An 850,000-nucleotide genomic window follows, 5' to 3' on the forward strand; every position below is an offset into this window, starting at 1 on the left:
TCTCTCAGTCTGAACAGGAACCAGGGCCCCACTCTCAGTCTGAACAGGAACCAGGGCCTCACTCTCAGTCTGAACAGGAACCAGGGCCTCACTCTCAGTCTGAACAGGAACCAGGGCCCTCACTCTCAGTCTGAACAGGAACCAGGGCCTCACTCTCAGTCTGAACAGGAACCAGGGCCTCACTCTCAGTCTGAACAGGAACCAGGGCCTCACTCTCAGTCTGAACAGGAACCAGGGCCTCACTCTCAGTCTGAACAGGAACCAGGGCCTCACTCTCAGTCTGAACAGGAACCAGGGCCTCACTCTCAGTCTGAACAGGAACCAGGGCCTCACTCTCAGTCTGAACAGGAACCAGGGCCTCACTCTCAGTCTGAACAGGAACCAGGGCCTCACTCTCAGTCTGAACAGGAACCAGGGCCTCACTCTCAGTCTGAACAGGAACCAGGGCCTCACTCTCAGTCTGAACAGGAACCAGGGCCCCACTCTCAGTCTGAACAGGAACCAGGGCCCCACTCTCAGTCTGAACAGGAACCAGGGCCTCACTCTCAGTCTGAACAGGAACCAGGGCCTCACTCTCAGTCTGAACAGGAACCAGGGCCTCACTCTCAGTCTGAACAGGAACCAGGGCCTCACTCTCAGTCTGAACAGGAACCAGGGCCCCACTCTCAGTCTGAACAGGAACCAGGGCCTCACTCTCAGTCTGAACAGGAACCAGGGCCCCACTCTCAGTCTGAACAGGAACCAGGGCCCCACTCTCAGTCTGAACAGGAACCAGGGCCCCACTCTCAGTCTGAACAGGAACCAGGGCCCCACTCTCAGTCTGAACAGGAACCAGGGCCCCACTCTCAGTCTGAACAGGAACCAGGGCCTCACTCTCAGTCTGAACAGGAACCAGGGCCCCACTCTCAGTCTGAACAGGAACCAGGGCCTCACTCTCAGTCTGAACAGGAACCAGGGCCTCACTCTCAGTCTGAACAGGAACCAGGGCCCCACTCTCAGTCTGAACAGGAACCAGGGCCTCACTCTCAGTCTGAACAGGAACCAGGGCCCTCACTCTCAGTCTGAACAGGAACCAGGGCCTCACTCTCAGTCTGAACAGGAACCAGGGCCTCACTCTCAGTCTGAACAGGAACCAGGGCCTCACTCTCAGTCTGAACAGGAACCAGGGCCTCACTCTCAGTCTGAACAGGAAGCAGGGCCTCACTCTCAGTCTGAACACGGAACCAGGGCCTCACTCTCAGTCTGAACAGGAACCAGGGCCTCACTCTCAGTCTGAACAGGAACCAGGGCCTCACTCTCAGTCTGAACAGGAACCAGGGCTCACTCTCAGTCTGAACAGGAACCAGGGCCTCACTCTCAGTCTGAACAGGAACCAGGGCCCCACTCTCAGTCTGAACAGGAACCAGGGCCTCACTCTCAGTCTGAACAGGAACCAGGGCCTCACTCTCAGTCTGAACAGGAACCAGGGCCTCACTCTCAGTCTGAACAGGAACCAGGGCCTCACTCTCAGTCTGAACAGGAACCAGGGCCCCACTCTCAGTCTGAACAGGAACCAGGGCCTCACTCTCAGTCTGAACAGGAACCAGGGCCTCACTCTCAGTCTGAACAGGAACCAGGGCCTCACTCTCAGTCTGAACAGGAACCAGGGCCCCACTCTCAGTCTGAACAGGAAGCAGGGCCCCACTCTCAGTCTGAACAGGAACCAGGGCCTCACTCTCAGTCTGAACAGGGAGCAGGGCCTCACTCTCAGTCTGAACAGGAGCAGGGCCTCACTCTCAGTCTGAACAGGAACCAGGGCCCCACTCTCAGTCTGAACAGGAACCAGGGCCTCACTCTCAGTGTGAACAGGGAGCAGGGCCTCACTCTCAGTCTGAACAGGGACCAGGGCCCCACTCTCAGTCTGAACAGGAACCAGGGCCTCACTCTCAGTCTGAACAGGAACCAGGGCCCCACTCTCAGTCTGAACAGGGAGCAGGGCCTCACTCTCAGTCTGAACAGGAACCAGGGCCTCACTCTCAGTCTGAACAGGGAGCAGGGCCCCACTCTCAGTCTGAACAGGAACCAGGGCCTCACTCTCAGTCTGAACAGGAACCAGGGCCTCACTCTCAGTCTGAACAGGAACCAGGGCCTCACTCTCAGTCTGAACAGGGAGCAGGGCCTCACTCTCAGTCTGAACAGGAACCAGGGCCTCACTCTCAGTCTGAACAGGAACCAGGGCCTCACTCTCAGTCTGAACAGGAACCAGGGCCCACTCTCAGTCTGAACAGGAACCAGGGCCTCACTCTCAGTCTGAACAGGGAGCAGGGCCTCACTCTCAGTCTGAACAGGAACCAGGGCCTCACTCTCAGTCTGAACAGGGAGCAGGGCCTCACTCTCAGTCTGAACAGGAACCAGGGCCCCACTCTCAGTCTGAACAGGAACCAGGGCCTCACTCTCAGTCTGAACAGGGACCAGGGCCCCACTCTCAGTCTGAACAGGAACCAGGGCCTCACTCTCAGTCTGAACAGGAACCAGGGCCCCACTCTCAGTCTGAACAGGAACCAGGGCCTCACTCTCAGTCTGAACAGGAACCAGGGCCTCACTCTCAGTCTGAACAGGAACCAGGGCCTCACTCTCAGTCTGAACAGGAACCAGGGCCTCACTCTCAGTCTGAACAGGAACCAGGGCCTCACTCTCAGTCTGAACAGGAACCAGGGCCCCACTCTCAGTCTGAACAGGAACCAGGGCCCCACTCTCAGTCTGAACAGGAACCAGGGCCTCACTCTCAGTCTGAACAGGAACCAGGGCCTCACTCTCAGTCTGAACAGGAACCAGGGCCTCACTCTCAGTCTGAACAGGAACCAGGGCCCCACTCTCAGTCTGAACAGGAACCAGGGCCTCACTCTCAGTCTGAACAGGAACCAGGGCCTCACTCTCAGTGTGAACAGGAACCAGGGCCTCACTCTCAGTCTGAACAGGAACCAGGGCCTCACTCTCAGTCTGAACAGGAACCAGGGCCTCACTCTCAGTCTGAACAGGAACCAGGGCCTCACTCTCAGTCTGAACAGGAACCAGGGCCTCACTCTCAGTCTGAACAGGGAGCAGGGCCCCACTCTCAGTCTGAACAGGAACCAGGGCCTCACTCTCAGTCTGAACAGGAACCAGGGCCCCACTCTCAGTCTGAACAGGAACCAGGGCCCCACTCTCAGTCTGAACAGGAACCAGGGCCTCACTCTCAGTCTGAACAGGAACCAGGGCCTCACTCTCAGTGTGAACAGGAACCAGGGCCTCACTCTCAGTGTGAACAGGAACCAGGGCCTCACTCTCAGTCTGAACAGGAACCAGGGCCTCACTCTCAGTCTGAACAGGAACCAGGGCCCCACTCTCAGTCTGAACAGGAACCAGGGCCTCACTCTCAGTCTGAACAGGAACCAGGGCCCCACTCTCAGTCTGAACAGGAACCAGGGCCCCACTCTCAGTCTGAACAGGAACCAGGGCCTCACTCTCAGTCTGAACAGGAACCAGGGCCTCACTCTCAGTCTGAACAGGAACCAGGGCCTCACTCTCAGTCTGAACAGGAACCAGGGCCTCACTCTCAGTCTGAACAGGAACCAGGGCCCCACTCTCAGTCTGAACAGGAACCAGGGCCCCACTCTCAGTCTGAACAGGAACCAGGGCCTCACTCTCAGTCTGAACAGGGAGCAGGGCCCCACTTTCAGTCTGAACAGGAACCAGGGCCTCACTCTCAGTCTGAACAGGGAGCAGGGCCCCACTCTCAGTCTGAACAGGAACCAGGGCCTCACTCTCAGTCTGAACAGGAACCAGGGCCCCACTCTCAGTCTGAACAGGAACCAGGGCCTCACTCTCAGTCTGAACAGGAACCAGGGCCCCACTCTCAGTCTGAACAGGAACCAGGGCCTCACTCTCAGTCTGAACAGGAACCAGGACCCCACTCTCAGTCTGAACAGGAACCAGGGCCTCACTCTCAGTCTGAACAGGAACCAGGGCCTCACTCTCAGTCTGAACAGGGAGCAGGGCCCCACTCTCAGTCTGAACAGGGAGCAGGGCCCCACTCTCAGTCTGAACAGGGAGCAGGGCCTCACTCTCAGTCTGAACAGGAACCAGGGCCTCACTCTCAGTCTGAACAGGAACCAGGGCCTCACTCTCAGTCTGAACAGGAACCAGGGCCCCACTCTCAGTCTGAACAGGAACCAGGGCCTCACTCTCAGTCTGAACAGGAACCAGGGCCTCACTCTCAGTCTGAACAGGGAGCAGGGCCCCACTCTCAGTCTGAACAGGAACCAGGGCCCCACTCTCAGTCTGAACAGGGAGCAGGGCCTCACTCTCAGTCTGAACAGGAACCAGGGTCCCACTCTCAGTCTGAACAGGAACCAGGGTCCCACTCTCAGTCTGAACAGGAACCAGGGCCCCACTCTCAGTCTGAACAGGAACCAGGGCCTCACTCTCAGTCTGAACAGGGAGCAGGGCCTCACTCTCAGTCTGAACAGGAACCAGGGCCTCACTCTCAGTCTGAACAGGAACCAGGGCCCCACTCTCAGTCTGAACAGGGAGCAGGGCCTCACTCTCAGTCTGAACAGGAACCAGGGCCTCACTCTCAGTCTGAACAGGAACCAGGGCCTCACTCTCAGTCTGAACAGGAAGCAGGGCCTCACTCTCAGTGTGAACAGGAACCAGGGCCCCACTCTCAGTCTGAACAGGAACCAGGGCCCCACTCTCAGTCTGAACAGGAACCAGGGCCTCACTCTCAGTCTGAACAGGAACCAGGGCACTCTCAGTCTGAACAGGAACCAGGGCCTCACTCTCAGTCTGAACAGGAACCAGGGCCCCACTCTCAGTCTGAACAGGAACCAGGGCCTCACTCTCAGTCTGAACAGGGAGCAGGGCCCCACTCTCAGTCTGAACAGGAACCAGGGCCTCACTCTCAGTCTGAACAGGAAGCAGGGCCTCACTCTCAGTCTGAACAGGAACCAGGGCCTCACTCTCAGTCTGAACAGGGAGCAGGGCCTCACTCTCAGTCTGAACAGGAACCAGGGCCCCACTCTCAGTCTGAACAGGAACCAGGGCCTCACTCTCAGTCTGAACAGGAACCAGGGCCTCACTCTCAGTCTGAACAGGAACCAGGGCCTCACTCTCAGTCTGAACAGGAACCAGGGCCCCACTCTCAGTCTGAACAGGAACCAGGGCCTCACTCTCAGTCTGAACAGGGAGCAGGGCCCCACTCTCAGTCTGAACAGGAACCAGGGCCCCACTCTCAGTCTGAACAGGAACCAGGGCCCCACTCTCAGTCTGAACAGGAACCAGGGCCTCACTCTCAGTCTGAACAGGAACCAGGGCCTCACTCTCAGTCTGAACAGGAACCAGGGCCTCACTCTCAGTCTGAACAGGAACCAGGGCCTCACTCTCAGTCTGAACAGGGAGCAGGGCCCCACTCTCAGTCTGAACAGGAACCAGGGCCCCACTCTCAGTCTGAACAGGAACCAGGGCCTCACTCTCAGTCTGAACAGGAACCAGGGCCCCACTCTCAGTCTGAACAGGGAGCAGGGCCCCACTCTCAGTCTGAACAGGAACCAGGGCCTCACTCTCAGTCTGAACAGGAACCAGGGCCTCACTCTCAGTCTGAACAGGGAGCAGGGCCCCACTCTCAGTCTGAACAGGAACCAGGGCCCCACTCTCAGTCTGAACAGGAACCAGGGCCTCACTCTCAGTCTGAACAGGAACCAGGGCCCCACTCTCAGTCTGAACAGGGACCAGGGCCTCACTCTCAGTCTGAACAGGAACCAGGGCCCCACTCTCAGTCTGAACAGGAACCAGGGCCCCACTCTCAGTCTGAACAGGAACCAGGGCCTCACTCTCAGTCTGAACAGGAACCAGGGCCCCACTCTCAGTCTGAACAGGAACCAGGGCCTCACTCTCAGTCTGAACAGGAACCAGGGCCTCACTCTCAGTCTGAACAGGGACCAGGGCCCCACTCTCAGTCTGAACAGGAACCAGGGCCTCACTCTCAGTCTGAACAGGGACCAGGGCCCCACTCTCAGTCTGAACAGGAACCAGGGCCTCACTCTCAGTCTGAACAGGAACCAGGGCCTCACTCTCAGTCTGAACAGGGAGCAGGGCCTCACTCTCAGTCTGAACAGGGAGCAGGGCCCCACTCTCAGTCTGAACAGGGAGCAGGGCCTCACTCTCAGTCTGAACAGGAACCAGGGCCCCACTCTCAGTCTGAACAGGGACCAGGGCCTCACTCTCAGTCTGAACAGGGAGCAGGGCCTCACTCTCAGTCTGAACAGGAACCAGGGCCCCACTCTCAGTCTGAACAGGGAGCAGGGCCCCACTCTCAGTCTGAACAGGAACCAGGGCCCCACTCTCAGTCTGAACAGGAACCAGGGCCCCACTCTCAGTCTGAACAGGGAGCAGGGCCCCACTCTCAGTCTGAACAGGAACCAGGGCCTCACTCTCAGTCTGAACAGGAACCAGGGCCCCACTCTCAGTCTGAACAGGAACCAGGGCCCCACTCTCAGTCTGAACAGGAACCAGGGCCCCACTCTCAGTCTGAACAGGGAGCAGGGCCCCACTCTCAGTCTGAACAGGGAGCAGGGCCCCACTCTCAGTCTGAACAGGAACCAGGGCCCCACTCTCAGTCTGAACAGGAACCAGGGCCCCACTCTCAGTCTGAACAGGAACCAGGGCCTCACTCTCAGTCTGAACAGGAACCAGGGCCCCACTCTCAGTCTGAACAGGAACCAGGGCCTCACTCTCAGTCTGAACAGGAACCAGGGCCTCACTCTCAGTCTGAACAGGAACCAGGGCCTCACTCTCTGTCTGAGCCCCTTGGTCAAATCACCAGCTTTAAGCCAGATGGTCGCTTGACATTTGAGTGCAAGGAGGCGACCTGGAACCTAAGAGCTTGAGGTCGACCCTGCACAGACAGATGTGGTTGCCACTGGAATGTGTTGGCTTTTGGTTCTCGGAGAGTTCGCAATGTTTTAAATTCCTCCTGATCCTCAGTTTTCTTTCTATTTTCTGTCCCTGTCCAGCTGGGACAAGCTGTCATTAGAGGCAGCGTCTTCTAAACTGGCTGCTTGATGTCAGACTTTCCCATTTCCTCTCCATGGATCTCCCCAGGATCGCGGGTGTGATTTGGAGCCGAATCCGGTGCGTGGCCCACGCCCACTCGCCCCCAGGGCACTGGTGGAGAAAGGCACTCGTTTCATCTTTGAACTGGCTGGCCGGCTGACCGAGTGGAGGTCTCCGCCCTGCTCTCCGATGGGCTGAGGAGTGGATGAGGGCCAGGGGGTTGAGGACAAACTGAGATATGGTTTGTGAACCCTCCCCTCCCCCCATGGTTAAGCAGGTTGTTGAGAGTCAATATCTTGTATGGAATAACATCGAACGAGCAGCCCAGAAACAGGCCATTCGGCCCAACTGGTCTATGCCGGTGTTTATGCTCCACACGAGCCTCCTCCCTCCCTGCTTCATCTCACCCTATCTGCATACCCTTCTATTCCTTTCTCCCTCATGTGTTTATCGAGCTTCCCCTTAAAGGCATCTACATTATTCGCCTCAGCTGCTCCTTGTGGGAGCGAGTTCCACATTCTCACCACTCTCTGGGTGAAGAAGTTTCTCCCGAATTCCCCATTGGATTTATTAGTGACCATCTTATATTTATGACCCCCGAGTTTTGGTCTCCCCCACAAGTGGGAACATCTTCTCCAGACAGAGTGGATGGAGAGAAACTGTTCACATTGGCGGAAGGGTCAAGAACCAGAGGACATCGATTTAAGGTGATTGGCAAAAGAACTGGCATGAGGAAAATCCTTTTTACACAGCGAGTGGTTGGGACCTGGAATGCACTGCCCGAGGGGGTGGTGGAGGCAGATTCAATCGTGGCCTTCAAAGATGAACTGGATAAGTACTTGAAAGGAAAAAATTTGCAGGGCTACGGGGATAGGGCGGGGGAGTGGGACTAGCTGGATTGCTCTTGCATAGAGATGGCGCGGGACCCGATGGGCCGAATGGCCTCATCCGTGCTATAACCTTTCTCTGATTCCCTGATTCTACGTCTACCCTACCTAATCTTAAAGACCCCTCAGTCTTCTCTTTTCTTGGGAAAAGACCCCCAGCCTGTTCCACCCTTCCTGATGGGTGCAACCTCTCAGTTCTGGAATCATCCTTGTAAATCTTTTTTGCACCTTCTCCGTTGCCTCTCTATCCTTTTTTATAATATGGAGACCAAAACTGTGCACAGTACTCCAAGTGAGGTCCAACCAAGATTAACATAACTTCTCTGCTTTTCAATTCTATCCCTCTAGAAATGAACCCCAGTGCTTGGTTTGCCTTTTTTATGGCCTTGTTAACCTGCGTCGCTACTTTTAATGATTTGTGTATCTGTACCCCTCGGTCTCTTTGACTCTACCCCATTTGGACTCTTATTATCCAAGCAGTATGTGGCCTCCTTATTCTTCCTACCAAAATGCACCACCTCACCCTTCTGGGCACACAGATAATGACTGGCCACCTGGGCAGGGTACTGAGGCCAATCGACTCATACATTCCCAGGAGTTATGCCTGGGGAGGGGGGCAGGGAAATCAGAACCCCCCTTCCCCTGAACCCTTTACTCAATTCATATGGAACCCTTGTTGCCGAATGCCACAGTATTTCCATCAACTCAGTGATGAAACCTGATTGACCACTGTTTTTAGGATTAACGTAAGAACATAAGAAATAGGAGCAGGAGTAGGCCGTACGGCCCCTCGAGCCTGCTCCGCCATTCAATCAGATCATGGCTGATCTTCGACCTCAACTCCACTTTCACGCCCGATCACCATATCCCTTGATTTCCGTGGAGTCCAAAAATCTATCGATCTCAGTCTTGAATGTGCTCAACGACTCAACATCCACAGCCCTCTGGGGTGGAGAATTCCAAAGATTCACAACCCTCTGAGTGAAGAAATTCCTCCTCACCTCAGTCTTATCCTGAGACTATGCCCCCTAGTTCTAGACTCTCCAGCCAGGGGAAACAGCCTCTCAGCATCTACCCTGTCGAGCCCTCTGAGAATCTTATGTTTCAATGAGATCACCTCTCATTCTTCTAAACTCCAGAGAGTATAGGCCCATTCTACTCAATCTCTCCTCATAGGACAACCCTCTCATCCCAGGAATTGATCTAGTGAACCTTCGTTGCACCGAGGATTCTAAAGGGACGAGATAATGTGGACCGTGAAAAGCTGTATCACCTTGTCCAGAACAGTAGAACCAGAGTGAAAGAGTAAACTAATCTGCAGAAACAATATTTCAGTGAGTGAGTGGTCAATCTATGGGCCAGGCTCCCCATTGGAAGCAATGGTGTTGATTCATTCAAATGCAAAGTAGGTAGGTTCCCTTCAGAATAGCGATACAGTATTTGAGAGACCACATGTGCTGAGTGTAACAGGCTAGGGAGGAACAGGTGACTTTGGACCTATGGTTCCCAAAGCTCTCCACCACTGGGGGTTTGCCTCACCTCATGTCTGGGTCTGTTGTAGACTAATCGATAGAGGTTGATTGCAACGATTAGTCAACAACTCCCATTATCATTGTAGCATGCGACTACCAGGGTGGTGGACGGCCAACTAGACGGACCTGGGTCTTTCTTCGTCTAGCAATTCCTATGTTCCTATGACTGAGCCAGTAAACCGGCCAGTTAAAGCCCTTCCATATTACAGCCCGGCCTTGCTGGGTCGCACTCCGATGATGTGAGTGTGGGAAGAGCCCTCACCAGTTGGTTCAACTCCCTGCCTTCTGGAACAGAAGTTAATATTCAGCCAGAGTTCCTGCTCCTGATCGAGAAACGGTGACCCTCCCCCCTCCCCCCTCCCCCTCCCACCGCGTGAAGTGGGCGTCGGATGTTGGGGGAGGGAGGGAAACGGGATCAAGCCCGGCTGCGATGATGCACCCCACGGCCAAGCAGCCGGCTGACTTTTCCCATCGGGGCTCATAATGGAGGATCGCGGGAGGGGTGGCCACTGTTTATGGAACTCTTTCCTGAGCAAGGAGACAAGCTCTCCAGGAGAGGAGAGGAGAAAGTTGGACAGAGCAGGCACTATTGGCCTGTCGTAGGACCTCCAGTCAAAGGTCAGGGGAAGCCTGCAGTCAGACTGGCAAAGTTGTAAGTGTGAGTTATCATTAACTGCACAGGTTCAGTTCATGCAGTTGTAAACGGTTCTGTAACATCTGGAGATACTGCGTTCAGTTCTGGGCCCTGCACCTCAGGAATGATATATCGGCCTTGGATGGAGTGCAGTTTCACCAGAATGATACCGGGGCTAAAAGGGTTAAATTACGAGGACAGGTTACACAGACACGGCTTGTATTCCCTCGAGTATAGAAGATTAAGGGGTGATCGAATTGAGGTGTTCAAGATGATTAAAGGATTTGATAGGGTCGATGGAGAGAAACGATTTCCTCTGGTGGGAGAGCCCAGAACAAGGGGGGCGTCACCTTAAAATTAGAGCCAGGCCGTTCAGGGGTGATGTCAGGAAGCACTTCTTCACACAAAGGGGAGTGGAAATCTGGAACTCTCTCCCCCCAGAAAGCTGTCGAGGCCGGGGGTCAATTGAAAATGTCAAAACTGAGATTGATGGATGTTTGTTGGGTATTAAGGGTTACGGAACCAAGGCGGGTAGATGGAGTTAAGATACAGATCAGCCATGATCTAACTGAATGGCGGAACAGGATCGAGGGGCTGAATGGCCTCCTCCTGTTCTTCTGTTCCCCAGAAATGGAGTATTTAAACCCCAATAAAAGTAAAAAAAATATCGGCGACATCTCTGGGAATAAAAATGAATAACTGGTTCTCTGGAAAGGCCTCGATCTGGAAGGTTAACCTCTCCTTTTCAGGTACTGACTATCGTATAGTGTCAGGGGTTGTGGAACAGAGTCGTGCTGCTTATCCCCGGCCCCGCTCTCTCCTGCATTCCCGTTCCGTCACCAAGGGCGACCTCGTCCACCTCCTTGACATTGCTCTCCTCTGCCACTACCTCTCCCCCTATTGCTGCCAAGCCCCTGGTCTGGACTTTTCCCTGGCTTAGGTCAGCCTTGGCTCGGTTGGTAGCGCTCTCTCGCCCCTGAGTCAGCAGCTCGAGGGTTTGCGTCCCACTCCGGGGACTTGAGCACAAAGTCCAGGCTGACATTTCGGCGCTGCGCTGTCGGAGGTGCCGTCTTTCGGATGAGGCATTAGACCGAGGCCCCGTCTGCTCTCTCCGGTGAACGTAAAAGATCCCACGGTGCTATTTTGAAGAAGGGCTCTCGCCCGTGTCCTGGGCCCAATATTTACCCCTCAACCAACATCATTAAAACAGATTATCTGGTCTTTTATCGCAGTGCTGTTTGTGGGATCTTGCTGTGCACAAATTGGCTGCCGCGTTTCCTACATTACAACAGTTACTACATTTCAAAAGTGCTTCATTGGCTGTAAAGCGCTTTGGGATGTCCTGAGGTCATGATGGCGCTATATAAATGTAAGTCTTTCTTTCTTTCTTCTTTTCTCTTCACTTCTTCGAAGTTCTGTTACCCACTTCCACCTTCTCAATTCCATCCACTGCAGTCAACCTTCCCACCCGGATAAAGTCCCACGATCCCATCACCTCAGTCCTTTTCCAAACTCCACTGGCTCCCTCTGCCCAACAAACCGACCTCGAGATCCTCTCCCTCCCCATCGAGTCCCACCCTATCTCGTTAATCTCCACCGGACACGTATCCCGCACTCCTTCAACCGCTCTCTCTTTACTCCGCTGTCGATGGCTCCACCTTCAGACACGATGCTCTCTTCTTTTAAAAAATTCATTCTCGGGATGTGGGCGTCCCTAGCGGCCCCTTGAGAAGGTGGTGGTGAGCCGCCTTCTTGAACCGCTGCAGTCCGTGTGGTGAAGGTTCTCCCACAGTGCTGTTAGGAAGGGAGTTCCAGGATTTTGACCCAGCGACGATGAAGGAACGGCCGATATATTTCCAAGTCGGGATGGTGTGTGACTCGGAGGGGAACGTGCAGGTGGTGTTGTTCCCATGTGCCTGCTGCCCTTGTCCTTCTAGGTGGTAGAGGTCGCGGGTTTGGGAGGTGCTGTCGAAGAAGCCTTGGCGAGTTGCTGCAGTGCATCCTGTGGATGGTACACACTGCAGCCACAGTGCGCCGGTGGTGAAGGGAGTGAATGTTTAGGGTGGTGGATGGGGTGCCAATCAAGCGTCCTGGATGGTGTCGAGCTTCTTGAGTGTTGTTGGAGCTGCACTCATCCAGGCAAGTGGAGAGTATTCCATCACGCTCCTGACTTGTGCCTTGTAGATGGTGGAGAGACTGGTCTGTCATTCTCCGATTGAAATCGTTCTCTGGAGCTCCCTGCCCAGTTACCTCCGCCTTTCCTCCCTCCCAGTTTTCAAAACCCCGCTCTTACACCCAGGGCTTTGGCCCTCTCCCAACCTTTTCACATCAGGTCACTGCTACTTGTGATCCCTCTCTGTGTGGGGGCAACGTTGTAAAGTTTGATTTCTTGCATTTTCTCCTTTTTATCCACTAAGCATCAAAGGGTGGTAATTCCAGCCTGTTTAGGGCACAGAATTAGTGCCTTCTTGGGTAGGGCGGGGTGGAATTTGAAAGGGAAACCAATTCCTTTGGACTTCCACTCCCTTCTTGGCTTCAATGAGAAATTCCGATGAGGGTGGGGGTTCCCATAGGCTCAAAGGGCCTATCCTGCTCCTATTTTCTATGTTTCCCGCTCTGTGTCGGGCCAGCGTTGGAGTGGGTTTAATCTCCATACAAGTGGGCCCCACAGCTCCGTCTCTCAAAGGCAACCAATCTCAGAACGGCTTCCATTCGGAGAATGTCACATCAGCGATGGATAGAAAGAATTTGCATTTATATAGCGACTTTCACTACCGTCAGGGCGTCCCAAAGCGCCTCACAGCCAATGAAGTACAGTCACTGTTGCAATGTAGGAAACACGGCAGCCAATTTGCGCACAGCAAGATCCCACAAACAGCAACGTGATAATGCCCAGATAGTCTGTAATTTTAGTGATGATGGTTGAGAGATAAATATTGGCCCCAGGACACCAGGGAGAAACCCCCTGCTCTTCTTTGAATAGTGGCCGTGGGATCATTTTACTTCCGCCTGAGAGGGCGGACGGGGCCTCTCAGGCGGAAGTAAACGTTTCATCCGAAAGACGGCACCTCTGACAGTGCGGCACCTCCCTCGGTGCTGCACTGGGAGCCTCAGCTTGCATTTTGTGCTCAAGTCTCTGGAGTGAGACTTGAACCCACAGATCTGCTGACTCGGAGGTGGGAGTGTTGCCCAGTGAGCCATGGCTGAGTGATTCGTGAGGTGAGAACGATCAGGTTTAATACTTCAGCCAGGACGGCCTGCGGCCCGCCAGCGGAACGGCAGTGATCTGTCCGCAAGCCGACCCCCCATCACGACCCTGGAGAAATACACCAATAGCCACGTTGTGGTTTCCACAGAGCTTCCATCAGAACACAGGGGGGGGAGATGAGACAACCCTCGCGGTCTATACCCCAATATATTGATGTCCGTATGGATTTTTCTGGGTCAACTTCCATTTATAAATTTTTGCGTCCACATTTGCAACAGAACGGCCCTACGTATTATGAAGGGTTTCGGTCGGGGAAATGGGGAGAAGCCGTTTCCAGTGGCAGGAGGGTCGGTAACCAGAGGACACAGATTTAAGATAATTGGCCAGAGGGGGAGATGAGGAGAATTTTTTATACGCAGCGAGTTGTTCTGATCTGGAATTCGCTGCCTGAAAGGGCGGTGGAAGCAGATTCAATAGTAACTTTCAAAAGGGAATTGGATAAATACTTGAAAAGGAAAAATTTGCAGGGCTACGGGGAAAGAGCAGGGGAATAGTTGGATCGTTCTTTCAAAGAGCCGGCACAGGCACGATAGGCCGAATGGCCTCCTTGTGTGCTGTGTGCTTCTATGATTCTACGTCACACTGGACCTCCCGTCAGTGGTTCAGCCTCAGGTTTGTGTCTCCCGGCTCTTTAGCCCAATACCACAGAGGCACCTCCCCAGCCCCGTCCTGCAACCAAACCCACTTCTCCACTTCACAGCATTTAACTACAGATAATATCAAATCAAAGCAAGTCATAAGGGCAAACCGTGCGACTTTAAAACGGAGACGGAGTTAAATCTCCACACCCCTACCCTCTAATCCCAACCTCACCTGAAAAGTCCACTTGGCCTTTGGCTCCTCCCGGTTTGAAGCTGGCTGCGCAGTGGGCGTAAAGCTGGAGAGAGCAAACCGGGAGCACGATTTACCGACCCATTGAAGTCGATGGAATTATAAAAGGGGAAGAGACGTAAACCAAGCGGCCGACTCACTATCACCCATTTTACACTGTCACCCAAAGTTAAAAGTACCCCCTGGTGTGTTCAATATGATGGGAGATCGACTGGTGTGTTTGTGTATGTGTGTCTATATATATATATATATATCAATAAAAGGTGGATTTGGTCTTGATGTGAAACTCTCTCCGCTCTCGAGCTACATTTAGAGTCCTACTAAATTACAGTGCTTGGTTGTAAATTATGCAGAGTGAAGCCCAGTATCCCACAACACCAACTTTGTCTCGGACACACCCTGAGTGGATCAGCCAGTCCCAAACCTAAAACGTATAATTTAGGAGTGAGTCTGAGAGACCCTGTGATTTGAGGTGGCAGGCATGACCTTTTATAGTCCCTTCTGTCCCATTTGTAGAACTTACGCTGGTTTAAGGGTGGCAGATGCGTGCCAAGCCTTCTGATTGAGAGATAACGGTTCCAGGCTCTCAGGATTCACACTCCTACCCACCACCCCCCTCCCGCCGCACAAGTCCGACAAATACTCAAACTCCTGCCTCTCTGGCTACTCGGGGTCATCTTGTGCAGGGCGGATTGGGTGAGAGAGGGGGGGGGAGAGGCAGCAAATTAGATGCCTTCTTCCTCGTGGATATCCCAGCTGACCCGAAGGAGCTTTAAGCTGAGCTGTACTCCACGTGGACCTTCAAAGTCACCTCGCATCTCAACTTGAACTCTTACCCTGAACCTGACCTTTCACCTTCAACCTGACCTCTTACCTTCAACCTGACCTCCTACCTTCAACCTGACCTCCTACCTTCAACCTGACCCCTTGCTTGCCACCCGACCTCTTACCTTAATCTGGTGCCTTGCCTTGATCTTGAAGTATTCTTTTTAATCTTCCCTCTTACCGACAAACTGGCCTATTATCTACACATCAGCTTCTAACTCGGCCTCAAAAGGTTAGCGTGCAGGTACAGCAAGCAATTAGGAAGGCAAATGGCGTGTTGGCCTTTATTGCAAGGGGGTTGGAGTACAAGAGTAAGGAAGTCTTACTACAATTGTACAGGGCGTTGGTGAGACCTCACCTGGAGTACGGTGTACAGTTTTGGTCTCCTTATCTAAGGAAGGATATACTTGCCGTAGAGGAGATGCAATGAAGGTTCACTAGATTAATTCCTGGGATAAGAGGGTTGTCCTCTGAGGAAAGATTAATTAAAATGGGCCTATACTCTCTGGAGCTCAGAAGAATGAGAGGGGATCTCATTGAAACGTTTAAGATTCTGAGGGGGCTTGACAGGGTAGATGCTGAGACGTTGTTTCCCCTGGCTGGAGAATGTAGAACTAGGGGACATAGTCTCAGGATAAGGGGTCGGCCTTTTAGGACTGGGATGAGGAGGAATTTCTTCACTCAGAGGGTTGTGAATCTTTGGAATTCTCTACCCCAGAGGGCTGTGGGTGCTGAGCCATTGAATATATTCAAGGCTGAGATCGATAGATTTTTGGACTCTAAGGGAATCAAGGGATATGGGGATCGAGCGGGAAAGTGGAGTTGAGGTCGAAGATCAACCATGATCTTATTGAATGGCGGAGCAGGCTCGAGGGGGCGTATGGCCTACTCCTGCTCCTATTTCTTATGTTCTCATGTTCTCGTGTGGGTCTCCAAACCTAAGTCTTATCTTCAGGTGAACCTCCAAACTCTTACCTCAGTGTGGACTATTTAATTACCACCTTTTAGCTGAAGAATGCAGGCCTCTCTCTATATAGTTCACTGGTTCCTGTTTAAACTGAGCCAAGTGCGTTGAACTTGGAGCCAGATATAATTACTTGATATTGTTGCAACTTCATGTGTCTGAGTGGCTCGTACCTTAGTGCTGTAGATTGTTCATTATTCTGGGCACCGCATCTCAGGAGGGATATATTGGCCTTGGAGGGGGTGCAGCGCAGGTTCACCAGAACGATACCGGGGCTAAAAGGGTTAAATTATGAGGACGGGTTGCACAGACTGGGCTTGTATTCCCTCGAGTGTAGAAGATTAAGGGGTGATCTAATTGAGGTGTTTAAGATGATTAAAGGATTTAATAGGGTAGATAGAGAGAAACTATTTCCTCTGGTGGGGGAATCAGCAAGAGGGCATTACCTTACAATTAGAGCCTGGCCGTTAAGGAGGGAAATCAGGAAGCATTTCTTCACACAAAGGGGAGTGGGAATCTGGAACTCTCTCCCCCAAAAAGGCTGCGGATGCTGGGGATCTTTTGGAACTTTCAAAACTGAGGCTGATAGATTTTTGTTAGGTAAGGGGATTAAGGGACATGGAGCAAAGGCGGGCAAATGGGAATTGAGATATAGGTCAACCATCAGGCTCGAGGGGCTGAATGGTCTACTCCTGTTCCTACGTCTGCATAGCATTCGGAAGACCCGAGGGACCGATCCAAATAATGGGCAGTGTCGCACTGCTAAAAATCAGCTCCAAGTCCCTGCCATTGTAATGATGTCGAACAGCGGGTATCATTGGGATGACTGGGGGCAGGTTGGCTGGGGTCTGATGCCCAACCAAGTGGCCATTCGAAGTGTGAGAGCTTGTAGGGTGAGCAGGTTATCAAACCACAGGTGGGTGGGGGTGGGAGGGCGTGGGGGGAGAGGGTGGGAGGTATGGTCTAGATACAAACCTGACCCTGGTCTCATTCCAGGAGGGGGTGAAATCGGGCCTCAGTCAGTAACGAATCGGGCCCTTGTTTTAGACTCCGCCCGTTTTACACTCCGCCCGTTTTACACAACGCCCCACTCCTAACTCAGCACTGACCAGGCAGCGAATCTGGGCCTCTGCTGGTCCCTTTGGTCAGTTATCAACAGAGCCATCGCTAATCTTCAACCTGAGGGCACAGGGCAGTTAGACTCTCCGAACCTCCTCCTCCCCGGGGGGGGAGGCCCGACTGAAACGGCTTCTCCTCCCCTCTTTTAGGAGGAGGCCCCTTGCTCGAGGACTCTGCGTGGGAAGAGTCAGGTAATTGGGGAGGGGGATGGGCAAGGCGGGTCCTCTTCACCGGGTGCCAGGCTACCCGAGCCCCCCCACCCCCCTCCCCGAGCAACAAAGGGCAAGGAGGAGCGGGAGAGGGCTCACGTGGACTGGTGGGAACGGGGTGGGGGGGTAAACCATCGTCGGGGCCGGGGGGTTCTCGGAGCCGAGCGGCTCCCATCGGAATACCGGGCGCAGGGGGATCGCGGGCCTGTCACGCGGACACGTCCAATGGCTGCACAGCGGGCACACAATTCAATACTCAGATATATATATATACCAGGAGGAGGGGCACAGATTCAATAATAACTTTCAAAAGGGAATTGGATAAATACTTGAAAAGGAAAGAAAGTTACAGGGCTACGGGGAAAGAGCAGGGGTTGGGGAGTGGGACTAATTGGATAGATCTTTCAAAGAGCCGGCACAGGCACAATGGGCCGAATGGCCTCCTTCTGTGCCGTAAGATTCCATGCAGGGGGAGGGGCGGGTTTCGCTGCTCTCCGCGGGGACAGAAGGTTTGCTCCGCACTGTCCAGTGTCTAACTGCAATCGGGATGCAGAGGGCGAAACTGCTGGATTCCCTCGCACGGAGCAAACTGCGAGGCTTGTAACCAGCACTGGTGGGTTAAAGGGTCAATCCCCTCTGCTGGGACCAGACTCGGTGTCTGACTGCCGACGTGAGGGGACCGCAAGCCGTCACCAGTCATAGCGCCCGGTGCTCCGGCAGCGCCCGGTGCTCTGGCTGTTTCCATTGCTTGGCCTCTTCCTGTCCTCTGACGGTGTGGGATAGCCCTGAGGTGGGCCTTTGCTGTGTTATTTGGGTGGTGTCTGCCTCACTGTTCACACGCTCCTGGTCAGTCGGAGGAGGGTTTACCGTGTTCTGGAGGGTTAGACGGTGATGGGGGGAGGACTGGGGGGGGCCCAGGAGGTGCGAGAGGTATTGAGTAGACTGAGGGGCATTCATACTGGATGATATCTGTGACCAGACCCAGTCAGTGATCAACGGGATCCTGAACAGGTCTCCAGGAGTGTTGCTGCAGCTAGTGACACCTATAGTTTGGGTTTATCAACCCTTGCGGTGCCCAGATCGCAAACTATGCTAAAGAGAGGAATTTTCATTTCTGTTCTAAGCTCTTCTCCACTCATCAAGTTGTGGGATTGAAGTTCCAGCAGAGCCAAAGGGGCAAAATGCAGCCTCGGTCACCACTCGAGAGAGGGAGACTAGACAGGAAAGGCCTGGAATACCTGGGGTGGGGCAGGGGGCCGGATCAGGGGCGGTATCACTCTCGCCTCTGAGTCAGAAGTGCGTGGGTTCGAGTCCCCAATCCAGACGCAAAATCTAGGCTGACACTCCCAGTGCGGTACTGAGGGAGTGCTGCACTGTCGGAGGAGCCGGCTTTCGGATGAGACGTCAAAACGTCTGCCCTCTCAGGTGGACGTGAAAGATACCACGGCCACTATTTCGAAGAAAAGCAGGGGAGTTCCTTCAACCAAGATCACGAAAACAGTTTGTCTGGTCATTATCTCATTGCTGTTTGTGGGATCTTGCTGTGCGCAAATTGGCTGCCGCGTTTCCTACTTTGCAGAAGTACTTCACTGGCTGTAAAGCACATGGTGAGGTATTGAAAGGCACTGTAGAAATTCTTCTCTTCTTCCTTCCAAGACTTCCTCAGTGACCATAGCAAGCAAAGATGTACAGCGAACTCCATACAAATCATGGGCTAGGCCACAATATTAGATGCTGAGAGGCTGTTTCCCCTGGCTGGAGAGTCTAGACTAGGGGGGCAAAGTCTGAGGATAAGGGGTCGGCCATTTAAGACTGAGATGAGGAAAAATTTCTTCACTCAGAGGGTTGTGAATCTTTGGAATTCTCTACCCCAGAGGGCTGTGGATGCTCAGTTGTTGAGTGTATTCAAGATTGAGATCGATAGATTTTTGGACACTAAGGGAATCAAGGGATATGGGGATTGGGCGGGAAAGTGGACTTGAGGTCGAAGATCAGCCATGATCTTACTGAATGGCGGAGCAGGCTCGAGGGGCCGTATGGCCCACTCCTGCTCCTATTTCTTATGTTCCTATTTTCTCATAGGGCGTCCACCAACAGCACTGCAATAAATAAGTGCGTTACAGGTCAGACAATTTCAGGCATTTATCCCATTGGACACGTGTCACCCTCGACAATGAGTGGTGGCAGGGCATTTGACCATGTTGAGGGGGGGTCACAGGCACCCACTTTCTAGCAGGGCTCATTAGATACCAATTGGGAGAGGGACACCCTCCCCCTTCCTAACCCACGGGCACCGCGACCAATGGTGGCATCGCGACCCCCATGCCATCGCAGATCAGCTGACTGGGGGTAGATGGAACCTGGGGCCTTTGTTATTTAATTGTGCAGAAATTGAAGATAATGAAGCAGTCTGAGCCCACATGCAGCAAGACCTGGACAACATCCAGGCTTGGGCTCATAAGCGGCAAGTAACATTTGCGCCAGACAAGTGCCAGGCAATAACCATCTCCAACAAGAGAGTCCAACCACCTCTCCTTGACATTCAACGGCATTACCATCGCCGAATCCCCCACCATCAACATCCTGGGGGTCACCATTGACCAGAAACTTAACTGGACCAGCCATATAAATACTGTGGTTACAAGAGCAGGTCAGAGGCTGGGTATTCTGCGGCGAGTGACTCACCTCCTGACTCCCCAAAGCCTTTCCACCATCTACAAGGCACAAGTCAGGAGTGTGATGGAATACTCTCCACTTGCCTGGATGAGTGCAGCTCCAACAACACTCAAGAAGCTCGACACCATCCAAGACAAAGCAGCCCACTTGATTGGCACCCCATCCACCACCCTAAACATTCACTCCCTTCACCACCGGCGCACTGTGGCTGCAGTGTGTACCATCCACAGGATGCACTGCAGCAACTCGCCAAGGCTTCTTCGACAGCACCTCCCAAACCCGCGACCTCTACCACCTAGAAGGACAAGGGCAGCAGGCACATGGGTACAACACCACCTGCACGTTCCCCTCCAAGTCACACACCATCCCGACTTGGAAATATATCGCCGTTCTTTCATCGTCGCTGGGTCAAAATCCTGGAACTCCCTTCCGAACAGCACTGTGGGAGAACCTTCACCACACGGACTGCAGCGGTTCAAGAAGGCGGCTCACCACCACCTTCTCAAGGGCAATTAGGGATGGGCAATAAATGCCGGCCTCGCCAGCGACGCCCACATCCCATGAACAAATAAAAAAAAATCAGGAGGCTTTCCTGTTTTAGCAGGTTTAAACATGCGGAGGTCCAGCTCATCCTGTCAATCACCACACAGCCCCTCCCACACCCTTGCCAGGCCTCTTCAGAGGTCAACCACGTCAGTGTGGGACTGGAGTCACTGACCAGACCGGGTAAGGACGGCAGGTTTCCTTCCCCAAAGGACATTGGTGAACCAGTTGGGTTTTTAAATGACAATCCGTCACTTTTTAAGACACCGGCTTTTTTACAGATGAAATCAAATTCTCCAACGACCTGAGCAGGCAGCGAGGGATTGGTTTAACATCTCAGCTGAAGGACGGCACCTCTGACAACGCAGCACTCCCGCAGCACTGCGCTCGAGTGCCAGCCGAGATTAGCCGCCCAAGTCCCAGGACAAAGCCCGTGACCTTCTGGTGCTGAAGCGGGAGAGGTACCATTGGATGAGGCTAAAGAAACACTCGTAAAATCAGGTGCAAGTTACCAGCGAAAGTATCTGATGAAGAAGGAAAGATTAGTGACTGCTGGAGGTCTGAAAGGAAAACAGAAAATAGGAACAGGAGGAGGCCATTCAGCCCCTCGAGCCTGTTCCGCCGTTCAATTAGATCATGGCTGATCTGTATCTTAACTCCATCTACCCGCCTTGCTCCCGTGACCCTCAATACCCTCACCCAACAAAAATCCATCAATCTCAGTCTTCAAATATTCAATTGACCCCCAGCCTCAACAGCTTTTTGGGGGAGAGAGTTCCAGATTTCCACTGCCCTTTGTGTGAAGAAGTGTTTCCTGACATCACCCCTGAATGTTGGAAAAGCACAGCGAGACTTGCCAGAGAAGACAGTTTCAAGCTCTGGACTGTGACCACACAGAGGCCTGTCACCCTTTCGGTGGCCAGTCTCTTAACTTTCAGACCCACAGACTCAGCATCTTCTGTTTTAACTTGAGCCAAATGATCAGTTGCGTGGATCACAAATATGATGTTTACAGATTGGCTAATCGTCCAATCGCAGCCACCGCCTCTCCCCCCACCCCGGCCAGATCAAACCCTCAACCTCCAGCGACAGTCACTGCATCCAATTGCTTCTTAAAATGATTCCAGTGATTGCCTGTCTGCAAACTCCAGACAGAAATCCATTCCACATGTTCAACAGAGTCACGACTATTCACCATGCCCCATCTGATCATCTGATCGCCAATGAGATTTCATTCACTGTGGTCTCCTTCATGTGTTGAATTGGCCAAGGTGAAGTTCCTTCAATTAGAAGATGGGTTAGATACAGAGTAAAGCTCCCTCTACACTGTCCCATCAAACACTCCCAGGGCAGGTACAGCACGGGTTAGATACAGAGTAAAGCTCCCTCTACACTGTCCCATCAAACACTCCCAGGGCAGGTACAGCACGGGTTAGATGCAGAGTAAAGCTCCCTCTACACTGTCCCATCAAACACTCCCAGGGCAGGTACAGGGTTAGATACAGAGTAAAGCTCCCTCTACACTGTCCCATCAAACACTCCCAGGGCAGGTACAGCACGGGTTAGATACAGAGTAAAGCTCCCTCTACACTGTCCCATCAAACACTCCCAGGGCAGGTACAGCACGGGTTAGATACAGAGTAAAGCTCCCTCTACACTGTCCCATCAAACACTCCCAGGGCAGGTACAGCATGGGTTAGATACAGAGTAAAGCTCCCTCTACACTGTCCCATCAAACACTCCCAGGGCAGGTACAGCACGGGTTAGATACAGAGTAAAGCTCCCTCTACACTGTCCCATCAAACACTCCCAGGGCAGGTACAGCACGGGTTAGATACAGAGTAAAGCTCCCTCTACACTGTCCCATCAAACACTCCCAGGGCAGGTACAGGGTTAGATACAGAGTAAAGCTCCCTCTACACTGTCCCATCAAACACTCCCAGGGCAGGTACAGGGTTAGATACAGAGTAAAGCTCCCTCTACACTGTCCCATCAAACACTCCCAGAGCAGGTACAGCACGGGTTAGATACAGAGTAAAGCTCCCTCTACACTGTCCCATCAAACACTCCCAGGGCAGGTACAGCACGGGTTAGATACAGAGTAAAGCTCCCTCTACACTGTCCCATCAAACACTCCCAGAGCAGGTACAGCACGGGTTAGATACAGAGTAAAGCTCCCTCTACACTGTCCCATCAAACACTCCCAGGGCAGGTACAGCACGGGTTAGATACAGAGTAAAGCTCCCTCTACACTGTCCCATCAAACACTCCCAGGGCAGGTACAGCACAGGTTAGATACAGAGTAAAGCTCCCTCTACACTGTCCCATCAAACACTCCCAGGGCAGGTACAGCACGGGTTAGATACAGAGTAAAGCACTCTCTACACTGTCCCATCAAACACTCCCAGGGCAGGTACAGCACGGGTTAGATACAGAGTAAAGCTCACTCTACACTGTCCCATCAAACACTCCCAGGGCAGGTACAGCACGGGTTAGATACAGAGTAAAGCTCCCTCTACACTGTCCCATCAAACACTCCCAGGGCAGGTACAGCACGGGTTAGATAAAGAGTAAAGCTCTCTCTACACTGTCCCATCAAACACTCCCAGGGCAGGTACAGCACGGGTTAGATAAAGAGTAAAGCTCCCTCTACACTGTCCCATCAAACACTCCCAGGGCAGGTACAGCACGGGTTAGATACAGAGTAAAGCTCTCTCTACACTGTCCCATCAAACACTCCCAGGGCAGGTACAGCACGGGTTAGATACAGAGTAAAGCTCACTCTACACTGTCCCATCAAACACTCCCAGGACAGGTACAGCCCGGGTTAGATACAGAGTAAAGCTCCCTCTACACTGTCCCATCAAACACTCCCAGGGCAGGTACAGCACGGGTTAGATACAGAGTAAAGCTCTCTCTACACTGTCCCATCAAACACTCCCAGGGCAGGTACAGCACGGGTTAGATACAGAGTAAAGCTCCCTCTACACTGTCCCATCAAACACTCCCAGGACAGGTACAGCCCGGGTTAGATACAGAGTAAAGCTCCCTCTACACTGTCCCATCAAACACTCCCAGGGCAGGTACAGCATGGGTTAGATACAGAGTAAAGATCCCTCTGCACTGTCCCATCAAACACTCCCAGGGCAGGTACAGCACGGGTTAGATACAGAGTAAAGCTCCCTCGACACTGTCCCATCAAACACTCCCAGGGCAGGTACAGCACGGGTTAGATAAAGAGTAAAGCTCCCTCCACACTGTCCCATCAAACACTCCCAGGGCAGGTACAGCACAGGTTAGATACAGAGTAAAGCACCCTCTACACCGTCCCATCAAACACTCCCAGGGCAGGTAGAGCACGGGTTAGATACAGAGTAAAGCTCCCTCCACACTGTCCCATCAAACACTCCCAGGGCAGGTAGAGCACGGGTTAGATACAGAGTAAAGCTCCCTCCACACTGTCCCATCAAACACTCCCAGGGCAGGTACAGCATGGGTTAGATACAGAGTAAAGCTCCCTCTACACTGTCCCATCAAACACTCCCAGGGCAGGTCCAGCACGGGTTCAATACAAAGTAAAAATGCTTCGTGCTACTGGTTGCTGTGAGTTTCTACCTGTTGTCCATTAGTGTGTTGGCGTATTTACTTGTGTTTTTGGGGGGTTTTGATCTTCCTGTGTGAGTAGGGGGTATTTCCCTGTGTATTTGGTGTTTTCTGGTCTTCCTGTGTGAGTAGGGGGTATTTACCTGTGTATTTGGGGGTTTCTGGTCTTCCTGTGTGAGTCAGGGGTATTTACCTGTGTATTTGGGGGGTTTCTGGTCTTCCTGTGTGAGTAGGGGGTATTTACCTGTGTATTTGGGGGGTTTCTGGTCTTCCTGTGTGAGTAGGGGTTATTTACCTGTGTATTTGGGGGGTTTCTGGTCTTTCTGTGTGAGTAGGGGTATTTACCTGTGTATTTGGGGGGTTTCTGGTCTTCCTGTGTGAGTAGGGGGTATTTACCTGTGTATTTGGGGGGTTTCTGGTCTTCCTGTGTGAGCAGGGGGTATTTACCTGTGTATTTGGAGGTTTCTGGTCTTCCTGTGTGAGTAGGGGGTATTTACCTGTGTATTTGGGGGGTTTCTGGTCTTCCTGTGTGAGCAGGGGGTATTTACCTGTGTATTTGGAGGTTTCTGGTCTTCCTGTGTGAGTAGGGGGTATTTACCTGTGTATTTGGGGGGTTTCTGGTCTTCCTGTGTGAGTAGGGGGTATTTACCTGTGTATTTGGAGGTTTCTGGTCTTCCTGTGTGAGTAGGGGGTATTTACCTGTGTATTTGGGGTTTTCTGGTCTTCCTGTGTAAGTAGGGGGTATTTACCTGTGTATTTGGAGGTTTCTGGTCTTCCTGTGTGAGTAGGGGGTATTTACCTGTGTATTTGGGGGGTTTCTGGTCTTCCTGTGTGAGTAGGGGGTATTTACCTGTGTATTTGGAGGTTTCTGGTCTTCCTGTGTGAGTAGGGGGTATTTCCCTGTGTATTTGGGGGTTTCTGGTCTTCCTGTGTGAGTCAGGGGTATTTACCTGTGTATTTGGGGGGTTTCTGGTCTTCCTGTGTGAGTAGGGGGTATTTACCTGTGTATTTGGGGGGTTTCTGGTCTTCCTGTGTGAGTAGGGGTTATTTACCTGTGTATTTGGGGGGTTTCTGGTCTTTCTGTGTGAGTAGGGGTATTTACCTGTGTATTTGGGGGGTTTCTGGTCTTCCTGTGTGAGTAGGGGGTATTTACCTGTGTATTTGGGGGGTTTCTGGTCTTTCTGTGTGAGTAGGGGTATTTACCTGTGTATTTGGGGGGTTTCTGGTCTTCCTGTGTGAGTAGGGGGTATTTACCTGTGTATTTGGGGGGTTTCTGGTCTTCCTGTGTGAGTAGGGGGTATTTACCTGTGTATTTGGAGGTTTCTGGTCTTCCTGTGTGAGTAGGGGGTATTTACCTGTGTATTTGGGGTTTTCTGGTCTTCCTGTGTAAGTAGGGGGTATTTACCTGTGTATTTGGAGGTTTCTGGTCTTCCTGTGTGAGTAGGGGGTATTTACCTGTGTATTTGGGGGGTTTCTGGTCTTCCTGTGTGAGTAGGGGGTATTTACCTGTGTATTTGGAGGTTTCTGGTCTTCCTGTGTGAGTAGGGGGTATTTCCCTGTGTATTTGGGGGTTTCTGGTCTTCCTGTGTGAGTCGGGGGTATTTACCTGTGTATTTGGGGGTTTCTGGTCTTCCTGTGTGAGTAGGGGGTATTTACCTGTGTATTTGGAGGTTTCTGGTCTTCCTGTGTGAGCAGGGGGTATTTACCTGTGTATTTGGTGTTTTCTGGTCTTCCTGTGTGAGTCAGGGGTATTTACCTGTGTATTTGGGGGGTTTCTGGTCTTCCTGTGTGAGTAGGGGGTATTTACCTGTGTATTTGGGGGGTTTCTGGTCTTCCTGTGTGAGTAGGGGTTATTTACCTGTGTATTTGGGGGGTTTCTGGTCTTTCTGTGTGAGTAGGGGTATTTACCTGTGTATTTGGGGGGTTTCTGGTCTTCCTGTGTGAGTAGGGGGTATTTACCTGTGTATTTGGGGGGTTTCTGGTCTTCCTGTGTGAGTAGGGGGTATTTACCTGTGTATTTGGAGGTTTCTGGTCTTCCTGTGTGAGTAGGGGGTATTTACCTGTGTATTTGGGGTTTTCTGGTCTTCCTGTGTAAGTAGGGGGTATTTACCTGTGTATTTGGAGGTTTCTGGTCTTCCTGTGTGAGTAGGGGGTATTTACCTGTGTATTTGGGGTTTTCTGGTCTTCCTGTGTGAGTCAGGGGTATTTACCTGTGTATTTGGGGTTTTCTGGTCTTCCTGTGTGAGTCAGGGGTATTTACCTGTGTATTTGGGGTTTTCTGGTCTTCCTGTGTGAGTATGGGATATTTACCTGTGTATTTGGGGTTTTCTGGTCTTCCTGTGTGAGTAGGGGGTATTTACCTGTGTATTTGGGGTTTTCTGGTCTTCCTGTGTGAGTAGGGGGTATTTACCTGTGTATTTGGGGGTTTTCTGGTCTTCCTGTGTGAGTAGGGGGTATTTACCTGTGTATTTGGGGGTTTTCTGGTCTTCCTGTGAGAGTAGGGGGTATTTACCTGTGTATTTGGGGTTTTCTGGTCTTCCTGTGTGAGTCGGGGGTATTTACCTGTGTATTTGGGGTTTTCTGGTCTTCCTGTGTGAGTAGGGGGTATTTACCTGTGTATTTGGGGTTTTCTGGTCTTCCTGTGTGAGTATGGGGTATTTACCTGTGTATTTGGGGTTTTCTGGTCTTCCTGTGTGAGTATGGGGTATTTACCTGTGTATTTGGGGTTTTCTGGTCTTCCTGTGTGAGTATGGGGTATTTACCTGTGTATTTGGGGTTTTCTGGTCTTCCTGTGTGAGTATGGGGTATTTACCTGTGTATTTGGGGTTTTCTGGTCTTCCTGTGTGAGTAGGGGGTATTTACCTGTGTATTTGGGGTTTTCTGGTCTTCCTGTGTGAGTAGGGGGTATTTACCTGTGTATTTGGGGTTTTCTGGTCTTCCTGTGTGAGTCAGGGGTATTTACCTGTGTATTTGGGGGTTTCTGGTCTTCCTGTGTGAGTAGGGGGTATTTACCTGTGTATTTGGGGTTTTCTGGTCTTCCTGTGTGAGTCGGGGGTATTTACCTGTGTATTTGGGGTTTTCTGGTCTTCCTGTGTGAGTAGGGGGTATTTACCTGTGTATTTGGGGGTTTCTGGTCTTCCTGTGTGAGTAGGGGGTATTTACCTGTGTATTTGGGGTTTTCTGGTCTTCCTGTGTGAGTAGGGGGTATTTACCTGTGTATTTGGGGTTTTCTGGTCTTCCTGTGTGAGTAGGGGGTATTTACCTGTGTATTTGGGGTTTTCTGGTTTTCCTGTGTGAGTAGGGGGTATTTACCTGTGTATTTGGTGGTTTCTGGTCTTCCTGTGTGAGTAGGGGGTATTTACCTGTGTATTTGGGGGTTTCTGGTCTTCCTGTGTGAGTAGGGGGTATTTACCTGTGTATTTGGGGTTTTCTGGTCTTCCTTTGTGAGTAGGGGGTATTTACCTGTGTATTTGGGGGTTTCTGGTCTTCCTGTGTGAGTAGGGGGTATTTACCTGTGTATTTGGGGTTTTCTGGTCTTCCTTTGTGAGTAGGGGGTATTTACCTGTGTATTTGGGGTTTTCTGGTCTTCCTTTGTGAGTAGGGGGTATTTACCTGTGTATTTGGGGTTTTCTGGTCTTCCTGTGTGAGTAGGGGGTATTTACCTGTGTATTTGGGGGGTTTCTGGTCTTCCTGTGTGAGTAGGGGGTATTTACCTGTGTATTTGGGGTTTTCTGGTCTTCCTGTGTGAGTAGTGGGTATTTACCTGTGTATTTGGGGGTTTTCTGGTCTTCCTGTGTGAGTAGGGGGTATTTACCTGTGTATTTGGGGTTTTCTGGTCTTCCTGTGTGAGTAGGGGGTATTTACCTGTGTATTTGGGGTTTTCTGGTCTTCCTGAGTGAGCAGGGGGTATTTACCTGTGTATTTGGGGTTTTCTGGTCTTCCTGAGTGAGCAGGGGGTATTTACCTGTGTATTTGGGGTTTTCTGGTCTTCCTGTGTGAGTAGGGGGTATTTACCTGTGTATTTGGAGGTTTCTGGTCTTCCTGTGTGAGCAGGGGGTATTTACCTGTGTATTTGGGGTTTTCTGGTCTTCCTGAGTGAGTAGGGGGTATTTACCTGTGTATTTGGTGGTTTCTGGTCTTCCTGTGTGAGTAGGGGGTATTTACCTGTGTATTTGGTGGTTTCTGGTCTTCCTGTGTGAGTAGGGGGTATTTACCTGTGTATTTGGAGGTTTCTGGTCTTCCTTTGTGAGTAGGGGGTATTTACCTGTGTATTTGGGGGGTTTCTGGTCTTCCTGTGTGAGTAGGGGGTATTTACCTGTGTATTTGGGGGTTTCTGGTCTTCCTGAGTGAGCAGGGGGTATTTACCTGTGTATTTGGGGGGTTTCTGGTCTTCCTGTGTGAGTAGGGGGTATTTACCTGTGTATTTGGGGGTTTCTGGTCTTCCTGTGTGAGTAGGGGGTATTTACCTGTGTATTTGGGGGTTTCTGGTCTTCCTGTGTGAGTAGGGGGTATTTACCTGTGTATTTGGGGTTTTCTGGTCTTCCTGTGTGAGTAGGGGGTATTTACCTGTGTATCTGGGGTTTTCTGGTCTTCCTGTGTGAGTAGGGGGTATTTACCTGTGTATCTGGGGTTTTCTGGTCTTCCTGTGTGAGTATGGGGTATTTACCTGTGTATTTGGGGTTTTCTGGTCTTCCTGTGTGAGTAGGGGGTATTTACCTGTGTATTTGGGGTTTTCTGGTCTTCCTGTGTGAGTAGGGGGTATTTACCTGTGTATTTGGAGGTTTCTGGTCTTCCTGTGTGAGTAGGGGGTATTTACCTGTGTATTTGGGGTTTTCTGGTCTTCCTGTGTGAGTAGGGGGTATTTACCTGTGTATTTGGGGTTTTCTGGTCTTCCTGTGTGAGTAGGGGATATTTACCTGTGTATTTGGGGGGTTTCTGGTCTTCCTGTGTGAGTAGGGGGTATTTACCTGTGTATTTGGGGGTTTTCTGGTCTTCCTGTGTGAGTAGGGGGTATTTACCTGTGTATTTGGGGGGTTTCTGGTCTTCCTGTGTGAGTAGGGGGTATTTACCTGTGTATTTGGGGGGTTTCTGGTCTTCCTGTGTGAGTAGGGGGTATTTACCTGTGTATTTGGGGTTTTCTGGTCTTCCTGTGTGAGTAGGGGGTATTTACCTGTGTATTTGGGGTTTTCTGGTCTTCCTGAGTGAGCAGGGGGTATTTACCTGTGTATTTCGGGTTTTCTGGTCTTCCTGAGTGAGCAGGGGGTATTTACCTGTGTATTTGGGGTTTTCTGGTCTTCCTGTGTGAGTAGGGGGTATTTACCTGTGTATTTGGGGTTTTCTGGTCTTCCTTTGTGAGTAGGGGGTATTTACCTGTGTATTTGGGGTTTTCTGGTCTTCCTGTGTGAGTAGGGGGTATTTACCTGTGTATTTGGGGTTTTCTGGTCTTCCTTTGTGAGTAGGGGGTATTTACCTGTGTATTTGGGGTTTTCTGGTCTTCCTGTGTGAGTAGGGGGTATTTACCTGTGTATTTGGGGTTTTCTGGTCTTCCTGTGTGAGTAGGGGGTATTTACCTGTGTATTTGGGGTTTTCTGGTCTTCCTGTGTGAGTAGGGGGTATTTACCTGTGTATTTGGGGTTTTCTGGTCTTCCTGTGTGAGTAGGGGGTATTTACCTGTGTATTTGGGGTTTTCTGGTCTTCCTGTGTGAGTAGGGGGTATTTACCTGTGTATTTGGGGTTTTCTGGTCTTCCTGTGTGAGTATGGGGTATTTACCTGTGTATTTGGTGTTTTCTGGTCTTCCTGTGTGAGTTGGGGGTATTTACCTGTGTATTTGGTGTTTTCTGGTCTTCCTGTGTGAGTAGGGGGTATTTACCTGTGTATTTGGAGGTTTTCTGGTCTTCCTGTGTGAGTAGGGGGTATTTACCTGTGTATTTGGAGGTTTTCTGGTCTTCCTGTGTAAGTAGGGGGTATTTACCTGTGTATTTGGAGGTTTTCTGGTCTTCCTGTGTAAGTAGGGGGTATTTACCTGTGTATTTGGGGTTTTCTGGTCTTCCTGTGTGAGTAGGGGGTATTTACCTGTGTATTTGGGGTTTTCTGGTCTTCCTGTGTGAGTAGGGGGTATTTACCTGTGTATTTGGTGTTTTCTGGTCTTCCTGTGTGAGTCAGGGGTATTTACCTGTGTATTTGGGGGTTTTCTGGTCTTCCTGTGTGAGTAGGGGGTATTTACCTGTGTATTTGGGGGGTTTCTGGTCTTCCTGTGTGAGTATGGGGTATTTACCTGTGTATTTGGGGGTTTCTGGTCTTCCTGAGTGAGCAGGGGGTATTTACCTGTGTATTTGGGGGTTTCTGGTCTTCCTGAGTGAGCAGGGGGTATTTACCTGTGTATTTGGGGTTTTCTGGTCTTCCTGTGTGAGTAGGGGGTATTTACCTGTGTATTTGGGGGGTTTCTGGTCTTTCTGTGTGAGTAGGGGGTATTTACCTGTGTATTTGGGGTTTTCTGGTCTTCCTTTGTGAGTAGGGGGTATTTACCTGTGTATTTGGGGTTTTCTGGTCTTCCTGTGTGAGTAGGGGGTATTTACCTGTGTATTTGGGGTTTTCTGGTCTTCCTGTGTGAGTAGGGGGTATTTACCTGTGTATTTGGGGTTTTCTGGTCTTCCTGTGTGAGTAGGGGGTATTTACCTGTGTATTTGGGGTTTTCTGGTCTTCCTGTGTGAGTAGGGGGTATTTACCTGTGTATTTGGGGTTTTCTGGTCTTCCTGTGTGAGTAGGGGGTATTTACCTGTGTATTTGGGGTTTTCTGGTCTTCCTGTGTGAGTAGGGGGTATTTACCTGTGTATTTGGGGTTTTCTGGTCTTCCTGTGTGAGTAGGGGGTATTTACCTGTGTATTTGGGGTTTTCTGGTCTTCCTGTGTGAGTAGGGGGTATTTACCTGTGTATTTGGGGTTTTCTGGTCTTCCTGTGTGAGTATGGGGTATTTACCTGTGTATTTGGTGTTTTCTGGTCTTCCTGTGTGAGTAGGGGGTATTTACCTGTGTATTTGGGGGTTTCTGGTCTTCCTTTGTGAGTAGGGGGTATTTACCTGTGTATTTGGGGGGTTTCTGGTCTTCCTGTGTGAGTAGGGGTATTTACCTGTGTATTTGGGGGGTTTCTGGTCTTTCTGTGTGAGTAGGGGGTATTTACCTGTGTATTTGGGGTTTTCTGGTCTTCCTTTGTGAGTAGGGGGTATTTACCTGTGTATTTGGGGTTTTCTGGTCTTCCTTTGTGAGTAGGGGGTATTTACCTGTGTATTTGGGGTTTTCTGGTCTTCCTGTGTGAGTAGGGGGTATTTACCTGTGTATTTGGGGTTTTCTGGTCTTCCTGTGTGAGTAGGGGGTATTTACCTGTGTATTTGGGGTTTTCTGGTCTTCCTGTGTGAGTAGGGGGTATTTACCTGTGTATTTGGGGTTTTCTGGTCTTCCTGTGTGAGTAGGGGGTATTTACCTGTGTATTTGGGGTTTTCTGGTCTTCCTGTGTGAGTATGGGGTATTTACCTGTGTATTTGGTGTTTTCTGGTCTTCCTGTGTGAGTATGGGGTATTTACCTGTGTATTTGGGGTTTTCTGGTCTTCCTGTGTGAGTAGGGGGTATTTACCTGTGTATTTGGAGGTTTTCTGGTCTTCCTGTGTAAGTAGGGGGTATTTACCTGTGTATTTGGGGTTTTCTGGTCTTCCTGTGTGAGTAGGGGGTATTTACCTGTGTATTTGGGGTTTTCTGGTCTTCCTGTGTGAGTAGGGGGTATTTACCTGTGTATTTGGGGGTTTTCTGGTCTTCCTGTGTGAGTAGGGGGTATTTACCTGTGTATTTGGGGGGTTTCTGGTCTTCCTGTGTGAGTAGGGGGTATTTACCTGTGTATTTGGGGTTTTCTGGTCTTCCTGTGTGAGTAGGGGGTATTTACCTGTGTATTTGGTGTTTTCTGGTCTTCCTGTGTGAGTCGGGGGTATTTACCTGTGTATTTGGGGGTTTCTGGTCTTCCTGTGTGAGTAGGGGGTATTTACCTTTGTATTTGGGGGTTTCTGGTCTTCCTGTGTGAGTCGGGGGTATTTACCTGTGTATTTGGGGGTTTCTGGTCTTCCTGTGTGAGTCGGGGGTATTTACCTGTGTATTTGGGGGTTTCTGGTCTTCCTGTGTGAGTAGGGGGTATTTACCTGTGTATTTGGGGTTTTCTGGTCTTCCTGTGTGAGTATGGGGTATTTACCTGTGTATTTGGGGTTTTCTGGTCTTCCTGTGTGAGTAGGGGGTATTTACCTGTGTATTTGGGGGTTTCTGGTCTTCCTGTGTGAGTAGGGGGTATTTACCTGTGTATTTGGGGGTTTCTGGTCTTCCTGTGTGAGCAGGGGGTATTTACCTGTGTATTTGGTGTTTTCTGGTCTTCCTGTGTGAGTCGGGGGGTATTTACCTGTGTATTTGGGGTTTTCTGGTCTTCCTGTGTGAGTAGGGGGTATTTACCTGTGTATTTGGTGTTTTCTGGTCTTCCTGTGTGAGCAGTGGGTATTTACCTGTGTATTTGGGGTTTTCTGGTCTTCCTGTGTGAGCAGGGGGTATTTACCTGTGTATTTGGGGGTTTCTGGTCTTCCTGTGTGAGTAGGGGGTATTTACCTGTGTATTTGGGGTTTTCTGGTCTTCCTTTGTGAGTAGGGGGTATTTACCTGTGTATTTGGGGGGTTTCTGGTCTTCCTTTGTGAGTAGGGGGTATTTACCTGTGTATTTGGGGGGTTTCTGGTCTTCCTGTGTGAGTAGGGGGTATTTACCTGTGTATTTGGGGGTTTTCTGGTCTTCCTGTGTGAGTAGGGGGTATTTACCTGTGTATTTGGGGGTTTCTGGTCTTCCTGTGTGAGTAGGGGTTATTTACCTGTGTATTTGGGGTTTTCTGGTCTTCCTGTGTGAGTAGGGGGTATTTACCTGTGTATTTGGAGGTTTCTGGTCTTCCTGTGTGAGTAGGGGGTATTTACCTGTGTATTTGGGGGTTTCTGGTCTTCCTGAGTGAGCAGGGGGTATTTCCCTGTGTATTTGGGGTTTTCTGGTCTTCCTTTGTGAGTAGGGGGTATTTACCTGTGTATTTGGGGGGTTTCTGGTCTTCCTTTGTGAGTAGGGGGTATTTACCTGTGTATTTGGGGGTTTCTGGTCTTCCTTTGTGAGTAGGGGGTATTTACCTGTGTATTTGGGGTTTTCTGGTCTTCCTGTGTGAGTAGGGGGTATTTACCTGTGTATTTGGGGGTTTTCTGGTCTTCCTGTGTGAGTAGGGGGTATTTACCTGTGTATTTGGGGGGTTTCTGGTCTTCCTGTGTGAGTAGGGGGTATTTACCTGTGTATTTGGGGGGTTTCTGGTCTTCCTGTGTGAGTAGGGGTATTTACCTGTGTATTTGGGGTTTTCTGGTCTTCCTGTGTGAGTAGGGGGTATTTACCTGTGTATTTGGGGGTTTTCTGGTCTTCCTGTGTGAGTAGGGGGTATTTACCTGTGTATTTCGGGTTTTCTGGTCTTCCTGAGTGAGCAGGGGGTATTTACCTGTGTATTTGGGGTTTTCTGGTCTTCCTGAGTGAGTAGGGGGTATTTACCTGTGTATTTCGGGTTTTCTGGTCTTCCTGAGTGAGCAGGGGGTATTTACCTGTGTATTTGGGGTTTTCTGGTCTTCCTGAGTGAGCAGGGGGTATTTACCTGTGTATTTCGGGTTTTCTGGTCTTCCTGAGTGAGCAGGGGGTATTTACCTGTGTATTTGGGGTTTTCTGGTCTTCCTGAGTGAGCAGGGGGTATTTACCTGTGTATTTCGGGTTTTCTGGTCTTCCTGAGTGAGCAGGGGGTATATTCCCCTGTGTGGAGGGTCCTTTTCTCTTGTCGTCAATGGTGGAGACGGAAAGGATTGGGGGAGGAAGATTAGTGGAATGGGGGAACTGGGCAGATATCTGTGTGGTGTGAGGTTAGATCAGTGGTTGCCCCTTGTTGGAGTATTTGCAATTCTGAATCCTTACCCCGGATAAGGCCAGGTTACCGAGGTAAATGAAGGGAAGCTGGATGAGTCCATGAGGGAGAGAGGAATGGAAGGACATGCTGATGGGTTGAGATGAAATCGGGAGGGAGTAGGCTCGTGTGGAGCATACACACCGGGCATGGACCAGTTGGGTTGAATGTGTAGATTCTATATAATTCTACATATTATTCTGTTTTGACTGGCCACCCCACTGCCTGCCTCTCCTCCCGTTTGTTTTCCAGTTCTATGTTTTCCCCCCACCCCCCCCAAACCTTCCCTTACAGGAATTACATCCCCGGTGTTTTTATTCCCAGGTCCCATCTGGCTAGCAGACGTCAGTGCCCCCTCTCTGTTTGAATGGCCCACTGACTCACCCAGCACAGACAGGGCACTGTGATAATACACACACACACACACACTCTCCCACACAGCCTGGAGCTCCCTCTCCCTTCCTTCACTGCTGAGGAATTCAACTCCTCGGGGAGATAAACCCACCTCCAGAGCCGGAGTGGGGTGGTGGGCAGGGGGTGGGGGAACCTGTCTCCCGACTCGGCCCCCAATTCCCTCGGGCACTAACTCCAGCCTCCAGCTCCCAACGCACTCCCAACACGAGCCCGACAGTAAGTGGCTTCGGCTTTATTCAAATGAAGACGGACGACAGGATTTTCCCGGAACTCGCTTCATGAATTCCGTTCCGAATGACCGTGATCGAAACCTCTGTACAATTCGGCTCGTCCCGAGCGACGAGGACCGCTTGCTTTCAGAGACTGGTTGACAATCTCTCACTCTTGAGGTCCCTCCCATTACAAGCCTGAATTTGCGATTCACTGTAGAATATTTGGGCCCAGACTCCACGACCGCCTGTCTGCCAATTAAAGATACACGGTGGGATTGTCTTGCCCTGGAATCATGCGGGACAGAAGGAGGCCGTTCGGCCCATCGTGCCTGTGCCGGCTCTTTGAAAGAGCTCTCCAATTAGTCCCACTCCCCCCTGCTCTTTCCCCGTAGCCCTGCAAAATTTTTCACTTTCAAGTATTTATCCAATTCCCTTCTGGAAATTATTATTGAATCTGCTTCCATCGCCCTTTCAGGCAGCGAATTCCAGATCAGAACAACTCGCTGCGTAAAAAACATCCTCCTCATCTCCCCCCGCCCTCTGGTTCTTTTGCCAATTACCTGAAATCTGTGTCCTCTGGTTACCGACCCTTCTGCCACTGGAAACAGTTTCTCCTTATTTACTCTATCAAAACCCCTCATGGTTTTGAACACCTCGATTAAATCTCCCCTACATTTCTGCTCCAAGGAGAACAATCCCAGCTTCTCCAGTCTCTCCACATAACTGAAGACCCTCATCCGATGTCAATAGAGTTACTTCCAATTTGGCAGGAATGGAATTGGGGAACGGACTAAATTCAACTTTGGCAGGGGCGCAAAACAGATGGTGGGGGATTGGATGCCCGTTATACACCCGCCTGTTATAAATCCCGCCCGTTATACACCCCGCCCGTTATACACCCCGCCCGTTATACACCCCGCCCGTTATACACCCCGCCCGTTATACACCCTGCCCGTTATACACCCGCCCGTTATACACCCTGCCCGTTATACACCCGCCCGTTATACACCCCGCCCGTAATACACCCCGCCCGTTATACACCCCGCCCGTTATACACCCCGCCCGTTATACACCCCGCCCGTTATACACCCCGCCCGTTATACACCCCACCCGTTATACACCCCGCCCGTTATACACCCCGCCCGTTATACACCCCGCCCGTTATACACCCCGCCCGTTATACACCCCGCCCGTTATACACCCCGCCAGTAATACACTCGCCCGTTATACACCCGCCCGTTATACACCCGCCCGTTATACACCCGCCCGTTATAAACTCGCCCGTTATACACCGCACCCATTATACACCCCGCCCATTATACACCCCACCCATTATACACCCGCCCGTTATACACCCAGGCAGTTATACACTCGCCCGTTATACACCCCGCCCGTTATACATCCCCCATTATCTACCCCGCCCGTTATACATCCCACCCATTATACACCCCACCCATTATACACCCCGCCCGTTATACACCCGCCCGTTATACACCCGCCCGTTATACACCCCGCCCGTTATACACCCCGCCCATTATACACCCCGCCCGTTATACACCCGCCCGTTATACACCCTGCCCGTTATACACCCCGCCCGTTATACGCCCCGCCCGTTATACACCCTGCCCGTTATACACCCGCCCGTTATACACCCTGCCCGTTATACGCCCCGCCCGTTATACTCCCCGCCCGTTATACACCCTGCCCGTTATACACCCGCCCGTTATACACCCCGCCCGTAATACACGCCGCCCGTTATACACCCTGCCCGTTATACACCCGCCCATTATACACCCTGCCCGTTATACACCCGCCCGTTATACACCCCGCCCGTAATACACCCCGCCCGTTATACACCCCGCCCGTTATACACCCTGCCCGTTATACACCCCGCCCGTTATACACCCTGCCCGTTATACACCCCGCCCGTTATACACCCTGCCCGTTATACACCCCGCCCGTTATACACCCCGCCCGTTATACACCCTGCCCGTTATACACCCGCCCGTTATACACCCTGCCCGTTATACACCCGCCCGTTATACACCCCGCCCGTTATACACCCCGCCCGTTATACACCCCGCCCGTTATACACCCCGCCCGTTATACACCCCGCCCGTAATACACCCCACCCATTATACACCCCGCCAGTAATACACTCGCCCGTTATACACCCGCCCGTTATACACCCGCCCGTTATACACCGCACCCATTATACACCCCGCCCGTAATACACCCCACCCATTATACACCCCGCCAGTAATACACTCGCCAGTTATACACTCGCCCGTTATACACCCGCCCGTTATACACCCCCCCATTATCTACCCCGCCCGTTATACACCCCACCCATTATACACCCGCCCGTTATACACCCCGCCCGTTATACACTCGCCCGTTATAGACCCGGCCCGTTATACACCCCCCTGTTATAAACTCGCCCGTAATACACCCAACCCATTATACACCCCGCCAGTAATACACTCGCCCGTTATACACCCGCCCGTTATACACCCGCCCGTTATACTCCCGGCCCGTTATACACCCCGCCCGTTATACACCCCACCCGTTATACACTCGCCCGTTATACACCCTGCCCATCATATACTCGCCCGTTATACACCCCACCCCTTATACACCCCGCCCGTGATACACCCTGCCTGTTATACACCCCGCCCGTTATACACCCGCCCGTTATACACCCCGCCCGTTATACACCCCGCCCGTTATACACCCCGCCCGTTATACACACGCCCGTTATACACCCTGCCCGTTATACACCCCGCCCGTTATACACCCCGCCCGTGATACACCCCGCCCGTTATACACTCGCCCGTTATACACCCGCCCGTTATACGCCCCGCCCGTTATACACCCGCCCGTTATACGCCCCGCCCGTTATACACCCTGCCCGTTATACACCCCGCCCGTTATACACCCGCCCGTTATACACCCCGCCCGTTATACACCCCGCCCGTGATACACCCCGCCCGTTATACACTCGCCCGTTATACACTCGCCCGTTATACACCCGCCCGTTATACACCCCGCCCGTTATACACCCTGCCCGTTATACACTCGCCCGTTATACACCCTGCCCGTTATACGCCCCGCCCGTTATACACCCCGCCCGTTATACACCCCGCCCGTTATACACTCGCCCGTTATACACCCTGCCCGTTATACGCCCCACCCGTTATACACCCCGCCCGTTATACACCCCGCCTGTTATACACTCGCCCGTTATACACCCACCCGTTATACATCCCGCCCGTTATACACCCCGCCCGTTATACACCCCGCCTGTTATACACTCGCCCGTTATACACCCCGCCCGTTATACACCCGCCCGTTATACACCCCGCCCGTTATACATCCTGCCCGTTATACACTCGCCCGTTATACACCCTGCCTGTTATACGCCCCGCCCGTTATACTCCCCGCCCGTTATACACCCGGCCCGTTGTACACCCCGCCCGTTATACACCCGGCCCGTTATACTCCCCGCCCGTTATACACCCGCCCGTTATACTCCCCGCCCGTTATACATCCGGCCCGTTATACACCCCGCCCGTTATACACACGGCCCGTTATACACCCCGCCCGTTATACACCCGGCCCGTTATACACCCCGCCCGTTATACTCCCCGCCCGTTATACACCCGGCCCGTTATACACCCCGCCCGTTATACACCCCGCCCGTTATACACCCCGCCCATTATACACCCCGCCCGTTATACACCCCGCCCGTTATACACCCTGCCCGTTATACACACCGCCCGTAATACACCCCACCCATTATACACCCCGCCAGTAATACACTCGCCCGTTATACACCCGCCCGTTATACACCGCACCCATTATACACCCTGCCCATTATACACCCCACCCATTATACACCCCACCCATGATACACCCCGCCCGTTATACAATCGCCCGTTATACACCCGCCCGTTATACACCCGCCCGTTATACACCCCGCCCGTTATACACCCCGCCCGTTATGCACCCGCCCGTTATACACCCTGCCCGTTATACACCCCGCCAGTTATAAGCCCCGCCCGTTATACACCCTGCCCGTTATACACCCGCCCGTTATACACCCTGCCCGTTATACGCCCCGCCCGTTATACACCCCGCCCGTTATACGCCCCGCCCGTTATACACCCCGCCCGTTATACACCCTGCCCGTTAAACACCCGCCCGTTATACACCCCGCCCGTAATACACCCCGCCCGTTATACACCCTGCCCGTTATACACCCGCCCATTATACACCCTGCCCGTTATACACCCGCCCGTTATACACCCGCCTGTTATAAACTCGCCCGTTATACACCGCACCCATTATACACCCCGCCCATTATACACCCCACCCATTATACACCCGCCCGTTATACACCCCGCCAGTTATACACTCGCCCGTTATACACCCCGCCAGTTATACACTCGCCCGTTATACACCCTCCCAGTTATACGCCCCGCCCGTTATACACTCGCCCGTTATACGCCCTGCCCGTTATACGCCCCGCCCGTTATACACCCCACCCATTATACACCCCACCCATTATACACCCCGCCCGTTATACACTCGCCCGTTATACACCCGCCCGTTATACACCCGCCCGTTATACACCCCGCCCGTTATACACCCCGCCCGTTATACACCCGCCCGTTATAAACCCTGCCCGTTATACACCCCGCCCGTTATACGCCCCGCCCGTTATACACCCGCCCGTTATACACCCGCCCGTTATACACCCCGCCCGTTATACACCCCGCCCGTTATACACCCGCCCGTTATACACCCTGCCCGTTATACACCCCGCCCGTTATACGCCCCGCCCGTTATACACCCTGCCCGTTATACACCCGCCCGTTATACACCCTGCCCGTTATACACCCCGCCCGTTATACACCCCGCCCGTTTTACGCCCCGCCCGTTATACACCCCGCCCGTTATACACCCTGCCCGTTATACACCCGCCCATTATACACCCCGCCCGTAATACACACCGCCCGTTATACACCCTGCCCGTTATACACCCGCCCATTACACACCCTGCCCGTTATACACCTGCCCGTTATACACCCCGCCCGTAATACACCCCGCCCGTTATACACCCTGCCCGTTATACACCCGCCCGTTATACACCCCGCCCGTTATACACCCTGCCCGTTATACACCCGCCCGTTATACACCCTGCCCGTTATACACCCCGCCCGTTATACACCCCGCCCGTTATACACCCCGCCCGTTATACACCCTGCCCGTTATACACCCGCCCGTTATACACCCCGCCCGTAATACACCCCACCCATTATACATCCCGCCAGTAATACACCCCACCCGTTATACACCCTGCCCGTAATACACCCCACCCATTATACATCCCGCCCGTTATACACCCCGCCCGTTATACACCCTGCCCGTTATACACTCGCCCGTTACACACCCGCCCGTTATACACCCGCCCGTTATACACCCGCCCGTTATACACCCGCCTGTTATAAACTCGCCCATTATACACCCCACCCATTATACACCCGCCCGTTATACACCCCGCCAGTTATACACTCGCCCGTTATACACCCCGCCCGTTATACACCCCCCCATTATCTACCCCGCCCGTTATACACCCCACCCATTATACACCCCACCCATTATACACCCGCCCGTTATACACCCCGCCCATTATACACTCCCCCGTTATAGACCCGGCCCGTTATACCCCCGCCTGTTATAAACTCGACCATAATACACCCAACCCATTATACACCCCGCCAGTAATACACTCGCCCGTTATACACCCGCCCGTTATACACCCGCCCGTTATACTCCCGGCCCGTTATACACCCCGCCCGTTATACACCCGCCCGTTATACACCCCGCCCGTTATACACTCGCCCGTTATACACCCTGCCCGTTTCACACCCGGCCCGTTACACACCCCGCCCGTTATACACTCGCCCTTTATACACCCGCCCGTTATACACCCCACCCATTATACACCCCGCCCGTGATACACCCCGCCTGTTATACACCCCGCCCGTTATACACCCGCCCGTTATACACCCCGCCCGTTATACACCCCGCCCGTTATACACCCGCCCGTTATACACCCCGCCCGTTATACACCCCGCCCGTTATACACCCCGCCCGTTATACACCCCGCCCGTGATACACCCCGCCCGTTATACACCCCGCCCGTGATACACCCCGCCCGTGATACACCCGCCCGTTATACACCCAGCCCGTTATACACCCTGCCCGTTATACACCACGCCCGTTATACACCCGCCCGTTATACACCCCGCCCGTTATACACCCCGCCCGTTATACACTCGCCCGTTATACACTCGCCCGTTTCCACCCGGCCCGTTATACACCCCGACCGTTATACACCCTGCCCGTTATACACTCGCCCGTTATACACCCTGCCCGTTATACGCCCCGCCCGTTATACACCCCGCCCGTTATACACCCCGCCCGTTATACACTCGCCCGTTATACACCCTGCCCGTTATACGCCCCGCCCGTTATACACCCCGCCCGTTATACACCCCGCCTGTTATACACTCGCCCGTTATACACCCTGCCCGTTATACACCCGCCCGTTATATACCCACCCGTTATACACCCCGCCCGTTATACACCCGCCCGTTATACTCCCCGCCCGTTATACACCCGGCCCGTTATACACCCCGCCCGTTATACACCCGGCCCGTTATACTCCCCGCCCGTTATACACCCGCCCGTTATACTCCCCGCCCGTTATACACCTGGCCCGTTATACACCCCGCCCGTTATACACCCGGCCCGTTATACACCCCGCCCGTTATACACCTGGCCCGTTATACACCCCGCCCGTTATACTCCCCGCCCGTTATACACCCGGCCCGTTATACACCCCGCCCGTTATACACCCCGCCCGTTATACACCACGCCCGTTATACTCCCCGCCCGTTATACACCCGGCCCGTTATACACCCCGCCCGTTATACACCCGGCCCGTTATACACCCCGCCCGTTATACTCCCCGCCCGTTATACACCCGGCCCGTTATACACCCCGCCCGTTATACACCCCGCCCGTTATACTCCCCACCCGTTATACACCCAGCCCGTTATACACCCCACCCGTTATACACCCAGCCCATTGTACACCCAGCCCGTTATACACCCGCCCGTTATACACCCCGCCCGTTATACACCCGGCCCATTATACACCCGGCCCGTGAAACACCCGCCCGTTACACACCCCGCCCGTTACACACCCTGCCCGTTACACACCCTGCCCGTTATACACCCCGTCCGTTATACACCCAGCCCGTTACACACCCCGCACGTTACACACCCTGCCCGTTATACACCCCGCCCGTTATACACCCTGCCCGTTACACACCCCGCCCGTTACACACCCTGCCCGTTATACACCCTGCCCGTTACACACCCCGCCCGTTACACACCCCGCCCGTTATACACCCTGCCCGTTACACACCCTGCCCGTTACACACCCCGCCCGTTACACACCCCGCACGTTACACACCCTGCCCGTTTTACACGCAGTCTGATGTTCCTTTCCACTGAAGCTAAAAGCTTAAAAGGGAAACAGAGGTTGGGTTGAGAGTGAGAAATAGTGAGAGATAGAGGGAGAGCAAGATAATAATGGAGATCGGAAAAGAATGAGAGAGAGAAAGAGTTCGTGGGTGAGGGAGGGAGTGAGAGAGCGAGAGAGAGACAGAGTTAGTGGATGAGAGAGGGAATGAGAGAGAGAGAGAGAGAGACAGGAAGACTGGGTGAGAGAGGGAGTGAGAGAGAGAGAGAGAGAGAGACAGAGTTAATGGATGAGAGAGGGAATGAGAGAGAGAGAGAGAGACAGGGAGAGTGGGTGAAATTGAGTGAGAGAGAGGGCGAGAGGGAGAGTCAGGGAGAGTGGATGAGATAGAGTGAGAGAGAGGGCGAGAGGGAGAGACAGAGATGGAGAGAAAGAGAGACAGAGAGAGAGAGACAGAGACAGAGAGAATGAGATAGAGAGCCCGAGAGAGTGAGAGTAAGAGAGCGCGAGAGAGAGATAGAGAGACAGACATTTAGAGAGGCAGAGGGACAGAGAGCTAGAGAGACAGAGAGAAAGAAATAGAGAGACAGAGAGAGTGAGAGTAAGAGAGAGAGAGTGACAGTGAGACATTGAGAGAGACAGAGAGATACAGAGGGAGAGAGACAGAGTGAGAGAGACAGAGTGAAAGGCACAGAGAGAGAGAGACAGAGACAGTGAGAGTCAGAGAGAGAGAGAGACAGAGCGAAAGTAAGAGAGGCAGAGAGAGACAGAGCACGAGAGACAGAAAGAGAGAGCGAGAGAGAGGAGAGAGTTAGACAGAGAGAGAGAGAGAGACGGAGACAAGGAAGAGAGAGAGCGAGAGAGCGAGAGAGAGAAAGAGACAGAGAGAGAGGGACCCATGTAGTAACCAATAGACAAAATGGAACAGTGCTGATGATGAGGATGAACTGTTGGATTGATTTCCCAAATCCTCTGCTGCGTCCCTCAGGACCCATTGGGTGATGAGACATCTGTGTACAGTAGCAGGAATGTCAACGATGCTTCCATATGTCACGGAACTATCATTAGTCTTTAATAGCATGCAGATGTTTTCATTCCAACCCATAACAGCAACATTCGACTGGAGCTGCAGTCTCCTCCAAACAGCCTAATGGTAATCACAGTCCGTCCCTGCCTCCTCCCCCCTGTACAGCCTCAAACTCCCAAAACACCAACAGGCAAAGGTACAGGAAAGGAAGAAAGGAAGCCTTGCATTTATATAGCGCCTTTTTGGAAGCCCCAAAGCGTATCACAGCCAATGAATTACCATTAAAGTGCAGACGCTATTGCTTTGTGACGAATTACGGCAGCCGTTTTGCACACAGCAAGATCCCAGAAACTGCGAATGAGAGATGAACGACTGTTTTTTTTTTGATGTTTTCGATTGAAGGGTAAATGTTGGCCATGTTTTACATCCTCAAGCTCGGACAGGTACAACCTCAGTTAAACAGTGCAGCAGTCCCTCAGTACTGCGCTCAAATGTCGGCCTAGCTCCTGTTCTTAAGCCCTGGAGTGGGGGTTTCAACCCCCCAATCTTCTGGCTAAGATTGCGACCAACTGCATCGTGGTGGAAAGGCCGCATCAAATCCATCTCGGGGAGACACGGACCAACGGGGCCGGTATAATTTCCTGAAACTACAGATTGGACCGTTATCCAGTGTCCCGCACCCACTGCGGCTGCCTCCGAAATAATCCTCAGATTTCCCTCGATCAATTGGAAGAACTTTTTTCCCCGATGGAAGTGAAGGATGTTCGTGCTGGATCAATCACGGTGAGATATGGATTAAACCTCCCTCTACCCTGCCCCGACTTCCTGCCTATCGCACCATTTCTCATGGGCAGCCTCTCAGCACTGTACCCCTGCCGGTGACGAACTGGCTCGAGACTGCCCCGAACCTGCCGCAGTGGAGAGAGGAGACCTACGTCCTCTCTGCTTGGGTTGGACTTTAACCAAGGTAGCAGGTGTGAAAGGCCGGCGACTAGCCCACAGAACCACCCTGCCACCCAGCTCCGAGTCATAGATGCCGGCGACCCTCATCAGAATGATACGCCAACCATGGCACATCTCCCCTCTGAGGCAGAAGGTGGTGGGTTCAAATCCCACTCCGGAGACCTGAGCACAAAATCTAGCCCGACACTCCCAGTGCCAGTACTGAGGGAGTGCCGCACTGTCGGAGGTGCCGTCTTTGGGATGAGACGTTAAACCGAGGCCCCGTCTGCCCCTCTCAGGTGGACGTAAAAGATCCCGCGGCCACTATTTCGAAGACGTGCAGGGGGAGTTCTCCCCGGTGTTCTGGCCAATATTTATCCCTCAACCAACATCACTAAAACAGATGATCTGGTCATTATCACACGGCTGGTTGTGGGATCTTGCTGTGCGCAAATTGGCTTCTGGGCTTCCCACATTACAACAGTGGCTACACTTCAAAAGTACTTCATTGGCTGTAAAGATCGTGAAAGGCGCTATATAAATGCAAGTTCTTTCTTTCTTTCACCGAGCCTGATTGGATTGATTTTGGGGCTGTAGGGAGCCAGTTCAGCGTTGCACCAACTCGCAACCGAAAGCTGCCTCACCCTACACCAGCTGCATGGACATTTCTGGGCAGGCGGCCAGGGAAATGTTGGATTTTTCCCTTGAAAGCCTTGTGGTTAATTTAACGGTGCAGCTCTGCCGCCGGTGACAGATCAGGTGCCAGCCTGGCAGAATCGAGTTCCCATTGTGCGGGCGCTGCCCGGTTGCCACGGTAAACCGTGTGGCCCAAGGAGAGGGCAGTGCCCGTCTCTGAGGACTGGCAGAGGCAGAGCTCTCTGCCAACAGTTGGGAAAGCTTCAGTGATTAGAGGGCAGGGAAAGAGAATCTGTCCACTCTCCCAAACATTCAAATGACGGTCAGGTGGGTTTAGCAAGTGTCCGATACCCTAACTCCCCTGGGAACGCTTTGTAAGCCAGGTTCGATCCCGCGCTGGATTTAATAGTCCCGATTTTAACCGAACTGCGCCAGGTTTTATGCTCCACTGGAGTCAAGCGCGGGTTAGGTTCAAATCAACGCTCGAGAAATACACTGAAGCTACAACTCGAGAACAGGCCCTCGGGCCTAACCTTGCCCGTGTGAGCCGGGAGCCCAGGGTCGGCAAATCGCCCCCAGAGTCGACTCTCGGAGCGAAGGACGAGCGCCGGAAGGTCCCGGTGGCGGCCGAGGGCGCCACGAGAAGGGCAGCAGGGAGTGAGGCGGCAGCGGTCTCCGGTCCACGACCGTCGCCAAGGGAACCGCCTCTGGAGGAGGAGAACGGGAGCACGCTGCAGAAATTCCGGCAGGGATTCTCCCGATCTCCCTCGGTAACACAACCTTCCCCTTCCCAACGCCCCCCCGCTCCCCCCGCACCCCCGGAGAAATGACTTGAACGGACATTTGCACTGTTTCTCAACAATAACCTGCATTTATATAGCGCCTTTAATGTCGTAAAACGCCCCAAGGTGCTTCGCAGGAGCGATTATCAGACAAAATTAGAAAGTGTCCATCAGGAGATGTCATGACAGGTGACAGAGGTAGGTTTGAAGGAGCGTCTTAAAGGAGGAGAGGGAGGTGAAGAGGTCGAGGGAGGGGATTACAGAGCTTCGGGCCTGAAGGCACGGCCGACACTGGTGGAGCGATGAAAATCGGGGATGGACAAGAGGCCAGAATTGGAGGAGCGCGGAGACCTCGGAGGGTTGTCGGGCTGGAGGAGGCGACAGAGATGGGGGAGGGGGGTGGGGGCGAGGGCCCTGGAAGGCTCTCTGGGGCCTGAGCTGATCATCCACCGGAGTTATGAGGGGAGATCGGGCCAACGCGCACAGAAAATCGGCCCCGTTTGGTCACGTGTCGAAGGTGAAGGGTCAAATCCAGAGTGCAGGATATCGCCATGGCTGAATAGGCCCGGAGGGAGAAATACATAAATCGGGCACTGATTGAAGGAGCAACTCGCATTTATTTGGTGCATTTCCAGTAAATAACTCCCGACCTCTCATTTGTTTGCAAGTCTTTTCTGATAGGAAGTGGTTTAAATAAATGTTTGGACCGAAGGTGTTTGGGGAAATTTTAACCACAAGAAGATTTGAAATATATAATCTGCTCATATAATCACTTGTGTTCAAATGACCCTCCGTGCAATTTTTAAAAAATCATTCTCGGGATGTGGGCGTCGCTGGCGAGGCCGGCATTTATTGCCCATCCCTAATTGCCCTTGAGAAGGTGGTGGTGAGCCGCCTTCTTGAACCGCTGCAGTCCGTGTGGTGACGGTTCTCCCACAGTGCTGTTAGGAAGGGAGTTCCAGGATTTTGACCCAGCGACGATGAAGGAACGGCGATATATTTCCAAGTCGGGATGGTGTGTGACTTGGAGGGGAACGTGCAGGTAGTGTTGTTCCCATGTGCCTGCTGCCCTTGTCCTTCTAGGTGGTAGAGGTCGCGGGTTTGGGAGGTGCTGTCGAAGAAGCCTTGGCGAGTTGCTGCAGTGCATCCTGTGGATGGTACACACTGCAGCCACGGTGCGCCGATGGTGAAGGGAGTGAATGTTTAGGGTGGTGGATGGGGTGCCAATCAAGCAGGCTGCTCTGTCCTGGATGGTGTCGAGCTTCTTGAGTGTTGTTTGAGCTGCACTCATCCAGGCAAGTGGGGAGTATTCCATCACACTCCTGACTTGTGCCTTGTAGATGGTGGAAAGGCTTTGGGGAGTCAGGAGGTGAGTCACTCACCACAGAATACCCAGCCTCTGACCTGCTCTTGTAGCCACAGTATTTATATGGCTGGTCCAGTTGAATCTCTGGTCAATGGTGACCCCCAGGATGTTGATGGTGGGGGATTTGGCGATGGTAATGCTGTTGAATGTCATAGGGAGGGGGTCAGATTCTCTCTTGTTGGAGATGGTCATTGCCTGGCACTTACATAAGAACATAAGAAATTGGAGCAGGAGTAGGCCAATCGGCCCCTCGAGCCTGCTCCGCCATTCAATAAGATCATGGCTGATCTGATCCCAACCACAAATCTAAAGAACACAAGAAGTAGGAGCAGGACCCGGCCACACAGCCCCTGGGCCCTCTGCGCCACCCACAGGGCATTGACCGATCCGAACTCAGCTTCATGTCCAATTTCCTGCCCGCTCCCCATAACCCCTAATTCCCTTTACTTCTAGAAAACTGTCTATTTCTGTTTTAAATTTATCTAATGATGTAGCTTCCACAGCTTCCTGGGGCAGCAAATTCCACAGACCTACCACCCTCTGAGTGAAGAAGTTTCTCCTCATCTCAGTTTTGAAGGAGCAGCCCCTTATTCTAAGATTATGCCCTCTAGTTCTAGTTTCACCCATCCTTGGGAACATCCTTACTGCATCCACCCGATCAAGCCCCTTCACAATCTTATATGTTTCAATAAGATCGCCTCTCATTCTTCTGAACTCCAATGAGTAGAGCCCCAATCTACTCAACCTCTCCTCATATGTCCGCCCCCTCATTCCCGTGATTAACCGAGTGAACCTTCTTTGTACTGCCTCGAGAGCAAGTATGTCTTTTCTTAAGTATGGAGACCAAAACTGTCTGGCATGAATGTTACTTGCCACTTATCAGGCCAAGCCTGGATGTTGTCCAGGTCTTGCTGCATGCGGGCACGGACTGCTTCATTATCTGAGGGGTTGCGAATGGAACTGAACAGTTTGTGGGTAAACCCTCTGGGGTTAATTAATTGGCTGTAAAACACTCTGGGGCTTCCTGAGGTTGTGAAAGGCGCTATATAAATGCAAATTCTTCCTTTCTTGCTAAATCAGGCCGCAGCCAGATGACCAAGGGCCCACCAGCGCCGATATTGTTCAGCCTGTGCGGCAGAAGCGACGATGAAAGTTAATACAGGAAATTCGCGATCGTCGGTGATGCTAATGGAGGGGGCGGAGCTCTGATAATGAGCCGCTCGCTCATTCGGCGGAACTGAACACTGTGCAATCATCAGCGAACATCCCCATTTCTGACCTTATGATGGAGGGAAGGTCATTGATGAAGCAGCTGAAGATGGTTGGGCCTTGGACACTGCCCTGAGGAACTCCTGCAGCAATGCCCTGGGGCTGAGATGATTGGCTTCCAACAACCGCTACCATCTTCCTTTGTGCTAGGTATGACTCCAGCCACTGGAGAGTTTTCCCCCGATTCCCATTGACTTCAATTTTACTAGGGCTCCTTGGTGCCACACTGGTTTCAAGGGCAGTCATTCTCACCTCACTTCTGGAATTCAGCTCTTTTGTCCATGTTTGGACCAAGGCTGTAATGAGGTCTGGAGCCGAGTGGTCCTGGCGGAACCCAAACTGAGCATCGGTGAGCAGGTTATTGGTGAGTAAGTGCCGCTTGATAGCACTGTCGACGACACCTTCCATCACTTTGCTGATGATTGAGAGTAGACTGATGGGGCGGTAATTGGCCGGATTGGATTTGTCCTGCTTTTTGTGGACAGGACATACCTGGGCAATTTTCCACATTGTCGGGTAGATGCCAGTGTTGTAGCTGTACTGGAACAGCTTGGCTAGAGGCGCAGCTAGTTCTGGAGCACAAGTCTTCAGCACTCCAGCTGGGATGTTGTCGGGGCCCATAGCCTTTGCTGTATCCAGTGCACTCAGCCGTTTCTTGATATCAGGTGGAGTGAATCGAATTGGCACTGCCTTTTAATCCATTTAGAGTGTCAGCTGTGGCTCAGTGGGCAGCACTCTCCCCTCCGAGTCAGAAGGTCATGGGTTCAAGTCCCACTCCAGAGACTCGAGCACAAAATCCGGGCCGACGCTCCCAGTGCAGTACCGAGGGAGGTGCTGCATTGTCCGAGGTACCGTCTTTGGAATGAGATGCTAAACCGAGGCCCCGTCTGCCCTCTCAGGTGGACGTAAAAGATCCCACGACACGATTCAATGAAGAGCAGGGGAGTTCTCCCTGGTGTCCTGGGCCAATATTTATCCCTCAACCAACACAGAAAAACAGATAAACAGAACACCGCAGATGCTGGAAATCTGAAATAAAAACAGACAATGCAGGAAACGCTCGGCAGGTCAGGCAGCATCTGCAGAGAGAGAGAAACAGAGTTGATGTTTCAGGTCGGTGACCTTTCACCAGAACTGGAAGAAGCTGGAGACTGATTGACAGTTTTTAATGCAAGTACAGCGCCAGGGAAAAGGGGGAGGCGGGGGGAAAGGACAAAGGGAGAGGCCTGCGATCGGGCGGAGGGGGGAGCGATTGAGTGAAAAGAGGGTGATAATAAGACGAGTAAAGGAACAGAATTTGGGTGAATGGTTTCGGCAGAAATGAGCAGGAGGATCGCCTGGCCCGGGGAATGTGGCGGAGAAATGAGGGTCGACCCCAGAGGGTTTACCCACAAACAGATTATCCGGTCATTACCTCAGTGCTGTTTGTGGGAGCTTGCTGTGCGCAAATTGGCTGCCTCACGTTACAACGATTAAAAAAAAAATTAATTAATTGGCTGTAAAACACTCTGGGGCTTCCTGAGGTTGTGAAAGGCGCTATATAAATGCAAATTCTTCCTTTCTTGCTAAATCAGGCCGCAGCCAGATGACCAAGGGCCCACCAGCGCCGATATTGTTCAGCCTGTGCGGCAGCAGCGACGATGAAAGTTAATACAGGAAATTCGCGATCCTCGGTGGTGCTAATGGAGGGGGCGGAGCTCTGATAATGAGCCGCTCGCTCATTCGGCGGAGGCAATGGCGGAGTGGTGTAAAGGCCCCATGGAAGTTAAGGTGTGGAGTGACGGCGTACCTCACTCACGCCGTAACTTACGACGTGCGTACGACGGGCCCCGCGCCGTAGGTACGCCACTACAGTAGCGCAGGTCTCCAGGAGACCCGGGGCCAATGCGGATTGGTCAGATTGTGGGGAAGCGGCCCAGGAATTAGTGACACTGGGCTGGAAATTCCTGGCCGTCCTCCTGGATCTCGCACCGTGACTTCGGAGGGAGACCAGTGGAAGCCCCCAGATAGACGGCGGCGATTGGGCCTTTCCTCAGCCCTTCGCACCGTTTCTCTGGAAGGTTCCTTCGCTCCCCTGACGGGAGTTTGGGAGAACGCCCCCAGGGATCTCAGGGCCGGTATCCCTGGACAATGTTTGGCCGACTGTGATCTGTGAAACACACACACACAGAATAAAACAGACACCCACACGGAAAAAAGACAGACGCTCAGGACGAGATAGAGACACACACATACACACACACACACACACACAGGCACACACAGATCCACACACACATACATACACATGCACATACATGAATACACACAGATCCACACACACATTGGAACAGGAGGAGGCCATTCAGCCCCTCGTGCCTGCTCCGCCATTTGATAAGATCATGGCTGATCTGTGTTCTAACTCCATATACCTGCCTTTGGCCCATATCCCTTAATACCTTTGGTTGCCAAAAAGCTGTCTATCTCAGATTTAAATTTAGCAATTGAGCTAGCATCAATTGCCGTTTGCGGAAGAGAGTTCCAAACTTCTACCACCCTTTGTGTGTAGAAATGTTTTCTAATCTCGCTCCTGAAAGGTCTGGCTCTAATTTTTAGACTGTGCCCCCTACTCCTAAAATCCCCAACCAGCGGAAATAGTGTCTCTCTATCCGCCCTATCTGTTCCCCTTAATATCTTATACATGCACACACACACACACACAGACCCACATAAACACACACACACACATAAACACACACACGTACACACACACATACACAAACACACATGTACACACACACACACACACACACACACACAAACTGACAAACTCACCCCAAGTTATTCCCTCTATAAACATTAATTTAAGTCCATTCCCTGCGAACCCTGACTCCAGCCACAGTCTGAATTGACGGATTTGTTTATTCCTTGCCCTGTTCCCTCTGTTCTCAGTCTGTTGGTTCACTGCGATGGACGCCACTGACACCTTCAGGCCCTGCGCGACATTGACTGAGAGCTGATCACTCCAGCAATAACTTGCTGCTGCAGCAGGGCAAATAATATCAGATGTCATCGTGGAGACAGTCACAGCCCAGCTCAAAGCAAAGTGCTGTCTGTCCCCTCACAGTGCTGTCTGTCCCCTCACAGTGCTGTCTGTCCCCTCACAGTGCTGTCTGTTCCCTCACAGTGGTGTCTGTCCCCTCACAGTGCTGTCTGTTCCCTCACAGTGCTGTCTGTCCCCTCACAGTGCTGTCTGTTCCCTCACAGTGCTGTCTGTTCCCTCACAGTGGTGTCTGTTCCCTCACAGTGCTGTCTGTTCCCTCACAGTGCTGTCTGTCCCCTCACAGTGCTGTCTGTTCCCTCACAGTGCTGTCTGTTCCCTCACAGTGCTGTCTGTCCCCTCACAGTGCTGTCTGTCCCCTCACAGTGCTGTCTGTCCCCTCACAGTGCTGTCTGTCCCCTCACAGTGCTGTCTGTTCCCTCACAGTGCTGTCTGTTCCCTCACAGTGGTGTCTGTTCCCTCACAGTGCTGTCTGTTCCCTCACAGTGGTGTCTGTTCCCTCACAGTGCTGTCTGTTCCCTCACAGTGCTGTCTGTCCCCTCACAGTGCTGTCTGTCCCCTCACAGTGCTGTCTGTTCCCTCACAGTGCTGTCTGTCTCCTCACAGTGCTGTCTGTTCCCTCACAGTGCTGTCTGTCCCTCACAGTGATGTAGTGTTTGATGGGACAGTGCAGAGGGAGGTTTACTCTGTATCTAACCCGTGCTGTACCTGCCCTGGGAGTGTTTGATGGGACAGTGTAGAGGGAGCTTTACTCTGTATCTAACCCGTGCTGTACCTGCCCTGGGAGTGTTTGATGGGACAGTTTGGAGGGAGCTTTACTCTGTATCTAACCCGTGCTGCACCTGCCCTGGGAGTGTTTGATGGGACAGTGTAGAGGGAGCTTTACTCTGTATCTAACCCATGCTGTACCTGCCCTGGGAGTGTTTGATGGGACAGTTTGGAGGGAGCTTTACTCTGTATCTAACCCGTGCTGTACCTGCCCTGGGAGTGTTTGATGGGACAGTGTAGAGGGAGCTTTACTCTGTATCTGACCCATGCTGTACCTGCCCTGGGAGTGTTTGATGGGACAGTGTGGAGGGAGCTTTACTCTGTATCTGACCCATGCTGTACCTGCCCTGGGAGTGTTTGATGGGACAGTGTAGAGGGAGCTTTACTCTGTATCTAACCCGTGCTGTACCTGCCCTGGGAGTGTTTGATGGGACAGTGTAGAGGGAGCTTTACTCTGTATCTAACCTGTGCTGTACCTGCCCTGGGAGTGTTTGATGGGACAGTGTAGAGGGAGCTTTACTCTGTATCTAACCCGTGCTGTACCTGCCCTGGGAGTGTTTGATGGGACAGTGTAGAGGGAGCTTTACTCTGTATCTAACCCGTGCTGTACCTGTCCTGGGAGTGTTTGATGGGACAGTGTAGAGGGAGCTTTACTCTGTATCTAACCTGTGCTGTACCTGCCCTGGGAGTGTTTGATGGGACAGTGTAGAGGGAGCTTTACTCTGTATCTAACCCGTGCTGTACCTGCCCTGGGAGTGTTTGATGGGACAGTGTAGAGGGAGCTTTACTCTGTATCTAACCCGTGCTGTACCTGACCTGGCACTGTCCCCACCAGTGCCCCTAGCTGCTGGCACACTCAGAGATCAGATCATTGAGATGCACTTCTCCTGAACCATCCCCAATACACAATCCTTATCACCAATATCCTTTCTAGCCCTTTCCCTCTCTTCAACCTGGTAGGCCTTCCCCTCACCAGGACAAATATTAACACTAACACCAAATCCAGAAAAGATCAAGAATGGATGAATCCTGGGTTACTGAGGGAAGTAAGGGTGGAAATTTAGGAGGCTCTGGCCACAATCTTCTCATCCTCCTTAGATATGGGGACGGTGCCAGAGGACTGGAGGATTGCAAATGTTTCACCCCTGTTCAAAAAAGGAGAGAGAGATAAACCCAGCAATTACAGGCCAGTCAGTCTAATGTCGGTGGTGGAGAAACTTCTGGAGACAATAATTGGAGACAATAATCGGAGACACACAGAGAGGGAGAGAGACAAAGAGGGAGACAGAGGGAAAGAAAAAGCTCCCATTTATGCAATGCCTTTCAAGATGTCCCAAAGCACTTTACAGTCCACAAAGTACTTTTGAAGTTTAGCCACTGTTGTAATGTAGGAAACGCGGCAGCCAATTTGCGCACAGCGAGATCCCACAAACAGCAATGTGATAACGATGAGATAATCTATCTTAGTGATGTTGGTTGAGGGATAAATATTGGCCCAGGACACCGGGGAGATCTCCCCTGGTCTTTTTCGAAATAATCCCATGGGATCTTTTACTTACAGCTGAGGGGGCAGTCGGGTGCCTCGGTTTAACGTCTCATCCGAAAGACGGCACCTCCGACAGTGCAGCACCTCCCTCAGTACTGGACTGGAGGGTCAACCTGGGACTACTAAACCACAAACTTCTGATTTAGAGGCGAGAGTTCAGCCCACTGAGCAACGGCTACATCAATGGGTTAATAAATGACAGGCAGGCACAGATTCGTTAAAGGCAAACCATGTCTGACAAACATGATTGAGTCTTCGAAGAAATAATGGAGAGGGTCGATGAGGGTAGTACTGTTGATGTTCTGATTATATGGACTTTCAGAAGGTGAATGATAAAGTATCACATAATAGACTAGTTTGCAAAACCAAAGGGACAGTGGCAGCATGGATACAAGGATACAAAATTGGTGAAAGGACAGAAAGCAGAGAGTAGTGGTGAACGGTTGTTTTTCAGACTGGAGGGTAGTATACAGTGGTGTTCCCCAGGGGGTCAGTATTAGGACCACTGCTCTTCTTGATATATATTAATGACCCGGACTTGGGCATACAGTGCATAATTTCAAAGTTTGCAGATGACACACAACTCAGAAATGTAGTAAACAGTGAGGGGGACAGTAACAGACTTCAGGAGTACAGAGACAGACTGGTGAAATGGGCAGACACGTGGCAGATGAAACTTAACACAGAGAAGCGTGAAGTGATGCATTTTGGAAGGAAAAATGAGGAGAGGCAATATAAACTAAATGGTACAATTTTAAAAGGGGTCGCAGGAACTGAGAGACCTGGGGGTGTTTGTACACAAATCTTTGAAGGTGGCAAGACAAGTTGAGAAGGCTGTTAAAAAGCATATGGGATCCTGGGATTTATTAATAGAGGCAGAGAGGTACAAAAGCAAGGAAGTTCTGCTAAACCTTTATAAATCACTGGTCAGGTCTCAGCTGGAGTATTGTGTCCAAATCTGGGCACCACACTTTAGGAAGGATGTCAAGGCCTTAGAGAGGGTGCAGAAGAGATTTACTAGAATGGTACCAGGGATGAGGGACTTCAGTAATGTGGAGAGACTGGAGAAGCTGGGGTTGTTCTCCTTAGAACAGAGAAGGTTAAGGGAAGATTTAATAGAGGTGTTCAAAATCATGAAGGGTTTTGATAGAGTGGATAGGGAGAAACTGTTTCCAGTGGCAGGAGGGTCGGTAACCAGAGGACACAGATTTAATATAATTGGCAAAAAAGCAAGGGGGAGATGAGATTTTTTTTTGTAACACTGCGAGTTGTGATGATCTGGAATTCACTGCCTGAAAGGGCGGTGGAAGCAGATTCAATAGTAACTTTCAAAAGGGAATTGGATAAATACTTGAAGGGAAAAAATTACAGGGCAACGGGGAAAGAGCAGGGGGGGGGGAGTGGGAATAATTGGAGAGCTCTTTCAAAGAGCTAGCACTGGTACAATGGGCTGAATGGCCTTCTCCTGCGCTGTGATACTGTGATAAATGGGGAGAGCTATAAATTGGTCTGCTGACTCGCTATCACCCTATTGCACAAAGTCAAGATCTACCCCACTCTCTCTCTCCTTCTCTCTCTGTTTCCAACTCTTTCACCCTCTCTTTCTTCCTGCCTCTCTCTTTCTCACCCTTTCTCTCTCCCTTTCTCTCCCTCTCTTTGTTTTTCTCTCCCTCCTCTCTCTTCTTCCCCTGTCTCTCTCCTCGTCTCTGTGTCTGTCTCCCTCTTTGTCTCTCTCCCTCTCTGTGTGTCTCTCTCTGTATTCCTCTCCCTCTCTGCATCCCCCTCTCTTTGTCTCTCTCATTCTGCACATCACTCCCTCCCTTTCTTCTTGTTTCTCTCCGGCCCAACTCTCTCTCCCTCGCTCTGTCTCTCTGACTGCCTGTCTCTCTCTCTGGCTGTCTCTCTCTCCCTCGCTCTGTCTCTCTGACTGCCTGTCTCTCTCTCTGGCTGTCTCTCTCTCCCTCGCTCTGTCTCTCTGACTGCCTGTCTCTATCTCTAGCTGTCTCTCTCTCCCTCGCTCTGTCTCTCTGACTGCCTGTCTCTATCTCTGGCTGTCTCTCTCTCCCTCGCTCTGTCTCTCTGACTGCCTGTCTCTACCTCTAGCTGTCTCTCTCTCCCTCGCTCTGTCTCTCTGACTGCCTGTCTCTATCTCTGGCTGTCTCTCCCTCCCTCGCTCTGTCTCTCTGACTGCCTGTCTCTATCTCTAGCTGTCTCTCTCTCCCTCGCTCTGTCTCTCTGACTGCCTGTCTCTATCTCTAGCTGTCTCTCCCTCCCTCGCTCTGTCTCTCTGACTGACTGTCTCTATCTCTAGCTGTCTCTCTCTCCCTCGCTCTGTTTGCCTCTCTGACTGCCTGTCTCTATCTCTGGCTGTCTCTCTCTCCCTCGCTGTCTCCCTGACTGCCTGTCTCTATCTCTGGCTGTCTCTCTCTCCTTCGCTCTGTCTCGCTGGCTGCCTGTCTCTATCTCTGGCTGTCTCTCCCTCCCTCGCTCTGTCTCTCTGACTGACTGTCTCTATCTCTGGCTGTCTCTCTCCCTCGCTCTGTCTCTCTGACTGCCTGTCTCTCTCTCTGGCTGTCTCTCTCTCCCTCGCTCTGTCTCTCTGACTGCCTGTCTCTATCTCTCTGGCTGTCTCTCTCTCCCTCGCTCTGTCTCTCTGACTGCCTGTCTCTATCTCTAGCTGTCTCTCTCTCCCTCGCTCTGTCTCTCTGACTGCCTGTCTCTACCTCTAGCTGTCTCTCTCTCCCTCGCTCTGTTTGTCTCTCTCTGCCTCTATCCCTCCCTGTGGCTGTCGGTCTCCCTCTCTCTTGCTCCCTGAGGTATTTCCCATCTTATACATCAGTGTGTAAAGTGTGTGTTTGTGTGTGTGTGTGTGCAGGGGATATCACTAATTGAAAATATACCATATTGTCTCTCGCCACACCCATCCCTGAGAAACATGAGCTGTACAGCAGCAGACGGGAGTGAATCATACCTTTTAACCGCTGTGTACTCTACATGTACAGGACTGACACTGATACACATGCGGGCCGTACAGACAGGACTGAATAGATCCTTTTGACACTGCCTCTCCTCATTTAAATGCAGAATTTCAACAGCTGAATGGAAAAATAAAAATCTTTCCGCAGGGAGTCGGAACCCACAGGCCCTGACTAGACAGACTCCTTATTGCAACTCCTGAACTCACTAGTTTGACCTCGCGGGTGACCTTTTGTGACAGAGCAGCTCCTTTATTTTCGAACTGATGTTTGTGGAAATGTTTAATCAGCTGTGGTCCGTGGAGATGGCAGTGCGCTAAAGGCCTGCGAGCAGGTCGGGTCGCCAATCAACCAGGATCGGCCCCGCAGTCTCCAGGCATTGAAGATTAACCTCCAGGAAACTGCTGCGAGCAAAACCCGGGAGAAAAATCATAAGGGGGGGGGTGGCATTAAAGAAAAAGATTGTGTGTTTTTTTTTCATTTTCTTTGAGCACTTCTGTTTCGTTAATCATGAAAATACCGGAGATGGGGGAGAAAAGGCTGTTTGACGGACAGTCATGAATCATCCAATCGGGTGCCGTCGAATCTGTTCATTGGGCGATTGGCTGTGGGAAGGCGGGGTTTCCGGAGGATGGACGTGTCAGGTGACCAATGGCGGGTGGGTGGGGGGCCGGGCCGGTTGGAGGCAGAAGGTCACGTGATGAAAGCTCCAGGAATAGGTCCCAACAAGAGTTGGCAACCCTATTAGTCTGTCTCTCTGTGAGTCAGTGACTGAGGGGGTAAAGTCTGTAAGAACATAAGAAATGGGAGCAGGAGTAGGCCAAGCGGCCCATCAAACCTGCTCTGCCATTCAATCAGATCATGGCTGATCTTCGACCTCAACTCCACTTTCCCACCCGATTCCCATATCCCTTGATTCCCTCAGAGTCCAAAAATCTATCAATCTCAGCCTTGAATATACTCAACGACTCAGCATCCACAGCCCTCTGGGGTAGAGAATTCCAAAGATTCACAACCTTCTGAATGATGAAATTTCTCCTCATCTCAGTCCTAAATGGCCGATCCCTTATCCTGCGACTATGCCCCTTAGTTCTAGACTCTCCAGCTAGGAGCAACAGCCTCTCAGCATCTACCCTGTCAAGCCCCCTCAGAATCTATTATGTTTCAATGAGATCATCTCTCATTCTTCTAAACTCCAGAGAGAATAGGCCCATTCTACTTAATCTCTCCTCATAGGACAACCCTCTCATCCCAGGAATTAATCTAGTGAATCTTTGTTGCACCGCCTCCAAGGCAAGTATATCCTTCATTAGATAAGGAGACCAAAACTGTACACAGTACTCCAGGTGAGGTCTCACCAAAGCCCTGTACAATTGTAGCAAGACTTCCTTACTCTTGTACTCCAACCCCCTTGCAATAAAGGCCAACATACCATTTGCTTTCCCAATTCCTTGCTGTACCTGCATGCTAACTTTCTGTGTTTTGTGTACGAGGACACCCAAATCTCTCTGAACACCAACATTTAATAGTTTCTCACCGTTTAAAAAATATTCTGCTTTTCTATTCTACCTACCAAAGTGAATAACCTCACATTTCCCCACATTATACTCCATCTGCCACCTTCTTGCCCACTCACTTAACCTGTCCGTATCCCTTTGCAGACTCTTTGTGTCCTCCTCACAGCTTACTTTCCCACCTAGCTTTGTATTGTCAGCAAACTTGGATACATTACACACGGTCCCTTCATCTAAGTCATTAATATAGATTGTAAATAGCTGAGGCCCAAGCACTGATCCTTGTGGTACCCCACTAGTTATAGCCTGCCAACCTGAAAATGACCTGTTTATCCCTACTCTCTGTTTTCTGTCCATTAACCAATCCTCTATCCATGCTAATATATTACCCCCAATCCCATGAGCCCTTATCTTGTGTAACAACCTTTTATGTGGCACCTTATCGAATGCCTTTGGAAATCCAAATATACTACATCCACTGGTTCCCCTTTATCCTGCTAGTTCCATTCTCAAAAAACTCTAATAAATTTGTCAGACACGATTTCCCTTTCATAAAACCATGCTGACTCTGTCTAATCATATTATGATGTTCTAAGTGCCCTGTTACCACTTCCTTAATAATAGATTCCAGCATTTTCCAGACGACTGATGTCAGGCTAACAGGCCTGTAGTTCCCTGTTTTCTCTCTCCCTCCTTTCTTGAATAGCGGGGTTACATTTGCTACCGTCCAATCTGCTGGGACCGTTCTAGAATCTAGGGAATTTTGAAAGATCAAAACCAATGTATCCACTATCTCTGCAGCCACCTCTTTTAGAACCCGAGGATGTAGGCCATCAGGTCCAGGGGATTTGTCGGCTTTTAGACCCATTAATTTCTCCAGTACTTTTTCTTTACTAATATTAATTACTTTAAGTTCCTCACTCTCATTAGACCTTTGGTTCCTCGTTATTTCTGGTACGTCTTTTTGTGTCTTCCACTGTGAAGACAGATACAAAATATTTGTTCAACGTCTCTGCCATTTCCTTATTCCCCATTATAATTTCTCCTGTCTCAGCCTCTAAGGGACCCACGTTTACTTTTACTACTCTCTTCCTTTTTACATACTTGTAGAAGCTCTGACAATCTGTTTTTAGATTTCTTGCTAGTTTGCTCTCATTCTATTTTCTCCCTTTTTGTCAATTTTTTGGTCATCCTTTGCTGGTTTCTAAAACTCTCCCCGAATCCTCAGGCTTACTACTCTTCTTCGTAATATTATAGGCCTCTTCTTTTAATCTAATACTATCTCTCTGTGGGTCAGTGACCGAGGGGGTAAAGCCTGTCTCTCTGTGGGTCAGTGACCGAGGGGGTAAACTCTGTCTCTCTGTGAGTCAGTGACCGAGGGGGTAAACTCTGTCTCTCTGTGAGTCAGTGACCGAGGGGGTAAAGTCTGTCTCTCTGTGGGTCAGTGACCGAGAGGGTAAACTCTGTCTCTCTGTGGGTCAGTGACCGAGGGGGTAAAGTCTGTCTCTCTGTGGGTCAGTGACCGAGGGGGTAAAGTCTGTCTCTCTGTGAGTCAGTGACCGAGGGGGTAAAGCCTGTCTCTCTGTGGGTCAGTGACCGAGGGGGTAAAGCCTGTCTCTCTGTGCGTCAGTGACCGAGGGGGTAAAGCCTGTCTCTCTGTGCGTCAGTGACCGAGGGGGTAAAGTCTGTCTCTCTGTGGGTCAGTGACCGAGGGGGTAAAGCCTGTCTCTCTGTGGGTCAGTGACCGAGGGGGTAAAGTCTGTCTCTCTGTGGGTCAGTGACCGAGGGGGTAAAGCCTGTCTCTCTGTGGGTCAGTGACCGAGGGGGTAAAGTCTGTCTCTCTGTGGGTCAGTGACCGAGGGGGTAAAGTCTGTCTCTCTGTGGGTCAGTCGCTGAGGATTGGATACAGAGTAAAGCTCCCTCTACACCGTCCCATCAAACACTCCCAGGTGAAGGATTTCTCGTCTCAACCATAAAAGCCAATGATTTAATTCCAAACAGCTTTCAGGGTATGTGAAAATTAGATTTGAAAACACGAGAGAATAAAATGTTAACTTGGTTAAGGGGTTAACTTGGAGCTCTTTGGATTGGGAGTTCAGATATCCCCCCCGAGCCTCTCTCCTGGCCATTAGGCCCAGTTCCAGTGACTTGCAGTCCAGTCAAAACATTGAGTGGAGAAAGGCAAGTTCACTGTCAACACGGAGGAGTTCAAAGACAATGTGTGTGTGATGTGATGTGGGATTGGGATGATATGAATGGGGCAGCCCCTAGAATGAATTGCATCGACTCCCAGCCATTCAGGGCCCGAGCTCTCCCACAGACAGGCTGCGGCAGTGAGAGAGACCCCAGCAGGGTTTCCTCACCAAGCACGGGTCAGTGTGGTCCTGACCTGACAGAGTGTTGGAGGAATTTCCCGGCAGGCCCAGAATTTCCTCTGCCTTTACTTAATGATTTAGTGGTTTAGTCGTCACACACACAGGCACACACAGGCACACACGCACGCACACACGCACACACACACTCACAGTGTCGCACACACACACACACGCACACACACACTCACAGTGTCGCACACACACACACACACACACTCGCAAACGTACACGCACGCATGCCCACAGTGTCGCACACAAACACGCTCAGTGTCACACACACACTCAGTGTCACACACAGACACTCTGTCACACACACACTCAGTGTCGCACAAACACACTCTGTCACACACACACTCAGTGTCACACACAGACACTCTGTCACACACACACTCAGTGTCACACACACAAACTCAGTGTCGCACACACACACTCAGTGTCACACACAGACACTCTGTGTCACACACAGACACTCTGTCACACACACACTCAGTGTCACACACACACACTCAGTGTCACACACACACTCAGTGTCACACACAGACACTCTGTGTCACACACACACTCAGTGTCACACACAGACACTCTGTCACACACACACTCAGTGTCACACACAGACACTCTGTCACACACACACTCAGTGTCACACACACACACTCAGTGTCACACACACACACTCAGTGTCACACACAGACACTCTGTCACACACACACTCAGTGTTGCACACAGACACTCAGTGTCACACACACACTCAGTGTCACACACACACACTCAGTGTCACACACACACACTCAGTGTCACACACAGACACTCTGTCACACACACACTCAGTGTTGCACACAGACACTCAGTGTCACACACACACTCAGTGTCACACACAGACACTCTGTCACACATACACACTCAGTGTCACACACACACACACTCAGTGTCACACACACACACACTCAGTGTCTCACACACAATGTTCAGTGTCACACACACACTCAGTGTCTCACACACATGCACCCAGTATTACACACACTCAGTATCACACACACACACTCAGTGTCACACACATGCACTCAGTGTCACACATACACACTCAGTGTCACACACACCTAGAAGGACAAGGGCAGCAGGCACATGGGAACAGCACCACCTGCACGTTCCCCTCCATGTCACACACCATCCCGACTTGGAAATATATCGCCGTTCCTTCATCGTCGCTGGGTCAAAATCCTGGAACTCCCTTCCTAACAGCACTGTGGGAGAACCGTCACCACACGGACTGCAGCGGTTCAAGAAGGCGGCTCACCACCACCTTCTCGAGGGCAATTAGGGATGGGCAATAAATGCCGGCCTCGCCAGCGACACCCACATCCCATGAACGAATAAAAAAAACACATGTTCAGTGTGGGAGTTGAAAATAGTTGTTTTTTTGGTCGCGACCGCAACCCGGCTTTATTTCCGGGATTAACGTCGGCATGTAAAAGTCCAGGCTTCCCACTGGGAATGCCAAGTCCAAATATTTTGCGGTCGCGACCCAAAAAAACTATTATTTTCAACTCCCACCTGCCCCCAACCCACCCGTTCTTAGGGGTTAAAATCATCCTCTCAGTGTCACACACACACACTCAGTATCACACACACACACACACTCACTCAGTATCACACACACACACACACACTCAGTATCACACACACACACTCAGTATCACACACACACACACTCACTCAGTATCACACACACACACTCAGTATCACACACACACACACACACACACTCAGTATCACACACACACACACTCACTCAGTATCACACACACACACTCAGTATCACACACACACACACTCACTCAGTATCACACACACACACTCAGTATCACACACACACACACTCACTCAGTATCACACACACACACTCAGTATCACACACACACACACACACTCAGTATCACACACACACACACACACACTCACACTCAGTATCACACACACACACACACACACTCAGTATCACACACACACACACACACACTCACACTCAGTATCACACACACACACACACACACACTCAGTATCACACACACACACACACACACACACTCAGTATCACACACACACACACACACACTCACACTCAGTATCACACACACACACACTCACTCAGTATCACACACACACACTCAGTATCACACACACACACACACACACACACACTCAGTATCACACACACACACACACACACACACTCAGTATCACACACACACACACACACACTCACTCAGTATCACACACACACACTCAGTATCACACACACACACACACACACACACACACTCAGCATCACATACACACACACTCAGTGTCTCACACACACACCTACTCTGTCTCATATACACACCTACTCTGTCTCATATACACACCCTCAGTGTCTCACACACACACCTACTCTGTCTCATATACACACACACACACTGACAGGCGCAGTCCCTGTACGATTTATACTGTTTCACACACACTCACTCACTGTCAGGGTAGGAACACGGTGACCGTCATCAGCCTGAAGCACCTTGGGACGTTTTTTAAAATGTTAAAGGCGCTATATAAATGCAAGTTGTTGATGTTGTGACAGGCGCACGGAGGCAGGCAGGAGTCAGGGGACAGAAGCAGCAAAGGTCAGGCCGCTCTGCCTGTCCGCTGCTGACGACGTGAATCGCTGCCCCGCCATTGCCTTCAGCCAGCCAAGCCCGCGTTGAGTGCGAGCTGGGGGGCTTCCCCTGAAACCTGAAGTCCGCACGGTGGCCCGGGACTGGGAGCAGCCCGAGGCCTCGTCTCCATCCGCCCCCCACCCCGCCACCCCACATCAAAGGCTCTTCCCCCGCCCCCCCGGCCCTCCCCAAACCTACCAGCACTTCACTCGTCCAATGCTCACATCTCAGCCTCCCAGCGAGATCCCTTCTCTTTGTCTCCGAGGAGCAGGGCGCGGAGGAAGGGGGGGGAAACAGAAACTCCAGCGAGCAGCCCCGCCCGCTGGGCGCGGCGCCAATCCCCGGGGGGAGGTCACACCTGTACCGGGTCAAACCACTGGATCTTTTGAAGCGAGCAATCCAGGCAGCGATCAGACAAGCAGGTGTCAGCTCTCAGATCCTCCAGATCTAAGCAGATCCGAGGGGGAAGGAGGGGAAGAGGAGCTGAGACATTCCCATCTTCAAAAACTCCGTCCCGAGTTGAAAATAAACCCCAGGCTTCTGAAGTGAAGCAGCCCTGGCTCCCGGTGATTATAAACATCTCTCTCATTACCGCGTGAACTCTCCCCACTTCTCCGCTCTCCTTTGATTCCCCCTCTCTGCTCGTGGAGATGAAGGACTGTAGAAAGTGCAGAAGAGAGCAAAAGACTTTCACAACCTCAGGACGTCCCAAAGCGCTTGACAGCCAATTTGGGAATTTTTGAAGTGCGGTCACTTTTGTGATGTCGGAAACCCGGCAGCCGATTTGCGCACAGCAAGATCCCACAAACAGCAACGTGATAATGACCAGATCATCTTGTTTTTTTTTTAGTGGTGTTGGTTGAGGGATAAATATTGGCCCAGGACACCGGGGAGAACTCCCCACCCTGCTCTTCCTGGAAATAGTGGCCCGTGGGACCTTTTTACCTCCACCTGAGAGGGGCAGACGGGGCCTCGGTTTAAAGTCTCAGCTGAGAGACGGCGCCTCCGACAGTGCGGCACCTCCCTCGGGACTGGCACTGGGAGCGTCGGCCTGGATTTTGCGATCGACTCTCTGGAGCGGGACTTGAACCCACAACAGCACAGAAAGAGGCCATTCGGCCCCTCGGGGCTTGAGCCGAGGGTTGTTGCGCTTATGGGTTCCTGCTCGCGCCAGGGAAGCGATGTCCTGAAATAATAAACCGTCAAACCTTGATTCTCCGTCCATTCACTTTAATTAAAACCACAGGCTGGGAGTTGTGTCGCACACACACGTGCTCAGTGTCTCACACACGTGCTCGGTGTCTCACACACGTGCTCAGTGTCTCACACACGTGCTCGGTGTCACACACACACGTGCTCAGTGTCTCACACACACGCTCAGTGTCACACACACACGTGCTCGGTGTCACACACACACGTGCTCAGTGTCTCACACACGTGCTCAGTGTCTCACACACACGTGCTCGGTGTCACACACACACGTGCTCAGTGTCTCACACACGTGCTCGGTGTCACACACACACGTGCTCAGTGTCTCACACACACGTGCTCGGTGTCACACACACACGTGCTCAGTGTCTCACACACACGTGCTCAGTGTCACACACACGTGCTCAGTGTCACACACACACGTGCTCAGTGTCTCACACACGCTCAGTGTCTCACACACGCTCAGTGTCTCACACACTCAGTGTCTCACACACACGCTCAGTGTCTCACACACCCAGTGTCTCACACACACGCTCAGTGTCTCACACACGCTCAGTGTCTCACACACTCAGTGTCTCACACACACGCTCAGTGTCTCACACACGCTCAGTGTCTCACACACGCTCAGCGTCTCACACACGTGCTCGGTGTCACACACACACACGCTCAGTGTCTCACACACGCTCAGTGTCTCACACACGTGCTCGGTGTCACACACACACACGCTCAGTGTCTCACACACACACTCAGTGTCACACACACGCTCAGTGTCTCACACACACTCAGTGTCTCACACACACACACACACACGCTCAGTGTCTCACACACACACACACACGCTCAGTGTCTCACACACGCTCAGTGTCTCACACACACACGCTCAGTGTCTCACACACACGCTCAGTGTCTCACACACACGCTCAGTGTCACAAACACACACATGCTCAGTGTCTCACACACGCTCAGTGTCTCACACACACACACGCTCAGTGTCTCACACACGCTCAGTGTCTCACACACGCTCAGTGTCACACACACACGCTCAGTGTCTCACACACACACGCTCAGTGTCACACACACACGCTCAGTGTCTCACACACACACGCTCAGTGCCTCACACACACACTCAGTGTCTCACATACGCTCAGTGTCTCACACACACACTCAGTGTCTCACACACGCTCAGTGTCTCACACACGCTCAGTGTCTCACACACACACTCAGTGTCTCACACACGCTCAGTGTCTCACACACGCTCAGTGTCTCACACACACACGCTCAGTGTCTCACACACGCTCAGTGTCACACACACACGCTCAGTGTCTCACACACACGCTCAGTGTCTCACACACACACGCTCAGTGTCTCACACACACACACGCTCAGTGTCTCACACACGCTCAGTGTCACACACACACACTCAGTGTCTCACACACACACGCTCAGTGTCTCACACACACACTCAGTCTCACACACACACGCTCAGTGTCTCACACACACGCTCAGTGTCTCACACACACACTCAGTCTCACACACACACGCTCAGTGTCTCACACACACGCTCAGTGTCTCACACACACGCTCACTGTCTCACACACACACGCTCAGTGTCTCACATACGCTCAGTGTCTCACACACACACTCAGTGTCTCACACACGCTCAGTGTCTCACACACGCTCAGTGTCTCACACACACACTCAGTGTCTCACACACGCTCAGTGTCTCACACACGCTCAGTGTCTCACACACGCTCAGTGTCTCACACACACACGCTCAGTGTCTCACACACGCTCAGTGTCACACACACACGCTCAGTGTCTCACACACACGCTCAGTGTCTCACACACACACGCTCAGTGTCTCACACACACACACGCTCAGTGTCTCACACACGCTCAGTGTCACACACACACACTCAGTGTCTCACACACACACGCTCAGTGTCTCACACACACACTCAGTCTCACACACACACGCTCAGTGTCTCACACACACGCTCAGTGTCTCACACACACGCTCACTGTCTCACACACACACGCTCAGTGTCTCACTCACGCTCAGTGTCTCACACACACGCTCAGTGTCTCACACACGCTCAGTGTGTCACACACACACATGCTCAGTGTCTCACACACACACGCTCAGTGTCTCACACACACACTCAGTGTCTCACACACACGCTCAGTGTCTCACACACTCAGTGTCTCACACACACACGCTCAGTGTCTCACACACACGCTCAGTGTCTCACACACACACTCACTGTCTCACACACACACGCTCAGTGTCTCACTCACGCTCAGTGTCACACACACACGCTCACTGTCTCACACACACACGCTCAGTGTCTCACTCACGCTCAGTGTCTCACACACACGCTCAGTGTCTCACACACGCTCAGTGTCTCACACACACACACGCTCAGTGTCTCACACATGCTCAGTGTCTCACACACACACGCTCAGTGTCACACACACACACTCAGTGTCTCACACACACACTCAGTGTCTCACACACACACACTCAGTGTCACACACACACACACACGCTCAGTGTCTCACACACACACTCAGTGTCTCACACACACACACTCAGTGTCACACACACACACACGCACAGTGTCTCACACACACGCTCAGTGTCTCACACACACACGCTCAGTGTCTCACACACGCTCAGTGTCTCACACACACACACGCTCAGTGTCTCACACACACACACGCTCAGTGTCTCACACACGCTCAGTGTCTCACACACACTCAGTGTCTCACACACACACGCTCAGTGTCACACACACACTCAGTGTCTCACACACGCTCAGTGTCACACACACACTCTCAGTGTCTCACACACACACGCTCAGTGTCTCACACACACACGCTCAGTGTCTCACACACTCAGTGTCTCACACACACACACGCTCAGTGTCACACACGCTCAGTGTCACACACACACACTCAGTGTCTCACACACGCTCAGTTTCTCACACACGCTCAGTGTCTCACACACACGCTCAGTGTCACACACACACACACGCTCAGTGTCTCACACACGCTCAGTGTCTCACACACACGCTCAGTGTCACACACACACACACACTCAGTGTCACACACACACACACGCTCAGTGTCTCACACCCACACACGCTCAGTGTCTCACACACGCTCAGTGTCTCACACACACACTCAGTGTCACACACACACACACGCTCAGTGTCTCACACACACACACGCTCAGTGTCTCACACACGCTCAGTGTCTCACACACACGCTCAGTGTCTCACACACACACGCTCAGTGTCTCACACACGCTCAGTGTCACACAAACACTCAGTGTCTCACACACGCTCAGTGTCACACACACGCTCAGTGTCTCACACACACGCTCAGTGTCTCACACACACACACGCTCAGTGTCTCACACACACACTCAGTGTAATACACACACGCTCAGTGTCTCACACACGCTCAGTGTCTCACACACACACGCTCAGTGTCTCACACACACGCTCAGTGTCACACACAGACACACGCTCAGTGTCTCACACACACGCTCAGTGTCACACACACACACACGCTCAGTGTCTCACACACACACACGCTCAGTGTCTCACTCACGCTCAGTGTCTCACACACACGCTCACTGTCTCACACACACACGCTCAGTGTCTCACTCACGCTCAGTGTCTCACACACACACGCTCAGTGTCTCACACACACACTCAGTGTCTCACACACACGCTCAGTGTCTCACACACGCTCAGTGTCTCACACACGCTCAGTGTCTCACACACACGCTCAGTGTCACACACAGACACACGCTCAGTGTCTCACACACACGCTCAGTGTCACACACACGCTCAGTGTCTCACACACACGCTCAGTGTCACACACAGACACACGCTCAGTGTCTCACACACGCTCAGTGTCTCACACACACGCTCAGTGTCACACACACACACACGCTCAGTGTCTCACTCACGCTCAGTGTCTCACACACACGCTCACTGTCTCACACACACACGCTCAGTGTCTCACTCACGCTCAGTGTCTCACACACACACGCTCAGTGTCTCACACACACACTCAGTGTCTCACACACACGCTCAGTGTCTCACACACGCTCAGTGTCTCACACACGCTCAGTGTCTCACACACACACACGCTCAGTGTCTCACACATGCTCAGTGTCTCACACACACACGCTCAGTGTCACACACACACACTCAGTGTCTCACACACACACTCAGTGTCTCACACACACACGCTCAGTGTCTCACACACACACGCTCAGTGTCTCACACACACACACTCAGTGTCACACACACACACACGCTCAGTGTCTCACACACACGCTCAGTGTCTCACACACACATGCTCAGTGTCTCACACACGCTCAGTGTCTCACACACACACGCTCAGTGTCTCACACACACACACGCTCAGTGTCTCACACACACACACGCTCAGTGTCTCACACACGCTCAGTGTCTCACACACACTCAGTGTCTCACACACACACGCTCAGTGTCACACACACACTCTCAGTGTCTCACACACACACGCTCAGTGTCTCACACACACACTCTCAGTGTCTCACACACTCAGTGTCTCACACACACACACGCTCAGTGTCTCACACACACACTCAGTGTCACACACACACGCTCAGTGTCTCACACACTCAGTGTCTCACACACACGCTCAGTGTCTCACACACACACACGCTCAGTGTCTCACACACGCTCAGTGTCTCACACACACGCTCAGTGTCTCACACACGCTCAGTGTCTCACACACGCTCAGTGTCATACACACACACGCTCAGTGTCTCACACACACACGCTCAGTGTCTCACACACTCAGTGTCTCACACACACGCTCAGTGTCTCACACACACACACGCTCAGTGTCTCACACACGCTCAGTGTCATACACACACACGCTCAGTGTCTCACACACACACGCTCAGTGTCTCACACACTCAGTGTCTCACACATACGCTCAGTGTCTCACACACACACACGCTCAGTGTCTCACACACACGCTCAGTGTCTCACACACACACACGCTCAGTGTCTCACACACACGCTCAGTGTCATACACACACACGCTCAGTGTCTCACACACACACGCTCAGTGTCACACACACACACGCTCAGTGTCTCACACACACACGCTCAGTGTCTCACACACACGCTCAGTGTCTCACACACACACGCTCAGTGTCTCACACACACGCTCAGTGTCTCACACACACACGCTCAGTGTCTCACACACACACACGCTCAGTGTCTCACACACGCTCAGTGTCTCACACACGCTCAGTGTCACACACACACTCAGTGTCTCACACACACGCTCAGTGTCTCACACACACACGCTCAGTGTCACACACACACACTCAGTGTCTCACACACACACTCAGTGTCTCACACACACGCTCAGTGTCTCACACACACGCTCATTGTCTCACACACGCTCAGTGTCTCACACACACACGCTCAGTGTCTCACACACACGCTCAGTGTCACACACAGACACACGCTCAGTGTCTCACACACACGCTCAGTGTCACACACACACACTCAGTGTCTCACACACACACACACTCAGTGTCTCACACACACTCAGTGTGTCTCACACACACACGCTCAGTGTCTCACACACACGCTCAGTGTCACACACACACACTCAGTGTCTCACACACACACACACTCAGTGTCTCACACACACACTCAGTGTGTCTCACACACACGCTCAGTGTCACACACACACACACTCAGTGTGTCTCACACACACACGCTCAGTGTCACACACACACCCACGCTCAGAGTCTCACACACACACTCAGTGTCACACACACACACACTCAGTGTCTCACACACACACGCTCAGTGTCTCACACACACACACGCTCAGTGTCTCACACACACGCTCAGTGTCACACACACACACGCTCAGTGTCTCACACACACACACGCTCAGTGTCTCACACACACACTCAGTGTCTAACACACACACACACTCAGTGTCTCACACACACGCTCAGTGTCACACACACACACACGCTCAGTGTCTCACACACACACTCAGTGTCTCACACACACACTCAGTGTGTCTCACACACACACGCTCAGTGTCACACACACACACACGCTCAGTGTCTCACACACACACTCAGTGTCACACACACACACGCTCTGTGTCACACACACACACACGCTCAGTGTCTCACACACACACTCAGTGTGTCTGACACACACACGCTCAGTGTCACACACACACACACGCTCAGTGTCTCACACACACACTCAGTGTCACACACACACACACACTCAGTGTCTCACACACACACTCAGTGTCTCACACACACACGCTCAGTGTCACACACACACACACGCTCAGTGTCTCACATACACGCTCAGTGTCACACACACACATACGCTCAGTGTCTCACACACACACTCAGTGTCTCACACACGCTCAGTGTCTCACACGCTCAGTGTCTCACACACATGCTCAGTGTCTCACACACACACACGCTCAGTCTGTCTCACACACACACGCTCAGTGTCACACACACACACACGCTCAGTGTCTCACACACACACTCAGTGTCACACACACACACGCTCAGTGTCACACACACACACACGCTCAGTGTCTCACACACACACTCAGTGTGTCTGACACACACACGCTCAGTGTCACACACACACACACGCTCAGTGTCTCACACACACACTCAGTGTCACACACACACACACACTCAGTGTCTCACACACACACTCAGTGTCTCACACACACACGCTCAGTGTCACACACACACACACGCTCAGTGTCTCACATACACGCTCAGTGTCACACACACACATACGCTCAGTGTCTCACACACACACTCAGTGTCTCACACACGCTCAGTGTCTCACACGCTCAGTGTCTCACACACACGCTCAGTGTCTCACACACGCTCAGTGTCTCACACGCTCAGTGTCTCACACACATGCTCAGTGTCTCACACACACACACGCTCAGTGTCTCACACGCTCAGTGTCTCACACACACACACGCACAGTGTCTCACACACACGCTCAGTGTCTCACACACACACGCTCAGTGTCTCACACACGCTCAGTGTCTCACACACACACACGCTCAGTGTCTCACACACACACACGCTCAGTGTCTCACACACGCTCAGTGTCTCACACACACTCAGTGTCTCACACACACACGCTCAGTGTCACACACACACTCAGTGTCTCACACACGCTCAGTGTCACACACACACTCTCAGTGTCTCACACACACACGCTCAGTGTCTCACACACACACGCTCAGTGTCTCACACACTCAGTGTCTCACACACACACACGCTCAGTGTCACACACGCTCAGTGTCACACACACACACTCAGTGTCTCACACACGCTCAGTTTCTCACACACGCTCAGTGTCTCACACACACGCTCAGTGTCACACACACACACACGCTCAGTGTCTCACACACGCTCAGTGTCTCACACACACGCTCAGTGTCACACACACACACACACTCAGTGTCACACACACACACACGCTCAGTGTCTCACACCCACACACGCTCAGTGTCTCACACACGCTCAGTGTCTCACACACACACTCAGTGTCACACACACACACACGCTCAGTGTCTCACACACACACACGCTCAGTGTCTCACACACGCTCAGTGTCTCACACACACGCTCAGTGTCTCACACACACACGCTCAGTGTCTCACACACGCTCAGTGTCACACAAACACTCAGTGTCTCACACACGCTCAGTGTCACACACACGCTCAGTGTCTCACACACACGCTCAGTGTCTCACACACACACACGCTCAGTGTCTCACACACACACTCAGTGTAATACACACACGCTCAGTGTCTCACACACGCTCAGTGTCTCACACACACACGCTCAGTGTCTCACACACACGCTCAGTGTCACACACAGACACACGCTCAGTGTCTCACACACACGCTCAGTGTCACACACACACACACGCTCAGTGTCTCACACACACACACGCTCAGTGTCTCACTCACGCTCAGTGTCTCACACACACGCTCACTGTCTCACACACACACGCTCAGTGTCTCACTCACGCTCAGTGTCTCACACACACACGCTCAGTGTCTCACACACACACTCAGTGTCTCACACACACGCTCAGTGTCTCACACACGCTCAGTGTCTCACACACGCTCAGTGTCTCACACACACGCTCAGTGTCACACACAGACACACGCTCAGTGTCTCACACACACGCTCAGTGTCACACACACGCTCAGTGTCTCACACACACGCTCAGTGTCACACACAGACACACGCTCAGTGTCTCACACACGCTCAGTGTCTCACACACACGCTCAGTGTCACACACACACACACGCTCAGTGTCTCACTCACGCTCAGTGTCTCACACACACGCTCACTGTCTCACACACACACGCTCAGTGTCTCACTCACGCTCAGTGTCTCACACACACACGCTCAGTGTCTCACACACACACTCAGTGTCTCACACACACGCTCAGTGTCTCACACACGCTCAGTGTCTCACACACGCTCAGTGTCTCACACACACACACGCTCAGTGTCTCACACATGCTCAGTGTCTCACACACACACGCTCAGTGTCACACACACACACTCAGTGTCTCACACACACACTCAGTGTCTCACACACACACGCTCAGTGTCTCACACACACACGCTCAGTGTCTCACACACACACACTCAGTGTCACACACACACACACGCTCAGTGTCTCACACACACGCTCAGTGTCTCACACACACATGCTCAGTGTCTCACACACGCTCAGTGTCTCACACACACACGCTCAGTGTCTCACACACACACACGCTCAGTGTCTCACACACACACACGCTCAGTGTCTCACACACGCTCAGTGTCTCACACACACTCAGTGTCTCACACACACACGCTCAGTGTCACACACACACTCTCAGTGTCTCACACACACACGCTCAGTGTCTCACACACACACTCTCAGTGTCTCACACACTCAGTGTCTCACACACACACACGCTCAGTGTCTCACACACACACTCAGTGTCACACACACACGCTCAGTGTCTCACACACTCAGTGTCTCACACACACGCTCAGTGTCTCACACACACACACGCTCAGTGTCTCACACACGCTCAGTGTCTCACACACACGCTCAGTGTCTCACACACGCTCAGTGTCTCACACACGCTCAGTGTCATACACACACACGCTCAGTGTCTCACACACACACGCTCAGTGTCTCACACACTCAGTGTCTCACACACACGCTCAGTGTCTCACACACACACACGCTCAGTGTCTCACACACGCTCAGTGTCATACACACACACGCTCAGTGTCTCACACACACACGCTCAGTGTCTCACACACTCAGTGTCTCACACATACGCTCAGTGTCTCACACACACACACGCTCAGTGTCTCACACACACGCTCAGTGTCTCACACACACACACGCTCAGTGTCTCACACACACGCTCAGTGTCATACACACACACGCTCAGTGTCTCACACACACACGCTCAGTGTCACACACACACACGCTCAGTGTCTCACACACACACGCTCAGTGTCTCACACACACGCTCAGTGTCTCACACACACACGCTCAGTGTCTCACACACACGCTCAGTGTCTCACACACACACGCTCAGTGTCTCACACACACACACGCTCAGTGTCTCACACACGCTCAGTGTCTCACACACGCTCAGTGTCACACACACACTCAGTGTCTCACACACACGCTCAGTGTCTCACACACACACGCTCAGTGTCACACACACACACTCAGTGTCTCACACACACACTCAGTGTCTCACACACACGCTCAGTGTCTCACACACACGCTCATTGTCTCACACACGCTCAGTGTCTCACACACACACGCTCAGTGTCTCACACACACGCTCAGTGTCACACACAGACACACGCTCAGTGTCTCACACACACGCTCAGTGTCACACACACACACTCAGTGTCTCACACACACACACACTCAGTGTCTCACACACACTCAGTGTGTCTCACACACACACGCTCAGTGTCTCACACACACGCTCAGTGTCACACACACACACTCAGTGTCTCACACACACACACACTCAGTGTCTCACACACACACTCAGTGTGTCTCACACACACGCTCAGTGTCACACACACACACACTCAGTGTGTCTCACACACACACGCTCAGTGTCACACACACACCCACGCTCAGAGTCTCACACACACACTCAGTGTCACACACACACACACTCAGTGTCTCACACACACACGCTCAGTGTCTCACACACACACACGCTCAGTGTCTCACACACACGCTCAGTGTCACACACACACACGCTCAGTGTCTCACACACACACACGCTCAGTGTCTCACACACACACTCAGTGTCTAACACACACACACACTCAGTGTCTCACACACACGCTCAGTGTCACACACACACACACGCTCAGTGTCTCACACACACACTCAGTGTCTCACACACACACTCAGTGTGTCTCACACACACACGCTCAGTGTCACACACACACACACGCTCAGTGTCTCACACACACACTCAGTGTCACACACACACACGCTCTGTGTCACACACACACACACGCTCAGTGTCTCACACACACACTCAGTGTGTCTGACACACACACGCTCAGTGTCACACACACACACACGCTCAGTGTCTCACACACACACTCAGTGTCACACACACACACACACTCAGTGTCTCACACACACACTCAGTGTCTCACACACACACGCTCAGTGTCACACACACACACACGCTCAGTGTCTCACATACACGCTCAGTGTCACACACACACATACGCTCAGTGTCTCACACACACACTCAGTGTCTCACACACGCTCAGTGTCTCACACGCTCAGTGTCTCACACACATGCTCAGTGTCTCACACACACACACGCTCAGTCTGTCTCACACACACACGCTCAGTGTCACACACACACACACGCTCAGTGTCTCACACACACACTCAGTGTCACACACACACACGCTCAGTGTCACACACACACACACGCTCAGTGTCTCACACACACACTCAGTGTGTCTGACACACACACGCTCAGTGTCACACACACACACACGCTCAGTGTCTCACACACACACTCAGTGTCACACACACACACACACTCAGTGTCTCACACACACACTCAGTGTCTCACACACACACGCTCAGTGTCACACACACACACACGCTCAGTGTCTCACATACACGCTCAGTGTCACACACACACATACGCTCAGTGTCTCACACACACACTCAGTGTCTCACACACGCTCAGTGTCTCACACGCTCAGTGTCTCACACACACGCTCAGTGTCTCACACACGCTCAGTGTCTCACACGCTCAGTGTCTCACACACATGCTCAGTGTCTCACACACACACACGCTCAGTGTCTCACACGCTCAGTGTCTCACACACACACACGCTCAGTGTCTCACACACACACGCTCAGTGTCTCACACACACACGCTCAGTGTCTCACACACACACGCTCAGTGTCTCACACACACTCAGTGTCACACACACACACACACGGTCAGTATCTCACACACGCTCAGTGTCTCACACACACACGCTCAGTGTCTCACACACGCTCAGTGTCACACACACACACACGGTCAGTATCTCACACACGCTCAGTGTCTCACACACACACGCTCAGTGTCTCACACACGCTCAGTGTGTCACACACGCTCAGTGTCTCACAAACACACTCAGTGTCTCACACACACGCTCAGTGTCTCACAACACGCTCAGTGTCACACACACACGCTCAGTGTCTCACACACACACACGCTCAGTGTCTCACACACACGCTCAGTGTCTCACACACACACTCAGTGTCTCACACACGCTCAGTGTCTCACACACACGCTCAGTGTCACACACACACACACGCTCAGTGTCTCACACACACACACGCTCAGTGTCTCACGCACACACACGCTCAGTGTCTCACACACACACTCAGTGTCTCACACACATACGCTCAGTGTCACACACACACACACGCTCAGTGTCTCACACACGCTCAGTGTCTCACACACACACACGCTCAGTGTCACACACACACACGCTCAGTGTCTCACAAACGCTCAGTGTCTCACACACTCAGTGTCTCACACACACACTCAGTGTCACAAACACACACACGCTCAGTGTCACACACACACACACGCTCAGTGTCTAACACACACGCTCAGTGTCTCACACACGCTCAGTGTCTAACACACACACTCAGTGTCACACACACACACACGCTCAGTGTCTCACACACACACACGCTCAGTGTCTCACACACACTCAGTGTCTCACACACACACGCTCAGTGTCTTACACACACGCTCAGTGTCTCACACACACGCTCAGTGTCTCACACACACACGCTCAGTGTCTCACACACGCTCAGTGTCTCACACACGCTCAGTGTCTCACACACACACGCTCAGTGTCTCACACACGCTCAGTGTCTCACACACGCTCAGTGTCTCACACACGCTCAGTGTCTCACACACACACGCTCAGTGTCTTACACACACGCTCAGTGTCTCACACACACGCTCAGTGTCTCACACACACACGCTCAGTGTCTCACACACGCTCAGTGTCTCACACACGCTCAGTGTCTCACACACACACGCTCAGTGTCACAGACACACACACACTCAGTGTCTCACACACACACTCAGTGTCTCACACACACACGCTCAGTGTCACAGACACACACACGCTCAGTGTCTCACACACACACTCAGTGTCTCACACACACGCTCAGTGTCTCACACACACACGCTCAGTGTCACACACAGACACACGCTCAGTGTCTCACACACACGCTCAGTGTCACACACACACACACGCTCAGTGTCTCACACACACACACGCTCAGTGTCTCACACACACACTCAGTGTCTAACACACACACACACTCAGTGTCTCACACACACGCTCAGTGTCACACACACACACACGCTCAGTGTCTCACACACACACTCAGTGTCTCACACACACACTCAGTGTGTCTCACACACACACGCTCAGTGTCACACACACACACACGCTCAGTGTCTCACACACACACTCAGTGTCACACACACACACGCTCAGTGTCACACACACACACACGCTCAGTGTCTCACACACACACTCAGTGTGTCTGACACACACACGCTCAGTGTCACACAAACACACACGCTCAGTGTCTCACACACACACTCAGTGTCACACACACACACACACTCAGTGTCTCACACACACACTCAGTGTCTCACACACACACGCTCAGTGTCACACACACACACACGCTCAGTGTCTCACATACACGCTCAGTGTCACACACACACATACGCTCAGTGTCTCACACACACACTCAGTGTCTCACACACGCTCAGTGTCTCACACGCTCAGTGTCTCACACACATGCTCAGTGTCTCACACACACACACGCTCAGTGTCTCACACACGCTCAGTGTCTCACACGCTCAGTGTCTCACACACACACACGCTCAGTGTCTCACACACACACGCTCAGTGTCTCACACACACACGCTCAGTGTCTCACACACACACGCTCAGTGTCTCACACACACTCAGTGTCACACACACACACACACGGTCAGTATCTCACACACGCTCAGTGTCTCACACACACACGCTCAGTGTCTCACACACGCTCAGTGTCACACACACACACACGGTCAGTATCTCACACACGCTCAGTGTCTCACACACACACGCTCAGTGTCTCACACACGCTCAGTGTGTCACACACGCTCAGTGTCTCACAAACACACTCAGTGTCTCACACACACGCTCAGTGTCTCACAACACGCTCAGTGTCACACACACACGCTCAGTGTCTCACACACACACACGCTCAGTGTCTCACACACACGCTCAGTGTCTCACACACACACTCAGTGTCTCACACACGCTCAGTTTCTCACACACGCTCAGTGTCTCACACACACGCTCAGTGTCACACACACACACACGCTCAGTGTCTCACACACACACACGCTCAGTGTCTCACGCACACACACGCTCAGTGTCTCACACACACACTCAGTGTCTCACACACATACGCTCAGTGTCACACACACACACACGCTCAGTGTCTCACACACGCTCAGTGTCTCACACACACACACGCTCAGTGTCACACACACACACGCTCAGTGTCTCACAAACGCTCAGTGTCTCACACACTCAGTGTCTCACACACACACTCAGTGTCACAAACACACACACGCTCAGTGTCACACACACACACACGCTCAGTGTCTAACACACACGCTCAGTGTCTCACACACGCTCAGTGTCTAACACACACACTCAGTGTCACACACACACACACGCTCAGTGTCTCACACACACACACGCTCAGTGTCTCACACACACTCAGTGTCTCACACACACACGCTCAGTGTCTCACACACACACGCTCAGTGTCTCACACACGCTCAGTGTCTCACACACGCTCAGTGTCTCACACACACACGCTCAGTGTCACAGACACACACACACTCAGTGTCTCACACACACACTCAGTGTCTCACACACACACGCTCAGTGTCACAGACACACACACGCTCAGTGTCTCACACACACACTCAGTGTCTCACACACACGCTCAGTGTCTCACACACGCTCAGTGTCTCACACACACACGCTCAGTGTCTCACACACACGCTCAGTGTCACACACAGACACACGCTCAGTGTCTCACACACACGCTCAGTGTCACACACACACACACGCTCAGTGTCTCACACACACACATGCTCAGTGTCTCACACACACACTCAGTGTCTAACACACACACACACTCAGTGTCTCACACACACGCTCAGTGTCACACACACACACACGCTCAGTGTCTCACACACACACTCAGTGTCTCACACACACACACGCTCAGTGTCTCACACACGCTCAGTGTCTCACACACAAACACGCACAGTGTCACACACACACACACACTCAGTGTCACACACACACACACGCTCAGTGTCTCACACACGCTCAGTGTCTCACACACACACACGCACAGTGTCACACACACACACACACTCAGTGTCTCACACACACACACGCTCAGTGTCTCACACACGCTCAGTGTCTCACACACACACACGCTCAGTGTCACACACACACACACGCTCAGTGTCTCACACACGATCAGTTTCTCACACACACACGCTCAGTGTCTCACACACGCTCAGTGTCTCACACACACACGCTCAGTGTCTCACACACGCTCAGTGTCTCACACACACACGCTCAGTGTCACACACACACACTCAGTGTCACACACACACACACGCTCAGTGTCTCACACACACACGCTCAGTGTCTCACACACACTCAGTGTCTCACACACACACGCTCAGTGTCACACACACACACACGCTCAGTGTCTCACACACACACGCTCAGTGTCTCACACACACTCAGTGTCTCATACACACGCTCAGTGACTCACACACACACGCTCAGTGTCATACACACACGCTCAGTGTCTCACACACACTCAATGTCTCACACACACACACGCTCAGTGTCTCACACACACATGCTCAGTGTCTCACACACACGCTCAGTGTCTCACACACACGCTCAGTGTCACACACACACACTCAGTGTCTCACACACACACGCTCAGTGTCTCACACACACGCTCAGTGTCACACACACACGCTCAGTGTCACACACACACACTCAGTGTCTCACACACACACGCTCAGTGTCTCACACACACGGTCAGTGTCTCACACACACACACGCTCAGTGTCTCACACACACGCTCAGTGTCTCACACACACACGCTCAGTGTCTCACACACACGCTCAGTGTCACACACACACGCTCAGTGTCACACACACACGCTCAGAGTCTCATACACACACGCTCAGTGTCACACACACACGCTCAGTGTCTCACACACACGCTCAGTGTCACACACACACGCTCAGTGTCTCACACACACGCTCAGTTTCTCACACACACGCTCAGTGTCTCACACACACACACGCTCAGTGTCACACACACGCTCAGTGTCTCACACACACTCAGTGTCTCACACACACGCTCAGTGTCTCACACACACACGCTCAGTGTCTCACACACACACACGCTCAGTGTCTCACACACGCTCAGTGTCTCACACACGCTCAGTGTCACACACACACTCAGTGTCTCACACACACGCGCTCAGTGTCACACACACACACACGCTCAGTGTCTCACACACGCTCAGTGTCTCACACACACACACGCTCAGTGTCTCACACACACACTCAGTGTCTCACACACACACACACTCAGTGTCTCACACACACGCTCAGTGTCACACACACACACACGCTCAGTGTCTCACACACACACTCAGTGTCTCACACACACACACACTCAGTGTCTCACACACACACTCAGTGTGTCTCACACACACACGCTCAGTGTCTCACACATACACACGCTCAGTGTCTCACACATACACACGCTCAGTGTCTCACACACACACGCTCAGTTTCTCACACACACTCAGTGTCTCACACACACACGCTCAGTGTCTCACACACACACGCTCAGTGTCATACACACACGCTCAGTGTCACACACACACTCAGTGTCTCACACACACACACGCTCAGTGTCATACACACACGCTCAGTGTCACACACACACTCAGTGTCTCACACACACACACGCTCAGTGTCTCACACACACGCTCAGTGTCACACACACACTCAGTGTCTCACACACACACACGCTCAGTGTCTCACACACACGCTCAGTGTCTCACACACACGCTCAGTGTCACACACACACACGCTCAGTGTCTCACACACACACGCTCAGTGTCTCACACACACACGCTCAGTGTCTCACACACACACGCTCAGTGTCTCACACACACGCTCAGTGTCTCACACACACGCTCAGTGTCTCACACACACGCTCAGTGTCTCACACACACACTCAGTGTCACACACACACACACGCTCAGTGTCTCACACACACACACGCTCAGTGTCTCACACACGCTCAGTGTCTCACACACACTCAGTGTCTCACACACACGCTCAGTGTCTCACACACACACTCAGTGTCACACATACACTCAGTGTCTCACACACACGCTCAGTGTCTCACACACACACGCTCAGTGTCACACACACACACACGCTCAGTGTCTCACACACACACTCAGTGTCTCACACACACGCTCAGTGTCTCACACACGCTCAGTGTCTCACACACACACACGCTCAGTGTCTCACACACACACTCAGTGTCTCACACACACACTCAGTGTCTCACACACACACACTCAGTGTCTCACACACACACTCAGTGTCTCACACACACACTCAGTGTCACACACACACGCTCAGTGTCACACACACACACACGCTCAGTGTCTCACACACACACTCAGTGTCTCACACACACACACTCAGTGTCTCACACACACACTCAGTGTGTCTCACACACACACGCTCAGTGTCACACACACACACACGCTCAGTGTCTCACACACACACTCAGTGTCACACACACACACACACTCAGTGTCTCACACACACGCTCAGTGTCACACACACACATACGCTCAGTGTCTCACACACACGCTCAGTGTCACACACACACACACGTTCAGTGTCTCACACACACGCTCAGTGTCTCACACACATGCTCAGTGTCACACACACACACACGTTCAGTGTCTCACACACACGCTCAGTGTCTCACACACACACACGCTCAGTGTCTCACACACACACACGCTCAGTGTCTCACACACGCTCAGTGTCTCACACACACACACGCTCAGTGTCTCACACACGCTCAGTGTCTCACACACGCTCAGTGTCTCACACACACACACGCTCAGTGTCTCACACACGCTCAGTGTCTCACACACACGCTCAGTGTCTCACACACGCTCAGTGTCTCACACACACGCTCAGTGTCTCACACACACACACGCTCAGTGTCTCACACACACACACGCTCAGTGTCTCACACACACTCAGTGTCTCATACACACGCTCAGTGTCTCACACACACACGCTCAGTGTCATACACACACGCTCAGTGTCTCACACACACTCAGTGTCTCACACACACACACGCTCAGTGTCTCACACACACATGCTCAGTGTCTCACACACACGCTCAGTGTCTCACACACACGCTCAGTGTCACACACACACGCTCAGTGTCTCACACACACACGCTCAGTGTCTCACACACACGGTCAGTGTCTCACACACACACACGCTCAGTGTCTCACACACACGCTCAGTGTCTCACACACACACGCTCAGTGTCTCACACACACGCTCAGTGTCACACACACACGCTCAGTGTCACACACACACGCTCAGAGTCTCATACACACACGCTCAGTGTCCACACACACACGCTCAGTGTCTCACACACACGCTCAGTGTCACACACACACGCTCAGTGTCTCACACACACGCTCAGTGTCTCACACACACACACGCTCAGTGTCACACACACGCTCAGTGTCTCACACACACTCAGTGTCTCACACACACGCTCAGTGTCTCACACACACACGCTCAGTGTCTCACACACACACACGCTCAGTGTCTCACACACGCTCAGTGTCTCACACACGCTCAGTGTCACACACACACTCAGTGTCTCACACACACGCGCTCAGTGTCACACACACACACACGCTCAGTGTCTCACACACGCTCAGTGTCTCACACACACACACGCTCAGTGTCTCACACACACACTCAGTGTCTCACACACACACACACTCAGTGTCTCACACACACGCTCAGTGTCACACACACACACACGCTCAGTGTCTCACACACACACTCAGTGTCTCACACACACACACACTCAGTGTCTCACACACACACTCAGTGTGTCTCACACACACACGCTCAGTGTCTCACACACACACACGCTCAGTGTCTCACACATACACACGCTCAGTGTCTCACACACACACGCTCAGTTTCTCACACACACTCAGTGTCTCACACACACACGCTCAGTGTCTCACACACACACGCTCAGTGTCATACACACACGCTCAGTGTCACACACACACTCAGTGTCTCACACACACACACGCTCAGTGTCTCACACACACGCTCAGTGTCTCACACACACACGCTCAGTGTCTCACACACACGGTCAGTGTCTCACACACACACACACGCTCAGTGTCTCACACACACGCTCAGTGTCTCACACACACGCTCAGTGTCACACACACACGCTCAGTGTCTCACACACACACGCTCAGTGTCTCACACACACACGCTCAGTGTCTCACACACACACGCTCAGTGTCTCACACACACACGCTCAGTGTCTCACACACACACGCTCAGTGTCTCACACACACGCTCAGTGTCTCACACACACACTCAGTGTCACACACACACACACGCTCAGTGTCTCACACACACACACGCTCAGTGTCTCACACACGCTCAGTGTCTCACACACACTCAGTGTCTCACACACACGCTCAGTGTCTCACACACACACTCAGTGTCACACATACACTCAGTGTCTCACACACACGCTCAGTGTCTCACACACACACGCTCAGTGTCACACACACACACACGCTCAGTGTCTCACACACACACTCAGTGTCTCACACACACGCTCAGTGTCTCACACACGCTCAGTGTCTCACACACACACACGCTCAGTGTCTCACACACACACTCAGTGTCTCACACACACACACACTCAGTGTCTCACACACACGCTCAGTGTCACACACACACACACGCTCAGTGTCTCACACACACACTCAGTGTCTCACACACACACACTCAGTGTCTCACACACACACTCAGTGTGTCTCACACACACACGCTCAGTGTCACACACACACACACGCTCAGTGTCTCACACACACACTCAGTGTCACACACACACACACACTCAGTGTCTCACACACACGCTCAGTGTCTCACACACACGCTCAGTGTCACACACACACATACGCTCAGTGTCTCACACACACGCTCAGTGTCACACACACACACACGTTCAGTGTCTCACACACACGCTCAGTGTCTCACACACACGCTCAGTGTCACACACACACACACGTTCAGTGTCTCACACACACGCTCAGTGTCTCACACACACACACGCTCAGTGTCTCACACACACACACGCTCAGTGTCTCACACACGCTCAGTGTCTCACACACACACACGCTCAGTGTCTCACACACGCTCAGTGTCTCACACACGCTCAGTGTCTCACACACACACACGCTCAGTGTCTCACACACGCTCAGTGTCTCACACACACGCTCAGTGTCTCACACACGCTCAGTGTCTCACACACACGCTCAGTGTCTCACACACACACACGCTCAGTGTCTCACACACGCTCAGTGTCTCACACACCCACGCTCATTGTCTCACAAACGCTCAGTGTCTCACACACACACGCTCAGTGTCACAAACACGCTCAGTGTCTCACACACACACTCAGTGTCACACACACACACACGCTCAGTGTCTCACACACACACGCTCAGTGTCTCACACACACTCAGTGTCTCACACACACGCTCAGTGTCTCACACACACACGCTCAGTGTCACACACACACACGCTCAGTGTCTCACACACACACGCTCAGTGTCACACACACACACTCTCAGTGTCTCACACACACACTCAGTGTCTCACACACACGCTCAGTGTCTCACACACACACGCACACACGCTCAGTGTCTCACACACACACTCAGTGTCTCACACACACACGCTCAGTGTCACACACACACACGCTCAGTGTCTCACACACACACGCTCAGTGTCTCACACACAAACACGCTCAGTGTCTCACACACACACACGCTCATTGTCACACACACACTCAGTGTCTCACACACACACGCTCAGTGTCTCACACACGCTCAGTGTCATACACACACGCTCAGTGTCACACACACACGCTCAGTGTCTCACACACACTCAGTGTCTCACACACACACACGCTCAGTGTCTCACACACACATGCTCAGTGTCTCACACACACACGCTCAGTGTCTCACACACACGGTCAGTGTCTCACACACACACACGCTCAGTGTCTCACACACACACACGCTCAGTGTCTCACACACACACACGCTCAGTGTCTCACACACACACACGCTCAGTGTCTCACACACACACGCTCAGTGTCTCACAAACACGGTCAGTGTCTCACACACACACACGCTCAGTGTCTCACACACACATGCTCAGTGTCTCACACACACACGCTCAGTGTCTCACACACACGCTCAGTGTCACACACACACGCTCAGTGTCTCACACACACACACGCTCAGTGTCTCACACACACACGCTCAGTGTCTCACACACACACACGCTCAGTGTCTCACACACGCTCAGTGTCTCACACACATGCTCAGTGTCTCACACACACGCTCAGTGTCACACACACACGCTCAGTGTCTCACACACACACGCTCAGTGTCACACACACACGCTCAGTGTCACACACACACGCTCAGTGTCTCACACACACACACACTCAGTGTCACACACACACGCTCAGTGTCTCACACACACACACGCTCAGTGTCTCACACACACGCTCAGTGTCACACACACACGCTCAGTGTCTCACACACACACGCTCAGTGTCACACACACACGCTCAGTGTCACACACACGCTCATTGTCTCACACACACACGCTCAGTGTCACACACACACGCTCAGTGTCTCACACACACGCTCAGTATCACACACACACGCTCACTGTCACACACACACACGCTCAGTGTCTCACACACACGCTCAGTGTCTCACACACACACACGCTCAGTGTCTCACACACACGCTCAGTGTCTCACACACACACGCTCAGTGTCACACACACACGCTCAGTGTCTCACACACACGCTCAGTGTCTCACACTACACGCTCAGTGTCTCACACACACACGCTCAGTGTCTCACACACACACACGCTCAGTGTCTCACACACACACACGCTCAGTGTCACACACACACACACGCTCAGTGTCTCACACACACACACGCTCAGTGTCTCACACACACGCTCAGTGTCTCACACACACGCTCAGTGTCTCACACACACGCTCAGTGTCACACACACGCTCAGTGTCACACACACGCTCAGTGTCTCACACACACACGCTCAGTGTCTCACACACACACACGCTCAGTGTCTCACACGCTCAGTGTCACACACACGCTCAGTGTCTCACACACACGCTCAGTGTCTCACACACACGCTCAGTGTCACACACACACGCTCAGTGTATCACACACACACGCTCAGTGTCTCACACACGCTCAGTGTCACACACACGCTCAGTGTCTCACACACACACACACACGCTCAGTGTCTCACACACACGCTCAGTGTCTCACACACACACACCACACGCTCAGTGTCACACACACACACACACTACACGCTCAGTGTCTCACACACATGCTCAGTGTCTCACACACACGCTCAGTGTCTCACACACACACTCAGTGTCTCACACACACGCTCAGTGTCTCACACACACACACGCTCAGTGTCTCACCACACGCTCAGTGTCTCACACACATGCTCAGTGTCTCACACACGCTCAGTGTCTCACACACACACGCTCAGTGTCTCACACACACGCTCAGTGTCTCACACACACGCTCAGTGTCTCACACACACACACGCTCAGTGTCTCACACACACGCTCAGTGTCACACACACACGCTCAGTGTCTCACACACACACGCTCAGTGTCACACACACACGCTCAGTGTCACACACACGCTCATTGTCACCACCACACGCTCAGTGTCTCACACACACACGCTCAGTGTCACACCACACACGCTCAGTGTCTCACACACACGCTCAGTGTCACACACACACGCTCACTGTCACACACACACACGCTCAGTGTCTCACACACACGCTCAGTGTCTCACACACACACACGCTCAGTGTCTCACCACACACGCTCAGTGTCACACACACACGCTCAGTGTCTCACACACACACACGCTCAGTGTCACACACACACGCTCAGTGTCTCACACACACGCTCAGTGTCTCACACCAACACGCTCAGTGTCTCACACACACACGCTCAGTGTCTCACACACACACACACGCTCAGTGTCACACACACACACGCTCAGTGTCTCACACACACACACGCTCAGTGTCACATACACACATGCTCAGTGTCTCACACACACGCTCAGTGTCTCACGCACACGCTCAGTGTCTCACACACACACGCTCAGTGTCTCACACAGGCTCAGTGTCTCACCACACACGCTCAGTGTCACACACTCGCTCAGTGTCTCACACACAACACGCTCAGTGTCTCACACACACACGCTCAGTGTCTCACACACACACGCTCAGTGTCTCACACACGCTCAGTGTCACACACGCTCAGTGTCTCACACACACGCTCAGTGTCTCACACACACACACACACGCTCAGTGTCTCACACACACGCTCAGTGTCTCACACACACACACACGCTCAGTGTCACCACACACACACCACACGCTCAGTGTCTCACACCACACGCTCAGTGTCTCACACACACACTCAGTGTCTCACACACACGCTCAGTGTCTCACACACACACTCAGTGTCTCACACCCACCTTACACGCTCAGTGTCTCACACTACACGCTCAGTGTCTCACACACGCTCAGTGTCTCACACACACACGCAGTGTCCTCACACACACGCTCAGTGTCTCACACACGCTCAGTGTCACATACACACGCTCAGTGTCTCACACACGCTCAGTGTCACACACACACGCTCAGTGTCTCACACACACGCTCAGTGTCACACACAGACGCTCAGTGTCTCACACACACACGCTCAGTGTCTCACACACACACGCTCAGTGTCTCACACACACACGCTCAGTGTCTCACACACACACGCTCAGTGTCTCACACACGCTCAGTGTCTCACACACACGCTCAGTGTCTCACACACACACGCTCAGTGTCTCACACACACACGCTCAGTGACTCACACACCACACGCTCAGTGTCTCACACACACACGCTCAGTGTCTCACACACGCTCAGTGTCTCACACACACGCTCAGTGTCTCACACACAAACGCTCAGTGTCTCACACACACACGCTCAGTGTCTCACACACACACGCTCAGTGTCTCACACACACACGCTCAGTGACTCACACACACACGCTCAGTGTCACACACATGCTCAGTGTCTCACACACACACACTCAGTGTCACACACACACGCTCAGTGTCTCACACACACGCTCAGTGTCACACACACACACACGCTCAGTGTCACACACACACACACGCTCAGTGTCTCACACACACACACGCTCAGTGTCACACACACACTTGCTCAGTGTCTCACACACACGCTCAGTGTCTCACACACACGCTCAGTGTCACACACACACACGCTCAGTGTCTCACACACAGGCTCAGTGTCTCACACACCACACGCTCAGTGTCTCACACACATGCTCAGTGTCTCACACACACATGCTCAGTGTCTCACACACGCTCAGTGTCTCACACACACACGCTCAGTGTCACACACACGCTCAGTGTCTCACACAACACGCTCAGTGTCTCACACACACGCTCAGTGTCACACACACGCTCAGTGTCTCACACACACGCTCAGTGTCTCACACACACACACATGCTCAGTGTCACACACACGCTCAGTGTCTCACACACACGCTCAGTGTCTCACACGACACGCTCAGTGTCACACACACGCTCAGTGTCTCACACACACACACACGCTCAGTGTCTCACACACACGCTCAGTGTCTCACACACACACACACGCTCAGTGTCTCACACACACGCTCAGTGTCTCACACACACACACCACGCTCAGTGTCTCACACGACACGCTCAGTGTCTCACACACACACACACCGCTCAGTGTCACACACACACACACACGCTCAGTGTCTCACACACGCTCAGTGTCTCACACACACACGCAGTGTCTCACACACACGCTCAGTGTCTCACACACACGCTCAGTGTCTCACACACGCTCAGTGTCTCACACACACACGCTCAGTGTCTCACACACACACACACTCGCTCAGTGTCTCACACACACGCTCAGTGTCTCACACACACACACACGCTCACTGTCTCACACACACGCTCAGTGTCTCACACACACACACACGCTCAGTGTCACACACACACACACACACGCTCAGTGTCTCACACACACGCTCAGTGTCTCACACACACACACACACACACGCTCAGTGTCACACACACATGCTCAGTGTCACACACACACACGCTCAGTGTCTCACACACGCTCAGTGTCTCACACACACACGCTCAGTGTCACACACACGCTCAGTGTCTCACACACGCTCAGTGTCTCACACACGCTCAGTGTCTCACACACGCTCAGTGTCTCACACACCACACGCCTCAGTGTCTCACACACACACGCTCAGTGTCTCACCACACGCTCAGTGTCTCACACACGCTCAGTGTCACACACACACACGCTCAGTGTCACACACACACGCTCAGTGTCTCACACACACACGCTCAGTGTCTCACACACAACACGCTCAGTGTCACACAACACGCTCAGTGTCTCACACATGCTCAGTGTCTCACACACACACGCTCAGCGTCACACACACACACGCTCAGTGTCTCACACACACACACGCTCAGTGTCTCACACACACACACTCAGTGTCACACACACGCTCAGTGTCTCACACACACACGCTCAGTGTCTCACACACCACACGCTCAGTGTCACACACACGCTCAGTGTCTCACACACACACGCTCAGTGTCTCACACACACGCTCAGTGTCTCACACACTCTCAGTGTCTCACACACACGCTCAGTGTCACACACACACACGCTCAGTGTCTCACACACACACGCTCAGTGTCTCACACACACGCTCAGTGTCTCACACACACACATGCTCAGTGTCTCTCACACACACGCTCAGTGTCACACACACGCTCAATGTCTCACACACACGCTCAGTGTCTCACACACACGCTCAGTGTCTCACACACACACGCTCAGTGTCACACACACACACGCTCAGTGTCACACACAAACACACTCAGTGTCTCACACACCAACACGCTCAGTGTCTCACACTACACGCTCAGTGTCTCACACACACACACGCTCAGTGTCTCACACACACACGCTCAGTGTCACACACACACACGCTCAGTGTCTCACACACACGCTCAGTGTCTCACACACACGCTCAGTGTCACACACACTGCTCAGTGTCTCACACACACGCTCAGTGTCTCACACACACACGCTCAGTGTCACACACACACATGCTCAGTGTCTCACACACGCTCAGTGTCTCACACACACACACGCTCAGTGTCACACACACGCTCAGTGTCTCACACACGCTCAGTGTCTCACACACACGCTCAGTGTCACACACACGCTCAGTGTCTCACACACACGCTCAGTGTCACACACACACACGCTCAGTGTCACACACACGCTCAGTGTCTCACACACGCTCAGTGTCACACACACACGCTCAGTGTCACACACACACGCTCAAGTGTCTCACACACACGCTCAGTGTCTCACACACACGTTCAGTGTCACACACAAACGCTCAGTGTCTCACACACACACACGCTCAGTGTCTCACACACACGCTCAGTGTCTCACACACGCTCAGTGTCTCACACACACACGCTCAGTGTCACACACACACACGCTCAGTGTCTCACACACACGCTCAGTGTCACACACACACGTGCTCAGTGTCTCACACACACGCTCAGTGTCCCACACACGCTCAGTGTCTCACACACACACACACACGCTCAGTGTTTCACACACGCTCGGTGTCACACACACACACACGCTCAGTGTCTCACACACGCTCAGTGTCTCACACACACGCTCAGTGTCTCACACACGCTCAGTGTCACACACACACACGTGCTCAGTGTCTCACACACACACACGCTCAGTGTCTCACACACGCTCAGTGTCACACACACACACACGCTCAGTGTCTCACACACACACGCTCAGTGTCTCACACACACACGCTCAGTGTCTCACACACACACGCTCAGTGTCTCACACACACACGCTCAGTGTCTCACACACGCTCAGTGTCACACACACACACACGTGCTCAGTGTCTCACACACACACACACACGCTCAGTGTCACACACACACACACGTGCTCAGTGTCTCACACACACGTGCTTAGTGTCTCACACACACGTGCTCAGTGTCTCACACACACGTGCTCAGTGTCTCACACACACGTGCTCAGTGTCTCACACACACGTGCTCAGTGTCTCACACACACGTGCTCAGTGTCTCACACACACACACACACACACACACAGTCTCCCCTTATCCTTTGATTTACTTCTGATTTGGAATACAGAGTTCCCTTTGAACTGCTGTTACCATCTCCACCCGTACTTGCGGTGGAGCATTTCATGTTCGAACAACCCTGCCTGATGACTCATAGAATCACAGAATGATAGAATCTTAGAATCATACAGCACAGGAGGGGGGCCATTCGGCCCATCCTGCCTGTGCCGGCTCTTTGAAAGAGCTATCCAATTAGTCCTACTCCACCCCTGCTCTTTCCCCATGGCCCGGCAAATTTCTCCTTTTTAAGTATTTATCCAATTCCCCTTTTGAAAGTTATGATTGAATCTGCTTCCACCGCCCTCTCAGGCAGCGAATTCCAGACCATAACTACATTCTAAACACGTTCGCTATAAAAGTGCGTTTTTCCAACGTCTCCTGTAGTTCTTCTGCGATTATCTTTGTTACTGTCTTCCTGACTAGTCGAAACGAGCAGTGGTTATCCTTTCGTTACGCTGCCAAAGTCTGAAAGATCCCCACCAGGTCACCCTTCCCACCGCCGGCTAAAGAGTCCAAACTCCTCAACTCCCTCCGTACCTGCGGGTCGGAGACTCCTGGAGCGTGGGGCACGCAAAGGGGGCGGATCGCGAACGGGCAGGGGTGAGGGGGGAGAGGGCGGGGGTTAGCGGGACAGTATCTTGGGGGGCTGGTGGGGGTGGGGTCTCCCTCCAACGTCTCACATTCAGCTCGGGTGGCGGGGAGGGAGATGGGTGAATAATCTGCCTCCCTCCCCTACGTCCACAGCCGGATTGGGGAGCGGGTTGGAAGGCCGGCCCCAGGCTACCCGGGAAACTCTCCTTAGGCCCGGCTGCGTGGCTTCAACTGCCGGCCTAACAAAGGCCCCAAAAGTAGACAAGAGCAGAGGGGACTAATCACCCTTTCAATGCTCCATGTTAAGGAATAATTCTTGCCTTCTTCTACGGCTCTTTAAGGGCCTCTGGCTCTCCCCCAGTGGAGCGGTTTCTTCTCGAGGTTAGCTGCCTCTGTCGTGCCTCTGCAGGCCTGGGCCACCTGCCCTGACTGTTAGAGTGACCCCGTGCCCGGGATGTGGAATGGGGTCGGGGGTCAGGGGTCAGGCGCCCCCACCCTAGGGAATCTTCGCTGCATCTTTTCTGTTGCTTTCATATCCGGTGGTTGGACCACACTTGGAGGTACTGCGCTCAGTTCTGGTCTCCACATGGCAAAAAGGGTATAGGGACAGCGGCAGAGGTAGGAAAAGGAAAAAGGAGATTTACAAGGGTGATACCGGGACTGGAGTCAGGGGAGGGGAAGGAGCAGGGGAATGGGACTAATTGGATAGCTCTTTCAAAGAGCTGGCACAGGCACGATGGGCTGAATGGCCTCCCCCCCCCCTCAATGCTGTACCCACTATGATGATAACTATCGGGAAAGATTGAACGGGCTGGGGCTCTTTTCTCCACAAAAGGGAAGACCGAGGGGTGACCTGATGGAGGTCTTCAAGATTATGAAGGGGTTTGATAGGGTAGACGTAGAGAAGATGTTCCCACTTGTGGGGGAGACCAGAACTAGAGGCCGTAAATATAAGAGAGTCACTGATAAAGGAGAAACGTCTTCACCCAGAGAGTGGTGAGAATGTGGGACTCGCTCCCACAGGGAGTAGCTGAGGTGAGTAGCGTAGATGCATTTAAGGGGAAGCTGGATAAACACATGAGGGAGAAAGGAATAGAAGGATATGCTGATAGGGTGAGATGAAGTAGGGAGGGAGGGGGCTCGTGTGGAGCATAAACACCGGCATGGACCTGTTGGGCCGAATGGCCTGTTTCTGTGCTGTACATTCCATGTAATTTCTCTCTCTCCAAGTCGTGCTGAGATCCCGGAAAGAGTTAAGATTGGAGAATCGGGCTCCTCGGAAGAAATGGCTGCTATCGTGTTCAGAGAAAACCTCATCCAACCATTACAGTAGTTCTCAAAGTAAGCACTGCATTGAGCAAATCCTGCATTTAACTCCAAGCCCGGCGATCCCACACGGCTGGAGTTTTGGTTATTGTCATTGACGAAATGGCTCTTTTCCTAAGTGTTGGGGGGAGGAGGAGGAGGAGGACAGCTGCTGATCGTGATGGGGTGGGGGCTGGGGTGGGGGAGGGAGAGAGGTCGGGGAGAGGGGGGTCAGAGAACGATGGGGGAGGGAGAGAGGGTGGGGGAGGGAGAGAGGTCGGGGAGAGGGGGGTCAGAGAACGATGGGGGAGGGAGAGAGGGTGGGGGAGGGAGAGAGGTCGGGGAGAGGGGGGTCAGAGAATAATGGGGGAGGGAGAGAGGGTGGGGGAGGGAGAGAGGTCGGGGAGAGGGGGGTCAGAGAACGATGGGGGAGGGAGAGAGTGTGGGGGAGGGAGAGAGGTCGGGGAGAGGGGGACGGAGAACGATGGGGGAGGGAGAGAGGGTGGGGGAGGGAGAGAGGTCGGGGAGAGGGGGGTCAGAGAACGATGGGGGAGGGAGAGAGGGTGGGGGAGGGAGAGAGGTCGGGGAGAGGGGGACGGAGAACGATGGGGGAGGGAGAGAGGGTGGGGGAGGGAGAGAGGTCGGGGAGAGGGGGTCAGAGAACGATGGGGGAGGGAGAGAGGGTGGGGGAGGGAGAGAGGTCGGGGAGAGGGGGACGGAGAACGATGGGGGAGGGAGAGAGGGTGGGGGAGGGAGAGAGGTCGGGGAGAGGGGGGTCAGAGAACGATGGGGGAGGGAGAGAGGGTGGGGGAGGGAGAGAGGTCGGGGAGAGGGGGGTCAGAGAACGATGGGGGAGGGAGAGAGGGTGGGGGAGGGAGAGAGGTCGGGGAGAGGGGGGTCAGAGAACGATGGGGGAGGGAGAGAGGGTGGGGGAGGGAGAGAGGTCGGGGAGAGGGGGGTCAGAGAACGATGGGGGAGGGAGAGAGGGTGGGGGAGGGAGAGAGGTCGGGGGGAGGGGGACGGAGAACGAAGGGGGAGGGAGAGAGGGTGGGGGAGGGTGAGAGGTCGGGGAGAGGGGGACGGAGAACGATGGGGGAGGGAGAGAGGGTGGGGGAGGGAGAGAGGTCGGGGAGAGGGGGGTCAGAGAACGATGGGGGAGGGAGAGAGGGTGGGGGAGGGAGAGAGGTCGGGGAGAGGGGGGTCAGAGAACGATGGGGGAGGGAGAGAGGGTGGGGGAGGGAGAGAGGTCGGGGAGAGGGGGACGGAGAACGATGGGGGAGGGAGAGAGGGTGGGGGAGGGAGAGAGGTCGGGGAGAGGGGGTCAGAGAACGATGGGGGAGGGAGAGAGGGTGGGGGAGGGAGAGAGGGTGGGGGAGGGAGAGAGGTCGGGGAGAGGGGGGTCAGAGAACGATGGGGGAGGGAGAGAGGGTGGGGGAGGGAGAGAGGTCGGGGAGAGGGGGTCAGAAAACGATGGGGGAGGGAGAGAGGGTGGGGGAGGGAGAGAGTTCGGGGAGAGGGGGACGGAGAACGATGGGGGAGGGAGAGAGAGTGGGGGAGGGAGAGAGGTCAAGGAGAGGGGGGTCAGAGAACGATGGGGGAGGGAGAGAGGGTGGGGGAGGGAGAGAGGTCGGGGAGAGGGGGGTCAGAGAACGATGGGGAGGGAGAGAGGGTGGGGGAGGGAGAGAGGTCGGGGAGAGGGGGTCAGAGAACGATGGGGGAGGGAGAGAGGGTGGGGGAGGGAGAGAGGTCGGGGAGAGGGGGGGTCAGAGAACGATGGGGGAGGGAGAGAGGGTGGGGGAGGGAGAGAGGTCGGGGAGAGGGGGTCAGAAAACGATGGGGGAGGGAGAGAGGGTGGGGGAGGGAGAGAGTTCGGGGAGAGGGGGGTCAGAGAACGATGGGGGAGGGAGAGAGGGTGGGGGAGGGAGAGAGGTCGGGGAGAGGGGGGTCAGAGAACGATGGGGGAGGGAGAGAGGGTGGGGGAGGGAGAGAGGTCGGGGAGAGGGGGACGGAGAACGATGGGGGAGGGAGAGAGGGTGGGGGAGGGAGAGAGGTCGGGGAGAGGGGGACGGAGAACGATGGGGGAGGGAGAGAGGGTGGGGGAGGGAGAGAGGTCGGGGAGAGGGGGACGGAGAACGATGGGGGAGGGAGAGAGGGTGGGGGAGGGAGAGAGGTCGGGGAGAGGGGGACGGAGAACGATGGGGGAGGGAGAGAGGGTGGGGGAGGGTGAGAGGTCGGGGAGAGGGGGACGGAGAACGATGGGGGAGGGAGAGAGGGTGGGGGAGGGAGAGAGGTCGGGGAGAGGGGGGTCAGAGAACGATGGGGGAGGGAGAGAGGGTGGGGGAGGGAGAGAGGTCGGGGAGAGGGGGGGTCAGAGAACGATGGGGGAGGGAGAGAGGGTGGGGGAGGGAGAGAGGTCGGGGAGAGGGGGGTCAGAGAACGATGGGGGAGGGAGAGAGGGTGGGGGAGGGAGAGAGGTCGGGGAGAGGGGTTCAGAGAACGATGGGGGAGGGAGAGAGGGTGGGGGAGGGAGAGAGGTCGGGGGGAGGGGGACGGAGAACGATGGGGGAGGGAGAGAGGGTGGGGGAGGGAGAGAGGTCGGGGAGAGGGGGTCAGAGAACGATGGGGGAGGGAGAGAGGGTGGGGGAGGGAGAGAGGTCGGGGAGAGGGGGGGTCAGAGAACGATGGGGGAGGGAGAGAGGGTGGGGGAGGGAGAGAGGTCGGGGAGAGGGGGACGGAGAACGATGGGGGAGGGAGAGAGGGTGGGGGAGGGTGAGAGGTCGGGGAGAGGGGGGTCAGAGAACGATGGGGGAGGGAGAGAGGGTGGGGGAGGGAGAGAGGTCGGGGAGAGGGGGGTCAGAGAACGATGGGGGAGGGAGAGAGGGTGGGGGGAGGGAGAGAGGTCGGGGAGAGGGGGGTCAGAGAACGATGGGGGAGGGAGAGAGGGTGGGGGAGGGAGAGAGGTCGGGGAGAGGGGGGTCAGAGAACGATGGGGGAGGGAGAGAGGGTGGGGGAGGGAGAGAGGTCGGGGAGAGGGGGACGGAGAACGATGGGGGAGGGAGAGAGGGTGGGGGAGGGAGAGAGGTCGGGGAGAGGGGGGTCAGAGAACGATGGGGGAGGGAGAGAGGGTGGGGGAGGGAGAGAGGTCGGGGAGAGGGGGACGGAGAACGATGGGGGAGGGAGAGAGGGTGGGGGAGGGAGAGAGGTCGGGGAGGGGTTATGTGGGTAAACTTTGGTGACATCTTGCACACCGCAAATCCACATGCAGCGATGAATGAGTGATCAGCTCATCTGCTCATTGGTGGTTTTGATTGAGGGAGGAACGTTGGCCAGGTCACCAGGAGAGCTCCCTGCCCTTATTTGAGTGCTGATACTCACCATAACCACTGAAATGGATATCGCCTTGGTTTAATGTATCGCCCTCAGCTTGGCTCAGTTGGAGGCACTCTCAGACTCTGAAGGTTGATGCAGGACTTGAGCCCGGACACTTCCAACACAACCTCTGTACAGCACGGCCTTAAAGTGCCAGCCTACGTACAGTATGTGCTCGAGTACAGGAGCGGGCCAGGACTGCAATCTCCAGACGCAGAGGCGAAAGTGCTACCAAGTTGTGAGACTGGATAGACCCAGACCTGCTGGAAGTGTACGAAGGTTTGCTTCTGGCAGGCAGCGTGTCAGAGTCCATGAGGAAAGGCATCATCACCCTCGTCGACAAGCGGAAGGGTGGACAGGGAAGAAGTCAGAAACTGGGCGACCCATTTCCTTGCTAAATTTCGACCACAAGCTTCTGTTCCCGGGCCACCGCCAACAGGCTCAAGTCTGCTCTGGACCTGGTGATCCACCCCGATCAGTGCTGTACCCGGCAGGAAGGTCTCTGACAGCCTTGCGCTGCTCAGGGATACGATCGCAGGACAGGGGGGGCGAACATCTGCCGCATCAGCCTGGGCCGGGAGGCGGCTTCCGTCAGAATATCCCAAACGTACATGATGGACGTGCTCTCCAAAACGGGGTTTGGGGAGGGACTCCGCGATTGGATCTGACTGCTCTACGCGGACATCTGTGACACGGTCCTAATCAATGGGTGGGATTCGGAGAGCTTTCCGATCAGATCTGGAGTCAGGCAGGGCTGTCCTCTCTCTGCGGTCTTGCTCGTATGTTGTGTCGAGCCATTTGCCTCGTCCATTTGGAAGGACACAGGTATCAGGGGTGATGATCCCAGGCAGCGGAGGCTCTCAGGTTAAGGCCTCCCCTGTACATTGGGTGCGTCACCATCTTTTGCTCAGATCAGTGGTCGGCCCACAGACTGATGGGCATCCGCGACCAGTTCGAGCTGGCCTCGGGGGGCCAGAGTGAACCGCAGTAAGAGCGAGGCCATGTTCTTTGGCAGGTGGGACACCCGATCCTTTGTCCCCTTCACCGTCAGGTCCGACCACCTGAAGGTGCCGGGGGGTCTGGTTCGGGGGGGGGCCCCAGGCCTGCGCCAAGAGCTGGGAGGGGCGGGTCGCCAAGGCCAAACAGAAGCTTGGTGTGTGGGAGGGGGAACTCTCTCTCTCCATGGCCGGTAGGAACTTGGTGATAAGGTGCGAGATGCTCGCAGTGTTGCTCTACGTGGCCCGGTTCTGGCCCATTCCCCGGCCGTCACAGTCAGCCGAGCCAACTCCCACTTTGTCTGCAGGTCCAAGGTAGAACGGGTCTGCAGGGCCAGAATGTACGAGCCCCCGGACAAAGGTGGGGGAAGGGCGTCTCCATCGCCTCTCTGATCCTGATGGCCACCTTTGTGCGTGGCTGCCTCAGGATGTGTGTAGAGCCCCAGTACGCAAACACCATGTGTCACTACCTGCTTCGTTTCCACCTGTCCACCACATAGAGTAGACAGGGCTGATGGCCGGCGCGGACACGATGGGCCGAAGGGCCTCTATCCGTGCTGTATGACTCTATGACTGACTCTATTGAGAAGGCTGGGTCTGGCCACACTGGCCGAGCAGACGCAGGACGTCCCGCCCAGCTGGACCGTACCCCACCGCCTGTCCCAGGTGGAGAGGTCCCTGAGGAGGAACTCTTCAACCACAAGGCCGTCAGACAGTGGTCGGCACGGAACGTTCCGGGGGGTCCTGCGGGGAAAGGAGAGGGGGTGGACCCGATCGGGCCGTTCCCCGAACCAGACGGTTCGAAACCATTTGGCACAACGTCTCGTCGCCTGAACTGACCGACAGGTATCCGCGCCGATTCATCTACGGGCCGTTCCCCGGGACGCACACCGCGACAGGTATCACCTGGGGCGGGGGGGGGGGGGTGGAAGACCATCGACTCGGGGAAGGAGGCCCTTCGGTCCGTCCGAACCCTGCTGGTCTTCCGAACCCAGCTCCAAGGAGCTGCCCACGGCCGAGTGTTGACTCCAAGGTCCAGGAGGACGTGCTGTGAGACCCAGTGAGGCGAGGTGCGGCCTACACAAAGGCTCCATGGGGAAAGGCCACCGTGTGAGGCCACCCCGCCTTGTATTGTACACCTTGTATTGGAAGGTTTGTACCGTGTTTGAACTGTAATATTGTAATCGTAGTGTGTACGATCTGTAATGTGTTGTTTTTGGATTGTAATGTGACATCTACGTTGAACTGTGTGTATCCTTAAATTTTATGAAATGAAGTAAATTTTGAAATTAAAAAAAATAACTGAGTTATATCAGCACCCGACCTCACCCAGGGGGCACCCGACCTCACCCAGGGGGCACCCGACCTCACCCAGGGGGCACACCCCCCATCTCACCCAGGGGGCACCCGACCTCACCCAGGGGGCACCCGACCTCACCCAGGGGGCACCCGACCTCACCCAGGGGGCACACCCCCCATCTCACCCAGGGGGCACCCGACCTCACCTAGGGGGCACCCGACCTCACCCAGGGGGCACTCCCCCAAACCTCACCCAGGGGGCACCCGACCTCACCCAGGGGGCACTCCCCCCATCTCACCCAGGGGGCACCCGACCTCACCCAGGGGGCACTCCCCCAAACCTCACCCAGGGGGCACTCCCCCAAACCTCACCCAGGGGGCACTCCCCCACACCTCACCCAGGGGGCACTCCCCCAAACCTCACCCAGGGGGCACTCCCCCACACCTCACCCAGGGGGCACTCCCCCACACCTCACCCAGGGGGCACTCCCCCAAACCTCACCCAGGGGGCACTCCCCCACACCTCACCCAGGGGGCACTCCCCCAAACCTCACCCAGGGGGCACTCCCGCACACCTCACCCAGGGTGCACCCCACCCGACCTCACCCAGGGGGCACTCCCCCCAAACCTCACCCAGGGGGCACTCCCGTACACCTCACCCAGGGGGCACTCCCCCAAACCTCACCCAGGGGGCACTCCCCCAAACCTCACCCAGGGGGCACTCCCCCCACACCTCACCCAGGGGGCACTCCCGCACACCTCACCCAGGGGGCACTCCCCCAAACCTCACACAGGGGGCACTCCCGCACACCTCACCCAGGGGGCACTCCCCCAAACCTCACACAGGGGGCACTCCCCCAAACCTCACCCAGGGGGCACTCCCCCAAACCTCACCCAGGGGGCATTCCCCCAAACCTCACCCAGGGGGCACTCCCCACATCTCACCCAGAGGGCTCTCCCGCACACCTCACCCAGGGGGCACTCCCCCAAACCTCACCCAGGGGGCACTCCCCCAAACCTCACCCAGGGGGCACTCCCCCAAACCTCACCCAGGGGGCACTCCCCCAAACCTCACACAGGGGGCACTCCCGCACACCTCACCCAGGGGGCACTCCCCCAAACCTCACACAGGGGGCACTCCCCCAAACCTCACCCAGGGGGCACTCCCCCAAACCTCACCCAGGGGGCACTCCCCCAAACCTCACCCAGGGGGCACTCCCCACATCTCACCCAGAGGGCTCTCCCGCACACCTCACCCAGGGGGCACTCCCCCAAACCTCACCCAGGGGGCACTCCCCCAAACCTCACCCAGGGGGCACTCCCCCAAACCTCACCCAGGGGGCACTCCCCACATCTCACCCAGAGGGCTCTCCCGCACACCTCACCCAGGGGGCACTCCCCCAAACCTCACCCAGGGGGCACTCCCGCACCTCACCCAGGGGGCACTCCCCCAAACCTCACCCAGGGGGCACTCCCGCAAACCTCACCCAGGGGGCACACCCCCAAACCTCACCCAGGGGGCACACCCCCAAACCTCACCCAGGGGGCACACCCCCAAACCTCACCCAGGGGGCACACCCCCAAACCTCACCCAGGGGGCTCTCCCGCACACCTCACCCAGGGGGCACTCCCCCAAACCTCACCCAGGGGGCACTCCCCCAAACCTCACCCAGGGGGCACACCCCTGCACCTCACCCAGGGGGCACTCCCCCAAACCTCACCCAGGGGGCACTCCCCCAAACCTCACCCAGGGGGCACACCCCTGCACCTCACCCAGGGGGACCCCGCCTGCACCTCAGCCATCTGGGCATTTTTCAGCAGGGATCCTGGGAAGTGAGTCATGTCAGGATATTCGACTGTGGAGGGAAGCACATCCGAGCGCGGAGCTGTCTTCACCCTGACACTGCCTCCCTGCTACACACTCACGTGTACGCAGACACACACACGAGCACGCACACACATACACACACACGTGCACACACACACAGCAGGCTCACTGCAGGGGCTGGGATTAAACTCCTTCCCTCCGAGACCAGAGACACTGAGGCCGACTTTAGAAGCGTCGACACCTCCCCCGGCCGAGAGCAGCAACTGACAACCGAGCTCTGGAACCGGGAGACCCCACAGGCTCCCCCTTTACCAAGGGAGGGTGGCGTCTGCCGTGGTTTGTGTCCCTGTCTGAGGCCATGATGGGGCAGCAAACCCCACCATTTATTTGAGTCTGGACCGTGATAACATGAATTATGTCGAAAGCAGCTGACTGACCGAATTGCAAGGTTCCAGACTTTGTCCACGTTGATTTTCTGACTGATTTTCCAAGGTGGGTTCCCTGACCAAGGAAGGCGCCTCACTGATTATCTGTAATCACAGGCACTGTCTAATTAGAATTGGTTTCGAAGACAAACACTCATCTCCCTGAATGAAAACCCAGAGCAAAGAGGCGAGACCTGAACCGACAGCCACAGTGGAGGCTCCGACCACTGACCCTCAGCAACACAGACTGGCCAAGCTGCAACTCCCAGAGTTAGGGATAAAGAGCTGCAAACACACACTGAGCCATCAAATCCCACCCTCTCTCCCGGACTGCCACTCCGAGACGTCCCATCCATGGAAAGGCTCGCCTCCCTCAGTACAAGATTGCGTTGGTGCTGCTTCAGAAGGAGTAAGAGTGAGTGTAGCACGGGGTATTCAGGCATGTATGGGGTATATCAGAGAGTGTGACAGTGAGGGGTGTGGGGTATATCAGAGAGTGTTACAGTGAGGGGTGTGGGGTATATCAGAGAGTGTTACACTGAGGGGTGTGGGGTATATCAGAGAGTGTTACAGTGAGGGGTGTGGGGGATATCAGAGAGAGTTACAGTGAGGGGTGTGGGGTATATCAGAGAGTGTTACAGTGAGGGGTGTGGGGTATATCAGAGAGTGTTACAGTGAGGGGTGTGGGGTATATCAGAGAGTGTTACAGTGAGGGGTGTGGGGAGTATCAGAGAGTGTTACAGTGAGGGGTGTGGGGTATATCAGAGAGAGTGACAGTGAGGGGTGTGGGGTATATCAGAGAGTGTTACAGTGAGGGGTGTGGGGTATATCAGAGAGTGTTACAGTGAGGGGTGTGGGGTATATCAGAGAGTGTTACAATGAGGGGTGTGGGGTATATCAGAGAGTGTTACAGTGAGGGGTGTGGGGAGTAACAGAGAGTGTTACAGTGAGGGGTGAGGGTTATATCAGAGAGTTTGACAGTGAGGGGTGTGGGGTATATCAGAGAGAGTTACAATGAGGGGTGTGGGGTATATCAGAGAGTGTTACAGTGAGGGGTGTGGGGAGTAACAGAGAGTGTTACAGTGAGGGGTGTGGGGTATATCAGAGAGTGTGACAGTGAGGGGTGTGGGGTATATCAGAGAGTGTTACAGTGAGGGGTGTGGGGTATATCAGAGAGTGTTACAGTGAGGGGTGTGGGGAGTATCAGAGAGTGTTACAGTGAGGGGTGAGGGTTATATCAGAGAGTTTGACAGTGAGGGGTGTGGGGTATATCAGAGAGAGTTACAATGAGGGGTGTGGGGTATATCAGAGAGTGTTACAGTGAGTGGTGTGGGGTATATCAGAGAGTGTTACAATGAGGGGTGTGTGGTATATCAGAGAGTGTTACAGTGAGGGGTGTGGGGTATATCAGAGAGTGTTACAGTGAGGGGTGTGGGGTATATCAGAGAGTGTTACAGTGAGAGGTGTGGGGTATATCAGAGAGTGTTACAGTGAGGGGTGTGGGGTATATCAGAGAGTGTGACAGTGAGGGGTGTGGGGTATATCAGAGAGTGTTACAGTGAGGGGTGTGGGGTATATCAGAGAGTGTTACAGTGAGGGGTGTGGGGTATATCAGAGAGTGTGACAGTGAGGGGTGTGGGGTATATCAGAGAGTGTTACAGTGAGGGGTGTGGGGTATATCAGAGAGTGTTACAGTGAGGGGTGTGGGGTATATCAGAGAGTGAGACAGTGAGGGTTGTGGGGTATATCAGAGAGTGTTACAGTGAGGGGTGTGGTGTATATCAGAGAGTGTTACAGTGAGGGGTGTGGTGTATATCAGAGAGTGTGACAGTGAGGGGTGTGGGGTATATCAGAGAGTGTTACAATGAGGGGTGTGGGGTATATCAGAGAGTGTGACAGTGAGGGGTGTGGGGTATATCAGAGAGTGTTACAATGAGGGGTGTGGGGTATATCAGAGAGTGTTACAGTGAGGGGTGTTGTGTATATCAGAGAGTTACAGTGAGGGGTGTGGGGTATATCAGAGAGTATTACTGTGAGGGGTGTGGGGTATATCAGAGAGTGTTACAGTGAGGGGTGTGGAATATATCAGAGAGTGTTACAGTGAGGGGTGTGGGGTATATCAGAGAGTGTTACAGTGAGGGGTGTGGAATATATCAGAGAGTGTTACAGTGAGGGGTGTGGGGTATATCAGAGAGTGTGACAGTGAGGGATGTGGGGTATATCAGAGAGTGTTACAGTGAGGGGTGTGGGGTATATCAGAGAGTGAGACAGTGAGGGGTGTGGGGTATATCAGAGAGTGTTACAGTGAGGGGGTGGGGTATATCAGAGAGTGTTACAGTGAGGGTTGTGTGGTATGTCAGAGAGTGTTACAGTGAGGGGTGTGGGGTATATCAGAGACTGTTACAGTGAGGGGTGTGGGGTATATCAGAGAGTGTCATAGTGAGGGGTGTGGGGTATATCAGAGAGAGTTACAGTGAGGGGTGTGGGGTTTATCAGAGAGTGTGAAAGTGAGGGGTGTGGGGTATATCAGAGAGTGTTACAGTGAGGGGTGTGGGGTATATCAGAGAGTGTTACAGTGAGGGGTGTGGGGTATATCAGAGACTGTTACAGTGAGGGGTGTGGGGTTTATCAGAGAGTGTTACAGTGAGGGGTGTGGGGTTTATCAGAGAGTGTTACAGTGAGGGGTGTGGGGTATATCAGAGAGAGTTACAGTGAGGGGTGTGGGGTATATCAGAGAGAGGTACAGTGAGGGGTGTGGGGTATATCAGAGAGTGTTACAGTGAGGGGTGTGGGGTATATCAGAGTGTTACAGTGATGGGTGTGGGTTATTTCATAGAGTGTTACAGTGAGGGGTGTGGGGTATATCAGAGAGTGTTACAGTGAGGGGTGTGGGGTATATCAGAGAGTGTTACAGTGAGGGGTGTGGGGTATATCAGAGAGTGTTACAGTGAGGGGTGTGGGGTATATCAGAGAGTGTTACAGTGAGGGGTGTGGGGTATATCAGAGAGTGTTACAGTGAGGGGTGTGGGGTATATCAGAGAGTGTTACAGTGAGGGGTGTGGAATATATCAGAGAGTGTTACAGTGAGGGGTGTGGGGTATATCAGAGAGTGTTACAGTGAGGGGTGTGGGGTATATCAGAGAGTGTTACAGTGAGGGGTGTGGGGTATATCAGAGAGTGTTACAGTGAGGGGTGTGGGGTATATCAGAGAGTGTTACAGTGAGGGGTGTGGGGTATATCAGAGAGTGTTACAGTGAGGGGTGTGGGGTATATCAGAGAGTGTTACAGTGAGGGGTGTGGGATATATCAGAGAGTGTTACAGTGAGGGGTGTGGGGTATATCAGAGAGTGTTACAGTGAGGGGTGTGGGGTATATCAGAGAGTGTTACAGTGAGGGGTGTGGGGTATATCAGAGAGTGTTACAGTGAGGGGTGTGGGATATATCAGAGAGTGTTACAGTGAGGGGTGTGGGATATATCAGAGAGTGTTACAGTGAGGGGTGTGGGGTATATCAGAGAGTGTTACAGTGAGGGGTGTGGGGTATATCAGAGAGTGTGACAGTGAGGGGTGTGGGGTATATCAGAGAGTTTTACAGTGAGGGGTGTTGTGTATATCAGAGAGTGTTACAGTGAGGGGTGTGGGGTATATCAGAGAGTGTGACAGTGAGGGATGTGGGGTATATCAGAGAGTGTTACAGTGAGGGGTGTGGGGTATATCAGAGAGTGTGACAGTGAGGGATGTGGGGTATATCAGAGAGTGTTACAGTGAGGGGTGTGGGGTATAACAGAGAGTGTTACAGTGAGGGGTGTGGGGTATATCAGAGAGTGTTACAGTGAGGGGGTGGGGTATATCAGAGAGTGTTACAGTGAGGGGTGTGGGGTATATCAGAGACTGTTACAGTGAGGGGTGTGGGGCATATCTGAGTGTGTTACAGTGAGGGGTGTGGGGTATATCAGAGACTGTTACAGTGAGGGGAGTGGGGTATATCAGAGAGTGTTACAGTGAGGGGTGTGGGGTATATCAGAGAGTGTTACAGTGAGGGGTGTGGGGTATATCAGAGTGTGTTACAGTGAGGGGTGTGGGGTATATCAGAGACTGTTACAGTGAGGGGTGTGGGGTATATCAGAGAGTGTCATAGTGAGGGGTGTGGGGTATATCAGAGACTGTTACAGTGAGGGGTGTGGGGTATATCAGAGACTGTTACAGTGAGGGGTGTGGGGTATATCAGAGAGAGTTACAGTGAGGGGTGTGGGGTATATCAGAGAGTGAGACAGTGAGGGGTGTGGGGCATATCAGAGAGTGTTACAGTGAGGGGTGTGGGGTATATCAGAGAGTGTGACAGTGAGGGGTGTGGGGTATATCAGAGTGTGTTACAGTGAGGGGTGTTGGTATATCAGAGAGTGTTACAGTGAGGGGTGTGGGTTATATCATAGAGTGTTACAGTGAGGGGTGTGGGTTATATCATAGAGTGTTACAGTGAGGCGTGTGGGGTATATCTGAGAGTAAGACAGTGAGGGGTGTGGGGCATATCAGAGAGAGTTACAGTGAGGGGTGTGGGGTATATCAGAGAGAGTTACAGTGAGGGATGTGGGGTATATCAGAGAGTATTAATGTGAGGAGTGTGGGGTATATCAGAGAGTGGTACAGTGAGGGGTGTGGGGTATATCAGTGAGTGTTACAGTGAGGGGTGTGGGTTATTTCATAGAGTGTTACAGTGAGGGGTGTGGGGTATATCAGAGAGTGTTACAGTGATGGGTGTGGGTTATTTCATAGAGTGTAACAGTGAGGGGTGTGGGGTATATCAGAGAGTGTTACAGTGAGGGGTGTGGTGTATATCAGAGAGTGAGACAGTGAGGGGTGTGCGGCATATCAGAGAGAGTTACAGTGAGGGATGTGGGGTATATCAGAGAGTATTAATGTGAGGAGTGTGGGGTATATCAGAGAGTGTTACAGTGAGGGGTGTGGGGTATATCAGTGAGTGTTACAGTGAGGGGTGTGGGATATATCAGAGAGTGTTACAGTGAGGGGTGTGGGGTATATCAGAGAGTGTTACAGTGAGGGGTGTGGGGTATATCAGAGAGTGTTACAGTGAGGGGTGTGGGGTATATCAGAGAGAGTTACAGTGAGGGATGTGGGGTATATCAGAGAGTATTAATGTGAGGAGTGTGGGGTATATCAGAGAGTGTTACAGTGAGGGGTGTGGGGTATATCAGTGAGTGTTACAGTGAGGGGTGTGGGATATATCAGAGAGTGTTACAGTGAGGGGTGTGGGGTATATCAGAGAGTGTTACAGTGAGGGGTGTGGGGTATATGAGAGAGAATTACTGTGAGGGGTGTGGGGTATATCAGAGTGTGTTACAGTGAGGGGTGTGGGGTATATCAGAGAGTGTTACAGTGAGGGGTGTGGGGTACATCAGAGAGTGTCATAGTGAGGGGTGTGGGGTATATCAGAGACTGTTACAGTGAGGGGTGTGGGGTTTATCAGAGAGTGTGACAGTGAGGGGTGTGGGGTTAATCAGAGAGAGTGACAGTGAGGGGTGTGGGGTATATCAGAGAGAGTTACAGTGAGGGGTGTGGGGTTAATCAGAGAGAGTGACAGTGAGGGGTGTGGGGTATATCAGAGAGTGTTACAGTGAGGGGTGTGGGGTTAATCAGAGAGAGTGACAGTGAGGGGTGTGGGGTATATCAGAGAGTGTGACAGTGAGGGGTGTGGGGTATATCAGAGAGAGTTACAGTGAGGGGTGTGGGGTTTATCAGAGAGTGTGACAGTGAGGGGTGTGGGGTTAATCAGAGAGAGTGACAGTGAGGGGTGTGGGGTATATCAGAGAGTGTTACAGTGAGGGGTGTGGGGTTTATCAGAGAGTGTTACAGTGCGGGGTGTGGGGTATATCAGAGAGTGTGACAGTGAGGGGTGTGGGGTATATCAGAGAGTGTCATAGTGAGGGGTGTGGGGTATATCAGAGAGAGTTACAGTGAGGGGTGTGGGGTATATCAGAGAGAGTTACAGTGAGGGATGTGGGGTATATCAGAGAGAGTTATAGTGAGGGGTGTGGGGTATATCAGAGAGTATTACTGTGAGGGGTGTGGGGTATATCAGAGAGTGTTACAGTGAGCGGTGTGGTGTATATCAGAGAGTGTGACAGTGAGGGGTGTGGGGTATATCAGAGAGTGTTACAATGAGGGGTGTGGGGTATATCAGAGAGTGTTACAGTGAGGGGTGTTGTGTGTATCAGAGAGTGAGACAGTGAGGGGTGTGGTGTATATCAGAGAGTGTTATAGTGAGGGGTGCGGGGTATATCAGAGAGTGTTACAGTGAGGGGTGTGGGATATATCAGAGAGTGTTACAGTGAGGGGTGTGGGGTATATCAGAGAGTGTGCCAGTGAGGGGTGTGGGATATATCAGAGAGTGTTACAGTGAGGGGGTGGGGTATATCAGAGAGTGTTACAGTGAGGGGTGTGGGGTATATCAGAGACTGTTACAGTGAGGGGTGTGGGGTATATCAGAGTGTATTACAGTGAGGGGTGTGGGGTACATCAGAGAGTGTTACAGTGAGGGGTGTGGGGTATATCAGAGAGTGTTACAGTGAGGGGTGTGGGGTATATCAGAGACTGTTACAGTGAGGGGTGTGGGGTATATCAGAGTGTGTTACAGTGAGGGGTGTGGGGTATATCAGAGACTGTTACAGTGAGGGGTGTGGGGTATATCAGAGAGTGTCATAGTGAGGGGTGTGGGGTATATCAGAGACTGTTACAGTGAGGGGTGTGGGGTATATCAGAGACTGTTACAGTGAGGGGTGTGGGGTTTATCAGAGAGTGTTACAGTGAGGGGTGTGGGGTATATCAGAGAGAGTTACAGTGAGGGGTGTGGGGTTAATCAGAGAGTGTGACAGTGAGGGGTGTGGGGTATATCAGAGACAGTTACAGTGAGGGGTGTGGAGTATATCAGAGAGTGAGACAGTGAGGGGTGTGGGGTATATCAGAGTGTTACAGTGATGGGTGTGGGTTATTTCATAGAGTGTTACAGTGAGGGGTGTGGGGTATATCAGAGAGTGTTACAGTGAGGGGTGTGGGGTATATCAGAGAGAGTTACAGTGAGGGATGTGGGGTATATCAGAGAGTATTACTGTGAGGGGTGTGGGGTATATCAGTGAGTGTTACAGTGAGGGGTGTGGGATGCATCAGAGAGTGTGACAGTGAGGGGTGTGGGGAATATCAGAGAGTGTTATAGTGAGGGGTGTGGAGTATATCAGAGAGTGAGACAGTGAGGGTTGTGTGGTATGTCAGAGAGTGTTACAGTGAGGGGTGTGGTGTATATCAGAGAGTGTGACAGTGAGGGTTGTGGGGTATATCAGAGTGTGTTGCAGTGAGGGGTGTGGGGTATATCGGAGAGTGTTACAGTGAGGGGTGTGGGGTATATCAGAGAGTGTTACAGTGAGGGGTGTGGGATATATCAGAGAGTGTGACAGTGAGGGGTGTGGGGTATATCAGAGAGTGTTACAGTGAGGGGTGTGGGGAAGATCAGAGAGTATTACTGTGAGGGGTGTGGGGTATATCAGAGAGTGTTACAGTGAGGGGTGTGGGGTATATCAGAGAGTGAGACAGTGAGGTTTGTGTGGTATGTCAGAGAGTGTTACAGTGAGGGGTGTGGTGTATATCAGAGAGTGTGACAGAGAGGGTTGTGGGGTATATCAGAGTGTGTTACAGTGAGGGGTGTGGGGTATATCGGAGAGTGTTACAGTGAGGGGTGTGGGGTATATCAGAGAGTGTCATAGTGAGGTGTGTGGGGTATATCAGAGACTGTTACAGTGAGGGTTGTGGGGTATATCAGAGAGTGGTACAGTGAGGGGTGTGGGGTATATCAGTGAGTGTTACAGTGAGGGGTGTGGGTTATTTCATAGAGTGTTACAGTGAGGGGTGTGGGGTATATCAGAGAGTGTTACAGTGATGGGTGTGGGTTATTTCATAGAGTGTAACAGTGAGGGGTGTGGGGTATATCAGAGAGTGTTACAGTGAGGGGTGTGGTGTATATCAGAGAGTGAGACAGTGAGGGGTGTGCGGCATATCAGAGAGAGTTACAGTGAGGGATGTGGGGTATATCAGAGAGTATTAATGTGAGGAGTGTGGGGTATATCAGAGAGTGTTACAGTGAGGGGTGTGGGGTATATCAGTGAGTGTTACAGTGAGGGGTGTGGGATATATCAGAGAGTGTTACAGTGAGGGGTGTGGGGTATATCAGAGAGTGTTACAGTGAGGGGTGTGGGGTATATCAGAGAGTGTTACAGTGAGGGGTGTGGGGTATATCAGAGAGAGTTACAGTGAGGGATGTGGGGTATATCAGAGAGTATTAATGTGAGGAGTGTGGGGTATATCAGAGAGTGTTACAGTGAGGGGTGTGGGGTATATCAGTGAGTGTTACAGTGAGGGGTGTGGGATATATCAGAGAGTGTTACAGTGAGGGGTGTGGGGTATATCAGAGAGTGTTACAGTGAGGGGTGTGGGGTATATGAGAGAGAATTACTGTGAGGGGTGTGGGGTATATCAGAGTGTGTTACAGTGAGGGGTGTGGGGTATATCAGAGAGTGTTACAGTGAGGGGTGTGGGGTACATCAGAGAGTGTCATAGTGAGGGGTGTGGGGTATATCAGAGACTGTTACAGTGAGGGGTGTGGGGTTTATCAGAGAGTGTGACAGTGAGGGGTGTGGGGTTAATCAGAGAGAGTGACAGTGAGGGTTGTGGGGTATATCAGAGAGAGTTACAGTGAGGGGTGTGGGGTTAATCAGAGAGAGTGACAGTGAGGGGTGTGGGGTATATCAGAGAGTGTTACAGTGAGGGGTGTGGGGTTAATCAGAGAGAGTGACAGTGAGGGGTGTGGGGTATATCAGAGAGTGTGACAGTGAGGGGTGTGGGGTATATCAGAGAGAGTTACAGTGAGGGGTGTGGGGTTTATCAGAGAGTGTGACAGTGAGGGGTGTGGGGTTAATCAGAGAGAGTGACAGTGAGGGGTGTGGGGTATATCAGAGAGTGTTACAGTGAGGGGTGTGGGGTTTATCAGAGAGTGTTACAGTGCGGGGTGTGGGGTATATCAGAGAGTGTGACAGTGAGGGGTGTGGGGTATATCAGAGAGTGTCATAGTGAGGGGTGTGGGGTATATCAGAGAGAGTTACAGTGAGGGGTGTGGGGTATATCAGAGAGAGTTACAGTGAGGGATGTGGGGTATATCAGAGAGAGTTATAGTGAGGGGTGTGGGGTATATCAGAGAGTATTACTGTGAGGGGTGTGGGGTATATCAGAGAGTGTTACAGTGAGCGGTGTGGTGTATATCAGAGAGTGTGACAGTGAGGGGTGTGGGGTATATCAGAGAGTGTTACAATGAGGGGTGTGGGGTATATCAGAGAGTGTTACAGTGAGGGGTGTTGTGTGTATCAGAGAGTGAGACAGTGAGGGGTGTGGTGTATATCAGAGAGTGTTATAGTGAGGGGTGCGGGGTATATCAGAGAGTGTTACAGTGAGGGGTGTGGGATATATCAGAGAGTGTTACAGTGAGGGGTGTGGGGTATATCAGAGAGTGTGCCAGTGAGGGGTGTGGGATATATCAGAGAGTGTTACAGTGAGGGGGTGGGGTATATCAGAGAGTGTTACAGTGAGGGGTGTGGGGTATATCAGAGACTGTTACAGTGAGGGGTGTGGGGTATATCAGAGTGTATTACAGTGAGGGGTGTGGGGTACATCAGAGACTGTTACAGTGAGGGGTGTGGGGTATATCAGAGAGTGTTACAGTGAGGGGTGTGGGGTATATCAGAGACTGTTGCAGTGAGGGGTGTGGGGTATATCAGAGTGTGTTACAGTGAGGGGTGTGGGGTATATCAGAGACTGTTACAGTGAGGGGTGTGGGGTATATCAGAGAGTGTCATAGTGAGGGGTGTGGGGTATATCAGAGACTGTTACAGTGAGGGGTGTGGGGTATATCAGAGACTGTTACAGTGAGGGGTGTGGGGTTTATCAGAGAGTGTTACAGTGAGGGGTGTGGGGTATATCAGAGAGAGTTACAGTGAGGGGTGTGGGGTTAATCAGAGAGTGTGACAGTGAGGGGTGTGGGGTATATCAGAGACAGTTACAGTGAGGGGTGTGGAGTATATCAGAGAGTGAGACAGTGAGGGGTGTGGGGTATATCAGAGTGTTACAGTGATGGGTGTGGGTTATTTCATAGAGTGTTACAGTGAGGGGTGTGGGGTATATCAGAGAGAGTTACAGTGAGGGATGTGGGATGCATCAGAGAGTGTGACAGTGAGGGGTGTGGGGAATATCAGAGAGTGTTATAGTGAGGGGTGTGGAGTATATCAGAGAGTGAGACAGTGAGGGTTGTGTGGTATGTCAGAGAGTGTTACAGTGAGGGGTGTGGTGTATATCAGAGAGTGTGACAGTGAGGGTTGTGGGGTATATCAGAGTGTGTTGCAGTGAGGGGTGTGGGGTATATCGGAGAGTGTTACAGTGAGGGGTGTGGGGTATATCAGAGAGTGTTACAGTGAGGGGTGTGGGATATATCAGAGAGTGTGACAGTGAGGGGTGTGGGGTATATCAGAGAGTGTTACAGTGAGGGGTGTGGGGAAGATCAGAGAGTATTACTGTGAGGGGTGTGGGGTATATCAGAGAGTGTTACAGTGAGGGGTGTGGGGTATATCAGAGAGTGAGACAGTGAGGTTTGTGTGGTATGTCAGAGAGTGTTACAGTGAGGGGTGTGGTGTATATCAGAGAGTGTGACAGAGAGGGTTGTGGGGTATATCAGAGTGTGTTACAGTGAGGGGTGTGGGGTATATCGGAGAGTGTTACAGTGAGGGGTGTGGGGTATATCAGAGAGTGTCATAGTGAGGTGTGTGGGGTATATCAGAGACTGTTACAGTGAGGGTTGTGGGGTATATCAGAGACTGTTACAGTGAGGGGTGTGGGGTATATCAGAGAGAGTTACAGTGAGGGGTGTGGGGTTTATCAGAGAGTGTGACAGTGAGGGGTGTGGGGTATATCAGAGAGAGTTACAGTGAGGGGTGTGGGGTTAATTTGAGTGTGACAGTGAGGGGTGTGGGGTATATCAGAGACAGTTACAGTGAGGGGTGTGGGGTATATCAGAGGGTGTGACAGTGAGGGTGTGGGGTATATCAGAGAGTGTTACAGTGAGGGGTGTGGGGTATATCAGAGAGAGATACAGTGCGGGGTGTGGGGTATATCAGAGAGTGTTACAGTGAGGGGTGTGGGGTATATCAGAGAGTGTGACAGTGAGGGGTGTGGGGTATATCAGAGAGAGTTGCAGTGCGGGGTGTGGCATATATCAGAGAGTATTACAGTTAGGGGTGAGGGGTATATTGGAGAGTATGACAGTGAGGTGTTTGGGGCATATCAGAGAGTGTTCCAGTGAGGGGTGTTGGTATATCAGAGTGTGTTACAATGAGGGGTGTGGGGTATATCAGAGAGTATGACAGTGAGGGGTGTGGGGTATATCAGAGAGTGTTACAGTGAGGGGTGTGGGGTATATCAGAGAGAGTTACAGTGAGGGGTGTGGGGTATATCAGAGAGAGTTACAGTGAGGGGTGTGGGGTATATCAGAGAGTGTGACAGTGAGGGGTGTGGGGTTAATCAGAGAGTGTGACAGTGAGGGGTGTGGGGTATATCAGAGAGTGTTACAGTGAGGATTGTGGGGTAGATCAGAGAGTGTTATAGTGAGGGGTGTGGGGTATATCAGAGAGTGTGACAGTGAGGGGTGTGGGGTATATCAGAGAGTATTACTGTGAGGGGTGTGGGGTATATCAGAGAGTGTTACAGTGAGGGGTGTGGGGTATATCAGAGAGTGTTACAGTGAGGGCTGTGGGGTATATCAGAGAGTATTACAGTGAGGGGTGTGGTGTATATCAGAGAGTGTTACAGTGAGGGGTGTGGGGTATATCAGAGTGTGTTACAGTGAGGGGTGTGGGGTATATCAGAGAGTGTTACAGTGAGGGGTGTGGGGTACATCAGAGAGTGTTACAGTGAGGGGTGTGGGGTATATGAGAGAGAATTACTGTGAGGGGTGTGGGGTATATCAGAGAGTGTTACAGTGAGGGGTGTGGGGTATATCAGAGAGTGTTACAGTGAGGGGTGTGGGGTATATGAGAGAGAATTACTGTGAGGGGTGTGGGGTATGTCAGAGTGTGTTACAGTGAGGGGTGTGGGGTATATCAGAGAGTGTTACAGTGAGGGGTGTGGGGTACATCAGAGAGTGTCATAGTGAGGGGTGTGGGGTATATCAGAGACTGTTACAGTGAGGGGTGTGGGGTTTATCAGAGAGTGTGACAGTGAGGGGTGTGGGGTTAATCAGAGAGAGTGACAGTGAGGGGTGTGGGGTATATCAGAGAGAGTTACAGTGAGGGGTGTGGGGTTAATCAGAGAGAGTGACAGTGAGGGGTGTGGGGTATATCAGAGAGTGTTACAGTGAGGGGTGTGGGGTATATCAGAGAGAGTTACAGTGAGGGGTGTGGGGTTTATCAGAGAGTGTGACAGTGAGGGGTGTGGGGTTAATCAGAGAGAGTGACAGTGAGGGGTGTGGGGTATATCAGAGAGTGTTACAGTGAGGGGTGTGGGGTTTATCAGAGAGTGTTACAGTGCGGGGTGTGGGGTATATCAGAGAGTGTGACAGTGAGGGGTGTGGGGTATATCAGAGAGTGTGACAGTGAGGGGTGTGGGGTATATCAGAGAGTGTTACAGTGAGGGGTGTGGTGTATATCAGAGAGTGAGACAGTGAGGGGTGTGGGGCATATCAGAGAGAGTTACATTGAGGGGTGTGGGGTATATCAGAGAGAGTTACAGTGAGGGATGTGGGGTATATCAGAGAGTATTAATGTGACGGGTGTGGGGTATATCAGAGCGAGTGACAGTGAGGGGTGTGGGGTATATCAGTGAGTGTTACAGTGAGGGGTGTGGGGTATATCAGAGAGTGTTACAGTGAGGGGTGTGGGGTATATCAGTGAGTGTTACAGTGAGGGGTGTGGGGTATATCAGAGAGTGTTACAGTGAGGGGTGTGGGGTATATCAGTGAGTGTTACAGTGAGGGGTGTGGGGTATATCAGAGAGTGTTACAGTGAGGGGTGTGGTGTATATCAGAGAGTGTGACAGTGAGGGGTGTGGGGTATATCAGAGAGTGTTACAATGAGGGGTGTGGGGTATATCAGAGAGTGTTACAGTGAGGGGTGTTGTGTGTATCAGAGAGTGAGACAGTGAGGGGTGTGGTGTATATCAGAGAGTGTTACAGTGAGGGGTGTGGGGTATATCAGAGAGTGTTACAGTGAGGGGTGAGGGGTATATCAGAGAGTGTTACAGTGAGGGGTGTGGGATATATCAGAGAGTGTTACAGTGAGGGGTGTGGGGTATATCAGAGAGTGTGCCAGTGAGGGGTGTGGGGTATATCAGAGTGTGTTACAGTGAGGGAGTGGGGTATATCAGAGAGTGTTACAGTGAGGGGTGTGGGGTATATCAGAGACTGTTACAGTGAGGGGTGTGGGGTATATCAGAGAGTGTCATAGTGAGGGGTGTGGGGTATATCAGAGACTGTTACAGTGAGGGGTGTGGGGTATATCAGAGTGTGTTGCAGTGAGGGGTGTGGGGTATATCAGAGACTGTTACAGTGAGGGGTGTGGGGTATATCAGAGAGTGTTACAGTGAGGGGTGTGGGGTATATCAGAGACTGTTACAGTGAGGGGTGTGGGGTATATCAGAGTGTGTTGCAGTGAGGGGTGTGGGGTATATCAGAGAGTGTTACAGTGAGGGGTGTGGGGTATATCAGAGAGTGTCATAGTGAGGGGTGTGGGGTATATCAGAGACTGTTACAGTGAGGGGTGTGGGGTATATCAGAGACTGTTACAGTGAGGGGTGTGGGGTTTATCAGAGAGTGTTACAGTGAGGGGTGTGGGATATATCAGAGAGTGTGACAGTGAGGGGTGTGGGGTATATCAGAGAGTGTTACAGTGAGGGGTGTGGGGAAGATCAGAGAGTATTACTGTGAGGGGTGTGGGGTATATCAGAGAGTGTTACAGTGAGAGGTGTGGGATATATCAGAGAGTGTGACAGTGAGGGGTGTGGGGTATATCAGAGAGTGTTACAGTGAGGGGTGTGGGGTATATCAGAGAGTGAGACAGTGAGGGTTGTGTGGTATGTCAGAGAGTGTTACAGTGAGGGATGTGGTGTATATCAGAGAGTGTGACAGTGAGGGTTGTGGGGTATATCAGAGTGTGTTACAGTGAGGGGTGTGGGGTATATCGGAGAGTGTTACAGTGAGGGGTGTGGGGTATATCAGAGACTGTTACAGTGAGGGGTGTGGGGTATATCAGAGAGAGTTACAGTGAGGGGTGTGGGGTTTATCAGAGAGTGTTACAGTGAGGGGTGTGTGGTATATCAGAGAGTGTGACAGTGAGGGGTGTGGGGTACATCAGAGAGAGTTACACTGAGGGGTGTGGGGTTAATCAGAGTGTGACAGTGAGGGGTGTGGGGTATATCAGAGACAGTTACAGTGAGGGGTGTGGGGTATATCATAGAGTGTGACAGTGAGGGGTGTGGGGTATATCAGAGAGTGTTACAGTGAGGGGTGTGGGGTATATCAGAGAGTGTCATAGTGAGGGGTGTGGGGTATATCAGAGACTGTTACAGTGAGGGGTGTGGGGTATATCAGAGACTGTTACAGTGAGGGGTGTGGGGTTTATCAGAGAGTGTTACAGTGAGGGGTGTGGGATATATCAGAGAGTGTGACAGTGAGGGGTGTGGGGTATATCAGAGAGTGTTACAGTGAGGGGTGTGGGGAAGATCAGAGAGTATTACTGTGAGGGGTGTGGGGTATATCAGAGAGTGTTACAGTGAGGGGTGTGGGATATATCAGAGAGTGTGACAGTGAGGGGTGTGGGGTATATCAGAGAGTGTTACAGTGAGGGGTGTGGGGTATATCAGAGAGTGAGACAGTGAGGGTTGTGTGGTATGTCAGAGAGTGTTACAGTGAGGGATGTGGTGTATATCAGAGAGTGTGACAGTGAGGGTTGTGGGGTATATCAGAGTGTGTTACAGTGAGGGGTGTGGGGTATATCGGAGAGAGTTACAGTGCGGGGTGTGGGGTATATCAGAGAGTGTTACAGTGAGGGGTGTGGGGTATATCAGAGAGTGTTACAGTGAGGGGTGTGGGGTATATCAGAGAGTGTGACAGTGAGGGGTGTGGGGTATATCAGAGAGTGTGACAGTGAGGGGTGTGGGGTATATCAGAGAGAGTTGCAGTGCGGGGTGTGGCATATATCAGAGAGTATTACAGTGAGGTGTTTGGGGCATATCAGAGAGTGTTCCAGTGAAGGGTGTTGGTATATCAGAGTGTGTTACAATGAGGGGTGTGGGGTATATCAGAGAGTATGACAGTGAGGGGTGTGGGGTATATCAGAGAGTGTTACAGTGAGGGGTGTGGGGTATATCAGAGAGAGTTACAGTGAGGGGTGTGGGGTATATCAGAGAGAGTTACAGTGAGGGGTGTGGGGTATAGCAGAGAGAGTTACAGTGAGGGGTGTGGGGTATATCAGAGAGAGTTTCAGTGAGGGGTGTGGGGTATATCAGAGAGTGTGACAGTGAGGGGTGTGGGGTATATCAGAGAGTGTGACAGTGAGGGGTGTGGGGTATATCAGAGAGTGTTACAGTGAGGATTGTGGGGTAGATCAGAGAGTGTTATAGTGAGGGGTGTGGGGTATATCAGAGAGTGTGACAGTGAGGGGTGTGGGGTATATCAGAGAGTATTACTGTGAGGGGTGTGGGGTATATCAGAGAGTGTTACAGTGAGGGGTGTGGGGTATGTCAGAGAGTGTTACAGTGAGGGGTGTGGTGTATATCAGAGAGTGTTACAGTGAGGGCTGTGGGGTATATCGGAGAGTGTTACAGTGAGGGGTGTGGGGTATATCAGAGACTGTTACAGTGAGGGGTGTGGGGTATATCAGAGAGAGTTACAGTGAGGGGTGTGGGGTTTATCAGAGAGTGTTACAGTGAGGGGTGTGTGGTATATCAGAGAGTGTGACAGTGAGGGGTGTGGGGTACATCAGAGAGAGTTACACTGAGGGGTGTGGGGTTAATCAGAGTGTGACAGTGAGGGGTGTGGGGTATATCAGAGACAGTTACAGTGAGGGGTGTGGGGTATATCATAGAGTGTGACAGTGAGGGGTGTGGGGTATATCAGAGAGTGTTACAGTGAGGGGTGTGGGGTATATCAGAGAGTGTCATAGTGAGGGGTGTGGGGTATATCAGAGACTGTTACAGTGAGGGGTGTGGGGTATATCAGAGACTGTTACAGTGAGGGGTGTGGGGTTTATCAGAGAGTGTTACAGTGAGGGGTGTGGGATATATCAGAGAGTGTGACAGTGAGGGGTGTGGGGTATATCAGAGAGTGTTACAGTGAGGGGTGTGGGGAAGATCAGAGAGTATTACTGTGAGGGGTGTGGGGTATATCAGAGAGTGTTACAGTGAGGGGTGTGGGATATATCAGAGAGTGTGACAGTGAGGGGTGTGGGGTATATCAGAGAGTGTTACAGTGAGGGGTGTGGGGTATATCAGAGAGTGAGACAGTGAGGGTTGTGTGGTATGTCAGAGAGTGTTACAGTGAGGGATGTGGTGTATATCAGAGAGTGTGACAGTGAGGGTTGTGGGGTATATCAGAGTGTGTTACAGTGAGGGGTGTGGGGTATATCGGAGAGAGTTACAGTGCGGGGTGTGGGGTATATCAGAGAGTGTTACAGTGAGGGGTGTGGGGTATATCAGAGAGTGTTACAGTGAGGGGTGTGGGGTATATCAGAGAGTGTGACAGTGAGGGGTGTGGGGTATATCAGAGAGTGTGACAGTGAGGGGTGTGGGGTATATCAGAGAGAGTTGCAGTGCGGGGTGTGGCATATATCAGAGAGTATTACAGTGAGGTGTTTGGGGCATATCAGAGAGTGTTCCAGTGAAGGGTGTTGGTATATCAGAGTGTGTTACAATGAGGGGTGTGGGGTATATCAGAGAGTATGACAGTGAGGGGTGTGGGGTATATCAGAGAGTGTTACAGTGAGGGGTGTGGGGTATATCAGAGAGAGTTACAGTGAGGGGTGTGGGGTATATCAGAGAGAGTTACAGTGAGGGGTGTGGGGTATAGCAGAGAGAGTTACAGTGAGGGGTGTGGGGTATATCAGAGAGAGTTTCAGTGAGGGGTGTGGGGTATATCAGAGAGTGTGACAGTGAGGGGTGTGGGGTATATCAGAGAGTGTGACAGTGAGGGGTGTGGGGTATATCAGAGAGTGTTACAGTGAGGATTGTGGGGTAGATCAGAGAGTGTTATAGTGAGGGGTGTGGGGTATATCAGAGAGTGTGACAGTGAGGGGTGTGGGGTATATCAGAGAGTATTACTGTGAGGGGTGTGGGGTATATCAGAGAGTGTTACAGTGAGGGGTGTGGGGTATGTCAGAGAGTGTTACAGTGAGGGGTGTGGTGTATATCAGAGAGTGTTACAGTGAGGGCTGTGGGGTATATCAGAGAGTATTACAGTGAGGGGTGTGGTGTATATCAGAGAGTGTTACAGTGAGGGGTGTGGGGTATATCAGAGTGTGTTACAGTGAGGGGTGTGGGGTATATCGGAGAGTGTTACAGTGAGGGGTGTGGGGTACATCAGAGAGTGTCATAGTGAGGGGTGTGGGGTATATCAGAGAGTGTCATAGTGAGGGGTGTGTGGTATGTCAGAGAGTGTGACAGTGAGGGGTGTGGGGTATATCAGAGAGAGTTACAGTGAGGGGTGTGGGGTATATCAGAGAGTGTGACAGTGAGGGGTGTGGGGTATATCAGAGAGTGTTACAGTGAGGGGTGTGGGGTATATCAGAGAGTGTGACAGTGAGGGGTGTGGGGTATATCAGAGAGTATTACTGTGAGGGGTGTGGGTTATATCAGAGAGTGTTACAATGAGGTGTGTGGGGTATATCAGAGAGTGAGACAGTGAGGGTTTGTGGTATATCAGAGAGTGTTTCAGTGAGTGGTTAGGTGCATATCAGAGAGTGTTACACTAAGGTGTACACGAAGGTTAGGTGTATATCAGAGAGTGTTCCACATCATGTTACACTAAGGGTTGTGGTGTATATCAGAGAGTGTTTCAGTGAGGAGTTAGGGGTATATCGGAGAGTGTTACAGTGAGGGGTGTGGGGTATATCGGAGAGTGTTACAGTGAGGGGTGTGTGGTATATCGGAGAGTGTTACAGTGAGGGGTGTGGGGTATATCGGAGAGTGTTACAGTGAGGGGTGTGGGGTTTATCAGAGAGTGTTACAGTGAGGGGTGTGGGGTATGTCAGAGAGTGTTACAGTGAGGGGTGTGGGGTATATCAGAGAGTGTTACAGTGAGGGGTGTGGGGTATATCAGAGAGTGTTACACTGAGGGGTTTGGGGTATATCAGAGACTGTTACAGTGAGGGGTGTGGGGTTTATCAGAGAGTGTTGCAGTGAGGGGTGTGGGGTATATCAGAGAGTCTTACACTGAGGGGTGTGGGGTATATCAGAGACTGTTACAGTGATGGGTGTGGGGTTTATCAGAGAATGTTACAGTGAGCGGTGTGGGGTATATCAGAGAGTGTTTCAGTGAGGGGTGTGGGGTATATTGGAGAGTGTTACAGTGAGGGGTGTGGGGTATATCGGAGAGTGTTACAGTGAGGGGTGTGGGGTATGTCAGAGAGTGTCACAGTGAGGGGTGTGGGGTATATCAGAGAGTGTTACAGTGAGGGGTGTGGGGTATATCAGAGAGTGTGACAGTGAGGGGTGTGGGGTATATCAGAGAGTGTTACAGTGAGGGGTGTGGGGTATATCAGAGAGTGTTACACTGAGGGGTGTGGGGTATATCAGAGAGTGTTACAGTGAGGGGTGTGGGGTATATCAGAGAGTGTTACACTGAGGGGTGTGGGGTATATCAGAGAGTGTTACAGTGAGGGGTGTGGGGTTTATCAGACAGTGTTACAGTGAGGGGTGTGGGGTATATCAGAGAGTGTTTCAGTGAGGGGTGTGGGGTATATCAGAGAGTGTTACAGTGAGGGGTGTGGGGTTTATCAGACAGTGTTACAGTGAGGGGTGTGGGGTATATCAGACAGTGTTACAGTGAGGGGTGTGGGGTATATCAGAGAGTGTTACAGTGAGGGGTGTGGGGTTTATCAGACAGTGTTACAGTGAGGGGTGTGGGGTATATCAGAGAGTGTTACAGTGAGGGGTGTGGGGTATATCAGAGAGTGTTACAGTGAGGGGTGTGGGCTATATCAGAGATTGTTACAGTGTGGGGTGTGAGGTATATCAGAGAGTGTTACAGTGAGGGGTGTGGGGTATATCAGAGAGTGTTACAGTGAGGGGTGTGGGGTATATCAGAGTGTGTTACAGTGAGGGGTGTGGGGTATATCAGAGAGTGTTACAGTGAGGGGTGTGGGGTACATCAGAGAGTGTTACAGTGAGGGGTGTGGGGTATATGAGAGAGAATTACTGTGAGGGGTGTGGGGTATATCAGAGAGTGTTACAGTGAGGGGTGTGGGGTATATCAGAGAGTGTTACAGTGAGGGGTGTGGGGTATATGAGAGAGAATTACTGTGAGGGGTGTGGGGTATGTCAGAGTGTGTTACAGTGAGGGGTGTGGGGTATATCAGAGAGTGTTACAGTGAGGGGTGTGGGGTACATCAGAGAGTGTCATAGTGAGGGGTGTGGGGTATATCAGAGACTGTTACAGTGAGGGGTGTGGGGTTTATCAGAGAGTGTGACAGTGAGGGGTGTGGGGTTAATCAGAGAGAGTGACAGTGAGGGGTGTGGGGTATATCAGAGAGAGTTACAGTGAGGGGTGTGGGGTTAATCAGAGAGAGTGACAGTGAGGGGTGTGGGGTATATCAGAGAGTGTTACAGTGAGGGGTGTGGGGTTAATCAGAGAGAGTGACAGTGAGGGGTGTGGGGTATATCAGAGAGTGTGACAGTGAGGGGTGTGGGGTATATCAGAGAGAGTTACAGTGAGGGGTGTGGGGTTTATCAGAGAGTGTGACAGTGAGGGGTGTGGGGTTAATCAGAGAGAGTGACAGTGAGGGGTGTGGGGTATATCAGAGAGTGTTACAGTGAGGGGTGTGGGGTTTATCAGAGAGTGTTACAGTGCGGGGTGTGGGGTATATCAGAGAGTGTGACAGTGAGGGGTGTGGGGTATATCAGAGAGTGTCATAGTGAGGGGTGTGGGGTATATCAGAGAGAGTTACAGTGAGGGGTGTGGGGTATATCAGAGAGAGTTACAGTGAGGGATGTGGGGTATATCAGAGAGTGTGACAGTGAGGGGTGTGGGGTATATCAGAGAGTGTGACAGTGAGGGGTGTGGGGTATATCAGAGAGTGTTACAGTGAGGGGTGTGGTGTATATCAGAGAGTGAGACAGTGAGGGGTGTGGGGCATATCAGAGAGAGTTACATTGAGGGGTGTGGGGTATATCAGAGAGAGTTACAGTGAGGGATGTGGGGTATATCAGAGAGTATTAATGTGACGGGTGTGGGGTATATCAGAGAGAGTTACAGTGAGGGGTGTGGGGTATATCAGTGAGTGTTACAGTGAGGGGTGTGGGGTATATCAGAGAGTGTTACAGTGAGGGGTGTGGGGTATATCAGTGAGTGTTACAGTGAGGGGTGTGGGGTATATCAGAGAGTGTTACAGTGAGGGGTGTGGGGTATATCAGTGAGTGTTACAGTGAGGGGTGTGGGGTATATCAGAGAGTGTTACAGTGAGGGGTGTGGTGTATATCAGAGAGTGTGACAGTGAGGGGTGTGGGGTATATCAGAGAGTGTTACAATGAGGGGTGTGGGGTATATCAGAGAGTGTTACAGTGAGGGGTGTTGTGTGTATCAGAGAGTGAGACAGTGAGGGGTGTGGTGTATATCAGAGAGTGTTACAGTGAGGGGTGTGGGGTATATCAGAGAGTGTTACAGTGAGGGGTGAGGGGTATATCAGAGAGTGTTACAGTGAGGGGTGTGGGATATATCAGAGAGTGTTACAGTGAGGGGTGTGGGGTATATCAGAGAGTGTGCCAGTGAGGGGTGTGGGGTATATCAGAGTGTGTTACAGTGAGGGAGTGGGGTATATCAGAGAGTGTTACAGTGAGGGGTGTGGGGTATATCAGAGACTGTTACAGTGAGGGGTGTGGGGTATATCAGAGAGTGTCATAGTGAGGGGTGTGGGGTATATCAGAGACTGTTACAGTGAGGGGTGTGGGGTATATCAGAGTGTGTTGCAGTGAGGGGTGTGGGGTATATCAGAGACTGTTACAGTGAGGGGTGTGGGGTATATCAGAGAGTGTTACAGTGAGGGGTGTGGGGTATATCAGAGACTGTTACAGTGAGGGGTGTGGGGTATATCAGAGTGTGTTGCAGTGAGGGGTGTGGGGTATATCAGAGAGTGTTACAGTGAGGGGTGTGGGGTATATCAGAGAGTGTCATAGTGAGGGGTGTGGGGTATATCAGAGACTGTTACAGTGAGGGGTGTGGGGTATATCAGAGACTGTTACAGTGAGGGGTGTGGGGTTTATCAGAGAGTGTTACAGTGAGGGGTGTGGGATATATCAGAGAGTGTGACAGTGAGGGGTGTGGGGTATATCAGAGAGTGTTACAGTGAGGGGTGTGGGGAAGATCAGAGAGTATTACTGTGAGGGGTGTGGGGTATATCAGAGAGTGTTACAGTGAGGGGTGTGGGATATATCAGAGAGTGTGACAGTGAGGGGTGTGGGGTATATCAGAGAGTGTTACAGTGAGGGGTGTGGGGTATATCAGAGAGTGAGACAGTGAGGGTTGTGTGGTATGTCAGAGAGTGTTACAGTGAGGGATGTGGTGTATATCAGAGAGTGTGACAGTGAGGGTTGTGGGGTATATCAGAGTGTGTTACAGTGAGGGGTGTGGGGTATATCGGAGAGTGTTACAGTGAGGGGTGTGGGGTATATCAGAGACTGTTACAGTGAGGGGTGTGGGGTATATCAGAGAGAGTTACAGTGAGGGGTGTGGGGTTTATCAGAGAGTGTTACAGTGAGGGGTGTGTGGTATATCAGAGAGTGTGACAGTGAGGGGTGTGGGGTACATCAGAGAGAGTTACACTGAGGGGTGTGGGGTTAATCAGAGTGTGACAGTGAGGGGTGTGGGGTATATCAGAGACAGTTACAGTGAGGGGTGTGGGGTATATCATAGAGTGTGACAGTGAGGGGTGTGGGGTATATCAGAGAGTGTTACAGTGAGGGGTGTGGGGTATATCAGAGAGTGTCATAGTGAGGGGTGTGGGGTATATCAGAGACTGTTACAGTGAGGGGTGTGGGGTATATCAGAGACTGTTACAGTGAGGGGTGTGGGGTTTATCAGAGAGTGTTACAGTGAGGGGTGTGGGATATATCAGAGAGTGTGACAGTGAGGGGTGTGGGGTATATCAGAGAGTGTTACAGTGAGGGGTGTGGGGAAGATCAGAGAGTATTACTGTGAGGGGTGTGGGGTATATCAGAGAGTGTTACAGTGAGGGGTGTGGGATATATCAGAGAGTGTGACAGTGAGGGGTGTGGGGTATATCAGAGAGTGTTACAGTGAGGGGTGTGGGGTATATCAGAGAGTGAGACAGTGAGGGTTGTGTGGTATGTCAGAGAGTGTTACAGTGAGGGATGTGGTGTATATCAGAGAGTGTGACAGTGAGGGTTGTGGGGTATATCAGAGTGTGTTACAGTGAGGGGTGTGGGGTATATCGGAGAGAGTTACAGTGCGGGGTGTGGGGTATATCAGAGAGTGTTACAGTGAGGGGTGTGGGGTATATCAGAGAGTGTTACAGTGAGGGGTGTGGGGTATATCAGAGAGTGTGACAGTGAGGGGTGTGGGGTATATCAGAGAGTGTGACAGTGAGGGGTGTGGGGTATATCAGAGAGAGTTGCAGTGCGGGGTGTGGCATATATCAGAGAGTATTACAGTGAGGTGTTTGGGGCATATCAGAGAGTGTTCCAGTGAAGGGTGTTGGTATATCAGAGTGTGTTACAATGAGGGGTGTGGGGTATATCAGAGAGTATGACAGTGAGGGGTGTGGGGTATATCAGAGAGTGTTACAGTGAGGGGTGTGGGGTATATCAGAGAGAGTTACAGTGAGGGGTGTGGGGTATATCAGAGAGAGTTACAGTGAGGGGTGTGGGGTATATCAGAGAGAGTTACAGTGAGGGGTGTGGGGTATATCAGAGAGAGTTTCAGTGAGGGGTGTGGGGTATATCAGAGAGTGTGACAGTGAGGGGTGTGGGGTATATCAGAGAGTGTGACAGTGAGGGGTGTGGGGTATATCAGAGAGTGTTACAGTGAGGATTGTGGGGTAGATCAGAGAGTGTTATAGTGAGGGGTGTGGGGTATATCAGAGAGTGTGACAGTGAGGGGTGTGGGGTATATCAGAGAGTATTACTGTGAGGGGTGTGGGGTATATCAGAGAGTGTTACAGTGAGGGGTGTGGGGTATGTCAGAGAGTGTTACAGTGAGGGGTGTGGTGTATATCAGAGAGTGTTACAGTGAGGGCTGTGGGGTATATCAGAGAGTATTACAGTGAGGGGTGTGGTGTATATCAGAGAGTGTTACAGTGAGGGGTGTGGGGTATATCAGAGTGTGTTACAGTGAGGGGTGTGGGGTATATCGGAGAGTGTTACAGTGAGGGGTGTGGGGTACATCAGAGAGTGTCATAGTGAGGGGTGTGGGGTATATCAGAGAGTGTCATAGTGAGGGGTGTGTGGTATGTCAGAGAGTGTGACAGTGAGGGGTGTGGGGTATATCAGAGAGAGTTACAGTGAGGGGTGTGGGGTATATCAGAGAGTGTGACAGTGAGGGGTGTGGGGTATATCAGAGAGTGTTACAGTGAGGGGTGTGGGGTATATCAGAGAGTGTGACAGTGAGGGGTGTGGGGTATATCAGAGAGTATTACTGTGAGGGGTGTGGGTTATATCAGAGAGTGTTACAATGAGGTGTGTGGGGTATATCAGAGAGTGAGACAGTGAGGGTTTGTGGTATATCAGAGAGTGTTTCAGTGAGTGGTTAGGTGCATATCAGAGAGTGTTACACTAAGGTGTACACGAAGGTTAGGTGTATATCAGAGAGTGTTCCACATCATGTTACACTAAGGGTTGTGGTGTATATCAGAGAGTGTTTCAGTGAGGAGTTAGGGGTATATCGGAGAGTGTTACAGTGAGGGGTGTGGGGTATATCGGAGAGTGTTACAGTGAGGGGTGTGTGGTATATCGGAGAGTGTTACAGTGAGGGGTGTGGGGTATATCGGAGAGTGTTACAGTGAGGGGTGTGGGGTTTATCAGAGAGTGTTACAGTGAGGGGTGTGGGGTATGTCAGAGAGTGTTACAGTGAGGGGTGTGGGGTATATCAGAGAGTGTTACAGTGAGGGGTGTGGGGTATATCAGAGAGTGTTACACTGAGGGGTTTGGGGTATATCAGAGACTGTTACAGTGAGGGGTGTGGGGTTTATCAGAGAGTGTTGCAGTGAGGGGTGTGGGGTATATCAGAGAGTCTTACACTGAGGGGTGTGGGGTATATCAGAGACTGTTACAGTGATGGGTGTGGGGTTTATCAGAGAATGTTACAGTGAGCGGTGTGGGGTATATCAGAGAGTGTTTCAGTGAGGGGTGTGGGGTATATTGGAGAGTGTTACAGTGAGGGGTGTGGGGTATATCGGAGAGTGTTACAGTGAGGGGTGTGGGGTATGTCAGAGAGTGTCACAGTGAGGGGTGTGGGGTATATCAGAGAGTGTTACAGTGAGGGGTGTGGGGTATATCAGAGAGTGTGACAGTGAGGGGTGTGGGGTATATCAGAGAGTGTTACAGTGAGGGGTGTGGGGTATATCAGAGAGTGTTACACTGAGGGGTGTGGGGTATATCAGAGAGTGTTACAGTGAGGGGTGTGGGGTATATCAGAGAGTGTTACACTGAGGGGTGTGGGGTATATCAGAGAGTGTTACAGTGAGGGGTGTGGGGTTTATCAGACAGTGTTACAGTGAGGGGTGTGGGGTATATCAGAGAGTGTTTCAGTGAGGGGTGTGGGGTATATCAGAGAGTGTTACAGTGAGGGGTGTGGGGTTTATCAGACAGTGTTACAGTGAGGGGTGTGGGGTATATCAGACAGTGTTACAGTGAGGGGTGTGGGGTATATCAGAGAGTGTTACAGTGAGGGATGTGGGGTTTATCAGACAGTGTTACAGTGAGGGGTGTGGGGTATATCAGAGAGTGTTACAGTGAGGGGTGTGGGGTATATCAGAGAGTGTTACAGTGAGGGGTGTGGGCTATATCAGAGATTGTTACAGTGTGGGGTGTGAGGTATATCAGAGAGTGTTACAGTGAGGGGTGTGGGGTATATCAGAGAGTGTTACAGTGAGGGGTGTGGGCTATATCAGAGATTGTTATAGTGTGGGGTGTGGGGTATATCAGAGAGTCAGACAGTGAGGGGTGTGGGGTATATCAGAGAGTGTGACAGTGAGGGGTGTGGGGTATATCAGAGAGTGTGAAAGTGAGGGATGTGGGGTATATCAGAGAGTGTGACAGTGAGGGGTGTGGGGTATATCAGAGAGTGTGACAGTGAGGGGTGTGGCATATATCAGAGAGTGTTACAGTGAGGGGTGTGGGGTATATCAGAGAGTGTGACAGTGAGGGGTGTGGGGTATATCAGAGAATGTGACAGTGAGGGGTGTGGGGTATATCAGAGAGTGTGACAGTGAGGGGTGTGGGGTATATCAGAGAGTGTGACAGTGAGGGGTGTGGGGTATATCAGAGAATGTGACAGTGAGGGGTGTGGGGTATATCAGAGAATGTGACAGTGAGGGGTGTGGGGTATATCAGAGAGATGACAGTGAGGGGTGTGGGGTATATCAGAGAGTGTGACAGTGAGGGGTGTGGCATATATCAGAGAGTGTTACAGTGAGGGGTGTGGGGTATATCAGAGAGTGTGACAGTGAGGGGTGTGGGGTATATCAGAGAATGTGACAGTGAGGGGTGTGGGGTATATCAGAGAATGTGACAGTGAGGGGTGTGGGGTATATCAGAGAGTGTGACAGTGAGGGGTGTGGGGTATATCAGAGAGTGTTACAGTGAGGGGTGTGGGGTAAATCAGAGAGTGTTACAGTGAGGGGTGTGGGGTATGTTAGAGAGTGTTACAGTGAGGGGTGTGGGGGATATCAGAGAGTGTTACAGTGAGGGGTGTGGGGTATGTTAGAGAGTGTTACAGTGAGGGGTGTGGGATATATCAGAGAGTGTGACAGTGAGGGGTGTGGGGTATATCAGAGAATGTGACAGTGAGGGGTGTGGAGTATATCAGAGAATGTGACAGTGAGGGGTGTGGGGTATATCAGAGAGTGTGACAGTGAGGGGTGTGGGGTACATCAGAGAGTGTTACAGTGAGGGGTGTGGGGTAAATCAGAGAGTGTTACAGTGAGGGGTGTGGGGTATGTTAGAGAGTGTTACAGTGAGGGGTGTGGGGGATATCAGAGAGTGTGACAGTGAGGGGTGTGGCATATATCAGAGAGTGTTACAGTGAGGGGTGTGGGGTATATCAGAGAGTGTGACAGTGAGGGGTGTGGGGTATATCAGAGAATGTGACAGTGAGGGGTGTGGAGTATATCAGAGAATGTGACAGTGAGGGGTGTGGGGTATATCAGAGAGTGTGACAGTGAGGGGTGTGGGGTACATCAGAGAGTGTTACAGTGAGGGGTGTGGGGTATATCAGAGAGTGTTACAGTGAGGGGTGTGGGGTATGTTAGAGAGTGTTACAGTGAGGGGTGTGGGGTATATCAGAGAGTGTTACAGTGAGGGGTGTGGGGTATGTTAGAGAGTGTTACAGTGAGGGGTGTGGGGTATATCAGAGAGTGTTACAGTGAGGGCTGTGGGGTTTATCAGAGAGTGTGACTGTGAGGGGTGTGGGGTTTATCAGAGAGTGTGACAGTGAGGGGTGTGGGGTATATCAGAGAGTGTGACAGTGAGGGGTGTGGGGTATATCAGAGAGTGTTTCAGTGAGGGGTGTGGGGTATATCAGAGAGTGTTACAGTGAGGGGTGTGGGGTTTATCAGAGAGTGTGACTGTGAGGTGTGTGGGGTGTATCAGAGAGAGTTACACTGAGGGGTGTTGGGTATATCAGAGACTGTTACAGTGAGGGGTGTGGGGTATATCAGAGAGTGTTACAGTGAGGGGTGTCGGTTTTATCAGAGAGTGTGACTGTGAGGTGTGTGGGGTATATCAGAGAGAGTTACATTGAGGGGTGTGGGGTATATCAGAGAGTGTGACAGTGAGGGGTGTGGGGTATATCAGAGAGTGTTACAGTGAGGGGTGTGGGGTATATCAGAGAGTGTTACAGTGAGGGGAGTGGGGTATATCAGAGAGTGTGACAGTGAGGGGTGTGGGGTATATCAGAGAGAGTTACAGTGAGGGGTGTGGGGTTTATCAGAGAATGTGACAGGGAGGGGTGTGGGGTATATCAGAGAGTGTTACAGTGAGGGGTGTGGGGTATATCAGAGAGTATTACTGTGAGGGTAGTGGGGTATATCAGAGAGTGTTACAGTGAGGGGTGTGGGGTATATCAGAGAGAGTTAAAGTGAGGGGTGTGGGGTATATCAGAGAGAGTTACAGTGAGGGGTGTGGGGTATATAAGAGAGTGTTCCAGTGAGGGGTGTGGGGTTAATCAGAGAGTGTGACAGTGAGGGGTGTGGGGTAACGCAGAGAGAGTTACAGTGAGGGGTGTGGGGTATATCAGAGAGTGTGACAGTGAGGGGTGTGGGGTATATCAGAGAGTGTGACAGTGAGGGGTGTGGGGTATATCAGAGAGAGTTACAGTGAGGGGTGTGGGGTATATCAGAGAGAGTTCCAGTGAGGGGTGTGGGGTTAATCAGAGAGAGTTACAGTGAGGGGTGTGGGGTATATCAGAGAGTGTGACAGTGAGGGGTGTGGGGTATATCAGAGAGTGTGACAGTGAGGGGTGTGGGGTATATCAGAGAGAGTTACAGTGAGGGGTGTGGGGTATATCAGAGAGTGTGACAGTGAGGGGTGTGGGGTGTATCAGAGAGTATTACTGTGAGGGGTGTGGGGTATATCAGAGAGTGTTACAATGAGGTGTGTGGGGTATATCAGAGAGTGTTTCAGTGAGGGGTTAGGGGTATATCAGAGAGTATTACAATGAGGGGTGTGGGGTATATCGGAGAGTGTTACAGTGAGGGGTGTGGGGTATATCAGAGAGTGTGACAGTGAGGGGTGTGGGGTATATCAGAGAGTGTTACAGTGAGGGTTGTGGGGTATATCGGAGAGTGTTACAGTGAGGGGTGTGGGGTATATCGGAGAGTGTTACAGTGAGGAGTGTGGGGTATGTCAGAGAGTGTCACAGTGAGGGGTGTGGGGTATATCAGAGAGTGTTACAGTGAGGGGTGTGGGGTATGTCAGAGAGTGTTACAGTGAGGGGTGTGGGGTATATCAGAGAGTGTTTCAGTGAGGGGTGTGGGGTTTATCAGAGAGTGTTACAGTGAGGGGTGTGGGGTATATCAGAGAGTGTTACAGTGAGGGGTGTGGGGTATATCAGAGAGTGTTACAGTGAGGGGTGTGGGGTATATCAGAGAGAGTTACAGTGAGGGGTGTGGGGTATATCAGAGAGTATTACTGTGAGGGGTGTGGGGTATATCAGAGAGTATTACTGTGAGGGGTGTGTGGTATATCAGAGAGTGTTACAGTGAGGGGTGTGGGGTATATCAGAGAGAGTTCCAGTGAGGGGTGTGGGGTTAATCAGAGAGAGTTACAGTGAGGGGTGTGGGGTATATCAGAGAGTGTGACAGTGATGGGTGTGGGGTATATCAGAGAGTGTGACAGTGAGGGGTGTGGGTTATATCAGAGAGAGTTACAGTGAGGGGTGTGGGGTATATCAGAGAGTGTGACAGTGAGGGGTGTGGGGTATATCAGAGAGTATTACTGTGAGGGGTGTGGGGTATATCAGAGAGTGTTACAATGAGGTGTGTGGGGTATATCAGAGAGTGTTTCAGTGAGGGGTGAGGGGTATATCAGAGAGTATTACAATGAGGGGTGTGGGGTATATCGGAGAGTGTTACAGTGAGGGGTGTGGGGTATATCAGAGAGTGTGACAGTGAGGGGTGTGGGGTATATCAGAGAGTGTTACAGTGAGGGGTGTGGGGTATATCGGGGAGTGTTACAGTGAGGAGTGTGGGGTATGTCAGAGAGTGTTACAGTGAGGGGTGTGGGGTATATCAGAGAGTGTTTCAGTGAGGGGTGTGGGGTTTATCAGAGAGTGTTACAGTGAGGGGTGTGGGGTATATCAGAGAGTGTTACAGTGAGGGGTGTGGGGAATATCAGAGAGTGAGACAGTGAGGGGTGTGGGGTATATCGGAGAGTGTTACAGTGAGGGGTGTGGGGTATATCAGAGAGTGTTACAGTGAGGGTTGTGGGGTATATCAGAGAGTGTTTCAGTGAGGGGTGTGGGGTTTATCAGAGAGTGTTACAGTGAGGGGTGTGGGGTATATCAGAGATTGTTTCAGTGAGGGGTGTGGGGTTTATCAGAGAGTGTTACAGTGAGGGGTGTGGGGTATATCAGAGAGTGTTACAGTGAGGGGTGTGGGGAATATCAGAGAGTGAGACAGTGAGGGGTGTGGGGTATATCGGAGAGTGTTACAGTGAGGGGTGTGGGGTATATCAGAGAGTGTTACAGTGAGGGGTGTGGGGTATATCAGAGAGTGTTACAGTGAGGGGTGTGGGGTATATGAGAGAGAATTACTGTGAGGGGTGAGGGGTATATCAGAGAGTGTGACAGTGAGGGGTGTGGGGTATATCAGAGAGTGTTACAGTGAGGGGTGTGGGGTATATCAGAGATTGTTACAGTGAGGGGTGTGGGGTATATCAGAGATTGTTACAGTGAGGGGTGTGGGGTATATCAGAAAGTGTTACAGTGAGGGGTGTGGGGTATATCAGAAAGTGTTACAGTGTGGGGTGTGGGGTATATCAGAGAGTGTTACAGTGAGGGGTGTGGGGTATATCAGAGAGTGTTACAGTGAGGGGTGTGGGGTATATCAGAAAGTGTTACAGTGTGGGGTGTGGGGTATATCAGAGAGTGTGACAGTGAGGGATGAGGTGTATCTCATGGAGTGTTACAGTGAGGGGTGTGGGGTATATCAGAGAGTGTTACAGTGAGGGGTGTGTCGTATATCAGAAAGTGTGACAGTGAGGGGTGTGGGGTAAATCAGAGAGTGTTACAGTGAGGGGTGTGGGGTATGTCAGAGAGTGTTGCAGTGAGGGGTGTGGGGTATATCAGAGAGTGTTACAGTGAGGGGTGTGGGGTATATCAGAGAGTGTTACAGTGAGGGGTGTGGTCTATATCAGAGATTGTTACAGTGTGGGGTGTGGGGTATATCAGAGAGTGTGACAGTGAGGGGTGTGGGGTATATCAGAGAATGTGACAGTGAGGGGTGTGGGGTATATCAGAGAGTGTTACAGTGAGGGGTGTGGGGTCTATCAGAGAGTGTGACAGTGAGTGGTGTGGGGTATATCAGAGAATGTGACAGTGAGGGGTGTGGGGTTTATCAGAGAGTGTGACAGTGAGGGGTGTGGGGTATATCAGAGAATGTGACAGGGAGGGATGTGGGGTATATGAGAGAGTGTTACAGTGAGGGGTGTGGGGTATATCAGAGAGTGTTACAGTGAGGGGTGTGGGGTATATCAGAGAAGAGTTACAGTGAGGGGTGTGGGGTATATCAGAGAGAGTTACAGTGAGGGGTGTGGGGTATATCAGAGACTGTTACAGTGAGGGGTGTGGGGTATATCAGAGAGTGTTACAGTGAGGGGTGTGGGGTATATCAGAGAGTGTTACAGTGAGGGGTGTGGGGTATATCAGAGAATATTACTGTGAGGGGTGTGGGGTATATCAGAGAGTGTTACAGTGAGGGGTGTGGGGTATATCAGAGAGTGTTACAGTGAGGGGTGTGGGGTATATCAGAGAGAGTTACAGTGAGGGGTGTGGGGTATATCAGAGAGTGTTATAGTGAGGGGTGTGGGGTATATCAGAGAGTGTTACAATGAGGGGTGTGGGGTATATCAGAGAGTGTTACACTAAGGGTTGTGGTGTATATCAGAGAGTGTTACATTGAGGGGTGTGGAGTATATCAGAGAGTGTTACAGTGAGGGGCATGGGGTATATTAGAGAGTGTTATAGTGAGGGGTGTGGGGTATATCAGAGAGTATTACAGTGAGGGGTGTGATGTTTTTCAGAGAGTATTACAGTGAGGGGTGTGGGGAATATTAGAGAGTGTTATAGTGAGGGGTGTGGGGTATATCAGAGAGTATTACAGTGAGGGGTGTGGGGTATATCAGAGAGTGTTACATTGAGGGGTGTGGAGTATATCAGATAGAATTACAGTGAGGGGTGTGGGGTATATCAGAGAGAGTTACAGTGAGGGGTGTGGGGTATATCAGAGAGTGTTACAGTGAGTGGTGTGGGGTTTATCAGAGAGTGTTACACAAAGGGGTGTGGGGTATATCAGAGAGTGTTACAGTGAGGGGTGTGGGGTATATCAGAGAGTGTTACAGTGAGCTGTGTGGGGTATATCAGAGAGTATGACATTGAGGGGTGTGGGGTATATCAGAGAGTGTTACACTGAGGGGTGTGAGGTATATCAGACAGTGTTACAGTGAGGGGTGTGGGGTATATCAGAGAGTGTTGCAGTGAGGGGTGTGGGGTTTTTCAGAGAGTATTACAGTGAGGGGTGTGGGGTATATCGGAGAGAGTTACAGTGAGGGATGTGGGGTATATCGGAGAGTGTTACAGTGAGGGGTGTGGGGTATATCAGAGTGTGTTACAGTGAGGGGTGTGGGGTATATCGGAGAGTGTTACAGTGAGGTGTGTGGGGTATATCAGAGTGTGTTACAGTGAGGGGTGTGGGGTATATCGGAGAGTGTTACAGTGAGGGGTGTGGGGTATATCAGAGTGTGTTACAGTGAGGGGTGTGGGGTATATCGGAGAGTGTTACAGTGAGGGGTGTGGGGTATATGAGTGAGTGTTACTGTGAGGGGTGTGGGGTATATCAGAGAGTGAGACAGTGATGGGTGTGGGGTATATGAGTGAGTGTTACTGTGAGGGGTGTGGGGTATATCAGAGAGAGTTACAGTGAGGGGTGTGGGGTATATCAGAGAGTGTGACAGTGAGGGGTGTGGGGTATATCAGAGAGTGTGACAGTGAGGGGTGTGGGGCATATCAGAGAGAGTTACAGTGAGGGGTGTGGGGTATATCAGAGAGTTTGACAGTGAGGGGTGTGGGGTATATCAGAGAGAGTTACAGTGAGGGATGTGGGGTATATCAGAGAGTGTTATAGTGAGGGGTGTGGGGTATATCAGAGAGTGTTATAGTGAGGGGTGTGGGGTATATCAGAGAGTGTTACAATGAGGGGTGTGGGGTATATCAGAGAGTGAGACAGTGAGGGTGTGGGTTGTATCAGAGAGAGTTACAGTGAGGGTTGTGGTGTATATCAGAGAGTGTGAAAGTGAGCGTTGTGGGGTATATCAGAGTGTGTTACAGAGAGGGGTGTGGGGTATATCAGAGAGTGTGACAGTGAGGGGTGTGGGGTATATCAGAGAGTATCACAGTGAGGGGTGTGGGGTATATCAGAGAGTGAGACAGTGAGGGGTGTGGGGTGTACCAGAGATTGTTACAGTGAGGGGTGTGGGGTAAATCAGAGAGTGTTACAGTGAGGGGTGTGGGGTATATCAGAGAGTGTTACAGTGAGGGGTGTGGGGTAAATCAGAGAGTGTTACAGTGAGGGGTGTGGGGTATATCAAAGAGTGTTACAGTGAGGGGTGTGGGATATATCAGAGAGTGTGACAGTTAGGGGTGTGGGATATATCAGAGAGTGTGACAGTGAGGGGTGTGGGGTATATCAGAGAGAGTTACAGTGAGGGGTGTGGGGTATATCAGAGAGTGTGACAGTGAGGTGTGTGGGGTATAACAGAGAGTGTTCCAGTGAGGGGTGCTGGTATAACAGAGAGTATGACATTGAGGGGTGTGGGGTATATCAGAGAGTGTTACACTGAGGGGTGTGAGGTATATCAGACAGTGTTACAGTGAGGGGTGTGGGGTATATCAGAGAGTGTTGCAGTGAGGGGTGTGGGGTTTTTCAGAGAGTATTACAGTGAGGGGTGTGGGGTATATCGGAGAGAGTTACAGTGAGGGATGTGGGGTATATCGGAGAGTGTTACAGTGAGGGGTGTGGGGTATATCAGAGTGTGTTACAGTGAGGGGTGTGGGGTATATCGGAGAGTGTTACAGTGAGGTGTGTGGGGTATATCAGAGTGTGTTACAGTGAGGGGTGTGGGGTATATCGGAGAGTGTTACAGTGAGGGGTGTGGGGTATATCAGAGTGTGTTACAGTGAGGGGTGTGGGGTATATCGGAGAGTGTTACAGTGAGGGGTGTGGGGTATATGAGTGAGTGTTACTGTGAGGGGTGTGGGGTATATCAGAGAGTGAGACAGTGATGGGTGTGGGGTATATGAGTGAGTGTTACTGTGAGGGGTGTGGGGTATATCAGAGAGAGTTACAGTGAGGGGTGTGGGGTATATCAGAGAGTGTGACAGTGAGGGGTGTGGGGTATATCAGAGAGTGTGACAGTGAGGGGTGTGGGGCATATCAGAGAGAGTTACAGTGAGGGGTGTGGGGTATATCAGAGAGTTTGACAGTGAGGGGTGTGGGGTATATCAGAGAGAGTTACAGTGAGGGATGTGGGGTATATCAGAGAGTGTTATAGTGAGGGGTGTGGGGTATATCAGAGAGTGTTATAGTGAGGGGTGTGGGGTATATCAGAGAGTGTTACAATGAGGGGTGTGGGGTATATCAGAGAGTGAGACAGTGAGGGTGTGGGTTGTATCAGAGAGAGTTACAGTGAGGGTTGTGGTGTATATCAGAGAGTGTGAAAGTGAGCGTTGTGGGGTATATCAGAGTGTGTTACAGAGAGGGGTGTGGGGTATATCAGAGAGTGTGACAGTGAGGGGTGTGGGGTATATCAGAGAGTATCACAGTGAGGGGTGTGGGGTATATCAGAGAGTGAGACAGTGAGGGGTGTGGGGTGTACCAGAGATTGTTACAGTGAGGGGTGTGGGGTAAATCAGAGAGTGTTACAGTGAGGGGTGTGGGGTATATCAGAGAGTGTTACAGTGAGGGGTGTGGGGTAAATCAGAGAGTGTTACAGTGAGGGGTGTGGGGTATATCAAAGAGTGTTACAGTGAGGGGTGTGGGATATATCAGAGAGTGTGACAGTTAGGGGTGTGGGATATATCAGAGAGTGTGACAGTGAGGGGTGTGGGGTATATCAGAGAGAGTTACAGTGAGGGGTGTGGGGTATATCAGAGAGTGTGACAGTGAGGTGTGTGGGGTATAACAGAGAGTGTTCCAGTGAGGGGTGCTGGTATAACAGAGAGTGTTACAATGAGGGGTGTGGGGTATATCAGAGAGTGTGACAGTGAGGGGTGTGGGGTATATCAGAGAATGTGACAGTGAGGGGTGTGGGGTATATCAGAGAGTGTTACAGTGAGGGGTGTGGGGTATATCAGAGAGTGTGACAGTGAGGGGTGTGGGGCATATCAGAGAGAGTTACAGTGAGGGGTGTGGGGTATATCAGAGAGTATTACATTGAGAGGTGTGGGGTATATCAGAGAGTGTTACAGTGAGGGGTGTGGGGTTTATCAGAGAGAGTTACAGTGAGGGGTGTGGGGTTTATCAGAGAGAGTTACAGTGAGGGGTGTGGGGTATATCAGAGAGAGTTACAGTGAGGGGTGTGGGGTATATCAGAGAGTATTACATTGAGGGGTGTGGGGTATATCAGAGAGAGTTACAGTGAGGGGTGTGGGGTTTATCAGAGAGTGTTACACTGAGGGGTGTGGGGTATATCATAGAGTATTACATTGAGGGGTGTGGGGTTTATCAGAGAGAGTTACATTGAGGGGTGTGGGGTATATCAGAGAGTATTACATTGAGGGGTGTGGGGTATATCAGAGAGTGTTACAGTGAGGGGTGTGGGGTATATCAGAGTGTGTTACAGTGAGGGGTGTGGGGTTTATCAGAGAGTGTTGCACAGAGGGGTGTGGGGTATATCAGAGAGTGGTACAGTGAGGGGTGTGGGGTATATCAGAGAGTGTTACAGTGAGGGGTGTGGTGTATATCAGAGAGTGTTGCAGTGAGGGGTGTGGGGTTTTTCAGAGAGTATTACAGTGAGTGGTGTGGGGTATATCAGAGAGAGTTACAGTGAGGCGTGTGGGGTATATCAGAGAGTGTTACAGTGAGGGGTGTGGGGTATATCGGAGAGAGTTACAGTGAGGGATGTGGGGTATATCGGAGAGTGTTACAGTGAGGGGTGTGGGGTATATCAGAGTGTGTTACAGTGAGGTGTGTGGGGTATATCAGACTGTGTTACAGTGAGGGGTGTGGGGTATATCGGAGAGTGTTACAGTGAGGGGTGTGGGGTATATCAGAGTGTGTTACAGTGAGGGGTGTGGGGTATATCGGAGAGTGTTACAGTGAGGGGTGTGGGGTATATCGTAGAGTGTTACAGTGAGGGGTGTGGGGTATATCGGAGAGTGTTACAGTGAGGGGTGTGGGGTATATCGGAGAGTGTTACAGTGAGGTGTGTGGGGTATATCAGAGTGTGTTACAGTGAGGGGTGTGGGGTATATCGGAGAGTGTTACAGTGAGGGGTGTGGGGTATATCAGAGTGTGTTACAGTGAGGGGTGTGGGGTATATCGGAGAGTGTTACAGTGAGGGGTGTGGGGTATATGAGTGAGTGTTACTGTGAGGGGTGTGGGGTATATCAGAGAGTGAGACAGTGATGGGTGTGGGGTATATGAGTGAGTGTTACTGTGAGGGGTGTGGGGTATATCAGAGAGAGTTACAGTGAGGGGTGTGGGGTATATCAGAGAGTGTGACAGTGAGGGGTGTGGGGTATATCAGAGAGTGTGACAGTGAGGGGTGTGGGGTATTTCAGAGAGAGTTACAGTGAGGGGTGTGGGGTATATCAGAGAGTGTGACAGTGAGGGGTGTGGGGTATATCAGAGAGTGTTACAGTGAGGGGTGTGGTGTTTCTCAGAGAGTGTGACAGTGAGGGGTGTGGGGCATATCAGAGAGAGTTACAGTGAGGGGTGTGGGGTATATCAGAGAGAGTTACAGTGAGGGATGTGGGGTATATCAGAGAGTGTTATAGTGAGGGGTGTGGGGTATATCAGAGAGTGTTATAGTGAGGGGTGTGGGGTATATCAGAGAGTGTTACAATGAGGGGTGTGGGGTATATCAGAGAGTGAGACAGTGAGGGTGTGGGTTGTATCAGAGAGAGTTACAGTGAGGGTTGTGGTCTATATCAGAGAGTGTGACAGTGAGCGTTGTGGGGTATATCAGAGTGTGTTACAGTGAGGGGTGTGGGGTATATCGGAGAGTGTTACAGTGAGGGGTGTGGGGTATATCAGAGAGTGTCACAGTGAGGGGTGTGGGGTATATCAGAGAGTGAGACAGTGAGGGGTGTGGGATATACCAGAGATTGTTACAGTGAGGGGTGTGGGGTAAATCAGAGAGTGTTACAGTGAGGGGTGTGGGGTATGTCAGAGAGTGTTACAGTGAGGGGTGTGGGGTAAATCAGAGAGTGTTACAGTGAGGGGTGTGGGGTATATCAGAGAGTGAGACAGTGAGGGGTGTGGGGTTTATCAGAGAGTGTTACTGTGAGGGGTGTGGGGTATATCAGAGAGAGTTACAGTGAGGGGTGTGGGATATATCAGAGAGTGTGACAGTTAGGGGTGTGGGATATATCAGAGAGTGTGACAGTGAGGGGTGTGGGGTATATCAGAGAGAGTTACAGTGAGGGGTGTGTGGTATATCAGAGAGAGTTGCAGTGAGGGGTGTGGGATATATCAGAGAGTGTGACAGTGAGGTGTGTGGGGTATATCAGAGAGTGTTCCAGTGAGGGGTGCTGGTATATCAGAGAGTGTTACAATGAGGGGTGTGGGGTATATCAGAGAGTGTGACAGTGAGGGGTGTGGGGTATATCAGAGAATGTGACAGTGAGGGGTGTGGGGTATATCAGAGAGTGTTGCAGTGAGGGGTGTGGGGTATATCAGAGAGTGTGACAGTGAGGGGTTTGGGGCATATCAGAGAGAGTTACAGTGAGGGGTGTGGGGTATATCAGAGAGAGTTACAGTGAGGGGTGTGGGGTATATCAGTGAGAGTTACAGTGAGGGATCTGGGGTATATCAGAGAGTGTTATAGTGAGGGGTGTGGGGTATATCAGAGAGTGTGACAGTGAGGGCTGTGGGGTATATCAGAGAGTGTTGCAGTGAGGGGTGTGGGGTATATCAGAGAGTGTTACAGTGAGGGGTGTGGGGTTTATCAGAGAGAGTTACAGTGAGGGGTGTGGGGTTTATCAGAGAGAGTTACAGTGAGGGGTGTGGGATATATCAGAGAGAGTTACAGTGAGGGGTGTGGGGTATATCAGAGAGTATTACATTGAGGGGTGTGGGGTATATCAGAGAGAGTTACAGTGAGGGGTGTGGGGTTTATCAGAGAGTGTTACACTGAGGGGTGTGGGGTATATCATAGAGTATTACATTGAGGGGTGTGGGGTTTATCAGAGAGAGTTACAGTGAGGGGTGTGGGGTATATCAGAGAGTATTACATTGAGGGGTGTGGGGTATATCAGAGAGTGTCACAGTGAGGGGTGTGGGGTATATCAGAGTGTGTTACAGTGAGGGGTGTGGGGTTTATCAGAGAGTGTTACACTGAGGGGTGTGGGGTATATCAGAGAGTGTTACAGTGAGGGGTGTGGGGTATATCAGAGAGTGTTACAGTGAGGGGTGTGGTGTATATCAGAGAGTATTGCATTGAGGGGTGTGGGGTATATCAGAGAGTGTTACACTGAGGGGTGTGAGGTATATCAGAGAGTGTTGCAGTGAGGGGTGTGGGGTATATCAGAGAGTGTTACAGTGAGGGGTGAGGGGTATATCAGAGAGTGTTACAGTGAGGGGTGTGGTGTATATCAGAGAGTATTACATTGAGGGGTGTGGGGTATATCAGAGAGTGTTGCAGTGAGGGGTGTGGGGTTTTTCAGAGAGTATTACAGTGAGGGGTGTGGGGTTTATCAGAGAGAGTTACAGTGAGGGGTGTGGGGTATATCAGAGAGTGTTACAGTGAGGGGTGTGGGGTATATCAGAGAGTGTTACAGTGAGTGGTGTGGGGTATATCAGAGAGTGTTGCAGTAAGAGTTGTGAAGGGAGCTTTACTCTGTATCTAACCCGTGCTGTACCTGCCCTGGGAGTGTTTGATGGGACAGTGTAGAGGGAGATTTACTCTGTATCTCACCCGTGCTGTACCTGCCCTGGGAGTGTTTGATGGGACAGTGTAGAGGGAGCTTTACTCTTTATCTAACCCGTGCTATCCCTGCCCTGGGTATTTCCCTCTGTCTTCCCTCTATGTCCCAATGTGTATTGAGCAATCGAGTTCCAGTTCCAAATGCAGAAGAGGCCCAGAGACTCCAATGTCGATGTCGGTGGTGATTCTCGGCCCTGGGTCTGTGCCCTTGGTGCCACCAATGCTGCGAGCGTGTTCCATTCCCCAACAGTGACATCACCCACCTTGCTGGCCGCAAAGCTTCGTTCAAGCATCTGGATTGTAAACAGCAGAGTGTGCTCGAACAGGAGCCGTTTCATTTAGCGGGGAAGGCACAGACAAACAGCTGAAAGCTCAACTATTTCACGCGGCAGGAAGTGAAAACCCATGCCTTTCAATTCCCCTCAACCACAGGCTGGGAAAACCAGCAATTAGAATGTGAGTTTTGCAGCCAAGAGTTGGCGAGGTCCCACTGTAAACAATACCCGGGCGGCACTGCCACCTGAGACCGAGCTCGGAGTCTCCATCCACTTCCCTTCTCTGCTCCTCCCGTTCTCCTGTCTCTTTTGTGCCCTTCCCGCCCCTCCCCCCACCGCCCGCCCCTCCCCCCACCGCCCGCCCCTCCCCCCACCGCCGTTGACAAGTTGTTGAGTGCAGCTGCCAGTGGCTGTGGTTACCGTCGGGTACCGGGCCCTAACCATTCAAGCGTGGCAGACACGGGGCCGCCATGCATTCCTGACGCCAGCCCATCCACCTTCACCAATATGGCGGGCGGTTGCACCTCCCGGCCGGAATTGAAGAGACGTTTCCTGCCCGCCATGTTGAGGGCTCAGTAGGCAGGTTCATGCCCGAAAAATGGGAGCTGTGTGGCCGAATCTCCAGGCCTACGACTCAGAGGCGAGAGAGCGCTCCCTCTAAGCCAAGGGTGATCCCCGAGGCAGTTGCTGCAGGACAAAGAACTAAAGGCTAACAGTTAATAGACTGAACTTCGGGGCTTGGGAGCGTGCAATTTCACAACACGCTGGGAATGTTTGATGGGACAGTGTAGAGAGAGCTTTACTTTGTATCTAACCCTGTACCTGCCCTGGGAGTGTTTGATGGGACAGTGTAGAGGGAGCTTTACTTTGTATCTAACCCTGTACCTGCCCTGGGAGTGTTTGATGGGACAGTGTAGAGGGAGCTTTACTTTGTATCTAACCCTGTACCTGCCCTGGGAGTGTTTGATGGGACAGTGTAGAGGGAGCTTTACTCTGTATCAAACCCGTGCTGTACCTGCCCTGGGAGTGTTTGATGGGACAGTGTAGAGGGAGCTTTACTCTGTATCTAACCCGTGCTGTACCTGCTTGGGAGTGTTTGATGGGACAGTGTAGAGGGAGCTTTACTTTGTATCTAACCCGTGCCGTACCTGCCCTGGGAGTGTTTGATGGGACAGTGTAGAGGGAGCTTTACTCTGTATCTAACCTGTGCTGTACCTGCCCTGGGAGTGTTTGATGGGACAGTGTAGAGGGAGCTTTACTCTGTATCTAACCCGTGCTGTACCTGCCCTGGGAGTGTTTGATGGGACAGTGTAGAGGGAGCTTTACTCTGTATCTAACCCGTGCTGTACCTGCTTGGGAGTGTTTGATGGGACAGTGTAGAGGGAGCTTTACTCTGTATCTAAACCGTGCTGTACCTGCCCTGGGAGTGTTTGATGGGACAGTGTAGAGGGAGCTTTACTCTGTATCTAACCCTGTACCTGCCCTGGGAGTGTTTGATGGGACAGTGTAGAGGGAGCTTTACTCTGTATCTAACCCGTGCTGTACCTGCCCTGGGAGTGTTTGATGGGACAGTGTAGAGGGAGCTTTACTCTGTATCTAACCCGTGCTGTACCTGCTTGGGAGTGTTTGATGGGACAGTGTAGAGGGAGCTTTACTCTGTATCTAAACCGTGCTGTACCTGCCCTGGGAGTGTTTGATGGGACAGTGTAGAGGGAGCTTTACTCTGTATCTAACCCTGTACCTGCCCTGGGAGTGTTTGATGGGACAGTGTAGAGGGAGCTTTACTCTGTATCTAACCCGTGCTGTACCTGCCCTGGGAGTGTTTGATGGGACAGTGTAGTTTCCCCCTCACTTTGCTGTATGTACTAATTTGTATTCAGCAATGTAGCTGAGGGGCCAAGTACAAAATAGGAGTGGACAATACAAGGTAGATGTCGGGCGGTGATCCAGGGTACACCAGGGGATCAGTAGCGGGTTTTATAGACCACTTAAACATCCCTGGCTATAAAATTCTCGAGAGAGAGATAAAGAAATAAACAGGAAGGGAGGGGGTGGGGTGGCAGCCATATTATTTGGAGACAAATGGGTGGATTTTAACACTAACTGCCCAGCGGAAACTGTGCGCCTGGGTAGTTAAAAATGAGCAGATTACTTACTCGCTCGTAACTCGACCCTTTCGCGCCATTTCTCATTTGGACCTTCAGGCGGATGAAGCGTCCGCCTAAAGGAACATAGGGACAGGAGGAGGCCATTCAGCCCTTCGAGCCTGTTCCGCCATTCAATTAGATCATGGCTGAATTTCCCCTCGTGCTCCTCCAAATACTTCCAACTCATCTCCCTCTCCGTGCTGAACCCCACACTCGTGGCCCTGTCTCCTATTAGGGATGTCGCAACAAGGAGTCGGCCATTCAGCCCGTCGAGCCTGTTCCGCCATTCAATTAGATCATGGCTGATCTGTATCTTAACTCCATCTACCCGCCTTGGTTCCATTTCCAGTAATACCCTTGCCTAACAAAAATCTATCAATCTCAGTTTTTGAAATTTTCAATTGACCCCCGGCCTCAACAGCTTTTTTGGGGGGAGAGAGTTCCAGATTTCCACTCCCCTTTGTGTGAAGAAGTGCTTCCTGACATCACCCCTGAATGGCCTTGCTCAAATTAGGATTGTATTCTCTAGAGTTTAGAAGGTTAAGGGGTGATCTGATCGAAGTTTGTAAGATATTAAGGGGAACGGATAGGGTGGATAGAGAGAAACTATTTCCGCTGGTTGGGGATTCTTGGAGTAGGGGGCACAGTCTAAAAATTAGAGCCAGACCTTTCAGGAGTGAGATTAGAAAATATTTCTCGACATAAAGGGTGGTAGAAGTTTGGAACTCTCTTCCGCAAACGGCAATTGATGCTAGCTCAATTGCTAAATTTAAATCTGAGATAGATAGCTTTTTGGCAACCAAAGGTATTAAGGGATATGGGCCAAAGGCAGGTATATGGAGTTAGAACACAGATCAGCCATGATCTTATCAAATGGCGGAGCAGGCACAAGGGGCTGAATGGCCTCCTCCTGTTCCTATGTTCCTATGGTAAGGTTCTGCCCCCTTGTTCTGGACTCCCTCACCAGAGGAAATAGTTTCTCTCCACCTACACTATCAAGTCCTTTAATCATCTTAAACACCTCAATGAGATCACCCCTTGATCTTCTATACTCGAGGGAATACAAGCCTGGTCTACGTAACAAAAGCAGGTGAGGGGGTCCTCATGAATTTATGCAAACATGTGACATCAATGGGATCCTGACTGTATTCTCACCCTACGGGGCCTGAGTGGGGGATCTGCCACAGATTTCCCCGACAATCTGACGCAGGTCCCCAGTCAGAAGAGAACTCTCCAAGGTAAGAGTGAAGCTTTCCTTTCGTGGGGCTAGGAGCAGCAGGAGTGACCCCCCTCTCTTCCTTCCAGCGAGACCTAACGACAGCAGTAGGCCGTCCAGCCCCTCCAGCCTGCTCCGAGGCCCTCCCGAGTCTCCCCATACCCAGCGAGCCTTCCCTTAGCGCCCATCGGCCAGCTGCCGCTCTCTGCCCATTTCGGGCCCGCGTCTGCCCAGCCCAGTAGATGTTGAAATACCCCGGGCCTGAATCTTGGGCCAGCGAGTGCGTCTTACCCTTGCCCCCTCCCCTCACCGCCAGCCCCCCCTCTCGAAACCCACCCCGAAACCTGCTCAGCCTTAATATCGACCCCAAAAACGTCAACCTTTGTTGATGTTGGCGCTCGGAGGGGCCTCGATCTTCTGCCTCAGCTCTACGGGTGCAGGTGGGGAGCGGGTACCAGGGAATTGAGAACCCTCAGCCTGTGATTCTTCGAACGCTTTCAAAGTCGCGTTCGGAAAGTCAGGGGGTCGGGGGAGCGATGGGCTGAATTTCTTGATGGGTTCTGTCAGTGTGCAGCAGCACTGTTGGAAGGTGAGATCCCAGACTGCCTGCCTGGGCCGGATTAAGAAATCGTGAGGGATCTGTTATCTTATTGGGAGTACGTTAGTAACGAGAGGATATTGGAAAAGAAATCAGGAAATAATATTTTGGGATACGGTATATGAGTAACTTGTGGTAAGTGTATCAGTCTTGGGAGGAACAAGGGAGCTATGGTTCCCAAAGCTCTCCACCACTACGGGTGTCCTCGCCTCATGTCTGGGTCTGTAGACGCACTCAAAAGGATATAGAGAAGGTGCAAAAAAGATTTATGAGGATGATATCAGAACTGAGAGGTTAGACCTATCAGTAAAGACTGAGCAGGCTGGGGCTCTTTTCTCTAGAAAAGAGAAGACTGAGAGGTGACCTGATAGAGGTCTTTAAAATTATGAAGGGGTTTTGATAGGGTAGACGTAGAGAAGATGTGAGAGGAGTCCAAAACTAAATATAAGATAGTCACTAATAAATCCAATAGGGAATTCAGGAGAAACTTCTTCACCCAGAGAGTGGTGAGAATGTGGGACTCGCTCCCACAAGGAGTAGTTGAGGTGAGTAGCATAGATGCATTTAAGGGGAAGCTAGATAAACACACGGGGGAGAAAGGAATAGAAGGTTATGTTGATAGGGTGAGATGAAGTAGAGAGGGAGGAGGCTTGTGTGGAGCATAAACACCAGCATAGACCGGTTGGGCAGAATGGACTGATTCTGTGCTGTAAATTCTATGCAATTCTATGGGTCTGTTGTAGACTAATTGATAGAGATCGATTGCTATGACCTCCCATCTTCCACCCTCCATAAACTTGAGCTCATCCAAAACTCTGCTGCCCGTATCCTAACTCTCACCATGTCCCGTTCTCCCATCACCCCCTGTGCTCGCTGACCGACATTGGCTCCCGGTCCGGGAACGCCTCGATTTTAAAATTCTCATTCTTGTTTTCAAATCGCTCCGTGGCCTCAACCCTCCCTATCTCTGTAACCTCCTCCAGCCCTACAACCCTCCGAGATCTCTGCGCTCCTCCAATTCTGGCCTCTTGCGCATTCCCGAATTTCATCGCTCCACCATTGGCGGCCGTGCCTTTCAGCTGCCTGGGCCCTAAGCTCTGGAATTCCCTCCCTAAACCTCTCCGCCTCTCTCTCCTCCTTTAAGACGCTCCTTAAAACCTACCTCTCTGACCAAGCTTTTGGTCACCTGTCCTGATATCTCCTTATGTGGCTCGGTGTCAAATTTTGTTGATAATCGCTCCTGTGAAGCGCCTTGGGATGTTTTACTTTAAAGGCGCTACATAAATGCAAGATGTTGCTGTGACATTAGTCAATAACTCCATTATCACTGTATCATGAGACTACCAGGATGGTAGAACGCGAACTAGACAGACTTTTCTTGCCTACGAATTCGCAAGTCCCTTCCATCGATGTCAAAGGGGAAAAAGTGAATGGCAGTGCTGCCATGGTTTCCTGATAGACCACCCGCGATGGGTAAGATCCCAGCGATGGCCGCAGAAAATCCCGCTCTTGCAGTCCGTCTCACAGGATGAAATTCATGAAGACTTAGAAAGGGGTTGCATAGACTTACACAGAATTTTACAGCATAGAAACAGGCCATTCGGCCCAACTGGCCAATGGCGGAGTTTATGCTTCACATGAGCCTTCTCCCACTCTCCTATCAACGTATCAGCGTTGGGGGAGGCAATCAGCATGGATTATAATGGACATTGTAAACAATAAGCAAAACAACCTGCCGGAAAATCTGAAACAAGAACAGAAAATGCTGGAAACCAGTTCCGATAGAGGGTTTGTACCTGAAGCTTTCAATTTAATCTCTCTCCACCGAGGTTGCCTGACCCGTTGAGTGAATACAGCACCATCTGCCTTTTGTTTTATAAGGGTTGTGCTTGGCAAATTAAATTTTTTGAGGGTGCGTAGAGCAATGGGAGATGCAATGGATGACGTACATCATGGATTTTCAGGAGGCATTTGATGTAAAAGTGCCACATAAGAGACTTGTGAAAATTGAAACAGTCGTCTCGTTCCTTTTTTTGTGGGATCTTGCTGTGCGCAAATTGGCTGCCGCGTTTCCGACATTACAACAGTGACTACACTTCAAAAGTACTTCATTGGCTGTAAAGCGCTTTGGGACGTCCTGAGGTTGTGAAAGGCGCTATATAAATGCAAGTCCTTTCTGGAGGGATGAACTCATATGGGACAAATTGCTTCCTTAGAATCATAGTATCATTTCAGCACAGAAGGAGGCCATTCGGCCCGTCGAGCCCATGCCGGCTCTTCATCCCGTGTGATCTTGCCAGTTGGTCACCAGGAGACATGGACTCAGGGTTATCACTGGAAGAACGGCGGAGGGTAAAGTTTTTTTTTCCCAGCCGGGTGGGGCTGGCCTGTGCCCGTGATGTGCTCGCGGTGGCGCAGGTGCCCGCCTGGAGGGGAAATGCGACTGAGGGGCGGTTCGGAGTACGGCCGAGTGGGTCTCTCACATCGTGGCTGCTTGCCGTGCCCTCCACAGCTTTGCTCCGGAGGGCGAGGAAGCTGGAACTTAGCGTCAGCACCATCGTCCACTCCAGCTGCAAGGGAAATCCGCGGGCAGATCATTGGCAATGCATTCCCCTTGGATAAAAGCTGACGGCGCAGCCCCGATGGGCCAAACGGCCTCATTCTATGATTCTAAAGCTTTGAAAACTTCCATTGCTGCAAGTCCCCGGCCTTCATTCCAGCTCCACTCATTCTACGACCAAAAAAAAATCTATCTTTGTGTCTCACTAAACAAACCTGTCATTTCGAGCAAGCCTCACAAGGACTAATGAGCTCCAAGAACAACAGAGCCAATTCGCTCAACAGCTTCTCATTTATTATTACATAAACGCAATTCAACTTTACTCTAATACCCTACTTCTTATTGCTGTGTTTCATTGTGTCCGCTGTGGTTCTGTGGGTATCACTCTGGTCTCTGGAGTTAGGAGGTTGTGGGTTCAGAATCCCACTCCAGAGATTTAAGCATAAAATCTAGTCTGGCACTCCAATGTAGTAATGAGGGCGTCCTGCATTGTCCAGGGGAGCTGTTTTCCAGCTTGTAAAGTTAAACCCAGGCTCCGTCTGCCCTCTCAAGTGGACATAAAAGATCCCACGGTGTTGTCACAAAAGTAGAAGTTTCGACTGGGCTAATTATATTTTTGAGAAAATCAGAGGCTGTGTGGAGATGGGATGCAATGGTTAACGTAGAAGGCTTTTGATGAGGTGCCACGTAAGAGACGTGGAAATTAAAACAATTATTGCTGTTTGCGGGATCTTGCTGTGCACAAACTGGCTGCTGAATTCCCTTTTGGGACGTCCTGAGGTCATGAAAGGCGCCATATAAATGCAAGTTCTCTCTCTGGGTGCCGAGGCAGGCTTTCCAGTGACCTGCCCTCGCTAGGTGCCACCTGAGGGCCTGTCTCACCAGAGGAGGTTTGCCACTGGGTTTTTGGAGTCCCTTGGGACTGTGGGTGGCCCTGGTCTCTTCACCTACTCGGGGAGCAGGTTCTGTGGGCTGCACCTCTTGCCCGGCTGCCCGGGCAGCTTGGCCCTGCGCCCCATCGGTTGGCTCAGCGGGCCTTCTGGGCGGCTGGGCCGGAGGACTGGCATCCGCGGGTCACCCGTGAAACGGCAGCACCGTGCCAGTCAACTCCCGGCGTACCACTGGTACCAGGGTGGCAGATCTAATGGTTCCCACCAGATCCTGAAGGCCCTGGGCGAGAGTGTCTGGGCAAGCTGGTCCTGGTCCTGGGGCGGGGGGGGGGGGAGCTGGGGGGAATGCAGGGCTCTCTCAAGCTTGTCCCCCAGGGCTACAGTCTGTGCTTCCAAGGATGAGTTGCCAACTTGTCCTGGGCCACTTCTGCGGTGGGGGGGGGGCAATGGAGGACTGCCCACAGGCTCTGATGAAGCTACTACAGGGTCCACCGATGTATGTCAGCCATGAAGTAGATGCTTCCCTGATGTTGCTGTATAGAAGGTCAGAGAACTCCATCGAACACCCTCCCCACCGCCCCCGTCATCTGCTGCACACTCTGGGGAGCGAGACCTCAGGGCATGAGGAGGCAATGGCGTGGTGCTCCTCAGGCTCCTCTCTTCTCGCGGGCCTGACCGATCAGATACGAGTCCTCTGGCTCCCCCTCGGCCCCCCTCCTGCCCTGCATATCAACCAGTGCAAAATCCTCGTCGCCACCACCACCTCCCTCCCCCAGCCCACCACCGGGTGAACGCCTCAGAGCCGGTGAAGAGGGCAGAGGGGATGATGGAGACAGGGGGCAGAATCGATGTGGGAGGGAACAGAAACAAATGGGACAGAATTATCATCATTATAATTTCCCCCTCGTTCTTTGTTTCCTCCTTGCCCCGGCCCACCATTGCTAATAATTTGTGTGCAGCACCAGGAGAAGGTGAGGCGTTCGAGTCAGCTCTGGAGTTCAGTGGCAGCTGGGCCTTCTTTAAGGTGCCGTCGCGGGTGCAGGTGCTGCTCTGGCACCTGCTCACGTACAGCCGGCACTGGCCCAGTCAGGGCCGAGCGCCTCCCCGGGGGATCTCCACTGCCTGCTCCTTGAAGTGGAGTTAGGTCTCTGATAGCCTCCATTCCACCACCACTGACCTGCTGCTCCTCGGGCATCGGGAGCGAGATTTGTTCCAGAACAAGATTCACAGTTTTAGTTGGAGGCAAGCATCCGATGTGTGTATAGCTGCGTGTGGGACCGTCGCCATGTATCCTGTCAGTCGTGGCTCAGTGGTCTAACACGCTTGCCTCTGAGTCAGAAGTTTGTGGGTTCTAAACCTCCTACTCCAGAGACTTGAGCACATAATCCAGGCCGACACTCCCAGCGCGGTACTGAGGGGGTGCTGCACTGTCGGAGGTGCCGTATTTCGGATGAGACATTAAACCGAGGCTCCGCCTGCCCTCTCAGGTGGACGTAAACGATCCCATGGCACGATTTCGAGGAAGAAGAGGGGCGTTCTCCCAATGTCATGGCCAATATTTATTCCTTAATCAATATTACTAAAAACAGATTATCTCATTGTTGTGTTTGTGTATATTCATGTAGACGTGTGTCGGTTAAAACTGCGGAACAGGAGCAGGCCATTCAGCTCCTCGAGTCTGTTCGACCATTCAATTAGATCGTGTGTCAGCTGTGGCTCGGTGGGGTAGTACTCTCGCACCTGACAGTGAGAAGGTCATGGGTTCAAGTCCTGCTCCAGAGAGATGTTAAGCACAAAATCTAGGCTGACGCTCCAGTGCCGCACTGAGGGAGTGCTGCATTGTTGGAGGTGCCATCCCTCAGGTGAGATGTTAAACTGAGGCCCAGTCTACCCTCTCAGGTGGGTGTAAAATATCTATTTCAAAGTCGAGCAGGGGAGCTCTCCCTGGTAAACATTTATTCCTCAACCAACATCACTAAAACAGATTATCTGGTCATTATCAAATTGTTGTTTGTGGGACCTTGCTGTGTGCAACCCTCAGGTGCGGTAGCATAGTGGTCGTGTTACTGGACTAGTAATCCAGAGGCCCGGACTAATAATTTGCAGTCGTGAGTTCAAATCCCGCCACAGCAGCTGGGGAATTTAATTCAATAAAATCTGGAATTGAAAATACTAGTATCAGTAATGGTGGCCATGAAACTACTGGATTGTCGTAAAAACCCATCTGGTTCACTAATGTCCTTTAGGGAAGGAAACCTGCCGTCCTTACCCGGTCTGGCCTATATGTGACTCCAGATCCACAGCAATGTGGTTGATTCTTAATCACCCTCTGAAATGGCCGAGCAAGCCTCACAGTTGTAAAATCTCTGCTCCGAAAAGTCATAATAAGAATAAAACCAGACGGGTCACTAAGCACCGGACACGACAAAGGCAAACCAAGCCCAGGCGACCCTGCAAAGTCCTCCTCACTAACATCTGGGGACTTGTGCCAAAATTGGGAGAGCTGTCCCACAGACTCGTCAAGCAACAGCCTGATATAGCCATAATCACAGAATCATACCTTTCAGCCAATGGCCCAGACTCTTCCATCACCATTCTTGGGTATGTCCTGTCCCACCGGCAGGACAGACCCACCAGAGGTGGCGGTACAGTGATATACAGTCAGGAGGGAGTGGCCCTGGGAGTCCTCAACATTGACTCTGGACCCCATGAAATCTCATGGCATCAGGTCAAACATGGGCAAGGAAACCTCCTGGGCCATCCAGCAGCAGCAGAATTGTATTCCAGCACAATCTGTAACCTCATGGCCCGGCATATTCCTCACTCTACCATTACCAACAAGCCAGGGGATCAACCCTGGTTCAATGAGGAGTGTAGAAGAGCATGCCAGGAGCAGCACCAGGCGTACCTAAAAATGAGATGCCAACCTGGTGAAGCTACAACACAGGACTACATGCATGCTAACCAATGGAAGCAACATGCTATAGACAGAGCTAAGCGATTCCACAACCAACGGATCAGATCAAAACTCTGCAGTCCTACCACATCGAGTTGTGAATGGTGGTGGACAATTAAACAACTAACGGGAGGAGGAGGCTTTGTAAACATCCCCATCCTCAATAATGGCAGAGTCCAGCACATGAGTGCAAGAAGACAAGGCTGAAGCGTTCGCAACCATCTTCAGCCAGAAGTGCCGAGTGGATGATCCATCTCAGCCTCCTCCCGATATCCCCACCATCACAGAAGCCAGTCTTCAGCTAATTCGATTCACTCCACGTGATATCAAGAATGGGCTGAGTGTACTGGATACAGCAAAGGCTATGGGCCCCGACAACATCTCAGCTGTAGTGCTGAAGACTTGTGCTCCAGAACTAGCTGCGCCTCCAGCCAAGCTGTTCCAGTACAGCTACAACACTGGCATCTACCCGACAATGTGGAAAATTGCCCAGGTATGTCCTGTCCACAAAAAGCAGGACAAATCCAATCCGGCCAATTACCGCCCCATCAGTCTACTCTCAATCATCAGCAAAGTGATGGAAGGTGTCGTCGACAATGCTATCAAGCGGCACTTACTCACCAATAACCTGCTCACCGATGCTCAGTTTGGGTTCCGCCAGGACCACTCGGCTCCTGACCTCATTACAGCCTTGGTCCAAACATGGACAAAAGAGCTGAATTCCAGAGGTGAGGTGAGAGTGACTGCCCTTGACATCAAGGCAGCATTTGACCGAGTGTGGCACCAAGGAACCCAAGTAAAAGTGAAGTCAATGGGAATCAGGGGGAAAACTCTCCAATGGCTGGAGTCATACCGAGCACAAAGGAAGATGGTAGTGGTTGTTGGATGCCAATCATCTCAGCCCCATGATATTGCTGCAGGAGTTCCTCAGTGTCCTAGGCCCAATCATCCTCAGCTGCTTCATCAATGACCTTCCCTCCATCATTAGGTCAGAAATGGGGATGTTCGCTGATTGCAAAGTGTTCAGTTCCATTCGCAACCCCTCAGAAAATGAAGCAGTCCGTGCCCACATGCAGCAAGACCTGGACAACATCCAGGCTTGGGCTCATAAGTGGCAAGTAACATTCGCACCAGATAAGTGCCAGGCAATGACCATCTCCAACAAGAGAGAGTCTAACCACTTCCCCTTGACATTCAACGGGATTACCATCGCCGAATCCCCCACCATCAACATCCTGGGGGGTCACCATTGACCAGAAATTTAACTGGACCAGCCACATAAATACTGTGGCTACAAGAGCAGGTCAGAGTCTGGGTATTCTGCAGTGAGTGACTCACCTCCTGACTCCCCAAAGCCTTTCCACCATCTACAAGGCACAAGTCAGGAGTGTGATGGAATACTCTCCACTTGCCTGGATGAGTGCAGCTCCAACAACACTCAAGAAGCTCGACACCATCCACGACAAAGCAGCCCGCTTGATTGACACCCCATCCACCACCCTAAACATTCACTCCCTTCACCACCGGCGCTCTGTGGCTGCAGTGTGTACCATCCATAGGATGCACTGCAGCAACTCGCCAAGGCTTCTTCGACAGCAGCTCCCAAAACCACAAATTCTAGAAGGACAAGGGCAGCAGGCACATGGGAACAACACCACCTGCACGTTCCCCTCCAAGTCACACACCATCCCAACTTGGAAAAATATCGTCGTTCCTTTATCGTCGCTGGGTCAAAATCCTGGAATTCCCTTCCTAACAGCACTGTGGGAGAACCTTCACCACATGGACTGCAGCGGTTCAAGAAGGCGGCTCACCACCACCTTCTCAAGGGCAATTAGGGATGGGCAATAAATGCCGGCCTCGCCAGCGACGCCCACATCCCATGAACGAACTTAAAAAAATTTGTCTGCTGCGTTTCCTACATTACAACAGTGACCACAATTGAAAAATACTTCATGGCTGTAAAATCCTTTGGCACGTCCTAATATTGTGAAAAGTGCGATATAAATACAAGTCTCTATGTGGCTGATCTGTATCTTAACTCCTTCTACCCGCCTTGGTTCCATAAACCTTAATACCCTTACCTAACAAAAATCTATCAATCTCAGTTTAGAAATTTTCAATTGACCCCCAGCCTCAACAGCTTTTGGGGGAGAGAGTTCCAGATTTCCACTCCGCTTTGTGTGAAGAAATGCTTCCTGACATCACCCCTGAACATCCTAGCTCTGATTTTAAGGTTATGCCCCCTTGTTCTGGACTCTCCCACCAGAGGAAATAGTTTCTCTCTATCTACCCTATCAAATCCTTTAATCATTTTAAACACCTCAATTAGATCACCCCTTAATCTTCTTTACTCGAGGGAATACAAGCCCAGTCTGTGCAACCTGGCCTCATAATTTAACCCTTTTAGCCCCGGTATCATTCTGGTGAATCTGCCCTGCACCCCCTCCAAGGCCAATATATCCTTCCTGAGGTGCGGTGCCCAGAACTGAATGCAGTATCTCCAGATGTGGTCTAACCAGAGCTCTGTACAGCTGGAACATAACTTCCTTCCCTTTGTATTCCAGTCCCCGAGATGAAGGCCAACATTCCATTAGCCTTTTTAATTATTTTTTGCACCTGTCCACTTGCTTTTAGTGATTTTTGCACTTGGACCCCCAAATCTCTCTGCTCCTCCACAGTTACTAACTTCTCACCATTTAGAAAACACTCTGATCGATCTTTCTTAGGTCCAGAGTGGATGACCTCACACTTTCCCACATTGAACTCCATCTGCCACAGTTTTGCCCACTCACTCAATCTCTCAATGTCCCTTTGCAACTTCCTGCTCACATCCACACTATTTACTGTGCCACCATCTTAGTGTTGTCAGCAAACTTAATTATATGGCTCTCTATTCCTGCATCCAAGTCATTTATAAATATAGTGAAAAGCTGTGGCCCCAGGGGGACATCACTAGTCACATCCTGCCAATTTGACTACATACCCATTATCCCTACTCTCTGAGCCCTACCCCCTAACCAATTTCCCATACAAGCCAGTAGGTTGCCTCAATTCCATGCGTTCTCATTATTGTTAACAGTCTCTCATGTGGAACCTTGTCGAATGCTTTCTGGAAGTCCATAGAAATAAGATCCATAGACACTCCCTTATCGAACACGATTGTTGCCTCCACAATACATTCAATTAAGTTTCTTAGACATGACTTACCCTTTACAATTCCAGACTGGCTCTTCCTGATCAGCTCGCGTGTGTCCAAATGCCCTGTCCCCAATAACAGTTTTTAATAACTTCCCCACAACTGACGTCAGACTAATCATAGAATCATAGAATGGTTGCAGCACAGAAGGAGGCCATTCGGCCCTTCGGGCCTGTGCTGGATTTTTGTAAGAGCAATCCAGTTAGTCCCATTAACCCCACTCCTTCCCTGTAGCCCTGCAAACTTTTTCCCTTCAAATATTTATCCAGTAATAGGTCTTTAATGTCCTCCTTTATCTCTCCTATCCTTCGTAAATAATGAAGGGGCAATGACAGCTTTCCAATCCAAGGGGACATTTGCTGAATCGAGTATCTGTGTATATATAGATGTGTATGGGTCTATCTGTGTATATGTAGATATGTGTGGGTCTATCTATGTATATGTAGATGTGTGTGGGTCTATCTGTGTATGTTTAGATTGTGTGTGGATCTATCTTTGTATATGTAGATGTGTGTGGGTCCGTCTGTGTATTATTAGTGGAGGGTGGGTCTATCTGTGTATATGTGGATGTGTATGGGTCTATTTGTGTATATGTGGATTGTGTGTGGATCTATCTTTGTATATGTAGATGTGTGCGGGTCTGTCTATGTAAATGTGTTTGGGTTTATCTGTATATATGAGGATGTGTGTGGTCTATCTGTGTATACATAGATGTGTGTGGGTCTATCTGTGTATATGTAGATGTGTTTGGATCTGCCTGTGTATATGTAGATGTGTGTGGGTCTATCTATTTATATGTAGATGTGTGTGGGTCTATCTTTCTATATGTAGATGTGTGCGGGTCTGTCTGTGTATTATTAGTGGAGTGTGGGTCTATCTGTGTATATGTGGATGTGTATGGGTCTATTTGTGTATATGTGGATTGTGTGTGGATCTATCTTTGTATATGTAGATGTGTGCGGGTCTGTCTGTGTGTATTTAGTAGTGTGTGGGTATATCTGTGTATATGTGGAAGTGTGTGGATATATCTGTATATGTAAACGTGTTTGTGTCGATGTGTATATGCAGATATGTTTGGTTCCATCTGTGTAGATGTAGATGTGTGTTGGTCTATCTATTTATAAATGTAAGGAATCTTACAACACCAGGTTATAGTCCAACAAATTTATTTTAAAATCACAAGCTTTCGGAGATTATACACATCTACACATCTATGTGTAGATGTGTTTGGGTCAATCTGTGTATATGTAGATGTGTGTGAGTCAATCAGTGTATATGTAGGTTGTGTGTGGGTCTGTCTGTGCATGTGGAGATGTGTGAGGGTCTATCTGTGTATGTGTGTTTGGGTCTGTCCATGTAAATGTGTTTGGGTCTAACTATATGTATGAGGATGTGTGTGGGTCTATCTGTGTATATGTAGATGTGTGTGGGTCTATCTGTGTATATGTAGATGTGTGTGGGTCTATCTGTGTATATGTAGATGTGTGTGGGTCTGTCTGTGTATATGTAGATGTGTGTGGGTCTATCTGTGTATATGTAGATGTGTGTGGGTCTATCTGTGTATATGTAGATGTGTGTGGGTCTATCTGTGTATATGTAGATGTGTGTGGGTCTGTCTGTGCATGTGTAGATGTGTAGATGTGTTTGGGTCTATCTGTGTTCATGTAGATTGCGTCTGGGTCTATCTGTGTATATGTAGAGTTTGTGTGGGTCTATCTGTATATGGAGATGTGTTTAGGTCTGTCTGTGTATATGCAGATGTGTGTGGATCTATCTGTGTTTGTGTAGATGTGTGTGGGTCTATATGTAGATGTTTGTGCATCTATCTGTATATAAGTCGATAGTGTTTGGGTCAATCTGTGTGTATGTAGATGTATGTGGGTCAATCTGTGTATATGTAGATGTGTGTGCGTTCGTCTGTGTATATGGAGATGTGTTTGGATCTATCGATTTATATATGTAGATGTGTGTGGGTCTATCTGTGTATATGATGATTGTATGTGGGTCTATCTGTGTATATGTAAATGTGTGTGAGTCTATCTATGTAAATGTGTTTGTGTCTATCTGTATATATGAGGATGTGTGTGGGTCTATCTGTGTATATTCAGATATGAGTGGGTCTATCAGTGTATGTGTAGTTATGTTTGGGTCTATCCATGTTTATATAGATGTGTGTGTGTCTATCTGTATATATCTAGTTGTGTGGGTCTACCTGTTTCTATGTGGATGTGCGTGAGTCTAACTGTGTATATGTAGATGTGTGTGGGTCTATCTATGTATATGCAGATGTCTGTGGGTCTGTTTGTGTACATGTAGATTGTGTCTGGGTCTGTCTGTGTATATATGGATTATGTCTGAAACTATCTGTGTATATGTAGATTGTGTGTGGGTCCGTCTGTATATATGTAGCTGTGTGTCGGGCTATCTGTTTATATGTGTATGTGTGTGGGTCTATAAGTGTATATGTAGATGTGTATGCCTATCGGTGTATATACAGATGTGTGTGTCTATCTGAGTATATGTAGATTGTGTGTGGTTCTATCTGTGTTTAATTATAGGTGTATGGGTTTGTCTGTATATATTTAGATGTGTGTGAGTTTATCTGTGTATGTGTAGATTGTGTGGGTCTATTGGTGTATAATTAGATGTGTGTGTCTATCTGTATATATGAAGTTGTGTGGGTCTATCTGTTTCTATGTGGATGTGTGCGACTCTGTGAATAAGAAGGTGTGCGTGAGTCTATCTGTGTATATGTAGATGTGTGTCGGTCTATCTGTGTATATGTAGAATTGTGTGAGTCCGTCTGTGTAGATGTAGATTGTGTATGGGTCTATCTGTGTGTAAGTAGATTGTGTGTGGGTCTATCTGTGTATATGTAGATATGTGAGAGTCAATCTGTGTATTTGTACATTGTGTGTGGGTCAACCTTTGTATATGTAGATGAGTGTTGGTCTATCTGTGTATATGGAGTTGTGTGTGGGTCTGTCAGTGTATATGTAGATGTGTTTGGGTCTGTCTGTTTATATGTAGCTGTGTGTGGGTCTATCTGTGTATATGCAGTTGTGTGTGGGTCTATCTGTGTATATGTAGTTGTGATTGGACCTGTCTGTGTACATGTAGATGTGTGTGGGTTTATATGAGGATGTGTGTGGGTCTATCTGTGTATAGGCAGAAGTGTGTAGGTCTGTTTGTGTATATGTGGATGTTTGTGCATCTACCTTTGTATAAGTAGATTGTGTTCGGGTCAATCTGTGTATATGTAAATTGTGTGTGGGTCGACCTTTGTATATGTAGATGTGTGTGTGTCTATCTGTGTATATGTGGACATGTATGGGTCTATCAGTGTATATGTAGATGGTGTGTGGGTCCATCTGTATATATGTAGTTGTCTGTGGGTTTGTCTGTGTATATGTAGAAGTGTTTGGATCTGTCTGTGTATATGTAGATATGTGTTGGTCTACCTGTGCATATATAGAGCGGTGTGGATCTGTTTGTCTTTAAGTATATGTGTTTGGGTCTGTCTGTGTGTATGTTAGTTGTGTGTGGGCCTGTCTGTGTATATGTTAATTGAGTGTGGGTTGGTCTGTGTATATGTCGATTGTGTGTGGATCTATCAGTTTTTATGTAGATGTGTGTGGGTCAAGCTGTGTATATGTAAATGTATGTGGGTCTATTTGTGTATATGGAGTTGTGTGTGGGTCTGTGTATGTGTAGATGTGTTTGGGTCTGTCTGTTTATATGTAGATATGTGTGGGTCTATCTGTGAATATGCAGATGTGTGTGGGTGTGTATATATAGTTGTGATTGGATCTGTCTGTTTATATGTAGATATTGTGTGTCTCTAAGAGGATGTGTATGGGTCTATCTGTGTATATGAAGATGTGTGTGTGTCTGTCTGTGTGGATATAGTTGTGTGTTGGTCTCTCTGTGTATATGTAGATGTTTGTGCATCTATCTTTGTATAAGTAGATTGTGTTTGAGTCAATCTGTGTATATGTAGATTGTATGTGGGTCGGCCTTTGTATCTGTAGATGTGTGTGTGTCTATCTGTGTATATGTCGATGTGTGGGTCTATCTGTGTATATGTCGATGTGTGGGTCTATCTGTGTATATGTTGATGTGTGGGTCTATCTGTGTATATGTCGATGTGTGGGTCTATCTGTGTATATGTCGATGTGTGGGTCTATCTGTGTATATGTTGATGTGTGGGTCTATCTGTGTATATGTCGATGTGTGGGTCTATCTGTGTATATGTTGATGTGTGGGTCTATCTGTGTATATGTTGATGTGTGGGTCTATCTGTGCAAATGGAGTTGTGTGTGGCCTATCTGTTTATATTTGGACATGTGTGGTTCTATCGGTGTATATGTAGATTGTGAGTGGGCCTATCTGTATATATGTAGATGTGTGTGGGTCTATCTGTGTACATAGGACAAGGGCAGTAGGCACATTGGAACAACACCACCTGCACGTTCCCCTCCAAGTCACACACCATCCCGACTTGGAAATATATCGCCGTTCCTTCATCGTCGCTGGGTCAAAATCCTGGAACTCCCTTCCTAACAGCACTGTGGGAGAACCTTCACCACATGGACTGCAGCGGTTCAAGAAGGCGGCTCACCACCACCTTCTCAAGGGGCAATTAGGGATGGGCAATAAATGCCGACCTCGCCAGCGACGCCAACATCCCATGAACGAACTTTAAAAAATTTGTCTGCTGCGTTTCCTACATTACAACAATGACCACAATTGAAAAATACTTCATGGCTGTAAAATCCTTTGGCACGTCCTGATATTGTGAAAAGTGCGATATAAATGCAAGTCTCTATGTGGCTGATCTGTATCTTAACTCCTTCTACCCGCCTTGGTTCCATAAACCTTAATACCCTTACCTAACAAAAATCTATCAATCTCAGTTTAGAAATTTTCAATTGACCCCCAGCCTCAACAGCTTTTGGGGGAGAGAGTTCCAGATTTCCACTCCCCTTTGTGTGAAGAAGTGCTTCCTGACATCACCCCTGAACGGCCTGGCTCTGATTTTAAGGTTATGCCCCCCTTGTTCTGGACTCTCCCACCAGAGGAAATAGTTTCTCTCTATCTACCCTATCAAATCCTTTAATCATCTTAAACACCTCAATTAGATCACCCCTTAATCTTCTTTACTCGAGGGAATACAAGCCCAGTCTGTGCAACCTGGCCTCATAATTTAACCCTTTTAGCCCCGGTATCATTCTGGTGAATCTGCCCTGCACCCCCTCCAAGGACGATATATCCTTCCTGAGGTGCGGTGCCCAGAACTGAATGCAGTATCTCCAGATGTGGTCTGACCAGAGCTCTGTACAGCTGGAACATAATTTCCTCCTCTTTGTATTCCAGCCCTCTGAGATAAAGGCCAACATTCCAATAGCCTTTTTAATTATTTTTTGCACCTGCCCACTTGCTTTTAGTGATTTTTGCACTCGGACCCCCAAATCTCTCTGCTCCTCCCCAGTTCCGAGCTTCTCACCATTTAGAAAATACTCTGATTGATCTTTCTTAGCTCCAGAGTGGATGACCTCACACTTTCCCACATTGAACTCCATCTGCCACAGTTTTGCCCACTCACTCAATCTCTCAATGTCCCTTTGCAACTTCCTGCTCACATCCACACTATTTACTGTGCCACCATCTTAGTGTTGTCAGCAAACTTAATTATATGGCTCTCTATTCCTGCATCCAAGTCATTTATAAATATAGTGAAAAGCTGTGGCCCCAGGGGGACATCACTAGTCACATCCTGCCAATTTGACTACATACCCATTATCCCTACTCTCTGAGCCCTACCCCCTAACCAATTTCCCATACAAGCCAGTAGGTTGCCTCAATTCCATGCGTTCTCATTATTGTTAACAGTCTCTCATGTGGAACCTTGTCGAATGCTTTCTGGAAGTCCATAGAAATAAGATCCATAGACACTCCCTTATCGAACACGATTGTTGCCTCCACAATACATTCAATTAGGTTTCTTAGACATGACTTACCCTTTACAATTCCAGACTGGCTCTTCCTGATCAGCTCGCGTGTGTCCAAATGCCCTGTCCCCAATAACAGGTTTTAATAACTTCCCCACAACTGACGTCAGACTAATCATAGAATCATAGAATGGTTGCAGCACAGAAGGAGGCCATGCGGCCCTTCGGGCCTGTGCTGGATTTTTGTAAGAGCAATCCAGTTAGTCCCATTAACCCCACTCCTTCCCTGTAGCCCTGCAAACTTTTTCCCTTCAAATATTTATCCAGTAATAGGTCTTTGATGTCCTCCTTTATCTCTCCTATCCTTCGTAAATAATGAAGGGACAATGACAGCTTTCCAATCCAAGGGGACATTTGCTGAATCGAGTATCTGTGTATATATAGATGTGTATGGGTCTATCTGTGTATATGTAGATATGTGTGGGTCTATCTATGTATATGTAGATGTGTGTGGATCTATCTGTGTATGTTTAGATTGTGTGTGGATCTATCTTTGTATATGTAGATGTGTGTGGGTCCGTCTGTGTATATTTAGTGGAGGGTGGGTCTATCTGTGTATATGTGGATGTGTATGGGTCTATTTGTGTATATGTGGATTGTGTGTGGATCTATCTTTGTATATGTAGATGTGTGCGGGTCTGTCTATGTAAATGTGTTTGGGTTTATCTGTATATATGAGGATGTGTGTGGTCTATCTGTGTATATGTAGATGTGTTTGGATCTGCCTGTGTACATGTAGATGTGTGTGGGTTTATCTATTTATATGTAGATGTGTGTGGGTCTATCTGTGTATATGTGGATGTGTGTGGGTCTATCTGTGTATATGTGGATGTGTGTGGGTCTATCTGTGTATATGTAGATTGTGTGTGGATCTATCTTTCTATATGTAGATGTGTGCGGGTCTGTCTGTGTGTATTTAGTAGTGTGTGGGTATATCTGTGTATATGTGGAAGTGTGTGGATATATCTGTGTATATGTAAACGTGTTTGTGTCGATGTGTATATGTAGATATGTTTGGTTCCATCTGTGTATATGTAGATGTGTGTTGGTCTATCTATTTATCTGTAGAGATGTGTGGGTCTGTCTGTGTATATGTAGATTGCATGTGGGTCTATCTGTGTATATGTAAATGTGTGTGGGGCTATCTATGTAAATGTGTGTGGGTTTGTCTGTGTATATGTAGATGTGTGTGGGTCTATCTGTTTATATGTAGTTATGTTTGGGTCTATATGTGTATACATAGAAGTATTTCGGTCTATCAGTGCACATGTAGATGTGTGTTTGTCTATATATGTGGATGTGTGTGGGTCTATTGGTGTATATATAGACCGTGTGTGGGTCTATCTGTGTATATGTAGATGTGTGTGGGTCTATCGGTGTATGTTTAGATTGCGTGTGGATCTATCTGTGTATATGTAGATGTGTGTTGGTCAGTCTGCGTATATTTAGTAGAGTGTGGGTCTATCTGTGTATATGTAGATGTGTTTGTGTCTATATGTGTCTACGTAGATGTGTTTGGGTCTATCTTTGTATATGTAGATGTGTTTGGGTCAATCTGTGTATATGTAGATGTGTGTGAGTCAATCAGTGTATATGTAGGTTGTGTGTGGGTCTGTCTGTGCATGTGGAGATGTGTGAGGGTCTATCTGTGTATGTGTGTTTGGGTCTGTCTATGTAAATGTGTTTGGGTCTAACTATATGTATGAGGATGTGTGTGGGTCTATCTGTGTATATGTAGATGTGTGTGGGTCTATCTGTGTATATGTAGATGTGTGTGGGTCTATCTGTGTATATGTAGATGTGTGTGGGTCTGTCTGTGTATATGTAGATGTGTGTGGGTCTGTCTGTGTATATGTAGATGTGTGTGGATCTGTCTGTGTATATGTAGATGTGTGTGGGTCTGTCTGTGCATGTGTAGATGTGTTTGGGTCTATCTGTGTTCATGTAGATTGCGTCTGGGTCTATCTGTGTATATGTAGAGTTTGTGTGGGTCTATCTGTATATGGAGATGTGTTTAGGTCTGTCTGTGTATCTGTAGATGTGTGTGGGTCTACCTGTGTATATGCAGATGTGTGTGGATCTATCTGTGTTTGTGTAGATGTGTGTGGGTCTATATGAGGATGTGTGTGGGTCTATATGTAGATGTTTGTGCATCTATCTGTATATAAGTCGATAGTGTTTGGGTCAATCTGTGTGTATGTAGATGTATGTGGGTCAATCTGTGTATATGTAGATTGTGTGTGCGTCAACTTTTGTATATGTAGATGTGTGTGCGTCCGTCTGTGTATATGGAGATGTGTTTGGATCTATCGATTTATATATGTAGATGTGTGTGGGTCTATCTGTGTATATGATGATTGTATGTGGGTCTATCTGTGTATATGTAAATGTGTGTGAGTCTATCTATGTAAATGTGTTTGTGTCTATCTGTATATATGAGGATGTGTGTGGGTCTATCTGTGTATATTCAGATATGAGTGGGTCTATCAGTGTATGTGTAGTTATGTTTGGGTCTATCCATGTTTATATAGATGTGTGTGTGTCTATCTGTATATATCTAGTTGTGTGGGTCTACCTGTTTCTATGTGGATGTGCGTGAGTCTAACTGTGTATATGTAGATGTGTGTGGGTCTATCTATGTATATGCAGATGTCTGTGGGTCTGTTTGTGTACATGTAGATTGTGTCTGGGTCTGTCTGTGTATATATGGATTATGTCTGAAACTATCTGTGTATATGTAGATTGTGTGTGGGTCCGTCTGTATATATGTAGCTGTGTGTCGGGCTATCTGTTTATATGTGTATGTGTGTGGGTCTATAAGTGTATATGTAGATGTGTATGCCTATCGGTGTATATACAGATGTGTGTGTCTATCTGAGTATATGTAGATTGTGTGTGGTTCTATCTGTGTTTAATTATAGGTGTATGGGTTTGTCTGTATATATTTAGATGTGTGTGAGTTTATCTGTGTATGTGTAGATTGTGTGGGTCTATTGGTGTATAATTAGATGTGTGTGTCTATCTGTATATATGAAGTTGTGTGGGTCTATCTGTTTCTATGTGGATGTGTGCGACTCTGTGAATAAGAAGGTGTGCGTGAGTCTATCTGTGTATATGTAGATGTGTGTCGGTCTATCTGTGTATATGTAGAATTGTGTGAGTCCGTCTGTGTAGATGTAGATTGTGTATGGGTCTATCTGTGTGTAAGTAGATTGTGTGTGGGTCTATCTGTGTATATGTAGATATGTGAGAGTCAATCTGTGTATTTGTACATTGTGTGTGGGTCAACCTTTGTATATGTAGATGAGTGTTGGTCTATCTGTGTATATGGAGTTGTGTGTGGGTCTGTCAGTGTATATGTAGATGTGTTTGGGTCTGTCTGTTTATATGTAGCTGTGTGTGGGTCTATCTGTGTATATGCAGTTGTGTGTGGGTCTATCTGTGTATATGTAGTTGTGATTGGACCTGTCTGTGTACATGTAGATGTGTGTGGGTTTATATGAGGATGTGTGTGGGTCTATCTGTGTATAGGCAGAAGTGTGTAGGTCTGTTTGTGTATATGTGGATGTTTGTGCATCTACCTTTGTATAAGTAGATTGTGTTCGGGTCAATCTGTGTATATGTAAATTGTGTGTGGGTCGACCTTTGTATATGTAGATGTGTGTGTGTCTATCTGTGTATATGTGGACATGTATGGGTCTATCAGTGTATATGTAGATGGTGTGTGGGTCCATCTGTATATATGTAGTTGTCTGTGGGTTTGTCTGTGTATATGTAGAAGTGTTTGGATCTGTCTGTGTATATGTAGATATGTGTTGGTCTACCTGTGCATATATAGAGCGGTGTGGATCTGTTTGTCTTTAAGTATATGTGTTTGGGTCTGTCTGTGTGTATGTTAGTTGTGTGTGGGCCTGTCTGTGTATATGTTAATTGAGTGTGGGTTGGTCTGTGTATATGTCGATTGTGTGTGGATCTATCAGTTTTTATGTAGATGTGTGTGGGTCAAGCTGTGTATATGTAAATGTATGTGGGTCTATTTGTGTATATGGAGTTGTGTGTGGGTCTGTGTATGTGTAGATGTGTTTGGGTCTGTCTGTTTATATGTAGATATGTGTGGGTCTATCTGTGAATATGCAGATGTGTGTGGGTGTGTATATATAGTTGTGATTGGATCTGTCTGTTTATATGTAGATATTGTGTGTCTCTAAGAGGATGTGTATGGGTCTATCTGTGTATATGAAGATGTGTGTGTGTCTGTCTGTGTGGATATAGTTGTGTGTTGGTCTCTCTGTGTATATGTAGATGTTTGTGCATCTATCTTTGTATAAGTAGATTGTGTTTGAGTCAATCTGTGTATATGTAGATTGTATGTGGGTCGGCCTTTGTATCTGTAGATGTGTGTGTGTCTATCTGTGTATATGTCGATGTGTGGGTCTATCTGTGTATATGTCGATGTGTGGGTCTATCTGTGTATATGTCGATGTGTGGGTCTATCTGTGTATATGTCGATGTGTGGGTCTATCTGTGTATATGTCGATGTGTGGGTCTATCTGTGTATATGTCGATGTGTGGGTCTATCTGTGTATATGTCGATGTGTGGGTCTATCTGTGTATATGTTGATGTGTGGGTCTATCTGTGCAAATGGAGTTGTGTGTGGCCTATCTGTTTATATTTGGACATGTGTGGTTCTATCGGTGTATATGTAGATTGTGAGTGGGCCTATCTGTATATATGTAGATGTGTGTGGGTCTATCTGTGTACATAGGACAAGGGCAGTAGGCACATTGGAACAACACCACCTGCACGTTCCCCTCCAAGTCACGCACCATCCCGACTTGGAAATATATCGCCATTCCTTCATCGTCGCTGGGTCAAAATCCTGGAACTCCCTTCCTAACAGCGCTGTGGGAGAACCGTCACCACACGGACTGCAGCGGTTCAAGAAGGCGGCTCACCACCACCTTCTCGAGGGCAATTAGGGATGGGCAATAAATGCCGACCTCGCCAGCGGCGCCCACATCCCATGAACGAATTTTAAAAAAACATGTAGTTGTGTGTGTGTTTATCTCTGTATACATTGATGTGTTTGTGTCTATCTGTGTATGCGTAGATGCCATGATGTGGAGATGCCGGTGATGGACTGGGGTGGACAAATGTAAGGACTTGCACAACACCAGGTTATAGTCCAACAGTTTTATTTTAAATCACAGAATCCCTTCACTCACCTGACGGAGGAGGAAAGCTCCGAAAGCTTGTGATTTAAAATAAAACTGTTGAACTATAACCTGGTGTTGTGCAAGTCCTTACATATGTGTAGATGTGTTTGGGTCTGTCTGAGTATATGTAGATTGTGAGTGGGTATACCTGTGTATAGGTAGATGTGTGTGGGTCTGTCTGTTTATATGTAGATGTGTGTGGGTCTATCTGTGTATTGGCAGAAGTGTGTGGGTCTATCTGTGTATATGAAGATGTGTGTGTGGCTGTCTGTGTGGCTATAGTTGTGTGTTGGTCTCTCTGTGTATATGTAGATGTTTGTGCATCTATCTTTGTATAAGTAGATTGTGTTTGGGTCAATCTGTGTATATGTAGATTGTGTGTGGGTCGACCTTTGTATATGTAGATATGTGTAAGTCTATCTGTGTATATGTTGATGTGTTTGGGTCTACCTGTGTATAGGCAGAAGTGTGTGGGTCTGTTTGTGTATATGTAGTTGTGTGTGTGTTTATCTGTGTATATTTAGTGTGCGTGGGTCTATCTGTGTAATTGTAGATGTGTGTGGGTCTATCTGTTTATATGTGGATGTCTGTGTATATGAAGATGTGTTTGTGTCTATCTGTGTATATGTAGATGTGTTTGGGTCAGTCTGTGTATATGTAGATGCATTTGGGTCTATCAGTGTATTTGTGGATGTGTGTGGGTTTATGTGTTTATATGTGGATGTGTGTGGGTCTATCTGTGTATATGTAGATTGTGTGTGGGTGTATCTGTGTATACGTAGATGTGTGTGGGTCTGTCTGTGTATATGTAGATTGTGTGTGGGTCTGTTTGTTTATATGTGGTTGCGTGTGGGTCTATCTGTGTATAGGCAGATGTGTGTGGGTCTGTCTGTGTATATGTAGATTGTGTGTGGGTGTATCTGTGTATAGGCAGATGTGTGTGGGTCTGTTTGTGTATATGTAGATGTGTGTCTGTCTGTCTGTGTGGCTATAGTTGTGTGTTGGTCTATCTGTGTACATGTAGATGTTTGTGCATCTATCTTTGTATAAGTAGATTGTGTTCGGGTCAATCTGTGTATATGTAGATTGTGTGTGGGTCAACCTTTGTATATGTAGATGTGTGTGTGTCTATCTGTGTATCTGTTGATGTGTGTGGGTCTATCTGCATAAATGAGGAAGTGTGTGGGTCTATATTTGTATATGTTAATGTGTGTGGGTTTATCTGTGTATATGTAATTGTGTGTGGGTTTATCTGTGTATATGTAGATGTGCTTGGGTCTGTCTGTGTACATTGGTTTGTGCGTGGGTCTATCACTGTATATGTATATTGTTTGTGGGTCTGTCTGTGTATATGTACTTGTGTGTAGGTCTATGTTTGTATATGTTGATGTATGTGATTCTATCTGTGTATATGTAATTGTGTGTGGATCTATCTGTGTATATGTAGATGTGTTTGGTTCTGTCTGTGTTTTTTAAAAATTCGTTCATGGGATGTTGGCGTCGCTGGCAAGGCCGGCATTTATTGCCCATCCCTAATTGCCCTTGAGAAGGTGGTGGTGAGCCGCCTTCTTGAACCGCTGCAGTCCGTGTGGTGAAGGTTCTCCCACAGTGCTGTTAGGAAGGGAGTTCCACGATTTTGACCCAGCGACAATGAAGGAACGTCGATATATTTCCAAGTCGGGATGGTGTGTGACTTGGAGGGGAACGTGCAGGTGGTGTTGTTCCTATGTACCTGCTGCTCTTGTCCTTCTAGGTGGTAGAGGTCGCGGGTTTGGGAGGTGCTGTCGAAGAAGCCTTGGTGAGTTGCTGCAGTGCATCCTGTGGATGGTACACACTGCAGCCACTGTGCGCCGGTGGTGAAGGGAGTGAATGTTTAAGGTGGTGGATGGGGTGCCAATCAAGCGGGCTGCTTTGTCCTGGATGGTGTCGAGCTTCTTGAGTGTTGTTGGAACTGCACTCATCCAGGCAAGTGGAGAGTATTCCATCACACTCCTGACTTGTGCCTTGTAGATGGTGGAAAGGCTTTGAGAGTCAGGTGGTGAGTCACTCGCCACAGAATACCCAGCCTCTGACCTGCTCTTGTAACCACAGTATTTATATGGCTGGTCCAGTTAAGTTTCTGGTCAATAGTGACCCTCAGGATGTTGATGGTGGGGGATTCGGCGATGGTAATACCGTTGAATGTCAAGGGGAAGTGGTTAGACTCTCTCTTGTTGGAGATGGTCATTGCCTGGCACTTTTCTGGCACGAATGTTACTTGCCACTTATCAGCCCAAGCCTGGATGTTGTCCTGGTCTTGCTGCATGCGGGCTCGGATTGCTTCATTATCTGAGGGGTTGCGAATGGAACTGAACACTGTGCAATCATCAGCGAACATCCCCATTTCTGACCTTATGATGGAGGGAAGGTCATTGACGAAGCAGCTGAAGATGATTGGGCCTCGGCCACTGCCTTGAGGAACTCCTGCAGCAACGTCCTGGGGCTGAGATGATTGGCCACCAACAACCATTACCATCTTCCTTTGTGCTAGGTATGACTCCAGCCACTGGAGAGTTTTCCCCTGATTCCCATTGACTTCAATTTTACTTGGGCTCCTTGGTGCCACACTCGGTCAAATGCTGCCTTGATGTCAAGGGCAGTCATTCTCACCTCACCTCTGGAATTCAGCTCTTTTGTCCATGTTTGGACCAAGGCTGTAATGAGGTCTGGAGCTGAGTGGTCCTGGTGGAACCCAAACTGAGCATCGGTGAGCAGGTTATTGGTGAGTAAGTGCCGCTTGATAGCACTGTCGACGACACCTTCCATCACTTTGCTGATGATTGAGAGTAGACTGATGGGGCAGTAATTGGCCGGATTGGATTTGTCCTGCTTTTTGTGGACAGAACATACAGGACTGGGCAATTTCCACATTGTCAGGTAGATGTAGCTGTACTGGAACTGCTTGGCTAGAGGCGCAGCTAGTTCTGGGGCACCGAGTCTTGAGCACGACAGCCGGGATGTTGTCGGGGCCCATAGCCTTTGTTGTATCCAGTGCACTCAGCCGTTTCTTGATATCACGTGGAGTGAATCGAATTGGCTGAAGACTGGCTTCTATGATGGTGGGGATATCGGGAGGCGGCCGAGATGGATCATCCACTCAGCACTTCTGGCTGAAGATGGTTGCAAACACTTCAGCCTTGTCTTTTGCACTCACATGCTGGACTCCGCCATCATTGAGGATGGGGATGTTTACAGAGCTTCCTCCTCCCGTTAGTTGTTTAATTGTCCACCACCATTCACGACTGGATGTGGCAGGACTGCAGAGCTTTGATCTGATCGGTTGGTTGTGGAATCGCTTAGCTCTGTCTATAGCATGTTGCTTCCGCTGTTTAGCATGCATGTAGTCCTGTGTTGTAGCTTCACCAGGTTGGCACCTCATTTTTAGGTACGTCTGGTGCTGCTCCTGGCATGCTCTTCTACACTCTTTCTTGAACCAGGGTTGATCCCCTGGCTTGTTGGTAATGGTAGAGTGAGGAATATGCCGGGCCATAAGGTTACAGATTGTGCTGGAATACAATTCTGCTGCTTCTGATGGCCCACAGCGCCTCATGGATGCCCAGTTTTGAGCTGCTTGATCTGTTCTGAATCTATCCCATTTAGCACGGTGGTAGTGCCACACAACACGTTGGATGGTGTCCTCAGTGCGAAGACAGGACTTTGTCTCCACGAGGACTGTGCGGTGGTCACTCCTACCAATACTGTCATGGACAGGTGCATCTGCGACAGGTAGATTGGTGAGGACGAGGTCAAGTAGGTTTTTCCCTCACCACCTGTCGCAGGCCCAGTCTGGCAGCTATGTCCTTCAGGACTCGGCCAGTAGTGGTGCTACCGAGCCACTCGTGGTGATGGACATTGAAGTCCCCCACCCAGAGTACATTCTGTGCCCTTGCTATCCTCAGTGCTTCTCAACATGGAGGAGGACTGATTCATCAGCTGAGGGAGGGCGGTAGGTGGTAATCGGCAGGAGGTTTCCTTGCCCATGTTTGACCTGATGCCATGAGATTTCATGGGGTCCAGAGTCAATGTTGAGGACTGAGGGCCACTCCCTCCTGACTGTATATCACTGTACCACCACCTCTGGTGGGTCAGGACATACCCAGGGATTGTGATGGAAGAATCTGGGACATTGGCTGAAAGGTATGATTCTGTCAGTATGGCTCTGTCAGGCTGTTGCTTGACGAGTCTGTGGGACAGCTCTCCCAATTTTGGCACAAGTCCCCAGATGTTAGTGAGGAGGACTTTGCAGGGTCGACTGGGCTTGGTTTAGCCTTTGTCGTGTCCGATGCCTAGTGGTCCATCCGGTTTTATTCTCAGTGGCTTCCTAGGCCATTTCAGAGTGCAAATTAAGAATCAAACAGATTGCTGTGGGTCTGGAGTCACATAATGGCCAGACCGGGTAAGGACGGCAGGTTTCCTTCCCTAAAGGACATTAGTGAACCAGATGGGTTTTTACGACAATCCGGTAGTTTCATGGCCATCATTACTGATACTAGTATTTTAATTCCAGATTTTATTTAATTAATTGAATTTAAATTCCCCAGCTACCGTGGCAGGATGTGAACTCATAACACCAGATTATTGGTCCAGGCCTCTGGATTACTAGTCCAGTAACATAACAACTATGCTACCGTACATGTAGTTTGTGCTTGGGTCTATCAGTGTAAATGAGAAAGTGTGTGAATCTATCTGTGTATATGTAGATTGTGTGTAGGTCTATCTGTGTAAATGAGGATGTGTGTGGGTTTATCTTTGTATATGTTAATCTGTGTGAGTCTATCTGTGTATATGTATTTGTGCATGAGTCTATCTGTGTATATGTAGATGCGTGTGGGTCTGTGTATATCTGGATGTGCGTGCATCTAAATGTGCATATGTAGATGTGTGTCAGTCTGTCTGTATATCTAGATGTGTTTGGGTCTGTCTGTGTATATATAGATTGCGTGTGGTTCTGTTTGTGTATATGTAGATTGTGTGTGTGTATAACCATTTATGTGTAGATGTGTGTGGGTCTGTCTGTGTATCTGTAGTTGTATGTGGGTCTATCAGTGTATATGAGTAACTTTGTGGATATATCTGTGTATATGTGGATGTGTGTGGGTCTATCTGTATATATATAGTTGAGTGTGGGTCTGTCTGTGTAAATGTAGTTGTGTGTGGGCTTATCTGTGTATATGCACATGTGTGGTGTCTATCTGTGTATATGTAGCTGTATGTGGGTCTATCTGTGTTTCTGTAGATGTATTTGGTTCTGTCTGTGTATATGTACATGTGTGTGGGCCTATCTTTGTAGATGTAGATTGTATGTGGTTCTATTTTTGTATATGTAGATGTGTGTGGCCCTGTCTGTGCATATGTAGATTGTGTTTGGTCTGTTTGTGTAAATGAGGATGTGTGTAGGTCTATCGTTGTATGTTTTGATATGTGTAGGTCTATCTGTGTATATGCAGTTGTGCGTGGGACTATCTGTGTAAATGTAGATGTGTCTGTGTATGTTTGTGTAAATGTAGGTGCGGGGGCCTATCTGTGTAGATGTGTGTGGGTCTCTCTGCTTATATATATATGAGTGTGGGTCTGTCTGTGTATATGTAGATTGTGTGTGGGTCTGTCCGTGCATATGTAGATGTGTTTGGGTCTGTCTGCATATATGTAGTTGTTTGTGGGTCTATCTGTTTATATATGAATGAGTGTGGGTCTGCCTGTGTACATGTAGTTGTGTGTGTATCTATCTTTGTATATGTAGATTGAGTGTGGGTCTATCTGTGTATATGTAGATGTGGTGGGTTTATCTGTGTGAATACAGATTGTGTGTGGGTCTACCTTTGTATATGTAGATGTGTGTGGGTCTATCTGTGTATATGTGGTTGTGTGTGGGTCCATCTGTATAAATGAGGATGTGTGTGGGTCTATCTTTGTATATGTTAATGTGTGTGGGTCTATTTTTGTATGTGTAGTTCTGTGTGGGTCTCTCTGTGTATATGAGAAAGTGTGTGGATCTATATGTTTATATGTAGATGTGTCTGTGTCTATCTTTATCAATGTAGTTGTATGTGGGTCTATCTGTTGATATGTGGTGTGTGTGGGTCTGCCTGTGTATATGTAGATATGTTTGGGTGTATCTGTGTATATGTAGATGTGTTTGGGTCTGTCTTTGTATATGTAAATGTGTGTGGTTCTGTCTGTGTATATGTAGATGAGTTTGGGCCTGTCTGTGTATCTGTAGATGAGTTTGGGCCTGTCTGTGTACATGCAGTTTGTGTGTGGGTCCATCTGTTTATACGTAGTTGTGTCTGGGTCCATCAGTATACATGAGAAAGTGTATGGATCTATCTGGGTAAATGTAGATGTGTGTGAGTCTATCTTTATATGTGTAGTTGTGTGTTGGTCAATCTGTTTATGAGTGGTGTGTTTGGGTCTGTCTGTGTATATGTAAATGTGTGTGGGTCTATGTGCATATGTGTATGTGTATGGTTCTGTCTGTTTATATGTTGATGTGTTTGGGACTATCTCTGTATATGTAGATATGTGTGGGTCTATCTGTGTCTATGTAGATTGTGTGTGGGTCTGTCTATGTATCTGTAGAGTGTGTGTGTGTGTCTCTCTCTCTCCGTGTATATGTAGATTGTGTGTAGGTCTGTCTGTTTATATGTCAATTGTGTGTAGGTCTATCTGTGTATATGTAGATTGTGTGTTGGTCTGTCTGTATATTTTGAATGTGTGTGGGTCTATAAGTGTAGATGAGGATGTGTGTGGATCTATCTGTGTATATGTAATGTGTGTGGGTCTGTCTCTGTCTATCTAGATTGTGTGTGGGCATGTCTGTGTATACGTTGTTGTGTGTGGGTCTATCTGTGTATATAAGGATGTGTGTGGGTCTATCTGTGTATATGTAGATACGTTTGTGCCTGTCTCTGTCTATCTAGATTGTGTGTGGGTAAGTCTGTGTATATGTAGATTGTGTATGGGTCAGTCAGTGTATATGAGGATGTGTGTGAGTCTATCTGTGTATATGAAGATGTGTTTGGGTCTATCTATCAATCTATCTATATATATGTAGTTGTGTGTGGGTATATCTGCGTATATGTAGGTCTGTGTGGGTCTATATGTGAATATGTAGAAGTGTTTGCATCTCTCCATGCATATGTATATGTGTTTGCATCTGTCTGTGTATATTTGGTGTGTGTGTGTCTGTCTGTATATGTAGATGTGTGTGGATCTGTCTGTTTATACGTAGGTGTGATTGGGGCTGTCTGTGTATATGTAGATATGTGTGGGTCTGTCTGTGTACATGCAGATTGCGTGTGGGTCTCTGTGTATATGTGGATATGTGTGGGTCTATTTGTGTATATGTAAATGTGTGTAGGTCTATCTGTGTATATGTGGATGTGTTTGAGTCTGTTCATGTATATATAGATTTGTTTGGGTCTGTCTGTGTATATGTAGATATGTTTGGGTCTGCCTCTGTAGATCTAGATTGTTTGTGGGTATGCCTGTGTAAGTAGATTGCATATGAGTCTGTCTGTGTATATGTCTATTGTGTGGGGGGTCTATCATTGTATATGAGGATGTGTGTTAGTCTATCTGTGTATATGATGATGTATGTGGGTTTATCTGTAGATATGAAGATTTGTGTGGGTCTATCTGTGTATATGTGGATGTGTTTGCATCTGTCCGTGTAAGTGTGGATGTGTTTGTGTCTCTCTGTCTAGATGTAGATGTGTGTGCGTCTATCTGTATATATGTAGATGTATGTTGGTCTGTCTATGTATATGCATATTGTGTGTGGTTCTGTCTGTCTATATGTAGGTGTATTTGCGTCTGTGTATATGTAGAGGTGTGTGGGTATGTCTGTGTATATGTAGTTGTGTGTGCGTCTATCTGTGTATATGTAGATGGTGTGTTGGTCTGTCTATGTATATATAGATGTGTGTGTGTCCACCAGTGTATAGATAGATTGCGTGTGGGTCTATCTGTGTAAATGAGGATGTGTAAGAATCTATCTGTGTATATGTAGATGTGTGTGGGTCTGTCTGTGTATATGTAGATTGTGTGTGAGTCTGTCTATGTATAAGTAGATGGGTGTTGGTCTGTCTGTATTTGTAGATATGTGTGGCTCTGTCTGTGTATATGTAGATGTGTGTCGGTCTATCTGTATATGTAGATGTGTGTAGATCTGTCTGTGTATATGTAGATGTGTGTGGGTCTGCCTCTGAATATGTAGATGTGTGTGGATATATCTGTGTATATGTAGATTGTGTGTGGGTCCGTCTGTGTATAAGTAGATTGTGTGTGGGTCCGTCTGTGTATATGTTGAATGTTTGTGGGTCTATCGGTGTTGATGAGGATGTGTGTGGATCTATCTGTGTATATGTAGAAGCGCTTGCGTCTCTCCATGTATATGTAGATGTGTTTGTGTCTGACTGTGTATATGTAATGTGTGTTGGTCTATCTGTGTATTTGCACATGTGTGTGGATCTGTCTGTGTTTATGTAGATGTGTGTGGGACCGTCTGTGTACATGTAGATTTTGTGTGGGTCTGTCTGTGTATATATGGATGTTTGTGGGTCTGTCTGTTTATATGTAGATGTGTGTGGGTCTATGTATGTATATGTAGTTGTGTGTGGGTCTATCTGTGTATATGTGAATGTGTTGCGTTTGCTTGTGTACATGTAGATGTATTTGGATCTGTCTCTGTATATCGATATTGTGTGTGGGTGTGTCTGTGTATGTGTCGATTGTGTGGGAGTCTATCAGTGTATATGAGGATTTGTGTGCATCTACCTGTGTATATGAAGATGTGTGTAGGTCTGCCTGTGTACATGTGGATGTCTGTGGGTTTATCTCTGTATATGTAGAAGTTTTTGCACCTGTCTGTGTATCTGTGGATGTGTTTGGGTCTGTCTGTGTACATGTAGATTGTGTGTGGGTCTGCCTGTTTTTATGTACATGTGTGTGGGTCTATCTCTATAGATGTGAGTGGGTCTGCCTGTGTATATTTAGATGTGTTTTGGTCTGTCTGTGTACATGTAGATTGTGTGTGGGTCTACCTGTGTGTATGCAAATTTGTGTGGGTCTATCTCTGTATATGTAGATGTGTTTGGGTCCATCTGTGTATAGTTAGATTGTGTGTAGGTCTGTCTGCGTATATATAGAATGTGTGTGGGTCTGTCTATGTATATGTGTATGCAAAATGTATATGTCCTGTCCACAAAAAGCAGGACAAATCCAATCCGGCCAATTACCGCCCCATCAGTCTACTCTCGATCATCAGCAAAGTGATGGAAGGTGTCGTCGACAGTGCTATCAAGCGGCACTTACTCACAAATAACCTGCTCACCGATGCTCAGTTTGGGTTCCGCCAGGGCCACTCGGCTCCAGACCTCATTACAGCCTTGGTCCAAACACGGACAAAAGAGCTGAATTCCAGAGGTGAGGTGAGAGTGACTGCCCTTGACATCAAGGCAGCATTTGACCAAGTGTGGCACCAAGGAGCCCTAGTAAAATTGAAGTCAATGGGAATCAGGGGCAAAAACTCTCCAATGGCTGGAGTCATACCTAGCACAAAGGAAGATGGTACTGGTTGCTGGTGGCCAATCATCTCAGCCCCAGGACATTGCTGCAGGAGTTCCTCAGGGCAGTGTCCTAGGCCCAACCATCTTCAGCTGCTTCATCAATGACCTTCCCTCCATCATAAGGTCAGACATGGGGATGTTCGCTGATGATTGCACAGTGTTCAGTTCCATTCGCAACCCCTCAGATAATGAAGCAGTCCGTGCCCACATGCAGCAAGACCTGGACAACATCTAGGCTTGGGCTCATAAGTGGCAAGTAACTTTCGCGCCAGATAAGTGCCAGGCAATGACCATCTCCAACAAGCGAGAGTCTAACCACCTCCCCTTGACATTCAACGGCATTACCATCGCCGAATCCCCCACCATCAACATCCTGGGGGTCACCATTGACCAGAAACTTAACCGGACCAGCCATATAAATACTGTGACTACATGAGCAGGTCAGAGGCTGGGTATTCTGCGGCGAGTGACTCGCCTCCTGACTCCCCAAAGCCTTTCCACCATCTACAAGGCACAAGTCAGGAGTGTGATGGAATACTCTCCACTTGCCTGGATGAGCGCAGTTCCAACAACACTCAAGAAGCTCGACACCATCCAGGACAAAGCAGCCCGCTTGATTGGCACCCCATCCACCACCCTAAACATTCACTCCCTTCACCACCGGCGCACAGTGGCTGCAGTGTGTACCATCCACAGGATGCACTGCAGCAACTCACCAAGGCTTCTTCGACAGCACCTCCCAAACCCGCGACCTCTACCACCTAGAAGGACAAGGGTAGCAGGCACATGGGAACGACACCACCAGCACGTTCCCCTCCAAGTCACACACCATCCCGACTTGGAAATATATCGGCCGTTCCTTCATCATCGCTGGGTCAAAATCCTGGAACTCACTTCCTAACAGTGCTGTGGGAGAACCTTCACCACACGGACTGCAGCGGTTCAATAAGACGGCTCACCACCACCTTCTCAAGGGCAATTAGGGATGGGCAATAAATGCCAGCCTCGCCAGTGATGCCCACATCCATTGAACGAATAAAAAAAAATGTAAATGTGTGAGGATCTGTCTATTTATATGTACATGTGCCTGCTTCTGTCTGTGTATATGTAGATGTGAGTGAGTCTGTCTATGTACATGTAGATTTTGTGTAAGTCTATCTGTGAAAATGTGGATGTGTCTGGGTCTGTCTATATATGTAGATGTGTTTGATTGTGTGGGCGTCTATCAGTGTGTATAAGGATGTGTGTGAGTCTATCTCTGTATATGAAGATGCGTATGGTTCTATCTCTATATATGTAGTTGTCTGTGGGTCTATCAGTGTATACGTAGAAGTGTTTGCATCTGTCTGTGTATATGTAGATGTGTACGGGTTTGACTGTGGATATGTAGATGTGTGTGGGTCTATCTATGTATTTGCAGATGTGAGTGGGTCTGTCTGTGTATATGTAGATGTGTTTGGGTCTGTCTGTGTCTATGTAGATTGTGTATGGGTCTGTCTGTGTATATGTTGAATGTTTGTGGGTCTATCGGTGTTGATGAGGACGTGTGTAGATCTATCTGTGTATATGTTGATTGTGTGGGGGTCTATCATTGTGTATGAGGATGTGTGTGAGTGTGTATATGTTGGTGTCTGTCGGTCTATCTGTGTATTTGCAGATGTGTGTGGATCTGTCTGTGTTTATGTAGATGAGTTCATGTCTATCTCTGTGGGTCTGTCCAGGTATATTTAGATATGCTTTGGTCTGTCTGTGTATATCTATATTGTGTGTGGGTCTATTTGAGAATATGTAGAAGTGTGAGGGCCTGTCTGTTTATACGTACATGTGTGTGGGTCTGTCTATGTATATGTAGAATTTGTGTGTGTCTGTGTATATGTGGATGTGTTTGGGTCTGTCTGTGTACATGTAGATTGTGTGTGGGTCTGCCTGTGTTTATGTACATTTGTGTGGGTCTATCTCTGCAGATGTAGATGTGAGTGTGTCTGTCTGTGTATATGTAGATGTCTATCGGTCTGTCTGTATATATTTAGATGTGCTTTGGTCTGTCTGTGTACATGTTGATTGTGTGTGGTTCTGCCTGTGTGTATGTAAATTTGTATGGGTCTATCTCTGTATATGTGGATGTGTGTAGGCCTGTCTGTGTATATGTAGATGTGTGTGGGTCTGTCTGTGTACATGCAGATTTTGTGTGTGTCTGTCTGTGTATATGTGGGTGTGTGTCGGTCTGTCTATATATGTAGATGTGTGTGGGCCTGTCCATGTATATGTAGATGTGTTTGAGTCTGTCTGTGTATATGTAGATTGAGTGAGGGTCTGTCCATGTATATGTAGATGTGTTTTGGTCTGTCTGTGTATATGTATAATGTGCATGGGTCTATTTGAATGTATGTAGATTTTGTGTGGGTCTGTCTGTGTATATGTGGATGTGCATGGGTCTGTCTGTATAAATGTAGATATGTGTGGGTCTGTGTGTGTTTATGTAGATTGTCTGTGGGTCTGTCTGTGCATATGTGGATGTGTGTGCGTCTGTCTGTGTATATGTAGATGTGTGTGGGTGTTTCTGTATATATGTCGTTGTGTGTGGATCTATCTGTTTATATGTGGATGTGTGAGGGTCTGTCTGTGTATATTTAGATGTGTGTCGGTCTATCTGTGTATATGTAGATCTGTTTGAGTCTGTTTGTGTATTTGTAGTTGTGTGTGGGTCTGTCTGTATATATAGATGTGTTTGGGTCTGTCTCTGTATATCTAGATTGCATGTGGGTGTGTCTGTATATATATATATTGTGTATGTGTCTGTCTGTGTATATGCTGATTGTGTGGGGGTCTATCAGTGTGTATAAGGATGTGTGTGAATCTATCTGTGTATTTGAAGATGTGTGTGGATCTATCTATATGTGTAGTTGTCTGTGGATCTATCAGTGTATATGTAGAAGTGTTTGTATCTGTCCATGTATATGTAGATGTGTATGAGTTTGACTGTGGATATGTAGATGTGTGTGGGTCTATCTGTGTATTTGCAGATGTGTGTGGGTCTGTCGGTGTATATGTAGATTGAGTGTGGGTCTGTCCATGTACATATAGATGTGTGTGGTTCTGTCTGTGTAAATGTAGATGTGTGTGGGTCTGTGTGTGTTTATGTAGATTGTGTGTGGGTCTGCCTGTGTATATGTAGATGTGTGTGGGTTTGTCTGTGTATATGTAGATGTGTGTGGGTCTATCTGTTTTTATGTGGATGTGTGTTGTTCTGTCTGTGTATATGTAGATATCTGTGTGGGTTTGTCTGTGTATATGTAGATGTGTTTGGGTCTGTCTGTGTATATTTATATTGTGTGTAGGTCTGTCTGTGTATGTGGATTGTGTGTGGGTATGTCTATGTATATGTAAATGTGTGAGGTTCTGTCTGTGTATATATAGATTTGTTTGGGTCCGTCTGTGTGTATGTACATGTGTGTGTGTCTATTGTTGTACATGTGGATGTGTGTGGGTCAATCTGTGTATATGTAGGTGTGTGTGTGGGTCAATCTGTGTATATGTAGGTGTGTGTGGGTCTATCTGTGTATATGTAGAAGTGTGTGCAACTGTCTGTATATATGTACATGTGTGTGGGTCTGTCTATGTATATGTAGATGTGTGTGGGACAGTCTGTGTACATGTAGATTTTGTGTGGGTCTGTCTATGTATATATGGATGTTTGTGGGTCTGTCAGTATATGTCGATGTGTGTGGGTCTGTCTGTTTATATGTAGATGTGTGTGGATCTATGTATGTATATGTAGTTGTGTGTGGGTCTATCTGTGTATATGTGGATGTGTGTGGGTCTGCTTGTGTATGCATAGATGTGTTTGGGTCTGTCTGTGTATATCCAGATTGTGTGTGGGTGTGTATATATCGATTGTGTGGGGGTCTATCAGTGTGTATGAGGATTTGTGTTTGTCTACCTGTGTATATGAAGATGTGTGTGTGTCTATCTGTGCACATGGGATGTGTGTGGGTCAATCTGTGTATATGTAGATATGCGTGGGTCTATCTGTGTATGTGTAGATGTTTTTGCTTCTGTCCCTGCATATGTGATGCGGTTGCGTCTGTATGTGTATACGTAGATGTGTAGAGGTTTGACTGTGTATATGTAGATGTGTGTCGGTCTATCTGTGTATTTGCAGATGTGTTTTGGTCTGCCTGTGTATATGTAGATGTGTTTGGGTCCGTCTATATATATCTATATTATGTGTGGGTCTATTTGTGTATATGTAGAAGTGTGAGGGTCTATGTATGTATATGTAGTTGTGTGTGGGTCTATCTGTGTATATGTGGATGTGTGTGGGTCTGCTTGTGTATATGTAGATGTGTTTGGGTCTGGCTCTGTTTATCTAGATTGTGTGGGTGTGTCTGTGTATATGTCGATTGTGTGGGGGTCTATCAGTGTGTATGAGGATTTGTGTGCCTCTACCTGTGTATATGAAGATGTGTGTGAGCCTATCTGTGCACATGTGGATGTGTGTGGGTCTATCTGTGTATTTGCAGATGTGTGTGGGTCTGTCTGTTTATATGGAGATTGGGTGTGGTTCTGTCCGTGTATACATAGATGTGTTTGGGTCTGTCTGTGTATATGTATATTGTGTTTGGGTTTATTTGAGTATATGTAGAAGTGTGAGAGTCTGTCTGTTTATGTGTACATGTGGGTCTGTCTATGTACATGTAGAATTTGTGTGGGTCTGTCTTTGTATATGTGGATGTAAGTGGGTCTATGTGTATATGTTGATGTGTGTGGATCTGTCTGTGTATATGTAGATGTATGTCGGTCTATCTGTTTATATGTGGATTTTTTTTGGCCTGTCTGTGTATGTGTAGATGTTTTTGGTCTGTCTGTTTATATATATTTGTGCGTGTGTCTATCTGTGTATATGTAGATGTCTGTCTCTGTAGATGTAGATTTGAGTGGGTCTGTCTGTGTATATGTAGATGTCTGTGGGTCTGTCTGTGTATATGTAGATTGTGTGTGGCTCTGTTCATGGATATGTTGATGTGTTTGTGTTTATCTGTGTATATTTAGATTGTGTGTGGGTCTGTCTGTGTATATGTAGGTTATGTGTGGATCTGCCTATGTATATGTAGATGTGTGAGGTTCTGTTTGTTTATAGGTGCATGTCTGTGGTTCTATCTATGTATATGTAGATTTTGTGTGGGTCTGTCTATATATGGATGTTTGTTGGTCTGTTCTGTGTATATATGGATGTTTGTTGGTCTGTTCTGTGTATATATGGATGTTTGTGGGTCTGTCAGTATATGTAGATGTGTGTGGGTCTGTGTTTATATGTAGATGTGTGGATCTATGTATGTATATTTAGTTGTGTGTGGGTCTTCTTTTGTATATGTAGATGTGTTTGGGTCTGTCTCTTTATATCTAGATTATGTGTGGGTGTGTCTTTGTATATGGTGATTGTGTGGGTGTCTATCAGTGTGTATGAGGATTTGTGTGCATCCACCTGTGTATATGAAGATGTGTGTGGTTCTATCTGTGTACATGTGGACGTGTGTGGGTTGATCTGTGTATATGTAGAGAGGTTTTTGCATCTCTCCATGTATATGTAGATGCGTTTGCATCTGTCTGTGTATTTGTGGATGTGTACCAGTTTGACTGTGTATATGTAGATATGTGTGGGTCTATCTGTGTATTTGCAGATGTGTGTGGGTCTATCCGTGTATATGTAGATTGGGTGTGGTTCTGTCCGTGTATATGTAGATTGGGTGTGGTTCTGTCCATGTATATGTAGATGTGTTTGGGTCTGTCTGTGTGCATGTAGAATTTGTGTGGGACCGTCTGTGTATATGTAGATGTATGTGGATATATCTGTGTATATGTAGATTGTGTGTAGGTCTGTCTGTGTATATGTTGAATGTGTGTGAGGCTATCAGTGTAGATGAGGATATGTGTGGATCTATCTGTGTATATGCAGATATGTGTGGTCCTATCTGTATATAAGTAGTTGTGTGTGTGTCTATCTGTGTATATGTCGATGTGTCTGTCTCTGTAGATGTAGATGTGAGTGGGTCTGTCTGTGTATATGTAGATTGTGTGTGGATCTGCCTATGTATATGTAGATGTGTGAGGTTCTGTCTGTTTATAAGTACATGTGTGTGGTTCTATCTATGTATATGTAGATGCATGTGCGTCTGTTTGTGTACATGTAGATTTTGTACGCTTCTGTCTGTGTATATGTGGATGTGTTTGGGTCTGTCTATGTATATGTAGATTGTGTGCGGGTCTGTCCGTATATATGTAGATATTTTTGGGTCTGTCTGTGTATATGTGGATGTGTGGGTCTGTCTCTATATGTAGATGTGTGTGGGTCTGTCTGTATATTTGTAGATGTGTGTAGATCCATCTGTGTATATGTAGATCTGTTCGAGTCTGTTCGTGTGTATGTAAATGTGTTTAGGTCTCTCTGTGTATATGTAAATGTGTGTGGGTCTGTCTGTGTATATGTAGTTTTGTGTGGGTTTATCTCTGTACATGTAGAGTGTGTGTTTGTCTGATTGTGTATATGTAGATTGTGTGTTTTTAAAAATTTGTTCATGGGATGTGGGCATCGCTGGCAAGGCCAGCATTTGATCCCCATCCCTAATTGCCCTTGAGAAGGTGGTGGTGAGCCGTCTTCTTGAACCGCTGCAGTCCGTGTGGTGAAGGTTCTCCCACTGTGCTGTTAGGTCGGATTTTGACCCAACAATGATGAAGGAAGGAACGACGATATATTTCCAAGTCGGGATGATGTGTGACTTGGAGGGGAACGTGCAGGTGATGTTTATCCCATGTTCCTGCTGCCCTTGTCCTTCTAGGTGGTAGAGGTCGCGGGTTTGGGAGGTGCTGTCGAAGAAGCCTTGGCGAGTTGCTGCAGTGCATCCTGTGGATGGTACACACTGCAGCCACTGTGCGCCGGTTATGGAGGGAATGAAAGTTTAGGGTGGTGGGTGGTCTGTCCATATATGCAGAGGTGTGTGGGTCTTTCTGTGTATATGTAGATGTGTGTAGGTCTTTCTGTGTATATGTAGATATATTTGAGTTGCTCCTTTCATATGTGGATGTGTGTGGGTCTGCCCGTGTATATGTAGATTGTGTGTGGGTCTGTCCGTGCATATGTAGATGTGTTTAGTTCTGTCTGTGTATATTTAGATTGTTTGTGGGTGTATCTGTGTATATATAGATGTGTGAGGATCTGTCTGTTTATATGTACATGTGTTTGGGTCTGCCTATGTATATGTGGATGTGTGTGGGTTGGGCAGTGTACATGTAGATTTTGTGTGGGTCTGTCTGTGTATTTGTAGATTTGTGTGAGTCTCTCTGTGTATATGTAGATTGTGGATGTGTTTGGGTATGTCTATGTATATGTAGATGTGTGTGGGTCTGTTTGTGTATATGTGGAAGTGTGTGGGTCTGTTTGTGTATATTTGAATGTGTTTAGTCTATCTGTGTATATGTGGATTGTGTGTAGGTCTGTCTTTGTATATGTGGTTGTGTGTGGGTCTGTCTGCGTATATGTAGTTGTGTGTGGATTTGTCTGTGTATATGTGATGTGTGTGGGTCTGCCCGTGTATATGTAGATTGTGTGTGTGTCTGTCTGTTTATGTGTAGATATTGTGTGGGTCTGTCTGTGTATATGTAGATTGCGTGTGGGTCTGTGTGTAAATGTAATGTGAGTGTGCCTGTCGGTATACATTTAGACTGTGTGTGGGTCTGTCTGTGTATATGTAGATGTGTTTAGTCTGTGTATATGAACATAAGAACATAAGAAATAGGAGCAGGAGTAGGCCAATCGGCCCCTCGAGCCTGCTCCGCCATTCAATAAGATCATGGCTGATCTGATCCTAACCTCAAATCTAAATTCATGTCCAATTTCCTGCCCGTTCCCCGTAACCCCTAATTCCCTTTACTTCTAGGAAACTGTCTATTTCTGTTTTAAATTTATCTAATGATGTAGCTTCCACAGCTTCCTGGGGCAGCAAATACCACAGACCTACTACCCTCTGAGTGAAGAAGTTTCTCCTCATCTCAGTTTTGAAAGAGCAGCCCCTTATTCTAAGATTATGCCCCCTAGTTCTAGTTTCACCCATCCTTGGGAACATCCTTACCGCATCCACCCGATCAAGCCCCTTCACAATCTTATATGTTTCAATAAGATCGCCTCTCATTCTTCTGAACTCCAATGAGTCGAGTCCCAATCTACTCAACCTCTCCTCATATGTCCGCTCCCTCATCCCCGGGATTAACCGAGTGAACCTTCTTTGTACTGCCTCGAGAGCAAGTATGTCTTTTCTTAAGTATGGAGACCAAAACTGTATGCAGTATTCCAGGTGCGGTCTCACCAATACCTTATATAACTGCAGCAATACCTCCCTGTTTTTATATTCGATCCCCCTAGCAATAAAAGCCAACATTCCGTTGGCCTTCTTGATCACCTGCTGCACCTGCATACTAACTTTTTGATCTTCTTGCACTAGGACCCCCAGATCCCTTTGTACTGCAGTACTTTCCAGTTTCTCGCCTTTATGATAATAACTTGCTCTCTGATTTTTCCTGCCAAAGTGCATAACCTCACATTTTCCAATATTGTATTGCATCTGCTAAATCTCCACCCACTCACCCAGCCTGTCTATATCCCCTTGTAGGATTTTTATGTCCTCCTCACTCTCCACTTTCCCTCCCATCTTTGTATCATCTGCAAACTTTGATATGTTACACTTGGACCCCTCCTCCAAATCGTTAATATAGATTGTAAAGAGTTGGGGACCCAGCACCGACCCCTGTGGAACACCACTGGCTACAGGTTGCCAGTCCGAGAATGAACCATTTATCCCAACTCTCTGCTTCCTGTTAGATAACCAATCCTCCACCCATGCCAGAATATTACCCCCAATCCAGTGATTCTTTATCTTGAGCAATAATCTTTTATGTGGCACCTTGTCGAATGCCTTCTGGAAGTCTAAATACACTACGTCCACTGGTTCCCCTTTATCCACCCTGCAAGTTATGTCCTCAAAGAACTCAAGCAAATTTGTCAGACATGACTTCCCCTTCGTAAATCCATGCTGACTATGTAGATGTGTGTGGGTCTATCTGTGTATATGTAGATGTGTTTCGTCTGTCTGTGTATATGTGCATTGTGTGTGTGTCTCACTGTGTATATTTGATGTGTTTAGTCTGTCGGTGTATATGTGGATTGTGTGTGTGTGGGTCTATCTGTGTATATGTAGATGTGTTTAGTCTGTCTGTGTATATGTGGATTTTGTGTGTGTCTGTCTGTGTATATGTGGATTGTGTGTGTCTGTCTGTGTATATGTGGATTGTGTGTGTGTCTGTCTGTGTATATGTGGATTGTGTGTGTCTGTCTGTGCATATGTGGATTGTGTGTCGGTCTGTCTGTGTATATGTGGATTGTGTGTATGTGTCTGTCTGTGTATATGTGGATTGTGTGTGTGTGTCTGTCTGAGTATATGTGGATTGTGTGTGTCTGTCTGTGTATATGTGGATAGTGTGTGTGTCTGTCTGTGTATATGTGGATTGTGAGTATCTGTCTGTGCATATGTGGATTGTGTGTCGGTCTGTCTGTGTATATGTAGACTGTATGTCAGTCTGTCGGTGTATGTGTGGATTGTATGTGTCTGTCTGTGTATATGTGGATTGTGTGTGTGTCTGTCTGTGTATATGTGGATTGTGTGTGTGTCTGTCTGTGTATATGCGAGTGAGTGAGGTGAAGCCCGCTTACAGCAACTCCATCACCATCCCCTATAAAGCCTGGTCCAAGTTCGGCAGCACCTTCAGCAAGTCCGCCGAGGAGATGAAGGAGATCCAGGATAAGCATCGGGACAAGAAGGAAAAAGCAGGAACTAAGTGTCACAAAACATATTTGAAAGTTCTTTATCTGAATGTACGTAGCATTCGTAACAAAATGGACGAGTTAACGGCTCAAATAACTACGTATGGGTATGATCTTGTGGCCATTACAGAAACATGGCTTCAGGGTGACAACGACTGGGAATTAAATATGCCAGGGTATTTAACAATCAGGAAGGACAGGCAGGAAGGAAGGGGAGGTGGGGTGGCTATGTTAATAAAGGAAGGAATCACTGTAATACAGAGAAATGATATTGGGACAAAGGATCAGGATAATGAAACAGTTTGGGTAGAGATAAGGAATAATAAGGGGAAAAAAACACTAGTGGGCGTAGTATATAGGCCTCCTAATAGTTGCAACTCTGCTGGAAGAAGTATTAATCAGGAAATAGTCGGGGCATGTAATAAGGGAACAGCTATAATTATGGGGGATTTTAACTATCATATTAACTGGACAAATCAAATTGGGCAGGGCAGCCTTGAGGAAGAGTTTATTGAGTGTATTAGGGATGGATTTCTTGAGCAGTATGTAACTGATCCTACAAGGGGGCAAGCAACCTTGGACCTGGTCCTGTGTAATAACCCAGAATTAATTAATAATGTCCAAGTTAAGGATCCCCTTGGAATGAGTGACCATAACATGGTGACATTCCATATCCAATTAGAGGGTGAGAAGGTTGGTTCTCAAACAAGCGTACTGAGCTTGAATAAAGGAGACTATGATGGTATGAGGGCGGAATTGATTAAAGTGGACTGGGAAAATAGATTAAGGGGTAAGACGGTACATGAGCAGTGGTGTTCATTTAAGGAGTTATTTTACAACTTTCAAAACAAATCTATTCCACTGAGGAAAAAAGGGTGTAAAAGAAATGACAGCCATCCATGGCTAAGTAAAGAAATTAAGGATAGTATCCGACTAAAAACAAGGACATATATGGTAGCCAAACTTAGTGGGAGGATAGAAGATTGGGAAGTCTTCAAAAGACAGCACAAAGTAACTAAAGGATTGATTAAGAAAGGGAAGATAGATTATGAAAATAAATTAGCAAAAAATATAAAAACAGATAGCAAGAGTTTCTATCATTATATAAAAAGAAAAAGGGTGGCTAAGGCAAACATAGGTCCCTTAGAGGATGAGACCGGGAAATTAATGGTGGGAAACATGGAGATGGCAAAAATGCTGAACAAATATTTTGTTTCAGTCTTTATGGTAGAGGACACTAAGAATATCCCAACACTGGACAAACAGGGGGCTCTAGGGGGGGAGGAGCTAAATACAATTAAAATCACTAAGGAATTGGTACTTAGTAAATTAATGGAACTCAAGGTGGATAAATCGCCTGGACCTGATGGCTTACATCCTAGGGTCTTGAGGGAAGTGGCAGTAGGGATTGTGGATGGTTTGGTAATAATTTTCCAAAATTCTCTGGACTCGGCAAAGGTCCCGGCAGATTGGAAAACTGCTAATGTAGCATCCTTATTTAAAAAGGGTAGTAGACAGAAGGCTGGAAATTATAGACCAGTTAGCCTAACATCTGTGGTGGGTAAAATTTTGGAGTCTATTATTAAGGAGACAGTAGCAGAACATTTGGACAAACATAATATAATAGGACAAAGTCAGCATGGCTTTACGAAGGGGAAGTCATGTCTTACAAATTTGCTTGAGTTCTTTGAGGACATAACGTACAGGGTGGACAAAGGGGAACCAGTGGACATAGTGTATTTAGACTTCCAGAAGGCATTCGACAAGGTGCCACATAAAAGATTATTGCTCAAGATAAAGAATCACTGGATTGGGGGTAATATTCTGGCATGGGTGGAGGATTGGTTATCTAACAGGAAGCAGAGAGTTGGGATAAATGGTTCATTCTCGGACTGGCAACCTGTAGCCAGTGGTGTTCCGCAGGGGTCGGTGCTGGGTCCCCAACTCTTTACGATCTATATTAACGATTTGGAGGAGGGGACCGAGTGCAACATATCAAAGTTTGCAGATGATACAAAGATGGGAGGGAAAGTGGAGAGTGAGGAGGACATAAAAAACCTACAGGGGGATATAGACAGGCTGGGTGAGTGGGCGGAGATTTGGCAGATGCAATACAATATTGGAAAATGTGAGGTTATGCACTTTGGCAGGAAAAATCAGAGAGCAAGTTATTTTCTTGATGGCAAGAGACTGGAAAGTACTGCAGTACAAAGGGATCTGGGGGTCCTAGTGCAAGAAAATCAAAAAGTTAGTATGCAGGTGCAGCAGGTGATCAAGAAAGCCAACGGAATGTTGGCATTTATCGCTAGGGGGATCGAATATAAAAACAGGGAGGTATTGCTGCAGTTATATAAGGTATTGGTGAGACCGCACCTGGAATACTGCATACAGTTTTGGTCTCCATACTTAAGAAAAGACATACTTGCCCTCGAGGCAGTACAAAGAAGGTTCACTCGGGTAATTCCGGGGATGAGGGGGCGGACATATGAGGAGAGGTTGAGCAGATTGGGACTCTACTCATTGGAGTTCAGAAGAATGAGAGGCGATCTTATTGAAACATATAAGATTGCGAAGGGGCTTGATCGGGTGGATGCGGTAAGGATGTTCCCAAGGATGGGTGAAACTAGAACTAGGGGGCATAATCTTAGAATAAGGGGCTGCTCCTTCAAAACTGAGATGAGGGGAAACTTCTTCACTCAGAGGGTGGTAGGTCTGTGGAATTTGCTGCCCCAGGAAGCTGTGGAAGCTACATCATTGAATAAATTCAAAGCAGAAATAGACAGTTTCCTAGAAGTAAAGGGAATTAGGGGTTACGGGGAGCGGGCAGGAAATTGGACATGAATTTAGATTTGAGGTTCGGATCAGATCAGCCATGATCATATTAAATGGCGGAGCAGGCTCGAGGGGCCGATTGGCCGACTCCTGCTCCTAATTCTTATGTTCTTATGTTCTTACATGTGGATTGTGTGTCAGTCTGTCTGTGTATATGTGTAAACAATTTTACAACACCAAGTTATAGTCCAACGATTTTATTTTTAATCCCACAAGCTTTCGGGGGCTTGTGGGATTAAAAATAAAATCGTTGGACTATAACTTGGTGTTGTAAAATTGTTTACAATTATTAACCCCAGTCCATCACCGGCATCTCCACATCATGTGTATATGTGGATTGTATGTTGGTCTGTCTGTGTATATGTGGATTGTGTATCGGTCTGTCTGTGTCTATGTGGATTGTGTGTCGGTCTGTCTGTGTATTTGTAGACTGTGTGTCGGTCTGTCTGTGTATATGTGGATTGTGTGTTGGTCTGTTTGTGTATATGTGGACTGTCTGTGTGTCTGTCTGTGTATATGTGGATTGTGTGTTGGTCTGTTTGTGTATATGTGGACTGTGTGTGTGTCTGTCTGTGTATATGTGGATTGTGTGTTGGTCTGTTTGTGTATATGTGGACTGTGTGTCGGTCTGTCTGTGTATATGTGGATTGTGTGTTGGTCTGTCTGTGTATATGTGGATTGTGTGTCAGTCTGTCTGTGTCTATGTGGATTGTGTGTCGGTCTGTCTGTGTATTTGTAGACTGTGTGTCGGTCTGTCTGTGTATATGTGGATTGTGTGTTGGTCTGTTTGTGTATATGTGGACTGTGTGTGTGTCTGTCTGTGTAAATGTGGATTGTGTGTTGGTCTGTTTGTGTATATGTGGACTGTGTGTGTGTCTGTCTGTGTATATGTGGATTGTGTGTGTCTGTCTGAGTATATGTGGATTGTGTGTGTCTGTCTGTGCATATGTGGATTGTGGGTGTGTCTGTCTGTGTATATGTGGATTGTGTGTGTGTGTCCGTCTGTGTATATGTGGATAGCGTGTGTGTCTGTCTGTGTATATGTGGATTGTGTGTGTCTGTCTGTGCATATGTGGATTGTGTATCGGTCTGTCTGTGTATATGTGGATTGTATGTCGGTCTGTCTGTGTATATGGGGATTGTGTGTGTCTGTCTGTGTATATGTGGATTGTGTGTGTGTCTGTCTGTGTATGTGTGGATTGTGTGTGTGTCTGTCTGTGTACATGTGGATTGTGTGTGTGTCTGTCAGTGTATATGTGGATTGTGTGTGTGTCTGTCTGTGCACATGTGGATTGTGTGTGTGTCTGTCAGTGTATAAGTGGATTGTGTGTGTCTGTCTGTGTATCTGTTGATTTTGTGTCCTTCTGTCTGTGTATATTTGGATTGTGTGTGTGTGTCCACCTCTGTATATGTGGATTGTGTGTGTGTCTGTCTGTGTATATGGGGATTTTGTGTGTCTGTCTGTGTATATGGGGATAGTGTGTGTGTCTGTCCGTGTATATTGGGATAGTGTGTGTGTCTGTCTGTGTATATTTGGATTGTGTGTGTCTGTCTGTGCATATTTGGATTGTGTGTCGGTCTGTCTGTGTATATGTGGATTGTGTGTGGGTCTGTCTGTGTATATGTGGATTGTGTATCGGTCTGTCTGTGTATATGTGCATTGTGTGTCGGTCTGCCTCTGAATATGTGGATTGTGTGTTGGTCTGCCTGTGTATATGTAGACTGTGGCTCGGTCTGTCTGTGTATATGTGGATTGTGTGTGTCTGTCTGTGCATATGTGGTTTGTGTGTGTGTCTGTCTGTGTATATATGTATTGTGTGTGTCTGTCTGTGTATCTGTTGATTGTGTGTCCTTCTGTCTGTGTATATGTGGTTTGTGTGTGTGTGTCTGTCTGTGTATATATGGATTGTGTGTGTGTCTGTCTGTGTATGTGTGGATTGTGTGTGTGTCTGTCTGTGTGCATGTGGATTGTGTGTGTGTCTGTCAGTGTATAAGTGGATTGTGTGGGTCTGTCTGTGTATGTGTAGATTGTGTGTGACTGTCTGTGTATATGTGGACTGTGTGTGTGCCTGTCTGTGTATATGTGGATTGTGTGTTGGTCTGTTTGTGTATATGTGGACTGTGTGTGTGTCTGTCTGTGTATATGTGGATTGTGTGTTGGTCTGTTTGTGTATATGTGGACTGTGTGTGTGTCTGTCTGTGTATATGTGGATTGTGTGTTGGTCTGTTTGTGTATATGTGGACTATGTGTGTGTCTGTCTGTGTATATGTGGATTGTGTGTTGGTCTGTTTGTGTATATGTGGACTGTGTGTGTGTCTGTCTGTGTATATGTGGATTGTGTGTTGGTCTGTTTGTGTATATGTGGACTGTGTGTCGGTCTGTCTGTGTATATGTGGATTGTGTGTCGGTCTGTCTGTGTCTATGTGGATTGTGTGTCGGTCTGTCTGTGTATTTGTAGACTGTGTGTCGGTCTGTCTGTGTATATGTGGATTGTGTGTTGGTCTGTTTGTGTATATGTGGACTGTGTGTGTGTCTGTCTGTGTATATGTGGATTGTGTGTTGGTCTGTTTGTGTATATGTGGACGATGTGTGTGTCTGTCTGTGTATATGTGGATTGTGTGTGTCTGTCTGAGTATATGTGGATTGTGTGTGTCTGTCTGTGCATATGTGGATTGTGGGTGTGTCTGTCTGTGTATATGTGGATTGTGTGTGTGTGTCCGTCTGTGTATATGTGCATAGTGTGTGTGTCTGTCTGTGTATATGTGGATTGTGTGTGTCTGTCTGTGCATATGTGGATTGTGTATCGGTCTGTCTGTGTATATGTGGATTGTATGTCGGTCTGTCTGTGTATATGGGGATTGTGTGTGTCTGTGTATATGTGGATTGTGTGTGTGTCTGTCTGTGTATGTGTGGATTGCGTGTGTGTCTGTCTGTGTACATGTGGATTGTGTGTGTGTCTGTCAGTGTATATGTGGATTGTGTGTGTGTCTGTCTGTGTACATGTGGATTGTGCGTGTGTCTGTCAGTGTATAAGTGGATTGTGTGTGTCTGTCTGTGTATCTGTTGATTTTGTGTCCTTCTGTCTGTGTATATGTGGATTGTGTGTGTGTGTCCACCTCTGTATATGTGGATTGTGTGTGTGTCTGTCTGTGTATATGGGGATTTTGTGTGTCTGTCTGTGTATATGGGGATAGTGTGTGTGTCTGTCCGTGTATATTGGGATAGTGTGTGTGTCTGTCTGTGTATATTTGGATTGTGTGTGTCTGTCTGTGCATATTTGGATTGTGTGTCGGTCTGTCTGTGTATATGTGGATTGTGTGTGGGTCTGTCTGTGTATATGTGGATTGTGTATCGGTCTGTCTGTGTATATGTGCATTGTGTGTCGGTCTGCCTCTGAATATGTGGATTGTGTGTTGGTCTGCCTGTGTATATGTAGACTGTGGCTCGGTCTGTCTGTGTATATGTGGATTGTGTGTGTCTGTCTGTGCATATGTGGTTTGTGTGTGTGTCTGTCTGTGTATATATGTATAGTGTGTGTCTGTCTGTGTATCTGTTGATTGTGTGTCCTTCTGTCTGTGTATATGTGGTTTGTGTGTGTGTGTCTGTCTGTGTATATATGGATTGTGTGTGTGTCTGTCTGTGTGCATGTGGATTGTGTGTGTGTCTATCAGTGTATAAGTGGATTGTGTGGGTCTGTCTGTGTATGTGTAGATTGTGTGTGCCTGTCTGTGTATATGTGGACTGTGTGTGTGTCTGTCTGTGTATATGTGGATTGTGTGTTGGTCTGTTTGTGTATATGTGGACTGTGTGTGTGTCTGTCTGTGTATATGTGGATTGTGTGTTGGTCTGTTTGTGTATATGTGGACTGTGTGTGTGTCTGTCTGTGTATATGTGGATTGTGTGTTGGTCTGTTTGTGTATATGTGGACTGTGTGTCGGTCTGTCTGTGTATATGTGGATTGTGTGTTGGTCTGTCTGTGTATATGTGGATTGTGTGTCGGTCTGTCTGTGTCTATGTGGATTGTGTGTCGGTCTGTCTGTGTATTTGTAGACTGTGTGTCGGTCTGTCTGTGTATATGTGGATTGTGTGTTGGTCTGTTTGTGTATATGTGGACTGTGTGTGTGTCTGTCTGTGTATATGTGGATTGTGTGTTGGTCTGTTTGTGTATATGTGGACTGTGTGTGTGTCTGTCTGTGTATATGTGGATTGTGTGTGTCTGTCTGAGTATATGTAGATTGTGTGTGTCTGTCTGTGCATATGTGGATTGTAGGTGTGTCTGTCTGTGTATATGTGGATTGTGTGTGTGTGTCCGTCTGTGTATATGTGGATTGTATGTCGGTCTGTCTGTGTATATGGGGATTTTGTGTGTTTGTCTGTGTATATGGGGATAGTGTGTGTGTCTGTCCGTGTATATTGGGATAGTGTGTGTGTCTGTCTGTGTATATTTGGATTGTGTGTGTCTGTCTGTGCAAATTTGGATTGTGTGTCGGTCTGTCTGTGTATATGTGGATTGTGTGTGGGTCTGTCTGTGTATATGTGGATTGTGTATCGGTCTGTCTGTGTATATGTGCATTGTGTGTCGGTCTGCCTCTGAATATGTGGATTGTGTGTTGGTCTGCCTGTGTATATGTAGACTGTGGCTCGGTCTGTCTGTGTATATGTGGATTGTGTGTGTCTGTCTGTGCATATGTGGTTTGTGTGTGTGTCTGTCTGTGCATATATGTATTGTGTGTGTCTGTCTGTGTATCTGTTGATTGTGTGTCCTTATGTCTGTGTATATGTGGTTTGTGTGTGTGTGTCTGTCTGTGTATATATGGATTGTGTGTGTGTCTGTCTGTGTTTGTGTGGATTGTGTGTGTGTCTGTCTGTGTGCATGTGGATTGTGTGTGTGTCTGTCAGTGTATAAGTGGATTGTGTGGGTCTGTCTGTGTATGTGTAGATTGTGTGTGTCTGTCTGTGTATTTGTAGACTGTGTGTCGGTCTGTCTGTGTATATGTGGATTGTGTGTTGGTCTGTTTGTGCATATGTGGACTGTGTGTGTGTCTGTCTGTGTATATGTGGATTGTGTGTTGGTCTGTTTGTGTATATGTGGACTGTCTGTGTGTCTGTCTGTGTATATGTGGATTGTGTGTTGGTCTGTTTGTGTATATGTGGACTGTGTGTGTGTCTGTCTGTGTATATGTGGATTGTGTGTTGGTCTGTTTGTGTATATGTGGACTGTGTGTCGGTCTGTCTGTGTATATGTGGATTGTGTGTTGGTCTGTCTGTGTATATGTGGATTGTGTGTTGGTCTGTTTGTGTATATGTGGACTGTGTGTGTGTCTGTCTGTGTATATGTGGATTGTGTGTTGGTCTGTTTGTGTATATGTGGACTGTGTGTCGGTCTGTCTGTGTATATGTGGATTGTGTGTTGGTCTGTCTGTGTATATGTGGATTGTGTGTCGGTCTGTCTGTGTCTATGTGGATTGTGTGTCGGTCTGTCTGTGTATTTGTAGACTGTGTGTCGGTCTGTCTGTGTATATGTGGATTGTGTGTGTGTCTGTCTGTGTATGTGTGGATTGTGTGTGTGTCTGTCTGTGTGCATGTGGATTGTGTGTGTGTCTGTCAGTGTATAAGTGGATTGTGTGGGTCTGTCTGTGTATGTGTAGATTGTGTGTGACTGTCTGTGTATATGTGGATTGTGTGTGTGTCTGTCTGTGCATATGTGGATTGTGTGTCGGTCTGTCTGTGTATATGTGGATTGTGTGTCGGTCTGTCTGTGTATTTGTAGACTGTGTGTCGGTCTGTCTGTGTATATGTGAATTGTGTGTTGGTCTGTGTATATGTGGACTGTGTGTGTGTCTGTGTGTGTATATGTGGATTGTGTGTTGGTCTGTTTGTGTATATGTGGACTGTGTGTGTGTCTGTCTGTGTATATGTGGATTGTGTGTGTCTGTCTGAGTATATGTGGATTGTGTGTGTCTGTCTGTGCATATGTGGATTGTGGGTGTGTCTGTCTGTGTATATGTGGATTGTGTGTGTGTGTCCGTCTGTTTATATGTGGATAGTGTGTATGTCTGTGTGTGTATATGTGGATTGTGTTTGTCTGTCTGTGCATATGTGGATTGTGTATCGGTCTGTCTGTGTATATGTGGATTGTATGTCGGTCTGTCTGTGTATATGGGGATTGTGTGTGTCTGTCTGTGTATATGTGGATTGTGTGTGTTTCTGTCTGTGTATGTGTGGATTGTGTGTGTGTCGGTCTGTGTACATGTGGATTGTGTGTGTGTGTCCACCTCTGTATATGTGGATTGTGTGTGTGTCTGTCTGTGTATATGGGGATTTTGTGTGTCTGTCTTTGTATATGGGGATAGTGTGTGTGTCTGTCCGTGTATATTGGGATAGTGTGTGTGTCTGTCTGTGTATATTTGGATTGTGTGTGTCTGTCTGTGCGTATTTGGATTGTGTGTCGGTCTGTCTGTGTATATGTGGATTGTGTGTGGGTCTGTCTGTGTATATGTGGATTGTGTATCGGTCTGTCTGTGTATATGTGCATTGTGTGTCGGTCTGCCTCTGAATATGTGGATTGTGTGTTGGTCTGCCTGTGTATATGTAGACTGTGGCTCGGTCTGTCTGTGTATATGTGGATTGTGTGTGTCTGTCTGTGCATATGTGGTTTGTGTGTGTGTCTGTCTGTGTATATATGTATTGTGTGTGTCTGTCTGTGTATCTGTTGATTGTGTGTCCTTCTGTCTGTGTATATGTGGTTTGTGTGTGTGTGTCTGTCTGTGTATATATGGATTGTGTGTGTGTCTGTCTGTGTATGTGTGGATTGTGTGTGTGTCTGTCTGTGTGCATGTGGATTGTGTGTGTGTCTGTCAGTGTATAAGTGGATTGTGTGGGTCTGTCTGTGTATGTGTAGATTGTGTGTGACTGTCTGTGTATATGTGGATTGTGTGTGTGTCTGTCTGTGCATATGTGGATTGTGTGTCGGTCTGTCTGTGTATATGTGGATTGTGTGTCGGTCTGTCTGTGTATATGTGGATTGTGTGTCGGTCTGTCTGTGTATATGTGGATTATGTGTTGGTCTGTCTGTGTATATGTGTATTGTGTCTGTCTGTGGATCTGTCGATTTTGTGTGTGTCAGTCTGTGTATATGTGGATTGTGTGTGTGTCTGTCTGTGTATATGTGGATTGTGTGTGTGTCTGTCTGTGTGCATGTGGATTGTGTGTGTCTGTCTATGTATAAGTGGATTGTGTGTGTCTGTCTGTGTATGTGTCGATTGTGTATGTGTCTGTGCATATGTGGATTGTGTGTGTGTCTGTCTGTGTATATGTGGATTGTGTGTCGGTCTGTCTGTGTCTATGTGGATTGTGTGTCGGTCTGTCTGTGTATATGTGGATTATGTGTCGGTCTGTCTGTGTATATGTGTATTGTGTGTGTCTGTCTGTGTATCTGTTGATTGTTTGTGTGTCAGTCTGTGTATATGTGGATTGTGTGTGTGTCTGTCTGTGTATATGTGGATTGTGTGTGTGTCTGTCTGTGTATATATGCATTGTGTGTTGGTCTGTCTGTGTATTTGTGGATTGTGTGTGTGTCTGTCTGTGTATATGTGGATTGTGTGTTGGTCTGTCTGTGTATATGTGGATTGTGTGTGTGTGTCTGTCTGTGTAAATGTGGATTGTGTGTCGGTCTGTCTGTGTATATGTGGATTGTGTGTTGGTCTGTCTGTGTATATGTGAATTCTGTGTGTGTCTGTCCGTGTATATGTGGATTGTGTGTGTTTCTGTCTGTGCACATGTGGATTGTGTGTGTGTCTGTCAGTGTATAAGTGGATTGTGTGTGTCTGTCTGTGTATGTGTAGATTGTGTATGTGTCTGTGGATCTGTGGATTGTGTGTCAGTATGTCTGTGTCTATGTGGATTGTGTGTCGGTCTGTCTGTGTATATGTGGATTATGTGTCGGTCTGTCTGTGTATATGTGTATTGTGTGTGTCTGTCTGTGTATCTGTTGATTGTGTGTCCTTCTGTCTGTGTATATGTGGTTTGTGTGTGTGTGTCTGTCTGTGTATATGTGGATTGTGTGTGTGTCTGTCTGTGTATAAATGGATTGTGTGGGTCTGTCTGTGTATAAGTGGATTGTGTGGGTCTGTCTTTGTATCTGTTGATTGTGTGTCCTTCTGTCTGTGTACATGTGGTTTGTGTGTTTGTGTCTGTCTGTGTATATGTGGATTGTGTGTGTGTCTGTCTGTGTATGTGTGGATTGTGTGTCTGTCTGTCTGTGTGCATGTGGATTGTGTGTGTGTCTGTCAGTGTATAAGTGGATTGTGTGGGTCTGTCTGTGTATGTGTAGATTGTGTGTGTGTCTGTCTGTGCAGATGTGGATTGTGTGTCGGTCTGTCTGTGTATATGTGGATTGTGTGTGTGTGTCCGTCTGCATATATGTGGATAGTGTGTGTGTCTGTCTGTGTATTGGTGGATTGTGTGTGTCTGTCTGTGCATATGTGGATCGTGTGTCCTTCTGTCTGTGTCTATGTGGATTGTGTGTCGGTCTGTCTGTGTATATGTGGATTGTGTGTCAGTCTGTCTGTGTATATGTGGATTGTGTGTCGGTCTGTCTGTTTCTATTTGGATTGTGTGTCGGTCTGTCTGTGTATATGTGGATTGTGTGTGTGTCTGTCTGTGTATATGTGGATTGTGTGTGTGTCTGTCTGTGTATATGTGGATTGTGTGTGTGTCTGTCTGTGTATATGTGGATTGTGTATTGGTATGTCTGTGCATATGTGGATTTTGTGTGTGTCTGTCAGTGTATAAGTGGATTGTGTGTGTCTTTCTGTGTATGTGTAGATTGTGTATGATTCTGTGTATATGTAGACTGTGTGTCGGTCTGTCTGTGTATATGTGGACTGTGTGTTGGTCTGTTTGTGTATATGTGGATTGTGTGTGTGTCTGTCTGTGTATATGTAGATTGTGTGTGTGTCTGTCCGTGTATGTTTGGATTGTGTGTGCCTGTCTGTTTATATGTGGATTGTGTGTGTGTCTGTCTGTGTATGTGTAGATTGTGTGGGTCTGTCTGTGTATGTGTAGATTGTGTGTGGGTCTGTCTGTGTATATGTGGATTGTGTATCGGTCTGTCTGTGTATATGTGGATTGTGTGTCGGTTTGCCTCTGTATATGTGGATTGTGTGTTGGTCTGCCTGTGTATATGTGGATTGTGTGTGTGTCTGTCTGTGCATATGTGGATTGTGTGTCGGTCCGTCTGTGTATATGTGGATTGTGTGTGTGTGTGTCTGTGTATATGTGGATTGTGTGTGTGTCTGTCTGTGTATATGTGGATTGTGTGTGTGTCTGACTGTGTATATGTGGATTGTATGTTGGTCTGTCTGTGTATATGTGGATTGTGTGTGTGTCTGTCAGAGTATAAGTGGATTGTGTGTGTCTGTCTGTGTATGTGTAGATTGTGTATGTTTCTGTGTATATGTGGATTGTGTGTCGGTCTGTCTGTGTATATATGGATTGTGTGTCGGTCTGTCTGTGTCTATGTGGACTGTGTGTCTGTCTGTGTATATGTGGATTATGTGTCGGTCTGTCTGTGTATATGTGGATTGTGTGTGTCTGTCTGTGTATCTGTTGATTGTGTGTCCTTCTGTCTGTGTATATGTGGATTGTGTGTCGGTCTGTCTGTGTCTATGTGGATTGTGTGTCGGTCTGTCTGTGTATATGTTGATTGTGTGTCCTTCTGTCTGTGTATATGTGGTTTGTGTGTGTGTGTCTGTCTGTGTATATATGGATTGTGTGTGTGTCTGTCTGTGTATGTGTGGATTGTGTGTGTGTCTGTCTGTGTGCATGTGGATTGTGTGTGTGTCTGTCAGTGTATAAGTGGATTGTGTGGGTCTGTCTGTGTATGTGTAGATTGTGTGTGTCTGTCTGTGTATATGTGGACTGTGTGTGTGTCTGTCTGTGTCTCTGTGGATTGTGTGTCGGTCTGTTTGTGTATATGTGGACTGTGTGTGTGTCTGTGTATATGTGGATTGTGTGGTGGTCTGTTTGTGTATATGTGGACTGTGTGTCGGTCTGTCTGTGTATATGTGGATTGTGTGTCGGTCTGTCTGTGTCTATGTGGATTGTGTGTCGGTCTGTCTGTGTATTTGTAGACTGTGTGTCGATCTGTCTGTGTATATGTGGATTGTGTGTTGGTCTGTTTGTGTATATGTGGACTGTGTGTGTTTCTGTCTGTGTATATGTGGATTGTGTGTTGGTCTGTTTGTGTATATGTGGACTGCGTGTGTGTCTGTCTGTGTATATGTGGATTGTGTGTGTCTGTCTGAGTATATGTGGATTGTGTGTGTCTGTCTGTGCATATGTGGATTGTGGGTGTGTCTGTCTGTGTATATGTGGATTGTGTGTGTGTGTCCGTCTGTTTATATGTGGATAGTGTGTGTGTCTGTGTGTGTATATGTGGATTGTGTGTGTCTGTCTGTGCATATGTGGATTGTGTATCGGTCTGTCTGTGTATATGTGGATTGTATGTCGGTCTGTCTGTGTATATGGGGATTGTGTGTGTCTGTCTGTGTATATGTGGATTGTGTGTGTGTCTGTCTGTGTATGTGTGGATTGTGTGTGTGTCTGTCTGTGTACATGTGGATTGTGTGTGTGTCTGTCAGTGTATAAGTGGATTGTGTGTGTCTGTCTGTGTATCTGTTGATTTTGTGTCCTTCTGTCTGTGTATATGTGGATTGTGTGTGTGTGTCCACCTCTGTATATGTGGATTGTGTGTGTGTCTGTCTGTGTATATGGGGATTTTGTGTGTCTGTCTTTGTATATGGGGATAGTGTGTGTGTCTGTCCGTGTATATTGGGATAGTGTGTGTGTCTGTCTGTGTATATTTGGATTGTGTGTGTCTGTCTGGGCGTATTTGGATTGTGTGTCGGTCTGTCTGTGTATATGTGGATTGTGTGTGGGTCTGTCTGTGTATATGTGGATTGTGTATCGGTCTGTCTGTGTATATGTGCATTGTGTGTCCGTCTGCCTCTGAATATGTGGATTGTGTGTTGGTCTGCCTGTGTATATGTAGACTGTGGCTCGGTCTGTCTGTGTATATGTGGACTGTGTGTTGGTCTGTTTGTGTATATGTGTATTGTGTCTGTCTGTCTGTGCATATGTGGTTTGTGTGTGTCTGTCTGTGTATATATGTATTGTGTGTGTCTGTCTGTGCATATGTGGATTGTGTGTCCTTCTGTCTGTGTATATGTGGTTTGTGTGTGTGTGTCTGTCTGTGTATATATGGATTGTGTGTGTGTCTGTCTGTGTATGTGTGGATTGTGTGTGTGTCTGTCTGTGTGCATGTGGATTGTGTGTGTGTCTGTCAGTGTATAAGTGGATTGTGTGGGTCTGTCTGTGTCTGTGTAGATTGTGTGTGTCTGTCTGTGCATATGTGGATTGTGTGTCGGTCTGTCTGTGTATATGTGGATTGTGTGTCGGTCTGTCTGTGTATATGTGGATTGTGTGTCGGTCTGTCTGTGTATATGTGGATTATGTGTTGGTCTGTCTGTGTATATGTGTATTGTGTCTGTCTGTCTGTGGATCTGTCGATTTTGTGTCTGTCAGTCTGTGTATATGTGGATTGTGTGTGTGTCTGTCTGTGTATGTGTGGATTGTGTGTGTGTCTGTCTGTGTGCATGTGGATTGTGTGTGTGTCTGTCAGTGTATAAGTGGATTGTGTGGGTCTGTCTGTGTATGTGTAGATTGTGTGTGTCTGTCTGTGCATATGTGGATTGTGTGTCGGTCTGTCTGTGTATATGTGGATTGTGTGTCGGTCTGTCTGTGTATATGTGGATTGCGTGTCGGTCTGTCTGTGCATATGTGGATTATGTGTTGGTGTGTCTGTGTATATGTGTATTGTGTGTGTCTGTCTGTGGATCTGTCGATTGTGTGTGTGTCAGTCTGTGTATATGTGGATTGTGTGTGTGTCTGTCTGTGTATATGTGGATTGTGTGTCTGTCTGTCTGTGTACATGTGGATTGTGTGTGTGTCTGTCTATGTATAAGTGGATTGTGTGTGTCTGTCTGTGTATGTGTCGATTGTGTATGTGTCTGTGTATATGTGGATTATGTGTTGGTCTGTCTGTGTATATGTGTATTGTGTGTGTCTGTCTGTGGATCTGTCGATTGTGTGTGTGTCAGTCTGTGTATATGTGTATTGTGTGTGTCTGTCTGTGTATCTGTTGATTGTGTGTCCTTCTGTCTGTGTATATGTGGTTTGTGTGTGTGTGTCTGTCTGTGTATATGTGGATTGTGTGTGTGTCTGTCTGTCTATAAATGGATTGTGTGGGTCTGTCTGTGTATAAGTGGTTTGTGTGGGTCTGTCTTTGTATCTGTTGATTGTGTGTCCTTCTGTCTGTGTACATGTGGTTTGTGTGTGTGTGTCTGTCTGTGTATATGTGGATTGTGTGTGTGTCTGTCTGTGTATGTGTGGATTGTGTGTCTGTCTGTCTGTGTGCATGTGGATTGTGTGTGTGTCTGTCAGTGTATAAGTGGATTGTGTGGGTCTGTCTGTGTATGTGTAGATTGTGTGTGTGTCTGTCTGTGCAGATGTGGATTGTGTGTCGGTCTGTCTGTGTATATGTGGATTGTGTGTGTGTGTCCGTCTGCATATATGTGGATAGTGTGTGTGTCTGTCTGTGTATTGGTGGATTGTGTGTGTCTGTCTGTGCATATGTGGATCGTGTGTCCTTCTGTCTGTGTCTATGTGGATTGTGTGTCGGTCTGTCTGTGTATATGTGGATTGTGTGTCAGTCTGTCTGTGTATATGTGGATTGTGTGTCGGTCTGTCTGTTTCTATTTGGATTGTGTGTCGGTCTGTCTGTGTATATGTGGGTTGTGTGTGTGTCTGTCTGTGTATATGTGGATTGTGTGTGTGTCTGACTGTGTATATGTGGATTGTGTGTGTGTCTGTCTGTGTATATGTGGATTGTGTATTGGTATGTCTGTGCATATGTGGATTTTGTGTGTGTCTGTCAGTGTATAAGTGGATTGTGTGTGTCTTTCTGTGTATGTGTAGATTGTGTATGATTCTGTGTATATGTAGACTGTGTGTCGGTCTGTCTGTGTATATGTGGACTGTGTGTTGGTCTGTTTGCGTATATGTGGATTGTGTGTGTGTCTGTCTGTGTATATGTAGATTGTGTGTGTGTCTGTCCGTGTATGTGTGGATTGTGTGTGCCTGTCTGTTTATATGTGGATTGTGTGTGTGTCTGTCTGTGTATGTGTAGATTGTGTGGGTCTGTCTGTGTATGTGTAGATTGTGTGTGGGTCTGTCTGTGTATATGTGGATTGTGTATCGGTCTGTCTGTGTATATGTGGATTGTGTGTCGGTTTGCCTCTGTATATGTGGATTGTGTGTTGGTCTGCCTGTGTATATGTGGATTGTGTGTGTGTCTGTCTGTGCATATGTGGATTGTGTGTCGGTCCGTCTGTGTATATGCGGATTGTGTGTGTGTGTGTCTGTGTATATGTGGATTGTGTGTGTGTCTGTCTGTGTATATGTGGATTGTGTGTGTGTCTGACTGTGTATATATGGATTGTATGTTGGTATGTCTGTGTATATGTGGATTGTGTGTGTGTCTGTCAGAGTATAAGTGGATTGTGTGTGTCTGTCTGTGTATGTGTAGATTGTGTATGTTTCTGTGTATATGTGGATTGTGTGTCGGTCTGTCTGTGTATATATGGATTGTGTGTCGGTCTGTCTGTGTCTATGTGGACTGTGTGTCTGTCTGTCTGTGTATATGTGGATTATGTGTCGGTCTGTCTGTGTATATGTGGATTGTGTGTGTCTGTCTGTGTATCTGTTGATTGTGTGTCCTTCTGTCTGTGCATATGTGGATTGTGTGTCGGTCTGTCTGTGTCTATGTGGATTGTGTGTCGGTCTGTCTGTGTATATGTTGATTGTGTGTCCTTCTGTCTGTGTATATGTGGTTTGTGTGTGTGTGTCTGTCTGTGTATATATGGATTGTGTGTGTGTCTGTCTGTGTATGTGTGGATTGTGTGTGTGTCTGTCTGTGTGCATGTGGATTGTGTGTGTGTCTGTCAGTGTATAAGTGGATTGTGTGGGTCTGTCTGTGTATGTGTAGATTGTGTGTGTCTGTCTGTGTATATGTGGACTGTGTGTGTGTCTGTCTGTGTCTCTGTGGATTGTGTGTCGGTCTGTTTGTGTATATGTGGACTGTGTGTGTGTCTGTGTATATGTGGATTGTGTGGTGGTCTGTTTGTGTATAAGTGGACTGTGTGTCGGTCTGTCTGTGTATATGTGGATTGTGTGTGTGTCAGTCTGTGTCTATGTGGATTGTGTGTCGGTCTGTCTGTGTATTTGTAGACTGTGTGTCGATCTGTCTGTGTATATGTGGATTGTGTGTTGGTCTGTTTGTGTATATGTGGACTGTGTGTGTGTCTGTCTGTGTATATGTGGATTGTGTGTTGGTCTGTTTGTGTATATGTGGACTGCGTGTGTGTCTGTCTGTGTATATGTGGATTGTGTGTGTCTGTCTGAGTATATGTGGATTGTGTGTGTCTGTCTGTGCATATGTGGATTGTGGGTGTGTCTGTCTGTGTATATGTGGATTGTGTGTGTGTGTCCGTCTGTTTATATGTGGATAGTGTGTGTGTCTGTGTGTGTATATGTGGATTGTGTGTGTCTGTCTGTGCATATGTGGATTGTGTATCGGTCTGTCTGTGTATATGTGGATTGTATGTCGGTCTGTCTGTGTATATGGGGATTGTGTGTGTCTGTCTGTGTATATGTGGATTGTGTGTGTGTCTGTCTGTGTATGTGTGGATTGTGTGTGTGTCTGTCTGTGTACATGTGGATTGTGTGTGTGTCTGTCAGTGTATAAGTGGATTGTGTGTGTCTGTCTGTGTATCTGTTGATTTTGTGTCCTTCTGTCTGTGTATATGTGGATTGTGTGTGTGTGTCCACCTCTGTATATGTGGATTGTGTGTGTGTCTGTCTGTGTATATGGGGATTTTGTGTGTCTGTCTTTGTATATGGGGATAGTGTGTGTGTCTGTCCGTGTATATTGGGATAGTGTGTGTGTCTGTCTGTGTATATTTGGATTGTGTGTGTCTGTCTGTGCGTATTTGGATTGTGTGTCGGTCTGTCTGTGTATATGTGGATTGTGTGTGGGTCTGTCTGTGTATATGTGGATTGTGTATCGGTCTGTCTGTGTATATGTGCATTGTGTGTCCGTCTGCCTCTGAATATGTGGATTGTGTGTTGGTCTGCCTGTGTATATGTAGACTGTGGCTCGGTCTGTCTGTGTATATGTGGACTGTGTGTTGGTCTGTTTGTGTATATGTGTATTGTGTCTGTCTGTCTGTGCATATGTGGTTTGTGTGTGTCTGTCTGTGTATATATGTATTGTGTGTGTCTGTCTGTGTATCTGTTGATTGTGTGTCCTTCTGTCTGTGTATATGTGGTTTGTGTGTGTGTGTCTGTCTGTGTATATATGGATTGTGTGTGTGTCTGTCTGTGTATGTGTGGATTGTGTGTGTGTCTGTCTGTGTGCATGTGGATTGTGTGTGTGTCTGTCAGTGTATAAGTGGATTGTGTGGGTCTGTCTGTGTCTGTGTAGATTGTGTGTGTCTGTCTGTGCATATGTGGATTGTGTGTCGGTCTGTCTGTGTATATGTGGATTGTGTGTCGGTCTGTCTGTGTATATGTGGATTGTGTGTCGGTCTGTCTGTGTATATGTGGATTATGTGTTGGTCTGTCTGTGTATATGTGTATTGTGTCTGTCTGTCTGTGGATCTGTCGATTTTGTGTCTGTCAGTCTGTGTATATGTGGATTGTGTGTGTGTCTGTCTGTGTATGTGTGGATTGTGTGTGTGTCTGTCTGTGTGCATGTGGATTGTGTGTGTGTCTGTCAGTGTATAAGTGGATTGTGTGGGTCTGTCTGTGTATGTGTAGATTGTGTGTCGGTCTGTCTGTGTATATGTGGATTGCGTGTCGGTCTGTCTGTGCATATGTGGATTATGTGTTGGTCTGTCTGTGTATATGTGTATTGTGTGTGTCTGTCTGTGGATCTGTCGATTGTGTGTTTGTCAGTCTGTGTATATGTGGATTGTGTGTGTGTCTGTCTGTGTATATGTGGATTGTGTGTCTGTCTGTCTGTGTACATGTGGATTGTGTGTGTGTCTGTCTATGTATAAGTGGATTGTGTGTGTCTGTCTGTGTATGTGTCGATTGTGTATGTGTCTGTGTATATGTGGATTGTGTGTGTGTCTGTCTGTGTATATGTGGATTGTGTGTCGGTCTGTCTGTGTCTATGTGGATTGTGTGTCGGTCTGTCTGTGTATATGTGGATTATGTGTCGGTCTGTCTGTGTATATGTGTATTGTGTGTGTCTGTCTGTGTATCTGTTGATTGTTTGTGTGTCAGTCTGTGTATATGTGGATTGTGTGTGTGTCTGTCTGTGTATATGTGGATTGTGTGTGTGTCTGTCTGTGTATATGTGCATTGTGTGTTGGTCTGTCTGTGTATTTGTGGATTGCGTGTGTGTCTGTCTGTGTATATGTGGATTGTGTGTTGGTCTGTCTGTGTATATGTGGATTGTGTGTGTGTGTCTGTCTGTGTAAATGTGGATTGTGTGTCGGTCTGTCTGTGTATATGTGGATTGTGTGTTGGTCTGTCTGTGCATATGTGAATTCTGTGTGTGTCTGTCCGTGTATATGTGGATTGTGTGTGTTTCTGTCTGTGCACATGTGGATTGTGTGTGTGTCTGTCAGTGTATAACTGGATTGTGTGTGTGTGTCTGTGTATGTGTAGATTGTGTATGTGTCTGTGTATATGTGGATTGTGTGTCGGTCTGTCTGTGTCTATGTGGATTGTGTGTCGGTCTGTCTGTGTATATGTGGATTATGTGTCGGTCTGTCTGTGTATATGTGTATTGTGTGTGTCTGTCTGTGTATCTGTTGATTGTGTGTCCTTCTGTCTGTGTATATGTGGTTTGTGTGTGTGTGTCTGTCTGTGTATATGTGGATTGTGTGTGTGTCTGTCTGTGTATAAGTGGATTGTGTGGGTCTGTCTGTGTATAAGTGGATTGTGTGGGTCTGTCTGTGTATCTGTTGATTGTGTGTCCTTCTGTCTGTGTACATGTGGTTTGTGTGTGTGTGTCTGTCTGTGTATATGTGGATTGTGTGTGTGTCTGTCTGTGTATGTGTGGATTGTGTGTCTGTCTGTCTGTGTGCATGTGGATTGTGTGTGTGTCTGTCAGTGTATAAGTGGATTGTGTGGGTCTGTCTGTGTATGTGTAGATTGTGTGTGTGTCTGTCTGTGCAGATGTGGATTGTGTGTCGGTCTGTCTGTGTATATGTGGATTGTGTGTGTGTGTCCGTCTGCATATATGTGGATAGTGTGTGTGTCTGTCTGTGTATTGGTGGATTGTGTGTGTCTGTCTGTGCATATGTGGATCGTGTGTCCTTCTGTCTGTGTCTATGTGGATTGTGTGTCGGTCTGTCTGTGTATATGTGGATTGTGTGTCGGTCTGTCTGTGTATATGTGGATTGTGTGTCGGTCTGTCTGTGTATATGTGGATTGTGTGTCGGTCTGTCTGTGTATATGTGGATTATGTGTTGGTCTGTCTGTGTATATTTGTATTGTGTGTGTCTGTCTGTGTAATCTGTCGATTTTGTGTGTGTAGTCTGTGTATATGTGGATTGTGTGTCAGTCTGTCTGTGTATATGTGGATTGTGTGTCGGTCTGTCTGTTTCTATTTGGATTGTGTGTCGGTCTGTCTGTGTATATGTGGATTGTGTGTGTGTCTGTCTGTGCATATGTGGATTGTGTGTGTGTCTGTCTGTGTATCTGTGGATTGTGTGTGTGTCTGTCTGTGTATATGTGGATTGTGTGTTGGTATGTCTGTGCATATGTGGATTGTGTGTGTGTCTGTCTGTGTATATGTAGATTGTGTGTGTGTCTGTCCGTGTATGTGTGGATTGTGTGTTGCCTGTCTGTTTATATGTGGATTGTGTGTGTGTCTGTCTGTGTATATGTGGATTGTGTGTGTGTCTGTCTGTGTATATGTGGATTGTGTGTTGGTCTGTCTGTGTACATGTGGATTGTGTGTGTGTCTGTCAGAGTATAAGTGGATTGTGTGTGTCTGTCTGTGTATGTGTAGATTGTGTATGTTTCTGTGTATATGTGGATTGTGTGTCGGTCTGTCTGTGTATATGTGGATTGTGTGTGTGTGTCTGTCTGTGTATATGTGGATAGTGTGTGTGTCTTTCTGTGTATATGTGGATTGTGTGTGTCTGTCTGTGCATATGTGGATTGTGTGTCGGTCTGTTTGTGTATATGTGGATTGTGTGTGGGTCTGTCTGTGTATATGTGGATTGTGTATCGGTCTGTCTGTGTATATGTGGATTGTGTGTCGGTCTGCCTCTGTATATGTGGATTGTGTGTTGGTCTGCCTGTGTACATGTAGACTGTGGCTCGGTCTGTCTGTGTATATGTGGATTGTGTGTCGGTCTGTCTGTGTATATGTGGATTGTGTGTGGGTCTGTCTGTGTATATGTGGATTGTGTATCGGTCTGTCTGTGTATATGTGGATTGTGTGTCGGTTTGCCTCTGTATATGTGGATTGTGTGTTGGTCTGCCTGTGTATATGTAGACTGTGGCTCGGTCTGTCTGTGCATATGTGGATTGTGTGTCGGTCCGTCTGTGTACATGTGGATTGTGTGTGTGTCTGTGTATATGTGGATTGTGTGTGTGTCTGCCTGTGTATATGTGGATTGTGTGTGTGTCTGTCTGTGCATATGTGGATTGTGTGTCGGTCCGTCTGTGTATATGTGGATTGTGTGTGTGTGTCTGTGTATATGTGGATTGTGTGTGTGTCTGTCTGTGTAAATGTGGATTGTGTGTGTGTCTGACTGTGTATATGTGGATTGTATGTTGGTCTGTCTGTGTATATGTGGATTGTGTGTGTGTCTGTCAGAGTATAAGTGGATTGTGTGTGTCTGTCTGTGTATGTGTAGATTGTGTATGATTCTGTGTATATGTGGATTGTGTGTCGGTCTGTCTGTGTATATGTGGATTGTGTGTCGGTCTGTCTGTGTCTATGTGGATTGTGTGTCGGTCTGTCTGTGTATATGTGGATTATGTGTCGGTCTGTCTGTGTATATGTGGATTGTGTGTGTCTGTCTGTGTATAAGTGGATTGTGTGTGTCTGTCTGTGTATATGTGGATTGTGTGTCGGTCTGTCTGTGTATTTGTGGATTGTGTGTCAGTCTGTCTGTGTCTCTGTGGATTGTGTGTCTGTCTGTCTGTGTATATGTGGATTATGTGTTGATCTGTCTGTGTATATGTGTATTGTGTGTGTCTGTCTGTGTATAAGTGGATTGTGTGTGTCTGTCTGTGTATGTGTCGATTGTGTGTGTGTCTGTCTGTGTTTCTATGGATTGTGTGTCGGTCTGTTTGTGTATTTGTGGATTGTGTATTGGTCTGTCTGTGTATATGTGGATTATGTGTCGGTCTGTCTGTGTTTTTGTGGATTGTGTCTGTCTGTCTGTGTATCTGTTGATATTGTGTGTGTCTGTCTGTGTACATGTGGATTGTGTGTGTGTGTCCGTCTGTGTATATGTGGATTGTGTGTGTGTCTGTCTGTGTATCTGTGGATTGTGTGTGTCTGTCTGTGTGTATGGGGATAGTGTGTGTGTCTGTCTGTGTATATGTGGATTGTGTGCGTCTGTCTGTGCATATTTGGATTGTGTGTCGGTCTGTCTGTGTATATGTGGATTGTGTGTGGGTCTGTCTGTGTATGTGTGGATTGTGTATCGGACTGTCTGTGTATATGTGGATTGTGTGTCGGTCTGCCTCTTTATATGTGGATTGCGTGGTGGTCTGCCTGTGTATATGTAGACTGTGGCTCGGGCTGTCTGTGTATATGTGGATTGTGTGTGTGTCTGTCTGTGCATATGTGGATTGTGTGTGTGTCTGTCTGTGTGCATGTGGATTGTGTGTGTGTCTGTCTGTGTATAAGTGGATTGTGTGTGTCTGTCTGTGTATGTGTGGATTGTGTATGTGTCTGTGTATATGTGGATTGTGTGTCGGTCTGTCTGTGTCTCTGTGGATTGTGTGTCTGTCTGTCTGTGTGTATGTGGATTATGTGTCTGTCTGTCTGTCTGTGTATATGTGTATTGTGTGTGTCTGTCTGTGTATCTGTTGATTGTGCATGTGTCAGTCTGTGTCTATGTGGATTGTGTGTGTGTCTGTCTGTGTATATGTGGATTGTGTGTCGGTCTGTCTGTGTATATGTGGATTATGTGTTGGTCTGTCTGTGTATATTTGTATTGTGTGTGTCTGTCTGTGTAATCTGTCGATTTTGTGTGTGTAGTCTGTGTATATGTGGATTGTGTGTCAGTCTGTCTGTGTATATGTGGATTGTGTGTCGGTCTGTCTGTTTCTATTTGGATTGTGTGTCGGTCTGTCTGTGTATATGTGGATTGTGTGTGTGTCTGTCTGTGCATATGTGGATTGTGTGTGTGTCTGTCTGTGTATCTGTGGATTGTGTGTGTGTCTGTCTGTGTATATGTGGATTGTGTGTTGGTATGTCTGTGCATATGTGGATTTTGTGTGTGTCTGTCAGTGTATAAGTGGATTGTGTGTGTCTTTCTGTGTATGTGTAGATTGTGTATGATTCTGTGTATATGTAGACTGTGTGTCGGTCTGTCTGTGTATATGTGGACTGTGTGTTGGTCTGTTTGTGTATATGTGGATTGTGTGTGTGTCTGTCTGTGTATATGTAGATTGTGTGTGTGTCTGTCCGTGTATGTGTGGATTGTGTGTTGCCTGTCTGTTTATATGTGGATTGTGTGTGTGTCTGTCTGTGTATATGTGGATTGTGTGTGTGTCTGTCTGTGTATATGTGGATTGTGTGTTGGTCTGTCTGTGTACATGTGGATTGTGTGTGTGTCTGTCAGAGTATAAGTGGATTGTGTGTGTCTGTCTGTGTATGTGTAGATTGTGTATGTTTCTGTGTATATGTGGATTGTGTGTCGGTCTGTCTGTGTATATGTGGATTGTGTGTGTGTGTCTGTCTGTGTATATGTGGATAGTGTGTGTGTCTTTCTGTGTATATGTGGATTGTGTGTGTCTGTCTGTGCATATGTGGATTGTGTGTCGGTCTGTTTGTGTATATGTGGATTGTGTGTGGGTCTGTCTGTGTATATGTGGATTGTGTATCGGTCTGTCTGTGTATATGTGGATTGTGTGTCGGTCTGCCTCTGTATATGTGGATTGTGTGTTGGTCTGCCTGTGTACATGTAGACTGTGGCTCGGTCTGTCTGTGTATATGTGGATTGTGTGTCGGTCTGTCTGTGTATATGTGGATTGTGTGTGGGTCTGTCTGTGTATATGTGGATTGTGTATCGGTCTGTCTGTGTATATGTGGATTGTGTGTCGGTTTGCCTCTGTATATGTGGATTGTGTGTTGGTCTGCCTGTGTATATGTAGACTGTGGCTCGGTCTGTCTGTGCATATGTGGATTGTGTGTCGGTCCGTCTGTGTACATGTGGATTGTGTGTGTGTCTGTGTATATGTGGATTGTGTGTGTGTCTGCCTGTGTATATGTGGATTGTGTGTGTGTCTGTCTGTGCATATGTGGATTGTGTGTCGGTCCGTCTGTGTATATGTGGATTGTGTGTGTGTGTCTGTGTATATGTGGATTGTGTGTGTGTCTGTCTGTGTAAATGTGGATTGTGTGTGTGTCTGACTGTGTATATGTGGATTGTATGTTGGTCTGTCTGTGTATATGTGGATTGTGTGTGTGTCTGTCAGAGTATAAGTGGATTGTGTGTGTCTGTCTGTGTATGTGTAGATTGTGTATGATTCTGTGTATATGTGGATTGTGTGTCGGTCTGTCTGTGTATATGTGGATTGTGTGTCGGTCTGTCTGTGTCTATGTGGATTGTGTGTCGGTCTGTCTGTGTATATGTGGATTATGTGTCGGTCTGTCTGTGTATATGTGGATTGTGTGTGTCTGTCTGTGTATAAGTGGATTGTGTGTGTCTGTCTGTGTATATGTGGATTGTGTGTCGGTCTGTCTGTGTATATGTGGATTGTGTGTCAGTCTGTCTGTGTCTCTGTGGATTGTGTGTCTGTCTGTCTGTGTATATGTGGATTATGTGTTGATCTGTCTGTGTATATGTGTATTGTGTGTGTCTGTCTGTGTATAAGTGGATTGTGTGTGTCTGTCTGTGTATGTGTCGATTGTGTGTGTGTCTGTCTGTGTTTCTATGGATTGTGTGTCGGTCTGTTTGTGTATTTGTGGATTGTGTATTGGTCTGTCTGTGTATATGTGGATTATGTGTCGGTCTGTCTGTGTTTTTGTGGATTGTGTCTGTCTGTCTGTGTATCTGTTGATATTGTGTGTGTCTGTCTGTGTACATGTGGATTGTGTGTGTGTGTCCGTCTGTGTATATGTGGATTGTGTGTGTGTCTGTCTGTGTATCTGTGGATTGTGTGTGTCTGTCTGTGTGTATGGGGATAGTGTGTGTGTCTGTCTGTGTATATGTGGATTGTGTGCGTCTGTCTGTGCATATTTGGATTGTGTGTCGGTCTGTCTGTGTATATGTGGATTGTGTGTGGGTCTGTCTGTGTATGTGTGGATTGTGTATCGGACTGTCTGTGTATATGTGGATTGTGTGTCGGTCTGCCTCTTTATATGTGGATTGCGTGTTGGTCTGCCTGTGTATATGTAGACTGTGGCTCGGGCTGTCTGTGTATATGTGGATTGTGTGTGTGTCTGTCTGTGCATATGTGGATTGTGTGTGTGTCTGTCTGTGTGCATGTGGATTGTGTGTGTGTCTGTCTGTGTATAAGTGGATTGTGTGTGTCTGTCTGTGTATGTGTGGATTGTGTATGTGTCTGTGTATATGTGGATTGTGTGTCGGTCTGTCTGTGTCTCTGTGGATTGTGTGTCTGTCTGTCTGTGTGTATGTGGATTATGTGTCTGTCTGTCTGTCTGTGTATATGTGTATTGTGTGTGTCTGTCTGTGTATCTGTTGATTGTGCATGTGTCAGTCTGTGTCTATGTGGATTGTGTGTGTGTCTGTCTGTGTATATATGGATTGTGTGTCGGTCTGTTTGTGTATTTGTGGATTGTGTATTGGTCTGTCTGTGTATATGTGGATTGTGTGTGTGTGTGTCTGTGTATATGTGGATTGTGTGTTGGTCTGTCTGTGTATATGTGGATTGTGTGTGTTTCTGTCTGTGTAAATGTGGATTGTGTGTCGGTCTGTCTGTGTATATGTGGATTGTGTGTCGGTCTGTCTGTGTATATGTGGATTGTGTGTCGGTCTGTCTGTGTATATGTGGATTGTGTGTCGGTCTGTCTGTGTATATGTGTATTGTGTGTCGGTCTGTCTGTGTATATGTGGATTGTGCATGTGTCAGTCTGTGTATATGTGGATTGTGTGTGTGTCTGTCTGTGTATATATGGATTTTGTGTCGGTCTGTTTGTGTATTTGTGGATTGTGTATTGGTCTGTCTGTGTATATGTGGATTGTGTGTGTGTGTGTCTGTGTATATGTGGATTGTGTGTTGGTCTGTCTGTGTATATGTGGATTGTGTATCGGTCTGTCTGTGTGTATGTGGATTGTGTGTCGGTCTGCCTCTGTATATGTGGATTGTGTGTTGGTCTGCCTGTGTACATGTAGACTGTGGCTCGGTCTGTCTGTGTATATGTGGATTGTGTGTCGGTCTGTCTGTGTATATGTGGATTGTGTGTGGGTCTGTCTGTGTATATGTGGATTGTGTATCGGTCTGTCTGTGTATATGTGGATTGTGTGTCGGTTTGCCTCTGTATATGTGGATTGTGTGTTGGTCTGCCTGTGTATATGTAGACTGTGGCTCGGTCTGTCTGTGCATATGTGGATTGTGTGTCGGTCCGTCTGTGTACATGTGGATTGTGTGTGTGTCTGTGTATATGTGGATTGTGTGTGTGTCTGCCTGTGTATATGTGGATTATGTGTGTGTCTGTCTGTGCATATGTGGATTGTGTGTCGGTCCGTCTGTGTATATGTGGATTGTGTGTGTGTGTCTGTGTATATGTGGATTGTGTGTGTGTCTGTCTGTGTAAATGTGGATTGTGTGTGTGTCTGACTGTGTATATGTGGATTGTATGTTGGTCTGTCTGTGTATATGTGGATTGTGTGTGTGTCTGTCAGAGTATAAGTGGATTGTGTGTGTCTGTCTGTGTATGTGTAGATTGTGTATGATTCTGTGTATATGTGGATTGTGTGTCGGTCTGTCTGTGTATATGTGGATTGTGTGTCGGTCTGTCTGTGTCTATGTGGATTGTGTGTCGGTCTGTCTGTGTATATGTGGATTATGTGTCGGTCTGTCTGTGTATATGTGGATTGTGTGTGTCTGTCTGTGTATAAGTGGATTGTGTGTGTCTGTCTGTGTATATGTGGATTGTGTGTCGGTCTGTCTGTGTATATGTGGATTGTGTGTCAGTCTGTCTGTGTCTCTGTGGATTGTGTGTCTGTCTGTCTGTGTATATGTGGATTATGTGTTGATCTGTCTGTGTATATGTGTATTGTGTGTGTCTGTCTGTGTATAAGTGGATTGTGTGTGTCTGTCTGTGTATGTGTCGATTGTGTGTGTGTCTGTCTGTGTTTCTATGGATTGTGTGTCGGTCTGTTTGTGTATTTGTGGATTGTGTATTGGTCTGTCTGTGTATATGTGGATTATGTGTCGGTCTGTCTGTGTTTTTGTGGATTGTGTCTGTCTGTCTGTGTATCTGTTGATATTGTGTGTGTCTGTCTGTGTACATGTGGATTGTGTGTGTGTGTCCGTCTGTGTATATGTGGATTGTGTGTGTGTCTGTCTGTGTATCTGTGGATTGTGTGTGTCTGTCTGTGTGTATGGGGATAGTGTGTGTGTCTGTCTGTGTATATGTGGATTGTGTGCGTCTGTCTGTGCATATTTGGATTGTGTGTCGGTCTGTCTGTGTATATGTGGATTGTGTGTGGGTCTGTCTGTGTATGTGTGGATTGTGTATCGGACTGTCTGTGTATATGTGGATTGTGTGTCGGTCTGCCTCTTTATATGTGGATTGCGTGTTGGTCTGCCTGTGTATATGTAGACTGTGGCTCGGGCTGTCTGTGTATATGTGGATTGTGTGTGTGTCTGTCTGTGCATATGTGGATTGTGTGTGTGTCTGTCTGTGTGCATGTGGATTGTGTGTGTGTCTGTCTGTGTATAAGTGGATTGTGTGTGTCTGTCTGTGTATGTGTGGATTGTGTATGTGTCTGTGTATATGTGGATTGTGTGTCGGTCTGTCTGTGTCTCTGTGGATTGTGTGTCTGTCTGTCTGTGTGTATGTGGATTATGTGTCGGTCTGTCTGTGTATATGTGTATTGTGTGTGTCTGTCTGTGTATCTGTTGATTGTGCATGTGTCAGTCTGTGTCTATGTGGATTGTGTGTGTGTCTGTCTGTGTATATATGGATTGTGTGTCGGTCTGTTTGTGTATTTGTGGATTGTGTATTGGTCTGTCTGTGTATATGTGGATTGTGTGTGTGTGTCTGTGTATATGTGGATTGTGTGTTGGTCTGTCTGTGTATATGTGGATTGTGTGTGTTTCTGTCTGTGTAAATGTGGATTGTGTGTCGGTCTGTCTGTGTATATGTGGATTGTGTGTCGGTCTGTCTGTGTATATGTGGATTGTGTGTCGGTCTGTCTGTGTATATGTGGATTGTGTGTCGGTCTGTCTGTGTATATGTGTATTGTGTGTCGGTCTGTCTGTGTATATGTGGATTGTGCATGTGTCAGTCTGTGTATATGTGGATTGTGTGTGTGTCTGTCTGTGTATATATGGATTTTGTGTCGGTCTGTTTGTGTATTTGTGGATTGTGTATTGGTCTGTCTGTGTATATGTGGATTGTGTGTGTGTGTGTCTGTGTATATGTGGATTGTGTGTTGGTCTGTCTGTGTATATGTGGATTGTGTGTGTGTGTCCGTCTGCATATATGTGGATAGTGTGTGTGTCTGTCTGTGTATTGGTGGATTGTGTGTGTCTGTCTGTGCATATGTGGATCGTGTGTCCTTCTGTCTGTGTCCATGTGGATTGTGTGTCGGTCTGTCTGTTTCTATTTGGATTGTGTGTCGGTCTGTCTGTGTATATGTGGATTGTGTGTGTGTCTGTCTGTGTATATGTGGATTGTGTGTGTGTCTGTCTGTGTATATGTGGATTTTGTGTGTGTCTGTCAGTGTATAAGTGGATTGTGTGTGTCTTTCTGTGTATGTGTAGATTGTGTATGATTCTGTGTATATGTAGACTGTGTGTCGGTCTGTCTGTGTATATGTGGACTGTGTGTTGGTCTGTTTGTGTATATGTGGATTGTGTGTGTGTCTGTCTGTGTATATGTAGATTGTGTGTGTGTCTGTCCGTGTATGTGTGGATTGTGTGTGCCTGTCTGTTTATATGTGGATTGTGTGTGTGTCTGTCTGTGTATATGTGGATTGTGTGTGTGTCTGTCTGTGTATATGTGGATTGTGTGTTGGTCTGTCTGTGTACATGCGGATTGTGTGTGTGTCTGTCAGAAAATAAGTGGATTGTGTGTGTCTGTCTGTGTATGTGTAGATTGTGTATGTTTCTGTGTATATGTGGATTGTGTGTCGGTCTGTCTGTGTATATGTGGATTGTGTGTGTGTGTGTCTGTCTGTGTATATGTGGATAGTGTGTGTGTCTTTCTGTGTATATGTGGATTGTGTGTGTCTGTCTGTGCATATGTGGATTGTGTGTCGGTCTGTCTGTGTATATGTGGATTGTGTGTGGGTCTGTCTGTGTATATGTGGATTGTGTATCGGTCTGTCTGTGTATAAATGGATTGTGTGTCGGTCTGCCTCTGTATATGTGGATTGTGTGTTGGTCTGCCTGTGTATATGTAGACTGTGGCTCGGTCTGTCTGTGTATATGTGGATTGTGTGTCGGTCTGTCTGTGTATATGTGGATTGTGTGTGGGTCTGTCTGTGTATATGTTGCTTGTGTATCGGTCTGTCTGTGTATATGTGGATTGTGTGGCGGTTTGCCTCTGTATATGTGGATTGTGTGTTGGTCTGCCTGTGTATATGTAGACTGTGGCTCGGTCTGTCTGTGCATATGTGGATTGTGTGTCGGTCCGTCTGTGTACATGTGGATTGTGTGTGTGTCTGTGTATATGTGGATTGTGTGTGTGTCTGTCTGTGTATATGTGGATTGTGTGTGTGTCTGTCTGTGCATATGTGGATTGTGTGTCGGTCCGTCTGTGTATATGTGGATTGTGTGTGTGTGTGTCTGTGTATATGTGGATTGTGTGTGTGTCTGTCTGTGTATATGTGGATTGTGTGTGTGTCTGACTGTGTATATGTGGATTGTATGTTGGTCTGTCTGTGTATATGTGGATTGTGTGTGTGTCTGTCAGAGTATAAGTGGATTGTGTGTGTCTGTCTGTGTATGTTTAGATTGTGTATGATTCTGTGTATATGTGGATTGTGTGTCGGTCTGTCTGTGTATATGTGGATTGTGTGTCGGTCTGTCTGTGTCTATGTGGATTGTGTGTCGGTCTGTCTGTGTATATGTGGATTATGTGTCGGTCTGTCTGTGTATATGTGGATTGTGTGTGTCTGTCTGTGTATAAGTGGATTGTGTGTGTCTGTCTGTGTATATGTGGATTGTGTGTCGGTCTGTCTGTGTATATGTGGATTGTGTGTCAGTCTGTCTGTGTCTCTGTGGATTGTGTGTCTGTCTGTCTGTGTATATGTGGATTATGTGTCGATCTGTCTGTGTATATGTGTATTGTGTGTGTCTGTCTGTGTATAAGTGGATTGTGTGTGTCTGTCTGTGTATGTGTCGATTGTGTGTGTGTCTGTCTGTGTATATATGGATTGTGTGTCGGTCTGTTTGTGTATTTGTGGATTGTGTATTGGTCTGTCTGTGTATATGTGGATTATGTGTCAGTCTGTCTGTGTATATGTGGATTGTGTCTGTCTGTGTATCTGTTGATATTGTGTGTGTCTGTCTGTGTATATGTGGATTGTGTGTGTGTGTCCGTCTGTGTATATGTGGATTGTGTGTGTGTCTGTCTGTGTATCTGTGGATTGTGTGTGTCTGTCTGTGTGTATGGGGATAGTGTGTGTGTCTGTCTGTGTATATGTGGATTGTGTGCGTCTGTCTGTGCATATTTGGATTGTGTGTCGGTCTGTCTGTGTATATGTGGATTGTGTGTGGGTCTGTCTTTGTATGTGTGGATTGTGTATCGGACTGTCTGTGTATATGTGGATTGTGTGTCGGTCTGCCTCTTTATATGTGGATTGCGTGTTGGTCTGCCTGTGTATATGTAGACTGTGGCTCGGGCTGTCTGTGTATATGTGGATTGTGTGTGGGTCTGTCTGTGTATGTGTGGATTGTGTATCGGACTGTCTGTGTATATGTGGATTGTGTGTCGGTCTGCCTCTGTATATGTGGATTGTGTGTTGGTCTGCCTGAGTATATATAGACTGTGGCTCGGGCTGTCTGTGCATATGTGGATTGTGTGTCGGTCCGTCTGTGTATATGTGGATTGTGTGTGTGTCTGTCTGTGTCTATGTGGATTGTGTGTCGGTCTGTCTGTGTATATGTGGATTATGTGTCGGTCTGTCTGTGTATATGTGGATTGTGTGTGTCTGTCTGTGTATATGTGGATTGTGTTTTGGTCTGTCTGTGTATATGTGGATTGTGTGTGTGTCTGTCTGTGTATATGTGGATTGTGTGTTGTTCTGTCTGTGTATCTGTCGATTTTGTGTGTGTCAGTCTGTGTATATGTGGATTGTGTGTGTGTCTGTCTGTGCATATGTGGATTGTGTGTGTGTCTGTCTGTGTGCATGTGGATTGTGTGTGTGTCTGTCTGTGTATAAGTGGATTGTGTGTGTCTGTCTGTGTATATGTGGATTATGTGTCGATCTGTCTGTGTATATGTGTATTGTGTGTGTCTGTCTGTGTATAAGTGGATTGTGTGTGTCTGTCTGTGTATGTGTCGATTGTGTGTGTGTCTGTCTGTGTATATATGGATTGTGTGTCGGTCTGTTTGTGTATTTGTGGATTGTGTATTGGTCTGTCTGTGTATATGTGGATTATGTGTCGGTCTGTCTGTGTATATGTGGATTGTGTCTGTCTGTCTGTGTATCTGTTGATATTGTGTGTGTCTGTCTGTGTATATGTGGATTGTGTGTGTGTGTCCGTCTGTGTATATGTGGATTGTGTGTGTGTCTGTCTGTGTATCTGTGGATTGTGTGTGTCTGTCTGTGTGTATGGGGATAGTGTGTGTGTCTGTCTGTGTATATGTGGATTGTGTGCGTCTGTCTGTGCATATTTGGATTGTGTGTCGGTCTGTCTGTGTATATGTGGATTGTGTGTGGGTCTGTCTGTGTATGTGTGGATTGTGTATCGGACTGTCTGTGTATATGTGGATTGTGTGTCGGTCTGCCTCTTTATATGTGGATTGCGTGTTGGTCTGCCTGTGTATATGTAGACTGTGGCTCGGGCTGTCTGTGTATATGTGGATTGTGTGTGGGTCTGTCTGTGTATGTGTGGATTGTGTATCGGACTGTCTGTGTATATGTGGATTGTGTGTCGGTCTGCCTCTGTATATGTGGATTGTGTGTTGGTCTGCCTGAGTATATATAGACTGTGGCTCGGGATGTCTGTGCATATGTGGATTGTGTGTCGGTCCGTCTGTGTATATGTGGATTGTGTGTGTGTCTGTCTGTGTCTATGTGGATTGTGTGTCGGTCTGTCTGTGTATATGTGGATTATGTGTCGGTCTGTCTGTGTATATGTGGATTGTGTGTGTCTGTCTGTGTATATGTGGATTGTGTTTTGGTCTGTCTGTGTATATGTGGATTGTGTGTGTGTCTGTCTGTGTATATGTGGATTGTGTGTTGTTCTGTCTGTGTATCTGTCGATTTTGTGTGTGTCAGTCTGTGTATATGTGGATTGTGTGTGTGTCTGTCTGTGCATATGTGGATTGTGTGTGTGTCTGTCTGTGTGCATGTGGATTGTGTGTGTGTCTGTCTGTGTATAAGTGGATTGTGTGTGTCTGTCTGTGTATATGTGGATTGTGTGTCGGTCTGTCTGTGTCTCTGTGGATTGTGTGTCTGTCTGTCTGTGTATATGTGGATTATGTGTCGGTCTGTCTGTGTATATGTGTATTGTGTGTGTCTGTCTGTGTATCTGTTGATTGTGCATGTGTCAGTCTGTGTATATGTGGATTGTGTGTGTGTCTGTCTGTGTATATATGGATTGTGTGTCGGTCTGTTTGTGTATTTGTGGATTGTGTTTTGGTCTGTCTGTGTATATGTGGATTGTGTGTGTGTGTCTGTGTATATGTGGATTGTGTGTTGGTCTGTCTGTGTATATGTGAATTGCGTGTGTGTCTGTCTGTGTATATGTGGATTGTGTGTTGGTCTGTCTGTGTATATGTGGATTGTGTGTGTTTCTGTCTGTGTAAATGTGGATTGTGTGTCGGTCTGTCTGTGCATATGTGGATTGTGTGTTGGTCTGTCTGTGTATATGTGGATTGTGTGTGTGTCTGTCTGTGTATATGTGGATTGTGTGTGTGTCTGTCTGTGTACATGTGGATTGTGTGTTGGTCTGTCTGTGTATATGTGGATTGTGTGTGTGTCTGTCTGTGTGCATGTGGATTGTGTGTTGGTCTGTCTGTGTATATGTGGATTGTGTGTGTGTCTGTCTGTGTATATGTGGATTGTGTGTGTGCATGTCTGTGTATGTGAGGATTGTGTATGTGTCTGTCTGTGTATAAGTGGATTGTGTGTGTGTCTGTCTGTGTATCTGTCGATTTTGTGTGTACCAGTCTGTGTATATGTGGATTGTGTATCTGTCTGTCTGTATTTATGTGGATTGTGTGTCGGTCTGTCTGTGTATACGTAGAATGTCTGTCGGTCTGTCTGTGTATATGTGGACTGTGTGTTGGTCTGTTTGTGCATATGTGGATTGTGTGTGTGTCTGTCTGTGTATATGTAGATTGTGTGTGTGTCTGTCCGTGTATGTGTGGATTGTGTGTGTCTGTCTGTTTATATGTGGATAGTGTGTCTGTCTGTCTGTGTATATGTGGATTGTGTGTCGGTCTGTCTGAGTCTGTGTGGATTGTGTGTGGGTCTGTCTGTGTCTGTGTGGATTGTGTATCGGTCTGTCTGTGCACATGTCGACTGTGTGTCGGTCTGTCTGTGTATATGTGGACTGTGTGTTGGTCTCTTTGTGTATATGTGGATTGTGTGTGTGTCTGTCTGTGTATATGTAGATTGTGTGTGTGTCTGTCCGTGTATGTGTGGATTGTGTGTGTCTGTCTGTGTATATGTGGATTGTGTGTGTGTCTGTCTGTGTATATGTGGATTGTGTGTGTCTATCTGTGCATATGTGGATTGTGTGTCGGTCTATCTGTGTATATGTGGATTGTGTGTGTGTGTCCGTCTGTGTATATGTGGATAGTGTGTGTGTCTGTCTGTGTATATGTGGATTGTGTGTGTCTGTCTGTGCATATGTGGATTGTGTGTCGGTCTGTCTGTGTATATGTGGATTGTATGTGTGTCTGACTGTGTATATGTGGATTGTGAGTGTGTCTGTCTGTGTACATGTGAATTGTGTGTGTGTCTGTCTGTGAACATGTGGATTGTGTGTGTCTGTCTGTGTATAATTAGATTATGTGTGTCTGTCTGTGTATGTGTAGATTGTGTATGTGTCTGTGTATCTGTGGATTGTGTGTCAGTCCGTCTGTGTCAATGTGGATTGTGTGTCGGTCTGTCTGTGCATATGTGGATTGTGTGTGTCTGTCTGTGTATCTGTTGCTTTTGTCTGTGTTTGTCTGTGTATATGTGGATTGTGTGTCAGTCTGTCTGTGTATATGTGGATTGTGTGTCGGTCTGTCTGTGCATATGTGGATTATGTGTCGGTCTGTCTGTGTCTATGTGGATTGTGTGTGTGTGTCTTTGTATGTGTGGATTGTGTGTCGGTCTGTCTGTGTATATGTGGATTGTGTGTGTGTGTCCGTCTGTGTATATGTGGATTGTGTGTGTGTCTGTCTGCGTATATGTGGATTGTGTGTGTCTGTCTGTGTATATGGGGATATTGTGTGTGTCTGTCTGTGTATATGTGGATTGTGTCTGTCTGTCTGTGTACATTTGGATTGTGTGTGTGTCTGTCTTTGCATGTGTGGATTGTGTGTCCTTCTGTCTGTGTATTAGTGGATTGTGTGTGTGTGTCCATCTGTGTATATGTGGATTGTGTGTGTGTCTGTCTGCGTATATGTGGATTGTGTGTGTCTGTCTGTGTATATGGGGATAGTGTGTGTGTCTGTCTGTGTATATGTGGATTGTGTGCGTCTGTCTGTGCATATTTGGATTGTGTGTCGGTCTGTCTGTGTATATGTGGATTGTGTGTGGGTCTGTCTGTGTAAATGTGGATTGTGTATCGGTCTGTCTGTGTATATGTGGATTGTGTGTCGGTCTGCCTCTGTATATGTGGATTGTGTGTTGGTCTGCCTGTGTATATGTAGACTGTGGCTCGGTCTGTCTGTGTATATGTGGATTGTGTGTGTCTGCCTGTGCATATGTGGATTGTGTGTCGGTCTGTCTGTGTATATGTGGATTGTGTGTCGGTCTGTCTGTGTATATGTGGTTTGTGTGTGTGTCTGTCTGTGTATATGTGGATTGTGTGTCGGTCTGTCTGTGTATAGCTTGATTGTGTGTCGGTCTGTCTGTGTATATGTGGATTGTGTGTCGGTCTGTCTGTGTATCTATGTATTGTGCGTGTCTGTCTGTGTATCTGTTGATTGTGTGTGTGTCAGTCTGTGTATATGTGGATTGTGTGTCTGTCTGTCTGTGTATATGTGGATTGTGTGTCGGTCTGTTTGTGTATTTGTGGATTGTGTATTGGTCTGTCTGTGTATATGTGGATTGTGTGTGTGTCCGTCTGTGTATATGTGGATTGTGTGTTGGTCTGTCTGTGTATATGTGAATTGTGTGTGTGTCTGTCTGTGTACATGTGGATTGTGTGTTGGTCTGTCTGTGTATATGTGGATTGTGTGTGTGTCTGTCTGTGTAAATGTGGATTGTGTGTCGGTCTGTCTGTGTATATGTGGATTATGTGTTGGTCTGTCTGTGTATATGTGGATTGTGTGTGTGTGTGTCTGTGTATAAGTGGATTGTGTGTGTGTATGTCTGTGTATATGAGGATTGTGTGTGTGTCTGTCTGTGTATAAGTGGATTGTGTGTGTGTCTGTCTGTGTATCTGTCGATTTTGTGTGTATCAGTCTGTGTATATGTGGATTGTGTGTCAGTCTGTCTGAGTCTGTGTGGATTGTGTGCGGGTCTGTCTGTGTACATGTGGATTGTGTATCGGTCTGTCTGTGTATATGTAGACCGTGTGTCGGTCTGTCTGTGTATATGTGGATTGTGTGTTGGTCTGTTTGTGTATATGTGGATTTTGTGTGTCTGTCTGTTTATATGTGGATTGTGTGTCTCTCTGTCTGTGTCTATGTGGATTGTGTGTGTCTATCTGTGCATATGTGGATTGTGTGTCGGTCTGTCTGTGTATATGTGGATTGTGTGTGTGTGTCCGTCTGTGTATATGTGGATAGTGTGTGTGTCTGTCTGTTTATATGTGGATCGAGTGTCGGTCTGTCTGTGCATATGTGGATTGTATGTGTGTCTGTCTGTGTATATGTGGATTGTGAGTGTGTCTGTCTGTGTACATGTGAATTGTGTGTGTGTCTGTCTGTGAACATGTGGATTGTGTGTGTCTGTCTGTGTATAATTGGATTATGTGTGTCTGTCTGTGTATGTGTAGATTGTGTATGTGTCTGTGTATATGTGCATTGTGTGTCAGTCTGTCTGTGTATATGTGGATTGTGTGTCGGTCTGTCGATGCATATGTGGATTATGTGTCGGTCTGTCTGTGTGTATGTGGATTGTGTGTGTGTGTCTCTGTATGTGTGGATTGTGTGTCCTTCTGTCTGTGTATATGTGGATTGTGTGTGTGTGTCCGTCTGTGTATATGTGGATTGTGTGTGTGTCTGTCTGTGTATATGGGGATAGTGTGTGTGTCTGTCTGTGTATATGTGGATTGTGTCTGTCTGTCTGTGTATATTTGGATTGTGTGTGTGTCTGTCTATGTATGTGTGGATTGTGTGTCCTTCTGTCTGTGTATATGTGGATTGTGTGTGTGTGTCCGTCTGTGTATATGTGGATTGTGTGTGTGTCTGTCTGCGTATATGTGGATTGTGTGTGTCTGTCTGTGTATATGGGGATAGTGTGTGTGTCTGTCTGTGTATATGTGGATTGTGTGCGTCTGTCTGTGCATATTTGGATTGTGTGTCGGTCTGTCTGTGTATATGTGGATTGTGTGTGGGTCTGTCTGTGTATATGTGGATTGTGTATCGGTCTGTCTGTGAATATGTGGATTGTGTGTCGGTCTGCCTCTGTATATGTGGATTTTGTGTTGGTCTGCCTGTGTATATGTAGACTGTGGCTCGGTCTATCTGTGTATATGTGGATTGTGTGTGTCTGTCTGTGCATATGTGGATTGTGTGTCGGTCTGTCTGTGTATATGTGGTTTGTGTGTGTGTCTGTCTGTGTATATGTGGTTTGTGTGTCGGTCTGTCTGTGTATAGCTTGATTGTGTGTCGGTCTGTCTGTGTATATGTGGATTGTGTGTCGGTCTGTCTGTGTATCTGTGTATTGTGCGTGTCTGTCTGTGTATCTGTTGATTGTGTGTGTGTCAGTCTGTGTATATGTGGATTGTGTGTCTGTCTGTCTGCGTATTTGTGGATTGTGTGTCGGTCTGTTTGTGTATTTGTGGATTGTGTATTGGTCTGTCTGTGTTTTTGTGGATTGTGTGTGTGTCTGTCTGTGTGTATGTGGATTGTGTGTTGGTCTGTCTGTGTATATGTGAATTGTGTGTGTGTCTGTCTGTGTACATGTGGATTGTGTGTTGGTCTGTCTGTGTATATGTGGATTGTGTGTGTGTCTGTCTGTGTAAATGTGGATTGTGTGTCGGTCTGTCTGTGTATATGTGGATTGTGTGTTGGTCTGTCTGTGTATATGTGGATTGTGTGTGTGTGTGTGTGTCTGTGTATATGTGGATTGTATGTGTGTATGTCTGTGCATATGAGGATTGTGTGTGTGTCTGTCTGTGTATAAGTGGATTGTGTGTGTGTCTGTCTGTGTATATGTGGATTGTGTGTCGGTCTGTCTGTGTATATGTAGATTGTGTGTTGGTCTGTCTGTGTATATGTGGATTGTGTGTGTGTGTGTCTGTGTATATGTGGATTGTGTGTGTGTCTGTCTGTGTATATTTGGATTGTGTGTGTGTCTGTCTATGTATGTGTGGATTGTGTGTCCTTCTGTCTGTGTATATGTGGATTGTGTGTGTGTGTCCGTCTGTGTATATGTGGATTGTCTGTGTGTCTGTCTGCGTATATGTGGATTGTGTGTGTCTGTCTGTGTATATGGGGATAGTGTGTGTGTCTGTCTGTGTATATGTGGATTGTGTGCGTCTGTCTGTGCATATTTGGATTGTGTGTCGGTCTGTCTGTGTATATGTGGATTGTGTGTGTGTCTGTCTGTGTCTATGTGGATTGTGTATCGGTCTGTCTGTGTATACGTAGACTGTGTGTCGGTCTGTCTGTGTATATGTGGACTGTGTGTTGGTCTGTTTGTGTATATGTGGATTGTGTGTGTGTCTGTCTGTGTATATGTAGATTGTGTGTGTGTCTGTCCGTGTATGTGTGGATTGTGTGTGTCTGTCTGTGTATATGTGGATTGTGTGTCTGTCTGTCTGTGTATATGTGGATTGTGTGTGTCTATCTGTGCATATGTGGATTGTGTGTCGGTCTATCTGTGTATATGTGGATTGTGTGTGTGTGTCCGTCTGTGTATATGTGGATAGTGTATGTTTCTGTCTGTGTATATGTGGATTGTGTGTGTCTGTCTGTGCATATGTGGATTGTGTGTCGGTCTGTCTGTGTATATGTGGATTGTATGTGTGTCTGACTGTGTATATGTGGATTGTGAGTGTGTCTGTCTGTGTACATGTGAATTGTGTGTGTGTCTGTCTGTGAACATGTGGATTGTGTGTGTCTGTCTGTGTATAATTAGATTATGTGTGTCTGTCTGTGTATGTGTAGATTGTGTATGTGTCTGTGTATCTGTGGATTGTGTGTCAGTCTGTCTGTGTCTATGTGGATTGTGTGTCGGTCTGTCTGTGCATATGTGGATTATGTGTCAGTCTGTCTGTGCATATGTGGATTGTGTGTGTCTGTCTGTGTATCTGTTGATTTTGTCTGTGTTTGTCTGTGTATATGTGGATTGTGTGTCAGTCTGTCTGTGTATATGTGGATTGTGTGTCGGTCTGTCTGTGCATATGTGGATTATGTGTCGGTCTGTCTGTGTATATGTGGATTGTGTGTGTGTGTCTTTGTTTGTGTGGATTGTGTGTGTGTCTGTCTGTGTATATGTGGATTGTGTGTGTGTGTCCGTCTGTGTATATGTGGATTGTGTGTGTGTCTGTCTGCGTATATGTGGATTGTGTGTGTCTGTCTGTGTATATGGGGATATTGTGTGTGTCTGTCTGTGTATATGTGGATTGTGTCTGTCTGTCTGTGTATATTTGGATTGTGTGTGTGTCTGTCTTTGTATGTGTGGATTGTGTGTCCTTCTGTCTGTGTATTAGTGGATTGTGTGTGTGTGTCCATCTGTGTATATGTGGATTGTGTGTGTGTCTGTCTGCGTATATGTGGATTGTGTGTGTCTGTCTGTGTATATGGGGATAGTGTGTGTGTCTGTCTGTGTATATGTGGATTGTGTGCGTCTGTCTGTGCATATTTGGATTGTGTGTCGGTCTGTCTGTGTATATGTGGATTGTGTGTGGGTCTGTCTGTGTAAATCTGGATTGTGTATCGGTCTGTCTGTGTATTTGTGGATTGTGTGTCGGTCTGCCTCTGTATATGTGGATTGTGTGTTGGTCTGCCTGTGTATATGTAGACTGTGGCTCGGTCTGTCTGTGTATATGTGGATTGTGTGTGTCTGCCTGTGCATATGTGGATTGTGTGTCGGTCTGTCTGTGTATATGTGGATTGTGTGTCGGTCTGTCTGTGTATATGTGGTTTGTGTGTGTGTCTGTCTGTGTATATGTGGATTGTGTGTCGGTCTGTCTGTGTATCGCTTGATTGTGTGTCGGTCTGTCTGTGTATATGTGGATTGTGTGTCGGTCTGTCTGTGTATCTATGTATTGTGCGTGTCTGTCTGTGTATCTGTTGATTGTGTGTGTGTCAGTCTGTGTATATGTGGATTGTGTGTCTGTCTGTCTGTGTATATGTGGATTGTGTGTCGGTCTGTTTGTGTATTTGTGGATTGTGTGTTGGTCTGTCTGTGTATATGTGGATTGTGTGTGTGTCTGTCTGTGTAAATGTGGATTGTGTGTCGGTCTGTCTGTGTATATGTGCATTGTGTGTTGGTCTGTCTGTGTATATGTGGATTGTGTGTGTGTCTGTCTGTGTAAATGTGGATTGTGTGTCGGTCTGTCTGTGTATATGTGGATTGTGTGTTGGTCTGTCTGTGTATATGTGGATTGTGTGTGTGTGTGTCTGTGTATATGAGGATTGTGTGTGTGTATGTCTGTGTATATGAGGATTGTGTGTGTGTCTGTCTGTGTATAAGTGGATTGTGTGTGTGTCTGTCTGTGTATCTGTCGATTTTGTGTGTATCAGTCTGTGTATATGTGTATTGTGTGTCAGTCTGTCTGAGTCTGTGTGGATTGTGTGCGGGTCTGTCTGTGTACATGTGGATTGTGTATCGGTCTGTCTGTGTATATGTAGACCGTGTGTCGGTCTGTCTGTGTATATGTGGATTGTGTATCGGTCTGTCTGTGTATATGTAGACCGTGTGTCGGTCTGTCTGTGTATATGTGGATTGTGTATCGGTCTGTCTGTGTATATGTGGATTGTGTGTCGGTCTGTCTGTGTGTATGTGGTTTGTGTGTGTGTCTGTCTGTGTATATGTGGATTGTGTGTCGGTCTGTCTGTGTATAGCTTGATTGTGTGTCGGTCTGTCTGTGTATATGTGGATTGTGTGTCGGTCTGTCTGTGTATCTATGTATTGTGCGTGTCTGTCTGTGTATCTGTTGATTGTGTGTGTGTCAGTCTGTGTATATGTGGATTGTGTGTCTGTCTGTCTGTGTACATGTGGATTGTGTGTCGGTCTGTTTGTGTATTTGTGGATTGTGTATTGGTCTGTCTGTGTAAATGTGGATTGTGTGTCGGTCTGTCTGTGTATATGTGGATTGTGTGTGTGTGTGTCTGTGTATATGTGGATTGTGTGTGTGTGTGTCTGTGTATATGTGGATTGTGTGTGTGTATGTCTGTGTATATGAGGATTGTGTGTGTGTCTGTCTGTGTATAAGTGGATTGTGTGTGTGTCTGTCTGTGTATCTCTCGATTTTGTGTGTATCAGTCTGTGTATATGTGGATTGTGTGTCAGTCTGTCTGAGTCTGTGTGGATTGTGTGCGGGTCTGTCTGTGTACATGTGGATTGTGTATCGGTCTGTCTGTGTATATGTAGACCGTGTGTCGGTCTGTCTGTGTATATGTGGATTATGTGTTGGTCTGTTTGTGTATATGTGGATTTTGTGTGTGTCAGTCTGTGTATATGTAGATTGTGTGTGTGTCTGTCCGTGCATGTGTGGATTGTGTGTGTCTGTCTGTTTATATGTGGATTGTGTGTCTCTCTGTCTGTGTCTATGTGGATTGTGTGTGTCTATCTGTGCATATGTGGATTGTGTGTCGGTCTGTCTGTGTATATGTGGATTGTGTGTGTGTGTCCGTCTGTGTATATGTGGATAGTGTGTGTGTCTGTCTGTTTATATGTGGATTGTGTGTCGGTCTGTCTGTGCATATGTGGATTGTATGTGTGTCTGTCTGTGTATATGTGGATTGTGAGAGTGTCTGTCTGTGTACATGTGAATTGTGTGTGTGTCTGTCTGTGAACATGTGGATTGTGTGTGTCTGTCTGTGTATAATTGGATTATGTGTGTCTGTCTGTGTATGTGTAGATTGTGTATGTGTCTGTGTATCTGTGGATTGTGTGTCAGTCCGTCTGTGTCTATGTGGATTGTGTGTCGGTCTGTCTGTGCATATGTGGATTATGTGTCAGTCTGTCTGTGCATATGTGGATTGTGTGTGTCTGTCTGTGTATCTGTTGATTTTGTCTGTGTTTGTCTGTGTATATGTGGATTGTGTGTCAGTCTGTCTGTGTATATGTGGATTGTGTGTCGGTCTGTCGATGCATATGTGGATTATGTGTCGGTCTGTCTGTGTGTATGTGGATTGTGTGTGTGTGTCTCTGTATGTGTGGATTGTGTGTCCTTCTGTCTGTGTCTATGTGGATTGTGTGTGTGTGTCCGTATGTGTATATGTGGATTGTGTGTGTGTCTGTCTGCGTATATGTGGATTGTGTGTGTCTGTCTGTGTATATGGGGATAGTGTGTGTGTCTGTCTGTGTATATGTGGATTGTGTCTGTCTGTCTGTGTATATTTGGATTGTGTGTGGGTCTGTCTGTGTATATGTGGATTGTGTATCGGTCTGTCTGTGTATATGTGGATTGTGTGTCGGTCTGTCTGTGCATATGTGGATTATGTGTCAGTCTGTCTGTGCATATGTGGATTGTGTGTGTCTGTCTGTGTATCTGTTGATTTTGTCTGTGTTTGTCTGTGTATATGTGGATTGTGTGTCAGTCTGTCTGTGTATATGTGGATTGTGTGTCGGTCTGTCTGTGCATATGAGGATTATGTGTCGGTCTGTCTGTGTATATGTGGATTGTGTGTGTGTGTCTTTGTTTGTGTGGATTGTGTGTCGGTCTGTCTGTGTATATGTGGATTGTGTGTGTGTGTCCGTCTGTGTATATGTGGATTGTGTGTGTGTCTGTCTGCTTATATGTGGATTGTGTGTGTCTGTCTGTGTATATGGGGATATTGTGTGTGTCTGTCTGTGTATATGTGGATTGTGTCTGTCTGTCTGTGTATATTTGGATTGTGTGTGTGTCTGTCTTTGTATGTGTGGATTGTGTGTCCTTCTGTCTGTGTATTAGTGGATTGTGTGTGTGTGTCCATCTGTGTATATGTGGATTGTGTGTGTGTCTGTCTGCGTATATGTGGATTGTGTGTGTCTGTCTGTGTATATGGGGATAGTGTGTGTGTCTGTCTGTGTATATGTGGATTGTGTGCGTCTGTCTGTGCATATTTGGATTGTGTGTCGGTCTGTCTGTGTATATGTGGATTGTGTGTGGGTCTGTCTGTGTAAATGTGGATTGTGTATCGGTCTGTCTGTGTATTTGTGGATTGTGTGTCGGTCTGCCTCTGTATATGTGGATTGTGTGTTGGTCTGCCTGTGTATATGTAGACTGTGGCTCGGTCTGTCTGTGTATATGTGGATTGTGTGTGTCTGCCTGTGCATATGTGGATTGTGTGTCGGTCTGTCTGTGTATATGTGGATTGTGTGTCGGTCTGTCTGTGTATATGTGGTTTGTGTGTGTGTCTGTCTGTGTATATGTGGATTGTGTGTCGGTCTGTCTGTGTATAGCTTGATTGTGTGTCGGTCTGTCTGTGTATATGTGGATTGTGTGTCGGTCTGTCTGTGTATCTATGTATTGTGCGTGTCTGTCTGTGTATCTGTTGATTGTGTGTGTGTCAGTCTGTGTATATGTGGATTGTGTGTCTGTCTGTCTGTGTATATGTGGATTGTGTGTCGGTCTGTTTGTGTATTTGTGGATTGTGTGTTGGTCTGTCTGTGTATATGTGGATTGTGTGTGTGTCTGTCTGTGTAAATGTGGATTGTGTGTCGGTCTGTCTGTGTATATGTGGATTGTGTGTTGGTCTGTCTGTGTATATGTGGATTGTGTGTGTGTCTGTCTGTGTAAATGTGGATTGTGTGTGTGTGTCTGTGTATATGTGGATTGTGTGTGTGTATGTCTGTGTATATGAGGATTGTGTGTGTGTCTGTCTGTGTATAAGTGGATTGTGTGTGTGTCTGTCTGTGTATCTGTCGATTTTGTGTGTATCAGTCTGTGTATATGTGTATTGTGTGTCAGTCTGTCTGAGTCTGTGTGGATTGTGTGCGGGTCTGTCTATGTACATGTGGATTGTGTATCGGTCTCTCTGTGTATATGTAGACCGTGTGTCGGTCTGTCTGTGTATATGTGGATTGTGTGTTGGTCTGTTTGTGTATATGTGGATTTTGTGTGTGTCAGTCTGTGTATATGTAGATTGTGTGTGTGTCTGTCCGTGCATGTGTGGATTGTGTGTGTCTGTCTGTTTATATGTGGATTGTGTGTCTCTCTGTCTGTGTCTATGTGGATTGTGTGTGTCTATCTGTGCATATGTGGATTGTGTGTCGGTCTGTCTGTGTATATGTGGATTGTGTATGTGTGTCCGTCTGTGTATATGTGGATAGTGTGTGTGTCTGTCTGTTTATATGTGGATTGTGTGTCGGTCTGTCTGTGCATATGTGGATTGTATGTGTGTCTGTCTGTGTATATGTGGATTGTGAGAGTGTCTGTCTGTGTACATGTGAATTGTGTGTGTGTCTGTCTGTGAACATGTGGATTGTGTGTGTCTGTCTGTGTATAATTAGATTATGTGTGTCTGTCTGTGTATGTGTAGATTGTGTATGTGTCTGTGTATCTGTGGATTGTGTGTCAGTCTGTCTGTGTCTATGTGGATTGTGTGTCGGTCTGTCTGTGCATATGTGGATTATGTGTCAGTCTGTCTGTGCATATGTGGATTGTGTGTGTCTGTCTGTGTATCTGTTGATTTTGTCTGTGTTTGTCTGTGTATATGTGGATTGTGTGTCAGTCTGTCTGTGTATATGTGGATTGTGTGTCGGTCTGTCTATGCATATGTGGATTATGTGTCGGTCTGTCTGTGTGTATGTGGATTGTGTGTGTGTGTCTCTGTATGTGTGGATTGTGTGTCCTTCTGTCTGTGTATATGTAGATTGTGTGTGTGTGTCCGTATGTGTATATGTGGATTGTGTGTGTGTCTGTCTGCGTATATGTGGATTGTGTGTGTCTGTCTGTGTATATGGGGATAGTGTGTGTGTCTGTCTGTGTATATGTGGATTGTGTCTGTCTGTCTGTGTATATTTGGATTGTGTGTGGGTCTGTCTGTGTATATGTGGATTGTGTATCGGTCTGTCTGTGTATATGTGGATTGTGTGTCGGTCTGCCTCTGTATATGTGGATTGTGTGTTGGTCTGCCTGTGTATATGTGGACTGTGGCTCGGTCTGTCTGTGTATATGTGGATTGTGTGTGTCTGTCTGTGCATATGTGGATTGTGTGTCGGTCTGTCTGTGTATATGTGGTTTGTGTGTGTGTCTGTCTGTGTATATGTGGATTGTGTGTCGGTCTGTCTGTGTATAGCTTGATTGTGTGTCGGTCTGTCTGTGTATATGTGGATTGTGTGTCGGTCTGTCTGTGTATCTGTGTATTGTGCGTGTCTGTCTGTGTATCTGTTGATTGTGTGTGTGTCAGTCTGTGTATATGTGGATTGTGTGTCTGTCTGTCTGCGTATATGTGGATTGTGTGTCGGTCTGTTTGTGTATTTGTGGATTGTGTATTGGTCTGTCTGTGTATATGTGGATTGTGTGTGTGTCTGTCTGTGTATATGTGGATTGTGTGTTGGTCTGTCTGTGCATATGTGAATTGTGTGTGTGTCTGTCTGTGTACATGTGGATTGTGTGTTGGTCTGTCTGTGTATATGTGGATTGTGTGTCGGTCTGTCTGTGTAAATGTGGATTGTGTGTCGGTCTGTCTGTGTATATGTGGATTGTGTGTTGGTCTGTCTGTGTATATGTGGATTGTGTGTGTGTGTGTGTCTGTGTATATGTGGATTGTATGTGTGTATGTCTGTGCATATGAGGATTGTGTGTGTGTCTGTCTGTGTATAAGTGGATTGTGTCTGTCTGTCTGTGTATATTTGGATTGTGTGTGTGTCTGTCTATGTATGTGTGGATTGTGAGACCTTCTGTCTGTGTATATGTGGATTGTGTGTGTGTGTCCGTCTGTGTACATGTGGATTGTGTGTGTGTCTGTCTGCGTATATGTGGATTGTATGTGTCTGTCTGTGTATATGGGGATAGTGTGTGTGTCTGTCTGTGTATATGTGGATTGTGTGCCTCTGTCTGTGCATATTTGGATTGTGTGTCGGTCTATCTGTGTATATGTGGATTGTGTGTGGGTCTGTCTGTGTATATGTGGATTGTGTATCGGTCTGTCTGTGTATATGTGGATTGTGTGTCGGTCTGCCTCTGTATATGTGGATTGTGTGTTGGTCTGCCTGTGTATATGTAGACTGTGGCTCGGTCTGTCTGTGTATATGTGGATTGTGTGTGTCTGTCTGTGCATATGTGGATTGTGTGTCGGTCTGCCTGTGTATATGTGGATTGTGTGTCGGTCTGTCTGTGTATATGTGGTTTGTGTGTGTGTCTGTCTGTGTATATGTGGATTGTGTGTCGGTCTGTCTGTGTATAGCTTGATTTTGTGTCGGTCTGTCTGTGTATATGTGGATTGTGTGTCGGTCTGTCTGTGTATCTATGTATTGTGCGTGTCTGTCTGTGTATCTGTTGATTGTGTGTGTGTCAGTCTGTGTATATGTGGATTGTGTGTCTGTCTGTCTGTGTATATGTGGATTGTGTGTCGGTCTGTTTGTGTATTTGTGGATTGTGTATTGGTCTGTCTGTGTATATGTGGATTGTGTGTGTGTCTGTCTGTGTATATGTGGATTGTGTGTTGGTCTGTCTGTGTATATGTGAATTGTGTGTGTGTCTGTCTGTGTACATGTGGATTGTGTGTTGGTCTGTCTCTATATATGTGGATTGTGTGTGTGTCTGTCTGTGTAAATGTGGATTGTGTGTCGGTCTGTCTGTGTATATGTGGATTGTGTGTTGGTCTGTCTGTGTATATGTGGATTGTGTGTGTGTGTCTGTGTATATGTGGATTGTGTGTGTGTATGTCTGTGCATATGAGGATTGTGTGTGTGTCTGTCTGTGTATAAGTGGATTGTGTGTGTGTCTGTCTGTGTATCTGTCGATTTTGTGTGTATCAGTCTGTGTATATGTGGATTGTGTGTCAGTCTGTCTGTGTATATGTGGATTGTGTGTCGGTCTGTCTGAGTCTGTGTGGATTGTGTGCGGGTCTGTCTGTGTACATGTGGATTGTGTATCGGTCTGTCTGTGTATATGTGGATTGTGTGTTGGTCTGTTTGTGTATATGTGGATTTTGTGTGTGTCAGTCTGTGTATATGTAGATTGTGTGTGTGTCTGTCCGTGCATGTGTGGATTGTGTGTGTCTGTCTGTTTATATGTGGATTGTGTGTCTCTCTGTCTGTGTATATGTGGATTGTGTGTGTGTGTCCGTCTGTGTATATGTGGATAGTGTGTGTGTCTGTCTGTGTATATGTGGATTGTGTGTCGGTCTGTCTGTGCATATGTGGATTATGTGTCGGTCTGTCTGTGTATATGTGGATTGTGTGTGTGTCTGTCTATGTATGTGTGGATTGTGTGTCCTTCTGTCTGTGTATATGTGGATTGTGTGTGTGTGTCCGTCTGTGTATATGTGGATTGTGTATGTGTCTGTCTGCGTATATGTGGATTGTGTGTGTCTGTCTGTGTATATGGGGATAGTGTGTGTGTCTGTCTGTGTATATGTGGATTGTTTCTGTCTGTCTGTGTATATTTGGATTGTGTGTGTGTCTGTCTATGTATGTGTGGATTGTGTGTCCTTCTGTCTGTGTCTATGTGGATTGTGTGTATGTGTCCGTCTGTGTATATGTGGATTGTGTGTGTGTCTGTCTGCGTATATGTGGATTGTGTGTGTCTGTCTGTGTATATGGGGATAGTGTGTGTGTCTGTCTGTGTATATGTGGATTGTGTGTGACTGTCTGTGCATATGTGGATTGTGTGTCGGTCTGTCTGTGTATATGTGGATTGTGTGTCGGTCTGTCTGTGTATATGTGGTTTGTGTGTGTGTCTGTCTGTGTATATGTGTATTGTGTGTCGGTCTGTCTGTGTATCGCTTGATTGTGTGTCGGTCAGTCTGTGTATATGTGGATTGTGTGTCTGTCTGTGTATATGTGGATTGTGTGTCGATCTGTTTGTGTATTTGTGGATTGTATATTGGTCTGTCTGTTTATATGTGGATTGTGTGTGTGTCTGTCTGTGTATATGTGGATTGTGTGTTGGTCTGTCTGTGTATATGTGAATTGTGTGTGTGTCTGTCTGTGTACATGTGGATTGTGTGTTGGTCTGTACGTGTATATGTGGATTGAGTGTGTGTCTGTCTGTGTAAATGTGGATTGTGTGTGTGTCTGTCTGTGTATATGAGGATTGTGTGTGTGTCTGTCTGTGTATAAGTGGATTGTGTGTGTGTCTGCGTATCTGTCGATTTTGTGTGTATCAGTCTGTGTATATGTGGATTGTGTGTCAGTCTGTCTCTGTATATGTGGATTGTGTGTCGGTCTGTCTGAGTCTGTGTGGATTGTGTGTGGGTCTGTGTGTGTACATGTGGATTGTGTATCGGTCTGTCTGTGTATATGTAGACCGTGTGTCGGTCTGTCTGTGTATATGTGGATTGTGTGTTGGTCTGTTTGTGTATATCTGGATTTTGTGTGTGTCAGTCTGTGTATATGTAGATTGTGTGTGTGTCTGTCCGTGCATGTGTGGATTGTGTGTGTCTGTCTGTTTATATATGGATTGTGTGTCTCTCTGTCTGTGTCTATGTGGATTGTGTGTGTCTATCTGTGCATATGTGGATTGTGTATTGGTCTGTCTGTGTATATGTGGACTGTGGCTCGGTCTGTCTGTGTATATGTGGATTGTGTGTGTCTGTCTGTGCATATGTGGATTGTGTGTCGGTCTGTCTGTGTATATGTGGTTTGTGTGTGTGTCTGTCTGTGTATATGTGGATTGTGTGTCGGTCTGTCTGTGTATAGCTTGATTGTGTGTCGGTCTGTCTGTGTATATGTGGATTGTGTGTCGGTCTGTCTGTGTATCTGTGTATTGTGCGTGTCTGTCTGTGTATCTGTTGATTGTGTGTGTGTCAGTCTGTGTATATGTGGATTGTGTGTCTGTCTGTCTGCGTATATGTGGATTGTGTGTCGGTCTGTTTGTGTATTTGTGGATTGTGTATTGGTCTGTCTGTGTATATGTGGATTGTGTGTGTGTCTGTCTGTGTATATGTGGATTGTGTGTTGGTCTGTCTGTGCATATGTGAATTGTGTGTGTGTCTGTCTGTGTACATGTGGATTGTGTGTTGGTCTGTCTGTGTATATGTGGATTGTGTGTCGGTCTGTCTGTGTGAATGTGGATTGTGTGTCGGTCTGTCTGTGTATATGTGGATTGTGTGTTGGTCTGTCTGTGTATATGTGGATTGTGTGTGTCTGTCTGTGTATATTTGGATTGTGTGTGTGTCTGTCTATGTATGTGTGGATTGTGAGACCTTCTGTCTGTGTATATGTGGATTGTGTGTGTGTGTCCGTCTGTGTACATGTGGATTGTGTGTGTGTCTGTCTGCGCATATGTGGATTGTATGTGTCTGTCTGTGTATATGGGGATAGTGTGTGTGTCTGTCTGTGTATATGTGGATTGTGTGCGTCTGTCTGTGCATATTTGGATTGTGTGTCGGTCTATCTGTGTATATGTGGATTGTGTGTGGGTCTGTCTGTGTATATGTGGATTGTGTATCGGTCTGTCTGTGTATATGTGGATTGTGTGTCGGTCTGCCTCTGTATATGTGGATTGTGTGTTGGTCTGCCTGTGTATATGTAGACTGTGGCTCGGTCTGTCTGTGTATATGTGGATTGTGTGTGTCTGTCTGTGCATATGTGGATTGTGTGTCGGTCTGCCTGTGTATATGTGGATTGTGTGTCGGTCTGTCTGTGTATATGTGGTTTGTGTGTGTGTCTGTCTGTGTATATGTGGATTGTGTGTCGGTCTGTCTGTGTATAGCTTGATTTTGTGTCGGTCTGTCTGTGTATATGTGGATTGTGTGTCGGTCTGTCTGTGTATCTATGTATTGTGCGTGTCTGTCTGTGTATCTGTTGATTGTGTGTGTGTCAGTCTGTGTATATGTGGATTGTGTGTCTGTCTGTCTGTGTATATGTGGATTGTGTGTCGGTCTGTTTGTGTATTTGTGGATTGTGTATTGGTCTGTCTGTGTATATGTGGATTGTGTGTGTGTCTGTCTGTGTATATGTGGATTGTGTGTTGGTCTGTCTGTGTATATGTGAATTGTGTGTGTGTCTGTCTGTGTACATGTGGATTGTGTGTTGGTCTGTCTCTATATATGTGGATTGTGTGTGTGTCTGTCTGTGTAAATGTGGATTGTGTGTCGGTCTGTCTGTGTATATGTGGATTGTGTGTGTGTGTCTGTGTATATGTGGATTGTGTGTGTGTATGTCTGTGCATATGAGGATTGTGTGTGTGTCTGTCTGTGTATAAGTGGATTGTGTGTGTGTCTGTCTGTGTATCTGTCGATTTTGTGTGTATCAGTCTGTGTATATGTGGATTGTGTGTCAGTCTGTCTGTGTATATGTGGATTGTGTGTCGGTCTGTCTGAGTCTGTGTGGATTGTGTGCGGGTCTGTCTGTGTACATGTGGATTGTGTATCGGTCTGTCTGTGTATATGTGGATTTTGTGTGTGTCAGTCTGTGTATATGTAGATTGTGTGTGTGTCTGTCCGTGCATGTGTGGATTGTGTGTGTCTGTCTGTTTATATGTGGATTGTGTGTCTCTCTGTCTGTGTATATGTGGATTGTGTGTGTGTGTCCGTCTGTGTATATGTGGATAGTGTGTGTGTCTGTCTGTGTATATGTGGATTGTGTGTCGGTCTGTCTGTGCATATGTGGATTATGTGTCGGTCCGTCTGTGTATATGTGGATTGTGTGTGTGTCTGTCTATGTATGTGTGGATTGTGTGTCCTTCTGTCTGTGTATATGTGGATTGTGTGTGTGTGTCCGTCTGTGTATATGTGGATTGTGTGTGTGTCTGTCTGCGTATATGTGGATTGTGTGTGTCTGTCTGTGTATATGGGGATAGTGTGTGTGTCTGTCTGTGTATATGTGGATTGTGTCTGTCTGTCTGTGTATATTTGGATTGTGTGTGTGTCTGTCTATGTATGTGTGGATTGTGTGTCCTTCTGTCTGTGTCTATGTGGATTGTGTGTATGTGTCCGTCTGTGTATATGTGGATTGTGTGTGTGTCTGTCTGCGTATATGTGGATTGTGTGTGTCTGTCTGTGTATATGGGGATAGTGTGTGTGTCTGTCTGTGTATATGTGGATTGTGTGTGACTGTCTGTGCATATGTGGATTGTGTGTCGGTCTGTCTGTGTATATGTGGATTGTGTGTCGGTCTGTCTGTGTATATGTGGTTTGTGTGTGTGTCTGTCTGTGTATATGTGTATTGTGTGTCGGTCTGTCTGTGTATCGCTTGATTGTGTGTCGGTCAGTCTGTGTATATGTGGATTGTGTGTCTGTCTGTGTATATGTGGATTGTGTGTCGATCTGTTTGTGTATTTGTGGATTGTGTATTGGTCTGTCTGTTTATATGTAGATTGTGTGTGTGTCTGTCTGTGTATATGTGGATTGTGTGTTGGTCTGTCTGTGTATATGTGAATTGTGTGTGTGTCTGTCTGTGTACATGTGGATTGTGTGTTGGTCTGTACGTGTATATGTGGATTGAGTGTGTGTCTGTCTGTGTAAATGTGGATTGTGTGTGTGTCTGTCTGTGTATATGAGGATTGTGTGTGTGTCTGTCTGTGTATAAGTGGATTGTGTGTGTGTCTGCGTATCTGTCGATTTTGTGTGTATCAGTCTGTGGATATGTGGATTGTGTGTCAGTCTGTCTCTGTATATGTGGATTGTGTGTCGGTCTGTCTGAGTCTGTGTGGATTGTGTGTGGGTCTGTGTGTGTACATGTGGATTGTGTATCGGTCTGTCTGTGATGTAGACCGTGTGTCGGTCTGTCTGTGTATATGTGGATTGTGTGTTGGTCTGTTTGTGTATATGTGGATTTTGTGTGTGTCTGTCTGTGTATATGTAGATTGTGTGTGTGTCTGTCCGTGCATGTGTGGATTGTGTGTGTCTGTCTGTTTATATATGGATTGTGTGTCTCTCTGTCTGTGTCTATGTGGATTGTGTGTGTCTATCTGTGCATATGTGGATTGTGTATTGGTCAGTCTGTGTATATGTGGATTGTGTGTGTGTCTGTCTGTGTATATGTGAATTGTGCGTGTGTCTGTCTGTGTATATGTGGATTGTGTGTCGGTCTGTCTGTGCATATGTGGATTGTGTGTCGGTCTGCCTTTGTATATGTGGATTGTGTGTCGGTCTGTCTGTGTATATGTGGATTGTGTGTTGGTCTTTCTGTGTATATGTGGATTGTGTGTTGGTCTGTCTGTGTATCTTTGGATTGTGTGTGTGTGTCTGTCTGTGTATATGTGGATTGTGTGTTGGTCTGTGTGTGTATCTGTGGATTGTGTGTGTGTCTGTCTGTGTATATGTGGATTGTGTGTTGGTCTGTCTGTGTGTATGTGGATCGTGTGTGTGTCTGTCAGTGGATAAATGGATTGTGTGTGTCTGTCTGTGTATGTGTCGATTGTGTATGTGTCTGTGTATATGTGGATTGTGTGTCGGTCTGTCTGTGTATATGTGGATTGTGTGTCGGTCTGTCTGTGTCTATGTGGATTGTGTGTCGGTCTGTCTGTGTATATGTGGATTGTGTGTTAGTCTGTCTGTGTATATATGGATTGTGTGTGTGTCTGTCTGTGTAAATATGAATTGTGTGTGTGTCTGTCTGCGTATATTTGGATTGTGTCTGTCTGTCTGTGTATATGTGGATAGTGTGTGTGTCTGTCTGTGTATATGTGGATTGTTTCTGTCTGTCTGTGTATATTTGGATTGTGTGTGTGTCTGTCTATGTATGTGTGGATTGTGTGTCCTTCTGTCTGTGTCTATGTGGATTGTGTGTATGTGTCCGTCTGTGTATATATGGATTGTGTGTGTGTCTGTCTGCGTACATGTGGATTGTGTGTGTCTGTCTGTGTATATGGGGATAGTGTGTGTGTCTGTCTGTGTATATGTGGATTGTGTGTGACTGTCTGTGCATATGTGGATTGTGTGTCGGTCTGTCTGTGTAAATGTGGATTGTGTGTCGGTCTGTCTGTGTATATGTGGTTTGTGTGTGTGTCTGTCTGTGTATATGTGGATTGTGTGTCGGTCTGTCTGTGTATCGCTTGATTGTGTGTCGGTCTGTCTGTGTATATGTGGATTGTGTGTCGGTCTGTCTGTGTATCTATGTATTGTGCGTGTCTGTCTGTGTATCTGTTGATTGTGTGTGTGTCAGTCTGTGTATATGTGGATTGTGTGTCTGTCTGTCTGTGTATATGTGGATTGTGTGTCGATCTGTTTGTGTATTTGTGGATTGTGTATTGGTCTGTCTGTTTATATATGGATTGTGTGTGTCTGTCTGTGTATATGTGGATTGTGTGTTGGTCTGTCTGTGTATATGTGAATTGTGTGTTGGTCTGTACGTGTATATATGTATTGAGTGTGTGTCTGTCTGTGTAAATGTGGATTGTGTGTGTGTCTGTCTGTGTATATGAGGATTGTGTGTGTGTCTGTCTGTGTATAAGTGGATTGTGTGTGTGTCTGTGTATCTGTCGATTTTGTGTGTATCAGTCTGTGTATATGTGGATTGTGTGTCAGTCTGTCTCTGTATATGTGGATTGTGTGTCGGTCTGTCTGAGTCTGTGTGGATTGTGTGTCGGTCTGCCTGTGTATATGTGGATTGTGTGTTAGTCTGTCTGTGTATATATGGATTGTGTGTGTGTCTGTCTGTGTAAATGTGAATTGTGTGTCGGTCTGTCTGTGTATATGTGGATTGTGTGTTGGTCTGTCTGTGTATATGTGGATTGTGTGTGTGTCTGTCTGTGTATCTGTGGATTGTGTGTGTGTCTGTCTGTGTATAAGTGGATTGTGTGTGTGTCTGTCTGTGTACATGTGGATTGTGTGTGTCTGTCTGCGTATAAGTGGATTGTGTGTGTCTGTCTGTGTATGTGTCGATTGTGTATGTGTCTGTGTATATGTGGATTGTGTGTTGGTCTGTCTGTGTATATGTGGATTGTGTGTGTGTTTGTCAGTGTAAAAGTGGATTGTTTGTGTCTCTCTGTTTGTGTCTAGATTGTGTATGTGTCTGTGTATATGTGGATTGTGTGTCGGTCTGTCTGTGTATATGTGGATTGTGTGTCGGTCTGTCTGTGTCTATGTGGATTGTGTGTCGGTCTGTCTGTGTATATGTGAATTGTGCGTGTGTCTGTCTGTGTATATGTGGATTGTGTGTCGGTCTGTCTGTGCATATGTGGATTGTGTGTCGGTCTGCCTTTGTATATGTGGATTGTGTGTCGGTCTGTCTGTGTATATGTGGATTGTGTGTTGGTCTTTCTGTGTATATGTGGATTGTGTGTTGGTCTGTCTGTGTATCTTTGGATTGTGTGTGTGTCTGTCTGTGTATATGTGGATTGTGTGTTGGTCTGTGTGTGTATCTGTGGATTGTGTGTGTGTCTGTCTGTGTATATGTGGATTGTGTGTTGGTCTGTCTGTGTGTATGTGGATCGTGTGTGTGTCTGTCAGTGGATAAATGGATTGTGTGTGTCTGTCTGTGTATGTGTCGATTGTGTATGTGTCTGTGTATATGTGGATTGTGTGTCGGTCTGTCTGTGTATATGTGGATTGTGTGTCGGTCTGTCTGTGTCTATGTGTATTGTGTGTCGGTCTGTCTGTGTATATGTGGATTGTGTGTTAGTCTGTCTGTGTATATATGGATTGTGTGTGTGTCTGTCTGTGTAAATATGAATTGTGTGTGTGTCTGTCTGCGTATATGTGGATTGTGTGTGTCTGTCTGTGTATATGGGGATAGTGTGTGTGTCTGTCTGTGTATATGTGGATTGTGTCTGTCTGTCTGTGTATATTTGGATTGTGTGTGTGTCTGTCTATGTATGTGTGGATTGTGTGTCCTTCTGTCTGTGTCTATGTGGATTGTGTGTATGTGTCCGTCTGTGTATATGTGGATTGTGTGTGTGTCTGTCTGCGTACATGTGGATTGTGTGTGTCTGTCTGTGTATATGGGGATAGTGTGTGTGTCTGTCTGTGTGTATGTGGATTGTGTGTGACTGTCTGTGCATATGTGGATTGTGTGTCGGTCTGTCTGTGTATATGTGGATTGTGTGTCGGTCTGTCTGTGTATATGTGGTTTGTTTGTGTGTCTGTCTGTGTATATGTGGATTGTGTGTCGGTCTGTCTGTGTATCGCTTGATTGTGTGTCGGTCTGTCTGTGTATATGTGGATTGTGTGTCGGTCTGTCTGTTTATCTATGTATTGTGCGTGTCTGTCTGTGTATCTGTTGATTGTGTGTGTGTCAGTCTGTGTTTTTGTGGATTGTGTGTCTGTCTGTCTGTGTATATGTGGATTGTGTGTCGATCTGTTTGTGTATTTGTGGATTGTGTATTGGTCTGTCTGTTTATATGTGGATTGTGTGTGTCTGTCTGTGTATATGTGGATTGTGTGTTGGTCTGTCTGTGTATATGTGAATTGTGTGTGTGTCTGTCTGTGTACATGTGGATTGTGTGTTGGTCTGTACGTGTATATGTGGATTGAGTGTGTGTCTGTCTGTGTAAATGTGGATTGTGTGTGTGTCTGTCTGTGTATATGAGGATTGTGTGTGTGTCTGTCTGTGTATAAGTGGATTGTGTGTGTGTCTGTGTATCTGTCGATTTTGTGTGTATCAGTCTGTGTATATGTGGATTGTGTGTCAGTCTGTCTCTGTATATGTGGATTGTGTGTCGGTCTGTCTGAGTCTGTGTGGATTGTGTGTCGGTCTGTCTGTGTATATGTGGATTGTGTGTTAGTCTGTCTGTGTATATATGGATTGTGTGTGTGTCTGTCTGTGTAAATGTGAATTGTGTGCCGGTCTGTCTGTGTATATGTGGATTGTGTGTTGGTCTGTCTGTGTATATGTGGATTGTGTGTGTGTCTGTCTGTGTATCTGTGGATTGTGTGTGTGTCTGTCTGTGTATAAGTGGATTGTGTGTGTGTCTGTCTGTGTACATGTGGATTGTGTGTGTCTGTCTGTGTATAAGTGGATTGTGTGTGTCTGTCTGTGTATGTGTCGATTGTGTATGTGTCTGTGTATATGTGGATTGTGTGTTGGTCTGTCTGTGTATATGTGGATTGTGTGTGTGTTTGTCAGTGTAAAAGTGGATTGTTTGTGTCTCTCTGTTTGTGTCTAGATTGTGTATGTGTCTGTGTATATGTGGATTGTGTGTCGGTCTGTCTGTGTATATGTGGATTGTGTGTCGGTCTGTCTGTGTCTATGTGGATTGTGTGTCGGTCTGTCTGTGTATATGTGGATTATGTGTCGGTCTGTCTGTGTATGTGTGGATTATGTGTCGGTCTGTCTGTGTATATGTGGATTGTGTGTGTCTGTCTTTTTATATGTGGATTGTGTGTTGGTCTGCCTGAGTGTATATAGACTGTGGCTCGGGCTGTCTGTGCATATGTGGATTGTATGTCGGTCCGTCTGTGTATATGTGGATTGTGTGTGTGTGTGTCTGTGTATATGTGGATTGTGTGTTGGTCTGTCTGTGTATATGTGGATTGTGTGTGTGTCTGTCTGTGTATATGTGGATTGTGTGCGTGCATGTCTGTGTATGTGAGGATTGTGTGTGTGTCTGTCTGTGTATAAGTGGATTGTGTGTGTGTCTGTCTGTGTATCTGTCGATTTTGTGTGTACCAGTCTGTGAAGATGTGGATTGTGTATCTGTCTGTCTGTATTTATGTGGATTGTGTGTCGGTCTGTCTGTGTATACGTAGAATGTGTGTCGGTCTGTCTGTGTATATGTGGACTGTGTGTTGGTCTGTTTGTGCATATGTGGATTGTGTGTGTGTCTGTCTGTGTATATGTAGATTGTGTGTGTGTCTGTCCGTGTATGTGTGGATTGTGTGTGTCTGTCTGTTTATATGTGGATTGTGTGTCTGTCTGTCTGTGTATATGTGGATTGTGTGTCGGTCTGTCTGAGTCTATATGGATTGTGTGTGGGTCTGTCTGTGTCTATGTGGATTGTGTATCGGTCTGTCTGTGTATACGTAGACTGTGTGTCGGTCTGTCTGTGTATATGTGGACTGTGTGTTGGTCTGTTTGTGTATATGTGGATTGTGTGTGTGTCTGTCTGTGTATATGTGGATTGTGTGTGTGTCTGTCTGTGTATCTGTGGATTGTGTGTGTGTCTGTCTGTGTATAAGTGGATTGTGTGTGTGTCTGTCTGTGTACATGTGGATTGTGTGTGTCTGTCTGTGTATAAGTGGATTGTGTGTGTCTGTCTGTGTATGTGTCGATTGTGTATGTGTCTGTGTATATGTGGATTGTGTGTTGGTCTGTCTGTGTATATGTGGATTGTGTGTGTGTTTGTCAGTGTAAAAGTGGATTGTTTGTGTCTCTCTGTTTGTGTCTAGATTGTGTATGTGTCTGTGTATATGTGGATTGTGTGTCGGTCTGTCTGTGTATATGTGGATTGTGTGTCGGTCTGTCTGTGTCTATGTGGATTGTGTGTCGGTCTGTCTGTGTATATGTGGATTATGTGTCGGTCTGTCTGTGTATGTGTGGATTATGTGTCGGTCTGTCTGTGTATATGTGGATTGTGTGTGTCTGTCTTTTTATATGTGGATTGTGTGTTGGTCTGCCTGAGTGTATATAGACTGTGGCTCGGGCTGTCTGTGCATATGTGGATTGTATGTCGGTCCGTCTGTGTATATGTGGATTGTGTGTGTGTGTGTCTGTGTATATGTGGATTGTGTGTTGGTCTGTCTGTGTATATGTGGATTGTGTGTGTGTCTGTCTGTGTATATGTGGATTGTGTGCGTGCATGTCTGTGTATGTGAGGATTGTGTGTGTGTCTGTCTGTGTATAAGTGGATTGTGTGTGTGTCTGTCTGTGTATCTGTCGATTTTGTGTGTACCAGTCTGTGAAGATGTGGATTGTGTATCTGTCTGTCTGTATTTATGTGGATTGTGTGTCGGTCTGTCTGTGTATACGTAGAATGTGTGTCGGTCTGTCTGTGTATATGTGGACTGTGTGTTGGTCTGTTTGTGCATATGTGGATTGTGTGTGTGTCTGTCTGTGTATATGTAGATTGTGTGTGTGTCTGTCCGTGTATGTGTGGATTGTGTGTGTCTGTCTGTTTATATGTGGATTGTGTGTCTGTCTGTCTGTGTATATGTGGATTGTGTGTCGGTCTGTCTGAGTCTATATGGATTGTGTGTGGGTCTGTCTGTGTCTATGTGGATTGTGTATCGGTCTGTCTGTGTATACGTAGACTGTGTGTCGGTCTGTCTGTGTATATGTGGACTGTGTGTTGGTCTGTTTGTGTATATGTGGATTGTGTGTGTGTCTGTCTGTGTATATGTAGATTGTGTGTGTGTCTGTCCGTGTATGTGTGGATTGCGTGTGTCTGTCTGTGTATATGTGGATTGTGTGTCTGTCTGTCTGTGTATATGTGGATTGTGTGTGTCTATCTGTGCATATGTGGAATGTGTGTCGGTCTATCTGTGTATATGTGGATTGTATGTGTGTCTGACTGTGTATATGTGGATTGTGAGTGTGTCTGTCTGTGCACATGTGAATTGTGTATGTGTCTGTCTGTGAACATGTGGATTGTGTGTGTCTGTCTGTGTATAATTAGATTATGTGTGTCTGTCTGTGTATGTGTAGATTGTGTATGTGTCTGTGTATCTGTGGATTGTGTGTCAGTATGTCTGTGTCTATGTGGATTGTGTGTCGGTCTGCCTCTGTATATGTGGATTGTGTGTTGGTCTGCCTGTGTATATGTAGACTGTGGCTCGGGCTGTCTGTGTATATGTGGATTGTGTGTGTCTGTCTGTGCATATGTGTATTGTGTGTCGGTCCGTCTGTGTATATGTGGATTGTGTGTGTGTGTGTCTGTGTATATGTGGATTGTGTGTGTGTCTGTCTGTGTATATGTGGATTGTGTGTGTGTCTGTCTGTGCATATGTGGATTGTGTGTCGGTCCGTCTGTGTATATGTGGATTGTGTGTGTGCGTGTCTGTGTATATGTGGATTGTGTGTGTGTCTGTCTGTGTATATGTGGATTGTGTGTGTGTCTGTCTGTGTATATGTGAATTGTGTGTGTGTCTGTCTGTGTACATGTGGATTGTGTGTTGGTCTGTACGTGTATATGTGGATTGAGTGTGTGTCTGTCTGTGTAAATGTGGATTGTGTGTGTGTCTGTCTGTGTATATGAGGATTGTGTGTGTGTCTGTCTGTGTATAAGTGGATTGTGTGTGTGTCTGTGTATCTGTCGATTTTGTGTGTATCAGTCTGTGTATATGTGGATTGTGTGTCAGTCTGTCTCTGTATATGTGGATTGTGTGTCGGTCTGTCTGAGTCTGTGTGGATTGTGTGTCGGTCTGTCTGTGTATATGTGGATTGTGTGTTAGTCTGTCTGTGTATATATGGATTGTGTGTGTGTCTGTCTGTGTAAATGTGAATTGTGTGCCGGTCTGTCTGTGTATATGTGGATTGTGTGTTGGTCTGTCTGTGTATATGTGGATTGTGTGTGTGTCTGTCTGTGTATCTGTGGATTGTGTGTGTGTCTGTCTGTGTATAAGTGGATTGTGTGTGTGTCTGTCTGTGTACATGTGGATTGTGTGTGTCTGTCTGTGTATAAGTGGATTGTGTGTGTCTGTCTGTGTATGTGTCGATTGTGTATGTGTCTGTGTATATGTGGATTGTGTGTTGGTCTGTCTGTGTATATGTGGATTGTGTGTGTGTTTGTCAGTGTAAAAGTGGATTGTTTGTGTCTCTCTGTTTGTGTCTAGATTGTGTATGTGTCTGTGTATATGTGGATTGTGTGTCGGTCTGTCTGTGTATATGTGGATTGTGTGTCGGTCTGTCTGTGTCTATGTGGATTGTGTGTCGGTCTGTCTGTGTATATGTGGATTATGTGTCGGTCTGTCTGTGTATGTGTGGATTATGTGTCGGTCTGTCTGTGTATATGTGGATTGTGTGTGTCTGTCTTTTTATATGTGGATTGTGTGTTGGTCTGCCTGAGTGTATATAGACTGTGGCTCGGGCTGTCTGTGCATATGTGGATTGTATGTCGGTCCGTCTGTGTATATGTGGATTGTGTGTGTGTGTGTCTGTGTATATGTGGATTGTGTGTTGGTCTGTCTGTGTATATGTGGATTGTGTGTGTGTCTGTCTGTGTATATGTGGATTGTGTGCGTGCATGTCTGTGTATGTGAGGATTGTGTGTGTGTCTGTCTGTGTATAAGTGGATTGTGTGTGTGTCTGTCTGTGTATCTGTCGATTTTGTGTGTACCAGTCTGTGAAGATGTGGATTGTGTATCTGTCTGTCTGTATTTATGTGGATTGTGTGTCGGTCTGTCTGTGTATACGTAGAATGTGTGTCGGTCTGTCTGTGTATATGTGGACTGTGTGTTGGTCTGTTTGTGCATATGTGGATTGTGTGTGTGTCTGTCTGTGTATATGTAGATTGTGTGTGTGTCTGTCCGTGTATGTGTGGATTGTGTGTGTCTGTCTGTTTATATGTGGATTGTGTGTCTGTCTGTCTGTGTATATGTGGATTGTGTGTCGGTCTGTCTGAGTCTATATGGATTGTGTGTGGGTCTGTCTGTGTCTATGTGGATTGTGTATCGGTCTGTCTGTGTATACGTAGACTGTGTGTCGGTCTGTCTGTGTATATGTGGACTGTGTGTTGGTCTGTTTGTGTATATGTGGATTGTGTGTGTGTCTGTCTGTGTATATGTAGATTGTGTGTGTGTCTGTCCGTGTATGTGTGGATTGCGTGTGTCTGTCTGCGTATATGTGGATTGTGTGTCTGTCTGTCTGTGTATATGTGGATTGTGTGTGTCTATCTGTGCATATGTGGAATGTGTGTCGGTCTATCTGTGTATATGTGGATTGTATGTGTGTCTGACTGTGTATATGTGGATTGTGAGTGTGTCTGTCTGTGCACATGTGAATTGTGTGTGTGTCTGTCTGTGAACATGTGGATTGTGTGTGTCTGTCTGTGTATAATTAGATTATGTGTGTCTGTCTGTGTATGTGTAGATTGTGTATGTGTCTGTGTATCTGTGGATTGTGTGTCAGTATGTCTGTGTATATGTGGATTGTGTGTCGGTCTGCCTCTGTATATGTGGATTGTGTGTTGGTCTGCCTGTGTATATGTAGACTGTGGCTCGGGCTGTCTGTGTATATGTGGATTGTGTGTGTCTGTCTGTGCATATGTGTATTGTGTGTCGGTCCGTCTGTGTATATGTGGATTGTGTGTGTGTGTGTCTGTGTATATGTGGATTGTGTGTGTGTCTGTCTGTGTATATGTGGATTGTGTGTGTGTCTGTCTGTGCATATGTGGATTGTGTGTCGGTCCGTCTGTGTATATGTGGATTGTGTGTGTGCGTGTCTGTGTATATGTGGATTGTGTGTGTGTCTGTCTGTGTATATGTGGATTGTGTGTGTGTCTGTCTGTGTACATGTGGATTGTATGTTGGTCTGTCTGTGTATATGTGGATTGTGTGTGTGTCTGTCAGAGTATAAGTGGATTGTGTGTGTCTGTCTGTGTATGTGTAGATTGTGTATGATTCTGTGTATATGTGGATTGTGTGTCGGTCTGTCTGTGTATATGTGGATTGTGTGTCGGTCTGTCTGTGTCTATGTGGATTGTGTGTCGGTCTGTCTGTGTATATGTGGATTATGTGTCGGTCTGTCTGTGTATATGTGGATTGTGTGTGTCTGTCTGTGTATAAGTGGATTGTGTGTGTCTGTCTGTGTATGTGTCGATTGTGTATGTGTCTGTGTATATGTGGATTGTGTGTCAGTCTGTCTGTGTCTCTGTGGATTGTGTGTCTGTCTGTCTGTGTATATGTGGATTATGTGTCGATCTGTCTGTGTATATGTGTATTGTGTGTGTCTGTCTGTGTATAAGTGGATTGTGTGTGTCTGTCTGTGTATGTGTCGATTGTGTGTGTGTCTGTCTGTGTATATATGGATTGTGTGTCGGTCTGTTTGTGTATTTGTGGATTGTGTATTGGTCTGTCTGTGTATATGTGGATTATGTGTCGGTCTGTCTGTGTATATGTGGATTGTGTCTGTCTGTCTGTGTTTCTGTTGATTTTGTGTGTGTCTGTCTGTGTATATGTGGATTGTGTGTGTCTCTCTGTGTGTATGGGGATCGTGTGTGTGTCTGTCTGTGTATATGTGGATTGTGTGCGTCTGTCTGTGCATATTTGGATTGTGTGTCGGTCTGTCTGTGTATATGTGGATTGTGTGTGGGTCTGTCTGTGTATGTGTGGATTGTGTATCGGTCTGTCTGTGTATATGTGGATTGTGTGTCGGTCTGCCTCTTTATATGTGGATTGTGTGTTGGTCTGCCTGTGTATATGTAGACTGTGGCTAGGGCTGTCTGTCTATATGTGGATTGTGTGTGGGTCTGTCTGTGTATATGTGGATTGCGTATCGGTCTGTCTGTGTATATGTGGATTGTATGTCGGTCTGCCTCTGTATATGTGGATTGTGTGTTGGTCTGCCTGGTCATATGTAGACTGTGGCTCGGTCTGTCTGTGTATATGTGGATTGTGTGTCGGTCTGCCTCTGTATATGTGGATTGTGTGTTGGTCTGCCTGAGTATATATAGACTGTGGCTCGGGCTGTCTGTGCATATGTGGATTGTGTGTCGGTCCGTCTGTGTATATGTGGATTGTGTGTGTGTGTGTCTGTGTATATGTGGATTGTGTGTTGGTCTGTCTGTGTATATGTGGATTGTGTGTGTGTCTGTCAGAGTATAAGTGGATTGTGTGTGTCTGTCTGTGTATGTGTCGATTGTGTATGTTTCTGTGTATATGTGCATTGTGTGTCGGTCTGTCTGTGTATATGTGGATTGTGTGTCGGTCTGTCTGTGTCTATGTGGATTGTGTGTCGGTCTGTCTGTGTATATGTGGATTATGTGTCGGTCTGTCTGTGTATATGTGGATTGTGTGTCTGTCTGTCTGTGTATATGTGGATTGTGTGTTGTTCTGTCTGTGTATCTGTCGATTTTGTGTGTGTCAGTCTGTGTATATGTGGATTGTGTGTGTGTCTGTCTGTGCATATGTGGATGATGTGTGTGTCTGTCTGTGTGCATGTGGATTGTGTGTGTGTCTGTCTGTGTATAAGTGGATTGTGTGTGTCTGTCTGTGTATGTGTGGATTGTGTATGTGTCTGTGTATATGTGGATTGTGTGTCGGTCTGTCTGTGTCTCTGTGGATTGTGTGTCTGTCTGTCTGTGTATATGTGGATTATGTGTCGGTCTGTCTGTGTATATGTGTATTGTGTGTGTCTGTCTGTGTATCTGTTGATTGTGCATGTGTCAGTCTGTGTATATGTGGATTGTGTGTGTGTCTGTCTGTGTATATATGGATTGTGTGTCGGTCTGTTTGTGTATTTGTGGATTGTGTATTGGTCTGTCTGTGTGTATGTGGATTGTGTGTGTGTGTGTGTCTGTGTATATGTGGATTGTGTGTTGGTCTGTCTGTGTATATGTGAATTGCGTGTGTGTCTGTCTGTGTATATGTGGATTGTGTGTTGGTCTGTCTGTGTATATGTGGATTGTGTGTGTGTCTGTCTGTGTAAATGTGGATTGTGTGTCGGTCTGTCTGTGTATATGTGGATTGTGTGTTGGTCTGTCTGTGTATATGTGGATTGTGTGTTGGTCTGTCTGTGTATATGTGGATTGTGTGTGTGTCTGTCTGTGTGCATGTGGATTGTGTGTTGGTCTGTCTGTGTATATGTGGATTGTATGTGTGTCTGTCTGTGTATATGTGGATTGTGTGTGTGCATGTCTGTGTATGTGAGGATTGTGTATGTGTCTGTCTGTGCAAAGTGGATTGTGTGTGTGTCTGTCTGTGTATCTGTCGATTTTGTGTGTACCAGTCTGTGTATATGTGGATTGTGCATCTGTCTGTCTGTATTTATGTGGATTGTGTGTCGGTCTGTCTGTGTATACGTAGAATGTGTGTCGGTCTGTCTGTGTATATGTGGACTGTGTGTTGGTCTGTTTGTGCATATGTGGATTGTGTGAGTGTCTGTCTGTGGAAATGTAGATTGTGTGTGTGTCTGTCCGTGTATGTGTGGATTGTGTGTGTCTGTCTGTTTATATGTGGATTGTGTGTCTGTCTGTCTGTGTATATGTGGATTGTGTGTCGGTCTGTCTGAGTCTATGTGGATTGTGTGTGGGTCTGTCTGTGTCTATGTGGATTGTGTATCGGTCTGTCTGTGTATACGTAGACTGTGTGTCGGTCTGTCTGTGTATATGTGGACTGTGTGTCTGTCTGTCTGTGTATATGTGGATTGTGTGTGTCTATCTGTGCATATGTGGATTGTGTGTCGGTCTATCTGTGTATATGTGGATTGTGTGTCTGTCTGTCTGTGTATATGTGGATTGTGTGTGTCTATCTCTGCATATGTGGATTGTGTGTCGGTCTATCTGTGTATATGTGGATTGTGTGTGTGTGTCCGTCTGTGTATATGTGGATAGTGTGTGTGTCTGTCTGTGTATATGTGGATTGTGTGTGTCTGTCTGTGCATATGTGGATTGTGTGTCGGTCTGTCTGTGTATATGTGGATTGTATGTGTGTCTGACTGTGTATATGTGGATTGTGAGTGTGTCTGTCTGTGCACATGTGAATTGTGTGTGTGTCTGTCTGTGAACATGTGGATTGTGTGTGTCTGTCTGTGTATAATTAGATTATGTGTGTCTGTCTGTGTATGTGTAGATTGTGTATGTGTCTGTGTATCTGTGGATTGTGTGTCAGTCTGTCTGTGTATATGTGGATTGTGTGTCGGTCTGCCTCTGTATATGTGGATTGTGTGTTGGTCTGCCTGTGTATATGTAGACTGTGGCTCGGGCTGTCTGTGTATATGTGGATTGTGTGTGTCTGTCTGTGCATATGTGTATTGTGTGTCGGTCCGTCTGTGTATATGTGGATTGTGTGTGTGTGTGTCTGTGTATATGTGGATTGTGTGTGTGTCTGTCTGTGTATATGTGGATTGTGTGTGTGTCTGTCTGTGCATATGTGGATTGTGTGTCGGTCCGTCTGTGTATATGTGGATTGTGTGTGTGCGTGTCTGTGTATATGTGGATTGTGTGTGTGTCTGTCTGTGTATATGTGGATTGTGTGTGTGTCTGTCTGTGTACATGTGGATTGTATGTTGGTCTGTCTGTGTATATGTGGATTGTGTGTGTGTCTGTCAGAGTATAAGTGGATTGTGTGTGTCTGTCTGTGTATGTGTAGATTGTGTATGATTCTGTGTATATGTGGATTGTGTGTCGGTCTGTCTGTGTATATGTGGATTGTGTGTCGGTCTGTCTGTGTCTATGTGGATTGTGTGTCGGTCTGTCTGTGTATATGTGGATTATGTGTCGGTCTGTCTGTGTATATGTGGATTGTGTGTGTCTGTCTGTGTATAAGTGGATTGTGTGTCTGTCTGTCTGTGTATATGTGGATTATGTGTCGATCTGTCTGTGTATATGTGTATTGTGTGTGTCTGTCTGTGTATAAGTGGATTGTGTGTGTCTGTCTGTGTATGTGTCGATTGTGTGTGTGTCTGTCTGTGTATATATGGATTGTGTGTCGGTCTGTTTGTGTATTTGTGGATTGTGTATTGGTCTGTCTGTGTATATGTGGATTATGTGTCGGTCTGTCTGTGTATATGTGGATTGTGTCTGTCTGTCTGTGTTTCTGTTGATTTTGTGTGTGTCTGTCTGTGTATATGTGGATTGTGTGTGTGTGTCCGTCTGTGTATATGTGGATTGTGTGTGTGTCTGTCTGTGTATATGTGGATTGTGTGTGTCTCTCTGTGTGTATGGGGATCGTGTGTGTGTCTGTCTGTGTATATGTGGATTGTGTGCGTCTGTCTGTGCATATTTGGATTGTGTGTCGGTCTGTCTGTGTATATGTGGATTGTGTGTGGGTCTGTCTGTGTATGTGTGGATTGTGTATCGGTCTGTCTGTGTATATGTGGATTGTGTGTCGGTCTGCCTCTTTATATGTGGATTGTGTGTTGGTCTGCCTGTGTATATGTAGACTGTGGCTAGGGCTGTCTGTCTATATGTGGATTGTGTGTGGGTCTGTCTGTGTATATGTGGATTGCGTATCGGTCTGTCTGTGTATATGTGGATTGTATGTCGGTCTGCCTCTGTATATGTGGATTGTGTGTTGGTCTGCCTGGTCATATGTAGACTGTGGCTCGGTCTGTCTGTGTATATGTGGATTGTGTGTCGGTCTGCCTCTGTATATGTGGATTGTGTGTTGGTCTGCCTGAGTATATATAGACTGTGGCTCGGGCTGTCTGTGCATATGTGGATTGTGTGTCGGTCCGTCTGTGTATATGTGGATTGTGTGTGTGTGTGTCTGTGTATATGTGGATTGTGTGTTGGTCTGTCTGTGTATATGTGGATTGTGTGTGTGTCTGTCAGAGTATAAGTGGATTGTGTGTGTCTGTCTGTGTATGTGTCGATTGTGTATGTTTCTGTGTATATGTGCATTGTGTGTCGGTCTGTCTGTGTATATGTGGATTGTGTGTCGGTCTGTCTGTGTCTATGTGGATTGTGTGTCGGTCTGTCTGTGTATATGTGGATTATGTGTCGGTCTGTCTGTGTATATGTGGATTGTGTGTCTGTCTGTCTGTGTATATGTGGATTGTGTGTTGTTCTGTCTGTGTATCTGTCGATTTTGTGTGTGTCAGTCTGTGTATATGTGGATTGTGTGTGTGTCTGTCTGTGCATATGTGGATGATGTGTGTGTCTGTCTGTGTGCATGTGGATTGTGTGTGTGTCTGTCTGTGTATAAGTGGATTGTGTGTGTCTGTCTGTGTATGTGTGGATTGTGTATGTGTCTGTGTATATGTGGATTGTGTGTCGGTCTGTCTGTGTCTCTGTGGATTGTGTGTCTGTCTGTCTGTGTATATGTGGATTATGTGTCGGTCTGTCTGTGTATATGTGTATTGTGTGTGTCTGTCTGTGTATCTGTTGATTGTGCATGTGTCAGTCTGTGTATATGTGGATTGTGTGTGTGTCTGTCTGTGTATATATGGATTGTGTGTCGGTCTGTTTGTGTATTTGTGGATTGTGTATTGGTCTGTCTGTGTGTATGTGGATTGTGTGTGTGTGTGTGTCTGTGTATATGTGGATTGTGTGTTGGTCTGTCTGTGTATATGTGAATTGCGTGTGTGTCTGTCTGTGTATATGTGGATTGTGTGTTGGTCTGTCTGTGTATATGTGGATTGTGTGTGTGTCTGTCTGTGTAAATGTGGATTGTGTGTCGGTCTGTCTGTGTATCTGTGGATTGTGTGTTGGTCTGTCTGTGTATATGTGGATTGTGTGTTGGTCTGTCTGTGTATATGTGGATTGTGTGTGTGTCTGTCTGTGTGCATGTGGATTGTGTGTTGGTCTGTCTGTGTATATGTGGATTGTATGTGTGTCTGTCTGTGTATATGTGGATTGTGTGTGTGCATGTCTGTGTATGTGAGGATTGTGTATGTGTCTGTCTGTGCAAAGTGGATTGTGTGTGTGTCTGTCTGTGTATCTGTCGATTTTGTGTGTACCAGTCTGTGTATATGTGGATTGTGCATCTGTCTGTCTGTATTTATGTGGATTGTGTGTCGGTCTGTCTGTGTATACGTAGAATGTGTGTCGGTCTGTCTGTGTATATGTGGACTGTGTGTTGGTCTGTTTGTGCATATGTGGATTGTGTGAGTGTCTGTCTGTGGAAATGTAGATTGTGTGTGTGTCTGTCCGTGTATGTGTGGATTGTGTGTGTCTGTCTGTTTATATGTGGATTGTGTGTCTGTCTGTCTGTGTATATGTGGATTGTGTGTCGGTCTGTCTGAGTCTATGTGGATTGTGTGTGGGTCTGTCTGTGTCTATGTGGATTGTGTATCGGTCTGTCTGTGTATACGTAGACTGTGTGTCGGTCTGTCTGTGTATATGTGGACTGTGTGTCTGTCTGTCTGTGTATATGTGGATTGTGTGTGTCTATCTGTGCATATGTGGATTGTGTGTCGGTCTATCTGTGTATATGTGGATTGTGTGTCTGTCTGTCTGTGTATATGTGGATTGTGTGTGTCTATCTCTGCATATGTGGATTGTGTGTCGGTCTATCTGTGTATATGTGGATTGTGTGTGTGTGTCCGTCTGTGTATATGTGGATAGTGTGTGTGTTTGTCTGTGTATATGTGGATTGTGTGTGTCTGTCTGTGCATATGTGGATTGTGTGTCGGTCTGTCTGTGTATATGTGGATTGTATGTGTGTCTGACTGTGTATATGTGGATTGTGAGTGTGTCTTTCTGAGTACATGTGAATTGTGTGTGTGTCTGTCTGTGAACATGTGGATTGTGTGTGTCTGTCTGTGTATAATTAGATTATGTGTGTCTGTCTGTGTATGTGTAGATTGTGTATGTATCTGTGTATCTGTGGATTGTGTGTCAGTCTGTCTGTGTCTATGTGGATTGTGTGTCGGTCTGTCTGTGTATATGTGGATTGTGTGTCGGTCTGTCTGTGCATATGTGGATTATGTGTCGGTCTGTCTGTGTATATGTGGATTGTGTGTGTGTGTCTTTGTATGTGTGGATTGTGTGTCGGTCTGTCTCTGTATATGTGGATTGTGTGTCGGTCTGTCTGAGTCTGTGTGGATTGTGTGTGGGTCTGTCTGTGTACATGTGGATTGTGTATCGGTCTGTCTGTGTATATGTAGACCGTGTGTCGGTCTGTCTGTGTATATGTGGATTGTGTGTTGGTCTGTTTGTGTATATGTGGATTTTGTGTGTGTCTGTCTGTGTATATGTAGATTGTGTGTGTGTCTGTCCGTGCATGTGTGGATTGTGTGTTTCTGTCTGTTTATATATGGATTGTGTGTCTCTCTGTCTGTGTCTATGTGGATTGTGTGTGTCTATCTGTGCATATGTGGATTGTGTATTGGTCTGTCTGTGTATATGTGGATTGTGTGTGTGTCTGTCTGCGTATATGTGGATTGTGTGTGTCTGTCTGTGTATATGGGGATATTGTGTGTGTTTGTCTGTGTATATGTGGATTGTGTCTGTCTGTCTGTGTATATTTGGATTGTGTGTGTGTCTGTCTTTGTATGTGTGGATTGTGTGTCCTTCTGTCTGTGTATTAGTGGATTGTGTGTGTGTGTCCATCTGTGTATATGTGGATTGTGTGTGTGTCTGTCTGCGTATATGTGGATTGTGTGTGTCTGTCTGTGTATATGGGGATAGTGTGTTGGTCTGTCTGTGTATATGTGAATTGTGTGTGTGTCTGTCTGTGTACATGTGGATTGTGTGTTGGTCTGTCTCTATATATGTGGATTGTGTGTGTGTCTGTCTGTGTACATGTGGATTGTGTGTTGGTCTGTCTCTATATATGTGGATTGTGTGTGTGTCTGTCTGTGTAAATGTGGATTGTGTGTCGGTCTGTCTGTGTATATGTGGATTGTGTGTTGGTCTGTCTGTGTATATGTGGATTGTGTGTGTGTGTGTCTGTGTATATGTGGATTGTGTGTGTGTATGTCTGTGTATATGAGGATTGTGTGTGTGTCTGTCTGTGTATAAGTGGATTGTGTGTGTGTCTGTCTGTGTATCTGTCGATTTTGTGTGTATCAGTCTGTGTATATGTGGATTGTGTGTCAGTCTGTCTGAGTCTGTGTGGATTGTGTGCGGGTCTGTCTGTGTACATGTGGATTGTGTATCGGTCTGTCTGTGTATATATAGACCGTGTGTCGGTCTGTCTGTGTATATGTGGATTGTGTGTTGGTCTGTTTGTGTATATGTGGATTTTGTGTGTGTCAGTCTGTGTATATGTAGATTGTGTGTGTGTCTGTCCGTGCATGTGTGGATTGTGTGTGTCTGTCTGTTTATATGTGGATTGTGTGTCTCTCTGTCTGTGTCTATGTGGATTGTGTGTGTCTATCTGTGCATATGTGGATTGTGTGTCGGTCTGTCTGTGTATATGTGGATTGTGTGTGTGTGTCCGTCTGTGTATATGTGGATAGTGTGTGTGTCTGTCTGTTCTTTGTGGATTGTGTGTCGGTCTGTCTGTGCATATGTGGATTGTATGTGTGTCTGTCTGTGTATATGTGGATTGTGAGTGTGTCTGTCTGTGTACATGTGAATTGTGTGTGTGTCTGTCTGTGAACTTGTGGATTGTGTGTGTCTGTCTGTGTATAATTGGATTATGTGTGTCTGTCTGTGTATGTGTAGATTGTGTATGTGTCTGTGTATCTGTGGATTGTGTGTCAGTCCGTCTGTGTCTATGTGGATTGTGTGTCGGTCTGTCTGTGCATATGTGGATTATGTGTCAGTCTGTCTGTGCATATGTGGATTGTGTGTGTCTGTCTGTGTTTGTCTGTGTATATGTGGATTGTGTGTCAGTCTGTCTGTGTATATGTGGATTGTGTGTCGGTCTGTCTATGCATATGTGGATTATGTGTCGGTCTGTCTGTGTGTATGTGGATTGTGTGTGTGTGTCTCTGTATGTGTGGATTGTGTGTCCTTCTGTCTGTGTATATGTGGATTGTGTGTGTGTGTCCGTCTGTGTATATGTGGATTGTGTGTGTGTCTGTCTGCGTATATGTGGATTGTGTGTGTCTGTCTGTGTATATGGGGATAGTGTGTGTGTCTGTCTGTGTATATGTGGATTGTGTCTGTCTGTCTGTGTATATTTGGATTGTGTGTGTGTCTGTCTATGTATGTGTGGATTGTGTGTCCTTCTGTCTGTGTATATGTGGATTGTGTGTGTGTGTCCGTCTGTGTATATGTGGATTGTGTGTGTGTCTGTCTGCGTATATGTGGATTGTGTGTGTCTGTCTGTGTATATGGGGATAGTGTGTGTGTCTGTCTGTGTATATGTGGATTGTGTGCGTCTGTCTGTGCATATTTGGATTGTGTGTCGGTCTGTCTGTGTATATGTGGATTGTGTATCGGTCTGTCTGTGCATATGTGGATTGTGTGTCGGTCTGCCTGTGTATATGTGGATTGTGTGTCGGTCTGTCTGTGTATATGTGGTTTGTGTGTGTGTCTGTCTGTGTATATGTGGATTGTGTGTCGGTCTGTCTGTGTATAGCTTGATTGTGTGTCGGTCTGTCTGTGTATATGTGGATTGTGTGTCGGTCTGTCTGTGTATCTGTGTATTGTGCGTGTCTGTCTGTGTATCTGTTGATTGTGTGTGTGTCAGTCTGTGTATATGTGGATTGTGTGTCTGTCTGTCTGCGTATATGTGGATTGTGTGTCGGTCTGTTTGTGTATTTGTGGATTGTGTATTGGTCTGTCTGTGTATATGTGGATTGTGTGTGTGTCTGTCTGTGTATATGTGGATTGTGTGTTGGTCTGTCTGTGTATATGTGAATTGTGTGTGTGTCTGTCTGTGTACATGTGGATTGTGTGTTGGTCTGTCTGTGTATATGTGGATTGTGTGTGTGTCTGTCTGTGTAAATGTGGATTGTGTGTCGGTCTTTATGTGTATATGTGGATTGTGTGTTGGTCTGTCTGTGTATATGTGGATTGTGTGTGTGTGTGTGTCTGTGTATATGTGGATTGTATGTGTGTATGTCTGTGCATATGAGGATTGTGTGTGTGTCTGTCTGTGTATAAGTGGATTGTGTGTGTGTCTGTCTGTGTATATGTGGATTGTGTCTGTCTGTCTGTGCATATTTGGATTGTGTGTGTGTCTGTCCATGTATGTGTGGATTGTGTGTCCTTCTGTCTGTGTATATGTGGATTGTGTGTGTGTCTCCGTCTGTGTATATGTGGATTGTGTGTGTGTCTATCTGCGTATATGTGGATTGTGTGTGTCTGTCTGTGTATATGGGGATAGTGTGTGTGTCTGTCTGTGTCTATGTGGATTGTGTGCGTCTGTCTGTGCATATTTGGATTGTGTGTCGGTCTGTCTGTATATATGTGGATTGTGTGTGGGTCTGTCTGTGTATATGTGGATTGTGTATCGGTCTGTCTGTGTATATGTGGATTGTGTGTCGGTCTGCCTCTGTATATGTGGATTGTGTGTTGGTCTGCCTGTGTATATGTAGACTGTGGCTCGGTCTGTCTGTGTATGTGTGGATTGTGTGTGTCTGTCTGTGCATATGTGGATTGTGTGTCGGTCTGTCTGTGTGTATGTGGTTTGTGTGTGTGTCTGTCTGTGTATATGTGGATTGTGTGTCGGTCTGTCTGTGTATAGCTTGATTGTGTGTCGGTCTGTCTGTGTATATGTGGATTGTGTGTCGGTCTGTCTGTGTATCTATGTATTGTGCGTGTCTGTCTGTGTATCTGTTGATTGTGTGTGTGTCAGTCTGTGTATATGTGGATTGTGTGTCTGTCTGTCTGTGTACATGTGGATTGTGTGTCGGTCTGTTTGTGTATTTGTGGATTGTGTATTGGTCTGTCTGTGTAAATGTGGATTGTGTGTCGGTCTGTCTGTGTATATGTGGATTGTGTGTGTGTGTGTCTGTGTATATGTGGATTGTGTGTGTGTGTGTCTGTGTATATGTGGATTGTGTGTGTGTATGTCTGTGTATATGAGGATTGTGTGTGTGTCTGTCTGTGTATAAGTGGATTGTGTGTGTGTCTGTCTGTGTATCTCTCGATTTTGTGTGTATCAGTCTGTGTATATGTGGATTGTGTGTCAGTCTGTCTGAGTCTGTGTGGATTGTGTGCGGGTCTGTCTGTGTACATGTGGATTGTGTATCGGTCTGTCTGTGTATATGTAGACCGTGTGTCGGTCTGTCTGTGTATATGTGGATTATGTGTTGGTCTGTTTGTGTATATGTGGATTTTGTGTGTGTCAGTCTGTGTATATGTAGATTGTGTGTGTGTCTGTCCGTGCATGTGTGGATTGTGTGTGTCTGTCTGTTTATATGTGGATTGTGTGTCTCTCTGTCTGTGTCTATGTGGATTGTGTGTGTCTATCTGTGCATATGTGGATTGTGTGTCGGTCTGTCTGTGTATATGTGGATTGTGTGTGTGTGTCCGTCTGTGTATATGTGGATAGTGTGTGTGTCTGTCTGTTTATATGTGGATTGTGTGTCGGTCTGTCTGTGCATATGTGGATTGTATGTGTGTCTGTCTGTGTATATGTGGATTGTGAGTGTGTCTGTCTGTGTACATGTGAATTGTGTGTGTGTCTGTCTGTGAACTTGTGGATTGTGTGTGTCTGTCTGTGTATAATTGGATTATGTGTGTCTGTCTGTGTATGTGTAGATTGTGTATGTGTCTGTGTATCTGTGGATTGTGTGTCAGTCCGTCTGTGTCTATGTGGATTGTGTGTCGGTCTGTCTGTGCATATGTGGATTATGTGTCAGTCTGTCTGTGCATATGTGGATTGTGTGTGTCTGTCTGTGTATCTGTTGATTTTGTCTGTGTTTGTCTGTGTATATGCGGATTGTGTGTCAGTCTGTCTGTGTATATGTGGATTGTGTGTCGGTCTGTCTATGCATATGTGGATTATGTGTCGGTCTGTCTGTGTGTATGTGGATTGTGTGTGTGTCTCTGTATGTGTGGATTGTGTGTCCTTCTGTCTGTGTATATGTGGATTGTGTGTGTGTGTCCGTCTGTGTATATGTGGATTGTGTGTGTCTGTCTGCGTATATGTGGATTGTGTGTGTCTGTCTGTGTATATGGGGATAGTGTGTGTGTCTGTCTGTGTATATGTGGATTGTGTCTCTCTGTCTGTGTATATTTGGATTGTGTGTGTGTCTGTCTATGTATGTGTGGATTGTGTGTCCTTCTGTCTGTGTATATGTGGATTGTGTGTGTGTGTCCGTCTGTGTATATGTGGATTGTGTGTGTGTCTGTCTGCGTATATGTGGATTGTGTGTGTCTGTCTGTGTATATGGGGATAGTGTGTGTGTCTGTCTGTGTATATGTGGATTGTGTGCGTCTGTCTGTGCATATTTGGATTGTGTGTCGGTCTGTCTGTGTATATGTGGATTGTGTGTGGGTCTGTCTGTGTATATGTGGATTGTGTATCGGTCTGTCTGTGTATATGTGGATTGTGTGTCGGTCTGCCTCTGTATATGTGGATTGTGTATTGGTCTGCCTGTGTATATGTAGACTGTGGCTCGGTCTGTCTGTGTATATGTGGATTGTGTGTGTCTGTCTGTGCATATGTGGATTGTGTGTCGGTCTGCCTGTGTATATGTGGATTGTGTGTCGGTCTGTCTGTGTATATGTGGTTTGTGTGTGTGTCTGTCTGTGTATATGTGGATTGTGTGTCGGTCTGTCTGTGTATAGCTTGATTGTGTGTCGGTCTGTCTGTGTATATGTGGATTGTGTGTCGGTCTGTCTGTGTATCTGTGTATTGTGCGTGTCTGTCTGTGTATCTGTTGATTGTGTGTGTGTCAGTCTGTGTATATGTGGATTGTGTGTCTGTCTGTCTGTGTATATGTGGATTGTGTGTCGGTCTGTTTGTGTATTTGTGGATTGTGTATTGGTCTGTCTGTGTATATGTGGATTGTGTGTGTGTCTGTCTGTGTATATGTGGATTGTGTGTTGGTCTGTCTGTGTATATGTGAATTGTGTGTGTGTCTGTCTGTGTACATGTGGATTGTGTGTTGGTCTGTCTGTGTATATGTGGATTGTGTGTGTGTCTGTCTGTGTAAATGTGGATTGTGTGTCGGTCTGTCTGTGTATATGTGGATTGTGTGTTGGTCTGTCTGTGTATATGTGGATTGTGTGTGTGTGTGTCTGTGTATATGTGGATTGTGTGTGTGTATGTCTGTGCATATGAGGATTGTGTGTGTGTCTGTCTGTGTATAAGTGGATTGTGTGTGTGTCTGTCTGTGTATCTGTCGATTTTGTGTGTATCAGTCTGTGTATATGTGGATTGTGTGTCAGTCTGTCTGTTAATATGTGGATTGTGTGTCGGTCTGTCTGAGTCTGTGTGGATTGTGTGCGGGTCTGTCTGTGTACATGTGGATTGTGTATCGGTCTGTCTGTGTATATGTGGACCGTGTGTCGGTCTGTCTGTGTATATGTGGATTGTGTGTTGGTCTGTTTGTGTATATGTAGATTGTGTGTGTGTCAGTCTGTGTATATGTAGATTGTGTGTGTGTCTGTCCGTGCATGTGTGGATTGTGTGTGTCTGTCTGTTTATATGTGGATTGTGTGTCTCTCTGTCTGTGTATATGTGGATTGTGTGTGTGTGTGTCCGTCTGTGTATATGTGGATAGTGTGTGTGTCTGTCTGTGTATATGTGGATTGTGTGTCGGTCTGTCTGTGCATATGTGGATTATGTGTCGGTCTGTCTGTGTATATGTGGATTGTGTGTGTGTCTGTCTGTGTACATGTGGATTGTGTGTTGGTCTGTACGTGTATATGTGGATTGAGTGTGTGTCTGTCTGTGTAAATGTGGATTGTGTGTGTGTCTGTCTGTGTATATGAGGATTGTGTGTGTGTCTGTCTGTGTATAAGTGGATTGTGTATGTGTCTGTGTATCTGTCGATTTTGTGTGTATCAGTCTGTGTATATGTGGATTGTGTGTCAGTCTGTCTCTGTATATGTGGATTGTGTGTCGGTCTGTCTGAGTCTGTGTGGATTGTGTGTGGGTCTGTCTGTGTACATGTGGATTGTGTATCGGTCTGTCTGTGTATATGTAGACCGTGTGTCGGTCTGTCTGTGTATATGTGGATTGTGTGTTGGTCTGTTTGTGTATATGTGGATTTTGTGTGTGTGTCTGTCTGTGTATATGTAGATTGTGTGTGTGTCTGTCCGTGCATGTGTGGATTGTGTGTGTCTGTCTGTTTATATATGGATTGTGTGTCTCTCTGTCTGTGTCTATGTGGATTGTGTGTGTCTATCTGTGCATATGTGGATTGTGTATTGGTCTGTCTGTGTATATGTGAATTGTGTGTGTGTCTGTCTGTGTATATGTGGATTGTGTGTCGGTCTGTCTGTGTATATGTGGATTGTGTGTCGGTCTGTCTGTGTATATGTGGATTGTGTGTTGGTCTTTCTGTGTATATGTGGATTGTGTGTTGGTCTGTCTGTGTATCTTTGGATTGTGTGTGTGTCTGTCTGTGTATATGTGGATTGTGTGTTGGTCTGTGTGTGTATCTGTGGATTGTGTGTGTCTGTCTGTGTATATGTGGATTGTGTGTTGGTCTGTCTGTGTATATGTGGATCGTGTGTGTGTCTGTCAGTGGATAAATGGATTGTGTGTGTCTCTCTGTGTATGTGTCGATTGTGTATGTGTCTGTGTATATGTGGATTGTGTGTCGGTCTGTCTGTGTATATGTGGATTGTGTGTCGGTCTGTCTGTGTCTATGTGGATTGTGTGTCGGTCTGTCTGTGTATATGTGGATTGTGTGTTAGTCTGTCTGTGCATATATGGATTGTGTGTGTGTCTGTCTGTGTAAATGTGAATTGTGTGTCGGTCTGTCTGTGTATATGTGGATTGCGTGTTGGTCTGTCTGTGTATATGTGGATTGTGTGTGTGTCTGTCTGTGTATATGTGGATTGTGTGTGTGTCTGTCTGTGTATAAGTGGATTGTGTGTGTGTCTGTCTGTGTACATGTGGATTGTGTGTGTGTCTGTCTGTGTATAAGTGGATTGTGTGTGTCTGTCTGTGTATGTGTCGATTGTGTATGTGTCTGTGTATATGTGGATTGTGTGTTGGTCTGTCTGTGTATATGTGGATTGTGTGTGTGTTTGTCAGTGTAAAAGTGGATTGTTTGTGTCTCTCTGTTTGTGTCTAGATTGTGTATGTGTCTGTGTATATGTGGATTGTGTGTCGGTCTGTCTGTGTATATGTGGATTGTGTGTCGGTCTGTCTGTGTCTATGTGGATTGTGTGTCGGTCTGTCTGTGTATATGTGGATTATGTGTCGGTCTGTCTGTGTATATGTGGATTATGTGTCGGTCTGTCTGTGTATATGTGGATTGTGTGTGTCTGTCTTTTTATATGTGGATTGTGTGTTGGTCTGTCTGTGTATATGTGGATTCTGTGTGTGTCTGTCTGTGTATATGTGGATTGTGTGTTGTTCTGTCTGTGTATCTGTCGATTTTGTGTGTGTCAGTCTGTGTATATGTGGATTGTGTGTGTGTCTGTCTGTGTATAAGTGGATTGTGTGTGTGTCTGTCTGTGTACATGTGGATTGTGTATGTGTCTGTCTGTGTATAAGTGGATTGTGTGTGTCTGTCTGTGTATGTGTGGATTGTGTATGTGTCTGTGTATATGTGGATTGTGTGTCGGTCTGTCTGTGTCTCTGTGGATTGTGTGTCTGTCTGTCTGTGCATATGTGGTTTATGTGTCGGTCTGTCTGTGTATATGTGTATTGTGTGTGTCTGTCTGTGTATCTGTTGATTGTGTGTGTGTCAGTCTGTGTATATGTGGATTGTGTGTGTGTCTGTCTGTGTATATGTGGATTGTGTGTCGGTCTGTTTGTGTATTTGTGGATTGTGTATTGGTCTGTCTGTGTATATGTGGATTGTGTGTGTGTCTGTCTGTGTATATGTGGATTGTGTGTGTGTCTGTCTGTGTATATGTGGATTGTGTGTCGGTCTGTCTGTGTATATGTGGATTTTATGTCGGTCTGCCTTTGTTTTTTGAATTGTGTGTCGGTCTGTCTGTGTTTATGTGGATTGTGTGTTGGTCTTTCTCTGTATATGTGGATTGTGTGTGTGTCTGTCTGTGTATATGTGGATTGTGTGTTGGTCTGTGTGTGTATCTGTGGATTGTGTGTGTGTCTGTCTGTGTATAAGTGGATTGTTTGTCCATCTGTCTGTATATATGTGGATTGTGTGTCTGTCTGTCTGTGTGTATGTGGATTGTGTGTTGGTCTGCCTGTGTATATGTGGATTGTTTGTGTGTCTGTATATATGTGGATTGTGTGTCGGTCTGTCTGTGTATATGTGGATTGTGTGTTGGTCTGTCTGTGTATATGTGGATTGTTTGTGTGTCTGTGTATATGTGGATTGTGTGTCGATCTGTCTGAGTCTATGTGGATTGTGTGTCGATCTATCTGTGTATATGTGCATTGTGTGTTGGTCTGTCTGTGTATATGTGGATTGTGTGTCGGCCTGTCTGTGCATATGTGGTTTGTGTGTGTGTCTGTCTGTGTATATGTGGATTGTGTGTCAGTCTGTCTGTGTATATGTGGATTGTGTGTCGGTCTGTCTGTGTATATGTGGATTGTGTGTCGGTCTGTCTGTATATATGTGGATTGTGTGTATGTCTGTCTGTGTATATGTGGATTGTGTGTCGGTCTTTCTGTGTATATCTGAATTGTGTGTCGGTCTGTCTGTGTATATGCGGATTGTGTGTCGGTCTGTCTGTGTATATGTGGATTGTGTGTCGGCCTGTCTGTGCATATGTGGTTTGTGTGTGTGTCTGTCTGTGTACATGTGGATTGTGTGTCAGTCTGTCTGTGTGTATGTGGATTGTGTGTCGGTCTGTCTGTGTATATGTGGATTGTGTGTCGGTCTGTCTGTGTCTATGTGGTTTTTGAGTCGTTCTGTCTGTGTATACGTGGATTGTGTGTCGGTCTGTCTGTGTCTATGTGGATTGTGTGTCGGTCTGTCTGTGTATATGTGGATTGTGTGTCGGTCTTTCTGTGTATATGTGGATTGTGTGTCGGTCTGTCTGTGTCTATGTGGATTGTGTGTCGGTCTGTCTATTTGTACCCGGGACCCTGTCTGTTTCGTTTCGACCCTTGTGTTACTTTCACTGTTTGAAGTTGCCGCCGCCCGTGTGCAAGGCTCACCTCCCCGAGCCACCGCATTGGTCGGGACTCCGCCCTGACGTCGTGGAAGCCCGCCCCCTTGGCCGCCGGGGGCTCCTCCCAGTCGCCGCCCCTCAGCCAATGGGCAAAGGCGGCGGCAGCGCAGGTAGTGGAGGCGAGGCGATTGGCGCAAAAGTTTGAGCCAGGGGCCGGCTTGCGATTGGCCGGAGCGGAGCGACGGAGCGGAGTTGGGGAAAGTTGTGAGTTGCGCCAGTGGGTCATTCGAGTGAGTGGCGGACCCGGAGCAGAAGGAGGCATGGTTCATTCAGTGCACATCACTCCCATCTGAGCCGAGACAGGGCACACACACACACACACACACAAAAAGCACCGGTAACTTAAGGCAAAAAGGCAGCCCTCCTCTGCCCCACAGCAGCACCAGACACAGACAGACAGAGAAACCATTCCAATCCAATACATGGAGCTATAGACTGGACACAGTGGGGGCTTCCAAAAAAAAACACACTCAGAACTTTCTTCCTTGCTGAAGCTTTCTTACACCCCCCCTCCCTCTCTCTCTTCCTCCTCCTCCTCCTCCCCCGACCTTTTTTTGGACGCCACCCTCCAGTAAAAGTGACCCTTTTTACTGGTGGGAACCAAAGACCATGGATTTGCAGAGCTCGCCTTCCCGAAGGAAAAGAAAACGCTGGACGTGGGACACGAGTTTATCTATTTTAACTTTGACATTAGTCCTGTGGCAATCGTCGGGAGTCCGGGCAGGTAAGAAAAGTGCTTTAACTTTTTTTGATTTTTAAACGTGATTAATTTGAAATCGCGTATTATTATTGCTGACTGGTCGAACTGTGTGGATCGTTCTCCACTGGACTATATCCACGGGATAGTCCAGTGGAGTGTTGGTGGGGAGTGAGGGAGGGCGGGGGGAGACAGTTGAATAAAGATTGCACTGTAGGGCACTGCTAAAAAGTTGAGTTAAAGGAAGCTCATTGTGGGAACAAGTCTCTCATTTCTATCTCTGTGTAGTTGTGTACTGTGTTGCTAAAATGATCGGATCAGGAGTCATAATGCAGGTTGCAAAGTTTGCAAAAGTTCTGCTGCAAGAACTGTTTTTTTTATTTTTAAAAAATGTGAACTTCATCTGATTTTCATGGGTGAACGGCGATTCGAAATGTATTTGAGCCAGAGCGAAATCTGCTGCGGAATGGAGGATTGTTTCCTGTGAAGATGTCAATCAGAGCAGGGCTGTCTGTCAAAGCCCCTCTCGCTCTCTCTCTCTCTCTGAATGGGACTTGTATAAGTGGGAGGTTGTGGAACAGGAGGACCAGCTGGTCGAGGCTTCTGCCAACGATACCTTTTCTCCAGCAGGGTTGGGGAATGCGGTTCCAGGCGGGCTCTGATCACATACTGAAGGGGGGAGAGAGGGAGAGAGGGTGAGAGGGTGAGCGACGCCATCTGTTGGTCTCAGATAGAGCTCCACCCCTTCTCAAGCCGGTATCCCTCACCTCTGCACTTTGCTGAAACCAGCGCGACTCATTCTGTAGTCACTCCATTGCAATATAACTGTGTGACCGTGATTAAGTCAAAAGCATTGTAACCGCATTGTGTTTTATCTCAATATCCTGGCTGATCCAGGTTATCTGAGTTTGGCATTACTCGGATGCTTTATTCCGGGTAATGTTTCGAAGTGGGGGGGGTGACACAATTGTTGTGCGATATCGTGATATTTAAGACAATTACACTGTACCGTCAGAGACTGGCATCCTTTCTGGTCGCGGTTGACCACCCAATGCAGTCTGACCAATGTCAGAGCCATGGTCTCAGCTCGCTGGGGGCCAGATCTGGTCTCCAACAACCCTCGCCGGCGTCCACCTAATGCACCCATCGAGAGGGTGTTCTGCCAGATAAGGATGGGTTAGTCACCCAATTTGTCAACAGGTTGTGACAGAATGACTAAAGGGGACCCTATAATGGACCATTGTGTTCGGGGTCTCCCACACTCCTTTGGTTCTTTCCTTTTTAACCAAGGCTCTTTCTCAATCTCTCATTGACCTCTTTGTAGTCTCTCTCTCTCTCTCTCTCACACACACACACACACACAGTTGTCTTGATATCTATTGTTGAATGGTTCACCATTGTTGGCCATTGAGCCAACTGGTAATTGACTGGTCCACTGTCAGGGGCTCTTTGCCAGTGTGCGTGGTAGATATGGGTCAAGCCTTTGTTGACTTTAATCCTGGCCAACAGCCTCTCTCCGGGCACTGAGGGTGTCAAGGGTCGCTGGAGTGACAGATGTCAATATTTGCATCCTTTCACCATCAAGAGGCGTTTCGGGGAACGGGGCTGTTCAATTATTGACTGAACGTCAACATTCCTGATCCTATTAGACCACCGGACACAATCCAAGTCTTTGAAACGGGTCGACACGTAATGTATGGGTTGTGTCGGGGCAAAGGCGCGGGGTGACAGGCCAGTCGCACCCCAGTGCCTATCAGTTGAAATGAATCCAGTTGGTGAACATGAACTGCCAAAGGCTTTTTTCTTTGAAATATTGCTGCATTTTAAAATAAAGCGCATTCCTCCCATCCTGTGTATTTTTAAATTGCGGTTGGCCTCTGATTATCACTCTGAATAATCCGTGTTAGAAATAGACAAGTGGTCCTGCCTGAAAAACGTGGCAGTCCGCTCTCAACCCAGACTCCCAGGAGCGTGAGGAGAACGCACAGCAAATGTACTCAACCATCCCATACATTATACAGAGGCCGTTCAATAACCCCCTCCCTCCCTCAGCAGATCACGGCTATGATGAATTCTCATTAACCATTAGTGTGCCGAGTGTCACGTGGGAAATGTGGAAAAAGAATCATTTGCGAAACCACCTTTGAATGGTGTTCTGATAAAAAGCCACATCGTTTCCCACAGACCCTCCTCTCCCAGTCTGCAGATATCCCACCCTGTGTACACTGGCCCTTTCAATGCAGGTACAATGTTGGGATGAAAGTCCTATCGGATTCTCCTGAGTTCGACAAACATTTCTCGCACTTTTAAAGAAAACTGCATTCCAAAAAATATGAATCCAGATTTTCTAATCGAACTACTCCCCTCCCTCCCTCCCTCCCTCTCTCTCACTCCCAGCCTGGATATTTGCCTCAGTTCTCACAAGCCAGTCGTTGTGTGCACGAGAGAAATTCCAACTGCATTCCTCTGCTCTTTTAGCAGCCGGGCTGTGTTTTTCGTGAGTGTGTGACAGCAAACAACGTGTGAGCGCTGAAAACCCCCCCACCACCCCCCGGCAGCCCGGTGCCAACGGGCGTTTTAAGGACAGCCAGATTTTAATGAACTACAATCCGGTAATAGGGCTTTGAAGTCATGCCTCAAAGTGTGACTTAAACCTGAAAGGGCGGTGGAAGCTGATTTCAATAGTAAACTTTCAAAGAGCCGGGCACCGGCACGATGGAATATAGGAACAGGAGTAGGCCATTCGGCCCCTCCAACCTGCTCCGCCATTTGATAAGATCATGGCTGATCTTTGATCTAACTCCATAGACCTGCCTTTGGCCCATATCCCTTAATACCCTTTGGTTGCCAAAAAGCTATCTACCTCAGATTTAAATTTAGCAATTGAGCTAGCATCAATTGCCGTTTGCGGAAGAGAGTTCCAAACTTCTACCACCCTTTGTGTGTAGAAATGCCGAATGGCCTCCTATTGCAAGTTTTCGATGAAGACAGATGGCATCTCCAGAGCTGGCAAGATTTTGGCCCGTCTCGGGGCTGGTCACTGCCCAGTCTGGGAACGGGCAGAGATGCCAAGGTTGTGGTGGGTTTTTTTTTTGTTATATGTGTTGCAATATTTTAATCGCTCGCCTCCAGTGATCTGCCTTTCCGAGATCCAGAATGAAGCTGGGAGTAACTAGCGGAACAAGTAGCACTGTACCCGCACTGATGTGTTGGCGTCTCAAGACCAATGATCAGGAACCGAGTAACGAACATGGGCTCTGCGTTTGCCAACCCTGCCAAACTTTTTCTACTAACCCCTCACCTTTTACAGCAAACTTGGAAACGTTGCAGGATCCTGGACTCCTCCCCATTCCGGGCAATCTAGCGTTGTTTTGTTTTCCGTTTTGCCAACTGGGAGATGTTAATATGAACGGATCTAGGAGATGGTTAATCATTAGCATCAGATGCAGGGAGGTGGCCCGGGGGAGGGGGGAATCAGACTCCAGCTGCCCCCTACCGGCCTTGGCTGTCAATTATCTACAATCTATGACCCCCCCACCCACCCTTGCCAGCAAAGTGGGGGGTGGGGGAAAGCAAGGTTTCTAAGAAAGAATCTGGGGCAATGAATTACGTTAGTGGGTTGAGTCCACTGTCTTAGAGTGGGCTCTTGGTGTCTATTTTACAGGTAAGGAGGTAGCGCCGACTGCTCGCGGACTTGCAGTGGTATTGTCACAGTTATAGTTGGAAGGGCTGGGGAATTTGATGGGGAGGGGGTGGGATTTGGCTCCCCTGTTTTGTTGCAGAAGCGGGGGGAAACTCCGCTACCGGCTATTCATGGGCTCCAACGCTTCGCTGCTGGGACCTTCTCCGGCCACGGGCCGCGAATTCCTTCTCCCACCAGCTCAACCTTGTTCCCCCACAAACAGCACCGGGGGGTCCACGGAGCTTGAGAGGTTTTGGCAATAGGGCCGGGAGCAAGGCTGGGGAATCCTAAGAAGGAGGAGGAGTGGGGGGTTAGAAGATTCTTCTGCTGGGGAGCGGCGTGAGATGGTGGATTGACTCGTCCAGTTGGATTAACGGGGCAAGGTGGAATGAGATAAGACAGGGGACTCCACCGTGAAGGCATCGCCTTTTGCCTTGGGTGAGGCTTCTCATTCGATGGCCTCAGGTAAAAGACGTGGGGTGAAGTTGGATTCCATTTAATGAGATGCCACTGGACCTCTTGCTGACGACTTCGTTTCTATTGGGACTCTGAGGACAATTTTGTTGAGGAGCAAGAATGATATTGCCCAAAGCTTCATTAGCACGGAATACTTGGCGACCACAACACTCAGAGTACAGCACTATAAACACAGCTCATACTGGCGGAGTACTGTATCTTATACTTCAATATTTTAATACTTGTGTGAACAGATGTGGATATTTTTTGTGTATGTGTGTGGGGGGTATTCTATCAAAGGATAGAGTGCTATCGAGCCCCCCCCCCAGCCCCCTCTTTCTCTCCCCCCCTCCTCCTCCTCCCCCCAATCCCCAACCCTCTCTCGCCTTTCATTACCGAGCTCCCCAGGCAGACAGGGGCTCTGATATTGCACCGCCAATGAAAGGAACTCTTGTCCAATGTGTTCGACCAGCCCCCGATTGGCCAGGAAGCGAGGATAAATGGAGCCAGTCAGGATGCAGTTTTTGCGGTCGAGGAGAGAGGGAGAGGAGGGGGGGGGGGGGGGGGAAGGCAAGGCACAGGGGACGCGTTTCAGACTGTGTGGTTGAAAGGGCTTTTAAGGAAAGCAACAGCCCGGGTGTAAACGTGGCACAACACTCGGAGGTGTTCAATCCATTGATGTTACCCCCAACCGGCCCAGGTGCCCAACTCCTGCCTGAAGTCCATCAATTTTTCTTTGCATGTCCTTTTGACCAGGTGACCAGTACAGAGTGGGACAGGGGTCGGTTATTGTTCACACAGGGTCCCGGTTAAAGTGAGCCCCCCAACTTTCCACGCGAACTTTTTTCTCTCCTCAGAGTTATGGATAGCGAGCTGAAGTCCAGCGCTCTAGGATTACACCCTCCCACCACCCGTCAGGGACAGGGCCCGAACCCACGGTCAAAGTGTGTGGGAGGGGGGCTGACTGAGGATTAACCTCCCTCAGTAGGCCTGTTTACCTACATGGCGGATGGTTCTGGAGGGAATTCGAATCATTCAACTCTACCGGGCCAATAGATTGGGAAATTCGCACGTCTAAGCAAATTTAAGTGCAATTTTGGATGGGACGCTTTCCAAAGTTACCAGCTCGCAGAATGGCCCACTCTCCATTGAACCTGATTCCGATCTGGAGGTTCTGCTATCTCTCTCTCTCTCTCTCCCCCCAACCATCTATGCCTTTGCTTATTTCTCCTAACTCGGTGTAGCTAGTTCCTGGATTGAGCTGAGACATCAGGAGATGGGCAGAGAAACGGGGGCTTTTCCCGGATTGAGCCGCACTGGTGGGCGCACTGTCCTGACCTCTCCAAAGGGGCTTTGGCCGCAGTCCGAGTGCGCCCACCGCTTCTCAACGTCGTTCCCAGTCGCTGCGTTTTATGATTTGTTTCCTGGACTCTGGTGGCAGTGACCGGGATCCAGTCACACTTGTAACCGCAAGAACACCGGTGCGAAAATGGAACTGATGGCCAATTCATTGGATGTAGGGTGGAGTGAATTCGAAGAAGCGACCGAGCGATTTGTCACAGCTAAAATAACGAATACCGGCTGGAATCCCAATTATGAATGGCGGATCGTGAAGGCGGGGAGGGAGATGTGACTTAATAAACGCAGAAACAATAGAGAGAGGAGTGGAAAGACCAGATATTCGAGGCTTAATGGGAGAATAAGTCGTTATGTGGTGTGATGAATGAATGGAGTGTGTGGAGAAAGTTTGGCCCAGATCCCAATTGACTGTTGCTGACGGTTCAGTAGGTGCCCTGGGTGACTCAGGAGAGTGTGAACTCGATTGTAGTTTGGGAGCTGAACACAGATCTGGTTTCCTCCCTTGCTTGAGGTTGTGTTGAGCTATTCTGCACTGTGCAAACTTAAGACCGGACGCTTCTGGAGTCCAGGACTGGGGCACAGACCTAACACTGGAGTGAGAGCTTACATTGCAAACTCAAAGAGGGGGAGAGAGAACAAAAAAGCTCACCTTTTGGACATAAGATCTGAGTTTGGCTGCGATACCAGTCTGAGACTGCACTAAGGAATGTGCTTTAAATTCAGAGTAAGAGAAACATGTCCTTTGACCTAGAGGTGCCAATAATTGACTTTGTTTCTAACCCGGCTTTTGGAGAGTGGTTCCAAACACATCACGCGGTCTGCCCAAATAGACATAAAGTGCTTGATTAACTCGCAGCGAGAGATGGGCCTATTTTTAACCCACGCCAGACCTGAATGCAGATGGTCAACCCGATAATCCCAGACCGACGTAAAGAGGCCTCCACTGACCAACCCATAATCTTCACAGGCAAATAGAGGGAACGGCTTCTCAATCATATTACATACTTGCAAAATAAGCGTGCAGTGTGCCAGATAGCAAGAACTCTAAGGACTCAGATACTGAAAGAGGTTGCATCAAGTTTGAATTGTGATCTTTTGCAGGAAATTTCTGAGGAAAACTTTTCGTAGGAGCTAAGGTGAAGAGTCCAGCATGTAGCTCGAGAAGGTTCATTTATAGAAGATTTAAAGGGACATTGTAATCCGTACATGTCACAGGGTGTACTGTAAATAAACACTTGTTCCATACACTCACTGTGTCTTTGTATAAATGTGTCTTTTATCCTCTGCTGTGTTAATGACTGCCTGTCAATCGATGTACCACATGGGGGATTTGTTGAAAATTGGTGGGTTGGATTGTTTGATGAGGTGGGCTGGGTGATTGGGGTGGATCAGTGGGGTGGAGAGAGTCAGTGGGGTGGGCTGGGTGATTGGGGTGGATCAGTGGGGTGGAGAGAGTCAGTGGGGTGGCTGATTTGATGGATCAGTGGGGTGGAGAGAGTCAGTGGGGTGGGGTGGATCAGTGGGGTGGAGAGAGTCAGTGGGGTGGGCTGGGTGATTGGGGTGGATCGATGGGGTGGAGAGAGTCAGTGGGGTGGGTGATTTGATGGATCAGTGGGGTGGAGAGAGTCAGTGGGGTGGATCAGTGGGGTGGAGAGAGTCAGTGGGGTGGATGATTTGATGGATCAGTGGGGTGGAGAGAGTCAGTGGGGTGGAGAGAGTCAGTGGGGTGGGCTGGGTGATTTGATGGACTTGTCGATAGGGTGGTTGGTTGCCAGAATTGTGTGGGCTAATCAGTTTGGGTAGGGGGGCTGGTCAGTTGTTTGACTTGGCAGTTGGTGTGGGGTAGTAGGTTGGTTGGCTGTTTAGCATTCTAGTTCGATCAGTTGGGTGTGCTAGTTAATATGGTGGCTGTTCAAATGGACTGGTTGGTCAATTGGCTGGGCTAATGGGTATGTTGGCTATACAGTTGTGGAGCCTGATGAGTGGGGTATCTGATGGAGCACTTGTTGGGTTGGTGGAATGGCAAGGTGGCTTGATGGGGTAATTGATGAAGTTGCTGGTTGGAATGGTGAGGTGGATAACTGTCTGAATGGGTGGCTTAATAGGATTCCTGGTTGGATGTGGGTGTGACCGGGTGGGATGTCTGGCTGGTTATCTGGAGTAAATATTCTCCTACACTGAGTGGAAGGTAACTGTGCTCAGCCCCCCTGAAGGACTAACCAGCTGAGCTGGAGTGTGCCAACTCAGGAAGGGAAGGCAGAAACTGATAGGGAACAGTTGTCCTGCTGCACTGGAATGTTCCATCTCTAGGGTCATGGAAGGAAAGGAAAAATGGTCAGTGTCTGTCCAATTGGTTAACCCATGGGATCATTTCAATTAAACACACTATTGTGATATGACCCCTGATTGCCCTCTGCCCTCAACCAACCATAGGTCATAATGTGTGACGTGGTTCCAATCTAGCCCATTTCGCATCTTAGGGGCTACTTCTAGAATCTTCTCTTGAGTTGGTCCTTCTCATTTCCTCCATGAGTCTGGGTCAATAAACCAATGGATAAAAATCTGAAGCTCCTCACTGAACGTGGTTTTTAGATTTGTCAAAGCAACGTTTAGCACCTCACTCATTCCCTGAATGTCACAGGGAGGTCAACTTGAATCTTAGTTTGACAATGGGATTACTATTAATACTAATGAGGATTAATATTACAGCGAGTACAACTGTGGGTATTAATATTAATGTACATATTAGTATGTGCAGATATGGGTATTAAATTCATTTTACCATGGGAATTAATATGAGTATTAATATTTTTATTTAATATTAATATTATTATAGGTATTATAACTATAGGTATTAAAGCGATATTAATATTCATAGAATCATCGAAATTTACGGCACAGAAGGAGGCCATTCAGCCCATTGTGCCTGTACCAGCTGAAAAAGAGCTATCCAGCTTAATCCCACTTTGCTAGGAGATCTTGAGGCCTGCCTTTATCCATCTATTTATTTATTTGTCTGTTTCAGAAATTGAGATTTCAAAAGTAAATAAATTAAGTTGGGCTGCACAAACTCCCAACTTTATTCATGCACTAGCAGATCTTCCATACATTATGGTAAAGACAGCAGTTATGTTGTCATAATGTGTGAGGGCTCATACGAGGAATGGAAAGAATTCAGAAAGAAGTTTGTAAGAGATCTCCCCAGAGACGTGAATCAAGTTCAAACTAGTTCCTAAAAAATAAAACAAAACTGTGATTTCCTTACGTACTTCATGTGGATAAACAAATAACTGCATGTAATATAACAGAACAGCTGTTTATTTTCCAGCTGTTTAGGGTGTGTTTTATAGTGAAAACCCAGAAATATATTCAGCTACAGTGTCATTTTAAAAATTATTTCCATTTCTGGTTATGCGACCAAATCTCTTGAAGCAGTACTCAATGTATTTAAGCAGAATATCCTGGTAAAGCATTTTAAGTTCAAGAATTTTATTCAGAACTTCCCACTAAACTTGAAAAACAATACAGTCCTTTAAGAAGTTGCTACCTGTTAATGTCAACAATGTTTTTCAAGTTTTCAGTACAAACAAATAAAAGCTGTTGTAACTACATTGGACCTATCACAAAATATCAAAATATGGAAGTAAAATTGATGTTTGCAAGATGTGTGTGCCAGACAGAAGAATTATAATGTATTATGCATAGATATATACCATGCGTATAATATATTGTAACACTACAGGGTGAGATTTTGCCAGGGACTATGATTTTGCCATGAATAAAAAGAAAAAGCTCTAATCTGAAATGGAGCATGTTCGCAGCCTGGGAAATAGCAGCAGAAAAGCCAAGATGTACACGCCAAAGACTGGGAAACTGGTGGAACTCCAGGCCAGGCATTCGAGAAAGGGACAGGCCAGCACTGAAGGAAGTTGTTACAGGAATTTCTAAAATAAAATCGGTAGGTTGATGGCTAAATTTTAATGGTTAGTTCTTGGAAAATTCATTTTTTTCCCCAGGTTTACTACATCTGCAATTACAATTTTGAGGTATATAATTGATAGCCCAAAAACAACATGGCTGCCAAAAAAGCATTCTGAACACACATTTTTCACTGACTTGATTGGTTGATGTTGTAGGGGTTTGCTTGTTATTGATTGGATGCTCTGCCCATCTGTGCAAGAATATTGATTGGTCTGCGTTTAGTCAATTCAATATCTGAGCCAATCAGCACGGTTAGGTTAACAGGTAGCGATTGTTTGAGCCAATCACGATATCTTGGGCTGTGACATGTGATGCCTTTCAGGGGTGTGCGAGAAGGAAGAATTTTAATGATATAGAAGACTGATAGTTGCATCACATTTCTATAGATACTTGCTGTAGTTATTTATGCCTTGATGCACACGTAGACACTCCCGCTGGCCAGTTCCCATCATTTCGTGGCCATCTTGTGCTTTTATTAGTAATTGTGGCGCTTGGTTAATATTGAGGTCCCCTTCAAACGCGCAGGTTAGATATGCCAGCTGTCCAGTTAACCCATTAATAATTGGTACTTGTGTGACTTACAGGAGGGTACACAAGTGTCAGCTGTGGCTCAGTTGGTAGCACTCTGGCCTCTGAGTCAGAAGGTTGTGGGTCCCACTCCAAGGACTTGATCTAGGCTGACACTCTAGTGCAGAGCTGCGGTGCAGGAGTGTTTTCAGGCTAAAATTATTACCCGTTTTTATTTACAAATATATGATTACACAGAAGCAAAATATACCAAATAATTAACAATAGTGTTTGATTTGCACCATATTTTAAACAGTTTCTAAAAATATCTGTAAAAGGCCAAACTTCTAGTGTTTCTGATCTCTAGGCCTCAACTTTAGAAATCTTATAAACACAATCCTTTTCTGTTCATTCAGGCTTTGGGTAAGGCTGTTTATTTCCTGATTACTTTACTCAAGCACACAGTGTTTTAAATCTTTCTTTCCATTATACCCTCAACTTATTCTCTCACTTTTGCTCTTTATTTCTGTCGTTCTGTCCCTCAGCTTTCATTTGTTCTCTTCTACATTTTTGCTTTGTCTAATCCAGTCTCCCATGTGGACATTCCTCTCTCTCGCTCTCTTTCTCCCTCCTTTCATCTCTTCTCTTTCTCTAAGTGTGTTTTTCGCACTCTTTGGCATTGAAATTCTCCTCCGGCGATAGAGAATTGGCCTCTCACTTTACACGCCACCCGATCCTTTTCTCCTACTGAAGTCTGGAAAAGAAATATCGGGTGGAATGCTTAACGGGCTGCTGATTCACTGGCACACGTTTTGTGCTTCAGCCCGAGACCAGTTTCAGCCCCTGTCTCGATATATGCAATTCTCTATGTAAGTCTTTCCTTAGATTTATCTTAGAGTCATAGAGTTATACAGCACGGATAGAGGCCCTTCGGCCCATCTTGTGTCTTTCTGTGTGTGTGTGTGTGTGTGTGTGTGTCAGAGGATGGCTTTCATCCTCTGGCATTGTCTCCCAGTCTTTCTGTATGTATCTTTCTCCCTTCATATCTATATGAATCTCTATGGCTCTCTTTCTCTCTCTCCATTTCTGTGTCTCTGTGAGTGTCTGATTTTCTCTCTCTTGATGCTTGTCTGTGTGCATCTCGGGGTCTACATCCGTGTGACTGTGTCTATCTGTGTGTGTATGTTTATATTTTTATATCCAGCTCTTTCTCGCTCTCTATGTGTGTCTCTCTCTCCTTCTATTTATATTGAAATAACCAACATTTTCTCTACATATGTGTGTGTCTGTGTTTGGTGTGTGTTTGTCTCTGTTTATATTTATATATCCACCTCTTTATATTTGTGTGTGTCTACGTGTGTGTCGATGTGTGTGTGTGTGTCTGTGTATGTGTCTGCATGTGTGTGTCTGCATGTGTGTGTCTGCATGTGTGTGTCTGCGTATGTGCCTGTGTGTGTCTGGTGTGTCTCCCTCTCTGTTTATATTTATATATGTGTGTATCTGTCTATCTGTGTGTCTCCCTCTCTGTTTATATTTATATATGTGTGTATCTGTCTATCTGTGTCTCTCTCTCTGTTTATATTTGTATAACCATCCCTTTCTCTCTCTATATGTGTGTCTCTGTCTATTTCTCTCTCTCTCTATTTATGTTTATATATCCACCTCTTTCTCTATATCTATGTGTCTCTATCTGTGTGTGTGTGTGTCTGGTGTGTCTCCCTCTCTGTTTATATTTATATATGTGTGTATCTATGTATCTGTGTGTCTCTCTCTGTTTATATTTGTATAACCATCCCTTTCTCTCTCTATATGTGTGTCTCTGTCTATTTCTCTCTCTCTCTATTTATGTTTATATATCCACCTCTTTCTCTATATCTATGTGTCTCTATCTGTGTGTGTGTGTGTCTGGTGTGTCTCCCTCTCTGTTTATATTTATATAACCACTTCTTTCTCCATACGTGTGTCTCTGTGTTTCTATTTATATAACAATCCCTTTATATATGTGTGTGTGTGTGTGTGCCTATTTGTGTGTGTGTATCTCTGTATAACCACCTCTTTATATGTGTGTCTCTCTCTCTATCTGGGTGTGTCTCTCTCTCCTTCTGTTTATATTTCTATAACCACCCCTTTCTCTATATATGTGTGTGTGTGTGTGTGTGTGTGTGTGTGTCTCTCTCTATTTATATTCATATATCCACCTCTTAAAATCTGCGTGTCTCTGTCTATCTGTGTCTGGTGTGATTCCTTCTCTGTTTATAACCTCCCGTTCCTCCATATGTGTGTCCACATATATATAGGTGTCTCTGCCTATCTGTGTGTGTGTGTCTCTTTATTTATATTTATATAACCACCTCCTTATATATATATGTGTGTCCCTCTCTGCTTATATTTATAGAAACACCTCTTTATATCCGTGTGTGTCTCTGCGTTTCTCTCTCTCCCTGTCTCTTCCTCTCTCCATCTCCGTTCTCTTTCTCTACCCCCATTCCATTTTACTGTGATCACTCTCCTCTCCTCTCTCTCCAATTCTTCCCTTCAGTTCAGTCCCACTTTCGGCTCCGGTTTCATTCCTTTGCCCCGCCCCCAGCCCCCCCCCCCCCTCCCCCCCGGCCCTGCCTGTTTAAAGGCTGTTTCTGTCGAGCTCTCGGGGGACCCCGGCTGCTTGGCACTCTGTATAAAGGTAGTACTGTGTGCTGAGCGACCTAGAGGGAGCGGTTAGAGGTGAACGGGAGCCAGCTTTCTGCAGCTCAGACTCTCTCCAGCAGCCATGATCTAACCTCTCGGCAGTCAACAGGAAGTCCTGCTGTCTGCAGCCGACTGCCAGAGAATGGGGGGCTTTGAAAATCCAGCGTTCCTTCCACCCCCACCCCTCCCATTGCAAACACCGGTGGCCGCCTACAGAGGGGCTGCGTGTAGTCTGCAATGGGAAGCATCTCTGACACAGCTACTGTTGGCCTGGGGTGGGGTGGGGACTGAATTGCTGCCTTCACTCCTCAGGTATAAAGCCGAGTTTCATTTCACCAACTACAGAGAGAGTGAAAATCCCTCTTCCCCCTCCGGCTTCCCATTCCACACCTGGCAGTCTCCTGCATTCCCTGGCTCCTGCCAGAGAATTCCACGTTAATTTTACAGGGAACAAAAGTTTATTTAAACGGGAAAAAAAAATCCCAGTTCAATTGACAAATGGATGCTTCATTCAAACATAAAGGCCTGTTTTTTTACTTTGTGAAATGGGAGTGTTTGGGGGGATATTCCGGGGAGGAGAGGGGTTGAGGAGGAGAGTGTTCATGTGTTACTGCAATGGCCCACATTTAAATACCTCTCTTCACATGGAGTGGCACAGATTCTGCTGACTGCAGGTTTCTAAAATAAGGTTCAACAGATCCCTCTACACTGTCCCATCAAACACTCCCAGGACAGGTACAGCACGGGTTAGATACAGAGTAAAGCTCCCTCTACACTGTCCCATCAAACACTCCCAGGACAGGTACAGGGTTAGATACAGAGTAAAGCTCCCTCTACACTGTCCCATCAAACACTCGCAGGGCAGGTACAGCACGGGTTAGATACAGAGTAAAGCTCCCTCTACACTGTCCCATCAAACACTCCCAGGACAGGTACAGGGTTAGATACAGAGTAAAGCTCCCTCTACACTGTCCCATCAAACACTCGCAGGGCAGGTATAGCACGGGTTAGATACAGAGTAAAGCTCCCTCTACACTGACCCATCAAACACTCCCAGGGCAGGTATAGCACGGGTTAGATACAGAGTAAAGCTCCCTCTACACTGACCCATCAAACACTCCCAGGGCAGGTACAGCACGGGTTAGATACAGAGTAAAGCTCCCTCTACACTGACCCATCAAACACTCCCAGGGCAGGTACAGCACGCATTAGATACAGAGTAAAGCTCCCTCTACACTGTCCCATCAAACACTCCCAGGGCAGGTACAGCACGGGTTAGATACAGAGTAAAGCTCCCTCTACACTGACCCATCAAACACTCCCAGGGCAGGTATAGCACGGGTTAGATACAGAGTAAAGCTCCCTCTACACTGACCCATCAAACACTCCCAGGGCAGGTACAGCACGGGTTAGATACAGAGTGAAGCTCCCTCTACACTGACCCATCAAACACTCCCAGGGCAGGTACAGCACGCATTAGATACAGAGTAAAGCTCCCTCTACACTGTCCCATCAAACACTCCCAGGGCAGGTACAGCACGGGTTAGATACAGAGTAAAGCTCCCTCTACACTGTCCCATCAAACACTCCCAGGGCAGGTACAGCACGGGTTAGATACAGAGTAAAGCTCCCTCTACACTGTCCCATCAAACACTCCCAGGGCAGGTACAGCACGGGTTAGATACAGAGTAAAGCTCCCTCTACACTGTCCCATCAAACACTCCCAGGGCAGGTACAGCACGGGTTAGATACAGAGTAAAGCTCCCTCTACACTGTCCCATCAAACATTCCCAGGGCAGGTACAGCATGGGTTAGATACAGAGTAAAGCTCCCTCTACACTGTCCCATCAAACACTCCCAGGGCAGGTACAGCACGGGTTAGATACAGAGTAAAGCTCCCTCTACACTGTCCCATCAAACACTCCCAGGGCAGGTACAGCCCGGGTTAGATACAGAGTAAAGCTCCATCTACACTGTCCCATCAAACACTCCCAGGGCAGGTACAGCCCGGGTTAGATACAGAGTAAAGCTCCATCTACACTGTCCCATCAAACACTCCCACAGCAGGTACAGCACGGGTTAGATACGATTGTTTTTCAGACTGCAGGGAAGTATACAGTGGTGTCTTCCTGGGCTCAGTATTAGGACCACTGCTCTTTTTGACATATATTATTGACCTGGACTTGGTATATAGGGTATACTTTGAAAGTTTGGAGATGACACGAAACTCGGAAATGTAGTAAACAATGTGGAGGATAGAAGCTGACTTCAGGAGGACATAGACAGACTGGTGAAATGGACAGACACGTAGCAGATGAAATTTAACACAGAGAAGTGTGAAGTGATACATTTTGGTAGGAAGAATGAGGAGAGGCAATATAAACTAAATGGTACAATTTTAAAGGGAGTGCAGGAACTGAGAGACCTGGGGGTGTTTGTACACAAATCTTTGAAGGTGACAGGACAAGTTGAGAAGGCTGTTAAAAAAGCAATTGGTCTCCTGGGCTTTACTAATAGAGGCATAGAGTACAAAAGCAAGGAAGTTATGCTAAACCTTTATCAAACACTGGTTAGGCCTCAGTTGGAGTATTGTGTTCAATTCTGAGCACCACACTTTAGGAAGGATGTCAAGGCCTTGGAGAGGGTGCAGAGGAGATTTACTAGAATGGTACCAGGGATGAGGGACTTCAGTTATGTGGAGAGACTGGAGAAGCTGGGGTTGTTCTCCTTAGAGCATAGAAGGTTAAAGGGAAGATTTGATCGAGGTGTTCAAAATCATGAAGTGTTTTGAGAGAGTAAATAAGGAGAAACTGTTTCCAGTGGTGGAAGGGTCGGTGACCAGAGGACACAGATTTAAGGCGATCGGCAAAAGAGCCAGAGGCGACATGAGGAAACATTTTTTTACCCAGCGAGTTGTGATGATCTGGAATTCACTGCCTGAAAGGGCGGTGGAAGCAGATTCAAGAGTAACTTTCAAAAGGGAATTAGATAAATACATTAAGGGAAAAAAAATACAGGGCTATGGGGAAAGAGCAGGGGAGTGGGACTAATTGAACAGCTCTTTCAAGGAGCTGGCACAGGCACGATGGGCCGAATAGCCTCCTCCTGTGCAGTACCTCAGTAGCATACTATGATAATATGATTAAAGCTCCCTCTACACTGTCCCATCAAACACTCCAGGGCAGGTACAGCACGGGTTAGATACAGAGTAAAGCTCCCTCTACACTGTCCCATCAAACACTCCCAGGGCAGGTACAGCACGGGTTAGATACAGAGTAAAGCTCCCTCTACACTGTCCCATCAAACACTCCAGGGCAGGTACAGCATGGGTTAGATACAGAGTAAAGCTCCCTCCACACTGTCCCATCAAACTCTCCCCGGACAGGTACAGCACGGGTTAGATACAGAGTAAAGCTCGCTCTACACTGTCCCATCAAACACTCCCAGGGCAGGTAGAGCACGGGTTAGATACAGAGTAAAGCTCCCTCTACACTGTCCCATCAAACGCTCCCAGGGCAGGTAGAGCACGGGTTAGATACACAGTAAAGCTCCCTCCACACTGTCCCATCAAACACTCCCAGGGCAGGTAGAGCACGGGTTAGATACAGAGTAAAGCTCCCTCTACACTGTCCCATCAAACACTCCCAGGGCAGGTAGAGCACGGGTTAGATACAGAGTAAAGCTCCCTCTACACTGTCCCATCAAACACTCCCAGGGCAGGTACAGCTCGGGTTAGATACAGAGTAAAGCTCCCTCTACACTGTCCCATCACACACTCCCAGGGCAGGTACAGCTCGGGTTAGATACAGAGTAAAGCTCCCTCTACACTGTCCCATCAAACACTCCCAGGGCAGGTACAGCACGGGTTAGATACAGAGTAAAGCTCCCTCTACACTGTCCCATCAAACACCCCCAGGGCAGGTACAGGGTTAGATACAGAGTAAAGCTCCCTCTACACTGTCCCATCAAACACTCCCAGGGCAGGTACAGCACGGGTTAGATACAGAGTAAAGCTCCCACTACACTGTCCCATCAAACACTCCCAGGGCAGGTTCAGCACGGGTTAGATACAGAGTAAAGCTCCCTCTGCACTGTCCCATCAAACACTCCCAGGACAGGTACAGCTCGGGTTAGATACAGAGTAAAGCTCCCTCTACACTGTCCCATCAAACACTCCCAGGGCAGGTACAGCTCGGGTTAGATACAGAGTAAAGCTCCCTCTACACTGTCCCATCAAACACTCCCAGGGCAGGTACAGCACGGGTTAGATACAGAGTAAAGCTCCCTCTACACTGTCCCATCAAACACTCCCAGGGCAGGTACAGCACGGGTTAGATACAGAGTAAAGCTCCCACTACACTGTCCCATCAAACACTCCCAGGGCAGGTACAGCACGGGTTAGATAGAGAGTAAAGCTCCCTCTACACTGTCCCATCAAACACTCCCAGGGCAGGTACAGGGTTAGACACAGAGTCAAGCTCCCTCTACACTGTCCCATCAAACACTCCCAGGGCAGGTACAGGGTTAGACACAGAGTAAAGCTCCCTCTACACTGTCCCATCAAACACTCCCAGGGCAGGTACAGGGTTAGACACAGAGTAAAGCTCCCTCTGCACTGCTCTTCCTCCTCTCGGTCTTTTTCCAACAGCAGGCCACTGACCCCTGCTGGCTGATTGTGGCATTTTATATTTCACACCAGTCACACTGGTGTCAGCCTGTGATTCATGGCTGCGAACAGTTCTGTGTCTGTGCTGAGTTTTTGCTGTATAATTTCCACTGACCACATTGTTATATATACAGTGGGAACCTGAATTATCCACCCTGGTTAATGCAGCCTTAACCTCTCTATTTTAGAATGGCCAGAGTATAAATAGAGCCAGATTTGAGACTGTGAAGGACACGCTCCTGGACAAGAGATCAGGAAGTATTTCTGTGCACAAAGCCTGATCCACAGCTGGAACAGGTTACCGGATGGCGAGATTGAGACCAGGACACAGGGCTGATTTAATAGCGATGGTGTAACGGGATGTGGTGGAGCTGGATGAGATCAAACAGACTTCATTGAGCCCACCTTGTGGTCCTTGAATAGATCTGTGAAACGGGCCCTGGACTGTCCGTTCTGCTCTGGCTCCAGGCAGAGGCCAAACATCCCTCGCTGAGGCTGGCACATCTCCCAGGGGTGCTGAACAATGTTGGCGCGGGAGGGGCGGGGGGGGAATTGGGTGGATGAATACCATGAGCACAGTTCAAAACTGGACTGGACCTTCTCAAACGAACAGGCTCGATGGGGCTCTGGATTAATTCGCTCAGCGGGTGAGTGACTGGAGCAATTGGATTCCCGTGGAACTATCCCCCGGTTCGGAATTGTACCTTCTGAGGAGATCAGAACATCGGGCCGCTTTTTAAAAATTCGTTCATGGGATGTGGGCGTCGCTGGCGAGGCCGGCATTTATTGCCCATCCCTAATTGCCCTCGAGAAGGTGGTGGTGAGCCGCCTTCTTGAACCGCTGCAGTCCGTGTGGTGAAGGTTCTCCCACAGCGCTGTTAGGAAGGGAGTTCCAGGATTTTGACCCAGCGACGATGAAGGAACGGCGATATATTTCCAAGTCGGGATGGTGTGTGACTTGGAGGGGCACGTGCAGGTGGTGTTGTTCCCATGTGCCTGCTGCCCTTGTCCTTCTAGGTGGTAGAGGTCGTGGGTTTGGGAGGTGCTGTCGAAGAAGCCTTGGCAAGTTGCTGTAGTGCATCCTGTGGATGGTACACACTGCAGCCACAGTGCGCTGGTGGTGAAGGGAGTGAATGTTTCGGGTGGTGGATGGGGTGCCAATCAAGCGGGCTGCTTTGTCCTGGATGGTGTCGAGCTTCTTGAGTGTTGTTGGAGCTGCACTCATCGAGGCAAGTGGAGAGTATTCCATCACACTCCTGACTTGTGCCTTGTAGATGGTGGAAATGCTTTGGGGAGTCAGGGGGTGAGTCACTCTCCGCAGAATACCCAGCCTCTGACCTGCTCTTGTAGCCACAGTATTTAGGTGGCTGGTCCAGTTAAGCTTCTGGTCAATGGTGACCCCCAGGATGTTGATGGTGGGGGATTCGGCGATGGTAATGCCGGTGAATGTCAAGGGGAGGTGGTTAGACTCTCTCTTGTTGGAGATGGTCATTGCCTGACACTTGTCTGGTGCGAATGTTACTTGCCACTTATGAGCCCAAGCCTGGATGTTGTCCAGGTCTTGCTGCATGCGGGCTCGGACTGCTTCATTATTTGAGGGGTTGCGAATGGAACTGAACACTGTGGAATCATCAGCGAACATCCCCATTTCTGACCTTATGATGGAAGGAAGGTCATTGATGAAGCAGCTGAAGATGGTTGGGCCTAGGACACTGCTCTGAGGAACTCCTGCAGCAATGTCCTGGGGCTGAGATGATCGGCCTCCAACAACCACTACCATCTTCCTTTGTGCAAGGTATGACTCCAGCCACTGGAAAGTTTTCTCCCTGATTCCCATTGACTTCAATTTTACTAGGGCTCCTTGGTGTCACACTCGGTCAAATGCTGCCGTGATGTTAAGGGCAGTCACTCTCACCCCACCTCTGGAATTCAGCTCTTTTGTCCATGTTTGGACCAAGGCTATAATGAGGTCAGGAGCCGAGTGGACCTGGCGGAACCCAAACTGAGCATCGGTGAGCAGGTTATTGGTGAGTAAGTGCCGCTTGATAGCACTGTCGACGACACCTTCCATCACTTTGCTGATGATTGAGAGTAGACTGATGGGGCGGTAATTGGCCGGATTGGATCGGCCCTGCTTTTTGTGGACAGGACATACCTGGGCAATTTTCCACATTGTCGGGTAGATGCCAGTGTTGTAGCTGTACTGGAATAGCTTGGCTGGAGGCTTACATCTCGAGAACAGGAATAACGGGTTGGACACAAAGCTCAGCGAACCAAGTAACACTCAGTAGCAAGTCTCTGTGTTTCACCACGTTCTGTAATGCTTCCTCTGTTTTTTTTCTAAATCTCCCTTTGAAAGCAGCTTTGCCTGAGGACAGGATGCACAGTAGGCCAGGCACTGACCTTTGACTACTGGGACAGGGTCAGACTCTGGCCTTTCACCTCTGGGCCTGGGTGGCACAGCGGGTCAGGCACTGACCTTTCACCTCTGGGACTGGGTGGCACAGCGGGTCAGGCACTGACCTTTCACCTCTGGGACTGGGTGGCACAGCGGGTCAGGCACTGACCTTTCACCTCTGGGACTGGGTGGTGCAGTTGGCCAATAGGTGGGGAATCTGTTACAGTACGTTACGGGGAATCTGTTACAGTAAGTTATGGGGAATCTGTTACAGTACGATATGGGGAATCTGTTACAGTGCAATACGGGGAATCTGTTACAGTGCGTTACGGGGAATCTGTTACAGTAAGTTATGGGGAATCTGTTACAGTACGATATGGGGAATCTGTTACAGTGCAATACGGGGAATCTGTTACAGTGCGTTACGGGGAATCTGTTACAGTAAGTTATGGGGAATCTGTTACAGTGCAATACGGGGAATCTGTTACAGTACGATATGGGGAATCTGTTACAGTGCAATACGGGGAATCTGTTACAGTACGATATGGGGAATCTGTTACAGTGCAATACGGGGAATCTGTTACAGTACGATATGGGGAATCTGCTACAGTGCGATACGTGGGAATCTGTTACAGTAAGTTATGGGGAATCTGTTACAGTGCAATACGGGGAATCTGTTACAGTACGATATGGGGAATCTGTTACAGTGCAATACGGGGAATCTGTTACAGTACGATATGGGGAATCTGTTACAGTAAGTTATGGGGAATCTGTTACAGTGCAATACGGGGAATCTGTTACAGTACGATATGGGGAATCTGTTACAGTGCAATACGGGGAATCTGTTACAGTAAGTTATGGGGAATCTGTTACAGTGCAATACGGGGAATCTGTTACAGTACGATATGGGGAATCTGCTACAGTGCAATACGGGGAATCTGTTACAGTACGATATGGGGAATCTGTTACAGTAAGTTATGGGGAATCTGCTACAGTGTGTTACGGGGAATCTGTTACAGTAAGTTATGGGGAATCTGTTACAGTGCAATACGGGGAATCTGTTACAGTACGATATGGGGAATCTGTTACAGTGCAATACGGGGAATCTGTTACAGTAAGTTATGGGGAATCTGCTACAGTGTGTTACGGGGAATCTGTTACAGTAAGTTATGGGGAATCTGTTACAGTGTGTTACGGGGAATCTGTTACAGTAAGTTATGGGGAATCTGTTACAGTGCATTATGAGGAATCTGTTACAGTGCGTTATGGGAAATCTGTTGCAGTGCGTTATGGGAAATCTGTTACAGTAAGTTACATGGAATCTGTTATAATGCTTTATGGGAAATCTGTTACAGTGCTTTATGGGGAATCTGTTACAGTGCGTTATAGGGATTCTGTTACAATGTGTTACTGGGAATCTGTTACAGGGAATCTGTTACAGGGCATTACTGGGAATCTGTTACTGGGAATCTGTAATGGGGGATCTGTTTGAGTGCATTACAGGGATTCTGTCACAGTGCATTACAGGGATTCTGCTAAAATGTTTTACCTGTCACCACCCTGCAGAATTTAAATCTGTGCCTCTTCTCTGGGCCTCTCCTTGTCTCTTTGCCCTGTATCGAAGTAGAATCTGCCTCCCAGGAGGAGCTAAGCGTGGGGCGGAGAGGAGGAACGTGTGTGTGGATGCCTGGGTTTGAACTAAATCCAGTTCTGGGACTCCCAATAACCCGACAGCTCTGACCCCTGCCCTGCCCTCTATCTCTGCACGGAGTCAGGGAATGTCAAAGGAGAATTCCTCACATCCCAGCTCGTCTGGGCCGACAATCTTCTAAGGGAGAAACATGTGTGGAAGACACAACACGGGAGAACGGAGCCTCCCAGCAGGGCCTTGCTGGGCAGTGAGTGCGTTTTTATTGTGAAGTTAAGAGGAGGGTCGAGGTCCAACGGTTGAGGACATCGACAAGGGTAACGAGAGAGATAGAGGGGAGAGAGAAATCAAGAGGCGATGGATAGACCACAATAAGCGTGGATTTTAAAATCCTGGGAACTGCGAAGGAAAGACCAGAGGAAAGGTGAGGAATCTCATAGTTCTGAGGCCCTGGGAGAGAGTGAGTTGGAATAGACTAGGCTTGTATTCCCTCGAGTATAGAAGATTGAGGGATGATCTAAATGAGCAGTTTAAGATGATTAAAGGATTTGATAGCGTTGATAGAGAGAAACTATTTCCTCTGGTGGGGGGAGTCCAGAACAAGGGGGCATAACCTTAAAATTAGAGCTTGGCCGTTCAGGGGTGATGTCAGGAAGCATTTCTTCACACAAAGGGGAGTGGAAATCTGGAACTCTCTCCCCCAAAAAGCTGTTGAGGCTGGGGGTCAATTGAAAATTTCATAAACTGAGATTGATAGGTTTTTGTTGGTAAGGGTATTAAGGGTTACGCGAACCAAGGCGGGTAGATGGAGTTAAGATACAGATCAGCCATGATCTAATTGAATGGCGGAACAGGCTCAAAGGGCTGAATGGCCTCTTCCTTGTCCCTACGTCCCTAATAGGAAACAGGGCCACTAGTGTGGGGTTCAGCACGGAGAGGGAGATGAGTTGGAAGGGTTTGGAGTCTAGGAGTCATGTGAGGGGAAATTCCCAGGAGAAATTGGAAAGTCGTTCAGTAAGGAATAAGTTGGCGATGCCGGAAATCCTGGAGATTGAAAGGTTGACGAGGAAAACCAAGGGGTTTTGTGGAACTGGGTACCATTGGGCGAAGCTGTCAGTATTGTGGGAAGTGAAGAGGAGGTGAGTGAAAGGGTTAATCCCGTCTGCTGGGACCGGGCCTGGGGGGGTGGGGAAGGGGGGGGTGGATTTCTGGCCCGAATCTCAATCCCGGTGACCCTGACTGGAAAGTGCATGCATCTGGACATCAGGTGAGGCCTGGAACTGGCAATAGATGTGACGCCACATGTGGTCGAATGGCTACGATCACGTAGGTGGAGCACTGGTGGTGACCGGAAGGCAGGGAATCAGACCCCAAGTCGAGAGTGGGGTGGAGGGGGGATCTTTCAACATTGCATAGAAACATAGAAAATAGGAGCAGGAGTAGGCCATTCGGCCCTTCGAGCCTGCTCCGCCATTCAATATGATCATGGTGGATCCTCTATCTCTATTCCCGCTCTCTCCCCTTACCCCTTGATGCCTTTTGTGTCTAGAAATCTATCCAGCTCCTTCTTAAATATATTCAGTGACTCGGCCTCCACAGCCTTCTGTGGTAGAGAATTCCACAGGTTCACCACCCTCTGAGTGAAGAAATTTCTCCTCATCTCAGTCCTAAATGTCCTACCCCGTATCCTGAGACTGTGACCCCTCGTTCTAGACCCCCCCCCCAGCCAGGGGAAACATCCTCCCTGCATCCCGTCTGTCCAGCCCTGTCTGAATTTTATACGTTTCAATGAGATCCCCTCTCGTTCTTCCAAACTCGAGTGAATACAGGCCTGGTTGCCACTCCTGGCGTCAAACTGAAGCTGTGGATCAGAGTCCCGTTTATCGAACTCCGCCTGCATTGAAATGAAGATCGTTTGTATACAGGATTGTCCTGGAGGCTGCAGGAATTGAAGGTTAATCTGCAGGACGCAGCTGAGCAAAACCCGGGAGGAAAATCAGGAGCATTAAACAAAATTGTCTTTCATTTTCTTTTAATGTTTTCATTTATTAGTTCTAAACATATCGGAGATGGGGCGGGGGGGAAGAAAAGACTGTTTCACTAACAGTCGAGATTAATCCAATTGGGTAACAAAGAGTCTGCTCTCTGGCCGTAGGAAGGCGTCTCGTCTGGGGGATGGACCAATGGCGGGAGTGTTGCGGGGAGCGGTGCAGTTCGAGGCGGGAGGTCGTGTGATGGAACCTCCAGGAATACGCCCGGCCAGAGTTGGCGACCTGAACCGGGCGTTCGATTCAGGGCCGGGTTTACACCCGGGCGGCCGGCTTGAAAATCTACCTCGCCCCGCCCCACCGATTTCTCCTCATCTGCCTCCCACACCGTCCCGCTGTCCAGCAACGGTCGCTGGTTAACTGCAAGGCCGATGTCAAATCCCACCCCCCCACCACCCCCACCGTGGTCAGCCCGAGGGAGGGGGTGGGAGTTGACGCCAGTGACGGTGCTGATTCAGGTCGGCCATTACAGCAGGTGGTCCGTCTGGCCTGGGGCTGTTACCCTGCATTTTTTGAGTAATTTCAGATGTGATACTGGAAATAGTTGATCAGAAACAACAGAAAACAAAAGCAGTTTATTAAAGGCCGGAGGTTAATCCGTTTTATAATCCTGGGGTCCAGGCCCACCAGCAGTGCTGCAGATCAGCTTTACTTAGGGAGCAAGTGAACAGCGCATACAATGAGGCCTGTTTCAGCAGGCCTCATTCCAACAACAACAACTTGCATTTATATCGTGCTTTCGCGGGTTTAACAGATCACAGTGAGACACTCTCAGTACACACGGGGTTAAACAGATCACCGTGAGATACTCTCAGTACACACGGGGTTAAACAGATCACCGTGAGATACTCTCAGTACACAGGGGGTTAAACAGATCACCGTGAGATATTCTCAGTACACAAGGGGTTAAATAGATCACTGTGAGACACTCTCAGTACACAGGGGGTTAAACAGATCACCGTGAGATAGTCTCAGTACACAGGGGGTTAAACAGATCACCGTGAGATATTCTCAGTACACAAGGGGTTAAATAGATCACTGTGAGACACTCTCAGTACACAGGGGGTTAAACAGATCACCGTGAGATAGTCTCAGTACACAGGGGGTTAAACAGATCACCGTGAGATACTCTCAGTACACAGGGAGTTAAATAAATCACTGAGATACTCTCAGTACACAGGGGGTTAAACAGATCAATGTGAGACACTCTCAGTATACAGGGGGTTAAATAGATCACTGTGGGACACTCTCAGTACACAGAGGGTTAAATAGATCACTCTGAGACACTCTCAGTACACAGGGGGTTAAACAGATCACTTTGAGACACTCTCATTACACAGGGGGTTAAACAGATCACTGTGAGACACTCTCAGTACATAGGGGGTTAAACAGATCACTGTGAGACACTCTCAGTACACAGGGGGTTAAACAGATCACTGTGAGACACTCTCAGTACACAGGGGGTTAAACAGATCACTGTGAGATACTCTCAGTACACAGGGAGTTAAACAGATCACTGTGAGACACTCTCAGTACACAGGGGGTTAAATAGATCACTGTGAGACACTCTCAGTACACAGGGGGTTAAACAGATCACTGTGAGACACTCTCAGTACACAGGGGGTTAAATAGATCACTGTGAGACACTCTCAGTACACAGGGGGTTAAATAGATCACTGTGAGACACTCTCAGTACACAGGGGGTTAAACAGATCACTGTGAGACACTCTCAGTACACAGGGGGTTAAACAGATCACTGTGAGACACTCTCGGTACACAGGGGGTTAAACAGATCACTGTGAGACACTCTCAGTACACAGGGGGTTAAATAGATCACTGTGAGACACTCTCGGTACACAGGGGGTTAAACAGATCACTGTGAGACACTCTCGGTACACAGGGGGTTAAACAGATCACTGTGAGACACTCTCAGTACACAGGGGGTTAAACAGATCACTGTGAGACACTCTCAGTACACAGGGGGTTAAACAGATCACTGTGAGTCTGCACACTAGCTGAGCAGTGGGTTAAACTACAGCCTCTAATTGATCTGAAGAAGGTTCAGGAGTAAAGTAATTAACTTCAAGATTCCGATTTCAGTAAAGTACATAAAATAAAGAAAGGTGGTCTGACCTCTGAATGACCCACGGACAGCACAGGAACTATACGCTGTGACTTTAACGGTTGCCCAGAGTTACACCCAGCTGTGATTCAGCAGCTGGATATTCCATTTTGAGTCCTTGCCCAAGTATTGGTTTATGGTTCTATTGGCACCATCAGCCCCTGGTACCAAAAACAGTAACAGCCTGCATTTATATAGCGCCTTTAGCAGTAAAACGTCCCAAGGCGCTTCACAGGAGCGATTATCAGACAACATTTGACACCGAGCCACATAAGGAGACATCAGGACAGGTGACCAAAAGCTTGGCCAAAGAGATAGATTTTAAGGAGCGTCTTAAAGGAGGAGAGAGAGGCGGAGAGGCGGAGAGATTCAGGCAGGGAATTCCAGAGCTCAGCTGGCGAGATCCATATCGATGAGAAGGGGCGCAAGGCCCACCTCAGACCCAACCACTTCCAAAAAGTAGCTTACAGTCCCACCATGGTACCCCCCCCTCATTCAACCACAGCTCCCCAATGATTCCAGGTGTCTTGCTGTCTCTACCCCCTCCCCTCCTCTCTTCCCCCGCCCATTCACTGGAGTGTAAAATCGATCACCTTAATTCTGTGTCCTCTGGTTACCGACCCTTCTGCCACTGGAAACAGTTTCTCCTTATTTACTCTCTCAAAACCCTTCATGATTTTGAACACCTCGATCAAATCTCCTCTTAACCTTCTCTGCTCTAAGGAGAACAATCCCAGCTTCTCCAGTCTCTCTACTGATGACCCTCATCCCTGGAACCATTCTAGTAAATCTCCTCTGCACCCTCTCCAAGGCCTTGACATCCTTCCTAAAGTGCGGTGCCCAGAATAGAACACAATACTCCAACTGAGGCCTGACCAGTGTTTTATAAAGGTTTAACATAACTTCCTTGCTTCTGTACTCTGTGCCTCTATTAATAAATTCCAGGATCCCATCTGCTTTTTAACAGCCTTCTCAACTTGTCCTGCCACCTTCAAAGATTTGTGTACACACACCCCCAGGTCTCTCAGTTCCTGCACTCCCTTTAAAATTGTACCATTCTGTTTATATTGCCTCTCCTCATTCTTCCTACCAAAATGTATCACTTCACACTTCTCTGTGTTAAATTTCATCTGCCACGTGTCTGCCCATTTCACCAGTCTGTCTATGCCCTCCTGAAGTCTGTTACAATCCTCCATGTTGTTCACTACATTTTCAAGTTTCGTGTCATCTCCGAACTTTGAAATTACACCCTCTATAGCCAAGTCCAAGTCATTAATATATATCAAAAAGAGCAGTGGTCCTAATACTGACCCCTGGGGAACACCACTGTATCCTTCCCTCCAGTCTGAAAAACAACCGTTCACCACTACTCTCTGCTTTCTGTCCCTTAGCCAATTTTGTATCCACGCTACCACTGTCCTTTTAATCCCATGGGCTTTAATTTTGTTAACAAGTCTATTATGTGGTACTTTATCAAACGCCTTTTGAAAGTCCATATACACAACATCAACCGCACTGCCCTCATCAACCCTCTCCGTTACCTCATCAAAGAACTCAAACCAATTGAGTCAAACACGATTTTCCTTCAACAAATCCGTGCTGACTTTAATTTATTAATCCATACTTTTCCAAGTGCCGATTAATTTTGTCCCGGATTATTGTCTCTAAAAGTTTCCCCACCACCGACGTTAGGCTGATTGGCCTGTAATTGTCGGGTTTATCCCTCTCCCCCCTTTTTGAGCAGGGGTGTAACATTTGCAATCCTCCAGTCCTCTGGCACTGTCCCCGTATCTAAGAAAGATTGGAAGATTGTGTGCCAATCTTTTAAGTACCTCCTCTCCATCTATTTTTATCCTGCGCCTGACTGCACTCCCTCGAGATGTCATCTCCCTCACCGGTATTCAAAACTGAATACCAGTTTGTGAGTGCCACACTCCCAGGGCATTCCTGCACTGCATGCTTGTTCCCCCCAACCTGCCCACTCAGAAGCAGCAGAGCAAAGCAGCCTCAGGCTGCCCAGAGCTAAGTAGGCCTCATCAGCCTATCTTTCATATTCTCTTTCTCCCCCACGTACTTGCCTAGTTTCCCCCTTAAATGCATCCATGCTATTCACCTCAACCATTCCGTGCGGTAGCAAGTTCCACACTCTTAACCACTCTCTGGGTATTTGCATTTATATAGCGCCTTTTCAACAACCTCAGGATGTCCCAAAGCGCTGTGCGAATGAAGTACGGCCACTGTTGCAATGTGGGAAATGCAGCAGCCAATTTGTGCACAGCAAGATCCCACAAACAGCAATATGATAAATGATCAGATAATCTGTTTTGGTGTGAAGGGATAAATATCGTCCAGGACACTGGGAAGAATTCCCCTGCTCTTCTTCGAAAAAGTGGCCACGGGATCTTTTACGTCCACCTGAGGGGGCAGGCGGAGCCTCGGTTTAACAGAAAGACAGCACCTCCGACAATGCAGCACCTCCCTCAGTACTGTTACTGTCAGCCTGGATTCTGTGGTTAAGTGTCTGGAGTGGGATTTGAACCCCATGACCTTCATGACTCCAAGGCACAGGTGCTACCCGCTGAGCCACGGTGCCATCGATAAAATAGGAAGAGACAAGAGAGGGTGTGACAGAGAGGGAAAGGTTGGAGGCCAGAGAAGCTTCCCCTCTCAGCCCCTGTCGGAGGGAGGGGCTCTCCCCGGCCATTGATGAACCAGAGCTGGACGGCACAGAGCGGAACAGAGCCTGTGGTTAAACTACACAGTCTCTTTTGACTTGAAGCCAAACCTGGCCTTGGGCCTCCGATACTGGCTGGGGAGGCTGCCCCGCTTACTTCAATTAGTCGAGCGTCTAACCATCTGCAGTTCAGCTTCTGGGAGCTGGGCTGGGCTGCTGCCTCAGGGCTGCAGTTGTGTTTTAGGGGCCTCCTGGCCTGCTCCATCTTCCTCTCACGGCCTGGCCCTAGGGGGCAGATCGCTGGAAGGCTCAGGATTGATGTTGATGTTGAGACCAGGAGGTTCGGGGGGGGGGAGGGAGGGAGGGTTGGGGGAAGGAGGGTGATTTATAGGCCGAGGGGAACGCCAGAGTTTGCTGAGTGGAAAAATAAAAGCCAAGATTGAGTCTCAACCGGAGAGAGACAGGTGGACACACACCAGGTTGATGAGTTAACTAGCTCACTGCTCGGGGGCTGCTGCTCAGACCCAGCTCCTATCTCAACTCGCAAGCTCAGGCTTCCCCCCCCCCGACCAGGCCCCCTTCTGTCCTTACCCTCAGACCCACCTTTCCTGCAAGGCTTCACTGATAGTGATGGTCTGGGTTAGAGGGCAACTGAGGCCTTTCTATGGCACCTTTCGCAACCTCAGGACGTCCCAAAGCTCTTTACAGCCGATGAAGTACTTTTCCTTTTGAAGTGTAGTCACTGTTGTAATGTAGGAAACGAGGCAGCCAATTTGCGCACAGCAAGATCCCACAAGCAGCGATGTGACAATGTATCGGTGATGTTGACTGATGCGTGAATATTGGCCCCAGGACACCGGAGAGAACTCCCCCTGCTCTTCTTCGAAACAATGGGATCTTTTGACGTCCACCTGAGTCGGGTGCCTCGGTTTAACGTCTCATCCGAAAGACGGCACCTCCGACAGTGCAGCACCTCCCTCAGTGAAAATGTGCAGGGGAGGGGGGTATAAATTGGTCTGGGGTGATGGTGGATCTGCAGCTCGTTCTTTGCCTGCCCAGTTTTCTTTCCCACTGATTGAGGTGTACAAAATTATGAGGGGCCCAGATAGAGTAGACAGGAAGTACCTGTTTCCCCTAGCGGACAGTTCAAGGACATAGATTTAAGCTGATTGGCGGGAGGATTAGAGGGGACATGAGGAGAAACTTTTTTACCCAGAGGGTGGTGGGTGTATGGAATTCGCTGCCCGAATTGGTGGTCGAGGCAGGGACCCTCAACTCTTTTTAAAAAGTACCTGGACCTGCACCTAAAGTGCTGTAAGCTGCAGGGCTACGGACCGGGTGCTGGAAGGTGGGATTAGAATGGGCACCTGGTTGTCCTTCGAGCCGGCACGGACACGATGGGCCGAATGGCCCCCTTCTGCGCTGTATCTTTTCTATGGTTCTACGATTTCAATTGGCAAGAAAACTGTGTAAGACTGGCTGCCGATCGGCCAGTTTTGTGATAGCGTCCAGGTCGAATATCAGTCTCACGGTTGCTGCAGAATACTGGGTGACGACAGCAACCCCTTGCTGGTACTGACTCTGTCGACTCCCCACCCCCTAATTTTAAATTAGTATTCGCCCCCCCACTCTCTTCCCCCCCTCCACCCCCCCAGTCCCTGCCAGGTTAGCTGCCTTTGGAAGAGGTACCATGACTGGCCTCCGTACTCCCTCGGGTAGATAGGGAACGGGCGGGATTCCTCATCTTGAGTTCGATCTGATTCCACACACCCCTCTCCCCCCACCAACAACTGAATAGTGTACGTTCGCCGATAGTGAGGATCGGCCCAGACCGCGACGCACCCCACGGTAGAATAGCCGGCCGAAGCTCCCGCCTAAAGTTCGCGGGGAAGAGCGGCTGTATTAGGTGGGGCGTAGAGGGCGCCTGTGGAATCGGTAAGAACGTGACAGCATATTGCGGGGGGGGGGGGGGGGGGGGAGGTCAGAGGGCACCCGCCATCTTGAACTGAGCTGGGAAGCAGTGGGTCTGAGTGGAGGTGGGAGGAACAGTGAGGTCACTCTGCAGGATTCAGTGGTGGGGGGAACATAAGAACATAACAAATAGGAGCAGGAGTAGGCCATTCGGCCCCTCGAGCCTGCTCCGCCATTCAATCAGATCATGGCTGATCTTTGACCTCAACTCCACTTTCCCGCCTGATCCCCGTATCCCTTGATTGTCCAAAATCTATCGATCTCAGCCTTGAATATACTCAATGACTGAACATCCACAGCCCTCTGGAGTAGAGAATTCCAAAGATTCACAACCCTCTGAGTGAAGAAATTCCTCCTCATCTCAGTCTTAAATGGCCGACCCCTTATCCTGAGACTATGCCCTCTAGTTCTAGACTCTCCAGCCAGGGGAAACAACCTCTCAGCATCTACCCTGTCAAGCCCCCTCAGAGTCTTATATGTTTCAATGAGATCACCTCTCATTCTTCTAAACTCCAGAGAGAATAGGCCCATTGTACTCAATCTCTCCTCATAGGACAACCCTCTCATCCCAGGAATTAATCTAGTGACCCTTTGTTGCACCGACTCTATGACAAGTATGTCCTTCCTTAGGTAAGGAGACCAAAACTGTACCCAGTACTCCAGGTGAGGTCTCACCAAAGTCCTGTACAATTGTAGTAAGACTTCCTTACTCTTGTACTCCAAACCCCTTGCAATAAAGGCCAACATGCCATTTGCCTTCCTAGTTGGCAGGGGGAGGGGGGCGAGGGGGATGGGGAAAGAAGGGATGGGGTGAGGGAGGAGGGGTGGATAGAGAGACGGAAGGGAGGGGGGACGGAGAAACGGGAGGGAGGGGGGACAGAGAGATGGGAGGGAGGGGGGACTGAGAGATTGGGGGGATGGAGAGACGGAAGGGAGGGGGGACAGGGAGACGGGAGGGAGGGGGGACACGGAGACGGGAGGGATAGGGAGACGGGAGGGAGGGGGGACAGGGAGACGGGAGGGATAGGGAGACGGGAGGGAGGGGGGACAGGGAGACAGGAGGGATAGGGAGACGGGAGGGAGGGGGGGCAGGGAGACGGGAGGGAGGGGGTCAGGGAGACGGGAGGGAGGGGGGGCAGGGAGACGCGAGGGAGGGGGGGACAGAGAGACGGAAGGGAAGGGGGACGGAGAAACGGGAGGGAGGGGGGACAGAGAGATGGGAGGGAGGGGGGACTGAGAGATGGGAGGGATAGAGAGACGGAAGGGAGGGGGGACGGAAGGGACGGGGGAGAGGGGGTGACAGAGAGACGGAAGGGAGGGGGGACAGGGAGACGGGAGGGAGGGGGGACACGGAGACGGGAGGGATAGGGAGACGGGAGGGAGGGGGGACAGGGAGACGGGAGGGATAGGGAGACGGGAGGGAGGGGGTGCAGGGAGACGGGAGGGATAGGGAGACGGGAGGGAGGGGGGGCAGGGAGACGGGAGGGATAGGGAGACGGGAGGGAGGGGGGGGCAGGGAGACGGGAGGGAGGGGGTCAGGGAGACGGGAGGGAGGGGGGACAGGGAGACGGGAGGGATAGGGAGACGGGAGGGAGGGGGGACAGGGAGACGGGAGGGAGGGGGTCAGGGAGACGGGAGGGAGGGGGACAGGGAGACGGGAGGGAGGGGGTCAGGGAGACGGGAGCAGCCCTCGCTCAAAGTTCGGCAGGATCACACACACTGTGCTCTGGTCGGCCTGCTCTGGACTTATTGCCTCCTCCAGCCTGTCTGGAGCACTGTCTGTCTGGGCTGGAGATGGTGGGCAGCCAAAAAGCACGGACCAGGCCGGGGCCACTTAAAGGCACAGTCCATTCTCTCTCTCTCTCTCTCTCTGGAAGTTTCCATTCTAAAAGCAGTTGGTGCCGCTAAAAGGGCAGCGGATTTAAATCACCGCCATCGCTCTGTAACCGAAGTTCTATCTAAGGAATGAATAACTTGCATTTTTAAAGCACCTTTCACCACCTCAGGACGTCCCAAAGTCTTTATAACCAATGAAACCATTTAGTCTCTGATTGGACACGGAGGGTGAGCTGAGAAATTCGGCTCCCTCTTTTGCCCATTGACACTTTTTTTTTTGAAAAACCGTCCCGAAAGTTTGTAATCTTTCATAAACGGAAAAAACATGTACCTTTTGTATTTTTCAGAAATGTCCATTTTATTTTCTCCTTTACCCTATTGGCAGGGGGGGGGTGGGGGGGGGGATTTGCAGGGCATGCTGGGAATTGTGGTCCACTGAACCAACTGGCATCGAGAGAGAGAGAGACGGGGACTGTTCCTCACTCCATTGGGCCGAATCCAGCACGGGCTCGATGGGGCGAATGGCCTCTTCCCCGCTGTATCCGTTCTGTGATTCTGAAGTGGGACTTGGTGGGCGGGGTGGGGGGAGGGAGGTCCTGTCCAGCCTTAGCCCCCGGAGGCAGTGACTCGGCGATCGGGCAAGATGCTGGAGAGACCAACGGACTACCAAAGGGAACGAGAGGGCTGACCCTCCCCCTGCTTAAACCTCATCCCTCCGCTACGCCAACTCGCCCAGCCTGGCGTCCATATTAAGGTCACTCGCCTGGCAATTTGTCTTCGCCGGGCAGCCTCTGGGCTTTCAAGAGCAGGTTATCTTTTTTTTTTAAACAAAAATCCCGATATATTTTTTAATGTGAAGCAGGTTTTTTGTTTGATTTTTTTTTTTCGTTGGCAGTTTTATTTTTCACTCCATCTGTTCGGTTTAGAGTGAAATATCAGACACGACGCCAACTGGCAGCAGCTGTGAAGTTGGCGGGGTGGGGGGTGGGGTCAGAAGGGAGCGCAGCACCAGGAGATCGTCCAGGAGCAGCCCGCTGGGGACAAAAAAAGAAATCTAAAATATGTAAACAGACAACCAGCCCAAATAAACACCTATCGGTGCGGCTGGGAACGAGGGGAATGCCTCATAACATCTACCTCCGTAGTACAATAGAGCCTGGATTTATACCGAACCCTTTCACGACCTCAGGACGCCCTAAGGGCAGCCCATTATTTTTTGAAGCATTGTACTGTAGGCAAACGCAGCAGCCAGTTTGAACACCGCATCCTCCCACAGACAGCAATGAGACAAATGACTCGACTGAGGGAGGGAAGGTAAAAAAAAAAAATCGGATAGGGCCTATTATTGGGCGCGGGTAGCACTATCCACTATTGCCCCACGCGGGCTGGACGAGACTTCCATGAGGCCTGAGGACTTACCTTCAAGCAGCGTTCTGAATCAGCATTGACACGAGGATTCAATGCAATTCTCACTTTCCACCGGCAGGGGGTGCCCCAATCTCTTAAAGGCAGGCTGTCTCTTAAAAAATCTCTTAAAGGTAACCGGTACCTGTTATTTGCTGAAGCTAACAGTCTGCTGTCTGCACGGAGTCTGAACGGAGATCAGGCATTGCACATGCAAAACACAGATGCAGCTCCCGTCCCTACGTTTACGAACTGATGAGTTATGTTAAAACGTTGAATAAAGGTTGCGCACTACTAAATCCCACATCCTCCAATCTGCACACCAGACCTCACCAATCTGCCGATCTGAGTTGGTACCGGGCCTGTGAGAGTGCATGCACCAAGGTTCTCTGCTGATGCACTAGAGGCCTTGGTGCAAGAGATGGACAGAAGGAGGGACATCCTGTATCTGCGGGGGGTGATGGGGGAGCAAGAGGCCCTCCAGACATATACCCAGTGGGAGGCAGCGGGGGATGAAGTCAATGCCAGGCGCACAACATCATGAACATGGATACAGTGCAGGAAGAAGTTCAATGCTTTGACATGAGCGGTCAAGGTGAGTGAGGTCAACTGTCAAGTGGTGTCTCCGACCAACTGCACCACACACGACACCCCCATCACCCACATACCAACAAACTCTTTCCATCAGTACTCAACTCTTCCAATCAGATGCTTCCTCTCACCCTTTCACATTACCACTGTTTCAAGCCGCCCACCCACAACTCACAGGTCGCACACACTGGCAGCTATTCAACCATGACAGGCACATCACCCAGACACACGTCCCACTTTCTTGCAGGAGAAGGTGGCGCATATCAAGAGGCAGCAAGCGGCAGTGGCATTTAGCCCCTCGAGCCTGTTCTGCCATTCAGTGAGATCATGGTGGACCTGTGACCTAACTCCATATACCCGCCTTAGCCCCATATCCCTTAATACCCTTGGTTCACAGAAATCTATCAATCTCAGATTTAGAATTCTCAAGTGAGCTAGCATCAACTGCTGTCTGTGGAAGAGTGTTCCAAACGTCTCCCACCCTTTGCGTGTAGAAGCATTTCCTAACTTCACTCCTGCACGTCCTGGCTCTAAATGTTAGGCCATGTCCCCGTGTCCTAGTATTGAAGTCAAGGAGACCTCCAAAAACAGTTACAAATGTCTCAGCGGCCAGAAACAATAATCCAGCCACTGACCTGTAAATCCTGCATGGCCCCTTTAAATAGCGCCAGTGGGGGGGTCCTCCAGGCACTCTAAGACACGTTCAGATGGTTGGGGGTTAAGACTGTGCGTTGAGTTGAGCGTTAAGTCCCAAAATGGTGTCTATCACTTTAAATCAGCGTTGCGCACTGATTGAAGCCATTTTCTCCCTATGTTACACGCCTCCGGCGTTCGGTCCTTGCGCATGCGCTAACTCCTATACCAAGATGGCGTCCGGCGCAGACACGCTGGAATCATGCGTGCGCAGCCAAGATGCCATCTTGGATGTCGGAGAGACCAAGTAGCGCTGAAACAACGGGTGCTACACGTCCCAATTTAGCGCCCCATCTGTTTTAAGCGATGTTGGTTAAGGGACAGATAGATGTCCCTCGAATCGAGTGCGCTAGAAGTGTGAAAATTTTAATGTGGAACTTATGGAAATGGTTGCCAAATGGTGAATGGGTGAGATACGTTCACTAGTGCACCAGACTACTCCAGAGTTCTCCTGACCGGCCTCCCACCTTCATCCCTCTGTAAGCTTGAGCTCATCCAAAACTCTGCTGCCCGTATCCTAACTCGCACCAAGTCCCGTTCACCCATCACCCCCTGTGCTCGCTGACCTACACGGGCTCCCGGTCCATCAACGCCTCAGATTTAAAATTCTCATCCTTGTTTTCAAATCCCTCCATGGCCCTCGCCCCACCCTTCCCTATCTCTGTAACCTCCTCCAGCCCCTACAGCCCTCCCAGATCTCTGCGCTCCTCCAATCCTGAGCTCTTGCACATCCCCGATTTCCTTCGCTCCACCATTGGCGGCCGTGCCTTCAACCGCCAAGGCCCTAAGCTCTGGAATTCCCTCCCTAAACCTCTCCGCCTCTCTCTCCTCCTTTAAGACGCTTCTTAAAATCTATCTCTTTGGCCAAGCTTTTGGTCACCTGTCCTGATGTCTCCTTATGTGGCTCGGTGTCAAATGTTGTCTGATAATCGCTCCTGTGAAGCGCCTTGGGACGTTTTACTGCTAAAGGCGCTATATAAATGCAGGCTGTTACTGTTTTTGGTACCAGGGGCTGATGGTGCCAATAGAACCATAAACCAATACTTGGGCAAGGACTCAAAATGGAATATCCAGCTGCTGAATCACAGCTGGGTGTAACTCTGGGCAACCGTTAAAGTCACAGCGTATAGTTCCTGTGCTGTCCGTGGGTCATTCAGAGGTCAGACCACCTTTCTTTATTTTATGTACTTTACTGAAATCGGAATCTTGAAGTTAATTACTTTACTCCTGAACCTTCTTCAGATCAATTAGAGGCTGTAGTTTAACCCACTGCTCAGCTAGTGTGTAGACTCACAGTGATCTGTTTAACCCCCTGTGTACTGAGAGTGTCTCACAGTGATCTGTTTAACCCCCTGTGTACTGAGAGTGTCTCACAGTGATCTGTTTAACCCCCTGTGTACTGAGAGTGTCTCACAGTGATCTATTTAACCCCCTGTGTACCGAGAGTGTCTCACAGTGATCTGTTTAACCCCCTGTGTACCGAGAGTGTCTCACAGTGATCTATTTAACCCCCTGTGTACTGAGAGTGTCTCACAGTGATCTGTTTAACCCCCTGTGTACTGAGAGTGTCTCACAGTGATCTGTTTAACCCCCTGTGTACTGAGAGTGTCTCACAGTGATCTGTTTAACCCCCTGTCTACTGAGAGTGTCCCACAGTGATCTGTTTAACCCCATGTGTACTGAGAGTGTCTCTCAATGATCTGTTTAATGCCCTATGTACTGAGAGTGTCTCAGAGTGATCTGTTTAACCCCCTGTGTACTGAGAGTGTCTCACAGTGAGCTGTTAAACCCCGTGTACTGAGAGTGTCTCACAGTGATCTGTTTAACCCCGTGTGTGCTGCAAGTGTCTCACAGTGATCTGTTTAACCCCCTGTGCACTGAAAATGTCTCACAGTGATCTGTTTAACCCCCTGTGCACAGAGAGTGTCTCTCAATGATCTGTTTAACCCCCTGAGTACTGAGAAAGTCTGACAGTGGTTTGCTTAACCCTCCAAGTACTGAGAAAATCTCACAGTGATGTGTTTAACCCTCTGTGTACTGAGAATGTTTCACAGTGAGTTGTTTAACCCCTGATGTACTCAGAATGTCTCACAGTGACCTATTTAACCCCTTGTGTATGGAGAATGCCTCAAAGTGATTTGTTTAACCCGCAATGTAATGAGAATACCTCAGAGGGAATTGTTTAACCCCCTGTGTACTGAGAATGTCTCAGAATGTTTAAACCAACGTGTAATAAAAATATTTCATAGTGATTTGTTTACCCCCCACCGTATACTCAGAAATGTATAAATATCAGAGAATCACTAATAAATCCAATAGGGAATTCAGGAGAAAATTCTTTACCCAAAGAATAGTAAGAACGTGGAACGGGATACCACAAGGAGTAGTTGAGGCAAATAGCACAGATGCATTTAAGGGGAAGCCAGATAAGCACATGAGGGAGAAAGGAATAGAAGAATATGTTGATAGGGTGAGATAAAGTAAGGAGGGAGGAGGCTCGTGTGGAGCATAAACACCGGCATGGACCTGTTGGGCCGAATGGCCCATTTCATTGCTGTAGATTCGCTGTAACTCGATGAAACTCTCACAGTGATTTTTTTAACCCCCTGTGTGCTGACCACGTCTCACAGTGATTTGTTTGACCCCCTGTGCACTGACCACGTCTCACAGTGATTTGTTTAACCCCCTGTGCACTGACCACGTCTCACAGTGATTTGTTTAACCCCCTGTGTACTGACCACGTCTCACAGTGATTTTTTTAACCCTCTGTGTGCTGACCACGTCTCACAGTGATTTGTTTAACCCCCTGTGCACTGACCACGTCTCACAGTGATTTGTTTAACCCCCTGTGTACTGACCACGTCTCACAGTGATTTTTTTTAACCCCCTGTGTGCTGACCACGTCTCACAGTGATTTGTTTAACCCCCTGTGCACTGACCACGTCTCACAGTGATTTGTTTAACCCCCTGTGTACTGACCACGTCTCACAGTGATTTGTTTAACCCCCTGTGCACTGACCACGTCTCACAGTGATTTGTTTAACCCGATGTGTACTGACCACGTCTCACAGTGATTTGTTTAACCCCCTGTGTACTGACCACGTCTCACAGTGATTTGTTTAACCCCCTGTGCACTGACCACGTCTCACAGTGATTTGTTTAACCCGATGTGTACTGACCACGTCTCACAGTGATTTGTTTAACCCCCTGTGCACTGACCATGTCTCACAGTGATTTGTTTAACCCCCTGTGCACTGACCACGTCTCACAGTGATCTGTTTAACCCCCTGTGCACTGACCACGTCTCACAGTGATTTGTTTAACCCCCTGTGTACTGACCACGTCTCACAGTGATTTGTTTAACCCCCTGTGTACTGACCACGTCTCACAGTGATTTGTTTAACCCGATGTGTACTCAGAAAGTCTCAAACTGATTTGTTCAACTGCCTGAGTACTGAGAATGCCTCACAGATTTGTTTAACCCCCTGTTTATGGAAAATGCCTCACAGTGATCTGTTTAACCTCCTGTGTACTGAGAGTGTCTCACAGTGATTTGTTTAACCCCCTGTGTACTGAGAGTATTGCACACTGATTTGTTTAACTCTCTATGTACTGAAAATGTCTGACAGTGATTTGTTTAAGTCCCTGTGCCATGAGAATTTTTCAGTGGTCCATTTAAACCCGTGTACTGAGAATGTCTCTCAGTGATTTGTTTAACCCCCTGTGCACTGACAACGTCTTACAATGATTTATTTAACCCGATGTGTACTAAGAAAGTCTCAAATTGATTTGTTTAACCCCCTTTGTGCTGAGAATGCCTCACAGCTTTGTTTAACCCCGTGTATACTGAAAATGTTTGACAGTGATTTGTTTAACCTCCTGTGTGCTGAGAATAATTCACAGTGAATTGTTTAACCCCTTGTGTACTGAGAATGTTTCACAGTGATTTAAGACCCAGTGTGCTGATAATTTTTCAGTGATTTATTTAACCCCCTGTGTACTGACAATGTCGCCCAGTGATCTGTTTAACCCCTTGTGCACTGACAATATCTCACGTTGATTTGTTTAAGCCCGTGTGTACTGAGAGTGTCTCAGTGATTTGTTTAACCCTGTGCGTACTGAGAGTGTCTCACAATAGTTTCTTTAACCTATCGAGTACTGAGAATGTTTCATCGTGATTTGTTTAACCCCTCGAGTAGTGAGAATCTCTCACAATGATTTGCCTTACTCCCTGTGTACTGAAAATATCTCACATGATCCGTTTGCTCCCCTGTGTACTGAGGGTGTCTCACAGTGATTTGTTTAATGCGCTGTGTACTGAGGGTGTCTCACAGTGATCTGTTTAACCTTCTGTGTACTTAAAATGTCTCAGTGAATTGTTTAACCTCTTGTGTAATGAGAATGTCTCAGTGATTTGTTTAACCCCCTATGTACTGACAATATCTCAGTGATTTCTGTAACCGACTGAGTAATGAGAATGTCGGTGTTCTGCTTAACCCCTGTGTGTTAATAATGTCTCACAAGATCCTTTTATTCCCTCCTGTAACAGCGATCTGTTTAACCCCCCGTGTTCTTAAAATGCCTCACAGTGACTTGTATCAGCCCCTGTGTACTGAGAGTGTCTCACTGTGATCTTTTAAGCAACCTGCGGACTTCAAGTGTCTCACAGTGCCTTCTTTAACCCCTTGTGTACTGAGACTGTCTCACAGTGATCTGTTTAACCTCCTGTGCACTCAGAAAGCCTCACAATGATTTGTTTAACCCCCTGTGAACTGACAATATCTCTCATTGATTTGTTTAAGTCTGTGTGTACTGAGAGTCTCTCACAGTGATTTGTTTAACTCCCTGTGGACTGAGCGTGTCTCACTGTAATTTCTTTAACCCCTGAGTACTGAGAATATCTCACAATGACTTTTTTAACCCTATGTGCACTGAGCGTGTCTCACAGTAATTACTTTATCCTACCGAGTACTGAGAATGTTTCAGTTTGATTTGTTTAACCCCTTGAGTAGTGAGAATATCTCACCGTCACCTGCTTAACCCCGTGTGTACTGAGAATACCTCAATGATTTGTTTAACCCGCTTTTTACTGAGAGTGTCTCACAATAATTTCTTTAATGAGTACTGAGAATGTTTCGCCGTGATTTGTTTAACCCCTTCTGCATTGAACCTCTCACAATGATTTGCCTTATTTATCCCCTGTTTACTGAGAATGTTTCACATGGATCTGTTTAACCCCTTATGTACTGAGAATCTCGCACAGTCATCTGTTTAACCTCCTGTGTTCTTAAAATGTCTCACAGTGATTTGGTTAACCCCCTGTGTACTGAGAAAGTCTCACAGTGATTTGGTTAACCCCCTGTGTACTGAGAATGTCTCACATTGATTTGGTTAACCCCCTGTGTACTGAGAATGTCTCACAGTGATTTGGTTAACCCCCTGTGTACTGAGAATGTCTCACAGTGATCTCTTTAACTGCCAAGCACTGAAAATCTCCTTTGTACTGAGAGTGTCTCACAGTGATTTGTTTAACCCCCTGTGTACTGAGAGTCTCTCAGAGTGATTTGTTTAACCCCCTGTGTACTGAGAGTCGCTCACTGTAATTTCTTTAACCCCCTGTGTACTGAGAATATCTCACAGTGATCTGTTGAACCCCCTGTGTACTGAGAATGCCTCACAGTGATCTGTTTAACCCCCTGTGTACTGAGAATGCCTCACAGTGATCTGTTTAACCCCCTGTGTACTGAGAGTGTCTCACAGTGATCTGTTTAACCTACTGAGTAATGTTGGTGTTCTGCTTAACCCTCTGTGTGTTAATAATGTCTCACATGATCCGTTTACTCCCTTGTGTACTGAGAATGTCACACAGCGATCTGTTTAACCCCCCGTGTTCTTAAAATGTCTCACAGTGATTTGTATCAGCCCCTGTGTACTGAGAGTGTCCCTCAGTGATCTCTAAATGTCAGGTACTGAGAGTGTCTCACTGTGATCTGTTTAACCCCCTGTGTACTGAGAGTGTCTCACAGTGATCTGTTTAACCCCCTGTGTACTGAGAGTGTGTCACAGTGATCTTTTAAACCCACTGCATACTGAAAGTCTCTCACAGTGCGTTCTTTAACCCCGTGTACTGAGAATATCTCACTTTCATCCATTTAACCCCCTGTTCATTCAGGAAATCTCACAGTGATCTGTTTAACCCTTTGTGTACTGAGATAGTAATGTTGATTTGTTTTTAACCCATGATTACTGAGAATATCTCACATTGCTTTGTTTAACTGTTTGTGCACTGAGAACATCGACAAGATTTGTTTATTCCTCTGTGCACTGAGCGTGTCTCACTGATTTGTTTAACCCTGCGTGTACTGAGAATGTCTCACAGTGATTTGCTTAACCCTCTCTATCATGATAGTGTCTCACAGTGAGCTGTTCAACCCGATGTGTATTGAGAGTGTCTCAGAGTGATCTGTTTAACCCCCTGTGTACTGAGAGTGTCTCACAGTGATCTGTTTAACCCCCTGTGTACAAAGAATGTTTCACAGTGATTTTTTTAACCCCTTGAGCGGTGAGAATGTCTCACATTCATTTGCAAAACCCCCTGTGCACTGAGAATATTTGTGATTTGTTTAACCCCTTGTGTACTGAGAATGTCACTTTGATTTGTTTAACCCCCAGAGTACTGACAGTGCCTCACAGTGGTCGCTTTAACTGCCGAGTACAGAGATGTTTCACAGTGATTTGCTTACCCCCTCTCCATACTGAGTGTGTCTCACAGTGATTTGATTAACCACCTGTGTACTGAGGGAGTGTCTCACAGTGATCTGTTTAACCCCCTGTGTACTGAGAGTGTCTCACAGTGATCTGTTTAACCCCCTGTGTACTGAGAGTGTCTCACAGTGATCTGTTTAACCCCCTGTGCACTGAGAGTATCTCACAGTGATCTGTTTAACCCCCTGTGTACTGAGAATGCCCCACAGTGATCTGTTTAACCCCCTGTGTACTGAGAATGCCTCACAGGGATCTGTTTAACCCCCTGTGTACTGAGAGTGTCTCTCAGTGATCTGTTTAACCCCCGGTAAACTGAGAATGTCTCACTTTCATCCATTTACTGACAGCGTCTCAACGTGATTTGTTTAATCCCCTGTGTTCTGAGGATGTTTCACAGTGATCTGTTTAAGCCTTTCTGTACTGACAGTGTCTCAACCTGATTAGTTTAACCCCCTGTGTACTGAGAATCTCTCATCATAATCTGATTAACTGCCTGTGCAATGAATGTGTCTCACGATGATTTTTTCACCTCATGTAATGAGAGTGTCTCACAATGATTTTATCACCCCGTGTAATGAGAATGTCTCACAGTGATTTTATCACCTCGTGTAATGAGAATGTCTCACAATGATTTTATCACCTCGTGCAATGAGAGTGTCTCACAGTGATTTTATCACCCCGTGTAATGAGAGTGTCTCACAGTGACTTTATCATCCCATGTAATGAGGGAATCTCACAGTGATTTTATCACCTTGTGTCATGAGAGTGTCTCACAATGATTTTATCACCCTGTGTAATGAGAGTGTCTCACAATGATTTTATCACCTCGTGTAATGAGAGTGTCTCACAATGATTTTATCACCTCGTGTAATGAGAGTGTCTCACAGTGATTTTATCACCCCGTGTAATGAGAGTGTCTCACAGTGATTTTATCACCTCGTGTAATGAGAGTGTCTCACAATGATTTTATCACCTCGTGTAATGAGAGTGTCTCACAGTGATTTTATCACCCGTGGAATGAGAGTTTCTCACAGTGATTTTATAACCTCGTGTAATGAGGGAATCTCACAATGATTTTACAACCTCGTGTAATGAGCGAATCTCACAGTGATTTTATCAACCCGTGTCATGAGAGTGTCTCACAGTGATTTTATGAGCTCATGCAATGAGTGTCACACAGTGATTTTATCAACCCGTGTAATGAGAGTGTCTCACAGTGATTTTATCACCTCGTTTAATGAGAGTGCCTCACAGTGATTTTATCACCTCGTGTAATGAGTATCTCACAGTGATTTTATCACCTTGTGTAATGAGAGTGTCTCACAGTGATTTTACCACCTCGTTTAATGAGAGTGTCCCACAGTGATTTTATCACCTCGTTTAATGAGAGTGTCTCACAGTGATTTTATGAGCTCGAGCAATGAGTGTCTCACAGTGATTTTATCAACCCGTGTAATGAGAGTGTCTCACAGTGAATTTATCACCTCGTGTAATGAGAGTGTCTCACAGTGATTTTATCACCTCGTGTAATGAGTGTCTCACAGTGATTTTATCATCCCGTGTAATGAGAGTGTCTCACAGTGATTTTATCAACCCGTGCAATGAGAGTGTCTCACAGTGATTTTATCAACCTGTGCAATGAGAGTGTCTCACAGTGATTTTATCACCTCGTGTAATGAGAGTGTCTCACAGTGATTTTATCACCTCATGTAATGAGTGTCTCACTGTGATTTTATCACCCCGTGTAATGAGAGTGTCTCACAGTGACTTTATCATCTCGTGTAATGAGGGAATCTCACAGTGATTTTATCACCTCGTGTCATGAGAGTGTCTCACAATGAATTTATCACCCCGTGCAATGAGGGAATCTCACAGTGATTTTATCACCTCGTGTAATGAGAGTGTCTCACAGTGATTTTATCATCCCGTGCAATGAGAGTGTCTCTCTGTGATTTTATCACCTCTTGTAATGAGTGTCTCACAGTGATTTTATCATCCCGTGTAATGGGAGTGTCTCACAGTGATTTTATCACCTCGAGTAATGAGAGTGGCTCACAGAGATTTTATCACCTCGTGTAATGAGGGAATCTCACTGTGATTTTATCACCCCATGTAATGAGTGTCTCACAGTGATTTTATCAACCCGTGTAATGAGAGTGACTCACAGTGATTTTATCACCTCTTGTAATGAGTGTCTCACAGTGATTTTATCACCCCGTGTAAAGAGAGTGTCTCACAGTGATTTTATCACCTCGTGTAATGAGGGAATCTCACAGTGATTTTATCACCCGTGTAATGAGAGTGTCTCACAGTGATTTTATCAACCCGTGTAATGAGAGTGCCTCACAGTGATTTTATCACCTCGTGTAATGAGGGAATCTCACAGTGATTTTATCACCTTGTGTAATGATTGTGTCTCACAGTGATTTTATCACCCCGTGTAATGAGGGAATCTCACAGTGATTTTATCACCTCGTGTAATGAGAGTGTCTCACAGTGTTTTTATCACCCCGTGTAATGAGAGTGTCTCACAGTAACTTTATCATCCCGTGTAATGAGGGAATCTCACAGTGATTTTGTCACCTCGTGTCATGAGAGTGTCTCACATTGATTTTATCACCCTGTGTAATGAGGGAATATAACAGTGATTTTATCACCCTGTGTAATGAGAGTGTCTCACAGTGATTTTATCATCCCGTGTAATGAGAGTGTCTCACAGTGATTTTATCATCCCGTGTAATGAGAGTGTCTCACAGTGATTTTATCACCTCGTGTAATGAGTGTCTCACAGTGATTTTATCACTTCGTGTAATGAGTGTCTCACAGTGATTTTATCATCCCGTGTAATGAGAGTGTCTCTCTGTGATTTTATCACCTCGTGTAATGAGTGTCTCACAGTGATTTTATCACCTCGTGTAATGAGTGTCTCACAGTGATTTTATCATCCCGCGTAATGAATGTGTCTCACAGTGATTTTATCATCCTGTGTAATAAGAGTGTCTCACAGTGACTTTATCATCTGGTGTAATGAGGGAATCTCACAGTGATTTTATCACCTCGTGTCATGAGAGTGTCTCACAATGAATTTATCACCCCTTGTAATGAGAGTGTCTCACAGTGATTTTATCATCCCGTGTAATGAGAGTGTCTCTCTGTGATTTTATCACCTCTTGTAATGAGTGTCTCACAGTGATTTTATCATCCCGTGTAATGAGAGTGTCTCACAGTGATTTTATCACCTCGAGTAATGAGAGTGGCTCACAGTGATTTTATCACCTCGTGTAATGAGGGAATCTCACTGTGATTTTATCACCCCATGTAATGAGTGTCTCACAGTGATTTTATCACCCCGTGTAATGAGAGTGTCTCACAGTGATTTTATCACCTCTTGTAATGAGTGTCTCACAGTGATTTTATCACCCCGTGTAATGAGAGTGTCTCACAGTGATTTTATCAGCTCGTGTAATGAGAGTGTCTCACAGTGATTTTATCACCTCGGGTCATGAGTGTCTCACAGTGATTTTATCACCTCGTGTAATGAGGGAATCTCACAGTGATTTTATCACCCGTGTCATGCGAGTGTCTCACAGTGATTTTATCAACCCGTGTAATGAGAGTGTCTCACAGTGATTTTATCACCTCGTGCAATGAGGGAATCTCACAGTGATTTTATCACCTCGTGCAATGAGAGTGTCTCACAGTGATTTTATCACCCCGTGCAATGAGGGAATCTCACAGTGATTTTATCACCTTGTGTAATGATTGTGTCTCACAGTGATTTTATCACCCCGTGTAATGAGGGAATCTCACAGTGATTTTATCACCTCGTGTAATGAGAGTGTGTCACAGTGATTTTATCACCTCGTGTAATGAGAGTGTCTCACAGTGATTTTATCACCCCGTGTAATGAGAGTGTCTCACAGTAACTTTATCATCCCGTGTAATGAGGGAATCTCACAGTGATTTTGTCACCTCGTGTCATGAGAGTGTCTGACAATGATTTTATCACCCTGTGTAATGAGGGAATCTCACAGTGATTTTATCACCTCGTGAAATGAGAGTGTCTCACAGTGATTTTATCATCCCGTGTAATGAGAGTGTCTCACAGTGATTTTATCACCCCGTGTAATGAGTGTCTCACAGTGATTTTATCACCCCGTGTAATGAGAGTGTCTCACAGTGATTTTATCACCTCGTGTAATGAGAGTGTCTCTCTGTGATTTTATCACCTCGTGTAATAAGTGTCTCACAGTGATTTTATCATCCCGTGTAATGAGAGTGTCTCACAGTGATTTTATCACCCCGTGTAATGAGAGTGTCTCACAGTGATTTTATCACCTCGTGTAATGAGTGTCTCACAGTGATTTTATCACTTCGTGTAATGAGTGTCTCACAGTGATTTTATCATCCCGTGTAATGAGAGTGTCTCTCTGTGATTTTATCACCTCGTGTAATGAGTGTCTCACAGTGATTTTATCACCTCGTGTAATGAGTGTCTCACAGTGATTTTATCATCCCGCGTAATGAATGTGTCTCACAGTGATTTTATCATCCTGTGTAATAAGAGTGTCTCACAGTGACTTTATCATCTGGTGTAATGAGGGAATCTCACAGTGATTTTATCACCTCGTGTCATGAGAGTGTCTCACAATGAATTTATCACCCCTTGTAATGAGAGTGTCTCACAGTGATTTTATCATCCCGTGTAATGAGAGTGTCTCTCTGTGATTTTATCACCTCTTGTAATGAGTGTCTCACAGTGATTTTATCATCCCGTGTAATGAGAGTGTCTCACAGTGATTTTATCACCTCGAGTAATGAGAGTGGCTCACAGTGATTTTATCACCTCGTGTAATGAGGGAATCTCACTGTGATTTTATCACCCCATGTAATGAGTGTCTCACAGTGATTTTATCACCCCGTGTAATGAGAGTGTCTCACAGTGATTTTATCACCTCTTGTAATGAGTGTCTCACAGTGATTTTATCACCCCGTGTAATGAGAGTGTCTCACAGTGATTTTATCAGCTCGTGTAATGAGAGTGTCTCACAGTGATTTTATCACCTCGGGTCATGAGTGTCTCACAGTGATTTTATCACCTCGTGTAATGAGGGAATCTCACAGTGATTTTATCACCCGTGTCATGCGAGTGTCTCACAGTGATTTTATCAACCCGTGTAATGAGAGTGTCTCACAGTGATTTTATCACCTCGTGTAATGAGGGAATCTCACAGTGATTTTATCACCTCGTGCAATGAGAGTGTCTCACAGTGATTTTATCACCCCGTGTAATGAGGGAATCTCACAGTGATTTTATCACCTCGTGTAATGAGAGTGTGTCACAGTGATTTTATCACCTCGTGTAATGAGAGTGTCTCACAGTGATTTTATCACCCCGTGTAATGAGAGTGTCTCACAGTAACTTTATCATCCCGTGTAATGAGGGAATCTCACAGTGATTTTGTCACCTCGTGTCATGAGAGTGTCTGACAATGATTTTATCACCCTGTGTAATGAGGGAATCTCACAGTGATTTTATCACCTCGTGAAATGAGAGTGTCTCACAGTGATTTTATCATCCCGTGTAATGAGAGTGTCTCACAGTGATTTTATCACCCCGTGTAATGAGAGTGTCTCACAGTGATTTTATCACCCCGTGTAATGAGAGTGTCTCACAGTGATTTTATCACCTCGTGTAATGAGTGTCTCACAGTGATTTTATCACCTCGTGCAATGAGTGTCTCACAGTGATTTTATCATCCAGTGTAATGAGAGTGTCTCTCTGTGATTTTATCACCTCGTGTAATGAGTGTCTCACAGTGATTTTATCACCTCGTGTAATGAGTGTCTCACAGTGATTTTATCATCCCGCGTAATGAGAGTGTCTCACAGTGATTTTATCACCTCGTGTAATTAGAGTGTCTCTCTGTGATTTTATCACCTCGTGTAATAAGTGTCTCACAGTGATTTTATCACCTCGTGTAATGAGTGTCTCACAGTGATTTTATCACCCCGTGTAATGAGAGTGTCTCACAGAGATTTTACCACCCCGTGTAATGAGTGTCTCACAGTGATTTTATCACCTCGTGTAATGAGGGATTCTCACAGTGATTTTATCACATCGTGTAATGAGAGTGTCTCACGGTGATTTTATCACCCCGTGTAATGAGGGAATCTCACAGTGATTTTATCACCTCGTGCAATGAGAATGTCTCACAGTGATTTTATCACCTCGTGTAATGAGAGTGTCTCACAGTGATTTTATCACCTCGTGTAATGAGTGTCTCACAGTGATTTTATCACCTCGTGCAATGAGAGTGTCTCACAGTGATTTTATCACCCCGTGTAATGAGAGTGTCTACAGTGACTTTATCATCCCGTGTAATGAGGGATTCTCTCAGTGATTTTATCACCTTGTGTCATGAGAGTGTCTCACAATGATTTTATCACCCCGTGTAATGAGAGTGGCTCACAGTTATTTTATCATCCCATGTAATGAGAGTGTCTCACAGTGATTTTATCACCTCGTGTAATGAGAGTGTCTCAGAGTGATTTTATCACCACGTGTAATGCGAGTGGCTCACAGTTATTTTATCATCCCGTGTAATGATAGTGTCTCACAGTGATTTTATCACCTCGTGCAATGAGAGTGTCTCAGAGTGATTTTATCACCTCGTGTAATGAGAGTGTCTCACAGTGATTCTATCACCCCATGGAATGAGAGTTTCTCACAGTGATTTTATAACCTCGTGCAATGAAGGAATATCACAGTGATTTTATCACCTCGTGTAATGAGTGTCTCACAGTGATTTTATCAACCCGTGTCATGAGAGTGTCTCATAGTGATTTTATCACCTCGTGTAATGAGTGTCTCACAGTGATTTTATCACCTCGTGTAATGAGTGTCTGACAGTGATTTTATCATCCCGCGTAATGAGAGTGTCTCACAGTGATTTTATCACCTCGTGTAATGAGAGTGTCTCTCTGTGATTTTATCACCTCGTGTAATGAGTGTCTCACAGTGATTTTATCACCTCGTGTAATGAGTGTCTCACAGTGATTTTATCACCCCGTGAAATGAGTGTCTCACAGTGATTTTATCACCTCGTGTAATGAGGGATTCTCACAGTGATTTTATCACCTCGTGTAATGAGAGTGTCTCACGGTGATTTTATCACCCCTTGGAATGAGGGAATCTCACAGTGATTTTATCACCTCGTGTAATGAGAATGTCTCACAGTGATTTTATCACCTCGTGTAATGAGAGTGTCTCACAGTGATTTTATCACCTCGTGTAATGAGTGTCTCACAGTGATTTTATCACCTTGTGTCATGAGAGTGTCTCACAATGATTTTATCATCCCGTGTAATGATAGTGTCTCACAGTGATTTTATCACCTCGTGCAATGAGAGTGTCTCAGAGTGATTTTATCACCTCGTGTAATGAGAGTGTCTCACAGTGATTCTATCACCCCGTGGAATGAGAGTTTCTCACAGTGATTTTATCACCTCGTGCAATGAAGGAATATCACAGTGATTTTATCACCTCGTGTAATGAGTGTCTCACAGTGATTTTATCAACCCGTGTCATGAGAGTGTCTCACAGTGATTTTATGAGCTTGTGCAATGAGTGTCTCACAGTGATTTTATCAACCCGTGTAATGAGAGTGTCTCACAGTGATTTTATCACCCGTGTAATGAGTGTTTCACAGTGATTTTATCAACCCGTGTCATGAGAGTGTCTCACAGTGATTTTATCACCTCGTTTAATGAGAGTGTCTCACAGTGATTTTATCACCTCGTTTAATGAGAGTGTCTCACAGTGATTTTTGAGCTCGTGCAATGAGTGTCTCACAGTGATTTTATCATCCCATGTAATGAGAGTGTCACAGTGATTTTATCACCCCGTGTAATGAGAGTTTCTCACAGTGATTTTATCACCCCGTGAAATGAGGGAATCTCACAGTGATTTTATCACCTCGTGTAATGAGAGTGTCTCACAGTGATTTTATCACCCCGTGTAATGAGGGAATCTCACATTGATTTTATCACCTCGTGTAATGAGAGTGTCTCACAGTGATTTTATCACCTCGTGTAATGAGAGTGTCTCACAGTGATTTTATCACCTCGTGTAATGAGAGTGGCTCACAGTGATTTTATCACCTCGTGTAATGAGGGAATCTCACAATGATTTTATCACCCCGTGTAATGAGAGTGTCTCACAGTGATTTTATCACCTCGTGTAATGAGGGAATCTCACAGTGATTTTATCACCTCGTGTAATGAGAGTGTCTCACAGTGATTTTATCACCCCGTGTAATGAGGGAATCTTACAGTGATTTTATCACCTTGTGTAATGATTGTGTCTCACAGTGATTTTATCACCCCGTGTAATGAGGGAATCTCACAGTGATTTTATCACCTCGTGTAATGAGAGTGTGTCACAGTGATTTTATCACCCCGTGTAATGAGGGAATCTCACAGTGATTTTATCAACTCGTGCAATGAGAGTGTGTCACAGTGATTTTATCACCTCGTGTAATGAGAGTTTCTAACAGTAACTTTATCATCCCGTGTAATGAGGGAATCTCACAGTGATTTTGTCACCTCGTGTCATGAGAGTGTGTCACAGTGATTTTATCAACCCGTGTAATGAGAGTGTCTCTTTGTGATTTTATCACCTCGTGTAATGAGAGTGTCTCACAGTGATTTTATCACCTCGTGTAATGAGAGTGTCTCACAGTGATTTTATCACCTCGGGTAATGAGTGTCTCACAGTGATTTTATCACCTCGTGTAATGAGGGAATCTCACAGTGATTTTATCACCCGTGTCATGAGAGTGTCTCACAGTGATTTTGTCAACCCGTGTAATGAGAGTGTCTCTCTGTGAATTTATCAACCCGTGTCATGAGTGTCTCACAGTGATTTTATCACCTCGTGTAATGAGTGTCTCACAGTGATTTTATCATCCCGCGTAATGAGAGTGTCTCACAGTGATTTTATCACCTCGTGTAATGAGAGTGTCTCTCTGTGATTTTATCACCTCGTGTAATGAGTGTCTCACAGAGATTTTATCACCTCGTGTAATGAGTGTCTCACAGTGATTTTATCACCTCGTGTAATGAGGGATTCTGACAGTGATTTTATCACCTCGTGTAATGAGAGTGTCTCACGGTGATTTTATCACCCCGTGTAATGAGGGAATCTCACAGTGATTTTATCACCTCGTGTAATGAGAATGTCTCACAGTGATTTTATCACCTCGTGTATTGAGAGTGTCTCACAGTGATTTTATCACCTCGTGTAATGAGTGTCTCACAGTGATTTTATCACCTCGTGCAATGAAGGAATATCACTGTGATTTTATCACCTCGTGTAATGAGTGTCTCACAGTGATTTTATCAACCCGTGTCATGAGAGTGTCTCACAGTGATTTTATGAGCTCGTGCAATGAGTGTCTCACAGTGATTTTATCAACCCGTGTAATGAGAGTGTCTCACAGTGATTTTATCACCCGTGTAATGAGTGTCTCACAGTGATTATATCAACCCGTGTCATGAGAGTGTCTCACAGTGATTTTATCACCTCGTTTAATGAGAGTGTCTCACAGTGATTTTATCACCTCGTTTAATGAGAGTGTCTCACAGTGATTTTTGAGCTCGTGCAATGAGTGTCTCACAGTGATTTTATCAACCCGTGGAATGAGAGTGTCTCACAGTGATTTTATCACCTCGTTTAAAGAGAGTGTCTCACAGTGATTTTATCACCTCGTGTAATGAGTGTCTCACAGTGATTTTATCATCCCGTGTAATGAGAGTGTCACAGTGATTTTATCACCCCGTGTAATGAGAGTTTCTCACAGTGATTTTATCACCCCGTGAAATGAGGGAATCTCACAGTGATTTTATCACCTCGTGTAATGAGAGTGTCTCACAGTGATTTTATCACCCCGTGTAATGAGGGAATCTCACATTGATTTTATCACCTCGTGTAATGAGAGTGTCTCACAGTGATTTTAACACCTCGTGTAATGAGAGTGTCTCACAGTGATTTTATCACCTCGTGTAATGAGAGTGGCTCACAGTGATTTTATCACCTCGTGTAATGAGGGAATCTCACAATGATTTTATCACCCCGTGTAATGAGAGTGTCTCACAGTGATTTTATCACCTCGTGTAATGAGAGTGTCTCACAGTGATTTTATCACCTCGTGTAATGAGAGTGTCTCACAGTGATTTTATCACCTCGTGTAATGACGGAATCTCACAGTGATTTTATCACCTCGTGTAATGAGAGTGTCTCACAGTGATTTTATCACCCCGTGTAATGAGGGAATCTCACAGTGATTTTATCACCTTGTGTAATGATTGTGTCTCACAGTGATTTTATCACCCCGTGTAATGTGGGAATCTCACAGTGATTTTATCACCTCGTGTCATGAGAGTGTGTCACAGTGATTTTATCACCACGTGTAATGAGGGAATCTCACAGTGATTTTATCAACTCGTGCAATGAGAGTGTCTCACAGTGATTTTATCACCTCGTGTAATGAGAGTGTCTCACAGTAACTTTATCATCCCGTGTAATGAGGGAATCTCACAGTGATTTTGTCACCTCGTGTCATGAGAGTGTCTCACAGTGATTTTATCACGCCGTGTAATGAGGGAATCTCACAGTGATTTTATCACCTCGTGTAATGAGAGTGTGTCACAGTGATTTTATCACCCCGTGTAATGAGGGAATCTCACAGTGATTTTATCAACTCGTGCAATGAGAGTGTGTCACAGTGATTTTATCACCTCGTGTAATGAGAGTGTCTCACAGTAACTTTATCATCCCGTGTAATGAGGGAATCTCACAGTGATTTTGTCACCTCGTGTCATGAGAGTGTCTCACAGTGATTTTATCAACCCGTGTAATGAGAGTGTCTCTTTGTGATTTTATCACCTCTTGTAATGAGTGTCTCACAGTGAGTTTATCATCCCGTGTAATGAGAGTGTCTCACAGTGATTTTATCACCTCGTGTAATGAGAGTGGCTCACAGTGATTTTATCACCTCGTGTAATGAGGGAATCTCACAGTGATTTTATCACCCCGTCTAATGAGAATGTCTCACAGTGATTTTATCACCTTGTGTAATGAGAGTGTCTCACAGTGATTTTATCACCTCGTGTAATGAGAGTGTCTCACAGTGATTTTATCACCTCGTGTAATGAGGGAATCTCACAGTGATTTTATCACCTCGTGTAATGAGATTGTCTCACAGTGATTTTATTACCCCGTGTAATGAGGGAATCTCACAGTGATTTTATCACCTTGTGTAATGATTGTGTCTCACAGTGATTTTATCACCCCGTGTAATGAGGGAATCTCACAGTGATTTTGTCACCTCGTGTCATGAGAGTGTCTCACAATGAATTTATCACCCTGTGTAATGAGGGAATCTCACAGTGATTTTATCACCCCGTGTAATGAGAGTGTCTCACAGTGATTTTATCACCTCGTGTAATGAGAGTGTCTCACAGTGATTTTTTCACCTCGTGTAATGAGAGTGTCTCACAGTGATTTTATCACCTCGTGTAATGAGAGTGTCTCACAGTGATTTTATCACCCCGTGTAATGAGGGAATCTCACAGTGATTTTATCACCTTGTGTAATGATTGTGTCTCACAGTGATTTTATCACCCCGTGTAATGAGGGAATCTCACAGTGATTTTGTCACCTCGTGTCATGAGAGTGTCTCACAATGACTTTATCACCCTGTGTAATGAGGGAATCTCACAGTGATTTTATCATCCCGTGTAATGAGAGTGTCTCACAGTGATTTTATCATCCCGTGTAATGAGAGTGTCTCACAGTGATTTTATCACCTCATGTAATGAGAGTGTCTCACAGTGATTTTATCATCCCATGTAATGAGAGTGTCTCACAGTGATTTTATCACCTCTTGTAATGAGAGTGGCTCACAGTGATTTTATCACCTCGTGTAATGAGGGAATCTCACAGTGATTTTATCACGTCGTGTAATGAGAGTGTCTCACAGTGATTTTATCACCCCGTGTAATGAGGGATTCTCACAGTGATTTTATCACTTCGTGTAATGAGAGTGTCTCACGGTGATTTTATCACCCCGTGTAATGAGGGAATCTCACAGTGATTTTATCACCTCGTATAATGAGATTGTCTCAGAGTGATTTTATCAGCTCGTGTCATGAGAGTGGCTCACAGTTATTTTATCACCTCGTGCAATGAGAGTGTCTCAGAGTGATTTTATCACCTCGTGTAATGAGGGAATCTCACAGTGATTTTATCACCTCGTGTCATGAGAGTGTCTCACAGTGATTTTATAACCCTGTGTAATGAGGGAATCTCACAGTGATTTTATCACCTCGTGCAATGAGAGTGACTCACAGTGATTTTATCATCCCGTGTAATGAGTGTGTCTTTCTGTGATTTTATCACCTCGTGTAACGAGTGTCTCACAGTGATTTTATCACCTCGTGTCATGAGTGTCTCACAGTAATTTTATCATCCTGCGTAATGAGAGTGTCTCACAGTGATTTTATCACCCCGTGTAATGAGGGATTCTCACAGTGATTTTATCACCTCGTGTAATGAGAGTGACTCACAGTGATTTTATCACCCTGTGTAATGAGGGAATCTCACAGTGATTTTATCAACTCGTGCAATGAGATTGTCTCACATTGATTTTATCACCTCGTGTAATGAGAGTGTCTCACAGTGATTTTATCACGTCATGTAATGAGTGTCTCACATTGATTTTATCACCGAGTGCAATGAGAGTGACTCACAGTGATTTTATCATCCCGTGTAATGAGTGTGTCTTTCTGTGATTTTATCACCTCGTGTAACGAGTGTCTCACAGTGATTTTATCACCTCGTGTAATGAGGGAATCTCACAGTGATTTTATCACCTCGTGCAATGAGAGTGTCTCACAGTGATTTTTTCACCCCGTGTAATGAGGGAATCTCACAGTGATTTTATCACCTTGTGTAATGATTGTGTCTCACAGTGATTTTATCACCCCGTGTAATGAGGGAATCTCACAGTGATTTTATCACCTCGTGTAATGAGAGTGTGTCACAGTGATTTTATCACCCCGTGTAATGAGGGAATCTCACAGTGATTTTATCACCTCGTGCAATGAGAGTGTGTCACAGTGATTTTATCACCTCGTGTAATGAGAGTGTCTCACAGTAACTTTATCATCCAGTGTAATGAGGGAATCTCACAGTGATTTTGTCACCTCGTGTCATGAGAGCGTCTCACAGTGATTTTATCAACCCGTGTAATGAGAGTGTCTCTTTGTGATTTTATCACCTCTTGTAATGAGTGTCTCACAGTGAGTTTATCATCCCGTGTAATGAGAGTGTCTCACAGTGATTTTATCACCTCGTGTAGTGAGAGTGCCTCACAGTGATTTTATCACCTCGTGTAATGAGAGTGGCTCACAGTGATTTTATCACCTCGTGTAATGAGGGAATCTCACAGTGATTTTATCACCTCGTGCAATGAGAGTGTGTCACAGTGATTTTATCACTTCGTGTAATGAGAGTGTCTCACAGTGATTTTATCACCCCGTGTAATGAGAGTGTCTCACAGTAACTTTATCATCCCGTGCAATGAGGGAATCTCACAGTGATTTTGTCACCTCGTGTCATGAGAGTGTCTCACAATGACTTTATCACCCTGTGTAATGAGGGAATCTCACAGTGATTTTATCATCCCGTGTAATGAGAGTGTCTCACAGTGATTTTACCATCCCGTGCAATGAGAGTGTCTCACAGTGATTTTATCACCTCATGTAATGAGAGTGTCTCACAGTGATTTTATCATCCCATGTAATGAGAGTGTCTCACAGTGATTTTATCACCTCGTGTAATGAGAGTGGCTCACAGTGATTTGATCACCTCGTTTAATGAGGGAATCTCACAGTGATTTTATCACCTCGTGTAATGAGAGTGTCTCACAGTGATTTTATCACCCCGTGTAATGAGGGATTCTCACAGTGATTTTATCACTTCGTGTAATGAGAGTGTCTCACGGTGATTTTATCACCCCGTGTAATGAGGGAATCTCACAGTGATTTTATCACCTCGTCGAATGAGATTGTCTCACAGTGATTTTCTCACCTCGTGTAATGAGAGTGTCTCAGAGTGATTTTATCAGCTCGTGTCATGAGAGTGGCTCACAGTTATTTTATCACCTCGTGCAATGAGAGTGTCTCAGAGTGATTTTATCACCTCGTGTAATGAGAGTGGCTCACAGTGATTTTATCACCTCGTGTAATGAGGGAATCTCACAGTGATTTTATCACCTCGTGTCATGAGAGTGTCTCACAGTGATTTTATAACCCTGTGTAATGAGGGAATCTCACAGTGATTTTATCACCTCGTGCAATGAGAGTGACTCACAGTGATTTTATCATCCCGTGTAATGAGTGTGTCTTTCTGTGATTTTATCACCTCGTGTAACGAGTGTCTCACAGTGATTTTATCACCTCGTGTCATGAGTGTCTCACAGTGATTTTATCATCCCGCGTAATGAGAGTGTCTCACAGTGATTTTATCACCCCGTGTAATGAGGGATTCTCACAGTGATTTTATCACCTCGTGTAATGAGAGTGACTCACAGTGATTTTATCACCCTGTGTAATGAGGGAATCTCACAGTGATTTTATCAACTCGTGCAATGAGATTGTCTCACATTGATTTTATCACCTCGTGTAATGAGAGTGTCTCACAGTGATTTTATCACCTCATGTAATGAGTGTCTCACAGTGATTTTATCACCGAGTGTAATGAGAGTGTCTCACAGTGATTTTATCACCCGTGTAATAAGGGAATCTCACAGTGATTTTATCACCTCGTGTAATGAGAGTGTCTCACAATGATTTTATCACCTCGTGTAATGAGAGTGTCTCACAGTGATTTTATCACCTCGTGTAACGAGTGTCTCACAGTGATTTTATCACCTCGTGTAATGAGGGAATCTCACAGTGATTTTATCACCTCGTGCAATGAGAGTGTCTCACAGTGATTTTTTCACCCCGTGTAATGAGGGAATCTCACAGTGATTTTATCACCTTGTGTAATGATTGTGTCTCACAGTGATTTTATCACCCCGTGTAATGAGGGAATCTCACAGTGATTTTATCACCTCGTGTAATGAGAGTGTGTCACAGTGATTTTATCACCCCGTGTAATGAGGGAATCTCACAGTGATTTTATCACCTCGTGCAATGAGAGTGTGTCACAGTGATTTTATCACCTCGTGTAATGAGAGTGTCTCACAGTAACTTTATCATCCAGTGTAATGAGGGAATCTCACAGTGATTTTGTCACCTCGTGTCATGAGAGCGTCTCACAGTGATTTTATCAACCCGTGTAATGAGAGTGTCTCTTTGTGATTTTATCACCTCTTGTAATGAGTGTCTCACAGTGAGTTTATCATCCCGTGTAATGAGAGTGTCTCACAGTGATTTTATCACCTCGTGTAGTGAGAGTGCCTCACAGTGATTTTATCACCTCGTGTAATGAGAGTGGCTCACAGTGATTTTATCACCTCGTGTAATGAGGGAATCTCACAGTGATTTTATCACCTCGTGCAATGAGAGTGTGTCACAGTGATTTTATCACTTCGTGTAATGAGAGTGTCTCACAGTGATTTTATCACCCCGTGTAATGAGAGTGTCTCACAGTAACTTTATCATCCCGTGCAATGAGGGAATCTCACAGTGATTTTGTCACCTCGTGTCATGAGAGTGTCTCACAATGACTTTATCACCCTGTGTAATGAGGGAATCTCACAGTGATTTTATCATCCCGTGTAATGAGAGTGTCTCACAGTGATTTTACCATCCCGTGCAATGAGAGTGTCTCACAGTGATTTTATCACCTCATGTAATGAGAGTGTCTCACAGTGATTTTATCATCCCATGTAATGAGAGTGTCTCACAGTGATTTTATCACCTCGTGTAATGAGAGTGGCTCACAGTGATTTGATCACCTCGTTTAATGAGGGAATCTCACAGTGATTTTATCACCTCGTGTAATGAGAGTGTCTCACAGTGATTTTATCACCCCGTGTAATGAGGGATTCTCACAGTGATTTTATCACTTCGTGTAATGAGAGTGTCTCACGGTGATTTTATCACCCCGTGTAATGAGGGAATCTCACAGTGATTTTATCACCTCGTCGAATGAGATTGTCTCACAGTGATTTTCTCACCTCGTGTAATGAGAGTGTCTCAGAGTGATTTTATCAGCTCGTGTCATGAGAGTGGCTCACAGTTATTTTATCACCTCGTGCAATGAGAGTGTCTCAGAGTGATTTTATCACCTCGTGTAATGAGAGTGGCTCACAGTGATTTTATCACCTCGTGTAATGAGGGAATCTCACAGTGATTTTATCACCTCGTGTCATGAGAGTGTCTCACAGTGATTTTATAACCCTGTGTAATGAGGGAATCTCACAGTGATTTTATCACCTCGTGCAATGAGAGTGACTCACAGTGATTTTATCATCCCGTGTAATGAGTGTGTCTTTCTGTGATTTTATCACCTCGTGTAACGAGTGTCTCACAGTGATTTTATCACCTCGTGTCATGAGTGTCTCACAGTGATTTTATCATCCCGCGTAATGAGAGTGTCTCACAGTGATTTTATCACCCCGTGTAATGAGGGATTCTCACAGTGATTTTATCACCTCGTGTAATGAGAGTGACTCACAGTGATTTTATCACCCTGTGTAATGAGGGAATCTCACAGTGATTTTATCAACTCGTGCAATGAGATTGTCTCACATTGATTTTATCACCTCGTGTAATGAGAGTGTCTCACAGTGATTTTATCACCTCATGTAATGAGTGTCTCACAGTGATTTTATCACCGAGTGTAATGAGAGTGTCTCACAGTGATTTTATCACCCGTGTAATAAGGGAATCTCACAGTGATTTTATCACCTCGTGTAATGAGAGTGTCTCACAATGATTTTATCACCTCGTGTAATGAGAGTGTCTCACAGTGATTTTATCACCTCATGTAATGATTGTCTCACATTGATTTTTTCACCTAGAGTAATGAGAGTGTCTCACAGTGATTTTATCACCCTTTGTAATGAGGGAATCTCACAGTGATTTTATCACCTCGTGTAATGATTGTCTCTCTGTGATTTTATCACTTCGTGTAATGAGAGTGTCTCACAGTGATTTTATCACCTCGTGTAAAGAGAGTGTCTCACAGTGATTTTATCATCCCGTGTAATGAGAGTGTCTCACAGTGACTTTATCCTCCCGTGTAATGAGGGAATCTCACAGTGATTTTATCACCTCATGTAATGAGTGCGTCTCACAGTGATTTTATCACCCCGTGTAATGAGGGAATCTCACAGTGATTTTATCACCTTGTGTCATGATTGTGTCTCACAGTGATTTTATCACCCCGTGTAATGAGAGTGTCTCACAGTGTCTTTATCATCCCGTGTAATGAGGGAATCTCACAGTGATTTTAGCACCTCGTGTAATGAGAGTGTGTCACAGTGATTTTATCACCCCGTGTAATGAGGGAATCTCACAGTGATTTTATCACCTCGTGCAATGAGAGTGTGTCACAGTGATTTTATCACCTCGTGTAATGAGAGTGTCTCACAGTAACTTTATCATCCAGTGTAATGAGGGAATCTCACAGTGATTTTGTCACCTCGTGTCATGAGAGCGTCTCACAGTGATTTTATCAACCCGTGTAATGAGAGTGTCTCTTTGTGATTTTATCACCTCTTGTAATGAGTGTCTCACAGTGAGTTTATCATCCCGTGTAATGAGAGTGTCTCACAGTGATTTTATCACCTCGTGTAATGAGAGTGCCTCACAGTGATTTTATCACCTCGTGTAATGAGAGTGGCTCACAGTGATTTTATCACCTCGTGTAATGAGGGAATCTCACAGTGATTTTATCACCCCGTGTAATGAGAGTGTCTCACAGTGATTTTATCACCTCGTGTAATGAGAGTGTCTCACAGTGATTTCATCACCTCGTGTAATGAGAGTGTCTCACAGTGATTTTATCACCTCGTGTAATGAGGGAATCTCACAGTGATTTTATCACCTCGTGTAATGAGAGTGTCTCACAGTGATTTCATCACCCCGTGTAATGACGGAATCTCACAGTGATTTTATCACCTTGTGTAATGATTGTGTCTCACAGTGATTTTATCACCCCGTGTAATGAGGGAATCTCACAGTGATTTTATCAACTCGTGCAATGAGAGTGTGTCACAGTGATTTTATCACTTCGTGTAATGAGAGTGTCTCACAGTGATTTTATCACCCCGTGTAATGAGAGTGTCTCACAGTAACTTTATCATCCCGTGCAATGAGGGAATCTCACAGTGATTTTGTCACCTCGTGTCATGAGAGTGTCTCACAATGACTTTATCACCCTGTGTAATGAGGGAATCTCACAGTGATTTTATCATCCCGTGTAATGAGAGTGTCTCACAGTGATTTTATCATCCCGTGCAATGAGAGTGTCTCACAGTGATTTTATCACCTCATGTAATGAGAGTGTCTCACAGTGATTTTATCATCCCATGTAATGAGAGTGTCTCACAGTGATTTTATCACCTCGTGTAATGAGAGTGGCTCACAGTGATTTGATCACCTCGTTTAATGAGGGAATCTCACAGTGATTTTATCACCTCGTGTAATGAGAGTGTCTCACAGTGATTTTATCACCCCGTGTAATGAGGGATTCTCACAGTGATTTTATCACTTCGTGTAATGAGAGTGTCTCACGGTGATTTTATCACCCCGTGTAATGAGGGAATCTCACAGTGATTTTATCACCTCGTCTAATGAGATTGTCTCACAGTGATTTTCTCACCTCGTGTAATGAGAGTGTCTCAGAGTGATTTTATCAGCTCGTGTCATGAGAGTGGCTCACAGTTATTTTATCACCTCGTGCAATGAGAGTGTCTCAGAGTGATTTTATCACCTCGTGTAATGAGAGTGGCTCACAGTGATTTTATCACCTCGTGTAATGAGGGAATCTCACAGTGATTTTATCACCTCGTGTCATGAGAGTGTCTCACAGTGATTTTATAACCCTGTGTAATGAGGGAATCTCACAGTGATTTTATCACCTCGTGCAATGAGAGTGACTCACAGTGATTTTATCATCCCGTGTAATGAGTGTGTCTTTCTGTGATTTTATCACCTCGTGTAACGAGTGTCTCACAGTGATTTTATCACCTCGTGTCATGAGTGTCTCACAGTGATTTTATCATCCCGCGTAATGAGAGTGTCTCACAGTGATTTTATCACCCCGTGTAATGAGGGATTCTCACAGTGATTTTATCACCTCGTGTAATGAGAGTGACTCACAGTGATTTTATCACCCTGTGTAATGAGGGAATCTCACAGTGATTTTATCAACTCGTGCAATGAGATTGTCTCACATTGATTTTATCACCTCGTGTAATGAGAGTGTCTCACAGTGATTTTATCACCTCATGTAATGAGTGTCTCACAGTGATTTTATCACCGAGTGTAATGAGAGTGTCTCACAGTGATTTTATCACCCGTGTAATAAGGGAATCTCACAGTGATTTTATCACCTCGTGTAATGAGAGTGTCTCACAATGATTTTATCACCTCGTGTAATGAGAGTGTCTCACAGTGATTTTATCACCTCATGTAATGATTGTCTCACATTGATTTTTTCACCTAGAGTAATGAGAGTGTCTCACAGTGATTTTATCACCCTTTGTAATGAGGGAATCTCACAGTGATTTTATCACCTCGTGTAATGATTGTCTCTCTGTGATTTTATCACTTCGTGTAATGAGAGTGTCTCACAGTGATTTTATCACCTCGTGTAAAGAGAGTGTCTCACAGTGATTTTATCATCCCGTGTAATGAGAGTGTCTCACAGTGACTTTATCATCCCGTGTAATGAGGGAATCTCACAGTGATTTTATCACCTCATGTAATGAGTGCGTCTCACAGTGATTTTATCACCCCGTGTAATGAGGGAATCTCACAGTGATTTTATCACCTTGTGTCATGATTGTGTCTCACAGTGATTTTATCACCCCGTGTAATGAGAGTGTCTCACAGTGTCTTTATCATCCCGTGTAATGAGGGAATCTCACAGTGATTTTAGCACCTCGTGTAATGAGAGTGTCTCACAGTGATTTTATCACCCCGTGTCATGAGGGAATCTCACAGTGATTTTATCACCTTGTGTAATGATTGTGTCTCACAGTGATTTTATCACCCCGTGTAATGAGTGTCTCACAGTGATTTTATCATCCCGTGTAATGAGAGAGTCTCTCAGTGATTTTATCACCTCGTGTCATGAGTGTCTCACAGTGATTTTATCACCTCGTGTAATGAGTGTCTCACAGTGATTTTATCATCCCGTGTAATGAGAGTGTCTCTCTGTGATTTTATCACCTCGTGTAATGAGTGTCCCACAGTGATTTTATCATCCCGCGTAATGAGAGTGTCTCACAGTGATTTTATCATCCTCTGTAATGAGAGTGTCTCTCTGTGATTTTATCACCTTGTATAATGAGTGTCTCACAGTGATTTTATCACCTCGTGTAATGAGTGTCTCACAGTGATTTTATCACCCCGTGTAATGAGGGATTCTCACAGTGATTTTATCACCTCTTGTAATGAGAGTGTCTCACGGTGATTTTATCAGCCCGTGTAATGAAGGAATCTCACAGTGATTTTATCACATCGTGTAATGAGATTGTCTCGCAGTGATTTTATCACCTCGTTTAATGAGAGTGTCTCACAGTGATTTTATCACCTTGTGTAATGAGTGTCTCACAGTGATTTTATCACCTCGTGTAATGAGAGTGTCTCACAGTGATTTTATCACCCCGTGTAATGAGAGTGTCTACAGTGATTTTATCATGCCGTGTAATGAGGGAATCTCTCAGTGATTTTATCACCTTGTGTCATGAGAGTGTCTCACAGTGATTTTATCACCTCGTGTAATGAGTGTCTCACAGTGATTTTATCATCCCACGTAATAAGAGTGTCTCACAGTGATTTTATCACCTCGTGTAATGAGAGTGTCTCACAATGATTTTATCACCTCGTGTAATGAGAGTGTCTCACAGTGATTTTATCACCTCGTGTAATGAGAGTGTCTCACAGTGATTTTATCACCCCGTGTAATGAGAGTGTCTACAGTGATTTTATCATCCCGTGTAATGAGGGATTCTCTCAGTGATTTTATCACCTTGTGTCATGAGAGTGTCTCACAGTGATTTTATCACCTCATGTAATGAGTGTCTCACAGTGATTTTATCATCCCACGTAATGAGATTGTCTCACAGTGATTTTATCACCTCGTGTGATGAGAGTGTCTCACAATGATTTTATCACCTCGTGTAATGAGAGTGTCTCACAGTGATTTTATCACCCAGTGCAATGAGGGATTCTCACAGTAATTTTATCACCTCGTGTAATGAGAGTGTCTCACAATGATTTTATCACCCTGTGTAATGAGGGAATGTCACAGTGATTTTATCAACTCGTGTAATGAGAGTGTCTCACAGTGATTTTATCACCCGTGTAATAGTGGAATCTCACAGTGATTTTATCACCTCGTTTAATGAGATTGTCTCACAGTGATTATATCACCTCGTGCAATGAGAGTGTCTCACAGTGATTTTATCACCTCATGTAATGAGTGTCTCACAGTGATTTTATCACCTAGTGTAATGAGAGTGTCTCACAGTGATTTTATCACCCCGTGTAATGAGGGAATCTCACATTGATTCTATCACCTCGTGTAATGAGAGTGTCTCACAGTGATTTTATCATCCCGTGTAATGAGAGTGTCTCTCTGTGATTTTATCACCTCGTGTAACGAGTGTCTCACAGTGATTTTATCACCCGTGTCATAGGGGAATGTCACAGTGATTTTATCACCTCGTTTAATGAGATTGTCTCACAGTGATTTTATCACCTCGTGTAATGAGAGTGTCTCACAGTGATTTTATCACCCCGTGTAATGAGGGAATCTCACAGTGATTCGATCACCTCGTGAATGAGAGTGTCTCACAGTGATTTTATCATCCAGTGTAATGAGAGTATCTCTCTGTGATTTTATCACCTCGTGTAACGAGTGTCTCACAGTGATTTTATCACCTCGTGTAATGAGTGTCTCACAGTGATTTTATCATCCCGCATAATGAGAGTGTCTCACAGTGATTTTATCACCTCGTGTAATGAGAGTGTCTCACAATGATTTTTCACCTCGTGTAATGAGAGTGTCTCACAGTGATTTTATCACCTCGTGTAATGAGAGTGTCTCACAGTGATTTTATCATCCCACGTAATGAGATTGTCTCACAGTGATTTTATCACCTCGTGTGATGAGAGTGTCTCACAATGATTTTATCACCTCGTGTAATGAGAGTGTCTCACAGTGATTTTATCACCCAGTGCAATGAGGGATTCTCACAGTAATTTTATCACCTCGTGTAATGAGAGTGTCTCACAATGATTTTATCACCCTGTGTAATGAGGGAATGTCACAGTGATTTTATCAACTCGTGTAATGAGAGTGTCTCACAGTGATTTTATCACCCGTGTAATAGTGGAATCTCACAGTGATTTTATCACCTCGTTTAATGAGATTGTCTCACAGTGATTATATCACCTCGTGCAATGAGAGTGTCTCACAGTGATTTTATCACCTCATGTAATGAGTGTCTCACAGTGATTTTATCACCTAGTGTAATGAGAGTGTCTCACAGTGATTTTATCACCCCGTGTAATGAGGGAATCTCACATTGATTCTATCACCTCGTGTAATGAGAGTGTCTCACAGTGATTTTATCATCCCGTGTAATGAGAGTGTCTCTCTGTGATTTTATCACCTCGTGTAACGAGTGTCTCACAGTGATTTTATCACCCGTGTCATAGGGGAATGTCACAGTGATTTTATCACCTCGTTTAATGAGATTGTCTCACAGTGATTTTATCACCTCGTGTAATGAGAGTGTCTCACAGTGATTTTATCACCCCGTGTAATGAGGGAATCTCACAGTGATTCGATCACCTCGTGAATGAGAGTGTCTCACAGTGATTTTATCATCCAGTGTAATGAGAGTATCTCTCTGTGATTTTATCACCTCGTGTAACGAGTGTCTCACAGTGATTTTATCACCTCGTGTAATGAGTGTCTCACAGTGATTTTATCATCCCGCATAATGAGAGTGTCTCACAGTGATTTTATCACCTCGTGTAATGAGAGTGTCTCACAATGATTTTTCACCTCGTGTAATGAGAGTGTCTCACAGTGATTTTATCACCTCGTGTAATGAGAGTGTCTCACAGTGATTTTATCACCCCGTGTAATGAGAGTGTCTCACAGTGATTTTATCACCCCGTGTAATGAGAGTGTTTCACAGTGATTTTATCACCTCGTGTAATGAGAGTGTCTCACAGTGATTTTATCACCCCGTGTAATGAGAGTGTCTCACAGTGATTTTATCACCTCGTGTCACGAGTGTCTCACAGTGATTTTATCACCTCGTGTAATGAGTGTCTCACAGTGATTTTATCATCCCGTGTAATGAGGGATTCTCACAGTAATTTTATCACCTCGTGTAATGAGAGTGTCTCACAATGATTTTATCACCCTGTGTAATGAGGGAATGTCACAGTGATTTTATCAACTCGTGTAATGAGATTTTCTCACAATGGTTTTATTACCTCATGTAATGAGTGTCTCACAATGATTTTATCACCCTGTGTAATGAGGGAATGTCACAGTGATTTTATCACCTCGTGTGATGAGAGTGTCTCACAATGGTTTTATTACCTCATGTAATGAGTGTCTCACAGTGATTTTATCACCGAGTGTAATGAGAGTGTCTCACAGTGATTTTATCACCCGTGTAATAGGGGAATCTCACAGTGATTTTGTCACCTCATTTGATGAGATTGTCTCACAGTGATTTTATCACCTCGTGTAATGAGAGTGTCTCACAGTGATTTTATCACCCCGTGTAATGAGGGAATCTCACAGTGATTCGATCACCTCGTGAATGAGAGTGTCTCACAGTGATTTTATCATCCAGTGTAATGAGAGTGTCTCTCTGTGATTTTATCACCTCGTGTAACGAGTGTCTCACAGTGATTTTATCACCTCGTGTAATGAGTGTCTCACAGTGATTTTATCATCCCGCATAATGAGAGTGTCTCACAGTGATTTTATCACCTCGTGTAATGAGAGTGTCTCACAATGATTTTTCACCTCGTGTAATGAGAGTGTCTCACAGTGATTTTATCACCTCGTGTAATGAGAGTGTCTCACAGTGATTTTATCACCCCGTGTAATGAGAGTGTCTCACAGTGATTTTATCACCCCGTGTAATGAGAGTGTTTCACAGTGATTTTATCACCTCGTGTAATGAGAGTGTCTCACAGTGATTTTATCACCCCGTGTGATGAGAGTGTCTCACAGTGATTTTATCACCTCGTGTCACGAGTGTCTCACAGTGATTTTATCACCTCGTGTAATGAGTGTCTCACAGTGATTTTATCATCCCGTGTAATGAGGGATTCTCACAGTAATTTTATCACCTCGTGTAATGAGAGTGTCTCACAATGATTTTATCACCCTGTGTAATGAGGGAATGTCACAGTGATTTTATCAACTCGTGTAATGAGATTTTCTCACAATGGTTTTATTACCTCATGTAATGAGTGTCTCACAATGATTTTATCACCCTGTGTAATGAGGGAATGTCACAGTGATTTTATCACCTCGTGTGATGAGAGTGTCTCACAATGGTTTTATTACCTCATGTAATGAGTGTCTCACAGTGATTTTATCACCTAGTGTAATGAGAGTGTCTCACAGTGATTTTATCACCCGTGTAATAGGGGAATCTCACAGTGATTTTGTCACCTCATTTGATGAGATTGTCTCACAGTGATTATATCACCTCGTGCAATGAGAGTGTCTCACAGTGATTTTATCACCTCGTGTAATAAGTGTCTCACAGTGATTTTATCATCCCGCGTAATGAGAGTGTCTCACAGTGATTTTACCACCCCGTGTAATTAGTGTCTCACAGTGATTTTATCACCTCATGTAATGAGAGTGTCTCACAGTGATTATATCACCCCGTGTAATGAGGGATTCTCACAGTGATTTTATCACCTCGTGTAATGAGGGAATCTCACAGTGATTTTATCACCCCGTGTAATGAGAGTGTCTCACAGTGATTTTATCACCCGGTGTAATGAGAGTGCCTCGCAGTGATTTTATCACCTCGTGTAATGAGAGTGTCTCACAGTGATTTTAGCACCCCGTGTAATGAGAGTGTCTACAGTGATTTTATCATCCCGTGTAATGAGGGATTCTCTTAGTGATTTTATCACCTTGTGTCATGAGAGTGTCTCACAGGGATTTTATCACCTCGTGTAATGAGTGTCTCACAGTGATTTTATCATCCCGCGTAATAAGAGTGTCTCACAGTGATTTTATCACCTCGTGTAATGAGAGTGTCTCACAATGATTTTATCACCTCGTGTAATGAGAGTGTCTCACAGTGATTTTATCACCTCGTGTAATGAGAGTGTCTCACAGTGATTTTATCACCCCGTGTAATGAGAGTGTCTGCAGTGATTTTATCATCCCGTGTAATGAGGGATTCTCTCAGTGATTTTATCACCTTGTGTCATGAGAGTGTCTCACAGTGATTTTATCACCTCATGTACTGAGTGTCTCACAGTGATTTTATCATCCCGCGTAATGAGAGAGTCTCACAGTGATTTTATCACCTCGTGTAATGAGAGTGTCTCACAGTGATTTTATCACCCCGTGTAATGAGAGTGTCTGCAGTGATTTTATCACCCTGTGTAATGAGGGAATGTCACAGTGATTTTATCAACTCGTGTAATGATAGTGTCTCACAGTGGTTTTATCACCTCATGTAATGAGTGTCTCACAGTGATTTTATCACCTAGTGTAATGAGAGTGTCTCACAGTGATTTTATCACCCGTGTAATAGGGGAATCTCACAGTGATTTTATCACCTCGTTTAATGAGATTGTCTCACAGTGATTTTATCACCTCGTGTAATGAGAGTGTCTCACAGTGATTTTATAACCCCGTGTAATGAGGGAATCTCACAGTGATTCAATCACCTCGTGAATGAGAGTGTCTCACAGTGATTTTATCATCCAGTGTAATGAGAGTGTCTCTCTGTGATTTTATCACCTCGTGTAACGAGTGTCTCACAGTGATTTTATCACCTCGTGTAATGAGTGTCTCACAGTGATTTTATCATCCCACGTAATGAGAGTTTCTCACAGTGATTTTATCACCTCGTGTAATGAGAGTGTCTCACAATGATTTTATCACCCCGTGCAATGAGAGTGTCTCACAGTGATTTTATCACCCCGTGTAATGAGAGTGTCTCACAGTGATTTTATCACCCCGTGTAATGAGAGTGTCTCACAGTGATTTTATCACCTCGTGTAATGAGAGTGTCTCACAGTGATTTTATCATCCCATGTAATGAGGGATTCTCTCAGTGATTTTATCACCTTGTGTCATGAGAGTGTCTCACAGTGATTTTATCACCTCGTGTAACGAGTGTCTCACAGTGATTTTATCACCTCGTGTAATGAGTGTCTCACAGTGATTTTATCATCCCGCATAATGAGAGAATGTCACAGTGATTTTATCAACTCGTGTAATGAGATTGTCTCACAATGGTTTTATTACCTCATGTAATGAGTGTCTCACAATGATTTTATCACCCTGTGTAATGAGGGAATGTCACAGTGATTTTATCACCTCGTGTGATGAGAGTGTCTCGCAATGGATTTATTACCTCATGTAATGAGTGTCTCACAGTGATTTTATCACCTAGTGTAATGAGAGTGTCTCACAGTGATTTTATCACCCGTGTAATAGGGGAATCTCACAGTGATTTTATCACCTCGTTTAATGAGATTGTCTCACAGTGATTATATCACCTCGTGCAATGAGAGTGTCTCACAGTGATTTTATCACCTCATGTAATGAGTGTCTCACAGTGATTTTATCACCTAGTGTAATGAGAGTGTCTCACAGTGATTTTATCACCCCGTGTAATGAGGGAATCTCACAGTGATTCTATCACCTCGTGTAATGTGAGTGTCTCACAGTGATTTTATCATCCCGTGTAATGAGAGTGTCTCTCTGTGATTTTATCACCTCGTGTAACGAGTGTCTCACAGTGATTTTATCACCCGTGTAATTGGGGAATGTCACAGTGATTTTATCACCTCGTTTAATGAGATTGTCTCACAGTGATTTTATCACCTCGTGTAATGAGAGTGTCTCACAGTGATTTTATCACCCCGTGTAATGAGGGAATCTGACAGTGATTCGATCACCTCGTGAATGAGAGTGTCTCACAGTGATTATATCATCCAGTGTAATGAGAGTGTCTCTCTGTGATTTTATCACCTCGTGTAACGAGTGTCTCACAGTGATTTTATCACCTCGTGTAATGAGTGTCTCACAGTGATTTTATCATCCCACGTAATGAGAGTGTCTCACAGTGATTTTATCACCTCGTGTAATGAGAGTGTCTCACAATGATTTTATCACCTCGTGTAATGAGAGTGTCTCACAGTGATTTTATCACCCCGTGTAATGAGAGTGTCTCACAGTGATTTTATCACCCCGTGTAATGAGAGTGTCTCACAGTGATTTTATCACCCCGTGTAATGAGAGTGTCTCACAGTGATTTTATCACCTCGTGCAATGAGATTGTCTCACAATGATTTTATCACCCCGTATAATGAGAGTGTTTCACAGTGATTTTATCACCTCGTGTAATGAGAGTGTCTCACAGTGATTTTATCACGCCGTGTAATGAGAGTGTCTCACAGTGATTTTATCATCCCATGTAATGAGGGATTCTCTCAGTGATTTTATCACCTTGTGTCATGAGAGTGTCTCACAGTGATTTTATCACCTCGTGTTATGAGAGTGTCTCACAGTGATTTTATCACCTCGTGTAATGAGTGTCTCACAGTGATTTTATCATCCCGCATAATGAGAGTGTCTCACAGTGATTTTATCACCTCGTGTGATGAGAGTGTCTCACAATGATTTTATCACCTCGTGGAATGAGAGTGTCTCACAGTGATTTTATCACCCCGTGTAATGGGGGATTCTCACAGTAATTTTATCACCTCGTGTTATGAGAGTGTCTCACAATGATTTTATCACCCTGTGTAATGAGGGAATGTCACAGTGATTTTATCAACTCGTGCAATGAGATTGTCTCACAGTGATTTTATCACCTCGTGTGATGAGAGTGTCTCACAGTGGTTTTATCACCTCATGTAATGAGAGTCTCACAGTGATTTTATCACCTAGTGTAATGAGAGTGTCTCACAGTGATTTTATCACCCCGTGTAATGAGGGAATCTCAGTGATTCTATCACCTCGTGTAATGAGAGTGTCTCACAGTGATTTTATCATCCCGTGTAATGAGAGTGTCTCTCTGTGATTTTATCGCCTCGTGTAATGAGAGTGTCTCACAGTGATTTTATCACCCCGTGTAATGAGAGTGTCTCACAGTGATTTTATCACCTCGTGCAATGAGATTGTCTCACAAAGATTTTATCACCCCGTATAATGAGAGTGTTTCACAGTGATTTTATCACCTCGTGTAATGAGAGTGTCTCACAGTGATTTTATCACCTCGTGCAACGAGTGTCTCACAGTGATTTTATCACCTCGTGTAATGAGTGTCTCACAGTGATTTTATCATCCCACGTAATGAGAGTGTCTCACAGTGATTTTATCACCTCGTGTAATGAGAGTGTCTCACAATGATTTTATCACCTCGTGTAATGAGAGTGTCTCACAGTGATTTTATCACCCCGTGTAATGAGAGTGTCTCACAGTGATTTTATCACCCCGTGTAATGAGAGTGTCTCACAGTGATTTTATCACCTCGTGTAATGAGTGTCTCACAGTGATTTTATCACCCCGTGTAATGAGAGTGTCTCACAGTGATTTTATCACCTCGTGTAATGAGATTGTCTCACAATGATTTTTTCACCCCGTATAATGATAGTGTTTCACGGTGATTTTATCACCTCGTGTAATGAGAGTGTCTCACAGTGATTTTATCACCCCGTGTAATGAGAGTGTCTCACAGTGATTTTATCATCCCATGTAATGAGGGAATCTCACAGTGATTTTATCACCTTGAGTAATGAGACTCTCTCACAGTGATTTTATCACCTTGTGTAATGAGTGTGTCACAGTGGTTTCATCAACTCGTGTAATGAGAGTGTCTCACATTGATTTTATCACCTCATGTAATGAGTGTCTCACAGTGATTTTATCACCTCGTGTAATGAGAGTGTCTCACAGTGATTTTATCACCCCGTGTAATGAGAGTGTCTCACAGTGATTTCATCATCCTATGTAATGAGGGAATCTCACAGTGATTTTATCACCTTGTGTCATGAGAGTGTCTCACAATGATTTTATCACACCGTGTAATGAGGGAATCTCACAGTGATTTGATCACCTCGTGTAATGAGAGTGTCTCACAGTGATTTTATCACCTCGTGTAATGAGAGTGTCTCACAGTGATTTTATCACCCCGTGTCATGAGAGTGTCTCACAGTGATTTTATCATCCCATGTAATGAGGGAATCTCACAGTGATTTTATCACCTTGTGTCATGAGAGTGTCTCACAATGATTTTATCACCCCGTGTAATGAGGGAATCTCACAGTGATTTTATCACCTCGTGTAATGAGTGTATCACAGTGATTTTCTCATCCCGTGTAATGAGAGTGTCTCACAGTGATTTTATCACCTCGTGTAATGAGAGTGTCTCACAATGATTTTATCACCTCGTGCAATGAGAGTGTCTCACAGTGATTTTATCACCCCGTGTAATGAGGGATTCTCACAGTAATTTTATCACCTCGCGTAATGAGAGTGCCTCACAATGATTTTATCACCCTGTGTAATGAGGGAATGTCACAGTGATTTTATCAACTCGTGAAATGAGATTGTCTCACAATGGTTTTATTACCTCATGTAATGAGTGTCTCACAATGATTTTATCACCCTGTGTAATGAGGGAATGTCACAGTGATTTTATCACCTCGTGTGATGAGAGTGTCTCACAATGGATTTATTACCTCATGTGATGAGTGTCTCACAGTGATTTTATCACCTAGTGTAATGAGAGTGTCTCACAGTGATTTTATCACCCGTGTAATAGGGGAATCTCACAGTGATTTTATCACCTCGTTTAATGAGATTGTCTCACAGTGATTATATCACCTCGTGCAATGAGAGTGTCTCACAGTGATTTTATCACCTCATGTAATGAGTGTCTCACAGTGATTTTATCACCTAGTGTAATGAGAGTGTCTCACAGTGATTTTATCACCCCGTGTAATGAGGGAATCTCACAGTGATTCTATCACCTCGTGTAATGAGAGTGTCTCACAGTGATTTTATCATCCCGTGTAATGAGAGTGTCTCTCTGTGATTTTATCACCTCGTGTAACGAGTGTCTCACAGTGATTTTATCACCCGTGTAATTGGGGAATGTCACAGTGATTTTATCACCTCGTTTAATGAGATTGTCTCACAGTGATTTTATCACCTCGTGTAATGAGAGTGTCTCACAGTGATTTTATCACCCCGTGTAATGTGGGAATCTCACAGTGAATCTATCACCTCGTGAATGAGAGTGTCTCACAGTGATTTTATCATCCAGTGTAATGAGAGTGTCTCACAGTGATTTTATCACCTCGTGTAACGAGTGTCTCACATTGATTTTATCACCTCGTGTAATGAGTGTCTCACAGTGATTTTATCATCCCACGTAATGAGAGTGTCTCACAGTGATTTTATCACCTCGTGTAATGAGAGTGTCTCACAATGATTTTATCACCTCGTTTAATGAGATTGTCTCACAGTGATTTTATCACCTCGTGTAACGAGTGTCTCACAGTGATTTTATCACCACGTGTAATGAGTGTCTCACAGTGATTTTATCATCCCACGTAATGAGAGTGTCTCACAGTGATTTTATCACCTCGTGTAATGAGAGTGTCTCACAATGATTTTATCACCTCGTGTAATGAGAGTGTATCACAGTGATTTTATCACCCCGTGTAATGAGAGTGTCTCACAGTGATTTTATCACCCCGTGTAATGAGAGTGTCTCACAGTGATTTTATCACCTCGTGCAATGAGATTGTCTCACAATGATTTTATCACCCCGTATAATGAGAGTGTTTCACAGTGATTTTATCACCTCGTGTAATGAGAGTGTCTCACAGTGATTTTATCACCCCGTGTAATGAGAGTGTCTCACAGTGATTTTATCATCCCATGTCATGAGGGATTCTTTCAGTGATTTTATCACCTTGTGTCATGAGAGTGTCTCACAGTGATTTTATCACCTCGTGTAATGAGAGTGTCTCACAGTGATTTTATCACCTCGTGTAATGAGTGTCTCACAGTGATTTTATCATCCCGCATAATGAGAGTGTCTCACAGTGATTTTATCACCTCGTGTGATGAGAGTGTCTCACAATGATTTTATCACCTCGTGGAATGAGAGTGTCTCACAGTGATTTTATCACCCCGTGTAATGGGGGATTCTCACAGTAATTTTATCACCTCGTGTTATGAGAGTGTCTCACAATGATTTTATCACCCTGTGTAATGAGGGAATGTCACAGTGATTTTATCAACTCGTGCAATGAGATTGTCTCACAGTGATTTTATCACCTCGTGTGATGAGAGTGTCTCACAGTGGTTTTATCACCTCATGTAATGAGTGTCTCACAGTGATTTTATCACCTAGTGTAATGAGAGTGTCTCACAGTGATTTTATCACCCCGTGTAATGAGGGAATCTCAGTGATTCTATCACCTCGTGTAATGAGAGTGTCTCACAGTGATTTTATCATCCCGTGTAATGAGAGTGTCTCTCTGTGATTTTATCGCCTCGTATAATGAGAGTGTCTCACAGTGATTTTATCACCTCGTGTAATGAGAGTGTCTCACAGTGATTTTATCACCTCGTGTAATGAGAGTGTCTCACAGTGATTTTATCACCCCTTATAATGAGGGATTCTCACAGTGATTATATCACCTCGTGCAATGAGGGAATCTCACAGTGATTTTATCACCCCGTGCAATGAGTGTCTCACAGTGATTTTATCACCCCGTGTAATGAGAGTGTCTCACAGTGATTTTATCACCTCGTGTAATGAGGGAATCTCACAGTGATTTTATCACCTCGTGCAATGAGTGTCTCACAGTGATTTTATCACCCCGTGTAATGAGAGTGTCTCACAGTGATTTTATCACCTCGTGTAATGAGATTGTCTCACAATGACTTTATCACCCCGTATAATGAGAGTGTTTCACGGTGATTTTATCACCTCGTGTAATGAGAGTGTCTCACAGTGATTTTATCACCCCGTGTAATGAGAGTGTCTCATAGTGATTTTATCATCCCATGTAATGAGGGAATCTCACAGTGATTTTATCACCTCGAGTAATGAGACTCTCTCACAGTGATTTTATCACCTTGTGTAATGAGTGTCTCACAGTGGTTTCATCAACTCGTGTAATGAGAGTGTCTCACATTGATTTTATCACCTCATGTAATGAGTGTCTCACAGTGATTTTATCACCTCGTGTAATGAGAGTGTCTCACAGTGATTTTATCACCCCGTGTAATGAGAGTGTCTCACAGTGATTTTATCATCCCATGTAATGAGGGAATCTCACAGTGATTTTATCACCTTGTGTCATGAGAGTGTCTCACAATGATTTTATCACACCGTGTAATGAGGGAATCTCACAGTGATTTGATCACCTCGTGTAATGAGAGTGTCTCACAGTGATTTTATCACCTCGTGTAATGAGAGTGTCTCACAGTGATTTTATCACCCCGTGTAATGAGAGTGTTTCACAGTGATTTTATCATCCCATGTAATGAGGGAATCTCACAGTGATTTTATCACCTTGTGTCATGAGAGTGTCTCACAATGATTTTATCACCCCGTGTAATGAGGGAATCTCACAGTGATTTTATCACCTCGTGTAATGAGTGTATCACAGTGATTTTCTCATCCCGTGTAATGAGAGTGTCTCACAGTGATTTTATCACCTCGTGTAATGAGAGTGTCTCACAATGATTTTATCACCTCGTGCAATGAGAGTGTCTCACAGTGATTTTATCACCCCGTGTAATCAGGGATTATCACAGTGATTTTATCACCTGGTGTCATGAGAGTTTCTCACAGTGATTTTATCACCCTGTGTAATGAGGGAATCTCAAAGTGATTTTATCACCTTGTGTCATGAGAGTGTCTCACAATGATTTTATCACCCCGTGTAATAAGGGAATCTCAAAGTGATTTTATCACCTCGTGTAATGAGAGTGTCTCACAGTGATTTTATCACCCCGTGTAATGAGGGATACTCACAGTGATTTTATCACCTCATGTAATGAGAGTGTCTCACAGTGATTTTATCACCCCGTGTAATGAGATTGTCTCACAGTGATTTTATCACCTCGTGTAATGAGAGTGTCTCACAGTGATTTTATCACCCCGTGTAATGAGATTGTCTCACAATGATTTTATCACCCCGTATAATGAGAGTGTATCACAGTGAATTTATCACCTTGTGTCATGAGCGTGTCTCACAATGATTTTATCACCCCGTGTAATGAGAGTGTCTCTCTGTGATTTAATCACCTCATGTTATGAGTATCTCGCAGTGATTTTATCATCCCGTGTAATGAGAGTGTCTCACAGTGATTTTATCACCTCGTGCAATGAGAGAGTCTCACAGTGATTTTATCACCTCGTGTAATGAGAGTGGCTCACAGTGATTTTATCACCTCGTGTAATGAGGGAATCTCACAGTGCTTTTATCACCTTGTGTCATGAGAGTGTCTCACAATGATTTTATCACCCCGTGTAATGAGGGAATCTCACAGTGATTTTATCACCTCGTGTAATGAGATTGTCTCACAGTGATTTTATCATCCCGTGTGATGAGAGTGTCTCTCTGTGATTTTATCACCTCATGTAATGAGTGTCTCACAGTGATTTTATCATCCCGTGTAATGAGAGTGTCTCACAGTGATTTTATCACCTCGTGCAATGAGAGTGTCTCACAGTGATTTTATCACCTTGTGTCATGAGAGTTTCTCACAGTGATTTTATCACCACGTGTAATGAGTGTCTCACAGTGATTTTATCACCCCGTGTAATGAGATTGTCTCACAGTGATTTTATCACCTCGTGTAATGAGAGTGTCTCACAGTGATTTTATCACCCCGTGTAATGAGATTGTCTCACAGTGATTTTATCACCCCGTGTAATGAGATTGTCTCACAGTGATTTTATCACCTCGTGTAATGAGAGTGTCTCACAGTGATTTTATCACCCCGTGTAATGAGATTGTCTCACAATGATTTTATCACCCCGTATAATGAGAGTGTATCACAGTGAATTTATCACCTTGTGTCATGAGCGTGTCTCACAATGATTTTATCACCCCGTGTAATGAGAGTGTCTCTCTGTGATTTAATCACCTCATGTTATGAGTATCTCGCAGTGATTTTATCATCCCGTGTAATGAGAGTGTCTCACAGTGATTTTATCACCTCGTGCAATGAGAGTGTCTCACAGTGATTTTATCACCTCGTGTAATGAGAGTGGCTCACAGTGATTTTATCACCTCGTGCAATGAGGGAATCTCACAGTGCTTTTATCACCTTGTGTCATGAGAGTGTCTCACAGTGATTTTATCACCCCGTGTAATGAGGGAATCTCACAGTGATTTTATCACCTCGTGCAATGAGATTGTCTCACAGTGATTTTATCATCCCGTGTGATGAGAGTGTCTCTCTGTGATTTTATCACCTCATGTAATGAGTGTCTCACAGTGATTTTATCATCCCGTGTAATGAGAGTGTCTCACAGTGATTTTATCACCTCGTGCAATGAGAGCGTCTCACAGTGATTTTATCACCTTGTGTCATGAGAGTGTCTCACAGTGATTTTATCACCACGTGTAATGAGTGTCTCACAGTGATTTTATCACCCCGTGTAATGAGAGTGTCTCACAGTGATTTTATCACCTCGTGCAATGAGAGTGTCTCTCAGTGATTTTATCACCTTGTGTCATGAGAGTGACTCACAGTGATTTTATCACCTCGTGTAATGAGGGAATCTCACAGTGATTTTATCATCCCGTGTAATGAGAGTGTCTCACAGTGATTTTATCACCTCGTGTAATGAGAGTGGCTCACAGTGATTTTATCACCCCGTGTAATGAGGGAATCTCACAGTGATTTTATCATCCCGTGTAATGAGAGTGTCTCTCTGTGATTTTATCACCCCGTGTAATGAGAGTGTCTCATTGTGATTTTATCACCTCGTGTAATGAGGGAATCTCACAGTGATTTTATCACCCCGTGCAATGAGAGTGTCTCACAGTGATTTTATCACCTGGTGTAATGAGAGTGTCTCACAGTGATTTTATCACCTCGAGTCATGAGAGTGGCTCACAGTGATTTTATCACTTTGTGTAATGAGGGAATCTCACAGTGATTTTATCACCTCGTGTGATGAGGGAATCTCACAGTGATTTTATCACCTCGTGTAATGAGTGTCTCACAGTGATTTTATCACCCCGTGTAATGAGAGTATCTCACAGTGATTTTATCACCCCGTGTAATGAGAGTGTCTCACAGTGATTTTATCATCCTGTGTAATGAGAGTGTCTCACAGTGATTTTATCATCTCGTGTAATGAGAGTGTCTCACAGTGATTTTATCATACCGTGAAATGACAGTGTCTCTCTCTGATTTTATCACCTCGTGTAATGAGTGTCTCACAGTGATTTTCTCATCCCGTGTAATGAGAGTGTCTCACAGTGATTTTATCATCCCGTGTGATGAGAGTGTCTCTCTGTGATTTTATCACCTCGTGCAATGAGAGTGTCTCACAGTGATTTTATCATCCCGTGTGATGAGAGTGTCTCTCTGTGATTTTGTCACCTCATGTAATGAGTGTCTCACAGTGATTTTATCATCCCGTGTCATGAGAGTGTCTCACAGTGATTTTATCACCCCGTGTAATGAGAGTGTCTCACAGTGATTTTATCATCCCATGTAATGAGGGAATCTCACAGTGATTTTATCACCTTGTGCAATGTGAGTGTCTCACAGTGATTTTATCACCCTGTGTAATGAGGGAATCACACAGTGATTTTATCACCTCATGTAATGAGTGTCTCACAGTGATTTTATCACCTCGTGTAATGAGAGTGTCTCACAGTGATTTTATCACCCCGTGTAATGAGAGTGTCTCACAGTGATTTTATCATCCCGTGTAATGAGAGTGTCTCTCTGTGATTTTATCACCTCGTGTAATGAGTGTCTCACAGTGATTTTCTCATCCCGTGTAATGAGAGTGTCTCACAGTGATTTTATCACCTCATGTAATGAGAGTGGCTCACAGTGATTTTATCACCTCGTGTAATGAGGGAATCTCACAGTGATTTTATCACCTCGTGTAATGAGAGTGTCTCTCTGTGATTTTATCACCCCGTGTAATGAGAGTGTCTCACAGTGATTTTATCACCTCGTGTAATGAGAGTGTCTCACAGTGATTTTATCACCTCGTGTCATGAGTGTGGCTCACAGTGATTTTATCACCTTGTGAAATGAGGGAATCTCACAGTGATTTTATCAACTCGTGTAATGAGGGAATCTCACAGTGATTTTATCACCCCGTGTAATGAGAGTGTCTCACAGTGATTTTATCATCCTGTGTAATGAGAGTGTCTCACAGTGATTTTATCATCTCGTGTAATGAGAGTGTCTCACAGTGATTTTATCACCTCGTGTAATGAGAGTGGCTCACAGTGATTTTATCACCTCGTGTAATGAGAGGGGCTCACAGTGATTTTATCACCTCGTGTAATGAGGGAATCTCACAGTGATTTTATCACCTCGTGTAATGAGGGAATCTCACAGTGATTTTATCACCTCGTGTAATGAGTGTCTCGCTGTAATATTATCACCCCGTGTAATGAGGGAATCTCACAGTGATTTTATCACCTTGTGTCATGAGAGTGTCTCACAATGATTTTATCACCCCGTGTAATGAGGGAATCTCACAGTGATTTTATCACCTCGTGTCATGAGAGTGTCTCACAGTGATTTTATCATCCCTTGTGATGAGAGTGTCTCTCTGTGATTTTATCACCTCATGTAATGAGTGTCTCACAGTGATTTTATCATCCCGTGTAACGAGAGTTTCTCACAGTGATTTTACCACCTCGTGCAATGAGAGTGTCTCACAGTGATTTTATCACCTCGTGTAATGAGAGTGTATCTCTGTGATTTTAACACCTCGTGTAATGAGTGTCTCACAGTGATTTTATCACCCCGTGTAATGAGAGTGTCTCACAGTGATTTTATCACCTTGTGTAATGAGAGTGTCTCACAGTGATTTTATCACCTCATTTAATGAGTGTCTCGCAGTGATTTTATCACCTCGTGTAATGAGAGTGTCTCACAGTGATTTTATCACCCCGTGTAATGAGAGTGTCTCACAGTGATTTTATCATCCCATGCAATGAGGGAATCTCACAGTGATTTTATCACCTTGTGTCATGAGAGTGTCTCACAATGATTTTATCACCCCGTGTAATGAGGGAATCTCACAGTCATTTTATCACCCCGTGTAATGAGTGTCTCACAGTGATTTTATCACCCCGTGTCATGAGGGAATCTCACAGTGATTTTATCATCTCGTGTAATAAGATTGTCTCACAATGATTTTATCACCCCGTATAATGAGAGTGTCTCACAGTGATTTTATCACCTCGTGTAATGAGAGTGTCTCACAGTGATTTTATCACCCCGTGTAATGAGAGTGTCTCACAGTGATTTTATCATCCCATGTAATGAGGGAATCTCACAGTGATTTTATCACCTTGTGTAATGTGAGTGTCTCACAGTGATTTTATCACCCTGTGTTGTGAGGGAATCTCACAGTGATTTTATCACCTCGTGTCATGAGAGTGTCTCACAGTGATTTTATCACCTTGTGTAATGAGAGTGTCTCACAGTGATTTTATCACCTCATGTAATGAGTGTCTCACAGTGATTTTATCACCTCGTGTAATGAGAGTGTCTCACAGTGATTTTATTACCTCGTGTAATGAGAGTGTCTCACAGTGATTTTATCACCTCGTGTCATGAGAGTGGCTCAGAGTGATTTTATCACCTTGTGTAATGAGGGAATCTCACAGTGATTTTATCACCCCGTGTAATGAGAGTGTCTCACAGTGATTTTATCATCCTGTGTAATGAGAGTGTCTCACAGTGATTTTATCATCTCGTGTAATGAGAGTGTCTCACAGTGATTTTATCATACCGTGAAATGAGAGTGTCTCTCTCTGATTTTATCACCGCATGTAATGAGTGTCTCACAGTGATTTTCTCATCCCGTGTAATGAGAGTGTCTCACAGTGATTTTTTCACCTCGTGTCATGAGAGTGTCTCACAGTGATTTTATCACCTCGTGTAATGAGAGTGTCTCACAGTGATTTTATCACCTCGTGTAATGAGAGTGGCTCACAGTGATTTTATCACCTCGTGTCATGACAGGGGCTCACAGTGATTTTATCACCTCGTGTAATGAGGGAATCTCACAGTGATTTTATCACCTCGTGTAATGAGGGAATCTCACAGTGATTTTATCACCTCGTGTAATGAGTGTCTCGCTGTGATTTTATCACCCCGTGTAATGAGGGAATCTCACAGTGATTTTATCACCTTGTGTCATGAGAGTGTCTCACAATGATTTTATCACCCCGTGTAATGTGGGAATCTCACAGTGATTTTATCACCTCGTGTAATGAGAGTGTCTCACAGTGATTTTATCATCCCGTGTGATGAGAGTGTCTCTCTGTGATTTTATCACCTCATGTAATGAGTGTCTCACAGTGATTTTATCATCCCGTGTAATGAGAGTGTCTCACAGTGATTTTATCACCTCGTGCAATGAGAGTGTCTCACAGTGATTTTATCACCCCGTGTAATGAGAGTGTCTCACAGTGATTTTATCACCTCGTGTAATGAGAGTGTCTCTCTGTGATTTTATCACCTCGTGTAATGAGTGTCTCACAATGATTTTATCACCCCGTGTAATGTGGGAATCTCACAGTGATTTTATCACCTCGTGTAATGAGAGTGTCTCACAGTGATTTTATCATCCCGTGTGATGAGAGTGTCTCTCTGTGATTTTATCACCTCATGTAATGAGTGTCTCACAGTGATTTTATCATCCCGTGTAATGAGAGTGTCTCACAGTGATTTTATCACCTCGTGCAATGAGAGTGTCTCACAGTAATTTTATCACCCCGTGTAATGAGAGTGTCTCACAGTGATTTTATCACCTCGTGTAATGAGAGTGTCTCTCTGTGATTTTATCACCTCGTGTAATGAGTGTCTCACAGTGATTTTATCACCCCGTGTAATGAGAGTGTCTCACAGTGATTTTATCACCTCGTGTAATGAGATTGTCTCACAATGATTTTATCACCTCGTGCAATGAGAGTGTCTCACAGTGATTTTATCACCCCGTGTAATGAGAGTGTCTCACAGTGATTTTATCACCTCGTGTAATGAGAGTGTCTCTCTGTGATTTTATCACCTCGTGTAATGAGTGTCTCACAGTGATTTTATCACCCCGTGTAATGAGAGTGTCTCACAGTGATTTTATCACCTCGTGTAATGAGATTGTCTCACAATGATTTTATCACCCCGTATAATGAGAGTGTCTCACAGTGATTTTATCACCTCGTGTAATGAAAGTGTCTCACAGTGATTTTATCACCCCGTGCAATGAGAGTGTCTCACAGTGATTTTATCACCCCGTGTAATGAGAGTGTCTCACAGTGATTTTATCATCCCATGTAATGAGGGAATCTCACAGTGATTTTATCACCTTGTGTAATGTGAGTGTCTCACAGTGATTTTATCACCCTGTGTAATGAGGGAATCTCACAGTGATTTTATCACCTCGTGTCATGAGAGTGTCTCACAGTGATTTTATCACCTTGTGTAATGAGAGTGTCTCACAGTGATTTTATCACCTCATGTAATGAGTGTCTCACAGTGATTTTATCACCTCGTGTAACGAGAGTGTCTCACAGTGATTTTATCACCCCGTGTAATGAGAGTGTCTCACAGTGATTTTATCATCCCATGCAATGAGGGAATCTCACAGAGATTTTATCACCTTGTGTCATGAGAGTGTCTCACAATGATTTTATCACCCCGTGTAATGAGGGAATCTCACAGTGATTTTATCCTCCAGTGTAATGAGAGTGTCTCTCTGTGATTTTATCACCTCGTGTAATGAGTGTCTCACAGTGATTTTCTCACCCCGTGTAATGAGAGTGTCTCACAGTGATTTTATCACCTCGTGTAATGAGAGTGGCTCACAGTCATTTTATCACCCCGTGTAATGAGGGAATCTCACAGTGATTTTATCATCCCGTGTAATGAGAGTGTCTCTCTGTGATATTATCACCCCGTGTAATGAGAGTGTCTAATAGTGATTTTATCACCTCGTGTAATGAGGGAATCTCACAGTGATTTTATCACCCCGTGTAATGAGAGTGTCTCACAGTGATTTTATCACCTGGTGTAATCAGAGTGCCTCACAGTGATTTTATCACCCGGTGTAATGAGAGTGTCTCTCTGTGATTTTATCACCCCGTGTAATGAGAGTGTCTCATAGTGATTTTATCACCTCGTGTCATGAGGGAATCTCACAGTGATTTTATCACCTCGTGTAATGAGGGAATCTCACAGTGATTTTATCACCTCGTGTAATGAGTGTCTCACAGTGATTTTATCACCTTGTGTAATGAGGGAATCTCACAGTGATTTTATCACCTCGTGTAATGAGGGAATCTCACAGTGATTTTATCACCTCGTGTAATGAGTGTCTCACAGTGATTTTATCACCCCGTGTAATGAGAGTATCTCACAGTGATTTTATCACCCCGTGTAATGAGAGTGTCTCACAGTGATTTTATCATCCTGTGTAATGAGAGTGTCTCACAGTGATTTTATCATCTCGTGTAATGAGAGTGTCTCACAGTGATTTTATCATACCGTGAAATGACAGTGTCTCTCTCTGATTTTATCACCTCGTGTAATGAGTGTCTCACAGTGATTTTCTCATCCCGTGTAATGAGAGTGTCTCACAGTGATTTTATCATCCCGTGTGATGAGAGTGTCTCTCTGTGATTTTATCACCTCGTGCAATGAGAGTGTCTCACAGTGATTTTATCATCCCGTGTGATGAGAGTGTCTCTCTGTGATTTTGTCACCTCATGTAATGAGTGTCTCACAGTGATTTTATCATCCCGTGTCATGAGAGTGTCTCACAGTGATTTTATCACCCCGTGTAATGAGAGTGTCTCACAGTGATTTTATCATCCCATGTAATGAGGGAATCTCACAGTGATTTTATCACCTTGTGTGATGTGAGTGTCTCACAGTGATTTTATCACCCTGTGTAATGAGGGAATCTCACAGTGATTTTCTCACCTCATGTAATTAGTGTCTCACAGTGATTTTATCACCTCGTGTAATGAGAGTGTCTCACAGTGATTTTATCACCCCGTGTAATGAGAGTGTCTCACAGTGATTTTATCATCCCGTGTAATGAGAGTGTCTCTCTGTGATTTTATCACCTCGTGTAATGAGTGTCTCACAGTGATTTTCTCATCCCGTGTAATGAGAGTGTCTCACAGTGATTTTATCACCTCGTGTAATGAGAGTGGCTCACAGTGATTTTATCACCTCGTGTAATGAGGGAATCTCACAGTGATTTTATCACCTCGTGTAATGAGAGTGTCTCTCTGTGATTTTATCACCCCGTGTAATGAGAGTGTCTCACAGTGATTTTATCACCTCGTGTAATGAGAGTGTCTCACAGTGATTTTATCACCTCGTGTCATGAGAGTGGCTCACAGTGATTTTATCACCTTGTGTAATGAGGGAATCTCACAGTGATTTTATCAACTCGTGTAATGAGGGAATCTCACAGTGATTTTATCACCTCGTGTAATGAGTGTCTCACAGTGATTTTATCACCCCGTGTAATGAGAGTATCTCACAGTGATTTTATCACCCCGTGTAATGAGAGTGTCTCACAGTGATTTTATCATCCTATGTAATGAGAGTGTCTCACAGTGATTTTATCATCTCGTGTAATGAGAGTGTCTCACAGTGATTTTATCACCTCGTGTAATGAGAGTGGCTCACAGTGATTTTATCACCTCGTGTAATGAGAGGGGCTCACAGTGATTTTATCACCTCGTGTAATGAGGGAATCTCACAGTGATTTTATCACCTCGTGTAATGAGGGAATCTCACAGTGATTTTATCACCTCGTGTAATGAGTGTCTCGCTGTGATATTATCACCCCGTGTAATGAGGGAATCTCACAGTGATTTTATCACCTTGTGTCATGAGAGTGTCTCACAATGATTTTATCACCCCGTGTAATGAGGGAATCTCACAGTGATTTTATCACCTCGTGTAATGAGAGTGTCTCACAGTGATTTTATCATCCCTTGTGATGAGAGTGTCTCTCTGTGATTTTATCACCTCATGTAATGAGTGTCTCACAGTGATTTTATCATCCAGTGTAACGAGAGTTTCTCACAGTGATTTTATCACCTCGTGCAATGAGAGTGTCTCACAGTGATTTTATCACCTCGTGTAATGAGAGTGTATCTCTGTGATTTTAACACCTCGTGTAATGAGTGTCTCACAGTGATTTTATCACCCCGTGTAATGAGAGTGTCTCACAGTGATTTTATCACCTCGTGTAATGAGATTGTCTCACAATGATTTTATCACCCCGTATAATGAGAGTGTCTTACAGTGATTTTATCACCCCGTGTAATGAGAGTGTCTCACAGTGATTTTATCATCCCATGTAATGAGGGAATCTCACAGTGATTTTATCACCTTGTGTGATGTGAGTGTCTCACAGTGATTTTATCACCCTGTGTAATGAGGGAATCTCACAGTGATTTTCTCACCTCATGTAATTAGTGTCTCACAGTGATTTTATCACCTCGTGTAATGAGAGTGTCTCACAGTGATTTTATCACCCCGTGTAATGAGAGTGTCTCACAGTGATTTTATCATCCCGTGTAATGAGAGTGTCTCTCTGTGATTTTATCACCTCGTGTAATGAGTGTCTCACAGTGATTTTCTCATCCCGTGTAATGAGAGTGTCTCACAGTGATTTTATCACCTCGTGTAATGAGAGTGGCTCACAGTGATTTTATCACCTCGTGTAATGAGGGAATCTCACAGTGATTTTATCACCTCGTGTAATGAGAGTGTCTCTCTGTGATTTTATCACCCCGTGTAATGAGAGTGTCTCACAGTGATTTTATCACCTCGTGTAATGAGAGTGTCTCACAGTGATTTTATCACCTCGTGTCATGAGAGTGGCTCACAGTGATTTTATCACCTTGTGTAATGAGGGAATCTCACAGTGATTTTATCAACTCGTGTAATGAGGGAATCTCACAGTGATTTTATCACCTCGTGTAATGAGTGTCTCACAGTGATTTTATCACCCCGTGTAATGAGAGTATCTCACAGTGATTTTATCACCCCGTGTAATGAGAGTGTCTCACAGTGATTTTATCATCCTATGTAATGAGAGTGTCTCACAGTGATTTTATCATCTCGTGTAATGAGAGTGTCTCACAGTGATTTTATCACCTCGTGTAATGAGAGTGGCTCACAGTGATTTTATCACCTCGTGTAATGAGAGGGGCTCACAGTGATTTTATCACCTCGTGTAATGAGGGAATCTCACAGTGATTTTATCACCTCGTGTAATGAGGGAATCTCACAGTGATTTTATCACCTCGTGTAATGAGTGTCTCGCTGTGATATTATCACCCCGTGTAATGAGGGAATCTCACAGTGATTTTATCACCTTGTGTCATGAGAGTGTCTCACAATGATTTTATCACCCCGTGTAATGAGGGAATCTCACAGTGATTTTATCACCTCGTGTAATGAGAGTGTCTCACAGTGATTTTATCATCCCTTGTGATGAGAGTGTCTCTCTGTGATTTTATCACCTCATGTAATGAGTGTCTCACAGTGATTTTATCATCCCGTGTAACGAGAGTTTCTCACAGTGATTTTATCACCTCGTGCAATGAGAGTGTCTCACAGTGATTTTATCACCTCGTGTAATGAGAGTGTATCTCTGTGATTTTAACACCTCGTGTAATGAGTGTCTCACAGTGATTTTATCACCCCGTGTAATGAGAGTGTCTCACAGTGATTTTATCACCTCGTGTAATGAGATTGTCTCACAATGATTTTATCACCCCGTATAATGAGAGTGTCTTACAGTGATTTTATCACCTCGTGTAATGAGAGTGTCTCACAGTGATTTTATCACCCCGTGTAATGAGAGTGTCTCACAGTGATTTTATCACCTGGTGTAATGAGAGTGCCTCACAGTGATTTTATCACCCGGTGTAAGGAGAGTGTCTCTCTGTGATTTTATCACCCCGTGTAATGAGAGTGTCTCAGAGTGATTTTATCACCTCGTGTCATGAGGGAATCTCACAGTGATTTTATCACCTCGTGTCATGAGGGAATCTCACAGTGATTTTATCACCTCGTGTAATGAGTGTCTCACAGTGATTTTATCACCCCGTGGAATGAGAGTATGTCACAGTGATTTTATCACCCCGTGTAATGAGAGTGTCTCACAGTGATTTTATCATCCTGTGTAATGAGAGTGTCTCACAGTGATTTTCTCATCCCGTGTAATGAGAGTGTCTCACAGTGATTTTCTCATCCCGTTTGATGAGAGTGTCTCTCTGTGATTTTATCACCTCGTGTAATGAGAGTGTCTCACAGTGATTTTATCATCCCGTGTGATGAGAGTGTCTCTCTGTGATTTTATCACCTCATGTAATGAGTGTCTCGCAGTGATTTTATCATCCCGTTTCATGAGAGTGTCTCACAGTAATTTTATCACGTGCAATGAGAGTGTCTCACAGTGATTTTATCACCTCGTGTAATGAGAGTGTCTCTCTGTGATTTTATCACCTCGTGTAATGAGTGTCTCACAGTGATTTTATCACCCCGTGTAATGAGAGTGTCTCACAGTGATTTTATCACCTCGTGTAATGAGATTGCCTCACAATGATTTTATCACCCCGTATAATCAGAGTGTCTCACAGTGATTTTATCACCTCGTGTCATGAGAGTGTCTCACAGTGATTTTATCATCCCGTGTAATGAGAGTGTCTCACAGTGATTTTATCATCCCATGTAATGAGGGAATCTCACAGTGATTTTAGCACCTTGTGTAATGTGAGTGTCTCACAGTGATTTTATCACCCTGTGTAATGAGGGAATCTCACAGTGATTTTATCACCTCGTGTCATGAGAGTGTCTCACAGTGATTTTATCAACTTGTGTAATGAGAGTGTCTCACAGTGATTTTATCACCTCATGTAATGAGTGTCTCACAGTGATTTTATCACCTCGTGTAATGAGAGTGTCTCACAGTGATTTTATCACCCCGTGTAATGCGAGTGTCTCACAGTGATTTTATCATCCCGTGTAATGAGAGTGTCTCTCTGTGATTTTATCACCTCGTGTAATGAGTGTCTCACAGTGATTTTCTCATCCCTTGCAATGAGAGTGTCTCACAGTGATTTCATCACCTCGTGTAATGAGAGTGGCTCACAGTGATTTTATCACCTCGTGTAATGAGGGAATCTCACAGTGATTTTATCACCTCGTGTAATGAGTGTCTCACAGTCATATTATCACCCCGTGTAATGAGGGAATCTCACAGTGATTTTTTCATCCCGTGTAATGAGAGTGTCTCTCTGTGATTTTATCACCCCCTGTAATGAGAGTGTCTCATAGTGATTTTATCACCTCGTGTAATGAGGGAATCTCACAGTGATTTTATCACCCCGTGTAATGAGAGTGTCTCACAGTGATTTTATCACCTCGTGTAATGAGAGTGTCTCACAGTGATTTTATCACCTCGTGTCATGAGAGTGGCTCACAGTGATTTTATCACCTTGTGTAATGAGGGAATCTCACAGTGATTTTATCACCTCGTGTAATGAGGGAATCTCACAGTGATTTTATCACCTCGTGTAATGAGTGTCTCACAGTGATTTTATCACCCCGTGTAATGAGAGTATCTCACAGTGATTTTATCACCCCGTGTAATGAGAGTGTCTCACAGTGATTTTATCATCCTGTGTAATGAGAGTGTCTCACAGTGATTTTATCACCCCGTGTCATGCGAGTGTCTCACAGTGATTTTATCATCCCGTGTCATGAGAGTGTCTCTCTGTGATTTTATCACCTCGTGTAATGAGTGTCTCACAGTGATTTTCTCATCCCTTGCAATGAGAGTGTCTCACAGTGATTTTATCACCTCGTGTAATGAGAGTGGCTCACAGTGATTTATTCACCTCGTGTAATGAGGGAATCTCACAGTGATTTTATCACCTCGTGTAATGAGTGTCTCACAGTCATATTATCACCCCGTGTAATGAGGGAATCTCACAGTGATTTTTTCATCCCGTGTAATGAGAGTGTCTCTCTGTGATTTTATCACCCCCTGTAATGAGAGTGTCTCATAGTGATTTTATCACCTCGTGCAATGAGGGAATCTCACAGTGATTTTATCACCCCGTGTAATGAGAGTGTCTCACAGTGATTTTATCACCTCATGTAATGAATGTCTCACAGTGATTTTATCACCTCGTGTAATAAGAGTGTCTCACAGTGATTTTATCACCCCGTGTAATGAGAGTGTCTCACAGTGATTTTATCATCCCATGCAATGAGGGAATCTCACAGTGAATTTATCACCTTGTGTCATGAGAGTGTCTCACAATGATTTTATCACCCCGTGTAATGAGGGAATCTCACATTGATTTTATCACCTCGTGTAATGTGTGTCTCACAGTCATTTTATCACCCCGTGTAATGAGGGAATCTCTCTGTGATTTTATCACCCCGTGTAATGAGAGTGCCTCGGAGTGATTTTATCACCTTGTGTAATGAGAGTGTCTCACAGTGATTTTATCACCTTGTGTAATGAGAGTGGCTCACAGTGATTTTATCACCCCGTGTCATGAGAGTGTCTCACAGTGATTTTATCACCTCGTGTAATGAGGGAATCTCACAGTGATTTTATCATCTCGTGTAATGAGGGAATCTCACAGTGATTTTATCACCTCGTGTAATGAGTGTCTCACAGTGATTTTATCACCCCATGTAATGAGAGTATCTGACAGTGATTTTATCACCCCGTGTAATGAGAGTGTCTCACAGTGATTTTATCATCCTGTGCAATGAGAGTGTCTCTCAGTGATTTTATCATACCGTGAAATGAGAGTGTCTCTCTCTGATTTTATCACTTCGTGTAATGAGTGTCTCACAGTGATTTTCTCATCCCGTGTAATGAGAGTGTCTCACAGTGATTTTCTCATCCCGTGTGATGAGAGGGTCTCTCTGTGATTTTATCACCTCGTGTAATGAGAGTGTCTCACAGTGATTTTATCATCCCATGTGATGAGAGTGTCTCTCTGTGATTTTATCACCTCATGTAATGAGTGTCTCGCAGTGATTTTATCATCCCGTGTCATGAGAGTGTCTCACAGTGATTTTATCACCTCGTGCAATGAGAGTGTATCACAGTGATTTTATCACCTCGTGTAATGAGAGTGTCTCTCTGTAATTTTATCACCTCGTGTAATGAGTGTCTCACCGTGATTTTATCACCCCGTGTAATGAGAGTGTCTCACAGTGATTTTTTCACCTCGTGTAATGAGATTGTCTCACAATGATTTTATCACCCCGTATAATCAGAGTTTCTCACAGTGATTTTATCACCTCGTGTAATGAGAGTGTCTCACAGTGATTTTATCACCCCGTGTAATGAGAGTGTCTCACAGTGATTTTATCATCCCATGTAATGAGGGAATCTCACAGTGATTTTCTCACCTTGTGTAATGTGAGTGTCTCACAGTGATTTTATCACCCTGTGTCATGAGGGAATCTCACAGTGATTTTATCACCTCGTGTCATGAGAGTGTCTCTCTGTGATTTTATCACCTTGTGTAATGAGAGTGTCTCACAGTGATTTTATAACCTCATGTAATGAGTGTCTCACAGTGATTTTATCACCTCGTGTAATGAGAGTGTCTCACAGTGATTTTATCACCCCGTGTAATGAGAGTGTCTCACAGTGATTTTATCATCCCGTGTAATGAGAGTGTCTCTCTGTGATTTTATCACCTCGTGTAATGAGTGTCTCACAGTGATTTTCTCATGCCGTGTAATGAGAGTGGCTCACAGTGATTTTATCACCTCGTGTAATGAGGGAATCTCACAGTGATTTTATCATCTCGTGTAATGAGTTTCTCACAGTCATATTATCACCCTGTGTAATGAGGGAATCTCACAGTGATTTTTTTCATCCCGTGTAATGAGAGTGTCTCATAGTGATTTTATCACCTCGTGGAATGAGGGAATCTCACAGTGATTTTATCACCCCGTGTAATGAGAGTGTCTCACAGTGATTTTATCACCTCGTGTAATGAGAGTGTCTCACAGTGATTTTATCACCCCGTGTAATGAGAGTGTCTCACAGTGATTTTATCATCCCATGTAATGAGGGAATCTCACAGTGATTTTCTCACCTTGTGTAATGTGAGTGTCTCACAGTGATTTTATCACCCTGTGTCATGAGGGAATCTCACAGTGATTTTATCACCTCGTGTCATGAGAGTGTCTCTCTGTGATTTTATCACCTTGTGTAATGAGAGTGTCTCACAGTGATTTTATAACCTCATGTAATGAGTGTCTCACAGTGATTTTATCACCTCGTGTAATGAGAGTGTCTCACAGTGATTTTATCACCCCGTGTAATGAGAGTGTCTCACAGTGATTTTATCATCCCGTGTAATGAGAGTGTCTCTCTGTGATTTTATCACCTCGTGTAATGAGTGTCTCACAGTGATTTTCTCATGCCGTGTAATGAGAGTGTCTCACAGTGATTTTATCACCCCGTGTAATGAGAGTGTCTCACAGTGATTTTATCACCTCGTGTAATGAGATTGTCTCACAATGATTTTATCACCTCGTGCAATGAGAGTGTCTCACAGTGATTTTATCACCCCGTGTAATGAGAGTGTCTCACAGTGATTTTATCACCTCGTGTAATGAGAGTGTCTCTCTGTGATTTTATCACCTCGTGTAATGAGTGTCTCACAGTGATTTTATCACCCCGTGTAATGAGAGTGTCTCACAGTGATTTTATCACCTCGTGCAATGAGATTGTCTCACAATGATTTTATCACCCCGTATAATGAGAGTGTCTCACAGTGATTTTATCACCTCGTGTAATGAGAGTGTCTCACAGTGATTTTATCACCCCGTGCAATGAGAGTGTCTCACAGTGATTTTATCACCCCGTGTAATGAGAGTGTCTCACAGTGATTTTATCATCCCATGTAATGAGGGAATCTCACAGTGATTTTATCACCTTGTGTAATGTGAGTGTCTCACAGTGATTTTATCACCCTGTGTAATGAGGGAATCTCACAGTGATTTTATCACCTCGTGTCATGAGAGTGTCTCACAGTGATTTTATCACCTTGTGTAATGAGAGTGTCTCACAGTGATTTTATCACCTCATGTAATGAGTGTCTCACAGTGATTTTATCACCTCGTGTAACGAGAGTGTCTCACAGTGATTTTATCACCCCGTGTAATGAGAGTGTCTCACAGTGATTTTATCATCCCATGCAATGAGGGAATCTCACAGAGATTTTATCACCTTGTGTCATGAGAGTGTCTCACAATGATTTTATCACCCCGTGTAATGAGGGAATCTCACAGTGATTTTATCCTCCAGTGTAATGAGAGTGTCTCTCTGTGATTTTATCACCTCGTGTAATGAGTGTCTCACAGTGATTTTCTCATCCCGTGTAATGAGAGTGTCTCACAGTGATTTTATCACCTCGTGTAATGAGAGTGGCTCACAGTCATTTTATCACCCCGTGTAATGAGGGAATCTCACAGTGATTTTATCATCCCGTGTAATGAGAGTGTCTCTCTGTGATATTATCACCCCGTGTAATGAGAGTGTCTAATAGTGATTTTATCACCTCGTGTAATGAGGGAATCTCACAGTGATTTTATCACCCCGTGTAATGAGAGTGTCTCACAGTGATTTTATCACCTGGTGTAATCAGAGTGCCTCACAGTGATTTTATCACCCGGTGTAATGAGAGTGTCTCTCTGTGATTTTATCACCCCGTGTAATGAGAGTGTCTCATAGTGATTTTATCACCTCGTGTCATGAGGGAATCTCACAGTGATTTTATCACCTCGTGTAATGAGGGAATCTCACAGTGATTTTATCACCTCGTGTAATGAGTGTCTCACAGTGATTTTATCACCTTGTGTAATGAGGGAATCTCACAGTGATTTTATCACCTCGTGTAATGAGGGAATCTCACAGTGATTTTATCACCTCGTGTAATGAGTGTCTCACAGTGATTTTATCACCCCGTGTAATGAGAGTATCTCACAGTGATTTTATCACCCCGTGTAATGAGAGTGTCTCACAGTGATTTTATCATCCTGTGTAATGAGAGTGTCTCACAGTGATTTTATCATCTCGTGTAATGAGAGTGTCTCACAGTGATTTTATCATACCGTGAAATGACAGTGTCTCTCTCTGATTTTATCACCTCGTGTAATGAGTGTCTCACAGTGATTTTCTCATCCCGTGTAATGAGAGTGTCTCACAGTGATTTTATCATCCCGTGTGATGAGAGTGTCTCTCTGTGATTTTATCACCTCGTGCAATGAGAGTGTCTCACAGTGATTTTATCATCCCGTGTGATGAGAGTGTCTCTCTGTGATTTTGTCACCTCATGTAATGAGTGTCTCACAGTGATTTTATCATCCCGTGTCATGAGAGTGTCTCACAGTGATTTTATCACCCCGTGTAATGAGAGTGTCTCACAGTGATTTTATCATCCCATGTAATGAGGGAATCTCACAGTGATTTTATCACCTTGTGTGATGTGAGTGTCTCACAGTGATTTTATCACCCTGTGTAATGAGGGAATCTCACAGTGATTTTCTCACCTCATGTAATTAGTGTCTCACAGTGATTTTATCACCTCGTGTAATGAGAGTGTCTCACAGTGATTTTATCACCCCGTGTAATGAGAGTGTCTCACAGTGATTTTATCATCCCGTGTAATGAGAGTGTCTCTCTGTGATTTTATCACCTCGTGTAATGAGTGTCTCACAGTGATTTTCTCATCCCGTGTAATGAGAGTGTCTCACAGTGATTTTATCACCTCGTGTAATGAGAGTGGCTCACAGTGATTTTATCACCTCGTGTAATGAGGGAATCTCACAGTGATTTTATCACCTCGTGTAATGAGAGTGTCTCTCTGTGATTTTATCACCCCGTGTAATGAGAGTGTCTCACAGTGATTTTATCACCTCGTGTAATGAGAGTGTCTCACAGTGATTTTATCACCTCGTGTCATGAGAGTGGCTCACAGTGATTTTATCACCTTGTGTAATGAGGGAATCTCACAGTGATTTTATCAACTCGTGTAATGAGGGAATCTCACAGTGATTTTATCACCTCGTGTAATGAGTGTCTCACAGTGATTTTATCACCCCGTGTAATGAGAGTATCTCACAGTGATTTTATCACCCCGTGTAATGAGAGTGTCTCACAGTGATTTTATCATCCTATGTAATGAGAGTGTCTCACAGTGATTTTATCATCTCGTGTAATGAGAGTGTCTCACAGTGATTTTATCACCTCGTGTAATGAGAGTGGCTCACAGTGATTTTATCACCTCGTGTAATGAGAGGGGCTCACAGTGATTTTATCACCTCGTGTAATGAGGGAATCTCACAGTGATTTTATCACCTCGTGTAATGAGGGAATCTCACAGTGATTTTATCACCTCGTGTAATGAGTGTCTCGCTGTGATATTATCACCCCGTGTAATGAGGGAATCTCACAGTGATTTTATCACCTTGTGTCATGAGAGTGTCTCACAATGATTTTATCACCCCGTGTAATGAGGGAATCTCACAGTGATTTTATCACCTCGTGTGATGAGAGTGTCTCACAGTGATTTTATCATCCCTTGTGATGAGAGTGTCTCTCTGTGATTTTATCACCTCATGTAATGAGTGTCTCACAGTGATTTTATCATCCCGTGTAACGAGAGTTTCTCACAGTGATTTTATCACCTCGTGCAATGAGAGTGTCTCACAGTGATTTTATCACCTCGTGTAATGAGAGTGTATCTCTGTGATTTTAACACCTCGTGTAATGAGTGTCTCACAGTGATTTTATCACCCCGTGTAATGAGAGTGTCTCACAGTGATTTTATCACCTCGTGTAATGAGATTGTCTCACAATGATTTTATCACCCCGTATAATGAGAGTGTCTTACAGTGATTTTATCACCTCGTGTAATGAGAGTGTCTCACAGTGATTTTATCACCCCGTGTAATGAGAGTGTCTCACAGTGATTTTATCACCTGGTGTAATGAGAGTGCCTCACAGTGATTTTATCACCCGGTGTAAGGAGAGTGTCTCTCTGTGATTTTATCACCCCGTGTAATGAGAGTGTCTCAGAGTGATTTTATCACCTCGTGTCATGAGGGAATCTCACAGTGATTTTATCACCTCGTGTCATGAGGGAATCTCACAGTGATTTTATCACCTCGTGTAATGAGTGTCTCACAGTGATTTTATCACCCCGTGGAATGAGAGTATGTCACAGTGATTTTATCACCCCGTGTAATGAGAGTGTCTCACAGTGATTTTATCATCCTGTGTAATGAGAGTGTCTCACAGTGATTTTCTCATCCCGTGTAATGAGAGTGTCTCACAGTGATTTTCTCATCCCGTTTGATGAGAGTGTCTCTCTGTGATTTTATCACCTCGTGTAATGAGAGTGTCTCACAGTGATTTTATCATCCCGTGTGATGAGAGTGTCTCTCTGTGATTTTATCACCTCATGTAATGAGTGTCTCGCAGTGATTTTATCATCCCGTTTCATGAGAGTGTCTCACAGTAATTTTATCACGTGCAATGAGAGTGTCTCACAGTGATTTTATCACCTCGTGTAATGAGAGTGTCTCTCTGTGATTTTATCACCTCGTGTAATGAGTGTCTCACAGTGATTTTATCACCCCGTGTAATGAGAGTGTCTCACAGTGATTTTATCACCTCGTGTAATGAGATTGCCTCACAATGATTTTATCACCCCGTATAATCAGAGTGTCTCACAGTGATTTTATCACCTCGTGTCATGAGAGTGTCTCACAGTGATTTTATCATCCCGTGTAATGAGAGTGTCTCACAGTGATTTTATCATCCCATGTAATGAGGGAATCTCACAGTGATTTTAGCACCTTGTGTAATGTGAGTGTCTCACAGTGATTTTATCACCCTGTGTAATGAGGGAATCTCACAGTGATTTTATCACCTCGTGTCATGAGAGTGTCTCACAGTGATTTTATCAACTTGTGTAATGAGAGTGTCTCACAGTGATTTTATCACCTCATGTAATGAGTGTCTCACAGTGATTTTATCACCTCGTGTAATGAGAGTGTCTCACAGTGATTTTATCACCCCGTGTAATGCGAGTGTCTCACAGTGATTTTATCATCCCGTGTAATGAGAGTGTCTCTCTGTGATTTTATCACCTCGTGTAATGAGTGTCTCACAGTGATTTTCTCATCCCTTGCAATGAGAGTGTCTCACAGTGATTTCATCACCTCGTGTAATGAGAGTGGCTCACAGTGATTTTATCACCTCGTGTAATGAGGGAATCTCACAGTGATTTTATCACCTCGTGTAATGAGTGTCTCACAGTCATATTATCACCCCGTGTAATGAGGGAATCTCACAGTGATTTTTTCATCCCGTGTAATGAGAGTGTCTCTCTGTGATTTTATCACCCCCTGTAATGAGAGTGTCTCATAGTGATTTTATCACCTCGTGTAATGAGGGAATCTCACAGTGATTTTATCACCCCGTGTAATGAGAGTGTCTCACAGTGATTTTATCACCCCGTGTAATGAGAGTATCTCACAGTGATTTTATCACCCCGTGTAATGAGAGTGTCTCACAGTGATTTTATCATCCTGTGTAATGAGAGTGTCTCACAGTGATTTTATCACCCCGTGTCATGCGAGTGTCTCACAGTGATTTTATCATCCCGTGTCATGAGAGTGTCTCTCTGTGATTTTATCACCTCGTGTAATGAGTGTCTCACAGTGATTTTCTCATCCCTTGCAATGAGAGTGTCTCACAGTGATTTTATCACCTCGTGTAATGAGAGTGGCTCACAGTGATTTATTCACCTCGTGTAATGAGGGAATCTCACAGTGATTTTATCACCTCGTGTAATGAGTGTCTCACAGTCATATTATCACCCCGTGTAATGAGGGAATCTCACAGTGATTTTTTCATCCCGTGTAATGAGAGTGTCTCTCTGTGATTTTATCACCCCCTGTAATGAGAGTGTCTCATAGTGATTTTATCACCTCGTGCAATGAGGGAATCTCACAGTGATTTTATCACCCCGTGTAATGAGAGTGTCTCACAGTGATTTTATCACCTCATGTAATGAATGTCTCACAGTGATTTTATCACCTCGTGTAATAAGAGTGTCTCACAGTGATTTTATCACCCCGTGTAATGAGAGTGTCTCACAGTGATTTTATCATCCCATGCAATGAGGGAATCTCACAGTGAATTTATCACCTTGTGTCATGAGAGTGTCTCACAATGATTTTATCACCCCGTGTAATGAGGGAATCTCACATTGATTTTATCACCTCGTGTAATGTGTGTCTCACAGTCATTTTATCACCCCGTGTAATGAGGGAATCTCTCTGTGATTTTATCACCCCGTGTAATGAGAGTGCCTCGGAGTGATTTTATCACCTTGTGTAATGAGAGTGTCTCACAGTGATTTTATCACCTTGTGTAATGAGAGTGGCTCACAGTGATTTTATCACCCCGTGTCATGAGAGTGTCTCACAGTGATTTTATCACCTCGTGTAATGAGGGAATCTCACAGTGATTTTATCATCTCGTGTAATGAGGGAATCTCACAGTGATTTTATCACCTCGTGTAATGAGTGTCTCACAGTGATTTTATCACCCCATGTAATGAGAGTATCTGACAGTGATTTTATCACCCCGTGTAATGAGAGTGTCTCACAGTGATTTTATCATCCTGTGCAATGAGAGTGTCTCTCAGTGATTTTATCATACCGTGAAATGAGAGTGTCTCTCTCTGATTTTATCACTTCGTGTAATGAGTGTCTCACAATGATTTTATCACCCCGTATAATGAGAGTGTCTTGCAGTGATTTTATCACCTCGTGTAATGAGAGTGTCTCACAGTGATTTTATCACCCCGTGTAATGAGAGTGTCTCACAGTGATTTTATCACCTGGTGTAATGAGAGTGCCTCACAGTGATTTTATCACCCGGTGTAAGGAGAGTGTCTCTCTGTGATTTTATCACCCCGTGTAATGAGAGTGTCTCAGAGTGATTTTATCACCTCGTGTCATGAGGGAATCTCACAGTGATTTTATCACCTCGTGTCATGAGGGAATCTCACAGTGATTTTATCACCTCGTGTAATGAGTGTCTCACAGTGATTTTATCACCCCGTGGAATGAGAGTATGTCACAGTGATTTTATCACCCCGTGTAATGAGAGTGTCTCACAGTGATTTTATCATCCTGTGTAATGAGAGTGTCTCACAGTGATTTTCTCATCCCGTGTAATGAGAGTGTCTCACAGTGATTTTCTCATCCCGTTTGATGAGAGTGTCTCTCTGTGATTTTATCACCTCGTGTAATGAGAGTGTCTCACAGTGATTTTATCATCCCGTGTGATGAGAGTGTCTCTCTGTGATTTTATCACCTCATGTAATGAGTGTCTCGCAGTGATTTTATCATCCCGTTTCATGAGAGTGTCTCACAGTAATTTTATCACGTGCAATGAGAGTGTCTCACAGTGATTTTATCACCTCGTGTAATGAGAGTGTCTCTCTGTGATTTTATCACCTCGTGTAATGAGTGTCTCACAGTGATTTTATCACCCCGTGTAATGAGAGTGTCTCACAGTGATTTTATCACCCCGTATAATCAGAGTGTCTCACAGTGATTTTATCACCTCGTGTCATGAGAGTGTCTCACAGTGATTTTATCATCCCGTGTAATGAGAGTGTCTCACAGTGATTTTATCATCCCATGTAATGAGGGAATCTCACAGTGATTTTAGCACCTTGTGTAATGTGAGTGTCTCACAGTGATTTTATCACCCTGTGTAATGAGGGAATCTCACAGTGATTTTATCACCTCGTGTCATGAGAGTGTCTCACAGTGATTTTATCAACTTGTGTAATGAGAGTGTCTCACAGTGATTTTATCACCTCATGTAATGAGTGTCTCACAGTGATTTTATCACCTCGTGTAATGAGAGTGTCTCACAGTGATTTTATCACCCCGTGTAATGCGAGTGTCTCACAGTGATTTTATCATCCCGTGTAATGAGAGTGTCTCTCTGTGATTTTATCACCTCGTGTAATGAGTGTCTCACAGTGATTTTCTCATCCCTTGCAATGAGAGTGTCTCACAGTGATTTCATCACCTCGTGTAATGAGAGTGGCTCACAGTGATTTTATCACCTCGTGTAATGAGGGAATCTCACAGTGATTTTATCACCTCGTGTAATGAGTGTCTCACAGTCATATTATCACCCCGTGTAATGAGGGAATCTCACAGTGATTTTTTCATCCCGTGTAATGAGAGTGTCTCTCTGTGATTTTATCACCCCCTGTAATGAGAGTGTCTCATAGTGATTTTATCACCTCGTGTAATGAGGGAATCTCACAGTGATTTTATCACCCCGTGTAATGAGAGTGTCTCACAGTGATTTTATCACCTCGTGTAATGAGAGTGTCTCACAGTGATTTTATCACCTCGTGTCATGAGAGTGGCTCACAGTGATTTTATCACCTTGTGTAATGAGGGAATCTCACAGTGATTTTATCACCTCGTGTAATGAGGGAATCTCACAGTGATTTTATCACCTCGTGTAATGAGTGTCTCACAGTGATTTTATCACCCCGTGTAATGAGAGTATCTCACAGTGATTTTATCACCCCGTGTAATGAGAGTGTCTCACAGTGATTTTATCATCCTGTGTAATGAGAGTGTCTCACAGTGATTTTATCACCCCGTGTCATGCGAGTGTCTCACAGTGATTTTATCATCCCGTGTCATGAGAGTGTCTCTCTGTGATTTTATCACCTCGTGTAATGAGTGTCTCACAGTGATTTTCTCATCCCTTGCAATGAGAGTGTCTCACAGTGATTTTATCACCTCGTGTAATGAGAGTGGCTCACAGTGATTTATTCACCTCGTGTAATGAGGGAATCTCACAGTGATTTTATCACCTCGTGTAATGAGTGTCTCACAGTCATATTATCACCCCGTGTAATGAGGGAATCTCACAGTGATTTTTTCATCCCGTGTAATGAGAGTGTCTCTCTGTGATTTTATCACCCCCTGTAATGAGAGTGTCTCATAGTGATTTTATCACCTCGTGCAATGAGGGAATCTCACAGTGATTTTATCCCCCCGTGTAATGAGAGTGTCTCACAGTGATTTTATCACCTCATGTAATGAATGTCTCACAGTGATTTTATCACCTCGTGTAATAAGAGTGTCTCACAGTGATTTTATCACCCCGTGTAATGAGAGTGTCTCACAGTGATTTTATCATCCCATGCAATGAGGGAGTCTCACAGTGAATTTATCACCTTGTGTCATGAGAGTGTCTCACAATGATTTTATCACCCCGTGTAATGAGGGAATCTCACATTGATTTTATCACCTCGTGTAATGTGTGTCTCACAGTCATTTTATCACCCCGTGTAATGAGGGAATCTCTCTGTGATTTTATCACCCCGTGTAATGAGAGTGCCTCGGAGTGATTTTATCACCTTGTGTAATGAGAGTGTCTCACAGTGATTTTATCACCTTGTGTAATGAGAGTGGCTCACAGTGATTTTATCACCCCGTGTCATGAGAGTGTCTCACAGTGATTTTATCACCTCGTGGAATGAGGGAATCTCACAGTGATTTTATCATCTCGTGTAATGAGGGAATCTCACAGTGATTTTATCACCTCGTGTAATGAGTGTCTCACAGTGATTTTATCACCCCATGTAATGAGAGTATCTGACAGTGATTTTATCACCCCGTGTAATGAGAGTGTCTCACAGTGATTTTATCATCCTGTGCAATGAGAGTGTCTCTCAGTGATTTTATCATACCGTGAAATGAGAGTGTCTCTCTCTGATTTTATCACTTCGTGTAATGAGTGTCTCACAGTGATTTTCTCATCCCGTGTAATGAGAGTGTCTCACAGTGATTTTCTCATCCCGTGTGATGAGAGGGTCTCTCTGTGATTTTATCACCTCGTGTAATGAGAGTGTCTCACAGTGATTTTATCATCCCATGTGATGAGAGTGTCTCTCTGTGATTTTATCACCTCATGTAATGAGTGTCTCGCAGTGATTTTATCATCCCGTGTCATGAGAGTGTCTCACAGTGATTTTATCACCTCGTGCAATGAGAGTGTATCACAGTGATTTTATCACCTCGTGTAATGAGAGTGTCTCTCTGTAATTTTATCACCTCGTGTAATGAGTGTCTCACCGTGATTTTATCACCCCGTGTAATGAGAGTGTCTCACAGTGATTTTTTCACCTCGTGTAATGAGATTGTCTCACAATGATTTTATCACCCCGTATAATCAGAGTTTCTCACAGTGATTTTATCACCTCGTGTAATGAGAGTGTCTCACAGTGATTTTATCACCCCGTGTAATGAGAGTGTCTCACAGTGATTTTATCATCCCATGTAATGAGGGAATCTCACAGTGATTTTCTCACCTTGTGTAATGTGAGTGTCTCACAGTGATTTTATCACCCTGTGTCATGAGGGAATCTCACAGTGATTTTATCACCTCGTGTCATGAGAGTGTCTCTCTGTGATTTTATCACCTTGTGTAATGAGAGTGTCTCACAGTGATTTTATAACCTCATGTAATGAGTGTCTCACAGTGATTTTATCACCTCGTGTAATGAGAGTGTCTCACAGTGATTTTATCACCCCGTGTAATGAGAGTGTCTCACAGTGATTTTATCATCCCGTGTAATGAGAGTGTCTCTCTGTGATTTTATCACCTCGTGTAATGAGTGTCTCACAGTGATTTTCTCATGCCGTGTAATGAGAGTGGCTCACAGTGATTTTATCACCTCGTGTAATGAGGGAATCTCACAGTGATTTTATCATCTCGTGTAATGAGTTTCTCACAGTCATATTATCACCCTGTGTAATGAGGGAATCTCACAGTGATTTTTTTCATCCCGTGTAATGAGAGTGTCTCATAGTGATTTTATCACCTCGTGGAATGAGGGAATCTCACAGTGATTTTATCACCCCGTGTAATGAGAGTGTCTCACAGTGATTTTATCACCTCGTGTAATGAGAGTGGCTCACAGTGATTTTATCACCTCGTGTCATGAGAGTGGCTCACAGTGATTTTATCACCTTGTGCAATGAGGGAATCTCACAGTGATTTTATCACCTCGTGTAATGAGGGAATCTCACAGTGATTTTATCACCTCGTGTAATGAGTGTCTCACAGTGATTTTATCACCCCGTGTAATGAGAGTATCTCACAGTGATTTTATCACACCGTGTAATGAGAGTGTCTCACAGTGATTTTATCATCCTGTGTAATGAGAGTGTCTCACAGTGATTTTATCATCTCGTGTAATGAGAGTGTCTAACAGTGATTTTATCGTACCGTGAAATGAGAGTGTCTCTCTCTGATTTTATCACCTCATGTAATGAGTGTCTCACAGTGATTTTCTCATCCCGTGTAATGAGAGTGTCTCACAGTGATTTTATCACCTCATGTAATGAGAGTGTCTCATAGTGATTTTATCACCTCGTGTAATGAGAGTGTCTCACAGTGATTTTATCACCTCGTGCAATGAGAGTGGCCCACAGTGATTTTATCACCTCGTGTAATGAGAGTGGCTCACAGTGATTTTATCACCTCGTGTAATGAGGGAATCTCACAGTGATTTTATCACCCCGTGTAATGAGGGAATCTCACAGTGATTTTATCATCCCGTGTAATGAGAGTGTCTCTCTGTGATTTTATCACCCCGTGTAATTTGAGTGTCTCATAGTGATTTTATCACCTCGTGTAATGAGAGTGGCTCACAGTGATTTTCTCATCCCGTGTAATGAGAGTGTCTCACAGTGATTTTATCACCTCGTGTAATGAGAGTGTCTCACAGTGATTTTATCACCTCGTGTCATGAGAGTGGCTCACAGTGATTTTATCACCTTGTGTAATGAGGGAATCTCACAGTGATTTTATCACCTCGTGTAATGAGGGAATCTCACAGTGATTTTATCACCTCGTGTAATGAATGTCTCACAGTGATTTTATCACCCCGTGTAATGAGAGTATCTCACAGTGATTTTATCACCCCGTGTAATGAGAGTGTCTCACAGTGATTTTATCATCCTGTGTAATGAGAGTGTCTCACAGTGATCTTCTCATCCCGTGTCATGAGAGTGTCTCACAGTGATTTTATCACCTCGTGTAATGAGAGTGTCTCACAGTGATTTTATCACCTTGTGTCATGAGAGTGTCTCACAATGATTTTATCACCCCGTGTAATGAGGGAATCTCACAGTGATTTTATCAACCCGTGTAATGAGAGTGCCTCACAGTGATTTTATCACCTCGTGTCATGAGGGAATCTCACAGTGATTTTAACACCTCGTGGAATGAGGGAATCTCACAGTGATTTTATCACCTCGTGTCATGAGGGAATCTCACAGTGATTTTAACACCTCGTGGAATGAGGGAATCTCACAGTGATTTTATCACCTCGTGTAATGAGTGTCTCACAGTGATTTTATCACCCCGTGTAATAAGGGAATCTCACAGTGATTTTGTCACCTCCTGTCATGTGAATGTCTCACAGTGATTTTATCACCCCGTGTAATGAGAGTGTCTCACAGTGATTTTATCATCCTGTGTAATGAGAGTGTCTCACAGTGATTTTATCATCTCGTGTAATGAGAGTGTCTCACAGTGATTTTATCATACCGTGAAATGAGAGTGTCTCGCTCTGATTTTATCACCGCGTGTAATGAGTGTCTCACAGTGATTTTCTCATCCCGTGTAATGAGAGTGTCTCACAGTGATTTTATCACCTCGTGTAATGAGAGTGTCTCACAGTGATTTTATCACCTCGTGTAATGAGAGTGTCTCACAGTGATTTTATCACCTCGTGTAATGAGAGTGGCTCACAGTGATTTATTCACCTCGTGTAATGAGAGTGGCTCACAGTGATTTTATCACCTCGTGTAATGAGGGAATCTCACATTGATTTTATCACCTCGTGTAATGAGGGAATCTCACAGTGGTTTTATCACCTCGTGTAATGAGTGTCTCGCAGTGATTTTTTCACCCCGTGTAATGAGGGAATCTCACAGTGATTTTTTCATCCCGTGTAATGAGAGTGTCTCTCTGTGATTTTATCACCCCGTGTAATTTGAGTGTCTCATAGTGATTTTATCATCTCGTGTTATGAGGGAATCTCACAGTGATTTTATCACCCCGTCTAATGAGAGTGTCTCATCGTGATTTTATCACCACGTGTAATGAGGGAATCTCACAGTGATTTTATCACCCCGTGTAATGAGAGTGTCTTCACAGTGATTTTATTACCTCGTGCAATGAGAGTGTCTCACAGTGATTTTATCACCCCGTGTAATGAGACTGTCTCACAGTGACTTTATCATCCCATGTCATGAGGGAATCTCACAGTGATTTTGTCACCTCCTGTAATGTGAACGTCTCACAGTGATTTTATCATCCCGTGTAATGAGAGTGTCTCTCTGTGATTTTATCACCCAGTGTAATGAGAGTGTCTCACAGTGATTTTATCACCTCGTGTAACGAGGGAATCTAACAGTGATTTTATCACCTCCTGTAATGTGAATGTCTCACAGTGATTTTATCGCCTCGTGTAATGAGTGTCTCACTGTCATTTTATCACCCCGTGTAATGAGAGTGTCTCACAGTGATTTTAACACCCCGTGTAATGAGAGTGTCTCACAGTGATTTTATCACCTCGTGTAATGAGTGTCTCACAGTGATTTTATCACCCCGTGTAATGAGAGTATCTCACAGTGATTTTATCACTCCGTGTAATGAGAGTGTCTCACAGTGATTTTATCATCCTGTGTAATGAGAGTGTCTCACAGTGATTTTATCATCTCGTGTAATGAGAGTGTCTCTCTCTGCTTTTATCACCTCGTGTAATGAGTGTCTCACAGTGATTTTCTCATCTCGTGTTATGAGAGTGTCTCACAGTGATTTTATCACCTGGTGTAATGAGAGTGTCTCACAGTGTTTTTGTCACCTCGTGTAATGAGAGTGGCTCACAGTGATTTTATGACCTCCTGTAATGAGGGAATCTCAGTGATTTTATCATCCCGTGTAATGAGAGTGTCTCACAGTGATTTTATCACCTCGTGTAATGAGAGTGTCTCAGTGATTTTATCACCTCGTGTAATGAGTGTCTCACAGTGATTTTATCACCCCGTGTAATGTGAATGTCTCACAATGATTATATCATCCCGTGTAATGAGGCAATCTCACAGTGATTTTATCACCTCGTGCAATGTGAATGTCTCACAGTGATTTTATCACCCCGTGTGATGAGAGTGTCTCACAGTGATTTTATCACCCCGTGTAATGAGAGTGTCTCACAGTGACTTTATCATCCCATGTAATGAGAGTGTCTCACAGTGATTTTATCTCGCCGTGTAATGTGAATGTCTCACAATGATTTTATCATCCCGTGTAATGAGAGTGCCTCACAGTGATGTTATCACCTCGTGTAATGAGAGTGTCTCACAGTGATTTTATCACCTCGTGCAATGAGAGTGGCTCACAGTGATTTTATCACACCGTGTAATGAGAGTGTCTCACAGTGATTTTATCACCTCGTGTAATGAGGGAATCTCACAGTGATTTTATCACCTCGTGTAATGAGTGTCTCACAGTGATTTTATCATCCCGTATAATGAGGGAATCTCACAGTGATTTTATCACCTCGTGTAATGTGAATGTCTCACAGTGATTTTATGATCCCGTGTAATGAGAGTGTCTCTCTGTAATTTTATCACCCCGTTTAATGAGAGTGTCTCACAGTGATTTTATCATCTCGTGGAATGAGTGTGTCTCACAGTGATTTTATCATACCGTGAAATGAGAGTGTCTCTCTCTGATTTTATCACCTCGTGTAATGAGTGTCTCACAGTGATTTTCTCATCCCGTGTAATGAGAGTGTCTCACAGTGATTTTATCACCTCGTGTAATGAGAGTGTCTCACAGTGATTTTATCACCTCGTGTAATGAGAGTGTCTCACAGTGATTTTATCACCTCGTGTAATGAGAGTGGCTCACAGTGATTTTATCACCTCGTGTAATGAGTGTCTCGCAGTGATTTTATCACCCCGTGTAATGGGGGAATCTCACAGTGATTTTATCATCCCGTGCAATGAGAGTTTCTCTCTGTGATTTTATCACCCCGTGTAATGAGATTGTCTCATAGTGATTTTATCACCTCGTGTAATGAGGGAATCTCACAGTGATTTTATCACCCCGTGTAATGAGAGTGTCTCATAGTGATTTATCACCTCGTGTCATGAGGGAATCTCACAGTGATTTTATCACCTCATTTAATGAGAGTGTCTTCACAGTGATTTTATCACCCAGTGTAATGAGAGTGTCTCACAGTGATTTTATCACCTCGTGTAACGAGGGAATCTAACAGTGATTTTATCACCTCCTGTAATGTGAATGTCTCACAGTGATTTTATCGCCTCGTGTAATGAGTGTCTCACAGTCATTTTATCACCCCGTGTAATGAGAGTGTCTCACAGTGATTTTAACACCCCGTGTAATGAGAGTGTCTCACAGTGATTTTATCACCTCGTGTAATGAGTGTCTCACAGTGATTTTATCACCCCGTGTAATGAGAGTATCTCACAGTGATTTTATCACTCCGTGTAATGAGAGTGTCTCACAGTGATTTTATCATCCTGTGTAATGAGAGTGTCTCACAGTGATTTTATCATCTCGTGTAATGAGAGTGTCTCTCTCTGCTTTTATCACCTCGTGTAATGAGTGTCTCACAGTGATTTTCTCATCTCGTGTTATGAGAGTGTCTCACAGTGATTTTATCACCTGGTGTAATGAGAGTGTCTCACAGTGTTTTTGTCACCTCGTGTAATGAGAGTGGCTCACAGTGATTTTATGACCTCCTGTAATGAGGGAATCTCAGTGATTTTATCATCCCGTGTAATGAGAGTGTCTCACAGTGATTTTATCACCTCGTGTAATGAGAGTGTCTCAGTGATTTTATCACCTCGTGTAATGAGTGTCTCACAGTGATTTTATCACCCCGTGTAATGTGAATGTCTCACAATGATTATATCATCCCGTGTAATGAGGCAATCTCACAGTGATTTTATCACCTCGTGCAATGTGAATGTCTCACAGTGATTTTATCACCCCGTGTGATGAGAGTGTCTCACAGTGATTTTATCACCCCGTGTAATGAGAGTGTCTCACAGTGACTTTATCATCCCATGTAATGAGAGTGTCTCACAGTGATTTTATCTCGCCGTGTAATGTGAATGTCTCACAATGATTTTATCATCCCGTGTAATGAGAGTGCCTCACAGTGATGTTATCACCTCGTGTAATGAGAGTGTCTCACAGTGATTTTATCACCTCGTGCAATGAGAGTGGCTCACAGTGATTTTATCACACCGTGTAATGAGAGTGTCTCACAGTGATTTTATCACCTCGTGTAATGAGGGAATCTCACAGTGATTTTATCACCTCGTGTAATGAGTGTCTCACAGTGATTTTATCATCCCGTATAATGAGGGAATCTCACAGTGATTTTATCAATTCGTGTAATGTGAATGTCTCACAGTGATTTTATGATCCCGTGTAATGAGAGTGTCTCTCTGTAATTTTATCACCCCGTTTAATGAGAGTGTCTCACAGTGATTTTATCATCTCGTGGAATGAGTGTGTCTCACAGTGATTTTATCATACCGTGAAATGAGAGTGTCTCTCTCTGATTTTATCACCTCGTGTAATGAGTGTCTCACAGTGATTTTCTCATCCCGTGTAATGAGAGTGTCTCACAGTGATTTTATCACCTCGTGTAATGAGAGTGTCTCACAGTGATTTTATCACCTCGTGTAATGAGAGTGTCTCACAGTGATTTTATCACCTCGTGTAATGAGAGTGGCTCACAGTGATTTTATCACCTCGTGTAATGAGTGTCTCGCAGTGATTTTATCACCCCGTGTAATGGGGGAATCTCACAGTGATTTTATCATCCCGTGCAATGAGAGTTTCTCTCTGTGATTTTATCACCCCGTGTAATGAGATTGTCTCATAGTGATTTTATCACCTCGTGTAATGAGGGAATCTCACAGTGATTTTATCACCCCGTGTAATGAGAGTGTCTCATAGTGATTTTATCACCTCGTGTCATGAGGGAATCTCACAGTGATTTTATCACCTCATTTAATGAGAGTGTCTTCACAGTGATTTTATCACCCCATGTAATGAGAGTGTCTCACAGTGATTTTATCACCCCGTGTAATGAGAGTGTCTCACAGTGATTTTATCACCCCGTGTAATGAGAGTGTCTCACAGTGATTTTATCACCCCGTGTAATGAGGGAATCGCACAGTGATTTTTTCACCTTGTGTCATGAGAGTGTCTCACAATGATTTTATCACCCCGTGTAATGAGGGAATCTCACAGTGATTTTATCAACACGTGTAATGAGAGTGCCTCACAGTGATTTTATCACCTCGTGTAATGAGAGTGGCTCACAGTGATTTTATCACCTCGTGTAATGAGGGAATCTCACAGTGATTTTAACACCTCGTGTGATGAGGGAATCTCACAGTGATTTTATCACCTCGTGTTATGAGAGTGTCTCACAGTGACTTTATCATCCCATGCAATGAGAGTGTCTCACAGTGATTTTATCACCCCGTGTCATGTGAATGTCTCACAATGATTTTATCATCCCGTGTAATGAGGCAATCTCACAGTGATTTTATCACCTCGTGTAATGTGAATGTCTCACAGTGATTTTATGATCCCGTGTAATGAGAGTGTCTCTCTGTAATTTTATCACCCTGTTTAATGAGAGTGTCTCACAGTGATTTTATCATCCTGTGTAATGAGAGTGTCTCACAGTGATTTTATCATCTCGTGGAATGAGTGTGTCTCACAGTGATTTTATCATACCATGAAATGAGAGTGTCTCTCTCTGATTTTATCACCTCGTGTAATGAGTGTCTCACAGTGATTTTCTCATCCCGTGTAATGAGAGTGTCTCACAGTGATTTTATCACCTCGTGTATTGAGAGTGTCTCACAGTGATTTTATCACCTCGTGTAATGAGAGTGTCTCACAGTGATTTTATCACCTTGTGTAATGAGAGTGGCTCACAGTGATTTTATCACCTCGTGTAATGAGTGTCTCGCAGTGATTTTATCACCCCGTGTAATGAGGGAATCTCACAGTGATTTTATCATCCCGTGTAATGAGAGTGTCTCACTGTGATTTTATCACCCCGTGTAATGAGATTGTCTCATAGTGATTTTATCACCTCGTGTAATGAGGGAATCTCATAGTGATTTTATCACCCCGTGTAATGAGAGTGTCTCATAGTGATTTTATCACCTCGTGTCATGAGGGAATCTCACAGTGATTTTATCACCTCATTTAATGAGAGTGTCTTCACAGTGATTTTATCACCCCATGTAATGAGAGTGTCTCACAGTGATTTTATCACCCCGTGTAATGAGAGTGTCTCACAGTGATTTTATCACCCCGTGCAATGAGACTGTCTCATAGTGATTTTATCACACCGTGTAATGAGAGTGTCTCACAGTGACTTTATCATCCCATGTAATGAGGGAATCTCACAGTGATTTTATCACCTTGTGTCATGAGAGTGTCTCACAATGATTTTATCACCCCGTGTAATAAGGGAATCTCACAGTGATTTTGTCACCTCCTGTAATGTGAATGTCTCACAGTGATTTCATCATCCCGTGTAATGAGAGTGTCTCACAGTGATTTTATCACCTCGTGTAACGAGGGAATCTCACAGTGATTTTATCACCTCGTGTAATGAGTATTTCACAGTGATTTTATCACCCCGTGTCATGAGAGTGTCTCACAGTGATTTTATCACCCCGTGCAATGAGAGTGTCTCACAGTGATTTTATCATCCCGTGTAATGAGAGTGTCTCTCTGTGATTTTATCACCTCGTGTAATGAGTGTCTCACAGTGATTTTCTCATCCCGTGTAATGAGAGTGGCTCACAGTGATTTTATCACCTCGTGTAATGAGGGAATCTCACAGTGATTTTATCATCTCGTGTATTGAGTTTCTCACAGTCATATTATCACCCTGTGTAATGAGGGAATCTCACAGTGATTTTTTTCATCCCGTGTAATGAGAGTGTCTCACAGTGATTTTATCACCTCGTGGAATGAGGGAATCTCACAGTGATTTTATCACCCCGTGTAATGAGAGTGTCTCACAGTGATTTTATCACCTCGTTTAATGAGAGTGGCTCACAGTGATTTTATCACCTCGTGTCATGAGAGTGGCTCACAGTGATTTTATCACCTTGTGCAATGAGGGAATCTCACAGTGATTTTATCACCTCGTGCAATGAGGGAATCTCACAGTGATTTTATCACCTCGTGTAATGAGTGTCTCACAGTGATTTTATCACCCCGTGTAATGAGAGTATCTCACAGTGATTTTATCACCCCGTGTAATGAGAGTGTCTCACAGTGATTTTATCATCCTGTGTAATGAGAGTGTCTAACAGTGATTTTATCATACCGTGAAATGAGAGTGTCTCTCTCTGATTTTATCACCGCGTGTAATGAGTGTCTCACAGTGATTTTCTCATCCCGTGTAATGAGAGTGTCTCACAGTGATTTTATCACCTCATGTAATGAGAGTGTCTCACAGTGATTTTATCACCTCGTGTAATGAGAGTGTCTCACAGTGATTTTATCACCTCGTGCAATGAGAGTGGCTCACAGTGATTTTATCACCTCGTGTAATGAGAGTGGCTCACAGTGATTTTATCACCTCGTGTAATGAGGGAATCTCACAGTGATTTTATCACCTCGTGTGATGAGTGTCTCGCAGTGATTTTATCACCCCGTGTAATGAGGGAATCTCACAGTGATTTTATCATCCCGTGTAATGAGAGTGTCTCTCTGTGATTTTATCACCCCGTGTAATTTGAGTGTCTCATAGTGATTTTATCACCTCGTGTAATGAGAGTGGCTCACAGTGATTTTCTCATCCCGTGTAATGAGAGTGTCTCACAGTGATTTTATCACCTCGTGTAATGAGAGTGTCTCACAGTGATTTTATCACCTCGTGTCATGAGAGTGGCTCACAGTGATTTTATCACCTTGTGTAATGAGGGAATCTCACAGTGATTTTATCACCTCGTGTAATGAGGGAATCTCACAGTGATTTTATCACCTCGTGTAATGAATGTCTCACAGTGATTTTATCACCCCGTGTAATGAGAGTATCTCACAGTGATTTTATCACCCCGTGTAATGAGAGTGTCTCACAGTGATTTTATCATCCTGTGTAATGAGAGTGTCTCACAGTGATCTTCTCATCCCGTGTCATGAGAGTGTCTCACAGTGATTTTATCACCTCGTGTAATGAGAGTGTCTCACAGTGATTTTATCACCTTGTGTCATGAGAGTGTCTCACAATGATTTTGTCACCCCGTGTAATGAGGGAATCTCACAGTGATTTTATCAACCCGTGTAATGAGAGTGCCTCACAGTGATTTTATCACCTCGTGTAATGAGGGAATCTCACAGTGATTTTAACACCTCGTGGAATGAGGGAATCTCACAGTGATTTTATCACCTCGTGTCATGAGGGAATCTCACAGTGATTTTAACACCTCGTGGAATGAGGGAATCTCACAGTGATTTTATCACCTCGTGTAATGAGTGTCTCACAGTGATTTTATCACCCCGTGTAATAAGGGAATCTCACAGTGATTTTGTCACCTCCTGTAATGTGAATGTCTCACAGTGATTTGATCACCCCGTGTAATGAGAGTGTCTCACAGTGATTTTATCATCCTGTGTAATGAGAGTGTCTCACAGTGATTTTATCATCTCGTGTAATGAGAGTGTCTCACAGTGATTTTATCATACCGTGAAATGAGAGTGTCTCGCTCTGATTTTATCACCGCGTGTAATGAGTGTCTCACAGTGATTTTCTCATCCCGTGTCATGAGAGTGTCTCACAGTGATTTTATCACCTCGTGTAATGAGAGTGTCTCACAGTGATTTTATCACCTCGTGTAATGAGAGTGTCTCACAGTGATTTTATCACCTCGTGTAATGAGAGTGTCTCACAGTGATTTTATCACCTCGTGTAATGAGAGTGGCTCACAGTGATTTATTCACCTCGTGTAATGAGAGTGGCTCACAGTGATTTTATCACCTCGTGTAATGAGGGAATCTCACAGTGATTTTATCACCTCGTGTAATGAGGGAATCTCACAGTGGTTTTATCACCTCGTGTAATGAGTGTCTCGCAGTGATTTTTTCACCCCGTGTAATGAGGGAATCTCACAGTGATTTTATCATCCCGTGTAATGAGAGTGTCTCTCTGTGATTTTATCACCCCGTGTAATTTGAGTGTCTCATAGTGATTTTATCATCTCGTGTTATGAGGGAATCTCACAGTGATTTTATCACCCCGTCTAATGAGAGTGTCTCATCGTGATTTTATCACCACGTGTAATGAGGGAATCTCACAGTGATTTTATCACCCCGTGTAATGAGATTGTCTTCACAGTGATTTTATTACCTCGTGCAATGAGAGTGTCTCACAGTGATTTTATCACCCCGTGTAATGAGGCTGTCTCACAGTGACTTTATCATCCCATGTCATGAGGGAATCTCACAGTGATTTTGTCACCTCCTGTAATGTGAACGTCTCACAGTGATTTTATCATCCCGTGTAATGAGAGTGTCTCTCTGTGATTTTATCACCCAGTGTAATGAGAGTGTCTCACAGTGATTTTATCACCTCGTGTAACGAGGGAATCTAACAGTGATTTTATCACCTCCTGTAATGTGAATGTCTCACAGTGATTTTATCGCCTCGTGTAATGAGTGTCTCACAGTCATTTTATCACCCCGTGTAATGAGAGTGTCTCACAGTGATTTTAACACCCCGTGTAATGAGAGTGTCTCACAGTGATTTTATCACCTCGTGTAATGAGTGTCTCACAGTGATTTTATCACCCCGTGTAATGAGAGTATCTCACAGTGATTTTATCACTCCGTGTAATGAGAGTGTCTCACAGTGATTTTATCATCCTGTGTAATGAGAGTGTCTCACAGTGATTTTATCATCTCGTGTAATGAGAGTGTCTCTCTCTGCTTTTATCACCTCGTGTAATGAGTGTCTCACAGTGATTTTCTCATCTCGTGTTATGAGAGTGTCTCACAGTGATTTTATCACCTGGTGTAATGAGAGTGTCTCACAGTGTTTTTGTCACCTCGTGTAATGAGAGTGGCTCACAGTGATTTTATGACCTCCTGTAATGAGGGAATCTCAGTGATTTTATCATCCCGTGTAATGAGAGTGTCTCACAGTGATTTTATCACCTCGTGTAATGAGAGTGTCTCAGTGATTTTATCACCTCGTGTAATGAGTGTCTCACAGTGATTTTATCACCCCGTGTAATGTGAATGTCTCACAATGATTATATCATCCCGTGTAATGAGGCAATCTCACAGTGATTTTATCACCTCGTGCAATGTGAATGTCTCACAGTGATTTTATCACCCCGTGTGATGAGAGTGTCTCACAGTGATTTTATCACCCCGTGTAATGAGAGTGTCTCACAGTGACTTTATCATCCCATGTAATGAGAGTGTCTCACAGTGATTTTATCTCGCCGTGTAATGTGAATGTCTCACAATGATTTTATCATCCCGTGTAATGAGAGTGCCTCACAGTGATGTTATCACCTCGTGTAATGAGAGTGTCTCACAGTGATTTTATCACCTCGTGCAATGAGAGTGGCTCACAGTGATTTTATCACACCGTGTAATGAGAGTGTCTCACAGTGATTTTATCACCTCGTGTAATGAGGGAATCTCACAGTGATTTTATCACCTCGTGTAATGAGTGTCTCACAGTGATTTTATCATCCCGTATAATGAGGGAATCTCACAGTGATTTTATCACCTCGTGTAATGTGAATGTCTCACAGTGATTTTATGATCCCGTGTAATGAGAGTGTCTCTCTGTAATTTTATCACCCCGTTAAATGAGAGTGTCTCACAGTGATTTTATCATCCTGTGTAATGAGAGTGTCTCACAGTGATTTTATCATCTCGTGGAATGAGTGTGTCTCACAGTGATTTTATCATACCGTGAAATGAGAGTGTCTCTCTCTGATTTTATCACCTCGTGTAATGAGTGTCTCACAGTGATTTTCTCATCCCGTGTAATGAGAGTGTCTCACAGTGATTTTATCACCTCGTGTAATGAGAGTGTCTCACAGTGATTTTATCACCTCGTGTAATGAGAGTGTCTCACAGTGATTTTATCACGTCGTGTAATGAGAGTGGCTCACAGTGATTTTATCACCTCGTGTAATGAGTGTCTCGCAGTGATTTTATCACCCCGTGTAATGAGATTGTCTCATAGTGATTTTATCACCTCGTGTAATGAGGGAATCTCACAGTGATTTTATCACCCCGTGTAATGAGAGTGTCTCATAGTGATTTTATCACCTCGTGTCATGAGGGAATCTCACAGTGATTTTATCACCTCATTTAATGAGAGTGTCTTCACAGTGATTTTATCACCCCATGTAATGAGAGTGTCTCACAGTGATTTTATCACCCCGTGTAATGAGAGTGTCTCACAGTGATTTTATCACCCCGTGTAATGAGAGTGTCTCACAGTGATTTTATCACCCCGTGTAATGAGGGAATCGCACAGTGATTTTTTCACCTTGTGTCATGAGAGTGTCTCACAATGATTTTATCACCCCGTGTAATGAGGGAATCTCACAGTGATTTTATCAACACGTGTAATGAGAGTGCCTCACAGTGATTTTATCACCTCGTGTAATGAGAGTGGCTCACAGTGATTTTATCACCTCGTGTAATGAGGGAATCTCACAGTGATTTTAACACCTCGTGTAATGAGGGAATCTCACAGTGATTTTATCACCTCGTGTTATGAGTGTCTCACAGTGATTTTATCACCCCGTGTAATGAGAGTGTCTCACAGTGACTTTATCATCCTATGCAATGAGAGTGTCTCACAGTGATTTTATCACCCCGTGTCATGTGAATGTCTCACAATGATTTTATCATCCCGTGTAATGAGGCAATCTCACAGTGATTTTATCACCTCGTGTAATGTGAATGTCTCACAGTGATTTTATGATCCCGTGTAATGAGAGTGTCTCTCTGTAATTTTATCACCCTGTTTAATGAGAGTGTCTCACAGTGATTTTATCATCCTGTGTAATGAGAGTGTCTCACAGTGATTTTATCATCTCGTGGAATGAGTGTGTCTCACAGTGATTTTATCATACCGTGAAATGAGAGTGTCTCTCTCTGATTTTATCACCTCGTGTAATGAGTGTCTCACAGTGATTTTCTCATCCCGTGTAATGAGAGTGTCTCACAGTGATTTTATCACCTCGTGTATTGAGAGTGTCTCACAGTGATTTTATCACCTCGTGTAATGAGAGTGTCTCACAGTGATTTTATCACCTTGTGTAATGAGAGTGGCTCACAGTGATTTTATCACCTCGTGTAATGAGTGTCTCGCAGTGATTTTATCACCCCGTGTAATGAGGGAATCTCACAGTGATTTTATCATCCCGTGTAATGAGAGTGTCTCACTGTGATTTTATCACCCCGTGTAATGAGATTGTCTCATAGTGATTTTATCACCTCGTGTAATGAGGGAATCTCACAGTGATTTTATCACCCCGTGTAATGAGAGTGTCTCATAGTGATTTTATCACCTCGTGTCATGAGGGAATCTCACAGTGATTTTATCACCTCATTTAATGAGAGTGTCTTCACAGTGATTTTATCACCCCATGTAATGAGAGTGTCTCACAGTGATTTTATCACCCCGTGTAATGAGAGTGTCTCACAGTGATTTTATCGCCCCGTGCAATGAGACTGTCTCACAGTGATTTTATCACCCCGTGTAATGAGAGTGTCTCACAGTGACTTTATCATCCCATGTAATGAGGGAATCTCACAGTGATTTTATCACCTTGTGTCATGAGAGTGTCTCACAATGATTTTATCACCCCGTGTAATAAGGGAATCTCACAGTGATTTTGTCACCTCCTGTAATGTGAATGTCTCACAGTGATTTCATCATCCCGTGTAATGAGAGTGTCTCACAGTGAATTTATCACCTCGTGTAACGAGGGAATCTCACAGTGATTTTATCACCTCGTGTAATGAGTATTTCACAGTGATTTTATCACCCCGTGTCATGAGAGTGTCTCACAGTGATTTTAACACCCCGTGTAATGAGTGTCTCACAGTGATTTTATCACCCCGTGCAATGAGAGTGTCTCACAGTGATTTTATCATCCCGTGTAATGAGAGTGTCTCTCTGTGATTTTATCACCTCGTGTAATGAGTGTCTCACAGTGATTTTCTCATCCCGTGTAATGAGAGTGGCTCACAGTGATTTTATCACCTCGTGTAATGAGGGAATCTCACAGTGATTTTATCATCTCGTGTATTGAGTTTCTCACAGTCATATTATCACCCTGTGTAATGAGGGAATCTCACAGTGATTTTTTTCATCCCGTGTAATGAGAGTGTCTCACAGTGATTTTATCACCTCGTGGAATGAGGGAATCTCACAGTGATTTTATCACCCCGTGTAATGAGAGTGTCTCACAGTGATTTTATCACCTCGTGTAATGAGAGTGGCTCACAGTGATTTTATCACCTCGTGTCATGAGAGTGGCTCACAGTGATTTTATCACCTTGTGCAATGAGGGAATCTCACAGTGATTTTATCACCTCGTGTAATGAGGGAATCTCACAGTGATTTTATCACCTCGTGTAATGAGTGTCTCACAGTGATTTTATCACCCCGTGTAATGAGAGTATCTCACAGTGATTTTATCACCCCGTGTAATGAGAGTGTCTCACAGTGATTTTATCATCCTGTGTAATGAGAGTGTCTAACAGTGATTTTATCATACCGTGAAATGAGAGTGTCTCTCTCTGATTTTATCACCGCGTGTAATGAGTGTCTCACAGTGATTTTCTCATCCCGTGTAATGAGAGTGTCTCACAGTGATTTTATCACCTCATGTAATGAGAGTGTCTCACAGTGATTTTATCACCTCGTGTAATGAGAGTGTCTCTCTGTGATTTTATCACCCCGTGTAATTTGAGTGTCTCATAGTGATTTTATCACCTCGTGTAATGAGAGTGGCTCACAGTGATTTTCTCATCCCGTGTAATGAGAGTGTCTCACAGTGATTTTATCACCTCGTGTAATGAGAGTGTCTCACAGTGATTTTATCACCTCGTGTCATGAGAGTGGCTCACAGTGATTTTATCACCTTGTGTAATGAGGGAATCTCACAGTAATTTTATCACCTCGTGTAATGAGGGAATCTCACAGTGATTTTATCACCTCGTGTAATGAATGTCTCACAGTGATTTTATCACCCCGTGTAATGAGAGTATCTCACAGTGATTTTATCACCCCGTGTAATGAGAGTGTCTCACAGTGATTTTATCATCCTGTGTAATGAGAGTGTCTCACAGTGATTTTCTCATCCCGTGTAATGAGAGTGTCTCACAGTGATTTTATCACCTCGTGTAATGAGAGTGTCTCACAGTGATTTTATCACCTTGTGTCATGAGAGTGTCTCACAATGATTTAATCACCCCGTGTAATGAGGGAATCTCACAGTGATTTTATCAACCCGTGTAATGAGAGTGCCTCACAGTGATTTTATCACCTCATGTAATGAGAGTGGCTCACAGTGATTTTATCACCTCGTGTAATGAGGGAATCTCTCAGTGATTTTAACACCTCGTGGAATGAGGGAATCTCACAGTGATTTTATCACCTCGTGTAATGAGTGTCTCACAGTGATTTTATCACCCCGTGTAATCAGGGAATCTCACAGTGATTTTGTCACCTCCTGTAATGTGAATGTCTCACAGTGATTTGATCACCCCGTGTAATGAGAGTGTCTCACAGTGATTTTATCATCCTGTGTAATGAGAGTGTCTCACAGTGATTTTATCATCTCGTGTAATGAGAGTGTCTCACAGTGATTTTATCATACCGTGAAATGAGAGTGTCTCGCTCTGATTTTATCACCGCGTGTAATGAGTGTCTCACAGTGATTTTCTCATCCCGTGTAATGAGAGTGTCTCACAGTGATTTTATCACCTCGTGTAATGAGAGTGTCTCACAGTGATTTTATCACCTCGTGTAATGAGAGTGTCTCACAGTGATTTTATCACCTCGTGTAATGAGAGTGGCTCACAGTGATTTATTCACCTCGTGTAATGAGGGAATCTCACAGTGATTTTATCACCTCGTGTAATGAGGGAATCTCACAGTGGTTTTATCACCTCGTGTAATGAGTGTCTCGCAGTGATTTTATCACCCCGTGTCATGAGGGAATCTCACAGTGATTTTATCATCCCGTGTAATGAGAGTGTCTCTCTGTGATTTTATCACCCCGTGTAATTTGAGTGTCTCATAGTGATTTTATCATCTCGTGTTATGAGGGAATCTCACAGTGATTTTATCACCCCGTCTAATGAGAGTGTCTCATAGTGATTTTATCACCACGTGTAATGAGGGAATCTCACAGTGATTTTATCACCCCGTGTAATGAGAGTGTCTTCACAGTGATTTTATTACCTCGTGCAATGAGAGTGTCTCACAGTGATTTTATCACCCCGTGTAATGAGACTGTCTCACAGTGAATTTATCATCCCATGTCATGAGGGAATCTCACAGTGATTTTGTCACCTCCTGTAATGTGAATGTCTCACAGTGATTTTATCATCCCGTGTAATGAGAGTGTCTCTCTGTGATTTTATCACCCAGTGTAATGAGAGTGTCTCACAGTGATTTTATCACCTCGTGTAACGAGGGAATCTCACAGTGATTTTATCACCTCCTGTAATGTGAATGTCTCACAGTGATTTTATCGCCTCGTGTAATGAGTGTCTCACAGTCATTTTATCACCCCGTGTAATGAGAGTGTCTCACAGTGATTTTAACACCCCGTGTAATGAGAGTGTCTCACAGTGATTTTATCACCTCGTGTAATGAGTGTCTCACAGTGATTTTATCACCCCGTGTAATGAGAGTATCTCACAGTGATTTTATCACTCCGTGTAATGAGAGTGTCTCACAGTGATTTTATCATCCTGTATAATGAGAGTGTCTCACAGTGATTTTATCATCTCGTGTAATGAGAGTGTCTCTCTCTGCTTTTATCACCTCGTGTAATGAGTGTCTCACAGTGATTTTCTCATCTCGTGTTATGAGAGTGTCTCACAGTGATTTTATCACCTGGTGTAATGAGAGTGTCTCACAGTGTTTTTGTCACCTCGTATAATGAGAGTGGCTCACAGTGATTTTATGACCTCGTGTAATGAGGGAATCTCAGTGATTTTATCATCCCGTGTAATGAGAGTGTCTCACAGTGATTTTATCACCTCGTGTAATGAGAGTGTCTCAGTGATTTTATCACCTCGTGTAATGAGTGTCTCACAGTGATTTTATCACCCCGTGTAATGTGAATGTCTCACAATGATTATATCATCCCGTGTAATGAGGCAATCTCACAGTGATTTTATCACCTCGTGCAATGTGAATGTCTCACAGTGATTTTATCACCCCGTGTGATGAGAGTGTCTCACAGTGATTTTATCACCCCGTGTAATGAGAGTGTCTCACAGTGACTTTATCATCCCATGTAATGAGAGTGTCTCACAGTGATTTTATCTCGCCGTGTAATGTGAATGTCTCACAATGATTTTATCATCCCGTGTAATGAGAGTGCCTCACAGTGATGTTATCACCTCGTGTAATGAGAGTGTCTCACAGTGATTTTATCACCTCGTGCAATGAGAGTGGCCCACAGTGATTTTATCACACCGTGTAATGAGAGTGTCTCACAGTGATTTTATCACCTCGTGTAATGAGGGAATCTCACAGTGATTTTATCACCTCGTGTAATGAGTGTCTCACAGTGATTTTATCATCCCGTATAATGAGGGAATCTCACAGTGATTTTATCACCTCGTGTAATGTGAATGTCTCACAGTGATTTTATGATCCCGTGTAATGAGAGTGTCTCTCTGTAATTTTATCACCCCGTTTAATGAGAGTGTCTCACAGTGATTTTATCATCCTGCGTAATGAGAGTGTCTCACAGTGATTTTATCATCTCGTGGAATGAGTGTGTCTCACAGTGATTTTATCATACCGTGAAATGAGAGTGTCTCTCTCTGATTTTATCACCTCGTGTAATGAGTGTCTCACAGTGATTTTCTCATCCCGTGTAATGAGAGTGTCTCACAGTGATTTTATCACCTCGTGTAATGAGAGTGTCTCACAGTGATTTTATCACCTCGTGTAATGAGAGTGTCTCACAGTGATTTTATCACGTCGTGTAATGAGAGTGGCTCACAGTGATTTTATCACCTCGTGTAATGAGTGTCTCGCAGTGATTTTATCACCCCGTGTAATGGGGGAATCTCACAGTGATTTTATCATCCCGTGCAATGAGAGTGTCTCTCTGTGATTTTATCACCCCGTGTAATGAGATTGTCTCATAGTGATTTTATCACCTCGTGTAATGAGGGAATCTCACAGTGATTTTATCACCCCGTGTAATGAGAGTGTCTCATAGTGATTTTATCACCTCGTGTCATGAGGGAATCTCACAGTGATTTTATCACCTCATTTAATGAGAGTGTCTTCACAGTGATTTTATCACCCCATGTAATGAGAGTGTCTCACAGTGATTTTATCACCCCGTGTAATGAGAGTGTCTCACAGTGATTTTATCACCCCGTGTAATGAGAGTGTCTCACAGTGATTTTATCACCCCGTGTAATGAGGGAATCTCACAGTGATTTTTTCACCTTGTGTCATGAGAGTGTCTCACAATGATTTTATCTCCCCGTGTAATGAGGGAATCTCACAGTGATTTTATCAACACGTGTAATGAGAGTGCCTCACAGTGATTTTATCACCTCGTGTAATGAGAGTGGCTCACAGTGATTTTATCACCTCGTGTAATGAGGGAATCTCACAGTGATTTTAACACCTCGTGTAATGAGGGAATCTCACAGTGATTTTATCACCTCGTGTTATGAGTGTCTCACAGTGATTTTATCACCCCGTGTAATGAGAGTGTCTCACAGTGACTTTATCATCCCATGCAATGCGAGTGTCTCACAGTGATTTTATCACCCCGTGTCATGTGAATGTCTCACAATGATTTTATCATTCCGTGTAATGAGGCAATCTCACAGTTATTTTATCACCTCGTGTAATGTGAATGTCTCACAGTGATTTTATGATCCCGTGTAATGAGAGTGTCTCTCTGTAATTTTATCACCCTGTTTAATGAGAGTGTCTCACAGTGATTTTATCATCCTGTGTAATGAGAGTGTCTCACAGTGATTTTATCATCTCGTGGAATGAGTGTGTCTCACAGTGATTTTATCATACCGTGAAATGAGAGTGTCTCTCTCTGATTTTATCACCTTGTGTAATGAGTGTCTCACAGTGATTTTCTCATCCCGTGTAATGAGAGTGTCTCACAGTGATTTTATCACATCGTGTATTGAGAGTGTCTCACAGTGATTTTATCACCTCGTGTAATGAGAGTGTCTCACAGTGATTTTATCACCTTGTGTAATGAGAGTGGCTCACAGTGATTTTATCACCTCGTGTAATGAGTGTCTCGCAGTGATTTTATCACCCCGTGTAATGAGGGAATCTCACAGTGATTTTATCATCCCGTGTAATGAGAGTGTCTCACTGTGATTTTATCACCCCGTGTAATGAGATTGTCTCATAGTGATTTTATCACCTCGTGTAATGAGGGAATCTCACAGTGATTTTATCACCCCGTGTAATGAGAGTGTCCCATAGTGATTTTATCACCTCGTGTCATGAGGGAATCTCACAGTGATTTTATCACCTCATTTAATGAGAGTGTCTTCACAGTGATTTTATCACCCCATGTAATGAGAGTGTCTCACAGTGATTTTATCACCCCGTGTAATGAGAGTGTCTCACAGTGATTTTATCACCCCGTGCAATGAGACTGTCTCACAGTGATTTTATCACCCCGTGTAATGAGAGTGTCTCACAGTGACTTTATCATCCCATGTAATGAGGGAATCTCACAGTGATTTTATCACCTTGTGTCATGAGAGTGTCTCACAATGATTTTATCACCCCGTGTAATAAGGGAATCTCACAGTGATTTTGTCACCTCCTGTAATGTGAATGTCTCACAGTGATTTCATCATCCCGTGTAATGAGAGTGTCTCACAGTGATTTTATCACCTCGTGTAACGAGGGAATCTCACAGTGATTTTATCACCTCGTGTAATGAGTATTTCACAGTGATTTTATCACCCCGTGTCATGAGAGTGTCTCACAGTGATTTTAACACCCCGTGTAATGAGTGTCTCACAGTGATTTTATCACCCCGTGCAATGAGAGTATCTCACAGTGATTTTATCATCCTGTGTAATGAGAGTGTCTCACAGTGATTTTATCATCCTGTATAATGAGAGTGTCTCACAGTGATTTTATCATACCGTGAAATGAGAGTGTCTCTCTCTGATTTTATCACCTCGTGTAATGAGTGTCTCACAGTGATTTTCTCATCCCGTGTAATGAGAGTGTCTCACAGTGATTTTATCACCTCGTGTAATGAGAGTGTCTCACAGTGATTTTATCACCTCGTGCAATGAGAGTGGCTCACAGTGATTTTATCACCTCGTGTAATGAGGCAATCTCAGTGATTTTATCACCTCGTTTAATGAGTGTCTCACAGTGATTTTATCACCCCATGTAATGTGAATGTCTCACAATGATTTTATCATCCCGTGTAATGAGGCATTCTCACAGTGATTTTATCACCTCGTGTCATGTGAATGTCTCACAGTGATTTTATCATCCCGTGTAATGAGAGTGTCTCTCTGTGATTTTATCACCCCGTGTAATGAGATTGTCTCACAGTGATTTTATCACCTCGTGCAATGAGGGAATCTCACAGTGATTTTATCACCCCGTGTAATGATGGTGTCTCACAGTGATTTTATCACCCCGTGTAATGAGAGTGTCTCACAGTGATTTTATCACCCCGTGTAATGAGAGTGTCTCATAGTGACTTTATCATCCCATGTAATGAGGGAATCTCACAGTGATTTTATCACCTTGTGTCATGAGAGTGTCTCACAATGATTTTATCACCCCGTGTAATGAGGGAATCTCACAGTGATTTTATCACCTCGTGTGATGAGAGTGTCTCACAGTGATTTTATCATCCCGTGCAATGAGAGTGTCTCTCTGTGATTTTATCACCTCATGTAATGTGTCTCGCAGTGATTTTATCATCCCGTGTAATGAGAGTGTCTCACAGTGATTTTATCACCTCGTGTCATGAGAGTGTCTCAAAGTGATTTTATCACCTCGTGTAATGAGAGTGGCTCACAGTGATTTTATCACCCCGTGTAATGAGAGTGGCTCACAGTGATTTTATCACCTCGTGTAATGAGGGAATCTCGCAGTGATTTTATCACCTCGTGTAATGAGGGAATCTCACAGTGATTTTATCACCTCGTGTAATGAGTGTCTCACAGTGATTTTATCACCCCGTGTAATGAGGGAATCTCACAGTGATTTTATCACCTCGTGTAATGTGAATGTCTCACAGTGATTTTATTATCCCGTGTAATGAGAGTGTCTCTCTGTGATTTTATCACCCCATGTAATGAGAGTGTCACACAGTGATTTTATCGCCTCGTGTAATCAGGGAATCTCACAGTGATTTTATCACCTCGTGTAATGAGGGAATCTCACAGTGATTTTATCACCTCGTGTAATGAGTATTTCACAGTGATTTTATCACCCCGTGTCATGAGAGTGTCTCACAGTGATTTTCACACCCCGTGTAATGAGTGTCTCACAGTGATTTTATCACCCCGTGCAATGAGAGTATCTCACAGTGATTTTATCATCCTGTGTAATGAGAGTGTCTCACAGTGATTTTATCATCCTGTATAATGAGAGTGTCTCACAGTGATTTTATCATACCGTGAAATGAGAGTGTCTCTCTCTGATTTTATCACCTCGTGTAATGAGTGTCTCACAGTGATTTTCTCATCCCGTGTAATGAGAGTGTCTCACAGTGATTTTATCACCTCGTGTAATGAGAGTGTCTCACAGTGATTTTATCACCTCGTGCAATGAGAGTGGCTCACAGTGATTTTATCACCTCGTGTAATGAGGCAATCTCAGTGATTTTATCACCTCGTTTAATGAGTGTCTCACAGTGATTTTATCACCCCATGTCATGTGAATGTCTCACAATGATTTTATCATCCCGTGTAATGAGGCATTCTCACAGTGATTTTATCACCTCGTGTCATGTGAATGTCTCACAGTGATTTTATCATCCCGTGTAATGAGAGTGTCTCTCTGTGATTTTATCACCCCGTGTAATGAGATTGTCTCACAGTGATTTTATCACCTCGTGCAATGAGGGAATCTCACAGTGATTTTATCACCCCGTGTAATGATGGTGTCTCACAGTGATTTTATCACCCCGTGTAATGAGAGTGTCTCACAGTGATTTTATCACCCCGTGTAATGAGAGTGTCTCATAGTGACTTTATCATCCCATGTAATGAGGGAATCTCACAGTGATTTTATCACCTTGTGTCATGAGAGTGTCTCACAATGATTTTATCACCCCGTGTAATGAGGGAATCTCACAGTGATTTTATCACCTCGTGTGATGAGAGTGTCTCACAGTGATTTTATCATCCCGTGCAATGAGAGTGTCTCTCTGTGATTTTATCACCTCATGTAATGTGTCTCGCAGTGATTTTATCATCCCGTGTAATGAGAGTGTCTCACAGTGATTTTATCACCTCGTGTCATGAGAGTGTCTCAAAGTGATTTTATCACCTCGTGTAATGAGAGTGGCTCACAGTGATTTTATCACCCCGTGTAATGAGAGTGGCTCACAGTGATTTTATCACCTCGTGTAATGAGGGAATCTCGCAGTGATTTTATCACCTCGTGTAATGAGGGAATCTCACAGTGATTTTATCACCTCGTGTAATGAGTGTCTCACAGTGATTTTATCACCCCGTGTAATGAGGGAATCTCACAGTGATTTTATCACCTCGTGTAATGTGAATGTCTCACAGTGATTTTATTATCCCGTGTAATGAGAGTGTCTCTCTGTGATTTTATCACCCCATGCAATGAGAGTGTCACACAGTGATTTTATCGCCTCGTGTAATCAGGGAATCTCACAGTGATTTTATCACCTCGTGTAATGAGAGTGGCTCACAGTGATTGTATCACCTCGTATAATGAGGGAATCTCACAGTGATTTTATCACCTCGTGTAATGAGGGAATCTCACAGTGATTTTATCACCTCGTGCAATGAGTGTCTCACAGTGATTTTATCGCCTCGTGTAATGAGGGAATCTCACAGTGATTTTATCACCTCACGTAATGAGTGTCTCATAGTGATTTTATCATCCCGTGTAATGAGAGTGTCTCACACTGATTTTATCACCCCGTGTAATGAGAGTGTCTCACAGTTATTTTATCACCTCGTGTAATGAGAGTGTCTCACATTGATTTTATCACCCTGTGTAATGAGAGTGTCTCACAGTGATTTTATCACCCCGTGTAATGAGAGTGTCTCACAGTGATTTTATCACCTCGTGTAATGAGTGTCTCACAGTGATTTTATCACCTCGTGTAATGAGTGTCTCACAATGATTTTATCACCCCGTGTAATGGGAGTGTCTCACACTGATTTTATCACCCCGTGTAATGAGAGTGTCTCACAGTTATTTTATCACCTCGTGTGATGAGAGTGTCTCACAGTGATTTTATCACCTCGTGGAATGAGTGTCTCACAGTGATTTTATCACCTCGTGTAATGAGTGTCTCACAATGATTTTATCACCCCGTGTAATGACAGTGTCTCACAGTGATTTTATCACCCCGTGTAATGAGAGTGTCTCACAGTGACTTTATCATCCCATGTAACGAGGGAATCTCACAGTGATTTAATCACCTTGTATCATGAGAGTGTCTCACAATGATTTTATCACCCAGTGTAATAAGGGAATCTCACAGTGATTTTATCACCTCGTGTAATGAGTGTCTCACAGTGATTTTATCGCCTCGTGTAATGAGGGAATCTCACAGTGATTTTATCACCTCATGTAATGAGTGTCTCATAGTGATTTTATCATCCCGTGTAATGAGAGTGTCTCACACTGATTTTATCACCCCGTGTAATGAGAGTGTCTCACAGTTATTTTATCACCTCGTGTAATGAGAGTGTCTCACATTGATTTTATCACCCTGTGTAATGAGAGTGTCTCACAGTGATTTTACCACCCCGTGTAATGAGAGTGTCTCACAGTGATTTTATCACCTCGTGTAATGAGTGTCTCACAGTGATTTTATCACCTCGTGTAATGAGTGTCTCACAATGATTTTATCACCCCGTGTAATGGGAGTGTCTCACACTGATTTTATCACCTCGTGTAATGAGAGTGTCTCACAGTTATTTTATCACCTCGTGTGATGAGAGTGTCTCACAGTGATTTTATCACCTCGTGTAATGAGAGTGGCTCACAGTGATTTTATCACCTCGTGGAATGAGTGTCTCACAGTGATTTTATCACCCTGTGTAATGAGTGTCTCACAATGATTTTATCACCCCGTGTAATGACAGTGTCTCACAGTGATTTTATCACCCCGTGTAATGAGAGTGTCTCACAGTGACTTTATCATCCCATGTAATGAGGGAATCTCACAGTGACTTTATCATCCCGTGTAATGAGGGAATCTCACAGTGATTTAATCACCTTGTATCATGAGAGTGTCTCACAATGATTTTATCACCCAGTGTAATGAGGGAATCTCACAGTGATTTTATCAACCCGTGCAATGAGAGTGCCTCACAGTGATTTTATCACCTCGTGTAATGAGAGTGGCTCACAGTGATTTTATCACCTCGTGTAATGAGGGAATCTCACAGTGATTTTAACACCTCGTGTAATGAGGGAATCTCACAGTGATTTTATCACCTCGTGTTATGAGTTACTCACAGTGATTTTATCACCCCATGTAATAAGGGAATCTCACAGTGATTTTGTCACCTCCTGTAATGTGAATGTCTCACAGTGATTTTATCATCCCGTGTTATGAGAGTATCCCTCTGTGATTTTATCACCCCGTGTAATGAGAGTGTCTCACAGTGATTTTATCACCTCGTGTAACGAGGGAATCTCACAGTGATTTTAACACCCCGTGTAATGAGAGTGTCTCACAGTGATTTTATCACCTCGTGTAATGAGTGTCTCACAGTGATTTTATCACCCTGTGTAATGAGAGTATCTCACAGTGATTTTATCACCCCGTGTAATGAGAGTGTCTCACAGTGATTTTATCATCCTGTGTTATGAGAGTGTCTCACAGTGATTTTATCATACCGTGAAATGAGAGTATCTCACAGTGATTTTATCATACCGTGAAATGAGAGTGTCTCTCTCTGATTTTATCACCTCGTGTAATGAGTGTCTCACAGTGATTTTCTCATTCCGTGTAATGAGAATGTCTCACAGTGATTTTATGACCTCGTGTAATGAGAGTGTCTCACAGTGATTTTATCACCTCGTGTAATGAGAGTGGCTCACAGTGATTTTATCACCTCGTGTAATGAGGGAATCTCAGTGATTTTATCACCTCGTGCAATGAGTGTCTCACAGTGATTTTATCAAACCGTGTAATGTGAATGTCTCAAAATTATTTTATCATCCCGTGTAATGAGGCAATCTCACAGTGATTTTATCACCTCGTGTCATGTGAATGTCTCACAGTGATTTTATCATCCCGTGTAATGAGAGTGTATCTCTGTGATTTTATCACCCCGTGTAATGAGATTGTCTCACAGTGATTTTATCACCTCGTGCAATGAGGGAATCTCACAGTGATTTTATCACCCCGTGTAATGAGAGTGTCTCACAGTGATTTTATCACCCCGTGTAATGAGAGTGTCTCACAGTGATTTTATCACCCCGTGTAATGAGAGTGTCTCACAGTGACTTTATCATCCCATGTAATGAGGGAATCTCACAGTGATTTTATCACCTTGTGTCATGAGAGTGTCTCACAATGATTTTATCACCCCGTGTAATGAGGGAATCTCACAGTGATTTTATCACCCCGTGTAATGAGAGTGTCTCACAGTGATTTTATCACCTCGTGTAATGAGGGAATCTCACAGTGATTTTATCACCTCGTGTAATGAGGGAATCTCACAGTGATTTTATCACCTCGTGTAATGAGTGTCTCACAGTGATTTTATCACCCCGTGTAATGAGGGAATCTCACAGTGATTTTATCACCTCGTGTAATGTGAATGTCTCAAAGTGATTTTATCACCTCGTGTAATGAGTGTCTCGCTGTGATTTTATCAACCTGTGTAATGAGAGTGTCAGACAGTGATTTTATCGCCTCGTGTAATGAGGGAATCTCACAGTGATTTTATCACCTCGTGTAATGAGAGTGGCTCACACTGATTTTATCACCTCGTATAATGAGGTAATCTCACAGTGATTTTATCACCTCGTGTAATGAGGGAATCTCACAGTGATTTTATCACCTAGTGTAATGAGTGTCTCACAGTGATGGTATCACCCCTTGTAATGAGGGAATCTCACAGTGATTTTATCACCTCGTGTCATGAGAGTTTCTCACAGTGATTTTATCACCCCGTGTAATGTGAATGTCTCACAGTGATTTTATCATCCCGTGTAATGAGAGTGTCTCTCTGTGATTTTCTCACCCCATGTAATGAGAGTGTCACACAGTGATTTTATCGCCTCGTGTAATGAGGGAATCTCACAGTGATTTTATCACCTCATGTAATGAGTGTCTCACAGTGATTTTATCATCCCGTGTAATGAGAGTGGCTCACAGTGATTTTATCACCCCGTGTAATGAGAGTGTCTCTCTGTGATTTTCTCACCCCATGTAATGAGAGTGTCACACAGTGATTTTATCGCCTCGTGTAATGAGGGAATCTCACAGTGATTTTATCACCTCATGTAATGAGTGTCTCACAGTGATTTTATCACCCCGTGTAATGAGAGTGTCTCACAGTGATTTTATCACCCCGTGTAATGAGAGTGTCTCACAGTGATTTTATCACCTCGTGTAATGAGGGAATCTCACAGTGATTTTATCACCTCGTGTAATGAGGGAATCTCACAGTGATTTAACACCTCGTGTAATGTGTGTCTCACAGTAATTTTATCATCCCGTGTAATGAGAGTGTCTCTCTGTGATTTTATCACCCCATGTAATGAGAGTGTCTCATAGTGATTTTATCGCCTCGTGTAATGAGGGAATCTCACAGTGATTTTATCACCTTATGTAATGAGTGTCTCACAGTGATTTTATCATCCCGTGTAATGAGAGTGGCTCACAGTGATTTTATCACCCCGTGTAATGAGAGTGTCTCACAGTGATTTTATCACCTCGTGTAATGAGGGAATCTCACAGTGATTTTATCACCTCGTGTAATGAGTGTCTCACAGTGATTTTATCACCCCGTGTAATGAGGGAATCTCACAGTGATTTTATCACCTCGTGTAATGAGAGTTTCTCACAGTGATTTTATCACCCCGTGTAATGTGAATGTCTCACAGTGATTTTATCATCCCGTGTACTGAGAGTGTCTCTCTGTGATTTTATCACCCCATGTAATGAGAGTGTCACACAGTGATTTTATCGCCTCGTGTAATGAGGGAATCTCACAGTGATTTTATCACCCCGTGTAATGAGAGTGTCTCACAGTGATTTTATCCCCCCGTGTAATGAGAGTGTCTCACAGTTATTTTATCACCTCGTGCAATGAGTGTCTCACAGTGATTTTATCACCCCGTGTAATGAGAGTGTCTCACAGTGATTTTATCACCCCGTGTAATGAGAGTGTCTCACAATGATTTTTTCACCTCGTGTAATGAGAGTGTCTCACATTGATTTTATCATCTCGTGTAATGAGATTTTCTCACAATGATTTTATCACCCCGTGTAATGAGCGTGTCTCACAGTGATTTTAACACCTCGTGTGATGAGAGTGTCTCACATTGATTTTATCATCTCGTGTAATGAGATTTTCTCACAATGATTTTATCACCCCGTGTAATGAGCGTGTCTCACAGTGATTTTATCACCTCGTGTAATGAGAGTGTCTCGCAGTGATTTTATCACCCTGTGTAGTGAGGGAATCTCACAGTGATTTTACCACCTCATGTAATGAGAGTGTCTCACAGTGATTTTATCACCACTTGTAATGAGTGTCTCACAGTGATTTTATCACCTCGTGTAATGAGAGTGTCTCACAGTGATTTTATCACCTCGTGTAATGAGGGACTTGCACAGTGATTTTATCACCTCGTGTAATGAGTGTCTCACAGTGATTTTGTCACCCCGTGTAATGAGGGAATCTCACAGTGATTTTATCACCCCGTGTAATGAGAGTGTCTCAGTCATTTTATCACCTCGTGTAATGAGTGTCTCACAGTGATTTTATCACCCCGTGTAATGAGGGAATCTCAGTGATTTTATCACCTCGTGTTATGTGAATGTCTCACAGTGATTTTATCATCCCGTGTAATGAGAGTGTCTCTCTGTGATTTTATCACCCCTTGTAATGAGAGTTTCTCTCAGTGATTTTATCACCTCGTGTAATGAGAGTGTCTCACAGTGATTTTATCACCTCGTGTCATGAGTGTCTCAGTGATTTTATCACCCCGTGTAATGAGAGTGTCTCACAGTGATTTTATCACCTCGTGTAATGAGTGTCTCAGTGATTTTATCACCCCGTGTAATGAGAGTGTCTCAGTGATTTTGTCACCTCGTGTAATGAGATGTCTCACAATGATTTTATCACCTCGTGTAATGAGTGTCTCACAGTGATTTTATCACCCCTTGTCATGAGGGAATCTCACAGTGATTTTATCACCTCGTGTAATGAGAGTGTCTCACAGTGATTTTATCACCTCGTGTAATGAGAGTGCCTCACAGTGATTTTATCACCTCTTGTAATAAGAGTGTCTCACAGTGATTTTATCACCTCATGTAATGAGTGTCTCATAGTGATTTTATCACTCCGTGTAATGAGCGTGTCTCACAGTGATTTTATCACCCCGTGTAATGAGAGTGTCTCACAGTGATTTTATCATCCCGTGTAATGAGGGAATCTCACAGCGATTTTATCACCTTGTGTCATGAGAGTGTCTCACAATGATTTTATCACCCCGTGTAATGAGGCAATCTCACAGTGATTTTATCACCTCGTGTAATGAGAGTGTCTCACAGTGATTTTGTCACCTCGTGTCATGAGAGTGGCTCACAGTGATTTTATCATCCCGTGTAATGAGAGTGTCTCTCTGTGATTTTATCACATCGTGTAATGAGTGTCTCACAGTGATTTTATCACCTCGTGTAATGAGTGTCTCACAGTGATTTTATCACCCCGTGTAATGAGAGTGTCTCACAGTGATTTTATCACCTCGTGTAATGTGAGTGTCTCACTGTGATTTTGTCACCTCGTGTCATGAGAGTGGCTCACAGTGATTTTATCATCCCGTGTAATGAGAGTGTCTCTCTGTGATTTTATCACATCGTGTAATGAGTGTCTCACAGTGATTTTATCACCTCGTGTAATGAGTGTCTCACAGTGATTTTATCACCCCGTGTAATGAGAGTGTCTCACAGTGATTTTATCACCTCGTGTAATGTGAGTGTCTCACTGTGATTTGTGTAGCCCTGTGTCCTGAAGATATCTCACAGTGTTCTGATTAACACCCTGTGTCCCGAGAGGGACTCACAATGATTAATTTAACCCCCTGTGTACTGCTACTGCTCACAGTAATTTGTTTAACCCTCGATTTCTGATAATGTCTCACAGTGAGCGATTTGTTTAACCCCCTGTGTACTGTGGGTGTCTAACAGTGACCTGTCTTACTGCCAAGTACTGTGAATGTATCACAATGATTTGTTTAACCCACTGTGTACTTGGAATATCTCACTTTCATCCGTTTAAGCCTGTGTACTCAAAAGGTCTCACAGAGATTTGTTTAATCCCCTCTGTGTTGAGAATGCCTCACAGTGATCTATTTAACCACTTGTGTACTGAAAATGTCACGTTGATTTGCTCAACCCTTGTGTACTGAGAATAACTCACATTGCTCTGTTTAACTATGTTTGGTGGATGTCTCACAGTGATCTGTTTCACCCCCTGTGTATTGAGAGTGTCTCACAATGATACATTTAACCCCCTGTGTACTGAGAATGTCTCACAGTGAACTATTTAACCCCCTGTGTACTGAGAGAGAGTCAACATGATTAGTTTTATCTCCTGTGTACTGAGAATGTCTCAGAGTGACCTATTTAACCCCTGGTGTACTGAGAATATCTAACTGTGATCTGTTTAACCTCCTGTGTTCTGAAAATGTCTCACTGTGATCTGTTTAACTACCCGTGTACTGAGAGCATCTCAGAGTGATTTGTGTAGCCCTGTGTATTAAAGATCTCTCACAGTGATCTGCTAAACCTCTTGTGCACGAAGAGTGACACCCAGTGATTAGTTTAACCCCCTGCATACTGCAACTATCTGACAGTGATCTTATTAACACCCTGTACTGAGAGCATCTCACAGTATGTTGTTTGATCCTCGTTTTCCTAGAAAGTCTCACATTAATTTGTTTCACTCCCTTTGTACTGAGACAGTCTCACAATAATGTATTTAACCCCATGTGTACTGAGAAAGTCTGACAGTAATTTATTTAACCCCCTGTGTACTGAGAATGTATCAATGATTTGTTAACACCTGTGTACTGAGAGTGCCTCAGTTATTTTTTAAACCCTGTGTACTGAGAGCATCTTACAGTAATTTGATTAACCCCCTGTGCACTGAAAGTGTCTCACAGTGGGCCGTTTAACCCCCTGTGTACTGAGAGTGTCTCACAGTGGGCCGTTTAACCCCCTGTGTACTGAGAGTGTCTCACAGTGGGCCGTTTAACCCCCTGTGTACTGAGAGTGTCACACAGTGGGCTTTTTAACCCCCTGTGTACTGAGAGTATCTCACAGTGGGCTATTTAACCCCCTGTGTACTGAGAGTATCTCACAGTGGGCTATTTAACCCCCTGTGTACTGAGAGTATCTCACAGTGGGCTATTTCACCCCCTGTGCACTGAAAGTGTCTCACAGTGGGCTATTTAACCCCTTGTGTACTGAGAATGTCTCACATCGCTCCGTTTAGCCCCTTGTGCACTGAGAATGTCACGGATTGTTTAAACACCCCTGTAATGAAAATGTCACGATGATTTGTTTAACTCTTTGTGTACTGAGGTTGTCTCACAGTAATTTGTATATACCCTGGAGCACGGAGAGTGTCTCACAGTCTTTTGTATCAGCTCCTGTGCACTGAGAATATCTCAACAATGATTTGTTTAACCCCTTGTATTCTGAGGATGTTGTGGGGATTTGTTTAACCCCATGTGTACTGAGAGTGTCTCATAGTGACCTGTTTAGCCCCCTGTGTGCTGAGAATGTATCACAGTGCTTTGTTTAACTATCTGTGCACTGATAGTGTCCCACAGTGATTTGTTAAACCCCCTGTGTTCTGATACAGTCTCACAGAGAACTGTTTAACCTCCTGTGTTCTGAAAGTGTCCCACGGTGATTTGTTTACCTCCCCAATACAAGAGATTGTCTCATAATGATTTGCCTAACCTCCTGAGTGCAGAGAATGTCTCACAGTGATTGGTTTAACCCCCTGTGTACTGAGAGTGTCTCACAGTGATCTGTTTAACCCCCTGTGTACTGAGAATGTCTCACAGTAATTTATTTAACCCCCTGTGTGCTGAGACTGTCACAGTGATATGTTTGACACCCTGTATACTGAGAGTGTCTCACAGGATTTCTTTAACCCCTTGTGTTCTGAGAATGTTTCACACCGATCTGTTTAACCCCCTGCATCCAGAAACTGTCTCACATTGATCTGTTTAAGCCCTTCTGTACTGAGAGCATCTGACAGTGATTTGTTTAATCACTTCTGTACTGAGAGCATCTGAAAATTATTTGTTTAATCACTTGTACAGTGAGAGCATCTGACAGTGATTTGTTTAACCCACTATGTACAGAGGGAGTCTTACAGTAAGCTGTGTAATCCTCTGTGCACTGAGAGTGTCTCACAATTATTTGTACAAGCCCCTGTGTACTGAAACTCTCAGCGATCTGTTTTCTTTAACCCCCTGTTTACTGAAAGCATGTCACCGTAATTTGTTTAACTCTTGTATACTGTAAGCCTCTGTTTACGGAAAATGTTTCACAGCGATTTGTTTAACCCCATGTGTACTGAGAGTAATTCACAGCGATTTGTTTAGCCCTGTGCACTAATGATATATAACAGTGATCTGTTTAACCTCCTGTGTACTGACAGCGACTCACGGTGATTAGTTTAACACCAGTTCCGAAAAAAATCTCAGTGACAAGTTTAACCCCCTGTGTACTGAGAATGTCTCTGTGATTTGTTTAACCCCTTGTGTACTGAGAATGTCTCTCAGTGATTTGTTTAACCCCTTGTGTACTGAGAATGTCTCTCAGTGATTTGTTTAACCCCTTGTGTACTGAATGTCTTACATTGATTTGTTTAACCCTCTGTGTACTGGGAATATCCAACAATGATTTGTTTAACCCCCTGTGTACTCAGTGTCTCACAGTGTTTTCGTTCACCCCCTGTATACTGAAAATGTTTCATACTGACCTGTTTAACCCCCTGCGTCTGGAGAATGTCTCACATTGATCTGCTTGAGCCCTTGTGTACTGAGAGCATTTGACAGTGATTTGTTTAACCCACTCTGTACAGAGAATGTCTCACAATTCCCTGTTTACTGAGAATGTCTCAGTGATCTGTTTTACCCCCGTCTACTGACAGTCTCATCCTGAGCTTTTTAACCTCATAGTGATTTGCTTAACCCCCTGTGTACCGAGAGTGTCTCATAGTGATCTGTTTTACCCCCTGTGTACTGAGAATGTATCACAGTGATTTGTTTAACCCCCTGTGTACCGAGAGTGTCTCCGTGATCTGTTTAACCCCCTGTGTACCGAGAGTGTCTCATAGTGATCTGTTTAACCCCCTGTGTACTGAGAATGTATCACAGTGATTTGTTTAACCCCCTGTGTACCGAGAGTGTCTCCATGATCTGTTTAACCCCCTGCATACCGAGAGTGTCTCATAGTGATCTGTTTAACCCCCTGTGCACTGAGAATGTCTCACAGTGATTTGTTTAACCCCCTGTGCACTGAGAGTGTCTCACAGTGATTTGTTTAACTCCCTGTGCACTGAAAATGTCTCACAGTGATTTGTTTAACCCCCTGTGTACTGAGATCGTCTCACAGTGATTAGTTTAACCCCCTGTGTACTGCAATAATCTTGCAGTAATTTGTTTAACTCTCTGTATTTTGTAAAAGTCTAATAGTGATTTGTTTAACCCAATGTGTACTGAGAGCATATCACAATGATTTGTTTAAACATCTCTATCCTGAGTGTCTCAGAGTGATCTGTTTAATCACCTGTGTGTTGAGAGTATATCACAGTAATTTTTTCAAGCGTCTCTGTTCTGAGAGTCCCAGAGTTATCTGTTTAACCCCCCGTGCACTGGGAATGTCTCAAATTGATTTGTTTAAGCCCCTTTATACTGGGAATTTCTCACAGTAATCTGTTTAACCCCCTGTGTACTAGGAATGTCTCACAGTGATTTGGTTAACCACCTGTGCGCTGAGAGTGTCTCACATCGATATGTTTAAACTCCCTGTGTGCTAAAAATGTTTCACAGTGATCTTCTTAACCACCTGTATCCTGAGAGTGTCACACTGTGATTTGATTAAGCCCCTATGTGCTGAGAGTGTATCACAGTAATTTGTTTAACCCCCTGTATACTGAGAATGTCTCATATCGATTTGTTTAACTCGCTGTGTCCTGAGTGAGTCTCAGAGAGATTTGTTTAACCCTCTGTGTAATGAGAATGTCTCACACTGATTTTTTCAACCCCTGCGTACTGAGAATAGCTTACACAGATCTGTTTAACCCCTTGTGTACTGACAGTGTCTTATAATCATCGTTTTACCCCCTGTGTACTGAGAACGTCTCAGAGAGATTTGTTTAACCCCCTGTGTACTGAAAATATCTCGCGGTTATTTGTTTAACTCCCTGTGTACTGAGAGTGTCTCACGGTGATTCGTTTAACCCTTTGCGTACTGACAATGTTGCACCGTGATTTTTTTTTAACCCCGTGTTTACTGTGAATGTCTCAGTGATTTGTTTAACCCCCTGTGTACTGAGAATGTCTCACACTGATCTGTTTAACCCCCTGTGTACTGACAGTGTCTTATAATTATTGTGTTACCCTCTGCGCATTGAGAATATTTCTCAGTGATTTGTTTACCCACTGTGTACTGAAAATGTCTCACGGTGATTCGTTTAACCCCCTGTGGACTGAGAGCATCTCACAGTGACCTGTTTAAACTCTCTAAGTACTGAGAATGTCTCACATTTTTTGTTTAACCCTGTGTGTACTGAGAATGTTTCACAGTGATGTGTTTAACCCCCTGTGTACTGAGAATTTCTCAGTGATTTGTTTAACCCCCTGTGTACTGAGAGTATCTGTTTAACCCCCTGTGTACTGCTTGTGTCTCACAGTGATCGGTTTAAACCCCTGAGTATTGAGAATGTCTCAGTCATTTAATTAACACCCTGTATACTGAGAGTATCTCATGCTGATTTGTTTAACCCACTTGTGCATTGAGAATGTCTCAATGACTTGTTTAACCCCTTGTGTATTGAGAGTGTCGCACTGTGATCTGTTTAACCCCTTGTCTACTGAGAATGTCTCACAGTGATTTGTTTAACTCCCTGTGTACTGAAAATATCTAACAGAGATCTGTTTAACCGTCTACGTACTGACAGTGTCTTAGAATTATTGCTTTATCCCCGTGTACTGAGAATGTCTGACATTGATTTGTTTAACCCCTTGTGTACTGAGAATCTCATTGAAACATCCAAAATCCTCACAGGGCTTGACAGAGTAGATGCAGGGAGGATGTTTCCCCTGGCTGGGGAGTCTAGAACCTGGGTCACAGTCTCAGAATAAAGGGTTGGCCATTTAGGACTGAGATGAGGAGAACTTTCTTCACTCAGAGGGTGGTGAATCTTTGGAATTCGCTACCCCAGAGGGCTGTGGAGGCTCAGTCATTGAGTACATTCAAAACAGAGATCGATAGATTTCTAGATATTAAAGTCATCAAGAGATATGGGGATAGTGCAGGAAAATGACGTTGAGGTCGATCATAATCTTATTGAATGGCGGAACAGGCTCGAGGGGCCGGATGGCCTACTCCTGCTCCTATTTCTTATGTTCTTATGTCTCACATTGATTTGTTTAACTCCCTGTGTACTGAGAATGTCTCAGTGATTTGTTTAACCCTCTGTGTACTAAGCATGTCTCACAGTGAGTTGTTTAAATGCTCGAGTATTTAGAATGTCTCAGTGATATATTTAACACCCTGTGCACTGAAAATATCTAACAGAGATCTGTTTAACCGTCTACGTACTGAGAATGTCATGCAGTTATTGGTTTAATACCCAAGGGCAATGCGGTTGATGTGGTGTATATGGACTTTCAAAAAGCGTTTGATAAAGTGCCACATGATAGGCTTGTCAGCGAAATTGAAACCCATGGAATAAAAGGGGCAGTGGCAGCATGGATACAAAATTGGCTAAGTGACAGGAAACAGGGTAGTGGTGAACGGTTTTTTTCAGACTGGAGGGTAGTGTACAGTGGTGTTCCCCAGGGGTCGGTGCTGGGACCACTGCTTTTCTTGATATACATTAATGAGTTGGACTTGGGTGTACAGGGCACAATTTCAAAATTTGTAGATGACACAAAACTTGGAAGTGTAGTAAACAGTGAGGAGGATAGTGATAGACTCCAAGAGGATATAGACAGGCGGGTGGAATGGGCAGACATGTGACAGATTAAATTTAAAGCAGAGAAGTGCGAAGTGATACATTTTCGCAGGAAGAATGAGGAGAGACAATATAAACTAAAGGGTACAATTCTAAAGGGGGTGCAGGAACAGAGAGACCTGGAGGTATATGTGCACAAATCTTTGAAGGTGGCAGGACAGGTTGAGAAGGCGGTTGCAAAAGCATACGGGATCCTGGGCTTTATAAATAGAGGCATAGAGTACAAAAGCAAGGAAGCTATGATGAACCTTTATAAAACACTGGTTCAGCCACAACTGGAATATTGTGTTTAATTCTGGACACCACACTTTAGGAAGGATGTGAAGGCCTTAGAGAGGGTGCAGAAAAGATGTACTACAATGGTTCCAGGGATGAGGGACTTCAGTTACATGGATAGACTGGAGAAGCTGGGATTGTTCTCCTTAGAGCAGAGAAGGTTAAGGGGAGATTTGATAGAGGTGTTCAAAATCATGAAGGGTTTTGACAGAGTAAATATAGAGAAACTGTTCCCATTGGCAGAACAGTCAAGAACCAGAGGACACAGATTTAAGGTGATTGCCAAAAGAACCAAAGGCGACATGGGGAGAAACTTTTTACGCAGCAAGTGGTTATGACCTGGAATGCGTTGCCTGAAAGGGCGGTGGAGGCAGATTCAATCGTGGCTTTCAAAAAGGAATTGGATAAATACTTGAAGGGGAAAAATTTACAGGGCTACGGAGAAAGAGGGGGGGAATGGGACTAACAGGATTGCTCTTACAGAGGGGCGGCATGGGCTCGATGGGCCGAATGGCCTCCTTCTGTGCTGTAACCATTCTATGATTCAGTGATTCTGTGTGCTGAGAATCTCGCACAGTGATTTCTTTAACCCCATGCACTGAGTGTTTCTCAGTGATTTGTTTAACCCCGTGAGTACCGAGAGTATCTCACATTGACTGATTTAACTCCGTGTGTACTGAGAATGTCTCAGTGATTTGTTTAACCACCACCCCGTGCACTGAGAGTGTCTCACCGAGATTTATTTAACCCGTCTACTGAGAATGCCTCACAATGATTTGTTTAACCCCCTGTGTACCGAGAATGTCTCACAGAGATTTGTTTAACCCCCGTGTACCGACAATGTCTCAGAGATTTATTTAACTCCCTCAGTACCGAGAATGTCTCACAGTGATTTGTTTAACCCCGTATGTACTGAGAATGTTGCAGTGATTTTTTTTAACCCCCTGTATACTGAAACTGTTTCAGTGATCTGCTTAACTGCCTGTGTTTAGAGAATGTCTCCCAGTGATTTGTTTAACCCCCTGTATACTGAGAGTGTTTCGGTGATTTATTTAACCAACTGTGTACTGAGAATGTCTCTGTGATTTGTTTTACCCTCGGTATATTTGGAGCGTCTCTCTGTGATTTGATTAACCTGAAAGTCATCTGTTTATCCCCTTGTGTACCGAGAGTGTCTCAGAGTGATCTGTTTAACCCCCTGTGTACTGAGAGTGTCTCACAGTGATCTATTTAACCCCCTGTGTACCGAGAGTGTCTCACAGTGATCTGTTTAACCCCCTGTGTACTGAGAGTGTCTCACAGTGATCTGTTTAACCCCCTGTGTACCGAGAGTGTCTCACAGTGATCTGTTTAACCCCCTGTGTACTGAGAGTGTCTCACAGTGATCTGTTTAACCCCCTGTGTACTGAGAGTGTCTCTCAGTGATCTGTTTAACCCCCTGTGTACTGAGAGTGTCTCTCAGTGATCTGTTTAACCCCCTGTGTACTGAGAGTGCCATACATGTATTGTTTTACTCCCCTGTGTACTGAGAATATTTCTCAGTGCTTTCTTTAACTCCCGTGTAATGAGAATGTCTCACATTTTTTGTTTAACCCTGTGTATACTGAGACTGTGTCACAGTGATTTGTTTAACCTCCTGTGTATTGATAATGTCTCAATGATTTGTTTAAAGGCCCATGCACTGAGAATATCTCACAGTGAATGTTTAACCCTCTGTGTACTGAGATTATCTCACAGTGAATGTTCAACCCTCTGTGTACTGAGAACATCTCAGGTGATTGGGTTTAACCTTTTGTGTGCTGAGTGTCTCAAAGTGAATTGTGTAAGCCTCTGTATACTGAAAATGTCTCATAGTAATTTGTTTAGCCCCCTGGTGTACTGATAATGCCTCACTATAATTTGTTTAACTCCCTGTGCACTGAGAGTGTCTGTCAGTGATTTGTTTAAGTTCCTGAGTACTGAAAATGTTTCACAGTGATTTCTTTGACTGAGAGTGATGCACAGTGATTTGCTTAACCCTTGTGTACTGAGTATATCTCACAGTGATCTGTTCAACCCCGTGTCTATGGAAAATGTCTCACAGTGATTTGTTTAACTCCCTGTGTATTGAGATTTTCTCAGAGTGATTCGTTTTAACCCCCTGTGTGCTGAGACGTTCTCTCATTGATCTGGTTAACCCTCTGTGTGCTGGGAATGTCACACGGTGATTTCTTTAGCCCCCTGCGTACTGAGAGGGTCTCAGAGTGAGCTGTTTAACTCCCTGTGTACTGAGAATGTTCCTGTGATTTGTTTAACCCGCTGTGTACTGATAACGTCTCACAGAGACCTGTTTCACCCCCCGTGTACCGCGAATATCACACAGTGAATTATTTAACCCTCTGTCTACTGAGAATATCTCACAGTGAATCATTTAACCCTTTGTGCACTGAGAATGTCTCACAGTGACGTCCTCAAACCCCTGTCCACTAGAATGTCTCACTGAGATATGTTTAACCCCCTGTGTTCTGAGAGTGTCTCATTGTAATATGTTGAACAGCCTGCGTACTGAGACGATCTCGTAGTGAATTGTTTAACCCCCAGCATTCTGAGCGTGCCTCACAGTCATTTATTTAACCCCTTCTGTACTGAAAATATCGCATAATCATGTGTTTAACCCCCTCATTTACTGAGAATGTCTCACAGTGATTTTTTTAACTCCTATGTACTGAAAATCCTCAGTGATTTGTCTAACCCGCTGTTTATTCAGAACGTCCCTGTGATCTGTTTAACCCCCTGTGTACTGACAATGTCTCATAGTGATCTCCTTAACTTCCTGTGTACTGGGAGTATCTCACTCTGATCTGTTTAACCCTCTGTGTACCGAGAGTGTCTCACAGTGATCTGTTTAACCCCCTGTGTACTGAGAATGTCCCATGGTGATTTGATTAACCCCCTGTGTACTGAGGGTATCTCACTGTGACCTGTTTAACCCTCTGTGTACTGAGAATATCTGTGACCTGTTTAACCCCCTGTGTACTGAGTATGTATCTAGCTTATCTGTTTAACCCCCTGTGTACCGAGAGTATCTCACAGTGATTTGTTTAACCCCCTGTACACTGAGAGTGTCTCACAGTGACCTGCTTAACCCCCTGTGTACTGAGAGTTCCTTACAGTGACCTGTTTAACTCCCTGTATATGAGAGTGTCTCACAGTGATTTGTTTAACCCTCTGTGTACCGAGAGTATCTCACAGTGATTTGTTTAACCCCCTGTACACTGAGAGTGTCTCACAGTGACCTGCTTAACCCCCTGTGTACTGAGAGTGTCTCACAGTGACCTGTTTAACTCCCTGTGTACTGGGAGTGTTTAACAGTGATTTGTTTAACCCTCTGTGTACTGAATGTACTCCACAGTGCTCTTTTTAATTCTCTGTGCACTGAGAATGTCTCACTGTGATCTGTTCACTGGCCTGTATACTAAGAGTGTCTCACAGTGATCTACTTAACTCCCTTTGTAATGAGAATGCCTCACGGTGATCTATACAACATCCTGTCCACTGAGAGTGTCACACAGTGATTTGTTTAACCCCCTGAGTATTGAGAATGTCTCACATTGATGTTTTTAACCCCTCATGTGTCGAGAATGTATCACAGTGATCTGTTTAACCCCTCGTGTACTGAGAATGTATTATGGTGTTCGGTTTAACCCCCTGTGTACCAAGAGTCGGTTACAGTGATCTGTTTAAAACCGCCTGCGCACAGTTATTGTTTTACACCCTGTGATTTTTTTTTAACCCCCTGTGTACTGAGAATGACCCACAGTGATTTGTTTAACCCTATGTGTACTCAAAGTGTCTCAATGTGATTGTTTTAAACCCCACTGCACTGAGAGTGTCTCACATTGATTTGTTTAACCCTCTGTGTACTGAGAATATCTCAGTTATTATTTTAACCCCCGTGTACTGAGAATGTCTCTGTGGTCTGTTTAACCCCCTGTGCACTGAGAGTGTGTCACTGTGATTTTTTTTAACCTCCTGTGTATTGAGAGTGTCTCACAATGATCTGTTTAACCCCGTGTGTACTGAGAGTATCTGACAGTGGTTTGTTTATACCCCAGTGTACTGGGAATGCCTCACTGCGATTTGTTTAACCCCCTGTGTACCGACAGTGTCTCAAAGTTCTTGTTTTACACCCTCTACACCAGATTGTCTCACATTGATTTGTTTAAACCCTGGTGAGCTGAGAATAACTCAGTGATTGCTTTAACTCACTGTGTACTGAGAGTATCTCACAGAGACATGTTTAACCCCTTGTGTACTGAGAGTGTCTCACAGTGATTTGTTTAACACCCTTTGTTCTGAAAATACCTCACAGTTATCTTTTTAACCCTGTGTGTTCTGAGAGTGTCTCACTGTGATTTGTTTTGCCCCCTGTGCACTGAGACTGTTTCAGCGATGTGTTTAACCTCATGTGTACTGAAAGGTTCTCACAGTGAACTGTTTTAACCCCCCGAGCGCTGAGTGATGAATGAGAGTTCACTTTCCTCAATCACTGTGCTATTTGAGTCAGATCAACCTGTCCTCCTACCTGCGAAGCATTGGCTGAAATTGCTGCTGGTGCTTTGAACCTTGACTCTCGCCCGTCTGTTAGCCGTCCTCTCAGCCTTTTCGTCCCCCCCCCCCCCGTTTAATGATTCCAACTCCTTCCCATAGCATTCTCCCAGCAGTTTGGCCGTGAGTTGGTATTTTCTTTCAGCGATTTATTATGAATTTAAATTGACTGTAGTGAGGCGCCATTGTCCCCGTTTGCTTCTGTGTCTGGTTTCAACAGCTGTGGGGGGGTGATTTTAACCCCCAAGAACGGGTGGGTTGGGGGCAGGCGGGAGTTGAAAATAATTGTTCTTTTGGGTCGCAACCTCAAAATTTTCGGACTCGGCATTCCCCAGCGGGAAGCCTGGACTGTTACACGCCGACGTTAAACCCGGAAATAAAGCCGGGTTGCGGTCGCGACCCAAAAAACAACTATTTTCAACTCCCGCCCGCCCCCAACCCACCCGTTTATGGGGTATGAAATCACCCCCCCTGGTCTCTCTTACAACCACAATAACAGCCCATGGCCTCGCCCCCCCCCCCCACCTCCCCTATCTCTGTAACCTCCTCCAGCCCGACAACCCTCCGAGGTCTCTGTGCTTCTCCAATTCTGGCCTCTTAGTGAATCCGTCACTTCCCTCACCCCACCATTGGCGGCCGTGCCTTCAGCTGCCTCGGCCCCAAGCTCTGGAATTCCCTCCCTGAACCTCTCCGCCTCTCTCTCCTCCTTTAAGACGCTCCTTTAAACCTACCTCTTTGTCCAAGCTTTTGGTCACCTGTCCTAATATCTCCTTATGTGGCTCGGTGTCAAATTTTGGTTGGTAATCGCTCCTGTGAAGCACCTTGGGACGTTTTACGACAGTAAAGGTGCTATATAAATGCAAGTTTTCATTGAAGCTGTCCCGTTGTCAGATTTACACCATGGGTGCTGATGAGGCCCGTTTGGAGATTCCCAATAGATTCTTGATTGTGTTAAAGTTTTGGCCAATCTCTCCTCCCAATGTGGAGAATGTTGGGCAGTCTCACGGTCGATTCCTCCACACCATTGTGTCACCCGTCAATGTGTTGGTCAGTTAGACTCTCCTGTGCCTCGCTGCGCATGGGATACCCCATTTCCTCCCCTGTTGTCTGACCAGAGCAGGGTATTGGGACTCCACTCAGAGTATCACCTCGACTTACACCCGGCGCATTGCAGTTCTCCACAGTTGATGTTTCCCTTGGCCTGTTTGATCCAATCCGGCCAATTACTGCCCCATCAGTCTACTCTCAATCATCAGCAAAGTGATGGAAGGTGTCATCGACAGTGCTATCAAGCGGCACTTACTCACCAATAACCTGCTCATCGATGCTCAGTTTGGGTTCCGCCAGGACCACTCGGCTCCAGACCTCATTACAGCCTTGGTCCAAACATGGACAAAAGAGCTGAATTCCAGAGGTGAGGTGAGAGTGACTGCCCTTGACATCAAGGCAGCATTTGACCGAGTGTGGCACCAAGGAGCCCTAGTAAAATTGAAGTCAATGGGAATCGGGAGGAAAACTCTCCAGTGGCTGGAGTCATACCTAGCACAAAGGAAGATGGTAGTGGTTGTTGGTGGCCAATCATCTCAGCCCCAGGACATTGCTGCAGGAGTTCCTCAGGGCAGTGTCCTAGGCCCAACCATCTTCAGCTGCTTCATCAATGACCTTCCCTCCATCATAAGGTCAGAAATGGGGATGTTCGCTGATGATTGCACAGTGTTCGGTTCCATTCGCAACCCCTCAGATAATGAAGCAGTCCGAACCCGCATGCAGCAAGACCTGGACAACATCCAGGCTTGGGCTCATAAGTGACAAGTAACATTCGCGCCAGACAAGTGCCAGGCAATGACCACCTCCAACAAGAGAGAGTCTAACCATCTCCCCTTGACATTCAACGGCATTACCATCACCGAATCCCCCACCATCAACATCCTGGGAGTCACCATTGACCAGAAACATAACTGGACCAGCCACATAAATACTGTGGCTACAAGAGCAGGTCAGAGGCTGGGTATTCTGCGGCGAGTGACTCACCTCCTGACTCCCCAAAGCCTTTCCACCATCTACAAGGCACAAGTCAGGAGTGTGATGGAATACTCTCCACTTGCCTGGATGAGTGCAGCTCCAACAACACTCAAGAAGCTCGACACCATCCAGGACAAAGCAGCCCGCTTGATTGGCACCCCATCCACCACCCTAAACGTTCACTCCCTTCACCAGTGGCGCACTGTGGCTGCAGTGTGTACCATCCACAGGATGCACTGCAGCAACTCACCAAGGCTTCTTCGACCACCTAGAAGGACGAGGGCAGCAAGCACATGGGAACAACACCACCTGCACGTTCCCCTCCAAGTCACACACCATCCCGACTTGGAAATATATCGCCGTTCCTTCATCGTCGCTGGGTCAAAATCCTGGAACTCCCTTCCTAACAGCACTGTGGGAGAACCGTCACCACACGGACTGCAGCGGTTCAAGAAGGCGGCTCACCACCACCTTCTCAAGGGCAATCAGGGATGGGCAATAAATGCCGACCTCGCCAGCGACGCCCACATCCCATGAACAAATAAAAAAAAACCAGACTCGCCTCACCTCTGGCTTGTTCCCATAACATTTGTACCTGGACAGGTCGTTAGCCTCAACCCTGCCCCCCCACCCATCCATCCCACCCTACCAGGAGGACGGTGCGCTGCCTTTAGAATGGCACCTCCCAGCCGACCTGTCTGGCTTGGGTTTGGGCCTACCGGGAGTTAAACTCCCGCCGGTGTAGCTCTCCCAATCAAGCAGCAGTGCCCAGGGAAGGACGGTGCCAAGGTCGATGAGTCCGTCTCTCACGTGGGAAGTCTAGTGAGGTTAGCCTGGGGTCACAGCAATGCCAAAAGCAAGGCCTAAAAATCTGTGCCTCCCATAAAAAGCATTCATTGCACGGAACTTGGAATTCACTTCCCTCAGTTTCACTTGCCAGAACCCTGAAGGCGCATCGAACTTGCCAAAATAGTTTGGCTTGGCAAACCGTACCCATAATTTCCTCACAAGTTGGAAGCTCGAGATGTTTTCGTTTAGCAGGCCTCTGGATCCACAAAAATTCACTGCATCCGTTGTAATTAATGGCATTAATTAACTGGGTTAGTTCACGCCTGATTAAATGCGTTCACCAATCTGGTTAATTCAATTATTTTTTTTCTCCGTGACCTCCAAGTGCTCCTTTCTTCCCAGCTCTGTTGTTTAATGTTGCTACTGTGCAATTGCTGCATTACTGCACGGGGACGTAATTGGGGTGACTGGTTTATTGATCCTGATCGGGTGTTCCCCTGGCAACCAACCCCGTCATTGAAATCCATCCTCGAATCCTAGATGTGTTCCGTGCTCCATTTGAGGCTGGGAACTCCTTTTATTCAAGTATGTTCATTGGAAGCTCTCAGGCATAAGAGCAAGCAGATAGGGACCTCGACAAATCACAACTTGTCTGGGCTGTGGTGGAATGAGACATGTATTTCTTGTCGCTGATACTTCTAGTCCTGGCAATCCCATTTGGGCCTGTTTTATAATCCCTTTTAATTGCTTACAGACATCAAATGTACTTGTGCTACTGTATATAGTTTCAATTTAATGAGTGTTTAATTTGTTACTAGTAATAGTATCCATTGTTGCCCATTTTCTTCCCCTGCAGCTATTAAGTTCACATGTAGCAACATTACTCAAATGATGTGTAGTATCAGTGATAAGAACCAAGTACTCAGTACCACACAGAGTATCGGTGTATGTACTCAGTATCACACACAGTATCGGTGTATGTACTCAGTATCACACACAGTATCGGTGTATGTACTCAGTATCACACACAGTATCGGTGTATGTACTCAGTATCACACACAGTATCGGTGTATGTACTCAGTATCACACACAGTATCAGTGTATGTACTCAGTATCACACAGAGTATCGGTGTATGTACTCAGTACCACACACAGTATCAGTGTATGTACTCAGTATCACACACAGTATCGGTGTATGTACTCAGTATCACACACAGTATCGGTGTATGTACTCAGTATCACACACAGTATCGGTGTATGTACTCAGTACCACACACAGTATCCGTGTATGTACTCAGTATCACACACAGTATCAGTGTATGTACTCAGTATCACACACAGTATCGGTGTATGTACTCAGTATCACACACAGTATCAGTGTATGTACTCAGTATCACACAGAGTATCGGTGTATGTACTCAGTACCACACACAGTATCAGTGTATGTACTCAGTATCACACACAGTATCGGTGTATGTACTCAGTATCACACACAGTATCAGTGTATGTACTCAGTATCACACACAGTATCGGTGTATGTACTCAGTACCACACACAGTATCCGTGTATGTACTCAGTATCACACACAGTATCAGTGTCTGTATTCAGTATCATACAGAGTATCGGTGTCTGTACTCAGTATCATACAGAGTATCGGTGTTTGTACTCAGTATTGTACAGAGTATCGGTGTATGTATTCAGTATCAAACAGAGTATCCTTGTCTATTTTGAGTTATAAGCTCTAACGGTATATATATCCAGCCTCACAGTATCTGTGTCCAGTATCTCAGAGTATCAGTGTTTGTATGCAGTAACGCACTGTATCATTATATCCAGTGTCACAGTATCTGTGTCCAGTATCTCAGTGAGTATCAGTGTTTGTATGCAGTAACGCACTGTATCTATCCATATCCAGTGTCACAGTATCTGTGTCCAGTATCTCAGTGAGAATCAGTGTTTGTATGCAGTAATGCACTGTATCATTATCGATATCCAGTGTCACAGAATCTGTATCCTGTATCACAGTGAGTAACACTGTTTGTATCAGAATATCAGTGTTGATATCCCGTATTACTAGAAATATCAAAATCTGTATCCACTATGAAATGGAATATCAATATCTGTATTAGCTATCTGTATCCTGTATCACATGAAGTATCAGTGTCAGTAACCTGTATCACGTACAGTATCAGTATCAGTATCCTGTATCACGTACAGTATCAGTATCCTGTATCACACACATGGTATCAGTGCCTGCATCCAATATTACAGTCCATATCCTGTATCACACAAAGTATCACTATCTGAATCCTGCATCGCACAGAGTATCACTATCTGTACCAATATCACATAGAGTAGCATTGTCTGTATCAATTATCACACAGAGTATCAGTCTCTGTATCCAATATTGCACAGAGTATCAGTCTATGTATCCAATATCACACAAAGTATCAGCCTCTGTATCTAATATTATATACGGTTTCAGTGCCTGTATCACGCAAATTATCAGTAGCTGTATCCAATATCACACAGTGTATCACTATCTGTATCCTGTATCACTTAGAGTAGCATTGTCTGTACCAAATATCACACATGGTATCAGTGCCTGTATCTAATATCACACAGAGTATCACTATTTGTTTCTAATATCACACAGAGTATCAGTCTCTGTATCCAATACCACACAGAATATCAGTGTTAGTATACAGTATCACACAGAGTATCAGTGTATAGACTTTCACATAGATTATCAGTGTCTGTATACAGTATCACACAGAGTATCAGTGTTAGTATCCAATATCACACAGAATATCAGTGTTGGTATCCAGTATCACAGAGTATCAGTGCTTACAGTATCACACAGAGTATCAGCATCTGTATACAGTATCACACAGAATGTCAGCATCTGTATACAGTATCACAGAGTGTCAGCATCTGTATACAGTATCACACAGAATGTCAGCATCTGTATACAGTACTACACAGAGTATCAGTGTATACAGTATCACACAGTACCAGTGTCTGTATACAGTATCACACAGAGTATCAGCGTCTGTATACAGTATTACACAGAGTACCAGTGTATACAGTATCACACAGAGTATCAGCATCTGTATACAGTATTACAGAGTATCAGTGTATACAGTATCACAAATATTATCACTATCTGTATCCTGTATCACATAGAGTAGCATTGTCTGTACCAAATATCACACATGGTATCAGTGCCTGTATCTAATATCACACAGAGTATCACTATCTGTTTCCAATATCACACAAAGTATCAGTCTCTGTATCCAATATTACACAGAATGTCAGTATATATATTCAATCTCATACAGAGTATCAGTCTCTGTATCCAATATCACACAGCATATCAGTGTAGGTATCCAGTATCACAGATTATCAGTGCTTAAAGTATCGCACAGAGTATCAGCATCTGTATACAGTATACAATATCATACAGAATATAAATGTTGGTATGGGATCACACAGTGTATTAGTGTCAGTGTCTGTATACAGTATCACACAGTGTATCAATTTCTGTATACAATATCAGTGTTAGTATCCAGTATCACACAGAATATCAGTGTTGGTATCCAGTATCACACAGAATATCAGTGTTGGTATCCAGTATTAAAGAATATCAGTGTATACAGTATCACACAGAGTATCAGCATCTGTATACAGTATCACACAGAGTATCAGCATCTGTATACAGTATCACACAGAGTATCAGCATCTGTATATAGTATCACATAGAGTGTCAGCATCTGTATACTGTATCACACAGAGTATCAGTGTATACCGTATGACACAGAGTATCAGTGTGTACGGTATCACACAGAGTATCAGTGTGTACGGTATCACACAGAGTATCAGTGTATACAGTATCACACAGAGTATCAGTGTATACAGTATCACACAGAGTATCAGTGTGTACGTTATCACACAGAGTATCAGTGTATACAGTATCACACAGAGTATCAGTGTATACAGTATCACACAGAGTATCAATGTATACAGTATCACACAGAGTATCAGTGTATACAGTATCACACAGAGTATCAGTGTGTACGGTATCACACAGAGTATCAGTGTGTACGGTATCACACAGAGTATCAGTGTGTACGGTATCACACAGAGTATCAGTGTGTACGGTATCACACAGAGTATCAGTGTGTACGGTATCACACAGAGTATCAGTGTGTACGGTATCACACAGAGTATCAGTGTATACGGTATCACACAGAGTATCAGTGTGTACGGTATCACACAGAGTATCAGTGTATACGGTATCACACAGAGTATCAGTGTGTACGGTATCACACAGAGTATCAGTGTGTACGGTATCACACAGAGTATCAGTGTATACGGTATCACACAGAGTATCAGTGTGTACGGTATCACACAGAGTATCAGTGTGTACGGTATCACACAGAGTATCAGTGTGTACGGTATCACACAGAGTATCAGTGTGTACGGTATCACACAGAGTATCAGTGTGTACGGTATCACACAGAGTATCAGTGTATACAGTATCACACAGAGTATCAGTGTGTACGGTATCACACAGAGTATCAGTGTATACGGTATCACACAGAGTATCAGTGTGTACGGTATCACACAGAGTATCAGTGTGTACGGTATCACACAGAGTATCAGTGTATACAGTATCACACAGAGTATCTACCAATAAATTAAAGAGTTGAAAGCAAATGAAAAAAACACACAGATCATTTTAATCCCCCGATGATTTTTGTCCCAGGTGGTTTGCTCGCAGCAGTTGTCCAGGAGATTAATCTTCAATTCCTGGAGACTCCAGGACAATCCTGGGGGGGGGGGGGGGGGGGGCTGGTGACCCTACTCTGGAGGTGGAGAGGAGCTGCAGGAATTTCACGGGCAGGAAATCGAGCGTATGAAGGGGAGCCAGGTGGACCTTACAACCACCCGGAGGGTAACAGATGTGGCGTGACCTTATGGGAGAAGGTCACCGAGAGGGCTAAATTGGGGTCGAGAGTCAACCTAGAGAGACGGTGGGAATGGTGGGATGGACAGATGTTCACCTTGCCTCCGATGCCCAACACCAGTTTTAGACCCCGGGGGTTAGAGGGATAGGTGGGGTCGATCTATGAGACAGGTCTGTTGGGCTGGAAGGCCTTCTGCTGAAAGTTGTTTTGTTCAGTTTGGTCGCAGCATTGAACGCCATCTTGTCTGTTCTCTCTGCAGCCGATCCTGTAGATGTTTTACAAGTGTTGCAGTTTAATACGTTACCTGAAGGAGTAAGGAAAACCACGGGCTTCTGTCCCAAAAGGAAATCCGTATCCAGTCCAGATGTGGCTTATAGAATATCCAAAAAGGCTCAAATCAGTGCCCCCACCAAACAGTTGTTTCCAGGTAAGAGGGGACGACGGGAGCATTGTGAGGGTGGGGGCGCGGGGGAGGAGCTCTACGGAGTGGGTAGAATTTGGGGGGGGGGGGGGGGGGGGGCAGGTAGCGGATATAGGGGAAGGCGGGAGCCGCGGAGTGTGGGGCAGGGGGGCTGCGAGGGCAGAGTATCGGGATGGGTAAGTGTGGAGTGTTACGGAAGGAGCGTTGCAGAGTGGGAGTGGAGGAGAGCGGCTTCAGAAAGGGTGTGAGTCCTCAGGTGGAGATTATGGGGGGTGGGGTGTTTGAGGGAGGAAGAATTTAGAGGTCGGGGGGTTGGATTATAGGGACCGAGGGGAGACAGTATTCACAGGTCGGGGGGTAGATTATAGGGTGGAGAGGGCTTTGGGGTATAAAATGTGGAAGAGGGCAATTGAAGGGATAGAATATTGGTGTGCCTGGGAGGGCTACAGTCGGGGAAGGGGCTCGAGGGGTGACTATGTGGGACGAGGGACGAGTCATTGGGCAGACTGTGCATTAGGGAGCTTGATGTGTTAGACACTGGGAGAGGGGGGGCTTGAACGGATAGCATGTGATACCAGCTGGTGATTGGAGGACCTGAGACCCACCAGCCGTTGATCACTGGCTATGTGTTGAATATGTTGGATTTGTTTAATTGGTGGGTCTTATAACCAGGCTCTGGTCACTGACCTTCTCCCCCTCCCCTCGTCTCTGGTCACTGACCTTCTCTCCCCCTCGTCTCGTCTCTGGTCACTGACCTTCTCTCCCTCCCCTCGTCTCTGTTCACTGACCTTCTCTCCCCCTCTCCTCGTCTCTGGTCACTGACCTTCTCTCCCCCTCCCCTTGTCTCTGGTCACTGACCTTCTCCCCCTCCCCTTGTCTCTGGTCACTGACCTTCTCTCCCCCTCTCCTCGTCTCTGGTCACTGACCTTCTCTCCCCATCCCCCGTGTCTCTGGTCACTGACCTTCTCTCCCTCCCCTCGTCTCTGGTCACTGACCTTCTCTCCCTCCCCTCATCTCTGGTCACTGACCTTCTCCCCCTCCCCTCGTCTCTGGTCACCAAGCTTCTTCCCCTCCCCTTGTCTCTGGTCACTGACCTTCTCCCCCTCCCCTTGTCTCTGGTCACTGACCTTCTCCCCCTCCCCTTGTCTCTGGTCACTGACCTTCTCTCCCACTCCCCTCGTCTCTGGTCTATGACCTTCTCTCCCCCTCCCCTCGTCTCTGGTCACTGACCTTCTCCCCCTCCCCTCGTCTCTGGTCACCAAGCTTCTTCCCCTCCCCTTGTCTCTGGTCACTGACCTTCTCCCCCTCCCCTTGTCTCTGGTCACTGACCTTCTCTCCCACTCCCCTCGTCTCTGGTCTATGACCTTCTCTCCCCCTCCCCTTGTCTCTGGTCACTGACCTACTCGCCCTCCCCTCGTCTCTGGTCACTGACCTTCTCTCCCACTCCCCTCATCTCTGGTCTCTGACCTTCTCTCCCCCTCCCCATGTCTCTGGTCACTGACCTTCTCCCTCTCCCCTTGTCTCTGGTCATTGACCTTCTCTCCCACTCCCCTCGTCTCTGGTCTATGACCTTCTCTCCCCCGCCCCTCGTCTCTGGTCACTGACCTTCTTGCCCTCCCCTCGTCTCTGGTCACTGACCTTCTCTCCCCCTCCCCTTGTCTCTGATCACTGATCTTCTCTCCCACTCCCATCGTCTCTGGTCACGGACCTTCTCTCCCACTCCCCTCGTCTCTGGTCACTGACCTTCTCCCCCTCCCCTCGTCTCTGGTCACTGACCTTCTCCCCCTCCCCTTGTCTCTGGTCACTGACCTTCCCCCCCTCCCCTTGTCTCTGGTCACTGACCTTCTCCCCCTCCCCTCGCCTCTGGTCACTGACCTTCTCTCCGTTCCCCTTGTCTCTGGTCACTGACCTTCTCCCCCTCCCCTCGTCTCTGGTCACTGACCACCTCCCTCTCCCCTCGTCTCTGGTCAATGACCTTCCCCCCTCCCCTCGTCTCTGGTCACTGACCACCTCCCTCTCCCCTCGTCTCTGGTCACTGACCTTCTCTCCCCATCCCCTCGTCTCTGGTCACTGACCTTCTCCCCCTCCCCTTGTCTCTGATCACTGACCTTCTCCCCCTCCCCCTCCCCCTCGTCTCTGGTCACTGACCACCTCCCTCTCCCCTCGTCTCTGGTCAATGACCTTCTCTCCGTTCCCCATGTCTCTGGTCACTGACCTTCTCTCCATTCCCCTTGTCTCTGGTCACTGACCTTCTCCCCCTCCCCTTGTCTCTGGTCACAGACCTTCTCCCCCTCCCCCTCCCCCTCGTCTCTGGTCACTGACCTTCTCTCCCCCTCCCCCTCGTCTCTGGTCTCTGACCTTCTCCCCCTCCCCCTTGTCTCTGGTCACTGACCTTCTCTCCCCCTCCCCTCGTCTCTGGTCACTGACCTTCTCTCCATTCCCCTTGTCTCTGATCACTGACCTTCCCCCCTCCCCTCGTCTCTGGTCACTGACCACCTCCCCATCCCTTCGTCTCTGGTCACTGACCTTCTCCCCCTCCCCTCGTCTCTGGTCACTGACCTTCTCTCCCCCTCCCCCTCGTCTCTGGTCACTGACCTTCTCCCCCTCCCCTTGTCTCTGGTCACTGACCTTCTCTCCCCCTCTCCTCGTCTCTGGTCACTGACCTTCTCCCCCTCCCCTTGTCTCTGGTCTCTGACCTTCTCTCCGTTCCCCTTGTCTCTGGTCACTGACCTTCTCCCCCTCCCCTCGTCTCTGGTCACTGACCACCTCCCTCTCCCCTCGTCTCTGGTCAAAGACCTTCCCCCCTCACCTCGTCTCTGGTCACTGACCACCTCCCTCTCCCCTCGTCTCTGGTCACTGACCTTCTCTCCCCATCCCCTCGTCTCTGGTCACTGACCTTCTCCCCCTCCCCTTGTCTCTGATCACTGACCTTCTCCCCCTCCCCCTCCCCCTCGTCTCTGGTCACTGACCACCTCCCTCTCCCCTCGTCTCTGGTCAATGACCTTCTCTCCGTTCCCCATGTCTCTGGTCACTGACCTTCTCTCCATTCCCCTTGTCTCTGGTCACTGACCTTCTCCCCCTCCCCTTGTCTCTGGTCACTGACCTTCTCCCCCTCCCCCTCCCCCTCGTCTCTGGTCACTGACCTTCTCTCCCCCTCCCCCTCGTCTCTGGTCTCTGACCTTCTCCCCCTCCCCCTTGTCTCTGGTCACTGACCTTCTCTCCCCCTCCCCTCATCTCTGGTCACTGACCTTCTCTCCATTCCCCTTGTCTCTGATCACTGACCTTCCCCCCTCCCCTCGTCTCTGGTCACTGACCACCTCCCCATCCCTTCGTCTCTGGTCACTGACCTTCTCCCCCTCCCCTCGTCTCTGGTCACTGACCTTCTCTCCCCCTCCCCCTCGTCTCTGGTCACTGACCTTCTCCCCCTCCCCTTGTCTCTGGTCACTGACCTTCTCTCCCCCTCCCCTCGTCTCTGGTCACTGACCTTCTCCCCCTCCCCTTGTCTCTGGTCTCTGACCTTCTCTCCGTTCCCCATGTCTCTGGTCACTGACCTTCTCCCCCTCCCCCTCGTCTCTGGTCACTGACCTTCTCTCCCCCTCCCCTCGTCTCTGGTCACTGACCTTCTCCCCCTCCCCTTGTCTCTGGTCTCTGACCTTCTCTCCGTTCCCCATGTCTCTGGTCACTGACCTTCTCCCCCTCCCCCTCGTCTCTGGTCACTGACCTTCCCCCCCTCCCCTTGTCCCTGGTCGTTGAGCGGCAGTGATGCCCGTTGTCTTTTCCCTCATCCCGCAGGAGCGCGTTTCCCCGAGGACTTCTCCATCATGGCATTGATAAGACCGAAAGCTGGAACCCAGGCTTTCCTGCTTTCCATCTACAGCGAGCAAGGCATGCAGCAGGTGGGCGTGGAGCTGGGTCGTTCGCCAGTCTTCCTGTACGAGGACCACAGCGGGAAACCCGCACCCGAGGACTACCCCATCTTCGCAGGCATCAATCTCTCAGATGGAAAGTTAGTACACGGGCCGTGACCAATGATCTGTGGATTTGCTTGTGTCTGTGTACGCCTGTGGGCATTTGTGTAGGTGTGTTTGTATGTTGACGTCTCGTGTGTGTGTGTGTGTGTGAATCTGTCGATGCATGTGTCCGTTCCCTCGCCACTTATTCCATTCCCCCTCCCTGGCTACTGTCTGAGGCTGACCCAGACTGGTTGCAGCCCATTTGACCCTGAGATGAGCTTCTGACCCCATATCCGCTCCATCACCAAGACCGCCTACTTCCACCTCCGTAACATCGCCCGTCTCCGCCCCTGCCTCAGCTCATCTGCTGCTGAAACCCTCATCCAAGCTTTTGCCAACTCTAGACTTGACTATTCCGATGCTCTCCTGGCCGGCCTCCCATCTTCCACCCTCCGTAAACTTGACCTCATCCAAAACTCCACTGTCTGTTTCCTAACTCCCATCACCCCTGGGCTCGCTGACCGACATTGGTTCCCGGTCCAGGAACGCCTCGATTTTAAAATTCTTATCCTCATGTTCAAATCCCTCCATGGCCTCGCCCCTCCCGATCTCTGTAACCTCCTCCAGCCCTACAACCCTCCGAGATCTCTGCATTCCTCCGACTCTGGCCTCTTGTTCACCCACAACTCCCTTCATCCCACCATTGGCGACCGGGCCCTCAGCCGTCTAGACCCTAATCTCTGGACATCCTTCCCAAAACCTCTTTGCCTCTCCACCTCTCTCTCCTTAAAACCTACCTCTTTGGCCAAGCATTTGATCTCCTGTCCTAATGGCTCTTTCTTTGTCTTGGTGTCAAATTGTGTTTAGTAACGCTCCTGTGAAATGCCTTGAGATGTTTTACAACGTTAAATACTCAATATAAACGCAAGTTGTCGTTTTGTACCTTTGTGTGTATCTGTTTGGATGGCTGTGTCTATCAGCCTGTGTGACTGTGTGTGTGTTTGTGTGTGTGCCTGTCCGCCTGTATCTGAATCCATCAGCGTGTATGTGTATCTGTGTATCGGTGTGTACACATGTGTGTGTGTATCTGACTTTGCCTGTATGTATGCATGTATATGAGTGTGTGCATATGTTTGTGTGAGAGTGTGTGTTTTCTGTGCACATCTGAGTGTTTTACTCTATTTATGTATGTGTGTCTCTGTGTGTACCTGTGTGTGTATGTTTGTGTACGTGCCTGTATACCTCTGTGTGTGGGAGTAGCGGTTGAAATCTTTGCATGTGCCTGTTGTGCAAATGCATCTATCCTTCTATGTGTACCTATCCTGTCTGTCTATGTACTTTTGTGTGCCTGTTTGTCTGTCTGTGTCAGTGTGTGTCTGGATATCTCTGTGAGTAGTTTAGTAACTGTGAGCAGTCTGCCTGTGTCTATGTCTGTCTGGTTCTGTGTCTGTGTATTTCTCTATGTTGGCCTACGTCTGTTTCTACCTCTGTGTATTTCTGTCTGTGTGTCTGTCTGTTTCTATGTCTGTGAATTTCTCTACATGTCTGTAATTCAGTTTCTGTGTCTGGAGTATTTCTCTACATGTCTGTCTGTTTGTCTGTATTTATGCCTGTGTATTTATCTATGTCTGTCTGTTTGTTTATATGTCTGTGTATTTCATTACATGTGTGTCTGCCTGTTTCTATATCTGTGTACTTCTCTATGTGTGTGTTTGTCTGTTTATGTGCCTGTGTATCTCTCTATGCTTATGTCTAACTGTTTCAATGTTGGTGTCTTCCACTGTGTCTCTCTGTCTGTTTCTGTGTCTGTGTATTTCTGTATGTGTGCGTATGTCTGTTTATAGGTCTGTATATTTCTGTGTGTGTCTGTCTGTCTGTGTCTACATCTATGTATTTCAGTATGTGTGTGCCTGTCTATTCCTATGTCTGTGTATTTCTGTACATGCATGTCTGTCTGTTACTATGTCAGTATTTCTTTACATGTGTGTCTGCCTGTATGTCTGTATTTCTCTACATGTGTGTTTGTCTGAGTCTATATGTCTGTGTATTTCTGTACTTGTGTCTGTCTGTCTCTATGTCTGTGTATTTCTCTGTCTCTGTCTGTTTCTATGTCTGTGTATTTCTCTAAGTGTGTGTCCGTCTGTTACTATGTCTATATTTCTGTGTGTGTATCTGTCTGGTTATAGGCCTGTGTATCTATCTACGTGTGTGTCCATCTGTTACTATGTCTGTGTCTTTCTCTACATGTGTGTCTGTCTGTTTCTATGTCTGTGTATTTCTGTACGTGTGTGTCTGTCTGTTTATAGGTCTGTGTATCTATCTATGTGTGTGTCTCTGTAGCTATGTCTGTGTATTTCTCTATGCGTGTGTATGTCTGTTTCTAGGCCTGTATATTTCTGTGTGTGTGTGTCTGTCTGTATCTATATCTATGTATTTCAGTATGAGTGTGCCTGTCTGTTTCTAGGTCTGTGTATTTCTGTACATGTGTGTCTGTCTGTTACTATGTCAGTATTTTTCTACGTGTGTGTCTGATTCTATATCCGTGTATTTCTGTACTTCTGTCTGTCTGTCTCTATGTCTGTGTATTTCTCTGTGTCCATCTGTCTGTTACTATGTCTGTGTATTTCTCTATATGTGTGTCTGTCTGTTACTATGTCTGTGTATTTCTGCGTGTGTGTCTGTTTGTTTATAGGCCTGTGTATCTATCTACGTGTGTCCCCGTCTGTTACTATGTCTGTGTATTTCTCTACATGTGTGTGTCTGTATCTATGTCTGTGTATTTCTCTACATGTGTGTCTCTGTATCTATGTCTGTGTATTTCTCTGTGTGTGTCTGTCTATTTCTATATCTGTGTATTTCTCCTTGTGTGTCTGTCTGTTTCTATGTCTGTGTATTTCTCTACATGTGTCTCTATCTGTATCTATGCCTATCTATCTCTCTGTGATTATGTTTGTTTCTTTCAATGTCTATGTCTTTTTTTTGTCTCTGTCTGTACCTAGGTCTGTGTATTTCTGTACCTATGTGCCTGTCTGTTGGTCTGTGTGTCTATTTACGTGTGTGTCTCTATATCTATATCTGTGTATTTCTCTATATGTGTGTATGTCTGCCTGTGTCTATATCTGTGTATTTCAGTACGTGTGTGTTTGTTTCTATGTCTGTGTATTTCAGTACGTGTGTGTTTGTTTCTATGTCTGTGTATTTCTCTACATGTCTACTTCGGTTTCTGTGTCTGGAGTATTTCTCTGTGCCTGACTGTTTCGATACCTGTGTATTTCTGTACTTGTGTCTGTCTGCCTCTATGTCTGTGTATTTCTGTGTGTGTGTGTGTCTGCCTCTATGTCTGTGTCTTTCTCTGTGTCTGTCTGTCTGTTTCTATGTCTGTATATTTCTCTGTGTCTGTCTGTCTGTTTCTATGTCTGTGTATTTCTCTACGTGTGTGTCCGTCTGGGAGGGAGTTGAAAATAGTTGTTTTTTTGGGTCGCAACTGCAAACTTTTCGGACTTTGCATTCCCAGCGGGAAGCCTGGACTTTTACTCGCCAACGTTAAACCCAGAAATAAAGCCGGGTTGCGGTCGCGACCCAAAAAATAACTATTTTCAACTCCCGCCCGCCCCCAACCCACCCATTCTTGGGGGTTAAAATCACCCCCATTGTCTGTGTATTTCTCTACACGTGGGTCGATCTGTTTCTATGCTTGTGTACTTCCTACATGTTTATCTGTCTCTTTCTATGTCTGTGTATTTCTCTATATGTGTGTTTATCTGTTTAAATGCCTGTGTAATTCCCTACATATGTTTCCCTCTATTTTTATATCTGTGTACTTCCCTACGTGTGTGTTGTCTGTTTCTTTGTCTGTGTATTTCTCTACTTGTGTCTCTATCTGTTTCTATGCCTGTCTATCTCTCCATGAACATGTCTGCTTGTTTCAGTGTCTGTGTCTTCCTCTGTGTCTCTCTGTTTGTTACTATGTCTGTGTATTTCTGTACGTGTGTTTCTGTCTATTTATAGGTCTGTGTATCCATCTACGTGTGTGTCCCTGTACCTATGCCTGCGTGTTTTTCTATGTGTGCGTATGTCTGTTTCTTTATCTGTGTATTTCTGTACGTGTGTGTCTGTGTGTTTCTATGTCTGTGTATTTCTCTACATGTTTGTCTGTTTCTATGTCTGTGTATTTCTGGTCTAGTGTGCCTGTCTCTTTCTATGTCTGTGTATTTCTCTTTTTGTGTGTCTCTCTCTGTTTCTATGCCTGTGTCTCTCTCTATGATTATGTCTGTCTGTTTCTATGTCTGTGTATTTCTCTATATTTGTGTCTGTCTGTTTATATGTTTATGTTTTTCTGTACGTGTGTGCCTGTCTGTTCATAGGTCTGTGTATTTCTCTGTGTGCATGTGTCTGTTTCTAGTTGTGTATATTTCTGTGTGTGTCTGTCTGTGTGTATATGTATGTATTTCAGTATGTGTGTGTGTGTGTCTGTTTCTATGTCTGCATTTCTGTAGATGTCTAGTTCAGTTTCTGTGTCTGGAGTATTTTTCTGAGTGTCTGTCTGTTTTGATATCTGTATATTTCTGTACTTGTATCAGTCTGTCTCTATGTCTGTGTATTTCTCTATGTCTATCTGTCTGTTTCTATGTCTTTGTATTTCTCTATGTGTGTGTCTGTCTGTTTCTATGTCTGTGTATTTCTCTACTTGTGTCTCTATCTGTATCTATGCCTATCTATCTCTCTGTGATTATGTCTGTTTCTTTCAATGTCTGTGTCTTTTTTTGTGTCTGTGTCTGTATCTAGGTCTGTGTATTTCTGTACCTGTGTGCCTGTCTGTTTATTGGTCTGTGTGTCTATTTACGTGTGTGTCTCTGTATCTAGGTCTGTGTATTTCTCTGTGTGTCTGTCTGTTTCCATGTCTGCGTATTTTGCTGCATCTGTCTGTCTGTTTCTATGTCTGTGTAGTTCTCTACACGTGTGTCTGTCTGTTTTTATGTCTGTATATTTCTGTACATCGGTCTGTCTGTTTCTATGTATGTATATTTCTCCACATGTGTGTCTGTCTGTTTATATGCTTGTGTACTTCCTACATGTGTGTCTGTCTGTTTATATGTCTGTGTACTTCATGACATGTGTACCTGTATGTTTCTATGCCTGTATTTCTCTACTTGTGTCTCTCTCTGTTTCTATGCCTGTGTATCTCTCTATGATGTCTCTCTGTCTGTTTCTATGTCTGTGTATTTCTCTACATGTGTATCTGTCTGTTTCTATATTTGTTCATTTCCATACGTGTGTTTCTGTTTATTTCTATGTCTGTATATGTCTCTACCTGTGTTTCTGTCTGTTTCTATACCTGTGTATTTCTCTATGTTTATGTCTGTCTGTTTCTATGCCTGTGTATTTCAGTATGTGTGTGCCTGTCTATATCAAGGTCTATGTATTTCTCTACGTGTGTGTCTGTCTGTTTCTAGGTCTGTGTATCTATCTACGTGTGTGTCTCTGTATCTGTGTACTTCTCTATGTGTGCATGTGTCTGTTTCTAGGTGTATATATTTCTCTGTGTGTGTCTGTCTGTGTGTACATCCATTTATTTCAGTATGTGTATGTCTCTTCTTTTCTATGTGTATTTCTAAACATGTCTAGTTCAATTTCTGTGTCTGGAGTATTTCTCTGCGTTTCTGTCTGTTTTGAAACCTGTGTATTTCTGTACTTGTATCAGTCTATCTCTATGTCTGTGTATTTTCCGTATCTGTCTGTCTCTTCCTATATCTGTGTATTTCTCTACATGTGTGTCTGACTGTTACTATGTCTGTGTACCTCTCTATGATTACGTCTTTTTCTTCATTGTGTCCTTTTCTGCATCTCTCTGTCTGTTTCTAGGTCTGTGTATTTCTGTACCTGTGTGTCTGTCTGTTTATAGGTTTGTGTATCTATCTACCTGTGTGTCTGTATGTTTGTATTTCTCTATGTGTGTGTATGTCTGTCTGTGTCTGTATCTGTGTACTTTATGACGTGTGTGTTTGTCTGTTTCTATGTCTGTGTATTTCTGTACTTGTGTGCCTGTCTCTTTCTAAGCCTGTGCACTTCTCTACTTGTGTCTCTCTCAGTTTCTATGCCTGTGTATCTCCCTAGGATATCTGTCTGTTTTAATGTCTGTGTCTTTCTCTGTGTCTCTGTCTGTTTCATTGTCTGTGTATTTCTCTATATTTGTGTCTGTCTGTTTATATGTCTTTGTATTTCAGTATGTGTGTGCCTGTCTATATCACGGTCGATGTATTTCTGTACGTGTGTGTCTGTCTGTTTATAGTCTGTGTATCTATCTACATATGTGCCTGTCTGTTTATAGGTCTGTGTATTTCTGTACTTGTGTCTCTGTCTGTATCTATGCCTGTGTTCCTCTTTATGATTATGTCTTTTTTTTTCAATGCCTGTGTCTTTTTCTGTTTCTTGGTCCGTGTATTTCTCTACATGTATGCCTGTCTGTGTTTAGGTGTGTGTATCTATCTACGTGTGTGTCTCTGTATCTATGTCTGTGTATTTCTCTATGTGTGCGTATGTCTGTCTATGTCTATATCTGTGTATTTCAGTATGTGTGTGTGTGTGTCTGTTTCTATGTCTGTGTATTTCTCTGGGTATCTGTCTGTTTTGATATTTCTGTACTTGTGTCTGTCTGCCTCTATGTCTGTGTATTTCTCTGTGTCTGTCTATCTGTTTCTATGTCTGTGTATTTCTCTGTGTCTGTCTATCTGTTTCTATGTCTGTGTATTTCTCTGTGTCTGTCTATCTGTTACTATGTCTGTGTATTTCTCTGTGTCTGTCTATCTGTTACTATGTCTGTGTATTTCTCTACATCTGTCTGTCTGTTTCTATGTATTTATATTTCTCTATGTGTGTCTGTCTGTTTCTACGTTTGTGTATTTCCGTACTTATATCTCTGTCTGCTTCTGTGCCTGTGTATCTCTCCATGATTATGTCTGCCTGTTTCAATGTCTGTGTCTTTCTCTGTGTTTCTATGTCTGTTTATATGCCTGAGTATTTCTGTACGTGTGTGTCTGTCTGTTTCTATATCTGTGTATTTCATTACGTGTATGTCTGTCTGTTTGAATGTCTGTGTATCTCTCTATAGGAGTGTCTGTCTGTTTCTATGTCTCTGTATTTCTCTGTGTGTGTCTATTTTTATGTTTGTGTATTTCTCTACATCTGTCCGTCTGTTTCTTTATCTGTGTATTTCTCCATGTGTATCTGTCTGTTTCTATATTTGTTCATTTCCATACGTGTGTTTCTGTTTATTTCTATGTCTGTATATGTCTCTACCTGTGTTTCTGTCTGTTTCTGTGTCTGTGTATTTCTCCATGTTTATGTCTCTCTGTTTCTATGTCTGTGTCTTTCTCTGTTCCTCTCTGTCTGTTTCTATGTCTGTATTTCTCTAGGTATCTGTCTCTCAGTTTCTGTGTCGGTGTATTTCTGTACATGTGTGTCTGTCTGTTACTATATCTGTCTATTTCTTTACATGTGACTGACTCTTGGTGTCTGTGTACCTGTCTACATTTACGTCTGTCTGTTTCTACATCTATGTATTTCTCTACATGTCTGTCTGTTTCAATGATTGTGTATTTCTGTACGTCTCTCTGTATCTATTTCGATGTCTGTGTATTGCCATACGGATGTGTCTGTTCTGTTTCTATGTCTGTTTATTTCTCTATGTTTATGTCCATCTGTGTATTTCTCTGTGCCTATGTCTGTGTATTTCACTATGTATCTGTCTGCCTGTTTCTACATCTGGGTATTTCTCTACATGTCAGCCTGTCTCTTTCTATGTCTGTGTAATTCTGTACGTGCGTGTCTGCCTGTTTCTGTGTTTGGGTATTTCACTATGTGTCTGTCCAGCTGTTTTTATGTCTGTGTATTTCTGTACGTCTTTTTCTACATCTGTCTATTTCTCTACAAGTGTGTCTGACTCTTTGTGTCTGTGTATCTCTCTAAGTGTATGTCTCTCTGTTTCTCCACATGTGTGTCTGTCTGTTTCTTTGTCTGTGTTTCTTTATGTGTGTGTCTGTCTGTTTCTAAGTCTGTGCCTTTTTCTATGTGTGCGTCTGTCTGTTTTTTATGTCTATGTTTCTCTTCGTGTGTGTCTGTCTGTTTCTTTGTCTGTGTTTCTTTATGTTTGTGTCTGCCTGTTTCTATGTCTGCGTATTTCTGTACATATGTCTGTCCATTTCGGTGCCTATGAATTTCTGTACATGTGTCTGTCAGTTTCTACGTCTGTGTATTTCTCTATGTATCTGTCTCTCTGTTTCTATGTCTATGTATCTCTGCATGTGTGTGTCTGTCTGATTCTATGTCTGTGTATTTCTGTACATGCGTGTCTGTCTGATAAGACGTTAGTACAATTCTATAATTGAACGTATGTCTGCTTCTACATCTGTGAATTTCTCTACGTGTGTGTCTGCCTGTTTCTATATGTGTATGTTATCTTATGTGTGGTGTCTGACTGTTTCTGTGTCTCTATATTTCTGTACATTTGTGCCTGTATCTATGTCTGTAGATTTCTGTACGTGTGTGTCTATCTGTTACTACATCTGTCTATTTCTGTACCTGCGTGTCTGTCTGTTGGTATCTGTGTACACCTCTATATTTATGTCTGTCTGTTTCTATGTCTGTCTATTTCTCTACGTAGCTCTCTGCCTGTTTCTGTGTATTGCAGTACACATGTGTCAGTTTGTTTCTATGTCTGTGTATTTCTCAAGGTGTGTCTGTCTGTTTCTATGTCTGTGTATTTCTCAAGGTGTGTCTGTCTGTTTCTATGTCTGTGTATTTCTCAAGGTGTGTCTGTCTGTTTCTATGTCTGTGTGTTTCTCAAGGTGTGTCTGTCTGTTTCTATGTCTGTGTATTTCTCAAGGTGTGTCAGTTTGTTTCTATATCTGTGTATTTCTCTACATGTGTCTGTCTGTGTATTTCTCTGTTTCTATGTCTTTACTTCAGTACTTGCATGTCTGTCTGTTGCGATGTTTGTGTATTTCTGTACGTGTGTGTCTGTCTGTTTATATGTCTGTGTATTTCTCCACATGTGTGTCTTTCTGTTGGTGCTTGTGCATCTCTCTACATGTACGTCTGTCTGTTTCTATGTCTGTATAATTCTCTACTGTCTGTTTCTATGTCTGTTTATTCCCCTACGTGTGTCTGTCTGTTTCTATCTTGCATATTCCTGTACGTGTGCATATATCTGTTACTATGCGTGTATTTTTTACATGTGTGGTCTTTCTGTTTCTAGGGGGATGATTTTAACTCCCAAGAACGGGTGGGTTGGGGGCGGGTGGGAGTTGAGAATAATTGTTTTTTTGAGTCGCAACTGCAAAATTTTCGGACTTTGCATTCCCAGTGGGAAGCCTGTACTTTTACACACCCAAGTTACACCCGGAAATAAAGCCGGGTTGGGGTCACGACCCAAAAAACAACTCTTTTCAACTCCCACCCAACCCCAACCCACCCGTTCTTGGGGGTTAAAATCACCCCCTATGTCTGTGTTTCTCTACGTGTTTGTGTCTGTTTCTATTTATATGTTTTTCCCTACGTATGTCTGTCTCTTTCTATGTCTGTGTATTTCTCCACGTGTCTGTCTGTCTTTTTCTATATCTGTGTATTTATCTACGTGTGTGTCTGTGTGCTTCGATGTCTGTGTCTTTCTCTCTGTGTGTCTGTCTGTTTCAGAGTTTGTGCATGTCTCTACGTATGTCTGTCTGTTTCTATGTCTGTGTATTTCTCTACGTGTGTGTGTCTATTTCTGTCTGTGTATTTCTCTACGTGTCTGTCTGTCTTCTTCTATATCTGTGTATTTCTCTACGTGTCTGTCTGTCTTTTTCTACATCTGTGTATTCATCCACGTGTGTGTCTGTGTGTTTCGATGTCTGCGTCTTTCTCTGTGTCTGTCTGTCTGTTTCAAAGTTTGTGTATGTCTCTACGTATGTCTGTCTGTTTCTATGTCTGTTGTAACAAGGTGATTAAAGGCCGGTGCATCAGCCACAGGCTGATACCAGAGCAAGGGTTTTGCCTCTTTAAGAACATCACCTTTAAGAGGAAGGTAATGCCCCTTTAAGAACATCGCCTTAAGATGTAATTACCCCATCCAGTTGAGCATAAAAGGGTGAGGTTCAACAGAAGCAGGAAACCTGGAAGAGGCTGGGAGTTGGAGAGTTTTCTCGGTCTTGCTGAATCGAGAGTGCGGTGTAGTTTTATTTTGTGTTCTGTAAACCATAAAAAGTATTTGAAGGACGAATTGTTCATGGACGACTGTTTGTAGGTCACAGGAGGCCCCGAGATGGTAGTGCCGTGTGACATGTGGCGTCAGATGTGGGATTGGTGTCTCTAACAGAGAGAGAGAGAGAGACCAACTGATAATGGAGGAGATGTTTAGAGAAGTGGTGTGGGCTCAGAGGTTTAACGCCTGGTCCTACCAGGAGGGAAAGGTACCCCACTCTCAAATGTTCGACTTGAGCCATTCGGCCAAGGCAGTGGCTTCAACCCGACAGCGACTCCCCTACAAGTTTCTGGCAATGGATCACCACCGATCAGCCCCCCCCTTCCGCCCCAGATCAGGAAGCGAGTGGGGTCAAGGGGACCCGGCCAATGCCTAAGAGTTGATGGCGCTGGTCGACAGACAACTGGCTGCAGAGGAACTGGTCGCATCCCCGGGTCGCGAAACTCCCCGAGTCCGAAGGATGGGTCTGGATCAAAGGCGGATAAAACTCGAAGTTGGAGGGAGGCGGGGGGGGGTGGCAAAGGGGGCGCTGAAGAGCGGCACGGGGATTTACGGGGGCGGCCAATGTAAACACAAATCTCGGGTTGAACAGCGAAGCAGGGAGAAGGTACCGGTGCTACTGGATTTGACGAGTGAGGCCATGTAGCAACCCACTGTCCAAGCCGGCAGGAGCCCATGCAATGTGGCCATGGGGAATCTGGGGATGTTGGCAGGGATTATCTGAGTCGGGCAATGCAGCTTGTGAGCCATGTGGAGATTGCTCACCCCTTCCTAGGGTTAATGGAAAGGAGGTGACGGCCCGCAGTGACTCGGGGAGTGCCGTAACCTTGGTTTCATTGACCTTAGTACGCCCTTCAGATCCAGACCAGGTGCGCAAAACGGGAATAAAGTGTGCACATGGGGGCCTGTTCTACTCCCCCATCACCTGGGTCACGGTGGAGGTGATGGGAGGTGCCTGGTGGGGGGGTGAAGGCTGGGCTGGTCCCAAAGCTTCCTCGGCCTGTCATACCGGGCAGGGATTTCCCAGGGGTTTAACACCCTGATACAAAAGAAGGGAGGTGGATACAGTCTCCCATCAGGAAAAGGGGGCAGTCTGAGAGCCTCTTCCAGGTGTTTCCCTTCTCCGATCCGGAGTTGTATCAGGGGGTCCCGGAAAACCGTGAAGAGAATGGAGGAGAGACAAAGCACGAGGAAGTAGGGCCTAAAGTTTTAGTAGGGGACCAAGACCCTGACCCCCGCTGCTTCTCCAGCCCCAGAGATGGAACGAGGGCCTGGTACGAGTGGGGAGAGAGGAGCCCCTCAGGCCGACCTCCCAGGGCAGGACGGGATACATTTTGTGGGAGCGGACGTGTGTAATTCAGACTCTCAGCGGGAGCAGGTAAATGATCCAGTCCGACAGGATGTGAAACAAGACGGGGTAATGATAAATGGGCATTCTATGGAGGGTAAAACCAAAGATCCTGAGCCGTATTATATAGTGAAGAATGACCTTCCATACAGAGTGACTCAGGGCCGGCGGGTGGAAGGGGAGCCATTGCTGCTGCCACGGACACATTGGCGGATAGTCCTTGACTTGGCCTGTTCGGAGGTCACCTGGGGACGGAGAAGACACTGGAGCAGCTGTTAAGGCGGTTCTTCAGGCCAGGGGTGTATGAAGTGGTGGGTTGATTCTGTATCTCTTGTCCAGCTGCATGGACCCAGGCCCCACTATCGCCCCTCTTCCAATAATCGAGGTGACCGTTGAAAGGATCGCTTTGGACCGAGTAGGACCACTGGAGAGATCCGCCCGAGGACACCGATATATTTCAGTAGGCGTTGACTATGCCGGGCGCCATCCCGAGCAACACAACCTCTAAAACCATGGCGGGCGAGTTAATGAAAATGATCTCCAGGATAAGGAATCCAAAGGAGATCTTAACGGATCAGCGGACTCTTTGTGTCCAAACGGATGAAGGACCCAGTTACCCTGCTCCACGTTAAGAGTCTGAGGACCTCTGTGTCCCACCCTCAAACTGATGGCCATGCGGAGAGACTCGATAGAACCCTCAAGAAGGTTATGGGTAAGGATGGGAGAAATTGGGATACCTTACTGCCGTATCTCATGAGGTGCCACAATCCCTGACAGGGCGTTCCCCCGTTTGAGCTGCTGTATGGGCAACAGCCCCAGGGAATCCTCGACATCACTAAGGAGGATTGGGAGGAACGAAACCGTCCCTGCGAAAATATTATTGAACGTGCAGTGAAGATGAGGGAGTGGATCGAGGCGGTTACTCCCATTAGCGAGGGCTCATTTAGAGAAGGCGCAGGAACACCAGAGAGCCCAGTACTATAAAGGCATAAGGAATAGGAGCAGGAGTAGGCCATACGGCCCCTCGAGCCTGCTCCGCCGTTCAATAAGATCGTGGCGGATCTTCACCCTCAACTCCACTTTCTCGTCCGATCCCCGTATCCCTTGATTCCTCTAGAGTCCAGAAAACATCAATCTCAGCCTTGAATATACTCAATGACTCAGCATCCACAGCCCTCTGGGGTAGAGAATTCGAAAGATTCACCACCCTCTGAGTGAAGAAATTTCTCCTCATCTCAGTCCAAAATGGCCGAGCCCATATCCTGAGACTATGCCCCCTAATTCTAGACTCTTCAGCCTCTCAGCATCTACCCTGTCAAGGCGTCTTAGAATCTTATATGTTTCAATGAGATCACCTCTCATTCTTCTAAACTCCAGAGAGTATTGGCCCATTTTACTCAATCTCTCCTCATAGAACAACCCTCTCATCCCAGGAATTAATCTAGTGAACCTTCGTTGTATCGCCTCTAAGGCAAGGAGACCAAAACTGTACACAGTACTCCAGGTGTGGCCTCACCCAAGCCCTGTACATTGAAGAGGGTGCAGTCAAGAGGTTCCGAGCAGGAGATCGAGTTATGGTCCTCGTCTCCACACCTGCACCATAAGATCAGGCAACCTCTGAGAAGGAACCCCAACAGATAGGCTACATGGACCTCCTGAGGCCATGGAGAGAATGGGAGGCCCTCACAGTGGTGGAGAAACCATTCGGGGGCCCTGACTCCGAGGTACAAAGAACAGTTCACCTCTCTAGTGAAGTGGCCGAGGATCAGTAGAGGCAAACCCAGCACCTGGTGGACCAGAACCAGGACGTGTTCACATCTCGACCCCGAAGGACGAGGGCGAGCTGCGGTGACCTGGTGACACCACCCGGCGTAACAATAAAGGGAAGACCTTACAGAATCCCAGAGACCAGACGGCGGGACGTTAGCCAGGAGATTAAGAAGATAAGAACATAAGAAATAGGAGCAGGAGCAGGCCGTTCGGCCCCTCGAGCCTGCTCCGCCATTCAATGAGATCATGGCTGATCTCCGAACTCAACTCCACTTTCCCGCCCGATCGCCTGACGTTGAAACTAGGTGTGATTGAAGAATCACGGAGTGAACGAGGGTCTAATGATTGGCCTTCCCCAATCACTCAATCATGTCACCATCTTCGATCTGACCGAAGGGTACCGGCAGATCCCTTTAACAGGGTCCACGGAAGAGAAAACAGCTTTCACAGCTCCCGGTGGGCTCTACCAGTGTGCCGTCAGGCCAATTGGATTGCATGGGAGCCCAGCCACCATCCATGGACCAAGTAATGAGGCCTCATACTTGGATGATGAAATCCTCTGTGTTCCGGGGTTCCCATTTACAGAAAGTAGAGGTTGTATTAGACAGTCTAAGGATATCTGGGCTCAAGGCAAACCCAGTGAAGTGGCACATTGGGTTGTCAGAGACCAAATATCGAGGGTACACTTGTGGGGGTTGGGTGGAGAAGCAAAGATGGAGGTATAAAAGTCTGGCCTCGACAGGTGAACAAAAAGCAAGTCTGGGCCTCTCTGGGCATCGTTGGTTGCTACCGACGATTTATTGTGTTTTTTTATCAGGAGTGTCGAACGGAACTACATTCGGGTTTCTTTTGGAAGTTTTTTTTTAATGTTTTAGGCCCCCCTTTTATAAGAAGGGGGGGTTAAGGCGTGTTTTTTTGTGCAGTAAATCAATAAACCAAAAATAACTGTCAAATGATAATCTTATTATATCGGTCCGGGATCCACTCCAGCCCCTGCGGTGCCCACTGGTCGCGGAAAGCCTCAAGCCTACCGGCAGACACCGCGTGCTCCCTCTCCAGGGCCACCCGGGCGCGGAGAATGCCCGCGGAAGAGAGGCAGACAGTCGGGGCGGCCGCTCCCACGGGCCGCGGATTTATTGCTGGCTTTTCTCCCCCAGCTGCCCTGCCCACTCCCCCACTTACCGACCTGACTGAAGTAAAGGCACCAAACCTGGTACAGTGGGGCCCTGAGGGCGGAGGCTGTTTACAGGGACCTGAGCCAAGTGCTCTGTGTGATGATCCTGAGCTTGTGGTCCCCTGACTTTAGCCAAAAGCTCGTCCTGCAGACCCGGTGCCTCGGAGGTGGGTTTGGGCGCTGCGCTCTCCCAAATAATTGAGGGAGAGGAACATCCCGTGCCCTCCCTTAGCAGAAAACTGTTGCCAAGGGGGCAACGATACGTTACGGTGGAGAAGGAGAGCCTGTCAAAGAAACGGGCGGTAGAAACGTTAAGGTGCAACCCGCTGGGGCGCTACTTTCTCTTGGTGACTGATCACGCGCCCCTCCGGTTGATCCGGACTAACAATGAAAAGAATTCCCGCGTCACCCGGAGGTTTTTGTCTCTCCAGCCCGACTGGAACACTGGGCAGGAGTGGCACATGGGAATACTGAAGCCCCGTAACGAGCGTGCTACCCCCGCGGCGTAGGCCAGTGATCCACTGGCTCTATACTGAGGGAGGATGTGCCTGAGGGAGGATGCGTAGCATTCTGTTCCTATGTCTCTGTATTTCCAGACATGTTTGCCTGTCTGCTTCCAGCTCTGTACATTTCTCTACGTGTGTGTCTGTTTCTGTGTCTGTGTATTTCATTACATGTGTGTATGCCTGTTTCTATATCTGTGTATTTCTATAAATGTGTGTCTGTCTGTTTCTAGAGCTGTGTATCTGTGTATTTCTCTTTGTGTGTGTCTGTCTGTTTTAATATGTGTATTTCCCTATGTTTGTGTATGTCCATTTATATATCTGTGCATTTTTCTACGTGTGTGTGTCAGTTTCTGTGTTTGTCTATTTGTCTATACTTGTGTCTGTCTGTTTCTATACCTATGTGTGACTATGTCTGTCCATTTCTCTACGTGTATCTCTGTCTGTTTCTGGGAATTAGGGGTTATGGGGAGCGGGCAGGAAATTGGACATGAAGCTGAGTTCGGATCGGTCAAGGCCCTGTGGGTGGCGGAGAGGGCCCAGGGGCTATGTGGCCGGGTCCTGCTCCGACTTCTTGTGTTCTTTAGATTTGTGGTTAGGATCAGATCAGCCATGATCTTATTGAATGGCGGAGCAGGCTCGAGGGGCCGATTGGCCTACTCCTGCTCCAATTTCTTATGTTCTTATGTTCTTATGATATCTCTGCATTTCTCTACGTGTGTGTTGGTCTGTTTCTACAACTGTGTATTTTTGTACGTGTGTCTGTCTGTCTCTATGTCTGTATTTTTCTACGTGTGTGTCTGTCTGTTTCGATATCTGTGTAGTTCTTTACATGGAGCTGGCTGTTTCCATGTCAGTGTATTTTTCCAGGTGCGAGTCTGTCTGTTCATGATCCGTGTATTTCTCCACATGTGTGCCTGTCTTTTCTGTATCTGTGTATTTCTGTACGTGTGGGTCTGTTTTTCTCCACGTGCGTGTCTGCCTTTCTGTGTCTGTGTATCTCTCTACATGTGCGTCTGTCTGTTTCTATGTCTCTATTTCTCTACGTGTATCTACCTGATTATATGTGTTTGTATTTTTCTATGTGGGTGTGCCTGTTCCTATGTCTGTGTATTTCCATACGTATATCTCTGTCTTTTTCACTATCTGTCTATCTCTACATGAGGCTGTCCGTTTCTATGTCTGTGTATTTCTCCACATGTGTGTGTGTCTGTTTCTTTGTCTATTTCTATATGTGTGTGTCTGTTTCTATGTCTGTGTATTTCTTCACGTATCTGTCTTATTCTGTGTCTTAGTATTTCTTCATGTTTGTGTTTGTCTGTTTCTACATCTGTATGTGTGCTTGTCTGTTCGTATGTCTGTCTATGTATGTCTCTGTTTCTGTGTCTGGATTTCTCTACATGTCACTCTGTTTTTATGTCTGTGTATTTTGCTGTGTTTCTCTATCTTTCTATGTGTATTGTGCTTCATGTGTATGTCTGTTTCTATGACTATGTATTTCTCTACACGTGTCTGTTTCAGTGTATGTCTCTACATGTGTTTCTATCTGTTTGTATGTCTTTGCATTTCTCTGCATGTGTTTCTGCCTGTAACTGTGTTTGCGTATCTCTCTACATGTATGTCTCTCTGTTTCTGTGTCTATGTTTTTCTCCACGTGTGTTTCTGTCTGTTTCAATGTCTATGTGTGTGCCTCTTTGTTTCTATAACCGTGTGTGTCCACCTGTTTCTGTATCTGTATTTCACTACGTGTGTCTGCCTGTTTCTACACCTGTATCTCTGTGCATGTCTGTCTGTTTATATGTCTGCATATTTCTCTATGTGTGTCTGTCTATATTGCTCTACATGTGCATTTGTCTGTTTCTATACCTGCATTGCTCTACATGTATCCTTCTGTCTGTTTCTGTGTCTGTATAGTTCTATGTGTGTGTATCTGCCTGTTTCTATGTCTGTATATTTCTTTATTTGTGTGTGTGTGTCTGTGTATTTTTCTACATATGTGTCTGTCGGTTTCTGTGTCCTGTGTATTTCTTTACATATGTGTATTTCTATGTCTGTATTTCTCTGTGTGCCTGTCTATTTCTGTCTGTGTATTTCTCCCCGTGTGTGTCTGTTTGTTCCTGTGTCTGTGTATTTCTATGTGTGTCTGGCTGTTTCTGTGCCTGTGTATTTCTCTACGTGTGTGTCGGTTTGTTTCCGTGTCTGTGTATTTCTCTACGTATGTGCCTGCCTGTTTCTGTGTCTGTGTATTTCTCTACGTGTGTGTCTGTTTCTATGTCTGTGTATTTCTGTGTGTGTGTGTGTCTGTTTCTTTGTCTGTGTGCAATTCTCTATATGTGTCTCTATCTGTTTCTGTAGGTGTATTTTTCTACGTGCTTGTCTGTATTTTCTATATCTGTTTTCCTCTATGCCTGTTTCTGTCTGCTTCCATGTCTCTGTATTTCTTTATACGTGTGTCTGTCTGATTGTTTCTCTGTATTTCTCTACGTTTGTGTTTGTCTGTTTCAGAGTCTGTATTTTCTACATGCATGTCTGTCTGTTGCGGTCTGTCTATTTCTTTACGCGCGTCTCTGTCTGTGTATTTCTCTAGGTGTGTGAATGTCTGTTTCTATATTTGACTACGTCTCTTCATGTGGTCTGTCTGTTTCTGTGTCTGTATATCGCTACATGTGTCATTGTTTCTATGCCTGTGTATTTCTCTGTGTGTCTGGCTCTTTCTATGTGTGTATTTCTCTACTGTCTGTTTCTGTGCCTGTGTATTTCTCTGTCTGTCGGTTTCTAGTTCGGTGTATGTTTTTATGTGTATGCCTGTTTCTATATGTGAATTTCTCTACGTGTGTCTGTTTATATGTCTGTGTATTTCTCTACGTGTGTGTGTGTCTGTCTGTACTTCTCTACATGTGTTAGTTCCTATGTCTGTGTATTTTTCTACTTTTGTGTCTGTCTGTTTCTATACCCACATGTCTGTGTGTGTGTCTGTTTCTATGTCTGTGTATTGCTCTACATGCGCATCTGTCTGTTTCTACGTCTGTATATTTGTCCACGTGTGCCTGTCTTTCTATGTGTGTGTCATTCTATAAGTATGTGTCTCCCTATTTCCGTGCCTGTATATTTCTGTACGTGTGCCTGTCTGTTTCTATGTGTGTACTTCTCTACATGTGTGTCTGTCCATTTCTACGTCTGTGCATTTCTCTACGTATCTCTGTCTGTCTTTGTGTATTTCTCCACATGTATGTCTGTCTGTTTCTATATTTAAGCATCTCACTTCTTCTTTATTGTGCGTGTCTGTCTGTTTCTATATCCTTGTGTCTGTCTGTTTCTATGTGGGTGATTTTAAATCCCAAAAACAGGTGGGTTGGGGGCGGGTGGGAGTTGAAAATAGTTGTTTTTTGGGTCGCGGCCGCAACCCGGCTTTATTTCCTGGTGTAACTTGGTCGCGTAAAAGTCCAGGCTTCCCACTGGGAATGCAAAGTCCGAACATTTTGTGGTTGCAACCCAAAAAAACAACTATTTTCAACTCCCACCCGCCCCCAACCCACCCGTTCTTGGGGGTTAAAATCACCCCCTATATCCCTGTGTCTGTTTGTTTCTGTGTCTGTATTTCTCCACATGTGTTTGTTTCTATATCTGTGCATTTCTCTACGTGTGTGTCTGTCTGTTTCTATATACATGTGCCTGTCTGTTTCTGTGTCTGTGCATTGTTCCACATGTGTGTCAGTCTGTTTCGACGTCTGCATATTTGTCCACATGTGCCTGTCTTTCTATGTGTGTGTCATTCTATAAGTATGTGTCTCTGTGTATCTCTGTGTATTTCTGTACATGTGTGTCTGTCTGTTTCTTTGTCTGTATTTCTCTACATTTGTGTCTATCTATTTCTGTGCCTATATAGCTCTACATGTGAGCCTGTTTGCTTCTATATGTGTAGTTCTCTATGTGTGTGTCTGTTTCTGTGTATGTGTATTTTCCTATATGTGAGTGTCTGCCTGTTTCTATGCCTGTGGATTTCTTTACATGTCCCTGTTTGTATGTCTGTATATTTCTTTACGTGTGTGTCTGTCTGTGTATTTTTCTACATATGTCTGAATGTTTTTGTCTGTGCCTCTCTGGTTCTATGTGTATTTCTCCCTGTGTGATTCTATATCCACGTGTGTCTGACTGTTCTTGTTTCCATGTATTTCTTTACATGTGTGTTTGTTTCTATGTCTGTATTTTCTCTATGTGTGCCTGTCCGTTTCCATGTCTGTGTATTTCTGTATGTGTGTCTGGCTGTTTCTGTGCCTGTGTTTTCTCCACGTGTGTTTCTGACTGTTTCTATGTCTGTATTTCTCTGCATATCTGTCTCTTTATATGTCTGTGGACTTCTCTTTGTGAATGTCTGTCTGTTACTGTGCCTATGTATCTTTCTGTTTTTCTATTTCTGTATTTCTCTACATGTCTGCCTGTTTGTTTCAGGGTCTGTGTAGCTTTTGTGTCTGTCTGTTTCTATGTCTGTGCATTGTTCTGTGTGTGTGTGTCTGTCTGTTTCTATGTCTGTGTATTTCTCTACGAGTGTGTCTGCCTGTTTCTATAACTGATTATTCCTCTACGTTTCTGACTGTTTCATTGTCTGTGTATTTTTCTGCGTGTGTTTGTTTCTATATCTGTGCATTTCTCTACATGTGTTTCTATGTCTGTCTATCTCTATGTGTGTGTGTCTGCTGTTTCTATGTCTGTTTATTTCTCTACATATGTGTCTATGTAGAGAAATCTATGACTGTATTTGCCAACATGTACGTCTGTCTGTTTCTATATCAGTGTTTTTCTCAACGTGTGTGCCTGTCTGTTTTCCTGTCTGTATTTCTATGCCTGGGGTATCTGTCTGTTTGTGTCTGTGTATTTTTCTACGTGCGTGTCTGCCTGTTTCTATGGGGGTGATTTTAACCCCCAAGAACAGGTGGGTCGGGGGCGGGTGGGAGTTGAAAATAGTTGTTTTTTTGGGTCGCAAACGCAAAATTTTCGGACTTTGCATTCCCAGTGGGAAGCCTGGACTTTTACATGTCTACGTTAAACCCAGAAATAAAGCCGGGTTGCGGTCACGACCCAAAAAACAACTATTTTCAACTCCCACCCGCCCCCAACCCACCCGTTCTTGGGGGTTAAAATCACCCACCCCCTATGTCTCTGTAATTCTGTACGTGTGTGCCTGTCTGTTTCTGTGACTGTGTATTTCTTTATGTGTCTGCCTGTTTCTACATCTGTGTATTTCTCTACATGTATGCCTGTCTGTTTCTATAACTTTATTTCTCTATGTGTCTGTCTGTTTCAGTGTCTGTGTGTCTCTCTGCAGGTGTGTCCTGGTTTTATGTCTGTGTATTTCTCTACGTATGTTTCTGTCTGTTTCTATATCTGTGAATTTCTCTACCTGTGTGCCTGTCTGTTTTTATGTCTGTGTATTTCTCTACGTGTGTGTCTGTCTGTTTATTTCTTTACATGTGTGCCTGTTTGTTGTAATGTCTGTCTATTTCTCTGTGTGTGTCTGTTTCTGTGCTGTGTATATCTCTACGTGTGTTTCTGATCATTTCCATATATGTGTATATCTTTTTGTGTCTGTTTTTCTGTGTATTTCTATACTTGTGTATTTGTCTGTTTCTACGTCTGTGTGTCTTTCTACGTGTTTGTCTGTCTCTTTCTATATCTGTGTATTTCTGTGTGTGCCTGTCCATTTCTATGTCAGTGTATCTCTCTGTTAGCATGTCTGTTTCCATGTCCATATATTTCTTTACGTGCGTCTGTCATAGAATCATAGAAAATATACGGCACAGAAGGTGGCCATTCGGCCCATCGTGTCCACGCCAGCCGAGAAAGAGCCACCCAGCCTAATCCCATTTTCCAGCACTTGGTCCGTAGCCCTGTGGGTTACGGCACTTCAAGCGCACATCCAGGTACTTTTTAAATGAGTTGAGGGTTTCTGCCTCTACCACCCTTTCAGACAGTGAGTTCCAGGCCCCCACCGCCCTCTGGGTGAATTTTTTTTTCCTCAGCTCCCCTCTAATCCTTCTACCAATTACTTTAAATCTATGCCCCCTGGTTATTGACCTCTCTGCTAAGGGAAATAGGTCCTTCCTGTCCACTCTATCCAGGCCCCTCATAATTTTATACACCTCAATTAAATCTTCCCTCAGCCTCCTCTGTTCCAAATAGGACAACCCCAGCCTATCCAATCTTTCCTCATAGCTAAAATTCTCTCGCCCTGGCAACATCCTCGTAAATCTCCTCTGTACCCTCACATCTTTCCTGTAATGTGGTGACCAGAACTGTACACAGAACTCAAGCTGTGGCCTAACCAATGTTTTACACAGTTCTGGCATAACCTCCCTGCTCTTATATTCTATGCCTCGACTAATAAAGGAAAGTATCCCATATGCCTTCTTAATCACCTTATCTACCTGTCCTGCTACCTTCAGGAATCTGTGGACATGCACTCCAAGGTCCCTCTGTTCCTCTACACCTCTCAGTATCCTCCCATTTATTGTTAACTCCCTTGCCTTGTTTGCCCTCCCCAAATGCATTACCTCACACTTCTCTGGATTGAATTCCATTTGCCACTTTTCTGCCCACCTGACCAGTCCATTGCTATCTTCCTGCAGTCTACAGCTTTCCTCCTCACTATCAACCACACGGCCAATTTTTGTATCATCTGCAATCTTCTTAATCATGCCCCCTACATTTAAGTCCAAATCATTAATATATATCACAAAAGCCAGCGACCCAGTACTGAGGCCTGTGGAACCCCACTGGAAACAGCCTTCCAGTCACAAAAACACCTGTTGACCATTACCCTTTGCTTCCTGCCACTGAGCCAATTTTGGATTCAACTTGCCACTCTCCCTTAGATCCCATGGGCTTTTACTTTTTGACCAGTCTGCCATGTGGAACCTTGTCAGAAACTTTGCTAAAATCCATGTAGAATACATCAAATGTGCTACTCTCATCCACCCTCCTTTTCACCTCCTCAAAAAATTCAATCAAGTTAGTCAGACACGACCTTCCCTTAACAAATCCATGCTGACTGTCTTTGGTTACTCCGTGCCTTTCTAAGTGACAATTTATCCTATCCCTCAGAATTGATTCCAATAATTTGCCCATCACTGAGGTTAAACTGACTGGCCTGTAATTACTCGGTCTATCCCTTGGTCCCTTTTTAAACAATGGTACAATGTTAGCAGTCCTCCAATCCTCCAGCATCACGCCTGTATCTGTCTGTTTCTATATCTGTGTGTTTCTCTATATGCGTTTCTGACTGTTTCCATATCTGTGTATTTCATTACATGTCAGTCTATCTGTTTCTATGTCTGTATATTTCTGAGTGTCTGTCAGTTTCTATGTCTGTGCATTTCTCTACATGTGAGTCTGTCTCTTTCTATATAAGAACATAAGAACTTAAGAAGTAGAAGCAGGAGTAGGCCATTCGGCCCCTCGAGTCTGCTCCGCCATTCAATAAGATCATGGCTGATCTTCGACCTCAACTCCACTTTCCCGCCCGATCCCCATATCCCTTGATTCCCTTATAGTCCAAAAATCTATTGATCTCAGCCTTGAATATACTCATTGACTGAACATCCACAGCCCTCTGGGATAGAGAATTCCAAAGATTCACAACCCTCTGAGTGAAGAAATTCCTCCTCATCTCAGTCTTAAATGGCCGACCCCTTATTCTGAGACTTTGCCCTCTAGTTCTAGACTCTCCAGCCAGGGGAAACAACCTCTCAGCATCTACCCTGTCAAGCCCCCTCAGAATCTTTTATGTTTCAATGAGATCACCTCTCATTCTTCTGAACTCCAGAGAGGATAGGCCCATTCTACTCAATCTCTCCTCATAAGACAACCCTCTCATCCCAGGAATTAATCTAATGAACCTTTTTTGCACTGCCTCTAAGGCAAGTATATCCTTCCTTAGATAAGGAGTCCATTATTAAGGAAGTGGTAACAGGGCACTTAGAAAATCATAATATGATTAGGCAGAGTCAACATGGTTTTATGAAAGGGAAATTGTGTTTGACAAACCTATTAAGAGTTTTTTGAGGATGTCACTAGCAGGGGAGATAAAGGGGAACCAGTGGATGTCGTATATTTGGATTTTCAAAAGGCATTCGATAAGGTGCCACACAAAAGGTTGTTACACAAGAAAAGGGCTAATGGATTTGGGGGTAATATATTAGCATGGATAGAGGATTGGTTAATGGACAGAAAACAGAGAGTAGGGATAAACGGGTCATTTTCAGGTTGGCAGGCTATAACTAGTGGGGTACCGCAAGGATCAGTGCTTGGGCCCCAGCTATTTACAATCTATATTAATGACTTAGATGAAGCGACTGAGTGTAATGTATCCAAGTTTGCTGACGATACAAAGCTAGGTGGGAAAGTAAGCTGTGAGGAGGACACAGAGTCTGCAAAGGGATACAGACAGGTTGACTTACAGGGAGAGGTTAGACAGACTGGGACTTTATTCCCTGGAGAGTAGGAGGTTAAGGGGTGATCTTATAGAAGTCTATAAAATAATGAGGGGCATAGATAAGGTCGATAGTCAAAATCTTTTCCCAAAGGTAGGGGAGTCTATAACGAGGGGGCACAGATTTAAGGTGAGAGGGGAGAGATACAAAAGGATCCAGAGGGGCAATTTTTTCACTCAAAGGGTGGTGAGTGTCTGGAACGAGCTGCCAGAGGCAGTAGTAGAGGCGGGTACAATTTTGTCTTTTAAAAAGCATTTGGACAGTTACATGGGGAAGATGGGTATCGAGGGATATGGGCCAAGTGCAGGCAATTGGGACTAGCTTAGTGGTATAAACTGGGCGACATGGACATGTTGGGCCGAAGGGCCTGTTTCCATGTTGTAACTTCTATGATTCTATAAGTGAGAGGGCAAGAAGGTGGCAGATGGAGTATAATGTGGGGAAATGTGAGGTTATTCACTTTGGTAGGAAGAATAGAAAAACTGAATTTTTTTAAATGGTGAGAAACTATTAAATGTTGGTGTTCAGAGATATCTGGGTGTCCTCGTACAAGAAAGATAGAAAGTTAATATGCAGGTCCAGCAAGCAATTAGGAAGTCAAATGGAATGTTGGCCTTTATTGCAAGGGGGTTGGAGTACAAGAGTAAGGAAGTCTTAATACAATTGTACTGGGCTTTGGTGAGACCTCACTTGGAGTACTGTGTACAGTTTTGATCTCCTTATCGAAGGAAGGATATACTTGCCTTCGAGGCGGTGCAACGAAGGTTCACTAGATTAATTCCTGGGTTGAGAGGGTTGTCCTATGAGGCGAGTTTGGGTAGAATGGGCCTATACTCCCTGGAGTTTAGAAGAATGAGAGGTGATCTCATTGAAAAATATAAGATTCTGAGGGGGCTTGACAGGGTAGATGCTGAGATGTTGTTTCCCATGGCTGGAGAGTCTAGAACGAGGGAGCATACTCTCAGGATAAGGGGTCGGCCATTTAAGACTGAGATGAGGAGGAATTTCTTCACTCAGAGGGTTGTAAATCTTTGGAATTCTCTACCCCAGAGGGCTGTGGATGCTGAGTCATTGAGTATATTCAAGGCTGAGATAGATACATTTTTGGACTCTGGGAATCAAGGGATATGGGCATCGGGCAGGAAAGTGGAGTTGAGGTCGAAGATCAGCCATGATCTTATTGAATGGCGGAGCAGGCTGGAGGGGCCATATGGCCTATTCCTGCTCCTATTTCTTATGTTCCTATAACTGTGCACAGTACTCCAGGTGAGGTCTCACCAAAGTCCTGTACAGTTGCAGCAAGACTTCCTTACTCTTGTACTCCAACCCCCTTGCAATAAAGGCCAACATACCATTTGCCTTCCTAATTGCCTGCTGTACCTGCATGTTAACTTTCTGTGTTTCATGTACATGGGCACTCAAGTCTCTCTGAACACCAACATTTAATAGTTCCTCACCATTTAAAAAATATTCTGTTTTTCTATTCTTCCTACCAAAGTGAATACCCTCATATTTCCCCACATTATACTCCATCTGCCACCTTCTTGCCTGCTCACTGAACCTGTCTATATCCCTTTGCAAACTCTCTGTGTCCTCCTCACAGCTTACTTTCCCACCTAGCTTTGTATCATCAGCAAACTTGGATACATTACACTCGGTCACTTTATTTAAGTCATTAATATAGATTGTAAATAGCTGGGGCCCAAGCACTGATCCTTGCAGCACCCCATGAGTTACAGCCTGCCAACCTGAAAATGACCCATTTATCCCTACTCTCTGTTTTCTGTCCGTTAACCAATCCTCTATCCATGCTAATATTTTACCCCCAATCCCATGAGCCCTTATCTTGCGTAACAACCTTTTGTGTGGCACCTTATCGAATGCCTTTTGAAAATCCAAATATACTACATCCACTGGTTCCACTTTATCCACCCTGCTAGTTACATCCTCAAAAAACTCTAATAAATTTATCAAACACGATTTCCCTTTCATAAAACCAAGTTGACTCTGCCTAATCATATTATGATTTTCTAAGTGCTCTGTTACTACTTCCTTAATAATGGATTCGAGCATTTCCCCGACGACTGATGTCAGGCTAACTGGCCTGTAGTTCCCTGTTTTCTCTCTCCCTCCTTTCTTGAATAGCGATGTTACATTTGCCACCTTCCAATCCACTGGGCTGTTCTCGAATCCAGGGAATTTTGGAAGATCACAACCAATGCATCCACTATCTCTGCAGCCACCTCTTTTAGAACCTTAGGATGTAGGCCATCAGGTCCAGGGGATTTATTGGCTTTTAGTCCCTTTAATTTCTCCAGTACTTTTTCCCTATGAATATTAATTACTTTAGGTTCTTCACTGTGATTAGACCCTTGGTTCCCCACCATTTCTGGTATGCTTTTTGTGTCTTCTACTGTGAAGACAGACATAAAATATTTGTTTAACGTCTCTGCCATGTCTTTATTCCCCATTATAATTTCTCCTGTCTCATCCTCTCAGGGACCCATGTTTACTTTCGCTGCTCTCTTCCTTTTTATATACTTGTAGAAACTCTTACAATCTGTTTTTATATTTCTTGCTAGTTTACTCTCATATTTGAATTTCTCCCTCTTTAGAAAATTGTTGGTGATCCTTTGCTGGTTTCTAAAACTCTCCCAATCCTCAGGCTTATTGCTCTTCTTGGCAACATTGTAGGCCTCTTCTTTTAATCTAATACTATCCTTAACTTCTTTATTTACCCATGGATGGATCATTTTTCCATGGAGTTTTTATTCCTCAATGGAATGTATATTTGTTGAGAATATTGAAATATCTCTTTATATCTGTGCGTGCCTGTCTGTATCTGTGTCTGTGTATTTCTATATGAGTGTGTCTATCTATCTGTTTAGGTATTTGTGTATCTCTCCATGTGTGTGTCTGTCTGTTTTTATATCTGTGTATTTCTCTACGTGTGTGTCTCTATTTCTGTGTCTATTTATTCCACTATACGTGTCTGTCCTTTTCTATGTCATTGTATTTCTCTACGTGTGTCTGTCTGTTTCTATACCAGTGTATTTTTCTATGTGTGTCTGTCTGTTTCTGTGACTTTATTTCTGTGTGTGTGTCTGTCAGTTTCTATGCCTGTGTAGTTCTCTAACTGTGTGTCTGTCTGTTTTTATGTGTCTGTATCTCTCTGTGTGCCTGTCTGATTATTTCTATACATGTGTCTGTCTGTTTCTGTCCCTGTATATTTCTATATGTGTATCTGTGTATCTCTCTGTGTGCCTGACTATTTCTGTGTTTGTATTTCTATATGTGTGTCTGTCTGTTTCTCTGTCTGTGTATTTGTATAGGTTTGCGTCTGTCTGTTTTTGTGTCTGTGTTTCTCTGTGTCTGACTGTTTCTGTGTCTGTATTTCTCTACACGTGTGTCTGTCCATTTCTGTGTCTGTGTATTTCTATACATCTGAATATTTCTAATTCTCTGTATTCCCTACTTTTGTGTCTGTCTGATTCCATATCTGTATATTTCTCAACATCTGTGTCTGTCTGTTTCTATGCCTGTCTGTTTATCTACATGTGCCTGGCTTTTTCTATATCTGTATATTTCTCTACATTTGTGTCTGTCTATTTCTCTGTCTCTGTATTTCTATATATGTACGTCTGTCTGTTTCTGTCCCTATGTATACCTCTCTGTGTCTGTATATACCTCTCTGTGTCTGTATATCTCTCTCTGTATCTGTCTATTTCTGTGTCTGTCTATCTCTGTGTGTCCGCCTGTTTCTGTGTCTGTGTAGCTCTCTGTGCATCTGACTATTTCTGTGTCTGTCTATTTCTCTACACATGTGGCTGTCTGTTTCTGTGTCTGTGTATTTCTCTACACGTGTGGCTGTCTGATTCTGTGTCTGTATTTCTATACATCTGTCTATTTCTGTATCTGTATATTTCCCTACGCGTGTGTCTGTGATTTTCTATATGTGTGTCTCTGTCTGATCCTGCGTCAGTGTAATTCTGTATGTTTGTGTGTCTGTCTGTTTGTTTCTATGTATTTTTCTACATTTGTGTCTGACTGTTTCTGCGTCTGTGTATTTCTCTACATGTGTGGCTGTCTGTTTCTGTGTCTGTGTATCTGAGTGTCTGTTTGTTTCTATTTCTGTGTAACTCTCTGTGTCTGACTATTTCTTTGTCTGTGTATTTCTATGTGTGTGTCTGACTGTTTCTATATCTGTATATTTTCCTACTTGTGTGTCTGTCTGTTTCTGTGTCTGTGTATTTCTATATGTGTGTGTCTGTCTATTTCGGTGTCTGTGTATCTCTTTCTCTGTGTGTCTGTCTGTTTCTGTCTCTGTGTTTTTCTGTACATTTGTGTCTGTCTGTTTCTGTACATTTCCCTATGTGTGTCTGTTTGTTTCTGTATCTGTTTATTTCTCTACATGTTTTCTATCTGATTCTGTAATGGCACATTTATCCACCTGTGTGCCTGTCTGTTTCTGTGTCTGTGTATCTCTGTGTGTGTGCCTGGCTATTTCTGTGGCTGTGTATCTCTGTGTGTGCCTGGCTATTTCTGTGTCTGTGTATCTGTTTGTTTCTGGCTATTTCTGTGTCCGTGTATCTCTCTGTCTGTCTGTTTCTATGTCTGTGTATTTGTATACATGTGTGTCTCTCTGTTTCTATGTCTGTAAATTTCAATATATGTATGTCTGTCAGATCCTGTGTGCATTTCTATACGTCTGTGTCTGTCAGTTTCTGTGTCTGTCTATTTCTCTGTTTGTCTATTTCTGTGGCTGTGTACCTCTCTTTGTGTTTATCTTTTTCTGTGTTTCTATACTTCTATAAGTCTGTGTCTGTCTGTTTCTGTCCCTATGTATCTCTATAAATCTGTGCCTCTCTATTTCTGTGTCTGTGTTTCTCTCTGTGTGTCTGTTTCCAGGTCTGTGTATTTCTCAAATGTGTGTCTGTCTAATTCTGTGTCTCTGTATTTCTATATGTGTCCGTCTGTCAAAAAAGTAAAAGCCCATGGGATCCAAGGGAGAGTGGCTAGTTGGATCCAAAATTGGCTCAGTGGCAGGAAGCAAAGGGTAATGGTTGACGGGTGTTTTTGTGACGGGAAGGCTGTTTCCAGTGGGGTTCCACAAGGCTCAGTACTGGGTCCATTGCTTTTTGTGGTATATATTAATGATTTGGACTTGAATGTTGGGGGGCTTGATCAAGAAGTTTGCAGATGATACAAAAATTGGCCGTGTGGTTGATAGTGAGGAGGAAAGCTGTAGACTGCAGGAAGATTTCAATGGACTGGTCAGGTGGGCTGAAAAGTGGCAAATAGAATTCAATCCAGAGAAGTGTGAGGTAATGCATTTGGGGAGGGCAAACAAGGCAAGGGAGTACACAATAAATGGGAGGATACTGAGAGGTGTAGAGGAACAGAGGGACCTTGGAGTGCATGTCCACAGATCCCTGAAGGTAGCAGGACAGGTAGATAAGGTGATTAAAAAGGCATAAGGGATACTTTCCTTTATTAGCCGAGGCATAGAATATAAGAGCAGGGAGGTTATGCTCGAACTGTATAAAACATTGGTTAGGCCACAGCTTGAGTACTGCGTACAGTTCTGGTTACAGGAAAGATGTGATTGCACTAGAGAGGGTACAGAGGAGATTTACGAGGATGTTGCCAGGACTGGAGAATTTTAGTTATGAGGAAAGATTGGATAGGCTGGGGTTGTTTTCTTTGGAACAAAGGAGGCTGATGGATGATTTAATTGATGTGTATAAAATTATGATGGGACTAGATAGAGTGGATAGGAAGGACCTATTTCCCTTGGCAGAGGGGTCAGTGACCAGGGGGCATAGATTTAAAATAATTGGTAGAAGGATTAGAGGGGAGCTGAGGAGAATTTTTTCACCCAGAGGGTGGTGGGGGTCTGGAACTCACTGCCCGAGAGGGTGGTAGAGGCAGAAACCCTCAACTCATTTAAAAAGTACTTGGATGTGCTCCTGAAGTGCCGTAACCTACAGGGCTACGGACCAAGTGCTGGAAAGTGGGATTTAACTGGATAGCTCTTTTTCATCTGGCATGGACACGATGGGCCGAATGGCCTCCTTCTGTGCTGTAACTTTCCATGATTCTATGATTCGATTTCTCTACGTATGTGTCTGTTTCCGTGTATCTGTCTACTTGTGTGTCTGTCTGATTCTGTGTGTGTTTCTCAACATCTGTGTCTGTCTGTTTCTCTACATGTGTCTGTTTCTGTGTCTGTCTTTCTCTACGTGTGTGTGTCTGTGTGTTTCTGTGTCTCTGTATTTCTGTACATGCATGTCGGTCTGTTTCTGCCCCTATGTATTTCTATATGTGTGTCTGTCTATTTCGGTGCCTGTGTATTTCTCTACGTGAGTGTCTGTCTGTTTCTATGCCTAAATATTTCTTTATTTGTCTGTCTGTTTCTGTGTCTATGACTGTGTCTATCTCTGTGTTTATGTCTGGTTCTGTGTCTGTGTATTTCTCTGTTTCAGTCTGTCTATTTCTATGTCTGTATTTCTCTACATGTTTCTGTCTGATTCTGTGTCTCTGTATTTCTATACATGTACGTCTGTCCGTTTCAGTGCCTATGTAATTCTATATGTGTGCCTGTCTATTTCTGTGTCTGTGTATCTCTCTGTGTGTCTGCTTCTTTCTGAGTCTTGTATTTCTCTACGTGTGTGTATCTGTTTATTTCTGTGTCTGTGTATCTCTCCGAGTGTCTGTCGATTTCTGTTTCTGTGTAACTCTTCGTGTCTGACTGTTTCAGTATCTGTATATTTTCCTACATGTGTATCTGTCTGTTTCTGTGCCCCTGTATTTCTATATGTGTGTGCGTGTGTCTATTTCTGAGTCTGTGTATCCCTCTCTCTGTCTGTCTGTTTCTGTCTCTGTACATTTTTGTCTGTCTGTTTCTGTCCATTGCTCTACGTGTGTGTCTGTCTGTTTCTATATCTGTTTATTTCTCTACGTGTGTGTCTGTCTGTTTCTATATCTGTTTATTTCTCTACGTGTGTGTCTGTCTGTTTCTATATCTGTTTATTTCTCTACGTGTGCCTGTTTCTGTAACTTTGTATATTTCTCTACATGTTTTCTATCTGATTCTGTAACGGTGCATTTATCCACCTGTGTGTCTGTCTGTTTCTGTGCCTGTGTGTCTCTCTCTGTGTCTGTCTGTTCCCATGTCTGTGTATTTCTCTACGTGTGTGTCTGTTTCTGTGGTTGTGTGTCTGTCTGTTTCTGTGCCTGTGTATCTCTCTCTGTGTCTGTCTGTTCCCATGTCTGTGTATCTCTCTGTGTCTGTGTTTTTCTGTGTTTGTGTTCCTGTCTGTTTCTGTGCCTGTGTATCTCTCTCTGTGTCTGTCTGTTCCCATGTCTGTGTATCTCCCTCTGTGTCTGTCTGTTTCTGTGTTTGTGTTCCTGTCTGTTTCTGTGCCTGTGTATTTCTCTCTGTGTCTGTCTGTTCCCATGTCTGTGTATTTCTCTCTGTGTCTGTCTGTTCCCATGTCTGTGTATTTCTCTCTGTGTCTGTCTGTTCCCATGTCTGTGTATTTCTCTCTGTGTCTGTCTGTTCCCATGTCTGTGTATCTCTCTCTGTGTCTGTCTGTTCCCATGTCTGTGTATTTCTCTCTGTGTCTGTCTGTTCCCATGTCTGTGTATTTCTCTCTGTGTCTGTCTGTTCCCATGTCTGTGTATTTCTCTCTGTGTCTGTCTGTTCCCATGTCTGTGTATTTCTCTACGTGTGTGTCTCTCCGTTTCTATGGGCTCAATTTTAAAAGTCAAAATGGGTGGGTTGGGGACGGGGGGGCATTGAAAATTGCCACCATTTCAGACCCGCCTCCAACCCGCCCATTTCCTGTCTTCACCAGGGCGGGAAGAGGGGCGGGCGACCAACCTGCTCCCAGGAGGCGGGTCGGGCCTTGGAACCTTTCAATGAGGCTTCGGGCCTCCATATTCTGAACATCCCAATTTCAACCCCGGGGGGCCGGGATTCCCGGGCCTTCTGTTTTACGCCTCGTGAAAGGAGGTGAGAAGGCCCAAGACTAACAGGTAGGGGGCTAGAAAGGCACAGCTTGTGGGCCCTGAGGAGCAGGAGTGCTTCCCCCAGGCCCAATAAGCCCACCTGCACCGACCCCCCCACCCCAAACAACGATCGCGGACACTCGACCCCTGTTCGTGGGGACCACCCCCCCCGATCCCTGACCCCGATCTTCCCCCCCCACTCTGATCCTCCGACCCCCAACCCCATTCCTCCCACCCCCAAGTCTCCCCCTCAACGGCCGCGGACCCCTGCGATGACCCCCGATCCCAACACCCCCCTCCCACTGTGCCTAACCCCCGATCCCTACACCCATGTCTCACGACCCCGTGCCAACCTATGCCCACTCATGCCCTCGTGCCCACCCATACCCCCATTCCCATGCATGCCCCCCCCCCCCCGTACTCCCACCCATCCATACAAACAATGACTAACCTGCAGACTTAGCTTTTCACGTCCTCTTCCTGGCTGGTCTCCCGTCCGACTGAGACCAGCCTGTCAATCAGCCAGTCAGTCGGACAGGAAACCGACAGAAAATAAAAGACGTCCTTACGTCTAAATCGTACGGATGTCTGGGAAACCCGCACTAATGGGTTTCCCGTCCTCAATTTGACAGCACCCTCCCCCTTCCCAGCTCGGTTTTAAAACCGAGCCCTATGTCTCCATATTTCTGTCGGTGTGTGTTGGTCTATTTCTGTGTCTGTGTATTTCTCGACGTGTGTGTCTGTCTGTTTCTGTGTCTTTATATTTCTCTCTGTGTGTCTCTGTCATTTTCTTTAGCTGTATATTTCTTTGTTTGTGTCTGCCTGTTTGTATGTTTGTGTAACTCTCTACGTGTGTCTGACTCTGTGGCTGTGTATTTCTCTGTGCCTGTCTTTCTGTTTCTGTGTCTGTGTGTTTCTCTACATGTGTCTGTTTCTATGTTTGTGTATTTATCTACGTGTTTGCCTGTATGTTTCCATGTCTGTGCGTTTTTCTGTGTGTGTCTGTTTGTTTCTATATCTGTGCATTTCTCTGTGTGTGTCTATCTGTTTATATGTCTGTACTTCTGTGTATGTGTCTGTCTGATTCAGTGTCTCTGAATTTCTCTTCATGTTTCTGTCTGATTCAGCGTCTGTATTTCTCTACAAGTGTGTCTGTCTGTTTTTGTGTCTGTGTATTTCCATATGTGTGTGTCTGGCAGCTTCTATATGTGTGTATTTCTCTACATGCGTATCTGTCACTTTCTATTGATGTGTATTTCTCTACCTGTGTTTTTGTCTGCTCCTCTATCTGTGTATTGCTCCACGTGTCTGCCTGTTTATATGCCAGTCTATTTCTCTGCGTGTGTGTGTCTGTCTGTTTCTGTTTCTGTACATTTCACCACAAGTGTGTCTGTCTGTTTCTATGTCTGCGTATTTCTGTTTGTGTGTGCCTCTGTTCCTATGTTTGTGTATTTTTCTTCATGTGTCTGTTTCTATATTTTTCTGTTTGTCTGTCTATTTCTGTGTCTGTATATTTCTCTACCAGTGTGTCTCTCTGTTGCTGTGTCTGCATATTTCTTGACCTGTGTATCTTTTTCTGTATCTGTGTATTTCTTTACGTGCGTGTCTGTCTGTTTCTGTGTGTGTGTATTTCTCTACCTGTACATCTTTCTGTTTCTGTTTCTGTATATTTTTCTGTCTGCTTGTTTGTATGTTTGTGTATTTCCCTACGTGTGTGTGTGTGTGTGTGTGCCTGACCCTACAGCTGTGTATTTCTGTGTCTGTCTTTCTGTTTCTATGTCTGTGCATTTCACGAGGTGTGTGTCTGTCTGTTTTCTATGTTTGTGTATTTCCCTGTGTTTCTGTCTCTTTCTAAGTCTGTGTATTCCTCTAGATTTATGTCTGTCTGTTTCTGTTATGTGTATTTCTCTACGTATGCATCTTTCTATTTCTGTATATTTCTGATTTTTGTATCTGTCTGTTTGTACGTTTGTGTATTTCTCTACGTCTGAGTACGTCTGACTCTATGGCTGTGTATTTTGCAATGTCTGTCTTTCTGTTCCTGCGTCTGTGTATTTCTCACCATGTGTGTCTGTCTGTTTCTATGGGGGTGATTTTAACCCCCAAGAACAGGTGGGTCGGGGGCGGGTGGGAGTTGAAAATAGTTGTTTTTTTGGGTCGCAACTGCAAAATTTTCGAACTTTGCGCTCCCAGTGGGAAGCCTGGACTTTTATTCACCCAAGTTACGCCCGGGAATAAAGCCGGGTTGCGGTCGCGACCCAAAAAACAACTATTTTCAACTCCCACCCGCCCCCAACCCACCCGTTCTTGGGGGTTAAAATCACCCCCATTGTCTGTGCATTTCCCAGTGTTTCTGTTTTTTCTGTGTCTGTGTATTTCTCTATCTGTGTGCCTGTCTGTTTCTATGTTTGTGTATCTCTCTACGTGTGTGTCTGTCTTTTTCTGTATCTGTGCATTTCCCTACACAATATGTGTGTCTGTATATTCTGTTTCTGTATATTTTTCTACGCTTGTGTCTGTCTGTTTTTGTGTCTGTGCATTTCTCTACGTGTGCACCTTTGTATTTCTGTATATTTCTCTGTTTATGTCTGTCTGTTTCTATGTTTGTTAATTTCTCTATGTCTGTGTGTGTCTGACTCTATGGCTGTGTATTTCTCTGTCTGTCTTTCTCTTTCTGCACTGTGTTCTTCTCCACATGTGTTTCTGTCTGTTTCAATATCTTCATATTTCCCTATGTGTGTGTCTGTTTGTTTCTATACCTGTATATTTCTCTGTGTGTGTCTGTCTGTTTCTATATCTGTGTATTTCTCTACATGTGTGTCTGTTTGTTTCTATACCTGTATATTTCTCTGTGTCTGTCTGTCTGTTTCTATGTCTGTGTATTTCTCTCCCTGTGTATCTGTCTATTTCTATGCCTGTATATTTCCCTACGTGTGTGTCTGTTTCTCTGTCTGTCGCTATGTCTGTCTGTTACTCTACGTGTGTCTGTTTCTATGTCTGTATATTTCTCTGTGTATTACCCATGAATATTCTTTGTGTACATGTATTTGTCTATGTGTGTGTGTGTCTGTCTATTTCTGTGACTGTATTTTTCTACTTGTGCGTCTTGTCTGTTTCTGCATCTGTGTATTTCTCTCTGTGTGTCTTTCTTTTTCGATGTCTGTATATTTTCCAACGTGTGTGTCTGTCTGTTTCTACAGTTGTGAATTTCTCTTCCTGTCTGCCTGTTTCTAAGTTTGTGTATTTCTTTATGTATGTCTGTCTGTTTCTATTTCTGTGTACTTCTGTGTGTGTGCTTGTCTGTTTCTGTGTCGGTGTATTTCTCTGTGTGTGTCTCTCTTTTTCTGTGTCTGTGTATTTCTCTACATCTGTGTGTCTCTGTTTCTGTGCCTGTATTTGTCTACCTGTGTGCCTGTCTGTTTCTGTGTCTTTGTATTTTTCTCTGTGTGTCTTTGTCATTTTCTGTATCTGTATATTTCTTTGTGTCTGTCTGTTTGTATGTTTGTGTAATTCTCTACGTGTGTGTGTATCTGACTCTATGGCTGTGTATTTCTCTGTGCCTGTCTTTCTGTTTCTGTGTCTGTGTATTTCTCTGCATGTGTCTGTTTCTATTTTTGTGTATTTATCTACTTGTTTGTATGTTTCTATGTCTGTGTATTTCTCTGTGTGTGTCTGTTTCTGTATCTGTATATTTCTCTACGTGTGTGTCTATATGTTTCCATGTCTGTGTACTTCTGTGTGTGTGTCTGTCTCTCTGTTTCTATTTTTGTGTATTTCTATTCATGTGTGTCATGTGTGTCTGTCTGTTTCTATGTCTGTGCATTTCGCTACATGTGAGTCTGTCTGTTTCTGTGTCTTTATGTTTCTTAACACGTGTCTGTCTATTTCTATGTCTGTGTATTCCTCTGTATATGTCTGTTTTTATGTTTCTGTATTTCTCTGTGTGTATCTGTCAGTTTCTATTTCTGTGTAGTTCTGTGTGTGTGTCCTTGTCTGTTTCTGTGTTTGTGTATTTCTCTACATGCGTGTCTGTCTAGTTACATGTCTGTGTGTTTCTCTCTCTGTGTGTCTGTCGTATTTTGTATCTGTATATTTCTTTATTTGTGTTTGCCTGTTTGTATGTTGTGTAATTCTCTATATGTGTCTGACTCTGTGGCTGTGTATTTCTCTGTGTCTGTCTTTCTGTTTCTGTGTCTGTGTATTTCTCTACATTTGTGTCTGTTTTTATGTCTGTATATTCCGCTATGTGTATGTCTGTCTGTTTCTATATCTGCGTGTTGCTTTGTCTGTGTATTTCTCCACCAGTCAGTCTGTTTTTATGTTTCTGTATTTCTCCAGGTGTCTGTCTGTCTATTTCTGTGCCTGTGTATTTCTCTACGTGTGTCGGTATTTTTCTTTATCTGTGTATTTCTCTACGTCTGTGTCTGTTTCTGTTTCAGTATATTTCTCCACATTTGTGTCTGTCTGTTTCTACATCTGTGTATTTCTCCACATGTATCTGTCTGTTTGTATATCTCTCTACCTGTGCGTCTGACTGTTTCTATATCTGTGTATTTCTCTACGTGTGCGTCTGACTGTTTCTATATCTGTGTATTTCTCTACGTGTGCGTCTGACTGTTTCTATATCTGTGTATTTCTCTACGTGTGCGTCTGACTGTTTCTATATCTGTGTATTTCTCTACGTGTGTGTCTGACTGTTTCTATATCTGTGTATTTCTCTACGTGTGCGTCTGACTGTTTCTATATCTGTGTATTTCTCTACGTGTGCGTCTGACTGTTTCTATATCTGTGTATCTCTCTACCTGTGTGTCTGACTGTTTCTATATCTGTGTATTTCTCTACGTGTGTGTCTGACTGTTTCTATATCTGTGTATTTCTCTACGTGTGCGTCTGACTGTTTCTATGTCTGTGTATTTCTCTACCTGTGCGTCTGACTGTTTCTATATCTGTGTATTTCTCTACGTGTGTGTCTGACTGTTTCTATATCTGTGTATTTCTCTACCTGTGCGTCTGACTGTTTCTATATCTGTGTATTTCTCTACGTGTGCGTCTGACTGTTTCTATATCTGTGTATTTCTCTACGTGTGCGTCTGACTGTTTCTATATCTGTGTATTTCTCTACGTGTCTGTCTGTCTGTTTCTATATCTGTGAATTTCCCTATTTGTGTGTCGTCTGTTTCTATATCTGTGTATTTCTCTACGTGTGCGTCTGACTGTTTCTATGTCTGTGTATTTCTCTACCTGTGCGTCTGACTGTTTCTATATCTGTGTATTTCTCTACCTGTGTGTCTGACTGTTTCTATATCTGTGTATTTCTCTACCTGTGCGTCTGACTGTTTCTATATCTGTGTATTTCTCTACCTGTGCGTCTGACTGTTTCTATATCTGTGAATTTCTCTACGTGTGCGTCTGACTGTTTCTATATCTGTGAATTTCTCTACGTGTGTGTCTGACTGTTTCTATATCTGTGAATTTCTCTACGTGTGTGTCTGACTGTTTCTATATCTGTGAATTTCTCTACGTGTGTGTCTGACTGTTTCTATATCTGTGTATTTCTCTACGTGTGTGTCTGACTGTTTCTATATCTGTGTATTTCTCTACGTGTGCGTCTGACTGTTTCTATATCTGTGAATTTCTCTACGTGTGTGTCTGACTGTTTCTATATCTGTGAATTTCTCTACGTGTGTGTCTGACTGTTTCTATATCTGTGTATTTCTCTACGTGTGTGTCTGACTGTTTCTATATCTGTGTATTTCTCTACGTGTGTGTCTGACTGTTTCTATATCTGTGAATTTCTCTACGTGTGCGTCTGACTGTTTCTATATCTGTGAATTTCTCTACGTGTGTGTCTGACTGTTTCTATATCTGTGAATTTCTCTACGTGTGTGTCTGACTGTTTCTATATCTGTGAATTTCTCTACGTGTGTGTCTGACTGTTTCTATATCTGTGTATTTCTCTACGTGTGCGTCTGTCTGTTTCTATATCTGTGAATTTCCCTATTTGTGTGTCGTCTGTTTCTATTGACATGATTTGAACCCTGAAAAATGAGTGGGGTTGGGGGCAGGGGAGCTTTAAAAATTGCAACAATTTCAAACCAGCCTGCAACCCGCCCATTTCCGGTTTTCACCGGATCGGGGCAAGGGGCAGCCAGCCCACTCCCAGGAGGCCGGTTGGTCACTAAAGCCTTTCAAGGAGGCTGTGGGCCTCCATTTTTTCCCGGTTTTTATGATTTTAGCCTCTGGGGGCTGGGATTCCCGGGCCTTCCACTTCACATCACGTGAGAGGAGGCGAGAAGGCCCGAACCTGCAGGTAAGTGTCTGCATATCACTGCTTCTGGACTCGGAGGAGCAGGAGTGCACCCCCAGGCCAACAAGCCCTACTTGTAGCAACAACCCCACCACCCCCAACAATTGTGCCCCCCCCCTCCAATGATCGACCCACCCCCAACGACCGCGGCCCCCGGGAAGACCCCCCCCCCCCCGATGACTGACCCCCCCCCCCCGATGACTGACCCCCCCCCCCGATGACTGCCCCCCCCCCCCCGATGACTGACCCCCCCCCCCGATGACTGACCACCCCCCCCGATGACTGACCCCCCCCCCCCGACGACTGACCCCCCCACCCCCGATGACTGACCCCCCCCCCCCGATGACTGACCCCCCCCCCCGATGACTGACCCCCCCCCCGATGACTGACCCCCCCCCCGATGACTGACCCCCCCCCGCCGATGACTGACCCCCCCCCGATGACTGACCCCCCCCCCCCCGATGACTGACCCCCCCCCCCCGATGACTGACCCCCCCCCCCGATGACTGACCCCCCCCCCCCCCGATGACTGCACCCCCCCCCCCCGATGACTGCACCCCCCCCCGATGACTGACCACCCCCCCCCGATGACTGCACCCCCCCCCGATGACTGACCCCCCCCTCCCCGATGGCCCCCGTGCCCCCCACAATCACTATCCCTACCCCCCCATCCATCCAATCTAAGACTTACCTGAACACTTACCTCTTCCTTCCTCTCCTCCCGTTCGCCTGTCAATCAGACCGGCCTGTTGGGCAGGAGGGCATCAAAAAAAATAAAAGGCATCCTGACGTCAAAATCGTATGGACGTCTGGGAAAGTCGTATATCCTGCTTTCCCGTTCACAATTCGTCCCTCCCGCCCCCTTCCCGGCTCCGGGCTAAAATTCTGCCCCATGTCTCTGTATTTCTCTAACTGTGTATCTGTCTGTTTCTATGTCTGTGTATTTCTTTACATTTGTGTCTGTTTCTGTGGGGGGTGATTTTAACCCCCAAGAACGGGTGGGTTGGGGGCGGGTGGGAGTTGAAAATAGTTGTTTTTTTGGGTCGCGACCGCAAAATTTTCGGACTTTGCATTCCCAGTGGGAAGCCTGGACTTTTATGCTCCCAAGTTACGCCTGGAAATAAAGCCACCCAAAAAAACAACTATTTTCAACTCCCACCCGTCCCCAACCCACCCGTTCTTGGGGGTTAAAATCACCCCCATTGTGTCTGTGTGCGTCTGTCTGTTTCTCTGTGTGTTTGCCTTTTTCAATATCTGTGTATTTCTTTACATGTGAGTCAGTCTGTTTCTATTTCTGTGTATTTCTCAACGTGTGTGTTTGTCTGTTTCTACGTGTCTGTCTGTTTCTACGCTTCTTTATTTCTGTGTCTGTCTGTTTCTCTGTGTGTGTTTGCCTTTTCCAATATTTGTGTATTTCTTTACGTGTGTGACTGTCTGTTTCTATATCTGTGTATTTCTCTGTGTATCTGACTGTTTCTATCACTGTATATTTTTCAATGCGTATCTGTCTGTTTCTATGTCTGTGTATTTCTCTACCTGTATGTTTTTATGTGTGTGTGTGAATGTTTCTATTTCTGTGTGCTTCTGTGTGTGTATTTGTTTCTGTGTCTGTATATTTCACCACCTGTGCATCTGTCCTTTTCTGTGTCTGTGTATGTCCTTACTTGTGTGCCTGTCTGTTTCTATTCCTGTGTATTTCTCAACAAGTCTGTGTCTATTTCTATGTCTGTATATTTCTCTACATGTGTCTGTCTGTTTCTGTATCTGTGTATTTCTCTAGATGTCTATCTGTCTGTTTCTATGTCCATCTATTACTCTACAAGTGTCTGTCTGTTTCTTTCATTGTGTAATTCTCTACGTGTGTGTGTCTGTTTCTATGTCTGTGTATTTCTGTGTATCTTTCTGTTTTTATGTCTGTATATTTCTCAACGTCTGTCTGTCTATTTCCATGTCTGTATTTCTCTACCTGTCTGTTTCTATGTCTGTGTATTTCTCTGTGTTTGCTTGTCTGTTTCCGTGTCTGTGTATTTCTCGGTGTGTGTCTGTCTTTCTATTTCTGTATATTTCTGTGTGCGTGTTTGTCTGTTTCTGTGTCTGTGTATCTCTCTACATGTGCGTCAGCCTTTTTCTGTGTCTGTGTATTTCTTTACGTATGTGTCTGCCTGTTTCTATGTATGTGTCTGTTTATTTCCACGTCTGTTTACTTTTCTACATGTGCCTCTGTCTGTTTCTGTGTCTGTACATTTCTCTACATGTATCTGTGTATTTGTTTACGTGTATGTCTGTCTGTTTCTATGTCTGTCTATTACTCTCCGTGTGTGTCTGTCTGTTTCTTTCGTTGTGTAGTTCTCTACGTGTGTGTCTGTCTGTTTCTATGTCTGTATATTTCTCAACGTGTGTCTGTCTGTTTCTATATCTGTGTACTTCTGTGTGTGTGCTTGTCTGTTTCTGTGTCTGTGAATTTCTCTGTGTGTGTCTATTTCAATATCTGTATTGCTCTACATGTGTGTCTATCTGTTTCTATGTCTCTCCGTTTCTATGTCTGTATATTTCTCTATGTTCATGTCTGTCTGTTTCTATGTCTGTATATTTCTCTACCTGTATCTGTGTATTTGTTTCTAGGGGGGTGATTTAAACCCCCAAGAACGGGTGGGTTGGGGGCGGGTGGGAGTTGAAAATAGTTGTTTTTTTGGGCCACAACTGCAAAATTTTTGGACTTTGCATTCCCCAGTGGGAAGCCTGGACTTTTCCGCACTGATGTTAAACCTGGAAATAAAGCCGGGTTGCAGTTGCGACCCAAAAAACAACTATTTTCAACTCCCACCCGCCCCCAACCCACCCGTTCTTGGGGGTTAAAATCACCCCCTATGAATCTGTCTGTTTCTATATCTGTGTATTTCTCTGTGTATCTGTCTATTTCTAGGACTATGTATTTCTCTACGTGTGTGTCTGTGTGTTCTTATGGCTGTGTATTTCCCTGTGTGTCTTTCTGTTTTTATTTTTGTGTTTTTCTCTATGTGCGTAACTGTCTGTTTGATATCTGTATATTTCCCTATGTATCCATCTGTTTCTATGTCTGTATATTTCTCCATGTGTGTGTCTTTCTGTTTCCATGTCTGTGTATTTCTCTACGTGTGTGTGTGTGTCTGTTTCAATTTCTGTATATTTCTCTGTGTGTCTGTTTGTATGGTTGTGTATTTCTGTGTGTGTCTGTTTTTTTGTTTATGTATTTCTCTGTTTCAGTCTGTTTCTAAGTCTGTGTATTTCTCTACCTGTGTGTCTGTCTGTTTCTATTACTATGTAATTCCCTACTGTGTGTTTGACTTTTTTAATATCTGTGTATTTCTCAACTTGGAAGTCTGTCTGTTTCTGTGTCTGTGTATTTCTCTACGTGTGTGTCTGTGTGTTTCTATGTCTGTGTATTTCTCTACGTGTGTGTCTGTCTGTTTCTGTGTCTGTGTATTTCTCTACGTGTGTGTCTGTCTGCTTCTATTGTCTGTATACTTCTCTACGTGTATCTGTGTATTTCTCTACATGTGTGTCTGTCAGTTTCGAAATCTGTGTATTTCTCTGTATCTGCCTGTTTCTATGTCTGTCGATTACTCTACGTGTGTGTCTGTTTCTGTATCTGTGTATTTCTTTACGTGTGTGTCTGTCTGTTTCTATGTCTGTATATTTCTCTACGTGTGTGTCTCTGTCTGTTTCTGTGTCTGTATATTTCTCTACGTGTCTATCTGTTTCTATATCTATATATTTTTCTACGTGTCCGTCTGTTTCTATATCTGTGTATTTCTCTACATATGCGTATGTCTGTTCCCAAATCTGTGGGCTACTCTACTTGTGCCTCTGTCTGCTTCTGTATCTTTGTGTTTCCCTCTGTGTGTCTGTCATTTTTTGTACGTGTATATTTCTTGATTTGTGTCTGTCTGTATGTTTGTGTAACTCTCTACGTGTGTGTGTGTCTGAATCTATGGCTGTGTATTTCCCTGTCTCTGTCTTTCTGTATCTGTGTCTGTGTATTTCTCTACAAGTGTGTCTGTCCGTTTCTATGTCTGTCGATTACTCCACGTGTCTGTCTGTTTCTATATCTGTGTATTTCTTTACGTGTGTGTCTGTCTGTTTCTACGTCTGTTTATTTCTCTGCAAGTGTGTCTGTCTGTTTATTTCTCTGCGTATTTGTTTCTATGTTTATATATCTCTCCATGTGTTTGTCTGTCTGTTTCTATGTCTGTGTATTTCCCTAGGTTTGTTTCTGTCTATTTCTATGTCGATGTATTTCTTTACGTATCTGTCTGTTCTATGTCCGTGTATTTTTCAATGTGTGAGTCTGTCTGTATCCCTATCTGTGTATTTCTCTACATATATGTCTGTCTTTTCTGTGTCTGTCTATTTCTCTGTGTTTGTTTCTCTTTTTCTGTTTCTATATTTCTCTACGTGTGAGTCTGACTGTTTCTGTTCCTGTTTCAGTCTGTTTCTCCACGTGTACATCCTTCAGTTTCCGTTTCTGTATATTTCCCTGTTTGTGCCTGTCCGTTTGTATGTTCGTATATTTTTCTACGTGTTTGTGTGTCTGTTTCCAAGTCTGTGTATATCTCAGCGTGTGTTTTCTGTTTCCGTGTCTGTGTCTTTTTCTACATGTCAGCCTGTCTGCTTCTGTCTCTGTGCGTGTCTGTCTGTTTCGATGTCTCTATATATCCCTACATGCGTGTCTGTCTGTTTCTATGCGTGTTTATTTCTCTACGTGTTTGTCTGTCTGTTTAAATGTTTATGTATTTCTCCATATGTGTGTCTGTCAGCTTCTATGCTTGTGTATTTCTGTAGGTTTGTGGTCTGTCTGTTTCTTCGTCGATGTATTGCCCCACGTACCTGTCTGTTTCTATGTTTGTGTATCTCTGTGTGTGTGTCTGTCTGTTCTATGTCTGTGTATTTTGCTATGCATAAGTCGGTCTGTGTCTCTACCTGTGTATTTCTGTACGTGTGTGTCTGTCTGTTCTATGTCGTGTATTTCTCTACGTGTGAATCTGTCTGTTTCTATGTCTTCGTATTTTTCTGTGTCTCTGACATTTTCTGTATCTGTGTATTTCGCTATGTGTGTGTCACACTGTATCTGTTTCTGTGTATTTCTGTTTGTGTGTGTGTGTCTGTTTCCATGTCTCGGTATTTGTCTATGTGTGAGTCTGACTGTTTCTGTTCCTGTTTCAGTCTATTTCTCCACGTGTACATCCTTCAGTTTCCATATATTTCCCTGATTGTGCCTGTATGTTTGTATTTTCGTATATTTTTCTACGTGTGTGTCTGTCTGTTTCTATATCTGTGTATTTTTCTACGTGTGTGTCTGTATGTTTCTGTGTCTCTATATTTTGCGATGTGTGTGTCTGTAGGTTTGTGTCTGTCTTTCTTTGTCGATGTATTGCCCCACGTGCCTGTCTGATTCTATGTTTGTGTATCTCTCTGTGTGTGTCTGTCTGTTCTTTGTCTGTGTATTTTGCTACGTGTAAGTCTGTCTGTGTCTCTACCTGTATATTTCTCTACGTGTGTGTCTATGTTTTTCTGTATCTGTGTATTTCTCTGTGTGTATGTCACACTGTATCTATTTCTGTGTATTTCTATTTGTGTGTGTGCGTCTGTTTTCATGTCTCGGTATTTCTCTACGTGAGTCTGACTGTTTCTGTGTCTGTATATTTCCCGATGTGTGTGTCTGTCTTTATCTATTTATATGTATTTTTCTATATGTCTGTCTGTTTCTATGTCTGTGTATTTATCTACTTGTTTGTTTGTCTTTTTGTATGTTTGTGTATTTCTCGATGTTTGTCTGTCTGTTTCTGATTGTCTATGTATTTCTCTGCGTGTGGTCTGCCTGTTTCTGTATCTGTATATTTTTCTACATGCGTGTCTGTCTGTTTTGATGTCTGTATATTTCCCTATGTGTCTCTGTTTCTATGGCTGTGTATTTCTCTAAATGTGTGTTTGTCTGATTCTATATCTGTATATTTCTTTCTATGTCTGTGTATTTCTTTGTATGTCCATTTGTTTCAGCGTCTGTGTATTTCTCTACATGTGTGTCTGTCTGTTCTTAAGGGTCTATATTTTTCTACGTGTGTCTGTGTATTTCCCTACGTGTGTGGGTCTGTTTCTATATCTGTGTATTTCTCTACCTGTGTGTCTGTCTGTTTCTATTGTTTATTTCTCTACGTGTTTGTCTGTCTGTTTAAATGTTTATGTATTTCTCTGTGTGTCTATCAGCTTCTATGTCTGTGTATTGCTGTAGGTTTGTGTCTGTCTTTCTTTGTCGATGTATTGCCCCACGTGCCTGTCTGATTCTATGTTTGTGTATCTCTCTCTGTGTGTCTGTCTGTTCTATGTCTGTGTATTTTGCTATGTGTAAGTCTGTCTGTGTCTCTACCTGTATATTTCTCTACGTGTGTGTCTGTGTTTTTCTGTATCTGTGTATTTCTCTGTGTGTATCACACTGTATCTGTTTCTGTGTATTTCTATTCGTGTGTGTGCATCTGTTTCCATGTCTCGGTATTTCTCTACGTGAGTCTGACTCTTTCTGTTCCTGTTTCAGTCCGTTTCTCCACATGTACATTCTTCAGTTTCTGTTTCTGTATATTTCCCTGATTGTGCCTGTCCATTTGTATGTTCGTATATTTTCCTACGTGTGTGTGGGTCTTTCTCTATGTCTGTGTATTCCTCTACATGTGTCTGTATGTTTCTGTGTCTGTATATTTCCCGATGTGTTTGTCTGTCTTTTCCTATGTTTGTGTATTTCTCTACGTGTGTGTCTGCCTGTTTCTATATCTGTGTATTTCTCTACGTGTTTCTGTGTCTCTGTATTTCTCTACGCATGTGCCTGTTCCGATGTCTGTATATTTCCCTCTGTGTCTGTCTGTTTCTATGCCTGTGCATTTCTCTGTGCGTGTCCGTCTGTTTCTGTATCTGTGTATTTCTCTCTGTTTATTTCTGTCATTTTCTTTATCTGCATATTTGTTTGTGTCTGTCCATTTGTATGTTTGTGTAATTCTCAACGTGGGTGTGGGTCTGAGCTGTGGCTGTTTATTTCTCTGTGTGTGTCTGTCTGTTTCTATGTCTGTGTATTTCTGTGTATCTGTCCGTTTCTATGTTGGTATATTTCTGAACATGTATCTGTCCATTTCTATGTCTGTGTATTTCTCTACGTGTGTGTCTGTCTGTTTCTGTGTCTGTATATTTCCTGATGTGTGCGTGTCTGTCTTTTCCTATTTTTATGTATGTCTCTACATGTTTGTCTGTCTCTTTGTAGGTCTGTATATTTCTCTATAAGTTAGTGTCAGTCTGTTTCTATATCTGTGTATTTCTCGATGTGTGTGTCTGTGTGTTTCTGTGTCTCTATTGTTCTCTACCCGTGTGTCTGTTCCGATGTCTGTATATTTCCCTCTGTGTCTATCTGTTTCTACGTCTGTGCATTTCTCAATGCGTGTGTCCATCTGTTTCAATATCTGTGTATTTCTCTACATTTGTGTATGATCTGTCTGTGTATTTCGCTGCGTGTGTGTGTCTGTTTCTGTGTCAGAGTATTTATCTACGTGTGTGTCTGTCTGTTTCTATATCTGTATTTCTCTGTGCATCTGTCTGTTTCTACGTTTGTATATTTCTCAATGTCTGTCTATTTCATTGACTGTATATTTCTCTACATGTCAGTCTGTCTGTTTCTGTCTCTGTGTATTTCTCTGTGCGTGTCTGTCTGTTTCGATGGTCTCTATATATCCCTACATGTGTATCTGTCTGTTTCTATGTGTGTTTATTTCTCTACGTGTTTGTCTGTCTGTTTAAATGTTTATGTATTTCTCCATATGTGTGTCTGTCAGCTTCTATTTCTGTGTATTTCTGTACGTGTGTGTCTGTCTGTCTGTTCTACGTCGTGTATTTCTCTACATGTGAGTCTGTCTGTTTCTATGTCTTCGTATTTTTCTCTGTGTCTCTGGCATTTTCTCTATCTGTGTGTTTCTCTGTGTGTGTGTCACACTTTATCTGTTTCTGTGTATTTCTGTTTGTGTGTGTGTGTCTGTTTCCATGTCTCGGTATTTCTCTACGTGTGAGTCTGACTGTTTCTGTTCCTGTTTCAGTCTGTTTCTCCACATGTACATCCTTCAGTTTCCGTTTCTGTATATTTCCCCGTTTGTGCCTGTCCGTTTGTATGTTCGTATATGTTTCTATATCTGTGTATTTCTCTATGTGTGTGTCGGTATGTTTCTGTGTCTGTATATTTCCCGATGTGTGTGTCTGTCTTTTTCTATTTTTATGTACTTCTCTACATGTGTGTCTGCCTGTTTCTATATCTGTGTATTTCTCTACGTGTGTTTCTGTCTGTATTTCTCTACGCATGTGTCTGTTCCGATGTCTGTATATTTCCCTGTGTCTGTCTGTTTTTATGCCTGTGCATTTCTCTGTGAGTGTCCGTCTGTTTCTGTATCTGTGTATTTCTCTGTTTGTATCTGTCATTTTCTTTATCTGCATATTTCTTTGTTTGTGTCTGTCCATTTGTATGTTTGTGTAATTCTTAACGTGGGTGTGTGTCTGAGCTGTGGCTGTTTATTTCTCTGTGTCTGTCTTTGATGTGTTTCTATGTCTGTGTATTTCTCTACGTGTGTGTCTGTGTGTTTCCATGTCTGTGTATCTCTCTACGTGTGTGCCTGTGTGTTTCTATGTCTGTGTATTTCTCTACGTGTGTATCTGTCTGTTTCTATGGCTATGCATTTTTCTGTGTGCCATTCTGTTTCTATTTTTGAATATTTCTCTGTGCGTCTCTGGCTGTTTCTGTATCTGTATATTTCGCTATGTCTCTCTGTTTCTGTGTCCATGTATTTCTCCATGTGTGTGTCTGTCCGTTTCTGTGTCTGTATATTTCTCTGCGTGTGGTCTGTCTGTTTCCATATCTGTATGTTTCTACATGCGTGTCTGTCTGTTTTGATGTCTGTATATTTCCCTATGTGTCTATCTACTTCTGTGTCTGTGTAATTTCTGTGTGTTCATCTGCCTGTTTCTGTATCTGTACATTTCTCTACCTGTGTGTCTGTCTGTTTGTATGTTCCTATATTTCTCTATGTGTGTGTGTGTGTCTGACTCTACGGTTGTGTATTTTTTATGTCTGTCTGTCTGTTTCGATGGCTGTGTATTTCTCTACATGTGTGTTTGTCTGCTTCTATATCTGTATATTTATCTCCATGTCTCTATGTGTTTCTATGTCTGTATATTTCTTTACGTATGTCCATCTGTTTCAGAGCCTGTATATTTCCCTACGTGTGTGTTTGTCTGTTTCTATGTTTGCTTATTTCTCTACATGTGTGTCTGTCTGTTTCTGTTTTTGTGTATTTCCTTACATGTGTGTCTGTCCGTTCTTCTGGCTATATATTTTTCTGTGTGTCTGTGTATTTCTCTACATGCGTATCTTTCTGTTTTGATATCTCTATATATCCCTATGTATCTCTATATATCCCTATGTGACCGTCTGTTTCTATGTTTGTGTATTTCTCCATGTGTGCATCTTTCTATTTCCGCTTCTGTATATTTCTCTGTTTGTACCTGTCCATTTGAATGTTTGTTTCTTTATCTACGTGTGTATCCGACTGTTTCTGTGTCTGTGTTTTCCCCTGTGTGTCTGTCTAATTCTATGTATTTCTCTACTTGTGTGTCTGTCTGTTTCAGTGTCCGTGTATTTCTCTACATGTGTGTCTGTTTCTATATCTGTGTATTTCTCTACGTGTCTTTCTGTTTCTATGTTTATGTATTCTCTCTACATGTCTGTCTGTTTCTATGTTTGTATATTTTTCTTCATGTGTATCTGTCTGTTTCTGTACCTGAGTATTTCTCTATGTTTGTGTCTGTCTGTATCTCTATCTGTGTAATTTGTTATGTGTTTGTCCCTTTTTTTCTGTGTATATGCATTTCTCTACAGGTGTTTCTGCCTGTTTCTATTTTTGTTTATTGCTGTACATATGTGTTTGTCTATTTCTATATCTGTATATTTCTCTCTTTATGTCTGTCTGTTTCTGTATCTCTATATTTCCCTACGAGAGTGTCTCACTATATCTGTTTCTGTGTATTTCCGTGTGTGTGTGTCTCTGTTTCCATGTCTCTGTAATCCTCTAGGTGTCTGTATTTCTGTGTCTGTTTATTCCTCGACATTTGTGTCTGTATTTTTCTGTATCTGTAAATTTCTCTACGTTTCTATCTGGCTGTTTCTGTGTCTATGTATTTCTCTACGTGTGCATCTTTCTGTTTCTGCTTCTGTATTTATCTCTGTGTCTGTCTGTTTGTATGTTTGTATATCTCTCTATGTGTGTCTGTTTCTATATCTATGTCTTTCTCTACATGTGTGTCTGTCTGTTTCTATGTCTATGTATTTCTCTGTGTGTCTTTCTGATTCTGTTTCGGTATATTGCTCTGTGTGTCTGTCTGTTTCTGTGTCTGTATTTTTCTCTGTGTCTGTCTGTTTTTATGTCGGTATATTTCTCTGTGTGTCTGTCTGTTTCTATGTCTGTATATTTCTCTACGTGTCTGTTTCCATGTCTGTATATTTCTCTGTGTAACTGTCTGTTTCTCTGTCTGTATTTTTCTGTGTCTGTCTGTTTTTATGTCGGTATATTTCTCTGTGTGTCTGTCTGTAACTATGTCTGTATATTTCTCTACGTGTCTGTCTGTTTCTATGGGCACGATTTCAACATTGAAAAATGGGTGGGTTGGGGGAGGGGGGTCATTGAAAATCACAACCATTTCAGACCCGTCTCCAACCGGCGTTTTCTGGTTTTCACCGGGGTGGGACGAGGGGCAGGCAACCAACTCACTCCCAGGAGGTGGGTTGGTGACGAAACCCTTTCAAGGAGGCTGCGAGCCTCCATTTTTACAGATTTTGCAATTGCACCCACTGGGGGCCGGGATTCCCGGGTCTTCTCCTTCTCGCCATGTGAGGGGAGGTGAGAAGGCCTCAAACTGCAGGGAACCGCATTTCTGGCACAGCCTGTGGGCCCGCAGCCTAACGAGCCTACCTGTAGCGACCCCACAATGATCGCGGACCTCCCACCCCCGATCTCTGACCGCCCCCCACCCAACGATCGCGGACCCCCACGATGACACCTTACACCTCCAACGATCGCGGACCCCTGTGATGACCCCCGACCCCCCCAACGAGTGCAGACCCCCGCGATGACCCCCGACCCCCCCAACGAGTGCAGACCCCCGCGATGACCCCTGATCCCGGAACCCAATGATCGCGGAACCCTGTGATGACACCCGATCCCCCCAACGATCGCAGACCCCCTGCAATGACCCCCGATCTTGACACCCCACTCCGTGACTGACCCCCGATCCCTCCCCCCATGACTGACTCCCCCCACGATGCCCACCCATGCGCATCGGTGCCCCCATGTCCCCGTGCCCACCCATGCCAATCAATGCCACATGCCACCCATGCCCCCCCCTCCCCGTCTCCACACAATCAGAAACTTACCTGAAGACTTAAGTTTTTCTCCCTGGCTGCTCTCCCGTCCGTCTGAGACCAGCCACAAGACCATAAGAGATAGGAGCAGGAGTGGGCCATTCGGCCCCTCGAGCCTGCTCCGCCCTTCAATGAGATCATGGCTGATCTGATTTTTACCTCAACCCCACTTTCCTGCCCTTTCCCCATATCCTTGCTGATCAAAAATTTCTCTAACTCAGCCTTGAATGTATTCAGTGACTCAGCCTCCACAGCTTTTTGGGGTAAAGAATTCCAAAGATTCACGACCCTCTGGGAGAAGAAATTCCTCCTCATTTCCGTCTTAAACGGGCAACCCCTTATTCTGAGACTATGCCCCCTAGTTTTAGATTCCCCCATGAGGGTAACATCCTCTCAGCATCTACCCTATCGAGTCCCCTCAGAATCTTGTATGTTTCAATAAGATCTCCTCTCATTCTTCGAAACTCCAATGAGTATAGACCCAACCTGTTCAATCTTTCCTCATAAGACAACCCTTCCATACCCGGAATCAACCGAGTGAACCTTCTCTGAACTGCCTCCAATGCAAGTATGTCCTTCCTTAAATAAGGGCACCAGAACTGTATGCAGTACTCCAGGTGTGGTCTCACCAGCACCCTGTACAGTTGTAGCATGACTTCCCTGCTTTTATACTCCATCCCCCTAGAAATAAAGGCCAATATTCCGTTTGCCTTCCGGATTACCTGCTGCTCCAGTATGTTGACTTTTTGTGTTTCATGTACGAGGACACCCAGATCCCTCTGTACCGCAGCATTTTGTAGTATTTCTCCGTTCAAATAATATTTTGCTTATTTATTTTTCCTGCCAAATATAAGCCTGTCAATCAGGCCAGCCGATCGGACGACAAACCGACAATAAAAAAATAAAAGACGTCCTTACATCAAAATCGTAGAGACTCTGGGAAAGCTGTGATTCCGGGTTTCCTGTCCACAATTTGAACTCCTCGCACCCTTCCTGGCTCGGGGTCAAATCATGCCCAATTTAATTCTCGACGGGTGTGCCTGGCTGTATCTGTGTCGGTGTATTCCTCTCAGTTTGTGTCCGCTCTGTGTTCCCTCTCTCAGTGACCGGCCCTGTGTTCCCTCTCTCAGTGACCGGCCCTGTGTTCCCTCTCTCAGTGACCGGCACTGTGTTCCCTCTCTCACTGACCCGCCCTGTGTTCCCTCTCTCACTGACCCACCCTGTGTTCCCTCTCTCACTGACCCGCCCTGTGTTCCCTCTCTCTCACTGACCCGCCCTGTGTTCCCTCTCTCTCACTGACCCGCCCTGTGTTCCCTCTCTCACTGACCCGCCCTGTGTTCCCTCTCTCTCACTGACCCGCCCTGTGTTCTCTCTCTCACTGACCCGCCCTGTGTTCCCTCTCTCACTGACCCGCCCTGTGTTCCCTCTCTCACTGACCCGCCCTGTGTTCTCTCTCTCTCACTGACCCGCCCTGTGTTCCCTCTCTCACTGACCCGCCCTGTGTTCTCTCTCTCACTGACCCGCCCTGTGTTCCCTCTCTCACTGACCCACCCTGTGTTCCCTCTCACTGACCCGCCCTGTGTTCCCTCTCTCACTGACCCCCACTGTGTTCTCTCTCTCTCACTGACCCGCCCTGTGTTCTCTCTCTCTCACTGACCCGCCCTGTGTTCCCTCTCTCACTGACCCGCCCTGTGTTCCCTCTCTCACTGACCCGCCCTGTGTTCCCTCTCTCACTGACCCGCCCTGTGTTCCCTCTCTCACTGACCTGCCCTGTGTTCCCTCTCTCACTGACCCGCCCTGTGTTCCCTCTCTCACTGACCCGCCCTGTGTTCCCTCTCTCACTGACCTGCCCTGTGTTCCCTCTCTCACTGACCTGCCCTGTGTTCCCCCTCTCTCACTGACCTGCCCTGTGTTCCCTCTCTCTCACTGACCCGCCCTGTGTTCCCTCTCTCTCACTGACCCCCACTGTGTTCCCTCTCTCACTGACGCCCTGTGTTCTCTCTCTCACTGACCCCCCCTGTGTTCTCTCTCTCACTGACCCGCCCTGTGTTCCCTCTCTCACTGACCCGCCCTGTGTTCTCTCTCTCACTGACCTGCCCTGTGTTCCCTCTCTCACTGACCCGCCCTGTGTTCCCTCTCTCACTGACCCGCCCTGTGTTCTCTCTCTCACTGACCCGCCCTGTGTTCTCTCTCTCACTGACCCGCCCTGTGTTCCCTCTCTCTCACTGACCCGCCCTGTGTTCCCTCTCTCTCACTGACCCGCCCTGTGTTCTCTCTCTCACTGACCCGCCCTGTGTTCTCTCTCTCACTGACCCGCCCTGTGTTCTCTCTCTCACTGACCCGCCCTGTGTTCCCTCTCTCTCACTGACCCGCCCTGTGTTCCCTCTCTCTCACTGACCCGCCCTGTGTTCCCTCTCTCTCTCACTGACCCGCCCTGTGTTCCCTCTCTCACTGACCCGCCCTGTGTTCCCTCTCTCACTGACCCGCCCTGTGTTCCCTCTCTCTCACTGACCCGCCCTGTGTTCTCTCTCTCACTGACCCGCCCTGTGTTCTCTCTCTCACTGACCCGCCCTGTGTTCCCTCTCTCTCACTGACCCGCCCTGTGTTCTCTCTCTCACTGACCCGCCCTGTGTTCTCTCTCTCACTGACCCGCCCTGTGTTCTCTCTCTCACTGACCCGCCCTGTGTTCTCTCTCTCACTGACCCGCCCTGTGTTCTCTCTCTCACTGACCCGCCCTGTGTTCTCTCTCTCACTGACCCGCCCTGTGTTCTCTCTCTCACTGACCCGCCCTGTGTTCCCTCTCACACTGACCCGCCCTGTGTTCCCTCTCACACTGACCCGCCCTGTGTTCCCTCTCTCACTGACCCGCCCTGTGTTCCCTCTCTCTCACTGACCCGCCCTGTGTTCCCTCTCTCTCACTGACCCGCCCTGTGTTCCCTCTCTCTCACTGACCCGCCCTGTGTTCTCTCTCTCACTGACCCGCCCTGTGTTCCCTCTCTCTCACTGACCCGCCCTGTGTTCCCTCTCTCTCACTGACCCGCCCTGTGTTCCCTCTCTCTCACTGACCCGCCCTGTGTTCCCTCTCTCTCACTGACCCGCCCTGTGTTCCCTCTCTCTCACTGACCCGCCCTGTGTTCTCTCTCTCACTGACCCGCCCTGTGTTCCCTCTCTCTCACTGACCCGCCCTGTGTTCTCTCTCTCACTGACCCGCCCTGTGTTCTCTCTCTCACTGACCCGCCCTGTGTTCTCTCTCTCACTGACCCGCCCTGTGTTCTCTCTCTCACTGACCCGCCCTGTGTTCCCTCTCACACTGACCCGCCCTGTGTTCCCTCTCACACTGACCCGCCCTGTGTTCCCTCTCTCTCACTGACCCGCCCTGTGTTCCCTCTCTCTCACTGACCCGCCCTGTGTTCTCTCTCTCACTGACCCGCCCTGTGTTCCCTCTCTCTCACTGACCCGCCCTGTGTTCCTTCTCTCTCACTGACCCGCCCTGTGTTCCCTCTCTCTCACTGACCCGCCCTGTGTTCCCTCTCTCTCACTGACCCGCCCTGTGTTCCCTCTCTCTCACTGACCCGCCCTGTGTTCCCTCTCTCTCACTGACCCGCCCTGTGTTCCCTCTCTCTCACTGACCTGCCCTGTGTTCCCTCTCTCACTGACCTGCCCTGTGTTCCCTCTCTCTCACTGACCCGCCCTGTGTTCCCTCTCTCTCACTGACCCGCCCTGTGTTCTCTCTCTCACTGACCCGCCCTGTGTTCCCTCTCTCACTGACCCGCCCTGTGTTCCCTCTCTCACTGACCCGCCCTGTGTTCCCTCTCTCACTGACCCGCCCTGTGTTCCCTCTCTCACTGACCCGCCCTGTGTTCCCTCTCTCTCACTGACCCGCCCTGTGTTCCCTCTCTCTCTCACTGACCCGCCCTGTGTTCCCTCTCTCTCACTGACCCGCCCTGTGTTCCCTCTCTCACTGACCCGCCCTGTGTTCCCTCTCTCTCACTGACCCGCCCTGTGTTCTCTCTCTCTCACTGACCCGCCCTGTGTTCCCTCTCTCTCACTGACCCGCCCTGTGTTCCCTCTCTCACTGACCCGCCCTGTGTTCCCTCCCTCTCTCACTGACCCGCCCTGTGTTCCCTCTCTCACTGACCCGCCCTGTGTTCCCTCTCTCTCACTGACCCGCCCTGTGTTCCCTCTCTCTCACTGACCCGCCCTGTGTTCCCTCTCTCTCACTGACCCGCCCTGTGTTCTCTTTCTCTCACTGACCCGCCCTGTGTTCCCTCTCTCACTGACCCGCCCTGTGTTCCCTCTCTCTCTCACTGACCCGCCCTGTGTTCCCTCTCTCTCACTGACCCGCCCTGTGTTCCCTCTCTCTCACTGACCCGCCCTGTGTTCCCTCTCTCTCACTGACCCGCCCTGTGTTCCCTCTCTCTCACTGACCCGCCCTGTGTTCCCTCTCTCTCACTGACCCGCCCTGTGTTCCCTCTCTCTCACTGACCCGCCCTGTGTTCCCTCTCTCACTGACCCGCCCTGTGTTCCCTCTCTCACTGACCCGCCCTGTGTTCTCTCTCTCTCACTGACCCGCCCTGTGTTCCCTCTCTCTCACTGACCCGCCCTGTGTTCTCTCTCTCACTGACCCGCCCTGTGTTCTCTCTCTCTCACTGACCCGCCCTGTGTTCCCTCTCTCTCACTGACCCGCCCTGTGTTCTCTCTCTCACTGACCCGCCCTGTGTTCCCTCTCTCTCACTGACCCGCCCTGTGTTCCCTCTCTCTCACTGACCTGCCCTGTGTTCCCTCTCTCACTGACCCGCCCTGTGTTCTCTCTCTCTCACTGACCCGCCCTGTGTTCCCTCTCTCTCACTGACCCGCCCTGTGTTCCCTCTCTCTCACTGACAGGTGGCATCGACTCGCTATCAGTGTCCAGAAGAAGAAAATCACCATGATTGTCGACTGCAAGAAAATGCTGACCAAAGCCCTGCCCCGGAGTAACCGACCCATCGTTGACACCAAGGGAATTGTGGTGTTCGGAACCAGGATTCTTGACGAGGAAGTCTTTGAGGTACGACCTGAAGGCTTCTTGAAAAATGAACAATCTTGTATTTCTACAGCACTTTTCAGAACCTCCCTAAACACTTTACAGCCAATAAGGAGCTTTTTCAAAGTGTAACCACTGTTGCAATGGGGTAGCAGCCAATTTGCACACAGGAAGATCCCACAGACAGGGGGATCGTGTTTGCCCAAAGTGTTCTCCCCAGGCTTTCTTCCTCCAATTCATTAGCGTGCGATCCGTGGGAAGGACAAGGAGCTCGGGGTGGGGGGGCGGGGAACCTCCGTTGGTTTCCAGGAAAACCACCCAGAAACTCTTCATTCCCTGCCAGTTCCAAACCAGATCCCCGCGAGCTCCCCCGTCTCCTGGGCGGGTCTGCAATCCGCAGCTGACGAACGATTCCTGGGATCCTCTCTGGGAATCAGGAATGATGCTACGTGGAGCCCTGCGGTTGTTTTCGTTGCTGGGAGTGTTACTCCGGACGAACGACTGGGAGCTGACTGGACTCATGAGGAGCCCAGTCCTGTTGGCGGGAGGCAGTACTCCACTGCAGCCAGTAGACGGCGACAGTGAGTTGTGAAGCTGTAGCGACCCCTAGCGTTAGCAAAGGGGGCATTGCAGCATCGACGTCAATGCTAATTTGATTGGACCTCAGCTTATTTTCCATTTGGTTGTTGGAGTGAGGGGAGACAAGTGCTGGAGAGCAGAACCTTTCCCAACTTTCGGCCAATTGGCGTGTGGCTGGCAGCTCGCCAGTGAACTGGTACCCCAACAAGATTGACTAGAGTCAACCTTCAACTCAACAGACGGGGTGAAAGCTGCCTCCTGTTATAGAAACCGTTACAGCACTGAAATTCGGGCTGTTTCTATAACGGGCGGATAATCCGCGGTGGTTGGTACCCGGGCGGTAGGATGAAGATTGACCCCCACTATCTTCAGGTCCGGGGGAGGGACAAATAAATCATCCACCCTTCCACTCCTCACAGTCAGACGTGAACTGTTCGACTGACCTGATGTTGTATCTGCAGGACAGTCCTGGCCACAACACATTGCAAAGCCGCAGAGATCTCCGAGAAAGCAATGAACATGCTTAAATAGTTCCCGCCGAGTGATTCAGAACAAGTGCTGCACTTGTAGGCAATGCCAAGGCCCCTCTACGGTCAATGTAAGCTCACCCTCCAATCCCACATCCATAAACACACGGCCAAAGTTTCTTATTCCAACCACAGAGCAGATTGGGAAGAAAATCTCTATTGATCTAGAGTAAAGCCCCCTCTACACTGTCCCATCAAACACTCGCAGGGCAGGGACAGCACGGGTTAGATACAGAGTAAAGCTCCCTCTACACTGTCCCATCAAACACTCCCAGGGCAGGTACAGCACGGGTTAGATACAGAGTAAAGCTCCCTCTACACTGTCCCATCAAACACTCCCAGGGCAGGTACAGCACGGGTTAGATACAGAGTAAAGCTCACTCGACACTGTCCCATCAAACACTCCCAGGGCAGGTACAGCGTGGGTTAGATACAGAGTAAAGCTCCCTCTACACTGTCCCATCAAACACTCCCAGGGCAGGTACAGCACGGGTTAGATACAGAGTAAAGCTCCCTCTACACTGTCCCATCAAACACTCCCAGGGCAGGTACAGCACGGGTTAGATACAGAGTAAAGCTCCCTCTACACTGTCCCATCAAACACTCCCAGGGCAGGTAGAGCACGGGTTAGATACAGAGTATAGCTCCCTCTACACTGTCCCATCAAACACTCCCAGGGCAGGTACAGCACGGGTTAGATACAGAGTAAAGCTCCCTCTACACTGTCCCATCAAACACTCCCAGGGCAGGTACAGCACGGGTTAGATACAGAGTAACGCTCCCTCTACACTGTCCCATCAAACACTCCCAGGGCAGGTACAGCACGGGTTAGATACAGAGTAAAGCTCACTCGACACTGTCCCATCAAACACTCCCAGGGCAGGTACAGCGTGGGTTAGATACAGAGTAAAGCTCCCTCTACACTGTCCCATCAAACACTCCCAGGGCAGGTACAGCACGGGTTAGATACAGAGTAAAGCTCCCTCTACACTGTCCCATCAAACACTCCCAGGGCAGGTACAGCACGGGTTAGATACAGAGTAAAGCTCCCTCTACACTGTCCCATCAAACACTCCCAGGGCAGGTAGAGCACGGGTTAGATACAGAGTATAGCTCCCTCTACACTGTCCCATCAAACACTCCCAGGGCAGGTACAGCACGGGTTAGATACAGAGTAAAGCTCCCTCTACACTGTCCCATCAAACACTCCCAGGGCAGGTACAGCACGGGTTAGATACGGAGTAAAGCTCCCTCTACACTGTCCCATCAAACACTCCCAGGGCAGGTACAGCACGGGTTAGATACAGAGTAACGCTCCCTCTACACTGTCCCATCAAGGTGCAAAATATCCCACGCAGTATTTCGAAGAAAAGCAGGGGAGTTCTGACCAATATTTATCCCTCAACCAACACCTTAAAAAAGGAAACCCCAGATGATCTGGTCATTATCTGATTGCTGTTTGTGGGATCTTGCTGTGCGCAAATTGGCTGCCGCGTTTCCCACATTACAATAGTGACTACACTTCAAAATTATTTCGTTGGCTGCGAAGCGCTTCTGGTCGTCCTGAGGTGATAGAAGACGCGATAGAGATGGAAATTCTTTGTTTTTTTCTTTATGATTCCGCTCTCTCGTCAAGGGGCACTGAGGCCGACCTTAGCGACCCCAACAATGTCCCAGACGAGACCCGCCAACTCAGTACGGACCACGGGCGGAAGCTCGGACCTTATTCTTTGGCTCAGTGACATACAAGGGCAGAAAACCCTCCAATTCGGGGACGACTAAGGGAAGAACTCACTGTGTCTGTGGGATGACGTAATTCCCAATCCCACACTGAACCCTGCTCTGCATGAAAACACGAAACCTCTTGTGCCATAGCAACCGTGGGTCGCTGAGGTCAGGCAGCCAGCAGGGGGCCCCTTGTCTGGGAGTCTCGTGTTGTCTGGAAGCAGTTTGTTGCTCAAAGGAGCAGGGGAATGTCCCTCCAAGACAGCCAAGGTGGACCTCCCTGCCAGTTAGCTCCAAGAGGGTCAACCGGAAAGCTTAGATCCCGGGACACGTTGCTGTAATGTTCATGGGATTAGTGGGAAGAGGGAGTGGCGGGGAATGTACCAACTGATGTGACTTGGCTCTGGCTCCAAGCAGAGGTCAGTCTCCTGATCCTCCTCCAGTAGCTGCTGCTCCTTGGCTCCAAGCCCCACTCTTGTGTGTTGGAGTCGGTCCAAAGGGCCCTGACTGTTCGGATGTAAAACCTTTTAGCTTCTGATTTAAGCTCCCTCATGACTGGGATGAATCAGCTTCCGGGTGAGAGCCAGTGTCCATGAGCCGGCCCCGATGCTCGCTCTGCGGAGAGACAGTCCTCTGGAGATGCAGCCTTGGGTTTTTGGACCAGGCGTTAGGCCTCCCCCCCTCTCCCCTCCCCCACACTTTCCCCCCTCCCTCCCTCCCTGCTCCCCCCCCCCCCCCGCCTTCCAAGTAAAGCAGGCGGGAGAACCACACCTCGACTGCTTACCGCTGGGGTTACCGTAAACCGTAGACTGCTCATTGGCATTCGACCAATGCCTCAAAAGAAGACCCCAGATAATCCATCATTGATGACAGTGCTGTTTGTGGGATCTTGCTGTGCGTAAATTTGCCGCGTTTCCTGCCTCGCAGCAGCGACTGCACTCCCCTCGTCGGAGAAGCCCCGCAGCCCGGGTGAATCGGTAGCCCAGGGTGTTGAGGATTGGCCTCCTCCGTGTCCCTGGGCTGGAGGAGGGGGAGAGGAGCCAGGAGCGTCCCCCCGGGCCCAGCGTCGCTCTCTGCTGGAAAGTGCCCGTAACTGGCAGGCGGGGAGGGGACTGGGCTTGGACTGTGATGCCGCCCACGCTGGAATAGCCAGCGGACGTCGCGACCGGGGATTTCCGCTTCTCTGTCACTCTGATGCTCCTTCCCTACACTTTGATTAAAGACTGGGGCGTGCAGGAGCAGGATTCTGCCCACGGGGAAGGGTCCTATTGCCCTTGCAAATGAGTCAGTGCCCTCCCGAAAGGACGGGCTGCGAGGGTGGGTGGGGGGTGCAGAGAAGGGAAACCAGCTTTAGTTAGGGTCACCAGCTCTCCAGAATTGGAGTCCTGCGTACAGTTTTTGTCTCCTTACCTAAGGAAGGATGTACTTGCCTTGGAGGTGGTTCAACAAAGGTTCATTAGATTAATTCCTGGGATGAGAGGGTTGTCTTATGAGGAGAGATTGAGCAGAATGAGCCTTAACTCTCTGGAACTTAGAAGAATGAGAGGTGATCTCATTGAAACATATACGATTCTGAGAGAGCTTGACAGGGTAGATGCTGAGAGGTTGTTTCCCCTGCCTGGAGAGTCTAGAACTAGGGGGCATAGTCTCAGGATAAGGGGTCGGCCATTTAAGACTGAGATGAGGAGAAATTTCTTCACTCAGAGGGTTGTGAATCTTTGGAATTCTCCACCCCAGAGGGCTGTGGATGCTCAGTCGTTGAGTTTTGGACACTAAGAGAATCAAGGGATATGGGGATTGGGCAGGAAAGTGGAGTTGAGGTCGAAGATGATCTTACTGAATTGCGGAGCAGGCTCGAGGGACCGTATAAGACCATAAGAGATAGGAGCAGGAGTAGGCCATTTGGCCCTTCGAGCCTGCTCCGCCATTCGATAGGATCATGGCTGATCTGATTTTTACCTCAACTCCACTTCCCCGCCTTTTCCCCATATCCTTTGACTCCCTTGCTGATCAAAAATTTACCTGCTGCCACCTGTGTGTTGACTTTTTGTGTTTCATGTACGAGGACACCCAGATCCCTCTGTACTGCAGCATTTTGTAGTATTTCTCCATTCAAATAATATTTTGCTTTTTTATTTTTCCTCCCAAAGTGGATGACTTCACATTTTCCCACATTATATTCCATCTGCCAAATTTTTGCCCATTCGCTTAACCTGTCAATATCCCTTTGCAGACACTTTGGGGGTGATTTTAACCCCCAAGAACGGGTGGGTTGGGGTCAGGTGGGAGTTGAAAATAGTTGTTTTTTGGGTCGTGACCCCAACCCGGCTTTATTTCCGGGTTTAACGTCGGCACGTAAAAGCCCAGGCTTCCCACTGGGAATGCAAAGTCCGAAAATTTTGCAGTTGCGACCCAAAAAAACCCAACTATTTTCAACTCCCGCCCGTCCCCAACCCACCCGTTCTTGGGGGTTTAAAATCACCCCCTTTGTGTCCTCCTCGCAACTTGCTTTTCCACCTGTCTTTGTATCGTCATCAAATTTGGCCACAATACACTTGGTCCCTTCATCCAAGTCATTAATATAGATTGTAAATAGTTGAGGCCCAAGCACTGATCCCTGCGGCACCCCACTAGTTACATAGAACCATAGAAAAGATACAGCACAGAATGGGGCCATTCGGCCCATCGTGTCCGCGCCGGCTCGAAGAACAACCGGGTGCCCATTCTAATCCCATCTTCCAGCACCAGGTCCGTAGCCCTGCAGCTTACAGCACTTTAGGTGCAGGTCCAGGTACTTTTTAAAAGAGTTGAGGGTCCCTGCCTCTACCACCAATTCGGGCAGCGAATTCCATACACCCACCACCCTCTGGGTAAAAAAGTTTCTCCTCATGTCCCCTCTAATCCTTCCGCCAATCAGCTTAAATCTATGTCCTCTAGTTCTTGAACTCTCCGCTAGAGGGAACAGGTGCTTCCTGTCTACTCTCTCTGGGCCCCTCATAATTTTGTACACCTCAATCAAGTCACCCCTCAGCCTCCTCTGCTCCAAGGAAAACAATCCCAGCCTATCCAATCTCTCCTCGTAGCTGCAATTTTCAAGCCCTGGCAACATTCTTGTAAATCTTCTCTGCACTCTCTCCAGAGCAATTACGTCCTTCCTGTAATGTGGTGACCAGAACTGCGCACAATACTCCAGCTGTGGCCTTACAGATTGCCATTTTGAGAATGACCCTTTTATCCCGACTCTTTGTTTTCTGTTAGTTAGCCAATCCTCTATCCATGCCAGTATATTACCTCCAGCACCATGGGCTCTTATCTAGTGCAGTAACCTTTTATGTGGCACCTTATCGAATGCCTTTTGGAAATATACTGCATCCATTGGTTCCCCTTTATCCACCCTGCCTGTTACTTCACGTTCCTATTTCTTATGTTCTTATGTCTTGGAGTCTCCAGGAGTTAAAGATTGATCTCCTGCTCTGTGCAACCCGGGCAAGAACTCATTAAAAAAAAAATGGTCTCTTCCTTCAACACTTTGGCTCATTAATTGCGAAGGTATTGGAGACGGGAAAAGAGGCTATTTGACTGACGGTCAAGAATTGTCCAATTGGGTAATGAAGAGGAAGGACATATCGTGAGGTGGTTGGAGGCGGGACGTCTTTTGGTAAAACCTCCTGGAATACGTCCGACCAGAGTTGGCAACGCTGGCTTAAATAGAGGCCGAATCAGGCTCCATCAGCACTGAGTATACAACTGGACTACAGCCCCTTTACTTGGGTCTTCCAGCTGCCCTCGAGGCAGTGGTGGGGAGGAGACTGTTGTCCACCTCCTGATGGACTGCAGAGGTTGTGGAGAGAGATACATTGGTATCTGTCTCGGTTCATCCCCAACAGCTCAGTAACACAGGACGCTGTGCTCTACGGGCCGTTCCCCGGGACGCACACCGAGGCAGATATAACCTGTGGCTGGAAGACCATCGACTCGGGGAAGGAGGCCCTTTGGTCCGTCCGAAACCTGCTGGTCTTCCAGCTGATGGAGCTGTCCACGGCCGAGTGCTGCCGACTGGCACACTCCAAGGTCCAGGAGTACGTGCTGCGGGACGCACTGAGGCGAGGTGCGGCCTACGCAAAGGCTCTATGGGGAAAGGCCACCGTGTGAGGCCATTTCACTTTGAATCATAAGAAATACTGTGTTTTAAATTGTAATATTGAGATTGTATTGTGTGCGATGTGTAATGTATTGGTTTGAATTGTGCTGGTTTGGAATTGTGATATTTACATTGAACTGTGTGTATCTTTAAATTCTATAAGATAAAGTATATTTTCAAATTTAAAAAAACACCTGGACTATACCCCTTTACCTGGGCCCTCCCGCACCGTGTATACACCTGGTCTACAGGCCCTTTACCTGGGCCCTCCCACACTGTGTATACACCTGGACTATACCCCTTTACCTGGGCCCTCCCACACTGTGTATACACCTGGACTATACCCCTTTACCTGGGCCCTCCCACACTGTGTATACACCTGGACTATACCCCTTTACCTGGGCCCTCCCGCACCGTGTATACACCTGGACTATACCCCTTTACCTGGGCCCTCCCGCACCGTGTATACACCTGGACTATACCCCTTTACCTGGGCCCTCCCGCACCGTGTATACACCTGGACTACACCCCTTTACCTGGGCCCTCCCACACTGTGTATACACCTGGTCTACAGGCCCTTTACCTGGGCCCTCCCACACTGTGTATACACCTGGTCTACAGGCCCTTTACCTGGGCCCTCCCACACTGTGTATACACCTGGACTATACCCCTTTACCTGGGCCCTCCCGCACCGTGTATACACCTGGACTACACCCCTTTACCTGGGCCCTCCCACACTGTGTATACACCTGGTCTACAGGCCCTTTACCTGGGCCCTCCCACACTGTGTATACACCTGGACTATACCCCTTTACGTGGGCCCTCCCACACTGTGTATACACCTGGACTATACCCCTTTACGTGGGCCCTCCCACACTGTGTATACACCTGGACTATACCCCTTTACCTGGGCCCTCCCGCACTGTGTATACACCTGGACTATACCCCTTTACCTGGGCCCTCCCGCACTGTGTGTACACCTGGACTATACCCCTCTACCTGGGCTCTCCCACACTGTGTGTACACCTGGACTATACCCCTTTACCTGGGCCCTCCCACACTGTGTATACACCTGGACTATACCCCTTTACGTGGGCCCTCCCACACTGTGTATACACCTGGACTATACCCCTTTACGTGGGCCCTCCCACACTGTGTATACACCTGGACTATACCCCTTTACCTGGGCCCTCCCGCACTGTGTATACACCTGGACTATACCCCTTTACCTGGGCCCTCCCGCACTGTGTGTACACCTGGACTATACCCCTCTACCTGGGCTCTCCCACACTGTGTGTACACCTGGACTATACCCCTTTACCTGGGCCCTCTCACACTGTGTATACACCTGGACTACACCCTTTACCTGGGCCCTCCCGCACTGTGTATACACCTGGACTATACCCCTTTACCTGGGCCCTCCCGCACTGTGTGTACACCTGGACTACACCCCTTTACGTGGGCCCTCCCACACTGTGTATACACCTGGACTATACCCCTTTACCTGGGCCCTCCCGCACTGTGTATACACCTGGACTATACCCCTTTACCTGGGCCCTCCCGCACTGTGTATACACCTGGACTACACCCTTTACCTGGGCTCTCCCGCACTGTGTGTACACCTGGACTACACCCTTTACCTGGGCCCTCCCGCACTGTGTGTACACCTGGACTATACCCCTCTACCTGGGCTCTCCCACACTGTGTGTACACCTGGACTATACCCCTTTACCTGGGCCCTTCCGCACTGTGTGTACACCTGGACTATGCCCCTTTACCTGGGCCCTCCCACACTGTGTATACACCTGGACTATACCCCTTTACCTGGGCCCTCCCGCACTGTGTGTACACCTGGACTACACCCCTCTACCTGGGCCCTCCCGCACTGTGTGTACACCTGGACTATACCCCTTTACCTGGGCCCTCCCGCACTGTGTATACACCTGGACTACACCCTTTACCTGGGCCCTCCCGCACTGTGTATACACCTGGACTATACCCCTTTACCTGGGCTCTCCCACACTGTGTGTACACCTGGACTATACCCCATTACCTGGGCCCTCCCGCACTGTGTATACACCTGGACTACACCCTTTACCTGGGCCCTCCCGCACTGTGTGTACACCTGGACTATACCCCTTTACCTGGGCCCTCCCACACTGTGTGTACACCTGGACTATACCCCTTTACCTGGGCTCTCCCACACTGTGTATATACCTGGACTATACCCCTTTACCTGGGCCCTCCCGCACTGTGAATACACCTGGACTACAGGCTCTTTACCTGGGCCCTCCCACACTGTGTATATACCTGGACTATACCCCTTTACCTGGGCTCTCCCACACTGTGTATATACCTGGACTATACCCCTTTACCTGGGCCCTCCCGCACTGTGAATACACCTGGACTACAGGCTCTTTACCTGGGCCCTCCCGCACTGTGTATGCACCTGGACTACAGGCCCTTTACCTGGGTCCTCCCATGCTGTGTGTACACCTGGATTAATGGCCCTTTACCTGGGCCCTCTCGCACTGTGTGTACACCTGGACTACACCCCTCTCCTGAGTCTTCCTGCTCGGTTTGACTCAGTGCTGCACCAGGGGTGCAGTTACCCACTAGACCACCAGGGGTCCTGAGAGCTCGCTGTTTATTGCAGGACGGCCCTTCGTCCCCTCTCACGGCCATTCCTAACCCTCTCTCTCTCTCTCTCTCTTCCTCAGGGTGACATCCAGCAGTTGTTAATTGCCTCCGACCCCCAGGCCGCCTACGACTATTGCCAGCACTACAGTCCGGACTGTGACACCCCACTCCCGGACTACCCCCAGAGTCAGGAACCCAGTGGCAGGGAGTATGTAAGTATGTGAGAGAGCCCTGCCCGCCTGTTTGCACCCTCCTGTGTACAACGGATACCAGCCGACCCCGGGGCAGTGTGTCCTCCAGCCATTGATATTGGGAACTGAGGGCCTGCAAAACCAGTGGGAATGGTAGTGTAGTGGTTATGTCACTGGACTATTAACCTAGTAACCTATGTTCAAATCCCACTCATGGTATTAAAAATTTCAAAAATAAAATCTGGGCATAAAAATAGCCCTGAAGTAGTTCGATTGTTATAGAAACCCAACTGGTTTATTAAATTCTCCTTTTAGGGAAGGCAACCTGCAATAAAGGCCGGCCTGAACACCTCAAACCGAAGGCCCAGGCTTGTTCCTCGCCTGTGTTGCAGGGTCCCTGAAAGATTGATGCTCAGTTGGGAGTGAGGTATGAGAATTGCCAAGGCTGAGATCCAGCACAGACTGGGGATTGGAACCAGTCTCTGCGGCTCCTGTACCAAACCAGACTGTGGTTAGCTGTTTCCAGCCCGTCAGGAGGCCGTGAGCTGGTTGATTTACAAAGCCCAGCCTCTGTGCGTAACCTAGGGCCGGTTTTCCTCTTCTGGTTTGCTCGTAACGAGGACCCACTTGCAGGGAGACCTCCGCCCTTCAGAGGGCCCGTCTCCGCGCGCCCTCTATTTTTGCGCGGAGCGAGCGTTTCGGCTGATGGAGAACCAGCCTCTCCCGTCGACATGTGGAGGGTGTCCGCTCTGCTTGCACGTCCTCCTGTGCACATTTCAAGCCTTTTTAACCGGCCATCTCTGGACGCCACTAACACCGGCCGTGTTATAAACCGTCTGCGTGCCTTCGGGCAGGTGCTGAGCGCGTCCGGCGAATTCGTCGGCAACTAACAAACCGATTGGAAAGTGAGTCTCCCCCCGCCCCCCTCCCCCGGCAAACAACCCTTTATAGTGACCGCGTCCGGCCCGTGCCTGCCGTTGGCCGAGAATGGGCGATGCCAAAGCCCCTATTGACGGGGGGGGGGGAGAGAGGCCTTTGCGCGTTTGCGTCGGCCATTTAGACTCCGGGATGTCCGAGTTTCTGGATGTGACTTTATTAACAAGCTAACGTTCATCTCTGCACCAATCGGCTTCGCGCCCCCACCTTTTCGCTCTCCCGGCCTCTCTCGTTTCTATAGTAACCGCAGGGGAGCGATTTTAACCCAACACGCCTGCTGGGATCTCTGGGGGGGGATCTGGGAGCGGGGTGGGGGAACGACGCTGGTTTTACTCCCCGCCCCGATTTTACGCTCAGTCCAACTCAATATCGGGCGGGACCTTAAAACCAGCCCCCCACCCGATCCCGCCCGGCGAGCGAGGTTAAAATCTGCCTCCACACTCAGCGTACACCCCCTCCCGCCTGGAATGGGATGGACAACCTGTCAAAGAGCGAAGCCCGTTCTTTCCCGCTGCTTTTTTTATTTTGACTTAGTATTTCTTTTCTCCCCCTCCCCTCCCTGAAAGCTCTCCCGGTTCTGCCTCTTAAAGGGGACACTTAAAGGGATGGTGGTCTGGGCCAGCAGACTGTCACTGATGTGGCCCCATGAAGGTTAAGCCTTCACCCCTGTCGGGTGATTGGTTGTGTCCGTGTCCCTACCTCCTAGGAGTCGGGTGGTTTTGCCCTCCTTCTCCTCCCCTCCCCCCCTACTGGTCCGTGAGGCCTGGTCTCCACCTGACCGTCTCGACCCATCTCTCCCGAAACCGCTCGTTGATTCTGGGCTACAGCTCCACGTGTGCTGGGCGGGCACCACGGGCCTCTTCACCCCCACATCTGGATGGTACGTGTCACCCAGCTGCTCAGTCCCAGGAGCCGACCCTATCCTGGGTCGTTCTTCCCTTCCCCTAAACCAGGGGCACTGCCTGCTCCCCCCACCCCCCTGCTGAGACCAGCTGACTTGGCACAGGCCGGGCATCCAACCTGAGACTTTGGAACCAGCAGCACCCAAGGGTTTTGTGTTTGATTTACTGATTTTGCTGTGCTGTATTAATAAGTGCAGCGGAAAGAGACAGAGCGAGAGGGAGAGAGAGAGAGCGAGAGAACACACACAGAAGGAGAGAGGGAGAGGGAGAGAGAGAGGGACACACACACAAAAAGGAGAGACGGAGAGGGAGAGACGGGGAGATGGAGAGGGAGATACATATGGGGGGAGAGAGCGAGAGAAAGAAAGAGAGGGAGGGGGAAAGAGAGAGGGCAAGAAAGGGGGAGGGGAGAGAGAGGGGAGAGAGAGGGGAGAGAGAGGGGAGAGATGGTGGGAGGGAGGGAGTGATAGAGGGGGTTAGATAGAGGGAGAGAGGAGGGAGATAATGACAGAGGGGAGTAGATAGAGAGAGAGGGGGGGAAGAGAGATAGGGCGAATAGAGAGAGAGGGGGGAGAGAGAGAGGGGGGAGAGAGAGAGGGAAGAGTGAGAGGGGGGGAAGAGAGAGAGAGGGGGAAGAGAGAGAGAGGGGGGAAGAGAGAGAGAGGGGGGAAGAGAGAGAGAGGGGGAAGAGAGAGAGAGGGGGAAGAGAGAGAGAGGGGGAAGAGAGAGAGAGAGGGTGATGATAGAGAGAGAGGAAGAAGAGAGAGGGTGAAGAGAGAGAGAGGGTGAAGACAGAGAGAGAGGGGAAGGTAGAGGGGGGGAAGAGAGAGGGGGCAGAGAGAGAGATAGGTGGGGAGAGAGAGGGGGTGGGAGGCGGGGAGAGAGTGGGGGGAGAGAGAGAGAGAGAGAGAGGCGGGGAGAGAGAGAGGGAGATATAGGAGACAGTGGACACCCAATAATGCTTAAGGAAATGGTGACTGTTGGGCGACAGTGCTTTTGTCGAAGGCGGGAGGGGCCTCTGTCATTAAACAGCAAGACTTGCTCATCGTCCTTCCCGTTTGTTTACATGAAGCCCAGAGTAAGCGGCTACGCTCAGCACTGTGACAGCCCGGTTCATCCCACTCCATCCACCGACCCCGGCTTCTCCTCCTTTACTGCTGCACACCCCGGTCTCCGAACAAATTCACCTTGTCCGCCATATTGAACAGTGTGTGTGGCTCCAGTATCTGGAACATTCTCCACCTCACCGTCTGGTCCGTGTTGGGGGGAGCTTCACCTTTTTGATGTTTCACGGATCTTGTCTCAACTGGAACTGGGAGGATATACTTATCAGGAAAGGCTGAGCAGACTGGGGCTCTTTTCTCTAGAGAAGGGAGGCTGAGGGGTGACCTGATGGAGGTCTTTAAGATTATGAAAGGGTTTGATAGGGTAGACGTAGAGAAAATGTTTCCACTTGTGGGGGAGACCAGAACTAGGGGCCATAAATATGAGATAGTCACTAATAAATCCAATACAGAATTCAGGAGAAAATTCTTCACCCAGAGAGTGATGAGAATGTGGAACTCGCTACCACAAGGAGTAGTTGAGGTGAGTCGCATAGATGCATTTAAGGGGAAACTAGATAAACACATGAGGGAGAAAGGAATAGAAGGATATGCTGATAGGGTGAGATGAAGTGGGGAGGGGGGAGGTGCATGTGGAGCATAAATGCCAGCATAGACCAGTTGGGCCGAATGGCCCGTTTCTGTGCTTTAAACTCGATGTGGCCTCTTGACCGGGCAGATTGGGAACATCTGTCTCCTTTATAAAATGTAAAAAGCAGTTGGACACGGTTCGTCAACTTCCAGATGTGGGCAGCTGTGCAAACACTGCCGTCAACACACTTTCCAATAGAGCGGACTGGTGAGTCGGAGTGGTGGGTGGGAGCCGCCCCCACCCCTCACTGCAGTTTTTGTAACGATGGCCCGTACGCTAAACTGACAGATGAATGCAATCGGAGCCTGGTACAAAGACCCCCCCTCCCCCCACCTCCGGTGTTGATTTTCTGGCAGCTTTAGTAACTCTTGTCGTCAAGAATATTAAAGAGGAATGTAACACAACTCCATGGCCAGTCTGTGATTACACACGGCAAATTAAGAGATTCATCGCCAACGGTTTTTGTTCATGTCCTCCCTGTGAGATCATGGCCCTCTCTTCGCACCTGGAACATTAATGCTGGGCCCTGTTGAAGACCCCATGTCCATTCTGTGCTGGGACGAAGGTGTTAATTTGACTCCATTCTAAGGCAGGACCTCCAGTTCTGCTCCATTGGATGGTGTACCTCTGTCGACCGGAATTAATATCCATATACCGGATCTAACTAGGGCAAGCCAACCAGGCCTGAGATTCCATTGTGCACAAATCCAGCATTACCAGGACCAACAGTTGACCATTTTTGATGAACTGTCGAAGACCAATCCCAGCAGGACCACCAGTTGACTATTTTTTTGAAGAACCAGAAAGGGCCAATCCCAGCAGGACCAACAGTTGACCATTTTTTTTGAAGAACCATAAAGGGCCAATCCCAGCAGGACCAACAGTTGACTATTTTTTTGAAGAACTGTCAAAGGCCAATCCCTGCAGGGCCATCAGGAGCCAGCTCTGGTAGGCCCACCAGGGACTTGTCCTTAAACAGTTACCAGGGACCAGTTCTGGTAGGACCAACGGGGACCAGTCCTGGTGGGACCATCAGGGACCAGTTCTGGTAGGACCATTGGAGACCAGTCCTGGTAGGACCATTAGGGACCAGTTCTCGTAGGACCATTGGGAACCGGTTCTGGTAGGACCATTGGAGACCAGTCCTGGTAGGACCATTGGGGACCAGTCCTGGTAGGACCATTGGAGACCAGTTCTGGTGGGACCATTAGGGACCAGTTCTCGTAGGACCATTGGAGACCAGTTCTGGTGGGACCAACGGGGACCAATTCTGGTGGGACCATCGGGGACCAGTCCTGGTGGGACCATCGGGGACCAGTCCTGGTAGGACTATTAGGGACCAGTCCTGGTAGGACTATTAGGGACCAGTCCTGGTAGGACTATTGGGGACCAGTCCTGGTAGGACTATTGGGGACCAGTCCTGGTAGGACTATTAGGGACCAGTCCTGGTAGGACTATTGGGGACCAGTCCTGGTAGGACTATTGGGGACCAGTCCTGGTGGGACCATCGGGGACCAGTTCTGGTGGGACTATTGGGGACCAGTCCTGGTAGGACTATTGGGGACCAGTCCTGGTGGGACCATCGGGGACCAGTTCTGGTGGGACTATTGGGGACCAGTCCTGGTGGGACTATTGGGGACCAGTTCTGGTGGGACCATCGGGGACGAGTTCTGGTGGGACCATCGGGGACCAGTCCTGGTGGGACCATCGGGGACCATTTCTGGTGGGACCATCGGGGACCATTTCTGGTGGGACCATCGGGGACCAGTCCTGGTGGGACCATCGGGGACCAGTCCTGGTGGGACCATCGGGGACCAGTTCTGGTGGGACCATTGTGGACCAGCCCTGGTAGGACCATTAGGGACCAGTCCTGGTAGGACCATCGGGAACCAGTCCTGGTGGGACCATTGTGGACCAGCCCTGGTAGGACCATTAGGGACCAGTCCTGGTAGGACCATCGGGGACCAGTCCTGGTGGGACCATTGGAGACCAGTCCTGGTGGGACCATCGGGGACCAGTCCTGGTAGGACCATTAGGGACCAGTTCTGGTAGCACCATCGGGGACCAGTCCTGGTGGGACCATTGGGGACCAGTCCTGGTGGGACCATCGGGGACCAGTTCTGGTAGCACCATCGGGGACCAGTTCTGGTGGGACCATCGGGGACCAGTTCTGGTGGGACCATCGGGGACCAGTCCTGGTGGGACCATCGGGGACCAGTTCTGGTAGGACCATTAGGGACCAGTTCTGGTAGCACCATCGGGGACCAGTTCTGGTGGGACCATCGGGGACCAGTCCTGGTGGGACCATCGGGAACCAGTCCTGGTGCGACCATCGGGGACCAGTTCTGGTAGCACCATCGGGGACCAGTCCTGGTGGGACCATCGGGGACCAGTCCTGGTGGGACCATCGGGTACCAGTTCTGATGGGACCATCGGGGACCAGTTCTGATGGGACCATCGGGGACCAGTCCTGGTGGGACCATTAGGGACCAGTCCTGGTGGGACCATCGGGGACCAGTTCTGGTGGGACCATCGGGGACCAGTTCTGATGGGACCATCGGGGACCAGTCCTGGTGGGACCATCGGGGACCAGTCCTGGTGGGACCATCGGGGACCAGTCCTGGTGGGACCATCGGGGACCAGTTCTGGTACAAACATAAATGTCCATTTTAAGAACTGTGGGTGGACTTTGATGTAGAATGAGGACGACCAGACCCCATGAATCTTAACGGTTATCTCATCTTTTCGGCCAGGTCTTATTCGACCATGAATGCCTCACTCAGTGTAGCTAACAATGACCAGGCCTCTCACATTCTTCATGGCTGGTTTGTGTTTTCAGAAAAGCGATTTAAAAACGAAATCCTTATTATCCAACATGAACAGAAATTTGTGAAAATCTCTTAATTTCTGCTTTGATTAACAGTCTCTGCTGTGTTTTGTTTTTTGCCTTCTGTCTCTGCCTTTCTCACCCGTAGTACTATGATGAAGATTACGAGTATTATGACTATTACGATGAGTTTCACACAGCAGCTCCACCCACCGTGAAAGTGACAGAGGCAGCTGTTGAGAAAGCTGATTCAGGGCAGGTAAAAGGAGGAGGGAGGTGCACCAGGCATGTCCCAGTGTGTGTTCCAGATGTTGTGTGTCAAAAGTTGTCTACTGCCATCTGCTGCCATCTCTGCTTAACATCATCGATCGCCTTCATGTTTTAGCGTTTGTTTACAGCACCAGACCTCGACATTCATAAGACTATGGGGGGGGGGGGTGGGGGGTGGGGATGGTGGGGTATAGGGGAGGGGGTGGGGGAAGGAACTGGGGGATATAGATGTCAGAGAGAAGGAGCGAGAGAAACTGAGACTGAGACAGTGTGTGAGAGAGAGAGAAAGGGAGGGAGATAGAGAGAGATTCATCCACTCAGCCCACTGGATAGAAAGCTCGGTAAGAAGGGTAATTCTGAAGCACTCATTCAGGTTAAGTTGGAGAAGGGGAGACGAGGCAAATTTGGAACTGACGTCAGGAGCTCCTGCACAGTGCGAGTGGTGAACACAGACCATCGAGTGGGGAAGTAACTAAAGATGGCTTAACCACAACAACTTGCATTGGCAGTAGCGCCTTTAACCTGGAAACATCTCCGAAGGCGGTTCACGAGAGCTGTAGTGAAAAGAATGGGTACCCTTCTCCAGAGGAAAGCCTTTTAACGGAGCAGATTGGTCCTATCTCCACCAGAGAATAGAAGCTGATCGTGGGGGAGATGAGCACAGTCAGTAATGGCTTCCTCAAGGAAACACAAACCCATCTAAAAATTCCGACCGTACAATTTAGTTGCAAAGATTTTAAAAAATGGACCGAGGTGCTGCCGCTCTTTTGTGAAAATGGATAAAGATGGGGGTCCGTTCTTTTGGATGCTGATGATGCGGGACATGAGTTTTGGATTTATTGACGGGCAGAGGTGATTAACATCTATCGTTTTGCAATGGGAATGGTCTTATCGGTGTTCGGGCCTGGTGCTCACCCTACAAAGTCAAAGCCCAGATCAGTGGACTCTGACAGCCATCAAGTGTCACAGCTGCCATTTGTCTCATCATTTCATTTCATGTCATTGGTCATTGTCCATTCTTCCTCTTCTCTTTTTCATGTTTTTTTCCATCCCATCTTTCATCACCATCTGCCAGAAAGGGAAAGCCAACGGACGAAAGCAGGGGGCAAACGGCCCCGGCAAAGCAAAAGGCAAACCCTCCAAGGCCAGCGGGGCCCTTAAAAAAGTGCCGTCCCCCCCGAAGCCCGCCTCGGTCAAGCTGGCCGCGCTCCGGAACCCCGCGGTAAAAGTGGCCAAACCGAGACCCGCTGCAGTCAAAGCCGCCGCTAAAACCATCGTGAAGCAGAAGACCCGATTGAGTGGGTTCCAGCAGGTAGAATTGCAACCCGAGAGGCCATTATCCAGATCTTTCCTCTTGGGAGGCTACGGGAAAGATTTGGCATAATCCTGTCACCTCATCCTATCATTCACCCACTCGTTCTCTCCTTCTCATGGACCGCCTCCATTTTCACTGTCTCGCTCCTGCGATCCATTATCCTCGTGATAATGATCCTCATGGCACTGCCTGTTTGTTTGTTTTTTCCTTTTGTTGCTGTCGTCCTCCTTCTTGTTCTGGGGAGGCTTAACGCACTAACGCACTCTTCTCCCATTACGATCCGGTCTAGGATCCGACAGACCCAGCTCTCTATGAAGAAGAGGTTGAAATTGGGCCGTACACGGAGGGGCAGGACTATATTGACGTGCCAGTCTCAAGCGTTCCTCAAATCATCGAGAGTGATGTGACGAAGGTAACACACCCGTCTGCACCGCCATCATCTCCCCAGTGTCTCTGAGGTGCAGTAGGGGAATAACAGCCGTTAAAGCCAAACTGGACTGAGCTGGGTCAACATAGACTGTAGTCTGGGGTGTGTGTGTGTGTCCCTAGTTCCTAGTGGTTCAATGGAAAGACAAGTCCTTGATCACAGGTTACATGTGGATCACCTATAACTATAAGCCTCTAGTCCTAGACCAATTTGCTATCAGAATGATACCGGGGCTAAAAGGGTTAAATTATGAGGACAGGTTGCAGAGACTCGGCTTGTATTCCCTCGAGTATAGAAGATTAAGGGGTGATCTAATTGAGGTGTTCAACATAATTAAAGGATTCGATAGAGTAGATAGAGAGAAACTATTTCCTCTGGTGGGAGAGTCTAGAACAAGGGGGCATAACCTTAAAATTAGAGCTAGGCCGTTCAGGGGTGATGTCAGGAAACATTTCTTCACACAAAGGGGAGTGGAAATCTGGAATTCTCCCTCCCAAAAAGCTGTTGGGGCTAGGGGTCAATTGAAAACTTCAAAACTGAGATTGATAGATTTTTTGTTGGGTATTAAGGGTTATGGAACCAAAGCGGGTAGATGGAGTCAAGATACAGATCAGCCATGATCTAATTGAATGGCGGAACAGGCTCAAGGGGCTGAATGGCCTCCTCCTGTTCCTATGGTCCTATGATTTGCCTTTTGCCCCCTGACCTCAAGGCCCATGATGCACCTGTTGCAGGAAGAGGCCATTTTATTTGGATTTGCCAGTTGGCTTCTTACAATGTGGCCAATCCCTTCCAAAGCGAGGTGTGCAGCGAAAATGATGGGTAGTGACAGCTGAGGAGGAGCCAAGATTAGCAGCAGTGCCAATTATTCACCGTTGCTATGGTGTTTCTCGGTAATGAACCCATGGGATTCCTGGACTCTCTCCATTATTTTGAAAACTTTGAAGAGATAAACTATTTCTCTCCACCCTTCTCCAATGACTGGACCGGTGACCAAGACCCCATATTTGAATTCAGCAAACCATTTTGGACATAATCATCAAAGACAGCTTGGTCCTTCATTGGAGCTGAACAGGAATAGGAACAGGAGGCCATTCAGCCCCTCGAGCCTGTTCCGCCATTCAATCAGATCATGGGTGATCCGTCCCTCAACTCTATTTACCCGCCTTTGATCCTTATGCCTCGACCTAACTTAGTCTTGGAAATTTCAATTGACCCCCCCCCAGCATCCACAGCCTTTCGGGGGAGAGAATTCCACATTTTTACCACCGTGAATACTTCATAGTGGGGATTTTCCAGAAGAGCCTAACTAGAAATTCTGCAATGGCAGCCCATCGAAACCAACAGTCAGAAAACAACAGGCTATGGGGTATTCCCTGATATGTGCTCCCAATATGTCCCAGCGGTGCTGAGGCAGACTATCCTAGGCCATATGCCACCAACAGGTCCACACTGTAAGAGCTACTGTATTGTTAAACTTGGTTGAGTTCAGTTTGGTTTGGTTTGCTCGAGGTGTTCTGTTGACCCCCCTTCCCCGCTCCGGCATGTTTCTGAAAACCCACAGAACTTCAGTGGATTAATTATTTGGGTTTATTTCTGGTCCTTGGGTAGAGGGATGCTACAGCAGTAGAATGGAATATCTTTCCATTTTTGGCCCTGCGGCTGTAATTATGCAATACTAGATAGATAGACAGACGGACAGATAGATAGAACAAGCGCAAATTAGATTTGGAGCAAAGTTCTCAGCACCAGCAATACGCCTTATCCCATGTCAAAACACCCCCGACTGCACGGTCCACTTCCCATACCAATTGTCCATGTGCGTCGCTGAGTGAGATTTATGACCATTTGTGACCAATGTCATGCTATGGGCCTGTGCCCAATAATAGTTCGGTAGAACTACCTATATTAATTTTTCTTAGGATCTCTACATGTGAGAGAAAGAGAGAGAGGATAGCTGAATCCTAATGTCTGGGTCCCACTGCACCCAGTCCCCTGACCAAATGACATCTCCTCTTCCAAGGTCCAAGGTGGTGACTGCAGGTTGCTACAGTTACCTGGAGGTGGGAGACTCTCAGGTCTACAGGTGAGGGGTGGTGACTGCAGGTTGCTACAGTTACCTGGAGGTGGGAGACTCTCAGGTCTACAGGTAAGGGGTGGTGACTGCAGGTTGCTACAGTTACCTGGAGGGATGAGTCATCAGATTTGCTTGTTCTAAGCATCTGAGGTAAGCTGACATTGGTTTGGGTCCTATCTGATGTACATCGTTACACTATGTTTTCCTGTAGATGGGCCTGCGTTGGAACAGTTGCCGACGCAAATTGCTCGTTCTTCTTTCCAATTTTGCTGTTACATTATGCGGCCAGTTAAATGAGATTAACAGACACGGTGACCCTGCTCTCCTTAGTTTCCACGACAACAAGACGTGATGTTTTTGTGTCAGTTGCTAATCTGCTTTGGGCCGTGTCCTGCTGTTGTGCCATGAGCTTGTGACCAGTGTGTGCATCTTCAGAGCTTTGTGGGGCCAATGGGTGTTGGGTGGGATTGGGGGAGAGTATGTGAGGGTCAGACTGCATTGTACAGAATGGACCAGCCCACCAGCTGATGAGGACGAGGAGGGGGCAAAGGTGAAACTCGTTACTTCAAACTGCGATGGCTGGAGAAGGCTCTGGAGAGGGCTCACTAACAGGCCAAGGGACAACTAACCTCTCGTTCACCACCCTTAGGTGGCTATTTCTCAAAAGTAGCCAGTTCCAATGTGGCAACTGAGCTCAAGGGGATTTGGTGTTATTTAGGGAGTCGGTTAGCACCGGGATCAACTCTTGGACCAGGCTGTGTGGGGAAAATTCCCATTTGAGGTTTGGGAAGTGGGGGGACCTTGGTCTTTCGCAGCTTTCTGTTTTGACTGCTCGTCAGTCTCGATAGCCAGTGCGCTGATTCGTCCGGGGGTGGGCCAGTTGATTCTGATACAGCAGTCTGTTCCTGACAATGTACATCAGTCACGGGAGGATTTGAACAGGGGCTCCTGTACCGGCCTCATCACTGGCTTTTATCTGAAAGGCTCCTATGCGGAATGGCTTTTTCCAACTTTGTTCTTTCCTGGAATGAACGCTCACCATCAGTGTCAGTCAACGACTCGGCTCCGAGTGAGACAAAAAATAGTGAGAGTTAGAATGGAACATTTCCCCTTTACACCTGTAATTGCCTGATGGTCAGGGACAGTCGGAGGCAGATACAGCCTAACACTCCCTCTACACTGACCCTCTCCCGCATTCGCATGGGTTAGTTACAGAGTAAAACTCCCTCTACACTGTCCCATCAAACACTCCCAGGGCAGGTACAGCACGGGTTAGATACAGAGTAAAGCTCCCTCTACACTGTCCCATCAAACACTCCCAGGGCAGGTACAGCACGGGTTAGATACAGAGTAAAGCTCCCTCTACACTGTCCAATCAAATACTCCCAGGGCAGGTACAGCACGGGGTAGATACAGAGTAAAGCTCCCTCTACACTGTCCCATCAAACACTCCCAGAGCAGGTACCGCACGGGTTAGATACAGAGTAAAACTCCCTCTACACTGTCCAATCAAATACTCCCAGGGCAGGTACAACCATGGGTTAGATACAGAGTAAAGCTCCCTCTACACTGTCCCATCAAACACTCCCAGGGCAGGTACAGCACGGGTTAGATACAGAGTAAAGCTCCCTCTACACTGTCCCATCAAACACTCCCAGGGCAGGTACAGCACGGGTTAGATACAGAGTAAAGCTCCCTCTACACTGTCCCGTCTAAAACGGGCAGACGATTTACTGTCACCAGTTTCGCGCTCCAGCCAAAGACTGGTTTCATTATGATTACAGTCGAGGATGTTGCGATGGGAGAGAGGCCGAACGTTCTGTCCACTGTCCATGGTGTTGGATTCCAGAGAGAAGAACAAAGTTAAATATCCCATGGGAGGCCGCACACCTCTTTCAAATATCCAATGTGCTTTTTACAAGATAAACAACTGTTACTGCCGCGTGTACAGAGGCTCATACGGGTTAAATGTCAATGGTGTATGGGTGTGTCTACCTCTGGTGTCTATGGTTTATGTGTGTGTGTGTGTGTGTGTGTGTGTCTGCCCCCTCACTGACTGCCTGCCAATGGCCCCTGTCTCTTTGGTCTAATTGCCAGTGTGGACCACTGGCCCTGATGGCTGAGTGGGGCAGCTTTTGTCTCCGAGCCGTAAAGGGCAGGAAGACCCCAGGCTTTGACCCCTGGTCTATTCAGGATCAGACGATCTCGGTTAGGGGTGGCACATTTGGCCTCAGTACCGCTGGGTTAGGGAAGGGACGAAAGAAAAAATTGACCCCAGGGTCCCTTCTCCTGACCGTTACACACCAAGTGAGGATAAGATGGACCTGGCTGTCAACATAAGAAATAGGAGCAGGAGTAGGCCATTCGGCCCCTCGAGCCTGCTCCACCATTCAATCAGATCATGGCTGATCTTCGACCTCGACTCCACTTTCCTCAGGTGTCTAAAGGCACACGTGTGGAGATTGGTCATTTGGGCGAAGGGGGTCCCAGCCAGGTCACCGATGCCCTAGCGATCCAGGGGAGGGAAGGAAATTGCACGGGAACCAAAAATGCCAATGCGCCTCGTAGAGGTATTCCCCGCGCCCCCCTGCCCTCCCCATCCCGAGAGACCAAGGGTCACTGAACGGCAGTAGCGCATGTGTGTCCATCTCTGGAGCGATCGAACGGCTAATGGCCACGTTGGTCTGTGTTTCATTACTTTTTGCTTCCTTCGCCTGAACTGAGAGTCACTGCAGGATCAGTCCCGAAGGTGCCAAGCGCAGAGATGCCCGAGTGCCCGTCGCACGACCCGCCCTCTCATCAGCTCACTGGCTGCACCCAAAATACCCAAACACGCCAACTGGTCCTTATACTGAAGGGGGGAGGGGTGCATTCGCTCAACCCACCCGTTACCTGAGTTGGCATCATTTGTACCACAGGCCGACGGAGACCCCGCTAACTGGAGAGTGCCAGTCCAACCAACCTTTCACTGCCTCAGGCCTGGAGTGGCACTCGTATGGAGACTGGGATTTTGAACTCTGACCTCAAACTATTCGACCACAAAACTTGCATTTATATCATGCTTTTTGCGTCAGTGAACAGCCCGGGGCAGTTTACAGTGTGGTGTTGGCAGTGGGGGGTCCCAAAAATCGGTTACAAGATTACAGGAAGGGCTGGCAAGGTTTGGCGGGCGAGTTAGCAGAGGTGCCAGCTGGTTGAAGAGAACGTAACAGTGACAGGAGAGGCGGATGGGGTTAGGGCGAGGATTGGGGAGGAGTGGGGCCGATCTTTGTGCAACCCACGACCAATGGGAGATGGTTCCTTTAGCCCTGCCTGCCCTGGGCCGAACACTGACGGGGCAAGTGCCGGGACAGAGTGGCCCAGCCCACCCTGGTGTTAGAGTGGGCTCAGAGTTCGCTCTCAGAACCAGCAACGATGCATATGAGATCAGGGAGCACTCACGGGTACAGTGCAGAGATTTGTCTGCCATGGGCCGAGAGGTGGTACACTCAGGCCTGTTCTTTCCTCCATGCATGGGGTCAGGAGGAAGTGTGTATATATAATATATATGTGTGTGTATATAGGTGTATATGTATATATATGTGTGTGTATAGGTGTATATGTATATATGTGTGTGTGTATTGGTGTATATGTATATATGTGTGTGTATATAGGTGTATATGTGCATAAATGTATGTGCTTATGTGCATACATGTGTAAATATGTGTGTGTGTGCAGAAGTATATGTTTGTATAGAAGTATATATGTGTGTATGTGTGTATAAAACGATATGTGTGTGTGTGTATAGATCTGTATGTGTATAGAGGTGTATATGTGTGTATATGTGTACAGAAATATGTATGTGTGTATATGTATAGAAATATGTATGTGTGTATATGTATAGAAATAAGTATGTGTGTATATGTATAGAAATAAGTATGTGTGTATATGTATAGAAATATGTATGTGTGTATATGTATAGAAATAAGTATGTGTGTATATGTATAGAAATATGTATGTGTGTATATGTATAGAAATAAGTATGTGTGTATATGTATAGAAATATGTATGTGTGTATATGTATAGAAATATGTATGTGTGTATATGTATAGAAATAAGTATGTGTGTATATGTATAGAAATAAGTATGTGTGTATATAGGTACAGAAGTATGTATGTGTACAGAAGTGTATATGTGTATAGAAGTGTATATGTGTGCATATGTGTATGTATATATATGTGTATTATTGCCCATATAGATTTACACCCTTACATACATATATATATACTTATACCAACTTTACTCAGAGAGGCCACAGGTGGCAGGTGTGGGGAATAGAAAAGTCAGTAAGGGGCGCTCCTCTGAAATTCTAGTTGAGCCATGGTATAGGGCAGGTGAGAGGGAGCTTTACTCTGTATCTAACCCGTGCTGTACCTGCCCTGGGAGTGTTTGATGGGACAGTGTAGAGGGAGCTTTACTCTGTATCTAACCTGTGCTGTACCTGCCCTGGGGGTGTTTGATGGGACAGTGTAGAGGGAGCTTTACTCTGTATCTAACCCGTGCTGTACCTGCCCTGGGAGCGTTTGACGCTGACACTGGATATGAATGGGACAATGTACCATTCCCCAGCACTAACACCTCTCACTTGAATGAACACAAAATTAATACACACACACACTCACACACACACAAAAAAAATCATTTAAGAATAAAAGTGGAAGTGCGAGGCTGGTTGCTGGAACAGGAGCCAGAGGCACTGGCAGCTTCCCAAAGTGGGAGACCTTCTGTGAGATGTAGCTTTTCATTCTCTCCAATTTAACGGTGCCAATTTCTCCCACAGTTCTATAGGGACGAGCAGACCATGAGCAAAGGAGTAAGTAAAGGTGACTCAGTCCCGGCCCTGTGGTCGAGTATAGGGCAGGGGAAGGATGCTGAGGGCAGGGCACGTGACTCACCCCCCCCCCCGTGCCAGGCGGTAGGTGATTGGCAGCATGATCATGGCAAAGTATTTCTTTGGCAAACCCCCTCGGTGTGTTATGGACCGAGTTGAGTTTTAAGAGGCAGGCTAGCTTGTCCGGCAACACCCCAGATGCCTGAAGAGCGTTGGAGGTGACCTTCATGCATGTTTTGTCTTTGGTGAGGACCCAGGGGAGTGGCAGCCCTGCGTTAGGTAGGACCTGGGTTTTGGCCAGAAGATACCGAGCCATGATCATCTCGCTCTGGGCCCAAGGCCCGATGCAGATTGCTTCACTAATCTAATAGCTGGTCTTGCTTCTCTTTCACTGCTCCCCACCAGCAAGAGGAGGTGGAGCCCACCATTCATCCGTCCAAAGGAGATCTGGGGCTGGCGGAGAAGCAGTTTACAGGAGAAGACATTAGCCCGGGTGACCCCAGTTATGATTACGACTACGTTTATAAGGACTATTATGAGGAGCCCCCGCCCACGGAGATTGGTCCGGGACTTCCCGTTGAGACCGAGGTGTACACGGAAGGAGTAAGTGACCAGGGTCCCTGAACGAAGCCCCCTCACCTCTCGATGTTTTACTGAGACCCTGTCCCTTCCCGTTATTTGTGTATCATTGTCCCATTGGCTGCATCCGCTCCAATGCTGTCCTCGTTCCATCGTTGTCTCCTGGTCTTTACACCTGTCTCCGAAGCCCCTTTTGTTCGCTTTGGTCCAGCTGTGTCTCCTCCCTCATGGGGTCCACCTGTGACTCCGCCCTCACGGTGTCCACCTGTGTCTCCTCCCTCATGGTGTCCACCTGTGTCGTCTCCTCCCTCATGGTGTCCACCTGTGTCTCCTCCCTCACGGTGTCCACCTGTGTCTCCTCCCTCATGGTGTCCACCTGTGTCTCCTCCCTCACGGTGTCCACCTGTGTCTCCTCCCTCATGGTGTCCACCTGTGTCTCCTCCCTCACGGTGTCCACCTGTGTCTCCTCCCTCACGGTGTCCACCTGTGTCTCCTCCCTCATGGTGTCCACCTGTGTCACCTCCTCCCTCACGGTGTCCACCTGTGTCTCCTCCCTCATGGTGTCCACCTGTGTCGTCTCCTCCCTCATGGTGTCCACCTGTGTCTCCTCCCTCACGGTGTCCACCTGTGTCTCCTCCCTCATGGTGTCCACCTGTGTCTCCTCCCTCATGGTGTCCACCTGTGTCTCCTCCCTCACGGTGTCCACCTGTGTCTCCTCCCTCATGGTGTCCACCTGTGTCTCCTCCTCCCTCACGGTGTCCACCTGTGTCTCCTCCCTCATGGTGTCCACCTGTGTCGTCTCCTCCCTCATGGTGTCCACCTGTGTCTCCTCCTCCCTCACGGTGTCCACCTGTGTCTCCTCCTCCCTCATGGTGTCCACCTGTGTCTCCTCCTCCCTCACGGTGTCCACCTGTGTCTCCTCCCTCACGGTGTCCACCTGTGTCACCTCCCTCATGGTGTCCACCTGTGTCGTCTCCTCCCTCACGGTGTCCACCTGTCTCCTCCCTCACGGTGTCCACCTGTCTCCTCCCTCATGTTGTCCACCTGTGTCACCTCCTCCCTCATGGTGTCCACCTGTGTCTCCTCCCTCATGTTGTCCACCTGTGTCACCTCCTCCCTCATGTTGTCCACCTGTGTCTCCTCCCTCATGGTGTCCACCTGTGTCTCCTCCTCCCTCATGGTGTCCACCTGTGTCTCCTCCCTCATGGTGCACCTGTGTCTCCTCCTCCCTCATGGTGTCCACCTGTCTCCTCCTCCCTCATGTTGTCCACCTGTGTCTCCTCCCTTATGGTGTCCACCTGTGTCTCCTCCTCCCTCATGGTGTCCACCTGTCTCCTCCTCCCTCATGTTGTCCACCTGTGTCTCCTCCCTCATGGTGTCCACCTGTGTCTCCTCCTCCCTCATGGTGTCCACCTGTGTCTCCTCCCTTATGGTGTCCAGCTGTGTCTCCTCCCTTATGGTGTCCACCTGTGTCTCCTCCTCCCTCACAGTGTCCACCTGTGTCACCTCCTCCCTCATGGTGTCCACCTGTCTCCTCCCTCATGGTGTCCACCTGTCTCCTCCCTCATGGTGTCCACCTGTGTCTCCTCCCTCATGTTGTCCACCTGTGTCTCCTCCTCCCTCATGGTGTCCACCTGTGTCTCCTCCCTCACGGTGTCCACCTGTGTCTCCTCCTCCCTCACGGTGTCCACCTGTGTCTCCTCCCTCACGGTGTCCACCTGTGTCTCCTCCCTCATGGTGTCCACCTGTGTCTCCTCCTCCCTCATGGTGTCCACCTGTGTCTCCTCCCTCACGGTGTCCACCTGTGTCTCCTCCTCCCTCACGGTGTCCACCTGTGTCTCCTCCCTCATGGTGTCCACCTGTGTCTCCTCCCTCACGGTGTCCACCTGTGTCTCCTCCTCCCTCATGGTGTCCACCTGTGTCTCCTCCTCCCTCATGGTGTCCACCTGTGTCTCCTCCCTCACGGTGTCCACCTGTGTCTCCTCCTCCCTCACGGTGTCCACCTGTGTCTCCTCCTCCCTCATGGTGTCCACCTGTGTCTCCTCCCTCATGGTGTCCACCTGTGTCTCCTCCTCCCTCATGGTGTCCACCTGTGTCTCCTCCTCCCTCATGGTGTCCACCTGTGTCTCCTCCCTCACGGTGTCCACCTGTGTCTCCTCCCTCACGGTGTCCACCTGTGTCGTCTCCTCCCTCACGGTGTCCACCTGTGTCTCCTCCTCCCTCATGGTGTCCACCTGTGTCTCCTCCCTCATGGTGTCCACCTGTGTCTCCTCCCTCACGGTGTCCACCTGTGTCTCCTCCTCCCTCACGGTGTCCACCTGTGTCTCCTCCTCCCTCACGGTGTCCACCTGTGTCTCCTCCCTCATGGTGTCCACCTGTGTCTCCTCCCTCATGGTGTCCACCTGTGTCTCCTCCTCCCTCACGGTGTCCACCTGTGTCTCCTCCCTCATGGTGTCCACCTGTGTCTCCTCCCTCATGGTGTCCACCTGTGTCTCCTCCCTCATGGTGTCCACCTGTGTCTCCTCCTCCCTCATGGTGTCCACCTGTGTCTCCTCCTCCCTCATGGTGTCCACCTGTGTCTCCTCCTCCCTCACGGTGTCCACCTGTGTCTCCTCCTCCCTCACGGTGTCCACCTGTGTCTCCTCCTCCCTCACGGTGTCCACCTGTGTCTCCTCCTCCCTCACGGTGTCCACCTGTGTCTCCTCCTCCCTCACAGTGTCCACCTGTGTCTCCTCCTCCCTCACGGTGTCCACCTGTGTCTCCTCCTCCCTCACGGTGTCCACCTGTGTCTCCTCCTCCCTCATGGTGTCCACCTGTGTCTCCTCCTCCCTCATGGTGTCCACCTGTGTCTCCTCCCTCACGGTGTCCACCTGTGTCTCCTCCTCCCTCATGGTGTCCACCTGTGTCTCCTCCCTCACGGTGTCCACCTGTGTCTCCTCCTCCCTCATGGTGTCCACCTGTGTCTCCTCCTCCCTCATGGTGTCCACCTGTGTCTCCTCCCTCATGTTGTCCACCTGTGTCACCTCCTCCCTCATGTTGTCCACCTGTGTCTCCTCCCTCATGGTGTCCACCTGTGTCTCCTCCTCCCTCATGGTGTCCACCTGTGTCTCCTCCCTCATGGTGTCCACCTGTGTCTCCTCCCTCATGGTGTCCACCTGTGTCTCCTCCCTCATGGTGTCCACCTGTGTCTCCTCCCTCATGGTGCACCTGTGTCTCCTCCCTCATGGTGCACCTGTGTCTCCTCCTCCCTCATGGTGTCCACCTGTCTCCTCCTCCCTCATGTTGTCCACCTGTGTCACCTCCTCCCTCATGGTGTCCACCTGTGTCTCCTCCCTTATGGTGTCCACCTGTGTCTCCTCCTCCCTCACAGTGTCCACCTGTGTCTCCTCCTCCCTCATGGTGTCCACCTGTCTCCTCCCTCACGGTGTCCACCTGTCTCCTCCCTCATGGTGTCCACCTGTGTCTCCTCCCTCATGGTGTCCACCTGTGTCTCCTCCTCCCTCATGGTGTCCACCTGTGTCTCCTCCCTCACGGTGTCCACCTGTGCTCCTCCAATGCAATGTGGTGATCTTATTTTTTTTGTAAATGTCTCTGATGCTATTTCCAGTTTAGTCCATGACTCTATCGCCTGCAGCCTCTCTGTGATATTAATGCCTATTCCCTTCCTTACAACCTGCGTTGTGTCAGCTCCTGCTTCGGTGATGTCACCTCCTGCTTCGGTGACGTCGTCTTCTGCTTGGCCATGCCGTCGTACACTTCCTGTTAATCTGTGATGTAATTTCCTGTCTGGTGTGGTCGCCTCTTTGCTGATGTAATGCTCAGCTTTCTGATGCTGTGTGTCGCTCTGTGTGATGTCATCTCCCATTCAGTGACGTCACCGTGCACTTTCTAATATTGACTGTCAATCCAAGTGATGTCATCGGTTCAGCGCAGCGAGCCTGCTGTTAATGATGTAATTTCCTATTATGTACGATGTCACTTCCTGTTAGACGCTCAGTTTGGCTGATGTCATTTTCTTGTTCGTTGATGTCATCTGACATTTAGTGACGTCACTCCATTCCCAATTACATCATTTCCTCACCGATGTCATTTCCCAGTGAAGTTGCCATCACCCACGATGATGCCACTTACAATGCCTGGGATTTGGTTCGCCTGTTGGCGACTGTAGAAAGTCAGCAATATCCAGCCAACAACGCGCTGACGGTGTCTGCAGGGGTGGGTGGGGGTCAGACATTGTTTGTGGGTCAGGTCAGTTACTGAAGAGTGACAGAATACAAGAGAAATAAATTCCCCCAAAACAACATCAAAGAGAATACAACAAGGGTCATTCAGTGCCAGTCCCGTTCAGTGCCAGTCCCGTTCAGTGCCAGTCCCGTTCAATGCCAGTCCCGTTCAGTGCCAGTCCCGTTCAGTGCCAGTCCCATTCAATGCCAGTCCCGATCAGTGCCAGTCACGATCAATGCCAGTCCCATTCAATGCCAGTCCCATTCAGTGCCAGTCCCATTCAGTGCCAGTCCCATTCAATGCCAGTCCCATTCAGTGCCAGTCCTGATCAATGCCAGTCCCATTCAATGCCAGTCCCATTCAATGCCAGTCCCATTCAATGTCAGTCCCATTCAATGTCAGTCCCGTTCAGTGCCAGTCGTGATCATTGCCAGTCCCGTTCAGTGCCAGTCCCGTTCTGTGCCAGTCCCGATCAATGTCAGTCCCATTCAGTGCCAGTCCCATTCAATGCCAGTCCCATTCAATGACAGTCCCGTTCAGTGCCAGTCCCATTCAATGCCAGTCCCGTTCAGTGCCAGTCCCATTCAATGCCAGTCCCGTTCAGTGCCAGTCCTGATCAGTGCCAGTCATGATCAATGCCAGTCCCGTTCAATGCCAGTCCCATTCAGTGCCAGTCCCGTTCAGTGCCAGTCCCGATTAATGCCAGTCCCGTTCAGTGCCAGTCCCGATCAGTGCCAGTCCCATTCAATGCCAGTCCCAATCAGTGCCAGTCCCGTTCAGTGCCAGTCCCGTTCAATGCCAGTCCCATTCAATGCCAGTCCCGATCAATGCCAGTCCCATTCAATGCCAGTCCCATTCAATGCCAGTCCCGATCAATGCCAGTCCCGATCAATGCCAGTCCCATTCAATGCCAGTCCAATTCAGTGCCAGTCCCGATCAATGCCAGTCCCATTCAGTGCCAGTCCCGTTCAGTGCCAGTCCCGATCAATGCCAGTCCTATTCAGTGCCAGTCCTATTCAATGCCAGTCCCATTCAATGCCAGTCCCGATCAATGCCAGTCCCGATCAATGCCAGTCCCATTCAATGCCAGTCCAATTCAGTGCCAGTCCCATTCAGTGCCAGTCCCGTTCAGTGCCAGTCCCATTCAGTGCCAGTCCCGTTCAGTGCCAGTCCCGATCAATGCCAGTCCTATTCAGTGCCAGTCCTATTCAGTGCCAGTCCTGATCAATGCCAGTCCCGATCAGTGCCAGTCCCATTCAGTGCCAGTCCCATTCAGTGCCAGTCCCATTCAGTGCCAGTCCTGATCAATGCCAGTCCCATTCAGTGCCAGTCCTGATCAATGCCAGTCCCATTCAGTGTCAGTCCCATTCAGTGCCAGTCCCAGTCAGTGCCATTCTCATTCAGTGCCAGTCCCGTTCAGTGCCAGTCCTGTTCAGTGCCAGTCCCGTTCAGTGCCATTCTCATTCAGTGCCAGTCCCAGTCAGTGCCAGTCCTGATCAATGCCAGTCCCATTCAGTGCCAGTCCTGTTCAGTGCCAGTCCCGTTCAGTGCCATTCTCATTCAGTGCCAGTCCCAGTCAGTGCCAGTCCTGATCAATGCCAGTCCCATTCAGTGCCAGTCCTGTTCAGTGCCAGTCCCGTTCAGTGCCATTCTCATTCAGTGCCAGTCCCAGTCAGTGCCAGTCCTGATCAATGCCAGTCCCATTCAGTGCCAGTCCTGTTCAGTGCCAGTCCCGTTCAGTGCCAGTCCCGTTCAGTGCCAGTCCTGTTAAGTGCCAGTCCTATTCAATGCCATTCCCGTTCAATGCCAGTCCCAATCAGTGCCAGTCCCATTCAGTGCCAGTCCCATTCAATGCCATTCCCATTCAATGCCAGTCCCATTCAATGCCATTCCCATTCAATGACAGTCCCATTCAGTGCCAGTCCCGTTCATCGCCAGTCCCAATCAGTGCCAGTCCCATTCAATGCCAGTCCCGTTCAGTGCCAGTCCCAGTCAGTGCCAGTCCTGATCAATGCCAGTCCCATTCAGTGCCAGTCCTCTTCAGTGCCAGTCCCGTTCAGTGCCATTCTCATTCAGTGCCAGTCCCAGTCAGTGCCAGTCCTGATCAATGCCAGTCCCATTCAGTGCCAGTCCTGTTCAGTGCCAGTCCCGTTCAGTGCCAGTCCTGTTAAGTGCCAGTCCTATTCAATGCCATTCCCGTTCAATGCCAGTCCCAATCAGTGCCAGTCCCATTCAGTGCCAGTCCCATTCAATGCCATTCCCATTAAATGCCAGTCCCATTCAATGCCATTCCCATTCAATGCCAGTCCCATTCAGTGCCAGTCCCGTTCATCGCCAGTCCCAATCAGTGCCAGTCCCATTCAATGCCAGTCCCGTTCATCGCCAGTCCCATTCAGTGCCAGTCCTGATCAATGCCAGTCCCGTTCATCGCCAGTCCCATTCAATGCCAGTCCTGTTCAGTGCCAGTCCCATTCAATGCCAGTCCCGTTCATCGCCAGTCCCATTCAGTGCCAGTCCCGATCAATGCCAGTCCCATTCAGTGCCAGTCCCGATCAATGCCAGTCCCGTTCAGTGCCAGTCCTGATCAATGCCAGTCCCGTTCAGTGCCAGTCCTGATCAATGCCAGTCCCGTTCAGTGCCAGTCCCGATCAATGCCAGTCCCATTCAGTGCCAGTCCCGTTCAGTGCCAGTCCCGATCAATGCCAGTCCTATTCAGTGCCAGTCCTATTCAATGCCAGTCCCATTCAATGCCAGTCCCGATCAATGCCAGTCCCGATAAATGCCAGTCCAATTCAGTGCCAGTCCCGATCAATGCCAGTCCCATTCAGTGCCAGTCCCGTTCAGTGCCAGTCCCATTCAGTGCCAGTCCCGTTCAGTGCCAGTCCCGATCAATGCCAGTCCTATTCAGTGCCAGTCCTATTCAGTGCCAGTCCTATTCAGTGCCAGTCCCATTCAGTGCCAGTCCCGTTCAGTGCCAGTCCCGATCAATGCCAGTCCTATTCAGTGCCAGTCCTATTCAGTGCCAGTCCTGATCAATGCCAGTCCCGATCAGTGCCAGTCCCATTCAGTGCCAGTCCCATTCAGTGCCAGTCCTGATCAATGCCAGTCCCATTCAGTGCCAGTCCTGATCAATGCCAGTCCCATTCAGTGTCTGTCCCATTCAGTGCCAGTCCCAGTCAGTGCCATTCTCATTCAGTGCCAGTCCCGTTCAGTGCCAGTCCCGTTCAGTGCCATTCTCATTCAGTGCCAGTCCCAGTCAGTGCCAGTCCTGATCAATGCCAGTCCTGTTCAGTGCCAGTCCCGTTCAGTGCCATTCTCATTCAGTGCCAGTCCCAGTCAGTGCCAGTCCTGATCAATGCCAGTCCCATTCAGTGCCAGTCCTGTTCAGTGCCAGTCCCGTTCAGTGCCATTCTCATTCAGTGCCAGTCCCAGTCAGTGCCAGTCCTGATAAATGCCAGTCCCATTCAGTGCCAGTCCCGTTCAGTGCCAGTCCCGTTCAGTGCCAGTCCTGTTAAGTGCCAGTCCTATTCAATGCCATTCCCGTTCAATGCCAGTCCCAATCAGTGCCAGTCCCATTCAGTGCCAGTCCCATTCAATGCCATTCCCATTCAATGCCAGTCCCATTCAATGCCATTCCCATTCAATGCCAGTCCCATTCAGTGCCAGTCCCGTTCATCGTCAGTCCCAATCAGTGCCAGTCCCATTCAATGCCAGTCCCGATTAATGCCAGTCCCGTTCATCGCCAGTCCCATTCAGTGCCAGTCCTGATCAATGCCAGTCCCGTTCATCGCCAGTCCCATTCAATGCCAGTCCTGTTCAGTGCCAGTCCCATTCAATGCCAGTCCCGTTCATCGCCAGTCCCATTCAGTGCCAGTCCCGATCAATGCCAGTCCCATTCAGTGCCAGTCCCGATCAATGCCAGTCCCGTTCAGTGCCAGTCCTGATCAATGCCAGTCCCGTTCAGTGCCAGTCCTGATCAATGCCAGTCCCGTTCAGTGCCAGTCCCGATCAATGCCAGTCCCATTCAGTGCCAGTCCCGTTCAGTGCCAGTCCTGATCAATGCCAGTCCTGATCAATGCCAGTCCCGTTCAGTGCCACTCCCATTCAGTGCCAGTCCCATTCAGTGCCAGTCCTGATCAATGCCAGTCCTGTTCAGTGCCAGTCCCGTTCAGTGCCAGTCCCGATCAATGCCAGTCCCGATCAGTGCCAGTCCCGTTCAATGCCAGTCCCATTCAATGTCAGTCCCGATCAGTGCCAGTCCCGTTCAATGCCAGTCCCATTCAGTGCCAGTCACATTCAGTGCCAGTCCTGATCAATGCCAGTCCCGTTCAGTGCCAGTCCCATTCAATGCCAGTCCCATTCAGTGCCAGTCCCATTCAGTGCCAGTCCCGTTCAGTGCCAGTCCTATTCAGTGCCAGTCCCGATCATTGCCAGTCCCGTTCAATGCCAGTCCCATTCAATGCCAGTCCCGATCAATGCCAGTCCTGTTCAGTGCCAGTCCCGTTCAGTGCCAGTCCCGATCAATGCCAGTCCCGATCAGTGCCAGTCCCATTCAGTGCCAGTCCCGTTCAGTGCCACTCCTGATCAATGCCAGTCCCGTTCAGTGCCGGTCCCGTTCAGTGCCAGTCCTGTTCAATGCCAGTCCCGTTCAGTGCCAGTCCCGTTCAGTGCCAGTCCCAGTCAGTGCCAGTCCCGTTCAGTGCCAGTCCTGATCAATGCCAGTCCCGTTCAGTGCCAGTCCCGTTCAGTGCCAGTCCCGTTCAGTGCCAGTCCCATTCAATGCCAGTCCCGTTCAGTGCCAGTCCCGTTCAGTGCCAGTCCCGTTCAGTGCCAGTCCCGTTCAGTGCCAGTCCCATTCAATGCCAGTCCCATTCAGTGCCAGTCCCGTTCAGTGCCAGTCCCGTTCAGTGCCAGTCCCATTCAGTGCCAGTCCTGATCAATGCCAGTCCCATTCAGTGCCAGTCCCGTTCAGTGCCAGCTCTGCGATTATCAGCCTTGTTCCAATGCCACTGCCAGCCCTTTCCAATCTCAGCCCTCTGCAATTGCCAGTCGAGACATGCATTTGAATTTGACACCTTCAGGATATGGCCATTTCCCCAGAAAGGACCTGGCCCCGTGGGGCAGGAGCCCGCAGTCTGTGTCGCGTTGGTCAATGTTCAGACACCTTCTGACCTTTCAGCCTCCACGAGGCTGTGGCCTTTGAAATGGGAACCTGATGTTTTTGTGACAAAGTGTTTTGTTCTTTCAGGTGGCTTTGAGTGGACCGAAGGGAGAGAAAGGAGAGCCTGCAGTCGTCGAGTCAGTGAGTACCTGGTCCCAGGACTGTCCTCCATCCCCACTGCGTCAGTGTGGGAGAGGCTGGCTGCTTGCCTCCAATGGCGGAGGAAGCCCCTCTCTCCTCCCCTCCCCCACGCTGAACCCCTCCCCCTCCCTCCTCCCCTCCCCCACTCAGTGACCCCCTCCACTACCCTCCTCTCCTCCCTCTCCTCACCTCCCTCCTCCCTCTCCTCCCCTTCCTCCATCTCCTCCCCTTCTTTCCTCTCCTCCACCATTTCCTCCCTCTCCTCCTCCCATCCTCCTTCTCCTTCCGCTCCTCTCCTCCCCCTCCATCTCCTCCCCCTCCTCCCTCGTCCTCTCCTCCCTGTCCTTCCCTTCCTCCCTCTCCTCCCACTTCCTCCCTCCTCTCCCCCTCCTACCTCTCCCCTCCTCTCTCTCCTCCTCTTCTTCCCCCTCCTCCCCCTCTCCTCCCTCTCTGCCTCCTCCTTCTCCTCCCCTTCCTTCCTCTCCCCCTACTTCCCTTGCCCCTCTACTCCCTCTTCATCCCCCTCCCCCTCCTCCCCCTCCCTCCTCCCCTCCCCCTCATCGCCCCTCCCCCTCATCCCCCTCCCCCTCCTCTCCCCCTCTCCCGTGTCTGATGGTGTCTCTATGTATTTACAGGGGATGCTGGTTGAAGGTCCTCCTGGCCCAGAAGGCCCCTCAGTAAGTAGAGGAATCTGTTGTAGACTGCAGTGGATGCAGGATCTGGTCTGTTCATCACTTGTTCTGTTCCATGAATTAGTGGCTGTGTTTTATTGAATAATGACAACTTGCCCTTGAATAATCCACCCAAATGTGTGTCCGTGCGTGACATTTTGATATTTTGCTGCTCTCCAAAAAAAAGGATGGTATTTGAAATTAATTTGAAGACGAGTGAATCCTCCAACTATCAAAAAAAAAACGGTGCCTACTCTTTGTGGCCTGGAATTAATTCTGTCCGAGTCCAAGTGAAAGGATTTCCCTTTGCCAGCTGGGCTCAGAGTCGGTTCCTTAGTCTGGGAAAGGAAGAAATGAAGACATCAGCCTTGATCTCAAAGTAGTGAGGAATGGGTGGGATTGTGGAGTAGAGGGAATGGTTGGGATTGTAGAGTAGAGGGAATGGGTGAGATTGTAGAGTAGAGGGAATGGTTGGGATTGTAGAGTAGGGGAAATGGTTGGGATTGTCGAGTAGAGGGAATGGGTGAGATTGTAGAGTAGAGGGAATGGTTGGGATTGTAGAGTAGGGGGAATGGTTGGGATTGTAGAGTAGGGGGAATGGTTGGGATTGTAGAGTAGAGGGAATGGGTGAGATTGTAGAGTAGGGGGAATGGTTGGGATTGTAGAGTAGAGGGAATGGGTGAGATTGTAGAGTAGACAGAATGGGTGAGATTGTGCAGTAGAGGGAATGGTTGGGATTTCAGAGTAGAGGGAATGGGTGAGATTGTAGAGTAGAGGGAATGGTTGTGATTGTAGAGTAGAGGGAATGGTTGGGATTGTAGAGTAGGGGGAATGGTTGGGATTGTAGAGTAGAGGGAATGGGTGAGATTGTAGAGTAGACAGAATGGGTGAGATTGTGCAGTAGAGGGAATGGTTGGGATTTCAGAGTAGAGGGAATGGTTGGGATTGTAGAGTAGAGGGAATGGTTGGGATTGTAGAGTAGAGGGAATGGTTGGGATTGTAGAGTAGAGGGAATGGTTGGGATTGTAGGGTAGAGGGAATGGTTGGGATTGTAGAGTAGAGGGAATGGTTGGGATTGTAGAGTAGAGGGAATGGTTGGGATTGTAGAGTAGAGGGAATGGTTGGGATTGTAGAGTAGAGGGAATGGTTGGGATTGTAGAGTAGAGGGAATGGGTGGGATTGTAGGGTAGAGGGAATGGTTGGGATTGTAGAGTAGAGGGAATGGTTGGGATTGTAGGGTAGAGGGAATGGTTGGGTTGGTGAGTAGAGGGAATGGTTGGGATTGTAGAGCGGAGGGAATGGTTGGAATTGTAGAGTAGAGGGAATGGTTGGGATTGTAGAGTAGAGGGAATGGTTGGGATTGTAGAGTAGAGGGAATGGTTGGGATTGTAGAGTAGAGGGAATGGTTGGGATTGTAGAGTAGAGGGAATGGTTGGGATTGTAGAGTAGAGGGAATGGTTGGGATTGTAGAGTAGAGTGAATGGGTGAGATTGTAGAGTGGAGGAAATGGGTGGGATTGTAGAGTAGAGGGAATGGTTGGGATTGTAGAGTAGCGGGAATGGTTGGGATTGTAGAGTAGAGGGAATGGTTGGGATTGTAGAGTAGAGGGAATGGTTGGGATTGTAGAGTAGAGGGAATGGTTGGGATTGTAGAGTAGAGGGAATGGTTGGGATTGTAGAGTAGAGGGAATGGTTGGGATTGTAGAGTAGAGGGAATGGTTGGGATTGTAGAGTAGAGGGAATGGGTGAGATTGTAGAGTAGAGGGAATGGGTGAGATTGTAGAGTAGAGGGAATGGTTGGGATTGTAGAGTAGAGGGAATGGTTGGGATTGTAGAGTAGAGGGAATGGTTGGGATTGTAGAGTAGAGGGAATGGGTGGGATTGTAGGGTAGAGGGAATGGTTGGGATTGTAGAGTAGAGGGAATGGTTGGGATTGTAGGGTAGAGGGAATGGTTGGGATTGTAGAGTAGAGGGAATGGTTGGGATTGTAGAGCGGAGGGAATGGTTGGAATTGTAGAGTAGAGGGAATGGTTGGGATTGTAGAGTAGAGGGAATGGTTGGGATTGTAGAGTAGAGTGAATGGGTGAGATTGTAGAGTGGAGGAAATGGGTGGTATTGTAGAGTAGTGGGAATGGTTGGGATTGTAGAGTAGACGGAATGGGTGAGATTGTGGAGTAGAGGGAATGGTTGGGATTGCAGAGCAGAGGGAATGGTTGGGATTGTAGAGTAGAGGGAATGGTTGGGATTGTAGAGTAGCGGGAATGGTTGGGATTGTAGAGTAGAGGGAATGGTTGGGATTGTAGAGTAGAGGGAATGGTTGGGATTGTAGAGTAGAGGGAATGGTTGGGATTGTAGAGTAGAGTGAATGGGTGAGATTGTAGAGTGGAGGAAATGGGTGAGATTGTAGAGTAGAGGGAATGGTTGGGATTGTAGGGCAGAGGGAATGGTTTGGATTATAGGGTAGTGGGAATGGTTGGGAATGTAGAGTAGAGGGAATGGTTGGGATTATAGGGTAGAGGGAATGGTTGGGACTGTCGGGCAGAGGGAATTGTTGGGATTGTAGAGTGGAGGGAATGGTTGGGATTGTAGAGTAGACGGAATGGGTGAGATTGTGGAGTAGAGGGAATGGTTGGGATTGTAGAGCGGAGGGAATGGTTGGGATTGTAGAGTAGAGGGAATGGTTGGGATTGTAGAGTAGAGGGAATGGGTGAGATTGTAGAGTAGAGGGAATGGGTGAGATTGTAGAGTAGAGGGAATGGTTGGGATTGTAGAGTAGACGGAATGGGTGAGATTGTGGAGTAGAGGGAATGGTTGGGATTGTAGAGTAGAGGGAATGGTTGGGATTGTAGAGTAGCGGGAATGGTTGGGATTGTAGAGTAGAGGGAATGGTTGGGATTGTAGAGTAGAGCGAATGGGTGAGATTGTAGAGTGGAGGAAATGGGTGAGATCGTAGAGTAGAGGGAATGGTTGGGATTGTAGAGTAGAGGGAATGGTTGGGATTGTAGGGCAGAGGGAATGGTTGGGATTATAGAGTGGAGGGAATGGTTGGGATTGTAGGGCAGAGGGAATGGTTTGGATTATAGGGTAGTGGGAATGGTTGGGAATGTAGAGTAGAGGGAATGGTTGGGATTATAGGGTAGAGGGAATGGTTGGGACTGTCGGGCAGAGGGAATTGTTGGGATTGTAGAGTGGAGGGAATGGTTGTGATTGTAGGGCAGAGGGAATGGTTTGGATTATAGGGTAGTGGGAATGGTTGGGAATGTAGAGTAGAGGGAATGGTTGGGATTATAGGGTAGAGGGAATGGTTGGGATTGTAGGGCAGAGGGAATGGTTGGGATTGTAGAGTAGAGGGAATGGTTGGGATTGTAGAGTAGAGGGAATGGGTGAGATTGTAGAGTAGAGGGAATGGGTGAGATTGTAGAGTGGAGGGAATGGGTGAGATTGTAGAGTAGAGGGAATGGTTGGGATTGTACAGTAGAGGGAATGGGTGAGATTGTAGAGTGGAGGGAATGGGTGAGATTGTAGAGTAGAGGGAATGGTTGGGATTGTAGGGCAGAGGGAATGGTTGGGATTATAGAGTAGTCGGAATGGTTGGGATTGTAGAGTAGAGGGAATGGTTGGGATTATAGGGTAGAGGGAATAGTTGGGACTGTCGGGCAGAGGGAATTGTTGGGATTGTAGAGTGGAGGGAATGGTTGGGATTGCAGGGCAGAGGGAATGTTTTGGATTATCGGGTAGTGGGAATGGTTGGGAATGTAGAGTAGCGGGAATGGTTGGGATTATAGGGTAGAGGGAATGGTTGGGATTGTAGGGCAGAGGGAATGGTTGGGATTGTAGAGAAGAGGGAATGGTTGGGATTGTAGAGTAGAGGGAATGGGTGAGATTGTAGAGTGGAGGGAATGGTTGGGATTGTAGGGCAGAGGGAATGGTTGGGATTATAGGGTAGTGGGAATGGTTGGGACTGTAGAGTGGAGGGAATGGTTGGGATTATAGGGTAGAGGGAATGGTTGGGATTGTAGGACAGAGGGAATGGTTGGGATTGTAGAGTAGAGGGAATGGTTGGGATTGTAGAGTAGAGGGAATGGGTGAGATTGTGGAGTAGTGGGAATGGGTGAATTAGTGGCTGTGTTTTATTGAATAATGACAACTTGCCCTTGAATAATCCACCCAAATGTGTGTCCGTGCGTGACATTTTGATATTTTGCTGCTCTTCAAAAAAAAAGATGGTATTTGAAATTAATTTGAAGACGAGTGAACCCTCCAACTCTCAAAAAAAAACGGTGCCTACTCTTTGTGGCCTGGAATTAATTCTGCCCGAGTCCAAGTGAAAGGATTTCCCTTTGCCAGCTGGGCTCAGAGTCAGTTCCTTAGTCTGGGAAAGGAAGAAATGAAGACATCAGCCTTGATCTCAAAGTAGTGAGGAATGGGTGGGATTGTGGAGTAGAGGGAATGGTTGGGATTGTAGAGTAGCGGGAATGGGTGGGATTGTGGAGTAGAGGGAATGGTTGGGATTGTAGAGTAGAGGGAATGGTTGGGATTGTCGAGCAGAGGGAATGGTTGGGATTATAGGGCAGTGGGAATGGTTGGGATTGTAGAGTGGAGGGAATGGGTGAGATTGTGGAGTAGTGGGAATGGGTGAGATTGTAGAGTAGACAGAATGGGTGAGATTGTGGAGTAGAGGGAATGGTTGGGATTGTAGAGTAGAGGGAATGGTTGGGATTGTAGAGTAGAGGGAATGGTTGGGATTGTAGATTAGAGGGAATGGTTGGGATTGTAGAGTAGAGGGAATCGTTGGGATTGCAGAGTAGAGGGAATGGTTGGGATTGTAGGGCAGAGGGAATGGTTGGGATTATAGGGTAGTTGGAATGGTTGGGATTGTAGAGTATAGGGAATGGTTGGGAATATAGGGTAGAGGGAATGGTTGGGATTGTAGGGCAGAGGGAATGGTTGGGATTATAGGGTAGTGGGAATGGTTGGGATTGTAGGGCAGAGGGAATGGTTGGGATTGTAGAGTAGAGGGAATGGTTGGGATTGTAGAGTAGAGGGAATGGTTGGGATTGTAGGGTAGAGGGAATGGTTGGGATTGTAGAGTAGAGGGAATGGTTGGCATTGTTGAGTAGAGGGAATGGTTGGGATTGTAGGGTAGAGGGAATGGTTGGGATTGTAGGGCAGAGGGAATGGTTGGGATTGTAGAGTAGAGGGAATGGTTGGGATTGTCGAGTAGAGGGAATGGTTGGGATTGTAGAGTAGAGGGAATGGTTGGCATTGTAGAGTAGAGGGAATGGTTGGGATTGTCGAGTAGAGGGAATGGGTGAGATTGTAGAGTAGAGGGAATGGTTGGGATTGTAGATTAGAGGGAATGGTTGGGATTGTAGAGTAGAGGGAATGGTTGGGATTGCAGAGTAGAGGGAATGGGTGAGATTGTAGAGTGGAGGGAATGGTTGGGATTGTAGGGCAGAGGGAATGGTTGGGATTATAGGGTAGTGGGAATGGTTGGGATTGTAGAGTAGAGGGAATGGTTGGGAATATAGGGTAGAGGGAATGGTTGGGACTGTCGGGCAGAGGGAATGGTTGGGATTGTAGAGTGGAGGGAATGGTTGTGATTGTAGGGCAGAGGGAATGGTTGGGATTATAGGGTAGTGGGAATGGTTGGGATTGTAGGGCAGCGGGAATGGTTGGGATTGTAGAGTAGAGGGAATGGTTGGGATTGTAGAGTAGAGGGAATGGTTGGCATTGTAGAGTAGAGGGAATGGTTGGGATTGTAGGGTAGACGGAATGGTTGGGATTGTAGGGCAGAGGGAATGGTTGGGATTGTAGAGTAGAGGGAATGGTTGGGATTGTCGAGTAGAGGGAATGGTTGGGATTGTAGAGTAGAGGGAATGGGTGAGATTGTAGAGTGGAGGGAATGGGTGAGTTTGTAGAGTAGAGGGAATGGTTGGGATTGTAGGGCAGAGGGAATGGTTGGGATTATAGGGTAGTGGGAATGGTTGGGATTGTAGGGCATAGGGAATGGTTGGGATTGTAGAGTAGAGGGAATGGTTGGGATTATAGGGTAGAGGGAATGGTTGGGATTGTCGGGCAGAGGGAATGGTTAGGATTGTAGAGTAGAGGGAATGGTTGGGACTGTAGAGTGGAGGGAAATAACAAGGTGAAATACACAAGGACAAGGCCGTAGAAATGTTGTGGTTTCATCTGCACAGGGCCTCTTATAGCTGCACTGTCTTACAGACAACACTGCAAGGCACGGTGGCAGGGGGCAGAGGTCAGGGGTCGGGAGTAGAACACGGGGCAGGGTGCAGTGTCAGGGGGCAGAGGGCAGGGGTCGGGAGTAGAACACGGGGCAGGGTGCAGTGTCAGGGGGCAGAGGGCAGGGGTCGGGGGCAGATCATGGGGCTGGGCACAGTGTCAGGGGGCAGAGGGCAGGGGTCGGGGGCAGATCATGGGGCTGGGCACAGTGTCAGGGGGCAGAGGGCAGGGGTCGGGAGTAGAACACGGGGCAGGGTGCAGTGTCAGGGGGCAGAGGGCAGGTGACAGACCACAGGTGGTAAGGTGTGGGGGCAGAAGGCAGGGGGCAGGGGGCAGAATGCAGGGCGCGGGGGACAAGAGTCAGGGGGCAATACGCAGCGGCCTGGGGGCAGGCTGGGCATGGCTCCCTCGGCAAACCTTGCAAAAGCAGCTCGTCATTGGCCCCTTTCTTTCCTGTGCTTTCTCACCCTCTCTCTGTCTATTCCAGCCTATTACTCTCCCTCTATCTTTTCTCTCTCTTTCTCCCTCGCTCTCTACCCCTTTCTGTCTCTCTCTCCCCCTTCTCTTTCGTTCCCTCGGTACCCCCTTCTTTCTTTCCCGTCTCTCCTTTACTCCCCTTCTCTCCTCCTCGTACCATTTTCTCTCTCTTTGTTTCCACCTTTTCTTTTCTCTCTCTCTCTCTTCTCTTGCACTCTTTGCTTTCCCTCCTGCACTCCTCTCTTTCTCTCTCTCTCCCTCTCTCACTCTTCACACTCTCTCTTGCACTCTCCGCTCTCGACTTTAACCTATCTTTCCCTCTCTCTCTGTCTCTCCCCTCACCCCCACCCCTTTTGCTAGTCCCTCTCCCCTCTTTCTCTGACCTGTTTCTCCTTTCTACTCCTCCCCGCTCCCCAACTTTCACGGCCAGACTGTGCTGAGTCGAATGTAATGATGAAGATTAACATTCTTGGTTAATGTGCTGAGAAGTCCTTAAGCCTGCGTTGTAGTAGTTTTGACTTTGGTTTTGGTGTTGTTGGCAGGGTCCGTCTGGCCCCCCAGGTCCTCAGGGCCCCCCTGGTCCGACTGGAGATTCCGGAGAAAGGGTGAGTCAATTCTACAGAGAATTTCTTAAAACGCTACCAACCTCCAGAGTTTTAAGACCCCGGTTTTAACCTGACCAGCTCGGGCCGAGCGTCCATTTCACACGCCCGCTCGGTCTTACTCTGCATCGGAGCCAACGGGGCCTTTCGGGTTAAAATCGCGGCTTTACGAGCGTGTAAGGGCTGTCCGGAGCTTTATTTGGCTTGCAACACAGGAATTCCATGTAGGCGCAGGGCGGCCATTTTGAATGATTAATGGGGCCCCCGGTCGGGCCTCTCAGCAGCTGCCATTCAAACACCTGATCAGCTCAGAACTGGACCCGAACCGCAATCGGCGTTAGGAAAATACAGCGTGAGCTCACTTTCACCCGGGCCAGGAATTCCCGCTCCCATCCGGTCACCGGTTCCGGGCTCCAGGAAGTCCTTCAACCGAGCCCAGCTTGAAAGGTTTGTATCAACGCACGAGGACCGTGCGCCGTGTCTCCTGAGAGCGTGCAATTGAGGATCAGGCCATGGGTCGCAGGGAAGGAGTCACAGGGACTGCAGTGTGTAAGGAGTCACAAGGAGCGCAGTGTGTAAGGAGTCACAATGCAGTGTGTAAGGAGGCACAGTGCAGTGTGTAAGGAGTCAGAAGGAGCGCAGTGTGTAAGGAGTCACAGTGCAGTGTGTAAGGAGTCACAAGGAGCGCAGTGTGCAAGGAGTCACAAGGAGTACAGTGTGTAAGGAGTCACAGTGCAGTGTGTAAGGAGTCACAAGGAGTGCAGTGTGTAAGGAGTCACAGTGCAGTGTGTAAGGAGTCACAGTGCAGTGTGTAAGGAGTCACAAGGAGTGCAGTGTGTAAGGAGTCACAGTGCAGTGTGTAAGGAGTCACAGTGCAGTGTGTAAGGAGTCACAAGGAGCGCAGTGTGTAAGGAGTCACAAGGAGTGCAGTGTGTAAGGAGTTACAGTGCAGTGTGTAAGGAGTCACAAGGGGTGCAGTGTGTAAGGAGTCACAAGGAGTGCAGTGTGTAAGGAGTCACAAGGAGCGCAGTGTGTAAGGAGTTACAGTGCAGTGTGTAAGGAGTCACAAGGAGTGCAGTGTGTAAGGAGTTACAGTGCAGTGTGTAAGGAGTCACAAGGAGCGCAGTGTGTAAGGAGTTACAGTGCAGTGTGTAAGGAGTCACAAGGAGTGCAGTGTGTAAGGAGTCACAGTGTAGTGTGTAAGGAGTTACAAGGAGTGCAGTGTGTAAGGAGTTACAGTGCAGTGTGTAAGGAGTTACAAGGAGTGCAGTGTGTAAGGAGTCACAGTGCAGTGTGTAAGGAGTCACAGTGCAATGTGTAAGGAGTCACAAGGAGTGCAGTGTGTAAGGAGTCACAAGGAGTGCAGTGTGTAAGGAGTCACAAGGAGTGCAGTGTGCAAGGAGTCACAAGGAGTGCAGTGTGTAAGGAGTCACAAGGAGTGCAGTGTGTAAGGAGTCTCAAGGAGTGCAGTGTGTAAGGAGTCACAAGGAGCGCAGTGTGTAAGGAGTCACAAGGAGTGCAGTGTGTAAGGAGTCTCAAGGAGTGCAGTGAGTAAGGAGTCACAAGGAGCGCAGTGTGTAAGGAGTCACAAGCAGCGCAGTGTGTAAGGAGTCACAAGGAGTGCAGTGTGTAAGGAGTCTCAAGGAGTGCAGTGTGTAAGGAGTCACAAGGAGCGCAGTGTGTAAGGAGTCACAAGGAGCGCAGTGTGTAAGGAGTCACTAGGAGTGCAGTGTGTAAGGAGTCTCAAGGAGTGCAGTGTGTAAGGAGTCACAAGGAGCGCAGTGTGTAAGGAGTCACAAGGAGTGCAGTGTGTAAGGAGTTACAGGGAGTGCAGTGTGTAAGGAGTTACAGGGAGTGCAGTGTATAAGGAGTTACAGGGAGTGCAGTGTGTAAGGAGTTACAGGGAGTGCAGTGTATAAGGAGTTACAGGGAGTGCAGTGTATAAGGAGTTACAGGGAGTGCAGTGTATAAGGAGTTACAGGGAGTGCAGTGTATAAGGAGTTAGAGGGAGTGCGGTGTATAAGGAGTTACAGGGAGTGCAGTGTATAAGGAGTTACAGGGAGTGCAGTGTATAAGGAGTTACAGGGAGTGCAGTGTATAAGGAGTTACAGGGAGTGCAGTGTGTAAGGAGTTACAGGGAGTGCGGTGTGTAAGGAGTTACAGGGAGTGCGGTGTATAAGGAGTTACAGGGAGTGCAGTGTGTAAGGAGTTACAGGGAGTGCGGTGTGTAAGGAGTTACAGGGAGTGCGGTGTATAAGGAGTTACAGGGAGTGCAGTGTGTAAGGAGTTACAGGGAGTGCAGTGTATAAGGAGTTACAGGGAGTGCAGTGTATAAGGAGTTACAGGGAGTGCAGTGTATAAGGAGTTACAGGGAGTGCGGTGTGTAAGGAGTTACAGGGAGTGCGGTGTGTAAGGAGTTACAGGGAGTGAAGTGTATAAGGAGTTACAGGGAGTGCAGTGTATAAGGAGTTACAGGGAGTGCAGAGTATAAGGAGTTACAGGGAGTGCAGTGTATAAGGAGTTACAGGGAGTGCAGTGTATAAGGAGTTACAGGGAGTGCGGTGTATAAGGAGTTACAGGGAGTGCAGTGTATAAGGAGTTACAGGGAGTGCAGTGTATAAGGAGTTACAGGGAGTGCAGTGTATAAGGAGTTACAGGGAGTGCGGTGTATAAGGAGTTACAGGGAGTGCAGAGTATAAGGAGTTACAGGGAGTGCAGTGTATAAGGAGTTACAGGGAGTGCAGTGTATAAGGAGTTACAGGGAGTGCAGTGTATAAGGAGTTACAGGGAGTGCGGTGTATAAGGAGTTACAGGGAGTGCAGAGTATAAGGAGTTACAGGGAGTGCAGTGTATAAGGAGTTACAGGGAGTGCAGTGTATAAGGAGTTACAGGGAGTGCGGTGTATAAGGAGTTACAGGGAGTGCAGTGTATAAGGAGTTACAGGGAGTGCAGTGTATAAGGAGTTACAGGGAGTGCGGTGTGTAAGGAGTTACAGGGAGTGCGGTGTGTAAGGAGTTACAGGGAGTGCAGTGTATAAGGAGTTACAGGGAGTGCAGTGTATAAGGAGTTACAGGGAGTGCAGTGTATAAGGAGTTACAGGGAGTGCAGTGTATAAGGAGTTACAGGGAGTGCAGTGTGTAAGGAGTTACAGGGAGTGCAGTGTATAAGGAGTTACAGGGAGTGCAGTGTATAAGGAGTTACAGGGAGTGCAGTGTATAAGGAGTTACAGGGAGTGCAGTGTATAAGGAGTTACAGGGAGTGCAGTGTATAAGGAGTTACAGGGAGTGCGGTGTATAAGGAGTTACAGGGAGTGCGGTGTATAAGGAGTTACAGGGAGTGCAGTGTATAAGGAGTTACAGGGAGTGCAGTGTATAAGGAGTTACAGGGAGTGCAGTGTATAAGGAGTTACAGGGAGTGCAGTGTATAAGGAGTTACAGGGAGTGCAGTGTACAAGGAGTTACAGGGAGTGCAGTGTACAAGGAGTTACAGGGAGTGCGGTGTATAAGGAGTTACAGGGAGTGTAGTGTATAAGGAGTTACAGGGAGTGCGGTGTATAAGGAGTTACAGGGAGTGCAGTGTATAAGGAGTTACAGGGAGTGCAGTGTACAAGGAGTTACAGGGAGTGCAGTGTACAAGGAGTTACAGGGAGTGCAGTGTATAAGGAGTTACAGGGAGTGCAGTGTACAAGGAGTTACAGGGAGTGCAGTGTATAAGGAGTTACAGGGAGTGCGGTGGATAAGGAGTTACAGGGAGTGAAGTGTATAAGGAGTTACAGGGAGTGCAGTGCACAAGGAGTTACAGGGAGTGCAGTGTATAAGGAGTTACAGGGAGTGCAGTGTATAAGGAGTTACAGGGAGTGCGGTGTATAAGGAGTTACAGGGAGTGTAGTGTATAAGGAGTTACAGGGAGTGTAGTGTATAAGGAGTTACAGGGAGTGCGGTGTATAAGGAGTTACAGGGAGTGCAGTGTATAAGGAGTTACAGGGAGTGCGGTGTATAAGGAGTTACAGGGAGTGCGGTGTATAAGGAGTTACAGGGAGTGCAGTGTGTAAGGAGTTACAGGGAGTGCAGTGTATAAGGAGTTACAGGGAGTGCAGTGTATAAGGAGTTACAGGGAGTGCGGTGTATAAGGAGTTACAGGGAGTGCGGTGTATAAGGAGTTACAGGGAGTGCGGTGTATAAGAAGTTACAGGGAGTGCGGTGTATAAGGAGTTACAGGGAGTGCAGTGTATAAGGAGTTACAGGGAGTGCGGTGTATAAGGATTTACAGGGAGTGCGGTGTATAAGGAGTTACAGGGAGTGCAGTGTATAAGGAGTTACAGGGAGTGCAGTGTGTAAGGAGTTACAGGGAGTGCAGTGTGTAAGGAGTTACAGGGAGTGCAGTGTGTAAGGAGTTACAGGGAGTGCAGTGTATAAGGAGTTACAGGGAGTGCGGTGTATAAGGAGTTACAGGGAGTGCGGTGTATAAGGAGTTACAGGGAGTGCAGTGTGTAAGGAGTTACAGGGAGTGCAGTGTATAAGGAGTTACAGGGAGTGCAGTGTATAAGGAGTTACAGGGAGTGCAGTGTATAAGGAGTTACAGGGAGTGCAGTGTATAAGGAGTTACAGGGAGTGCAGTGTATAAGGAGTTACAGGGAGTGCAGTGTATAAGGAGTTACAGGGAGTGCAGTGTATAAGGAGTTACAGGGAGTGCAGTGTATAAGGAGTTACAGGGAGTGCAGTGTGTAAGGAGTTACAGGGAGTGCAGTGTATAAGGAGTTACAGGGAGTGCGGTGTATAAGGAGTTACAGGGAGTGCAGTGTATAAGGAGTTACAGGGAGTGCAGTGTATAAGGAGTTACAGGGAGTGCAGTGTGTAAGGAGTTACAGGGAGTGCAGTGTATAAGGAGTTACAGGGAGTGCAGTGTGTAAGGAGTTACAGGGAGTGCAGTGTAAGGAGTTACAGGGAGTGCAGTGTATAAGGAGTTACAGGGAGTGCAGTGTATAAGGAGTTACAGGGAGTGCAGTGTATATGGAGTTACAGGGAGTGCAGTGTATAAGGAGTTACAGGGAGTGCGGTGTATAAGGAGTTACAGGGAGTGCGGTGTATAAGGAGTTACAGGGAGTGCAGTGCATAAGGAGTTACAGGGAGTGCGGTGTATAAGGAGTTACAGGGAGTGCAGTGCATAAGGAGTTACAGGGAGTGCAGTGTATAAGGAGTTACAGGGAGTGCAGTGTGTAAGGAGTTACAGGGAGTGCAGTGTATAAGGAGTTACAGGGAGTGCAGTGTGTAAGGAGTTACAGGGAGTGCAGTGTAAGGAGTTACAGGGAGTGCAGTGTATAAGGAGTTACAGGGAGTGCGGTGTATAAGGAGTTACAGGGAGTGCAGTGTATAAGGAGTTACAGGGAGTGCAGTGTATAAGGAGTTACAGGGAGTGCGGTGTATAAGGAGTTACAGGGAGTGCAGTGTATAAGGAGTTACAGGGAGTGCAGTGTATAAGGAGTTACAGGGAGTGCAGTGTGTAAGGAGTTACAGGGAGTGCAGTGTATAAGGAGTTACAGGGAGTGCAGTGTGTAAGGAGTTACAGGGAGTGCAGTGTAAGGAGTTACAGGGAGTGCAGTGTATAAGGAGTTACAGGGAGTGCGGTGTATAAGGAGTTACAGGGAGTGCAGTGTATAAGGAGTTACAGGGAGTGCAGTGTATAAGGAGTTACAGGGAGTGCAGTGTATAAGGAGTTACAGGGAGTGCAGTGTATAAGGAGTTACAGGGAGTGCGGTGTGTAAGGAGTTACAGGGAGTGCGGTGTGTAAGGAGTTAGAGGGAGTGCGGTGTATAAGGAGTTACAGGGAGTGCAGTGTATAAGGAGTTACAGGGAGTGCAGTGTATAAGGAGTTACAGGGAGTGCGGTGTATAAGGAGTTACAGGGAGTGCAGTGTATAAGGAGTTACAGGGAGTGCAGTGTGTAAGGAGTTACAGGGAGTGCAGTGTATAAGGAGTTACAGGGAGTGCAGTGTATAAGGAGTTACAGGGAGTGCAGTGTATAAGGAGTTACAGGGAGTGCAGTGTATAAGGAGTTACAGGGAGTGCGGTGTAAAAGGAGTTACAGGGAGTGCAGTGTATAAGGAGTTACAGGGAGTGCGGTGTATAAGGAGTTACAGGGAGTGCAGTGTATAAGGAGTTGCAGGGAGTGCAGTGTGTAAGGAGTTACAGGGAGTGCAGTGTATAAGGAGTTACAGGGAGTGCAGTGTATAAGGAGTTACAGGGAGTGCAGTGTATAAGGAGTTACAGGGAGTGCAGTGTATAAGGAGATACAGGGAGTGCAGTGTATAAGGAGTTACAGGGAGTGCAGTGTGTAAGGAGTTACAGGGAGTGCAGTGTGTAAGGAGTTACAGGGAGTGCAGTGTAAAAGGAGTTACAGGGAGTGCAGTGTATAAGGAGTTACAGGGAGTGCAGTGTATAAGGAGTTACAGGGAGTGCAGTGTGTAAGGAATTACAGGGAGTGCAGTGTATAAGGAGTTGCAGGGAGTGCAGTGTATAAGGAGTTACAGGGAGTGCAGTGTGTAAGGAGTTACAGGGAGTGCAGTGTATAAGGAGTTACAGGGAGTGCAGTGTATAAGGAGTTACAGGGAGTGCGGTGTATAAGGAGTTACAGGGAGTGCAGTGTATAAGGAGTTACAGGGAGTGCAGTGTGTAAGGAGTTACAGGGAGTGCGGTGTATAAGGAGTTACAGGGAGTGCAGTGTGTAAGGAGTTACAGGGAGTGCGGTGTATAAGGAGTTACAGGGAGTGCAGTGTATAAGGAGTTACAGGGAGTGCAGTGTATAAGGAGTTACAGGGAGTGCAGTGTGTAAGGAGTTACAGGGAGTGCAGTGTATAAGGAGTTACAGGGAGTGCAGTGTATAAGGAGTTACAGGGAGTGCAGTGTATAAGGAGTTACAGGGAGTGCAGTGTATAAGGAGTTACAGGGAGTGCAGTGTATAAGGAGTTACAGGGAGTGCAGTGTATAAGGAGTTACAGGGAGTGCAGTGTGTAAGGAGTTACAGGGAGTGCAGTGTGTAAGGAGTTACAGGGAGTGCAGTGTATAAGGAGTTACAGGGAGTGCAGTGTATAAGGAGTTACAGGGAGTGCAGTGTATAAGGAGTTACAGGGAGTGCAGTGTGTAAGGAATTACAGGGAGTGCAGTGTGTAAGGAGTTACAGGGAGTGCAGTGTATAAGGAGTTACAGGGAGTGCAGTGTGTAAGGAGTTACAGGGAGTGCAGTGTGTAAGGAGTTACAGGGAGTGCAGTGTATAAGGAGTTACAGGGAGTGCAGTGTATAAGGAGTTACAGGGAGTGCGGTGTATAAGGAGTTACAGGGAGTGCAGTGTATAAGGAGTTAAAGGGAGTGCAGTGTATAAGGAGTTACAGGGAGTGCAGTGTGTAAGGAGTTACAGGGAGTGCAGTGTATAAGGAGTTACAGGGAGTGCAGTGTGTAAGGAGTTACAGGGAGTGCAGTGTAAGGAGTTACAGGGAGTGCAGTGTATAAGGAGTTACAGGGAGTGCGGTGTATAAGGAGTTACAGGGAGTGCAGTGTATAAGGAGTTACAGGGAGTGCAGTGTATAAGGAGTTACAGGGAGTGCAGTGTATAAGGAGTTACAGGGAGTGCGGTGTGTAAGGAGTTACAGGGAGTGCAGTGTATAAGGAGTTACAGGGAGTGCGGTGTATAAGGAGTTACAGGGAGTGCAGTGTATAAGGAGTTACAGGGAGTGCAGTGTATAAGGAGTTACAGGGAGTGCAGTGTATAAGGAGTTAGAGGGAGTGCGGTGTATAAGGAGTTACAGGGAGTGCAGTGTATAAGGAGTTACAGGGAGTGCAGTGTATAAGGAGTTACAGGGAGTGCGGTGTATAAGGAGTTACAGGGAGTGCAGTGTATAAGGAGTTACAGGGAGTGCAGTGTGTAAGGAGTTACAGGGAGTGCGGTGTATAAGGAGTTACAGGGAGTGCAGTGTATCAGGAGTTACAGGGAGTGCAGTGTATAAGGAGTTACAGGGAGTGCGGTGTGTAAGGAGTTACAGGGAGTGCGGTGTATAAGGAGTTACAGGGAGTGCAGTGTATAAGGAGTTACAGGGAGTGCAGTGTATAAGGAGTTACAGGGAGTGCGGTGTGTAAGGAGTTACAGGGAGTGCAGTGTATAAGGAGTTACAGGGAGTGCAGTGTATAAGGAGTTACAGGGAGTGCAGTGTATAAGGAGTTACAGGGAGTGCGGTGTATAAGGAGTTACAGGGAGTGCAGTGTGTAAGGAGTTACAGGGAGTGCGGTGTGTAAGGAGTTACAGGGAGTGCAGTGTATAAGGAGTTACAGGGAGTGCAGTGTATAAGGAGTTACAGGGAGTGCAGTGTATAAGGAGTTACAGGGAGTGCAGTGTGTAAGGAGTTACAGGGAGTGCGGTGTATAAGGAGTTACAGGGAGTGCGGTGTATAAGGAGTTACAGGGAGTGCAGTGTATAAGGAGTTACAGGGAGTGCGGTGTATAAGGAGTTACAGGGAGTGCAGTGTATTAGGAGTTACAGGGAGTGCGGTGTATAAGGAGTTGCAGGGAGTGCAGTGTATAAGGAGTTACAGGGAGTGCGGTGTATAAGGAGTTACAGGGAGTGCAGTGTATAAGGAGTTACAGGGAGTGCGGTGTATAAGGAGTTACAGGGAGTGCGGTGTATAAGGAGTTACAGGGAGTGCAGTGTATAAGGAGTTACAGGGAGTGCAGTGTATAAGGAGTTACAGGGAGTGCAGTGTATAAGGAGTTACAGGGAGTGCGGTGTATAAGGAGTTACAGGGAGTGCAGTGTATAAGGAGTTACATGGAGTGCGGTGTATAAGGAGTTACAGGGAGTGCAGTGTATAAGGAGTTACAGGGAGTGCGGTGTGTAAGGAGTTACAGGGAGTGCAGTGTATAAGGAGTTACAGGGAGTGCAGTGTATAAGGAGTTACAGGGAGTGCAGTGTGTAAGGAGTTACAGGGAGTGCAGTGTATAAGGAGTTACAGGGAGTGCAGTGTGTAAGGAGTTACAGGGAGTGCAGTGTATAAGGAGTTACAGGGAGTGCGGTGTATAAGGAGTTACAGGGAGTGCAGTGTATAAGGAGTTACAGGGAGTGCAGTGTATAAGGAGTTACAGGGAGTGCAGTGTATAAGGAGTTACAGGGAGTGCAGTGTAAGGAGTTACAGGGAGTGCAGTGTATAAGGAGTTACAGGGAGTGCAGTGTAAGGAGTTACAGGGAGTGCAGTGTATAAGGAGTTACAGGGAGTGCAGTGTATAAGGAGTTACAGGGAGTGCAGTGTATAAGGAGTTACAGGGAGTGCGGTGTATAAGGAGTTACAGGGAGTGCAGTGTATAAGGAGTTACAGGGAGTGCTTTGTGTAAGGAGTTACAGGGAGTGCAGTGTGTAAGGAGTTACAGGGAGTGCGGTGTATAAGGAGTTACAGGGAGTGCAGTGTGTAAGGAGTTACAGGGAGTGCAGTGTATAAGGAGTTACAGGGAGTGCAGTGTATAAGGAGTTACAGGGAGTGCAGTGTAAGGAGTTACAGGGAGTGCAGTGTATAAGGAGTTACAGGGAGTGCGGTGTATAAGGAGTTACAGGGAGTGCGGTGTATAAGGAGTTACAGGGAGTGCGGTGTATAAGGAGTTACAGGGAGTGCAGTGTGTAAGGAGTTACAGGGAGTGCGGTGTATAAGGAGTTACAGGGAGTGCGGTGTATAAGGAGTTACAGGGAGTGCAGTGTGTAAGGAGTTACAGGGAGTGCAGTGTATAAGGAGTTACAGGGAGTGCAGTGTATAAGGAGTTACAGGGAGTGCGGTGTATAAGGAGTTACAGGGAGTGCAGTGTATAAGGAGTTACAGGGAGTGCAGTGTATAAGGAGTTACAGGGAGTGCAGTGTATAAGGAGTTACAGGGAGTGCAGTGTAAGGAGTTACAGGGAGTGCAGTGTGTAAGGAGTTACAGGGAGTGCGGTGTATAAGGAGTTACAGGGAGTGCAGTGTGTAAGGAGTTACAGGGAGTGCGGTGTATAAGGAGTTACAGGGAGTGCGGTGTATAAGGAGTTACAGGGAGTGCGGTGTGTAAGGAGTTACAGGGAGTGCGGTGTAAGGAGTTACAGGGAGTGCGGTGTGTAAGGAGTTACAGGGAGTGCAGTGTATAAGGAGTTACAGGGAGTGCAGTGTATAAGGAGTTACAGGGAGTGCAGTGTATAAGGAGTTACAGGGAGTGCAGTGTATAAGGAGTTACAGGGAGTGCAGTGTATAAGGAGTTACAGGGAGTGCAGTGTATAAGGAGTTACAGGGAGTGCGGTGTGTAAGGAGTTACAGGGAGTGCAGTGTATAAGGAGTTACAGGGAGTGCAGTGTATAAGGAGTTACAGGGAGTGCAGTGTGTAAGGAGTTACAGGGAGTGCAGTGTATAAGGAGTTACAGGGAGTGCAGTGTATAAGGAGTTACAGGGAGTGCAGTGTAAGGAGTTACAGGGAGTGCAGTGTATAAGGAGTTACAGGGAGTGCAGTGTAAGGAGTTACAGGGAGTGCAGTGTGCAAGGAGTTACAGGGAGTGCAGTGTATAAGGAGTTACAGGGAGTGCGGTGTATAAGGAGTTACAGGGAGTGCGGTGTATAAGCAGTTACAGGGAGTGCGGTGTATAAGGAGTTACAGGGAGTGCAGTGTATAAGGAGTTACAGGGAGTGCAGTGTATAAGGAGTTACAGGGAGTGCAGTGTATAAGGAGTTACAGGGAGTGCAGTGTATAAGGAGTTACAGGGAGTGCAGTGTGTAAGGAGTTACAGGGAGTGCAGTGTGTAAGGAGTTACAGGGAGTGCAGTGTGTAAGGAGTTACAGGGAGTGCAGTGTGTAAGGAGTTACAGGGAGTGCGGTTTATAAGGAGTTACAGGGAGTGCGGTGTATAAGGAGTTACAGGGAGTGCGGTGTATAAGGAGTTACAGGGAGTGCAGTGTATAAGGAGTTACAGGGAGTGCAGTGTATAAGGAGTTACAGGGAGTGCGGTGTATAAGGAGTTACAGGGAGTGCAGTGTGTAAGGAGTTACAGGGAGTGCAGTGTATAAGGAGTTACAGGGAGTGCAGTGTATAAGGAGTTACAGGGAGTGCAGTGTATAAGGAGTTACAGGGAGTGCGGTGTATAAGGAGTTACAGGGAGTGCGGTGTATAAGGAGTTACAGGGAGTGCGGTGTATAAGGAGTTACAGGGAGTGCAGTGTGTAAGGAGTTACAGGGAGTGCAGTGTATAAGGAGTTACAGTGAGTGCAGTGTATAAGGAGTTACAGGGAGTGCAGTGTATAAGGAGTTACAGGGAGTGCAGTGTGTAAGGAGTTACAGGGAGTGCAGTGTATAAGGAGTTACAGGGAGTGCAGTGTGTAAGGAGTTACAGGGAGTGCAGTGTTTAAGGAGTTACAGGGAGTGCGGTGTATAAGGAGTTACAGGGAGTGCGGTGTGTAAGGAGTTACAGGGAGTGCGGTGTATAAGGAGTTACAGGGAGTGCAGTGTGTAAGGAGTTACAGGGAGTGCAGTGTGTAAGGAGTTACAGGGAGTGCAGTGTGTAAGGAGTTACAGGGAGTGCAGTGTAAGGAGTTACAGGGAGTGCAGTGTATAAGGAGTTACAGGGAGTGCGGTGTATAAGGAGTTACAGGGAGTGCGGTGTGTAAGGAGTTACAGGGAGTGCGGTGTGTAAGGAGTTACAGGGAGTGCAGTGTGTAAGGAGTTACAGGGAGTGCAGTGTGTAAGGAGTTACAGGGAGTGCGGTGTATAAGGAGTTACAGGGAGTGCAGTGTGTAAGGAGTTACAGGGAGTGCAGTGTATAAGGAGTTACAGGGAGTGCAGTTTGTAAGGAGTTACAGGGAGTGCGGTGTATAAGGAGTTACAGGGAGTGCGGTGTATAAGGAGTTACAGGGAGTGCAGTGTATAAGGAGTTACAGGGAGTGCGGTGTGTAAGGAGTTACAGGGAGTGCAGTGTGTAAGGAGTTACAGGGAGTGCAGTGTATAAGGAGTTACAGGGAGTGCAGTGTATAAGGAGTTACAGGGAGTGCAGTGTATAAGGAGTTACAGGGAGTGCAGTGTATAAGGAGTTACAGGGAGTGCAGTGTATAAGGAGTTACAGGGAGTGCAGTGTATAAGGAGTTACAGGGAGTGCAGTGTGTAAGGAGTTACAGGGAGTGCAGTGTGTAAGGAGTTACAGGGAGTGCAGTGTATAAGGAGTTACAGGGAGTGCAGTGTATAAGGAGTTACAGGGAGTGCAGTGTATAAGGAGTTACAGGGAGTGCAGTGTGTAAGGAATTACAGGGAGTGCAGTGTATAAGGAGTTGCAGGGAGTGCAGTGTATAAGGAGTTACAGGGAGTGCAGTGTGTAAGGAGTTACAGGGAGTGCAGTGTATAAGGAGTTACAGGGAGTGCAGTGTATAAGGAGTTACAGGGAGTGCGGTGTATAAGGAGTTACAGGGAGTGCAGTGTATAAGGAGTTACAGGGAGTGCGGTGTATAAGGAGTTACAGGGAGTGCGGTGTATAAGGAGTTACAGGGAGTGCAGTGTGTAAGGAGTTACAGGGAGTGCAGTGTATAAGGAGTTACAGGGAGTGCAATCTATAAGGAGTTACAGGGAGTGCGGTGTATAAGGAGTTACAGGGAGTGCAGTGTATAAGGAGTTACAGGGAGTGCGGTGTATAAGGAGTTACAGGGAGTGCAGTGTATAAGGAGTTACAGGGAGTGCGGTGTATAAGGAGTTACAGGGAGTGCAGTGTATAAGGAGTTACAGGGAGTGCGGTGTATAAGGAGTTACAGGGAGTGCAGTGTATAAGGAGTTACAGGGAGTGCAGTGTATAAGGAGTTACAGGGAGTGCAGTGTATAAGGAGTTACAGGGAGTGCAGTGTATAAGGAGTTACAGGGAGTGCAGTGTTTCAGGAGTTACAGGGAGTGCAGTGTATAAGGAGTTACAGGGAGTGCGGTGTATAAGGAGTTACAGGGAGTGCGGTGTATAAGGAGTTACAGGGAGTGCAGTGTATAAGGAGTTACAGGGAGTGCGGTGTATAAGGAGTTACAGGGAGTGCAGTGTGTAAGGAGTTACAGGGAGTGCGGTGTATAAGGAGTTACAGGGAGTGCAGTGTATAAGGAGTTACAGGGAGTGCAGTGTATAAGGAGTTACAGGGAGTGCAGTGTATAAGGAGTTACAGGGAGTGCAGTGTGTAAGGAGTTACAGGGAGTGCGGCGTATAAGGAGTTACAGGGAGTGCGGTGTATAAGGAGTTACAGGGAGTGCAGTGTATAAGGAGTTACAGGGAGTGCAGTGTGTAAGGAGTTACAGGGAGTGCGGTGTATAAGGAGTTACAGGGAGTGCAGTGTATAAGGAGTTACAGGGAGTGCAGTGTATAAGGAGTTCAAGGGAGTGCGGTGTATAAGGAGTTACAGGGAGTGCAGTGTATAAGGAGTTACAGGGAGTGCGGTGTATAAGGAGTTACAGGGAGTGCAGTGTATAAGGAGTTACAGGGAGTGCGGTGTATAAGGAGTTACAGGGAGTGCAGTGTATAAGGAGTTACAGGGAGTGCAGTGTATAAGGAGTTACAGGGAGTGCAGTGTATAAGGAGTTACAGGGAGTGCGGTGTATAAGGAGTTACAGGGAGTGCAGTGTATAAGGAGTTACAGGGAGTGCAGTGTATAAGGAGTTACAGGGAGTGCGGTGTATAAGGAGTTACAGGGAGTGCAGTGTATAAGGAGTTACAGGGAGTGCGGTGTGTAAGGAGTTACAGGGAGTGCAGTGTATAAGGAGTTACAGGGAGTGCAGTGTATAAGGAGTTACAGGGAGTGCAGTGTATAAGGAGTTACTGGGAGTGCGGTGTATAAGGAGTTACAGGGAGTGCAGTGTATAAGGAGTTACAGGGAGTGCAGTGTATAAGGAGTTACAGGGAGTGCAGTGTATAAGGAGTTACAGGGAGTGCAGTGTATAAGGAGTTACAGGGAGTGCAGTGTGTAAGGAGTTACAGGGAGTGCAGTGTATAAGGAGTTACAGGGAGTGCAGTGTATAAGGAGTTACAGGGAGTGCAGTGTGTAAGGAGTTACAGGGAGTGCAGTGTGTAAGGAGTTACAGGGAGTGCAGTGTATAAGGAGTTACAGGGAGTGCGGTGTATAAGGAGTTACAGGGAGTGCGGTGTATAAGGAGTTACAGGGAGTGCAGTGTATAAGGAGTTACAGGGAGTGCAGTGTATAAGGAGTTACAGGGAGTGCAGTGTATAAGGAGTTACAGGGAGTGCAGTGTATAAGGAGTTACAGGGAGTGCGGTGTATAAGGAGTTACAGGGAGTGCGGTGTGTAAGTAGTTACAGGGAGTGCAGTGTGTAAGGAGTTCCAGGGAGTGCAGTGTGTAAGGAGTTACAGGGAGTGCAGTGTGTAAGGAGTTACAGGGAGTGCAGTGTATAAGGAGTTACAGGGAGTGCAGTGTAAGGAGTTACAGGGAGTGCAGTGTATAAGGAGTTACAGGGAGTGCAGTGTATAAGGAGTTACAGGGAGTGCAGTGTGTAAGGAGTTACAGGGAGTGCAGTGTATAAGGAGTTACAGGGAGTGCAGTGTATAAGGAGTTACAGGGAGTGCAGTGTGTAAGGAGTTACAGGGAGTGCAGTGTGTAAGGAGTTACAGGGAGTGCAGTGTATAAGGAGTTCCAGGGAGTGCAGTGTGTAAGGAGTTACAGGGAGTGCAGTTTGTAAGGAGTTACAGGGAGTGCAGTGTATAAGGAGTTACAGGGAGTGCAGTGTATAAGGAGTTACAGGGAGTGCAGTGTATAAGGAGTTACAGGGAGTGCAGTGTATAAGGAGTTACAGGGAGTGCGGTGTATAAGGAGTTACAGGGAGTGCGGTGTGTAAGTAGTTACAGGGAGTGCAGTGTGTAAGGAGTTACAGGGAGTGCAGTGTATAAGGAGTTACAGGGAGTGCGGTGCATAAGGAGTTACAGGGAGTGCAGTGTATAAGGAGTTACAGGGAGTGCAGTGTATAAGGAGTTACAGGGAGTGCAGTGTATAAGGAGTTACAGGGAGTGCAGTGTATAAGGAGTTACAGGGAGTGCAGTGTATAAGGAGTTACAGGGAGTGCGGTGTATAAGGAGTTACAGGGAGTGCGGTGTATAAGGAGTTGCAGGGAGTGCAGTTTATAAGGAGTTACAGGGAGTGCAGTGTATAAGGAGTTACAGGGAGTGCAGTGTGTAAGGAGTTACAGGGAGTGCGGTGTATAAGGAGTTACAGGGAGTGCAGTGTATAAGGAGTTACAGGGAGTGCGGTGTATAAGGAGTTACAGGGAGTGCGGTGTGTAAGGAGTTACAGGGAGTGCAGTGTGTAAGGAGTTACAGGGAGTGCAGTGTATAAGGAGTTACAGGGAGTGCAGTGTATAAGGAGTTACAGGGAGTGCAGTGTATAAGGAGTTACAGGGAGTGCGGTGTATAAGGAGTTACAGGGAGTGCAGTGTATAAGGAGTTACAGGGAGTGCGGTGTATAAGGAGTTACAGGGAGTGCAGTGTATAAGGAGTTAAAGGGAGTGCAGTGTATAAGGAGTTACAGGGAGTGCAGTGTATAAGGAGTTACAGGGAGTGCAGTGTATAAGGAGTTACAGGGAGTGCGGTGTATAAGGAGTTACAGGGAGTGCAGTGTATAAGGAGTTACAGGGAGTGCAGTGTATAAGGAGTTACAGGGAGTGCAGTGTATAAGGAGTTACAGGGAGTGCGGTGTATAAGGAGTTACAGGGAGTGCAGTGTATAAGGAGTTACAGGGAGTGCAGTGTATAAGGAGTTACAGGGAGTGCGGTGTATAAGGAGTTACAGGGAGTGCGGTGTATAAGGAGTTACAGGGAGTGCAGTGTGTAAGGAGTTACAGGGAGTGCAGTGTATAAGGAGTTACAGGGAGTGCGGTGTGTAAGGAGTTACAGGGAGTGCAGTGTATAAGGAGTTACAGGGAGTGCGGTGTATAAGGAGTTACAGGGAGTGCAGTGTATAAGGAGTTACAGGGAGTGCGGTGTGTAAGGAGTTACAGGGAGTGCAGTGTATAAGGAGTTACAGGGAGTGCGGTGTATAAGGAGTTACAGGGAGTGCAGTGTATAAGGAGTTACAGGGAGTGCAGTGTATAAGGAGTTACAGGGAGTGCGGTGTATAAGGAGTTACAGGGAGTGCAGTGTGTAAGGAGTTACAGGGAGTGCAGTGTATAAGGAGTTACAGGGAGTGCGGTGTATAAGGAGTTACAGGGAGTGCAGTGTATAAGGAGTTACAGGGAGTGCGGTGTATAAGGAGTTACAGGGAGTGCAGTGTATAAGGAGTTACAGGGAGTGCAGTGTATAAGGAGTTACAGGGAGTGCAGTGTATAAGGAGTTACAGGGAGTGCGGTGTATAAGGAGTTACAGGGAGTGCAGTGTGTAAGGAGTTACAGGGAGTGCAGTGTATAAGGAGTTACAGGGAGTGCGGTGTATAAGGAGTTACAGGGAGTGCAGTGTATAAGGAGTTACAGGGAGTGCAGTGTATAAGGAGTTACAGGGAGTGCAGTGTATAAGGAGTTACAGGGAGTGCAGTGTATAAGGAGTTACAGGGAGTGCAGTTTGTAAGGAGTTACAGGGAGTGCAGTGTATAAGGAGTTACAGGGAGTGCAGTGTATAAGGAGTTACAGGGAGTGCAGTGTATAAGGAGTTACAGGGAGTGCGGTGTATAAGGAGTTACAGGGAGTGCAGTGTATAAGGAGTTACAGGGAGTGCAGTGTATAAGGAGTTACAGGGAGTGCAGTGTATAAGGAGTTACAGGGAGTGCGGTGTATAAGGAGTTACAGGGAGTGCAGTGTGTAAGGAGTTACAGGGAGTGCAGTGTATAAGGAGTTACAGGGAGTGCAGTGTGTAAGGAGTTACAGGGAGTGCAGTGTATAAGGAGTTACAGGGAGTGCAGTGTATAAGGAGTTACAGGGAGTGCGGTGTATAAGGAGTTACAGGGAGTGCAGTGTGTAAGGAGTTACAGGGAGTGCAGTGTATAAGTAGTTACAGGGAGTGCAGTGTATAACGAGTTACAGGGAGTGCAGTGTGTAAGGAGTTACAGGGAGTGCGGTGTATAAGGAGTTACAGGGAGTGCGGTGTATAAGGAGTTACAGGGAGTGCAGTGTATAAGGAGTTACAGGGAGTGCAGTGTATAAGGAGTTACAGGGAGTGCAGTGTATAAGGAGTTACAGGGAGTGCGGTGTATAAGGAGTTACAGGGAGTGCGGTGTATAAGGAGTTACAGGGAGTGCAGTGTATAAGGAGTTACAGGGAGTGCAGTGTATAAGGAGTTACAGGGAGTGCAGTGTGTAAGGAGTTACAGGGAGTGCAGTGTATAAGGAGTTACAGGGAGTGCAGTGTATAAGGAGTTACAGGGAGTGCGGTGTATAAGGAGTTACAGGGAGTGCAGTGTATAAGGAGTTACAGGGAGTGCAGTGTGTAAGGAGTTACAGGGAGTGCAGTGTATAAGGAGTTACAGGGAGTGCAGTGTGTAAGGAGTTACAGGGAGTGCAGTGTGTAAGGAGTTACAGGGAGTGCAGTGTATAAGGAGTTACAGGGAGTGCAGTGTATAAGGAGTTACAGGGAGTGCGGTGTATAAGGAGTTACAGGGAGTGCAGTGTGTAAGGAGTTACAGGGAGTGCAGTGTATAAGGAGTTACAGGGAGTGCAGTGTATAAGGAGTTACAGGGAGTGCAGTGTATAAGGAGTTACAGGGAGTGCGGTGTATAAGGAGTTACAGGGAGTGCGGTGTATAAGGAGTTACAGGGAGTGCAGTGTATAAGGAGTTACAGGGAGTGCAGTGTATAAGGAGTTACAGGGAGTGCGGTGTATAAGCAGTTACAGGGAGTGCAGTGTATAAGGAGTTACAGGGAGTGCAGTGTATAAGGAGTTACAGGGAGTGCAGTGTATAAGGAGTTACAGGGAGTGCAGTGTGTAAGGAGTTACAGGGAGTGCAGTGAATAAGGAGTTACAGGGAGTGCAGTGTGTAAGGAGTTACAGGGAGTGCGGTGTATAAGGAGTTACAGGGAGTGCAGTGTGTAAGGAGTTACAGGGAGTGCAGTGTGTAAGGAGTTACAGGGAGTGCAGTGAATAAGGAGTTACAGGGAGTGCAGTGTGTAAGGAGTTACAGGGAGTGCGGTGTATAAGGAGTTACAGGGAGTGCAGTGTGTAAGGAGTTACAGGGAGTGCAGTGTATAAGGAGTTACAGGGAGTGCAGTGTATAAGGAGTTACAGGGAGTGCAGTGTGTAAGGAGTTACAGGGAGTGCAGTGTATAAGGAGTTACAGGGAGTGCAGTGTGTAAGGAGTTACAGGGAGTGCTGTGTATAAGGAGTTACAGGGAGTGCAGTGTGTAAGGAGTTACAGGGAGTGCAGTGTATAAGGAGTTACAGGGAGTGCGGTGTATAAGGAGTTACAGGGAGTGCAGTGTGTCAGGAGTTACAGGGAGTGCTGTGTATAAGGAGTTACAGGGAGTGCGGTGTATAAGGAGTTACAGGGAGTGCAGTGTGTAAGGAGTTACAGGGAGTGCAGTGTATAAGGAGTTACAGGGAGTGCAGTGTATGAGGAGTTACAGGGAGTGCAGTGTGTAAGGAGTTACAGGGAGTGCAGTGTATAAGGAGTTACAGGGAGTGCAGTGTATAAGGAGTTACAGGGAGTGCAGTGTATAAGGAGTTACAGGGAGTGCAGTGTATAAGGAGTTACAGGGAGTGCGGTGTATAAGGAGTTACAGGGAGTGCAGTGTATAAGGAGTTACAGGGAGTGCGGTGTATAAGGAGTTACAGGGAGTGCAGTGTATAAGGAGTTACAGGGAGTGCAGTGTATAAGGAGTTACAGGGAGTGCAGTGTATAAGGAGTTACAGGGAGTGCAGTGTATAAGGAGTTACAGGGAGTGCGGTGTATAAGGAGTTACAGGGAGTGCAGTGTATAAGGAGTTACAGGGAGTGCAGTGTATAAGGAGTTCCAGGGAGTGCAGTGTGTAAGGAGTTACAGGGAGTGCTGTGTATAAGGAGTTACAGGGAGTGCAGTGTGTAAGGAGTTACAGGGAGTGCTGTGTATAAGGAGTTACAGGGAGTGCAGTGTATAAGGAGTTACAGGGAGTGCAGTGTATAAGGAGTTACAGGGAGTGCGGTGTGTAAGGAGTTACAGGGAGTGCGGTGTATAAGGAGTTACAGGGAGTGCAGTGTATAAGGAGTTACACGGAGTGCGGTGTATAAGGAGTTACAGGGAGTGCAGTGTATAAGGAGTTACAGGGAGTGCAGTGTATAAGGAGTTACAGGGAGTGCAGTGTATAAGGAGTTACAGGGAGTGCAGTGTATAAGGAGTTACAGGGAGTGCGGTGTATAAGGAGTTACAGGGAGTGCAGTGTGTAAGGAGTTACAGGGAGTGCGGTGTATAAGGAGTTACAGGGAGTGCAGTGTATAAGGAGTTACAGGGAGTGCAGTGTGTAAGGAGTTACAGGGAGTGCAGTGTATAAGGAGTTACAGGGAGTGCAGTGTATAAGGAGTTACAGGGAGTGCAGTGTGTAAGGAGTTACAGGGAGTGCAGTGTATAAGGAGTTACAGGGAGTGCGGTGTGTAAGGAGTTACAGGGAGTGCAGTGTATAAGGAGTTACAGGGAGTGCAGTGTATAAGGAGTTACAGGGAGTGCAGTGTGTAAGGAGTTACAGGGAGTGCAGTGTATAAGGAGTTACAGGGAGTGCAGTGTATAAGGAGTTACAGGGAGTGCAGTGTGTAAGGAGTTACAGGGAGTGCGGTGTATAAGGAGTTACAGGGAGTGCGGTGTGTAAGGAGTTACAGGGAGTGCAGTGTATAAGGAGTTACAGGGAGTGCAGTGTATAAGGAGTTACAGGGAGTGCAGTGTGTAAGGAGTTACAGGGAGTGCAGTGTATAAGGAGTTACAGGGAGTGCAGTGTATAAGGAGTTACAGGGAGTGCAGTGTATAAGGAGTTACAGGGAGTGCAGTGTGTAAGGAGTTACAGGGAGTGCAGTGTATAAGGAGTTACAGGGAGTGCAGTGTATAAGGAGTTACAGGGAGTGCAGTGTATAAGGAGTTACAGGGAGTGCAGTGTATAAGGAGTTACAGGGAGTGCAGTGTATAAGGAGTTACAGGGAGTGCGGTGTATAAGGAGTTACAGGGAGTGCAGTGTATAAGGAGTTACAGGGAGTGCAGTGTATAAGGAGTTACAGGGAGTGCGGTGTATAAGGAGTTACAGGGAGTGCAGTGTATAAGGAGTTACAGGGAGTGCGGTGTATAAGGAGTTACAGGGAGTGCGGTGTATAAGGAGTTACAGGGAGTGCAGTGTATAAGGAGTTACAGGGAGTGCAGTGTATAAGGAGTTACAGGGAGTGCAGTGTATAAGGAGTTACAGGGAGTGCAGTGTGTAAGGAGTTACAGGGAGTGCAGTGTATAAGGAGTTACAGGGAGTGCGGTGTATAAGGAGTTACAGGGAGTGCAGTGTGTAAGGAGTTACAGTGAGTGCAGTGTATAAGGAGTTACAGGGAGTGCAGAGATAAGGAGTTACAGGGAGTGCAGTGTATAAGGAGTTACAGGGAGTGCGGTGTATAAGGAGTTACAGGGAGTGCAGTGTGTAAGGAGTTACAGGGAGTGCAGTGTATAAGGAGTTACAGGGAGTGCAGTGTATAAGGAGTTACAGGGAGTGCGGTGTATAAGGAGTTACAGGGAGTGCAGTGTATAAGGAGTTACAGGGAGTGCGGTGTATAAGGAGTTACAGGGAGTGCAGTGTATAAGGAGTTACAGGGAGTGCAGTGTATAAGGAGTTACAGGGAGTGCGGTGTATAAGGAGTTACAGGGAGTGCAGTGTGTAAGGAGTTACAGGGAGTGCAGTGTATAAGGAGTTACAGGGAGTGCAGTGTATAAGGAGTTACAGGGAGTGCAGTGTATAAGGAGTTACAGGGAGTGCGGTGTATAAGGAGTTACAGGGAGTGCGGTGTATAAGGAGTTACAGGGAGTGCGGTGTGTAAGGAGTTACAGGGAGTGCAGTGTATAAGGAGTTACAGGGAGTGCGGTGTATAAGGAGTTACAGGGAGTGCGGTGTGTAAGGAGTTACAGGGAGTGCAGTGTGTAAGGAGTTACAGGGAGTGCAGTGTATAAGGAGTTACAGGGAGTGCAGTGTATAAGGAGTTACAGGGAGTGCAGTGTATAAGGAGTTACAGGGAGTGCAGTGTATAAGGAGTTACAGGGAGTGCAGTGTATAAGGAGTTACAGGGAGTGCAGTGTATAAGGAGTTACAGGGAGTGCGGTGTATAAGGAGTTACAGGGAGTGCGGTGTGTAAGGAGTTACAGGGAGTGCAGTGTATAAGGAGTTACAGGGAGTGCAGTGTGTAAGGAGTTACAGGGAGTGCAGTGTATAAGGAGTTACAGGGAGTGCAGTGTATAAGGAGTTACAGGGAGTGCAGTGTATAAGGAGTTACAGGGAGTGCAGTGTATAAGGAGTTACAGGGAGTGCAGTGTATAAGGAGTTACAGGGAGTGCAGTGTATAAGGAGTTACAGGGAGTGCAGTGTGTAAGGAGTTACAGGGAGTGCGGTGTATAAGGAGTTACAGGGAGTGCAGTGTATAAGGAGTTACAGGGAGTGCAGTGTATAAGGAGTTACAGGGAGTGCAGTGTATAAGGAGTTACAGGGAGTGCAGTGTATAAGGAGTTACAGGGAGTGCGGTGTATAAGGAGTTACAGGGAGTGCAGTGTGTAAGGAGTTACAGGGAGTGCAGTGTATAAGGAGTTACAGGGAGTGCAGTGTGTTAGGAGTTACAGGGAGTGCAGTGTATAAGGAGTTACAGGGAGTGCGGTGTGTAAGGAGTTACAGGGAGTGCAGTGTATAAGGAGTTACAGGGAGTGCAGTGTATAAGGAGTTACAGGGAGTGCAGTGTATAAGGAGTTACAGGGAGTGCGGTGTATAAGGAGTTACAGGGAGTGCAGTGTATAAGGAGTTACAGGGAGTGCGGTGTATAAGGAGTTACAGGGAGTGCGGTGTATAAGGAGTTACAGGGAGTGCAGTGTATAAGGAGTTACAGGGAGTGCAGTGTATAAGGAGTTACAGGGAGTGCAGTGTATAAGGAGTTAAAGGGAGTGCAGTGTATAAGGAGTTACAGGGAGTGCAGTGTATAAGGAGTTACAGGGAGTGCGGTGTGTAAGGAGTTACAGGGAGTACGGTGTATAAGGAGTTACAGGGAGTGCGGTGTGTAAGGAGTTACAGGGAGTACGGTGTATATCGACTTGCAGGGAGTGCAGAGTTGCACAGATGTGCGAATTTGTGTTTCTCTGGCTGATTCCCCTCGGGTCGGTCTCTTTCAGTTGAGCCTGTCTGTGGCGTGGTGATCTGCCCCCCTCTGGTGGCGATGCCCTGCATTACAGCAATGGAGAGCGTCTTCGACAATGAAACCCTGATATCGGAGCATCCGTCTCTGCCTTCCAACAAGCCCATTCTGTGCCACATCCCCCTCCCACAATAGCACCTCCTGCACATGAGGCAACGTTTCCCACAATCCAGTTGTCACCAGGGTCGGCGACTCTGATTGAACTTCCCCCAGGAGGTATCATCCTCCCTCCAACTGCCTCGCCCAGTCGAATAGCCTTTCTTTGCCATCTCCAATATTTTTATAACTCATAAATAAGTATTCAAAGAAAATGGAACAAAATGCTCCCATTCGTTTAACACCCGAGTGACTTCTCTCCCAGGTTTTGCTCGCAGGATAGCCTGGAAATTAATCTTCAGTTCCAGGAGACTCCGGGACAACCCTGGAGGGTTGGCGACCCTCACCCTCTGCCAATGGCCAAACCGCTGGTCTTCAATTTGGGCAGTCCTGTCACTTTAACTCCCCCTCCCCTGTAAACCCCCACCCCGGTTACAGTGTCAGCACCCGGCAACAACCGGTCACAATCGGCCGGAGTGGAGGCGTGGAGCTGATGGTTTCAGGAATGAGGCACAAGCTTCCGTGAAGGAGTCGGTGAGCCATACAGAACAGGAAGGTTGAACTGGGCCGTTCTTACCAGGGGCGCGACAGTTGACCTCGGTGTTTCTCAGGGTAAAGGTCAGCCCGGGTTTCCACTGCCCTTTGCTGTTCAGTGACCCCTGCTGGATAGTGTGCGCTTGTGCACGTCTGTGTGTGTCTTCATGTCTGGTCTGTGCATGTGTGTCTGTGTGTGTCTTCATGTCTGGTCTCTGCATGTCTGTGCATGCGTGTCTGTGTGTGCGTGCGCGTCTGTGTGTGTCTTCATGTCTGGTCTGTGCATGTGTGTCTGTGTTTGCGTGCATGTGTGTGTGTCTTCATGTCTGTGCATGCGTGTCTGTGTGTCTTCATGTCTGGTCTGTGCATGTGCGTCTGTGTTTGCGTGCATGTGCGCGCGTCTGTGTGTGCCTGCATGTCTGTGCATGCGTGTCTGTATGCGTGTCTGTGCATGCGTGTCTCAGCATGTGTGTGTCTGTGCTTACGATTGTGTGTGTGTGTGTGTGTGTGTGCCTCTGTGCGTGTCTGTGTCTGCGTGCACGTCTGCGTGTCTATGCATGCATGTCTGTGTCTGTGAGTGCATTCGCGTGCATGCGTTAGTAGAGCTGGGAACCACTTGCAGGGGAGGAGGGGGAAAGAAGAGCAGGAGTGAGACTGTATATGCTCTATATGATACCATATCACCGTATACATTATATAAAATACAGACAATGTATACGTTCTATATAACACCGGCTATGTATATATTCCATGTGATATCAGTACTGTACACATTCTGTACAGTGGGGACAAGTGGTCATTCACCCTTGCTATATCACCAGAATTATTTGGACCTTGGGGCTGGCACCTCAGCGCTGAGGGAGACCTGCCTTATCACAGGTGATGTTAAACTGAGGCCCCGTTTCCCTGCTCTTGTCCATGTAGAAGATCCCCTGGCTGTATTGGAAGAAGAGGAGGGGAGTTCTCCCCGGTGTCCTGGCCCGATGCTCCTCCCGCTGCCAACACCAAGTGGACAAACATGGGACCTGGTTGGGTCTCTCGCTGATGTTTGCAGGACCTTCGCTGGGGCAGATGTGCTGCTGCATTTCTCCCACTGTCGCTGCATTCCAAAAGCGATGCGTTGTGGGGAGTTATTCCAGATGTTTCAGACGACACGGTCCGATATAAATGGCGGTGTTATTAGACGAGCTGACCTCCCGTGGCATTGCTCGCGAGTCAAGAGGGGGTTAATTTTAACTGAACCCGCCCGGTGGAAATCCCATGGGATTGGGTGGAATGCCAGTTATACACCTTGCCCAGTATTGCTCTCTGTTGACTTCAGTCGGGGCGGGGAGTAAAACCAGCATTGCTACGATCCCGTCCATTTCCCAACGGTTGGGTTAGGTTAAAATTCCCCCCTCCCGACCGTGTCTTTATAAGAACAGGAAAGTTATGTCACTGAATGCTGAGTATAGGGCCTGGAAGCAGTGGGACGATGTCTCAGCTCCCAGTAGTATTTTGAGGGCGAGGGAGGTTGTAGAAACGCTGGGATCACTGGGAGAAAGATCCTGGGACCTCGTGATGTTTGGAGATGGTGAATTTCAGGTCCTGTCAACATATACAGTATTATATAGAATGTATACAGTATTAGTATTATATAGAATGTGTACAGTATTAGTATTATATAGAATGTGTACAGTATTAGTATTATATAGAATGTATATGGAGCTGGTATTATATAGAATGTGTGCATTGTGGTATGATATACAATATATATCATGCTGGTGGAATATAGAATGTATGCAGTGCTGGAATCACATTGAATGTATACAGTGTTGGTATCATATGGCATGTATATAAAGCTGGTGTTGTATAGAATGCATACAGTGCTGGGATTATATGGAATGTATACAGTGCTGGAATCACATAGAATGTATACAGTGCTGGTATCATATGGCGTGTATATAAAGCTGGTATTATATAGAATGCATACAGTGCTGGGATTATATGGAATGTATATAGTGAATGTATTGTATAGAATGTGCAGCAATTGTACATAAAAATAGCCTGTGATTTATAACAGTCATCATTTTGCTAAAAATATACAATATTTGTTTCACAAAATACAATAATGGTATATATCATACAGGATTTAGTTTATAGTACACAGTAATGGCATTATGTAAACTATAATTGGTTTATAATATACAGTCATGGTGCATAGCATGCACTATTTGGTAATACACAGTATTTGATTTACTATATATAGCATTTGATTCACAACATTTGATTTATTATATACGGTATTTGATATATAGTATTAAATTTATTATATACAGTAATGGTATGTGTTATATATGGTATTTGATATATAGTATTAAATTTATTATATACAGTAATGGTATGTATTATATACAGTATTTGATATATAGTATTTGATTTATTGTATACTGTATTTGAAATATAGTATTAGATTTATTATATACAGTAATGATAAATGTAATGGTATAGTATTAGATTTGTTATATACAGTAATGGTAGATTTTATGTACAGTATTTGATTAGTTATATACACTAATGGTATATTGTTATGTACAACATTTGATTAGTTTAATAGGGTAATTGTATGTTATCTACAATATTTGATTAGTTATATATAGTAATTGTATATGTTATAAGAACCTAAGAGATAGGAGCAGGAGTAGGCCATACGGCCCCTCGAGCCTGCTCTGTCATTCAATCAGATCATGGCTGATCTTCTACCTCAACTCCACTTTCCCGCCCAATCCCCATATCCCTTGATTCCCTTAGAGTTCAAATATCAATCGATCTGTCTTGAATATATTCAACGAGCATCCACAGCCCTCTGGGGCAAAGAATGCCAAAGATTCCAAACCTCTGAGTGAAGACATTTCTCCCCATCTCAGTCCTAAATGGCCGACACCGTATCCTGAGACTATGTTCCCCAGTTCTGGACTCTCCAGGCAGAGGAAAGGGCCACTCAGCATCTACCCTGTCAAGCCCTCGAAGAATGTTATATGTTTCAATGACCGTTATATGCAGTATTTGATTAGTTATATACAATAATAGTATATGCTATGTACAATATTTGATTAGTTGTATACAGTAATGGCATGTGTTAAATGCAGTAATGGTATATGTAATGTACAGTATTTGAATTGTTATACACAGTAATGGTATATCTTGTATACAGTGTTTGATAGTATTTGATTATGTACAGTATTCAATAGTATTTGATTATGTGCAGTAATTGACAGTATTTGATTACGTGCAGTAATTGACAGTATTTGATTGATTAGGTGCAGTATTTGACAATATTTGATTAAGTACAGTAATTGATAGTATTTGATTGATTCTGTGCAGTAATTGACAGTATTTGATTGATTACGTGCAGTATTTGACAGTATTTCATTGATTATGTGCAGTAATTGACAATATTTAATTATGTGCAGTAATTGATAGTATTTGATTGATTCTGTGCAGTAATTGACAGTATTTGATTGATTATGTGCAGTAATTGACAATATTTGATTATGTGCAGTAATTGATCGTATTTGATTGATTACGTGCAGTAATTGATCGTATTTGATTGATTACGTGCAGTAATTGACAGTATTTGATTGATTTATGTGCAGTAAATGACAGTATTTGGTTGATTACGTGCAGAAATTGACAGTATTTGATTGATTATGTGCAGTAATTGATAGTATTTGATTGATTATGTGCAGCAATTGACAATATTTGATTGATTACCTGCAATATTTGACAGTATTTGATTGATTATGTACAGTAATTGACAGTATTTGATTGATTATGTGCAGTAATTGACAGTAATTGATAGTATTTGATTGATTATGTGCAGTAATTGATAGTATTTGATTATGTACAGTATTTGACAGTATTTGATTTATGTACAATAATTGACAGTATTTGATTGATTACATGCAGTAATTGACAGTATTTGATTGATTACATGCAGTAATTGACAGTATTTGATTGATTATGTACAGTAATTGACAGTATTTAATTGATTATGTGCAGTAATTGACAGTAATTGATAGTATTGATTATGTGCAGTAATCGACAGTATTTGATTGATTATGTGCAGTAATTGACAGTATTTGATTATGTGCAGTAATTGACAGTATTTGATTGATTATGTGCAGTAATTGACAGTATTTGATTGATTTCCTGCAGTATTTGATAGTATTTGATTGATTACGTGCTGTAATTGATAGTATTTGATTATGTACAGTAATTGACAGTATTTGATTGATTATGTACAGTAATTGACAGTATTTGATTGATTACATGCAGTAATTGACAGTATTTGATTGATTATGTACAGTAATTGACAGTATTTGATTGATTATGTGCAGTAATTGACAGTAATTGATAGTATTTTATTGATTATGTGCAGTAATCGACAGTATTTGATTGATTATGTGCAGTAATTGACAGTATTTCATTATGTGCAGTAATTGACAGTATTTGATTGATTATGTGCAGTAATTGACAGTATTTGATTGATTTCCTGCAGTATTTGATAGTATTTGATTGATTACGTGCAGTAATTGATAGTATTTGATTGATTACCTGCAATGTTTGACAGTATTTGATTGATTACGTGCAGTAATTGACAGTATTTGATTGATTATGTACAGTAATTGACAGTATTTGATTGATTATGTGCAGTAATTGACAGTAATTGATAGTATTTGATTGATTATGTGCAGTAATTGATAGTATTTGATTATGTACAGTATTTGACAGTATTTGATTTATGTACAATAATTGACAGTATTTGATTGATTACATGCAGTAATTGACAGTATTTGATTGATTACATGCAGTAATTGACAGTATTTGATTGATTATGTGCAGTAATTGACAGTATTTGATTGATTATGTGCAGTAATTGACAGTAATTGATAGTATTGATTATGTGCAGTAATCAACAGTATTTGATTGATTATGTGCAGTAATTGACAGTATTTGATTATGTGCAGTAATTGACAGTATTTGATTGATTATGTGCAGTAATTGACAGTATTTGATTGATTTCCTGCAGTATTTGATAGTATTTGATTGATTACGTGCTGTAATTGATAGTATTTGATTATGTACAGTAATTGACAGTATTTGATTGATTATGTACAGTAATTGACAGTATTTGATTGATTACATGCAGTAATTGACAGTATTTGATTGATTATGTACAGTAATTGACAGTATTTGATTGATTATGTGCAGTAATTGACAGTAATTGATAGTATTTTATTGATTATGTGCAGTAATCGACAGTATTTGATTGATTATGTGCAGTAAGTGACAGTATTTGATTATGTGCAGTAATTGACAGCATTTGATTGATTATGTGCAGTAATTGACAGTATTTGATTGATTTCCTGCAGTATTTGATAGTATTTGATTGATTACGTGCAGTAATTGATAGTATTTGATTATGTACAGTAATTGACAGTATTTGATTGATTACATGCAGTAATTGACAGTATTTGATTGATTACCTGCAGTGTTTGACAGTATTTGATTGATTACATGCAGTAATTGACAGTATTTGATTGATTACCTGCAGTGTTTGACAGTATTTGATTGATTACGTGCAGTAATTGACAGTAATTGATAGTAGGTTGTTACATAAGGTTAAATCTCACGGGATCCAAGGTGAGGTAGCCAATTGGATACAAAATTGGATTGAAGACAGAAGACAGAGGGTGGTTGTAGAGGGTTGTTTTTCAAACTGGAGCCTGTGACCAGCGGTGTGCCTCAGGGATCGGTACTGGGTCCGCTGTTATTTGTTATTTATATTAATGATTTGGATGAGAATTTAGGAGGCATGGTTAGTAAGTTTGCAGATGACACCAAGATTGGTGGCATTGTGGACAGTGAAGAAGGTTATCTAGGATTGCAACGGGATCTTGATAAATTGGGCCAGTGGGCCGATGAATGGCAGATGGAGTTTAATTTAGATAAATGAGAGGTGATGCATTTTGGTGGATCGAATCGGGCCAGGACCTACTCCGTTAATGGTAGGGCGTTGGGGAGAGTTATAGAACAAAGAGATCTAGGAGTACAGGTTCATAGCTCCTTGAAAGTGGAGTCACAGGTGGATAGGGTGGTGAAGAAGGCATTCAGCATGCTTGGTTTCATTGGTCAGAACATTGAATACAGGAGTTGGGATGTCTTGTTGAAGTTGTACAAGACATTAGTAAGGCCACACTTGGAATACTGTGTACAGTTCTGGTCACCCTATTATAGAAAGGATATTATTAAACTAGAAAGAGTGCAGAAAAGATTTACTAGGACTTGATGGTTTGACTTATAGGGAGAGGTTGGATAGACTGAGACTTTTTTCCCTGGAGAGTAGGAGATTTAGGGGTGATCTCATAGAAGTCTATAAAATAATGAGGGGCATAGATAAGGTAGATAGTCAAAATCTTTTCCCAAAGGTAGGGGAGTCTATAACGAGGGGGCATAGATTTAAGGTGAGAGGGGAGAGATAAAAAAGGGTCCAGAGGGGCAATTTATTCACGCAAAGGGTGGTGAGTGTCTGGAACGAGCTGCCAGAGGCAGTAGTAGAGGCGGGTACAATTTTGTCTTTTAAAAAGCATTTGGACAGTTACATGGGTAAGATGGGTATAGAGGGATATGGGCCAAGTGCAGGCAATTGGGACTAGCTTAGTGGTATAAACTGGGCGACATGGACATGTTGGGCCGAAGGGCCTGTTTCCATGTTGTAAACTTCTATGATTCTATTTGATTGATTATTTACAGTAATTGACAGTATTTGATTGATTACGTAGTGTAATTGACAGTATTTGATTGGTTACATGCAGTAATTGACAGTATTTGATTATGTGCAGTAATTGACAGTATTAGTTTGATTATGTGCAGTAATTGACAGTATTTGATTGATTATTTGCAGTAACTGACAGTATTTGATTGATTGCGTGCAGTAATTGACAGTATTTGATTCATTACCTGCAGTATTTGACAGAATTTGATTAAGTACAGTAATTGACAGTATTTGATTGATTATGTGCAGTAATTGACAATGTTTGATTCTGTGCAGCAATTGTCAGTATTTGATTGATTATGTGCAGTAATTGACAGCATTTGATTATGTGCAGTAATTGATAGTATTTGATTGATTACGTGCAGTAATTGATCGTATATGATCGGTTACGTGCAGTAATTGATCGTATTTGATTGATTCCATACAGTAATTGACAGTATTGGATTGATTTATGTGCAGTAAATGAAAGTATTTGATCGATTATGTACAGTAATTGACAGTATTTGATTGATTACATGCAGTAATTGACAGTATTTGATTGATTATGTACAGGAATTGACAGTATTTGATTGATTGTGTGCAGTAATTGACAGTATTTGATTGATTCTGTGCAGTAATTGACAGTATTTGATTGATTACGTGCAGTATTTGACAGTATTTCATTGATTATGTGCAGTAATTGACAATATTTAATTATGTGCAGTAATTGATAGTATTTGATTGATTCTGTGCAGTAATTGACAGTATTTGATTGATTATGTGCAGTAATTGACAATATTTGATTATGTGCAGTAATTGATCGTATTTGATTGATTACGTGCAGTAATTGATCGTATTTGATTGATTACGTGCAGTAATTGACAGTATTTGATTGATTTATGTGCAGTAAATGACAGTATTTGATTGATTACGTGCAGAAATTGACAGTATTTGATTGATTATGTGCAGTAATTGATAGTATTTGATTGATTATGTGCAGCAATTGACAATATTTGATTGATTACCTGCAATATTTGACAGTATTTGATTGATTATGTACAGTAATTGACAGTATTTGATTGATTATGTGCAGTAATTGACAGTAATTGATAGTATTTGATTGATTATGTGCAGTAATTGATAGTATTTGATTATGTACAGTATTTGACAGTATTTGATTTATGTACAATAATTGACAGTATTTGATTGATTACATGCAGTAATTGACAGTATTGGATTGATTACATGCAGTAATTGACAGTATTTGATTGATTATGTACAGTAATTGACAGTATTTAATTGATTATGTGCAGTAATTGACAGTAATTGATAGTATTGATTATGTGCAGTAATCGACAGTATTTGATTGATTATGTGCAGTAATTGACAGTATTTGATTATGTGCAGTAATTGACAGTATTTGATTGATTATGTGCAGTAATTGACAGTATTTGATTGATTTCCTGCAGTATTTGATAGTATTTGATTGATTACATGCTGTAATTGATAGTATTTGATTATGTACAGTAATTGACAGTATTTGATTGATTATGTACAGTAATTGACAGTATTTGATTGATTACATGCAGTAATTGACAGTATTTGATTGATTATGTACAGTAATTGACAGTATTTGATTGATTATGTGCAGTAATTGACAGTAATTGATAGTATTTTATTGATTATGTGCAGTAATCGACAGTATTTGATTGATTATGTGCAGTAATTGACAGTATTTGATTATGTGCAGTAATTGACAGTATTTGATTGATTATGTGCAGTAATTGACAGTATTTGATTGATTTCCTGCAGTATTTGATAGTATTTGATTGATTATGTGCAGTAATTGATAGTATTTGATTGATTACCTGCAGTGTTTGACAGTATTTGATTGATTACGTGCAGTAATTGACAGTATTTGATTGATTATGTACAGTAATTGACAGTATTTGATTGATTATGTGCAGTAATTGACAGTAATTGATAGTATTTGATTGATTATGTGCAGTAATTGATAGTATTTGATTATGTACAGTATTTGACAGTATTTGATTTATGTACAATAATTGACAGTATTTGATTGATTACATGCAGTAATTGACAGTATTTGATTGATTACATGCAGTAATTGACAGTATTTGATTGATTATGTGCAGTAATTGACAGTATTTGATTGATTATGTGCAGTAATTGACAGTAATTGATAGTATTGATTATGTGCAGTAATCGACAGTATTTGATTGATTATGTGCAGTAATTGACAGTATTTGATTATGTGCAGTAATTGACAGTATTTGATTGATTATGTGCAGTAATTGACAGTATTTGATTGATTTCCTGCAGTATTTGATAGTATTTGATTGATTACGTGCTGTAATTGATAGTATTTGATTATGTACAGTAATTGACAGTATTTGATTGATTATGTACAGTAATTGACAGTATTTGATTGATTACATGCAGTAATTGACAGTATTTGATTGATTATGTACAGTAATTGACAGTATTTGATTGATTATGTGCAGTAATTGACAGTAATTGATAGTATTTTATTGATTATGTGCAGTAATCGACAGTATTTGATTGATTATGTGCAGTAATTGACAGTATTTGATTATGTGCAGTAATTGACAGTATTTGATTGATTATGTGCAGTAATTGACAGTATTTGATTGATTTCCTGCAGTATTTGATAGTATTTGATTGATTATGTGCAGTAATTGATAGTATTTGATTGATTACCTGCAGTGTTTGACAGTATTTGATTGATTACGTGCAGTAATTGACAGTATTTGATTGATTATGTACAGTAATTGACAGTATTTGATTGATTATGTGCAGTAATTGACAGTAATTGATAGTATTTGATTGATTATGTGCAGTAATTGATAATATTTGATTATGTACAGTATTTGACAGTATTTGATTTATGTACAATAATTGACAGTATTTGATTGATTACATGCAGTAATTGACAGTATTTGATTGATTACATGCAGTAATTGACAGTATTTGATTGATTATGTGCAGTAATTGACAGTATTTGATTGATTATGTGCAGTAATTGACAGTAATTGATAGTATTGATTATGTGCAGTAATCGACAGTATTTGATTGATTATGTGCAGTAATTGACAGTATTTGATTATGTGCAGTAATTGACAGTATTTGATTGATTTCCTGCAGTATTTGATAGTATTTGATTGATTACGTGCTGTAATTGATAGTATTTGATTATGTACAGTAATTGACAGTATTTGATTATGTACAGTAATTGACAGTATTTGATTGATTACATGCAGTAATTGACAGTATTTGATTGATTACCTGCAGTGTTTGACAGTATTTGATTGATTACATGCAGTAATTGACAGTATTTGATTGATTACCTGCAGTGTTTGACAGTATTTGATTGATTACGTGCAGTAATTGACAGTAATTGATAGTAGGTTGTTACATAAGGTTAAATCTCACGGGATCCAAGGTGAGGTAGCCAATTGGATACAAAATTGGATTGAAGACAGAAGACAGAGGGTGGTTGTAGAGGGTTGTTTTTCAAACTGGAGCCTGTGACCAGCGGTGTGCCTCAGGGATCGGTACTGGGTCCGCTGTTATTTGTTATTTATATTAATGATTTGGATGAGAATTTAGGAGGCATGGTTAGTAAGTTTGCAGATGACACCAAGATTGGTGGCATTGTGGACAGTGAAGAAGGTTATCTAGGATTGCAACGGGATCTTGATAAATTGGGCCAGTGGGCCGATGAATGGCAGATGGAGTTTAATTTAGATAAATGAGAGGTGATGCATTTTGGTGGATCGAATCGGGCCAGGACCTACTCCGTTAATGGTAGGGCGTTGGGGAGAGTTATAGAACAAAGAGATCTAGGAGTACAGGTTCATAGCTCCTTGAAAGTGGAGTCACAGGTGGATAGGGTGGTGAAGAAGGCATTCAGCATGCTTGGTTTCATTGGTCAGAACATTGAATACAGGAGTTGGGATGTCTTGTTGAAGTTGTACAAGACATTAGTAAGGCCACACTTGGAATACTGTGTACAGTTCTGGTCACCCTATTATAGAAAGGATATTATTAAACTAGAAAGAGTGCAGAAAAGATTTACTAGGACTTGATGGTTTGACTTATAGGGAGAGGTTGGATAGACTGAGACTTTTTTCCCTGGAGAGTAGGAGATTTAGGGGTGATCTCATAGAAGTCTATAAAATAATGAGGGGCATAGATAAGGTAGATAGTCAAAATCTTTTCCCAAAGGTAGGGGAGTCTATAACGAGGGGGCATAGATTTAAGGTGAGAGGGGAGAGATAAAAAAGGGTCCAGAGGGGCAATTTATTCACTCAAAGGGTGGTGAGTGTCTGGAACGAGCTGCCAGAGGCAGTAGTAGAGGCGGGTACAATTTTGTCTTTTAAAAAGCATTTGGACAGTTACATGGGTAAGATGGGTATAGAGGGATATGGGCCAAGTGCAGGCAATTGGGACTAGCTTAGTGGTATAAACTGGGCGACATGGACATGTTGGGCCGAAGGGCCTGTTTCCATGTTGTAAACTTCTATGATTCTATTTGATTGATTATTTACAGTAATTGACAGTATTTGATTGATTACGTAGTGTAATTGACAGTATTTGATTGATTACATGCGGTAATTGACAGTATTTGATTATGTGCAGTAATTGACAGTATTAGTTTGATTATGTGCAGTAATTTACAGTATTTGATTGATTATTTGCAGTAACTGACAGTATTTGATTGATTGCGTGCAGTAATTGACAGTATTTGATTCATTACCTGCAGTATTTGACAGAATTTGATTAAGTACAGTAATTGACAGTATTTGATTGATTATGTGCAGTAATTGACAATGTTTGATTCTGTGCAGCAATTGTCAGTATTTGATTGATTATGTGCAGTAATTGACAGCATTTGATTATGTGCAGTAATTGATAGTATTTGATTGATTACGTGCAGTAATTGATCGTATATGATCGGTTACGTGCAGTAATTGATCGTATTTGATTGATTCCATACAGTAATTGACAGTATTGGATTGATTTATGTGCAGTAAATGAAAGTATTTGATCGATTATGTACAGTAATTGACAGTATTTGATTGATTACATGCAGTAATTGACAGTATTTGATTGATTATGTACAGGAATTGACAGTATTTGATTGATTGTGTGCAGTAATTGACAGTATTTGATTGATTCTGTGCAGTAATTGACAGTATTTGATTGATTACGTGCAGTATTTGACAGTATTTCATTGATTATGTGCAGTAATTGACAATATTTAATTATGTGCAGTAATTGATAGTATTTGATTGATTCTGTGCAGTAATTGACAGTATTTGATTGATTATGTGCAGTAATTGACAATATTTGATTATGTGCAGTAATTGATCGTATTTGATTGATTACGTGCAGTAATTGATCGTATTTGATTGATTACGTGCAGTAATTGACAGTATTTGATTGATTTATGTGCAGTAAATGACAGTATTTGATTGATTACGTGCAGAAATTGACAGTATTTGATTGATTATGTGCAGTAATTGACAGTATTTGATTGATTATGTGCAGCAATTGACAATATTTGATTGATTACCTGCAATATTTGACAGTATTTGATTGATTATGTACAGTAATTGACAGTATTTGATTGATTATGTGCAGTAATTGACAGTAATTGATAGTATTTGATTGATTATGTGCAGTAATTGATAGTATTTGATTATGTACAGTATTTGACAGTATTTGATTTATGTACAATAATTGACAGTATTTGATTGATTACATGCAGTAATTGACAGTATTTGATTGATTACATGCAGTAATTGACAGTATTTGATTGATTATGTACAGTAATTGACAGTATTTAATTGATTATGTGCAGTAATTGACAGTAATTGATAGTATTGATTATGTGCAGTAATCGACAGTATTTGATTGATTATGTGCAGTAATTGACAGTATTTGATTATGTGCAGTAATTGACAGTATTTGATTGATTATGTGCAGTAATTGACAGTATTTGATTGATTTCCTGCAGTATTTGATAGTATTTGATTGATTACGTGCTGTAATTGATAGTATTTGATTATGTACAGTAATTGACAGTATTTGATTGATTATGTACAGTAATTGACAGTATTTGATTGATTACATGCAGTAATTGACAGTATTTGATTGATTATGTACAGTAATTGACAGTATTTGATTGATTATGTGCAGTAATTGACAGTAATTGATAGTATTTTATTGATTATGTGCAGTAATCGACAGTATTTGATTGATTATGTGCAGTAATTGACAGTATTTGATTATGTGCAGTAATTGACAGTATTTGATTGATTATGTGCAGTAATTGACAGTATTTGATTGATTTCCTGCAGTATTTGATAGTATTTGATTGATTACGTGCAGTTATTGATAGTATTTGATTGATTACCTGCAGTGTTTGACAGTATTTGATTGATTACGTGCAGTAATTGACAGTATTTGATTGATTATGTACAGTAATTGACAGTATTTGATTGATTATGTGCAGTAATTGACAGTAATTGATAGTATTTGATTGATTATGTGCAGTAATTGATAGTATTTGATTATGTACAGTATTTGACAGTATTTGATTTATGTACAATAATTGACAGTATTTGATTGATTACATGCAGTAATTGACAGTATTTGATTGATTACATGCAGTAATTGACAGTATTTGATTGATTATGTGCAGTAATTGACAGTATTTGATTGATTATGTGCAGTAATTGACAGTAATTGATAGTATTGATTATGTGCAGTAATCGACAGTATTTGATTGATTATGTGCAGTAATTGACAGTATTTGATTATGTGCAGTAATTGACAGTATTTGATTGATTATGTGCAGTAATTGACAGTATTTGATTGATTTCCTGCAGTATTTGATAGTATTTGATTGATTACGTGCTGTAATTGATAGTATTTGATTATGTACAGTAATTGACAGTATTTGATTGATTATGTACAGTAATTGACAGTATTTGATTGATTACATGCAGTAATTGACAGTATTTGATTGATTATGTACAGTAATTGACAGTATTTGATTGATTATGTGCAGTAATTGACAGTAATTGATAGTATTTTATTGATTATGTGCAGTAATCGACAGTATTTGATTGATTATGTGCAGTAATTGACAGTATTTGATTATGTGCAGTAATTGACAGCATTTGATTGATTATGTGCAGTAATTGACAGTATTTGATTGATTTCCTGCAGTATTTGATAGTATTTGATTGATTACGTGCAGTAATTGATAGTATTTGATTATGTACAGTAATTGACAGTATTTGATTGATTACATGCAGTAATTGACAGTATTTGATTGATTACCTGCAGTGTTTGACAGTATTTGATTGATTACATGCAGTAATTGACAGTATTTGATTGATTACCTGCAGTGTTTGACAGTATTTGATTGATTACGTGCAGTAATTGACAGTAATTGATAGTAGGTTGTTACATAAGGTTAAATCTCACGGGATCCAAGGTGAGGTAGCCAATTGGATACAAAATTGGATTGAAGACAGAAGACAGAGGGTGGTTGTAGAGGGTTGTTTTTCAAACTGGAGCCTGTGACCAGCGGTGTGCCTCAGGGATCGGTACTGGGTCCGCTGTTATTTGTTATTTATATTAATGATTTGGATGAGAATTTAGGAGGCATGGTTAGTAAGTTTGCAGATGACACCAAGATTGGTGGCATTGTGGACAGTGAAGAAGGTTATCTAGGATTGCAACGGGATCTTGATAAATTGGGCCAGTGGGCCGATGAATGGCAGATGGAGTTTAATTTAGATAAATGAGAGGTGATGCATTTTGGTGGATCGAATCGGGCCAGGACCTACTCCGTTAATGGTAGGGCGTTGGGGAGAGTTATAGAACAAAGAGATCTAGGAGTACAGGTTCATAGCTCCTTGAAAGTGGAGTCACAGGTGGATAGGGTGGTGAAGAAGGCATTCAGCATGCTTGGTTTCATTGGTCAGAACATTGAATACAGGAGTTGGGATGTCTTGTTGAAGTTGTACAAGACATTAGTAAGGCCACACTTGGAATACTGTGTACAGTTCTGGTCACCCTATTATAGAAAGGATATTATTAAACTAGAAAGAGTGCAGAAAAGATTTACTAGGACTTGATGGTTTGACTTATAGGGAGAGGTTGGATAGACTGAGACTTTTTTCCCTGGAGAGTAGGAGATTTAGGGGTGATCTCATAGAAGTCTATAAAATAATGAGGGGCATAGATAAGGTAGATAGTCAAAATCTTTTCCCAAAGGTAGGGGAGTCTATAACGAGGGGGCATAGATTTAAGGTGAGAGGGGAGAGATAAAAAAGGGTCCAGAGGGGCAATTTATTCACTCAAAGGGTGGTGAGTGTCTGGAACGAGCTGCCAGAGGCAGTAGTAGAGGCGGGTACAATTTTGTCTTTTAAAAAGCATTTGGACAGTTACATGGGTAAGATGGGTATAGAGGGATATGGGCCAAGTGCAGGCAATTGGGACTAGCTTAGTGGTATAAACTGGGCGACATGGACATGTTGGGCCGAAGGGCCTGTTTCCATGTTGTAAACTTCTATGATTCTATTTGATTGATTATTTACAGTAATTGACAGTATTTGATTGATTACGTAGTGTAATTGACAGTATTTGATTGATTACATGCAGTAATTGACAGTATTTGATTATGTGCAGTAATTGACAGTATTAGTTTGATTATGTGCAGTAATTTACAGTATTTGATTGATTATTTGCAGTAACTGACAGTATTTGATTGATTGCGTGCAGTAATTGACAGTATTTGATTCATTACCTGCAGTATTTGACAGAATTTGATTAAGTACAGTAATTGACAGTATTTGATTGATTATGTGCAGTAATTGACAATGTTTGATTCTGTGCAGCAATTGTCAGTATTTGATTGATTATGTGCAGTAATTGACAGCATTTGATTATGTGCAGTAATTGATAGTATTTGATTGATTACGTGCAGTAATTGATCGTATATGATCGGTTACGTGCAGTAATTGATCGTATTTGATTGATTCCATACAGTAATTGACAGTATTTGATTGATTTATGTGCAGTAAATGAAAGTATTTGATCGATTATGTACAGTAATTGACAGTATTTGATTGATTACATGCAGTAATTGACAGTATTTGATTGATTATGTACAGGAATTGACAGTATTTGATTGATTGCGTGCAGTAATTGACAGTATTTGATTGATTATGTGCAGTAATTGACAGTATTTGATTGATTACATGCAGTAATTGACAGTATTTGATTGATTATGTGCAGTAATTGACAATATTTGATTCTGTGCAGTAATTGATAGTATTTGATTGATTAGGTGCAGCAATAGATCGTATATGATCGATTACGTGGCAGTAATTGATCGTATTTGATTGATTCCATACAGTAATTGACAGTATGTGATTGATTTATGTGCAGTAAATGAAAGTATTTGATCGATTATGTGCAGTAATTGACAGTATTTGATTGATTATGTGCAGTAATTGACAGTAATTGATTGTATTTGATTATGTGCAGTAATTGACAGTATTTGATTGGTTATGTGCAGTAATTGACAGTATTTGATTGATTATGTGCAGTAATTGACAGTATTTGATTGATTACATGCAGTAATTGACAGTATTTGATTATGTGAAGTAAATGACAGTATTTGATCGATTGTGCATAGTAATTGACAGTATTTGATTATGTAGAGTAATTGACAGTATTTGATTGATTATGTGCAGTAATTGATAGTATTTGATTGATTCTGTGCAGTAATTGACAGTATTTGATTGATTATGTGCAGTAATTGACAATATTTGATTATGTGCAGTAATTGATCGTATTTGATTGATTACGTGCAGTAATTGATCGTATTTGATTGATTACGTGCAGTAATTGACAGTATTTGATTGATTTATGTGCAGTAAATGACAGTATTTGATTGATTACGTGCAGAAATTGACAGTATTTGATTGATTATGTGCAGTAATTGATAGTATTTGATTGATTATGTGCAGCAATTGACAATATTTGATTGATTACCTGCAATATTTGACAGTATTTGATTGATTATGTACAGTAATTGACAGTATTTGATTGATTATGTGCAGTAATTGACAGTAATTGATAGTATTTGATTGATTATGTGCAGTAATTGATAGTATTTGATTATGTACAGTATTTGACAGTATTTGATTTATGTACAATAATTGACAGTATTTGATTGATTACATGCAGTAATTGACAGTATTTGATTGATTACATGCAGTAATTGACAGTATTTGATTGATTATGTACAGTAATTGACAGTATTTAATTGATTATGTGCAGTAATTGACAGTAATTGATAGTATTGATTATGTGCAGTAATCGACAGTATTTGATTGATTATGTGCAGTAATTGACAGTATTTGATTATGTGCAGTAATTGACAGTATTTGATTGATTATGTGCAGTAATTGACAGTATTTGATTGATTTCCTGCAGTATTTGATAGTATTTGATTGATTACGTGCTGTAATTGATAGTATTTGATTATGTACAGTAATTGACAGTATTTGATTGATTATGTACAGTAATTGACAGTATTTGATTGATTACATGCAGTAATTGACAGTATTTGATTGATTATGTACAGTAATTGACAGTATTTGATTGATTATGTGCAGTAATTGACAGTAATTGATAGTATTTTATTGATTATGTGCAGTAATCGACAGTATTTGATTGATTATGTGCAGTAATTGACAGTATTTGATTATGTGCAGTAATTGACAGTATTTGATTGATTATGTGCAGTAATTGACAGTATTTGATTGATTTCCTGCAGTATTTCATAGTATTTGATTGATTACGTGCAGTAATTGATAGTATTTGATTGATTACCTGCAGTGTTTGACAGTATTTGATTGATTACGTGCAGTAATTGACAGTATTTGATTGATTATGTACAGTAATTGACAGTATTTGATTGATTATGTGCAGTAATTGACAGTAATTGATAGTATTTGATTGATTATGTGCAGTAATTGATAGTATTTGATTATGTACAGTATTTGACAGTATTTGATTTATGTACAATAATTGACAGTATTTGATTGATTACATGCAGTAATTGACAGTATTTGATTGATTACATGCAGTAATTGACAGTATTTGATTGATTATGTGCAGTAATTGACAGTATTTGATTGATTATGTGCAGTAATTGACAGTAATTGATAGTATTGATTATGTGCAGTAATCGACAGTATTTGATTGATTATGTGCAGTAATTGACAGTATTTGATTATGTGCAGTAATTGACAGTATTTGATTGATTATGTGCAGTAATTGACAGTATTTGATTGATTTCCTGCAGTATTTGATAGTATTTGATTGATTACGTGCTGTAATTGATAGTATTTGATTATGTACAGTAATTGACAGTATTTGATTGATTATGTACAGTAATTGACAGTATTTGATTGATTACATGCAGTAATTGACAGTATTTGATTGATTATGTACAGTAATTGACAGTATTTGATTGATTATGTGCAGTAATTGACAGTAATTGATAGTATTTTATTGATTATGTGCAGTAATCGACAGTATTTGATTGATTATGTGCAGTAATTGACAGTATTTGATTATGTGCAGTAATTGACAGCATTTGATTGATTATGTGCAGTAATTGACAGTATTTGATTGTTTTCCTGCAGTATTTGATAGTATTTGATTGATTACGTGCAGTAATTGATAGTATTTGATTATGTACAGTAATTGACAGTATTTGATTGATTACATGCAGTAATTGACAGTATTTGATTGATTACCTGCAGTGTTTGACAGTATTTGATTGATTACATGCAGTAATTGACAGTATTTGATTGATTACCTGCAGTGTTTGACAGTATTTGATTGATTACGTGCAGTAATTGACAGTAATTGATAGTAGGTTGTTACATAAGGTTAAATCTCACGGGATCCAAGGTGAGGTAGCCAATTGGATACAAAATTGGATTGAAGACAGAAGACAGAGGGTGGTTGTAGAGGGTTGTTTTTCAAACTGGAGCCTGTGACCAGCGGTGTGCCTCAGGGATCGGTACTGGGTCCGCTGTTATTTGTTATTTATATTAATGATTTGGATGAGAATTTAGGAGGCATGGTTAGTAAGTTTGCAGATGACACCAAGATTGGTGGCATTGTGGACAGTGAAGAAGGTTATCTAGGATTGCAACGGGATCTTGATAAATTGGGCCAGTGGGCCGATGAATGGCAGATGGAGTTTAATTTAGATAAATGAGAGGTGATGCATTTTGGTGGATCGAATCGGGCCAGGACCTACTCCGTTAATGGTAGGGCGTTGGGGAGAGTTATAGAACAAAGAGATCTAGGAGTACAGGTTCATAGCTCCTTGAAAGTGGAGTCACAGGTGGATAGGGTGGTGAAGAAGGCATTCAGCATGCTTGGTTTCATTGGTCAGAACATTGAATACAGGAGTTGGGATGTCTTGTTGAAGTTGTACAAGACATTAGTAAGGCCACACTTGGAATACTGTGTACAGTTCTGGTCACCCTATTATAGAAAGGATATTATTAAACTAGAAAGAGTGCAGAAAAGATTTACTAGGACTTGATGGTTTGACTTATAGGGAGAGGTTGGATAGACTGAGACTTTTTTCCCTGGAGAGTAGGAGATTTAGGGGTGATCTCATAGAAGTCTATAAAATAATGAGGGGCATAGATAAGGTAGATAGTCAAAATCTTTTCCCAAAGGTAGGGGAGTCTATAACGAGGGGGCATAGATTTAAGGTGAGAGGGGAGAGATAAAAAAGGGTCCAGAGGGGCAATTTATTCACGCAAAGGGTGGTGAGTGTCTGGAACGAGCTGCCAGAGGCAGTAGTAGAGGCGGGTACAATTTTGTCTTTTAAAAAGCATTTGGACAGTTACATGGGTAAGATGGGTATAGAGGGATATGGGCCAAGTGCAGGCAATTGGGACTAGCTTAGTGGTATAAACTGGGCAACATGGACATGTTGGGCCGAAGGGCCTGTTTCCATGTTGTAAACTTCTATGATTCTATTTGATTGATTATTTACAGTAATTGACAGTATTTGATTGATTACGTAGTGTAATTGACAGTATTTGATTGATTACATGCAGTAATTGACAGTATTTGATTATGTGCAGTAATTGACAGTATTAGTTTGATTATGTGCAGTAATTTACAGTATTTGATTGATTATTTGCAGTAACTGACAGTATTTGATTGATTGCGTGCAGTAATTGACAGTATTTGATTCATTACCTGCAGTATTTGACAGAATTTGATTAAGTACAGTAATTGACAGTATTTGATTGATTATGTGCAGTAATTGACAGCATTTGATTATGTGCAGTAATTGATAGTATTTGATTGATTACGTGCAGTAATTGATCGTATATGATCGGTTACGTGCAGTAATTGATCGTATTTGATTGATTCCATACAGTAATTGACAGTATTTGATTGAGTTATGTGCAGTAAATGAAAGTATTTGATCGATTATGTACAGTAATTGACAGTATTTGATTGATTACATGCAGTAATTGACAGTATTTGATTGATTATGTACAGGAATTGACAGTATTTGATTGATTGCGTGCAGTAATTGACAGTATTTGATTGATTATGTGCAGTAATTGACAGTATTTGATTGATTACATGCAGTAATTGACAGTATTTGATTGATTACCTGCAGTATTTGACAGAATTTGATTATGTGCAGTAATTGACAGTATTTGATTGATTATGTGCAGTAATTGACAATATTTGATTCTGTGCAGTAATTGATAGTATTTGATTGATTAGGTGCAGCAATAGATCGTATATGATCGATTACGTGGCAGTAATTGATCGTATTTGATTGATTCCATACAGTAATTGACAGTATGTGATTGATTTATGTGCAGTAAATGAAAGTATTTGATCGATTATGTGCAGTAATTGACAGTATTTGATTGATTATGTGCAGTAATTGACAGTAATTGATTGTATTTGATTATGTGCAGTAATTGACAGTATTTGATTGGTTATGTGCAGTAATTGACAGTATTTGATTGATTATGTGCAGTAATTGACAGTATTTGATTGATTACATGCAGTAATTGACAGTATTTGATTATGTGAAGTAAATGACAGTATTTGATCGATTGTGCATAGTAATTGACAGTATTTGATTTTGTAGAGTAATTGACAGTATTTGATTGATTATGTGCAGTAATTGACAGTATTTGATTGATTATGTACAGTAATTGACAGTATTTGATTGATTACATGCAGTAATTGACAGTATTTGATTGATTATGTACAGGAATTGACAGTATTTGATTGATTGCGTGCAGTAATTGACAGTATTTGATTGATTATGTGCAGTAATTGACAGTATTTGATTGATTACATGCAGTAATTGACAGTATTTGATTGATTACCTGCAGTATTTGACAGAATTTGATTATGTGCAGTAATTGACAGTATTTGATTCTGTGCAGTAATTGATAGTATTTGATTGATTAGGTGCAGCAATAGATCGTATATGATCGATTATGTGGCAGTAATTGATCGTATTTGATTGATTCCATACAGTAATTGACAGTATGTGATTGATTTATGTGCAGCAAATGAAAGTATTTGATCGATTATGTGCAGTAATTGACAGTATTTGATTGATTATGTGCAGTAATTGACAGTAATTGATTGTATTTGATTATGTGCAGTAATTGACAGTATTTGATTGGTTATGTGCAGCAATTGACAGTATTTGATTGATTATGTGCAGTAATTGACAGTATTTGATTGATTACATGCAGTAATTGACAGTATTTGATTGATTATGTGCAGTAATTTATAGTATTTGATTGATTATGTGCAGTAATTGATCGTATATGATCGATTACGTGCAGTAATTGATCGTATTTGATTGATTGCATACAGTAATTGACAGTATTTGATTGATTTATGTGCAGTAAATGAAAGTATTTGATCGATTACGTGCAGTAATTGACTGGTTACCCACAGCAATTGACAGTAATTGATTGATTATGTGCAGTAATTGACAGTATTTGATTGATTATGTACAGTAATTGAGAGTATTTGATTGATTATGTGCTGTAATTGACAGTATTTGATTGATTATGTGCAGTAATTGAGAGTATTTGATTGATTATGTGCTGTAATTGACAGTATTTGATTGATTATGTGCAGTAATTGACAGTATTTGATAGATTATGTGCTGTAATTGACAGTATTTGATTGATTATGTGCTGTAATTGACAGTATTTGATCGATTATGTGCAGTAATTGACAGTATTTGATTGATTATGTGCAGTAATTGACAGTATTTGATTGCTTACCTGCAGTATTTTACAGAATTTGATTAAGTTCAGTAATTGACAGCATTTGATTACGTGCAGTAATTGACAATATTTGATTCTGTGCAGCAATTGACAGTATTTCATTGATTATGTGCAGTAATTGATAGTATTTGATTATGTGCAGTAATTGACAGTATTTGATTGATTATGTGCAGTAATTGACAGTATTTGATTGATTACGTGCAGTAATTGACAATATTTGATTCTGTGCAGCAATTGACAGTATTTCATTGATTATGTGCAGTAATTGATAGTATTTGATTATGTGCAGTAATTGATAGTATTTGATTGATTACGTGCAGTAATTGATCGTATATGATTGATTCCATACAGTAATTGACAGTATTTGATTGATTTATGTGCAGTAAATGAAAGTATTTGATCGATTACGTGCAGTAATTGACTGGTTACCCACAGCAATTGACAGTAATTGATTGATTATGTGCAGGAATTGACAGTATTTGATTGATTATGTACAGTAATTGATAGTATTTGATTGATTATATCCAGTAATTGACAGTATTTGATTGATTATGTGCAGTAATTGACAATATTTGATTATGTGCAGTAATTGACAGTATTTGATTGATTATGTGAAGTAATTGACAGTATTTGATTGATTATGTGCAGTAATTGACAGTATTTGATTGATTATGTGCAGTAATTGACAGTATTTGATTGATTATGTGCAGTAATTGACAGTATTTGATGGATTACATACAGTAATTGACAGTATTTGATTGATTATGTGCTGTAATTGACAGTATTTGATTGATTATGTGCAGTAATTTATAGTATTTGATTGATTATGTGCAGTAATTGATCGTATATGATCGATTACGTGCAGTAATTGATCGTATTTGATTGATTGCATACAGTAATTGACAGTATTTGATTGATTTATGTGCAGTAAATGAAAGTATTTGATCGATTACGTGCAGTAATTGACTGGTTACCCACAGCAATTGACAGTAATTGATTGATTATGTGCAGTAATTGACAGTATTTGATTGATTATGTACAGTAATTGAGAGTATTTGATTGATTATGTGCTGTAATTGACAGTATTTGATTGATTATGTGCAGTAATTGAGAGTATTTGATTGATTATGTGCTGTAATTGACAGTATTTGATTGATTATGTGCAGTAATTGACAGTATTTGATAGATTATGTGCTGTAATTGACAGTATTTGATTGATTATGTGCTGTAATTGACAGTATTTGATTGATTATGTGCAGTAATTGACAGTATTTGATTGATTATGTGCAGTAATTGACAGTATTTGATTGCTTACCTGCAGTATTTTACAGAATTTGATTAAGTTCAGTAATTGACAGCATTTGATTACGTGCAGTAATTGACAATATTTGATTCTGTGCAGCAATTGACAGTATTTCATTGATTATGTGCAGTAATTGATAGTATTTGATTATGTGCAGTAATTGACAGTATTTGATTGATTACGTGCAGTAATTGACAATATTTGATTCTGTGCAGCAATTGACAGTATTTCATTGATTATGTGCAGTAATTGATAGTATTTGATTATGTGCAGTAATTGATAGTATTTGATTGATTACGTGCAGTAATTGATCGTATATGATTGATTCCATACAGTAATTGACAGTATTTGATTGATTTATGTGCAGTAAATGAAAGTATTTGATCGATTACGTGCAGTAATTGACTGGTTACCCACAGCAATTGACAGTATTTGATTGATTATGTGCAGTAATTGACAGTATTTGATTGATTACGTGCAGTAATTGACAATATTTGATTCTGTGCAGCAATTGACAGTATTTCATTGATTATGTGCAGTAATTGATAGTATTTGATTATGTGCAGTAATTGATAGTATTTGATTGATTACGTGCAGTAATTGATCGTATATGATTGATTCCATACAGTAATTGACAGTATTTGATTGATTTATGTGCAGTAAATGAAAGTATTTGATCGATTACGTGCAGTAATTGACTGGTTACCCACAGCAATTGACAGTAATTGATTGATTATGTGCAGGAATTGACAGTATTTGATTGATTATGTACAGTAATTGATAGTATTTGATTGATTATATCCAGTAATTGACAGTATTTGATTGATTATGTGCAGTAATTGACAATATTTGATTATGTGCAGTAATTGACAGTATTTGATTGATTATGTGAAGTAATTGACAGTATTTGATTGATTATGTGCAGTAATTGACAGTATTTGATTGATTATGTGCAGTAATTGACAGTATTTGATTGATTATGTGCAGTAATTGACAGTATTTGATGGATTACATACAGTAATTGACAGTATTTGATTGATTATGTGCTGTAATTGACAGTATTTGATTGATTATGTGCAGTAATTTATAGTATTTGATTGATTATGTGCAGTAATTGATCGTATATGATCGATTACGTGCAGTAATTGATCGTATTTGATTGATTGCATACAGTAATTGACAGTATTTGATTGATTTATGTGCAGTAAATGAAAGTATTTGATCGATTACGTGCAGTAATTGACTGGTTACCCACAGCAATTGACAGTAATTGATTGATTATGTGCAGTAATTGACAGTATTTGATTGATTATGTACAGTAATTGAGAGTATTTGATTGATTATGTGCTGTAATTGACAGTATTTGATTGATTATGTGCAGTAATTGAGAGTATTTGATTGATTATGTGCTGTAATTGACAGTATTTGATTGATTATGTGCAGTAATTGACAGTATTTGATAGATTATGTGCTGTAATTGACAGTATTTGATTGATTATGTGCTGTAATTGACAGTATTTGATTGATTATGTGCAGTAATTGACAGTATTTGATTGATTATGTGCAGTAATTGACAGTATTTGATTGCTTACCTGCAGTATTTTACAGAATTTGATTAAGTTCAGTAATTGACAGCATTTGATTACGTGCAGTAATTGACAATATTTGATTCTGTGCAGCAATTGACAGTATTTCATTGATTATGTGCAGTAATTGATAGTATTTGATTATGTGCAGTAATTGACAGTATTTGATTGATTACGTGCAGTAATTGACAATATTTGATTCTGTGCAGCAATTGACAGTATTTCATTGATTATGTGCAGTAATTGATAGTATTTGATTATGTGCAGTAATTGATAGTATTTGATTGATTACGTGCAGTAATTGATCGTATATGATTGATTCCATACAGTAATTGACAGTATTTGATTGATTTATGTGCAGTAAATGAAAGTATTTGATCGATTACGTGCAGTAATTGACTGGTTACCCACAGCAATTGACAGTAATTGATTGATTATGTGCAGTAATTGACAGTATTTGATTGATTATGTACAGTAATTGATAGTATTTGATTGATTATATCCAGTAATTGACAGTATTTGATTGATTATGTGCAGTAATTGACAATATTTGATTATGTGCAGTAATTGACAGTATTTGATTGATTATGTGAAGTAATTGACAGTATTTGATTGATTATGTGCAGTAATTGACAGTATTTGATTGATTATGTGCAGTAATTGACAGTATTTGATTGATTATGTGCAGTAATTGACAGTATTTGATGGATTACATACAGTAATTGACAGTATTTGATTGATTATGTGCTGTAATTGACAGTATTTGATTGATTATGTGCAGTAATTGACAATATTTGATTCTGTGCAGCAATTGACAGTATTTCATTGATTATGTGCAGTAATAGCCAATATTTGATTATGTGCAGTAATTGATAGTATTTGATTGATTATGTGCAGTAATTGACGGTATTTGATTGATTATGTGCTGTAATTGACAGTATTTGATTGATTATGTGCAGTAATTGACAGTATTTGATTGATTATGTGCTGTAATTGACAGTATTTGATTGATTATGTGCAGTAATTGACGGTATTTGATTGATTATGTGCTGTAATTGACAGTATTTGATTGATTATGTGCAGTAATTGACAGTATTTGATTGATTATGTGCTGTAATTGACAGTATTTGATTGATTACGTGCAGTAATTGACAGTATTTGATTGATTATGTGCAGTAATTGACAGTATTTGATTGATTACCTGCAGTATTTTACAGAATTTGATTATGTGCAGTAATTGACAATATTTGATTCTGTGCAGCAATTGACAGTATTTCATTGATTATGTGCAGTAATTAACGGTATTTGATTCATTTTGTGCAGTAATTGACAGTATTTGATTATGTATAGTAATTGACAGTATTTGATTATGTGCAGTAATTGACAGTATTTGATTATGTGCAGTAATTGACAGTATTTGATTGATTACGTGCAGTAATTGACAGTATTTGATTGATTATGTGCAGTAATTGACAGTATTTGATTGATTATGTGCTGTAATTGACAGTATTTGATTGATTATGTGCAGTAATTGACAGTATTTGATTGATTATGTGCAGTAATTGACAGTATTTGATTGATTACCTGCAGTATTTTACAGAATTTGATTATGTGCAGTAATTGACAATATTTGATTCTGTGCAGCAATTGACAGTATTTCATTGATTATGTGCAGTAATTAACGGTATTTGATTCATTTTGTGCAGTAATTGACAGTATTTGATTATGTATAGTAATTGACAGTATTTGATTATGTGCAGTAATTGACAGTATTTGATTATGTGCAGTAATTGACAGTATTTGATTGATTACGTGCAGTAATTGACAGTATTTGATTGATTATGTGCAGTAATTGACAGTATTTGATTGATTATGTGCTGTAATTGACAGTATTTGATTGATTATGTGCAGTAATTGACAGTATTTGATTGATTATGTGCAGTAATTGACAGTATTTGATTGATTACCTGCAGTATTTTACAGAATTTGATTATGTGCAGTAATTGACAATATTTGATTCTGTGCAGCAATTGACAGTATTTCATTGATTATGTGCAGTAATTGATAGTATTTGATTATGTGCAGTAATTGACAGTATTTGATTGATTACGTGCAGTAATTGACAGTATTTGATTGATTATGTGCAGTAATTGACAGTATTTGATTGATTATGTGCTGTAATTGACAGTATTTGATTGATTATGTGCAGTAATTGACAGTATTTGATTGATTATGTGCAGTAATTGACAGTATTTGATTGATTACCTGCAGTATTTTACAGAATTTGATTATGTGCAGTAATTGACAATATTTGATTCTGTGCAGCAATTGACAGTATTTCATTGATTATGTGCAGTAATTAACGGTATTTGATTCATTTTGTGCAGTAATTGACAGTATTTGATTATGTATAGTAATTGACAGTATTTGATTATGTGCAGTAATTGACAGTATTTGATTATGTGCAGTAATTGACAGTATTTGATTGATTACGTGCAGTAATTGACAGTATTTGATTGATTACCTGCAGTATTTTACAGAATTTGATTATGTGCAGTAATTGACAATATTTGATTCTGTGCAGCAATTGACAGTATTTCATTGATTATGTGCAGTAATTAACGGTATTTGATTCATTTTGTGCAGTAATTGACAGTATTTGATTATGTATAGTAATTGACAGTATTTGATTATGTGCAGTAATTGACAGTATTTGATTATGTGCAGTAATTGACAGTATTTGATTGATTACGTGCAGTAATTGACAGTATTTGATTGATTATGTGCAGTAATTGACAGTATTTGATTGATTATGTGCTGTAATTGACAGTATTTGATTGATTATGTGCAGTAATTGACAGTATTTGATTGATTATGTGCAGTAATTGACAGTATTTGATTGATTACCTGCAGTATTTTACAGAATTTGATTATGTGCAGTAATTGACAATATTTGATTCTGTGCAGCAATTGACAGTATTTCATTGATTATGTGCAGTAATTAACGGTATTTGATTCATTTTGTGCAGTAATTGACAGTATTTGATTATGTATAGTAATTGACAGTATTTGATTATGTGCAGTAATTGACAGTATTTGATTATGTGCAGTAATTGACAGTATTTGATTGATTACGTGCAGTAATTGACAGTATTTGATTGATTATGTGCAGTAATTGACAGTATTTGATTGATTATGTGCTGTAATTGACAGTATTTGATTGATTATGTGCAGTAATTGACAGTATTTGATTGATTATGTGCAGTAATTGACAGTATTTGATTGATTACCTGCAGTATTTTACAGAATTTGATTATGTGCAGTAATTGACAATATTTGATTCTGTGCAGCAATTGACAGTATTTCATTGATTATGTGCAGTAATTGATAGTATTTGATTATGTGCAGTAATTGACAGTATTTGATTGATTACGTGCAGTAATTGACAGTATTTGATTGATTATGTGCAGTAATTGACAGTATTTGATTGATTATGTGCTGTAATTGACAGTATTTGATTGATTATGTGCAGTAATTGACAGTATTTGATTGATTATGTGCAGTAATTGACAGTATTTGATTGATTACCTGCAGTATTTTACAGAATTTGATTATGTGCAGTAATTGACAATATTTGATTCTGTGCAGCAATTGACAGTATTTCATTGATTATGTGCAGTAATTAACGGTATTTGATTCATTTTGTGCAGTAATTGACAGTATTTGATTATGTATAGTAATTGACAGTATTTGATTATGTGCAGTAATTGACAGTATTTGATTATGTGCAGTAATTGACAGTATTTGATTGATTACGTGCAGTAATTGACAGTATTTGATTGATTATGTGCAGTAATTGACAGTATTTGATTGATTATGTGCTGTAATTGACAGTATTTGATTGATTATGTGCAGTAATTGACAGTATTTGATTGATTATGTGCAGTAATTGACAGTATTTGATTGATTACCTGCAGTATTTTACAGAATTTGATTATGTGCAGTAATTGACAATATTTGATTCTGTGCAGCAATTGACAGTATTTCATTGATTATGTGCAGTAATTGATAGTATTTGATTATGTGCAGTAATTGATAGTATTTGATTGATTACGTGCAGTAATTGATCGTATATGATTGATTCCATACAGTAATTGACAGTATTTGATTGATTTATGTGCAGTAAATGAAAGTATTTGATTGATTACGTGTAGTAATTGACTGGTTACCCACAGCAATTGACAGTAATTGATTGATTATGTGCAGTAATTGACAGTATTTGATTGATTACGTGCAGCAATTGAAAGTATTTGATTGATTATGTACAGTAATTGACAGTAATTGAAAGTATTTGATTGCTTTTGTGCAGTAATTGATAGTATTTGATTGATTACGTGCAGTAATTGTCAGTAATTGATTACGTGCAGTAATTCACAGTATTTGATTGATTATGTGCAGTAATTGACATTATTTGATTATGTATAGTAATTGACAGTATTTGATTGATTATATGCAGTAATTGACAGTATTTGATTGATTACGTGCAGTAATTGACAGTATTTGATTGATTATGTGCAGTAATTGACAGTATTTGACTGATTATGCGCAGTAATTGACAGTATTTGATTATGTATGGTAATTCACAGTATTTGATTGATTATATGCTGTAATTGACAGTATTTGATTGATTACGTGCAGTAATTGACAGTATTTGATTGATTATGTGCAGTAATTGACTGTATTTGACTGATTATGCGCAGTAATTGACAGTATTTGATTGATTATGTGCAGTAATTAACGGTATTTGATTCATTTTGTGCAGTAATTGACAGTATTTGATTATGTATAGTAATTGACAGTATTTGATTATGTGCAGTAATTGACAGTATTTGATTATGTGCAGTAATTGACAGTATTTGATTGATTACGTGCAGTAATTGACAGTATTTGATTGATTATGTGCAGTAATTGACAGTATTTGATTGATTATGTGCTGTAATTGACAGTATTTGATTGATTATGTGCAGTAATTGACAGTATTTGATTGATTATGTGCAGTAATTGACAGTATTTGATTGATTACCTGCAGTATTTTACAGAATTTGATTATGTGCAGTAATTGACAATATTTGATTCTGTGCAGCAATTGACAGTATTTCATTGATTATGTGCAGTAATTGACAGTATTTGATTGTTTATGTACAGTAATTGAGAGTATTTGATTGATTATGTGCTGTAATTGACAGTATTTGATTGATTATATGCAGTAATTGAGAGTATTTGATTGATTATGTGCTGTAATTGACAGTATTTGATTGATTATGTGCAGTAATTGACAGTATTTGATAGATTATGTGCTGTAATTGACAGTATTTGATAGATTATATGCTGTAATTGACAGTATTTGATTGATTATGTGCAGTAATTGACAGTATTTGATTGATTATGTGCAGTAATTGACAGTATTTGATTGATTACCTGCAGTATTTTACAGAATTTGATTAAGTGCAGTAATTGACAGCATTTGATTACGTGCAGTAATTGACAATATTTGATTCTGTGCAGCAATTGACAGTATTTCATTGATTATGTGCAGTAATTGATAGTATTTGATTATATGCAGTAATTGATAGTATTTGATTGATTACGTGCTGTAATTGATCGTATATGATTGATTCCATACAGTAATTGACAGTATTTGATTGATTTATGTGCAGTAAATGAAAGTATTTGATCGATTACGTGCAGTAATTGACTGGTTACCCACAGCAATTGACAGTAATTGATTGATTATGTGCAGTAATTGACAGTATTTGATTGATTATGTACAGTAATTGAAAGTATTTGATTGATTATGTGCTGTAATTGACAGTATTTGATTGATTATGTGCAGTAATTGACAATATTTGATTCTGTGCAGCAATTGACAGTATTTCATTGATTATGTGCAGTAATAGCCAATATTTGATTATGTGCAGTAATTGATTATATTTGATTGATTATATCCAGTAATTGACAGTATTTGATTGATTATGTGCAGTAATTGACAATATTTGATTATAGAATCATAGAATCATAGAATCATAGAAGTTACAACATGGAAACAGGCCCTTCGGCCCAACATGTCCATGTCGCCCAGTTTATACCACTAAGCTAGTCCCAATTGCCTGCACTTGGCCCATATCCCTCGATACCCATCTTCCCCATGTAACTGTCCAAATGCTTTTTAAAAGACAAAATTGTACCCGCCTCTACTACTGCCTCTGGCAGCTCGTTCCAGACACTCACCACCCTTTGAGTGAAAAAATTGCCCCTCTGGATCCTTTTGTATCTCTCCCCTCTCACCTTAAATCTGTGCCCCCTCGTTATAGACTCCCCTACCTTTGGGAAAAGATTTTGACTATCGACCTTATCTATGCCCCTCATTATTTTATAGACTTCTATAAGATCACCCCTTAACCTCCTACTCTCCAGGGAATAAAGTCCCAGTCTGTCTAACCTCTCCCTGTAAGTCAAACCATCAAGTCCCGGTAGCATCCTAGTAAATCTTTTCTGCACTCTTTCTAGTTTAATAATATCCTTTCTATAATAGGGTGACCAGAACTGTACACAGTACTCCAAGTGTGGCCTCACCAATGCCCTGTACAACTTCAACAAGACATCCCAACTCCTGCATTCAATGTTCTGACCAATGAAACCAAGCATGCTGAATGCCTTCTTCACCACCCTATCCACCTGTGACTCCACTTTCAAGGAGCTATGAATCTGTACTCCTAGATCTCTTTGTTCTATAACTCTCCCCAATGCCCTACCATTAACGGAGTAGGTCCTGGCCCGATTCGATCTACCAAAATGCATCACCTCACATTTATCTAAATTAAACTCCATCTGCCATTCATCGGCCCACTGGCCCAATTTATCAAGATCCCGTTGCAATCCTAGATAACCTTCTTCACTGTCCACAATGCCACCAATCTTGGTGTCATCTGCAAACTTACTAACCATGCCTCCTAAATTCTCATCCAAATCATTAATATAAATAACAAATAACAGCGGACCCAGCACCGATCCCTGAGGCACACCGCTGGACACAGGCATCCAGTTTGAAAAACAACCCTCGACAACCACCCTCTGTCTTCTGTCGTCAAGCCAATTTTGTATCCAATTGGCTACCTCACCTTGGATCCCATGAGATTTAACCTTATGTAACAACCTACCATGCGGTACCTTGTCAAATGCTTTGCTGAAGTCCATGTAGACCACGTCTACTGCACAGCCCTCATCTATCTTCTTGGTTACCCCTTCAAAAAACTCAATCAAATTCGTGAGACATGATTTTCCTCTCACAAAACCATGCTGACTGTTCCTAATTAGTCCCTGCCTCTCCAAATGCCTGTAGATTCTGTCCCTCAGAATACCCTCTAACAACTTACCCACTACAGATGTCAGGCTCACTGGTCTGTAGTTCCCAGGCTTTTCCCTGCCGCCCTTCTTAAACAAAGGCACAACATTTGCTACCCTCCAATCTTCAGGCACCTCACCTGTAGCGGTGGATGATTCAAATATCTCTGCTAGGGGACCCGCAATTTCCTCCCTAACCTCCCATAACGTCCTGGGATACATTTCATCAGGTCCCGGAGATTTATCTACCTTGATGCGCGTTAAGACTTCCAGCACCTCCCTCTCTGTAATATGTACACTCCTCAAGACATCACTATTTATTTCCCCAAGTTCCCTAACATCCATGCCTTTCTCAACCGTAAATACCGATGTGAAATATTCATTCAGGATCTCACCCATCTCTTGTGGTTCCGCACATAGATGACCTTGTTGATCCTTAAGAGGCCCTACTCTCTCCCTTGTTACCCTTTTGCCCTTTATGTATTTGTAGAAGCTCTTTGGATTCACCTTTGCCTGATCTGCCAAAGCTATCTCATATCCCCTTTTTGCCCTCCTGATTTCTCTCTTAACTCTACTCCGGCAATCTCTATACTCTTCAAGGGATCCACTTGATCCCAGCTGCCTATGCATGTCATATGCCTCCTTCTTATTTTTGACTAGTGCCTCAATCTCCCGAGTCATCCAAGGTTCCCTACTTCTACCAGCCTTGCCCTTCACTTTATAAGGAATGTGCTTACACTGAACCCTGGTTAACACACTTTTGAAAGCCTCCCACTTACCAGACGTCCCTTTGCCTGCCAACAGACTCTCCCAATCAACTTCTGAAAGTTCCTGTCTAATACCATCAAAATTGGCCTTTCCCCAATTTAGAATTTTAACTTTTGGGCCAGACCTATCCTTCTCCATAGCTATCTTAAAACTAATGGAATTATGATCACTGGTCCCAAAGTGATCCCTCACTAACACTTCTGTCACCTGCCCTTCCTTATTTCCCAAGAGGAGGTCAAGTTTTGCCCCCTCTCTAGTCGGGCCATCCACATACTGAATGAGAAATTCCTCCTGAATACACTCAACAAATTTCTCTCCATCCAAGCCCCTAATGCTATGGCTGTCCCAGTCAATGTTGGGAAAGTTAAAGTCCCCTACTATTACCACCCTATTTTTCTTGCAGCTGTCTGTAATCTCCTTACATATTTGCTCCTCAATTTCCCGTTGACTATTTGGGGGTCTGTAGTACAATCCTATCAAAGTGATCTCTCCCTTCTTATTTTTCAGTTCTACCCATATGGACTCAGTGGGCGAACCCTCGGATATATCCCCTCTCACTACTGCCGTGATGTTCTCCCTAATCAAGAACGCAACTCCCCCTCCTCTCTTACCTCCTGCTCTATCTTTCCTATAGCATCTGTACCCTGGAACATTGAGCTGCCAGTCCTGCCCCTCCCTTAGCCATGTTTCAGTAATAGCTATAACATCCCAGTCCCATGTACCCATCCATGCCCTGAGTTCATCTGCCTTGCCCATCAGACTTCTTGCATTGAAATAAATGCAGTTTAATCTAGTCTTCCCTTGGTCTTTGCCCTGCTTTCTCAGACCATCTGTCCGGTCATGTTCTGTACACTCTCCCTTACTGCCTTTTGTTTCTGTCACCACTTTATTTCCCACTGACTTCCTGCATCGGTTCCCATCCCCCTGCCACATTAGTTTAAACCCTCCCCAACAGCACTAGCAAACACTCCCCCTAGGATATGTGCAGTAATTGACAGTATTTGATTGATTATGTGAAGTAATTGACAGTATTTGATTGATTATGTGCAGTAATTGACAGTATTTGATTGATTATGTGCAGTAATTGACAATATTTGATTATGTGCAGTAATTGATAGTATTTAATTGATTACGTGCAGCAGTTGATCGTATATGATCGATTACGTGGCAGTAATTGATCGTATTTGATTGATTACATACATTAATTGACAGTATTTGATTGATTTATGTGCAGTAAATGAAAGTATTTGATCGATTATGTGCAGTAATTGACAGTATTTGATTGATTATGTGCAGTAATTGACAGTAATTGACAGTATTTGATGGATTACATACAGTAATTGACAGTATTTGATTGATTATGTACTATAATTGACAGTATTTGATTGATTATGTGCAGTAATTGAGAGTATTTGATTGATTATGTGCAGTAATTGACAGTATTGGATTGATTATGTGCTGTAATTGACAGTATTTGATTGATTATGTGCAGTAATTGACAGTATTTGATTGATTATGTGCAGTAATTGACAGTATTTGATTGATTACCTGCAGTATTTTACAGAATTCGATTATGTGCAGTAATTGACAATATTTGATTCTGTGCAGCAATTGACAGTATTTCATTGATTATGTTCAGTAATTGATAGTATTTGATTATGTGCAGTAATTGATAGTATTTGATTGATTACGTGCAGTAATTGATCGTATATGATTGATTCCATACAGTAATTGACAGTATTTGATTGATTTATGTGCAGTAAATGAAAGTATTTGATCGATTACGTGCAGTAATTGACTGGTTACCCACAGCATTTGACAGTAATTGATTGATTATGTGCAGTAATTGACAGTATTTGATTGATTACGTGCAGCAATTGAAAGTATTTGATTGATTATGTACAGTAATTGACAGTAATTGAAAGTATTTGATTGCTTTTGTGCAGTAATTGATAGTATTTGATTGATTACGTGCAGTAATTGACAGTAATTGATTACGTGCAGTAATTCACAGTATTTGATTGATTATGTGCAATAATTGAAAGTATTTGATTGATTATGTGCAGTAATTGACATTATTTGATTATGTATAATAATTGACAGTATTTGATTGATTACATGCAGTAATTGACAGTATTTGATTGATTACGTGCAGTAATTGACAGTATTTGATTATGTGCAGTAATTCACAGTATTTGATTGATTATGTGCAGTAATTGACTTTATTTGATTATGTATAGTAATTGACAGTATTTGATTGATTATATGCAGTAATTGACAGTATTTGATTGATTACGTGCAGTAATTGACAGTATTTGATTGATTATGTGCAGTAATTGACAGTATTTGACTGATTATGCGCAGTAATTGACAGTATTTTATTATGTGCAGTAATTCACAGTATTTGATTGATTATTTGCAGTAATTGACATTATTTGATTATGTATAGTAATTGACAGTATTTGATTGATTATATGCAGTAATTGACAGTATTTGATTGATTACGTGCAGTAATTGACAGTATTTGATTGATTATGTGCAGTAATTGACAGTAATTGACAGTATTTGATGGATTACATACAGTAATTGACAGTATTTGATTGATTATGTACTGTAATTGACAGTATTTGATTGATTATGTGCAGTAATTGAGAGTATTTGATTGATTATGTGCAGTAATTGACAGTATTGGATTATGTGCTGTAATTGACAGTATTTGATTGATTATGTGCAGTAATTGACAGTATTTGATTGATTATGTGCAGTAATTGACAGTATTTGATTGATTACCTGCAGTATTTTACAGAATTCGATTATGTGCAGTAATTGACAATATTTGATTCTGTGCAGAAATTGACAGTATTTCATTGATTATGTTCAGTAATTGATAGTATTTGATTATGTGCAGTAATTGATAGTATTTGATTGATTACGTGCTGTAATTGATCGTATATGATTGATTCCATACAGTAATTGACAGTATTTGATTGATTTATGTGCAGTAAATGAAAGTATTTGATCGATTACGTGCAGTAATTGACTGGTTACCCACAGCAATTGACAGTAATTGATTGATTATGTGCAGCAATTGAAAGTATTTGATTGATTATGTACAGTAATTGACAGTAATTGAAAGTATTTGATTGCTTTTGTGCAGTAATTGATAGTATTTGATTGATTACGTGCAGTAATTGACAGTATTTGATTGATTATTTGCAGTAATTGACAGTATTTGATTGATTCTGCGCATTAATTGACAGTATTTGATTGATTACCTGCAGTAATTGACAGTATTTGATTGATTATGTGCAGTAATTTACAATATTTGATTGATTATGTGCAGTAATTGAGAGTATTTGTTAATGTGCAGTAATTGAGAGTATTTGATTGATTATGTGCAGTAATTGACAGTATTTGGTTGATTATGTACAGTAATTGACAGTATTTGATTGATTATGTGCAGTAAATGAAAGTATTTGATCGATTATGTGCAGTAATTGACAGTATTTGATTGATTATGTGCAGTAATTGACAGTAATTGACAGTATTTGATGGATTACATACAGTAATTGACAGTATTTGATTGATTATGTACTGTAATTGACAGTATTTGATTGATTATGTGCAGTAATTGAGAGTATTTGATTGATTTATGTGCAGTAATTGACAGTATTGGATTGATTACCTGCAGTAATTGACAGTATTTGATTGATTACCTGCAGTATTTTACAGAATTCGATTATGTGCAGTAATTGACAGTATTTCATTGATTATGTGCAGTAATTGATAGTATTTGATTATGTGCAGTAATTGATAGTATTTGATTGATTACGTGCAGTAATTGATCGTATATGATTGATTCCATACAGTAATTGACAGTATTTGATTGATTTATGTGCAGTAAATGAAAGTATTTGATCGATTACGTGCAGTAATTGACTGGTTACCCACAGCAATTGACAGTAATTGATTGATTATGTGCAGTAATTGACAGTATTTGATTGATTACGTGCAGCAATTGAAAGTATTTGATTGATTATGTACAGTAATTGACAGTAATTGAAAGTATTTGATTGCTTTTGTGCAGTAATTGATAGTATTTGATTGATTATGTGCAGTAATTGACAGTAATTGATTACGTGCAGTAATTCACAGTATTTGATTGATTATGTGCAGTAATTGAAAGTATTTGATTGATTATGTGCAGTAATTGACATTATTTGATTATGTATAATAATTGACAGTATTTGATTGATTACATGCAGTAATTGACAGTATTTGATTGATTACGTGCAGTAATTGACAGTATTTGATTATGTGCAGTAATTCACAGTATTTGATTGATTATGTGCAGTAATTGACATTATTTGATTATGTATAGTAATTGACAGTATTTGATTGATTATATGCAGTAATTGACAGTATTTGATTGATTACGTGCAGTAATTGACAGTATTTGATTGATTATGTGCAGTAATTGACAGTATTTGACTGATTATGCGCAGTAATTGACAGTATTTGATTATGTGCAGTAATTCACAGTATTTGATTGATTATGTGCAGTAATTGACATTATTTGATTATGTATAGTAATTGACAGTATTTGATTGATTATATGCAGTAATTGACAGTATTTGATTGATTACGTGCAGTAATTGACAGTATTTGATTGATTATGTGCAGTAATTGACAGTACTTGACTGATTATGCGCAGTAGTTGACAGTATTTAATTGATTATGTGCAGTAATTGACGGTATTTGAATGATTATGTGCAGTAATTGACAGTATTTGATTATGTGCAGTAATTGACAGTATTTGATTGATTACGTGCAGTAATTGACAGTATTTGATTGATTATTTGCAGTAATTGACAGTATTTGATTGATTCTGCGCATTAATTGACAGTATTTGATTGATTACCTGCAGTAATTGACAGTATTTGATTGATTATGTGCAGTAATTTACAATATTTGATTATGTGCAGCACTTGACAGTATTTGATTGATTACTTCCAGTAATTGACAGTATTTGATTGATTATGTGCAGTAATTGAGAGTATTTGTTAATGTGCAGTAATTGAGAGTATTTGATTGATTATGTGCAGTAATTGACAGTATTTGGTTGATTATGTACAGTAATTGACAGTATTTGATTGATTATGTGCAGTAAATGAAAGTATTTGATCGATTATGTGCAGTAATTGACAGTATTTGATTGATTATGTGCAGTAATTGACAGTAATTGACAGTATTTGATGGATTACATACAGTAATTGACAGTATTTGATTGATTATGTGCTGTAATTGACAGTATTTGATTGATTATGTGCAGTAATTGAGAGTATTTGATTGATTATGTGCAGTAATTGACAGTATTGGATTGATTACCTGCAGTATTTTACAGAATTTGATTATGTGCAGTAATTGACAATATTTAATTCTGTGCAGCAATTGACAGTATTTCATTGATTATGTGCAGTAATTGATAGTATTTGATTATGTGCAGTAATTGATCGTATATGATTGATTCCATACAGTAATTGACAGTATTTGATTGATTTATGTGCAGTAAATGAAAGTATTTGATCGATTACGTGCAGTAATTGACTGGTTACCCACAGCAATTGACAGTAATTGATTGATTATGTGCAGTAATTGACAGTATTTGATTGATTACGTGCAGCAATAGAAAGTATTTGATTGATTATGTACAGTAATTGACAGTAATTGAAAGTATTTGATTGCTTTTGTGCAGTAATTGATAGTATTTGATTGATTACGTGCAGTAATTGACAGTTATTGATTACGTGCAGTAATTCACAGTATTTGATTGATTATGTGCAGTAATTGACAGTATTTGATTGATTATGTGCAGTAATTGACATTATTTGATTATGTATAATAATTGACAGTATTTGATTGATTACATGCAGTAATTGACAGTATTTGATTGATTACGTGCAGTAATTGACAGTATTTGATTATGTGCAGTAATTCACAGTAGTTGATTGATTATGTGCAGTAATTGACATTATTTGATTATGTATAGTAATTGACAGTATTTGATTGATTACGTGCAGTAATTGACAGTATTTGATTGATTATGTGCAGTAATTGACATTATTTGATTATGTCTAATAATTGACAGTATTTGATTGATTACATGCAGTAATTGACAGTATTTGATTGATTACGTGCAGTAATTGACAGTATTTGATTATGTGCAGTAATTCACAGTATTTGATTGATTATGTGCAGTAATTGACAGTATTTGATTGATTACGTGCAGTAATTGACAGTATTTGATTGATTATGTGCAGTAATTGACAGTATTTGACTGATTATGCGCAGTAATTGACAGTATTTAATTGATTATGTGCAGTAATTGACGGTATTTGATTGATTATGTGCAGTAATTGACAGTATTTGATTATGTATAGTAATTGACAGTATTTGATTATGTGCAGTAATTGACAGTATTTGATTATGTATAGTAATTGACAGTATTTGATTATGTGCAGTAATTGACAGTATTTGATTGATTACGTGCAGTAATTGACAGTATTTGATTGATTATGTGCAGTAATTGACAGTATTTGATTGATTCTGCGCATTAATTGACAGTATTTGATTGATTACCTGCAGTAATTGACAGTATTTGATTGATAATGTGCAGTAATTGAGAGTATTTGTTAATGTGCAGTAATTGAGAGTATTTGATTGATTATGTGCAGTAATTGACAGTATTTGGTTGATTATGTACAGTAATTGACAGTATTTGATTGATTATGTGCAGTAATTGACAGTATTTGATTATGTGCAATAATTGATAGTATTTGATTGATTACGTGCAGTAATTGATCGTATATGATCGATTACGTGCAGTAATTGATCATATTTGATTGATTCCATACAGTAATTGATAGTATTTGATTATGTGCAGTAATTGACAATATTTGATTGATTGTGTAGATTAATCGACAGTATTTGATTGATGTAAAGTAATTGACAGTATTTGATTATGTGCAGTAATTGACATTATTTGATCGATCATGTATAGTAATTGACAGTATTTGATTGATTATGTGCAGTAATTGACAGTATTTGATCGATTATGCATAGTAATTGACAGTATTTGATTACGTAGAGTAATTGACAGTATTTGATTGATTATGTGCTGTAATTGACAGTAATTGACAGTATTTGATTGATTATGTGCAGTAATTGATAGTATTTGATTATGTACAGAAATTGACAGTATTTGATTGATTATGTGCAGTAATTGACAGTATTTGATTGATTATGTGCAGTAATTGACAGTATTTGTTTGATTACATGCAGTAATTGACAGTATTTGATTGATTATGTGCAGTAATTGACAGTATTTGATTGATTGCGTGCAGTAATTGACAGTATTTGATTGATTATGTGCAGTAATTGACAGTATTTGATTGATTACATGCAGTAATTGACAGAATTTGATTGATTATGTGCAGTAATTGACAGTATTTGATTGATTACCTGCAGTAATTGACAGTATTTGATTGATTATGTGCAGTAATTGACAGTATTTGATTATGTGCAGTAATTGACAGTATTTGGTTGATTATGTGCAGTAATTGACAGTATTTGATTGATTATGTGCAGTAATTCACAGTATTTGATTGATTATGTGCAGTAATTCACAGTATTTGATTATGTGCAGTAATTGATAGAATTTGTTTGATTACGTGCAGTAATTGATCGTATATGATCGATTACGTGCAGTAATTGATCGTATATGATTGATTCCATACAGTAATTGACAGTATTTGATTATGTGCAGTAATTGACAATGTTTGATTGATTGTGTAAATTAATCGACAGTATTTGATTGATGATGTACAGTAATTGACAGTATTTGATTATGTGCAGTAATTGACAGTATTTGATCGATTATGCATAGTAATTGACAGTATTTGATTACATAGGGTAATTGACAGTATTTGATTGATTATGTGCAGTAATTGACAATAATTGACAATATTTGATTGATTATGTGCAGTAATTGATTGTATTTGATTATGTACAGTAATTGACAGTATTTGATTGATTATGTGCAGTAATTGACAGTATTTGATTGATTGCGTGCAGTAATTGACAGTATTTGATTGATTTTTTGCAGTAATTGACAGTATTTGATTGATTACATGCAGTAATTGACAGAATTTGATTGATTATGTGCAGTAATTGACAGTATTTGATTGATTACCTGCAGTATTTGACAATATTTGATAATATGCAGTAATTGACAGTATTTGATTGAGTGCAGTAATTGACAGTATTTGATAGATTACGTGCAGTAATTGACAATATTTGATTCTGTGCAGCAATTGACAGTATTTCATTGATTATGTGCAATAATTGACAGTATTTGATTATGTACAGTAATTGACAGTATTTGATTGATTATGTGCAGTAATTGACAGTATTTGATTGATTGCGTGCAGTAATTGACAGTATTTGATTGATTTTTTGCAGTAATTGACAGTATTTGATTGATTACATGCAGTAATTGACAGAATTTGATTGATTATGTGCAGTAATTGACAGTATTTGATTGATTACCTGCAGTATTTGACAATATTTGATAATATGCAGTAATTGACAGTATTTGATTGAGTGCAGTAATTGACAGTATTTGATAGATTACGTGCAGTAATTGACAATATTTGATTCTGTGCAGCAATTGACAGTATTTCATTGATTATGTGCAATAATTGACAGTATTTGATTATGTGCAGTAATTGACAGTATTTGATTGATTACGTGCAGTAATTGATCGTATGTGATTGATTCCATACAGTAATTGACAGTATTTGATTGATTTATGTGCAGTAAATGAAAGTATTTGATCGATTACGTGCAGTAATTGACTGGTTACCCACAGCAATTGACAGTAATTGATTGATTATGTGCAGTAATTGACAGTATTTGATTGATTACGTGCAGCAATTGAAAGTATTTGATTGTTTATGTACAGTAATTGACAGTATTTGATTGATTATGTGCAGTAATTGACAGTAATTGAAAGTATTTGATTGCTTTTATGCAGTAATTGATAGTATTTGATTATCTTCAGTAATTGACTGTATTTGATTGATTACCTGCAGTATTTGACAGTAATTGATAGTATTTGATTGATTATATCCAGTAATTGACAGTATTTGATTGATTATGTGCAGTAATTGACAATATTTGATTATGTGCAGTAATTGATAGTATTTGATTGATTACGTGCAGTAATTGACAGTAATTGATTATGTGCAGTAATTGACAGTATTTGATTGATTACATGCAGTATTTGAAAGTATTTGATTGATTACGTGCAGTAATTCACAGTATTTGACTGTTTACATGCAGTATTTGAAAGTATTTGATTGATTACGTGCAGTAATTCACAGTATTTGATTGATTACGTGCAGTAATTCACAGTATTTGATTGATTATGTGCAGTAATTGACATTATTTGATTATGTATAGTAATTGACAGTATTTGATTGATTATATGCAGTAATTGACAGTATTTGATTGATTACTTGAAGTAATTGACAGTATTTGATTGATTACGTGCAGTAATTGACAGTATTTGATTACGTGCAGTAATTGACAGCATTTGATTGATTATGTGCAGTAATTGACAGTATTTGATTATGTATAGTAATTGACAGTATTTGATTATGTGCAGTAATTGACAGTATTTGATTACGTGCAGTAATTGACAGTATTTGATTGATTATGTGCAGTAATTGACAGTATTTGATTGATTCTGCGCATTAATTGACACTATTTGATTGATTACCTGCAGTAATTGACAGTATTTGGTTGATTATGTGCAGTAATTGACAATATTTTATTATGTGCAGCAATTGACAGTATTTGATTGATTACATCCAGTAATTGTGAGTATTTGATTGATTATGTGCAGTAATTGAGAGTATTTGTTTATGTGCAGTAATTGACAGAATTTGATTATGTGCAGTAATTGATAGTATTTGATGGATTACGTGCAGTAATTGATCGTATATGATCAATTACGTGCAGTAATTGATCGTATTTGATTGATTCCATACAGTAATTGACAGTATTTGATTGATTTATGTGCAGTAAATGAAAGTATTTGATCGATTACGTGCAGTAATTGACAGTATTTGATTGATTATGTGCAGTAATTGACAGTATTTGATTGATTATGTGCTGTAATTGACAGTATTTGATTGATTATGTGCAGTAATTGACAGTATTTGATTGATTATGTGCAGTAATTGACAGTATTTGATTGATTACCTGCAGTAATTGACAGTATTTGATTGATTATGTGCAGTAATTGACAGTATTTGATTATGTGCAGTAATTGACAGTATGTGGTTGATTATGTGCAGTAATTGACAGTATTTGATTGATTATGTGCAGTAATTGACAGTATTTGATTGATTATGTGCAGTAATTCACAGTATTTGATTGATTATGTGCAGTAATCACAGTATTTGATTATGTGCAGTAATTGATAGAATTTGATTGATTACGTGCAGTAATTGATCGTATATGATTGATTCCATACAGTAATTGACAGTATTTGATTATGTGCAGTAATTGACAATGTTTGATTGATTGTGTAAATTAATCGACAGTATTTGATTGATGATGTACAGTAATTGACAATATTTGATTATGTGCAGTAATTGACAGTAATTGATCGATTATGCATAGTAATTGACAGTATTTGATTACATAGAGTAATTGACAGTATTTGATTGATTATGTGCAGTAATTGACAGTAATTGACAATATTTGATTGATTATGTGCAGTAATTGATTGTATTTGATTATGTACAGTAATTGACAGTATTTGATTGATTATGTGCAGTAATTGACAGTATTTGATTGATTATGTACAGTAATTGACAGTATTTGATTGATTACATGCAGTAATTGACAGTATTTGATTGATTATGTGCAGTAATTGACAGTATTTTATTGATTGCGTGCAGTAATTGACAGTATTTGATTGATTTTTTGCAGTAATTGACAGTATTTGATTGATTACATGCAGTAATTGACAGAATTTGATTGATTATGTGCAGTAATTGACAGTATTTGATTACCTGCAGTATTTGACAATATTTGATAATGTGCAGTAATTGACAGTATTTCATTGATTATGTGCAGTAATTGACAGTATTTGATTATGTGCAGTAATTGATAGTATTTGATGGATTACGTGCAGTAATTGATCGTATATGATCAATTACGTGCAGTAATTGATCGTATTTGATTGATTCCATACAGTAATTGACAGTATTTGATTGATTTATGTGCAGTAATTGAAAGTATTTGATCGATTACGTGCAGTAATTGACAGTATTTGATTGATTATGTGCAGTAATTGACAGTATTTGATTGATTATGTGCTGTAATTGACAGTATTTGATTGATTATGTGCAGTAATTGACAGTATTTGATTGATTGCGTGCAGTAATTGACAGTATTTGATTGAGTGCAGTAATTGACAGTATTTGATTGATTACGTGCAGTAATTGACAATATTTGATTCTGTGCAGCAATTGACAGTATTTCATTGATTATGTGCAGTAATTGACAGTATTTGATTATGTGCAGTAATTGACAGTATTTGATTGATTACGTGCAGTAATTGATCGTATGTGATTGATTCCATACAGTAATTGACAGCATTTGATTGATTTATGTGCAGTAAATGAAAGTATTTGATCGATTACGTGCAGTAATTGACTGGTTACCCACAGCAATTGACAGTATTTGATTGATTATGTGCAGTAATTGACAGTATTTGATTGATTACGTGCAGTAATTGACAATATTTGATTCTGTGCAGCAATTGACAGTATTTCATTGATTATGTGCAGTAATTGACAGTATTTGATTATGTGCAGTAATTGACAGTATTTGATTGATTACGTGCAGTAATTGATCGTATGTGATTGATTCCATACAGTAATTGACAGTATTTGATTGATTTATGTGCAGTAAATGAAAGTATTTGATCGATTACGTGCAGTAATTGACTGGTTACCCACAGCAATTGACAGTAATTGATTGATTATGTGCAGTAATTGACAGTATTTGATTGATTACGTGCAGCAATTGAAAGTATTTGATTGTTTATGTACAGTAATTGACAGTATTTGATTGATTATGTGCAGTAATTGACAGTAATTGAAAGTATTTGATTGCTTTTATGCAGTAATTGATAGTATTTGATTATCTTCAGTAATTGACTGTATTTGCGTGATTACCTGCAGTATTTGACAGTAATTGATAGTATTTGATTGATTATGTGCAGTAATTGATAGTATTTGATTGATTATATCCAGTAATTGACAGTATTTGATTGATTATGTGCAGTAATTGACAATATTTGATTATGTGCAGTAATTGATAGTATTTGATTGATTACGTGCAGTAATTGACAGTAATTGATTATGTGCAGTAATTGACAGTATTTGATTGATTACATGCAGTATTTGAAAGTATTTGATTGATTACGTGCAGTAATTCACAGTATTTGATTGATTACATGCAGTTTTTGAAAGTATTTGATTGATTACGTGCAGTAATTCACAGTATTTGATTGATTATGTGCAGTAATTGACATTATTTGATTATGTATAGTAATTGACAGTATTTGATTGATTATATGCAGTAATTGACAGTATTTGATTGATTACTTGCAGTAATTGACAGTATTTGATTGATTACGTGCAGTAATTGACAGTATTTGATTACGTGCAGTAATTGACAGCATTTGATTGATTATGTGCAGTAATTGACAGTATTTGATTATGTATAGTAATTGACAGTATTTGATTATGTGCAGTAATTGACAGTATTTGATTATGTGCAGCAATTGACAGTATTTGATTGATTACAGCCAGTAATTGAGAGTATTTGATTGATTATGTGCAGTAATTGAGAGTATTTGTTTATGTGCAGTAATTGAGATTATTTGATTGATTATGTGCAGTAATTGACGGTATTTGATTGATTATGTACAGTAATTGACAGTATTTGATTGATTACATCCAGTAATTGACAGTATTTCATTGATTATGTGCAGTAATTGAGAGTATTTGTTTATGTGCAGTAATTGACAGTATTTGATTGATTATGTGCAGTAATTGACAGTATTTGATTATGTGCAGTGATTGACAATATTTGATTGATTATGTGCAGTAATTGACAGTTTTTGATTCATTATGTACAGTAATTCACAGTATTTGATTGATTATGTACAGTAATAGACCGTATTTGATTATGTACAGTAATTGACAGTATTTGATTGGTTATGTGCAGTAATTGACAGTATTTGATTATGTGCAGTAATTGACAGTATTTGATTGATTGTGTGCAGTATTTGACAGTATTTGATTGATTATGTTTAGTAATTGACAGTATTTGATTGATTACGTGCAGTAATTGACAGTATTTGATCGATCATGTATAGTAATTGACAGTATTTGATTGATTACGTCCAGTAATTGACAGTATTTGATTGATTATGTACAGTAATTGACAGTATTTGATTGATTATCTGCAGTAATTGACAGTATTTGATTGATTATGTGCAGTAATTGACAGTATTTGATTGATTACATCCTGTAATTGACAGTATTTGATTGTATACAGTAATTGACAGTATTTGATTATGTACATTAATCGACAGTATTTGATTGATTATTTACAGTAATTGACAGTATTTGATTATGTGCAGTAATTGACAGTATTTGATTGATTATATGCAGTAATTGACAGTATTGGATTATGTGCAGTAATTGACAGTATTTGATCAATCATGGGTAGTAATTGACAGTATTTGATCGATCATGGGTAGTAATTGACAGTATTTGATTGATTACATCCAGTAATTGACAGTATTTGATTGATTACATCCAGTAATTGACAGTATTTGATCGATTATGTATAGTAATTGACAGTATTTGATTGATTACATCCAGTAATTGACAGTATTTGATTCATTATGTGCAGTAATTGACAGTATTTTATTGATTATTTGCAGGAATTGACAGTATTTGATTATATGCAGTAATTGACAGTATTTGATTGATTACATCCAGTAATTGACAGTATTTAATTGATTATGTGCAGTAATTGACAGTATTTGATTGATTACGTACAGTAATTGACAGTTTTTGATTGATTATGTGCAATAATTGATAATATTTGATTAAGTGCAGTAATTGACAGTATTTGATTATGTACAGTAATTGACAATCTTTGATTGATGTACAGTAATTGACAGTTTTTGATTGATTATGTGCAGTAATTGACAGTATTTGATTATGTGCAGTAATTGACAATATTTGACTGATTCTGTGCAGTAATTGACAGTATTTTATTGATTATGTGGAGTAATTGACAATATTTGATTATGTGGAGTAATTGACAATATTTGATTATGTGCAGTAATTGACAGTATTTGATTGATTATGTGCAGTAATTGACAATATTTGATTAAGTGCAGTAATTGACAGTATTTGATTGATTCTGTGCAGTAATTGATAGTTTTTGATTGGTTAAGTGCAGTAATTGATAGTATTTGATTATGTGCAGTAATTGACAGTATTTGATTATGTGCAGTAATTGACAGTATTTGATTGATTATATGCAGTAATTGATAGTATTTGATTGATTCTGTGCAGTAATTGATAGTATTTGATTATTTGCAGTAATTGACAGTATTTGATTAATTAAGTGCAGTAATTGACAGTATTTGATTGATTATTTGCAGTAATTGACAGTATTTGATTAATTAACTGCAGTAATTGACAGTATTTGATTACGTGCAGTAATTGACAGTATTTGATTATGTGCAGTAATTGACAGTATTTGATTGATTGCGTCCAGTAATTGACAGTATTTGATTGATTATGTGCAGTAATTGACAGTATTTGATTGATTATGTGCAGTAATTGACAGTATTTGATTGATTATCTGCAGTAATTGACAGTATTTGATTTTGTGCAGTAATTGACAGTATTTGATTGATTATGTACATGAATCGACAGTATTTGATTTTGTGCAGTAATTGACAGTATTTGATTGATTATGCACAGTAATTGACAGTATTTGATTATGTGCAGTAATTGACAATATTTGACTGATTACGTGCAGTAATTGACAGTATTTGATTGATTATGTTCAGTAATTGACAGTATTTGATTGATTACGTGTAGTAATTGACAGTATTTGATTGATTACGTGCAGTAATTGACAGTATTTGATTATGTGCAGTAATTGACAGTATTTGATCGATCATGTCTAGTAATTGACAGTATTTGATTGATTGCTTCCAGTAATTGACAGTATTTGATTGATTATGTGCAGTAATTGACAGTATTTGATTGATTATGTGCAGTAATTGACAGTATTTGATTGATTATCTGCAGTAATTGACAGTATTTGATTGATTATGTGCAGTAATTTACAGTATTTGATTGGTTACGTCCTGTAATTGTCAGTATTTGATTATATTCAGTAATTAACAGTATTTGATTATGTACATTAATCGAAAGTATTTGATTGATTATGTGCAGTAATTTACAGTATTTGATTGGTTACGTCCTGTAATTGTCAGTATTTGATTATATTCAGTAATTAACAGTATTTGATTATGTACAGTAATTGACAGTATTTGATTATGTGCAGTAATTGACAGTATTTGATTGATTATGTGCAGTAATTGACAGTATTTGATTGATTATATGCAGTAATTGACAGTATTTGATTATGTGCAGTAAATGACAGTATTTGATCGATCATGGGTAGTAATTGACAGTATTTGATTGATTACATCCAGTAATTGACAGTATTTGATTGATTATGTGCAGTAATTGACAGTATTTTATTGATTATTTGCAGGAATTGACAGTATTTGATTATATGCAGTAATTGACAGTATTTGATTGATTATGTGCAGTAATTGACAGTATTTGATTATGTGCAGTAATTGACAGTATTTGATTGATTATGTGCATTAATTGACAGTATTTGAATGATTCTGTGCAGTAATTGACAGTATTTTATTGATTATGTGGAGTAATTGACAATATTTGATTATGTGCAGTAATTGACAGTATTTGATTGATTCTGTGCAGTAATTGATAGTATTTGATTGGTTAAGTGCAGTAATTGATAGTATTTGATTATGTGCAGTAATTGACAGTATTTGATTATGTGCAGTAATTGACAGTATTTGATTAATTAAGTGCAGTAATTGACAGTATTTGATTGATTATTTGCAGTAATTGACAGTATTTGATTAATTAACTGCAGTAATTGACAGTATTTGATTACGTGCAGTAATTGACAGTATTTGATTATGTGCAGTAATTGACAGTATTTGATTGATTATGTGCAGTAATTGACATTATTTGATTGATTACGTGCAGTAATTGACAGTATTTGATTAATTAAGTGCAGTAAATTACAGTATTTGATTGATTCTGTGCAGTAATTGACAGTATTTGATTGATTATGTTCAGTAATTGACCGTATTTTATTGATTATTTGCAGGAATTGACAGTATTTGATTATATGCAGTAATTGACAGTATTTGATTGATTACGTGCAGTAATTGACAGTATTTGATTGATTCTGTGCAGTAATTGATAGTATTTGATTGGTTAAGTGCAGTAATTGATAGTATTTGATTATGTGCAGTAATTGACAGTATTTGATTATGTGCAGTAATTGACAGTATTTGATTGATTATGTACAGTAATTGATAGTATTTGATTGATTATATGCAGTAATTGATAGTATTTGATTGATTCTGTGCAGTAATTGATAGTATTTGATTATTTGCAGTAATTGACAGTATTTGATTAATTAAGTGCAGTAATTGACAGTATTTGATTGATTATTTGCAGTAATTGACAGTATTTGATTAATTAACTGCAGTAATTGACAGTATTTGATTACGTGCAGTAATTGACAGTATTTGATTATGTGCAGTAATTGACAGTATTTTATTGATTTTGTGCAGTAATTGACAGTATTTGATTGATTACGTGCAGTAATTGACAGTATTTGATTAATTAAGTGCAGTAATTGACAGTATTTGATTGATTCTGTGCAGTAATTGACAGTATTTGATTGATTCTGTGCAGTAATTGACAGTATTTGTTTGATTCTGTCCAGTAATTGACAGTATTTGATTGATTACGTGCTGTAATTGACAGTATTTGATTGTATACAGTAATTGACAGTATTTGATTATGTACATTAATCGACAGTATTTGATCGATCATGTATAGTAATTGACAGTATTTGATTGATTACGTCCAGTAATTGACAGTATTTGATTGATTATGTACAGTAATTGACAGTATTTGATTGATTATCTGCAGTAATTGACAGTATTTGATTGATTATGTGCAGTAATTGACAGTATTTGATTGATTACATCCTGTAATTGACAGTATTTGATTGTATACAGTAATTGACAGTATTTGATTATGTACATTAATCGACAGTATTTGATTGATTATTTACAGTAATTGACAGTATTTGATTATGTGCAGTAATTGACAGTATTTGACTGATTATATGCAGTAATTGACAGTATTGGATTATGTGCAGTAATTGACAGTATTTGATCAATCATGGGTAGTAATTGACAGTATTTGATCGATCATGGGTAGTAATTGACAGTATTTGATTGATTACATCCAGTAATTGACAGTATTTGATTGATTACATCCAGTAATTGACAGTATTTGATCGATTATGTATAGTAATTGACAGTATTTGATTGATTACATCCAGTAATTGACAGTATTTGATTCATTATGTGCAGTAATTGACAGTATTTTATTGATTATTTGCAGGAATTGACAGTATTTGATTATATGCAGTAATTGACAGTATTTGATTGATTACATCCAGTAATTGACAGTATTTAATTGATTATGTGCAGTAATTGACAGTATTTGATTGATTACGTACAGTAATTGACAGTTTTTGATTGATTATGTGCAATAATTGATAATATTTGATTAAGTGCAGTAATTGACAGTATTTGATTATGTACAGTAATTGACAATCTTTGATTGATGTACAGTAATTGACAGTTTTTGATTGATTATGTGCAGTAATTGACAGTATTTGATTATGTGCAGTAATTGACAATATTTGACTGATTCTGTGCAGTAATTGACAGTATTTTATTGATTATGTGGAGTAATTGACAATATTTGATTATGTGGAGTAATTGACAATATTTGATTATGTGCAGTAATTGACAGTATTTGATTGATTATGTGCAGTAATTGACAATATTTGATTAAGTGCAGTAATTGACAGTATTTGATTGATTCTGTGCAGTAATTGATAGTTTTTGATTGGTTAAGTGCAGTAATTGATAGTATTTGATTATGTGCAGTAATTGACAGTATTTGATTATGTGCAGTAATTGACAGTATTTGATTGATTATATGCAGTAATTGATAGTATTTGATTGATTCTGTGCAGTAATTGATAGTATTTGATTATTTGCAGTAATTGACAGTATTTGATTAATTAAGTGCAGTAATTGACAGTATTTGATTGATTATTTGCAGTAATTGACAGTATTTGATTAATTAACTGCAGTAATTGACAGTATTTGATTACGTGCAGTAATTGACAGTATTTGATTATGTGCAGTAATTGACAGTATTTGATTGATTGCGTCCAGTAATTGACAGTATTTGATTGATTATGTGCAGGAATTGACAGTATTTGATTGATTATGTGCAGTAATTGACAGTATTTGATTGATTATCTGCAGTAATTGACAGTATTTGATTTTGTGCAGTAATTGACAGTATTTGATTGATTATGTACATGAATCGACAGTATTTGATTTTGTGCAGTAATTGACAGTATTTGATTGATTATGCACAGTAATTGACAGTATTTGATTATGTGCAGTAATTGACAATATTTGACTGATTACGTGCAGTAATTGACAGTATTTGATTGATTATGTTCAGTAATTGACAGTATTTGATTGATTACGTGTAGTAATTGACAGTATTTGATTGATTACGTGCAGTAATTGACAGTATTTGATTATGTGCAGTAATTGACAGTATTTGATCGATCATGTCTAGTAATTGACAGTATTTGATTGATTGCTTCCAGTAATTGACAGTATTTGATTGATTATGTGCAGTAATTGACAGTATTTGATTGATTATGTGCAGTAATTGACAGTATTTGATTGATTATCTGCAGTAATTGACAGTATTTGATTGATTATGTGCAGTAATTTACAGTATTTGATTGGTTACGTCCTGTAATTGTCAGTATTTGATTATATTCAGTAATTAACAGTATTTGATTATGTACATTAATCGAAAGTATTTGATTGATTATGTGCAGTAATTTACAGTATTTGATTGGTTACGTCCTGTAATTGTCAGTATTTGATTATATTCAGTAATTAACAGTATTTGATTATGTACAGTAATTGACAGTATTTGATTATGTGCAGTAATTGACAGTATTTGATTGATTATGTGCAGTAATTGACAGTATTTGATTGATTATATGCAGTAATTGACAGTATTTGATTATGTGCAGTAAATGACAGTATTTGATCGATCATGGGTAGTAATTGACAGTATTTGATTGATTACATCCAGTAATTGACAGTATTTGATTGATTATGTGCAGTAATTGACAGTATTTTATTGATTATTTGCAGGAATTGACAGTATTTGATTATATGCAGTAATTGACAGTATTTGATTGATTATGTGCAGTAATTGACAGTATTTGATTATGTGCAGTAATTGACAGTATTTGATTGATTATGTGCATTAATTGACAGTATTTGAATGATTCTGTGCAGTAATTGACAGTATTTTATTGATTATGTGGAGTAATTGACAATATTTGATTATGTGCAGTAATTGACAGTATTTGATTGATTCTGTGCAGTAATTGATAGTATTTGATTGGTTAAGTGCAGTAATTGATAGTATTTGATTATGTGCAGTAATTGACAGTATTTGATTATGTGCAGTAATTGACAGTATTTGATTAATTAAGTGCAGTAATTGACAGTATTTGATTGATTATTTGCAGTAATTGACAGTATTTGATTAATTAACTGCAGTAATTGACAGTATTTGATTACGTGCAGTAATTGACAGTATTTGATTATGTGCAGTAATTGACAGTATTTGATTGATTATGTGCAGTAATTGACATTATTTGATTGATTACGTGCAGTAATTGACAGTATTTGATTAATTAAGTGCAGTAAATTACAGTATTTGATTGATTCTGTGCAGTAATTGACAGTATTTGATTGATTATTTGCAGGAATTGACAGTATTTGATTATATGCAGTAATTGACAGTATTTGATTGATTACGTGCAGTAATTGACAGTATTTGATTGATTATGTGCAGTAATTGACAATATTTGATTAAGTGCAGTAATTGACAGTATTTGATTGATTCTGTGCAGTAATTGACAGTATTTGATTGATTATGTGCAGTAATTGACAGTATTTGATTGATTATGTGCAGTAATTGACATTATTTGATTGATTACGTGCAGTAATTGACAGTATTTGATTAATTAAGTGCAGTAAATTACAGTATTTGATTGATTCTGTTCAGTAATTGACCGTATTTTATTGATTATTTGCAGGAATTGACAGTATTTGATTATATGCAGTAATTGACAGTATTTGATTGATTACGTGCAGTAATTGACAGTATTTGATTGATTATGTGCAGTAATTGACAATATTTGATTAAGTGCAGTAATTGACAGTATTTGATTGATTCTGTGCAGTAATTGATAGTATTTGATTGGTTAAGTGCAGTAATTGATAGTATTTGATTATGTGCAGTAATTGACAGTATTTGATTATGTGCAGTAATTGACAGTATTTGATTGATTATGTACAGTAATTGATAGTATTTGATTGATTATATGCAGTAATTGATAGTATTTGATTGATTCTGTGCAGTAATTGATAGTATTTGATTATTTGCAGTAATTGACAGTATTTGATTAATTAAGTGCAGTAATTGACAGTATTTGATTGATTATTTGCAGTAATTGACAGTATTTGATTAATTAACTGCAGTAATTGACAGTATTTGATTACGTGCAGTAATTGACAGTATTTGATTATGTGCAGTAATTGACAGTATTTTATTGATTTTGTGCAGTAATTGACAGTATTTGATTGATTACGTGCAGTAATTGACAGTATTTGATTAATTAAGTGCAGTAATTGACAGTATTTGATTGATTCTGTGCAGTAATTGACAGTATTTGATTGATTCTGTGCAGTAATTGACAGTATTTGTTTGATTCTGTCCAGTAATTGACAGTATTTGATTGATTACGTGCTGTAATTGACAGTATTTGATTGATTATGTGCAGTAATTGACAGTATTTGATTGATTACGTGCTGCACCTGCTCTATTTGCCCACTTGCTCTGTTTCAAACCTGGGCCCAGTTTTGCTGTTTGGGTTGTCGTGGTGTCTCTGTCTGATTCTGATCATGTGATGTGTTTCCAGGGTCGCACTGGCCGTGCTGGCCTTCCTGGTGCTGATGGGCTGCCCGGCCCACCTGGTACATCGCTCATGTTGCCGGTAAGTAAGAGTGTGTGTGGAGGAGGGGGCTTCAATCCGTGTCAGAGCAGCAAACTCTCCCCCAGCAGCGGCCGGGGTCCTGAGGAGACTCCCATCGACACCCTAGGGCTCCCGGAGCACCCTCTTTAATACCCTCGGTGATGATCCTCACCACTCGTTCCCACGGGCTGCGGATCACTCGCTGAAGTAGATGGAATCATCGAATTTTACAGTGAGAAGGCCGTTCGGCCCATCCTGTCTGTGCCGGCTCTTCGAAAGAGCTATCCAATTAGTCCCACTCCCCACAGCCCTGAAAATTTCTCAAACATTTATCCAATTCCCTTTTGAAAGCTATTATTGAATCTGCTTCCACCACCCTTTCAGGCAGCGCATTCCACATCGCTGCGTCAAAAAAAATCCTCCTCATCTCCCCCCCTTCTGGCTCTTTTGCCAATTACCTTAAATCTGTGACCTCTGGTTATCGACCACCCCTGCCAGTGAAAATAGACTCCCGGGGCCAGCACCCTTGCTGAGAGTGCCTCTCATAAAATGTTGGTGGGCTGACGACACACAGGTCATGCCTGAGCTTCTGATACACATCGAGTTACATCGAAACTGCAGCACAGAAACAGGCCGTTCGGCCCGACTGCTCTGTGCTGGCCTTTTATGCTCCACACGAGCCTCCTCCCACCCTGCTTCATCTAAACCTATCAGCATATCCTTCTATCCCTTTCTCCCTCATGTGTTTATCCAGCTTCCCCTTAAATGCAACGATGCTAATCGCCCCAACTACTCCTGGTGGTCACGAGTTCCCCATCCTAACCGTCCTTTGGGTGAAGATAGGCTCCCAGTGGGCGAGACTCTCTGTCAGAGGTGTGAAGTCAGGAGATTACCCCTGCAGTGCACTCACCACTGGATGCAGACAGTGTGCTGACAGTGAGTGGTTCCGTAGCAGACAGTGCCCTTTGCTGGGAGCACCGCAGGTAGACAGGCAGGAGCCCAAAGGACTCTGAACATTGGCCCTCTCCCTGTAGGATTGCGGTTTTTTCTAACCACTTGTCTTCTTATTTTTATCCCCCCTGTTTTCAGTTCCGATTTGGCGCAAGCGGAGGTGATAAGGGACCAGTTGTGTCTGCCCAAGAGGCCCAAGCCCAGGCCATTCTACAACAAGCCCGGGTAAGCACTGGTTACTGTAACCCTGACTGAGCCCCAGCTGCCCTGCCACCTGCCCGGGTTATCCTGCTTCGACCCAGGCCGACCTGCAGCAGACTTGCTCCACCTTGGCCAAGTTCAGCCTCGTTCCCTTTCAACGGCTGCCAACAACAACAACTTGCATTTATATAGCGCCTTTAACGTCGTAAAACGTCCCAAGGCGCTTCACAGGAGCGATTATCAGACAAAATTTGACACCGAGCCACATAAGGAGATATTAGGACAGGTGACCAAAAGCTTGGTCAAAGAGGTAGGTTTTAAGGAGCATCTTAAAGGAGGAGAGAGAGGCGGAGAGGTTTAGGGAGGGAATTCCAGAGTTTAGGGCCCAGGCAGCTGAAGGCACGGCCGCCAATGGTGGAGCGATTAAAATCGGGGGATGCGCAATAGGCCAGAATTGGAGGAGTGCAGAGATCTCGGAGGGTTGTAGGGGTTGGAGGAGGTTACAGAGGTAGGGAGGGGGGCGAGGCCATGGAGGGATTTGAAAACAAGGATGAGAATTTTAAAATGGAGGCGTTCCCGGACCGGGAGCCAATGTCGGTCAGCGAGCACAGGGGGTGATGGGTGAACAGGACTTAGGATACAGGCAGCAGAGTTTTGGATGAGCTCAAGTTTACAGAGGGTGGAATATGGGAGGCCGGCCAGGAGAGCATTGGAGTAGATGAGTCTGGAGGTAACAATGACATGGATGAGGGTCTCAGCAGCAGATGAGCTGAGGCGGGGGTGGAGATGGGCGATGTTACGGAGGTTGAAGTAGGCGGTCTTGGTGATGGAGCGGATAGGTGGAGGCCAAAACAGGATGTGTGTGTGTGGGGAGGGGGAAAGGGGTCTCAAATGAGCACCAAGGAAACAGGTGTTGTGACTCCGCAGAAATAAGTGTCAACCACAGGCTTCTACCTTGAGAATGGAACTGTCTGATTGGCTTGGTGACGCTAAGTAACGGCTGTCATGTGGGGGGGGCAAAGTGCATGGAACACCACCGTTTCCGTGGAAACCCAGTTGCGTGCGGCTCCATGAACTGAGCAATGGGTTCGGGCCTAGGCCTTGGGCTGTGTGAATCCTGCCCTCAGAGTATCTGGTCTGAGAGTCTTTCGTGTAACCTCCTTTGTTGACCCCGCGGGGCTCTCCCTTTCTCTTCCAGTTGGCGTTACGAGGTGCTTCAGGTCCCATGGGTTTCACAGGAAGACCAGGCCCGCTGGTAAGTAACCTCGTCCCTGCCTCCTGCCTTTCCACTGCTTTGTCTGTTGTCCAAATCAGCACGGCGTCAATGGACAATGAAGAACAGTGGGATTGGGTGAGGCTATTAAGGGGGAAGAAACGGGCTCCAAACTTAATAAACTAAAATAGCAAAACTTAGAAGGAAGTCTAAGCCGCCAATGAGGCCTAAGATCTTTTTAATGCAAGGAGTCATGGTGATGTTGATCCCTTATTATGTACCAGGGATACCATCCAATCATTCAGGCATGGCTCAGTGGGTCGCACTCTCACCTCTGCGTCAGAAGGTCATGGGGTCAAGTCCCACTGCAGTGACTTGAGCAAATAATCCAGGCCGACTCTCCCAGTGCAGTGCTGAGGGAGTGCTGCACTGTTGGAGGGTCACTACTGAGGGAGTGCTGCACTGTTGGAGGTCGGTACTGAGGGAGCGTTGCACTGTTGGAGGTCGGTACTGAGGGAGTGCTGCACTGTCGGAGGGTCACTACTGAGGGAGTGCTGCACTGTCGGAGGGTCAGTACTGAGGGAGTGCTGCACTGTCGGAGGGTCACTACTGAGGGAGTGCTGCACTGTCGGAGGGTCAGTACTGAGGGAGTGCTGCAATGTCGGAGGGTCAGTATTGAGGGAGTGCTGCTCTGTTGGAGATCGGTACTGAGGGAGTGCTGCACTGTCGGAGGGTCAGTACTGAGGGAGTGCTGCACTGTCGGAGGGGCAGTACTGAGGGAATGCTGCAATGTCGGAGGGTCAGTACTGAGGGAGTGCTACACTGTTGGAGGGTCAGTACTGAGGGAGTGCTGCACTGTCGGAGGGGCTGCACTGTCGGAAGATCAGTACTGAGGGAGTGCTCCACTGTCGAGCGTCAGTACTGAGGGAGTGCTGCACTGTCGGAGGATCAGAACTGAGGGAGCGCTGCACTGTCGGAGGGGCAGTCCTGAGGGAGTGCTGCACTGTCGGAGGGTCAGTGCTGAGGGAGTGCTGCACTGTCGGAGGGTCAGTACTGAGGGAGTGCTGCACTGTCGGAGGATCAGAACTGAGGGAGCGCTGCACTGTCGGAGGGGCAGTCCTGAGGGAGTGCTGCACTGTCGGAGGGTCAGTGCTGAGGGAGTGCTGCACTGTCGGAGGGTCAGAACTGAGGGAGTGCTGCACTGTCGGAGGGCCAGTACTGAGGGAATGCTGCACTGTCGGAGGTCGGTACTGAGGGAGTGCTGCACTGTCAAAGGGTCAGTACTGAGGGAGCGCTGCATTGTCGGAGGGCCAGTACTGAGGGAGCGCTGCACTGTCGGAGGGTCAGTACTGAGGGAGCGCTGCACTGTCTGAGGGTCAGTGCTGAGGGAGCGCTGCACTGTCGAAGGGTCAGTCCTGAGGGAGTGCTGCAATGTCGGAGGGCCAGTACTGAGGGAGTGCTGCACTGTCGCAGGGTCAGTACTGAGGGAGTGCTGCACTGTCAAAGGGTCAGTGCTGAGGGAGTGCTGCACTGTCAAAGGGTCAGTACTGAGGGAGTGCTGCACTGTTGGAGGGTCAGTGCTGAGGGAGTGCTGCACTGTCGGAGGGTCAGTACAGAGGGAGTGCTGCACTGTCGGAGGGTCAGTACAGAGGGAGTGCTGCACTGTCGGAGGGTCAGTGCTGAGGGAGTGCTGCACTGTCAAAGGGTCAGTACTGAGGGAGTGCTGCACTGTTGGAGGGTCAGTGCTGAGGGAGTGCTGCACTGTCGGAGGGTCAGTGCTGAGGGAGCGCTGCACTGTCGGAGGGTCAGTACTGAGGGAGTGCTGCACTGTCGGAGGGTCAGTACTGAGGGAGTGCTGCACTGTCGGAGGGTCAGTACTGAGGGAGTGCTGCACTGTCGGAGGGTCAGTACTGAGGGAGCGCTGCACTGTCGGAGGGTCAGTGCTGAGGGAGTGCTGCACTGTCGGATGGTCAGTACTGAGGGAGCGCTGCACTGTTGGAGGGGCAGTACTGAGGGAGCGCTGCACTGTCGGAGGGTCAGTACTGAGGGAGTGCTGCACTGTGGGAGGGGCAGTGCTGAGGGAGTGCTGCACTGTCGGAGGGTCAGTACTGAGGGAGTGCTGCACAGTCGGAGGGTCAGTACTGAGGGAGTGCTGCACTGTCGGAGGGTCAGTACTGAGGGAGTGCTGCACTGTGGGAGGGTCGGTACTGAGGGAGTGCTGCACTGTGGGAGGGTCAGTGCTGCACTGTCGGAGGGTCAGTACTGAGGGAGTGCTGCACTGTCAGAGGTCGGTACTGAGGGAGTGCTGCACTGTCAAAGGGTCAGTACTGAGGGAGCACTGCACTGTCGGAGGGGCAGTGCTGAGGGAGTGCTGCACTGTCGGAGGGCCAGTACTGAGGGAGTGCTGCACTGTCGGAGGGTCAGTACTGAGGGAGTGCTGCACTGTCGGAGGGTCAGTGCTGAGGGAGTGCTGCACTGTGGGAGGGGCAGTGCTGAGGGAGTGCTGCACTGTGGGAGGGGCAGTGCTGAGGGAGTGCTGCACTGTGGGAGGGGCAGTGCTGAGGGAGCGCCGCACTGTCGGAGGGTCAGTACTGAGGGAGTGCTGCACTGTCGGAGGGTCAGTACTGAGGGAGTGCTGCACTGTCGGAGGATCAGAACTGAGGGAGCGCTGCACTGTCGGAGGGGCAGTCCTGAGGGAGTGCTGCACTGTCGGAGGGTCAGTGCTGAGGGAGTGCTGCACTGTCGGAGGGTCAGAACTGAGGGAGTGCTGCACTGTCGGAGGGCCAGTACTGAGGGAGCGCTGCACTGTCAGAGGGTCAGTACTGAGGGAGTGCTGCACTGTCGGAGGTCGTTACTGAGGGAGTGCTGCACTGTCAAAGGGTCAGTACTGAGGGAGCGCTGCACTGTCGGAGGGGCAGTGCTGAGGGAGCGCTGCACTGTCGGAGGGTCAGTACTGAGGGAGTGCTGCACTGTCGGAGGGTCAGTACTGAGGGAGTGCTGCACTGTCGGAGGGTCAGTACAGAGGGAGTGCTGCACTGTCGGAGGGTCAGTGCTGAGGGAGTGCTGCACTGTCAAAGGGTCAGTACTGAGGGAGTGCTGCACTGTCGGAGGGTCAGTACTGAGGGAGTGCTGCACTGTCGGAGGGTCAGTACTGAGGGAGTGCTGCACTGTCGGAGGTGCCGTCTTTTGGATGAAGTTAACCCTATCTGCATGACTCAGGTGACCAGCAAAGATCTTGAGCCACTATTTGAAGTAGAGCATTGCATCAGCTCACGTCCCTTCCTCAATCAACACCCCCCGGGGCAGATTAAATACTCATTCCCTGCTTCTGGGATGTTTTTGCTGCATGATGGCAGTTACAACAACAATCAACACCCATCAAAAGTAATCGCTTTAAGAAGTTTTGACAATAAGTTGCTGGGTCAACACACGAGTAGATGAATTTGATCAAGATCAAGGCTGCGGTGATGGTAACTGCACCATGGGGTAGCTGGGAGGCCCGAGTCTCCTCAGAACTCCCTGGTCTGCTAGGGCACCTTGTGCTGACCGTGCCTCATGGTCCCCATTGCCGATCCCAATGGCCCAACATTAGCATGGGTTCACCTCTGTGGCCCTTTTCCCCTGCCACTTCTTTCCCAGTGGACATTTCCTCTACTGTAGTGCAGCAGCGAGTGGGGGAGAGACCCATGTCAAACCTGACAATGGTAACGCAGCAGAACCCGAACAGATCCTTCCCCTGAAGTCCACAAATGGGGCAATTACGGGCGAGAAGGAGCAAGGGATACTGGTTGGTCCAGCTCAGCCTCCCCCCTCCCCTAGCGCACTGAGGCCAGTGATAGAGCCTGCTCTGCCCTCACTGAGATGAGCTATCTTTTAAAACAGGGCCCTCCTGGTGTGTTTAGGGTTCGATTCCAGCCTAAGCAGTGCACTGAAGCAAAGCAGCTATTTAGGGGAGCTGCAAATTTTAAACACTCGATGCTGAGATGGTGCCTGGACGCCAAGGGTTGGCACTCTTGGCACCCATTAAAGTTCCGCAGAGGTGAACATCAGGCAGGGCGGTCGACGTGATCGTTCTCCCGCCCGAGTCTGATTTCTGCCCTTGTTGCCCCCGTTGTTATATTTTCCCCGTGTGTTCTCATTCGTGCTCATACGAATTTTGCTTTTGGTTTCCAGGGAAGTCCCGGAGATAATGGACTGAAGGGCGAGCGTGGAGATATGGGTCCCCAGGTAGGGAGTCCCTGACCTCACCCAAATCATTTGAAGCTATCCAAATGTAATCAGATGTGTCACAGTGTGTCGTAGTGTGGGGTACAGTGTGAACATTGTAATGTGGGGTACAGTGTGAGTGTATTGTAATGTGGGGTACAGTGTGAGCATTGTGATGTGGGGTACACTATGAGCATTGTAATGTGGGGTACACTATGAGCATTGTATAATGGGGTACACTATAAGCATTGTATAATGGGGTACTCTGAGAATTTTAATATGTACTCAAGTACACTATCAGCATTGCAATGTGGGGTATAGTATATGACTATAGAAATGTGGGGTACAGTAATAATGTATTGTAACATGGGGTACAGTGTGAGTGTACTGTAATTTGGGGTACAGTACTGTTGTATTGTAATGAGGGGGTACAGTGTGAGTGTATTGTAATGTGGGGTACAGTGTGAGTGTACTGTAATGTGGGCTTCGGTGTGAGTGTATTGTAATGTGGGGTACGGTGTGAGTGTATTGTAATGTGGGGTACAGTGCGTGTCTGCTGTATTGTCGGGTACAGTGAGTCACAGTGTGAGTGTGCTGTATTGTGGGGTACAGTGAGTCACAGTGTGAGTGTGCTGTATTGTGGGGTACAGTGAGTCACAGTGAGAGTGTGCTGTATTGTGGGGTACAGTGAGTCTCAGTGTGTGTGTGCTGTATTGTGGGGTACAGTGAGTCACAGTGTGTGTGTGCTGTATTGTGGGGTACAGTGAGTCTCAGTGTGTGTGTGCTGTATTGTGGGGTACAGTGAGTCTCAGTGTGTGTGTGCTGTATTGTGGGGTACAGTGAGTCACAGTGTGTGTGTGCTGTATTGTGGGGTACAGTGAGTCACAGTGTGTGTGTGCTGTATTGTGGGGTACAGTGAGTCACAGTGCGTGTCTGCTGTATTGTCGGGTACAGTGAGTCACAGTGTGTGTGTGCTGTATTGTGGGGTACAGTGAGTCACAGTGTGAGTGTGCTGTATTGTGGGGTACAGTGAGTCACAGTGTGAGTGTGCTGTATTGTGGGGTACAGTGAGTCACAGTGTGAGTGTGCTGTATTATGATATACAGTGAGTCGCAGTGTGAGTGTGCTGTATTGTGGGGTACAGTGAGTCACAGTGTGAGTGTGCTGTATTATGATATACAGTGAGTCACAGTGTGAGTGTGCTGTATTGTGGGGTACAGTGAGTCACAGTGTGAGTGTGCTGTATTGTGGGGTACAGTGAGTCACAGTGTGAGTGTGCTGTATTATGATATACAGTGAGTCGCAGTGTGAGTGTGTTGTATTGTGGGGTACAGTGAGTCACAGTGTGAGTGTGCTGTATTATGATATACAGTGAGTCACAGTGTGAGTGTGCTGTATTATGATATACAGTGAGTCTCAGTGTGAGTGTGCTGTATTGTGGGGTACAGTGAGTCTCAGTGTGAGTGTGCTGTATTATGATATACAGTGAGTCACAGTGTGAGTGTGTTGTATTGTGGGGTACAGTGAGTCTCAGTGTGAGTGTGCTGTATTATGATATACAGTGAGTCACAGTGTGAGTGTGCTGTATTATGATATACAGTGAGTCACAGTGTGAGTGTGTTGTATTGTGGGGTACAGTGAGTCACAGTGTGAGTGTGCTGTATTGTGGGGTACAGTGAGTCACAGTGTGAGTGTGCTGTATTGTGGGGTACAGTGAGTCACAGTGTGAGTGTGCTGTATTATGATATACAGTGAGTCACAGTGTGAGTGTGCTGTATTATGATATACAGTGAGTCACAGTGTGAGTGTGTTGTATTGTGGGGTACAGTGAGTCTCAGTGTGAGTGTGCTGTATTGTGGGGTACAGTGAGTCACAGTGTGAGTGTGCTGTATTGTGGGGTACAGTGAGTCTCAGTGTGAGTGTGTTGTATTGTCGGGCACAGTGAGTCACAGTGTGAGTGTGCTGTATTATGATATACAGTGAGTCTCAGTGTGAGTGTGCTGTATTATGATATACAGTGAGTCTCAGTGTGAGTGTGTTGTATTATGATATACAGTGAGTCACAGTGTGAGTGTGCTGTATTGTGGGGTACAGTGAGTCACAGTGTGAGTGTGTTGTATTGTGGGGTACAGTGAGTCACAGTGTGAGTGTGCTGTATTATGATATACAGTGAGTCTCAGTGTGAGTGTGTTGTATTATGATATACAGTGAGTCACAGTGTGAGTGTGCTGTATTGTGGGGTACAGTGAGTCACAGTGTGAGTGTGCTGTATTATGGGGTACAGTGAGTCACAGTGTGAGTGTGCTGTATTGTGGCGTACAGTGAGTCACAGTGTGAGTGTGCTGTATTGTGGGGTACAGTGAGTCTCAGTGTGAGTGTGCTGTATTATGATATACAGTGAGTCGCAGTGTGAGTGTGCTGTATTATGATATACAGTGAGTCACAGTGTGAGTGTGCTGTATTATGGGGTACAGTGAGTCACAGTGTGAGTGTGCTGTATTGTGGGGTACAGTGAGTCTCAGTGTGAGTGTGCTGTATTATGATATACAGTGAGTCACAGTGTGAGTGTGCTGTATTGTGGGGTACAGTGAGTCACAGTGTGAGTGTGCTGTATTATGATATACAGTGAGTCACAGTGTGAGTGTGCTGTATTGTGGGGTACAGTGAGTCACAGTGTGAGTGTGCTGTATTATGATATACAGTGAGTCACAGTGTGAGTGTGCTGTATTATGATATACAGTGAGTCGCAGTGTGAGTGTGCTGTATTATGATATACAGTGAGTCTCAGTGTGAGTGTGCTGTATTATGATATACAGTGAGTCTCAGTGTGAGTGTGCTGTATTGTCGGGCACAGTGAGTCACAGTGTGAGTGTGTTGTATTGTGGGGTACAGTGAGTCACAGTGTGAGTGTGCTGTATTGTGGGGTACAATGAGTCACAGTGTGAGTGTGCTGTATTATGATATACAGTGAGTCACAGTGTGAGTGTGCTGTATTATGATATACAGTGAGTCGCAGTGTGAGTGTGCTGTATTATGATATACAGTGAGTCTCAGTGTGAGTGTGCTGTATTATGGGGTACAGTGAGTCACAGTGTGAGTGTGCTGTATTATGATATACAGTGAGTCACAGTGTGAGTGTGCTGTATTATGATATACAGTGAGTCGCAGTGTGAGTGTGCTGTATTATGATATACAGTGAGTCTCAGTGTGAGTGTGCTGTATTGTGGGGTACAGTGAGTCACAGTGTGAGTGTGCTGTATTATGATATACAGTGAGTCGCAGTGTGAGTGTGCTGTATTATGATATACAGTGAGTCACAGTGTGAGTGTGCTGTATTATGATATACAGTGAGTCACAGTGTGAGTGTGCTGTATTATGATATACAGTGAGTCACAGTGTGAGTGTGCTGTATTATGATATACAGTGAGTCACAGTGTGAGTGTGCTGTATTATGATATACAGTGAGTCACAGTGTGAGTGTGCTGTATTATGATATACAGTGAGTCACAGTGTGAGTGTGCTGTATTATGATATACAGTGAGTCACAGTGTGAGTGTGCTGTATTATGATATACAGTGAGTCGCAGTGTGAGTGTGCTGTATTGTGGGGTACAGTGAGTCACAGTGTGAGTGTGCTGTATTATGATATACAGTGAGTCTCAGTGTGAGTGTGCTGTATTATGATATACAGTGAGTCTCAGTGTGAGTGTGCTGTATTGTGGGGTACAGTGAGTCACAGTGTGAGTGTGCTGTATTGTGGGGTACAGTGAGTCACAGTGTGAGTGTGCTGTATTGTGGGGTACAGTGAGTCAAAGTGTGAGTGTGCTGTATTGTGGGGTACAGTGAGTCACAGTGTGAGTGTGCTGTATTGTGGGGTACAGTGAGTCACAGTGTGAGTGTGCTGTATTATGATATACAGTGAGTCTCAGTGTGAGTGTGTTGTATTGTGGGGTACAGTGAGTCACAGTGTGAGTGTGTTGTATTGTGGGGTACAGTGAGTCGCAGTGTGAGTGTGTTGTATTGTGGGGTACAGTGTGTGTGTGCTGTATTGTGGGGTACAGTGAGTCTCAGTATGAGTGTGCTGTATTATGATATACAGTGAGTCACAGTGTGAGTGTGCTGTATTGTGGGGTACAGTGAGTCTCAGTGTGAGTGTGTTGTATTATGATATACAGTGAGTCACAGTGTGAGTGTGCTGTATTGTGGGGTACAGTGAGTCTCAGTATGAGTGTGCTGTATTATGATATACAGTGAGTCACAGTGTGAGTGTGCTGTATTGTGGGGTACAGTGAGTCACAGTGTGAGTGTGTTGTATTATGATATACAGTGAGTCACAGTGTGAGTGTGCTGTATTATGATATACAGTGAGTCACAGTGTGAGTGTGCTGTATTGTGGGGTACAGTGAGTCACAGTGTGAGTGTGCTGTATTGTGGGGTACAGTGAGTCTCAGTGTGAGTGTGCTGTATTATGATATACAGTGAGTCTCAGTGTGAGTGTGCTGTATTGTGGGGTACAGTGAGTCACAGTGTGAGTGTGCTGTATTATGGGGTACAGTGAGTCACAGTGTGAGTGTGCTGTATTGTGGCGTACAGTGAGTCACAGTGTGAGTGTGCTGTATTATGGGGTACAGTGAGTCACAGTGTGAGTGTGCTGTATTGTGGGGTACAGTGAGTCTCAGTGTGAGTGTGCTGTATTGTGGGGTACAGTGAGTCGCAGTGTGAGTGTGTTGTATTATGATATACAGTGAGTCGCAGTGTGAGTGTGCTGTATTGTGGGGTACAGTGAGTCTCAGTGTGAGTGTGCTGTATTGTGGGGTACAGTGAGTCACAGTGTGAGTGTGCTGTATTATGATATACAGTGAGTCACAGTGTGAGTGTGCTGTATTGTGGGGTACAGTGAGTCACAGTGTGAGTGTGCTGTATTATGATATACAGTGAGTCACAGTGTGAGTGTGCTGTATTATGATATACAGTGAGTCGCAGTGTGAGTGTGCTGTATTATGATATACAGTGAGTCTCAGTGTGAGTGTGCTGTATTATGATATACAGTGAGTCACAGTGTGAGTGTGTTGTATTGTGGGGTACAGTGAGTCACAGTGTGAGTGTGCTGTATTGTGGGGTACAATGAGTCACAGTGTGAGTGTGCTGTATTATGATATACAGTGAGTCACAGTGTGAGTGTGCTGTATTATGATATACAGTGAGTCGCAGTGTGAGTGTGCTGTATTATGATATACAGTGAGTCTCAGTGTGAGTGTGCTGTATTATGGGGTACAGTGAGTCACAGTGTGAGTGTGCTGTATTATGATATACAGTGAGTCACAGTGTGAGTGTGCTGTATTATGATATACAGTGAGTCGCAGTGTGAGTGTGCTGTATTATGATATACAGTGAGTCTCAGTGTGAGTGTGCTGTATTGTGGGGTACAGTGAGTCACAGTGTGAGTGTGCTGTATTATGATATACAGTGAGTCGCAGTGTGAGTGTGCTGTATTATGATATACAGTGAGTCACAGTGTGAGTGTGCTGTATTATGATATACAGTGAGTCACAGTGTGAGTGTGCTGTATTATGATATACAGTGAGTCACAGTGTGAGTGTGCTGTATTATGATATACAGTGAGTCACAGTGTGAGTGTGCTGTATTATGATATACAGTGAGTCACAGTGTGAGTGTGCTGTATTATGATATACAGTGAGTCACAGTGTGAGTGTGCTGTATTATGATATACAGTGAGTCACAGTGTGAGTGTGCTGTATTATGATATACAGTGAGTCGCAGTGTGAGTGTGCTGTATTGTGGGGTACAGTGAGTCACAGTGTGAGTGTGCTGTATTATGATATACAGTGAGTCTCAGTGTGAGTGTGCTGTATTATGATATACAGTGAGTCTCAGTGTGAGTGTGCTGTATTGTGGGGTACAGTGAGTCACAGTGTGAGTGTGCTGTATTGTGGGGTACAGTGAGTCACAGTGTGAGTGTGCTGTATTGTGGGGTACAGTGAGTCAAAGTGTGAGTGTGCTGTATTGTGGGGTACAGTGAGTCACAGTGTGAGTGTGCTGTATTGTGGGGTACAGTGAGTCACAGTGTGAGTGTGCTGTATTATGATATACAGTGAGTCTCAGTGTGAGTGTGTTGTATTGTGGGGTACAGTGAGTCACAGTGTGAGTGTGTTGTATTGTGGGGTACAGTGAGTCGCAGTGTGAGTGTGTTGTATTGTGGGGTACAGTGTGTGTGTGCTGTATTGTGGGGTACAGTGAGTCTCAGTATGAGTGTGCTGTATTATGATATACAGTGAGTCACAGTGTGAGTGTGCTGTATTGTGGGGTACAGTGAGTCTCAGTGTGAGTGTGTTGTATTATGATATACAGTGAGTCACAGTGTGAGTGTGCTGTATTGTGGGGTACAGTGAGTCTCAGTATGAGTGTGCTGTATTATGATATACAGTGAGTCACAGTGTGAGTGTGCTGTATTGTGGGGTACAGTGAGTCACAGTGTGAGTGTGTTGTATTATGATATACAGTGAGTCACAGTGTGAGTGTGCTGTATTATGATATACAGTGAGTCACAGTGTGAGTGTGCTGTATTGTGGGGTACAGTGAGTCACAGTGTGAGTGTGCTGTATTGTGGGGTACAGTGAGTCTCAGTGTGAGTGTGCTGTATTATGATATACAGTGAGTCTCAGTGTGAGTGTGCTGTATTGTGGGGTACAGTGAGTCACAGTGTGAGTGTGCTGTATTATGGGGTACAGTGAGTCACAGTGTGAGTGTGCTGTATTGTGGCGTACAGTGAGTCACAGTGTGAGTGTGCTGTATTATGGGGTACAGTGAGTCACAGTGTGAGTGTGCTGTATTGTGGGGTACAGTGAGTCTCAGTGTGAGTGTGCTGTATTGTGGGGTACAGTGAGTCGCAGTGTGAGTGTGTTGTATTATGATATACAGTGAGTCGCAGTGTGAGTGTGCTGTATTGTGGGGTACAGTGAGTCTCAGTGTGAGTGTGCTGTATTGTGGGGTACAGTGAGTCGCAGTGTGAGTGTGTTGGATTATGATATACAGTGAGTCACAGTGTGAGTGTGCTGTATTGTGGCGTACAGTGAGTCACAGTGTGAGTGTGCTGTATTATGGGGTACAGTGAGTCTCAGTGTGAGTGTGTTGTATTGTGGGGTACAGTGAGTCGCAGTTTGAGTGTGTTGTATTATGATATACAGTGAGTCACAGTGTGAGTGTGCTGTATTATGGGGTACAGTGAGTCACAGTGTGAGTGTGCTGTGTTATGATATACAGTGAGTCGCAGTGTGAGTGTGCTGTATTATGATATACAGTGAGTCGCAGTGTGAGTGTGCTGTATTATGATATACAGTGAGTCACAGTGTGAGTGTGCTGTATTATGATATACAGTGAGTCTCAGTGTGAGTGTGCTGTATTATGATATACAGTGAGTCACAGTGTGAGTGTGCTGTATTATGATATACAGTGAGTCGCAGTGTGAGTGTGCTGTATTATGATATACAGTGAGTCACAGTGTGAGTGTGCTGTATTATGATATACAGTGAGTCACAGTGTGAGTGTGCTGTATTATGATATACAGTGAGTCACAGTGCGAGTGTGCTGTATTGTGGGGTACAGTGAGTCACAGTGTGAGTGTGCTGTATTATGATATACAGTGAGTCGCAGTGTGAGTGTGCTGTATTATGATATACAGTGAGTCTCAGTGTGAGTGTGCTGTATTATGATATACAGTGAGTCACAGTGTGAGTGTGCTGTATTATGATATACAGTGAGTCACAGTGTGAGTGTGCTGTATTATGATATACAGTGAGTCACAGTGTGAGTGTGCTGTATTATGATATACAGTGAGTCACAGTGTGAGTGTGCTGTATTATGATATACAGTGAGTCACAGTGCGAGTGTGCTGTATTGTGGGGTACAGTGAGTCACAGTGTGAGTGTGCTGTATTATGATATACAGTGAGTCTCAGTGTGAGTGTGCTGCATTGTCGGGTACAGTGAGTCACAGTGTGAGTGTGCTGTATTATGATATACAGTGAGTCTCAGTGTGAGTGTGCTGCATTGTCGGGTACAGTGAGTCACAGTGTGAGTGTGCTGTATTGTGATATACAGTGAGTCACAGTGTGAGTGTGCTGTATTGTGGGGTACAGTGAGTCACAGTGTGAGTGTGCTGTATTATGATATACAGTGAGTCGCAGTGTGAGTGTGCTGTATTGTGATATACAGTGAGTCACAGTGTGAGTGTGCTGTATTATGATATACAGTGAGTCACAGTGTGAGTGTGCTGTATTATGATATACAGTGAGTCGCAGTGTGAGTGTGCTGTATTATGATATACAGTGAGTCTCAGTGTGAGTGTGCTGTATTATGATATACAGTGAGTCTCAGTGTGAGTGTGCTGTATTGTGATATACAGTGAGTCTCAGTGTGAGTGTGATGTATTATGATATACAGTGAGTCACAGTGTGAGTGTGCTGTATTATGATATACAGTGAGTCGCAGTGTGAGTGTGCTGTATTATGATATACAGTGAGTCTCAGTGTGAGTGTGCTGTATTATGATATACAGTGAGTCTCAGTGTGAGTGTGCTGTATTATGATATACAGTGAGTCACAGTGTGAGTGTGCTGTATTGTGGGGTACAGTGAGTCTCAGTGTGAGTGTGCTGTATTATGATATACAGTGAGTCTCAGTGTGAGTGTGCTGTATTGTGGGGTACAGTGAGTCACAGTGTGAGTGTGCTGTATTATGATATACAGTGAGTCTCAGTGTGAGTGTGCTGTATTGTCGGGTACAGTGAGTCACAGTGTGAGTGTGCTGTATTGTGATATACAGTGAGTCTCAGTGTGAGTGTGTTGTATTGTGGGGTACAGTGAGTCACAGTGTGAGTGTGCTGTATTGTGGGGTACAGTGAGTCACAGTGTGAGTGTGCTGTATTATGATATACAGTGAGTCGCAGTGTGAGTGTGCTGTATTATGATATACAGTGAGTCGCAGTGTGAGTGTGCTGTATTATGATATACAGTGAGTCGCAGTGTGAGTGTGCTGTATTATGATATACAGTGAGTCACAGTGAGTGTGCTGTATTGTGGGGTACAGTGAGTCACAGTGTGAGTGTGCTGTATTGTGGGGTACAGTGAGTCTCAGTGTGAGTGTGCTGTATTGTGGGGTACAGTGAGTCACAGTGTGAGTGTGCTGTATTGTGGGGTACAGTGAGTCACAGTGTGAGTGTGCTGTATTGTGATATACAGTGAGTCTCAGTGTGAGTGTGCTGTATTATGATATACAGTGAGTCTCAGTGTGAGTGTGCTGTATTGTGGGGTACAGTGAGTCACAGTGTGAGTGTGCTGTATTATGATATGCAGTGAGTCTCAGTGTGAGTGTGCTGTATTGTGGGGTACAGTGAGTCACAGTGTGAGTGTGCTGTATTGTGGGGTACAGTGAGTCACAGTGTGAGTGTGCTGTATTGTGGGGTACAGTGAGTCACAGTGTGAGTGTGCTGTATTGTGGGGTACAGTGAGTCACAGTGTGAGTGTGCTGTATTATGATATACAGTGAGTCGCATTGTGAGTGTGCTGTATTATGATATACAGTGAGTCACAGTGTGAGTGTGTTGTATTGTGGGGTACAGTGAGTCGCAGTGTGAGTGTGTTGTATTATGATATACAGTGAGTCACAGTGTGAGTGTGTTGTATTGTGGGGTACAGTGAGTCGCAGTGTGAGTGTGCTGTATTGTGGGGTACAGTGAGTCACAGTGTGAGTGTGTTGTATTATGATATACAGTGAGTCACAGTGTGAGTGTGTTGTATTGTGGGGTACAGTGAGTCGCAGTGTGAGTGTGCTGTATTGTGGGGTACAGTGAGTCACAGTGTGAGTGTGTTGTATTATGATATACAGTGAGTCACAGTGTGAGTGTGTTGTATTGTGGGGTACAGTGAGTCTCAGTGTGAGTGTGCTGTATTATGATATACAGTGAGTCACAGTGTGAGTGTGTTGTATTGTGGGGTACAGTGAGTCACAGTGTGAGTGTGTTGTATTGTGGGGTACAGTGAGTCACAGTGTGAGTGTGTTGTATTGTGGGGTACAGTGAGTCACAGTGTGAGTGTGTTGTATTGTCGGGCACAGTGAGTCTCAGTGTGAGTGTGCTGTATTGTGGGGTACAGTGAGTCACAGTGTGAGTGTGCTGTATTGTGGGGTACAGTGAGTCTCAGTGTGAGTGTGCTGTATTATGATATACAGTGAGTCACAGTGTGAGTGTGCTGTATTATGATATACAGTGAGTCACAGTGTGAGTGTGCTGTATTGTGGGGTACAGTGAGTCACAGTGTGAGTGTGCTGTATTATGATATACAGTGAGTCACAGTGTGAGTGTGCTGTATTGTGGGGTACAGTGAGTCACAGTGTGAGTGTGCTGTATTATGATATACAGTGAGTCACAGTGTGAGTGTGCTTTATTGTGGGGTACAGTGAGTCACAGTGTGAGTGTGTTGTATTGTGGGGTACAGTGAGTCACAGTGTGAGTGTGCTGTATTGTGGGGTACAGTGAGTCACAGTGTGAGTGTGTTGTATTGTGGGGTACAGTGAGTCACAGTGTGAGTGTGCTGTATTGTGGGGTACAGTGAGTCACAGTGTGAGTGTGCTGTATTGTGGGTTACAGTGAGTCACAGTATGAGTGTGCTGTATTATGATATACAGTGAGTCACAGTGTGAGTGTGCTGTATTATGATATACAGTGAGTCACAGTGTGAGTGTGTTGTATTGTGGGGTACAGTGAGTCACAGTGTGAGTGTGCTGTATTATGATATACAGTGAGTCACAGTGTGAGTGTGCTGTATTATGATAAACAGTGAGTCGCAGTGTGAGTGTGCTGTATTGTGATATACAGTGAGTCACAGTGTGAGTGTGCTGTATTATGATATACAGTGAGTCACAGTGTGAGTGTGCTGTGTTGTGATATACAGTGAGTCACAGTGTGAGTGTGCTGTATTATGATATACAGTGAGTCACAGTGTGAGTGTGCTGTATTATGATATACAGTGAGTCACAGTGTGAGTGTGTTGTATTGTGGGGTACAGTGAGTCACAGTGTGAGTGTGCTGTATTATGATATACAGTGAGTCGCAGTGTGAGTGTGCTGTATTATGATATACAGTGAGTCACAGTGCGAGTGTGCTGTATTATGATATACAGTGAGTCACAGTGTGAGTGTGCTGTATTATGATATGCAGTGAGTCACAGTGTTAGTGTGCTGTATTGTGATATACAGTGAGTCTCAGTGTGAGTGTGCTGTATTATGATATACAGTGAGTCACAGTGTTAGTTTGCTGTATTATGATATACAGTGAGTCACAGTGCGAGTGTGCTGTATTATGATATACAGTGAGTCACAGTGTGAGTGTGCTGTATTATGATATACAGTGAGTCACAGTGCGAGTGTGCTGTATTATGATATACAGTGAGTCACAGTGCGAGTGTGCTGTATTATGATATACAGTGAGTCACAGTGTGAGTGTGCTGTATTATGATATACAGTGAGTCTCAGTGTGAGTGTGCTGTATTGTGGGGTACAGTGTCACAGTGTGAGTGTGCTGTATTATGATATACAGTGAGTCACAGTGTGAGTGTGCTGTATTATGATATGCAGTGAGTCACAGTGTGAGTGTGCTGCATTATGATATACAGTGAGTCACAGTGTGAGTGTGCTGTATTGTGATATACAGTGAGTCTCAGTGTGAGTGTGCTGTATTGTGGGGTACAGTGAGTCTCAGTGTGAGTGTGCTGTATTGTCGGGCACAGTGAGTCACAGTGTGAGTGTGCTGTATTGTGGGGTACAGTGAGTCTCAGTGTGAGTGTGCTGTATTATGATATACAGTGAGTCGCAGTGTGAGTGTGCTGTATTGTGGGGTACAGTGAGTCACAGTGTGAGTGTGTTGTATTGTGGGGTACAGTGAGTCACAGTGTGAGTGTGCTGTATTGTGGGGTACAGTGAGTCACAGTGTGAGTGTGCTGTATTATGATATACAGTGAGTCACAGTGTGAGTGTGCTGTATTATGATATACAGTGAGTCACAGTGTGAGTGTGTTGTATTGTGGGGTACAGTGAGTCACAGTGTGAGTGTGCTGTATTATGATATACAGTGAGTCACAGTGTGAGTGTGCTGTATTATGATATACAGTGAGTCGCAGTGTGAGTGTGCTGTATTATGATATACAGTGAGTCACAGTGCGAGTGTGCTGTATTATGATATACAGTGAGTCACAGTGTGAGTGTGCTGTATTGTGATATACAGTGAGTCACAGTGTGAGTGTGCTGTATTATGATATACAGTGAGTCACAGTGTGAGTGTGCTGTATTGTGATATACAGTGAGTCACAGTGTGAGTGTGCTGTATTATGATATACAGTGAGTCACAGTGCGAGTGTGCTGTATTATGATATACAGTGAGTCACAGTGTGAGTGTGCTGTATTATGATATACAGTGAGTCACAGTGTGAGTGTGCTGTATTATGATATACAGTGAGTCACAGTGTGAGTGTGCTGTATTATGATATACAGTGAGTCACAGTGTGAGTGTGCTGTATTGTGATATACAGTGAGTCACAGTGTGAGTGTGCTGTATTATGATATACAGTGAGTCTCAGTGTGAGTGTGCTGTATTATGATATACAGTGAGTCTCAGTGTGAGTGTGCTGTATTATGATATACAGTGAGTCACAGTGTGAGTGTGCTGTATTGTGGGGTACAGTGAGTCACAGTGCTAGTGTGCTGTATTATGATATACAGTGAGTCACAGTGTGAGTGTGCTGTATTATGATATACAGTGAGTCACAGTGTGAGTGTGCTGTATTATGATATACAGTGAGTCACAGTGTGAGTGTGCTGTATTATGATATACAGTGAGTCACAGTGTGAGTGTGCTGTATTGTGATATACACTGAGTCTCAGTGTGAGTGTGCTGTATTGTGGGGTACAGTGAGTCTCAGTGTAAGTGTGCTGTATTATGATATACAGTGAGTCACAGTGTGAGTGTGCTGTATTATGATATACAGTGAGTCTCAGTGTGAGTGTGCTGTATTGTGGGGTACAGTGAGTCACAGTGTGAGTGTGCTGTATTATGATATGCAGTGAGTCACAGTGTGAGTGTGCTGTATTATGATATACAGTGAGTCACAGTGTGAGTGTGCTGTATTATGATATACAGTGAGTCTCAGTGTGAGTGTGCTGTATTATGATATACAGTGAGTCACAGTGTGAGTGTGCTGTATTGTGGGGTACAGTGAGTCACAGTGTGAGTGTGCTGTATTATGATATGCAGTGAGTCACAGTGTGAGTGTGCTGTATTGTGATATACAGTGAGTCTCAGTGTGAGTGTGCTGTATTGTGGGGTACAGTGAGTCTCAGTGTGAGTGTGCTGTAGTGTCGGGTTCAGTGAGTCTCAGTGTGAGTGTGCTGTATTGTGGGGTACAGTGAGTCGCAGTGTGAGTGTGCTGTATTGTGGGGTACAGTGAGTCACAGTGTGAGTGTGTTGTATTGTGGGGTACAGTGAGTCACAGTGTGAGTGTGCTGTATTGTGGGGTACAGTGAGTCACAGTGTAAGTGTGCTGTATTATGATATACAGTGAGTCACAGTGTGAGTGTGCTGTATTATGATATACAGTGAGTCACAGTGTGAGTGTGTTGTATTGTGGGGTACAGTGAGTCACAGTGTGAGTGTGCTGTATTATGATATACAGTGAGTCACAGTGTGAGTGTGCTGTATTATGATATACAGTGAGTCACAGTGTGAGTGTGTTGTATTGTGGGGTACAGTGAGTCACAGTGTGAGTGTGCTGTATTATGATATACAGTGAGTCACAGTGTGAGTGTGCTGTATTATGATATACAGTGAGTCACAGTGTGAGTGTGTTGTATTGTGGGGTACAGTGAGTCACAGTGTGAGTGTGCTGTATTATGATATACAGTGAGTCACAGTGTGAGTGTGCTGTATTATGATATACAGTGAGTCGCAGTGTGAGTGTGCTGTATTATGATATACAGTGAGTCACAGTGCGAGTGTGCTGTATTATGATATACAGTGAGTCACAGTGTGAGTGTGCTGTATTGTGATATACAGTGAGTCACAGTGTGAGTGTGCTGTATTATGATATACAGTGAGTCACAGTGTGAGTGTGCTGTATTGTGATATACAGTGAGTCACAGTGTGAGTGTGCTGTATTATGATATACAGTGAGTCACAGTGCGAGTGTGCTGTATTATGATATACAGTGAGTCACAGTGTGAGTGTGCTGTATTATGATATACAGTGAGTCACAGTGTGAGTGTGCTGTATTATGATATACAGTGAGTCACAGTGTGAGTGTGCTGTATTATGATATACAGTGAGTCACAGTGTGAGTGTGCTGTATTGTGATATACAGTGAGTCACAGTGTGAGTGTGCTGTATTATGATATACAGTGAGTCTCAGTGTGAGTGTGCTGTATTATGATATACAGTGAGTCTCAGTGTGAGTGTGCTGTATTATGATATACAGTGAGTCACAGTGTGAGTGTGCTGTATTGTGGGGTACAGTGAGTCACAGTGCGAGTGTGCTGTATTATGATATACAGTGAGTCACAGTGTGAGTGTGCTGTATTATGATATACAGTGAGTCACAGTGTGAGTGTGCTGTATTATGATATACAGTGAGTCACAGTGTGAGTGTGCTGTATTATGATATACAGTGAGTCACAGTGTGAGTGTGCTGTATTGTGATATACACTGAGTCTCAGTGTGAGTGTGCTGTATTGTGGGGTACAGTGAGTCTCAGTGTAAGTGTGCTGTATTATGATATACAGTGAGTCACAGTGTGAGTGTGCTGTATTGTGATATACAGTGAGTCTCATTGTGAGTGTGCTGTATTGTGGGGTACAGTGAGTCTCAGTGTGAGTGTGTTGTATTGTCGGGCACAGTGAGTCACAGTGTGAGTGTGCTGTATTGTGGGGTACAGTGAGTCTCAGTGTGAGTGTGCTGTATTATGATATACAGTGAGTCTCATTGTGAGTGTGCTGTATTGTGGGGTACAGTGAGTCTCAGTGTGAGTGTGTTGTATTGTCGGGCACAGTGAGTCACAGTGTGAGTGTGCTGTATTGTGGGGTACAGTGAGTCTCAGTGTAAGTGTGCTGTATTATGATATACAGTGAGTCACAGTGTGAGTGTGCTGTATTATGATATACAGTGAGTCTCAGTGTGAGTGTGCTGTATTGTGGGGTACAGTGAGTCACAGTGTGAGTGTGCTGTATTATGATATGCAGTGAGTCACAGTGTGAGTGTGCTGTATTATGATATACAGTGAGTCACAGTGTGAGTGTGCTGTATTGTGGGGTACAGTGAGTCACAGTGTGAGTGTGCTGTATTATGATATGCAGTGAGTCACAGTGTGAGTGTGCTGTATTGTGATATACAGTGAGTCACAGTGTGAGTGTGCTGTATTGTGGGGTACAGTGAGTCTCAGTGTGAGTGTGCTGTATTATGATATACAGTGAGTCGCAGTGTGAGTGTGCTGTATTGTGGGGTACAGTGAGTCACAGTGTGAGTGTGTTGTATTGTGGGGTACAGTGAGTCACAGTGTGAGTGTGCTGTATTGTGGGGTACAGTGAGTCACAGTGTGAGTGTGCTGTATTATGATATACAGTGAGTCACAGTGTGAGTGTGCTGTATTATGATATACAGTGAGTCACAGTGCGAGTGTGTTGTATTGTGGGGTACAGTGAGTCACAGTGTGAGTGTGCTGTATTATGATATACAGTGAGTCACAGTGTGAGTGTGCTGTATTATGATATACAGTGAGTCACAGTGTGAGTGTGTTGTATTGTGGGGTACAGTGAGTCACAGTGTGAGTGTGCTGTATTATGATATACAGTGAGTCACAGTGTGAGTGTGCTGTATTATGATATACAGTGAGTCACAGTGTGAGTGTGCTGTATTATGATATACAGTGAGTCACAGTGTGAGTGTGCTGTATTGTGATATACAGTGAGTCACAGTGTGAGTGTGCTGTATTATGATATACAGTGAGTCTCAGTGTGAGTGTGCTGTATTATGATATACAGTGAGTCTCAGTGTGAGTGTGCTGTATTATGATATACAGTGAGTCACAGTGTGAGTGTGCTGTATTGTGGGGTACAGTGAGTCACAGTGCGAGTGTGCTGTATTATGATATACAGTGAGTCACAGTGTGAGTGTGCTGTATTATGATATACAGTGAGTCACAGTGTGAGTGTGCTGTATTATGATATACAGTGAGTCACAGTGTGAGTGTGCTGTATTATGATATACAGTGAGTCACAGTGTGAGTGTGCTGTATTGTGATATACACTGAGTCTCAGTGTGAGTGTGCTGTATTGTGGGGTACAGTGAGTCTCAGTGTAAGTGTGCTGTATTATGATATACAGTGAGTCACAGTGTGAGTGTGCTGTATTGTGATATACAGTGAGTCTCATTGTGAGTGTGCTGTATTGTGGGGTACAGTGAGTCTCAGTGTGAGTGTGTTGTATTGTCGGGCACAGTGAGTCACAGTGTGAGTGTGCTGTATTGTGGGGTACAGTGAGTCTCAGTGTGAGTGTGCTGTATTATGATATACAGTGAGTCTCATTGTGAGTGTGCTGTATTGTGGGGTACAGTGAGTCTCAGTGTGAGTGTGTTGTATTGTCGGGCACAGTGAGTCACAGTGTGAGTGTGCTGTATTGTGGGGTACAGTGAGTCTCAGTGTAAGTGTGCTGTATTATGATATACAGTGAGTCACAGTGTGAGTGTGCTGTATTATGATATACAGTGAGTCTCAGTGTGAGTGTGCTGTATTGTGGGGTACAGTGAGTCACAGTGTGAGTGTGCTGTATTATGATATGCAGTGAGTCACAGTGTGAGTGTGCTGTATTATGATATACAGTGAGTCACAGTGTGAGTGTGCTGTATTGTGGGGTACAGTGAGTCACAGTGTGAGTGTGCTGTATTATGATATGCAGTGAGTCACAGTGTGAGTGTGCTGTATTGTGATATACAGTGAGTCTCAGTGTGAGTGTGCTGTATTGTGGGGTACAGTGAGTCTCAGTGTGAGTGTGCTGTATTATGATATACAGTGAGTCTCAGTGTGAGTGTGCTGTATTATGATATACAGTGAGTCACAGTGTGAGTGTGCTGTATTATGATATACAGTGAGTCACAGTGTGAGTGTGCTGTATTATGATATACAGTGAGTCTCAGTGTGAGTGTGCTGTATTATGATATACAGTGAGTCTCAGTGTGAGTGTGCTGTATTGTCGGGCACAGTGAGTCACAGTGTGAGTGTGCTGTATTGTGGGGTACAGTGAGTCACAGTGTGAGTGTGCTGTATTATGATATACAGTGAGTCACAGTGTGAGTGTGCTGTATTATGATATACAGTGAGTCACAGTGTGAGTGTGCTGTATTATGATATACAGTGAGTCTCAGTGTGAGTGTGCTGTATTGTGGGGTACAGTGAGTCACAGTGTGAGTGTGCTGTATTGTGGGGTACAGTGAGTCACAGTGTGAGTGTGCTGTATTATGATATACAGTGAGTCTCAGTGTGAGTGTGCTGTATTGTGGGGTACAGTGAGTCACAGTGTGAGTGTGCTGTATTGTGGGGTACAGTGAGTCACAGTGTGAGTGTGCTGTATTATGGGGTACAGTGAGTCGCAGTGTGAGTGTGCTGTATTATGATATACAGTGAGTCTCAGTGTGAGTGTGCTGTATTGTGGGGTACAGTGAGTCACAGTGTGAGTGTGCTGTATTATGGGGTACAGTGAGTCGCAGTGTGAGTGTGCTGTATTATGATATACAGTGAGTCTCAGTGTGAGTGTGCTGTATTATGGGGTACAGTGAGTCGCAGTGTGAGTGTGCTGTATTATGATATACAGTGAGTCACAGTGTGAGTGTGCTGTATTGTGGGGTACAGTGAGTCACAGTGTGAGTGTGCTGTATTGTGGGGTACAGTGAGTCACAGTGTGAGTGTGCTGTATTATGGGGTACAGTGAGTCTCAGTGTGAGTGTGCTGTATTATGATATACAGTGAGTCTCAGTGTGAGTGTGCTGTATTGTGGGGTACAGTGAGTCACAGTGTGAGTGTGCTGTATTATGGGGTACAGTGAGTCGCAGTGTGAGTGTGCTGTATTATGATATACAGTGAGTCTCAGTGTGAGTGTGCTGTATTATGGGGTACAGTGAGTCGCAGTGTGAGTGTGCTGTATTATGATATACAGTGAGTCTCAGTGTGAGTGTGCTGTATTATGATATACAGTGAGTCACAGTGTGAGTGTGCTGTATTATGGGGTACAGTGAGTCGCAGTGTGAGTGTGCTGTATTATGATATACAGTGAGTCTCAGTGTGAGTGTGCTGTATTATGGGGTACAGTGAGTCGCAGTGTGAGTGTGCTGTATTATGATATACAGTGAGTCTCAGTGTGAGTGTGCTGTATTATGATATACAGTGAGTCTCAGTGTGAGTGTGCTGTATTATGATATACAGTGAGTCACAGTGTGAGTGTGCTGTATTGTGGGGTACAGTGAGTCTCAGTGTGAGTGTGTTGTATTGTCGGGCACAGTGAGTCTCAGTGTGAGTGTGTTGTATTGTGATATACAGTGAGTCACAGTGTGAGTGTGTTGTATTGTCGGGTACAGTGAGTCTCAGTGTGAGTGTGCTGTATTGTGATATACAGTGAGTCACAGTGTGAGTGTGCTGTATTATGATATACAGTGAGTCACAGTGTGAGTGTGTTGTATTGTCGGGCACAGTGAGTCTCAGTGTGAGTGTGCTGTATTATGATATACAGTGAGTCACAGTGTGAGTGTGCTGTATTATGATATACAGTGAGTCACAGTGTGAGTGTGCTGTATTGTGGGGTACAGTGAGTCACAGTGTGAGTGTGCTGTATTATGATATACAGTGAGTCACAGTGTGAGTGTGCTGTATTATGATATACAGTGAGTCACAGTGTGAGTGTGCTGTATTATGATATACAGTGAGTCTCAGTGTGAGTGTGTTGTATTATGATATACAGTGAGTCGCAGTGTGAGTGTGCTGTATTATGATATACAGTGAGTCACAGTGTGAGTGTGCTGTATTATGATATACAGTGAGTCACAGTGTGAGTGTGCTGTATTATGATATACAGTGAGTCACAGTGTGAGTGTGCTGTATTATGATATACAGTGAGTCACAGTGCGAGTGTGCTGTATTGTGATATACAGTGAGTCTCAGTGTGAGTGTGCTGTATTATGATATACAGTGAGTCACAGTGTGAGTGTGCTGTATTATGATATACAGTGAGTCACAGTGTGAGTGTGCTGTATTATGATATACAGTGAGTCACAGTGTGAGTGTGCTGTATTATGATATACAGTGAGTCACAGTGTGAGTGTGCTGTATTATGATATACAGTGAGTCACAGTGTGAGTGTGCTGTATTGTGATATACAGTGAGTCTCAGTGTGAGTGTGCTGTATTATGATATACAGTGAGTCACAGTGTGAGTGTGCTGTATTATGATATACAGTGAGTCACAGTGTGAGTGTGCTGTATTATGATATACAGTGAGTCACAGTGTGAGTGTGCTGTATTATGATATACAGTGAGTCACAGTGTGAGTGTGCTGTATTATGATATACAGTGAGTCACAGTGTGAGTGTGCTGTATTGTGGGGTACAGTGAGTCACAGTGTGAGTGTGCTGTATTGTGGGGTACAGTGAGTCACAGTGTGAGTGTGCTGTATTATGATATACAGTGAGTCACAGTGTGAGTGTGCTGTATTGTGATATACAGTGAGTCTCAGTGTGAGTGTGCTGTATTGTGGGGTACAGTGAGTCACAGTGTGAGTGTGCTGTATTATGATATACAGTGAGTCACAGTGTGAGTGTGCTGTATTATGATATACAGTGAGTCTCAGTGTGAGTGTGCTGTATTATGATATACAGTGAGTCACAGTGTGAGTGTGCTGTATTATGATATACAGTGAGTCTCAGTGTGAGTGTGCTGTATTATGATATACAGTGAGTCTCAGTGTGAGTGTGCTGTATTATGATATACAGTGAGTCACAGTGTGAGTGTGCTGTATTATGATATACAGTGAGTCTCAGTGTGAGTGTGCTGTATTGTGGGGTACAGTGAGTCACAGTGTGAGTGTGCTGTATTGTGGGGTACAGTGAGTCACAGTGTGAGTGTGCTGTATTATGGGGTACAGTGAGTCTCAGTGTGAGTGTGCTGTATTGTGGGGTACAGTGAGTCTCAGTGTGAGTGTGCTGTATTGTCGGGCACAGTGAGTCACAGTGTGAGTGTGCTGTATTGTGGGGTACAGTGAGTCACAGTGTGAGTGTGCTGTATTGTGGGGTACAGTGAGTCACAGTGTGAGTGTGCTGTATTATGGGGTACAGTGAGTCTCAGTGTGAGTGTGTTGTATTGTGGGGTACAGTGAGTCTCAGTGTGAGTGTGCTGTATTGTGGGGTACAGTGAGTCTCAGTGTGAGTGTGTTGTATTGTGGGGTACAGTGAGTCTCAGTGTGAGTGTGCTGTATTGTGGGGTACAGTGAGTCTCAGTGTGAGTGTGTTGTATTGTGGGGTACAGTGAGTCTCAGTGTGAGTGTGCTGTATTGTGGGGTACAGTGAGTCTCAGTGTGAGTGTGTTGTATTGTGGGGTACAGTGAGTCTCAGTGTGAGTGTGCTGTATTGTGGGGTACAGTGAGTCACAGTGTGAGTGTGCTGTATTATGGGGTACAGTGAGTCTCAGTGTGAGTGTGCTGTATTGTGGGGTACAGTGAGTCTCAGTGTGAGTGTGCTGTATTGTGGGGTACAGTGAGTCTCAGTGTGAGTGTGTTGTATTGTGGGGTACAGTGAGTCTCAGTGTGAGTGTGCTGTATTGTGGGGTACAGTGAGTCTCAGTGTGAGTGTGTTGTATTGTGGGGTACAGTGAGTCTCAGTGTGAGTGTGCTGTATTGTGGGGTACAGTGAGTCTCAGTGTGAGTGTGCTGTATTGTGGGGTACAGTGAGTCTCAGTGTGAGTGTGTTGTATTGTGGGGTACAGTGAGTCTCAGTGTGTGTGTGCTGTATTGTCGGGCACAGTGAGTCTCAGTGTGAGTGTGTTGTATTGTGGGGTACAGTGAGTCTCAGTGTGAGTGTGTTGTATTGTCGGGTACAGTGAGTCTCAGTGTGAGTGTGTTGTATTGTGGGGTACAGTGAGTCACAGTGTGAGTGTGCTGTATTGTGGGGTACAGTGAGTCACAGTGTGAGTGTGCTGTATTATGATATACAGTGAGTCTCAGTGTGAGTGTGCTGTATTGTGATATACAGTGAGTCTCAGTGTGAGTGTGCTGTATTATGATATACAGTGAGTCACAGTGTGAGTGTGCTGTATTGTGATATACAGTGAGTCACAGTGTGAGTGTGCTGTGTTATGATATACAGTGAGTCACAGTGTGAGTGTGCTGTATTGTGATATACAGTGAGTCACAGTGTGAGTGTGCTGTATTGTGGGGTACAGTGAGTCACAGTGTGAGTGTGCTGTATTATGATATACAGTGAGTCTCAGTGTGAGTGTGCTGTATTGTGATATACAGTGAGTCACAGTGTGAGTGTGCTGTATTATGATATACAGTGAGTCTCAGTGTGAGTGTGCTGTATTGTGGGGTACAGTGAGTCTCAGTGTGAGTGTGCTGTATTATGATATACAGTGAGTCACAGTGTGAGTGTGCTGTATTATGATATACAGTGAGTCACAGTGTGAGTGTGTTGTATTGTGGGGTACAGTGAGTCGCAGTGTGAGTGTGCTGTATTGTGGGGTACAGTGAGTCACAGTGTGTGTGTGCTGTATTGTCGGGCACAGTGAGTCTCAGTGTGAGTGTGCTGTATTATGATATACAGTGAGTCACAGTGTGAGTGTGCTGTATTATGATATACAGTGAGTCTCAGTGTGAGTGTGCTGTATTATGATATACAGTGAGTCACAGTGTGAGTGTGCTGTATTATGATATACAGTGAGTCACAGTGTGAGTGTGCTGTATTATGATATACAGTGAGTCACAGTGTGAGTGTGCTGTATTATGATATACAGTGAGTCACAGTGTGAGTGTGCTGTATTGTGGGGTACAGTGAGTCACAGTGTGTGTGTGCTGTATTGTGGGGCACAGTGAGTCTCAGTGTGAGTACTGTATTCCGGTGCTGACCTTTAACCCTTGATGTTATCAGGGTCCCCGTGGCTCCCGAGGGACTTCAGGTCCACCAGGCAAATCAGGCCGGAGGGTGAGTGAACATTCTCGCCCATTTACTGCCAGTCAAACTTCTGCCAATGCGTTTATCAGCATCGGAGTAACATGGATGGCTTGTGTTGCAGGGTCGTGCAGGAGCTGACGGAGCGAGAGGGATGCCAGGGGAAGGAGGAATCAAGGTATGGAAGAGGATGTAGTCACCAGGCCCGGGGCACCCTCCTGTAACCTGGAGCAGTGTCCAACCTGTTGTATTGTGTGTGTGAGTGAGTAATTGAGTGAATGCATGTGACAGAGTGAGGAGGGAGAGGGGAGAGCTTATATATGGGGGAGTAAAGAGATGCCTGCTCTGTTCGGGATCTAAAGTTGACTTTTGACCCGTGCATGAGTTGGGGAATCAATGGGGGGGAATGGTCAGTGGGATCAAGAAACTGTGCGGGCCTGTCACATCCCGCTACCTCCTGCCTCTCACCATATCCTTCAATCCTGTCCTGCTCCAGAAATACATCCAGTTGTTTCTTGAAATCCTTAAATCTTCCTCATTTGATCAGGTGGGCCGGGATTTTGGGCCTCCGAACAGCACAGACTTCACATTCGCTTTGTGGTGAGCCCAGAACGGGCAGCTGGCAATGCTGCCCGTGTGAACAGGCGACAGACTCGCAGGGCAACGTTAACCCCTCCACTTTAAACCCCCCGTCCCCCGCTGCAGTTAGCCAAGGGAAGTCACACCGATCCGTTAAAGTGTTCGTCCACTCATACGGACAAGAGAGATTTCTGGGCCGAGTTTTCTGTTTCCATTCCTGGTTTCCCCTTTGGTATATTTCCCCGAGGGTGAAGTCAACTGGGCGTAAAATGAGGCGGGGTTTTCAGATGGGGTGGGGGGGTGTAAAACGGGGCGTGTGTTGGTGTAAGGGTGTGAGCTAAAGCTGAGATCCGATGCCTATGTATCCGCTGACGTCTTGCTTTGTGTTTGCCAGGGTGACCGAGGGTTTGATGGTCTGCCTGGACTGCCTGGAGAGAAGGGGAATCGGGTGAGTACAGACCTCATCGACCAGTCCGAACATTGTGCGGTGGGACCAGAGTGTCGGAGTGTTCTGACTCGTCTCTCAGGGTGCGGTAACAGGCCCACACTGAGTGCGGGTCGCAGTGTACCAGCCAGACTATCCACCAATAATCCACCCATCTCAGCTAGACAGGGAATTCCAGGGGAAGTACAGTCATCAAGATGTCACGATATCAGTGCTGTGATCCATTGAGCTCACTTGTCACAATGGCCCGAGTCCAGTTCCTCACTTGTCATAATGGCCTGAGTCCAGTTACTCGATTGTCACAATGGCCCGAGTCCAGTTACTCACTTGTCATAATGGCCCGAGTCCAGTTACTCGATTGTCACAATGGCCCGAGTCCAGTTACTCGATTGTCACAATGGCCTGAGTCCAGTTACTCACTTGTCACAATGGCCCGAGTCCAGTTACTCACTTGTCATAATGGCCCGAGTCCAGTTACTCGATTGTCACAATGGCCCGAGTCCAGTTACTCGATTGTCACAATGGCCCGAGTCCAGTTACTCACTTGTCATAATGGCCCGAGTCCAGTTACTCGATTGTCACAATGGCCCGAGTCCAGTGACTCGATTGTCACAATGGCCCGAGTCCAGTTACTCACTTGTCACAATGGCCCGAGTCCAGTTACTCGATTGTCACAATGGCCCGAGTCCAGTTACTCGCTTGTCACAATGGCCCGAGTCCAGTTACTCGATTGTCACAATGGCCCGAGTTCAGTTACTCGCTTGTCACAATGGCCCGAGTCCAGTTACTCGCTTGTCACAATGGCCCGGGTCCAGTTACTCGCTTGTCACAGTGATCCGAGTCCAGTTACTCGCTTGTCACAATGGCCCGGGTCCAGTTACTCGATTGTCACAATGACCTGAGTCCAGTTACTCACTTGTCACAATGGCCTGAGTCCAGTTACTCGCTTGTCACAATGGCCCGAGTCCAGTTACTCGCTTGTCACAATGGCCCGAGTCCAGTTACTCGATTGTCACAATGGCCCGAGTTCAGTTACTCGCTTGTCACAATGGCCCGAGTCCAGTTACTCGCTTGTCACAATGGCCCGGGTCCAGTTACTCGCTTGTCACAGTGATCCGAGTTCAGTTACTCGCTTGTCACAATGGCCCGAGTCCAGTTACTCGCTTGTCACAATGGCCCGAGTCCAGTTACTCGCTTGTCACAGTGATCCGAGTTCAGTTACTCGCTTGTCACAATGGCCCGAGTCCAGTTACTCGATTGTCACAATGGCCCGAGTCCAGTGACTCGATTGTCACAATGGCCCGAGTCCAGTTACTCGCTTGTCACAATGGCCCGGGTCCAGTTACTCGCTTGTCACAGTGATCCGAGTTCAGTTACTCGCTTGTCACAATGGCCCGAGTCCAGTTACTCGATTGTCACAATGGCCCGAGTTCAGTTACTCGCTTGTCACAATGGCCCGGGTCCAGTTACTCGACTGTCACAATGGCCCGGGTCCAGTTACTCGCTTGTCACAATGGCCCGGGTCCAGTTACTCACTTGTCACAATGGCCTGAGTCCAGTTACTCACTTGTCACAATGGCCCGAGTCCAGTTACTCACTTGTCACAATGGCCCGGGTCCAGTTACTCACTTGTCACAATGGCCCGAGTCCAGTTACTCGATTGTCACAATGGCCCGAGTCCAGTTACTCGGTTACTCACTTGTCACAATGGCCCGAGTCCAGTTACTCGATTGTCACAATGGCCTGTGTCCAGTTACTCGATTGTCACAATGGCCTGAGTCCAGTTACTCACTTGTCACAATGGCACGAGTCCAGTTACTCACTTGTCACAATGGCACGAGTCCAGTTACTCACTTGTCACAATGGCCCGGGTCCAGTTACTCACTTGTCACAATGGCACGAGTCCAGTTACTCACTTGTCACAATGGCCCGGGTCCAGTTACTCACTTGTCATAATGGCCCGGGTCCAGTTACTCGCTTGTCACAATGGCCCGGGTCCAGTTACTCACTTGTCACAATGGCCCGGGTCCAGTTACTCGATTGTCACAATGGCCCGGGTCCAGTTACTCGACTGTCACAATGGCCCGGGTCCAGTTACTCGACTGTCACAATGGCCCGGGTCCAGTTACTCACTTGTCACAATGACCCGGGTCCAGTTACTCGACTGTCACAATGGCCCGGGTCCAGTTACTCACTTGTCATAATGGCCTGAGTCCAGTTACTCGCTTGTCACAATGGCCTGAGTCCAGTTACTCACTTGTCACAATGGCCCGAGTCCAGTTACTCACTTGTCACAATGGCCCGGGTCCAGTTACTCACTTGTCACAATGGCCCGAGTCCAGTTACTCGATTGTCACAATGGCCCGAGTCCAGTTACTCGATTGTCACAATGGCCTGAGTCCAGTTACTCACTTGTCACAATGGCACGAGTCCAGTTACTCGATTGTCACAATGGCCCGGGTCCAGTTACTCACTTGTCATAATGGCCCGGGTCCAGTTACTCACTTGTCACAATGGCACGAGTCCAGTTACTCACTTGTCACAATGGCCCGAGTCCAGTTACTCGATTGTCACAATGGCCTGTGTCCAGTTACTCGATTGTCACAATGGCCTGAGTCCAGTTACTCACTTGTCACAATGGCCCGGGTCCAGTTACTCACTTGTCACAATGGCACGAGTCCATTTACTCACTTGTCACAATGGCCCGGGTCCAGTTACTCACTTGTCACAATGGCCTGTGTCCAGTTACTCGATTGTCACAATGGCCTGAGTCCAGTTACTCACTTGTCACAATGGCCCGGGTCCAGTTACTCACTTGTCACAATGGCACGAGTCCAGTTACTCACTTGTCACAATGGCACGAGTCCAGTTACTCACTTGTCACAATGGCCCGAGTCCAGTTACTCGATTGTCACAATGGCACGAGTCCAGTTACTCACTTGTCACAATGGCACGAGTCCAGTTACTCACTTGTCACAATGGCCCGAGTCCAGTTACTCGATTGTCACAATGACCTGAGTCCAGTTACTCACTTGTCACAATGGCCCGAGTCCAGTTACTCGATTGTCACAATGGCCTGAGTCCAGTTACTCACTTGTCACAATGGCCTGTGTCCAGTTACTCGATTGTCACAATGACCCGGGTCCAGTTACTCACTTGTCACAATGGCCCGGGTCCAGTTACTCGATTGTCACAATGGCCTGAGTCCAGTTACTCACTTGTCACAATGGCCCGAGTCCAGTTACTCACTTGTCACAATGACCCGGGTTCAGTTACTCGATTGTCACAATGGCCCGGGTCCAGTTACTCACTTGTCACAATGACCCGGGTTCAGTTACTCACTTGTCACAATGACCCGGGTCCAGTTACTCACTTGTCACAATGGCCCGGGTCCAGTTACTCGATTGTCACAATGGCCTGAGTCCAGTTACTCACTTGTCACAATGGCCTGTGTCCAGTTACTCGCTTGTCACAATGGCCCGGGTCCAGTTACTCACTTGTCACAATGGCCCGGGTCCCGTTACTCACTTGTCACAATGGCCCGAGTCCAGTTACTCACTTGTCCCAGTGATCCGAGTTCAGTTATGTGCCTGCGGACACTGGTGGAAGTCACTGAATTGCAGTGGGCGAGTGGCCCATTCGTTTCGTTCTCCTCGACCCAGATGTGAAGTCCCCCGAAGGTTGAACCCCCCCCTTGTCATCCTCTGGAGCTCCGCTCATCGTCTGCAAGACCTCAGGTTCAGGACGCTGGCGCTAGCGGAGCCTCCAATGAGATCCTGCCGCCATTCCACCATCCATCGTTTCTCGGCAGGGGAAAGAGATGAAACGGCTCAAACGGGAAAGGGTAGACCGTGTATTGGGGACAATTTTAACCCAACCCGCCCATGGGTTGAAGGGATCGGGGGTGACGCTGGTTTTAGACCCCGCCCCGATTTTACTCGCCGTTGCGAATCAGTGGAGAGTGATATTGGGCGGGGTGTAAAACTGATATTCCACCCGATCCCATGGGATTCCCGCTCGGCCATTCCCCTCATAGATTCACTGTTCCCACTCTCCCATGGGTTGCAGGTATGGTCCTGTCTCCAGTCCCGGCTCTCCTGGAATGCGTCTCCCCACTGGGAGCTCAGGACCGGTGACGTTGCCAGAGGAAGAGGTTTGAAGGGTCAAAACGCAAGGGTGGAAGTTTGCAAATTGCAAAGATCACTTCCCGTTTTATAGCCAGTTCGGAACAAATGGGTGGTCACACCTTCTCAAACAGAGCGAGTGCGTCAACTTTATTTTTATTTGTTCATGGGATGTGGGCGTCGCTGGCGAGGCCAGCATTTATTGCCCATCCCCAATTGCCCTTGAGAAGGTGGTGGTGAGCCGCCTTCTTGAACCGCTGCAGTCCGTGTGGTGAAGGTTCTCCCACAGTGCTGTTAGGTAGGGAGTTCCAGGATTTTGACCCAGCGATGATGAAGGAACGGTGATATACTTCCAAGTCGGGATGGTGTGTGACTTGGAGGGGAACGTGCTGGTGGTGTCGTTCCCATGTGCCTGCTGCCCTTGTCCTTCTAGGTGGTAGAGGTCGCGGGTTTGGGAGGTGCTGTCGAAGAAGCCTTGGCGAGTTGCTGCAGTGCATCCTGTGGATGGTACACACTGCAGCCACAGTGCGCCGGTGGTGAAGGGAGTGAACGTTTAGGGTGGTGGATGGGGTGCCAATCAAGCGGGCTGCTTTGTCCTGGATGGTGTCGAGTTTCTTGAGTGTTGTTGGAGCTGCACTCATCCAGGCAAGTGGAGAGTATTCCATCACACTCCTGACTTGTGCCTTGTAGATGGTGGAAAGGCTTTGGGGAGTCAGGAGGTGAGTCACTCGCCGCAGAATACCCAGCCTCTGACCTGCTCTTGTCGCCACAGTATTTATGTGGCTGGTCCAGTTAAGTTTCTGGTCAAAAAACTATAAGCCATGCCGATCGGAACGTCCACCCTCTGCTGTCTCACCGATCGCCAGGCGGCATTATCAAGAGCAACTGCTGAGATGAGCTGCTACATAGCAGCAGAGTCGGACTGTTAAACCAGTAATGGGCGAGCCTCCCAGCGACTCATTGTTTCGATGTCTCTCCTGAAGTACTGTAATCAGTCACCCAGCAACCAAAGTCATGAAACCATAGAACCACAGAACCATCGAAAAGATACAGCACAGACGGGGGCCATTCGGCCCATCGTGTCCGCCCCGGCTCGAAGAACGACCAGGTGCCCATTCTCATCCCACCCGGTCTGTGGCCCTGCAGCTTACAGCACCTTAGGTGCAGGTCCAGGTACTTTTCAAAAGAGTTGAGGGTCCCTGCCTCTACCACCAATTCGGGCAGCGCAACAGCTGGCCTCAATGCTTTACGAGCCCCTGTGAGGGAGTGCTGCACTGTCGGAGGTGCCGCCTTTCAGATCACAGAATCATTGAAATTTACGGCGCAGAAGGAGGCCGTTCGGCCCATCGTGTCCGTGCCGGCCGAGAAAGAGCCATCCGGCCTAATCCCACTTTCCAGCTCTTGGTCTGTCGCCCTGCAGGTTACGGCACCTCCCGGCGGGCGAGGCTCCTTGCTGGAAGCACGGCGTCGGTAGCGTTACCCCCCCCCCCCGCGGGGCTCCTGAGCACGAACTCATTCCTCGTTTTTGTTGTTTCAGGGAGAGCCTGGTGCGCAGGGACTGCTGGGAGATCTGGGGGAAGACGGAGAGAGGGTGAGTGTTTGCCCCCCGTAAGCACAACGCGTTTCGAGATCTCCGCCGCCCTCGGGGTTTGACGGACGGTCGGAGCTCCCGGGGCAACGGGTCTGTTTGTCCGTACCGACCGATCTCAGCGGGACCGATGCAGGCACCGGTCAAAGGTCGTCTCGCCAGGGGGGGGGGAGTTTTAACTCGCGGGCGGGATGCGCGGGTCGCCATTTTAACTCCCGGGCGGGATGCGTGGGTCGCCATTTTAACGGCCGGGCCTCGATACCAATCCGGCCGGCCGGCCGGCCGGAACAGCTGATCGGAGGCAGCTCACTGGCTTTGGGCTTGACGCTCGATGCGCTTTCACTGAGAGGACGGTCCACGATGGGCGCCCAGCTCGATCGGCCGTTAAAATGGCGGCGGGGTCCTGGTGGGGAGACCGGAGAGTGCAGCGTGTGGGACACCCTCCTTTGATCCCTGGGACCAGCCCGGGGAGGTAGATTAAAGGTCTCCCCTCTTTGATACATACTGGATGGGGCAGTGGGTGAGGTTCTGTCATTTCCCCTTTCAGTTTGAATCCACCCCAAATGGAGAAAGTGAGCGGTGGGGTGGGGTGGGGCACTGGGGTATGTTTTCATCTTGCCCCCCCCCCCCCCCCACTCCGGGTGTAAAACTGGCGTTGTGGATTGTCTCCCTTGTCGATGGCACTCGGGCGGTTCTATAACGGGCGGCTGATGCACAACGACCGAGAGGCAGGGTGAAAACTTACCCCATTGTGTTGAAGACTCGTTCATAATAAGCCTTATCTTTCAATCAGGAAAGATTGAACGGGCTGGGGCTCTTTTCTCCACAAAAGAGAAGACCGAGGGGTGACCTGATGGAGGTCTTCAAGATTATGAAAGGGTTTGATAGGGTAGACGTAGAGAAGATGTTCCCACTTGTGGGGGAGACCAGAACGAGGGTCCATAAATATGAGATGGTCACTAATAAATCCAATAGGGAATTCAGGAGAAATTTCTTTACCCAGAGAGTGGTTAGAATGTGGAACTCGCTATCACAGGGAGTAGTTGAGGCGAATAGCATCGATACATTTAAGAGGAAGCTAGATAAACACATGAGGGAGAAAGGAATAGAAGGGTATGGTGATAGGGTGAGATGAAGTAGGGAGGGAGGAGGCTCGTGTGGAGCATAAACAACAGCATGGACCTGTTGGGCCGAATGGCCTGTTTCTGTGCTGTGGACTCGACGTCACTCGGTGTAATCTCTGGCAGCCTGAGCTCAAATCCAGTCCAGTCCCAGGTCAAGGTGTTTCTGAGACTGAGACTGATGGAGGCAGGGGATTAAACACAGTGACCGTTCCCCTCATTTCCCAGGGTGGTTACCCCCTGACGTTACAGCGAACGGGCCTATCTCTTTACCTGTGGGACCTCAGTCTCATTCCAGCTGAGACAGAGGACCTGAAGGTCCCTGTTCTCCGATGCAAGTTAAAGACTGTGGTCTCACCACTTGGACTTGGGAGTGAATCCAGATCTAGTCTCCCTGAGCTCCTGACACATCAGCTCCTCTTGAGATAGTCTTTTCCTCTTTCCCTTCTCTTTTCAATCTTTCTTTTGTTCAACACTAGACCTCTCCTCACTTTTTAATCTACCTTTGTTTCTTTATTGCGTGGAATTAACAGCAAGAAGGTCGGAGGCCGCTGGGAAGTTCACTCATGTTGCCTTCTGGAACCTTGAAACAAGGGTTACAATCCCTCTGGTCTCTGTGCGGTGGCAATATGGATATTTGGGCAGATTCCCTCTGATCGCTTATTTTACCAGCGAAGTGATAAACACATCAATTAAAAAATGATACAAACCTTTAAAAACTCAGTCCCGCGCAGCGACTGGATGAACTCTGCCCGCGATGGGTTGAAATTCTCTCGACCGAGAAAGGCTGTCAATATTTGAAGGGCCAATTTTCCTCCGGAGAGGTAAACCCGAGGACACGCTGCTGGCAGTTTACCGGAGGATATTTTCAACGCGAGTGGCCGCAGTCCCAGACTTCCACGCCAGTTACGGTGCTCGTAAGACTACCTTAAATTTTGCCAGTTAATGTTTTCTGTTTGTTGTTTGTCTCCAGGGAGACGATGGTGAGGCTGGGCCCAGAGGGCTGCCGGGTGAACCTGTAAGTATATCTCAGTTTTTGGGTTTGTTCCACTTTAGAGTGCTGAGAAACCAGGACAGGGAGAGGTGCCTCCAACATCAGTGAGACAACGTCCAGTGGGACAAGGGTCCAGAGAGCTCTGTCCTTTGGGAAAAGCTGCCAGTCTCCAGGCTGCCCCCTGTCTGTCTCCAGGCTGCACTGTCTGTCTCCAGGCTGCACTGTCTGTCTCCAGGCTGCACTGTCTGTCTCCAGGCAGCCCCCAGTCCGTCTCCAGGCTGCACCCTGTCCGTCTCCAGGCTGCATCCTGTCCGTCTCCCCAGGCTGCACCCTGTCCGTCTCCCCAGGCTGCACCCTGTCCGTCTCCCCAGGCTGCACCCTGTCCGTCTCCCCAGGCTGCACCCTGTCCGTCTCCCCAGGCTGCACCCTGTCCGTCTCCCCAGGCTGCACCCTGTCCGTCTCCCCAGGCTGCACCCTGTCCGTCTCCCCAGGCTGCACCCTGTCCGTCTCCCCAGGCTGCACCCTGTCCGTCTCCCCAGGCTGCACCCTGTCCGTCTCCCCAGGCTGCACCCTGTCCGTCTCCCCAGGCTGCACCCTGCCTGCCTCCAGGTCGCATTGTATATCCTTCCAGTGCTGAGTTACTGCTCCCAACTCACTCCCTCATTTCCCCAATCAGAGGCCCAGTCACTATGCACATGTATCTTGGAACTGTCTCCCAATACCCATTCACCGCACTCCCTCTCTCCCAATACCCATTCACCGCACTCCCTCTCTCCCAGTTCCCCTTCACCCCACTCCCTCTCTCCCAATACCCCTTCACCCCACTCCCTCTCTCCCAATTCCCCTTCACCCCACTCCCTCTCTCCCAATACCCCTTCACCCCACTCCCTCTCTCCCAATACCCCTTCACCCCACTCCCTCTCTCCCAATTCCCCTTCACCCCACTCCCTCTCTCCCAATACCCCTTCACCCCACTCCCTCTCTCCCAATTCCCCTTCACCCCACTCCCTCTCTCCCAATACCCCTTCACCCCACTCCCTCTCTCCCAATACCCCTTCACCCCACTCCCTCTCTCCCAATTCCCCTTCACCCCACTCCCTCTCTCCCAATACCCCTTCACCCCACTCCCTCTCTCCCAATACCCCTTCACCCCACTCCCTCTCTCCCAATACCCCTTCACCCCACTCCCTCTCTCCCAATACCCCTTCACCCCACTCCCTCTCTCCCAATTCCCCTTCACCCCACTCCCTCTCTCCCAATACCCCTTCACCCCACTCCCTCTCAATACCCCTTCACCCCACTCCCTCTCTTCCAATTCCCCTTCACCCCACTCCCGCTCTCCCAATACCCCTTCACCCCACTCCCTCTCTCCCAATTCCCCTTCACCCCACTCCCTCTCTCCCAATACCCCTTCACCCCACTCCCTCTCTCCCAATACCCCTTCACCCCACTCCCTCTCTCCCAATACCCCTTCACCCCACTCCCTCTCTCCCAATACCCCTTCACCCCACTCCCTCTCTCCCAATTCCCCTTCACCCCACTCCCTCTCTCCCAATACCCCTTCACCCCACTCCCTCTCAATACCCCTTCACCCCACTCCCTCTCTTCCAATTCCCCTTCACCCCACTCCCGCTCTCCCAATACCCCTTCACCCCACTCCCTCTCTCCCAATACCCCTTCACCCCACTCCCTCTCTCCCAATACCCCTTCACCCCACTCCCTCTCTCCCAATTCCCCTTCACCCCACTCCCTCTCTCCCAATACCCCTTCCCCCACTCCCTCCCTCTCAATACCCCTTCAATCCACTCCCTGCCTCCCAATACCCCTTCCCCCACTCCCTCTCTCCCAATACCCCTTCACCCCACTCCCTCTCTCCCAATTCCCCTTCACCCCACTCCCTCTCTCCCAATACCCCTCCACCCCACTCCCTCTCTCCCAATACCCCTCCACCCCACTCCCTCTCTCCCAATACCCCTTCACCCCACTCCCATTCTCCCAATACCCCTTCACCCCACTCCCTCTCTCCCAATTCCCCTTCCCCCACTCCCTCTCTCCCAATACCCCTTCACCCCACTCCCTCTCTCCCAATACCCCTTCACCCCACTCCCTCTCTCCCAATACCCCTTCACCCCACTCCCTCTCTCCCAATACCCCTTCACCCCACTCCCTCTCTCCCAATACCCCTTCACCCCACTCCCTCTCTCCCAATTCCCCTTCACCCCACTCCCTCTCTCCCAATACCTCTTCACCCCACTCCCTCTCTCCCAATACCCCTCCACCTCACTCCCTCTCTCCCAATACCCCTTCACCCCACTCCCTCTCTCCCAATTCCCCTTCCCCCACTCCCTCCCTCTCAATACCCCTTCAATCCACTCCCTCCCTCTCAATACCCCTTCAATCCACTCCCTCCCTCTCAATACCCCTTCACCCCACTCCCTCTCTCCCAATACCCCTTCACCCCACTCCCTCCCTCTCAATACCGCTTCAATCCACTCCCTCCCTCCCAATACCCCTTCACCCCACTCCCTCTCTCCCAATTCCCCTTCACCCCACTCCCTCTCTCTCAATACCCCTTCACCCCACTCCCTCTCTCCCAGTTCCCCTTCACCCCACTCCCTCTCTCCCAATACCCCTCCACCCCACTCCCTCTCTCCCAATACCCCTTCACCGCACTCCCTCTCTCCCAATACCCATTCACCCCACTCCCTCTCTCCCAATACCCCTTCACCCCACTCCCTCTCTCCCAATACCCCTTCACCCCACTCCCTCTCTCCCAATTCCCCTTCACCGCACTCCCTCTCTCCCAATACCCCTTCACCCCACTCCCTCTCTTCCAATTCCCCTTCACCCCACTCCCTCTCTCCCAATACCCCTTCACCCCACTCCCTCTCTCCCAATACCCCTCCACCCCACTCCCTCTCTCCCAATACCCTTCACCCCACTCCCTCTCTCCCAATACCCTCCACCCCACTCCCTCTCTCCCCATTACCCCTCCACCCCACTCCCTCTCTCCCAATACCCTTCACCCCACTCCCTCTCTCCCAATACCCCTTCACCCCACTCCCTCTCTTCCAATTCCCCTTCACCCCACTCCCTCTCTCCCAATACCCCTTCACCCCACTCCCTCTCTCCCAATACCCCTTCACCCCACTCCCTCTCTCCCAATTCCCCTTCACCCCACTCCCTCTCTCCCAATTCCCCTTCCCCCACTCCCTCCCTCCCAATACCCCTTCACCCCACTCCCTCTCTCCCAATTCCCCTTCACCCCACTCCCTCTCTCCCAATTCCCCTTCACCCCACTCCCTCTCTCCCAATACCCCTCCACCCCACTCCCTCTCTCCCAATACCCCTTCACCCCACTCCCTCTCTCCCAATTCCCCTTCACCCCACTCCCTCTCTCCCAATTCCCCTTCCCCCACTCCCTCCCTCCCAATACCCCTTCACCCCACTCCCTCTCTCCCAATACCCCTTCACCCCACTCCTTCTCTCCCAATACCCCTTCACCCCACTCCCTACCCCCCAATACCCCTTCACCTCACTCCCTCTCTCCCAATTCCCCTTCACCCCACTCCCTCTCTCCCAATACCCCTTCACCCCACTCCCTACCCCCCAATACCCCTTCACCCCACTCCCTCTCTCCCAATACCCATTCACCGCACTCCCTCTCTCCCAATACCCCTTCACCCCACTCCCTACCGCCCAATACCCCTTCACCCCACTCCCTCTCTCCCAATTCCCCTTCACCCCACTCCTTCTCTCCCAATACCCCTTCACCCCACTCCCTCTCTCCCAATACCCCTTCACCCCACTCCCTCTCTCCGAGTTCCCCTTCACCCCACTCCCTCTCCCCCAATACCACTTCACCCCACTCCCTCTCTCCCAATTCCCCTTCACCCCACTCCCTCTCTCCCAATACCCCTTCACCCCACTCCCTCTCTCCCAATACCCTTCACCCCACTCCCTCTCTCCCAATACCCTTCACCCCACTCCCTCTCTCCCAATTCCCCTTCACCCCACTCCCTCTCTCCCAATACCCTTCACCCCACTCCCTCTCTCCCAATACCCTTCACCCCACTCCCTCTCTCCCAATACCCCTTCACCCCACTCCCTCTCTCCCAATTCCCCTTCACCCCACTCCCGCTCTCCCAATACCCCTTCACCCCACTCCCTCTCTCCCAATACCCTTCACCCCACTCCCTCTCTCCCAATACCCCTTCACCCCACTCCCTCTCTCCCAATTCCCCTTCACCCCACTCCCTCTCTCCCAATACCCCTTCACCCCACTCCCTCTCTCCCAATACCCCTTCACCCCACTCCCTCTCTCCCAATACCCCTTCACCCCACTCCCTCTCTCCCAATACCCCTCCACCCCACTCCCTCTCTCCCAATACCCCTTCACCCCACTCCCTCTCTCCCAATACCCCTTCACCCCACTCCCTCTCTCCCAATACCCCTTCACCCCACTCCCTCTCTCCCAATACCCCTTCACCCCACTCCCTCTCTCCCAATACCCCTCCACCCCACTCCCTCTCTCCCAATACCCCTTCACCCCACTCCCTCTCTCCCAATACCCCTTCACCCCACTCCCTCTCTCCCAATACCCCTTCACCCCACTCCCTCTCTCCCAATTCCCCTTCACCCCACTCCCGCTCTCCCAGTTCCCCTTCACCCCACTCCCTCTCTCCCAATACCCCTTCACCCCACTCCCTCTCTCCCAGTTCCCCTTCACCCCACTCCCTCTCTCCCAATTCCCCTTCACCCCACTCCCTCTCTCCCAATACCCCTTCACCCCACTCCCTCTCTCCCAGTTCCCCTTCACCCCACTCCCTCTCTCCCAATACCCCTTCACCCCACTCCCTCTCTCCCAATACCCCTTCACCCCACTCCCACTCTCCCAGTTCCCCTTCACCCCACTCCCTCTCTTCCAATACCCCTTCACCCCACTCCCTCTCTCCCAATACCCCTTCACCCCACTCCCTCTCTCCCAATTCCCCTTCACCCCACTCCCTCTCTCCCAATACCCCTTCACCCCACTCCCTCTCTCCCAGTTCCCCTTCACCCCACTCCCTCTCTCCCAATACCCCTTCACCCCACTCCCTCTCTCCCAATACCCCTTCACCCCACTCCCACTCTCCCAGTTCCCCTTCACCCCACTCCCTCTCTTCCAATACCCCTTCACCCCACTCCCACTCTCCCAGTTCCCCTTCACCCCACTCCCTCTCTTCCAATACCCCTTCACCCCACTCCCTCTCTCCCAATTCCCCTTCACCCCACTCCCTCTCTCCCAATACCCCTTCACCCCACTCCCTCTCTCCCAATTCCCCTTCACCCCACTCCCTCTCTCCCAATACCCCTTCACCCCACTCCCTCTCTCCCAATACCCCTTCACCCCACTCCCTCTCTCCCAATACCCCTTCACCCCACTCCCTCTCTCCCAATACCCCTTCACCCCACTCCCTCTCTCCCAGTTCCCCTTCACCCCACTCCCTCTCTCCCAATACCCCTTCACCCCACTCCCTCTCTCCCAATTCCCCTTCACCCCACTCCCTCTCTCCCAATACCCCTTCACCCCACTCCCTCTCTCCCAATACCCCTTCACCCCACTCCCTCTCTCCCAATACCCCTTCACCCCACTCCCTCTCTCCCAGTTCCCCTTCACCCCACTCCCTCTCTCCCAATACCCCTTCACCCCACTCCCTCTCTCCCAATACCCCTTCACCCCACTCCCTCTCCCAATACCCCTTCACCCCACTCCCTCTCTCCCAGTTCCCCTTCACCCCACTCCCTCTCTCCCAATACCCCTTCACCCCACTCCCTCTCTCCCAATACCCCTTCACCCCACTCCCACTCTCCCAGTTCCCCTTCACCCCACTCCCTCTCTTCCAATACCCCTTCACCCCACTCCCTCTCTCCCAATTCCCCTTCACCCCACTCCCTCTCTCCCAATACCCCTTCACCCCACTCCCTCTCTCCCAATACCCCTTCACCCCACTCCCTCTCTCCCAGTTCCCCTTCACCCCACTCCCTCTCTCCCAGTTCCCCTTCACCCCACTCCCTCTCTCCCAATACCCCTTCACCCCACTCCCTCTCTCGCAATACCCCTTCACCCCACTCCCTCTCTCCCAATACCCCTTCACCCCACTCCCTCTCTCCCAATACCCCTTCACCCCACTCCCTCTCTCCCAGTTCCCCTTCACCCCACTCCCTCTCTTCCAATACCCCTTCACCCCACTCCCTCTCTCCCAGTTCCCCTTCACCCCACTCCCTCTCTCCCAATTCCCCTTCACCCCACTCCCTCTCTCCCAATTCCCCTTCACCCCACTCCCTCTCTCCCAATACCCCTTCACCCCACTCCCTACCCCCCAATACCCCTTCACCCCACTCCCTCTCTCCCAATACCCCTTCACCCCACTCCCTCTCTCCCAATACCCATTCACCCCACTCCCTCTCTCCCAATTCCCCTTCACCCCACTCCCTCTCTCCCAATACCCCTTCACCCCACTCCCTCTCTCCCAGTTCCCCTTCACCCCACTCCCTCTCTCCCAATACCCCTTCACCCCACTCCCTCTCTCCCAATACCCCTTCACCCCACTCCCTCTCTCCCAGTTCCCCTTCACCCCACTCCCTCTCTCCCAATACCCCTTCACCCCACTCCCACTCTCCCAATTCCCCTTCACCCCACTCCCTCTCTTCCAATACCCCTTCACCCCACTCCCTCTCTCCCAATACCCCTTCACCCCACTCCCTCTCTCCCAGTTCCCCTTCACCCCACTCCCTCTCTCCCAATACCCCTTCACCCCACTCCCTCTCTCCCAATACCCCTTCACCCCACTCCCATTCTCCCAATACCCCTTCACCCCACTCCCTCTCTCCCAGTTCCCCTTCACCCCACTCCCTCTCTCCCAATACCCCTTCACCCCACTCCCTCTCTCCCAATACCCCTTCCCCCACTCCCTCCCTCTCAATACCCCTTCACCCCACTCCCATTCTCCCAATACCCCTTCACCCCACTCCCTCTCTCCCAATACCCCTTCACCCCACTCCCTCTCTCTCAATACCCCTTCACCCCACTCCCTCTCTCCCAATACCCCTTCACCCCACTCCCTCTCTCCCAATACCCTTCACCCCACTCCCTCTCTCCCAATACCCCTTCACCCCACTCCCTCTCTCCCAATTCCCCTTCACCCCACTCCCTCTCTCCCAATACCCCTTCACCCCACTCCCTCTCTCCCAATACCCCTTCACCCCACTCCCTCTCTCCCAATACCCCTTCACCCCACTCCCTCTCTCCCAATACCCCTTCACCCCACTCCCATTCTCCCAATACCCCTTCACCCCACTCCCTCTCTCCCAGTTCCCCTTCACCCCACTCCCTCTCTCCCAATACCCCTTCACCCCACTCCCTCTCTCCCAATACCCTTCACCCCACTCCCATTCTCCCAATACCCCTTCACCCCACTCCCTCTCTCCCAATACCCCTTCACCCCACTCCCTCTCTCCCAATACCCCTTCACCCCACTCCCTCTCTCCCAATACCCCTTCACCCCACTCCCTCTCTCCCAATACCCCTTCACCCCACTCCCTCTCTCCCAATACCCCTTCACCCCACTCCCTCTCTCCCAATACCCCTTCACCCCACTCCCATTCTCCCAATACCCCTTCACCCCACTCCCTCTCTCCCAATTCCCCTTCACTCCACTCCCTCTCTCCCAATACCCTTCACCCCACTCCCTCTCTCCCAATACCCCTTCACCCCACTCCCTCTCTCCCAATACCCCTTCACCCCACTCCCATTCTCCCAATACCCCTTCACCCCACTCCCTCTCTCCCAATTCCCCTTCACTCCACTCCCTCTCTCCCAATACCCCTTCACCCCACTCCCTCTCTCCCAATTCCCCTTCACCCCACTCCCTCTCTCCCAATACCCCTTCACCCCACTCCCTCTCTCCCAATTCCCCTTCACCCCACTCCCATTCTCCCAATACCCCTTCACCCCACTCCCTCTCTCCCAATTCCCCTTCACTCCACTCCCTCTCTCCCAATACCCCTTCACCCCACTCCCTCTCTCCCAATTCCCCTTCACCCCACTCCCTCTCTCCCAATACCCCTTCACCCCACTCCCATTCTCCCAATTCCCCTTCACCCCACTCCCATTCTCCCAATACCCTTCACCCCACTCCCGCTCTCCCAATTCCCCTTCACCCCACTCCCTCTCTCCCAATTCCCCTTCACCCCACTCCCTCTCTCCCAATACCCCTTCACCCCACTCCCTCTCTCCCAATACCCCTTCACCCCACTCCCGCTCTCCCAATACCCCTTCACCCCACTCCCTCTCTCCCAATACCCCTTCACCCCACTCCCTCTCTCCCAATACCCCTTCACCCCACTCCCTCTCTCCCAATACCCCTTCCCCCACTCCCTCCCTCCCAATACCCCTTCACCCCACTCCCTCTCTCCCAATACCCCTTCACCCCACTCCCTCTCTCCCAATACCCCTTCACCCCACTCCCTCTCTCCCAATACCCCTTCACCCCACTCCCTCTCTCCCAATACCCCTTCACCCCACTCCCTCTCTCCCAATACCCTTCACCCCACTCCCTCTCTCCCAATACCCCTTCACCCCACTCCCTCTCTCCCAATACCCCTTCACCCCACTCCCTCTCTCCCAATACCCCTCCACCCCACTCCCTCTCTCCCAATACCCCTCCACCCCACTCCCTCTCTCCCAATACCCCTTCACCCCACTCCCTCTCTCCCAATACCCTTCACCCCACTCCCTCTCTCCCAATACCCCTTCACCCCACTCCCTCTCTCCCAATACCCTTCACCCCACTCCCTCTCTCCCAATACCCCTTCACCCCACTCCCTCTCTCCCAATACCCCTTCACCCCACTCCCTCTCTCCCAATACCCCTTCACCCCACTCCCTCTCTCCCAATACCCCTTCACCCCACTCCCTCTCTCCCAATACCCCTTTGCCTCATTATCCCAAGTCATTTGCCTTGTTATCCATCTCCCAAGCGTATTATGGCCTAATGGTTCTGGTCGTCGACCAGCATCCTCGAGGCTGGGGATTGAATCCCACCGAGGCAATCAGTGAAACTGAATTCACTAAATCTGATCACTTGTGGCTGTACAAATGACCATGAGAGCTGCCAAATTGTCATGAGCACTGAAATGGTTCACTAATGTCCTTTAGGGATGGAGGCTTCGACCTCGACCTGGTCTGACCTACATGTGACTCCAGTCCCACGGTATGTGGTTGACTCAATACTCTCAGGGCACCATGGGATGGGCACTAATTGCTGCCTTGCCAGCATCGCACACATCCCAAGAGGAAAAATTCTCCTCCAAAGTCCCTTCCCCCTGCTTACTCCTCCCCCAAATAACCCCATTAACTTGCTACCTCTCCCACTTCCTTCAAAAGCCCCTTGGAACCTGCCTGTTGGACTGGGTCCCCCAATGTATTCCTGTCCCTTCAGATAAAGTGCACAGAGACATAATACTACACATGGGGCCATGATAAGGTTGTTATGGCGACTGCACTTGCATTGTAAATGGACGTGGCTCTTTGTAACCGAGTCAAGCTAAGAGAAAACCCCCATTGATGCCAGCCTGGGTCAATCCAAACCAGGATTGGGGCCTGTGGAGACCTGGCCCTATCAAACGGACATGTCTCCATTATCCGTCTGTGGCTGCACTGTGTCCCATCTACAGGATGCACTGCAGCAACTCCCCAAGGATTCTTCGACAGCACCTCCCAAACCCGAGACCTCTACCACCTAGAAGGACAAGGGCAGCAGGTGGGAACACCACCACCTCCAAGTCCCCCTCCGAGTCACACACCATCCCGACTTCCTTCATGGTCGCTGGGTCAAAATCCTGGAACGCCCCGCCTAACAGTTCACCACACGGACTGTAACGGTTCAAAAAGAAGGCCCAGCACCACCTTCTCACGGGCAACTAGGGAATGGGCAATAAATGCCCGCCTTGCCAGCTACGCCTGCATCCCGAGAATGAATAAAGGAAATCTGGAGGAGTCAGACTGGGTCACCTAACCAAGGCTCTGGAATTGTCGAGTAGACAGATATGGCCCAGTATCTAAGGGAGTGACACTGAGACAATATAACTCAGCATTTGGGTTAATGAAGTACTTACTGTACAGAAGTAAAGGTAATTCAAGTTCCAGGGTTGTGGGATGGGCATTCAAGCCTTGAGCCTTGATTTACTTGTTCAGTAATGGGGCCCGACACCAGCACCTGCCAGGAGCATCTGTAGCCCAACGTGTCTCAGGCGCTCTGGTTTGGGTGAAGATCCTACACCCGGACACTGAAGAAGAAAATCTGGGCTTCATCTTCAAGCAGCTACAGGACCTAGGCTGGGTCAACGTGCCCTGCGATCTGGGCTATTGCGAGATCTTGCCTGTTGGTTTCCTGTGTTATGAAAGTCCCACAGCGCTCACTTTAAGGTAATGAGACAGGTTTTACCTTGTTTGTCCATTGCTCCTATGTACGATCGCCGTGTGGCCCTCTGACCATTAACTTCCCCATTAATAGATAACCCTGTCAGGCGAACTCCATCTGCCTGAATGCTAAAGAAGGTCAAAGCTTGAACATCAGAAGGAGCAGAGGCCGTAGGCAGTCTAAGGTTTAATTACCTCACCACAACACCTCATAGTTTGATCAACTGTGCTTTGTGGTGTACAAGTATTTATTCTAAAATATATCTCTCTCCTCTCTTTATCTCCAAGGGACCAAGAGGACTGCTCGGACCCAAAGGACCCCCTGGACTGCAAGGACCTCCTGTGAGTGACTGCGGAAACAAAAAAGAATACTTTCAAATGTTTTCGATGAAATTTCAATTTCTCTGTTGGAAGAAAATTTTATTCAAAACAAAATGAGGTCCTCTGATCAGGAATGGGGTGTCCTGTTCCCGAGTAGACAGTGTGTAGGTGATGGACCCTCTCATTCTCTCCTAGTCCCAATCACTGTGTAGGTGATGAACCCTCTCATTCTCTCCTAGTCCCAATCACTGTGTAGGTGATGAACCCTCTCATTCTCTCCTAGTCCCAATCACTGTGTAGGTGATGAACCCTCTCATTCTCTCCTAGTCCCAATCACTGTGTGGGTGATGGACCCTCTCATTCTCTCCTAGTCCCAATCAGTGTGTAGGTGATGAACCCTCTCATTCTCTCCTAGTCCCAATCAGTGTGTAGGTGATGAACCCTCTCATTCTCTCCTAGTCCCAATCACTGTGTAGGTGATGAACCCTCTCATTCTCTCCTAGTCCCAATCACTGTGTAGGTGATGGACCCTCTCATTCTCTCCTAGTCCCAATCACTGTGTGGGTGATGAACCCTCTCATTCTCTCCTAGTCCCAATCACTGTGTAGGTGATGAACCCTCTCATTCTCTCCTAGTCCCAATCAGTGTGTAGGTGATGAACCCTCTCATTCTCTCCTAGTCCCAATCAGTGTGTAGGTGATGGACCCTCCCATTCTCTCCTAGTCCCAATCAGTGTGTAGGTGATGGACCCTCCCATTCTCTCCTAGTCCCAATCATTGTGTAGGTGATGAACCCTCTCATTCTCTCCTGGTCCCAATCATTGTGTAGGTGATGAACCCTCTCATTCTCTCCTGGTCCCAATCATTGTGTAGGTGATGAACCCTCTCATTCTCTCCTGGTCCCAATCATTGTGTAGGTGATGAACCCTCTCATTCTCTCCTGGTCCCAATCATTGTGCAGGTGATGAACCCTCTCATTCTCTCCTGGTCCCAATCACTGTGCAGGTGATGAACCCTCCCATTCTCTCCTAGTCCCAATCAGTGTGTAGGTGATGGACCCTCCCATTCTCTCCTAGTCCCAATCACTGAGTGCGTGATGGACCCTCCCATTTCTCCTAGTCCCAATCACTGTGTTGGTGATGGACCCTCTCATTCTCTCCTGGTCCCAATCACTGTGTAGGTGATGAACCCTCTCATTCTCTCCTAGTCCCAATCACTGTGTAGGTGATTAACCCTCTCATTCTCTCCTAGTCCCAATCACTGTGTGGGTGATGAACCCTCCCATTCTCTCCTAGTCCCAATCACTGTGTGGGTGATGGACCCTCTCATTCTCTCCTAGTCCCAATCACTGTGTAGGTGATGAACCCTCTCATTCTCTCCTAGTCCCAATCAGTGTGTAGGTGATGAACCCTCTCATTCTCTCCTGGTCCCAATCACTGTGTGGGTGATGGACCCTCCCATTCTCTCCTGTTCCCAATCACTGTGTGGGTGATGGACCCTCCCATTCTCTCCTGGTCCCAATCAGTGTGTGGGTGATGAACCCTCTCATTCTCTCCTAGTCCCAATCAGTGTGTAGGTGATGAACCCTCTCATTCTCTCCTAGTCCCAATCAGTGTGTAGGTGATGAACCCTCTCATTCTCTCCTACTCCCAATCACTGTGTGGGTGATGAACCCTCCCATTCTCTCCTAGTCCCAAACACTGTGTGGGTGATGAACCCTCTCATTCTCTCCGAGTCCCAATCAGTGTGCAGGTGATGAACCCTCTCATTCTCTCCTAGTCCCAATCACTGTGTCGGTGATGGACCCTCTCATTCTCTCCTAGTCCCAATCACTGTGTGGGTGAAGAACCCTCTCATTCTCTCCTAGTCCCAATCACTGTGTGGGTGATGAACCCTCTCATTCTCTCCTAGTCCCAATCAGTGAGCAGGTGATGGACCCTCCCATTCTCTCCTAGTCCCAATCACTGTGTGTGTGATGGACCCTCCCATTCTCTCCTAGTCCCAGTCACTGTGTAGGTGATGGACCCTCCCATTCTCTCCTAGTCCCAATCAGTGTGTAGGTGATGGACCCTCTCATTCTCTCCTACTCCCAATCACTGTGTAGGTGATGAACCCTCTCATTCTCTCCTACTCCCAATCACTGTGTGGGTGATGAACCCTCCCATTCTCTCCTAGTCCCAATCACTGTGTGGGTGATGAACCCTCTCATTCTCTCCTAGTCCCAATCACTGTGTGGGTGATGAACCCTCTCATTCTCTCCTAGTCCCAATCACTGTGTGGGTGATGAACCCTCTCATTCTCTCCTAGTCCCAATCACTGTGTGGGTGATGAACCCTCTCATTCTCTTCTAGTCCCAATCACTGTGTGGGTGATGAACCCTCTCATTCTCTTCTAGTCCCAATCACTGTGTGGGTGATGAACCCTCTCATTCTCTTCTAGTCCCAATCACTGTGTGGGTGATGAACCCTATCATTCTCTTCTAGTCCCAATCACTGTGTGGGTGATGAACCCTCTCATTCTCTCCTAGTCCCAATCAGTGTGTGGGTGATGGACCCTCTCATTCTCTCCTAGTCCCAATCACTGTGTGGGTGATGAACCCTCTCATTCTCTCCTAGTCCCAATCAGTGTGTAGGTGATGAACCCTCTCAATCTCTCCTAGTCCCAATCACTGTGTGGGTGATGGAACCTCTCATTCTCTCCTAGTCCCAATCAGTGTGTAGGTGATGGACCCTCCCATTCTCTCCTAGTCCCAATCACTGTGTGGGTGATGAACCCTCTCATTCTCTCCTAGTCCCAATCACTGTGTAGGTGATGGAGCCTCCCATTCTCTCCCAGTCCCAATCAGTGTGTAGGTGATGAACCCTCTCATTCTCTCCGAGTCCCAATCACTGTGCAGGTGATGAACCCTCCCATTCTCTCATAGTCCCAATCAGTGTGTAGGTGATGGACCCTCCCATTCTCTCCTAGTCCCAATCAGTGTGTAGGTGATGAACCCTCTCATTCTCTCCTGGTCCCAATCATTGTGTAGGTGATGAACCCTCTCATTCTCTCCTGGTCCCAATCATTGTGTAGGTGATGAACCCTCTCATTCTCTCCTGGTCCCAATCATTGTGTAGGTGATGAACCCTCTCATTCTCTCCTGGTCCCAGTCATTGTGTAGGTGATGAACCCTCTCATTCTCTCCTGGTCCCAATCACTGTGCAGGTGATGGACCCTCCCATTCTCTCCTAGTCCCAATCACTGAGTGCGTGATGGACCCTCCCATTCTCTCCTAGTCCCAATCACTGTGTAGGTGATGGACCCTCTCATTCTCTCCTGGTCCCAATCACTGTGTAGGTGATGAACCCTCTCATTCTCTCCTAGTCCCAATCAGTGTGTAGGTGATGAACCCTCTCATTCTCTCCTGGTCCCAATCACTGTGTGGGTGATGAACCCTCTCATTCTCTCCTAGTCCCAATCACTGTGTGGGTGATGAACCCTCCCATTCTATCCTAGTCCCAATCACTGTGTGGGTGATGGACCCTCTCATTCTCTCCTAGTCCCAATCACTGTGTTGGTGATGAACCCTCTCATTCACTCCTGGTCCCAATCACTGTGTGGGTGATGGACCCTCCCATTCTCTCCTGGTCCCAATCACTGTGTGGGTGATGGACCCTCCCATTCTCTCCTGGTCCCAATCAGTGTGTGGGTGATGAACCCTCTCATTCTCTCCTAGTCCCAATCAGTGTGTAGGTGATGAACCCTCTCATTCTCTCCTAGTCCCAATCAGTGTGTAGGTGATGAACCCTCTCATTCTCTCCTAGTCCCAATCACTGTGTGGGTGATGAACCCTCCCATTCTCTCCGAGTCCCAATCACTGTGTGGGTGATGAACCCTCTCATTCTCTCCGAGTCCCAATCAGTGTGCAGGTGATGAACCCTCTCATTCTCTCCTAGTCCCAATCACTGTGTCGGTGATGGACCCTCTCATTCTCTCCTCGTCCCAATCACTGTGTGGGTGATGAACCCTCTCATTCTCTCCTAGTCCCAATCACTGTGTGGGTGATGAACCCTCTCATTCTCTCCTAGTCCCAATCACTGTGTGGGTGATGGACCCTCCCATTCTCTCCTAGTCCCAATCACTGTGTAGGTGATGGACCCTCCCATTCTCTCCTAGTCCCAATCAGTGTGTAGGTGATGGACCCTCTCATTCTCTCCTACTCCCAATCACTGTGAAGGTGATGAACCCTCTCATTCTCTCCTACTCCCAATCACTGTGTGGGTGATGAACCCTCTCATTCTCTCCTAGTCCCAATCACTGTGTGGGTGATGAACCCTCTCATTCTCTCCTCGTCCCAATCACTGTGTGGGTGATGAACCCTCTCATTCTCTTCTAGTCCCAATCACTGTGTGGGTGATGAACCCTCTCATTCTCTTCTAGTCCCAATCACTGTGTAGGTGATGAACCCTCTCATTCTCTCCTAGTCCCAATCACTGTGTAGGTGATGGACCCTCTCATTCTCTCCTAGTCCCAATCACTGTGTAGGTGATGAACCTTCTCATTCTCCCCTAGTCCCAATCAGTGTGTAGGTGATGGACCCTCCCATTCTCTCCTAGTCCCAATCACTGAGTGGGTGATGGACCCTCCCTTTCTCTCCTAGTCCCAATCACTGTGTGGGTGATGGACCCTCCCATTCTCTCCTAGTCCCAATCACTGAGTGGGTGATGGACCCTCCCATTCTCTCCTAGTCCCAATCAGTGTGTCGGTGATGAACCCTCTCATTCCCTCTCACTCCCAATCACTGTGTGGGTGATGAACCCTCTCATTCTCTCCTAGTCCCAATCACTGTGTAGGTGATGAACCCTCTCATTCTCTCCTAGTCCCAATCACTGTGTGGGTGATGAACCCTCTCATTCTCTCCTAGTCCCAATCACTGTGTAGGTGATGGACCCTCTCATTCTCTCCTAGTCCCAATCACTGTGTAGGTGATGGACCTTCTCATTCTCCCCTAGTCCCAATCAGTGTGTAGGTGATGGACCCTCCCATTCTCTCCTAGTCCCAATCACTGTGTGGGTGATGGACCCTCTCATTCTCTCCTAGTCCCAATCACTGTGTGGGTGATGAACCCTCTCATTCTCTCCTAGTCCCAATCACTGTGTGGGTGATGAACCCTCTCATTCTCTCCTAGTCCCAATCACTGTGTGGGTGATGGACCCTCTCATTCTCTCCTAGTCCCAATCACTGTGTGGGTGATGAACCCTCTCATTCTCTCCTAGTCCCAATCATTGTGTGGGTGATGGACCCTCCCATTCTCTCCTAGTCCCAATCAGTGTGTAGGTGATGAACCCTCTCATTCTCTCCTAGTCCCAATCACTGTGTGGGTGATGAACCCTCTCATTCTCTCCTAGTCCCAATCACTGTGTGGGTGATGAACCCTCTCATTCTCTCCTAGTCCCAATCAGTGTGTAGGTGATGAACCCTCTCATTCTCTCCTAGTCCCAATCACTGTGTGGGTGATGAACCCTCCCATTCTCTCCTAGTCCCAATCACTGTGTGGGTGATGGACCCTCTCATTCTCTCCTAGTCCCAATCACTGTGTAGGTGATGAACCCTCTCATTCTCTCCTCGTCCCAATCACTGTGTGGGTGATGGACCCTCCCATTCTCTCCTAGTCCCAATCACTGTGTGGGTGATGAACCCTCTCATTCTCTCCGAGTCCCAATCAGTGTGCAGGTGATGAACCCTCTCATTCTCTCCTAGTCCCAATCACTGTGTCGGTGATGGACCCTCTCATTCTCTCCTAGTCCCAATCACTGTGTGGGTGATGAACCCTCTCATTCTCTCCTAGTCCCAATCACTGTGTGGGTGATGAACCCTCTCATTCTCTCCTAGTCCCAATCAGTGTGCAGGTGATGGACCCTCCCATTCTCTCCTAGTCCCAATCACTGTGTGGGTGATGGACCCTCCCATTCTCTCCTCGTCCCAATCACTGTGTAGGTGATGGACCCTCCCATTCTCTCCTAGTCCCAATCAGTGTGTAGGTGATGGACCCTCTCATTCTCTCCTACTCCCAATCACTGTGTAGGTGATGAACCCTCTCATTCTCTCCTACTCCCAATCACTGTGTGGGTGATGAACCCTCTCATTCTCTCCTAGTCCCAATCACTGAGTGGGTGATGGACCCTCCCATTCTCTCCTAGTCCCAATCAGTGTGTAGGTGATGAACCCTCTCATTCCCTCTCACTCCCAATCACTGTGTGGGTGATGAACCCTCTCATTCTCTCCTAGTCCCAATCAGTGTGTAGGCGATGGACCCTCTCATTCTCTCCTAGTCCCAATCACTGTGTGGGTGATGGACCCTCTCATTCTCTCCTAGTCCCAATCACTGTGTGGGTGATGAACCCTCTCATTCTCTCCTAGTCCCAATCACTGAGTGGGTGATGGACCCTCCCATTCTCTCCTAGTCCCAATCAGTGTGTAGGTGATGAACCCTCTCATTCCCTCTCACTCCCAATCACTGTGTGGGTGATGAACCCTCTCATTCTCTCCTAGTCCCAATCAGTGTGTAGGCGATGGACCCTCTCATTCTCTCCTAGTCCCAATCACTGTGTGGGTGATGGACCCTCTCATTCTCTCCTAGTCCCAATCAGTGTGTAGGTGATGAACCCTCTCATTCTCTCCTACTCCCAATCACTGTGTGGGTGATGAACCCTCTCATTCTCTCCTAGTCCCAATCACTGTGTAGGTGATGAACCCTCTCATTCTCTCCTGGTCCCAATCACTGTGTGGGTGATGGACCCTCCCATTCTCTCCTGGTCCCAATCACTGTGTGGGTGATGGACCCTCCCATTCTCTCCTGGTCCCAATCAGTGTGTGGGTGATGAACCCTCTCATTCTCTCCTAGTCCCAATCAGCGTGTAGGTGATGAACCCTCTCATTCTCTCCTAGTCCCAATCAGTGTGTAGGTGATGAACCCTCTCATTCTCTCCTAGTCCCAATCACTGTGTGGGTGATGAACCCTCCCATTCTCTCCTAGTCCCAATCACTGTGTGGGTGATGAACCCTCTCATTCTCTCCGAGTCCCAATCAGTGTGCAGGTGATGAACCCTCTCATTCTCTCCTAGTCCCAATCACTGTGTCGGTGATGGACCCTCTCATTCTCTCCTAGTCCCAATCACTGTGTGGGTGATGAACCCTCTCATTCTCTCCTAGTCCCAATCACTGTGTGGGTGATGAACCCTCTCATTCTCTCCTAGTCCCAATCAGTGTGCAGGTGATGGACCCTCCCATTCTCTCCTAGTCCCAATCACTGTGTGGGTGATGGACCCTCCCATTCTCTCCTAGTCCCAATCACTGTGTAGGTGATGGACCCTCCCATTCTCTCCTAGTCCCAATCAGTGTGTAGGTGATGGACCCTCCCATTCTCTCCTACTCCCAATCACTGTGTAGGTGATGAACCCTCTCATTCTCTCCTACTCCCAATCACTGTGTGGGTGATGAACCCTCTCATTCTCTCCTAGTCCCAATCACTGTGTAGGTGATGAACCCTCTCATTCTCTCCTAGTCCCAATCACTGTGTGGGTGATGAACCCTCTCATTCTCTTCTAGTCCCAATCACTGTGTGGGTGATGAACCCTCTCATTCTCTTCTAGTCCCAATCACTGTGTAGGTGATTAACCCTCTCATTCTCTCCTAGTCCCAATCACTGTGTAGGTGATGAACCCTCTCATTCTCTCCTAGTCCCAATCACTGTGTAGGTGATGGACCCTCTCATTCTCTCCTAGTCCCAATCACTGTGTAGGTGATGAACCTTCTCATTCTCCCCTAGTCCCAATCAGTGTGTAGGTGATGAACCCTCTCATTCTCTCCTAGTCCCAATCAGTGTGTTGGTGATGAACCCTCTCATTCTCTCCTAGTCCCAATCAGTGTGTAGGTGATGAACCCTCTCATTCTCTCCTAGTCCCAATCAGTGTGTGGGTGATGAACCCTCTCATTCTCTCCGAGTCCCAATCACTGTGTGGGTGATGGACCCTCTCATTCTCTCCTAGTCCCAATCACTGAGTGGGTGATGGACCCTCCCATTCTCTCCTAGTCCCAATCAGTGTGTAGGTGATGAACCCTCTCATTCCCTCTCACTCCCAATCACTGTGTGGGTGATGAACCCTCTCATTCTCTCCTAGTCCCAATCAGTGTGTAGGCGATGGACCCTCTCATTCTCTCCTAGTCCCAATCACTGTGTGGGTGATGGACCCTCTCATTCTCTCCTAGTCCCAATCACTGTGTGGGTGATGAACCCTCTCATTCTCTCCTAGTCCCAATCACTGTGTGGGTGATGAACCCCCTCATTCTCTCCTAGTCCCAATCACTGTGTGGGTGATGGACCCTCCCATTCTCTCCTAGTCCCAATCAGTGTGTAGGTGATGAACCCTCTCATTCTCTCCTAGTCCCAATCACTGTGTGGGTGATGAACCCTCTCATTCTCTCCTAGTCCCAATCACTGTGTGGGTGATGAACCCTCTCATTCTCTCCTAGTCCCAATCAGTGTGTAGGTGATGAACCCTCTCATTCTCTCCTAGTCCCAATCACTGTGTGGGTGATTAACCCTCTCATTCTCTCCTAGTCCCAATCACTGTGTGGGTGATGAACCCTCCCATTCTCTCCTAGTCCCAATCACTGTGTGGGTGATGGACCCTCTCATTCTCTCCTAGTCCCAATCACTGTGTAGGTGATGAACCCTCTCATTCTCTCCTAGTCCCAATCAGTGTGTAGGTGATGAACCCTCTCATTCTCTCCTGGTCCCAATCACTGTGTGGGTGATGGACCCTCCCATTCTCTCCTGTTCCCAATCACTGTGTGGGTGATGGACCCTCCCATTCTCTCCTGGTCCCAATCAGTGTGTGGGTGATGAACCCTCTCATTCTCTCCTAGTCCCAATCAGTGTGTAGGTGATGAACCCTCTCATTCTCTCCTAGTCCCAATCAGTGTGTAGGTGATGAACCCTCTCATTCTCTCCTAGTCCCAATCACTGTGTGGGTGATGAACCCTCCCATTCTCTCCTAGTCCCAATCACTGTGTGGGTGATGAACCCTCTCATTCTCTCCGAGTCCCAATCAGTGTGCAGGTGATGAACCCTCTCATTCTCTCCTAGTCCCAATCACTGTGTCGGTGATGGACCCTCTCATTCTCTCCTAGTCCCAATCACTGTGTGGGTGATGAACCCTCTCATTCTCTCCGAGTCCCAATCACTGTGTGGGTGATGAACCCTCTCATTCTCTCCTAGTCCCAATCAGTGTGCAGGTGATGGACCCTCCCATTCTCTCCTAGTCCCAATCACTGTGTGGGTGATGGACCCTCCCATTCTCTCCTCGTCCCAATCACTGTGTAGGTGATGGACCCTCCCATTCTCTCCTAGTCCCAATCAGTGTGTAGGTGATGGACCCTCTCATTCTCTCCTTGTCCCAATCACTGTGTGGGTGATGAACCCTCTCATTCTCTCCTACTCCCAATCACTGTGTGGGTGATGAACCCTCTCATTCTCTCCTAGTCCCAATCACTGTGTGGGTGATGAACCCTCTCATTCTCTCCTAGTCCCAATCACTGTGTGGGTGATGAACCCTCTCATTCTCTTCTAGTCCCAATCACTGTGTGGGTGATGGACCCTCTCATTCTCTCCTAGTCCCAATCACTGTGTAGGTGATGAACCCTCTCATTCTCTCCGAGTCCCAATCACTGTGTAGGTGATGGACCCTCTCATTCTCTCCTAGTCCCAATCACTGTGTAGGTGATGAACCCTCTCATTCTCTCCTAGTCCCAATCACTGTGTCGGTGATGGACCCTCTCATTCTCTCCTAGTCCCAATCAGTGTGTAGGTGATGAACCCTCTCATTCTCTCCTAGTCCCAATCACTGTGTAGGTGATGAACCCTCTCATTCTCTCCTAGTCCCAATCAGTGTGTAGGTGATGAACCCTCTCATTCTCTCCTAGTCCCAATCAGTGTGTAGGTGATGAACCCTCTCATTCTCTCCTAGTCCCAATCAGTGTGTGGGTGATGAACCCTCTCATTCTCTCCGAGTCCCAATCACTGTGTGGGTGATGGACCCTCTCATTCTCTCCTAGTCCCAATCACTGAGTGGGTGATGGACCCTCCCATTCTCTCCTAGTCCCAATCAGTGTGCAGGCGATGAACCCTCTCATTCCCTCTCACTCCCAATCACTGTGTGGGTGATGAACCCTCTCATTCTCTCCTAGTCCCAATCAGTGTGTAGGCGATGGACCCTCTCATTCTCTCCTAGTCCCAATCACTGTGTGGGTGATGGACCCTCTCATTCTCTCCTAGTCCCAATCACTGTGTGGGTGATGAACCCTCTCATTCTCTCCTAGTCCCAATCACAGTGTGGGTGATGAACCCTCTCATTCTCTCCTAGTCCCAATCACTGTGTGGGTGATGGACCCTCCCATTCTCTCCTAGTCCCAATCAGTGTGTAGGTGATGAACCCTCTCATTCTCTCCTAGTCCCAATCACTGTGTGGGTGATGAACCCTCTCATTCTCTCCTCGTCCCAATCACTGTGTGGGTGATGAACCCTCTCATTCTCTCCTAGTCCCAATCAGTGTGTAGGTGATGAACCCTCTCATTCTCTCCTAGTCCCAATCACTGTGTGGGTGATGAACCCTCCCATTCTCTCCTAGTCCCAATCACTGTGTGGGTGATGGACCCTCTCATTCTCTCCTAGTCCCAATCACTGTGTAGGTGATGAACCCTCTCATTCTCTCCTGGTCCCAATCACTGTGTGGGTGATGGACCCTCCCATTCTCTCCTGGTCCCAATCACTGTGTGGGTGATGGACCCTCCCATTCTCTCCTGGTCCCAATCAGTGTGTGGGTGATGAACCCTCTCATTCTCTCCTAGTCCCAATCAGTGTGTAGGTGATGAACCCTCTCATTCTCTCCTAGTCCCAATCAGTGTGTAGGTGATGAACCCTCTCATTCTCTCCTAGTCCCAATCACTGTGTGGGTGATGAACCCTCCCATTCTCTCCTAGTCCCAATCACTGTGTGGGTGATGAACCCTCTCATTCTCTCCGAGTCCCAATCAGTGTGCAGGTGATGAACCCTCTCATTCTCTCCTAGTCCTAATCACTGTGTCGGTGATGGACCCTCTCATTCTCTCCTAGTCCCAATCACTGTGTGTGTGATGAACCCTCTCATTCTCTCCTAGTCCCAATCACTGTGTGGGTGATGAACCCTCTCATTCTCTCCGAGTCCCAATCAGTGTGCAGGTGATGGACCCTCCCATTCTCTCCTAGTCCCAATCACTGTGTGGGTGATGGACCCTCCCATTCTCTCCTAGTCCCAATCACTGTGTAGGTGATGGACCCTCCCATTCTCTCCTAGTCCCAATCAGTGTGTAGGTGATGGACCCTCTCATTCTCTCCTACTCCCAATCACTGTGTAGGTGATGAACCCTCTCATTCTCTCCTAGTCCCAATCAGTGTGCAGGTGATGGACCCTCTCATTCTCTCCTAGTCCCAATCACTGTGTGGGTGATGGACCCTCTCATTCTCTCCTACTCCCAATCACTGTGTGGGTGATGAACCCTCTCATTCTCTCCTAGTCCCAATCACTGTGTCGGTGATGGACCCTCTCATTCTCTCCTAGTCCCAATCAGTGTGTAGGTGATGAACCCTCTCATTCTCTCCTACTCCCAATCACTGTGTGGGTGATGAACCCTCTCATTCTCTCCTAGTCCCAATCACTGTGTAGGTGATGAACCCTCTCATTCTCTCCTGGTCCCAATCACTGTGTGGGTGATGGACCCTCCCATTCTCTCCTGGTCCCAATCACTGTGTGGGTGATGGACCCTCCCATTCTCTCCTGGTCCCAATCAGTGTGTGGGTGATGAACCCTCTCATTCTCTCCTAGTCCCAATCAGCGTGTAGGTGATGAACCCTCTCATTCTCTCCTAGTCCCAATCAGTGTGTAGGTGATGAACCCTCTCATTCTCTCCTAGTCCCAATCACTGTGTGGGTGATGAACCCTCCCATTCTCTCCTAGTCCCAATCACTGTGTGGGTGATGAACCCTCTCATTCTCTCCGAGTCCCAATCAGTGTGCAGGTGATGAACCCTCTCATTCTCTCCTAGTCCCAATCACTGTGTCGGTGATGGACCCTCTCATTCTCTCCTAGTCCCAATCACTGTGTGGGTGATGAACCCTCTCATTCTCTCCTAGTCCCAATCACTGTGTGGGTGATGAACCCTCTCATTCTCTCCTAGTCCCAATCAGTGTGCAGGTGATGGACCCTCCCATTCTCTCCTAGTCCCAATCACTGTGTGGGTGATGGACCCTCCCATTCTCTCCTAGTCCCAATCACTGTGTAGGTGATGGACCCTCCCATTCTCTCCTAGTCCCAATCAGTGTGTAGGTGATGGACCCTCTCATTCTCTCCTACTCCCAATCACTGTGTAGGTGATGAACCCTCTCATTCTCTCCTACTCCCAATCACTGTGTGGGTGATGAACCCTCTCATTCTCTCCTAGTCCCAATCACTGTGTAGGTGATGAACCCTCTCATTCTCTTCTAGTCCCAATCACTGTGTGGGTGATGAACCCTCTCATTCTCTTCTAGTCCCAATCACTGTGTAGGTGTTTAACCCTCTCATTCTCTCCTAGTCCCAATCACTGTGTAGGTGATGAACCCTCTCATTCTCTCCTAGTCCCAATCACTGTGTAGGTGATGGACCCTCTCATTCTCTCCTAGTCCCAATCACTGTGTAGGTGATGAACCTTCTCATTCTCCCCTAGTCCCAATCAGTGTGTAGGTGATGAACCCTCTCATTCTCTCCTAGTCCCAATCAGTGTGTAGGTGATGAACCCTCTCATTCTCTCCTAGTCCCAATCAGTGTGTAGGTGATGAACCCTCTCATTCTCTCCTAGTCCCAATCAGTGTGTGGGTGATGAACCCTCTCATTCTCTCCGAGTCCCAATCACTGTGTGGGTGATGGACCCTCTCATTCTCTCCTAGTCCCAATCACTGAGTGGGTGATGGACCCTCCCATTCTCTCCTAGTCCCAATCAGTGTGTAGGTGATGAACCCTCTCATTCCCTCTCACTCCCAATCACTGTGTGGGTGATGAACCCTCTCATTCTCTCCTAGTCCCAATCAGTGTGTAGGCGATGGACCCTCTCATTCTCTCCTAGTCCCAATCACTGTGTGGGTGATGGACCCTCTCATTCTCTCCTAGTCCCAATCACTGTGTGGGTGATGAACCCTCTCATTCTCTCCTAGTCCCAATCACTGTGTGGGTGATGAACCCCCTCATTCTCTCCTAGTCCCAATCACTGTGTGGGTGATGGACCCTCCCATTCTCTCCTAGTCCCAATCAGTGTGTAGGTGATGAACCCTCTCATTCTCTCCTAGTCCCAATCACTGTGTGGGTGATGAACCCTCTCATTCTCTCCTAGTCCCAATCACTGTGTGGGTGATGAACCCTCTCATTCTCTCCTAGTCCCAATCAGTGTGTAGGTGATGAACCCTCTCATTCTCTCCTAGTCCCAATCACTGTGTGGGTGATTAACCCTCTCATTCTCTCCTAGTCCCAATCACTGTGTGGGTGATGAACCCTCCCATTCTCTCCTAGTCCCAATCACTGTGTGGGTGATGGACCCTCTCATTCTCTCCTAGTCCCAATCAGTGTGTGGGTGATGAACCCTCTCATTCTCTCCTAGTCCCAATCAGTGTGTAGGTGATGAACCCTCTCATTCTCTCCTGGTCCCAATCACTGTGTGGGTGATGGACCCTCCCATTCTCTCCTGTTCCCAATCACTGTGTGGGTGATGGACCCTCCCATTCTCTCCTGGTCCCAATCAGTGTGTGGGTGATGAACCCTCTCATTCTCTCCTAGTCCCAATCAGTGTGTAGGTGATGAACCCTCTCATTCTCTCCTAGTCCCAATCAGTGTGTAGGTGATGAACCCTCTCATTCTCTCCTAGTCCCAATCACTGTGTGGGTGATGAACCCTCCCATTCTCTCCTAGTCCCAATCACTGTGTGGGTGATGAACCCTCTCATTCTCTCCGAGTCCCAATCAGTGTGCAGGTGATGAACGCTCTCATTCTCTCCTAGTCCCAATCACTGTGTCGGTGATGGACCCTCTCATTCTCTCCTAGTCCCAATCACTGTGTGGGTGATGAACCGTCTCATTCTCTCCGAGTCCCAATCACTGTGTGGGTGATGAACCCTCTCATTCTCTCCTAGTCCCAATCAGTGTGCAGGTGATGGACCCTCCCATTCTCTCCTAGTCCCAATCACTGTGTGGGTGATGGACCCTCCCATTCTCTCCTCGTCCCAATCACTGTGTAGGTGATGGACCCTCCCATTCTCTCCTCGTCCCAATCAGTGTGTAGGTGATGGACCCTCTCATTCTCTCCTAGTCCCAATCACTGTGTGGGTGATGAACCCTCTCATTCTCTCCTACTCCCAATCACTGTGTGGGTGATGAACCCTCTCATTCTCTCCTAGTCCCAATCACTGTGTGGGTGATGAACCCTCTCATTCTCTCCTAGTCCCAATCACTGTGTGGGTGATGAACCCTCTCATTCTCTTCTAGTCCCAATCACTGTGTGGGTGATGGACCCTCTCATTCTCTCCTAGTCCCAATCACTGTGTAGGTGATGAACCCTCTCATTCTCTCCGAGTCCCAATCACTGTGTAGGTGATGGACCCTCTCATTCTCTCCTAGTCCCAATCACTGTGTAGGTGATGAACCCTCTCATTCTCTCCTAGTCCCAATCACTGTGTCGGTGATGGACCCTCTCATTCTCTCCTAGTCCCAATCAGTGTGTAGGTGATGAACCCTCTCATTCTCTCCTAGTCCCAATCACTGTGTAGGTGATGAACCCTCTCATTCTCTCCTAGTCCCAATCAGTGTGTAGGTGATGAACCCTCTCATTCTCTCCTAGTCCCAATCAGTGTGTAGGTGATGAACCCTCTCATTCTCTCCTAGTCCCAATCAGTGTGTGGGTGATGAACCCTCTCATTCTCTCCGAGTCCCAATCACTGTGTGGGTGATGGACCCTCTCATTCTCTCCTAGTCCCAATCACTGAGTGGGTGATGGACCCTCCCATTCTCTCCTAGTCCCAATCAGTGTGCAGGCGATGAACCCTCTCATTCCCTCTCACTCCCAATCACTGTGTGGGTGATGAACCCTCTCATTCTCTCCTAGTCCCAATCAGTGTGTAGGCGATGGACCCTCTCATTCTCTCCTAGTCCCAATCACTGTGTGGGTGATGGACCCTCTCATTCTCTCCTAGTCCCAATCACTGTGTGGGTGATGAACCCTCTCATTCTCTCCTAGTCCCAATCACAGTGTGGGTGATGAACCCTCTCATTCTCTCCTAGTCCCAATCACTGTGTGGGTGATGGACCCTCCCATTCTCTCCTAGTCCCAATCAGTGTGTAGGTGATGAACCCTCTCATTCTCTCCTAGTCCCAATCACTGTGTGGGTGATGAACCCTCTCATTCTCTCCTCGTCCCAATCACTGTGTGGGTGATGAACCCTCTCATTCTCTCCTAGTCCCAATCAGTGTGTAGGTGATGAACCCTCTCATTCTCTCCTAGTCCCAATCACTGTGTGGGTGATGAACCCTCCCATTCTCTCCTAGTCCCAATCACTGTGTGGGTGATGGACCCTCTCATTCTCTCCTAGTCCCAATCACTGTGTAGGTGATGAACCCTCTCATTCTCTCCTGGTCCCAATCACTGTGTGGGTGATGGACCCTCCCATTCTCTCCTGGTCCCAATCACTGTGTGGGTGATGGACCCTCCCATTCTCTCCTGGTCCCAATCAGTGTGTGGGTGATGAACCCTCTCATTCTCTCCTAGTCCCAATCAGTGTGTAGGTGATGAACCCTCTCATTCTCTCCTAGTCCCAATCAGTGTGTAGGTGATGAACCCTCTCATTCTCTCCTAGTCCCAATCACTGTGTGGGTGATGAACCCTCCCATTCTCTCCTAGTCCCAATCACTGTGTGGGTGATGAACCCTCTCATTCTCTCCGAGTCCCAATCAGTGTGCAGGTGATGAACCCTCTCATTCTCTCCTAGTCCTAATCACTGTGTCGGTGATGGACCCTCTCATTCTCTCCTAGTCCCAATCACTGTGTGTGTGATGAACCCTCTCATTCTCTCCTAGTCCCAATCACTGTGTGGGTGATGAACCCTCTCATTCTCTCCTAGTCCCAATCAGTGTGCAGGTGATGGACCCTCCCATTCTCTCCTAGTCCCAATCACTGTGTGGGTGATGGACCCTCCCATTCTCTCCTAGTCCCAATCACTGTGTAGGTGATGGACCCTCCCATTCTCTCCTAGTCCCAATCAGTGTGTAGGTGATGGACCCTCTCATTCTCTCCTACTCCCAATCACTGTGTAGGTGATGAACCCTCTCATTCTCTCCTAGTCCCAATCAGTGTGCAGGTGATGGACCCTCTCATTCTCTCCTAGTCCCAATCACTGTGTGGGTGATGGACCCTCTCATTCTCTCCTACTCCCAATCACTGTGTGGGTGATGAACCCTCTCATTCTCTCCTAGTCCCAATCACTGTGTCGGTGATGGACCCTCTCATTCTCTCCTAGTCCCAATCACTGTGTGGGTGATGAACCCTCTCATTCTCTCCTAGTCCCAATCACTGTGTGGGTGATGAACCCTCTCATTCTCTCCTAGTCCCAATCAGTGTGCAGGTGATGGACCCTCCCATTCTCTCCTAGTCCCAATCACTGTGTGGGTGATGGACCCTCCCATTCTCTCCTCGTCCCAATCACTGTGTAGGTGATGGACCCTCCCATTCTCTCCTAGTCCCAATCAGTGTGTCGGTGATGGACCCTCTCATTCTCTCCTACTCCCAATCACTGTGTAGGTGATGAACCCTCTCATTCTCTCCTACTCCCAATCACTGTGTGGGTGATGAACCCTCTCATTCTCTCCTAGTCCCAATCACTGTGTGGGTGATGAACCCTCTCATTCTCACCTAGTCCCAATCACTGTGTGGGTGATGAACCCTCTCATTCTCTTCTAGTCCCAATCACTGTGTGGGTGATGAACCCTCTCATTCTCTCCTAGTCCCAATCACTGTGTCGGTGATGGACCCTCTCATTCTCTCCTAGTCCCAATCAGTGTGTAGGTGATGAACTCTCTCATTCTCTCCTAGTCCCAATCACTGTGTAGGTGATGAACCCTCTCATTCTCTCCTAGTCCCAATCAGTGTGTAGGTGATGAACCCTCTCATTCTCTCCTAGTCCCAATCAGTGTGTAGGTGATGAACCCTCTCATTCTCTCCTAGTCCCAATCAGTGTGTGGGTGATGAACCCTCTCATTCTCTCCGAGTCCCAATCACTGTGTGGGTGATGGACCCTCTCATTCTCTCCTAGTCCCAATCACTGAGTGGGTGATGGACCCTCCCATTCTCTCCTAGTCCCAATCAGTGTGTAGGTGATGAACCCTCTCATTCCCTCTCACTCCCAATCACTGTGTGGGTGATGAACCCTCTCATTCTCTCCTAGTCCCAATCAGTGTGTAGGCGATGGACCCTCTCATTCTCTCCTAGTCCCAATCACTGTGTGGGTGATGGACCCTCTCATTCTCTCCTAGTCCCAATCACTGTGTGGGTGATGAACCCTCTCATTCTCTCCTAGTCCCAATCACTGTGTGGGTGATGAACCCTCTCATTCTCTCCTCGTCCCAATCACTGTGTGGGTGATGAACCCTCTCATTCTCTCCTAGTCCCAATCAGTGTGTAGGTGATGAACCCTCTCATTCTCTCCTAGTCCCAATCACTGTGTGGGTGATGAACCCTCCCATTCTCTCCTAGTCCCAATCACTGTGTGGGTGATGGACCCTCTCATTCTCTCCTAGTCCCAATCACTGTGTAGGTGATGAACCCTCTCATTCTCTCCTAGTCCCAATCACTGTGTGGGTGATGGACCCTCTCATTCTCTCCTGGTCCCAATCACTGTGTGGGTGATGGACCCTCCCATTCTCTCCTGGTCCCAATCACTGTGTGGGTGATGGACCCTCCCATTCTCTCCTGGTCCCAATCAGTGTGTGGGTGATGAACCCTCTCATTCTCTCCTAGTCCCAATCAGTGTGTAGGTGATGAACCCTCTCATTCTCTCCTAGTCCCAATCACTGTGTGGGTGATGAACCCTCCCATTCTCTCCTAGTCCCAATCACTGTGTGGGTGATGAACCCTCTCATTCTCTCCGAGTCCCAATCAGTGTGCAGGTGATGAACCCTCTCATTCTCTCCTAGTCCCAATCACTGTGTCGGTGATGGACCCTCTCATTCTCTCCTAGTCCCAATCACTGTGTGGGTGATGAACCCTCTCATTCTCTCCTAGTCCCAATCACTGTGTGGGTGATGAACCCTCTCATTCTCTCCCAGTCCCAATCAGTGTGCAGGTGATGGACCCTCCCATTCTCTCCTAGTCCCAATCACTGTGTGGGTGATGGACCCTCCCATTCTCTCCTAGTCCCAATCACTGTGTAGGTGATGGACCCTCCCATTCTCTCCTAGTCCCAATCAGTGTGTAGGTGATGGACCCTCTCATTCTCTCCTACTCCCAATCACTGTGTAGGTGATGAACCCTCTCATTCTCTCCTACTCCCAATCACTGTGTGGGTGATGAACCCTCTCATTCTCTCCTAGTCCCAATCACTGTGTAGGTGATGAACCCTCTCATTCTCTCCTAGTCCCAATCACTGTGTGGGTGATGAACCCTCTCATTCTCTTCTAGTCCCAATCACTGTGTGGGTGATGAACCCTCTCATTCTCTTCTAGTCCCAATCACTGTGTAGGTGATGAACCCTCTCATTCTCTCCTAGTCCCAATCACTGTGTAGGTGATGAACCCTCTCATTCTCTCCGAGTCCCAATCACTGTGTAGGTGATGGACCTCTCATTCTCTCCTAGTCCCAATCACTGTGTAGGTGATGAACCTTCTCATTCTCCCCTAGTCCCAATCAGTGTGTAGGTGATGAACCCTCTCATTCTCTCCTAGTCCCAATCAGTGTGTAGGTGATGAACCCTCTCATTCTCTCCTAGTCCCAATCACTGTGTCGGTGATGGACCCTCTCATTCTCTCCTAGTCCCAATCAGTGTGTAGGTGATGAACCCTCTCATTCTCTCCTAGTCCCAATCACTGTGTAGGTGATGAACCCTCTCATTCTCTCCTAGTCCCAATCAGTGTGTAGGTGATGAACCCTCTCATTCTCTCCTAGTCCCAATCAGTGTGTAGGTGATGAACCCTCTCATTCTCTCCTAGTCCCAATCAGTGTGTGGGTGATGAACCCTCTCATTCTCTCCGAGTCCCAATCACTGTGTGGGTGATGGACCCTCTCATTCTCTCCTAGTCCCAATCACTGAGTGGGTGATGGACCCTCCCATTCTCTCCTAGTCCCAATCAGTGTGTAGGTGATGAACCCTCTCATTCCCTCTCACTCCCAATCACTGTGTGGGTGATGAACCCTCTCATTCTCTCCTAGTCCCAATCAGTGTGTAGGCGATGGACCCTCTCATTCTCTCCTAGTCCCAATCACTGTGTGGGTGATGGACCCTCTCATTCTCTCCTAGTCCCAATCACTGTGTGGGTGATGAACCCTCTCATTCTCTCCTAGTCCCAATCACTGTGTGGGTGATGAACCCTCTCATTCTCTCCTAGTCCCAATCACTGTGTGGGTGATGGACCCTCCCATTCTCTCCTAGTCCCAATCAGTATGTAGGTGATGAACCCTCTCATTCTCTCCTAGTCCCAATCACTGTGTGGGTGATGAACCCTCTCATTCTCTCCTAGTCCCAATCACTGTGTGGGTGATGAACCCTCTCATTCTCTCCTAGTCCCAATCAGTGTGTAGGTGATGAACCCTCTCATTCTCTCCTAGTCCCAATCACTGTGTGGGTGATTAACCCTCTCATTCTCTCCTAGTCCCAATCACTGTGTGGGTGATGAACCCTCTCATTCTCTCCTAGTCCCAATCACTGTGTGGGTGATGAACCCTCTCATTCTCTCCTAGTCCCAATCACTGTGTGGGTGATGAACCCTCTCATTCTCTCCTAGTCCCAATCAGTGTGTGGGTGATGAACCCTCTCATTCTCTCCTAGTCCCAATCACTGTGTGGGTGATGGACCCTCTCATTCTCTCCTAGTCCCAATCACTGTGTAGGTGATGAACCCTCTCATTCTCTCCTAGTCCCAATCAGTGTGTGGGTGATGAACCCTCTCATTCTCTCCTAGTCCCAATCAGTGTGTAGGTGATGAACCCTCTCATTCTCTCCTAGTCCCAATCACTGTGTGGGTGATGAACCCTCTCATTCTCTCCTAGTCCCAATCACTGTGTGGGTGATGGACCCTCTCATTCTCTCCTATTCCCAATCACTGTGTAGGTGATGAACCCTCTCATTCTCTCCTAGTCCCAATCACTGTGTGGGTGATGAACCCTCTCATTCTCTCCTAGTCCCAATCACTGTGTGGGTGATGAACCCTCTCATTCTCTCCTAGTCCCAATCACTGTGTAGGTGATGAACCCTCTCATTCTCTCCTAGTCCCAATCAGTGTGTAGGTGATGGACCCTCTCATTCTCTCCTAGTCCCAATCACTGTGTAGGTGATGAACCCTCTCATTCTCTCCTAGTCCCAATCAGTGTGTAGGTGATGGACCCTCTCATTCTCTCCTAGTCCCAATCAGTGCGTAGGTGATGGACCCTCCCATTCTCTCCTAGTCCCAATCAGTGTGTAGGTGATGGACCCTCCCATTCTCTCCTACTCCCAATCACTGTGTGGGTGATGAACCCTCTCATTCTCTCCTCGTCCCAATCACTGTGTGGGTGATGAACCCTCTCATTCTCTCCTAGTCCCAATCACTGTGTGGGTGATGAACCCTCTCATTCTCTCCTAGTCCCAATCACTGTGTGGGTGATGAACCCTCTCATTCTCTCCTACTCCCAATCAGTGTGTGGGTGATGAACCCTCTCATTCTCTCCTAGTCCCAATCACTGTGTGGGTGATGAACCCTCTCATTCTCTCCTAGTCCCAATCAGTGTGTGGGTGATGGACCCTCTCATTCTCTCCTAGTCCCAATCACTGTGTAGGTGATGAACCCTCTCATTCTCTCCTCGTCCCAATCACTGTGTGGGTGATGGACCCTCCCATTCTCTCCTAGTCCCAATCACTGTGTGGGTGATGGACCCTCCCATTCTCTCCTAGTCCCAATCACTGTGTAGGTGATGGACCCTCTCATTCTCTCCTAGTCCCAATCAGTGTGTAGGTGATGAACCCTCTCATTCTCTCCTAGTCCCAATCAATGTGTGGGTGATGAACCCTCTCATTCTCTCACTCCCAATCACTGTGTGGGTGATGGACCCTCTCATTCTCTCCTAGTCCCAATCACTGTGTGGGTGATCAACCCTCTCATTCTCTCCTAGTCCCAATCAGTGTGTAGGTGATGAACCCTCTCATTCTCTCCTAGTCCCAATCAGTGTGTGGGTGATGAACCCTCTCATTCTCTCACTCCCAATCACTGTGTGGGTGATGAACCCTCTCATTCTCTCCTAGTCCCAATCAGTGTGTAGGTGATGAACCCTCTCATTCTCTCCTAGTCCCAATCAGTGTGTGGGTGATGGGCCCTCTCATTCTCTCCGAGTCCCAATCAGTGTGTGGGTGATGGACCCTCCCATTCTCTCACTCCCAATCACTGTGTGGGTGATGAACCCTCTCATTCTCTCCTAGTCCCAATCAGTGTGTGGGTGATGGACCCTCCCATTCTCTCACTCCCAATCACTGTGTGGGTGATGAACCCTCTCATTCTCTCCTAATCCCAATCACTGTGTAGGTGATGAACGCTCCCATTCTCTCCTAGTCCCAATCACTGTGTAGGTGATGAACCCCCTCATTCTCTCCTCGTCCCAATCACTGTGTAGGCGATGGACCCTCTCATTCTCTCCTAGTCCCAATCACTGTGTAGGTGATGAACCCTCTCATTCTCTCCTAGTCCCAATCAGTGTGTAGGTGATGGGCCCTCTCATTCTCTCCTAGTCCCAATCACTGTGTCGGTGATGAACCCTCTCATTCTCTCCTAGTCCCAATCAGTGTGTAGGTGATGGGCCCTCTCATTCTCTCCTAGTCCCAATCACTGTGTAGGTGATGAACCCTCTCATTCTCTCCTAGTCCCAATCAGTGTGTAGGTGATGGGCCCTCTCATTCTCTCCTAGTCCCAATCACTGTGTGGGTGATGGACCCTCTCATTCTCTCCTAGTCCCAATCACTGTGTAGGTGATGAATCCTCTCATTCTCTCCTAGTCCCAATCAGTGTGTAGGTGATGAACCCTCTCATTCTCTCCTAGTCCCAATCACTTTGTGGGTGATGGACCCTCTCATTCTCTCCTAGTCCCAATCACTGTGTGGGTGATGGACCCTCTCATTCTCTCCTAGTCCCAATCAGTGTGTAGGTGATGAACCCTCTCATTCTCTCCTAGTCCCAATCACTGTGTGGGTGATGAACCCTCTCATTCTCTCCTAGTCCCAATCACTGTGTGGGTGATGGACCCTCCCGTTCTCTCCTAGTCCCAATCAGTGTGTAGGTGACGGACCCTCTCATTCTCTCCTATTCCCAATCAGTGTGTGGGTGATGGAACCTCTCATTCTCTCCTAGTCCCAATCAGTGTGTAGGTGATGAACCCTCTCATTCTCTCCTAGTCCCAATCACTGTGTGGGTGATGAACCCTCTCATTCTCTCCTAGTCCCAATCAGTGTGTAGGTGATGGACCCTCTCATTCTCTCCTCGTCCCAATCAGTGTGTAGGTGATGAACCCTCTCATTCTCTCGTAGTCCCAATCACTGTGTAGGTGATGAACCCTCTCATTGTCTCCGAGTCCCAATCAGTGTTTAGGTGATGAACCCTCTCATTCTCTCCTAGTCCCAATCACTGTGTGGGTGATGAACCCTCTCATTCTGTCCTAGTCCCAATCACTGTGTGGGTGATGAACCCTCTCATTCTCTCCTCGTCCCAATCAGTGTGCGGGTGATGAACCCTCTCATTCTCTCCTCGTCCCAATCAGTGTGTAGGTGATGAACCCCCTCATTCTCTCCTAGTCCCAATCACTGTGTAGGTGATGAACCCTCTCATTCTCTCCTAGTCCCAATCAGTGTGCAGGTGATGAACCCTCTCATTCTCTCCTAGTCCCAATCAGTGTGTAGGTGATGAACCCTCTCATTCTCTCCTAGTCCCAATCAGTGTGGAGGTGATGAACCCTCTCATTCTCTCACTCCCAATCACTGTGTGGGTGATGAACCCTCCCATTCTCTCCTAGTCCCAATCAGTGTGTGGGTGATGAACCCTTTCATTCTCTCCTAGTCCCAATCACTGTGTGGGTGATGGACCCTCCCATTCTCTCCTAGTCCCAATCAGTGTGTAGGTGATGAACCCTCTCATTCTCTCCTAGTCCCAATCACTGTGTAGGTGATGAACCCTCTCATTCTCTCCTAGTCCCAATCACTGTGTGGGTGATGGACCCTCCCGTTCTCTCCTAGTCCCAATCAGTGTGTAGGTGATGGAACCTCTCATTCTCTCCTAGTCCCAATCAGTGTGTAGGTGATGAACCCTCTCATTCTCTCCTAGTCCCAATCACTGTGTGGGTGATGAACCCTCTCATTCTCTCCTAGTCCCAATCACTGTGTAGGTGATGGACCCTCTCATTCTCTCCTCGTCCCAATCAGTGTGTAGGTGATGGACCCTCTCATTCTCTCCTAGTCCCAATCACTGTGTGGGTGATGAACCCTCTCATTCTCTCCTAGTCCCAATCACTGTGTAGGTGATGAACCCTCTCATTCTCTCCTCGTCCCAATCACTGTGTGGGTGATGAACCCTCTCATTCTCTCCTCGTCCCAATCACTGTGTAGGTGATGAACCCTCTCATTCTCTCCTCGTCCCAATCACTGTGTGGGTGATGAACCCTCTCATTCTCTCCGAGTCCCAATCAGTGTGTAGGTGATGAACCCTCTCATTCTCTCCTAGTCCCAATCCGTGTGCGGGTGATGAACCCTCTCATTCTCTCACTCCCAATCACTGTGTGGGTGATGAACCCTCTCATTCTCTCCCAGTCCCAATCAGTGTGTGGGTGATGAACCCTCTCATTCTCTCCTCGTCCCAATCACTGTGTGGGTGATGAACCCTCTCATTCTCTCCTAGTCCCAATCACTGTGTGGGTGATGAACCCCCTCATTCTGTCCTAGTCCCAATCAGTGTGCGGGAGATGAACCCTCTCATTCTCTCCTCATCCCAATCACTGTGTGGGTGATGAACCCTCTCATTCTCTCCTAGTCCCAATCACTGTGTGGGTGATGAACCCTCTCATTCTCTCCTAGTCCCAATCACTGTGTGGGTGATGAACCCTCTCATTCTCTCCTAGTCCCAATCACTGTGTGGGTGATGAACCCTCTCATTCTCTCTCACTCCCAATCACTGTGTCGGTGATGGACCCTCTCATTCTCTCCTCGTCCCAATCACTGTGTAGGTGATGAACCCTCTCATTCTCTCCTCGTCCCAATCACTGTGTAGGTGATGGACCCTCTCATTCTCTCCTAGTCCCAATCAGTGTGCGGGAGATGAACCCTCTCATTCTCTCACTCCCAATCAGTGTGTAGGTGATGAACCCTCTCATTCTCCCCTGGTCCCAATCACTGTGTGGGTGATGAACCCTCTCATTCTCTCCTAGTCCCAATCAGTGTGCGGGAGATGAACCCTCTCATTCTCTCACTCCCAATCACTGTGTAGGTGATGGACCCTCTCATTCTCTCCTAGTCCCAATCACTGTGTAGGTGATGAACCCTCTCATTCTCTCCTAGTCCCAATCACTGTGTGGGTGATGAACCCTCTCATTCTCTCACTCCCAATCACTGTGTGGGTGATGAACCCTCCCATTCTCTCCTAGTCCCAATCAGTGTGTGGGTGATGAACCCTCTCATTCTCTCCTAGTCCCAATCACTGTGTGGGTGATGGACCCTCCCATTCTCTCCTAGTCCCAATCACTGTGTGGGTAATGAACCCTCTCATTCTCTCCTAGTCCCAATCAGTGTGTAGGTGATGAACCCTCTCATTCTCTCCTAGTCCCAATCAGTGTGTAGGTGATGAACCCTCTCATTCTCTCCTAGTCCCAATCACTGTGTAGGTGATGAACCCTCTCATTCTCTCCTAGTCCCAATCACTGTGTGGGTGATGAACCCTCTCATTCTCTCCTCGTCCCAATCACTGTGTAGGTGATGAACCCTCTCATTCTCTCCTCGTCCCAATCACTGTGTGGGTGATGAACCCTCTCATTCTCTCCGAGTCCCAATCAGTGTGTAGGTGATGAACCCTCTCATTCTCTCCTAGTCCCAATCCGTGTGCGGGTGATGAACCCTCTCATTCTCTCCTAGTCCCAATCACTGTGTAGGTGATGAACCCTCTCATTCTCTCACTCCCAATCACTGTGTGGGTGATGAACCCTCTCATTCTCTCCCAGTCCCAATCACTGTGTGGGTGATGAACCCTCTCATTCTCTCCTCGTCCCAATCACTGTGTGGGTGATGAACCCTCTCATTCTCTCCTAGTCCCAATCACTGTGTGGGTGATGAACCCCCTCATTCTGTCCTAGTCCCAATCAGTGTGCGGGAGATGAACCCTCTCATTCTCTCCTCATCCCAATCACTGTGTGGGTGATGAACCCTCTCATTCTCTCCTAGTCCCAATCACTGTGTGGGTGATGAACCCTCTCATTCTCTCCTAGTCCCAATCACTGTGTGGGTGATGAACCCTCTCATTCTCTCCTAGTCCCAATCACTGTGTGGGTGATGAACCCTCTCATTCTCTCTCACTCCCAATCACTGTGTCGGTGATGGACCCTCACATTCTCTCCTCGTCCCAATCACTGTGTAGGTGATGAACCCTCTCATTCTCTCCTCGTCCCAATCACTGTGTAGGTGATGGACCCTCTCATTCTCTCCTAGTCCCAATCAGTGTGCGGGAGATGAACCCTCTCATTCTCTCACTCCCAATCAGTGTGTAGGTGATGAACCCTCTCATTCTCTCGTAGTCCCAATCACTGTGTAGGTGATGAACCCTCTCATTGTCTCCGAGTCCCAATCAGTGTTTAGGTGATGAACCCTCTCATTCTCTCCTAGTCCCAATCACTGTGTGGGTGATGAACCCTCTCATTCTGTCCTAGTCCCAATCACTGTGTGGGTGATGAACCCTCTCATTCTCTCCTCGTCCCAATCAGTGTGCGGGTGATGAACCCTCTCATTCTCTCCTCGTCCCAATCAGTGTGTAGGTGATGAACCCCCTCATTCTCTCCTAGTCCCAATCACTGTGTAGGTGATGAACCCTCTCATTCTCTCCTAGTCCCAATCAGTGTGCAGGTGATGAACCCTCTCATTCTCTCCTAGTCCCAATCAGTGTGTAGGTGATGAACCCTCTCATTCTCTCCTAGTCCCAATCAGTGTGGAGGTGATGAACCCTCTCATTCTCTCACTCCCAATCACTGTGTGGGTGATGAACCCTCCCATTCTCTCCTAGTCCCAATCAGTGTGTGGGTGATGAACCCTTTCATTCTCTCCTAGTCCCAATCACTGTGTGGGTGATGGACCCTCCCATTCTCTCCTAGTCCCAATCAGTGTGTAGGTGATGAACCCTCTCATTCTCTCCTAGTCCCAATCACTGTGTAGGTGATGAACCCTCTCATTCTCTCCTAGTCCCAATCACTGTGTGGGTGATGGACCCTCCCGTTCTCTCCTAGTCCCAATCAGTGTGTAGGTGATGGAACCTCTCATTCTCTCCTAGTCCCAATCAGTGTGTAGGTGATGAACCCTCTCATTCTCTCCTAGTCCCAATCACTGTGTGGGTGATGAACCCTCTCATTCTCTCCTAGTCCCAATCACTGTGTAGGTGATGGACCCTCTCATTCTCTCCTCGTCCCAATCAGTGTGTAGGTGATGGACCCTCTCATTCTCTCCTAGTCCCAATCACTGTGTGGGTGATGAACCCTCTCATTCTCTCCTAGTCCCAATCAGTGTGCGGGAGATGAACCCTCTCATTCTCTCACTCCCAATCACTGTGTAGGTGATGGACCCTCTCATTCTCTCCTAGTCCCAATCACTGTGTAGGTGATGAACCCTCTCATTCTCTCCTAGTCCCAATCACTGTGTGGGTGATGGACCCTCTCATTCTCTCCTAGTCCCAATCACTGTGTAGGTGATGAACCCTCTCATTCTCTCCTAATCCCAATCACTGTGTGGGTGATGAACCCTCTCATTCTCTCCTGGTCCCAATCACTGTGTAGGTGATGAACCCTCTCATTCTCTCCTAGTCCCAATCACTGTGTGGGTGATGAACCCTCTCATTCTCTCCTAGTCCCAATCACTGTGTAGGTGATGAACCCTCTCATTCTCTCCTAGTCCCAATCACTGTGTAGGTGATGGACCCTCTCATTCTCTCCTAGTCCCAATCAGTGTGTAGGTGATGGACCCTCCCATTCTCTCCTAGTCCCAATCACTGTGCGGGAGATGAACCCTCTCATTCTCTCCTAGTCCCAATCAATGTGTAGGTGATGAACCCTCTCATTCTCCCCTGGTCCCAATCACTGTGTGGGTGATGGACCCTCTCATTCTCTCCTAGTCCCAATCACTGTGTGGGTGATGAACCCTCTCATTCTCTCCTAGTCCCAATCACTGTGTAGGTGATGGACCCTCTCATTCTCTCCTAGTCCCAATCAATGTGTAGGTGATGAACCCTCTCATTCTCCCCTGGTCCCAATCACTGTGTGGGTGATGGACCCTCTCATTCTCTCACTCCCAATCACTGTGTTGGTGATGGACCCTCTCATTCTCTCCTAGTCCCAATCACTGTGTAGGTGATGAACCCTCTCATTCTCTCCTATTCCCAATCAGTGTGCAGGTGATGGACCCTCCCATTCTCTCCTAGTCCCAATCACTGTGTGGGTGATGGACCCTCTCATTCTCTCCGAGTCCCAATCACTGTGTGGGTGATGAACCCTCTCATTCTCTCCTAGTCCCAATCACTGTGTAGGTGATGGACCCTCTCATTCTCTCCTAGTCCCAATCAGTGTGCGGGAGATGAACCCTCTCATTCTCTCCTAGTCCCAATCATTGTGTAGGGGATGAACCCTCTCATTCTCTCCTAGTCCCAATCACTGTGTAGGTGATGGACCCTCTCATTCTCTCCTCGTCCCAATCAGTGTGTAGGTGATGAACCCTCTCATTCTCTCCTAGTCCCAATCACTGTGTGGGTGATGAACCCTCTCATTCTCTCCTAGTCCCAATCAGTGTGTAGGTGATGAACCCTCTCATTCTCCCCTGGTCCCAATCAGTGTGGAGGTGATGAACCCTCTCATTCTCTCCTAGTCCCAATCACTGTGTAGGTGATGGACCCTCCCTTTCTCTCCTAGTCCCAATCACTGTGTGGGTGATGAACCCTCTCATTCTCTCCTAGTCCCAATCACTGTGTGGGTGATGAACCCCCTCATTCTGTCCTAGTCCCAATCAGTGTGTGGGTGATGAACCCTCTCATTCTCTCCGAGTCCCAATCAGTGTGTAGGTGATGAACCCTCTCATTCTCTCCTAGTCCCAATCCGTGTGCGGGTGATGAACCCTCTCATTCTCTCACTCCCAATCACTGTGTGGGTGATGAACCCTCTCATTCTCTCCTAGTCCCAATCACTGTGTAGGTGATGGACCCTCCCTTTCTCTCCTAGTCCCAATCACTGAGTGGGTGATGGACCCTCCCATTCTCTCCTAATCCCAATCACTGTGTAGGTGATGAACGCTCCCATTCTCTCCTAGTCCCAATCACTGTGTAGGTGATGGACCCTCTCATTCTCTCCTAGTCCCAATCACTGTGTAGGTGATGAACCCTCTCATTCTCTCCTAGTCCCAATCAGTGTGCGGGAGATGAACCCTCTCATTCTCTCCTAGTCCCAATCATTGTGTAGGGGATGAACCCTCTCATTCTCTCACTCCCAATCACTGTGTCGGTGATGAACCCTCTCATTCTCTCCTAGTCCCAATCACTGTGTGGGTGATGAACCCCCTCATTCTGTCCTAGTCCCAATCAGTGTGCGGGAGATGAACCCTCTCATTCTCTCCTAGTCCCAATCACTGTGTGGGTGATGGACCCTCTCATTCTCTCCTAGTCCCAATCACTGTGTGGGTGATGGACCCTCTCATTCTCTCACTCCCAATCACTGTGTAGGTGATGGACCCTCTCATTCTCTCCTAGTCCCAATCACTGTGTAGGTGATGAACCCTCTCATTCTCTCCTAGTCCCAATCACTGTGTGGGTGATGGACCCTCTCATTCTCTCCTAGTCCCAATCACTGTGTAGGTGATGAACCCTCTCATTCTCTCCTAGTCCCAATCACTGTGTGGGTGATGAACCCTCTCATTCTCTCCTAGTCCCAATCACTGTGTAGGTGATGAACCCTCTCATTCTCTCCTAGTCCCAATCACTGTGTAGGTGATGGACCCTCTCATTCTCTCCTAGTCCCAATCAGTGTGTAGGTGATGGACCCTCCCATTCTCTCCTAGTCCCAATCACTGTGCGGGAGATGAACCCTCTCATTCTCTCCTAGTCCCAATCAATGTGTAGGTGATGAACCCTCTCATTCTCCCCTGGTCCCAATCACTGTGTGGGTGATGAACCCTCTCATTCTCTCGCTCCCAATCACTGTGTAGGTGATGGACCCTCTCATTCTCTCCTAGTCCCAATCACTGTGTGGGTGATGAACCCTCTCATTCTCTCCTAGTCCCAATCACTGTGTAGGTGATGGACCCTCTCATTCTCTCCTAGTCCCAATCAATGTGTAGGTGATGAACCCTCTCATTCTCCCCTGGTCCCAATCACTGTGTGGGTGATGGACCCTCTCATTCTCTCACTCCCAATCACTGTGTAGGTGATGGACCCTCTCATTCTCTCCTAGTCCCAATCACTGTGTAGGTGATGAACCCTCTCATTCTCCCCTGGTCCCAATCAGTGTGGAGGTGATGAACCCTCTCATTCTCTCCTAGTCCCAATCACTGTGTAGGTGATGGACCCTCCCTTTCTCTCCTAGTCCCAATCACTGAGTGGGTGATGGACCCTCCCATTCTCTCCTAGTCCCAATCAGTGTGTAGGTGATGGACCCTCTCATTCTCTCCGAGTCCCAATCACTGTGTAGGTGATGGACCCTCTCATTCTCTCCTAGTCCCAATCAGTGTGCGGGAGATGAACCCTCTCATTCTCTCCTAGTCCCAATCATTGTGTAGGGGATGAACCCTCTCATTCTCTCACTCCCAATCACTGTGTCGGTGATGAACCCTCTCATTCTCTCCTAGTCCCAATCACTGTGTAGGTGATGGACCCTCTCATTCTCTCCTCGTCCCAATCAGTGTGTAGGTGATGAACCCTCTCATTCTCTCCTAGTCCCAATCACTGTGTGGGTGATGAACCCTCTCATTCTCTCCTAGTCCCAATCAGTGTGTAGGTGATGAACCCTCTCATTCTCCCCTGGTCCCAATCAGTGTGGAGGTGATGAACCCTCTCATTCTCTCCTAGTCCCAATCACTGTGTAGGTGATGGACCCTCCCTTTCTCTCCTAGTCCCAATCACTGAGTGGGTGATGGACCCTCCCATTCTCTCCTAATCCCAATCACTGTGTAGGTGATGAACGCTCCCATTCTCTCCTAGTCCCAATCACTGAGTGGGTGATGGACCCTCCCATTCTCTCCTCGTCCCAATCACTGTGTAGGTGATGGACCCTCTCATTCTCTCCTAGTCCCAATCACTGTGTAGGTGATGAACCCTCTCATTCTCTCCTCGTCCCAATCAGTGTGTAGGTGATGAACCCTCTCATTCTCTCCTCGTCCCAATCAGTGTGTAGGTGATGAACCCTCTCATTCTCTCCTCGTCCCAATCAGTGTGTAGGTGATGAACCCTCTCATTCTCTCCTAGTCCCAATCACTGTGTGGGTGATGGACCCTCTCATTCTCTCCTAGTCCCAATCACTGTGTGGGTGATGGACCCTCTCATTCTCTCGTAGTCCCAATCACTGTGTGGGTGATGGACCCTCTCATTCTCTCCTAGTCCCAATCACTGTGTGGGTGATGAACCCTCTCATTCTCTCCTAGTCCCAATCAGTGTGTGGGTGATGAACCCTCTCATTCTCTCCTAGTCCCAATCAGTGTGTAGGTGATGAACCCTCTCATTCTCTCCTGGTCCCAATCAGTGTGTAGGTGATGAACCCTCTCATTCTCTCCTAGTCCCAATCACTGTGTGGGTGATGGACCCTCTCATTCTCTCCTAGTCCCAATCACTGTGTGGGTGATGGACCCTCCCGTTCTCTCCTAGTCCCAATCAGTGTGTAGGTGATGGAGCCTCTCATTCTCTCGTAGTCCCAATCACTGTGTGGGTGATGGACCCTCTCATTCTCTCCTAGTCCCAATCACTGTGTGGGTGATGAACCCTCTCATTCTCTCCTAGTCCTAATCAGTGTTTAGGTGAGGAACCCTCTCATTCTCTCCTAGTCCCAATCACTGTGTGGGTGATGAACCCTCTCATTCTCTCCTAGTCCCAATCACTGTGTGGGTGATGAACCCTCTCATTCTCTCCTAGTCCCAATCAGTGTGTGGGTGATGAACCCTCTCATTCTCTCCTAGTCCTAATCAGTGTTTAGGTGATGAACCCTCTCATTCTCTCCTAGTCCCAATCACTGTGTGGGTGATGAACCCTCTCATTCTCTCCTAGTCCCAATCACTGTGTGGGTGATGAACCCTCTCATTCTCTCCTAGTCCCAATCACTGTGTGGGTGATGAACCCTCTCATTCTCTCCTAGTCCCAATCAGTGTGCAGGTGATGAACCCTCTCATTCTCTCCTAGTCCCAATCACTGTGTAGGTGATGAACCCTCTCATTCTCTCACTCCCAATCACTGTGTAGGTGAAGGACCCTCTCATTCTCTCCTAGTCCCAATCACTGTGTAGGTGATGAACCCTCTCATTCTCTCCTCGTCCCAATCACTGTGTAGGTGATGGACCCTCTCATTCTCTCCTAGTCCCAATCAGTGTGCGGGTGATGAACCCTCTCATTCTCTCACTCCCAATCACTGTGTGGGTGATGAACCCTCTCATTCTCTCCCAGTCCCAATCACTGTGTAGGTGATGAACCCTCTCATTCTCTCCTGGTCCCAATCACTGTGTGGGTGATGAACCCTCTCATTCTCTCCTGGTCCCAATCACTGTGTGGGTGATGAACCCTCTCATTCTCTCCTAGTCCCAATCACTGTGTGGGTGATGAACCCCCTCATTCTGTCCTAGTCCCAATCAGTGTGCAGGTGATGAACCCTCTCATTCTCTCCTCATCCCAATCACTGTGTGGGTGATGAACCCTCTCATTCTCTCCTGGTCCCAATCACTGTGTGGGTGATGAACCCTCTCATTCTCTCCTAGTCCCAATCAGTGTGTAGGTGATGAACCCTCTCATTCTCTCCTAGTCCCAATCATTGTGTAGGTGATGAACCCTCTCATTCTCTCCTAGTCCCAATCAGTGTGTAGGTGATGAACCCTCTCATTCTCTCCTGGTCCCAATCAGTGTGTAGGTGATGAACCCTCTCATTCTCTCCTAGTCCCAATCACTGTGTGGGTGATGGACCCTCTCATTCTCTCCTAGTCCCAATCACTGTGTGGGTGATGGACCCTCTCATTCTCTCCTAGTCCCAATCAGTGTGCAGGTGATGAACCCTCTCATTCTCTCCTAGTCCCAATCAGTGTGTGGGTGATGAACCCTCTCATTCTCTCCTAGTCCCAATCACTGTGTGGGTGATGAACCCTCTCATTCTCTCCTAGTCCCAATCACTGTGTGGGTGATGAACCCTCTCATTCTCTCCTAGTCCCAATCAGTGTGTGGGTGATGAACCCTCTCATTCTCTCCTAGTCCCAATCACTGTGTGGGTGATGAACCCTCTCATTCTCTCCTAGTCCCAATCACTGTGTGGGTGATGAACCCTCTCATTCTCTCCTAGTCCCAATCACTGTGTGGGTGATGAACCCTCTCATTCTCTCCTAGTCCCAATCACTGTGTAGGTGATGAACCCTCTCATTCTCTCCTAGTCCCAATCACTGTGTGGGTAATGAACCCTCTCATTCTCTCCTAGTCCCAAGCAGTGTGTAGGTGATGAACCCTCTCATTCCCTCCTAGTCCCAATCACTGTGTGGGTGATGAACCCTCTCATTCTCTCCTAGTCCCAATCACTGTGTGGGTGATGAACCCTCTCATTCTCTCCTAGTCCCAATCAGTGTGTGGGTGATGAACCCTCTCATTCTCTCCTAGTCCCAATCAGTGTGTGGGTGATGGACCCTCTCATTCTCTCCTAGTCCCAATCACTGTGTGGGTGATGGACCCTCTCATTCTCTCCTAGTCCCAATCACTGTGTAGGTGATGAACCCTCTCATTCTCTCCTCGTCCCAATCACTGTGTGGGTGATGAACCCTCTCATTCTCTCCTAGTCCCAATCAGTGTGTGGGTGATGAACCCTCTCATTCTCTCCTAGTCCCAATCACTGTGTAGGTGATGAACCCTCTCATTCTCTCACTCCCAATCAATGTGTGGGTGATGAACCCTCTCATTCTCTCCTAGTCCCAATCACTGTGTAGGTGATGAACCCTCTCATTCTCTCCTAGTCCCAATCAGTGTGCAGGTGATGAACCCTCTCATTCTCTCCTAGTCCCAATCACTGTGTAGGTGATGAACCCTCTCATTCTCTCCTAGTCCCAATCAGTGTGTGGGTGATGAACCCTCTCATTCTCTCCTCGTCCCAATCACTGTGTGGGTGATGAACCCTCTCATTCTCTCACTCCCAATCACTGTGTGGGTGATGAACCCTCTCATTCTCTCCTAGTCCCAATCAGTGTGTAGGTGATGAACCCTCTCATTCTCTCCTAGTCCCAATCAGTGTGTAGGTGATGAACCCTCTCATTCTCTCCTAGTCCCAATCACTGTGTGGGTGATGGACCCTCCCATTCTCTCCTAGGCCCAATCAGTGTGTAGGTGATGGACCCTCTCATTCTCTCCTAGTCCCAATCAGTGTGTGGGTGATGGACCCTCCCATTCTCTCCTAGTCCCAATCACTGTGTGGGTGATGAACCCTCTCATTCTCTCCTAGTCCCAATCACTGTGTAGGTGATGAACCCTCTCATTCTCTCCTAGTCCCAATCAGTGTGTGGGTGATGAACCCTCTCATTCTCTCCTAGTCCCAATCACTGTGTAGGTGATGAACCCTCTCATTCTCTCCTAGTCCCAATCACTGTGTAGGTGATGGACCCTCTCATTCTCTCCTAGTCCCAATCAGTGTGTAGGTGATGGACCCTCCCATTCTCTCCTAGTCCCAATCACTGTGTGGGTGATGAACCCTCTCATTCTCTCCTAGTCCCAATCACTGTGTAGGTGATGAACCCTCTCATTCTCTCCTAGTCCCAATCACTGTGTAGGTGATGAACCCTCTCATTCTCTCCTAGTCCCAATCAGTGTGTAGGTGATGAACCCTCTCATTCTCTCCTAGTCCCAATCAGTGTGTGGGTGATGAACCCTCTCATTCTCTCCTAGTCCCAATCACTGTGTAGGTGATGGACCCTCTCATTCTCTCCTAGTCCCAATCACTGTGTAGGTGATGAACCCTCCCATTCTCTCCTAGTCCCAATCACTGTGCAGGTGATGAACCGTCTCATTCTCTCCTAGTCCCAATCACTGTGTAGGTGATGAACCCTCTCATTCTCTCCTAGTCCCAATCACTGTGTAGGTGATGGACCCTCCCATTCTCTCCTAGTCCCAATCACTGTGTGGGTGATGGACCCTTCCATTCTCTCCTAGTCCCAATCACTGTGTGGGTGATGAACCCTCTCATTCTCTCCTAGTCCCAATCACTGTGTAGGTGATGAACCCTCTCATTCTCTCCTAGTCCCAATCACTGTGTAGGTGATGAACCCTCTCATTCTCTCCTAGTCCCAGTCAGTGTGTAGGTGATGAACCCTCTCATTCTCTCCTAGTCCCAATCACTGTGTGGGTGATGAACCCTCTCATTCTCTCCTCGTCCCAATCACTGTGTAGGTGATGAACCCTCTCATTCTCTCCTGGTCCCAATCACTGTGTGGGTGATGGACCCTCCCATTCTCTCCTAGTCCCAATCAGTGTGTGGGTGATGAACCCTCTCATTCTCTCCTCGTCCCAATCACTGTGTGGGTGATGAACCCTCTCATTCTCTCCTGGTCCCAATCACTGTGTGGGTGATGGACCCTCTCATTCTCTCCTAGTCCCAATCACTGTGTGGGTGATGGAGCCTCTCATTCTCTCCTAGTCCCAATCACTGTGTGGGTGATGAACCCTCTCATTCTCTCCTGGTCCCAATCAGTGTGTAGGTGATGAACCCTCTCATTCTCTCCTAGTCCCAATCACTGTGTGGGTGATGAACCCTCCCATTCTCTCCTAGTCCCAATCAGTGTGTGGGTGATGAACCCTCTCATTCTCTCCTGGTCCCAATCACTGTGTGGGTGATGGACCCTCCCATTCTCTCCTAGTCCCAATCAGTGTGTAGGTGATGAACCCTCTCATTCTCTCCTAGTCCCAATCAGTGTGTAGGTGATGAACCCTCTCATTCTCTCCTAGTCCCAATCACTGTGTGGGTGATGAACCCTCTCATTCTCTCCTGGTCCCAATCACTGTGTGGGTGATGGACCCTCTCATTCTCTCCTAGTCCCAATCACTGTGTGGGTGATGGAGCCTCTCATTCTCTCCTAGTCCCAATCACTGTGTGGGTGATGAACCCTCTCATTCTCTCCTGGTCCCAATCAGTGTGTAGGTGATGAACCCTCTCATTCTCTCCTAGTCCCAATCACTGTGTGGGTGATGAACCCTCCCATTCTCTCCTAGTCCCAATCAGTGTGTGGGTGATGAACCCTCTCATTCTCTCCTGGTCCCAATCACTGTGTGGGTGATGGACCCTCCCATTCTCTCCTAGTCCCAATCAGTGTGTGGGTGATGAACCCTCTCATTCTCTCCTAGTCCCAATCACTGTGTGGGTGATGAACCCTCTCATTCTCTCCTAGTCCCAATCAGTGTGTGGGTGATGAACCCTCTCATTCTCTCCTAGTCCCAATCAGTGTGTAGGTGATGAACCCTCTCATTCTCTCCTAGTCCCAATCAGTGTGTAGGTGATGAACCCTCTCATTCTCTCCTAGTCCCAAGCAGTGTGTAGGTAATGAACCCTCTCATTCTCTCCTAGTCCCAATCAGTGTGTAGGTGATGAACCCTCTCATTCTCTCCTGGTCCCAATCACTGTGTAGGTGATGAACCCTCTCATTCTCTCCTGGTCCCAATCACTGTGTGGGTGATGGACACTCCCATTCTCTCCTAGTCCCAATCAGTGTGTGGGTGATGGACCCTCTCATTCTCTCCTGGTCCCAATCACTGTGTAGGTGATGAACCCTCTCATTCTCTCCTGGTCCCAATCACTGTGTGGGTGATGGACCCTCCCATTCTCTCCTAGTCCCAATCAGTGTGTAGGTGATGAACCCTCTCATTCTCTCCTAGTCCCAATCACTGTGTGGGTGATGAACCCTCTCATTCTCTCACTCCCAATCACTGTGTGGGTGATGAACCCTCCCATTCTCTCCTCGTCCCAATCACTGTGTGGGTGATGGACCCTCTCATTCTCTCCTAGTCCCAATCACTGTGTGGGTGATGGACCCTCTCATTCTCTCCTAGTCCCAATCACTGTGTGGGTGATGAACCCTCTCATTCTCTCCTAGTCCCAATCAGTGTGTAGGTGATGAACCCTCCCATTCTCTCCTAGTCCCAATCAGTGTGTAGGTGATGAACCCTCTCATTCTCTCCTAGTCCCAATCAGTGTGTAGGTGATGAACCCTCTCATTCTCTCCTAGTCCCAATCACTGTGTAGGTGATGAACCCTCTCATTCTCTCCTAGTCCCAATCACTGTGTCGGTGATGAACCCTCTCATTCTCTCCTAGTCCCAATCAGTGTGTAGGTGATGAACCCTCTCATTCTCTCCTCGTCCCAATCACTGTGTAGGTGATGAACCCTCTCATTCTCTCCTAGTCCCAATCACTGTGTAGGTGATGAGCCCTCTCATTCTCTCCTAGTCCCAATCACTGTGTAGGTGATGGACCCTCTCATTCTCTCCTGGTCCCAATCACTGTGTGGGTGATGGACCCTCCCATTCTCTCCTAGTCCCAATCACTGTGTAGGTGATGAACCCTCTCATTCTCTCCTAGTCCCAATCAGTGTGTTGGTGATGAACCCTCTCATTCTCTCACTCCCAATCAGTGTGTTGGTTATGAACCCTCTCATTCTCTCACTCCCAATCACTGTGTGGGTAATGAACCCTCTCATTCTCTCCTAGTCACAATCACTGTGTATGTGATGAACCCTCTCATTCTCTCCTAGTCCCAATCACTGTGTACGTGATGGACCCTCTCATTCTCTCCTCGTTCCACTCTCACTTTTCTTGTAGAAGTTTTGGTCAGTCCCAGCTCAGTATCGAATGGCTATGAGTGGAGAGCATGAAACTAAGCCTGAATTTGGCACCGTTTTGCAATTGTCCTCAGTCAGGCCTCAGTATGGCTGTTGTACAAACTAGCAAGTATTACACTGGCTCAATAGAGGCTGGAGTTATACTGCGGGAGCTGAGGTACATTGGTGGGGCAATCGAGAGGGATCTTTGCTCTGCATCTAATTGAGCTGCACTTGGCCTTAGATTCAGTGATGCAATGTCCAAATTGGGAATCCTCCATCCCTCACCTTGACGGGGAGCATATTTGCCTTTCTTTTCCCCTGTAGGTCTTCGGAATTATCAACAAGGGAAATGGAAGAGTTGTGAGAAAGTTCTCAGGCTGAGATCTGCCCTCTTTGTGAAATGTCCCAAAATCTAATTCCATTGTCAGGACTGAAGGTCTCTTTTGTGTTTCAGGGTGTGCGTGGGATGGACGGCCCACATGGTCCAAAAGGAAACCTGGTAATGTGATTTCTGTTTCTAAATTCCATTCATTAATTCCATTCTGTTTTGAATGTCCTTCCGTCAGAGTTCAGATCCTCAATGTCCTGTCTGTTTTATCTCAAATAGGGGCCTCAAGGAGAACCAGGGCCTCCTGGTCAGCAAGGAATCCCTGGAGCTCAGGTAATCCTCCGACTACAATTTCCAGGCACTGACCTGGTCTATAAAGAGAGGGCCCCTTCCCTGCCTGGCACAGACCCATCTATAAACACTGCCTCTTCCCTGCCTGGTACAGACCTGGTCTTTAAACACTGCCTTTTACCTACCTGGCACAGACCTGGTCTATAAACAGTGTGCCCCTTCCCTACCTGGTACATTCATAGAATCATGGAAGAATCATAGAGAATTTACGGCACAGAAGGAGGCCGTTCGGCCCATCGTGTCTGTGCCAGCTGAAAATGAGCCACCCAGCCTAATCCCGCTTTCCAGCTCTTGGTCCGTAGCCCTGTAGGTCACAGCACTTCAAGTGCACATCCAGGCACCTTTTAAATGAGTCGAGGGTTTCTGCCTCTACCACCCTTTCAGACAGTGAGTTCCAAACCATTGCAGCCTCTGGGTGAATTTTTTTTTCCTCAGCTCCCCTCTAATCCTTCTACCAATTACTTTAAATCTATGCCCCCTGGTTATTGACCTCTCTGCTAAGGGAAATAGGTCCTTCCTATCCACTCTATCTCAGCCCTTCATAATTTTGTCAATTAGATCATCCCTCAGCCTCCTCTGTTCCAAAGAAAACAACCCCAGCCTATCCAATTTTCCCCATAGCTAAAATTCTCCAGTCCTGGCAACATCCTCATAAATCTCCTCTGTACCCTGTCTAGTGCAATCACATCTTTCCTGTAATGTGGTGAACAGAACTGTACGCAATACTCAAGCTATGGCCTAACCAATGTTTTATACAGTTCTAGCATAACCTCCCTGCTCTTATATTCTATGCCTCGACTAATAAAGGAAAGTATTCCATATTCCTTCTGAACCACCTTATCCACCTGTCCTGCTACCTTCAGTGATCTGTGGACATGCACTCCAAGGACCCTCACTTCCTCTACACCTTTCAGTAACTTCCCATTTATTGTTAACTCCCTTGACTTGTTTGCCTTCCCCAAATTCATTCCCTCGCACTTCTCCGGATTGAATTCCATTTGCCACTTTTCTGCCCACCTGACCAGTCCATTGCTATCTTCCTGCAGTCTACAGCTTTCCTCCTCACTATCAACCACACGGCCAATTTTTGTATCATCTGCAAACTTCTCAATCATGCCCCCTACATTTAAGTCCAAATCATTAATATATATCACAAAAAGCCAGGGACCCAGTACTGAGCCCTGCAGAACCCCACTGGAAACAGCCTTCCAGTCACATAAACACCCGTTGACCATTACCCTTTGCTTCCTGCCACTGAGCCAATTTTGGATCCAATTTGCCACTCTCCCTTGGATTCTATGGGCTTGTACTTTTTTGACCAGTCTGCCATGTGGGACCTTGTCAAAAGCCTTGCTAAAATCCATGTAGAATACATCAAATGCACTACCCTCATCGACCCTCCTTGTTACCTCTCAAAAAATTCAATCAAGTTAGTCTGACATGACCTTCCCTTAACAAATCCATGCTGACTGTCCTTGATTAACCTGTGCCTTTCTAAGTGATGGTTTATCCTGTCCCTCAGAATTGATTCCAATATTTTTTCCACCACCGAGGTTAGATTGAGTGGCCTGTAATTATTAGATCTATCCCTCACTCCATTTTTAAACAATGGTACATCATTAGCAGTCCTTCAATCCTCCGGCTCCTCACCTGTATCCAGTGAGGATTGGAAAATGATGGTCAGAGCCTCCGCTATTTCCTCCCTTGCTTCTTTTAACAGCCTGGGATACATTTCATCCGGCCCCGGTGATTTATCTACTTTCAAAGATGCTAATCTCCTTAATACTTCCTCTCTCACTAAGTTTATCCCATCCAATATTTCACACTCTTCCTCCTTAATTACAATGTCTGCATCGTCCCTGTCTTTTGTGAAGACAGATGCAAAGTATTCATTAAGAACCATACCCACATCTTCCGCCTCCACACATAGGTTACCTTTTCGGTCTCTAATAGGCCCTACTCTTTCCTTAGTTATCCTCTTGCTCTTAATGTATTCATAAAACATCTTTGGGTTTTCCTTGATTTTACTTGCCAATATTTTTTCATGCCCTCGCTTTGCTTTCCTAATTTCCTTTTTAATTTCACCCCTCACTTTTTATACTCCTCTCGGCTTTCTGTAGTATTGAGCTCTCGGTGTCTGACATAAGCTTCCCTTTTCTGCCTTTTCTTACCCTGAATGCTCCTGGACATCCAGGGAGCTCGAGATTTGGTCGCAGATTTAGGTATGCTGTTTTTTCCCCCTATTTGGCCCAGTCCTAGGCTTAGATGAGAGTAGACAGCTGGAGGGTGATCAACCCGGCAATTACGGGCCAGTCAGCCTAACATCGGTGGTGGGGAAACTTTTAGAGACAATAATCCGGGACAAAATTAATTGACACTTGGAAAAGTCTGGGCTAATAAATGAAAGTCAGCGTGGATTTGTTAAAGGAAAATCATGTTTGACTAACTTGATTGAGTTCTTTGATGAAGTAACAGAGATGGTTGATGAGGGTAGTGCGGTTGATGTTGTGTACATGGACTTTCTAAAGGAATTTGATAAAGTACCACATAATTGACTTGTTAGCAAAATTAAAGCCCGTGGGATTAAAGGGACAGTGGCAGCGTAGATACAAAATTGGCTAGTGGACAGAATGTAGAGAGTAGTGGTGAACAGTGATTTTTCAGACTGGAGGGAAGTATACAGTGGTGTTCCCCAGGGGTAGGTCTTTTTGATGTATATTAATGACCTGGACTTGGGTACAGAGGGTATAATTTCAAAGTTCGCAGATGACACAAAACTCAGAAATGTAATAAATAATATGGAGTACAGTAACAGACTTCAGGAGGGCATAGACAGCCTGGTGAAATGGGCAGACACATGGCAAATGAAATTTAACACAGAGAAGTGTGAAGTGATACATTTTGGTAGGAAGAATGAGGAGAGGCAACATAAACTGAATGGTACAATTCTAAAGGGAGTGCAGGAACAGAGAGACCTGGGGGTGTGTGTACACAAATCTTTGAAGGTGGCAGGACAAGTTGAGAAGGCTGTTAAAAAAGCCAATGGAACCCTGGGATTCATTAATAGAGGCATAGAGTATAAAAGCAAGGAAGTTATGCTAAACCTTTATAAATCACTGGTCAGGCCTCAGCTGGAGTATTGTGTCCAATTCTGGGCACCGCACTTTAGGAAGGATGTCAAGGCCTTAGAGAGGGTGCAGAGGAGATTTACTAGAATGGTACCAGGGATGAGGGTCTTCAGTTATGTGGAGAGACTGGAGAAGCTGGGGTTGTTCTCCTTAGAACAGAGAAGGTTAAGGGGAGATTTGATAGAGGTGTTCAAAATCATGAAGTGTTTTGAGAGAGTAAATAAGGAGAAACTGTTTCCAGTGGCAGAAGGGTCGGTAACCAGAGGACACAGAATTAAGGCGATCGGCAAAAGAGCCAGAGGCGACATGAGGAAACATTTTTTTACCCAGCGAGTTGGAATGATCTGGAATTCACTGCCTGAAAGGGCGGTGGAAGCAGATTCAAGAGTAACTTTCAAACGGGAATTGGATAAATACTTGAAGGGAAAAAAATTACTGGGCTATGGGAAAAGAGCAGGGGAGTGGGACTAATTGGATAGCTCTTTCAAAGAGCCGGCAGAGGCAAGATGGGCCGAATGGCCTCCTCCTGTGATGTATCTACTGTGATACGATGAAGGAACTAGTTCCCAATGTGCTTGAGGTGAACATGTTGACTGGCTCCAATCTCTTGTTGATTGTTTCTTCTCCTCACTCCTCTCCTGCAGGGTATACCTGGTCCTCAGGGAGCCATGGGACCTCCTGGCCATAAGGTAAGTCATATCTGCAGAACCTCCATCACTCATTGTCCATTGTTAAACCCTTGCGCAAGATTCCAACTCATTGCCCAATCGACCGACCCTGACCTCCTCCTGACCAACAGGTACCAGCTTCTCAGCCCGAGAAAGATGGCATTCAGTTTCTCTTGTCTATCTTGTTGTTTTTTGCTCTTGTGCCCGAGGTTATCGCAGAAACGTTCGGGGCTGGATTCCCCAGTCCGACATTCCCGCTGGGAAATGGTGCTGAGGAAATCGTTGATTGGAAAAATCAGTGGCCTGGCAGCCAGCGATTTCCCAGACAACACTAACTGCGGACCCCACTTCTTGCTGGGAATGTCTGGTTGGGGGGGGGATTAAGCATTGGGGTGAGGGCGTTATGTTTAGCCTTGTGCTTAAGCCCAAATTTCGAGCCCTCTTGATTATCAGAGGTGGGGAGGCAGTGGGATGGGCTTCACTTATGATTTCATCCTTGCTTTTTTAACAGAATGTCTGGTCTTGTAACGGGAAATCCAAGCAGTGGCCATCCAGGGTGAAAGATGTGAGAGTGCCCAGGACTGTTTGAGGATGCCGGGTCTATCTTCATGATACGGATCCGTTACCGTCAATCCGTGCCGAGCCGTAGAGTCCAGCAGGACCCCAGGTTCGGGTCCTGGTCTGCGCTGAGCTGCTTGATCTCAGTTGCAATTGGTCTCGGCTCCCCTGGACTAGAGAGAGAGAGAGACAAACAAACGCCACCGAGGAACTGGCTCCTGCTCCCTCTCCCAGCGGCGGCCCCCTCACCGGGGGAAAGTTTGGATGTCGGGAGAGGACGGGTCTGGGGTCAGCTGCGATGCTCGCTGCTGTCGAATAGCCTGGCTGTGTAGGTCCACTTGGCTGAGCTACAGGAGTGTGGCTGGTGCTTGTGGAAAGACCCCCCTCCCCACTGAGGAAAGTTGGTGCATTCAGGGGAGAGGGAAAGAAAACTGGAGAGGATAAGACAAAAAACCCCATAGTTGGCGCAAGAAGTCCTGGAACATCTTGGTCCTAACGTCCAACCTGCAGCTGAGTTCATCTGCACTCGGGGGTGCATGGCGGGAAACTCCAGGGCATGGCCTGTGATGTTTATTCTATCCCGAACTGAGGGGCAGATCACATGCCCCGGCCGCGCGCTCCCCGCTGACAGCCCCAGATCAGCCCCGGAGTCCAACAATGAGGCACCAACATGTCAGTTTCGCAGAGTAAGTGACTGCCCCGAGTCATTGCATGAAAAATTTTCGTTCCATGTGATTCATGCGAGGCGGCTTTGATTCAGGGTGAGAGTGAGATCACATTAATGATTGTGGTTTTGATTCAGGGTGAGAGTGAGATCACATTAATGATTGTGGTTTTGATTCAGGGTGAGAGTGAGATCACACTCAAGTTTATGGTTTTGATTCATGGTGAGAGTGAGATCACACTAATGTTTGTGATTTTGATTCAGGGTGAGAGTGTGTTCACACTAATCTTTTTCATTTTGATTGCGGGTGAGATTGAGATCACACTAATGTTTGTGGGGTTTTTTCAGGGTGAGAGTGAGATCACACTAATGTTTGTGGTTTTGATTCACGGTGAGAGTGAGATCACACTAATGTTTGTGATTTTGAATCAGGGTGAGAGTGAGACAGCACTATTATTCCTGATTTTGATTCAGGGTGAGTGTGAGATCACACTAATGTTTGTGGATTTGTTTCAGGGTGAGAGTGAGATCACACTAATGTTCCTGGTTTTGCTTCACGGTGAGTGAGATCACACTAATGTTTGTGGTATTGATTCAGGGTGAAAGTGAGCTCACACGGATATTTCTGGTTTTGATTCAGAGTGAGAGTGAGATCACACTAATGTTTGTGATTTTGATTCAGGTTGAGAGTGAGATCACACTAATGTTTGTGATTTTGATTCAGGTTGAGAGTGAGATCACACTAATGTTTGTGATTTTGATTCAGGTTGAGAGTGAGATCACACTAATGTTTGTGATTTGGAGTCAGAGTGACAGTGAGATCACAATAATGTTTGTTGTTTTTAATTCGGAGTTAAGGGTGAGATCACACTAATGTTCCTGGTTTTGATTCAGGGTGAGTGTAAGATCACACTAATATTTATGGTTTTGATTCAGGGTAAGAGTGAGATCACACTATTGTTTGTAGTTTTGATTCAGAGTGAGAGTGAGATCACACTCATGTTCCTGATTTTGATTCTGGGTGAGAGTGAGATCACACTAATGTTCCTGGTTTTGATTCAGGGTGAGAGTGAGATCACACTAATGTTTGTGGTTTTGATTCAGGGTGAGAGTGAGATCACACTAATGTTCCTGGTTTTGATTCAGGGTGAGAGTGAGATCACAGTAATGTTTGTGGATTTGATTCAAGGTGAGTGTGAGATCACACTATTGTTCCAGATTTTGATTCAGGTTGAGAGAGAGATCACACGAACGTTCCTGGATTTGATTCAGAGTGAGAGTGAGATCACACTAATGTTCCTGGGTGTGATTCACAGTGAGAGTGAGATCACACTCATGTTCCTGGTTTTGATTCAGGGTGAGAGTGAGATCACACTAATGTTTCTGGTTTCGATTCTGGTTGAGAGTGAGATCACACTAATGTTTGTGGTTTTGATTCAGGGTGAGGGTGAGATCACACTAATGTTCCTGATTTTGATTCAGGGTGAGAATGAGATCACACTATTGTTTGTGTGTTTGATTCAGGGTAAGAGTGAGATCACACTAATGTTTATGGTTTTGATTCAGGGTGAGAGTGAGATCACACTAATGTTTGTGATTTTGTTTCAGTTTGAGAGTGAGATCACACTAATATTTGTGATTTAATTCAGGGTGAGAGTGAGATCACACTAATGTTTGTGATTTTGTTTCAGTTTGAGAGTGAGATCACACTAATATTTGTGATTTAATTCAGAGTGAGAGTGAGATCACACTAATGTTCCTGGATTTGATTCAGGGTGAGAGTGAGATCACACTAATGTTTGTGGTTTTGTTTCAGGGTGAGAGTGAGATCACACTAATGTTCCTGGTTTCGATTCAGGGTGAGAGTGAGGTCACACTAATGTTCCTGGTTTTGATTCAGAGTGAGAGAGAGATCACACTAATGTTTGTGGTTTTGATTCATGTTGTGAGTGAGATCGCACTAATATTTGTGATTTTGTTTCAGCATGAGAGGGAGATCACATGAATGTTTGTGGTTTTGATTCAGTGTGAGACAGAGATCACATTAATGTTTGTGGTTTTGATTCACAGTGAGAGTGAGATCACACTCTTGTTCCTGGTTTTGATTCAGGGTGAGAGTGAGATCACACTAATGTTTGTGGGTTTGATTCAGGGTGGGAGTGAGATCACACTAGTGTTCCAGGTTTTGATTCATGGTGAGATTGAGATCACACTAATGTTTGTGATTTTCGTTCAGGTTGAGCGTGAATTTACACTAATGTTTGTGGCTTTGATTCAGAGTGAGAGTGAGATCACACTTATGAACCTCGTTTTGATTCAGGGTGAGAGTGAGATCACACTCATGTTCCTGGTTTTGATTCATGGTCAGAATGACATCACACTAATGTTCCTGGTTTTGTATGAGGTTGAGAGTGAGATCACATTAATATTTGTGATTTAATTCAGGGTGAGAGTGAGATCAAAGTAAAGTTTGTGGTTTTGATTCATGGTGAGTTTTCATTGCACGAATATTTGTGATTTTGTTTCAGCGTGAGAGGGAGATCACACCAATGTTTGTGGTTTTGATTCTGGGTGAGAGTGAGATCACACTAATGTTCCTGGTTTTGATTCACAGTGAGAGTGAGTTCACACCAATGTTCCCGGTTTTGATTCGCGATGAGAGTGAGATCACACTCTTGTTCCTGGTTTTGATTCAGGGTGAGACTGAAATCACACTAATGTTTCCGGTTTTGATTCAGGGTGAGAGTGAGATCACACTAATATTTGTGACTTTGTTTCTGGGTGAGAGTGAGATCACACTAATGTTCCTGGTTTTGATTCAGGGTGAGATTGAGATCACACTAATGTTTGTGGTTTTGATTCAGGGTGAGGGTGAGATCACACTAATGTTCCTGGTTTTGATTCAGGGTGAGAGTGAGATCACACTAATGTTTGTGGGTTTGATTCAGGGTGGGAGTGAGATCACACTAGTGTTCCAGGTTTTGATTCATGGTGAGAGTGAGGTCACACAATTGTTTGTGGTTTTAATTCAGGGTGATAGTGAGTTCACACTAATGTTCCTGGTTTTGATTGGGTGAGAGTGAGATCACACTAATGTTCCTGGTTTGGATTCAGAGTGAGAGTGAGATCACACTAATGTTTGTGATTTTCGTTCAGGTTGAGCGTGAATTTACACTAATGTTTGTGGCTTTGATTCAGGGTGAGAGTGAGATCACACTTATGAACCTGGTTTTGATTCAGGGTGAGAGTGAGATCACACTCATGTTCCTGGTTTTGATTCATGGTCAGAATGACATCACACTAATGTTCCTGGTTTTGTATGAGGTTGAGAGTGAGATCACATTAATATTTGTGATTTAATTCAGGGTGAGAGTGAGATCAAAGTAAAGTTTGTGGTTTTGATTCATGGTGAGTTTTCATTGCACGAATATTTGTGATTTTGTTTCAGCGTGAGAGGGAGATCACACCAATGTTTGTGGTTTTGATTCTGGGTGAGAGTGAGATCACACCAATGTTCCCGGTTTTGATTCGCGGTGAGAGTGAGATCACACTCTTGTTCCTGGTTTTGATTCAGGGTGAGACTGAAATCACACTAGTGTTTGTGGTTTTGATTCAAGGTGAGAGTGAGATCACACTAATGTTTGTGGTTTTGATACAAGGTGAGAGTGAGATCACACTAATGTTCCTGATTTTTATTCAGGTGAGAGCGAGATCACACTAATGTTCCTGGTTTTGATTCTTGTTGTGAGTGCGATCACACTAATACTTTGAGCTTGATTCAGGGTAACAGTCAGATCACACTCATATTTGTGATTTTAATTCACGGTGAGAGTGAGGGCCAGGTGATATTTGTGGTTTCGATTCGGGGTGAGAGTGAAATCACACTAATGTTTGTGGTTTTGGTTCAGGGTGAGATTGAGATCACACTAATGTTCCTGGTTTTGATTCAGGGTGAGAGTGAGATCACACTAATGTTCCTGGTTTTGATTCAGGGTGAGAGAGAGATCACACTAATGTTCCTGGGTTTGATTCACAGTGAGAGTGAGATCACACTAATGTTCCTGGGTTTGATTGAGGATGAGAGTGAGATCACACTAATGTTTGTGGTTTTGATTCAGGGTGAGAGTGACAATGCACTAATGTTGCTGATTTTGATTCAATGTGAGAGAGAGATCACACCAGTGTTGTAGGTTTGATTCAGGGTGAGCGTGAAATCACATGAATGTTTGTGGTTTTGATTCAGGTGAGAGTGAGGTCACACTAATGTTTGTGGGGTTTTTTCTGGGTGAAAGTGAGATCACACTAATGTTACTGGTTTTGATTCACATTGAGAGTGAGATCACACTAATGTTCCTGGTTTTGATTCAGGATCAGAATGAGATCACACTAATATTTATGGTTTTTTCCAGTGTGAGAGTGAGATCACAGAAATTTTCTTGATTTTGATTCAGGGTGAGAGTGAGATCACACTAATATTTGTGACTTTGATTCTGGGTGAGAGTGAAATCACACTAATGTTCCTGGTTTTGATTCAGGGTGAGTGTGAGATCACACTAATATTTGTGACTTTGATTCTGGGTGAGAGTGAAATCACACTAATGTTTGTGGTTTTGATTCAGGGTGAGTGTGAGATCACACTAATATTTGTGACTTTGATTCTGGGTGAGAGTGAGATCACACTAATATTCCTGGTTTTGATTCAGGGTGAGTGTGAGATCACACTAATGTTTGTGGTTTTGATTCAGAGTGAGAGTGAGATCACACCAATGTTCCTGGTTTTGATTCACATTGAGAGTGAGATCACACTCATGTTCCTGATTTTGAATCTGGGTGAGAGTGAGATCACACTCATGTTTGTGGTTTTCATTCAGGGTGAGAGTGAGATGACACTCATTTTCCTTGTTTTGATTGAGGGTAAGAGTGAGATCACACTTATGTTCCGTGTTTTTATTCAGTCTGAGAGTGAGATTACACTAATGATTGTGAATTTGACTCAGGCTGATAGTGAGATCACACCAATGTTTGTGATTTTGTTTCAGTTTGAGAGTGAGATCACACTAATGTTTGTGATTTTGATTCGGGGTGAGAGTGAGATCATACCAATGTTCCTGGTTTTAATTCAGTGTGAGAGTGAGATCACACTAACGTTCGTGATTTTCATTCTGGGTGAGAGTGAGATCACACTAATGTTCTGTGTTTTTATTCAGTCTGAGAGTGAGATTACACTAATGATTGTGAATTTGACTCAGGCTGAGAGTGAGATCACACTAATGTTTGTGATTATGTTTCAGTTTGAGAGTGAGATCACACTAATGTTTGTGATTTTGTTTCAGTTTGAGAGTGAGATCACACTAATGTTTGTGATTTTGTTTCAGTTTGAGAGTGAGATCACACTAATGTTTCCGGTTTTGATTCAGGGTGAGAGTGAGATCACACTTATGTTCCTGGTTTTGATTCAGTGTGAGAGTGAGATCACACTAATGTTCGTGATTTTGTTTCTGGGTGAGAGTGAGATCACACTAATGTTTCCGGTTTTGATTCAGGGTGAGAGTGAGATCACACTAATATTTGTGACTTTGTTTCTGGGTGAGAGTGAGATCACACTAATGTTCCTGGTTTTGATTCAGGGTGAGTGTGAGATCACACTAATGTTTCTGGTTTTGATTCAGAGTGAGAGTGAGATCACACCAATGTTCCTGATTTTGATTCAGAGTGAGAGTGAGATCACACTAATGTTTGTGGTTTTGTTTCATGGTGTGAGTGAGATCACACTAATATTTGTGGTTTTGATTCTAGGTGAGAGTGAGATCACACTAATGCTCGTGATTTTGATTCAGAGTGAGAGTGAGATCACACTAATGTTTGTGATTTTGTTTCAGTTTGAGAGTGAGATCACACTAATGTTTGTGATTTTGTTTCAGTTTGAGAGTGAGATCACACTAATGTTTGTGATTTTGTTTCAGTTTGAGAGTGAGATCACACTAATGTTTCCGGTTTTGATTCAGGGTGAGAGTGAGATCACACTTATGTTCCTGGTTTTGATTCAGTGTGAGAGTGAGATCACACTAATGTTCGTGACTTTGTTTCTGGGTGAGAGTGAGATCACACTAATGTTTCCGGTTTTGATTCAGGGTGAGAGTGAGATCACACTAATGTTTGTGGTTTTGATTCAGGGTGAGAGTGAGATCACACTAATGTTCCTGGTTTTGATTCACATTGAGAGTGAGATCACACTCATGTTCCTGATTTTGAATCTGGGTGAGAGTGAGATCACACTCATGTTTGTGGTTTTCATTCAGGGTGAGAGTGAGATGACACTCATTTTCCTTGTTTTGATTGAGGGTAAGAGTGAGATCACACTTATGTTCCGTGTTTTTATTCAGTCTGAGAGTGAGATTACACTAATGATTGTGAATTTGACTCAGGCTGATAGTGAGATCACACTAATGTTTGTGATTTTGTTTCAGTTTGAGAGTGAGATCACACTAATGTTTGTGATTTTGATTCGGGGTGAGAGTGAGATCATACCAATGTTCCTGGTTTTAATTCAGTGTGAAAGTGAGATCACACTAATGTTCGTGATTTTCGTTCTGGGTGAGAGTGAGATCACACTAATGTTCCGTGTTTTTATTCAGTCTGAGAGTGAGATTACACTAATGATTGTGAATTTGACTCAGGCTGAGAGTGAGATCACACTAATGTTTGTGATTTTGTTTCAGTTTGAGAGTGAGATCACACTAATGTTCTGTGTTTTTATTCAGTCTGAGAGTGAGATTACACTAATGATTGTGAATTTGACTCAGGCTGAGAGTGAGATCACACTAATGTTTGTGATTTTGTTTCAGTTTGAGAGTGAGATCACACTAATGTTTGTGGTTTTGATTCAGGGTGAGAGTGAGATCACACTTATGTTCCTGGTTTTGATTCAGTGTGAGAGTGAGATCACACTAATGTTCGTGATTTTGTTTCTGGGTGAGAGTGAGATCACACTAATGTTTCCGGTTTTGATTCAGGGTGAGAGTGAGATCACACTAATATTTGTGACTTTGTTTCTGGGTGAGAGTGAGATCACACTAATGTTCCTGGTTTTGATTCAGGGTGAGTGTGAGATCACACTAATGTTTGTGGTTTTGATTCAGAGTGAGAGTGAGATCACACCAATGTTCCTGGTTTTGATTCAGAGTGAGAGTGAGATCACACTAATGTTTGTGGTTTTGTTTCATGGTGTGAGTGAGATCACACTAATATTTGTGGTTTTGATTCTGGGTGAGAGTGAGATCACACTAATGTTCGTGATTTTGATTCTGGGTGAGAGTGAGATCACACTAATGTTTGTGATTTTGTTTCAGTTTGAGAGTGAGATCACACTAATGTTTGTGATTTTGTTTCAGTTTGAGAGTGAGATCACACTAATGTTTCCGGTTTTGATTCAGGGTGAGAGTGAGATCACACTTATGTTCCTGGTTTTGATTCAGTGTGAGAGTGAGATCACACTAATGTTCGTGATTTTGTTTCTGGGTGAGAGTGAGATCACACTAATGTTTCCGGTTTTGATTCAGGGTGAGAGTGAGATCACACTAATGTTTGTGGTTTTGATTCAGGATGAGAGTGAGATCACACTTATGGTCCTGGTTTTGATTCTGGGTGAGAGTGAGATCACAGAAATTTTCTTGATTTTGATTCAGGGTGAGAGTGAGATCACACTAATGTTTGTGGTTTTGATTCAGAGTGAGAGTGAGATCACACCAATGTTCCTGGTTTTGATTCAGAGTGAGAGTGAGATCACACTAATGTTTGTGGTTTTGTTTCATGGTGTGAGTGAGATCACACTAATATTTGTGGTTTTGATTCTGGGTGAGAGTGAGATCACACTAATGTTCGTGATTTTGATTCTGGGTGAGAGTGAGATCACACTAATGTTTGTGATTTTGTTTCAGTTTGAGAGTGAGATCACACTAATGTTTGTGATTTTGTTTCAGTTTGAGAGTGAGATCACACTAATGTTTCCGGTTTTGATTCAGGGTGAGAGTGAGATCACACTTATGTTCCTGGTTTTGATTCAGTGTGAGAGTGAGATCACACTAATGTTCGTGATTTTGTTTCTGGGTGAGAGTGAGATCACACTAATGTTTCCGGTTTTGATTCAGGGTGAGAGTGAGATCACACTAATGTTTGTGGTTTTGATTCAGGATGAGAGTGAGATCACACTTATGGTCCTGGTTTTGATTCTGGGTGAGAGTGAGATCACAGAAATTTTCTTGATTTTGATTCAGGGTGAGAGTGAGATCACACTAATATTTGTGACTTTGTTTCTGGGTGAGAGTGAGATCACACTAATGTTCCTGGTTTTGATTCAGGGTGAGTGTGAGATCACACTAATGTTTGTGGTTTTGATTCAGAGTGAGAGTGAGATCACACCAATGTTCCTGGTTTTGATTCAGAGTGAGAGTGAGATCACACTAATGTTTGTGGTTTTGTTTCATGGTGTGAGTGAGATCACACTAATATTTGTGGTTTTGATTCAGGGTGAGAGTGTGATCACACTAATATTTGTGGTTTTGATTCAGGTTGAGAGTGAGATCACACTAATGTTCCTGATTTTGATTCAGGGTGAGAGTAAGATCACACTCATGTTCCTGATTTTGATTCAGGGTGAGAGTGAGATCACACTAATGTTCCTGGTTTTGACTCAGGGTGAGAGTGAGATCACACTAATGTTCGTGATTTTGATTCTGGGTGAGAGTGAGATCACACTAATGTTTCCGGTTTTGATTCAGGGTGAGAGTGAGATCACACTTATGTTCCTGGTTTTGATTCTGGGTGAGAGTGAGATCACACTAATGTTTCCGGTTTTGATTCAGGGTGAGAGTGAGATCACACTTATGTTCCTGGTTTTGATTCAGTGTGAGAGTGAGATCACACTAATGTTCGTGATTTTGTTTCTGGGTGAGAGTGAGATCACACTAATGTTTCCGGTTTTGATTCAGGGTGAGAGTGAGATCACACTAATATTTGTGACTTTGTTTCTGGGTGAGAGTGAGATCACACTAATGTTCCTGGTTTTGATTCAGGGTGAGTGTGAGATCACACTAATGTTTGTGGTTTTGATTCAGAGTGAGAGTGAGATCACACCAATGTTCCTGGTTTTGATTCAGAGTGAGAGTGAGATCACACTAATGTTTGTGGTTTTGTTTCATGGTGTGAGTGAGATCACACTAATATTTGTGGTTTTGATTCTGGGTGAGAGTGAGATCACACTAATGTTCGTGATTTTGATTCTGGGTGAGAGTGAGATCACACTAATGTTTGTGATTTTGTTTCAGTTTGAGAGTGAGATCACACTAATGTTTGTGATTTTGTTTCAGTTTGAGAGTGAGATCACACTAATGTTTCCGGTTTTGATTCAGGGTGAGAGTGAGATCACACTAATGTTTGTGGTTTTGATTCAGGGTGAGAGTGAGATCACACTAATGTTCCTGGTTTTGATTCACATTGAGAGTGAGATCACACTCATGTTCCTGATTTTGATTCAGGGTGAGAGTGAGATCACACTAATGTTCCTGGTTTTGATTCAGTGTGAGAGTGAGATCACACTAATGTTCGTGATTTTGTTTCTGGGTGAGAGTGAGATCACACTAATGTTTCCGGTTTTGATTCAGGGTGAGAGTGAGATCACACTAATGTTTGTGGTTTTGATTCAGGATGAGAGTGAGATCACACTTATGGTCCTGGTTTTGATTCTGGGTGAGAGTGAGATCACAGAAATTTTCTTGATTTTGATTCAGGGTGAGAGTGAGATCACACTAATGTTTGTGGTTTTGATTCAGAGTGAGAGTGAGATCACACCAATGTTCCTGGTTTTGATTCAGAGTGAGAGTGAGATCACACTAATGTTTGTGGTTTTGTTTCATGGTGTGAGTGAGATCACACTAATATTTGTGGTTTTGATTCTGGGTGAGAGTGAGATCACACTAATGTTCGTGATTTTGATTCTGGGTGAGAGTGAGATCACACTAATGTTTGTGATTTTGTTTCAGTTTGAGAGTGAGATCACACTAATGTTTGTGATTTTGTTTCAGTTTGAGAGTGAGATCACACTAATGTTTCCGGTTTTGATTCAGGGTGAGAGTGAGATCACACTTATGTTCCTGGTTTTGATTCAGTGTGAGAGTGAGATCACACTAATGTTCGTGATTTTGTTTCTGGGTGAGAGTGAGATCACACTAATGTTTCCGGTTTTGATTCAGGGTGAGAGTGAGATCACACTAATGTTTGTGGTTTTGATTCAGGATGAGAGTGAGATCACACTTATGGTCCTGGTTTTGATTCTGGGTGAGAGTGAGATCACAGAAATTTTCTTGATTTTGATTCAGGGTGAGAGTGAGATCACACTAATGTTTGTGGTTTTGATTCAGAGTGAGAGTGAGATCACACCAATGTTCCTGGTTTTGATTCAGAGTGAGAGTGAGATCACACTAATGTTTGTGGTTTTGTTTCATGGTGTGAGTGAGATCACACTAATATTTGTGGTTTTGATTCTGGGTGAGAGTGAGATCACACTAATGTTCGTGATTTTGATTCTGGGTGAGAGTGAGATCACACTAATGTTTGTGATTTTGTTTCAGTTTGAGAGTGAGATCACACTAATGTTTGTGATTTTGTTTCAGTTGGAGAGTGAGATCACACTAATGTTTCCGGTTTTGATTCAGGGTGAGAGTGAGATCACACTTATGTTCCTGGTTTTGATTCAGTGTGAGAGTGAGATCACACTAATGTTCGTGATTTTGTTTCTGGGTGAGAGTGAGATCACACTAATGTTTCCGGTTTTGATTCAGGGTGAGAGTGAGATCACACTAATGTTTGTGGTTTTGATTCAGGATGAGAGTGAGATCACACTTATGGTCCTGGTTTTGATTCTGGGTGAGAGTGAGATCACAGAAATTTTCTTGATTTTGATTCAGGGTGAGAGTGAGATCACACTAATATTTGTGACTTTGTTTCTGGGTGAGAGTGAGATCACACTAATGTTCCTGGTTTTGATTCAGGGTGAGTGTGAGATCACACTAATGTTTGTGGTTTTGATTCAGAGTGAGAGTGAGATCACACCAATGTTCCTGGTTTTGATTCAGAGTGAGAGTGAGATCACACTAATGTTCGTGATTTTGTTTCTGGGTGAGAGTGAGATCACACTAATGTTTCCGGTTTTGATTCAGGGTGAGAGTGAGATCACACTAATGTTTGTGGTTTTGATTCAGGATGAGAGTGAGATCACACTTATGGTCCTGGTTTTGATTCTGGGTGAGAGTGAGATCACAGAAATTTTCTTGATTTTGATTCAGGGTGAGAGTGAGATCACACTAATGTTTGTGGTTTTGATTCAGAGTGAGAGTGAGATCACACCAATGTTCCTGGTTTTGATTCAGGGTGAGAGTGAGATCACACTAATGTTTGTGGTTTTGTTTCATGGTGTGAGTGAGATCACACTAATATTTGTGGTTTTGATTCTGGGTGAGAGTGAGATCACACTAATGTTCGTGATTTTGATTCTGGGTGAGAGTGAGATCACACTAATGTTTGTGATTTTGTTTCAGTTTGAGAGTGAGATCACACTAATGTTTGTGATTTTGTTTCAGTTTGAGAGTGAGATCACACTAATGTTTCCGGTTTTGATTCAGGGTGAGAGTGAGATCACACTTATGTTCCTGGTTTTGATTCAGTGTGAGAGTGAGATCACACTAATGTTCGTGATTTTGTTTCTGGGTGAGAGTGAGATCACACTAATGTTTCCGGTTTTGATTCAGGGTGAGAGTGAGATCACACTAATGTTTGTGGTTTTGATTCAGGATGAGAGTGAGATCACACTTATGGTCCTGGTTTTGATTCTGGGTGAGAGTGAGATCACAGAAATTTTCTTGATTTTGATTCAGGGTGAGAGTGAGATCACACTAATATTTGTGACTTTGTTTCTGGGTGAGAGTGAGATCACACTAATGTTCCTGGTTTTGATTCAGGGTGAGTGTGAGATCACACTAATGTTTGTGGTTTTGATTCAGAGTGAGAGTGAGATCACACCAATGTTCCTGGTTTTGATTCAGAGTGAGAGTGAGATCACACTAATATTTGTGGTTTTGTTTCATGGTGTGAGTGAGATCACACTAATATTTGTGGTTTTGATTCAGGGTGAGAGTGTGATCACACTAATATTTGTGGTTTTGATTCAGGTTGAGAGTGAGATCACACTAATGTTCCTGATTTTGATTCAGGGTGAGAGTAAGATCACACTCATGTTCCTGATTTTGATTCAGGGTGAGAGTGAGATCACACTAATGTTCCTGGTTTTGACTCAGGGTGAGAGTGAGATCACACTAATGTTCATGATTTTGATTCTGGGTGAGAGTGAGATCACACTAATGTTTCCGGTTTTGATTCAGGGTGAGAGTGAGATCACACTTATGTTCCTGGTTTTGATTCTGGGTGAGAGTGAGATCACACTAATGTTCCTGGTTTTGATTCAGGATGAGAGTGAGATCACACTAAAGTTTGTGATTTTATTTCAGCGTGAGAGGGAGATCACACTGTTGTTTGTGGTTTCTATTCTGGGTGAGAGTGAGATTACACTATTGTTTGTGGTTTTGATTCTGGGTGAGAGTGAGATCACACGAATATTTGTGATTTTAATTCAGGGTGAGAGTGAGATCACACTAATATTTGTGATTTTGATTCTGGGTGAGAGTGAGTTCACACTCATGTTCCTGGTTTTGATTCAGGGTGAGAGTGAGATCACACTGTTGTTCCGGGTTTTGATTCAGGGTGAGAGTGAGATCACACTAATGTTCCTGATTTTCATTCAGGTTGAGCGTGAGTTCACACTAATGTTCCTGGTTTTGAAACTACCACCATGCTAAATGGGATAGATTCAGATCAGATCTAGCAGCTCAAAACTGGGCTTCCATGAGGCGCTGTGGGCCATCAGCAGCAGCAGAATTGTATTCCAGCACAATCTGTAACCTCATGGCCCGGCATATTCCTCACTCGACCATTACCAACAAGCCAGGGGATCAACCCTGGTTCAATGAGGAGTGCAGAAGAGCATGCCAGGAGCAGCACCAGGTGTACCTAAAAATGAGGTGCCAACCTGGTGAAGCTACAGCTCAGGACTACATGCATGCTAAACAGCGGAAGCAACATGCTATAGACAGAGCTAAGCGATTCCACAACCAACGGATCAGGTCAAAGCTCTGCAGTCCTGCCACATCCAGTCATGAATGGTGGTGGACAATGAAACAACTAACGGGAGGAGGAGGCTCTGCAAACATCCCAATCCTCAATGATGGCGGAGTCCAGCACGTGAGTGCAAAAGACAAGGCTGAAGCATTTGCAACCATCTTCAGCCAGAAGTGCTGAGTGGATGATCCATCTCGGCCTCCTCCCGATATCCCCACCATCACAGAAGCCAGTCTTCGGCCAATTCGATTCACTCCACGTGATATCAAGAAACGGCTGAGTGCACTGGATACAGCAAAGGCTATGGGGCCCGACAACATCCCAGCTGTAGTGCTGAAGACTTGTGCTCCAGAACTAGCTGCGCCTCTAGCCAAGCTGTTCCAGTACAGCTACAACACTGGCATCTACCCGACAATGTGGAAAATTGCCCAGGTATGTCCTGTCCACAAAAAGCAGGACAAATCCAATCTGGCCAATTACCGCCCCATCAGTCTACTCTCAATCATCAGCAAAGTGATGGAAGGTGTCATCGACAGTGCTATCAAGTGGCACTTACTCACCAATAACCTGCTCACCGATGCTCAGTTTGGGTTCCGCCAGGACCACTCGGCTCCAGACCTCATTACAGCCTTGGTCCAAACATGGACAAAAGAGCTGAATTCCAGAGGTGAGGTGAGAGTGACTGCCCTTGACATCAAGGCAGCATTTGACCGAGTGTGGCACCAAGGAGCCCCAGTAAAATTGAAGTCAATGGGAATCAGGGGGAAAACTCTCCAGTGGCTGGAGTCATACCTAGCACAAAGGAAGATGGTAGTGGTTGTTGGAGGCCAATCGTCTCAGCCCCAGGGCATTGCTGCAGGAGTTCCTCAGGGTAGTGTCCTAGGCCCAACCATCTTCAGCTGCTTCATCAATGACCTTCCCTCCATCATAAGGTCAGAAATGGGGATGTTCGCTGATGACTGCACAGTGTTCAGTTCCATTCGCAACCCCTCAAATAATGAAGCAGTCCCAGCCCGCATGCAGCAAGACCTGGACAACATCCAGGCTTGGGCTGATAAGTGGCAAGTAACATTCGCGCCAGATAAGTGCCAGGCAATGACCATCTCCAACAAGAGACAGTCTAACCACCTCCCCCTGTCATTCAACGGCATTACCATCACCGAATTCCCCACCATCAACATCCTGGGGGTCACCATTGACCAGAAACTTAACTGGACCAGCCATATAAATACTGTGGCTACGAGAGCAGGTCAGAGGCTGGGTATTCTGCGGCGAGTGACTCACCTCCTGACTCCCCAAAGCCTTTCCACCAAGTACAAGGCACAAGTCAGGAGTGTGATGGAATACTCTCCACTTGCTTGGATGAGTGCAGCTCCAACAACACTCAAGAAGCTCGACACCATCCAAGATAAAGCAGCCCGCTTGATTGGCACCCCATCCACCACACTAAACATTCACTCCCTTCACCACCGGCGCACTGTGGCTGCAGTGTGTACCATCCACAGGATGCACTGCAGCAACTCGCCAAGGCTTCTTCGACAGCACCTCCCAAACCCGCGACCTCTACCACCTAGAAGGACAAGAGCAGCAGGCACATGGGAACAACACCACCTGCACGTTCCCCTCCAAGTCACACACCATCCCGACTTGGAAATATATCGCCGTTCCTTCATTGTCGCTGGGTCAAAATCCTGGAACTCCCTTCCTAACAGCACTGTGGGAGAACCGTCACCACACGGACTGCAGCGGTTCAAGAAGGCGGCTCACCACCACCTTCTCAAGGGCAATTAAGGATGGGCAATAAATGCCGGCCTCGCCAGCGACACCCACATCCCGTGAACGAATAATAAAAAAAACCAGGGTGAGAGTGAGATCACACTAACGTTTGTGGTTTTGATTCAGGATGAGAGTGAGTTCACACTAATGTTCCTGGTTTTGATTCAGGGTGAGAGTGAGATCACACTAATGTTCCTGATTTTCATTCAGGTTGAGCGTGAGTTCACACTAATGTTCCTGGTTTTGAAACAGGGTGAGAGTGAGATCACACTAATGTTCCTGATTTTTATTCAGGTTGAGCGTGAGTTCACACTAATATTTGTGGCTTTGATTCAGGATGAGATTGAGATCACACTACTGTTTGTAAGTTTGATTCAGGGTGAGAGTGAGATCACACTAATGTTCCTGGTTTTGAATCACGTGAGAGTGAGATCACACTAATGTTCCTGGTTTTAATTGAGGGTGAGAGTGAGATCACACTAATGTTTGTGTTTTCGATTCTGGTTGAGAGTGAGATCACACTCATGTTTGTGGTTTTGATTCACAGTGAGAGTGAGATCACACTCTTGTTCCTGGTTTTGATTCTGGGTGAGAGTGAAATCACACTAATGTTTGTGGTTTTGATACAAGGTGAGGGTGAGAATGCACTAATGTTCCTGATTTTTATTCAGGTGAGAGTGAGATCACACTAATGTTTGTGGTTTTGATTCAGGGTGAGAGTGAGATCACACTAATGTTCCTGGTTTTGATTCTTGTTGTGAGTGCGATCACACTAATATTTTGAGCTTGATTCAGGGTAACAGTCAGATCACACTCATATTTGTGATTTTAATTCACGGTGAGAGTGAGGGCCAGGTGATATTTGTGGTTTCGATTCAGGGTGAGAGTGAGATCACACTAATGTTTGTGGTTTTGGTTCAGGGTGAGATTGAGATCACACTAATGTTTGTGGTTTTGATTCACGGTGAGAGTGAGATCACACTCTTGTTCCGGGTTTTGATTCTGGGTGAGAGTGCGATCACACTAATGTTTGTGGTTTTGATGCAGGGTGAGAGTGAGAAAGCACTAATGTTGCTGATTTTGATTCAATGTGAGAGAGAGATCACACCAGTGTTGTGGGTTTCATTCACAGTGAGCGTGAAATCACATGAATTTTTGTGGTTTTGAATCAGGGTGAGATTGAGTTCACACTAATGTTCATGGTTTTGAAACAGGGTTAGAGTGAGATCACACGCATGTTCCTGATTTTGATTGAGGGTGAGAGTGAGTTCACACTAACGTTTGTGGTTTTAATTCAGGATGAGAGTGAGATCACACTAATGTTCCTGATTTTCATTCAGTTTGAGTGTGAGTTCACACTAATGTTCCTGGTTTTGAAACAGAGTGAGAGTGAGATCACACGCATGTTCCTGGTATTGAATGAGGGTGAGAGTGAGATCACACTAATGTTTGTGGTTTTGAATCACGTGAGAGTGAGATCACACTAATGTTCCTGGTTTTAATTGAGGGTGAGAGTGAGATCACACTAATGTTTCTGGTTTCGATTCTGGTTGAGAGTGAGATCACACTAATGTTTGTGGTTTCGATTCTGGTTGAGAGTGAGATCACACTAATGTTTGTGGTTTTGATTCAGGGTGAGAGTGAGATCACACTAATGTTTGTGGTTTTGATTCACAGTGAGAGTGAGATCACACTCTTGTTCCTGGTTTTGATTCTGGGTGAGAGTGAAATCACACTAATGTTTGTGGTTTTGATACAAGGTGAGGTTGAGAATGCACTAATGTTCCTGATCTTTATTCAGGTGATGATGTGGAGATGCCGGTGATGGACTGGGGTTGACAATTGTAAACAATTTTACAACACCAAGTTATAGTCCAGCAATTTTATTTTAAATTCACAAGCTTTCAGGTGAACGATGTGGAATTTCCACATCGTTCACCTGAGGAAGGAGGTAGCCTCCGAAAGCTTGTGAATTTAAAATAAAATTGCTGGACTATAACTTGGTGTTGTAAAATTGTTTACAATTTATTCAGGTGAGAGTGAGATCACACCAATGTTTGTGGTTTTGATTCAGGGTGAGAGTGAGATCACACTCATGTTCCTGGTTTTGATTCAGGGCGAGCGTGAAATCACATGAATGTTTGTGGTTTTGATTCAGGTGAGAGTGAGGTCACACTAATGTTTGTGGGGTTTTTTCTGGGTGAGAGTGAGATCACACTAATATTCCTGGTTTTGATTCACATTGAGAGTGAGATCACACTAATGTTCCTGGTTTTGATTCACATTGAGAGTGAGATCACACTAATGTTCCTGGTTTTGATTCACATTGAGAGTGAGATCACACTAATGTTCCTGGTTTTGATTCACATTGAGAGTGTGATCACACTAATGTTCCTGGTTTTGATTCAGGATCAGAATGAGATCACACTAACATTTATGGTTTTTTCCAGTGTGAGAGTGAGATCACAGAAATTTTCTTGATTTTGATTCAGAGTGAGTGTGAAATCACACTAATTTTTGTGACTTTGATTCTGGGTGAGAGTGAGTTCACACTAATGTTTCTGGGTTTGATTCAGGGTGGAAGTGAGATCACACTAATTTTTGGGGTTTTGATTTAGGGGAAGAGTGAGATCTCACTAATTTTTGTGGTTTTGATTCAAGGCGAGAGTGAGTTCACACCAATGTTCCCGGTTTTAATTCAGGGTGAGAGTGAGATCACACTAATGTTTGTGGTTTTGATTCAGGGTGAGTGTTAGATCACACGAATGTTTGTGATTTTGATTCAGGTGAGTGTTAGATCACACTAATGTTTGTGATTTTGATTCAGGGTGAGTGTTAGATCACACTTAAGTTCCTGTTTTTGTTTCAATTGCGAGTGAGATCACACTAATGTTCCTGGTTTTGATTTAGGGTGAGAGTGAGATCACACTAATGTTCCTGGTTTTGATTTAGGGTGAGAGTGAGATCACACTAATGTTTTGTCGTGATTTCCCTTCCTGCAGGGCCCAACTGGGAAGCCTGGTCTGCCTGGAATCCCTGGTGCTGATGGTCCTCCTGTAAGTATCCACAGTCGATCTATCCTACATTCAGTGAGCCCTGCACACTTTGTTGATCGACTCAGCGATAACTGGTCATTTCCTTTATGGACTGAATGGGGAGGGGGAGTGGGCGGGTTGGTCTGGGTACCGGACGTTTTAACCCTTTGAGCATCGTGGATGAGCCGACTGCTTGTCGCTCATCCTTGGAGAAGGCTTGGCTTTGTGATCATGTTGTCCCTGCGGTGAAAGGTTTGGAGGTTGGAACCGGGTCAGTGCTGTGTCGTCGTCTCCGCAATCTGAATCCCCAAGCCAGGCAAGGCTGCAGTACCCCTGGGCACTGTTCATAATTGACCAGCCGGCTCAATGGTGGGGCCTGGAGGGGTAGGCCTGTCACACGGGGTGGGTGGGGTGAGGCTGGTGAGAGGAGGCTGGGATCCTTTTAACTTGGCTTCAGATAGCCCTGTGAACCTAATGCGCCGTGTATTCCTGGTTGGACAAGCGGCAGACAGTGTGGTCACTGGCTGCGTCTCCTCCTGGGCCTGTCAAGGCTTGACACGGTCGAGCCAACAGTACTACATTGACATCGCAAGGACCTTCTGTTCAAGGCTCTTTTGGTGAAGTGGGAATGAAGGATCGATTTCTTGGAGCTCTCTGTGCTAAAAACCTTTCCCTGCAGTTCCATCAGGAGATTAACCGAATGGGCATTATGATGGCGTAAATTCGACACGAGGAACGAGCCAGATGGACCGAACAACCTCTTAGAGTCATAGAGTCATAGAGTCATACAGCACGGATAGAGGCCCTTCGGCCCATCGTGTCCGCGCCGGCCATCAGCCCTGTCTACTCTAATCCCATATTCCAGCATTTGGTCCGTAGCCTTGTATGCTATGGCATTTCAAGTGCTCATCCAAATGCTTCTTAAATGTTGTGAGGGTTCCTGCCTCCACAACCCTTTCAGGCAGTGAGTTCCAGACTCCAACCACCCTCTGGGTGAAAAAGTTCTTTCTCAAATCCCCTCTAAACCTCCCGCCTTTTACCTTGAATCTATGTCCCCTTGTTATAGTACCCTCAACGAAGGGAAAAAGCTCCTTAGTATCCATCCTATCTGTGCCCCTCATAATTTTGTACACCTCAATCATGTCCCCCCTCAGCCTCCTCTGCTCCAAGGAAAACAAACCCAATCTTCCCAGTCTCTCTTCATAGCTGAAGCGCTCCAGCCCTGGTAACATCCTGGTGAATCTCCTCTGCACCCTCTCCAAAGCCCTTGCTTCCTCCTCTTCTCCCTGAAAGGAACGTGGTGTCCTATAACACAGAAGGAGGCCTTTCGGCCCGTCGTGCCTGTGCCAGCTCTCTGAAAGAGCTGTCCAATTAGTCCCCCTCCTCACTGCTCTTTCCCCCTATCCCTCAAATTTTCCCTTCTTAAGTATAAATCCAATTCCCGTTGATGGAATAAAAATTATTCCAGTGGCGTGGACAGGATTTTTTTGGCGGAGTGGTAGGGCTGGTGTTCGGAGCTTGTTAAACCAAACAAGACTAAAAATTGCTTCAAATAGTCTATTTTTCAAATCGGAATTTCATTAATCTTGACAATTCAAATAAAACAAATGAATCGAAAAACACAGTCTTGTCGGACAAATGTTCGCTGGTCTATCAGTAACTTTGCCACAAATCACTGCGATATCCCGGCGAACATTTAGATGCGCAAGTCCAGCTAATCGGCTTTGACTGGTCGAATTGCGGAACTGACTCGCTCTGGAAGAAGTTGCGATGTTTCTGCGTCCTGTCCAGTGAGCGAGGGCACGTCCTTTCAAAAGAAGGAGTTGTCCCATTTTTTAAAAAAAATAACAAACGGTGGCGATTTCAGGGTGTTCGAGCTCCCTGCCTGCGTTGCGAGTTTAACTCTTCGACTGCCAGTTGGACAAGGGACATCTCAGCCTCCCTGGGCAGACCAGTTGTCAGCTCAGGCAGTGCGATATTGAAGCAAGCACTGATATTACTGTATTAAAGCCACTCAAAGATCAGGAGGCAGCTTTATGAGACTCGTGGGTTTGTGTGGAAAATTATAAACAGCATTATTAACACTTTCGTTTTCTCAAAATTAAGGGTAACCAAAAAATTAAGCTTTGACGATAAGTTTTCCAGAGTCTTCAACTGCCCCTCTTCCAGGAGCTGTGACATCATCTTATTAATTGTGGAGATTATTTACTGGTGTTACATTTTGTTTTGCTCGTGGTGGCCATGTGACCTCTGACCTTTATTGGTGATCTCTGACCCCCCCCCGACCTTTGTCAGTGCGTGCTCCTTTACCTCTGACCTGTGTTTTCATTCTTTACAGGGTCACCCGGGTAAAGAAGGCCCAACAGGTTCCAAAGGTAACCAGGTACGTCATCGGGGGTTGGCTTGGGCAAAGGAAGGGTTACTCGTTTTTGTTTACTTCACGGAGATGAGTGGAGACGTTTTTTTTTTTAAAAATGAATCCTTGAAGGCTGTAAATTCAGACTCGTTCATGGACTGTGGGCACATAATCTATCTGACACTCCGTGCCCTGCTGGGGGAGTGCTCCATTGTCAGAGACACCGTCCTTTGGATATAAAAGATCTCACGGCCGCTATCTCGGAGAACATCAGAGGAGTTCTCCCCAGTGTCCTGGGCCAATATTTATCCCTCAACCAACATCACTAAAAAACAGATTATCTGGTTAGTCATTGATTTGTGGGACCTTGCTGTGCGCAAATTGATTGCCCAATTTGCCTACATAACAACAGTGACTGCACTTCAAAAAGTAATTAATTGGCTGTGTAGCGCTTAGGGATGCTTTTTTTTATTTGTTATTTAAAGGATGCCCTTGAGGAGGAACTTTCTCTGACTGTTATGATGGGGGAGGCTGTGTACATTTAGTTGTGATTTTGCTTTGTTTTTCGTATCAGTTTTCCAATTTTCTCCCCCACTGTCTTAGCTCCCAATTAGAGGCAGGTCCCCCAAACAGTATTATCAGAGGTCGGCCAAAGGAGGCCAACCATGGGGAATCTCACTGAAGGACACAGGGATTCAACTGCATGTGGTCCCAGGCTGTACCCAGTCAAGTCTCACGGAGGGACACAGTGCACAGTAATACCTGGGTTCTGAAGGTGTGCTCATACTAAACAATGCCAAATGCATCTCATAAAGATATAATACCACTCTACTGCTGGTTGTACCAGGCTGTACGAATCCAACACAAGTCTAACAAATCTTCTTTTCTCTAGAAAAGAGAAGACTGAGGGGTGACCTGATGGAGGTCTTTAAGATTATGAAAGGGTGGACGTAGAGAAGATGTGGGGGAGTCCAAAACTAGGGGCCATAACTATAAAATAGTCACTAATAAATCCAATAGAGAATTCAGGAGAAAATTCTTTACCCAGAGAGTGGTGAGAATGTGGAACTCGTTACCACCAGGAATAGTTGAGGCGACTAGAATAGATGCATTTAGGGGGAAGCTAGATAAACACATGAGGGAGAAAGGAATAGAAGGATATGCTGATGGGGTGAGATGAAGAGGGGTGGGTGGAGGCTCATGTGGAGCATAAACACCGGCATAGACCAGTTGGGCCGAACGGCCTGTTTCTGTGCTGTAAACTCTATGTCATTCTATGTAAACAGAAGGCATGTCACAGAGATAGTCAGACCTTCCAATTCCTGTGTTGCCAGGGTCTGTCCAATCAATTGTTCTTTTAGGTGGAAATCATGATGTTCTTTAGCTCTGCATTTCCACTATTCGATGTGAGTGTGAGGCCCCAGTATTTAAGTGTGAGGCCCCCGGACTCCCTAGTGACAGTTCTAGAGAAGTGACAATGTTAGTAACATACAAAGTGAGACAACTCCCCCCCCTTCTCTGGGCCATGGTTTGTGTAACCACCTCTCTCTTGTTTGTCTCAGGGTCCTTCAGGTCCTCAAGGTCCCATTGGCTATCCTGGACCACGTGGTGTGAAGGTGAGCATCATCATCGAGCGAGATTGCCTGTATTTGTGAGTGAGCCTGAACCTGGTTGAGCCATGGTTTGCAGTCATCGGTCACTCGTAACCGTAACTAACTGTCCTTCTGTCTCTTTTAGGGATCTGAGGGAATCCGAGGGCTGATGGGACACAAAGGTGAAAAGGTGAGAACGTTTTCATCCAATTTTTGGTCTTCTCCATTTGAACAAGGTGCCAACAAGAGTTAACTGATTGGCCATCCTTTTCTTAGTTCCATCCTCCAACCCCTTTCTCCATCGTTTCTTATCTCTCTCCTATGGTCTGTGCTCCCCTGAGCTTTCCTCTCTCATTCCTCTCTGAGATCCATCTCCCTGTCCTCACCCTCTCTTCGTCGCACGCTCACAGTGTCGGGATCGAGGCTCATCGGCACCGTCCCCTGCTCTCTAACTCGTCCTTTCCTGGGCCTCAACACTGTGGGTCTCCTCAATATTCTCCCCTTCCTACAGTCTACAGGCTCTTAAAACCCAGGCCTGGCTTCAAACAACCAGCTGTATACCCGCCTTTAGCTCGTCTTCCCGGCTACCGCCATCCTCCAGGGTGGTGCCCCGTGGGCCTCGGCGTCTCCGCTATTCCCGCACAGGAGCCAGGTCCGCCTGGCACCGACCCGAGAGCATCGCGCCTGGCACAGTGACTGAGGCACTTTCTGGACAGATGGGAATGGCACCAGTTGGCACCAACCTGACACCGCTGGCCCCAGGCCCACTGCAGACCTCAGGAGTTGCTGTTTTGTGTCATAACTGTACCCACGTGCGGATATTTTGCCTGGGCGCTCCAGTTGAACCTTGTGGAATGGGCCAACTAGGAGGCATGCGTCAGTGCCACTGGGAGCCAATAGCTTCACCTGGCTTCCGGCAGGGCCAGGCAAGTGTGTGAAGGAGAAACTATTGAGATGACTGTAGTTTCTGTTATCACTGGGCAACGATGGGTTTGGATAATAGCCCTGCTGGGTGATGCTGACCAGAATTGAGAGGTAAATCAAGAAGTGGTGGGGAGAGGGGTGGGGGGGGGGGAGTGTCACACAGGGTGAGATTGTCGTCTTTACCCTCTGGGTGATAACATCGCCTGGGCAGAGCGCAGAGAGGAGGATCTGGTGGGGAGGATGGCCTGGTCCTTATAGAACCTGCCAGTTCTTCCATTCCTTTCCATTAGTTTCACCCGTGCTCGTGGGTCAGACTCTTGCCTTGGAATCAGGAGGTCATGGGTTCACTATCCCACTCCAGAGGCTTGAGTACATATTCTAGGCTGACATTCCAGTGCAGTGCCGATGGAGGTGCTGCAGTGTCGGAGGTGCCACCTTTCAGATGACACATTAAACCCAGGCCCCATCTACCCTCTCAGGTGGATGTAAAAGATCCCATGCCGCTATTTTTGCAGGGGAGTTCTCCCCGGTGTCCTGGGCCCGATATTTATCCCTCAACTAACATCACTAAAAGAACAGATTATCTGGTGATTTGTCTCATTGCTGTTTGTGGGATCTTGCTGTGCACAAATTGACTGCCGCGTCTCCTACATTACAACAGTGACTACACTTCAGAAGTACTTAATTGGCTGTAAAGCGCTTTGGGACATCCTGAGGTTGTGGAAGGCGCTATATAAATGCAAGTTCTAGCGATTGTTTGTCGAGAGAGGTGGTGAACTTGCTTCTTGTATAACTCTGTTTCGCTGTAACTCACTCCCAATCTGTTGTGCTGCTTTATCCTAGGGTGAAGATGGCTTCCCAGGCTTCAAGGGAGACATGGGCCTCAAGGGTGAACGAGTAAGAGCACTGATTTAATTAACTCAGCTTGCGTTTCCCAAGGACAAAGGAAAATGTAGTAGGCCATATTTTGGAGATGTTATTGGCGTGTTATTAGGCTCTGAAGTTTCACTGGCTTGAAGTTTGCAACACTTTATTTTCAGGTAAACTGAATGAGATGACCCTGACGTCACTTTGTGAGGAATCCCGACACACTGACCTGGTGATAAAGTTGGCCAACTCCATGTTGGGAATCCCGAAAGCTGGGCCCATGGTTTCTGGTTTACAGTCATTGCCGTGAAAGACAATAAAGGCCCTTTATAGGCCACACCTTTTGGGTCTTTTTTATCATACAAGGGGGGGAAGGGTGTCACCATGGAAACAGTAGCAACAGACCATAGAATGTCATCCCAATATAGAGCAAGCAAAAATTTAAATCGTCATGGGAACAGGAAGAGGCCACTCAGCCCCTCGAGCCTGTTCCGCCATTCAATTAGATCATGGCTGATCTGTATCTTAACTCCATCTACCCGCCTTGGTTCCGCAACCCTTAATATCTAACGAAAATCTATCAGTCTCTGTTTTGAAATTTTCAATTGACCCCCAGCCTCAACAGCTTTTGGGGGGAGAGAGTTCCAGATTTCCACTCCCCTTTGTGTGAAGAAGAGCTTCCTGACATCACCCCTGAACGGCCGAGCTCTAAACTTAATGTTCTGCCCCCTTGTTCTGGGCCCCTGCACCAGAGGAAATAGTTTCTCTCCATCTAACCTATCAAATCCATTAATCATCTTAAACACCTCCATCACCCGTTAGTGACTTATATTTGTGAATAACACCCCAATGCCATTGGGCCCTGCTCTGCTTTGATCAATGATTTGTTTACACCAGTGATTAGACGGAGAGTCATAAAACCAGGACAGGATAAAGGAAGTGCACTGGACTGGAAGAAAACTTCTCCAAGAAGAAAACCACGCAAGAGAATATCGAGATCCTTGAAAACCCTCAGCCTTGGGATCTCGCAGCAATCTTTCTTGACGTCTGCAGCACGATTGGACCATTGCAACTGCTCAGCAGCAACAACCGTGGGACACGAGGGTATGGTGCTCGCTTATTTATAGACCAGTGAAGACCTGGAGCATCTCCAAGCAGCAGTACAAGCTCTTCATGAGATGCGATCGCTTTTTCCATTGAGAAGTGTGAGGGGCTTTTAATGGGTTTCCATTGAAGACCGTGATGAGTGTATGGAGATGTTTCAGAGATTCCTATGAGGGACTTTATGGGACTTTATAAGATTCTTCAAGGGCTGCGCTGAGAAAACATGTGACCTGCAAAAATCTTCAGCTGTTTGATTCACTCCTGAAAGAGTTGGAACGACCGATTGCTTTCGTTGAGTTTTTCCAAAGCATGCATTCCTTTGTCCCCAAGAAGTTAATCCCGACTCCTCATTACACGGGACATACTGGGAGCTTGATAGCCACGAGGCAGCCTCACTTTTAATAGACCAAAAACCCTAGGCTGGCTCCATCAGTCACTAGCTGTCCTGCTGGCAACTCCTAGAAAGAAGTCAGATACTGCATACATCAGGTGTCAGCCATGGCTCAGTGGGTAGAGCTCTCACCTCTGAGTTAGCAGGTTGTGGGTTCAAGTCCCCACTCCAGAAACTTGAGCATATAATCCAGGCTGACACTCCCAGTGCCGTACTGTGGGAGTGCTGCATTGTTGGTAGGTGCCGTCTTTCGGATGAGATGTTAAACCGAGGACACGTCTGCCCCTCTCAGGTGGATGTAAAAGATCCCATGGCTGCTATTTTGCAGCGGAGTTCTCCCCAATGTTTATCCCTCAACCAACATCACTAAAACAGATTATCTGGTCATTATCACATTGCTGTTTTTGGGACCTTGCTGTGCACAAATTGGCTGCCGGGTTTCCTACATTACAACAGTGAATACACTTCAAAAAGTACTTAATTGGCTGCAAAACGCTTTGGGATGTCCTGAGGTCGTGAAAGGTCTATCTACATATCTACCTTCAGCTCCTGGATATGTCAGCTCAAGGAAGGGTCCTTGGGTTGAGATGTTAAAATGAGGCCCTGTTTACCTTTTCAGGTGGACATTGAAGATCCTGTGTCAAATTTGGAAGACGAGCAGGGAATTCTTCCCGGTGTCCTACCCAACGCTCGTCCCTCAACTAACGACACCAAAACACAGATTAAGTCTCTTTGCTGCTTTTGTGGGATCTTGCTGTGTGCAAAATGGCTGCCACCTCTTGCCTACATAACAATGGTCACTGCACTTCAAAGCAATTCATCGTGTGAGGCGTTTCAGGATACAAGGGCTAATCAGGAATATTAATACCGAGGCTGCCCTTTGACCTCTTGGGCTGAGTGTAATATGGGAAACGAGTCAGTAATTGGGAATTCCTGGGAAACGAGTCTGAATGAAGATAACTCTCAATAAGACACTGCCTTTCGGATCACTGTTTATACTGAGCATCCTCATACTGGCAATGCTCTTCCTCGAAGATCCTGAAAGTCCCCCAACAAATATTTTTCACCGGGGAGGTGCAGGGAGGGGTGATGAAAAGCCTCGGCCCCTCTCCGTTGTGTCCCATTGACCGGTGACCTCTGTCACTGGAAATATCTCGTCTGAAAAGATTGCGATAGTGACGTATTTTTAATTGTCTTTTCCTCTCAGGGTGAGCTCGGGCCAAGTGGTCCTCGAGGAGAGGATGGACCTGAAGGTCCCAAAGGGCGGGTGGGACCTCCAGGTGACCCGGGACCATTGGGTGCGACAGGTGAGAAGGTGAGAGACACTGTGGTACGGTGCACCCCAACTGGGTGAATCATTCTTGTCAAAGTTAATGTCACGTGAGAGGGTTCTCTTCCCTCTTTCTTTTTCTTTCTTTCCTTTCCTTACTTCCAGGGTGATCCCTTCCCATAGATGATGAAATTGACCCTGAGCAGGGTGTTGTAGATGGATTGGAATTGGAGTTGGATCACTATTTCCTTCTGACTTCATATCCCCTCCATCACAAAGTCCGCCTACTTCCTGCTCCATAACATTCGACTCCTCCTCCCCTCCCTCAGCTCATTCTGTTGTTGAAACCTGAAGCCATTCCTTTGTGCCATCCAGACTCGACTATTCCAATGTTCTCCCGGCCGGTTTCCCATCCTCCCCCCTCCTTAAACTCTGCTGCCCGTTTCCTATCTCACGCCAAGTCCTGCTCGCCCGTCACCCCCGTGCTCCCCATCTCCCCACCCCACGCTTCCAATTTCAAATTCTCATCCCTGTATTTAAATCCCTTCATGGTCTCGGCTCTCCCTATCTCTGTAACCTCCTCCAGCCCTCTGAGAACTCTCTGTTCCTCTGACTCTGGCCTCTTGTACATCTTCTGTTCCTCTGCTCCACCATTGGCCACCGTGCTTTCAGCCACCTAGGCCTTAAGCTCTGGAATTCCCTCTCTAAACCTCTCCGCCTCTCTCTCCTCCTTTAAGATGCTCCTTAAAACCTACCTCTTTGACCAAGCTTTTGGTCACCTGTCCTAATATCTCCTTAGGTGGCTCGGTGTCAAATTTTGTTTGATAATTGCTCCTGTGAAGCGCCTTGGGACGTTTTACTATGTTAAAGGCGCTATATAAATGCAAATTTTTGTAGTTGTTCATGGACAATGAATGTACAAGTCATATATATAACACGGGGTACTCTGTGTGTTGTGATTATTACTGTTTAACACCAACTATTTTCCTGTTTTTAGGGTAAACTCGGAGTTCCTGGTCTTCCTGGTTATCCCGGACGTCAGGGCCCCAAGGTAAGAACATCAATCTATCCCCAACAGTCCAGCACTGAATTACACAACACTTACAATGATCAATATATATTACATTCTGTATATATGTCATCTATTTAGGCATGTCTTTGAGTAATACTTGTTCCTTTGTATATGCGAGTACATATGTGTGTACATGCCTCTGTTTGTGTTTGGTTATGTGTGTATACGTCTTCTTTATGTGTGTGTCTCTCTGTATGCCTCTGTATATATGGGAGTGTGTGCATTTCTGCACTTTAGTATATCTCTTTGTGTGTCTGTATGTGCCTGTGTGTGTATGTGTGTCATTATGTGTGTGTGTGTGTCTATGTGTTTGTATGTATGCATGTACCTATTTGTGTGTGTCTATGTATCTGTCTCTGCTTGTCTATGTACGTGTGTGTGTGTGTGTGTGTGTACCTGTATTTGTATAACTGTATGTGTATATACGTGTGTGTGTGTGTGCGCGCATATACCTGTGTGTGTCTTTGTACATGTGTGTGTGTATACACCTGTGTGTGTCTTTGTACCTGTGTATGTGTATGTGTGTGTGTATACTGTGTGTGTGTGTGTGTGTGTGTGTGTATATACACCTGTGTGTGTCTTTGTACCTGTGTATGTGTATGTGTGTGTATACTGTGTGTGTGTGTGTGTGTGTGTGTGTGTGTCTGTCTATGTACGTGTAGGTAGATAAATGGGGAATAATTAATGGACCAAACATCGTGAGTTCCTGACACGAGTGACCGACAGGTGCAACTCGCTGCTGATAGCGGGTACTTCTAAAATCAGTCCTTTGTGTGTACCTCTAGATGTATTTATAATTGTGTGTTTATCTGTGTATTTTCACCTGTACCTCTGTGTGCACAACTGTTGTGTGCCTGTGTGCACCTTTGGCATCAGCCGTGGCTCTGAATCAGAAGGCCATGGGTTCAAACCCCACTCCAGAGCCTTGAGCACATAATCCAGGCTGACAGTTCGTTACTGAAGGAGGTGCTGCACTGTCGGAGGTGCCGTGTTTTGGATGAGACGTTAAACCGAGGCCCCGTCTACCCTCTCAGATGGACGTAAAAGATCCCATGACACTATTTTGAAGAAGAGCAGAGGAGTTCTTCGTGTCCTGGCCAATATTTATTCCTCAACCAACATCACCAAAACAGATGATCTGGTCATGATCTCATTGCTGTTTGTGGGATCTTGCTGTGCACAAATTGGCTGCCACATTTCCTACACTACAACAGTGACTACACTTCAAAAATACTTCATTGGCTGGAAAGTGCTTTGGAGCATCCTGAGGTCGTGAAAGGTGCAACATAAATGCAAACCTTTCAAGTGCGTATGCTGTGTATGTGTCTCCCTGAACCTGTGTACGTACCTGTGCCTGTGTGTTCTTGCACTGTGCACATATCTATTACCTGTGTGTGTACCTCTACCAGTGTTGTTCCTGTATTACTATGTGTTCCAAACCAGAGCGTGTACCTCTACCTGTGCATGTTCCTGTGTGTGTGCTCCTGTACCTGTGTGTATACTCCTGTACCTGTGCATGCTCCTGTACCTGTGTGTGTGCTCCTGTACCTGTGTGTGTGCTCCTGTACCCGTGCGTGCTCCTGTACCTGTGTGTGCTCCTGTACCTGTGCATGCTCCTGTACCTGTGTGTGCTCCTGTACCTGTGTGTGCTCCTGTACCTGTGTGTGTGCTCCTGTACCTGTGTGTGTGCTCCTGTACCTGTGTGTGTGCTCCTGTACCCGTGCGTGCTCCTGTACCTGTGTGTGCTCCTGTACCTGTGTGTGCTCCTGTACCTGTGTGTGTGCTCCTGTACCTGTGTGTGCTCCTGTACCTGTGTGTGCTCCTGTACCTGTGTGTGCTCCTGTACCTGTGTGTGTGCTCCTGTACCTGTGTGTGCTCCTGTACCTGTGTGTGTGCTCCTGTACCTGTGTGTGCTCCTGTACCTGTGTGTGCTCCTGTACCTGTGTGTGCTCCTGTACCTGTGTGTGTGCTCCTGTACCCGTGTGTGCTCCTGTACCTGTGTGTGCTCCTGTACCTGTGTGTGTGCTCCTGTACCTGTGTGTGCTCCTGTACCTGTGTGTGCTCCTGTACCTGTGTGTGTGCTCCTGTACCTGTGTGTGCTCCTGTACCTGTGTGTGTGCTCCTGTACCTGTGTGTGCTCCTGTACCTGTGTGTGTGCTCCTGTACCTGTGTGTGTGCTGCTGTACCTGTGTGTGTGCTGCTGTACCTGTGTGTGCTCCTGTACCTGTGTGTGTGCTCCTGTACCTGTGTGTGTGCTCCTGTACCTGTGTGTGCTCCTGTACCTGTGTGTGCTCCTGTACCTGCGTGTGCTCCTGTACCTGTGTGTGTTCCTGTACCTGTGTGTGTGCTCCTGTACCTGTGTGTGTGCTCCTGTACCTGTGTGTGTGCTCCTGTACCTGTGTGTGTGCTCCTGTACCCGTGTGTGTGCTCCTGTACATTTGTGTGTGTTCCTGTACCTGTGTGTGCTCCTGTACCTGTGTGTGCTCCTGTACCTGTGTGTGTGCTCCTGTACCTGTGTGTGTGCTCCTGTACCCGTGTGTGCTCCTGTACCCGTGTGTGCTCCTGTACCTGTTTGTGCTCCTGTACCTGTGTGTACTCCTGTACCTGTGTGTGCTCCTGTATGGGTGTGTATGTTTCTGTACCTGTGTGTGCTCCTGTACCGGTGTGTATGTTTCTGTACCTGTGTGTGTGCTCCTGTACCTGTATGTATGCTCCTGTACATGTGTGTGCTCCAGTACATGTGTGTGCTCTTGTACCTGTGTTTGTGCTTCTGTACCTGTGTGCATGCTCCTGTTCCTGTGTGTGCTCCTGTACCTGTGCGTGTGTTCCTGTACCTGTGTGTGTTCCTGTACCTGTGTGTGTTCCTGTACCTGTGTGTGCTCCTGTACCTGTGTGTGTTCCTGTACCTGTGTGTGTTCCTGTACCTGTGTGTGCTCCTGTACCTGTGTGTGCTCCTGTACCTGTGTGTGTGCTCCTGTACCTGTGTGTGTTCCTGTACCTGTGCGTGCTCCTGTACCTGTGTGTGCTCCTGTACCTGTGTGTGCTCCTGTACCTGTGTGTGTGCTCCTGTACCTGTGTGTGTGCTCCTGTACCTGTGTGTGTTCCTGTACCTGTGTGTGTTCCTGTACCTGTGTGTGTGCTCCTGTACCTGTGCGTGTGTTCCTGTACCTGTGTGTGCTCCTGTACCTGTGTGTGCTCCTGTACCTGTGTGTGTTCCTGTACCTGTGTGTGCTCCTGTACCTGTGTGTGCTCCTGTACCTGTGTGTGTTCCTGTACCTGTGTGTGTGCTCCTGTACCTGTGTGTGTGCTCCTGTACATGTGTGTGCTCCAGTACATGTGTGTGCTCTTGTACCTGTGTGTGCTCCTGTACCTGTGTGTGCTCCTGTACCTGTGTGTGTTCCTGTACCTGTGTGTGCTCCTGTACCTGTGTGTGCTCCTGTACCTGTGTGTGCTCCTGTACGGGTGTGTATGTTTCTGTACCTGTGTGTGTGCTCCTGTACCTGTGTGTGCTCCTGTACCGGTGTGTATGTTTCTGTACCTGTATGTGTGCTCCTGTACCTGTATGTATGCTCCTGTACATGTGTGTGCTCCAGTACATGTGTGTGCTCTTGTACCTGTGTTTGTGCTTCTGTACCTGTGTGCATGCTCCTGTTCCTGTGTGTGCTCCTGTACCTGTGCGTGTGTTCCTGTACCTGTGTGTGTTCCTGTACCTGTGTGTGTTCCTGTACCTGTGTGTGTTCCTGTACCTGTGCGTGTGTTCCTGTACCTGTGTGTGTTCCTGTACCTGTGTGTGCTCCTGTACCTGTGTGTGCTCCTGTACCTGTGTGTGTGCTCCTGTACCTGTGTGTGTTCCTGTACCTGTGTGTGTTCCTGTACCTGTGTGTGTGCTCCTGTACCTGTGTGTGTTCCTGTTCCTGTGTGTGCTCCTGTACCTGTGTGTGTTCCTGTACCTGTGTGTGTTCCTGTACCTGTGTGTGTTCCTGTACCTGTGTGTGCTCCTGTACCTGTGTGTGCTCCTGTACCTGTGTGTGTGCTCCTGTACCTGTGTGTGCTCCTGTACCTGTGTGTGCTCCTGTACCTGTGTGTGCTCCTGTACCTGTGTGTGTGCTCCTGTACCCGTGTGTGCTCCTGTACCTGTGTGTGCTCCTGTACCTGTGTGTGTGCTCCTGTGCCTGTGTGTGCTCCTGTACCTGTGTGTGCTCCTGTACCTGTGTGTGCTCCTGTACCTGTGCGTGCTCCTGTACCTGTGTGTGTGCTCCTGTACCTGTGTGTGCTCCTGTACCTGTGTGTGTGCTCCTGTACCTGTGTGTGCTCCTGTACCTGTGTGTGTGCTCCTGTACCTGTGTGTGTGCTGCTGTACCTGTGTGTGTGCTGCTGTACCTGTGTGTGTGCTCCTGTACCTGTGTGTGTGCTCCTGTACCTGTGTGTGTGCTCCTGTACCTGTGTGTGTGCTCCTGTACCTGTGTGTGCTCCTGTACCTGTGTGTGCTCCTGTACCTGCGTGTGCTCCTGTACCTGTGTGTGTTCCTGTACCTGTGTGTGTGCTCCTGTACCTGTGTGTGTGCTCCTGTACCTGTGTGTGTGCTCCTGTACCTGTGTGTGTGCTCCTGTACCCGTGTGTGTGCTCCTGTACATTTGTGTGTGTTCCTGTACCTGTGTGTGCTCCTGTACCTGTGTGTGCTCCTGTACCTGTGTGTGTGCTCCTGTACCTGTGTGTGTGCTCCTGTACCCGTGTGTGCTCCTGTACCTGTGTGTGCTCCTGTACCTGTTTGTGCTCCTGTACCTGTGTGTACTCCTGTACCTGTGTGTGCTCCTGTATGGGTGTGTATGTTTCTGTACCTGTGTGTGCTCCTGTACCGGTGTGTATGTTTCTGTACCTGTGTGTGTGCTCCTGTACCTGTATGTATGCTCCTGTACATGTGTGTGCTCCAGTACATGTGTGTGCTCTTGTACCTGTGTTTGTGCTTCTGTACCTGTGTGCATGCTCCTGTTCCTGTGTGTGCTCCTGTACCTGTGCGTGTGTTCCTGTACCTGTGTGTGTTCCTGTACCTGTGTGTGTTCCTGTACCTGTGTGTGCTCCTGTACCTGTGTGTGTTCCTGTACCTGTGTGTGTTCCTGTACCTGTGTGTGCTCCTGTACCTGTGTGTGCTCCTGTACCTGTGTGTGTGCTCCTGTACCTGTGTGTGTTCCTGTACCTGTGCGTGCTCCTGTACCTGTGTGTGCTCCTGTACCTGTGTGTGCTCCTGTACCTGTGTGTGTGCTCCTGTACCTGTGTGTGTGCTCCTGTACCTGTGTGTGTTCCTGTACCTGTGTGTGTTCCTGTACCTGTGTGTGTGCTCCTGTACCTGTGTGTGTGTTCCTGTACCTGTGTGTGCTCCTGTACCTGTGTGTGCTCCTGTACCTGTGTGTGTTCCTGTACCTGTGTGTGCTCCTGTACCTGTGTGTGCTCCTGTACCTGTGTGTGTTCCTGTACCTGTGTGTGTGCTCCTGTACCTGTGTGTGTGCTCCTGTACATGTGTGTGCTCCAGTACATGTGTGTGCTCTTGTACCTGTGTGTGCTCCTGTACCTGTGTGTGCTCCTGTACCTGTGTGTGTTCCTGTACCTGTGTGTGCTCCTGTACCTGTGTGTGCTCCTGTACCTGTGTGTGCTCCTGTACGGGTGTGTATGTTTCTGTACCTGTGTGTGTGCTCCTGTACCTGTGTGTGCTCCTGTACCGGTGTGTATGTTTCTGTACCTGTATGTGTGCTCCTGTACCTGTATGTATGCTCCTGTACATGTGTGTGCTCCAGTACATGTGTGTGCTCTTGTACCTGTGTTTGTGCTTCTGTACCTGTGTGCATGCTCCTGTTCCTGTGTGTGCTCCTGTACCTGTGCGTGTGTTCCTGTACCTGTGTGTGTTCCTGTACCTGTGTGTGTTCCTGTACCTGTGTGTGTTCCTGTACCTGTGCGTGTGTTCCTGTACCTGTGTGTGTTCCTGTACCTGTGTGTGCTCCTGTACCTGTGTGTGCTCCTGTACCTGTGTGTGTGCTCCTGTACCTGTGTGTGTTCCTGTACCTGTGTGTGTTCCTGTACCTGTGTGTGTGCTCCTGTACCTGTGTGTGTTCCTGTTCCTGTGTGTGCTCCTGTACCTGTGTGTGTTCCTGTACCTGTGTGTGTTCCTGTACCTGTGTGTGTTCCTGTACCTGTGTGTGCTCCTGTACCTGTGTGTGCTCCTGTACCTGTGTGTGTGCTCCTGTACCTGTGTGTGTTCCTGTACCTGTGTGTGTTCCTGTACCTGTGTGTGCTCCTGTACCTGTGTGTGCTCCTGCACCTGTGTGTGTGCTCCTGTACCTGTGTGTGTTCCTGTACCTGTGTGTGCTCCTGTACCTGTGTGTGCTCCTGTACCTGTGTGTGCTCCTGTACCTGTGTGTGTGCTCCTGTACCTGTGTGTGTTCCTGTACCTGTGTGTGTGCTCCTGTACCTGTGTGTGTGCTCCTGTACATGTGTGTGTGCTCCTGTACCTGTGTGTGTTCCTGTACCTGTGTGTGTGCTCCTGTACCTGTGTGTGCTCCTGTACCTGTGTGTGCTCCTGTACCTGTACCTGTGTGTGCTCCTGTACCTGTGTGTGTGCTCCTGTACCTGTGTGTGTGCTCCTGTTCCTGTGTGTGCTCCTGTTCCTGTGTGTGCTCCTGTACCTGTGTGTGTGCTCCTCTACCTGTGTGTGCGCCTGTACCTGTGTGTGTGCTCCTGTACCTGTGTGTGTGCTCCTGTACCTGTGTGTGTTCCTGTACCTGTGTGTGTTCCTGTACCTGTGTGTGTTCCTGTACCTGTGGGTGTGCTCCTGTACCTGTGTGTGTGCTCCTGTACCTGTGTGTGTGCTCCTGTTCCTGTGTGTGCTCCTGTACCTGTGTGTGTGCTCCTCTACCTGTGTGTGCGCCTGTACCTGTGTGTGTGCTCCTGTACCTGTGTGTGTTCCTGTACCTGTGTGTGTGCTCCTGTACCTGTGTGTGTTCCTGTACCTGTGTGTGTTCCTGTACCTGTGTGTGTGCTCCTGTACCTGTGTGTGTTCCTGTACCTGTGTGTGTTCCTGTACCTGTGTGTGTGCTCCTGTACCTGTGTGTGTTCCTGTTCCTGTGTGTGCTCCTGTACCCGTGCGTGCGCCTGTACCTGTGTGTGTTCCTGTACCTGTGTGTGCTCCTGTACCTGTGTGTGTGCTCCTGTACCTGTGTGTGTGCTCCTGTACCCGTGCGTGCGCCTGTACCTGTGAGTGCTCCTGTACCTGTGTGTGTGCTCCTGTACCTGTGTGTGTGCGCCTGTACCCGTGCGTGCGCCTGTACCCATGCGTGCGCCTGTACCTATGTGTGTTCCTGTACCTGTGTGTGTGTTCCTGTACCTGTGTGTGTTCCTGTACCTGTGTGTGCGCTCCTGTACCTGTGTGTGTGCGCCTGTACCCGTGCGTGCGCCTGTACCTATGTGTGTTCCTGTACCTGTGTGTGTGTTCCTGTACCTGTGTGTGTGCGCCTGTACCTATGTGTGTTCCTGTACCTGTGTGTGTTCCTGTACCTGTGTGTGCGCTCCTGTACCTGTGTGTGTGCGCCTGTACCCGTGCGTGCGCCTGTACCTATGTGTGTTCCTGTACCTGTGTGTGTGCTCCTGTACCTGTGTGTGTGCTCCTCTACCTGTGTGTGCGCCTGTACCCGTGCGTGCGCCTGTACCTGTGTGCGTGCGCCTGTACCCGTGAGTGTACCTATACCCTGGCTGGTGTTTCCCTTCCCTAGCCTGTGGCCAATTGTCATGTCCTACCCCGTGAGATCAACAAAATCAGCCCAGACCAGCAATCGCACCTTGCACCTTCCAGGTCAATAAGGCTCCATACCACACGGGGGCAGTGAAGTCAATGGAGAGAAAAATCAGTCGGGGAGTAAAACCAGCGTTGGGCCCGAGCCCGTCAGTTTCCCACTGGGCAGGTTAGATTAAAATGTCCCCCCCTAAGAATTGAAAAGGCCCCTGCAGCGCTGGTGGGAGTGCGCTGGAAGATCAGTAACACCGCGCTGTCTGCTCTGTCTAACCATCCGCTTCCTTTTCCCAGGGCTCCCTTGGTTTCCCAGGATTCCCAGGTACTAACGGTGAGAAAGGTGCTCGGGTAAGTTTTGAGAGATGGGTCTCAACGTCTCACCATCAGAAAACATGTCAACAAATTCTTCAGCATCTTATTGTTAACAAGGAAAGCCACGTACAGCGATTGGAACTGATCATCTGTCTGTCTTTGTCTCTCGTTCTTTCTCTGTCTCTCTCTGCCTATCTCTCTCACTCTTGCTCTCTTTGTCTTTGTGTCTCTCACTTGATCTGTACCCTTTTCTCTATCTCTGTCTTTCTCACTATCTCTGCATCGATATGTACCTCTCCCTTTCTCTGTATTTCTTTCTGTGTATCTGTCTCTCTCTTTCTCATTCTCTATCTTGGTCTCTCTCTCTCTCTCTCTCTCTCTTTGCTCTCTCCTCCAACTCCCTCTCTTTTTCTGTATGTTCTCTCTCTATTCTCTATCTCTATCCATCTCTCTCTCTGTCACTTTATCTCTCTTCCGATCCCTCTGCTCTCTACTTTCCATCTCTGTCTCTCTTTCTCCCCCTGGCTCTTCTCTCTCTCCTCAACCTGCTCTTTCTCATCCATTTATTTCTCTCCTGCTCTCTGCTCTATCTCTGTCTCTTTGTCCTCTATCTCTGTCTCTCTCCCTCTCTTTCTCTGCTCCTTCCCCTCGGGCTCTGTCTCTCTCTCTCTTTCTCCTTTATCTCTGTCTCTCTTTCTCTGCTCGTTTTCCTCTATCTCTGTCTCTCTCTCTTTCTCTTCTATCTCTGTCTCTCTCTCTTTCTCTTCTATCTCTGTCTCTCTCTCTTTCTCTTCTATCTCTGTCTCTCTCTCTTTCTCTTCTATCTCTGTCTCTCTCTCTTTCTCTGCTCTTTCCCATCCACCTCTGTCTCTCCCCCTCTTTCTCCTCCAACCCTGTCCCTCTCCTTCTCTCTTTCTCCCTCTGTCTCCTCTCTTTCTCTGCTGTTTCCCCTCTGCCTCTGTCTCTCTCCCCTTCTTTCTGCTCTATCTCTGCCTCTCTCCCTCTCTTTCTCTGCTCTTTCTCCTCCATCCCTGTCTCTCTCCATCTCTCTTTCTGTCTCCTCTCTTTCCCCTCTGCCTCTGTCTCTCACCCTCTATCTCTGCCTGTCTCCCTCTCTTTCTCCGCTCTTTCTCCTCCATCCCTGTCTCTCTCCATCTCTCTTTCTCCCTCTGTCTCCTCTCTTGTTCTGCTCTTTCTCCTCCATCTCTTTTTTTTTCGCTCTTCCTTCTATCCTCCCAGGGTTTGCAAGGCAAGTTGGGACCAAGAGGACAACGTGGACCAACGGTACGTCAGCTTTAAGAATTTGAATTGAATTCTTTCTCGATTTAGTAACTGCTCACAAAATGTAACCCAGGTTAACGGGAGTGAGAGGAAGCATAACAGCCGGCCGCCCAATGGGAGTGTGAGATAGAGCAGACATGGTCCCCCAGCTCTACTTTTACGTTGGACCATTAGCGGCCAGGCTTGGGCGGTCACTGAGTGATTAATAACTTTGGTTTTCTCCCCCAGGGCCCAAGGGGTCAACGAGGACCAAGAGGCTCAACTGGAAAACCAGGGGCAAAGGTGAGTCTTTAGGAAAAGGGGGTTATCATGGTGGTCCGGGGGGAGTGGGAAACACTAAAGAACATGAGCTGGAATTCCTAACATCGTCAGATTCATATATTAATCATACTGGTGTATGATATTATAACACAACTGTATACTGAGAGTGGGGTGTGTAATAGAGGGAGTATTGCAACTGAGAGCCTTGTAATGGGGCCTGGGTATGTAATAGAGAGAGTATTACAACTGAGAGCCTTGTAATGGGGCCTGGGTGTGTAATGGAGAGAGTATTACAACTGAGAGGCTTGTAATGGGGCCTGAGTGTGCAATAGAGAGATGTTGTAACTGAGAGCTTTGTAATCAGGACTGGGTGTGTAATAGAGAGCGTGTTATAACTGAGAGCCTTTATAACGGGGCCTGGGTGACTAATAGTGCGTTATAACTTTAGAGCCTTGTAACCGGACCTGGGTATGTACTAGAGAGAGTGTTGTAACTGAAAACGCTTGTAATAGGGCCTGGGTGAGTAATAGAGAGAGTGCTATAACTAAAAGCCCTTGTAATGGGGCCTGGGTGTGTAATAGAGAGAGTGTTATAACTGAAAGCCCTTGTAATGGGGCTGGATGTGTAATAGAGAGAGTGTTATAACTGATAGCCCTTGTAATGGGGCCTGGGTGTGCAATAGAGAGAGTGTTATAACTGAAAGCCCTTGTAATGGGGCCAGGGTGTGTAATAGAGAGACTGTTATAACTGAAAGCCCTTGTAATGGGGCTGGACTGGGATGCTGATTTACAGTGTTTTGGGAGGGTGCAGGTTTATTCCGTGTAATAAAGCATTGCAGCTCATTGTATTTTTTGCTCTCTCGAACAGGGAACCTCAGGAACTGATGGGCCTCCAGGTCCTTCTGGTGAAAGGGTGAGTCTGTCCAATTATATCAAACTGTAACCAGAACAGCCAGTGCCTTCAGAACAGGAAACACCCAATAGGTCTAACAGATGGTTGGGGTACTGGGGGGACCAGATTCAGTGGGAAAGCTGGGGTACTGGGGGACCAGATTCAGTGGGAAAGCTGGGGTACTGGGGGGACCAGATTCAGTGGGAGAGTTGGGGTACTGGGGGGACCAGATTCAGTGGGAGAGTTGGGGTACTGGGGGGACCAGATTCAGTGGGAAAGCTGGGGTACTGGGGGGACCAGATTCAGTGGGAAAGCTGGGGTACTGGGGGGACCAGATTCAGTGGGAGAGTTGGGGTACTGGGGGGACCAGATTCAGTGGGAGAGTTGGGGTACTGGGGGGACCAGATTCAGTGGGAGAGTTGGGGTACTGGGGGGACCAGATTCAGTGGGAAAGCTGGGGTACTGGGGGGACCAGATTCAGTGGGAAAGCTGGGGTACTGGGGGGACCAGATTCAGTGGGAGAGTTGGGGTACTGGGGGGACCAGATTCAGTGGGAAAGCTGGGGTACTGGGGGGACAAGATTCAGTGGGAGAGTTGGGGTACTGGGGGGACCAGATTCAGTGGGAGAGTTGGGGTACTGGGGGGACCAGATTCAATGGGAGAGCTGGGTGATAGGGGGGACAAGATTCAGTGGGAGAGTTGGGGTACTGGGGGGGACCAGATTCAGTGGGAAAGCTGGGGTACTGGGGGGACCAGATTCAGTGGGAGAGTTGGGGTACTGGGGGGACCAGATTCAGTGGGAGAATTAGGGTACTGGGGGGACCAGATTCAGTGGGAGAGTTGGGGTACTGGGGGGACCAGATTCGATGGGAGAGCTGGGTGATAGGGGGGACCAGATTCAGTGGGAGAGTTGGGGTAATGGGGGGACAAGATTCAGTTGGAGAGTGAGGTTGTGGGTCCTCACCTTATGCATGGTATTTGTGAGTCTGGGATCTTTAAGTGAAATATAAATATTTGTTGATTGGGGAGTCCTCAGCTCACTGCCCTACACAGTGTTAGAGAGTTGAGGTGCTCAGTTCAGACCTGCCCTGAGCATCGTTTCAATTAAACAAGCTTTTTCTTCTTCTTTCCTTTTCAATGTAGGGCCTTCCAGGACCTCAAGGTCCCACCGGCTTCCCAGGACCGAAAGGACCACCCGTAAGTGAATTTAAAACACTTCCGTCATTTACCGACTCCGGCCACGAGCCCCAGTCTCTCGGGACCGTAATGTCCCTGAGAGCGTCCCTGGGGGCATGAGGATCTAGAGACGGTCGCGTACACTGGCTGAAAGATGTGCGTAACACACGGGTCAGTGTGATCGGATAAACTAAACAGGCTGAGATAGTCAGCAGAGGGGATTCACACCAACACATAAACCGATAAGATACCAAAATCAGACTGCAGGTCTTTAACCTCCCTGTGCCTTCTTTGGATTAAACGTCTCAGCACGGATCCATTGTAGAGGTGCTGAGAACAGGAGCCAGTCCTGGTCAGAGCTCAGGAGCGAAGGCTGAGAGTGAGTGTTATGGGGCACAGTTACAAGACATGTACTGGTCAGAGCTCAGGAGCGAAGGCTGAGAGTGAGTGTTATGGGGCGCAGTTACAAGACATGTCCTGGTCAGAGCTCAGGAGTGAAGGCTGAGAGTGAGTGTTATGGGGCACAGTTACAAGACATGTACTGGTCAGAGCTCAGGAGTGAAGGCTGAGAGTGAGTGTTATGGGGCACAGTTACAAGACATGTACTGGTCAGAGCTCAGGAGCGAAGGCTGAGAGTGAGTGTTATGGGGCGCAGTTACAAGACATGTACTGGTCAGAGCTCAGGAGCGAAGGCTGAGAGTGAGTGTTATGGGGCACAGTTACAAGACATGTACTGGTCAGAGCTCAGGAGCGAAGGCTGAGAGTGAGTGTTATGGGGCGCAGTTACAAGACATGTACTGGTCAGAGCTCAGGAGCGAAGGCTGAGAGTGAGTGTTATGGGGCTCGTGAGATGCTCTTTCGGACAGACTGGTGAGTGTACCACCGTGTGAAACAATTTCCGGGCCTGTCTGCGGGACCAGGCACCGGGCGAACATCAAACGCAGACTGGCAGTAAAAGCGCTGGACTCTTTGGAAAGGACACCTCTCTCCCCCGATGGGCTTTACCGGCCCAGCTCCTGGCGAGGCAGTGCCAACCTCTGACTCCGCGCCCGGATCGTGCCATAACTCCAGCCTGTACCCAGCCTATTGGTGAGGGATCCATGCCTGCGGCTACAACACGCTGGCACAGTCGATCGGCAGCCTGACTCCGGAGTCCCGCGATTGCTGTGCCGTTGCCGTGGGAGGCAGGCAGAGATCTCCCACACTAACTCCGCTTTCTTCTGTTTCCAAATGGTAGGGACCGTCAGGAAAGGATGGTCTCCCAGGACACCCTGGACAGAGAGGCGAAGTGGTGAGTAGATCCATCCGAAAGAGATGACAAAAGACAGAACTTGCATTTATATTGGGTCTTTCACGGCCTCAGTACATCCCAGAGCGATTCATTGGGAGAGCTAATGTACTGGAGGGATCGGGTTCATTGGGAGAGTTAATGTACTAGAGGCATGGGGTTCATTGGAGGTTTAATGTACTAGAGAGATAGGGTTCATTGGAGGTTTAATGTACTAGAGAGATAGGGTTCATTGGAGGTTCAATGTACTGGAGGGATAGGGTTCATTGGAGGTTTAATGTACTAGAGAGATAGGGTTCATTGGAGGTTCAATGTACTGGAGGGATGGGGTTCATTGGAGGTTTAATGTACTGGAGGGATGGGGTTCATTGGAGGTTCAATGTACTGGAGGGATGGGGTTCATTGGAGGTTTAATGTACTGGAGAGATAGGGTTCATTGGAGGTTCAATGTATTAGAGAGATAGGGTTCATTGGAGGTTTAATGTACTGGAGGGATGGGGTTCATTGGAGGTTTAATGTACTGGAGAGATAGGGTTCATTGGAGGTTTAATGCACTGGATGGATGGGGTTCATTGGAGGTTCAATGTACTGGAGGGATAGGGTTCATTGGAGGTTCAATGTACTAGAGAGATAGGGTTCATTGGAGGTTTAATGTACTGGAGAGATAGGGTTCATTGGATGTTTAATGTACTGGAGAGATAGGGTTCATTGGATGTTTAATGTACTGGAGAGATAGGGTTCATTGGAGGTTTAATGTACTGGAGGGATGGGGTTCATTGGAGGTTTAATGTACTGGAGGGATGGGGTTCATTGGAGGTTTAATGTACTGGAGGGATGGGGTTCATTGGAGGTTTAATGTACTGGAGAGATAGGGTTCATTGGATGTTTAATGTACTGGAGGGATGGGGTTCATTGGAGGTTTAATGTACTGGAGGGATGGGGTTCATTGGAGGTTTAATGTACTGGAGGGATGGGGTTCATTGGGAGAGTTAATGTATTAGAGGGATGGGCTTCATTGGAGAGTTAATGACCTAAAGGGATAGACTATGATGGGAGGGTTAATCTACGAGTGGGATTATCTTCGATCGGAGAATTAATGTATGAGAGGCTTTGATGGGTGGAAAGCTTTTTCTCATCCCTGACTTGTCTCATGTTTCCACATGTCCACGGGTAATGCTTGCTAATATATCGATTCCTGTCTCCAGGGTTTCCAAGGGAAGACTGGCCCTCCAGGCCCACCTGGTGTAGTTGGACCTCAGGTGAGTCCATGTTTTACAATTCACTGACCCCCCCCCCCCCTCCTGTCTGTACCAGGCTCTTCTTTTCCAAGTTCTGATCTTATTACAGCTCTTTGACTTTTACTCCAGGGTTCTAGTGGTGAATCGGGACCAATGGGGGAGAGGGGACATCCAGGACCTCCTGGGCCACCTGGGGAGCAAGGACTATCAGGCCCATCTGGGAAAGAAGGCACAAAGGTGAGTGAATCAACAGTCTGGATCATCTGTCCTTGGTTGGGTGGTGGTGCTGTGTTTGGATATTTACCAGGCTTTCCCCAGCTATCTGTCTTGCTCACAGTGTAGCTGTCTGCCCTTCTTTGTGGCTACCTAATTGTTGGGCTTCCTGTTTGGGTAACTGTAGTTCTCTGCCTGCCCGTGTTCTTAGCAAGTTGTGTCTACCTTTCTGTTGGCCTGTTTAGCTCTCCAGCTACCGGCTTGTCTGAGTGTTGATTTGGATCGCTGTCCAGCTGTCTGTCTGTGTCCCTAGAACCCCCCCGATTACCGTTGCAACACATTCCTGTGCTGGTGAGAGGTAGCAAAGGGAGACCAGTGAGAATGTCGTCAGCAAATCTGGTTTTTAAATTGTGCCTTTTAAGGTGGTAGGAACTGGTACTTGAGTGCCAGGATCGGTCGGGCCTGTACCGTGCCGGCTCTCAACAGAACGTGTTTTATAGACAGACCCAGCTCCGACTGAGCTCCAGCTGGTAAACGTGGCAGCAAGTGGGGCAAACACCTGCGTATCTCAGGTGGGGATTCCTGAGGTCAAAGTGTGCCAGGGGTAGCACACCCACCATGGGTGACAAATGGGTAGTTTTGCTTTTTGTTTTATGTGTGTGTCTCTCACTCTCACTCACTCTCACTCTCACTCACTCTCACTCTCACTCACTCTCACTCTCACTCTCTCTCACACTCTATCTCCCTCTATCTCTCTCACTCTCGCTCTCACTCTCTCTTACACTCTCTCTCACTCTCTCTCGCTCTCTCACTCTCTCTTACACTCTCTCTCTCACTCTCTCTCGCTCTCTCACTCTCTCTTACACTCTCTCTCTCACTTTCTCTCACTCTCACACACTCTCACTCTCACACTCACTCTCTCTCACTCAATCTCGCTCTTTCTCACTCTCACTCTCTCACTCTCACTCTCTCACTCTCACTCTCTCACTCTCACTCTCTCTCCCTCTCACTCTCTCCCTCTCACTCTATCTCCCTCTATCTCTCTCACTCTCGCTCTCTCCCTCTCACTCTCTCTCTCCCTCTCACTCTATCTCTCTCGCTCTCTCACTCGCTCTCTATTTCTTCCTCTTCTACATTCTCTCCTCTCCCCACCTGCTCATGTCCATCTGTTGCTCGTTCTCTTCACTGAATTGTGCTGGGCCTATCTGAACAAGCCCTCGTCTTGCATGGACCATTGTTGAACCATTGCCCCCCTCTTGTCTACCACAGGGTGACCCTGGCCCCCCTGGATCTGCAGGCAAAAATGGACCCCCGGGACTGAGAGGATTCCCTGGTGAGATTGGATTGCCTGGAACTGCGGTGAGTAAATTGACACAAAAGTGCAACTCCGATAGTCTTAACGGGACAGGAATTAGGGAGGAACTCGTTCAACCGATCTGCGAGACTCTTTTTGATAGTTCCGGGTATCGGGAATTGACGTTACGAGGAAATATTAAGGAAGTTGGGCTGATTCTCTCTGGAAAAGAGGAGAGACTTTGAGGCGACCCCCTCCTCCTTCATCCTCCGGTTTGAGGTTTTCCAGATTTTGAAGGAAATTGATGAGCTGGGCAAACTTTACAAATCCCAGGATGTCTCCCGTTAAACATCGCAAACTTGGGAATAAGACGGGAAGTCAGCGGTGTTGGAGAATACACACATTTGCTTTTGTTGTTTTTAACACGGCACGAACGGCCAATGGAGGAATTCTGGTTGAACAGCATGAATTGGTTTAAACTGCGTGCTCGCAAATCCTATCTACGATCAGAGTGACACTCCTGAGTAAAGTCATGGTTCGGGAGGAGCAAAGACAAGAAGCAAAGGTTACTGGGATAAGATTGGAATTAGACAATGGAACGGGATATTGATACGGATAGGGCCCCTATGCCTGTGCGTATTCAGCAATCTGATCATTGACCCAAGGGTCATTAAGATGCCCAACAAAGTTAAACTCAATGACTTAAGGATCACAAGCTAAGTAAATTGTAAAAGTTACATATGTGACGTTTTACGGGCAATGAAGTGACGACAAAGTGGGGGACAAAGCTCTTGATATTGGTCACTTTGGGAGAGCAGGAGATAGCATCCGAACCCAGCCGCATGTCCCAAGCGTGTAAATCTGTAATCAGCTACTTTAATGCTGCTTGTATCAGAGTAGGTCTGAGAGACTCTTGTTAACTGTCGATTAATGTAATGTCCAATTAAGTTCACATGGGCTTTAATTACGAAAGCAATATGTCGAACTGACATCTCGTGAGTTAATTAGAACCCAGAACTTAACACATTGTATGTAGAGGCTTGTGTTTTATTATCTAATTGACTTGATTTAATAAGAATATTAAGCAGAGGTTTCAGTGTTTCCCAGTCTTTGCTTGTATTAAAGGTAAAGGATATATGACAATATCCTATAATATCCCACATAAGGGCAATAGGATATATGACAATACCCTATAATATCCCACATAAGGGCAATAGGATATATGACAATACCCTATAATATCCCACATAAGGGCAATAGGATATATGGCAATACCCTATAATATCCCACATAAGGGCAATAGGATATATGGCAATACCCTATAATATCCCACATAAGGGCAATAGGATATATGGCAATACTCTATAATATCCCACATAAGGGCAATAGGATATATGACAATATCCTATAATATCCCACATAAGGGCAATAGGATATATGGCAATACCCTATAATATCCCACATAAGGGCAATAGGATATATGACAATACCCGATAATATCCCACATAAGGGCAATAGGATATATGACAATACCCTATAATATCCCACATAAGGGCAATAGGATATATGACAATACCCTATAATATCCCACATAAGGGCAATAGGATATATGACAATACCCGATAATATCCCACATAAGGGCAATAGGATATATGACAATACTCTATAATATCCCACATAAGGGCAATAGGATATATGACAATACCCTATAATATCCCACATAAGGGCAATAGGATATATGACAATACCCTATAATATCCCACATAAGGGCAATAGGATATATGACAATATCCTATAATATCCCAGATAAGGGCAATAGGATATATGACAATATCCTATAATATCCCACATAAGGGCAATAGGATATATGACAATATCCTATAATATCCCAGATAAGGGCAATAGGATATATGACAATACCCTATAATATCCCACATAAGGGCAATAGGATATATGACAATACCCTATAATATCCCACATAAGGGCAATAGGATATATGACAATATCCTATAATATCCCAGATAAGGGCAATAGGATATATGACAATACCCTATAATATCCCACATAAGGGCAATAGGATATATGACAATACCCTATAATATCCCACATAAGGGCAATAGGATATATGACAATACCCTATAATATCCCACATAAGGGCAATAGGATATATGACAATATCCTATAATATCCCAGATAAGGGCAATAGGATATATGACAATATCCTATAATATCCCACATAAGGGCAATAGGATATATGACAATACCCTATAATATCCCACATAAGGGCAATAGGATATATGACAATATCCTATAATATCCCACATAAGGGCAATAGGATATATGACAATATCCTATAATATCCCAGATAAGGGCAATAGGATATATGACAATATCCTATAATATCCCACATAAGGGCAATAGGATATATGACAATACCCTATAATATCCCACATAAGGGAAATAGGATATATGACAATATCCTATAATATCCCACATAAGGGCAATAGGATATATGACAATACCCTATAATATCCCACATAAGGGCAATAGGATATATGACAATATCCTATAATATCCCACATAAGGGCAATAGGATATATGACAATATCCTATAATATCCCACATAAGGGCAATAGGATATATGACAATATCCTATAATATCCCACATAAGGGCAATAGGATATATGACAATATCCTATAATATCCCACATAAGGGCAATAGGATATATGACAATATCCTATAATATCCCACATAAGGGCAATAGGATATATGACAATATCCTATAATATCCCACATAAGGGAAATAGGATATATGACAATATCCTATAATATCCCACATAAGGGCAATAGGATATATGACAATATCCTATAATATCCCACATAAGGGAAATAGGATATATGACAATATCCTATAATATCCCACATAAGGGCAATAGGATATATGACAATATCCTATAATATCCCACATAAGGGAAATAGGATATATGACAATATCCTATAATATCCCACATAAGGGCAATAGGATATATGACAATATCCTATAATATCCCACATAAGGGAAATAGGATATATGACAATACCCTATAATATCCCACATAAGGGCAATAGGATATATGACAATATCCTATAATATCCCACATAAGGGCAATAGGATATATGACAATATCCTATAATATCCCACATAAGGGCAATAGGATATATGACAATATCCTATAATATCCCACATAAGGGCAATAGGATATATGACAATATCCTATAATATCCCACATAAGGGCAATAGGATATATGACAATATCCTATAATATCCCACATAAGGGCAATAGGATATATGACAATATCCTATAATATCCCACATAAGGGAAATAGGATATATGACAATATCCTATAATATCCCACATAAGGGCAATAGGATATATGACAATATCCTATAATATCCCACATAAGGGAAATAGGATATATGACAATATCCTATAATATCCCACATAAGGGCAATAGGATATATGACAATATCACATAATATCCCACACATAAGGGTAATAGGGATATATAATATCCTGGATAAACCCGACAAGTGGAACGTACTATTTATAATCACTATGTCAGGCTGCGTTCACACGTAGAAGCCCTGTGGCCTGCGATATATCACACAATGGTCTTTAATTCTCCCTTTCTCCTTTCTCCGCAGGGTGGATCAGGATTGAAAGGTGGTCAGGGTCCTCCAGGCCCACCCGGCCCAGCAGTAAGTATCTGACCTCACGATGCGGACGGGGTGAAGTGATCTGGAAAAGGTCGGTTGTTAAATGTGCCTTTCGTCTGATAGAGGGGATAAAAGAGCCTGGGTTGTTCATCAAGGACATTTTGGGGGCTGGATTTCCCTGATCCCGCCCCCCCTGCAGGGAATGGGTGGGACTTCCGCCCGCAGCCCCGGCCAATTTTCCTGTGTTTGAAGGTCACTATCGGATCATGGTGGGCTCCCGAGGGGACTGCTGCCAGTGGCCCCCCCGCCCAGGAAGCTGCAGGCTGTGTCAGGACCACTGCTGTAATAACCAAAGAGGCCCGGGGAAGACTTGAAAGGGATAGCAGGCCCCGAGGACTCCCAGGAGTCATCGACTGTAGACCACGGCCAGGCCTGAGGCCTTCAGCGGGTAAGGCGAGCTGTGCGGAGAGGAAGCCGAAACTGGGCCCTCACCATCCATTGGGAACATTGGGAACTGGAGGAGGCCACTCAGCCCCTCGAGCCTGTTCCACCATTCAATTAAATCATGGCTGATCTGTATCTCAACTCCATCTACCAGCCTTGGTTCTTTCACCCTTAATACTCTTGCCTAATAAAAATCTATCAATCTCAGTTTTGAGTTTTTCAATTGACCCCCAGTCTCAACAGCTTTTTGGGGGAGAGAGTTCCAGATTTCCACTCCCCTTTGTGTGAAGAAATGTTTCCTGACATCACCCCTGAACGGCCTAGCTCTAATTTTAAGATTATTCCCCCTTGTTGTGGACTCCCCCCATCAGAGGAAATAGTTTCTCTCTATCTACCCCATGGAATCCTTTAATCATCTTAAATACCATCAGATCACCCCTTATTACCCGTTTGATTGGCATCCCATCCACCACCCTAAACATTCACTCCCTCCACCACCGGCGCACTGTGGCTGCAGTGTGCACCATCCACAGGATGTACTGCAGCAACTCGCCAAGGCTTCTTCGACAGCACCTCCCAAACCCGCGACCTCTACCACCTAGAAGGACAAGGGCAGCAGGCACATGGGAACAACACCACCTGCACGTTCCCCTCCAAGTCACACACCATCCCGACTTGGAAATATATCACCGTTCCTTCATCGTCGCTGGGTCAAAATCCTGGAACTCCCTTCCTAACAGCACTGTGGGAGAACCTTCACCACACGGACTGCAGCGGTTCAAGAAGGCGGCTCACCACCACCTTCTCAAGGGCAATTGGGGATGGGCAATAAATGCCGGCCTCGCCAGCGACGCCCACATCCCATGAACGAATAAAAAAAAAATCTTCTATACTCGAGGGAGTACATGTCCTCGTTATATAAGCCTTTTAGCCCTTTTAACATCTGAGGCCTTTCCCATCGCTACCCCGGGCCTTCTGTTAGGGTTCACCTGACAGTCCCGGGGACAGGGACTGACGGGAGGGAAACGGGCCGTAAACCTGCCCCTCCCCTCACCCCCTTCTACCCCGGAATTTGCGAGGAAGGAACGTCGAGCAGCGGTCCCAGAGGGGGCAGGGGTGGGGGAGAGAGAAAATCAAGCAGGCCACACTGTCCAATTTCTGCCCCTTTTCCCGCCCGGGCAAGGACGGAAGAGGAAAATCAAGCTCTTGAGGGCATCGCGATGCTGGCGATCTCGCCCTGGATTAAGCCGCACGCTTCAGGGCAAGGGTGCCCAAGCTTTGGTCGTTGCCAAGCTGCATACCACGGACCCTCGGGGGAAGGGCCTAAAGTTTACCTCCACCTTCCCATTCGTCGGCAATTAGCTCCAGTTGCCGACGCTAACAGATGCCAATGTCGTGATTGAGGATTTACCCACTCAGGCGGCGACATTAAGAACCGCCCATTTCCAAATGTCTCCGGCCCACATGATTCAAACAGGAGGAACCAGCAAATAAGAAATAGGATGAAGGGCCTGGCTGCTAGGGTCTGGGGGCCGCGTTTGACTCCCTGGCTGCAGGTTGGAGACCCCTGCTGTTGGGGACGGTGTTGTGGGGGGGGGGGTGGAGTTTAAATAGTCGACTCCTGTCTTTTCATTCTTCACTCACTCTGGAATCCCCTCTCTCACTCCTCAGGGCTCCCCTGGTACGAGAGGAAAAGCAGGTCCAGGAGGTCCCATCGGTCTCCCGGGTCGACCAGGCCCTCAAGGACCACCCGGCCCTGCCGGAGAGAAAGGAGTGCCGGTAAGTGTCCCCATTAATTCAGGGGGGGGGGAGTGTGCTCGTTGGTTCGGGGGGTAAGTGTGTGCCCATTGGTTCAGGGGGGTGAGTGTGTGCCCATTGGTTCAGGGGGTAAGTGTGTGCCCATTGGTTCAGGGGGGTAAGTGTGCCCATTGGTTCAGGGGGGTAAGTGTGCCCATTGGTTCAGGAGGGTAAGTGTGTGTCCATTGGTTCAGGAGGGTAAGTGTGCCCATTGGTTCAGGGGGTAAGTCTGTGCCCATTGGTTCAGGGGGGTAAGTGTGTGCCCATTGGTTCAGGGGGGTAAGTGTGCCCATTGGTTCAGGGGGTAAGTCTGTGCCCATTGGTTCAGGGGGGTGAGTGTGTGCCCATTGGTTCAGGGGGGTAAGTGTGTGCCCATTGGTTCAGGGGGGTAAGTGTGTGTCCATTGGTTCAGGGGGGTGAGTGTGTGCCCATTGGTTCAGGGGGGTGAGTGTGTGCCCATTGGTTCAGGGGGTAAGTGTGCCCATTGGTTCAGGGGGGTAAGTGTGTGTCCATTGGTTCAGGGGGGTAAGTGTGTGCCCATTGGTTCAGGGGGGTGAGTGTGTGTCCATTGGTTCAGGGGGGTAAGTGTGTGCCCATTGGTTCAGGGGGTAAGTCTGTGCCCATTGGTTCAGGGGGGTAAGTGTGTGCCCATTGGTTCAGGGGGGTAAGTGTGCCCATTGGTTCAGGGGGTAAGTCTGTGCCCATTGGTTCAGGGGGGTGAGTGTGTGCCCATTGGTTCAGGGGGGTAAGTGTGCCCATTGGTTCAGGGGGTAAGTGTGTGCCCATTGGTTCAGGGGTGTAAGTGTGTGTCCATTGGTTCAGGGGGTAAATGTGTGCCCATTGGTTCAGGGGGTAAGTGTGTCCCCATTGGTTCAGGGGGGTGAGTGTGTGCCCATTGGTTCAGGGGGGTGAGTGTGTGCCCATTGGTTCAGGGGGGTAAGCGTGTGCCCATTGGTTCAGGGGGGTGAGTGTGTGCCCATTGGTTCAGGGGGTGAGTGTGTGCCCATTGGTTCAGGGGGGGTAAGTGTGCCCATTGGTTCAGGGGGGTAAGTGTGTCCATTGGTTCAGGGGGGTAAGTGTGTGCCCATTGGTTCAGGGGGGTGAGTGTGTGCCCATTGGTTCAGGGGGGTAAGTGTGTGCCCATTGGTTCAGGGGGGTAAGTGTGTGCCCATTGGTTCAGGGGGGTGAGTGTGTGCCCATTGGTTCAGGGGGGGTAAGTGTGCCCATTGGTTCAGGGGGTAAGTGTGTGCCCATTGGTTCAGGGGGTAAGTGTGTGCCCATTGGTTCAGGGGGGTGAGTGTGTGCCCATTGGTTCAGGGGGGTAAGTGTGTGCCCATTGGTTCAGGGGGTAAGTCTGTGCCCATTGGTTCAGGGGGGTAAGTGTGTGCCCATTGGTTCAGGGGGTAAGTGTGTGCCCACTGGTTCAGGGGGTAAGTGTGTGCCCATTGGTTCAGGGGGTGAGTGTGTGCCCATTGGTTCAGGGGGGTAAGTGTGTGCCCATTGGTTCAGGGGGGTAAGTGTGCCCATTGGTTCAGGGGGTAAGTGTGTGCCCATTGGTTCAGGGGGGTAAGTGTGCCCATTGGTTCAGGGGGTAAGTCTGTGCCCATTGGTTCAGGGGGGTAAGTGTGTGCCCATTGGTTCAGGGGGTAAGTCTGTGCCCATTGGTTCAGGGGGTAAGTCTGTGCCCATTGGTTCAGGGGGGTAAGTGTGTGCCCATTGGTTCAGGGGGTGAGTGTGCCCATTGGTTCAGGGGGTGAGTGTGCCCATTGGTTCAGGGGGGTAAGTGTGCCCATTGGTTCAGGGGGTAAGTGTGTGCCCATTGGTTCAGGGGGTGAGTGTGTGCCCATTGGTTCAGGGGGGTAAGTGTGTGCCCATTGGTTCAGGGGGGTAAGTGTGCCCATTGGTTCAGGGGGTAAGTGTGTGCCCATTGGTTCAGGGGGGTAAGTGTGCCCATTGGTTCAGGGGGTAAGTGTGCCCATTGGTTCAGGGGGGTAAGTGTGTGCCCATTGGTTCAGGGGGTAAGTCTGTGCCCATTGGTTCAGGGGGTAAGTCTGTGCCCATTGGTTCAGGGGGGTAAGTGTGTGCCCATTGGTTCAGGGGGGTAAGTGTGTGCCCATTGGTTCAGGGGGTGAGTGTGTGCCCATTGGTTCAGGGGGGTAAGTGTGCCCATTGGTTCAGGGGGGTAAGTGTGCCCATTGGTTCAGGGGGTAAGTCTGTGCCCATTGGTTCAGGGGGGTAAGTGTGTGCCCATTGGTTCAGGGGGGTAAGTGTGTGTCCATTGGTTCAGGGGGGTAAGTGTGTGCCCATTGGTTCAGGGGGGTAAGTGTGTGCCCATTGGTTCAGGGGGGTAAGTGTGCCCATTGGTTCAGGGGGCAAGTGTGCCCATTGGTTCAGGGGGGTAAGTGTGCCCATTGGTTCAGGGGGTAAGTCTGTGCCCATTGGTCCAGGGGGGGAGTGTGCCCATTGGTTCAGGGGGGTAAGTGTGTGTCCATTGGTTCAGGGGGGTAAGTGTGTGCCCATTGGTTCGGGTGGGTAAGTGTGTGCCCATTGGTTCAGGGGGGTAAGTGTGTGCCCATTGGTTCAGGGGGGTAAGTGTGCCCATTGGTTCAGGGGGTAAGTGTGCCCATTGGTTCAGGGGGGTAAGTCTGTGCCCATTGGTTCAGGGGGGTAAGTGTGTTCCCATTGGTTCAGGGGGGTAAGTGTGCCCATTGGTTCAGGGGGGTAAGTGTGTGCCCATTGGTTCAGGGGGGTAAGTGTGTGCCCATTGGTTCAGGGGGGTAAGTGTGTGCCCATTGGTTCAGGGGGGTAAGTGTGCCCATTGGTTCAGGGGGGTAAGTCTGTGCCCATTGGTTCAGGGGGGTAAGTGTGCCCATTGGTTCAGGGGGCAAGTGTGCCCATTGGTTCAGGGGGGTAAGTGTGTGCCCATTGGTTCAGGGGGGTAAGTGTGTGCCCATTGGTTCAGGGCAGTTAACGTTTCATTGGTTCCCGACTGAACTCACAGACCAAGCAAGGTCCTTTAGTCAATAACAATCGAGGAGCTCCTCTTACAGTATCGATTCATTCTCTTGGGCCCTGTTTCAATTAAATCTATGTGAAGATACGTGTGGATGATACATTAACAATAAGCTACAGGGTGAACGAGGCTCCATTGATTCAGCCTTCTTAATCACCAGGTAGCCTAATAGTTGTGACGGACAATGAAATAATGGGTTCAAATCCCACCACAAGATGTGAAATTGAATTCAATAAATCTGGTTATTTTTGGGCTGGGACCAGAAGAATGACCATGAGAGCTTCCAGATTATAAAAACCCAGCGGGTTCGCTCATGTCGTTCGTGGGAGGGAACCTGTTACCCCCGACTCGATCTGGCCTACACCTGACTCCAGTCCCATACTACATGGTTGATTGACTCTTAATGCCTCCGTGGGCAACTAGAGATGGGCAATTAGTCCTGCCTCACCAGTGTCGTGCTCATCCCGAGAACAAAAGGTTCAGTGCTACCCTGGTGTGCAACTGGGAAGCCAAACACACACTTCACCTCGCGGAAAGGCTTTGGTGACGTTCCTTGTGTGAACGTAGGAGGGGGGCAGCGTCCGGTGTACCACTGGTCGGTTTATGGGTCGATTGACCGGCGATGATTTTTCTTATTGAGCCAAGCTCTCACCATTCACAGTTTGTCTCTTTCGTCTCTGATTGTAGGGTGAGAAGGGCCCGATAGGTCCGGCTGGTCGAGATGGTGTCCAAGGTCCCGTTGGTCTTCCAGGACCTGCAGGGACACCAGGAGTTCCCGGTGAGGACGGTGACAAGGTAGGGCCCACTGCGGACGCAGCCACCCTTCTACGAGGAAGAAATCGATTCGAATTCTACGGGACCCTGAGAATCCCACGGGGGTTTTGGGGCGGGGATGGGATTGCGGTGGTTTGAGGGAAGAGGGGCGGTCTCTCCTGGTCTCCTGCCAGAACCTCGGCTGGAGGCCAACACGAACACCACAGTGGAGGAGTGTAAACGCCTGTTAGCGTTCACTGTGTATGGTCTCCTGCCAGAGTTACGGTCGGAGACTGGAGGCGGGCGGTGGGGTGGGGGGGTGGAGAGAACCCATGCGTGATTTCAGGGTCCGTATGTTTAGGGGACCATGTGTTATTCTGACCTGTTGTGTGATGCGTTCGGCAGCATTATAACTTGCCATCCACTTTATAGTTTGGTTCTGAGCAACGGTTCGGTTTAGCTCAATTAGATATTTAGAACTGAAGTGTTACCCCGAGTTAGGCACTTAGCGATGGGGCGAGATCACGGTGCCTGGGAATATTCACAGTGCAGAAAACAGGGCTCGCAGGAGGTCTCACTGAGGAGTTCAAGATTCCAAGGGGTATAGATAAACTGAAGCTTAGTAGTCTGTTTGATGTGATCACTACGGCAAGGGAATGGGGCCTCATGGATTTGATAAGATAAATAGAGAGAAACTATTTCCTCTGGTGGGGAAGCCCAGAACAAATTAGAGCTAGGCCGTTCAGGGGTGATGTCAGGAAGCACTTCTTCACACAAAGGGGAGTGGAAATCTGGAACTCTCTCCCTCCAAAAATCTGTTGAGCTTGGGGGGGTTCAATTGAAAATTTCAAAACTGAGATTGATAGATTTTTGTTCGGCAAAGGTATTAAGGGTTACGGACCAAGGCGGGCAGATGGAGTTGAGATACAGATCAGCCATGATCTAATTGAATGGCGGAACAGGCTCGAGGGGCTGAATGGCCTCCTCCTGTTCCTAATGTTCCTCAATCTGAGAGGAGGGAGGGTGAACGGATTGGACTGTTTTGTACAGGGGAAGGTGAATATATGGAGGAGTCTGCGTGGGGAGGCAGATGTCCTTAGCAAATTCAACAAGGAACTGGATAGATATTTGGCAGAGAAAGCGATTGAGGGGCACGAAAGCTGAAGTAGTGTTATGCGAGTATTTGCTCGAAGGTAAAATAAATTAGAGTTGGGGGTCCTTGTGGCGGACTGTACCTGTGAACAGGAAGTATTTGTTGGAGGTCTCTCCTATTAACGAGAATTAATTGTGGTGCAAAATTTCACGCAAACACAAAGTTCAGGGATCAGTTGTAACAGAAAGATCCCGACCATCACCTTGGGTCACAGAGTGGGTTTGGGTGTGGAGCACAGGATCTGTTCACAATATAAATACATATTGAATTATTGCAGCAAACTGATGGGTTTTCTGGTTCAATTATTATGCAAGTCACTGGTAAATGTGTTACCCTTTGTTTTTCAGGGTGAAGTTGGTGAGGCGGGTCATCGGGGAAGGAAGGGCGACAAAGGTGAACATGTGAGTACAACTTTTAATTCACCAGCCTTCGTTACAAACGGACGCCAACAAACAGGGAGGGGAACGGTGTGGGTGCCTGAGGCCTTATCCGCGTGAATCTCCAGATGCCAAGCTAACCATGGGAATCGGAGGGAGGAGGGTCACTAAATGGACATTATCCTAAACCTACCCATGTCTACACCCTCACCAAACTATGGGATGGGCCTTGACGTCCAGGGGCCTGTGGAATTTCAGGGTCTTGGTGTCCCGGCCTACACGTGAATAATGTAGACTTGAGAAAGTACCAGGGGGCAGCTTTCACCTGTAGGGCTTACTCCAGAGAAGAGTCTGTGCCTTCAGGAGAGCAGGCCGGAAAACTAACAGCAAAATATAATCTGAACGTTGGTATTTAATTAGTAATATATATCAATCAGGATCTCACCATTGTCTCTGGCCTCCTCCCCACCTCTGGCCCAATACAATTTAGAGCTTCCAACAGCCACCACTATAATTTTAAATTAAATTAACTCGTTGGAAATAGAAATCCAGTTGGGTCATAAATATAAATTTACAGAAATGTGTGAAATGTTGAAGTGTCCTCTGCAATCTAAACATAACTGGTAAATCATTGCTGTGTTTCGTCACATATTTTTGATCATTTTGGTGCACAGATTTGTAACAGTTTCTCTGTGTTTGTATCTTGTTCAGGGCCCACCAGGTCCTCCTGGTCCCATCGGTCCAGTCGGTCAGCCAGGTCCTTCTGTAAGTATCCACCGTTATTGGAATTTTGTGATCTTTCAGGACCTTTTACCAATAGACAATCGGCTGCATTACATCGAATTTACATCGAGTTTACAGCACAGAAACAGGCCATTCGGCCCAACCGGTCTGTGCCGGTGTTAATGCTCCACACAAGCCTCCTCTTACCACCTCATCATCTAACCCCATCACCATATCCTTCTATTCCTTGCTCCCTCGTGTGTTTATCCAGCTTCCCCTTAAATGTATCTATGCTATTCGTCTCAACTACTCCCTGTGATAGTGAGTTCCACATTCTCACCACTCTGCGTAAAGAGGTTTCTCCTGAATTCCCTATTGGATTTATTAGTGACTCTCTTATATTTATGGCCTCTAGTTTTGGACTCCCCCAGAAGTGGAAACAATTTCTCCACATTTACCTTATCAAATCCCTTCATGATTTTAAAGACCTCCATCAGGTCACCCCTCAGCCTTCACTTTTCTGGAGAAAAGAGCCCCAGCCTGTTCAGTCATTTCTGATAGTTGTATCCTCTCAGTTCTGGTATCAGCCTTGCGCCCTCTCCAATGCCTCTACGTCCTTTTTATAATATGGAGACCAGAACTGTGCCCAGTGCTCCAAGTGTGGTCTAACCAAGGTTCTATACAAGTTCAACATAACTTCTCTGCTTTTCAATTCTATCCCTTTAGAAATGAACCCCAGTGCTTGATTTGCCTTTTTTATGGCCTTGTTAACCAGCGTCGCTACTATTAATGATTTGTGTATCTGTACCCCTCGATCTCTTTGACTTTACCCCATTTAGACTCTTATTATCCAAGCAGTATGTGACCTCCTTATTCTTCCTACCAAAATGCACCACCTCACACTTACCTATATTGAAATTCATTTGCCAATTGATTCACATCGATTACAGTGGATATCAGGGCCCCGGGTACAGCTGAATAATAGGATATTTGGCAGATCACAAGGTTCACAGTTCAGATAGTATTCTTGTTCCTGTAGAGACTAGCTACATACTGACATCTTTGAACAGCACTCTCAGATATGTACAGATCATTAAAATCGGTGTTTATTGCCTGAGGTTTTATTTTCAGTGTTTAAAAAGATGGAGAATGTCAGCGGGGGATTAAACATTGAATCCCCTGTATAAAAAGTGGGGTAATTTCAGAAAAAGTCAGCAAAGACACAGGGGGTAATTTTAAGCTAACTCGCCCGTCGGGAAACTGAGGGGATTGGGAGTGATGCTGGTTTTACATCCTGCCATGATTTTACTGTCCGTTAAAATCTGTGGAGAGTGATATTGGGAGAGGGGAGGGGGGGAGAGGGGGAGAGGGGGAGAGGGGGAGAAGGGGGCGGTGAGTAGGGAGGGGGGAGAAGTGGGAGGGGAGAAGTGGGAGGGGGAGAAGGGGGAGGGGGAGAAGGGGGGAGGGGGAGAGGGGGAGAAGTGAGGGGGAGAGGTGGAGAAGGGGGCGGTGAGTAGGGAGGGGGAGGAGGGGGAGGGGGGAGAAGGGGGAGGGGGAGAAGGGGGAGGGGGAGAAGGGGGCAGTGAGTAGGGAGGGGGGAGAATGGGTGGGGAGGGGGGGAGAATGGGTGGGGAGGGGGGAGAATGGGTGGGGAGGGGGGAGAATGGGTGGGGAGGGGGGAGAATGGGTGGGGAGGGGGGGAGAAGGGGGCGGGGAGAGGGGGGCGGGGAGAGGGGGGCGGGGGAGGGGGAGAAGGGAGAGGAGTATAATGGGAGGGGAGAAGGGGGAGGGGGAGAAGGGGGAGGGGGAGAAGGGGCCGGGGAGGAGGGAGGGGAAGAAGGGGGTGGGGAGAAGGAGGCGGGGAGAAGGGAGAGGGGGAGACGAGGTCAGGGAGACGAGGTCAGGGAGAAGGGAGGAGGAGAAGGGAGGGAGAGAAGGGAGGGTGGGAGACGGGGGGCGTAAAAACCAGCGTTCCGCCTGGCTCGTTAGGTTAAAATTACCCCAGAGTTTCTACTTTGAATTTGGTTAAAATGCGAGCAAGAGTTCGGCAAAAGGTCGAACGGGACTCACGGACTAGCGACGATTATTCGCAGTTGGCGCACAACACTTGTTTGAGGCTCACCACCGAACAGTCGTTTAACCCCTGGACGGTTGATGAGAAATACATTTGCGGCACTTGTCTGGCCCCTGCAGTCCACGGGACAGACGCAGATGGCCACTTAGAATCACGTTGACCATTGTGGCCTGAGGTGACCCCTCAGTTGTATGACAAGGCCTCAACACTGACCAGTAGCGTGTGGCCAAGGCGGACAGCCCCACTCGGAGGCCATCTTGGTACTTTTCTGATTTACTAAACGGTTGGTAAGTATGTGGAACAGATTCCTTGGTGGACCAAGAAACCCTAATGAGTTTCCAGAAGGAACCAGGTGGGTTCTTGCCACAAATGGGGTTCAGGCTTATTCGAAGGAACTCTGTGGATAGGTGGGCTCGATGGGCCGAAGGGCTTCTCCTGCCTGAAACTGTTACTGTGTCATCGCTCACTGTTGATTGTGTCTCCTTCTCAGGGTGCTGATGGAGAGCCTGGGGCCAGAGGTCAGCAAGGCTATTTCGGACAGAAGGGTGACGAAGGTCCAAGAGGATTCCCAGGGTCACCTGGTCCGATCGGTCTGCAGGTGAGGGTCCGATCTCCCTCGAAAGAAAGTCGGAAAAGAAAGGGGCGATCCTGAAATTCCTGGGTCTGGGAAGGCGGAATGGTGACACACGGCAGGCCGGGGGGAGGGTGGAATGGTGACACACGCCAGGCCGGGGGGAGGATGGAATGGTGACACACGGCAGGCCGGGGGGGAGGATGGAATGGTGACACATGCCAGGCCGGGGGGAGGATGGAATGGTGACACAGGCCAGGCCGGGGGGAGGGTGGAATGGTGACACAGGCCAGGCCGGGGGGAGGGTGGAATGGTGACACAGGCCAGGCCGGGGGGAGGGTGGAATGAGGTCTCTGACCCTTGTTTGATGCGACCCCCCCCCCCCACTTCTCCCCGACCCCCCCCTTCCCCCCTTCTCCCCGCCCCCCTTCTGCCCGCCCCCTTTCTCCCCGCCCCCCCTTTCTCCCCGCCCCCCCTTTCTCCCCGCCCCCCCTTTCTCCCCACCCCCCCCCTTTCTCCCCACCCCCCCCTTTCTCCCCACCCCCCCTTTCTCCCCACCCCCCCCTTTCTCCCCACCCTCCCTGGTTACCCTGCTCTTAAATATAGTGGATGTCATCAATCAGCGGTTTGAAGTTTGTGTAACCCAGTCTACCCCCCACCTTACGACCCCTCCCCCACAGTGCTGCCTCACCTTACGACCCCTCACCCACAGTGCTACTTCACCTTACGACCCCTCACCCACAGTGCTGCCTCACCTTACGACCCCTCACCCACAGTGCTACTTCACCTTACGACCCCTCACCCACAGTGCTGCCTCACCTTACGACCCCTCCCCCACAGTGCTGCCTTACCTTACGACCCCTCACCCACAGTGCTGCCTTACCTTACGACCCCTCACCCACAGTGCTGCCTTACCTTACGACCCCTCACCCACAGTGCTGCCTTACCTTACGACCCCTCACCCACAGTGCTGCCTCACCTTACGACCCCTCACCCACAGTCCTACCTTACCCTACAATCCCCTCCCCCCACAGTGCGACTATGTTTTGTACAGTGTATTGGGTGAATCGTATCGGAGTGTGTTTTATGGTTGAGAGACTATGATGATGAATTGACTGATATTGTTTGATATTCCAGGGCATGCCTGGGCCTTCGGGAGAGAAGGGTGAAACTGGTGATGTTGGTCCAATGGTGAGTTCCTGTCCTTACTTGTCGAGGTCTCTCGGCTTTTAATAGTATTGTGTTATTACTAACAATGAGATTACAAGAGAGACCCCCTAACTTCAATCCGCGTGAGCTTAATACCAAAGGGACAGGTGGATATTTTTCTTTACGTTGTTTGTGAACGAGCAGTGGTCAGAAGAAAAAGCTTCGGCTTCACACTGTGCTGTTACCTCCTCCTGTACCGTCCTAAGATGCTGTCCCTAATGATTCTCTTTGTCTTTCCCTTCGCAGGGTCCACCTGGCCCCCCAGGTCCAAGAGGCCCGGCTGGTCCTTCCGGAGCAGATGTAAGTCCGCCTTCCTTTGTTAGTTTGAATTCGCTGTTTGCAAACCCGTGGCCGTGCTCACCTCTGACCCCGTTCTTGTCGTCTTGTGTCCGCAGGGTCCCCAAGGTCCCCCCGGAGGTCTCGGTAACCCAGGGTCTCTCGGCGAAAAGGTGAGCTGTCAGAAAACCTCACCCAACGCAGGAAAGAGTTGACGCTATCGTCATGTACAACTCAACCGGTTTATCATCAGCAAAGAGAGGGCAATTCGATCAGCACCAATTCTGGGTCATAGAGTTACTTGAACATTTAGTAAACTGGACTGAGAGACACTGAAAGTATCATAGTAGGTACAGCACAGGAGGAGACCATTCGGCCCATCGGGCCTGTGCCAACTCTTTGAAGGAGCTCTCCAATTAGTCCCATTCCCCTGCTCTTTCCCCATAGCCCTGCAATTTTTTCTTTCCCTAGTAGCCTCTTATCTTTCTTTTTGGAAACCTTAAGTGAAGGGGCCAGAGTGCAGATTGAAAAGAGTAGAGAAGAGTGGACTCGAGAGGCAATGGTTAGATGATGCCAAGCTTGGAATTTCGAAGCCTGTAGATTATTGGAAGAAGGGAAAAGCAACGCAGGAAAGAATGGACCTGGTTTTGAGGTCCTTGGAAAGTCTGACTTGAAGACATTAGGGGGTGATTTTAAACCCCCAAGAACGGGTGGGTTGGGGACGGGCGGGAGTTGAAAATAATTGTTTTTTCGGGTGGCAAAATTTTCGGACTTTGCATTTCCCAGTGAGAAGCCTGGACTTTTCCGCCCCGACGTTGATCCCGGAAATAAAGCCGGGTTGCGGTCGCGACCCAAAAAACAACTATTTTCAACTCCCGCCCGCCCCCAACCCACCCGTTCTCGGGGGTTAAAATCACCCCCGTTATGTCGAATCTTGATTTCAACAGAGAGAGGACGGTATATAGTGAGTTAATGATCAGTAAATCAGACTGAGAGAGACTCAGTGACCATATGTATAGTGAGTGGCTGGATGGCCAGTCAACTGGGCATGGAGACACAATAGATGATGGGTCTTTTTAATAGAATGGATATTTCAATTGTCTTGACGACATTTACTCTTGGATTTTCGAACTCCGTCGCAAACAGGGGGAGGGGTAACCTTCGGTCTTTGTTGTAAATTGATCCGGATTATCGAGAACATTTATTGAGCTGCTGTAATTGTCGTTCGCCTCATCCTCACCCGAAATGTCGTCTTCCCTTCAGGGCGAATCTGGTGAATCTGGAGCTCCAGGAATTCAAGGCGTTCCCGGACGAAGGGTACGTACAACGCCCGGGGTCCTCACCAGAGTGGGGCTGCGGTCGGCGGGAGGAGCATCTCGGCCCTGCCACGTCGGAAGGGTTAGGGAATAAACCTCGAGAGCGGGCAACAGGCAGCAAGCCGGATTGGAAGGGAGAGAGGGGACTGTCTGGGCAGGGTGGGGAGCGGCAATGATCTGGCGCCCAGTATCATCCACCCTAATCAGAATCTCCGACTGGGCCGGCTGAGTCGCACTGATCGCAGGCTGATTTATTCCTCAATCGGGTGACGGAGAGGGGAGGAGGTAATAAGTGACACCAGTCTGTTCATGCCACACTTAGGGTTATCCTGAGCTGATTAACACCGATCCAATCCAAGGTAATGGTTCGAACTTTCAACCATCCCTTCTGCATGCCCCCCCCGCTTCCCTTCGGCCCACCATTGGCCGTCCCACCACATGCCTTCAGCCGCCTTGTTCCCTCGCTGTGGAATTCCCTCCCCAAAACCTCTCCGGCTCCCTCTATTCATTGAGGACCCTCCTTAACACCCACCCCTTTGACCAAGTCACCCCCCCACCCCCACCGAATAACTTTCTTCGCTGGCCGTCCATTTTTGTCTGGTCACGCCTCTGAGATCCAACTCGGGACATTTTTTTTCGACATTAAGGTGCTGTATGAACGCAACCTGTTTCCGTCTCAATTTAAGAAAGCAAAAGTGAGCACCCATCCTGCTGGGGAGCTCGACTTGCCACCTCACGATCGCTGTCGGGATGGTGCAGACGCGTGGAAGTTGGGTGAGGGCACGTCCAAATTGGGCACGGAGCAAACCGTCGCTCTCTGTCCAGGCCCTGACGCCAAGAAGGGCCGCTCGGGCGAGTCGCTGAAGGCTTGGCAGGTGGCCCATTGGAACGGTAGCTCAGCCAGAGTGGGGGGGCGTCGCTGGGAGAGGAGGCCAGAGGAAACCGGGAGCGAAGCTAAAAGGAGACTGTCGATCCAACAGGCAAGAAATAACCTGCCCTTTCTCATGTGGTTCTTTTTTATTTAAAAAACAGGGTCCTAAAGGTGAAAGAGGAGAGAAAGGAGAGTCTGGACAGCCGGGCACTGCTGGACCTGCAGGCACCAAAGGACCCACCGGTGACGATGGACCCAAGGGCAATCCTGTAAGCCGGCCGCAAATCTGCCTCGCTGCTATATTTTCAACTCTTTCTGCGACTGCAGCGTTCAGCTTTCAGAGAGCCGATGATTGAGAGGTTTCGCTCAGTTATCTCCGGGAATGGGGTTAATTGGTTCAGAATCCCATGTACCAGCCCGAGGGGAAGGCCTGGACTTGAGTTGAGATGCGCCCTTCCTGCGTAGACTATGGCTGTAGTTCTTACGCTATTGGCTGCCGTATGCTGAGTTCTGCAACAACCAGTGCAGGGAATCCGATTGGTGCAAGTGGGTTAGATGGTGACCTTTCACCTGCGGGCCTTGGGTTTGATTCCAGCCCAGACCAATGGGATGTCAGTCTCCTCTGTCTGCTGGCTGTAAGGCCGCTATGTGAAAAGGACTCGGGCCGTCTCAACCCAGTTCCGCGTGGCCATTGGCCTCCAGCACACAATGGCACCAATTGGCAGTCTCATTGAGAGAGGCCTCGGGTGCTCATGGGATCCATGTGATTTATATCAATTAGTGTTAATTGTATTCAGGCGGTGCACATCAATTGGGGACTCTCTTGTATCCATTGAAAAGAGAGCTGATCTAGGGGGTGTTGTGGGTTTAATGTGGATCTCTGTGAATAAAGGCTTGGAAGCAACTGAAGACCAGGCTCTCGTATTCCATCATTCACCACCAGTTGTAACATCGGGCTGGATGATGTGAGGAATGTGATGGCTGGAGGTTGGGGCAGAGTAGTGGGAGCTTTACTCTGCACCTACTCTTGTGGCAGACTTTGTCTGGACAGAAATTGATACTTGTTGACGTGGCAACCAGATTTGAAGTGTTAAAAATATTAAAACAATCTTAAAATTAAAGCTAGGCCATTCAGGGGCGAAATCAGGAAGCACTTTTTCACACAAAGGGCAGTGGGAATCAGGAATTCCCTCCCCAAAAAGGCTATGGATTCTAGGGGACAATTGGACTAAGGTCAATAGATTTTTGTTAGGTGAGGGTATCAAGGGATACGGAGCAAAGGTGGGGAAATGGAGTTGAGGCGCAGATGAGCCATGATCTAACTGAATGGCCGAGCAGCCCTGAGGGGCTGAATGGCCTACTTCTGTTCCTAATTTCCCTATGTTCATTGAAAGGACGGACGGAGAGGACCATCATGTATAAATAAAACCTTCTCCACCGTCTCTGGAGTAAGGTCATGATACGAATGTCCTGGGCAGGTTGCCTTCTCTCTGCTGATGGTCAGTAAGCAGGGGGTTTCCTGATGTCCTGTGCCCTCTGTGTTGGGTCTGTGAGCAGAGGACCCATTGACCGTCCGAACCCTTTGCTGTAGCTGGGCGTCTCTTATTGTGCGGCGGTGATGCTGCAGGTTGACTGACCTGCCATTTATTTCACCTCTCTTTCTCCCCGCAGGGTCCTGTTGGTTTCCCTGGTGATCCCGGCCCGCCTGGTGAACTTGGACCACGCGTAAGTGTCAACGGACTTTGCAGAACTTCTCATCCTCGTTCTTAAAAAATGTTATTGGTGCTATTGTCGCTCGTCTGAACTTTGCTCCCCTGTTCCTTCCACTCTGTCTTTCTGTTTCATTCACGGGATGTGGGCGTCGCTGGCGAGGCCGGCATTTATTGCCCATCCCTAATTGCCCTTGAGAAGGTGGTGGTGAGCCGCCTTCTTGAACCGCTGCAGTCCGTGTGGTGAAGGTTCTCCCACAGTGCTGTTGGGAAGGGAGTTCCAGGATTTTGACCCAGCGACGATGAAGAAACGGCGATATATTTCCAAGTCGGGATGGTGTGTGACTTGCAGGGGAACTTTGAAGTCTCCCTCCTTCCTGTGTTGAATCAAAACTCACTACACCGTTTCCCACTCCAACTCGATCCTTTCCCAGGACCTCAAACACTTGAAACTCGTCCCCTCCCACAATCATCCCTTCCTGCTACATTCGACAAGCTTTTCAAAGCCAAGCTTAGCATCACCTTATTTGGAGAGAGCCTTTGGCTCAGTGGTAATATTCCCACCTCTGAGTCAGAAGATGCAGGGTTCAAACCAGGGGTGGGTGGTGACCTGGAGCTCCGGCTCTGAATTCTGGGTTGACGTCCAATGGGATCCTGTGTGTTCTTTCCCCCCTCCCTGTATCCTCATGTTTTCCTGCTCGAACTCACTCTTTCTCAGGACCTCAAAACCTCTGGAGCTCCTCCCCTCCCTTGGTCTTGCCTTCTTTCTATGAACTACAAGTTCTTGGGCGTAGCTTAGACGTTCTCCATTTATCTAATCCATAACTCTTTTCAAACTTGGTGACGTCCTGCACTGTAGGCCTCGGCCCTTCACCTGACCCCGTCCTACACTGTAGGCCTCGGCCCTTCACCTGACCCCGTCCTAGACTGTAGGCCTCGGCCCTTCACCTGACCCCGTCCTACACTGTAGGCCTCGGCCCTTCACCTGACCCCGTCCTACACTGTAGGCCTCGGCCCTTCACCTGACCCCGTCCTACACTGTAGGCCTCGACCCTTCACCTGACCCCGTCCTACACTGTAGGCCTCGACCCTTCACCTGACCCCGTCCTACACTGTAGGCCTCATCCTTTCACCTGACCCCGTCCTACACTGTAGGCCTCATCCTTTCACCTGACCCCGTCCTACACTGTAGGCCTCATCCTTTCACCTGACCCCGTCCTACACTGTAGGCCTCGACCCTTCACCTGACCCCGTCCTACACTGTAGGCCTCGACCCTTCACCTGACCCCGTCCTACACTGTAGGCCTCGGCCCTTCACCTGACCCTGTCCTAGACTGTAGGCCTCGACCCTTCACCTGACCCCGTCCTACACTGTAGGCCTCGGCCCTTCACCTGACCCTGTCCTACACTGTAGGCCTCGGCCCTTCACCTGACCCCGTCCTACACTGTAGGCCTCGGCCCTTCACCTGACCCCGTCCTACACTGTAGGCCTCATCCCTTCACCTGACCCCGTCCTACACTGTAGGCCTCGGCCCTTCACCTGACCCTGTCCTAGACTGTAGGCCTCGGCCCTTCACCTGACCCCGTCCTACACTTTAGGCCTCATCCCTTCACCTTGCAGCTAAGAATCTGTGCAACTGAAATGTGAGCCAGAAATTACTCTTATGAGCTACTTGTTCTCCTGTTTAAAATTGGAGCCCACCATTACGTGGCCCCTTTTCAGAAGGGATTCAGTTGGGCCCGTCAACCAGAGCTGTTTGATTGTAGTCAAGCTTAGACTTGTCTTTCTTTTCTTCCCGTTTTAGGGTCAAGATGGTGCCAAAGGTGAAAGTGGAGAGGACGGCGAGCAAGGACAAGCTGTAAGTAGTGATGGAGCTCTGATCCCACAGGTTTTGTTTGGGTGTCTCTGAAGGTTCATTGACTCCTTTCTCTCCGTTTCCTTCTCACGCAGGGGTCTCCAGGTCCAACTGGTGAAGTGGGCCCACCAGGTCCTCCCGGAAAGAGGGTAAGCAAACATTTGCGATAAGGTTATTCATACGGAATGCTTAGGGGCTTTATTCGGTGAGTGCCTGACGCATACAGACCAGCAAGGCCTTAGGTTTGATACCTGCTCTGTGCTGATTCAACTCATCAGGAGCCCAGGAGCCGTGAATTCTAAATCTCAGGTCTAGGGGCTGTGTTAGGTCTATATCTGGGGTCTAGGGGCTGTGTGAGTCTATATCTGGGGTCTAGGGGCTGTATGGGGTCTATATCTGGGTCTAGGGGCTGTGTGAGTCTATATCTGGGTCTAGGGGCTGTATGGGGTCTATATCTGGGTCTAGGGGCTGTGTGAGGTCTGTATCTGGGGTCTAGGGGCTGTATGAGGTCTATATCTGGGTCTAGGGGCTGTGTGAGGTCTATATCTGGGGTCTAGGGGCTGTATGGGGTCTATATCTGGGTCTAGGGGCTGTGTGAGGTCTATATCTGGGTCTAGGGGCTGTATGGGGTCTATATCTGGGTCTAGGGGCTGTGTGAGGTCTGTATCTGGGGTCTAGGGGCTGTATGAGGTCTATATCTGGGTCTAGGGGCTGTGTGAGGTCTATATCTGGGTCTAGGGGCTGTGTGAGGTCTATATCTGGGGTCTAGGGGCTGTATGAGGTCTATATCTGGGTCTAGGGGCTGTGTGAGGTCTATATCTGGGTCTAGGGGCTGTGTGAGGTCTATATCTGGGGTTTAGGGGCTGTGTGAGGTCTATATCTGGGTCTAGGGGCTGTGTGAGGTCTATATCTGGGGTCTAGGGGCTGTATGGGGTCTATATCTGGGTCTAGGGGCTGTGTGAGGTCTATATCTGGGTCTAGGGGCTGTATGGGGTCTATATCTGGGGTCTAGGGGCTGTGTGAGGTCTGTATCTGGGGTCTAGGGGCTGTATGGGGTCTATATCTGGGGTCTAGGGGCTGTGTGAGGTCTATATCTGGGTCTAGGGGCTGTGTGAGGTCTATATCTGGGGTCTAGGGGCTGTGTGAGGTCTATATCTGGGTCTAGGGGCTGTATGAGGTCTATATCTGGGTCCAGGGGCTGTGTGAGGTCTATATCTGGGGTCTAGGGGCTGTATGGGGTCTATATCTGGGTCTAGGGGCTGTGTGAGGTCTATATCTGGGTCTAGGGGCTGTGTGAGGTCTGTATCTGGGGTCTAGGGGCTGTGTGAGGTCTATATCTGGGTCTAGGGGCTGTGTGAGGTCTATATCTGGGTCTAGGGGCTGTGTGAGGTCTATATCTGGGTCTAGGGCCTGTGTGAGGTCTATATCTGGGGTCTAGGGCCTGTGTGAGGTCTATATCTGGGTCTAGGGCCTGTGTGAGGTCTATATCTGGGTCTAGGGGCTGTATGGGGTCTATATCTGGGTCTAGGGGCTGTGTGAGGTCTATATCTGGGTCTAGGGGCTGTATGGGGTCTATATCTGGGTCTAGGGGCTGTGTGAGGTCTATATCTGTGTCTAGGGCCTGTGTGAGGTCTATATCTGGGTCTAGGGACTGTGTGAGGTCTATATCTGGGGTCTAGGGGCTGTGTGAGGTCTGTATCTGGGTCTAGGGCCTGTGTGAGGTCTATATCTGGGTCTAGGGCCTGTGTGAGGTCTATATCTGGGTCTAGGGCCTGTGTGAGGTCTATATCTGGGTCTAGGGCCTGTGTGAGGTCTATATCTGGGGTCTAGGGCCTGTGTGAGGTCTATATCTGGGTCTAGGGCCTGTGTGAGGTCTATATCTGGGTCTAGGGGCTGTATGGGGTCTATATCTGGGTCTAGGGGCTGTGTGAGGTCTATATCTGGGTCTAGGGGCTGTATGGGGTCTATATCTGGGTCTAGGGGCTGTGTGAGGTCTATATCTGGGTCTAGGGCCTGTGTGAGGTCTATATCTGGGTCTAGGGACTGTGTGAGGTCTGTATCTGGGGTCTAGGGGCTGTGTGAGGTCTATATCTGGGTCTAGGGCCTGTGTGAGGTCTATATCTGGGTCTAGGGCCTGTGTGAGGTCTATATCTGGGTCTAGGGCCTGTGTGAGGTCTATATCTGGGTCTTGGGGCTTTGTGAGGTCTATATCTGGGTCTAGGGCCTGTGTGAGGTCTATATCTGGGTCTAGGGCCTGTGTGAGGTCTATATCTGGGGTTTAGGGCTGTGTGAGGTCTATATCTGGGGTCTAGGGGCTGTGTGAGGTCTATATCTGGGTCTAGGGGCTGTGTGAGGTCTATATCTGGGTCTAGGGCCTGTGTTAGGTCTATATCTGGGTCTAGGGCCTGTGTGAGGTCTATATCTGGGGTTTAGGGCTGTGTGAGGTCTATATCTGGGGTCTAGGGGCTGTGTGAGGTCTATATCTGGGTCTAGGGCCTGTGTGAGGTCTATATCTGGGGTCTAGGATCTGTGTTAGGTCTATATCTGGGTCTAGGGGCTGTGTGAGGTCTATATCTGGGGTTTAGGGCTGTGTGAGGTCTATATCTGGGTCTAGGGCCTGTGTGAGGTCTATATCTGGGGTTTAGGGCTGTGTGAGGTCTATATCTGGGGTTTAGGGCTGTGTGAGGTCTATATCTGGGGTCTAGGGGCTGTGTGAGGTCTATATCTGGGGTCTAGGGGCTGTGTGAGGTCTATATCTGGGGTTTAGGGCCTGTGTGAGGTCTATATCTGGGGTTTAGGGCTGTGTGAGGTCTATATCTGGGGTTTAGGGCTGTGTGAGGTCTATATCTGGGGTTTAGGGCCTGTGTGAGGTCTATATCTGGGGTTTAGGGCTGTGTGAGGTCTATATCTGGGTCTAGGGGCTGTGTGAGGTCTATATCTGGGGTCTCGGGCCTGTGTGAGGTCTATATCTGGGGTCTAGGGGCTGTGTGAGGTCTATATCTGGGGTCTAGGGGCTGTGTGAGGTCTATATCTGGGGTCTAGGGGCTGTGTGAGGTCTATATCTGGGGTCTAGGGGCTGTGTGAGGTCTATATCTGGGGTCTAGGGGCTGTGTGAGGTCTATATCTGGGTCTAGGGGCTGTGTGAGGTCTATATCTGGGGTCTAGGGGCTGTGTGAGGTCTATATCTGGGGTCAAGGGGCTGTGTGAGGTCTATATCTGGGGTCTAGGGCCTGTGTGAGGTCTATATCTGGGACTAGGGGCTGTGTGAGGTCTATATCTGGGGTCTAGGGGCTGTGTGAGGTCTATATCTGGGGTCTAGGGGCTGTGTGAGGTCTATATCTGGGGTCTAGGGGCTGTGTGAGGTCTATATCTGGGGTCTAGGGGCTGTGTGAGGTCTATATCTGGGGTCTAGGGGCTGTGTGAGGTCTATATCTGGGGTCTAGGGCCTGTGTGAGGTCTATATCTGGGACTAGGGGCTGTGTGAGGTCTATATCTGGGGTCTAGGGGCTGTGTGAGGTCTATATCTGGGGTCTAGGGGCTGTGTGAGGTCTATATCTGGGGTCTAGGGGCTGTGTGAGGTCTATATCTGGGGTCTAGGGGCTGTGTGAGGTCTATATCTGGGTCTAGGGGCTGTGTGAGGTCTATATCTGGGGTTTAGGGCTGTGTGAGGTCTATATCTGGGGTCTAGGGGCTGTGTGAGGTCTATATCTGGGGTTTAGGGCTGTGTGAGGTCTATATCTGGGGTTTAGGGCCTGTGTGAGGTCTATATCTGGGGTTTAGGGCCTGAGTGAGGTCTATATTTGAAGCCCCCTGCCCTCGGTCACTCAAACGTTGTCTGGCGTTGCCCCGCGCTCCTGCCCTTGTTGGGCCTCCTGGAGGCTCACAGTGCAGCCCCTGAACGATGATGAAGAAACTGTCGAATGCAATGAGGGGTTGTTGGGGGAACACAAGTACTAATGAGCGTGGTGGACATAAATGGGGAAGTCTTCTTCACCGATGAAGGTTGATAGAATGGCGGAATAAGTTGCCGGGGAGGCCCACGGGGGTGGGCCCTGTAAACCGGTTGACTGGGGGGTGCGTCAGGGCGGATGTGGCGAGGTGGAGTTGACCTGCCATCACGGGACGTCTTGTTGGGGCCGAAAGGCCTTCTCGCATTTTCTGACGTCACCTCCCCATTCTCAGGTTTCCAGTGCTGGTGATGGTCCCTGTCCTTCTCCACCTCCGGGTGTAACATCTCGTTCTCTCTCTCTGTTTGTTTTCTCGCAGGGTCCGGCCGGAGCACGCGGTCCCGAGGGGCGAGAGGGAGAAAAAGGAAGCAAGGTAACGGGTTTCTGAGACCCCCCCCCCCCATCCTGGGGCCGTTCGCTCGAGTCGGTGCGGAGGTAGGGAGGGGACACGGTGCTGGGGTCGGGGAGGGTGGGCCATGCGGTGGAGCCTGCCACAGCCGTGCCCGTGGAGTGCAAGGCCTACCACTGGGAAGTGGTCCAACAGCCATTTCAAGAAGGCGAGGGGCAGCATCTGGTGCCCGAACGGTTTGCCTGGGCGCCCAGTCGGTAGACCAGCCTCCCGGCACCTCGGAGAGGCTTTGGTGAATGGAGGGAGAGGAGGCGACGTGGGGTGGACATCTGGACACCCTGGCCTTCAAGAGGACGGAGCAGCTGAAAACCAGCTCCCTTTCAGCAGCGGAATAATACCGAGTGCACTCTGAGGCTCCTGTTGCGCAGCTGCTGTAACCAGGAGCAATGCCACGGGAGACCCGCCGGTATGTCCGAGAGCTGGAGAGGGGTGAGCCTCAGGATGATTCTTTCCTGATCCCGGTGGATGAATCAGTGGCCGGTCGGTGTGACGGGCCTTCCCCTCTCGAATCTCCCTCTGGGGTGTTCCGTTTGGCCTCAGTGATCCCTTGTTCGGATCGAGGGGGGGAAAAAAACCCAACTCTCCGCCCCCCCACCCCGCCGAGCTCACTGCCCCCCGTTGTGGGAGTGCGCGGATATTGGCCGTGGACAGGGTGGGCTGTGCCTCACCCTTCTGGTTTATTTACAGGCCCACGTTTACGGTCGGGGTTGGCGTACGGAAGAATGGGCGACACAGCAGAGGTCGGGGGTGGGCGGCGGGGGGGTTCCAGTCACCTGGCCAGGAGCCAGCGGCTCGAGGAGCGGAGAATGGGGGCGGGCGGGGGGGGGGGGAGGGAGGGAGGAGAGGAGAAGATGGCTCCAAACCGTCCGATTGGCCATGTCGCGGGGCGGCCGAGCGGCCGTGGGACCTGATGCTGCAGGTTTCCATTCGTTAACCTGTTGGCTGTTTCTTTGCTTTTATTTCAGGGTGAATCTGGTGCAGCAGGACCTCCTGGGAAGGTTGGTCCTGTCGGCCCGCAGGGCACCCCAGGGAAACAGGGTCCCGAGGGTCTCCGGGGCATTCCTGGTGCTGTGGTGAGTCCTGTTGGTCGGTGAGGAGGGAGGGGGTTTCAGACATCGGTTGTCACGCGTGTGCGTTCTGACAGGGAACTGCTCAGCGAACCTCTTAAAGGTGTCCCCTGAGCCGCGACTGACAACAGTTTAACTGGTGGAACGGTGAGGGATGTCTCGGTGGGTTTTTGCGCTCTGGTGAGACAGCGATAAAGACCCTCGTCCGTTCCTTAACTCAAAGGCTGCACCCCAGAACACGATAGAAGTTTCTCTTTCACCTTTCTCAGTGACTGCCTCAGTGATTCAGCTCATTGAAGTCACGGAAGGAGGCCATTCGGCCCACCGTGCCTGGGCCGGCTCTTTGAAAGAGCTTTCCAATTAGTCCCACTCCCCTGCCCTTTCCCCGCAGCCCTGCGTTTTTTCCTTCTCAAGTATTTATCCGATTCCCTTTTGAAAGTTATGATTGAATCTTTCAGGCAGTGAATTCCAGATCAGAACAACTCGCTGCGTTAAAAAAAAAAGACTCATCTCCCCTCTGGTTCTTTCGCCGATTGTCTTAAATCTGTATCCTCTGGTCACCGACCCACCTGCCAGTGGAAACTGTTTACATAGAACTACATGGAATGTACAGCACAGAAACAGGCCATTCGGCCCAACAGGTCCATGCTGGTGTTTATGCTCCACACGAGCCTCCCCCCTCCCGACTTCATCTCACCCCATCACCATATCCTTCCATTCCTTTCTCCCTCATTTGTTTATCCAGCGTCCCCTTAAATGCGACTCACCTCAACCACTCCTTGTGGGAGCGAGTCCCACATTCTCACCACTCTCTGGCTGAAGACGTTTCTCCTCAATTCCCTATTGGATTTATTAGTGACTCTCTTATATTTATGGCCCCCTGGTTCTGGTCTCCCCCACAAGTGGAAACATCTGTACGTCTACCCTATCGAACCCCTTTCATAATCTTAAAGCCCTCTATCAGGTCGCCCCTCTGCCTTCTCTTTTCTAGAGAAAAGAGCCCCAGCCTGTTCAATCTTTCCCGATAATATATCCTCCCAATTCTGGTATCATCCTAGTAAATCTTATTTGCACCTTCGCCAGTCCCTCGGGATAGTTTCTCCCTCTTTACTCTCTCAAAACCCCATATTATTTTGAACGCTTCTATTAAATCTCCCCGTAACCTTCTCTGCTCTAAGGAGAACAATTCCAGCTTCTCCAGTCTCTCCACATATCTGAAGTCCATCACCCCTGGAACCATTCTGGTAAATCTATTTCTTGGAATGTGGATATTTACCGTTTGCCGTACATCAGTCAGGGATCAGTACCGAGCGTCCGCTGTACAAGTTGAGGCAGGACGGGGTGCACTTCCTCTACGAGTCTGTGAGGGTGGAGTGTGCGCAAACCCTCACGCACAGGAGGCGTGCGCGGCGTCTCATGTACGCGATGAGCCCCCGCGTTGGGGGAGGGAGCTGAGCTGCGTGGGTCAGAACAGGTGCCCGCCCTGTGTGGGTACACGAGGTGGGGACAGAGGTTCACGCGATGGGACAGCCCGCCCCAGAGTAGGAGACCAGTGCGGCACGGAACCCTTCCGCGCCGCTGAACGCGGCGGAAGAGCTGTGAATCCTGCCCGACTGCTTGAGGTGGGAGAGGCGCCCAAGGGTGCTTCTCCCCGGCCTTCGCTACTGCTGATCTACCGCAGGTGGCCTCTCGATCAGCCTCTGCGTTCCTCGATACAGGAGTGTGCAGATCCGGTACAAGTGCACGAGGTGGGGAGGACGTTTCCCAGAGGAGTCTCCATCAGGTGGAGAGGTGTGTGAACCCATGAGTACATGGGATTGAAGAGGTGCAGCCACTGCGCAGGGGAGGTGTACACGCTATCAGTTTGAACAGTGGAATTCTGAGTTCTCGCGCTCACACTCTCTCCCTCTCGTGCTGTCTCTTGTGTCCTCGCTCTCTCTCCCGTACCCTCGCTCTCTCTCCCGTACCCTCGCTCTCTCTCCCGTACCCTCGCTCTCTCCCTCTCGTGCTGTCTCTCGTGTCCTCGCTCTCTCTCCCGTACCCTCGCTCTCTCTCCCGTACCCTCGCTCTCTCTCCCGTGCCCTCCCTCTCTCTCCCGTGCCCTCGCTCTCTCTCCCATACCCTCACTCTCTCTCCCGTGCCCTCGCTCTCTCTCCCGTGCCCTCCCTCTCTCTCCCGTACCCTCGCTCTCTCTCCCGTACCCTCGCTCTCTCTCCCGTACCCTCGCTCTCTCTCCCGTACCCTCGCTCTCTCTCCCGTACCCTCGCCCTCTCTCCCGTGCCCTCCCTCTCTCTCCCGTACCCTCGCTCTCTCTCCCGTACCCTCGCTCTCTCTCCCGTACCCTCCCTCTCTCTCCCGTGCCCTCGCTCTCTCTCCCGTGCCCTCGCTCTCTCTCCCGTACCCTCGCTCTCTCTCCCGTACCCTCGCTCTCTCTCCCGTACCCTCGCTCTCTCTCCCGTGCCCTCCCTCTCTCTCCCGTACCCTCGCTCTCTCTCCCGTACCCTCGCTCTCTCTCCCGTACCCTCGCTCTCTCTCCCGTACCCTCGCTCTCTCTCCCGTACCCTCGCTCTCTCTCCCGTACCCTCGCTCTCTCCCTCTCGTGCCCTCGCTCTCTCCCTCTCATGCCCTCACTCTCTCTCCCTCGCGCCCTCACTCTCTCCCTCGCGCCCTCGCTCCCTCTCTCTCGCTCCCTCGCTCTCGCGTCCTCGCTCCCTCTCTCTCGCTCCCTCGCTCTCGCGTCCTCGCTCCCTCTCTCTCGCGTCCTCGCTCCCTCTCTCTCGCTCCCTCTCTCTCGCATCCTCGCTCCCTCTCTCTCGCTCCCTCGCTCCCTCTCTCTCGCTCCCTCTCTCTCGCTCTCTCTCTCTCGCTCCCTCTCTCTCGCTCCCTCTCTCTCGCTCCCTCTCTCTCGCTCCCTCTCTCCTCTCTCTCGCTCCCTCTCTCTCGCGCCCTCGCTCCCTCTCTCTCGCTCCCTCTCTCTCGCTCTCTCTCTCTCGCTCCCTCTCTCTCGCGCCCTCGCTCCCTCTCTCTCGCTCCCTCTCTCTCGCTCTCTCTCTCTCGCTCCCTCTCTCTCGCTCCCTCTCTCTCGCGTCCTCGCTCCCTCTCTCTCGCTCCCTCTCTCTCGCATCCTCGCTCCCTCTCTCTCGCTCCCTCGCTCCCTCTCTCTCGCTCCCTCTCTCTCGCTCTCTCTCTCTCGCTCCCTCTCTCTCGCTCCCTCTCTCTCGCTCCCTCTCTCTCGCTCCCTCTCTCTCGCTCCCTCGCTCCTCTCTCTCGCTCCCTCTCTCTCGCGCCCTCGCTCCCCCTCTCTCGCGCCCTCGCTCCCTCTCTCTCGCGCCCTCGCTCCCTCTCTCTCGCGCCCTCGCTCCCTCTCTCTCGCGCCCTCGCTCCCCCTCTCTCGCGCCCTCGCTCCCCCTCTCTCGCGCCCTCGCTCCCCCTCTCTCGCGCCCTCGCTCCCCCTCTCTCGCGCCCTCGCTCCCCCTCTCTCGCGCCCTCGCTCCCCCTCTCTCGCGCCCTCGCTCCCCCTCTCTCGCGCCCTCGCTCCCTCTCTCTCGCGCCCTCGCTCCCTCTCTCTCGCGCCCTCGCTCCCTCTCTCTCGCGCCCTCTCTCGCGCCCTCGCTCCCTCTCTCTCGCGCCCTCGCTCTCCCTCTCTCGCGCCCTCGCTCCCTCGCTCTCGCTCCCCCTCTCTCGCGCCCTCGCTCCCTCGCTCTCGCTCCCTCTCTCTCGCGCCCTCGCTCCCTCTCTCTCGCGCCCTCGCTCCCTCTCTCTCGCGCCCTCGCTCCCTCTCTTGCTCTCTCTCTCGCGCCCTTGCTCGCTCTCTCTCTAGTGCTCTCTCTCTCGCAAACTCTCTCATGCTCTCCCTCACACTCTCTCACACATTCTCTCTGTCTGTATCTGTCTCTGTCTGTCAATCTCTTTCTGTTTCTCTGTCTGTTTCTCTCTTGCTCTCTCTCTATCTCTGTCTGTCTGTCCCTCTGTCTGTCTGTCTCTTTTTCTCCTCTCTCTCTCTGTCTGTCTCTTTTTCTCCCCCCTCTCTCTCTGTCCCTCTCTTTTTCTCCCCTCTCTCTCCATCTGCCTGTCTCTCTTCTTTTCTTGTCTCTCTCCTTTTCTCCTCTCTCTGTCTCTCTGTTTTATCTCCTATTGTTACTGATGACTTTCTTCCTTTGACAGGGTGAACAAGGATCTCCTGGAATCTCTGGACAGGCTGGACCTCCTGGTCCAATGGTACGTAAACTATGCTGGCATTTCACCTCTGGCCCATACTGCCTGTTGGGACATCCAGGCCAGTCAGGGATACAGAGATAGGTTTGATACATGAAGCCACTGGTTGTGAACAAGATGTAGCTCTGAGCTCCATGAATCCAATGAGATGGTTCTGTGAGCATTAATTCTTAGGGTAATCTGTCAGTCTCTGAGTAGGATTGTGGGTCTTGTGAATGTATCTGGGTGGGCTTATGGGGCATGTGGATGTATCTGGGCGGATTTTCAGGTACCTGAGTGTATTTGGGTTGGTTGTCAGGTATATCAATGTATCTGGGTGGATTTTCAGGTACATCAATGTACTTAGGTTGGTTTTCATGTATATCGATGTACTTGGGTGGATTTTCAGGTATATCAATATATCTGGGCAGATTTTCAGGTACCTGAGTGTATTTGGGTTGGTTGTCAGGTACATCAATGTACTTAGGTTGGTTTTCAGGCATATCGATGTACTTGGGTGGATTTTCAGGTATATCAATATATCTGGGCAGATTTTCAGGTATATCCATGTATCTGGGCAGATTTTCGGGTATATCCATATATCTGGGCGGATTTTCAGGTATATCCATGTATCTGGGCAGATTTTCAGGTATATCAATGTATCTGGATGGACTTTCATGTATATCAATGTATCTGGGTTGGTTTTCAGGTATATCAATGTATCTGGGTGGATTTTCAGGTATATCAATGTATCTGGGTTGGTTTTCAGGTATATCAATGTATCTGGGTTGGTTTTCAGGTATATCAATGTACTTGGGTTGCATTACTGTGTTGTGCACCATACTGTAGACTTATGATGATAATTGTTCTCCTGTTTGATTCCTCTGTTCTGTAGGGACCACCGGGTTTACCTGGCTTGAAGGGAGATGGTGGTGCTAAGGGAGAGAAGGTAAGACTTCCCAGTCACACCTGCAGTGTTCCAAAGGATGGGCAGATTTCATTGCGGGGGGGGGTCACACAGGTTATGAACACCAGCCTCTCACTCATCTCATACTGAAATCTAGAAAGATGGGCCTTTCACTTCCCCTGTTGGGAAGTGTGCTCCCTAAGGATTGGTCATGGACCAGGAAGTACCAGCAAGTATCTGGAATGTCAGCTCATTCCACGGCGATTGGTGTGATCTCGAGGAATCAGCACGGCGTCCCCTCAAAAACCGGGCTGAGGGTCCAAAACGCAGCAATGCTGCCACCTCTTGACACTGGATGTGCGGCAAATGCCCTGTGAGGTAATTTGACACATTCTACGTGTGATCAACAACAACTTGCATTTATATAGCGCCTTTAACAAAGTAAGACGTCCCAAGGCGCTTCACAGGAGAGATTATCAGACAAATACGGAGATTTTAGAACAGGTGCTCAAAAGTTTGGTCAAAGAGATAGGTTTTAAGCAGTGTCTGAAAGAAGGAGAGAGAGGTGGAGAGACGGAGATGTTTAGGGAGAGAATTCCATAGCTTAGGGCCTAGCCAAACACGGCCACCAATGGTGGAGCGATTAAAATCGGGGGTACATAAGATGCTAGAATTTAAGGAGCGGAGAGATCTCGGAGGGTTGTAGGGCTGGAGGAGGTTACAGAGACAGGGAGCAGGGGCGAGGCCATGGAGGGATTTGAACACAAGGATAACAATTTTAAAATGGAGGCATTGCCGGACCGGGAGCCGATGTATCTGAGTCTATGTTTGTCCCTCTCTGGTCCCTGTATCTGTGTCTATGTTTGTCCCTCTCTGGTGCCTCTATCTGTGTCTATGTTTGTCCCTCTCTGGTCCCTGTATCTTGGTCTATGTTTGTCCCTCTCTGGTCCCTGTATCTGAGTCTATGTTTGTCCCTCTCTGGTCCCTGTATCTGTGTCTATGTTTGTCCCTCTCTGGTCCCTGTATCTTGGTCTATGTTTGTCCCTCTCTGGGCCCTCTATCTGGGTCTATGTTTGTCCCTCTCTGGGCCCTCTATCTGTGTCTATGTTTGTCCCTCTCTGGGCCCTCTATCTGTGTCTATGTTTGTCCCTCTCTGGTCCCTGTATCTGTGTCTATGTTTGTCCCTCTCTGGGCCCTCTATCTGGGTCTATGTTTGTCCCTCTCTGGTCCCTGTATCTGAGTCTATGTTTGTCCCTTTCTGGGCCCTCTATCTGTGTCTATGTTTGTCCCTCTCTGGTCCCTGTATCTGTGTCTATGTTTGTCCCTCTCTGGGCCCTCTATCTGGGTCTATGTTTGTCCCTCTCTGGGCCCTCTATCTGTGTCTATGTTTGTCCCTCTCTGGTCCCTGTATCTGTGTCTATGTTTGTCCCTCTCTGGGCCCTCTATCTGGGTCTATGTTTGTCCCTCTCTGGGCCCTGTATCTGTGTCTATGTTTGTTCCCCTCTGGTCCCTCTATCTGGGTCTTCGTTTGACCCTGTGTGAATCATATATTTGTCGTTCTGCAGTTCTGTATTGACCAGTTTGTGATGCTACTTTTACTCCCTTTAATTTCACATGTTCACCCCTCTGTGTTTCTGTTTCAGGGTCACCCTGGTCTCATTGGATTAATTGGACCTCCAGGAGAGCAGGGAGAGAAGGGAGACCGAGGTCTCCAGGGTCCTCAGGGAATAGAAGGTCATAAAGGAGACAATGTAATTACCCACATTCTCCAGGGTTCAAAACTGGCACCAGTTTCCTGCAGCATTTTAGTAACAGTATTTATTACCGTGTCTGTGTTGTGCTATTACAGAATGAAATCGTTACAGCTCCCCGAAGGTCCCAGGTTCAATCCTGGTCTGCGCTGTGTCAGCTGGTATCAGCCACTTGGCCTCAGTGCCGCTGGGCAAGGGTGGAGTGAAATTGCTTGTTGAGTGTGTGTGGGCCTTGGATCCATGGTGGGCTGCGATACCTCGACACTCACTCAGCTCTCACAGGAAGAACGGCCATTTGCTTGAGTTCCTGAATGACTGTCAACTCTTGTGTGAAGGTGTCGGTCCCTCGCGGGGTCGGGGTCCCTCGCAGGGTCGGGGTCCCTCGCGGGGTCGGTCCCTCGCGGGGTCGGTCCCTCGCGGGGTCGGTCCCTCGCGGGGTCGGGGTCCCTCGTGGGGTCGGAGTCTGTCGTGGGTTCGGTCCCTCGCAGGGTCGGGGTCCCTCGCGGGGTCGGTCCCTCGCGGGGTCGGTCCCTCGCGGGGTCGGTCCCTCGCGGGGTCGGGGTCCCTCGTGGGGTCGGAGTCTGTCGTGGGTTCGGTCCCTCGTGGGGTCGGGGTCCCTCGTGAGGTCGGTCCCTCGTGGGGTCGGGGTCCCTCGTGGGGTCGGTCCCTCGTGGTGTTGCGTTTTTACAATGTTAGACTAAGTGTTCTACTATTAGAGCAGTATGCTGTGACTGTGTTACGCTGCAGCATTGGACTATTTACAGTGTTTAGAGTATTACAGTGTGAGGCTATTACACCAAAACACTATTAGCTTTAGACAAGTTTGATACTTGTATATACTGGTTGGTTCTGGGAGACATTTAAAGACATGGAAAGAGAGGCTTACAGACAACTTGGGAGATGTACAGAACAAAAATGAGAGCAACACAGAGAGTGACAGTGAGTGTGAGTGACAGTGAGTGTAAGTGATGGAGGGGGGGAATGATGGAGGGAGAGAATGATGGAGGAAGGGAGTGATGGAGGGATAGAGGGAGGGAGTGACGGAGGGACGGAAGGAGGGAGTGACGGAGGGACGGAAGGAGGGAGTGACGGAGGGAGGGAATGACGGAGGGAGGGAGTGACGGAGGGACAGAGGGAGTGAGTGAGTGACAGATAGCAAGAGAGTGAGTGACAGACAGAGAGGGAGTGAGTGACGGACAGACAGACAGACAGACAGAGAGAGAGAGACACATACACACACACAGAACCAAGTGCAGAAAAAGGGAGACAGAAAGAATAGAAATTGAGAGAGAAGCAGAGAAACATTTTTCCATGAGCCCCACCACAGGGATCACCAAGTTACCTAAAGCAGTAAAGAGCTTCCCTCGTGCTCAATGGCGTGTTTATTTTTCACTTTTTCTTCTCCTTGACCCTAGGGTATTTCTGGTGGGAGTGGCCCTTCGGGTCCTTCAGGTCCTCCTGGTTTACCGGTAAGTTTAACCACCGCTCGGAGATAACGCTGTTTAATGGCACTGAGCTCAAGAGCATCACCGTACCCGGCAGTAACTTAGCCCGGCAGTAACTTACCTCCTCCCACCCTACTTCATCTCACCCTATCAGGTTAGTCTCAGCTTAGATTCTGCCGAGACTTGCCCTGGTCCAGTGGGCCTGGGTCCCCAGGATCAAACTGCTGATACTTTAGGTACCAGCTGGCAACCTCAGTCAGAGGGGATATTGGATGGTTGCCGTGGGAAATGGGAAAACGCCTCTCTGCTGCTGGAGGGGGCACTCTTCTAAAATTGGGGCTGGGGCACATTGTTGAGACAGTGTAGAGGGAGCTTTACTCTGCATCTAACCCTGTACCTGCCCTGGGAGTGTTTGATGGGACAGTGTAGAGGGAGCTTTACTCTGTATCTAACCCGTGCTGTACCTGCCCTGGGAGTGTTTGATGGGACAGTGTAGAGGGAGCTTTACTCTGTATCTAACCCATGCTGTACCTGCCCTGGGAGTGTTTGATGGGACAGTGTAGAGGGAGCTTTACTCTGTATCTAACCCGTGCTGTACCTGCCCTGGGAGTGTTTGATGGGACAGTGTAGAGCGAGCTTTACGCTGTATCTAACCCGTGCTGTACCTGCCCTGGGAGTGTTTGATGGGACAGTGTAGAGGGAGCTTTACTCTGTATCTAACCCGTGCTGTACCTGCCCTGGGAGTGTTTGATGGGACAGTGTAGAGGGAGCTTTACGCTGTATCTAACCCGTGCTGTACCTGCCCTGGGAGTGTTTGATGGGACAGTGTAGAGGGAGCTTTACTCTGTATCTAACCCGTGCTGTACCTGCCCTGGGAGTGTTTGATGGGACAGTGTAGAGGGAGCTTTACTCTGTATCTAACCCGTGCTGTACCTGCCCTGGGAGTGTTTGATGGGACAGTGTGGAGGGAGCTTCACTCTGTATCTAACCCGTGCTGTACCTGCCCTGGGAGTGTTTGATGGGACAGTGTAGAGGGAGCTTCACTCTGTATCTAACCCGTGCTGTACCTGCCCTGGGAGTGTTTGATGAGACAGTGTAGAGGGAGCTTTACTCTGTCTCTGACCTGCGCTATACCTGCCCTGGGCGCGTTTGACAGGACAGTGTAGAGGGAGCTTTACTCTGTATCTAACCCGTGCTGTTCCTGCCCTGGGAGTGTTTGATGGGACAGTGTAGAGGGAGCTTTACTCTGTCTCTAATCTATGCTGTTCCTGCCCTGGGAGTGTTTGATACTGACACGAGCGGTCGATTGTCCTGTTCCTGCCTCCGAGGCTGTCGGTTTGCCCGGGAGCCTTGAGTACAGGGACATTGGACAGAGAGTTCATGTCCACAAGGGAGCCTGCCCGATTCCCCGACATTCCCTGTGCCCAGGTGATCCAATATCCACAGGAACAGGAGAACCTGCCGCGGGTACACGAAATGGAAGTGTGTTTCGTTCCCCTGCACCGATATCCCTTCACCTCTTTGTGAAAGTTTCTACCTGGAGAAGCACAAACTTGACAAGAAACATGGAGGTTGTCTCCTACCTGCTGATACAGAGGCGTCAGTATTTCTAAACCTAGGTACACGTGGTGATGTCATCCACGATGCAATGGTCCATATTGGAGTTCCTTCAGTTGGTGCTGCTGCGCCCTTTAAAGTGCGGGACTTTGCTGACGGGCAGGCACTCAAACTTTCACTGCAGTCTCCCTCACTTTGTGTTCCTTTTCTCTCCTCCTCTTCCAGGGTCCCGCTGGTCCGAAAGGTTCGAAAGGTTCTATGGTGAGTCGACCCTCTTCACAGTTACATCCTGAGCCAGTTGTTGAAAGCAAAACGCGATCGCAGATCTAGAGGACGCAAACGGAAAAGGAGAGTTTCTTGTTTGGGGAAGAATGTTTCCCTCCACGGAATACTGGACTCCCAGGAGAAGCAATCAGTTGATATTGCGTCAATGAAGCTCTTTGAAAAAAAAGAGATGGGTGAACGAGACTGAGGGTTTGTAGTGAGAAGTGTAGATGGAGACGATCGTGTACTCGATAGATCACTTCAGTAAAGTACTGAGGGAGGTGCTGCACTGTCAAAGGTGCCGTCTTTCGGGTGAGACGTTAAACCGAGGCCCCGTCTCCCCTCTCAGGTGTTCGTAAAAGATCCCATGACACTATTTCGAAGAAGAGCAGGGGAGTTCTCCCCAGTGTCCTGGCCAATATTTATCCCTCAACCAACATCTAAAACACATGGTCATCACCTCATTGCTGTTAATGGGATCTTGCTGTGCACAAATTGGCTGCCGCATTTCCAACATTACAACAGTGATCACACTTCAGAAGTACTTCATTGGCTGTAAAGCGCTTTGAGACGTCCTGAGGTCGTGAAAGGCGCTATATCAATGCAAGTCTTTCATGATCACAATGGTTCCAGTTCATTCAGGGGCCATGGGAATGTGATCTGTGGATTGCGGCTTGCCGAGATTGGGCAGTGTTGTTTCTAATGTTAAGACTGTTGCCCCGGAGTTTTCACCAAAGTTAACTGCTGTCACTCACCTCGCTTGGAGTATTAAGCAGGCTGGGGGGAGCCCATGATGTGCGAATTGTACATGATCTATTGGAGAAAGTAGCCGAATGGCCTTTTGCTCATTCAGGCTTCCCTCTTGTGTCTCATATGGATGTATTCGCCCAATAAATTCATTGGCTCCACTCTCCCCTCACATTCAGAAGAATCCATCCAAAGCTTCAACGTTCGCGGGAGGCTCACATGTCACTTTGAGCAGGGATTGGAGTTATACCGTGAACTCGCAGCTGCGTGAGGCTGGCCTTTGTGGGTGGTGCGGGCGAGGCAGGGGAGAGGAAGAGAGGGGAAGGGTTCTCAAACTGCCTGGTTTTCATCTGCTCGGGAGCCAGATGGGAACCGTCCCTGCTGAGTTACACTGCGATGTCCCCCTTTTTATCCGTGCAAGAGCAGTGGGCGTGACCACAGCCTGGGTCTGGGTGAGGGTGAGTTTTGGGAGGTAATCGACACGGGACTCTCTCACCGCTCGTTGAGATGAGTTTCACTCGTGCTCAGGCACGCTGCCGCACGAATCACTCTGCAGAGGAATCTCGGTGCCGAGACTCGGGAATGAGGTTTCCGATGATGCCGGAGCGTCTTGGCGTCCAGTTCCTGCAGGAGGGTTCTCCCGATCCCTCGCCGTTTTCTCAGGGCTTTCCACCGGGGTTACGCCGGGAGATCGGGAGGACGCCCTGGTCCTGGTTCTGTCAGTTTCTGAGGGGCGGGCGCTCGACTAAACGATACTTGTAACGTGTTTGTGTGAAACTCATTCACCCGGGTTCACACGTTCGTTGAAATGGGGAGCAGAGGCACTTCAGGTGCAAGTGTTGACCAAAATGTTCCAACTATGACAGCACCTCAGCCCCAACGTTGAAGAGCAGTATTGTACGACCAAGGGAGCGCTTATTAAAGGGAGAGTGACCCACTGTTCTCCTCCTCCATCTCTTGCCTTTGTTTTCTCCAAGATCTCTGCACTCCTCCAATTCTGGCCTCTTGTGCATCCCTGATTTTAATCGCTGCACCATTGGCGGCCGTGCCTTCAGCTACATGGGCCCTAAGCTCTGGAATTCCCTCCCTAAACCTCTCCGCCTCTCTCTCCTCCTTTAAGACGCCCTTTCAAACCTACCAGTTTGACCAAGCTTTTGGTCACCTGTCCTAATATCTCCTTATGTGGCTCGGTGTCAAATTTTGTTTGATAATCACTCCTGTGTGGCGTCTTGGGACGTTTTACTGCATTAAAGGGGCTATATAAATGCAAGTTGTTGCTGTTATGTTTAAATGTGTCTTCTCTCCCTCTGATTTATACAGGGTAATGCTGGTCCAAAAGGCGAGCGAGGTGTTCCTGGTCCTCCTGGTATTCCTGTAAGTCGGACTTTCTTACGTTCTCTGCCCTTTCACTCCTACACATGAAGACAGTGCCGTAGTAGATAGCTGTTGCGATGAGGTTTGACCCAGCTGAGAGAATCTGGGGAGAGGCGTAGTCTCCGATGGGTCGGACCGTCTCCTGGTGCAAAGGTAGACGTCAGGATGGCCACTTTTCTCCGCTGTGTCGTACTCTCCAATTATCCATTCCCACCTCGTCCGGGGCTGCCCACCTACCTCCGGTGAGGACAAAGAGCAGAAATCTACAGTTTCCAGACAGCCTTTCCTGTATAGAAGTGAGATTGGGGCAGGCTGGTACAGTGGGTGAGACACTGTCGTTTCAGTTCACGGCTCTGGGTTCAAATCCAGCCCAGAATGATCTGATGAAAATCTCCTTCCAGAGACCAGCAACTCACTCAGAGATGCCACAAAGACGGCTGATTCTAAAAATAGATATTTCACTAGCGCAATTAAGAATGCTGCACAAACTCAACTGGGACAGTGTAGAGGGAGCTTTACTCTGTATCTAACCCGTGCTGTACCTGCCCTGGGAGCGTTTGATGGGACAGTGTAGAGGGAGCTTTACTCTGTATCTAACCCGTGCTGTACCTGCCCTGGGAGCGTTTGATGGGACAGTGTAGAGGGAGCTTTACTCTGTATCTAACCCGTGCTGTACCTGCCCTGGGAATGTTTGATGGGACAGTGTAGAGGGAGCTTTACTCTGTATCTAACCCGTGCTGTACCTGCCCTGGGAGTGTTTGATGGGACAGTGTAGAGGGAGCTTTACTCTGTATCTAACCCGTGCTGTACCTGCCCTGGGAGTGTTTGATGGGACAGTGTAGAGGAAGCGAATTTTTGTCTCCGTATTACAGGAAAGAGGTAGAATTATTGGGGTCCAGTGGATGGATATGAGGCTGTTCCCCGAAGTTAGAAGGCTGAGTTATGCGGAAAGATCATCCGCCCCGGGACTTGTCTCTCTGGTTCGTAGCATGATTGGGGGGCGGTGGAGAGCTTGACAGTGGTCTGGAGAACTTGGATCTAAGAAAGTTGTCCCCTGTTGGGCAAAGGATTCAAGGAGGAGGGCAGGGGGTTAGGGTGGCACAGTTAAAAGTATCGGGTACCAAAGACAGAGGGCTGCCTTCGAGCGAGGATCTGTGCTGGGAGTGCCGGGTCGCTGATTAACTCTCAGATCCCTCTCGTGCTATCGATGCTCTGGGCATCTCCTCAGGGTTTCGAGGGGACAAGTCCGCCCACCAATTGTCACCTGCCGCCCACGTCGCTATCTCTTCACCGTCTCGTCTTCCTCAGGGTCCCTCAGGCGAAGTCATTCAACCACTGCCCATCCAGAGGCGCAAGAAGAGCAAGCGATCGGTGCCCATCGATGGAAGCCAGATCATGTCGGACGAGCTGATGATGGGAGACCAGATTCTCGACTATGCCGATGGAATGGAGGAGATATTCGGATCCCTGAACTCGCTGAAAGTGGAGATCGAGCAGATGAAACACCCCATCGGAACAAAGGAAAATCCAGCCCGTACCTGCAGGGACCTGCAGCTCTGCCATGAAGACTACAAGGATGGTGAGTACCCGTGAAATAATAAATCTCACTGTCCTGTTGGGCAGGTTCACCCGGCCTGAAACGGAAGGCGGTGGGACAGCACAGCCACTCCACCAAGTTCACACTTCCGTCCCTGGGAATCACAGGCAGTGGGTGACTGAGAGTCTTAGGACTCACGGAGACTGGGACTCACGGAGACTGGGACTCACGGAGACTGGGACTCACGGAGACTGGGACTCACGGAGACTGGGACTCGTGGAGACTGGGACTCACGGAGACCGGGACTCGTGGAGACTGGGACTCGTGGAGACTGGGACTCGTGGAGACTGGGACTCACGGAGACTGGGACTCGTGGAGACTGGGACTCGTGGAGACTGGGACTCGTGGAGACTGGGACTCACGGAGACTGGGACACACATACTCTGGGACACGCAGACTCTGGGACTCACGGACTCTGGGACTCACATACTCTGGGACTCACGGAGACTGGGACTCGTGGAGACTGGGACTCGTGGAGACTGGGACTCACGGAGACTGGGACTCGTGGAGACTGGGACTCACGGAGACTGGGACACGCAGACTCTGGGACACGCAGACTCTGGGACTCACGGACTCTGGGACTCACATACTCTGGGACTCACGGAGACTGGGACTCACGGAGACTGGGACTCACGGAGACTGGGACTCACGGACTCTGGGACACACATACTCTGGGACTCACGGAGACTGGGACACGCAGACTCTGGGACTCACGGACTCTGGGACTCACGGACTCTGGGACTCACGGAGACTGGGACTCACGGAGACTGGGACTCACGGAGACTGGGACTCACGGACTCACGGAGACTGGGACTCACGGAGACTGGGACTCACGGACTCTGGGACTCACGGAGACTGGGACTCACGGAGACTGGGACTCACGGACTCTGGGACTCACGGAGACTGGGACTCACGGAGACTGGGACTCACGGAGACTGGGACTCACGGAGACTGGGACTCACGGACTCTGGGACTCACGGAGACTGGGACTCACGGAGACTGGGACTCACGGACTCTGGGACTCACGGAGACTGGGACTCACGGAGACTGGGACTCACGGAGACTGGGACTCACGGACTCTGGGACTCACGGAGACTGGGACTCACGGAGACTGGGACTCACGGACTCTGGGACTCACGGAATCTGGGACTCACGGAGACTGGGACTCACGGAGACTGGGACTCACGGAGACTGGGACTCACGGAGACTGGGACACACGGACTCTGGGACTCACGGAGACTGGGACTCACGGAGACTGGGACACACGGACTCTGGGACTCACGGAGACTGGGACTCACGGAGACTGGGACTCACGGAGACTGGGACACACGGACTCTGGGACTCACGGAGACTGGGACTCACGGAGACTGGGACACACGGACTCTGGGACTCACGGACTCTGGGACTCACGGAGACTGGGACTCACGGAGACTGGGACTCGTGGAGACTGGGACTCGTGGAGACTGGGACTCACGGACTCTGGGACACGCAGACTCTGGGACTCACGGAGATTGGGACTCACGGACTCACGGAGACTGGGACTCACGGACTCACGGAGACTGGGACTCACGGACTCACGGAGACTGGGACTCACGGAGACTGGGACTCACGGACTCTGGGACTCACGGACTCTGGGACTCACGGACTCTGGGACACGCAGACTCTGGGACTCACGGAGACTGGGACTCACGGACTCACGGAGACTGGGACTCGTGGAGACTGGGACTCACGGACTCTAGGACTCACGGACTCACGGAGACTGGGACTCACGGAGACTGGGACTCACGGACTCTGGGACACGCAGACTCTGGGACTCACGGACTCTGAGACTCACGGACTCTGGGACTCACGGACTCACGGAGACTGGGACTCACGGACTCTGGGACACGCAGACTCTGGGACTCACGGAGACTGGGACTCACGGACTCTGGGACTCACGGAGACTGGGACTCGTGGAGACTGGGACTCACGGAGACTGGGACTCACGGACTCTGGGACTCACGGAGACTGGGACTCACGGAGACTGGGACTCACGGAGACTGGGACTCATGGACTCTGGGACTCACGGAGACTGGGACTCACGGAGACTGGGACTCACGGAGACTGGGACTCACGGAGACTGGGACTCACGGAGACTGGGACTCATGGACTCTGGGACTCACGGAGACTGGGACTCACGGAGACTGGGACTCACGGAGACTGGGACTCACGGAGACTGGGACTCACGGACTCTGGGACTCACGGACTCTGGGACACACGGACTCTGGAACTCACGGACTCTGGGACTCACGGACTCTGGGACACACGGACTCTGGGACACACGGAGACTGGGACTCACGGACTCTGGGACTCACGGACTCTGGGACTTATTGCCTCGGTTGGGTTAGTCTCAGGACTGCCTGTAATCAGAACTCATTGGGATAGATTTTGACTTTGGAATCAACGGAAATAAACATCGGGAGTGATATAAAACGGGCTGCCAATCCGCTATCACCCGCTTTACGCTGTCGCACAAAGTCAAGATCTACCCCATTGACTCGTGGACGCGTGGACTCTGGGACTCGTGGACTCTGGGACTCCTTGCCTCAGTTGGAGCTGAGCTGGATCTGGCCCTCATTGAGAGTGAAGTGCTCTGATCCTAGTGATGAGGGTAACCTGATAGCATCTGCCTTTTACTGTTGAGGTCACATTGGCGATCCCTCGGGAAAGCACTTAAAGTGCCAGCCTGGATTATGGGCTCAAACCACTGACGGTGGATAAGCAATGGTGAACATTTAAAGAAATAATTCATAATTCTCAACGAATATACATTCCCTTGAGGAATAAAAACTCCACAGAAAAGTGATCCAACCGTGGCTGACTAGAGAAGTTAAGGATAGTATTAGATTAAAAGAAGGTGCTTACAATGTTGCCTGAGGATTGGGAGGGTTTTAGAAATCAGCAAAGGATGACCAAGAAATTGATAAAGAGGGAGAAAGTTTAATATGAGAGTAAAGTAGCAAGAAATATAAAAACAGATTGTAAAGAGCTTCTACAAGTATGTAAAAAGGAAGAGAGCAGCGAAAGTAAACGTGGGTCCCTTAGAGGCAGAGACAGGAGAAATTATAATGGGGAATAAGGAAATGACAGAGACGTTAAACAAATATTTTGTATCTGTCTTCACAGTGGAAGACACAAAAAAATACCAGAAATAGTGAGGAACCAAAGGTCTAATGAGAGTGAGGAACTTAAAGTAATTAATATTAGTAAAGAAAAAGTACTGGAGAAATTAATGGGACTAAAATCTGATAAATCCCCTAGACCTGATAGTCTACACCCTAGGGATTTAAAAGAGGTGGCTGTAGAGATAGTGGATGCATTGGTTTTGATCATCCAGAATTCCCTAGATTCTAAAACGCTCCCCGTGGATTGGAAAGTAGCAAATGTAACCCCACTATTCAAGAAAAGAGGGAGAGAGAAAACAGGGAACTACAGGCCAGTTAGCCTGACATTAGTCGTAGGGAAAATGCTAGAATCTATTACTAAGGACGAAGTTACAGGGCACTTAGAAAATCATATTATGATTAGGCAGAGTCAACATGGTTTTATGAAAGGGAAATCGTGTTTGAACATTCTATTAGAGTTTTTGAGGGTGTAACTAGCAGGGTGGATAATGGGGAACCAGTAGATGTAGTATATTTAGATTTTCAAAAGGCATTCGATAAGGTGCCACATAAAAGATTGTTACACAAGATTAGGGCCCATGGGATTGGAGGTAATATATTAGCATGGATAGAGGATTGGTAAAGGGACAGAAAAAAGGAGAGTAAAAATAAACGGGTCACTTTTGGGTTGGCAGGCTGCAATTAGTGGGTTACCGCAAGGATCACTGCTTGGGCCTCAGCTGTTTGCAATGTATATCAATGACTTAGATGAGGGGACCAAGTGTAATGTATCCAAGTTTGCTTATGATACAAAGCTAGGTGGGAGAGTAAGCTGTGAGGAGTCTGCAAAGGAATATGGACAGATTAATTGAATGGGCGAGAAGGTAGCAGATGGAGTATAATGTGTGGAAATGTGAAATTATCCACTTTGGTAGGAAGAATAGAAAAGCAGAATATTTTTTTGAAAGGTGAGAGACTAAGAAATGTTGGTGTTCAGAGGGATTTAGGTGTCCTTGTACATGAATCACAGAAAGTTAACACAAAGGCACAGCAGGCAATTTGGAAGGCAAATGGTATGTTGGCCTTTATTGCAAGGGGGTTGGAATATAAGAGTAAGGAGGTCTTGCTGCAATTATATAGGGCTCTGGCGAGACCACCTGGAGTATTGTGTACAGTTCCCATGTCCTTACCTAAGGACGGATATACCTGCCTTAGAGGCAGTTCAATGAAGGTTCACTAGATTGATTCCTGGGATGAGAGGGTTGTCCTATGAGGAGAGATTGAGTAGAATGGGCCTATACTCTCTGGAGTTTAGAAGAATGAGAGGTGATCTCATTGAAAGATATAAAATTCTTAGAGGGCGTGACAGGGTCGTTGCTGAGAGGCTGGTTCCTCTGGCTGTTTTCCGCTGGAGAATCCAGAACTAGGGGTCATAGTCTCAGGATAAGGGGTCAGCTATTTATGACTGAGATGAGGAAAAGTTTCTTCACTCAGAGGGTTGTGAATCTTTGGAATTCTCTACCCCAGAGGGCTGTGGGTGCTCAGTCGTTGAGTATTTTCAAGACTGAGATCGATAGATTTTTGGACACTAATGGAATCAAGGGATATGGGGAATGGGCGGGAAAGTGGAGTTGAGGTTGAAGATCAGCCATGATCTTATTGTAAGGAGTCGCTCAACACCAGGTTATAGTCCAACAGCTTTATTTGAAATCACAAGCTTTCGGAGCTTTGCTCCTTCATCAGGTGCAGTGCACAAGCTGTTGGACTATAACCTGGTGTTTTGCGACTCCTTACATTTGTCCACCCCAGTCCATCACCGGCATCTCCACATCATGATCTTATTGAACAGCGGAGCAGGCTCGAGGGGCCGTATGAGCTACTCCTGCTCCTGTTTCTTGTATTCTTAACCATCACTACCAAAAACAGATTGACTGACCATTTGTCTTCTGTGGCTGTTTGTGGGACCTTACTGTGTGCAAAATGGCTGCCTGGTCTGTCCACAGTGATTGTCTCCAGGTTTTTCTGTCTCCAGGGTTCTTTAATTGGATGTGGTTTTTACACTGTGTTCTCTCCCTCCTCCTCCCCTCAGGTGAATATTGGATTGACCCGAACCAGGGCTGCTCAGCCGATTCCTTCAGGGTTTACTGCAACTTCACAGCTGGTGGAGAGACCTGCCTCTTCCCAGACAAGAAATCCCAAGGGGTGAGTGAAGACTCTGCATCATCCTGGACAAATCTCGGTCCATCACACGCACACGTACACGTACACAAACACACGTACACAAACAAACATACACATACCTCCACAAGTACACACACACACGTACACAGATACACGTACACACACACAGACGCACATGTACACATATAAAAACATACACGTGCACACACTTAAACACATACATGTACACACACATGTACGCCTACACATGCACATGCACACACTCACACATACACGCGTATACACACACACACACACACACACATGTGTACACAAAATTATGGGTCAAAATCCTGGAATTCTGTACCTAACAGCACTGTGGGAGAACCTTCACCACATGGACTGCAGCGGTTCAAGAAGGCGGCTCACCACCACCTTCTCAAGGGCAATTAGGGATGGGCAATAAATGCCGGCCTCGCCAGCGACGCCCACATCCCATGAATGAGTTTTTAAAAATGCATATGCACATGCACGTGCGCACACACGTACTCAAACACACACAAAAGCATACACATATATACAGGTACGCACATGCACACACACATGTAAACACACACATGTATTCAAACACACATTAACACACATGTGCGCACACACATGAACACACACACATACATTCATGTACACACACATATTTACACACACGCACACAGGAATGCGCGCACACAGGTGCGCAGGCACACACACACCAAGTCACGCCCACGAGCACACAGCAAACACACACGTCCACATGTACACCAACACATACCCAGACACACGCCTACACATGCCCACCCACAAACGTGCCCACGCCCACCAACACAAGCACATGCCCACCAACACACATGCACATTCACACACCCACTCACACCAACGCACACACCCACTCACACCAACGCACACACCCACTCACACCAACGCACACACCCACTCACACCAACGCACACACCCACTCACACCAACGCACACACCCACTCACACCAACGCACACACCCACTCACACCAACGCACACACCCACTCACACCAACGCACACACCCACTCACACCAACGCACACACCCACTCACACCAACACACATGTCCACTCATGCCAACACACGCGGACATGCACACACCGACACACGCGTCCACACACACCAACACACAAGCACATGCCCCCGCAGAAAACAGACACACCAACACACACACCCACTCACACCAACACACAAGCACATGCCCCCGCAGAAAACAGACACACCAACACACACACACACACACACACACTTTCTCTTTCTCACTCTTTCTCTTTCTCTCCCTCTCTCTCTCTCGCTCTCTTACCCACAATCTGGTACCATGTGGTTCATGGGGAATACTGGGTGGGGAATCCTCACACTTGTACTGTTGGTTCTGACTCTGACTGAGACTTTGAAAGTCCATCAGACTGCCTCACTTTCTGATTGTGATCTCCAGGTGAAGATGTCCTCGTGGAACAACGAGTACCCTGGGGCCTGGTTCAGTGAGTTCAAACGAGGGGCACAGGTAAGGAATGGGAACTAAGCGGGGCAGGTGAGGGAGACCGGGCCACAGTGGTATGTGTATGTACATGTGTGGATATGTTTATATGTGTGCGTGATGTGTGTGTATGTAATGGGCATCTGGGTGAGGTAGGAGAGGTCACATCAAGACAACCAAACCACGGGGATGAATTAATCATCAGGACAAGAGGACGGCAGCATAGAAAATCATAAGATGAACACCCAAGGCCCAATTTTACACATCAATCAGAATATTAAATCCCGGACCTGGGTCCAGCCTGTTACCCCATTGGCCCCATTATTTCCTCTCTTTAATCAGATCCCGGAGGTCCTGTTCCAATCTAACGTTAGTTTCATTCATTTTCTAACTGACGCGTTCAATGGTGAACTTATTTTCCTCATTTTGTTTGTCCTCAATTTCAAATCTATTTACCTGGAAAGTGTGGCTTCTGATAGGCGAGCAGCACTCTCACCTCGGGGTCAGGAGGTCGTGGGATCAAACCTCACCCCCGGATTGCTGACATTACAGTCAGGTCTGAGGGAGTGTAGTGCTGAGGGAGTGTAGTGCTGAGGGAGTGTAGTGCTGAGGGAGTCCTATTTTGTCTGAGGGAGTGCAGTACTGAGGGAGTCCAGTATTGTCTGAGGGAGTGCAGTACTGAGGGAGTCCTGTATTGTTTGAGGGAGTGCAGTACTGAGGGAGTCCTGTATTGTCTGAGGGAGTGCAGTACTGAGGGAGTCCTGTATTGTTTGAGGGAGTGCAGTACTGAGGGAGTCCTGTATTGTTTGAGGGAGTGCAGTACTGAGGGAGTCCTGTATTGTTTGAGGGAGTGCAGTACTGAGGGAGTCCTGTATTGTCTGAGGGAGTGCAGTACTGAGGGAGTCCTGTATTGTTTGAGGGAGTGCAGTACTGAGGGAGTCCTGTATTGTCTGAGGGAGTGCAGTACTGAGGGAGTCCTGTATTGTTTGAGGGAGTGCAGTACTGAGGGAGTCCTGTATTGTTTGAGGGAGTGCAGTACTGAGGGAGTCCTGTATTGTCTGAGGGAGTGCAGTACTGAGGGAGTCTTATATTGTTTGAGGGAGTCCTGGATTGTTTGAGGGAGTGCAGTACTGAGGGAGTCCTGTATTGTCTGAGGGAGTACAGTACTGAGGGAGTCCTGTATTGTCTGAGGGAGTACAGTACTGAGGGAGTCCTGTATTGTCTGAGGGAGTACAGTACTGAGGGAGTCCTGTATTGTCTGAGGGAGTGTAGTACTGAGGGAGTCCTGTATTGTCTGAGGGAGTGTAGTACTGAGGGAGTCCTGTATTGTCTGAGGGAGTGCAGTACTGAGGGAGTCCTGTATTGTCTGAGGGAGTACAGTACTGAGGGAGTCCTGTATTGTCTGAGGGAGTACAGTACTGAGGGAGTCCTGTATTGTTTGAGGGAGTACAGTACTGAGGGAGTCCTGTATTGTCTGAGGGAGTGTAGTACTGAGGGAGTCCTGTATTGTCTGAGGGAGTGCAGTACTGAGGGAGTCCTGTATTGTCTGAGGGAGTGCAGTACTGAGGGAGTCCTGTATTGTCTGAGGGAGTGCAGTACTGAGGGAGTCCTGTATTGTCTGAGGGAGTGCAGTACTGAGGGAGTCCTGTATTGTCTGAGGGAGTGCAGTACTGAGGGAGTCCTGTATTGTCTGAGGGAGTGCAGTACTGAGGGAGTCCTGTATTGTCTGAGGGAGTGCAGTACTGAGGGAGTCCTGTATTGTTTGAGGGAGTGCAGTACTGAGGGAGTCCTGTATTGTCTGAGGGAGTACAGTACTGAGGGAGTCCTGTATTGTCTGAGGGAGTGCAGTACTGAGGGAGTCCTGTATTGTCTGAGGGAGTACAGTACTGAGGGAGTCCTGTATTGTCTGAGGGAGTGCAGTACTGAGGGAGCCCTGTATTGTCTGAGGGAGTGCAGTACTGAGGGAGTCCTGTATTGTCTGAGGGAGTGCAGTACTGAGGGAGTCCTGTATTGTCTGAGGGAGTACAGTACTGAGGGAGTCCTGTATTGTTTGAGGGAGTGCAGTACTGAGGGAGTCGAGTGATTTGAGACATCCTGAGGTGGTGAAAGGCTTGATGTAAATCCAAGTTCTTTCTTTCCCACACCCTCTCCTCCAGCTCTCCTACGTGGACTCTGACAGTAACCCCATCGGCGTTGTCCAGATGACCTTCTTGCGACTGTTGAGCGTGGCAGCCCGCCAAAACTTCACCTATCACTGCCACCGCTCAGTCGCCTGGTACCAGCTGGCAGCCGACAACTACGACAAAGCCATGCGCTTCCTGGGCTCCAACGACGAGGAGATGTCATTCGACAACAACCCCTACATCAAGGCCATTGTGGACGGCTGTGCGGTCAGTCTCTGCTCTTTCCCGAGTAACGCTCTCCTGTTTGTCTGTAGAACATTGTTACGGAATGTGAAATGAATTTGGGCAGGTTCCGCATTGAGTGCGTGGCCAGGGAATGAACCTGTCCCGTTTTCACCAACAAACTGACACTGGGAGTGTTTGATGGGACAGTGTAGAGGGAGCTTTACTCTGTATCTAACCCGTGCTGTACCTGCCCTGGGAGTGTTTGATGGGACAGTGTAGAGGGAGCTTTACTCTGTATCTAACCCGTGCTGTACCTGCCCTGGGAGTGTTTGATGGGACAGTGTAGAGGGATCTTTACTCTGTATCTAACCCGTGCTGTACCTGCCCTGGGAGTGTTTGATGGGACAGTGTAGAGGGAGCTTTACTCTGTATCTAACCCGTGCTGTACCTGCCCTGAGAGTGTTTGATGGGACAGTGTAGAGGGGGCTTTACTCTGTATCTAACCCGTGCTGTACCTGCCCTGGGAGTGTTTGATGGGACAGTGTAGAGGGAGCTTTACTCTGTATCTAACCCGTGCTGTACCTGCCCTGGGAGTGTTTGATGGGACAGTGTGGAGGGAGCTTTACTCTGTATCTAACCCGTGCTGTACCTGCCCTGGGAGTGTTTGATGGGACAGTGTAGAGGGAGCTTTACTCTGTATCTAACCCGTGCTGTACCTGCCCTGGGAGTGTTTGATGGGACAGTGTAGAGGGAGCTTTACTCTGTATCTAACCCGTGCTGCACCTGCCCTGGGAGTGTTTGATGGGACAGTGTAGAGGGAGCTTTACTCTGTATCTAACCCGTGCTGTACCTGACCTGGACGTATTCGGTGATGACCCCGATCTCCCATCGTGCAGTCTGATCACTCAACATGATGTGTACAGAATATCCGCGAAATGTAGAAAGGTTTCACCGTCTAACACATGAAGAGCAGAAGGTCCATGGACACGAATCCAAACTGGATTCCCCGTCACAGGGGCCTGGGTTACAAAAGGGCGAATGAGCCAGGGGTTTCCTTCTGATCGCTATGCAGTCAATCACTGCTGGAAAGTGTGGGCACTGAGGGAGGAGTGGATCGGGCTGGGCTACGGTCATCGTAGAAAGTGGGCACTGAGGGAGGAGAGGATCGGGCTGGGCTATGGTCATCGTAGAAAGTGGGCACTGGGGGAGGAGAGGATCGGGCTGGGCTACGGTCATCGCAGAAAGTGGGCACTGAGGGAGGAGAGGATCGGGCTGGGCTACGGTCATCGTAGAAAGTGGGCACTGAGGGAGGAGAGGATCGGGCTGGGCTACGGTCATCGTAGAAAGTGGGCACTGAGGGAGGATAGGATCGGGCTGGGCTACGGTCATCGTAGAAAGTGGGCACTGGGGGAGGATAGAATCGGGCTGGGCTATGGTCATCGCAGAAAGTGGGCACTGGGGGAGGATAGGATCGGGCTGGGCTACGGTCATCGTAGAAAGTGGGCACTGAGGGAGGAGAGGATCGGGCTGGGCTACGGTCATCGTAGAAAGTGGGCACTGAGGGAGGATAGGATCGGGCTGGGCTACGGTCATTGTAGATAGTGGGCACTGGGGGAGGAGAGGATCGGGCTGGGCTACGGTCATCGTAGAAAGTGGGCACTGAGGGAGGAGAGGATCGGGCTGGGCTACGGTCATCGTAGAAAGTGGGCACTGGGGGAGGATAGGATCGGGCTGGGCTATGGTCATCGCAGAAAGTGGGCACTGGGGGAGGAGAGGATCGGGCTGGGCTACGGTCATCGTAGAAAGTGGGCACTGGGGGAGGAGAGGATCGGGCTGGGCTACGGTCATCGTAGAAAGTGGGCACTGAGGGAGGAGAGGATCGGGCTGGGCTACGGTCATCGCAGAAAGTGGGCACTGAGGGAGGAGAGGATCGGGCTGGGCTACGGTCATCGTAGAAAGTGGGCACTGAGGGAGGAGAGGATCGGGCTGGGCTATGGTCATCGTAGAAAGTGGGCACTGGGGGAGGATAGGATCGGGCTGGGCTATGGTCATCGCAGAAAGTGGGCACTGGGGGAGGAGAGGATCGGGCTGGGCTACGGTCATCGTAGAAAGTGGGCACTGGGGGAGGAGAGGATCGGGCTGGGCTACGGTCATCGCAGAAAGTGGGCACTGGGGGAGGATAGGATCGGGCTGGGCTACGGTCATCGTAGAAAGTGGGCACTGGGGGAGGAGTGGATCGGGCTGGGCTACGGTCATCGTAGAAAGTGGGCAGTGGGGGAGGATAGGATCAGGCTGGGCTACGGTCATCGTAGAAAGTGGGCACTGGGGGAGGAGTGGATCGGGCTGGGCTACGGTCATCGCAGAAAGTGGGCACTGGGGGAGGAGAGGATCGGGCTGGGCTACGGTCATCGTAGAAAGTGGGCACTGGGGGAGGAGTGGATCGGGCTGGGCTACAGTCATCGTAGAAAGTGGGCACTGGGGGAGGAGAGGATCGGGCTGGGCTACGGTCATCGCAGAAAGTGGGCAGTGGGGGAGGAGAGGATCGGGCTGGGCTACGGTCATCGCAGATAGTGGGCACTGAGGGAGGAGAGGATCGGGCTGGGCTACGGTCATCGTAGAAAGTGGGCACTTAGGGAGGAGAGGATCGGGCTGGGCTACGGTCATCGCAGAAAGTGGGCAGTGGGGGAGGAGAGGATCGGGCTGGGCTACGGTCATCGCAGAAAGTGGGCAGTGGGGGAGGAGAGCATCGGGCTGGGCTACGGTCATCGTAGAAAGTGGGCACTGGGGGAGGAGTGGATCGGGCTGGGCTATGGTCATCGCAGAAAGTGGGCACTTAGGGAGGAGAGGATCGGGCTGGGCTACGGTCATCGCAGAAAGTGGGCACTTAGGGAGGAGAGGATCGGGCTGGGCTACGGTCATCGTAGAAAGTGGGCACTGAGGGAGGAGAGGATCGGGCTGGGCTATGGTCATCGCAGAAAGTGGGCACTTAGGGAGGAGAGGATCGGGCTGGGCTATGGTCATCGCAGAAAGTGGGCACTGGGGGAGGAGAGGATCGGGCTGGGCTACGGTCATCGTAGAAAGTGGGCACTTAGGGAGGAGAGGATCGGGCTGGGCTACGGTCATCGTAGAAAGTGGGCACTGAAGGAGGAGAGGATCGGGCTGGGCTACGGTCATCGCAGAAAGTGGGCACTTAGGGAGGAGAGGATCGGGCTGGGCTACGGTCATCGTAGAAAGTGGGCACTGGGGGAGGAGAGGATCGGGCTGGGCTACGGTCATCGTAGAAAGTGGGCACTGAGGGAGGAGAGGATCAGGCTGGGCTACGGTCATCGTAGAAAGTGGGCACTGGGGGAGGAGAGGATCGGGCTGGGCTACGGTCATCGTAGAAAGTGGGCACTGAGGGAGGAGAGGATCGGGCTGGGCTCTGGTCATCGTAGATAGTGGGCACTGAGGGAGGAGAGGATCGGGCTGGGCTACGGTCATCGTAGAAAGTGGGCACTGAGGGAGGAGAGGATCGGGCTGGGCTCTGGTCATCGTAGATAGTGGGCACTGAGGGAGGAGAGCATCGGGCTGGGCTACGGTCATCGTAGAAAGTGGGCACTGGGGGAGGATAGGATCGGGCTGGGCTACGGTCATCGTAGAAAGTGGGCACTTAGGGAGGAGAGGATCGGGCTGGGCTACGGTCATCGCAGAAAGTGGGCACTTAGGGAGGAGAGGATCGGGCTGGGCTACGGTCATCGTAGAAAGTGGGCACTTAGGGAGGAGTGGATCGGGCTGGGCTACGGTCATCGCAGAAAGTGGGCACTTAGGGAGGAGAGGATCGGGCTGGGCTACGGTCATCGCAGAAAGTGGGCACTGGGGGAGGATAGGATCGGGCTGGGCTACGGTCATCGTAGAAAGTGGGCACTTAGGGAGGAGAGCATCGGGCTGGGCTACGGTCATCGTAGAAAGTGGGCACTTAGGGAGGAGAGGATCGGGCTGGGCTACGGTCATCGTAGAAAGTGGGCACTGGGGGAGGATAGGATCGGGCTGGGCTACGGTCATCGTAGAAAGTGGGCACTTAGGGAGGAGAGCATCAGGCTGGGCTACGGTCATCGTAGAAAGTGGGCACTTAGGGAGGAGAGGATCGGGCTGGGCTACGGTCATCGTAGAAAGTGGGCACTTAGGGAGGAGAGCATCGGGCTGGGCTACGGTCATCGTAGAAAGTGGGCACTTAGGGAGGAGAGGATCGGGCTGGGCTACGGTCATCGTAGAAAGTGGGCACTGGGGGAGGAGAGGATCGGGCTGGGCTACGGTCATCGTAGAAAGTGGGCACTGAGGGAGGAGAGGATCGGGCTGGGCTACGGTCATCGTAGATAGTGGGCACTGAGGGAGGAGAGGATCAGGCTGGGCTACGGTCATCGTAGAAAGTGGGCACTTAGGGAGGAGAGGATCGGGCTGGGCTACGGTCATCGTAGAAAGTGGGCACTGGGGGAGGAGAGGATCGGGCTGGGCTACAGTCATCGTAGAAAGTGGGCACTGAGGGAGGAGAGGATCGGGCTGGGCTACGGTCATCGTAGAAAGTGGGCACTGGGGGAGGAGAGGATCGGGCTGGGCTACGGTCATCGTAGAAAGTGGGCACTGGGGGAGGAGAGGATCGGGCTGGGCTACGGTCATCGTAGAAAGTGGGCACTGAGGGAGGAGAGGATCAGGCTGGGCTACGGTCATCGTAGAAAGTGGGCACTTAGGGAGGAGAGGATCGGGCTGGGCTACGGTCATCGTAGAAAGTGGGCACTGGGGGAGGAGAGGATTGGGCTGGGCTACGGTCATCGTAGAAAGTGGGCACTGAGGGAGGAGAGGATCGGGCTGGGCTACGGTCATCGTAGAAAGTGGGCACTGAGGGAGGAGAGGATCGGGCTGGGCTACGGTCATCGTAGAAAGTGGGCACTGGGGGAGGATAGGATCGGGCTGGGCTACGGTCATCGTAGAAAGTGGGCACTGAGGGAGGAGAGGATCGGGCTGGGCTACGGTCATCGTAGAAAGTGGGCACTGGGGGAGGATAGGATCGGGCTGGGCTACGGTCATCGTAGAAAGTGGGCACTGAGGGAGGAGAGGATCGGGCTGGGCTACGGTCATCGTAGATAGTGGGCACTGAGGGAGGAGAGGATTGGGCTGGGCTATGGTCATCGTAGAAAGTGGGCACTGGGGGAGGAGAGGATTGGGCTCGACTACGGTCATCGTAGAAAGTGGGCACTGAGGGAGGAGAGGATTGGGCTGGGCTACGGTCATCGTAGAAAGTGGGCACTGAAGGAGGAGAGGATTGGGCTGGGCTACGGTCATCGTAGAAAGTGGGCACTGGGGGAGGAGAGGATTGGGCTGGGCTACGGTCATCGTAGAAAGTGGGCACTGGGGGAGGAGAGGATTGGGCTGGGCTACGGTCATCGTAGATAGTGGGCACTGAGGGAGGAGAGGATCGGGCTGGGCTACGGTCATCGTCGAAAGTGGGCACTGAAGGAGGAGAGGATTGGGCTGGGCTACGGTCATCGTAGATAGTGGGCACTGAGGGAGGAGAGGATTGGGCTGGGCTACGGTCATCGTAGAAAGTGGATACTGAGGCGAGGTGCAAGAGAGTCACCGTGGAAACGGGGCCTACTTTATCGTAATAAAATTCTCCACCTTCTCGAGAGAAAGGTAGAAACTGGAGAGTAATCCTGGGGGGAGAGAAAGGGAGGGGGAAACTGGAGAGTAATCCTGGGGGAGAGAAAGGGAGGGGGAAACTGGAGATTAATCCTGGGGGGAGAGAAAGGGAGGGGGAAACTGGAGAGTAATCCTGGGGGAGAGAAAGGGAGGGGGAAACTGGAGAGTAATCCTGGGGGAGAGAAAGGGAGGGGGAAACTGGAGATTAATCCTGGGGGGAGAGAAAGGGAGGGGGAAACTGGAGAGTAATCCTGGGGGAGAGAAAGGGAGGGGGAAACTGGAGATTAATCCTGGGGGGAGAGAAAGGGAGGGGGAAACTGGAGAGTAATCCTGGGGGAGAGAAAGGGAGGGGGAAACTGGAGATTAATCCTGGGGGGAGAGAAAGGGAGGGGGAAACTGGAGAGTAATCCTGGGGGAGAGAAAGGGAGGGGGAAACTGGAGATTAATCCTGGGGGGAGAGAAAGGGAGGGGGAAACTGGAGAGTAATCCTGGGGGAGAGAAAGGGAGGGGGAAACTGGAGAGTAATCCTGGGGGGAGAGAAAGGGAGGGGGAAACTGGAGAGTAATCCTGGGGGGGAGAGAAAGGGAGGGGGAAACTGGAGATTAATCCTGGGGGGAGAGAAAGGGAGGGGGAAACTGGAGATTAATCCTGGGGGGAGAGAAAGGGAGGGGGAAACTGGAGATTAATCCTGGGGGGAGAGAAAGGGAGGGGGAAACTGGAGATTAATCCTGGGGGGAGAGAAAGGGAGGGGGAAACTGGAGATTAATCCTGGGGGGAGAGAAAGGGAGGGGGAAACTGGAGAGTAATCCTGGGGGAGAGAAAGGGAGGGGGAAACTGGAGAGTAATCCTGGGGGGAGAGAAAGGGAGGGGGAAACTGGAGATTAATCCTGGGGGGGAGAGAAAGGGAGGGGGAAACTGGAGATTAATCCTGGGGGGAGAGAAAGGGAGGGGGAAACTGGAGATTAATCCTTGGGGGAGAGAAAGGGAGGGGGAAACTGGAGAGTAATCCTGGGGGGAGAGAAAGGGAGGGGGAAACTGGAGATTAATCCTGGGGGGGAGAGAAAGGGAGGGGGAAACTGGAGATTAATCCTGGGGGGAGAGAAAGGGAGGGGGAAACTGGAGAGTAATCCTGGGGGGAGGGGGAACCTGGAGATAATACCTGGAGTGACAGAAAAGCTAAACACAGGTGGAGTGCGGTTGATGTGGGGATGATCTTGTTTAGTGTCTGACTCCTGTGCGGCCCCACTAACTCCCCGTCTCCTTGTGTCCCGGCCCAGGTGAGGAAGGGCAATGACAAAACGGTGCTGGAGATCAACACTCCTCAGGTGGAGCAGATGCCGTTCGTCGACGTGCTGTTCACCGACTTTGCCGAACCCAACCAAAAGTTTGGATTCGATGTGGGACCCGTCTGCTTCCAGGGCTAAAAAAAACCCCCTTCTCCCCCACCTCACCACGACCAGCGTCACTATCACCGCCACTGACCCCTTTCGCCCACTCCCTCACCCCCTTATCCATAGCTGTCGTACGACCAAGCAACGCCTCGGGAAAAGAGAGAAAACCTCAGCGAGCAACTTGCCATGACGACTGTGTTCTCCGACCTGAAGACCCTCAGAGAACAGTTACATGTTTGTGTGAAGAACAAAGTGTTGAAAAATATATATCAATTTGTCTACTGCTTTCCCCCTCCGCTGTCCCTTTAAGACTTGTTTCCCTCCGCACTGTCCCTTTAAGACCCGTTTGCCTCCCTCCCCTCTCATACTGTCCCTTTAAGGCACGCTTCTCTCCCCCTCCCTGTACTTTCCCTTTAAGACCCGTTTCCCACCCCCTCCCTATACTGTCCCTTTAAGACCCGTTTCCCACCGCCTCCCCCGTACTGTCCCTTTGAGACCAGTTTCCCTCCTCCCCATATTGTCCCTTTAAAACCTGTTTCCCTCCCTCACCTCTGGTACTGTCGCTTTAAGACCAGTGTCCCTCCCCCGTACTATCACTTTAAGAGCAGTTTCCCTCCCCCGGTATAGTCCCTTTAAGAACCGTTTCCCTCCACCCCGTACTGGCCCTTTAAGGCCCCTTTCCCTGCGGTGATAGCGGCCTGGTATGACGTCGGTGTTTTTCTTGTTTAAGGAAAGCGGCAAAAAGAGAAATGTGTTTTTTTTATTAAAAATGTTCTCCATAGATTGTAATATAAAACCACAACAGAGAGAGAGACGATTTTATTTAATTCGCAAACCTGCCGTAAATTGAACCAAACAGCAAATAAAAAGATGAATGAAGTCTGTGAAGCTTTACTAGTAAATATGGTGCTCCAAAAAATTGTATTTACTCTCCTTTAAAAAAAAGGTGCTCAGAGTGTTATTATATGTTTGTAAGTATTTTTTATTTCTAATGTAAAATATATCTATAAATTGCTGCTTGTTGTGTTAATTTTCTGTATAGAAACCCCTGTAGGTGGCTCGTGTGTTTTTAACCCTCCCCCTCTCTCTCTCCCAATGCTTTTCTCTTTTCCTTCACTCTCTCACTCACTAACACATGATCTCCCCATGTCCTGCTGCCATCTTCTCTCTCTCTCTCTCTCCCTCTATCCCTCCCTCACATTTTATACTCTTGACCACAGCCCCCAGTTACAGATCCTGGACCCAGCACATCACCGAGTTACAGTCTTTCATTACAGCCCCCAGTTACAGATCCTGGACCCAGCATATCACCAAGTTACAGGCTTTCATTACAGCCCCCAGTTACAGACCCTGGACCCAGCACATCACCGAGTTACAGTCTTTCATTACAGCCCCTAGTTACAGATCCTGGACCCAGCACATCACCGAGTTACAGGCTTTCATTACAGCCCCTAGTTACAGATCCTGGACCCAGCACATCACCGAGTTACAGGCTTTCATTACAGCCCCCCGTTACAGACCCTGGACCCAGCACATCACCCAGTTACAGGCTTTCATTACAGCCCCCCGTTACAGACCCTGGACCCAGCACATCACCGAGTTACAGTCTTTCATTACAGCCCCCAGTTACAGACCCTGGACCCAGCACATCACTGAGTTACAGGCTTTCATTACAGCCTCCAGTTACAGACCCTGGACCCAACACATCACCCAGTTACAGTCTTTCATTACAGCCCCTAGTTACAGATCCTGGACCCAGCACATCACCGAGTTACAGGCTTTCATTACATCCCCCAGTTACAGACCCTGGACCCAGCACATCACCGAGTTACAGTCTTTCATTACAGCCACCCATTACAGACCCTGGATCCAGCACAAAACTGAGTTACAGTCTTTCATTACAGCCCCCAGTTACAGACCCTGGACCCAGTACATCACCCAGTTACAATCTTTCATTACAGCCCCCCGTTACAGAACCTGGACCCAGCACATCACTGAATTACAGTCTTTCATTACAGCTCTCAGTTACAGATCCTGGACCCAGCACATCACCGAGTTACAATCTTTCATTACAGCCCCCAGTTACAGACCCTGGACCCAGTAGATCACCGAGTTACAGTCTTTCATTACAGCCCCCCGTTACAGATCCTGGACCAGCACATAACCGAGTTACAGTCTTTCATTGCAGCCCCCCGTTACAGATCCTGGACCAGCACATCACCGAGTTACAGTCTTTCATTACAGCCCCCAGTTACAGATCCTGGACCCAGCACATCACCGAGTTACAGTCTTTCATTACAGCCCCCAGTTACAGATCCTGGACCCAGCACATCACCGAGTTACAGTCTTTCATTACAGCCCCCCGTTACAGACCCTGGACCCAGCACATCACCGAGTTACAATCTTTCACTTGCGCTGTTTCATTTTATCGTCTCCTTTTTTTTTGTCTGAGAAATTAAGTGTAGTCGCCATGTGGTAGGTCACTCGCTGTACTGTACTGTTTGTGTCTGAGTGGAGCGAATCTTTTAATAGATCGTAAATCACCAATATCACCCTGCCTGTCTCCCTTTTTTAAAACTTAGTGTGACTACACATCAAAGGTACTTCATTGGCTGTGAAGAGCTTTGGGACTTCCCGAGGTTGTGAAAGGCGCTATATAAATGCGAGTTCGTTCTTTCTTTACTTTGATCAGCTCACGACATGATCTGTAGCACTGGGTTTGTTACACGAGACACACACACACACACACACACACACAGACAAAACACCCACCAAGGGACCAGCACCAACACACGAAAACTTCTTATCATTTTGGGTTTGGTGACATTATGTTCCCCGCGCATTTAGATATGAGACTAATTTATTGAATGCTATTTTAAAATGTTATGCATTAAAATAACATAATATATTGATAAATAAACGCATGCTCCCCCCTCTCGCTGCAAATTTAAATGAGTGGATTCTTCCCAACAGTTGAATGTTTTGACTGGAGGAGGTTGGTCTCTGTAGTGCTGGAGAAATTAATGGGACTGAAAGCCGATAAATCCCCAGGGCCTGATAATCTGCATCCCAGAGTACGAAAAGAGGTAGCCATGGAAATAGTGGATGCATTAGTTGTCATCTTCCAAAATTCTATAGATTATGGAACAGTTCCTGCAGATTGGAGGGTGGCAAATGTAATCCCACTATTTAAAAAAGGAGGGAGAGAGAAAACAGGGAACTACAGATCGGTTAGCCTAACATCAGTAGTAGGGAAAATGCTAGAGTCTATTATAAAGGATGTGATAACAGGACACTTAGAAAATATCAACGGGATTGGACAAAGTCAACATGGATTTATGAAAGGGAAATCATGTTTGACAAACCTACTGGAGTTTTTTGAGGATGTAACTGGTAGAATAGATAAGGGAGAACCAGTGGATGTGGTGTGTTTGGATTTTCAGAAGGCCTTTGATAAAGTCCCACATAAGAGGTTAGTGTGCAACATTAAAGCACATGGGATTGGTGGTAATATAATGGCATGGATTGAAAATTGGTTAATAGACAGGAAACAGAGAGTAGGAATAAATGGGTCTTTTTCGGGGTGGCAGGCAGTGACTAGTGGGGTACCGCAGGGATCAGTGCTTGGGCCCCAGCTATTCACAATATATATCAATGATTTGGTTGAGGGAACCAAATGTAATATTTCCAAGTTTGCTGACGACACAAAACTGGGAGGGGTTCATGAGTTGTGAGGAGGGTGCAAAGAGGCTTCAAGGTGATTTAGACAAGTTGAGTGAGTGGGCAAATACATGGCAGATGCAGTATAATGTGGATAAATGTGAAGTTATCCACTTCGGAAGGAAAAACAAAAAGGCAGAGTATTATTTAAATGGTGATAGATTGGGAAATGTTGATGTACAAAGGGACCTGGGTGTCCTTGTACACCAGTCACTGAAAGCAAACATGCAGGTGCAGCAAGCAGTTAGGAAGGCAAATGGTATGTTGGCCTTCATTGCAAGAGGATTTGAGTACAAGAGCAAGGATGTCTTACTGCAGTTATACAGGGCCTTGGTGAGACCACACCTGGAGTATTGTGTGCAGTTTTGGTCTCCTGACCTAAGAAAGGATATACTTGCCATAGAGGGAGTGCAGTGAATGTTCACCAGACTGATTCCTGGGATGGCAAGACTGTTGTAATAGGAGAGATTGGGTCAACTCGGCCTGTATTCACTCGAGTTTAGAAGAATGAGAGGGGATCTTATTGAAACATATAAAATTCTGATAGGGTTAGACAGACAGGATGGGGGTCCAGAACTAGGGGTCACAGTGTTAGGATACAGGGTAGGCCATTTAGGACTGAGATGAGGAGAAATTTCTTCACTCAGAGGGTGGTGAACCTGTGGAATTCTCTACCACAGAAGGCTGTGGAGGCCAAGTCACTGAATATATTTAAGAAGGAGCTAGATAGATTTCTAGACACAAAAGGCATCAAGGGGTATGAAGAGAGAGCAGGAATGTGGTATTGAGATAAAGGATCAGCCATGATCACATTGAATGGGGGAGCAGGGCTCGAATGGCCTACTCCTGCTCCTATTTCCTGTGTTTCTATATATGGAGATCTAATCCTTCTCCCCCATTTGGCAGGAGTCTAAGGTGCCAGCTCCTGATGGGCAGTCTCCAATGGGCCCTGTTCCAGGACTTCTCGTACTGGTATTGGAGAGATGTCTATGAAGGTCGGGTCATCCCAGCGTTCATGCCTCTGGTGAATGCCCTCCATTGGATCTAAAGGGCCTGGTGTCTGAATAGAGGGGTTTCACACCCGCAGTGATTGCTGGGATAGCGCGGCCTCCATGACTGTCCCTGACTTCCTCCCGCCCTGCAGCCAGTGAAGGCGGGACAGCTTGCGACCAGTGGCCGCACCTTTACCTTGTGGTGCCAGCCGACGCCTGGGATGTCCAGATCAGACCAAGGACGGGCCCGATGACGTCCCCTCAGCCCACACTGGGGCCTCGCAGCGTTTGCTTCACAAAGTGTGCCTCCAGGGCGAGAGTGTTCACTCTGTCAAGCAGATGGGAAACATTTCCTCTGTGGATCCCTCGGGTTTGGAGACTCACAGCCGCGGTGAAGGGTTTCGGTGCGTGTGTGTCAAATACCTGCCTGACCAGAAGGATAATTCTTTGGTGCTGGCGGTCGTGTCGGGCACTGGAGAAATGTGACCCTTTTGAGCATGAGCAGACCCAGCAAACCGGCCCAACCGGTTTGAATGAAATCAATTGCCACCTGCCTGGAGGTAAAGGCTTCAAGCTTCATGTACTAGGGATGGTGTGCAACATGGATGCTGTGGTGCCTCAGTGAAGTGTGAGGGACACGGTTCTGATGAACCGGAGTTGGTGTGGTGCGGGAGCCCTGGGCTTCTCCACCACCCGGGTGTAATGTGTCTGACCCCTCCCCCTCCCCTCGAAAAGCCTGGAGGAACTCATCGACCAGAATTATTCCATGTATATATATCTGAACCCCTCGATTAGATTCCAGCCTGTAACTCACTCCCAGGTATCCATTATTCTATATATAAACCATCTGAACCCCTCGATTAGATTCCAGCCTGTAACTCACTCCCAGGTATCCATTATTCTATATATAAACCATCTGAACCCCTCGATTAGATTCCAGCCTGTAACTCACTCCCAGGTATCCATTATTCTATATATAAACCATCTGAGCCCCTCGATTAGATTCCAGTCTGTAACTCACTCCCGGGTATCCATTATTCTATAAATAAACCACCTGAGCCCCTCGATTAGATTCCAGTCTGTAACTCACTCCCGGGTATCCATTATTCTATATATAAACCATCTGAACCCCTCGATTAGATTCCAGTCTGTAACTCACTCCCAGGTATCCATTATTCTATATATAAACCATCTGAACCCCTCGATTAGATTCCAGTCTGTAACTCACTCCCAGGTATCCATTATTCTATATATAAACCATCTGAGCCCCTCGATTAGATTCCAGTCTGTAACTCACTCCCGGGTATCCATTATTCTATAAATAAACCACCTGAACCCCTCGATTAGATTCCAGCCTGTAACTCACTCCCGGGTATCCATTATTCTATATATAAACCATCTGAACCCCTCGATTAGATTCCAGTCTGTAGCTCACTCCCGGGTATCCATTATTCTATATATAAACCATCTGAACCCCTCGATTAGATTCCAGTCTGTAACTCACTCCCAGGTATCCATTATTCTATATATAAACCATCTGAACCCCTCGATTAGATTCCAGTCTGTAACTCACTCCCAGGTATCCATTATTCTATATATAAACCATCTGAACCCCTCGATTAGATTCCAGTCTGTAACTCACTCCCGGGTATCCATTATTCTATATATAAACCATCTGAACCCCTCGATTAGATTCCAGTCTGTAACTCACTCCCGGGTATCCATTATTCTATATATAAACCACCTGAACCCCTCGATTAGATTCCAGTCTGTAACTCACTCCCGGGTATCCATTATTCTATATATAAACCATCTGAACCCCTCGATTAGATTCCAGCCTGTAACTCACTCCCGGGTATCCATTATTCTATATATAAACCATCTGAACCCCTCGATTAGATTCCAGCCTGTAACTCACTCCCGGGTATCCATTATTCTATATATAAACCACCTGAACCCCTCGATTAGATTCCAGTCTGTAACTCACTCCCGGGTATCCATTATTCTATATATAAACCATCTGAACCCCTCGATTAGATTCCAGCCTGTAACTCACTCCCGGGTATCCATTATTCTATATATAAACCACCTGAACCCCTCGATTAGATTCCAGTCTGTAACTCACTCCCGGGTATCCATTATTCTATATATAAACCATCTGAACCCCTCGATTAGATTCCAGTCTGTAACTCACTCCCGGGTATCCATTATTCTATATATAAAACCATCTGAACCCCTCGATTAGATTCCAGTCTGTCGCTCACTCCCAGGTATCCATTATTCTATATATAAACCATCTGAACCCCTCGATTAGATTCCAGTCTGCAACTCACTCCCAGGTATCCATTATTCTATATATAAACCACCTGAACCCCTCGATTAGATTCCAGCCTGTAACTCACTCCCGGGTATCCATTATTCTATATATAAAACCATCTGAACCCCTCGATTAGATTCCAGTCTGCAACTCACTCCCGGGTATCCATTATTCTATATATAAACCATCTGAACCCCTCGATTAGATTCCAGTCTGTAACTCACTCCCGGGTATCCATTATTCTATAAATAAACCATATTGGGTGCCAGAATGACACACGTTTGCCAACTATTTTTATACAAGGGTCAAATATAACCATCACCTCATGAAGATTATGTTGAGCACAAAGTGCAGTAAGGAATGGTATTGCAGATGCAGTTTAACTATGAAGTGCACCATTCACTTTGGTTGCTTCCTGTTGGTCTGTGGTTGTTGGCAGGTTATTTATCTGTGGGGGGATAGAATAATTGGGCTGTGACAGGAGATCCATGGAGGGTGGGGACCCACGGAGGGACAAAAAGGACCAGGAGAAATTTTGTGTATTTGTCAAGGATGAAATTTTTGAACATTATACTTCATAGTAATGGAGATGTGGAGACACAGGTACAATGAAGAAACATTACTTCCCATGTAATACACATTCCTGCTCCCATTTAATATACATCCCTGCCCCCCCCATGTAATACACATCCCTGACCCCCGTATAATACACACCCCTGCCCCCAATATAATACACATCCCTGACCCCCCCCCATGTAATACACATCCCTGACCCCCGTATAATACACACCCCTGCCCCCAATATAATACACATCCCTGACCCCCCCCCCCATGTAATACACATCCCTGACCCCCGTATAATACACATCCCTGCCCCCAATATAATACACATCCCTGCCGCGCAAATAATACGCATTCCTGCTCCACGTGTAATACACAACCCTGCCCCCCCCGTGTAAAACACACCACAATCCCCGTGTAGTACGCACACCCCAACCCCCGTGCAATACACATTTCTGCCCCTTATAATACACATCCCTCCCAGTGTAATACACGTGCCTGCCCCCCGTGTAATACACATCCCTGCCCCCCCCGTGTAATACACACCCCTGCCCCCCCCCAGTATAATACACATTCCTGCTCCCCGTGTAATATTCTGCCCCCAGTGTAATACACAACCCTGCCCCCCCCGTGTAAAACACACCACAATCCCCGTGTAGTACGCACACCCCAACCCCCGTGCAATACACATTTCTGCCCCTTATAATACACATCCCTCCCAGTGTAATACACGTGCCTGCCCCCCGTGTAATACACATCCCTGCCCCCCCCGTGTAATACACACCCCTGCCCCCCCCCAGTATAATACACATTCCTGCTCCCCGTGTAATATTCTGCCCCCAGTGTAATACACAACCCTGCCCCCCGCCATGTAAAACACACCCCAACCCCCGTGTAATACACATTTCTACATCTTGTAATACACATCCCTCCCAGTGTAATTCACATCCCTGCCCCCCGTGTAATACATGTTTCTGCCCCCCCCCATGTAAGACACATCCCTGCCCCCCCCTGTATTACGCATCCCTTCCCTCCGTGAAATACACACACCTGCCCCCGTGTAATAAATATCCCTGCCCCCTTGTGTAATGCACATCCCTAACCCCCCATGTAATACACATCCTTGCCCCCCCGCCGTGTAATAAACATCCTTGCCCCCCTGTGTAATATGCATCCTTGCCCCTCCGTGTAATACACATCCCCTCCCCCTCCCCCCATGTAATACACATCCCCTCCCCCTCCCCCCGGTGTAATACACATCCCCTCCCCCTCCCCCCGTGTAATACACATCCCCTCCCCCCTCCCTCCGTGTAATACACATCCCCTCCCCCTCCCCCCGTGTAATACACATCCCCTCCCCCTCCCCCCGTGTAATACACATCCCCTCCCCCTCCCCCCATGTAATACACATTCCTGCCCCACTAGGTTTAGAGAGTAGCGATTGGTCAATGCAGGTTAGATTTGAAAGACAATTGTAATCGTTGATTGCTCCCGCTCTCACACTCACGGTTATACATTCCCAGTGAAGTGTTTTTAATAATACACCGAGCTCCCCAAGAGCAGCTCGAGCTGACCAGATCTGTCGACGTTACCAAGACACATTCAACACACTGCGAGAGGAGCGCCATTGTCCCCAGTGCCATTCAAACAGGGGCAAAAGAAAGGCAACAATCTCTTGGCAAATGCCTCCATAAGCGTGTGGAGATGAGACATGTCAGCAGCAGTGTAAATGGACACTTGGCCTCCATCATAGTCCAAGTAAACCCTAATCCGGCTGGGCTTCACCCTCAGAGCCAATGTGATGACTGTCAGTGAGGTTAGAACATAAGAAATAGGAGCAGGAGTGGGCCATCCGACCCCTCGAGCCTGATCCGCCATTCAACAAGATCATGGTTGATCTTCTACCTCAACGCCATTTTCCTGCACCATCCCCATATCTCTTGATGCCTTTAATATCTAGAAATCTATCGATCTCTGTTTTGAATGTACTTAGAATGAATGTTAGAGCACAGAACCAGTTCCCATTGCTCAGGGACAATGCTTAGTCTCCATTCTTGGCCTTTAGGGCGATGCCTCCCTTCCTGTCGCTGGAATCTCTGGTCACCCCTACATCCCACTTGGTCTTGTCGCTCACCCCCACCTCCCAGTAGTGAGTCCCCACCGTGAATCCCTCAGTGGCCAGGACGGGGACACAGACGTCAAACCTCGCCGGGCTGTCGGGAAGCGGCCGCTCGGTATCGATGTCTCTCACGCTGGTCAGGTCCTCAGACAGCAGCAGCCAAGGGTTTGCTGTTTGAGGGTCCAGAGACAGGGCGAGTGGAACGGCGGAACAAAGTCCCAGGGTCACTCGAGTCCATCTGGTCGGTGGACGGCCACGTAGGACGGTGATTGAGTTTAGCGATGAGCCAACTGTTCATTTACTGGAGTGAAGCACATTCCACTTTAATGGGGACTCGGTGTGGGATGAACTGCAGGTCAAATATACACGATGTTCCTCACCTTACAGAGAGGACATCTTACAATATTACAAGCCACGTTAGAGGAAATGTTCAAAGATTCACAATCCACTGCACATAGTAAACATTTCATTCCAGATCAAAGGAGTTCCCCAGAAATCTGGGCGTGGGGCCAGAAGTCACCAGACATTTCTGCCCAAATGCTGTGACCCATTTACCCAAATGCTGACCCGGGTAGAACTGCATACGGGCCTCAGCCAAGGCGCGTTAGGACGGGAGACAAGGGCGGAGTGAAGTGGAGAGTGTGCAGGAGCAACCCCTACAGGAAACCCCTCCGTACAGAGTGGAACGGCACGGAGGGGATTTCCGAGATGCTGCCCGAGTTGTGAGGCGCAGGTTCCCGAGGGAGGTTTCGGGGCCTGGCGCCGATGAGAGATTCCGTCCGAGCGGGGATTATATCGGACGGGATCGCTCCAGACACTTGAGCCTCCTCGACGCACCTGGGGGAGTCAGGACTCATTGCGACTTTTATCGCCTGGACAGCATTGGATCTCGGAGCTCAGTTCCAACAATGATTGACAGGTGTAGCAACTTCCCCATTAACCCTTTGGTTGGAACTTTTTTGAATGGGCCACTCGGGCGGTGCTGGGATATCCCAGTGCCTCCAGCACAAAAACAATACATTGTACAAGTGCCCTCTTTCAGAGGAGGGGGCCACTGAGACAATGGGCCCAGACAAACTAAACTGATATTGGAATGTTAAATGAGGCTTTCATTCTGCCCTTTAATTCCACTGCCTGTATCCAGTAGTGCCCTCTGGTCACAGAGTATCTTGGGTTGGGGAATGAAGTTGCTGATATTGGTGCCAACTATCTGGATTACGACCACAATGAATGCTGGCACAGCACTGGCTCCATACTTGCCCCTGAGGACCCCTGTAACAGATACAGGACTGTTTCAGAACTCCCTTTTAAACTCCCTTCTAAACCCCTTTTTAAACTCCTTTAAAACCAACCTTAACCCCTCTTTTGAACATGTTTTAATCCCATTTCTAACCCCCCTTTTAAACCACCTACTCAAATCCCCTTTTTGGACCCCCCTTTTAAATGCCACCCAAACCTCTTTTTAAACCCATTTTAAAATCCATTGTTAACCCCTTTATAAACCAATTTTCGCTGCCGTTTTAAACCCATCTTTAACCCTTTTTAACTCCCTTTTAAAACCCATTTAACCTGCCTTTAGAACTCCTTTGAACCCTCCTGTAAAACTACTGTTTATGCCCCATTTTAAACCCCTCCTTAAAACCCAATTATAAACCCACTTTTAAACCTCCTTTTTAACCCCCCTTTTTATAACCCCCTCTTTAAACCCCTTTTAAACACCTTTTTAATACTCTTTTCAACTCTTTGAAAAAGCCAATTTTAAACCACTTTTAAACATCTTTTTAAACCCCCTTCTCAGCCCATTTTAAATCCCTGCAACAGTTACAGGACTCAATAAACCAGGGATATATTCTGGGCCCTGAGAGAGAGACTTGGCACAAAGAGATAGAGCGAGAGAGTCAGGGATAGAGACAGAGAGAGAGAGAGTGACAGGGACAAAGAGAGAGAGACATAAAGACAGACAGGGACAAAGAGAGAGAGAAAGAGAGAGACAGGGACACAGAGATGGAGAGAAAGAGAGACACACTGATAGGGAGAGAGGGAGAGGGTGGTACATAGAGAGTGAGAAAGTGAGCGGGAAGGAGAGAGGGAGAAAGAAGGATAGAGAGAGACAGAGATAAAAAGAGATAGGGTCAGAGAGAGATGGGAAGAGATATTGACAGAGAGAGGGAGAACGGCATAGGGAGAGAAAGGGAGAGAGAGAGAGAGAGAGTTAGGGACAGACAGAGAAAAAGACAAGGATAGGCAGAGAGACATGGAAAGGGACAGAGAGAGAGATGGGAACAGAGAGAGAAAGAGAATGCATCAGGCAGAGACAGGGAAAGGGAGAGAGAGAGAGGGAAAGGGACAGAAAGAGAGAACATAGAGAGAAAGAGAGACAGAGGCAGAGAGAGAGAGACAAAGACAGGGAGAGAGAGAGAGCAACAGGGTCAGAGAGATAGGAAGCAGAGGGGGAGATTACACAGGGGGGGGTGGGATTTATACTGGGGGCGGGTCACTGGGTGGGGGGTTAATTACACCGGGGGGAGGGCGGATTATACCGGGGGATAGCTCACAGGTGGGGTAATTACACGGAGGGACAGTTCACAGTGGGGTAATTACACCGGGGGTGTAAGTGAGACAGAGAGTTTAAAGATACAGAAACACTTACCGACCTGACTGCAGTAGCACATCCCAGGGGCAGAGAGAGGGTGGGTCAGTCTCCCTCCCCTGATGTAGTTAAGACTTATCAGCCAAAAGTCCCCTCCTCCCAGTCCAAAGCCCCTCACCTATCATGTACCTGCTTTTCCCACCTTAACTCAGCCCCCCAGTGTGAGAGAGTGCAAGGTGAGCCTGTCTGTAAACCAGAGGGGGACTGGGTCTCTTGCCCTGTGTCAGTGTCCCAAATGGTTCCTTCCTGAGGCCTGTGTGAGGCCTTTCACTGGGATCCAGGTCTATGAGCTGCTCCCTGCCAGGCTCCGTCAACCATAGAGTACAGTCAGAGACTGGGCTGATGCACCGAGGGGAGCCTCACTCAGCTGCACGGTTTCATTGTCTTGATCCATCACTGTGTCTGTCTGTATTTATCCTGCTGCCTGTCTCTCTGATACCTGTTCAGTTCTCACCTCTCATTTGGTTGATTTTTCTCTGCACCCTTTCTGTTCTTATAGTTTCCCCCCTCCTGCTGTTTTCTCTCCCTCTCTTCCTCGTTCCCCATTTTATCCCTGCGATTCCACACATTTGCCCTGCTCACTCTGTATATTCTGCAGTTGGGCCTGTTCGTGTCCCTGGGATGTATATAGTGAGCTTTGTCTGTCTGTCTCACTGGTGGGTGAGGACTCAGTGTCTATCCAGCTGCTTTTACACGGAATAGAACAGATCCCTTTAACTCACTGCACAAAATTACATCATTACAAGAGGGCCATTGCTCAGTACAATCAGCATTAGAGTGATCCCTGTGTCTGTGATTGTTCCAATTCACACCTCTCGCTATCTCCCTCTGTTGGTGTCTCTCTGTATCACTGTGCTCCATCTCCCCTTTATCGATCTCCCTCTGTTGGTGTCTCTCTGTATCACTGTGCTCCACCTCCCCTTTATCGATCTCCCTCTGTTGGTGTCTCTCTGTATCACTGTGCTCCATCTCCCCTTTATCTGTCTCCCTCTGTTGGTGTCTCTCTGTATCACTGTGCTTCATCTCCCCTTTATCGATCTCCCTCTGTTGGTGTCTCTCTGTATCACTGTGCTCCATCTCCCCTTTATCTGTCTCCCTCTGTTGGTGTCTCTCTGTATCACTGTGCTCCATCTCCCCTTTATTATCACCCTCTGTTGGTGTCTCTCTGTATCACTGTGCTCCATCTCCCCTTTATCGATCTCCCTCTGTTGGTGTCTCTCTGTATCACTGTGCTCCATCTCCCCTTTATCGATCTCCCTCTGTTGGTGTCTCTCTGTATCACTGTGCTCCATCTCCCCTTTATCGATCTCCCTCTGTTGGTGTCTCTCTGTATCACTGTGCTCCATCTCCCCTTTATCGATCTCCCTCTGTTGGTGTCTCTCTGTATCACTGTGCTCCATCTCCCCTTTATCGATCTCCCTCTGTTGGTGTCTCTCTGTATCACTGTGCTCCATCTCCCCTTTATCGATCTCCCTCTGTTGGTGTCTCTCTGTATCACTGTGCTCCACCTCCCCTTTATCGATCTCCCTCTGTTGGTGTCTCTCTGTATCACTGTGCTCCATCTCCCCTTTATCGATCTCCCTCTGTTGGTGTCTCTCTGTATCACTGTGCTCCATCTCCCCTTTATCGATCTCCCTCTGTTGGTGTCTCTCTGTATCACTGTGCTCCATCTCCCCTTTATCGATCACCCTCTGTTGGTGTCTCTCTGTATCACTGTGCTCCACCTCCCCTTTATCGATCTCCCTCTGTTGGTGTCTCTCTGTATCACTGTGCTCCATCTCCCCTTTATCGATCTCCCTCTGTTGGTGTCTCTCTGTATCACTGTGCTCCATCTCCCCTTTATTATCTCCCTCTGTTGGTGTCTCTCTGTATCACTGTGCTCCATCTCCCCTTTATTATCTCCCTCTGTTGGTGTCGCTCTGTATCACTGTGCTCCATCTCCCCTTTATTATCTCCCTCTGTTGGTGTCTCTCTGTATCACTGTGCTCCATCTCCCCTTTATCGATCTCCCTCTGTTGGTGTCTCTCTGTATCACTGTGCTCCATCTCCCCTTTATTATCTCCCTCTGTTGGTGTCTCTCTGTATCACTGTGCTCCATCTCCCCTTTATCGATCTCCCTCTGTTGGTGTCGCTCTGTATCACTGTGCTCCATCTCCCCTTTATTATCTCCCTCTGTTGGTGTCTCTCTGTATCACTGTGCTCCATCTCCCCTTTATCGATCTCCCTCTGTTGGTGTCTCTCTGTATCACTGTGCTCCATCTCCCCTTTATCGATCTCCCTCTGTTGGTGTCGCTCTGTATCACTGTGCTCCATCTCCCCTTTATCGATCTCCCTCTGTTGGTGTCTCTCTGTATCACTGTGCTCCATCTCCCCTTTATTATCTCCCTCTGTTGGTGTCTCTCTGTATCACTGTGCTCCATCTCCCCTTTATTATCTCCCTCTGTTGGTGTCGCTCTGTATCACTGTGCTCCATCTCCCCTTGATCTATCTCCCTCTGTTGGTGTCTCTCTGCATCACTGTGCTCCACCTCCCCTTTATCGATCTCCCTCTGTTGGTGTCTCTCTGTATCACTGTGCTCCACCTCCCCTTTATCGATCTCCCTCTGTTGGTGTCTCTCTGTATCACTGTGCTCCATCTCCCCTTTATTATCTCCCTCTGTTGGTGTCTCTCTGTATCACTGTGCTCCACCTCCCCTTTATCGATCTCCCTCTGTTGGTGTCTCTCTGTATCACTGTGCTCCATCTCCCCTTTATCGATCTCCCTCTGTTGGTGTCTCTCTGTATCACTGTGCTCCATCTCCCCTTTATCGATCTCCCTCTGTTGGTGTCTCTCTGTATCACTGTGCTCCATCTCCCCTTTATCGATCTCCCTCTGTTGGTGTCTCTCTGTATCACTGTGCTCCATCTCCCCTTTATCGATCTCCCTCTGTTGGTGTCTCTCTGTATCACTGTGCTCCACCTCCCCTTTATTATCTCCCTCTGTTGGTGTCTCTCTGTATCACTGTGCTCCATCTCCCCTTTATCGATCTCCCTCTGTTGGTGTCTCTCTGTATCACTGTGCTCCATCTCCCCTTTATCGATCTCCCTCTGTTGGTGTCTCTCTGTATCACTGTGCTCCATCTCCCCTTTATCGATCTCCCTCTGTTGGTGTCTCTCTGTATCACTGTGCTCCATCTCCCCTTTATCGATCTCCCTCTGTTGGTGTCTCTCTGTATCACTGTGCTCCATCTCCCCTTTATCGATCTCCCTCTGTTGGTGTCTCTCTGTATCACTGTGCTCCATCTCCCCTTTATCGATCTCCCTCTGTTGGTGTCTCTCTGTATCACTGTGCTCCATCTCCCCTTTATCGATCTCCCTCTGTTGGTGTCTCTCTGTATCACTGTGCTCCATCTCCCCTTTATCGATCTCCCTCTGTTGGTGTCTCTCTGTATCACTGTGCTCCATCTCCCCTTTATCGATCTCCCTCTGTTTTTTTTTCAAAAAATATACTTTATTCATAAAATTTGCAGCAGTACAGACAATACAGTTGTCATATCACATTCCAAACGTACACAATACAGATTATACAATTTGCAGGTTACGTCAAGTACAGTTCAATGAACACATTGGACATAATTACAGTTCATGACACTCTAGGGTGTCTCATTGCATCATACTCAACACAGATTATTGCTCACAGATTCATTTCAGGTCCATTTCAGATTCATTACAGGTACATTACAGCAATTTGAATTTTACATTCTGCCCGAGGGGGTTTCTCCCTGATTGCAGCCCCTCGGTATATAATGGCGGGAAGGCTCTAAACGGTTGCCTTTCCCCACAGAGCCTTTGCGGCGGCCGCACCCGTCCTCAGTGCGTCCCTCAGCACGTAGTCCTGGACCTTGGAATGTGCCAGTCTGCAACACTCGGTCGAGGACAGCTCCTTGTACTGAAAGACCAGCAAGTTTCAGGCAGACCAAAGGGCGTCTTTCACCGAGTTGATGGTCTTCCAGCAGCAGTTGATGTCCGTCTCAGTGTGCGTCCCCGGGAACAGCCCGTAGAGCACAGAAACCTGTGTTACGGAACTGCTCGGGACGAACCTGGACAGATACCACTGCATCTCTCTCCAGACCTTCTTTGCAAAGGCACATTCCATAAGGAGATGGGTGACGGTCTCGTCTCCACCGCAGCCTCCTCTGGGACAGCGCGCGGTGGCGCTGAGAGTCCGGGAGTGCATGAAGGATCTGACGGGAAGGGCCCTTCTCACCACCAGCCAAGCTAGGTCTTGGTGCTTGTTTGAGAGCTCTGGCGATGAGGCGTTCTGCCAAATGACATTGACAGTCTGCTCGGGGAACCAACCGACAGGACCCACCATCTCCTTTTCCCGCAGGGTCTCGAGGACGTTACGTGCGGACCACTTGCTGATCGCCTTGTGGTCAAAGGTGTTTTCCTGCACAAACCTTTCCACGAAGGACAGGTGGGGCGGAACGGTCCAACTGGATGGAGCGTTCCGTGGCAGCGTGGCCAGGCCCATCCTTCTCAACACCGGGGACAGGTAGAACCTCAGCACGTAGTGACACTTTGTGTTTGCGTACTGAGGGTCTATGCACAGCTTGATGCAGCCGCACACAAAGGTGGCCATCAGGATGAGGGCCATGTTGGGCACGCCTTTCCCCCCTTTCTCTGGAGATTTGTACATCGTGACCCTGCGGACACGGTCCATTTTTGATCTCCAGACAAAGCGGAAGATGGCTCGGGTGACTGTCGCGGCGCAGGAGCGAGGTATGGGCCAGACCTGCGCCACGTACAGCAACACCGAGAGCACCTCGCACCTGATGACCAGGTTCTTGCCCACGATCGAGAGGGATCGTTGATCCCACAGTCCCAGTTTCTGCTTAACCTTGGAGATACGCTCCTCCCAGTTTTTGGTGCACGCCCCGGCCCCCCCGAACCAGATCCCCACCACCTTCAGGTAATTCGACCTGACGGTGAAGGGGACAAAGGATCGGTCGGTCCAGTTCCCAAAGAACATGGCCTCGCTCTTGCTACGATTTACCCTGGCCCCCGAGGCCAGTTCGAACTGGTCGCAGATGCTCATCAATCTGCGGACCGACAGCTGATCTGAGCAAAAGACGGCAACGTCATCCATGTACAGGGAGGCCTTGACCTGAGTGCCTCCGCTGCCTGGGATCGTCGCCCCTCTTATGCCCGCGTCCCTCCTGATGGACTCGGCAAAGGGTTCGATGCAATACACGAACAAGACGGAGGAGAGAGGACAGCCCTGCCTGACTCCAGATTTGATCGGAAAGCTTTCTGATTCCCACCCGTTGATTGAAACTGCGCGACTGATGTTTGTGTAGAGCAGTCGGATCCAATTGCGGATTCCCTCCCCAAACCCCATTTTGGAGAGCACGTCCATCATGTACGTGTGGGATATTCTGTCAAAGGCCTTCTCCTGGTCCAGGCTGATCAGGCAGGTGTTCACCCCCCTGTCCTGTACGTAGGCAATCGTATCCCTGAGTAGCGCCAGGCTATCAGAGATCTTCCTGCCGGGTACGGCGCAGGTCTGATCGGGGTGGATCACCACCTCCAGGGCTGACTTGACCCGATTGGCGATGACCTTGGACAGAATTTTGTAGTCCACGTGAAGTAGTGAGATGGGTCGCCAATTTTTGATTTCTTCCCTCTCCCCCTTCTGCTTGCAGATGAGGGTGATGATGCCTTTCCTCATGGAGTCTGACATGCTGCCTGACAGGAGCATACCCCCGTACACTTCCAGCAGGTCTGGGCGTATCCAGTCCCACAGAGCCGAGTACAACTCCACCGGTAAGCCGTCGCTTCCGGGAGTCTTACTCTTCTCGAAGGATCGGACGGCCTTTGTCAGTTCGTCCAGAGTTAGCGGGTGATCCAGACTCTCCCGCTTGCTGTCGTCTCCCTCTGTTGGTGTCTCTCTGTATCACAGTACCTCTGTGTCACTTCTTGTGTTTAAAGTTCCTCAGCACTATTTATAAAACAGGGCTCACAGTTAATGTGAGGAGGGGGCAATCTGATATTCCACAAGACCCCAGACACCAAGGCCCTGAAATTCCACAGGCCCCACAACAACAAGAAAAACATCTTGCATTTATAGAGTGCCCGTATTGTAGCAAATCATCCCAAGGCGCTTCACAGGAACGATCATCAAACAAAATTTGAAAGTCAACCACATCAGGAGATGTTAGGCCAGGTGACCAAAAGCTTGGTCAAACAGATAGGTTTTAAGGAGCGTCTTAAAGGAGGAGAGAGAGGCGGAGAGGTTTGGAGAGGGAATTCCAGAGCTTCGGGCCGAGGCAGCTGATGGCACGGCCGCCAATGGTGGAGTTGTGGGACAAATGGGCATGGATTTACGATGCGACAACACATTCAAGGACTTCAGAGCAGAAAGGGAGTATGGAGATGGGGGCGGTAGTTTGCAAGGACTGGGGTCAAGGGTGTTTTTTTTGAGGAGGGGGGTGATGATGGCAGATTTGAAGGGGAGGGGGACAGTACCTGAGGAGACGGAACCATTAACAATATCAGCTAACATGGGGGCCAAGAAGGGAAGTTGGGTGGTCAGCATGTTGTTGTTGTTGTTGTTGTTGTTGGGACTGGTTGGGAGTGAGTGGTCAGTTTGGGGGTGGTGGGTCAGCTTAGAAGGGGAGGAGAGAAATAAGTCTGAAACTGGATTATTCCTTCTTATCTGCTGTGTGCTGTATGTGCACAGGAGTTGAAACTGAGGCAGACACGGGTCATAAAGTATCAGACGGGAGTGAATCATTCATTTTTACCTTCTGTGTCCTGTACATGTACCGAAGATTTCATTGAGACACACACACGACGTACTGTACGAGACGAAACGAGACAGGAGCTGTCAATCAGACATACACTGACCATAGAGAACGAGACAGGAATGAATCGTTCCATTTTACCTGCAGTATTCTGTACATGGTGGATCGGAAGTTAGCGAATGTAACCCTCCTATTCAAGAATGGAGGGAAATCAGGAAACTATAGGCCAGTTAACCTGGTAGCAGTAATAGGGAAAATGTTGGAATCAATTATTAAGGACGTAGCAACAGGGCACTTGGAAAATCATAATAAGATTGGGCAGAGTCAACACGTTTTTATGAAAGGGAAATGGTGTTTGACAAATCTATTAGAGTTTTTTGAAGGTGTAACTAGAAGGGAAGATAAGGAGAAACTAGTGGATGAAGTGTATTTAGATTTTTGAAGGCATTTGATAAGGTGCCACACAAAAGGTTGTTCTGCAAAATTAGGGTTCATGAAATTGGGGGTAATATATTGGCATGGATTGAGGAATGGTTAACAGAAAGAAAACAGAGATTAGAAATAGACAGGTCATTTTCGGGTTGGCAGATTGTAAGAACATAAGAAATAGGAGGCCATCCGTCCCCTCGAGCCGGCTCCGTCATTCAACAAGATCACGGCTGGCCTCTTCCCTCAACGCCATTTTCCTGCAATATCCCATATCTTTTGGTGCCTTTAATATCTAGAAATCTATCGATCTCTGTTTTGAATGTACTCAGTGACTGAGCCTCCGCAGCCCTCTGGGGTAGAGAATTCCAAACATTCAACACTCTCTGAATGAAGAAATTTCTCCTCATCTCAGTCCTAAATGGCCTACCCCTTATTCTGAGACCGTGACCCAGGTTCTAGACTCCCCATCCAGGGGAAACATCCTCCCTGCATCTACTCTGTCGAGCCCAGTAATAATTTTGTATGTTTCAATGAGATCACCTCTCATTCTTCTGAACGCCAGAGAATATAGGCCTAGTCTACTCAATCCCTCTTCATACGACAATCCCGCCATCCCAGGAATCAGTCTGGTGAACCTTCGTTGCACTCCCTCTATGGCAAGTATATGCTTTTTTAGGTAAGGAGACCAAAATTGTGCACAATACTCCAGGCGCGGTCTCACCAAGGCCCTATATAATTGCAGTAAGGCATCTTTACTCCTGTACTCAAATCCTCTTGTAATAAAGGCCAACCGTACCATTAGCCTTATTAATTGCTTGCTGTACCTGCATGTTAGCTTTCAGTGATTCATGTACAGGGACAGCCAGGTCCCTTTGAACATCCACATTTCCCAATCTCTCACCATTTAAAAAATAATCTGCATTTCTGTTTTTCCTACCAAGTTGGAAGAATTCACATGTTTCCACATTATATTCGATCTGCCATGTTCTTGCCCACTCACTTAGTCTGTCTATATCCCCTTGAAGCCTTTTTGCATCCTCCTCACAACTCACATTCCCACCTAGTTTTGTGTCATCAGCAAACTTGGAAATATTACATTTGGTCCCCTCATCCAAATCATTGATATCTTGTGAATAGCTGGGGCCCAAGCACCGATCCCTGTGATACCCCACTAGTCACAGTCTGCCAACCTGTAAAATACCCCTTTATTCCTACTCTCAGTTTTCTGTCTGTTAACCAATTCTCAATCCATGCCAGTATATTACACCCAATTCCATGTGCTCTAACTTTGTTCACCAACTTCCTGAAAATCCAAATACACCAAATCCACTGGTTCCCCTTTATCTCTTCTACGAGTTGCATCCTCAAAGAACTCCAGTAGGTTTGTCAAACATGATTTTCCTTTCATAAATCCATGTTGACTCTGCCAAATCCTATTGTTATTTTCTAAGTGTCATGTAAACACATCCTTTATAGTCGATTCTAACATTTTCCCCACTACTGATGTCAGACTAATAGGTCTGTAATTCCCTGTTTTCTCTCTCCCTCGTTTTTCTAAAAAGTGGGGATACATTTGCTACCCTCCAATCTGCAGGAACCATTCCAGAATCGATAGAATTTTGGAAGATGACCACCAATGCATCCACTATCTCTATAGCTACGTCTTTCAAAACCCTGGGATGTGGATCGTCAGGTCCTTGGGATTTTTCGACTTTCAGTCCCATTAATTTCTCTGGCACCATTTTGTTACTAATACTAATTTCTTTCAGTTCCTCAATCTCGCCAGACCCTTGGTTCTCTAGTATTTCTGGGAGGTTTTTTGTGTCTTCTTCCGTGAAGACAGACACAAAGTATTTGTTTAATTTCTCTGCCATTTCCTTATTCCACGTTATGAATTCTCCCGCCTCTGACTGTGAGGGATCCACATTTGCCTTCACCAGTCTTTTCCTTTTTACATACCCATAGAAGCTTTTACAGTCCATTTTTATGTTTCTCGCTAGTTTACTCTCATATTCTATTTTCCCTTTCTTTATCAATTTCTTGGTCCTCCTTTGTTGAATTCTAAAATGTTCCCAATCCTCAGGCTTAATGCTTTTTCTGGCAACTTTATCTGCCTCTTCCTTTGATTCAATACTATCTTTAATTTCTCTTGTTAGCCACGGTTGGACCACATTTCCTGTTGGGTTTTTGTGCCTTAAAGGAATATATATTTGTTGTAAATTATGTGTTAATTCTTTAAATACTAGCCTGTACTAGTAGACATTGACTGTCGACCATCATACCTTTTAATGTAGTTCCCCAATCAACCACAGTCAAACTTGCACCTCATACCTTTATAGAATCATTACCTTTTAAGACCCTAGTTTTGGATTGAACGACATCACTTTCAAACTTAATGAAGAATTCTAGCATATTATGGTCAATCTTCCTTAATAGCGTCTTTACAACAAGATTATTAATTAACCCTTTCTCATTGCACAATGCTAGATCCAAAATAGCCTGTTCCCTAGTTCGTTCCTCAACATACTGATCTAGAAAACCATTTTGTATATATTCCAGGCATTCGTCCTCCACCATATTAGTGCTAATTTGGTTTGCCAATCTATATGTAGATTAAAGTCCCCCATGATTATTGTATTATCCTTGTTACATGCATTTCTAATTTCCTGCTTTATACCATGCCCTACATTACCACCACTTTTGATGGCCTATAAACAACTCTCACCAATATTTTTTGCCCCTTGCTGTTTCATAGCTCCCCTCAAACTAATTCTACATCTTCATCTTCTGAGTCAAGATCCTTTCTCACTACTGTACTGATCTCATCCTTCATGAACAGTGCTACCCCATCTCCTTTCCCTTTATGGCTGTCCTTCCTAAATTTCAAATATCTTTGAATATTCAGTTACCAGTCTTGGTCACCCTGCAGCCACGTCTCCATAATGGCAATTAGATCAGACCCATTTACTTCTATTTGTGCCGTCAATTCATCTACCTCATTGCGAATGCTGTGTGCATTCAGATAAAGTGACTAGTGGGTGCCGCAAGGATCAGTGCTTGGGGCTCAGTTGTTTACAATATATATGAATGACTTAGATGAGGGGACCGAGTGTAATGTATCCAAGTTTGCTGCTGATACAATGCTAGGTTGGAAAGTAAGCTGTGAGGAGGATGCAATGAGGCTGCAAAGGGATATAGACAGGCTAAGTGAGTGGGTGAGAAGGTGGCAGATATAGTATGATATAGGGAAAATGTGAAACTATCCACTTTGGTAGGAAGAATAGAAAAGTAGAATATTTTTTTTTAAATGAGAGTCTAAGAAAAGTTGGCAGTGAGAGGGATTTGGGCGTACTTGCACACGAATCACAGAAAGTTAATATGCAAGTACAGCAAGCAATTAGGAAGGCAAGTGGTATGTTAGTCTTTATTGCAAGATGGTTGGAGTTTAAGAGTAAGGAGGCCTTACTGCAAATATATAAGGCTCTGGTGAGACCACACCTGGAGAACTGTGTGCAGTTTTGGTCTCCTTATTTAAGGAAGGATATACCTGCCTTAGAGGGCGTGCAATGAACGTTCACTAGGTTGATTCCTGGGATGAGGAGAGATATGAATAGAATGGGCGCATACTCTCTGGAGATTAGAAGAACGAGAGTTGATCTCATTAAACGTATAAAATTCTTGGAGGGCTTGACAGGGTAGATACTGGGAGGCTGTTTCCACCTGACTCGAGAGTATTGAACGAGGAGTCATAGTCTCAAGATAAGGGGTCGGCCATTATGGAGCGAGAGGAGGAAAAGTTCTTCACTCAGAGGGTTGTGAATCTTTGGAATTCTCTACCCCAGAGGGCTGTTGATGCTCAGTCGTTGAGCATATTCAAGACTGAGATCGATAGATTTTTGGACACGAAGGGAATCAAGGGATATGGGGATAGGGCGGGTAATTGGAGTTAATGTAAAAAATCAGCCATGATCTTATTGAATGGCGGAACAGGCTCAAGAGACTGTATGGCCTAGTTCTCCTCCTATTTCTTATGTTCTTACGCGCATTGAAAATAGCCACAGCGCCACTGGATTAGGTAGGGAGCCATATTCTGGGATACCAGCTACTGATTGATATTTGGGTGCATGTTGTTGAGGATTTAGAGTGTCAAGATTCTATGATATTGTTGGGACGATTCGGACATTATAATGCTTAAATTTGTATAGATTGGATAATCGCCATCTATGAATAACTTGAGTGGACTGCATCTCAAGGGAATGTCATGACCTTTATAGCAGTGATGGTCCTAACTGTGTTGAACGAATTCCCAAGTGGTAATGAAATTGTTTGTTTATATAATATCAATGAACACATAATTGTGACTGATAGGAAACACTTATCTAATGGCTCACAAATGGAGTGATGTAAAATGGACTGACGATTCGCGATCACCCGTTTCACACTATTGCACAAAATCAAATACCATACCCTTGAGAAGTGATAAAGAAGGTATGGTCCAGTGACAGGAATTGTACACCTGGCAGTTTGGAATGCTATGTTAAATATGGAAAGTGGCCTATGTTTTGAGCACGCGGTGAATATGTTTTTAGCACTCATTGCCCAACGTGTCGAATTGGTCATGATAAAATGAGGTCAAACAGAAAGCAGGGAATGGCTTTGTTGATTTTTCAAAGATAAGAGCTCATGGTGTTGGAGGTAATATACTGGCATGTATAGAGGATTGGCTAGCTAACAGAAAACAAAGAGTCGGGATAAAAGGGTTATTTTCAAAATGACAATCTGCAACGAGTGGGGTGCCGCAGGAATCAGTGCTGGGGCCTCAACTATTTACAATATATATCAATGACTTGGATGAAGGAACAGAGTGTCTTGTGGCCAAATTTGCTGATGATGCAAAGACAGGTGGAAAAGCAAGTTGTGATGAGGACACAAAGTGTCTGCAAAGGGATATTGACAGGTTAAGTGAATGGGGTGGACTCAGTCCATATCTTATATTATATTCTGTATAATACAAGGTGGGGTGGACTCAGTCCATATATTATATTATATTCTGTATAATACAAGGTGGGGTGGACTCAGTCCATATCTGAAATTATATTCTGTATAATACAAGGTGGGGTGGACTCAGTCCATATCTTATATTATATTCTGTATAATACAAAGTGGGGTGGACTCAGTACATATCTTACATTATATTCTGTACAATAGAAGGTGGAGTGCACTCAGTCCCTATCTTATATTACATTCTATACATTACAAGGTGGGGTAGACTCAGTACATATCTTGTATTACATTCTAGACATAACAAGGTGATGTGTTCTCAGTCCATATCTTATATCACATTCTGTACAATACAAGGTGGAGTGGACTCAGTACATATCTTATATTACATTCTCTATAATACAAGGTGAGGAGGACTCAGTCCGTATCTTATATTACATTCTGTACAAAACAGGGTGTGGTGTACTCAGTACAAATCTGATATTACATCCTGTACAATACAAAGTGGGGTGTACTCAGTACAAATCTTATATTACATCCTGTACAATACAAGGTGGGGTGGACTCAGTACATATCTTATATTATATTCTGTATTATACAAGGTGGGGTGGACTCAGTACATATCTTATATTACATTCTGTATAATACAAGGTGGGGTGGACTCAGTACATATCTTATATTATATTCTGTACAATACAAGGAGGGGTGTAATCATTACATATCTTATATTACATTCTATAGATTACAAGGTGGTGTGTACTCAGTACATATCTCATATTACATTCTGTACGTTACAAGATGGGGTGGATTCAGCACATATCTTAAATTACATTCTGTACAATACAAGCTGGTGTGGACTCAGTACATATCTCAAATTACATTCTGTACATTACAAGGTGGGGTGGACTCAGAACATATCTTACATTACATTCTGTACATTACAAGGTGGGATGGACTCAGTCCATAACTTATATTACATTTTGTACATTACAAGGTGGGGTGGACTCAGTCCATATCTTATATTACATTTTGTACATTACAAGGTGGGGTGGACTCAGAACACATCTTATATTACTTTCTGTACAATGCAAGGTGGGGTGAACTCAGTACATATCTTGTCTTACATTCTGTACAATACAAGGTGGGGTGAACTCAGTCCATATATTATATTACATTCTGTACAATACAAGGTGGGGTGCACTCAGTCCATATCTTATATTACATTCTGTATAATACAAGGTGGGGTGGACTCAGTGCACATCTTATATTACATTTTGTTGTACATTACAAGGTGGGGTGGACTCAGAACATATCTTAAATTACATTCTGTACATTACAAGGTGGTGTATACTCAGTACTTTTCTCATTTTACATTCTGTACGTTACAAGATGGGGTGGACTCAGTACATATCTGACATTAAATTCCGTACAATACAAGGTGGAGTGGACTCAAAACATATCTTATAAAACATTCTCTATAAAACAAGGTGGGGTGGACTCAGCCCATATTGTATATTACATTCTGTATAATACAAGGTGGGGTGGACTCAGTACATATCTTATATTACATTCTGTACATGACAAGGTGGGGTGGACTCAGTACATATCTTATATTACATTCTGTATAATACAAGGTGGGGTGGACTCAGTACATATCTGATATTACATTCTGTATAATACAAGGTGGGGTGGACTCAGTACATATCTTGTATTACATTCTATACATAACAAGGTGATGTGTTCTCAGTCCATATCTTATATTACATTCTGTACAATACAAGGTGGAGTGGACTCAGTACATATCTTATATTACATTCTGTACAACACAAGGTGGGGTGGACTCAGTACATATCTTATATTACATTCTGTATGATACAAGGTGGGGTGGACTCAGTACATATCTTATATTACATTCTGAATAATACAAGGTGAGGTGGACTCAGCCCATATTGTATATTACATTCTGTATAACACAAGGTGGGGTGGACTCAGTACATATCTTATATTACATTCTGTACAATACAAGGTGGGGTGCACTCAGTGCATATCTTATATTACATTCTGTATAACACAAGGTGGGATGAACTCAGTGCATATCTTATATTACATTCTGTATAATACAAGGTGGGGTGCACTCAGTACATATCTCAAATTACATTCTGTACATTACAAGGTGGGGTGGACTCAGAACATATCTTACATTACATTCTGTACATTACAAGGTGGGGTGGACTCAGTCCATATCTTATATTACATTTTGTACATTACAAGGTGGGGTGGACTCAGTCCATATCTTTCATTACATTTTGTACATTACAAGGTGGGGTGGACTCAGAACATATCTTACATTACATTCTGTACATTACAAGGTGGGGTGGACTCAGTACATATCTTATATTACATTCTGAATAATACAAGGTGCGGTGGACTTAGTGCATATCTAATATTACATTCTGTATAATACAAGGTGGGGTGCACTCAGTACCTATCTCAAATTACATTCTGTACATTACAAGGTGGGGTGGACTCAGAACATATCTTACATTACATTCTGTACAATGCAAGGTGGGGTGCACTCAGTACATACCTTATATTACATTCTGTATAATACAAGGTGGGGTGGACTCAGTGCATATCTTATATTACATTTTGTACATTACAAGGTGGGCTGGACTCAGAACATATCTTAAATTACATTCTGTACATTACAAGGTGGGGTGGACTCAGTACATATCTCATATTACTTTCTGTACATTACAAGGTGGGGTGGACTCAGTACATATCTCATATTACTTTCTGCACATTACAAGGTGGGGTGGACTCAGTACATATCTCATGTTACTTTCTGAACATTACAAGGTGGGGTGGACTCAGTACATATCTCATATTACTTTCTGTACATTACAAGGTGGGGTGGACTCAGAACATATCTTATATGACATTCTGAAAAATACGAGGTGGGGTGGACTCAGAACATATCTTATATTACATTCTGTACATTACAAGTTGTGGTGGACTCAGTACATATCTTATATTACATTCTGTACAATACAAGGTGTGGTGTACTCAGTACAAATCTGATATTATATCCTGTACAATACAAGGTGGGGTGGAAACAATACATATCTTATATTACATTCTGCACATTACAAGTTGTGGTAGACTCAGTATGTATCACAAATTACATTCGGTACATTACAAGGTGGGATGGACTCAGTCCATAACTTATATTACATTTTGTACATTACAAGGTGGGGTGGACTCAGTCCATATCTTATATTACATTTTGTACGTTACAAGGTGGGGTGCACTCAGTCCATATCTTATATTACATTCTGTATAATACAAGGTGGGCTGGACTCAGTGCACATCTTATATTACATTTTGTACATTACAAGGTGGGGTGGACTCAGAACATATCTTAAATTACATTCTGTACATTACAAGGTGGTGTATACTCAGTACATATCTCATATGACATTCTGTACGTTACAAGATGGGGTGGACTCAGTACATATCTGACATTAAATTCTGTACAATACAAGGTGGAGTGGACTCAGAACATATCTAATAAAACATTCTCGATAAAACAAGGTGAGGTGGACTCAGCCCATATTGTATATTACATTCTGTATAACACAAGGTGGGGTGGACTCAGTACATATCTTATATTACATTCTGAATAATACAAGGTGGGGTGGACTCAGCCCACATCGGAGATTACATTCTGTACAGAACAAGGTGGGATGAACTCAGTGCATATCTTATATTACATTCTGTATAACACAAGGTGGGATGAACTCAGTGCATATCTTATATTACATTCTGTACAATACAAGGTGGGGTGGACTCAGTACATATCTTATATTACATTCTGTATAATACAAGGTGGGGTGGACTCAGTACATATCTTATCTTACATTCTGTATCATACAAGGTGGGGTGGACTCAGTACATATCTTATATTACATTCTGTATAATACAAGGTGGGGTGGACTCAGTACATATCTTATATTACATTCTGTACAATACAAGGTGGGGTGGACTCAGTACAAATCTTATATTACATTCTGAATAATACAAGGTGGGGTGTACTCAGTACATATCTTATATTACATTCTGTATAATACAAGGTGGGGTGCACTCAGTACATATCTCAAATTACATTCTGTACATTACAAGGTGGGGGGGACTCAGAACATATCTTACATTACATTCTGTACATTACAAGGTGGGGTGGACTCAGTGCATATCTTATATTACATTTTGTACATTACAAGGTGGGCAGGACTCAGAACATATCTTAAATTACATTCTCTACATTACAAGGTGGGGTGGACTCAGTGCATATCTTATATTACATTCTGTATAATACAAGGTGGGGTGCACTCAGTACAGATCTCAAATTACATTCTGTACATTACAAGGTGGGGTGGACTCAGAACATATCTTACATTACATTCCGTACATTACAAGGTGGGGTGGACTCAGTACATATCTCATATTACTTTCTGTACATTACAAGGTGGGTTGGACTCAGAAAATATCTTAAATTACATTCTGTACATTACAAGGTGGGGTGGACTCAGAACATATCTTATATTACATTCTGTACATTACAAGTTCTGGTGGACTCAGTACATATCTTATATTACATTCTGTACAATACAAGGTGGGGTGGACTCAGAACACATCTTGTGTTACATTTTATACATTACAAGGTGGGATGGACTCAGTCCATATCTTATATTACATTCTGTACATTACAAGGTGGGATGGACTCAGGACATATCTTTCATTACATTCTCTACAATACAAGGTGGGGTGTACTCAGAACATATCTTATATTACATTCTGTATAATACAAGGTGGGGTGGACTCAGTGTATATCTTATATTACATTTTGGACATTACAAGGTGGGGTGGAATCAGTCCATATCTTATATTACATTCTGTGCAATACAAGGTGGGGTGAACTCAGTACATATCTTGTCTTACATTCTGTAAAATACAAGGTGGGGTGGACTCAGTCCATAACTTATATGACATTCTGTAAAACACAAGGTGGGGTGGACTCAGTACATATCTTATATTACATTCTGTGCATTACAAGGTGGGGTGGACTCAGTCCATATCTTATATTACATTCGGTACAATACAAGGTGGGGTGGACTCAGTCCATATTTTACATTACATTCTGAACATGACAAGCTGGTGTGGATTCAGTGCATATCTTACATTACGTTCTGAACATTACAAGGTGGGGTGTGCTCAGTACATATCTCATATTACATTCTGTATAATACAAGGTGGGGTGGACTCAGAACATATCTTGTATTACATTCTGTACAATACAAGGTGGGGTGGACTCAGTACATATCTCATATTACATTCTGTATAATACAAGGTGGGGTGGACTCAGTCCATATCTTCTATTACATTCTGTACAATACAAGGTGGGGTGGACTCAGTACATATCTTATATTACATTCTGAACATGACAAGCTGGTGTGGATTCAGTACATATCTTACATTACGTTCTGAACATTACAAGGTGGGGTGGACTCAGTCCATATCTTATGTTACATTCTGTAAAATACAGGCTGGGGTGGACTCAGTACATATCTTATGTTACATTCTGTAAAATACAGGCTGGGGTGGACTCAGTACATATCTTGTGTTACATTCTATACATTACAAGGTGGGGTGTACTCAGCACATATCTTATATTACATTCTGAACGTGACAAGCTGGTGTGGATTCAGTACATATCTTACATTGCGTTCTGAACATTACAAGGTGGGGTGGACTCATTACATGTCAAATATTACATTCTGTACAATACAAGGTGGTGTGTACTCAGTACATATCTTATATTACATTCTGAGTAATACAAGGTGTGGTGGACTCAGTACATATCTCAGGTTACATTCTGTACAATACAAGCTGGTGTGGATTCAGTACATATCTTACATTACGTTCTGTGCATTACAAGGTGGGGTGGACTCAGCACATATCTTATCTTACATTCAGTACATTACAAGGTGGGGTGGACTCAGTACATATCTTATATTACATTCTGTACAATACAAGTTGTGGTGGACTCAGTACATATCTTTTATCACATTCTGTAAAATACAGGCTGGGGTGGACTCAGTACATATCTAAAATTACATGCTGTACATTGCAAGGTGGGGTGGACTCAGTACATATCTTACATTACATTCTGTACAATACAAGGTGGGCTGGACTCAGTCCATATCTTATGTTACGTTCTGTATAATATAAGGTGTGGTGGACTCAGTACACATCTTATGTTACATTCTGTACAATACAAGGTGGGGTGTACTCAGTACGTATCTTATATTACATTCAGTATAATACAAGGTGGGGTGGACTCAGTACATATCTAAAATTACATTCTGTACAATACAAGGTGGGGTGGACTCAGTCCATATTTCATATTACATTCTGTACAATACAAGGTGGGGTGTACTCATTACATGTCAAATATTACATTCTGTACAATACAAGGTGTTGTGTACTCAGTACATATCTTATATTACATTCTGAATAATACAAGGTGGGCTGGACTCAGCACATATCTCATGTTACATTCTGTACAATACAAGCTGGTGTGGATTCAGTACATATCTTACATTACGTTCTGTGCATTACAAGGTGGGGTGGACTCAGTACATATCTTAAATTACATTCTGTACATTACAAGGTGGGATGGACTCTGTACATATCTCACATTACATTCGGTACATTACAAGGTGGGGTGGACTCAGGACATATCTTATATTACATTCGGTACATTACAAGGTGGGGTGGACTCAGTACATATCTTGTATTACATTCTGTACAATACAACTTGTGGTGGACTCAGTACATATATTTTATCACATTCTGTAAAATACAGGCTGGGGTGGACTCAGTACATATCTAAAGTTACATTCTATACATTACAAGTTGGGGTGGGCTCAGTACATATCTTATATTACATTATGTCCAATAAATGTTGGGGTGTACTCAGTACATATCTTACATTACATTCTGTATAATACAAGGTGGGGTGGACTCAGTGCATATCTTTCATTACATTCTGTATCATACAAGGTGGGGTGGACTTATTAAATATCTTATATTACATTCTGGACAATTCACGCTGGGGTGGACTCATTACATATCTTATATTACATTCTGTACAATACAAGGTGGAAATGACTCAGTACATAACTTATATGACATTCTGTACAATACAAAGTGGGGTGGACTCAGTCCATATCTTATATTACATTCTGTGCAATACAAGGTGGGGTGAACTCAGTACATATCTTGTCTTACATTCTGTAAAATACAAGGTGGGGTGGACTCAGTCCATAACTTATATGACATTCTGTAAAATACAAGGTGGGGTGGACTCAGTACATATCTTATATTACATTCTGTGCATTACAAGGTGGGGTGGACTCAGTCCATATCTTATATTACATTCGGTACAATACAAGGTGGGGTGGACTCAGTCCATATTTTACATTACATTCTGAACATGACAAGCTGGTGTGGATTCAGTGCATATCTTACATTACGTTCTGAACATTACAAGGTGGGGTGTGCTCAGTACATATCTCATATTACATTCTGTATAATACAAGGTGGGGTGGACTCAGAACATATCTTGTATTACATTCTGTACAATACAAGGTGGGGTGGACTCAGTACATATCTCATATTACATTCTGTATAATACAAGGTGGGGTGGACTCAGTCCATATCTTCTATTACATTCTGTACAATACAAGGTGGGGTGGACTCAGTACATATCTTATATTACATTCTGAACATGACAAGCTGGTGTGGATTCAGTACATATCTTACATTACGTTCTGAACATTACAAGGTGGGGTGGACTCAGTACATATCTTATGTTACATTCTGTAAAATACAGGCTGGGGTGGACTCAGTACATATCTTATGTTACATTCTGTAAAATACAGGCTGGGGTGGACTCAGTACATATCTTGTGTTACATTCTATACATTACAAGGTGGGGTGTACTCAGCACATATCTTATATTACATTCTGAACATGACAAGCTGGTGTGGATTCAGTACATATCTTACATTGCGTTCTGAATATTACAAGGTGGGGTGTACTCAGTACATATCTCATATTACATTCTGTATAATACAAGGTGGGGTGGACTCAGTACATATCTAAAATTACATTCTGTACAATACAAGGTGGGGTGGACTCAGTTCATATCTTATATTACATTCTGTAGATTACAAGGTGGGGTGGACTCAGATCATATCTTATATTATATTCTGCACAATACAAGGTGGGGTGGACTCAGTACATATCTCATATTACATTCTGTACATTGCAAGGTGGGTTGGACTCAGTGCATAACTTACACAGAGGTGAATATTACACAGAGGGGAATATTTCACAGAGTGTGGGAGAGATTGAACAGGGAGAGGGAGAGATCGAACAGGGAGGGGGAGAGATCGAACAGGGAGGGGCGAGCTGCTAATTCAAACAAGAGAAAACAGTTGAGGGAAAAGCTGTTGACCTTTCGCTGACAGCAACTGACAGAACAAAAGTTGCAACAATGTCCAGAGCAGGTGTGTGCGGGGCCCAGGGACAGAAGAGAAAACACACCCAGGGGAGGGTTGGACCCTGCAGCAAACACTGAGCAGCTCAGACAGGCAGTGCGGCACCGGTTAGAGGCATTCAGAGGAAAGGCAGGGGAGAAACAAGCTGCAGACTTGGATTCGGGAGAGATTCTGTGCAAGTGGGGGAGTGTGAGAGAGGGAGAGGCGTGAGAGGGGGAGAGAGGGAGAGAGAGGGAGAGAGGGGGGAGTGTGAGAGAGGGAGGGAGAGAGACAGAGGGAGAGAGAGAGGGGGGAGAGAGGGGGGGAGTGTGAGAGAGGGAGAGAGGGAGGGAGAGAGACAGAGGGAGAGAGAGAGGGGAGAGAGAGAGAGGGAGAGAAGGAGGGAGAGAGAGGGAGAGAGGGAGTGAGAGAAGGGGGGAGAGGGAGAGAGAGAGGGAGAGAGAGAGGGGGTGAGAGGGAGGGAGGGAAAAAGAGAGAGTGAGAGAGGGAGTGGGAGGGAGAGAGAGAGAGGGAGGGAGAGAGGGGAGGAGGGAGAGCGAGAGAGGGAGAGAGAGAGGGAGGGAGTTCTGGGCTCTTGCTGTGCCTTTTTAATCCCTTGCTTTTGTATTTTAATCAATTCCCTCTCTCTCTCTCTCCCTCCCCCCTCAGGAATCTTTTTGATGAAATGCTGCAAGGAGATGATCCAGAAAGAGACATTTTGCGAGGAGGGGGAGGAGTGGGAGAAATCCTGGGCCAAGAATCGTTCTCTCCGCTGGGGACTGACTGACTGAGACCTTCACCGCAGCCTGGACCCAATGGGGAGCACGTGAGTAATGCCTGGCTTACTCTGGGGTCACTGGGTGCACACTGGGATCACTGGGATATACAGGGGACAATGTGGGGGGGTCACTGGGACATTCAGGGGACACTCGCGGGGGGGTCACTGGGACATTGTTGTGGGAGTTCTTGTTGTTGTGGTGGTGGTCTGAACGTCAAGACCGTCACTCTGGGCTGATTGGGTTCACCCAGGCATCATTCTGGGTTCACTGCGGGATCACTGGGGACACCCTGTGGGCTCCTTGCCGCCATCTGACGAAGATGGCGGCGGACGGCGCAGCCGCCTTTTTTCCAAAATGGTGGTCGCGCTCGCCCCTATTTTGTCCGGGCCGGACTCCCCGCTGGCCTCCATTTCGTCCAAGCCGGCTGCCGTACCTGCAGCCGTGATGTCCCTGTGCAAATACACGTCAAAATATATAAATACATCAGAAATATACCAGTAATATATATATATTATAAATACAAGTTGTTGTACAATACAAGGTGGGGCGGACTCAGTACATAACTTACACAGAGGGGAATATTACACGGAGGGGAATATTACACAGAGGTGAATATTTCACAGAGGGGATTATTACACAGAGGGGATTATTACACAGAGGGTGTGGTGTACTCAGTACAAATCTAATATTACATTCTGTACAATACAAGGTGGGGTGTACTCATTACATATCTTACATTACATTCTGCACAATACAAGGTGGGGTGTACTCATTACATATCTTATATTACATTCTGCACAATACAAGGTGGGGTGTACTCATTACATATCTTATATTATATTCTGTATAATACAAGGGGAGGTGGACTCAGTACAAATCTTATATTACATTCTGTACAATACAAGGTGGGGTGTACTCATTACATATCTTATATTACATTCTGCACAATACAAGGTGGGGTGTACTCATTACATATCTTATATTACATTCTGCACAATACAAGGTGGGGTGTACTCATGACATATCTTATATTACATTCTGCACAATACAAGGTGGGGTGTACTCATTACATATCTTATATTATATTCTGTATAATACAAGGGGAGGTGGACTCAGTACAAATCTTATATTATATTCTGTATAATACAAGGGGAGGTGGACTCAGTACATATCTTATATTACATTCTGCACAATACAAGGTGGGGTGTACTCATTACATATCTTATATTACATTCTGCACAATACAAGCTGGTGTGTGCTCAGTACATATCTCAAATTACATTCTGTATGTGACAAGATGGGGTGGACTCAGTACATATCTTATAAAACATTCTCTATAATACAAGCTGGTGTGGATTCAGTGCATATCTTATATTACATTCTGTATAATACAAGCTGGTGTGGATTCAGTGCATATCTTATATTACATTCTGTATAATACAAGGTGGGGTGGACTCAGTGCATATCTTATATTACATTCTGTATAATACAAGCTTGTGTGGATTCAGTGCATATCTTACATTACGTTCTGTACATTACAAGGTGGAGTGGACTCAGAACATATCTTAAATTACATTCTGTACATTACAAGGTGGGGTGGACTCAGAACATATCTTATATTACATTTTGTACATCACAAGGTGGGGTGGACTCATTACATATCTTATGTTACATTCTGTACAATACAAGGTGGAGTGGACTCAGTACATATCTTCTATTACATTCTGTACAATACAAGCTGGGGTGTACTCAGTACATATCTTTCATTACATTCTGTACAATACAAGGTGGGGTGGACTCAGTGCATATCTGAGATGACATTTTGTACATTACAAGGTGGGGTGGACTCAGAACATATCTTCCATTACATTTTGCACATTACAAGGTGGGGTGGACTCAGTCCATATCTTACATAACATTTTGTACATTACAAGGTGGGGTGGACTCAGAACATATCTTATATTACATTCTGTATAATACAAGGTGGGGTGAAATCAGAACATATCTTATATTACATTCTGTACAATACAAGGTGGGGTGGAATCAGAACATATCTCATATTACATTCTGTACAATACAAGGTGGGGTGGAATCAGAACATATCTTATATTAAATTCTGTATAATACAAGGTGGGGTGGAATCAGAACATATCTTATATTACATTCTGTACAATACAAGGTGGGGTGGAATCAGAACATATCTTATATTACATACTGTACAATACAAGGTGGGGTGGAATCAGAACATATCTTATATTACATTCTGTACATTACAAGTTGTGGTGGACTCAGTATATATCTTATATTACATTCTGTATAATACAAGGTGGGCTGGACTCAGAACATATCTTAAATTACATTCTGTACATTACAAGGTGGGGTGGACTCAGTACATATCTCATATTACTTTCTGTACATTACAAGGTGGGGTGGACTCAGTACATATCTCATATTACTTTCTGCACATTACAAGGTGGGGTGGACTCAGTACATATCTCATGTTACTTTCTGAACATTACAAGGTGGGGTGGACTCAGTACATATCTCATATTACTTTCTGTACATTACAAGGTGGGGTGGACTCAGAACATATCTTATATGACATTCTGAAAAATACGAGGTGGGGTGGACTCAGAACATATCTTATATTACATTCTGTACATTACAAGTTGTGGTGGACTCAGTACATATCTTATATTACATTCTGTACAATACAAGGTGTGGTGTACTCAGTACAAATCTGATATTATATCCTGTACAATACAAGGTGGGGTGGAAACAATACATATCTTATATTACATTCTGCACATTACAAGTTGTGGTAGACTCAGTATGTATCACAAATTACATTCGGTACATTACAAGGTGGGATGGACTCAGTCCATAACTTATATTACATTTTGTACATTACAAGGTGGGGTGGACTCAGTCCATATCTTATATTACATTTTGTACGTTACAAGGTGGGGTGCACTCAGTCCATATCTTATATTACATTCTGTATAATACAAGGTGGGCTGGACTCAGTGCACATCTTATATTACATTTTGTACATTACAAGGTGGGGTGGACTCAGAACATATCTTAAATTACATTCTGTACATTACAAGGTGGTGTATACTCAGTACATATCTCATATGACATTCTGTACGTTACAAGATGGGGTGGACTCAGTACATATCTGACATTAAATTCTGTACAATACAAGGTGGAGTGGACTCAGAACATATCTAATAAAACATTCTCGATAAAACAAGGTGAGGTGGACTCAGCCCATATTGTATATTACATTCTGTATAACACAAGGTGGGGTGGACTCAGTACATATCTTATATTACATTCTGAATAATACAAGGTGGGGTGGACTCAGCCCACATCGGAGATTACATTCTGTACAGAACAAGGTGGGATGAACTCAGTGCATATCTTATATTACATTCTGTATAACACAAGGTGGGATGAACTCAGTGCATATCTTATATTACATTCTGTACAATACAAGGTGGGGTGGACTCAGTACATATCTTATATTACATTCTGTATAATACAAGGTGGGGTGGACTCAGTACATATCTTATCTTACATTCTGTATCATACAAGGTGGGGTGGACTCAGTACATATCTTATATTACATTCTGTATAATACAAGGTGGGGTGGACTCAGTACATATCTTATATTACATTCTGTACAATACAAGGTGGGGTGGACTCAGTACAAATCTTATATTACATTCTGAATAATACAAGGTGGGGTGTACTCAGTACATATCTTATATTACATTCTGTATAATACAAGGTGGGGTGCACTCAGTACATATCTCAAATTACATTCTGTACATTACAAGGTGGGGGGGACTCAGAACATATCTTACATTACATTCTGTACATTACAAGGTGGGGTGGACTCAGTGCATATCTTATATTACATTTTGTACATTACAAGGTGGGCAGGACTCAGAACATATCTTAAATTACATTCTCTACATTACAAGGTGGGGTGGACTCAGTGCATATCTTATATTACATTCTGTATAATACAAGGTGGGGTGCACTCAGTACAGATCTCAAATTACATTCTGTACATTACAAGGTGGGGTGGACTCAGAACATATCTTACATTACATTCCGTACATTACAAGGTGGGGTGGACTCAGTACATATCTCATATTACTTTCTGTACATTACAAGGTGGGTTGGACTCAGAAAATATCTTAAATTACATTCTGTACATTACAAGGTGGGGTGGACTCAGAACATATCTTATATTACATTCTGTACATTACAAGTTCTGGTGGACTCAGTACATATCTTATATTACATTCTGTACAATACAAGGTGGGGTGGACTCAGAACACATCTTGTGTTACATTTTATACATTACAAGGTGGGATGGACTCAGTCCATATCTTATATTACATTCTGTACATTACAAGGTGGGATGGACTCAGGACATATCTTTCATTACATTCTCTACAATACAAGGTGGGGTGTACTCAGAACATATCTTATATTACATTCTGTATAATACAAGGTGGGGTGGACTCAGTGTATATCTTATATTACATTTTGGACATTACAAGGTGGGGTGGAATCAGTCCATATCTTATATTACATTCTGTGCAATACAAGGTGGGGTGAACTCAGTACATATCTTGTCTTACATTCTGTAAAATACAAGGTGGGGTGGACTCAGTCCATAACTTATATGACATTCTGTAAAACACAAGGTGGGGTGGACTCAGTACATATCTTATATTACATTCTGTGCATTACAAGGTGGGGTGGACTCAGTCCATATCTTATATTACATTCGGTACAATACAAGGTGGGGTGGACTCAGTCCATATTTTACATTACATTCTGAACATGACAAGCTGGTGTGGATTCAGTGCATATCTTACATTACGTTCTGAACATTACAAGGTGGGGTGTGCTCAGTACATATCTCATATTACATTCTGTATAATACAAGGTGGGGTGGACTCAGAACATATCTTGTATTACATTCTGTACAATACAAGGTGGGGTGGACTCAGTACATATCTCATATTACATTCTGTATAATACAAGGTGGGGTGGACTCAGTCCATATCTTCTATTACATTCTGTACAATACAAGGTGGGGTGGACTCAGTACATATCTTATATTACATTCTGAACATGACAAGCTGGTGTGGATTCAGTACATATCTTACATTACGTTCTGAACATTACAAGGTGGGGTGGACTCAGTCCATATCTTATGTTACATTCTGTAAAATACAGGCTGGGGTGGACTCAGTACATATCTTATGTTACATTCTGTAAAATACAGGCTGGGGTGGACTCAGTACATATCTTGTGTTACATTCTATACATTACAAGGTGGGGTGTACTCAGCACATATCTTATATTACATTCTGAACGTGACAAGCTGGTGTGGATTCAGTACATATCTTACATTGCGTTCTGAACATTACAAGGTGGGGTGGACTCATTACATGTCAAATATTACATTCTGTACAATACAAGGTGGTGTGTACTCAGTACATATCTTATATTACATTCTGAGTAATACAAGGTGTGGTGGACTCAGTACATATCTCAGGTTACATTCTGTACAATACAAGCTGGTGTGGATTCAGTACATATCTTACATTACGTTCTGTGCATTACAAGGTGGGGTGGACTCAGCACATATCTTAAATTACATTCTGTACATTACAAGGTGGGATGGACTCAGAACATATCTTACATTACATTCTGTACATCACAAGGTGTGGTGGACGCAGTACATATCTTATATTACATTCGGTACATTACAAGGTGGGGTGGACTCAGTACATATCTTATATTACATTCTGCACAACACAGGGTGGGGTGGACTCAGTACATATCTTATATTACATTCGGTACATTACAAGGTGGGGTGGACTCAGGACATATCTTACATTACATTCTGTACATTACAAGGTGGGGTGGACTCAGTCCATATCTTATCTTACATTCAGTACATTACAAGGTGGGGTGGACTCAGTACATATCTTATATTACATTCTGTACAATACAAGTTGTGGTGGACTCAGTACATATCTTTTATCACATTCTGTAAAATACAGGCTGGGGTGGACTCAGTACATATCTAAAATTACATGCTGTACATTGCAAGGTGGGGTGGACTCAGTACATATCTTACATTACATTCTGTACAATACAAGGTGGGCTGGACTCAGTCCATATCTTATGTTACGTTCTGTATAATATAAGGTGTGGTGGACTCAGTACACATCTTATGTTACATTCTGTACAATACAAGGTGGGGTGTACTCAGTACGTATCTTATATTACATTCAGTATAATACAAGGTGGGGTGGACTCAGTACATATCTAAAATTACATTCTGTACAATACAAGGTGGGGTGGACTCAGTCCATATTTCATATTACATTCTGTACAATACAAGGTGGGGTGTACTCATTACATGTCAAATATTACATTCTGTACAATACAAGGTGTTGTGTACTCAGTACATATCTTATATTACATTCTGAATAATACAAGGTGGGCTGGACTCAGCACATATCTCATGTTACATTCTGTACAATACAAGCTGGTGTGGATTCAGTACATATCTTACATTACGTTCTGTGCATTACAAGGTGGGGTGGACTCAGTACATATCTTAAATTACATTCTGTACATTACAAGGTGGGATGGACTCTGTACATATCTCACATTACATTCGGTACATTACAAGGTGGGGTGGACTCAGGACATATCTTATATTACATTCGGTACATTACAAGGTGGGGTGGACTCAGTACATATCTTGTATTACATTCTGTACAATACAACTTGTGGTGGACTCAGTACATATATTTTATCACATTCTGTAAAATACAGGCTGGGGTGGACTCAGTACATATCTAAAGTTACATTCTATACATTACAAGTTGGGGTGGGCTCAGTACATATCTTATATTACATTATGTCCAATAAATGTTGGGGTGTACTCAGTACATATCTTACATTACATTCTGTATAATACAAGGTGGGGTGGACTCAGTGCATATCTTTCATTACATTCTGTATCATACAAGGTGGGGTGGACTTATTAAATATCTTATATTACATTCTGGACAATTCACGCTGGGGTGGACTCATTACATATCTTATATTACATTCTGTACAATACAAGGTGGAAATGACTCAGTACATAACTTATATGACATTCTGTACAATACAAAGTGGGGTGGACTCAGTCCATATCTTATATTACATTCTGTGCAATACAAGGTGGGGTGAACTCAGTACATATCTTGTCTTACATTCTGTAAAATACAAGGTGGGGTGGACTCAGTCCATAACTTATATGACATTCTGTAAAATACAAGGTGGGGTGGACTCAGTACATATCTTATATTACATTCTGTGCATTACAAGGTGGGGTGGACTCAGTCCATATCTTATATTACATTCGGTACAATACAAGGTGGGGTGGACTCAGTCCATATTTTACATTACATTCTGAACATGACAAGCTGGTGTGGATTCAGTGCATATCTTACATTACGTTCTGAACATTACAAGGTGGGGTGTGCTCAGTACATATCTCATATTACATTCTGTATAATACAAGGTGGGGTGGACTCAGAACATATCTTGTATTACATTCTGTACAATACAAGGTGGGGTGGACTCAGTACATATCTCATATTACATTCTGTATAATACAAGGTGGGGTGGACTCAGTCCATATCTTCTATTACATTCTGTACAATACAAGGTGGGGTGGACTCAGTACATATCTTATATTACATTCTGAACATGACAAGCTGGTGTGGATTCAGTACATATCTTACATTACGTTCTGAACATTACAAGGTGGGGTGGACTCAGTACATATCTTATGTTACATTCTGTAAAATACAGGCTGGGGTGGACTCAGTACATATCTTATGTTACATTCTGTAAAATACAGGCTGGGGTGGACTCAGTACATATCTTGTGTTACATTCTATACATTACAAGGTGGGGTGTACTCAGCACATATCTTATATTACATTCTGAACATGACAAGCTGGTGTGGATTCAGTACATATCTTACATTGCGTTCTGAATATTACAAGGTGGGGTGTACTCAGTACATATCTCATATTACATTCTGTATAATACAAGGTGGGGTGGACTCAGTACATATCTAAAATTACATTCTGTACAATACAAGGTGGGGTGGACTCAGTTCATATCTTATATTACATTCTGTAGATTACAAGGTGGGGTGGACTCAGATCATATCTTATATTATATTCTGCACAATACAAGGTGGGGTGGACTCAGTACATATCTCATATTACATTCTGTACATTGCAAGGTGGGTTGGACTCAGTGCATAACTTACACAGAGGTGAATATTACACAGAGGGGAATATTTCACAGAGTGTGGGAGAGATTGAACAGGGAGAGGGAGAGATCGAACAGGGAGGGGGAGAGATCGAACAGGGAGGGGCGAGCTGCTAATTCAAACAAGAGAAAACAGTTGAGGGAAAAGCTGTTGACCTTTCGCTGACAGCAACTGACAGAACAAAAGTTGCAACAATGTCCAGAGCAGGTGTGTGCGGGGCCCAGGGACAGAAGAGAAAACACACCCAGGGGAGGGTTGGACCCTGCAGCAAACACTGAGCAGCTCAGACAGGCAGTGCGGCACCGGTTAGAGGCATTCAGAGGAAAGGCAGGGGAGAAACAAGCTGCAGACTTGGATTAGGGAGAGATTCTGTGCAAGTGGGGGAGTGTGAGAGAGGGAGAGGCGTGAGAGGGGGAGAGAGGGAGAGAGAGGGAGAGAGGGGGGAGTGTGAGAGAGGGAGGGAGAGAGACAGAGGGAGAGAGAGAGGGGGGAGAGAGGGGGGGAGTGTGAGAGAGGGAGAGAGGGAGGGAGAGAGACAGAGGGAGAGAGAGAGGGGAGAGAGAGAGAGGGAGAGAAGGAGGGAGAGAGAGGGAGAGAGGGAGTGAGAGAAGGGGGGAGAGGGAGAGAGAGAGGGAGAGAGAGAGGGGGTGAGAGGGAGGGAGGGAAAAAGAGAGAGTGAGAGAGGGAGTGGGAGGGAGAGAGAGAGAGGGAGGGAGAGAGGGGAGGAGGGAGAGCGAGAGAGGGAGAGAGAGAGGGAGGGAGTTCTGGGCTCTTGCTGTGCCTTTTTAATCCCTTGCTTTTGTATTTTAATCAATTCCCTCTCTCTCTCTCTCCCTCCCCCCTCAGGAATCTTTTTGATGAAATGCTGCAAGGAGATGATCCAGAAAGAGACATTTTGCGAGGAGGGGGAGGAGTGGGAGAAATCCTGGGCCAAGAATCGTTCTCTCCGCTGGGGACTGACTGACTGAGACCTTCACCGCAGCCTGGACCCAATGGGGAGCACGTGAGTAATGCCTGGCTTACTCTGGGGTCACTGGGTGCACACTGGGATCACTGGGATATACAGGGGACAATGTGGGGGGGTCACTGGGACATTCAGGGGACACTCGCGGGGGGGTCACTGGGACATTGTTGTGGGAGTTCTTGTTGTTGTGGTGGTGGTCTGAACGTCAAGACCGTCACTCTGGGCTGATTGGGTTCACCCAGGCATCATTCTGGGTTCACTGCGGGATCACTGGGGACACCCTGTGGGCTCCTTGCCGCCATCTGACGAAGATGGCGGCGGACGGCGCAGCCGCCTTTTTTCCAAAATGGTGGTCGCGCTCGCCCCTATTTTGTCCGGGCCGGACTCCCCGCTGGCCTCCATTTCGTCCAAGCCGGCTGCCGTACCTGCAGCCGTGATGTCCCTGTGCAAATACACGTCAAAATATATAAATACATCAGAAATATACCAGTAATATATATATATTATAAATACAAGTTGTTGTACAATACAAGGTGGGGCGGACTCAGTACATAACTTACACAGAGGGGAATATTACACGGAGGGGAATATTACACAGAGGTGAATATTTCACAGAGGGGATTATTACACAGAGGGGATTATTACACAGAGGGTGTGGTGTACTCAGTACAAATCTAATATTACATTCTGTACAATACAAGGTGGGGTGTACTCATTACATATCTTACATTACATTCTGCACAATACAAGGTGGGGTGTACTCATTACATATCTTATATTACATTCTGCACAATACAAGGTGGGGTGTACTCATTACATATCTTATATTATATTCTGTATAATACAAGGGGAGGTGGACTCAGTACAAATCTTATATTACATTCTGTACAATACAAGGTGGGGTGTACTCATTACATATCTTATATTACATTCTGCACAATACAAGGTGGGGTGTACTCATTACATATCTTATATTACATTCTGCACAATACAAGGTGGGGTGTACTCATGACATATCTTATATTACATTCTGCACAATACAAGGTGGGGTGTACTCATTACATATCTTATATTATATTCTGTATAATACAAGGGGAGGTGGACTCAGTACAAATCTTATATTATATTCTGTATAATACAAGGGGAGGTGGACTCAGTACATATCTTATATTACATTCTGCACAATACAAGGTGGGGTGTACTCATTACATATCTTATATTACATTCTGCACAATACAAGCTGGTGTGTGCTCAGTACATATCTCAAATTACATTCTGTATGTGACAAGATGGGGTGGACTCAGTACATATCTTATAAAACATTCTCTATAATACAAGCTGGTGTGGATTCAGTGCATATCTTATATTACATTCTGTATAATACAAGCTGGTGTGGATTCAGTGCATATCTTATATTACATTCTGTATAATACAAGGTGGGGTGGACTCAGTGCATATCTTATATTACATTCTGTATAATACAAGCTTGTGTGGATTCAGTGCATATCTTACATTACGTTCTGTACATTACAAGGTGGAGTGGACTCAGAACATATCTTAAATTACATTCTGTACATTACAAGGTGGGGTGGACTCAGAACATATCTTATATTACATTTTGTACATCACAAGGTGGGGTGGACTCATTACATATCTTATGTTACATTCTGTACAATACAAGGTGGAGTGGACTCAGTACATATCTTCTATTACATTCTGTACAATACAAGCTGGGGTGTACTCAGTACATATCTTTCATTACATTCTGTACAATACAAGGTGGGGTGGACTCAGTGCATATCTGAGATGACATTTTGTACATTACAAGGTGGGGTGGACTCAGAACATATCTTCCATTACATTTTGCACATTACAAGGTGGGGTGGACTCAGTCCATATCTTACATAACATTTTGTACATTACAAGGTGGGGTGGACTCAGAACATATCTTATATTACATTCTGTATAATACAAGGTGGGGTGAAATCAGAACATATCTTATATTACATTCTGTACAATACAAGGTGGGGTGGAATCAGAACATATCTCATATTACATTCTGTACAATACAAGGTGGGGTGGAATCAGAACATATCTTATATTAAATTCTGTATAATACAAGGTGGGGTGGAATCAGAACATATCTTATATTACATTCTGTACAATACAAGGTGGGGTGGAATCAGAACATATCTTATATTACATACTGTACAATACAAGGTGGGGTGGAATCAGAACATATCTTATATTACATTCTGTACATTACAAGTTGTGGTGGACTCAGTATATATCTTATATTACATTCTGTATAATACAAGGTGGGGTGCACTCAGCACATATCTTATATTACATTCTGTCTAATACAAGGTGAGGTGGACTCAGTGCATATCTTATATTACATTTTGGACATTACAAGGTTGGGTGGAATCAGAACATATCTTATATTACTTTCTGCACAATACAAGCTGGGGTGGACTCAGTACATATCTTATATAACATTTTGGACATTACAAGGTGGGGTGGACTCAGAACATATCTTATATTACATTCTGTACAATGCAAGGTGGGGTGCACTCAGGACATATCTTATATTACATTCTGTATAATACAAGGTGAGGTGGACTCAGTGCATATCTTATATTACATTTTGGACATTACAAGGTTGGGTGGAATCAGAACATATCTTATATGACTTTCTGCACAATACAAGCTGGGGTGGACTCAGCACATATCTTATATAACATTTTGGACATTACAAGGTGGGGTGGACTCAGAACATATCTTATATTACATTCTGTACAATGCAAGGTGGGGTGCACTCAGTACATATCTTATATTACATTCTGTATAATACAAGGTGGGGTGGACTCAGTGCATATCTTATATTACATTCTGTACAATACAAGGTGTGGTGTACTCAGTACAAATCTGATATTATATCCTGTACAATACAAGGTGGGGTGGAAACAATACATATCTTATATTACATTCTGTGCATTACAAGTTGTGGTGGACTCAGTATATATCTTATATTACATTCTGTATAATACAAGGTGGGGTGGACTCAGTACATACTATATATTACATTCTGTACAATACAAGGTGGGGTGGACTCAGAACACATCTTGTGTTACATTCTATACATTACAAGGTGGGATGGACTCAGTATATATCTTATATTACATTCTGTACAATGCAAGGTGGGGTGCACTCAGCACATATCTTATATTACATTCTGTATAATACAAGGTGGGGTATACTCAGTGCATATCTTATATTACATTTTGGACATTACAAGGTGGGGTGGAATCAGAACATATCTTATATTACATTCTGTACAATGCAAGGTGGGGTGCACTCAGAACATATCTTATATTACATTTTGGACATTACAAGGTGGGGTGGAATCAGAACATCTCTTATATTACATTCTGTACAATGCAAGGTGGGGTGCACTCAGAACATATCTTATATTACATTTTGGACATTACAAGGTGGGGTGGAATCAGAACATATCTTATATTACATTCTGTACAATACAAGGTGTGGTGGACTCAGTACAAATCTGATATTATATCCTGTACAATACAAGGTGGGGTGGAAACAATACATATCTTATATTACATTCTGTACATTACAAGTTGTGGTGGACTCAGTATATATCTTATATTACATTCTGTACAATGCAAGGTGGGGTGCACTCAGTACATATCTTATATTACATTTTGGACATTACAAGGTGGGGTGGACTCAGAACACATCTTGTGTTACATTCTGTACATTACAAGCTGGGGTGGACTCAGTGTATATCTTATATTACATTCTGTACAATACAAGTTGGGGTGTACTCAGTACATATCTTTCATTACATTCTGTACAATACAAGGTGGGGTGTACTCAGTACATATCTTATATTACATTTTGTACATTACAAGGTGGGGTGGACTCAGTCAATATCTTATATGACATTTTGTACATTACAAGGTGGGGTGGACTCAGAACATATCTTATATTACATTCTGTACAATGCAACGTGGGGTGCACTCAGCACATATCTTATATTACATTCTGTATAATACAAGGTGGGGTGGACTCAGTGCATATCTTATATTACATTCTGGACATTACAAGGTGGGGTGGAATCAGAACATATCTTATATTACATTCTGTACAATACAAGGTGGGGTGGACTCAGTACATATCTTATATAACAATTTGGACATTACAAGGTGGGGTGGACTCAGAACATATCTTATATTACATTCTGTACAATGCAACGTGGGGTGCATTCAGCACATATCTTATATTACATTCTGTATAATACAAGGTGGGGTGGACTCAGTGCATATCTTATATTACATTCTGGACATTACAAGGTGGGGTGGAATCAGAACATATCTTATATTACATTCTGTACAATACAAGGTGGGGTGGACTCAGTACATATCTTATATAACATTTTGTACATTACAAGGTGGGGTGGACTCAGAACATATCTTATATTACATTCTGTACAATACAAGTTGGGCTGGACTCAATCCGTATCTTATGTTACGTTCTGTATAATACAAGGTGGGGTGTACTCAGTCCATATCTTATATTACATTCGGTACAATACAAGGTGGGGTGCACTCAGTCCATATCTTACATTACATTCTGTACAATACAAGGTGGGCTGGATTCAGTCCATATCTTATGTTACGTTCTGTATAATACAAGGTGGGCTGGACTCAATCCGCATCTTATGTTACATTCTGTATAATACAAGGTGGGGTGGACTCAGTACATATCTTATATTACATTCTGTACAATACATGGTGGGCTGGACGCAATCCGTATCTTATGTTACGTTCTGTATAATACAAGGTGGGGTGGACTCAGTACATATCTTATATTACATTCTGTACAATACAAGGTGGGGTGGACTCAGTCCATATCTCACATTACATTCTGTACAATACAATGTGGGCTGGACTCAGTGCATATCTTATATTACATTCTGAATAATACATGGTGGGGTGGACTCAGTACATATCTCATGTTACATTCTGTACAATACAAGCTGGTGTGGATTCAGTACATATCTTACATTACGTTCTGTACATTACAAGGTGGGGTGGACTCAGTCCATATCTTAAATGACATTCTGTACATTACAAGGTGGGGTGGACTCAGTACATATCTTATATTACATTCGGTACATTTCAAGGTGGGGTGGACTCAGTACATATCTTATATTACATTCTGCACAATACAAGTTGGGGTGGACTCAGTACATATCTTACATTACATTCTGTACATTACAAGGTGGGGTGTACTCAGTACATATCTTATATTACATTCGGTACATTACAAGGTGGGGTGGACTCAGTACATATCTAAAATTACATGCTGTACATTACAAGGTGGGGTGGACTCACAACATATCTTCTGTTACATTCTATACATTACAAGGTGGGGTGTACTCAGTGCATATCTTACATTACATTCTGTATAATACAAGGTGGGGTGGACTCAGTGCATATCTTACATTACATTCTGTATAATACAAGGTGGGGTGGACTCATTAAATGTCTCATATTACATTCTGGACAATTCACGCTGGGGTGGACTCATTACATATCTGATGTTACATTCTGTACAATACAAGGTGGAAATGACTCAGGACATAACTTATATGACATTCTGTACAATACAAAGTGGGGTGGACTCAGCACATATCTTATATTACATTCGGGACATTACAAGGTGGGGTTGACTCAGTACATATCTTATGTTACATTCTGTAAAATACAGGCTGGGGTGGACTCAGTACATATCTTATATTACATCCTGTATAATACAAGGTGGGGTGGACTCAGTACATACCTAAAATTACATGCTGCACATTACAAGGTGGGGTGGACTCAGTGCAGATCTTAAATTACATTCTATACATTACAAGGTGGGGTAAACTCAGTACATATCTTGTATTACATTCTATACATTACAAGGTGATGTGTACTCAGTCCATATCTTACATTACATTCTGTATAATACATGGTGGGGTGGACTCATTACATATCTTATATTACATTCTGTCCAATACAAAGTGGGGTGGACTCAGTCCATATCTTATATTACATTCTGTACAATACAAGGTGTGGTGAACTCAGAACATATCTTATCTTACATTCTGTACATTGCAAGGTGGGGTGCAATCAGTACATATCTTATATTACATTCTGTATAATACAAGGTGGGGTGGACTCAGTGCATATCTTATATTACAATTTGGACATTACAAGGTGGGGTGGACTCAGAACATATCTTATATTACATTCTGTACAATGCAACGTGGGGTGCACTCAGCACATATCTTATATTACATTCTGTATAATACAAGGTGGGGTGCACTCAGTACATATCTGATATTACATTCTGTATAATACAAGGTGGGGTGGACTCAGTGCATATCTTATATTACAATTTGGACATTACAAGGTGGGGTGGACTCAGAACATATCTTATATTACATTCTGTACAATGCAACGTGGGGTGCACTCAGCACATATCTTATATTACATTCTGTATAATACAAGGTGGGGTGGACTCAGTGCATATCTTATATTACATTCTGGACATTACAAGGTGGGGTGGAATCAGAACATATCTTATATTACATTCTGTACAATACAAGGTGGGGTGGACTCAGTACATATCTTATATAACATTTTGTACATTACAAGGTGGGGTGGACTCAGAACATATCTTATATTACATTCTGTACAATACAAGTTGGGCTGGACTCAATCCGCATCTTATGTTACATTCTGTATAATACAAGGTGGGGTGGACTCAGTCCATATCTTATATTACATTCTGTACAATACAAGGTGGGCTGGACTCAATCCGTATCTTATGTTACGTTCTGTATAATACAAGGTGGGGTGGACTCAGTACATATCTTATATTACATTCTGTACAATACAATGTGGGCTGGACTCAGTGCATATCTTATATTACATTCTGAATAATACATGGTGGGGTGGACTCAGTACATATCTCATGTTACATTCTGTACAATACAAGCTGGTGTGGATTCAGTACATATCTTACATTACGTTCTGTACATTACAAGGTGGGGTGGACTCAGTACATATCTTAAATGACATTCTGTACATTACAAGGTGGGGTGGACTCAGTACATATCTTATATTACATTCGGTACATTTCAAGGTGGGGTGGACTCAGTACATATCTTATATTACATTCTGCACAATACAAGTTGGGGTGGACTCAGTACATATCTTACATTACATTCTGTACATTACAAGGTGGGGTGTACTCAGTACATATCTTATATTACATTCGGTGCATTACAAGGTGGGGTGGACTCAGTACATATCTAAAATTACATGCTGTACATTACAAGGTGGGGTGGACTCACAACATATCTTCTGTTCCATTCTATACATTACAAGGTGGGGTGTACTCAGTGCATATCTTACATTACATTCTGTATAATACAAGGTGGGGTGGACTCAGTGCATATCTTACATTACATTCTGTATAATACAAGGTGGGGTGGACTCATTAAATGTCTCATATTACATTCTGGACAATTCACGCTGGGGTGGACTCATTACATATCTGATGTTACATTCTGTACAATACAAGGTGGAAATGACTCAGGACATAACTTATATGACATTCTGTACAATACAAAGTGGGGTGGACTCAGCACATATCTTATATTACATTCGGTACATTACAAGGTGGGGTTGACTCAGTACATATCTTATGTTACATTCTGTAAAATACAGGCTGGGGTGGACTCAGTACATATCTTATATTACATCCTGTATAATACAAGGTGGGGTGGACTCAGTACATACCTGAAATTACATGCTGCACATTACAAGGTGGGGTGGACTCAGTGCAGATCTTAAATTACATTCTATACATTACAAGGTGGGGTAGACTCAGTACATATCTTGTATTACATTCTATACATTACAAGGTGATGTGTACTCAGTCCATATCTTACATTACATTCTGTATAATACATGGTGGGGTGGACTCATTACATATCTTATATTACATTCTGTCCAATACAAAGTGGGGTGGACTCAGTCCATATCTTATATTACATTCTGTACAATACAAGGTGTGGTGAACTCAGTACATATCTTGTCTTACATTCTGTAAAATACAAGGTGGGGTTGACTCAGTCCATAAATTATATGACATTCTCTAAAATACAAGGTGGGCTGGACTCAGTGCATATCTTACATTACATTCTGTATAATACAAGGTGGGGTGGACTCAGTGCATATCTTATATTACATTCTGTATAATACATGGTGGGGTGGACTCATTACATATCTTACATTACATTCTGTACAATACAAAGTGGGGTGGGCTCATTACATATCTTATATTACATTCTGTACAATACAAGCTGGGGTGGACTGCTTACATATCTTAAATTACATTCTGTATAATACAAGGTGGGGTGGACTCAGAACATATCTTACATTACATTCTGTACATTACAAGGTGGGGTGGACTCAGTCCATATCTTATATAACATTTTGTACATGACAAGGTGGCGTGGACTCAGAACATATCTGATATTACATTCTGCACAATGCAAGGTGGGGTGCACTCAGTACATATCTTATATTACATTCTGTATAATACAAGGTGGGGTGGACTCAGTGCATATCTTATATTACATTTTGTACATTACAAGGTGGGGTGGACTCAGAACATATCTTATATTACTTTCTGTACATTACAAGGTGGGGTGGACTCAGAACATATCTTAAATTACATTCTGTACATTACAAGGTGGGGTGGACTCAGTACATATCTTATATTACATTCTGTACATTACAAGGTGGGGTGGACTCAGAACATATCTTAGATTACTTTCTGTACATTACAAGTTGTGGTGGACTCAGTACATATCTTATATTACATTCTGTACAATACAAGGTGGGGTGGACACAATACATATCTTATATTACATTCTGTACATTACAAGTTGTGGTGGACTCAGTACATATCTTATATTACATCCTGAAAAAATACCTGGTGGGGTGGACTCAGTACATATCTTATATGACATTCTTTACAATACAAGGTGGGGTGGACTCAGTACATATCTTATATTACATTCTGTATATTACAAGGTGGGGTGGACTCAGTCTATATCTCATATTACATTCTGTAGAATACAAGGTGGGGTGTACTCATTACATGTCTAATATTACATACTGTACAATACAAGGTGGGGTGTACTCTGCATATCTTACATTACATTCTGAACATTACAAGGTGGGTTGGACTCAGTACATATCTTACATTACATTCTGTACAATAGAAGGTGGGGTGTACTGAGTGCATATCTTATATTACATTCTGTATAATACAAGGTGGGGTGGACTCAGTGCATATCTTACATTACATTCTGTATAATACAAGGTGGGGTGGACTCATTAAATATCTTATATTACATTCTGGACAATTCACGCTGGGGTGGACTCATTACATATCTTATATTACATTCTGGACAATACAAGGTGGAAATGACTCAGTACATAACTTATGCGACATTCTGTACAATACAAAGTGGGGTGGACTCAGTACATATCTGATATTACATTCTGTGCAATGCAAGGTGGGGTGAACTCAGTGCATATCTTGTCTGACATTCTGAAAAATGCAAGGTGGGGTGGACTCAGTCCATATCTTGTGTTACATTCTATACATTACAAGGTGGGCTGGACTCAGTGCATATCTTAGATTACATTCTGTGTAATACACTGTGGGGTGGACTCAGTCCATATCTTACATTACATTCTGTACAATACAAGGTGGGCTGGACTCAGTCCATAACTTATATTACATTCTGAAAAATACAAGGTGGGGTGGACTCAGTCCATATCTTATATTACATTCTGTGTAATACAATGTGGGGTGGACTCAGTCCATATCTTACATTACATTCTGTACAATACAAGGTGGGCTGGACTCAGTCCATATCTTGTGTTACATTCTATACATTACAAGGTGGGCTGGACTCAGTGCATATCTTAGATTACATTCTGTGTAATACACTGTGGGGTGGACTCAGTCCATATCTTACATTACATTCTGTACAATACAAGGTGGGCTGGACTCAGTCCATAACTTATATTACATTCTGAAAAATACAAGGTGGGGTGGACTCAGTCCATATCTTATATTACATTCTGTGTAATACAATGTGGGGTGGACTCAGTCCATATCTTACATTACATTCTGTACAATACAAGGTGGGCTGGACTCAGTCCATATCTTGTGTTACATTCTATACATTACAAGGTGGGCTGGACTCAGTACATATCTTATATTACATTCTGAAAAATACAAGGTGGGGTGGACTCAGTACATATCTTACATTACATTCTGTACATTACAAGGTGGGGTGGACTCAGTACATATCTAATATTACATTCGGTACATTACAAGGTGGGGTGGACTCAGTCCATATCTTACATTACATTCGGTACATTACAAGGTGGGGTGGACTCAGTACATATCTTACATTACATTCTGTACATTACAAGGTGGGGTGGACTCAGTACATATCTAATATTACATTCGGTACATTACAAGGTGGGGTGGACTCAGTACATATCTAAAATTACATGCTGTACATTACAAGGTGGGGTGGACTCAGAACATATCTGGTGTTACATTCTATTCATTACAAGGTGGGCTGGACTCAGTACATATCTTATATTACATTCTGAAAAATACAAGGTGGGGTGGACTCAGTACATATCTTATATTACATTCTGTACAATACATGTTGGGGTGTACTCAGTACATATCTTACATTACATTCTGTACAATACAAGGTGGGGTGGACTCAGTGCATATCTTACATTACATTCTGTATAATACAAGGTGGGGTGGACTCAGTGCATATCTTACATTACATTCTGTATAATACAAAGCGGGGTGGACTCATTAAATATCTCATATTACATCCTAGACAATTCACGCTGGGGTGGACTCATTACATATCTGATGTTACATTCTGTACAATACAAGGTGGAAATGACTCAGTACATAACTTATATGACATTCTGTACAATACAAAGTGGGGTGGACTCAGTACATATCTTGTATTACATTTGGTACATTACAAGGTGGGGTAGACTCAGTACATATCTGATATTACATTCTGAACATGACAAGCTGGTGTGGATTCAGTACATATCTTACATTACGTTCTGAACATTACAAGGTGAGGTGGACTCAGTACATATGTAAAATTACATTCTGTACAATACAAGGTGGGGTGGACTCAGTACATATCTTGAATTACATTCTGTACATTACAAGGTTGGGTGGACTCAGTACATATCTTATATTACATTCTGTACATTACAAAGTGGGGTGGACTCAGTCCATATCTTATATTACATTCTGTACAATACAAGGTGGGCTGGACTCAGTACATATCTTATATTACATTCTTTATCATACAAGGTGTGGTGGACTCAGTCCATATCTTATATTACATTCTGTGCATTACAAGGTGAGGTGGACTCAGTCCATATCTTATATTACATTCTTTATAATACAAGGTGTGGTGGACTCAGTCCATATCTTATATTACATTCTGTGCAATACAAGGTGAGGTGGACTCAGTCCATATCTTATATTACATTCTGTGCATTACAAGGTGAGGTGGACTAAGTCCATATCTTATATTACATTCTGTGCATTACAAGGTGGGGTGGACTCAGTCCATATCTTATGTTACATTCTGTACATTACAAGGTGGACTCAGTACATAACTGACACAGAGGTGAATATTACACAGAGGGGAATATTTCACAGAGTGTGGGAGAGATTGAACAGGGAGGGGGAGAGATCGAACAGGGAGGGGGAGAGATTGAACAGGGAGGGGGATAGATTGAACAGGGAGGGGGAGAGATCGAACAGGGAGGGGGAGAGATCGAACAGGGAGGGGCGAGCTGCTAATTCAAACAAGAGAAAACAGTTGAGGGAAAAGCTGTTGACCTTTCGCTGACAGCAACTGACCGAACAAAAGTTGCAACAATGTCCAGAGCAGGTGTGTGCGGGGCCCAGGGACAGAAGAGAAAACACACCCAGGGGAGGGTTGGACCCTGCAGCAAACACTGAGCAGCTCAGATAGGCAGTGCGGCACCGGTTAGAGGCATTCAGAGGAAAGGCAGGGGAGAAACAAGCTGCAGACTTGGATTAGGGAGAGATTCTGTGCAAGTGGGGGAGTGTGAGAGAGGGAGAGGGGTGAGAGGGGGAGAGAGGGAGAGAGAGGGGGGGAGTGTGAGAGAGGGAGAGGGGTGAGAGGGAGAGAGAGGGGGGAGAGGGAGAGAGAGGGGGGAGAGAGGGGGGGAGTGTGAGAGAGGGAGAGGGTTGAGAGGGAGAGAGAGGGGGGAGAGAGACAGAGGGAGAGAGAGAGGGGGGAGAGAGAGAGGGAGAGAAGGAGGGAGAGAGGGAGCGAGAGAAGGGGGGAGAGGGAGAGAGAGAGGGAGAGAGAGAGGGGTGAGAGGGAGGGAGGGAAAAAGAGAGAGTGAGAGAGGGAGTGGGAGGGAGAGAGAGAGAGGGAGGGAGGGGGAGAGAGAGAGGGAGAGAGAGAGGGAGAGAGAGAGGGGGGAGTGTGAGAGAGGGAGAGGGTTGAGAGGGTGAGAGAGAGAGAGAGAGGGGGGGAGTGTGAGAGTGGGAGAGGGTTGAGAGGGAGGGAGAGAGAGAGGGAGAGAGACAGAGGGAGAGAGAGAGAGGGAGAGAGAGGGAGAGAGGGAGAGGGAGAGATGGAGTGAGAGAGAGGGAGTGAGAGAGAGGGAGTGAGAGAGAGGGAGTGAGAGGGAGGGAGGGAAAAAGAGAGAGTGAGAGAGGGAGTGGGAGGGAGAGAGAGAGAGGGAGGGAGGGAGAGAGAGAGGGAGAGAAGGAGGGAGAGAGAGGGAGAGTGAGAGAGGGAGTGAGAGGGAGGGAGGGAAAAAGAGAGAGTGAGAGAGGGAGTGGGAGGGAGAGAGAGAGAGGGAGGGAGGGAGAGAGAGAGAGGGAGAGAGAGAGGGGAGGAGGGAGAACGAGAGAGGGAGAGAGAGAGAGGGAGGGAGTTCTGGGCTCTTGCTGTCCATAACTTATATTACATTTTGTACATTACAAGGTGGGGTGGACTCAGTCCATATCTTATATTACATTTTGTACATTACAAGGTGGGGTGGACTCAGTCCATATCTTATATTACATTTTGTACGTTACAAGGTGGTGTGCACTCAGTCCATATCTTATATTACATTCTGTATAATACAAGGTGGGGTGTACTCAGTACATATCTTATATAACATTTTGGACATTACAAGGTGGGGTGGACTCAGAACATATCTTATCTTACATTCTGTACAATGCAAGGTGGGGTGCACTCAGTACATATCTTATATTACATTCTGTATAATACAAGGTGGGGTGGACTCAGTGCATATCTTATATTACATTTTGGACATTACAAGGTGGGGTGGAATCAGAACATATCTTATGTTACATTCTGTACAATGCAAGGTGGGGTGCACTCAGTACATATCTTATATTACATTTTGTACGTTACAAGGTGGGGTGGACTCAGAACATATCTGATATTACTTTCTGCACAATACAAGGTGAGGTGGACTCAGTACATATCTTATATTACTTTCTGTACATTACAAGGTGGGGTGGACTCAGAACATATCTTAAATTACATTCTGTACATTACAAGGTGGGGTGGAATCAGAACATATCTTATATTACATTCTGTACATTACAAGGTGGGGTGGACTCAGTGCATATCTTATATTACATTCTGTACATTACAAGGTGGGATGGACTCAGTACATATATTATATTACATTCTGTACAATACAAGCTGGGGTGGACTCAGCACATATCTTATATTACATTCTGTACAATACAAGTTGGGGTGTACTCAGTACATATCTTTCATTACGTTCTGTACAATACAAGGTGTGGTGGACTCAGTCCATATCTTATATTACATTCTGTATAATACAAGGTGGGGTGGACTCAGTCCATATCTCACATTACATTCTGTACAATACAAGGTGGGCTGGACTCAGTACATATCTTGTGTTACATTCTGTGAAATACAAGGTGGTGCAGACTCAGTACATATCTTATGTTACGTTCTGTATAATACAAGGTGTGGTGGACTCAGTCCATATCTTATGTTACATTCTGTACAATACAAGGTGGGGTGTACTCAGTACGTATCTTATATTACATTCAGTATAATACAAGGTGGGGTGGACTCAGTACATATCTAAAATTACATTCTGTACAATACAAGGTGGGGTGGACTCAGTCCATATCTCATATTACATTCTGTACAATACAAGGTGGGGTGTACTCATTACATGTCAAATATTACATTCTCTACAATACAAGGTGGTGTGTACTCAGTACATATCTTATCTTACATTCTGAATAATACAAGGTGGGGTGGACTCAGTACATATCTTCCATTACGTTCTGTGCATTACAAGGTGGGGTGGACTCTGTACATATCTTAAATTACATTCTGTACATTACAAGGTGGGATGGACTCAGAACATATCTGACATTACATTTTGTACATTACAAGGTGTGGTGGACGCAGTACATATCTTATATTATATTCGGTACATTACAAGGTGGGGTGGACTCAGTACATATCTTTCATTACGTTCTGTACAATACAAGGTGTGGTGGACTCAGTCCATATCTTATATTACATTCTGCACAACACAAGGTGGGGTGGACTCAGTACATATCTTATATTACATTCGGTACATTACAAGATGGGGTGGACTCAGGACATATCTTACATTACATTCTGTCCAATACAAAGTGGGGTGGACTCAGTCCATATCTTATATTACATTCTGTACAATACAAGGTGTGGTGAACTCAGTACATATCTTGTCTTACATTCTGTAAAATACAAGGAGGGGTGGACTCATTACATATCTTATATTACATTCTGTACAATACAAAGTGGGGTGGACTAAGTACATATCTTATATTACATTCTGTAAAATACAAGGTTGGGTGGACTCAGTCCATAACTTATATGACATTCTGTACAATACAAGGTGGGGTGGACTCAGTCCATATCTTACATTACATTCTGTATAATACAAGGTGGGGTGGACTCATTTCATAACTTATATGGCATTCCGTACAATACAAAGTGGGGTGGACTCAGCACATATCTTATATTACATTTTGTACATCACAAGGTGGGGTGGACTCAGTGCATATCTTATATTACATTCTGTCCAATACAAAGTGGGGTGGACTCAGTCCATATCTTATATTACATTCTGTAAAATACAAGGTGGGGTGGACTCAGTACATATCTTATATTACATTCTGTACAATACAAGGTGGGGTGGACTCAGTCCATATCTTATATTACATTCTGTACAATACAAGTTGGGCTGGACTCAATCCGTATCTTATGTTACGTTCTGTATAATACAAGGCGGGGTGTACTCAGTCCATATCTTACATTACATTCTGTACAATACAAGGTGGGCTGGATTCAGTCCATATCTTATGTTACGTTCTGTATAATACAAGGTGGGCTGGACACAATCCGTATCTTATGTTCCGTTCTGTATAATACAAGGTGGTGCAGACTCAGTACATATCTTATATTACATTCGGTACAATACAAGGTGGGGTGGACTCAGTCCATATCTTACATTACATTCTGTACAATACAAGGTGGGCTGGATTCAGTCCATATCTTATGTTACGTTCTGTATAATACAAGGTGGGCTGGACTCAATCCGCATCTTATGTTACATTCTGTATAATACAAGGTGGGGTGGACTCAGTACATATCTTATATTACATTCTGTACAATACAAGGTGGGCTGGACTCAATCCGTATCTTATGTTACGTTCTGTATAATACAAGGTGGGGTGGACTCAGTCCATATCTTACATTACATTCTGTACAATACAATGTGGGCTGAACTCAGTGCATATCTTATATTACATTCTGAATAATACAAGGTGGGGTGGACTCAGTGCATATCTTACATTACATTCTGTACAATACAAGGTGGGCTGGACTCAGTCCATATCTTGTGTTACATTCTATACATTACAAGGTGGGCTGGACTCAGTACATATCTTATATTACATTCTGAAAAATACAAGGTGGGGTGGACTCAGTACATATCTTACATTACATTCTGTACATTACAAGGTGGGGTGGACTCAGTACATATCTAATATTACATTCGGTACATTACAAGGTGGGGTGGACTCAGTCCATATCTTACATTACATTCGGTACATTACAAGGTGGGGTGGACTCAGTACATATCTTACATTACATTCTGTACATTACAAGGTGGGGTGGACTCAGTACATATCTAATATTACATTCGGTACATTACAAGGTGGGGTGGACTCAGTACATATCTAAAATTACATGCTGTACATTACAAGGTGGGGTGGACTCAGAACATATCTGGTGTTACATTCTATTCATTACAAGGTGGGGTGGTCTCAGTACATATCTTATATTACATTCTGTACAATACATGTTGGGGTGTACTCAGTACATATCTTACATTACATTCTGTACAATACAAGGTGGGGTGGACTCAGTGCATATCTTACATTACATTCTGTATAATACAAGGTGGGGTGGACTCAGTGCATATCTCATGTTACATTCTGTACAATACAAGCTGGTGTGGATTCAGTACATATCTTACATTACGTTCTGTACATTACAAGGTGGGGTGGACTCAGTCCATATCTTAAATGACATTCTGTACATTACAAGGTGGGGTGGACTCAGTACATATCTTATATTACATTCGGTACATTTCAAGGTGGGGTGGACTCAGTACATATCTTATATTACATTCTGCACAATACAAGTTGGGGTGGACTCAGTACATATCTTACATTACATTCTGTACATTACAAGGTGGGGTGTACTCAGTACATATCTTATATTACATTCGGTACATTGCAAGGTGGGGTGGACTCAGTACATATCTAAAATTACATGCTGTACATTACAAGGTGGGGTGGACTCACAACATATCTTCTGTTACATTCTATACATTACAAGGTGGGGTGTACTCAGTGCATATCTTACATTACATTCTGTATAATACAAGGTGGGGTGGACTCAGTGCATATCTTACATTACATTCTGTATAATACAAGGTGGGGTGGACTCATTAAATGTCTCATATTACATTCTGGACAATTCACGCTGGGGTGGACTCATTACATATCTGATGTTACATTCTGTACAATACAAGGTGGAAATGACTCAGGACATAACTTATATGACATTCTGTACAATACAAAGTGGGGTGGACTCAGCACATATCTAATATTACATTCGGTACATTACAAGGTGGGGTTGACTCAGTACATATCTTATGTTACATTCTGTAAAATACAGGCTGGGGTGGACTCAGTCCATATCTTATATTACATCCTGTATAATACAAGGTGGGGTGGACTCAGTGCAGATCTTAAATTACATTCTATACATTACAAGGTGGGGTAGACTCAGTACATATCTTGTATTACATTCTATACATTACAAGGTGATGTGTACTCAGTCCATATCTTACATTACATTCTGTATAATACATAGTGGGGTGGACTCATTACATATCTTATATTACATTCTGTCCAATACAAAGTGGGGTGGACTCAGTCCATATCTTATATTACATTCTGTACAATACAAGGTGTGGTGAACTCAGTACATATCTTGTCTTACATTCTGTAAAATACAAGGTGGGGTTGACTCAGTCCATAAATTATATGACATTCTCTAAAATACAAGGTGGGCTGGACTCAGTGCATATCTTACATTACATTCTGTATAATACAAGGTGGGGTGGACTCATTACATATCTTACATTACATTCTGTACAATACAAAGTGGGGTGGGCTCATTACATATCTTATATTACATTTTGTACATTACAAGGTGGCGTGGACTCAGAACATATCTGATGTTACATTCTGCACAATGCAAGGTGGGGTGCACTCAGTACATATCTTATATTACATTCTGTATAATACACGGTGGGGTGGACTCAGTGCATATCTTATATTACATTTTGTACATTACAAGGTGGGGTGGACTCAGAACATATCTTATATTACTTTCTGTACATTACAAGGTGGGGTGGACTCAGAACATATCTTAAATTACATTCTGTACATTACAAGGTGGGGTGGACTCAGTACATATCTTATATTACATTCTGTACATTACAAGGTGGGGTGGACTCAGAACATATCTTAGATTACTTTCTGTACATTACAAGTTGTGGTGGACTCAGTACATATCTTATATTACATTCTGTACAATACAAGGTGGGGTGGACACAATACATATCTTATATTACATTCTGTACATTACAAGTTGTGGTGGACTCAGTACATATCTTATATTACATCCTGAAAAAATACCTGGTGGGGTGGACTCAGTACATATCTTATATTACATTCTGTATATTACAAGGTGGGGTGGACTCAGTCTATATCTCATATTACATTCTGTAGAATACAAGGTGGGGTGTACTCATTACATGTCTAATATTACATTCTGTACAATACAAGGTGGGGTGTACTCAGTACATATCTTACATTACATTCTGTACAATAGAAGGTGGGGTGTACTGAGTGCATATCTTATATTACATTCTGTATAATACAAGGTGGGGTGGACTCAGTGCATCTCTTACATTACATTCTGTATAATACAAGGTGGGGTGGACTCATTAAATATCTTATATTACATTCTGGACAATTCACGCTGGGGTGGACTCATTACATATCTTATATTACATTCTGGACAATACAAGGTGGAAATGACTCAGTACATAACTTATGCGACATTCTGTACAATACAAAGTGGGGTGGACTCAGTACATATCTGATATTACATTCTGTGCAATGCAAGGTGGGGTGAACTCAGTGCATATCTTGTCTTACATTCTGAAAAATGCAAGGTGGGGTGGACTCAGTCCATATCTTGTGTTACATTCTATACATTACAAGGTGGGCTGGACTCAGTGCATATCTTAGATTACATTCTGTGTAATACACTGTGGGGTGGACTCAGTCCATATCTTACATTACATTCTGTACAATACAAGGTGGGCTGGACTCAGTCCATAACTTATATTACATTCTGAAAAATACAAGGTGGGGTGGACTCAGTCCATATCTTATATTACATTCTGTGTAATACAATGTGGGGTGGACTCAGTCCATATCTTACATTACATTCTGTACAATACAAGGTGGGCTGGACTCAGTCCATATCTTGTGTTACATTCTATACATTACAAGGTGGGCTGGACTCAGTACATATCTTATATTACATTCTGAAAAATACAAGGTGGGGTGGACTCAGTACATATCTTACATTACATTCTGTACATTACAAGGTGGGGTGGACTCAGTACATATCTAATATTACATTCGGTACATTACAAGGTGGGGTGGACTCAGTCCATATCTTACATTACATTCGGTACATTACAAGGTGGGGTGGACTCAGTACATATCTTACATTACATTCTGTACATTACAAGGTGGGGTGGACTCAGTACATATCTAATATTACATTCGGTACATTACAAGGTGGGGTGGACTCAGTACATATCTAAAATTACATGCTGTACATTACAAGGTGGGGTGGACTCAGAACATATCTGGTGTTACATTCTATTCATTACAAGGTGGGGTGGTCTCAGTACATATCTTATATTACATTCTGTACAATACATGTTGGGGTGTACTCAGTACATATCTTACATTACATTCTGTACAATACAAGGTGGGGTGGACTCAGTGCATATCTTACATTACATTCTGTATAATACAAGGTGGGGTGGACTCAGTGCATATCTTACATTACATTCTGTATAATACAAAGTGGGGTGGACTCATTAAATA

At 46.3% G+C, this 850,000-nt stretch overlaps 1 protein-coding gene and 1 long non-coding RNA gene across 2 annotated transcripts; both read left to right on the forward strand.

Annotated features, from left to right (window-relative positions):
* Positions 1 to 263,837: 263,837 nt before the first annotated feature.
* LOC137305261 (collagen alpha-1(V) chain-like) lies at positions 263,838 to 786,706 on the forward strand. Its single transcript, XM_067974118.1, has 67 exons — positions 263,838 to 264,331; positions 414,675 to 414,842; positions 418,629 to 418,842; positions 472,985 to 473,147; positions 482,816 to 482,947; positions 489,435 to 489,545; positions 491,161 to 491,283; positions 498,651 to 498,848; positions 508,297 to 508,350; positions 508,986 to 509,027; positions 516,286 to 516,348; positions 594,221 to 594,295; positions 595,364 to 595,450; positions 596,625 to 596,681; positions 600,813 to 600,866; positions 623,076 to 623,129; positions 623,221 to 623,274; positions 624,070 to 624,123; positions 629,782 to 629,835; positions 631,927 to 631,971; positions 642,697 to 642,750; positions 680,748 to 680,792; positions 680,901 to 680,954; positions 684,745 to 684,789; positions 703,993 to 704,046; positions 706,364 to 706,408; positions 707,944 to 707,997; positions 708,119 to 708,163; positions 709,741 to 709,794; positions 712,467 to 712,574; positions 713,527 to 713,580; positions 721,670 to 721,723; positions 722,927 to 722,971; positions 723,197 to 723,250; positions 724,097 to 724,141; positions 725,264 to 725,317; positions 726,534 to 726,587; positions 727,790 to 727,843; positions 727,952 to 728,059; positions 729,305 to 729,394; positions 733,016 to 733,069; positions 735,143 to 735,250; positions 738,969 to 739,076; positions 740,535 to 740,588; positions 741,276 to 741,329; positions 743,852 to 743,959; positions 745,070 to 745,123; positions 745,388 to 745,441; positions 745,537 to 745,590; positions 746,681 to 746,734; positions 747,766 to 747,873; positions 749,276 to 749,329; positions 751,119 to 751,172; positions 751,265 to 751,318; positions 755,436 to 755,489; positions 756,491 to 756,598; positions 760,757 to 760,810; positions 761,682 to 761,735; positions 763,337 to 763,444; positions 764,860 to 764,913; positions 766,672 to 766,707; positions 768,778 to 768,831; positions 770,140 to 770,410; positions 775,661 to 775,773; positions 777,220 to 777,288; positions 779,418 to 779,651; positions 786,560 to 786,706. Exons 1-67 carry the CDS (start codon positions 264,217 to 264,219, stop codon positions 786,704 to 786,706), a joined length of 5,415 nt encoding a protein of 1,804 aa, XP_067830219.1. The 5' UTR covers positions 263,838 to 264,216.
* Positions 267,821 to 271,048, forward strand: LOC137304947 (uncharacterized). The gene is made up of 2 exons (XR_010958656.1): positions 267,821 to 267,968; positions 270,903 to 271,048. It is a non-coding gene; the product is annotated as an uncharacterized lncRNA (long non-coding RNA).
* Positions 786,707 to 850,000: the final 63,294 nt, after the last annotated feature.

This window comes from Heptranchias perlo, chromosome 39 (genome assembly GCF_035084215.1).
Source record: "Heptranchias perlo isolate sHepPer1 chromosome 39, sHepPer1.hap1, whole genome shotgun sequence".
In the NCBI taxonomy this organism is placed as follows: domain Eukaryota; kingdom Metazoa; phylum Chordata; class Chondrichthyes; order Hexanchiformes; family Hexanchidae; genus Heptranchias; species Heptranchias perlo.

What these genes read in the sequence shown, in the direction of transcription:
- LOC137305261 (XM_067974118.1), top strand. Translation starts at nt 264,217, where the DNA reads ATGGATTTGCAGAGCTCGCCTTCCCGAAGGAAAAGAAAACGCTGGACG. An exon ending in ATCAATCTCTCAGATGGAAA is followed by an intron (nt 418,843 to 472,984) that starts GTTAGTACACGG and finishes TCTCACTGACAG; the next exon opens with GTGGCATCGACTCGCTATCA. An exon ending in CTGGTCCTCCTGGTATTCCT is followed by an intron (nt 768,832 to 770,139) that starts GTAAGTCGGACT and finishes CGTCTTCCTCAG; the next exon opens with GGTCCCTCAGGCGAAGTCAT.